This window comes from Stenella coeruleoalba (assembly GCF_951394435.1).
Source record: "Stenella coeruleoalba genome assembly, chromosome: 2".
Classification (NCBI taxonomy): Eukaryota; Metazoa; Chordata; class Mammalia; order Artiodactyla; family Delphinidae; genus Stenella; species Stenella coeruleoalba.
In genome coordinates, this window is record NC_137147.1 from 162,652,652 (window position 1) to 163,779,217 (window position 1,126,566).

The window sequence follows — 1,126,566 nt, forward strand, 5'->3', positions numbered from 1 at the left end:
CAAAAAACTTAAATAGAATAAATGCTACAAAGGAAATAACAGGGAAAGGACTTCCCTGGTGGTCCAGTGGGTAAGACTCCGTGTTCCCAGTGCAGGGGGCCTCGGTTCAATCCCTGGTCAGGGAACTAGATCATGCATGCAGGCCGCAACTAAGAAGCCCATATGCCACAACTAAAAATCCCATGTGCTTCAACTAAGACCTGGCATGGCAAAAATAAATAAATAATAAATCAATAAATATTAAAAAAAATAATAGAAATATAATGGTGAGGAACTGGAGGGAGAGAATAAGGTGGCTTCTGTTACAGTGGTCAGGAAAGGCTTCTTTAATGATGCAAAGTTCAGGCTAAAACCTGAAGAATTAGATGATCTGAGTTATCCAAATACAGATATCAATGGGCAGTTGGAGCTCAGAGAAGTGTACTGGCACAGAGATGATAATTTGAGCACCATCAACATAGCTAATATTTAAAGTCATAAGAAAGGGGGAATCCCCTGGTGGTCCAGTGGTTAGGACTCCATGCCTCCACTGCAGGGGGCACAGGTTTCATCCTTGGTCAGGGAACTAAGATCCGGCATGCCATGTGGTGTGGCCAGTAAATAAATAAAGTCATAAGAAAGAACGAGATCAAAGAAAATGTAATAAGAGCAGAAGGTCCAGGACAAAGCCCTGAAAAACTTCCAAATATAGAGGTTAGGTCCCTAAAAAGGTGACTGGGTGAGGAGAGAGGAAAGCTGGAGGGTATAGTGTTGTAAAAGCCAAAAAAAGAGATGCTCCAGGAAAGGAAAAGTGGTTAACTGTCTCAAGTGTTACTGAGAGAACAGGTAACATCAAGACAGAAAAGAGCTCACTGGATTGACACCATGGGGCTCGATATTGACTTTGTCGGAGGCAGTTCAGTGAAGTAGGGGGGACGGATTGGAATAGTTCAAGACTAAGCTGGAGATGGAAAAAGTGAAGACAGGTATTTGAGACATTTTATTGTGAAGAGCGATAGAAAACTATAACTGGGAGAATGTGAAGTCAGGGAGGATTTTGTTTTTGTATCTTTTATATTGTTTTTGTATTTTTTAACGAAAGGTATAGGGAATGTATACTAATGGGAATGATCCAACAGGGAGGGAAATATTGGGGATGCAAGAGAGAGAAAAAAAAGATAACAAAGGAGCGAAATCTTTGTGATGGAAAGGAATGGTATCCAAAGTACAAGTGGAGGGACTTCCCTGGTGGTCCAGTGGTTAAGATTCCACACTTCCACTTCCAGGTTTGATCCCAGGTCGGGGAACTAAGGTGTCACGTGGTGAGGCCAGAAATTGTTTTAAAAATAAAGTACAAGTGGAAAGAGTGCCTTTGATAGAAGTAGGGGCATTTCTGCATGATACTAAGAGAAGACAAAGACGATGGATACATGTACAGATAGGCTTGTAGGTTTAGGGGGTGGTCCATGAAGGACTTCCTTGACCATCCCATTTTCTCAATGAAATTTGAGGCAGGCTCATCAGCTAAGAGTAGGTTGAGGGAGACATTGTGGGAGGTTTAAAAAGGGGAGAAAATAGTGTTTCAGACCCAAGTTCGTGTGCCTGACACACAGTGTGACCAAACAGAAACGTCAAGTTTGGAGCAGAGAAAGTTTTATCGCAAGGGCTGAGCAAGGAGAACAGGATGCTCCTGCTAAAAAAGTTCAAACTCCCCAATGGTGTTTGGCATAGAGTTTGTTTGTTTTCTTTTTTTGGCCGCACAGAGCAGCTTGCGAGATTTTAGTTCCCTGACCAGCAATGGAAGCCGGGCCCCCAGCAGTGGAAACACGGAGTCCTAACCACTGGACCACCAGGGAATTCCGTCAGGGAAGAGTTTTTATAGGCAAAATTTGGGGGGAGGGCTGCAGGGGGTGTGGCAATCCTCTGACTTGGTGGTGGTGAGGTAACAGGGTGGTGTTCCAGGAATCTGCCTTCTGGTTCCAACCAGCCGTGTTTACACTCAGCCTGAAGTTACCATCCTCCAGCTGGGTGGGGGCCTTAGTTCCTGTAGAAGAACTCAGGTATTTATATCAGGTTGTTGTGTATATCCCTTGAGAAGAAACCAGGCCCCTGCCCCTGTGGCTGCACTATCGTTTCTTTCCTGCCTTTCCTTTGTTTCTGCATTCCCTTACTCCCTGAATTAGTAACTGTTTAAATCTGCCCTTTGGGACTCGGGGGAAGGTCTAAAAGTCTTTTGTACCTGGGAGGGCCCTACAAAGTGTGAAAGCAATGGAGATTGCCTGCAGAGCCAGTTGAGGTTTGTGGTCGTGAATTTAAAGTAAAACCATCCAGCCTACGTATGCCAATTTCTCCAGAAGAGATGGACAATTAGATTTAATCAGGGTTGTGGCTTTTTTTTTTCCCCATGAGAGTAATGAAAGAGAAAGAGACAGCTACTGGAATTTGGGTGTTTGCAAAAGAATGATTATAAAGAGGGATCTTGGGATCTAAGCTGGGTGCAGAGGGAGGTTAAGGGAGAGGAGGTATGTGCGTCACTGTGGATGAGGTTAACGGATTGACAGGAGTACAGGTTGCAAAGAAAACAGTAACAAAAGAGCTTGGCTTCGGTGAATTAATGGGGACAGACAAGGACATAAGAAAGTGGTTCAGAAGAATTGCGGTAGCAGGAGGCGTAGACAGAAGAAGCAAGCCCAAAGGGGCCAAGGCTCTTGAAAGAACGGAAGAGAACTGGTTTGGAAGCCACAAAGGGAAGCAAGAAACGTGCATCTCTGAAGCCAGACGACATGAGTCCAAATTCTAGGCCCAACATTTACTAGCTATTTGAAATTCACAGCTTTTTATTCTTGAAAATTGTGATAGCGGTACTTTTTTCTAGGGTTTTGTGAACAGTTATTGAGGTGATTTAAATAAAAGCACTTAACACAGTGTTCATAGTTTATGCTCTATAAGTGTTAGCTATTACTAAATCATTTTGGAAACAATAAACACTATCATCTAAATGGCTTTGCAATTTGAGTAAATAGTGCTTCAGTGGCCCTTTCTTTGCCCTCCCACTGGTGTGAAACCAGTGCACCTGGGAGTTTTTACTCCAGCATTACTTATCCTGCTAAGACAGTGAACTCTAAAATGAAGATTTAAAAGAAAGGGGAAAAGTCAAATCACCACGCTGCACATTTTACTTTTCTTACAATTTTGTCAATTATACCTCAGTAAAACTGAGAAAAAACAAAAAAGAGAAAAAAGGAATTGTGTTCTCAGCTATCATAATGAATAATGACAGAGGTTTGTAAATATCACCTCTAATTCTGGTTTCACTTCTGTTTGTCCAGCAGAATAACCATTTTCAGTATTCTTTAGGAGAACTAATGGGTAAGTGGTGAGAAAGCTAACCCTTTGTCATCTACTTGATCTCAGTTCTTTAATTCCTTATATTTCTAAGTCTTTGCAGTGGGATAACTGTGATGAAATATACCACATATACTTCAAAACTAAAATGTCCAAAACTGAACTTAATATTGGCCTCCAATCCCATCTACTTCTTTTTCTATTTTTATTCTTTCAGCTAGTGGTGCTAAAGAGGATCAGACAGGCCACCCCCAAAATGTGTCTTCATCATAAGGATTATTTTGAGCGGAAGGCAATTGAGAATCAACAGATGCAGGAAGAGTTCTCTAGGACTCTCCTTATCTGCCTAAATGCAAGACATGGATTTCCCTTTGTGAAAGTGTCTACCCCCAACCTCAACCCCAGCATCAAGAAGAAAATGACTCTTATCACCGGAAATGTAGAGACAACATCCAGATGGGTTTGCATAAACAGATCTTACTGAAATAATCCTTATCTTCCATTAGTTCCCCCATATATTTCCTGGTGATGTCCCACAATTTGTCATCCCTTGAAACCCAAGTCCCCTTTCCTTTGTTAGGATGGTACCTAAGCCCCGAGTCTAACTGCTTCTTTGTGTTTCACTTCTTTTCTGCGAACTCTTATGCACATAAATATAAGTGAAAATTGTATGCCTTTTCTCCTGTTAATCAGTCTTTCCTTAGTTTAATCTGCACACTCCCAATTAAAGAACATAAGAGGATAGAGGAAAAGTTATTCCTCCCCAATCGTTTTTTTTTTTAATTTTTTTTGATGTGGATCATTTTTTTTGTCTTTATTGAATTTGTTACAATATTGCTTCTGTTTTATGTTTTGTTTTTTTGGCCGTGAGGCATGTGGAATCTTAGCTCCTCGACCAGGGATCAAACCTGCATCCCCTGCACTGGAAGGCAAAGTCTTAACAACTGGACCGCCAGGGAAGTCCCCGCAATAGTTTCTTAGTCCCAACTCACCGTCTCTTATCCAAATGCAATCAGTATGTCTTTAAAAGATCTTGCCTGGGTCCTCCTCTGTATCCCCACTGACATAGCCTTAGTTCAGGCCCACAGCAACTCAAACCCACACCATTGGCAACCATCTCTTCTTCTCCCTAATTGCTTCCAATCTTGCCCCCTCCTGACCTTAGAGAGCATTGTTTCAAACACAAATCTAATTGTTTAACTCCCGTGCAAAACACCTTTTAATGGCAATAATCTCCGAACTTCTTTGGTCATACAACCCTATGGGGAGGGGAGGAGGGCATATACTCCCAACCCATGTCTATTTACTTAGATATAAACTGTGTATATATGTAATACTACACAAATTTATACATTATACTACATACCCCAAAGTAGAAGAAATTTAAAAAAACAAGTTCTAATATTTTGGCCTCGATGGATCATCTTGCACAGCCCCTAGTGCCAAGCCACCTTAGAAGCCACTCGCTTACAAGGTGAAATTCAGTCTTAAGCATGAGCCTTTAACACAATGGCTCTTGCCTGTATATCTAGTCTCATTTCCTGCTGATCCCCCGCAGGTCTGAGTTCTAGCCATAGTTAATAACCTGCATGTACTGGACGCCCTCTTCCCTTGGTGCACATATTATGACTTTGCCTAGAATGCTTTTTCTCCCATGACTGTTTTCAGACTGGTCGCTCAAGCATTATTTCCTCAGGGAAGCCATTTCTTATCACCACCCCCCCCACATATATCAGATTACGTCTCTCTCCCTACCTGGGTTCCCATAGCAGCCTCTGAACAACTCAATTGCAACACTCACGATATTATATTGAAGTAATTTGTTTATATTTGTTTTCCTATTAAGACTGTGAGCTCCTTGAGGCTACGATTGGTAGCTTATTAGTCTTTGTGTCCTGGGACCACAACCACATTTTTTTTTTTCACAGTCACATTTTGATAGAAGAATTAAAAGTGATGAATATGAAAGGGATTAGAGTATACCACCTCAAAATATGCCACTTTGGCATGTGGATTATTTTGAGCTGAAGTCCATTGGGAATCAACAGATGCAGAAAGAAAACTTCTTGGAGCTCTTTATCCGACTAAAAGCAGAAACTTCTGAGGAATGAGGACTGCCATAAATACCCTCCCTGGGAGATTTATGGACCTGAAGAAGATGGAAAGCCAACACCAAGATGAGTCTGCATAAACAAACTTTATTCAAATAACCCTTATATAGGTTATTTATATAGGTAATATGTCTTAAAGGGGTTCCATTGGTTATCCCATATATTTGCCTTCCAACAATTTTCTGCCCCTAGAAGTCCACACACACACCCCTTTTTTTGTCTAGTCACCCTTTGTTAAAATGGTATATAAGCTTCTGAGTCTAACTGTTTCATTAGATTTTCACTTCTTTTCTGTGTAGCCCCATGCATGCAAAATTAAAAACATCAATTAAATGTATATACCTTTTCCCCCTGTTCATCTGTCTGTTGTCAGTTTAATTCACACACCCCAGGTATTAAATCTAAAAGGGTAGAGGGGAAAAATTTTCCTTTCTTACAAACACTTTCTTGGAAGAGAGTGAAAAACCTGTGTACTTATGCAGAAATGTGTAGGATTAAACTAAAGTGAAAGAACAGACTATTTTAAAGACTGGAATTTCATTTTTATTTACCAAGCAATATACCAACTCTTAACAGTCCAAATATAGGATTACATGTCCCTTTTTGTGATTTCCATTAAAGGTAATTCAAGTTTTTAACACTGGGTGATTGAATGGATGAATGGAGAGAAATAAACAGATAACTCTTTCTTAATGTGTATTAGGCATTAATCCATCCAATGATTCTTTTTGAGAGACACTGTTTTTCTTGTTTTTATAAATGGGGAAACTAGGGCTTAACATAGTTTAATAATGTGCCCAGGATGACAGAGCTACTAAATAGAACCTCAATTCTGGACTATCTGATCCCAAAGTTCACAGTCTTATGTAATATTTCCTCTTATTCTAGGGTGCTTTCTCCACCTTATACAACTGAATACCATACACATGTTCATACAAATGTCCCTTTTTACACAATCAGAATATAGAATAAGAAAATACATAATTTTATAATCTAGTCCTAACAAGACCGACCAATACATATAATGATATAAAAAAAAAATCTCTGCCTGTGTCAGACATACCAATGAAAGTGCAAAGGGAAGAGAACTGGGTCTGGTTTTACAGCCCCACTAATGTCCATGGAATGCAGTGAACTAGGGCAAGTGGTTTGTAACCTGTGACTCAGATGCTTCACTTAAAAAATGAGTACATTAGAACTTATGATCCCTAACTTCATTATTTTAATTTAATTTTGGCATCACACTTCGTCATGGCTTCCAAGTGTTTAAGTATTCAGAAGAAAAGTGGTTGCCTTCATAACCCAGGACAATATTGTCACATTGAGAAATATAGCTGGAGAGAATAAAGGTATTACTCAGAGAGTCCTCTGGCATCACCTCACTCCTTGTGTCAGTTGCTAAGGGAAAGTAAAGCAGTGAGCGTCATTTCTAGCTTATTTGTCTTCTGGAATGTTCTACACTGCAGACATGATACTATATACTTTATACTTCCCTACCTTTTCCCCATGGAAGCTGTAGAAACAGCCATTCCACTGTGTTTTACCCTTTTTCATCCAACTTAAGGAAAGACTCATTTAAACAGGGATGTCGGGGGTGGGGGGGGGGAAATATTGGGAGATTGGGATTGACATATCCACACTACTGTATATAAAAATAGATACCTAATAAGAACCTACTGTAGAGCACAGGGAACTCTACTCAATATTCTATAATGACCTATATGGGAATAGAATATAAAAAAGAGTGGATTTATGTGTATGTATAAACTGACTCACTTTGCTGTACAGCAGAAACTAACACATCATTATAAATCATCTATACTCCAATAAAAAATTAATTAAAAAAATAAAATAAACAGAGATGTCATGGGAATTCCCTGGCAGTCCAGTGGTTAGGACTCTGTGCTTCCACTGCAGAGGGCACAGGTTCGATCCCTGGTCAGAGAACTAAGATCCTGCAAGCCGTGCGTGGAACGGCCAAAAAAAAAAAAAAACTTAAAAAAAAATAAAATAAAATAAACAGGATGTCACTTTGTATTAATGGTCTCATACCCAACATTTAATATCAATTTAAGAAGAAGAATAAGCTAATAACCATAGTTGTAATCCTTTGGGCAGAGTGTCATAGCATCCCATGGAAGAGTTACATGAGAGTTCATGATTGATAGGCCAAGAGGATGAACACTGCATATACTTCAGTCAAACCTTTCTAGAAATGGTCATGTGGGTATGGTAGGTGACCTCTAAAATGGTCCTCAAGGGCTTCCCTGGTGGCTCAGTGGTTAAAAATCCGCCTGCTAATGCGGGGGACACAGGTTTGAGCCCTGGTCCGGGAAGATCGCACATACCGCAGAGCAACTAAGTCTGTGTGCCACAAGTACTGAGTCTGTGCTCTAGAGCCCGTGAGCCACAACTACTGAGCCTGCGTGCTGCAACTACTGAAGCCCACTTGCCTAGAGCCCATGCTCCACAAGAGAAGCCACTGCAATGAGAAGCCCGTACACTGCAACAAAGAGTAGGCCCCGCTCTCCACAACTAGAGAAAAGCCTGTGCACAGCAATGAAGACCCAATGCAGCCAAAAATAAAATAAATAAAAATTTGAAAAAAAAAGAATTTCCTTCCTTAAAAAAATTAAATAAGTAAATAAATAAATAAATAAAATGGTCCTCAGGGATCCCTTCCTCCTGGTATTTACGCCCTTGTGTAAAGCTCTCCTCTTGAGTGTAGGCTGGATTTAGTGACTAACTTCTAGTGAATATATTACAGCAGAGGTGATGGGGTGTTAATACCAATATTAGTTTACAGAAATGCTGTGGTTCATCTCCACATACCTCTCCCTGAGGACAATTGACTGCCATGTTGTAAGCTACGCTTCGAGAGGCCCACAGGGCAGAGAATTGAGGGAGGCTTCTGGCCAATGGCCAGTGAGGAACTCAGTCCTGCCAACAAACAAATGAATGGAATGAAAGTTGATTCTCCCCTGCTTGAGCTTTCACATGAGATCATAATCTCAGCCTGCAGCCTGACTGCAACCTTGTGAGATGCCTTGAGCCTGAGGCCCTGAGCTAAGCTGTGTCTGGATTACTGACCTACAAAAACTGTGAGGTAATATATGTTTGTCACTTCAAGCCATTAAGTTGTGAGGTAACGTGTTATACAACAATAGATAACTAGTAGATGATAATCATTATTATAACATTACGTGTTGTTTTTGGTTTTTTTTTGTGGCTGTACTGCATGTGGGATCTTAGTTCCCTGACCAGGGACCAAACCCATGCCCCCTGCAGTGGAAGCGCAGAGTCCTAACCACTGCACGGCCAGGGAATTCCCTACATTACATGTTTTATACATATAGTTAAACAAATATATTTTATAAGTATGACATATTTCAGACTTTAAATCTGGCCTATAGTCTTCTTCTTCATAAACACTTTTTTTTTAACCCCATTTGACTTCAACAGATTCCTGAATTAACCACACAGTTTGTTTTCATTCATTCATTCATCCATGCATACACCTATTTTTTAAAAAATATTTATTTATTTGGCTGCACCTGGTCTTAGTTGTGGCACGTGGGATCTTTAGCTGCGGCATGCAGGATCTAGTTCCCTGACCAAGGATCGAACCTGGGCCCCTTGCATTGGGAGTGCGGAGGCTTACCACTGGACCACTAAGGAAGTTCCACATCTAATTTTTTTGAGACTTTATTTTTTAGAGCAGTTTTAACTTCACAGCAAATTGAGACGATAAAAACTTTTCTCATATACTGCCTTCTTCCCACATATGCACAACCTCCCCCATTATCAACATCCCCACCAGGGTGGTGCATTTGTTATAGTTGATTAACCTATGTTGATATGCCATCATCACCCAAAGTCCATGGTTTACATTAGGGTTCACTCTGGGTTCTGTACTCTCACACGTAACCATCTTTGTAGTATATCATACAGAGTACTTTCCCTGCCTTAAAAATCCTCTGTGCTCTGCCTCTTCATCCCTCCCTCCCCTCAACCCCTGGCAACCACTGATCTTTTTATTGTCTCCAGTTTGCCTGTTCCAGAATGCCATATAGTTGGAATCATACATTATGTGACCCTTTCAGACTGGCTTCTTCCACTTCGCAATATGCATTTATGTTTCCTCCATGGCTTTTCATGGCTTGATAACTCACTCGTTTTAGTGCTGAATAATATTCCATTGTCTGGAGGTACCACAGTTTATTTATCCATTCATCTACTGAAGGACATCCGGATTGTGTACAAGTTTAGCAGTTATGAACAAAGCTGCTATAAACATCCACGTGCTGGTGTTTGAGTAGGCCTAAAGTTTCAACTCATTTGGGAAAATACCAAGGTGTATGATTTCTGGATCATATGTAAGAGTATCTTTAGTTTTGTAAGAAACTTCCAAACTGACTTTCAAAGTGGTTGTACCATCTTGCGTCCCCACCAACAATGTATGAGAGTTCCTGATGCTCCAAATCCTTGTCAGCATTTGGTATTGTCAGTATTTTACGTTTTGGCCATTCTTATAGGTGTGTAGTGGTGTCTCATTTTTTTTTCTTACTATATCACTGGTTTGTTATAAAAGGATATAACTCAGGAACAGCCAGATGGAAGAGATGCCTAGGGCAGGGTACCGTAAAGGACCAGGAGCTTCCGTGATCTCCATCTTCCCCCACATCTCCATGTGGTCACCAACCTCTCATTGTTGTTTTAATTTGTATTTCTCAAATGACATATGATATGGAGTATTTTTTCATGTGTTTATTTGCCATCTGTATATCTTCTTTGGTGAGGTAACTGTTAGGGTCTTTGGCCCATTTTACACATCAGGTTGTTTGTTTTCTTATTGTTAAGTTTAAGAGTTCTTTGTATATTTTGGATACCAATCCTTTATCAGATACGTCTCTTTTTTTGAAAGACAAATGCCATATGATATCACTTATATGTGGAATCTAAAATATGACACAAATGAATTTATTTACAAAACAGAAAAAGACTCACAGACAAAGAGAACAGACTTGTGGTTGCCAAGGGGGAGGGGTGGGGGAGGGATGGATTGGGAGTTTGAGATTAGCAGATGCAAACTATTATATACAGAATGGGTAAACAACAAGGTCTTACTGTCCAGCACAGGGAATTATATTCAATATCTTGTGATAAACTATAATGGAAAAGAATGTGAAAAAGAATATATATATATGTATAACTGAATCACTTTGCTGTATCGTAGAAATTAACACAACATTGTAAATCAACTATACTTCAATAAAATAAATTTAAAGAAAGGTATGTCTCTTTTTTAAGACTTTATATTTTTAGAGCAGTTTAAGGTTCACAGCAAAATTGAGGGGAAGGTACAGGATTTCCTAATGTACTCCATGGCCCTACACGTGCACATCAGCCTCCCCCATTATCAACATCCCCCACCTGAGTTAGACATTTGCTATGGCTGATGAGCCTACATTGACACATCATAATCACCCGAAGTCCATAGTTTACATTAAAGCTAACCTGTGGTGCTGTACATTCTGTGGGTTTGAACAGATGTATAATGACATTTATCCATCATTATGGTCAGATACATCTTTTGCAAATATTTCCTTCCATCTGTGTCTTGTCTTCTCATTCTCTGGACAGTGTCATGCATCCAATTTTGAAAGTGTTACTATGTATCAATCACTGTTTTGGAAATAAAGTAGAAAAATGAATAAAGCACTATTTCTGGCCTCAAGAAAGACAGGCAGAAACTGATAATGACAAAATTGCATGAAAGCCCCACTATTATTCTAGGCCATTTCATTGTCCATGTAGAAGACTCTATCCTGTATCCTAACCTCATTGGACCTTAACTTTAGCTCTGACAATTTTAACTTCCACCTCACTTCAGCATTATATATAACTCTATCTTCTCAATCACTTTCTTACTCTAATAATAATAATAATAATAATAGTGGTAGCTACCACTTATTGATCATCTACTATGTTCTAGTCATGGACTTTATGTGTTTTACACAAATACTTAAATATTTTACAGGTAAGTATATGGATTAAGAGTTAAAGGAATCTGCCTGAGGCTTATGTAGTAAAGGGGATCAGGGCATGCCACCCCAAATATGCCACTTTGGCATATTAATTATTTTAAGCTGAAGGGAATTGAGAAACAAATTTCCCTTTGTAAAGATGACATAGAGTTCCATTTGTAAAGATGACATAAACTTCCCGACTCCCATACCAGTAAGAGGAGAATGATTCTTACCACCAGAGAGGAATTGAATCTGCATAACAAACCGTACCAAATATCCCTTATCTACCACACTTTTCATAGTCACCCTTCACAACGTACCATTCCTAGGAGCACAAATCCCTTTTCCTTTGCCTAGTCACTTCTCCATAATATATCACTCTTTGTTAAAACGGTATATGAGGCCCCAAGTCTAGTCACTCCTCTGGGTTTTCATTCTTTTCTGTGAAGCCCCCGTGTACAAAAAGTATTAACACCAATAAGGAAATATATGCCTTTTCTCATGTTATTATATCTTTTCTCAGTTTAATTCACAGTCCCCCAGAAGCCGATCATGAGTAGATAGAGAATAAGTTTTCTCCTCTCCTACAGTAGTAAGTGGCAGGGCCTGGATTCAAATCCAGATCTCTCTGGCCCAGAGCTCGTATTTTTTTCTGCTGGGCCACACTGTTCTTTATCCTTTGACAACACATTCTGGCAGGAAAGCATTATACAATTTTATACTGGCACCCAAGCCTAAGGGTGAGTTATTGTCCGCAGTTTAAGAAACGATGAGTAGAAATTGAAGATTGTAATTTAAAATATGTTATTTTAGGGGCTTCCCTGGTGGAGCAGTGGTTAAGAATCTGCCTGCCAATGCAAGGGACATGGGTTCGAGCCCTGGTCCGGGAAGATCCCACATGCCGTGGAACAACTAAGCCAGTGTGCCACAACTACTGAGCCTGCGCTCTAGAGCCCACAAACCACAACTACTGAGCCTGCGTGCCACAACTACTGAGCCCGCGTGCCACAACTACTGAGCCCACGCTCCTAGAACCCATGCTCCGCAACAGAGAAGCCACCGCAATGAGAATCCCGCGCACCGCAACTAGAGAAAGCCCGTGAGCAGCAACGAAGACCCAACGCAGACAAAAATAAATAAATAAATATTTAAAAATAAATAAAATAAAATGTTATTTTATTATAAGCTCTGTTAAGAATGAATATTTTAGAAGGACAGGTCTCTAAAATGAATAGTGTTCTTTATAATACAACAAGTGTCATAGCAATAAGGAAGAGAATGGATAGTATTAAACCTTAGGCCTGAAAGATTGGTTAGTATTAATCTCAGGCCTAACAAACAGGATTTAGGTCCTATCTCTGCTGCTTATTAGTTGTGTGTGCCTGGGGTCTGTCTGACCTCAACTCTGCAAAATAAAGATACTATCCACTTTAAAGAGTTTTCTGAGTTCTAGACACATGTGTTTAATTATGTGCCAGATACCTGTACTCAGGAGTCTCATAAACATCCAATGTCCAAAACGGAATTAATCCTGCCTCACAGGCTTCTGCTTGTCCAGTGCACCTTTATCCGTTAATGGCACCACCAACCATACAGTGGCTCAACTCAGAAGCCAGGAGGTCTTCATCTCCCCACCTCCCCTTAGTTTTCATATCCAATCCCTTTATCCTATATTCTTCTTCTTTCATTAATTCATGTACTTAACATTTTTTACTCAGTACCTACTATTAAATTACTGGGTGTTCAACAGTAAATTAGGTGCTGGGGATAGAACAACGCTGTAGACAGACATAATCCCACACTCTAGTCATTTACAATTGAGTGGGAGGGCCACCCACAAAGGAGTCATATCATACGTTTAAGTTACACAAATTTAATCAATTATTTAATTATGTTTGAGAGGGTAGAGAAAGAGTCATTGAAATACGCTAAGTGGGCAAAAATTTAGATAACTATAATTATGACATATCTGGTACTCAGGAAACACTTAACAAAATTGTACTAATATAATAAGGAAATTTGTGGAGTACTATGAGGGCGTAGAGTAGAACTAAATAAGCCAAGGAGGCCAGGAACACTTTCTTTTTTTTTTCAGGAAGTAATTCCAAGCCCAGTGGAGAAGGAGGGTAGGAATCATCCAGGTATATGTGTTGTTGTGGGACGGGAGGAAGAAGAGCCTTCCTGGAAGAGAGCATAGCTTGTGTGAAAATCCTCAAGTAGGAAAAGTATGGATGTTTGAGGAACTGAAAATAGTATCGCTGGTGCACATCGAGAACCACAGGAAGTGTGGATCTAATTAAGGGTGGAAGAAGAGGCAGGCAGACACACCATAGCAGACTAGGGGTTGCAAACACAAGTGGCTATAGGTCCCAGCAAGCAGACCACATAAAGGTAAGAGTGATGGTGTCTGAAAACGGGCACCCATACGCCCCATCTAGAGAGGCCAGCCACCGCTCAGCTCATGCTGATCCCTATGGAGGACAGTGGGTGCAGCGTGGCCAAATCTTTCCGCTTTCTAAGAAAAACCACGAATCTGGACTTGAATATGCAATCTTCCACGTTTTTAATAAAAGCATCCAATTAAAAAAAATTAAGACACTCTGATGGCAAACAAAGCATATATCAGCCATTTATTTATTTTATTTTTGGCGGTGCCACACAGCTTGTGTGATCTTATTTCCCCAACCAGGGACTGAACCCTCTCCCTCAGCGGTGAAAGCACCGAGTCCTGACCACTGCACTGACAAGGAATTCCCCATATCATCAGTTTAGATGGGACTTGTGGGTCACCAGTTTGCAAAATGATCATATTTTAATATATCATGGAGTTTAGTATATCATGAGTTCATAATGACACAGAAGAGGGAAAATGTCGGGTAAGCAGTATTCCACATATGTGGATCCTGGGTCCAGAAGAGAGATTATGATGGTGATTTGTATTTGGTGTCATTTCTTTTTTATTGCTAATTAAAGTCCTGAGTGTGAATGAGATTACAAAGGAAAAAGGGTTTGTGTGTGAAAGTCTGGCACATTGAAGTTTCTGGCTGGAAAATGGGAAGACGAGAGTTTTAAAAAATGAGTCTAGGGATTTCTCTGGTGGTCCAGTGGGTAAGACTCCATGCTCCCAATGCAGGGGGCCCAGGTTCGATCCCTGGTCCGGGGAACTAGATACCACATGCCGTCATAACTAAAAGATCCTGCAGGCTGCAACTAAGACCCAGCGCAGCCAAAATATGTACATAAATATTTCTAAAATAAATAAATGAATAAAAAATGAGTCAAGGTTTGTGATCTATAAAGAACTCTTTAGTCGTAATAAGACATTCAGACTTTATCCAAAGAAGAACAGAGGACTTCTCTGGTGGCACAGTGGTTAAGAATCCACCTGCCAATGCAGGGAACAAGGGTTCAATCCCTGGTCTGGGAAGATCTCACATGCCGTGGAGCAACTAAGCTCCTGAGCCACAACTACTGAGCCTGTGCTCTAGAGCCCGTGAGCCACAATTACTGAGCCCATGCTCCACAACAAGAGAAGCCACCACAACGAGAAGCCCACACAACAACAACAAAGAGTAGCCCCTGCTCGCGGCAACTAGAGAAAGTCCACGCACAGCAACAAAGACCCAACACAGCCAAAAATAAATAAATAAATATATTAAAAAAAAAAAGAAACAAAGAAGAACAGAGAGTCATGAAAAGGTTTCAGGCAATAGTGATGTGAATCTGTTATTAATTTATAAAAATAACTCTGACTCAGTGTGAGAGGAGCACAGCAAAGCAAGGAAAGACCCAAGACAAGAAGACAATTTAGGAAGCTACTGTGGAACTCCTGGAGAGGGGTGCTGATGGCCCAGACAGGCAACAGGTGGAGAGTGAACATATTTGAGAACGATTTTGCATGTATTTAAGATCCAGAGCTGGGATCTGTATCATGTTTATTCCCAGTTGCTTCCAACTTTTGTGCAAATTTCCCTGCTGATTTGAATCCATGCATTAGGGATGTGCCACACCTTCTGCCCCTTCTCTGCATCATCTGTCAACTTCCTAGTCACTTCTCTTAATTCACTGAAAACTTTAACCTACGACTAGGAGTCTTCCTCTACTCCGAGTCCTGCCATTTCCAAGGAGATATTAATGTCTTTATGGCAACTCGTCTAAAAACCTGTTGTCCAAGTTCCTTGATCTTCTCACCTCTGATGACACTCTTCCCCACCTCCACTTTAGCCAACAAGCTGGTCATTATCAAAATTTACATCACTGCTACAATGATCACTTCAAACATTCTGTTTTCTGTCTACAACCTTCTGTTCCAGATGTGATTCTCAAGCACCCCCAGTTTACCTAGTCTTCAACCTCATTGGAACTGCCAACCCACTGGCACCTTTCTTTTGTCAACAGCCCATTCTTATACTTGATAGCATTTTAAAAATGGTAGCCTAGAGCCCATGTTTTATTATTTCAATTGTCCACTAACCAATATCTTAAATGTCTTTGCCTCTTGACCTTTCTATCACATCTGCCTGGAAAAACTTCAGCCCTGAATGAATCCAGTTATCATCCTTCTGAATTTCTCAGTACCAAGGCAGAAGAAAAATTACAAAACAGCAGAAATTGGTATCTCTGTATATTCATGGCCACCAACCTCAACCGGGTGAACTTCAAAACTTTAAAGATACGGGCTTCCCTCGTGGCGCAGTGGTTGAGAGTCTGCCGGTGCAGGGGACGTGGGTTCGTGTCCCGGTCCGGGAAGATCCCACGTGCCGGGGAGCAGGCTGGGCCCGTGAGCCATGGCCGCTGAGCCTGCGCGTCCAGAGCCTGTGCTCTGCAACGGGAGAGGCCACAACAGTGAGAGGCCCGTGTACCACAAAAAACAAACAAACAAACAAACAAAATATATATATCTTAGGAATTGTTCCAATTCAAGACATAATGAGCTGCTTCATTCTTTTTTATGACTCTATAGTAGTCTGTTGTAAGGAAGTAGTATAACTTATTTAATCTCTTATTTTTTGATATTTAGGATACTCACAATCTTTTAAAATTTAAGTTATAGACAATACAACAGTGAATATTCTTGTACACACATAATTGTGTTCGAGTGTGTGTATGAAAGTTTATCTTAGACTTTCAAATTCCTAGAAGCGGAATCACTGGGTTAAATGAAATGTGCATTTCTAATTTTGTAAGATATTGACAGTTTTCCCTCTATAGAGTTTGTACCATTTTACATTTCCACTAGCAATATATGAGTGCCTATTTCTCATATATTTACCAAAACAGAAAACTTTTGAAACATTATGAACTTTGCCAATCCACATCGAGAATTCTTATCCAAGGTCCACAGGCCCCAAGAAATTTATTCCAGAGACTTCCCTGGCAGTCCAGTGGTTAGGACTCTGTGCTTCCACTGCAGGGGGCACGGGTTGGATCCCTGGTAGGGGAACTAAGATCCTGCATGTCGCGCGGCCAAAAAAAAGAAAGAAAAGAAAAGAAACTGATTCCAATTTTTGCCTTCCACTCAAAGTCCCAACTGCAAATGTCAGTCAGTGAGACCACCATTTCACCTACATGAGAATCCCCACTCCAACTATGCACGCTTTTACCCCTGGTACATTCAGTCCCCTGATCCAATCAACTTTTCAACATAAGCCTCCCTTCAACTTCTCCAGCCTGGACTGCATGGCTCAGTGCTATGAATTCTCCCTTGCCCCATCTCTCCATCATACCTGCCTGGCAAAAATCCATCCTTAGTTAAATACAACTCCTGCCTACCCTGCACCTGCAAAAGGAGCTGAACATATCTGGAGAAAAACTCACAATCACTCTGTCTTGTCTGAGTCAAGTCCGTAACCACAAGCCTCAGTGGGCTCTTGGCAACCCCCAAATCATGACATTTCTGGGTCTGTTCACTTTCCCATCCCACTGCTTCATATCTTTTTATCCCTTTCAGTCCTCCCATGTCTTTTCACTCCCACTTTCTGCTGTTCATCTTGCTTAATATTTCACCAAAAAAAGTTGAAGCAGAAAAGAACTTCATCATCGTTCCATGATTAAATCTATCAGCCTACCGAAACAGATAACGCTTATGCTCTGCCTTTCCTCCCTTTTATATTCTATGAAGTGCCCTTGCTCCTGTCCAAGGCTAACCTTGTCACTGTGGGAGATTGGAGATTCCCTTCTCTGGGATATAAAGGGACACTGATCTCGTAATTACTTCCTTCTTTTTTATTGAAAGCTCTTTTAATCACGCAGTTATCCTGTATCTACCTTTCCACTCCCATCTCTCAATACACACCCAATTCGCCGGCCTCTTGGAATCACTTGCAACGCCTTGCAGCCTCTCCCAGGCTTCTGTGCTCATGCTTGCCCCTCTCCTTGGTGTGCCCCTCACCTTGCACATTTACCTTACTCCACATGAAATCTTCCACGTCCACTTTCTCTTCACTCCTATTCTATCGCTTTCGTACAGGCTCCTTCTCCCCTATTTTATTCTTTCTCCCTCAGTGTTTCTTACAAAAATGCAAATGGAGGGGGGATGTTGATTTTCTGGTTACTTCCTATGACCTTTCCTTCAAACCAAGTCCCTTGGTTTGAGTCCCAGCCACTTTTCATGCACCCTGTCGCTAATTTTTCCTTTCTGTAGGAGACTGCATCGTGTGTGTGAGGATGTGCTCTGGGGCTTCCAGGAGAGTGGTGGTGGGTGATCACTCCTGGTGGGAGACCGCAGCATATATAGGTATATCAAGGTTTATACCAGAAAGCCGGTAACGCTCTACTCAACACTCCCCATTTTCCCAAATCCAGGGCTACCCTCAGCCTCTAGGACCGCGCGAGTCCCAGCGGATCCCGGGGCGCGGCTTCGCTTTGAAGGCCGCTGATCTAGATTGGCTCCGAGGGCCGGTCCTGGCCAATCAGGACTGGGGGCGTTGTCTCGAAGGCGGGGCTTCCCCTCGCCTACCCCCCCCCCCCTCGCCTCCCACGCGGTGGGTTCCAGGAGCTACCTCCCTGTGAACGCGATCCCTAGATCTCCCGCAGAAGTCTCTGGGCCCGGGGGGGGCCTGGCGGGACATGGCCTTGGCCACTGTGGCAGCAACAAGACTGGGCCTCGGCCGGGCCCCTCCGCTCCTCCTCCGGCGCGGCTACCAGACAGAGAGGGGTGTCTACGGCTACCCGCCGAGGAAGCCCGAGAGCCGGGAGCCCCAGGGCGGCCTGGCGCGCCCCCCAGGTCAGGGGTTGGGCCCGGGCGGTGGGCGTGGGGCCTGGGGAGGCAGGGGGCCTTCCTGCCTGGCCTGGGGTGGGGTGCTTTTGATAGTTGGGGCTTCTAGGGGCCTCAGTGTGCGAGTAGGAGGGTGGGGAGGAACGTGAGGCGAGGGAGCAGAGGCGGACAGGCGTGCCTACAGTCAGGGTCGGGGGTCACAGAATGGTTTTGTGAGCTCTTGTCTTTTCCATTCCTTGGTCGTAAAACGTATAAGAACTTAGCTCTTTGCGGAGTCGGGGCTGCAGGAAAAGAAAAGTTCTAAGATATCCCAGCTCCTGGAGATCACCCAAGGATACATTTCCAGGTCCGTCTCCAAAGCTGGTGTGAGCCGGGATGTGTGGGGATCGCGACTGTGGCAGGGTGAAGAGGGCAGTTAGTAGATGGTCTTGGACCACAGCATGGTATTTATTGTCCATTTGTCTCCTCTGTGTAGCCTCTTTAATTTCAGAGTTTAGAACTCTTTGCTGAATTTAGAAACGTGTTACTCAGGTTTTAATGTATTACGAGACATGAATATCAGTTTTTGGAAGCTCTGTTGCATCCTCATATGCTAGAAACTAATTTTGAGCATTTGGTTTATGCTCCAAAGTTATTGTATCTTTATTCATCTTCACAGAATAGAAGATGAACACAGATCGATTATTAGAGGAAGGTCATTTGGCATCTTTGATCCAGTTATTGGATAAACAATTAGGAGCCCCTTCATCGTCTAAACACCTGACCTTTGAGCAGTACATCACACACTGGAACCTCAATATTTTGCTTTTGATCCCAGGGGACATTTAGAATAAAACTGATTCTCCTTCTTGAGTCTAGCGGGTTTCTTTAGGGACAGGATTTTGGCCAGCTAGATTGCTAATCCCTTGAGAGTAAGACTATAGGTATCTTATTTCACTTGGCAAATTGAATGCCCAGAATTTTACACGCCAACTGTCCTCAAACTGAAGCGCGCATTCAGATCACTCTGCATGATGTTAAAATGCTAGCTTCCAGGCCAGCCTCCCTCTCCCCTCCCCCAAACCCCACCCTAGTTCTCATTCAGTGGCCTGAGATGAGGTTCAGGAATTTGTATTTTTATGTCACTCTAGGTGACTCTCTAGCAGGACGTCCGTGGCCACCATGGCCAAACACTGTTATAGTCATAAGGGATGTATGTGTAAGATGTATTTGACAATCTCTTCTTCAATTAAGAACTTACTAGTGTGTGCTCAGTGTGCAATTATTGTGATCTTATTTGAGGTTTTCCCTCACTGCTGGGTCTCTGTTTGATTCCTATTACCAGCCTGGCAGTCGAGAATTAATCTTTGCTGGGAAAAGTCTGGGCTGGTGGTTCTCAATGGCAAGACTGTATCCAAATCATCCAGGGAGCTTTGGGCTGGTGTGGTTTGAAAAAATATCTCTGGAGTTGATTTTATCTGTATATAATCTTCTCTCTTCCCTCATCACCAACTTGTGCCTCCCCACCCCTCCTAGCAATGAACTTGCTGTATTGTGGGATCCTTGGTGAACTTTGAAAGTTCAGTATTGAGTTAGAACTGCAGGCTAAGGGTACGATATTGTGTTGTACTGAGAGGATAGAGTAAAATCAATACTGAGAAATAGTTGTTTGTTGCAGTTATGGGATCTGACTTAAGGAATTTTTTTCCTTATATCTTTTTTTAATACTCTGAATAAAACTTAAAGGCAAGTGGGCCGTTTTGTAACTTTCTCCAAAATTATCATTCCATGTAGATCTGTGACAGTTCTTTCTGTTTAAGAACTTATCACATCATTTTGTAAAAACTCTTTTTATAGATACTACTCCTACTAGGCTGTGTGGGAGAATGGGGAAGGAGATTACATATAGCTCACGTCCAAAGAGCTTGGTCACACTTCTATACATACCTGCAAGGGAGACTGGAAACCATAGTCTTTACTCAGGGTGGCTACCTTCCAATTAAAAATTATTTTGAGAGAGAAGAGGAAAATAGATGTTGGAAAATAATTAGTAATCACGCTCGGCCCCTTTGGCCATTCAAATATCCTAAGCTTTTCTTCCCACACATAGAATGTACTCACTTCCTCCCTCCTCCATTAAATTCCTTAATCCAGCTCAAAGTCCATTTTCTCTGGAGAATGTGCAGTCCTCTCCAGCAGGTGTGGCTGTGGCTCCTTGGAGTCTGGAATTTTATGAACTGCCATCCATCCTGAATATATACACATTCGATGTACAAAGGAAACTCCCATCCACAAAAGGAAAGAATGAGGAATTTATAGCAGCCACTGGTTCAGACCAGTTATCAAGTCCTGTTGGGTAGGAATGGTAAAGCCCCTTTATGTGGCTTAGTGGTAAATTCACTAGATTGTCTGGCCCCTCAACTCTGCCCCTGTCCCTTCCCCTGGTCTTGCCTTATGGGTTCTTCTTCTTCTTTTTTTTTTTTTTAAATTTGCCCATTTTAAGGATGTAGTTTTTTTGTGTTTTTTTTTTTAGATGTTGGGGGTAGGAGTTTATTTATTTACTTTTTGGCTGTGTTGGGTCTTCGTTTCTGTGTAAGGGCTTTCTCTAGTTGCGGCAAGCGGGGGCCACTCCTCATCGCGGTGCGCGGGCCTCCCACCATCACGGCCCCTCCTGTCGCGGAGCACAGGCTCCAGACCCGCAGGCTCAGCAGTTGTGGCTCACGGGCCCAGCCACTCCACGGCACGTGGGATCCTCCCAGACCAGGGCCCGAACCCGTTTCCCCTGCATTAGCAGGCAGACTCTCAACCACTGCGCCACCAGGGAAGCCCACGGGTTCTTCTTTAACCTGTATCTTCTGAGGGCATTGGGGAGTGTGCCCTCCTTGGGGGCTGCACACCTTTCATGGTCCACTTTATTTTGATAAAGTTAGGAGCCTGAGAGTTACTTTAGGTAGTCATCAATTACAGATTTTTTTTTTCTGGCCAGAGTTGGGATTTCTTTGGCAGTTCAGTTTTTAATTTTATTTATTTTTATTTCTTATTTTTTAAATTAGTTTTTATTGGAGTGTAGTTGATTTACAATGTTGTGTTACTTTCTGCTGTACAGCAAAGTGAATCAGTTATACATATACATATATCCACTCTTTTTTAGATTCTTTTCCCATATAGGTCACTACAGAGTATTGAGTAGAGTTCCCTGTGCTGTACAGCAGGTTCTTATTAGTTATCTATTTTATATATAGTAGTGTATATATGTCAATCCCAATCTCCCAATTTATCCTCCCCTGCCCCATTTCCCCCTTGGTAACCCTAGGTTTGTTTTCTACATCTGTGACTCTATTTCTGTTTTGTAAGTAACCTCATTTGTACCATTTTTTGAGATTTGGAGTTGGGATTTCTTTGGCAGTTCAGGTTTTTAAAAAATTTATTTATTTATTTTTGGTTGCATTGGGTCTTCATTGCTGCGCGCGGACTTTCTCTAGTTGCGGTGAGCGGGGGCTACCCTTTGTTGTGGTACGTGGTCTTCTCATTGCGGTGGCTTCTCTTGTTGTGGAGCACGGGCTCTAGGTGCACGGGCTTCAGTAGTTGTGGCTCACGGGCTCTAGAGCGCAGGCTCAGTAGTTGTGGCGCACGGGCTTAGTTGCTCCACGGCATGTGGGATCTTCCTGGACCAGGGCTCGAACCAGTGTCCCCTGCATTGGCAGGCGGATTCTTAACCACTGCGCCACCAGGGAAACCCGGCAGTTCAGTTTCTTAAATAAAATTCCTAGGACTGCAGTCTTTTTGCTTTTTGGCTTTTTGCTTCTAGTCATTCCATGAGCAATTTGCCCACAGTCAAAGAGCTCATCTGGGCCTAGTTTTTAAGCCTGCAAACCCTGGTCTTTTATTTACTGCTTCTACCCACTCGACTCCCTAAATTTAATGGTGTTTATTTTGAGACCATCTCAACTAATATGCTGTAGTGGGAAGGCAAAACCCTTTGTGTGATATTGAAGGCTCAGCTGGCTTTCATCATCTAACAGATAATGCTTACTAGAAGGTACTTAAAAAGGGGTTTCATCTTTTCTCCTATATCCGGCCAAGTCAGCCTCTTCAGAACTACCTTAACTAATTGCTTCTACTCTTCCAACCTTGGCTGGGTCTGCCCTCTAGGTACTGAGGCCACAGATGGAGAAAACCTCCCAGTAGTGGAGTGAATTTCCCTCCATCTTTTCTTAATGATGAACTATCTCCTCCTTGACCTCACCTTTCTTCTGGGGCTTTCCTGAAGATGACAAGAAACGATGAACACAGACTACTGAGCCACAGGCTCCATGGGCATGCAGCCTGCCTTTCAAGATATCGCAAGTGACAGTTTTACCGAATGTCAGATAACATAACACTGCTTCAGCTTTCTAGTCTGAAATACCTGGGTCCTCGGTACCCACCACCTGACTGCGAAGCCAGTGTCATATACATTTTAGGTTCTGTTATGGCAGCAACCCACCTCCAGTAGCAAATTCAATATTGGATAGGATGTGTTCAGGGGCTGTGCCAGAGACCTGGAATAACAGTGGGTTGAATAAAGTAAGTAGAAGTCTGAGCTGGTATGACAGCTCTGCTCTGCAAAGCTGTAGGGGTTCAAGTTTCTTCTATGTTGTTCCTTTGCCACTCTGTGGGTGTTGCTTTCAACTCTGGTCGAGGATAGTTCACCACTATAGCCACAAACTGGCCAGCAAGAGGGAGGAAAAGGGGGAGGGGAAGAGAACACCATCTCTTTAAGGGTAAGACCCAGAAGTTGAAACATCACTTCTACTACCCTCTCATTGGCCAGAACATAGTCATATGGCCACCCTGGCTGCAGGGAAGGCTGGAAAGGGTATCCTTATTCTGGGTGGTCATATACTCAACTATCTGTTACCATAAAAGAGAAGGGAAATGGATGTTGGGAGTTATAATAGTCTCTGCTACAGATGTACTTTAAAAATCTGGGGCAAGCAACTTTTCACCTTGTACTTCCTGTCCCATTTTGAGCACTCTATTTCTCAAAGCCTTGCTTTCTTCATATTTTCACTAACTAGGATCCTAGTCTAGGTGTTTAATTCTGGCCTGCTACCAAAAAAAAAAAAGTTGAATTCAAGGGTTCTTAACCTGGGCCCATGGACCCCTATGAGAAGGTTTCAGGGGGTCTGTGTACTTTGCACAACTCTGTGTGTGTGTCTGTTTGTAGGCCGAGGGCCCGTAGCTTTCATCACATTCTCAAAGAGATCCATGACTTCAAAGAGGTAAAACTGCTAGCCTAGCTGGTATTATAATTTATAGCCTAGTTCCCTTCCAGCTTAGTCCAGTCTTTCTAAAACGTTGGTTTAATTGACTTTCTTACTCAGGTCTCCAAAGGCTCCACTTTGCCTCTCAAAATAAAATGCAGGTTCTTTAGGTTGCTACTCAATGCCCTTCATGTTTCTTGACATGTTCTAATTCTTTCTTACCTCTTTCCATATAAATTCCCCCACTTTCCAAATCTCTTCTTCACTTTGTGCCTTTCCACTTCTTACTCTCCACAGTCCAGCTCCATCCCCAAGTTCTCTGTGACATCTTTCCAGACAACTCCAGGCTATCCTAATCTGAATTCCCTTAACTCTCAGTATGGGGCCCAACCCCTTGGACTGTATTAAACTTTTTCTAATTGTGTGCAGTTTTGTGCGGGGATCATCTTCTCATTTACATTGTAAGATCCTGCCTAGTAAAGACCTTGTCTTATATTCCTTTCAGCTCTACACTTAACTAAATACTTATTAAATGATTGATTCCTACTAAGAAGTGGAAATAGGGTTCTGTATATGCAATTTCTTTGTGACATTTGATACATTTGAATTTTGCACGTACAACCGTAACACCAAGAACTAAGAAACACTTTATATATAGGGTAATATACTGTATTACCATGTTCTAGAAGAAGGAATAACTTTTTTTTTTGCTGATGAAGACAATTAAGATTCATTGGGTTTTTCCTTAAATTCTGTTTAACTGTGTGCTTATGGTCTGTTCTAGTAATTATAGGAGGCTGATGAGGCCAAGGACACAGTTTAATTGGCTTTAGTCTTTCTTTTTTTCGGCCTTGCTGTGCAGCATGCAGGATTTTAGTTCCCCGACCAAGGATCAAACCCATGCCCCCTGCATTGGGAGGTGCCCCCTGCATTGGGAGCCCGGAGTCTGAAGCACTGGACTGCCAGCTAAGTCCCAGCTTTAGAGTTTTTCATAATGCCTACCAGTTGTCCTAAAAGGTACCATCTTTGTTGAGAGGAATGACTGAGTTAGTGGGATGGATCATGTACATTAACTTTTGGTACTGGCAAAATGAATCCAAGGACAAACCCTACTGAAAATGGACACAAGGCATCCTCCCACATCCAAGGTGACACAGAGAAACGGGAGGAGGTATGGTCAAAGTTATGGTGCCTCCCTCCTCCTCTTTGACCTTCATCAGCCTTCTTTCTTAATATGTTTATCTTGGCCAAATATCAATGCCTGCATAGGATGACTACTTCATTTACTAAGATTTTCACTGTAGTAAGGCTTTGGAGAGATATTGGATTTGCTTGTAGTAACCTTTTTGGGTGGCAGCGGTTTCACTAGTTAAAATTTGACCTGTGATGAGTGTCCTTTGTAGCTGGCTATTAGTAAAACAGCTTGTACTTTAACCTCTGTATACCTCAACTTCCAAGTAAACTTGAATTTATTTATCAACAATCCTAATTTAAAATGGAGGTGGGTTTCCATATACATTTTAGAAGTATTTGTTCTAGTTCTGTGAAAAAAGCCATTGGTATTTTGATAGGAATTGCACTGAATCTGTAGATTGTCTTGGGAAGTATGGTCATTTTAACAATATTAATTCTTCCAGTCCAAGGCCATGGTATATCTTTCCATCTGTTTGTGTCATCTTCCATTTCTTTCATCAGTGTCTTATACTTTTCCGAGTATATGTCTTTTACCTCCTTAGGTAGATTTATTTCTAGGTATTTTATTCTTTTTGGTATGACACTAAATGGGGTTGTTTCCTTAATTGCTCTTTCTGATAGTTCGTTGTTAGTATATAGAAGGGCAACAGCTTAGGACCAGTGATTCATAGGCATAAATTTCATTATGAAGGATTTGGGTTATTAAAAAATGGCAGAATTTAGAGACCATTAGGAGATGGGAGCTGTAAGATTCCAAACAGCGTTTAGTGGTTACTGATCTTGGAGATCAGCTTTAGTAGTTGAAGTGAGGTTGCAGGTATGTTGCATATTAGAAATAATAGGAGCCTTGGGAATTCCCTGGCAGTCCAGTTGTTAGGACTCGGCACTTTCACTGCTGGGGCCTGGGTTTTGTCCCGGGTCGGGGAACTAAGATCTCACAAGCAGCGTGACGCGGACCAAAAAAAAAAAAAAAGAAGAGAAAGGAAATAATAGGAGCCTTTACTGGAGGTATAGGAAAAACAGTTGGGGAAAATCTTATTGCATTAGAGATTTTCAAAAATATTTAGATGATTTTTTAAATGTTTCAATGACTTCTAGTTATCTCATCCTGTTTGCTGTAGGCCCTGGACTTTCCTTTTCACTTTTTGTTATGGTATAGTAGGTAAAACACTGGATTAAAATCAAGCACACCTGAGTACAAATAGTTCAAATTCCAGCTTCTTCATTACCAGTGTCACCTTCTGCAAGTCACTTAACGTGTTTGGGCCTCAGTTAACTCTTCTGCAGATAAGGGTGCCTATTTCAGGGCTGTTACAGGATTAGATAAAATGACGTATCTGAAAAATGTAACACAATGTGTAGCACAAGTTAGTACTCAATAAATGGTCACTATCATTTATTATCAATCTGTGACTGTTGCTCACCTATTTCGGCAATGATTTAAGAAAGGAATCTCAAAAAAAAAAGGAAAGGACCAGAACAAGGTTTCTATTTAAAGTTTGGTTTTTTGCAAGAAAGAACTATCTGGCAAAATAAATTTAGCTTATAAAGATATCATGTTTGAGATGGGAAGAGAAGATGATTGGATGTAAAATGAACTCAGCTGCGCAGCCTAGGTATGAGTTTGTTGTACAGAATTCATAATAATAGTATTCTGGTACCAAGTCTTGCCTTTTGATATGGTTATCTATGAAGTTCCTAAGTTGAAGCTGGTGGCAGCTGTCTCATTTCTTTTTTTCTATAAATTTCTGTTGTTTATTTATTTATTTATGTATTTGGCTGCATTGGGTCTTCGTTGCTGTGCGCGGGCTTTCTCTAGTTGCGGTGTGTGGGCTTCTCATTGCAGTGGTTTCTCTTGTTGCGGAGCACGGGCTCTAGGGCGTGCGGGCTTCAGTAGCTGTGGTGTGCAGGCTCAGTAGTTGTGGCTCGTGGGCTCTAGAGCGCAGGCGCAGTAATTGGGGAGCACAGGCTTAGTTGTTTCTCGGCACGTGGGATCTTCCAGGACCAGGGATCGAACCCGTGTCCCCTGCATTGGCAGGCGGATTCTTAACCACTGTGCCACCAGGGAAGTCCCCGTCTCATTTTAACAGGGCCTAAGAGGGGACTTCCCTGGCGGTCCCGTAGTTAAGACTCCACGCTTCCATTGAAAGGGACCTGGTTTCGATCCCTGGTCAGGGAACTAAGATCCCACATGCCGCAAGGTGTGGCCAAAAAAAAAAAAAAAAATAGGGCCTATGGGACTCCAATTATGGAGTTCTCTTTCTTGGAGTCTTTAGTATTTTAATAGATAGCCAATGTTCCCGCTTGCTCTAAGCATATGCTGACTTGAATGCAAAGAGACTGTGGATTGGATCTAGATATTTTGGGGGGAGGCTGTTTATGACCAGATGATGAAAGAGAACTGTATTGACTTCCAGTTGAAGTACTAAGTTTAGTTTAGGTTATCTGTCAGTGTACTTTATGTTGGTTAATATGAACACATTTCTTTCTGAAAATAAAATGCTATTCAACACTATCCAGTGCCCCCACTGTGTTTGCTTACAGCAGAGAATAAAGTGAAGTAGATATCCCTATCATAATGTTTTTTATTTGTTTGTTTGTTTTGGGTGCACGGCACGTGGGATCTTAGTTCCCTGACCAGGGATTGAACCCGCACCCCCTGCATTGTAAGCACAGAGTCTTAACCACTGGACCGCCAGGGAAGTCCCTCATAATGTTTTTTTACTCTTGTTTTAGCTAAGGTTCTTTTGGTCACAAGCAGCAGAAACCAACTCTGGCTATCTTAAGCAAAGAGGGGACTTTATTTGAAGGGTACAAGGGTATCTTCTAGAGCTGAAAAACGTTTCAAGTAATCAAGAAGGGAGTGAACCAAAGCTAACTCTGGGAATATTGGCAGAGGCTGTGTGTGGCCCGATAAGGCACAGCTGTTAAGGTACTTAGCTCCTGTGTCACCCATAATGTGTGTTGGGGGGTTCACAAGACCACCCCACATTTAGAGATTCTCCAGAAGGGACTCATGGCACTCAGTCTATAGTTGTACTCATGGCTAAGGTTTATGGCAGTGATGTGATAAGGACACACAGCTGGACCATAATGGAAAAGGCACAGGAAGAGTCTGGAGTACCTTTGTGCAGGCTTCCTTCTGCGTTCTCCCATGAGGCATCACACGGAATGCACTCCTCTTCAAGAAACACAGCAACATGTGTGCAATGTTCCTGCGCAGGGAATCCTATTAGAGTCTCAGCACCCAGGGTTTTGTTTTCTTTTTTTTTTTAACATCTTTATTGGGGTATAATTGCTTTTCAATGGTGTGTTAGTTTCTGCTTTATAACAAAGTGAATCAGTTATACACATACATATGTTCCCATATCTCCTCCCTCTTGCGTCTCCCTCCCTCCCACCCTCCCTATCCCACCCGTCCAGGTGGTCACAAAGCACCGAGCCGATATCCCTGCAGGGTTTTTATTGGGAGAGGTTCGTATAAGCACCCTCTGCATGTGCCAAAATCCCAGACTCCCAGAAGGAAAGCAGGTGTTCAGCCTAAACTACCTTGTTCTCCCAAACAGTCGAGGCACAGTGGATCACCCTTACCAATTAGGGACAGGTGAGGCCATTCCTGAAATTCAAATTCCCAGGCAGCAACCAAGAGCATAAACCTTGCAAGCAGGCTTTTCTAAGGATAGCAGTCTCACGCTCACTCTTCTCGTATCTCTTAATTCCAAGTCTCAAATTCTGGGAAGATTGAATCTGACCCACCTTGACTCAGGTGTCTTTGGAATCCATTGACTCTTTGGGAGGCAAAGTGGAGCAATAGAGACATGGCCCTGGAACCCACCCTCTGGGATGGGAAGGTACAGTTCTCAGAAGAGAAGGACCCAAAGTGATCAGGAGGGATCCACTGCAGCCCTCATACGGCATGTTTGAGGGCTCTGGAAACCTTTGATCGGGAGGGTTCTGTGATGCCATTACAATACAGTGAATTTCAGGACTTCATTCATTCAAGTAATAACAAATATCTCTTGAGCATCTACTATGTGCCATTCTCCTGAGCCAGAAGCACGCCTCCAGTATTTTCCATTTTATTTGGAAGAAGAGCGTATATATCTGCTACTGTGGTTTGCCCTATTCTCTCTGGCTTCTTAGGAATTTAAACATCCAATTAAATTCCTCTGAACTTTCACAGATATCGTGAGCACTGAGTCATTTGGTCAGTATTATGCCTCAGGTGAAGGGATTCATTTTTCTCTTACAGTAATCCTTTGATTTATACAGTAACAGGGAGTTTTTTTGTGAAGAAGATATGTATTCTATTGCTGTGATCCAATCCATTTAAATCTTTTAATTTCATTATTTGCTACCAAAGTAATCCAGCTGAAGCAATTTTATCCAATGCATTTGACACTGAAACTTGGTCAGTTAATTTAACAAAAAATCATTAAATCAAGGATTATCATAATGAAATGAGAGACACTTTACGTATTTTAACTCAAGTATGTTTATTTTTGGTTTTGTATATGCAAATCTTTAAAGTGAAGAGCACTTATGAAAGCAATCTGAGTGTGGAATCTCCTAGATTTTTATAATGTCTCCCCTAATGTTTACTTTTCCCCATAGCAACAGCCTTAGGAACAAATATAATTTATTCTTACAAGCATATAGTCAACTGGTGAGGGCAGTGGAGAGAATCTGATCATCAGAAGCTTTCAGGGTATATTTAAGTCAGTTAAATGGATACAATTTAAAGAGCTCTGGGAATTTCCTGGAGGTCCAGAGATTAGGACTCAAGTGCTTTCACTGCCTTGGGCCTGGGTTTGATTCCTGGTCGGGGAACCAAGATCCCATAAGCCTCATTGTGTGGCCAAAATAAATAAAGAGCTCTACTGGACATGTTCATTACAGAAAACTTAGAAACTATGGTAAGCAAGAAAATTTTTTTTTTTTTTGGCTGCGTTGGGTCTGCATTGCTGTGCGTGGACTTTCTCTCTAGCTGCGGCGAGCTGGGGCTACTCTTTGTTGTGGTGCACGGGCTTCTCCTTGTGGTGGCTTCTCTTGCTGCGGAGTATGGGCTCTAGGCTCAAGGGCTTCAGTAGTTGTGGCTTGAAGGCTCTAGAGCACAGGCTCAGTAGTTGTGGCGCACGGGCTTAGTTGCTCCACGGCATGTGGGATCTTCCCGGACCAGGGCTCGAACCCATGTCCCCTGCATTGGCAGGCGGATTCTTAACCACTGCGCCACCAGGGAAGTCCCAAAATTAAGAATTTTGTTTGTTTGTTTGTTTGTTGTTGTTTTTTTTGCGGTATGCGGGCCTCTCACTGCTGTGGGATCCTCCTGGACCGGGGCACGAACCCGTGTCCCCTGTATTGGCAGGCAGACTCTCAACCACTGCGCCACCAGGGAAGCCCCAAAATTAGGAATTTTGACATAGGATCATCACTAAGTTTTTGGTCTATTTCCTTTATATATGTGGAATATATACATGCAAGTGGAGAGACATATATGAAGTATATAGATACTAATATGCTAGATATACTATATAATGAAATATATATTATACACCAATTTTAACAAAAATCAGGCTTATGCTATATATATAGTGTCTTTTAGTCTTTTTCCATCTAAACAAACTGATGCTTTTCCAGTAAGCATTCTCCTACAGCATTATCTTGTGATGACTTTTGGCCAGTGGGGATTAGTTATCAACACTGTGGCATGTCCCTAAGAGGACTGGGGGTTTGTAGGGAGTTAGAGGACTAACTACAGGGGAATGTCAGTGAGGAATGAGGAGGCATTGACTCCACCTTCAGTACCGGAGGGACGTGTGTGTGGGTGATGAGTAACTTCACCTTCCACTGGTGTCCTCAGGGGAAAGCAGATTCCCGTGACGACAGGAGTATAAGCAATTGTTTAGGGAAGAGGTGAAGAGGGTAGGGAGACCTGTTAAGCATGGAACAGAATTCCAGAGGTCATAATGGAAGGATCTGGGAGACAGAGAGGGAAGAGATATGGGACTGGGTCTGGTGGAAGATACCAGAGCAGTGAAATGAGGGTCTGAGAGAAAACAGATGGTCAGGATGGATGGAGGATGTGCCCCAAGGTGGGAGGGGAATAGTCCTCTCTCTCTGGCTCTTTCAGAATAGTAGGTGCCACATGTTTTTCGGGGTGAGCAGCATCCTTTTGTGCCAACTCCCCCGTCAGTGTTCTAGAGTATCATTAAAAACTGGCTTTTCAGTTAGCAATTTCAGTTAGAAATTGAAGCAGTGATCCCTGAGCTGATGTGGTTCACTAAAGAGAATGTTTTCAAAAGAGGGCTAGTAGAAGACTTCCCTGGTGGTCCAGCGGTTAAGACTCCGTGCTTCCAATGCAGGGTGTGTAGGTTCAATCCCTGGTCAGGGAACTAAGATCCCATGTGCTGCGTGGCATGGCCAAAAGTTTAAAAAAAATAAAAATAAAGCATTAAAAAAAAGAGGGCTAGTAGATTGTGGTGAGAATGGTGATGATAAGCCTATATATTTACCACTGGACTTACCCCACTAAGGATGTAGTTTTGCAGATGATATTGGAAGTCGTGGATGAGATCACCTAGAGAGAAAGTAGATTGAGAAGAAGACCCTGGGCAGACCTGGGGAGAACCAATATTTTAGAGGTGGACAAAGAGGAGGATCCCCTAACCCACTTCTCGCCCAGCAAAAGTGATTGAGGTTGAGTAGCCAGCGAGTTAGGAGGAAACCCAGGATCTTGCAATGCCAGAGAGCCCAGGGAAGCAACTGTTTTTAAGGAGGAGTGGCCAACAGGGACAATGCTTTAGACAGATATATCTGTCTGTATTTTAGCCAGAAATATGAAGGTGTCCTACTTCATAACCAGAATAGAGACTATAGCAAAATTATATATGACTCCTCCAGCTTGAAATCTGTTCATTTACTGGGATTGTTTGATGAGTTTATTAGACATAGTGTGGATCCTCTTAACTGCCGGATTTGTGCCAACAGATCCTACATATTCGTATGAATATTGAATGCATGTTCAACACACCTCAGTTCTTTCCTCTAAGCCTGTGACAAGAGATACACTGCAGTACCCTGAATACAAACCCCAGCACATAAACATGTAGCTCTGAAATCATTGTATGGCAACACATGTTCATAAAATGGTCAGTAAGCATTTCAAAATATGCTAACAATTTTCTTTGGGTTCTGAAAATAAAAATGCAAATTTTTGTAATGTTCAGAAAATGTGTGCCCTTCATGGTGGACTTGCTCATCTTCAGAGATTTGTGCTTGATTTGTATAAGACCACCTTGATGAACTGAAGGTTAATCGATTGTGGGCTTGAAGGATTTTCTTCCAAATTTTAGAAGGGCTTTCCTGTGGGAAAGGGAAGAAAAGCAGCTTCTGGCTCAATATAAAATCATCTAAGATAGAATTGGATTCATTGAAAGATAATGATTCCCCCTTGAGTAGAGACTGGGGAATTACTCATTTAAGGCTGTACAAACGGGATTTAAAATTTTTTTTCATTATGTGAGTAACAAGATAATTTCTAAGGTCTTTTCCTACTGTACGATTTCATGAGTGTATGTACCTGGGGTCTTTAAGAAATAAGGAAGGCTGGGACTTCCCTGGTAGTGCAGTGGTTAAGAATCCACCTGCCAATATAGGGGACACGGGTTCTAGCCCTGGTCTGGGAAGTTCCCGCATGCCGCAGAGCAACTAAGCCCGTGCGCCACAACTACTGAGCCTGCGCCTTAGAACATGTGAGCCACAACTACTGAGCCCACCTGCCACAACTACTGAAGCCTGCGCACCTAGAGCCCATGCTCTGCAACAAGAGAAGCCACTGCAATGAGAAGCCCACGCAGCGCAACGAAGAGTAGCCCCCACTCCCCGCAACTAGAGAAAACCCGCGCACAGCAACGCAGACCCAACACAGCCAAAAGTAAAATAAATAAATTTATAAAAAAAGAAATAAAATAAGGAAGGAAATGTAACATTGATTTTGTAGTTCAAATTGTCTGTATTTCTAATGTACGATATAAAAAATCTCAAATAATAATTAAGAGGACTATAATTATCCATAATCTCAGCATTTTAACAGTTATTTTCAGTTTGGGGTGTTTCCTTTTAATATCTATCCTCGTGCATAATTAGTTTCACAAATGTGCACTTATAGTTCTGTTTCCTTTCTGTATTTTTCAGTGACTTTCGCTCTCAGGAGATAAATTTAAGGAAATAAGTGTGTTTTCCTGGAGTCTGTTAGTCTTTAATCCTGAAAACCACTGGCAGCTGTGGTGGGTAGGAGCCGTGTGTTTAAAACTGTCCAAGGCCACAGAGGCTTCTTTGAAAAACTGATTTTGCAGCTTGTGGGCATTTCCTAAACTATATTGTTCTGTTGTTTTTTCCCCCTGAATTAGTGGATCATGGCCTTGCCAGGTTGGTGACGGTGTATTGTGAGCATGGCCATAAAGCTGCCAAAATCAACCCCCTCTTCACTGGCCAAGCCCTGCAGGAGAACGTGCCTGAAATCCAAGCCCTCGTGCAGACGCTGCAGGGACCCTTTAATACCGCAGGTAAAGCCCATCAACAATGGACTATCCACGTGACAGTTAACTGCCAGTGAGGTGGGGCTCCTTTCTCTGTTCTTGAAGGACCCACATGCCCGCTGGAGCTGAGGCTTCCACGGGTGTGAGGAGACAGTGAGGGGCACATTCGAACACTGTCTGGGAGGAGCAGTGTTGGGGTTCTAGAAGGGTCTTCTGATAGGACCCGTTTCTTCTCTATTCAAATCATATGTACAATGGCCAGAGGGTACATGAAAAGGTGCTCAGCATCACTAAGCATCAGGGAAATGCAAATCAAAACCACAATGAGGGGCTTCCCTGGTGGCGCAGTGGTTGAGAGTCTGCCTGCCGATGCAGGGGACACGGGTTCGTGCCCCGGTCCGGGAAGATCCCACGTGCCGTGGAGCAGCTGGGCCCGTGAGCCATGGCCGCTGAGCTTGCGCTTCCGGAGCCTGTGCTCCGTAACTGGAGAAGCCACAACAGTGAGAGGCCCACGTACCGCAAAAAAAAAAAAAAAAAACCACCATGAGCTATCACCTCACACCTGTTACAATGGCTATTGTCAAAAAAAACCCCAAAGATGGATAAACAACACAGTCCTACTGTCAAGCACAGGGAACTATATTTAATATCCTGTGATAAACCATAATGGAAAAGAAAATGAAAAAAGATGTATATATATGTATAACTGAATCACTTTGCTGTACAGCAGAAATGAACACAACATTGTAAATCAACTATACCTCAATTAAAAAAAAAAAAAACCCAAAGATACAAGTGTCGGCGAGGATGTAGAGAAAAGGGAACTCTTGTGCACTGTTGGTAGGAATGCAAGTTGTTGCAACCACTATGGAAAACAGTATGGAGGATACTCAAAAAATTAAAAATAGAACTACCATATGATCCAGCAATTCCATGTCTGGGTATAAATCTAAAGGAATCGAAATCACTATCTTAAAGAGATATCTGCACTCCCATGATCATCACAGCTGTGCTCAATCAGTATCAAAGATCTAACGTTTATTGTAAGAAACTATACACGATATAAAGAAAATGTTGGTTTGTTAAATTCATATTGTAGGCTTAGGCAAATGACTGATAATTGATTTGGTGCTGGGCCAATCACATACTACAAACCTTTCTTTTCTCTGGCTGAGATTCAGGGAGATTTCCTTTTACCTTAGAATATTGCATTGCTATCAATATTAATTCACATTAAGACCAACTGTGCAATAATAGGCATTGCTTTATAGATATTAATAAGACTTGAACGTTTTGGTAGATAGATGTTTCAGATAAAGGTATACATATGATTTGTAGCTATAAAGCAGATGAAAGGTAGGTTCACAATTTAGTTCGAAATGACTATAGAATCAAAATTTGGCATAATGCATCATGGCTCTGTTCGAGAGATGGAAGCTTTTTATTCCCTCTCCTTTTAGTACCTGTATGGCCTTTGATCATATTTTTAGTTTTGCCTTTAGAAAAATCTAGATAACCCAAGTTACTTGGAATGAAATGCTCTGAATTCAAATAAGGATCTTGGTATGTTCTATAATTAGTTACATGGTTGATTATTCTTTAAAACGATCCCTTTGATTCCATTTCGTAGGATTACTGAACATGGGGAAGGAGGAGGCCTCTCTTGAGGAAGTGGTAGCCTATCTCAGCCAGATCTACTGTGGGCAGATTTCTATTGAAACCTCCCAACTTCAGAGCCAGGAGGAGAAAGAATGGTTTGCCAAGCGGTTTGAGGAACTGAAAAAGGAGACATTTACCACAGAAGAGCGAAAACATCTGTCAAAACTAATGCTAGAATCTCAGGTATAAAAGTAGCAGCTAATATCAAAGAAACAGGTCGATTCATTTTCTACAAAGACATATAAATATTGAAGAGAGGGAGTTAAGACATGAACTCTCTGAATGTAGCCCCATTTACCCCATGGCCTCAACACAAGGGGCAGGGTAACACATACCACTTTATTCTAAGTAGAAGAAAGTAGATCACCAAACAACAGAACTATTGGTGCTTCTCAGAGTCAATATGTTTTATGTATTTTTCTATTCCCTCTATAGAAGCCTGCAAAATCCTTAAGATCTTATTTCTCTTTTTCTTACCTGAAGTGATAGAAAAAAAGGAACTGTATGTGGAAGAGGCTCTCAATACAGATTAATGGGATTGAATGTCTGTCAGGGCTGTGATCAGGACTCGGGCATATCAAGATGACAAGAAACCTGTTCCCAGTAATGTGGGTGGTTGGCTAATTTGCAGCCCAGATGAAATGCTATTGTAGAGCCCTGTACTGAAACTCAAGGCATGGGAAGGGCCCGGCATTCTGAGGGGATTCCTGCTGGGGTGAGTTCTTCTACCACTCAGGTTGTTTTCTCTGCATCCCTGCTGCTGTCTGGTGTCCTCGGCAGGGCTTTCCTGCCTGGCTCTGGGTGACTTCTGTGCATCTCTGCGGTCGGTAGTGAAGGAACCCTGTTGCAGCTGCTTGACGTAGTGTGGGGTCTTCTTAAACGTGTTTGACTTTGACCCAAGTAGTTAGCTGTCCTGTAACTGATGCGTCTGACGTGGTGTTCCATAGGAGCTTGACCACTTTTTGGCCACCAAGTTTGCCACGGTGAAGCGATACGGAGGCGAAGGAGCTGAAAGCATGATGGGCTTTTTCTATGAGCTGCTGAAAAGGGCGGCCTACAGCGGGGTAACCGATGTCATTATTGGGATGCCACATAGAGGGAGGCTGAACTTATTGACAGGCCTTCTGCAGTTCCCTCCAGAGGTAAAAGACATTCTATGTTTTCCGCTATTCATGTACAATTGACTGTAAAAGAATAAAACCAATGGTAATAACTGCTTTTAGAAAACCAGCCAAGCATATGAGCCATTTGTCCAGGAGACAGCTTAGTTAATTTGTTTTTTGATCTGAATTTTATTTTATTTGTTTATTTTTATACAGCAGGTTCTTATCAGTTATCTATTTTATACATATTAGTGTATATATGTCAATCCCAGTATTTCAATTCATTCCCCCACGCCCGATGCCACTTTCCCCCCTTGGTGTCCATACGTTTGTTCTCTACATCTGTGTCTCTATTTCTGCCTTGCAAACTGGTTCATCTGTACTGTTTTTCTAGATTCCACATATATGTGTTAATATATAATATTTGTTTTTCTCTTTCTGACTTACTTTAGCTTAGTTAATTGATGAAACCTGTTGCTGTTGGATGGCCCTCTTCTTTTTCCTTTTGTTTGTTTATTCTTTTGGCCGTGCCACGTGGAATGTGGGATCTTAGGTCCCCAACCAGGGATCGAACCCGCGTCCCCTGCTGTGGAAGCACGGAGTCTCAACCACTGGACCACCAGTGAAGTCCCTGGACCTGGCATTCAGGTTGATTTTCTGTATCAACTTACAGAGGTTCTTCACTCAGGGAAGTTAAAAGTTAGTTTGGGGCTTCCCTGGTGGCACAGTGGTTGAGAGTCCGCCTGCCAATGCAGGGGACACGGGTTCGTGCCCTGGTCCGGGAAGATCCCACATGCCGCGGAGCGGCTGGGCCCGTGAGCCATGGCCGCTGGGCCTGTGCGTCCGGAGCCTGTGCTCCGCAACGGGAGAGGCCACAGCAGTAAGAGGCCCATGTACCAAAAAAGAAAAAAAAGTTAGTTTGTTTCCTACGGATGATGCAAACAGATAAATTCTGTTTTTCGAAGCATGCTTTCCCTATTTCATAAAAATCATTCAAACAAACACAAAGATCTGTACAATTTGATACAATTTTACCTTACAAAAAAGTCATTTTTACCTTCCACTTATTTGCAGTTTCTAATTAATAGATTGTATGAAACTAGTAACACATTGTTATCTCAAGAGACCCCTCTAAGTGAGTGGTTTTATGGGTTATTGGATCTTGGTGTTCCTGTTCTGTCCAACTCAGCTGCTCTGTAAGTCTCGAAAGACTTGAGGGTCAGGATGGAAGATTCGATGTCAGGGAGCATCAGAGGGACTCAATGTCTGATAAGGTTGTAGCCATTACGCGTGGATAAACCTCATTACTGTTCTTGGCCCGGAGATTAAAAATAATTATAAATGTTAAAGGACCTTTCAAAGTTAGATGGAGTTAATGGAGCCTATGGAAGGATGTGTTATCCTTGAGAATATTAGAAGAAACACATGGGAACCCTAGTACGCTGTTGGTGGGAATGTAAATTGGTGCAGCCACTGTGGAAAACAGTATGGAGGATCCTCAAAAAACTAGAAATAGAACCACCATATGACCCAGAAATTCCATTCTTGGGTATATATCTGAAGAACATGAAAACACTAATTTGAAAAGATATATGCACCTCAATGTTCATAGCAGTATTATTTACAATAGCCAAGATACAGAAGCAGCCTAAGTGTCCATCAACAGATGAATGGATAAAGAAAATGTGATACACACACACACACACACACACACACACACACACACACACACACAGGAATACTACTCAGCCATAAAAAAGAATGAAAATTTGCCATTTGAAACAACATGGATGGACTTGCAGGGTATTGTGCTTAGTGAAATAAGCCACACAAAGATAAATACTGTATGTTGTCACTTATATGTGGAATCTCAAAAATAAAACAAACTAATGACTATAACAAAAAAGAAACAGACTCACTAAGACAACAAACTAGTGGTTACCAGTGGGGAGAGGGAAGGGCAGTATAGCAGTAGGGGATGGAGAGATACAAACTACTTTGTAAAAAATAAATAAGCTACAAGGATATATTGTACAACACAGAGAATATAGCCAATATTTTATAATAACTATAAACAGTATAATCTCTAAAAATTTTGAATCACTACGTTGTACACCTGAAATTTATATAATATTGTAAATCAACTATACCTCAATTCTAAAAAAATTTTTTTAATGAAAAAAATATATGTGATGTTATGTCTAGGGGCCAAGCTTTACCTTTAATATTCATACCTCAGTGTTTCTGATGCTAAGAGACTGGTAACCAGCTTTGAAAAGACACCTTAGTAAAGGTAGAATATGACAGAATAAAGTAATGGACAGATGGAGACATGTGCTTAGATACCTGCAGAAATTTTCTCTCTCTTTCTTTTTTTTTTGGCCTGCTCCATGCGGCTTGCGGCTTGTGGGATCTTAGTTCCCTGGCCAGGGATGGAATCTGCGCCCTCGGCAGTGAAAGCGCAGAGTCCTAACCACTGGACGGCCAGGGAATTCCCCTGCAGAAGTTCTTAAACCAAAAACTGCATTCCTAAAATATCCCAGACAAGACAGTTACTGAAAGACACAGAAGTGATTATCAATAATCATATTTGCCAGAAACACACCCATCCCTATACTGTGTGAGTTTGTATGCTCCTATTTGCAGATAGGGAAATAAGAAGCTTTTGTGAACTGGAGAAGCTTTTGGGTCATTCAAACCATTTGGCCAGTAGAGAATAGCATGCTGTTTTTGGTAAATACCTTGGTTTGAGACCCAGATTTTTAGCCGAGGACCTTTAAACCATCTAGTTAATTTCTCTTGCTCATTCATTTTTTTTTTTTTTTAAATCTCAAACTCCTAATTTATCCCTCCCCTTCCCCTTCGGTAACCATAAGATTGTTTTCTATGTCTGTGAGTCTGTTTCTGTTTTGTAAATAAGTTCATTTGTATCATTTCTTTTTCCTATTCTTTTTTTATTTTTGGCCGTGCCGCGTGGCTTGCAGGATCTTAGTTCACAGGGACTGAACCTGGGCCCTTGGCAGTGAAAGAGCAGAGTCCTAATGACTGGACTGCCAGGGAATTCCTGTATCATTTTTTTAGATTCCACACATAAGTGATATCGTATGATATTTGTCTTTTTCTGTCTGACTTATTTCACTTAGTATGATAATCTCTAGGTCCATCCATGTTGCTGCAAATGGCATTATTTTGTTCTTTTTTATGACTGAGTAATATTCCAGTGTGTGTGTGTGCACACACACCATATGTTCTTTATCCATTCATCTGTCAATGGACGCTTAGGTTGCTTCTGTATATTGGCTATTGTAAATAGGGCTGCGATGAACGTTGGGGTGCATGTACCTTTTCGAATTAGAGTTTTCTCTGGATATATGGCAACTCTAGCAACTCTGTTTTTAGTTTTTTAGCTTGTTCATTTTTAAAATGGGTAGTAACATCTATGTCATAGAAGACTGTGAAGATGAGGTGACAGAATGTATGCAGAGAAGTCCTTTGAGAATTGGACAATATAGTTTTTAAGATGCCACTTGCACTAAGCAGTGTATGTTATCCCCTGACTAAATGGGATTAACTTCTTATTTGCCTCTCTACCTTTAACAAGAATAATACAGATTCTTTTGGAAAATACATAATAACAGGTGCATTTAAGAAAAAATATTTTGCTTATTGCAAGGCAGAAGTATCTTACCATCTGCATCAGGCTAGACTCTTCTGAAAGTGTTGGAACTTCATATGACTGAACATCTCCAAATAGTTCTGTGCATTCGAGCAGTTACAAGTGTGTGCTTATCTTTATTTATTTAATTTTTGGCTGTGTTGGGTCTTCATTGCTGCCTATGGGCTTTCTCTAGCTGCGGCGAGTGGGGGTTATTCTTCATTGTGGTGTGTGGGCTTCTCATTGCAGTGGCTTCTCTTGTTGCAGAGCACGGGCTCTAGGTGCATGGGCTTCAGTAGTTGTGGCACACAGGCTCAGTAATTGTGGCTTACGGGCTCTAGAGTGCAGGCTCAGTAGTTGTGACACACAGGCTTAGTTGCTCTGTGGCATGTGGGATCTTCCCGGACCAGGGCTCGAACCCGTGTGCCCTGCATTGGCAGGAGGATTCTTAACCACTGTGCCACCAGGGAAGTCCCTATTGTGTGATTTAAATGAACCACCTCTTACCATTTTTTCTTGTACGTTTATTCGGCATAGCTGATGTTCCGTAAAATGCGAGGCTTAAGTGAATTTCCGGAAAATGTCTCAGCCGCTGGCGATGTCCTGTCTCACCTGACGTCCTCGGTTGACCTGGACTTTGGCGCGCACCATCCCCTCCACGTGACAATGCTGCCCAACCCCTCACACCTGGAAGCCGTTAACCCCGTGGCTGTTGGGAAGACTCGCGGGAGACAGCAGTCCAGGCGGGATGGGGACTACTCTCCAGACGGTTCGGCTCAGCCTGGGGACAAGGTCATTTGCTTACAGGTACTAGTAGCTTCAGGAAGTGAGGCCTGAGGTTGGAAAGACCAGGAAGTAAGAATGTCCAGGATGGTAGTTACGACAGGAGATGGCAGATGTTCCAGATGAAATTGAGATGAACTTTTGGGAAAAGAAGATTTTTGGGGTTCTTTAAAAAATTAATAGCAGATGTGAGGTGGTGTAGTCTCAAGGCAACTGACTTTTATTTTTGACTGATGTTTTAAAAAATTCTTCAATTAATTTTTTTATTGGAGTATAGTTGATTTACAGTGTTGTGTTAGTTTCAGGTGTACAGCAAAGTGAGTCAGTTATACATATACATATATCCACTCTTTTTAGATTCTATTCCCATATAGGTCATTACAATATAGTAGGCTCTTATTAGTTAACTATTTTATGTATAGTAGTGTGTATATGTCAATCCCAATCTCCCAATTTATCCCTCCCCGCTCAAGGCAACTGATGGAGGTCTTCACTGTGTTTTTCCTTTCTTGAGTTATGAATTAATTAAGGGGATATAGACCGGCATACCTGCTACTGTTAAGAGGACAGATGTCATTACTTCTCTGAAATTATAACTCTCTTGGAAACGACGTGGTATCCGTCTGTCTAACAAGACTGCAAGAGTCTGGATTTACTTTATTTGCTTGTTTGTTTGTTTTCCAATGAAGGTCTTTGGCATTAAGGCAAACAATACAAATTATATAATGTATTGCTTCCTCTGCCCCCCACTTTTTGGTAGTCCAACAGGTATACTTTAGAGGTTTAGATTGTGGGTCACATTTTTCTTCTGCAAGTATTCATTTAAATATGAACGTTTAGGGACTTCCTTGGTGGTCCAGTGGTTAAGACTCTGCACTTCCACTGCAGGCCGCGAGGGTTTGGTCCCTGGTCGGGGAACTAAGATCCCACATACCACGCCACAAAAGTAAAAACATAAATATGAACCTTTAACTACTGGATAACTACTAATTAATCCTGGATATCAGTAACTGAGTCTTCAAACCCAAAGGAAATTAAGTAAATCTACAAGGCAGTAGAATATTTGGCTACATATACAAATAACCACATTATCTTACTGTTAATTTTCCATGGGCCAGAAACTTGTAGTAAATAAATCGGGGGTAAGCAGGATTGGATTTGATTATGTTATAGTATTTCTAAATAGAAATCTTCAAATCATTAGCCAGACATTCTCTTCACCTTTCACTTGAATTCATGAGACTAAAATATTTCAGTCACTCACATTTCCCCAGTACATTGAGCTGATCTTAAGGCTGATTCCTGAAGGAAGAGGTGAAAGTGCCATGTTCTTTGAAGTGAAAAGAAACCGCCCTCTTCTCTCTACTTTGTGTTCCCAAGACATTTTGCCCTGCTGTGTCTGCCTGGGTCTTGCCTCACTCAAGTTCAAAATTCTAATTTATTGTGGGAACTTGAAATTCGGAGTCTATAAAATCATGGTGGGTGAGACTCCGGATACTACTTTTGCCGTCTGTCTTCTGTTCATCTTGGTCCTGAATGTGGTGGAAGTGGATCGTCACATGTGATCCTCTGTGTGTGTCCAAGCCCCCTGCTGTGTTTGGCTGAGCAGTTTCCACCGCCCACAGCATTCCTTGGGGCTTACGGACCCGACTCCTGCAAAGCTTTATGGGCATCATGGAGTGTTTTCTCTTCTAAGACAGGAAATAAAATTAGCAGATGACACATGGCTTTAGTGCCAAGAACCCTAAGACTATGATAAAATGACGCCAGTTATGAACAGATGTTATGTTCTCAGCAATGCCTCTCCTGTAAACGCTTTTGTAAAGGAGTGGAAGAGACACCCAGCTCTCTTCCTTGCTTTACTGGTCTCCTTTTACATCATTACTCCACAGGAAGTCCCATCAGCAAGGAGGCCAAAGGGTGTGGAGTGTTCAGATGCTAGGAACCCCTTGACCCTGTGTGGACCGCCGTGCAGCTGAGGGTTGGACTTGACAGTGTAGCCCGGTGTAGAAAAGACAAGGATTCTGGAACCAAGAAGCACTGAGTTCAGATCCTGGCTTTGCTGCCTTCTAGCTTGGCGTGCTTGGTTCTGTTCCTCAGGTTCTCTGAATCTCAGAGGTCAATGGGAGTAGGTTACATTCCTTATAGTGTTCTGAGGATTAAATGAGAACATAGTAAGTTCGTTAACCCAGGCGAAAGGCTTGGAGGGGTGGGGAAATAAGTCCAAAAAATGGAGGCATCAGGACTTTCCTGGCAGTCCAGTGGTTAAGACTCCACGCTTCCAATGCAGGGGGCACAGGTTCCATCCCTGGTTTGGGAAATAAGATCCCGTGTGCCATGCAGCGTGGCCAAAAAAAAATGGAGGCATCACAGAAGGTCTAGTCCTTGGCACGTGAAATACGTACTCTTTCTGAACCTTGGTTTTCTCATCTGTGAAAAGAACAGTGGCGATTCCCTTACCTGGCCCCTACACCTGATTGTTGAATGGATCAATGGAGATAATGTACATAGCGTTGTGGAGGTGACGTAAGAGTATGTTATCACTACGTCTGGATATTCCAAAACGTCAGTCATCCCTGTAGGCCCTAGCAATGGGAAGGTGTGGGCTGGAGATTTCGCTAAGCAAAACAGTGCTTCCTTTCTTAGCCAAAATGTTTTACCTATATACAAATTACTCTTTTAGGACGTCTTCACTGTCATTAAAAAAATCTGCTTCCAAGGATTCCTTCTTTTTATTTATTTATTTATTTATTTTTGGCTGTGTTGCGTCTTTGTTGCCGCACGCGGACTTTCTCTAGTTGTGGTGAGAGGGGGCTACTCTTCGTTGCGGTGCGCAGGCTTCTCATTGTGGTGGCTTCTCTTGCTGCGGAGCAGGGGCTCTAGGCACTCAGGCTTCAGTAGTTGTGGCTCGAGGGCTCTAGAGCTCAAGCTCAGTAGCTGTGGTGCACAGGCTTAGTTGCTCCGCGGCATGTGGGATCTTCCCGGACCAGGGCTCGAACCCGTGTCCCCCCCTGCATTGGCAGGTGGATTCTTAACCACTGCGCCACCAGGGAAGCCCAAGGATTCTTTCTTCATTCATATTTAGGTCTTTTATTTCTGCTATTATTAGAGCCACAATGGTTACCATATCAGGTCATTTTATTTAATTAATTAATTAATTAATTAATTTGGCCGCGCTGTGCAGCCTTCAGGATCTTAGTTCCCCGGTCAGGGATTGAACCCGGGCCATAGCAGTGAAAGCGCCGAGTCCTAACCACTGGACCACCAGGGAATTCCCCATATCAGATCATTCTATTCTCTAGCTGAGCATTTTGGCTGTTTATGATAGTAGCCTTTTATTTAATAGCTTTTTAATTAAAATGCATTTGTCATATAACATCATGTAAATTTAAGGTGTACAACATATACCTTATTGATATAACAGCCTTTTATACAGCATGAAGTCAGTGGAGCTCATACTTTCTCCTAAGGTCTGCAATTCCCTCATTATTTACTTTCAAGTTTTCTAAAAAAAATTTACCCCCTTTTCTACCACTTTCCGTTTACCAGTTTTTTTGTTTCTTTGTTTTTTGCGGTATGCGGGCTTCTCACTGTTGTGGCACGTGGGCCTTTCACTGTTGTGGCCTCTCCCGTTGCGGAGCACAGGCTCCGGATGCGCAGGCTCAGCGGCCATGGCTCACGGGCCCAGCCACTCTGTGGCGTGTGGGATCTTCCCAGACTGGGGCACAGACCCGTGTCCCCTGCATCGGCAGGCGGACTCTCAACCACTGTGCCGCCAGGGAAGCCCATACCAGTTGTTTTTCTTAATTAATTTTTTATTGAAGTATAGTTGATTTACAATGTTGTGTTAATTTCTGCTGTAAGCAAAGTGATTCACTTATACACATATGTATACATTCTTTTAAAAATGCTTTTCCATTATGGTTTATTACAGGATATTGAATATAGTTCCCTGTGCTATACAGTAGGACCTTGTTGTCAGGTTTTGTGCTATTATGATGTAGCAGACTTCACAAGTTCTGGAAGAATAGCACATTTCAGAGATTCTCTTACAATAGTATTTTGCTCTTTCCCCAAAGCCTCCTTTCACTTGTGTATGATATACTTACACCCCCATGCTCCTGTCTTTGCTGTCACATCATTCTCATTTATGTTCACAGTGGTGGCTAATGCACCCAGTGGGAATGAGGTGATGTGAGCTACACGCAGTCTCGTTTTGGGGGGGAAATGATTGGGGAAGAGTGAGAGTTCGAAGCTGTGCATTGGTCTTAGTGTCTTGCAGGCTGTTTTCATGATTGCTTTACTAGAGTTGATTTTCCTTCTACACCTCCAATCACCCTTCTGTAGTGCTGCTGTGAACACTAGCGTGTTGATGGGGATGTGAGAAGTGATGGGTGTAGGTGATGATGTGGGGCGGAAGGAATAGGTCAACTGGTGGTGGCTGCAGGAGGAAAAGGGCTGATTTAGCATCTTTGAAAGCTGCTTGAGATCAGCCTAACCATTCTAGGAAATCCTATAACTGGCAGATTTTTAGGAGGGCAGGGGAGCAGTGAGAGCATGGTTGTTTTTATTCCTGTTACTATTGAAAACCTAAATTTCTCCATCCCTTACGTTCATTTTCTTTTTTTCTCCCCCATGATCTAGGTTCACGGTGATGCTTCTTTCTGTGGTCAAGGGATTGTTCCTGAAACATTTACACTCTCTAATATCCCGCATTTCAGAATTGGTGGGAGTGTCCATTTGATTGTCAATAACCAGCTGGGTTACACCACTCCTGCAGAAAGAGGAAGGTCTTCCTTATACTGTAGTGACATCGGTATGTAACACAGGGAAGAGTTGATGCTGTGGAGTCAGACAAGGAATTCCTGGAGAAACTTCTAGTTCACTCAGAACAGTGAGCCTCACTGCTGGTCCCATTTTAAATTTTGGATCAGATATGGCCAGTGGTCACCACCAGTGTTGTTGATATTCCTTTTAAAGTCTGAGTGTGATCTTAAAATCCAAGGAAATAAAACAAGAGTAGAATTTAGAGGGTGCAATCTCAAAGTGCTTAAGTATCGAGTTGAATGATCTGCTGGAATCCAGAGATAACACAATTAGCACAGCTAGAGCAATTGTCTTTAGGATAATCAGATTTGGAGTACCCAAGATCACAGTCAAAGAGGATATGTTCAACCGGTAAACTTGGCCAAGTGGTCTGGTTGGAAATCAGATGTGAAGAAGCAAAGTCAGCTTGTTTTAACCTGTGGAAACTAGTAGTATTCAAAGAAACACAGGGCTTTTTATTATTCATTCCCTATTTCACAGAATTTCCAGAACTGTTAGATGGTAAGAACTGCTCTGTTTTTATATCCAGAGCCTGGCCTGGATGCCTTTTGGGGCTACCTATATGAATTTTTTGTAATTAGTTAGGTAGAGATTTGAAAATTCATTCTCAATCTTCTCTTTGGAGAAAATCAATTTTTTTCTTGGATACATCCTTTAATGACCCTTTTATCTCAGGAAGAAAGATAATAGTCATGATGATAATAACAAATAAGTATCAGTTATGATGTACCAGGCTCTGTTAAGCACTTTATATGCATTAACTCATTGCCTCTTTAGGACATCACTAAGAGGTAAGAGCTATTATCCCAGTGTTACAGACAAGGAGACTGAGATTCATAACTTTACCAGGATCACACAGAGCTGGGACTTGAACTCATGCTTGTCACCTGGCCTCTAAAGTGCAGGTTCTTTTTTTTTTTTTCATAAAGTGCGGGTTCTTTTTGTTTTTTTGGCCTCACCGTGTGGCTTACAGGATCTCAGTTCCCCGGCCTGGGATTGAACCCAGGCCACGGAAGTGAAAGCCCAGAATCCTAACCATTAGGCCACCAGGGAACTCCCAAAGTGCAGGTTCTTAACACCCAAGCCAAACTACCCCTAAGGACAAGCGCTGTCTCCCCATGCGGGCAACAGGACTTGGGGGTAGGTTCATGGGTTGACTAGCCGGTCTCATCTCCAGCTCCTCTGCCTCAGGGAAGCTTGTGGGCTGCGCCATCATCCACGTCAATGGAGACAGCCCAGAGGAAGTGGTCCGGGCCACGCGACTGGCATTTGAATACCAGCGCCAATTCCGGAAGGATGTGATTGTTGACTTGTTGTGCTACAGGCAGTGGGGCCACAACGAACTGGACGAGCCCTTCTTCACCAACCCGGTCATGTACCAGATCATCAGGTACAAGGATGAACCGTCATGCGATGTGCCCTTTCCCCCACAGTGCTCACATTATTATTTGTGTTAGACACTCTCCGGTAGGGTGACCAGCTTTCCCAGTGTGTCTGGGACATGAAACTTTCAATGCTCAAACTGGGACAGACCTGGGCACACTGGGATGGTCATCCTATGGGTCGCAGGAAAGCGCCCCATGTTCTTCCAACTCTACATATTTCCTCAATGAATAGACAAAGGGCAACTTCACCCCCTCACTTAGCAGAGGGAGGACTGAACAGAAGACGTAGGCAGAACCTTGCCCGAAGCTGCTCGGTGCGACATTGACAGGAGCAGAAACAGAACCTCCGCGATTCACTTCTGCGAACTATAGACGTGGACCTGCTTTGTGCCTTGGCAAGAGGTTACGTGATGGATTTTAACGAAGTTCTGAACTACACTGTCCAAAGTGGAAGCCTCGAGCCATAAATGGCTGTTGGACACTTGAAATGTGCCAACTCCTGAAGGAGATGTGCTGGGAGTGTAAGATATACACCAGATTTCAAAGACTTAGTGTGAAAAAAAGAGTGTAAATAATCTTGATAATAATTTTTATATTGATTAGGTATTGAAGGGACAATATTTTGGGTATATTGAGTTAAATCAATATATGATTAAAATTAATTCCACCTCTTGCACCTTTTCTAATGTGACCACAGGGAAATTTTAAATTACACATTGTTTGCGTTACATTTCTGTGGGACAGTGCCGAGTCAGAAGGTTCACGTGATGGGGAGGAGTGTGTTCCTTCGGAATTTCCTATTTATGTATTTATTTATTTGGCTGCACCGGGTCTTGATTGTGGCACGCAGGATCTAGTTCCTGGACCAGGGATCGAACCTGGGCCCCCTGCATTGGGAACACGGAGTCTTAGCCACTGGACCACCAGGGAAGTACCAGGATTTCCTTTTCAGATGCTAGGAAGTAAAGTAGATCCCTCTTTCCTGCTTTATTTCCTCATAAACATAAATTAAAGCAGAGGAATAAACTTGGTGATATTTTATGGGCCTTTCTGGTCGTGGGTAGCAGACTGCCCTTGGAAGAACAAATCTGGTTTCTCCATTTAGCTTTGAACTTAGCACCTGAATGACTTGATGTGACTCAGGACCCTGCTTTTAAAAATATATCCTGTCTACCTCTCACTTTTTTCAGGATTAAATATAATGATCAATGTGACCAGACTTGCAAGTTTAACGTATTAAGCGAATGCAGAGTAGCATCATCGTTATTTCTATTGTTGTAAAACCCGGATGCTGAATAGTTACAGGCTTCTTCAAGCAACCTGAAACAGATGTCGGCAACTTATAGGTTCAATCCTTTTTGAAATAAAGGGATGCAGAATAGGTAGACAATATAAGTCAGCCTTGTAAATAACTGTCCAGAATTAACAGTTTGTAAGAAAACTCTACTACTCATTACTTCTGCCTGACTGTAGACAAAAGCTTATAAAGGTAAATTTGTGGGCTTCCCTGGTGGCGCAGTGGTTAAGAATCCACGTGCCAGTGCAGGAGACACGGGTTCGAGCCCTGGTCCAGGAAGATCACACATGCAGTGGAGCAACTAAGTCCGTGTGCCACAACTACTGAGCCTGCGCTCTAGAGCCACAACTACTGAAGCCCGTGTGCCACAACTACTCAAGCCCATGCTCCTAGAGCCCGTGCTCCGCAACAAGAGAAGCCACCAGGATGAGAAGCCCACGCTCCGCAACGAAGAGTAGCCCCTGCTCACTGCAACTAGAGAAAGCCCACAGGCAGCAATGAAGACCCAACACAGCCAAAAACAAATAAATAAATAAATTTAAAAAAAGAAAAAAGATAAATTTGTTTTCACTTGCTTGCCTGAAAGAGGTGGATACTCACCACTGCCTTTAAAAAACAAATTTATTGGAGTAAAAGTCACATGACATAAAATGGACCTTTTATTTTTTGGCTACACCACAGGGTGCGTGAGATCTTAGCTCCCCGACCAGGGATTGAACCCGTGCCCCCTGCAGTGGAAGTGTGGAGTCTTAACCACTGGACCGCCAGGGAATTCCTGTATCTGTCTCTTTGATTTTTACAAATCATATTGATTCTTGTTTCCCTTTTCCTTGGACAGAGCCCGGAAGAGCATCCCCGACACGTATGCAGAGTACCTTGTGGCCAATGGACTCATGACCCAGGAGGAGGTGTCGGAAATCAAAACCTCCTACTACGCGAAGTTAAATGGCCATTTAACTAACATGGCGCACTACAGCCCCCCTGCCACGAACCTGCAGGCCCACTGGCAGGGCCTGGTTCAGCCAGAAGCTTGCATCACCACCTGGAACACAGGTGTGCCCCTTGACCTCCTGCGGTTTATTGGCAGGAAGTCTGTGGAGGTGCCGGAGGAGCTCCAAATGCACAGTCACCTTCTGAAGATGCACGTGCAGGTAGGGGGCCCGGGAATCTCTGGGTATTGTTTGTCCATCTCTCACAGCAAGGAATTGCTGTTGGTCTGGTCTTGTTGCTTGGCTAATGCACTTGGCAAGTACTTATTGTGAACCACTCCTAGCGGTGTTTTGGTACTGCTCGTCAATTAACTCAAATTTTGTCTACTTTTTTTTTTCTTTCTTTTTTTTTTAACCTACTTCTATTTTTCCTCCACTTATTCTTTCAGTCATTCATTAATACATTATATGTACAGGTACTGCATGCATATTATTAGAAACACAGCTGTACAGGAATGCCCTTTGTGGTTTTTCTGAGCAGTGAGCAGAAGACACTTCCATTTTGAGGAAGGTGGTCGGGGTTTGGCTTAAATAAAATAAATAAAAATCAGCACACATACTCCCGAAAGGCAACCATTTACACCCTTAAGCATGTCGAGGTTTTACATGTTGTCTCATGTTAAGGATGGATTGACAAACTGTCATGGTTTGCCTGTGGTTTCCTAGAACGTGGGACTTTCAGCACTAAAAGCAGGAGGAGAGCAAGGAGATATAGGTCTTCATCATTCTTGAACTTGGATGAAGACACGATGAACTCTGGATTATTTTTAAAACACTAACTTCGTTTATAAGTTTCTATTATAGGTATAGAGACTATTAAAACAATCTGTGTACTCACCATCAGGCTGAAGACATAGAATATTACCAATACCGTTCCTCTCTCCCCTCCCTGATAGAATATTACCAATACCGTTCCTCTCTCCCCTCCCTGACGTCTCCTCCTCCCACCCATCTGCCCGGTTAACCGCTCACCAGAGTGCCGGTTTGTTTTGCCTGCTTTCATGTCATGTACTTGCTGTCATACTCCGATGTTTCCTTCTGCACTATCTGTCGTATTTAATGTTATGTTTTTGATTCTTAACCATTGTTGCCTTACATTTTTTGAACTCAATGTGAAAAAGGATGGGAACTCTTAAAATTTTCTTTTCCCCTCCCATTCAATTTTACAGTCCAGAGTGGAGAAAGTGATGGATGGAACAAAGTTAGACTGGGCCACAGCAGAAGCTCTTGCCCTAGGCTCATTACTTGCTGAAGGTAAGACATTTCTGTGTAGCTGCACAGCGGGTACGGGGTGCTTTATATAACATTTCTTATATGTGATGCCTGCAGTTTTGAGTTACAACTACCTTGTATTGTTTTTATTGACTAGAGAGGTTCTCAAACGTGTTAACGTTTCTTACCTGAAAACATTATTTAATCTTGGTATGTCATGTTGACAATCTTCATCAGCGAACAGACTATGGAAACAAAGGACTCAGTGCTGGATGTATTGGAAAGACATTTTCTTTTAAAAATTGTAGGACGAATGATGACTCTTCATTCTTAATTAGACTACGGAGTGTTGAATATAGGACAGGTTTTTGTTTTGTTTTGTTTTGTTTCTGCGGTACACGGGCCTCTCACTGTTGCGGCCTCTCCCATTGTGGAGCACAGGCTCCGGACGCGCAGGCTCAGCGGCCATGGCTCACAGGCCCAGCTGCTCCACGGCATGTGGGATCTTCCCGGACCGGGGCACGAACCCGCGTCCCCTGCACCGGCAGGCGGACTCTCAGCCACTGTGCCACCAGGGAAGCCCAGGACAGGTGTATTTTAAGAAGGATAATCTATTGTCCTAAGGACAGTTCTCAGGATGAGCCGATATATAAGAATTCAGGGTCACCAGGCCTTATTATTACTTAGGTTATTCATGGAATCTGGATTTTTTTCTTTTCCTTCTTGCTTGCTTTAAGGTTTTAACGTCCGTCTGAGTGGCCAAGATGTTGGCCGTGGAACTTTTAGCCAGAGGCACGCAATGGTTGTTTGCCAGAAGACCGATGACACCTATATCCCCCTGAACCATATGGACCCTAATCAAAAGGGCTTTCTAGAGGTAGGCTGTTTTATTATCTAGTATAAACCTCAGGTGCTGGTGATTATAGCTACAGCCTTCTTAGACCAACTAGAAACAGATGTCGGAAACTTTGGGTTCAGTCCTTTTTGAGATAAAGGGATGCCGACTGGGTAGACAATGCCGTCTATGTACTTGGAGTGGAAGTAACAGACTAGCGAGTAGACTAGAGCTGTTTTACTGTGGCTACTTATCTGTAATCATGTAAATGTCAAATGGGTGTTCATTTTGTGAATCCAAAATTGATTATATAACCTGCTCGTTGCTGAATTCATCAAAGCGAGTCGAAGATGTGGATAATAAGCCAACATTTCTTGCCAACTTAAAAAAAAAAACCCACTGACTTAAGGTTACTTTATTCCCTAGGGTTTAGCGGGCTTGATGAATGTATCCATTGCCATGTATTTCTCTGTGCCAATTGCTGAGTTTGATTCATTAGAGTCAAGAGCAGGGCCTGGGTCTTTTCATTTTTGTTTCTCCAACAACTAGCATAGTGCCTGGCACATGGAGTTTATGAAATTATCCTTTAAGGTACAATTAGTGGTGTGTCATCTTTTTTCCTACTCTAGCCATTTGAGAGTATTGGGTTCACTGATACTCGATTTGTTTTTTCAATAAATTATTTTATTTATTTATTTTTGGCTGTGTTGGGTCTTTGTTGCTGCGTGCAGGCTTTCTCTAGTTGTGGTGAGTGGGGGCTACTCTTCGTTGTGGTACGCGGGCTTCTCTTTGCGGTGGCTTCTCTTGTTGCGGAGCACGGGCTCTAGGCGCGCAGGCTTCAGTAGTTGTGGCACATGGGCTCAGTAGTTGTGGCTCACAGGCTCTAGAGCGCAGGCTCAGTAGTTGTGGCCCACAGGCTTTGTTGCTCCGCTGCATGTGGGATCTTCCCGGACCAGGGCTCGAATCCGTGTCCCCTGCATTGGCAGGCGGATTCTTAACTGCTGTGCCACCAGGGAAGCCAAATACTCAATATTTTTTTTAAAAATTCACTTTGTGAAAAGCAAGCTTCCAGGACAATTACTTAAAGGACATGCAACTCATCTTTTCTTTAAGTTAGTCTAAAATCCCCTCCTTGATCAGTATCAGATTGGTGACCTAGATACTGAAACATTTCATATTTTCTCCACCCAGTGTCTTTTATTGATTTGTGATTTGATATATAGTATCAGTTAATTTTGAATATTGCTATTTAGAAAGCCCCAAGTAAACGTCTCACATCTGTTATGGGGATACTGTCAAAGATTTCATTTATTACCTAACACTTTGTCCTTTATATGAAGACCCTAGGGGGGACTCCTGCTTGATCTTGGTATTGAGAGTAGTTGTAGTTCCCTGAGCAGTGGCTCGTCTTTATTGTGTGTACATCGAAAATTCTGCAACCGATCAACCTCCCCTTATCAATAATGGCTTCTGGGAAGGGGTAGAGGCCATGGCAGCCTCAAGAAAGTAGGTTACCAGGTTGTATGTTTTCCCCAACGCTGTTGGGTGTGTCAATCTATTTATTTTCTTTCTGCCCACCTACTTTTTTTTTTGGCTGCACAGCGCAGCATGTGGGATCTTAGTTCCCTGACCAGGGATTGAACCCATGCCCCCTGCAAAAGAAGCATGGTGTCCTAACCACGGAACCACCAGGGACATTCCTGTCCACTTACATTTAAACTATCATTTTGTGTATTATCTATATTTACAGGCCATCTTAAATAATTTTTGGAATAAATGAAAGCATTAATAGATTCAACAAATTAATGTAGATAAGGGTATACAAGTATATGAAGTACAATAGATGCATAGGAGAAGGGGCAGCTAGGTTACTTGGGAATTAAAAGGAAGAGCTTTAGCGAGGAGGCCAGATTTGCGCTGGGACTTGAGGGACATTTGGAACTGCCTGGTCTAGTAAATGTAGGGAGAACATTCTAGGTGGACACAGTAGTGCATACATAAGCTGTGAAGTAAGAGGCCCTGACCTCATGCTCAGGGAACTACCTATAGCTTCATATGACTGGAGTTTAAGCTGCAAAGTGGATACAGAAGTAAAGGAAGAGACGGGCCAGTCAGGACTACCCACGTTGTGAGACTTTGAGTGTTACGTAGAAGAGAAACCATGGAGGAATTTTGAACAGGCGATCAGATTTCCATGTTAGAAACAGCACTCCTGATGATACTTTGGAAGCCTGAGCTGAAGAAGGGTGAGACTTAGGACAATTTCTAAGGAGCCTTCTTAGTCATCTAGGCAGGAAATCCTGGAGCTGTGAATTAGGGCAATAGCAGTGCAGAGGGGAGATGGGGCCAAGATTTGAGAACTAGTCAGAAAACAACAGCTATCAGACTCAGTGGTAGGTGTAGGGAGTGAAGAAGACCAGTACTGGTTACCTCCTAGCTGCCTGACTAGGACAGCTTGCATAAGATGATGGCATTTACCCAAATAAAGAGTAAGGGAGAGGAACAGGTGTGTTAAGGAAAGATGATGGACTAACTTTTGGGCGTTAAACTTTGACATAGATATTTCAGGTAATTAGATATGTATGTCTGGAGTTAATGAAGGAATCTGGTCTTGGATGTCTATTTGGAAGTCATCAGGGTGCAGGAGTGTTTGAAACCACAGGGGTGGGAGAATCTCTCTGAGAGAGCAGAATGAGAACAGATAGGGTCCTGGGAAAAACAACTTTTAAAGGGCTGGCAGAGGAAGCATTTTCCCAAAAGAACATCCAGAAAGGCAGGAGGAGAGCTTAGAGTCCCCGTGTCATTGAACTTAAGGAGGGAGGAATCTGAAAAGAGGAAGAATAACATGGCCATTCAATTTAGCAACTGGAAGGTCAAGGTTGACCTCCTCTAGAGCTATTTCTGTGGAGTGGGGAGAGCAGAAGCTAGATTTTACTAGTTGAAGGGTAGACAGGGGTTCAGGAGGTAGAGACAACTAGATTAGATAATTCTTTCTAGAAGCCTGACTGTTACAGGAAGCAGGAGCTAGAGAGCACTGGCCAGGGGAATATTCTTTGTTTTTTGTTTTTATTTTTTTGGCCGCACTGCGTGGCATGCGGTATCTTAGTTCCCAGACTAGGGATCGAACCCGTGCCCCCTGCATTGGGAGCACAGAGTCTTAACCACTGGACCCCCAGGGAAGTCCTTTCTTGTTTTATTTTTAAGCTTTTGATTGTTCATTTGCCAAGGGGAGAAAGCCAGTGAGGAGAGGTTCAGAAAAAAGGAGTTTGGTGATGAGCCGAGTGAAGAAGCAGAAAAAAGGTATGGATTAGAATACGAGTGGGTGCGTCAGCCTTGGGTAGGAAGGGAGATGGGGAATGAGGTGAAGACGCAGAGGTGCAAGTAAAGCACTCAGTTCAAATCCCGTTGACCACAGACTCATGGATCTGAGAAATACAGTGGCTCTTTTCAAGTTAATGTCTTATAAAGATCATAATTGAAATCAAATAGATATCAGGAAAGATAACATGCATAATCCCTCCATACTAATACATTATCTGTTTTCATTTTTTGTTGTTGTCATTGAGTGCTTATCCATATAAATCATGCATTTTTATGGTTGTAATCATAGTAGAGATGAAATTTTTTTCCAGACTTTTTTTTATTAAAAGCTTTATTGAGATAAAACTCATAGAATTCAATGTTTCAATGTGTACAGTTAAGTGGTTTTCAGTGTATGCAGTGGTGCAGCCATCACCACTATCTAATTTTAGAACATTTTCATCACCCCTAAAAGAAACCCATACTTATTAGCAGTCACACCCCATTGCTTCCTTCCCTCAGCCCCTGAAAACCACGAATCTACTTTCTGTTTACATTGATTGATCTATTTTGGCCTTTTTATATAAACAGACTCATAAATATGTGGCTTCTTATGGCTGGCTTCTTTCACTTAGCATTGTGTTTTCAAGGTCCATCGTTGTTGTAGCGTGTGTCAGTATTTTATCCCTTTTTGCTGCCAAGTACTATTCTATAAATATGTAACTTAAGGACTTCCCTGGTGGTCCAGTGGTTAGGACTCCACGCTGCCACTGCAGGGAACGTGGGTTTGATCCCTGGTTGGGGAAGATCCCATATGCCTCGCAGCATGGCCAAAAAAAAGTAACTTAAAAAAATTTTTTTAGAAAAATGTTGAAACAAACACAAAAAAAGTTGGATGTATAATGCAAAAGGAACTTTTTCTCATTCTGAGACATTTGAGCCATCCAGATGGAAACATCACGTTGCCAGCCTGATGCCCTACATGTGTATTTCCTACAAACTAGGTCATTCTCCTACATTACCCCAATGCAACCATCCAAGTCAGGAAGTTAACACTGAGACATGAAGACATCTGGTCCACAAACCCAGTTCAGAGTTGTGCTGCCTTGAACTGTCACATCTCTTTAGCCTCTTCAGAGATGTAATTTTATGTTCTGCTTTTTAAATCTTAACATGTGGTGATGATTCTTTTGCTTTATCATGCAAACAGGATATTAGAATAATGGATTCCGAAAGGTAGGCCTTTTTCAAGTAACTTTCCCCCCCTTTGTTTGTTTGTTTGTTTGTTTGTTTTCAATTAATTTTTATCGGAGTATGGTTGCTTTACAATGTTGTGTTAGCCTCCACTGCACAAGAAATGAATCAGCCATACACATACAGATATCTCCCCCCTTTGGGACTTCCTTCCCATTTAGGTCACCACAGTGCATTAGGTAGAGTTCCCTGTGCTATGCAGTATGTTCTCATTAGTTGTCTATTTTATACCTAGTATCAATAATGTATATGTGTCAATCCCAGTCTCCCAATTCCTCCCTCTCCACCTCTTTCCCCCTTGGTATCCGTACATTTGTTCTCTCTGTCTATGTCTCTATTTCTACTTTGCAAATAAGATCATCCATACCATTTTTCTAGATTTTTAAAAATTTATTTATTTATTTTTGACTGCGTCAGGTCTTAGTTGCAGCACATGGGCTCTTCGTTACAGCGCGTGGACTTCTCTCTAGTTGTGGAGCGTGGGCCCTGGAGCGCAGGCTCAGTAGTTGCGGCACGAGGGCTTAGTTGCCCCATGGCATGTGGAATCTTAGTTCTCCGACTAGGGATCGAACCCACGTCCCCTGCATTGGAAGGCAGATTTTTAACCACTGGACCACCAGGGAAGTCCCTCCCCCCACTTTGTTTTGTGACATTTTTTAAAAAGCTCTTACGACACCATTTTACTCTCAGCTTCAAAGGTGGGGCATCTGAGAAGTTAATTTTGCTTCTCCTTCAAGAATATCTTTAATGTCCATATTCCAACCTTTTGTATGTCTTCCTCTGTTTGCCCCAACTTTTCCCATACACATCATTCATGGAGAGCAGGAGATGTCCTCTCTCAAAGGGATGTGGGGATGAATGAAAGCACAGCTGCCCTCACGGCCCTCCTCCCTTTTGAGCAGTTGGTACCAATATGATGCTTTACTTTAACTGATTCACATCCCATCTTCCCTGCACGACGGTTCTGTTCTCCTCCTTTGCCCTAGGTCAGCAACAGCCCACTGTCGGAAGAGGCCGTCTTGGGATTTGAGTATGGGATGAGCATCGAAAGCCCTAACCTACTGCCCATCTGGGAGGCTCAGTTTGGCGATTTCTTCAACGGTGCCCAGATCATCTTTGACACGTTCATCTCTGGAGGTTGGTGTTGGCCTATGGGTGTGTAGTGGACGTGTGGCACCAGCCTCACGGGGACAAATGACAGAAAAGGGGCCATAACTGCTTATGAGACTCCTGTGTACCACGGCATCCCCCCACTCCGAGAGTTGGGAGCCTGTTCTGTCATCCACTGGGGCATGGCAGCTATCAGGCAGTTAAGTAAGCTGCTAGGAAGAGCACGTAAGTCCTCTGTCAGCAGGAGGGCTGTGTCTCCCGGGGAATGTGCTTGGCTGTAGTGATGAATGGTGCAATGAAAATGGTTTTGGGGGTCCAGCAACAAACTAACATGTGTCTCACCGCCCAGTCGCCCCGGGCTGTCCTGCACCTGCGTCGTAGTGTTCTTACTCCCGCTGCTGCTTTGCAGGTGAGGCCAAGTGGCTCCTCCAGAGCGGCATCGTGGTCCTCCTTCCTCACGGGTATGACGGGGCTGGACCAGAGCACTCATCTTGTCGAATAGAGCGTTTCTTGCAGGTATGTCCACTGCCTTCTGGATTCCACGAAATGTTTCCCTGCTTTCTAGGTGCTTTGAAATAGAACTGCCTCCTGCAAATACCTAATGTGAACCTTGGACTATAAGACCTTGTAGTATTTGAATGAAACAGATTTAATGCAATGTCAATCAATATTCCTTGGAAACGTGATGCCTCAAGCATGTTAGTATCACGGTTTTACGGCAATGAAAGTGCTTCTTCTTTTTTTTTTTAGTATTTATTTATTTAGGCTGTGCCGGGAGTTAGTTGCAGCATGCGGGATCTTTAGTTGCGGCACGTGGGCTCGGTTGCGGCATGCGTGCGGGATCTAGTTCCCTGACGAGGGATGGAACCTGGGCCCCCTGAATTGGAAGTGTGGAGTCTTACCCACTGGGCCACTCAGGGAAGTCCCTGAAAGTGCTTCTTATGCGGCAAATATCAGTAGTTTCTGAGTCAAGCTGATCATCGGAGTCATCTAGGGGCTTTTTATAAACAGAGATACAGTGACCAACCCCAGGTCTAAGTAGTGATAGTATTTTTATAAAATGATTCGTGACCATTAAAAAATGTTAAACAACAACCGAGAAATTACCATTGTTATCTTTTGGTAAGAATCATTACCAATGCCTCTTTATGCATATTTCTAATATTTTATTATGAAAAATTTCGAACATACAGAAAAGTTGAAAAAACTTTACAGAGAGTATTCATATGCCCACTTGCTACATTCTACCGTTAATATTTTATTATATTTGTTTTATCATGTATCTATTCATCTGCCATCCCTCTATCCATAAATCCATATAATTTTTGGATGCATTTAAAAGTAAATGGAGACATCAGTACACATCACCCTAAGTACATGAATATCATTAATTATCTTAGCATACAGGCAGATAAAATATATAGAAAGGTGATAGATTAGTAGATAGGCAGATAGAACAGTAGCTAGATAAATGGATATAACTGGTTGGTTGGTAGATAATGACAGAGAAATCATTTCATAAAAATTAGATTACAGAAATAAATTGGAGGTAAATTAAAGAACTAGCTGTGAAATACAAAACTACAGTTTTTCAAAGAAATATATGAATGAGCATGCAAGAGATACAGTTTGGGAGTCATCAGTTTCTAGATGATATTTAAAGTCATGAGACTGGAAGAAATTATCAAAAGAATGAGTACAGTTAGAGAAGAGCAGTTGCCCCCAAACTGAGCCCTGGGATAGACCAGCGGTTAGAGGCTGCAGGGAAGGAGAACACAGGAGGCTGAGAAGGAGCAACCAGTGAGGCTGGAGGAAGGTCCTAGAAAGCAAGTGAAGGATACGTGTTAAGAAGGAGGACGTATCAAGGCCAGTCAGGATAGGACTGAGAATTAGCCGTTGGATTTAGCAATAAAGGGTTCATTTGGTGGTTGGTAACTGCAGTTTGTTTAGGTGGAGTGGTATTAGGAGTATATGGAAGGAGGAAAGTTTAACTCTTTTGAAAAGTTTTGCTGCAAATAGAACAAGGAAGGGGGAAATTTGCACCAAGAGAGGTTTTTTTGCTTTTTTTTTTTGTGGTATGCGGGCCTCTCACTGTTGTGGCCTCTCCCGTTGTGGAGCACAGGCTCTGGATGCGCAGGCTCAGCGGCCATGGCTCACGAGCCCAGCCGCTCCGCGGCATGTGGGATCCTCCCAGACCGGGGCACGAACCCGTGTCCCCTGCATCGGCAGGCGGACTCTCAACCACTGCGCCACCAGGGAAGCCCTTGCTTTTGTTTTAAAGATAGGAGAAATAACAGCATGTTTGTATGCTGATAGGAATGATCCAGTAGAGAAGAAAATATTGATGTAGGAGAGAGAGTAGAATGACTGGAGTGATGGCCTTGAGAAAGCAGGATGGGCTGGTGTCCACTGCACAAGGGATTGGATCAGCTCTAGACAGCAGCATGGCAGGTTCCTCTATGGTGATAACCAGAAGGCAGAGAATACGATGCCAGATGATAGAACATGGGAGATGTTGTGGTGAAGGTCTGAGGAGATACTCTTGGGTCATTACCCGAGAGTGATGATGCAGGAGGAGATCCTGGGTTAAAGCTGTGAAATAGTCATCTGGAAGAGGAGGAGAATGAGTGAATTAGGGAAATAGAAGATAATAGTCTAAGAGCACTGAGGGCCCACTTAAGATTCTTGGTCAAGATTTTAAAGTGAGATCCATCAGTGTGATTGTGTGTTTTCTCCAGCTTCATTCCCTGCATAGGTGCAGAAATGGGACAGATGGAAAGTTGAGATTAACTCGGCTTGTGGTTTGGAGTGAAAAAATGTCAAGGGAGTCAAGGGTGTATGCAAAAGAATGATTATAATGATTGACTATGGAATTTAGCTTAAGTAAGGAGGAGGGAGGAGATGTGAAGGGTGAAGGCCCGTGAAAAGGTGATAGGATCAATATGTTGGTGGTATTGATGAGGCTGAAGGATTGATGGAGTCAGAGTGTTAAAGGGAATTGAGCTAGAAAGGTAGGAAGTGGTGGTCAGAGTGGAATGGATAAAGGAGAGCTTATGGAGAGATCCCTGTCATTGAAACCAGGATGTAGCCATGGAAATGGGTTGTTGAGGTAGGATGGAGGACAGAGTGATTGGAGGACAGGAGTTCAAGGAACCAAGTTGCCAGGGTTTTGAAAGGACCATCTACATATGCATTAAAATTACCAAGTCCGTGTTAATAATTTTCTCAAACCTACTTCATAGGATTACTGTGAGGCATAAAGGGTCAATATATGTAAATGCTTAGAACAGTAATCGACATTTATATGTTTGCTGTTTATTATTTTTATTATTATCGTTTCCTGTGCTTGCACTGGGATTACCTCAAGCTCTTTGTTTACACTACTAATTTTATTTTTAGCCCTGCAAAAGAATTAATATATCGATATGTAAAGTGAAGAGTGTTTGCTGTGTATATAAGCACTTGCTTACTTCATCTTCTTTCACTGTGATTATCTCAAGCTCTTTGTTCATGCCATTTCTCTCTTTTTTTTTTTTTTCTGGTACGCGGGCCTCTCACTGCTGTGGCCTCCCCCGCCGTGGAGCACAGGCTCCTGACGCGCAGGCCCAGCGGCCACGGCCCACGGGCCCAGCCACTCCGCGGCACGCGGGATCCCCCCAGACTGGGGCACGAACCCGCGTCCCCTGCATCGGCAGGCGGACTCTCAACCACTGCGCCACCAGGGAAGCCCCATGCCATTTCTTTTTCGTCCTGTCTGTTCTGCTTCTTGATGTTTCTTATTTATTTATTAGGTTTGTAATGGTTGAGTTTGGTTCTCACTTGGTTTTCTTGGCATTGCACTCACCTTTCTTATCTAATTCTACTGTGTTATCTTTAAGACTATCTGCCCTTTAAAACACTGTTGTTTTTTAAAATTGTGGTAAGAACACTTAACATGAGACCTACCCTCTTAACAGATTGTTAAGTGTGCATTGCAATACTGTTGACTGTAGCTACTATGTTGTACAGCAGATCTCTAGAACTTATTCATCTTACATAACTGAAACCTTATACCCCTTGACTAGCAACTCTCCATTTCCCCTTCCCCGCCCCTGGCAACCACTGCTCTGCTTTCTGCTTCTCTGAGTTTGACTATTTTAGATTGCTCATATAACTGGAATTGTGCAGTATCTGTATGTCACTTAGCGTAATGTCCTCAGAGCTCATCTGTGTTACTGCAAAGTGCAGGATTTCCTTCCTTGAATAGGCCGAGTAATATTACATATATAGATAAAAATACCTGTATACCACATAGCACATTTCCTTTATCCATTCATCCATAGATGACCATTTAGGTTGTTTGCACATCTTGGCTATCATGAGTAGTGTTGCAATGAACATGGGAGTGCTAATACCTCTTTGAGATCCTGATTTCAGTTCTTTTGGTTAAATACTCAGAAGTGGGATTTCTGGATCATGCAGTAATTCCGTTATTAGTTTTTTGAGGAGCCTCCAAGCTGTTTTCCGTAGTGACTATACCAATTGACTTTCCTACCAACAGGGTACAAGGGCTCCCTTTTCTCCACATCCTTGCCAATACTTATGTCTTTTGTTAAAATTGGCTGCCTTTTGCCTGTTATGTTCCTTTCTTTTTGTCCCCCCCCTTATAAAAAGTTATAAGGGGCTGTATAATATTTACATTGTTGCTATATCATTTTATTTCATCTTGTCTTTGATTATTTAGGGCAATTCTTCAAAACCATATAGTTTCCCTGAGAGGGTGTGGGTGAATTCCCCTTAATTTTCCTTCCCATTTGGTACCAATTTACCTTCTTAGAACAGCAGTTGAGAATAGTCTCCAGTACATGAAGCCTGAGGACATGGCGTGGGAGGACATAGCTCTGCTGGACAGAGGGTTTTTCTTGCTAAATTCCGGTGTCCCTTCTGAGATTCAATAGCTAAGCCCATACAAGGGTCCACTCCCTGGTCAGGGCTGTGTATCACTTCCGTGGGCCTCTCTTTCCTTGGCATGTCCTGGCCCTGGAAGCGGCAAGCCTGGCAGCCCCATCTGCCTCCACTGAATTCTGCAGGGGCTTCAGCCCTAGATTTTGCCTTTTTTTACCCAGGGTGCCACTCACACCCTGTCACCAAATTGGAGGAGCCCAGTAAAAATCTCAGGATTTTGTCAACTCACTTACTTTCCTCTGTACTGCTTCTTGATCAGGGTTAGGAGACATGCCTCAAGTTTCTGTCCCAGCAGGATCTTCTGAGATTTCATTCCTTGCCCTCAATTTTTCAACCTCATTAGCTGCTCTCGTTCTTGTCTCTAAGACAAACTACACTTACATTTACTCCATCAGGAGAGTGAGATTCAGATAGTGCATCCTTCCAACATCTTCACTCCACAGTCATCAGCATCTGTACTTTTCAAAAAGTCTCCTCCAGATGCTTCTTTTTTTTAATTTTTAATTTTAGCTTTTTTTGGTCATGCCACATGGCTTGTGGGATCTTAGTTCCCTGACCAGGGATAGAACTCGGGCCCTTGGCAGTGAAAGCTCCAAGTCCCCAACCACTGGACCACCAGGGAAGTCCCCACCTCCACATGCTTCCTGCAGTCAGCTGTGTTTGGAAAGAACCACGTTAAAACACACAGACTCGGCCAATGGGGAGCCATCAGGCTTCTCCTCTGGTGAATTCTTCACAGGTCATAAATTTACCTTCTGGTCTTTTTCTATAATGAAGAGACACATCTCTTCTCCTGCTCATTGAGAGCCCCGTGTCCCCCTTAGGATAGCCTGTGCCCTTAGGATGGAGTGAGATGACCCGACTGTCTGCCCTGCCTCTCACTTCTCTCCCAGATGTGTGACAGCGTGGAGGAGGGCGTGGACGGGGATACCGTGAACATGTGCATGGCTCACCCCTCCACACCCGCCCAGTACTTTCACCTGCTACGGAGACAGATGGTCCGGAACTTCAGGAAGCCCCTCATCCTTGCTTCTCCGAAGATGTTGCTCAGACTCCCTGTAAGTAGAAAAAGCTGGTTATTAGTCTTTTTTCTCCTGTCATTTTTTTTCCCCTGCATTTTCGTCTCTTGTCTGTATCTGATTGTAGATGCAAATGACAGAAGCATCTCTTTGGTTTTAGTTGGCCATGCTGCTTTGTCTCTCCCTTTTTCTCTTTTTTTAACCTTTCAAGAATAACTAGAAATCTAAGTTGCTCTCAGTTTCATTGTCATGAAGGACAGACATAGCAATTATTATAACCCTGGCATCCCAGTCTGAGCAGAAATAATCTTTCAGGAAAAGTTTCAAAGTCCAAATGGTCTCAGCACTGCTATGTTGATAGTTGCAAGTTGGGAATTGAAAGTACTTCGATGAAAATGAGTGGTTTTAGTCATTGACTTTTATTTAGACTTTTTCTGTTAAATGATTTATCACCAGTAGCCTCCATTTCAAACATTGTAACAATATAGCTTATCACTACCTGGCTTTACAAGAGTATATTTTCTCTTGGTTTACCAGAACTAAGTGTTAAGCGCACATGTTTTTTTAAATCACACAAATATGCTAGTTTTCAAGTGGCAGAGTTCAAGATAAGAAACACTGCTAAGCATATATTTATCCCACCTGCTATAATTTTTGTCAGTTTTGTATGAGAGTCTGAATTAGGATTAACATTCAGAAAAACCTCTGCATTTATTTGGTTGCCACTGCTGAGGTGAGCTAAGTCGTTTAGGACTTGGCTGTTTGAGATGATCTTGTGCTTCTCACAAAGCTTATAGAATGTGTATTTGGAAGTGAGGGGTGTTGAGGGAAGCTGCCAGTGATTTGCCTTCACCGGTTGCCTTTTTTGGCGCTTCTAGCATTTGGAGGGGAGTAAGGTGACCCTTGTTCTCACAGTCGGTCAAGGGTACTTGAGTGATCCCAGAGTGAGTGCCCCCTTAAATTTTGCTCTCCAGGCCCCTCACCTGTCTCACCCCAGCCTCAGGGGTCAATAATGAGGAAATGCACTTCAAGTTCTTTCACCAATGGCTGAAAGTTCATTTGTTTGGTCTGCTTATTCTCTCTGTGAACAACCTTATGAATTTTGAGATGGTTTCATGAGCATCATGGGACATTCAAGACAAACAAATTCATTCCCTTTACACCATCTTTCTGATGGGGCTGCCTTGACACCGATATTTTGAAACAGCAATGTGAAAGGAGCCAAGTCAAAATGTAAAGTTACTATAATTTTGCTCTGGGTCTTAGTAGCGGCATGTGGGATCTAGTTCCCTGACCAGGGATCGAGCCTACACCCCCGGCATTGGAAGGCAGAGTCTTAACCACTGGAACACCAGGGAAGTCCTGATCTGGGATTCTTGAACCCAACTTTCATTGTATCCCTAACATTGTCACCTGCTCTCTCAATCATAACTAAAAGGAGTGTAATGATATTAAATATAATGCATGTATATTATTAGGTATTGAGTGAACTATTAGAAGTTTTGTTGAGAATTTCTTTTGCTGTTTGAAACTGAAAATGAGTTCATTTTCTGGCCCTAATGCTCCACCCCTCTCCCCAAGTCTAATATACAACTTATTAAATAAGTGAAGCCTTCCTTGGGGAGCTTAAAAAATATCAACAGCTATCTTATAGACTTTCAAGTGAAGAACTACTCTTATTAAGTAGTCAAATATTTTCATTAAACATGTACGTCCTTTTGTTAATGGAAAGTCAGTACAACCAGTATTGAATTCTGATTTCTTCCTGAAAATTGGATTATTGGTACAAGTGATCTAGCAGAATATAATAGCCAGCCTTCTCTATCCATGGCCCACTCAGAGATGACTTGCCATGTAGCAAACATGACTCAGGGGTACAGGGAGTTTGTCTGTCAAGTGGTACCAAAATCCCACCCCAGTTTCCCACCTAACTCTGAACTCTGAACTCTGAACCTTTTGATTCCTGCTGTAGGAAGTGGGGACTGACAAAAGGCTCTGTTCAGAAGGGAGAAAGATTGCCTCTATCACACATTATTTACTAATATGCATAGCTGAATAGCTAATATTAATTTTTTAGGTTATATACAATATCCCAGCATCAGTATGGCTGCCCTCAATGGCCTAGTCTAAATGTCATATACCCATTTGAGACTAGACTATAGGGAAACTAACTAGATGATAGCAAAAGGGATCAAATCCCTCACCTTGGCTTCATCAGTTTTCTACTTTAAGTTCTTTGCAACAAGTGTTTTTTTGCCGCACCACGCAGCTTGTAGGATCTTTGTTCCCTGACCGGGGATTGAACCTGGGCCCTTGGCAGTGAAAGCACTGAGTCCTCACCACTGGACTGCCAGGGAATTCCCAAGTATTTCTTTAAATTGGGCTCAGTAATAACATTTCTTTTCATCGTGGAAATAGTCATATGTTGTTCCTACTTGTTCTGTTTCGTTTATAAATTATAGTCAAAATCCTAAAGACAGAAATAATTGCCCAACTCAGCTATTCCGGTTCACAATATAAATTCTATAAAAGGTTGTTTCTGATTCCAATTCCAAAAAGTTAAGGTGTAGTTTTTATTGATAATAAAGTTGAGTCATCACACTGCAATTTTTTTTTTTTGGCTGCGTTGGGTCTTCGTTGTGGTGCACAGGCTTCTCATTGCGGTGGCTTCTCTTGTTGCGGAGCACAGGCTCTAGGCGCGTGGGCTCAGTAGTTGTGGCTCTTGGGCTCTAGAGCTCAGGCTCAGTAGTTGTGGTGCACGGGCTTAGTTGCTCCGCAGCATGTGGGATCTTCACGGACTAGGGCTTGAACCCGTGTCCCTTGCACTGGCAGGCAGATTCTCAACCACTGTGCCACCAGGGAAGTCCTCCACACTGAAATTTTGACTGTTAAAATTTATTGTGGCACCAAACAAAAGGCGATCTTATTTAACCTCAGAAAAATATTTTATTCTGAAGTAACAGAACAGATACTTTTGGGAAAGATATTTTGTTTAATAGTACATATGTTTACTTATAGCCCCAGGAGAGAATTTTGATACTAGATTTTGGGAAAGATCCCTGATAAATAAAAGCATCTTCAGGTCCTTGCCCTTGGTTGATAGATTTGTGGCTTTTTTCTCCCCCTCCCCCTCCTTAGGCAGCTGTGTCAACTCTTCAAGAAATGGCACCAGGAACAGCATTCAAACCAGTCATTGGTGATTCATCTGTGGATCCGAAAAAGTAATCTGACGTGGAGCTCTGTTTTCATACTCTGCAGTAGATTTGTAGTGAGTGGGAAAACTAGTTCATGTTAAGTGAACCAAGCGACCCAAATCTTCTCTATCCTTATATAAGTCCTTTAAGTTCATGGGGTAGGAGTTAGAATATGCACAAAAGAGTGAATTTTGGAGGCATATGTTGCTCAAGAAGGTTGGCCAGGGCACAGCATGAGTGAACCCCACTACAACGCCCCTGCTGCTTCAGTGGTGAAGCATTGAAATCTCTGTGGTCTCCCCCTTTCTTCTGCTACAGTTCTTACTTTAAGATATTTCTCCCCCGCCTCGCTGTCCCTTTTCTACCCAACAGGGTTAAGAGTTTAGTGTTCTGCTGCGGCAAACATTTCTATGCCCTGCTGAAGCAAAGAGAATCTTTGGAGGCCAGGAAGCATGACTTTGCTATCATCCGAATGGAAGAACTCTGCCCTTTCCCACTGGATTCGCTGCAGGAAGAGATGAGCAAATACAAACATGTTAGAGGTAAAGGGTCCTTCTTATTAGACTTTTTTGGTTTTAAGTTACCTGAAACCGATTTGAACTATCTCAAATAAAAAGATGGTACGGGAGCAGTGAGAGTTATTAGAAAGTTGAATCTCATGGAATCTGGAAATATGAAAGTAATACAACTGAAGACAATGTCTCTATGTCTTTTTTGGTGTCCCTTTGGGTGTCCCTTTCGTTCTCCCCCGCTTTCATATAAGACATCGAATTTCTTGAGTTTGGAGGGAATCAGTGCTATACAATCGTTTATGATACATCCGGTATAATTGTAAAAGATAAGCCTTTTCAACAGATGGGGCTGGAATGATTAGATATCTATGTGCACCTTATATAGAAATTAACTCAAAGTTGATCATAGACCTCAATGTAAAACTATAAAACTTCTAGAAGGAAGTGGATGAAAATCTTCCTGACCTTGGGTTAGGCAAGAAGTTCTTAGACATAACACCAAAAGCACGTTCCAGAAAAGAAAAAGTAGATTTTACCAAAATGAAAAACTTTTGCACTGCAAAGAATATAAAAAAGACAAGCCACAAACTGGGAGAAAATATTTGTAAAAACATATCTGACAAAGGACTCTCCAGAATGTTGAAAGAGCTCTGAAAACTCAACAGTGAGAAAACGTATAATCCAGTTTTTCAAAAGGTGCAAAAGAATTGAACAGTCATTTTACCAAAGAACCAGATGGCAAATACCCATATGAGAAGATCATCAACATGATTAGTGATAGGGAAATGCAAATTAAGCCAAAATGAGATATGGCTACATACCTATTAGAATGGCTAAAATGAAAACAAAACAAAGTCAAGGACTGATCAGGATGCAGAGCAACTGGGACCTTCATTCACTGCTGGTGGGAATGCAAACTCGTACAGCCACTCTGGAAAACAGTTTTGTCAGTTTCTCATGCAGTTACACACAGAGTTTCCTTACCACGCAGCAGTCCCACTCCTAGGTATTTACTCAAGAGAAAGGAAAAATCCATATGTGATTATTTATAGTGGCTGTATTCATAATTGCCCCAAGCTGGAAGCAACCAAAACATCCTTCAACTGGTAAATGAAGAAACAATCTCATTGTGCATCCCTACAGTATCATGCTCCTTAAGAGTAAAAGAGAGTGAACTATTGCTAGCGGCAAAATGACCAACGGATTTTGCTAATTCACAGAAGCCCAAACCAAAAGGCTGTATACTGTGTGATTCCACTTACCTGATGCTCTGGAAAAGGCAAAACTTCGGGGATAGAGGAAAGATCGGTGGTTGCCAGAGGTTGGGGGTGGGAGGAAGAGCTGAGCACAAAGGGTCAGGATGAGGGAATATTTGGGGTTTAGAGAATTGTTCTGTATCATGATTGTGGTGATGGATACATGACTATGCATTTCTCAAAAAAAAAAAAGACAACACTGTGCCATATTGGAAAGGTAATAATATATTTACTTGAGGATATATGTGTATGTGTGTGTGTGTGTATATATATGTAACTATGTGTGTATATGTGTCTATATACATATATAACATGTATAGTGTGCGTATGTGTATGTGTGTGCACACACATGCACATATAGTGTGTCTGTGTGTGTAGTATGTTGTATATATTTACTTGAGGTACTGAGATGAACTTTCTTCTTTCATAGATTTTATTTGGAGTCAGGAGGAGCCTCAGAACATGGGTCCTTGGTTTTTTGTTTCTCCAAGGTTTGAAAAGCAACTGGCCTGCAAGGTGATAGCTCTTTCTCCTTTGCAGTGTTTTGTGTGTGTCCCTTTTCTCCTGTTGGAGTGCCACCAAATAGGTTTATCCCCTATTATCAGTCCAAAGCTTCTAAAGATAAACTAAAATATAAAACCTAGTTTTAGGCTCCTTTTTCAGACTAAACTTCTGAGTGTTTAGCAAGATGTATATGTGTAGCTACTAGTATCATGTTAAAAAACAAAACAAAAACAATGATTATACTCGAAAAGGTAGAACACCTACCTGTCGTCTACCGTTCCCATTAGCCTACTCAGCATTCTTGTCCCAAAGGTCAGTATCCAAGCCCCGGGAGAGGAGAGCGATGAGCTCGCTTGTTTTACAGTAACACTTATTCCAGGCCCACCTGCAAAGCTGGTAGACATCGGAGGCCAAATTCTTTGTTATGTTTTAGGAAGAGGAAAACAAGGAGAAGAACAGTTGTGCTTCTGTTTATCTTTCTATTCTGCTTTGATTAAAACTCAGGTCACTTGATACCAGTTTAAGGCACTCAAATCATTTTCACCTGTAAATAGTTCTAATTTAGGAAACTCTACAGCTAAAACCAACTAACAGTTACCTAAGAATAGGACAGATTCCAGAATATGTCTCACCTTATCACGCCTGGAATTTAGTTTTCAGTTGTGACATAGATCTCCCTGCAATCTATTTTATGTAACACATTATTTTTCAAAAAGGTGATTTATAGTTAAACAACTTCAGAGAAATACATGCACATCCCTGGACGAGCTAAGCAGAGCTCTGGTCTAGTCCAAATGTCATTGTATTTCTTTTCTGCTCCAACGCTAGCTCCGTCTGGTGAGCCGACCCGCGTTGCCGGTACCTGCTGTAGGAATCGGCAGCGTTCATCTAGAGCAGCACGAAGAAGTCCTCGCCAAGACCTTCACCCAATGATGTCCTAAAAAGAAACACTACTTACTTGTAAGAAAACTGCCATAAAAAGAAAGGCTCGCCTCCTCCACTCTCTCCTCCTTCCATTAGGTGCCACAAAAAGAATGTATTCCTCGAAGATGTTGGGATTGATGAGGACAGAGGAGAGGTTAATCTGGAAGAACACATGGAACAGCCAAAGGAATTGTTCATCAAGACGTGAATCCTACAAGTCACTTTCGTCCTTAAAAGTACCATAGTGTTATATTCTGTTAGACCTGCGTGGGTTGTAGAGCTAGGTCCTTATCTGGATGTTTCCAGACTTGACTCTTTCTAATTAACTGGCTGTACCCAGGAAAAGTTCTTGAGTCTGAATTTATAGTTGCATAGGGATTACCTCAACATTACCTCCCTATTTTCTTGACGCATGTGACTTTCATGAATTTTCCCTTTTTTATTCAAAGTCCCTGACTACCTGTATTTTCAATTTATGTCATCTCTGGTACTGCTTTCCAGCCACTGTGAAAAATGTTTCACCAAATCATTTTCACCTGTAAATAGTTCTAATTTAGGAAACTCTACAGCTAAAACCAACTAACAGTTACCTAAGAATAGGGCAGATTCCAGAATATGTCTCACCTTATCGTGCCTGGAATTTAGTTTTCAGTTGTGGCATAGATCTCCCTGCAATCTATTTTATGTAACACATTATGTAACACTATAGCAAAACTGTATTATTCCTGATTTGTGTTCTTCAAGATCACTATTTTACCCATTATCCTTAAATATAGGTCTTATTAAATATAAACCTCCGGGTGTATGATCCTTTAGCACAGTATTATCAAGCTGAGTTATAGTTACGATGAAATTGATTAGTGGTCTACTTTGCCGTAGTATCTTTTTTCTTTTTCCTTAAATTGTTCTTGCCGCAATACCTTAATATTTTTAATTACCTCTGGGTGTCTGATATGGGGATTTCAGCCCCTGGTTGATCATCAGCCTTGCCTCTAAAAGTCCCTGCTGTCATATGATGTTAATTTGTGATACTTAAGGGTCACTTTAACTTTGATAGCAGGAACTTCCCAACATCAGGCACTTTCTGGATTTCTAGAGGTCACCAACCCACTCCCTTATTCTGAAATTACGCTTATAACTGGAAGTATAACTAAATATCAGCAAACTGTGTACACTTACCTGGCTTGGTGCTGCAGAGCACTGCCATGTACCATGCTTGTGCTGGGACACTGTTTTTCTCAGAAATGGGGGAAGTACTGGGGCCCTGTAACACCCTCTCCACTTTTACTGGCAACTTTTAATGTCTTTCAGAATCAATGTATAGGTTGTTCTGGCCACAGCAGTAGATTCGTGATTCATATCTTAAACGTGTACATTAGTGTACTGATTTACCGTTTCTGTAATATTCACATCCCTTTTATTCCTATACACGTGAATGCTTTCTTCCTTCGCCAAGCCTTATAAATCATGTAACTTAGTGCAAGCCTTATAAATCATGTAACTTAGTGTCACACATGTCAACCAGTAAAATTACAAAGGTCTGCTTAATGAGAATGGTTATCAATGTTGTATATTGAACTAGAAAAAAAATAAAAGCACAGTGCCTTTTTTTTTCAGATCTCTCGGTTTCTTGAGTTAAAACATTTCAAAAGTCTGAGCACAAAATGAGATGGAAAACCAGATTTTTTTTTTTAGTTGAGATCTCTCCAGATTTCTAACTTTACACCTCACGAGTCTGTTTCCTGTTACATCTCCAACCTGAGCCGTGAAATGTCTTCTGTATCTTAACCTTACTCTCAATCACCAGTGCAACGTGGATCAGCATTTTGAATTACCTTGCAGGAAGAGGCCATTTGAGGAATTCCAGATCAAATACTCACATAATAAAGAATGGGATAAATATATCAATAATAAAGTAAAATATTTTAAAAATTGATAATGTGGTATTAATATCCCATTAATGTAAATCTATGCTAGAAGCACAGAGTCTGAACCACTGGACCACCAGGGAAGTCCCCCAAATTTTCTTTTTTATAAGAACAATTTTGCTCAGTTTTCCTATATTTTCCATACACATACTATAAGCAAAAATATTCTAAAGCATAGCCGTTTTGGGGCTGACTGTATTACCTTTGAAGTTTTATTATTTTAAAAAATTCCTCGGCTGGCAATAGAAACAGTATCACTTTTGCAAAATTGAAGAAATATGGTTTTACCAATTAAGGGTTACACAGGAAGGAAGTCACAGATTAAGAATCAAGACTTTTGGTCAAAGAAAGACAAATACCATATGATATCACTCATATGTGGAATTAAAATATGATACAAATGAACTTATTTACAAAACAGAGACAGACTCACACACCTGGAAAACAAATTTATGGTTACCAAAGGGGAAAGGGGGTGGGGGAGAGATAAATTAGGAGCTTGGGATTAATGGATATCACTACTATATATAAAATAAATAAACAACAAGGTCCTGCTCTATAGCACAGGGAACTGTATTCAATATCCTATAATAAACCATAATGGAAACAAATCTGAAAAAGAATATATATATGTATGTATATATGATATTGAATCACTTTGCTGTACACCTGAAACACTGTAAATCAACTATACTTAGATTTAAAGAAAGAAGGAAAGAAAGAAAGAATCAAGACTTGGGTCTTGAGGTTCCTCAAGCCTTACCTAATTTCTCTTAGATGTACTTGGATATTTGGTTTACATTTTTAAGCTTCTCAGAGGATTCAGGCTAAAACTATTAAATTTTGGAGAAATTTGGACAAAATGTTTAAATCCTCAATATTTGTAACACTATTACACAAGTAGACAATTCCTAAATTATTCTATGGAAGTAGTAATTCACTGTCATGTTTGTATTTAAATCTGATAACGCACAATCTAAAGCAGACTGTTAGTTCCCCATGGCTAGCTGCAAAATCAGTTAATTTTAGCAAACTTTTAATAAAAGTACACTACTTTAGTGTTGTTTCCCTGTGTCTTCTCTGACTCACGTGAAGAACCAGCTATAATGGAACAAAGATATGATCCTGTAAGAGTAGAATGGTATTTCCTCAATAGTTTATTGAACATGTGTTGCATATATGGCATTGTTCTGGACATTAGAAACACATGAAATTTAGAGATAAAATGGGTTGCCCACTGCCCCAATGGACTAATAATCTGAGAAGACAAAATACTTTACATGCAGAGAGAGGTTCTTGCTGAATGTGCTTAAAACAAGGGGGAAGGTCATGATAGAGTGATATTCCTGATAGATGTAGATTAGGTGGTGTCTTGACGTTATGCAAGGAAAAGTCCTGAGTGGCAAGTAGTAGCAGAAAGACTGAAGAATCTTGGAAAGGGAATTCACAAAAGTTATCTAGGGTATATTCCCAGCTTGTTCCCAGGCTTTTCCTTGAACCAGCGAGCTGTCCCAGAAACAGGTAGTAAAGAGAGAACTTTTCGGGTAAGGGGCCTGAGGTGACCTCTAAAAATGGTTTGCTATTCACTTAACCCAGAAAACCCCACAAAATCATGCAAGTCAAGAGGTTCAAATCTTCATGTTCACTTTAAGAACACTCATGAAACCGCCCAGGCCATTAAGGTATGCATATCCGAAAAGCCACCAAGTATCTGAAGGATGTCACTTTAACGAAGCAATGTGTGCCATTCCGTTGTTACAGTGGCGGAGTTGGTAGGTGTGCCCAGGCCAAAGAGCAGGGCTGGACCCAGGGTCGGTGGCCCAAAAAGAGTGCTGAATTTTTACTGCACATGCTCAAAAATGCAGAGAGTAATGCTGAACTTAAGGGCTTAGATGTAGAGTCTCTGGTCATTGAGCAAATCCAGGCGAACAAAGCCCCAACAATGTGGTGCAGGACTTACAGAGCTCATGGCTGGATCAACCATACATGAGCTCTCCCTGCCACATTGAGATGATCCTTACTGAAAAAGAACAGATTGTTCCTAAACCAGAAGAGGAGGTTGCCCAGAAGAAAAATATCCCAGAAGAAACTGAAGAAACAAAAACTTATGGCCCGGGAATAAATGCCGCAAAAAATAAATGCAAGTAAATGTTAAAAAAAAAAAAAGAGAGAGAGAGGTACAGGCCACTCTTCTCCTTCTGTCAATTAGATTTTCAATTTAGCTCATCTTTATTGAAAGGATTCACGAAATTAGTTCACAATCTAGTGTCAAAACTGTATTTAAGTCAAACACTTGCAGGTAACTGAAAATGATACAAAAATTAAATAAGACCCTCCCTGCTATCCAGAAGTTTATGGTGTACTAGGGGAGATTAGGCAAGTATGAAAATGACTAAACAAAGTAGAATGAGAGAAGAATGAAGTCACAGGATGTGCAGTGATGATTATGGCAGATTGCATTTTCCAAAAGGCCAGAGTCGTATTTTGTGTCCCACAAGCTCTTCCAGAATCTTACCACATCCTCACCTGGAGGCGGAGTCTATTTCCCTTCCCTCTTGAAGTTGAGCAAGACTTTGTGGCTGCCTCTATAAATGCAATGCACTGAAAGTGATGCTGGGTCATTTCCAAGGACATGCCTTGGTACCCAGCTGCCATGCTGTGGGGAAGCCTAGGCCACATGGAGAAGCCACGTGGAGATGTTGGAGCTGACAGCTTCTGCTGAGGTCTTCGCTGACAGCCAGCATCAAATGCCAGACTTGTGAGAGCGCCTTCTGATAATTCAAGTCCCCAGCCTTGGACCTGTTGCAGATGACCCCAAGTGGAGCAGAGACTCATGCAAGCCCAGCCTAAATTGCCATATATATATGCCATATATATATATGTACGTGCATGTATGTATATGTACATAACTTTGTTTAAAGACAAACACAGCTGGACACTAAAGTGCTAAGGACAGATTTTATTCAGTAATATACTATGTGTTGCATTAGGGAAAAGAATCCAGTGTGAATTAAACCCAACTTTGATTTGGACAAAAGTGACTGGCCTTTTAAGAGGAGAGTGAGAGAATAGGAAGAGGGCAGTGAGTGGAGGCTCAGTAGAGTCAGGAAAGTGAAAAATTAAGTGAAAAAAGCTGGAAGGTTTGGTCCATGTGAAACCCATCCAGGTTTGTTAACTGGTGCTAATGGAAGTTAAGCTCCTATCCTTCCACAGAGGTTGGGAGCCAGAGATCCTGCCTTCAAGTGTTGGCTGGAAGAAACGGTAAATTCTTTTGGCAGCCTTGAGCTTTCCCAGGCAGATATTTTAAGGGGGCTACGGACAGCCTAGGGTGGAATTGTGTGGTGCTTGTTCCACCTCTTTATAGGTCAAGGTAAGGCCTAGTGGAGAAAGGGCTCAGAGGAGCCTGGCTAGAGTGTGGTCAAGGGGAGGCTGTGTGTGTGTGTGTACTTTGCTTCTTTTTTAGACATACATCTAAGCATTAGAACAGATCATTGGATTTGGTGATTATAAGTCATTAAGTGTCCTTTGAAATAGCTTGTTTCAGCAGTTGTTAGAGCAGAAGTTACATTGCAGGGGTTTAAAATTTGAGTAAAGAAAATAAATCTGAGGGCCTTCCATGTGTCAATCTCTTCGTTCCTTTAGTTTTCACACCTGTAGGCTGTGGCTATCACTATCCTTATTTTACTGATGTAGCTCAGAAAAAATTAATTGCCCAAAGCCATTAAGAAGTAGGAGGGACTAAAATGTACGGCCTAATACATTAGGAATTAGGAATCTAATGTACGGCCATTAGATTCCTAACACTGCATGCGTTCCCTTACACTACGCCGTCCAAGAGGAGACAAAAGAGATTAGTCCAGAAGGACAAAATCCTGATGTATTTCGGAGAAGCTAAAGGAGCGTGAGTGGTAGACAGTGGAGGGAATTCTCCGGCGGTCCAGTGGTTAGAACTCCTCGCTTTCACTGTGGGTTCAATCCCTGGTGGGGGAACTAAGATGCTGCAAGCTGCTCCGCGAAGACAAAAAAAAAAAAGTACTAGATAGCGGGGAGTTCAGAAGCTATTAACTATAGACAAAGAGTCACAAATTTCTGAAAACTTCCTAGTGGTTCCAATAACATGGAAGCAAAATAAAAAGGTTTGGGTCACGCCGGCTCTGGAGGCGTCTCAGCCCCAGTCCTGGGTATCGAACCCCGGCCCGCGCTCCTGGGGCGGCCGCTCTGGCTGGGTGCTGACCTGCCCCGCGGGGCGCTCGGGAGCCGCGGTCGAGGAGACGGCCCTTGCTGGACACTGAGCTCGGAGAGGGCGGCCCTGGCCTCACAGAGGCTCCCAGCTCCCAGAACCCACTGGAGGACGCCCACGGGAGAGCCGGCGGTGGCCATGGCAACGCGGCGGACGTCAGCTGCGCCGGCGGCCAACGGCCAGGCTGTTGTCGGGGGGCGGGGCCTGCCAGGGCCTGGCTGGGTGGGCGCGCGGGTCACGTGGACTGGGGCGGAGCCTGCGCGGGGCGGGCCGGAGCGTGTCGGGAGCGGGTGCCGAGGCCCGAGCCGCGGGACCCGAGCGAAGGCCGCGCTGAGGTCGCAGGGCCCCGCCGGGCCGCTCTAGCCGCCGCCATGGGCAGTGAGTAGCGGCGGCGAGGCCTTCGCCGGGGGCGCGGGCGCCGACGGGCCGCGGGCGGTGGGGCAGGCGACCGCCCGGGAGCGCTTAGCCCGCGGGCCGGGGAGACGCGGGCCGCGCCGGGCCGCTGAGGAGGGCGCGAGCCGGGGGCCTCCGCGGAGGCTCCTCCAGCCGTGCGAGGCCTCGCCCGGGCCGGCTGCGGGGTCGGGACCCGGAGGTCCGGGGTCTGCGCATCTTGGTGGGTGGCGAGGAGCGGCACACGGCGCGGAGAGGCCATTGGTTTTGGGGGCGGGGAGTTAGGGAACCAGGGGAAACCTGGACCACTTCTAATTTTTCAGGCAGGAGCTTAGGAAACTCATATTTTTAGTCCCAAATCACCGTTCTTTGGCATGTTAGTTGTGATGAATGAGGGTCCCTGACTTGTTTCATTTTTTAAAAAGTGATGCATGGCGTGTAGTTTCGGGGAGGAAAGGAGGCGATTGGTGGCATAAAGTTTTCTTTAAAATTTTCATTTCAGTCATTCTGTAGTGTGTACTGAAAACTAAACGTGTCTCAGGTTGTGTAAGCCTTAGGGACAAGGCCTTGCATAATGGGGATCTTTTGAGGGCCCTCTCCCAAACCCTCAACACCAGGAACCTTCACATCGCTGTTGGGGTGACTGTTGTATTAGTGGATTCCCGCAAACCCAAGCTGTGCACCCACTGGCCAGCTAGCTAACTAGTGGACATTTGGGGGAAGCTGGAAAGGAAGTAGAGGAGACCCTTGGTCTTGAATTAGCGGTATAATGGGTTAAATTCTGCAGCACAAGAATAGACAAGTGGCAGACAAAAAAGCATTGCTTTTTACATAAATACTCCAACACGGATGATCTTAAGCCAAGAGATCAGGGAGGGGAGCTTGGGTGGAAGTGGGAAGGAAAAGGGGTAAAGGGGTTCTAGGAAGTTTCCCGATGTGATTGACATTGGTTTTACATTAGAGATGAACACTTTCATAATTCAGATTTGCTTTCCAGATCGTCTGAAATGGTACTTGGGTAACAAAACATCTGCCCATGAGAATTTCTGAATTCTGTCAAACATCAGTGGCTGCCATCATTTTGAGAGGTTTTATAAAAAGACAATATAGTCAGATCAACTATACTTCAATAAAATAAATTTAAAAAATATATAGTGTGGTCAACTTTTGGCTAACTGCTGAAGTGTAATTACCCATGTCAGTTTAAAAATGATATCCTGATGTTCATATATACAGAATCCAGTGTTTGTAAGGGAAGATGATCATGACTAATACCTAGTTGTGGCTTTTTGTGTTTCTGTACGTTATAGACGCTGGCAAAGACTGAGAGATTATCATCTTCATCCTTCAGTTCTTTGGCAGGACTTTGACTTAAGCCGTGCCAGAAGAGAGTGCCTATCCTTAAAGAACCTTGGTTTATCTTTTCAATATTATGAGTTGTCTGGGAAAACAGTACTTTCTAATGAAATGTAGTTGTCATTCTCTGGGCTGATGATTGTACATACACAAGTACTTTGAGATCCTTTTGTGGGAGAGTGACCAAGCAATGAATAGCGACTTAGTGAAATGAGGTAGAGATTGTATACAGTACTTTGAAAACCTACCTATAGAAGGTTGTTCCGTGATCTTTCTCATTTATGCATTTCAGCATTTTTCAGTCCCCAATTAAGTCAGTCCTGCAGTTACAGCCCATTTCCTGTTGTACTTTACTTCTCTGATATGTCCTATTTCCTTCTGTAATGCATGGTCTTGTGAGTACACTGCATTTACTCCTTTTGATGTAGTGGTGCTCACTGAATTATTCCTTTTCTGTATATATAAAAGGGGTGAGATTCAAGCATGAGGAAGCAAAATTGTGGTACAAGGATACTTGTATTACTTTGCTTCTGCTGACCAGCCCTTAAACCCTTTGGGCTCCTTTGTCCCGTGAATTATTTCTCTTCCCTTATGTATTTGAAATGGCGAGCATTATGGTTAATTCATTTTGGGGGGTGTGGATGGGATGGATTGCCATTAAAAGAAAACATTTGTATTTGACTCTGAAAAGATACATCTCTTTTTAAAAACTTTGTAATAGGGACATTTATTCTTTTTTTATTTTTTAACAGTCAAATTTTTAGAAGTTATCAAACCTTTCTGTGCAGTTCTACCAGAAATTCAGAAACCTGAAAGGAAAGTAAGTATAATATTTTAGTAATATAGAGGGTAGCTAAATGACTTATTCTGTTAAACTATCTAGATTGATTTATTTTCCCCAATGTTTTTCTGGTTGTAATTGGAAAAATATTACCTGTTCCTTCTCCTTGCAAGAGGCACAAAGTGAATAAAACTAGTGTAGACCTTTTAAATCTAGTTTATCTCATGGTTTCAAAACTGACTGTTCTTTAAGTTGTAACGTTTCCAAACCAAGTGTTTCTTTGGTCTGTGTGTTATAAGATATAGTATTCTCCTGTCCATTGTGGTCTACCGCACTAGGAATGACCCAGTCTGTTGGGTCAGTTTTGATGAGTACACTGTTGCACATAAATGGATTGCAACTGTGCAGTTAATATACCTCCCATTTCTTGATTCGTTCAGTACAAAGAAAAAAATCACAGAAATGCATTCGGAAGATATTGACCACATCTAATTGTTCTTCCATCATTGTACGCCTTTGGAACTGAGGCATTTCTATTCCAGAAATATTGTTAATCCCAAACTGGTCAGTTCCCAGACATTGCTCTTTTACTGTATGCTCAATTTCGCATGGAACTAACCAGAATAGGGACTAAAAAGAGTAAAGTAAGACTTCTGTTAAACTTACTGTTTATTTAGAAGTATATTTCTTTTTTTATTGCTTTGAGGTTATAAAAATAGTTGTTCCAGTTACATGTAAGGCATCCCAAGAAACTTTAGCTTTTCATATTCTATGAAACATTCACAGAATAATATTACAGGCAGTCCTAGCTTTCCACAATACAGTGTTAACTGAAATGTGTGCGTATTAGATCTGTGTCTTTTCATCCTTTTCAGTCTCAGTTAATGTGGTACAATGCCTTGAGGCCAGCCTGTATTTAAGTTGTACTTAATTCTGGAAAAAGTAAAGGAAGATGTTTGAGAAGTTTAGCTGTTTGCTTTAGCTGCTACTAACTAGGGCGAGAGTATTTTAAGAGTAAATAATAGGAGCATGTCATGATGGGGAATGCTGGTTAAGGTTTAATATGGATTTTTCTTTATATTTGCTATTTCTTGGTTTTGATTGATCATTCTTTGTTTTCTTGCACAGATCCAGTTTAGAGAGAAGGTACTATGGACTGCTATAACTCTCTTCATCTTCTTAGTATGTTGTCAGGTATGTAACCAAACATTAAACAAATGTCTGTACTGTTATTCTAAGGTCTTGGTTGGTTAGAATTTGAGAAACTTATTTTAGTTCAAATAGTAAATATACTGAATTATTTTGAGCAACATCATTTTTTAAAAATTATTTTTAATTGAACTGTAGTTGATTTACAATGTTATCTTAGTTCTAGTGTACGACAAAGTGATTCATTATACATTTTTTTTTTTCATATTCTTTTCCATTATGGTTTATTACAGGATACTGAATATAGTTCCCTGTGCTATACAGTAGGACCTTGTTGTTTATCCATTATGTATATAATAGTTTGTATCTGCTAACCCCAACCTCCCAATCCATCCTCTCCCCCCACCCTTGGCAACCACAGGTCTGTTCTCTATATCTGTGAGTCTGTTTCTGTTTCATAAATAAGTTCATTTGTGTTATATTTTAGATTCCACATATAAGTGATATCATATGGTATTTGTCTTTCTCTTTCTGACTTACTTCACTTAGTATGATAATCTCTGTGTCCATCCATGTTGCTGCAGATGGCATCATTTCATTCTTTTTTATGGCTAGGTAATGTTCCATAGTATATATGTCTGTGTATATGTTCCTATATGTGTGTGTGTATATAATACACACACACACACACACACACACACACACACACCCCCCACATCTTCTTTATCCATTCATCTGTCAATGGACCTTTAGATTGCTTTTGTAAATAGGAGCATCATCATTTTAATCTGAGTTGATAGTGAAAATGGTTATCTTCTACTGTGTATTTCTTTTGGTTTACTAGTGGGTTTGAACATATTTTCTTTTTTCCCCTTACTTTTCAGTTAATGATCTTTACCTGTTTTTTCCTTGAGATTTTTAAAATTGATTTATGACAGGTTTTTTATTTTTATTTATTTATTTATTTATTTTGCGGTACATGGGCCTCTCACTGTTGTGGCCTCTCCTGTTGCGGAGCACAGGCTCCGGACGCGCAGGCTCAGCGGCCATGGCTCACGAGCCCAGCCGCTCTGCAGCATGTGGGATCTTCCTGGACCGGGGCACGAACCTGTGTCCCCTGCATCGGCAGGCGGACTCTCAACCACTGCGCCACCAGGGAAGCCCCTATGACAGGTTTTTATATATAAAAGTGTTAAATCTTTGACATGTATAGGGCAAATATTTTTCCACTTTGTTTGCTTTTAATCATGTTGTAAATTTATGTATTAATTAAAAAATCTCCAATAGCCAAATTCTAGAATCCTAGGGATATTCTGTGTTTATAAATTAATAAAGTTCAATGATGCTTTTTAGTAAAATTTCACAGAGATTAAGTTCATAAAATGAGGATAAAATGTGACCTGCCCATGTCACAGGGTTATTGTATTGTGAGGATTAAATTAGATAATTTAAGTAAAGTTCTTTGAGGGTTTGAAAAGTACCAATATACATATAAGAAAGTTTAAAAAAATTACATGAGGAAGGAGTAGAACAAATAAAGTCCATAATCTGGGGAAAAGCCAAATTTATTTTTTTGAAAAGTGAAACTATTTGATCATTAAAATATTTTACTATTATACTTTGTTGGAAATTCTTTTGCATGGTCAGGGAGAGTGAACTTTTGAAAAACACAGACAAGTAGAAAAAAAGAAGAATCATCCATATTCCTACCATCTTGTTTTAACATCTTGGAAATTCCCCTCCCCTCCATTAAAAAAAAAAAAATCAACTTTTTAAGGGTACAATTTATGTACAGCAAAATATACTCATTTCTAAGTGTACATTTTAAAGAGTTTTGACAAATGTATGCATCTACATACCTACTATCTCAGTGGGTATAGAACATTTCTGTTACTCCAGAATGTTTCTTGTACTCTTAGTCAGTTCCCACCTCACCCCATTCTCAGGCAACCACTGATCTGCTATTTCTATAATTTGCTTTGTCTTTTCTAGAATTTCATGTACATGGAGTGATACAGTGTCTAACTTCTTCATCAGCTTTTTGAGATTCATCCATGGTGTTGATTGTATCCATGTTGATTGTATCACAGTTTGTTCATCTTGTCACCTGTTATTGGACATTCGGGTTGTTTCCACATGTTGGCTATAACAAATAAAGTTGCTATGAACGTTCCCGTACAAGGCTTTCTGTGGATATTTGTTTTCATTTCTCTTAGGTGAATACCTATGAGTAGAATTGCTAAGGTTTATGGTAAATGTATGTTCAACTTTGTGAGAAACTAACTCTTTTCCAAGTGGTCCCATCAGCCGTATAGGAGTTCTGGTTGCTCTGCATCGTTGTTTATTCTTAGTATTGTTCAGCATTCTAATATTAGCCATTCTAATGGATGAGGTTTTTTTTCATTTTTATTGTAATTGAAGTATAGTTGATTTATAATATTGTGTTAGTTTCAGGTGTACAGCAAAGTGATTCAGTTATATATATATATATTTTTTTCAGATTATTTTCCATTATAGGTTATTATAAGATATTGAATATACCTTCCTGTGCTAAACAGTAAATCCTTGTTGCTTATCTATTTTATGTATAGCAGTTTGTATCTGTTAATCCTGTACTTCTAATTTATCCCTCCCCCATCTTTCTTTCCCCTTTGGTAACCATAAAGTTTATTTTCTATGTCAGTCTGTTTCTGTTTTGTTTATAGATTCATTTATGTTATTTTTTAGATTCCACATGTAAATGATATTTGTCTTTCCCTGACTTAATTCACTAAGTATAATATTGTCTAGGTCCATTCATGTTGCTGCAAATGGCAATATTCCATTCTTTTTTATGGCTGAATAATATTCCATTGTACACACACACACACACACACACACACACACACATCTTAAACCAGTTGCCTGCTGATGGACACTTAGGTTGCTTCCGTGTTTTGGCTGTTGTAAATCATGCTGCTGTCAACATTGGGGTGCATGTATATTTTTTTTTTTTTTTTTTTTTTTTTTTTTTTTGCGGTACGCAGGCCTCTCACTGCTGTGGCCTCTCCTGTTGCGGAGCACAGGCTCTGGACACGCAGGCCCAGCGGCCATGGCTCACGGGCCCAGCTGCTCCGCGGCATGTGGGATCCTCCCAGACCGGAGCACGAACCCGTGTCCCCTGCATCGGCAGGCGGACCCCCAGCCACTGTGCCACCAGGGAAGCCCACATGTATCTTTTTGAATTAGAGTTTTCTCTGGTCATATACCTAGGAGTGAGATTGCTGGATTTTATGGTAGCTCTATTTTTAATTTTTTAAGGACCCTCCTGTTTTCCATTTCCATCAAAGTATAGGAAGGTTCTCTTTTCTCCATGGTGAGGTTTTAACTTGTATTTCCCTGGTCAATGATACTGAGCAGCTTTCTCATATGCTTATTGGGTATTTATCTTTTGTAAAGTGTTCTTTCCCCAGATATTTTGCCCATTAAAAAAAATTGCATTTTTGTCTGTTAGTGAATTATATGCATTTTAAAATATTTTCTGGATACAAGTCCTTCATCAGATATATGTATTGTGAATATTTTCTCGTAGTCTATGGCTTGCCTTTTCATTTTCTTAACAAAACTTTTTGAGCAGAAGTTTTTAATTTCGATGAAGTTCATTTTATCTTTCTCTTTGATTGCTCATGGTTTTTGTTTCCTATCTAAGAAATGTTTGCCTATTTTAAGGTTGTGAAGATTTTCTCCTGTATTCTTCTAAATATTTTACAGTTTTAGCTTGTATGTTTTGGTCTATGATCTATTCCAAGTTAATTTTTGTGTATGGCGTGAGGTAAGGTTAGGGTTCATTTTTTTCTATATGCATAACCAGTTGTTGAAAAGGCTCTCCTTTCTCCATTGAATTACTTCGGCATCTTTGTTGAAAATCAGTTAGCCATATAAGCATGGATCTATTTTTGTACTCTCAGTTCTGTTCCATTGATCATATTCCATCGTTATGGTAAACCATAACTCTTTTGATTAATGTAGCTTTAAACTGAGTCCTGTAATTAGGTTGTAAAAGTCATCCAACTTTGTTCTTTCTTTTCAAAATGATTTTGTCTATTCTAGGTCACTCATATTTCCATCTGAATTTTAGAATCAGCTTGTCATTTTCTTTAAGAAAGTCTCCTGGCATTACGATTTTTATTGCTTTGAATATATAGGTCAATTTAGAGAGCATTACCATCTTAATATTGAATCTTCTAATCCAAGGGTCTGCAAACATTTTTTTTGTAAAGGGCCAGATAGTAAATATTTGCAGCTTTGCAGCTGGAGCCCAAGAAAACCCAAGAAGAAGAAAACATAACTTGAGTTACATTTCTTAAAGTGTGACATTTCTCATGACTGTTTCATGCCATAAATTAATTTATGCATTTTATGTTACCTCATTATTTTTTTTCTGTAATGTGTTTACATGGTTGTCAAGCTGTACCTTTTTTTGTGTGTGTGTGGTACGCGGGCCTCTCACTGCTGTGGCCTCTCCCGTTGTGGAGCACAGCCTCCGGACGCGCAGGCCCAGCGGCCATGGCTCACAGGCCCAGCCGCTCCGCGGCCTGTGGGATCTTCCCAGACCAGGGCACGAACCCGTGTCCCCTGCAGCGGCAGGTGGACTCTCAACCACTGCGCCACCAGAGAAGCCCAAGCTGTACCTTTTTGTCTTTTTCACGCTTAGGCAGTTTGGCCCAGGGCTGGTGATTTCTTGATTCTCTTTCCACTGAATCTCAAACAGAGAGAGCCACAGTTTTCCCCTCCCAGCCACAGTTGAAGGGTTTGGGGTCTCGTGTTCTCCATAGTGTTTTTTTAGCTTGAGGGACTGGTGGGAGGTGAGATCAACTGAGAGAAGTGCCATAAATGCCACCTGGGCTCTGCTCTCTTGCTAGACTTTTGTTACGTGTCTTGTGAGGGTCCTCACCACCTGACTGAGGAGGGCTTTATTCCATTACTGACCTCAGATCGCTCCCCAGTTCCTGACTCAGTGTAGCCCTGTAATTGTCAGTTGCACCAGAGAGAGCCCCGTTCCTGGCTTCTCTCATCCATTTCCTCTCAGCTGCCAAAGGAGGCAGGAGAGATGAGGATATCTGTGCAGCCCGCTCTTCTCCAGGTTTGGAGTGTTGTGGGGATTCTGTGCCCTTCTCTTTGTGATGGTTGGAGCAGTTTCATGCTGAGTCCCTATTCCTCGATTGTTGTTTTCTCCCCGCCTATGACCATCAAGTTTATGATTCTTTTTCTTGTTTGGCTGCTTTATAGATATTTTTCCTTTAGATTTTTAAATTCTTTTACTATTTTACATGTTTTGAAAAATGTGTTTTCTTATGTATTGGGGAGGGAAATTCTGTAACCTGATCACTCACGGCTTGCCATTTTAGCCCAGAAATATCTTGCTTGGTTTCAGTGCTCACTGCGTTTGGAGATCCCTACTACTAATTTTCTATTTGTCCATCTGATTGGTTCAGGGTTTCCATTCAAGCATGAAATGCTTGTTTCTCTGAAGTGTATACTGTATTTTGTGAAGTTGAAACTGATTATTTTATGTAATATAGGGCAAAGCCTGAAAGTCTGCAACTTTGAGAGTCATAGAAAATAGCTCCTGTTGCTGCCCTTGTTGGACGTGGTCCTGTAACTATGGAATTTACTAAGAGGAGTAAAGTTAGACACTGAGTTTAATCCTGTTGACTACGGGAACGGAGGGAATACCATTACTTAGGGATGGTTGGCTGACTCTTGTTTGTTATCCCGCAAAGCATCTAATCATGGAGGTAATGGCTATCTCTACGAGACTCAATTAAGGAAGGTAATTTGATTGATTGGTCTCTCCCCCACTTAGGGAATATTGTGATATGGACTATCCTGTAGTGTTAATTGGTTTTTATTCAATAACTTCCTTTCTCCCCATCTCTCACATTAGCTGAAGAGTGTTTGCATCTATAGGGTGCACACAAAATATTGTGCTTCTTGCTTCTGCTAACCCAGCTAATATATTCAGATGTCCAAAGAGGTTTAGGTTGACCAGATGACCTGTTTAAAATTGCTGGCAGCATCTTTTGGAACTTTTTTTTTTTTAAATCAACTTCATATAGGGAAGGTTTATGAAATTGGAAGTGTATTTTTCTCCTACATGGTGAGGGAGGGGGTATGGTCAAGTGCTGTGTTCTGAACATGGGTCGTATAGTAGGAAGCATTCTGAAGTTAAGGTTTGTTTTTTTTTTTCTGATTAAAAGGTAATATGTGTTCATTATAGAAAATATGATAAATGCTGAAAAGAATATAGAAGAAAAAAACAACAGTAATCCCACCGCCTGTGAATAATCACTGTTCAAGATTAAAAAAAAATTTACACCTAGTTTTTTCTTCTATGCATATTTTTACAGTGTTGATCTTTTACTTTATTTATACAGTTTCATACCATTCTTTTTATACTAGGTTTCCTCAACAATGGCACTGAAGTTTAGGCTGGATAATTCTTTGCGGTGGGGGACTGTCCCATAAATTGTAGGATGTTCAGCGTCTCTGACCTCTACCCACTAATGCCAGTAGCACCCCCCTCAAGTTGGGACAACCAAAAGTGTCTTCCTATATTGCCAGATGTCCCCTGGGGGGGCAAAGTTGCCCCAGCTTGAGAACCATTGTTTTATACTTAATATTACAACATAAGCACATCCTCATACTGTTAGAAGCTTCATAGTATAATTTTTAATGGCTGCATAGTATTCTACTGTATATCTCGTCTTCAGTCTTACATTTGGAGTATGGCCGTGGCTGTCACTAGTACCCATAGCTTTCCAAGATTATTCTGTGATGTGGTAGATATATCCTGTACTGATAGGAGCATTTTCTTTAATTGCAAAAACATAAAATTTACCAACTTAACCATTTTTAAGTGTGCAGTTCAGTAGTGTTACATATATTCACATTGTTGTGTAACATATCTCCATACTGATAGGAATATTTACTAGTGAAATGTTGTAAGTAATGATTCCCATTGTTTTTATTTTCATTAAAGAACTTGACTTTTAAAGTATGCTTGTTTTGTTATTGAACATGAGAAGTAGTGGGTTTTTTTTAAGTATTGCAGATATTAAGTGAATGCATTATAAATTAAGTTCAAACTTAATTTATATAATACATTTTTATAAAATATTTTATGTAATCTTATAGATACCACTATTTGGAATCATGTCATCAGATTCTGCAGATCCTTTCTACTGGATGAGAGTTATTCTTGCATCCAACAGAGGTATATGCTGCTTTTCTTTTGCCTCCATGCTAGTACTGACATCAAATAGATGTGAAAATGTGGAAACAACTATTTTTTGATGTCTATGGGGAGGGGCAGTATATGGTAAAAGAAACTCATTGCCTAGGAGAAGAGACAAACATAAAGATAATTACAAACCTGTGTATTTATTGTAATAATAGAAGTATGTACAGAGTATAGAGTTACGACAGAATGGAGTGATTAGCATTGTCTAGAGCTTTGGTTCTCCATCTTTTTGTGAGTCATGTTTCCTTTGAGAATCTAATTAAATTTATCTGTACTCTCCCTAGAAAAATGCATGTACATTCACACGTGCAGATTTTTCATAAAATCTCAGGAGATTTCCTGGACTCTCTGAAGTGTATTCTTGAGTTTCTCATGGGACTGAAAGCCTGATCTGTGGTGCCAGGGAGGAGATGATGCTGGGAGAGCATTTGGGTTAGAATTCAGCCTGTGGACCGTCGGGAGAGGGAAGCCTGAGTCACAGCACACATGCATGAGGACACGGGGTGCAGGCTGGGGATTCGGGTGGGGGATGCTGATCAGTGAGGCTGAGAGATAGGGAGGGCTTTTGGGGTGGGTTTTTTCCTACATCAAAAAAGTAACATTTGTTTGTTATAAAAAAAAATGCACCAACATTTCAGATTTGTATAAAGCTGAAAATGAAGGTCTCGCTTCTCAGGGGTAACTCCTGGGAAGACAACAGATTGGTGAATAACCGTCTAGACCTTTTATCTGAATATATATTCATATATATGAATTTATATACTTTTTTTAAAAACTGAAAAGTAAGATCTACTATATAACTATTCTGCTACTTGGTGTGTTTACTTAATATCTTGGATGACCTATTTTACTGAATGGCCATATACTATTCCATTATATGGATGTGCCACGATTTCTTTAATCATTCATTCAGGTATTTATTGAGTTCTTCCTATGAGTGGAGCTTTGTGCTAGGTGCTGAGATTAGAGCAGTGATCAAGACAGTGATGCTGTTGTCGTGGAGTTTATGTTACTCTATTTGGGGAGGTAGACTCTACATGAACTGTATCTTGGGAGGGGGAAGGGACATTTGAGCATAGACCTGCAGGACGTGAGAGAAGGCCGTGTGAAGATCTGGGGGACGAACCTTCCCCCAGGGAATAGCAAGTGCAAAGGCCCTGAGGTGCGAGTATGCTTAATGTGTTCCAAGAACAATGAGGAGGATGGTGTGATTGGAAGAAAAAAGGAAAGGGGAAACGTGGTAGGACATGATGCTGCAGATGAATCCAAGAGCCAGATTATGAGGCTTGTAGACAGTAAGGAGTGTGTTTTAGGTATGACCCCAAGGCCTGTAGGATCTGTCATGCATGTAGTTTTTTTCCCAATTTTATATCATTATAATCAATGCTACCATGACTACTATCATACTCTTCTGTAAGTTTTTAATAGAATGAATTTCTAGAAGTTTAACTGCTTGTTTACAAGGAATGTACACTTAAATTTTTGATAGATATTGTTAAATTGTCTTTCAAAAGCTTTGAATTATTTTATACACTCTGCTATGGTGTATGAGAATGACCATTTCGCTTCCAATAGGGGATAATATTTGTCCTTTAGTATTTGTGTTAGACAAGTAAAAATTGGTATCTGGTATTTAATTTGTATTTCTTTATGTGTTGGTGAGCTTGAACATCATCTTATATTTTTATTGAATATTTCTATTTCTTCTATGAGTGGACTTGTTATAAGTCATAGGAAATTACTGACTGGTTTAAACACAAAAATGGAATTTACTGGAAGGATACTAGTCATTTTTTGGAACCCAAAGAGGAGGTAGAACAACTAAGCCTTGTGGAGAGAGAACCAGCTTTCAGACCTCAGCAGCAGGGGCAGGGAACCTTGTCTTTGTGATCTAGCTTCAACAACTCCTGGGTTCTTCAGTTCTCAGTTCAGAATTAGAAATTACCAGGATTTCCACCAGACCCAGCCAGCTTTGGTTACAGTTTCAGGGTTACATAGTACAGATTTGGGTGCTGGGGTTTCCTCTTATGTTGTTGGTATTTTCCTGAGAAAAGAGCATTATTGGGAGTGGCCATGCCATTTATCTTTTTTATTTTTCTATTTTTTTTGCGGGGGGGGGCCTATATTCCCTGTGTTGTACAACACACCCTTGAGGCCGTCTTATACCCAGTAGTTTTAACCTCCCACTCCCCACCCTATATTGCCCCCGCCCACCGCCACTGGTAACCTCTAGTTTGTTCTCTGTATCCGTGAGCCCGCTTCTTTTCTCGTTATATTCACTAGTTTGTTGTATTTTTTAGATTGCACTTATAAGTGATATCATATAGTATTTGTCTTTCTCTGACTTATTCACTGCTGTTTGTTCATTTTAAAATTCATTTGTAAGAATTCTTTGCCCTTTAGACATACGAGCTCTTTGTTACTTGTGTTCATTTTTCTTTTAACTATTACCCTGTCTTTTGCCACATGGAGGTTTCACAGTTGTATCTAATCATATCGTCCATTTTTTGCTTGTGGCCTTTATGTATTTTGTTATAGAAAGGCTTAGAGAGGCTTTTTCTTTTGCAAGATTATAAGCATACTCACTTCTGGTACTTTTGTATTTTGTCTTTTATGGTTATATTTTCTAAATCTGTGGCCTTTATTTTAATGTAAGTCATGAGATAAGGAATCTAGGCTTAATTTTCTATATTGGCCAGTTATTTGCCAAGGTCCATTTATCCTTCTTTTCCCTATTGAGTGGAAGTGCCATATTTCCTAAATGAAATGTTCATTAAAGCTTGACTGGATTAATTTTTGGACTAGATCCATTTGACAGTTTTAAATTTTGGTGATTTAATATAAAAAGAAATCTCCCTACCTGCCTACTAGCTTTAATGATAAAACATATTTTTATCTTTTCCCATTGAGGAAGTATCTGAGAAAACATGAAGAATCCATTTAAGATGCCATATTTTTTAAAAATTTATTTTATTCAAGTATAGTTGATTTACAGTGTTGTGATAATTTCCGCTGTACAGCAAAGTGATTCAGTTATACATATATACATTCTTTTTCATATTCGTTTACATTATGGTTTATCACAGGATACTGAATATAGTTCCCTGTGCTATACAGTAGGACCTTGTTGTTTATCCATTCTCTATATAATAGTATGCATCTGCTAATCCCAAACTCCCAAACCGTCCCTCTCCCAACCCCCTCCCCCTTGGCAACCACAAGTCTGTTCTCTATGTCTGTGAGTCCGCTTCGTAGATAAGTTCATTAACAATAGAAACATGTTGATAACCAGACTAAAATAACAGGAAATGATTTTCCATTTAAATATTTAAATGAAATCAAACTGTACATGCTATTTTTGAATATTTTTCCTATCCACTATGTCATTAACATTTTTCATGCCACTCAACATTCTACAACATTGATTTTGATGACTTTCTATATAATTTTATATTTTGAATTAGAAGAGTCACAGCTATTCATTTTTGTGTGTGTGTGTGTATGGTACGCGGGCCTCTCACTGCTGTGGCCTCTCCCATTGCGGAGCACAGGCTCCGGACGCGCAGGCTCAGCGGCCATGGCTCACGGGCCCAGCCGCTCCGCAGCATGTGGGATCTTCCCGGACCGGGGCACAAACCCGTGTCCCCTGCATCGGCAGGCAGACTCTCAACCACTGCGCCACCAGGGAAGCCCCACAGATATTCTTAAATATCATCTTTTTATTAACTTGTTATTTAATTTTTGGGCTTTTAAAATCCTGCGTTAAAATGTTTAGTGTACATTTTAAAAATAGTGATTTGGACAGAAATCTTGGACAATTTCTTTCAAAGGATTTCTTTAACAATTTAAGTTTAGAATTCACAGAAATTTACATTTTTGTAGTATTTATAGTAATTTTGATTAATGCATTGTTGTGAGGTTGTGTTAATAAATGAGAGGGTTTTTTTTAGCAGTTAATGTTTAGAAAATGAAAATTTGCTTGTTAACATTTAACATGTATTTCATAGACATAATTAAGGACTGGGACTCTTCTAAATTAATCTGCATTGGATATCGTAAAGATTATTTACTTTTTTCCCCTTCCTTTACAGGAACGTTAATGGAATTGGGTATCTCCCCAATTGTAACATCTGGTTTGATTATGCAGTTGTTAGCTGGAGCCAAAATCATTGAAGTTGGAGATACACCCAAAGATAGAGCCCTATTCAATGGAGCCCAGAAACGTGAGCATCAGTACAATTAATAAAGAGCCTTTTCCAAATTTGAGAATTTTGTGGCAAAGATGTTTTTCTAGTCTTTTTTGTCTTTGGTTATAAGCATGTACTCCTTTTCCCCCAATTTTTGTCAGTATTTGGTATGATCATTACCATTGGGCAAGCCATTGTGTATGTCATGACGGGCATGTATGGGGATCCCGCTGAAATGGGTGCTGGAATCTGTCTCCTTATCATCATTCAGGTAAGAAATACAATTTTTCATATGGATAACAAAAAAGTTTGTTCCTTCTTTTCTTTTGAAACAATTCTTTAGGTGATTGATATACTCATTTTCTTACTTTATTGAAGTGACATGTATAAGTTGTTTTGATGTTAAAAATTAAAATAGCCCCGTAGATGTCTAATAATTATGGATCAATCAACTGTATTTCACTGATTCTAAGATGCACATTTTTCACATTTTGATGTCTCTGAAATCAGGATGTTTTCTTAGAGTTGATGCAGTCACACGTGCGGTCAGCCAGGTGGCGGTCGTGATGGTAGGCATTGCCTGCATGTGTACGTCAACTTGGTCAAAGCTGTTTATATCGTCCCTATATCACTTGGTTATATGCATTGTTGATAAAACATGTCGTTGAGTTTAACTGCTGTTTAAAATGTCTTCCAACAGTCTGCTGTGATTTGTTATTGAAATGAAGAGTTATTGTGTATAAACAGAGGCACAGAAAGAGCAAGTTAGATGATAAACATCTATGTCTAAGTCTAAACTTTTTTTTAAGTAGAAAATAAAAAATTCTTTGTAATAGGTTATTGTGTCATAGTTTAATTGAAGTATTTTTTTCTTTCTTAATGACACACATAATAGTGTTACAAATAATAGTATCTTACAGTAAGTGAAATACCATATAAACACACATGTATATCCTATGGATTTTTTAAATGGATATTTTGGAATGGAATTTTTGAAGGCCAACGTGATTTTCCCTCTACTAAGTATCTTAAAATGTGTAAAGTTTGGAAGATATTTCTCTAATGTAGTCATTAAAAATCCTTTAGAGAAGTTACCCAGGAATGGACTGTACTTAAGTTATATAATAGTTATTTACTGGATTTTGAAAAGAAGCTTGCTTAAGTTAAACACTAAACGTCTAGAGTCCTGGTTATCTTGGAGATGCCTCTTGTTCACTCTACGAAATTAGGATTAATTTAGGAAAAAAATTTTTTAATGGTCAAAAGGATCAAAGTCAGAAAAATAGTTTAAAATAAAACTAAAACACCAGTTTATTAGTATATATATACATTGAGAAATACAACCATTTCGGATTGGCATGCTTGACCATCTTTTTTTTTTATAGGAAATCTTATATAGGAAACAAATCATAGTAAGAAGATTGTTTAGTGAGTATGATTCAGAACAAGGAGAATGGGATTGTTGAGGTGTTTATTGGGCATCATTAACACATATCACATATCACAGGGCTTTTCTAATGAAATGGAAATATTTCATCTTTTAACCAGGGGAGGAATCTTTAATGGACTATTAAGTAGTTTTCTGAGCCCCAATGAGTTCCCATTTGGTATAAGGTACACTTCTTTAAAGGATAACTTTGTCATTATTTCTCCATTTAAAAAACACCTTGGGGGCTTCCCTGGTGGCGCAGTGATTGAGAGTCCGCCTCCCGATGCTGGGGACACGAGTTCGTGCCCCCGTCCGGAAAGATCCCACGTGCCGCGGGGTGGCTGGGCCCGTGAGCCCTGGCCGCTGAGCCTGTGTGTCCGGAGCCTGTGCTCTGCAGCGGGAGAGGCTGCAACAGTGAGAAGCCCGCGTACCACCAAAAAAAAAAAAAAAAATAAAAAAAAAATAAAAAAAAAAAAAAAATAAATAAAAAACACCTTGGGACTTCCCTGGTGGTCCAGTGGTTAAGACTCCGTGCTTCCACTGCAGGGGACACGGGTTCGATCCCTGGTCAGGGAAGTTTCACAGGCCGCATAGTGTGGCCAAAAAGAAAAAGTAAGAAAATTTAAAAAAAAATAAAAAACACCTTGACTGGCAAATTTACAACCCCGGGGAATTAGAGGAAGAAGAGTTGCAATGGATGGGAAAGAAGATCCTCTGAAAACTGGTTTTAGTATCTTTCAGTTCTTTGACATGAGGATACTGATACACCAATTTTTGCCTTATTTTGTTTCTTTACAGCATTTGCTTTGTGACCCATAGTTAGAATAACCCTGTTTTCTAAAAGACACTCAAAATTGGCATCTTGCTCTAAGAACATTATGCATCAGTAAAATTTTTCTAGTATTTTAGTAAGGGTGTATTTATATTCTTAAGGAACCTCAGCTGACCAGTTCTGGGTTAGTTAGTGAAAGTATTGACTTCTTATGAAGTCAGTTATGAATTTGAATTGATAAAAAATGGAGTTAAGCTATTGTAATTTTTTTTCCATACCAGAAATCAAGGAATAGTTAAATTCCTGGAACGGAACAAGTGAAGTGGGTATATACTAAGTTGTTTACATAAATTCTGGTGCACAAATATTTGTCTTGTGGTTAATCCTTCTAGTGTTAATGTATAGAGAAATTTTTCACATTTGATCATAGGTGGGTAGTGACCCATTGCATCTTTTTAAGGCTTTGCTAACATTGAAAATGTGTAGATTTGCTAAAGAGATGTGATTAGGTCAGTGTGTTTCCACCTAGAGATTTTGAAAACTGTGTGCATGCTGTTATGTAAGGTATTTCTCACCTTAATTATTCTTGTTTCATTCACATGGTCAGTGTTTTTCCACTAGTGAGTTTTGGAATCTAAATAGTGGGTCTTGATTAAAATTTTAAAAAAGAGTAGAGAGAGTATCAGTGTGCATGGCACATAGTAGAGGTAAGTATTATTTTGTCAAACTGAGTTGTGTGTGTGTGCGTGCACGCATGAGCAAGGTTGAAATGTTTAAGTGTTATTTTTATACATACTTTAGAGATTCATATGTATTGAACATTCTAGAAGGCATGCAATTAATATTCAGTTTTTTTATCAACTGTTCTAGTCAATGAGATGCTGTCAGTTTCTGATTTCTCATTCCCTGCGTAGGCATGCATGCTTTTTACCATCTCTTATTCCTTTAGTTATAGAAACCATTTCTCATTTAGGTTTCTCTGTAATTCCTTTGTCCAGTTAGAGAAGCATGAGTTTGATTTTCACCAGATATAAATGAATCACCCTCTAGTCTGATGGACATTGGTGTGAACAGGGGTTTGGAGAATTATCGTTGTTTCAGAGCTGCCTGTGTGACCTTGGACAGGTCATTTAATTAGAAGTCCATGAAAACACTGGTTGGCTGATGGTTTGTGGACAGCTATCATGCCCTGTAGAGGGTGGGCTTCTGTATTTCTGATGGGGAGTATGTACTTGTTACATAACTGTGGTCAAAATAAAATCTCAGTAGTTAAGTCCTAACTTGTCTTTTATCTTGTCAAATTGGTAAAGTTGGTTTTCAAACAGTAAAGAATTTGTGAGCTCTCTTAGGAGTTTTGAGAATTTTACCTTTTTTACAGTCCATTGAAATTCAAATTTAAAGATTGTAAACAGACAAGTTAGGCTCTGTACAGCCATTGAAATGACAGTTAAGGAAAAGAAAAAACACGGTAAGGTAAGCATGCTTCAAATAGTGTACTGTAGTTTTCTCTTCTTAACAGGGATATTGGGTGAACTGAGTAAGGAACGAGGGTGGGAGGCTTCAGAGCTGGGAGGAATGGAAGGAGCATCTCCTCATGTCTGTAGGAGGGTGTCTTTGAAGTGGGGACAGGTGTGAGATTGGGGGCCTAGAAGCACATTTTCTTCCCCCCTTGATTAGGTTACTGAAGTGTGGGGAAGGAGTCACATGACCAAAGAGGTCACTTGTAAAGCTATGGATTATTTCTAATTGATACATACTTTTATTGATGTTTTCTCCAAGAGGAAAATTAAGAATTTTCAATTTCACATAAAGTTAGTATGCTTTCTTTTTTAAAAAAAAAAATCATGAACTTAAGAACCTGGTGAACCCTTAATTGTTTTCAGATTTATATTCAGTTTTTGTCACTGTATGTATTGAATGCATTTTTACATTGTTAAAATCTGTGTACATATTTGTGCTCTACTTTTTGACTTATTCTATTGTATATTTTATATATAATACACATATATAAAATCTATAATACTTAAAAATGTATCTGCATAGTTCACATGCTTTTCCTTTAATGGCCTATAAAATTGCATCTTGTTACTGTGTCATAATTCATTTGGTCTTTTACTTACTTGAAGCTATTTGGAATGCTTTTCAGTTTCTTGCTGTCATAAATGCTACAACTTTGTGAACATTTTTGTTTTAGGGTGCTTTTCAATAGGTCTTATTTAAACATTATAAGAGAAATATAAATATACTTTAAAAGTCAAAGTGTCTGCTTTATAATGTAACAACATTTCCAGTCCTCATTTTCAGAATTGGCTTCTGATGAAACTAAATCAGGTTAGATGCAGGGTGTCATAATAGTGATACTGCATCGACTATGTTTTAGTGTTGAAAATGCCTGTACTTTGAAAGTAGTCAGTGGTGTTCACTGCCCCTTTCTGAGTTTATTCTTGCTTCAGCTTACTTGCATTTCTTTCCCCACAGTTGTTTGTTGCTGGTTTGATTGTGCTGCTGTTAGATGAGCTGCTACAGAAGGGTTACGGCTTGGGGTCTGGGATTTCCCTCTTTATTGCCACCAACATCTGTGAAACCATTGTCTGGAAGGCCTTTAGTCCCACTACCATTAACACTGGCAGAGGTACAACGCACAGGGACGCAACTGCATGGGTTTGGCCGGGTGTGTGCTGAGAGGAGCACGAGGTGGTGGAGCGGGACTGCCGACAGACGCCCTGGTTTGCTGTCCCAGGCGACGGCGGATGTCAGGTGTTCCAAAGCTGATAAGCAGAGATTGGTGGAGTATGAACTGTTGCTTCAGAAAGAATAGTATCTAAAATTTAGCCTCTGCTCATTTAAAATTTCAGTGGTTGCAAACATTTAAAAAATTTTATTTGCCTAAGCCATTGTTGCAGAAGTCATTGATTTTGACTGATTTCAGCATTCCTCGAGGGATAAAAAGGTAGTGGATTTCAGATTAAAAAAACATCATTTATTGCATCATCAGGGAGTACTAGTACTTTTGCTGCTGTTCTCCTTGGCTTTGTAATAGCACCTAAATTATGAAATATTTCATTGTGTTTCCCCTTACCCATCTCCACTTCTCTCAAATGCCATCCAAGATTTGTAATGGTTAACATCTAACCTGGTCCCAGCCTTAAGAAAAAAGCGGTGATGGTTTATTAATATACTTAGTAAAATGAATTAAAGGCAAGCTTGGTAGAGTAATGTCTGTCTTTCAACTCTGACATCTTTATTCTGCTTTGCTGCTTCTTTTCCCCATCTCCCCCCACCCCACCTCTGAATGTTCTTTTCCCTTCCCTAAAGTAAAGGTGAGGCAAATCATTATGAACTAAATATTTGCTTTGGTTTATTCTACTTTGTTTTCATCAAGAATAGTCTCTTGAGAAAACTTAAGATTTATGAAAAAAAAGACATATTTGCCTCAATGATGTAAATATTTTTTAGAAGCTCCACACATGGCTGTATCATAAACATAGATGAATTATCTGGACTCATATTTTCTGCCTTGTACTGGAGCTTCAAGGTTATTTGTTTTTGACTTTTGGGACAACTTTGGGTAATGAAGCTACAGCCGATTTCTATCTTGATTTATCAGGTACCGAGTTTGAGGGTGCAGTCATAGCTCTCTTTCATTTACTGGCCACCAGGACAGACAAAGTTCGAGCTCTAAGGGAGGCTTTCTATCGTCAGAATTTACCCAATCTCATGAACCTCATTGCTACAGTTTTCGTGTTTGCTGTTGTTATATATTTTCAGGTAAGTATACTTTCTTCGCTGAAGTTAAGTGGAGTGTGGATTTTTATTTTGCTCTTAAAGAGGAGAATACCATTTGAAATGTTAGCAGCTAAGTCAGTGTTTCAAAATCTAGTTAGGCAAATAATTCCATCGTTTAGACTCTGAGGTGCAAAATATTAGCAATTATGAAGTAGAAAAGGATTTCTATTTCTGTGTGTCTCTGTGGAAGGGAAAGTTTGTTAGCATTGTCTTTGCAAAGTCCCTCCTGTGACTGTTTGCCTCGTCTGGAGTCGTGGTACGTGCAGCCTCTCCGCCTCACTCCTAAGCTTCCTTTTTCAGGGATTTCGTGTGGACCTGCCCATTAAGTCGGCCCGGTACCGAGGGCAGTACAGCAGCTACCCCATCAAGCTCTTCTACACCTCCAACATCCCCATCATCCTGCAGTCGGCCCTGGTGTCCAACCTGTATGTTATTTCCCAGATGCTGTCAGTTCGATTTAGTGGCAACTTTTTAGTAAATTTACTAGGACAGTGGGCTGTGAGTATTTCATTATTTATTCTAAGTATTCAAATTTATTGTAATTTGCATTTCATGCTTTTAACTGAAAGAGATGAGCCATAATTGAAGCAGTTGCTATATATAACACTTCCAGATTCATTTACCTGTAGCCCAGTTTATCATTTATTTGGAAGAGTTATAAAACTGTAAGCATTGTAAAACTAAGATTGGCCGAGTACTGTACTATTTTACGTCTAGGAAGCATTTTCACATCTCGTTTGAGTGACCTTTTAGGTTAAAATCACAGTTGCTCTTATGAAAGTGATTCCCTGTTTTGTAATCTTATTCCTCTATTGTCTAGAATAATGGTTTTTTCCAAGAAGCTATCTGCTGATTATATAGGATACCGAAATCATCCTCTCCTGCCTCCCCCGCCATTTTTCACGGCCCAAATGGCAGTAAATAAGAAAGGCACATAATAACTATATTGAAGAGAGAACAGTTGCTAGAAATGGAATCCAGTAAATTCTGCCTTCCTCTTTTAGATTTTCATCATAGCTCCTAAAGCAATCCAGCCACATTGTGATTGAGGTGTGAGTTATTGTAGGATTGAATTTTTTTTTTTTGGCTGCGTTGGGTCTTCGTTGCTGCGCACGGGATGGGCTTTCTCTAGTTGCGGCGCGCAGACTTCTCATTTTGGTGGCTTCTCTTGTTGCGGAGCCCGGGCTCTAGGCACACCGGCTTCAGTAGTTGCAGCATGTGGCTCAGTAGTTGCGGCACGTGGGCCCTAGAGCGTGCGGGCTTCAGTAGTTGCGGCGCGTGAGCTCTAGAGTGCAGGCTTAGTAGTTGTGGCACACGGGCTTAGTTGCTCCGCAGCATGTGGGATCTTCCCGGACCAGGGATCAAACTCATGTCCCATGCACTGGCAGGCAGATTCTTAACCATTGGGCCACAAGGGAAGTCCAGGATTGAATTTTGACTGGTTTAAATTTTCACCTGACCAAGGAGTGTTTTTTCCCCCTTAAAACTACAGAATTAGAGAAGAGTAAGAGCCTTTATTGTTTTCAGAATATGTAATTCTAGAATTTGTATTCCCCCAAAGAACTATTTTTTTAGTCATTCCTGAAATACGGTGCTTATTCTATGCATTTGTCTTAACGTGCTACCTTTTGTATTGTAAGTTGTAGCGACGTATCTTTCTGCATTTACTGAAGGCCATTTTTAAAATGTAAAGTTTAATAGGATGAAACAGTAATTCTTGAAAGGCAGTTGAAGGAAGTATGATTCCCTTTATCCAGAATAGTTGACCCTTGAACATGGGTTTGAGCTGTACGGGTTCATTTAGACGCAGGTTGTTTTCAGTAGTAAACACTTCAGTACTGCATGGTCTGCAGCAGGTTGAATCCTGCAATGCAGAACTGCGGATACGGAGGAGCCGTGTACACGGAGGAGTAACAATAACTTATATGTGGATTTCGACTTCATGGAGGGTTGGTGCCCTAACCCCCTCGTTCAAGGGTCAGCTGGACTCCTTTTCCATTCATTTAACAGAAATTGGATTGCCTGTGGTGAGGGGAGGGACTGTCCCTCCCCTCATGAGCTAATAATCTGGCAGTCATTATTACTATGATAATTTCACAGTAATAAATGCACTGAGTGGTTGTATAGATTGTGTTGTGATCTTAATGAGATTTTTTTTTAAAGTGAGAGAGCTATTGGGAAGTTTAATTTGTCAGGGCTTTTGATTTAGAATCAGTGATTCTAGGGGCACAGTAAATGAATCATTTGGAAATTGTAAATTCAGGAACCAGACATTTTAATCATTGCATCCAAAAATTGCTTTCCCACCATCTATGCCCAGAACTTCTATTTAATATGAGCAAATACATGTTATTCCCATTTCTTTTACTATAAAAATTCTTAAATGTTTGTGTGGATTAAAAAATCCCTTTATACTTATTAAAAGACTACTCTTTACAATATACAAATCATATAAAGTTTAGGTAGTGAGTCGTTAGTCTTCTGTTAATATTTCAGTTGATTGCATTCTTAATAGCATACCTTGAAGTGAAAGAATATGTATGTACTCTTACATAGTTCAGAAAATTTCTGACTCTAAATGTTATCAGAGATCGACGTGATCTATTCCTGTCTTCAGGAAGAGAAGATTCTTCTTGTGGAAGTATTATAATTTTTTTTAAAAATTGCTCTTCTGTTAATATATTCACAATGTCTTATGTAATAGACACTCACTATATAATTTTTTTTTTACTCACTATATAATTTTGTAAGGGTGAAGATATCAGACACAAAAGTAAATCCTTTAAGTTACATAGAATCATTAGCTGTAGGTGCTTTGAGCTTAAAACATCATCATAATTTTTGAGGAGTTTGAAGTCACAGAAATGTGACCATTTGTGCTTTTTATTCTTGTTCTATAGGACGTCAGTGGGGGAGGACCTGCTCGTTCTTACCCAGTGGGGGGCCTTTGTTACTACCTTTCTCCTCCTGAGTCCATGGGCGCCATATTTGAGGATCCTGTCCATGTGGTTGTTTATATCATCTTCATGTTGGGATCATGTGCATTCTTTTCTAAGACATGGATAGAGGTGTCTGGTTCCTCAGCCAAAGATGTAAGTATTTGGTTTGTTTGAAAATGAAAAAAAAAATTCATAATTTTTAGGTGTCAAATGGTAATTGATACACTTAATTACTTTTGTAATTTTAAACTCAAATTCATACATTCTTAATGAGGTAATGTCATCCCCAGGGAGTTAAAAACTACAGGTAGTTCCTGGAAAGTGAAAAATTCTTAGATTTTACAATGGTTTGTGACCATCCAAAGCTCAACTCTACCCGACAAAGTCTTATTCCTTAGTATTTAATTTCTCTTTAGGGAGGTGATAATTAAGGAAAGATTGAGAAACCCTGGCTTAAGGTATGGATAATGTGGTTGTGCAGCATTGTAGCCTCAGGGAATATTATGATATGACAGTGTCTACTTCAGTCTTCCTGTATTTTCTGTGGAGAGCACTTCACACAGAACCTAGTAGTAAACAGTGAAATAGAGTTTGATTTTAAAAGTTGTTTTTCTCTTTGCAGGTAGCTAAACAGCTTAAAGAACAGCAAATGGTAATGAGAGGCCACAGGGATACCTCTATGGTTCATGAGCTTAATAGGTAAGGAAGGCCATTAGACTCAGTCTTGGATAGGAGAGAGAGAGAATGTGTTACACACACACACGTGTTCTTGGTTTTTCAATCTATCATTTGTTCTCAGATGTTATTTAAATTCATATTTGAAGCACTTTTCTTCTACTTAACACAAAAGAACCAAAATTTAACACAAAAGTGAATTGTTCTCCACATCAGAATTGACACCTAAATTATTATTTTAATTGAAATTATGTTCCCTTCACTGCTCAGCCCAGTGTTAAAATGCTGTAGGTCAGAGGTCCTCGTCTGGCTGCACTTAAAACCACCTGGGAGCTTTTAAAAAATACTGATATCCCGCCTCTAGGAATTGTGATTTATCTGGTCTGAGGTGGGTCCCAGGCATCAGTTTTTTGTTTTTGTTTTTGTTTTGTACGCAGGCCTCTCACTGTTGTGGCCTCTCCCATTGCGGAGCACAGGCTCCGGACGCGCAGGCTCAACGGCCATGGCTCACGGGCCTAGCTGCTCCGCGGCATGTGGGATCTTCCCAGACCGGGGCACGAACCCATGTCCCCTGCATCGGCAGGCGGACTCTCAACCACTGCGCCACCAGGGAAACCCCCGTTTTTTGTTTTTTGATAACAGTTTATTGAGATATAATTCACATATCATGTAATTTACTCATTTGAAATATACAGTTTAGTGGGGTTTTGTTTTTAGTATATTCTGAGTGTGTAATCATTACAATATAATTTTTAAAACATTTTCATCACCTGGAAAGAAACCTTGTACCTATTAGTTATTCTCCATTCCTACCCACCCTCCCACCTCCCAGCCCCAGGCTTTTTATCTAGTGTCTGTAGATTTGCCTGTTCTGGACATTTCATATAAATGGAGTTATATGTGATCCTTTGTGACTGTCTTTTTCACGTAGCATAATGTTTTTGGGGTTCATTCATTATTCGTGAATAATATTCCCTTGTATGGATGTACCATGTTTTGTCTATCCATTCATCAGTTGATGGAAATTTTGGTTGTTTCCACTTTTTGGCTGTCGTGAATAATGCTGTTGTGAACGTACTTGTTCAGCTTTTGTGTGGACATATGTTTTCATTTCTCTCAGAGTGGAACTATTGGGTTGGGTAGTAACTGTGTTGAACGTGTTGAGGAACTGCCAGACCCTTCTCCAGAGCAGCTGCCCCATTCTGCATCCAGCTGCAGTGTCTGGAGCTGCTGCACGTCCTCACCAGCACTAATTCTTGTTTTGATTTTAGCCACCTAGTAGGTATGAAGTGGTGTCTCATTGTGGTTTTGATTTGCGTCTCCCTGATGAGTAATGATGTTAAGCATCTTCTCATGTGTTAATTAGCCGTTCAAATATGTTCTTTGGAGAAATGTCTCTTCTTTTGCTCATTTAAAATTTCTAATTGGGTTGTCTTTTTATTACTGTTTATAAGGGTAAAAAAAATATTTTGGATGTATCTCATCAGGTAAATGATTTGCAAATATTTTGTCCCATTCTGTGGGTTGTCTTTTCACTTTCTTGATGGTGTCCTTTGATGCACAAATTTTTAATTTTGATATTCAGTTTTTCTATTTCTTCTTTGGTTTCTTTGTGCTGTTTTTGGTATTGTATCTAAGAAGCCAGGGTCACAAAGATTAATCCTCTTATGTTTAGGTCTGTGACAACTCTGAGCTCATTTTTGTTTCATGTGAGATAGGGGTCCAGATTCCTTCTTTTCCATGTGGATAGCCAAGTGTTCCAGAACCATTTGTTGAAAAGGCATTGGTATTTTAAACTTTTTATTTACAACATGGAATAGATTGCAGAGTGGTATAATGAACCCCTGCGTTCAACTGTATCCAGCTTTAGTCGTTATCCTTCTCCCATTCTTGTTTCATCTACTGTCTTCCCCATCCATGGTCCCTCGCCCCCATCTTTTTTCCCCCTCTGGAGTATTTTAAATACAATCCCATTATTTTTAACAGTTCTCCAGGTGATATTAACATGTGGCCAAGGTTGAATTACTATTGAATAGGGTCATCCAAATCTTGTCACATAAATTTGATACTTAGAAAGCATTTTGATATTTACTCTTCATCTACGAGAGGGAGCTAAAGGTTACCCACTTACAAACAATATTAAACATTCCAATACTTAAATCACAGTTGAGGATTCTCCTCTTCTGCTGTAAAAATCATGTATTGCCTTTCTTGGCTATTAACTGGTTTCTTGAAATCAGATCATTTCTTGAGTCAGATCATTCCTTTCATCATTTTCATCAACACATAACTGTGCACAGCCCTGGACGAATCGTCAGTACTGCGGACAGTTCCCTGGCGCGTTAGTTCAATTTTCTTCTGCCTGTTACTGCTGCTTCCTGCTGCCCCTTCCTGTGGGCCTCCCCTGCCTGACTCGGGGTTTTGTCTTCCAGGTACATCCCCACGGCGGCTGCGTTTGGGGGCTTGTGCATCGGCGCCCTGTCGGTGTTGGCCGACTTCCTCGGGGCCATTGGCTCGGGCACTGGAATTCTGCTTGCAGTCACCATTATTTATCAGTATTTTGAAATATTTGTTAAGGAACAGGCTGAAGTTGGCGGGATGGGTGCTTTGTTTTTCTAAATGTTCCAGTATTTTTGTGTGTGTGAAAGGGAAAATATTTTGACTCATTGTTTTTGTCAGATAATGCTGGCTCCCCTTTTCTTCTCTCACAGTTTGTTTTCAAGTGTTGACCGTCTCATTCCTGAAATGGGCACGGAGCTAAGCCTGTGTGCAGCATTAGTACCAGCTGCCTTAACATTAAAGTTTACATTATTCATTAAAAAACCTACATGCAGTGTTGCCTGTGATGCTGGAAACCAATGTACCTGCCTTGCCATGTTCGGTTGTGACGGTGAGATGGTGACGTGGATCAGTTTTGCACACAACATTCAGGACACTCAGTATTCCCCCCACTTGTTTAAAAATAAATGCAGTTCAGATTGCCACTTTCCAGTATTTTTGAGCTTATTTAATGAGTTCTGGATCATTTATATCTAATCTATATTTTAGATATAATTACTTTTTATACTTTTTTAACTCATAGTATCCACATTCCCACCCTCCCCCATTTTATTTGTTCCTCCTCAAAGCAGCCACTTAGCCCAGATGAGCAGAATCAAGCTTTCAGAGTCAAATCTGTCACCAGAAACAACTGCTTATAATTACTCTGCCTGTTTTCCATTCCCCTTTCCTCCCAGGGACAGCACAGTCGGTGCTGTTTTACTGTATCGGCTATGCCTTGGAATTCCAACACGTCACTTGAGAATACTCTTCAAGATACTATACCCCAGTTTTTTTTTTTTTTTAATCCCTAAAGCAAAGATCTAATTCTCAAGCAATGTCTGTAGTTCAGTGGGGGTGAACAATGAGTAATTCATGCTAGGAATCTGTATATGTTGTTGTACTTTATAGCAGCAACATGAGTGTAAACAGTAGACAATAAAATTTTATTTAATAAAACTTTTGGTTGTGTTGGAAAAATAAAATCTGGTATTAAATGATTTCTAAGATTATATAGGTTCATTATATTCATACAGAATTCATCCTGAGATATCTATTGCAAATGTATTAGTTTAATCCTAAAAATATTGAGGGACAGTGAGTGGCCAACAAAAGGGCGCTCAGTTTTGTGACTAACATTTGGAAAGACCAGAAAAAAAAATGGTCACAATATCCCAGCCTCCATTTGCTATAGCACAGTTCTTTATAAATGACTCTTTTTTTGGGGGGGGGGGGGGGGCGCTGTGCTGCATGGCTTATGGGATCTTAGCTCCCCGACCAGGAATCCTTCGTAGTGAAAGCAGAGTCCTAACCACTAAACCGCCAGGGAATTCCCTAATTCATTTTTCAAAGTATGAGCTTTATTGCCCAAAAAGATCAAACTTAATTTTTCAAAGAAGTCCTTCTCATTCATATGGTTTTCTATCGTTGTTTACTTTCTTAGTGCAGGACGTGTGTCTTATTTAGCTTAGGATCACAAAGCCAACTAACTTCAGGAGGAAGGCAGAGGAAATACAGGCAGGCAGGAGAGTCGCCATGTCCACTGGAGAGCATCTCCTGAGGGCCTCAGACCACTGTTACCATGGAAATACAACCCAGTGTTACAGCTCTTTTTCCCCAAAGAAGGTGGACATACAGCTTTTAATAATAAACCTTCAAAAAAGCACTAATAAATCTTCAACGTTTAAATACTGATACACTAATAGGGCCAGCCAGTGAAAGCATCCAGACTGCCAGTTCTCAAACTGACCGAATTTCCAAAGCATAACCTTTGATATTTGCAGAGAACATAAACTGCATTAGGCGATGTTCTAGGATTTAGGTGTCATTTCTGAACTGCACTCAGGAAAAGAAGAAGGCAGAAAGGACAGGCAGGGGTTACAAATCTCTGTCCTCCATCAGCATTTGTGTAGCTTTATCAGTTGGCATGGGGAGTGGTTTTGCAAGAGTTGGAGGCTGTTTGGAGACTAGTTCTGTGTGCTTGAGCCTGTGCATTCTCTGTATGCTTTGGCGTCTCTTGATTTTGATGAAGAGCAGTAACGAGGGCCTTGGGTGCTCAGGGAAGAGGATTACAGTCCCTGGAGAATCATGATGCCCATGATTAAAAATAAGGATTTAAGAGGCACAGGGGAAGGCTACTATTAGAGCAACTAGTTGGGGCTAAATTTTCATAGTATTCACAGGGAGAGTAGACTTCATCTATACAGTTCTCTAGTTGCATGATTCTTTCCATTCTTTTTAGGAAGTACAATATAAAGATCTATTTTTGCTCATAAAAATATCTCTAGGGAAGTCAGTGAACCTGCAGACAAGCAGACTGTACTGCAGCCTTTTTGGCATTAGTCCCCTGATCTTATCTGGCTCTGAGGGGCCTGGCTAACCCCTGGTCCAGGGCTGGAAACATGACTTAGGGGTAGCCAATGAGAACCATCCAGAGACCTCTACACCAAAGAGGCAGTAATCCTGGAGCCCCTGAGGCTACAGAAGTCCACACAACAGCCAAGCTCAAGAGGTAAGAAAATGGCTGGTGACATCGGTGGACCTTGAGGATTGGGGGCAGGGGAAGTTTGGGCACGGCATGAGCTGGAAACAATCCATATTTTCCTTTAAAGAAGCTTGTATTGGGTTTCTGGTCCTTGCTAACTGTGCTGGCTATACTCACGGTTTAACACGAAGACAGTGCCCCAAACCATATAAATCTTATTACTATGGGCTTGGTTTTTAGAAACTTCAAGTACTTTTTGAGGTAAGGATAGGAAAAGAGATTCTGAAGTATATACACGTGCTTGAGGGAAGGGCCCTGTATTTTCATTAGCCTCTGAACCTTGGTACGTGAATGAATCGACCGTTTTTCATTACATAAGAGCTGGTCACCCTCCAGTAGTTAGATGGCTATAAGGACACTAGCTAACTGGAAACATTTGCTTATTACGAATGTTATTCTCTTTTATATCCTGTGCTATGCAGATTAATTCCATATAGCAGATAATTAGGAGAGGCCAAGAAAGTCCCTATATAGGTCTGTCTGTTAAAAAAACTCTAATGCCGTAAACGGTTGTTTGCATACCTCACTACATATTTTTCAGTGGGGTTTGGAAGCGTTGACCTAATTGGAATTCAGGGCTATTTTCCTATGAAAATACCGTATCTCCTGGATTAGAGTAGAAAAGTTAACAGCTGAGCTTTCTTTTTTAAAAGCTGGATTAAACATTACCTGCATTTATGTTGTTGTTCTTTAATATTAGCTGTGGAGTCTAGCATTTAAATGAAGTCTATAATCTACCTGTAATTACAATTCCATACCACCACATGCATTCTGTGCTTTTATTTTATGAAAAAACTAATTTCAAATCTCCATTGAAACTAAGCTGAATACAAAGTCTTAATGAAGGAGGCCTGTGTCCTGGTTACAGAAACAAGGCGACTGTCCTTTGGCCTTAAAACTTCAGGAAGGGCTCTTCAAGCGGCTTCGTGTTTGCATGTTTCAGCGCCAGAGCGTAGGAATAGACTCTGGCGTCCACTGTCAGATGTTCATTAGCTACGAGATCTAGAGGAGGTGAAGAATACAAGTCAGATAATGAAGTTGATAACGGATAATACCCCTTATGAGCCAATCAGTGTTTACTGAGCGGCTACTATGTGCCAGTTCCTGTGCTAGATGCTGGTGGTATAGTGATGAACAAGACGTTTCCTGCCTTCAAGGATCTTACTCTAGCAGAAGAATAAAGGATGTAAAAGCAGGACTACGTTTCCAGCATGAGATTAAGAACAAGAAAAAGTTAAAGACAGAAGAGCACATATACCAGGTGATGATTCTGTGTTTTAAACAGCAAAGCTTTAAGTTTATAGATCCAACTGTTACTTCATAGATTGCTCACTACAGGGCTTTGTTGCGCTGAACTACACAGTGATGATTCATCCATCCTCTCCACTGTCAGGGACACACAGGTTCCATGTGCAAGTTCAGCTGTGTGCTCGGATGGACTGGATGAGGTCTCTGAATCTGACCACAAGGGCCTTTCGTGAGAACTTCTGTTTTACTCAGGTGGAGGCCCCCAGATTTCCAATCTGCCCCTTGTTTCCCAGCCACCTGTTTAGGAACAAGCTCAGAGTCGGTTTGACCCTCAAAGACAGGGTTCTGTCCTGCTCATCTGTGCCAGCAGGTGCTGGGCGAGTGCTAAAAGCTATTCTTCATAGAAAACTGAACTCCACGTGCCTTCCTACTCCTCAAATGGTACGTGTGGAATAAATAATTTGATTACTATATTGTGATGCTAGTAAAGCCAGGAACACTTGTTTCTTTGCCCCTCCCTCTTCCTATATATATAGATCCCTCTACCTCCCTATTTTCGCCCCTCTTTTAAGGCTGGAAGGGAAGTTACTGGAAAGGAGAAGGAAGGAATTTTTTTAAAAAGGACATTTTTCTAATACAAAAAATAAAAACAATAGCACATAACCTTCAAGCATTTGTGTGTCACCGTTATCCCATTTAATTTTACTCCTGCCTCCTCCGAGGTAGGGGCTGTCCTACTGTTCCCGTTTAATGAGAAGAGCTAGGAGCCTGTTCTGAGCTGTAACTAACACACGGTTGCCTGAGCCTCAATCCAGCCAGGCCTGTTGGCCTCAGAGTTGTGCTGTGACGGGTGGCCGTGGCTCTCCCCGAGTAAACACCTCAAATCACTGCATCTCCTCATGACGAGCACTTCTAACTCTGACCCTGGGATCCTAAGGTGGTTTCTACCTTAGGTCTGGTCTATAAAAAGGTAACGTAGGGATGGAGGCTGTCTGTCTGGGAACCTGAAATCCCAGCAGTTTTTGAAAGATCCCCTTGACTTTTCAAACACAGACGTCAGAAATAAAACTGTACGCCACTGGTACTCACGGGAGGAAGGAAGAGACTGCTCCCAAAGCTTCAGGTCAAACAATGCTTCAAGTTAATTTTTGAAATAAAAACTTAAGAGTATTCAAATTAGGAGATCACCCACTTCTTTGTCATGAGTGACTGGAGACGAACCCAGCTGGCAGAGGAGCCCCTGAAGGCCCTGCCACGTCTTTTGCAGTATCTCCTTGTGTAGGGTTACTGGAGGACATCGGTCCATGGAACCTGACTAATTTTTACAAAGTCCTATGAGACGGGCTGACTGGGAACCACATGTAGCTACATGACAAGTAGTTTACTAAGGGGCACGCTGCTAGTTAGTTCATTATATCAGCTTATCACACTGCGTATATATTAGGTGCCTAAACATTTGTTAAAATCTTTAACTTAGACCCCACACAAAGAACCGTCCAACATACTGGCATATTTGAGGATCAGTTAAGAGATTATTTACTATACCTTTGCATGGCACGGGTTAAAGATTGAAGGTATAGAATAGTTTTGGCTAATCAGCAGGCCTATATCTTGACTGTTCTGTAGAATTAAAAAAGCCCCTAATGAAAGCTTTCACTTGACATGGAATGTTTTGCTCTTATTTTCAAACTCTGTGCCACCTGGAAAGGAAACTTATTATGTAGGTCAACTTCAGTCTTATAACAGTTTCTAGGTATTTGAGTTTAATGAGGAAGAAATAGAATTATATTCAGTACCCCGTTGGTGGGGATGGGGAAAACAGAGAAAGTGGGGTGATCAAGAATGCTTACCATCAATTCTCTTCAGCAGGTCATTCTTTGGTAAGGAAATCACTTCCACAAATTCTAAACAAACAAAGTGCAAGTGAAAATAAAGCCGGACACCAGGCGAGCCCAACTGAGCAACTCACAATGCCATGGCCGCTCCCGCTGCACCACACGGCACTCAAGGCCAGCCCCCGAGCGGGACACGTACCTCCATCTCCTGAAAACAAACAGAAGGGGGACATCTCAGCAAGGCCCGGAATGGTCAAACGCTGCAAGGCTTTTGTGCAAGACGTTATCAAAAAGGCTATAAGAATTTAACAGAAACCTGGGTCTCTACTAATTTAGTTTATACACGTGGTAAAACAATTCCAACAGTACAAAGTTATTGTTCTCCAAATCAAATGTTTTAATGGCCAAGTTTAAAGCATATTCTGTGATATGCATATATGTATTTTTAAACTTTGTTAAAATATACATAACATAAAATTTACCAATTCAACCATTTTTGAAGGTACAAATTCAGTGGCATTAAATACAGTCACATTGTTGTGCAATCATCAGCACTACGCATCTCCAGAACTTTTTCATCATCCAAAACAGAAAGGTGGTACCCGCTGAACAAGAATTCCCTATCCTCGGTGACCTCTATTCTACCTTCTGTCTCTATGAATGTAGCGATTTTAGGTATCTCACATTTGTGGAATCACACAACATCTGCCCTCCTGTGTCTGGCTTAATTTCACTGAGCAAGATGTTTTCAAGCTTCATGTATCAGCATGCCTCGTTGCTTTACGGCTGAATCATATTCCATTGTAAGAATAGGCCACATTTTGTTTATCCATCTGTTAATGGACACTTGGGTTGTTGCACCTTTTGGGTATTGTGAATGATGCTGAATGAACATTGGTGTCCAATTATCTGTTTGAGGCCCTGCTTTCAGTTCTTCTGGGTATTTACCTAGGAGTGGAATTGCTGGGTCACCTGCTAATTCCATGTTTAACTCTCTGAGGAACTGCCAAACTCTTCATCAGCATGTTATATTCGCTAGTTTGAAAACTGAGCATTTAAAATTAGCTGCAGTGGGAAACTGAACACTGGGAACAACTAAAAGGGACGGGAAATGGAAGACCTCCACTCCAACACATGATTTACGGTGGTGTCTGTGTCACCACCACCTTTTAGTGGGGCTGCGAGAGCACATGGAACCGACAGAGGCATTAAAGCCTCTGAATCCAAACTTGCTAAGAAACGTGGAGCAAAGAATTTCCCCAAAGCTTCACGAAATATGGAACTCAACAAAAACAGTTAACATGGTGCTGTGCTGTAGCACTTCTGCCATTCTTACAATATTGATGGAGACAGAAATCAGAGTGATTTCGAAGATTTTCACTGTTTATGATTTAAGGCCTGTAGTCCTTATTACTAAGCGGGAATAAACTCCATATAGAAGGTATGGAAATGTGTAATTGCACATTTTATATAAAGAAAGCACCAACATCAATGAAGTGCTAAGAGAAAAATGCTGAAATACATAAGATTAGGAAAATAGCCAAGAGTACCAATGAAGCATCTCTGAAAGACCATTATTCTATTAACAAAAATCAAACTAGCAGCAAGTTAAAAGAAATTTAATACAACGCAACCACTGTAAACGCAGCCAACACGTGCTTACCTGGCTTTGGCTTAGGCCTTACGTTTTCAGCATCGTCTCCATTGATAGTTACGGTTACCATATGTGTGGTACAGTTTGACAAACCTGGATCCATACAGACAGCTGGGGAGAGAAGCAGCAGATCACCTTTCCAGACACTAGTCAGGTGTCATTCGTTTCATCACTTAAATGTCTTTGGAGGAAGAGTGGGCTTGTAACCCATAGTTTATGTAGAAGTTACGCAGGGGAACTGGTTTCTCCTATTCCCTTAGTATACACGCTGTAGGTCTGCAGAACACATGTGTAGTTAGTACTCATATTTTCCCCAGAGTTCCTGAGGAAATTTTGGTAAATCTGAGGGGTTAGATGCGGTAATATCCTTTCACCACATCAAGAAAGTCTTCTAGTGAGGAGTGCGGCATACGGACGAGATGAGTACGAAATAAAGCTTAGAATGTGGGAACCCCGAAAGGCACCCTAATCTCATAATTCTTCTCCAACTTCAGCCCTTTTTGCTCAGCCGTGCTCTCATGGGGCAGGGAGGTTCACTCTCAGGTGACCAGCCCTCATCAAGGATTTCTCTTCAGTGAATTAGCTAATAAATCAATCCCTGACCATAAAGAACACCCAAAGAATCGTCCCTTTCACATCCAGAACAATCAACTGCTTGGCTAATTTTCAAGAGTTTGTCCCCAAGCACACGCATGGGAAGCAGCACGAACCTGGGGAACATTCAGCAACGTCGCCCTTGTAGCCAGTTTCTTCCTCGAGCTCCCGAAGAGCAGCTGCTTCTGGGCTTTCGTTGTCATCGATGAGACCTGCAAGTCCCAGTCATGTGAGAGGTGGGACAGGGAGCCCCCTTCTTCTAACACACAAGTTGCCGAGCTACGTGTGAACAATCAAGCAAGAGGTTTGGGAGAAGTGGGCGTGCAGATAAAACTGATTCCGGTTTTGATCTTTTATAGAAAAATTAAAGACAAAAGAACACCCCTGGGCAGATTTAGTAGGTTCTGTTCCTCGTGTTTAGACCTAGATGTTTTTGTGAGCATCTCAGCATCAAGCTTGTTGTACAGCACGGATCTCCTGGGCGGGTAAGTGGCTTGGTGGTGGCCAACTGGCCCCGGTTTTAGACTAGTCATGTGACTACAGCACAGGAAGCCTGTGCTTTTTTTTGTTTCCTCACATGCGAGTTGGGGACAGTGTTTCCCATCTTGCCTTCCTCCCTCAGGGCCATATGGAGGGCTCTGGAATGCAATGCTAGGATAAACGTCACCTGGGAGGGAGAAGATCGGAAAGGAGGGAAGCAGGGGGGAGGGGACTGTGGGTAACACTAGTTCATTGTGAGGAGGGAGTAAACGGGCCGAGTGGGAGGAGGCCAGCAGCATCGCAGATCCTTTCTCCTGGAAGGAATTTACAGGATGCAAAGAAAAAGTGAAACATGGGCTATTCAATTACTTTTCTGTTGTTTTTTTGGGCCACATCAAGCGGCATGTGGGATCTTAGTTTCCCGACCAGGGATTGAACCTGTGCCCCCTGCAGTGGAAGCTCAGAGTCTTAACCACTGGACCACCAGGGAAGCCCTCAATTACTTTTAAAGTCATTAATTTCTTCAGTGAAATGGCAAGGAAGTGAGAAAGAAAATAAAGCTGTTACTTATGTGTTACTATGGGATGGACTTTGAAAATACAGAACTTAAACCACTAATGATAACTGAGATCTAACCTCTTCAGATGGGAACAAGCCAATTAAGTGCTATAAGGATGCACTGCATTCTAGATACTTCCTGTACAACTGAAAAAATACTCTAGTTGAAATTAAGATGATTTCCTTGGCCTGTATACATACAGGAGGATCATGGTTCTTCCCCATTCACAGTTTCTGGAGTTAAGAGCCAGGCCTAGTTATTACTGTAAATTTGCCAGAGGCAGATCATTAGTGATAGAAAACGAAATACCTTGACAAATTAGGAAAAGCCAATGACTCAAAAGAGGCTAGAAAGAACGCTGCAAAGAGGAGGGCAGGTGGCCTGGAAAGGTGAGCTGTGATACCGCTACGGATTACAGGATCACTGGAGTGTGGCCTGGAGGTGCCTCACTGCAGAAGTGGTTTTGTTTTACTTAAAACCGCATGGACAGATGAAAAGGTGTTCAATGTCTAAGCTCTGCCGTTCTCAGGCTCTGCCCTGGCCCAGTCCAACAGTCCCTGAGGGGCCATTCTATTCCCCAGTGTTCAGTTACTCACCGGCAGGGAATTCTAGGCAGTAGCCCCCCATTGGGGGTCGGAACTGCTTCACCAGAATGATGCATTCATAGTGAAGGGTTCTTTGCAGCACGGGGATGACCGCCACACCTGCCAGCAGGAAATAAAACCAGGAAACCCCAATGAAAGGTCAGGAACGCCAGGAATTTGTTTACAGCAATCTAACTATTGATAAAAGCCCACATTGTAAGAAATGCTGCAGCTGAAATCTGTCTTGTATCTGCCATTAGCAATAGGAAGTTAATTTAAGCTACAATACTGGCAGTTAACTTTGGAAGTTATTCTCATTAAAAAAAAGCAAGGAAAAAATAATCACACTTCCGTATTAATTTTTCTTTTTATAAAAAGCTTGTTTTTATTGCCACAATTTCTTTAAAATAAAATTGAAACTAGAAGTAAACATTTAGCCCAGGGTCCAGGACAAATTTTGGTCTACACGAACCGCTACAGACATCATTTCTCGCCCTGCTGCAGCCAGGCCGCTGCCGAAGTTACATTGATTTCTGTGCTCTTCGATTTCCTTTAAGCAATAAATCAAATAAGTTCCAACGTTTGTCGTATATGCTAACTAGACTGAACTTCATTGTTTTAGGATAAAAGACCCTTTCTCCCAAGTTTACTTGGGCTTCAAACCAAACCAAAACCAAAAACCACTGGATTCTGGAAAACACAACTGCCCAGGGGGACCATCGGCTCCTCTCGCTTTCCCAGTAGGAAAACACAGCAGCTGCGGCAGCTGCTCCACTTCCAGGAAAAACAGAACACAGAACAAAATGGAAAAAAGGGAAAAACAAGGAAGACTTATTGCCCAACTTCCCCTAGACCAGAGGTGGTTTTCAGGACTTTTTCTGGGATCTTTGCAGGCAAAGCATCCAGGCTGGAAGGGAAAGTGAACTGAATGAACAGTCTTTTCCTAAGTCGTTTCCTCATCAACTTATAAAAGCAAGCAGTCAGAAAGCGCCAAGTCATGCCAAATAAGTTTTCCAAACGAAAGGCTCTCACCCAGATCCTCTGACCAGAACGCAAAAGATTTCTAGAAGTCATAACACATCTAGATACAGTATGTGGCTTCAAATTACACTGACTTAAGTTTGGCCTTAAGTATGATGACATCTTCCCCTCAAAAACACTGTTCTGAGCTTAGGTAACAGGAACCGGAAGTTATTGATAAAGAAAGCTTGATTTAGTTACAGTGTTGCAAAATAGAACACCAGAGTTAAAGATAAAAGATCATACTTGAAGATAACCCTGCTCTGAGGTCTTGGTTACAGTAAAAAACCCTCCTACCCCCAGTCTCCTAGTCCTGTGTGGGACTTCCTTTCGGGAGAGTTCTAACAGGTTTGCACTCATACCATCAGCCGACTGGCCTTTCCTCGTTGTCCGTTTCACAGTTTCCCAAGTTCTGTTCAGGCAGACAAGAAAAAACAAAAGCATTAGCGCTCAAGAGGAGACTTCTTAGGTTTTGGGTGTATAACCAGCACCTTACAGATGCAAAGCATGCAAATGTGCTAAAGATAGCAGCCAGGAACACCACGCAGTAAAGATCTGTATCAAAAAAAGAGCCAACTGTGCTTTCCCACAGCCTCTAAAGATTATCAGAGAAAACCACTGCCTCCCACATCTAACTCTCTACATCTAAACAGAGGGCCGGCCTGCTCATCACTTGAGCTGCCTTTCAAATCAGCTTTCAAATCATTTACTCAAAACACTTCTGTTTGGATCATAAATTTGCGTGAGCAGCACAGCGGGCGATCACAGCTTTAAAGGCGATTAAGCAGTCAGTGCAAATCCAGCCCCTGTGCAAATTCCAAATGATATCCTGCATAATGTAAACCATTGAGACGTTTATTTATAGTTTCGATTTTAAAAGCTGTCACCTCAGCTACACAATGTAAGAAAGTAGGACCTTCCTGTTTATTAATTGAGGAATTAATAAATTTAGGTAAGTACTCTGCTTTGCATGCGTGAGATCCTGTCTAAAGGGAAAATGGTCCCTAAAAGAACAAGTGGGGTGAGCGGCTCCTGGTCCCCCCTCACAGCTTTATTCCTGACTAGCTATTTGTTTCAGGGAACCCGGTACTGACAATCCAGTTACTGGAACAACCGTGTTGTTTAAAGGGGGAAGGGCGCATGAGGGAATTTCCTCCTCACTCTTAGCCTTTCAACAGAAAAAAAGCAGCGGTTAGAGATGGGAGTAAAGAAGCAAACAATTTTGGTTTAAAAGAAGGAAGACAGGGCTTTCCTGGTGGCGCAGTGGTTGAGAGTCCGCCTGCTGATGCAGGGCACACGGGTTCGTGCCCCGGTCCGGGAGGATCCCACATGCCGCGGAGCGGCTGCGCCCGTGAGCCATGGCTGCTGAGCCTGCGCTCCGCAACGGGAGAGGCCACAACAGTGAGAGGCCCGCGTACCGCAAAAAAAAAAAAAAAGGAAGACATCTGGATGGCTCCGGAGAAAGAAAGCAAAGCACCCATATCTGACATCTGTCTCCCTACAGTAAGACTGAGGGTAAGAGGTGCTCCTCGGAGGAAACCTCGTACTTTTTATCTGGTTGTCCTGGAGGCTTAGACCTTGCCACATTTCTATTAAAAAGTGTCAGAATTTAATCTGGTTAAAAAAAAAAAAAACCTTTCGGTAAACTGTAGATCTTTTAGTATTGCACCCAAATTCTGAAGTGCAAATATGTCAAAAATGAACCTGTGAAAATCAACCAGACTACCAGGACGACTCACAGCTGCCCACATTCCTGTTAGTAGCAAGAAGCCAACCAACAAGCCATTCTGATCAGTCAGTAACTCGCAAGTGACGAAACACCTTCTGGCCCAGTTCTCTCTGCTGCCTCCTAGGGTTAGAGTCCTAAAGACTGAAGAAGACAGTGCTGGGAAAAGCACTGAAGGTCCCATCCCCAACACACTAGGAATAAAGGAAGCAAAAAGAGGAGCATCATTATAGTGGTTACGCTGAATTAAATAAGCAGTATGGAGCCATAAAATAGGTACGTATTTATAAGAAACAGTAGAACGAGAGCGCCCCCCGAGAGCTCCAGTCATCTCAGAGGGACTCAGAGAGGAGAGACGTCCATCTGATTGTTGTCTTAAAAGCCTCTTGTAGCTTTAGAATTCTGATTCTCGTTGAGTTACTCCGTTTTTAGTCTTTGTTATAAGGAAAGCCTGTTTTACTTTCTTCCCTCTAGTCAACCAACTCCAAGAGGTAGGCAGGGTGACAGAGGGGGAGCTCAGTTCTCTCCTGAATGTCAATACAGGGGCACACAGCCGGCACATCTTTACTCTCCCCAAATCAATTCCATACCCTCTTCCATGAACGAGACAATGGAACAAAGGATTTTCTAGCTGCAACTTAACTGTTCTGTACATGCAATAGTACTGTAAAGTACTGAGATTCATTCTTCAAAGCTTGACATTCGGGTATGCAATGTTAATGTTTCACACAGGCGCTCTCCGGAGGCTGCAGGGCAGCCCTACGTATGGACGGATGCGGAAGACCGTGCTGTAAACAGGCCACACAGTGTGGAGTCTGGGAGACCTGAGGCCACTCCCGACTACTGAAGCAGACTCTCCGGAGGTGAGACCGAATCCTGAGTATTTGGAAACAAATCCCCAAGTGATTCCGAGGCACATCCCTGATGAAGAAGTGCTGGAAGGAAGAGAGGACAGGGGCAGGTGCACAGCCACATGGGCCCCAACCAACACGTACTCTTCACACTAACTAGTGTTAAGGGCTCTATTTTGTGTTATAAACTTAACTCTACAGGAAGGAGAACGAAGCTGTGTCATGGTAGGTTAGGCTCTAAGCTCTGGCTTCGTTTTCACAAGTGTAAGTATGTGTGCACCTGTCGTGTTCCCCAAGTCTCGGGCCTCACCACACCCAGCTCACTGCACGTAACAGGTACCCCCTCCCACTCTGTGGACGGGGCGTAGTGTGTGTTAAACCAGTTAGCTTTCTTACTTTGGGTTTACCCAAAGTAAGCTTTCTTAGATTTTAAAAGCTGTTACTTCAGCTACATAATGTAAGAAAGTAGGACCTTCCTGTTTATTAATTGAGGAATTAATAAATTTAGCTTTCTTACTTTGGGTTTACCAGTGCTATGAATATCTTAATGTTCCCCATGGCTCTCCAACATTGAACCTTATTACTGTTTTTTGCTACTTTAGTAGGTATAGTCAAAAGTTGTTTAAATCACTGGCAAGTCCATGTACTTTCACACTGACGATAGATGTATTTATTTCCTTACGAAGAAACTTTATTCTCATTTGATCACTTAGCAAATAGAGTTTTTATGTTAATGAATTTATATCATATAACCTGGATACTAAATTTAGTTACATTTTCCTATCTTCTCATTCTGTTTTACTCCTTTTTTGTATTTCATATGTAAACGTTTAGCACATTTTTTTCTTTTATAATGTACAGAATTACTAAACAGAAAAGTTGGAAAATAGAAGAAAAAGGCTAGTCACATAGCTGCCATTAATATTTTGCTACAGTTTTCCTTCTAGCCTTTTCTTACACATTATTTGGCAGGGTTTAAAAACCATATATCCAATATCCTATTTTGTTACCAGCTTACTAGCTTTTCTGATACTGCTGGGTTGTCTTCATGATCTGCTGTGGAGACGGCTGCTTAGATTTTGACAAATGAATACACTGTAACAATTATTTCTCTATTTTTAAGATGTTGAGGTGAATTTCAATTTATTTGTCTTTTAAATTTATGATGAACATTTTTCATGCATAAATCTGATCCCAAATAGTTTTCTCAGCATAGTCTCAGACACCGCGGGCGCCAGGCCCCAGGAACTCCCTCCCGGCCCTCACCCACATACGTCTTTATGGCGACTGGTACACAGTGTGAAATGCTTTACAAAACTTTTTCCCCCCCAATTTTCATTTCCGTGAGCAAGGTGTAAGCCTGTAAGTTTTACCTCAAACCCAGTAGCAATTTCTCCTAAATTCTAATTCAGAGACAAAAACTGGTTTAATAGAAGGAAGTCACCTGTACTGTTAATTATTCTGCTGCTTTATTAGCCTAAATTAGGCTTGGCCCAAAAGGTTTAGGTTCACCCTAATCTACTTGGGAGAATGGTGTTAAAACAGCTTAACTAGATACTTAAGACAGAGTTTACAGTGAGGAAAATATCAAAGTTTATGCTAAACACTAAATAGAGACCCTGAGAACCCAAATCCTCAGCATTTTACAAAAAGAAGAAAAAAATACTTTACCTTGTTTTACCAGTAGGATCTCTGTAAGTTGTTCTTTCAAGCTTGACCCATTTTCCTTCTGAAATTAACTAAAAGATCAGATAGTAAGTTGGGAAACTTTCAAGCTGAGCTGTTTTTTATTTAGTTATTTTTCCTTTCAAACTTTTTGTGGCTCTCAATGATCACGCTTCCCTCCCCAAAATTTGTGTCCAAGTTTTCTTTGTGTCTAAAGAATTGAAAGTTGTTTTTCTGATGGTGGGCCTGCTGTCCTGTGGAGTTTTGGAGGTAGGACTGAAGAGGTGAAAAGAAATGAGAGTTGACAAATTCTTGGGAGAGGGGAGGACGGGGGTACCTAGAAGGGAGCATGAGGGAGGGAGGGAGGGGTTTCTTGGGATGCTCCTAACCGTCTCTCCTCTGATCTGGGTGCCAGTCACGTGTGTGTGTTTAGGATGTGAAAACTCAGTGGCATCTGACTGTCAATGACTACACAGCAAAGCTGAATACAGGGATACCACGGCCAATGACTACATTTCCCATGACACATGGGTTTACCACCCAGTCTGAGGGGCACCCAGCATCGTTTTGCCTGGATGCCAAGGTTAGGTTACCAGGACTAACTTACCTACAGACTATACTGACTGAGCACAAAGGTGCACTGTGTACATAAAGCAGTAAGTAGCTTTTTTCTTACTATTCTATCTGTCACTTGTCGCCAGCAGCAACCTAATAATTATCAGCAGATCTGTTCACAGATAACACAGAAAGATTTTTAAATCAAAAAGAATTCCAGGGCTTCCCTGGTGGCGCAGTGGTTGAGAATCTGCCTGACAATGCAGGGGACACGGGTTCGAGCCCTGGTCTGGGAAGATCCCACATGCCGCGGAGCAACTAGGCCGTGAGCCACAATTACTGAGCCTGTGCGTCTGGAGCCTGTGCTCCGCAACAAGAGAGGCCGCGATAGTGAGAGGCCCGCGCACCACGATGAAGAGTGGCCCCCGCTTGCCGCAACTAGAGAAAGCCCTCACACAGAAACGAAGACCCAACACAGCCATAAATAAATAAATAAAATTAAAAAAAAAAAAAAAAAAAGAATTCCAGAAAGGTGTCAAGCTCAGAGTTCCAAAGATGAAGGATTTAAAGTTTATCCACTACAATGGTTCCTGTAGGAAGAGACTTTTTAAAAGGTAAACTGGATAACACACAAGACATACATTAGTTCTGGAATTTAGACCACAACTAACAACTTAGGTTTTTATTCTTCTTAAACACACATATTGAGACCACAAATATCTAACCAAGATGTGATACCTAGGGATGAAATGTCTAAGCCCTAAAACTCACATGATTTATTCTTCTACCCAGAGAAACTTTTAATAAAAATTGAAACAATAAGGTCCTACTGTATAGCACAGGTAACTATATTCAATGTCCTGGGATAAACCATACTGGAAGAGAACATAAAAGAGAATGTATATATGTGTATTACTGAGTCGCTTTGCTGTAAGCAGAAATTAACACAACACTGTAAATCAACTCTACTCCAATAAAAAATAAATGAAAAAAATAAAAATTGAGAATTTTAAAAATCAACAGTCAAAACTCACTTTAAAAACAGCCTCAATTTCGCTAATACATATAATTAAGAATGATACACCACTGCTCCCACACAAGAGCAAAATGCCCGAGTCCTAAAAAGGGAGCGGGAACAGTGTTTAAAACCTGTCTTAAAGAATGAAAAACAGGGGCTTCCCTGGAGGCGCAGTGGTTGAGAGTCCGCCTGCTGATGCAGGGGACACGGGTTCGTGACCCGGTCCGGGAGGATCCCACATGCCGCAGAGCGGCTGGGCCCGTGAGCCATGGCCGCTGAGCCTGCGCGTCCGGAGCCTGTGCTCCACAACGGGAGAGGCCACAACAGTGAGAGGCCCACGTACCGCAAAAAAAAAAAAAAAAAAAAAGAATGAAAAGCAATCATTTGAAACAGCAAATAGTCTATACATTTCTTTTAAACTCAGCTTAATATGGCGAAGGAGAAGGGAAGTAAAAATCAATGTATACCTCCTCTGAAATAATAGACTGCTTGGTATTTTGAGAATCTGCTGGTTCTTGTTGCTCCATTTTCACTTTATAGTCCCCAGGCTGTAAGAGAATGAGATGTGTTTAGGCTACATTAATTTTTCTGAATTACACATTTGTCCATAGGTCACTGGTCAAAGTACTTAAATGGCGGAAAAACTTGTGTCATCAAAGCTTGAGTTTCTCACGTGAAGACTGGGGAGAGCTGCCCCAGGTGGAACAGGAAACGCAAGGCCTCGGAAACGCCAGGAAAGAACAGAAAGCGTCCTGGTGAGACCGACCCACACCCTGCTATGCATAGACCTGGCCCTTAGACACAGCCTGAGATCTCCTGACTCCACCTTTAAAATGCTTTCCACGGGGAAACAGTACAAAGATTGTACACCATTCCCAACGCCCGCCCCTCAACTGCTGTCCCTTATCAATGCTTATCAGCGAAACTTTGAGTTGTTGGCTGGCTGCTTCTCCCTCCCGTGTGTGTGTGTGTGTGTGTGTGTGTGTGTGTGTGTGTGTGTGTGTGTGTGTGTGTGTGTGTGTGTGTGTGTGTGTGTGTGAAATGGATATACTATTCTAATAATTTAAAACTGAACAGTTCAGTGGCCCATTCAAAGTTTTAACGTGTCAACGTAACAACTGCACATAATGAGTTAACTAGAAGCAAGATTTGTTAGGAAAGGGCAGGCCCCATCCCGGGTGCCATGGGCTACTACTTTCTCCTGGCATATTCCCTCAATTCTGTACCCTGAATGTCTGAACATCTTTTTTCTACCCTCAAAGTTGATTGATAATCTGGCTGCATATACAATTATGAGCTGAAAATCATTTTCTGTCAGCAGTTTGGAGACACTGTTCAGGGTCTTGCTTCTAAGAAGCAAACTGGGGCTTCCCTGGTGGTGCTACAGTGGTTAAGAATCCGCCTGCCAGTGCATGGGACACGGGTTTGAGCCCTGGTCCAGGAGGATCCCACATGCCGTGGAGCAACTAAGCCCGTGCGCCACAACAACTGAGCCTGCGCTCTAGAGCCCGTGAGCCACAACTGCTGAAGCCCGCGTGCCTGGAGCCCGTGCTCCGCAACATGGGAAGCCACCGCAATGAGAGGCCTGCGCACGATAGCAAAGAGTAGCCCCTGCTCACCGCAAGTAGAGAAAGCCCACGCGCAGCAACGAAGACCCAATGCAGCCAAAAATAAATAAAATAAATAAATTTATACACATATATATATAAAAAGCAAACTGGCTACTGCTAAGAAATTTGGAGTCACTCTGATTCTAGATCCTTTCCAAGTGACCGGTGTTCTTTCTCTGGAAACCTGCAGTTACTTACATCTTCACGGTGATGTTGGTGTTATTTTAGGGGATTCAAGTGGGTCCTTTCAATCTGGAAACTTCATTCTGTGCTTCCTCAACTATTTCACTGATAATTTCCTCCCCTCTGTTTTCTCTCTTCTCTCTTTCAGGAAATAATACTTAGCTGTTGGACTTCCTGAATCGGTCCTCTGTCTTGTCTTTTTCATTCCTATTTTGTTTCCTTGCTATTTTATCTACATTTCTCAGTGTCTATTCCAACCCTTCACTACCCTGAAGTTCCACAGTTCCTAACCTACCCCAGCTCCAAACTTTAGCTCTAGGGAAAATAGGAACCATCAAACAACAACTCTCTTACCAACCATCTTAGAAGGAAAAGTGTCTGCTCTGTTTCTTCTGGGACCTAAAGTGATAATTAAACAGCAAGTTTCCCTAAAACACAACCAACAAAACTTAAATAAACCTTCTCATAATCCTGTTCTCTGCTCCAACCTTACAGGACTTCTTGAAAGACCAGATGACACTACTGTGTATCTTTACTCAGGCCATCAATATCTAGTCCCACACGTCATCCGCAAGCTGGAAATACAAGTACCTCCGATCCCTAAACTCCTTTACCAACCATAACTCATCCATCGCAAGTCCTCGAAATTCTACCTCTAACACTTTCTGAAAGTGTCCTACCCCTACTATCCCTGCTCTGGTTAAAAACCTTAATGTCTCCCACTTGGGATGAAATGATTTCCAAAACTATCTCCTAGACACTAGATTTTTGTTTACATTATCCAACTTTCAACATTGCTCACAGTTATGTTACTATAAAAACTCCCTAAAATCACTGACACATAAATGAATGAAGGAAAAGAGTGCAACTGGCTGGCTAAGTCTAGAGAGCCAACCTGTTTCTAAGAATCAGGTTGGTGTGGGGCCTGCTTAGGCTTGTTTTGAAGAAGAGTTCCTCGTCTACTGGTCTTTATCTAATTAAGTTAAACTCAATTTCAAAATTACCTTGGCACAAAGTTAAAAAATTCACACTTTCTGATTTCAAAACTTACTGTAGGGCTTCCCTGGTGGCGCAGTGGTTGAGAATCTGCCTGCCGATGCAGGGGACGCGGGTTCGTGCCCTGGTCCGGGAAGATCCCACAGCCGCAGAGTGGCTGGGCCCGTGAGCCATGGCTGCTGGGCCTGCGCGTCCGGAGCCTGTGCTCCGCAACGGGAGAGGCCACAACAGTGAGAGGCCCACGTACCGCAAAAAAAAAAAAAAAAAGCCACAGTAATCAAGATGGTGTGGGTACTGGCACAAGCATAGGCTACATATAGATGGACAGAATTGAGAGTCCAGAATTAAACCCATAGATGTACAGTGAACTGATTTTCAACAAGAGGGCCAAGAGAATTTTGGAGGAAAAGAACAGTCTTTTTAACAAATTGTTCTGGGACTAGATATACACATAGATAAGAATAAAAATGAACCTTTACCTAATACCATCTATAAAAATTAACTCAAAATGGATCAAAGCCCTCATTGTAAGAGCGAAAATTATAAAACTCTGTGAAGAAAACATAACTTTAAGTCTTCATGATCTTGGGTTAGTCAGTTGTCTCTTAGATACGACACCTAAAGCTCAAGTGACCAAAGAAAAAACAGATAAACTGCATTTCATCAGAGTGTAAAACTTTTGTGCTTCAAAGGATACCATCAAAGGATACCATCAAAGGATAACCCACAGAATGAGAAAAAAGTTTGCAAATCTGATAGAAGACTTGTATGTGAAATATGTAAAAAACTCTTACAACACAATAATTAAAAGACAAATAGCCTAATTTAAAATAGGCAAAGGATCTGAACAGACATTTCTCCAAAGAAGTGTATACAAATGGCCAATAAGCACATGAAAATATGCTCAACGTCATTAGCCATCAGGGAAATGTAAACCAGCACCACAATGAGATACCCCTTCACTCCCGCTATGATGATTATAATAAAAGAGATAATAACAAGTGTTGGTGAGGATGTGAAGAAACTAGGACCCTAATATATTGCTGGTAGGAATGTAAAACAGTGTAGCTGCTTTGGAAAACAGTTCCTTAGAAGGTTAACCACAGAGTTCCCATATGACCCAATAATTTCACTCATAGGTATATAACCAAGAGAAATGACACACAGGCTCACACAAAAACTTGTACACAAATGTTCACAGCAGTATTATTCATAATAGCTCGAGTGGAAACAACCTAAATATCTATCAATTGATGAATAAATAAAATGTAGTGATTCCATACAACAGACAATTATTCAGCCATAAAAAGGAATGACGTACTGATACATGCTACAACATGGATGAACCTTGGAAACACGCTAAATGAAAGAAGCCAGCCACAGAAGGCCAAATATTGTATGATTCCATTTATATGAAATACCCAGAAGAGACACATCCATAACACAGCAAGCAGGTTTGTGGTTCCCAGGTGACTAGGGGAGGGAGGGACTAGGGTATGGCATTCCTTTGGATGAAAATGTTCTGGAACTAAATAGTGATGATGGTGGCACATCTTGTGAATACACAAAACCTTCTGAATTTTATAATCACGAAGGTGAACTTTATGGTCTGTGAATTACATCTCAATTAACAACCACCACCATTGCAGTCTTAAAATTCCCAACAGCTAAGTGTGTAGGATAGTTGGGTTATTGACTGTCACCCTGGGTCTAAAGGCTGACAAAGCCCGGAAGACCAGTTTGCAGAGTTCTGCTCTGGACTCCACAACACTGCGTTGCTAAACCACGCAACCATTTTACTGTCCGCTCGGTGCGCATTTTGTCCGATGCTCAGTACGTATTTATGCTGTATTATTAAAACATTATGAACACTGTTGCTTGCACATTATTTTGTGGGCCAACTCAGGAATTACTCTGGCAAAGAAGCGAAATTTGAGGCCTGAGGTGAGGAAAGATGACTATATGCTAAAGAAATAAAAATACCCACTAAATGAGGATGAGAGAAAGAAATGCCTGTACATCTTCACACTCACTGAAGCAGAGTGAAGGGGGGAGAAGGGTGCTAATCTATACAGAGTGATCAGGAAAGGCCTCTTTAATTCGGTGACAGTTGAACAGAGGCATGAAAGTAATGAAGTAGTAAGCTACACGTACGTTTACATACTTAGAGACAGCATATGAATTATACGCATACAGCATAAGAAAACAGGCAGCTATTCCTTTGAAAGTACCCCAGACGGTAATTTATTAGGTAAACTTTTAACTGGCATTGGTTTACATCAGACAAACAGTTGACATTATTACAGGCAATCACAGTAGAGTGCTGCCCCAGATGAAACGAACCATAGGTTAGTTACATAAACGGCTGGCTACCCGTCTCCACCTGAGTGTTCTACATCCAGAGGAAAGAACTTTATCCACCTAGATTTTTATCTTCTAGATTTCCATTCCCTTCTATTAACAACATATACATCAGAGAAGGAAAGTTTCCTCCACTTCTAGTTCTGACATTTAAGAGAAAGTAACTCTCAGGCAACCAAGCAACCCCATTTAGTGCACGATATAGAATCTGTCCAGAACGGTACAAAACACTCGGATTAAGTCAAAATTTCTACCTCCTTTAAAATGACGTTCCGACTCAAACTTCTTTTTTTTTTTTAACATCTTTATTGGAGTATAATTGCTCTACAATGGTGTGTTAGCCTCTGCTCTACAACGAAGTGAATCAGCCATACACATACATATATCCCCATATCTCCTCCCTCTTGCGTCTCCCTCCCATTCTCCCTATCCCACCCCTCTAGGTAGACACAAAGCACCGAGCTCATCTCCCTGTCTGACACAAACTTCTTAAAAGCAGAGAACTGCAGTCCTTAAAGGTACACGTGCCACCAGAAGAGCAGATAGGCAGAGCAAGATAACCTCTACTTTCCTCTATGAAAAGATTCATAATCTGGATTCCCAGGAGACAAAATGTCAGTAACACCTAATTTCGAACAAGAGGTCCTCCTACGACCCCCATGTGAGTATCTTTAGGGGCAAAGGGGCATCTAGTTCCTTCAGATTTACACGACACTTTAAGGCATTTATGTTATCTGCTGGGTCCCCTAATGTTTCTCTTTACAGCTGCCCTCAGATTTTCAAAGGGATTGTTAGTGGGCTAAAAAGGTGAAAAAGCCCTATTCTGAAGGATGGTTCCCCATCCACCCCTCTTCATCTAAATTAGCTAAACTCAAGTACAAAACAGTCCCAGTAATCAAAAATCGACCCTCAGTTGGCAAATGCTAAACTATTTATAAGCAGTTGTTTCAAACAGACTGTATTTTAAAATGTTTAAGCTAAACTGTTAGAGGTCTAGAAAAACAAAAAACAAACTCCAGACATAAATTACAAAAAAAGAAAGAAAAGAGTGGCTAACAGGGCTGGGCCTCTCGAGGGTAATTACTTGGAATGCAATCAGCCCCAAGGGTGAACAGTATTCTCTGGCAATCTATGAACTGTGTTAAAAACAAAAATGGGATTAAAGAGTGATTTCAGAAGTCTATTCTTTACCACGCGATTCCCAAAATGTTCAGGATTGTGCAAGCACGTCAAAAGTATTACTGAAACAGAAAAAGAACATTATTCTTAGCACCATTTCAGAAACAGAAGCTAAATAGTGCGGTGTGGGGCTGGTCACCAGCGCCAGCTCTTCAGAGACCACACAGCTCTCCACGCCCGACTGCATGCTTGTGTCCAACACCACTGTGACACAGCTTTCCTAAGCCAACCCCATGCTATTTCGAGATTTAAAAGTAAAATTTAATTTGGGCTTCCCTGGTGGCGCAGTGGTTGAGAGTCCGCCTGCCAATAAAGGGGACACGGGTTCGTGCCCTGGTCTGGGAAGATCCCACATGCCGCGGAGCGGCTGGGCTCGTGAGCCATGGCCGCTGAGCCTGCGCGTCCGGAGCCTGTGCTCTGCAACGGGAGAGGCCACAACAGTGAGAGGCCCGCGTACAGCAAAAGAAAAAAAAAAAATGTTATCCACTTCGTTAGCTAGAACTTAAGGTCATCTACATTTTGCTAATAGGTGTATGTTATACGTAAAAACCCCACAAAAACCCCCATGTACATAACGCTGAGTGTTCTAATTCACATAATCTGTTTTAACCTACTTTGGTTTGAGCAGAGAAGGTCTATGATGTGTCAGATGTGTGATTTTTCCAGGGCACAAAAAACTCCAGTGAAGGAAAATGTCACAGGATTCTTTGAATTCCTGTACAGTGTCGGGCAGCAGCGTCTAACTAGCTTTGTGAGCGTGGGCAGTTCAAAAGTTCAAGTATACAGCAAGTGCAAAGTGACCACTATTCCTGCCCTGGGGACCTTATATGTAAATAACCAGAAGGGCAAATGCCTGCTAGAAAGATAATGCAATACCAGGGTTTTTTAAATGAGGCACAAATCACATCCACTTGGGAGGCAGGGAAAATAGAAAAGACTTTTAAAAAGCTACTATTAAAAGGTAGTTTGATACTAAGATATGATTTAGAGACCAAAAAGGCAGGGCAAGCATTCTGAGTAGAAGGAACCACATGAACAAAAGCAGAGATACTAACTGGGGGAAGGGTTGAGAAATCACAGGAGAGTTTGGCAAGCCCTGAGGCTCTCAACTTTTCCCTCCCTACGCCCTCCAAAACAAACAAACAAAACCAAACAAACCCCACATATAATGGATGATATTAACAAACACATTTCCAAAGGCTTACACAGATTCGGCTGGATGCCCGCCCCTTTCCCCCAAATTTGCTGGCAAACAAAGCACTCAACAACCTTAACCAGCAGGCCACAAACTCCTGCTGCTAGGCACGTTCCTCTTGGGTTTAGCACTTACAATTCTCCACTGAAGGGAGGAAGATAAAAGATCACATTTTCACAAACTTGTGTATTTGAGTATTAGGAACAACAGCTGGATTAAAGTTAAGTGGGAGTAAGATTCAAGAAGTTAAACTGAGAACCGCAAAAGTCAGGCTGTAGGGTTTGCGCCCAGGCTCTCATCATTCACGTATTGCGATACCCGAGTCCCTGCAGCTTGCTGAGCTTGCAAAGTGAAGCAAAAATCAGAGCGAGAAATCACACATTGGTTAATCTCTCCCAGCTAGCTAACAGCTGAGTATTGTAAACACCATCTATACTCAACCAAAGATGTAGCTCAAATCGTAGGCCAAAACTTCTGATTGACAAATGAAGGTCAGGCAGTTGGAACAGTTTAATAATTGAATAGAGAAATCAACAAGGCAACTTGAAAGAAATTAAGTGGGAGATCAATTTTTGCAAAAAATAACGATTGTGTTGTTAACAGGCATGTCTAAAATGCTATTCTACATTCTTTCAGAAAAATTACACAGAAAAGCCACTTGATTTATAATGAACCAAGTACCATTAGTTTTGTTATATTTCATAATCTTGGTTAAAATCATAAAGCTTCAAAAATTTTAGTTTTTTTAAAGATAATATTTTCATCAGTCTTCTTTTGTACCATCTATGGTACATCAAATGGATTAACTTTAAGTGAGCTTTTCTTTGTTGACAATTAACCTCACATAACTTCTTGCAGTTACTTTGTCAATGATGCAAAGCCACTGAAAGCTTTCTTCTTTCTTTTCTTTTCTTGTAGGTGTAGGGGTTGGATGGGCAGGGAGGGACTGACATTTTACTGAAATTATACTTGGTGATTTATGATCATTAACCAAGTGATTTACAATCATTACCTTTAGTTCTGGTTGAGCAAGAGTGAACTGATTGTAATTACCCCTTGGAAAAGTTAACTGGTTACAGCTACAGAGTAACAAGACCAGTAAAGAACCTCTTCATAATTGCCCAGGAAAGAGATAACATAGGTTTGGACGAGGGTGGACCAGGAGCAAGCAGATTTAATTCCCTGCAGATGAGACTTTTTTACTTTTCCTAAAACAGTTTCTGGGGAAGGGGTTTCCAAAGCTAATTCCAAGAAGGAGATGATCTTAAAGAAAACTGGGAGAAAGGGGTGGTGCAGTGTTCAAACTTGGAAACACTGAGTTTGAGATGTCGGTAAGATATCCCAAGGGGAGAAAACCAACAGGCAGTTGGAAACACTAATCTACAATATTAATTATATTATGGATTCAGAGAAGGAAATGTTTCTTCATTATTTAATTTGGAATTGCTCAATTACCCCCTATCACTTTGGTTACAGATATTTTTCGGCCCTCACGAGAAAAAGCAACTATTTCCACTGTTGTAAAGGTTTCATTGAAGAAACTTGATTAATATAAACAGTTGATGGCTAAATGAAGAAAAGGTAAACATGGTGGCTAATAAATAATGAAAGCGGGGCTTCCATGGTGGCGCAGTGGTTGACAGTCCACCTGCCGATGCAGGGGACACGGGTTCATACCCTGGTCTGGGAAGATCCCGCATGCCGCGGAGCGGCTGGGCCCGTGAGCCATGGCCGCTGAGCCTGTGTGTCCGGAGCCTGTGCTCCGCAGCAGGAGAGGCCACAGCAGTGAGAGGCCCGCGTACCGCAAAAAAAAAAAAAAAAAAAAAAAAAGAAAGCGAATTTAGCTGTACCCATTCAAAATACTGGAGTGTCTGTTTGTAATATCAATTTATTCGATGCTGGTTAAATGTGTAACAAGTTACTTAAAATCAGCTGTGAGTAATACTAAAATGTCAGCACTTCTAAAGTATATAGCCTGAATAAAAGACATCTGCATCAAATCCCTTCCCTGTAGTGTCTATATTTAAGTTTACAGACTTAGCTGCTTCTTTACAAATAACTGCAATTCTCACCTCAACCTCTACACGCAAGTTTCCTGGGCTTCCTCCCAGACTGACTACGTTCCCAGTTTCTACTTTCTCCTATACATCTATTAATTCCTATCTACAACAGAAAATACCTTACCCAAATTAACCCCATCAGTGCTAACATTGCCTTCAGCTGCAACTTGTTTATTTCTAGGTCACATCAAAAACAAATATTTGAGTGACCACTCCATCCGGTATCAAGTCTCTCTTAGATCTGGCAGCCTGGCACCATTCTCCCAGCATCTATGGAATATTGCTTCTTTCCCCCATCAAAACAGAAAGGATTGCGTAATCGTGGATCTCAGAAGTGCTACCGACCCACTACCGCCGCCCCTGCCCCAACATACTCTGCAACGGCAAACTTCATTTACCTCCGCTTTGAAAATGTATGTTTAAAAGCTCTGCTCCCAATTAAATCACTTAGGAACACTTTTTGAGCAAAACAAAACAGGAAACGCATATTCCCGGTGTGTGGGGGGGCGGGGTTCTAACGCCTAATGGGCAGAGAATCCTGTAATTATACGAATGAATACCTTTCTAAAGAGGCTTGTAATCGGTGGGGTTCTCACCTCTTTCTAATTTAAAACGACTTAAGATGAGCCAGTAAGAATGTGCAATTTTAAGGAGCTATCCGAAATGTGCGCCCTTAGGCAAAGGTGCCTGGGACAAGCCCAAGGCACGTAACTGTATGAAGCAAGGCTAGGTTTAAAAGGCGTTTCTCAGCACCTAATCATTTCTCTTTTCATTCATTTAAAGAAATAAATAAAAGCGAACTTTTTCGTTACTCTACTTTCTGACCGCCATCTGATACGCCCTTACGAAAGGAATAGGGAAAACAGACGATAGGGTGATAGGGGACGGACGAAGAAGAGGGAAAAAGAATGGTATAACAAATTCGACTAGCATTCCTTACAGTCTTGTGAATCCAGCATGGCATGGGTACGGACACGATCTGGCTGTGTTTTTGCAAGCTGCTACTTTTGAGAGACTAGAATAAATGAACTTGACGCTCAAAGGCGACACCTCTCCTTTCCTCTGTTCTCTCAAATCTACCTCCTCTATTCACCTCCAAAGTCCAACTCCCCAGGACCGTACAGACGGGCTCGTTCCCTCTCTCTCACAACCCTCCCCCACCAGAGAAGCGGGGCCATGCCTCCCTTTGCAGATGCCTCCACCACTGCACTCACGCTAACATTTCACTGATGTTTCCTACTTTCTGTACCCCGAGTAGCCCAGCTCTTCCACCCCGTTTCCTGGTTTGCCTCTGAACCTGCCCTCCTTTCCGCGCCTCGCGGGACGCGAGCTGGGTTCACAGCCGTGGAGACGCGCTCCGCTGCCGGCATGCTCCAGGTGTGCTCCCTCCCTCCCCCGCCAAAGAGACCCTGCACTTGATTGGCCCGCGCCGAGTTACCTACTCCCAGGCGTGGGGCGAAGGGATGGGTACTCCTTTAGGAAGGGGGAGGAAAGGAGAAAGCACGGGTCCAAGGCAGCAGTCTCAGGAGATGCTGGGCTACTGCGGGAGCCGCAGGCGCGCCTCGCGTTGATGAGAGAGGGTGCGCGCTCGCCCCCTCGCGGCACCCGTAGCACCCCCGCTGGTGACCTAGCCGCAGAGGATTACCTTCCGGGGCAGTGCGCGGCTAGACGAGAAGAGGAGCCCTGCATTTACAATCCTCGTCTCAACAGTTTCGGAATTCCTCTCCCGTGGACAGAACTGTGTGTGTGTGCGTCTGCGTGTGCGTGTGAGTGTACCCTAAAAAAGCACGCCCCAAGATTCTTTCTCTCCGCTCCTTCTTCACTCCTTCCTCCTTGCTTAATAGACCGGAAGTGTCCTCTCACCAAACCAGCTCGGCGGGCACTTCCGGGACGGGAGACCAGGGTTCCGGGAGGGTGCTGGGAGCAGAGGGAGAGGCGGCGGCGACGGCGGCGGCGGGGGCGGCTGGAGGATGAAGAAGGAGCATGTGCTGCACTGTCAGTTTTCCGCGTGGTATCCACTGTTCAGAAGCCTCACCATCAAGAGGTGAGACGAGAGGGGTTACGCCGAGGCAATGGGCAAAAGGGGATTGCGACATTTGGGGCGACTCCCAGCTCCATAAAAAAACTGCAGGCCTGGATGGGAGCGCCAGGGCCGAGATTTCGACTTCCTGGTGGTATTTCGGGTGGGGAGATGAATGAAGTCGATCCATGTTTGCTGTGCCCCCTGTTGTGCATCAGGGAGGGTGCTGGGGAGGTAGAAGGGCAGTGTCGTGGCTCAGTGAAGGTCAGAGGCGGTCTGAGGAGCAGATGAAGCTAGTTTAGGCTTGGGAGTTCACCTTAACTGCCTTTAGAATTGCCAGCGGGGGGAGGTGATCAGCAGAACTGGGTAGTCTGGGCTTTGCCACTGACTAACCCGCTGGGGGACTTGATAGTTTTTGGTCACTATCAAATGAGAACAATGATACAGACCCAACCTCAAATTCCATTGTGAAGCTCCAACATGATAGTGTAGATGGAAAGCATTAGTAAAGTATACTTATGTGTTGTTAGGGATGGAAGCCGTCTGAAAGAGAAGTGGAACAGGATTTGTTTTCTAGTTCTCTGGCCCACAACAAGGAATCTATGACCAGTTTGCAGGGCAAGCAGAGGATTAACTGTTTTCATCCTTCACCCGGTCATTTGAGGTAATGTAGGCAAGGCAGCTCGGAGAATATCCTCAAATGTTCAAAAGCAGTCGTGACATCTGGAGCGTGATGCAAGGGTAGGCTTTCCCACACTAAGGCGGATAGATCAAAGAGCTGCGTATCCACGGGTAGGATTTTCTGTCTTTTGGCACTCCCCCTTTAGGCCTAGATTGCCACTTTTTTAGATATGCATCTTCCCTTTTCATTCTCGGTGCAGAGAGTGTGAATACAGAGAGGGAAACTTTTGAGATCCTGAGTGTTTGGACAAGCCCAAGGAGATTACTCAAAAGACAGTTCTTTTCTATCCTGTTATTCATACATAGAATCAGCTCCCAGTTATCCAGGGTGTAATGGAGGTTAGAGCATCTCGCAGGAGCTTTGCATTTGAAGATGGTTGAAGGAACACCAAAACGGAAGGAAGAGCTTCAACAGCAGCAGTGGACTTTATCTTCTTATATGATGTGCCAGTCCTTCATTCTCTTGCATAATCGAAAGAGGCTCAGGGTCTGAGATGATGCTAGAATTATTTATTTTGTATTGGTGTGATAGAAGGTGTAATTGTGAGCCTGTCAGACATTTTCACACGGAGTTCACTCGAAACTGCCTTGTGCTTTGTGTGCAGGCACCTTTGTCACCTCTGGCGGAGTTTTTCTTTGCCTTCAGCAGTAAAGTATAATGGTTAAGAATTGGACTCCAGAGTCAGGGCCATCTGTCTGGCGTGGAATTTTGGTTCCACCAGCATCTTGTGCAAATCGCTTAATCTCTCTAAGCCCCATCTGGAAAATTGAGAAAATAGTAGGATTGTCATGAGAATTAAATGAGATAAAGCATTAAAGATGCTTGCCACTGTTTCTGGCATATAGTACAAAAAGCTGCTCATTGTTAATGTTTTTGATTTAATCAAAGCTCCATTGAAGCAAAATAATTTTAGTTCACTTAAAATGTGTACCATTCATGTGAAGCTGGGAGTGAAAAATAAACCAAGGCGTGGGATTTTTTTAAATTTTTTTAACCAGTCCACAACTAAGCTGTGTTGCCTGAAAGTATTCTTTCCTCTGTCTTTGAACTGTAACTCTAGTTAGTTCTGTGGTGTCATCACTGGAACCCAACATATGGCAGGATGTCCCTCCACAACCCAGGTCATTCTGGTGGAGTTGTGTTAGGTTTGTCATTGTCAACTTTAATGCCGAGAAACCATATTCTGGTTATTGACTCAGCCTTATTATTTGGTGTTTATTAATCAAGGTTCAGAGATGATTATGGAGGAAAGAATATAGAATCATTTTTTGACATGTTCTAGAACTTTGACTCAGGCTTAAGAATAAGTAGCTAGATGACTTTGGGCCATCCACTCTCCTTTCTAAATGTTTCTTTCTTCAAATATGAAAGTTATAAATAATCTTTTAAAGGCCCCTTCAACCTCCATTCCATTAGATTAGCTTGTCTTTGTGTATAGAATTATATCGACTTGATGGGATAGGTACTTTGTCATTAAATCTTTTACATCTTTCGTTTGGGCCTCATGGAGTCTTGCCTGCATCGTGGATTTCAGTGACTGATTTAAGCTCTTTTTCGACAGCCTCAGTAGCTTTGGGTCAAGTACGCCTGGCCATGACTTATTTATGGCCTCAGTCTCTCAGGCATGGTTCCCTTTTCTTCAGAATTTTGGTGGCCTTTGGTACATCTGCACTTGGTACAGCACTTACCATATTGTACTGTGATTTTTATTTTTCTTTTGTGTCTTTTCCCACTCCTAGGCGTTCAGTTCTTAATGGAGTCATCTAGGACTCCTCCATGACTTAGGTAACATAATGCAAGGTCACGTCATTAGGGCGACTTTAGAACTGTGACAGCAGGACTCAGGGACTCATGAGAACGATGCAGAATCTAACTCGGTGAGGCTCATACATGTAAGAGTTGTAGACCCTCCAAATAGGAAAAATATGCAGAGAATTCACAATGGAATCAAACAGTAAATAGATGTTTCAAATCCAGTCAAGGGATGATGCAACCTGGAGGGAAAGTCAGGATTCACATCAGACTTGAGAATTAGTATAACTCAGAAACAAGGGACGTGGACTCGGAAATCATCGATTTGGGGACTCAGAGATGTTACTGGCATAGAAGAGGGCTCTCTCTGCTCTTATTGTGGTCAGGAAAATCACCCTGATGTCTAGGAACCAGCATCCCTGCCGATATTTCTCAGTCTCAGGCCCATGAGAAGGTAAACTTCAAATTCTCTTAGGAAGGTCGTGTATAATTCTCTTGGGCTGACATTGTTGGGTAAGTATCTTTAACCCCAGGAAGAGCTAGAATTATATATAGAGGTGATGAAATAATTCAAACTTGAGGGTTTTTTCTCCTGTTAAGTTTATTTAATATCCTTGAATTTGCCTTTTTGAGAACATTTGGCATATGTATAACAGGTTAGCCTTGTGTTTCCAATTTAAATTGTGTAATTGGTTTAGAATTGTGATACGTTAAAAGATATAAGAAAATTTTTTAAGTTTTTCAGTTTCAATTGGAATGTTTGCAAGAACCTTGGATTCACTGTACTTACAATTTAATTCACTGGTTTTGTAAGAGTTAAATACTTGGAAAGGCTTACCTGTAATTAGACAATTGACATATTTAAAAAGAAAGGTGACTAGATTATTTTTACAAGAGTTAAAAAATTTAAAGCAACTTTTAAGTTTCAAAGACTCACTTGAAATTTCATTAAAATTTAGCAGATTTACAAATAGAAGAATAAGATTTGGTAGTTGAACTTAAAAGCCTGAAGAAGAAGTAAGCTTTTGAATGTGAAATTGTAATTTTGATAAATCAGATATTAATTTCTAAAACTGAAGTAGCTCATGAATAATCTTTCCTGTGCACAAAATCCATCTGTAATGTGCCAAAAAACTTATTCAATAAATAAATGAAGCATACTGTTATAAGTCAATTATGGTCTCTCTGAAAGCAGGCCATAATCGTTTTCAGTTTTTAAAAAATACATGCCTCAAGATCAAAGTAATAGCATTTTAGGTATCTGTGGCAGGATTTTTGATGATTATTACAGAATAAAAAACCAAATTATGCCATACGTTTTTTCAAGTGATATCAAGTATGGCTTTGTCATCCCTTTTTTTTTTCCCAAAAGAAAAAAACGTATTTAATAAACAGTAACACAAGTGAATGTTTATAACATGATCAGTGATTATTAAATAAACAACAAGATGATGGTAAATGAGGCTTGTATATCAAATATAAAGAGTAAAGTTTATTCATTTATTTATTTAGGCATTTGATGCCTTCCCATGCAACTTTCTAGTTTTCTCACATAGGCTTTGCCATTCCTTAATTATGATTGTCTGAAACCAATTCAACTGAAGCATGCCCAGGTAGGCAGCTGTGTACTCTGGTGATCAGGTGAATAGAATGCACATCCAAACATAGCGTGAATTCTTAGCCTTACACACTCATTGCCAACCAAAGAATGGTTTCCACATCTTAAGCCTGCTTCCTCCCCATCTCTTAGAAGGTGGTCAGATGCTGTTCATCTTCTGATTTGTTTGCTCATTTCCTGTGTTGCTGCAAATACCTGCAGGGCTCTAATTTCTTAAAGGCACATAACCCTTGTACTCAGAATTCTTCTGAGCTTGTTGCTTTCATACTGTGATTTCAGTCCAGTTCTTTGGATTTGGCTGGTTTTTGTCTCTTTATCACCGAGACAATGGGGGTAATTATATGCACCTAATTTAGTTTACCACAGTATTTATTCATATTATCCTAATTTCCAGTCTGCTGCTGCCAAGTGTCCATCATTAACATTTCCCACTTCATATTAAAATAAAGGGAACAAGTAAATCAGAAATTGAGTTTTGAACTTTTTTTCTCTGCTTATGGTTGGTCTTTTAAATTGATGCCCTTTTTTTTGGTATGTGCATTTTGTTTTTGTTTTTTAGTGTCATTCTTCCACTTCCTCAGAATGTGAAGGATTATTTACTTGATGATGGAACTCTGGTGGTGTCAGGAAGGTAAGGCATATCAGAAAAAAGTTCTTTAAATTTTAGCATAAAGAAATTTGTAATGATTAAATCTCAGCGATTACCATGTAAAATAAGTACATTAGCTTTGGCTCCATTCTCTCCCTTTTTTCCCTAGTTAAAATTATTTGCTGATCTTTGTTCTGTATTCCTTGTCAATGCTCAGTTGATAAGATTTTCAAAATTGAGTACTTCCTCTACTAATAATTACAAGTTGTGAAATTGAGTAATTCCTTTCATCTCTACTTTTAGAAAATGTGTATGATAACTATTCCTTTTGTTCAAGTCGTTCCTCTGTTTATAAAGGAAAGTACCATGCTTCAGTGTTTTTAGTGCAAACTGGAAAAAGTTTAAGAATCATACTTTAATGTCATTCCTATTTTTTCATTCAGGTCTCTGCTCAGAAGTCATGTTATCTAAGTGTTCATCCTTCTCTCTCCTTTCTGAAGTAGCTTAATGGTAACCCTTACTGATAACATCACTCGTTTTTTTAATAGAATTCTAGGTTGGAAATAATTTTCCCTTAGAATTATTAAAAAATATATTTTTTATTGAGATAAAATATACATAACATAAAATTTACTATATTAACTATTTTTAAGTGTACAGTTTAGTGGTATTAAGTACAGTTACAATGTTGTGCAACCATCACCACCATTCATCTGCAGAACTCTTGCCATCTTGAAAAACTGAAACTCTGTACCAGTTACACACTGAGTCCCCATCGCTCCCGTCCACCAGCCCCTGGCAACCACCATTCTATTTCCTGTGCCTGTGAATTTGACTTCTCTAGATACCTCATACAAGAGGAATCACACAGTACCTGTCCTCCTGCGGCTGGCTTATTTCACTCAGCATAATGTCCTGAGATTCATCCATGTTACAGTATGCGTGAGAATTGCCTTCCTTTTCAAGGCTAAGTACTGCTCCATTGTATGGATTACCACATTTTGGTGCATCACTTTTTATCTCCTAACCTCACTTTATTTTTCAGTGTAATACTTACTTCCATCTGACATCATTCCCTTAGTGGTTCTATTAGAATACAGTCTTCATGAGAACAGGGACTTGGACAGTTGTGTTCCCAGCTCTTGGAACAGTGCCTGATACACAAGAGGTGCTTGATGAACGTTTCTTCAGTAAATGAACTCAGAAATGTAATTAGAATTGTGTATGTTTTCAGTACACTAATTTTACCATAAATATGTATGTGTGTGTATGTATATATGTGTATGTGTATATGTGTGTGTGTGTATATATATATATACACACACACACACATATATACATATATATATATTTTTTGGTCTGATGGATCTTCTGTGTAGCTTTCTAGATTATAGTTCTGTTTTTGGTATTCTCAACCACTTAATAACCTGAAAATTATTAATTTAGAGCCTCATTGACTTGGAATAATTGCAGGATAAGGAAACAGAATAGGTAGGTGAGTCTCAACCTTGGGATATTTACACACGTAACTTTATTATTTTTAAATATAGAACACTTAATAAGCTTACATAAATGGGAGTGTAAAGCAAATGCCTCCCGCTGTTAGAAAGGCCTGGGTAGATTTCAGTGCTCTGAGCTTGTGGAAGAGCTCCTGTGTTGTTTTTCGTTGGCCAGATGTGTGCATGAACTTCTGGCAGAGGCAGGCCTGTTAAACACTGTTAAGCAGTGTGATACAGCACACTGCACTTCACTCTGCTCTCCAGTAACGCACAAATCAGGTAGGGACCCTGCCTTTTTGGAGTTGACAGTTCAGCTTTGTATTTTATGGGAGTCAAATAGCACAGTGCTGGTCTGTCAGTCGCATTGCCTAGGGCTAAATCCTATCTTTGCTCATTTCTAGCTCTCTGTGCCTCAGTTTCCTCTTCTGTAAATAGGGTTGTTGCAGGGATAAAAGGAGATAATGCATAAAATGTTTAGCCATAAATATTTAATGTTTATAAATATAATAATGCCTAGTACATTGTATGCTCTTAAGAAATACTAACTGTTCTCACCATTATCATTAATCTCAGTCCGCACATTAAACAAACACACCAGTAAATATATAAGTGAAAATTGTGGTAAAGGCTGTGAAGGAAATGGGGTGATCACTGCCGTATTAAATTACTGGGAGTGGGCTGGGGCTGAGGATTTCAGGGAGGGTCAGGGAATACCCCAAAGAGCTAACTTACGAGCCTCTCAGTTAGGAAGTTTGGGTGGAAAGCAGTCAGTTGAAGGGCAAAGGGAAGAATCTTCAAGGCTGAGGGAGCAGCATTAAGGAGGGGTCTGAGGCAGGGAAGATCTTGACGTGCTTGGTTTGGTTATCATTGCCTGCAGTTGGTGTAGGAAAGGAGGCTGGTAGCACGCATTTCTGGTGTAGACAGTGATTCATTTTCATTGCACGTTATTGGGTGCCTACCATGAGTTGGGTGCTGAGCATGCTACTGGGATAACAAGATGGGTGTCTGGTGTACTGAGCAAATAAACTTTCCATTTAAAACAAACAAACAAGAAAAGATGGGTGGGACATCCTGCCTTGGGAGTCCAGGCTTAGTTAGTCGCCAAGTCAAAGATGTAAATAAATAGGTGCCCGTGTTTGGAACAAAAGCACCCAGTGTTCTGTTAAGCCATGTTTTTGGAGTTGAAATAATCACTGTAAGCTGGGGTGATGCAGGGAGTTTGTACAGAAGAGGTGGTGCCTGACCTGGGCTGACAAGTTGGGTCGGATTCAGGTGGTTTGACTCAGCGCTCCCGAGTAGGTGTCAATCCTCACTGTCTCCTTTTGGCCCCGGGAGTTCTTTCTTTCCTGATCGTCTCCCTTAAGGAGAATGACAATAGATGCCAATTATAAAACACATGTTCGATTCGTTCATGTTTTGAATCTTCACAACTCTGCAGAGTAGCTACTGTCATCCTGGTTTTATAGATGGGATTCTGGTGCCACGCTCGCGACTAACAGAGGCAGAACTGACATATTCTGACAATGTCTGTCTGCCTCCAAAGCCAGTGCTCTCACATTTCCCGCGGCTTTTAGGTACCAGCTCAGTGCTAGCTGTGATATAGAAAACAGAGAATACTTCTAAATATTAACATCAACTCAGTCCTCAGTATTTAGAGGTTTACCTTGGAAAGCAAGTCTGGTGAACTTGCCAGTATATACACTCCATCATCTTTTCCATTTCAGTGACACATCCCATGGTAGGAATTGCAATAAGTTTTTCTGAAGAACTGTATGAATACACCGATTACAAATATGTTTTTTAAAAATGTATTTTGTTATACTAACAAAAACCAAAAGTGGTGTTTTAGAGTGATAAATGCATTTTCAAGTTCATTGAGTACCTTTTGTGTTGTTATTTCATGATAGTCATCTGTATTGCCTAAAGTTAGTGACTTAAAACGTGACCATTTTATGTGTCAATGTTTGCTCAGCTGGGTGTTGAGAGACACTTCTCCTTGGGTCTCTGCATGTCTTTTGAGCAGAGGCACTGACAGCTTTTGTTCCTGATTGTCTTTTCAAAGACGTTTATGCAGCAGATGGCCTTGGAAGATAGAGATAGTGTCTCTCCCTAGCAGAGAGCAGGCTTGTTACTGTCTAGTACAGATAAAGACAGTGTCACCTCTTGGGTCAAAGACCAGCCAGGTTTACCTGCAGCTCATTATAAAAGATGAGATTCTCTAAGTTCAGGGTTCCTCAGTTGTAACACAAACCTGGGTCACTCCTTGACCTTCCACGGGGCGTGAGGGGCCAGAGGGAACTGATTCGAAGATGGAGCTCATGCTTTGTACTGTGAGTGAGAGTCCTTTGTTTCTGACCCAGGAGTCCCCTGTCTTCCGCCAGAGTCCATGAACTCTGGCAGGCTAACTTGTTAGCTTGCAAGTGGGGTAAAATCTCAGAGCCTCTGTAATGCTCGACACTGGGCAAGTCTTCTGTCGGTCTTGCTGAGGTCGCTCTTGCGGCTGTAGTTTTCTGGTGGCTCGACCATAAAACTGGATGGTTTTAAGATACCTCACTCATGTCTGGCAGCGGACGCTGACTGTCACCTGGGCTTCTCTTTCCTTGTGATTTCTCAGCCTCAGACTCAGCTCCTTTACGTGGTGGTGGCAACATTCCAAAAACGGGGGCACGGAAGCTGTAAAGACTTGACACCTAGGTTCAGCATCACATGGTGTCGCTTGTGCTACATTTTGTTGGTCACAATGAGTCTTGAAGCCAGTTTGAATTAAAGGGGCGGGAAAACAGATGCCATTTCTTGATGGGAAGAGTGGCAAAGTCACCCTGCAAAGGGGCATGTCAAGATGGGAAGAATTGCTGTGGCCATCTTTGTAAATACATCATCAGAGTTTCTTGTTTTTGTTTTTCCCATTCATTGTGATGTGTACTTGGTGGGCTCTTTCGTTCTAGAACAGTTAAAAATATTATGTCTTTGATCATTTCCTCTTATTTTCTTGCTTCTCTTTCTGGAACTCCTATTATTTAGAGGCTGGGTCTACTGGATTAATTCTCTGAATTTTATCATTTCTTCCCTATTGTCTGTCTTCTTAGTTTTACTTTCTGGAAAATTTCCTTGATTTTGCCATTCATTCTGTTGAATTTTTAGATTTCGGCTACCACGTTTTCAGTTTCTACAAGTCCAACCTTGTCCTCTGGCCTCCTCTCATGAATGCAGTATCTTTTATCTTTGAGGATATTTATGATTTAAAAAATTATTTTTCATCTGGTTCCTGTATTGTCTTTATTTCATCCATGTACCTTTTCTCTCTCTTTTTAAAAACTCTTTTCTCATCTTGGAGCCTTTCTTTAGTTTTCTCATGATTCTAGGCCTTTATTCATATTTAAGAGTGAGGGATGGACACACACACACACACACACACACACACACACACACACACGCAGAAACTTTATGTGCCCGGGTGGGGCTTGTTGACTAAGAGTGCCAGCAGTCAGCAGGTATTGATGGAAGATTCCCAGATGACAGTTATTTGTGAGTCTTTCCCCGGGGGTTTTCCAGTGTCTACAGAGATGAGTCCTCTAATCTGTCTGTATTGGGGGAGCAGGGAGGGAGGAAGGGGACTAGAGGTCTCACTGTTAACACGACTTCCACTTATGACTTCGTCGTATTCTAGCATTTCACCCCGATTTTCCTCTAGGGCATTAAGGACCGGAGCCCTTACCCGGTTTGGTCCACGGAGGAGGTTGAGTTGCTGGGGTGTGCCAGCTGAGGACAGCTCGGCGTGCCTCCCTGCCCCCTTCACGGACTTCACTCAGGTCACCCCTTTTGAAGCCGGAGCTGTGGTCCCATCGTGTGTGATGGCTCCAGGGTCTGCCTGTTGCCAAGTGGGTCCCCCCGCCACTGGCTTTCTGTTTTCCAGACTTCTGTTGTCTCTTCTCTGCAGTTGTCTCCTCTCTGGTGCTTTTTCCCTTGGGATCTTTTAAATCATTTTAGTAGCATTTCAAGAGGGAGTTCTTCATAGGCCTGGGCAGTGTCGCTCCCTCTGCGGTCTTTCAGCCCTTGCTTCGCCCCAGGCGGTAAGGATTGGCTGTTAATGGCCCTTTTCAACACCCGCTCTGCACACTGGCTCCTTCTAAGACAGCATGTCTGAATATGTCTTTCTCTTCCTCCCCCATGCCCTCCAGTGGTGCCAGTCCAGATCCAGGGTAACTCCTGCCACCAGCCCACACGCCCTGTTTTCACTATGTAAACAAAAGATTTTTGGCTGCGCCCGCAGGGTGTCCAGCGGTTGCCCGGAACAGCTCCTCCGGCAGTTCCTTCTGTGGCTTCCTTCATCCCGTCTGGTCTTCCTTGTCTTGGGCAGCACTTTCTCTTATATCGAGATTGAGACTGGATTCTTAGTGTCCTCACAGGTGGAGTTTGAGTTTTTCTTTTCCTTGTTTCTAGTGATTTCTGAGAAGAGGGCAGGAAGTTTTTATTCCGCCATCTCTTATTGGACTTGTACTCTCGTTAATTTCATGTTGGTTTTTATTAGTTTCTGTCTCAAAAAGTGAAGTTTTCCTAACATTATCCTCCAATTCTAAGGCTTTTTAAAATATATATATACTCAGCACACCTGCAATTATGACTGCACAGCACCAAAGCTTTCTCTTGCTCAATTTAAATTTTATGTTCTTCCAGGGAAGATCCGCCAACATGTTCTCAGCCAGACAGTGATAATGAAGCAGAAGAAATACAGGTTGGTTCAAAATAATATAAACTGTTCCGTAACGTGTTCTAATCAAAATGTTCTCTGAAATGGTTCTGGCTTTGAGATCTTAGCATAGATTCAATCAAGTGAGAAATTACATGAAAATTTCCCTTGGACACATACTTTGTGTTCAGGAAGAGCTGTCTCCTGTGTATGGGTGATTTTTAGATGGGGCACTGCTTTTTGGAAGCCCAGTACACTGTCCACATTTAACGTTCTGTTTCTGTCCTCCTCTCCATGCAGTGGTCGGACGACGAGAACACAGCCACGCTTACGGTAAGAGCCTTGAGGTGTGGGGACCACCTCGTGCTGTCCCCCTGGGGTGCTTCCAGGTTTCAACACAGATCACTCTAAATCCCCATTTACTCACCTTTTCAAGCTTTTATTTATTATTTTGAAAAATAACTTAAATCATTGTTTACAGGCAAACATGGTACGCCCTTTTTTCCCTTTTATTTTTATTTTCATTTTTTAAAAAAATACACCTTTAAAAATAATAAATAAATAAAAATAAAAAGCACACCTTTATTTTATTTTTTGGCCATGCCATATGGCATGTGGGATCTTGGTTCCCCGACCAGGGATCGAACCCGTGCCCCCTGCATTGGAAGGACGGAGTCTGAACCACCAGATGGCGAGGGAAGCCCCTCCCTTTGATTTTTTTATTTTTAATTTATTTAATTTATTTAATTTACTTATATTACTTATATTTGGCTGCGTTGGGTCTTCGTTGCTGCACGCGGGCTTTCTCTAGTTGTGGCGAGCGGGGGCTACTCTTTGTTGCGGTGCACAGGCTTCTCATTGCAGTGGCTTCTCTTGTTGTGGAGCACGGGCTCTAGGCACCGGGCTTCAGTAGTTGTGGCACGTGGGCTCTAGAGAGCAGGCTCAGTAGCTGTGGCGCACGGGCTTAGTTGCTCCACGGCATGTGGGATCTTCCCGGACCAGGGCTCTAACCCTTGTCCCCTGCATTGGCAGGCGGATTCTTAACCACTGTGCCACCAGGGAAGTCCCTGTAGAAATTGATTGAGCATGTTTTAGTCTTTCAGGCTAAGAGTGTTGTCAAATTCAACTTAAAATATGTTTTAACAAAAATCTTTTTAAAGGAATGAGAGTATTTCTAAAAATATGGGAGGCAAATGAAGCTTCTCATACTTTGAGATAAAAGCGAAAGATTTATGTAAAATTGCTTACAAATAAATGTAAAGGCACAATAAAGGAAACTAGTTTTAGAGGAGGGTATATTCTAATGCAATTCTAAATAGGAGATATTTCTGTTTATTTTGATGGAAGAGATATGATGTCCAGGGTACAAGGGAAAAAAAGTGCAGGTGCCTAAACATTTCCTTAGGTATAAAAAGTGTGCCCACACATGCAGAAAAGGCAAGTTTACATGTTTTATTTTACTCTGGATATCACTCAGGTCAGTTCCTCTCCTTTTATGAAAATTCTGTTCAGTTCAGCATACATCTTAGCTTTTGCCCATATTCAGTGCCCTGTAGTAGGTTCTATGAAGTAAATAAAGATGACTATGATTTGATTCCTGACGTTAGGGAGTATATAAACCAGTGAGGAAAGACGCTCCAATTTGGGGGTGATGACAAAGTGCTGTCAAACAGAGAGGACAGGGCTTCCCTGGTGGCGCAATGGTTGAGAGTCTGCCTGCCGATGCAGGGGACGTGGGTTTGTGCCCCGGTCTGGGAAGATCCCACGTGCCGCGGAGCGGCTGGGCCTGTGAGCCATGGCCTCTGAGCCTGTGCATCCGGAGCCTTTGCTCTGCAGCAGGAGAGGCCACAGCAGTGAGAGGCCCGCATACCGCAAAAAAAAAAAAACAACAGAGAGGACGGTTACCACCAAGGGCATCTAGAAATAACTCAAGGGAGAAGTGATATTTGGCCTGGATGCTAAGTGTAAGGATGATCAGTATCAACTCATGTTTTTTTAATATAGATAGATAGATACAGAAATTAATAATGTGTGTGTGTGTATTTACCAAACTCTGCTTAGCTCTAAAAGTGACATAATGACATCGTGGTGGCAGTGAGCACACCTAGTGCCCTGATCTTGGTGTCTAAATAGCATTCTCCACTAAAAGGAGTTGAAGCTCCTTGAGAAATTAAAGAATGGGGGTGGCATGGTAAAGATGAGCCTGCAACAACTTGTGTCAGAAAGTAAGAATGATGGGTCATGACACAGAGGACCCAGAAGTTAGCCTGAATGGGCTCCCACTGGCCCCAAATGTGAACATCATAACAAAACAATAATAGTAATGGAGTATAACCATTGACTAAAATTGGAATCCATGGTCCCATATTGACATAAACAAATGATTAAATTAAATAAATGGAGCAGAAGAGAAAGCCCTTCTTTATAGTAGAAAAGACACCAACTGATAATTGTAGAAGGAATGATAGAATTGGAAATCACCATTAGCAACCATTATAGTAATAATCGATGGAATAGATATTAAAACTCATGGGTGAATATTTGATGAGGATACTTGAGTATTCTCAAAGTTATGTCCACCAAAATTACTTACTAGTTGTAAAGAGAAAAACAGTACCTTCACAGTGGAAAGAGCTGGCACCAGTGTGACCAAAGTTAACCTTCTCAGTGATGGGACAGACCTACATTGCCTGTCTCCTCGTACAAGGCACAGAAGGACACATCACCTGCCAACAATGCACAACCTGAATCCAGTCATGAGGAAACAACCAGCAAACTGAACGTTTTAGAAATTTCATAGAGTCGCTGCCCTGTACTCACCAAAACGTCAGGGTCATGAAAGATAAAGAGCAACAGAGAGAGGAAATGTTACAGCTGAAAGGAGATTAAGGAGACATGACAAGGAAATGCAGTGCTCGATTCTAGACTGGGTCCTGAGCCAGAGGAGAATGTTCCGTTTTTCTTTTGCTATAAAAGACGTTATCAGGACAATGGGCACATTTTGAATAAGATCCATAGATGAGATAATGGTATTGTATCCACGTTACCGCCCTGATTTTGATAATTTGGGTTATGTAAAAAAAAGTTACTGCTTTACACACACACACACACACCACACACACACATCCCCCCCACACACACACCACACATCCCCCCACCCCCACACACCCACCCCTACCCCTGCCTACTTATATGTAGAAAGGGAGTTGAGGGGGAGAATGATAAAGCAATGTGGTAAAGTGCCTGAGTGAAGAGTGTGTCGAAATTCTTGTTACTCTTCTTTTAATGCTTCTGAAAGTCTCAAATTATTTCAAAATAAAAAATTAAAAAGTGATTGGGTTTCACTGGGGAGTGCTAGATGTTGGGCAGGGGAGCTTTCAGGGCAGAAGAGCACTCTCAGAAGAGGAATGTGAGCCAGGACCCAAGGAGGGAAAATTACCACTGCAAGTAATTAGTAATTAGTGTAGTGACAGAAATGCCAAATTAAAAATGGAACCAAGTAGTCGAGATGGGTAAATTCCAAAGGCACAATGGTGAATTTCAAAGAGCAAGTTGCCAAAAGTATAGATATCAAGTGACAACAGTTACTTTAAATTTTTTAAATGTTATGTTTTATGGACAGGCACACGTAGTATAACATCAGGACTGTAGAAGAATATGCCCACTCCTGTAATGATGCCTGTGGGGAGAGGGAAGCATTAGGGAGGAGAGCAAGGAGATTAGGAACTTCATTAGTATCTGTGATGTTTTTTCCTTAAGAAACTTAAAGGTCTGGATCAGACATGTCAAACTGTTGAATGTATGGATCCAGGTATATATTTTTTGTATATTTAAAACATTTATTTCATGATTAAAACATTTTTTTAAAGAAATGACCTTTCTGATGGGTGTGATAGAGGGGGGCTGTGGTGGGTAAAGTTGGAAAGATAGGTGAGTTTGGATCATAGAAAGTCCATGGATATGATTTAAAATGTGGATTTTATCTGACTTAAAACAGGAACCTTTTCTCAGACAACTGAGGCGTTCCGTGAATTTAAAATCGACTTGAACTGTGAGCTTAAAAGAACCCTATTACTAGTTAAATCTGTTAAAAGATAATTTTCAGGAAAAGGTAGAATAATGACAACACGTTGAAGGCTGTATTTAACTCAAGAGGGAACCAGGCAGATGTTATAACTGTCTCAAAAGAGAACCCAAAGGACAGACACATTTATAGATTAGTATTGAGATGAATACGTGGGAAGGAAGATAGCTGATTTCCACCAGACAGGATAGAATTTTCACGTCTGTAAGAAATACTTATCATTGTTTTCACTTACCTATAATTCACCAAGTTGTAAACTAGGTCGCAGACCCAGATAGAATCAGGTAACCCGGAAAGTGCTGTATGTATAGAATGCATAGTCTTTCACTGAAAGCACAGATTTTTCTGTACAATACATAAACTTTTCGTCATTTAAATTTGTTTTAGTATCCTTATGGCAGTATTTCTTAAAGTTGAATAATTGGAGGATTTGAGGGAATCTATTGCCTCTTTTAAAATGTATCAATGATACAGAATAGCTAATACTTTACAATAACTATAAATGAAGTATAACCTTTAAAAATTGTTAATCACTATATTGTATACCCATAACTTATATGGTAAAGAAAAAATGTAATACAGAAATATAAAGCAGTCCTTATATGTGAAGTTTTATGGGATAGGAAAATTAAATTGTTTTGTCTTTGAAGATCGAACCCTTCATATTGTACAATTTGTGTAACTGTGCCATTTATCAAAAATATTGCTAATGCAGATCTTAGATGACTTTTTATGGATAGAGCTCTAGGGTAGCCAAACCAGCAACTTCAGGGGATTCTAAGGAAATTACTGCCTTAACAGAAATGAGGGAGAGATGAATGGAAGATAAAGGACTCAAGGCTGTTATTCGTTTTGTAAACCTCTCTAAATGGCTGCAGCTTAGTTTCACGTATCTAAGCAGAAGAAGAATAACAGAGGATGGAGACGGAGGCAGGCTGTCAGATAACTAACTGAAAGATGCTGCTGACTAGTCCAGAGGTCACGTACACCTGCAGCAGAAAGAAAGGAAGTCCAACCTGCCCTTGATCTCTGCCTGCACTCACTAGCCTGTTGCTTAAAGCTGGTATCTTGTCTGGGGAATATGTTACCTTTTTTTTTTTTTAACTTTCCTTTTTTGGTCTGCGTCTCTGTGACTTGAGTCATAGTCTTTTCTCGGTCATAACTGGATTAGATCTTGGGGATCAGCATAAACCATTTTTCTTTTTGGTATTTGATTATTTATTGCTGAATAACAAGTCATCCTAAAACTTTGTGACTTGAAACAATAATAATCATTTCCTTTTTTAATTTTAAAAAATTTTATACAATTTTTAAAGGTTATACTCCATTTACAGTTTTACAAAATAATGCATCATTCCTTGTGTCGTACAATAATATATCCTTGTAGCCTCTCTTACACCCAGTAGTTTGTACCTCCCACTCCCTTAGCTTATTCTAGACCTATTGTAACTTTTTTTCCCCTTGTGGAAGAACTTGTCATGACTGGACTTTTTCAGTATTTGCAGTTGCCAGTAGGGGGCAGCAAATATAAAGGAAAAAAGTGACTGCAGAGCATCAGTGTTACTGTTTTTGTATTCTTGTCTCTCCTGCAGGCCCCACTTCCATCTCTCTTACTCTCCTTTTCTCTACTTTATGTCCATGTGCTCCTGATGGTGACAGAAGGCTCGAGGGAGAGCATAATTGTAATTACGTTTACGTTCTGTCACCACTGTATTTCTACTTACTTCCTGGTTGAAACAACACTTAGAATGTTTTGATTACTCACCAATATAAAATACACATTTTAGGGACTTCCCTGGTGGCACAGTGGTTAAGAATCCGCCTGCCAATGCAGGGGACACGGGTTCGAGCCCTCGTCCGGGAAGATACCACATGCCATGGAACAACTAAGCCCGTGCACCACAACTACTGAGCCTGCGCTCTAGAGCCCATGAGCCACAACTGCTGAGCCCATGTGCCACAACTACTGAAGCCCGCGCGCCTAGAGCCTGTGCTCTGCAACAAGAGAAGCCACTGCAACGAGAAGCCCGCGCACCACAACGAAGAGTAGCCCCCGCTCGCCACAACTGGAGAAAGCCCGCGCGCAGTAACGAAGACCCAATGCAGCCAAAAATAAATAAATAAATTTGTAAAAAATAAAAATAGGGCTTCCCTGGTGGTGCAGTGCTTGAGAGTCTGCCTGCCGATGCAGGGGACACGGGTTCGTGCCCCAGTCCGGGAAGATCCCACATGCCGCAGAGCGGCTAGGCCCCGTGAGCCATGGCCGCTGGCGTCCGGAGCCTGTGCTCCACAACGGGAGGGGCCACAGCAGTGAGAGGCCCGCGTACCACAAAAAAAAAATAAAATAAAAATTTAAAAAATACACATTTTAAAATCAACCAGAAAGGAAAGAACATTTTAACTTTACCAAGGTCCTATTTTTAAATTTTGTTTATATTAAAACTTATCCGGAAATAGCAGCGTTTAAATACAGTTAACCACATAATTTATTTCTTATTCTCATGAAGCCTTTTGGGGAAACGTCCAAGAATCTTTTCCTGCAAATGGAAAGGCTTCTGGCCCTTAAGTGCGAGGTATTATTTCTGAGAATTGGAGTATATGCACAGGTGATATTCTATCTGTCTCTTTTCATTTAATAGATACTGGTTTTATAGGTGCTAAGAGAACCATTCATTCCTTCCTCACATCCCCAGGTGCCTTGTAACATCTGTCTCTTCAGCTTTGTGGTCTTGATTGTTTTGGAAAGTGCCATTGGCACTTGTTATTTTTTTTTCCTTTTCAGATAAATGCTATTTGATCATTGATTTTATTTAGCTGAGTTCAGAAATTCTGATAGTAATTTGTATTCTAAGTTATTTTTTACGCCCTGAAGTGTTGAACTTTGAGATTTTGATCTTGTTTTCTGTATTTGTTGTGATGATACTGACTTGCCCAAATATTTCTTCTTTCTCTCTGTAGGCACCAGAATTTCCTGAGTTCACCACTAAAGTCCAAGAAGCTATCAATTCCCTGGGGGGCAGTGTATTTCCAAAGCTTAACTGGAGTGCCCCAAGGGTAGGAACACATCAGTAAATCTCTCACTGTGTGAATATTATTTGTTTTGCTATTCCATTTCGCTTTATATCCTCACAGAGGGTCTGATTATATTCCTAATTCTAGGGAATTCTGTGGAATTTATTTTTATTTTCCCCCTGTTATTTTATTTTCCTGATTTTGCAGTGCACTTCCCTGGGTCTGTGAAATGCTGTATATTTTGCCAATTGACAGTTTCAACCTCTTGTGTTGCTGATTGCGCTAGAAATCTGAGAAAAGCCTTTCTCTACCCTTTTCAAAACTTCACCTGTTCAGTTTGACAGAGAGATTTTTCTCTATTGAAAGGTAATAAAAATTAAAATGTTGTAGGATCTAGAAACAACGGTTTGACAGATCACCTGACGTTTTCTTAAATTGTGTTTTATCATTTCATCATTTCATTGACAAGATTTTTTTTTAAGTTAAGGTCTGAAGGAAAATTCGTTATTTTTTCTACTACAGTAGAAAACAGTTTTATGTCAGCAAGGCTCATTTAAGGCATCAAGACTTATCTGCATTTTCAAAAAATCATCTCATGTGCTTATCTTTTCTTATTCTAACATGAATGATAAATTGTACTTATCTAATTTTTGTTTTTACTTATTAAAATTAGTGACACATATACATAGTTTTTTAAATTAATTTTTATTGGAGTAGAGTTGCTTTACAATGTTGTGTTAGCTTCTGCTGCACAGCAAAATGAATCAGCTATGCAAATACACATATCCCCTCCCTTTTGGATTCCCCTCCCATTCAGATCACCACAGTGCATTAGGCAGAGTTCCCTGTGCTATACAGTATGTTCCCATCAGTTGTCTATTTTATACATAGTATCAATAGTGTATATGTGTCAATCCCAATCTCCCAGTTCATCCCACCCCACCTGTTTCCCCCTTTCTCTACATCTGTGTCTCTATTTCTGCTTTGCAAATAAGGTCACCTATACCATTTTTCTAAATTCTGCATATATGCATTAATATATGATATTTGTTTTTCTCTTTCTGACTGACTTCACTCTGTATGACACACTCTAGGTCCATCCACGTCTCTACAAATGACCCTATTTCATTCCTTTTTATGGCTGAGTAATATTCCATTGTATTACATATACAAAATAGTTTAAATTTTCAGAAGATCTGGAAGCTTCCTACAGAAATCAGCCAGTTCTGACACCCGTTTTGCTTCACTATTTCCCACTGCTCAGAGACAGCTGTTTTCAAATATTTTAGTACCTTCTTCTGTTATTTTCCTCTACTTCTCTGTTCTTCTGTCTTAGATGTTTATTACTGACTTCCTGCTTTAGAACAGAAAGGTTCAGCTCTGTTTCATCTCCTGTCCCCACTACTTTATTTATTTATTTATTTATTTATCTATCTATCTACCTTATCTATTTATTTATTTATTTTTGGTTGCATTGGGTCTTTGTTGCTGCTCGGGCTTTCTCTAGTTGCATTGAGCGGGGGCTACTCTGCATCGTGGTGCATGGGCTTCTTATTTCAGTGGCTTCTCGTTGTGGAGCATGGGCTCTAGGTGCACAGGCTCAGTAGTTGTGGCTCGCGGGCTCTAGAGCACAGGCTCAATAGTTGTGGCGCATGAGCTTAGTTGCTCCATGGCATGTGGGATCTTCCTGGACCAGGGCTTGAGCCTGTGTCCCCTGCATTGGCAGGCGGGTTCTTAACCACTGAGCCACCAGGGAAGGCCTGTCCCCACTGCTTTCTGTTCCACTGTCCTCATCATCAGAATGGCATACTTTGATTAGACAAGTATTCACTGTTTCTCATACTATGTTTATGCAAACACTACGTCCGTATCTGATATATACCGTACATTGCTTGTGTTTTCTTATTCAACATTTTGTTTTCCCTGGAGTTAATAACTGTCTTGTTTATTCAGTTGCATGGTTTTCTATGTATATACTGTTGTTTTAGTGGAGTTAAATTTGTGTGTTCAGTATACCGTCTTTAACCAGAAGTTCATCATCCTTTTTCATTTGGAGAAATTTTAAAGAAGTTATTATAAAGAAGTTATTGAAACTCATTTTTAGTTTATCTATGAGCAGTAATTTGAGTTGTGCTTGACTACTGATCTGGCTTGAGGCTTTCTAGTTAAAATGCATAGATTATTTGTGATTTTAAGTTATTCCTTCATTTATTTTTTATTTATTGAGTGCCGACTGTGTTCCAGTGCTTTCTTTCATACAGTGTGGATAACTGGACTTTTTTTTTGCAGTCATTAGTTTTCCTAATTACTGTCCTGTGTCTGATCTGTCTATGGGAGAAGTACGTTTTTTAAACTACTTAATTATTCTGTCATTTTTAGGCATATTTCGCTGAGGTTTGTGCCTCCTGTGTCTGCTCTTCTTACTTTTTTTTGGTGCATATATTTGAGGCTTTCACCATTTAAAATTGTGATGGTTCAGAATATGTCACCTCCTCCCTCCCAGATTTGATAGACATGGGTCTTAACTGTTGCAGTCATCCAACTTCAGGGTTCCAGCCGTCTCTCCCCAGAAACAGGAAGAAAGGAAGTTTCTCTATTTTCTTAGTCGCTGGTCAGGCTGTTTTTTTATTCCTGAATCTTCTAGCTGAAGTGTCAGCATTTCTGATATCTCTTTATTCCCCTTCTTTCATCATCAGTGAGGAAGACATAGGGCAGTGCTTAGGCCTGAGCTGAAAGGTGAGAACCTGAACATCTTGGTTCAAAACTGAGTACCCGACATGCAGTGGTGATGCTGTTACTTGTTTAGAACTGTAACTTGACATTTGACAGTATAGCTAAAATTTCTTACCTGACTTTTTTCTTCAACCTCTTCAGGTTATATGCATTGTTGATTTTGGCTATAGGCTTGAACTTCATTTATAGCAACTAACTTGGAATATATACTAAGTAACATGTGCTCTGTTATTTAGGACGCATACTGGATAGCAATGAATAGTTCTCTGAAATGTAAAACTCTCAGCGACATCTTCCTACTGTTCAAGAGTTCTGATTTCATCACTCGTGACTTCACCCAACCGTAAGTATGTCTCTTGTTCTCTTATGTCAGTAGTTTCAGTACTTGTGAGTTTTTCTACAGATGAAATTCCATTAGTTCTAGTACTATTGTAAACAACAGATCCACATACCAAGGCTGTTTCATTTTCTCAAATGACCTATTAAAGCAAACCTTTCTTTTCCATTGACAGCTAATGCTGTACAATGAATATCCCTAAATATCAAGGGCTTTCTGTGTATCTGCCCAGTAAATATAGTGGTAATTTTTTTCTTATTATAAAGCTAATATATGCTTATCATAGAAAAATAAAAGTGGGGACTATAGCTAAACAAAAACAGGAAATGTAAAAGCATTCATGATCTCGCCACAGTTGGTTTTATATACTTCCAGGATTCTGTCTGTGCATAGGTATAATATAGATACACCTGTCTCTAACTGTATTCCAGTTTTTTAAAACAAAAATGGGATCATATAGTTCATATTGCTTATGAGGCTGCTTTTGTACTTAATCAGTATATATTAAACATCTTTATGTGTCATTAAATATTAAACACATCATTGTTTTAAACTTGCTTCAGAGTATTCCACTGGACAGCTATAGCATCATTTATTTCATTAGTTCTCTCTTATTTGTCTCTTTTCTCTTCTTCTTAGTCCTGCAGTGAATATCCTTGAGCTAAATCTTTGCGTGCTTTCCTGATTTTTTTTCCTTAGGATAAATTCCTAGACATGGACTTGCTGTTTTCTTCCCTCTGCTAGTTACTCTGTAACTAATCCTTCATCATAGGCAGACAGCCCACCTGCACTGCTGCACTGTAGGTGATCTCTTTATGCTTCTTTTGTTCTGTCATCAAACAGCAGTTATTCTTCTAGATTTCTTATCCTACCCCATTTTTAGATCTGAAATATCAACTAAACTAACCTTTTATCTGATCTCTAAAGCATATCAAAAAATCTAGAAACTAAGCAGGTACACAGGTGAATACATACATACCTCATGTATGCATGCCACTTCCTCCCCATCCATCCAGTTCAGTTTGCCCTGCTCATTCATCCCCTTTCAGCCTCAAATCCTTTTTTGAAGAGGAGCCTGGCATAAAGAAAATACATTCCCTACAAGTCAGTTGTGCATCATCGCTTTTGCATCTGGTTCTGCAGCTTGGGCATATGGTTTTAGTATTAAATTAAGAAAACGAAGTTAAGTAATAATAAATGAGTGTGATTGTATCGCTAGTTTATTATAAAAGGACTTTACCTGTATTGGTTTTTCTGGTTCACTTACAGAAAAAGCCTTATGTTGTTCTGACATTTAGGTGTCAGCCTTTTATGGTTGTGTTGGCGCAGGTGTTATGAGGTGTTTGCTTTAGTAATAATGCAGCAGCATTTTCGTTCTGGGAGACACCCTCTGATTAGAGGAAGTCGTGGCCCTCTCTTTTTTTTGCCATTGTAGAGCTTTTTGATATTGAATGCTTTTGTAAAGAGGCCTTGGAATATATTGCATTAAAATACTCTGTACCTGTTAATTTTTGATATGGATTTTTATGCACCTTTGATATTAGTTGCAGTGAGTATATGAGGACATTTCCTCTCCAAAAATTATAAATCACTTCTAACTCTCTGTGGTTGATGGCTTTTAAATCATCTTTGCACCCTAGCAACCTGCTGGCTCCTCTTAGCCCACCTCTCCTTTTTTGTCTTACATGAATTTAGCCCCGATTCCAGTGAAGGGTAGAAATACCAGTCAGTCTTTTTGCGTTTTGTACTTTTTGACTTTTGCATGGGGAAGAAGTTAAATCAGCAAGTACATTTGAGGCCTTGGATTAGGAGTGTTTATCCACAGAATACCATCTTTCTCCTCATGTAAATAATTGGGAATTGGCAGGATAAACACCAAGCCCTGGGCTTGCAGCCTTTCAGACCGGTGGTACTCACAGTCACCTTTTCTGGAAATCTTTGTCGGTAGTCAGTTGCGTAACAATGAGTCTTGTTACTCCAGAAAAATCCCTATTGATTGGGTCTTTAATGAAAGATGAACTTTTGTCACAGAGGCCTTTCTGGACCCCTTAAAGATTAAGAATACAATACTTTAAATTGGACAGGATCTTATCAGTGATTTAATTTGACTCTTCAGTCAGTTAGAAAATTGAGGCCTGAATCTGCTCAGTAATTTGTTTCCATCCACTAGTTAATAGAACCAAAACCAGAATATAATTTCAGTAACGTCATTCTAAATGTTCTCTGTATTTTCACTTAATAAAGTTATAAATTCCTTCTTTTCTAAATGCTTCAAAGTAAAATATTATAGAATGTGATAAAAGATAAAATATTATAGTATATAATTATGTACATAAAATTATGTAATGTTATGAAAATTATGTTATACTCTTTGGGAGCTTGCTTCAACAAGAGAAACAAAGATGTTATAGTTAGGATTACAGGTTAACAGAGGGCCAACCAAAAAGAGTTCACACACAGTGTTTTTAAAAATACATTATTTAGCAAGGAGTCTGGAGATGGGCTATTTCCATCTATAATGGTTAAGTCACAGCTCATCAGGGTCACCAGGGACCAGGTTCTTTCAGTCTTTCTCTCTGTCATCCTTGGCTTACTGGCTTGGTATTTGGGTTTATCACCTAATGGTTACAAGGTGGCTGGTATTTTGCAGGTATGGCATGAAGATGACTATATCTTGGTCAAAAATATGAGGGGGTGCATCTAATTCCTCTCATTCTTCTCTGTCTGTGAGCAGGTAAAGCATTCTGGAAGCTTCCCAGGAGACTTCCTGATAGGCTCACGGTCACACAGTTACTCAGCCTCATCCAGTAGTTGGCAGAGGGAACAGAGACGCCATGATTGGTTTAGAGCAGAGGCTCTCCAACTTTAGCTCGGATTAGAGTCACCTGGAGAATTTGGTAAAACACGGCTTGCTGGTCCCCACCCCCAGAGTTTCTGATTCACTAGGCTGGGAGTGGGGCCCAAGAATATAATTTCTAACCTGTGCCCAGGTGACCCTGATGCTGCGGGTGCAGGCCCGCGCCTTGAGGGCTGTGCCCTTAGATGTACACGTGCATCCCTGGGATTCCACAGGTCCACCTGTCCTCCTCTGAACAGCCACAGAATTTTGTTGGCAACGGGAGAGGCCACAGCAGTGAGAGGCCCGCGTACCGCAAAAAAAAAAAAAAAAAGAAAAGAAAAAGAAATGTACTGGCATAATTTCATAGTAGCTTTCAACAGAGTAGACCTTTGGTTATTTGTTTTTTTGCTTTTTTCGGTCTTTACCGTGATTGTACCCGAGAATACTTTTATTTTATAATTCACATTGTAGATTATATGACATTAATTATTTAATAACACCTGTGGGTTTTGTCTTTTTTGTTTTTGCTTTTTTCCGTACCACTTGGCATGTGGGATCTTAGTTCCCCAAGTGCAGAGTCTTACCCAGTGGACCACCAACGAAGTCCCAATAATACCTGTGTTTATTTTGAAGTTTTTTTTGTTTTTTTTTTTCTTATTTTTGGCTGCATTGAGTCTTTGCTGTACGTGGGCTTTCTCGGTGCTTTGTGACCACCTGAATGGGTGGGATAGGGAGGGTGGGAGGGAGGGAGACACAAGAGGGAGGAGATATGGGAACATATGTATATGTATAACTGATTCACTTTGTTATAAAACAGAAACTAACACACTATTTTAAAACAGTTACACTCCAATAAAGATGTAAAAAAAAACAACAACAACAACCAGAGAGCAAAGGCAAATTTTGTGGAAAGAAACAGCAGTAAAACTGTCAGCAGGTTTCTCAACAGGAATATTGTTTCATCTAGTCCTACCTCTGCTGGGAAGGGCCTGGGTCCTGGAGGGTGGAGATGGATATAGAACAATGCAGCTGCCTATATTGTTTCTCATCTGTATGGGACACTTATCAATCTGGACCTAGACTAATTTCGGGTTATAACTTGAGGAATTCTCTAACAGTTGCCCAAATTTCAAGGTGATCACGAATGATTCCATATTATTTCATAATTCAGGCAAATTTTTCAAGTGTTATTTAAATGTGTTCGTTAACACAGGGGAAGTGTTAGGTATTATGACATATTTCTTGCTTTTGCTCATACATTATAACGTATTATAATTTTATATTATATGCTGAGTTGGGACTTGAGAATTTATACTAGTCCTTACCATGACTTTTAAATTACGTGTTCATAGAAACAAAAGCTAAAGTAGACTTAGCAGTTCAGTATTCTTTCTCTGTAAATTGCTTTCCTTGATCTTAACTTGCTGTTACCTCTCTGAGGTCCTGCTTTCTTTTAGCAATTAAGAAACTGTTATTTTTGGAAATGAGAGAATCAGCTTTTTTTTCTCCATTGCAGATGCAAGTGTTTGGATCATCTGTGTTCTTGGTTCAGTCAGTTAAGGGAATAATACAAACATTTTTATATTTGATATGAATGAAGATATTTTATCATTTCTGTTAGGATACTCATATTTTCTGCTAGTATTTTTTCTACTAGTATTTTCAATGTAGTAAGAAGCCTTGATTTAAGGATTTCTTTCTTTTTCCTTTCTTGATGTAACCTGGAATTTTTGAACCGTAATTTATATAAGGATTTGTAAGCATTCAAGTGTTGTTAATACTCTAAATATCTTAACACATTTTTGCTTTTTAAATCTACTTCCTCCAGAATATAAATGGAATTTAAATATTCATACACAGTGTTTTTTGCGGTATTTCAGCTGAGCTCCTAAAAATGTTGTTGACCTTCACATTCAGTCTTAATTAGGTGGCTCTGCACTTTCCTCTCCTTTCAGAGACTGTACTTGACCATCTGATTAATCATCTTAATAAGAAAAAGCCTTGTACAGTAATCTCATGTAGCACATATGTTCTCACATCTACCTTCTGAAACTAGTCAAGGTTTTTAACTAACATTAAATGTTAAACCTATCACCACTTAAAAAATAATGTTATGGGATGGTAGAATGCAAATGTGTATTAAAATGTATACCTATTTTAAAGTAGCAAATGAGGATTAACCAAGGGTTGAAATCAATATTTGTAAGAATATAGAAGCATTAAAAAATTTAGATAATGAAGACCTGTGTTTTGGAAGTGTTTATTCGAATTCCTTTGTCATTTCTCTCCTCCCATCTCCCTTGTATATATATATATATTTTTTTTAATTTAATTTATTTTATTTTATTTTTCGCTGCGTTGGGTCTTCGTTGCTGGGCGCGGGCTTTTCTCTGGTTGTGGTGAGCTGAGGCTACTCTTTGTTACAGTGTTCAGGCTTCTCATTGCGGTAGCTTCTCTTCTTGCAGAGCATGCAGAGCTTGCTCAGCGTGCAGGCTGTAGAGCACAGGCTCAGTAGCTCAGTAGTTGTGGCACATGGACTTAGTTGCTCCGCGGCATGTGGGATCTTCCCGGACCAGAGCTCGAACCCGAGTCCCCTGCATTGGCAGGCAGATTCTTAACCACTGGACCACCAGGGAAGCCCTCCCTTGTATATTTTAGATGCATTTAAATTTTTAAAAAACGATAGGCAGTTCAGTTTTATCATGATAAGAATTACTGGTTAATTGAAAGCTAAAATATTAACTTTTTTTTAAATTTATTTTTGGCTGCGTTGGGTCTTCGTTGCGGGCTTTCTCTCATTGTGGCGAGCGGGGGCTACTCTTCGTTGCAGTGCGCGGGCTTCTCATTGGGGTGGCTTCTCTTGTTGCGGAGCACGGGCTCTAGGCGTGTGGGCTTCAGGAGTTGTGGCTCGCGGGCTCTAGAGCGCAGGCTGAGTAGTTGTGGTGCACGGGCTTAGTTGCTCCACGGCATGTAGGATCTTCCCGGACCAGGGCTCAAACCTGTGTCCCCTGCCTTGACAGGTGGATTCTTAATCACTCCGCCACCAGGGAAGTCCTAACTTTTTAAAAAATTGTATAATTGGCCTAACAGTATATATTAGTTTCAGGTATACAACATAATTTGATATTTTGTATACACTGCAAAATGTAAAATATTAACTTTTAAAGTAAACTTGGTTTCTTATTATAAAAGTGCTATATGTACACTTTGTCCTTTTTTTGGCTGCGTTGAATCTTTGTTGCTGCGTGTGGGCGAGTTGCGGCGAGCGGGGGCTACTCTTTGTTGCGATGCGTGGGCTTCTCATTGGGGTGGCTTCTCTTGTTGTAGAGCACGGGCTCTAGGCGTGCGGGCTTCAGTAGTTGTGGCTCGCGGGCTCTAGAGCGCAGGCTCAGTAGTTGTGGCGCATGGGCTTAGTTGCTCCACGGCATGTGGGATCTTCCTGGACCAGGGCTCAAACCCATGTCCCCTGCATTGGCAGGTGGATTCTTAACCACTGCGCCACCAGGGAAGTCCCCACTTTGTACTTTTATGTGTTTTTTAATTCCTCAAAATTAAAAGTTAAAGTAATATATATTTAATGTGATAAACATAATGTTAGAAATACTACAGAAAAGCAGCAGAAGAAATGAACAATCACTGCTGGGAAAGAATCATTGTGAACATTCCAATAGTTAACATTGTATTATGTTTTCTCATGTATGTTTTAAAATATGAGCTTGTACTGTGTAGTTTTGTGACCTTTTTTATTATTTAAAAGTATACTGTATTGTGAACGCTTTTCTCGCTTGTGAAAAATTCTTTTACCACACAATTTTTTATTCCTCACTGTCTGGATTTTTGACACACTTTTCATCTTTTCATTTAGAATTTAGAAAGGAGTTGAGGGAAAATGTTTTAAGGATAAAATGAATTTTTATAATAGAATTCATAAATGAATTAGTGTTTTTTGCTAATTAAAATATTTAGGCTGTTAAACCAGAAAAAAAAAGGTGAGGGACTCTTTTACAATAAAGAAGAATAGGACTTCCCTGGTGGCGCAGTGGTTAAGAATCCGCCTGCCAATGCAGGGGACATGGGTTTGAGCCCTGGTCCAGGAAGATCCCACATGCCATGGAGCAACTAAGCCCACGCGCTACAAGTACTGAGCCTGCGCTCTAGAGCTCGCGAGCCACAACTACTGAGCTCACATGCCACAACAACTGAAGCCTGCACACGTAGAGTCCATGCTCCGCAACAAGAGAAGCCACCGCAATGAGAAGCCCGTGCAATGCAACAAAGAGTAGCCCCCTCTTGCCGCAACTAGAGAGAAGCCCGTGTGCATCAACGAAGACCCAACGCAGTCAAAAATTAATTAATTTTTTAAAAATTGAAAAAAAATAGAATAATGAAGAATATATTATGTAGAGCTATTAAAGGAGATGATCCAGGACTTACGTTATTTCTCTGGATCCATTTGGTATTTGTGGTTTCTCTGAAATCTGAGAGCAGTAACAAACAGCTCTAGAACCTCCACCTCTGAGAGGAGCAGTTCCACACGTGGTTTAGTTCCCTCCCACCACTGACTTCATTTCTCACCTTTCGGAGCCTTGGTTTCCTTGTGCGATGAATGTGGATAATAATAATAGCACTTTCTCAGGGATTATTGCAAGGATGGAATGAGATGGCAGATGTACATGCTTCACCTGGTGCCTGTTCACTAATACGGAGAAAGCCCATTGCCTTTTAACAAAGCTCCCCGTGTGTATCTTTCTTTGTCATTCAGATTATATCCATTAGTGCCCAACTGTTAGTGGCAATAAAAGTTCTTATTTTCTGAGGATTTTAGCCAACCACCTTATTTGTGTTGTTATTGTTTGTAGTATAAGTCATAAATGATTGCAGAGAATTCCAACCTAATCAAACATTCAGGGAAATTTAAAAGCTTTTCAAATTTAATTCTACTTGTAAATTGCTTAAGATGTCTTTAAAACTATTTTTTGTTTTGCTTGTGTATTTTTTTATGAAAATGTCTCTTGACCACCTGTTTTGCTTCTTGAATTGTTGGTATTCCCTAGGTTTCTATCTGAATGAGCTGACTGATCACTTCTGTCTCCATCCTTGACCTTAGCTCTTATACCAGTAGGACGATTACTTCCAGATAATTATTTTCACCTCCACCCACTCTTGAGTTTCCTTGTTCCAGTTGCTTACTAGACATTCTCTGTGGTTCTCCCAGGACTTCTCCAACACTACCCACCCAAACGTAGTTAGCTCCCATGTTTTCCTCATCCACATCACATGCTCTTCCTTCTTAGTGAATGGTATTTGCCTCATTATCCAGCGAGTCATCAAGCAGCCACCCCAGTCATCTGGCCTCTTTCTCCCTCATCCTGCGCTTTCAATCAGGCACCAAGTAGCCCTGACTTTGTCTCCTAAATATCTTTGTATAGAGCTTCTCCTCTGCCTCTCCTCTGCCTTCGCATTAGTTGGCCCCTCATCTCTCGCTGGGGCTGTTGCAATGAGCCTTCTAACTGGGCTCTCAGCCTCCCAACCTGCCGCCCATTCCCCCAGGCTCTCCAGCACCGTTGCCACCTGTGATATTTCTAAAGCCTAAGTGCAATGATCTCCCTCACATGTTTAGAAACGTTTTTAGCCCCCCATTGTCTGTATAATAAATCACAACCTCTCTGCGTAGGCAAACAAGACCCTTCATGATCTGGATAGTCCTTCTTGTCCAGAATTTCTCTCCAGCCACATCTTTTGGCAGTTCTTCCCTCCACACCCATCAGTACTGACCTCCAGTAGTCTTGTGCGTAGTTCTCACTTCTCTCCCTTTGCCTCAAACACAGACCCTTCTCTTCATGTCAAATGAAGCCCCTCCCCCCAAACATGAAGAGCTAATCAGTGTTTCCTTTGTGCCATCACAGTATTTTTATTTTCAGTGTTTTGAAATTCTTTGGGTACTTGTTAGGCTTTCCTCACCAGACTAAAGGGCAAGGGACTCTTAGTCATTTTGGTGTTCCAGTGCCTCGCCAGCCCTTGGTATATAGGTGGGTGTTTAATAAAGGATGTGAAAAATTGTCCATGAAACTGAGGATTTTTAGAGGAGGAAGCAATATATTTAATGGAGGAATGAATAATTCTTCTGTCAGCTATTTTTAAATGGGATGTGGGAGAAGGATTAGATGAACTTTTTGTGGCTTTAGGTGGCAGAGTTAATGTCAGCAGAGAACTAGACTTCTGGTTCAGCCATGAAGAGCACAGTGAGAATTATAAAACAACAGTGCCATCTCACCCTCATTTGGAATCTAGAATGGGTTTGCGTTATACTCCTGGCTTGGTCACTAAATGTGCTCTTTCCTTAGTTTTAGCCCTTTTTTTTTTTAACAGAAAGATGGAGATTATAGTAGCTCATATGGTTGTTTTGAGGACAAATGAAATAACAAATAACATTTCAGGGTGCCTAGGCTAACGCCTGACACTGAACGGTGCTTAATAAATGTTCATTGAATTTGAATTAGTCTCCTGTTTCTGGAAGCTTTTAGTAAAACCTTACTCCCACTTTAAATATAAGTAAATATAAGTAATGTGTATGCATAAACTGACAACCATAAAATAAAGATTCAATTGCCTTTCTTTCCCTCAAAGATTTATTCATTGTACTGATGATTCCCCAGATCCGTGTATGGAATATGAGGTAAGAATCTTTTTTTTTTTTGATCTTGAATAAAATTGATAATTCTAGATGAAGACGTATTGAGAATTTCTGTTCTTAAGTGAAATGAATCAAATTTTTGGACTAATTTCTCTGGGAACCTAGAGCCATGGAATTTTTAAATTTATGAAATGTACACATAAAATGCATGTATTATGTACATACACATACAGTATATACACAGTATGTACATACTATGGAATATTATACATATTTTGAAATGAAGCAAACACCTTCATACCATCCAGCTTAACCTGTTTAAGCTTTTTAACCTGATTTACAAGGAAAAGTAGTCACCACCATTTTACCGTTTTTGTTTATTTTTTCTATGGTTCTCTCATTTTACAGATTACATATAGAAGTAAGAACAAAAGGACAGTGGAAAACTTTATTAGAGATAGTAATAAGAGTTGAAACACAGCAACTCCCTTCCCCATCCCCCAATAGCAAACCCATGTTTTCCTGGTTTGAAGGTATACACAGCGCGCGCGCGCACACACACACACACGCACACACACACACACACACACACACACACACACCCCTGAAGTGGGCAGTGTCCTTGGATGTTGTTGTTAGTTTAATTTCTTCGTCATCTATTTGCTTCCAGTCACTTGTATATACACATGCTTTCAAAAGTTGTCCACTGACTTACTGTACTAAGTAATTCTGAGTGTGTTGAGTGTATATAGTGGCATATCTTCTGTGAACAGGTAATTGACTCTTCACCAAGCCACCAAACAATTCCTACATCTTTTAGCACTTGTAATTGAGATCTTTACGTACCGTTTGTGAGGGGTATGTAATATATTGGCATTTTCCCAGGTCTTTAAACATTTTTTATAACATTAATCGTGTGTATGTAATACATTCATATCTATTGTTTCACTGAACAAACATCTATCAAGCACCTGCTATATCTTATTACTTTGTGCTAGAAACACAAAAATGAAAAAGATTGTTTTCCTAGTCTTGCCCTGCGACGTAATCTTTGTTGTAATGTCATCATCTGTCCCCGGGATTGATTTCACCGGCAGTTTGCTCTTTTATTGCTTTTTGGGAAATGTGCCATCATCATGTTAGTGCATAGGGTTTAAAACCCAGTTTTAAAAGCCCAGGAAACTGAAAGTAATTAAAATGAAAAAAGTGGCAAGCAAAATCCTAGGTATCATGTGCTTGCGTCTGTGTGTATTTAAAAAGATACCTACTATATGCTCATGTATTCATAGAATACTTCTGGAAAGAGGTATGAGAAATTGTCAGCACTGGTTACCTGTGCGGAGGAGGACAGAGACACTGTTTGGGGGGAAGACTCACCTTTTACCTTTTTTAAAAAATCAAGTACAGTGTTTGTATTACCTGTCCAAAACGTTATTTCAATAGATAATGCAAATTTTCCAAAAACTTAATGTCAGTTTGCAATAATTGCATATTTATTTGTTGCTTACATAAAAATTACTGTAGCTGTCAGAAAATATATTTGCCAGTATCAACTTTTAATAGGTAACAACAGAGTAATTTTTTAGTATTGGATTCTTCATTTAATAGTTAGGTTCTTTTTCAAAAGGTGGCACATACAGAGCTTGACCAAGAGCTCACAATAATGAAAATTGGAATCAGCGCACTTCAAATTTCTAAGACATATTTTAACACTACAGTTTTTTTTTTTAAGGAAAGCAACCTACTATCAAAAATTTAAAAATACAAGAAAATATGAGGAGCCTACCACCCAGATATCCTCAGTATTATTAGCATTTTGACCTTTAACTTCCCTTTCTTGAGATATTTGTGTGTGTGTGTGGGTGTGTGTGTGTGTGGGTGTGGGTGTGCACACCTGTGAGCATATACACACTCCATAAGATGCTTTATGTGCCACTTTTTTTTTTCACTTATGACATAGTATGAGCATTTTCACAGTTCATTAAATTTTTTTTATATCATGTTTTTAGTGGCTACTTATCTTAAATATTTACCATTCCATGTTTCACTCGACAAACATTTCCTAGGCACCTGCTAGGCATTACATACCTGTGCTGGGAACGCAAAGGTGAATAAGACCCAGCTGCTCACCCTTAGAAGAGAGAGACTTGTGTCAGATTATCCTAGTACAACATGGGGTATGGGCTTACTCTCGAATGTTATGTACAAGAAACTGGGTGGCATGGGAAGGTACAGAGCCTACTGGGGGGATTCCTGGAATGGGGCCTAGAGTAATTCAAGTCCTATCTCCTAGGTCTTGAGGGGCAAAGAGGTGCATGCCAGGATTCGGGAGGCTGGGGCTCTTGTCATTGATTACAGTTAATACTTCAAAAGGACAGGACTAGTTTTTTCCAAAGAACATTTTAAAACCAGACTCAGAAGCGTACATTTGTCAACTGTACTATTTATAAATTACAACAATATGAGAATTTACACATATTAAATAATGTTATAGTAATAAACCCATTTATGAATTGGGCCATTGGTAGAATTGTATTACTTTAAAATAATGGGAAAATCATGAAAGGATTTTAGTGAGTCTTTGTGATAAGCCGTAATAATTTTATCAGAGTATTACAGAATGATGCTTAAGGTAGATAACTTGGAAATTATTTTACTTTTTGATGTTCTTAAAGGAGTGAGGAACATGAATTATAGGGAAACTTATGGCCCAACGATGATAAGATGTGACTATATCATCCTTTGAGTTGTATGTTATGTCAGAACTCCCAAAATGGTAAATAAATGACAAAGGCACATTTTGTCATAAAGAGTTTTAATACAATTTCCCCTGTTCTGTTAGACTAATAGATCATAGCTCTGTTCCCTACATATCATGTCAGGAATGTTTTATGATGCCTTTTTTTTAAAAAAAACCAAAACACTTGATAATGGCAATTGTTAAGATATAGTCTCAACATAAAATTGTTTATTAGACTAGTAAATATTCTCTTGTTACATAGTTGTGTCCCTTTTTTCCTTTGTCTACAGCTTGTTCTTCGAAAATGGTGTGAATTAATTCCTGGTGCTGAGTTCCGATGTTTTGTCAAGGAGAATAAGCTTATTGGTGAGGTTTTTGCGTTTTTTTGTTTTTTTAAACCTTTGAAAGTAATTGTTAAAAGAAGACAAGCTTTTGATGGAAATAAATTACTTAGTAATTAAGACAAGGGTAACAATCAGTTTTTATCTCAGATGCTACCTCTACCCAATTGGCACTGACTCTCTGGAATGCTGTATCAACAAGGGTCCTGAGGCCAGATTCTGTTTCCACAGAAAATAGTCTTGTTGATGAATCACGTCAATCTGGATTCCAGAGATGAAAGTGGTGGCCTTTACTGTTCTCAGGATGTGTGTAATACTACCTGCTTTCTCTCTGGGGCTTTCCTAGGTATTACTGGCAATACACTGCTTATTTTAAGCAGCGTAAAAAGCCCAGTTTTTGAACATTTATTTCTATTATTGAAGCACTGTTTATTATTCTAGCAAGAGAAAATATGCAAAGAAGTACATTGCTTTAAAAGGCACCCATTTTCTTTCCTCTGAGGTTATTATTTTGTCTGCTATGATTTATTCAAGCTAAATATTGTAGATAATTTGCTCTTATTTTGTCTAAGCACATTTTCCATGAGGTAGAATTGATTTTCAACCAAGAAAAGTGTGATTTGAACAGAATCAGATCAACACTATTTATTTATTGAATGTGATGTTGACATTTAACTTACCTGAAATACACTGGGGTCGTTTGAATTTATTGTGTAATATTGTTATATATCTCTGAAAGAAACACTGCAGTATTAAGTACAGTTAAAGAAGGGAGTCATATTGGCATGTGATTAAGAAATTGGTTGGAAGCCCTTCTTTCAGAGCAGAGAACTTTTTCTTAGGTCTAGAGCAGATTAAAGGAGTTCTTACAATACTCCCTTTAGTCTTTTTGGAATAATGTCAGCAAGTCACTCTGAAGAAAGGAATGTTTACTTTTCCATGGCTTGAAACATCAAGCTTGTGAAGGCAGGATAGCACGTATGAACAAGGAAAATAGACCGTGAAGTGCAGTATGATTATGGAAGACGTATGGTGAGGGGTATTTTACATTTTCCCAAAGAAAGTGGAAAAGAATGCCAATTTTTAGACAGTTCATTGGAAAAATCAAAGAAGCAGCAGTTGACTATGTGGGTAGGTTTAAAATTGCTTCTTTCATTTTTTACGTAAGAAACATTTTTATGACTTTGAATTCTTCCCATTGTACTCAATAAAAATAACTCCTGTTTCTAAAGTAAGAATGCATGGCAATATGGAATTGTAGGGTTCACCTAGCCATTTGAACCTTTACAACTGATAAGCTTTATATCTATATAAAATGCTGACTAATGTATGATGCCATATTCATTCGATCTACTTTAATGGTTTCCTCAAAAAGAGGTTTAAATCACATATTGGTGTTTTTGAAAAGAATATTGTGTAATAATGAAATATAAAATATTTTCTTGTCAGGTATTTCTCAAAGGGACTACACACAATATTATGATCATATTTCTAAACAAAAGGAAGAGATTTGCAGATGCATACAAGACTTTTTCAAGAAACACATACAGTATAAATTCTTAGATGAAGACTGTGAGTATTTTTTATTGGCCCAGTGAAATGACATGCATAATGTTACCGAACCTTATTTCACGGTGGTACATATTTTAAAACTGGATTCAAAATACTGTATTTTAAACATTTTATTATATGATAGTATGGCTGATGGGTTTGCATGTTAATTTTACGTTATTTAACCAGAGTCCCTTTTTAATACTGAGATGGTCTCTCTCCTGTCATTTGAGGTATTTTATTGTACATTTCAAAGGGTCTGTCTACAGAGAACCACATGCTTCTGTTATTAGGACTAAATTAGCTAGTTGACTGATCTGCCTTTCTAGATTTTTATTTGAATGATCAGATAGCACCAGTTACAAAGTAAATATTTGTGAGTTGTTTTTAAGAGTTGAAAGTAAGTATTGAAAGTATTGTGTATGAGACAATTTTCATGCATTGTCAAATTATATCTGCTATGGTTTCTGTTTTTCTACTTGCCAAGCCTGGGGTCTGTGGCAGGTTTGACTTTTAAAAAAGATGAATCATGCCCTAAGCATGGCTAGATAGTGTGCTTTTCTATTGCAGATTTTACCCATTTTATTCCCCATCAAGCAGTCAGTGATTGATGCTCCTTTCTCTGATATAGATAACCTGTCTCTAATTGTGAACTGGTTGAGACGATGTTGGTGTTTGGTTTGAATTTTTAAACGTAAGGGATTACGGCTGAGGATCGCGAAAAGGAAAACAAAATTATATAAGTAAAACATTGCAGGATGCCTTTTTATGTTTGAAGTTTTGAGATGTAGAAGCAGGAAGTCCTTTGAGTAATAATAAAACGCATTTTAATTTTCAAAAGGAGGTGTAGATCATGAAAATAGAAGTTCATTACTAACTTCAGGTTTTTTCTCCTTTGCAGTTGTATTCGATATATATAGAGACAGTAGGGTAAGTAAAAATGACATTCCATATGCTTTAAATACATAGGCGTTCTCTATGGAAGGGCTCACCGCTCAACAAATATTTTCTCAAATCAACTAAGGTGCTTGAAATTCACCATGGCCAAGAATATCCCCTTAAGATATCCTTAACACTAGAACACATGATATCTTCCATTGTTATGTGTCACAAATTCAAGGATTATTAATTTAACAGACTGCTAAGGCCACCCTGTGTCCTCCTTTCCCCTTTTGTCGGGGGCCTGGGCCTACTTAAAATAGTTGAGTTTGTACTCTTCGGTGTGGCCAGGAATTTGTCACTGGATATTTAGAAGTTATTATTTTCAGTTACCTGAAAGGCCCTTAGCGTGATTCGAGTCACTTGCATCTTTAGACTGAAGACGAGGATTCGAGTAGTTTGTATTTATTCTGTAATCTTGAAGTGATGGAAACTTCTGTAATGAAAAAGAAAACAAAAACCTGACCTAGTACATCCTGCAGCAGAGATTTCACTATCAAGACATGCAATCTTTTCAAAGAAATTTGGGTCACTAGGTGTCCTGTGACAGTGCTCACTGACTTAGCTGTTCAGAGGACAGCAGGTGTGTTTTCTAAACATTAGACCCCTATGTTTCTTAAATGTCTCTCACATTTTTCTTCTTCCCTCTCCACGCTCCTATCGCCTCATTGTAGTGATGATTGTGATACCTTTGAATCATTTTTTGGACAAAAGGAGGGGCCCATATGGTCATATCCCAAAATAACTGTTAACTGTTTACTCATCTCTATCAAGCCAAAGCATCACTTACTCTGTTTTCATGTCTGTCTTTTTTTTTTTTCACATCTTTATTGGAATATAATTGCTTTACAATGATGTGTTAGTTTCTGCTTTATAAGAAAGTGAATCAGTTATATATATACATATGTCCACATATCTCTTCCCTCTTGCATCTCCCTCCCTCCCACCCTCCCTATCCCACCTCTCTAGGTGGTCACAAAGCACCGAGCTGATCTCCCTGTGCTATGAGGCTGCTTCCTACTAGCTATCTATTTTACGTTTGGCAGTGTATATATGTCCATGCCACTCTCTCACTTTGTCCCAGCTTACCCTTCCCACTCCCCGTATCCTCAAGTCCATTCTCTAGTAGGTCTGCATCTTTATTCCCATCTTATGCCTAGGTTCTTCATGACATTTTTTTTTTTAAGATTCCATATATATATGTTTTAGCATACGGTATTTGTTTTTCTCTTTCTGACTTACTTCACTCTGTATGACAGACTCTAGGTCCATCCACCTCACTACAAATAACTCAATTTCATTTCTTTTTTATGGCTGAGTAACATTCCTTTGTATATATGTGCCACATCTTCTTTATCCATTCATCTGTTGATGGATACTTCGGTTGCTTCCATGTCCTGGCTATTGTAAATGGAGCTGCAATGAACATTTTGGTACATGACTCTTTTTTTTTTTCTATAAAATATGTATTATATATTTATATCATACTTGTACTTATATTAAATATATTTTATATTTAATATATAAAACATGTATTTATATAGTATATAGTATAGTAGTAGTACTATTAGGTTTTGGGGTTTTTTTCTTTTTTTAATTTGACACAAATAATACACACAAAGAGTAACAAAATAATGCACAATTGGCCAATACCTTAAACAAACCATTTGCTCATCATTTAAACTTCATTTTCATGTGGATATGCTTTCTTTTTTTTTTGCTCACAACTCACACACACACACTGTATTTTATTTTTACAAGAGATAAATAAACTGGCACCAAGCATTGTAAATGGATGACTACAACAAAAGCAACAATGATTGCAATTACCAAATACGAAACACACTCATACTGTGTCATAATATTGACGTTCAGTCCAGTAATCCTCCACTGTAACAGCTCCTTTACTTTGCAGTGAAAATTGATTTGTATATTTTTTGCCTCTGAGTCCTTGTGGGATTTTTATTTTTTTTATTCAAACAGAAAGTCACAAAAATTATAATCAACCTCATCTACATGACTCTTTTTGAATTATGGTTTTCTCAGCATATATGCCCAGTAGTGGGATTGCTGGGTCATATGGTAGTTCTATTTTTAGTTTTTTAAGGAACGTCCATACTGTTCTCCATAGTGGCTGGATCAATTTACATTCCCACCAGCAGTTCAAGAGGGTTCCCTTTCCTCCACACCCTCTCCAGCATTTATTGTTTCTAGATTTTTTGATGATGGGCATTCTGACCGGTGTGAGATGATACTTCATTGTAGTTTTGATTTGCATTTCTCTAATGATTAATGATGTTGAGCATTCTTTCATGTACCTGTTGGCAATCTGTATATCTACTTTGGAGAAATGTCTGTTTAGGTCTTCTGCCCATTTTTGGATTGGGTTGTTTGTTTTTTTAATGTTAAGCTGCATGAGCTGCTTGTAAATTTTGGAGATTAATCCTTTGTCAGTTGCTTCATTTGCAAATATTTTCCCCCATTCTGAGGGTTGTCTTATGGTCTTGTTTATGGTTTCCTTTGCTGTGCAAAAGCTTTGAAATTTCATAAGGCCCCATTTGTTTATTTTTGTTTTTAATTTCCATTTCTCTAGGAGGTGGGTCAAAAAGGATCTTGCTGAGATTTATGTCATAGAGTGTTCTGCCTATGTTTTCCTCTAAGAGTTTGATGGTATCCGGCCTTACATTTAGGTCTTTAATCCATTTTGAGTTTATTTTTGTGTATGGTGTTAGGGAGTGTTCTAATTTCATTCTTTTACATGTAGCTGTCCAGTTTTCCCAGCACCACTTATTGAAGAGGCTGTCTTTTCTCCACTGTATATTCTTGCCTCCTTTATCAAAGATAAGGTGACCATATGTGCATGGGTTTATCTCTGGGCTTTCTATCCTGTTCCATTGATCTATATTTCTGTTTTTGTGCCAGTACCATACTGTCTTGATTACTGTAGCTTTGTAGTATAGTCTGAAGTCAGGAAGCCTGATTCCTCTAGCTCCCTTTTTCATTCTCAAGATTGCTTTGGCTCTTCGGGGTCTTTTGTGTTTCCATACAAATTGTGAAATTTTTGTTCTAGTTCAGTGAAAAATGCGAGTGGTAGTTTGATAGGGATTGCATTGAATCTGTAGATTGCTTTGGGTAGTAGAGTCATTTTCACAATGTTGATTCTTCCAATCCAAGGACATGGTATATCTCTCCATCTCTTTGTATCGTCTTTAATTTCTTTCATCAGTGTCTTATAATTTTTTGCATACAGGTCTTGTCCCCTTAGGTAGGTTTATTCCTAGATATTTTATTCTTTTTGTTGCAGTGGTAAATGGGAGAGTTTTCTTAATTTCACTTTCAGATTTTTTCACTATTAGTGTATAGGAATGCAAGAGATTTCTGTGCATTAATTTTGTATCCTGCTACTTTACCAAATTCATTGAGTAGCTCTAGTAGTTTTCTGGTAGCATCTTTAGTATTCTCTATGTATACTATCATGTCATCTGCAAACAGTGACAGCTTTACTTCTTCTTTTCTGATTTGAATTCCATTTATTTCTTTTTCTTCTCTCATTGCTGTGGCTGAAACTTCCAAAACTATGCTGAATAATAGTGGTGAGAGCACTATTGGGCAGCGTTATCTTGTTCCTGATCTTAGTGGAAATGGTTTCAGTTTTTCACCACTGAGGACGATGTTGGCTGTGGATTTGTCATATATGGCCTTTATTATGTTGAGGAAAGTTCTCTCTATGCCTACTTTCTGCAGGGTTTTTATCATAAATGGGTGTTGAATGTTGTCAAAAGCTTTCTCTGCATCTATTGAGATGATCATATGGTTTTTCTCCTTCAGTTTGTTAATATGGTGTATCACGTTGATTGATTTGCGTATATTGAAGAATCCTTGCATTCCTGGAATAAACCCCACTTGATCCTGGTGTATGATCCTTTTCATGTGCTGTTGGATTCTGTTTGCTAGTATTTTGTTGAGCATTTTTGCATCTATGTTCATCAGTGGTATTGGCCTATAGTTTTCTTTCTTTGTGACATCCTTGTCTGGTTTTGGTATCAGAGTGATGGTGGCCTCGTAGAATGAGTTGGGGAGTGTTCCTCCCTCTGCTATATTTTGGAAGAGTTTGAGAAGGATAGGTGTTAGCTCTTCACTAAATATTTGATAGAATTTACCTGTGAAGTCATCTGGTCGTCCTGGGCTTTAGTTTGTTGGAAGATTTTTAATCACAGTTTCAACTTCAGTGCTTGTGATTGGTCTGTTCATATTTTTTATTTCTTCCTGGTTCAGTCTCGGAAGGTTGTGCTTTTCTAAGAATTTGACAACATTTCTTCCAGGTTGTCCATTTTATTGGCATACAGTTGCTTGTAGTAATCTTTCATGATCCTTTGTATTTCTTCAGTGCCAGTTGTTACTTCTCCTTTTTCATTTCTAATTGTATTGATTTGAGTCTTCTCCCTTTTTTTCTTGATGAGTCTGGCTAATGGTTTATCAATTTTGTTTATCTTCTCAAGAACCAGCTTTTAGTTTTGTTGATCTTTGCTGTTGTTTCCTTTATTTTCTTTTTCATTTATTTCTGATTTCATCTTTATGATTTCTTTCCTTCTGCTAACTTTGGGGGTTTTTTTGTTCTTCTTTCTCTAATTGCTTTAGGTGTAAGGTTAGGTTGTTTATTTGAGATGTTTCTTGTTTCTTAAGGTAGGATTGTATTGCTATAAACTTCCCTCTTAGAACTGCTTTTGCTGCATCCCATAGGTTTTGGGTTGTCGTGTTTTCATTGTCATTTGTTTCTAGGTATTTTTTTATTTCCTCTTTGATTTCTTCAGTGATCTCTTGGTTATTAAGTAGTGTGTTGTTTAGCCTCCATGTGTTTGTATTTCTTACAGATTTTTTCCTGTAATTGGTATCTAGTCTCATAGTGTTGTGGTCGGAAAAGATACTTGATACAATTTCAATTTTCTTAAATTTACCAAGGCTTGATTTGTGACCCAAGATATGATCTATCCTGGAGAATGTTCCATGAGCACTTGAGAAGAATGTGTATTCTGTTGTTTTTGGATGGAATGTCCTATAAATATCAATTAAGTGCATCTTGTTTAATGTATCATTTAAAGCTTGTGTTTCCTTATTTATTTTCATTTTGTATGATCTGTCCATTGGTGAAAGTGGGGTGTTAAAGTCCCCTACTATGATTGTGTTACTGTCGATTTCCTCTTTTATGGCTCTTAGTATTTGCCTTATGTATTGAGGTGCTCCTATGTTGGGTGCATAAATATTTACAATTGTTATATCTTCTTGGATTGATCCCTTGATCAATGTGTCTTTCTTTGTCTCTTGTAATAGTCTTTGTTATAAAGTCTATTTTGTCTGATATGAGAATTGTTACTCCAGCTTTCTTTTGATTGCCATTTGCATGGAATATCTTTTTCCATCCTCTCACTTTTAGTCTGTATGTGTCCCTAGGTCTAAAATGGGTCTCTTGTAGACAGCATATATACGGGTCTTGTTTTTTTTTTCTTTTTTTTTTTTTTTAAGAAGATGTTGGGGGTAGGAGTTTATTAATTTATTAATTTATTTTTGCTGTGTTGGGTCTTCGTTTCTGTGCAAGGGCTTTCTCTAGTTGTGGCAAGTGGGGGCCACTCTTCATCGCGGTGCGCGGGCCTCTCACTGTTGTGGCCTCTCTCGTTGCGGAGCACAGACTCCAGATGCGCAGGCTCAGTAGTTGTGGCTCACAGGCCTAGTTGCTCCACGGCATGTGGGATCCTCCCAGACCAGGGCTCGAACCCGTGTCCCCTGCATTGGCAGGCAGATTCTCAACCGCTGCGCCACCAGGGAAGCCCCAGGTCTTGTTTTTATATCCATTCAACCGGTCTGTATCTTTTGGTTGGAGTATTTAAGCCATTTAAATTTAAGGTAATTACCGATATGTGTGTTCCTATTCCCATTTTCTTAATTGTTTTGGGTTTGTTATTGTAGGTCTTTTCCTTCTCTTGTGTTTCCTGCCTAGAGAAGTTCCTTTAGCATTTGTTGTAAAGCTGGTTTGGTGGTGCTGAATTCTCTTAGCTTTTGCTTCTCTGTAAAGATTTTAATTTCTCTGTCAAATCTGAATGAGATCCTTGCTGGGTAGAGTAATCTTGGTTGTAGGTTTTTCTCCTTCATCACTTTAAGTATGTCCTGCCTCTCCCTTCTGGCTTGCAGAGTTTCTGCTGAAAGATCAGCTATTAACCTTATGGGGATTCCTTTATGTGTTATTTATTGTTTTTCCCTTGCTGCTTTTAATATCTGTTCTTTGTATTTAATTTTTGATAGTTTGATTTTATTTATTTATATATTTTTTGCGGTACACGGGCCTCTCACTGTTGTGGCCTCTCCTGTTGTGGAGCACAGGCTCTGGACACGCAGGCTCAGCAGCCATGGCTCACGGGCCCAGCCACTCCGCGGCATGTGGGATCTTCCTGGACCAGGACACGAACCTGTGTCCCCTGCATCGGCAGGTGGACTCTCAACCACTGCGCCACCAGGGAAGCCCTGATAGTTTGATTAGTAAGTGTCTTGGCGTGTTTCTCCTTGGATTTATCCTGTATCGGACCCTCTGTGCTTCCTGGACTTGATTAACTATTTCCTTTCCGATATTAGGGAAGTTTTCAAGTATAATCTCTTCAAATATTTTCTCAGTCCCTTTCTTTTTCTCTTCTTCTTCTGAGACCCCTATAATTCAAATGTTAGTGCATTTAATGTTGTCCCAGAGGTCTCTGAGACTGTCCTCAATTCTTTTCCTTCTTTTTTCTTTATTCTGCTCTGCAGTAGTTATTTCCACTATTTTATCTTCCAGGTCCCTTATCTGTTCTTCTGCCTCAGTTATCCTGCTATTGATCCCTTCTAGAGAATTTTTAATTTCATTTATTGTGTTGTTCATCACTGTTTGTTTGCTCTTTAGTTCTTCTAGGTCCTTGTTAAACATTTCTTGTATTTTCTCCATTCTATTTCCAGGATTTTGGATCGTCTTTACTACCATTATTCTGAATTCTTTTTCAGAAAGACTGCCTATTTCCTCTTCATTTGTTAGGTCTGGTGGGTTTTTATCTTGCTCTTTCATCTGTGGTGTGTTTCTCTGTGTTCTCATTTTGCTTAACCTACTGTGTTTGGGGTCTCCTTTTCACAGGCTGCAGGTTCATAGTTCCCGTTGTTTTGGTGTCTGTCCCCAGTGGCTAAGGTTGGTTCAGTGGGTTGTGTAAGCTTCCTGGTGGAGGGGACTAGTGCCTGTGTTCTCGTGGGTGAGGCTGGATCTTGTCTTTCTGTTGGGCAGGTCCACGTCTGGTGGTGTTTTTTGGGATGTCTGTGGCCTTACTATGATTTTAGGCAGCCTCTGTGCTAATGGATGGGGTTGTGTTCCTGTCTTGCTAGTTGTTTGGCATAGGATGTCCAGCACTGTAGCTTCCTGGTCGTTGAGTGGAGCTGGGTCTTGGCGTTCATATGGAGATCTCTGGGAGATTTTTGCTGTTTAATATTATGTGGAGCTGGGAGGTCTCTTGTGGACCTGTGTCCTGAACTTGACTCTCCCACCTCAGTGGCACAGCCCTGATGCCTGGCTGGAGCACCAAGAGCCTGTCCTCCACACAGGTCAGAATAAAAGGGAGCAAAAACAGAAAAAAAGAAAGAAGAAGATAAAAGAAAAGTTAATAAAATAAAAAATAATTATTAAGAGAAAAATTTTAAAAAGTAAAAAAAAAAAAAAGGACAGGCAAAACCCTAGGACAAATGGTAAAAGCAAAGCTATACAGACAAAATCACACCCAGAAGCATACACATACACACTCACAAAAAGAGAAAAGGGGAAAAAAATATATATTTATTGTTGCTCCGAAAGTCCACCTCCTTAATTTGGGATGATTCGTTGTTTATTCAGGTATTCCACAGATGCAGGTACATCAAGTTGACTGTGGAGATGTAATCCGCTGCTCCTGAGGCTGCTGGGAGAGACTTCCCTTTCTCTTTGTTCTCACAGCTCCCGGGGCTCAGCTTTGGATTTGGACCCGCCTCTCCGTGTATGTCGCCTGAGGGCATCTGTTCTTCGCTCAGACAGGACGGGGTTAAAGGAGCAGCTGATTCGGGGGCTCTGGCTCACTCAGGACGGGGCGAGGGAGGGGTGCGGATGTGGGGCAAGCCTGCGGCGGCAGAGGCCAGCGGGACGTTGCACCAGCCTGAGGCGCACCGTGCGTTCTCCCGGGGAAGTTGTTCCTGGATCCCGGGACCCTGGCAGTGGCAGGCTGCACAGGCTCCCGGGAGGGGAGGTGTGGATAGTGACCTGTGCTTGCGCACAGGCTTCTTGGTGGCGGCAGCAGCAGCCTTAGCGTCTCATGCCCGTCTCTGAGGTCCGCGCTGTTAGCCGCGGCTCGCGCGCATCTCTGGAGCTCCTTTAAGCGGTGCTCTTAATCCCCTCTCCTCGAGCTCCCCGAAACGGTGGTCTCTTGCCTCTTCGGCAGCTCCAGACTTTTTCCCGGACTTCCTCCCGGCTAGACGTGGTGCACTCAGCCCCTGCAGGCTGTGTTCACGCCGCCAACCCCAGTCCTCTCCCTGCCATCCGACCTAAGCCCGAGCCTCAGCTCCCAGCCCCCGCCCGGCCCAGCGGGGGAGCAGACAAGCCTCTCGGGCTGGTGAGTGCTGGTCGGCCCTGACCCTCTGTGCGGAATCTCCCCGCTTTGCCCTCCGCACCCCTGTTGCTGTGCTCTCCTCTGCGGCTCCGAAGCTTTCCCCCTCCGCCACCCGCAGTCTCCACCCGCGAAGGGGCTTCCTAGTGTGTGGAAAACTTTCCTCCTTCACGGCTCCCTCCCACTGGTGCAGGTCACGTCCCTATTCTTTTGTCTCTGTTTTTTTTTTCCTTTTGCCCTACCCAGGTACGTGGGGAGTTTCTTGCCCTTTGGGAGGTCTGAGGTCTGCTGCCAGCATTCATTACGTGTTCTGTAGGAGCTGTTCCACGTGTAGATGTATTTCTGATGTATTTGTGGGGAGGAAGATGATCTCCGCGTCTTACCCTTCCGCCATCTTGAAGCTCCTCCCACGTGTGTGTCTTCACGGGTGATGACATTTGTTAAGAGTTAGAAAGAGGAGGCGTGAACTGAGATGTGGTACTAGAGATGTCACCTGGCAGAGTTTCAGCTTAGTGGAAACAAATCTCAGAGAAAGAACGGGGAGCTGGCACAGTAGAATGGGTAGGAACCTGAGCTGGTGTGCGCCCATGGCTCTGTTCTAAAGCCGGACCCCGGCCACATCCAGTCAGTCACGCACCATTGTTTATCGAGAGCCTGTCCTGTGTTAGATGCTGGGCTTCTAACAAGCAGCTTCCAACCAGATGATCTCTCGACTGTCAAGGAGCTTATCTTCGAGACTTAAGCGTTCCAGGATTGGCCTGGTAGCGAGCAGGATGGAATCAGTGAGGGAGGGAGGGAACCTAGCCCATTGCCCTGAATGTGCGGCTCAGAAGAGCTTTATTCTCATTTAATTCAGCATCTCCCTTAGTCCATACCACCCTGTGAGTTGTGTTATTTGTTCCCATTGTTCAGATATTCAGTCTGAAGCATTTCTGTTCTAATGCACTTATATTTAATGGCATTTGAAAATTTGGGGTTTGCTGGGGTGTCTCAGTATTTCCCTGGCACATGTCCAGGTCTGCTGTGGTTCAGTAGGGCTGGCATGTCTGTGCACATGTGTGAGTTGGTGAAACAGTTATATAAATGTCTTAAGTGAAGTTGGACATGGACGTCAGTAATTATGACTGTGATCTGACAGAACTGAAAGCAGTTTGCGTGCTTTTAAATTGGGAAACACGCCAGTGTAAACATCCTGACGGTTTCTGAGAAGAGATGTCAGCCATGATGTAAAACTCATTTGCCTTCATTCAGTGGTACTTGTATCACTGTTTCTTAGACATTGTCTTGAATATATAATTTTATGGCTACTGTTGTGAGAAAGCTAACTCTTCTTTTATGTTGTCTCTGATCTGAAGTATAACCAAAGTGTATCTAGGCTTGGTGACACTCTGATGTGTCCACGTTCTGACAGCAACTGGGCAGGTGGACTCAGTGTTGAGAGCTTCTACCTGCCCGGTATGTCAGAGCTACAGCGCCCCATCCAGTAGGTCTGGGACGAGGCCTTGGAATATGTATTTTAAGAAGCTTCTTGGAAGCAACCTAAGGGTCCATCATTGGATGAATGGATAAAGAAGATGTGGCACATATATACAATGGAATATTACTCAGCCATAAAAAGAAACGAAATTGAGTTATTTGTAGTGAGGTGGATGGACCTAGAGTCTGTCATACAGAGTGAAGTAAGTCAGAAAGAGAAAAACAAATGCCATATGCTAACACATACATATGGAATCTAAGAAAAAAAAAAACGGTCATGAAGAACCTAGGGGTAAGATGGGAATAAAGATACAGACCTACTAGAGAATGGACTTGAGGATATGGGGAGGGGGAATGGTAAGCTGTGACAAAGCAAGAGAGTGGCATGGACATATATACACTACCAAACGTAAAATAGATAGCTAGTGGGAAGCAGTCACATAGCACAGGGAGATCAGCTCAGCTCAGTGCTTTGTGACTACCTAGAGTGGTGGGATAGGGAGGGTGGGAGGGAGGGAGACGCAAGAGGGAAGAGATATGGGAACATACATATACGTATAACTGATTCACTTTGTTATAAAGCAGAAACTAACACACCATTGTAAAGCAATTATACTCCAATAAAGATGTTTAAAAAAAAGAATAAATCTTAATGTATACCAATTTAAAAAAATCATTTAGGAGTTTGGGGGAATCCCAGAATGGAATGCAGAAACTGAGAAAAGAATTTAAATGTATTACAAATCCCAGTTGTGGGACATTCTGCAGAATGTCTGACCAGTAATCTGCAAAACTGTCAAGGTCATTGAAAACAAGAGTCTGAGAGACTGTGAAAACCAAGAGAAGCCTAAGGAGACATGACCATTAAATGTGATGTGGTATCGCTGATGAGATCCTAGAACAGGAAAAGGAAATTAGAATACAGTTAAGAAAAATAAAAGACAAACCAAGAGCTGGGAGAAAATATGTGCAATACACATTTCTGATAAAGAACTTCTATCTAAAATTACACAAATAACTCTTAAAACTCAACAACAACAAACAAGAACTAAATTTAAAAACTGGGCGGAGTACATTAAAACTCTCTGTACTATATTTGCAGTAGTAACTCTATAAATCTAAAACTGTTCTAAAATAAAAGTTTATTTTTAAAGAAAAAAAAGCTTCTTAAGTGATGATAATGCACAACTAGAATTTAGAATAACTACTTTAGGTACTTGAAAAATGATTCGGGTCCCCCTATGTATTTTTTTTTGGTATGGTTATTGTCTTGTTATTAATTTCATTGCTTTTGGGGATGAATATCATCTTGTATCTTTGATATTGTTGAGAATGGATCTGCAGCCTCATCATTTTTTATTTTTTATTTCTGTCTTACGAGTGATTGAGAAAGAAAGTACAATTTCTAATGTGCTAAGTATTCTTTAGATATTTGTTAGATTAAGCTTGTCAATGTCATTAGTGTGAAAATATACATAGAAGGTCTGATTCTTAACCTTGCTCCTCTGCACTCCTATGGTATTAGTTTCTTATGTATCCTTCCAGTATTTCTTGATGCAAAAACAAGCAGGATACTTATTTTTTTCCATCTTTCTTACACAAGAGTTAGCATATGATATACGCTTGCACCTTGCTTTTTATACTTTTTAAAAACAGTGTATCTTGCAGAGCTTTCCATTTTCTTACAAGGCATAGTATTTCATTATGTGGATGTACTGTCTAGTTTGATGAGTCACTTCCCTATGGATGAATGCTTAGCTTGTTTCTAGTCTTTTACACACTGTGCTGTGGTGAACAGTCCATATACTGGTGTGTGCACATGTGTGCATGTCCTGGTCTGAACTGAACTCTTTCAAGGAGTAGACTCTTTATGCCCTTTATGCCCATATGATCTTTATGCCCTCATGCCTGGCACGGTGTTTGGTGCATAGAGATTTAATTGGGTGGATGGAGGGGTGGTCCGTTGGTTGATATTAGGAAGGTCGGTGTGACCACTCTTGTCTGATGGGTTGCCTAAAAGCAGAATTTCTCAGGATGTTTTGTTCCTGAGGTGTGACATGAAAAACATATTACAGGTTTGAAATCCTTATCTTGATAGTTTTATGCCTGATTACAGCTGGCTTATTTTTCTTTAAACTAGAGGATGGCTTCTGAACTACAGAACAAATTCTGCCAGCTATCAGTCCTAACAGTGGTGATTTTATTTGTTTTTTACAATGTGGCATATTTTTAGTTTATACAGCTAAATATTCTGATGCTAACAGGTGCAAAAGTTTTTTTTTCTTTCTTTTTAATAAGGAGATAGTTTTACTGGTTATAAAATCTCAAGTCGAAATGGTTTGAATTTTAGAAAGTACTCATTTTGTTGAAATGACATACAGTATATCAGAGACATCTGAGTAATCGCTGAAAAAGCAAAGCTGAAATCATACCAAGGAGTTGATTGATGGCTGACATTATTTCACGTAGTCAGAGAAGGTACGAGTGGGCACCAAACTGAAGTGAGGATACAAGTCAAGTGGCAAGAAGGAATTGCAGGGTTTCTCCCGGGGATTGTAGAAACCAGGAAACTTAGCCAATGGTATATGGTAGAAACTTCCTGCAGTAGTTCTTTGCCTCTTATTAGAGGTTTCTAGTTTGCAGCCAATCCTAGGAAGATGTTTCATCTTTCTTAAACTTTTCCTTTAACACAGATGAGAAACAGTGCTAGATATTAGGAATGCTGGCTTAGCAGTCCAGTTCCTTTTCAATTTTACACATGCACGGCTGATCAAGACACGACTGCTACATATTTACAGAAAAAACTACCAACAACAAAACGGTACGATTAAATAAATGTCTCAGTGAGAAAAATCAAAAGGAGCAAAGATAAAAGTTTCAACGAAACATTTATCTAGTAAAATGTCACATAACGTCTCCGTGATCAAATGTGTTGACTTTAATCTCCTGGCAGGATTTCACAGATTCTCCAGCTCCTTTACGTCGGTGCTCTGCCACTTTATACCAAGGTGCAAAGGTGCAGACTGTCTGACTTGGGTCAGAGGTGTCCTTTCCCTGAGGCTGGACCCTATCACTTTGGCCATTGCTACTCTCAGAGTAGGAGAAGATGGCTTTTCCTTTAAAGGTTGATTTCTTTTCTTCATCTCCCTTTCATGTACCATCAAGTTCTGTCATGCAGAGAAAACAGTTATTACATTGAAATGAAAGACAGCTGAGCATTTTCTTATGTCTTTCGTGTGTTTAAAAAAAACAAGCCTCGGGCTTCCCTGGTGGCGCAGTGGTTGAGAGTCCGCCTGCCGATGCAGGGGACACGGGTTCGTGCCCCGGTCCAGGAAGATCCCACATGCCGCAGAGCGGCTGGGCCCGTGAGCCATGGCCGCTGAGGCTGCGCGTCCGGAGCCTGTGCTCTGTGATGGGAGAGGCCACAACAGTGAGAGGCCCCGGTACCACAAAAAAAAAAACAAACAAAAAAAAACAAGCCTTTGCAGAAACCTCTCAGGGCTCAGGGATGGTGCTGAGAACTGCTGGCCTCTTCATGAACGATCATTGAAGTCACCCTTGAGAGCATTGCAGTCATGCTACTTCGGTGGAACCATTTTGTGAGATTTTCCTTTCCCTGCTTGGGTTTTTGACATAAAATTCTCGTGTGATTGGAGGCGGAAGTCTACGTATATGTCTTCATCGGGCTTTCTTTTCAGGGTCTCTCCTCCGCCTTTATGGGCGGCCTCCCCTTTGGCTCTGTGCCTGCACCACTTAGACAGGCGGCCCCTTCTCAGATGGGGCCTGGAGGAAGCTGTCTTTTGAAAGAAGTGATATGATTTTTAAGATGACCTTTTGGGTAGAATAAGATGATCTTTCTGATAAGCCAGATTACAGACTTTATTTTATACTTATTGATCTTTCTTTCTGTACTGCAGGGGAAGGTGTGGCTGATTGATTTTAATCCATTTGGTGAAGTCACAGATGCGCTGCTGTTTACTTGGGACGAACTGTTATCTGGAAGAAACTTAAAGGGTGATTTTAGTGAAGAAGCCCTGGAGCAGGTAAGATGATCGGAAAGATCCCCAGGAAGCCTGTCAGTCCACTGAGGAATTGCTTGCTGGTTCTCCAGGCGCTGACACAGATTTACTCATAGATGCTTTGCTGAGTTCTTCGTTTCATACTCTCTCGTGAATGTTTTCTGGCTTTCACAAAATAGTTGTATTAGAGAAAGGGTGTGCGCTTTGATTTCTTCACTTCACTTTGTCTAAAGTGAAGATGATCATCTGATAGTTTCTTTTCTGGTTATTTTTCTTTCTCTTGGCTCTTCTGTCCTGCCCACCTGAGAATCCGGACCGTGGGTCAGGTCACGCATCTGTTTATTCTGGTCCCAGCCCCGGGCTGCCACGCACGGTTAGAGGGATGTCGCCCAGATGCGCAGACGGGGCGGGGAGGGGGCTTGTCCCAGTCACCACCCCCAGCTTCCTGTGGGCTCTGACCGCAGGTTCTGTCGCCCTCACCAACGTCCCCTCCTGCTGTCCACGGTGGCCGTTCCACGCACTCCACGCTCCTCTGAGCTTCCGTCCGTCACTCCTGTCCTCCTCAGCAGCTGCTTTCATGTCTTCCCTCTTAGGAAAAGAGAATCCATCGGTGAGAACTCACTCCGTTAAACTGTCGTCAAACCTACAGACTTACCTGCATCCTTCCTTCCGAGTCTCGTCTCTGCCCCTGCGTCTCTCCAGGTTCCTGGGGCTACCATCTGTCTTCTTTCCTTTTTCCAGTCTCTTCCTTTCTCTGTAAGCAAGTAACCGTGTTCTGACGCCTCCTGTCATAGAAAGCAAGACTTCCCTCAGCCCCGTAATGCCTGCTCATTTTTAAAGGAAATTCTAAAGTCACCCATAATCCCACCTCCTCGAGAACCACTGTTAATATTCTGGTGTGTAACCTGCCTGCACATACACACGAGGCTTTCTAAAGTAAATGAGAGTGCTCTGCGTCTACAGTTCTGTCCACGGAGCTCTTCATTTCGTACTCTCTCGTGAGTGTTTTCTGTCTTTTACAAAATATTTTTATTTTCACACGGTTGTTTAAAAACACACAGAGAGAATTAGAAAGAGGCGAGACTTGAAATCCTACTACCTAGAAATTGCCATTCTTACCACCTCTGTTAAGGTTTTCTGGGCATTTTTTGTGTATATACACATGCGTGTGCACACATTACTTTGGCAGTGGGCTCCTGCGAGTTCCTCTCCTGCTGTCGGGCCACTTGCTAGTCCTGTGGCCACCGCTCCCCAGCCCCCTTGCCGCCGGGCCTCCCCTGGCTCCCCCCGCTTCGCCACCCCCCCCCCGCCCCGCCCCCGGTTCCGAAGAAACTGCTTGTGGTGAGGGCTCCACCAACGTGTCAGGAATTCCAGCGAGCAGTGCACGGCCCTGCTCTTCCTTAACGCTGGGCCGCATCTGAGCTGTTACCTCTTGTTCCTATCACACCCTTTCCCCTGGTTTCCGTGATGCCTGCTCGCCTCCCGGCTTTCTTCCTGCTTCTCCGGCTGCTGCCTTGCCCTCTGGGAACATCTTTCCTTCTGTCTGTCTCTGATATAGTCCTTTTCATCCTTACTCTGTCCCGGGCCGTCCTGGGCCTTGTTTTTCTAGATCTGACCGTGGTCCCTCTTTTCCACATCAAGGCGCTTGCCCTGCTATGTGGGCCTCGCCTGCGGACTTGCCTGCCTCCTGCCTCGGGCTGTAGGTTTCCGAGCCCATTGATGGGGTCTCTGTTCTCCATGTGTCTTTGGGGCTGCACACAGTGCCAGGCACAGCTAAGGTTGATCAAATTAGTGAATGAAGGGATCTTATTCCTGCTGGCATCTTAAGAGTTGTGGGCCATTAAATCTGAGCGTCAAGGAAGAAGATTTGGCACAAGGTTATTTTTTTTTCGGTACGCGAGCCTCTCACTGTTGTGGCCTCTCCTGTTGCGGAGCACAGGCTCCGGACGCGCAGGTTCAGTGGCCATGGCTCACGGGCCCAGGCGCTCCGCGGCATGTGGGATCCTCCCGGACCGGGGCACGAACCCATGTCCCCTGCATCGGGAGGTGGACTCTCAACCACTGCGCCACCAGGGAAGCCCACACAAGGTTATTTTTAAATATGAGGGACAGAGTTATTGGATAGAAACAGTTTGCACAAGATTCACTGTATGATCCAAATTCATTCATTCTTCCTTCCCTCCCTCCCTCCCTTTCTTTCTTCTTAATGTAAACAACCTCATATTGGAGGTTGGGGATGACAGAAGGGCAACAGGAACTGGCCCCTGCCTTTCCCCAGCATCACCTCCCGTCTGTCCTCCACCGCAAAGAGATCTGCCTTCCTTTTGTTCCTCGAAGCCACAAAGCCCTGCCTGGCCTTCAGGTCTTTGCACTGGTCGTTTCCACTGCCTCCAAAGCCGTGTTCACTCCCAGACCTCACGAGGCTGCTTTCCTCCTACTTCTCAGTTCTCAGTCCAGACGTCGCCTCCTGAGCAAGGTCCCACCTGGCCCCCCTCAAGAGGAGTTTACATGGTTCTCCTCTTACCATAGTGCCCTGCTCTTTTGTTTTTATAACACTTTTTACTCTCTGGAACAAGCTTGTTAATTTATTATTTGCTTGCTTGGTGGCTGTCTACCATCTTGTTTTCCAGTTTTTCTCCCACCCCTAGAACAAGGTCCAGCAGACGGGTTTCATGAGTACTTGTCAGATGGCTGGTCTGTCTGTCATAAGGTGTGGCCTGCTTTCTAGGGCTCCATGGTCCTGTTCCACCCAAGTTCCCGGCCTGTCTCCACATGCTAGACACGATCCATCCCTCACCTAGGTCTCTGCCACCCATGAAGCCCAAACACAAGGCCTCTGACTCTGAAATCCTTTTCAGCACCAGGCAACATGTGAATATCCTATGCAAGACTCAGAGCATGTACAGTAAAGAATGTGAAGACTTGTTAAATATGATCCTTGAATTTGCAGTTTTACATAGGTGCTGAGAGGAATCTACAAATAAGTCTGTAAAATGCCGTGAGAAAAGCACAGCAGCGTTAGGGGTTCGGAGCACTCGTTCGCCCTTACTGTTGACTCTGTTCTCTAAGGCGTATTTCCAGCAGTGCACCTGTGGAAAGCGACAATGTTTATAAAGCATGCTGGCCTGTGTGGGACCACTCGAGGCAGCCTCAGGCCTGGAGAGACCCACAGCCCTTCATGGCCATGGTGGCTGCACACCCAGCACTCAGGGACCACCTAGCCCCCCGCAGGGACTCTGGCTTCAGATACCTTAGATGTGTATTTTCTTGTGAACATGTGGAAGTATTTTTAAAACCTTGGTGCTTGCTTTTACTTCAGTATCTGATTTTCTTCCCTACGTAGTACAGAAGAGGACATGGAGTGGGAATTGCTACACCAGTATCTTTTTCAGTTTGAAGAGTAGACTTAAAAAAGGACTTTCTCAGCGACTTTCCTTTTTCTTTTCCTTTGTAAAGGATGCTCCGGCCTTCCGTTGCACCAACAGCGAGGTCACAGTTCAGCCGAGTCCCTACCTGAGCTGCCGGCTGCCCAAGGACTTTGTGGACCTCTCCACCGGGGAGGACGCTCACAAACTCATCGATTTTCTTAAACTGGTAAGGTTTATGTGTACTTAGTAGGCCGGCCAGCTCTGCTTTCAAGTTGACTCTTTAATATTTCATTTTAGTTATATACCACGTAGACTTTTATTTGATGATTGGGAATTAATGGGCAGGAATTACTAATTGAGGTCATTTTATAATGACATATGTCAAGTAAGCTGAAAGATTAATTTATTGATTAAAATGACAGAAAATGTTTTTTATGTGTATGGTTTGAGTAATTTTCATAATACTTGTAATCTTGAAGAAAGTATGTATAGTTGACCCTTAAACAACCAGGGGAAAATACACATATGATTTATAATGAACGCTTCGTATGCACGGTTCTGCATCCATGGATTCAGCCGGCGGTGGGTCCTCGGTACCGTAGTATTCGCTACTGAAGCAAATCCACATGTAAGTGGCCTGTGAAGTTCAAACCCATGTTGTTCAAGGGTGAACTGTATACTGTTATAGGGCTGAGAGCAGATCAGATCTCTCCTATGGGTACTCCAGGGGGAAGGTGAGTATTTGTATTTGTGTGTGTTTCTGGGTGGGAATATTTGTACATAAAGAAGAAAGAGAAGAAAATGTTCAAATATCTTGAGGATAATGTGCCCAGGAGCCAAAGTGATAAACTACTTTAATGAACTACATAAGGCGTGGGTTTTTTTTTCCATGATAATTTTCAACCACATCTAGAAAATTATACTTGCTGACAGAAAAAGCGATCTTGGCTGAACAAATATCCCAATTAGAATGTGCTGTTTTAATGCATCTTGGTTTCCTTTGACAGAAAAGGAATCAGCAAGAGGATGACTGATTAGCATGCTAGAGTTCAAGGCCAAGTCACACAGGAAACCACTGCTGCTTCTGGAGGCCGTACATAGTCCACAACCTCCTATTAACCCAGTCAGCGGGGGAGGGGGAGGGGGCAGCGTGGAAGTCAGTGGCTTTTTATATTCATGTATAAAACGGGGGAAATGGAGGGCCTTTGCTACTTGTAAAAATAACACAATAAATAGATCTTAAACATAGGAAACCATCCTGTTCTGATGATAAAATACTTTCTATGAAATACCTTGTTCTTTAGGTTCAGTCTATTTATTTTATCTCTGTTCCTTGTGCTATTTTTTTTATACCTGGCAGGTAGCTGGGCAAGTTTATATTTGTTATACAGAAATGGGTTCTTTCTTTATCATTACTTTTCCCATTGAAAAAATAGAACCTTATATTACTATAGAAAATATTTTTCCTACTTTGAGGATTTTCATGTAATTTTTCTATCAGTTGAGCTTCAGTTTGGGTATAGTTAAAATAATACAGACTTCTCAAACTGTCAACCATGAATTTCAGTATAGTACCTTAATGTGTATCCCTAAAACTATCACAGGCATAATTCAGCCTTTCAAACAATTATTGGAATTTGGGGGGCGGTAGATTCACTTTTTGAGGCCACCGTTTTAGTAATTGTTCAGTGTCGTGACTGATGATGATATGTCAGCGATACCTGATTTACTCAGCACTCACTAAATGCTAAGACGCTCTGCTAAGTGCTCTTTATGTGGTATTTTACATCACGGAGCAATTTAAGAAAACAGACGTTACAGTTTCCTAGGGTATCTATCTAATGTGGTATCAAAGAATATTTTACTAGTTGGAGGTATGTTTCTCAACATCAGAGAGCATGTGCTCCCATAGAAAGATAACAGAGAGAAGTGGGGCGAAATCTCCCCTTTCTGTGTAGTTACGGCAGATTACGTGTAGTGATGAAAGATATCATTTCTCATTAGGTTATTTCGAATTCTAGCTTGCTGTGTGGTTTCTCCGTTACAGTCACTTGATATTGGTGTTTAAAATGCAAAGATCAAGTGTATCAAATGCCATTTCTGAGGCCAACTGTTTGAGGTATAAGTGCTTCAAAAATATTTTTGTTTTTTAAACTGCTCATGGCCTTCTGTTAACTCATAATGGAGGGATCTATTGTGAGTTGATTTCGTCTTAGCTCCGAAGCTGGCTTCGCCAAGATGACACTTGACCAGTCAAAAAAAGGAAATGTATTTGATACCAATTGAAAAAGTTCAGACTATGTATAATAAAAAGACTCAAGCAAAATTTAGCAAACAGTTTATAGAAAGGACAATTCTTGGTGTAAAACTCATTAACTTTTTACTTTAATTTTCCTGACGGTATGATTGAGTTGAACTCGCACCTCCCTTTTAAAAATGTGATTTGGTACATTGTTTCTGTAGTATATTTAATTCTAGTTGATTATCCTGGTGTTAATATTAAATATAGGATAACATGCAGGAAATATTCTCCTAATTCAGATGTCATTTATGCCTGCCTAAAGATTAGTTTTCGAATCATCCTTTTATTATGTTGGCTTTATCTATTCTTTCTTTGAGGTACCTCAGGTTTGCGCTTGAATTTAGAGAGTGGATACACGTGTGATTCCTTAGTCTGGTTCTGAAATCCTGCCTTCGGAAGAGAAGACATTACAGATCTTGATTCTGACAGGTTGGGATAAACACGTTTACTTTGTCCTGCAGGCAGTGGCATGTAGCACAGGCCTCGCCAACAGCAGACTTTGCCAAAAGTTCTGTTTAAAGAAGTGTCATTTGGATTTGCATTTTCTGAGTTCATAGATCTTTCCCATCTACTCAGCTTTTTTTTTTTTTTTTTTTTTTTTGGAAATTGAGGATCATGTCTGTTAAAAACCAAACAAAGCTTGTGTGACTGAGTTCTTCAGCTTAAATTTGTTTTCTTACCTATAAATTGGGAGAATAATAAACTCATGCCTCCGTTAAATGAGACGTAAAGCTTTTCATGTAGTGCATCGTACGCAAGCCCCTAAGAAATGTCAGCTATTATTACCATTCTGCTTTGCAGACTTCTGTAGTTTAAAGGCAAATTCTTTCTTAACAGAACCAAAAAAATTTTGAGTGGAAAGGGACTTCAGAGATCATTCAGCCCACTTTCTTTTCCTTTTTCCCTCCTTCCCTTTCCTCTTTTTCCCTTCCTTTTTTTTTACAGAAAACTGCTCACAGAAGTTAAGACTTGTCCAAAATTGTAGCAGAATCAGAACCACAAAAGAACCTCTAGTCTAATGCTGCTCTCTAAGGATTTGTAGCCTAATATTTTTTGTAGATAAGTTTCAACCAGAACAAATTATTATTTTAATAATAAAATTTTCAAAAAGAATTGTTTTTTAAATAAAAGTAAGTACAGATTCGTTTCACACATCTCTGTGCAGAGGAATTAAATAAAAAGATGCTAAATATAGAGAAATTAAATGAAGAAATAACTGAAAGATTTAATTCAATTTCATGTTTGTATTAACTAGGCTGATCTTGAGAGGAGACTTAGCCATCTTTAAACATTTTAAAGACAGAATTCCTATTTAACTAAACGTTTTATTCATGTGTTGTCTTGGCTCATAGAAAACAGTTTCAGTAAGTGTTCTAAGAAAAGAAATAGTGATAAACGCACCCTCCATACGCACTGCAGCTCTATTATGTATACACATTAAGAAGAGGCTTGAGGAATGGCAATATAAGACCTAGTAACAAAAAAGTGGTTGAAGCAGCAGCTAAATGCCCCATGTCATGAACTTAGGCAGTGAGTCTGGCATTAATTACCTGAAGAGAGAATGCATTCAAATGTGTCTTTTTTTTTTTTTAACCAGGGAAACCAAATAAAATGACGCTTCTAAATACATATAGACAGAAAAATTAACAGAGGTGGAACATTAAGGTAAAGATGCTGAGGCAGCGACTTGTTCATCCAGCAGACATTTTTCGGGTCCAGGACAGTGTTAGATGCTGTGTGTACATCTTAAGCGTCCTGCCTTCAGAGACCTAACAGGATACAGGACACCGTGATAGACTCGTACGTAAAGAAGGAGGGTTTGATGAGTTGCAGCAACTTGAAGACCTCTGTGGGTGCAGAAAGAGCGGTCAGGGACTCGTCCAGGTGAGATGTTGGGATTTCATTCTCAGGTGAGGCGGGAGGCCATTGGGAGGTTTATGCAAAGGAGAGACATAATCTCATTTAGGGCTTTGAGGTGTTACTCTGGTTTCTGGGTGGGAAGCGGAGCGATCAGTTAGGAGACAGTGACTCGTGATGGTCAGGGTGGCCCCTGCTGCGGGGGAAGGCGGTGTGAAGACATGAAGTGCAAAGATTGGGAATACAGCCAAGGGGAAGCCCTGATGGGATGTAGGGCGTGAAGGAGAAGGAGGGTGTGAGCTGCCGGGTGGAGGGGAGGCAGTTTTCTAAGCATGAGAAGGAATAAAAGGGAACCAGGTTAGGGAGGGAAATCAAGACCTCCGTCTTGGACATGAAGAATTTGAGATTGCAGTGACTTACCAAGTAAACATGTCGAGAGACAGTTGGATTTAACAATTAGAACTTGGGGAATTCCCTGGTGGTCCAGTGGTTAGGACCCGGCACTTCCACTGCTGTGGGCCCAGGTTCAATCCCTGGTCGGGGAACTAAGGTCCCATGAGCCACACAGTGTGGCTAAAACAACCCCCAAAAAACAATTGGAACTTCTGTGGAACAGTGGGAGCAGATCAAAAGCCTGGTAAATTGGGAAAGAAAGCCAGGGGGTGGCATTATGTCCAGCTATGTGGGACACTGCTAAGAAGTTAGATAAGGCGGGCTTCCCTCATGGCGCAGTGGTTAAGAACCTGCCTGCCAGTGCAACAGACACGGGTTCGAGCCCTGATCCTGGAAGATCCCACATGCCGCAGAGCAACTAAGGCTGTGCGCCACAACTACTGAGCCCACACTCTAGAGCCCACAAGCCACAACTACTGAAGCCAGTGCACCTAGAGCCCGTGCTCTGCAGCAAGAGAAGCCACTGCAATGAAAAGCCTGTGCACCGCAACAAAGAGTAGACCCTGCCTGCTGCAACTAGAGAAAGCCCGCGTGCAGCAATGAAGACCCAGCAGAGCCAAAAAAAAAAAAAAAATTAGATAAGGCAACAAAAAAAGTTCTTACAGGTTGAAATCTTTTAATTTGTTGGAAGACTTAATGTGGGTGTTTAATGTGAATTTAGACCGGTGATTCTTACTGATATTTATGTATAAAGTACAAATCTCTCTTCGCACCACAGAAGTTAATATTTAGCAATATAATTATTTTGAGATTCTTTAATTGATCATTTAATTTTGTTAAAGTCTCAGTATGAACTAAGATGACTTAAATTGGGTTTTCTGCATCACTGATTTTTTTGACTGTTGGACACTCACATTTAATGGGTAGAGTTCTTAGGTGGATTATCTCACCATGTACTTACAGACTTTTAATCAAGGAAAGACTTAAACTGAATTTCCCCTACTAGTTGCAAGTGCTTCTCCCCACCTTGAAAAATGTCTGTCAAATGTCAGCACTAATTTCGGAACAAGGCAAGCAGCTGGGGCGTCAACTACCCATTCATAGCGTGTGAACAAGCAGTCATTGGGGAACTGAGTGTAAATAACATAATAATCTTCCAAATAAGCGTGAGGAGAAATGGATTTCTTTGAGAATCTGGTGAAAGATATAGGCTCACCTGAGGAAAATCTTTACACACAGTTTCAGGGGGTCTTAGACCTCAGATTAAGACCCCCGCACTAAAGCTGTGTGGGATCAGATTAGAAGCCAAAGCTTCTGCACTTGCAAGAATGGAGCCATTGCATAGCGTGTAGTGTGCCTCAGAGAAGTAACGCGCACGGCTTCTCTTTTAACTCAAGTAGTTTCCAACAGTGTTGTTTCTGTAGTTAGTTAATGTATAGTACATTCCCCTCAGATTGTCAGCTCTCATGAACAAAGTAAACTGAGTGTTAGAATTCCACCAGAAAAGCAGAAGTAGTATGAGTCATACATATACATATATGTGTATATATAAAATCGCCCTATGACATATATATGTATATATGTACACTTGTTATACACACCTGTGTGTGTGTATAATAAGGGATTTATTACATGGGACTGACTTATTCAGTTGAGGTGAGCTGGCTACACAAGTCTGAAGCCTTCGGGCAGGCTGGGACTCCAGGCACGGGACGGGACGAAGCTGTTTGTCCACAGGTGGAATTCAGTGTGTTTCTCTCTGGAAAGGCTCAGCCCTGCTTTCAAAGCCCTCCAACTGATGAGCCCACCAGGATACTCTCCCTTAGATTTAACAGGTGGGGGCTTTCATTGCATCTACACAATTCCCTTCACAGCAGGACCTAGGTTAGCATTTGAATAACTGGGGATGGACCCTTGCTTGCCATGTTGACACACATACTAGAGAAGACACCACATACTAGAGAAGAAGGTCTCCTTGTACTTACAGAAGCTATAGTTCTGGTGATGGATTATTTCAGGAGTAACTGTGACTAATTCCGATTGTTTTAAAAGGAGCAAACTGATTATGCACTGGAATGGGTGTTTTCCTTGAAAGCAGGTGCTTTAGGGATGACCATACACTTATTTTTGTGCTGTTGCCACCACTCCAAAATCTTCTCTTGAATCTTCTTGGAAGTGCCTTCAGATCCATTTATAAGCCACAGAAGAAAATCTATCTTACAGTCTATCTATAGATTCTTTTCTAATCTATCTATCCTATTTTATTTAGTACCTTGTGTTTTGATTGAAACTGATACACACTTCCATATCATTTTTCTTTCTTATTCATCAGACTTGGTTCAGAATTCTTCCAAAATTCAGATGTCAGCTTCAAGAGGTCTTAATGCATTTTATGTGCCACTAGGACTTTAATCTTCCTGAAGCACATTTCCGGTCATTCTAACGCTTAAAGCCTCTCAGAGGTTTCCCATTTCTTAGAAGTTGATGTGCCGACTTCTCAGATAGGCGTTCAAAGCCCAGAGCAGCGTAGCCCCAAGTCTGTCTCTACGGCCCAGTTCCGTGCCCGCCAGCACATACTGTTCTCCAGCCAACCTCGGTTACTTGTGGGAGCCGAGGATATCTTTATCTTTCTTACCTGTTCCTCTGACTGTGCTTTGCCCCCTCACCCCCGCTCCCCCCACCCCATCTTCTGCTTGTTCAAAGCCAGCCTTCAAGGCCCGGCTCCAGTGGCACAGAGTCCTTTCTGTGCTGGGCTGTTCACAGCACTTTTGTGTTATTGTCGCTTTCACACTTAGAACTTAGTGGTATAGGATGTTGGTGCCGTGATCGGACTGCTAATAGTGAACTTAGGGCGAGACTGGTGTCCTAGCTTTGCTCTCACAGCAGTTGGTGTGGTGCCCTCTCGGGGCCGAATGAATGTGATTTCACATCAGGGACGGGTTGTGACGTAGAAGCAATTCAAAAGGAGTCCCCCAAATGCTTTCCAGCACATTAGCATCACCAAAACTAATGCATCACTCTCAAAATCCACAACTCGACTAACGCAACACTCAGTTACATACGTTAATCTGCCCTTTCTATTCACAATATGGAATCACTACTCGAAAAGGTTATTAAAGAGCTCTTGTCGAGAATTCCCTGGCAGTCCAGTGGTTAGGACTCTGCGCTCTCACTGCCGAGGGCGAGGGTTCGATCCCTGGTCAGGGAACTAGGGTCCCACAAGCCGCGAGGCGCCAAAAAAGAAAAAGAAAAAAAAGAGCTCTTGTCTTTCTTTAACTGAACCAAACCATCCAAAGCCTGTTGCTAATATCTTATCCCAGAGCCTTCAAGATGCAACATGTACTCCCCTTTCAACTGGGAATAAACCCCAACTAATTACTTCTGCCTGGTTGTTCTAAAACAATTCTATGGAACCTCAGTCTGTTCTGCCTGTCTGCCTTTCATCTTTTCAGACACACCTCCCTCCCCCTCCCCTTCCCAGCGCAGCAAGCAGGGTCTCCGTCCCAGGCAGGCACAGACAGGACCACTGCCTGGGATTCACTGCCTTACTTATGTGTCCAAACACTCCGAATGATAATCTCTTTGGAGGTAGTTCTGGTTTGGTTTGGTTTTGCTTTTAAGTGGAAAATGTGGCTCTTCTGTTGCTGTTGCATCTCAGCATAGCCTTCTCACATGGACCCCAGAGCCAGGCAGCCTGCATTAGGACTGGTTTTGTCCTGGGTAAGGTATTGCATCCCTCTGTCCCTGTGTTTCCTCATCTGTAAAGCAGAGATGGCAATAGTCCCTATGTCACAGGGCTGCCGCCAAAAGTCAGTGTAGGACAGTTCCTGGCATCATAGTGAATGCTTGGTAAATATAAACTCTTACCTGCTACACTATATCATTACCGTGGTGTGATTTCAGTGAGCTGTCTACATCTATGATAGAACAGTGTTTTCTGCCTTCTGCTTTTCCTCTGTGTTACTGGGGAGGGTTTTCATAGGAGATCCCTCTGTGTTTATTTTCCCCAGTCCTACCCGCATAACCGGCCTTTGCCCTGCCACAGCATTGCCTGTAGTGGAACCAACATTCCCCGCAAGGCTCACTCTTCCTGCCCGAGATACAATGTGTGCCTTTCCAGAGCCACCTCACTTGACCTGGGCCCAGGAGGGAGCAGCCTGCAGGTAAATGCTTAGTTGAAAATAAATCCAGTATATCAGGAATTAGATTGGGGACTGAAAAAAATTCATCCTTTCAGGAGACACAAGAAATGACCAGCCTGGTAATACAAAAATTGTAGGATAGAGAATGCCAACTGCTTGATGTAAGTTACCTGAGTCTTAATTCTATAGCTATATGAGTTAAGCAATAATTTCCCCCATTTTATAGAAGATGAATTTGCAGCTCAGTTAATTTGCTCTAGATAACAAACAGTAAATTACGGAGGTGGGGTTCAAACCCAGATACGTCCAAGCTCAAAGCTTATGCTTTTCACCCTATGTGTCAAAAACCTCAGAAGACTTCAAAAACCACAGAAGAATAACCTGAAATCTATGAGGGTTTATGTGGACTGTATTCAATTAATCTGTGGCCCTTTCAGTTTCCCTTACAAGTAAAATATATATAGCCTTCTCGAATAATTCCGGTGGAGGCCACGAATCCAAGTGGTTTCTATTTTTGTGAACTGGAGACCAAGTACAGGAGCAAACTTGGAAGCATAGAAAATAAGACTTGGAACCTCCTTCCTACTTCAAGAACAGATTCCTTTCATTGTCCCATTTCAAGAGTTAATGATTCTCTCACCATTCTAGTCACCACCCGCTTAAGCCGGTCACGTTGGCTCGCTTTAGTTCCGCAGTGGAATTCTGAGAGGCCGACCATTCTTCCCTGTGGCCCGGGAGAGCCTGCCAGAGAGCATGTGCGCCTGCTCCGGGCTCCCCCGCACGCCCTCTGCTTCGTGCTGCAGGCCCTGCAGTTTCGTGATGACGCTCCCGGTTTCGTGTGTGCGTTTTTATCCTGTGCCCTCATTAAGCTTTTGGTTAATGGGGTCTCTTCTACCAAAGCAAGAGCGGAGCCGCGTGGCTGGGCGTTGTGCCCTGGTGTTCTTGCTTGAAAAGGACTCTGAACAGGTCACTCAGCTTTCATTACATTTTGAGGAAGATAACTACAAATCTGAAAAAAAAAAAAAAATCCCTGAAAGCTTATGTGTTGATGGGAGGGTACTCTTTTCTTGTCCTTCTCCACCCTGGAATATAATAACCACAGTGCAGCTCTGAGGCTGCTGGGAAGGAGCCCCAGGCGCAGCACAATATTTTAGAAATTTCACCTGTTTGGGGGTCTCAGGTTGCTCTATTTTTTTCCTTGTCTCCTGATTCTTTGATTCCTTTAGTTTAGGTTTCTGAAAGCCCTGGATGGGTAGGAGGCAATAGTCCCTGACCTTGAGATTTACAATCCAGTGGTGAAATAGACACACACACGCACACACAAGTAGAATGTCTAAGATAGGTGGATACACACATGTGTTGACAGATGACAATAAATAAAGATATGCCTTGATTTATAGTTGGTTTTATAACATGTAAAACGTTTTTAAATTTTATAGAAATTTTATAAATTAAAAGTTGTTTTAATATAATTTATTGAGTTTATGAGAACAAGACTCTACAGTAAAAAGAAAAAGCCTCCCATTTTGTCCCATTATGCAAATACCTACCCACCAGATGACCAGTCCTAAACATGGTTTGTTGCATATCTGTTTTCTTTAATGCCACACAGCTCCATCTATTCCAGGTTGACATTTGAGAGGTGAGAGAAGGGGGCTTGTTGAAGGGACTGTACTTACTGTGTCAGATTTCCCTGACTCAGACCTGAGTGATTATTGGTTGAGACGGGAGAATCAGGGCGCAAGAGGATCCTTTGTGCATGACAGAACTCTGAGATAGAGTGATCTTTAAGGAAGACCTGTGTGCAACGCCGTGGAAAGGCTTTGGCTTCTGCCCTCACGCCCTGCATTTATTTGCGGTTCACAGGGTGCCTCACTGTGAAGAAGTTCAGCCAGCCAGTTCTCTGAGCAGGTGAAGGCTCGCCTTCCTTTTGACGGCAGGGTTCCTTGAAAAGGAGTAAGCTGGTCCCTAATCTCATTGAATTCTTTCCAGTCGCATCATTGCAAAACATCGGGCTAATAGGCAAGGTTCATTCTTTACCTCCCTCCCCAATCCTTGGCCTCGAATAAGAATGGGCAGTAGGGGTGGGGAGAACAGAGGAAAAAGAGTACAGATGTTATGTGTGTGTGTGTATGTACGCCCACACAAACACACGTTACATGTGTTAGTTTAAAATTGATTTGCTTTGATAAGTGAGGCAACACTTGAATTTGGTATCAGGAAGTGGGCCAGTAACACAAAGGAAGAATCATCAAACATGTAAGACCACAGCTTGAGGGATGGCTGGGGATGACCTAGCCTCTGTGGAAACTCCTCTGTGGAGTCATAAAGTGTGATAAATGGAAATGGAGCCCAGCCAGAACCCTGGAGTGTTTTTCTTCAAACTGTCATCCCAGACTCAAAATATTCATTAGATGAATGGTAGGTCTTGTCTTTTTTTCTTTCTTACTCTTTTCATTCCCCACATTTCCCCTCTTTTCCTCGTGAGAAGGCGTCTCGCTCAGCCACAGTTTATACGCAGGGCCCTTTGTCTAGGTCTGAGGAACAGGACAGACCGGGTCCAGCATCACACACTTATTCTTGTGGGAAGAATTGACAGCTAATTCATGTCTATGAATTGCTTGGAGATGAAAAGCGTTGCATAAATACCAAGTAACATTATCGCTGTGAGGGCTGTTCGTTTTGAGTGTAGTAAAACGCGTTGATCTCTGGGTCCAATGGAAGCCCAAACTTCCACAGCCAGAATCTGTGTCTGTTTCTCTCACATATGAAAGAAGCGGAGCCTCCTGTATGCATATCGGTTATACTGAGAGCACTGCAGTTTTTAGTTATTTTTAAAAAAGTGGTCACTCAAAGAAAGAGGACATTGGGTAGAGACACAGGAAAGAAGGGGTGGAGAAGCATATTCTCAAATACTCTTGAAGGGCATCTGACATGGATTGGGAGGGGATTTAGAGTTGGAGAAATAAATGGAGTCGGAAGAGAGACAGAATTTTAAACAGACACCTTAAGATCCAGTCCAGGGCAGAAGGATCACAGGCACCTCTCTCAATGAGTTAGTAGGTATGAAAATTAGAAGGTGCAAAGCTGGCTGTTTCCCATCAGCATTTGTTGTCACGAAGTTGTCTTCTTTGAAATGAAAATGAGAATCCCTGGGATAAGCCTTAGAAAAGGAGGGAGAAAGTCCACAGGAGAGGATATGCTCACCTCTGGATTTTGAACCCAAAGCAAAGCTGTGCAAAATTTGAATAATGGGAAGGAAAGTGGTCAATCAGTTAAGAAGGTTTAGTAGCAAACAACAGAAACTAACTCCGGTTAACTACAGGAAAGGGGTTGTAATGGAAGGGTAATTCACAGCAAAGCTGAGTAGACAGGCCACAGAGATGACAGAGACCCCAGCAATTTCAGAGACCCAATGGATAGTGTCACCAGGACTCAGTCACTAAGGAGGTTCTGGCTCCTGAGCTGTTTACTCCGCTGGAGACTCAGAATCCCAGAATAGAGTCTGATTGGCCTAGCTTAGGTCAAAGGGCAATTGCTGCTAGTTTGAACAATGTGAACTATAGCTCTGTAGACATTCAAAGGAGGAGGGGGACGGACTGTGCAGTGGTCCAGGAAGGCCTCCAGGAAGAGGAGGTTGAATATAATGCACTGGCCCAATATTTATGTAGTGAGTGGTTTGACACCCTAGCTGGAGTGGGCAGGGCACCGAGATTGACAGTCCCAACCAGACTGCGTACCCTGGGAGCGGGAAGTTCTCCAAAGGGAAATTGAGGAACCAGCAAAGGGAGTGAATGCTGGATGATGAAATCAGCAGGTGTCTCTTACAGTGGGTGAGCCGCGGGGAAGAGAAAGAGGATGCAGGATGGGGTTGTTCTGCAGAGATGCTTAAAATCCTTATTAGAGGGCTTCCCTGGTGGCGCAGTGATTGAGAGTCCGCCTGCCGATGCAGGGGACATGGGTTCGTGCCCCGGTCCGGGAAGATCCCACATGCCGCAGAGCGGCTGGGCCCGTGAGCCATGGCCGCTGAGCCTGCGCGTCCGGAGCCTGTGCTCCGCAGCGGGAGAGGCCACGGTAGTGAGAGGCCCGCGTTCCGCAAAAAAAAAAAAAATCCTTATTAGATATCCAGGATGTCTCCCAGAGGGCTCTGCTATGCGCAAAGCCTCAATTCCTACTCATCTCTTCCTTGTTAATTTCTCTTCTCTGTCACATGCAGTTTCATACCTGGATGTCTACTTAGGTGTTCCAATTCCACCTCATTTAACTCTAGCCAACCAAAGTGTATGTTACACACAAGACATCATGCTAAGTGTGAATAAATGAGATGCTATCCCTGACTTTAGAAGATTAAAATTTCATAGAGAAGCCCATGATCTAGACAAATTCATGCTCTCTACTCCTCGCCAACAATTTCTTGTATTCACTTATTTTTTGTTAACAGTGTATTCCTAGACCATCAGCTTTGAAACCTTGCGATCATTTATAGCTCAACCTTTTCCTTAGTCTCCCTTACGTATATCTCTTTTCAACTTGTCCATTTAGCAAGTCCTCTGAATCCTTTCGCCCATTTCTGCATTTCTGTTTCAGTGCCACCACTTAGCAAAGTCCTCATTATCTTACACCTATTTTTCTGTAATAACCAGCTAGCTGAGCTTGCGGACTTGGTTTCTACATCCCTCCTGTCTTTCCTGTCTGTATACAGGTTCCAGAAGCCTTACAGTAATTTCACTCTGACCTCTGTGACCTTATTTTCCTTTACTTCTAAAGCATATCCACAGCTCCAGGCTGGTCAGCCTTCTCACAGCCCTTCAAATATACCAGGTTATTCTTACCTTCATGCCCCTCGCCTCTCTTCCTCCTCCTCACCTGGAAAGCCCTCCTTTCTCTCATTCATCCATTGAAACCAGCCGTTCTCAGCCCCAGTTACACATTCTCATCACCTGGAGAGGGTTGTGAAGTAAAGGTGTGGGCAAATTAAAATCCCAAGCTTAGATAATATAACCTAAACTATATACGTAACAAGCTCTGAGCTGTCAGATAACACTTTTTTTGGTTAAAGGAATGTAGCACAATCTATATTTATTTATTTTTAATAAATTTATTTATTCATTCATTTATGCCGCGTTGGGTCTTTGTTGCTACACGCGGGCTTTTCTCTAGTTGCGGCGAGCGGGGGCTACTCTTCGTTGCGGTGCTCGGTTTCTCATTGCGGTGGCTTCTTTTGTTGCGGAGCACGAGTTCTAGGCGCGCGGGCTTCAGTAGTTGTGGCTTGCGGGCTCTAGAGCACAGGCTCAGTAGTTGTGGTGCACGGGCTTAGTTGCTCTGCGGCATCTTCCCCGACCAGGGCTCAAACCCCCGTCCTCTGCATTGGCAGGCGGATTCTTAACCACTGTGCCACCAGGGAAATCCCACCACTTGTTAACAGAGTCAGAGACCACTGTAGCTGACATCATGATGCACTCACTAATAAATGCTGGGACGTCGTCCCAAAGGGTATTAGAAACACACAAATGCACACCCACACAAGTACACTCGGTGGGGGGGGGGGTGCGGTATGCACAGTTCAGGGGAGCCCTTCACAAGAAGGTGTGGGCCTTTCCTGAAGGGAGAGACTCGAAGCAGCAGCATCTCTGTCTCTGTTGCTGGCCTTGAAGTTGGAGCCGCCATGAACTCTGGAGACGCGGCACCACTCGGAAGCTGAGCCTTCTCCAGCCCAAGCCTCCAGGTGAGAAGCAGCGCAGCCAACACCTGAATCTCAGCCTCCCGGGGCCCCACACAGAGAAGCCAGACGGTACCTGTGACCTTCAGAAACAGACAAAACAACTGTGTGTTGGTTTGAGCCATAAATTTGTTGGCAATGTTTTACATAGCAATAGAAAGCGAATACAGCAGTTATTTTCTAAAGCCGGGAACATTAGAACTAGGGCCCATCATTTCAAGCCCAAAGGAAATTTGTTTTTGAACTTAAAAGTGAGCACAACTTCACACACCCAAGAATAAATTTATGGAAACTGTTGCCCAAAGAATTGACAGTTAAAAAATAAGCAAGTTTTAGAAGGATGTCCGTGAAATCATGGACAACCTTTTTTAAAAATTAGAGCTTATTCTCTACCTGTTTCCAAACATGATTTGAGGTGACTTATAAGGCACTTTTTTTTTCCCATAAGGCATGTTTGATGACAATTAAAAAGTCACGTGGAAAATAATAAACCACGGAGGATGAGGAATAATCAATATAAAAAATCTTGGCTAAGTATCATAAGGAATTTAGCTTTGAATTTCTCAGAAGTCAAGATATTTTTAAAAGGGTAAAATGATAAACTATAGCAGGGATTCTCAGGCCTAGGTATATATTAAAATCTCCTGGAGAACTTTTAAAACACCGTCAAGCCTGAGTCCCATTCCCTAGGATTCTGGCTTCATTGGTACAGAGTAAGGCCCTAGGACAAAGAGGGGTTAAAACCTGCCTCAGGTGATTCTGGTGTGCGGCCTGGGTGGCAAACCGCTGAACACAATTTTTATTATCAAACGAAAGCGCTCATACTAATTTATCAGGAGAGAACGTTATCTTTTGGGATTTATATTATGAAATTTGTATAATAGAGAATGTCTGGACAGACATTTAATGACTGTTTGCATTAACTAATTTAATCTTCATGATAACATGTAAGGGAAATACATGATCCTCCCATTTTAAAGATAAGAGCACTGAGGCACAAAGAGGTTAAGTGACTGGCTGAAGGACACCCTCTTAGGAAGTCGAAGTTGTAGGCTTTGAATCCAGATATTATGGTTCCTGAGCCTTTGAACCAATTTCCTACATCCCACACACAGAACGATGGGAGCCACTGTAGGTGAATACGAGAATAATCAAAAAGCATTTGCAGACCTTGGAGAAATACATCCCGATGAAGAGTTAGATGTGCACATACAACTATACCTGGGAGAAAGGGGAAGGCTTCTGTGGATCGCATATGGAAGTAGCCAACCTGAATCATGTTGACCCAGGTACCAGCCATATCTGTAGCTCTTCCTTTGTGCTTGAAGGTTCAAGTTTCCCTCTGGTATAATTTCCCTTCAGTCTGAAGAACTTCCTTTAGCAGTTCTTTTAGTTTTTCTTCATCTGAGAATGTCTTTATTTTGCCTTCACTCCTGAGGAATATTTTTATGGGATAAGAAATTTTGGATTGAGAGTTCTCTCCTTGGAGAAGTTTTAGGATGCCCTTCCACTGTCTTCTGGGTCTGTATAGTCCCTGAGGTGAACTCTGCAGTAATTCCATTCATTGTTCTCTGATAGGTAAGGTGATTTTCACTAGCTGCCTTTTTTTTTCCGCACCGCATGACATATAGGATCTTAGTTTCCCAACTAGGGATTGAACCCGGGCCCCCTGCAGTGCAAGTGCAGAGTCTTAACCACTGGACCACCAGAGAAGTCCCTCACTAGCTGCTTTTGAAATTGTTTTTGTTTTCCTTTTTTGGCTTTCAGCAGTTTGAGTTTCAGTGTCTGCGTGTGCTTTTCTTTGAACTTATTGTTGGGGGTTCACTGAGCTTCTTGAATCTGCCAGTTTATATCTTCCACCAAATTTGGGGGATTCGGGGTCATTTTTTTCAATATTTCCCATACAAATCTCTTCTCTTCCTCTGGACTCCAATGACACAGATTTAAAACCTTCTGTTATTATTCTATGGCTTGTGTGGTCTTGTTCATTTTTAAGAAAACACATTTTCTCTCTATTCTTCGGATTGGATATATTTATACTGAAGTTCATTGACTCCTTACTTTGTCATCCTCTCCATAATTTGTCCTGAATATTATTCGTTCATATCTGTGGACATTTGCACGAGAAGCAGCTATAGACAGACCACTTCTATTACTTCTGCTCTCTCTTTGTATACCTTGGTGTGTGTTTCCATCAGAGTGGAATTAGAGGGTTGGGTGGAGGAAGTGGGGAGGCCACAGAGAAGGAACTTCCCAAAGGATGCTCAGACCCAGTGGCCTTGACCTCAACAGACCAGGGAGAGCCAGCCCTCCATCTCAAGAGGCTTCCCTGCCACCACACCGGCAGGAAATATGTTATACGTGGTGGGTTGTGGGCAGCAGAGAAAGGAGTAACTGTCACCTCATGGGAAATTCACCTCTTAGAAAAACATGTGCATTGCTTCTGTTTTCCCTTTTGTCTTTCCTCCAAGTTTGTTATTCGAGATGCCCCCGGGATAGTGGATGTTCTCCCTGGGGGGAATGAAGGTGGGAGAGTAAGGAGCAGAGTCCTTATATTTTTCCTCTTACGGGGTGTCATCTGTTTTAGCTGCAGCTACTCCATCTGAAGCTGAGTTTTTGACTTAATCCTTGACCTGATGAAGAGGGTGGCAGCAAGGACCCTGCCTGCAGTTAAAGGAGGGGCATTTGGAGGTGGGCAGCTGGAACGGGTCTCCTGGGAGGGTCAGGATTCCCTCGGGGGTGCGCTGGTGCCCTCCCCACCGTAATTTCCCTGCCTGCCCATCCTCGCCCCACACCTCCTGCCTTCCCCCCTGTCCTCCCGCATGGCTGTCTCACTCCTCCCCCAAAATGACTTCATAAGTGCTGCTTTCAGCTCCTCTCTAGGGCCTTGCAACTATTTCTACGACTTCTCCCAAATCTGTTTTCCCTTCCCCAGGTTGCCTCTCACCGCCTAATTATGCCCTAGGCATCTCTCCTTTCATCTATATCTGTATCTTCTCGGATCTCTTCCCTTCCTTCCAGGTTAGTGCATCACAGACATGTCCCCGGAGTATTTTGGTAACAGAAAAGAAGGAGATGGATCACTGACATCCATACTTGGTCACCATCGCACCCCTATTCTCCTTAGTCACGGGTGTTCATTTTATTTTCCTTTTAACATTTTATGTTGGCTGTTAAGACCAATAAAGATGAACGTTTCTCATTTTAGACCCTTAATCTGTCCCCTCCGTGAGTGAGCAGTGAAGCTGGGGAGGGAGGACAGGAATGGGAGCTACACAGTCCTCAAACTCATCGATCTAGTCGATCTCCCATCTCCTGTTTTCTCCTTTATTCCACTTTAAGACTCTCACCAAAATGTCTTCTGCTCCTGGGCTCCCTGCAGCTTCCTTTGATGGTCCTCCCTTCCTGGAATCTGATGGCCAACTTCCAACCACATTACTTTTGATCTCAGTTTCCTCCAGCCACATCCTCCTTCCAAATCTCACCTGGCCGATGGCGTTGTCTGTGGCTTACTCTGTCCTGCCTTTCAAGCCGCGCCTAACACCTGGCTTCCAGAAAGCTGAGTTAGATGACCTCCTGACCCCCAACATCATTTTCAGGCACCCTCACCCCCCAGTTCCTTGGAAGCTAATTGGGATAATTCGCAGCCATCACTGCTTATTTCTTCCAGTAGAGGGACTTCCCACCACAACGATCCATGTTTACCAAAGTGTGGCCTCAGTCAGCCAGGCTGGCTGTACAAATTTAGCCACAATGAGCATATATATCACCATGCCTGGACCATAGCAATGGGCAGTCAATAAATGTGTGTTTAAGCTTAATCTGAACAAAAGAACTCATAGTTTGGGCAAGTGAGAATTCTCTTTTTTTTGTAAATTGAAGTATGGTTGATTTACAATGTTGTGTTAGGTTCAGGTGTACAGCAAAGTGATTCAGTTATACACACACACACACACACACACACACACACACACACACACACATATAGACACATATATATTCTTTTTCAGATGCTTTTCCATTATAGATTATTATAAGATATTGAGTATAGTTGTTTCCGCTGCTATACGGTAGTTCCTTGTTGTTTATTTTATATATAGTAGTGTGTATCTGTTAATCCCCTATTCCTAATTTATCCCTCCCCCCCTTTCCCCTTTGGTAACCACAAGTTTGCTTTCTATGTCTGTGAGTCTATTTCTGCTCGAGATAAAGTTTATTTATCACTTTTTTAGACTACACATATAAGTGATATTATATGTCTGTCTGACTTACTTCACTTAGTACGATAATCTCTAGGTCCATCCATGTTGCTGCAAATGGCATTATTTCATTATTTTTTTTATGACTGACTAATATTCCGTTGTATATATACACCACATCTTCTTTATCCATTCATCTGTCAATGGACATTTAGGTTGCTTCCATGTCTTGGCTATTGTAAATAGTGCTGCTATAAACATTGGGGTGCATGTATCTTTTCGAATTATGGTCTTCTCCCGCTATATGGCCAGGAGTGGAATTGCTGGATCATATGGTAACTCTATTTTTAGTTTTTTAAGGAACCTGTATACTGTTCTCCATAGTGGCTTCAGAAAGAATTCTGATTTAATTTTTTTTTAAAAATTCAGTCAACCAAGTATTTATTTCATGGCCAATATGTTTCAGGCATTGGGGGTCTTCTGATATTCATCATGATGAGATATGTCATGAGTAATCCGTCAAGAGCATTCACTGAGTGCCTTCTGTGAACTTGGCACTGTGGTATCACCATGAAGTAAGTGCAGGACTGAAGAAGATGTTGGTGGCGGGGAGAGTCTTACAGGCTGGTGGGTTTGGGGGGGCGGTGTTTGCTGTAAGGCTGGGCTGGCAACATAAAGAATCCTGAATGTGGCCTGGAGCTTTTCCAGTCCCCAGCTTGACCTGTCTGGCCATCTCGCTTAGGTGTCTCCCCACAACCACCTGGCCACAGATCCGCAACTCTGATTTCATCACCACACAAAATGCAGAACTTCACACCACTCCTAACCAGTGTGGGTTCACTGTCTAAGCAGAGCCCTGAGAGCTACAGTGAAGACCGTGAGCCTAGAAATTAGGGAACCTTGGTTTCAGTTCTGGTTCTTCAGGTGCATATTCAATTGTGTGAAGTTTTCATAAGTGAACAGGAGGCCCTGCATCATTTACGTGTAAATTTTAGGGAGACACCACTGGTTAACCCTTTCTCGAGTTGAAAAAGGAAAAGAGAAAAATACAGAGTCCATGTGCTCAGGCCATTAATTTCCTTTCAGGTTGTTTAAAACCAATCCATCAATGACCATATCTAGAAAAATTACCTTATCTTTGAAATTATTTGGAAATGAGATAGTACAACTTAATCTAGAGCCTGAACCTCGGGATTTGAGAAGTTCTTTTCTCAAATAAAACAGTAACTGTCAGGCTTTCCTGGTGGCACCGTGGTTAAGAATCCACCTGCCAATGCAGGGGGCACGGGTTTGAGCCCTGGGCTGGGAAGATTCCACATGCCGCAGAGCATCTAAGCCCATGCGCTACAACTACTGAAGCCCACGTGCCTAGAACCCATGCTCTGCAACAAGAGAAGCCACTGCAATGAGAAGCCCGTGCACTGCAACAAAGAATAGCCCCCGCTCGCTGCAACTAGGGGAAGACTGTGTGCAGCAATGAAGACCTAATGCAGCCAAAAATAAATAAATTAATTAAAAAGTAACTTGTTAAAAAATAATTTTCTGTGAAACAGTCAAATTTCTTCCTCAAAAATTTTCTTGGATTTTATTTTTTACTTTTTATATATTTATTTTTTATTGGAGTATAGTTGATTTACAATGTTATGTTAGTTTCAAGTGTACAGCAAAGTGATTCAGTTCTTTGTATATATGTATGTATATATATTCTTTTTCAGATTCTTTTCCATTATAGGTTATTACAAGATATTGAATCTAGTTCCCTGCGCTATACAGTAGGTCCTTGTTGTTTATCTATTTTATATATAGTAGTGTGTATCTGTTTCCTGGATTTTGTAATCGCTGACTTTGGGATGGGGAAATCTCAATCAATATTTATTCACTCTTAGATCCAATGGAAAATGTATCCTGAGCCCTTTTTTATTATTAGCAAGTAGAAGCTCAAGGTATTCTTAAACTTGTCAAAAATAGTCTAAATACTGCACTTCACAAAATTAATAAAGTGAGAAAAATGGGCTTCCTGTTTCTTTCAAGTTGCTGAAGGGATTCACCACAAGATGGCGCCATGCAAGTGCTACTTAATAAAATGTTTTCCCCTGTGGGTACCGTTCATCTTACACGAGGCCCTTATATTATCCTTAAGCGCTGTGGCATATGGCACATCTGAGAATGCGGTTTACACAGAGGCAAATGCTTGTCTTGCTATGTGAGTTTTTAGTGACTAAGGTCTTCCTCTTGTTCTTCGTATGAGCTCTACCTTTCAGCAAGCTTTTCTGCTAACATGCTATTGCCACGACACCAAGCCCACAGTTACATATTTTGAGGGGAAGGTGACTTAGTTAGGTGGGTCTCTGAAGGCATTTAAGTTTTCCCCTCAGCTCCTGATGGAAAATGCAGGAAGGTTATGTTCTGGTTCCTTTCTCTATCATGTTTTGTTGTCGTGGATTTCCGTAAGCACCAAACTCTTGGTGTCCTTAATTTATCTGTAGAAGATCAGCAGCAGATCTAGAAAAGTCTGCAGAGCTTGTGATTCTCATTTCCAATAATGCAAGGATGAGTCTGAACTCCAAGGCCGAGTGACAGCCATTCCCTTCACATGTGAAAGCAAACGTCTCCATCGGATGTTCAAATCCTGGATAACTGGATGATTTGGAAATTAAAGGGGTCCAACCTTCACATGGTTTTTAACACTTGGAAAGATAGTCACAGGAAAGGATGTAGCCTTTTTTTTAAATCGGAGGAGAGAATGAAGTGCAGGGCGTGTGTCCTTGAAGTTAAATAGAACTTTAACTACTACTCCCTTGTTGCCATGTTGCTAGGTAAATATTTGCAAAGTGCCTACCGCCTCTCTGGATTTGGGGCATGTGTCTACCGGGTATGAAACAATCTCTGTGGGGAAGCGAGCCTTCCCAGCCTTTATCCCTCTCTTGCAGCAGAGTTCATCGAATATGACACGACCTCCAGAGGAAAGGGAGAACTCCTAGTTCTTCTGTCTCAGCTGGCACTGGAGCATTCTGGTGGCCAAGACCTGTGGGTCCTTTGCAGGAGCCCTGGAGACGGCAGGTAGGCCCAGAGGTTCCTTCCTAGAGTTGTAGTATTTCCTCAGGGCTTGTGTCCGGAGGGCGTTGACAGGTAGACCACTGAGCTCATGTGGTTCTTAGGGGCAGCCATCACTAAGAAACACTGACATGTGGAAAAGTAATGAGATGGAAAGTCATATTTTTCAGAACTGTTCTGAGGTAGGATATTCTAAGGGGTAGGAAGAAACACCTCGATAAGTGGTTTAAGGCGAAGTTATGATCGCCAGCCCCGACCCAGCCACTCCAGAGGTCATGCTAGGGTAACAGCGGCAATCTGCCTAACTGCCTTCCAAGGGAAAAACTTGTTTGCTAAGTGGGATGCACAGCATGGGGCCTGTTTTTAGGGACAAAAGAGAAGAGACTGAGTTATCAGATACTTTCTCCTTCTATCTCTCCCCTATCCCCCAACCAACAGGCTCTCATAATCATCAAACAAATCCCTAAAGACTGTGGATTTAAAGGCGTGCCCAGGTATAAGCCTGTTAAAGCACCAAATGTCTTCCCCGAGGCAGGGGACGCGGGTTCGTGCCCTGGTCCGGGAAGATCCCACATGCCGCGGAGCGGCTGGGCCCGTGAGCCATGGCCACTGAGCCTGTGCGTCCGGAGCCTGTGCTCCGCAACGGGAGAGGCCACAACAGCGAGAGGCCCGCGTACAGCAAAAAAAAAAAGAGAAACATAAGAAGAGGTTCAGGTTACAGGATTATTATCCAAGTGCCCGCTGGGTCAGGACCTTACCTTTTCACACCTGCCTTGTCTCTCAGACAAGCATCTTGGGACAATATGAGAGCTGTATATCCCAAATTTTCTGGTTTTAAATATTCTGTCCATTCTGTTCAGGTAAGTATATTTTAACTTGACCCTCAAGTCTCATGTCCTGATTTTGGCCTCAGAAATTTAGCCACCACAGACAGACTCAAGACTCAGACTTCGAGCTCAGCCATCCTTCCTTTCTTGCAGTAGGAAATCCCCTACGAGATGATCAGAGGTGGATCACTTGGAAAACTGCCAGGCCCGGGGTGGGCGGGGGGGTGGGCGGGGGGATGGGGGGAACATTGCTTGTGTCGACTCCAGTGGAACACCATTGTGGATGCTTAAGTGAGTTAGTCACTGAGGGGGAAGATGAGACGGATCAAAGGCCAGGCTCAATGGAGGTACCTATTTTTAGAGAGCTTTGAGTTATTCAGGAAGGGTCCTCTCAAAGTGTGAATGGACCTATGGAAACAGAAATTCAGTCTTTTGTCTCTAGAATTTAGCTGCTTGAGAGAAGGCTCTCTGAATTGTCCAGCCTAAGGGCACATACTCTTGGCCAAATTTAGCAGCCCCTGTTTCTTCTATCCCATTTTTTTCCCTTTCTTAAATTCCTCTTTTCTTTTGCCAGAGTCGTTTCTGAGTGATCGCGTCATGGTGAAGACATGCGTCGTAAGCCTTCTGAGCTCCCGCATGCATGCCCAAGAGTGTCTTTTTGTTCCTCACGTCTGATTGATAATTTCAGCGAGCTGAGAACTCTAAATTCAGAGCCATTTCCCGTACGTGTTTTGAACACATTGCTTTATCATCTTCTAGCATAATTATTTTAAGTTTTAAAAATTTAAATAAGATTTTTCTCTCAGGCCATTTCCGTCAGCCATCAAGGCTCTCCACCCCTATTAACTTCTGCTTCTTAGGCCAAGCCTTTCCTCATAGCCAGGGTGGGGTCAGAACTCCTGGTCAGAACTCCCTCTGAGAGTGCGTCTGTCTCAAGGGGATCAAATGCTTATAGTCAGGGTGAAAAGCTATTAATCTTTAGTGCCAGGGGCTGGAAGCAGGCCTCTTATGGAATTTGTGACTCATGCGAGAGCCTGAAAGATTCATTTGTTCCTGTTGGGCCCTAACTGCATGGGCTGAACATCACCGAGATGTCTAAAATCTAGCGCCAAGACACCATGTTAACTCACCTGGAAACTACCTGTTTCTGATTGGTGTCAGGATACAGAACACCTGTTGGGTGAATTGTCAACTTCCAGGTCTAACAAGCCATCTGCTATTTTGCTGAGTCACAGGGTAAGAGATGGCTGGGACAGTTAGATGCCCGTACAAGGGACAGGAGTAATTCATGTTCTTAGCAAGAGGTGATAGCTGGTGATAGTTCCCTCTGCATAATGGATGAATTATGAAATAACCCCAGGGAGAACCTGCCAAAAAGTGAGCTCCCCAAAAGTGGGATGGGCAGCCTTGCCAACCCCTGAGCTCTTCCTAAGGGTTATTCTGAGTGGAGATAATGTAAATCAGATCCAAGAACCTACCGGACAGTTGGAATTCATGACCTTTAAGTTCTTTTCAACCACGAAAATTTGTCTGCAGTGCTTAGCGCAATGCCTGGCACACAGTAGATGCTCAACAAATGCTAAATAAAATGTTTGTGGACTGCATTATGCCTCAGCTGCCGAGGCGAATAGCACCCCTGTTTTCATTTGCTATAATTCGAGTTCACACTAAACAGGATGTAGTTCACAGCTACCATGAGCTACCTACATTGAAACATTAATAGAAGAGCCTCTTCCACAAACAGTGGCCGAGTTGGAACTGGGGACTCAGTTTTGGCCCCAAGCACTCTTCTGCTTGAAGTATTTATGGCCCTACCACAAACTTGGTATCGTGTAGACAGAAGCAATGCACAGGGCACCAAAACAGTTAAACAGCAAAGCCCTACTTAATTGTTTGGATTAAGGCTTTTGAATAGTAGTGAAGAGGCTTCCAGGCAGCACTTGGCCTGGAAAATATAGCTTTTCTTGTCCATGAGGGTTGAAGAAGATCTGCCACTTTTTTTGTGTACCAGCTTGTGCGGTGCAGCGAGGAAAGTAATCTGTAAGAGTGGGGACGGTAGAGACACAGGTGTTCGTGCCCATCTATTCAGTGAGAAAGCTAGAAAGGATGGAGCCTTTCAGATAGGATTCAGAGAGGCTGCCCATATGAGCATCACAAAGTCAACACCAAGAGGAGACTGGCCCGCGTGACCAGATGACAGTCAAGGGCAACAGGCAAGGAAGGGACCTGGCCGCCCAGGCAGACTGCCTTCGCCTGTGCTGGTTTCCAATTCAAAAATGAGTCTGATAGAGGATATTTCCTCCTTTGTGAGTTTATTTTTATGTACGAAAATAGTATTACAGGTTTATAGGAAGATGCAAAAGAAAATAATGTATCCATAGTCTTATCAGTGACTTTTTCAAGCCTGTTTAATACCTTCTAGGCTCCCTGCAGGCACATATAGTTTATTAGAGATGGATGGTTTATGACAGTCGCAGTGCCAATGTAATGTGTGCAGTTGGATTATCCTTCCAGCTGAGTATATCATATGTATTTTGCTAAATATTTTCTCCCAACTTTTATTTCACACTTTTGGCTTCTTGCAGCTAAATGGTATTTTGTCACGTGGAAGGAACAATAGTATCTAACATGTGTTATGTTTATTATATGCTAAGGTGAATGCCCTGAGCTTTTAATGTTTATCTCATTTATTCCCCACAGCTGTAGGATGATGGGTGATATTATTTACCTCTTTTTTTTTCAGATGAGGAGTTTTAGAGAGAGTTTGGTAGCACAGCCTGTGAGTGGCAGAGCTGGGGTTTGGTCCTGATCTGATTCCAGGGCACGCCTCTTGCTAGTTGGACATTTAAATTGCTTCCTTTTATTTTCTTTTGTTATTATAACTCACCCTACAACCGAACAGCTTTATCCCCAGACCATCTGCAGTGTAATGTTGTTGACACTGAACAACAGAGTCAAAGAGTGTGGACATTTTGATAACATTTGATGCCTTGTGCCAAAATGACTGAAAAAATTATGCCACTTTATAATACATAAATTATAGATATATTTTTTATCCATCTATCTATAAACGTATATCATTGCCAGCATTAGTTATGTTAATTAAAAATTTTGTTTCACTAATTTAGTAGCAAAATGATAATTTAGTTTAGTTTTTTTCTTTTCCAATATGGTTTATTACAGGATATTGAATATAGTTCCCTCTGCTATACAGTAGGACCTTGTTGTTTATCCATTCTATATGTAATAGTTTGCCCCTGCTAATCCCAAACTCCCAATCCTTTCCTCCCCATCTCCCCCTCCCCAAAATTTAGTATTCTAACTTGTTTTATTATTTGAACAATTAAACATTACTTCATGTATTTGTCCAGCTGCTATAGTTCTTTGAGTCATAGGTTTATATACTTTTTCAATTTATTCATTGGAGACATTTTTTAAAAAATCAATTAATAAGGACTTTTCTCGTACTAGTAAGAAAGATATTAACCGTTTGTCAGATTTGGTGCAAATATTTTTCCTGGTCTGTTTGCACTTTGTTTTATTCATTTTGACATATTTTCAAAAGTTTATCTAGTCAGATATAGCCATTTCTAACTTTTTAATGTAATATACTGCTTCTAGACAAAGTTCTCTCTTCTAAACTCTTCTCCAGATATTTCAGAAATATTTTAATTTATTTTTCTGTAATCTTTTTGTGCGGTTAAACAGCACTATTTGGAATTTATATTGATTTTTGGTGTGATTAGATGCCTAACATGCTCCAGGCTGTTTCATAACAAACAAACAAACAAACAAAAATCCTTATCCCATCTCTCTCTCTCTCTCTCTCTCTCTCTCTCTCTCTCTCTCTCTCTCTCTCTCTCTCTCTCTCTCTCTCTCTCTCTCTGTCTCTCTCTGTCTCTCTCTCTCATCTTGCCAATGACCTACACTTTCATTTCTGTTCGGTAAATTCCTAGGAGTAGAATTGGTGGATTATATGGTAGGTGTATGTTTTTTGTTTGTTTTTTTGCGGTACGCGGGACTCCCACCGCCGCGGCTCCTCCCGCCGCGGAGCAACAGGCTCCGGACGCCCAGGCCCAGCGGCCATGGCCAACGGGCGCAGCCGCTCCGCGGCACGTGGGATCCTCCCGGACCGGGGCACATACCCGCATACCCTGCATCGGCAGGCGGACTCTCAACCACTGCGCCACCAGGGAAGCCCAGTAGGTGTGTGTTTAACCTTATTAAAAACTGGATTTGGATAACTGCTAAGCTGTTATTCAAAGTGGTTGTACCATTTTAAACTCTCTCACTAACACTGCAAGAAAATTCCAGTTGCCTCACCTTCTTGCTAACATTTAATATGGTCAGTCTTTTTCTTTTTCTTTTTTTTTTTTGGGGGGCGATACGCAGGCCTCTCACTGTTGTGGCCCCTCCCGTTGCGGAGCACAGGCTCCGGACGCGCAGGCTCAGCGGCCATGGCTCACGGGCCCAGCCGCTCCGCGGCATGTGGGATCTTCCCGGACCGGGGCACGAACCTGTATCCCCTGCATCGGCAGGCGGACTCTCAACCACTGCGCCACCAGGGAAGCCCCAGTCTTTTTCATTTTAATTGTTAATGGATATAAAGTAACATGTATGCTGGTTTTAATTTGCATTTTCCTACTGACTAATGATTTTGAGCACTTTTCTATGTGCTTAGTGGTAATTTGTAGAGCGTATTTTGTGACACGTCTGTTAAAATCTTTTATCCATTTAAAAACTGGGTTGAGCTTCCCTGGTGGCGCAGTGGTTGAGAATCTACCTGCCAATGCAGGGGACACAGGTTCGAGCCCTGGTCCGGGAAGATCCCACATACCGCGGAGCAACTAAGCCCGTGCACAACAACTACTGAGCCTGCGCTCTAGAGCCCGCAAGCTACAGCTACTGAGCCCAAGGGCCACAACTACTGAAGCCTGCGTGCCTAGAGCCCATGCTCTGCAACAAGAGAAGCCACCGCAATGAGAAGCCCATGCATTGCAACAAAGAGTAGCCCCCGCTCGCTACAACTAGAGGAAGCCCACGCGCAGCAACGGAGACCCAACGCAGCCAAAAAATAAGTAAAATAAAATAAATTAAAAAAATTAAAAATAAAAAAATAAAAACTGGGTTATTGGGAATTCCTTGGCTGTCGAGTGGTTAGGGCTCTGTGCTTCCACTGCAGGGGGCACAGGTTCGATCCCTGGTTGGGGAACTAAGATCCCACATGCCACGTGGTGTGGCCAAAATAATAATAATAATAATAAATAAAAATTGGGTTGTTTTTCTTTTTGGTTTATAGAAGCACATTATATATTCTGGACATAAGACCCCTGTCAGATGTGTATATTGTGTATTTCTCCCAGCCTATGGCTTGCCTTTTCAATATTTCCAGTTTATCAATCTTTTCTTTCATGGTTAATACTTTTTGTGTCCTAAGAAAATTGTTGCCTACTTCCAAGGTCATGAACATATATATTCCCCTATGTTTTCTTCTAGGAGCCTTATAGTTTTAGCTTTTACCTTTAGTTCTAAGATCCAGCTCAAATAAAATTTTTGCATGTGGTATGAGCAGGGTCAAGGTATATTCTTTTCCATATGGATATTCAGTAGTTCCAGCAAGATGTGTTGAAATGAATTCCCCCACTGAATTATTTGGGCACGTTTGTCGAAAATCAATTGATCGCATTTTACACACACACACACACACACACACACACACACACACACACACACAATTTCTGGACTCCCTATTCTGCTCCACTGATGTATTTGTCTATCTTTGCCCCAATACCACACTGTCTTGTAGCTTTATAGTAGTACGTCCTGATGTCAGGTAGTGTAACCCTTCTAAACCAGCACTTCTTTTTTTCAAGATCATTTTGGCTGTTCTATGTCTTCATATTTTAGAATCAGCTTGCTAATTTCTACCAGAAAAGCCTGGAGGGATTTGGATCGGGATCATGTTGAATCTCTGGATCATTTTGGGAAGGATTAACATCTAAATAAACTGAGTCTTCTGAACATGCATATGACATATCTCTCCATTTAATTGGCTAATTAATAAGGCATTAAGTAATGCCTTATTGCATAGGCTAGAACTCAAGTACAATGTTGAAGTAGTGAAATCAGACATTCTTGCCTTGTTCCCAATCTTAGAGAGAAGACAGACAATATTTCGACCTTAAGTATGATGTTTTTGTCATGAATGGATGTTGAAATTTGTCAAATGCTTCTGCATCCACAAAGGCAGTATGAGTTTTCATATTTTATTCTGTTAATGTGGTGAAATACTTTAATTGATTTTCAAATATTAAATCAACTTTGCCTTCTTGGAATAAACCCCATTATGTTATGATATATTATCGTATATATATCTGCTCTAAGCAAATATATATATATATATGTATATATATTGACTTTGCTAGTATCTTGTCAATATTTGCATCTTTGTTCTTGAAGGATATTGGTCGGTACTTTTAATTTGCAATGCCATAGGCTAGTTAACAGGGTTTATGTCAGACTATTTGTTGCAGCCCCACAGGCCATCTTTCTCCCCCAATCTTTTTTCTTTGCTGTTTAGTTTAGAATATTTCTGCTTATCTGTCTAGGTTCACTGATTCTTCCACAGTGAACACTCTCCTATTAATCCCATGTGATAAAATTTTATTTCAGATATATTTTTCTGTTCTGGGGTTTCCATTTGGTTCTGTTTTTAGAGCGTCTATATTGCTTTTTAAAAATTAATTAATTTTATTATTTTTGGCTGCATTGGGTCTTCGTTGCTGTGCACGGGCTTTCTCTAGTTGTGGCGAGCAGGGGCTACTCTTTGTTGCAGTGCGCAGGCTTCTCATTGCAGTGGCTTCTCTTGTTGTGGAGCAGGGCTCTAGGTGTATGAGCTTCAGTAGTTGTGGCATGTGGGCTCAGTAGTTGTGGCACGTGGGCTCAGTAGTTGTGGTGCACAAGCTTAGTTGCTCCACGGCACGTGGGATCTTCCTGGACCAGGGCTCGAACCCGTGTCGCCTGCATCGGCAGTTGGATTCTTAACCACTGCGCCACCAGGGAGGCCCCTATATTGCTCTTAAAATTCACCATTTCTGGGCTTCCCTGGTGGCGCAGTGGTTGAGAGTCCGCCTGCCGATGCAGGGGACACGGGTTCGTGCCCCGATCCAGGAAGATCCCACATGCCGCGGAGCAGATGGGCCCATGAGCCATGGCCACTGAGCCTGCACGTCCAGAGCCTGTGCTCTGCAACAAGAGAGGCCACAACAGTGAGAGGCCCGCGTACTGCAAAAAAAAAAAAAAAAAAAAATCACCATTTCTTTCCTCTTTGTAACTACCTTTTCCTTCACAACATTTACCATATTTGTTTGCAAATTCCAATAAATAGGTCATCTGCAGGTCTACTTTTATTAGCTGTCTTTCTTCCTGTGCCAATGGGTACACTTTTTCCTATACATGTTCCTGTCTGGTAACTTTTCTTTTCTCTGAGTTTATTGGCAGAAAGCTGAGTTCCATGCAAGTTACTGGTAGCAGAACTTCTTTCCACTCATTTTTTTAACATTAAACAAGTTGAAGTGATTTTCAAAAGTCATAAATTCTGGGGAATTCCTTGGGGGTCCAGTGGTTAGGACTCCACACTTCCACTGCCTAACTAAGAACCCGTGTGGTGCAGCCAAAAAATAAGCCCCAAAAAAACAAAGACAAAAGCCATAAAATCTGGGTTTTAATCCCATTCCTGCTACTCATTAGCTCCAGGGTCTTGGACAAGTTACTTAACTTTTCTGAACCTCAAAATTTTCCCCATATTTAACATGAGGGATTAGAATAGGTGTCTTCCAACTCTACGATTTGGAGATTTTATGATTATAATGTGTTGGTCCTCAGACTCAAGCACTGGTGCTGGGGACCAAATTTTAACTCTTTCACCTCAAAGTTCTGCTGACTGAGTACCCCCTTTACCTCTGAGCAGTTTTGCCTGGGTGATTTCCCTTGCTACTGCAAGCAGCCAACTCCCACTTACACACCCAAAAAGGACTTCATCTTTGCAGTCCTTTTTGTTCCCCTATCTCAGGAGGAAGGTACCTTTGACCTGGAAAGAGCGTCTGTGTGTAGAAGCATGGATGGAGAATGTCAAACAGCAGAGAAAGTTGGTAGCACTGGAAATACATCACCAATGCAAAGTTTTGACTCCACCTGAGACCTGCTGAAGCAGAAAGGCGGGGCTGGGGCCTAGGACTGTAGGTTTAACAAGCTCGGCAGGTCCAGGTGATTACAATGCACACTCAAGACTGAGAACTGGTGTGGAGGAGTGTGATACAACAGAGCAGGAACACGGAACGGGGCCTGGGGCGGGGGATGGGAGACAACAGTAAAAGCCATACAGAGGAATGTTTCGCTTTTACTCTTAGAAACAGAAACTAGAGTCTATTTTGGTCTTCGGAAAGTGGTCGCTCAGAAGAGTGGGTGGTGGGCTTCCCTGGTGGCGCAGTGGTTGAGAGTCCGCCTGCCGATGCAGGGGACACGGGTTCGTGCCCCGGTCCGGGAGGATCCCACATGCCGCGGAGCGGCTGGGCCCGTGACCCATGGCCGCTGAGCCTGCGCGTCCAGAGCCTGTGCTCCGCAACGGGAGAGGCCACAACGGTGAGAGGCCCGCGTACCGCAAAAAAAAAAAAAAAAAAAGAGTGGGTGGCATTTCTTTGGATGATATTTGAGCTGTTTTGAGAAGTAGAGGATTGAGGCAAGAACCATATGGCCTAGGAGTCAGACTAGGATTTTCTCCAGGTCATTTCTCTCCAAACCAACCAGCTTCTTTGGTTCTCTGAAGGCCAAAGTGCGTCAAGACGGCTGCCCTGCAGTCACACTGGCTTCGGTATGGATAGAGGTTTGGTGCTGGTTGGTCCCATTAGGAGTTCGGGTTTATCCCATTAGCACCTCGTGGAGCCCACTGCCTCAGTGGTGCCCTGAGTGTGGTCACCCGGCCTCTAGGAGGGGCTGGGTGAGTAGTTCTAGGAGAAATCAGGAAGGTTAGGCTGACCTGGCTTGGAGCACACAGCATGTGTAAGCTTGGGAGTTCATGAAGCCCAACCGTTCCGTTTCCTAACAGGAGACAACAATGGAGGTATTTCTCTGGCCAGAGGGAAATGGAGCCAACTTCTGTCAAGCAATTGCAAACACATGTGGATTGAAAAAAAGGGAACGCTGGTGAATGGTTAAGGTAAAAAGAGTCTTTGTTTTAGATGGTTTGAAACCACAGTAGGTTTGGTAAAACAAGGTACTTGGGCTTGTGCGGGAGAGGGAGAGAACATGCTCTCATATGTTTACTGGTTTCCTAGGGATTCCTGTGCTTGCCCCTTGTGGAGACATTCTTGCTACGTGGTGGAGCAGTGCTTTCATTGCATTACTCTCTTGCCCAAGACCTCACTCCTGCCTGCCCTGTGAAGTCTGCCTTTGGCCACACCCTCAGGCCTAGGCTTTTTCCCAGACTTTTAACCTCCTTCTTTAATTTGATCCAATCCCACCTTTGCAGCCTCATCTCTGAATTCCTACCAACACCAGCGCTGCCTCTACCAGGCAGTCTCCCAGCTCACACCACCCTCTTGCTCACCGCCGTGCCCCACTCAGCCTGTTTGCCTCCCTACAGTGCTTCTCTCTTCCCCAAGTCAAACCATCCATCTTTCCTGATCTGGACCCCCCTCCCTGATTATACCATGTCACACTAGGCTCTGTTTCCCCAGCTCCAATATTTGTAGGCCCTGCTGCTAATTTAGTGGCTAAGTATACACTGTCTTGCGGTTTTTACTGATGGGCTCTCTAGCTGGCTCGTTCCATGGAAGAAAGAAGCTTGAGGTCAACCTCCTTTGGATTCTCCATGAGAGCCGCCAGCTTGGGGTTGGTCGCAGGGAAAATGAACACACTGCATCGTTGTTTGCTTGAGTAGAGATCTGGTACGTTAGGTATTGATGAACTGAATCGTGTTCCAGGGAACACCAGCTGGGTATGGTGCTCATCGTTCTGACCACCATATATATGCCTCTTACCATCTTAGATGGCGCACTCACCCCAGGGGCAGCAGCTCCATCCTGCTACCAGTGCTGTTCTAAGTTAAAGACAACTGTTCAAATAGGGAAAGAGGGGATTTCCCTGGTGGTCCAGTGGTTAAGACTTTGCCTACCATTGCAGGGGGTGCGGGTTCGATTCCTGGTTGGGGAGCTGGGATCCCACATGCCTCGAGGCCAAAGAACGAAAACATAGAACACAGGCAATGTTGTAGCAAATTCAATAGAGACCTTTTTAAAAAACAGGGCAGGAGAATGAAAGCGGAGTGTGGGGAGGGGGCGTTTTTATTATTCTTGCTCCTTAAATTTCAGTGCTTTGTCCTTTGAGGAGAGTATGTAAAGAAACATGAGGAATAAGTTAATTAAAACACGCTGAAAGGGGAGGAAAGAAGATGCACAAAGAGAGGGGCGTTAAAGAGAGTTTGACTTTCTTAGGGGGCCGGCCTTTTTTTCACTTGGCCATTTCCAGTCCATTCGTTGGGACCACACATGTGGTCCATTATCGTCTTATGTATTTAGCTGACCCTTCAGATAACATTGCCTCTCTTACCCATGAATAAAGTCGGAATGCTCTTGTCAGTACAGAAGGTGGCGTGGGCTAATGGATGAGGACACAAACAGAAAGTTAAAAATCTGGGCACCCCAGAAACTGGTACTCTTTCTCGACCAACTTTGGTGTGTGTACATCTGCACACACCTCTGTTTGACAAGGACAAAATTGAAAACACAATCAGTCATAAACAAAGATTGCTCTTGCCCCGCATTTTCTTTTGCATTGGTGAAGGTGTATTAAAAACTATATGACTTTTGTTATGCAGATAACATGATAAATTCACAAATATTCAACATGTAGATAACAAAAAGAAAGCATTCACTTGGAATCACATTATCCAGACATAACCACGCTTGCTCTTTTGCCAGATGCATTCTAGTTTTTTTGTTCCATGAATGTATATACACAGACATGTAAACTTATGAGTGGTATCACAATAAATATGTTATAAAGTTTTTCACTCTTCAATATATTTTAATCCTATTTTCACATAATCATCTATATCTTCATTTTAAAAAATTAATTTATTATTTATTTATTTATTTTTCGCTGCATTGGGTCTTCGTTGCTGCGCGCGGGCTTTCTCCAGTTGTGGTGAGCGGGGGCTACTCTTCGTTGCAGTGCACAAGCTTCTCATTGCCGTGGCTTCTCTTGTTGCAGAGCACGGGCTCTAGGCGCGCAGGCTTCAGTAGTTGTGGCACACGGGCTCAGTAGTTGTCGCTCGTGGGTTCTAGGGCACAGGCTCAGTATTTGCGGCACATGGGCTTTGTTGCTCCATGGCATGTGGGATCTTTCCGGACCAGGGATCGAACCCGTGTCCCCTGCATTGACAGGTGGATTCTTAACCACTGCACCACCAGGGAAGTCCCTATATCTTCATTTTTTTTTTTAATGTTTTGCTGTTTTTTTTAATTAATTTTTTGTTTTATTTTATTTTTGGCTGTGTTGGGTCTTCATTGCTGCACGTGGGCTTTCTCTAGTTGCAGTGAGCGGGGGCTACTCCTCGTTGCAGTGTGCGGGCTTCTCATGGCTGTGGCTTCTCCTGTTGCAGAGCACGGGCTCCAGGCACGCAGGCTCAGTAGTTGTGACTCTTGGGCTCTAGAGCGCAGGCTCAGTAGCTGTGGTGCATGGGCTCAGTTGCTCCGCGGCATGTGGGATCTTCCTGGACCGGGGCACGAACCTGTGTCCCCTGCATTGGCAGGCAGATTCTCAACCACTGCACCACCAGGGAAGCCCTATATCTTCATTTTTAATGGCTAATAATAATTCCTTTGGAGGTACCATAATGTTTTAACCATTTTTGTCAATTGATAGTTTTTAGGATCATACATTTTTTCTATAAATAAAGCTTCAGTGAACATGCTTTACATACAGACATCTTTGGATACTTTGAAGGATTAAATCCTTCGAAGCGGACTTACTAGGTCAGAGTATGCATTCTATTAAGAGTGAAGTAAGTCAGAAAGAGAAAAACAAATATAGTTTGTTATGCATACACGTGGAAGCTAGAAAAATGGTACAGATGAACCTGTTTGCAAGGCAGAAATAGAGACACAGACGTAGAGAGCAAACATATGGACACCAAGGGGGGAAAGGAGGGGTGGGATGAATTGGGAGATTGGGATTGACATATATACACTAATATGTATCCAACAGATAGCTAATGAGAACCTGCTGTACAGCACAGGGAACTCTACTTAATGCTCTGTGGTGACCTAAATGGGAAGGAAATCCGAAAAAGAGGAGATATATGTATACATATAGCTGATTCACTTTGCTATACAGCAGAAACTTACACAACACTGTAAAGCAACTATACCCCAATAAAAAAATAATAAACTAATAAATAAATGTAAAAAAAGAGTTGTCCTACAGATTGCCAAAATGCTCTCTGTAAGTGTCCATTCCTAAGGTTCTTGCCAACAATAAACTATTCCTCTTTAATCTGATACATTCTTACTGTATCTGACACATTCTTACTTTGATACAAACTAATGTTTTTATAGCAGTAACAACTAGATCCAGGTTCACAGGATAGCCCAGTACTGGTTGGCAGTCCCAAGAGAGAAAACTGTGACAGGCATCACCCTCTTGAGACAGTGTAGAAGGGTGCAGAGCTGTGGGAATCAGTGTCTGATTTGTGCTTCTGTGCCCTGAAGAAAAGCTTCTCCACAGGACATGCTCTGGACCTAAGGAAGCAGCCAGCCGCATTTAACCCACGTCCCAGCCTACCTGCTCTGCAGTGTTTTGCTTCCAACTGTCCATTCTGCTCCTCACTTTCTTCACACCCCAAACTCGACTGCATTTCACATCCTTTTCCTCCACAAACCTGCACTGAGGAAAAGATGTGGTATCAGTGAGTCCCACCTTGGTATAAATTGGAATCAACAAGCTCATTTTTCTAGTTGTTTGCTTTTAAAATTTATCCCTAATGGTGCAAAAAGAGCACTGTTCTTAATGAAAGAAATTTATAACAGAAGGGATGCTTTTTTCTTTCTTTGTTTTTAGCAACTCTTAAAAAGCAACTCCATCGGGCTTCCCTGGTGGCGCAGTGGTTGAGAGTCCGCCTGCCGATGCAGGGGACACGGGTTCATGTCCCAGTCCGGGAAGATCCCACATGCTGCGGAGCGGCTGGGCCCGTGAGCCATGGCGCTGAGCCTGCGCGTCCGGAGCCTGTGCTCCACAACGGGAGAGGCCACAGCAGTGAGAGGTCTGCGTACAGCAAAAAAAAAAAAGAAAAAAAAGCAACTCCATCGAGCCTATCTAAGTAGAATTAAGTTGCCCCTGACTGCCTGGGGAATTGCCACCTCCAACACAGATGGTTGCCCGAGTTAATGCTGGGCAAGGGACAACAGAGAGAGTGACCTTGTGGGAAGGACAAGTGAGTCACCTTGTCACGGGTTTCAGGAAAGTGACATGACTGCTCTGCGTGTTTCAGATCCATTCCTCAGTCCACACTTGTGGTCTACTGGTAAACCAGCTCTCCAAAGGGCAAAATGAGCCTGATTTGTAGCATTTGCTGCTTTCCATGGCAGATTTCAAGTTACTAACAGTTTAATGACTGGCTCACCACGCTCCTGACTGTTTAGCCATCAGCTCTTTCATCACGAAAGTCTCAGTGGTTGCTTTTACAATCAAATTTTCTTTTCTTTTCTTTTTATTTTTTTCTTTGTGGTACGCGGGCCTCTCACTGCTGTGGCCTCTCCCGTTGCGGAGCACAGGCTCCAGACGCACAGGCTCAGCGGCCATGGCTCACGGGCCCAGCCAGTCCACAGCATGTGGGATCTTCCCGGACCAGGGCACGAACCCGTGTGCCCTGCATCGGCAGGTGGACTCTCAACCACTGCGCCACCAGGGAAGCCCTCAACTTTTCTTTTAAAGCTGCTATGCCTCACCCCATCTCACCTGTTTATTATGATGGGCACACTGGAGGAATTGCCTCTCAATATTAGGTATACGTTGGACACCTCATGAAATCATTTTGTGATCATGGCAGTGGACCACTAACACCTGTCTGAGATGTAAGGCTACATCATCTCTTCTGTATTTGATGGTGAATGACACTGGGCTGTAACTAGATGCTCATGAGAGCTTTTAGGCAAGCTCACCGTTCTTTGTTAAGAAAAATGGGTGTCCTGCTGCTTTGGGAGCAGTGGCTTTTCTTTGAGAAAGAGAATGTATGTCAGACCCCTTAATTTTCACACGGGTGTGTCAATTCTGGCATCAGGTAGCTCAAGAATAGGGAAGTCTTTCTATCTAGCAATGCAGACAATATGAAAGAAAATGCTTGTGACGTCACACACACACATCCTTTTCCAGGTCACGGTGTCTTAAAGTTTAGTGGCATGAGAACCACCGAGGGAGTTTCAACAATGTTGATTTCTACCCTCTCCTCTCAATAGTCTGATTCAGTAGGTCTGCGTCCATCCCAGAATCTACATTTTATCAGCACTTCAGCTGAATGTGAAGCAGGTTCTGGCGGGGGTGGGGTGGGGGTGAGGGGGACATACTTGGAGGCCCTGGTCTCCCCTCCTTTAACTCTCACCCTTGTGCTAATGTTGGTCGTCAGACACAAGTATGTTCAGACCTGTAGACTCCTCCTCACTCAGCTGCAAATCAGTATCCCATGCCCTTGCCTTTTATCAAAGACCAATTACAAGAACCAGTCACATGAAGTAAATGTAGGTTTCTGCTCATACTTAGATTTAATAATAAATTCCTTTTAGAGTTTAATTTTAGTGGGGGAAAATGTCTTCTTTCTTCAATGTCTGAAGAGGGAGCCATCACATTTTTTTAGCCCCTAAGATGTCAGAATGGACTGAATTTAGTGTTTAATAACAATACTTGCCCACCCTGGGCTCCTGGTATAACTACGACTGCCTTTTTCTCCATAGTTTCTGGTGTCTCAGCTTTTATTGTAAGGTGCCTTAAGTCCTTTTTGGAAGTACACAATGTGTAACAAAGCAAAAAATAGATGAAACAGAGAGAGATCTGTTAGTTACAAGATCTGTTAGTAACAAGGGACATAATTTATCTCTTGGTATATCCAAAGCTGTAGCCTAGTAAAGGACTTCATCACACAGTTTTCCCACCATTTCTTTTGTCTTTTAACTTCAAGTTCCCTTCCATCCTACCTTCATCAGCACAGGGCTGACCATACCACCAATAGAGCCATCAACACTGTCATGGACTGAATGCTCATGCCCCCTACATTCACAGGTGGAAGCCCTGACTCCCAATAGGATGGCAGTTGGAGGTGGAACCTGTGGGAGGTAATGAGGTGAGGTCATGAAGGTGGGTTAGACTGAGTTAGAAGGAGGGTTAGGTGAGGTCATGAGGGTGGGGCCCTCATGATGCAGTTAGTGGCCTTACAAGAAGAGGAAGGACTAGGGGCTGGATGGGGTGGTGGGAGAAAGAGAGAGAGAGAGAGATCTCTATCTGCATACACCCAGGAAAAGTCATGTGAGGACAGAGTGAGAAGGTGGTCATCTGCAAGCCAGGAGGAGAGCTCTCGTACAGAACCTAAGTGGCCCCCACCTTGGTCTTGGACTTCCCAGCTTCTAGAACTGTGGGAAGTGCATGTCTGTTGTTTAAGCCACCCAGTCAATGATGTTTTGTGATGGCAGCCTGAGCTAAAACAAACAGCATCTATGGGCACCTACTGTAGACCCAGTGCTCTGTTTTTGCTGTCTGACAAGGGGAAAGATAGGGTAGATTTCTAAAACTGGGCAAGTCTAACTTTTACACTCCCTACTCACAATGTGACTGGTCTCTGTGGCTTTTTCTGACAAATGCAGTTTCCTAGGTGTGCAAATGTCCCAGGAGAAAGTGCGATCCTTCCTCACACAAAGAAGAGCCACAAAATTCCGCCCAGCTCATGAGCTCTGTGCCTATCACCTCCCTCTCATGGGGGTGGGCAAACTCCTCTGTAGACCCCTAGAAAAATGCCATGAGTCTGAAGTGCCCTGTGAAATGCTGCCCACCTCACTGGCATGGCCAAGGCTCTGAGCTATTTCCCATTAAAGAGTCCCTTTCAACTTTGAGTCATCCAAGTTTTCTCAGTCAATCTGACCAGAGGGCCCCTCCCTTTTAATTTTTTCATTTTGAATAATGTCTGTTAGAAATCGGCAAAGGGCTGTGCTCAAGACCTACCTCCCCTGAGTGCCGGTAATGGCCCTCTCGTCTTAGAGGGGCTCAGTTTTACCTGCCGACACCGACACTGACCCTCTGTCTTCCCTGAAAGAGAAAGCTTCACCACTGAAAGAAATGCTTGTTTTGTTTTTGAGTCAAACAGAGATGATTCTAGAACTATAAGGCAATTATCACGAGGCCAGCTGTGGTTTCTTAAAAAAGGCCAGAGTGGTCTACTGGTGGAAGATACCTTAAAAAACAAAATGGGGGCTTCCCTGGTGGCGCAGTGGCTGAAAGTCTGCCTGGCAATGCAGGGGACACGGGTTCGAGCCCTGGTCTGGGAGGATCCCACATGCCGCGGAGCAACTGGGCCCATGAGCCACAACTACTGAGCCTGCGCGTCTGGAACCTGTGCTCCGCAACGAGAGGCCGCGATAGTGAGAGGCCCACTCACCGCGATGAAGAGTGGCCCCTGCTCGCCGCAACTGGAGAAAGCCCTCGCACAGAAACGAAGACCCAACACAGCCAAAAATAAATACATACATACATTAAAAAATAAATTTATATATATATATTTTTAAATGGTTGGAAGGAAGCGTTAGAGATTTAAAAGTCTGTGAAGGGGGGATGGGAAATGGGGAGTTGTTTCATGGGGATAGAGTGTCAGTCTTGCAAGATGAAAACCTTCTGGAGATTTGTTGCACTACAATGTGAATTTATCTCACGCTACTGAACTGTGCACTTAAAAATGGTTAAGGTGGTCAATTTAATGTTATGTGTTTTTCTAGTTTTTTTTTTTTTTTTTTTAACCACATGACAAAAGAAAAAAGAGTCTGAGAAAGGTAAGGGAGGAAGGATGGGAGAGGGGAACACGTATCTGGAAAGTGAATGCTTAAAATGAAGTATTATAATAGAGTTACCTGTATCCAGAATATAATGATACCAATAGCATCTCTCTCTCTCTCATTTGTGTTTTTTGCTCTGTGTCCTTTTTTCTCTCATCATTTTGATCTGTAGAACCTGCTGGAAGACTAGACAAAGTAAGGTGGCCAGATAGCAGTGCGGTCATTGTCATTTTGGCCACTACATTTTCAGGAGACCAAGGGCTACCTGCTTTTTTTCTGCTGGTCCTCAAAGCATCTCAAGTAGCTTGAGAATTCTTGATTCCTCCAACACTAAGTCACTGCTTCAGGCCCCAAGTTAATGGATGGGGGGAAAAATTAAGTCATTAATTTGCACGCTTGGTCAGAGCCAGGTCTTTGTTTATGCTGAATTGCACTTTGGATTCAGAAGTTCTGCCAAAAAAACCTGTGACAGTGCCATCCGATGTGAGATTGGGACAATTAATCAGAAACAAGCTTTTCTGTACTGTTTCTAGACTCCACCAGTGAGCATGAGAATGGGTCCTTTCCTTCACACAAAACTGAAAACACTAGGTGTCTGATGAGATTTGAACCAAAGGCAATAATAATTAATTATTATAATAAGTAACACTTTACAGCATGTTTAACATTTTACAAGTTATTCTGTCTAAATCATTTCATGTGGTCCTGACAAAACCACTGAAGGTGAGTCCTAGCATCCTCCTGTTGGGTTCAGAAAGGGTATGTGCTTGCCCAGGAACACATAGTTAGTCATCTGTCTAAAGTTACAGGAGCAGAGAAGGAGTTAAGATTTGAGCACTGTTTTCAACAGTCCAGGGCAGGTGGTGGCTTGGTGGTCACAGATACTGTAGAGCTGTATTGGTGAAACCAAGGAGAATTTTGCTTATGGAAGGGACCCACATATAAACCCTACTTGAGTTCCGTCTTCTTGTTTGACCTCACTAATCCATCATGCTCGACTGTTCTCGAGGGTCTCACCAGGGCACGTGGGCTACTGACTACAACTCAATTGTAAATGTGGTTGAGACCCTAAGGACTGGAGAGCAAGTTCTGTCATTCTCATAAGAGTTCATTTTCCCAGAATGAGGGCTAGCACAGAGGGAGTACTTCTCTTTGGTCCCAGCCTGCAAAGGCACACAGCGCATGCTGCCACCTCCTTACTGAGAGGGCCTCCCAGATCCCAAGGTGGAAGTTCAGTGATGTAGGTGATACAGATGGGCTTTAACCTGTGAACCAGCTTAGCTACATGGGGTCCATGGTGAGAAGCAGCTGGATTTCCAGCCATTCTGGTGATGGAGGTGGGCTGTGTGTGAACAAGAGCCTCCCAAAGGCAGTTCTGCTCTCAGTCTAGTGGGGCAAGGAGCAGGCTGCAGGGGCAAGGGGTGACCACATAGCTTATGACCGAAGACTTCAATCTCTTCTGCCTCTGGGTATTTCCTCTTTTCTCTTTCCTGCTCTAGTAGGAAAGAGAAAGGTAGATTTCCTCCCCAAACCCTGTTCTTGTGAGAGTGACCTTAGGTGATAAATGTAATGACTACAAACCTCAGTCTCCCCATTTGTAATCCTTCCTTAGCATGACATACACAGAGCCTTGTAATCTGTCATCATCTTCTTTTTTACTCTCATCCTTTACAATGTCCCCCCGACACATTATACATGGTCACAGTAAGCTACAGATGGAATGTCTGTGTCCCCCCCAAATTCATATGTTGAAACCTAACCCCCAATGAGATGGTGTTAGAAGATTGGGTCCTTGTGAGGTGATTAGGTCATGAGGGTAGAGCCCTCATGATGGTATTAGTGCCCTTATAAGAGACCCCAGAGAGCTCCCTTGCCCCTCTACCACGTGGGGACAGAGTGAGAAGATGACCATCTATGAACAAGGAAGGGGGTCCTCAGCAGACACAGAATCTGCTGGATCCCTGGTCTGGAACTTCTAGCCTCCAGAGCTGTGAGAAGTAAATATCTGTTGTTAAGCTGCCCAGTCCATGTTATTCTGTTGTGACAGCCTGAATGGACTAAGGCAGTAGACCTTTGAGGTTCCCCCCAGTGTCATGCTCATTCTCATCTTTGTTCTTTGCTCCTGATGTTCCCACTGCCTGGAATGTTGCCACTCTAACCGCCTATGGGATTCTCACTTACCTCTTATTTATTCTTTTTTTTTTTTTTTTTTGGCTGCATTGGGTCTTCGTTGCTGCACACGGGCTTTCTCTAGTTGAGGCGAGCAGGGGCTACTCTTCATTGCGATGCGCAGGCTTCTCACTGCAGTGGCTTCTCTTGTTGTGGTGCACAGCCTCTAGGTGCACAGGCTTCAGTAGTTGTGGCAGACGGGCTCAGTAGCTGTGGCTCATGGGCTCTAGAGCGCAGGCTCAGTAGTTGTGGCTCACGGGCTTAGTTGCTCTGTGGCATGTGGGATCTTCCTGAACCAGGGCTAGAACCCGTGTCCCCTGCATTGGCAGGCAGATTCTTAACCACTGTGCTACTAGGGAAGCCCCTCACTTACTTTTTAAGACCTGTTTGAAAGGTCTCACTCCTCTGTGCTCCCACAGAACTTGGCATATACTCATATTACAGAACCCATACAAATTTCCCCTGATTATGTTCCTCAGCCCTAATCGGGGGCTCTGTATTTGTCAGCCCCCTAGTACACTTCCTGCACACAGTAGGTACTCAGTACCATCAGCTGCATGGAGTTGATAATATGCAGCTTAGGGCTTCTGCTGAAAGCTCCAGTGGGAGAGTAATAACAGACACGCGTCCTAAGAGAGGCAGTCATTTACGTCCGCAGCCTCCCTTCAGGAGCGCTCTTTCACTGCCGTTGAAGGAGAGTAAGTAGCCAACTTACTTTTAGAGGAGGGTCCTTGTAAGTACAACGTGCTCTAGAATGTTCCAGTGCTATCAGGCTTGGTGGTGAAGAGGACGGGCACCCGGCAGCACAAAGCACTGGGCTGAATCAGGGCAGCCTGCCATCTCCAGGGGCAGCCTCTTCAGGATATTTCTGCCCCTCCCAAAGGGACACTACTCTCTTCGGAAGGCTCCAAACCTTAAACTTGGTCTGCATCAGGCTTCATCAAGGGGCGTTTGGTCTTTAGAGAGGGATTGCACTGCGTGGAGGCACCAGGAGGACACGTGGAGCTTTTAAAGGCAGTGGCAGGACCAACTCCTTTCAGCGTTCAGAGGTTCTGTCAAAGAAGGCTGGGGAAGCTGACATGAAAGGAAATGGTCTCATTTCTGTCCCATCTCAGGCACCTGAGCATCTTTCATACCCATGGTTGACTCTAAGGTGAAGAGAAGAGAAATTCTCCTAACGTTCTATTTTTAGCTCTCATGTTATTACCCCCACCCTCATTACCAAGGAGGCTGGCACAACCCCTCATCAGAACAAGCCATAGGATGACTCGTTTGCTGTGAAATCTTCAGCATTCAGTGTGGTTCCTCGTCCATAATAAAGACTCAATAAATGTTGAGTAGATAAATGGATGAATTATCTACTCAAAAGTCCAACCAAACAGCATGCCCAGTGGATCCATTTGGACAACTTCTTGAAGGATCAAAACAAATACAATTTTAAGCAAGTAAGCCTCCTGTTCGTTTTATTAATAAGACTAATCCTAGGAAGTTTTTAAAATTAAGGTGTGTATTATTTTACCATATTCATTAGAATAGCTTGGGTTCCAAGTACAGAATTTAGATCCTTGAGGGCAAGGATTACACCTTATTATTGCCCCTTCCTCACCCAAATGCTAGCTGATGATGCTATGAAGTGCTTTGATACAGTAGTCTTGAGATGTTGAATGTTCAAATACAAATTTTCTTTGACAACTATTTTTATTTATTAATTATATTATATTTAATATAGAGTATTTTGCCAATAGAAATGATCCTAAATGAACTTGGTGCATATTTGATATGCTCTTTCTACTGGGAAAAAAAACCCTTTTGTTAGTATTATACATAGGAATTTTGGTGCACTTATGCCTGCAAAATCAGTCGTAGATTTTGTAAAGTGCATCTAAGAACGGAGAATTCTTCTTAAGAAAAAGAAACAGCCTGCAAAAGGTAGAGATTTTATTGTCCAACATACAGTAATGGGCCTCGAGAAAATTCTCCGGTTTATGACGGGTGTTCTGACTGAGTGCCAGGGCGCTTCCCTGACAAATGTTCTCATGGTGTTAAGTAGGAAAAAGTTTCCTGACTTGAGTTTAATTTGATTCTCAAGGATTTAAAGGTGTTTTCTTTGCAACCATGGCAATGGACAAAACTGGAAACTATTAAGAGGCAAATTAAACCTCAAAAAGAGTAATGATATGTTCATTAGGAGCAAAATATATCCATTTGTCAACATTTGAATCCCCTCAGAATCTGTAGTTGTGAGACTGCAATCCCCACAGCAAAGTCTTTGACTTTGGAGAAACTTTGACTGGAAAGGGCACCTCTCTGTTTCTAAGCAGAACTTGACTTTGAAATAAGTTGTTCTAGCCATTGAAGAAGATTCTGTCTCTGTTCCAGGGTGATGATGTTTCAATGAATCACAGTGTTTACAGCCAATAAACTCTTCCTAACACTCTAAGTGCTCGGCACTTGGTTGGTGTTCAATAAATAATTGCTAACTTGGGTAAACCAGATGTCCTGTGTGACACCAAAAAAAGCTAGGATTTTTACTTTCTTAACGTTTTGGATTTCACCCTCTTCAGTCTCAATGTATCTGATGCTTCTTTGTCATTACCCTCTCTCTCTTCTTTGATCAGTGAGATTCTTGCTGACACTAAACCCCAAGGGGTCGGCCGAGCCTGGCTCTGCGGCTTCCCCTGCAGTTGATGAGACTTTTCCTCCACGCTCAGATGCTCTTGCCCATCTCTCCACCCCAACTCCATTCAACTTTTCTCGGCTAAACTTCCCAGCCCTGATTGCTAAAAAAAATCGTGGTGAACACCCATAGGTGTTCCTTTCTACCTCTATCCCAGCAGTGGTTCAGCACTGACCAGCTTTATATCTTGTCTGTTAATAGAGCAATAATTGATGATTATTCCCTTGAAAAGCCTGTGATATGAAAGCTTCTTCCTTCCTGAATTGTCTTCGTAAGTAGAAGTAGATCCAGTTTTCACAAGCACAAGAGATTTCAGTGTCCCCTTCCCACTTCACAGTTTACCCCGCCTGTGGCCTCGGCATACTTCCCACTGCTTTTGATACTGCAAACGGACCTAGGAACTAATGAGACAGAGTGGCACTGTGCAGAGAATGTTCTAGTAAAGAAGAGGGCAAAATAGACCCCTTCCCAAGAGACGCTGCATATATGCTCTAGGGAATGAACATTTCTCGGAGAGTGAGACGAGGATGATCGTTGAGGCTCGCCTTTTCCTCTTAAGGTGCGTGAAGGTTGTTGGCCTTTCTCTTAACGTGAAAATTACTGAGAAACATTCTTCTTACAAAGGCTACTCACATGTTCTGGGCAGGGCACTGGAAGGGAGGCAATGGAAGAGATGTGATGGTAGGAAAATGGAATGAGCCCAGTGGTGTTCAATGAGTTCCTTTGTCCCAGTTTCCTCATGAACAGACTAGAGGTGATAGTGATCACATTAATAATTTGCTTAAAGCCGTGTTAGGGGGAGTAAGAGATGGTGCGTGTAAATCTTGTCACACCCTGCCTGGAACATACTAGGTGCTCAGTGAACAGCTGCCTTCGGAGCTGGTTCCCCCAAGTCCTTTCTCTTTGTCACAGGGCTCTTGTGCAACTCCTCCCTCTTTTTGGAGGCTGAAATTCCCCACTGTGCCTGGGTATCCTACTTTGAGACCTCATAGCCTTCATGGTAAAACTAATGAGAGCTGATGTTAATTGAACACCTGTTATGTACCAGGTATGATCTAAATGCTTTATAAGCATTCACTTACTTCATCCTTGCAACTATGCAACAAGACAGAAGTATTATTATTTCTAATTTACATATGAGAAACTGAGGCAGGGGATGCTTTATTTGGCTGTTTAGCTGTCACAGCTAAGAAAGTAAGCCATTGGTCTCGGGGGTCAGGCTTTGGGGTACCGCTCCAGTGCCACCTTTAACTGTGGAGTCTTTCATGGAGCTGATCAGAAAAAAAAACCTAACAACTATTCGTACCACCTTTTTTTGAGTAATGTGTGTTTTGGGTTCCAAAAGCCAACTTATCCATGAACTTTTGGAGTGACATTCCTTTGTCAAGTCCAGGCTGCTGGTAATGGGGTGGGGAGTGGGGCCCCTGGCTGTCTGTTTGGGGTGAGCTGTGTTGAAAGGTAGTCATCCTGCCCTCACCCAGAGCTTTAACTCAGATGCTCATTTTCCACACATCCGGGGTGTCATTCTTCTAAGTCAGTGGGTCTGGCAGGCTTCCAGCAATGACTTTATGCTTTTGGACAATCCACATGGACTGGCCTAGTTTCCAGTAGCTTCCTACACATAACTCTCCAGAGACAGCCATGGTGTTTCACGTGCTGGCTCCCTTGGGGGAGGTCTTATTTACAAAATGGATCGTTGGGTTATCAACTATTTTAACTATTACTTGTCACATGCAGGAATACATTTTCTAGGGTCGTTTCACACCTTAGCAGCAGGAAGATGGACTAGCGGTCTCCTCTTTTCTGTCTCTTGTCTGTTTAGTTCCTGATTTTTTTACTTTTTATTGGAGTCTAGTTGTTTACCATGTTGTGTTAGTTTCAGGTGTACAGCAAAGGGAATCAGTTATACATATACGTATATCCACTCTTTTTTAGATTCTGTTCCCATGTAGGTCATTACAGAGTATTGAGGAGAGTTCGCTGTGCTCTACAGTAGGTCCTTATTAGTTACCTATTTTTGTTTAGTGCCTGTTTAGAAGGAATTCTTTATTGTTGATGATTAATAATAGCTCTTATTTCATGAGTCTCTTCTGTGTCCTGGGAAGTGGGCCCAGCTCTTTATATATATTTTCCCCAGTTTCACAGATGCGATAACTAAGGCTCAGAGAAGTTCAGCCACAGGCAGAGCTGAGGCTGAAACCCAGTTCTATCTAGCACCAAAGCCTATTGTCCTAACCACTAGGCTCTCTTGCCTATAGCTGCCTTGCAGTCCTTTATAGGGATAAACGGGTGCCTGTAGGGCTCATCCAAACAACAAGCAACTTAAAAAAATTCCTGTTTGCTATGGAATCCATTGTTCATGGGATTTCCTTGTCTTCTTCAGGCTAATATGGAAAATTAATTTGCATTTTGCGAGGGTATAGCAGTTCAACGTGTGGAGGGGTGAGACTGCACTTGGGAGCCTGAGAATCAAGGGGAAATAAAAACAGATTGAGGTTAAAAATGAGCGTCCTGGTACCAACAAACAGTGGCTGTAGAAGTAGGTAACCAAGGTTGGTGGGCCCTTTGCCTGAGTTTTATGGTACATTATAAAATGATGAATTTCAATCTGTCACGCATTTTCATTAAGTTTAGACACTTCTAATTTGGAATTCACAACAACTGGGCTGCAGCTGAGTTGAAGCTTTCCTGTGTTTACTTAGCCAAACAATTTCTTTAAAGATCATACACATGACTAAGAGAAACAACGACCTGGGCTGTTCAAGGTAAATTGCTTTTGGTGAGTTTTCAGTGCCTTAGATGCATTTTTTTCTAGATGACAATAAAGATCAAGTACATGTCTTATTCCCAGTTTATTAAAGTGACCCCCATAGAGACCTCTATTAGGGAATATTATTCCCTCTATTAGGCAACCTTTTTTAGATGGGGTTGTCATTCTTTTCTAGAAAATTCTGAGCTCAGATTGTGAATAGTCTTCCTTTGGATTTAATGAAGCTTGACTTGTCTCTGAAAATGTCCATTTCTGCACCCACAATACTTTAGTTACAGTCAGTATCTGGTGTGTAGTGCTGCCTAGTGCATACTTATTCTGTGTACAGAGCAGTAAGTAAACCGCTGTGCATGAAGGAAAACCAATTAATTATAATAGAAAGGGGTTGGTTTCCCCACTCAGGACTCTCTTCTTTCTTATGGCCATTTCTGGAAAAGATGACCTGTCCTAGATTCATATAATTTTAGGGCAAGAATGGAGCTTAGGTGTGGCCAGTTCGCTCATTTTCAGACATTCCTTAGGAACATCCATTTTCTTGAAAACACAGCCCAGAAAAACGTGAATAAAATCACATGCGGCATGGGTCTGTCTTCCTGGACCTGTGAGGTGTTTGTTTTTAATGCTGCATCTGCGTAGCTGCCTCCATGCTCAGGCCTCTCCTCGTCATCCCATTCTTATTTACCCACCTACAGAAAAAAAAAAAAAAAAAGCAAGGCTCCCTCTCTAGCTCTAAGAAGACAAGGACATGATGCTGCTCATCACATATACCTTTTTTTTGACGTTCTTTTTTAGCTAGCTGGATAGATAGAGGAGTCACATAGATATTCAGGCATGTAAAAATTTCCAAATTGCTAAGATCGTGAGTTTAACCGTATTGACTACTACTGAGCCCAAGTCAGTGGTAACAGACCGTGTTTTGAATGTCGCAATTCACTCATTCATTCCTTCATTGAAGAAGCATGCACTGATTGACTGTCAGATGCCATCCATTGACAGTAGAGCAATAAGTAAATCACAGACCTTGTCCTGCAGGAGCTCACAGCCCAGAAGGTGAGGTAGATTGACTTACCTGTGTCTAAGAGGGTGAGCACCTTGACTGCTTTCTAGTGATGGCAATGGATCGTACTGATCACAGCTCACCCAGAGTTTGCTTGTGAACCAGGGCACTCATTTCCCAGGCTAGCTGAGTTGGGCGGGGGTGGTTCAAGGAAGGCTCGGAGGGTGCTGGTAGGTGGTAGGTGCCTATTATTATAGACCTGCTTTAGAGAAGCATTTGAGCCCCAGTAGACCAAGTTCAGTATAAAGCCAACGATTCATGAGTCACTTCTAAAGAGTAGAGTAAGTGAATTCAATTCCATCTCTAAGGATTCTCATCCCCAAAGGTTTCTGTTTAGGAAAGCAAAGCTCAGGGCATCATAACTGTCCACCTCCGAGGCTTGGCTTGCTTTACGGATCCAGGTTTCCTTGAGGTGAACAGACCCGTTCTCAATTTAGAAAAATAAATCAAAACCTTAAGTTCAGATTCCGCTACAGTTTTGTTTTGATTTTTCCAATTTAGTAAGTGTTCCATTTTAATAACCAGACTGTGCTTTTTGTTCTATTTTATTTTTCCTCAAAGAAAAGGCACAGAATTCCAAAATCCTTTTTTAGGTTTAGTCCAGATACCCGTTTCTCACAACATTTGTCTTTTATGTAGCTATTTGTCTTTTTTTTTTTTTGTGGTTTGCAGGCCTGTCACTGCCGTGGCCTCTCCCGTTGCGGAGCACAGGCTCCAGACGCGCAGGCCCAGCGGCCATGGCTCACGGGCCCAGCCGCTCCACGGCATGTGGGATCCTCCCAGACTGGGGCACGAACCCGTGTCCCCTGCATCGGCAGGTGGACTCTCAACCACTGCGCCACCAGGGAAGCCCGACTATTTGTCTTTTAAATGAGTAATAACTAGCAGAAAAGAAGTGAGAGAAATGGGTTATCTTTGTTTCCATGTAGAATTATTATTTATAAAAGTACACACATGAAAGATCTCTGAAACAGCAAAATGTTCTATATGTGTATCATAAGATTACAGTAATTAAAGTAGTGTGTTATTGGCATAGATAGTAAAACACAGATGAATAGAATATGGTCCCAGGACACATAAGAGTATATGACAAAGGAGCTTTACAAATCATTGCTAAAGGGATTTATTTATTGAACTTATTTAATGAATTATTTAATGAATGATGGTAGAAAAACAGACTATCTGGGGGAAGTCTCAACTTACATACTTTGCACCATTGGAGGTGAAGGCACGTCACAGTGAATTTCAGATGGATTAAGAGTGAAATGTAAAAATCAAACCATAAAAAATCCAAAAGATAAATGAACACAATACAGGTTTATTAGAAAATAGAGGTACACATTAATGAAAAACGCATTAAAAATTCAAATTCATGATTAACAAAAAAAATTATTTAGATGCGATTCGGAAAAAATTCCATTTTCCATTTATCAAATTAAAAAACAGTACTTAACTATAGGGTGTTTCTGTAGGAAAACAAGCCCTTTCACGTACTCCTGATGAATGTGTAAATTGGTAAAATCTTTTTTTAAAACAATTTGTCAGTATATATTCAGAGTTCTCAAAATACTTATACCTTTTGCTCTAGTAATTTCATATCATGAAGTAATCAGAGAAGTGCAGACGGATATTTATATACTGGAATGCTCACTGAGGCATTATTTATACTAATGAAAATAGGAGACAACTTAAAAGTTTAACAGAAAACAATCATTAATCACATTTGGTACACCAAAAAAAGGAATAGCATGCAGCTGGTAAACATCTGGTCCTCAAAGAATATTCAGTGACATGGGGAAATTCTCATAAAATGGTGTTTAGTGAAAAATATTCATCCCATTTCTGAAGAAAAATTATGTTTAGAAATAAAACAGGAAGCAAACATGCCAAAATCTTAGCAGCGCTTATTGATGGTTGAGTTTTTTTGGTTTGGCGCTCGCCTGGATTTTCTAATAAACCTTTGTTGTGTAACGCAGAGTATACCTAAGAGTCAAGTGGGATAAAGTGCAGTTTATTTTCAGTAAACTGAAAAGCACTGCCCACAGGCATTTTTATTTATGGTACTCTATCAATGAGTCACACGATCCAGAGACCTTTATCTAGAATTCAATCCCTTCCTGATAGGTTCCCTGCCTTCTTTCCTTTCCTTTTTAAAATTAATTAATTAATTTATTTATTTTTGGCTGCATTGGGTCTTCGTTGCTGCGCGTGGGCTTTCTCTAGTTCCGGTGAGCGGGGGCTACTCTTCATTGTGGTGCCTGCGGGCTTCTCATCGCGGTAGCTTCTCTTGTTGAGGAGCACGGGCTCTAGGCACGTGGGCTCAGTAGCTGTGGCTGGCGGGCTCTAGAGCACAGGCTCAGCAGTTGTGGTGCACGGGCTTAGTTGCTCTGCGGCATGTGGGATCTTCCCGGACCAGGGATCGAACCCGTGTCCCCTGCAATGGCAGGTGGATTCTTAATTACTGTGCCACCAGGGAAGCCCCCCTTCTTTCCTTTTTATTTCTCTTTGCTCCCAGCCCACCCTCTAGCCCTCCAGAGTCCAGACCTCCTGGTCTCCCAAGCCCTTCTCACCACCTGGAATTTCCTCATTGCTGATCCTTGCACATTCGGGGCCCCTGGGGTTCACCTCTATTCCAGGAACATCTTCCCAGGCCAGCCTCTGAATTCCTACAAGCCTTTATTGTATTTCCCTGTGACCTAACTGTTCTCTGTGGGTCTTTCTGAAACTAGGTTACAAATACCCACAGGGCAGCCCAGCATGTGTCTAGTACAAAACTTGTTACGCAAGAGGTAGGGTTAGTGCACAGTAGATGCTCAGTCAGTATTGCAGGTTGTCTCCTTGCTAATCTAATTGTGGTAATACAGCCCACCACCCATTTGGAAAACATTTATGGGGGGACATGTCTCCCCCTCACCCGGCCCCCCAAAACAAGGTCATTTAGAGACCATGGACCATCTGTGAGCCAAATGAGCATCCCAGACGTAAGGGAAACGAGTTTGCAGACCGAACAGGCATTTATTCTGCACCCGCTCCCACTGCCCCCCAACTTTGTGTGGCTCTGCACAGACCTCCTTGCTGCTAAGGAGTCACTTTCTATGTGACGTCTAGGGGAACGCTTGGGCTCTCCTCTCCTTTTAACCTCACAAAGCAGAGAACTTCTTTTTATGACCTGAAATGTAGTTATCCTTTCTTTTAGTGGCTGGAGTTTTAGGGAAGGCGGGGCCAGCCGCTCAGGGCCAGGGCCCAGCTGTGCTTATACTGGAAATCAGGCCTGGAAAGAAACATGGTGGCAGGAGCGGATGGCAACAACGCACAAGCAAGAGGTCACGGGCTCAGAGGCCTAAACGACTGGACGGGCAGCTCTCGCAGGCCTTAGGCTGGGGAGGAGAGGCCGGGATTGGAGACCTGAGCTGGCTTTACTGTGGAGGCTCAAGACCTTCGAGCTTCCTGACCATTCACTTGCTCAAGCCCTTGGAGAGGCCCTAACAATTTTCTAGTTAATTTTTGTTTTTTAATTAAAATAATTTTTAATTTTATTTAAAATTTTTTTAAAATTAATTTCTCTTGGAGTATAGTTGCTTTATAATGTTGTGTTAGTTTCTGCTGTACAGCAAAGTGAATCAGTTATACATATACACACATCCACTCTTTTTTATTTTATTTTATTTTTTTTTAAGGTTTTTTAAAAAATTTATTTTATTTATTTATTTTTGGCTGTGTTGGGTCTTTGTTGCTATGCACGGGCTTTCTCTAGTTGCAGTGAGTGGGGGCTACTCTTCGTTGCGGTGCGCGGGCTTCTCATTGCGGTGGCTTCTCTTGCTGCAGAGCACGGGCTCTAGGTGCCCAGGCTTCAGGAGTTGTGGCTCGCGGGCTCTGGAGTGCAGGCTCAGTAGTTGTGGTGCACGGGCTTAGTTGCTCCGTGGCATGTGGGATCTTCCCGGACCAGGCCTCGAACCCGTGTCCCCTGCATTGGCAGGCAGATTCTTAACCACTGCACCACGAGGGAAGTCCCCACTCTTTTTTTTAGGTTCTATTCCAATATATGTCATTACAGAGTACTGAGTAGAGTTCCCTGTGCTATACAGTAAGTTCTTAGTTATCTCTTTTATATATTGTAGTGTATATATGTCAATCCCAATCTCCCAATTTATCCCTCCCCCTAGTTAAAATTTTGATTTATTTTTTTAGAGACGTCACCCCAAATTACACAAGCTTCAGGCCCCACAATACCTGGTTCCATGTGTAGTAGAACTCCGGTGGCTGGAGGGCTCTATCTAAACAAGCAGGACTATTCAGCTCCAAGTGATGACAGCTAATCAAAAGTGTTGCTAAATGGGGATGCATGTGTATGTATAGCTGATTCACTTTGTTATACAGCAGAAACTAACACACCATTGTAAAGCAATTATACTCCAAGAAAGATGTTAAAAAAAAGAAAAAAAAGGACAGCTGCAAAAAAAAAAAGTGTTGCTAAAGCTTCTGATTTTTCAAGGGCAGCAAGGAATCCAGATTTTTGTATGAAATCTCTTACATTTTAGATGTTGGCAACTTAAAAAACAAAAATCAAACTTTCTCTGGCCAAAACAAATCATATATAGAGGCTTGATTGAGCCCATGGGCTGCCAGACTATGATTTCTGGTTATTGGAGTCGGTAGGAATTACAGAATTGCCAGATGCCGGGAATGGCTCCACGGCAGGTACACCTGCCCTCCTGGTCCCCTGACCATTAAGAACAGGTCAGACCAGGTCTAAACCAGCGAGCTTTGCTCTTTTCCATGGCTGCAGCCCACAGCCAGACATTCCCTAAGTGTCTGCCACTGGTCACAGGGCAGGGAGATGGCCAAGAGTGTAAATGGATGAATGGGTATAAATTCATCCTTACAACCAGCAAAGCGAACTGAAGCACGTGGTCCACAGACAGTGATGTGGCAGCAAAGTCACCCTGTGAACATCCAAAGATAATGAGGGGTGGCTATAATTCTTCCCCGGGCACTAATGTGTCTCATAGGCGGGTAAGGAATTGTTCTGTGCTCCTCTGCAGGGTGGCAGCCAATGATTTCAGGAAAGATTTATGTAATTTCTTAAATGGGAAGCAAGTCACTTCTTTGTATCCCCTAATCCTCCTGAGACTAGGCAGCCCAGCATTCCAGAACTGCAGACTTTCTTCAGTGTGAACACTCTTTAGAATCTATAGAGCCTCCCCCGAACCCGACCCCAGTGAAAGGAATTACTTCTGGGGACCATTTCCTGTGCAGTGCATGGGCGCTCTTACAACCTCCCAGTGTGATGAGGACATCACATCATCAGATGGGGCTGTGGGCTGGAACTAGAGGCAGAACATGGCAGTCACGGCTTTAGGACAAGGACCAGGCTGATGGGAACAAGGAGAGCCATTGACAGTCCTGTGGGCATCTCTCTGCTGTCAGCTCCGATGGGTGATAAAGCTGCTTCCAGTGGTTGCATGTTTTTTTTTTATTTATTTATTTATTTATGGCTGCACTGGGTCTTTGTTGCTGCACGCAGGCTTCCTCTAGTTGTGGCGAGCAGGGGCCACTCTCTGTTGCAGTGTGTGGGCTTCTCATTGCGGTGGCTTCTGTTGTTGCGGAACACAGGCTCTAGGCACGTGGGCTTCAGTTGTTGTGGCACGCGGGCTCTAGAGCGCAGGCTCAGTAGTTGTGGCGCGTGGGCTTAGTTGCTCTGTGGCATGTGGGACCTTCCCGGACCAAGGCTTGAACCCGTGTCTCTTGCACTGGTAGGGGGATTCTTAACCACTGTGCCACCAGGGAAGTCCCCCCAGTGGTTGCATCTTGATTTCTAATTAGCTTGTTGTGGGATCTGCTTCGCTACAGAATGGCTTTGGGGGCCAGCTCGGTGTTCAATTAATCTATTGTGGTGACTAAGCTTGAGAAACATGGGGCCAGAGCCAGAGGGATCTGTTGTATAAATGGAGCTTCTCCTGATTCTAAGAAACAGAAGTTGGGGGAGAGGCAGGATATGGAGGGGATGGGGGAAATCATAGGACATTTAATTCTACCGGGGACATTAGGGAACCATCAAGACCCGTATATATGCTGTCTACAAGGACATGGGTTCAAGCCCTGGTCCAGGAAGATCCCACATGCTGCAAAGCAGCTAACCCTGTGTGCCGCAACTACGGAGCCTGCACTCTAGAGCCCGCGAGCCACAACTACTGAAGCCCATGTGCATAAAGCCCGTGCTCCACAACAACAGAAACCAGCGCAATGAGGAGCCTGTGCACAGCAACGAAGAGTGGCCCCCACTTGCTGCCACTAGAGAAAGCCCGCATGCAGCAACAAAGAGCCAATGCAGCCAAAAGTAAACAAGCAAACAAATAAACAAATAAATAACTAAATAGAGGGACTTTCAAGATGGCGGCAGAGTAAGACATGGAGATCACCTTCCTCCCCACAAATACATCAAAAATACATCGACATGTGGAACAACTACAGAACACCTGAACCCTGGCAGAAGACCTCAGACTTCCCAAAAGGGTCTTGGTTCTCCAGCTGGGTGTCAGTCCTGAGCCCCTGAGGTGGGAGAGCCAAGTTCATGACATTGGTCCACCAGAGACCTCCCGGCTCCATGTAATATCAAATGGCAACAGCTCTCCCAGAGATCTCCATCTCAATGCTAAGATCCAGCTCCACTCAATGACCGGCAAGCTACAGTGCTGGACACCTTATGCCAAACAACTAGCAAGACAGAAACACAACCCCACCCATTAGCAGAGAGGCTGCCTAAAATCGTGATAAGTTCACAGACACCCCAAAACACACCACGGGACATGGTCCTGTCCACCACAAAGACAAGATCCAGCCGCATCCACCAGAACACAGGCACCAGTCCCCTCTACCAGAAAACCTACACAACCCACTGAACCAAACTTACCCACTTGGGGCAGACACCAAAAACAATGGGAACTACAAACCTGCAGCCTGAGAAAAGGAGACCCCAAACACAGTAAGTTAAGCAAAATGAGAACACAGAGAAACACACAGCAGATGAAGGAGCAAGGTAAAAACCCACCAGATCAAACAAATGAAGAGGAAATAGGTAGTCAGCTTGGAGAAGAATTCAGACTAATGATAGTAAATATGATCCAAAATCATGGAAATAGAATGGAGAATATACAAGAAATGTTTAACAAGGACCTAGAAGAACTAAAGAGCAAACAAACAGTGATGAACAACACAATAAATGAAATTAAAAATTCTCTAGAAGGAATTAACAGCAGAATAACTGAGGCAGAAAAACGGATAAGTGACCTGGAAGATAAAATAGTGGAAATAACTACCACAGAGCAGAATAAAGAAAAAAGAATGAAGCTAATTGAGGACGGTCTCCGAGACCTCTGGGACAACATTAAACACAACAACATTCGAATTATAGGGATCCCAGAAGAAGAAGAGAAAAAGAAAGGAACTGAGAAAATATTTGAAGAGATTATAGTTGAAAACGTCCCTAATATGGGAAAGGAAATAGTCAATCAAGTCCAGGAAGCACAGAGAGTCCCATACAGGATAAATCCAAGGAGAAACACACCAAAACACATATTAATCAAACTATCAAAAATTAAATACAAAGAACAGATATTAAAAGCAGCAAGGGAAAAACAATAAATAACACATAAGGGAATCCCCATAAGGTTAACAGCTGATCTTTCAGCAGAAACTCTGCAAGCCAGAAGGGAGTGGCAGGACATATTTAAAGGGATGAAAGGGAAGAACCTACAACCAAGATTACTCTACCCAGCAAGGATCTCACTCAGATTCGATGGAGAAATTAAAACCTTTACAGACAAGCAAAAGCTAAGAGAATTCAGCACCACCAAACCAGCTTTACAACAAATGCTAAAGGAACTTCTCTAGGCAGGAAACACAAGAGAAGGAAAAGACCTACAATAACAAACCCAAAACAATTAAGAAAATGGTAATAGAACTTACATATCGATAATTACCTTAAATGTAAATGGCTTAAATACTCCAACCAAAAGATATAGACCGGCTGAATGGATACAAAAACAAGACCCATATATATGCTGTCTACAAGAGACCCACTTCAGACCTAGGGACACATACAGACTGAAAGTGAGGGGATGGAAAAAGATATTCCATGCAAATGGAAATCAAAAGAAAGCTGGAGTAGCAATTCTCATATCAGACAAAATAGACTTTATAACAAAGACTACTATAAGAGACAAAGAAGGACACTACATAATGATCAAGGGATCGATCCAAGAAGAAGATATAACAATTGTAAATATTTATGCAACCAACATAGGAGCACCCCAATACATAAGGCAAATACTAACAGCCATAAAAGGGGAAATCGACAGTAACACATTCATAGTAGGGGACTTTAACACCCACTTTCACCAATGGACAGATATCCAAAATGAAAATAAATAAGGAAATGCAAGCTTTAAATGACACATTAAACAAGATGGACTTAATTGATATTTATAGGATGTTCCACCCAAAAACAACAGAATACCCTTTCTTCTCAAGTGCTCATGGAACATTCTCCAGGATAGATCATATCTTGGGTCACAAATCAAGCCCTGGTAAATTTAAGAAAATTGAAATTGTATCAAGTATCTTTTCTGACCACAGTGCTATAAGACTAGATATCAATTTCAGGGAAAATTCTGTAAAAAACACAAATACAGGGAGGCTAAACTACTAAATAACTGAGGGATCACTGAAGACATCAAAGAGGAAATTTAAAAATACCTAGAAACAAATGACAATGAAAACACGACAACCCAAAACCTATGGGATGCAGCAAAAGCAGTTCTAAGAGGGAAGTTTATAGCAATACAATCCTACCTTAAGAAACAAGGAACATCTTAAATAAACTTAACGTTACACCTAAAGCAATTAGAGAAAGAAGCACAGAAAACCCCCAAAGTTAGCAGAAGAAAAGAAATTATAAATATCAGATCAGAAATAAATGAAAAAGAAATGAAGGAAATGATAGCAAAGATCAATAAAACTAAAAGCTGGTTCTTTGAGAAGATAAACAAAATTGATAAACCATTAGCTAGACTCATCAAGAAAAAAAGGGAGAAGGCTCAAATCAATAGAATTAAAAATGAAAAAGGAGAAGTAACAACTGACACTGCAGAAATACAAAAGATCATGAGAGATTACTACAAGCAATTATATGCCAACAAAATGGACAATCCGGAAGAAATGGACAAATTCTTAGAAAAGCATAACCTGCCAAGACTGAATCAAGAAGAAATAGAAAGTATGAACAGACCAATCACAAGCACTGAAATTGAAACTGTGATTAAAAACCTTCCAACAAACTAAAGCCCAGGACCAGATGGCTTCACAGGTGAATTCTATCAAACATTTAGAGAAGGGCTAACACCTATCCTTCTCAAACTCTTCCAAAATATAGCAGAGGGAAGGACACTCCCAAACTCATTCTACGAGGCCACCATCATCCTGATACCAAAATCAGACAAAGATGTCACAAAAAAATAAAGCTACAGGCCAATATCACTGATGAACATAGATGCAAAAATCCTCAACAAAGTACTAGCAAACAGAATCCAACAGCACATTAAAAGGATCATACACCATGATCCAGTGGCGTTCATCCCAGGAATGCAAGGATTCTTCAATATATGCAAATCAATCAACGTGATAAACCATATTAACAACTTGAAGGAGAAAAACCACATGATCATCTCAATAGATGGAGAAAATCATTCGACAAAATTGAACACCATTTATGATAAAAACCCTCCAGAAAGTAGGCATAGAGTGAACTTACCTCAACATAATAAAGGCCATATATGATAAGCCCACAGCCAACGTTGTTCTCAATGGTGAAAAACTGAAACCATTTCCACTAAGATCAGGAAAAAGACAAGGTTGCCCACTTTCACCACTGTTATTCAACACAGTCTTGGGAGTTTTAGCCACAGTGATCAGAGAAGAAAAAGCAATAAAAGGAATCCAAATGGGAAAAGAAGAAGTAAAACTGTCACTGTTTGTAGATGACACTATACATAGAGATTCCTAAAGGTGCTACCAGAAAACTACTAGCTAATCAGTGAATTTGGTAAAGTAGCAGGGTACAAAATTAATGCACAGAAACCTCTGGCATTCCTGTACACTAATGATGAAAAAATCTGAAAGAGAAATTACAGAAATACTCCCATTTACTACTGCAACAAAAAGAATAAAATACCTAGAAATAAACCTACGTAAGGAGACAAAATACCTGTATGCAGAAAATTATAAGACACTGATGAAAGAAATTAAAGATGATACAAACAGATAGAGAGCTATACCATGTCTTGGATTGGAAGAATCAACATTGTGAAAGTGAGTATACTACCCAAAGCAATCTACAGATTCAATGCAATCCCTGTCAAACTACCAATGGCATTTTTCACAGAACTAAACAGAAATTTTCACAATTTGTATGGAAACACAAAAGACCCCGAATAGCCAAAGCAATCTTGGGGAAGAAAACCGGACCTAGAGGAATCAGGCTCCTTGACTTCAGACTATACTACAAAGCTACAGTAATCAAGACAGTATGGTACTGGCACAGAAACAGAAAGATAGATCAATGGAATAGGATAGAAAGCCCAGAGACAAACCCACGCACATATGGTCACCTTATCTTTGATAAAGGAGGCAGGAATGTACAGTGGAGAAAGGACAGCCTCTTCAATAAGTGGTGCTGGGAAAACTGGACAGCTACATGTAAAAGTATGAGATTAGGGCTTCCCTGGTGGCGTAGTGGTTGAGAGTCCACCTGCCAATGCAGGGGAAACGGGTTTGTGCCCCGGTCCGGGAAGATCCACATGCCGCGGAGTGTCTGGGCCCGTGAGCTATGGCTGCTGAGCCTGCACGTCCGGAGCCTGTGCTCTGCAACGGGAGAGGCCACAACAGTGAAAGGCCCGCATACTGCAAAAAAAAAAAAAAAAAAGTATGGGATTAGAACACTCCCTAACACCATACACAAAAATAAGCTCAAAATGGATTAAAGACCTAAATGTAAGGCCAGAAACTATCAAACTCTTAGAGGAAAACATAGGCAGAACACTCTATGACATAAATCAGAGCAAGATCCTTTTTGACCCTCCTCCTAGAGAAATGGAAATAAAAACAAAAATAAACAAATGGGACCTAATGAAACTTCAAAGATTTTGCTCGCAAAGGAAACCATAAAGAAGACCAATAGACAACCCTCAGAATGGGAGAAAATATTTGCAAATGAAGCAACTGACAAAGGATTAATCTCCCAAATATACAAACAGCTCATGCAGCTCAATATCAAGAAAACAGACAACCCAATCCAAAAATGGGCAGAAGACTTAAATAGACATTTCTCCAAAGAATAATATACAGATTGCCAACAAACACATGAAAGGATGCTCAACATCATTAATCATTAGAGAAATGCAAATCAAAACTACAATGAGGTGTCGTCTCACACCGGTCAGAATGGCCATCATCAAAAAATCTACAACAGTAAATGCTGGAGAGGGTGTGGAGAACAGGGAACCCTCTTGCACTGTTGGTGGGAATGTAAGTTGATACAGCCACTATGGAGAACAGTATGGAGGTTCCTTAAAAATCTAAAAATAGAACTACCATATGACCCAGCAATCCCACTACTGGGCATATACCCTGAGAAAACCATAATTCAAAAAGAGTCATGTACCACAGTGTTCATTGCAGCTCTATTTACAATAGCCAGGACATGGAAGCAACCTAAGTGTCCACTGACAGACGAATGGATAAAGAAGTTGTGGCACATATATACAATGGAATATTACTCAGCCATAAAAGGAAATGAAATTGAGTTATTTGTAGTGATGTGGATGGACATAGAGTCTGTCATACAGAGTGAAATAAGTCAGAAAGAGAAAAATAAATACTGTATGCTAACACATATATATGGAATCTAAAAAAAATAATTGGTTATGAAGAACCTAGGGGCAAGATAGGAATAAAGATGCAGACGTAGAGAATGGACTTGAGGACACAGGGTGGGGGATGGGTAAGCCTGGACGAAGTGAGAGAGTGGCATGGTCATATATACACTACCAAAAAATAGATAGCTAGTGGGAAGCAGCCATATAGCACAGGGAGATTAGCTTGGTGCTTTGTGACCGCCTAGAGGGGTGGGATAGGGAGGGTGCGAGGGAGACGCAAGAGGGAGGAGATATGGGGATATATGTATATATAGAGCTGATTCACTTTGTTATACAGCAGAACTAACACACCATTGTAAAGCAATTATACCCCAATAAAGATGTTAAAAAAAAAAAGATGACAAGGGAATATGAGACACAGCATCTGTCTTTTGGGACTCAATGAAGAGGTTAGACATCTGTGCACACGGAAATAAGCAACTTAAATGTCCCATGGCGTGGCACGATGGATAATTATGACGGGCACATGCTGGCTGAGGAAGGGGAGCCCTGACCAGCCCATTTCTCAAAAGATCAGGAGACTAGGATTTAAAAGTTCCATGTTTTTTTCTTCCTTCCTTCCTTCCTTCCTTCCTTCCTTTCTTCTTTTCTTTCTTCTTTCTTTCTTTCTTTCCTTCTTTCTTTCTTTTCTTTCTTTCTTTCGTCTGCATTGCATGGCTTGCAGGATATTAGTTCCCAAGCAGGGATTGAACCGCCTGCAGTGGAAGCATGGAGTTCTAACCCCCGGACCACCACGGAAGTCCCAAGCTCTGTTTTATAGATGTAAAAAGTTGAGATACAGCCTTCCCTGTGCATGAGGATATCAATTCAAATTAGCATCCGAAGCCAAATTTGATGTGTACACAAGAGTAGCATAAAGCTGGGGTTTGGGGCTGGAAAGTAAAAGATGTGAAACTCTCTTGTCTAGCACCCATATGCCCCCTTCTCCCGCCCATTCACCATTTGTCACTGGCGGGGAAGGTTGTGGGGAGGATGCAGGTGAGGGGAAGAGGGCTCTGAAAGCCTCTTTCCTCCTGGTTTACTTCTGAGTTGAATTGGAGGGCTCATGCCCTCCGTGAGTCTGAATATTCTGATTTCTGGCTCAAAGACTGCATGCAGCGGGTCACATGAAAACTCTGGGCTTTATGTAGGCACAGCAGCAAAAAAGTTCAAGTGTCTTTTCCAAGGATACAAATCAAGCCAGAAATAGAAGTCGGACGCCTGGCCTGCCAGCTTGGGGCTGCCTCTAATTGAAGGGTCCTCGTGAGTCACAGCTTCACCCAGTGCAGGGAGGTGACCGAGGGGCTCGGCATCCTTTCCTAACCCTCGGTAGCTGGGTTGAGAGTTTTTGTTCATGAGCTCATCCCGATCCATGTGTCCAGACGCCCAAATATTTGACTTGAGCCTGGTTGCTAAGAGACCTCCCACTGGGACCCAGCTGCCTGAGGGCAGGAGGGCGGGATTGGCATCGCTTCAGATTTCTGCCAATTTATTTTGAAACCAGAAAACCTGGAACCTTGGTCTCCTCAAGGCAGCCACAGGGAGAGGAGAGATCTGAGTTAGCCAGGCAACAGAGGAAAAACCCCCACTGACCTTCTGCCAGGGATCCGTAGGAGGGTTTAGGATAGAATTCTTACATGGCATTTGTTGACTTGGGGTGAAATTTGCTGGTACGGTGATGGGGAAGGAATTGGAGCTTTGTGCCTGGTCATGCCGGAGACATCTCGAAGCAACCCCAGGGATTCCAGAGCGAGGCTGGACTTCTGAGTTCTAACTGGGCGTGGTGAAAGCTGCCTTGCTTCAAACCCAGCACCTTGGGTTTTAATTGCCTGGTGACTTAAACCTCCTCCAGGAATGCCATGGGCAAAAGTCAGACCTATACAGGTGTGTTAGGGGTCAGTGCACGTCGGGGAGCTGGGGAAACCCCACTTTCCCAACAGAAGGCGGACAGCTGAGCATAAACATCTGTATGGTTATCAGTAAATAACTATCACCGCTTCCCCACCCTGTGCAACTGAATAGAACCCCCTGGGCAGGACCCCTGGTCGCAGCACCATTCATTCTCAGGACCAGATAGTGATCACTACAGGCTTAAAAGCTTCTCCCGGGTAGTTCGTTTCTGAATGTGGCTTTAGTGTTTATTTATAAATAAGTGTATGGATGTGAGAAACAGATTTTGTTGCCAGGATTTTTGCATGAGAGTTGTCGTGTGATGAGAAACATAAAGGTCATGGATGTTGACCCTTGACAATCACCCAAATCCCTCCTTTCAATTATTTGCTCAGAGGAAGTACAACCTACTGGGTTTTGCTTTCAGATAGAACTGAACGGTGGGCTCCATTCTTTTCCACATAGATGTGTGCCTTTGGGCAAGATCTGATGCCTTGGTTTCCTTATCTGTCAAAAAACACGGAAAGGAGCATTTGTCGGGTTTGAGAAGAGGAGGTAGGAAGTAGTCCTACCTTGGGAAAAATCCACTGGAAATAGGAAAGAACTGGAAATTAAATGGAAATAAGAGAGCAAAGGGAGTGGGACTGGGGTCATCACAGTGCCATCCTGGAGACCAAGGAAAAGATACTCTCCAGCCATGAAGTATTCCTGAATCCAGAGAGAAGGCCCTTCAATAAAGTGAGTTTTTGCTGTATGTGTGCTGAAGAAATCTTCAAGAGATCTCTACATTTATTACCCCCAAACTTCTGGTTAAATATACCATGTCATCCAGGGTACCAAGGATTTCTTTCCGTGAAAGAAGCTATGATATCACAAGGGCTGTATTGTGACATCATCACAGAATCTCTTGGGCGTCAGACCAAGAGAGACGGCCTCTTGTTTGGAATACAGATATCCTTGCTAATGAGGAGACTTGGCAGGGAGAAGAAGGAGGACACTCCAAATAAGATAAACGCGGCAGATGGAGGGCCAGATTCTGCACAGAGATCTTGAATATTCTACAGGATGCTCGGCCCAAACCGACTTTTCTCTCTTAGTTTTTCAGTAATGATAGATGACAAAGCCTGGGGTAAAAATAAACCCACTTCCAGTGTTGTTTCTGGGTGGTTCAACAGGAAACAGCATTGTTAATCTTGAGGGGACCGCTGAGCTGTCTGAGATTTGGAAGCCTGGGCGTCTCCTGGGAGGAGAGTGATGGGGAAGGAGGGGCGCTCCAGGGCTATTCAGGCCCGAGTTCCTTACTTGGCCCCCTTCTTAGTTCCTGTCTAAATTCAATTAGAAGAAAGGCTCTTCTTCTGGGTGGTAATTTAGATATCTTTCCTCAACATGTCAGTTTTAGACATTTTGTCACGGGTGTAGTTAATGCCCCAATAATCCCACAGTCTGGTTTATGTGCATCTGGGTATAAATGCCACGCCTGCCTCTGTCTGTGAACTCTGGAAAAGCCGTTGGACCAGGAATGCTGAGAAGCACTTAAATGATTTTTTTCCCCATAACTTTCGGGTGAATATTTCCCCCTCACGTTTCCTCTGTTTTTAGAAACACTTTGGAGAAATAGAACGATGAAGACCTCCAGGGGCACTCTGTCACCTCGAAGGAGCATATCCTTTTAAAAAAATTAAGTGACAAGTCATTTGCTTTTGTAAAAACTATTGGTCTCCACTTGTAGGTCTATGGTTTATACAAAAATACTCATATGTTGCTGTTTACAGATTTTTTAAAGTTTTGATTTCGAAGAGTTAATGCCCACAATGCCGAGATGCTCTTAGGGCATAAGGTATTGGCAGGGTCAGGCTAATGAGGTTTCCTGCAGCTAGGAAACCCCTGCTGGAGACAAGAATCCAAGACATTCCAAGACTACTGACATCGAATCTAAAATGCAACCATCTAGTGGAAGTCTTGTGGGTGGATGTGTTTTTGGTAGGATTTTTTAAAAATTCTTAAACCATTCATTTTATAATCTGGGCAGAAAACAAAGAGCCAGATGTGACAGCTATTAAAAAGTAAAAGTGCATACTGTTAATACCTTATGTTTACCTACTGGCTTTCTTCTGAGAAGTCCAGAGTGCTTTGCTGGTGTTTTCTTCTCCATACCCGTATGGTACCCTCATTTGGAGAAGGGACTGGAAAATGCCTGAAGTCAGGGAGTGGGTTAGACATCAGAGGAGACCTGGGTTCTTTCTTTTCACACAAACACCTTGCTCTGGTTTGTTCTCTGAATTCAGTGGACCAGTATCAGAACACAAGCTAGATGCCTCTCACACCAGTTGTGTTTTAAAAAGAAAACCCCACTCTTGCACCTACTCCGTTGTTTCTCTGTAGCCCTAAGGGAAAAACCTGAACTTGCAAACAGCTCTCACCAGACCGACTGACAAACCTGATTACTTGTTGGCTTGGTTCCTGCGTCAGGCTGTTTGCAAAGTCATTTTTGCATGGAGTACCCACTCACTCACCAATAACAGCACTCTAGGGCTCTGTTGGACTGGAGTTAAGATTGTATTGGACTAGAGCTAATAGTCTATTGGACTGGAATTAAGATTCAGTGATGCTCCTGACTGTTTCTGGGACTCAGGACTGCAGAGATGCCCCAAAAGGAGATTGCATTTTAGAGTCCGAGCTAATCAGTCCATCCTTGACACATACGTAGGACCTCACCCCAGACCTCAAGATGCCTTAAAGACTAGAAATTGAAATACATTACTAACATCAAAAGTAGGAATGTAGGAAGCAATACTGCAACCTCTGGAGTTGTTGGTTCGAATTCCTTCAAAGGTGTCCAGGGTTCCGTTGTGCTTAAGGCTGTGTTCCACCAGGATCAGAAAAGCAGCCACAAGCCCATATACTATCTGTGGGTGACACAGCCGTTCCTGAACTGCAAGGTGGGGTGTGGCTGTTTTCAACCCTGATTGTCACACTTGTTGAAGCACTTAAAATTTTTATTTTGGGGCCCAAAAGAAGGACAGTGAAGGCCTTTCACAAACAGATCCTTCAATTTCTTCCAGCCTATTCTGTGTTCCCGTCTCTGCTCCCTGCATTCTAACCACCAGCACCTCCAGCGCCATTTCCTGAACACACAGCCTTCTGCAGTGCCTTTGGTGTGGTTATTAGCGCTGTTTGCCAAATCACTGCAGGTCTCCACCTTCTGGGTGCATGATAAGATTGCATTTCCAGGCCCCCTTGTGGGGTGAGGCTGTGTCATCAGTTCCGGCCAGAGTGGAAGTGATGTGTGTCACTTCCGGGACAGAGCAATCCACCAACTGCTGTGCAAACCTGGCTTGATTCCCCTCCGCCACAGGGACCAGCAGAGTTCAAGATGGCGGCTACTCTGCCAGCAGGTCCCGACCAATGGATGAATGTGAGAAACAAATCTTTGTGCCTATGCTGCTAAGATTTGGGGGTTGTCACCAGGCTATTCTGATGGATATACCTTTCTTTGGTTTTTGTTCCTTTACACATGCTTTTCCTTCTGCTTGAAATCTGCATGCACCCTCCCTTCCCTCCTTGGCAAATTCTTACTGATCGCCCAGACCCAGGTCGAAAGTTTTCCTTTCTGCGAAGTCTCTTCTGACCCCTCCAGGAACTTTGGCCCTTTCTGTTCTGTGCTTCCCCACCCCTCTCTGTGCAAACCTCCGTTATAGCCTCAATCACATTTCATTTTTACTACCTGCTTGCATGTCTGCCTTTGTCTCTTAGACTTGGAACGTCTTGAGGGCAGGAACTGTGCTTCATTTGTTTTTCAATCCAAAGTGTCTATTTCTTTTTTTTTTTCAAAGTGTCTATTTCAAAGTACAAGCTCAACAAATATCTCACAGAGAAATTAAGCTGCTCAGAATGGTTGATGGACAGAGTTCAGGTTAGTTCACTGGTGTTACGATTCATCTTCCCAGTGCCCCCAGATGCACCAGAACTGGTAATTTACCAAACACTGGAAGACATTTCTTTTTAAAAAAATTTTTATTGACGTATAGTTGATTTACTGTATTGTGTTAATTGCTGCTGTGCAGCAAAGTGATTCAGTTATACATGCATATATATTGTTTTCCATATTATTTTTCATTGTGGTTTATCACAGGATATTGCATATTGTTCCCTGTGCCATACAGTAGGACCTTGTTTATCCATCCTGTATATAATAGTTTGCATCTGCTAATCCCAAACTCCCAATCCTTCCCTCCCCCATCCCCTCCCCCTTGGCAACCACAAGTCTGTTATCTGTATGTGTGTCTGTTCCTGTTTCATAGATATGTTCATTTGTGTCGTATTTTAGATTCCACATATAAGCGATATCATATGGTATTTGTCTTTATCTTTCTGACTTCCTTCACTTAGTATGATAATCTCGAGTCCATCCATGTTGCTACAAATGACATTATTTCATTCTTTGTTATGGCTGAGCAGTATTCCATTGTGTGTGTGTGTGTGTGTGTGTGTGTGTGTATACACATACGCCACGTCTTCTTTTAAAATAAATTTATTTATTTATTTTTGGTTGCGTTGGGTCTTCGTTGCTGCTTGTGGGCTTTCTCTAGTTGCGGTGAGTGGGGGTTAATCTTTGTTGTGGTGTGCGGGCTTCTCATTGTGGTGGCTTCTCTTGCTGCAGATCACGGGCTCTAGGCGCACAAGCTTCAGTAGTTGTGGCACGCAGGCTCAGAGTTGTGGTGCACGGGCTTAGTTGCTCTGCAGCATGTGGGATCTTTCCAGACCATGGCTTGAACCCGTGTCCCCTGCGTTGGCAGGCGGATTCTTTTTTTTTGTTTTCTGAGAAACACGTACATTTACTGAATGGAAAACAAGCCTCTTCGTAGAGCCCAAAAGCCTTGGCAGGCGAATTCTTAACCACTGCGCCACCAGGGAAGTCCTAGAAAATGTCTTCTTTATCTATTCATCTGTCGATGGACATTTAGGTTTTTTCCCTATCTTGGCTATTGTAAATAGTGCTGCAGTGAACACTGGGGTGCATGTATCTTTTCGAATTACAGTTTGTCTGGATATATGCCCAGGAGTGGGACTGCTGGATCATATGGCAACTCTATTTTTAGTTTTTTGAAGAACCTCCATACTGTTTTTATAGTGGCTGCACAAATTTACATTCCCACCAACAGTGTAGGAGGGTTTTTTTCTCCACACCCTCTCCAGCATTTGTTATTTGTAGACTTTTTAATGATGACCATTCTGACCTGTGTGAGGTGGTACCTCACTGTATTGATAGTCTTGATTTGCATTTCTCTAACAATTAGCGATGATGAGCATATTTTCCTGGGCCTATTTGGAAGACATTTCTTAAGATTGATCCCTCTCCTTCTTCAACATTATTTGACTGTTACATCTTAAAAATGTTTGTGGTTCAAATTACTGAAAAGGAAAAAAGATCATCTTATAATTAGGCTCCCATCTTTTGATAATTACTCATCTTTACAGGAAAAGATTTTTAAAAAGATTTGGGGTTTTGGAGAAAATCAACTTTATGGGCAGTTTTTGGAGGCCATTGTGGTTGGTTGTGTAGGCCTGGCTTTGTTAATATGAAACAGCATATTTATTGACTAAATGCCCTCAAATTTTATAAATGCATTTATGTGTATCATCCAATATACCTCCTTCAGTTGTTTGGAATATAGCATTAAGTTTAAATATAAATTGATGAGATTCTACTTCAGTGTCTGTTGTAGATCCTGTTCTGGGTAGAAAATCAGGGGAGGTACCATTTTTGTTTAGGCCTGGTTCCCCATAGAAGAGGAAACATATTTACTACTTTCAGTGTCCTCAATTTTATTAATTTTTTTGGCTGTGCCACATGGCTTATGGGATCTTATTTCCCCGACCAGGGAATGAACCCGGGACCCTGCAGTGAAAGTGCTGAGTCCTGACCACTGGACCACCAGGGAATCCCCTTTTTTTTTTTTCTTGTTCTCAGTGTCCTCAATTTTATAAATGCACCTGTGCATATTGCCAAATGCACTTCGCTAAGTTAGGAATAGACTCTTTTTTTTTTTTTTTTCGGTACACGGGCCTCTCACTGTTGCGGCCTCTCCCATTGCCGGAGCACAGGCTCCGGACGCGCAGGCTCAGCGGCCATGTCTCACGGGCCCAGCCGCTCCGCGGCATGTGGGATCCTCCCGGACCAGGGCACGAACCCGCGTCCCCTGCATCGGCAGGCAGACTCGCAACCACTGCGCCACCAGGGAAGCCCAGGAATACTCTTAATTCTAACATGAACTGACAAGATTGTGTTGCAATGTCAGTTGTAGCAGAAGCAAGATCCAGGTCTGGGAGAATGTTGGGAAAGTTCCCGCCCTTGTTTCAGGTCTAAGGTAGGAAGATAAAGGTTATGTCCACCAGGTAAAGATCCAGGAGGGTGTGTTCATTTAAAAGTTCCTTGAGGTTTGAAAAAAAAAGAAACTTAAAAAACAAAAGATACATTTCTGGATTTAGCAGTCATTTGATTATCCTATTTTGTTTTTGAACAACTATCATTCTCCTCTCTTTATGGAAAAGATGTTTACATGGTGGGGGAAATCTCTCACTTTTGCCTGCTCAACATCCATCCCTCCCCCTTCAGTAACAGCTTCTCAGTGTTTGTCTGATGCCTTTTATTTGAGTAACACTTTGACGGAGGGACTACAGTACCACAGTTAAGGGCAGGGCTCTGGAGCCAGGCTGCTTGGGTTTTATTCATTCATGCTGTGTGCCCTGGGGTGTGTTTCTTAACCTTTCCAAATCTTGGTCTCCTCCACTACAAAATAGGAGTAGTGATATTACCTACTTCATAGAATTGATGTGAGGATTAATGAATAAATATGGTAAAGCACCTGGAACAGGGTCTAATGCATTATATGAACTCAATAAGTATTATCTATTATTATGAAATTCTTACATAACAATTAATTTCTTCAGGGACTTTATAAACATATCCTCTATCATTGGATGTGGCTATGGAAGTCTATGAAAGGCTGATATTTATTTTTCCCATTACATGTAACTTGATTTTTTTTTTTTTTTTTGAGAAAACCAAAGGACTATTTCTTTGGAGTTAAGTAGTTTTACTAGGAAATGTCTTGATATTGATCATCCATATGTTTTCTGATACCTGATGTGCCCCTTCAATCTGTAGATTAAGTTCTTCATTTCTGGAAAGTTTTCTTCTTCTTCTTGTTTTTTTTTTTTTTTGCCACACTGCGTGACTTGTGGGATCTTAGTTCCCCAACCAGGGATTGAACCTGGGCCCCTGGCAGTGAAAGCTCTGAGTCCTAACCACTGGACCACCAGGGAATTCCCTGGAAAGTTTTCTTGAATAACATCTTTAAATATTTTTTGTTCCATTATTTCAGTCTCTTCAGAAGGGATACCATTTATGAATATATTGAACTTTATGTTTCATATAATTTTCTAGGTAACCTTTACTCATTTCCATTTTCTTTTCCCACTATTCTTGATTTGTTTTCTATATCCCTTAAAAAGTTTTATACCTATGGTGATTTCATTTTGTTTCCTGATTCTTTCCTGAGCTCTCCAGCTCATGTTTTAAGTCCTGTTGTTGTCTTGCCCTATCTTCCCTGAGCAAGTTCTTGTCTTATACAATTATTCAAAATAAATTTTGATACTTTGAACACAAATTTTATCTATTCTATAGCAGATTTTTTTTTTTTTTTTTTTTTTTTTTTTTGCGGTATGCGGGCCTCTCACTGTTGTGGCCTCTCCTGTTGCGGAGCACAGGCTCCAGACACGCAGGCTCAGTGGCCATGGCTCACAGGCCCAGCCGCTCCGCGGCATGTGGGATCTTCCCGGACTGGGGCACAAACCCGTGTCCCCTGCATCAGCAGGCGGACTCTCAACCACTGCGCCACCAGGGAAGCCCCAGATTTTTTTTCTTGTGTTGAATCTTCACTTCTATTGTTCTTCCTACTTCTTCACTCTCTCTTTTTAAATTGGAGAAATTTTGTAAAGATTTTGTGCTTGTTCTTGTGCTTGATTTTTCATGTAAACTAGATGAGTTCCTCTACGAAGAGCTATTTGTAAGAGGTTCATGGTAAGGAGTGAGACTTAGACATCTTCCAGGCTAGCTGGAATTATCTTTGAATCATGCTCAGGTTCTTTATAACCCAGGTTTTGGACTAAAGGCTCTTTTGTCTTTACGTCTTTGGATAGAGATCTGAAACAAAAACACTGAGTCCCTCTTCTCAACCCTGCCTCCCTGCCAGGCTGCTTTTTTTTGCAACGGTGGCAATTATGTGTGATTCCTCATTCAGCTTTGATTTTTCTAGGTGTCATTGTTGTGTACACAGTCAACAACTTACGCTGATCATCAGCACATGGGCAGACCTCATTTTATTGTACTTCGCAGATATTGAGCTTTTCACAAATTGAAGATTTGTGGCAACCCTGTGTCGAGCAAGTCTATTGGCATCTTTTTTTTAATGAAGGTCCATACATTTTTTTTAGACATACGCTATTGCACACTTAATAGGCTACAGGACAGTGCAAACATAACTTTTACATGCAATGCGAAACCAAAAAACTTGTGAGACTCACTTTATTGCGATGGTCTGGAACCAAACCTGCAGTATCTCTGAGGTGTGCCTTGCTAGGAAATATGGCCTAGTAACTCTCTTTAACTATTTCTAGGAACTACATACACAATTTAAGATAACCAAACTTTCACAGGGTTTGTGAGAAGAGGCCTCTAGCATCAGAGTGTTGTCACACAATCCATTTGATGGAAAGGATGATGCCCAACTTTTTATTTTTTGGCTGTGCAGTGCGGCATTCAGGATCTTAGTTCCCCAACTAGGGATCCAACCCACACCCCCCGCAGTGGAAGTGCAGAGTCTTAACCACTGGACCGCCAGGGAAGTCCCGATGCTCATCTTCTAATAATGAAACATTTTTCCCTGCAATATTTCTGGCTGAGATTTAAATAAGTTTTTCGTGTAGAGTGTATCTACATGAAGTCACCTAATAAAACATTTTTGATTAATACATTTTTAGACCAAAGAGTTCTTAAGTTTTCAAAGAGTAATGATATTCTGGATAAGCTTTTCATCATATGAAAAAAACACACTGATTTACAAATCCTAAAATCATTGAGTTTACTTACCACTCTCCCTCCTACAACCTGGGTTTTATAGGCTCAGGGAGGTAAAGTGTCTTTAACACAAACTTAGCAACAGACTTGGGACTTGAGCCTAGTTTCCTGGATTTCTAGTTCTGTCTACCACCCCAGCTTGCCTTCCTGGTTTATCACTTTAGGTACTAAAGGCTGAATAGAGGTAATTTAGAAATTTTCTATAATCTATTATAGATTATAGATAATCTATAATCTATTCTATCTATAATCTATTCTATCTATATAATCTATATAGATCTATAATCTATATATCTATATAATCTATATAGATCTATAATCTATATATCTATATAATCTATATAGATCTATAATCTATAGATCTATAATAGATTATAGATAATCTATAATCTATTCTATTCTATAATCTATTATAGATTATAATAGAATATATTAATCTATATTCTATTATAATCTATGCATTTGCTTTAGATAGTATATATTTCCCCCACACCACCTGCCCAGCTCTGAACCTGGGCCACACAAACCTGACCTACTGGCAGGACTGTTGGCTGGAAAAGAGTTTGATGGGCATAAAGTTAGTAAGTCTTTAATGATGGGTTATTAAACAACGTGTTCTTTGGGTCCTTTAATTAAAAAAATTAAAGGCTTTAAAGGAAATATAAAGACTTGGGACCTAAACTTTAGTAATCTGGAATATCTGCAGAGCTCTCTGGAGTGGAACTGTTAGGGAACAGACAGCTTTTGACCGATAGGTAACAACTGATTGACAACGGAGTTGGGGTGGGAAGAAGAGTGTGGCAGCCACCACCGCTAGAAAAACACGGCAGCTGGAAGAAATGGTCTGTTACTGGAGAACAGTCCAAGCAAGAGTCCTCAAGCAAACAGGATTAAGCCCTTAACAGGCTACGGTTTAACCATTCTTTGGGAATGATGGCTTTGTTCTCTATCGCAGTTTCCAAGGTCAAGATCTCTTACTTTACATGGTGTCCAGTAAGGGAGGAATGACCGTGCTAAAGCCAGACTGAATTGTCTTTGACATTTCCACCTCCTTCTTTGGGTCATGGGATCCATGCTTTTGGGCTTGGCCTCTTCAACTCCCCATTAGTTTGAGTCTTTTCTCTAGGACCTAGTCCAGCTGAGGATAACTTGATAATGCTCTGAATGAACATCATTATGGAAAATTTGGAATAGAAAGAAAACTCCCCATTACAGTTCCAACCGTAGGAAACTTCTTTAGCATCACCACTTCTTTATTTCCGGGGACAATAGCTGAGACTGAGAATTGTTATCATGAGCTCCGGTGTTTGATCCATAGGCTAGAAGCAAGGGTGAAATAGAGAGGAAAGAACGGGATAAGGAGGAGTGGAAGGAAGGGGAAGGGGAAAAAAGATGAGCAGATGCATATGGCGGGCATGGGAGTGTCCGCTGGGATCTTAGTCACACCTGGTTCCTACTCTTCATATTGCCTAACCTTTGACCCCAATAAACAATAGTACAGTTCTTCAAAAAAACTTTTTTTTATTGAAGTATAGTTGATTTACAATGCTGTGCAAATGTATTCCTTCTTGAAGTGGTGCTGTTTGCTTTTGGTGACGTGCCCCAACTTTGAGAGAGGTTCCCTAGTCATCCATCTTGGAAGTTGGGTTTGTCAATTTAGTCAGTTTCTAACAGCCAAATCCCCCGTTTGCTCTCCTCAGCCTGGAGAGCCTTAAGCTAACAGCCCCTGAAAGGCGGAATCCAGCACGCAGATGTGGAGGAATGGGCAGGCCAGATTATCTTTCCACCTCCTTGGGGTCAGGGAAAAAAGGTGGAGGGCGGCAGGGTGCAGTGTGGGGTGGGTACAGACGGCTTCTGGGAGAGCAGTCGGCCTGCGTCCAGCCTGTCAGAACGAGGAAGAAGGTGCTGGGTAAGTTTCCTCTTCAGGGAGTAGAATATTTTTTTCCCCCTTTTACAGTGAAATTGGAACAGTCCTGGGAAAATGGGACAGGTGTCACCAATCAAGACACAGGGCTGTTTACCCAACTCAGCCGAGGGGCCCTCAGGAAGAGAGAGTCTTGATACGAAGAAAACTACAATTTTTCGAAACACGAGGTAGTCCCTGCAGGTTGGGAATGGGCGTCTGTACGTGGATCGCCCTCTGACAGGTGGACACGGGAGAGGGATGGGCAGTCAGAATGCGCCTCCGAAATGGGAGGCCAGAGGGAACTCTGGGTGCGTTTCTCCAATCTGTTAGAAAGGCTATTTCCAGGTACCTTCCCTGGCACAGCGTGCCCTACTAAACCCACTGCGGCTGGGCTGAGGAGGGGCGGCCCCCCTGGCGAAGAGAGCGTGGGGCAGAGGTTCACTTTGCTCGAAGTCTCCGGGTTTCGGCCGGCGAAGAGAGGGAGAAACCAGGAGGGGCCGAGCTGGAGCGAAGGCCGCTCCAGCCCTGGGGCCGAAGCAGCCTGGGAGGCGCACAGAGCCCGGCCCTGAATCCACCCGCCGCTCGGCCGCCAGATAACCCTGAGAGTTAAGCTCCCAAAGAGAAAACGAGGCAGCGCCTGGCACGTCTTGCGCGTCCCCGGCCGCGAGGCTCCCGGCTCCCTCCTCGCCGCGAGGCCCCCTCCCCCAGCCATAATTGGACACGGGCGCCGATTTTGGTGCAATGCGAATTAGCTCCAGTCGCCCAGTCGGGAGGGCCAGGCAGGCTCGGGGAACGCCAGCCGCTGGCGGGCGCCGCGCCGCCCGAGTCAACGCCCACCTCCGCCAGCATCCCCGCGGCCGCCGCCTCCCGTCGCCATAACAACCAGCCCCCGCGTTCGACCCCGCGCAGCGCCCGGACGCCCGGGGAGGACGCCCCCGCCCTCGGCGCCCGGCATCCGGGTGGCCTCGCGCCCCCGCCCTCGCCCTCGCCCCCGCCCTGCAGCGTCCTAGCGCAGCGCAGAGGCGCCCTCTCCCGCAGCCGGAGAGGAAAGCCCTCGCGCCCCCGAGACTTGACTTTGCGGAATTAATAAAGCAGCCCCGGGGGGCCGGGGTCCTCCAGCACGCGCCTGGGCGCCCGCACCTGCCTGGGTCCCCCGCACCTGCCCTCTCCTGGGCTCCAGGGCGCGCGCGGCGGCGGGGAGCGTAGCCGGGCGGCGACGGCGGTGCCCCGGCGTCCGGGGCACGGCGTTCCCGGGGAGCAGGACATCCCCGAAGGCGGCAGCACGCGGGAGGCGGGGAGGCGGGAGGCGGCCGGGGCGCGCGGGGAGGGCGGGGAGCCCGCGGGAGGAGGAGGAGGGAGGGAGCAGGGCGGGCGGCTGGGAGGGAGGAGAAGGGAGGCAAGAAAGTAGCAGAAAGTGAGGCTGGCAGCCGGCTGCAAAGGAGCCGGGCGAGTGGCGGCGGCGGCAGGAAGTCTGTGCCCGAGACGCGCAGAAATAAGAGCCAGGGAGGGACCGCGGCGGCGGCGAGAGTGAAAGAGGAAACTGCAGAAGAGGAAGCTCTGCCGCAGCACAAAGTCTCCTCCGGCTCCCGCGCCGAGCATCCCCGCGCCGCCAGCCCAGCCCTCCCGGACCGGCTCGCCGCCGCCGCCGCCGCCGCCGCCCCCGCTGCGCCCGCGCCGCCGCCCCCCCCGCGCCCCCGCGCTCGGGCGTCCCCTCCTCGCGCGCCCACCCCGGCCCCCCGCGTCCCCGGCCGCTCCGCCTCGCCGCCCTCTGCGCACGCCGGCCTCGTCTGCCATGGCCCGGGAGAACGGCGAGAGCAGCTCCTCCTGGAAAAAGCAAGCTGAAGACATCAAGAAAATTTTCGAGTTTAAGGAGACCCTCGGAACGTAAGTGGGGACCGGGGAGTAGAGGGTGGAGATGGCAGCGGCCGCGGGTGCAGAGGTGGCTCCCGCTGCCACCGCCGCCGCCACCGCGGTAGGAACCGGCGGGTCGCCGCGTCCTCATTGTCCAGTTCTCGGCTCTGCGTGCCCCACTGCGTGCCGGCCGCGTGGGTCGCCCCGCGGGCCCGGGTGGGAGCCGCTCCTGGGCGGGGGAGGCTCTGGGCTTTAGGGGTCAGTCGCAGGCGGGCGACTTTTCACTTCCCTGACACCGCCGCCCTCTCGACTTCTCCCCATGCGTGACTGTGGGCTGAGCATGGTGGATATTCCTGTTTACTGGCTGCGTGCGTCTACTCACCGTGTGCATGGGTGCACCGTGTCCGCGAGAGACGTGGTCACGAGAAAATCGGGCTCCAGGCATTCCCATTTCTGTCCTTCCGTTATGTATCCTTATAGAATTGACATCTTCACGTACTAGGTGTAGGCAAGACTTCGGATGACCGCGCAGTTAAGGAAGGGAGGAATTTCGCAGTGTTCAGGGTCACGTGTGGGCAGAGCCTTACCTGAGCGTCTGTCCATTTCACCAGGCTCGGCAGCACACGCTGGGGTGCGGGTCGCCAAGGGAGGGTCTGCGAGGGTCGCTGTACCGGTGGTTTCTCTCTAGGGCTGCGTGTAGTCCGAGGCTGGTGGAGGAGTAACCAGAAGTCCATGGCAGGAAGGCTCCGAGCATGTGCTGCTCCATTCAGCTGCTGTTCCCTTTCTGCCCAGGAGTTGGTTTTTGTTTGTTTTGTTGTGGAGTGCCTCAGAATAGGTAGGGAGGCTGATAGTGAAAGAGAATCGGGCACTGCTGGAAGAGTCTGAAATTGGAGTTATTTTCTCCCCTCATGTGATCGGTATCTGTCAGCATATACATTCATACATACACATATGTGCTGTATGAACCGAACGTTTGGCAGGGGTTCATGGAGGTGTTAATTAGGCTGGGAAGAGATAGACGAGGTGTTTCATAAGAGAAATCAGTGTGCTCTTCTCTCCTGTCTTCCTTAACCCCCCTTTACTTGCTATTGTGGTTGGTTTGCTTTTCCAGGACCACATTTTCAAACCCAGATTGTTTTCTGTCCCATACTCAGGGTCCACTGAGTTGTTTGGTCATTTTCCCTCCCCGAGCCGCGCATCTGCAGTGGTCCCCCAGAGCCCAAGTTGTGAATGAAGGTAGCATCCCTGCCATGCTTCTGATCCTGGGGACGCACACTTGCCGAGGATGAGAACAGGGTCTCCCAGCCGTTGTGCTCGCTTCAGGAACACAGTCTACCTGTGGGTGTAGACTTTCTGTCTGTTGGAAAAAAACAGAAAGGACTTAGCCTTTTCATAGAGAGGGGCTTGGGGCTGCCTCTTAGCATGGCCTGTTAAGGGGTGAGGTTTTGTCCATAACTTTAGAAAATTATCATTGAGGTTTATTTGGGTTTGGGGTAGTGACTCTGAGGTGCTTAAGTTGCCGAGAAAGAAGCAGCGTGTGCTTGCTGGTCATCCTGAGACCAATCGCCTCAGATGAGGGGATGGGAGAGAGTGGAGTCCCATCATGAGAGAATGCGTTCCTTTGCCAGGCGCATCTCCACCCGAGCCCCTCGAGCTGGTCCCTCTGCCTGCAGCCTCCAAGCAGACGGATGCAGCTCCCCTGACTGCCTCCTGCTCCCTGGAGAGCCGGGTAGCTGCCCCTCTGCCGTGGCTGGGCTGCTCAGTCCCATGAGCTGTGACTTCACTGAGTGGCTCCTGCTGTGGCAGGTGCTGTTTGGGTATGACTGCTGGTGGTTCCACCTCTGGGCAGGATGGGGACTTGACTCATGGTGACAGAGAGACTGTACAGCTCTTGCAGAACAACCTCTTGGACTCTGGCCACATTCCCCGTGAACCTGGGGATGGGTCTCTGTTAGGGTTCCAAAGCTTTGCCTTCTGTCTTGGAAAGAATTCTTTGAAAAGAAGCTTCCCACTGTGGTCCTAGAACTGGGGTTCTAGAAGAGTGAAACACAAACAATAAAATGATCAAAATGTTTTCACTCTGACCTAGCAATCCCACTACTGGGCATATACCCTGAGAAAACCATAATTCAAAAAGAGTCATGTACCAAAACGTTCATTGCAGCTCTATTTACAATAGCCAGGACATGGAAGCAACCTAAGTGTCCATCAACAGATGAATGGATAAAGAAGATGTAGTACATATATACAATGGAATATTACTCAGCCGTAAAAAGGAATGAAATTGAGCTACTTGTAATGAGGTGGATAGACCTGGAGTCTGTCATACAGAGTGAAGTAAGTCAGAAAAAGAAAGACAAATACCGTATGCTAACACATATATATGGAATTTAAGAAAAAAAAATGTCATGAAGAACCTTGGGGTAAGACAGGAATAAAGACACAGACCTACTAGAGAACAGACTTGAGGATATGGGGAGGGGGAAGGGTGAGCTGTGACAAAGTGAGAGAGAGGCATGGACATATATACACTACCCAACGTAAGGTAGATAGCTAGTGGGAAGCAGCCACATAGCACAGGGAGATCAGCTCGGTGCTTCGTGACCGCCTGGAGGGGTGGGATAGGGAGGGTGGGAGGGAGGGAGATGCAAGAGGGAAGAGATATGGGAACATATGTATGTATAACTGATTCACTTTGTTATAAAGCAGAAACCAACACACCATTGTAAAGCAATTATACTCCAATAAAGATGTAAAAAAAGATGTTTTCACTCAATTGCATGATAATAATAATAGTAGTAGTAGTAAAGGTAGGTGACTTTATTAAATGAATACCAAGAACCAGTTGTTATTCTAAGTGCCTTAGGTATAGTAACTCATTTTACTCTCACGTTAACCTGATAAAGTGGGTATTTACTTTTATCCCCACTTGGCAGATGGAAAAACTGAGGCAGCAGAGAAATTATGTGACCTGCCAAACCGGAGCTACTTATTAAGTGGAGCTGATATTCGAATCTAGGCAGAACAACTTGTGATTATGCATGTGGGGTTGAGCCCCTCTGTGGATTATGTAACAGCAAATGTTAATAATAATTTGACTAACTTTAGTATTTGGAAAGCTAATTTTCATATTAAGGTAAAGAAAACCTAATTATCCAAACATGTAACATGTGAAAGCTTTTGGGTTATCAACACCTTTTTGTCTCTTGGACTTTCTAGAAGTGGTCCAAAGTTCAGGATGCCTGTTTCGCCCTGGGCCAAGTCCAGTGATCCTGACCTGGGTCTAAATAGAGGTCACTTCTGGTTCTGTTAGTGTGGATTTTGGCTTTGGGCTCTACACTTGTTTGCAGTGGAACCTAGCATCCGTCAAGGGTGTCAACAGTTACAATTGGGATTCATTTCCAAGGTACTCTGCAGGCCCAATCATTTTGTTTGTCACACTTTTACCATATGCCTTTAGGATCCTAAGGCAGGAAAGCCCTGCCAGGAGCCAGATTGTCAGCCCACAGTGTTAAAATGCTTTTAAAATAAAGCACTGTGAAGGCTCAAGGAGCACTCACTTGGCAAAACCTTGTAATCTGATATCTGGCTGCCTGATCCCGGTACCTTTCCATGCAGAGCACAGCCTCTACTGTTGAAGGCCAGAGGGTCAAGCCATTTAGACCATGTGGTCAGCGGGACCTTGCTGGAGGGTGGGAGCCAAATGGGAGTGAAGGGTGGCCCAGAAGGGTGGGAAGAGAGCTGGAGGAAGCAAAGGACAGCATAGGGGAAGGAACCCACTGGGTGGTTTGGACCTGGGTTTTCTGATGCACCCCTGAGTCAGGCCTCAGGAGAAACCTCTCAACTTATGACCTTCAGTGTGGCTCTCTTTGAAGGGGAATCCCAGGCCCTAACCCTGGCTCTGAACAGGGTGGGAAGGCTTAATTACTGTTTATTAATCAACGCCGTGTTTTCAGATCCCTGCCTGGCACGCCAGATTAATGTGGGATCAAATAAATGTTGTGTAACAGCAATTAGGAGTCGTAAACATTTCTGTGGAGTGTTTGCCGAGGCCATGCAGGCCATCTCTACCGTAGGTGTCTTTCCACGTCTTCTGAACCAAGACAATGAAAATAGGCCATTTGGAGAAAGATACAGATGGGAAGAAAGGTTTGACCGTGGTGTCCAGGAAGTACCCCAGACTCATGGAAGTGGCTTCTGTAATTGCCACGCCATGAAAGGCATCTGAACAGAGGAGGCCCTGAGAGTTGACACAGAATGATTCTCCCAATATACCTCATTTCTTCCCCCAGAGTATGGAAATGGCACGTCCTGGAAAATAGATCTTCATCTCTGCAGGGTATGAATACACGCTTTTCTTACAGACCGAATGTTTTGTGTTGAAGTAATTGCTGTTTGTGGGGGGCTGGAGCGGGCACCATGGAGGTGTTGGGCCTGGGCTCAAGGTCTGAGTCAGCCGCTGCTGGGGTGTGTGGCCTGTGGGCTGCTTGGTCATTTTTCCACATGACCTGGTCTTAGCTTCCTCACCTGTAAAATCAGGGGGAGGGCAAGGAAGATGGGATGATTTTCAAGTGCCCTTACAACCCTAAGATTTTTTTGGCTTGTCTAGGTAACGAAGGCACTCACTACAGTTTTTCGGGAGCTTTCGTGTGTAGCTAGAGCAGCTTAGCCCTATTTGGAGGGACATTTTTATGGCCAGGCTAGTAGCAAAGTGATACAGCTCAGGACAGGAAGTGTTATCCCACTTGATGTCAGTAGCACAATGCCTTTGCTTTTTCATGAAATGAGTGCCTGCTGGGTGCTGCTTTAGGAGGGGTATAAATAGAAATTTCTGTGGAGCCAGCGCTGTCTTTTCCCACTAGTATCTTCCTTACATGCCTTGTTCTGAAATTGCTCAATCAGTACACCTGTTGAGGACACAGATTATTGATTTATCTGAAAGCCCGGGTAGAACACAGACTCACCTGTTCTTTTGTGGGAGGCAGGTGTGTGTGTGGGTGTAGGGGGAGAGGGAGATTGCAGAGCTACCCGAGGTGATTTGTGTGTTTGACCGACTGATTTAAGAGTAATTTTTCTGAGACTACTCAAAATTTTAGTCTGTGAAAAGCATTTAAAAGAATATTACCCAGAGGAGCAGAGAGGTGGGCAGCCCCCAGAGTGCCCCCCGAGGGTATCCCAGCTGCGGCATTGGTTAGAAGTTTGCATTTTTCAGCCCTTTGTTTGAGGCGTGATATAAATTCAGCCTCTTGTACATTTAAAAATATCTATTGAACACCTGCTATATTCTAGGCACCGGTGCACGGTAGCGGGGAGTACAGCAGCGAACAAGCAGACACAAATGCCTGCTTTCCTGGAGCTCACATTCTGGTGAGGAAGCCAGAAAATAAAAAAAAAAACACATGAATCAGGAAGATGTAGAGTATGTTATCTAGTATACACGTTAGGGGAGAAATGAAGCAGGGAACGGGGATTTTTGGGAGGGGGAGGTGATGGTGGCTTGAAGCAGGGTAGCCAGGGAGGGCCTGGCTGAAGAGCTGCTATTTGAATAAAGATCTGGAGGCTGCATTGGGGTAGCTGAAGGTAAAATGTTCCGGTCGGAGGGAACAGCAAGGGCTGTTTTGAGCAGAGGTGTACCTTGACCTGACTCAGGTCAAGGTCATGGCTGTGGTTGCTGTGTTGAGAATGAATGGACGGGTTCAAGGGCAGAAGCGGGGAGACCAGCTCGGAGGCTATGTACCATCTAGGGGAGAGAGAATGGTGGTGGAGGACTGGGGTGCTGCTCTGGGGGTGATGAGAAGTGGTTGGATTATGGAAACATGTGGAAGGGAGAGCCGATAGGAATTGCTGGTAGATTGGGTGTGGGATGTGAGATTCGCCAGGGATTTGGGGTTGGAAGAAAGATGCTGTTTGTTGCTTTTGGTCAGTTTTGTTCCAAGGATTTTCTGAGCACCTGCTCTGTGGGCACAGCAGGGCTGTCCATGTTCTGGGAAGCTCTTGGAAAGAGTTTGGAGGGAAAACTCAACATTCTTTGGGCTCCTGGGTTCTCCTTGTGAGGGACTCTTGGATTTATTTATTTGTTTATTTTAAAAAAATTAAAAAAAATCTTTGGCCACACCACGTGACATGTGGGATCTTAGTTCCCCCACCAGGGATTGAACCTGCGCCCCTTGCATTGGTAGCATGGAGTCTTTTTTTTTTTTTTTTAACATCTTTATTGGAGTGTAATTGCTTTACAATGTTGTGTTAGTTTCTGCTGTATAACAAAGTGAATCAGCTGTATGTATACATATACCTCATATCCCCTCCCTCTTGCATCTCCCTCCCACCCTCCCTATCCCATTGGTCTAGGTGGTTATAGGGCACCGAGCTGATCTCCCTGTGCTATGCGGCTGCTTCCCACTAGCTAGCTGTTTTACATTTGGCAGTGTGTATATGTCCATGCCACTCTCTCACTTTGTCCCAGCTTACCCTTTCCCCTCCCCATATCCTCAGGTCCATTCTCTAGTAGGTCTGTGTCTTTATTCCCGTCCTGCCCCTAGGTTCTTCATGACCATTTTTTTTTTAAAATTCCATATATATGTGTTAGCATATGATATTTGTTTTTCTCTTTCTGACTTACTTCACTCTGTATGACAGACTCTAGGTCCATCCACCTCACTACAGATGACTCAATTTCGTTCCTTTTTATGGCTAATATTCCATTATATATATATATATGTGCCACATCTTCTTTATCCGTTCATCCGATGATGGACACTTAGGTTGCTTCCATGTCCTGGCTATTGTAAATAGAGTTGCAGTGAACATTGTGGTACATGACTCTTTTTGAATTATGGTTTTCTCAGGGTATATGCCCATTAGTGGGATTGCTGGGTCATATGGTAGTTCTATTTTTAGTTTTTTAAGGAACCTCCATACTGTTCTCCATAGTGGCTGTATCAATTTACATTCCCACCAACAGTGCAAGAGGGGTCCCTATTCTCCACACCCTCTGGAAGCGTGGAGTCTCGACCACTGGACTGCCAGGGAAGTCCCAAGGGACCATTGGATTGTAAGGCTAATCTCTTTCTTTCCGAGAGCTTGTGTCTGGGATGGGCTTTTGAAATATCTCCTGTTCTGTCACAGGGGGAAGTCATGATAGGCTGGACATTTGAGCAGCTGGACAAACTGCTTAACTTCCTGTGAAAATGCTGGGTTTTGCCTCCAGAATTATCACCAGGAAGATCACTCTGACAGGTTTGTAGGTTACCTACAACTCTCCCACTTGATTTGGGAATTAAAGCGCAGACGTTCTGTGAAAAATAATAAACATGCAAACTCCTGCTAGGTCTTTCTTTGATAGGATGTTTTATGTTTGGAGAGAAAAAGCCAGAAGTTTTTCTTGGTTGCAAAAAAGATAAACCGTCGTGGCCTTACTGATTAGTACGGTGGGATCTGGGAAATTGCACTTTTTAGAGCTTGGTCCCAGAGGGGCTAATGAAGACTAGGTCTCAAGTAGAAATTTCTGGATCAAACTTGGCAACCGAGTGGACAATAATTAAACTTGGCAGGTGGACTTCCTTGTCCTCTCAGAGGAGGATTTTAGGGGTTAACTTGTTGAGCTTTTTTTTGGCTGGGTCTCCATAAATCCCTTTAATCTTTCCTTTCCCCAAATAAATCTCCGTAAATCCCCTTCAATCTCTCTCCTTCTCTGCCTCTCCCCTCTGGGAGGGCTTAGCATTGGTCCAGCAGGGCACTGTCACATTATTGGACAGCTTGCATCCACAGGGTGGACCCCAGGACCTCACATTGCCTCCAGTCCTCATGAGATTTTTCAGGAATCGCCGGGGAGCCCACAGCCCCTGGGGACACATTTCTTTAATTGAAGAATGAACCACTTATGGGTGGCCAGCACGAAGCCTGGAGCCTGACTCAAGATCCAATGCACAGGGACACATGGACCCTGGGAGACATGCCAACATTACCTTCTTTTGCAGTTCACGTTGGGTGCCTCCCTTTGACTCCCTGTGGTGCAGGAGATCACCTTTTCCTTGGGCTAGTTTTCTGTTAGACCCTTCTTGATTTTTTCAAAATGTTTATGATGCAGTATGTGGATTCTTCAGGTTCGAATCAGACCAGATGGATGCCACAGGCCAAGTTCATTCCATGGCAGACCAAGTTCATTCCCTGTCTCCAGTGGTCAGCTGTGGGTCTCTTGCTGTTTTTCCTAGTATTTCAGCAGGATTCAGAGATGGAGGAATGCGTTTCTTGGTTAACACCAGATCTTGAGGATAAGCCTAAAGACAGCAGATTGGCTGAGGCCAGGCAGGCGAGGCATCAGGAGGCAATGAACCGTACTAGAAAGGCAGCTCCAGCACCACCCTTCATAGCTGCATCCCTCTTGATGTCCATCCTTCATCTTTCTGAGTTAAGATGCAGATGGAAGTTGCCACTTGTGGGATTCCTGTAAGGATTCAGTGCCATCTCTGAGGTGCCTGGCACATAACTGGGATTGAGTAAACAGCAGCTGCTGTCAGGTTTTACTTGCCTTCAGCAGCTGTGGTGGAGGATAGCTACCCTCAGATACTCAGGGCCAGCGCTGTGAGGAGGAACATGTCAGTGTCTGTTGGAAATTGATTTTTGGAGGCTCCTGGGGCAGAGATGCAGAACAGTGCATACTTAACCTCCCCCCGCAAAGTTGATTTAAGAGACCGTCAACAAGTCCTCTGTCAACCAGGGAAGAACATTCGCTGGATATTCCGCGGGGCGCAGTCCTGAGCTGCTAAGAACGGAGGATCTGAGGTCACCAGGCCATGGGTGCACATCCTGGGTCCACTGATTCCTAGCTATTAGGTTTTGGGCAAATGATGTCACCGTTCTCGGCCTCGTGCCCTCATCTGCACAACAGGCTAACACTAGCACCCGATCTAAGGGTTGCAATGAAGGTTAGATGAGGGCGCGTGGAAACCCCTTAGTGCATGGACATGGCTGTGAATCTGTGTGCAGGAAATGCTCCTTCTCTCTCCTTAGCCCCTGCGGGGCTGACACCCTGCTCCTCAGAGGCCACGTGCCCAGATTTGGAGGGTCCATTGCACCATCCAACACATGCTTCCCACAGGAGGCTGGTTGGTTCCCCTGGCGCTGGTGTTCACCAAGAGCCTCAGTCCCAAACGTCCTCCAGGCCAGCTCGCGTGTTGAGTGACCTAGTTTGCTGCATACGTAGACTCATCCCCTCCCTGGGTTATCTCATCAGCTTTGTCTCTCTGCACCTCTCCCTGCACCCTGAGCTGCTTTTTTTTTTTTTCTTCAGTCTATCTCTACATCAGCTTGTGCAAGACGCTCTTCTAACTGCAGTTTCTGTTGTCGCCAACAGCACTTAGATCTTGGTGCAGCTGTGGCCCTTCTTGAAGCTGAAACGTGCTTCTTTCTGGGAATGGCTTCAGTCTTACCTGCGTTGGTTTCTGATTGAAAATAACGTTTGGCTTGGAGGACTGAAGTAACTTGTTGATTACAGTATTCCAAAACGTCACTGACTTTTGTGAGTTTAAATTCTCTAGGTAGTGAGTTTATTTTAATGCTAGAGTTTTCAAAAATGGCAACGTGTCTAGGTATAGACCGCATGAACGTGCATTAACAGTTTACTCAAAAATAACCTCATCAGGGATTGTGTGATGGAGGGTGGGAGATCTCAGAAGTTTAATTTCCCAGGTTGCAGCATGTAGATAAAACAGTCGGAGGGCTCATGTCTGAATCGGGTGAAATCCCTCATCTTGGCTTCTCCATGTTAGACCTTTCCATGGCCTGACCAGGTCTGGGGTCACAGATTATTGGTACCTCTGCAGTGTAGTGAGCATGGGAAGAAGAGGCTTCCCAACTGGACAGAGTCAATGTTTTTACTGGTTGAGAGGCCCCCTCTCTGACATTTAGAACCACGGCTTACATCACTGAAATTGCTTTTACTCCAAACTGGATTAGGGGCTGTAAGTGGAATCCTAAAGGTATCATATTCAACAAATACGATACCTGCACACAATGCCGTCCCCTCCCACCAAGGCCCACAGTGTTGTGGGAAAAAAACCAAGAAGGAAATGAAGCTGTGCTAAGTGGAGAGGTCTGGTGGGATGATGGGGGGGGCAGACACCCCAGGGCCCCTGCCTCCTGCCCCCCTGGGCTCTTCCCATTTCTTTAACCTTCATAAAAATGGCTGCTCGAAATTTGCCTTAAAACATTAGAAGATACGAATGCCTTGAAATAGGTTGAGAGACCAGCCATCTGTGATGTAAGTGATTTTAAAGAAAGTGCTTTTTCCTCCCACGTGAAACTGACAAGAACTAGCAGTTTGGCTGGAAGACGGGAGGAAAGTAGGTAATTGTGGTTTTGGAGCTTTGGGGGGGGAAGTGGGGAGGTGCAAATGAGTTCCAAACTGGGAAGTTGAAGACCAAGTGCGGCAACTGGGAGAAGGATCCCAGGCCGACCGACTGATTAAATAAACTGGGTTCTGACGCCTCCCTGGTGGTCCAGTGGTTAGGACTGTGCTTCCACTGCAGGGGGTGCGGGTTCGATCCCTGGTCGTGGAACTAAGATCCCATGTGCTACGTGGCCAAAAACAAACAAACAAAACTGGGTCCTAGACTGGCCCGGGCTCCGAAAGGGAGGCTGCTGTGGTACTGCCTCTGTGACCTCCCCCCTCCCCTCCTCCCCCAGCACAGCCCCGGCTCCCAGGACCCGGCTGGGACATTCACACTGTAATTCAGCCTCACTGGGCATTGGTACTCAAGGCTTCTCTAGGTGTGAGCGGGCTCCTTACCCCCATGAGACATTTCACTTCCCTTAAAAAATATGCCTTGAACAACCACCACACCCAAAAGGTGAAAATGAACTTCGGGGGCAGACCTTGTATAAAAGTTGGGGACAGCCTGTATCTGGCCGTCGTGTACAGGAACGATGCTGCTGGGATTCACTCTGCCTGCGTTAGCATGGCCAGTGTCAATGGAATTTGTGGTCCTAGTCATGATAAAAAAACTCTGATGTTGACTTTTTAGGGCCCTCTTGGCTCCTTTGACAGCTGGGAAATAGAAGACATAATATTTGGGTGTGTGTGTTTCTTAATTGTGGTTAAAAAAATGCATAACTTAAAATTTACCATCTTGACAATTCTTAAGTCTTTAGGGCCCTTTTGGCTCCTTTGACAGTTGGGAGTTAGAAGACCTCGTATTTGAGTGTGTGTGTTTTTAAGTTGGGGTTAAAAAATATGCATAACCTAAAATTTACCATCTTAACCATTTTTTTTTTTAAAATAAAATAATTTATTTATTTATTTTTGGCTGCGTTGGGTCTTCGTTGCTGCACATGGGCTTTCTCTAGTTGCGGCGAGCGGGGGCTACTCTTTGTTGTGGTGCGCGGGCTTCTCATTGCAGTGGCTTCTCTTGTTGCCGAGCACGGGCTCTAGGTGCGTGGGCTTCAGTAGTTGTGGCTCGCGGGTTCTAGAGCGCAGGCTCAGTAGATGTGGTGCATGGGCTCAGTAGTTGTGGCGCGCAGGCTCAGTAGTTGTGGTGCACGGGCTTAGTTGCTCTACGGCATGTGGGATCTTCCCGGACCAGGGCTCAAGCCCATGTCTCCTGCATTGGAAGGCGGATTCTTAAATCACTGTGCCACCAAGGAAGCCCCATCTTAATCGTTTTTAAGCCTGTAGTTCAGTGGCACTAAGGACATTCACGTTGTTGCGCAACCATCACCACCATCCACCTCCAGAACCTTTTCATCTTCCCAAAGTGAAGCTTTATCTCCATTACACGCTCACTCTCCATTTCCCCTCCCTCCGGCCCCTGGCAACCCCCATTCTGCCTTCTGTCTCTGTGAATTCAGCTACTCTAGGTATCTCCTATAGGTGGAATCAGACAATTTTGTCATTTTGTGTCTAGTGTATTTTATTTAGCGTAATGTCCTCAGGGTTTTTGCCTGCCCTTTTAAGGCTGAATAATATTCTATTGTATGGCTAGACCACATTTTGTTTATTCATTCCTTTTTTTTTTTTTTGCGGTACGCGGGCCTCTCACTCTTGTGGCCTCTCCTGTTGCGGAGCACAGGCTCCGGACGCGCAGGCCCAGCAGCCATGGCCCATAGGCCCAGCCGCTCCGCGGCATGTGGGATCTTCCCAGACCGGGGCATGAACCCGCGTCCCCTGCACCGGCAGGGGGACTCCCAGCCACTGTGCCACCAGGGAAGCCCTATCCATTCTTGATGAACACTTGGGGCTGCTTCTGCCTTTTGGGTTTTGTGAATAATGCTTTATGAGCATGGCTGTCCCTCTTCAAGTCCCTGCTTTCAATTCTTTTGGTTCTTTCATTTCATACCCAGAAGTGGAGTTGCTGGGTCATGTGGTAATTCTGTGCCTTATTTTTTGAAGTACTCGCAGACAGTTTTGTGCAGCTCTGTGGTGTTTTGCAGTTTGCCAAATACTTTTACATCCACGATTCCTGCTGCGCCTTAGGACAGCCCTGCGAGTGGAGAGCAATCATTGCCCTCATTTTACAGAGAAGAACATGGAGGTTCTGAGAGGAGATGAGTCAGGAGAAAAGGTTGCTCAGTGGCGCTTGGAGGTTGGAGCGTCTTCCGACTCTGAACTCAGTGCTCTTTCTCCCCCATCGTGCTGCTTACAAGCTGGTTAGTGGGGACAGTGGGAACAGAGAACACTGATGGATGAAAAAGGTACGTCCTCATTCTGTGGATGTGGTGTGGTTAGGAGACCATCGGAGCCCGTTGTGTGCTGTCAACCAGCTCTGGTTTGTAACCTTGCTGATTCCATGGTGTAACTACTCCCACTGGAACCACTTAAAGCTACCCCTGGTTTAACAACCGATTGCAGAATTCTTTTTTTTTAAATTAATTAATTTATTTTTGGCTGTGTTGGGTCTTTATTGCTGCGTGCAGGCTTTTCTCTAGTTGCGGCGAGCGGGGGCTACTCTTAATGGTGGTGCGTGGGCTTCTCATTGCGGTGGCCTCTCTTGTTGTGGAGCACGGGCTCTAGGCTTCAGTAGTTGTGGCTTGCAGGCTCAGTAGTTGTGGCTCGTGGGCTCTAGAGCACAGGCTCGGTAGTTGTGGCACACGGGCTTAGTTGCTCCGCGGCATTTGGGATCTTCCCTGACCAGGGCTGGAACCCGTCTCCCCTGCATTGATAGGCGGTTTCTTAACCACTCTGCCACCAGGGGGAAGCCTCCAGAATTCTTGAATGAGGCTCTTGTGAGCACATGTGAGTTGACTCAGCACACCTTTGGAGGAAGTTGACGTCAGGAGATCTGAGTTCAGTTCTGGCTCTGTAGCTTCAGAAGTGTGGAATCTTGGTCATATCCTCTCTATGTCTGGATTACCTTGTTTGTTAAGTGGGGATAATGACACCTGCTTCCATTACAGACCTGTTGTAAGGCCTGAATGAGATAAGGTATGTGCAGTAAGGCTTTATACAAATAGAAGATATTATTATGTTGCAAAGATTATAGCTTTAAAATAGTTCTTTCTCATAAATGTTGGTGTCATGCATACTCTTTGGAACCTAGCTATCATCTTTTGGGCACGGTTCCCGAGAAGTTGGGCCATGGTCAGCCTTGACGCTGAAAGCATCAATGCAAAACCCAAAGTTTCATAGTATATTTTATCTAGACCTGTTCAAGTGTATGTTGTTTTTGTTCTCAGTGTTTAAGCAATTGGTACGTTCAGAAAAATTCTTTAAAAATTATAAAAAGGACATGTCATCCTGGTAGAGAATTTAAAAAATATGGAAGAGTTTAAGGAAGATGATGAGAACTAGGTGGCTGGATGGGTCTTGGGTCATCAGTCCCTCTAGGGGGCGGGGAGATCTCAGGAGAGACCCCAGCGGTCAGCGTTTGGGGGTGGGTCTCTGGGGGGGTGGGGTGGGGCTGTGGTTATTCACTCACTGCTGTGGAGATATTCCAGTATTTTACCAACTGGTCTGATTGGACCACTGCACACCGGTTGAGTATCGGCTCTGGAAATAGGAGTGGTGGTCTTTGTTGAATGCGGTGGGTGTCCGATGTTTTTCAGGGTGCCGGTAGTTTGTGTTAGTTTGGTGCTGGTGGTGATGCCATCATTGGGATTATTGCCATGATTACCCTCTCTACTCTCATCACCGCCTCTAAACACCTACAGAGTCAGCAGTGGGACAGAACCAGGTGCCAACAGGAGACCCTGCTCAACAGGCTTCCAATGGGCTAATCACCTATGTGAGAAGAAGGAGGTAAAAAAAATATTCACATCCAAGTGTGCCTGACTCCCCTCGGTTGGCGTAGGACACAGGAACCTAGATTCTCAGTCACTTCATGGCATGAAATAATTACTGTTCACTCTGGACTGAATATTTGTGTCACCCCAAATTCATGTGTTGAAATCTAACACCCAATGTGATGGTATTAGGAGGTGGATATTAGCATAATATCCTCAAGGTTTATCCACATGGTAGCATGTGTTAAAATTGCCTCCCTTGGGCTTTGGGAGGTGATTAAGTCATTGAAGGTGGAGCCCTCTTAAATGGAATTAGTGCCCTTATAAATGAGACCCCAGAGAACTCCTTTGCCCCCTCCACCATATGAGGACACAGCGAGAAGGCAGTTGCCTTCTCGAACTAGGAAGTGGGCTCTTACCACACCCCAGCTCTGCCCATGTCTTCATCTTGGACTTCTGGGGGCCCTGCTTGGCTGGTGAGGCTCCCAGGCAGGGTTCCAATGGGGCATGGACGTGGCAGCCTCTGAGTCTTCAGGATCAGTGTGGCCGCTCTCCCCACCCCTCAAGGCTGTTCCTGGTGGCCTTCCTTTCCTGTAGGAATTCTTGAGTGTATAATATATTCCCTAAGTGTGATCTCATCCTAGGATCGCAGGAATGGTCCAGGTAGATGCAGGGGCCTCCAAAAAGCTTGGTTAATCGTGAAGGTACTAAGAGCTGGGTGTCCTTCCAAAGCTTTCCAGGAATTGGGAGTTTGAGGTCTCTTCTAGCATGGCCAGGGGGTCAGGCCCTAACCCTGCAGAAAACTTCTGGGTTCATTGAACCCTGAGTAAACTGGGCCCCTCTCTACAAGCCAGGTCTGCCCCATAGGAATGAGGGAAACTTGAACTAGTCCTGGTGCTAGAAATTCCAATGGGTTTGTCTGGCCAAAGCCATCTGGAAATGTGCCTTCATTTAGTTGCCTCGGTCAGGCTTCAGATAAGACTTTGGAGAATTGTGAGACTGATTCCACAGTTTTTTCTTTTAAAAAAAAAAATCATCAGATATTATAGACCGAGATTCTGCTCTGTGCCAGGCACTACGGAAGTGCTGATAAGACAAAATGTGGTTCTTGTCCCTGGGGAACTTTTGGGGGGGACAAACATGTAATTACACTTCAGTGTGATAGTGCTGCATGGTGGGGACACAAGATGGAAGCTGCAAAGAGGGGCGCCTTGCCAGAATTGGGGCTCAGGGACGGTGAGCTGGGCTGTTGCCTAAAAAGTCAGGAGTGGAAAAGATCTAGCATTCTTCATTACTTAAAGAGCTCCTGCTTTATGCCAAAGAGAAAGCTGGCTTCTGTAAGACAAAGGAAACATACCGTTTTAATAATAATAATAGCAACCATTTATTGAGCACTTACTAGGTGCTAGGCACTATGCCAACTACAGTATTTTACATGAATTTTCACAGTAAATCCTCATAGCAGCCCAATATAATAGGTTCCACTGTCATCACCATTTTAGAGATGAGGACACTGAGCCCCAGAGAGGTTAAGTAACTTGGCCAAGGTCACACAGAGCTATGTGAAAGAATTGGGATTTGAGCTTAGGTTAGGTTATCTGTCTGGGGCCAAAGCCAGTGCCCTTAACTATTAGATCATTGTACTAACATTCTACTGACTTCATAAGTTGGCAAATTTTGTCCCCTGAACTCTTAACACAGCACATGGTGACATAAGCATGGGGCAAAGTGTTTTGGGGTTTCCAAGGGAAGGGAAGTAATTTTTATCAGAAATAATAGATGGAGACGAATCATAAGAGCAGGTAACTGAATTGTTTTCCTAGTAGAGCTTCTCCAGTGGCCCATTTCCCAGATGGCAGCCGTGTATTCATTTAACCAGTGGTGGTTAAGCTCTCACTTATGGCTGGTGCTGTACCAACTAGCGATTCAGTGGCAAATGAGAGGAGTGGTCCCTGCTGTGTCCTCCAGACATGCTAGACCTGTTCTGACCTCTGTGTCCTGCTCTTGTAGGTCTTCCTGTTGCCATCGCTCCCCATTGATTTTCCAGGGTCTTAAGATCACTTAAGTCTGCTCTCTTCCATCAAGTTTCCCCAGACATAAGCAACCCACTTTGGACTTCTCTGCTTCTGTTCTTTCCAGTCTTAGAATCATTCTGTTGAGGGTCAGCCATTGCAGGTTTTTTCCTTTGTGAGAATTTTCTCCAGCTGGTGCAGCTCAGAGCTGCTCACTGGGGACATTCTCACACACGTGGTTTCCCTCCCGGGTGTTTCCCACAATGCCTTGCACCCTGAGTAATAGGTGGAGAGTGTGTTTGGTTCAGTGTTAAAAATCCCAAGTAATAAAATTGTCTCCATGGTCTGTTAGGAAGCTTGCTTTCACTAAATGTTTTCATTACTGATAAGCTCTTCCGAACATTCTGCCCGTATTTTCTCCCCCTGGATTTCATCTTCAGATCGTCACCACTTTTCCACGTGTGGCTTACTCAGCCGGTGGATTAGCTGCGGTGAATTTTTAATCTGTGGGGCTTTGCTTGCTTCCTCCCTTTGGCAGCCTCTTTCTCTTGGCCGCCGTGGGGCTGCGCTCGGAGAAAGAAAACTGGTCGTCAGGCTCCAAAAAAGAGTCCTCCTCAATAGGAAGGCCCAACGCTAAATAGAAGTGATATTTGGATCATCACACCCTTCTATTCATTTTGCGGCCACGGTTGGTTGTGTCCTGTGGTATCCTGTTAAATACCTCTACTTTCTATTATTTTCCATCTTGGAATTTCCCCCCAAACGTGGCTTGTTGCAGTCTTGAGGTACTCATGGAAGCAATATGTAGTTGGCTTTTTTCATCTTTTCCTTTGCAATCAGGCCTTTCTTAGTTTTATGACTTTTTCTGCATGCTAGTGTGTCCAAACCCAGGGGCGATCCAAGGGGTAGTTGGCAACTGTGCTGTTTTTCTTCTGAAGGTGTGATGTCTGTGGAACTGATGATGGGATGCGAAATTTCTGGGCACTTACAGTAGTCTTTCCTGATGTTCTTTCCTTGAAAATTCAACAAACTCTTTGTCTCGAAGTCCCAGATTCATTGACTTGGAGGTAAAAGTTTTCCTTGCTCTCAGTACCTGGGCCAAACCTCCTGAGTGCAAACATGTGCAGCTTTTCTTTTGCCAACCTGTTTTCTGAGGAGGTCGCTGGTGTCCCTGGGAAGGTGTGGAGGCGGCTTGAAAAAACCTAATAATGGCCACCAGTATTTGAATATCTTCCAGGTCTGAGGTCTTTCACTGGCCACTTGGCCACTTGAAGGGTCATTTAATCCGTCAGTAACCCTGTCAATTAAGTACTGTTTGATAGTTGAGGAGAGCTTACTGGTCCCAGGGCACGTGATTCGTAAGTCACAGGACAGCGATTTGGACCTAGATCTGTCTGAAGAAGCTTCTGGAAGGCTGTGCCCAGCTCACAGCTGTGTTGACTGGGGTGAAGCAGGCTTCTCCAGGGTGTGTCCTGGCGTGGTCCTGGGGGCTCTGACAGGGAGACTTGTGTCCTTGTGTGTTATGACCATTGTCACTGAGTCTCCAGAATGTCGCCGCGGCCACCCTTCTCCTCGGGCCCATCAGAGACTTGCTCTGGAGCTTGGAGCCTGGAAGTGGTATGATGTTCAGTGTGCGGGTGAGGACACTGCCCCTTGGAATTCGTGCCCTGGCTCAGGCTCGTCAGAAACCTCTGTGCTGGAGTCCTCCCTGGAGGTCCGGTGGTGAAGACTTTGCCTTCCAATGCAGGGCTGTGCAGGTTTGACCCCTGGTCAGGGAGCTAAGATCCCACGTGCCTCTGGGCCAAAAAACCAAACATAAAACAGAAGCAATATTGTAACAAATTCAGTAAAGACTTTAAAAATGGTCCACATCAAAAAAAAAAAAAACCCTTAAAAAAAAAAAAGAAACCTCTCTGCTGAGAGAGAAGTGGGCCTCCTCACAATGTTACAGGCTGAGGTTAGATTTCGTTATCACGTGGCAATTTCCGTACTGGCAAAATGAAGAAAATCATATTGAAAACATCGAGAGAACCCTGAGATTTTAAATCAGACTATTTGCCAAAAAGAACAAAACCAAGCCAAGACAGAGCACTCACCTCAGGGTTCTGGCAAACAAAATGCTTTGGAACTTAAAAAATACACATCATTTATAGCATAGATATCCATTAGCAAAAGGTCGTGGAAAACACAGGCAGATAGCCAGAAATTCAGACCAAGTCTGGTTGATTTTCTCAAATGGCTAAAATATGTACAGGAGTATGATTCTAGCCCCGGCTCTCCTGTATGACCTGGCGTTGAGCTCGTTCTTAGTGGCAGTTGAGTGACAAGGGGACAGATATTCTTGACTCCCAGTTCAGTGCTGTTTTCCTCACTGAAGGGTTTTTTCTTTTTTTTTTATTGTTGATGTTCTGCTCCCACTAAATAATTAGCTTTGTTTTCTCATTGCAATGTATTGTAAGTGCTTTTCAAAAATGTGTTAGAGCAGATTTACTTTTTCTCAGGGCTTGTTAATTAAAAAAAATGACTATTAGTTGTGCAATAAAGACCTCATCATATATGATGGACCTCACATGGTTTCTTTATATTTTCATTACTTGGAAAACACCAGGAGAGAGCCAATAGGAATATTAAACGTGTTGAACATCTGCTCTGTTAAGAAAGACGTACCAGCACAGTATGCCACGTTACTCATTGTTTCTTTTCAGGTTATGTTTTTTTTTTTTTTGTGGTACGCGGGCCTCTCCCGTTGCGGAGCACAGGCTCCGGACGCTCAGGCTCAGCGGCCATGGCTCACGGGCCCAGCCGCTCCGCGGCATGTGGGATCCTTCCGGACCGGGGCACGAACCCGTGTCCCCTGCATCGGCAGGCGGACTCCCAACCACTGCGCCACCAGGGAAGCCCGGGGTTCTGTTTTAAAATCTGTTTCTCTAATGATTTTTATGCAAGATGACCTTTTCCTGTTGTCACAGGCAACTTCTTAGCATAAGAAGCAGTTAACACAGGATCTTGTATTGAGTTCACATCCAGAGGTATTAGGAGCCAAACTGTTTAACGTTCCAGTTTGAGATTCTGATTTTGCATGTGGTTAATTTTGGAGAAAGCGTCTGACACATGTAGCTGAGCTCACAGACCAGTTCATAGTCCTTTTGGCCTCATTGCTCTGGAGTCCAGAGTGACCTCTGGGGCCCTGGACGCCCACCCCTCCTGGGGCCAGCATCCTGGGTGTGCAAGCTTCATAGTCACACGGGGCCCTGCGCTCAGAGGGCCCCAGGCTTCGTTTAATGAGCTTTGCCCGCTGTCTTGAAATTCTTAACATTTTTTGAACAAGGATCCCCCCCCCCCCACCATTTTCATTTTGTGCTGGGTTCTGCAAATTACATAACAGGTCTGATCCCTTTTAATAATAAAACGTTCCTCTCCACTCCTTTCAGCCTAATATCAAAGGTCTTTTACTGATTGATTAAAATTTTCTTAGGGCTAGTTGTTAAGGTTTATCAAATACTGAAGTTCATTGGATTCTTGGGAAACCCTTGTGATATTGTGATATCTTGGGTAATGAACACTACCCGGGTATGGGCATACAACTTTTAGTATTAAAAAAAATCTCTGAGGCACTACTTCGCAAAGATCTGAGGTGCTCCTAGAATGTTGTGGCCTGCTGGCTTTCTTGGTATTATTAGGGATCTTGTGAGTAGGTCGTGGTCTGTGGACGGGGAGACAGCATTCTCTGCCCAGCTTACCTCCTCACCAGCTGTGTGTGTATACTGCTGAGCCTGTATTTGTAATTCATAAAATGGGGATAATAATGGCCCACACTGTATAGGATTGCTTGGAGGTTTTGGTGAGATGACTCATGTACATTTTTTTTTATTTGCATAGTGTCTGGTATATACCAAATGCTTAGTAAATGGTAGCCGACATCGCTTCATTTGGGGCCTGTTTTTGCCACTCTGATTCATGGCCAAATATGATACCTCTGACTCCCAGTGAGAGATTGTTAAAAAAAATGGGTCGTCAAGTAGATGGATCGGCGTGACTCCTTTAGGAGACCCTGAAAAAAGGGGGTGTCATTTTGAGATGTCGTTCCCTGCATATGAAAGGCAGGGATTGATAAGTTTCCTGGCAGTTGCTAAGTCAGAGAGTAGCCAGAAATACTATTCGGGGTATCAAATTGAAAAGAGGTAAGACTGCAGCTCCTTGTGTGTGTGTGTGTGTGTGTGTGTGTGTGTGTGTATATATATATATGTGTGTGTGTGTGTGTGTGTACACACACACACACACACACCACCCTACTATATTACAGGCCCTATGGATACAAAATGAAAAAGTCACACATACACACTATGATCTATAAAATACGTAATCAACAGGGACCTTCTGTACAGCACAGGGTACTCTGCTCAATATTATGTAATAACTTACATGGGAAAAAAATCTGAAAAAGAATGGATATATCTATATGTGTAACTGAATCACTTCACTGTACACCTGAAACTAACAACATTGTAAATCAACTCTACTCCAATATAAAATAAAAAACTAAAAAACAAAAGCAAAAATCCGAAATGAAAAAGTCCCTATTACTTCTCTCCTCAAGGAGCAATTAGAAGGGACTCTTTCATGATATTTGCTACATGATTCCTCAGAACTGGAAAAAGGGAGGCATTTGCTCCTGTGGGTTTTCTCTGATGTAAGACCTGCAGGGTCTCAGGGCTTTGGTTGCAAGGCATGATGGGAGAAGGTGGATGTGTTAATAAGTGTGTTTGGCCTGCATAACTGTAACAGGGAGTGGGACGGGAATGGGGTCAAGAGGAAGGGGAAAGCTCTGATTTCAGGGTTTCAGATGAACCTCTTCTTCCTCGGGTTTGAATCCTGCAGAGCACGGACCATGATACTGCTTCAGCTTCTGATTAAGTGGATACACGATTTCAAATACGAGCTAACGGTTCATGGTGCTTCAGGGTTTCAGTCACACTTGTCGCCTCTTTTATGTAATAATGATTCAGTTTGACAACAGAAAGGAGGCCAAAAAATCCTTCCTTTCAGAAGCAGGTGAGATAATGGCACGTCTGCTGTCGTGTGATTGCTGCCCTTATAACGTGGATTGATTTTTGCATCCGGATCAACATACTTTAAAAGAGCATTTCTCAACTCATTGAAGGCTCACATAGTCAGTAGTGATATAATTGGCTAGTTGGGCATTTATCCATCTCTTTGGGGTTAAAATGAATGGTAAGAGGTTCCGGTGGAAACAATACTAGGTACTACCTGTGTGAAGTCGCTGGTGCATCTTATGAATTTCATCCATTTAGATTTTGTTGAAAGCCTTCCTCTTCCCATTAGACTTAAAGAAATAAAAAGGAGGTGGAAGTGAAAAGAACCCGCTGTGCCTTTAAAGTCATTGTAAAAGGAGGTCAGGTTTGTACATACATGGAGCACTAACAATGGGATCGGCGACTTACGGAGTCACAGAGTTAATGCCACCCCCTTCCTGGTGTGCGCACAGCTGGACTTGGCCAAATGTGATGAAAATGTGAACACTTCAAGGAGAGGTCTGGGGTAGCATTTCTTCAATGGCGGATCAGAAGAAGTAGAACAACATCAGGTTTTATGGTGGATCACGTCACCCCATCCCTCTGGCAACCAGGCCCAGCCCAGGGCTGTGTCCTGCAGTCCTCACTCGTGTGGCCGTGAGCACATTCGAGGACGTCTTAGATTTTCAAGCTTCAGCACGTTGCCTCTGGAGAGGGCCTGGCGAACATCTGGTTCTTTGATCAGGCTGAGAAAGCAGAAGGCCCCCAAAGGGTCAGCTGGGGGCCTTCTCCAGGGCCACACCGCGCAAGGTGGCGGGGTCAGTGCCCCCTCCCGGAGCTTCTGTGCGTTGCACCTTGGGGCTCTTTGCAAGGTTGCGTTGGGATTCCAGATGCTAAACTAACTTAGGGGACAGAAATACATGTATGTTCTCCTGTGAAATGAATAAAAATGACCTCAGTGTTCCTTCTTCTTGTCCTACTTCTGATTCGTTATCCAGATCTCAGGGAGGCCGGGGAGTGTAGTAGTTGGGGACCCTGTCTCTGGCTGTGGTGAGAATTAAGTGCACTGACACATCAAGTCTTTAGCCAGCACCTGCTATAGCGTAAGTGCTCATTCAACACCAATTCTCCCTGTCAAGAGCTGCGGGAGACAGGTGAGGAAGGAGTGCACTGGGGACTGGGTGTAGTTTTCTGTGCTTTATGACCACGTGGCCTTCAGCCTGGCTGTGTGCTTTGACGGGACAACTTTTATTTCAGGAGACCATGTGGAGGAGGAGCCCCTGTCTGCCAGATTATTGTTGGATTTATTTCTCTTGTTGCCTGATGATTTTTAGTTGTTGATGAATGGTTTTCTCTGGCTGACTTTGCTCATTACCAGACGGCCCTGCGTCCGGGCATGCACACGTGTGTGTGTGTGTGTGTGTGTGTGTGTGTGTGTGTGTGTGTGCATGCCTGCGTGCTGTTTGCATATAGTAGGCATTTTATGCTGGCTTAATTGTTTTGTGTTGTCTTCGTGGCTCAGCTAAGCCCAGCACCTGGACCAGGGGAGGTGTCCTGGCTCTGATTGTGGAATGAGTACAAACTGGGTACTGGGTTTAGTTCTTCTCTTAATAACTGCTGCCCGGTAGACAGAGCCCCTCCCCCTTGTTTTTTACCCCTGCGTGCCAACATGCTAAGCTTTTTGAGACAGGAACTGTTGTCAGGTGCCTACAATTTTCTTTTTTTAAAAAAATGTTTATTTATTTATTTATGTATTTATTGGCTGCATTGGGTCTTCGTTGCTGCGCACAGGCTTTCTCTAGTTGCAGCGAGCGGGGGCTACTCTTCGTTGTGGTGCACGGGCTTCTCACTGCAGTGGCTTCTCTTGTTGCGGAGCACGGGCTCTAGGTGCGTGAGCTTCAGTAGTTGTGGGTTGCGGGCTCCATAGCTGTGGCTCGTGGGCTCTAGAGTGCAGGCTCAGTAGTTGGTGGCTCACGGGCTTAGTTGCTCCGCGGCATGTGGGATCTTCCCGGACCAGGGCTCGAACCCGTGTCCCCTGCATTGGCAGGCGGATTCTTAACCACTGTGCCACCAGGGAAGCCCGGTGCGTACAATTTTCACAGCTAGAAAAATACACTGTCTAGAAGAAGGCTTCAAAGAAGACAGAGCAAACCTCTCCAAATTGCTTAGAATCTCAGCCTGAGTTTTCTGAAACTCATGGTGTGGTGTCCAGGAGCAGCCTGGCTTCCCCTTCTCGGTGCTGGTACGTCCTCATTAGCTCATTGATTGGACAGTTTCAGATGTGCCAATTAGCCGGGGTTGGGAGGATGCTAATGTGGGAGAAGGGAGGGGTTTGGCAGTGCCATTGCTGATTAGTTTCCAGAGTGTAGACGTGGCCTTTTGGGGGATACAAGGTAAGAGTAAAGCTTTCAGTTCATTGCCTCTTTTCCTCTGCTCCCCTTTTAAGGAAAACAGGCAAACAACAGTTGCCTAAGCTCATATTTGGAATGTATTAATGAAAACCACGTTTTAGGATGTGTGCCAGGTCACTCACTGTATAGCCAGCCCAGTATCCTGCACCTTTATCTCTATAAGACTGTGTAATGGTCACGCACATCACAGCCTTATGGTGTGTATCTCGTTCATTTATTCCAGTTTCTGAACTACTTGTGAATGAGCCTGACACACTTTTTGGTCACTGACATAGTATCAGAAATGAAATGGAAGATGTACCTGTCTGTCTACCGTAATACAGAGAGATGAACAATCCTAATATTGTTGAGAAGGGTTTTCAGCCACACAAGTTTGAAAACCAGAAATTAGAGTGGACCAGACTACTCCATTTCCTGAACAGTTTAGTTAAGAAATACTTCTACTACTACTAGAAATAATAGCACCTACTGTGTTCCAGGCACTTTATGAGTAATACGTAATCTTCACAGCCTCCCTGCAAGGAAGGAGTTTTTTTTTTTTTTTTTTTTTTTGCGGTAGGCGGGCCTCTCACTGCTGTGGCCTCTCCCGTTGCGGAGCACAGGCTCCAGATGCGCGGGCTCAGCGGCCATGGCTCACGGGCCCAGCCGCTCCGCAGCATGTGGGATCCTACCGGACTGGGGCACGAACCCGTGTCCCCTGCATCGGCAGGCGGACTCTCAACCACTGCACCACCAGGGAAGCCCCAAGGAAGGAGTTTTATCCTTAAATTTTTTTTAACAGTTGGCACAGAGAGGATAAGTATCTTGCCCAAGGATGCACAGGTAAGAATGGAAAGATCTGGGATTTGAGGCCAGGTCTTTTGAAGTCCAGCTGTTTCCCCCTGTACCTCTGTGTATGTGTCCTGGCTAACGAAGATGTTGCTCTCATACAATTTGTTTAGGGGTCAAACTGGATAATCCAGGTTTCAGGGTGTAGTTTTTAATCTGAAGTATTTGGTATGACTAAATAATCAAGTTAAGTAACTGTCAAATCCCTCTTTGTTCTAGGATTTACAGATTTAAATACAATTAGACTAGATCTTGCCAAATGTTTTTTTTTAGCCTTTTGTGGTAGAACTAATTTTGGAGAGCAGCAGAATGAGAACTCAGGGAACATTCAAGCAGGGAAATTGACACAGAATTTCAGAACATGCTCAGAATAAAGTGGAAATTGACACAGAATTTCAGAACATGCTCAGAATAAAGTCTTCCTTTCTGCAGGGAATTGAGTAGCTGACAACTCAGGGAAACGTCAAATTGACTTTAACTTCATGCCGGCTGCTTGGGCTTTGTATTAGCAGTTGTTTATTTCACCAGACACAGGCATTGAATTTCATTAAATCTGTCCATTTCAAGTCTTCTTGAACTTGAGAATTACTTGAGATTTTCTTTAACACGTCACTGTGCTTTTCCTACCTAGTACAAGTACAAAGACTGTTGAAATTGGTTTAGGGAAAAAATTTGAAGATATTGCATATTAGGAAATGGTTGTATTTAGGATCTCTTATGAATCGGTGTTACCCTTTTATCTTTGCGTGACAAGTACAGTTAGGAATTATACTCTCAGGGCTAACATCATACTTAATGGTGAGAGAATGAAAGCTTTCCCCTCAGATCAGGAACAAGGCAAGGATGTTTGTTCTTGCCACTTGCATTTAACGTTGTACTGGAGGTTCTAGACAGGACAGTTAGGCAAGAAAAAGAAATAAAAAGCATCCAGATTGTAAAGGAAGAGTAAAACTGTCTTTATTTGCAGATGACATGATCTTGTAGAGGGCAAATCCTAAGGAATCCACTAAAAATCAATTAGAACCAATGTATGAGTTCACCACGGTTGTAGGATACAAGATCAGTATACAAAAATCAGTTGTATATCCACAATCTGGCAATGAACCATCTGAAAATGAAATTAAGAAACCAATTCCATTTAGCATCAAAAAGAATAAAATAGGAATAATTTTACCAAAGAAGTGGAAGACTCATATGCTGCAAATTACAAACTACTGAAAGAAATTAACGAAGAAGACATAAATAAATGGAAAGACATTCTGTATTAATGGCTGGAAGACTTAATAGTGTTAATGTAGCAAAAGTCCCCCAATTTTTTAAAAAAAAATATTTATTTATTTGGCTGCGTTGGGTCTTGGTTGTGGCATGTGGGATCTTTCGTTGCGGTGCGCAGGCTTCTCTCTAGTTGTGGCGCACAGGCTCTAGAGCACTCGGGCTCAGTAGTTGTGGCGCTCGGGCTTAGTTGCCCTGCAGCATGTGGGATCTTAGTTCCTCAACCAGGGATCGAACCTGCGTCCCCTGCATTGGAAGTCAGATTCTTTACCACTGCACCACCAGGGAAGTCCCCAAAGTCCCCAAATTTGCCTACAGATTCAATACAATACCTATCAAAATCCCAGCTGCCCCCTGTGTAGAAATTCACAAGTTGATCCTAAAATTCATATGGAAATGCAAAGGACCTAAAATAGCCAAAACAGTCTTGAAAAAGAATGAAGTCGGAGCATGCACATTTCTTGCTTTCAGAATTTACGACAAAACTACAATAATCAAGACAGTGTGGTACTGGCGTAAAAACAGACATATTTAGATCAATGAACTAGAATTAAGAGTCCAGGAGTAAACCCTCACGTTTACAGTCTATTAACTTTTGACAAGGGTGCTAAGACAATTTAATGGGGGGGAAAGAATAGTCTTTTCAACAAATAGTGTTGGGACAACTGGATATCTACATGCAAAAGAATGAATTTGGATCGTTACCTCATACTGTATACAAAATTAGCTTAAAATGGATCCATGACCTAAATATCAGAGCTAAAACTATGTAAAACACTTAGAAAGAAACGTAGGCATATATCTTCATGATTTGGAGTAGGCAGTGTTTTCTTAGGACCCCCAAAGCACAGGCAACAATAACAAAATAGATAAATTGCATTTCATCAAAACTAAAAGCTTTCATGCTTCAAAGGACACCATCAAGACAGTGAAAAGACAACCCAAAGCATGGGAAATTTTTTTTTGCAAATCTGGTAAGGAACTTCTGTCTAAAATATAACTCAATAATTAAGACAACTCAGTTAAAAATGGGCAAGGGATCTGAATAAACACCTCTCCAGAGAAGATATACATATGGCCAATAAGCACATGAAAAGATGCTCAACATCATTAGCTATCAGGGAGATGCAAACCAAACTCACAGTGAGATACCGCTTCATGCCCACTAGTATGACTATAATGAAAAGACAAATGACAACAGTGTTGGTGAAGTTGTGGAGAAATTGGGACCCTCTCACGCTGCTGTTGGGAATGCAGAGTGGTGCAGCTTCTTTGGAAAACAGGATAGCACTTCCTTAAAAGGTTAAGATAGAGCTGCCATATGAGCCAACAATTCCACTCCTAGATGTATATCCAAGAGAAGTGAAAATATGTGTCCACAGAAAGACTTGTACATGAATGTTCATAGCAGCATTATTCATAGTAGCCAAAAAGAGAAAATAACCTAAATGTTCATCAACTGACGAATGGGTAAACAAAACGTCGTATATCCATACTATGATATAATATTTGGCCATTTAAAAGGAATGAAGTATTTATATATGCTACAATAAGGTTGAACCTTGAAAACGTTAGGCTAGGTGAAAGAAGCCAGTCACAAAAAAACTGCATGTTGTATGATTCCATTTATGTGAAACGTCCAGAATAGCCACATCTGTAGAGACAGAACGCAAATTAGTGGTTGCCTAGGACTGTGGGTGGGAGGGCTCGAGGGGATATGGAGAACGACTGCTATAGGGCATGGGATTTTTTGGGGGGATGAGGAAAAGGTTCTCAAATTGATTGTGGTGATCATTGTGCAATTCTATAAGTATTCTAAAACCATTGGATTGTACACTTTAAGTTGGTGAATTGTGAATTATAGTTCAATAAAGATTTTACAAAAAAGAAAGCTGTTTATCTGTCTATCGATCGATCTGTCATCTATCCATCTATGCACTAGTATTTCCTGTAGTAATTGATTTCCTATAGTAAATGAGTTGGAAACAACTCATTTAATAATACAAAATTTACAAAATAAAACTGTGGCACGTCGATAGAATGCAACACACTGCAGACTTAACTCATGATGCAGAATATCATTTAAGGGTGTGGGTAGAAGATATCCTGTTTAATGTGAAAAAGAAGCTATCAAGTAACACCCCAATTTTGTGGAAGAGCATTTGTGATTATATGCAGAGGGAGAGAGCTGGAAGTAGCTACGTCAGTTATAATGAGAGTGCTCATCTTTGGGTGTGGAAATGACAAATAACTTTAATTTTCTTCTCCTTGCCTTGCTGTATTTCCTAGATTTTCTTTTTTTTTCTTTTTCTTTTTTTGCCGTGCTGCATGGCATGTGGGATCTTAGTTCCCCGATCAGGGATTGAACCCGTACCGCTTGCATTGGAAGAGCGGAGTCTTAACCACTGGACCTCTAGGGAAGTCCTTCCTAGATTTTCTATGCTAATCAGATATTAGTAATCAGAAAAAGGAATTTTATGTACAACTTACATATAATAGACTGGTTTAATACTTTAATGAAATAAGAAGGAACTAAGAAGATAACCTTACCCTCACATGTTTCATTTTACAATTATTACCATTCTCAGGATCATAATGTTCTTCCATGTTTTGACATATATACACATTATAGACATAGTATATAATAGCTACCTTATTGAGAGCTTAGAAAATATATGTATAGATTGTAAGCTCTTTCTAAAAGTTACATGCGTTTATCTTACAATGTCATAATAATTGCTTAGTAAATTCCAGCTATATCTGTTGGAGGGTAAGTTCTAAAATATTTTATTCGTTTAAAAAAAATTGGGCCATAAAACCATCTCTCTTTTGGGACTTCCCTGGCGGTTCTGTATTTAAGACTCCGCGCTTCCACTGAAGGGGACGCAGGTTTGATACCTGGTCGGGAAGTAAGATCCTGCTTGCTGTGCCACAGGTCCAAAAAAAAAAATCTCTCCTCTTTCACACCTGCTTCCCCTCACCCCGCCTCCGTTCCCATAACGAGTTGCTTTCATTGAGTGAGTGAGGCAATGGAGCCTCTCGTGGGAGAGAAGAAACCTCAGATATTTACTTTTCTGTTTCTCCCTAGAGCGTCCCTCCTTTCTGGCACCCGCCACTTAGCATCTCACCTGGGGCCAGTGCTCTGTGTGGTCGGAGCAGTGATTCTCAGGAGATGTTCACTCTCCAGTGATGTCTGTAGACAGTGGCTCCTTCACTGATATTTTGGGGCACTGGGTTGTTTTCCCCTCCGCATTGGCAGGAGACTTCTCAGCCCTCCTGGTGACAGTAGAATCTTACATGTGTCAACCTTGAAACTTACAAGCTTTCTCACTTTCCGCTTTTTCCCCAGACTCCAGCTTCTAGGTCCTTTGTCTGCAAATAAATGGTGTCAGTAAAACTGGGTAAAAGCAGAGGGGAAGAAAGCCCTGGGACGTTCTGGGGTGCCTTCTTTCCCTCTGTGCTTGTGCTCTGCTCTGTGCTCTTCAGAGGCCAAAGGAAAGGGGCCAATCCACTAACTGCAGGGGTTAAAAGCAAAAATTAGAACACATCTCATCTAACGTGCCGCTTGAATTAATACACCGTGAAAAACACACACTTGCAAGGCTTCCGGGGGCACGTCAGCGGCTCTGGGATCGCCTAGGGCCAGAGGTTCCAACCATTTTTCAGATAAGCCGTGCCAACGCAGAGGTTTGTCTGCTGTGAAAAGAGAAACCTCACGCCTGAGGAAGCCCCAGGCTCTGGCATGAATGGAGTGTGTTTCCATGCTCCCCGGCTTCTCCCGAAAACTCTGTTGTTGGACGAAAATGCATGATGAGCCCCGAGAAAGGTGAAGCTTGTGATGCAATTGCCAAGATTTCCATTAAGTCTGCATGACTTTCGTGCCAGGGAGACGTGGCTGCGTTTCACCGAAGGGGCTTCTCGTCCGTGTGGTTTCCTTCTGCAGGATCTGGCTGAGGAGGCAACATCCTCCGGCTAGAGAAGGGGCTCTTTATTTGTTGAATCAGCTCCAGTGTGTGGTTCCGAAGCGAGCTGAGGCTTTGGGTGGAAGGGGTGCTGCCACGTGCATGTTTCATGTGTGTTTCATGCCGTGTCAGCCGTGGCTTAGACCTCTAGCTACATTCTGGCGCTGCTCTGGGGACAGGCTCTTCAGGATACGGAGAAATGTCCCGATACTGCTCCCCTGGGGAGGGTGTGGCCAGAAGTGCCTTCCTCAGGCTTCCCCGAGAGATGCTGAGCACGACGGCACGACCCGGCTTTGCCCGGTGCACCAAGCAGCCGAGTGGCTTCGTCCACGCCCGAGTGGGAACGTGACCTAGTTACTGTGCCTCCCGGTGCGTTGGCACAATAACCAGACCTGCCTTCCTCCTCTCCCCACATCAGCAGTCATTCTGCTGAGCCTCTTGGAGGCTGAAGGGCCGGTTTTAGTAACATGCCCTTTCCTGGTCGGCTTCCGTCCAGTTATTTCGGGTGAGTGTTAATGGCCGTGAGTTTGAAAGTTTTATTTATAAGGAGACTGTCCTTCTTGACCCTGGTGTCCTTGTCAACTGTTATTCTGTCTCAAGCCCTTTCCTTCTTGGGGAAGAGGCTGAGAGCAAAGTGGTCACGCAATCCGTGGCTTTGAATCGTTACCTGTGGTCTTCTGCTTTTTTGGGGGATGTGGAGTTGGGCCAAGGGAGGGGGGTGAATTCAGCATCCGTACTGGTAGTAGATCTCCCAGAGCCCCAGCGAGTAGGCCACTTTTCTTGCAGGTGATTTTAACGCTGGTCGTGGGATGCACCCTGCTGCCGTCCACAGTGACTTGAACTTTGGGAGGTGCCGGTGGTCCTGGATGAGATATCATTTTGAGTCACAGGTGTAACCAATAGATTGTTCCGGCTTTGCTGGAGGAGACATAATGTTTATACTGTATATGACATTTTATAAAGCACTTGTCCCCTGTGGCCTGTCCGTTTTCAAAGCCGATGCAGAATTTTTATAGTCCTCCTTCTGGTGATTTGCACCAAGGGGCTGAAAAACGATAAAGTGGTTCAGAGCCTCTGTTTTACTCCCCAGTGGAAGGGATTTCTCCAATAAGTAGAATTCTAGAGCTAGAAGGGACCTAGATACAGCTTAATCCCATGTTTTGTAGAGGAAAATAAAAACCCGGCGCAGAAAAGCGAAGCCTGTTGCCCAGGATCACACAACTAGTCAGGGATAGAACAGGGCCCAATATGCTAGAGTGAAATGGGTTAAGAGGGCAAGGCCAGGGCAAGCACAGCCTCCGGAAGTGCTTCTGAAGACTCATGTATTTCCAGTCTCTTGGTCCCCTGACACTCAGGTTACGTGAGAGCAAGAGCATCTGGTCCAATGTGTAAGTGACACATGAGGAAACGGACGCCCAGAGAGGTTGAGTGACCTGCCCAGGGTCACACAGCTAGTGTGATCCTGGTCTGAAATGTGGGTCCAGCTTTGCCCACCGGGTGTCCTTCCAGCCCATAGATTCAGCATGTACTCTGTACATGACTATGGAATGCTGTCTTACGTAGTCTTAACTGTATGAATTAAATTGGTGGGGTTCAGTTGGGGGTCACTAATGGGCTCAAAATCTGGCACCGAGTTGCAGGGGTTGGTTCACGATCAGTTTTGGCTGCCTCCAGAGTGGGTGTGTTGGGCCATCATTCATTCTCTTCTGCTAAGAGTGCGAAGCCCTGTTCTCAGGTGTGGTGTGTTGGAATCTCAGTCTTTTTGATCATAGTGGGTATAGGGGGAAGATTTAACTTCTGTTCTAAGTCACATTTCTGCTGAGATTCTTGTTATTCTCAATACAAAATCCAATACATGAACTTAAAGCCTTTGGGGCCCTGGGGACAAGTTGTAGGTTTGCTTTGCCCTGAATCAATTGGAATCACTATGTAAATGAACTTTCCAGAGGATTGTCTTTGGGAATTCCTAAAGCAGTCTTAGGATTGGTAACACATATAAAGAAAATGCATTAAGCAATTCATCTTAGAATCTTATTTTCTATTCAGGGTTTCCACAGGAAGGCAGTTTCACCCCAGCTGGGATCACCGGTTGCTTTCATATTTTTAATTCTTTTGCCAGTTTTCCAGATGCCTTTGGAAATTCATGCTGACAGTTTTTTTCTTTTTTTTCATTCCATTCTGAGTACTGAATATTTTCCCGTCACTACTTAAACCGGCATGAATAAAATATTCCTTTTCAGGATGATGATTTTCAAATTTTTTTTTAAAGACAAACAAAACACCCCAGTTGGTTACATTGGTGAGGTCTGTTAAAATGGCCTCACATTGCCAGTGGGTATATTTGGGAGCAGGAATTCTGTCCTTCTGTAGGCCACAGAGTGTCAGGCACAGTGCTTTCTGGTAGTAGGGTCCGTGAAGGAACCAGTAAAAAATAAGCAAATGTGAATGAATGGAATTGAGTCATTCAAGACTCAGAATTGAGTGTCTCCCTCAGAACCATCTGGTTGTCTATACTAAATTCATGGGATGGTTGCTGTCATTGACAACGATATAGATAAAAATGGGGGAATGATTAAAAATAATAGAAAGATCTTAAGTTTTGTATACGTTGCTAGGGAGTGTTCTAATTTCATTCTTTTACATGTAGCTGTCCAGTTTTCCCGACACCATTTATTGAAGAGGCTGTCTTTTCTCCATTGTATATTCTTACCTCCTTTATCAAAGATAAGGTGACCATATGTGCATGGGTTTATCTCTGGGCTGTCTATCCTGTTCCGCGTTGGGTCTTCATTGCTACGTGTGGGCTTTCTCTAGATGCGGCGAGCGGGGGCTGCTCTTCATTGCGGTGCATGGGCTTCTCATTGCTGTGGCTTCTCTTGTTGCAGAGCACCGGCTCTAGGCACACAGGCTTCAGTAGTTGGGCTCGCAGGCTCTAGAGTGCAGGGTCAGTAGTTGTGGCGCACGGGCTTTGTTGCTCCGTGGCATGTGGGATCTTCCCGGACCAGAGCTCGAACCCATGTCCCCTGCATTGGCAGGCGGATTCCTAACCACTGCGCCACCAGGGAAGCCCTATGTTTCTGTTTTTGTGCCAGTACCATACTGTCTTGATTACTGTAGCTTTGTAGTATAGTCTGAAGTCACGGAGCCTGATTCCTCCAGCTCTGTTTTTCTTTCTCAAGATTGCTTTGGCTATTCAGGGTCTTTTGTGTTTCCATACAAATTGTGAAATTTTTTGTTCTAGTTCTGGGAAAAATGCCATTAGTAGTTTGATAGGGATTGCATTGAATCTGTAGATTGCTTTGGGTAGTAGAGTCCTTTTCACAATGTTGATTCTTCCAGTCCAAGAACATGGCATATCTCTCCATCTGTTTGTATTGTCTTTAATTTCTTTCATCAGTGTTTTATAGTTTTCTGCATACAGGTCTTTTGTCTCCTTAGGTAGGTTTATTCCTAGGTATTTTATTCTTTTTGTTGCAATGGTAAATGGGAGTGTTTCCTTAATTTCTCTTAAGCAGAAACTCTGTGACATAAATCACAGCAAGATCCTTTTTGACCCACCTCCTAGAGAAGTGGAAATAAAAACAAAAATAAACAGATAGGACCTAATCAAACTTAAAAGGTTTTGCACAGCAAAGGAAACCATAACCAAGACGAAAAGACAACCCTCAGAATGGGAGAAAATATTTGTAAATGAAGCAACTGACAAAGGATTAATCTCCAAAATAAACAAGCGGCTCATGCAGCTCAGTATCAAAAAAACAAACAACCCAATCCAAAAATGGGCAGAAGACCTAAATAGACATTTCTCCAAAGAAGATATACAGATGGCCAACAAACACATGAAAGGATGTTCAGCATCACTAATCATTAGAGAAATGCAAATCAAAACTACAATGAGGTATCACCTCACACCAGTCAGAATGGCCATCATCAAAAAAATCTACAGACAGTAAATGCTGGAGAGGGTGTGGAGAAAAGGGAACCCTCTTGCACTGTTGGTGGGAATGTAAATTGATACAGCCACTATGGAGAACAGTATGGACGTTCCTCAGAAAACTAAAAATAGAACTACCATACGACCCAGCTATCCCACTACTGGGCATATACCACGAGAAAACCATAATTCCAAAAGAGTCATGTACCAGAATGTTCATTGCAACTCTATTTACAATAGCCAGGACATGGAAGCCACCTAAGTGTCCATCAACAGATGAATGGATAAAGAAGATGTGATACATATATACAATGGAATATTACTCAGCCATAAAAGGGAACAAAATTGAGTCATTTGTAGTGAGGTGGATGGACCTAGAGTCTTTCATACAGAGTGAAGTCAGAAAGAGAAAAACAAATACCATATGTTAACACATATATATGGAATCTAAAAAAAAAACGGTTCTGATGAACCTAGGGGCAGGACAGAAATAAAGACGCAGTAGAGAATGGACTTGAGGACGTGGGTGGGTTAAGGGTTAAGCTGGGATGAAGTGAGAGAGTGGCATGGACATATATACACTACCAAATGTAAAATAGATAGCTATTGGGAAGCAGCTGCATCGCACAGGGAGTTCAGCTTCGTGCTTTGTGACCACCTAGAGGGGTGGGATAGGGAGGGTGGGAGGGAGATGCAAGAGGAAGGAGATATGGGGTTATATGTATATGTATAGTTGATTCACTTTGTTATACAGCAGAAACTGACACAACATTGTAAAGCAATTACATTCCAATAAAGATGTTAAAAAAAAAGCCATAAAAAATAATAGAAAGAGCAAGTATAAAATGGTCCACCTTTGCATCCACTCAGGACATTTTCGTTTAGCTGTCACTACGCGTCAGGCCTTGTGCTTGTTCCTTGGAGAAAGACAAAAATACTGCACTCAGGGAACTTACATCGTTAGTAGGAAGAGAACTTACAAGCCTAAATTACTGCAATAAAATTTAGAGAAGTAATAAATTTCACGAGAGAGGGAAGGCGAGGAGAATTTAAACCAAGAATTTTTCCATATATCATGCCCACTTCTCCTGCTCACCATGGTGAGATTGGTTCAGGGATTTTAGTTTTCTGACCCAGCGGTGTTCAGCTAGTAAGTGGCAGAGCTGGGATTCAAACTCCTGACAGGACACTCCTCTGCCTTCCCTGTAGAGACCTGAAAGCTGTGTCACTTCAGAAATGGAGACATTAATTCCATCTGGGGGAGAAGAGGGAGGTTGTGTTAAAGCATGAGCCAGTCCTTGAAGACTGGGGGGATGTCCAGCTTTGGAGGCGGGTACCACAGGCAGGTCGAACACGCCAGGCCAGAAGCACCACTGTGGGAGATGGTAGGGTTGGCATAGAGGGTGGGGCTCAGGTGGGCATGAAGGAGGCATGAAGGAACCAGTAGGAAGTAAGATTAGGAAGGTAGGTAAGGGTACCTTTCATCACTTTAAATATATCATGCCACTCCCTTCTGGCCTGCAGAGTTTCTGCTGAGAAATCAGATGATAGTCTTATGGAGATTCCCTTGTATGTTATTTGTTGCTTTTCCCTTGTTGCTTTTAATATTTTCTTTTTGTCTTTAATTTTTGTCAATTCCATTACTATGTGTCTTGGCATGTTCCTCCTTGGGTTCATCTTGTGTGGGACTGTCTGCACTTCCTGGACTTGGGTGACTGTTTTCTTTCCCATGTTAGGGAAGTTTTCAGCTGTTATCTCTTCAAATATTTTCTCAGGCTCCTTCCCTCCCTCTTCTGCTTGGACCCCTGTAATGCGAATGTTGGTGCATTTGACGTTGTCCCAAAAGTCTCTTAAACTGTCCTCATTTCTTTTCATTCTTTGGTGGGGGGAGGGATCAATTAGGAGGTTGGAATTAACATATATACACTACTATATATAAAATAGATAAACAGTAAGGACCTACGGTTTAGCACAAGGCACTAATACTCAATATTTTGTAATAACCTATAAGGGAAAAGAATCTGAAGAATATATATGTATATATGTATAACTGAATCACTGTGCTGTACACTTGAAACTAACACGGCAGTATAAATCAACCATAGGGGTAGGTAAGGGATCAGATCATGATGTGTCTTGAGTTCTAGGCTAAAATGTTTATAATTTTAGCTGGTGATACCAGCCATTAGAGTATCTAGGATGTGGTGATAGAAGCTACTGGAATACAACATTCTAATATTAGAATAGGAGGAACCGACCTCAGTGCCTGGGGCATAGGGGGCTGGGAGGCAGGCATAGGGGTCCCAAGGAGGCGGGCCTGAGTTAGTGATGAGGTGTGCAGCGGGGGACACAGGTGAGAGAGCTGTTTCACCTGGGAGCTCGGAGAACGGGGCTGGGTTTTGGCGCTGCCTCGGGAGCTCCCCATCCTAGCACAGCGCCCCTCCGATTCGACTCGGGTGTAGTTTGTAGCTGCTTCCTGATGGTGGCTAGAACAGTTCTGTATTTTCATTTGAACGCCTAGGGCTTGGTGCCACATTTCGTTCTAAGTGCTTTACAGAAACCCGTTTATTCTTCATGACTACCCTGTAAAGTAGACTTTTATTATTCTTCCCATTTTACAGATGAGAGAATGAAGGCGGCTCTGGGGTCTGTATTCTTAACCGTTCCGCGAAGCCTGACCCTCACTTTGGTGTTCATAGTACCACGGGGATTCAAATTTTAGTGTATTTCCCTGCATTGCGACTCTTTTCTCATCCTAAAAGAAAACGATGGTAGTGTCCACAGTTACATAATCTGCACGGTGGAAGCACCTAGAATGAGAGGATATTGGAGTGAGAAAGACGAGATAGGTTATGTGCTCACTGAATTTGGGTCCAGCCTTTTCAATGTGTGGGTGGCAGAGGAGGTGGGGGGCGGGCAGCCATCGGGGCAGGGCTGGGATTCAGGGCTCTGACATCTAGTGCACCGAGAAATGCTCTATTATGTTTGGGGGAACTTCTTGAACAATAACTCTTCGTAGCCTGCAGACCAGGGCTGCTTAAACAGGCGTCCAGAGTGGGCTTTCCGGGTGGGGAATGCTGGCGGTGACACCGGAGCCCCGGGGGGCTGTGCGGCCCGGTGAGGGCCCCTCTCCTCCTTGCTGCCGTCCTCCGTACTTTACTCTGTGTCCTCCTTGTCTTCCTCCATTCCTCTTGGAATGAAAACTTCGGGAACTGTTGCCCAAATTGTTCTTTTTGTGATGAGCGCGGTTGAGGTTTTGTCAATTCTGGTTCCTCTAGGGTTTCCAGAAGGGTCTCCCACTTAATCTCCTCTTTACTATCTGTGAAAAAAGCATCCTTCTATCAGAGAACATTCCTTTCCTTACAGGCTCCACGCCCCCATGGAGCAGGGGCTGTGCGGACAGAGTTTTCTCTTGCGTTGGTCTCTTATTATCTCTCCTGAGCTAGGCCTCAGCTGAGCAGATCCTTGAAATGGGCTTAAACAAGCACTAAAAATCTTGCTTGAGTTCAGAGCTGGAGTTGTGTTCCTTGCTACGTTGCTGGCTCCTGTGGGCAGTGCCCAGCCTTCTCCGTCCACAGCTGTTGCTGGCTTGGTTCCGTAGTTCAAGGCCACAGAGGTGGCCCGCCGGCCCTGTCCACGGCGTGGGCTGTGTGCCTGCCTCGCGCCGTCCCTGAGGTTTGCATTTTTAACTCGTGTCACCCCCAGGAATTGAATTATGGGCCCAGCAAGAAGCAGGTTTTGTGCAGCATCTCTGCGTTTGGCCCTCAGCTGTGTTTGTATGATGGTGAACGAGTTTCTCTCTCATCTCAGATGTGCCCCGTCGGCTGACCGGGCTCATCTGCCTGCCGTCGGTAATCTCAGTTTTAATTAATCTTTCAAAGAAACAGATTAAGCTGATTGCTTCACAAGCTGAGTTTTGGTGTACGTACCTTTCAGCTGCCTTCCAGAAGTGATTAAAAGAAGAATTTTTTAGGAGCTTGGACGCCCAGTTAAGATTATTTTTGGATCTTGTCTCAATGGTTTATTTCCATCTTGTGCCTGTTTTTAACTGAAGAACTGGAAATGAGGAGAGGGGCTGGTTTTCGTCTCCTCTGGATGTTCATAGCTTTCGGACGTCCTGTCATGATCTTAGTTCCTGTCTGCCTGATTGGCCATCTCCCAGGGAGCCTTTCCAAGGTAGCCAGTCCGATCCCCAGCACTGAAGTCAAACCTGTGTCGGTTTCTTGGGATGCTTCTAGTCCTGCCTCTCTTTAGTCTCAAGCTTCTGCAAATAAAACCATCTACTCCTGACCCACCCAAGACAAGGTGCTTGACCATTGCACCCAGGGTCTAATGGTAGCACTGGATTTTTTTTTTTTTAGGATGAAATAGTCTGCTCTCTCTCTCTCTCTGTCTCTCTCTCTGTCTGTCTGTCTGTCTCTCTCTCCCTACCTACCTACCTATCTATTTTGGCCGCCCCTCGCGACTTGCAGGATCTTAGTTCCCTGACCAGAGATCGAACCCATGCCCCCTGCAGTGGAAGCGTGGAGTCCTAACCACTGGACCGCCAGGGAATTCCCCTAGCACTAGGTTTAATAGACGGTATTGCAAAAGGTTGTCTCCCGGTCGATGGCCCCCCTAGGGTGTCTTCCTTGAGGGCAGGTGTTGTTTCTGCCATCGCTGGGTCCCCAGGGCCCGGGATGGCACCTGCCAGCCCGAGATGTTCAGTGAGGGTTGTTTGAATGAGTGGATCTCGTTTAAGTATGTGGAAACGTTGACAGAGGATGCTAACTATTGCTCAGAGTCAAGGTAGAAAAAATGTTGGCCTGCAGATATGTTTTGTTTGGCCTGCACACTGTTTATAAAATTTCTAAACCAGTATTTTAAAAAAAGATCAATTGTACATAGAAGATCCAGATCTCCAGCTTCTCTTGCAAAATGTTAAGACTCAGACTACGCTGGAACTGAGGGGCGAGCTTCCTTTGGAGGGGCCCGTACTCTGCCTTTTGCTCCCCTAATCCCTAAAATAATTTGGTAAAGCCATCTACCCCCTCACACACTTTGAGCTGATAGCGAAGATTTTTCATCATAATTTAAGAGTTTCATTAGTTTAAATTAGGCGTTTGGGATTAACAGATATACACTACTATATATAAAATAGATAAACAGCAAGGACCTACTGTATAGCACAGGGAACTCTACTCAGTATCTTGTAATAACCTCTAATGGAGAGGAATCTGAAAAAGAATATATATATGTATAAGTGAATCACTTTGCTGTATACCTGAGACTAACACATTGTAAATTAACTATACTTTAATAAAAAAAATGGTTAAAAAAAGAGTTTCAAAGGATGTTATATCCAGCTTATTGTAAATATTGACATCTTGAAATAAAACGGTTACATCATTCTTTTAAATAGAACCAGTGGGATCTAAATAGAGACGATACCTATTGTCATCCACGTAAAAAATGCTTAAACAGACTCCTCTGTAACCATTGGAATTTCTACCTTATTCTCTTTTTATTTTTGAATTCATATCCTATTCCCACAGAATGATACCTTTGGGTATAATATTTGTTCTTGCAAAAAAATATGTCTATATATGTCAATTAAATTTCCCGTGGCTATAAGGGCCTATAAAGTTTCTGTGTTTAGTTACTATGATTGATTACTATTATACATTTGAATGAAATATTAATATATTACAGATTTTGATAAATCTATTAAAAGGAAAAGGTAAAGTTTACTTGGAAGTATATCTCCTAATGAAATGCTTGGAGGTCTTTGTTTTCTGTCTTTTTTGCAGTTGTTTTCTGTATCCAGGGATGCATGTTGCTTATTGCTGGAATAAGAAGGCTCAATATTGGCTCATTCCTGTTTTTGTGTGTTTTAACAGGTGTCAGCACAGAGAAGTCATATATAACTGAATAGGTAGATGGGATCAGGGGTTATGTTATATATTATAGCAGCCCTGTATTTTGGGGGGGAACTCTTTCTGAGTTACACGTCAGGTTATTACTCTTGCTGCATTCATAGTTGGTTGTTGTCATTAGCGTCTTCATTTTCAGCAGGTAGAGGATTGGAATTGGCTGGGGGTGGGGAGGGTGCTGTCCGACTGTCCACGTGTGTCTCTTTGAGGCTCTGGTGTGAGGCAGTGGGAGGTACCCCCAAGTACACTCAGGAGGGTGCAAGCTGAGGGTTGGTGCTGTAGCTCCCCAAGGTCAGGAACCACAACGGCAGGGAGGGGATCAGTTCTGTCGGGCCCTCCCCCAACATCCAACCTAGTCTCAGTAACGTTTGAAGTGTAATGCAGACGACAGCCAGTCCTTGTCATACCCAGATTCTGTGTCTGCGAATTCATTGACTCACTCAAATGTATTTGAATCGCCAGGCAACACCTGAGACGCTTGTGTGACTGTTCAAGGCCATGAGCAGAGCAGTGAGAAATTTGCGTCGCCTGCTGTACGTGTTCCCGGGGCAGGTGGGACAAGGCGAGGCTCTGCCGTGGGTCTGGTTCTCAGTGTAACATGGGTCCCTTTCGTGGTCCTTCTAGGGCTGTGTTTTTCACATTCTTGTGCCTTTTGTCGGTGACTTCGCTGTTCAAAATGGTGCCCAGAGGACTTCCCTGGTGGTCCAGCGGTTAAGACTCTGTGCTCCCAATGCAGGGGACCTGGGTTCGAGCCCTGGTCAGGGAGCCATAAGTTTGTTTTCTACATCTGTAACTCTGTTTCTGTTTTGTAAGTAAGTTCATTTGTACCCTTTTTTTAGATCCCACATATACGTGATATCATATGATGTTTATCTTTCTCTGTCTGACCTACTTCATACAAGACAGTCTTTTTTTTTTTTTTGCAGTACGCGGGCCTCTCACTGTTGTAGCCTCTCCCGTTGCGGAGCACAGGCTCCGGACGTGCAGGCTCAGCGGCCATGGCTCACGGGCCTAGCTGCTCCGTGGCACGTGGGATCCTCCCGGACCGGGGCACGAACCCGTGTCCCTTGCATCGGCAGGCAGACTCTCAACCACTGCGCCATCAGGGAAGCCCCAAGATAGTCTTTTAAAGCGGTTCCCTGACATGTGTGGCATCTGCTAGCCGGTCTTTAGAGTTCACCCAAAGGAGAAGTGTTCTAATGATGGGAAATGGCTTTGCTGTTTAAACTTAACTCTGAACCTACTTCTCGCTTCGAACTTAAAGTCTGAGAGTCAGACAGAGGCTGAGTGAGGGGAACAGCATCTGAGTTACTCTTCTATTATTTGACTAAAGCTTCTGTCACTGGAGGAATAAAAGACTTGAGAAAAGAAGCCTAGAGTTTGGAAGCTGCACCGACCTCCTGATTTACACTCAGAACCATCATTTAGCCTCTTATGTTACATGCCTTCCACTATTTTTTTTTTTTAATACCTGTGAGTCCCACAACCACTAATCCCTACTAACTAGTACATAAAAAGTAATTGTCCTGGTTTTGAGACACTTATATTCTGAGGAGCTGAGTGTGTTTTAAGATGCGACTTGAGCCTGCTGGAATCCCCATTTGAGAGCTTGGCGTTTGAGTGGAGGGAGACTCACAGCCTTTACCCAGACTGTGACGTGGGCATTCAGGAGTCCTTATCTAATTCTCTCCTCTTTCTGGGACAGATCTCTGGTCCAAGGGATCCTTTCTGCGCCCCACCGACTCCTCTTTATAGAATGTTTTATTTTACTTTGTTTATTTTTTCTTTTCTTTTTTTTTTTTTGGCAGTACGCGGGCCTCTCACTGTTGTGGCCTCTCCCATTGCGGAGCACAGGCTCCAGACACGCAGGCTCAGTGGCCATGGCTCACGGGCCCAGCTGCTCCGCAGCATGTGGGATCTTCCCGGACCGGGGCACGAACCCACATGCCCTGCATTGGCAGGCGGACTCTCAACTACTGCACCACCAGGGAAGCCCTATTTATTTTTTAAATAAAATTTATTTGCTTATTTATTTATTTCCGGCTGCACTGGGTCTTTGTTGCTGTGCGTGGGCTTTCTCTAGTTGTGGTGAGCGGGGTCTACTCTTCGTTGCAGTACGTGGGCTTCTCACTGTGGTGGCTTCTCTTGTTGCGGACCTCGGGCTCTAGGTGCGCGGGCTTCAGTAGTTGTGGCATGTGGGCTCAATAGTTGTGGCACACGGGCTTAGTTGCTCCGCAGCATGTGGCATCTTCTTGGACCAGGGTTCGAACCTGTGTCCTCTGCATTGGCAGGTGGATTCCTAACCACTGCACCACCAGGGAAACCCTATAGAATGTTTTATAAGCTGAAATCAGATTCCAAGTCTGATCCCCCCAAATATATTATAAAGCCATGCATGCTGTTTTTATTCATATTTATGGAATCAGCAGATATGGCTGAGCTCCTGCTTTGTGCCCGGGCCTATGCTGGGTGCTGGGGGTACAAAGACAGCTAGCGCTCAGCCCTGGGGTCTAGGAGCCCACTCTCTGCTGGGGAGAAGCATCCGTATCATAGCCTGGAGAGGCTGGTAGGGGAGGTTCCTGAGCTGCGCTCGGGGGAACCTCAGAGTTTGCCTGGGAGCATCAGGGAAGGCTTCACAGAGGAGTTGGGGCTAGGTTTGAGGCTTGAAGGACAGGTAGGAGTTTACCAGCTCAGCAAGGGAGAGAGGGCTTCCAGGCAGATAGCCCCTCTGTGGTCCTAAGACCCAGAGGATGAAAGGGCATGGGATCTATTTTGGGGGTGCAGGCAAGAATAAGAGGAGTGATGAGAGAGGAGGCTGGAACGGGACTTAGGGCTTTGGTTTCAAGGACTTCTGGTGCCACACTCAGTAGTTTGGACTTTACTCTGAGGGTGGGGGAATTGAAGGGAAAACGTGATCAGCCTTTGTGTGTGTTTGAAAGACCACTTTGGAGAGAAAGTTGGGAAATTGAGGACGGGCATCAGGGAGACCAGTTAAATTGCCCTTGGACTCATGGGGGGGGGAACTAGGGGAGAGGTAAGTGCCCTAACTGGCAGGGGGCGTGGAGAGATGGGAACGGACAGAAGATGTGCTGAGGTAGTGAAGTCTAATTCTTTGGGTTTCGGAACCTCAGTCAAGGAGAGAAGGGCTAAGAGGTTTCATGCTTGGGCAATTGGGTAAAAGATGGTGCCCTCTACTGAGGACCCACAGGAGAGGGCTGTGGGGGAAGGTAGTGAGTAGAATTGCATGGACCATGAGACCCCAGGTTGGAGTGATCCATTACACAGGTGAATAGATTCATCATTATGGCATCAGTTCAGCTCCAGGATTATAGCCCGGCAGCCAGGTTTTGTGTTTTCTTTTTGTGGTGTTAGCATGGTTTTGCCTGCATTATGTACGTAAGGAATTTATGTTGATCTGTTTGTTAGCAGAAAAAGAGCACGGAGCAAAATGTGTGAAGTTACCTGGGAGGAAGGAAAAATCTCTACTGGTGTGGTCTGAACACCAACGTGGGCACATGAAACCAGATGCAAGGGAGGCTGTGGGCTGGTTTTGGAAAGTGACTTAGGACAAGCTGTCCCCTCCCGGCCATTCTGTGTTCACCTCTGCCCTGTGGAATTGCACAGTGGCTCAGAACACTGGTTCTGGTTTCAGGTGGACCTAGTTCATCCCTCCCTTGGGCAAGTCCCTGCTCTGTGCCTAAACATCTTTCCTGCCTAATGATGATAATAGAAGCTGCTTTATTTGTGCAGATTAAACGAGCTAATTGATGACGTTTCTAAGCCCATTTCTTGGCACAGTGAGTCCTGAAAAAACTCATATCTTGAAATAATTACCAGAACAGATTTTATGGAGTGACTGTAAATTCACAAACATAAACCTGGGGATCAGGATTGATTTTCTAAAAGATTTAATCTCCATTTATGCAAGGATGCACCATAGAATCCCTATAGAAAACCTTCTTACTAGTGCATTTAAGAATACCTGATTCGCAAAAATTCCATGTGCTTTAAAATCATAGTCTGTTGTTAATCATGCTTAAATTATGATAAACTGTGTTACATAATGCACTGAACTTTTACTTTCTTCCCCCCAACATTGTCTCAACCGCTGCTCCGTCACAGGACTCCCTCACAGCGGGGCAACACTGTGGTCCCGACTCTACTGTGACAGTGTGGAGGCCAGGGAGCTCCAAGGACATCACTCAGGTGACAGCAGTGGGGCCTTTTCTTTTGAAAAAAAAAGGATCAAAGAGAAAAAAGTGAGCATCTAGTTTCTTGAGCTTTTTGAAGAGGAAGCAATTGGGGAAGAAACCGCTAATCGAGCAAATCCAGATGGTTCCTTAACATTTCAGAGAATATACAGTTGCATCTAATTCAGTTTGGAAATATCACACCCCTTATAAATAAATGTGCCCTTAATTAGTTGAAAAGATATAGACGAGTGTAGGGAAGCTAAGAGAGAGAGCTGTTATTGTTAATTATGTAGTGGATGGGACTGCCCTGAGAATGGATTACTCTTGGTATGAAGAACTTCCTGTGAAAATTAGAACCGTAGGATCGTGGAGCAGAAGGAATCTTAAAGATCAAGTTTTTCATCACAAGGACGAAGGATACTGTATTTTTTTTTTTTTTTTTCTTTTTTGTGGTATGCGGTCCTCTCACTGTTGTGGCCTCTCCCGTTGTGGAGCACAGGCTCCGGACACGCAGGCTCAGCGGCCATGGCTCACGGGCCCAGCCGCTCCGCGGCATGTGGGATCCTCCCGGACCAGGGCACGAACCCGCATCCCCTGCATCGGCAGGCGGACTCTCAACCACTGCACCACCAGGGAAGCCCATGGATACTGTATTTTTGAGGCACTCATTCATTGTCTGTGTGTTTTTGTTAATATAGGACAGGCCTAGGTGCCAGCACTTCCCTGTGCTGTCCCCATGGCCACTGCACGCTGAGTTGACATAATCCTAGGCCAAAGCAAATATGTTTTAGCCTGTGCCATTATAGTGTGGGTAATATGTGGTCTCTGCTGGGACTTTTGAAATACTGAATATTAACCCAGGTGTCCCCATAACTCCCTTTGGGGACATCCACAGCCATCTCCCGTCCAGCCAGCTCATTTCACAGACTTCATTAGTGTAAGTCACGTGCCTAGGGTCAGAAGCATAGGGACTTTGGAAGGTAATACATTGTATCCAGTGCAGATAGAGTGCTGAGAAAACGGGGATGAATCGCTGATGTTCTTTGTAGAAAACGCAATGACAAGGGTTGTAGTACACACCAGTTTTTTAAATTGTAATATACACCATCTTTATGTTCCCTTGGAAGGCAGGCAAATAAACCAGCGACACAGCTCAACTGTTTGCTTAGTGTCTTGCATCTTGACTCACATGCCCACCGTCCTAAGCAGCTATCTTAAAAAAGTAGTCAGTTTGTCAGATCGTACACAGAATAATTAACACCTGTAATGGTCTTGCTCTGTAAGTATGTACTGTGCGCCCTAACCCCCAGTAAGACCTCATTCACGGAGACCCCCATACGTTTGGAATGCCCAGTGGTAGCCAGCAGGGGCAGGCTGGTATCTACGAAAGAGGAATTTGCTGAGCACACAGACAGCATCAACACAAGTGTGGTCACGGTGTTTAACCACTTAGCTTTAGCATTTACACATGTAATTAAATGTTTATGACAAGTAATTCTTACCAGGACCGACAGGACTCCTGCCTAGCAGTACTTTGCCAGCCCTTTGAAGTCGTTTATGAATTTCAAAGCATTTGAAGTGCATTTCTCTACGGATGTCTTAAGATCAGCGGGGAAAGTGCAGGTGAAAGTCTATGACTTGTGTGCCCCAGTGGTGATGCTTTGCCTGTGGTTCACACAGTGCTGGCACACAGGAGCTGCTCAGCGCTCATTTGTCAAATGGATAATTGTATGCAAATACATCGATGACACTGGGATTGTTGGGAAAAATAACACATAGTGTTTTTCAATGGGGCTCTGTTGGTTCTGTGGCCAAGATGCCTCTTCCTAGCTGAGCCCTGTCCAGGGCATCCCTGGTTAGGGACCACCACTTCTCCCCAAACACCAAAATCAATTCCAGATACTAGAAAGTTAAATATAAATAAGAACATAAGAAATAATAAGAAAATGTGAATTAATATCTGACAGGATTTTTAAAAATTGAGTTCTCTGCAGAATCATGCTTTCTGACTCTACCTGGGCCTCCTCTGTTGCCTAGCAGGTCCTTCTCTCCAATTGTCTATTTGATTTTCTCATGCGCTCTCCCACCCCTTTCTCATGCTGTTCTTGATTTTCTCCGTCTCTTTACAGAGGAGATTGACACCAGCCAAAGTGACTTGTGGAAACTGCACTTCTCCAAAGCCCAGAATCCCTCCTTTCTTTGTAAGGAAGACTCCTGAGGGGGCCTCACTGCCCTAGCTTGCTGCTTCTTCAGCCCTCCCCCTACCTCTAGCATTTTCCATTTTATTTTCTCCTCTGTCTCTTTCCACTTTGCCTCTAAACCTTCTCAGGTGTACCGAAATTCTAAAATAAATCTTTAACATCCATCTTCCTGTACCACCATCTAGTAGCCTACCTTGGTCCTTATGTTCATGGCTAAACCGCTCAATAAATTCTCCTTAGCCTGCTGGAAAGAGCATGGGTCCTGCGTTCAGCAGCCCAGAGCACAGTCCAGCCTCTGACCACGCTGAGCCTGATGAGTAAAATGGGGATGAAGATGCCTTCCCCATAAGGAAAGATCCCCACGAGAGATGGACCTAAAATGCAGACAGGATCCTATTGTGGCCCAGCTTGGCATCCCTCAGAAGCTTGCCATTGCCAGTGGGAGAGAACCTCCCTTGCTCTCCCTCCAACTTCAGATTTTAGTCCCACTGGGCTGTTTATGGAAACCATCCCCATCCCCGCCTCCTCCCCCAACCCTTTCTGCTTTGCTGTTTCCCACATGGGTCTTTTCTGTCTGGCTGTCTGCTTTCCAGATCCCTCCTTCCACCCCATGGGTGACTCCAGCTCATGATTTCACAGTAGCCCCTTCTTCGGGAAGGTTCCCAGAGACCCCTCCCCCACTCCATCTCTGCACCTGCACATTGTCCTACAGGCTTCCCCACTAGACGGTGAACCTCCTGAAGGCAGGGAGGAGGCTGCTTCGGGACCTGTGGACAGGTTGGCCAAGGGATGGCCGGTTGAATGAATATCCATTCAGGGAGATGGTGGATCCAGTCCCACCAGTTCTAGCTGTGCTAGAAGTTGACAGACATCATCCAGTTAGGTGATGTTCTTGAATGTTTTACAGTGGTTCATGGTCTAAGTGCCAAGCGTATCTTCTGGGGGAAATAAAAACAGATTCTTTCCCCAGGGACATAGTTTGCTTACTCTCATTTTCTCATTCCCCATTTCAAACTCCACAACCCCCGATCCAGGTATGCACATGGCGCAGTCAACTTCCTTTGCTTGAGAAAATGTTTGAACCAAGGAGAGGTGCCTTCTCAGATCTTTCTTTTGAGAATTGTTTCTATCCAGTGCAGGCTGGGCACTCAGGTTCAGGTGGGTGGGGCAGGTGGTGATGTGGCAAAAGCGTTGGTGACTCAGGAGCTCAGAAATGTAAGCAGTTGCCCTTTCTCAAGTTGGACGTCACATAGTGCATGGTCCAGTGGTGTTCTCCGTCATTGGTACTTTCCTGTGCTCGTCCTTTTAAAGTAAAACAGGTATTTTTTCTCTTTTATGATTTTTGTCTCATTCCATTACTTACTTACTTACTTTGTTTACTTATTCTGTAAATGTGAGGCATCAAGCTAGGTGCTGGGGAGTCAAATGCTTGGTCCCTGTCTCCGTGTATTTGGTCCCTACACTCATGGGTAGGAGGGGAAATGGGATGTAGGCTATGAATGTGTACAAAGAAATAAAACAGCTACACCTTGTGATGAATGCTGTGATAGAAAATAAGGGGATAGAAGAGGGAATACTTTTTCAGATAGGGTGGTCAGGAAGCTCTCTTGTGTTACTTGAAATCTTTAAAAAAAAAACAGCTTCCTTGAGACCATACAAATTGATACAGATTCAGAGACCATACAACTCACCCATGTAAACTATACCATTCAATGGTTTTTGGTAAATTATATCAATAATCCTCTTTATTTTATTTATCTTATCTTTTTAAGATTTATTATTTATTTATTTATTTTATTTTTGGCTGCATCGGGTCTTAGTTGTGGCATGTGAGATCTTTGTTGAGGCATGCCAGATCTTTTGTTGCGGTGCATGGGCTCTTCATTGCGGGGGCTTCTCTCTAGTTGTGCCATGCGGGTTTTCTCTTCTCTAGTTGTGGTGTGAGGGCTCCAGGGCACGTGGGCTCTGTAGTTTGCAGCATTCAGGCTCTCTAGTTGAGGCGCACGGGCTCAGTAGTTGTGGCACGTGGGTTTAGTTTCCCTGCGGCATGTGGGATCTTAGTTCCCCGACCAGGGATCGAACCTGTGTACCCTGCATTGGAAGGCGGATTCTTTACCACTGGACCACGAGGGAAGTCCCTCAATAATCCTTTTTAAATTGTGGATAATATATGAGTATATGTATGGTTAATATACATCACAAAGTTTGCCATTTTTAACCATTTCTTTTTTCATTTAAACCAATTTTAATTGTACATCAGTGACATTAATTGCATCCACAATGTCAAGCAACCATCACTACTACCTGTTTCGAAAACTCTTTCATTATCCCAAATGGAAACTCTGTAACCATTAAGCAGTAAGAGCATTGCTGCACCCTGCAGCCCTTGGAAGCTCTAATCTATTTTCTGTCTCTACAAATTTGCCTCTTCTAGGTTCCTCATATAAGTGGGATCATACAATATTTGTCCTTTTGTGACTGGCTTCTTTCATTTAGGTTAAGGTTCTCACATTTCATCCGTATGGTAGCATGTGTCAGAGCTTCTCCTTTTTTATGGCTGAATATTGTTGCATTGTGTGGATATACCACATTTCATTTATCCAGGTCACTTGAAATCTTGGTATATGTTGTTTCTTTTCTTTTTTAATAAATTTATTTATTTTTGGCTGTGTTGGGTCTTTGCTGCTGTGCGCGGGCTTTCTCTAGTTGAAGTGTGAGTGGGGGCTACTCTTTGTTGCGGTGCTCAGGGTTCTCATGGCGGTGGCTTCTCTTGTTGTGGAGCTCGGGCTCTAGGTGCACGGGCTTCAGTAGTTGTGGCACACGGGCTCAGTAGTTATGGCTCATGGGCTCTAGAGCGCAGGCTCAGTCGTTGTAGCGCGTGGGCTCTAGAGCGCAGGCTCAGTAGTTGTGGCGCACGGGCTTAGTTGCTCCGCGGCACGTGGGATCTTCCTGGACCAGGGCTCGAACCTGTGTCCCCTGCATTGGCAGGCAGATTCTTAAGCACTGCGCCCCCAGGGTAGTCCCAATGCTGTTTATTTTCTTAGGGCTTCCCCATAATTCTTGTCAGATTAATTTGCCATATTATTAGTAAATATTTCTTTTTTTTTTATTTTGCGGTACGCGGGTCTCTCCCTGTTGTGGCCTCTCCCGTTGCGGAGCACAGGCTCCAGACGCGCAGGCCCAGTGGTCATGGCTCACGGGCCCAGCTGCTCCGCGGCATGTGGGATCTTCCCGGACCGGGGCACGAACCCGTGTCCCCTGCATCGGCAGGTGGACTCCCAACCACTGCACCACCAGGGAAGCCCTAGTAAATATTTCTTGATTGACTTTACTAACAATTTCCAACCAGATGATGGTGGTGACAAGTCAGCAATGCCATTTCCTGGTATGTGTGCAACTGCGTGCATTTTCTTGATACGTGTATATTTTTCTGTCTCTCATAAGTGAGGTCATCCAGTTGGTAAACGTGTCTGAGGAAGATATTGGGGGGCAGGGGTGGAATCACAAGAACTTGGAGCAGTTTTGCCCTGCCCCCTGCCCCAAAAGTGTTTAAAGGAAAAGCCGGTTTCTTTGAAGCTTAATATTGTCCTGATTTACAATCTGCTCAAAATAGACTTATATCTGTCTCCTTGTAATAAATGTGTCTCGAAAGGCTGAAGAAACACATAGGAAAAAAAAAAGTACTTCTCTGGAAGGCTGCTCCCCGGAGAAAGTGAACTGATAAATCTTTTTGTTGCCGGTTTCACACATCAAAGGAGGACACGTGGAGTGTGATAAGGCAGTGGGGCAAATATATAAGACGTTTGATAACAGATGTTAGTTCTCTCTGAGCTGGAATGACACGCATTTTAATAGGTGACCAGAAGCAAGGCAATTCTAGATCTTAGGGACAGCCTGGGGCCTCGCCATTGTTGAGCTTCGGTTTCATCTTGAAGGATATTCTCTCCCCTGCCCTCTCTTATTGATTATTTTTAACCCATCTCCGCAGATATACTTAGTGCTTCTGCTCGTCTTGGGTTTGTACCAATTGCCAAAGGTGCCTGAGCATCGTGCTTTGTTGTAGTGGCCGCTGTGTGTCTGTGACCTTTCTAGAATGCTTGTAGATCCCATCTCACATTGCAAGACGTGCTCGAAAATCCAGTGCGTTCATGCCTCTACCGTCCTCTGACACCACCTCACTAAACGTTGACTCATGGAGTATTTATTTGGGCCGGTCTGGGTGCTGAGTAACCATCTCCGGACGAGATGACCTCGGCCAGGCCTCTGCGTCTTATTTTCTTATCCCGTGGCACAGCTGAGCCTTGGCCGGGTTTTATTTTTGGGGCGGGTGCGTGTGACGAGGATGCCAAGAACCTGAGCTCATAAGTTTCTGGCTTTAGTTTAAAAAGAATTTCAACTTGACCTCAGCGCCTTGGGCTGTGCTCACGGGTATGAGCTCATGTTGGGTTGCTCGTTTTGTGGCGTCTTGCAGAAGTAGAGCTTGTGGCCTTGGTGGCTCTGGATGGGATGACCGGAGGGAAGCTGGCGACTGTCTGCTTTTTCCCCCAGCCAACTCCAGCATGCTCGCCCCGCCTCTCGATAGCCATTCAAGAAAGAAAAGTGCAATGGCGTCTGTTAAAAATGAAACCAAGTGTAAGGGGTAGCAGGTACCGGGGTTGAATGTAGCAGAAATGGGTCGGGGTGAAGTGCGGGTGTTTGGCACTGAATTTTCTAGCCTCTTTTCCCCCTTTCTTTCCTTTAGGTGAATCAAATCACATGCTCATCTGTGTTGGGTCCTCCTGGGCCCTTTCTGTCCCTGGCAAGAGGTCATGAACATCCCTGCTGTCCTTTTCTGCGTGACTCACACCGGCCCTCGCCCACGCTGCCTTGTGTCACAGGGTTGGTTCTGGGACTTTCGAAGGAGGTGCTCAGCCATCGCTCTGAGAGTAGCTCCTTAGATAGAAGACAGGCCCCTTCCCTTCTCCCAGGGGCCTTGCTGTCTTCAGGTTCTAGCAGTGATGGCCGCATCTCCTGGCAGGTGGGAAGGCTCATTCAAGGGTTGGGGAGAAAGGTCCATCCGTGCCTTTGTCTGAGGTGAAGGCCAGCCTAGCTGAGGTGCAGGGGAACCCAGGGAAATCCCAGGTAGCACACAGTGGTCCCCAGGGACCCTAGATGCAGGTCACCAGGTCTGAGATTCTGAGTGGAATGTCTGTCCCACCTGTGTGGGGAGGGGCTGAAGCTGCCTGGGGAAGCCTTCTAGGGAAGCCTCCAGAACCTCTGCAGCATCCTCTGTGTGCCACATATCACCACAGCAGATTGGCAACCCGCTTAGGCAGTTCTGAATTGGGGAATTGTACCACGGGAAGGACTCTCGTTGTGCTGAATTGCAAGGGACAGAATGGAGGATCTCTACTGTAAAAACAGAAAATGTAAGACCCCTGTTAAGAACAAATAGCGAACGCTCGAGGTAGCTGACGTGCCCTCACCCAGCCAAATGGGTGATCGTATCTATTACTACACCTACTCCACAGGGTTGCTGGGTTGATCAAAATAAAAATGGAATCGTGAATTTGAAACTTGCCTTCACATCTTACGCGGTGTGAGCGTTGTACGGTGATGGTGAGGAAGGTGGTGACGATGCAGGGTCCCAGAACAGAAGGACATGGAACTGTGGTTTGAAGGAGAAGTTTCTGGTTTGCTGGTGTTTATGGATCTCGAATCCCTAGATGTGGGATTGTTCTGATTTCAGATGCCCTGTTCCATGGTCATACTGTATATTTCAGACTAAAATCATGCCCTTGTTTATTTGGAAAAAATGGGCTGTTTTCACTGAGGTTGATGATGGGAAACCTGGCTGGCCAGCCTTGAATTGGGGTCCTTGCGCTCCCTTCCCGGTTCTGAAGTCCACATGCTTTTTGCCAGTGGTCTTCAAACTGTAGCCAGCGTCAGAATCACCTGGACGGCTTGTTAAAACACCCATTCTAGGCTTTAGCCCCTGAGTTGCTTGGGGTTTGAAAATTTGCCTTTCCGACAAGGTCCCAGGTGATGCTAGTGCTGGTGGTGGGTGGTCCATGCTTTGAGAAGCATTACTCTGTACCATCTGGACTGCTTTTTCTGGGCACTGGTTCAAGACAAAGTTTTCTCGGGTTCATAATAATGTACTGGGGTTTCCAGAAATCCAGATATGTTAAGTGGACAGGATTATCCTTTTTTTTCCTTGAAATTTTGTCTTTCCTATTTTCTCATGGTCAATATCCTTTCTGTCATGAAATGATGGTAACCGTGTTGGTAGTTTGGAGGTACTGACCTTACTGGAAAAATTAAGAGTTGGCAACTCTCCTCAAGTTCCTTGATTGGGGGGAAAATTCTGCAGCTTTCTGAACCTCAAAATTCCGCCAACAATAATCTAATACGTGTATGTGTAGTTTAGTTCCTTTATTTAAAAATTTTCTCCTTTTGAACAGGAGGTGGGGAGAATGGAGGTGGTGAAATAAGAAATTTGTGTTTGTTACTTTGGCAAAGTCCTTGCTGTTTTATTTTCTGGTGATAATTACACTAAACTTCCTCTTTTGTTCGTTTGTTTTACAAAACCCCTGTCTCTTGCAGCAAGCTCACTGTACAAAGAAGACAGTGGCCCGGGTACAGTGATATACAGTGATGTGTGTTATCTTGGAAATCATCTTTTTCCTCTGTGGTTTCAGAAGTAGCTGGGAGAGGGGTCAGCCACGGTGAGGATCCGGCGAGGGTTTTTGAGCTGATGTTTTATCTGTTGTGCCTCGTTATCTTCCTGTTCAGCGGGAGATGTTACGGTTTGTACAAACATCTTGTGTTTTGGGAACTTTTTACAGCTTTCTCAAGCCTCGCTTTTGAAGAAATCTAACACTAATAAAGCCCGTTTGCAGGCTGCTTTCTGGAAGTGTTCTGATAAGCTTTCCCTATGGTTTTGGAATATTTTAGGCCAAGTGTAGAAGAAACTTGAGCAGCTATTCCCTGTGAATTTGAATTTGGATAGTTTCCTTGAAAAACCCTCTTTCTTTATTTTTTTAAATGCATTACTTTAAAAAAATATATTTATTTAGTTATTCATTTATTTGGTTGCACCAGGTCTTAGCCTCGGCAGGCAGGCTCCCCAGTGCAAGCGTGCATGTGGGATCTAGTCCCCCGACCAGGGATCGAGCCCAGGCCCCCTGCGTTGGGAGCACGGAGTCCCATCCACTGCGCCACCAGGGAAGTCTCAACAAACCCTCTTTCTAGCTCACAGTGTCCGGCTTTTTGCCTTGAGTTTTCAGGTGGTTAATTAGCTTATTTCCCCATTTGGCTTTCCTGTGTAGACGTCATCATAGTTGAAGCCTTTCTGATCTAGCTGTACGGCCACATTCAGTTCAGATTTAGGAAGTAGGTGATGGAGGGTCAGTTTCTCTTTTGTGCTCAAAAGTTTCCATTAATGTTCATTTTGAATTTCTACTGAAAAAAGGCGTCGAGTTAACCCTCTTTGATTTTCCCTTGTAAGTCTGTCTTGTTTCCCTGTTTGATTGTGTTACCTTCCCACGTGTATAACTTCCGCCCCAGCTCTTGCCATTTTCAGTCCCATTATTATAGTTAGGACACCGTTTCTTAGCTTACTAACTTTTCTTTTCTTGAAAAATGGTGTTGCAAGCTTCCCAAGATTTTCTAGTCCATTAAACTTGAAACGTATGTGATTTTCCCTTTCAAAAATAAAGTTACTTCCTTCCCTAGACATTTCTTTTAGTATCTTGGAGTACCTATTGGTGAGATACATTTATTCTATAAGTATTTATACTTTCTAAAAATTATTTCTTGCGAGCATTCTATGTCCATGGCTCTTTTTCAGGGTCTTCCTTACTTCTTACCTTTACTTCTTTATTCTTAGCTCAGCGCTAAGAAATCAGTCCCCCGTTCAAAGCAGATTGAAATCACGGACAGTTATTTCGTCTTCTTTAAAATAGGCGGTTGACTGTGGGAGCCAAAGTATTTATTAATGTGTGATTGTGGCTGTTCTTACTCCAAGACTTGTGTCGTGTAGCAGAATAAAGGACAGTATTTCAATTCATTTAAAAAATCTTATCTCTGGGTTTCTTAGGGTCCACATAGTTTTTTCCTTAGGTAATAGGACAGTCCCTTTAAAAAAATCAGTGTTAAGTATATGAATGGAGAGGTCTCTGCAAATGTCATTTCAAAAGAAAACGTTTAGTTTGGATTGAACTTTTTATGGAATGGGGCATGTAATGCCGTTTGATTTGCTGAGATTTGGTGTTATTCATAGAACAGACGGATCAGCGTTTTCTCGGGTGTGTGTGTAAGACTTGCTTGTTTTTCCTGTCTTGATTGCTGGTTGCACATGAAATTCAGAAAAGGAAAACTTGTGTAGTGCACAGGGGAAGGGTGGAGGAGGGGTGACTCCAGACCCCCAGGGTCCTATGTCTGCTTCTCTTACAGCCCCTTTGGCTAGAGGCCTTCATTTCCAAACTGCCCGCATGGGGTCTTGTAAAGCTAATCCAGGACCCTGTGAGTCTGGGGGTCGGGCGGCAACCCCACGGATTGTGTGTTGGCGGTACTGAAGGTGAGAAGGCTCTGGCTGCAGGGCGGGGTGGCCGTGAGGCCAGGATGTCACTGGGCACCAGAGGGGAGGTTCTGACTAGTATTCAGTACTTGGCAATGGAGAGACCTAGAAGCCCCTTGCCTTACTCCGTGTCACAGTTTTTCCAGGGCGAGTGAAACTCTCTTTGCCTGTGGCTTCTGCTGCCCTCAAAGTCCTATTCCTTCCCATCTCTTCTTTCCTTACTGGTCCAGCCCCCCCTGCTCCAGCACTCCCAGCATCCCCAGCTGTTCTGCCAGAAGTGAGCCTCATCGCGAGTGTGTCCGGGTCTGTTGGCGGACTCCCTAAACATCTTCCGGGGTCTGAGATGCCGGAGATGCCGTAGGCTGCTGAGGCCTGTGGACTGGTTTGTTAATATAACATTGTCGGGGCTCCTGAGTCAGACTGCTTGGGGCTGAGTCCCAGTTTGGCTGTGTGACTTTGGATGAGTCATTTAAACTCCTGAAGCCTCTGTTTCCTCATCTGTGAAATGGGCACAGTAACAGTCCTTGGCTCATAGGGCAGTCCATGGAAAGAACATAGCATCGTGCCGAAATATAATCAGTTTTCAAAAAATAGTGTCTATTAGTACTGCCTGAACACAGGGTGATGGATGTGACTTTCTGATTTTTCTTTGTGTGTGTGTGTGTGTGTGTGTGAGAGAGAGAGAGAGAGAGACGGGGGTGGAGGGTGGTATTGCAAATAGCACAACTACTTCATGGACTGTGGGAGATATTTGAACAGAGTTTCAATGTTGTGTCTTTGAAGAGAGAGAGCCAGGAATGTCGGTTTGGGGGCGGAGGTGTGCCACCGTGCCAGAGAAAACAGGCTCCTGAGAAAGAAAACAGAGGAGAGATCCCTTGCAGACCAGGAGGTGGGAAAACGTTGCGGCGTTCAGCCAGGGGGATTGCTCAGAAGGTGGTCCTGGGGCCCAGGGGAGGAAGGCTCTGTGGGGCTGTGGGCTGGGAACCAGGGCTTCAGCCTCAGTGACTTGCAGGCCTCCTGGCTTTTGCTCTGGCTCCCGCGAGGGGCGAGCTCGGACTCTCTGGTGTGGTGGTCCCGCTCTAATGTTGACATCCAATAGACACTGGGCGTATTTTCTTTCAAAGACAGTTTCTTCCTGCCGTCTGGGCATTCCATGCTAACTGACCTAGCAAGTGAAGCAGGAATGAATAAGCGTCTCCAGGGTGTCAGAGCAGTGTAAATTGCTTGGTATCCAAAGAAATGTTTGGACCACTCCTTGCCTGCAGGGAGCTGTCATTCATAGGTCAGCTGTGGCAGATGACATGTCATCCAAGGAGGCATATGATTATCATATTGTGATGCCGTATGGAGGATAAAAGCTTGGCCAGCTCTTGACAGATTCGAGATGCGGATGGACCTACCTGATCGTTAGAGAAGGACTTGCTTCCTCACTGACTCACCATAATTATTGTCCTCATGGGCAAAAGTACGTGTATCTAAGTTGGCGGCATCCTTACTGTATAGCTTCACACCTGACTTTTTCTTCCCAACACACACATGATCCCTAGAGTAATTTACCATGAATTATATAGCTGTTTGCAAATATGCCTTTTAGTGGCATTTTAATATCTCATTGTAGTCTCCTCTCCTGTTGTTCGACATTTGGCCTATTTCCGTTTTTTTTTTTTTTTTTCTTTACTGTTAGAAAGACGTATGTGGAGAATATCCTGGTGCATAAATCTCTTTCACAATCCTGCTTATTTTCTTTCTTCCCCTCCTGGTTTTGATCTTTGTCAGCTTTCTCGAGGTATAATTGACAGAGTCATGAGATATTTAAAGTATACACGTGTACGTTGTGGTGATTTAATATACGTATCCCATCTAGTTAATTAATACACCCGTCACTTCACAAATTTACCTGTGTGTGCGTGTGTGAGAACGTTTATGTTTTACTCTCTCAGCACATTTCAGTTATATAATACGGTGTTGTCAGCTGTAGTCACCATGTTTTACGTTAGAGCCTCAGAACTTACTCATTTTATAGCTGAAAGTTTGTACCCTTTTACCAGCCTCTCCCTATTCTCCCCAACGCCCAACCCCTGGCAACCACTTTTCTACCCTCTGTTTGTTTCTATGAGTCTGACTTTTCTTTAGATTCTACTTGTAAGTGATACCACACAGCATCTATCTGACTTCTCTCAGCTAGGATAATGCCCTCAGGGTCTATCCATGTCGTCACAGATGGCAGGATTTCCTTCTTTCTCATGGCTGAGTAATAGTCCATCGTGTATATGAACCACATCTTTATCCATCCATCTGTTGACTGACACAGGTTGTGTCCATATCTTGGGAACTGTGAATCATGCTTCAGTAAACATGGGTCTCGTGATAGATTCTGAGATGGGGAATTAAGTTAAAAGATAGATATTTGTTGTAAGGGCTTACATGATGCCGTAATGGCTCTCAGAAAGATTTTTTACTAATTTACATTCCTATTAGTATTGTTTGAGCATATCCATCTTATCACATTCTTGCCAGTGATCATAAAACAAAAAATTTTTTTGGCCATTTTGAAAGTTCAAAATGAAACTTTTATTTAAAAGATAATCAAGGTATTACAAGAAAACCCTCGATGTTCATTTGGGCGAAGGTCCCAAGTACTGTGTTTGTCCAGGAGTTTCCAACCCTGACCTGGGTGGAAGGTGGAGAAGGATGGTCTCCCCATGCTGGGAGATGTCCACAGATTTCCTGTAGAAGAAGGACCTCAGCTGAGGCTGTGCTGTGGTTAGGGCATTGGGCAGAGGAAACTTTAGAACAGCTGCCTGCTTCTTTTCTGCTTGCCTTTCCTCAGTGAATGGACTTCTCTATTTTTGACTGAAAATTTATAAAGGTCCCTGGGAGGTCATCCATTCCAAACCTCATCTCAAATAAATGGAAATCCATCCTGCTTTTTAAAACCCCAGGGACAGGAGATTTCATAAGCGTTAATGATTTTCCTCAAAACTTGGCACATATAATCTCATCAATATTTACCCCTACCTCCCATATTTAAAATTTTTTTTTTTAAATGAGGCAAATTTGAGAGAACTAATCCCAAGGAGGTAGGTTTGCTACCCTGCAGCACTCACTAGAGATTCCAAGAATGGAAGGGGGTTTCCCTGATACCCACTGATTTTGGGTGGTGACATTTTCTAAGTTACTGTGACAAAAACCCAGGAAAATCCATGCGAGAGCCAAGTTCTGTTTCCTGACTTTTCCACAGCCTTTATTAACGAAACACAGGGCACACATTAGAAATGAGTCAGACCCATGGCTTTCCTGGGGCATAAAGCACTGGGAACAAGTAACCAGTCCTCACTGGGCCTCAGTTATTCTAAATGAAGCCAGAGAGTGAGTCAGCCTGAGATCCAAAGAGAAAACACAGGCACACTCGTGACACCCAAAAGCAAAAAGAGTTCCTGTTACTTCTAGGTTGTAGAAAGTATTAGCATTGGAAAAGCCATTTTCAGCTTCCTAGGGTTTTATTTTATATATTGGGTTTTATATATTGGGTTTTCGTACTTAAGTCATGACCACCACGACTGCTTCACCTGGAGCCTGACCCTTGCTGGATCCTACTTTCTTACTGACTTTAGGAAACTAACTAAATTAATTGAGTTTAAAAATTTCTTTAGTAAGCAATGAAAAATTGGACACAATACTTTAAAAAAAAACACTTAGAAAATAAATTTTTTTATTTTATTTTTTTTTGGCTGTGTTGGGTCTTCGTTGATGCGCACGGGCTTTCTCTGGTTGCAGTGAGCGGGGTTACTCTTTGTTGCGGGCTTCTCACTGTGGTGGCTTCTCTTGTTACGGAGCTCAGGCTCTAGGCGTTCGGGCTTCAGTAGTTGTGGCATGTGGGCTCAGTAGTTGTGGCTCGAGGGCTCTAGAGCGCAGGCTTAGTAGTTGTGGCTCATGGGCTTAGTTGCTCCATGGCACATGGGATCTTCCCGGACCAGGGCTTGAACCCGTGTCCCCTGCATTGGCAGGCGGATTCTTAACCATTGCGCCACCAGGGAAGTCCTCCAAATAACACTTTTGATAGAGGTAACAGAGGGATGATATAATAGCCCTTTTAATATTTTACACTGATGGGCCACTCCGGGCAAATGAACATTATATAATTCGTTTTATTGTTCGACAAATTATAGTATTTGTTTTTAGAACTCCAACAAGACCTTACTGGCAATGTATTTTCTGGATTAGTAAGATTTTGAGGTAATTGAGGCTTCCTCATTTAATTCACCCTTTGGGAATTCTGGGTGGAAATCTTAGTCCAATATATTCTTTTTTGGGGAGTTATCCAGAAAAATGCAGTATCCAGATGGCCTGAAGTTTCTGGGTGTTTCTAAGAGTCTCTCTCTTGCAAAGGGTTGTCATGGAATCTAGGAAGACTGAATATTTCAGGAGAAAACCAATTGGATTCTATCAGGGCTGTTATAGACGATGTCAAGTGTCTAAGCTGCCACCTATAAAATAAAGTATCAGATGTATTTTCTTGCATTTCCAGGGGGCTGCCATCTTTTCTGTGGGCTCACTTTGGTATCTGGGCCAACAGAGGAGTTCGGTGCTCTGGCCATCAGATGAGGAGGGGGCTTGCAGGGTGCAGACAGGCCCCTTATACATCACTGTAGCGTCTTGCTGCAGGGGCTTGCGGCCCCTCCATGTAAAAAGATGAACACACTGCTTTCCCCCAGGCCTGGAGAAGTCCCTCTTTCTGGTTGGAGCTGCCTGCTCAGGGCCCTGCAGGTTTTCTGCGTCATCTCCAACCTTGGACCTCTGGGGGAGGCAGGAGGCCCTGACCAGCATCATGGCCCTGAGCCCCAGCCTGTGCCTCTGGGTGAGGAATTCCAAGACCAGGCAGGTGTGGGCTCCAGGTGGTTGAGCCTCGTCTGCTTCCCACTTTCACATCCAAGCGTAGGAAGAACTTTCTGTCCAGCTTGCATCAGCCTGGGCTTTGCTCTGTGAGCCTAATGAGAGGAGTGAAATCCTATTGATAAAGCATCTCGCTTATACTACTGATTCTAAGGGCCAGAGGCTTTGTGGGCAGAGCTGTGCCCTCTGTGCTTGCCATCAGAATCCCAGGGAGCTTAAGACCCGGTGTTCCTAGCCCACATTATAACCACGTACAGCCAGTTCCCACGTCCCAGCCATCGCCTTCAGTCTGTTTGATTTGTGCCTTAGTTCACTGTTTACGTCAGGCCATTTTGCCTGGGCACTTTAAAAAAAAAAAAAATTTATTTATTTTAGGCTGCGTTGGGTCTTCGTTGCTGTGCACGGGCTTTCTCTAGTTGTGGTGAACAGGGGCTACTCTTCATCGTGGTGCGCGGGCTTCTCGTTGCGGTGTCTTCTCTTGTTGTGGAGCACGGGCTCTAGGCGTGCAGGCTTCAGTAGTTGTGGCGTGTGGGCCCAGTAGTTGTGTCTCGCAGGCTCAGTAGTTGTGGCACACGGGCTTAGTTGCTCCGTGGCACGTGGGACCTTCCCGGACCAGGGCTCGAACCCATGTCCCCTGCATTGGCAGGTGGATTCTTAACCACTGCTCCACCAGCGAAGTTGCTGCCTGGGTAGTTTTTGATAGTTCGCAGTCATGCCCCAGCAGCTTAATTTTATTCTATTGAAGCCAGGCATTCAGAACGATTTCTCACTGATATTTGGTAGTTAAACCATATGAAAATTCCTCCTTGGTTTCAAGCCCTAACAGATACTGAGGAGGAGATAAATCTGTTGAGGATGAACCTTTAGTAAGGATATTTTAGTTGTGTAACAGGAGGGTTAAAGAAGGCGATCTTATCTTTCTCTGGTTATTCTTGGTTTTCAGCCCATGTTGGTAATGAGATAATTACACAATGATCAAAAGATCACTCACTAGGTCTGACTGAAGGTGCCTCAAATCCACAGGCATGACCACATAATAACAGGTATTAAAGGGGACGCGATTCCTTGGATGTGAATAACTGCTGTGTTTCAGGTGCCAGCATGCCATGGGAACACCCAGCCAAAATGGAAGAGAGAATCTTGGAGTTTCCAAAGAAGAAAAGACCTTACAGATAAACGGAAAATAATGATCTGGCTTATGGAACTGTTTCACCACTCTGAGCTCTCTTTAGGAAATATGGGGGTAATATATAGTGGTTATAATTTATTACTTTTGAGGGGATTGCTTATGTCCATGGAGTATGTGTTGAGATCTAGAAAGCAAGGATGTTGTTATGGTCCAGAAAAACAGAGGAAGGAGGGGGATTTTTATGCCCCTTCCGTTTACTTCTAGGCACGTGAGAGAGATTTCATCTTCCACTCTCCATGGACCTCATCTAATATTATAAGAGTGACTAGTTAACTGTATCAAAAAGAGAGGCCCCTTAAATCCTACCCCGTGACAAGTAAATTGTTACCTCTGGCTGCTGAGTGAGGTACTGAGGAATACCAGGTACCCAGCACCTCTGTTTGTCTGGAAGCATCAGTGACAGAAATTTCATCTTCTTCTCTCCCATCAGATTGCCAGCTTGAAATGATAACTTGAGTGTCTCAGACTTAAGCATAAGAAACATTTCCCTCAAGGTTCGTTCAGACAGACGTAGATGTGGTATCCTGACTAATTTGGTTATTTTAGGGTTCATTTTTTGTGGAACAAAATAAAAAAGATCCTGAATGGTGTGTATTTGGACTTAAGGAGGCCTTTTGCCAACACCCAGGTGATGACATTTGCTCTATTCAAGTACGCCTGGTAGCTTCCTGCTTCAAGTCTCGATCCCTCTTATTTGATGTCCCCCAGCCCGCGACGCAGTACACTCTCCAGGACCAAATATCTCGCCCAGTTTGCTTCTTGGTCCCCTCACTTCTCTAGCTCACTGCAGCCTGTACACCCCAAGCCTCCATGGAGACTTTCTCCCGAAGGTCACGGCTGCCTATTCCAGGGGCACTTGGATCATCACATGTGTGCTGACAAGTCCCAAGTCCCCATTTCCAGCCCGGGTCTCCTTCCGGAGCCCTTCCGGAGTCCAGCGGCTCCCTGAATAATCAAGCCCAGCACGTCTCGAGTGAACCTGCCCTCGCTCCCCACCTGAGTCCCCTGGTTTCCAGTGGCCCCAGTATCCTCCTCTCTTTGCCCCAGCCAGACATCCAGTGATCAGTTGGGCTCCTTCCTCTACCTTGCATCTCTCCTGCCAACGCCCACTTCTGATCCCTCTCCCACATCATAAATTTCAGTGTAAATGTCTTGCATTCCTCTGTGAACAGTGACCATCCCGCCCCCACCCCCATGCAGTAGCCCTCGCCATCTCCTTCCTGAAATTCTCCAGCAGCACCTTCACCGCTTTCACCGTCTTCACTGTCAGCTTTTCTCGAGCTTGTGGTCCACGAGGGGCCCACAGTGATCTTCCGAAAGCACAGATCTGCTCGTGTTACTTCTCTGCTCAGACCCCATCAGGCACTTGTCCGTGTGAAGTGTGAACTGCCTCACGTGTCATTGTAAGTGGAGTGACCCCGTGTCTGGGACAGTCCCAGCTCAGGTGGGCCTTCCCAGCGCACATGTGTCCCGGTTTGGATGATAAACTGTATGGTTTCCCTCCGGATGAGGCCGTTCACAGGGTGTCACCCACACCCCCAGCCTGCTCGCCTCTGTCCTGCTCACACTTTGCTTCAGCCGCTCTGAACGCCTAGAGCCGTGTCATGTTTCCTCTTCCGCTTCAGACATGTGGGTCCAACCTGACCCCCGCCCCCGCATCCTCTCTCTCGGGCTGGCTACTGCCCATCTCTTGGCCTCTGCTTAGATTTCATTTCATCCGGAAACCTTCCCTGTTCTCTCCCCACGCTAGATAAGACACGCCCCTCCTAAAGTTTCCCCCAGCTGCCTACTGAGCTCTCAGCTCCTCTTATTGCCTTGCATTTAATTGTGTGTTTCGTTGTTTTTTTTTTGTGGTACGCGGGCCTCTCACTGTTGTGGCCCCTCCCGTTGCGGAGCACAGGCTCCGGACGCGCAGGCTCAGCGGCCATGGCTCACGGGCCCAGCCGCTCCGCGCCATGTGGGATCTTCCCGGACCGGGGCACGAACCCGTGTCCCCTGCATCGGCAGGCGGACTCTCAACCACTGCGCCACCAGGGAAGCCCTAATTGTGTGTTTCTTTATCTCATTCCTCAAAACTAGATTCTCATCTCCTTGAGGGCGACGGACTGTACCTTGCATTCTCTCTGAGGTTGGCCTAGTGCCTGCCAGTATCAACAAATATTGATAAGGATTTGTTAAACAAGTGAATATGTGGCAAGATTAAGGTAGGATTCCTCCCAAATAAGCAAATGTCATGTATCAGTTGTCCCGAATTGTGTAGGACGACAAGAAGACTATAAAATCTGGCATTAAGAATTATATTCTTGAATGTGTTGATGGAAGAATTGGAAATAATAACTAGAAAATTCTCCTCCTGCTATTAAAGAATCCAGGCTCGCTGTGATTGTACTGGGGCCCAGGCCATGCCAGGGATGTGTCAGCCCTTTAACTTTAGCTAACTTTAGCCGACCCTGCTATTCCTTTACAATTTCCTCTTCAGCACACTAGGCGTGAGAAGCTGTTAGTTTGAGCACTGCAGCAACTCCTCTTTAATGAGACATCTTTGCGCTTTGGAATAGTTGGACTGGATGGGGAGTCAACCCCTGATACCGGGAAGGCACGTCCCTGTGCTGGATGGGCTGCTGTGTTTCTGGTTTAAAGGGTTTTCCAGGCACCTGGGCATCCCTCATGTTTCAGATGGAATCCCAGCAGGAAGGGGACCCACTCTAGATGCTTCCAGTGAGGAGACTTTAATGGAAGGGCTCGTGACCGAAGTGGGCGGGGGAGGGAATCAGCAACAGATTTGGGCGCCCAAGGTCTAGTGCCCTTCCCCCCTCCCCTGGCAAAAGGGCAAAGAGAGGAGGCCACGAGCCCTGGAGGATGGATGCCAGAGGGAACCATGGTTGTGGGGAGAAGGCCATTGCTGGAACCCCAGACCGAAGCATGGAGGGGGCAGGTAAGTGATACCCTGACCTCTCTCTTTTGCTCTCTGCTCTTCTGTCACCCACGGAAGCCGGGGTGATGCTGTTACCGAATGCAAGTTCATGCGCCCGACACACAGTGAGGCCAAACAATGCTGAAACGTCACAGTTTGGAGTGGAGAAAGGTTTACTGCAGGTCCACACAAGGAGACAGGTGGCTCGTGCCCCCCAAAAACCCTGAACTCCCCGAAGGCTTTCAACAAAGCATTTTTAAAGGCAAGGTGAGGGAGGGGCAAGATGAGGGAGGGGCATGGTTCGTTGTTGCAGACTTCTTGATCCAGGAGTCTTCGGTCCAGGTAGGTCAGGTCACGATGTTCCTGTAAACGTCCAACAAAACAAATGTTATTCTCTGTGCTGCAATTTTTTAATTCTATAGGAACGGAAAAGTGTTACACTCTTAAAGGTCAAAGCCTTGAGAATAGGCTACAGACAGCATTCTTAACTCTAAGCAAAAGCAATAGAATACAAAGGTTAAAGTGAAAGAAACAGATCTAATATGGAGTCAGATTTGTTCTTCCCTATTACAGTGCCACTTGCTGAGTTGTCCTATGGGGCAGAGGGCAGGACACTGCGGGGTGGAAGGCGGAGCTGGGAGGTGAGGGAGAGCCAGCCTGGGCTGTCCTTGTCCGGCAGCCTTGGAGGCTCTTCCCCTTCCTTCATTCGGTTTCACTTATTTTCCTCTCTGGGAGCTGTCACAGGGCTAGCAGGACGCTCCTAGCTTTACAGAGCTCACGCTTTCTCGGCAGGAAGGTGCTGGGCTCTGTCCAACCTGTTGAGCACCCTTGCTGGCTCCTGGGAGCCGTCTCACCTGGGCTCCTGATTTGGGAATTGGACTGAGGGATTTTAGGTCGTTGCAAGTAAACACTCGCTAAAGACCCGGACCTCACCATTCTTTCTCACTGAAGCTTCTTATTCCACTTTCAGAATTCTGCCCTGTGTCATCCCTCAGAGCTGTCTGTTCCTCCCCATCTCTGTTTCTGCGGCCTGAATCCCAGGCACTGTCCTCTCTCTCCTGGGCAGAGGCAGTAACTTCCCAATGCTTCCCCCACTTTTGTCTTGTCCTTCTTCTTCCTTTAATTATTCCATTTAAAAATTATTTATTTATTTATATCTTACTTGGCTGCATTGGGTCTTAGTTGCAGCATGCAGAATCTTCAGTTGTGGCAAGCAGGCTCTTAGTTGCGGCATCTGGGATCTAGTTCCCTGACCAGGGATTGAACCCGGGCCCCCTGCATTGGGAGCACGGAGTCTTAGCCACTGGACCGCCAGGGAAGTCCCTTGTTTTGTCCTTCTTCGATGTCACCTCCTCCACGGGAGCATCATCACCGTCCTGGAAGACGGCAGTTGATCAAGGCACGTCCTGTTCCAAAGCTTCCATCTGCTTCCCACCGCGTGTAGAACACAACCCAACCTCCTTACCTTGGCCCGGGGTTCTGATGTGGGACCTCTGCCCCCTTCCCCAGCCCCCCTCTCATTCTTGCAGTTATGCGTCCCTCACCAGCCCCTGCAGCCCCGGACTTCCGGCACCCGGGCGCTTCCCCAGCTCTGGGCCTTGGACTCACTCTTCCCTCTTTTCTGTCTCCTCCTCCCCCCACCCCTCTCTTGGCCTTGCTGGCTGCCCTCACGCAGTTGCAATGTCACCTCCTCGGAGCACTCTTTCCTGGCCACCCAGTGTCACAGTGGCTGTTCCCAGCCCTGCTGTCTCTCTCCTGACACCTGTAACTCGACACATCCATCCCGGTGTGCCAGGCACTTAGCGCAGGGGCTGGCAGACTGTCGGCACCAAGTTCAGGTCTGAGGAAGGTGACCACGCAGGTGCACCTGGAACACAAGGGCAGAGGAAGTTGTGTCTGCAGCTGCAAGTCTCCTGAGCTTTCCCTTCTGGCAAGTTCCTGGGCTGTGTGTGCACGACTGTTTGCATTCACTGGATTTAATTTACTGGTTTGGTGGCCCGTGGGCCACCTGGACCAAGGGCAGGCAGCTCCCAGAGCAACAGCTCACCGCCCCCAGTGCGGGGGTCCCTTAAGTGGCCGTGGGTCACCTACTTTCGTTTTGTCTCCCGCCTTCTGTCTTGCTTGCTTGCTTTCTCCTCTGACTCTTAGCAGCCTCTGACTTCTTGCCTCATTTTAACCGCCAGCCACAGTGATGAAGACACACACACGTCCCTTCTCTCTCTTGCCCTTTTCTCTCGGACACAAGTCAGCAGCCAGGATAATCGTCAAAACCCCTTAACCCCGTCGAACCCCTAGGTACTTCATGACCTTTTTTTTTTTTTTGGAGCATGGACTTGATATGGGGAGGGGAAGGGTAAGCTGTGACAAAGCGAGAGAGTGGCATGGACATATATACACTGCCAAACGTAAGGTAGATAGCTAGTGGGAAGCAGCCGCATAGCACAGGGAGATCAGCTCGGTGCTTTGTGACCACCTGGAGGGGTGGGATGTGGAGGGTGGGAGGGAGGGAGACGCAAGAGGGAGGGGATATGGGAACATATGTAAATGTATAACTGATTCACTTTGTTATAAAGCAGAAACTAACACACCATTGTAAAGCAATTATACTCCAATAAAGATGTTAAAAAAATTTTAAATATACAATTACCATATGAAAAAAACCCCAACTCTTATCACTTCAGATCAGCCTCTTTTCGAATTTGTGAGCATTTGGAGAGGATTAACCTCATGTTGACCTTGGTACTCCCCACAGAGAGAGGGATTGCTTGGCAAAGCAAAGTGATAAATGTGGCCCCCAGGGCAGCTATCGGCTCTGTAAGAGAACCAGGCATTGTGGGGCAGTTAGCCCTGCTGGCAGGAGGGTTGATGTCCGTGTGATGGGGGTGGGGTGGGGGTGTGGGGGTGTGGGGCAGCGCCCCTCAACCCAGAGGTTTTGCTTCTGATGAACATGAAAGGGATCAGCTTGCTTTAGAATATCGAGAGCTTCACTAAATCAAATTAGCCTTCCCCCCAAGTCATTTGAATTAATTACACGACTTTCCCCTGGTCCTACTTGCCGGCCAAGTGCAGTAGTCTGGGAACGAGGCAAGATGTGGCCGGCTTTGCAGATGAAGAAACGGTGGTGGAAGAGCTGCTCAGGCTGTAACTACCACAGGCCTCCCCAGGGGCAGAGCTGGAGCCAGAGCCCACGTGTCTTGAGTGTCGGATTTCTCTCTTGCTTCCCTCTGGAGCTTTGCAGTCTTGCAGCTTTTGTGTCCGTGTGATTCATATTTTTAAATGCTTTTAGGGGCTTTTGCATAACAAATCAGGAGCTTGGTCTCATTTTCTTATTTGCTGAAACGGATCTTCCCTCCACCTTGGTCTCGGTGTCTTATTACTGTAGTAGAGAAAGGAAGAACCAATGAAAACAATAAACCAAAATGGTGAAGGGAGTTTTGTGGGAAAGTTAATCAAACACGCATCACCTCAATATGCCGCTTAGAGCCCCCGAGCTGTTTTTCACAACTGTGCTGTCATCCCTGGGTTTTGTTTTTTTTTTTTAACATCTTTATTGGAGTATAATTGCTTTACAGTGGTGTCTTAGTTTCTGCTTTATAACAAAGTGAATCAGTTATACATATACATATGTTCCCATATCTCTTCCCTCTTGCATCTCCCTCCCTCCCACCCTCCCTATCCTACCCCTCTAGGTGGTCACAAAGCACCGAGCTGATCTCCCTGTGCTATGCGGCTGCTTCCCACTAGCTATCTGTTTTACGTTTGGTAGTGTATATAGGTCCATGCCACTCTCTCACTTTGTCACAGCTTACCCTTCCCCCTCCCCATATCCTCAGGTCCATTCTCTAGTAGGTCTGTGTCTTTATTCCCGTCTTACCCCTAGGTTCTTCATGACATTTTTTTTTCTTAGATTCCGTATATATATGTTAGCATACGGTATGGACACCGGGATCAGCTCTTAGCTGGTTGCTTACCGAATGGGAGGGAGCTGGGCTTGCAGTCGGGTCCGAGTGAATCCGAGGCTGGGATCCTTCAGTCACTGGGATGAAAGGAGATAATGTAGAGACCTGGGACCCAGGTACTGAGTGGGGTGCAGGACCAATCCTCAGACACCCCCAAGGGAACCGGTTAATCACACAGCACCAAGAGGTGATAAATGGTCCCCATCTCCACAAGGGATAATTTGCTTAAAAGATTCACCAATACTCAAGAAAAGCCGGTGTAACTCTTCAGAGAGCCAGCCTGGCTGGTGGGGAGTAGCCAGGGGGCCAGTGGGTGGAATGTGTTTCTCTCTCCCCCTAGGGCAGGGACGTGGGGAAATGTCCCTGCTTCGCAGGCCTCTCGTCTTGCCTGCATGACCACACCTAACTTTTCGCCTAATTTTCTGCTTCCCCGAAGGGATTGCTTAGGAAAGCTAGGACTGATGGCTATTATCCATCTTTTCTATATTACATTTTAAGATTTAGTACAGCAGAGACTGGCATAACATTGTAAATCAACTATACTTCAATTAAAAAAAAAAAAAGGGGGCTTCCCTGGTGGCGCAGTGGTTGAGAGTCCGCCTGCCGATGCAGGGGACACGGGTTCGTGCCCCGGTCCGGGAAGATCCCACATGCCGCGGAGGGGCTGGGCCCGTGAGCCGTGGCCGCTGAGCCTGCGCGTCGGGAGCCTGTGCTCCGCAACGGGAGAGGCCACAACAGTGAGAGGCTCGCGTACCACACACACACACAAAAAGAAGATTTACGACTCCCTCGCCTTCAGTGAGGATTTGGAGATGTTCTCTGCAGCCTCTTGCAGCTCTCCACTGTTTTTTCCTGACACTGTATGACCCCCAACTGTGACTTTCTTTTCAGCCACGAGTTGGGGTCTGGAGAGTCAGGTCACACCTGGGAAAAGATGACCGAGAAGGCTCAGCACATCTCCTTGAGCACAGCTGGCTGTGGGAACCCTTTGGGCCTGGCATTCTGCGTTAGGAAGAAGGATTTGGGGTGAATCTGAAGGAAGAAGGATTTGGGGTGAATCTGAGGAAGGCTGGTTTCCAGATTCTGCAGGCTCTTTGAGGACAGGGGGTAATGCTGCTCCCAGCAACGGGGGCACTTCTTCCCCTTTGGTGACAGGGGGCTGTGGGGAGCTGTTGGGCCCACAGAGACCGACTGGAACTTGCCCCTGTTGGTGGGGGGAGACAGCTCTAGAGCTTTCCCAGCCGTGTGAGGCTGTGACTCTGAAGCCTTTTCCATCAGCCCACGGTCGTTTGCAGACAGTGCTGTGAGTGATTCCGGGGGTTCATTCGTCTGCTGTCTCAGTGTTCTTGGGTCTGTGGCAGGTCCGACTCGGGGGCTGGGGCCAGGTTTGAAGTCTTCTACTTTCCTTCCAAAGTGGGAATGAATGAATGAATGAACGGATGGATGGATGGATGGATGGTGTCAGGTGCCAGCACTTACCTGTGCTGCTGGAGGTGTTGGGATGGCTCGCTCCCTGAAGACTCCCTGTCGTCCAGCCCCGTGGCTTCCTTGTCACCTGTGCTCTGCTGTCAGTGGGGGAGAGGTCACGCTGGCAGCCATTGAAGCCCGGATTCCAGCCATCTTCTCCCGGGATGGAGACACATTAGTAAGTGGGAGAGCCTGCACAGCAAGGGGAGACCCTTGGAGAGAGTCTTGTGTGAAGCCCACTCAATTAAAGTAAATGCAGATGCTATGTAGCCACTGAACAATCCCTGAGCTCTCACTGGATAACTGAAAAGAACCGCTGACTGTGCCCAGATGCATTCTGGGCATTGGGGAGGGGGCGGGGAATGGGTGGGGCACGGACGACATCATATCACCAGGGAGAAACCCACAGACCACACACCAGGTGCTCGGTCAGGTTTCATCTCAGCCAGCCTCAGAATTACCCTCTTTGTGCTGTTCTCCTCTTAGAGATGAGAGGGGCATGGAGATCCCCTGGTCTCCCAGCTGAATACCTTTCCTAGCCTCAGCTACTTTGATGCCTCACACTTTCCTGGAGATTTGCTGCTTATTCTCATCACTACAGAGTGCCCTTCTGCAGACCACAGGATTTGATTACCAACGATTGGTAGTCTTCTTTCTGCCCTCATTTCCTGTTCCAGGTTGCATGGTATTCTTTTTTTTTTTTTTTTTGCCCCTTTCTCAGATTGAAGGGTTTGATATTTTTTATATTTGCTTTTTCAAACAAAATAGTCTAGGTTTTCTTAAGGTTCTCTTCCTCAATTTTCCTTGATGATTCAGTCAACAAAAGAAGGATGAAATTGGGCCAAGGGAAGCAGAATCTGGTAGTTCCAACTCATGGAATTTTGGAACACTTATTCAAGGTTCACGTGCTTTGAAGGGGAACAGGACCTTATTGGTAGTGTCTCCCCAAAATGCCTTACATGTGGTTCTCCAAGAAGTGGGCACTTGTTGTATATTCACGGAATAAAGCCCACAAAAACGAAGGAAAAACAAAGCCATGGGTTCAGAGCGTTTTTTGCAGTCATATGTTTTGGCTGGGCTAAGGGGTGCCCAGATAACTGGTGAAACATTATTTCTGGGTGAGTTTGTGAGGGTGTTTCCGGAGGAGATTAACATTTGAATCAGTGCACTGCGTAACGGAGAGCCTTCCCTAACGTGCAGAAGCCTCATCCAATCCCGAGGGCCTGCGTAGAACAAAAAGGCGGAGGAAGGGCAGGTTCACTCTCTTCTTGAGCTGGACGTCCATCTCCTCCTGCCCTGGGACATTGGGGCTCCTGGTTCTTGGGCCTTCAGGCTCTGGGACTTCACCCATTGGCTTCCCCGGTTCTCGGGCCTTTGAACTCAGACTGAATCGCACCTCTGTCTTTCCTGGTTCTTCAGCTGGCAGACAGCCGACTGTGGGGCTTCTCAGCTTCCATAACTGCGTGACAGTTCCTATAATAAATCTCCTCCTGTATCTCTATCTCCTACTGGTTCTGTTTCTCTGCAGAACCCTGACTAACACGCAGAGTGATGAACCTGCAGAACAGATAACACGTTTGCGGCCCTGCTCCTGGCCGACTCTTAGCTCCGTTTCATCCGGGTACTACGAGCGGTCAGGCCTCACCTGGTGAATGGTTGTGTTTAGAGTCCCAGTGTCTGTGGGAGGACTACCTGTCTGTTAGGCCAGCATTTCAGGATGCCACACTTCCTGCGGTCCAAGTTTGGGCGGGTCTGTGAGTGCCTCTGAGTTTGAAGTATCATCCCTCCTTGGTGCAGTGGGACAGGAGACGTGCGTTCCTGGTCCACACGGCAAAGGGTTGGATCTTGAGTATCTGTGGTACCACGGCTGAGTGGGTCACTCACAAGGTAGGTATGAAGCCCCCTGGGTTAGGGTCCCCAAGACCACTACGATTTGATGATTTGCCAGGAGAACTCACAGGCCTCAGCGGATCGTCTCACTCATGCCTGTGATTTATTACAGTGAGAGGATACAGAGCAAAATCAGTGAAAGGAAAAGGCACGTGGGGCGAAGTCCAGAGAGACCAGGCGCGAGCTTCCCAGGGTCCTTCCCCTGTGGAGCCACACAGGATGAGCTTAATTCCCCAGCAGTAAGTTGTGACCCTGTGTGTGAGATGGTGTCTCCTGGAGAAGCTAGGCTAAACCCCAGCAGCCCGGGTTTTTACTGGGGCTGACCACGTAGGCACCTCTGCCTGGCTGTGCCCCAATTCCAGACTCCCAGAAGGAAAGCAGATGTTCAACGTAAACCTTTCACCTGTCGTGGAAACGTTCATAGGCGTAGTACAGTTTTATCCTCAGCTCGAGTGGAATGAGACACTTATGCGGTCACCCACCGTAGGGGCAGCTGGTGTCCTGAATTTCAGCGACTTTTCCTTAAGTCTTTGGCGTCTCACCTGGGTTGGGTATGTTCTTCTCAGGGTGCTCTCAGTACTTCCAAAGGCCTAGGGTGATACTGAGTGTTTTTGTATATGCCAACAGGGAAAAGCTCTCTTGCTTTTCTGTAGTTGTCTTACCTTGAATAATCAGCCCTAAAATTTTTTTTCTTCTGAACGAAACCCAGTCCGTTGGAGTGTTTCTCAGATTGTAGTTGGCCACAGAGCGATGATATAGAGTGCGTGGGGTTTGGAACCAGACACACCTTGACTTGTGACTTCTGACACATTGCTCTGCCTTTCCGAATCCCATCTGTAAAATGGGAGAGTCCTTCAGCGTTTGCGGTTTTGTGATCATGTGTGTGAAAGGCCTGGCACTGAGGCCAGATGATGGGTGCCCCGGAGCTATCCACTGCTGTAGTTATCAGGGGCTGGAGCAGGGCTGGGTCCAGTCAAAGCTGTGAAGTAGGCTGGGGTCCTGGCTTTTATATTCCAGGCTGTTCTTCCACTACTTGTGAGCCTTCATTACTAGCCCTGAATTAACCGGTGGCTTTAGGGATAATAGCACCTAACAGGTTATTGCTTAATGATTCCAAAAATTTAAGGACGTAAATTAGCAAGTCTCTATCCATAACTGAAAAGTCAAAAAATTCCTTGCAATAGCCTCAAACCTATTAAATAATATTCCTGTATTATTCAGGGTTCAGCAGAGAAACAGAACCGAAAGGAGATAGATAGATAGATAGATAGGTGGATAGACAGTTAGATAGATAGGTAATGTATCATAAGGAATTGGCTCATGTCATTATGCAGGCTGAGAAGTCCCATGATTTGCAGTCAGCAGCTGGAGGCCCGGGAGAGGTGGTGGTATGATTCCAGTCCGAGTCTGAAGGCCTGAGAAGCAGGAGAGCCAGTGGTGTCCGTCCCAGTCTGAGGGCAGGGACATCCAGCACCAGTGTCCCAGCTTAGTAATGAGGTGGAGAGCAAATTCTCCCTTACCTCACCTTTTTGTCTTACTCAGGCCTGAACCACACTGATACATGAACAGGGTCGGACAGGGAGCCAGTCTCTGCAGTTTGCATGGTGGGAACCCTTTGCACATCCAAGTTCTCAGGTGCCCGTCAAGGGCCAGCCTTGGAAGCAGCCCCTTCCAAGGACAGAAATCAGGCCTGCTGTGATCACTTCCTGCATACCCCGCTAGGCTTATAGAGTGATTCCGGCAGCGGAAGTCATTGCCCTGCACCTTGCGCATTGGTCCTCATCCTCTTCACCTTGGACCCCTGATCTCAGATCTGCCTTGGAGAAGAATCCTCATTCAGAGCAGTTCTTGGCCTCTTTTCTCCAACCCTGGTCCTTTGCTTCACATCAGGTAACGGCCTTGTTTGTCCTCTGCCCTGATGGAATTATATATTTGGCTTCTGTCCTCTCTGAATTGGAAGGATGAAAAGGCTTAACTCCCCAGGACATTAATTCCGTTCCTTTCTTAAATGACATGTTCAGCTTCTAAGAAAACCCTATTTCTAAGCCCAGGCTATTCTATCAGTAGGGCTTCCTGGGCACATCTTTGCCTTGTCACCTTCCTGTTTGCTGGAACCTCCTTTCTATTCATTTCACTGGTCTGGGACTTCAATATTGTAAGGAAATTTGTCCACTGCTGCTGATCTCTTACCAGGGGTAGTGGGTCTGCATTTTTGGAGTCGTGCTAGGGATTACTAACCTTGAGGTTTAAAATTCTCGCCATAACTTCTGAAGTTTGAGGTATCGTGGTAGAGATGTGATGGGTTTGTTCTCCGTAGCGTAGAGGAAGCCTGCCTCTTTCCTTCCTGCCTTGCCCCATTCTACCATACAGTTAATAGTTTTGACTTCAGGTAGACAACCAAAAATAAAGAGACTTGCCTTTGGACACCGAGTATAAACCGTATCCTCAAACAGCACTATGTTACTTTCATTTTTTTTTTAGAAAGACATAATACTTGCATCGGATTTTGGCTTTCCCTGGAATTTTCCCCAGACCTCAGACTTCTGGTGCAGGAATCTTTCCCATCTTCCCCTCCCAGCTGTTAAAAACGGAGTCATGCAGCCCTCGTGGGTGGGAGACTGTTGTCTGGGTAGAACAGATGTCAGGCACCCTTGTCTACATCTCCCAGGAGCTGTTATCCCAAGCCCGGTGCCTGACTGTCAGAGGACTATTTACTGTTCTGTATCACACAGGCTAAAATGGTTTTTCTTTTCTGCAACTCATTTTTGAAGCTTTCTGTGGGTAAAAAGACTGCATGTGTCTCAGAGACCAGAACGGTTGTTTGCTGTGGTTTCACGTGGATTGAAAGTGCTCGTATGTGGGTGCATTTATTCACTGAAGGCCAGACAGCAAGAGCCACATGTTTTTACAATTATTTTGTGAATGCACATCCCTTTATATCTGCTGGAAGCTTTATCACCATTCAGTGCGCTGTGGAGATGAAATTGATACACCTGAAATGTGCATCGTATTGTTTGCCTGCATGTGAGGGTTCGGCTGTGATGACAGCTGTGGAGTTTTCCTCTTACTGTTCATCCTCCCTTCTTCTGTTAGCATCGTCGGTGTCAACATCTGTTGCATGAACAAGCTGCAGAGCTGTGTTCTGAGTGGTTTGCACTTGAACCTGACGGTCCCCGAGTCCTGAGAGGGGCCTGCAATTCCTTCTTTTCTCCTGCTGTATCTTTGGTACCAGGCAGGCTGAGGAGATTTTGTTTGTCTAAACAAAATGGAGAAGAATTTAGTGGCCTGACGTGTCTTACTTTATAGCAGGAACTTCTCTTTAAATCTGATGAAAGGCAGAGATGGGGCTTCCCTGGCCTGGGGTTTGTTTATTCCTTGTAACTCCTCATAAAAGTCTCTTTTAAAATATGTAGTAATTATGAAAGAGTAGAGCTGTTCCCCCTTTTTCCCTGCTAATACTCTTGTTGTATTTTAGTCCTTTTGGATATATAGATATACATCGGTTTGTTTGTTTTGGTTTGTTTAATTTGATGTGACAAATGGCAAACTCTATTTTTCCCCTCTCTCATCTAAGCTTACTTTTCTTTATTCTACGCTGTACTCAAAGATGGAAACTAAAACCCTCAAATAACCCGAGAAGCACTTGCTAATAGTCAGATTCAGTAAAATCTCTAGAACGTAGAATAGATTGGAAATTGTATAAATTGAATTTTCTTGCACAGAAAGGTGAAAAAAATGTAAATTTGCAATTTGCATTTAAAGTTATAAAAGGCAGTCTCTTTGACGGCATAAAAACGCAGCAGAAATAATTCTCCAGGTGTTATTAATGAATTAGAATGGACCAAAAACTCCATAAAATTTAAACCATATGCTCAAGGAGTTATTAAAGTAGTCTTTCCTAGTAATTTGCTTTTCTTAAAACTTTGATTTCTTGTAAACGTTATACAGAAGCGGAACTTCAGTCTCCTAATGTTTTATTTCAGTTGGATCTGCAAAGCCCTTCCTTTCCTGGTCACTGTTTTTAGTTGTCACCCCAAACCTTGAACATTGACCTGCAGGCAGAGTTTTCACGTCCAGAGTCTAATGATGTTGCTCTTTGAGGTCGTGAAAGGTGGTGTGTGGAGTGTTCTTCTCTCCTTTTGTTTTGCTTTCTTTTCTAAAAAGGAGAAAAAAATCAAAAAGAAACTTGCAACCACTGATGAGCATTTTGGGGACCGTGAAAACCTGTTTCCTCCATTTCGTTTGTAAGAAGAGGCACAATAGGAGTGAGTACACCCAGGAACGTCCACAGTTCTTCCAGGAAAGGAGGCTGTGATGATGGATTCCAGGCAGAACTGAAGAAGGCGGCTGTGTCTTTGCCTCCTTCCCACCTTATCTTTTCTTCTCATTTCCTTCATTCCTTCCACCACCCCTTCCTCACTGTTTCTCTCCTCTTTAATCTTTCCCTTTGAGCCATTTTCTTTTATTCCCTTTATATATCAGCTCACAGCAGATGAGAAGACAGTGACACCCTTCACAGAGATCTACTTTAAAAACTCTGGAAGACAGAGCCAAAGAAATTAACCTTTAATAGTGAAATTCTGGCTTGAGTTGGAAGGATATTTTTGAGCAGAAAGTCTTCTCAGAGATTCTGTGTTTATAAAGATTTATTCAGTATTTATGGAACAGAGATGACAGATGTCCAGTCAGAGCCAGGCGCTGCTGTCAAACAGATGAATACATGGTGTGCTGGCGTTTTGAGGGCCCTGTCATGGAGGGGAAGGGACAGACAAGCAGAGAAATTAGTGGTTACAGTATAATATTGTAATTGCCTTCCTGGAGGCATGAACCATGGGTTGTGCTTACATAGTCAGGCATGAGAAGGACCGTGGAAATCTCCGTTTCCCTGGTCTCTTCGACTTTGAGGAAGAGAATATGCTCGTTGAGTTAATGTGAGAGTTCTGAAATGAAACCACCTTGGAACTGGTTTAAATACTGCACGGCTAGAGTTTAGTTAGAATTAGCTTTGGTTCTGCCTTTTTTTTTTTTTTTTTTGCGGTACGCGGGCCTCTCACTGTTGTGGACTCTCCCGCTGTGGAGCACAGGCTCCGGACGCGCAGGCTCAGCGGCCATGGCTCACGGGCCCAGCCGCTCTGCGGCATGTGGGATCCTCCCGGACCGGGGCACGAACCTGTGTCCCCTGCATCGGCAGGCGGACTCTCAACCACTGCGCCACCAGGGAAGCCCCTGGTTCTGTCATTTTTGTCGTAGCTTCTTTGGGGTGAAAGACAGGCCTAGGCCTTCTGTCTCTTGTTATTTGGCTGGCTTCCATGTTGGCCTTGCCATTCCCAACTGTGAGATACTTAGCACCAAAATATGGGTGAGAAAAGGGAAGACACACGACTGGGCTGCAGAATAGACAGACTTGCCTTTGGGTTTTCAAAGTTTCGTTGCTTAGTCATGTCAACACACATTTTTAGACAGAAGACTATCCCAAGGTCTTTTCCTGACTAGCCTTTAGCCATTATAACCGTCACATCTGCACTGTCTGAAGTCATAAAAAGAAAAAAGCAAAAGAAAAAGAGTCCCCAGTCTTTTTAATGTAAAAACCATAAAGCATGCCCTTGACAACGCCTGAAAATTATATCACTAATTTATTTTTATTGTTAGTATAACTTCAAATTGCCTTCCTTATCTTCTTGCCTGACGGTTGTTTTCTGGGCCGAAGTTAACCATGTTTTGGAAGTCAGCTCAGAGGTGAACAAATGATGTAGTCATAATAGCAGATAGAGGCCTGCTGTTGGCATTTGGTGAATGTCAGATACTAATTTTCACAATGATGAATTTGGGGAAGGAACGAGAAGTTCCCAGCTAGTGAAAGGAAGCTGTTTCGTGTGAGAGGCTCTTGTTATTTGTAGATACCGCTGTTCATTTCCATGGCAGATAGGAAATATGGCCTCTGTGCCTTAATTATTACCTTCCTCATTCAGCCTACTAATTTTTGAGGAAACTCAGTTTTTCAAATAGGGAAAGTAGCCAAGATAAAAATCCTTTTTCTTTTTGTGATCAAGGCCTGTTGCAGAAACGTTCATGCCAATAATTACTGAACCCTTTGGAGTTAGAACTCTTGGTTCTTGTTGATCTGGTTTTTAGTCTACCCTCCCCTCCGTGCTTTCAGATGCTACATGTGCTGTATTTTGAGAATTCTTTGAGAATCCTCAAAGAATTGAAGACATCCTTTGAGAATTCTGTGACGACTTCTAAGATTACACCAGACACCCTTAACTTATTCCTGTTGGATTAATGGAGAGAAAGGGCTCTGGAATGGGACCATTCCAACAGGCAGTATCCCCATTTCATCCTAAGACACCTCACTTTTTCTAGGATCAGTTGTTTCAAATTGATTTTTTTAGTCTTGTATCTCATTTTAGCTTTGAAGACACAACATTAATGATGTAATTTAACTGTAAAGGTTCATTCAAAGTCATTGTCAGTACTGGAAGCATTAGAGAAGGTATTGGAAGGTTGACTGCATCCTCCTTTCTTTGCTGTGCGTGTGTGTGAAGACTTTTCTGCAGAAACTGACTCAGAGCCCTTGAAGGGAATGACTGGCAGCTGCCCATCACATCGGGATGAGAGGCTCAGTGGGCAGCCTGGGTCTCTGCTGTCCAGTGGGGAGCCTTCAGATAGTTCTCTAGAGGGGAAACCACAGAGCTGCCTGCCTTTCTAGTCCAGATTTGTTTGGAGAAGAGAGTTAGGCGGGCACTTGAAGGTTTGAATTTTTCATGAGAAAAACAAAGTGAAAGATTTTTCTGACATCGGACATTTTGTTTGGGCCTGTGGGGCGGATTCTGTTTTTTCTCTTTTACCTTTTGTTTTCATTCTTTTGTACTGTTTTTAAGGACAGAAATGAGAAGTATCCCTGGACCATTTCTCCCAGAGAAAAACATCGGCTGTGACTATGTGGAAATGGAGTGTGGCACAAGGAGAGCGTACGGCAGAGTCATCCTAAAGGGTGATGCTGACCCTTAGGGCTCTGTGGTCGTGGTAACTTTCTCAAACTCTCTGTGCTCTGGTTCCTTCCTCTGTATGATGGAGACAACAGCCTCTTTGGGTATTGCAGTGATTAACTGAGATCGTTCTTGTCAAACCCTTAGAATAGTCCCTGGTACATAGTAAGCAGTTCCTGGTTATTACTGTATGAATATACCCTAATGCTGTTAGGTCATGTTATTACATGATGAGAGATTCTAGTTTCTTGGTACACGGATATGGTTGTAGAAACTTGGAACAGATGTCTCCTCAGGCCAGTGTTCAATGACTCTTTGGCCATGCCTTGGTCATTTGGATCTGAGAAGAAGCCCAATCTAGCAGCTTACTCTTTTCATCCAAGCCCAGTTTGCCACACTAATTTGGACGGTGCAGGGCCCTTCCAAAGCTGAGTGGGCAGAGCCCAAATGGGCCTCCGAAAGGCTGCGGTCACCTTGAGTAGCTGCTCTGGTGTTGAGAGTGTAAAACACTGTAAAGGGTCCCTTGTAAACCAACAGAGGAAGGATGCTTGGCTATTACCCAGCTCCTCCACTAACCAGGTGTGTGTCCCTTGGGTCAGACAGCTATTCATTCATTCGCTTATTTAACTCGCTGCATTTGTAAAAAATGCTAACATATTTTAAAGTAAATTGAAGATATCTTATTGCAGCATTAATCACAATAACCAAGACATGGAGACAAGCTAAGTGTCCATTACCGTATGAATGGATAAAGAAGATACGGTATTGATAAAATGGAGTATTATTCAGCCATGAGAAAAAAGGAAATCCTACCATTTGCAAAAACATGGATGGACCTAGAGATAAGTCAGATAGACAGAGACAGATACTGTATGATATCACTTATATGTGAAATGTAAAAGAGCTGAACTTGTAGAAGCAGAGAGTAGAAAGGTGGTTACCAGGGGCTGGGGGGTGGGGAAGTTGGGGAGATGTTGATCAAAGGGTACAGACTTGCAGTTAGAAGATGAATAAGTTCTGGGGATCTAATGCACAGCATGGTGACTCTAGCTAACATACTCTACTATGTACTTGAAAGTTGCTAAGAGACTAGATGGTAAATGTTCTCGCCACAAGAAAGAAATGGTAATTACGTGAGGCAGTGGAGGTGTTAGCTAACACTGCAGTGTAATCGTACTGCAGTATGTAAGTGTATCAAAGCAACATAAAGCAACATGTTGTACACCGTAAATTTACACAATGTTATATGTCAGTTACCTCTCAACTTCAAAAATAAGTATCTTGACATTCCACCCCTAATAATACTTAGTGTGGATTAAGTATTAATCCCATCCTGCGAAGAAAGGAAAGAAGGAAGGGAGGGAGGGAGGAAAGAAGGAAGGAAGGAAGGCAGGAAAGGAGGGAGGGAAGAAGGAAGGAAGGAAGTTTCCCCATAAAACTAAAATAACATGATCACAACTAACACAATAATTTTTTAATATCCTCTAATACCAGTTCCTGTTTGGTTTCCCCGTGTGTGGTCAGGTCATATACTGAATTTACTTTATGTCACTACAGTTGCTTCATACAAGGAACGAGGGAGAAGGACTAACTGAATGATCTCTAAGGCGCATTGCTTTATGTTTAATACCTTTAGGGAGCTGCTCTGATTTTGTTCATTTCTCTCTCCTTGGAGGAGGAGGATTCAAAGTTTATAGACATAAACTGTGGCTCTACAGCAGGATGAGATGGAAATTTGGAAATGATTTGGTTTACGGGATCAGTTGAGGCAGTTTGGGGTCGCCTCACACTGGCCTTGACCTGTAGGTCAACCTGTAGGTTGGGCAGACTGAGCGTTGACACTGGTTAGAAAAATTGTACACTTGCCAGAGAGAAAGAGGCAGTCAATTCATTTTAAACCCAGCAGGTTTGGGTTTAAGCTTGCATTTTGTGTGTTCCGTAAATGTTCATAATGCCATTTAGAGCTAGCTGAGGACTTTGAGAGTCTTTTTGATTTCGTGTTTTTTTTTTTTTTTTAAATTGAAGTATAGTTGATTTACAGTGTTGTGTTAGTTTCAGGTGTACAGCAAAGCGATATATTACACACACACACACACACACACACACACACGTACTTTTTCAGATTCTTTTCCATTATAGGTTATCACAAGGTATTGAATATAATTTCTTGTGCTATACAGTGGGTCCTTGTTGTTTATGTATTTTATATATAGTAGTGTGTATCTCTTAATCCCAAACTCCTAATTTATCCCTCTCCCCTGATTTCATTTTATTTATTTATTTATTTTTGCGGTACACTCTTTTGCGGGCCTCTCACTGTCGTGGCCTCTCCCGTTGTGGAGCACAGGCTCCGGACACGCAGGCTCAGCGGCCATGGCTCACGGGCCCAGCCGCTCCGCGGCATGTGGGATCTTCCCGGACCGGGGCACGAACCCATGTCCCCTGCATTGGCAGGCGGACTCTCAACCACTGCGCCACCAGGGAAGCCCTTCCCTGATTTCATTTTGTTACTTGAGACTCTAGTGTTTTATTCAAGGAGACTAAATACTGGGTCTCTCAGGTTACCTATCTAGGAAATTCCTATTGTTCCAGAACAAAAGAATGAAAAGGTCATGCAGGGACCGCCTATGGGTGGATATCAGGTGCTCCATCCCCAGAGGCCCCTGTGATGGGCGAGTTCTCTGCGTCATGCAGGGGCCCTGGTAAAGCCTCTTCCCAGCTTCTTTGCCTTCTCACCACTCCTGCCTCAGGCCCCTGGGGGCCGTGTGTGAAGCGTGGGGGCCCATTAACAACACAGCCTTTCCCACCTGAGCTCTGAACCAGTTGAGAAGTTGGGCTGAGGGTTCAGATAGACGGAGACCAAGATATTAACTTTATTCCTGAGAAAAGCTAATTGAGGGCTGTAGTATGTGGTAATAAAGGGCTTCCTCATTCTGAACCTCTGACTCAGGCCACGCTGGTTTAGGGGAGAGAAGCAGTAGGTGGGCTTCCAGCAGGTTCCCAGGAGTCGGGAGGGAGAGGGGGCTTCACCCCTTCTGCTCCTCTGGGCCAGCCTGGCACGGGGGGAGGAGGAGGGAAGGGACGCAGTGGGGGGCACTGCTGGGAAAGGGCCATCAGGGCTGTGGGATGACTCCTCCCCCTTTACCCTGACCTTCCCCTTGCGGGGCTGGGTGTTCCCCAGCATCATGGGTGCCTCCTGGGTTCTTCCCTCTGTCTTAGCCTCAGCGACTAATTGATTTAGAGGGGGTGAGAGAGGTAAGTTCTGATAAGAGTATCCTTCAGTAAATATTGTCATTCCTATGACAGGCACTCCTAGAATAGATAAACCTTTTTTTTTTTTTTTTTTAAAAAGAGCATTTATTTATTTATTTTGGCCGCATAGCTCACGGGCCTCCGCAGCATGTGGGATCTTCCCAGACCGGGGCACGAACCCGTGTCCCCTGCATCAGCAGGCGGACTCTCAACCACTGCACCACCAGGGAAGCCCGAGTAAGGACTTCTTGGGTGGATGCTAGCTGACCAGCTCAGGTATAATTTACATAGAGTAAAGTTCACAAACCTCAAAAATTTTAACCCGTGTAATGACCACGTAGATCAAGATGTAGAACATTTGCATCACCCTAGAAGGTCCCCGGTCCCCTTTTCCTAGTTGGAACAACGTCCCCCTCCCCAAGGACAATCATTCTGACCTCTGTCATCATAAAGCAGTTTTGCCTGATTTAAATTCCACGTGAAGGGAATCATACTTACATTTTGTGGATTCATTCATGTTGTTATGTATATAAATTGTTCATTTTCCCCCGTCGCTGTGTAGTGTTCGGTTGTATGAAATCTAGATACACATTCTACACCTGATGGACATTTGTTTGTTTCCAGTTTGGGGCTAGTATGAATACAGCAGCTAAAAATACTCTTGTGCATGTCTTTGGTGGATGGAGTATGAGTTACTGATTAAGGTTAACAAACTGTCCCCGGAATTGAAGTTCACAGTCACTAGCACAGGAAAGGATATCGTACTGTCCGCGCCAAATGGTTTTAAAGTGTGTTGACGGCATGGTGCAAAAGTACAGTTGACCCTTGAACAACATGGGTTTGTGCCACGCGGGTCCACTCCTACGCAGATTTTTTTTCAATAGTAAATACTATAGTACTACGTCATCTGCAGTTGTTTGATCTGTGGATGGTTGATCCCTGGGATGCAGAACTCTGGATATGGAAGAGCCACTCTAAATTATACTTGGATTTTCAACTTCCGGGAGGCCTGGTACCCCAGCTGCCACGTTGTTCAAGGGTCAACCGTATATCAAACAAAGGAACGAATTTAGTCTAGTATACTTGTATTTAGCAAACCGTGCTGGTACGAAAGCAGATTATTGCTGTTGTGCTCCTTGACTATGATGAATATCCTAAGCTAGAGGATCAGTTTCCTGAAAGCCGAGATTCTCATGTAAAAGTATGTTGTTTCCTCATGCTGTCTCTAAAAGGAGTGGGAGGGCTTCTGTGGTGGCACAGTGGTTGAGAGTCCGCCTGCCGATGCAGGGGACGCGGGTTCGTGCCCTGGTCCGGGAAGATCCCACATGCCGCGGAGCGGCTGGGCCCGTGAGCCATGGCCGCTGAGCCTGCGCGTCCGGAGCCTGTGCTCCGCAACGGGAGAGGCCGTAACAGTGAGAGTGAGAGGCCACAACAGCGTACTGCAAAAAAAAAAAAACAAAAAAAAACAAAAAGGAGTGGGAAAAGGACCTTTTCATTAATTCTGCAAATAGCCATCATTTTCTAATTTTAGGTTCTCACTGTGAAAAAGAGTCATGAATTACTAAAAACTCTGAGAATATAAACTAGTTTTGAGGGGAGTCCCCTGAATTGGAATGAATAAAGATTTTAAATATTCATTTATGTTTTTCTTTCCATGTCATTTTGGATATTGTGATGAAGAAAAAAATTTGCTGCTGATTGAGAACCCCTGAATACGCTTATAAAAATTGAATTCCCCCCCATATTAACTAGGCTTTTTTAGAAAGCCTGTTTTCCTCTAATAAGTTGCTAGAGGGAAAATCTGTTAGCCTAGAGAATTGATGGGTAGAAGTAGAATAGGAGAACTGAACCGACCACCATCAGGGGATGCTGCATTGATTTAAATTTTAAAAGAGCCTGGGTTTAATGAAAGTGAAGAATTAGGTTAGCATTCCGCTTGACAAGAACGGGAAAAATTCTAGTGACCGACGCTGCACACATACTTTTAAGGCATCACCACCTCTTTATAGCCACCTAACAATATCTTTTAACAACGTACAGGAGGGGAATCTGGCAGTGTGAATCAGTATTAAAGATATGCAGTCCTGGCCTGGGAATCTTCCCCTGTACATACACCTGCTCATGTAATGAAATGACATGTGTACACGGTTATCACTGAAACTTTGCGTGTAACACCAAAACATCAGAAGCCACCCAGTGTCCATCAGTCATCAGGGAGCAGTTGAGGGATGGTGTATGTGTACAGTAGAATGCTGTGCAGCTGTTGAAAGGGAGCGAGGAAGATCTACATTCTGATGTAGGATGATGTCCGGGTACATTGCCAAGTACAAGAAGCAGGTGGAAAGTAGTGTAGACAGTGTGGTAACTTTATGTAAGAAAGATTGGGTTGTGAACATACAGAGGTGAATTTGCTAATATTTGCATAAAGAAATGCTGGGTGGATAAACAGGAAACTAATACAAATGTGTATCTGGAGCAGGCAGAGGGGAACGGAGCGATCGGGAATAGATACAGGAACAGCTCCTGCGCGTATCTTTTTATATCGTGTTGACTTTTTGAATGATGTAGAAAACAACCAACCAGCGGAAGTGAATCTGCCTGGGCATTGCCCTTTGACACTGAACCAGACCAAGAGTAGGTGGCGTGAAGCTGGTTGAATGCATCATGAAAAGATGAGGCCATGGGCTCCGTTTCATTTCTCAGAAGCTAAGGCAGTGCATTCAGTGCTTGTTGAGCCAATCTGCCAATCCGACGTGCCAGGCGCTATTTTAGGCGCTGTCAGCAGGCGCCTTACGGTCCAGGCTTTCATAAGGCTGGCGTTGTTGAAGGAGCAGGCAGACAACAAGCAGGTGATGAGCGAGGGAGAGAAGCCTGCTACTGCTGGGGTCCAGGGAAGGAGGTAAAAGGGGTCCGTGCGGAGGTCAGAAGGGAGGGTCATTGCTGATCTACATCCCTACGTCTTTGTGGTGCCTTTGTGAACAATATTCTTACAGATGGGGTAATACAGTGGGGTCAATTCTCACTTTTAGTCTTTTGCTATAGCAGTCAGGATTTCATTTTACCGTAAGGTCAGTATCACTTAAGTTTCAAACATAAACACGTTAGAGCAGTCACTGTACCCCAGTCTGCTGCTGTGTTGGCAGGAGACTCGAAGTTAGTGGAATAAATAAAAAGTTGATTTGACCGTTCTGGTTTGTTTTCACAGCAGTGGGGCTGTAGTGGGGATAATGTTATCTATATGATTTGGCTTCTCCTCTGGTTTTCAATCCCTTGGCCTGGAGAAGAGGTTTCACCCATTTAACAAGGTTTTGTTTGTTTGTTTGTTTAAATTTTTATTGGAGTATAGTTGATTTACAATGCTGTGTTAGTTTCAGGTGTACAGCAAAGTGAATCAGTTACACGTATAATACATACATCCACTCTTTTTTAGATCTTTTCCCATATAGGTCATTACAGAGTATTGAGTAGAGTCCCCTGTACTATACAGTAGGTTCTTATTAGGTATCTATTCTATATATAGTAGTGTGGATATGTCAATCGCCATCTCCCAATTTATCCCTCCTCCTCCCTCTCCCCCTTGGTTAACCATAGGTTTGTTTTCTACATCTGTGACTACTGAATTCAGCTTCCAAAGAGGAAATAAGAAAGACAAGGATGCAAAGGTGAGATAGGGCAATGGGGAAATTCAGCAAAGGTGGGCTGATTCTCTAATGCCTTTTGCTCTTTGGGGCAGCAGTTCAGCGAGAGACGTCTTTAAAGTAAACGTAACCCGAAGCAGTGGAAATCTTTCACAATTAGCTTTAGGCATTCTTCCCCTATGATGGTAGTCGATACATGGTCCTAATAGCAGATGAGCAGCCCCGGGTGGAGACGGTGTTGTTTTGCCAAAACATCTTTGGAGCCAGAAGTTTGTTGCTTGTCACAGAACCTGAAGACTGTTCTCCTGGGAGCATCTCTGTCTCCTAAGTACACAGGAGACGCTATGCTCTGCTATCCACTTACCCTGAATGTTCCCATCCAACACCTCTTGCATCTTCTGCACACAGCAAGGGCCTTAGCTCCTGTGTGAGTCAACGAAAGAAGACGTGTGTGTGTTCACAGTGGTTTTAGGGGTTTGCCAAAACCCCAGTTCTGTTAATTTCATGAAAAATAAATGATTCTTTTATGGGCATGTTTTCCTGAATGTTCACTTTGTATTTCTGGCCTGTTAAGAGTTTTTTTTTTAACTGCTGATAAGCATTTGACCATATTTGTGAGCGTCTCAGGGCAGCCCGGCACGATGGGTGTAAAATGACAGTAGGAACAAGGACAACAAAAATAGAGTTGACGTTTGTATATTTCATTGGCGCTCACTCACTGAGATTTCTTTGTCCTGTGTGTTATTAGAAAGGAGAGGGATCCAAGGACAGACGAAACAGGCTCAGTGGACTGATTTGATTCAGGAAGCTTTTATTTTTAACCAGTTAAGGTAAGAGGGTCTTATCGTGTTGATGAGAATAATTCAGAGGACAGCACTTAACAGTAGCATGGACAGGACCATTCTGAGTGGACTGGGAAGAAGAAAGGAGCATTATGCTAGAGAAGGTGCATCTCTGGCAACATTCCGTCGAGCAGACAGTGGCTGGAATTCGTGTTGGGAGCAAACTTATTTCCTGACTAGCTGGGTTAGGGAATGAAATTAAACTCTAAGAGTTAAAAAAGTATGTATATATATTTATAAATGTATCATGTATTGGTGTTTATGAGTGTTTGTTAGTAAATTTGATCATTTGTTTATATTCAAAAGTTGACCTTTTTAAGTAAACCACGAGAATTCATACCCCTCCAGCACATCTGTATCTGTGTCAACCAATTTTCTCATGTCTGCGGTTGCCGCTGGTGTGTTTTCACTACCAAGTTCCTGGTGCTTTTTTCTCACCTAGGGCCTGAGACTCAAAGATGTGATATAAATGCTGAGCTGGGTTCTGAAAACCCAGTTAAAATGTATCTCAAAACAGTAATAAGTCTGTGACTGTTCTTCCCTCTTCTTCCCATGATTGTTGAATGACTAAGTAAGAAATTAACCAAAGTGATGGTGTGCAGACACCTGGCACAGGCCTTAGCAGATGGGTGTTCCATAAATTGGCATTTTCCTTCACCCTCAGAAGTGCTCTTCAACCTTTCCCCCGAGGACTCTCCAGTGTAGAGAGTAGTAAACACAAGAACTCAGGCATCTCTGGATGGTTCACGGACTCTCCGTGAGGACACTGGTGCATCAGGAAGATGTGTCATTGTAATCTTGCGGCTCACCCACCCCCCTGGCACCCATACTCTAATTTGAGAAGTTTAGTGTTAATGGCTAATGTCAGACAAGGCAGAAAGGAGTGGTCAGTATATTCACTCCAAGTGCGTTTTGTCATATGTCTTTTTTTCTTTTTAATTTTATTTATTTTTGGCTGCATTGGGTCTTCGTTGCTACGGAGGGGTTTTCTCTAGTTGGGTGCGCGGGTTTCTCATTGTGGTGGCTTCTTTTGTTGCAGAGCACAGGCTCTAGGCGTGCGGGCTGCAGTAGTTGCAGAACGTGGGCTCGGTAGTTGTGGCTCGCGGGCTCTAGAGCGCAGGCTTAGCAGTTGTGGCGCATGGGCTTAGTTGCTCCGTGGCATGTGGGATCTTCCCAGACCAGGGATCGAACCCGTGTCCCCTGCATTGGCAGGCGGATTCTTAACCACTGCGCCACCAGGGAAGTCCATCATATTTCATATTCTTTGAAATTTGGCCACTTAGAGATAGTTCATAATGCAATTCTCTTCAGCCAGAGGCTAAGCACACACTTGTTTCCCAGTCATTCTGGGCATCGGCAGGGAATAATAATCATTCCTACACCCTGCATTTGTGTACACAGCCATAATGTGGAAATCCGACGAGGACACACCTGTAAAGTACTTAGAATTCTGTGGATTTTCGTTATATGCAGAACTTTAATGGGGCATCTCGGATTGAAGGATAAGATAACAGGGCGGCATTTCTTTACCAGCTCAGATAAACGAAAGGAAAAAAGAAATCCTCTTGCTCATCTGGGCATTTCTGAGGCAGCCACTTATTATGGCCGATTCTCAATTACCCAGCAATTTATGCAGATAATTAAAATTCTCTGATAACCCTAAAATTTCACATTGGTTGTTAGTTTCTTATTTCTGTTGAATGAATCTTACTTCAAAAAACAACTTTTGACACAAGGGGTAACATTTTGAGCAACCACTATCTAGACTATTCACGTTGTCACATTGAATCTCCCTTCAGCCCTGCAGTGTGGATGTTAACCCCCATGTTACAGATGAAGAGACTGAGGTTCAGGGAAGCTAAACGCAAGGTCACCGGTGAATTATGGAGCTGAACTGTAACTTCACCTCCCAGACTGAAGACCCATTCTCTCTCTCCTAAACTATTGCCTGCTCCCTGGTAGAAATGGGGTAAAATGTCCCAAAAGCTAGGAGAAGGCCAGAAAAAGGCTAAAATTACGTTGAATCGTCAATTCCTGAGTAAGCAAGAATTGATAAATATTTGAGAGAGTTAGTTTCAGTTTCATCAAGTAAAAGTATTGATACGTATCATAAGAAGCAAATGAGATCATGGATTAAAAATACTTTGATATGTTACAAGCAGCAATAAATATGCCAAGGAAGATTGTCGGTCCTTGAAACCTCCATCCCTTGGGAAGAGTCTGTTCCCTGGGACTGTGCCTTTGGTCCTTGTGAGTTATGGGAAGGTCACCATGGTAGCTGTTTAAACTAGTTGAGAGCTACATGTAGTCTGGATAAATAAGAGTTACCAAACAAAGCAGCATGTTAAACGAGGGTTGTCATGGCCTGTCATGCATGGCCTGTTTGTTGAAGATCTGCAGAACTTTCTGGTTAAAAGGTACACAGGGTTTTTTTTTTAAAGGTGAAATTATTTTTATTTTTAAATTGAAGTATAGTTGATGTATAATATTATATGAATTACAGTGTACAGTATAGTGATTCACAATTTTAAAAGGTTATACTCCATTTACAGTTATTATAAAATACTGGCTATATTCTCCATGTTGTACAGTATATCCTTGTAGCATATTTTATACCTAATAGTTGTTGTTTGGTTTTTTTTTTACATGTTTATTGGAGTATAATTGCTTCACAATGTTGTGTTAGTTTCTGCTGTATAACAAAATGAATCAGCTATATATAAGCATATATCCCCATATCCCCTCCCTCTTGCACCTCCCTCCCATCCTCCCTATCCCACTCCTCTAGGTGGTCACAAAGCACCGAGCTGATCTCCCTGTGCTATGCAGCTGCTTCCCACTAGCTATCTGTTTTATATTTGGTAGTGTATATATGTCGATGCTACTCTCTTGCTTCGTCCCAGCTTACCTTCCCCCTCCTGCCGTGTCCTCAAGTCCGTTCTCTACATCTTCGTCTTTATTCCTGTCCTGCCACTAGGTTCATCAGAACCATTTTTTTTTTTTAGATTCTATATATATGCATTAGCATACAGTATTTGTTTTTCTCTTTCTGACTTACTTCACTCTGTATGACAGACTCTAGGTCCATCCACCTCACTACAAATAACTCATTTTGTTTCTTTTTATGGCTGAGTAATATTCCATTGTATATATGTGCCACAGCTTCTTTATCCATTCATTGGTCGATGGACACTTAGGTTGCTTCCATGTCCTGGCGATCGTAAATAGAGCTGCAGTGAACATTGTGGTACATGACTCTTTTTGAATTATGGTTTTCTCTGGGTGTATGCCCAGTAGTGGGATTGCTGGGTCATATGGTAGTTCTATTTTTAGTTTTTTAAGGAACCTCCATACTGTTCTCCATAGTGGCTGTATCAATTTATATTCCCGCGAACAGTGCAAGAGGGTTCCCTTTTCTCCACACCCTCTCTAGCATTTATTGTCTGTAGATTATTTGATGATGGCCATTCTGACTGGTGTGAGATGATATCTCATTGTGGTTTTGATTTGCATTTCTCTAATGATTAGTGATGTTGAGCATCCTTTCATGTGTTTGTTGGCAATCTGTATATCTTCTTTGGAGAAATGTCTATTTAGGTCTTCTGCCCATTTTTGGATTGGGTTGTTTGTTTTTTTGATATTGAGCTGCATGAGCTGCTTGTAAATTGTGGAGATTAATCCTTTGTCAGTTGCTTCATTTGCAAATAATTTCTGCCATTCTGAGGGTTGTCTTTTCGTCTTGTTTATGGTTTCCTTTGCTGTGCAAAAGCTTTGAAGTTTCATTAGGTCCCATTTGTTTATTTTTGTTTTTATTTCCATTTCTCTAGGAGGTGGGTCAGAAAGGATCTTGCTGTGATTTATGTCATAGAGTGTTCTGCCTCCGTTTTCCTCTAAGAGTTTTATAGTGTCTGGCCTTACATTTAGGTCTTTAATCCATTTTGAATTTATTTTTGGTTAGGACTTTGAGAACTCATTTTGAAGCAAACCAAGTACCAGGTTCTCTCTCGCAGTCCCTTGAGAAACTTGCTTCTAAATAGGTGAAGAGCAGAAGGATGAAGAATGCTGCCATGGTTAAGCGTGTAGTCAGTAGTCAGAGCTGGTGGTGGGGAATCCACCCTCATGTTTTCTGGACAGCTGGAACTGTGGGAGATGATGAATTGTTACTGGAGCAATGTCCGGTCGTAAATAGGGTGGTTATTTCATGGGTGTCTAAATATTTTCGCCCCCGTTAAAAAATTGAAATTGTCAGGCACACAAGGCCTTCCTCAGTGATTTTTCTCTCATCGCTATTCATTTTCTGAGAACATCAGGTGAGGCAGCTGTCATAGCACCTGGCATAGTAACCGGCACACTGAGGGCTGACATATGTATTTGCTGAATGACAGAAGTCTGGACAGCAGCCAGGCTCAGTTTGTATGACCATCTTGATCCTCATGTAGGATGACCTCTTGGTTGGTCTCTATTCACATGAAGCTTATAAAATACGTTCTTTGGGTTTACTTTAATGGACGTTTTAATTGAGGTAATTGTCGATTTACATGAATACAGGAATAATACATATGTAATATATTATAGGAATAATATGTAGAAAGCTCGTGTATCCTTTGTCCAGTTTCCCCAATGGCAACATCGTACAACACTGTAGCCCAATATCACAACCAGGATGCTGACACGCTGACAGTACATCCGTGTCATTCGGATGGTCTGCTGATTTTATTCAAATGTGTTTTTTTCAAGTGATTTTAAAGTGGCGACGTATGATTGGGGAGAATAAAAGCCAGGCTGTGGGCTACCGTGGCAAAGATGGAACCAGACTTTGTAGACAGCTGTTGGGATGAGGCTGGTTCCCAGATGTGGAGGACAGCTGAGGGTAGGATGACTGGGCTGGGGGAGTCCCCAGTCGATGAGGAGAGGTTTTCCCAGGGCGTGTGTAGGACTTGAGAACAGAAAAAGTCTGTCTGGCAGCCCAAAGGCAAGGAGGGAGCATTGTCCAGGGATGAGCTGTCCCCCTGGTGGGCACCCCTGCCACCCGGACCCCCTTTCCATCCAGCCTCCAGTCCACGTGGCAGGATCATGTGTGATGGTACGGGAGCTCCAAGTCTGGTCTGCACCCAAATCCCAGACCACACCCTCCCCCTTTGGAACCAGAGTTTCCTGAAGGTTTGAGAAGAGTGAGCCTCTGTCTTTGTCATCCTTTCCTTTCATGGGGTTGTTTTTCTTATTGAATTCAGGCAAGCAAATAATTAGGTATTGGAGGGCTGGTAGCGCCTCTTTTTAGGCATTACTTAGCAGTCTCTTCCCAAGTCTCATCTGCCCTCAGCAGCCCACACAACATCCTGCCCCCGAAAGGTGGATCATTAAGGCTAATGGAAATGAAGTCAGCATCTCCACAGAGGGAGACCTGTAGCTCCCCTGACACAGAGGAAACGGGAAGAGAAGAGGAGGGTAGTGGTGTAGTGTAGGGCAAAGAGCTGGCTCTGTTCCTGGGACCCTGGATGTCATGGCCCCCCTGAGCTTAAGGGGGCTTCTCTGAAGTGGGAAGGTGGTCTTGTTTCTATTTAGGGAGAGAAAAAAACTCTCAGCATTTTTATACTCCAGAATTAAATTCAGTGTTCTAGGTTAGAAGATCGAGGTTCCACCCTCCCCCATCCTTTGCATATGTAGACCTGTAAATGTCTGCATTTCGGACTGTCCAAGTAACTAACTCATGGAATTAACTCTTGCCTCTAAGGCAGGCTTTCCCTCTGGGGTGTGTGGACAGCCTGCAGTAATTAAGGGAGGCGACATTTGTATAATATTCCCTTATTTGATTTGCCATCCTCTGCTATAGATTTGGAAAATAAAAGACACGCCTTTCACAGGAATTACTACTTCTTAAATAACTGCGTAAACAACAGCTTACTATGTGGGGACGCTGAGAACTTTTTTTCCCAGGAAAAGCTAATATAATAATATGCTTTTGAAAATATAGTATAATATCATTTAGTACGTTTTTAAGAATCTGGTTTCCAAATTTGCAGCTTCTGGAGAAACTAATGTTGTATTTTACTTGGGGAACAATTTCATTGAAGTGACCCTTTCAAGGGATTTGGAAAGTACGCGTGTTAAATTATTCTTTGAAGCCTTGACATAATCAGTTCTCGCTGAACTTTGTTATTCCTGGCAGATTTTTTTCTCTGTCCTCACTTTTTTTGGTTTATTAGGTTCTTCTTAAGTATTGAACATTTTCTTACGGGCATATTCTGATATTTAAGTAAATGGATGAAAATCAGAAAAAGGATGGTGAATTCCTGCTTGATTGCTTTAGATTTTCCTTTGTATTCAAAGATATGTCTCAGTGGTTCCAAATGTTCACATATTAGTAAGCAACCAGATCGTTAGGTTTTTCAGATTGTGTCAAAATGCCCATTATTCCAGAAACACAACTAGCCTCGATGGCAGTGTTTGCCTCCCAGATTTCATAATGGTTTTCTCTGATGCTTTGAAAACCTTGGCTTTCTGTATAGTATGTCTAAGCTTGGTTTTGTCAATTAAGGAAAGTGCTCCCCATATTTTGTATAATATATAAAGACATGAAGAAGAATGTAAAAATCAGCTCTAATCCTGCCACTCAAAAATAACCACTGTTAAATTTTTAAGGTATTTTCCAGGCTTTTTCTATGCATAAATAGTTAACACAATTACTTTCATATTGTATGTTGTTTCTTCCCTTTCTCATTAAATGAAATATCTGGGCGTCCTCATATAAATCTCCCCTAAAATACTATATATGCCTTTTGAATCCCAAGAAACCCAGTCTTGGTTTGAAGTGAGCGTCATGGCCCAGTGCACTGCCGCCTCTGTACTAAACAGGGCCCCCATATGTGTATATGTATATGTATGTGGGGTGGGTGTATGTATGAGTATGTGTGTGGTGTGTGTTTATGCATGTGTGTATATGTGGTGTGTGTGGTGTGTATGCACGTGTGTATGTGTGTGTATGTATGTGGTGTGATGTGTGTACGAGTGTGTGGTGTATGTGTATGCACGTGTGTATGTATGTGCATGCATGTGGTGTGATGTATGTACGAGTATGTGTGTAGTGTATGTGTGTGCACGTATGTGTGTATGTATGTACGAGTGTGTGGTGTGTATGCACGTGTGTGTATGTGTGTGTATGTATATGTGTGTGGTGTGTGTGATGTATGTGCGAGTGTGTGTGTGTGTGTGTGTGTGTGTGTGTGTGGAGGGGCTGGGGTTGACCCTCCCTCTTGCAGTCAGAGTACCATTAGTGCCCTCTCATTTTCTTCTCTTGCTCCCTTTCTTCTTTCACCCTGTGTCTGTTTCCTGCACGTTTATTTTTAGTTCTCCTTCCCCGTTGGCCCGTGTAGATCAGAAGCCGGAGGTAGAGCGGCTGCGTATTGATTCTGCTTCCCTGCCTGTGCGCGTGCTCCCTGACGGCGGTGGGAGCAGGCTTGCTCCTCTTGGAGAGTGGGCACCAGCCCTGGTCTGCCTCCCTGCGCCTGGGTACAAATGGGGCAACTTTCTTTTGATTCTCTTTCATGTTGACTTTGGGGCCTGAGCTCACTCGTCCCGATGTTGACTTCTAGCTGGAAAAGCATCTCATTCAAGATGGTGAACCCAGTTTTCAGTGCGGGGCTGGCTTTGCCTATCAGGTGACCACGTGAAATGTGTCCTGGGTCCAGCCTGTCTCATTCTTTCCTCTTCTTTCATTCCCAGTATTAGTCTCGTTCTTTCTTTGCTCAGCATTCATTCATTCATATTTGATTGGATGTCTTCTATGTGCCAGGCCCTCTGCTTGAGGCCGCGTGTGTAGGGATCAGTAGCACAGCCTCTCCCTCTGCCCCTCACCTAGGGAGCCAGGTGAGCAGACACGTGTCCAAGGTGGGGATTGCTTTGATGGTGGGCAAGGGCCATCAGAAACCCAAAGGAAAGTGGGCATAAGTCTGTCCAGGAGCCAGGAAAGCCACCCATGGTGAACTGACACCCCTTCAGGAGTTTGCCAGGTCAACGAGGGGCAGAGGGAGAAGGGCGTGCGGGCAGAAGGAACAGCACATGTGAAGCTGGAGGCGTAAACGGTGTGATGTGTTGGTGAAGATCAGGTAGCAGGGTGATCCGTGCAGGAATCAAGGGCAGAAATTGCACTTGGAAAAAGAGGCTGTGGCCACATCATGGAGATTCTTGTATGTCAAAATGATAACAATAGCTAACACTTACATGATCCTTATTATGTGTACAACACTGAGCATTTTATAGCTATTAATTCATTTAATCCTCATGGCAACTCTAAGAGGAAGGAACTATTATCGTCTCCAGTTTACAGATAAATAAAGTGAGGCTGGAGAGCCTGAGATTTACAGGAAGTCTTTCAGACAGCAGAGGGTAGAACTGGGATTCAAGTCAGGAGTCAACTCTGGGTGACCAGATAGCCCAGAAGTCATTCTCTAACAGCTCAGCTTGCTGCCTCTCATACTCCAGAGCTGGACGTTACCGTGCTGGCCCCGAGGGGCCGTGGAAAGGTGTCAAGTCATGGGGGAAAGGACCTGAGGTTTGTGTAGATAATTCTTTCTCTTTGGAGACAGATGGAGACTTGATTCTGGAAGGCTGCTTAGAAGTCCCTGCAATTTTTGTGGGGGAATCTGGTGGAACAACCTTTTTAGAATCACTTTCTCAGAATTATATATACTGAAAAGGCAATTCTGGAACCTATGTTTTAAACCAACATTCGTTTATAACAAAACTTACCCTATATGCTAATGGAACTTAATGTTTGACCTAAATGAGAAAGATGCTGATAGGATTTAAAGTATTCTGCTATATAATAAAAGAAATTTTGCTTTTATTAGATGCTTTTCTTAAGTCTCTTTGGACCTTCCTTCCATCTCTGGGTTGGATGGGAGGCTGGCAGTTTTGCTGACAGTACCTTTGGGTACAGCGATTTCTTTAGGGAATTGCTGGAAGACAGGGGAAGCAGCTGCTCTTTGACAGTGACCCTAACTGGTACCTCGTCCGTGATGGTTGTTTTTTTATTAAATCATTTTTTCGTAGTTATATATATTTATAAAATAAACTTTACATATGTATAAAGTTTTATATATATATACATTTTTAATATATATATAACATAAACTTTACCGTTTTAGCAACTTTTAAGTATACAGTTCATTGGCGTTAAGTACATTCACATTGTTGTACCACCATCACCACCATCCATCTCCAGAATTCTTTTTATCTTCTGAAACAAACTGTACACCCCGTTCAACAACTTCCCATTTCCCCCCAACCCTCCAGCCCCTGGCAACCACTGTTCTGCTTTCTGTCTCTGTGAATTTGACTACTGTAGGTATCTCACACAGGTGGAATCATATATTTGTCTCGTTGTGTCTAGTTTATTTCACTTATAATGTCCTCAGGGTTCACCCATGTTGTAGCATGTGACAGAATTTCGTTCCTTTTCAAGGCTGAATAATATTTCACCATATGGATAGACCACATTTTAAAAATTATTTTATTGAAGTGTATTTGACTTACAATATTGTGTTAATTTCTGCTGTACAGCAAAGTGATTCAGTTATACATATATATACATTTTTTTCATATTCTTTTCCATAATGGTTTATCACAGGATATTGAATATAGTTCCCTGTGCTATACATCAGGACCTTGTTGTTTATCCATTCTATATATAATAGTTTACATCTGCTAACCTCAAACTCCCAGTACATCCCTTCCCCCACACCCGTCCCCTTTGGCAACCACAAGTCTGTTTTCTATGTCTGTGAGTCTGTTTCTGTTTCATAGATAAGTTCATTTGTGTCATATTTTAGATTCTACACATACGTGATATCATATGGTATTTGTCTTTCTGTCTGACTTACTTCACTCAATATGATAATCTCTAGGTGGACAGACCACATTTTGTTTATCCGTTCATCCATCCATGGGTACGGTTGCTTGCATCTTTTGGCTGATGTGAATCATGTTGCTATGAATATAGATCAAATATCTGTTCAGTTCTCTGCTTTGAGTTCTTTTGGGTCTTCCATAAAGTTTTAACCCCTCCTAGCTCTGGGTTTGGGAACTATGGTATAGTTGTGTTTATGGGCATGAAAACTGTCTCCTTCTTTTCCTTCCTTTCCTACCATGTTGAATCATACTTAACGTTAGCTGCAGATTTCAGGAGGAGCATGTTTTAGAATGGATTCTCCTCCTCACTTTTATGAAATAGGAAGCATAGTGGACATGCGACAGGAAGCACTTACTGACAAGTTCCAAGCAGGAGATGACTGCTCCCTGAGCTGTGGAAGTGCTGGCAGAGATGGGGGGTGGGAGGAGGAGCAAGGAGAGCAGTGCTTATTTGAGCACAGTCTAGGAAGTAGAAATAGGGGCATTCACGAGTCTGCACTTCATGGTGGGGCATGAGGAAGAGAGGAGAGTCTAGAGGGAGTCCTATATTTCTAGCTTGGGTGACCGCATGGCCCTCCTACCTAGAAGGACTGGCAAATGGGGAGGGTATTGAGAGATGACAGATAGTACATCTACTTCGGGCTTCTCCAAACTAGGAGAAGAAACTCCATGGATCTGTGAATGCTCTGCAAGGTGGGGATAATTACTTCACAACTGTCTAATGGAACTAGAAAATGAAATAAAGATACAGTATAATTAATGTGAATTTAGAGTCCTATTCAAAGAGGATGGTTATATTTCTTTATAGATGTTTCTCTTATCGTGTCAGGATTTTTTATTTTGGTCACATCTGTTGTGAAGGTTAATATCGTCTCGGTTTGTTTCAAAGGTGACAGATGAAACTAGGAGAGTAAATTGATATTCAGTGTCATAAGTTTTCCCACCTGAATTTGTGTACCCAACTCTGAACTTGAACTTGGGGTGAGTCATAATGGATGTTATGAGAAGGGTAATGGGTTCACTTACAGATATCCTGATCTCAAGATGCTGGTGGAACATCCAGGTGGAGGGAAGTAGTGGTGGGGTGTGAAGTTCCAGGGCTCAGGATTAATCTGAGGCTGGAGGTAGCTGTGAGGTAGGTCATCCAAATGCCCAGGGGGATGAGATCACCAGAAAGAAAAAAAAGGCACAAGAAGAGGAGACCAAAGACAGACCAGCCTCTTCTTTGTTCACCTCTGTATCCATATTAGGGGACAGAGTAGATGATAGACCAAGATGAAGAGATGGTGCCTGACCTAGGGATTTTTCATTCCATTATTTTCATGTGCACAACACAAACTCCAGAGCAGGAAGAATGGGATTTCAGTGGGTTGGCTGGAAGAGAAGTGGGAGGTATGGCAGCTGTGTGGATGGGGGGAGGAGCCCCAGAGGAGGAGGAAGAGGGAGGTAAGGGTGAGGATAGGAGAACTAGGACAGGTGGTGTGTTGGAGGTCAAAGGGAGGAGATTGAGGGGGATGGAAGCCATCAACTGTTAGATTCCAGAGGGGACAGTGGCTGACCAGTGTCCACTGCATGTGGCTGTTAGGAGGCCCTTGTGACCTCTGCCAGAGTTGTTTCAGGTAATGGTGGTGTTTAATCCAAGATGAAATTCTTCCAGCTTGTTCTCTCCTTAGCTCTTGGATTCCAGACACTGTCAGTTTGGACATGATTCTTCTTCTCACCGTTCCTTACTGAAAATACCCTTCAGCAATTCAGAACATGTTCTAAGGACTTCCATTATACATTTTATTTTATTATTATTATTATTTTTGGTGTAGGTAAATCTATTTTAATTCAAATGTATAAGTTAAAAGAGGAAATTATTTAAAATAGCTATGACTAAAATATGTTTAAAGACAAATATTAGGAACGAATGTAAGTTGTGACAACAGTAACTTAAAGTGGGAGAGAAGTTAAAATGTAGACTTTTTGTATGTGATTGAACTTAAGTTAACAACTTAAGTTAGACTGTTATAAGATATGTAAGTCCCAAGGTAACCACAAAACAAAAATACCTCTAGAATTTACACAAAAATAAATAGAAAGGAATCAAAGCATGTCAATACAAAAAATCAACAAAACACAAAGGGAGACACCTCAGTTCTTAATATATCATTTTTACAGGTTCTCTTTTATACTTTTTATACAAGGTATACTCTTTTATAGAAGATGGTATATATAATCTTTTATACAAAATCTGCCTGTGCTGCCCCACACATCTACCAGGAATTGTTTAAGATCTACAGGGGAGGTTGTTGGTTTTTTTTGAAACCATCTTTATTTTATTTTATTTTTTTAACATCTTTATTGGAGTATAATCACTCCACAATGGTGTGCTAGCTTCTGCCCTACAACAAAGCTAATCAGCTATACATATACATGTGTCCCCATATCTCTTCCCGCTTGCATCTCCCTCCCTCCCATCCTCCCTATCCCACCCCTCCAGGTGGTCACAAAGCACGGAGCTGATCTCCCTGTGCTATGCGACTGTTTCCCATTAGCTATCTGTTTTACGTTTGGTAGTGTATATATGTCCATGCCACTCTCTCACTTTGTCCCAGCTTACCCTTCCCCCTCCCCGTATCCTCAAGTCCATCCTTTGTCAGTTGCTTCATTTGCAAATAATTTCTGCCATTCTGAGGGTTGTCTTTTCGTCTTGTTTATGGTTTCCTTTGCTGTGCAAAAGCTTTGAAGTTTCATTAGGTCCCATTTGTTTATTTTTGTTTTTATTTCCATTACTCTAGGAGGTGGGTCAAAAAGGATCTTGCTGTGTCAAACAGTGTTCTGCCTATGTTTTCTTCTAATAGTTTTATAGTGTCTGGCCTTACATTTAAGTCTTTAATTCATTATGAGTTTATTTTTGTGTATGGTGTTAGGGAGTGTTCTAATTTCATTCTTTTACATGTAGCTGTCCAGTTTTCCCAGCACCACTTATTGAAGACGCTGTCTTTTTTCCACTGTATATTCTTGCCTCCTTTATCAAAGATAAGGTGACCATATGTGCGTGGGTTTATCTCTGAGTTTTCTATCCTGTTCCATTGATCTATATTTCTGTTTTTGTGCCAGTACCGTACTGTTTTGGTTCCTGTAGCTTTGTAGTATAGTCTGAAGTCAGGGAGCCTGATTCCTCCAGCTCCATTTTTCGTTCTCAAGATTGCTTTGGCTATTCGGGGTCTTTTGTGTTTCCATACACATTGTTATTTTTTTTGTTCTAGTTCTGTGAAGAATGCCAGTGGTAGTTTGATAGAGATTGCATTGAATCTGTAGATTGCTTTGGGTGGTAGAGTCATTTTCACAATGTTGATTCTTCCAATCCAAGAACATGGTATATCTCTCCATCTATTTGTATCATCTTTAATTTCTTTCATCAGTGTCTTATAATTTTCTGCATACAGGTCTTTTGTCTCCTTAGGTAGGTTTATTCCTAGATATTTTATTCTTTTTGTTGCAATGGTAAATGGGAGAGTTTTCTTAATTTCACTTTCAGATTTTTCACTATTAGTGTATAGGAATGCAAGAGATTTCTGTGGATTAATTTTGTATCCTGCTACTTTACCAAATTCATTGATTAGCTCTAGTAGTTTTCTGGTAGCAACTTTAGGATTCTGTATGTATAGTATCATGTCATATGCAAACAATGACAGCTTTACTTCCTCTTTTCTGATTTGGATTCCATTTATTTCTTCTTCTTCTCTGATTGCTGTGGCTAAAACTTCCAAAACTATGTTGAATAATAGTGGTGAGAGCACTATTGGGCAACGTTGTTTTGTTCTTGATCTTAGTGGAAATGGTTTCAGTTTTTCACCATTGAGGATGATGTTGGCTGTGGATTTGTCATATATGGCCTTTATTATGTTGAGGAAAGTTCTCTCTATGCCTACTTTCTGCAGGGTTTTTATCATAAATGGGTGTTGAATTTTGTCGAAAGCTTTCTCTGCATCTAATGAGATGATCATATGGTTTTTCTCCTTCAGTTTGTTAATATGGTGTATCCCATTGATTGATTTGCATATATTGAAGGATCCTTGCATGTCTGGGATAAACCTCACTTGATCATAGTGTATGATACTTTTAATGTGCTGTTGGATTCTGTTTGCTAGTATTCCATTATACATTTTAAATACCAGTATTTGAACTCAGATACCTCTAGTTTTCTCTCCAGTGGCATTGCCTCAAAACTCGTATTATCCTTATTTTAACAATAAAATGGGGAATGCTTTTGGTTTCTGAGGTTCCCAGCCCTCAAGATGCTTGAGGAGTCAGTTAGTGGGAATCTCCATGGTTCACAGGTAGTGTGTATGAGTGACCCCGGGATCCTAGGGGCCCTCGGACGACCTTGGGCAAGGTAGGATGTATCTGGCAACTCCCCTTAGCTTCTGTCCTTGGACTGTCCTTTAAACGACTTCCCTGAAGAGCAGGGCTGTCATGGATTCCAATCTTATTTACTCTAGGTGTTTCTGAGCTACTGCTGTTTTGTGAATCTGTTCCACTGACTTTGATAGTAATAATAATAAAATAATGATAAAGATAAGTAGAGTGTATTGAGTGTCTACCGTGTTTGGGGCACCATAGCCAGTGCTTGACATCTATCATTTATCTCATTTAATTCTTACATTGTGGTCTCTCATCTATCTCTTTTAATTCTTACATGGTAGCCTCATGAGGTGAGTGCTATTAACCCCCTTTCTTGAGTGAGGAAACTGTGACCCAGAAAAAATTGTCACTTTCTCGAAGCCAGGCGTTCTCAAACTTGGGCGGGCATTAGAATCCCCGGATGGTTTGTTAAAACCCAGGCTGCTGGGCCCCATGCCCAGAGCTTCTGATGCAGCAGGTCTGTGATGGAGCATTAGGAGTTGCATATCTAACGGGTTCCTGGGAGCTGCTGCTGCTACTGCCGCTGCAGGGACTGCACTTTGGGAACCACTGCTCAGAGCCATTCAGCTAAGCGGCAGGACAGGGATTCACACCCGGGCCTGTCCGACTGCAGGTGTGCCCTCTGCTTGATGGTAAGGGCACCTCGGGTCCCCTGCAGTGGAGGGACAGTGCTCACTGCCCAGGGTGGATGGACTAAGGGCTTCCTGGCGGGAGATTCAGGTGGGCGGCTCTTTCTCTTTTAGGTGAGATTTTGGCATGCACGGGGGTAACGAGGCAAAGGGAAGGGATGGTCACAGGAGCTGAGAGAGGGCTTTGCCAATGCAGAACTTCAGACGATAATAACATGGACCAAAAGCCTGTCTGCTTTATGATGGCTGTGAGCTGGCAGTTCTAAACAATGTCTGGGTGATGCTCCTTTCCCCACGCCCTATATATGCTGCCACCTGGCAGCTAAAACACCTGAATACCCTTCATTGTTGGGGCTCTGGAGGCTCCCAGTCAGGGACCTCATCTTCTACTTCTGTGTTTTCCACACATGGCTAAGTGCTGGGTTCACTTCTAGTTGCTAACTCCTTCCTTTTTCATCTTGATTTTGATGCTAAAATAATCGAATTTAAAATAGTCAAGGAAGAAATGAAATACTACAGACCCTTACATTTGGCAGGTAAGTTCCGTAGCGGTCCCTTCTCTCGCCCTCCCTGTGTATCAGACAGAGGTCTGACCCCTGGATACGGGTGAACCGGATGAATCCTCACCATGACCTTGTGAAGTGGCTTCTGTTATCATCCCCGTGTGATGAGTGAGGACCCCCATGTCCTCACTGCACAGAGATTCAGTGACTTGCCTGAGGTCAGACGACTGGTGTGTGAGCAGAGCCGGGCTTCCTGCCTGGCAGCCCAGCTCCAGAGCCCAGGCACTTAACCACAATGCCATAGTGCCCCTCAGGCAGATAGCGGGGGCCTAACGAGTGTGCATCGGATGGACAAGTCAAAATGGATAGACATATGAGATGCCAGCAATCTGGGGTGCACCATTCTCCGGTCAAAGCAGGATGCTGTGTGGGTCACCCACTCTACTTGGTGATTGCTCTGAGTGCACTCAGGGTGCCAGAAGGTCCCTCCGAGATGCAGCCCATCTTTTCTGCAGGCTGCTGCAGCATTTACCTCCGCTGTAACGAAACGTGTTTTCCCTCGAGGGGGTGGTTATTGGTATTTATAGAGCATCTTCTAGCTGAAGAGCTCCAGAAGCAGTCATTACCTCTTTCACGCTTTTAGCATCCCTCTCTAGAGCGGGAAGCGAACTGGGGCTGCCTGCTTCTGTTCCCTCTCCCCTCTCGTCTCCACCCCTGCCCCCGTGGTCCACAGAACGCACTGAGCAGTGATGGGGCATTTGGAGGGGGAAAGGCATTTCTTGCAGTTCACGTTCAGAGCTGGGTGGATGTGTGGGGACCACTTGTGAGGGCCTTGAGGTCATCTCACCTGCCATTCCCACTTCCTTTGTACCACGTGGTAACTAAACTGGAGAAATAAACTTCTCGCTGAAGAAATCTTACCAGTCATGATCACTGTTCTCCTCAGGCTCAAGGAAAGAAAGTTGGAATAATGGAATTGTTTTTCCTTCTCAAGCAGTGAATTCTTCTGTCTTGGCAGCTACGGTTTTCAAGATGAGCTATTCAGAGGACTAGCAGAGAAAATAAAAAGGGATGAGGTCTGGGAAACTTCAGTGTTAGTGGCTTTTTTCCATGTTCGTGTGTATATCACACACACATTGGCATCTGTGCTGGCTTCCAAGACAAGCCCACGGGGCATGCATGATAAACAGCGTGTGATTGTGACTGTCTTTTGTTACACGGATGTAATTGGGTTCAGCGGCAGCACCTGAAGATAGACTCTAAGGCGATAAGACTAATTTTGGTCATCTGAACTCACCGATGGGGTGCCGTATTGGTGCTGGAGGGTTCTTTGTTTATCCCAATGTTTTCCATGACTGAGGGTGGAATCAAGCCTAGATAAATAAGATTCTGCCGTTGCTGGAGTGCATGAAGTTTTCAGACATTAGAATCTCCTATGTCAGGGTTGTTAATAATCATTTTCCTGGCCAGATCACAGTGCTAGCTAAGTGTTCAAGAGCTAATACAGTCCGAGAAGTACCTTCAGCTTTTTCTGTAATCCTTCATTCTGATAATTTCTGGCCGGATTAGCTTCCTCCTTCCTACCATTAAGCATCTCCGTCTGGCCATTTCCTGTGTGTGTGGGGCTGGCAAAGCCCCGAATTCCACTTTGGGAGACTCCGGTCTATGTTGGTTGAGAGGCCATCATTCGGTCTCACGCTTTTGTTTTGAAATGTTTTAATTTTTTTTAAGGATCTGATTTCTTAACTGGGGAACAGCGGTTCCAAGTTCAGGTCGGTGCACCCAGCCAAGGTCCCGGGAGCTGAAAAGGGCAGGGTGGAGTTGGCATTCTAAATGCTTCACTCTGTGCTTATCTTGGCACCAGCTGGGTTCTGAGCTCCGGCTCCCCCCAGGCATCCTCCTCCCTCTTCTGGCCCCAGCCCTGGGGTCCTTCTTCTCTCCCTTCCTCGAGTACCTTCTCTGTAGCCAGTGACACCCAGTCACTGTTTGCCTTGGTGTTTCATCTCCGAATAAAGGCAGATGAATTAAATATGTCAGATCTGGGACAAAACAAGAAAAAGGAAGCACGCAGGAAGACCTTTGAAAAATGGTCATACAAGACTTCTCTCTCCTGTTCTCCGGGAAGGCAAAATCAGAGACGGAGAGCTGTCATTATCTCCCGTGTATGAGAGGAGAGAGCCAAAGTTCTAGGAGACGCCAGGAAAGTCAGGGAGCCTTCCAAGACGGCCGAGGGAAGCCAGCAGGGTCGTCGCTCAGGGGAGGTTGAGCTCATACAAGGGGACCACTGTGCAGTGGAAGTGCTAACTTGCCCGGGCCTCAGCCATGGCAGACAGCTTCCTGGGGATGGCTTGCGGAGTTCAGCCTGGTCTGTGCCTTTTTTTTAGATGTTCCCCCGGTTTCTAGCACGTGTCCTGTGGCTTCAATGGAGAGGCCATTCTGCAGCTGCTTTTGGGGTGACCGTGACTCTGGGGGCCGGGCGTGTGCCCATGAGGGAGGAGCAGGTGTGGGCAGAAGGAATTGTGGACTTCACGGCGTGCACAGCTGTCTCCTTCTTGGCCTCTTCCTTTCTCCTCTGACCCCAGCCTTTTTTCTTTTATATCCCCAATGCCCATCCAGCGTGGGAAGGTTTTATGTCCAATTGCCATCCAGTGCAGAAAGCTTTGCTTTTCAGATGTATGTGCTGAGCAGAGCCGAGAGGAGCTTTCCTGTAGGAAATGCTCTGACGTTCTGAACATACTCACTGCTACCCATACGGGCATTTGTACGTGAGAATGCGAGCAGGCCTGAAATAGACTGTATTAGTAAGTGTCACAGAGAAGCGAGATGTATTTTTAGCAGATATGGCTAAAGCAGATTATTGCAGTGAGTGAGGGAGACGGAGGCGAGGGGAGGTCTGGGCGCTGAGGCTGAGGGTCATGGCCGCCTCACCTGTTCCCCTGGAGCTGAAACACTGATGGGGCCTGAGTCTGCCTGGACTACTGGTGGCGGCTCCTGGAGGATGGAGGGCCTCTCGAGGGCCCTGTGCTGGTTCTGGAGCCCCTGCGCTCCTGTTCTGCCTAGAGACGGGCAGCGTGACTGTGGTGAAGCCAGTGGATCACGTCCAGAAAGGCCAGTGGCAGTGAACCCCCCAGGTTCGGCGGAGGGGCTCAACCACCCACATGCGGTGGCCACCATCCGCCTCTGACTCGGTGGAGGACGGAGAGGCCCGGTCACACGGAGCCGTGTAAGCCGGGGGAGGTCAGGGCAGTGGTTGGCGGGGCTGGGAGCGCCGCAGGGTCCTGGGAGGGAAGGCAGGGGCTCAGGTTGTGATGGCCAATTGTGCAGCTTCGGCCGCAGCACCCCAGACTCTCTCTAGTTCAGTTTCTTTATCTGCGAACAGAGGGTGTTAACATTGTCTCAGAGACTCATGAGTCCCAACAGGGTCACAGACCAGGGAAGCTTGGATCTTTGACAAGAACATTGTTCAACATTCCAAGATGTCATTTTTTCCCCTGCAGATTAGCTGTGTTTAACACCTGACAGCAATATGGGTATGTCACTGTCTCTTGTAATGGCACGATTCACGATAGAACAAAGTTCAACCCCAGGTGGGTCCTCCTGGTGTCCTTGTGGGCCTCTGGACAGAGGGCCTGAGGCTAAGACACTTTCCACACCCTGGAGTCCCATGGCTGTGTTCCAACCCGGAAGTCTGGTTTCTTTATGTTGGCCAAGTTCACTCTGGGATCCTCAGCTTTGCATGGACCCCTGACATCTGCCCCTGGATTCCCCTTGTAGAAAACAGCCATTCCTATTGTGATGGTTAATTTTATGTGTCAACTTGACTGGGATCTGGGGTGCCCAGACATTTGGTCAAATGTTACCCTTGAGTGTGTCTGTGAGAGTGTTTTCGGATGAGATTAATATTTAAATCAGTAGACTGAATAAAGCAGATTGCCCTCCCTAGTGTGGGTGGGCCTCATCCAATCAGCTGAAGGCCTGAATAGAACAAAAAGGCTGACCCTCCTCTAAATCAGAGGGAATTCCTTTTTTTAAAAAAAAATAGAAAAGTACCCTTTTATTGAGAGGTAAGACAAGTGTATTTACAATATTCAGTTGTTAGATCATATAATCTGAGATATATAAATCTGATGGCCTTTGAACTAGGACATTGGCTTTTTCGTGCCTTTGAATTTGAATTGAAATAGCAGCTCTTCCTGGGTCTTGAGTCTGCTGGCGTTCAGACTGGAACTACACCATCGGCTCTTCTGGCTCTCCACTTGCCTACTCACACTGCAGATCTTGCAACTTCTCTGCCTCTGTAATTGTGTGTGCCAGTTCCTTATATTAAGTCTATTTATTGAGTCTGTTTCTCTGGTTCTGTTGCTTCTGTTTCTCTGTAGAATGCTGACTAATACAGCCATCTGCCAAGTACAGTCATACTTTGTGGCCCACCCCAGATGCCCCCAGCTCTGTTTCAGGATTTCCTAGGAAGGCAGTGAGTGAGCAGAGCAGTAGAGGTTGGGGTCTCATGGTCTAGTCTTCATGTAACAGCTAGTGGGTCAGAGACTTACAGTCACAGGGGCTTTACTTTTAGAAAGTACAGTGCGTAAAAATTTAAACCGGTGCAAAAGGAGAAGTTAGGAGCTAATTTTTCACTTGAAAAATAGGTTTCTCCACTAGGTCCCTTTAATGAACAGCTCCCTCTTTTCTATTGAAGATTTTGATTTGCACATGGATTACCTCCAGTGAGCTCCCCGCCCCTCCGCTCCCAGCCTCTCCTGCTGAACCTTGAGTGACCTTACTGATCAATTCACAAGGTTAATAATATGATGGCTTATTTCACAGCCTGTTCTCGAACAACTGGCATGGACCTGGGAGTTGCCCTGTGGCAGAGAGCTTTGGTTGATTTGTACCCTTTTTGTTTGTTTGGGTTTGATTTTATTGGATGGACCCCGAATCAATATTTGAGTCCTTTTCTCATCATTCAAGGGCTTGCAGCAAGCCTCGGCTCACCACTGCAATGACACGTATCCCAGAGGGAAGGCGCCAGGGAACTGGAATCATTTCTAATGGGTCCTACCAGGGATTCCTGTCGTCAGAAAGTGGCGTCAGGCTCAAAAGAGCTCTCAAGAGTCAATGGGATGGAGATTTTTCTGTTTGTCTTGACAACACAGACCCTTGGCAGGAGTCAGCAAATGTCAGTATTATCTGAAATAGAAGTGTCAAAATATCTATTCATAAATGCTTATTCAGTAATAAGCAAAGCTTATGGGCCCCTGGCCCCTCCATTCTTGTGTTAATAACCTGGGCATTTCAGGGTCTCTGTTGATCAGCACAAGCCTGGGAAACACCCCTCCTAGGCTCTCAGGAAACGTTTCCCAAGCTCCCCTCCCTTCCCAGATGTCACCCACACTCATTCCCACCACATCATTCACCCTAAGATGAAAGTGACGGATAACAACTTAGTAGGATGCTTCAGAGACTTGCAAGTGCGACGTCAAGTCAATGATGTTAATAACTCTTTAAAGGGCGCAGATTTTTTTTCTGAGGATAGAGGCCTCCCAAACTCCCCCAAATCACAGAGTGGGTACCCCAGTCCTTCATGTGATGGTGATTCTTCCATAGGCCCTGGATGAGTGTTCTATGAGAAAATGACTTTATCTTTAGAGTCTCCTATGAAGTCCCCAAATGAAGTGTGGACTCGACTTATCAGACCACAGCAGTCGGCAGGGACTCTGTACGGTGCAGGTGTCAGAGGAGATTTTTTTAAAAATACACTTATGTATTTATTTATTTATTTTTGGCTGCGTTGGGTCTTCATTGCTGCGCGCCGGCTTTCTCCAGTTGTGGTGAGTGGGGGCTACTCTTCGTCGTGGTGTGCGGGCTTCTCATTGCAGTGGCTTCTCTTGTTGCGGACCATGGGCTCCAGGCACGTGGGCTCAGTAGTTGTGGCTCGCAGGCTCTAGAGCGCAGGCTCAGTAGTTGTGGCACATGGACTTAGTTGCTCTGCGGCATGTGGGATCTTCCCGGACCAGAGCTTGAACCCCTGTCCCTGCATGGGCAGGCGGACTCTCAACCACTGCGCCACCAGGGAAGTCCCCCGAGTAGATTTTTTAATAGAGGTCGTCCACATGATGTGAATTAATGGAGGGATTTCCCACACTTCCCTTTTGTGGTAGTTCCTGCAGTGTGTACCTGCCCATGCTATTTATCCCTTCCCTTTCATCTCCACCACCTCTTGCCCGAGCTTTTATCTCGAGCCCTCACATTCACTGGCCTCAGGTTGACCATCTACGTCGCAGGTAGCTCTTTGCAGGCAGAGGCCAGCTCTGCAGAGAGCCATGTGCTGCCAGGCGACACCTCAGGGGTGCATTCCTACCTTCAGTACAAGCGGAGTGCGCTGGTAAACACTGTGTCCCCTGCGCTAGATAGCGTGGTACAGCTGTGAATGGGGCAGACCCACGCATGAAAGGTGTGGGTGACACCCAGCCAGGGCATAGGAGGGAGCTGGCCGGCGCCTCCCTAGGGGGTCTCCAAGGTTTTCTGGGTGCGATCTCCAGGGCCCCCTGCCTGGGAGCAGGCTCTCCTGTGCTGCAGCCCTCGCCTCTGCTGTGAAGCCTTAACTGGGCCTAGGAAACCACTCAAGGGTTGTCCCCTCTCTGCCTAGTAGGTGGAGGCAGAGGACGACGTCGAGACGTTGTTCTGAAATCAATTAGAGTGCGATATGTGTTATGAAACAGCAATACAGCCCGTGGAGCTGCCATCAGAGCCAGCTGCTGGCAGGGCGCTCTGACACCCTGACTTGCTGGATGCTTTTGCCACCCGTGGCTGTTAGGTTCCTGTGGTGTGGAACGGGCATTTGGGGGCCCACCCCAGCTTAATCGGAAGTCAGGGAAGTGATGGAGAGGGAGAGGCATTAAGACAGAAGGAGGAAATGGGATGGGTGTTGAAGAAAAATATCAGGGTGCCATTCCCACTGCCCCTTAGTTGTTACTTTCTTTGTGTAAGGGAGTAAGGCCAGGTTCTCCTGCTTCATTCATTTTGTAATGAAAAGGAAATAATGCTGTGCAGACCCTGGGGATCTGATAATGCTTATTGAGTTGGACACAGTCAGATTTCCATGGCCCATTTCCATGCCTTTTGCAGAATCATCCTGCCCCACGCACATTCGATTGTAACTATGGGTCACTGGAGGCTGTGCATGTGTGTGTGTTATGGACTGAATGTTTGTGTCCCCCCAAAATTCATATGTTGAAACCTAACCCCCAATGTGATGGTGTCAGGAGTTGGGGCCTTTGGGAGGGGATTAGGTCATGAGGGTGGAGCCCCCTTGATGGGATTAGTGCCCTTATAAAGAGATCCCAGAGAGCTCCTTGTGCCTTCCACCATGTGAGGACACAGCAATAAGATGGGAAGTGGGCTCTCACCAGACACTGAATCTGCCAGCGCCTTGGACTTCCAGCCTCAAGAACTTGGAGAAATAAATGTCTGTTGTTTAGAAGCCCCCCAGTCTATAGTGTCCTGTTGTAACAGCCTGAAAGAACTAAGTGTCAGGTGTCTAAAGACAGACTCTCAAGCTCTGATAGAAAATATCTGGGCATGTCTGGGCCATGATGTTCTGCTTTGTAACTGATGGCAGGTAATTGAGCTCATCAGGCGGGACAAAGTAGTCACCAAACTAAGGGCAGAGGTTAAATCGGGTGATGTTGCTTTTTTCGGGAACACATTGATTTATTTTATTAACTTGTGTTTTTGTTTTAAAGTCATACAGCCTCATGGGATAAGTTCACTTTAAATTTACTTTCAGAGGTGATGCAAAGTTAAGGAGATGTATATATATATGTTTTTTTTTCTGCATCTGGAAGGGCAATTCCTTTTTCTAAAAGAAAATCTTACTGGAATGAAAGATCCCCAGACTCCACCATCAGAGGCTGAGTAGTGGAAGAATTCTGACTTCAGAATGAGTGCTGGTTCTATATCCCCTCTCTGCCGCCTACCAGCCATGAGAACCTGGCGAGTTGGCTCCTTTCCTCACCTGTAACACACTGTGAGCAGATTCGCTGAGATGATGGCACAGAGAGACACCCACTCATTAAAAAATCATTCAAAGCCCTGTAGCAGTGATTTGCCACCATCCTCTGTTTAATACATTTCTAGCTGGAGGCTTCATTTTTAAAAAAAATATGTGACCTCTTTGAGAAGGATCATTCTGGACAGCAACGACTGTGGATATCATGTCTGCAGGCCCCGGGCTTGTGTCCTCCTGCTCTGGGGCTGTTTTCCAAGGTGGAAGGTTGGAAACAGAGAGCCTAGAACACCATCATGATGGCTTCCCTTCACTAGGAAACTGGAGGAACAAAAATGCACATCTAGCAGCTGTCATTTGCAATCATATCCATTTGTGCAAGGGCCCTGTGGCCAGTAGGAAGACCTTTCCCATAAGGGGAGCTGGCTGCCTCTCCCCCACAGTCGTGTGGTCTCCCAGCCTGCCCGCTGGCACATAGGAGTGGCCTGGTAGAGACAGGGCTTGGAGCCCTCTGAGCTGGACACCAGGACCTGGCTACTCTTGTCCCTGCAGTTGACCCCAAACTGTTCCTCTTCTGGGGCGGATTTTATGGCCCCACTCCTGCCTGTTTTTGGCTGAGTGCGTACTGCCATCCATAGTGCTGCCCGTGTGGTTCCCTGGTGGCCAGTCTGACAGGCGCACGGTGGTTTATCAATGGATGAAACCCTTGAACACTTGCTTATATATTCTTGTCAGTAACTTAACACGGCCTTGTGACATGTTCACTGACCCACACGTAGACAGAATCTCTATAAACAGCCGTTTTGCCATCTCCAGTCTGCCACGTGGGCTGGCTTGAAAACAGGTCTTTCTGGTGTCTCCTAGAAGCAAGTGGCAGCGGGGCCAGCGGCAGTGATTTCTGTGAAGGTTGAGGAGCCCAGGCTGACATCTGGAGGTGGGCAGGTGCCTTTGGGGTACAGAGTGGCCCTGCCGGAGATGTGGCCAGCACACACAGCCTAACCCGCCTTACGAAGTCTTAGGGCCAGAAGGAACCTTTCAAGATCCTCCCGTGCAAGTTCTTCACCTTTTCACATTGCCTGAAATATCTGATGCCAGCTGTGCATGTTCTCACAAGGAAAAGGCACATATGCACACACACCCCTGCAATTTTGCAGACCATTTCAGGAGTTCACCGACTGTCTGAAATTTATATATGGACCACAGATAAGAGACAACTGAGCCAGGGTACTCTGGGTCGCCCTATTCCCTTATTCACTGGTGAAAAGACTCTGGTGCCCTCATTTCTGTCTACCTAGCTAGTTTGTGGCGGTTTATATATATATATTGGATATTAACCCCTTATTGGTCACATCATTTGCAAATATCTTTTCCCATTCAGTAGGTTGTATTTTTGTTTTGTCGATGGTTTCCTTTGCTGTGCAAAAGTGTTTAAGTTTAATTAGGACCCGTTTGTTTACTTCTGCTTTTGTTTCCTTTGCTTTAGGAGACGGATCCAAAAATATATATATATATTGCTGTGATTTATGTCAAAGAGTGTTCTGCCTATGTTTTCCTCTAGAAGTTTTATAGTATCTGGTCTTAAATTTAGGTCTTTAATCCATTTTGAGTTTATTTCTGTGTATGGTGTTAGAGAGTGTTTGAATTTCATTCTTTTAAATGTAGCTGTCCACTTTTCCCAGGACCATTTATTGAAGAGATTGTCTTTTCTCCATTGTATATTCTTGCCTCCTTTGTCGTAGATTAATTGACCATAAGTGCCTGCTCTCTCTTCTGGCGCATTGACCTATGTGTCTGTTTTTATGCCAGTACCATATTATTTTGATTACTCTAGTTTTGTAGTATAGTCTGAAGTCAGGGAGCATCCCATCTTTGTTTTTAAGCATCTGTCTGCTCAGACCCAATCCCAGTTGTCCTATGGGCAGTGAGAATGAGCCTGCCATTGGAAATTCATTTTTATAAATGGTGTCAATTACGTTTCTTTGGCAGTGGAGAAATCACGCTCTTAGAGAATGAATGCAAAAGGAAATTAAAGACACCACCACCAGCATAAATAGATGAGGAATTCATAAATATTATAATATCTCATGGAGAAAAGATGATGTCTTTTAGCCTAGAATAGTGCCTGTGACATCAGCCTGTTTGTGTATCTGTTTTAAGGTATTCATTTTATGTGGGGCGGGATCAAGTGGATTGAAGATTAGGTGCCAGTGAGGATACACTCGTTTTCTGGTGGAAGCCCCACCCCTCACCTGAGCTTTAGAAGGACAAATGGGAAATGTTTTAAAATGCAGGAATTGCAATTTGAGGACGGGGAGGGAAAATACTGTGTGAGAGTCATTGAAGGACTATTACAGGAGGCTTATCTTTGGACTTGAGACATGGCTTAACATAATGAAGATCTTTTCAGCACAGTGCTTGTGGAAGGGGAAGTATTGCTCCTGCCGGGGGTCTTCAAGGGGAGCTATGAATTTCTCAGCAAAGTGGGGTGTTCCAGGACTGACAGGTGTCGTGTCAGTACTGACCAAAAAACCTCAGCCATGAATAGTACATCTGTCGAAGGCAAGTACTAGAAGAAGCTTAAATTCAGTTATAGAACCAGATTATCAAGGGTGGATTATCTCTGGGAAAGGTTCAATCCCAGGCTAGCTTCACTCTGAGTATTTTTGGCATGCAGCTTATTTTTGAGCCGTTTTTCCTTCTCAGTTGGTGTGTGCTTGGGAAATACATGCTGATTTTTAACGTTAGTTTTATACACACACACATATTATACGAGAAAGTTATACAGAGGAAGGCAGACCTGCTTCCTTGTCTCCCCTCCCCCACCCTTATCATGCCAGCCAGGTGTGTCACCAAGCCTGATAGTTTTGCCTTTGCTTTTGTATTCTCCGTGGCCTCGAATTTTCTTGTCACTTTTCACCTTTATTGTTTTGGTTGATTAAGAGCTAACTATCTCATTGTTTCGCGTTTGAGAGCTAGTAAAAAAAGCTGATTCTAAACAGACACTAGAAGTCAGTGGGATAAGGGTGTCTTGGAGATGGAATTTGTTTCAGGAGAAAATCTCATTTAGGATTAAAGACACCACCGTCAAAATCCTGCAATTTAAAAAAACGTTGGGAATTCCCTGGGAGCCCAGTGGTTAGGACTTGGTGCTCCCACTGCCGGGGAAGGGGCCCCGGGTTCAATCCCTGGTCGGGGAACTAAGATCCTGCAAGCCACACATCAGGGCCAAAAAATAAATAAATAAACTGTGAACTAATGGGCTGAGAACTTCGATTCTGGTTCCTTTCAAAGGAAGCACATTTTTTTTTCACTCTTGTGTCTTTCTCACAACAAAATTTGCTGCGGCAGTGAAAGCCCATGCTGTTTTTGAGAAAGGAAAATGCCTTCAACTTTTTTACAGCCTAAAACATTCCCAGAAGCAAATAGTTTTTTCTTCTAACTGTCATGTGTACACATGACTTTACGATAATGCAGGATACAATGATGACGTCAATTTTGTGACTGTTTAGAACGAACTGAATGTTATCAAGAATATTTACAGTTAGTTCAAACAATGATATGCCTTTCCCATGTATCCAAGGCTTTAACGGGTCAGTTCTTTCCAGTTTTTAAAAAAAAAGTCTTAATTTTTAAAATCAAAGATTTTTTTTTCCAGTTAAGGGAGCAAAATATTTAGCTCTCCAAGAAATGCAGGAAGCCAGAATGGTTCATTTGGGTGTATTACTCACTTAAGGTTTTATGTCCTTTGGAAAGTTAAGGAATAAATATTTAGGCAATTTTGAAAGGATGGCAAGATGCCAATATGTTACACTAGCAGAACACAGAAAGAATGTATGTGTTCTGAATGTAAAGGACAACTTATTGTTGTCTGTCAAGGATTTAATGATGTGAAAGATTTGAAAAATTGGAGATTGGATATATTCACTTACTGTAGAAAAAAGCTGCTTTCTCCTGTTCTTTTAAACGTCTGTGTTTGCTTAAATGTTCCTTTGTTCACTAAAGGATGTAGACAAGTGTCTTAGTAAATTAACTTGGTTGTTAATGTCTTTTTGAAGTTCATATTCAGGTTTAAAATTTCAGACTGTTGAACTTTAATATATCAGTTAAGATTAAGGTTGGCTGCAAGTCATAGAAAACTACAGATAATCATGAGTGAAACAGGATAGAGGCTGTTTCTCTCTTGTACAAATTCTGGTGGGTAGTCTGGGGCTGGCGTGGGTTCATGGTGTCAGGGATCCAGGCTCCTTGTAGCTTGTTGCTCTGCCTTCTGTGGCCTTGAGCTCATGCTCCAAAATGGGGCGTGCATATCCCAGGCAGCAAAATGGATGAAGAGACAGAGAAAAAGGGGCCAAGGTGCATGTGAACTGGCCAGAGCTTAGGCGGTTAGCGACGCCTTAATGCAAAGGGGGATGGGAAATGGAGTCTTCATTCTGAGACATAGGGGCTTGAAATCAGGGGCTTCCTCCCCATAAGAGAAAGAGAGGGACTTCCCTCATGTTGCAGTGGTTGGGAATCTGCCTGCCACTGCAGGGGACACGGGTTCAATCCCTGGTTTGGGCAGCTTCCACATGCTGTGGAGCAACTAAGCCCATGCACCACAACTACTGAGCCTGCGCTCTAGAGCCCGCGAGCCACAACTCCTGAGCCCGCGTGCCACAACTACTGAAGCCCGTGTGCCTAGAGCCCATGCTCTGCACCAAGAGAAGCCACCACAATGAGAAGCCCACGCACTACAACGAAGAGTAGCCCCCGAGTGCCGCAACTAGAGAAAGCCCGCGCACAGCAACGAAGACCCAACACAGCCAAAAATAAATAAATTTTTAAAAATGCTTAAAAAAAAAGAAGTAGCAAAGAGAAGCAGTAACGATACTGCCCTGCTTTGGATGTAGAACCTTTTCCTTCCATGAAATGGCATCCAAGTTAAGGATTCCTCTCCATTTTCACGATAGCATTTAGGTAGCAGATATTCACGCCCAATTTTAGCAGTGGATAAATTAAGACATTGATTGCAGAAAAACTTGCCTTGGGCCATACTTGAAATCTATGTTCTCGGTTCTACTAATTCCTTTTTTTTTTGCATCCGTACCAAACTTGGTGCTTTATTATCATGTATATTATTGGTTGATTAATGGGCTAGATGCACCTGGGATGGAAAGGGGATCAAGTAAATAAAAATTTCCCCAGCAGTTCTTTCATAGATTGTCTTTTTAAAATCAAGCTCAGTACTTAGAGCTGAACGGACAGGGTCATTTGGAGCGACTGACAACCTTGGCTAAGATGCGGGTGGATGATTCTGGGTCTTGGTTCACGGCCAGGAACCTACACCTCTTCGCATTCTGGTGAGAACCGGACTGCTTTATCTCTGCTGCCCACAATCCGTATCCACATGCATATTTCATGATTTTCTTACCTTCCAGTGGCTTCTGGAAAAAAAAAGAAAAAAGAGAGAAAGACACATCAGAGGCGAGAGCAGAAGTAAACACTTTGCTGTCACTGGCCCTGAGGCATCAGGATGGATCTTCCCCCACAAATCTGAGTCCCTCCCCAGGAGACTCCGTCTAGGGAGCGGCACACATGGGGTTTTATGCTAGGATTTGGCTGGAACAACACAAAGAAGGGCTATTTTTCTACTCTTTTCAATAGATGGGCTTGAAAGAGGTGGGGCTTTCCCCTTAGAGCAGACCGTGGAGAGCAGAACATAGAATTACAGGCAAGTTCTCTGCCCTTTAGGGGTTAGGCTTTGAGGAAGCTCTTCCACGGGGCACTGACGGGTGTTGGCAGCACCGTTACAGTTCCAGAACCCTTCCCAGGGCGCCGGGACAGACCGACACTGCCCACGGTCTGTTTGAGGAAAAGGAATTACAGGGAAAAGCACCCTGCATGGGTCACTTAGTAAGACCACGCAAAGCCGGGATGCTCAGAGAGGAGGTGGTTTTGACTACGTGGAGGATGGAGGATGGGGTGGGGGGAAGGGGGAAGAAAGCTATGTAACTTTTTCCTTTCTCTCCCAGAGCGGAGTCATTCGCTGTGTGCACCTGTCCAGGTGTGCTCGCCTGCTTTTAGACCTCACTGAGGAAGGAGGCAGATGAGGCCCAGCATCACCTATCAGTGTGCATCTGCTCTGGTGGGGCTGGGCAGTCAGCCTGGGAGCCTTTCTCATCTGGGACTGGAGGAGCCCCTGCTGTCACTGCCGTTGCTGTGACCTGACTTCCTAGTGACTGAGAATATATTTGATGTACAGGCAGACCTGGTTTTATCGCACTTTGCTTTATTGCACTTCATTGTGTTTTTTATAAGCTGAAGGATTGTGGCAACCCTGCACAGAGCAGGTCTGTCAGAGCCATCTTTCCACTTCATGGCTGTGTGTCACGTTTTGGAAATTCTTGCAGTATTTCACACTTTTTCATAATTAGTGTATTTGTGATGCTGATCTGTGATCAGTGAGTGATTTTTTTTTTTTTTTGCGGTATGCGGGCCTCTCACTGTTGTGGCCTCTCCCATTGCGGAGCACAGGCACTGGACGCACAGGCTCAGGGGCCATGGCTCACGGGCCCAGCCGCTCCGCGGCATGTGGGATCTTCCCGGACCGGGGCACGAACCCGTGTCCCCAGCATCAGCAGGCAGACTCTCAACCACTGCGCCACCAGGGAAGCCCAGTGAGTGATCTTTGATATCACTATTGCAAAAAGATTATGACTCCTTGAAGGCTCCGCTGATGGTTAACATTTTTTAGCAAGGAAGTATTTTAAAATTAAGGTATATGTACATTGTTTTTTTATACATAATGCTCTTGCACACTTAATAGACGGCAGTATAGGGTAAACATAACTTTTATATGCACTGGGAAACCAAATATTTTAGTGACTTGCTTTATTGCAGTATTCGCTTTATTTCGGGGTCTGGAGCTGAACCCTAAATATCTCTGAGGTGAGCCTGTATAGCAGAAAAGACCAGGCTTTGAGGCCTGGTACCACCCTTCACCTTGTGACTTTCGACACGTTAAAGGATTGTCTGTCCTCTAATGGCTTGGGACATTCTACCATTTTGTCATGGAGTCAGTCTCTCTTTCAGAAGACACCATGGTGTGGATTCTTGATGAGGGCTTCTCAGTGAAGTTCCATGCTATGCTCTGTACCTCATGTTTTGCTGATGAAAAATATCATTGAATTCTTTGGCTAGTACAAAGAGGAGGAAACTGTACTGTTATTAAATACCTGCTATGTAAACACTTTTACATAGATTCCCTCCATGAAGCTTCCCAGTAACCTTCTGTGGTTGGCATTCTATTTCTCCCTTTACAGACGACGAAACTGAGGGTCCTAGAGGCCCCTCGCCAAAGACGTCTGAGCTAATAGTTGACGTATCCAGCATTCACATCTATGCCCACCTGACACCCCCAGCTCATACCCTGCTCTCTACCCTACACAGTTTCCCAGCTCAAAGCCATTCTGCTTACTCAGCAATGAAGGGAAAATGGAAACCTGGTAGCCCCAGCCCAGTGGGTAGTAGCAGTGCCCTTTTTGTTTTAGTTCATAGTTTTTTTTCTATGAACAGTGGCCTGGGTCTGCCCTTATCATTCTTCAGTTTTTTATTGTGCCCTAGTATATTCAAAACACTATCTCCTGGCTAAAATTCGCTAAGGGGTAGAGCGATTCAGAAAATCTGATTCTTGTTTAGAACATAGTAAGGAACAGGGGGGATTTTATGTATGCTCAAGCCTAGGTTTACCTGGGGACGTGGGTTGCCCTGTGCAAAATGCTATTCTGTGCCGTTATCCTGCTGTGTGCCTAGTCTTGTGTTCATTCCAGCAAGTACTTCATGGTATTGTTGTGTGCACAGCCTTGTGCTAGGTGCTGGGGAGGAAATACAAAGAAATAATATGGACCCTGTTCTCTAGGAGCTAATGGTTTAATTAAAGAGACAGTATGTAGCAGAGATTCTCACCTGGGGGTGATTTTGCCCCCAGGGGACATTCGGGGGTTGTGTGTGCTGCTGTTGGCATCCAGTGGGAGAGAACAGGGATGCTGCTAAGCAACAGGACGGCCCCCAGGACAAAGACTGCTCCAACCCAATGTCAGTCCTGCCCACACTGAGGAACCCTGGTGTGTCCCAAGGGGCAGCATGTGATAATGCTGAGGACCAGCGTGGGGGGTTGGGGGGTGGGAGCCCCCTGAGCGGAAGTCACAGGGGAGAGATCAGGGCACACTGGACCGGCTGTGAACGTGAACCGTAGTAGAATTTCGGCCCCTGGAGGGGGGAGGGGAAGGGAAGTGTATTGGTGTGTGTATGTGTATATCTGTATATGTGTGTATGTGCAGGTGTGCCTTGTGTATGTGTGCACGCCATGTGTGTTTGTGTGTATGTGTGAATTGCATGTGTATATGTGTGCACGTGTGGGTATGTTTGTGTGCATGTATGCACACGTGTGTGCATGTGTATATGCGTGCACGTACATATGTGCATGTGTGTACATGTGTTAATGTTTGCAAATGTGTGTATATGTTTGCATGTGTGTACATGTGTATATGTGTGTGTGTGTGTTTGCAACTGTGTGTGCGTGTGTATATGTTTCCGTGTGTGTGCGTTGCTGGGCTTGTGGGAGGAGCCCTTCTCCCCCTGCTTGTGCCGCCAGGTGCCCGCACATAATGTATTTAAATACGTTCAATGAGATGCGCGAACCAAAAACTCCTGGGAGCCAGGTTGCAGCCCGGTGGCAGGTCCCTTGGGGTGGCGTGTGTCACAGCCATCTGGCAGCCTGGGCTACTTTTAACAAGTGAGGAGAGAGCGGCTGGGCAGAGGGGAGAGAAGGAGAGAAGGGACGTTGGCAGAAGCAGGCTGTTGGGGAGCGGGGCGGGGGCACTTGGAAACAGAGATCTTATCACGGGACAGAACTTTCACGTCAGGCCCCTCTGAGCTGGGCTGGCTCCACCCTTAGGAATGAATGCATTCGATGGAGGATTAACTGACAGTGATGACTTAGCCTGATATTTTTGTTTTGTGCTTCCTAACACAGCAGTCTTCTTTCCTCTGTTTTTGGGCCAGTCCTTCCGAGCTAGGTCTGCAGCTCCTGCAGTGTGGTCTGGAGGATGGAAGATCATATTAGAACGTTTCTCTGGGCATCCTGCTTTGTGGTGGTATTAAAGGTGCCAGGTTTAAAAGTCCAAGCTCCTAAGCAGGCAAAACACTGGCCTTAGGACAGTTAGCATTTCTCAGGAGACTTGAACCTCCTTCTGAGGGCACCTGGCCGGCTTTGTTATGGACAGAGGACCCCATAGGTGTCCTGCTTTCCCGCCTTCACTGGAGCATGGTAATCAGATCGGGAGCCTATTGACCAGACCTGGCAAGGCTGGGTTTGCGAGCCGCTGGGTACGTGTCCTACTGGAGACCCCGATGGGCGCTTTGTCCCCTTCTCTCCCCTCCCAGGAGGTGGCTGCTCTCCCAGGTTGTCCCTGCTCTGCATCCATGTCCCCTCTGACTGTCTCCTGAGATGTGACCCACATCTCTCGGGGGCAGGGCTGAAGCCTCACTGGTTGGGGAATTTCAGTGGCTGATGGCAACAGAGCAGTGGCGTCTCACCTCTTCCTGCTTCCAACAGAGAGAACAGTCATGGACCAACATCACCTTGTTCCTTAGGTGTTTTTCGTTTTTGTTTTTTTCTGGCTTGCTGTTTATTTTTGAGGTGTTTTATGATCATTATTACCCCCATCACCCTGATTGGTGCAAAGGCAGTGAGAGTGTGAGAAGTGTTAGTGGAGCGGGTGCAGGATTGCAGGGTGCTAAGGTGAACCTTGATGGTGGGACTTGTGTGGCCGCCCTCTGGACATGAGGATGGAGGACTCCCAAGAGTCTTCAAGAACTGAAGTTGTTTTTAAGAGCTTCTGGACTTCTTTTCTCTCAAGGCCCCAGAGAAATGAACATTCTTCTGCAAACACCCAGCGTGGAATAGGAAGGCACAGATCGTCTAAGACCTGCTGTATAATTTTTTTTTTTTTTTTTTTTTTTGCGGTACGCGGGCCTCTCACTGTTGTGGCCTCTCCCGTTGCGGAGCACAGGCTCCGGATGCGCAGGCTCAGCGGCCACGGCTCACGGGCCCAGCCGCTCCGCGGCATGTGGGATCTTCCCGGACTGGGGCACGAACCCGTGTCCCCTGCATCGGCAGGCGGACTCCCAACCACTGCGCGACCAGGGAAGCCCTGCTGTATAATTTTAAAGGCAATAAAACTGTGATGTAGAAGCTTCTCGAAGGTGGATCCAAAGCTTCCACATGTTATAATATCAGGAAGATTGGTCTTTACTTTCTGGAGGGGACTTTCCATGGCCTGAGTGGTCCATCTGACGACTTCCTTGGCCTGAAGTTGTGCCCTTTACAAACGGGGTCTGTCCTTTATTTGTTTATTCAGCTCAGTTGCGCAACCAAAAATAAATAATAGTGGAAGCAAATGGGGCCGCATCAGAGTCTGTTTCACAAGAATTTAGTTATGCTTCTCACGGCAAGATTGGGGGTTTTCTGTGCTTTGAGGCTTTATTGCTGTTTGTTCTTTATCCAGGCCGGCCCTGCGATCTCAGGCATATACCACGTACTAACAAGATAGAATGAGGAGGGCTGCTCTGATGGAACAGGTGATTTCAGACAGCTGCCTTCTTCCTCGTCCTCCCCCCAACCTTTCCTGCCCCCATCACATCACATCACATGTATACGAGAATTTACCATTTTCCCCAAAAGAAGGGACACCCCAGAATTCATCCTTTTGTATAAGAGGCATAGACTAGAAGCAGGGGGATCTAGGTGGATTCCAGTCTCTGCTACATGCTAAATGTGTGAGAGCTGGCAAGTCACTTAACTTCCTAAGCCTTTATTTTCTCATCTGTGCAATGGGTATATTATGCCTGTCTAGCCAGCTTCCTGGGGTTGCTGTGAGGATCAGAGGAAACAGTGTATGAGCCAGTGCTTGGGACATTTAAGATTCTCTACACGCTGTAAAGGAGTAAATGGAAGGACCCAGGCCATCTCTCTTCTGTTCATCCAGCGCTGGGTACCACCAGGCATAGGCAGGAGGGTGGGACCCTGCTACTTCCGGTCACATTGTATCCTTAGCTCCTAGCACAGCTCAATAAATGTTTGTGGAATTAATGAAAGGAAGCAAGAAAACAGTCTTTTAATATTCCCCATAGAAAGGCAGAGCTGGGAACGTTTTCCAAAGGAACTGCACTAATTAGAGGAAACGATATTGGGTTGTTTGTTACAGTGCTGAGCACCTCATTAAAATTTTTGAGGATAGCAAAAGAATTGAAATCAGGGTCTCCCAGATCTATCTGCACCCCCAGGTTCATTGTAGTGTTATTCACGGCAGCCACAATATGGACTAAAAAATCCTAACGTCCATTGATAGAAGAATGGATAAAGAAAATGTGGTATACACCTACAATGGAATATTATTCAGCCTTAAAAAGGAAAGAGATTCTGCCATTTGTGACAACATGGATGAACCCAGAGGACATCATGTGAAGTGAAATAAGCCAGTCACAGAAGGACAAATACCGTGTGATTCTGCTTATGTATAGAGGTGTCGAAAATAGTCAGACTCATGGAAGGAGAGAGAAGAATGGTGGTTGCCAGGGGCTGGAGGGACGGAGAGATGGGGAGTTGCTTGTCAGTGGTTATAAAGTTTCAGTTATCATGATGAATAAGTTCTAGAGCACTGCATCTGTAGTTAACAACACCGTATGGTGCCCTTTAAAATATAAGAGGCTAGATCTCATGTTGGTTGTGGTAAGTGTTCTTGAAAATTTCTTTGAAAATTGTTTCAAAAGAAACACAGTTTTTTAAACTTATTTACTCATTTATTTATTTTTGGCTGTACTGGGTCTTCGTTGCTGCACGTGGGCTTTCTCTAGTTGCGGCCAGCGGGGGCTATTCTTCATTGCAGTGAGAGGGCTTCTCGTTGCGGTGGCTTCTCTTGTTGCGGAGCACGGGCTCTAGGTGTGTGGGCTTCAGTAGTTGTGGCACGCGGGCTCAGGAGTTGTGGCTCACGGGCTCTAGAGTGCAGGCTCAGTAGTTGTGGTGCACGGGCTTAGCTGCTCCGCGACATGTGGGATCTTCCCGGACCAGGGCTCGAAACCATGTCCCCTGCGCTGGCAGGCGGACTCTTAACCACTGCGCACCAGGGAAGTACCAGAAACACAGTTTTTAAGGGTAGGCGAGGATGAATTTTTGAACGTGTTGAAAGACTTACAGCTACTGTTTGAATATGCTTTACTGTTTGGAGTAAGGCTACAGCCTGGATTTTTCTCGCAGCCCTGTTTCCTCACGATTCTTTGTTCCAGTGGGTCGTGTGCACAGTCTCCCTCAAGCTGATCGACACCATGGAGGAAACCAAGAGGCTAAGAAAACCCTGGTCCAGTGGAAATAAGGTTTCCTTCGGCAGCTCAGCTGGTATCTGCCTCCTGCAGGTGATGGCTCTGAGGATTCCATCCTGAGAAATGAGGGATGCCCAGCCACGGCGAGGCATCCCTTCTCTTTTTAATTTCTGTTCATCAGGTTGGAGAGGCTTAAGCCTACCGAGATGAATCATATTGTGTTGAAGAGGGAGTCTCACCTCCTGGTTTCCACTGAGACAGTGATTTGCCACTGACACCAGGAAATCCTATTGTTGCTTTTCCAGGAATGACAAGGGGAGTCATTGATTTAAGCCCCGCAGCTGCTCCCATTTCTGTAGGTTGCTGGCCAAGGGGACACCCAGAGGAAAGGCAGCTTTTGCAAATTGGCACCGTGTATGGGCTAGTGGCACCCTGAAATTTCAGTTTCTAGAAATCCACCAGTCAGGTCCCCCTTGACTCAGGCTCTTTCCCCCTCAGCTGGGCCCTTATTGCTGTTTCAGATTCTTTTATTTACTGATTCCCTTGCTGCCTCTCCACATCACGAATTTATCTTTCCCGTTTCCAGTTGGGATTATTTTGGTCCTTCCTTCATGTGAACGTAGATGCTTCTCAAGACTGTTTTCTAGAATGAGCTGCTCCTCTTTTCTCTTTATGCATCTCCCGTGTTCACCTTATCTGTCTGATCTCCTGGGGAGCTTGCAAAATGCAGAGGCCTGGGTCCTGTTCCAGCTTGTCTGATTCCCTGGGCCTTGGTGGGGTTGAGACCTTTTAACAGGCATCCCAAGACACCCTGCGAAACAGCTCTGGGATGACGATTCTCAAATCCCGATCTCCGGTTGGCTGCCTGCCCTCAGCGAGAAATCCTCACTTTCAACTCTGTGCCCTTTCCCTCTGTTTATCTCTTTGGTACCTCAGACGAATCCTTCCAGAACTAAAGATGTCATTATTTGCAACAACCGAAAGGTGGAAACAACCCAAAAGTCTGTAGACAGATGATTGGATAGACAAGATGTATACAATGGAATATTATTCAGCCTTAAAAAGGAAGGGAATCCTGACACAGGCTACAACATGGATGAACCTAGGGACATTATGCTCCATGAAAGAAGCTAGTCACAAAAGGAAAAACACTGCTTGATTCCACTTACATGAAGTCCCTATAGAGTCATCAAATTTGTAGAGACATAAGTACGATGGTGTCTGCCAGGGCCTGGGGGGTGGGGAATGGACTCTTACTGCTTACTGGGGTCAGAGTTTCAGTTTGGGAAGATGAAACAAGTTCTGGAGATGGATGATGGTGATAGCTTCACAACGAGGTGAATGTACTTAATACCTCTGAACTGTACGCTTAAAAACGGTTGAGATGGTAAATTTTATGTTACATGTATTTTCCTGCAATTAAAAAAAACCAAACACATCTATCTCCCCTCTCACTCCCCACCAACTGAACTCCTTATATCAATGCCTATTTAGTTGATATAACCTGGAGAAAGCTGGGAGGAACCCACTTCACTTAGTTTGTGCATTTAAACCAAAGTAATAAAATCAGAACTATACTTGGCCCTTAGACTCTGTAAGTTTATTAAAGGAAAACGAATTCATAAGCAACATTAACACTTCTGGAAAAGAGTCTCCCCACCCAAGACTGGGTTGGCAATTCTGGCGGAGTACGAGGTCACCTTTGAGAGGGGGTGTGGGCACAGAGGCTGTGACCATTCACATCTTATTACATTTTCTGAGATGCAGGAAGGTATCTCAGAAGAGGAAGCGGCCTGCGCCAAAATGCAGGGGTTGGCGAGAGCCTTCACTGGGTTCATTGCAAGTCTTTCCGTTCAGCAGCTGCTAACGGGAAGGGCCGCGGGCCAAAGGCACCACCTACCTTTGGTGAGCACGCTGATAGCTACCCTGAGCCCAGCACACACACAGCTATTTCCTGACCTGGAATCCCGCTCTTGGAGGAAAAGTGATTAGAGACAAGTGTTGGGCTGGACCAGTGTGGTTTGATCACGACACGAGTGAACGTGGATTGTCACCTTCCTCTCAGATGTGAATTTGCGTGTCTTGACATGGGTGGGGTGATGGCATTCTTTTCGTCCAGAACTTTGAGAATGTGACTTCTAAGTGAACCTTGTCCCCAGACAGGTGCTGGCAGATCCCTGCCGCTGCACTTAATACGCTGGGGTTTGTCCTCCGTTCACCAGGGACTTTGTCAGTGACCGTGATTCAGAAGTAGCCACAGGGCACAAGGTGAATTACACAAAGGCCTGGGTTACACTGCTTGTTCCCTCCAGGCCCCCTGGCTGGATGCATGTTTCCATTTGGGGACCGGGAATCACTGAAAAGAACATTCTCCGTTGTTGTCTGCTTTCATTCTTATGGGGAGGAAATGCCCTTAGACTTTCAAACAAAAATCGTGGTGTGGGTCTAGAAAAACCTGAGTATGAACCCCAGCCCTCGCCTTCAGCATCTGTGTGTCCTGCTGGCCTAAATGCAGAGCCATACTGTTCATTTTAGGATGGTTTGGGAAGCTTTTTGAAACCTTCTCCAAAGCTGTCTTAAGATCTCCTTAAATCATGTCCTGTTATCCACCACAAAAGCGTTCTTTCCCTCAAGACGCACAGCTGAGAATTGACTGTATTTTCGCTAAGGTGGCTGCATACGGGTGAAGCAGAATTGGATCGTTTGCTGAGAGCAGTGTGGTCCTAGTTTCTAGGCCAGCTGCCAGGGCAGCCTCGGGACCACCCGGTAACTCAGCCCTTCTGCAGAGTCACCGACACATGTGATTTCATTCTGGTCATCGCTGAGTGAATCAGAGGGCCCTCCTGCAGGATGCAGAGGGGACGTGGATGTACAAGCTTGGCATTTTCTGAATTCCTGTGCATTCATTCTGCAGGAAGACAGTAGAAATGAATGCAGATGAGTGCAGAAAGGTGGTGCCCACAAGCTTTGAGAAGCCTTATTAATTCAGCAGCGGTGTGTACACACTGGATTTCTCATTGCTTAAAGGCGGTCCCTGCTCTCTGATAAGAAGCAGAGACCGAGGGAGGGAGAGGATTAGGCTGTTAGGTCTTTGCAGAAGACCTGGATTCTGAAGCAGGATGGTTTGACCTTCACTTTTCATTCCCTCAGCAGTTATACTGTGTGCATGGCTTAAATGTGCAGTTGATGTCCCACTTTGTTGCAAAGAGGCTCGACTTATTCATCATCGGGGCCTGCCCTGTCTCCCCATTTCAGTGCACTTCAGGTGGCAGGGAGTCTAGGTTTTGGAATTGAACATCTCCCTTCCTTGGCCTTCATGGATCGGCGCTTCAATTCTCTAGTCAACTCAGATATTTATGACCTGGTAGGGCCTACCAGCTAGAGGTTTTCATCTGTGGCTGCAAATGAGAATCTCCTGGGGGAACTTTAAAAAAAAGGCACATACCCAGGCCCTGTTCCAATCCAGTTGGATTAGAATTTCTGGGTGGTGCCCAGACACTGGTATTTACAAAAATCAACTTTTTGGGCGATTCCACTGGGCAACAGTACAGAGAACCCTGGGGCCACACAGAAGGAGCCTCCTTCCAGGATGGGCATGGGGATTTGTTTCCACTACATAGAACCTAGGAATGGACCGTCTCTAACTTCTCACCAAGCCAGCAGCATCTCCAAGCAGGAAGAGCAAGTATGCAGGTGGAGAGCCTCATCTATTAGCAGGCTGCATGAATTCACTCAAAAGTGTGGGTTTTCTTTTTCTGTGTCTTCATCTGTGAAATCGAGATGATCCCTGCCCCGTGTTCCTAGCTGGGCTGTTGGAAAGGATGTAATCAAATCATACATGTCCGGGAAAGCACAGTGGTAAAGAGAATGAAACACATGCTAGAGGAAGCTGTCATTATCCCCTGGCATATTTTGGTGTAATGAGATACCCAATGGATTATAACTCTGTCTAAACCCTTAGCATGTGGCTGGAGGGTACAAAGAAGGATCAAAATGTGTCAAGTCACCCAGATATTTATAAAACCCTTTCCAACAGAGGGACTCAGGTGGGCTCCACCAAGGCCCCAGAAGACACTGCCTTATGCTCCCCTGGTTTCAGATCACCTTGAAGTTTCTACCACCGGCTTCACGAAAAGCCCCCCCGTTTTTTTTTTTTTGCACCTGCCCATCGAGAGATTCAAGGCTCATTCCTGGGGCTGTAATTAAATATAGTACGCCTCATTTTAATAGATAAGGCTTCCTTTTGGCCTTCAGGATTTAGACTGCCTGGCTGCCACCCTTGTGTTTTATTCCTTGTTTCCAGTTAGTTGCTGCTTTCTCCGTGTCTTTGAGCCTGAAAGTGGACTTGGCAGTATCTGTGCGTTTTCTTAAACCCAGGAGAAAGGTTGTGCTCATAAAAGCTCACTAAAGCTCATAGGGGCGTTTGCTTATGTCCGAGGGAAAAATGTTTCCTGGTCCAGGTGATTTCAGTCTGTTCAAAGAGAGCAGGGGAAAAACAAGCAAACCGCCATGGGGCTGATGTTGACAGTTCCCGTAATAGAAGGACCAACGTGATCAGGCTTTGTTTAACTTCGCTTCAGTTACCGTGGTCCCTGGGTATCCACTGGGAATTGGTTCCAGGACCCCACGGCCAGCAAATTCACAGATGCTCAAGTCCTTTATGTAAAACAGTGTAGTATTTGCGTATAACCTACGCAATCCTCCTGTACACTTTAAATCACCTCTAGGGTACTCATAAAAAACATTGTCAATGCTGTGTAAACAGTTGTCAGTGTGTGGCAAATGGGAGTTTTGCTTGTTGGAACTTTCTGGAATTCTTTTCCCCAATACTTTCCATGCATGGTTGTTTGAACCTGAGGATGCAGAGCCCTCCCATACGGACTGTATTTTCTTTTCCTGAACAGAATCAAGAGCACAGACCCTAGAGAATACAGCTGGGGTTGTGTTTTCACCCCATGATGAGTGGCAAAGGTTTGGCTTTCCTGCCCAGTCCCGCTCCAGAAGAGGAAGTTCTGATGGCGGCTCATGTGGGCAGTGTTCCCAATCACGTGTTTCTGGCTGCAGCTGCTTGGATGGGTGTTTTGCTGGCTTTATTGACGGGCATCTCATTTTTCTGCCTGTCCAAGGTCTTTTTCCTGGCCTTCCTTCCTAAATGCTGTCTGCAGGAGAGTTGTTATGTGAAGCTTTTGAGTTCTTGGAATTGGATGTAAATAAATCCTATGAGCCTCTTGCAGGAGGGTGCTGCGTTACCGTAAGTGCTGGGAATTCTGAGCCTGAACCGCTGGTTGGTTCATCAAGTCACAGAAGGAGCCACAGCCCCACAGAGGAAGGCCTGTTAGGAGGATGTGAGCCTCTTGAGGTCAGGCTCCTTGACTTCTTCCTAAACAGTGCTTAATGAATGTTTGTTGAACCAATGACGCTTTATCCTCTATTTCAAGTGAAAAAGTAGTGAAAGCCCAAGTGATGGATGTGTTGTGTGTCCACATTGGTCTCCTGTGCTCAGATCAAACATTTGTTCATCTCGCGGTCTACTCCGTGGCAGTGGTGGGCCGTGCTTGATCCCGAGAGCATCATGAATGACGCTTTCTGCACCCAGGCCCTTGTTGCTGTGCTGTCTTGGAGAGATCAGACTTTCCCTGGGTTGTTGTGATGGGGTAATGACATAAGAGGCTCCGAAAGTGCTTTGCAGCTGGAGAAACATTAAAGTGTGCAGTGTGGAAACATTAAAGTTTCATGAATGCTAATACTCATAACAGTTATCTCATCAGCCTGCTCTCGTGAGGCAAGAAGGAGATGTGGCGCAGGCTGGCTGATTAGCAGAAGGGTCACCCAGCACCCACATCTCTTGCTTGTATTTAGCGCTCTATCCATCATTATGCAGATTTCATAGGAATTTAGGTCTGTCTTGGATCACACCTGGAGTGTTTGCATCAATAAATAAAAATTTATTATGATAAAAGTAATAACGTCCGTTCAGTCCTGGTCTGCCATATGCTAGACACTGCCCTGCGGGATCATGCTGATTTAATCGACACAGTGACACAGTGAGGTAGGACTTTTATATCCCTTGTACAGATAAGAAAACTGAAGTTATTTGTCTCAAGTCACATAGGAAGCAGGTGGGGCAAGATTTCAACTCATAGGACTGCCTTGCTTCAAAGTCTATATTATTAATACAGTTGTCCCCCTTTATATCATGGGGAATTCGTTCCAAGACCCCCCCTTTGATGCCTGAAACCTGGGATAGTAATGAAACCTATTTATACTTTGTTTTTTCCTATATATACATACCTATGATGAAGTTTAATTTATAAATTAGGTACAGTGAGAGATGAACAATAATTAATAATAAAACAGAACAATTATAACTCTACTGGCTCTCTCTCAAAATATCTTATTGTACAAATGCAATGCCTTTGCCATCATAACGAAGCAGTCACCACACACTGGCCATAACTTTGGCAGTTTGAGGTGCGACAGCAAAACCAGCGTGTATTTCTTTTTTCTTCACAATTTCACGGATGGAAGAGTCTCTTTTTTTCTTAATTAATTTATTTTTGGCTGTGTTGGGTCTTTGTTGCTGCGTGCGGGCTTTCTTTAGTTGTGGTGGACGAGGGCTACTCTTTGTTGTGGTGCGCGGGCTTCTCGTTGCGGTGGCTTCTCTTGTTGCTGAGCACGGGCTCTAGGCACGTGGGCTTCAGTAGTTGTGGCGCACGGGCTTAGTTGCTCCGCGGCATGTGGGATCTTCCTAGACGAGAGCTCGAACCCGTGTCCCTTGCATTGGCAGGTGGATTCTTAACCACTGTGCCACCAGGGAAGTCCCGGAAAAGTCTTCCTTATCATAGACCGAAGCAACCTCAGCATACAATTTTTTTTTCCTTTCCTTATTAAGTCGAGAACTTTCACCTTTTAACTTAAAGGAAACACTTTATGGCCTTCTCTTCAGCATATCTTAATTGCCAGCATCACTACTCTAGCGCTTTTGGAGCCATTGTTAAGTAAAATAAGGATGACTTGAATACAAGCACGGTGATACCAAGACAGTTGACCTGATAACCAAGGTGGCTGTTAAGTGATTAATGGATGGGATAAGCTGGACCATGGGATAATTCACGTCCCGGGCAGGACAGAGTGGGAAGGCGTTATTTCATCATGCTACTCAGAATGGCTTGCAATTTAAAACTTAGGAATTGTTTATTTCTGGAATTTTCCATTTAATACTTTTGGACCGTGGTTGACCATGGGTTACTGAAACCATGGAGAGCAAAACCTTGGATGAGGGGGGACGGCTGTAAATATGTTTTTTTGTTTTGTTTTGTTTTTTCTGCTGTGCCACTCGGCTTGTGGGATCTTAGGGCATGGATTCAACAGAGAATGCTAGACTACCATAGGCTTTTGTCAAAGCTGGTTTGCAACTTGAGAGAAGAAACTGTATATTTCACTTTTCCCACTCAATAAGAAGCGCCTGGTTCATAGCTAGTGCTGTGCGTTTATTGGTGTATGTTTATAACCCTTTTTTTTAAAAAAATGCTTTTTAATTTATGGACAGTAAAAATCACTCTTGCAGTGGATAGTTCTATAAGTTTTGACATGTACCTGAAATCATGTAACCAGCATCACCATCAAGATACAGAACATTTCCATGCCCACCAAATTCCCTTGTGCTACCTCTCTGTCATCAGAAACTTCCCCCAGCCCTGATCCATGGCAACCTTTTCCTATAGTTCTCTTTCTCTATAGTTTTTCTTTGCTGGAATGTAATATAAATGGAATTACACAGTATATAGGTTTTTGAGTCTGGTTTCTTTCTCTTAGCCTCATACATTTGAGTTTCATCCATGTCGTTGCATGTATCAATCGTTTGCTCCATATTTCTAAGTATTATTTTATTGCATGATGTCCAGTAGTTTGTTTGAATCACTCACTAGTTGAAGGGCTTTGGGGTTGTTTCCAGTTTGGATGATTATGAATATAGCTGTTATAAGCATTTGCATATAGGTTTCTGTGTAAACACGTTTTCTTATTATTTTTTTTTTCTGGTATGCGGGCCTCTCACTGTTGTGGCCTCTCCTGTTGCGGAGCACAGGCTCTGGACGCGCAGGCTCAGTGGCCATGGTTTACGGGCCTAGCCACTCCGCGGCATATGGGATCTTCCTGGACCGGGGCACGAACCTGTGTCCCCTGCATCGGCAGGCGGACTCTCAACCACTGTGCCACCAGGGAAGCCCCTAAATGGTATTTTATTGTATACAGATTTGCACTGGATGTAGAATTTAAAAATCTTTGAAGATTTCTTCCACTGTCTTCCAGTTTCCATCATTTCTGATGAGAAATTTGTATTCATTTTAATCACTGTTTCCTTTATGGTGTGTTGATTTTCTGTGGCTGTTTTCAAGATTCTTTTTTATCTTTGGTTTTTTAGCAATTTGAATATCGTCTCTGTGTTCTTCTCTTTGAATTTATTTTGTTTGGGGTTTGATGAGCTTCTTGAATCTGTAAATTTATGTCTTTTACCGTATTCGGTAAGCTTTCAGCATTCTTTCTTCAAACATTTTTCCTGCGCCAATCTCTTTCTTCTCTCATTTTTGGAGTGTAGTGACATGAATATTAGATCTTTTTTTTTTTTTTTGCGGGCCTCTCACTGTTGTGGCCTCTCCCGATGTGGAGCACAGGCTCTAGACACGCAGGCTCAGCGGCCATGGCTCACGGGCCTAGCTGCTCCGCGGCATGCGGGATCCTCCTGGACCGGGGCACGAGCCTGTGTCTCCTGCATCGGCAGGCGGACTCTCAACCACTGCGCCACCAGGGAAGCCCCAATATTAGATCTTTTGGTATTGTTCCATAAGTCCTTAAGGCTCTGTTAATTTTTTTCAACCTGTTTTTCTCTACCCTTAATATTCAGTATTTTGGTTGCTCTGTCTTCCAGTTTATTGACACTTTCGTCTGTCGTCTACATTCTGTTATTTCGTGCATCTAGTGGATTTTTTAAAAAAATATAATTTATTATATTTTTCAAGTCTAAAATTTCCATAATTTTTATTTTGCTCTGAGAACTTCTGTCTTTCCATTAATTTCAACAGTATTCAAGCTTACTTATGGAATATAGTTAAAATAACTGCTTTAACTTTTTTGTCTATAATTCCAACATCTGAATCATCTTGGGGTTAGTATCTATTGATCTATTGATTGTGTTTCCCTCCCTCCCTCCTTCCTTCTTTCCTTCCTTCCTTCCTTCCTTCCTTAACAATTTTAGGTTGTATCCTGGATATTTTGAACATTATGTTGTGAGACACTGGGTCCTAATCAAAGATGCTGGAGAATGATTTTTTTGTTTTTAAAGAAGGAAGTCAACCAGGTAGGGCTCAGATGACAAGTCTGTCTCACCTTTTGGGGGTGGTAGCAACCATGCCAGTTCAGTTTTCAAAGCCTTTGCTATGTTGTTTGGCCCTGCCCCACATTTGTGCTATTTGTGAGTTAATTTTGGATTAATGTGGTTCTTTATATCAAAATTTACTTCTCAGAGCCATTGCTTCTTTGGGTGTGTTTCACAGTTGTGCGTCTCATGGGTAGCCTGGAACTTGGGTTGATTCATATATAGATTTACAAGATCTCCTTCCCCAGCCCTCCCCTCTCTGGGATTTTCCTCACACTCTCAGTCTCAGCAGTCCTTCTTCCCAGTTCTCTGGTCAGAAAGGTGGATGTGTCTTAGAGTTTTCCCCTAAGCTATTGTGCACCCCACATAAGCTATTGTGCAGCTCTGTGTAACTGGGGCTGCCCTCAGGGCAAAGCAGTGAGAGAAAAGAGAGAGTACAAAAGTAACCAGCATCCCCTGCACTCTCCAGACCACAGGGACCCCCTTTTTCATTTCCTTTGGTCAAAGAAATGGGTTATTTCTTTGGCTCGTAGGGTCTCATGATGTGCAGCAGCAGTGCAGTGCCGTGACAAGGTCCAGCCTTAGATCAGGGCAGGGAGGAGAAAAAAGAGGAAATACCTGGGATATCCCATCACACTCTTCGGTTTTTAGAGGCTCCTTTTCCTAGTCATCTGGCCAGAAAGAGGAGATTTTTCTTGAAGTTTTTGTTTTCTTCTCCCACTGTGTATTTCTTTGATTGGGCCCACTTTTGAATCGAAGCCAAGAGATAATGGAGGAAAATTTAATCCAGGAAACCTGCCAATGTGTGTTTCTTCAGTTTTTAACTTCCTTCTGTATCTGATATTGTTTGCTCTTCAGAGGCCTCAAGAAGTTGGTTTTTATGTTCCGTGCAGAGATTTTACTTGTCATCAGGGGGAGAGAGAGGCTTTTGTGAGGCTTTTCTTCATCCTGGCCAGTCCCACGAGTCTTACATCCCCTTTCCAAAAAACAAACGGTAGCATACTATTTGCTTGGCACTTGTTTTTACTTGTTAGTATACATTGGAGATAACAATGATGCTATTAACAGTGACAGTAAAACAACCATTATTGAATACTTTTAAGTGCCAGGCTTTGTTCTAATTATCATACATATATTAACCTATTTAATCCTCGCAGTGACCCTATTAGGTAGGTAGTATTACTAAGTAGGGGGTATTATTTCCATTTTACAATGGAACGATACCTCTTTGTGGATATTAAGTAACTTGTTCAAGGTGACATAGCAGTCAGTGGAGGAGCTACCTGGTCTGTTTGGTTCAAAATTCCTTACACATAACTCCAGTTATATAATAATAATGACAATGATGATAAAATCCAACACTTACCTATCACATGCTAGCTAGAACATTGCTATAGTGACATATGTACAGATCACCTTCAGAATGAAATGCCTTTGTGAACACATTTCTCATTCTAAGGTAACAAGTACATTCATTCTGCACGTAGGAAATCTGAGAAAAGTCAGGTGACTTGCCAGAGGGGTGGCAATAGAATTCTCTAGAATAGAGAAGTGGTATTTTCAATGATTGTTGCTGTCCTCTCTGGAAGGTACCGTATATTCCTAGCCAGTAAATCTTGGAGAAATAGAATCATAGGAGGTTAAAGTTGGAAGAGACTCACATGGTCTAAATTTACGTCCTGATTTTATTAATCACACATCATGATGTAGGAGAAAGCATCTTGTCAAAGGTAAAATGATATATGATGTTAGTTGTTTGCATAAGGAATCAGTTCTAGAGAGCTAAACTGATTAAATCCTTAACTTCATTATCGTCATCATAACTGCATTTATAGGACACAAATGTCCCAGGAACTCTGCAGAACACATCTCTGATGTTTAAAATAACCTTGCAGAATAGGTATTATAGTCCCTATTTTTTTAAAAATGGAAAAAATGAATGCTCAGAGATGATAGGAAACTTGCCCAACAAAGGTGCCCCACAGTATTCCTCCACGTGTCTTTACTGAGTACTTCCTACCTGTAAGTATTTGACACGTACTAATCGTATGTGTAATTATCATGTAATACGTCGTCCTGATTGGGATACTTCTCTGAGTGAAAGGGAGACCGAGTAGTCATTATACTGGGACTGTCCTGGGCAGATACAAAATGCTGTAGATGGCCAGTGTTCGTGAGTGTGTATTAATAGGTCTGTGGGTCTGTTTCCTAAGGCCATTAGAGGTGAGCCACATGGAGCTGGGTATTCCTTTATGCAGTGGACAGAGGCCACTTACAAATTTGCTCATCCTTGGGGATTAAGAGAGGCCATTCTTTAAGCCAATATAGTTTTAAAATGCAAGGGCTGTGAAAAGTCATGAAGAAAGCCCTTAAGCTAATATATATTTAAAATTTTTTTCTCTAGGGCTAGGTACTCATGAGCCTTTCAAGATGAATATTATTAAGTATGGATGGGAGTAGATAAGATTCCTTCCCCCTGTATTACACTGAGATGAGGGTAGATCCTTCCTGGAGGTAAGGCTTTAGAAATGGAAATGACTTAAATGTGATTTTTTTTCTCTTCTATTCTCATGAAAAAGATATTTATCCAACTGGTCGTGATGTATCGAGCTGGGTAATGTGCCTGTAATACACATAAGCATATAATGCTTATTGCCATTCTAAGGAAGGGACTCATATCCCTGTTCTATGTATGGGGAAACTGAGGCTCCGAGCGGTTAAGTTACTGCCCCAAACTTGCAGAGCTGATTGGTGCTGGTGTAGGGATTCGGGTCAAGGTCTGGCTGACTCCGGAGGCCGTGTGCTCCTCAGCACTTCTCTGTGATGAACTGGGAGGCTCTTGTCATCAGAACGAGGAACAGGGTGAAGCTGCTCGCTCCCTTCAAGCTGTTAATGGGGAGTATTGGGCAGTCTGACCTCCTGGGTGAATATGAATATCGTGCTTGAGGAAAGCACTAGACTGAATTATCACCCCAGTGTCGTAAGTGCCTGGGCCTTGGGCCAGTTGCTCAACCTTTCCTGAGCTCAGTTTCATTTTCTAGGAGGTGAGGGGATTGAACTTAATGATTTGTGTGGCTCGTCTGACAGTCTGCGGTCTGAAATTGACTGGGGTCCCCATTCATCATGGTGGACATTCTGGTGGGAGAATGCAGCTTGCTAATTTGCATGCTAAGAGTTTGACAGATGGAAAGGCATGCAAGTCCTGTTGCGATTTATACAGGACTTAGAAGAGTTTACAGGAGGGGTGTCCTCGTGGCTTTGGGGGTCTAGGGGTGGCAGTGGTTCTCATGTGTTTTCTGCCAGGGGCCGTTTTTGTACATTACTTTCGTGGACCCCATCCATCTTTCTGCATTGTAATTCCAAGCTTCCTCCCTTCACTTCCATTGTTAGTCTGGAGGCTGAGATGATTAGAAGTCTGAGATTATCCAGGATCAAATAATTAGAGCACAGGCTTAAAGGACCCTGAATGTCAGGCTTCCCCTTGGCAAATAGAACAGAAAGTGGAAGTTGCATGAGGTTTACATTCATGTCAGTAGTCTTGCTTTGGACATTAGTGGCGAGACCATCACAATTTGATGATGAGTCTCTGATACTTGTTTTTCTTCAGGAGGAGGTAGTGTATCTTAGGGACCCAGTCAGGCAAAAAAAGCAAGGCTCCCTCCAGCAACCCACCCCCAAGTGCGTTCATCCTCCTGTGCCTTGTGCTGAAATAGGTTAATGGTTGCTGGGGATGCGTGGACATTACCAACCTCAGAAGTTTCCTTGTGCCCTGCCCCTTTCTCATCTGTATGCATCACATTTGCTTAAACGGATTGTCTGCAGGCAAAGTCCAATTATTTGGAACCAAGTTCCTAATGATAAACACAATGGCTCCAGTGTCTGTCATTGTGAACTTCCACAGAGCAGGAGAGATGGCGGGGAGTCATCAGAACTGAACCAAACCCAACCCATTTTGCACAAAACAGCATGGTAGGGCACTACTAGTTCAAGATGCGTCTTCCATGTTGAAATGATAAACTGTCAAATGCAGAGTGATTATAACTGAAGCAAGACTTACACGTTGCTTTTCCTTTCTTTGTTTCCTCGCGATAGTGTTCTCATAATGTACTGTCTGGGTCGGTCACAAACCGAAAAATAACTTTTGCTGGCTTTCCTCACAGGGTGGTTAATGTCGTAAATAACTGCTAAATGATGAGTTTGGGTCTAGTAGCTGAGGCCAGGGAATTGATAAAAAAGGCAAAGGAGATTTTCTGTCTCTAATTACAATGATTTATAATCTAGGAATCAGGGAACTCTTTCATAGGTCATCTTTAACAGGTCCCTAATCCAGCTCTTCCCAATAGAGCATGTTCCAAATGCTACCCAGTGGAGAGCTTTGGCCAGATCTGCTGATCATTTCCACTCGACAGTGCTCTCCCTGGGTACACTATTGAGCAATTGAACCATTCCTAGAAGAGAAAAAAAAAATCTTAATTTTCTCCACTCATAATTGGGCTTCTTTTTCTTAATTTAATCCTTAACCTTGTGCTTTTTCTTTTTAAAAAATTAATTAAATTTTAAATTTTTGGCTGCATCGGGTCTTCGTTGCTATGCGCGGGCTTTTTCTAGTTGCGGCGAGTGGGAGCTACTCTTCATTGCGGTGTGCGGGCTTCACATTGCAGTGGCTTCTCTTGTTGCGGAGCACGGGCTCTAGGCACACGGGCTTCGGTAGTTGTGGCACACGGGCTCAGTAGTTGTGGCTCGCGGGCTCTAGAGCGCAGGCTCAGTAGTTGTGGCGTACGGGCTTAGTTGCTCCGCGACATGTGGGATCTTCCTGGATCAGGGCTTGAACCTGTGTCCTCTGCATTGGCAAGCGGATTCTTAACCACTGCACTACCAGGGAAGTCCACATTGTGCTTTTTCTTCTTTGTTGTGTAGGCTTTTAAAAAGTTTATGTTGTCTCCATTCATTCATTCAATAGGTATTTATTGATCACCAAAAGAGTCACGTTTAATTCTCTTCGTTTTATTTTCAAGCCTGACCTTGCTGCATACATCACTGTTTATGGGCAGTGGTTGGCGTTCCTCTGCCCTGAGCCATCTCCTCCTTGCATTGTTTGTCTGGCTATGAGATTATTTGTCTAGAAGGCTGTGCCCCAGGCATCACCCCATGTCCCATCTCCTGGTCCATATCCTGTAATGGGATACAGTACTCCTTCTTAGACTGACCAGCTGTGAGTTTATCCTTTTAAAGCCCGATTTTTCAGGCCGTAACCTTCCAGTTGTGTTTACTGTAAAGTCACAGTGTCCTCCATGCTCTGCTTTTTAAAGTTTTCCTTGCTTCTTCTATCTTTTTTTTTTGCGGTACGCGGGCCTCTCACTGTTGTGGCCTCTCCCGTTGCGGAGCACAGGCTCCGGACGCGCAGGCTCAGCGGCCGTGGCTCACGGGCCCAGCCGCTCCACAGCATGTGGGATCTTCCCGGACTGGGGCACGAACCCGTGTCCCCTGCATCGGCAGGCGGACTCTCAACTACTGCGCCACCAGGGAAGCCCCGCTTTTTCTATCTTCAATGCCTTTATTTTAACGGCTCTGTATTATCGCCGTCATCCTCCTTTATGCTCACTACTCTGCATTGGGACGTAGACCTCCACTCTAATTGGGTAGTTCTTGTGGCCATTTTATTAGTAAAGAAGTAGACTTGACAGATAGTGAGAGTTCCTGTGAACATGGTATGAACAGGTTGTGGGTTTATTATTTCACGTAAAAGAATTTAAAAAAATAGGGAAACCAAGACTAGCGTGCTGGCCCTATGAAGGCGCAGAAACCTGGGTTCTTTCTGTCTCTCTATTCTGTCACCACTAGGAAGAACTCAAGTTCACAAGCTGACTGCTGGAGAACCAGCTGTCACGTCCTTATTCTAGAAGCAAAGGAGGGGCAAGAGACAAAAATATATGCATCACAGCAGGTCAGCCCCCTTTAAAGAGTCTTCTGTAAGCCTCACATGATCACTTTGGTTTAAATCTCGTTGACCACCTCTAGCTGAAAGGGAGGTTGGGGATTGTAACTTTGCAGCCTGGTGTATTAGAGTTATGTTAGCTGTTGGAACAAACCAGCCTCCAAATTTTAGACCCGGGCTCCTTGCCTCTGTGGCACTACCCTCCTCTAGGACCTGCTGTCCTTAGCATTGAGTGGGCAGGTGGCAAACACGGATGGACAGTCCCGTGTGGGATGTTTCTGGGTCAGCCTGGAAGGGGCCCAAGGCATCTACTTATGCTCCATTGGCCAGAGCTCTGTCACTTGGTCATGTGTCCCTGTAAGGCTGGGAACTAGAGTCCAGCTGTGTGTCTGGGACGGAAGGGAAACAGGCTTGGTGAACAGTTAGCCACTGGGCATGTTCCTGCCCCCGCGATGTCAGGACATTAAGACACACAGAGATTCATGAAACGATAACAGTCTCAGCCCAACACAAACTCCTGTTCCTCTTTCCCATGGGGACTCTTCTCACGGGGTCACCAGGGTCAGGCCTTGTCCCTTCCGGGTCTGTCTGATGACACCAGCACTTGATATTTTCTCCATTCTCCAACTTCTTGTCCATCCCACCAAATTTAGCTCTAAATTCCACAGTGACTTGTTTTTATTTGCTCAGTGCTTCCTGGATCTTGATTTTTGTTCCTTAAACCTGTGAAAGCAGGGACTTTAACCTCTTCTTCCACTGTCATTAGTGGGTAGCGATGCCCTGGTAAGTGATGTGTCCCCCTCATGAAAATGAACAAGAAGTCCTCTGTGGAATCCAAGATCACGAGGCCAGGAGTTAAAGTTAAAACTTTCTGGCCAGCATCCAGAGGCCATTCCGAGGGCCTCCAGGCCTCTTTAGTCATGTTCTACCGCTGTCAGTTTCATCCTCTGAACCTGGAGAAGGCCCTCCCTTCTCTAGGTCCGGGTTTATTGTAGAAAACTCCCGCTCCTAAAAGGTTACTCACATGCCCCTGCTTTGTAAAAGTATGACGCTTCATTCTGGCCAGACCACGTTTGTTCTCTTCTTCCTCTGAGTTCTGGTAACGTTTTTTGTGCGTGTTTTTGTTTTAGGGCCTATCACCTCATCAGAACAATTAATATGTATGGATCACACCAGGGAGTGAGGGTATAATTCCCATCTTTTCATTTAATCCTCCCAACAGCCCTGTGAGGTATGGGGTGTCACCATCTCTATTGTACTGAGGGAGAAATGAGAGGTTATTTACATCATGGGGTCCAGTGCTACTGCGAGTGGAAGCCTGTCACTGCTATGCTAGGATGGTAGGTGCATCGGGGTCTGTCCTAAGAAACCAGGGCCCAGGGCTTCCTTCCTTATCTGTCCCCAACTCTGCAGTTCCTTAAGGCACCATTGTCTACTCCGCCTTTGGTTAAATGTTTAAAATATCATGAAATATTTCAAATTTACCAAAAAGCACAGAAAAATAAATGAACAGATTACTACGTACCCACCACCCAGCTTGAGCAAATGTTAATTATCACTTTGCCATGTTTACTTTAGACGTCTAAAAAGTTACGGATGCAGGGCACAGTTATGGACATGTGTCTCATTCTTTTGCCCACCCTACAAACAACTTGTACTGGAAGCTGATGTGTGCGTTCTTATTGTGTGTCTTTATACTTTTACTCCATGTGTATATACTGGACGTCCTACAGCCTAGGACTTCGTATTGTTGGTGTGTACGTGTGTGTGTTTTATGGAGTGACATAAATGGCCTCAATACTGTATCTTTTAGTAACCTGCTTTTTCTCACCCATTGTTATGTTTTTGAGATTTATCCGTATTAATTCAAGTAGATCTCATCATTTAATTTAATTGCTAGAATATTCACTGAACATCTCTATTTCTTATTTGAGGCATCTGTATCTCTATAGATAAATTTAATATTATAACACTCTAGATAAATACCTATAACTCTAACTCATTCTTTTTCATGCCTGTGTTACATTCCATGGTGTGGATGTACCATTCCAGCATTACTGGAAATTCATGTTGTTTTCATTATTTTCCATTTCTTATAGTGCTACAATCGGCACCTTTATACCTGTATCCTTATAGAATGCTTTTATTTCTATAGGATAGATTTCCTAAAATGCAATTGAACAGGGATAGCTAGTTCGTTTCCAAAAATGTTGTAGCAGTTTACAGACAGCTGCTTTCCCACATATACTGACCTTTTTTCAACCTGATAAGAACTAAGCTGTTCTGTTGAGGTTTTATTTAGCCTTTTCTGGACCACTAGGAAAATTGAGCATCAGTTAATATGTTCATCGGCCATTCTGTGAACTTCATATTTGTATCCTGGTTCACATCAATTTGCAGGACTAGAGCATCTCCGCTGGGCATGGTTTCTGTGAGCAGCGCCCCCTGGAGTTGTCTTAGTAGGAAGCCCTTGCTATCAGAGGGATATTAACTCTGTCTTATGGGTTGCAATGATATCCCTTTAGATAAATTGGGGTATTATATCCCTCTAGATAAATACATATAACTTTCATTCTTTTCAGTAGCCGTATAGAATTCCATGGTATGGATACACCATTCCAGCTTTCCTGAAAATTTGTGTTTCCACCCCACCGTGTCATTTTTTTTTTTACTTTGCTTACAGTATCTTCTACTTTTCCCCCCTTTTTTAAAAAAAAATTTATTATTTATTTATTTTTTTGGCTGCGTTGGGTCTTCATTGTTGCGCACAGGCTTTCTCTAGTTGTGGTGAGCGGGGGCTACTCTTCGTTGCGGTGCTCAGGTTTCTCATCGCAGTGGCTTCTCTTGTTGCAGAGCACGGGCTCTAGGCTCGCGGGCTCAGTAGTTGTGACTTGCAGGCTCTAGAGCACAGGCTCAGTAGTTGTGGCGCACAGGCTCAGTTGCTCCGCAGCATGTGGGATCTTCCCGGACCGGGGCTCAAACCCATGTCCCCTGCATTGGCAGGCGGATTCTTAACCACTGCGCCACCAGGGAAGCCCTATTCCCCCATTTTTAATTCATAAGACTTGAATATTTTCTCTTCTCCAGTATTGCTTTTTGGGGTTTTGTGCCCTGCTGTAAAAATGTTAACTTATGCATACCTTCCAATTCTTTTGTCCTAGAACATATCCAACATTGTTCTTATATTTTTTAACTGGGAAATTTAAGCAACGTCTTTAAAGAACTCAGATTTTCTTGATATGTCAGCACAGCCCGGCTAAGGCCTGGGAACTCATTTACTAAACAGCATTTGCTTGGATGCTGTATCAGATGCTCTTTTGAAGAACAGTGCCATGACATGTGCTTTCATCTTTTCCTTTTTCAAGTTGACACTTTGATCTTTCCTGTTCAAATGCGGTGAAGCTCAGGGAGAAGGAGAAAGGCACAGCCAGCCAGCCGATAGCTGTGCACACTTAGGAGGAAGGTCTGGATGGGTATTTGTGTTTAAAAAATCAAGTAAAGAAAACAAGACCATCAGGGGACTTCCCTGGTGGCACAGTGGTTAAGAATCTGCCTGCCAACGCAGGGGACAAGGGTTCGAGCCCTGGTCTGGGAAGATCCCATGTGTCACGGAGCAGCTAAGCCCATGCGCCACAACTACTGAAGCCCGTGTGCCTAGAGCCCGTGCTCCGCAACAAGAGAAGCCACTGCAGTGAGAAGCCCGCGCACCGCAGCGTAGTCCCCGCTTGCCGCAACTAGAGAAAGCCCACGTGCAGTAACGCAGACCCAACGCAGCCAAAACAAAAAAATTAATAATAATAAAATTTAGAGGAAAAAACAAGGCCAAATCGTCCCTGATGTTTACCCTTGGGAAAACGCTGGCCCTCAAGCCTCCTGGAGACTGACAGGCGATCTCTTTCGTTCTGCCATCCTGTCATTTTTGAAGGTTGAGACATAGTGATTTGTTCCTGGAGAAGAAAGGAAGGCAGCCGGGAGAGAGGAAAGGAATTCATTTTGCTGCTGCTCGCGAGATGGATCTGATTTAATGGTGAAAACAATTTGTGGATCCAGTTTCTATTTTTAAGCCGACTTTTCAGAAGCATTCAGGTCTGTGGCAAATGAAAAAAGAAAGTTAAATCATTTTAGCGTTACGTTGTGTTTGTGTGTGTGTGTGTGTGTGTGTGTGTGTGTGTGTGTGTGGTTTCCACACATTTCCATAACCTTCTTCTGTTGATCTGTGACGTGACTCGAGCCATTATGAGGATGAAATGCCAGTTCCAGGAAGGGCCTGGGGGGGTGCAGACCAGTTGCTAGGTGTCTGGCAGATTAGCCATGCGATGCAGAGTGGCACATTTATTCTCTGTGCAGCCAGCGTTGGGCAGGAGACGGGCATGCAGACAGCGTGTGGGACGTGGAGCTGTGAGTGCTGGGGTTTGCGCCTCTGCTCACAGTGGGGTCTGAGGGCAGGCCTGGTGTGCATTGCCTTTACGACTCTTATTTGGTGCACAAGGTAGAGTGTCATCCCCATTGTGTGGATGGCGAAACTGAGGCCCAAAGAGGGCACATCTAAGCAGCTTCCTGAAATAACTCAGGCAAGTACAAAGGGCCTGCTCACAGTTTCATGAGGAACTTGGACTAAATGGGTATGAATTCTGCTTTTTAGGGAGCATGAGAATGCCTAGTTAATGTAGCTCAAAGAATGGCATTTTTGAAGCTAGTACTGGGCTTGGCACAGTTCTTTGTGCTTTTTTTTTTTTTTCTTTTAAGTTCTCACTCAGAAGAAAAATGTGTCTTCTAACTGGTGGGTTTGCATATCTCTCAGAGAAAAACCCTCAACCTGCCAAACCCTGGCCATGACCCATGGACCCTAATGCTCTGTCTGGATTTCCCGGCCCTCCCCACTGTTTCCTCCTTCCCACACAGCTCCGGGCACCCTGGCCACCTGCTCTTTACCACACCAGGGCCCTCGCCAGCCCAAGGCCTTCATTAATGGTTTCCTCCTTCTGGAAGAGTCTTCTAGATATGCTTAGGGCCCGCTTCCTCGTTCCATTCAGTTCTCAGCAAAGAGGCCTGCCCTGGCCACCCCATCTAGAAATGTCCATGCGATTCTTTTTGACCCACACTTTATCTTTGTCTCCAGCGCTCACCGACACATGACATATATATTTGTTTATGGTCTGCCTCTCTTCTCACTGGCCTGGGAGCTTCCTGGGGCAGAAAGCTGGCTCCATCCGCCTCCCTTGGCGGGAGGCAGATGTTCACTGCATGCCTGCCGACCAGTCAGCCTGGGCTCTGTCCCCTCTGGGGGCTCACAGATGTAGGGCCTGCTCCCCAGGCAGCAGCAGGGCCTGGGGACACTTGCCCCTGTCCCTCACCACCTCTAGGAAGCAGTGCTGCGTACAGTGGTCAGTGACAGCTTGTAGCTCCGGTTTCTCTTGAGAGTGAAGTTCATTGTCACAGGCCAGAGCTGACTAATGTTTAAACTGAAGATTGTCCCCAGTGTCGTTAAGGACTTCCTGCTGAGCAGGTGCGAACATGGCACGCGCCCAGGCCATGTACCTCTGCTTCAGAGGGGATGGCAGGAGGTACGTCCCTTTACCCAAGAAGTGGTCAGGCTCCTTAATGGGCAAATGTGGGGAGATATTTTGGGGCAGACAAGCCTTTTGGAACCCCTCCCCAGCTCTGGGGAGTCTCACTGTTGGAGGGGTTGAACCTGTTTTACCTTTCATAAATCTCAGAGGAGCCCGACCAGAACATTGCAGTGTCAGGGGAAGGGGGTTGTAGAGTTTCTAAAGGATGCATCCACCTTGCGTCGCGAGAGACACATGTGCTGCTTGGCCCTATTGGGAGAAGCCAAGCAGAAAGGACCAGTGGCCTCTCTGGGCATCAGAGCGTCCAGGTCACCGTTCCTATCATTGAGACTTGGGGAGGGCTGGCAGGGGCACAGTAGACCCTACATTCCTTTCCATGGTCTCTGTGATGGGTCATAACCTCCACGGCCAAGTAGCTGAGAAAAGCCCAATGAACCATATCCCCATGCTTCCAGCCTTCGTTTTCCACGCAGAGGCATCTCGCAGGATGCTCTTTGGTTTTGTGCGTAGCCACCAGGCAGGTGTACTCATTTTTGGCCAGAGAGAATGTCGTCATCAGAGCCTCACAACAAATCGGTTAGTAGTTCGTGTGTGTATGGTTGAACAGCAAGTGTTCCAGCAAGTGACACTAGTGCCTGCAGATGGACATGTGAACTTTTCTTTGACATGGGACAATGTTAATGTGATTATGCTTCAGGAAATGGAGAACCGTCCGTTGCGTTTGAAGATGAAGTCGGTTCCATTCATCGGGAGATGAAGAACGGGTGTGTGGGAAGTTTAGAAAAAGAAGGATCAGTAGGTGGGACCATGCAAAGGTCAATCTTGAGTCTACCGAGTTTTTATACGTTTGAAAGGAATGAAAATTAGTACGTAGAATTTTAAGATATAAAGGCAGTAAGGAGGGGACCTAATTTGAAAACACGAAGGAGTAGCTTAGGAGCACGAACAGAAAATCCAAGTTAAAAATTCACCCACCCTCCTTTCATGGGGAGTGTGGGTTCCTGGAAGTGGGAAGGAAGAGAACACAGTTCTGCCTCAGCCCTTGGGATTGAAATGGACAAACATTGTCAGAAACTTACATGGATACCAAAGTTCCTGGGGGGTTCTATTAGCAGGTTTGCAGGTTAAGCAAGTTTCAGTGAATTTACCCATCAGAACCCAGATGGTCATCGACACAGTATGGGTGAGAATTTGGACAATTTCGTGGGGGGAAATACAATAAGAAGGACCTCTGCAACCCACCCACTCTTCTTACTCTTTCTGAACTATGAAATTAACTCCGCCCAAGGAGGTGGCATAGTTTTGAAAATGAAAAAGCATGACAGTGGCATCAAACCAGAGTTCTCGCATGTCTGTTGATTAACTGATGGGCAAAATTTGAACCTCTTGGAACTTCCATTTTGCCAGTTGTCAGGTGGGCATGATGTTGTCATGCAGGGTTATTGGTAGGATTAGAAAACTGTTGTCAGATAGTTTTTAAAGTAAGCTTTTAATAAGGCTTTCCTAAGCAATGTAGATGATGATGGTGGCGGTGATTATCTAGGTTAGGGAAGCTTCATTCTTTTCACAATAACCCATCTTTCCGGGGAAGGGAATTGTTCTCTAGGCTGAAACCTTGCACCTACAGTGAAGCACAGAATAACTTACATCTTGGCCAGGTTCTGTCTCCAGCCTTGAGTATTTATCTGTCCAACGTGTGCAGCTCAATGATGGGAAGATGTGTAGACCATTTCATCTGCTTGAGGTAGGGAGATGCAGCCAGTTAGGAACAATCACTAAAGCTAAAAGAAAGAGAAGGGAATTTTCTTGGTGAAAATGTAGAAATTGTTTTTATATCATTCACAGCTATAAATAGAGAAATGTTTGCCGTAAATGGATTTCCTGCAGGGCAAAGTTCTATCATATCACTGTGACCGGGAGGACACGTATCTGTTTCTGTTCAAAATGATGTAAAAAGACACAAAGAATTCCCTGTGACACATTGGATTGGATTGAGAATATTAATCAGCTATGTTCATTTCCCCTGTTTGTTCATGCCTTCTGACTGCCCACTGCATGAAGTGACAGTCTTCCATCGCCTTTTATGATGTCCACGGTGTGATTTTAAGTTACCTGTCCAGTGGCAGCATTCCATTCACCCCTCACATCTGGGTTTGAATCCTGGCTCCTTCAGTCCCTGGCTTTGAGAGTTGGGCAAGTTGTTGAACCTTGTTGAGTTCAGTTTCCTCATCTGTAAACTGGGGATAAATACTAATAACGTAGATTTGTATTAGTTTCCCATTGCTGCTGTAACAGAGTACCAGAAACTTAGTGGCGTAAAGCAAAACAAATTTATTATCTTATAGTTCTGGTGAAAAGCTCTGAAGTGGGTCTTACAGGGCTAAAATCAAGACGTTGCACGGCTGTGTTCCTTCTGGAGCGTCTCAGGGAAAACCTGTTCTTTCCCTTGCAAGCTTCTAGACGCTGCCTCATGACCCTTTTTGCATCACTGACCGCTGCTTCTGGAGTCCCATGTCCTTCTCTGATTCTGACCCTCCTGCCTCCCTCTTATAAAGACCCTTGTGATTACACTGGGTCACCCGGGTAATCCACGGTACTCTCCCTGTTTTAAGTCCCTTCACCTCATCACAGATGCAAAGTCCCTTTTGCTATGAAGCTAATATTCACAGGTTCCAGGGGTTAGGACGTGGACATCTTTGGGGGACACTATTCTGTCCATCGAAGGATGCTGCAGTGTTATGAATAGAAATGATGTGTTTTGTAGCTTTATACACGCCCTCACACACATATGTTCTTCCCATTGCACTGTGCCCCATAAATTACCCTCTTCCCGCACTCCCCTCGTGTATCAGCTGCCGCGTTGTTCTGCTTTTGTCTGCTTGCCTTTCTTGACCTCCCTCCATTTCCCTGACGTTTGTGTCTGTTGAAACACTCATACTTCAATTCCCCCTTCCCCCAGAATGAGTTCCCTAGTGTTATGTATGAATGATCTCTATGAAGAAGAGGTTTTCTTCCAAAAGCCATTGAATTTCTGCATTGGTGAAGGTGTCCAGGCTAATGGTGAGCCAGGTAGAGAGGCTGAGTCACCAGTTCACACCAGCCCTATTTGGACGGACGGTTATCCATCCAGCACAGGCGTGAACTTGGCTCTGTAATGGGATTGTAGCTGACGTTTTGTCAATAGGGTATATAGCTAGGACAAGCCTTCAATTAGCTGGATAGTCATTTTGCATAGATGATTATTGGTTATTCTCTGTCCTTTTCCAAACATGTCTCTGCTTCATTAAATAACTTTTAATGGAAAAACAGTGCATGTACATGCACTGGGTATGTAGTAAAATGGGTAAAAAGGAAGAAGACTCCCAACCAGCCTCATTCTTGGGCCTCTCCCTGGAGGCAATAATTTTACTTGCTTCTTGTCTGTCTTCTCAGAGATTGCGTATGCGTGCACGTGCGCCTACGTGTTATGCAAACAGGAACACAGTAGACAATTTGCACCTTTATTTTTTCACTTAACAACGTATTTTGGGGATACTTCCATATTAGCACACATAAGTCTACTTAATTATTTTAAATGACTGCATAGTACTCCATTCTATTTTTAGGTTGCAGTTTACTTCATCAGTTCCCGGTTGGTGGACACAAGCAGAATTCATTCTTTTTCCCTTCACTTTATTGTGCTTCACTGCATTTTCTACTAAGTGGAAGGTTTGTTGCAACGCTGGGTTGAGCAAGTCTGTTGGCGCCATTTTTCTAACAGCATTTTCTTACTTTGTGTCTCTGTGTCACATTTTGGCAATGCTCACGATATTTCAAACGTTTTTCACTATTAATGTGTTTGCGATGGTGATCAGTGATCTTTGATGTCACTGTTGCCAAAAGATGACAGCTCACTGAAGGCTCAGATGATCGTTAGCATTTTTTAGCAATGAATATTTTACAATTAAGGTATGTGCATTGTTTTTTTAGACATAATGCTATTGCACACTTAATAGACTACAGTACCGAGTAAACATAACTTTTACGTGCGCTGGGAAACCAAAGAATTCGTATGACTTGCTTTATTGCTATTTTCGCTTCAGTTTGGTGGTCTCAAACCAAACCCGCAACATCTCTGAGGTGTGAGGATATTTAGGATATTTCCAGTGTTTCGCTACTTCAAACTTTTATTGATTTTTTTTAAACCAGATTATAATAAGCCTCCTATTTTCTTTCTGTAGATACAGCCAAATATCCCTTTCACATAGTAATTATTATTCCAATAAGGACTCTATTATTTGATGGGGGAGCTTGAAAGAATGAGTACCTTGATGTGTGAGTTTGGTTGGCATGGAGCTCAAAGGCATTTCCCTTCAAGTGCTACGTCTGCCCTGAACAAGAATTAAAAGAAGTTTAAAAGAGGGTTTAAAACTATGAGCCCACCAGGGGGTCCCAGTGAGTAGAAATGGCCATGTGAGGGATGGCCAGCTGGGATTAACCATAAATGTCCATCCCGGCTTTGGGATTACGGTTTTGCCCACCACTTGATGATGATGTCCCCCAGCCTCTCCAAAGCCTGTGTATTTGGCGTCAGGAGGATGCTGGATCTTCGTAGCAGTCACAGGATCAGGGGACACAAGTCCGCTAGTTCCGGTTTCCCTGCCATGATGGGTGGGAGTGAGAAAGGGCAGGGTCATTCTGAAGAGCCACCCCTGTAGGGAGAATCTTGGTCAAACAGGAGATCTGTGAAGGCTGCAGGTCTAGGAGGTCTGCATGGTTGACAAAGGAATCTGGAAAATATACTGGGAGTTCCAGTTTCATCCAAGTCATCACGCCTATCATCCAAGTAAAGTGGATTCTTGCAACAGATGCATACATGCCCCACAAAGACACCTTATGTGCCTTTTAGTGTTGCTAGCCTTTTAGCTGAGACTACAAGGACACTCTATAATTCCAGAAGTAATGCCACCACCTTCAAAAACCAGGCTTCCATGAATACTCCCTGTGGATGATGTGCTGAGAAAAAGTGCCCGACTCACTAGGGTTCCAGATCGACCTTTCCCTAGTGACTGGAGAAGAGCAGAGAGAAAATATGGGACCGCAGCAAAGAAGTGAAGGGGAAAAGTTGTGTTATTAAATGAAGCGTGTTCTTTAAAATATGACAGGAGGCATTCATTTGGAATTTATTTCTCTTCCTCATTTGGATCAGTGACGCAATTAGCGGGAAAGATTTACCGCCACAAAAAAACCGTAAGAAACCCAACATGTCACCCGTGAGACAGTGCTGGTGTTTTGCAGCTTCCCCTGGGACAAGCATTGTCATCACTTGCTCCAGTGGTTTTAGAGGCAGGGATGTAATACTTGGAGTGAGAATTGATCCGGGCAATAATCAGGCTAATCGGATGAATGCTAAAGAACATTTCAGCATGGTTCTTGAAGCTGTTATAGAATCTGGTGGCTAATCATTGCGGAATTTGCCAGTTGAAGAGGGGATTTCTGGGTGAAAAAGAATAGCTGCTTTTAGTAGGAATCCCCCTATTCCTATGCATGATTTACTAAAGTTAAGAAGATGTCTCTGATTTGAACTGGTTGGTGAGACACGGGTTGCAATTAATAAGGGCTTGGGGGGCTTCCCTGGTGGCTCAGTGGTTGAGAGTCCGCCTGCCGATGCAGGGGACACGGCTTCGTGCCCTGGTCCGGGAAGATCCCACCTGCCGCGGAGCGGCTGGGCCTGTGAGCCATGGCCGCTGAGCCTGCGCGTCCAGAGCCTGTGCTCCGCAACGGGAGAGGCCACAGCAGTGAGAGACCCGTGTACTGGAAAAGAAAAAAAAAAAAAAAGAAAAGAAAATGTAATAAGGGCTTGGGGTTATACATCATTTTTTAAAAGAAAGTTTGCATTATTTCTAGCTCAAGCATCTACATGAACTAACATGACTTACTATGTAATTGTCAAGTGGAGGGTTTGAGAAGACACACTTGACGTAATAGACGTTGTATCTAAGTGGGATGCCAATTTTCATGCAAACATATTTGTTCTTGAAGTGAGACTTTTTTGGGCTTCTCTGGTGGCACAGTGGTTGAGAGTCCGCCTGCCGATTCAGGGGACACGGGTTCGTGCCCCAGTCCGGGAAGGTCCCACATGCCGCCGAGCGGCTGGGCCCGTGAGCCATGGCCGCTGAGCCTGCGCGTCCGGAGCCTGTGCTCCACAACGGGAGAGGCCACGACAGTGAGAGGCCTGCGTACCGCAAAAAAAAAAAAAAAAAAAAAAAGGAGGAAGTGAGACTTTTTGCTTTGCTTGCTAGTCAGAGCTTTATTCACATGGGGCATGGCTTTCTTCAGGCCAGTGGGCTGAATTAGTACAAAATGTCTTGAGTGGTATATGAATTAATGAAGATATTTAAGTGAGGATTCTACCAGAAAGAGTTAATGCCACTTCTAAAATTGCTGAATTTCTGGCTGGAGAGTTTAGACATTGAGACCATCTGACTCCACTACTGTTTTTATCTATTTGGATTCTCTGGGGTCAGTACGACTCCTCTTGGGGTGAGCAGACAGGTTTTCCTATTTTAAGAATTGATTCTGCTCTGGAACAATAGGTCTCAAAGGCACCTGTCAGTTTCTTTATTGTTTGAAGCCAAATATTACCAACTTCATTTTCTGCTGTTTAGGTTTTTTTCATTTTTTTTCCCCATCAGCCCTTAATATTGTCCTGGCCTGACACTGGGGAAAATAGTAGGCTTAGTGGAAAAGAACATTTTAATTTTTGGTCCAAAGCCTGGCATAACGTCTGTCTGTCCAGTTGCACGTCGCAGTAGTGGCAGTGGGTTAGAGGCGATGCTATTAACAAAGATAATAACACAGCCAATCTGATTTGTATGTAGAATGATTCAAAAGCATGGAAAGGCAGTGAAACAATAATAGCTGACTCTAAGGTAATAGGGCAGATCATTTCAGCACCATCTGATTACGTCTTGGTCTAATTTGGGATGGATATAATTTTATCAAGCGACCGCTTTAGTGTACTGTCGTGAGTCAGAAAGACAGCTCTGGAATTCCTGATTCTGCCTGAAAATGAGAGTCGTCTTTTGGAGGTTTTGCCAGTTCAATTGGACGGACATTTGGGGAGCACCAAAAATGTGCAAGTCACAGCAGGTGGTCAGAGACTCAGTGTTTGTAGATTTTGTGATTAAATTGCTCTCGTTTGACAGAAGAGTTTATTTTAAAATTATGTGCACTTAGGGGAGCCGGCACATCAGCTACTCTTCTTCGATACTAACTGATGTTTGTTCTTAGCAACTTTGGTTTGTAGATCATAGAAATAGGGAAAGCAGAATCCAGAGATCCTTTCTTTAAAAAAAAAAAAATTGAAGTATAGTTGATTTACAATATTGTGTTAGTTTCAGGTGTACAGCAAAGTGATTTAGTTGTACATATGTACGTATTACTTCATTAGAGGTTTTCCATTATAGATTATTACAAGGTATTGACTACAGTTCCCTGTGCTCTACAGTAAATCCTTGTTTATCTACTTCATATATAGTGGTGTATATCTGTTATCCTTTACTCCTAATTTATCCCTCCTCCCTGTAGACTCTTGTTTTTACTTTTTATGATCATAAGTGGTAGTGAGTAGTTGTGTTATCTAGCGTTATCTGTGGGAGTGGCTTAGCTCTGAGTTCTGCCCACAGTATATAGCAGCGGATCTGGAGGTAAAGTGCTCTAGGAATTTTCTTTAACAACTGGAAGGTAAATTTCTAGTTGTGGTTCACAAAACCCTTAAATGTCTGTTTTAAGCCAAGGCATCCTCAGCACACATGGATTTTGTGCTGCTTTTCCAGGGAGCTCAGAAATATAAGGAATTTCCAGAGCCCTGCCCACTTCTTTGCTTGCCCTTCCGCTGGTAAGTTGAGGGTGAGGATCATTTCACTCATGGAGGGTTGGGTGCCGGTCCTCAGCTGGGCTTCATAGCACGGATCGTCTACAGCGTGGATAGTTCATTACTACGCCAGGGTTCCATTCTTACAACTGACTAGATAAAGCAAAAAACGAGGCAGCCTTTTTTCAGAGCCATCATTGATGAAGTGAGAAGCAAAAGTAGTTGCTTAGAATCCTTTAGTGAATATAGAAAATGTGACATTTTCCTCGAGTCTTGGAAATTCTGCTCTCAAAGGATTGTTTCTTTTCTCCTGGGTTCCTGGCTTACAGTCAAAGCAAGGTGCCTCCAGATGATGATGTGATTTGCTCTGAAATGTGGACGAAAAGGGGGAAGGATTCAGCTTTTGTAATTTGTACAGCTTATCTTCAGGCGATGAAAATATTTAGCATTTCAAGAATTTTTTCTTTGACCTTTTTAGGAATTCATCCGAGGTTTAATTTAGATGGAAACTTGGTGTTTTTTTAAAAATAGGATAGTTTTCTTTAAATAGCAAAGAAATATCTTGTCACAACGTGAAACAATACAATTTTCGAGTCACTGGAATTTTTACTTCTCCCACGATTATGCATTTCCTAGAGTCCTTTATCTAAAAATCTGCTTATTGTTCCTACCAAATTTTACTTCTATAACCAGGATAAGGGGGAGAAGTATCATACCATAAATTCACAAATAGTGACGTCAGGATTATCGAACTGTAAAATATGACTTAAGCATTAAGGTACATAGTGTACAGTTTAAAATATATCTGGAGAGACTCTAAGAATTTTTACGCTTCAGGAGAAACCTTTGAGGATCTTTCTGCATAGGCTTGCATAGAAGTTTAGAGGAATGCATTGTGAAGGAGGAAAGGGACAGTAGTTTTTCCTCTACACTGAGTGCAAGGTCATTGGCGCACGTCATTTACTTTGTGGATCTATAGCACAGGGAGGAATCCAAGGAGAGCCCCAGATAATGGTGATCAAACTGCCCTGGACGTCAGTTGGTGCCAATATTGTTAGGAATAGAGACACAGAAGAGAATGACTTAGGACTTCTGCTCGCATCAGGCAAGCACACGAAAGACCACCCCGGCATGTGTAAGTAGGGCAATGACGGTATAAGCCAAGTGTGTGACCCTCATTCTGTCTGGTGGAAGACAATTGAGAAAGCCTTCAAAGGTTAGGATATATAATATATCAGCTAGGCCCTTCAACATTTATAATGGAATATACTTCTATTTATAATGGAATTGTGCCAAGCAGAAAGAAAAAGGAACGGCATTCAAGGAAAGGGGGAGGTGGGGGAGGAATCGAACCCAGGCCAGTGGTGTGAAAGGGCATGGGTGTATTTGGGAAATGCCAGCTGACCTTTGCCGTTGGGTGGAGGTGATGTGTGTGTGCATGGTGGGGCGAGTTTGTGTTGGGGAGGATAGCTTGGTGGTAGATGAGCCTTCAGGTTGGGGTCAGCTTGGGGAGAGCTTTGAATGCCGTGGAAACTTGCAAAGGAGTTTAAACTTTATCCTGTGTAGACATAAAACCTCAGTGTTTTAAGTAGGGTAGCCACATAGTCAGGTCTTTGCTTTGGAAAAGTAATTCCAGGAGCAGGTAGGAGATAACGGTGGAAGGTAGGCTTGCTGAGGGCAGAGGGGTCAGGAGAGAGTGCTGGGAGCAGTCCTGAGTGAATAAAGGAATGCGAACCAGAGCAGTGGTGTAGGGATGGACCAACAGACAGGCATCTGAGAATCATTTTAGCGGAAAGCTGGATATACTTGGTGATGGAAATGAGAGAGGGATGACATAGAGTTCTAGGCTGGGTTCCTGAATCTATAGAGAAGAGACTATGTAGGAGAGAGAAGTTTGGGGATGAAGATACTGTGTTTTGCTTTGGTTATGGTGCTCTCGAGAGGCTGCTCGGGGGTTTCAGCTGGAGAACCCAAGTAGGCAGCTGGAAAGATGAGATTTGCACAGGAGATGAGATGAGAGATGTTCAAATTTAGACCAAGGTTAGGGGGCCATGAGGAGATAGGTGGTGTGGAAACAGCAAACACCAGATTTCCCGGGGGTGGGTGTAGAATAGGATGAATGCAGGGCTGAGGATGCAGCCTCGGAGCTCACTGATGTTTGATTGGAAGAAGAGGAAGAGGCGGCGATGGAGGGAAGCTGGATGTAAAGGTGGAAGGAGAGAGCTGCCGTAGAACCAAGAAGAAGGGAGTTTTAGGAAGGAGGCCGAGGCCATCAGAGGTCATACAAGAGACCAACAGGATGAGCAGCAAGAAGAAGGCACTGCATTTAGCATTTGGGAGAACCCCCTCCCCTTCCCAGGGTCCCAGGGGCCCAGCCCTCCTGGTTCCAGTCAAGGGATGACACGGGGAGAAGTCAGATTGTGGAGGGGGGATGTGGGGGATGCCAGGCAGGAGCGGCCACTGCACAGACTGCGTTTCAAGATGCAAGTGTGGGGCTTCCCTGGTGGCGCAGTGGTTGAGAGTCCGCCTGCCGATGCAGGGGACACGGGTTCGTGCCCCGGTCTGGGAAGATCCTACATGCGCGGAGCGGCTGGGCCCGTGAGCCATGGCCGCTGAGCCTGCGCATCTGGAGCCTGTGCTCCTCAACAGGAGAGGCCACAACAGTGAGAGGCCCGCGTACCGCAAAAAAAAAAGATGCAAGTGTGGCTCAGTCTGGCTGGAAGGCTCTACCACTCAGGTTTAAATGCCCAAAGCTTGTATTTTTCAGCTCAGGGAGTGCAACGTGCTTTGACCTCCTTGTATTTTTATAACGTGGTAACTCTCTGTCCTTGCTTGTGTTCTTAGGGGTTTATTTCCTTGGATTGTCTGGAGGCTTTCTGGCTCCCAGATAATTTTTCTTGCTGTCTTCCCTCCTACGACCAGCCCCCCCTCTCTCCCTCCCCGCTACCCCATTCCCACCTCACACAGGCAGACACACACATCACTTTGTTAATTACATTGAAAGTGCCCTAGCTCTCCATTCTTGAGTTTCTGCTTCTGATGTTTATTTAGCTTTCTTAGAACAGGGAAAGTATCTTCCAGTGATTTCTGTTTATTGCGGGAACAATAACAATTTATGCTAATCTTAAATGCCCCTAAGAAGACTAGAGACCTCTGTCTTTGGAAAGCTTAAAGCCGGAGTAAATGCACACATTGGCTCAAAGAGGAAGCGAGGTGGATTTGCACTCTCGGGGCAGAGCGGGAGGACAGCTCACCCAAAGGCAGCGTCTGACCCTCCCTTGCTGTCACGTGCCACGCTTGTGGGGAAGACCGCCTGCTAGCAGCCCAGCAGAGTGTCTTGAAAAGGACCTGGGAAGGGTTAGGAAGCATACGTTTTCCTTTCTGACCCTTACTACCTGAGCCTCAGTATCTTCATCTGTAAAACAGAGGGGACAGTAACTTCTTGGGCTGCTGTACGAATTGGATTTGTTGATAGGGGCCAAGGCACTTTGTAAAGGTCAAGTAGTACACAGCATCCGGCACCTCCAGTTACTCATATAACTTCTTTCTCCTTTAGGGAGGTAATGAGTGAAAAAGCTTATCGTATGTTTCCAACGTAACCATTTTTAAGCATGCAATTCAGGGGCATTAAGGACATTCACACTGTTGTGTAACCATGGCCATTATTCATCTTCTGAAGAACTTTTTCGTCTTCCCAAATGGAAACTCTGTCCCCATAACTCCCCATTCCCTCCTCTCCCATCCCCTGACACCCACCATACTACTCTCTGTCTCAATGAATTTGACGATTTTAGGTACTTTGTATAAGTGGAATCGTACAGGATTTGTCCTCTTGATTCTGGCCTGTTTCCCCGAGCATAATGTCTTCAGGGTTCATCCATGTCGTAGCCTGTGTCAGAATTCCATTCCTTTTTATGGCTGAATAATATTTCATTGTATGTTTATACCACAATTTGTTTATCCTTTTATCCATCAATGGATAATTGGGCTGTTTCTACCTTTTGGCTATTGTGAATAATGCTGCTATGAACATGGGTGTCCAAATACTGTTTGAGTCCCAGCTTTTGATTCTTTGGGGTGTATACACAAAAGCGGAACTGTAGGCTGAGTTTCATTCTGGTAGGACGGGAATATATCCTTGGCTTTGTGACTCTGCTTAGTAACCGTGGAGTCACAAGGGGCCTTGTTCGTTGTCAGGTCCCAGCTGCTTAGCTCACGAGGCCCTTTGCGTGTCTATGTCCCCTTGTCCTGCCCTCGCTGTGGGGTCACAGACAGTTCATCCCTCCCTCTCAACATCAGGGACAAAGACAGAGAAGCCTTCGATCCAAGAACACCATGTGTCACCTTGGCCTCAGCTGCCCGCAGCCGCCCACCAGCACTGGCTCTGATGGAGACCTCCAGCCCCCTCCCCATTGTCATGGGCCAAGGGGTTGATTCAGGAGAAACCGCACTTCTCACTCTGTCTCTGGGAGGGTTTGATCTGCAGAGCAAGGAAGCACTTCTCTCATGTGTGCCCGACAGCTCAGCAGAATACCTCCTTTGCATTGGCCAAAGTCTGTTACTATTTTTACAGACTCTGAAGAGAAAGGAGCTCAGGGGGACACAGAGAGGGCAAGGGGACAGCCAAGGGGGAGAGGTCTGCCTGCAGTTCTTAGCTCAACTTCTGGCTGCTAAGGGGTTTTTCCACCTTTTGGAAAATGGGCACAGTAAATCTGACAGACTCAGGAGAGAAACCGCTGGAGTGTCATCAGCATCAGGGACCCAAGAGACAAATGGGGCAACTGGAAATGAATGCATGGAATCCATGGCATAAAATCACCTTTGGTGCTACCCTAATGTTCGTAGGAGCACTATTTACAATAGCCAAGACATGGAAGCAACCTAAAGGTCCATGGACAGATGAATGGATAAAGAAGATATGGTACATATATACAATGGAATATTACTCAGCCATAAAAAAGAATGAAACACTGCCATTTGCAGCAACACAGATGGACCTAGAGATTATCATACTAAGTGAAGTAAGCCAGCCAGAGAAAAACAAATACCATATGATATCACTTATATGTGGAATCTAAAATATGATACAAATGAACTTATCTATGAAACAGAAACAGACTCATAGACATAGAGAACAGACTTGTGGTTGCCAAGGGGGAGGAGGGAAGAGGGATAAATTAGGAGTTTGGGATTAACAGATCTACACTACTATGTATAAAATAGATAAACAATGAGGACCTACTGTATATATAGCGCAGGGAACTATACTCAGTACCTTGTAATAACCTATAATGGAAAAGAATTTGAAGAAGAATATATATACGTATAATTGAATCCCTTTGCTGTACACCTGAAACTAACACAACCTTGTAAATTAACTATACTTCAGTAAAAAAAAAAAAAAAAAAAATCACCCGTGGTGCTAGAATCCTGGTCTTTCCTCACTGATTTTTTCTTGTCTCTAACGTGGATCTTGTTCCACTTCCTGGAGGACAGCGAAAGGGAGCAGGTCCATAGCCGTCCATGTTTCTTCCATCTAAGAACCCTCACTGGGAGAAGAATCCGCCTCAGTCCATCCCCGAGACAGACGTGAGGGAGAGGGGAAGCTCCTGGCTGGGGATTCCCTCAAGTTGTTATGAATTGGCTTTTTTGGGCGAAAGCCATTGGCAGTGACCAAATGCCACTGGGAATGTCTGATGCCGTATATCACTCTGTGATAAATCTGTCCTGGGTTTTATGTATTTCTAGTTCATAATTGCTGTTCTGGCTGAGTCAAATATGAGGCATGTGGTGGGAGACTCCAACTTGGCCAATGCTTGTGAGCAGAGGATCTTTGTTCTGACATGTTCCACTTGGTTCTTTCGTTGAATGCCTACCTTCTGCCCCTCCAGTATCTATAATTAGATACAGACCTTGAAGATAGACAGACTCATCTCTCCAGAGTTAGGGTTCAGGAGGAACACTTGCCCCGAAGACTCACAGTTAATTGCACTAAGTGGAGTGAATTCCTTTCACTGGAAAGGATTTAAAATATATATATTCGTCTTCCTTTGGTCCAGGACAGATGCCTGTCCCTGTCAGATGGCACAAGAGGGGGAGAGAAAAGTCCGTTCTTGCATAGGCATCTCTCTTTTTTTTAAAATTAATTTTTATTGGAGTCTAGTTGATTTACAATGTTGTGTTTCTGCTGTACAGCAAAGTGAATCAGTTATACATATATCCACTCTTTTTTATTTTATTTATTTGTTTGAATTTTATTTAATTTATTTTTTTATACAGCAGGTTCTTATTAGTCATCCATTTTATACCCATCGCTGTATACATGTCAATCCCAATCTCCCAATTCATCACACCACCACCACCACCACCCCGCCGCTTTCCCCCACTTGGTGTCCATACATTTGTTCTCTACATCTGGGTCTCAATTTCTGTCCTGCAAACTGGTTCACCTGTACCATTTTTCTAGGTTCCACATATGTGCATTAATATTCGATATTTGTTTTTCTCTTTCTGACTAACTTCACTCTGTATGACAGTCTCTAGATCCATCTACATCTCTACAAATGACCCAATTTCGTTCCTTTTTATGGCTGAGTAATATTCCATTGTATATATGTACCACATCTTCTTTATCCATGCATCTGTCAAGGGGCATTTAGGTTGCTTCCATGACCTGGCTATTGTAAATAGTGCTGCAGTGAACATTGGGGTACATGTGTCTTTTTGAATTATGGTTTTCTCAGGGTATATGCCCAGTAGTGGGATTGCTGGGTCATATGGTAATTCTATTTTTGGTTTTTTAAGGAACCTCCATACTGTTCACCATAGTGGCTGTATCAATTTACATTCCCACCAACAATGCAAGAGGGTTCCCTTTTCGCCACACCCTGTCCAGCATTTGTTGTTTGTAGATTTTCTGATGGTGCCCATTCTAACTGGTGTGAGGTGATACCACGCTGTAGTTTTGATTTGCATTTCTCTAATAACTAGTGATCTTGAGCAGCCTTTCATGTGCTTCTTGGCCATCTGTATGTCTTCTTTGGACAAATGTCTATTTAGGTCTTCTGCCCATTTTTGCATTGGGTTGTTTGTTTTTCTAATGTTGAGTTGCATGGGCTGTTTATATATTTTGTAGATTAATCCTTGGTCTGTTGATTGGTTTGAAAATATTATCTCCCATTCTGAGGGTGGTCTTTTCATCTTGTTTGTAGCTTCCTTTGCTGTGCAAAAGCTTTTCAGTTTCATTAGGTCCCATTTGTTTCGTTTGTTTTTATTTCCATTACTCTAGGAGGTGGATCAAAAAAGATCTTGCTGTGATTTATGTCAAAGAGTGTTCTTCCTGTGTTTTCCTCTGAGAGTTTTATAGTGTCAGGTCTTACATTTAGGTCTCGAATCCATTTTGAGTATATTTTTGTGTATGGTGCTATGGAGTGTTCTAATTTAATTCTTTTACATGTAGCTGTCCAGTTTTCCCAGTACCGCTTATTGAAGAGACTGTCTTTTCTCCATCGTATATCCTTGCCTCCTCTGTCATAGATTTATTGACCATAGGTGCGTAGGTTTATCTCTGGGCTTCTATCCTGTTCCATTGATCTATATTTCTGGTTTTGTGCCAGTACCATATTGTCTTGATTACTGTAGCTTTGTAGTATAGTCTGAAGTCAGGGAGTCTGCTTCCTCCAGCTCTGTTTTTTTCCCTAAAGACTGCTTTGGCTATTCGGGGTCTTTTGTGTCTCCGTACAAATTTTAAGATTTTTTGTTCTAGTTCTGTAAAAAATGCCATTGGTAATTTGATAGGGATTGCATTGAATCTGTAGATTGCTTTAGGTAGTATAGTCACTTTCACAATATTGATTCTTCCAATCTAAGAACATGGTATATCTTTCCATCTCTTGGTATCATCTTTAATTTCTTTCATCAGTGTCTTAGAGTTTTCTGCATACAGGTCTTTTGTCTCCTTAGGTAGGTTTATTCCTAGGTATTTTATTCTTTTTGTTGCAGTGGTAAATGGGAGGGCTTCCTTAATTTCTCTTTCAGATTTTTCATCATTAGTGTATAGGAATGAGAGATTTCTGTGCATTAATTTTGTATCCTGCAACTTTACCAGATTCATTGATTAGCTCTAGTAGTTTTCTGGTGGCATCTTTAGGATTCTCTATGTATAGTATCATGTCATCTGCAAACAGTGACAGTTTTACTTCTTCTTTTCCAATTTGTATTCCTTTTATTTCTTTTTCTTCTCTGATTGCCATGGCTAGGACTTCCAAAACTATGTTGAATAATATTGGTGAGAGTGGACATCCTTGTCTTGTTCCTGATCTTAAAGGAAATACTTTCAGTTTTTCACCATTGAGAATGATGTTTGCTGTGGGTTTATCGTATACGGCCTTTATTATGTTGAGGTAGGTTCCCTCTATGCCCACTTTCTGTAGAGTTTTTATCATAAATGGGTGTTGAATTTTGTCATAATCTTTTTCTGCATCTGTTGAGATGATCATATGGTTTTTATTCTTCAACTTGTTAATATGGTGTATCACATTGATTGATTTGCATATATTAGAATCCTTGCGTCCCTGGGATAAATCCCACTTGATCATGGTATATGATCCCTTTAATGTGCTGTTGGATTTGGTTTGCTAGTATTTTGTTGAGGATTTTTGCATCTATATTCATCAGTGATGTTGGTCTGTAATTTTCTTTTTTTGTAGTATCTTTGTCTGGTTTTGGTATTAGGGTGATGGTGGCCTCATAGAATGAGTTTGGGAGTGATCCTTGCTCTGCAATTTTTTGGAAGAGTTTGAGAAGGATGGGTGTTAGCTCTTCTCTAAATGTCTGATAGAATTCACCTGTGAAGCCATCTGGTCCTGGACTTTTGTTTGTTGGAAGATTTTTAATCACAGTTTCAATTTCATTACTTGTGATTGTTCTGTTCATATTTTCTGTTTCTTCCTGGTTCAGTCTTGGCAGGTTATACCTTTCTAAGAACTTTTCCATTTCTTCCAGGTTGTCCATTTTATTGGCATAGAGTTGCTTGTAGTAGTCTCTTAGGATGCTTTGTATTTCTGCAGTGTCTGTTGTAACTTCTCCTTTTTCATTTCTAATTTTATTGATTTGAGTCCTCTCCCTCTTTTTCTTGATGAGTCTGGCTAATGGTTTATCAATTTTGTTTATCTTCTCGAAGAACCAGCTTTTAGTTTTATTGATCTTTGCTATTGTTTTATTTGTTTCTATTTCGTTTATTTCTGCTCTGATCTTTATGATTTCTTTCCTTCTGCTAATTTTGGGTTTTGTTTCTTCTTCTTTCTCTAGTTGCTTTAGGTATAAGGTTAGATTGTTTATTTGAGATGTTTCTTGTTTTTTGAGGTAGGCTTGTATTGCTATAAACTTCCCTCTTAGAACTGCTTTTGCTGCATCCCATAGGTTTTGGATCATTGTGTTTTCATTATCATTTGTCTCTAGGTATTTTTTGATTTCTTCACTGATCGCTTGGTCATTTAGTAATGTATTGTTTAGCCTCCATGTGTTTGTGTTTTTTTCATTTTTTTTTCACTGTAATTCATTTCTAATCTCATAGCATTGTGGTCAGAAAAGATGCGTGATATGATTTCAATTTTCTTAAATTTACTGAGGCTTGAATTGTGACCCAAGATGTGATCTATCCTGCAGAATGTTCCATGTGCACTTGAGAAGAAACTGTAATCTGCTGTTTTTGGATGGAATGTCCTATAAATATCAATTAAATCTATCTGGTCTACTGTGTTATTTAAAGCTTGTGTTTCCTTATTACTTTTCTGTTTGGATGATCTGTCCATTGGTGTAAGTGAGATGTTGAAGTCCCCCACTATTAGTGTGTTACTGTTGATTTCCTCTTTTATAGCTGATAGCAGTTGCCTTATGTATTGAGGTGCTCCTATATTGGGTGCATATATATATATAATTGGTTTATCTTCTTCTTGGATTGATCCCTTGATCATTATATAGTGTCCTTCTTTGTCTCTTGTAACGTTCTTTATTTTAAAGTCTATTTTATCTGATATGAGTATTGCTACTCCAGCTTTCTTTAGATTTCCATTTGCATGGACTGTCTTTTTCCATCCCCTCATTTTCAGCCTGAATGTGTCCCTCGGTCTGAAGTGGGTCTCTTGTAGACAGCATATATATGGGTCTTGTTTTTGTATCCATTCAGCAAGCCTGTGTCTTTTAGTTGGAGCATTTAATCCATTCACGTTTAAGGTAATTCTAGATATGTATGTTCCTATGACCATTTTCCTAATAGTTTTGGGTTTGTTTTTGTAGGTCCTTTTCTTCTCTTGTGTTTCCCACTTAGAGAAGTTCCTTTAGCATTTGTTGTAGAGCTGGTTTGGTGGTGCTGAATTCTCTTAGCTTTTGCTTGTCTGTAAAGGTTTTAATTTCTCCATCAAATCTGAATGAGATCCTTGCTGAGTAGAGTAATCTTGGTTGTAGGTTCTTCCCTTTCATCACTTTAAGTATATCATGCCACTCCCTTCTGGCTTGTAGAGTTTCTGCTGAGAAATCAGCTGTTAACCTTATGGGAGTTCCCTTGTATGTCATTTGTCATTTTTCCCTTGCTGCTTTCAATAATTTTTCTCTGTCTTTAATTTTTGCCAATTTGATTACTATGTGTCTCAGTGTGTTTCTCCTTGGGTTTATCCTGTATGGGACTCTCTGCACTTCCTGGACTTGGGTGGCTATTTCCTTTCCCATGTTAGGGAAGTTTTCGACTATAATCTCTTCAGATATTTTCTCTGGTCCTTTCTCTCTTCTCCTTCTGGAACCCCTATAATGCAGATGTTGTTGCATTTAATGTTGTCCCAGAGGTCTCTCAGGCTGTCTTCATTTCTTTTCATTCTTTATTCTGTTCCGTGGCAGTGAATTCCACCATTCTGTCTTCCAGGTCACTTATCCGTTCTTCTGCCTCAGTTATTCTACTATTGATTCCTTCTGGTATATTTTTCATTTCAGTTATTGTGTTGTTCATCTCTGTTTGTTTGTTCTTTAATTCTTCTAGGTCTGTGTTAAACATTTCTTGCATCTTCTCGATCTTTGCCTCCATTGTTTTTCTGAGGTCCTGGATCATCTTCACTATCATTATTCTGAATTCTTTTTCTGGAAGGTTCCCTATCTCTACTTCATTTAGTTGTTTTTCTGGGGTTTTATCTTGTTACTTCATCTGGTACATAGCCCTCTGCATTTTCATCTTGTCTGTCTCAGTGAATGTGGTTTTTGTTCCACAGGCTGCAGGATTGTATTTCTTGCTTCTGCTGTCTGCCCTCTGGTGGATGAGGCTATCTTAGAGGCTTGTGCAAGTTTCCTGATGGGAGGGGCTGGTGGTGGGTAGAGCTGACTGTTGCTCTGGTGGGCAGAGCTCAGTAAAACTTTAATCCGCTTGACTGCTGTTGGGTGGGTCTGGGTTCCCTCCTTGTTGGTTGTTTGGCCTGAGGCAACGCAACCCTGGAGCCTACCTGGGCTCTTTGGTGGGGCTAATGGCAGACTCTGGGAGGGCTCATGCCAAGGAGTACTTCCCAGAACTTCTGCTGCCAGTGTTCTTGTCTTCATGGTGAGCCACAGCCACCCCCCCACCTCTTCAGGAGACCCTCTAACACTAGCAGGTAGGTCTGGTTCAGTCTCCTATGCCGTCACTGCTCCTTCCCCTGGGTCCTGATGCGCACACAGTACTTTGTGTGTGCCCTCCAAGAGTGGAGTCTCTGTTTCCCTCAGTCCTGTCGAAGTCCTGCAATCAAATCCTGCTAACTTTCAAAGTCTGATTCTCTGGGAATTCTTCCTCCTGTTGCCGGACCCCCAAATTGGGAAGCCTGACATGGGGCTCAGAACCTTTACTCCAGTGGGTGGACTTCTGTGGTACAAGTGTTCTCCAGTTTGTGAGTCACCCACCCAGCAGTTATAGGATTTGATTTTATTGTGATTGCGCCCCTCCTACCATCTCATAGTGGCTTCTCCTTTGTCTTTGGATGTGGGGTATCTTTTTTTGGTGAGTTCCAGTGTCTTCCTGTTGATGATTGTTCACCAGTTAGTTCGGGTGTTCTTGTAAGAGGGAGTGAGAGCACATCCTTCTACGCTGCCATCTTGAACCAATCTCCCCACTCTTTTTTAGATTCTGTTCTCATATAGGTCATTACGGAGTATTGAGTAGAGTTCCCTGTGCCAACCGTAGTTCTTTTTTTTTTTTTAATTTATTTACTTATTTTTGGCTGTGTTGGGTCTTCATGTCTGTGTGAGGGCTTTCTCTAGTTGTGGCAAGGGTGGGCCGCTCTTCATCACGGTGTATGGGCCTCTCACTATCGCGGCCTCTCTTGTTGCGGAGTACAGGGTCCAGATGCGCAGGCTCAGTAGTTGTGGCTCACGGGCCCAGCCGCTCCGCGGCATGTGGGATCTTCCCAGACCAGGGCTCGAACCTGTGTCCCCTGCATTAGCAGGCCGACTCTTAACCACTGCGCCACCAGGGAAGCCTCCAACCATAGTTCTTATTATCTGTTTTATATAGAGTACTGTGTGTATGTCAATCCCAAGCTCCCAATTTATCCCACCCCCACTTTTCCCCCTTGGTAACCATAAGTTTGTTTTCTACATCTGTGACTCTCTGTTTTGTAAATACGTTCATTTGTACCATTTTTTTAAGATGCCACATGCAAGCGATATCATATGATATTTGTCTTTCTCTGTCTGACTTCCTTCACTCAGTATGGTAGTCTCTAGGTCTACCCATGTTTCTGCAATTGACAATATTTTGTTCTTTTTTATGGCTGAGTAATATTCCATTGTATATATGTACCACATCTTCTTTATCCCTTCCTCCATTGCTTAGGCATCACTTTGATGTTGGCTGAAGAACAAAGGCCCTGAGGGACCAATATTGGGATGACATTGGTCCTTCTAGTGGTTTCTTTTGATGTAGGAGAGTTTGTCTCTAGTCATAACTGTTTAGAAGCCATGTTTGGTGTGTCTCAGAGGAAATGAGTCACTCCTGAAAATGTAGGGATAGAGAATGACTCGGTGGTTTTCCGTGGCCTGCGTGCACGAAGCCCAGGTTACAGAGGTCTGCAGCGGGCAGTGGAGGTGTCTGTTTTTGTTTGAGTTGTTAGGGAAGTTGTGCCCCAGTACAGGAGCAGCATCCAGGCATTGTCTGCTGGAAATAGACAAGGTGTCAGGTGGGGGGACAATGCAGCGTCTGGGGCTTGCAGACCACCTCTCTGAAGAAATGTAATCTCTGGCCCCGAATGTTCTGGTTACATTTTCAGTTTGGTGATGTGGCCTCACAGAGTTAGATTTCTGTTTTCCGGCAGGAAGTTCTCCCCACTCAGGGCATCATGTTTCTTTTCATTTGTTTGGTTGAAAAAAGAAACAAGCTGCCCACTGCAGCCCTGCGTGGCCTTCAAATTTAATTAACCTGTGTGGGTACCATGCGTCACACACGTTAATTACACCCGTACCTATCTTTGAGAATTAATTACGGCTTTGCCAAGTGCTCTGAAATTTTCTTGGGAATGAAAGGGCCTGGGAGGAATCTAGACATTTCGGTGTTATCCTCTCATCTCCTTGGGGGTGTGGGTGCTGACAGCTTCAGACGGACCTGATCTTTCCTGCAGGAACCTTTCTGGAGCTTTTCTGTTGCTCCCAAGTGACTGCTGCTTGGTTGTTGTGCAGGATGGCAGGTGCCCACACCCACGTGGGCATTCCTGTGTCCCTTTGCAAGAGGTCACACTTGCCTTTGTCTACCCTCTGCACAAAGAAGTTTGGTTGGGAGTGTGGCTGGTTAAAAAGTCACAGTGATGCCGGGAATTGTTCTTGTAGTGGGATCAGAGGAGCTGTCGGGAATGCCCAGATCTCCTGAATCTAAGCCGCTTCTTTTTCTCCCTCTTTGTTCACAGCGGGGCATTTTCCGAAGTGGTCTTAGCTGAAGAGAAGGCAACTGGAAAACTCTTTGCGGTGAAATGTATCCCCAAGAAGGCACTGAAGGGCAAAGAAAGCAGCATAGAGAATGAGATTGCGGTCCTGAGAAAGTAAGTACCAGGAGGGACGGCCTCCTTCCCCCACCGCCCGGTGGATGATGCTCCGGGGTGATCGGGCCTCTGGCCCACAGGAGGGAGGAGGCTGCCGGGAGCTGGCTGCCCAGTGGTCGGAGAGGGTGACCAGGATGCTGGCCCGCAGTGAGGGATGGGCTTGTGAACCCTGACTGCCTTTCGTGCAGGGCGTCCAGAGCACTTTCCACATTATAGAGCATTTCCTAATGTCTGTGCCAGTCATTTAGGTTGTTATTCTTTCCAAAGAACATGGCAGTCAGATGGACTCGGTTTTGAACCGAGACCCCGCCACTCCCTGCAGCTGGGTGACCTTGGGCTGGTTCCTGAGCTCTGAGCCTCCTCCATAAACTGGAGTTAACAGTATCCTCCCAGGTGTCCTCAGGATTAAGTGAGATGGCGCTTAGCAAGTGTTTGTTCAGCACCTGCTGCATAGTAAGTGCTCAATGAAAGGGTAGCTGCCACTGCCACTGCCCCCAGTTACTATTATTGTTTTCTTGTTGTTGTTGCTTTATTTTATAAGAAGGAGGTGAAGCTCAGAAATGGAAGTCACTTGTCCATCGCCTTGCAGCTCAGATGTGGCACAGCCAGGGAGGTAACCCCCCTCCCCCGCCCCACCAGTGTGATTTCCAGTCTTTGGTGGGTCTCCTGCTCTCTGCCACACACCTGGCACCTGGCACCCAGAGAGTGCCAGAGCTCACTGGTTACCTGCTTCACCTCTTCACTGAGTCTGATTTTGCTCCCCGTGTAATAGAACCTGGATGGGGTTCCTGGACCCAATTCCAAGGTGTGTGGCTCAGGGTTTTCCCACACCAACAAACAATTCTTTGTTGCCAGCAGGGTGTCCGAGAGTTCACCTCAGTCCTGACACTGTCTACCCGGAGACAGAATCAGATCGCACAGGTGAAGGGCTCAGTCCCATGAGACCGCTCCCCACTTCAGGCTCCAGTCTCAAGCTTGGATTGTTACCTGTACTTCTGACCAACTGGTTATAAGTCAGAGGTTCCCAGGGCCCTCTCCTGGGGTTCGATCAATTTGCTAGAATGGCTCACAGAACTCAGGAAAACCCGTTTACTCACTAGATTACCGAATTATTCTGAAAGGATATTAAAGGATGCGAACCAACAGCTAGATGGAAGAGATACACAGGGCAGGGTCCCGAACAAGGGAGCTTCTGTCCTCTTGGACCGTGGGGCAGCGCGGTGGCATGCAGAAGCGTTCTGGTTCTCCAATGTGGAAGCTCTGCAAAAAGGGACAAAAACTTGTCCTTTGGGCTTTTTATGGAGGCTTCGTTATATAGTCGTGATTGATAAAGATCATTGGTCATTGGTGATTGGTTCAACCTCCAGCCCCTCTCCCCTCCCCAGAAATCAGGGGGATGGAACTGAAAGTCCCAACCCTCTAGTCACGTGGTTGGTTCTCCCGGCAACCAGCCCCCATCCTTAGGTGCTTCTAAAAGTCACCTCATTCACATAACAAAGAAACTTCTGGCTCTCTCAACACTTAGGAAACTCCAAAGGTTTTTGGGAGCCGTGAGTCAGGAACTGTGGACAAGACCAAATATATATATGAGAAATATTTTTTGGTCATCTCAGTGACCAAATATATATCTCTCATAAATCACAGTTTCGCAGAATCAAATCAAAATCATGCCTCCAGCCCACTGGTGCCACAGAGAACCATTCTGATGTGGCTGGATCCACCCAAAAGATGGCCTCCTGTTAGCGTGGTGTCCAGGCTGCTTCCCATGTCCTCACGATCGAGCCATTCCCCCGTGTCTCACAAGGTTTGGGGGAACAAACCTTTATATGGGACCTGCTTTTGCGTGATTGGGGTGTATCTGAGCATTGTGCTGTGAAGATTTTAAGCTCTCCTATTAGTGAAAGATGTTAGAAGTATCCTTGAGATTTGGGGGGTTTGGAATCAGCACAAAGTAAGAATCAGATAAGCAAAGAAAAATGGGAACAAGCCTTACAGGGCCTCAGAACAAGATGTCACACTCTCTACATTCTTCCTGAGTAAGCCACGTCTCCCACTTCTGTGTCTTGGGGACCAACAGTGCCCTCGGAACAGTGCTTTGTTGCCGTCAATACAAACCCAGCGCCACTGAGGTGGTCCGGATCTTCCTGTTCTGCAGCGTGTGTGATGTGTGTTCTAGAACAAGTGGGTCTCGATGGCTTTTAAGTCCAAGGGTTTTCTGTTATTTGTTTGGTTGGTTTCTAGGTTGTCTCTTAGGGACCTGAAGAGTTTCAGGTTGTCCTGTGAGGACTGCATGAAATGATTCTGTGGCGGAGAATTTGGGAAAACAAATTACTCTAAGTACATTAGCATCCGGCCGGAAAACAGTATGTTAATGAAACATTTATTTAAATTGTTCATTTTCCAATATGAAATCGGCACTCAGAGAAGAGGATATTGGCTGTGTATGAAGTTGTAGCCACATTGCAGATATTTGGCATTTGAGATGGGATTCTGGGTGAGCTCAGAGCTTCCCCAGAGGGCCTACCTTGGGGCACAGGGGCTGCTGGATGCTGAGTCAAGGATGGTGCCTTTATTTTCATGTGTCTCCCTTATGGGCTTAGAAGCCACAAAGCCGGGGAAGTCAGTTTTATTCTCAGTGTTATCTTGCATCTACATGGGCAAGGGCAGCAGTGTAGACTTCATAAGCCAGTCTTCGTTCATGCCTTGTTCCCTCTGCTTTAAGTAGTGTCTCCACCCTGTGCCTCATTCAAATAATACACACTTCCAGCAAGAGGGCATTTAAAAGCAAGAGAGGGGACTTCCCTGGCAGTCCAGTGGTTAAGACTCCACGCTCCCGATGCGTGAGACGTGGGTTCAGTCCCTGGTGGGGGAACTAAGATCTCGCATGCTGTGCGGTGTGGCCAATTAAAAACAATTAAAAAATAAATATATCAACTATACTTCAATAAAAAATAAAAATTAAGAAAAAATAAAAGCAAGGGAGGACCAGGGATTGGGAATCACTTATTTTGATAGTTCTCACTCTCTGCTGTTGGCGTGCCTTGAAGTGTGACCCTTTTTTCAGGAATGGAAGACAAAGAAATGATTTTTCAGGGGATAAAAGGTGCTGTATCCCCTGTACTGATTTCTTGTTTCGGTCCCCTGCGAAGGATTTATAAGCGGAGTAAGAAGCCGTTCCAGGTTATAAGCAGCCGGAAGCAAAGTATGTGAGTTGTAAGGAAGATAGTTTTGAAACTGCTGTCAGAAGCCGCCATTGAAGCATTCATTCATTTCACTGATGTTTAGTAAATTCCTACACATCAGTTGGAACCGAGGTTGAAAAGACAAGATACAATCCTTGCCCTCCAGGAGCTAAATAAGTGCAGTAACGTCGCAGATACTGTGTGAGAGGTCTGACCAGGGGCTCAAGAGTAGGGCTGCCCAGTTTTCCCTTTGGGGTGGGGTGTGAGGGTAGGCTTCTTGGAGGAGGTGGGTCCGGACAATGAATATATTTCGCTGAGGGCAGAAAGGCAGAGGGATATTCCAACCAGGAAGGAGCAGTGCAAACAGAGGAAAGGAGATGGGGAGGCAGGCTGGTGTGCTGGGAACTCCACATAGCTCACTGGACCAGGTGGAGGGTTCAAGGCGAGGTGTGGGAGACCTGAGGTTGGGGAGGCTGGATCGGGGGGGCTGTATACCGCAGTTTATCCGCTAGACAGAGGGGAGCCTTGAAGGATTGTTTCATAGAGATTATTGTTGCTGAACTTGGAAGGATAGCTTGGGGGGCGGGCAAGACTCACTCTAGGGGGAGCAGTTAGGCAGCCGTTGGAGGCGTCGGGGAAGCAATGCATTGAAACAGGAGGTGTGTGTTGGGATGCAAGGGGCAAAATGGAATCTCCAGGACTTAGGGATTCAGGAAGAGTGAGGGGAGGATTGAGGGGAGAGTGGATTCTAGGATAACTATCAGGTTTCTGATTGGATACCTGGGTGGGTAACGACCCCATTAGCTGAGATCAGAAATCCAGGAGCCGGAGGGCAGGTGATGAGTTCTGATTCAGACATGCTGGTCTTGGGAATGGCTGGGTGGAGTTGACCAGTTGACCATGGAGGTCTGGAGCTCAGCAGCTCAGCTGTGATCTGGGCTTGCTGGATGTTAAAATTTTCTGAAAACACATATTAAAAAATCCTTTGGTACTTTCCACAGCTAAATCATTGTAGATAGGGTCCCAGACAGGCCTGCATTATTCCAAATTCTGTCATATACCCTGGTCGTTTGTATATTTCCAGGCTATTTTTCATCCAGGGAGGCCCATCTGGGAGACTGCTTGCCCTCCTACGTGTTGCGTTTATTGCAGGGTGAGAGATTTACGTATTTCATTGGATTTAAGTAATGTAGCTAATATATCCTTAAGGATGTCTTTTTTCTTGCTCTGAAAATAGTTCCAAAATGAATCTCCTCCTTGAAAGTGGATATTAAACCAAGCTCAGAGGGAATAAAAAGAGGCTGGCTTCATGGTAGACAGTTACTATGTAGCAGAGAGAGACGCTGTCTGACTGGCCAGGGGCAGGGTCTGTGTGTGCACCAGCTTTCCCTGGTGGAATGGTTAGCTCAGGTCCCACGCAGGGAGTGTTCTCTGCATTATAGAATATCACGTCATCAGGGTTACATACCCTGCAATGGATGATAGAGTTTATCGTTTCTGTAGTATTGTTTACTTCGAGGGCAGGCACTACCCAAATCCAATCTCAAGGCAACACATAAAGTATTTTTGGAGAAGTAGAAAGGCAAATATACAGACAGTCTGTATTGAAATGGGGGGATGAAGGGGATGCATAAAGCTGGAATATGGGAGATGGAAGAAACAGGACAGATGTATTGAGAGTAGCCCTTTTCCTAACAGTTGGGGTAACCGAGGCTCAGACTGGTTAAAGAGTTACTGTGCTTATGAAACATGGCACCAGGATTCCACACGCTGTTGTAATGGTTACTTTGTCGGCTACAGAGATGATCTTCCCTGGGGGAGGAGCCTGGGTAGCGATTGCTTTTAAATCGCATGTTCTCCATCTTGAATACACTGAGGAGTCTCAGCTGACGGTCTCTGCCTTCTTCTCTCTAAAGCAGTGGTTTTCAACCCTGGTGGCACATTGAAATCACCTGGGAAGCTTTTCCGACCATCCTGACACCCAGGCTCCATCCTAGACCAGTTGAGTTAGAATTGGAGGTTATGGTGGCCGTTGGGAAATTTTGAAAAGCAGCCCCTCTCCATCCCGGGATTCTTACCTGCATTCAAGTTAGTGTTGAGAACAGCTGCTCTAGGGCCTCAAGGTCTCACCTCCCAGCGGGGTAGAGATGCTCTTCACGTGTCCGGGAGTAGGGAAAGATGTGTACACACATGTGTGCATACGCACGCACACTCACACACTTACATACACACACGCACACACACGTGCGCACACACACCAGATGACGTTTCCTTTAGGTGAGAGGCTTCATTTAGAGAAGCAAACTCAAATGTGGTCCCTTTTGAAGAGTTGGGTTTTATACTAAGAGAGGGGAATTGACCTGACCCCATCCTCCGATCAGTGGGGAGTGGGCACCAGCCACTGGCTGGGTTCAAGAGCGAGAACCTGGCTTTTTGAGGGTGGCAGGGGAAGTAGGGGCAGTGATGGCCATTCCTGGCCTGGAGAGGCTGGCGTAGGGGTTGGTCAAGTCAGCAGGACTCAGTGACAAGGCCACTATCTGAAGGGGGTCAGGGCTGCTGAAGGCAGCAGACGCCAAAGCCCAGGATCCGCTAAGGCCAAGGTCAGGGTGGATCTCCGGCAGGGTGGTGGGGCTGGGTCTTCTGGGGGGAGCGTGAGTCAGCACCTCAACCAGGGGAGAGCCGGGCTCCAGAGGCCTGGGCACTTCTTACAGTAGTTTGATTTCCTGGTTATCTTGGACAGACATGTTTCTCTCGTACAGATTAACTAGAGGGAAGGCAGGCAGCTTGAGCCCCCAAAGGAGAGGACAGCTGGTTTTGAATTAAGTATTAGCCTTCAGAGAAAGGCTTTTCTGTAAATGAACGCATTTAAATCTGGCTTGCTTCTGCTCCTGCAGCTTTGTTCTGATGGCAGCCTGGCCCGTTTGCTTCTTTAAATCACTGCCAAGTGACAGTTTATTGTGTGTGTTAGAGGAACAGACGCATCAATAGAAATTCATCGATTCAGGGCGAACAAAACCACTTTTCCAATGACTGAAAATGGCTGAGCTGGTAAAGCTGATACTTGAGTTTCTCAGGCACCAATTCAGCTTTTGAAGGATCTGATCTGCCTGGAAGATGATGTTCCAACATGGAGAGACTCTCCTCTGGAAAGGTAGTGTCGGGATTAAGGACACAGGCAGGAAGTAAGAAGAGGAATGGCTGGAGGCCCTGTGATAACAACCAGGGAGGCAGGTCTATCTGTTAGGATCCTAGAACCCTTCGCTCCCCTGGAAAAGCCTTGCTGAAAGTTCCCTTAATTCTGGGAAAAATGTGCAGTTCGAGCAAAACAGGTTGAGGGATGCGGTTAAGTTATTTGGTGGTGGTTATTGTGCTGTGTGTGTGATTAAAGTCACAGTCTTGTCAGGCTTGGAGCATGCACGGGTGGGTGTATCTGCCCAAGGCCCCTAGTCCTGTTGGAAAATTGACAACAGCCCATCCTGGACCTGTTCACACCAGGCTCAGTGAAAGCATCAGACACACGCATGAGCTGACGCTCGTCCCTCTGGCCCTACCAGAGATCTGACCTTGGAATCTTGCTGAATTTGGTGGACTTTCTCCTCTTTCGCTCTATACCTCGGCCTCTCCATTTCTTTGAGCCCCGTGGATCTGACTGTAAACTCCGCTTTGTTCAGACCACTATTTGCTGGTCGTTGTTTACTTCATCCTAACAGTGGGCATGTGTATAAGAAATAAAACTGGTCTCATGCCAGCGTGACTTTACAGCCAAAACGGGATACATTTGATGCTTCCAAGTGGCTTTCCCATGGTGCTTTGTCCATAGCTGATAATCCAGCCACATTTTTAAAATTTGATTTGAGATCCAGAATCAATGCATTTTTATGAGTTTTTATCAATTTCTTGGGCATTGCTTACGGAATGCCATGAATGGGAGGAAAAGGGAATTGGTGGTATCCCTTAGTACAAAACAGGGATATTCAAACTAGTTTGACCAGGCATGTTGGCTTATCTTTCCAGTGACCGTGAACCTCTGGGGCCACTCCCTGCCTGCGGTTTCTGCTTCCCAAGTATCATGTGAAGTGTGGCTCTTATGATCAGACTGACTCCCTTTCTTCATGCCTTGTTCCAGTAACACTGTGCAAATGAGATTTTAAATGCATGTCTGATTTGACCCTCCCCACCTTAATTCTTGGAAGTCACCTGCTTGATGGAATCCAAGCTCCGTTGTAAACAGCCCCTCCCCTCCACTTTGCCATCTTGCTGTGTAGCGTTCACCTCCTCACCCCCCAAGTTCAGTTTCATTCTTCCAGAACGAACAGATGATTGCTGCACAGATGATTCAGGCCTCTGCCTCACCTTCCCTCTCCTTCCTGCTACAGTAGGCTAAGCCTCAGTTTGAGATGCCCCCTCCTTCAGGATTCCCCCCCTCCATTGTCCCTGCTGGGGGTGGGGGCCCTTCCCTCTGAGACCCCACGGCACCAAGCTTACCTCTGTCGCTCCTGACTCTGACTGTGAGGTCCGCTTCCTGTGGATTTCCTGAGTCCAGCCCTGAGCTAAAGGCATGGTGGGGAGCATGGAGGGGAGGAGTGGGTGGAGGAGATTCAGGTGATAATACGGAGTTAGAAACACTGGGCTCAGGAGCTGACTCAATAGAGATTAGGGCGAGGAAGAAATCTCTGCTGACTTCTAGTGGGCTTTCATGACCCAGCGCACACAGGTCCATCAGCCAATGGGGGCAGGGAGCATCCTGGAAAACGAGGCAGAGGCGAAGATGATTCTCCTATAACAACAAGGCTGACTTCATCCAGTCTGGCTGTTCCTACCACCTTTTATACTGTATGTATTACTCTGTAGATATTTAGAGTAGTTGAAGAAACATTGTGTTAGTGTTAGTTATTTACATGCTTATTTCCGTTTGCTAGCTCTCTGTCAGCTAATCTGGTTCTGTGTTTGGGCAGTTCAGCCCTTGTGTGGATGGTTGGTGGTTTAATTTCCTCTAATAATATATCTTGGCAAATGTTTTCTCCCTTCTTCAGTAAACTTACTTAGCTAATGATTTATATAAATTTTATTTAAATGATTCCAACAGATGTGTGTGAGTTGATATCTGTATCTGTATATATCTCTTTATGTGTATGTGAATATATATGTATATATATGTGTGTGTGTATATGTATATATATTTCTTGTCTGATATTTCAAAAAAATCAGAATAGCCTTATATTGGAGGGTATTTCACAGCATGAAAGATTAAGTACAAGGAGTCCTAGGATAGACCAGGATGGCAAATACAGAAAAAGAAATAAATATACCCCAAAGGTTCACTGTTTCTTTTCTGTTAAACTTTAGGTTGTGTCAGTTCTATTTTCGACATGGTTTTGGCATTGTTTATATGGGTAGATAAGTGATTTCAGTGAAGTTTTATTTATGACTCATTATCTAGTTTAAACTCTATAAAATTTGGTGAATAGATTTTATTTTACATATTTGAAGTCCAGGGTTATCCTTGGGTGGTTTAAAAACTTACCATTTTAAAGCCACATCACTGACTTTTGTCCTGAAAGTCAGCTTAAAAATTGAGGTCAGGGCTTCCCTGGTGGAGCAGTGGTTGAGAGTCCGCCTGCCGATGCAGGGGACACGGGTTCGTGCCCTGGTCCGGTAGGATCCCACATGCCGCGGAGCGGCTGGGCCCGTGAGCCATGGCCACTGAGCCTGCGCATCCGGAGCCTGTGCTCCGCAACGGGAGAGGCCACAACAGTGAGAGGCCCGTGTACCGCAAAAACAAAAAAAGAAGAAAAAAAAAATTGAGGTCAGAGTCTTAGGTGATTGGTCTGAAGTTTTTAGGAAATATACAGTGAAAGAAATCTTTTCTAAAATAGTGATATATATGGAATTTGGTAAATGGGATTTAATATTCATTTTTTTAGCCATTTACATTTTTCTTTTATAAATATTTTAAAAATAGGGTTGACTATAGGATTCAGATATGAGGTAGGTATCATTGGGGAATCCAAACACAGGCAAGGATATTTGTAAACAAATACAGTGGTGTGATGGCTGCGGTGTTTTCGTCCTTGTTGAAGGCTACAGAACTGATGCGCTAAATGCATCCATTTATATGTGTGTATATGTGCATAAATGGGAACAGATGCACATATATGTAGACACATATGTACATACACGTATGTATATACACATTTTAAAATACATTTCAGTTTTTTTATATCTTTCCACTGAAGAGCAAAAAATTCTTTTTGCTTAATTTAATCAATATACCCTCAAGGCTGTCAAAAATCTGCTGTCTGGGTGCCTAAATAAGATCATAAGGCATATGAAAAGCCTTTTTAAATTACATTGAAATGCTCCAGTGTTAGGGATTATGTAAATGTTAGGCATTACCACTCTCATCATGCTATTGTAAGAGCTCAGAATATGTTGGCGGAAGAGGTAAGAGCAGAAATTGTATCCATTTTGTGGAAGGAGAAACTGAGGTGCAGAGGGTATAATTTTGAGTGAGTGATGGAGCTAGGGAGACAGCAGAGTCTCACTTATGGAGCTGTTCCCCATCTTTTAGGGTCCACAGCCTGCCCTTCTGTTAGGAGACTGTTATGGGAACTTCGTTCAATCTAGAAACAGCCTGTAGGAATCAGACGTCTTATGACTCCCGGAAATTCCCTGGCGGTCCAGTGGTTAGGACTCTACGCTTTCAGTGCCGAGGGCCTGGGTTCGGTCCCTGGTCGGAGAGCTAAGAGCCAACAAGCCACGTGGCCAAAAAAAAAAAAAAAAATGTCTCACGACTCCCAACAAATAGTAAGAAATAGATGGCAATAGATTTCAATAGATAATAGGTGTCAGTAGATGCTAAATAGTTTAATTGAAATAGATGTCAATTAATTAAATTAATAGACTGATAACGCTAAAACCAGAACCTGAAAATTAGAGCCATTTGTAGCTACCCTTTGAGACTTTAAATATACTTATTCTCACTTTGTCATAATTTAGAAACTAGCTGGGACTTCTAGGAGCCTTGTTTTCTGTAATCCTCACAGTCAACCTCTGAAGTGTCTATTATTATTCACGTTTTACAGTTGAGCTGGGACTTAAATAAGAAATTTCTGGAGACCACGTAAGTAGATAGAGCAGGAAGTCAGACCCGGGTCTGTCTGTCTTTTCCATCATGATTTGATCCGTCTGGTGTTTCCACGTTGTTTAAGGCAGGGCCACATACTCTTGATGTAGACAACAGCCCACTGCATGGGGGTGCTCATTAATAGTGAAGGAAAATAATCTCTGTCTATCTTATCCTGCCATCAGAGGGGCAGTGTAAAATATGGGTGAAGACCTGAGAACCTGCCTGCCTGAGATTTCATCTGACTATACCACTTAGAAGCTGTGTGACCTTGGGCAAATGACTTCAACTCTTTGCCTCCATCATCAGGAAAATGGGGGGAACTTCCTGGCCGCTCATTGGTTAGTACTCGGCGCTTTCACTGCTGGGGAGGGGCGGGGGGACCCGGGTTCGATCCCTGGTTGGAGAACTAAGATCCCACAAGCCGCGCCGTGTGGCCGGAAGAAAAATCAGGAAAATGGGGATATTGTTGGTACTTACCTCACATATTTCTCGTAGGGATTAAAGAGCCGATGCACGCAAAGCACTTAGAACAGTGCCTGGCATGTTATGTGAGCTCTCCAAATGTTTGCTGTTTAGTTATTACTATGTGTACGGGGGACATCTTGCTAGACAGCGGGAATGGGGAGGAGGTGCCTTCCTGGAAATCACATCACACAAGTATGGCCTCCCCGTGGGAGCAGCCGCAGGGAGGTGGCTGCCCTCATCCAGCGGAGAAGGTGCCACGGTGCTCATGCCCGGCGTGGTTGCAGAGTTGTTAGGAATGCATTAGCTTGACTGTTTCTCTGGCTGAAAAAAAACTCTGAAAGCTGCTGCTCTCTTTGTCTTACTGTCTGCTTCCCTAACATGAGAGTCACCGGGCATTAGAACTGGAAGATCTTAGAGAACTTAGAGATCTTGGTCCAGTTCTCTTGACCTCCAGATGGAGAAACAGGTCCAGAGAAGTTAAGTGAGTGGCCCAAGGTCACAGAGCTGACTTACGCGGATGTGCTGCCAGAGCGATGGTTTCTGGCCTCCTCGTTCAGAGCTCTTTCCACATAACCACGCTGGCCCTCTTGTAGAGCATCCTTTGGTAGAGTGCAAGCAAGTGACTCTTCCTCATCTTTAAGAGCCCCGTGGTGGGCTTCCTTGGTGGCGCAGTGGTTAAGAATCCACCTGCCAATGCCGGGGACACGGGTTCGAGCCCTGGTCTGGGAGGATCCCACATGCCGCGGAGCAGCTAAGCCCATGCGCCACAACTACTGAGCCTGCGCTCTAGAGCCCCCGAGCCACAACTGCTGAGCCTGTGTGCCACGACTGCTGAAGCCCGCGTGCCTAGAGCCTGTGCTCCACAATAAGAGAAGCCACTGCAATGAGAAGCCTGCGCACCGCAACCAAGAGTAGCCCCCGCTTGCCGCAACTAGAGGAAGCCTGTGCGCAGCAACGAAGACACAATGCAGCCAAGAATAAAATAAATAAAATAAATAAATTTATTTAAAAAAAAAGAGCCCCGTGGTATGTCTGGCAAGGACTAAAGACCCTGCCCCGGTAGCGTGGCCAGATTCCAGTGTGGGACATTGGATCTGGTTCCAGAACCGCCTGCTGATTTCAGTTAGATGTGCTGTTCTTTCTGCCTCCCCTCCTTGGTGGTGATGCACTGATGCCGCAGGCTGCCGTGATTGCTCTTGTGTTCTGCCTCCAGCTGTCTCTGGTTCTCTGGAATTTGCTAGAAAGGAGCTCAGAGCCTGTGTTAAAGATGAACCACTAGGAATACTTCCTTCCCATTTCAGGTGTGTTTGAGGACCTTGGTCCTTTGTGCCAGCTTCTTGGCCATAGAATGACGATACCACTACTCAGAAGTGCAGTAGGAAGAAGCCAGCTGCAGACGGTGGAATAATTTGGGAACTGTGCAGAGTGCTGCTGGGGCAGGGGGCACGTAATCTGGGAAGCCTTTTTCACCCTGTCTGGCCACAGGCCAGGGAGGCGTGCTGAACACCCAGGACCCGCTCCTGTTCCCGCTTTGCTCTGTTGGACCTTTTGCCCTCGCTGTACCTTTCTGGAATGTTCTAGAAACAAAGGGAGGGGTGGCTTCTTGCATACCGTGACTGGACATCAGAGTGGGTTTGAGGGACATGGGTCATCCTGCGGGTGGCCCAGGGTAAGTGCCACAGGGAAGGGGAGGCCGCTGAAGAGCTGACCACAGAGGAAAGGTACCGTTGGCGGGATAAGCCCACCAGTTCAGAAAGCCACAGAATTTTCCTCAATGGCAAGTTTTTATACATCAGTAGGTAACTTTTTCTAGGTATAAAAAGTAAACTTACAGAAAGAAGTATTTACTCAGCATTAGATATCCTTTCTGGTGAGTCTCCTTGCTGGAGAGTAAGGGATAATGTCGCTACTTCTTTAAAACCACTGCTTCCCTGGGTCGAGTTGAGGTGGTTGGTGTGAATTGTATTTCCACACATCCAACCTTGATTCTAGAGCTGCTTGATACAGCCCCTGGGAGGTGACCCAAAGGGATGGCAGAGTAAAAATTCAGGTAGTGCCCAGTCTTGGGTTGAATGTTAGCAATATCTTGTAGAACGTTAAAACTTGGGAGGCAAATCCGTTTGTGAGCGCATCTTTCTGTTTAACTCAGTAAAGGTCCCCTTTTCTCTTGGATTCAGAACACAGCACATTGTCAGTGAGCCCTAGAAACTCCCACACCTGCTTTTACTCAGGTATTCTTTAAAGATGTAAGTAGAATGGTTGAAACTTGGATTAACTTGTTCTTCTACCCAGAGCGAGTCCCTCCCTCCCTCCCTCCTGCCATCTCCCTTCCTCCCTTCCTTCCTTCCCTTTGTGTTTCCCTTTTTTTTTTTTTTGGTTTGGAGTGCCTTTTTTTTTTTTCTTAAAACCTTATGAAGCTTGTAGGAGTAGGTCAGTAAGCTAAATTTAACTCATGAACACTATCCATGCAGAAGTTGCTTCTGGTCACTTACATCTCAATAAAGCTGAAATAAAAAGTTGTTTATTGGTATAATTACCTGGAGGAATATGGCAAGTGGTTTCACTTTCCAAAACATCATCATTTAATTAAGTGACACAGAATTTCACTACACAGACTTGGATGCTTTAGCTCATATAGGTGGTGAGGGGACAGTCATTAAGTTATTATTATTATTCAGTCTGGTATTATTCTTCAGTCAATGTAATTTTTCCAAAAAGATATTCCTCTTTAAAAAAATAATTTAGAATGAGAGGTTTTGTTTCTTTATAAAGACCACAGTGTCAAGCAGTATAGTACAAACTTCTGAGTGGTAATTTTGTTCTGCAAAAACTACTTACACAAGAAATATGCCTGAATATTTTCACAATATTGGTGCTGAGTTGGATGAACAGATGGCAGTGACACTTTTCAGAGTAGAGATTTCAGACTTCTGTATTCTCTGTTCTCAAGGGTTCAATTAGTGTGTACATTTAATCTTTTGTTTTGCAGTAACAAGCTGCATTCACTTACTAGCAGAAACCATAATTTTTAACAAAATAACCCATAATATCAATATTTCATTCAGCATTTTTTCATTGTATCTTTTTGTAAAATGACAATCATCTATTACATTTATTATATAAAATCTTGCTATTCTGAACTTGACTTACTCAGGATACAGATCCATTTGAAATGCATCCTTTCTACGACTCTCAAAAATTGTGTGGTGAGCATATGACAATAAAAAACTCTTAGGAAGGTATTATAAAAGCTTCCTAGGAAAATGAATATTTTTAAGTTGTTGACCCCAGTGTGCTAAATGTTGGTAATTACCTTTTCACCTAAGTAGATGGGGCAGTGATCCTGTGTAGCTGTGAGTTCAAGATTCTACAGGAATTTGAAATACCTCAAGTCCATTTCAAAATATTTTACAGCTCAGGCTTTTAAATAATTTAGATTTGTCCTCTTACAATTACTCTGAGTTGGAGAGTTCTTAAATCTATTCAAGAAGGCCATATCACACTTCCAAGATGGTTGGTATTTTCCTAGTCTTAAATTTGCTTTTTCCCCATTCAGTTACCTCTTTGAGATTGTGTCGTGGTCTCCCCTCTGGCTGTGTTCGCATCATTTCCTCTGCCTGGTCTCGCCTCCGCTGGGGTCTGGTCTGCACCCTTGCTACTCCGAGTGTGGTCCACAGACCGGCAGCATCTCCAGGGAGCTTGTTGGAAGTGCAGACTCTCAGGGCCCTGCCCTGGACCCACTGTATCAGAGTGTGCAGTGTAACGGAACCCTCAGGTGGTTCATTTGCACATTTACCTTTGAGAAACACTGATCTAGGAGACTTTCCTTTGGAAAAGAAGATGATATAGCTGCCCCTTCTGTGTGCTCCAGTAACATGGAGTATTTTCCTCCATTGTACCACTTATCACAATATGGAGTAATTGCCCATTTCCTGGTCTTTCTTTCCCGTTACATCCCCCCCCCACATCCCCCCCTACATCCCCCCCCTACATCCCCCCCCACATCCCCCCCCACTCCCCCCCCACATTCCCCCCCCCCCCCCCCCGGTACGCGGGCCTCTCACTGTTGTGGCCTCTCCCGTTGCGGAGCACAGGCTCCGGATGCGCAGGCTCAGTGGCCACGGCTCACGGGCTAGCCGCTCCACGGCACGTGGGATCTTCCCGGACCGGGGCACGAACCCGTGTCCCCCGCATCGGCAGGCAGACTCTCAACCACTGCGCCACCAGGGAAGCCCTTTCCCGCTACATTTAAAGCACCTTGAGGATAGGGATGAGAGCTGAGACCCTCATGTATTTCTAGTGCCTGGCAAAGTCCCTGCTTCTGTACTCCTCTGTTTTATTATTGAATTGAATTATACCAATGTCACAGGAGGGAAGATTGAAGAAGACAATGCGTATTCCCTTCCCTCTTAAAAAGAAATCAAAATGCTTTATTTCCTTCAGTGAAGAGAATCTTCAAATATTTTGAAAACATAAGCACGTGTATCCTAACCAAAATGTTTTGAGAGTGGCAAATTTGCATTCATTTCAAAGATGGAAATCACTAAAAAACTAAGAACTTAAAAAAAAAAGGCTTGATAGAGTACGTTAAATCCCTAGAAGAATTGGCACAGAATTTCCAGTTTTGCGGTCAGTTCTTTTCAGATGGAACACACGATCCTCTCTTTTAAAATGGAGACTGCAGAGGGAAACGTTTGAATGGCATACCAAAGACATACCCCTATTGTTTTAAATAATTCTGGTTGAGATTTTCCTTTCCTGTTTATAGCTTTTCCAAAATTTAAAATATGGAAAGATACTATCAACGGCTCTAACGTTTCAATGACTAAACTACCTTCCGTAAAGAAACTAGCACAGTTTTGCACTGAATTAATAGATTTCATTTCTTGAACCTTGTTGATCGCTATATACACACTTTCAAAACTGAACAAAATCCAGTCCACGCCTCCAGGAACTGAGAGTTGAGACAAGGAGGTTTCCCAGAGCACCCAACAAGTGTGCGTAAGAGTGGCCTGAGCATACTGTAGGAGAGGCACAGATGCTTGGCAGACGGGTTTGGAAGGGGGACCAATTATAGCCATTGGGCGAGTCAGAAGCAGGTGGTGTTGGAGTGACCTTGAAGGATGGGGAGGCTTTTCGTGGGTGGGGAAGCAGGGGGGAGGGAAAACATCTCCGTGGATGGTACAACTGGAACAGGTGTGGACAGAAAGAGATGATGTTGGGGCTGAGTTTGGAAGTGTGGCTGGGAGCATTTGAGAAGATGCAGGTGAGAAAGTAGGGGCATGGCTCAGAGCACAGAGGTGATTACCTAGGAGGATAAAGGGTTTGTACTTCATCTGCTGGGCGGCAGAGTAACTGCTGAAGACTTCTGCATAGAGGAGGATAGGGAGGGAATGTTGGGAAGATGAAGGATGATTCCTGTGATGCTGCAGGGGATGAAGGTGGATTAGAGCAATGTCAGAAGAGAGACCGAGGACCATCTGGGGTATGGTTGTGAAAGTCCCCGCCAGAGGGGAGGAGCCCTAAACAAAAAGAAAATGGTGCTTGTTTCAGTGAGCGATGGCCTACGGCTAAGGCAGGGTTGGAGAGAGAGAGGACGTCCTTGGACCGTTTTTTTACCCTGATGAGGGGCTGATTTACATAGATGAAGAGACTGGATATATGATGGTGTATGATGGTTAGTACTGTCGAGATGCATAAACCCATTAGGACAAAAATTCTGGCCCCTGAGGTAGGTCATAATCATAGTCTGGGTTTTTAAGATGGACCAAAGGAAGCCAACACTTGATATTATTGACAGCATATAGTGGGATCATTTCTCCTCTGAAGTTCTGACTTTTAGAACAGTGGGTTCACCCTGTAGCTTCTGATGGTTTCAGAATGCCCCACGTTTTCTCCTTCCTTCTTCTGTTTTCTTTTCTTTCCTTCCTCTTGTCTTCTTCCCCTACTAGACTTCTTTAAATTGTGTTTCTACATCAACTGCTGTACTTCCTCCCTCATCAACTCACTTACTAGCTCTTTACAACACGTCTTCCGCCCATCCCTGATATTGACGCTGTTTCCTCAAAGAGCCCCAATTAATGTTGAGTTGACAAACACCATAGCCTTTTCAAAGTATAGATTCCCTTTAATTTTTCTGAAACACTAGGCCCTGTTGACCAATGCTGTCTTCTTAAAACTCTCAGAGAGCTTAATTATGACATGACAGTTGCCTTCTGTCTTGGTCTGTTCAGCTGCTGTAACAAAAATAATACAGGTGGGTGGCTAATCAATGACAGAAAATTTATTTCTCGCAGTTCGGGACGCTGGGAAGTCCAAGATCAAGGCACTGCTTCCTGGTTCACAGCAGCGTCTTTTCGCTGTGTCTTCACATGGTAGAGTCATTTAAAAAGGTGTCCGCTCTAAACTTTTTATCCTGTGTTTCCCTTGGGCATTTTTTCCATAAGCAGAGCAGCCAACGATCCCGTCTTTTCTGTGGAGGCTGAGATCGCCCTGTGAAACCACAGAGGGTCTTCGGGCAGAGGCAGAATTCCCCAGTAAGGGGATCCTGCAGGTTTAGTCCTCCAAACCTGGCTGCATGAGCCAGACCTCTCCTGTCTCTAGATATTTCTTAAGGCTGCAGTTTGTTCTTCAATGTGATCTGTAAGTAATTTAATTAACAGGTGTTTCTGAGTTGGAAATCTAGGATGTATCAATGTAGTCAGACTAAAATATATATTTTATATATGTATGTATGTATATATATATGTGTATGTATGTATATATATATATATATATATATATATATATAGCGTCAATGAAAGACTGGAGCCTGGTGAGCCAGCCGCTTGCCTCCCAGGTCACAGTATTTGGGGTGCAAAGCTAGTGACTCTGCAAGTGTTGAATTAGTTGCATATTAAGCCCTCTGAGAACTCTGATTCAGATGACGGTGGGAAATGCACTTTGTATGCAGAAGCGTTACTGTTCAAACAGGGCTTGTTAGCCAGCTGAGATTTCACTTTGTACTTGAAAAGTAGAATGTAAATCATAACAAAATGACTGTATCATTTAAGCCCCACTGGAGAGGAAAACAAGAGTCATGGGATACTGTGTCTCCTTATCTGGGTACCAGCCTAAGGAAGGATATGAGAGTGCTTGGGAAGGTTCCACCAGGAGCCACTGGATTGGTCAGAGGTTGGAAATTAGGTTCTGGGAGGAGAGCCAGGAGCGACTGGTATTATTTTACCGGGACAAATTTGACAACTGGCATCCGTTCACATATATTTATTATTGTATGAGAGTGGCTAGCATTCTGTGAGGGCACTGTGCTTTTTTTTTAAGTTCGTGAAGATTTAGAATCATAACACGTAGCCCTAATATTCCATATCATTTATTTTACAGTGAAGATAATGAGTCCCAGAGAAATTAAAGTACCGCAGTTCTCCACTTGCCGTTGGCTGGGCACAGATCAGGACATGGGACTTGAGGACACAGGGGTGTACCGGAGGCAGACTTTTACTTTACTCTCTTAGGGTTCTTTGGGGCTGGACCTGAGAATTAAACTGACCTTAGACAGATCAGTAGGAGGAAAGCATACAGATGGATTTAATGCAAGTTTTACATGACACGGGAACCTTCCTAAGGAATGAAGCCCCAAAGCAATGGTGAAAACGATTGATTTGCTTTTATATGAGGTTGAACAAAAAAAGACAGTTGTTGAAAAGTGATCGGACTATGTGGGGAAACGAAAGGAAGGTAATAATTATTTCAACAAGGTCTGTTTGTTTAGAATGCTCTCAGTTTCAACTTCTAGTCCTTAATGATAAGAATGTTACTTTCCTTCTGCTACAGGGAGGAGATGTCTTTCAAATGGGAATTTCATCTCCTGTTCTAAAAGAAGGAGGGTCAGAGTGTTTTTCTTGTATTTGTTGTTTTTAACTCAAAATATTCAATATGCCCACATGACACATTTTGGGGTAGCATGTTCTGAACTCCTTCAGAAGTCATAGATGAAATTTTTTTTCATAGATGAAATTTAAATTTTTTCATAGATGAAATAAAAACAATTTTTTGCTAGGGGAAGATTATCTAATATGGGAATGTGGGACTACAGTATCTTATCTGGAGACCTTAGAAAATACTGTTTACACTGGGGCAGTTATAGCTCTGCGTAGAGGGGGAATAGATGAGCTGATGTCTCAATGTCTTTAATTTGATGGCTCTAATTATATGAGTTGGTTTTTCTTTAGCATCTAATATAAGAGAAATTGTTCTGGCAAACATACAGTTTGATATTTGCCATTGTGAAAATGGCTTATCCCATTGCCAGGCATGTTTTAAGATAAACAGCAAAGATGATGCTGTTTCCCAATAAGACACTTAGATTTTTATCTGACATTGTCAATGGTTGTGAATCATTTTGAGTATCTCCATATTTCTAATATACTCCATGCTTTGCTCTTTCTTTCAGGTAGCATTTCCACTTTGAGTTTTATTTTTTTTAATTAATTAATTTATTAATTTATATTTGGCTGTGTTGAGTCTTCGTTTCTGTGCGAGGGCTTTCTCTAGTTGCGGTGAGCGGGGGCCACTCTTCATCGCGGTGCGCGGGCCTCTCACTGTCGCGGCCTCTCTTGTTGCGGAGCACAAGCTCCAGATGCGCAGGCTCAGTAGTTGTGGCTCACGGGCCTAGTTGCTCCGCGGCATGTGGGATCTTCCCAGACCAGGGCTTGAACCCGTGTCCCCTGCATTGGCAGGCAGATTCTCAACCACTGCGCCACCAGGGAAGCCCGAGTTTTTATTTTTTCAACGACTGCATGAGTGTGATTGTACTAACTAGATTTAGAGTAATCAGAACATTATGATGGCAAAGTAGCTGTCAGCACTCAGGCACAGTGACCACGTGATTTCAGTGGAAACAATGTCTGCACTCCCGGGAGTACCTATTTTCCTTTTTGTCTTTGTGTGTGTGGAGAGTGGAAAGCTGGGCTCAGATAGCTCAGGTTCTGGTTAATACCTTGTGAGTGTAGATTCTTAAAATGATGCTGAACCCTAAGATTTATGTAAGTAAATAAAAAGCTAATGGGGGAAGAAGCTTCTACTAGGTATATTGCTCTTATTTGGAAAAGTGGCAATAAATTTTAAGGGAGTATTAAGGAAGAGTAACATGTCAATTCTACCGGAAGAAAAAAATTGAACTTTCTTCACCAAGCCATAAAGGCTGTTGTTCAAGAAGTAAGCCATATCTGCGAAAGGACTTGGAGATGATAATGATGGTAGTGGTGGTGATGAGGAAGAGGAGGAGGAGGATGGTGAGGATGAGGATGATGGCTATGATGAGGAGGATGGTGATGATGATGATGGTGGTAGTGATGGTGGTGGTGATAATGAGGAGGAAGATGGTGATGATGGTGATGATGAGGAGGATGGTGATGATGGTGGTGGTGATAATGAGGAGGAAGGTGGTGATGGTGGTGGTGGTGATGATGAGGATGATGATGGTGAGGAGGAGGAGGAGGAGGATGGTGATGGTGGTGATGATGGTGATGATGGTGGTGATGATGATGATGATGGTGATGAGGAGGATGATGATGGTGATGATGAGGAGGATGGTGATGGTGGTGGTGGTGGTGGTGGTGGTGGTGAGCATGTCCACTGTTGAGCACACATATTCCCGCTGCTGTGCATATTTATCTCCAGACTTTATAACAACACCGTAATGCAGGTATTGAATCTCCATTTGATGAGGAAACTGAGACTCAGATTCTGTTTCAGTAGCGGCCAAAGCTGAGATTAAAATGTAGGTTTCTCTAGAATCTAAGCCTTTTTTGTGTGTGTATCACATGGCCTCCTAATACAAACATGTAGTACAGTTCCTGGATTAAAAAAGACTAACCAACAAGGAAAACCACAGATAACCTGAAAATACTACTAGTAGATTTTGGGGCCTCTTGGGTAGCTGGATTTGGTCATTAGGCTGGGAGCTGATATTCAGACCAGATATGCCGCTTTCCCTACGTAGATGTAAAGTGAGGATAAATCCTTGCTGAGAAATTCTTCACAACTCGGCCAGTCTTTCTGGAAACTCATTGGAGATTTTAGCTGGTGGTTCCCCAAATTTGAGAGGCATCAGAATCACCTGGGGCAGGGGGCTTGGGAAAACACAGACTGCGGGGGCCAGCCCCGATCCTGGGCCCCAGATTTATGTTTCTGTTATCCCATGATGCTGGTCCTGCTGGTCCAGAGACCACACTTGGAAAAGCACTGACTCAGCTGGCTCAGTCCAGGGGCTCCATTCTGACCCTGCCGTTGCTTCTCAAACATGGTGACCAAGTGCAGAGCCTTTGGGGGCTCTGACGTCAGCCTGGGCTGCTAAGGCTGGTCTCCGGTGACTTGCCATCTGGGCCTGCGGGAGGCTTTGGGACAGCATGCATCATCTATCCTGCCCAAGAGGGCGTTTCTCCCTCACTGAGTGGGATGCTCTGAAGCATGACTGTGCAAGTTTTCGCTGAGGACCAGCTGTGGTGGGGAAACCACCATCAGCTTCTTTTAGCTTTTTGAAACCAGAGGGGTTTTGCCAGGGGCCCTGCTCTGACGAGTGGTCTCATGGATCTGACATTTCAGAACAGTCTTCATAGCCTCCAGTGCTCATGGATGGCCCACAGGGATGAAGAACTCAGTGGGTTTCTCCCACCAAACCTATATGAAGTCTCGCACAACATTTTGAGAAATATTCAAATATCTTTGAATTGTTTCTCCTCTGTTTTTCAGTAATAGCAGCCTAGCATATCCCTATAAAGTCCTGCATGAGCTAAAGAAAACCAACTCCAGTTGGCTCAAGCAGATGATGTTTATCATGAGAATACTGGTTTATCTGAGCTAATCCAAGGGAAAAATGAATAACCGAGATTCTCCTGCAGAGGCAATCAGGTCTGTTCCTGAAACGTCATCTTAAGAATTCATGATCTTTTTTCTAGGGTGTAACCATTGGTATAATTCAACCTCAAGTCTCATCCCTTGTCTGTTGGACAAGTCTCATCCATGTCTGTTTGTCTGTGTCTTTCTGTCTGTCTCCCTCCCTCTCCCCCTCTCTTCCTCTCTCTCTCCCTTCTCTTTTCCAACTGTCCGATTCCAGGGATAGCATAGACCTATCTTGGGTCAAGAGTTATCTTTGGATCAAACAGATATGGTCAGGCTCACACGGCATGAACGTGACCCTTGGGGGGCCCCATGTTGGTGCTTTCATAGCTGTGCCCAGAAGAGGGGGCATCCTTGTGAACCCAACACCCCACCTTAACTTGTTTGTCATATGGGTTTCTCAAAGGTGTGTTCACACTGAAATGGAAGTCAGGGGATTAAAAATGCATGGTTTTGTATGCTAACACATATATATGGAATCTAAAAAAAAAGTGGTTCTCAAGAACCTAGGGGCAGGACAGAAATAAAGATGCACACGTAGAGAATAGACTTGAGGACACGGGGTGGGGGGAGGGTAAGCTCCCAATGTGAGAGAGTGGCATGGACATATATACACTACCAAACGTAAAATAGATAGCTAGTGGGAAGCAGCCACATAGCACAGGGAGATCAGCTCAGTGCTTTGTGACCACCTAGAGGGGTGGGATAGGGAGAGTGGGAGGGAGACGCAAGAGGGAGGGGATATGGGGATATATGTATATGTATAGCTGATTCACTTCGTTATACAGCAGAAACTAACACACCATTGTAAAGCAATTACACTCCAATAAAGAATAAATAAATAAATAAAAAATCAAGTTACCAAACAGAAAAAGAAAAAATAAAAATGCATGGTTTTAGCCCTCAGAAGAGGAGTGTTTCTCTTACCACTGAAGTGGCGTCCAGAACTTGTCCTGTTTGTACTTTAAATCCTCAACTGACTGTTAGCTTACAGGGTGCCTTGTAAGGAGGGACTGAGCCCCCAGAGAGATGCAGGGCATCCTGGTGGCTGACTTTTAGCAAGGAAGATTTGCTTTCGTTTGTAACTGTTTTTCATCCTTTGTGAAATGCCTGGATAGTTTTGCATCCAACAGAGTTAAATACACACATAAACAGCTGACACTCACGTGGCCTGAATATACTGGCCTTGACGCGTCTTTCTGAAGTGTGGTTCTCCCAGAGTTGTCCAGGGCTCTGCTTTGCAGGAGCTGCAGCAAGGCCCCAGGCTCCAGATGGCCCCCTTTCTGCCCTCTTTTCATAGAGTGCTTACCCTCCCCTGGCTTCTAACTCCCTTAGAGCTCTTCTGAGAGCCACAGGCCTCCTCAAGGCTAGAGACTGGTCTCCATTTGAGAAAGCCATCGTCCAGGTCCTAGGAACCAGGGGAAGGAAATGGGAGGACGGGGCAAGGGGAAGCTGGGAAAGCCCCTGATGGGCGCCATCTTCTGAGACTCCAAGTGGAGAAGGAAAGAGCCCAAGAGAATTCAAGTAAGACGAAGTATATATTTGAAAAGTCAGGATGTTTATGTAAGATAGCAAATGAAATCTCCTAATGAAAGAATTCAGTAAAGATACATTTCACGTGGTTAGGAAATCTGACTTCCTTGCTTAAAGACAACACCTGTTCTCCAAAGTTAGTTCCAAGGGAAGACCCCGTAAAGAGAGGGAGCCTGACCCCCCAGCCTCCCCTCAGCCCCAAGAGTCACCTTCTCTGAGTTTCATTCTGAGGAATGTGACCACCTGTTTCTGTCCCTTTACACCCAGGCTCAGACATAGGCAAACAAGCTTTCTTTGGTGTCTCTTCCTTTGCTTACCTCTGGCACTCCTGAGACTCCCAATGCTAGGGCATTACAAAGGAAAAATCAAACATGGAGACTTCCATGAATCAAGACGCTTCTGTCCTTCAAGGGACACACAGTATTTTGCTCTCCAGAGCCCAGGGGGTTCTGTCCAGTCCGTGTGGGTCCGTTTGGGGATCTGCCTTCCTAGTTCTCAGGTTGCTTCCACCATCTCTCACTCGCCAGGTAGAAGGAAAATGCTGGGTGTTGGCATCTAGGCCAAAAGAGAAAGATCCAGATTTCCCTTCTGCCTTCCCTGATCACTCCCACCATCCCGCTCCCTGTCTCTGGAGGATGCCATCCCATGCCCCAGGGGATGGGCACCAAAACCCAGCCACACTTTTCAGGCAGGATTTGGCTTTTACCTCTGCCCATTTTCTCACGGTCTTCGATAGTTGTGTCTGTACCGGAACATAAAAGGGGAGCAACAACGTTGATACAACAGAGATTTGCATGTCTGGTGGGAAAAGTGTTTTTTCCCCTCCCTCACCTTCACGACTGCCTAAGGTTGAATCATTGATCCGATATAACCATTGAAATCTATTGTGGATCAGACAAAGATACCGCTCTTCTTTGAAGTACTGATCTAACGCTGATTGCCAAAGGGCATTATCTGCCCTTTTGCTGCTTAAAAAAAATGTACTCAGGGCCTCACACAGTAGGGAGTTACTTGTGTGTACACGAGCTTTCAATTCAGTTGTTCCTGAAACGTTAATTGAGCAGCTACTCTGTATACACACATCCGAACCAACTAAATCCTTTGTAAAAATCATTTTGCAAAAGAAATAAAGTTAATAGCCTAAATGCACAGGAAAGGTACCATCTCAGAAGAAAGAATAGCCTTTTAAATAAAAAAACCCAAAACTCGGGCTTCTCTGGTGGCGCAGTGGTTGAGAATCCACCTGCCAATGCAGGGGACATGGGTTCGAGCCCTGGTCCGGGAAGATCCCACATGCCACGGAGCAGCTAAGCCCGTGCACCACAACTGCCGAGCCTGCACTCTAGAACCCGCGAGCCACAACTACTGAAGCCCACGTGCCACAACTACTGAAGCCCGTGTGCCACAACTACTGAGCCTGCACCCTAGAACCCATGAGCTGCAACTGCTGAAGCCCTCACGCCTAGAGCCCGTGCTCTGCAACAAGAGAAGCCACTGCAATGAGAAGCCCGGGCACCACAACGAAGAGTAGCCCCCTCTCACTGCAACTAGAGAGAAAGCCTGCGCTCAGCAACGAAGACCCAATGCAGCCAAAAATAAAATAAATAAGATAAATGAATAACAAACAAAACAAAACTCTCCAAACACTCCCTTTCCTATACCTATTTTTCTGATTCCATCACTGACAGCTGAGAATGTGCCTGACTCTGGTACTGAGAGTAGCTTTTGAGAATAGCTGTTCTCAGGGCCTTCTCTTACTGGTAAGGAGCAGGAGTCCTTAGCACAGGGGCACAGGAGTCCCCAGCAGCAGAGACTGGTCTTCACCCCGTCTCCTACCAGAAAATTGGACTGTGGTCTTGTTTTCTTGGTTCCCTCTGACTTGGGCATCTTTCTGTTAGTGGTTTTCATTTTATTCGCTCTTGATTTCACTTTCCTCCTCTGTTAATTGTCTAGTTGGAAATGATCTCTGAGTACCATGCTCTGATATTATGGTTTCCTTTTCTTTTAAAGGGAAACAGAGTTCGCTGCAATGTTGGGAGAGGTTTGACGGTACATAACCTAAAACTAATAAGCAACAACTGGGGAGTAGCTAGCCCACAACCGCTTTCCTAAAATATGCTCTGATTTCCAAAATAGGCTGACAAACAACAGTTTGGAAGTCCCTCTAATAATATCCTGTATACAGAATTCCGGGAGATTTGGAACTAGCAGCATACTGACTGTCTCATCTACATCTATTCAGGCTTAGGTGATGGATTGCAGTGACTTACCGCCTTTGATTCTAGCCTGTGGTCCTGGACTCTGGCTGTGTATTAAAACCACTGGACCCTATTCCACATCAGTTAAATCAGAATCTTTGGGGTCCATACTGGGGTCTGGACATGAGTATTTAAAAGCAAACCTCCCATCTGAAAGAGAATAGATTGTATATATATGTCTAACCGAATCACTTTGCTGTACACCTGAAACTAACACAACCTTGTAAATTAACTATACTTCAATTTTTAAAAATGGTAAAAACAAAACAAAACAGCCAAATCTCCCTTAAGGTGGAGCCAGGGTTGAGAATCCTTAGACCAGAATAACACATACAGCAGGAAGGACAGAGCAGCGAGGACTCCATAGGAAAGTGCAGGTGACGTGGCTTCTATAATAAGACGATTCACCTTTACATATCATTTTAGAGAAGTATGCTCACCCTCCTTTTCTTATTCGATGCTCAAGAATGAATATTTGGGGGCTTCCCTGGTGGCGCAGTGGTTGAGAGTCCGCCTGCCGATCCAGGGGACACGGGTTCGTTTCCCGGTCCGGGAAGATCCCACATGCCGCAGAGCGGCTGGGCCCGTGAGCCATGGCCGCTAAGCCTGCGCGTCCGGGGCCTGTGCTCCGCAGCGGGAGAGGCCACAGCAGTGAGAGGCCCGCGTACCGCAAAAAAAAAAAAAAAAAAAAAGAATGACTATTTGGGTTTGCCTTAGCATCTCCGTAGATTTTTTCCTAGATGTGTGGCTCTGTCACCAGTAAACCCGAGATAAATGAAGGAATGTCTGTACTGTAGAAAGGATGAGTCATTGAAAATTTTGCCTTCAAGCTCTTTTAAATAGTGACTTTGTTGTTGTTTTTAAAGGGTGTATTTACATGCAGCTTTGCAGGAGAACGTGAATATTAAGGGAGTTCACATTTATGTCGTGTTGAAATGACTCAGTTTATAGCAAATCTGAAGTGACTATTCCCAAGGGGGTGGGAAAAAGCTTGGGTGGTTCAGTGTACTTATTGCAGTTGGCAGGGCACCTGGGGACCGCAGCTGCTCTGTGTCCCTTTGTATCTCGTATGTGGGTGACAGCTTGCAAACAGGGCTCTGCCAGATGCGTGCCGTAGTGACTGGGTGGGGAGCATCCCATCCCCCACCTGAAGAGGGGGAACTTGTTAAGAATAACGATTAGACACGCTGACTACACACTTAGCAGCATCCTCGGGGGCTTTTCGTCCGGCAATTTAAATAGGAGGCACACCCAGGAGAATTTGCAGGAAAACAAAGAGAAACCCTGCTTTCAGAAAGTGCCTGCTGATTGTTTGGGGATGTGCAGTAAATACAGTCAGCATCAGATGGGACCTCCAGATCCCTCATCAGATCTAGTAAATATTGAGTCAGTATTTGGGTGCTTGCTTTTGGTAATTGACAAACCAGGAGCCACTGGTCTCCAAGAACTTCCTGTGTCCTGCCCTCAGATCTCTCTCCACGCTGCAGTGCACCTGCTCAGGGCTGTCTCTCACCCTGGAGAGGAAGTTATAGAACAAGAAAGCCTTTCCATTGCACTGGACATCCAAAAAAACAAAACAAAACAGATAACCAATTTGCAATTCTCAACTGCTATTCAAGAAAGTAATGGATGCTCTGCACTGAACTTGAGAGAGTTGTGTCCATCTGAAGTGCCTCTTTTTGTATCAGCGTTTTTTTTTCATTTGTTTGTCTGTTTTTTCCATAGGGAACAGACTGTAAAATGTAACCAAGAATTGTTCGGTGTGTCAGAGAGGCTGACTTGTTTACTGTGGCAGACTACAGAGGCAGTTTGAAAAGCGTGCCTGCAGGCAGTGGCTGTACTTCCTGGGCAGAGAGCACTTTTTATTTTGTGATTTGCATGTTTCTCTTAATTTGGAGAAAATTGAAGTGTCTTTGGATGGCAGCAACAGAGCTGCAAACATTAAAGATCAGGCTTCCCAGCCAGAAAGGGCAAGTGAAGAATCTTCCTTAGCCCCTCTCTTGCCAGTGAAAATGTAAGGCATTCTAATGTTATGAAACTGCATCTTTAAAAAACCTGTCCCCCCTCCCCCCACAACTTCGAGTACTTTCAGGCAGGGGTGGAGGGGAACAGGAAATGGTAATTTTCAATATTTACCACTTCCTAGGAACGGGACTTTGAAGAAAACCGGCCTCATGGGAACATTTCATTGCCCCTTCATTGCAGTTATTTAGTAATTTCTGAGACTGGGTTTTCTCAGGCCAGAACATCTTGTCACATGTAGAGTTGCCATTATTCTGCCATAAACCCTCCTTTTAAATGCCCTTTGCAGTAGAGACCAGCTAGTGTAACTCTGATGTGCCAAACCCCAAAGTCGAGGGGAAAAGGAATGAGAGCAAATGAAACTTAAAGCAAACACAAATTATTTGCACGTTACAATATGCAAATTACAGTGTGCATGAAAAGATAACAACCACGAGCTAATCATTCTTTTTGCAACCTTTAGGGAAGCCATTCAGAGTGTACAGAGTATTTGTCATTTTCTAGAGCACTTTTGGTATCATTTTAGGGCACTGAGTACTTTGTTTATTTAGTTAATTCTGTGCATGTTTTCACTTCTCAACTAGAGTCCCTTAGTGCTGGGTCTCTGTTTCTACTCTGCTTCCCCCATGGCTCCTAGGAGAGTGCTTCGTTCACAGTTGCTGTTCAGTAATTATTGCTGAATGTGTCTGCACTTTTACAAAACATGGATGTGATTTGTTTTGTTTTTCCAACTCAGCTCCTGATGAATTAATATATCTAGCTGGGCAGACATAACGCTGCCGAATGTAGAATAAAAGAACTCTCCAAGTGACCGGAATCATAGAACCATAACATTTTACAGCCATAAAGGACCTGAGTGATTTTATTTCAATCTATTTGTTTTACAGATGATGAACAATTACGGCTGATAGAGATCAAGTGACTTTCTTGCTCAGAGTTGCAGAGCTGTGGCTGAATCAGCCATTCATCTTACTCAGGCATTGATGAGCCACATATAAACTGACATTGCTGACAATTATTTTAGCCACCTATTATAGTACACTTAAGCTTCATCATTCTGTGTGCCCCTGAGTTTCCTTGGGGTAGATATTTAATTGATTTTTAATTTGATCTCCTCTGAATTTGGGGCTAATCAATTGCTTTGTTTTCCCTGTCTACTTTCTAAAATTTCTTCATGCCACTTTCAAGGAAACTGACTTGAATGGTTTGCCTGTTCTCCTCATGTTGGACGCAGAGCAGAGGTGGGTGGAAGACATGATGTAAACAGAAAGTGGCCAGACCACATAGAATATGAAAACTTTGCCTTCTGATCTGAAACACCCAGCCCGGGGAGCCGAACGGTAACCCCTGGGGCAGTTGGCCCTAAATGACCAGGACTTAACTAGTCACTGACACTCCCCTAATTTTTGTCTTAGGACCAGCCTGAGAAAGCCCCATATGTTCTCCAAACCAGCCACAGAGGATGCCCCGCTTCTAGTTTGCCTATAGCTTCTCCATGCCGACAGCCCCCAATCAGGGCATCCCTGAAACCTTCCCTTTTTTCACTACAGACTTTCCCACTCTGCCTGCTTTGAGTCTCTACCCAATGCCAGTGATGGTGGGTGACTCCCTTGCTCTAGCTGGCTCTGATTAAATAATGTTTACCTGTTGTCATTTGCGTGGGCTTTACCCTCATGGAGGCAGACCCACAAAGAAGACCAGTCCTGCCTACTTCAGTGTTCTCTCTGGTTCTCATTGCGCAGCCAGCCATACATCTGCATCGTGGGGTTTTTAAAAGCCTATTTGTCTCTCCTTTATCAAAAGAATATATGGAAAAGGCTTGGTCATTTGCTTGGCTGAAATCAACGTACACTCTGTGGCGTTTTTCTGACCTGTCAGACCCGTAAACCTACCCAGACAGGGCGGGAGTTTAGCGTGGCGCTGCGTCCTCACCTCAGTGTTTTCTGAATGTTTATAAAATTTCCATTTCATAATCTCTCTAGAATTTCACTAGGAGGAGGATGTCAGGCATCATCTCTCCTTTTTCTGGAATCCATCCTTTTCTCTCATTTTGAAGCTCAGTGTTTTTCTTATTCTCCAGGATTTCTCAGTAAAGATTTAAAGGTCTGAAACCACCAATAAGGTTGGTAATTTACCAGCCAGGGATATCCTTCTTTAGAATGTTAATAATTCACTTTAATTCAAAGGATGAAATTATCGTGTATGTCACTTCCCTCTGCACAGTGACGCTGCCACGGCGGCGCTTGGAGTGTCTGTCAGCCCACACCTACCTCCCGATTCTCTGATGTGAGCAATTGGCATTTTCCCAACATGAAGGGAAGTGTTATGCAAATACAGTTGCAAGCCCCTCATTTCTAATTATATTGGCTCCATAAGCTCCTTAAGGGAGTAAAAAGTTAATGTGTGTAAAGTGCTTAAAATACAGCCTGGCCCATAATACTCTGTGTCTGCTGCTGTTACTCCTGCTTCGATCAGATAGAATCTGTGGAGCTGCTACTATCTCTCTGTCCTGCTTGCGTCACCCCTTATAGTCCTTGAACCTGCCAAGCTCTCTTCCACCTCTGCCTTCACCCACACAGCCCCCTCTGCTTAAGACCCCTTTCTCTTCCTTCTGCCTGCCTCTTTCGTCCTCATCTTTCAGGTGCCTCTTAGATGTCACTTCCTCCAGGAAGCCTTCCTAAACTTCAGTCTAAATGAAGGTTTGCATTTTATTCTCTTAGGCCAGGGCTCAGTAAATATTTTCTTAAAGGATACAGTAGTAAATATTTTACACTTTGCATCCATGCAGGTGACTACTCAAGTCTGCTGTGGTCATGCCAAGGCAGCCAAATGCAGTATGTAAATGAGTGGGTGGGCCATGTTTCAGTAAAACTTTATTTACAAAAACAAGTGGTGGGCCTGTGGCTGTAATTTACCAACCTCTGTTTTAGATTACTCCGTAGTTTTTCCCCACAGTGTGATCTTGTGATTGTCTCTTACCTCTCTTCCTCTGAACTGAAGCTTGTTAAATACAGGGATTAATTGGTGTCTTTCTGTATCTATCGGACAAGCCTAGGGCCGGCATATAGCAGGCACTTAAGTAAATGTTTACTGAATGAATGAATGAATGAATGAGGTGGAAATGCAATAGGCATTGAGGTCTGCCTTCTGCCTTCTCCCACTGTCCTCAGTTCGTTTGCCAACATTTTTATCTTCCAGCTCTGAATATTTCTTTAAAATAAAATCCTCAGTGGTCTTTGGCCTTTATCCCCTCCTCCTCTCCCCAATCTAGATCCTTCTGGACTTACTGTCTTCCCAAGCTTGGGCCACTCAGTTGGTAACTATCTTTGGCCGGGCAGTTGTTGTCAGATGGGAATTTGCGATCCCTTCTTTTCTCATTAAAACATGGGAGTGAAGTTATGTGTGTGTCATTAGGAGTGGTGAGCTCATTTTAGAGCCTGATGACATTCGTATTACAGGGAGGAATGCTTGGCCATGTCAAATTGTCATTAACGTGATTTGGGGCAAGGAAAAAAAAACCCAGCCACCACCTAGCAACCCTTCCCCAAGCATTTCAAGATGTAGTCATTTCTTTTATACCAAATGAGTTTGTTTTGCTTAACTACAGTTAAGTCTATAGGTGTGAGCCTTGTTTTTATAGGCGTCTCCTTTCAAAGTGATGGTTTGGGACGTGCTGATCCTGGTTGTATTTTTCTTGCCTCTTAAATGGCTTGTAGTCGGGGCTGTCAACACTTCTCAGAGTCCACAGAGCCATAAGTCAGGAGGAATGTGGAATCACCCACCAGCGGAGCCAATGCTGGTAGACTGCATTTTCTGCCTTTCTTATTTCCTGCAGTGGATTTTCAGGGAGTCAGTGAACTCAGGCATTTCTCAGTGTCTCAAATGTAGAAACGTTTCTCATGATTGGGAAGTTCAAGGCTAGTTTACGTTACTAGCAGTGTTTCTATGGGGAAATGCATAATATATGTATATTTTTTAGACACATGTTTTCCTGGTAAAAATCTATTTCCAGAAGGTTGAACCTGTGGTTCTCGGCTGCTCCATCCTGCTGGTGTTGAAGAGGTCCCAGGACGTGGTTCACTGAGGCACAGAAGCCACGGTGTAGGCTTGCCTAGGGGCCCAGGACCAGGACTGGGTAGGAGAACAGAGTTTACTGTCAGGGTTCAGTTGCAGAAACTCCTGTTTTAAGCACAAAGTCAGTAGTCCAGGGCATCTTTGTCAGCAGGGGCTGCCCTAACAAAATACTATAGACTTTGTGGCTTGAACAACAGATATTTATTTCTCATGGTTCTGGAGGCTGAAACTCCAAGGTCAAGGTGCCAGCAGATTCCGAGGCTGGTGAGGGCTCTTCTTCCTGTCTTGCAGATGGCTGTCTTCTCATTGTGTCCTCACATGGTGGAGAGCTCTTGTCTCTCTTCCTCTTCTTGCAGGGGTACTAATCCCATCATAAGGGCCCCAATCTCATGTCCTCATCCAAACTTAATCACCCCCAAAGGCTCCACGTCTAAACACCATCATTGGGAGTTAAGGCTTCAACAGATGAATTTGCAGGGAGACAAACAGCCCGTAACAGAGGGATTTGGGTGCTGCCACAGTTACTGGAAGGGCTGCCAGGAATGATTCTCAAAATGATTCCAAGAAGATTCCCCTTTCGCCACGGTCAGGAGGTAGAGGAGGATCAGAACTTGGAGAATGATCACAACCTGAGGGATCACTGAGATGCTGCTGGCAGTGCAATCAAGCCCTTCCTCCTGACGCTAAACACATGAGCCAGGGTCTGCTCCCTGGGACCTCTGCCATCTTGGTGGGTGATAAATCCAGGCCATCTTAAAATTCTTAATCATTTTATTTTTGCATTTGTGTTTTGCAGGTTCAGTACAATGAACATGTTCTAGGAACTTGGTACCTTGGCTCATAGGAGTTTTTGTTTTTTTTTTTTCTTTGTTTTTTTATACTGCAGGTTCTTATTAGTCATCAATTTTATACACATCAGTGTATACATGTCAATCCCAATCGCCCAATTCATCACACCACCATCCCCACCCCCCGCAGCTTTCTCCCCTTGGGGTCCGTACGTTTGTTCTCTACATCTGTGTCTCAACTTCTGCCCTGAAAACCAGTTCATCTGTACCATTTTTCTAGGTTCCACATACATGCGTTAGTATATGATATTTGTTTTTCTCTTTCTGACTTACTTCAGTCTGTATGACAGTCTCTAGATCCAACCACGTCTCTACAAATGACCCAATTTCGTTCCTTTTTATGGCTGAGTAGTACTCCATTGTATATAGGTACCACAGCTTCTTTATCCATTCGTCTGTCGATGGACACTTAGGTTGCTTCTGTGACCTGGCTATTGTAAATAGTGCTGCAGTGAACATTGGGGTGCATGTGTCTTTTTGAATTATGGTTTTCTCTGGGTATATGCCCAGTAGTGGGATTGCTGGATCATATGGTAATTCTATTGTTAGTTTTTTAAGGAACCTCCATATTGTTCTCCATAGTAGCTGTATCAATTTACATTCCCACCAGCAGTGCAAGAGGGTTCCCTTTTCTCCACACCCTCTCCAGCATTTGTTGTTTGTAGATTTTCTGATGATGCCCATTCATTTTCTGATGATGCCCAATGAGGTATCATTGTAGTTTTGATCCCTCATTGTAGTTTTGATTTGCATTTCTCTAATAATTAGTGATGTTGAGCAGCTTTTCATGTGCTTCTTGGCCATCTGTATGTCTTCTTTGGAGAAATGTCTATTTAGGTCTTCTGCCCATTTTTGGATTGGGCTGTTTGTTTCTTTAATATTGAGCTGCACGAGCTGTTTATATATTTTGGAGATTAATCCTTTGTCCATTGATTCATTTGCGAATATTTTCTCCCATCCTGAGGGTTGTCTTTTCATCTTGTTTATGGTTTCCTTTGCTGTGCAAAAGCTTTGAAGTTTCATTAGGTCCCATTTGTTTATTTTTGCTTTTATTTCCATTACTCTAGGAGGTGGGTCAAAAAGGATCTTGCTGTGATTTATGTCAAAGAGTGTTCTTCCTGTGTTTTCCTCTAAGAGTTCTATAGAGTCCAGTCTTACAGTTAGGTCTCGAATCCATTTTGAGTTTACTTTTGTGTATGGTGTTAGGGAGTGTTCTAATTTCATTCTTTTACATGTAGCTGTCCAGTTTTCCCAGCACCACTTATTGAAGAGACTGTCTTTTCTCCATTGTATATCTTTGCCACCTTTGTCATTGATTAGTTGACCATAGGTGCATGCGTTTACCTCTGGGCTTTCTATCTTGTTCCATTGATCTATGTTTCTGTTTTTGTGCCAGTACCATATTGTCTTGATTACTGTAGCTTTGTAGTATAGTCTGAAGTCAAGGAGTCTGATTCCTCCAGCTCCGTTTTTTTCCCTCAAGACTGCTTTGGCTCTTCGGGGTCTTTTGTGTCTCCATACAATTTTAAGATGATTTGTTCTAGTTCTGTAAAAAATGCTATTGGTAATTTGATAGGGATTGCATTGAATTTCTAGATTGCTTTGGGTAGTATAGTCACTTTCACAATATTGATTCTTCCAATCCAAGAACATGGTATATCTCTCCATCTCTTGGTATCATCTTTAATTTCTTTCATCAGTGTCTTATGTGTCTGCATACAGGTCTTTTGTTTCCCTAGGTGGGTTTATTCCTAGGTATTTTATTCTTTTTGTTGCAGTGGTAAATGGGAGTGTTTTCTTGATTTCTCTTTCAGATTTTTCATCATTAGTGTATAGGAATGCAAGAGAATTCTGTGCATTAATTTTGTGTCCTGCAACTTTACCAAATTCATTGATTAGCTCTAGTAGTTTTCTGGTGGCATCTTTAGGATTCTCTATGTATAGTATCATGTCATGTGCAAACAGTGACAGTTTTGCTGCTTCTTTTCCAATTTATATTCCTTTTATTTCTTTTTCTTCTCTGATTGCCATGGCTAGGACTTCCAAAACTACGTTGAATAATAGTGGTGAGAGTGGATAACCTTGTCTTGTTCCTGATCTTAGATGAAATGCTTTCAGTTTTTCACCATTGAGAATGATGTTTACTGTGGGTTTGTCGTATATTGCCTTTATTATGTTGAGGTAGGTTCCCTGTATGCCCACCTTCTGGAGAGTTTTTATCATAAATTGGTGTTGAATTTTGTCAAAAGCTTTTTCTGCATCTACTGAGATGATCATATGGTTTTTCTTCTTCAGTTTGTTAATATGGGGTATCACATTGACTGATCTGCATATACTGAAGAATCCTTGCATCCCTGGGATAAATCCCACTTGATCATGGTATATGATCCTTCTAATGCGTTGTTGGATTCTGTTTCCTAGTATTTTGTTGAGGATTTTTGCATCTATATTCATCAGTGATATTGGTCTATAATTTTCTTTTTTTGTAGTATCTTTGTCTGGTTTTGGTATCAGGCTGATGGTGGCCTCGTAGAATGAGTTTGGGAGTGTTCCTTCCTCTGAAATTTTTTGGAAGAGTTTGAGAAGGATGGGTGTTAGTTCTTCTCTAAATGTTTGATAGAATTCACCTGTGAAGCCATCTGGTCCTGGACTTTTTATTCTGTTCATTTCTGTTTTATTTTTATTCTGTTCGTTTCTTTTTATTCTTTTTTTCTTTATTCTGTTCCACAGCAGTGAATATCACCATTCTGTCTTCCAGGTCACTTATCTGTTCTTCTGCCTCAGTTATTCTGCTATTGATTCCTTCTAGTGTAGTTTTCATTTCAGTTATTGTGTTGTTCATCTCTGTTTGTTTGTTCTTTAATTCTTCTAGGTCTTTGTTAAACATTTCTTGCGTCTTCTCAATCTTTGCCTCCATTGTTTCTCCAAGGTCCTGGATCATCTTCACTGTCATTATTTTGAATTCTTTTTCTGGAAGGTTGCCTGTCTCCTCTTCATTTAGTTGTTTTTCTGGGGTTTATCTTGTTCTTTCATCTGGTATATAGCCCTCTGCCTTTTCATCTTGTCTATCTTTCTGTGAATGTGGTTTTTGTTCCACAGGCTGCAGGATTGTAGTTCTTCTTGCTTCTGCTGTCTGCCCTCTGGTGGATGAGGCTATCTAAGAGATTTGATGGGAGGGACTGGTCATATGAGTTTCTGTCCCCACTGCCTGACCACCTCTCCAGGGTGGGTTCTTAGCCACATGCCCCTCCCCGCTTCCAGCAACCAGTGCCACCCTCAGCCTGGTGCTGGCCGGGGCATGGATACTCGGAGGGTCGCGACTGCTGCCGAGGGGGTAGAACGGTGTGCTGACCTTGCATCTTTGTGCCCAAACAAAGCGTGACATTAAATAGCAAATAAAAAATGCTGTGTCCGATTGAGAAAGAGACTGTGGAAGCAAGGGGAAAACCTCCCCCCCTGCTTTTCTGAGCAAGGAGCCCTGCATTTTTATTTTTTTATGTTAAAAATTCTAAAAAATTTTTTATTTTATATTGAGGTATAGTTGATTAACAATGTTGTGTTAGTTTCAGGTGTACAGCAAACTGATTCAGTTATACGTATACATGTATCTATTCTTTTTCAAATTCTTTTCCCATTTAGGTTATTACAGAATATTGAGCGGAGTTCCCTGTGCTGTACGGTAGGTCCTTGTTGGTTCTCTATTTTATTTTAAAAATACGTATTTATTTATTTCGCCACGCCAGGTCTTAGTTGCGACATGTGGGATCTAGTTCCCTGATCAGGATCAAACCCGGGCCCCCTGCATTGAGAGTGCGGAGTCTTCACCACTGGAACACCAGGGAAGTCCCTTTATTTTAAATATAGCAGTGTGTACACTGCAGTTTTATTTTGCAGTGGACTCTGCAGATTGTGTAGCCGGCCGTGGCTAAATCTGATACCTTCAGTGTGTAGCAGCCTCTGTCTCACTTCTGTCACCCCTGCAGCTGCTGGAGGAGAGCCAGCCGTGGGGGAGTCTGGGAAACATAGTCTGGAGGGCTCCGCCCTTGGGTGGGCATAAGACACCCTGTGAAGGGGTGGAGATGAGGGATCCAGCTGTCCTAAAAAGGGAGATGACCCAGTAAGACCCAGGGATAGGGGAACAGGGGGTGAGATGAGTGTAGGGAGATTTGGGGGAGGGGTTGAATTCATCCCCAAAGCTCCTGCCTTGAGCTACTCCTAGGTACCTACCTGTTCCTTGGTGTAGCCTCCCGCTGTAACGTGTAGATCAGTGTTGTTCAAACTTAGGAAGCAGTAGGTGAGCATGTTTAAAAATCAGGATTTACGGACCCTTATCCTCAAAGATGGTGGTGCTGAAGTCCTGTGAGATCCAGCATTGAAAGGCGGGGGGTGGTTCTCTGGAGCCCTTATTTAAGATGTGTTTCAGATCCACTGCTGGTATCCCATCCTCTGCTTTCGAGGCCGCCTGTCCCACCCACATTTTTTTCACATCTGGCATTTTCGTTTTCGTTTTCTGCATTTTTTGGGGGGCGCTGTTTTATCTGTCTTTATTAACTCTCTCATTGGTAAAGGGACTGAAAACAGAGTTATTTCTTTCCTATGAGTACTCTAGTGAACCTAGGATGTTGAAGATAAATGCTTAAAAAAAAGAAGATAAATGCTAAGTTAAGATGAGGCTATTGAGTTATCTGTGGGGTTTGGGGTCGACTTCATTCAACATGTATTGAGCCCCTGCCATGCGCCCATCTGCGGGGATACTGTATTATAAATACACAGCCCCTGCCCCATAGGAGTTCACAGCTTTGCGGGGAAGCTTAGCACTTCTCCTCCCTAGGGTTCAAGCAGTCAGGGGAACAGGGTCTCTTTGGAAGAAAACAACAAAACAACCGTTTTGCAGATCACACTTGGGTTCTGTGGTGACTGCTGTTTGATTTCTTGAACACAAGGCGCTGAGCTGACTCTGTAATGCCCTGATGGTCGGTGGGACATCTGCGGCTCCCCCTTGAGAACTGAATCCAGCAGTGATGTTCCAGCTATGGAAACTTCAAGTTGAACTTTCAGGGATGGAGGCCAGGGCATTTTTGAGGGGGTGTCCTGGAGTTCACAGCTCTTCTAACTCAAGGTCGTTGGCCTTCCGGGGTTAAAATCTCCTCCCACAGATGCATTTACCATCTGGAGGGAGCAGCATTTCCCTTTCCGGGAGGCACGTCAGTAAGTGATGGGGAGGCTGTGAAGTTATTGCCCTGGAAGGAGGTGGTCATGAGCTAAACCATAAGCAGAGACGGGAACCTTTCTTCTGACAGGGAGGCACATCTATGGCCCAGGTGTTTCCTAATTGGTGGTATGTGGAGAGAGCCACATTCTTCCTGGAAATTGTAGCCATTCTGGCTTTAGATGATTGCTTCATTCATATCCTTGTCCAGTTCTCTGGCACCCATTTGCCTGTTCTCCTGGGCTGCCCAGAGGAGTGTCTGTGTTCACCATCTACCTTCAGCTGTTCTTCTCTCTCCAAAGACAAAGAAAGCTTGATGTTTGTGGTTGTGAGCCGGGTAGCCTTATCTGTACTCCAACCAGATCTCTGGGAGGTGTGTTCTGTGATCAGAACACCTGGGACGGTTACTTGGATGTAATGCCGGTGTTGGCATCATTATCAAACAACAGCAACAAGTACTTGCCAGCACTACCTGCGGATGTCACTGTACTAGATGCTGCAGAAGAGAAACACCGCGCAGTCCAGGAGCCGAAGAAGAGCTCCCGTTAAGAGAGACGATGCTGTGAAACACATGCATTTGTAAGTTACAGAACGTCTTCCTATGCAGACAGTCTAATCACATTTCTTTGGTGAAAGATAATTGCTTGTTAGCTTCAGAAAGACCTCATTCATGCTTTGATTCTCAGTATTGCCACATGAAAGCAATAGCTGAACCTGGGTCCCTGCTGTGAAAATGAAAATACTGCAGGATATTTGATTGCTTTTCCATTATTCATGTGCACCCGTGGTCTACCATCATGGCAGCTCATCTGCTCGGACCGTGTGATTCCATGTGGCTCCCACTTCAGCCTGTTTGTTTCATTTCCTACAGCTGCTCTCCAGCAGGATCACATTTGAATGATGCAGATATTTTGCCCATAAAGACCTCCCAAGATGCATCAATGTGTGCTTTATCCAAAGAGGGGACCAAAGGAAACAGAAGCGTCCTGAGATCCAAAGTAGTTTGAACTAAGGTTTACTGAGTACCGACTCTGTGCCCGGCACCCTCTTCATATCTCAGGAAGCAAACTCGTTTTCAGAAGAAAATGGAATGTGTTTGGGGATAGTCTAGTTCCTGCAGATTTTAGAACAACCCACTGAGAAGTTAAATCCCTGGGTGCTCTTCTGCCATAGTCTACGAAATGCTTGTTGTCATAGAGCAATGCTGAATGCAAACGATCTTTGTAATATGGTCTGGGCTATAGGGCCGAAGACAAGACGGAAGGATTCGTTACCTATGGGTTCCTGAAACTCTCTTTGCGTGTAGGTTGTCGATTGATTGGACCTCTGTAGACCTCTGGGTGGGAGCAAGGTAAACCGAGGCTGGTTAATCTTTTACTGAGTGTCTTGTGAATGACATGCTGTCTGCTCTATGAGCGATGCCTGGATTTATCAAATCTATTTTCATTAGGTCTACACAGTCCAAAATATTTCAATACGTGTGATGTGTTGTAATCTCTGCATTTGAGGGGGGGCAGTTGCAAAGGGAGAGGATTGAGAAAACAATTACTTTGGAATTAGCAAAAATGTGTACACTGTTTAGTAATTCAAAAGAATGCGTGGATAGGGCTTCCCTGATGGCACAGTGGTTAAGAATCTGCCTGCCAATGCAGGGGACACGGGTTCGAGCCCTGGTCCGGGAAGATCCCACATGCTGCAGAGCAACTAAGCCCGTGCACCACAACTACTGAGCCTGTGTGTCACAACTACTGAAGCCCGCGCACCTAGAGCCCGTGCTCCGCAGCAAGAGAAGGTACTGCAATGAGAAGCCCGCGCACTGCAACGAAGAGTAGTCCCTGCTCACCGCAACTAGAGAAAGCCTGCGCGCAGCAGCAGCAACGAAGACCCAACGCAGCCAAAAATAAATAAATAAAATACATTGAAAAAAAAATGCGTGGATAGTCATAGAATTGAGAAAGGGGAGACAATTTCCCCATAAATTAGGGAAGGCCAGAGATGTGTCTGGGGGTTGTCTGGGTTCACGTGGTAATAAGTGTTTATCATCATTATTAATTGAGCAGTGATAGTGATTTAGTATCTTTTTGGCATTACTTGGACCAGTCGTTCTGTTTTCTTGCGTTGTAAAATTATGGGTCAAGTTTTGGGTTAGAGTGTTGGACATAGGAGGGTCTCCCTGTCCCTGCCACATTTTGAGAGTTGATGGGGGGAGATTCAGTCAGTTCAGGGAGGCAAGGTGCTGAGGCCTCTAGGTCCTTATTTAACCACTGTGGACTCCTGGAGCCTGGAGGGGGTGGGGTGGAGTGTAGAGAAGAGAGAACGTCTGGCTTCCTGGATCCTGGGTGATTCCATGACTTCATCGTTCGCAGCTGGCATCACGGGAGTAGGTGGTGCAGTGCCTCAAAGGAGCGGTCATCCTGACCGAGCATGAGAAGAAAAGACGGAACCTTTTTGCTTTGCAAGCTTCTCTGTTCCCTCCCACTGAGTCCCTTTCATGACAAGCCTATTACTTGGTAGAGACAGGAACATGATCAGATTTGGGAGAATCCTGACACTTTGGCCTCATCTCTCCAGCCGAGAGATGCTGGTGTTTTATGAGCACTTGTGAGCTCTTGGCACTGACATATGATGCCCCCACCCATAGGTATTAACACAGTTTCCCGACGGGCTCTAGTGGGAGGGCTTGGGGCTTCCCCAGTGTTAGCCTCTGGAGATGAGACGAATTCCAGGATTGTATAAATCTCTTACTACCAACGAAGGGACGCTTGGATGTGCATACATTAGGCAAAAAGCCTGTTCTGAACAAGTGACCTTATTTTGCAAACAAACAGAATAATAGAAATTTGTAAACATACCCAACTGGAAAAAAAAAAAGAGGAGGACTATTCACTGAAGTCGATTTGACTCCAGTTCCTGCTGCTTAAGTGGGAGGCTGGGTGGGTGTCCCCAGTTCTGATTAAATACTCTCTTTGAGACTTCCTCCACTCGAGGGCAACTTCAGAAACAAACAACCAAAAGAGTGGCCCCTGCGTTTTAACTCAAATGCTTTGTTTAACTCCAGGCAAAACCTCAAGAGTCTATACTCTGCAATCCACTCCCATTTTTATTTTTTGTTTTCTAAACAAAATATGGAGTGGTCAGTGAGCATGTGTTTTGTTTCCTAGGAAATTCCAGGCTCCTTTGTTTAGCAAATGTTGATCTGGTGAAGTGTGGTCATGTCTCTCTTTCAGCAACTGAAATGTCCGATAATGAAAGAATTTTCCCTCTCATTTACTTGACCAGACGGGCTGTTTGCTCAGAGATCTCTAAGTCCTTTATCAGTCTTTTGTGGCCTGAACTTCTGCCCACAAGCATTCTGTGTCCTGTAAACAGTGGGAGCAAGTTTTTCTTTTATGACAAGTTTTGTCCCATTCTGTTCTGGTTTGTCCTTATCTTAAAACACATGGCAATGACACGTGACACTCTAAATCTCATGGTGTCCCTGACCTGGCAGGTGTGTGGAGTGAGGTAACTTATTTTTTAAAAAAAAAAATTTATTGATGTATAGTTGATTTACATTGTTGTTGTTGTGTTCATTTCAGGGGTACAGCAAAGTGATTTAATTATACGTATATATATTCTTTTTTAGATTCTTTTACATTATACGTTATTACAAGATACTGAATCTAGTTCCCTGTGCTGTATACAGTAGGTCCTTGTTGATTATCTATTTTATATATAATAGTATGTATCTGTTAATGCCAAACTCATAATTTATCCCTCCCCCTGCTTTCCCCTTTGGTAACCATAATACTGTTTTCTATGTTTGTGAGTCTGTTTCTGTTTTGGAAATAAGTTCAATTATATCATTTTTTTAGATTCCACATATAAATGATATAGTATGGTATTTGTCTTTCTCTGTCTGACTTCACTTAGTATGATAATCTCTAGGTCCATCCATGTTGCTGCAAATGGCATTATTTCATTCTATTTTGTGGCTGAGTAATATTCCATTGTGTATATATACCACATCCACTTTATCCATTCATCTGTCGATCGACATTTAGGTTGCTTCCATGTCTTGGCAATTGTAAGTAATGCTGCTGTGAACATTGGGGTGCATGTATCTTTTCAAATTAGAGTTTTCGTCTTTTCCGGTTATATGCCCAGGAGTGGGATTGCTGGGTCATTTGGTAACTCTTATTTTTAGTTCTTTAAGGAACCTCTACACTATTCTCCATAGTGGTTGCATCAATGTACATTCCCAGTGACGTGACTTCTTACTTGGGAGTCTGAATTCAGTCCTCAAAGATACAGGGTATAAACACTACTTTCAAGCATTAGAAGGGCTTTCTTCTCACCCTCAGCATCACTGACCTCGTTAAGTCACGTCAGTTCACCTTGCGTGCCTCAGGTGCCTGCCAGCCGTCACGTTCCATCATGAGTACTAGTTACCTACCTGTCTCCTCAGGTGGGAGGTGCACCTTCTGAGTCCCGGATCCTTTTTCACATATCTTTGAAGTCTTCGTACCCGGTCAAGCCAGTGTCCGGTACTGAATTGTTTCTCAGGGTGAACGAATGTAGCAACACAGATGCTATGAGATGGGTGTTGTGCAGATAACTTGGATAAAAACCCGGAGGCTGGTGGAAATTGGGTGCAGGGAATAGTACAAGTGCCAGTATCTTTGAGGACGGTGGACAGTAATCAGTAATCAGCTAAAATATGTACCATACAGTGACTATTTGACTAGTGAGCCGAGTGCTTGACACACGGGAAACTGAATTTCTGCCTCACCTGTGACATCATCTGTGTGGTTAGCTTCTCGGGAGAACTTTCTAGAAGCTCTTGTTTGATGCTGTTCAGGGGGTATCAGGAATTTGAGCGTCAGTCTTAATTATCTCCAGGTGACTCATTCCTGAGAATAGTAATAATTTGCCACCTATAACTGGTGAGCCTTTCTAGGGATTCAGATTCTAAATAACTGTCCAAATGTATATTCATGTATCATGTGTCAGGGGTACAGGGAAGTGAAGGGCATGACTCTCCAGGACCAGGAGGGGGTGCGCCGGTACTGGAGTGCGAGGGGCTTGCAAACGTCGTCAATCTCAGAATCCTTTTTCCTGGACACTGGTGTACATGGAGCTCCACTCTGGAGAATACTGATCTGATCCGGTACAATGTTTTTATTTTACAGAGAAAAAAAGCCCTGAGCTCTGGACAGATGAAGGCCATGGGACCAGGACGTGGTAGACCTGGGGCCAGAACCCAGGTGTCTGGGTTCCTAGGTCAGGGCCCCTCCCTGTGAACCACGTGGCTTCTAATGCAGGGTGAGAGAGTGGGAAGAAGCTGTGTGTGAGTGTGCGTGTGTGCGTGTCTCTGTGTGTCTGTGTATAAGAGAGAGGCGGACAGACACACGTGCCTTGGTCAGAACTGGCCCCGGGCAAAAGGTAGTGTTTGCCTTGGTGTCTGCTCACCCTGCCCACCTGTCAACATCCTTTTGCTCCCGGCCACCCTTCCTTTTCCAGCACCTGGTGATTCTAGGCCACTCACGGGCCCCCCCTCTGACGCCCAGCAGCTCTCCTCCATCCCCGATGCTGTGTCCCAAGCAGAACTTCTCAAATGTGATTCCCGTCCACTGCCTTCAGAGGAGCGATTCAGACGAGGGAGTTCTCAGGAGGGAGCTGATGAAGGGCGGCGGTGAAGGTGGGGAGGCCCTCCGGCAGAGGTGCAGAGCACGTGGCCTGTGGCCCGCAGTTCTGCCTCCACCCTGGGCTGCCCTTGGCCATGGCTCTCTGTGGCCGCCTCCCTCCCTCTCCCTTTGGCAGGGAAGCCTTGGAAACAGCAGTTATTGGGAAACCAAAAGAAAACAGCCTGGCCTCTCCCTGGGGCCCAGGACTGGAGGGGCTGATTCCAGCAGCTGTGCTCGGCCAGCCTGCAGGGATCTGAGCAGAGGCAGGGGGCTGGGAGCCACAGGGCAGACGTGGGCATCGCAGGGGTAGCCGGAGTCCTGACTGCTAGGGGCAGATGGAAGTGTGGAGAAAAGGGCAAACGGAAACGCTTTCTCTGTTTCTCAGCCGTGCAACTTGGAGTGGAAAGTAACCAGAATAGCTCTTTACTCCGAGTGAAAGCAGGTGCTTTATCCTCATTTCACAGCTGAGCAGAGGGGTTGTGACTAAACCAGGGTCATGCAGGGAAGGGACCACTGGACCTCGGATCCCGGGTCCTCTGACCCACGCATTGCTTTCTCTCTACCCCGGGGACGCCTCACGAATAGAACAGCATCCAGAGGCAGATCTGGGTCTCAGAGAGACTAGGATGTGGGATAATTCATAAATAAACCAGCTCTTCTCGACACTGCCCTGCTCTGCCCGTTTCCCTTAACGTGCTTGGCTGAGCTCGCCCTGAGGTTCTTAAGACAGCACAGCAGTCGCTGAGGGCTTTGGCTCCAATTCCAGATACTTGTGAAAACCGTGGTCGGTCCTCCCAGGGCGAGGCTTCTGCTGGAAGGCAGGGGTTTTAACTCGATGTTTGAGTGTGGGAAACGTCCTGCCCATCCAGCCCCTGATCTACTCCTAGACCCGAGCCAGCCCGGAGGATACACACATTCTGTGTCACCCCTGCGGTTTGTATGATAACGGCTCCCATTCACCGATTCCCTGCAGCATGTCAAGTACTGAGCACTAAGCGCGTTGTGTAAATGAGCTCTTTTCATCCCCGGAAGGATGCTGGGAGTTAGATAATATCTCACTCATTTTGAAGATGAGGAACTTGAGGCTCCTTTTGCAAACATTCAAGCCCAGTGCTGTCCCCGTAAGTCAGACTCCTGCCTGCCACCCCAGAGACCGAATGCCCGTTTACTCTTGGGATGGGCCGGTTCTTTGTTTTTTCAGCTTTATTGAGATATAATTGTCATATAGCATTGTGTAAGTTGATGGTGTACAGAGTGGTGATTCGATACACGTATATATCGTGCAGTGATTACCACGATAAGGTTAGTTAACACCTCCATCACCTCATGTAGTTACCAGGTTTTATGCTGTTGTAGTGGGGACATTTAAGATCTATTCCCTTAGCAACTTTCAAGTATATAATAGAGTATTATTAAATAGAGCCTTTTACTTACACTCCAGTGCCGTGCATTGGGTCCCCAAATGTATTCGTCTTATAACTGAGAGTTTTTACCCTTTGACCAACATCTCCCCATGTCCCCCACCTGCCCCCAGCCCCTGGCAACCACCATTGTAGTCTCTGCTTCTCCGAGTTCAGCTTTTCTTAGATTCCACAGATAAGTGAGATCATATAGCATTTGTCTTTCTCTGTCTGACTTATTTCACTTAGCATAGTGGCCTCAAGTTTCATCCATCTTGTTGCAAATGGCAGAATTTCCTTAATTTTTTAGTGGCGGAATGATATTCCATTGTACACATCTACCACATTTTCTTTATCTATTCTTCCGTTGATGGACATTAGATTGTTTCCATGTCTTGGATGTTGTGAATAATGCTGCAGTTGACAGGGGGGTGCAGATAGCTCTTTGAGATCCTGATTTCACTTCTTTTGGGTACGTGCCCAGGAGTGGGGTTGTTGGATCATATGATGGTTCTAGTTTCAGTTTTTTAAGAAAACTTCACACTGATTTTCACAGCGGCTGTCCAATTTACATTCCTACTGACAGTGTATGAGGGTTCCCTTTTCTTCACATCCTCTCCAGAACTTGTCATCTCTTGTCTTTTTGATAATAGCCATCCTAACAGGTGTGAGATGGTATCTCATTGTGATTTTGATTTGCATTTCCCTGGTGATTAGTGATGTTGGGCACCTTTTCATGTATCTGATGGCCAGGCCAGGGCTCGGTAACCCAGCTGACCACTGACAAAGGGGAGAAGAAATCTCTGAAACTTAGCAGTAATGTAGAGCCTTGCTCTTCACTCCTCAACTAAGGGCAGTGAATTTCCATCTCACTTGCCCTCCTTTCCTTGAAGACGAGTGGGAAGAAGGGTTAAGGGAAGAGGCTGTCTTCCCCTCTGAAGGCCGGTGGGTGTCCGTGCTTGGTGGTCGGATGGTGTGACCTGGTGGTCGAGGGGAGGCCCTGAGGCCTGCCTGGTGCACATTCAGGTTCACCTACTCACAGACCGAGCGATCAGATTACTTCACGTCTCTGTGCCTCAGTTTCTCCATCTGTACAAATGGGCTAATAGTAGCACTTATCCTGAAGGTTAGCGTGAGATTAGCTGAATTAATATCCATAAAACAGCAGCAACAGTACTTGACCTGTGGTATATGCTCAGCAAATAATTACCTTTTTGTATTAGTTCCATTTTCTGTGTACTCTTTTTTATAAAATTAATTTTCATTGGAGTATAGTTGATTTACAGTGTTGTGTTAGTTTCAGATGTACAGCAAAGTGACTCAGTTATACATATATCCACTATTTTTTAGATTCTGTTCCCATATAGGTCATTACAGAGTACTGAGTAGAGTTCCCTGTGCTATACAGTAGCTTACGAGTTATCTATTTTATATATAGTAGTGTGTATGTGTCAATCCCAATCTCCCAATTTATCCAATTTATTGTTTTCTACACCTGTGACTCTATTTCTGTTTTGTAAATAGGTTCATTTCTACCATTTTTTTAGATTCCACGTGTAAGTGATATCGTATGGTATTTGTCTTTCTCTGTCTGACTTCACTCAGTATGACAATCTCTAGGTCCATCTTCTGTGTATTCTTCATCTTTCTTCCCCCTCCTTCCACGTTTCTACCTTCAAAACCTTCTCCAATAGTCCTAGAAAGTCACTAGCTCTTCTGCTGACATCCTGTGCCAACGGGGAGAGTAGTGTGAAATCTCGTGAACTGATCATTTTTAGGGAGGTCTGGGGGAGTTTAAAATGAGGAATCCGAAAACTCTGAGGTGTGCTTAGATGTGTGGGAGCCCTTTCACAGTTTTGTGGCCCAGACAAGTCTCTAACTCCTGACCTCCGAGGGAGAGAAAATACATAGAGGTCATACACAGCTATGTGGAATGGTTTCTAATGACGGCAGAATCACTTTGCAAATGAAATCTTTAATGATGAGTCAAGGCTCATTTTTCTCCTTGGATGATAGAAGGTTAGAGAAACGAAACTATTAAATGAAAAGATCTACATGATTGATCAGAAAATAGCATTGCATTTAGTCTTTGCTCTTCCTTCTTCTACGGATATGCGGTGTTTGGCCAAACTATCTGATCACTGGAGCCTCAGTTTCACTGCTGGGGTAGGGCTGGCAGCACAGGCGCTGACGTCGGGCAGGGTTGGTGCAGATCCTGCTTCCCTTCTTGCCTGGGTGACCTTGGACCCTTGTCCACACCTTTGTAAGCCTTGCCGTCAGTGGTAAAGGGAGATCTGGAAGTCCTACCTGGTAGAGCGTTTCTGAGGTTGACATGGGAAAACGCCTCCCCGGGGCTTGCTCACCTGAGGCTCTGCCCTGCCTCTCTCCACGCCCTTCCCCTGGGAGGAGAAGCCGAGGGGGTGACGGAGAGCCCGGAGGGAGGGGGGGCCTGAGCGCTGGCCTGGCCCCATCTGGGCCTCATGCATCCTCAGGGGACGTGCATTCTGATCCTGCCTCAGCAGAGCCTGCCGCTGGGCTTCGGGGCCAGTGCTCGGAGGGCTGGGCTGCAGAAATAAGGGGCCAGTATTAGCCACCTTCAAGGTCCAATTCGCTTCTCAGGAACAGAGCTCACGTTTTCATCTCCATCCTCGGTGTGTGTCTCCTCTGACTCATTTTCTCTTGTTTCTAAACTTAGCAGGAGAAGGAAGAGATGTTATGTATTGGTTCCCTAAAACCCGGGAGTGCTTAGAGAGCACTTGACACCTACTAACTCTCGTTCGGGTGGTGATGGTGCCAGAGGAGTGAACTTCTTAGAGTTGCTGTCCATACGAGAGCACATCCTCGGTCGCGTCGCACGCATGACGTGTGACTCAATACGCTTCACCTGTATGACACAGGGAGTCGAGCAACCCTGTGAGCTCGGTCTTCCCAGTTAGACGGAAAAACAGACAAACCCCGGCTCTCAGTGAGCGTGCAGTGGTGCTCAGTGAGAAGAGATGCGTGTAGTCGTTCTCTTCTTAAAGGAAGGGATTGAAGTCAAGGCCTTGGTGAATTACACTTTAGGGATCATCTCAGGGACCCCATTCCTGGGACCCAACACAAGGCTGGTGTGGGAAGGTCTTCAGCCTGGACAGAGTAGACGTTCCCAGTGATTTGACTTTTATTTTCTCTCCATTCCCTTTTTCTTTTTTCCTCCTTTTTCTTCCTTCCTTTTTCTCTCTCTCTCTTTCCTTCTTTCTTCCTTCCTCCTTTTCCACTTCCCTCCCTCCCCTCCCTTCCTTCCTTCCTTCTCTGTCTCTCTTCCCTCTTTCCCTTCCCCCCATTTCCTCTTGGGCTTTAAAGCCAAGTAAAAACCCATCACCCACATGTCCCGTTCCCCCCATTGGTGAGGAGACTCCAGGGCTGATGGCACACATTCTAGTAAACTATCCCACAGCATCACCTTAGAGGGAAGATTGCTCTTGAGAGACATTGTGGGCTTTGTAATGAGAGGAGTTCGGAAAACCTCCTGGGCCATTTAGCATTGTGTTAATTTCCCAGGCACATCTCTCTGCGCTGTGTGTGCTCTCTTAGCATCCCGGAGCACGTGCTGCCTCCGCCGCAGACACACAGCACAAACCTTCTGGCAGGTGCCTGGCAGCCTGTAGTCACCCCCAGGATCCGAAGCAAGGTCCAGTTTTGCAGATTGCTCTGGTGTATCATGGCTCTTTCCTACCCAAACACAAAGATGCTTTTGCTTTTAAAACTAACAGGAGTTCAGACCCACAGGGCACTATTTATTTTATTTTGGGGGGAGTAACCTGAGATTCAATAACAGAACAAAACAGACTCACTAGAGAAAATACCTGGAGACAATGGACCAATGGAATTCGTAGCCCATTTTCGTAGTGTACAGTGTTTTGCTGTTTGTGTCGAAAGATTTAAGATCATGTTGTCAGTAACATTTTTCCTTCTTCCATGCTGCACTAATACTTTCACTAAGCCGGTGATAAGAAGGAACCATCGGTTGTGTTTTACTGTATAAAAATCCAGCCCCATTGGCCTGAAAAGTGGCAGTTGTAAAGAACCAAGTAAATTGGAGTTAGGGGCCATTTCATTTATTCAACAATGTTATAAACATAAACTTGTATTGAAATAACAGGACATTTACTTTTACCAGATCCCCTGCCTCTCCGTTCCTCTCTTTGTTCCTCATACATACGTTGAATCAAATTCTTGGGCTGCACCAACTGGAAGAGCCACCGTGGGGCAATGGTTGAGGACATCGGCTTCCATGCCTGCCCGTCAAGATTCTCATTGGTCTGTGTAATCTTCGGCAATTTATTCCAACTCTGCGCGTGTCAGGTGTCTCCTGGGAGAACTCATAGGGTTGGCATAAAGAGTCAATGGAATAATCTATGCAAAGCCCTTGGGCTGGTGCCAGGTAGAGCATGAGCGCCAGGAACAGCCGTTTGTCATTATTGGTTTTATTGTTCTTGCTGTGGTTCCAAGTTCTTGTCCTCCAGGTTCTTACCCTCCAGCAGGAGGGATTACACAAGTAGACGGACATTCACCTGTGATGGCGGAAAGGACAGGAATGTTCTAGAAATGGGCATCACCCAGACCAGACCGCTCAGGGAGGTCTTCCTGGAGGAAGCAATGGCCCAGCTGTGTCTTAAAGGACACAGTGCAATGACCAGGGAGAGAACTGTGGGAACGCCAACATGACAGGGCCTGGTGGGGGAAGGGAATCTTGTAGAGCCTGAGAAAATGTGCTTAGAAACAAAAGAAAAGTCAGCAGAGAGTCTCAGAATCTAGGAGGAGAAGAGGTTTGGGAGGGAGGAAGTGATTGATTGACTGTCAACATGCTGGAGAGTTCAAGAAAAATAAAGGTTAGATGGTATCCTTTGGATCTAGTGACAGTGAAGTCGTTTGGCTTCCATAAGGGCTATTTCAGCAAGTGGTGGTGAAGCAGACCAGTGGTGTGCTGGCCAGTGTTTAACAACCGGCTCTCTTGTAGCCTTTACCCACTTCTGTGGGGTAGATACTCCCAACACGGCTGATGTAAAGCCACCAACTTGAGGTCCCTGAATTCCGATTGGGGAGAGAAGCTCACCAGCCTGACCTCGGGGGTCATGGCAGGGTGGCCAACTGACAAAGCGGAGATGGGCAGATGGCTTCCGGTTTCAAGGTCACAAACTTTCTGTAGCGTTGCTGTAAGCAGTGTGGCACTATGTCTGCTGTCCTCAGTGCAGCTGCTCTTGGAGAATCTTGGTGTTCTCCCCTTCTCCGTGGGCACCCCCCTGGTTCTTGGGTGCTTTCTCTTCCCCGTGCTGAGGAGTCCCCTTTTCTGTCATCTGCCTCCCAGAAAGACCCGCTATCTTACTGTGAATAAGCTGAACCCCCAACTTTCCCAATCCTTAACATGTAATGGAATATCAAAAAGGAGGAGTTTGAGCGTAAAGAGTCAGTCCTCTTGGCAAGGACATCTCAGGTCTGGAAAGATGACTCAGTCTTTCTTTTTTCCTTGACCACTCAGTTGGATGATTTGACTTTGGGCTCAGAAAGCAACCTTTTAATCTTCATCTGGTTTCTTAAGTAGACTTTTCTTACTTGAATGAAAATATACTATCCAATTGATCTGACTTTTCCCATCTCCTTGGTTATAAGTCTCAGTTCAAAATTATGTGTTGACTTTCTGGCTTATACATCAGTTTCCTGTGAGTTTGGTTAATAGGAGTCAAGACCTGAGAACCCCTGAGGGAAATGATAATAAGAGCAAACATTTACGTGGCACTTAATATATACAGGACACTCTCACAAGTACTTTGTATATAAATCCAAACAACAAACCTACGAGATCTCCATTTTACTGATGAGGAAACTGAGGCACAGAGAGATTTAGTAATTTGTCCAGGGTCACTCAAAAAGTATCAGGACCAGAAGTTGAATGTAGGCATTGGTTCCCAGTGTCCTGATCACTACCATTTGCTGGCTGCTCAGCGGTGCATTCCAGAGCTGAGAATGAGGCCCTGGACCCTTGGACCCCATCCAAGTGCAGAGAACCTGGGAGATACCATCTAAACTACTAGCCACAGGCTTCTGCCCATCCCTGGAAGGAATGCAACAGAGGCTTCCTGGGGCCTTGAAGAGCTTCCTTCCCACTTTGAAGCTCTACCATTCCCCCTCCTGCAGCTGCCCTGCCCTCACCTGTTTCTTTGGTTTCTGGAAACTAATCATTGATTACTCTGGCCACACATGTCTGCTTCCTGGTGAGGAGGCTCAGCCCCGCCCCTGAGAACACATCTCTGCTACCTGCCCAACGAATGAACCCCATCCTGCCTGCACCCCCAATTCCCTGGACGCTTCAAGAGAATGTCATTTGAGTTTCTTTTTGCCCCAGGTTATCCTGATAATGCCTTGTTTCCCCACTTTACTGGGCACTTCGTGTCTGAGGCTGGACCATTAAGAGGCTGATAAAAAGGGAACTCGGATACAGTGGTGAAAATGATGTTATTCATCTTAAGACTCTCCTTAGCTCTTCGATGCTTTGTGACAAGATGGTGGCCTTTTGCCTTCCATGTTCCCTCCTCCTTGGACCTCACAGGGATGCCCCTGTGAGCTCTTTTCAGTGAGCTTCCACTTCAAAACTCTGAGCCGGAAAAGAGATGACAAAACACCTTCAAGGGTTATGGAGAAGCCTCATTGAGGAACAGAAGTAACTTCTGGGCAGAGGGAAGGATTGGCCTCCCCTGGTGTGTTCATACGTCTGCTGTTTGAAGTTGAGTTTTTTTGGGTTTTGTTTTGTTTTGTTTTGTTTTGTGGTACACAGGCCTCTCACTGTTGTGGCCTCTCCCGTTGCGGAGCACAGGCTCCGGACGCGCAGGCTCAGCAGCCATGGCTCACGGCCCCAGCCGCTCCGCGGCATGTGGGATCTTCCCAGACCAGGGCACGAACCCGTGTCCCCTGCATCGGCAGGCGGACTCGCACCCACTGCGCCACCAGGGAAGCCCTGAAGTTGAGTTTTAACCTGTGAGTTTAATCGTGCCCTGGCTGTATCAGGAAGTTCACTGGATCAGGGGCAAGAGACAGCTGGCTTTCCTCCCATCGTCCTAGTAGAAGAAGACAACGACCTTGGTGGAGAGAGGAAGGTGGTTCTTCTGTTCAGGACATGGTGGGAGCACCTTGGGCAGCTCCATTTACTTTGAACGCTAGTTCATCCCCTGTGCAGTGGAAGGCTGGAGCTGTTTGATTTCCAAAACACCTATAGACCTAAAATTTCCGTGATTCTGTTGACAGAAGAAGACTTTTATAGAGCTTCTTTGTGGTTGGTGTCATTGCATAAAAAAAAATTATAATTAGTCTAGTCTTGGCCACGTGAGTCCTGTAAGGCAAATCTATGACAATAGTTCATCTTTGGAGATGGTGTCTCCAGGGGATGTGGTTACTATATAGAATGAGTGTCCCTCTATCTGTCTCGAGGCCTGACTAGGATGGTGTGTGGCATTGGTGCCTCCGTCCTTGATGGCTGGCAGGAATAAAGGTAGCTGGGCACCCGCTTTTCCCTACAGGTTAGATCCTAGTCTCTTTGTAAGCTTTAACCTAGCCTACATAGAGACCGTGATAAAGCAGTGGTACCTTGCATCCCACCCCCCCCTTAGGTGGTCCTCACACCCTCATGGCCCGTTCCCCATGCAGAAACCAACATGGACGTGCTCTGGGGCTACTTCTCTGATAATATAGGAAGACACATGTGACTCATGACTTCGAGTGCCAGCCATAGCATTATTGTGTTGGAAACTACTGACCAGGGAGAATCAGCCATAAGAAAGGCATGTGCCCAAATCATTAAAACACAGCGCAATGCGGTCAACGCCTTCCCGACGAATCATCAGTGCAGCAGGGCCCAGACCCGGGGGTTCTCAGGCAAGAGGTCGGGGGAGACAGCGGTTGAGGTGGGTTTTAAGTGTTCGTAGAAGCAGCTGAGAGGGGACTGAGAGGGTGTTCTGAGCAGGACTGGCTTGTAGGACGCCTGAGAGCGAAGAGAGAGTGTCCCTGGAGGGTGGGAGGGCAGAGGCAGGAGAGGATGGGGCAGGATGCCCTCAGGTGACCAGAGCCATCATGGGTTTTTTTGTTTGTTTTTTTTTTGCTTTTTGCGGTACTCGGGCCTCTCACTGTTGTGGCCTCTCCCATTGCGGAGCACAGGCTCCGGACGCACAGGCTCAGCGGCCATGGCTCACGGGCCCAGCCGCTCCGCGGCATGTGGGATCTTCCCGGACCGGGGCACGAACCCGTGTCCCCTGCATCGGCAGGCAGACTCTCAACCACTGCGCCACCAGGGAAGCCCCATTGATGGTTTTAAGCAGAAGGAACTCAACTCACTGTTTTTGACACTTGATTGAGGTTCTTCACTTTTTGTATTCCATCTCAATCTAAGTACGAAAATATATTTGAGTAATTGATTCTGTCAGGTATGGTTTCCAGAAGGAAATGGTTCAAGTTCTTTGCCCCTCTTTGAAAGGGGATTCTCTGAGGAAAAGTGTGTGTGTGTGTGTGTGTGTGTGTGTGTTCACGATATAGTTAAAAGTTGGTAAGGAGATACGAAGAAGTGAAATTAGTTTTCATATTAGGAAAGTAGGGATTATGAGCAAACTGAATGATTGTATTTCTTACATAATGTTTCAAAATTGAGTGAATAACAACACTTCAATTATCCTGTACAGTAATGACGGTAATCGTTTAATGATGCTTCCAGTTCTGCAGACACTGGAAATGTCTAAACTCTTTACACATATGAGCTCATTTAATCCTCTAACTAAGTAATACATAGAATGGGTGTTTGGGGGGTGGGGCAGGGGAGGTAGGAGCAGGACATTTAGTTTGGGGATTGCTTTCTCAAAATTGTCTCTGTTTGGTCATAGGAGTTCAAGGTGTGTCATAGGCACCTAAGCATTTCACCAGGAGCCTCTCATTAGCATGGTGACTGGAAGATATTTTCCCTCAATGGCAACATGGAGCCAGTAGGATTTGGAATAAAGTTATTAGTTGAAAATACATTTGTATTTTGCAGTAAAGTTACTTTTGCACCAAAGGAAACATAATTTTTAAGTCCTTGGACTAACTGGTGCTATTGTTTTGTTTTGAAATGTTTTATTTCTTTTTGTAATGACCAAAGCAATCTGTGCTCACAGAAAGCAAATTAGGAAAAGTATATAAGCAAAAGGAGGAAAAACACTCACCATCCCGCCTGTCTAGAAATCCCCACTGTTGACGTTGGCATCATTTATGTTAAATATTACCATTCATCTTTTTTTTTTTCCCCAGAATATATTAATTAGCAACAGCCTTTCAGTGGAGTAGGGGATTGAGCGGCTAGCGTGATAGGCAGATTTGGGGCTGTGATGGCCAGAAGATGAGGAACCCCACAGCATGGCAATTTGCTTTCCTGGTTCTGGGAGATCTGTTCATTAACTTTGAGGAAAGAAGTAATTTTTGAAATCTTATTAAATATTTTATCGAAGTACAGTTGATTTACAATGCTGTGTTAATTTCTGCTACACAGCAAAGTGATTCAGTTATATATATATTCTTTTCATATATTCATGTCATATTCTTTTCCATAATGGTTTATCACAGGATATTGAATATAGTTCCCTGTGCTATACAATAGGACCTTGTTGCTTATCCATTCTATATATACTGGTTTGCATCTGCTAATCCCAAACCCCCATGGATTGGTTGAGTTTTGAAAGTTCTTTATATAGTCCCAATAGTAGTCCTTTGTTGGATATGTGGTTTGCAGGTGTTTTTTTCCGACTCCGTAGCTTGTCTTTTCATTATCTTAACAGGGTCTTTCACAGAGCAAAACCTTTTAATTTTGTTGAAGTCTAAATTTTATATATATATATATATATATCTTATGGATTATGCTCTTGCTGTAACGTCTAAGAACTCTTTCCCTAGCTTTAGGTCCTGAAGTTTTTTCTCCTGTTGTTGTTGTTGGGTTTTTTTCCCTAAAAGTTTTCTATTTTAACTTTCACATTTAACTCCATGATCCATTTTGAGTTAATTTTTGTAGAAGGTTGAGACTCAGCTCAAGGTTCACCTTGTTGTTGTTGCCTTTTGCTTCGATTTCTTTTTTGCTTTTCGCTTCCGTTGCACCAGTACCATGTGTTTAGATGACTGTCTTTCTCCACTGAATTGCTTCTGGACCTTTGTTTAAAGCAATCAGTTGTGAGGGTTTATCCCTGCATTCTCTGTCCTCCGTGGATCTGCGTGCCCACAGCACCGCCTGTATCACACCGTTCTGATTCTGCAGCTAGACAGTAAGCCTTCAAATCAAGTGTTATTCCTCCCACTTTCTTCTTTTTCAAAATTGTTTTTAGCTGTATCCTAGTCCCTTTGCTCCCTTTCATATACATTTTAGAATAATCTTGTTTCCATCTACAAAAAATCTTGCTGGGATTTTGGCACGGTGTTAACCAGCGTATCAATTTGGGGAGAATTGACATCTTTACCATGTGGACTTTTCAACCCATGAACATGGTATGTCTCTCCATGTATTGAGATCTTTTTTGAGTTTTTTAATCAGCATTGTGTAGTTTTCATGATACAAGCCCTGCGCATGTCTTGTTAGATTTATACTTAAGTATTTCATTTTGTGTGTGACTGTGAATGGTACTGTAGTTTAATTATCGGTGCCCGTGGATTCACTGGTAGTATATAGGACTATGTACAATTGATTTTTGCAAGTATTTCTTTTATCCTGCGACCTGGCTGAACTTCCTTTGAGTTCTAGAAGTTTGTTTTGTTGTGGTTGTTGTTTAGATTACTGGACATTTTCATATTATGAGACTTTGAATCTTATTTAAACCTTCTGTTTTAGATGGCTTTGCTGACACTGCCCTGGCAGGAGAAGGGGAGGGGTGCTGCCTGACTATTGGCAGTTGTAGGGAGAAGTCCAGGTTGGACTGGGCCTCCATTGACACCTGGAAGGCAGCTGCCCTTACTGTCAGGTGGGGGGGAAAAGTGTAGCCTCCTGCGTGGTCTCCACTGAGCTGCCCGAGGTGGAGGCTGGCGGGGACAAGCCTTGTTATTGGCCGGCAGGGACAAAAGTTTCAACTCCCCACCTGGCCTTTTGTGACGCCACCTGGTGCAGGTATTGGGGCATCTTGGGACAGTCTTGCAAGGATGGACGTTCAGGCTCCTCACTCGGTTTTTGCTGGGGTGGCCGATGGTAGGCCACCATTTTTCCTGTGCTTTTTTGCTGGAGTTGTGTGGCTGTTGTCTGCATGCCTTGTCTTGCCAAGGACCCTTTCCTGGTCCTTTGGCAAGAGAGAAAGCAGGCTTTCCTCGGGCCTTTTTAGTTTGCACCTGTTGGCGTTTCCAGTTGCCACCTTTTCCAGCTCTATATCTGGGATAGATGAGGCATAAAGAAAACTCAGGGAATGCATCACCATCATGTTCCTTGGATCCCAAGGTCCCTCTCCAGCCTGCATCCCCCCTCCGCTGCAGCATCTTCTGGTGTTCGTTTTCTATCAGATGTCCAGGGGTATTGGTTATACTCAGCAGGAGGGGTAGGGAAAAGTATGTCTGCTCCATCTTCCTGCACGTGGACGTGGCGAGCTGGATTTCGTTCCTGGGCCCTTGTACTTAACCCCCAAAAGGAGAGAGGAAGGGAGAGCCGTGTGGCCAGAGTGGTCAGGGAGGCATTTGTAAAGTCAGTTAAACCTGAGTTGGCCAGAAAACTTAGGTTTTGGAAAGCTAAGGAGGAAGGAACTTTCTCTTCCTGCATTAGCCTGACGAGAGGTGAGGACACAGGAGTGGGATGTGTTGGAAAGATCAGGAAAGAGCCTGGCCCACAGCAGTGAGGGCTGTGGCAGGGGACAGGTACCATCAGGGCGCCCGTCAGGCTGGCATGTTCCTTGCTTCAGAGATGATGAGCCCAAGATGGGAGTAGCCAAAATGTGCCTGCCTTCTTCCCTTCCTTTTGTGCAGGGGAGTTTATCTCGCTTAGAAAACCAACTCTCTTGATCCAGGGGAGGCCAATGCTGCTGGCAGTGAATTTTCTTGGAGGAGAGAGTGCCAGAGATGGGGGCTTCCTGCTTATCTCGAACTCCTTTGAGCCTTCATCACACTCTTTATGGTTGTGAAAATTAACTAGCATAGCAGGTAGGGTATCCAGGGCCATGCCTACATGGGCACATGACCTGTGCCTAGTTTTCCTGGCTTCCAGAACCTTCCTTCCCTTCATTCACGGCTCACTGTGTGCTGGTGTCTGCTCTGTAGCAGCCCTCTGTTTCTCAGCTCATGGAAATCTGGGAGGCGGTTGCTTTTTTTATTTATTTATTTTTTTTGCGGTACGCGGGCCTCTCACTGCCGTGGCCTCTCCCGCCGCGGAGCACAGGCTCCGGACGCGCAGGCCCAGCGGCCATGGCCCACGGGCCCAGCCGCTCCGCGGCATGTGGGACCCTCCCAGACCGGGGCACGAACCCGCGTCCCCTGCATCGGCAGGCGGACTCTCAACCACTGCGCCACCAGGGAAGCCAAGGCGGTTGCTTTTTACATGCTTGTATATGGTCAGTCAAATTGGGTTAGAATCCATAGATGTCTTCACTTGAGGTTTTAAAAGATTTGCCAAGAGTGCATGTGGCCGCATCTGGGATACATGTCACATTACAGTAATCAGGGACGTCTGGACTTCTAGTAGAAGTTGGGCAGGAGTCATGCACTCTTACAATATTAGACCTGTAGGATCCGTAGATGTTACCCTGTTTAATCCCTTGTATTCAGTGTTTGCTGTTTTTGTTAATTTTTTTAATAGAAAAATTAATATACATTCATTATTACACATCAAGTGACATAGAAATGTACAATATGGAAAAAGTTAATATCTATGGCATCACCTTGATAATCTTTCATTTCTCCCTCTGGTGTAGCTAATGTTAAAATTTTGTCGTTTCCCAGTCTTCACTTTTCTTTCCACTCATAAATTCATATACGTATATGCTTAGTTTTTGTTTTTATGTTGTTTTAAATGAAAGCTACAACATATTCACATTACACTGAAACTAGCTTCCTGTACTTAGTAGTACATCATGAACATTTTTATGGGTCTTTATTTTTTTTTAAATAAATTTATTTATTTATTTATTTATTTTTGTCTGCATTGGGTCTTCGTTGCTGTGTGCGGGCTTTCTCTAGTTGCGGCGAGCAGGGGCTACTCTTCGGTGCAGTGCGCAAGTTTCTTATTGCGGTGGCTTCTCTTGTTGCGGAGCACAGGCTCTAGGCGTGCAGGCTTCCGTAGATGTGGCACATGGGCTCAGTAGTTGTGGCTCGCGGGCTCCAGAGCGCAGACCCAGTAGTTGTGGTGCACGGGCTTAGTTGCTCCGCGGCATGTGGGATCTTACTGGGCAAGGGCTCGAACCCATGTCCCCTGCGTTGGCAGGCAGATTCTTAACCACTGCACCACCAGGGAAGCCCTTTATTTTTAAATTTAACTTTACTTTTATCAAAGCAGGATACTTCTATGTCGTTTCAAAGATCAAATAGTAAGACTAGGTTTAAAATGAATAATAGTTTTCATTTGTCCCTTTCCCCCAGTACTCTGATTTTCTCTTCCGAAGAGGATACATTTTAAACTCCTTGAACTGTTTCTTCTGGTATTTACTTCCAAGTTTCTAAACAAAATATCTCTATTGCTATATCTTGATTCATTTGTTTTAGAACATCATTTATTGACATTGTACTAACTAGAGGATTCAGCTGTTTCATCTAATCCCACAAACATACATATGCTCTCTCTCTCGCACTCTCTCTCTCTCTCTCTCTCTCTCACACACACACACACACACACACACACACATCTTAAATGATTAAATCAGAGATCAGTGCTTACATTATTGCTTATTGCTACTCTGTGAATAACATTCATAGCACAATCATAAAGTATATTAGGATTACATTTTCTGTCTTGTACCTTTTTGGTTTTCCCTAGATTTAATAAGTACCTTGTTTCTCTTTTAAATTTTAATGTCCTTTATCGGAGTTCAAGTTGTAGACAGTAAATGCATCCATTTAAAATGTATGGTTCTATGAGTTTTTGAGTAGTGTACACATCCAGATAATCACCAGCCCAATAAAGGTACAGAACGTTTCCATAGCTCAGAAAACCTCCAATGTCCTTTCCCAGTTAATCCCTTCCACTCTGTCCCAGGCAATCACTGATCTGATTTTTTTTCACTATAATTATTTCTGCCTGTACTAGAACTTCACATAATGAAATCATCCAATATGTCTGGTATCTTTGTTTGCTATCTTTCACTCAGCACCATGTTACTGAGCTCCATTTATGCTGCTATGTTAGTCCTTCTTCACGCCTGCAAAGTATTGCATTGTATAAACATATACAAAGTGTTTATCCATTCACCTATTGATGAACAATTGAGTTCTTTCCAGTTTGCAGCTGTTATGTTAAAGCTGTTATAAACATTTGTATTCAGGTCTTTGTGTAGATGTGTGTTTTCATTTCTCTTGTGTAAATACTGAGGGGGGACATTGCTGGGTAATTTCATAGGTAGTGTGTTTAACTGTTTCCCAAAGTGATTGTACCATTTTTACTACCTCCAGTAATGTAAGAGAATTCTAGCTGCTTGTCAATGTTTGGTGCTGTCAGTATTTTTACAATTTTAGCCATTTTAGTGCTTGTGTAGGCATGATTCATTGCAGGTTTTTAAAAAATTAACCGACTTTATTCATTTAGTTATTTAGCTATTTATTTATTTAAGCAGTTTTAGGTTTTCAGAAAAATTGAGTGCAGGGTACAGAGAATTCCTATATACCCTCACCCTCGGTTTCCCCTATTATTAACATCTTGCCTCAGTGTGATACATTTGTTACAGTTGATAAACCAATGGTGACACATTATTATTAGCTAAAGTCTATAGTTTATATTGGGTTTACTCTGTGTGTTGTACATTCTATGGATTTTATCGATAACAAATGTGTAATGACATGTATCCAACGTTACAGTATCATATACAGTAGTTTCACCGCCTTAAAAATGCCCTGATCTCCACCTGTTCAGCTCTCCCTCCCCCCTTCCTCCCTCCACCCGCACCCCAGCAACCACTGATCTTTTCACTGTCTCCCTAGTTTTGCCTTTCCCAGGATGTCATAGAGTTGGAATCACGCAGTCCATGATTGGAAGGCTTGGAAATCAGGCCTTTCCAGGTTGGCTTCTTCACTTAGCAATATGCCGTTAGAGTTCCCCCATGACTTTTTGTGACTCGATAGCTCATTTCTTGTTCACGCTGAAAAACATTACATTGCCTGGATGTCCCGCAGTTTGCTTGTCCATTTATCTGTTGAGGGACATCTTAGTTGCCTCCTGGTTGCGGTAATTATGAATAAAGCTGCTGTAAACCTCTGTGTGTCTTTTGCTGGGTGGGGATAGAGCTTGGCTGTCAGTGTTCTGGAGCTGAGCTAGGCAGGGCCTTTGTTCAGTCACCTGTCTTCTCTGAAGTGCTTCTTTGACCCCTCAGCCACGTCTGAGGCTGCCTGATTCAATCTGTCTGCAGAGTGAATCTCAGGCTTTCCCCCTGGGTTTGCTCTAAGGGCAGGAGAGAGAATCGCGGGTCTGATCCGTCCAACCTGAGATATCCGGCATCCTGAATTCCTGAGCCTTCTGGGGCTCAGATGCAAAGCAGCCCTGGTTTTGTTTGCTTTTTACTCACCCCCCGCTCCATCCCACCCTCAGGCTTCCATTTTGGGTCTTCTGATCTGTCAGGCCAGTTACAGGTTGACCTGTCCTAAGTCATTTTTCCTCCTAATCTCTTTTTCTTTCTGCTGTGCCTAATGAAACTCATTCTTTTTTTATAATATCTGCATCGTATACTATAATATGAATATATCATGACTTTTCCCCCATTCATTCATTTATTTACTCATATATTAATTCAGTAAATACTTACAATATATGATGGTGGTATATTAAACTTTGAGACAGTCCTTTTTTTTGGACCACACCCTCTCAGATGCCCTCTTTATCATGACTTGCTGAACCATTTCCCTGTTGATGGACTTTTGGGTTGTTTCTGTGTCTTTATTTTGCTTTTGCCTCCATCTCCTAAACATCCTCCTCTATGTAGCCTGTCATACTGGGTTCTTTTATTTTGATAGAAAGATTCCGCCAAGTGGGATTGCAGGATCAAGTTGCGTATGTTTTCCATTTTAATAGACGTTGTCAGATTAATTTTCCAAAACTTGGTTGCAGTTTACACTCCCACAAGCTCTGGAGTCCCTTTCACTTTCCAAGTGAGGAAATTAGGATCCCAGGAGGGCTGAGCATTATTTTAAGCAGAGTATTTGCAATTAGATGATTATTCTTTACTTTTTCAGTAGTAAGTTTTGATAATAATGCTGGACTTTGGGAGTTCCCTGGTGGCCTAATCGTTAGGATTCTGGGGTTTCACTGCCATGGCCTGGGTTCAGTCCACGGTCGGGGAACTGAGATCCCACAAGCCACGTGCCACGGCCAAAAATAAATAAATAAAATAAAATGGTTAATGGTTAATTAAAAACAAATGCTGGATTTTTTTTTTAAGTAAGGGGGAGAATAGGACTGTGACCAAAGGTCCTCAGGTCGGCATAGGAACATTTCCTAATTTTCCATGCGGCACCAACAGCTTTGACTGGACCTTGTGTGCGCTATCCCCGAACTCCTCATGAAGCAGAGGTCATCCTGTCCTCAGTGAAGGGCTGTGAACACCTCTGGTGCCCCATGGGAGCTCCGGCAGGGACACTGCTCGTTCCCCCTGGAGAGGAGGACTTAAGGTGTTGTTTACCTGACTGATCTGAGGTGTGTTTTTCTTTGAGGAGCAAAGTGTTCTGTTTCTGAGGCCGTTAGAGGCTCAGTGCATTTCTTCTCTGGACCATAGTGAACAGGACCCAAACTGGTCTTATTAAGCATTGTGACCCCTCTGATTGCTGATTTTGACTGTTCTTATTTTAACTTAGCTACTTCTAACACGTTCACATCTCTGGATGGTGGAAGGCCTGTCTCTGTGAGCAGCGGTTACCACCTGGTTCCAGGCCTCCAGCACGGAGGGCTCATGGGGACTGATCCTGGGGAGAATATGGTGCCCCAGAGCTGGAGGCATGAGGAGATAGTTGGAGTGGGGCAGGTGGTCTCAGCCTGCCAGGGCGGAGGGACTGGGATTGTTAGCAAACCAAACTTGGATCCACTGGCCCAATGGGAAGCAAAGCCAGTCTACTGTGTTGTGGTGAAGGAGAGTACAGCGTTTATTGCAAGGCACCCAACATGGGGCCAAGCAAGGAGAAAGGGCAGCTCAGGCTCAAAAGACCTGAACTGTCTGATTGCTTTCAGGGAAGGGGTTTTAAAGGGAAGGTTAAGGGTTCCTTAACCCTGTGGGTTGCAGGGTGACTGATCAGCTCATGCACAGGTCTCTGATTGGTCAATGGTGAGGTAACAGGGTGATGTTTCTGGAATCTCAGTTATCAAGTTTCTGGCTCCAACCAGTCTGGGGTCTGTGTGTTGGTGGTCAACACACAGTTAACTTCTTCCACCTGGTGAGGGTTTCAGTGTCTGCAAAACAAGTCAAGGATATGGCTCAGGATATTATCTGTAGCCCTTGAGGAGGAGCTAAAGGTCCTGGACTTTGTTTTATGGCTAAACTAATATTATTTTGTCTTGCGTGACTATTTTCCTTTGTTTCTGTATTTTCTCACTTCTCTGGTTAAATTTGCTCTTTGGAACACTGGGAAGGCCTAGGAGGCTAAAGCTTTTCTACAAGCAAGAGGCAGGGCACATGGCACGGTGAGGGCGGGGGAGGGGGGTGGGGGAGGAACGTCGGTCCCTGGGAAAACCCTGCAGGGTTCTGCTTGGTTTCAGGTTCTGAGTCCAGCATGGAGCTTTCCAGCATTGTGGCCAAGGGCAGCCCAGCTTCTCAAGCATCAGATGGGCCATGTGTAGAGCAGTGATAATGACATCTTGTCTGTGTCTGTAATGTCTGTAAGACTAAACCCATGTGCTAGCTCAGAGCCCGGTCACACATTCTCCCTGCAACTTTCCTTCCAGGACCTTCCAGGTTCAATCCTACCTTTCCTGGAGCATCACTTGTTTCTTGTGAAGGCAAAGTTCGGCTCTCCTTTGCTTACTTACCACTGGCTCGCCAGCACCTGCCACAGTACTTAGTGGGAGAGCAAAAGATAAATTAAAAAAAACCACGTTGCTGGCTTCCTCTCACCCTTTGTGACTTTTTTAAAACCCTGGGAGACATTTAACTTTCTTCATCATCATAGCAATGACCTCAGTGTTCCTGACTTTTCACTCTGTGCCAGAATCCCTGCTAAGCGCTTGACATGATTATTATATGGACAATATCTATTATATTATTATTATACAATTGTTATTATAGCACATAACTTTGTATTTGCTCATTTAATCCTCACAGCAGCTCCATGAGGCATCCTGAAAGTGCTCCCATGTTTACGGTTGAGAAAAGTAAGACCCAGAGAGGTTAAGTCATTTGCCCGACAACACTCAGCTGGGATCCAAACCCAGCCTCTGGATCCACAGCCCAAGCTCTTCTCCTTCACCCCCAATTCCCTCCTTCGTTCCCTTGTCCATTGGTGTCATCACAGCCTTTCCCTCCGTGTCACATCACAGGAGATCATCATGGTCCCTTGAAGCTCCTCCTTAATATAGTTTATTAGGGTGATGCCCGCTGATGCTTCAAGCCATTTAAAAAACCAAATACAGTTCAATAGACTCAGATTCTGCTGTATCCTCCCCAGTGTTTTTCTCTCCATCCAGTTTTTCTCCCTTAAATGCATCTTCCAGAACTACTTAATTTAACAAACACATACTGTTTCCTATACACAAAGTCATTTGGTCCTCAGAACAACCCAGTGGAAGAGGTACTATTTTTATCCCCATTTTATAGGTGAGAAAGCTCAGGCCCAGAGAGGGTGAGCCACTTGCTCGAGGTCCCACAGCTGGAATCGGTAGAGCTGGGATTCAAATCTTGGAAATCTGGCTCCGAAATTCCGAATCCAAGCTCTGTACGATCAAAAGTCTTTGGCAGCTACGTGCTTGTTAATTAAGAGATGTTCAGGTCCTTTTCCCTGACCTTCAGAGCCCTTCAGAATCACTCCCCAATTTACTTTATTCTGACTCATATCCAGGAAGTCAGCCTTAATCGCTGCTCTTTTAGCCCTTACATCCCTTTAACACCAAATCAGAGTATGGGGTCCGGCAGCTCAGTGTTTGTTCCTCTTGTGTTTGATTCAGGACATGTTGTTTGATTTAGGGCATGTGCTATGGATTATTTGGGATATACTGAGGAATGTTCTCACGACTCGTTGTTAGAGAACCAGACTGAGGCACAAGTCCTGAGCAGCTTTTGTTGGAAGAAATGAAATGAACCCAGTTTAGCTAATGTGGACTCACCTAGATGCTTGTGGAAAGGTAACAGTCTCCCACCTTCTTTCTGAGAGTCTGGGCCCTTTCTTCCCCTTTGGAGTGCATTGACGGAGCTTTTCTGTTCTGAAAAGAGAGCTTCATATATAAAACCTATGCTAGGAATACTAGAATGTTTTCATACTTTGCATTTTTCTTTACAGAGCTTATTAAAGGAGAAAATTCACAGTTAGAAAGTAATTTCATTGTCTTAACTGTGGGTGTAACTGAGGAAAACCTGTGATTCCCTTGCAGAGATTCTGACTCATTAAGCCTGGGGCAGGGTCCTGGGATTTGTGTTTGTAGAAGCTCTCTCCTTGATTCTGATGCATTCCTTCATTTGAGCACCACTGGCGTTGGGACGTTGCTCTGAAATGTGGTTAACCTTGGAAAAAGTAAAAGGCTTTGCATCGTACTCAGGGGTGCAGCAAACCTTAATATTTAGTCTGTTCTAAAAACTGTTATGAAGCTACAGAGCAAAGATAAAACAACAGAGCGTTAATGGTCTGCACTTAAAGGGGATGTTTTTATTAGATGCTCAATTCTTGCTTGTTAGTTTTTAAAAAGCATATGACAAATATTACCATTTTGTTTAATTTACCAGGGGATTTATTTTATCATGATCTTGAAAATTATAACTTTATGCAATCAACTTTGCCCTCCACCTGCTGCCGTGGAAACATCTTGTTCCAAGGTGTTGAAAGCCCAAGATGACAATAAATAAATAGAAATTAAAAGCAGTACAGAAACAGAGCTAAAGACTTGTCCTTCCTGCCAGAACTCTTGCGTGCATCCCATGTCGGGATTGTCAGCACGTCACTTGGAGCAAAGTTAGAGGCCTTTGTGGCTGGGAAGGGAGGAGCTCCTTGTGTGGGAAGATCTGATTATAGGCATTAGAGAGGGGACACATTCTCTACCTCTGGTTTTGTTTCAACCTCCACAGTATCTTGCAGAAAAGTGCCACATGGTAACTCTTAGAAGAGCCGAATGGCATTTTTTGTTTGTTTGTTTAATTTTAGAGTTCTCGATTTTGTTAGGATGATCCATTTCTCTGGGCTTGAACCAGTGTTTGCTGGTAGCATCCTCTCAAGTGAGAGGCTCCAGGTACAGAAGGAAGGGGACCGTCTATTGAGAAGGTTATGAGTTCAGGGTTATTATGGTCATAGAATGAGGGTGGATAGAAGTGGGGCTGTGTCCCTCTGTACTGATCACCTGATCTTTAGTGAGTTCGGAGGGACCTCAGGCCAGAAGGGCCTTAATGCTTCCAACATGGGCTTTTCATCTTGCTTTTGGGTATAGTTTGGACTAATGACCCCTTTCTAACCCTAAGGGTATAGGATTCTAACAGTTAAGCCCAAATTCCTCACCCTGATCTTTGACGCTGTTTATCACCTGGTCATCTCTTACATAACTGTAATACCGCCTCTTCTCCCCAGTATCCTCTTCTCACTGGCAAGCTCATTTCTGCCTCTGGACCTTCTGTCTTTTCTTTTTTATTAATTTATTTATTTTTGGCTGCATTGGGTCTTCGTTGCTGCGCACGGGCTTTCTCTAGTTGCGGCCAGCGGGGGCTACTCTTGGTTGTGGTATGCGGACTTCTCACTGCGGTGGCTTCTCTTGTTGCGGAACATGGGCTCTAGGCGTACGGGCTTCAGTAGTTGTGGCACACAGGCTCAGTAGTTGTGGCTCGCGGGCTCCAGAGTGCAGGCTCAGTAGTTGTGGTACACGGGCTTAGTTGCTCCGCAGCATGTGGGATCTTCACAGACCAGGGCTTGATCCCGTGTCCCCTGCATTGGCAAGCAGATTCTTAACCACTGCACCACCAGGGAAGCCCAACCCAGCCCTTCTGATGGCCCGTTGGGAGTTCTTTCTGTCTGTGGTCTCGTGCTTGGCCTAAAAGGTGGGGTGTCTCCCAGTTGGTGGGTCTCCTCTAGCCAGGCCCCAAGGGGCTGACCCACAGCGAGTGAGTCGGGCCTCCTCTGGTAGATAAAAAAGTAGTAACATGCGTGTTGGGAGCTGAGTGTGAGCTAAGAAGTCACTCCTTTCCTACAACGGGTCCCATCCCTGCAGGGGTGTGTTCTGTCTTGGCGGCCACACTTCGGGAGAATGAGGGGAGAGTGGAGCCGTGCCTGAGAGGAACAAGCAAATAGATCAAAGCCTGCCTTAGTCATCTTACGGGAGAAGGTTAATGCAGTTGAGAGGCAACAGTAATGCTCAAATAACTGAGGTTTCTGGCAAGTTCCTTCCATCTCGGCAGAAGGTTAAACTGGAGAAGGTCAACTTCAAGTGTAGTGACAGAGAGTGTTGTGGCCTCACGAGCTTGCTAACAGTAAGCATTGTCAGATACCTACACAGGCCGCTCAGGGTGATTGTAGAAACTTGGTCCCTAAGACTGTGTGAAAAATCAAAGCTATGCTTCCGAAAAGGCTGGGCACAGGCTTTTGTCCTGGACACCCTGACCTTTTACATTCACTTGACTCTCGAGGCCCTGATCTGGGTAGTTTGAAGTCTGCACAGAAAGAATATTTCTCAGGCTTGGCTCAACTGGACCTTGGATGGAGGATTCCTTCTGGGCCACTCAGTGGCACTGTGGGAACTGGGAGAGCCTGAGGCCAGCTGCTGACGGGCTTGGGTTGTCCTGGGGTCCGAGTAGGAGCTTTTTGTTTCTTGAAGGATGATTTTCAACCCCATCGTGGTTGGAAACAGTTGTTTGCCCTGTTGCTGAAGTAATTCCTTGATGGGTCCTTGTGCGTTAGCATCCCCCTTCTCGACTGTACCGTCATCTCCTCTGGCCACACAGCGTCGAATGTGCGCTGCTTGGCTGGGGAGAGAAAAAATAAAACGTAACCTAAAAACCCATCTGCTTTTCCAGGAGACGCCTCCAAACAGACAGATGCCCCAGGTTCCCCTCCGGCAGCTGTTTTCAGCTGTAAGACAGCCCCCAGTGACCGTCTTCTTGTCCTGTCAGTTGTCCTTCTACAGGGGCAGAGCTCTGGGTGGGAGATTTCTCACCTCCTCCTCTAGCTCAGTGGCATGGGGACCAGGAACTCGTGTCCCCTGTCCTACTGGCCCTGCACCTCCCTTTTCTTCTGTGGATTCCATTCAGGGACACTCTGGCCAGCCCTGCAGAGCCACCTGCAACTTCCCCACTGAGCATCACTATGATTCTTGACTCTTTGCCGCTGTTTCCTGTCCTTGCAGCTAGAGTCTAGTTTGGTGGTCCTTCCTACCAGCTCATTCCCTGTCACCTTCCCTGCCACCAAGAGGCAACATCTCAAGGTTCCCTCGTTGGGGACCTCATGATGACATGAGCCAGGGGTCATGATGGTGGCCAGGGTTCTGGCCATGTTCAGCAGGGCTTGGGTGACAGCACAAGCAGGAGATTAGGATTTGTTTTGTGCAGCTGTTCATTCATTCATTCTTTCATTCATTCATTCATTTGGCATGTGTCACATGCTGTTCTAGGAGATACGATACAATAGTAACCAAGACAGATGCAGTCTCCATTTTGATGGAGTTTACACTGGAGGGGAAAGGGTACGGGACATAGACAGTGAACCTCATAATTTCAGAAGTGGATACACACCGTGAAGGATATGGGAGAGGACGATGAGAGGGTGAGGGTTTGGGCGCTGCAGACCGAGCGCCAGGCTGTCCCAGCTCCGTGACCGTCCAGGCCTGGTCCATCTGGTTGTGCTGGACAGAAGACCAAGAACCACCACCTCCTGCGACTTTCAGCCCAGGTCAAGTGGGTGCTTTTCACTTCTCTCCGGAAACCCAACAGCCTCTCTCAGTTGTTTGTTTGCTTTAAGACCTGTAATGAGTGAAACACCTGATTTAGTGTAAAACTATTCAGACTTCACCATCTGGAGTAGATGAAGTATAAAGTTGTGTTCACTCACAAGTTTACTGAGTGCCCTCTGAGCCCATGGCATCGACCAGGAGCACAGGACAAGGTCCTGCCCTCAAGGAACTCCAGTCTGGGGGTGGGTGAAGGGATAAATGCACCCTTGATAGAGAGGAGGAACCCAGGGGACCTTCCCAGGGATGCAGGAAGCCCCTCTGCATTTCAGATCTATTGGTTCATGGTCCTTCAAATGTCCATAGTTACTGGAAATGAGGCCTCCATATTTTAATGCAGCAAAACTGATTTTATTTATAAATGTTAAACCTAAGTTAAAATTGGGAGCAGTGATCTGCAGAACTAAGGCTTTTATCTTATAAGGGTTAATTCTTTCTCTTTCTTCTTTTCTAAAATATGTGACTCCTGATAAAACCCAGTGTTTCATTTTATATTTAAATGATGCCCCATTGAACATTTTTACTACTAACAATTCGCTACTTAACAATCCCCTGGGCTGGAAAGAAAAGCAACCAATTTAAAGTGGAAGAAATCTCCCTCTTGATCACTGTGAGTTTCTCCATCTGGACATTCAAACACTTTCCAAATTGTCCTTGGAGGTTTTTTAAGTTGTGGTAAAATGCACAGGAAATTTACCATCTTCGCCATTTTACGTGTATAATTCAGTGGCAGTAAGTACATCACATTTCTGTGCAGCCAGCACCACCGTCCATCTTACAGACCTCTTTTCATTTTGAGGAAAGACTGGAGTTTTTACAGCTTCCCTTGCTGATAGGTGTATTTTTGTGTGTGTGTGTGGTACGCGGGCCTCTCACTGCTGTGGCCTCTCCCGCTGTAGAGCACAGCCTCCGGACGCGCAGGCTCAGCGGCCATGGCTCACGGGCCCAGCCGCTCCGTGGCATGTGGGATCTTCCCGGCCCGGGGCACAAACCTGTGTCTCCTGCATCGGCAGGTGGACTCCCAACCACTGCGCCACCAGGGAAGCCCTGATAGGTGTATTTTATTTAGCCAAGGCACTATTACTAGGTATTTTATATATGTAAAATGTATAACGTATACTTGATATGTAATCACATTTGTATTTGATTTAATTCTCACCATAATCCTATAAGGGGCATATTATTTACAGACATACCTTGGAGATGTGGCAGGTTTGGTTCTAGACCCCTGCAATAAAGCGAATATCATAATAAAGTGAGTCACATGAATTTTTTGGTTTCCCAGTGCACATAAAAGTTATGTCCACATTATACTGTAGACTATTAAATGGGCAGTAGCATTAAGTATAAAAGAAGTGTATACACCTTAATTTTAAAATACTTCATTGCTAAGAAATGCTAACCATCATCTTAGCCTTCAGCGAGTCATAATCTTCTGGCAGTAGTGACATCAAAGATCACTGATCACAGACCACCATCACAAATATACTAATAATGAAAAAGCTTGAAATATTGTGAGAATTACCAAAATGTGACACAGAGACGTGAAGAGAGCAAATGCCGTTGGAAAAACAGCACTGATAGATTTGCTTGACAGAGTTACCAGAAACCTTCAATTTGTAAAAAACAAAAAAAACCCCAAAATAACCCCCGCAGTACCTGTGAAGCGCAGCAAAGGAGAGCTCAATAAAGTGAAGTGCAGTTAAACTAGGTGTGCCTGTACTCTGTTTTTACTGATAAGAAAACAGGTCAAGTACCTTGTTTAACATTATACAGTCAGTAGATGTTGGAATGGGAATTTGAACCCAAGTTTCTCCAAAGCCAAGTTTTTTCCTACTATTTCACAGTGATTTTCAGTATGAAATTTTGGTTCTGGCATCTTGCCCCTCCATCAGTCACTGTTGCAGCACAGGTCAGAGCGCTGGTCACATTTTCCCAGAATACTGGGCCTGTTTCCTTTGTTCTCTAATCTTCCTGATCAGCACACGTGAGCGCCAACACAACAGGCGTGTGCAAAAGCAGCTAGAAATCAACACCATTCTCTCTTTGAAGAGGATTTGGAAACTTGGATCCCTAAAACGTGATGACTGCATATACCTCTGTTTAGAGTATTCTCCCCTCTAAAAAGTTAAGCGTTGTTCTTTTAACTCTAATAGGAGGAAGTGAATCTCATTGTTACATTACCTTCCTGCCCATTGATGATGGCATTTGTGTCTTTCTTTTATGAAAACACATGGACATATGACTTAAGTTTCCTTCTTCATCTCATCACTGGCTGGCCCGGGTGTAGAGGGAGGTAGAGGCAACATTAATACTGTAGAAGGTCCAGGAAGAGTCCCGATGTTGGTGCTACTGGACCTGCTGATATACAGGTGCCCTCGTTGTTGGGAAGCCATGTCAGCTGCAAAAATCGTGCAAGTGTTGGCAATCTTTTTTATCCTTGGAAGAAGCAGTCTGTTGGAGAACACGGTTAGGAGCTAGCGGTGAAGCATCCTTGGTAGTGGTAAAGTGTCCTCGGTTCCTTTCCCCTTTGTGAGGCTGTGGTGCTATATATTCAGGCGTATCACTCAGATGGGAACATGAACCATATGGCACAAGACGGAAAGAAACGCGCTCCTTCTCTGGTTTGACATGCAAACAAGAGGGAAGACATCACAGATGCACAGGCTGGCTTCTAATCTTAGAGAGGAGGGGAAGGCCACCCAGCATCCCAGCCCATAGCCTCATAATATCTCCTCTCCACCTCCCCGCTCCCACGGCTCCTCCCAGCCTGTGCCTCCAGGGACCAGAGGCAGCAGAATGGTGGGGTGGGGTTCCAGACATACTCGTGGTGAGAAGGACCTCACGGCAGGGAAAGAGGGTGCTGCTGTGTTTGCAGGAACCGTCTCTCTTCCTCCTCTCTCTCTCTCTCTATCTCTCCATCCCCCCCGCCCCCCTCTACATCTCATCTTTTCCCTCTCCTTCCCCTCCCCCTCTACACAAACACACTCACGTACCTCCATCATTGATTGACTGAAAGTTCATTGCAAAGTTGGGGTGGGGATTGATGAAGTCTAGGCTCCTAGCTAATGTTTCACTTTTTCTCATTCTCAGATCCAAAACTCTCATCCGTGACCTTCCTCAGATCTGCTTTGAATGGCTTTGCATTGCCATCTGGATAAAGTTCCAACTCCTAGCCTGGTTGCTCTCCAAGATCCAACCTTTGTTCTTGGCTTTATCCCACTGCGTCCACCAAGCCTTCCCCATCCTCACCCCCAGCCCTTTATAATCTGACCATTGCAAACCCTTGCTGCTCGCCACGCACGGTGATCTCGGGCACCTCGGGCCTTTTGCAAAGGCCCTTCTCTCTACCTGGAAGACTCTGTCCCCTTTATCCCCCACCCACACACCACTTTTCCTGGATGAATTCTCCTCATCCTTCATCTGCCACATGCATTTCCGTCAGGAAGTCTTCTCTGAGCCCCTGCAGCTGGCCAGGCTCCCCTCCTGCGTGATCCCATAACCCCTATGTTAACATAACATGCGGCATCAGAACAGCCTGCTCGCTGGAGTCTCCTTGGAAAACCCGAGGAGCTCACACGTAGTAATATCCTCAGAGCTCAGTAAACGTCTGATGAAGGAACGGGTGAACTCTGTCCCACACTGGCTGTGCAGCCATCCCTGCCCATCCCTCTTTTTGTACCATCAAGTCTGTAAATGTGGAAGAAGAGTGGGATGGAGGAAGGTGAGCTGTCTACCTTCCCTCTGCTGTGGTAGAAAACACATCCTCAGGGACACGTTCTCTGGCCACTGTCATCTCCATCACTGTTCCTCTTGTCCCACCACCTCCCTTCCAGTGTTCGTTACAGTCATAAATGATCTTACTTGTCTGCTGTCCTTCTTCACCCTCTCTGGACCGTTTTCTTCACAAGCACTGGGACCTCATCCCTCTGGCTCCCTCTTTAGCTCTACCACGTAGCTCCTTCCTGGGACATACAGAATATTCAGTACCTATCTGCTGAATTGTAGGAATTACTTAATTCAGTTGACAGCCATATACGGGACTTTCAGCAGCAGAAAATCCTCTCTCCCTTTTTTTGCCTTACAAATACGGAAAAAATGCTTTTCAGAACCAGAAAGCACTCTAAGGGTTAACTATTTTGTTCATCTGCCCTTCATCTGAAGGGAAACCTCAGGAGAATTTTCATCTCCATTTCCTCTAGGACACATTCATGTGAAAACTTGCTCTAAAGGAGATCTAATGTTTATTTACTTTGTAATTAACATTTTGTTTTCCACTGTCCATCTGTTTATTATTTGTTCAGTTTCATTGATTTGCATGCTCATGCATTCATTACCAGATCATCTAAGCCCCTAGGCATTTTTCATTGCAGTGCTCTCTGGAAAAGGATTACTATTTAACGATCCACTGATTGTTAAATTGTTAAAGATATATATTCCTTATTTTAGAGAGTCTATCCATGTTCCCACTGTTCAGTTGGAGACTTCTATGCAACTGAAATTTTACAGGAAAACTCTCTTGGTAGATCTACTAGAATAATCGATAATTTTTTTTACAGTGCCAGTTCCTCAAACTCTGAGACTTTAACAAGAGGAAAGAAACCCTATAATATAACATTTTGTGAAACTCCCCTTTTGGATGATAGAAACCGACAGATGTCCTTATTATTATTCTGCAGAACGGTTCCTTCCTCTCACTGGGAGGAATCTGTGTTCCTAGACCCAGCAATTTCTACTCCTAGAAAACTCTTTTCATTTATTCTGCACATGAGACTATTTCTCCCAGTTGGGGGTTTTGTTTGCTGTCAGCTTGCCTTCACCCCATGCAATTAAGCAAGGCTTTGCCAAAGTTACGTGTTTTGCCAGTAGGGATGGTGGAAAGGAAAAGGATTTTAGAATCAGGAAAACCGAGCTCCAGGGTATTTGGCAGGTTAGGGCGTCTCTCCATTCCCAGGTTCCTTCACTGTAGAAATAGGGCTTCTTCTGTCTGTCTCACAGGTGGGGCCTCAAGAAGCTAGTACGGAGCTTTCCACGTATTGGATTCAAGTGTAGGTTGTATGAGTGGCACTGAGCCACATTGGGGGATCTTATTTGTAAGCCTGTGGACAGATCAGCTAGTAAATTTCACAAAGCAAGTAGTAGTTTGTTTTCTCTGTGGAAACCATGAGGATGTGAGAAATAGATATAAACAGATACAAATTTTTTCTTTCATGAGATGGAATCAGGCTACTTGTGTCTCTCTGTAATTGGTAAAAAGTACATTCGTGACCTACATCTGTCTTTACTTCAGGGCTCTACAAATATGATCTTTTTTTCACCCTGTGGTGACATGAAAAAGATCAGGAATCTCTAACCTGCATATTCTAACTAAATTCTTTCAAACTGATTTTAAAGAATAATTTATCCATCATCATGGATATTCGTTGGCTTAAAATACAATTTTTTTTTTTGCGGTACGCGGGCCTCTCGCTGTCGTGGCCTCTCCCGCTGCGGAGCACAGGCTCCGGACGCGCAGGCTCAGCGGCCACGGCTCGCTGGCTCAGCCACTCCGCGGCATGTGGGATCCTCCCAGACCGGGGCACGAACCCGCGTCCCCTGCATTGGCAGGTGGACTCTCAACCACTGTGCCACCAGGGAAGCCCAAAGTACAATTTTGATAAACTATTTTGACTTAAAAAAAAAGTCAATATTTAAATCATCAAAACATGTAAATCTAGGACTATGAGGAATAAGTTGATCCTGGACAGACTCGAAAACATACCATGGAAGAGATGGGCTTTGAACACCGTAAGAAAAGGAAGCAGGAATCACTTTGAGTCAGCATAGGATTTTCAGCAAAATTTTGACACAGACAAACTCTCCTGTGCTTGGAGATGCTGTACCTGTTATCCAGAGTGTGTTGTAAATATTCACTGGCCCATCGATGGACTAGACTGTGATTTCCTTGAAGCCAAGAGTCATTTGGTCCAGCGCGTGTAGGGACCGGCACATAATAAGGCTTCAATAAACGTTTGTTGAATAAACTAATGAATATCCTTGTAGGTGAGATGGGAAAGTGTGAACTAAATCATACCACAGTTAAATGGACAGATGATTGGTCGAGGAGGCACACCCAAAGGCAATTGAAAATATAGACCTGAAAGGAAATTGCTGGAGATCTTCCCCAGGGCTGGCTCAGAACATATTCTTTCCAATACTGGAAAAATAAATAGCTTGAAAGAGGACATGGAAGGCATACTAATTAAATTTACACATGGCCAGAAGCTAGATTCAAAAATAATTCTGCCAATAATAAATGACACAATAAATTAAATTTACCCTAACGCTGGTTTCTTTTTGTTTTTTTTTTCCCATGTTTTTTATGCTTTTCATTTACTTTTACCACCCACTCTCTTTAGTTTATTTTAGGGTTTCGAGTTATGATTGGCTCTTGACAATGTAGAAGAAGACTGTGTAGTCATTTCCAGTGAGTGTAGGGGAATATTCTGTGAAGAAAACTTAACAGTGTTTCCTAGTATATTTGAGGTAAAATATAAAAATAAAGAGTCAAAAGTAGTCTTGGAAGAGACTGAGTTACATAACTTCTTTTTCTTTTCTTTTCCCCAAAATGACTATAAAGACTAGACATAACATATTTATTCTCCTCACCAAACTATATACAGATATATATTTATATTTAATGCGGTCTGTGTGACCTAGCCTTCTTTGGGGTGTTAAAGTCCCCCCCGCCAAGAGGCTCTCACCCTGTTACTTCTTCCACTAGGGCTGCCTGAGTAAAACAGGACAGAGTTACTTCTCTGAATGTCCCAATAACAATAAATGTCTCTTTTCTCCATTCGTGTGAGTCAAAAAATAAACACAGCTCAAAACAGAGGACTGTGCCAAATGACCAAACCTTTGACACCCAAACTCAACTCCTTCCATGTTTGTGACAAATCAGATAACACCATCTCAGTAGGCCACCAGATTGAATATTTCCTTACCCACAGCATTGGCCGCATCCCTGGAAACCTCCATGACCTTCTTAGGTGTTGCCTTCGTTTCCTCTCTCGGTTGTTGCTTTCTCAGTGCACGGCTCCCCTCGCCTTTTCCTCGGGGTTCCTGGCTGCTCTCAGCCATCTGAGCTTTGGAGCTTCCCCTGGAATTTTAGTGACCCCCTCATTGTGCAGTCTTCCCTCTGATTCCGAAGGGGCTCCAGGCCTTTTGTGCTAAATTACACATTTTTCCTTACAGGCGCTGAAAGCTCTGATTCATATCTTGTGTAACTCCACAGAGAAATGACTTTCCTCATTATTTTTTCATAAGCCATTACAAGTTAATACCAATTTCATGTTAATATTCCTCTAAGGCTGCATTCAGGGGACCTCTTCCTTATCTCTGAAGAAAGTGGAGATGGGTGTCAAATGGCTCCTGTAGAAATTTCCTATGTTAGGATTGGATTTCAAATACGCAGAAATCCAAGTGGGATTGTGTGAAGGTTAGAAAATCTTCACAAATGGCTTAAATCCATTCCTTTTCTTTTGTGAAACTCTCGTTTTCTTAACCTCTGACCTTTACCATGTGTCTCACATCTCTGAGAATCATTCCAAAGTTTGTATCCTTCTCTGTCTTCCTTATTCTTTTCACATTTTTAAGTGGATGCACATTTTTGTGAAGTACATGAAGAGCAGTGAACGTTTTCCCACACTCTGACAGGAGCAACCATTTATCCCCTGCTATTTTTAGTCAGGACTAATAATAATGTTATATTCGTTATTAAGGCGATGCTATCATTTTCAAATTTATTACTAAACCTAGATATGAAACAGACTTCTATTTTTGTTCACACTTATGGCATAAGTTAGAAATATATGAACTTCACTTTTTGGACCCTCTCTATCCATTAGGATGCATTTGATCGCAAGCAACAGAAAACAAAGCTTGTATTAGAAATTAGCTTAAACAGTCAAGGGGGGAAATTGGTTGATGTGTCTGATTCTCCAAAGATAGGGCTGGCTTTCATTTGGTTTTATTCAGTGAAACGATACTGAGATCAAGACCTTGGTTTCTATCAGTTTCTTTGCTCTGTTCTCCACAATGTCATCCTATTGTTAGTTCCTTCTTGTCGTCCCATGATGGCTGCCAGCAACTTCGAGATCAGTTGCTTCCTTGTTCAAGGTCTGAGCCAAATGCCCCAATCTTACTGCCAGTTAACTTTCCCCAAAGCACAAGCTGTGTGGGAATGATGTAGATCGAGTGAAAACTCAAGAACTTCACGAAGGAAGAGGGTTACATGGACATCATCGGAGTTTCCAAAAAATAACGTCTGAGCAGTTTATCTAAAAATGCTGCCTATGTTGTAAACGTTCCTAAGGAAATGTTTATTTGTCCATCTGCATCATGAGGCTTTCTGACTTTATTTAAATCATTTTCATACTTTTTGGAGAATTTCTGTAATTTTTTTATACATGTCTAGCTTTTTAGTAAGTGATTGAAACATTGTAAATAGTTTCTGTTTAGTGTCTTCCACGAAACAGAAAATAAATTTCTGTGTGAAGAATTACTTGCTCTCTGGTTTATTCTGTTAATTATTTTTATCCAGAAGCTGGGCAAAAACTCAAGTCTCAGTATGGGAGATGATCTCTGAAGTGTAAAGCATTCTTGTAATTGATTTTCAAAGATTTTTTTCAAGGATATTAGGAGAGTAATTTCCTGCAATATCAGTGAGAATTTTTTAATATTGTTTCATTTGAATGTTCAGAGTTTCTCCCTGTCTGACCTGTGGATCTCTAAAGAACCCTCTCTGACCACCATTACAGGTAATAGAAATTTGAAAAAAAAAAATCTTGTTATGTAACTAATATTGTTATAATGTTACAGAAATAGTAAGACTTCTCTTTCTCTGGAAAAATTTACTTATCTTAAAGAAATGTAGGGGACTACACCCAGACTTTCCTTCCCAATAAGACAGTCATGGGTTTGAATTCAGGACATTCCAGTGAACTAATTTTGGGCCAATTGCCCAATCCCCTTAAATCTCAGTTTCCTTTCTTATAAAATAAGGATAATAGGTCCATCCCCTAGCATTTTCAGTTATTGAAATGAAATGTGATCAGCCCAGGGTCCTGCACATAGAAAGCTCTAAGTAAATGATAGTTATTACAAAAAAATATGGAAGTGAACAAGGAAAAAAAAATCAAAGTCCAACTGAATTGTAGGAAATTATTACTTTAAAACTTTAGCAATTCTTTATCCTTTGTCATGCTGATTTCTTTTACTTTAGAAACATATAGCAGTTTCCTTAAAAATGTTGTTTGGCGATGCTTAGTAGAAAATCCCTCTCTGTGAAAATGTATGGACATATTTATGTATATGAATATATACATATATGGAGAGGGAGGGAGACTGCAGGGTCAAGGACACGTGACCTAGGAGATGTCCTGCCCAGGGTGTGTGCCCTAGACTTTGACCCCAGGAATCCTCCCCACGCCACCACCATGAAAGGAGCCCCAGAACGCAAAAGTCAAATCTGGAAGGAGGTAGAACAAGTGTTATTTCAGAGTGTGTTGTTTTGATTTATAACTTCATTTATACAAAAGTCGTTTCTCCATAGAATATAAAGGAGTTATACCCTGGGACATACTGTCATCATAACCGGCTGACCATTTGTGAAGTAGTCATTTAATTTCCCCATCTGTAAATGGAGGGCTGGCTGAGACATTGGCTCCCAAATTTGGCTAATCATCAGAGTTGCCAGAAACTTTCAAATATATACATCATTCCCAGGTTCCGCGAGCCTAGTAATGGTGTTTTCGGGGAGTTGGGTAGGAGCTGCAAATGTGCCTTCTTATATTACACGGGAGTCTTGGTGATCATACCACCCCCAGAGACAGATTTCAGTGTTGGTCTGTTTATTTGATCTAATCTCACAGCAGAGTCTTGTCCTATATATCTGGAGTTGAGGGGCTAGTGCTCACTTTGAAACCCTATGTCTATTCAGTATCTCTTAAGATCTGTGCTTTGCCAAGTTTGAGTTCACACTAATCCAGAGAGGCAGCTGTGAGGTCTGCTGCTTTGACTTTCATTCTGTGTTATTATTAGGTACTAAGTCTGAACAACAGTTAAGAAGAAAAATAGAGCAGATAGATATGTCTCTAAAAGGAGAGAGAGGCTGGCCTAACATATGACCAGAGGCTGTGTGTTGGAGCCCATAGAAACTGTGTTCTGGGCTCGTGGAGCCCAGAAATCCCATCACGTAGCTGGCAAGTGTTGGTGGCTGATGAAGAGGAAAAGGTCTTTCCAACATCTACAGTGTGGTTTTGAAAATAATAAGAAATATTCCATCAGTGGGATCCCGATTCTAGAGATGTAGGAAGACTCTGAAGAACAAAACCCCAGATCATGACAGATATTGTTTTCTTTCTCACAATTCTCTTCTCTTTCAGAGGAAGAAAAAAAAAAAAACTATTGGTAAAAAGAGTCATGAACTTGACATTTTGCAGGATTCCAACCTTTCCATCACTACTTACTAAGAGCTCTTGCATTGACCTCGGTCCCCAAGGACATCTAGACATTTACACTGTGGTCAAGTTGACTTTTCTACTTGTTTATGACGAAAGAGAAAAGTGCGTATGAACTTCCCACCTGGGAGGTTAAAAGTGGAAGAAAGTGAAATTTCATGTTTAAAGTGACAACATCAGGAGGAGAGAGAGAGGGTTAGGATTTCAGGCATGGTTTGTAAGGAACTACGTCACATGGCTTAGTTAAGCAATTAATGTATTTCTTTTTGGTATTGCTCTTTTTAAAAAATGAGGTATTTACAATATTATAAGTTTCAGGTGTACAACATAGTGATTCATAATTTTTAGGGGGTAATATACTCCATTTATAGTTATTATGAAATATTGGCTATATTTAAATATCCCTGCCAAACAAAACACTACATGTACTTTTTTCAGAGCTGGAGTTTGACACGTGTATCCCGCTTCCTAGTGCCTTTGGCATAAAACCCACTCTGTTGAACCTGGCAAGCAAGCTTCTCATAATTTTCCCCAATCTACTCTCATCGATTTCTTCCCCATCCATCTGAGTATCCTTATGTCCACATCACTCTTCTGTGTCTTTGCAAATGCTGTTCCCTCTCTCTGGAGTGCCCTTTTCCTTGTTTTTCTATGCCTGGCAAACGTGCCAAAACCCAGAGCGCGTGTCAGCTCCCCGCGTGCAGCCCTGCTGAGTGCCCGGGCAGAATAAGACATGGGAGCAGGCTGTGCTTCCATGATCTGCGTCCGGCTCCCTGGCAGGAGGTTGGCTGTGCTGTATCCTGATGTTTACATACACACCTGTCTTCCTGAGCTGGCGAGGGAGCCACTGGGTTTCAGGGACTCTCTTTTATTTATCTTTCTAACCCCACTGCTTGGCCTCAGGTCTGGCACCCATAGGTACTCTCTGGATGTTTGATGGAGTCTAGGTCTGTGAGTTTTATGCAAGCTTTCTGGAAATAATGTGCCCTGATGCTCTTCCAAGGGCTCTTGTATGCAGTGAACTTTGAGGAAGAGTGGCGGTGACAGTAAGAGGTCGTGCTTTTCCCTTCCCTTCCCCTGCTGCCCCACCTGCAGTGCAGTGGGTGGCATTCTTGTGCAGGGTTCATCGTGACAGCTGATGGACTGTCTTGTTAAGCTGGGCCTCTGGGTGTTTCTTTGTCATCAGGTCGCATTAGAGCTTCAGATGCTTCGTTTACCACCAGCCCCGTCCCTCACCCCCCTGCAGAGAAAAGAGGGAAGAAAAAAAAAAACCATGAAAGAGGGAGCACTACCAGATGGTTCATCTGACTCCACACCCTTATTGCAAGATCCTAGAACTGACAGTCCGCATTCCCACGTTGGAGTTTGCTTCCCCCTAAGGCTCCTGAATTAACCAGCTCACGTCCACACCGGGGCTTCCTCTGCCTTCTGATTCGGCATCACTGGGTGGGAAATCATCCTGACTCAGTTTTGTGCATGTTTTTCAAGAGGCGCCACACTTTGCACCTTCCTCCACCCAGGCCCTTATTTTTTCTGTTCCTTTACCCTTCAAATGTTCTTGGCATCCTTTCCCTGAGATAAATCATTCTGCCAGGCTCTGTGCCTGCAAGAGTGTCTTCCACAGTGCTGACTGCCCCCCAGCCTCTGGTGGAATAGCAACTGCAATGCTGTTAGATCCAGCACTGTGTGACTTGAGACTGGGCTTAAGGAGAGTGGCCCCACAATGTATGTATGTGTGTGTATATGCATGTGTGTGTGCGTGGATGCCTGTGTGCACGTGTACACGTACGTGTGTACGTAGCGCCTCACCCCCTTCCTGTCTCTGTTGTTGCATGGTTGGCTTCTTCCTGATTTTAACGTAAGTTAAAAGAAATAACTCTAAAGAGGCCAATGATTCAGGAAGAACATTAGCATCTTGCGGAATGACTTTCTGAGGACAGGTCTTCCCTTTGTATCTGAAAATATATTCATAATACTCGTCTTCTCTAGGTAGAGTAGGGAAGAAACTTTTTTATTCACTTTTGTATTATTTAGTGCACTGGTTTCCTTCTTCCCTATCTTTTTCGTTTTCTTTTCTTCTTTTTTAAAAAAATAAGTTCTTTTAAAAAGTGAAAAAGCATAAATTCTTATACATATAGAAAAAAATAAATTCTTATACATATAGAGCCCCAGTACACAGGTAAGAAATAATAGTATTTCACCAGCGTGACATAAGTCCAATTTTATAACTTTTATTTATTACAGAGGCTTTCAAGGAGAACACGAAGGAACGTGCTGGTAGTTTCCACTGTGTTCACATTTGGTATCTATTAGAGTTGGATCTGTGAAAGTTGTATTTCATGATGGTTTCTAAGATATTTATTGAGAATCTGGAGGATTTGGGAGAAACCAGATCGGAAAGCATGGGTCCAAAGTGACCTCAAGGAAGTCTGGCCGTTGGACTAAGATGCTTGGATGTTTGGAGGAAAAAAGTCTCCATGGCTTTGCTCTGAAAAAGGCAGTCACCTAAAATGCACCCGGCGGGCTGCGTATGACCTCAGCCTGGCCCACCCTCTCCACTCTTTGGCTCGCAGACCGTGGCCATCGCCTGAGCACTTCAGCTGCTCTGCTTGAGCCGAGGAGTCCAGGGACGGCCCCCCTCCCCTCCCCAGCTACCCTTGTGTAGCTGTCAGGGACAATCTGTGTGGCTGGACTTCTCCCATCCCCTTCTCCCTCACAGCACAATTGCTTTCCTAATTCTCCTTTAAACTCTGAATAGAAAACTGGGTGAATAGAGATTAGTTTATGAGCCACCATCTGTGAACAGTATCATTCCTGAGAATCTGCTCACAGCCCTGGTGCTCATCCCCTGGGTCATCATCATCTTTTATTAGCAGGACATCATATAACTATAAACTCCGAACTGTCTCGGCATTTCACACCCATCTACCATAAAACTGCGATCTGGAGAGGCGATGCATATATCAGACACATCCTCTTAACAAATCATCGACAAAGCAAAACATGCTGTTCTTTCTTTTTTCTTTTTTGTTGTTTTTGGCTGCACTGCACGGCATGCGGAACTTCCCTGGCTAGGGATGGAACCCGCACCCCCTGCAGTGGAAACGCAGAATCTTAACCACTGGACCACTAGAGAAGTCCAACATGCTGTTCTTTCTAATCGTGCCTCTAATCTCTTGCTCTTGCTTTCTCAAGAAAGAACACAGATTTGCCGTTATTAGACACTCATAGCGATTATCTCTGTGTTTTTAAAAATTATATATATATATATATACATATATATAGAGCACACAACCAGCCACAAACACCCTCATGAGTTCCCACCATGTAAGTGCCTGAACACTGTTTTTCTTCCATTGAATGCACTTGATTTTCTGAAGCCTGGGGCTGACCTAAGCAAGCTGTGTGACGGCTTTAATTACTGATGTGCAAAAGCTAAAGAACGCTTAGTTTGGTGTTTGTTGTCTCTGAACGTGGGCACTTTCCTGGAACGGTGAGGAGCGTTTTACAGCCTAAGTTCCATCCTCCTAAGTCTGAAATGGAGCTGACGGGAGACAGTTGTTCAGAGCAGACTTCTCTCCATCGCTCTTTTTCCTTCTTACCCTTTTTCATCCCAACTTTTTCTTTTATAATTTGCTTCTCGCTTTATCAATAAACAGCACAGTATTCCAGCAGATTTAGGGAGCTGCCCAGGATCGTGCTCGCGTGGGTGGCCCTGATGCTTCATTATCTGCAAGGAGAACAGGCAGCAGACTTGTGCCTCTTCGTTTCTTACCCGTGCTCCCGGGGCTCTGTGTCCACGTGCAGGCTGTGCTGTGCCAGGGCCATGCCCCTGTGCCATTCTGGGCACCTACGGACTTCGCAGAGTCCTGGATTCAAGTTGTGAAATACGGGACCTCGCTGTGGGTATCAGCACAGAGAAAACACAGGGCTCTCACGATAGGAAAGAAAAAGGATATGATGCCTTTTCCCAAGATTCCAGTGCATTGTCTTGGTCCCCTTTCCTTTATACTCACGTGAATGGAAGTGTTCAGAGCTAGAAGCCTCTAAGATGCTTCTTGAATGCAAGCCCAGTGTCTTCAGTCTGGGGCACAGGGTGTTTGTGATGAAGCTGCAGGATGCAGCCCAGGCCATTGGCACCCGGTTATAGGTCATCACAGGAACTCACATGGGCGTGGCTTCTGAATTCGCCTTGGAATTACCTGCAGTGAACCTGGAACGAGCTTTCTGAGATTCTCCTTCTAAGGTGCCTCTGGAGACTGTGTTTTCATATCAGTGGAGCTAGTAAATGAAAGTTACAAGACTTTATCTCTGTTTTCAGGCAGGTGTGTGCCTTATGTTCTCCAGGAGTGCAAGGCATCTATTCTCATGTTAAAACATCCCGAGAAATGTATATTACCCTTTGACGGAAAGTTACCCAAAAATCCAGAGAAGGAAACCACAACATTCCCTTAAATGTGTTAGTGTTTCAAAGCCTTACTAAGAAATACTAGAAATGTTATGGTTAACTGGTTGAAAATTGTTAATTTTTCATATTCTTTTTCCCAGAGGACTAATATGTTGGGCAAGTTGCCTTGAACTTTTAGCCTCAGGACACCCTGAATCTTACCTTTAAATCAGATCAATTATGAAATAAACGTATTCGGCCAAGTATTTAAAGGTAAATCCTTCCTCACCATCTAAGGTTTTCATTAACTCAGTGACTTACCAGTGGTTCTCAAACTTTACATTTGAATCACTTCGGTTTTTTTTTTTTTTTTCCCCCAAAATATCCAGAAGCCTAGGCTACTTCCCAAGCCAATTTAATCATAATGTCCAGGGACTAGATCCAGGTGTCATATATTTTAAAACTCCTCTGGTAATTCTAACATACAGCCGATTTTGAGACCCACCTGCAATTTATCATGGGTGGTAATAGGAGTAGGAAAGAATTACAGAGAGTCAAATCTTCTAACCTTTTTTGATTCCGGGGCCCAGCTTTTGAGTGCCTTTGGTCTGTAAGACTTGAGGAAGGCTGGAGTTCATTGTTCATTCATTTTATCCGTTCTTCTACAATACTCGCAGAGTGTTGGTATGTGCCAGGCACTGGGTTTTTCCCACTGATTTGGACCTAACATTTCTCCTTTGGACTAAAGCTAACCAGGCCTTGGTTGGAACTTCTGGAGTTATTCCAGATATGAACGAATCACTTGGTCCTTTCTCTGTTGGTTCAGGGCCTTGTAGAAGCTGACTTTGGGAGAGGGAAAAGAAGGTCTTTTCCATGTGACTGGATTCTTATCTCAATAAATTCTATTCCACGTCTAACTGACAAACTTACCCACGCAAAAGAGCCTGTTGAAGCATGACTCGTTATCCAGGTTTCTGTGTAGCAAGCAGTATTCTGGTACACTGAATATTGGCTTAGAATCGAGCATTGTGGGATCCTTTATACCTCAATATGCTTTGCCTCCTTAATTTTGAATTCATTGATTGTGAGAGTTGGAAAGGCCCTGAGGGAGCATCCTGTTTGCCTAGTTAATTTCTAGATGAGGAAACTAAGACTCTGGAAAATGATGTGACTGACATACACCATTTTCTGTCCTAGAGAGAATGTCCATCATTTTCCCCTAGAGACAGAGCCAGCCTAGTTAGCACCCCTCCCGTGGTGCCATTACAGGCTCCAGCCCTGCCTCCTTCTGTACAAATGCTGGCCAGGCCTCCACCCTGTGTAGCCTGCATTGTACTAAGGATGCCTGAGATGCTTTTTTGAACATGTGGTCAGCAGTGCACAAGGTTTTAATTGTTGTTTGTTTGTTTTGAAGGATTCAAAGCAAAACTCATTTCAAAATGAGGAGATATCACATGTGGTACTTAATCCTTAAACAAACAAATTGGCTTGCGTTCTTAAGATGTAGCTAATTTAGATACCAGTCTTCTGCCTCTTGGTGTCCTGTTGATTACAGCGTCACCTGCTGGCATCAAAAAAAGATGACTCGAAGCTTTGGATTTTGAATCCTCGCCTTTCCTGGAGTGGTCTATATTCTTTTTTAAAAAATTGATTAATTAATTAATTTATTGGCTGCATTGGGTCTTTGTTGCTGCGTGCGGGCTTTCTTCAGTTGCGGTGCGCGGGGGCTACTCTTCGTTGTGGTGCGTGGGCTTCTCATTGCAGTGGCTTCTCTTGTTGCGGAGCACAGGCTCTAGGTGCTTGGGCTTCAATAGTTGTGGCACGTGGGCTCTAGAGCGCAGGCTCAGTAGTTGTGGTGCACGGGCTTAGTTGCTCTGCGGCTTGTGGGATCTTCCCGGACCAGGGCTCGAACCTGTGTCCCCTGCATTGGCAGGCGGATTCTTAACCACTGCGCCACCAGGGAAGCCCCCTATATTTTTAATAGGATCTCTCTATATATGTAACATGATACATGTATGTGTATATATATTTTTTTCTTCTATACATGTATATATATGTGTGTGTATACATAGATAATGAAACCACATAATTTAATGTTCAGTTAACAAATGAGGAAATCAAGTCAGAAAGTATTTAAAGGCTTGTCCAGAATCTTGCAGTTAGATGTGTCAGAGCTGAGACCCAACCTATCGCTTGATTGCTTGAGCGCTTGAACTAATCAATATGTGTTTCTTTGGGTCCAGCATTATGGATACATTTTGGTGAATCAGGTGTTGATGATTTTGATCAAGATCCTTTTAAAAATTACCTCTTTGTAAAAGTCTGGCAGTACAACAGTCCATCAGCCTTTCTCTACTTGGGTTCAGTGAGAGAGTCAGGCCCTAATTCCCTAAAGCATTTATTGTATATAGTGAATTCACTTTCTCCCCTGTGCCATCCTTGGGAGAATTGAGAAAATAGTCACTCAAATCAGTTTTCTCTGTTCTGTTCAGATGAAGAACCTCAGTTAAGAAAAACTGGAAGGTGAAAATTTCCTCCCATCCTATAGCACACTTTTTGAGGTACTCATTTACTGGTTTAACATGTATCCTGCTAGACTTTTATTCTCTGCAAATAAAACCATTTAACTAGGTACACACATACGCATACAAACAGATGGATACAATGCAGTATGTACAAAGACAAGGGATGAAAGAACTGGGGTGGCCCAGAGGAGAGGGAATCAGTCCTGCAAGAGGTAGGGGATAGCAAGGGATTCACAGTGGAAGTGATGGGTCTCGGAGGATGAATAGTTTAATAAGAAGATAAGAGAGGAATGAGCACACCTATGTGGCCAGAGAGGAAGGTGTGCACTAGTGTTTGAGAACTGCCTGGGTCCAGTAAAGTTCTGGTATGGGGCAGCGGTGGAGGATGAGATGGAATGGACGGGTGAGGACCAAGCAATATGGGACCTTGTAGGTCATGTCAAGTCGTTTGGACTTTATTCTGGACTGTGGAGAGCCATTGATGAATTTCATTCTAAGACATTTGATCAACTCTATATTGTGGAATGATGGCTCAGGAAACAGCATGGAGAATGGTTAGAAAGAGAGCCAGACCGGAGGGAAGACAGGAGAATGATTAAGTGGTTATAAAGTAGGAGTGATCATCAATAGAATAGGAATAATAATGCCTGCTTTATAGCGTTGTTGGGAGAATGAAATGCGATAACATCTGTGAATGCGCCTGTTAAGTTATAAAAAGGAAAGGTATTATTTTCTTAATACCACCTGGCAAATATTTCAACTTTATCACTTTCCCTTGTGACTGACAATATCCTGATTTTCTCAGCATTGTTTCCTGTACTGCTTGTAACAAGAGGGAGAGAAAAATCTGACCCAAGAAAGGATTTTGAGTGATTTTTTAAATGATTTTGTTTATTAAAAAAAAAAAAGGAAATCATAGTTACTTAGAAAAATCAAGACTGTTTGCCAAGACGTCAGAATATTCTTCAAATATTTTTGAGGCCATTTGCCATGCCAGAGAACCATAGCGTCTTTTCTGTGAATGAAATTTAAACTTTCTGGGCTGTTTAGAAAAAGATAAAGAGTGGTGGGTGGTGAAAGACCTGGTCCTTTAGGTCTTTGCCTGAGAGGGACCTGCTTTTCCCCTGAGGGAGAACTTCCCTGGACTGGACTGTTAACCCGGAAGTGCTTGTGGGAGGAGGACAGGAAGCTGGTCGCGGCTCATGGACGTAACTCCTGCCTTGTGCACCTGCGCCGAGATTGGTTCCTCCACCATATTTGTTCTGCTTTCACTAGTAATCACCGTGTCTCCTGTCTGCCCCTTCTGATTATATTTCCTTCCATCTCTTACCTTCTTGTGGCCTCTTTAAGTTGAGCAGATAAGTGACCTTTTCCAAGGACCACCCAAAGGAAAGGTGTTTTGTTGCCTTTCCTTCTGATAATTCTCTTAGTGCTCATAATTACTGCCATGGTCTTCCCACCCCACGCCCCCCCTCCCCACTCCAGATCAGTGAACCACGATAGGATGAAAACAAGCAAAAAATGTTGGATTTTCCTTTCTCTTCTCTTCTCTTTTGTGTTTTTCTAACTTTCCTCAGTTCATATGGAGTTCAAAATGTGTGGCTCCTGGGACCATGGAGAATTAGACCAGAGGGAGAAATGATGTCACTATCATTTTCATAGGAGCACGTGTAGTCAATAGGATGCCCGTCCTTTGGGTCCTGATGTTCTCTCCAGCCTGGGGGTTTGGAATGGGGCCTACTTGTGCAGTTGGCACGATTTTTTGCATGAATTAACTTTAAAATGTTTTCCTGGCTCTTTCTAGGGTTTTCTTGCTTGGCTGTCAGTTACCATGCAGGCAGAAGTCTGCCTCAGTGCCCATATGCTGTTTTCCCATTCAACTTTTCTCTCCCTCTCTCTGCCTGGGCCCACTTCCCTCTATCCACCTCTTCTGTCCATTATTGTAGATTAGGGAGACTTTAGAGAAGATTACCACCTAAACCATTTACCCTCTGTACATAGATATACCAGACAGTGCTTACTTTGGGCCTGGTAGATAAGTGATTAAAATTAAGAGAGGGGCTTCCCCGGTGGCGCAGTTGTTGGGAGTCTGCCTGCTGATGCAGGGGACGCGGGTTCGTGCCCCGGTCTGGGAGGATCCCATGTGCTGCGGGGCGGCTGGGCCCGTGAGCCATGGCCGCTGAGCCTGCGAGTCCGGAGCCTGTGCTCTGCAACGAGAGAGGCCAAAACAGTGAGAGGCCCGTGTACCACAAAAAAAAAAAAATTAAGAGGTTCTTTTCATCACAGAGTTGCTTTCAGTGACATTATTCTTTTGAATTATGCATATTTTAGAAAGGATTGCTGTTTGGGGGTGGACATTCCTCATGTTTGGAGGTCCTCTTGGCCGTGTTTTGGAGAGACCGAGTACTGACCTACAGGTATTTAGCTATGCAAGGTTAACAGAACCTTGGTTTTCATTGCTTGTAGCTGAGATGCCCCACCTCTTTTCTCTGTCCATTTTCTTCCCCCTTCTGATGATACCAGCAGATGTAGGCTGATGCAAGGCTCTTCTTAATTGTAATTTCTGGACTCCTAACTGTTCCTTCTGCTTCTGAATATCTCTGCCTCTGGTTCCCTTTGACCCGCTGGGATTTCATCTGTCAGGATGTGTATAACCAAGTATCTTGAGAGCTTCCAGTAGATTTCAGGATAGTAGAACAGATCTCTGCCCCACTCCCCTCAGAAGTGGATATCATATTGTTAGTTATGAAATTTAATGCTTTAGGTGTGGTAATTCTATGCAAATAACTGAATTTATGTGAACTGTTAGGTATTCTCATAGTTACTAGTTAATATGAAGTTACAACATAAGTGCTTGAACAGGGTCTTGGGAGTTAGAATCTTGGCAATTCCAGTTACTAGTAGTATGACCTTGGAACACTTTCTTAGCCTCCTGGGGGTCTTAGTTTTCCTCTTTTAAAAATAGGGAGAATGATAGCTACTTTGTAGGATTGCTGTATTAAATGAAATCCTTAAAAATACTTAGTATAGTTTTGACACAGACTTAACACTCAGTAAATGGTATGTAGAAAACAGCTATGTAAGTGGGGCCTAAAGAAAGTTATAAACTTAGTTCACTAGGTTTAGATTTGTTACATCCCAGGGGACTAAGGAAATCACACTTATCGCAAAAAAGTCACAGTTGAAGTATTTGAGAAAACAATATAAGAGATGTCGGCAAATTTTCCACATATGAAAAAGGTAGACTGTGAGATGTATAGACGGGGAAATTTGGCTCCAATGCACAGCAAAGTTCTGGAACAGTAAATTAAGCATATGGTTTATAATCATTTAGTAGACTGTAGTAGTTGCTAGAAGTCACCATGGGTTTACTAAGAACAAAACTTCCCAAACATTCCATTTCCCTTTCAAATAGTATTATGTGCTGTGTAAAAGTGAGGAATGCCACTTCAGCCGAGAATCTAATTGTCTACTTATGGTTAGTACAGTAAACTATGGGCTAAGACTGCTGCGTTTGTAACTCAGTAGCCATCGAAGCCAGCGGATTAATGTCTTGGTTTTCTTGATGGGGTCTCTGGTGGAATACCATGGAGTTCTGGCATGTAACTCTCTCACTAAAGACTCTAACTAGGAATGTAGATGAAGACATACGGTATGAATGTGTACCAACAAAATATGCAGATGGCCCAAAGTGGAGAGGGGTAGTAACTATAATAGAGGAGAGAATCAAAATTCAGAATATTTCTGATCATTTGAAGCATTGCACGGAACCCAAAAGATTGAGTCGAATGAAGCTAAAGTGAAGACGTTAAGCTCAAAAGGTCAAGCCTGAGCAAGAAAGGAGATCTTGTTTGGCAGAAGTTCAGGTAAAAATGATCTGGTCATTTAATTGACCCTAAACTTTATATTCTTCCATTCATCCATCCAGTCATTCATTAATTCACTCTAACATGTATTGAAAGTACTACCTGCCATGCCCTTTTCTTACCATTGGGGAGACGGTAGTGAACAAAATAGTCAAAAATCCCTACCCCCATGGAGCTTATCTTCTTCATATGCCAACAGTTGTGCAGCTGCCTAAAAAAAGTGAACCTAATGTTAGACTTTATTCGCAAAAAGTATAATATCCAGCTCATGATGGTTAATAGTTCTACGCTGTTATTTAATATGTTGTTCTTGGTGCTGTATCTTACACTGGGATCATTACTTTCAGTTCTGAATGCTCTAGTCTGGACAAACAAGAGTGACAATAACATGATGGTAGGAATATAAACCATGTTGAAGGGAAATTGGTCGATGATAGGAAGAGTAAACTAAGTAGGGAAATTATATCCCTCAAATATTTGCAAGATACATGAGACGAGTTTATATGATATGTAAGCTTGTTCTGTGTGGCTCCCAGGAGTCAATACTAATTATGACGAGGATGATTTCTGGTAAACAGAAGAAAGATTGAGCTCCGTGAGGGCTGAGATGTCGCTGCTGTGATTCCTAGTCATGTGCCTGGTACATGGTAGGCGCCCAGAGATGTGTGGATGGATATTCACATGGCATTTTGTGAAGATAACCTAGGTACTAAAATAACGTAAAAAATTTAAGTTCAGTTTTTGTGTATCTTTTTGCGTACGCGGGCCTCTCACTGTTGTGGCCTCTCCCGTCGTGGAGCACAGGCTCCAGACGCGCAGGCTCAGTGGCCATGGCTCACGGGGCCCAGCCGCTCCGCAGCATGTGGGATCTTCCCGGACTGGGGCACGAACCCGTGTCTCCTGCATCGGCAGGCGGACTCTCAACCACTGCGCCACCAGGGAAGCCCTAAGTTCGGTTTTTGTATATCTTAAGGAATCTGAGGGTGGAATAAAGTACCTGAGAACAGCTCTGAGGGATCAGGATGTTTTCTTCGATCACGTTCTAACATTTACAAGTGAATTAAACCACTTTTCTTAAGAGACATTTAAGAGGCCATTTTAAGATTTCTTTGAAATTTCTAATATGCTTATTCACACATTACCCAACCCAGCTCAACCTCCATCATTTTTTGAGGGCTTCCCCATAATTCTGACCCAGGGCCTTGCTTTCTCTGAATTTAACAATTCTGCAGAGCGTAACGTTTAATTCTTCCCTAATTGCTTCATGGGTCTCCCCATCAAGGTGATAAGATTTTGGAGGGAAAAACCTTATTTTATAGTTTTCTCGTATCAGACACAGAGCAGGAAGTCAGGAAATGACTCGCTTGCTTGATTCATCCGCTAAGAAGGAGAGTCAGTAGCAATAGCATTTCAGCCACTGTAAGAACTCATGTAAGACATAACGGTTAAATAGCCTTTAATTTCTCTAGCCCCTGCGTACAAAGAAGGGATTTATGTTCTTAATTTATTAGAGCCTCCTGCGTTGGCCGGGCATGTGCTTTGTACGTAGTTGATTCTTTGTATATAGTTGAATATTAATGGCTGTGGTCCAGGGCTCAAGTTGTCTTCTTGGTTGAACCTCCGAGGGGAGCTGGGACTCCAGGTACAAACCCCTAAGGCCCGCTTGGAGGCTCATTGACTGGGATTCATGTACTTGGGTGGCCGGATCTAGCACCCAGTTACATTTGAACTTCAGATAAACAACAGTGCAATGTTTGGGACACACTTATATTTAAAAAGTGTTCATTGTTTATCTAGAATCACACGTTAACTGGGTGCCCTGTATTTTACCTGGCAACTCTCCAATAAACCCCATTCTTTTCGTGTTCCCGTGAATCTAAGCTGCTAATTAACCCCTAACTTAACTTCACTGAAAGAAAATATTCGTGCCCATGTGATTGATTCCAATGGCAACTTTTTTTAATTGAAAAGAGGGAAAATCCATGCGCTGTATACTGTTTTTGTCATATTCTTTCAGGTGTGTCCAATAATGATACTTCCACAGACACCTAGGGTCTCAGCAGTTCCAGATTAATCTCTCATGGTTTCCTTGGTGGCATAGTTTAGCTGGTTCACATGACATGTTCCTGATGTTATTTTGCTCAGACAGCACAGAAACCATTGCTAACAAATAATCAGGTTCTGCACGTTAGAAGCGGGTGAAATGTGAATTTGGGATACTCTGTCTTCTCACTTCCTACACATCAACTGCATTGGCTAATAAGAGCCGCAGCAATCAAAGCAAAACATTACCTCTCCTGGTTAATTCTTTTGTTCTCTTCTTTCATCTGCTCAAAGGGAAGATAATATTCCTTATAAACTTCTTTTGAGGGGAAGACAGCTCACACTTAGGAAAGTTGCGTCCATTTTCCCTAAATAAATAATGACTTGCCGTTCAGGAGCAAAAGCCTTAAATATCATTTATTCATTCAGCAAACATTTATCAAGCAGCTCTATGCTAGGTACTAAGTGGAAACAGAATGAGTAAGATGTAGTCCCTGCTTTCAAGGGTTCACAGGAATCTGCCCGTTCAGTGCTTGCTTTTAAATGGCTCAGCAGTCATTTCAGAGAAAAAGTGTGTAATAAGAGCTAACTAGCTCATAATGAAATGATTCTTCTCTCAAATGCTTTCAACAAATACCAAACCTTACATTCCGAGCAGAGGCTGTTCCTAATCGGTATTTCGAGGGGCTAGACTTGGACTGGTTCCTTCTCCCTTTGTTCAGTCGTTAGGACTTTGCTGCTCCCAGTGTAGCCCGCAGACCAGCAGCATCAGCATCTCCTGGGAGCTTGTTAGCAATGCAGACTCTCGGGCCCTGTCCTGGACCCACTGAATCAGCGTGTGCAGTGGAACCAGGACCCCAGGTGATTCATGTGCACATGGCCCTGAGGTTTGAGAAGCCCTGGTTTGATACAGAATTTCTCCAGCTCCACGTTGTGCGGGATGATCATCTGAGGATCTTGTTGAGGCAGATTCCTGGGCCCCAGCCTCAGGGATTCTGATTCTGTATGACGGGGCCCAGCCTGAGAATTTGCATTTCTCACAATCTCCCAGGAGATGCTGGTGCCGCCTGTTTGGGAAGCACTCTTGGGGTAGCACCAGTCTAGCTCGCTTGGGGTATTGAACTGACCTTTGCTGGCGATGGTGACTAGAGCCCCAGTGAGGAGCTCAGTCTGGTTTTCCATTGCTTACACTGGAGTCAGGAACATGAGGACGAAACTGTTCCCTGAAAGAAAATATTCGTGCCCATGTGATTGATTCCAATCTGTTGTGGGGATGGATTTGCATACAGTGGACTATTCAGGCCAGTCTGTTCTGGCTGTTGTGAGACTACAGAAGAGGGAGCAATTAAATTCTCCTTGGGGGCTGAGCCATTTGAGTTGGGCCCTGCAAGATAATAGGATTTTGGCCCATTCCTGGGATTCATATGAATAAATGCCAGGAGAGTGGGATATACATGAAGCAGTGATAGTTAATCCAGTATTGCTACATTGTAAGATATAGAGCCTCCAGAAAGAAGAAGAGCAGAGAGCATGGGAGATGGGTCTGGGAAAAAGTTTGGGGACAAGATGGAGAGGTGTCTTAAAAATGTCACCTTAAGGAGTTTCGATTCTGTCTTAGAATTTTTTGCTATAATGACATCTGTTTTTTTTTGTTTTTTTTTAAAAAGTTTGCATGTCTCGTACTTACTATTCTGTGTGTGTGCTTTTTTTTTTTTTTCTTTCAGGATTAAGCATGAAAACATTGTGGCCCTGGAAGACATCTATGAAAGCCCAAATCACTTGTACTTGGTCATGCAGCTGTAAGTACCTGATTTATTTGATGAGTGCAGACCAGGGGTTGCAAACTCAAATGCCTAAAGGGCCAGGTGGTAAAATAAATTAATGGAGTGGGCAGGGCAAGACAGCAGGGAGTGGTGAGAACTGTAGGGCGGTGGGCAAGAATGTGTCTGTCTAAGAACAGTGGTCTTTAGACCTCACTTGGTCTCATCTGCAGCTGCTGGACCAGACCGCAAATCTGGAGTCCTCACAATGGAATCCAATGCTACTGTTGCAGGGTCGCTCTATCTAGGATGATGTCTCTTTTGCTTTTTTAATGTGCAAGGTCCACATGTTGCTTCCTGAAAGCACTTCAGTGGGCCCACTGTGAATACACTCTGCTCCTGTCTCCAGGAGAAACTCCCACCCTTGTCTTCATTTCTAGGGAGGCTGGGGGATGGCAGCAGATGGTAGCTGTGTGTTCTGTCCCTTCCCTTCTCCTCTTCTGCTGGCAGATAAATGCACATGTGATTCGTGCCAAACATACGAGACGTATAATTGGAGTTGGACTATGCCATTAGCATAGTCCCCCTTTAGAATATTTCTGCATTCCAGTAACTCTGGAGCTTACCAGAAGGTGGAAGAAATAAGAAAGCCGAATATCTAGGTAGAGGCTATACTTGAACAGGTGTTTTTTTGTTTTTGGTTTTTTTTATGTGAGGTGAAATTAGCCTGCCCACATACACAAATGCTTTATTCTAAGTGATGTAATTCGTAGGAGTATTCCAGGACTAAACTTGTTATAATTAAGTGACGGAAGCTGTATCAGAATGCTACATGTTCACCGCGACTTGAGTAAATTCTGGAACACTTTGTTATTGAGCTTAATGACCAAAGAGGATTTTTGCTGAAGGTCAGAATATATACTTAAATTTCATTATTTATTAATGATTTTCAGACTTTGAATTTCCAAAGGTATTTAGAAGATTTGAGGGTCAGGCTAACAATTTCTTTTTCATCGATTTTCCTTTTTCTTATGAATGTTTAAACAACACATTAACTTGGAATCATGTTAGGATGCAAATAAGTTTTCATCAATGCACTTATTTAATCTTTCATTATTTTTAAAGTATTTTTAGTAGGTTATGACACTTTAAACACTTATAAAAGTGTCCAAGTTGGAAGCATGTGGGCAGTTTTTCTCTGACAAATGACAGTCCTAGGTGATGACCAGCAGTTTTACAGGTTTGTGTGTCGTTGTCGGCTGTTAGGCAGTGACTGGTGACTCCATGTTAATTTTCAGTATCCTAAGTGCGATCTTTCCTAGTTCCTTGCTATTCTGTTTGTTTTATGATTCACCACATTTCTAGTTCCCCCCAGATCTGATATCCTTCCTAGAAATTCATGTGACTTTCTTTTATGCAGAATCAACTCTTAAAGAAGCAGGTGAATCACTTTCCCATCAAATATTGACTGCCCAATAGGAAAAACAACATTTTGGGGACAAGAAAAAGCCCCACAAAATGTCTGTAGTACATTTAAATGTGTGCTTTTTTATTGGCAATGCAAAAAGCAAAATATTAATACTTGAATCCAAAGCTATATGCATTCACTTGCTTTAAGTTCTCTGTTTATGAAACCGTCACGAAATAAGAGGAAACACCCCAAATATGTACGTCTCAGCTCTGCCTCTTACTGGCTGGGTGAACTTTAGCAAATAACTGGGCCTTTCTACTTTCTCTATGGAATTATTTTATCAGTTTGTCTCTGCAGATGGTCTTTAATTTTATGAGATAAAGTTCAAGTACATTTGAATTCTACCTTTCTAAGCAACTTGATTGTATACTTATGAGCAGTAGTGTATATAAAGATAGGTTGGCAGGAGAGCATGAAAGTGTCCAGAATGGGATGAACTTTAGAACATTTCTCTTACTATTTTATTGTTTTCAGTGTGTAAGTCTTCCATATCGTTGTTGAATTTATTCTGAAATATTTTTTTGATCTTGTTGTAAATGGGTTTTTACTTCATTTTTCCAGTGACTTGCTTCTGTTATAAAAATACAGTTGATTTTTGTACATTCACTTACAATCTTGCTAAATTCACTTATTGTTTGTAGTAGTTGTTTTGTGGATTTCTTAGCATTTTCTATCTAAACAATCATGTCATCTGCAATTTACGTTGATTCTGGTTGGTCCCCAAAGGAATTCTATTTGGTAAAACACTGATAGTTTAGTCCTAAATATTAAGTGTATTTGAATGTCGTAATTATACTCCTTTAAAATGTTTTATGTCAGATGTTTTGAAAATTCAAATTGACCTCCCTCTTATGCCTTCCTCTCCTCCATTCGTTATCTTAATCAGTGAGATTTTTTAAAAAGCAATGGCAAAAAAGAAAGAAAGGGAGGGAGGGAGGGAGGAAGGAAGGAAGGAAGGAAGGAAGGAAGGAAGGAGACCCTTAATGGATCAGAATATAATCCTGAGAAAATCTTTGGTCTGGTTTGAGAATTTTGTGGGCTTTATTGTTATTTTTGTTGCTGTGTTTTAGTTTTTGTCAGTAAGACTCAATAGTTTTCGCTTGTGAGACCCCTGTATTTTTTCTGCCTGGGTCAGCAGAACATGGGTTGGTTTGTTTTTTTTAAGAGTTTAGAAAGTCCTTGATTTCTAAATACTTGGGGATGGTCTAGAACACAGCATATGAGAGGGACTTTAGTTCACAGTATTTGTGCCTGGGAGGTTTCTGGTTTCCTAGGAAACATCATCTTGGGCACTGACACTCAGATATAATAGGGGATGCGCAGTAGTAATTTTATTACTTAGCTAATTGCTATTTCGACTCTGAGTACTGTAGCATGTTTGTTCCTTCGCTACTGCAGCAAAGGAAATTTGATTGTTTATAGAGTTCTATATTTAAATTTGATTCGGGGTTTGGGACAAATATCTTTTTTTCCCCAGAGTGCTATTTTTTCGAGCATTCTTCTCTTTTTTCAGTTCTTTTTTATTATTATTATTGAGAGATAATTGACTTATAACATTTTATTCATTTTAGGTGTACAACATAATGAATAGTTCTTTTTTGGAACATTCTTCCTTAGATAGTGTGAGATCAAAATGACATTGAAGTAAATTACAGAAGAAAGGTCAGTTTGTTTAAAGTTTATTTCTGGTCTGACTTTGCTTGTGGGGTGTTAGCCCACAAGCTGGGCTTGAGGTTATCATATTCACCAGATCCGAAGTAAACTCCTGAACGTTTCACAAAATCTGCTTTCTCCTGCTGTCTGTCTCATCCCAGCAAATGGTAAACTTCTTTCTTCCAGTTGCTCAGGCCAAAACCCAAAGTCTTCCTTGACTCACCTTTTTTCTCTTAGGCCCTACAGTCCCATCCATTGGCAAACCCCGTGGTCACCAACTCGAGACTATCTCGAGAATCCAGCCACTTTCTCTTCATCTCCACCATCATGGATAAAACTTATCTTTCTTCCCCCATCCTTTCCCCACTGCACTGGTCTTTCTCAGCATGTTAGCCAGACCTTGTCATGCCTCTTGAAAACTCCTACTGGCTTCCCATCTCAGAGTACAAGACCAAGTCCCTTTTTTTTGGCCGCACCGTGTAGCCTGCAGGATCTTAGTTCCCCAACCAGGGATTGGACCCAAGCCACAAGCAGTGGAAGCGGGGAGTCTTAACCACTGGACCACCAGGGAAGTGCAAAGACCAAGTCCTTGTAGCAGTCTCCAGGGTCTTCCGTGTCCAGACCCCCTGGTCACCTCTCTGACCTCGCCCCCCCACTCCTCTCTCATTATTTCATTCACCTTGCTGTTCCTCAGACACACCACGCCTGTGCCACCACGAACCTTTGTTCTGCTTGGAACACCGTCTCTTTGATATCGTCATGCCATCATGGAAATATTAGAAATATTAGAATTTCTACCAAATGTCACCATTTCAATGAGATATTATTCCCCAGCGCCCCTGTGAAATAGCACCTCTCCCTACCGTCTCTTGCCACACACACATTCATTCCTGGCCCCCTGCCCAGCTTGATTTTTCTCTGTAGCACTTGTCACCGTCAGAAAACGTATCTCTGCTTTGTTCTCTGCTAGAAGCATGCTGGTACATTACGGTAGGCACTTACGAAATATTTGTTCCATTAATGATTACATATAATAGGAATAGTGGTTGACACTTATTTATTCACTCATTTAATCCTATCACAAACTCAGGAGCAACTCTCTCGTTTTTTTTTTTTAACTTAAACTGCATACAGCATATATATTTTTTAATTTAAAAAAAATTTTTGGCCGTGCTGTGTGGCATATGGGATCTTAGTTCCCTGACCAGGGATCAAACTCATGCTCCCTGCACTGGAAGTGCAGAGTCTTAACCACTGGACCGCCATGGAAATCCTCAGGAGCAACTCTTATCCCAATTTTACATGAAGAACCTGAGCAGAAAACTTGGATCATTTATCCAAGCCAGCAAGTGACCCAGTGAATACACTTAATGAAAGGAATACAATACACTGATGACATTTTCTAGGAAAAAATCTTGTAGGTAATATTAATGTGAATAGTTCAGTTTACCTTGAAAAATGTATTACTTATGATTCCGTAAATGCTTAGCTAACTATAAAATGCCCTGTATATTGTAGTGGTTTGTGAGGGGAATAAAATTTACTGCATAATATCACAGAAAGTCACTAAACCAACCTCAGTTCATTCACAGCAGTGATTGTGTTTCTTTCTTAATTTTTTCAACTAATGAAGGGATGGATGAACGTGTTTTACCAGTATTGTGATTTGCTGCCTCGTGCATATTCCATGCGAGACAGAGAGATTTCTAATATTCTGATAGTCCTTTTATTCCAGGACAGCATTAAGATATGTACAACTAGTTGCCCGCTGAGCCTGAAAACTAATGATTAAACACACGTTCTTTCAAGAATGTTAATTGGATTCCTGAGCAGTCCAAGACACAAAAATATATGCAGCTTCCAAGAGAAAATCTGATTTCTCTACTCCACTAGCTGGTGCATGAATCTGTTTGAACAGTTCCCTATTTGTGGGTTGCCAGTGTTATTTCATGTGGATATTGTATTCATAATTCATACTGTGTGTTCCCAGAAACAGTTTTAATTAGAACACAAATTATGACTCCCAACAGAAAGTCTTTTGTAAGTAGCCAAGCATAATAATGAAGACAGAAGTGTTTCTGACTATGACACCTTCATATATTTACATATAATTTACCAAAATCTTCTCTCTGTTCACAATAGGCACTAATTGAGAGCCCAGAGGGCCTGTGGCCTCTGTTCATTATTGGGTGGGTGGGCAGGGGCTTGGGGGACACACATGAGGTGCAGTCGGGGGATTCCATGGCTCTCTTTTTGGATGAGCAATCATAACCCACCAGCACTGCACCCCTCAAGGTTTGCGCAGGGAGCTCTGGATCACCAGGAAGTCCTCAGTGGAGGAAACGGCCTCAGGTGGAGGGTGATTAGGACGTAGCCAGATGGATGTGCTGGGCATGGTGTAGGTGGGGGGAGCCATGCTCCAGGCTGAAGGGCTGTCACGCAGAGAGGCTTTAAGGAGCCTGGGTGGGATGTGTGGGGCTTAGTCTGTGGGGACTTCAGTTTGTGAGAGGTTTAGTCTGTGAGGGGTTCAGACTACGAGGGGTCCAATCTGTGAGGGGTTTAGAATGTAGGGGGGGTCCAGTCTGTGGGGATCTGTTCTTTGCGGGTTTCAGTTTATGGGGGATCCAGTCTGTTGTGAGCGGTCCAGTCTGGGAGGAGTTTAATCCGTGGAAGGTCCAGTCCGTGGAGTGTTCGGTCTATGAGGGGCACCATCCGTAAAGTGCTATCTGTCGGGGTCTGCCTTTGGGGGTTCAGCCTGTATGCGGTTTTGTCCTGGGGGGTTTCAGTCTGGCTAGGATGGGGGACTGTGTGACGTCTTGGTGGGAGATATGGCTGGAGACCTGGGCAGAGGCAAAGCCAATACTGCAGCTGCTGCTTCTTTGTCATCCTCCAGGCTAATTACTTAATATGCTTTTATTGTTTTTCCTGCCACTGGAAAACCTACTGAGAGTTAAAGAGTTTAGAGAGTTAAGGAGGAAAAGAAAAGAGAAAAGCCAAGGTCCAAGATAATCATGAACCAATTTTACCAGGTTCAGCTGTTTGAAATTGCCAACATACAATCACATTTTTTTAGATCTTCCTTTTTTAATGTAAGCACTTAAAACTGTACATTTTCCTCTTAGCACTGCTTTTCCTGAATCCCATAAGTTTTAGTATGTTGTGTTTTTAGTTTCATTTGTCACAAGATATTTTCTCCTTTCCCTTGTGATTTCTTCTTTGACCCATTGGCTGCTTGAGTGTGTTGTTGAATTTCTACATATTTGTGAATTTTCCAGTTTTTCTCCCACTGTTGATTTCTACTTTCCTTCCATTGTGATAGGAAAAGATACTTTGTATGATTTCAATCTTTTAAAATCTATTCAATTTTTTTGTGTTTTGTGGCCTAACATCCTGGAGAATGTTCCATATGAACTTGACAAAAATGTGCATTCTGCTGTTGTTGGATGCTCTGTTCTGTGTATGTCTATTGATCCGATGGGCTTGTAGTTCAAGGCCTCTGTTTCCTTATTGATGTTCTGTTTGGCTGTTCCGTCTATAATGGAGAGTAGCATATTGAAGTCTCCTCCTATTTTTACAGAGCTGTTTCTTCCTTCAATCCTTTCAATGTTTGCTTCATACATTTTGGAGCTCTGATGTGTAATACATGTTTGATGTGTGTATCTTCTTGGTGAATGGATCCTTTTATCAATGTATAATGTCCTTCTTTGCTTCTTACAACAGTTTTGACTTTGTTTTTTAACATCTTTTTTGGAGTATAATTGCTTTACAATGTTGTGTTAGTTTCTGCTGTGTAACAAAGTGAATCAGCTAAAAGTATACATATACCCCATGTCCCCTCCCTCTTGCGTCTCCTTCCCACCTTCCCTATCCCACTCCTCTAGGTGGTCACAAAGCACGGAGCTAATCTCCCTTTGCTATGCGGCTGCTTCCCACTAGCTATCTGTTTTACATTTGGTAGTGTATATATGTCCATGCCACTCTCTCACTTGGTCCCAGCTTACCCTTCTCCCATCCATGTCCTCAAGTCCATTCTCTATGTCTGTGTCTTTATTCCTGTCCTGCCCCTAGGTTCATGAGAAGCATTTTTTTTTTTTGATTCCATAGTTAGCATATGGTATCTGTTTTTCTCTTTCTGACTTCACTCTGTATGACAGACTCTAGGTCCATCCACCTCACTACAAATACCTCAGTTTCATTTCTTTATATGTCTGAGTAATATTCCATTGTATATATGTGCCACATCTTCTTTATCCATTCATCTGTCAGTGGACACTTAGGTTGCTTCCATGTCCTGGCTATTGTAAACAGAGCTGCAATGAACATTGTGGTACATGACTCTTTTTGAATTACGGTTTTCTGAGGTTTATACCCAATAGTGGGATTGCTGGGTCGTATGGTATTTCTGTTTTTAGTTTTTAAGGAACCTCCATACTGTTCTCCATAGTGGCTGTATCTATTTACACTCCCACCAACAGTGTAAGAGGGTTCCCTTTTCTCCACACCCTCTCCAGCATTTATTGTTTGTTGATTTTTTGATGATGGCCATTCTGACCAGTGTGAGATGATATCTCATAGTTTTGATTTGCATTTCTCTAATGATTAGTGATGTTGAGCATCCTTTCATGTGTTTGTTGGCAATCTGTATATCTTCTTTGGAGAAATGTCTATTTAGGTCTTCTGCCCGTTTTTGGATTGGGTTGTTTGTTTTTTTGATATTGAGCTGCATGAGCTGCTTGTATATTTTGGAGATTAATCATTTGTCCATTGATTTGTTTGTAAAGTATTTTCTCCCATTCTGACGGTTATCTTTTCGTCTTGTTTATGGTTTCCTTTGCTGTGCAAAAGCTTTTAAGTTTCATTAGGTCCCATTTGTTTATTTTTGTTTTTATTTCCATTTCTCTAGGAGGTGGGACAAAAAGGATCTTGCTGTGATTTAAGTCATAGAGTGTTCTGCCTATGTTTTCCTCTAAGAGTTTTCTAGTGTCTGGCCTTACATTTAGGTCTTTAATCCATTTGGAGTTTATTTTTGTGTATGGTGTTAGGGAGTGTTCTAATTTCATTCTTTTACATATAGCTGTCCAGTTTTCCTAGCACCACTTATTGAAGAGGCTGTCTTTTCTCCATTGTATATTCTTGCCTCCTTTATCAAAGATAAGGTGACCATAAGGTGACCATATGTGTGTGGGTTTACCTCTGGGCTTTCTATCCTGTTCCATTGAGCTATGTTTCTGTTTTTGTGCCAGTATCATACTGTCTTGATTACTGTAGCTTTGTAGTATAGTCTGAAGTCTGGGAGCCTGATTTCTCCAGCTCCATGTTTTTTTGTTTTTTTGTTTTTGCGGTATGTGGGCCTCTCACTGCTGTGGCCTATCCCGCCACGGAGCACAGGCTCCGGACACGCAGGCCCAGCGGCCATGGCTCACGGGCCCAGCCGCTCCGTGGCACTTGGGATCCTCCCAAACCGGGGCACGAAGCCATGTCCCCTGCATCGGCAGGCGGACCCCCAACCGCTGCGCCACCAGGGAAGCCCCTCCATTTTTCTTTCTAAAGATTGCTTTGGCTATTCTGTGTTTCCATACAAATTGTGAAATTTTTTGTTCAAATTCTGTGAAAAATGCAATTGGGAGTTTGATAGGGTTTGCATTGAATCTGTAGATTGCTTTGGGTAGTATAGTCATCTTCACAATGTTGATTCTTCCAATCAAAGAGTATGGTATATCTCTCCATCTGTTGGTGTTTCTTTCATCAGTGTCTTAGAGTTTTCTGCATACAGGTCTTTTGTCTCCTTAGGTAAGTTTATTCCTAGGTATTTTATTCTCTTTGTTGCAGTGGTAAATGGGAGTGTTTCCTTCATTTCTCTTTCAGATTTTTCATCATTAGTGTATAGGAATGCAAGAGATTTATGTGCATTAATTTTGTATCCTGCTACTTTACCAGATTCATTGATTAGCTCTAGTAGTTTTCTGGTAGCATCTTTAGGATTCTCTATGTATAGCATCATGTCATCTGCAAACAGTGACAGTTTTACTTCTTCTTTTCCGATTTGGATTCCTTTTATTTCTTTTTCTTCTCTGATTTCTGTGGCCAGAACTCCCAAAACTATGTAGAATAATACTGGTGAGAGTGGGCAACCTTGTCTTGTTCCTGATCTTAGTGTAAATGCTTTCAGTTTTTCAACATGGAGAATGATGTTGGCTGTGGTTTTGTCATATACGGCCCTTATTAGGTTGAGGTAAGTTCCCTCTGTGCCTACTTTCTGGAGGGTTTTTATCATAAATGGGTGCTGAATTTTGTTGAAAGCTTTTTCTTTCATCTGTTGAGATTATCATATAGTTTTTATCCTTCAATTTGTTAATATGGTGTATCACATTGATTGATATGCATTTATGGAAGAATCTTTTCATTCCTGGGTTAAACCCCACTTAATCATGGCGTATGATCCTTTTAATGTGCTGTTGGATTCTGTTTGCTAATACGTTGTTGAGGATATTTGCATCTATGTTCATCAGTGATATTGGCCTGTAGTTTTCCTTTTCTTTTTTTTTTTTTTGCAGTACGCGGGCCTCTCACTGTTGTGGCCTCTCCCGTTGCGGAGCACAGGCTCCGGACGCGCAGGCTTAGCGGCCATGGCTCACGGGCCCAGCTGCTCTGCGGCATGTGGGATCTTCCCGGAACGGGGCACAAACCCGTGTCCCCAGCATCGGCAGGTGAACTCTCAACCGCTGCGCCACCAGGGAAGCCCTGTAGTTTTCTTTTTTAGTGACATCTTTGTCTGATTTTGGTATCAGAGTGATGGTGGCCTTGTAGAATGAGTTTGGGAGTGTTCCTCCCTCTGCTATGTTTTGGATTAGTTTGAGAAGGATAGGGGTTAGGTCTTCTCTAAATGTTTGATAGAATTCGCCTGTGAATCCATCTGGTCCTGGGCCTTTGTTTGTTGGAAGATTTTTTTTTTTTTGCAGTATGCGGGCCTCTCACTGCTGTGGCCTTTCACGTTGCGGAGCACAGGCTCCAGACGTACAGGCTCTGCAGCCATGGCTCACAGGCCCAGCCGCTCCGCGGCATGTGGGATCTTCCCGGACCAGGGCACGAACCCGCGTCCCCTGCGTCGGCAGGCAGACTCTCAACCACTGCGCCACCAGGGAAGCCCCTGTTGGAAGATTTTTAATTACAGTTTCAATTTTAGTGCTGTGATTAGTCTGTTTATATTTTCTGTTTCTTCCTGGTTCAGTCTTGGAAGGTTGTGCTTTTCTAAGAATTTGTCCATTTCTTCCAGGTTGTCCATTTTATTGGCATATAGTTGCTTGTAGTAATCTCTCATGATCCTTTGTATTTCTGCAGTGTCAGTTGTTACTTCTTTTTCTTTCTAATTCTGTTGATTTGAGTCTTCTCCCTTTTTTTCTTGATGAGTCTGGCTAGTGGTTTATCAATTTTGTTTATCTTCTCAAAGAACCAGCTTTTAGTTTTACTGATCTTTGCTATTGTTTCCTTCATTTCTTTTTCATTTATTTCTGATCTGCTCTTTATGATTTCTTTCCTTTTGATAACTTTGGGTTTTTTTTTTTCTTGTTGTTGTTCTTCTTTCTCTAATTGCTTTAGGTGTAAGGTTAGGTTGTTTATTTGAGATTTCTCTTGTTTCTTGAGGTAGGATTGTATTGCTATAAAGTTCCCTCTTAGAACTGCTTTTGTTGCATCCCATAGGTTTTGGGTCGTCATGTTTTCATTCTCATTTGTTTCTGGGTATTTTTTGATTTCCTCTTTGATTTCGTCAGTGGTCTCTTGGTTATTTAGTAGTGTGTTGTTTAGCCTCCATGTGTTTGTATTTTTTACATATTTTTTCCTATAATTGATATCTAGACTCATAGTGTTGTGGTCGGAAAAGATACTTGATACAATTTCAATTTTCTTAAATTTACCAGGGTTTGATTTGTGACCCAAGATATGATCTATCCTGGATAATATTCCATGAGCACTTGAGAAGAAAGTATATTCTGTTGTTTTTGGATGGAATGTCCTATAAATATCAGTTAAGTCAGTCTCGTTTAATGTGTCATTTAAAGCTTGTGTTTCCTTATTTATTTTCCTTTCAGAGATCTTTCCATTGGCGAAAGTGGGTGTTAAAGTCCCCTACTATTATTGTGTTACTGTCGATTTCCCCTTTTATGGCTGTTAGCATTTGCCTTAGGTACTGAGGTGCTCCTATGTTGGGTGCATAAATATTTACAATTGTTATATCTTCTTCTTGGATTGATCCCTTGATCATTATATAGTGTCCTTCTTTGTCTCTTGTAATAATCTTTATTTTAAAGTCTATTTTGTTGGATATGAGAATTGCTACTCCAGCTTTCTTTTGATTTCCATTTTCATGGAATATCTTTTTCCATCCCCTCACTTTCAGTCTGTATGTGTCCCTAGGTCTGAAGTGGGTCTCTTGTAGATAGCATATATATGGGTCTTGTTTTTGTATCCATTCAGCTAGTCTGTGTCTTTTGGTTGGAGTATTTAATCCATTTACATTTAAGGCAATTATCGATATGTATGTTCCTATGACCATTTTCTTAATTGTTTTGGGTTTGTTATTGTAGGTCTTTTCCTTCTCTTGTGCTTCCCGCCTAGAGAAGTTTCTTTAGTATTTTTTGTAAAGCTAGTTTGGTGATGCTGAATTCTGTTAACTTTTGCTTGTTTGTAAAGGTTTTAATTTCTCCATCGAATCTGAATGAGATCCTTGCTGGGTAGAGTAATCTTGGTTGTAGGTTTTTCCCTTTCATCACTTTAAATATGTCCTGCCACTCCCTTCTGGCTTGCAGAGTTTCTGCTGAAAGATCAGCTGTTAACCTTATGGGGATTCCCTTGTATGTTATTTGTTGCTTTTCCCTTGCTGCTTTTAATATTTTTTCTTTGTATTTAAGTTTTGATATTTTCATTAATATGTGTCTTGGCATGTTTCTCCTTGGATTTATCCTGTATGGGACTCTGCGCTTCCTGGACTTGATTGACTATTTCCTTTCCCATATTAGGGAAGTTTTCAACTATAATCTCTTCAAATATTTTCTCATGCCCTTTCTTTGGGACCCCTCTAATTCGAATGTTGGCGCATTTAATGTCCCAGAGGTGTCTGAGACTGTGTTCAGTTCTTTTCATTCTGTTTTCTTTATTCTGCTCTGTGGTAGTTATTTCCACTATTTTACCTTCCAGGTCACTTATCCATTCTTCTGCCTCAGTTATTCTGCTGTTGATTCCTTCTAGAGAATTTTTAATTTCATTTATTGTGTTGTTCAGCATTGTTTGTTTGCTCTTTAGTTCTTCTAGGTCCTTGTCGAACATTTCTGGTATTTTCTCCATTCTATTTCCAAGATATTGGATCATCTTTACTATCATTACTCTGAATTCTTTTTCAGGTAGACTGCCTGTTTCCTCTTCATTTGTTTGGTCTGGTGGATTTTTACTTTGCTCCTTTATCTGCTGTGTATTTCTCTGTCTTCTCATTTTGCTTAACTTACTGTGTTTGAGGGCTCCCTTTCACAGGCTGCAGTTTCATAGTTCCCGTTGTTTTTGGTGTCTGACCCCAGTCGCTAAGGTTGGTTCAGTGGGCTGTGTAGGCTTCCTGCTGGAGGGGACTTGTGCCTGTGTTCTGGTGGATGAGGCTGGATCTTGTCTTTCTGGTGGGCAGGACCACGTCTGGCAGTGTTTTTTGGGGTGTCTGTATTATGATTTTAGGCAGCCTCTCTGCTAATGGGTGCGGTTGTATTCCTGTCTTGCTAGTTGTGTGGCATAGGGTGTCCAGCACTTTAGCTTGCTGGTCGTTGAGTGGAGCTGAGTCTTGGCATTGAGATGGAGACCTCTGGGAGATCTCTCACCGACTGATATTATGTGGGGCCAGGAGGTCTCTGGTGGCCCAGTGTCCTGAGCTTGGCTCTCCCACCTCAGAGGCTCAGGCCTGACACCCGACCAGAGCACCAAGACTCTGTAAGCCACATGGCTCAGAATAAGAGGGAGAAAAAAAAGAGAGAAAATAATAATAATTAAAAAATAAATTTTTTTAAATTATTGAAATAAAAATATTTTTAAGTAATAAAAAAAATAAAAGAATAGAGCAACCAAACCAATAAACAGGTCCACCAATGATAGCAAGTGCTTAAAAACTCTACTAAGGTAAGCATAAAAATCAGAAGCTAGTCAGTCGCATACAGCAAACCCCAAGTGTACAGTTGCTCCCCACGTCCACCATCTCAATTTGGGATGATTCGTTGTCTCTTCAGGTGTTCCACAGATGCAGGTACATCAAGTTGATCGTGGAGATTTAATCCACTGCTCCTGAGGCCGCTGGGAGAGATTTCCCTTTATCTTCTTTGTTCGCACAGCTCCTGGGGTTCAGGTTTGGATTTGGACCCGTCTCTGCGTGTAGGTCGCCGAAGGGCGTCTGTTCTTCGCTCAGGCAGGACGGGGTTAAAGGAGCAGCTGATTCGGGGGCTCTGGCTCACTCAGGCCGGGGGCAGGGAGGGGCACGGAGCGCGGGGCGGGCCTGCGGCGGCAGAGGCCAGCATGACACTGTAGCAGCCTGAGGCACGCTCTGCGTTCTCCTGGGGAAGTTGTCCCTGGATCACGGGACCCTGGCAGTGGCGGGCTGCACAGACTCCCCGGAAGGGATGTGTGGACAGTGACCTGTGCTCGCACACAGGCTTCTTGGTGGCGGCAGCAGCAGCCTTAGCGTCTCATGCCCGTCTCTGGGGTCCGCGCTTTTAGCCGCGGCTCGCGCCCGTCTCTGCAGCTCACTTAGGCGGTGCTCTTAATTCTCTCTCCTCGAACACCCCGAAACAATGGTCTCTTTCCTCTTCGGCAGCTCCAGACTTTTTCCTGGACTCCCTCCCGGCTAGCAGTGGCTCACTAGCCCCCTTCAGGCTGTGTTCACACAGCCAACACCAGTCCTCTCCCTGGGATCCGACCTCCGAAGCCAAAGCCCGAGCCTCAGCTCCCAGCCCCCGTCCGCCCCGGCAGGTGGGCAGACAAGCCTCTCGGGCTGGTGAGTGCTGGTCGCAGTGATCCTCTGTACGGGAATCTGTCTGCTTTGCCCTCTGCACCCCTGTTGTTGTGCTCTCCTCCATGGCTCTGAAGCTTCCCGCCCCAGCCCAACCCCTGTCTCCACCAGCGAAGGGGCTTCCTAGTGTGTGGAAACTTTTCCTCCTTCACAGCTCTCTCCCAGAGGTGCAGGTCCCATCCCTATTCTTTTGTCTCTGTTTTTTCTTTTTTCTTTTGCCCTACCCAAGTACGTGGGAGTTTCTTGCCTTTTGGGAAGTCTGAGGTCTTCTGCCAGCATTCAGTAGGTGTTCTGTAGGAGTTGTTCCACATGTAGATGTATTTCTGATGTATTTGTGGGGAGGAAGGTGATCACGTCTTAACTGCTCTGCCATCTTGAAGGTCCTCTCACAGTTTTGACTTTTTATAACCATGTTTTTAATGCAATCACATTTGTTGTAAAGATTTTTATAATGCTTTTCTAAACAACACCTTACCCATTTTATCCAATTTGAATGAAATTGAACATCTTTCATGAAATCTAATGAGTTCTTTAAAGTATGCACAATTTAAAAATCCCATACATTATAGAACAATTGTAAAATAATTGGTAGGTAACATCTGGTCACTAATACTCAAATTTGAGAATCCATAAAAGTACATAAAGAGTAGAGCATGTGTAGAATATAAAACATCAATTTCAGAAATTATCCACTGATTAACTTACATGTTGTACACATATTTATTTGATTTAAGGATACATGTAATGCTGTAGAGTCAGCAATTGGAGCTTATAAAATAAAAAATAGAGATAGCACTGCGGACTTCATTGCTTCTAATTCCCTAGTATATAAACATTTGGAGCTTGTAAAAAGTGTGCATATGCAGTAATAAATTTCTGAATACATCAGATTAGACATTCTGGGTTAAAATGCCCCTGAATTACAATTCTATCTGATGACTTATTAAAAGAAATAGGCTCTCTACTCCAGGCAAACCAATTTCCTAGGATTTCTCTCATGTCTTCCCAGTTTCTAAAATGCTCTTTCTCTTCTTCTCAGGCATCTAGACCCTCTCTTTTCTTTTAGACCATCAGACTAAACCCCTCATTATCCTGCCCAGGCTCCTTAATGCCTCTTTTTGTACCAGCCCTTCAGCTTGGAGTACAGCCTCCCAGCCCACCCCATGCCCAGCACATCCATCTGGCTAAGTCCTAATCACCCTCCACCCAAGGGTGTCACCTCCACTAGAAGTGACCTGTGACCCCAGAGCATTCTGCACAAACCTTGCAGAAAGAAATCATTGTATAAAATTGCTCCTCTTTAAAATGTAAGATGTGCACCCCCTGTGGTCCCAGGGGACCAGCCCCCAGAGATTCGCTCTTTCCTGAAATTCTGTAACATTTTAAATGTGTACCGGTCATTATGCATTATGATAACCATTCATTCATTTACTCAACGAGTACTTCTGGAGCCTCTGACTTGTGTCTGGCTTTATTAACCCATGGGGATACAGCAATGAATACAACGAATTCCCTTCCCCTATAGAGCTTACATTACAGCAGAAGAGAGGGACAACAGATAAACAGTTCACTTTATAAACAAGTTAGTATATACCGGACAGTGGTAAAGTTTATCGAGAAAAGTAAAGTCAGGGGGATGTGGAATGCTGGAAGGTGGGTGAGTGGTTTGCTATTTTATATACAGTCAGGGGAGACCTTTCTGAGAAGATGACATTTGAGCAAAGACCCGAAGAAAATGATGTAATGAGCCACGTGGCTAGGCCTGACTTCATGGGTGTGTGCCCAGTGTGGGCACACAGAGCCCCATGCCCAGGAGGGTCCCGTTCTTGGGGTTCAGTGCTTTGCACTTGCCATCTTAAAATTCTTAATAATTGACTCTGAATTTGTGTTTTGTAAGCGAAGTCCCTTGGAGGGACTTGGAGCATTGGCTCATATCAATTTCCAAGTCCTGTCACCTTCCCACCGGACACCTTCTCCCTTGTTCCCACCCAGTGGGGGTCTGGGCATAAGCGGGGGGGTCTGCTCAGATGTTTGCACCCCACACGCCGGTGTAGGCGGAACCGCAGGTGCTACAGGGTCTGCACTCACCCCGCAGGTGAGTATCCCTGTGACCGAAGGAGTGTGACATTAAATAACAGATTAAAAAAACCCACCATGACAGGTTGAGTGCGAGACAGTAGAAGAAAGGAAAAAAAAGGTTTTCCTGTTTTTTGAACACGGGATGTACAGTTCTATTTTGCACCGGGCCCAGCAAATGCTGTGGCCAGCCCTGTGTGTGGCTGTCAGAAAAAGCATCCTGGCAGCACAACCGCAGGCACAGGATGGGGGTGAGCAGCTGCGCCCTGTGGTAGAGGAAGATCAGGGGGCCTGAGAGGCCGGAGGAGAGCCAGTGGGCAGGTGAGCACTCAACAGAAGGGCCCTGAGAGGAGTGGGAGGCCACGCTGAGTGCGGCCTGGGTTCAGGAGGAGGAAGGGGGAAGCAGGGAAGAGTCTAAGGGGGGAGTTCTAGAACACTCCACAGTTTACTGACGTTGTGGTGCATTTACTATTCAGTGATCATATCCTGACTTGCCAATTTAAATCTGAGCCCCTGCAGGGCAGAGACTATTGAGTCATGGGATGTAGCCTAAGCTAACCTTGGAAATAATCTTATCCAACCCCAACTTCTGTCCTTTTGAGGGAATCACTGCCCCTTCCTTGGAATTGTGGAAATTCAAACGATTTTCAGATTACTTCATGGTGAAAGGTGAGGCTCTTCGGTGTAAACTCCCTCACGGTCCCATTGGGAGATTTTGTCAGGCATCTGGTAGGAGATTTGGGGGCGATCTCACAGGGCTTATTTAAGGACTTCATTTAGGGATGCTGCGAATGGAAAGAGCACGGGGCCGGAGCTGGCAGGCACGGGTGCCAGGCTCCCTCCTGCCCCTGACGAGTCCTGTGACACCCCAGCGCCTGCCCTCCCTGGTCTGTCTATAAAGTGGAGGGTTCTTATTGTTGTTGTTTGTTTACTTGTTTTAGACAAGCCTAAGGTCTCAGGTCTAAAGTTCTGTAGTCTGTTTCATTGGCTGTTTCCATTTTCTCGGTGTAAAACTCCATGAAACAAGTGCAGACGTTAGAAATCCAGTACTGTAGTTGGGTTTTCTGCGTTTGCTAGCCCAGCCACTCCATTTCCCAGATATTTTTAAAACCGTGTCTTATCTCTTTGAATCCATGGGGCTTTATAAATAAGGCATGTTGGTGATGAAGCTGGTTCGGCAGCCCTGATGAATGTAGGAAATTTGATGTTTTACAGGGCAGGGCGAATGGGAGTGGCTGGGATTATGGAGATGTTCTCAGGTTGCTCTTTGGAAGCAGGCGTTTACAATTCTGCTGGATCTGGATGATTAACTTTACATTTTTTTAAATTAATTTTTATTGGAGTATAGTTGCTTTACAATGTTGTGTTAGTTTCTACTGTACAGCAAAATGAATCAGCTATACATGTACATATATCCCCTCTGTTTTGGATTTCCTTCCCATTTGGGTAACCACAGAGCATTGAGTAGAGTTCCCTGTGCTATGCAGTATGTTCTCATTAGTTGTCTATTTTATACATAGTATCAATAATGTATATGTGTCAATCCCAGTCTCCCAATTCCTCCCACCACCCTCTTTCCCCCTTGGTATCCATACATTTGTTCTCTAATCTGTGTCTCTATTTCTGCTTTGCAAATAAGATCATCTGCACCATTTTTCTAGATTCCACATATATGAGTTAATATGTGATATTTGTTTTTCTCTTTCTGACTTACTTCAAAAAGATACATGCACCCCAGTGTTCATTGCAGCACTACTTCCAATAGCCAGGACATGGAAGCAACCTAAATGTCCATCAACAAAGGAATGGGTAAAGAAGATGTGGTACATATATACAGTGGAACATTACTCAGCCATAAAAAGGAATGAAATTGGGTCGTTTGTAGAGATGTGGATGACGTAGAGACTGTCATACAGAGTGAAGTAAGTCAGAAAGAGAAAACTGTACATCTAGAAATAAAAATCCTTGCTCCTTTTTGGCTCAGACTCTGAAGCTCTGTTCTCCTCCACCCATCCTTGTTTCTCCAGCTGCCCATCATCTTTTTTTTTCTTCCAGTTTTATTGAGGTAGAATTGCCATGCAGCGCTGTGGAAGTTGAAGGTGTGCAGCGCAATGACTTGATTCATGTACATCATGAAGTGATATCGCAATACGTTTAGTAAACATCCATCATTTACACAATTTAAAAAATAGAAATTTTTTAAATTTAAAAAATAGAAATTTTTTTCTTGTGATGAGAACTCTTAGGATTTACTCTAACAGCTTTCATACATAACACACAGCAGCATTAATTGTATTTACCGTGTTGTACATTACATCCCGGTACTTATTTATCTTATAACTGGAATTCTGTACTGTTTGACCCAACCTTCTTTTATACATTGAAGACTTTGGTGTCTGATGCATCGATTTCTACCCCCTCCCCCAATGTCTGCGCTCAGGATGATCAGTGGGGTACCTTCAGTGTCCCTGTGGACAACCCACATGATAAACCTTTAGTGTTTTTCAGCCAGCTCCTCTCCTGTCACACACACCCCTGGGCACTTTCCAGAATGGTGTTCCCCGAAGTTGCTTCCGCTCTTAATCTTAATCGTAATCTTAATCTTCACCACTCTATGTCTGTTTTCAGCCTTGCTGACAATAATCCCTCAATTTTTTTTATTTCTTGTCTCTTCCTTGGCATTATGGAGAGCCCCCCAGCGCCTCCCTCCTTGGGCTTCCTTACCCAGTCTAAACCCTTTCAGTATCCCCGCGGTCAACATCCTTCCTTCTTTGCCTGCTGTATCCATCTTGCAGATGCAAAACTCGACATCACTGTAACTGCCTGCATCCTCTGTTCTTACATCAGGGCTGCTGGGTACTGCTGGGGGATAGGACACATGTGAGTGGCTTGGAGCTGCTGAAAATTAAATGGTCTCCAATCCCAGCCCAGTCCCAGCACTGCTCAGCTCTCCTTTCATGTGATTCTGGCAAGATTCTTCTTCCATTCTCTTGTTTTCCACTTAACTCTATACGTTTATCACTCTTCTAAGCTACCTGCTCCAACGATTGGATGTTAGAACTGTATGAGCCTTTAAGGATGGTACTTTGTAAATCAACATAAGGCTACTAAAATGGTATCGAACTTCTCTGTAAACAAATCCCCCAGAGTTCGGCTGCATTGGTTGAAAAGCAGTTGGAAATCTTTCATCAAAATGTTCAACAGTTTAAGTGCAAAACAACAGCAGCTTTTGACGTTTTTAGCAAATTGCAGTTATTGAAAACAAAACTTGAAACACATCCCTGTGAAAGAAAGAAACAGAACAAATTCATGATGAGAGCTCAAATAATGTATAAGAGTTTTGAAATTCTGTGATTGTTCTTTGGAATAACTCAATCTGTGGGCAGTGTCTTGGTGGAGCTCCTATTTTCAATTGGATAATTTTCTGTCTGTTCTGCAGTGGATTGAGACTGGGAAGGCTGACCATTCTGCAGCATTCACACGCAGAAAAACATTGTAAAAATCATCAATAGAGACAGTTTACTTGACAGGGTTTGTCTGTTCAAAGAAAGGTAGTATTTATCAAAGAAAGGTAGTATTTGTCCAAGAAAGGTAGCAAAATGACAGTAACTATAAAAAAATACTTGGGCTGGAGTATTTATATGTTCGATTTAAAATTTACAGTTTAGAATGTTTTTGTTTAGCAGGATTTGCTCTGAATGTACTAGGTATTAAAGCAACTTACAGAGTGGTTTCCAAGTTAAAAATATTATGGTTGATAGAGAAGATCCACTTGGAGGTGTTTGCAGTTTCAAACTTAGTGATTGTAAATTGCAACTTTGAAGACTGTAAGCGATTTTTTTTTTTTTTTGGAGTATAATTGCTTTACAACGGTGTGTTAGTTTCTGCTGTATAACAAAGTGAATCAGCTATATATGTACATATATCCCCATATCTCCTCGCATTTGCGTCTCCCTCCCACCCTCCCTATCCCATGCCTCTAGGTGGTCACAAAGCACCAAGCTGATCTCCCTGTGCTATGCAGCTGCTTCCCACTAGCTATCTGTTTTACATTTGGTAGTGTATATATGTGAATGCCACTCTCTCACTTTGTCCCAGCTTACCCTTACCCCACCCATGTCCTCAAGTCTATTCTCTATGTCTGTGTCTTTATTCCTGTCCTGCCCCTAGGTTCTTCATGACCATTTTTTTTTTTTAGATTCCGTGTATATGTGTTAGCATACGGTATTTGTTTTTCTCTTTCTGACTTACTTCACTCTGTATGACAGACTCTAAGTCCATCCACCTCACTACAAATAACTCAATTTCATTTCTTTTTATGGCTGAGTAATATTCCATTGTATATATGTGCCACATCTTCTTTATCCATTCATCTGTAGATGGACACTTAGGTTGCTTCCGTGTCCTGGCGATTGTAAATAGAGCTACAGTGAACATTGTGGTACATGACTCTTTCTGAATTATGGTTTTCTCGCGGTATATGCCCAGTAGTGGGATTTCTGGGTCATATGGCAGTTCTATTTGTAGTTTTTTAAGGAACCTCCATCCTGTTCTCCATAGTGGCTGTATCAATTTACATCCCCACCAACAGTGCAAGAGGGTTCCCTTTTCTCCACACCCTCTCTGGCATTTATTGTCTGTAGATTTTTTGATGATGGCCATTCTGACTGGTGTGAGGTGATACCTCATTGTAGTTTTGATTTGCTTTTCTCTAATGATTAGTGATGTTGAGCATCCTTTCATGTGTTTGTTGGCAACCTGTATAGAAGATTGTGAGCGATTTTATGAAAAAATTAAAAATAACAAATCCACATTGGAGAAAATGAATTCTTCAGATATAGATTTGGAGAGAGATATGAATTAACAATTGATTAAAATATGTAACTATGTTCCAGGAGTAATTATTCTACTTACAGTATTTTCTGATATTCAGACAAGCAACAAAAAAGTTTTTAAAAGTATTTCCATACATGGATGTAGGTTATTCTAATTTTTTGGAAATAAGTTTATTTTTGAAAATAGTTATTAAACAAAATTATTTTCATAGGCCTACCAGTGTGATAAACCAATTGTCAGTCCATAAATAAAAATTTCAGACATTGTATGGTTTTATTAACTTCGGTAGCTTCTTTCATTCTCTAAATAGGCTAGTTAGATACTAAATTATACAGTAGTTCTAGCTGTGATACTCTTTCTAGCCTGCTTCTCTCCAGGAATTAAACCAATCCTCCCTGTCTTTTTCCACTTCTTGTAAATGATTTCATTGTGCCCTTTCTGCTCTTACTTGCCCACACATCTGTCTCTTCTAACTGGAAGTGCCTTGAAAACACTGTCTTATTATTTGTGCATCCTCAAGATTTATCCCAATGCCTGGAACCTAATAGGTCTGTAATAATGATTATTAAGCAAATGAATTTAGGAATCTAGGATTTTTTTTTTTTGTAGAACATTCTAATAAGGTAACCTGTCCGTAAGCATTTTCATTCAACATCATACCTTTCTTTTCATCTCCCCTCCAATAACCATTTATTCAGACCCCTAGTGACAAGCACATGAGACTGAAAACATTTCAGGGCAGCTACACATGGTGTTTTCACTCATAATGGATGCAGGAGTGCCCTCTAAGAGGGATGAGGTTGCATTGCATACAGATTTGACATCTGGTGCCTTTAAAACAAACCAATGAAGCATCAGGAAGATGCATCATTAAAGAAGGGGAATTTCTTGTCTGCGAGAGGGTGGTGTACACAGATGTCACTGGGGCACAAACCACAGAGCCCGTAGGCCGATTTGTAAGGCTTATGGGAAGTCAGAGAGGCTCCCGTGCAGGGACCGGGCTGCAGCAGGAAGTGTTTTCTAACATCTTGATGGTTTAAGAAACCATCATTCTCCCTGGAAGAGTGGAGTTCCTTGAGTCGCCAGGGGCTTTCAACAGATCAGTGACATCTGTCCGAACTGCATCTTCGTAGGCTCAGATGGGATGGGGGCGGGGCCGGGGGATAAACTGTGTTGGGTCAGACATGGGGTCAGTGCAGAGGAAGTCCCAACCAGAACATTTCCTGCCAGTGGATGCCAAGTTATTTGAAAGAAAGGACTCCAGCTATTTTAGGTTATAAACCCTTGGTAAAGGTCCTTGAAGGAGGTAGCTAAATCTTTTAGCCATTCCTGAGTATAGTAGGAGATTATTAATTCATGTATCTAAATACTAAAAAGCATGCAGATAATTGGATTGTTCTAAAATAATGTTTAAATGACTGCTTATTTTAAAAATCATTCTCACTTATAATACTTACAATGAAAAGAAAAAACTAAGAGAGAATATATTCAGAAGATATTGGGAATTGGGCAAAAAGTTTTTCAGTCATGATCCTTTTTATTTATGTGGGTTTTTTGGTTCTGGCGTTAAGAGCTCTGAACCCTGGAAATAGGGATTGTTTGTTTTCGCATGTAATACCACAAATTTATTATCATACAGACACCAGAAACCAAACCCAAATTTTGACAATATCCACGGAGTTTTCCACAGTCTTTAAAATAGTTAACAAGAAATAAGGGATAATTGAAGAAATGTAACCTCCTAATCTTATAATTTCTATAACAGTGTAATCTATTCAGTTAAGAATTCTACTCAATTAAGACTGTAAAATGGCAAACTTTATATGAGTATTTATTTATAATATAGATAGAGGTCCTAAAGGATTTGTAGAGATTGTTGTCATAAACCATATTTTGTGGCTGGGCTACAAATAGACAACCTGAAATAGGTTACCTTTTACTTTGTAAAATAAACATTCATCTAGGGTGGTTAATATTTAATATCCCAGATAGAAGTGGGGATGGAGCTGCCTCCTGAGATTCCAGCAAGGACTGCAAGTGAATCATGTTTTTCAGAGGCTCCTAAAGTTTAGCCTTGTCTTCCAAACGTTATCTAACAATATCGAACGATAGTCATTGCTAACTGCACTGCACCGGAGCTGTGACCTTTAGTGTAGATATGTATTAGAACTATTTAGAAACACCAGACAAGCCTGAGTTTTAGCATCTTTTACAAGGACTCAGTGCTAAGGGACTGTCCCCTTATAGTAGGAAGAGCCACCATAAATCAATAATAACTACACTATTAACTTTGCTCAAATATCTACCTTCCCGAGAAGCGCAGTTTGCTTAACTGAGTAAATCGACCTGGACCCCTTATGAAGAGCCTGAGTGGCTCATCATCCGTTTCCAGGAATAGTTCTCCAGCCACAGAATTATGCATATTTATATTCAGAAAAGTCATCCCCAGCCCCTGTCGGTGGTGACTCACTGTCTCCTGTTCTCAGTCATCCCAGGTTTGATAGAGAGAGAGAGGAGATGGCGTTTCTGGGTTGTGCAAACGAAGTCATGGAAGATTAAGGACTGGCGAGTACCCGGAGGTGGATGGACTTGCATCTTGAGAACAACTGAGTGGACAGTAATGGGAATTTTGGACTCTAGGGAAGTTTTGCAGGAGATTTTGAAGGCTAGCCTGCTTCTGCCCTTCAAATGTATCTTGTTTTGTTCCATCATCTCCCAGCTACAGCTACCCACCCACTCTGCATATGACCCAGAGAGCTGATGCATCTACTGTGCAGAGAAGGAAACAGTTTTCTGGATTACAGTAACAATGAGTAACAGTGAGTAACAGCCAGACCCCTGCAGTGGCATCTGCAAGTAAAACAACATAGTTGCACAGGAGTATCTTGTTTCTAAAGTTCTAGATGCTCAGGTCAGCATCTAGAAATCAACATTGTTCACACTTTGAAAGTTCCATCATGTATGCCATATATATATGGAAATATTATGCCCCGGATGCGGTTACTTCTATGTGCTGATATGGGGTGCTTTTGAAGATATGATTTTTTTCATTTATTTTATTTATTTACCTTTATTTTTTTATTGGAGTATAATTGCTTTACAATGTTGTGTTAGTTTCTGCTGTACAATGAAGTGAATCAGCTATATGTACACATATATCCCCTCCCTCTTGGACCTCCCTCCCACCTTCTCCCATCCCACACATCTAGGTCATCACAGAGCACTGAGCTGAGTTTCCTGTGCTTTATAGCATGTTCCCAAGCTATCTGTTTTACACATGGTAGTGTATATATGTCAATCCTAATCTCCTTATTCGTTCCTCCCCTTCCCCCCACTCCAGCCGTGTCTACATGTCCATTCTCTACGTCTGCATCTCTATTCCTACCCTGGAAATAAGTTCATCTGCACCCTTTTTCTAGATTCCACATATATGTATTAATATACGATATTTGTTTTTTTCTTTCTGACTTACTTCACTCTGTATGACAGACTCTAGGTCCATCCATATCTCTACAAATGATCCAGTTTTGTTGCTTTTTATGGCTCAGTAATATTCCATTGTGTATATGTACCACATCTTCTTTATCCATTCATCTGTCGTTGGACATTTAGGTTGTTTCCATGTCCTGGCTATTATAAATAGTGCTGCAGTGAACATTGGGGTACATGTGTCATTTTGAATTATGGTTTTCTCAGGGTATATGCCCAGGATTGGGATTGTTGGGTCATATAGTAGTTCTATTTTAAGTTGGTTTTTTTTTTAACATCTTTATTGGAGTATGATTGCTTTACAATGGTGTGTTACTTTCTGCTTTATAACTAAGTGAATCAATTATACATATACATATATCCCCATATCTCTTCCCTCTTGCGTCTCCCTCCTACCCTCCCTCCCTATCCCACCCTCCCTCCCTATCCCACCCCTCTAGGTGGTCACAAAGCACTGAGCTGATCTCCCTGTGCTATGTGGCTGCTTCCCACTAGCTATCTATTTTACATTTGGTAGTGTATATATGTCCATGCCACTCTCTCACTTTGTCCCAACTTACCCTTCCCATTCCCCGTACCCTGAAGTCCATTCTCTAGTAGGTCTGTGTCTTTATTCGCCTCTTGCCCCTAGGTTCTTCATGACCGTTTTTTTTTTTTTAGATTCCATATATATGTGTTAGCATACGGTATTTGTTTTTCTCTTTCTGACTTACTTCACTCTGTATGACAGACTCTAGGTCCATCCACCTCACTACAAATGACTCAATTTCGATTCTTTTTATGGCTGAGTAATATTCCGTTGTATATATGTGCCACATCTTCTTTATCCATTCATCTGTTGATGGACACTTAGGTTGCTTCATGTCCTGGCTATTGTAAATAGAGCTGCAATGAACATTGTGGTACATGACTCTTTCTGAATTATGGTTTTCTCAGGGTATATGCCCAGTAGTGGGATTGCTGGGTCATATGGTAGCTCTATTTTTAGTTTTTTAAGGAACCTCCGTACTGTTCTCCATAGTGGCTGTATCAATTTACATTCCCACCAACAGTGCAAGAGGGTTCCCTTTTCTCCACACCCTCTCCAGCATTTATTGTTTGTAGATTTTTTGATGATGGCCATTCTGACTGGTGTGAGGTGATACCTCATTGTAGTTTTGATTTGCATTTCTCTAATAATTACAGATGTTGAGCAACTTTTTATGTTCCTCTTCGCCATCTGTATGTCTTCTTTGGAGAAATGTCTGTTTAGGTCTTCTGCCCATTTTTTGATTGGGTTGTTTGTTTTTTTGATACTGAGCTCCATGAGCTGTTTATATATTTCGGAGATTAATCCTTTGTCCGTTGCTTCATTTGCAAATATTTTCTCCCATTCTAAGGGTTTTTTCTTCTTGTTTATGGTTTTCTTTGCTGTGCAAAAGCTTTTAAGTTTAACTAGGTCCCATTTGTTTATTTTTGTTTTTATTTTCATTACTCTAGGAGGTGGGTCAGAAAAGATCTTGCTGTGGTTTATGTCAGAGTGTTTTTCCTGTTTTTCTTTAAGAGTTTTGAAGATATGATGTTAATGAATAAGCATCATGTATAACATTATGTAGCATGTAGTCTTATTTATGTTTTTAAACAAAGTTATATAGGTTATACAGACACATATATGCTTATATGTACAGGAACTGTCTGGAGGAATATTCTGAAAACTGCTAGGAGTTGACTCTTGGAGGAAAGCATGAGTATTTAGAATAGGAAGAAAGCAGTTTTAACATATACCCTTTTATACTATTTGACTTTCTTTTTTTAAACCATATTTTTAAAAAAGTTAAGGGGCCCCATTTGTAGTTATACCCAGGGTTTTAAACCTTCATTGTAAATCACTTACCAGATTTTTTTTTTTTTTGGCTGCGTTGGGTCTTTGTTGCTGCATGTGGGCTTTCTCTAGTTGCGGCGAGCGGGGGCTACTCTTCATTGCATTACACGGGCCTCTCACTTTGGTGGCTTCTCTTGTTGTGGAGCACGGGCTCTAGGCGTGGGCTTCAGTAGTTGTGGCTCGCGGGCTCTAGAGTGCAGGCTCAGTAGTTGTGGTGCACAGGATTAGTTGCCCCGTGGAACGTGGGATCCTCCCAGACCAGGGATAGAACCCATGTCTCCTGCATTGGCCAGCAGATTCTTAACCACTGCGCCACCAGGGAAGTCCTCCGTTTACCAGATCTTTAAGAGCCTTTGGGTCCTTCAGCAGACTGGATCTTTCACTGCCAACCTTGAATAGTAATTATTTTGCTTCCATCAATAATTTTCAAAGCATTGAGAGTCAATTGTCAATATGACACAGAATTCCACTTTGCTGGCATAATCAGAGATGAAATGTTCCTCAATGAAGATGTGATAGAGAGAGGTGGTTCCACTGATGTGTAATATCAGACTCTAAATGAGAAAAGGTCTGATGTGGTGCATTTTCAGAACAGATTCATTTTTATTGTCGTCCTTCCTACCGAGTCCTTAATGATTTGGGCCTTTAATTATCTCACTGAACAATTCATGTTGATTCAGGATCACCCGTAACCTTTGATTTTTTTGAGTCGACGCTCAGGAAAAAAATATTGCCCAGTCTGTTTTGACAAAGAGCCTTTCAACCCAATGCTGCCTGTCTTGTGCCCCCAGAATTGTATGCCAGAAATGTTTACATCTGTTCTCTCCCTACTGGGTTGTACATTTGCAGTAAAGGTGCTGTTTAATTACGAGTTTAATATATGATTATGGAACCTCTGTGAATTTTTGAGCTTCTCGTGTTGCTGTGGGGTGAAATGGTTGATGGGTGATCAGGACTGGTACCTCAATCCCAGCAGAATTACATCTTCTCATGATCACATCACTAAACTAAACTGAAGGCCTCTGTGTGTGTACAGCATAGGAGTGTCCAAACCAAAGGGCTTGGGCATCAGGCTAGAACAGGAGGCAACGTTCGCCATAGTGCAAGCAAGAGAGCAAGCAGTTGACTGAAATAAAGACCACTTCTCTCAATTCTGGAGATAAATAAAAAAGAGGGGAACACTGAAGTTCACAGCAGCTGAGGGCTGCAGTAGCTGGGAAGCGTGGCTTTCCCCCTGAAGAACTGTGTGGCTGTAACAGGCTGTGCTTCTCTGCCTGTTACCCTCACGTTCTTCCCTGACAGCATCTCAGGGACATCTCAGCTTGTAAGCCCAAGAATGGTGTGTTGCACTTCTTGTGATTTTGAGACTTTTGTGACTTTGAGCATGGCTGTAAATACATTTGATTAATGACCTATATCTATGCAGGTCTCTGGTCTGTTCAAATTGGTTGAAAACAAATCATCCCTGCTCCCCAGAAGTGGACATGATGAAAACCAGCCGGGGATTAAGATGAATGAAATACTATTTCGATCCAAGCTCTGCTCAGAAAGTATTTCCATGTTCTAATTTTGTTTTGTAAGTTTAGATGATACCATTGTGACATGTGTCCTCTTGTTTTCCAGAGTAGCCTTTCGGGGGCTGTTTAGCTCTTTCCAGGCCTGACATCCCTCCTGGCCACCAGGTGGTTGAGTGGCCTGTGGCTCAGTTGGCAAAGCTTCATTTGGTATGAATGACTCAATCATAGTGTAAGGGCATCTGGCCACACAGGTCTGCTTTCATCCTTAAAGAAGCAGTAATTGATTGAAACAAGAAAAAATGCAAACCAGTTGCTAATTACTAACCTCTGTTTAGCTTCTCAAAGATGAATCATGGAGAGAAAGATTTAAAGACTTACAAACAACTCAATAGGATTCCATGCCCTAATATTACCGTTACAACATTGGCAGTTTTTCCCTGCCATGTTTGGGTAGAAAACTCATCCGGAATCCCTGGGATCTGCAAGTCAGTGAGGTGGTGTAGATCCTTCAAGGGCCTAGAATTCCTTTAATTTCCAAACCGCTTACAGCTTTAACTTATCCTCAGACGTCTGTGCAATGAGTTATATTCTTTCAGACTTTTTAGAAGGCTGTTTATGCTCCTGAGAAAGGAAGTACTGAGTTCCCTTCTCAGCCGTCTTATATAAGCCTCTAGAAGAGGGAGATTAATGTCCCACCATTGCCTTCCTGCTTCCTACAACTTGGATTAAACTGAAAAGAAGAGAGATTATGACCACCCTATGGGGTGACTGTATTTTTTCACGGCGGCGGTTTCCATAGCAACCAGCTTTCATAACTCACTAAATTTTCTTCCCCTCCCCGCTCCCTTCCCTTTCAAACGGAGCTTAATCTCTATTAGTTGGTTAAATAGACTCATTAACTAAACAAAGTATACTGTTTAATAACAACCTATTTCTCCTCATGGCAGTTGGACAGCCTGCTTCATGAAGAGGTTTCATTTCTTTCTCACCCCTCATCTAAAATTTAAAGTACTGTTGAACAGGAAACTCAGTTAAAAGCATAGATAAACTGGTTTTCTCACAAAAGTGTAGATATTAGAAATTGGTTTGAGCTGAGCCTACTATTTATAAAAGTCTTTGTATTCAGTTTCTCATTAAATGGAAAACAAAATAAGGTTTAGATTGTCTTTTTTTTTTTTTACAATAAATATGTAGTTTGATCCTGTCTTTATTTTTTTTAATTTTTAAAATATTTATTTGGCTGCACTGGGTCTTAGTTGCAGCACGCAGGATCTTTTAGTTGTGGCATGTGTGCTCTCAGTTGCAGCATCTGGGATCTAGTTCCCTGTCCAGGGATCGAACCCAGGCCCCCTGCATTGGGAGCATGGAGTCTTAACCACTGGACCACTAGGGAAGTCCCTAGATTTTGTCATTTTTATGGTTCATTCTGATTCCGGGGTTCACAATTTCATCAAAAGATTAAAAGTAAACAAGACTTTAACACACAGAGAGCTCTCCAAAGTTCAGGGATCATGGATGCTGAGAGATATTTATATTGGTTTATGATTTGGTCTTGACAGTAGCACTGACCCATAATCTATGCAGTGAGGACTGGTCGGTTCTCTCTGATGTCCATTTGGACCTGTCAGCTTCACTCAAACATTGCCATGACCATATGTCACATGACCACAGACTTGACGAGAGTCACGGAGAACTGGCAGAAATATTGATGAGCTCCCATGTGTTGAGCCCTTACCGTGCCAGCCACTGTTCCACGCACTGTTTGTGCCCTGACTCCTTTAATATTTCAGTGCTGATTGCTGAAGGCAACTCAAGTCGCAGCTCCCACCGATAAGAGGTCCCCACACACATGTATGGCTGAAGACCTCATTCCTGAAACAACACAGAGGGTGTCAGCATACTTCCTTTTCCTTGCCCCCAGATTCTTGAAACCCATCTTCAGAGTGATGCTTAAAACTGACAAAGGGCCAGGGTGGGTAAGGGCCTTCCAGAAATTGGGCTGATGCATGAACTAGGTGTTAGAAGCAGAGAAGTTGAACAGATGGGAAGGTGATAAGCAACAGTGTGAATGGGCATTTGTGGATGGGGATGGAAAGACTCTGGACAGAGAGGTTAAATATTTGGCATGGGGCTCAGTTGCTTTATATTTTAATCTACAATATTAAGTTCTGTGAATAAACTGAAGAGGAGGAGAGGGAAGCCTTCCACAACCAAACCAACATTTACATCCTGTAAGTGTCAATTTTTAGATTGTCAGAAACATTGAAGGCAAGTGACGCCCACTCCCCCGTAGCTGTGGGGCCCTCCCACCCCTGGCTTTCCTGTCTAGCTCACTTTGGCCCCTGGACTGACACAGTTTGGTAGCGTCACCTTTGACTCCAGAGGGAGATGAGACAGGCCTGGCAGCTCCTAGTTTGCTTGTTGTTTTTCTTTTTAAAGGTGAAGTGATTTAAACCAAATGGTTGAACTCTTTTCCTCCGTCATAGGGGCCGTATTAACAAAGCACCTGTTTGATTTTACGTGTTGGTAATTTTATTTCCCCTTCACAGCTTTTTCTGTATTTTGATACAGCTGTTCATTTCAGCTGCAAAACCAGCCCCTTCAGTGATCTGGTGGTAAAGTGTGGCCTGTTTCTTGCTGGTTAGAATAGAGGCTATTAGCACATAGTGTTTTATGTAATATGTGATACTGATGCAAGACTAGTAAGGCTCAGAGGAGAGAGTTCAGAAAATAGACATTCCCCCCACCCAGTTACAAACATATTTGTGTATAAGCATACGCACACAGACACACACACACGCGCACACACATGTGCACACACACACACACACAGAGTTTGGTATATGTTAAAGAAAATATTTCAGACCAGTGGGGAAGGTAGATTATTTAATAAATAGTGCTAGTAATTTAGGAAAAAAATAGATCTCTGCCTTATTTCTTTATATAAATATAAAATCAATTCTAGGGGTCCCAAAGATATAATTATAAATAATGAAATAATAAAATACTAATATCATACTACTTTTTCAATCTTTCTACACTTGACCTAAAACTCAGAAGCCATAAAGAATAATATTAATAACTTTGAGACTACATGAAAATAAAAATAAAACTTCTTTATGGCTAAAAACAGTTTTTTAAAAAAGGGAAACAGGAAAAAATATTTGCAAAACACATAACTGACCAAGCTTTAATTTTTGTATTCATTAGAGTGCAAAGCAACAGGAGAAGTACAAGCCATTTAAATAGGAAAATGGGCAAGGGACAGAAATAGCAATTCCAGGAAGAGAAATTCATTAGTTCTCTCGATACATACGGACTGAACATCGTCTGCTGGTGTAGGTGCTGGGAATTAGCAGTGCTCGTGGCAGATAATAATCCTGCCCTAAGGAGCTTACATTCTAGTGGGGCTAACAGAAGATGAACAGAACATAAATACACGAACAAGAAAATAGCTCACTGGTAAAGTATTATAGGGTAATATGACAGTGTATTAACCATGTGTTTCTGAAGTTTTGATATCTTGGGGCCTTGCTAACCCTGGAGGGACTGCCCTTCTCAGCGTTAGCCGGTTCCTAGAGATAGTACACAGCTTACCTGTGATGACACCTTCTGTATGTAGACCGGCCAACCCAGAGCCCACACCCTAACTACCTCCTCTGTGGGGCTCTTACTCTCAGGAACAATACTCCTCTCACCCCTCATCCCCCAGGGCTAGACAATTGAAGACAGCCCCTACACCCTAGAAGTTGTTCAAACTAAAATTATCACTGAAATTATTCAAACTAGCCAATGCTAAACCTGCTTGCCCTACCTTGCCCATTCCCTTCTGAAACTCCTATAATAATAGGAGATGTGTTTTCTTCTTTATATATTTGTCTATAGTTATACAATTCCCATGTGTTATTTAATTTTTAAAAATATTTCAGAGAGTTTTTTTAAGTATTGGGATGGCTGAACTAAAGACGTGGCTCATATATTCCAGACTTTATTCTCCTCTCCATCCCTGCTTCCCCCCGAATTTATTTGCCCTCATTAAAATGCCAGAGAGCTAATGTCTTCTATTTGAAAAAGAGAGAAGTTTTGTAATGATTGTGTGTTATTCAGGACTCATTCAGCTAACAACCCAATTCTAATTGGGTTGTTATTCAGGACTCATTCAGTTAACAACCCAATCCAATTCACAGCGGATTAAGCACAAAGTATTGCTTCAACACTAAAAGTCAATGGGGGTAAAACTTGCTTCTTGACACAGCTGGATCTCAGTCCAAATCTGTGTCCATCATTTAGTTCTGTGTCCTCTTGAGTTCTTTATTTTTTAGGCAGTTTTTCCAGCTGACAGCCCTAGACTCACCTCTTCACCCTGTGGAAGCAACTCTCCTTTTTTCTCGAAAGTTCCAGCAGAAGGCAGGGCGGGAACTCACTTCAGTCACCCTCTTGAATGCCCAGGCACTGGGGCAGAGCAACCGCTGTGGTTTCCACCAGTGTGGTGGCATCCCTGTTGGGACGAGGGTCCTGGCCTGAACTTGCCTAGCCTTTGCCAAACCTCTGTTCCCAGAGACTCAGACAAAACCCTTCCCCAGTCACTAAGATTCTACTTCCAACTGGGTGGGGTCCCTGACTTACCCAGCCTGGACCCCTTGAGTACTGACAACAGCCTGCATCCTGACCCACCTCACTATCTCAGTCCCTTAGACACTGACATTTAGGTGTTGGCTTCTGTATTAGTTTCTTGTTGCTGCTGTAACAAATTACCGTAAGTAGCTTAAAACAACACAGATGTATTATCTTACAGTTCTGGAGGTGAGAAGTCCAAAATGGGGGGTCACCGGGCTAAAATCAAGGCATCAGCTGGGCTGCATTCCTCCTGGAGGCTCTAGGGGAGAATCTGTTTCCCTGCCTTTTCCAGCTCCTAGGGGCCACCTGCCCTCCTTGGTTCCCAGCCTCTTCCTCCACTTTCAAAGCCATCAGTATAACATCTTCCTCTCTCTACCATTTATAGCTCCTTCCCTGGCTCTTTTTTTTTTAAAGAGAAATTTTATTATTATTATTTTTAATAAGTGTTCTTTTTTTACTGTGCCATGTAGCTTGTAGGATCTTAGTTCCCTGATGAGGGATTGAACCCAGACGCTCAGCAGTGAACGCGTGGAGTCCTAAGCACTGGGCCACCAGGGAATCCCCTCTGGCTCTTTTAAGGATCCTCGTGATTACACTGGGCCCACCTGCATATTCCAGGCTCATCTTCCCATCTCCAGATCCTTCGTTTAACCACATCTGCAAAGTCCCTTTTGCCATGTAACCGGTCAGACCCATGGGCTGCGGGGATGAGGATGTGGACAGCTTTGGAGAGCCACTGTTCTGACTACCTCCACCTCCGTCCATCCTCAGGGCCTTCCTCCCTTTAGCTTCATCTCTGCCCATTCCCAGCTCCCTCCCCTCTCCTCCACGGTCCTGTGGCCAAGGCATTATGACAATGACAATGGCATTCTTAATTATTGTAAGTAAAAGGGGATGTTTCACATCAGATAGTAGGGTCCATGCTTTAGTTACCATGGAATGCCTTGTCGTTCACACAGAAGGGCTTACAGACCACTCGATGGACGCCCTTCTTGTTAGTTATGGCCATGTTTTGATTACCCCCGAATGAGGTACTGTGGTCCTGCCTGGCTCTAAAATTTAACAGTGTGCAATATAATCTGTGTAACAATGTAGTCAATTAAAAACAATAAAGGAATATTTCATCTCTTTGGAAATCCTGCCATACTGTTGACTTATAAAAGAGACATGGAGCTTGAATATTTCCCAGATATTTTTCAGTCATTGTCCTGGGGGTGGAAGAGCTTGATAATCACTGCTTTAAAATTATCTCAGGAGTCTGAACGCCTGAAGAAATATCCATCTACTTAAGTTATATATTCATGTTCATGTTCAGCAGTAATTGTCTTAATAGATGAAAATGTCATTCTCTACAAGCTGTCATTTACTGAGTCAATACTACTTGTAATTCTTGATGTTCTTCATGATATTTGGAAACATAAGAATCTTCTACTCAGTAGAACAAGTAGATCTAGTAATAAATTTCGAATTCTTGCTTTCATGGGAAAATGGGGCTTTCCAAGAAAGCAGCTCTTGAAGCTCTGTCAATTTTATATAAATGCACACAGCTCGGGGTTAGAAATGGTTCCATCTTGGCGGTGTTAGTTAATATTCTAGGATATTTATCTGCCTGGAGTTTTTCAGAATGGATCAGAGTTCCCAGCTAAGCAGTTTGTTTGTGGTCACACTAATATTACTTTTCACTGAACTTAGAAAGGAAAAACAATGATGCTGAACTCAACATAATTGGCAGTAAAAACAGGCTACCCTAGGGTAAATGTACAACCCAAAGTAAGGGGTAAGGATAATACACCTATTCACACAGAATTTAGAGGAAATTATGGAATCAGATTTGGGTTAAATAATCCTAAAACCTCTCGAAATGTTTTTACCTTTCATATGTCCTAGAACTGGAACTAGAATTTGGGATTCTCTAGGGACCAGGAAACGATTCTCTACTTTTTAACCTCCTGCTTGCTAATCTCTTGCTACAGGAAAGGCAGCAAAGATTAAGAATAGGAATCTGGGCTCAACTTCAGCAGTGTTGCTAAATTTTTTGAGAATGCAATGATACTTTGAAAAATCAAGGACAAGGGAAAGACCAGACCCTCCACACAGGCACACTTTCTGCATTTCCACTGATGTTACTGAGCCTCCGGCTCTGGCCTGGGTTTTGGTCAGTCATCGTTTTGGCCAGGGTTTGGGGCAGAGGCAGCCATGTGGTGTGAAAGGTGGGTAGCTTTGCAGACAATCTGCAGGAAGTGGCTCTAGTCGTTTCCAAACCCGCTAAATCTCACAAAACCCATTTGGATTATTTGGCAAGAGTTGCTGGTTTGATAGGAAAGTTTGGATGGCCTTGGAATGGCTGCTCTTCTCTCATGGTAGTAACTTTGTAAATAGTACCCTATTGATACAGTTTTCAAGTGTGCCTCAATTGCAGAAACAGTAGATACTCCTGAAATTTATCCACTGGGATGTATGAAGTCACTGTGAACACTGATTTAGTCATTCCTGAGCTCTTGCTCCTGGGGGAAAAGAGGCTTAGGTGCCTGTGAGCCTCTGGTCACATTTCCATGAACCCATCAATACGTAACCTTGGTTTCTGTGCGCTTCTGTTTAAAGAGACCTCATTTCATATGTAGTGTTGGTTCATTAGCATTGAGTTCACAGCCAACAGCCCTACAGCTCATGCTTGGACAAGCTTATCTAACACGTGTCTTTCCTTCATAAGGCACATCCCAGCCTTCTTGAGCTCAGAAACACTAGACAGCATTTCAGCACTATGCTTGGGGGCCTTTTTCAACAGCAAAATCAGCAACAAAGATGTGAAAACCGTGGCAGTAAAGCGACTGCAACAAAAGGATACTGGTTTACAGTCAGAGCTGAAACAAGAAGGCAGAGCTTTTCTCTGTTCAACCTTAGCTGGGAACGTGCAAGTTGGGACTTAAATTTTCTCCCTTCTGTTCATCTCCCCAGATGGCCACAGAAGTGCCGCAAGTATTTTTTTTTTTTTACATCTTTATTGGTGTATAATTGCTTTACAATGGTGTGTTAGTTTCTGCTTTATAACAAAGGGAATCAATTATACATATACATATGTTCCCATAGGGTTGGAGGGAGGGAGACACAAGAGTGCCGCAAATGATGAGGACTGACCGTACTTGTATTTTAATTTTCTTTACTAAATATGTAAAGCACAAAAATGAGGTATTTTTCCCCAGATAGTGGCCAAAATCCAGACCAAAGCCAGAGGCTAACTCAGTGGAGATGCAGGACGTGCTCCTGTGTCAAGGGTCTTTCATTTGTCCTTGATCTTAAGCAACATCGTTGCACTCTCAAAGTATTTAGAACACTGCTGAGCTTGAACCCAAATTCCTTTTCTTAATCTCTGTTGATGTACATTTAGCAACAAAGGAGTGAGCCAGGAGGTTAAAAGAGAATCATTTTCTGATTCTTGGACATATAAAAGGTAGAATCTTTTTGAGAGATTTTAGGACTATTTAACCCAAATCGGATTCCATCATTTCCTCTAAATTCTGGGCAGATCCTCGTATTTTTCCAACAGCTGCTTTGGGCTGTATTTTACATTGCCCCTGAGGTAGCTGTTTTTTGTTTTTTACTGTAAATTATATTGAATTCAGTATCATTCCTTCCGCCCCCCCGCCTTGGGTATGATTGAAATATACTGCTGTTTAAAAGGTGACATTTTGGGCTTCCCTGGTGGCGCAGTGGTTGAGAGTCCGCCTGCCGATGCAGGGGACGCGGGTTCGTGCCCCGGTCCGGGAAGATCCCACATGCCGCGGAGCGGCTGGGCCCGTGAGCCATGGCCGCTGAGGCTGCGTGTCCGGAGCCTGTGCTCTGCGACGGGAGAGGCCACAACAGTGAGAGGCCCGCGTACCGCCAAAAAAAAAAAAAAAATAAGGTGACATTTTCATTTTTTTAAATTGCCTATAGCTTATTCTTTAGTTTCCAATGAACCTTCACTTCCAGTGGTTTATTCCCTGGAATTATAATCGAAAGCAATCTGCAAAAAACGAAACACCTGCAAAGATTACAAAGATTTTAATTGGTTAATTAATTGCAATTAATTGTCATCATTTCCGTGGTTTTAAGTACACCCCTAAACAGACTTCAGAATTCTTCCAATCAGCTGGGCCGGGGCTGAGGAGGAGAACAGAGGGCTAGATTGCCTCCTCTGTGCCAGGTCAATTTGTTCAAGGTAATGTGGTTTCTTAAAGTGACATCTCTGTGATAAACATCTGGAAATGTTTCTTAAATATCCACCTTCCCACGAACTCCAGGTCATTTGCTGGTATTCACTGGAGGAGCCTGGTATAAATTTAGGCTGTTTTATTTTTCTCCAAACACATGGTGTAATACTCACCTGCTCCTAGAAAGGAAATCTAGAGTTCTTTCCTGCTAGAGCAGATACATCCCAGGACTTAAGGGCTTATGACAGAAACTTCTCTCTCATTCTGGTGATATCCAGTTGGGAGCCTGGCTGGGGCCCAGGGTTTCTCGTAGGCAAAGATTGTGCCGTTGCTGGAGTTGCTGTTTTATATGCAGAAGTGGCAGAAGGCTCCAGGGGTCCCACCGGCAGGGCTCAGGACAGCCTGTGTGGAAGCCACCAGGCCCACGGGCTGTGGGAGTCAAGTCCTGCAGTGCTCTTGTGTCCTGGTGACTCAAGTCCCTGTGAGGAAAGGCGCCTGCATAGCAGCCACCTGGAAATGGCAAACAGCTGTCTTCCCTCCATTGCCCAGATACCTCGTGAGACAACTGAGTTCAATAGTATATGTAGAGCTGATTCACTTCGTTATACAGCAGAAACTAACACACCATTGTAAAGCAATTATACCCCAATCAAGATGTTAAAAAAAAAGTGAAATGCTGTCAAAAAGTAAACTCTCATATTTATTCAAAGGTATAAATTCCATAGATGAATCTTCCAAGGTTTGATACTTGATTCATTCTTATTGGTGAGCCAAAAATAGACCAGTGTTGTTCTCTGACTTATTTCCTGGCTATTTTGAAGAGAGTGTGTGTGTGTGAGTGTAACCTTGTGTGTGTGTGTGTGTGTGTGAGTGTGTGTGTGTGTAGATGTGTGTGGGATGATAAGGGATACAGCTGCCCCTCCCATTAGTGATATTAATGAACTCTTATTGCCCAGGTATGCCCAGAGCTGTGCTATATTCATCCTCCTTTTTAACCTTTTAAATATAATTTTAAGAAGCAGCTGCATTAGGGCAAGGTTTAAAAATAGAACATTATTTATATAAAGCCCCTTGCTGTTATCAGTAAATGCTATCAATGTAGCTGATTACAGTTAGCAGTCACCCACCGCTGCTGGAATAGAAACATGAGTTAATTATACCAATTATAGCATTATCTTCGTTTTGTATGAAACACTGAGTGAAAATGGCTAGGGGCAAATGAAAAATGTGGGTCCTCAGACCCTGTAACCTGCCCTTGGAGTTTTGAGTTGAGACCTTTGTCCACATAGCCAGACTTCCCAAAAGATGTCACATTTTCGAGAGTCTCTTATTTTCTTTACCTCAGGTGATAACTCAAAAAGAAGAGATATTTCCCCAGAAATGAGTCATCAAGAGTGGAAATTCAAGTGAAGTACATGTTCTGGGTGATTGACAATTGACAAAATGGCAGCTGGGAATACAATGGATTCTGTTAAAACTTTGTGGGTAGGAGGCGGGGTAGGATGTGAAGTTTGTCAGGTGACAAGCATTGTTTGTATAATTCCTTTAAATATTTGATGGTATTCATTTTAATACATCTCCCGTGGAAAGTCTACTTTTAGTGTATATTTATAACATGAGTTAAATATCACTTATTTTTCTTCTAGTTCTAGTAAATTATCCCCTTGCAGTGGTGGTGTTGGTAGTAATATTGGTTCTAGAAGTGTGAAATAAGACTTGGTGAAAACCGTTAGACGTAATCAGAATTTAGAGGCACTGAGTATGCTGTCTCCTCTATACCATCCTTTGTGATCAGTAGGGATCAGGGATAAACTAGGGCTGCTGACTTGTGCGCTGCTTAACTGGTGGGTTTTGACTATAGATTAGATTTCTTCATACTCGGGTCTTGACCCACCATCTGATCTTGAATTCAGTTTGGTGGATTGTAACTGGCTTTACAAAAAGAAAACGACAGAATAGAAAATGATAGTTACCATATGTAGGTAAGAATAAGAAACTATTGTTTTATGCAACTTTTGTTTTATTTACATGAACGTGTGTGTGTTATAACATAGGCTGGTTTAGGAAGACCGTCTGGTCTTTGACTGTGACTGTGGCTGGCCATTTCCATTTGACAGCTGCCTCTGTTCAAGGTAAATGAAACCAGGAATGAAGGTCTTCGTTGTAACAAGGACCTAGGCCAGAATTCAGTTGTTCATTTCTCTTGCCAAGGGTTGAGACATACTTTCTTTTAGTCTCATCCAAACATGGTGTAGGGTCTGTGCTGCTCTAAGAATAGCAGTTTTTTAGCTGGAGTGCCTCCAGGATGAGAATGCTTTTATTAATTGGTCAGATTAACCAAAAGTAGTGTTAACGAGAAACTCCTGATTTCATCAGTAGTCGAACATCTTTATGAGATGCATTGTAATACTTAAGCATCCTTATTTAGCAGTAAGTTATACGAAAATCATTTCATCTTTATCGATTTAGGAAATTACAGCATCGTCATTCTGACATAAAGAACCACAGTGCAGCAATGTAGATATGGATAGAGAAGATGGGAAGCAGCTATTTTTCGTGCATTTTCTTATTTATTTTTGAATGCAAGCAATTTTTGAGCACCTGCTGTGCACAGTGTTTGGGAACCCGAAGAGGATGGCCTTGCCCCTTGGTCCAGAGGCAGAAACAGATGTGTAGACACACAACAGCCATTCAGGATGGTAAGTGCTAGAATAGAGAGAGGTGTGTATAAAATCTGGGATGTTAACAGAGGAAGGACTGACCATGTAGTTCGGGAAGACATTACCCATCACAAAATCTTGGAATTAAAATTTGACAGGCAAATAAGACTTCTCCAGCTGCAGAAAGATAGAAGTTTTAGAGGGGTGGGTCGGGGACAGCCAGACTCCAGAACATAGCCTGGTATTTGTTTTCTTTAGTCAGCACTTGATGTGTTTTGAGTATCAATTGCTTCATTCTCTTAAAAATTGAATTTAGAAAAAAAAATTGTAGTTATTCAGAGTACCAGTTAGGGGAGATCTGGTTAAATAAGGTTTCACTGTAGCTTTCGTGTATAAGAAAGCAGGATTATAATAACGTGTTTTGTTTTAATTCTATTAACAGAGGTTTTTGGGTGGTTTTTGTTAGTTTGGTTATTTTGGTTAGGGTAGAATTGGATCTGTATAATTCTGATTATGAGTTCTCCCTTACAAATCCAATTTGGCATCTCTTTTTAAGAATTGAAATATAGTTGATTTACAATATTGTGTCAGTTTCAGGTGAGATTCAGTTTTTTATATATATATTTTTCACATTACTTTACATTATAGGTTATTACAAGATATTGAACATAGTTCCCTGTGCTATACAGTAGGTCCTTGTTGCATATCTATTTTACGTATAGTAGTTTGTATCTGTTCATTCCATACTCCTAATTTATCCTTCCCCTTCCCTCTTTGGTAACCATAACTTTGTTTACTATGTCTGTAAGTCTATTTCTGTTTTGTATATAGATTCATTCATATCATTTTTTAGATTCCACAAGTAAGTGATATCACGTAATATTTGTCTTTCTCTGCCTGACTTACTTTACTTAGTATGTTATTCTCTAGGCCCATCCATGTTGCTGCAAATGGCACTATTTTATTCTTTTTTATGGCTGAGTAATATTCTGTTGTGTGTGTGTGTGTATACATATATATGATTGATTTTAAAAGATATATATATCACATCTTCTTAAACCAATCATATGTTGATGAGCACTTGGGTTGTTTCCATGTCTTGGCTATTCTAAATAATGCTGCTATGAACATTGAAGTGCATGTATGTTTTCAAATTGGGGTTTTCATCTTTTTGGAATATATGCTCAGGAGTGGGATTGCAGAATCATATAGTAACTCTACTTTTAGTTTTTTAAGGAACCTTCATACTGTTTTCCATAGTGGCTGTACCAATTTACATTCCTACGAACAGTGTAGGAGGGTTCCCTTTTACTCACACCCTCTCCAGCATTTATTATGTGTAGACTTTTTGATGGTGGCCATTCTGACTGGTGTGAGGTGATACGTCATTGTGGTTTTGATTTGCATTTCTCTAAAAATTAGTGATGTTGAGTGTCTTTTCATGTGCCTGTTGGCCATCTGTATGTCTTCTTTGGAGAAATGGCTATTTAGGTCTTCTGCCCATTTTTTTGATTGGGTTGTTTGGTTTTTTGGTGTTGAGTTATATGAACTGTTTGTATATTTTGGAAATTAAGCCCTTGTCGGTTGCATAATTTGCAAATATTTTCTCCCATTCCGTAGGTTGTCATTTTATTTTGTGGATGTTTCCCTTTGCTCTGCAGGATTAGACATCTTGTATCCTCTGCCCAACAAGAATTTAAGGTGTTTATTGGGACTTTCCTGGTGGTCCAGCGGTTAAGATTCTGCACTCCCAGTGCAGGCGGCCCGGGTTCGATCCCTTGTCAGGTAACTAGATCCCGCATGCCGCAACAAAGATCCCACGTGTCGCAACTAAGACCCGGCACAGCCAAATAAATAAATAAAATAGTTTCTAAAAAATAAATAAAGTGTTTATTAAAAAGGGGACGAGAGATGGGTCATGGGTAGCAGAGAAAATGGCAAAGCCTTCAGAGGAAGACAGGAAGTGTTTGCTGGCATCTTACACAGCAGACGCGAGATGGGGAAGAGATGGCCAGATGCGGGAATTCCAGAACACAGAGGACAAAGGTCAATACCGTTTATTCAAAATCATGGTTTCCTGCGTCTAACCTCTCGTGGATTCCCTGTTCTTCGAGTCTGATGGGCACAGGTAAGTGCTCTAAGGAAGCAAGGCATTTCAGAAAGCACAGGGGTTCTTGCAGACCTGCCTTCCAAGTCCAGATCTGGAGCCCCTTTGGGCCTGCTTCCTTAGCTGTATAATCAGCCACGAAAAGACTCTCTTCATGCCATTTCTTATGAGGACTCCTAAGGATTTATGTCTGCTTAGCAGGTAGTCTGAGGTATAGGAGATGCTCTGTAAACCGTTTTCCTCTTCCCGCATCTCTCACCCCATATATGATCCTATGTTAGTCTTTGACTAGGAATTACAAGGTGACATGGTCACTGCGATGGTTAGGCACACATTGTAGTTAGTTTAGCCTGTTCTCTGTAAAATTCAGATTAGGTCTGTACAAGAGAGGCAATTTCCGTGTAGCACAAATAGTTAAGTCCCTTTAACTGTGGTTTCAATAACCCACCCAAAGTTCCACATCTGTGCAGTCTGCATGCTGCCACCTGTGATGCAAGCTGGCATTGCTCCCCCAGTGTGAGCCTGGAGGTCCTTCAAGTCCCAGGGCTGTATGGATGCATTTACACGCTCTGCTGCTGTTGTTGATACTGACTTTGGGAGGTGCTGGTGGTAGGGAAGTGAGGCGTAGGACGAAGCAACTCAATCTGGCCGTCAGAAAAGCATAAGAAGGATGAGAGATACTCTGTATGTTTACTTCCCTCTCTTCTGCCTGATTCCTGATCCCAGTTGGATGTCAACTTAGAATAATAAAACTCTGATCAAGGTAGCATAAATGCAGTCAGTTTTGTGTTAAACTCTGTCATACACTTTTGTTCCGTGTTTCTCTGAAGTCTTTAGATCACTTCAGCAAAAGAGTTGGTGATCGTTTCCTTTGCCTCTCGTTTAAACAATTTGCGTGTCTCTATTTTCTTCAGTGACACCGATTTCCTCCATCATTTTACAGCTATTAACTCCCAAGACAGTATAATCAAAACAGCCTTGCAGGCAGATGGGCTGTTCATTCCTTCTTATTTTTGTAATATTGTGAGTCTGCATCTGATTTGACTAATCTGGGATATTATTGGGGATTGAATATGGACATCTTGTATGATGTATGATGAGCTTACTTTAAATGATCCCGATTATATGTTAGGGTCCGGAGGTCCTCGGGTCACCCAATAAGAAGCTGAGCTGGAATCCACACTCCATACTCCAGAGTTAACTTCCCCCCATCCCTCTCCATTCCTGTGGGAGTTTCTCATGCAGTGTTAAATCCCCACACACAAGTATTTGATTTTTGGGACATATGTGAGACAAGTACATTCTCTATACAACTACACACAGATGCACATTCCTTCAAAAAACCCTGTGTTGTAAAACTGAAGTGAGTTGGGTCTTGATGTCCAGTTGAGATGCTGATTGTGGGGTAGGCTGGTGAACTCCCTGGGGAGAAGTCCTTGGCTCATGGCCCGCGGATTCTGTGAAATTCTTAGATGGAATTCCTCACCGCAGCAGCCCCCCCTTAAGTCGTGAAGCAAATTGAACACCCACAGGCAGACGGTGAGTGACAGCTTGTGTCCTGAAATTAGTTCAAAATATTACAGTCCAAAAAATCTACTTTTTACTAGCTGAGGCCCTTTGAGCAAATTACAGGGCTTCTGGGCAGAGGTTGCGACTCTGTAAAATTGGCGAGCGCCTGCCCGGCCTCGCTCAACTGTTGTGAGAATGAAAAGATGGAACAGAAGCACAAGTGCCTCGCAGTGTAGAATCGAACATCTGGGCCCTCAAGCGAGCAAATACTGATGGTCTCCTGTGTACGAGGCAGAATAAAACGACAGGTGAGGTCAGGTAGGAGTGGAAGCGGCAGAGACAGGTGCTTTGGGGCCTGAGATGTAATTCACTGACACAGGTGTCTAACTCGAGGGTTCTGCGGGGTGATGCTTAACTCACGGGTACCCCGCAGGTTTGAACTGAACGGCGATCCAAATCCAGGTCTGCATGTCCTTAAAAGAGATTTGAAAACCAGAAGGAAGGAGCCTGAGAGGCCTGAAGCCCAAAGGGTTCACGAGACACTGCTAAGGTGGCTTCTGGAAACGTGCCTGACCTTAGATGTGAACCTGTGGGCGAGGAGGTAAGGAGGAGGTACCACCTCTTAGCAGTGTCCCAGTTGGCGGCAAGGCCAAGAGAGGGACCCTGACTCTCTGGGGCTTGAGTTGTAGTGTGGGGAGGGCTCTTTGGGGCGGGTAGCCACCCAGCCCCGCCTCCCACCCCAGACCTTTCTCCCGGGTGAGTCACCCTGTCTGGGGGCGGGTGAGAACCTGATGGTGAGGCCCAGGGAAGGCCTCCACAGTGATATAAATGGAAAGTTTTTTAAAAAAAAAAAAAAGACATGGAGAGTTTGTAAAGATGGACTACATTGTGGCTGAGAAAGTGTGGGGAGAGTGCTAAGGCCATTGCCGGAGGGTTTTTTCTGGTTTGTTTTTTCTTGGTAAAGGGAGATGTGGGCTCGGAAGGGACCAGCTCTTGCCACCCCTGGGCCATTGTGGAAACGACCAAACTAAAAAGAAGACTTTGCAGTGCAATTAAGAGTCAGTGGAGGGAAAGTGAAAATATGAGGCATAGAAAGAACTGACTGCATTCTTAAATCTTACGGGGATAAAAATATCTAGCACGGAGGCTTGGAGCCCAAAGCTCAGAGTCTGCTAACTCAGAAACAGCAAGCGTCTTCTTCAGTGGCTGTAGAAAGGAGTGATCCCGTTTCCTCCCTGTAGCAGCGTCCATGAAAATATCTATTTACCCAATACCTTGGGGGAGGGGATTAGACGAATTTGTGATTCAATCAGCTTGAAAATATTTCTGTTGAGTTTTGCCACTTTGTTTAGTTGAATTTAATTTTTAATTTTTTAGTAGCTTGTAGGCTTTAGGCATAGCCAGCAGTTGGGACATTTTGAAGGAAACGTTACTTTTGATAGGAAGCCAGTAGAAAAGGAATATAAGAAAGTGGACTAGATGCCCAGAATTTCTTGTTATGAGAACAGTTGACCATATTTACATTTAAAAAAATTTTTTTAATTGAAATTTAGTTGATTTACAATGTTGTGTCATATTTACATTTTTTTGGAATTTGTTTTTGTTTTTAAACCTGTCATACTTACACAGAGACCACTCAGGGCACCTCCAAAAAATAAAACAAAAGCACTGAGAGTCTGTCGAGAAGAATTAAGGGAAGCTCCTCTGACTGACTCAGGCATAAGATAAGAGCTGGCTGACACACTGTGGTCTTTTCTGAGTCTGCTCATTAATTAATCATTTTGGGTACACAGATGATTTCTCCTCATTACCCAGTGGGAAAAAGAATGCTGTCTGATGGGTACTGCTCCCACAGTGGCTGGGATTGTCATTATTTTCTGGCTCTGTTCACTTGATCATTTGTGAGGCTAGCCAGACGGTCTTAGTAACTTGTTGCCTTTGTTTCCCCATCCGTGAAACTGTCAGCCCCTATTTCAGGGACATCAGTGGTTTTGGTTGTCTTTTTGAGGTGTCATTCCAAATGCAAACTCAGACACCTATATTATTTGGTTTAGTAAAACTTGGAACACCCAAAGTAATGCATTTGGCAAATTGCAAATGAAAATGTCATAGGCGATGTCTGTTAAATTTTGAATTTGCATCAGCAGTACTTTGCATTTGTAGAGTCCTTTCATTTTCCCAATTAGTTTACCCTTTTTTTATCCTGTAGCCTGTTGACAGCCTGCCCCTGCCCTGACTTTCCACCTCCTCTCTGGGAGAAAGACCAGGAAGTCCCATTCTCATTTTAAAATGTTGAAAATGAGGCCCAGAAGAGATGTACACTATTCAGAGCCTAGAACTTTTGAGCTATTTAGCAAAGAAGACAAATTCCAATCCCCATCTCTTGGTTCTTAATCAAGGACTTAAGCCATTAAACCAGGCCTGGGGAAGCTACTGTCTGTAGGGCTTGGGTTCACTTTCATTTTATCCATGGGTCAAGGGCAAAGGGGTATCTGCTCATCTGATTTTGTATCTTCTTGCGAAAATCCAACAAGGCTTTAAAGAGTATTTCAGATTGTATTACGAAACAGCCTCCTCTCTCCCCCTCCCCCCTCTTCCTACTTTGGTTCATTCATTCCTTATTTTCATCTTGCTTCCCCAACTCTTTGTTAAATACCTCTGCCAACCACCAGGAGAGGTGCTGAAGATTAAAAAAAGAGAGCATGATTGCATCATTATCCTTATAACCTGAAAGGGGGGGAAATAGAAACAGATTAGTGCAATGACATTCTGTCTTCTGGAATCAGAATATGGACATCCTCTAAAAGATAAATCCTTTAAGGTGCTAACTCATCACAGAGGCTTACAAATAATTGAAATGCCTTAGTCCAGTTTCTTTGCTGCCTTACGTTACCAGTCACTGTATATCCAATTTTAGACATGGGCTCAATTGGGATCCTACGTAATTAATTAGTTTATTTGGTCAGTTAGAAAGGGATGGGGGCAGGAGCAAAGGTATAATCGTAATCTCAGGGTTTCTGGCAGAGGCAGCAAAACACCCATTTTTTGCAGTGGAAAGTGACATAGGAGTTGGTGTCTGGTGGTTGGTCCAAAGGCTTGTGAGCTTCTCTGAGCCTAAGCCCTGAGAAGACTCCAGTGTTGCATAGAAAGGTGATCTGCTTACAGGACCAGACAGAGCCATCAATCATTTTTTATTCAGCTAGTGTTTATCTTTAAAAAAGGGGGCTCCTTGGACTTCCCTGGAGACGCAGTGGTTAAGAATCCTCCTGCCAATGCAGGGGACACGGGTTCGAGCCCTGGTCCGGGAAGATCCCACATTGCCATGGAGCAACTAAGCCTGTGCGCCACAACTACTGAGCCTGCGCTCCAGAGCCTGCGAGCCACAACTACTGAGCCTGTGAGCCACAACTACTGAGCCTGCGAGCCACAACTACTGAAGCCCGCACACCTAGAGCCCATGCTCCACAACAAGAGAAGCCACCGCAATGAGAAGCCCGCACACCACAATGAAGAGTAACCCCCGCTCGCCGCAACTAGAGAAAGCCCGCACACAGCAACAAAGGCCCAATGCAGCCAAAAATAAATAAACAAAATAAATAAATTTATAAAGAAAAAAGGGGGCTCCTCAATGTCACATAGTTGCTATTAACTAGGAAAACACAGCTGTAGAGGTAGATGTGGGAATACTGACTCCTGGGTTACTAGCATAGATTTTTTTTATCGGTCCCTCCATAGCTCTGTACAGCAGGTGACGTGGCTTTCTAAACAGTAGTTTTCAGATTTGCCCCCCAGAGTCCTAAGATATGCCAGGAGCCTGGGGTCGAGAGAGGGCCTAGCAAGGAGCCCAGTGGGTGGGCGCCAGTCCTGCTTCCCTGCTTCCGCAGAATACGTTCATCTTTTTGTGATTTCTGCCACCACCGGCACTTTGCCTCTGTGCCATCTGTCACTTGTGGTTACGTTCTCATCAGAGGACGGTATGAACTACTGGTTCTGTCCCTTATAATGGTAATGCAGAAGCAGAAGTCAGTAATTGCTGGTGCAGCATCCTCCTGCCCACATGCCATAACCTATAAGCAGTGGAAGGACATGAGCAGTGATCTCCTTGTGGGGATGAAAACACCTTAGAAATTGAGAAGGTCCAAGTTCTTGCTTTGTTTTATTTTGTATAAGCCCCTCATGGATTGCGTGTATCCCGTTTGGAGAGGGATGGTGATCTATTTACACAAAATGAAGAGCCTGAAAGTTCCAACGTCATGGTTCTCTCTTTTAAAAGAAAGAAAGAAGAAAAGTATACACGATATACTGAAATAATGAAGGGGTTTGAAATTCTTTTATTGTTTTCATCCTTTCTAAGATTAGCCTGTGTGGCAGAAGCTGCCTAGCTGTAGATCAAACCCATTTCCTTTCCCTCCTGGGCGCAGGGCTCGATTGAGTTCCTAGTTCATCCTGCAGTTGGATTCAGCCCCATGACTACGTTCTGCCCCGTGGAACGTGAGCAGAAGTGATATGTGCTCTTCCAGGCCTGGCCCATCAGAACCTCCATGCAAAACTCTTTGTGCTGTTTCTCCTGTCGCTAGATGGAAGGAGATGCACACCCTTCCTCTTGGAGAAGGTGGAATGACCAGAAGGAAGGATCTGGGGTCCAGGAGTCACTCCTAGGAGGACAGCAGTGATCGTGAACTTGTGTGCACGAGAAATGAATGTCTACTGCCTTGGAGCCATTGTACAATTTAGGGCTTTGTTTGTCCCAGTAGAGCTAGACATCATAATTTCATTAGGTAATTTCATTCCTCCGAATTAGAGAATGGGATCTGCAAGAAGCACTTGAAAATTCCAAGAACGACAGAAATTCTGAGCTAAGGGGCTAGAAACTCCCCTTAGTGGATGATGATGTATGTGTAGGAACTGCACGATGATCAGCTACTGAGAAGGTTGAATAAGGCCTACCTCCCCCCATCACCCACCTTCAAGCAAGAAGTCACTGATGTTAGTGTGGTGGCTGCTTTAGGCTTTCCATTAAGAGAATCGGAGACACAACACAGCAAAGGGAGGCGGGACAGTGTGATGATTCAGAGAACCAGCTCTCGAGTCAGACTGCATGTGTTTGTACCCTGACTCTGCAGCTTACTGTGTGACCTTGAGCAAATCACCTACCTTCTCTGTGCCTCAGTTTCTTCTCTTTAATATGTAATAACAATATTTATCTCACAGATTGTTGTGAGCATTAAATGAGATACTATATAAGTGCTTAACACAGTATCTGTCACATAATTTTTCAAAGATATATTATCTATTGTCATGTTTCCCCACTTAGAACCCAAGTTACATCTCTGTAAACAGGTACAGTAGGTGGGTGCAGATGAGATGACATTGGTTTATAAATAACAGTGTTATGCCTCCTCCACCAGAATACTTTGGACAATCTATTGACAATTTTCTGTAGTTGGGCTGTACCCTGCCATTCATTTCATTCATGTTTTTTTTTTAAGACTGTACTTTATTTTATTTTATTTATTTATTTTTTAACATCTTTATTGGAGTATAATTGCTTTACAATGGTGTGTTAGTTTTTACTTTATAAAAAAGTGAATCAGTTATACATATACATATGTTCCCATGTCTCTTCCCTCTTGCGTCTCCCTCCCTCCCACCCTCCCTATCCCACCCCTCTAGGTGGTCACAAAGCACCGAGCTGATCTCCCTGTGCTATGCGGCTGCTTCCCACCAGCTATCTATCTTACGTTTGGTAGTGTATATATGTCCATGCCACTCTCTCACTTTGTCCCAGCTTACCCTTCCCCCTCCCCATATCCTCAAGTCCATTCTCTAGTAGGTCTGTGTCTTTATTCCCATCTTGCCCCTAGGTTCTTCATGACCTTTTTTTTTTTTTTTTAGATTCCATATATATGTGTTAGCATACAGTATTTCTTTTTCTCTTTCTGACTTACTTCACTCTGTGTGACAGACTCTAGGTCCATCCACCTCACTACAAATAACTCAATTTCGTTTCTTTTTATGACTGAGTAATATTCTATTGTATATATGTGCCACATCTTCTTTATCCATTCATCCGATGATGGACACTTAGGTTGCTTCCATGTCCTGGCTATTGTAAATAGAGCTGCAGTGAACATTGTGGTACATGACTCCTTTTGAATTATGGTTTTCTCAGGGTATATGCCCAGTAGTGGGATTGCTGGGTCATATGGCAGTTCTATTTGTAGTTTTTTAAGGAACCTCCATCCTGTTCTCCATAGTGGCTGTATCAATTTACAGTCCCACCAGCAGTGCAAGAGGGTTCCCTTTTCTCCACACCCTCTCCAGCATTTGTTGTTTGTAGATTTTTTGGTGATGGCCATTCTGACCGGTGTGAGATGATATCTCATTGTAGTTTTGATTTGCATTTCTCTAATGATTAATGATGTTGAGCATTCTTTCATGTGTTTGTTGGCAATCTGTATATCTTCTTTGGAGAAATGTCTATTTAGGTCTTCTGCCCATTTTTGGATTGGGTTGTTTGTTTTTTTGATTTTGAGCTACATGAGCTGCTTGTAAATTTTGGAGATTAATCCTTTGTCAGTTGCTTCATTTGCAAATATTTTCTGCCATTCTGAGGGTTGTCTTTTGGTCTTGCTTATGGTTTCCTTTGCTGTGCAAAAGGTTTTAAGTTTCATTAGGTCCCACTTGTTTATTTTTGTTTTTATTTCCATTTCTCTAGGAGGTGGGTCATAAAGGATCTTGCTGTGATTTACATCATAGAGTGTTCTCCCTATGTTTTCCTCTAAGAGTTTTCTAGTGTCTGGCCTTACATTTAGGTCTTTAATCCATTTTGAGTTTATTTTTGTGTATGGTGTTAGGGAGTGTTCTAATTTCATTCTTTTACATGGAGCTGTCCAGTTTCCCCAGCACCACTTATTGAAGAGGCTGTCTTTTCTCCACTGTATATCATTCATGTTTATTGAGCACCTGTTATGGACTAGGACCTATACTCGCTGTGGATGAAAAATAAAGAGCCCGCAGTTTAGTGGAGACAGACAACAAAGCAATACTTCTGATGCAGTGTGACAGCTTTTGGTTTTTACATGCAAGTTGTTAGCATTCTGGATGATGACTGGAAAGACCAGGGACACAGGCTTTTTTTAGGACTCAGGTCCTGCAAGTTGTGGACTGGAGGCTGGACTCGTGTGTGGCCACCATGCTTGGACGAACCCACCTACAGCTGCCTGGAACACTGTCCAACCTCAGCCAGTGAAAACACAATACTTTGGGAGTCGGGACCCAGGCAGAGGGAGATTTTGTGAAGAATGATGCCAAATTCCACTAAAGCAAATACTGACAGTCACACAACACACCACTAGTACAACAGAGAAACGCGGGAAGAACAGAGCCCTCTCAGGGATGTGTCCCCCGCAAGGGTACACCAAGGCAGCCGTCAGCACACCCGGCACACAAAAAGTTACACAAATCCGTGTTGTGTTTGATGGACGTTTGATCCATCATAGTTGGAATTTCCATCAATTTGTTGAGACCAGAAGATGGATTTGTGTTTGGTAGACCATGCTTTTGTATGTATTGCTTGTCTGATTCATCCTGAAATCAAAATCCGTCTCCCACATAAACTGTTGGCTAGAACTCCCGATCATGAAAGCCTGTTCTCTTTTTTATTCTCTGCCTCTTTGTATTCATTTCAGTTTTATAAAATCTAATGGCCCTGTGATTCCAGGAACAGTTGGTTTCTGGCTAAAAGCAAAATAGAAAACTACCCGTTTTAGTTACATAAGGTGACGTGGAGAGTACTTGCTTCTGAAGAAACTGGATCTATTTCTAGCAGGGCAGCCGGAGCGCCCTGGAGCAGAGGCACCACCTGCAGGGCTGAGGGAGAAACACACAGAGCGAGAAGCATCCAAACCTTGCTTGGCAGGAAAGACAGGAAAGGTAAAAGGGAGGTCGTCCCACAGGATAAATAGCAAAGAACTCATCAGGATCGCTTGTGAATATGCATGAGAATGCATCCTTGCAAGAGTTCTGACAAATTCCCTTCATTCCTACCTTTTGGAGTTCTCAGAACTCCAAAAGTTTATATTTTTATTTACTTTATTTTTTTCATTTTTAGAGTGTGGAGACCCTAAAATTGTCCCCCAGAGCACTTCCTGCTGAATGCTGCTGCTGACTGATTTTCAAATAAAAAGCAATGCAGCACAAATATTGTTTGTCTTGATAAGACAAAGTGAATGCCCCTGCAAACTCTGTCCGTAGGAGGCAGGGAAAGACATCCTGGCCTTGACCCACAGTTGTCACACCATTTGATGTCTGTCCTCTCCAGCAGATCTAAATATGTGGCCCACCTGCACCCACCCATCTGTTCCTGCAGAAACAGCACTGCTAGTCTAGAATTAAGAGAACTTCGACAATGAAGATTAGCAAACATTAGTTTTTCCAGATGCCATGAAAAGCGAGTTGGTCCAGAATAAAGTTCTGCCAGAATTCTTCTGTTTATACTTCGCAAGAGTATCTCGGGAAGTATAAATAAGATGTCGCCAAGATGGCGACATAGGTCATTTCACTCCCTTCACAAGAACAGCTAACATCTATTCAAGAACAGGACACTACTGGGAGAATCGTAGAACACAGGGGTGAGGCTGAAACACCCCCTGCATCACAGAGACCAAGACAGATTGCACTGGAAGGGTAAGAGGAGAAGCTACACGCTGACCACACTGCCCCTCCCCATGCCAGAGAGGTCTGACCTGAGCCTCTGGTTCCTCCAGTAGGAAAAGAGAACCCGGGGAGACATCTAGTCTCCCCCAGCATGGTGGGTCGCTTTGTGGGAGCCCCTATTCTGATCTCACACAATGGGGATCACAGGGGAATCTGTGGGGCTCAACTCCTGGGAATGTGACCGTGACAGAGAAGCGGGGAGGGGTTTGCAACACCAGGCACTTGAATCTTGGAAACGGAGTTCCTACCTGCAGAGCCCAAGTAGTAGTCCTAACCAGCAGAACCAAGTCAGGGCACACTCAGACCAGGAAAACTGGATGGTAAAGATCTGCCTGATCGGGGTCCTCATATGAGGAGTTCTGCTGGCCCCGGAGCCCGGTTTGCCCATGTCCAGCCACAGCCCCACTGCTGTGGAGGGTGCCTTCCAGCCCCATCTGATAAAAAAAACATGCTGGTGACAACTTCCGGAAGCTGTGTGCCTCAGCGACATTCAAGCTAAGAAGTAGGCAGGCAGACTGATGGCTCCCAGAGCAAAGCCACTACCAGGCCTCAGTCCACTTCAAGTTAATTTTTGTGAGTGGCATAAGATCTGGATCCAGTTTCTTTCTTTTACATATGGGTATCCAATAATCCCAGCACCATTTATTGAAGAGACTGCCTTTTCTCCATTGACTATTCTTGGCGTCCTTGTAAAATATTAGTTTTCCTAATTCGATTGCTTTGCAGATATTGAACCATCCTTTCATCCCAGAGATAAATCCCTCTTGATCATGGTGAATGATCCTTTTATTTTTTTTTTTTTTTGCGGTACGCGGGCCTCTCACTGTTGTGGCCTCTCCCGTTGCGGAGCACAGGCTCCGGACGCGCAGGCTCAGTGGCCATGGCTCACGGGCCCAGCCGCTCCGCGGCATGTGGGATCTTCCCGGACCGGGGCACGAACCCGTGTCCCCTGCATCGGCAGGCGGACTCTCAACCGCTGCGCCACCAGGGAAGCCCGAATGATCCTTTTAATGTGCTGTTGAATTTGGTTTGCTAGTGTTTTATTGAGAATTTTTGCATCTATATTTATCAGGGATATTGGCCTGTAGTTTTCTTTCCTAGTATCTGGTTTTGGTATCAGGATAACGCTGGCCATGTAAAAAGAGCTTGGGAGTATTCCCTCCTCTTTCATTTTTGGGAATAATTTGAGAAGAATTGGTGTTACTTCTTCTTCAAATGTTAGGTAAAATTCACCAGAGAAGCCATCTGGTCCTGGGTTTTTCTTCATTGGGAGGTTTTTGATTACCGATGCCATCTCCTCACTAGTAATTGGTCTTTTCAGATTCAGATTTCTATCTTCTTCCTGATTCAGTCTTGATAAGCTGTATGTTTCCAAGCATTTTTCCATTTCCTCTTTATTTTCTATTTTTTTATATATCTATGAGAAAATGATGTTAGCTTAACCTTTTGTGGTAATCATTTCACAGTATCTGTAAGTCAGACCATCATGCTGTACACCTTAAACTTACACAGTGATGTATGCCAGTTATTTCTCAATTAAACTGGGAGGAAATGTATACTTCCCTTAAAGGTGACCCATCTTTCTTGGACAGACCTGATTTGAAATATTCTGTGCACCATGCTATCTGATCACGTTTCTCATACACTCGGCCACACATCAGCTGCTGTTCCTTTAGCTTCATTTACATTTACTCTCTAGGGGCAAAGTAGGGTTTATTCGCTGATTTATGCATCTTGTCAGTACCTATCTTTTGGGCATCTGCTATCGTGCCACGAACAGGAGACACGGCAGATGTAAGAAGATACTTTTAAGAATGTCACCGGGAAGTTCAACAGCCAGCGTTTAGTCGCACCTTGAGGAACATCCCTCTCTTCTTCACCTGAGGATCCTCAGAGCCAATAGGAACGGACGTTTGTTGAAGCATCACAGTGTAGCAGTAACTGTGACAGATTCAGGGACGTTAAGGTGCAGCCCTTGTTTCTAGAGTATTTAGAGTTAAGTGGAAGACAGGGCACAGGGGACAGGGTAGACATGCACGTAAATATCATTCATAGCCAGCCTCAGGAAGTGCCACGGAGAGAGATCCAATGCACGTGCATGTGAGCACACACCACACACACACACACACACACACACACACCCTTTACTGATGAGAAAACCAAAGCAGAGAGAGGAAGGGCACGGAGCTTAGCAGCAGCAGGCTACATTGTCAAGCTGACATTTTGAAGAGCTTCAGAGATCACTCTCTGTGGAAAGAGCAAAGCGTAATCACATGACAAAATACATTTCTGTACGGAAAAGATCCTTTTGAAACTCCTGGAGGCACTGAACCTATCTCAGCTCTCCTTAGGGCTTCCGTTAAGTGGGTGCCTCCTTTAGGAAATCAAATGGTAGGAGACTTGTGGAATACACCTTAGGTTTATTGTGGGTCTTGTTTTGGCTTTGGGGTTTCCATGAATTAATTGTCTTTTACCCAGAGGTTGGTTGAAGTGTAGCATTAGGTTAACTTTGTGCTCAAGAATTCCAGGGGTGCTCATTGCTAACTGGCTTTTCACAGCAATGACATTTAAGGCCTGGATGTTCTGTGTTGGTACAGCGGATACACACGCATCTTGTTGGTTTAAAAAAAAAAAAAAAACCAGGGAAGGAATGTAGACTTTGATCAATGTTTGTAGGAATCAGAGTAGAGAGAATGGAAGAGAGGATGGTTGGACCACCCCCGTGCTTGACCTTCATGCCGGTGCAGATGCTCATTAGGCTTGAGGAAGATCCGGGGAAGGTCAGCCGCACACATAGGTGACCCTCAAGGAGTGGCATTTACCTGGATGAATCAGTGCCTTGCAATCCAACATCTAGACCTCCCCTGATTTCTCAGCACAGTGAGAGTAGGTCTTTTGGTCAGAACATAATCCCATTAATCAACAGGGAGAAAGCCAATTTTATTAATTTATAAAGAAATGTGTAATTATCCAGTGAGCTTATGTTTGCTAAGCTTCCTAGTCTTTCCCTTTAGTCAAAAATACCTGAAAAGGCAGACTCTAATCAGGAGATTGCTTGGAATCAGAGCAAGAGGCGGGAATGGGCTTATTTTAATGGTTGCTACCATCAAGCTGTGATGGGTAGTCTGAACTCTTCACCTCCATTGCAGGTACATACCTGCCTCAGTCCATGGTCATGGTCAGTGGGCCAAGACTCTGTGCCCCCCTGACAGTGCTGGGAGGCACTGCGTGCTCTTCTTTACACGTCCCGTGCTGATTGACTCCACACTCACCCTCACAGGTGTGTTTCTTCTTTAGAGTATTAATACAAACAAACCTCTATCTTCTTACATACTGGATTCCCCAAAACATGGTACTTATTTGCAAAACTTGATCCATACACGCACATATTTCTATTCCAGGGAGATTTAAAAATACATTAATATTTATATAAACAGGTATATAAAAATATACAAAATCCCTCATTACACCTAATCTTTTAGTCACAGTTTCTGATGCTATATTACTAGCGTTCCATATAGTTCTTTGACTTTTGTTGTTTCCTTTCATAACTAAACCCAAACAGTGGACAAGCTAGAGTTCAATAAGCAGCCGGTTGGCCACTTTGGCTCCATTTAACGGGTACCATCTTCGTCTCATCTCACCTGTGTTACTGTTGTGAGATCTTCATTTTTATCACTAGTTGCTTCAGGTGCATTTTATCATTTAACATCTATTTTTGTGAATAATAATAGGAAAGTGCCAAAGCTACTCCAACAACGAAACACCGTTCTATAGTAGACAAACATAGTGATTCAACTCAAACTTGACTTTGGCTAGAAGTCATGGCCGCAATGCAAAGCTGAAATTAATTGTGTGAGCATCTATCTTTCGCATGCAAAAGGCCATGTCACCGTATGTTATATTGAGAGTATAATGTATTTTTAAAAGTTAAATGTAGGAATGTTAGGGTTGTTTATACCCTCTGTCAGATTATAGTTAGATCTTGTGGGGGAGGGAGAGCGGAAGGCATTTTGCTTATTTTAGTAAATTCAATAAATAGTGAATGCCTGCTAGGTATCAGGCAACGTGCTAGGCATCTATTTTCAAGTTCTAAGTAGTGGTAGAACGAGGGGAACACCCCCTCTCTCGCGCCCTTACATATGCTTACAAATCATCGTTTTGAAGTCATTTTAAAATCTCTTTAGACCAGGGGAGCATGTTTTGAAAACATTTTACAATTAAGGTATTTAATCAGAGTGGAGAGGAGAATAACTGTATTTAACACAGAAATAAAAACATGCATTCCATTCTGCTATAATACTATCATATGTATTTCTAAGACTCCCCATGCGAGGCAAAAATCACACAATAAAAACCACAGAGCTTATGGGAGAAGTGGCGTGATGCATGCGGCACTCCAGAAGTTCATCAGTGATATGTCATACAGAAAAGGTGGGAACCTGCTAGAGACAGCACAGTTAAATGGTGAAGAATAGTTACCCTAAAAGCGACCTGAAATGTGCTTGTGGAAGTGGGTGTAAGAAGGGTTGGAGCTTGTGAGTTACTGAGAGGTGGTAGAAGGATGATCTGTAATCAGATGGAAAGCTGTAACCGTGACATGGATGACAAGGACTCATCACACAGGGAAATCCAGGGTAGCTGGTAGATGCTTGAAGGGTGTGCCTGTGTGCATTTTGCATATCCCTACCCGGCTCAGTTCTTCGTTCACTGAGCGCAGTGTTCCTCACGCTTTTCACTACTGACATTTGGTACTGGATAATTCTGTGTTGTGGTGGGAGAGCTGTCTTGCTCATTGTAGGATAATCATCAGTATCCTTAACCTCTACGCGCTAGATGCCGGTAGCAACCCCCGCCCAAGTCATGGCAGAAGCGTCTTTGGACATTGCCATATGGCCTCTGGGGGGCAAAATTGCCCTGATTTAGAACTGAGTGTTTCTCACAGGCAAAATTGCGTATATGCAAATGGGAAATTTTGTGATATATCAGTCATGTTGGAACAAGTTCATATTTTCAAAGCAAGTGTGATAGCAAAAATGGCTGTGTTTCATTACATTTAAAATAATGAATTTCTGATTTAAATGTGAAGGAATCATTTGGGTTTTAAAAACTGAACTGTTTCATGTTGAATACAACACAAAGGTGAAGATGAATTAAAAATAAAAACAGGATACAATTTAATATCCATAGAAAATAAAGACATATGGCAATAACAATTGGAGTTAAAACTGATTTAACGAAAACAGTTCAATAAAATGTGGAACGTACATTTAATGTAATTAAAGTATTTTAAATTAGCAAGCATATAATTTACATATCTAGTTATGAACCTCAGAAAGTGTTCAATTTATCCAAGACAACCACAATAATAAACAAAGATGTTAAGCAAGGGAAAAAAAGAGTGCTATTAATTTAGAAACAGTCCAGTGACAATGTATATTTCATAGTCTTTTAATATATTTGGTTTAAATTATAGGTTAGGAGATATCTTTTTTAAATAGCCTTTGTATTGGTTTTATAAGTAATTTGAAAAATTACATTTTGATTTTCAACATTTATGCCAACTTTCTGGTATATTTCTACAGCCAGTTTATACTTTAACAATGAACAATAATGAGAAACTCTTAACTGCTTCTTCTTCACAGTTGCCAGTGAAATCACTGTAATTTGTCTTTTGTGTAAGGAACTGGGTTTTCCTCATGCAAAAAAAAAAAAAAAATCATTTCCAGTAACTTATTTGGTGCTGGGCAAGTTGAAGTAACGGAAGGTTTAGAAGAAAAGTTTATAAAGTATATTGTTATGGAAGAACCACCTCTTAGTCAAGGCAATTATCTGAAATTTGGAAGTCATGTGTTCTCCTTCCTAATGAGCATAATATGTACGCTTTTTTCAACATGAAAGAAAATGTATTGCAGAGAAAGAATTTTCCAGTATTTGAAGAGGTAGACACTGCACTGAAACCATAACATTCTAGATGTGAAAGAAAGGGTGTATTAAATACTAAATTATTTTTATTAACGATGCTCAGGGCTTGAATTTTTAATTTTTCTGAGCAGGACCTGTGTCTTCCCATCTTATACTACTGCTTCTCTTACAAAGTCAGAACAAGCTGTAAAGCTAATTAAACCTGTGCATCATGTCAGCAAGCCATTGATTTGTTTTTTGGTTTGATTTCTAGTTTTTTAATTATTGAATTAATTGTCTCCTTACTCTGTGTGAAAATACAATCTTGAGATAAAGTTCAAAACACAGCTTTTTATTTTTCATAGCCATTATTTGGTTTCTTTTTCAGAGCAGGTAGAGAAAATAATATAAGAATTACTCTTAAGCATACCCACCCTTAATTTAGTTCGTTTGTGTCTAAATTACACTATTTGGCTTTTATACAGCATAAGAATGCTTTTTGTCAGCTCTTGTTTGTCTTGTGCCATTTGCTCCAATGACAATACCCACAGGGCAGCAATCTTGTGCCCAGGAGATGGATTTTAATGAGTCGGCACACAAGCCACCAGATGGCTCCCTCCGGTTTTTAAATCTCCACTTGGGTAAATAAATTGACTTGCCCTGAAAAAACGACTTACGTAAATTTTGAATAATGCCCCAAAGTCACAATATGAGCAGGTGTTCATAGTTTCAAGCTGAAATGCTGTGTGTAGAGCTGTCAGGGGATGATTATACAAGATCCTCAAGATGGTTTTACCACATGCATCGTGACTTATCTTCTTCATTGACTTTTCTTTTTGATTTTTTTTTTCATTCAAAGTTGAAATGCCTCATAGCTTGTTTCTCTTTCTCCCTTTTCCCTTCTGAATGTATGGTGCCTTAAGGCTCTCATAACTGGCCCTAAGCCTTCCGAAGATGTTGGAGTTCACACGCAAAGTGGAATGCGGAAGTTGTGTTGCTCATCTGACATCAGTATTCTCTGCTGACCTTGCCTACTTGCTTCCCAGAATCCTCACAATTGGGCAGTTTCACATCTGCCAAGAACTCCAAAACCCGATGGGATAGATTCTTTAATCAAAACGAGGCAAGGGAAAGGGATAATGGGATTGTTTTTTTTCATTGTGGTAACAACACTTAACATGTGATTTACTCTCTTAAATTTTTAAGTGCACGGTAGAGTATCATTAACTATAGGCACAACGTTGTACAGCAGATCTTCAGCTGAGTAAGTTCTAGCTTTTTGATAACAGCCATTCTAACAGGTATGAGGTGATATCTTATTGTGATTTTGATTTGCATTTCCCTGAGGATTAGTGATGTTGAGCACCTTTTCATATACCTGTTGGCCATTTGTATGTCCTCTTTGAAGAAATGTCTGTTCCAGTCATTGGCCCATTTTAAAAATCTGGTTATTTGGTGTTTTTCCTATTGAGTTGTAGGGATTCCTTATATATTTTGGATATTAACCCCTTATCCAGTAAATGGTTTGCAAATATTTTCTCCCATTCCGTATGTTGCCTTTTCATTCTGTTGCTTGTTTCCTTTGCTGTGCAGAAACTTTTGAGTTTGATGTAGTCCCACTTACCTATTTTTGCTTTTGTTGCCTGTGCTTTTGGTGTTATATCCAGGAAATCATAGCCAAGACCATTGTCAAGGAGTTTCCTCCTATGTTTTCTTCTAGGAGTTTTAAGTTTCAAGTCTTAAGTGTAAGTCTTTAATTCATTTTCAGTTGATTTTTGTGTAAGATGTAAAATAAGTTGTCTAATTTCATTCTTTTGCATGTGGATATCTAGTTTTCCAATCCATTTGTTAAAGAAACTATCCTTTCCCCATTGTGTATTCTTGGTACCCTTGTGGAAGATCACTTGCCATATATATGTGGGTTTATTTTTGAGTTCTTGATTCTTTCCACTGATCTACATGTCTAGCTTTATGCCAGTACCATGCTGTTTTAATTACTGTAGCTTTGTAATATATTTTGAAATCAGGAAATGTGACGCCTCTAGCTATGTTCTTCTTTCTCACGATTGCTTTTGCTATTTAGGGTCTGTTGTGGGTGTATGAATTTTAGGCTTGCTTTCTCTCTTCCTATAAAAAAGTGCCATTGAGATTTTGATGGCAGTTGCATTGAATCTGTAGATGACATTGGGAAGTATGGACATTTTAACAATATTAAGTCTTCCAATCTATGAAGATTGGAAGGATGTATTTCTATTGTGTTTTCTTTAACTTCTTTCATCACTAGTTTGTAGTTTTTAGCATACAAGTCTTTCACCTTCTTAGTTAAGTTTATTCCTAAGTATTTTATTCTTTTTGATGCAATTGTAAATGGGATTGTTTTCTTAACTTCCTTTTTGGATGGTTCATTATTAGTGTATAGAAACACAACGGGTTTTCTTTTTTGTCATGGTGTTGTGTTTTTTAACTTTTTTTTAATTGAATGAAAGATTTTTTTTAATTCTATAGTGCTTTACAATTTTCAAAAGTTTTAGACACATGGTTTCATATAATCCCATAATAACCCTTTTTTTGGTCCCCTACTCCTGCATTGCCCCTGCCCCCTTCCCTCTCCCCACTGGTAACCACTAGTTTGTTCTCTGTATCTGTGAGTCTGCTTTTTTCTGTTTTATTCACTAGTTTGTTGTAATTTGTTGGTGTATAATTGTTCATAGTGGTCTCTTAGGGTCCTTTTTACTTCTGTGGCATCAGTTCCATCAGTTGTAATATCTCCTCCAGAGTTTCTCGTTGAAGATTCACCCTGAGAACTGTTGAGAGTTTCACTCTTTTCATAGACGCACCACGCAAGGTCTCACAGTGCGGATCGTAGTAATGAAGAAATCCGTGAGGAGAAGTTCACCTAATGTTTCTGTGATCACCTGATGTGAGGCAGGGAGGAGTAAGCAGGCTGAATTGAGCAAGAGGACTCATCCATAATCCTCTTTCCTTTTTAGGTTTAGAACTACTTTGTATTGACATTACCCAAAACCACTCGCCAGAAAACACTAGGAACATAAAAAGAACTAACCACTAGCACTGACCCTCTGCCTCCTCTGTCAATCTTACTCCTCCTTCTTCAGTGAACGGGTTTTATTTAGCAAGTCTCTCTTGCAGTTATCCTAGGGCAAAACCTGTGTATAACACTCTGTTAGCGCTTACAGGAACCTGAAAATAATTACCCGTTCCAGTCTTTTGATTCCAGTCTTCTGGGAAGTATGGCTGAGAAATCTACATGGGAGTGCTTTAAAGCACATCTCAAATTTTAGTGCACATCGGAAGCACCTGGAGATTTTGTTAAAACAAAGATTTCTCGGCCCCACCTTCATTCTGATTCTGATTCAGTAAACCTGGGTGGGAAAAGGGGGCATGAACTTGCATTTCATTGAACTCCCGGGTGATACTGATGCTGCTCTTCCAACGGTTCCTCTTTGAGTAGCAAGACCTTCCAGAACACGCTTCTAATATCAGTTGTTGTCACCTCTAAGGAGAAATGCTTTTGAAGATGAACAACAGAGCGATGCTACAGCAAACCATTTGCAATCTGAACCGTGCGTGATTGTATGTGACTTGAGACTTATGACTTCAATTAGGGTGTAAGAAACCCAACTTGGTCCATCTCCAGAATTCCTAGCAAAAAATAACTCTTGGGGTTTCAATGAGAGAAGAGGAAGGGCACTGGACCATCACCTAGAGAATGCCCCTACTGGTTTTGTCTTCACTTATACCTAGAAGAAGATGATTGAGACAAATCTCAAGACATGGTCCCATTAATAACACAGAAGAATGGATGCCTGTTGTTGAACATGGAGAGACGGGATGAGTGATGAGAAACATGGCAAGTCTGTGACCTGCTGCCTCTAACCAGTCATTTCAAGGCATTCTTACTAATCTTTCGATGCAGCCATTACTTAATGGCAATGAGACCCAAAGGTGATGCCTTAGATAAGGTGACTGCTGACAAATTCTCTAATCTCCACTAAACACAGATCCATTGTCCCAAACCACTGGCTGGCACAAAGCCCTGATTGTCTTAACAGGGATTTGACATGGAAATGGGAGACTTTCAAGCCTTTTTTTTTTGAGAAGCCTTCATTTCTGAGAATGAAATGCTGCAATGGAGAAAAATGTTTTTTCTCTTGAATGGCCCTGAAGAATCAGTAAGGATTTCTATCTAAGACTTTTCAAGTCTGTGGAAAGGTGGTGGTTCTTGACAGGTTACGCTGAGGAGTCTATTGTGTGTGCAATCATCCTTCAGTATTTTCAGCCTTAGAATCAATTGCAGCCCAAAGATGTACTCCGAACCATGCTTGTGAGTAGTTCTCTGAAGCCAACAGCAGCACACCTATCTTCTGGAATTTATTAATTCATTCAACAGAGATCTTTGGTGAGACTCTGTGAGATCATATAACATAGGCCTTGACTCATGGGGCTCGCTATGTTTGGCTGAGGTATAGATATATGTACACAAATAATTACAGGTTGGTTAAATGACATCACGTGAGTAACAGACATTGGGCCATCCCCAGTACGCTTGGGAAGTGTCCATGATGGAGGAGCTGGTGTCGCCAGGGGAGGTGCAGGTGAGCAGAGCCTGGGAGGAGGGTGAATTTGCCTGGCACACCGGGATCTTCAGAGTCAAGGGAAAAGTCTGGAGAAGTATGCACATATGCACAGGGGACAGAGACCACGTTGCAACGCATGTAGCCTCACTGCCTACCCCGGCTTCTGGCACATTTCAGTCGCTCAATAAGTAATTTGAGACCAATCACAATACATTTTCAGACAGTACCTTTTCTCATCCTCACTGCGAGTGAGAAGTCTCTCTGCTTCTGTCTCCCTCCACATCCAGGTTATGAAAATACCTTCTAGAACTCCATACGGGGAAGAATGCAATTCATCAGAAGAGGAGTGTTAGGGAAGATCATTTATCACTCAATATTGCACTGTTGGTCGCAGGTCAAAATCTGGGATCCATGGTGTTGACGGCTCAGAGCTCAGAATTGAATGTTGCCTTCTCTAGCCACTAATCATTCATATATTTGTTCATTCATTCATCGAAAAATATCTCCTGAGCATCCACTAGGTGACAGTCCCTTTCTAGGCATCAGGAATACAGCAGTGAACAAAGTAGACAGGACCCTGCACTCACAGAGCTTCTTCTCTAGTAGAGGGAAACCCAGAAATCAAGTCAACACATAAATGTTCAAGGTCCATGTAGATAGTGATGAGTGTTATGAAGATCTGATCGGAAATGATGGTGGGAGATGGTAGGTGTGGGTGAACCCAAGACTTCCTTCCTGCAGACAAACACTTGTATTGTTATAGATACAGTACTCAACTCTGCACGTCAGAAGTACCAGTGTAGACTTAACATTCTGTAACAGAAGTTTTTTTTTTTGTTATTTTTGTTTGTTTGTTTGTTTGTTTTGCTGTATGTGGGCCTCTCACTGTTGTGGCCTCTCCCGTTGCGGAGCACAGGCTCCGGACGCGCAGTCTCAGCGGCCATGGCTCACGGGCCCAGCCGCTCCGCGGCGTGTGGGACCTTCCCGGACTGGGGCACGAACCCGCGTCCCCTGCGTCGGCAGGCGGACTCCCAACCACTGCACCACCAGGGAAGCCCCAGAAGTTTTTATAGGAGTTAATTAAACCTGTTGCTGGTCTTGAAGTGCAACGGGTTGTGTACCTGGAGAGACCCCGGGTTTACTGATCTCAGAGGCGCATTAAGAAGTTGTTGGAGAAGCAGTTGCAGAGCAGAGTGAATTGCTCTGTACAGCAGAGGGAGTGAGAAATGGGAGAAATGCAGGAGAGAGGAGCCTGGAGGCCAGAAGCCTGTGAGTAGGAGGAACTGGTGAAAGACTAGGACCTCTGCTGACGGGTGGGATGGGGGAGAACTTCAGCGTGGCAACATAGCTGTTTTGTGAGGAGTTACTTCTTTATTGTTGTCTGAGCAGATCGAGAGGTGAACTCGCTCCTCTGTGGGTCCTTCAAAACCTCAGGTGATTCTCATTGCTCACTGATGCTTTTCTGTGGCTGGACTCTTGGGTAAATTCAAAGATGGGCTGAGTTCCATGTCCAGGCTGGCAATGGGCTATGACAAAGCCTGATCAGGGGACACAGGAAATGGAAGGTAGCAGGAGCCGCTGACATCTGGGTTGCATTTTAATGTAATCCCAAAGAGGTTTGAAATTAGCACAGATTGTAAAGTCATCTCCTGGAAGTAACAGAAATGTGTTCTTCGTTACCCTCATCTGGAGGTGGAGAAAATGGCCCTTCCTAGAAGCGTTGTGAGGAATAGCCAAGGGCCTGGCACGTTTTAGTAGTTACGGGCCGAACGTTTGTGTCCCCCCAGACTCACGTTGGAATCCTGACTCCTAATGTGATGGCATTAGGTCGTAGGATCTTTGGGGAGGTAATTAGGTCATGAGGGTGGAGCTCCACGGGCGAACTGGTGCTTCTTAATCTATAAGAAGAGACAGGTGAGAGCTCGCTTCCTTTCTCTCTGTTCTCCACCTTATGCGGACACGGTGAGAAGACTGCTTCCTGAAAACCAAGAAACAGCCTCACCAGGCATCAGATCTGGCAACACCACGATCTTGGACGTCCAAAACTGTGATCAATGTTTGTTGTTTAAGGCACCCGGGCTACAGTGTCTTGTTGCAGTGCTAGCGAACTAAGACAGTAACCATTCTATTTGACAGATGGTGGTTTCCTCCCCCGCTGCCTGCCAAGGGATTTGGACCAGGTGCACGCTAAGGGTTTTATTTAAAATTGACAAAGCTGTAAGTTAAAAATACTTGTCCTTACTGAGTTTCCAATATTATGGCAGAAACAAGAAATGTAATCATGGGAATGAATGCAGTCTGTCAGGGACCACTTGAAACAAGAGTGAAAAATTAGAAAACAGAGTAAACAGTCAATAAATATTATTTAAGAGTAACAGAATATTGGAAGTTTAATAGCATTTCTCTAATGGCCATATAATAGGGGCTCTTGAGACAGGTGAAAAACTGGGTGGGCTGGAACTTGAGTAGACTGTGGATGGGGAAAAGGTAGAAAGGAGAGTGTTGTAGAGTCTGTGGTGGGAGAAAAAGCTTAAGTACAGGCATGTACTTAAGCTGAAGCTTCCAGGGCATCATCTTGTGGGTTTACACGTGTGTGTGCCCTCACATCTTCTTAATTAAGCCATCTCACTGAGTCACACTTAACTCATTTAGAGTTTATGATTATTTGGAAAGAGATGGCCTACAGTTCGGAAGAAAAGAGAATTATTAGGTGTTAGAACAGCCTAAGCAGGACAATTGTAGAATTTTAGCTCTAAAAAGGAAAGGGTGGGGCACCTATAGCTCAGAGAGGTTAAGTAGCTTCCCTAACCTCACACAGCTGGTCAATGACAGACCCAGAACTAATTAAAGGCATCAGTTTCGGGGTATCTCAGAAAGAAGGGGAAGGTTATCTACATAAGGAAACAAATGATTAAAAATACCAACAGGGGTATCAGTTACATAAGAGCATGCTGTGACTGCAGTACAGTAAGTCCCCTACATACAAACAAGTTCCCAGAGCACTTTGTAAGTCCAGTTTGTTCGTAAGTCCAACAAAGTTAGCCTAGGTACCCAACTAACACAACTGGCTATATGGTACTGTACTGTAATAGGTTTATAATACTTTTCACACAAATAATACATAAAGAATAAACACAAAAAATAAAACATTTTTGATCTTACCCGACAGTACCTTGAAAAGTACAGTAGTACCAGCTACATCACTGTTGCTTTTATGCTTGCTCCCAGATGTCCTGGGCTTGAACTAAAGGTATTGTACTGCTGTACTCCATACAGCACTATACAGTAAAGTACACAGAAGCGCAAGCACTTGTACAGGATGCACGCACATGACAGCGTATGCCAGACACGTGAACCAACTTACACGATTGGACATACGAAAACGTTCGCATCTTTGAAAGTTTGCAACTCGAAGGTTCGAGCGTAGGGAACTTACTGTATAGCACAGGGGGACCTGTGTCTTTTGGTACAGTTTAAGCTCATCCTTTATCAGCCTGTATATTTAAGAAGCAAGAGCTCTGTGGGCAGCACAACTGCTCCGTAAACTGAAAGTAATTTTTTCTACTAAAATACACCATATATTACCATGTTTGTGTCCCTGAGGTAGTCTTAATGCACACAAGCAAGGTTTTAAAATGGATTTCTGGGTTTGTACCTTTTTATCCTCGGTCATCTTTTACTTTAAAAGTATAAGGAAAATGGCATCCATGTATACAGAGAAGCGACCCTATGGTTTGGTGTTTGTGTTCTGGGGTTTTTCGAGTCTCTGAGAGGGTTCTGTAGTAGTCACATCGCTTCCTCAGGGTTTTCCTCTGCTTGAGCTGTATTACAGCTATACCTCCGCATCTTTGGGTATAAGAATGGAGTGTGGTTGCTGGACAAAAACAGAACTTTGTCAGTCCGCTTTAAAGAAGGCAGCTGAGTACACGGTCACAGACGCTGAGAAGTTCTTGCATATTTAAAGGCTGTTTGGGGAACTGTTAGTACTTTGAAGAGCTCGGTACCTGGGATTTTAGGAGATGTTCCTTCTGCCTTAAAAGGAACAAAGCCCTGCCCAGTCTTACTCCTCAGGACCTTCCCTCGGGTCTAAGAGGTGACTAATATGCTCCATCTGTGTCCCAGCTTCTGCCACCCGAGTTGCTTGATGTAATTGTGGAAGTATTAAAGGCATGTTTCCCTCTATCACAACTTTCTTAAAGATTTAAATTTGTTGAATAATAAGTAAGCACATTTGTCCAGCAGTTTGCAGTAGAAAAGTGTCCCTGCCGTGTTTCTTTTGAGCCACGTGGTTGGGGGGCGGCCCCTCGGACCCACAGTCCTCTGTCCGTGAGATCAGCTTGCAGATGCCTGTCCTGGCTCCCCACCAGGTTGCCGCGGGCTGAGTGAGAAATGCATGTGAGAGCACTTTGCGGTCAGGACTGTGGAAATCCTCACCAATGGAAGGCATTAGTATGTTCCTGTGTGATGGGATCTCAAAGCTCCTGTACATCTCAGCTCAAAACTAGGGTGTTTTCACAACAAGGTCCTACTGTATAGCACAGGGAGCTATAGTCAATATCCTGTGCTAAGCCATAATAGAAAAGAATATGAAAAAGAATGTATATATATGTATAACTGAACTACTTAGCTGTACAGCAGAAATTAACACATTGTAAATCAACTATACTTAAAGTGAATTTTTAAAAAGTAGGGTGTTTTCTTCCTAAACAAAAGGACATGAAGTAGTCATTTTAAAGAGAGAATAAATGTAACCTCAACCCAGGTATATGTGGATCTAGCTCATAGGCTGGTGGTTGCCAGGGGTGGGGGCATGAGGGGTGGGAGAAATGGGTGAAGGGATTCAAAAGGTAAAGAGAAGAAAAATAATGGTGCATTACTGAGCAACGAAAAACAAAAAGAAATTGTTTGGTTAAAAAAAAAAAAGGTACTTAAAATGCCTGAGCCCAGAGGGTCTTGTTCACAGTAGCTAAATTTCATGATTTGATTATTACCTCCTAAATTATAGTGCTACACCAACATTGAGTATTGCAGTGTATCCTAGCTTTGGCTATGTCTTTTTGTTCAAAAAAGTCTATCAAAAATATATGAACGTATAAATGCTTTGAGCAGTTGTGTAAAGACTTAACAATGCTGCAGAAACGAAAATATACTGACCCTTGAATACAAGGCATTTTCTTTTTTTTTAAAGGCATTTTCTTAAATAACACACAGCTTTAAAGAGTACTTACTTGGAACTTCATCTCACCATCTTTGAAACTAGAGAGGGTTTAAAATTGTAAAATATGCTATCAGTTGTAGAGAGGAAATTAATTTTAAATAGAATGTATAATTCGGATAGGTTCATCTTTAAAAAATAGAATATGACATTAAATAACTTTGTCAAAGTCAACTGATAGTGACTCAGTGTTGACATTCAAATGCTAATTTTGACCTCTGTCAACTTTGCTTCCTTTTAAGAAATTAGAAGCTACACTGTGAAATTTATGTTCAATTTTCCTTGTTTAAAAAATTTCTTAAGTATGAAAAAGTGGAATATATAGTGAGCAAATCATGCTTCCTGTGTTCTGATGTCTTTCCAGATTGCTTATCAAGAGGTAAACAAATGATTTCACAATTACCTCATACTTAAGTGTAAAATTTGTAAATATACGTACGAGGCAATAATAAATTAATATACTGAAGTGTCAGATAAATTGCCAACTGTTGTGGAGGTATCTTGGTTGATGGAGTAAACTACCTTAAAAACGGGATATTTCTTGTTATTCTCAGTAAAAAGGGATAATATAACTCATACTGTAATTTTTTTACTCCAATGGAAGTATCTTTTGAATTTAGAAAAATTTTCCATTTATAAAATACAATAACAAAAAGGCACAACTGCAAAAAAGAGTAAAAATGTAACCTCAACTCAGGTATATTAACCCAAACATAATTAAAACTTTTTTTCAAAGGATATTCATCCAGAGTAGTTTGTAATCAGACAACTTTTAACTATTCCCTTAAAAAGTCATAAGTGCCCGCTGGCAATGTCAGTTAATACTTTTGTCTTCTCAGTATTCGTCTTCTCTCGTCTTGGAGTCTAGCAGGTAAAATTAATATCATAAGACATGTCTACAGCTGTTCTGAGAGGGAAGGAATAGAAAGGATTTCAAAACGGGTCATGCTTTCCTAGCAGATTAGGCGCTGACGAATAGTATGGTGTTTGTATAGACCATTTCTCTTTTTAGGGAATATTCCTGATTCACCCATGTTCAAGGTCAAAACCATTTTAATGTACTTCTGAGTACTTTTAGTATCAGAGACACGTGCTCAAAATAACATTTGCTATGGAGGATTTCCAATTTTGTTCCGCAGTCGTTGACCATAGCAGGATGAAATTTTGAAATTGGATGTTGTGTATATTTAAAGTGATTTTCCCCCCACAAAAATCTTAACATTTGTTTTTCTTTAAATCCCATTGTTTACATAACATATTTACAGGCAATGCTTAAAATCTTCAAGAAAAAATAAATAGTAATTTTTCTACTCTGCCCACAGATGTATTGCAGATACATTGGAAAGGAATTCTCGGGGTGGAAGTCTTCAGTATTTCATCCCTATGCACATGCTATATGCTTTTCCTAGCTAATAAATAGTTCGTCAGGATTTTTACTTAGTTTATAAAATGGAACTGATGACATTTAATGTCATAAAGGGAATACTGAAGGCTAATAGAAAATAGACTTACATACAGTCAACATTAATTAGATCCAGTTCAGCAGAATTCAGAGAGACGTGTCCTGAAAAACAATTCTACAGAAGCCACAATCAGAGCATGTTATTAGAGTACTAATTATTTATAGACCTCCTGTTACAGAGCAAAGCTGTGCTAAGCACTTTATATTATTCACTAAATCCTCACACCCATTCTGCGATGGCTGGGGAAGCTGAGACTTGGAGAGAAACGTGACTTGCCTGAGTGATACAGCTTGGATTTGTTCTCAGTCTCCCAGGTCCCAAGCTTTACCTACGATGACTGGTTTTCCACAAAGGGGAAGGTTTTGAGTTCCCAGTTCCCACTTTTGTTTCCACCAGAATAGCTGAAAAAAAAAACCTTTTTGCGCTTGTTTTTGCATCCAGGTGAAAGGCCACTGGAACCAAGTTTCCTCTGGGCTGTACTCCTGACCACCTAAGGCCAAGGTGAAGGGCAGTTGTGTTAAATTCAAGCCCCTGACAGCCCTGCCTATGATCACATCCATACCCTCCTTCTCTGCAGTCCTCTGGCCGTTCTACCCAGGGCCTCTGTAGCGTGCGAAAGGCTGTGGGTCATGGGGCCCAAAATACCAGCATCTGGGGCTTTGCTGTTTTGTAAAAACTTATTACCCAAGGAAGGGAAGCAAAAATCAGGCTCGTTCTGATTACCGTAGGCTACAACTTAAAGCCTTCTGCAGACTTTTCAAAATAATCCCCTTCAAGCCCAGAAATGTTAGGAAGATAAAGACTGGAAAACATCCAGCCAGGATCTGTGTGTCATCTGAGGTTAAGTAATCATTGAGGACAAAGAAGCTGTCACAAGTCTGTTCTGATATTCGAGATTTCTTAAAATCTTGCTTCAAGTAGCTTTTTTACTGACAGCATGTGAATGTCTAAGCAATCTGTATGTGGAGATTGGTACTGAGGTTGTGTACGAGGTGTATGGCCCATTGTATTTTATAGAACAAGCATAATCACTGGGTTGATAAAACGTTCAGAGGCAGAAGTTACACACACTGGGATGAGGGTGTTTTGAGGTCACACTCTTCCGTACCATGTGGGGGCCCCCGAAATACATCCCAGCCTTAAACACAACTCTCAACATCACGGCAATGAGACCTATTTTTTTGTTTGATTATGTGCAAGGTCAGATTCTGGTGTATCACTGTATATCATACGATGTATCTAAGGTCCACAGAATTTTTTAAATGTGGCATGTTTCTAAGTAAATCAGAGCCCTTTACACTGGAAGATGTGCTTAAATGCCTCCCTGGGAGCAAAGCAGAGAGCTGCCTTCATAGCGCTGACTTGCGATTCCAGACTTGTATCGCCTGTTAGTGGGCTTATACAGTCATGATATTGCCTGTCTTACTAAATACGGTAGATTTGCAGTTTCTAAAATTCAAGATCTAAGGAAATGCTGCATGTTTTTCTAGCAATCCATCTTGTGCTGACATCTTGCAGGGACAGCCCTATCTGCTTTGTCATCCCACTTGGCCGCTTGTATAGATCCTTGGGCAGGACTGGTTGTACCTGTACAAACATTGGGATTGTGTTATAATTTTAGTCCGTTAGGAGAGCCCTTGTCCAAGGGTAATAGCCACTGCAGGGTGGAGACAGCCTGTGATGGGAATTGGCATCAGAGCAGGGTTAAGTGGCCTGACGTGGTCTGCATGTAGCAACCGGAGGCTGAGTTAGTCTTTGGGAAGAAGCGTTCCAGTATTGCATTATCGGTGTGGTAATAGGACTGAGCCAGAGACTTGGCTTCTAAAATCATTATAAAGAAATGTGATCTCTGTGCCGTTGATGGCTGCGTGAGATGAAGCAGGCTGGTTTCTCTATCTGCCCTTAAAACTCCACTCGCTCACCCTCCCCGTGGACCCCCTGGCCTTTTCATGCTGCAGAGCTGTGTGCTTTGGCTGCCAAAGTCAGTGACTCTATAGAAGTTGCCACTGTGGTTCGGCTTTTCATGTGCACGTGCATGGATGTGTGTGCGTGTGTGTGTACACGCGTGTTTCTGACCTCACTTGCTCTTTGGTCAGTTGTTTACCTACAGAAAAAGCCTAGAAGATATGACAGTACTGGAGATGATGATTTGCAGTATCTGTCTCTGCTGATGATGAGCAATTACAACAACTACAGATTCTATACACAAAGAGAAGAAGATTTTAAAGGTAATCCAACACATGGAAAACCTTAAAAGTAATTAAAATCGGCCTTCCTTCCTCACTCAGGTTATCAGTATCCTGACGGATGCCATCCTTTGTGCCTGCGTGTCGTTGCAGTTGGGTATAATAGAATTCCCAGAATAATGGAGCTTTGGAACAAGGGACAGAGCTGTTCTTCCGTGTGTGTGTTTTTCATTCAACAAATCTTGTATGTTAAATAGGTGCTGAGTGCCAAGGATGGTTATAGGTTACAACAGACAATACAGTCTGTCTCTATAGAGCAGAGGACACAGAGAGTACCAAAAAACATAATAAGTATATTCTTTAGTAAGTTAGAAGGTGGTGAATTCTCAAGAAAAATGAAGTGGTATAGGGTGCTTAGGGGCCCAGGAGGAGAAGCGTGGTCAGGTATACACCTCATTGAGCAGGTGGCATCTGAGCAGAGACTTAAAAGAGTTAAGGGAGTAAACATAGTGGATATTTAGGGGCAGAGGGAAAGGTTAGTGGAAAGATCTGAGGCTGGCGTGTGCCTGGTGTGGCCGCGGAAGATCGCAGAAGCCAGTGTGGCTGGTGTGCGTGAGGCAGGAGAGCAGAGATGGAGATGGGGTCTAGGTGCACTAGGGGCCGGGTCCTGTAGGGCTCTGTAACTATATGTGGACGACTAGACTTTGGGTTGACTCCGAGGAGAATGTGGAACCTTTGGGAGATTTTTAGCAGAGGTGAATTGTGATCATTAAGAGGCTACCACAGTGACCCAGTTAGGATGGGCTTCAGGCCAGGATGGTCTGCAAGGGAGACAGGGAGATGTGGTCGGATTCTGGAAATATTTGGAGGGTCAATGATACTCCCTGGTTGGATGTATACCAGGAAGAGAAAAACAGGTGTCAGGAATGGTGCCAGGATCTTTGCCCTGAGTAGCTGGAAGGATGGAGTTGCCACCAGCCGAGAAGGGGAAGGCTGGGGTTAGAGCCGATTGGGAGGGAAAGTCAGTTCACTCCTGGATGTACCGAGTCTGAAATGTCTGAGATGTACCCAACTGGAGAGTTGGAATAGGCAGGTCAGTACGTTTAAGCTAGAGGTCTGGGCTGTAGACAGACATTGGGGAGTCACTGGCATTTTGATTTGAATTTGTCCATGACCCAGGGTGAGATCACCAAGGTAGTGAGGGTGGACAGAAAGGAGACGGAAGACCAAGGCCTGGGGCTCCCCAACATTTAGGGGCTGCAAGAAGAAGAGTCAGAGAAGGAGACTGGGAAGAAGTGACTGAGTTGGGCAGAGCAGTACCTTGGAAGGTGAGTCCAGAAAGTGTTTCAGGAAGAAAGCGATGGCCATTGGTGTCCAATGCTGCTGGCGGGTCCAGTAGGTTGAGGACTGAGACTTCCTGGCTACGTTGAGCAGTGGAGAATCACTACCTTGGTGATCTTGATGAAAGCATTCTTAGTGAAGTGCTAGGGCGAAAGCCCGATGGGAGGTAAAGGGTTCAGAGAGAACTGTGGGGAGAGGATTTAAATTTAAGTGCAGAGAGTGTATTTTGCTTTGCTACCAAGGAGACGAGAGAAATGGGACAGTAGCTGGCAGGGGAAGCAACATCAAGATGAGAGCTTTGTTTGTTTTAATGAGAATCCTTGTGTTCCGGTGAGGATGATCCAGCAGAGAGAGGACAAGTTTATCCTATGGAGGGAACTAGGGAAAATTGTTCAGATGTGGTCCTTGGACCAGGGCATGAGATCTGGTGAACAGGAAGGAGGATTGGCTTTAGAAGGATGAGACATAGTTGACTAGGAAAGGGCAGAATAACTTGGTACAGAGGCTTTAGGTGGTGAAAGTCCCCGGAAATTCTCTTCTGATTGTTTCGGTTTTGTCAGGGAAGGAAGAAACCACCCGGATCCTACCTACTAAAAGTCTTGTAAAACAGAGAATGGAGGAAAGAAGTCGTGAAATGATTGTCTGTTGGAATGGAATGTAGGGAAATAGAACACAGTTGCCAGGCAGTGTCGTGGGTCAGCATGGTCAGGAATTGAAAGTGGGACCAGTTATCACGTGTGTCTTCCACCACCATGTGCAGCCGCACAGGTACAGGCACAGAGTAGGTAGAGTTGGATCAACCAGGGTCATGGCTTTGCCAAGTAACTGAGACAGGAGAGGAGCAAGGGAGTGTGGAAGGGGGTGATTACAATGATTGGCTATGGAATTGAGGCTGGTTAAAGGAGAAAGGGAGAGTGTGGAGGTGACTGGGGACAGTGAAAAGATGACAGATAGAAAAGGTGGATTGGAGGTTCAGTGAGGTTGAAGGATTGCTGGGTCCCGGCTACTAGAAGGAGTAGGTTGGGAAGATTGAGGGTGGAGATCAGAGAGGAGGATGCCTGATGTTAAGATTATGGAGGGGTTGCAGTTATTAGTAATGACAAGGTCCAGGGTATGACCAGGAGCATGAATGCATGTGAGGTAGGATGCAGGACTAAATCATTGAAGGATCCGAGAGGCCCTCCATTCAAGAACCCAAGAGACTCAGGCACGGGCAGGGCAATCTGTGCATAGAGAAATGACCAATCATTCGTGGTGTTGGAGAAGAAGACAGTGAACAAAGAGCTAATAAAATCATTGAAAAGTAAGGGGGAAGTGATCTGGAGCCGATAGTTGACAGCAACAATGAGGGACCATGGTGCTAGCATCTGGCGAGATCATCTGTGTCTTAGGATGGACGTAAGACGTTGGCATTGGAGCCGAAATGCACCTCATTTCAGATCTCATCTCTGCCCCTTACTATCTGGCAAGTACTAAGTCCTCTCATTCTCAGTTTCGTCACCTGTTGCATGGAGACAATGATAGCACATACCCCAAAAACTGGGAAGTCATGAAGGTCAAATAAGATAATGTATACGTGATAAAATGTTAAGCACAGTGCCTGGCACGTAGTAATTACTTAAAATATCATTACAGCGTCACTCCCTTGCCCCGAATCTTCACGTAAGACCCTGTGCCTCCATTTGAGAGCATCGTGGCTGTTGGTCTTTCTCTTCTTAGGTAGCAGCAGCCGTTTGCTACATTAAGGTTCAGTCGCCTTTGTTTCTTGGAATCATTTGGCTCAAATGCTCTTGGTTCCTGAATTGAACTTGCTTTTAGCCAACTCATTGAAAACTTCATTTTACGGTGACTTTCAAAACCATAAATAGCCATATATACGTTTGTTGTATGTATGATCCGTTTCTAAATTAAAATTTTTGAAAGGCCAGAGGTTCAAAGGTGAGCAGATCCGATCTGAAGCCTCTTTAAGATTCTCTGCGATGACGCCCCCAGCAGTGGCCTCCATTCGGGTCCAACGTGTCTCGTGCTTTCCTTGAGCAATTGGTTCATGTTATTCTAGACACAAACCTCTTGGACTTGGTTGCCGAAAAATCTTAGAGCCACATCTGTGACCGCTTTCGCCGGGGGCAGAGAACTTCGTGGCTTTCCCGTGCTTGCCTCTCCCCTCCCCTCATCTTTGTTTTGTTTTCTTCTTCGGCTTTGTTTTTCTTATATTAAATATTCTTTCTCTTTCTGTATTGCCTGCATCCTTTCTAAGGACTTTGAAGCCTGCTGTCTGGAATGGGTTGTGCGTAAGCAGTAGTTCCATAGGAGGATGGATTTGGGGCTTTGGATCTCTCCTTCCCCACACCTCACAGAGCACCTATTACAAAATAGGCATTCAGTAAACATTTGTGACAGCAGTTAAATTTTACTCAGTCCTATTTGTGACACGAAGATATGATCCCAAGCATTTGCTTAGAAGTGCTTTCTAATAATGATAAAATGATGATAATAATAGTAACAACAACAATAATAATAATGGCTAGTAGTTCTAGAGTGCTTGCTCTGTGTCTGTCTTTCATACATTATCTTATTTAATCCCCCTAATGATCTTGTACAATAACACAGTTATCACGCCCATTTTACAGATATGAGATCTAGAGGGTAAAGTATGATACCTAAATTCAAGGAGCTGGAAGTTGAGGAATAAGGCTTCAACCTCCAGCGCCTGGAACCTTCACCACTGTCCTGCAGTGTACCATCCACACGATAACACTGGCAGAAGTGTGTCTGCGTAGAAGGAGCTGGACACTCTCATCCATCTGTGGCCCTCTCTCTGCACCGTTTGGTCCAGGTCACCAAACCCCATGTAGAATACTCTGCTCTGACCTTGGAGCAAGGAGCAGCTGGCAGCCTGGCCGGTTCTAATACCAACAGGTTGTGGGGCGGCATAGTCGGTCAGTGTCTTTCTTTAGAAAAAGAAATGAAATGGGGCTTCCCTGGTGGCGCAGTGGTTGAGAATCTGCCTGCCAATGCAGGGGACACGGGTTCGAGCCCCGGACTGGGAAGATCCCACATGCCGCGGAGCAACTGGGCCCGTGAGCCACAATTACTGAGCCTGCGCGTCTGGAGCCTGTGCTCCGTGACAACAGAGGCCGCGATAGTGAGAGGCCCAGCGCACCGTGATGAAGAGTGGCGCCCGCTTGCCACAACTAGAGAAAGCCCTCGCACAGAAATGAAGACCAAACACAGCCATAAATAAATAAATTAATTAATAAAAAAAAAAAAAAAGAAAGAAATGAAATGAAAGACTATACTTGCCCTGAAAAAACATGGAGGAAACTTAAATACATATTAAGAAAGTAAAGAAATCAGCCTGAAAAGGCTACACACCATATGATTACACTAACATTCTGGAAAAGGTGAAAATATGGAGATGGTGAAAGTATCAGTGTTTGCCTGGGGTTAAGGAGGAGGGAGGGATGAATAAGCAAAGCACAGATAATTTTTTGGGGGCAGTGAAAATACTCTGTATCTATAATGGTAGATACATGTCATTATACGTTTGTCCAAACACGTAGAACGTGCAACACCACGAGTCAGCCCTAACGTAAACTGTGGATTTCGGGTGATGATGACATGTCATTGTAGGTTCATCAGTTGTAACAAATGGTGGCATGTGTTGATAATGAGGGAGGCTATGCGTGTGTGAGGGTGGGGATAAATGGGAAATCTCTGTCCCTTCCCCTCAGTTTTGCTGTGAACCTAAAACTAAAAGAAAGTCTGTTTTTTAAAAACCCTGCATTTCTCATACCCTCCCCACCCAATATTTCTTGCTATAGGGTTGAGGGATGGCTGGCCGCATGTGCAGGTTGCAGGGGAAAGAAGGATGAGCTGACTCTGATTGAAATTCCACTGTCTGCACGCTGAGGAATTTTAAAGACGTGCTGAGCCAGTGAGCGCTGTGGGTCCCTTTGTGTAGATTTGGCAGCGGCTGGAAGGCTGTGCTGCTGGGGGAGCTGTTATGGAGGACAACCAGGTCTGCAGCAAGTCCTGAAACGTGCCCTCTTTTCATCCCGAGAGTCTGATCATGGTGCCAAATGCCAGGGCTTCTGTGGAGCCTCTAGCGCTCCAAGTAACCCATGAGTTTCTTCCCCATGAGGAGGACCATGCTCTCCCTTTTCTCCTCTCCTCCCCCCTCCCCTTTTCTTATCCTCTGTTACAGGCCATATTACTGTGGTAGACGGCTCAGAATTTAATGCTATACTGGTCTTTGTAGTGTTGTGGGCCAAAATAGTCCTTTGGTTTTTAAGTAAAAATAAAAGACAAATTTTTCATTTTCACCAAGAACTTTATTGAACAATACATTCACCCTTTTTTTTTTGCCTTCTTAAGGTGTCCTTTATTTTTTATTTATTTATTTTTAACATCTTTATTGGGGTATAATTGCTTTACAATGGTGTGTTAGTTTCTGCTTTATAACAAAGTGAATCAGTTATACATATACATATGTTCCCATATCTCTTCCCTCTTGCGTCTCCCTCCCTCCCACCCTCCCTATCCCACCCCCATTCACCCTTTTGTTCCACTACCTTCTGCCATTTTTTTTTCAGGCAACTTCATAATTCCATCTTCCCAAAACTTTTTATCTTTTTGAGTGAAGCACTGGTCCAGGTGCCTTTTACAATCTTCTAGGGAATTGAAATTTTTTCCATTAAGAGAATTTTGTAAAGACCTAAATAAATGGAAATCCAAAGGTGCAATGTCTGGTGAATACAGTGGATGAATCAGAACTTCCCAGCCAAGCTCTAACAGTTTTTGCCTGGTCATCAGAGAAACATGCGGTCTTGTGTTATCCTGATGGAAGATTATGTGTTTTCTCTTGACTCATTCTGTACAGTTTTTGTCGAGTGCTGTTTTCATTTGGTCTAATTGGGAGCAGTACTTGTTGGAATGAATCATTTGGTTCTCCGGAAGGAGCTCATAATAGAGGACTGCCTTCCAAACCCACCATATACACAACATCACCTTCTTTGGATGAAGACGGGCCTTTGGTATGGTTGGTGGCCGTTCATTTTTGCTTGCCCCGTGATCTCTTCCATTCCCTCTTCTTGCGTTTAAAACTCTCTCTTTGTCTATGATTTTAGACAGTTTTATTATAAGGTGTCTTCAAAAGTATCATTTTGGGTTGAAATTTTGGGAGAACTTACGAGTTTAATGAATTTGGATATTCAGATTTCTCCCCAGGTTTGGGAAGTTCTTCACTATTATTTCTTTAAATAAGCTTTCTGCCCCTTTCTCCCTTTCTTCTCCTTGTGGATTCCAATACTGTGAAAATTATTTCTCTTAAAGGTATTCCATAGTTCATGTAGGCTTTATTCACTCTTTTTCATTCTTTTTTTCCTTTGTTCTCCTCTGACTGGGTCATTTCAAGGGACCTGTGATCTAGTTCACAGATTCTTTCTTCTGCTTGATCCAGTCTATTGTTGATGTTCTCTGTGACATTTAAAAAATTTCATTCAGGGTTTCCCTGGTGGCGCGGTGGTTGAGAGTCTGCCTGCCGATGCAGGGGACATGGGTTCGTGCCTCGGTCCGGGAAGATCCCACCTGCTGCGGAGTGGCTGGACCCATGAGCCATGGCTGCTGAGCCTGTGCGTCTGGAGCCTGTGCTCCACAACGGGAGAGGCCACAACAGTGAGAGGCCCACGTACCGCAAAAAAAAAAAAAAAAAAAAAAATTTCATTCATTCAAATTCAGCTCCAGAATTTGATTCTTTCAATTTCCATTTCTCTGTTAAACTTCTCACTTTGCTCATATATGGTTTTCCTGATTTTGTTGAACTGTCTGTTTTCTTATAGCTCACTGAGCTCCCTTAAAACAACAATTTTGAATTCTTTACCAGAGAAATTGCAGCTCTCCATTTCTTTGGGGTCAGTTATTGAAAAATTATCGTATGTTTTTGGTGGTGTCATGTTTCCTTTATTTTTAAATATTCCTTGAAGTCTCGCACTGCTGTGTTCACGTTTGAAGAATTGGTCATCGTTTCCAGCCTTTACTGACTGGCCTCAGGAGAGAAATACCTCCCATCAGCCCTGATAGGGATTCTGAGGCTTTCTCACACCTTTTCTGTGGACACTCCCACCTCACACCTCTTGTTTCCCCTTGCGGGAGAACTCTCAACTTTGCACGCCTTCTCTTGATCCTGCAAAGTCCTGCTGGGTGCTGACGGCCTCCCATGAGCTTGCTTCCCCTAGGGTGGTGCTGCACTCAAGCTTGTATGCTCTCTCCCAATCTCACAGCGTTGGGCCAGCTTCCCATGCAGGCTCACAGCCATCTGCGAAGTCTTGCTGTCTCCACCATTGGGGATGTGCACCCATGGGAGCCAGCCACAGGGTAAGGCGGTGTGTGGGTGAGGTACATGGAGCACTGGTAGTACTCGTGGTTGAACTGATGGATCTGCAGGCATCGTATCCCCAGTGGCTTATAGGTGGGTTTCCTGATAGAGTCAGCAAAGCAATTGGTAGAATCCATGTCCTTTTGCCCTCCAAGAGCCCTGCAGCCTCTCCTTGTCCTACAGTCATACAGCACACCACAGTTTTCTGGATAGGGTGAGAAAGAAGTGGGTCTCTCTGACAGTGTCCTGCACAGCTGGGGAAGCCAGGGGCTCTCTCACATGGTCTCACTTTACCACCTGGGAGAAATCACAGGCTGAGACGTTCTCTTAGTCCTAAGCTGTGCTGACCTGGGGAGATTTACATGGGTAAATTGAAACTATTCCTCTCGCCTTTTCACTGGGTACAATCTCAGATCTTATTTTGCTCCAGTGATGTGCTGGAACATCTCCTCTGGACCCCTGGACTTCCACAAAGGCACTCTCAGTATGGGGGATTGGGGGTTCTTTGGGGGTAAGACAGTAGAAAACACATGTTGCCATTTTGATTACACAAATATTTTTTAAAAATAAAGATTGACAGTGGTTAAGAGTTGAAAAGTGATATTATTTATGCCAAATATTTTTCCTAACTTGTAAAAATATTTTATAATAGCATGGTAGCAGAGTAGCGCGGTTTGCTATTTCATCACATAATTTGGGGTTTAATTTTCCTGATTTTTCCCTATGCATTTCTGTGCCGGTGCCCCAAAACTCTTTCCACTTGGGCAGCACTTCCTGCCACTCCTGGTTTGGGGTTGTGGGACAGCTTGCACAAGGGCCAGCCTGTGGGGGGAATTCACATGTAGGAGAGGACTGTGTTGTAAGTGAATGATCCCTTGATGTCGGTACCATGATGTAGGTACCATGTCAAGATCAGAAGCAGAAGCTGGAACCAGAGGTAGGCAGGATGGGCTGATGAAGATAGGTGAGGTTACAACTGGAGAAGATGAGACACTGGACAAGGCACGAATAGGTAAACTGAGGCAGTTCTGGAGCAAATTGCAAGAATTTGGAAGGCATTGCCTTCTTAGGAAAGATCTGTTTTTGCATCAGACAGCACACTCCATGGTGCTAGGTTGCTAGATATTATTTGGACCTCCTGCACATAACAAAATCAGTAATTTACATCTCTTTGTTTGAGAACGTTTAGTATAGTGCTGGCATTCATGTAATGGGCCAATGGGATTTAATAATGGTAAGACAACAAACACTTTCTAATACTTGGGATTTCTTTTAAGCAAAGCAATGTCAGATAATTGGTGGCTCCTGGATTCCCTAAGGAAAGGGGATTTTCCAGATCATCCTTTTGATATAACAGACAAAATATGTGGAGTGCTGTCCAAAATGCTACAATATCAGAGACTTTAAATAATTTAATCACCGAAATCTTATTATCCCCTTGCCTGCAGGCTTTCTAGCAGAGTGCAATTATATTAAACGTAGGGGAAAATTGGACTCTGAAATCAAGACCTTCCTGTATCTCTTTGCCTTTCTGAGGGTCTCAGACGCTCAGATTTCCTTGTTTTCCCTTCTTCATGTTTGACGAGGACAGACACTCTTGGAACTAGTGCAGACAGGGTAAGAAGAGCCCTTCCGAGTTCAACACGTCCTTCTGGACAGATGGGTGAACGCATTGCACGGTCCTTTATGAAAGAGCAGGGAAGACACTGATATGGGGCCGCAGGTTTCTGACTCAGAGTTCATCGAACGACAGATTTCGTATTGGCTACAGCATCTGTGAAACATCAGGTGTAATTTTCCTGGAGTTTGTAGTACTTCACTTTGGGGAACTTCTAGGTGTATGTTTTTTGTTTTGTTCTTTACTGCTTGTTTTGAAAATTTTTAAACACTTAAAACTGTAGAGAGAATGTATAATAAGCCTCTGTCTTAGGTCTGGTCCCCTGGAAACAGGTTCTGAAGCAGAGCTCTGGGGGTAGGTGATTTTCTGGCAAGAGCTGTTGGGATCAGCATCTGCCAGGAGTGAAGGAAGCAGGACAGGGCAGAGGGAAGAGGGGAGTTAGTTGCAAGGCAGTTTCAACAGCCAGTTCTGAGAACTGTGGACTAGGGTGGCCTGAAGGGGGCGCACGAGGCAACACCAGCAGTATCCGCTGCATTTACCCATCACCCAGCCTCCTCTAATTGTCAGCCTAAGGGCCACCTTGCTTTCCCTCTACCTCTACCCACTTCCCCCCGCTCTACCCCCCTGCCTTCTACCACCCTGCCTTCTTTATTTTTTTGTTTCTTGACGACTTTAGTGAAGTATAATTATATACCAGAAAATTCATTGACTTTAAGTGTACAAATCAGTGATTTTTAATAAATTTACCCAAGTTACACAACCATCACTCTAATCCACTTTTAGAACATTTTATTACCCTAATTAGCATATTCCCTTTTAAAAATGACTTCTGGTATATTTTGAAGCAAATCACTTTAGTGAGGTTTTAATGCAATTAAGTTTTTAGCTGAAGGGATCTATTGATAGGAATGAAAAAGAAATTCATATTCCTTTGAGTGAGTGAGGTACCATTAAAGTTATTTGAGGTCACGTGATAGGAGACCTTGGGAGATGTAATTAACTAAAGGCTGTTTCCAGAGAATGTGGTTTATTCCCAAAGGTTGTCTAAGAATAACACATCTGACAAAGGTGTGTGCTTTATAGTTCTTCTGCTTTATTCCTCAAGAGAAGAATCTGTATTCGAGGCAGAGGGTTGGTTTAAGTGGGTATAGGTGTGTGTAGGCAGCAGGCAGTCGACGAGGAGGGCTGTCCTAAAAGAGGTAGGCAGCTCCAGTGAGAGACCACCTTTGTATGTCATCAGAAAGGAGAGAAAGACCACATGTGGAGAAGATACAACCAAAAAACGAAGACAGAGTGGAAAATTCTGTCTGTTAAATGGCCAAGGCAAAAAAACTAAGCTATTTCTAGGGTTGGTATAAATGTCTTGTGCACATGTGTCATCCTTTTGATACAATAATGAGCCTAGAAAAAGAAAAGAAGGCATTTTTTTAATGAGATATAATTCACATACCATAAATTCACCCTTTTAAGGAATACAATTCAGTGGGTTTTAGTATACTCACAAGATTGTGCAACTGTCACCACTGTGTAATTCCAGAACATTTTCATCACATAATAAACTCTGTACCCATTAGTGGTCACTTCCCATTTCATCTTCCCCTCAGCCTTTGCAACCACTCACCTACTTTCCATCTCTGTAGAACGGCCTATCCCGGACAATTTGTATAAGTGAGATCATACAATATGTGGCCTTTGGTGTCCAGTTTCTTTCCCTTAGTGTAATGTCTTCACTGTGTTTGCAGTGCCGTACTGTGTATCAGTACTGCATTCCTTTTAATGGCTGAATAATATTTCCTTGTATGACTTACGTGGATACACCACTGTTGTTCATCTAATCATCAGTTGATGGAAATTTGGCTGTCATGAATAATTTTGCTCTGAACATTTATGTGCAAGTTATTATGTGAACATAAATGAATATGAAAAATGTTTGCCATTCACCTAGGAATGAAATTGCTGGGTCATAGTGTAACTCTATGTTTAATTTTTGAGGAGTCACCAAACTGTTTTCCCCAGAGCAGCTGCCCCACTTTATATCCCCACCAGCAATGTCTGAGGATGCCAGTTTCTTCACATTCTCACCAACACTTGTTGTTTTCCATCTTTTTGTTTTGTTTGTTTTTAAAATGGTAGCCATCTTAGCATGTATGAAACAGAAGGTCACATTTTAAAAGATGCTGGCGGCAAAGAAATGTGAGCATTAAAAACAAAAGCTGAGTTCCATGCTTGAGACTCTCAGTTCTGTGCCTGCCAAGCCGCATTGTATATGTTCCGTGAGTAGGTTTGGGGGCCGCCGCTGCGGAGGGGCTGGACCCTTGAGGGACCAAGAGGGCGCCCATCCCGGTCTCGCTCATTGACGAGGACCTGCTGATTTGTAAGACCCGGATTGACCAGAGCTCATAGTCATTTCTGAATACACGGGCATGCACATGCATACACGCACACCAGGTGAAAACACTAGAAACAGAATGTACTGAAGACAATAAGAAAGTGAGTCTCTACCTAAGGCAGTTGTGGGGTTTTAGTGTTGCTGTATGTGGATTTTCGTTGGTGTTTTTGTTTTGCCAAATTTAGGCTGAGAAGGAACTTTGTTCAAGAAAACCACGAATCAAAACCAGCAGCTTTGTTGAAGGTGTGTCCTAGGGCCCATTTGGCACTTGGACAGCGTTTTAGACTTCTAATTGGCTTTGCAGCATTTTTGTCATCAAAGATACACTTGGAATTTGGCTCGATGCCTGTGTTACCTGTAAAAGTAAAAACATAAGGTACTGTATCTCAGATCCGCCCACTTGGGGCTCATATATCTTAGAAAAGCTTGCTGGAAATGGAGGGGGAAGTTGGAACAGTGGTAAATCACTTAGAAATGTGAGTTTTCCACACTGTCCATTCCCACTCAGGAGAATGTTTGAGTGGGGATCTCTTAATAGATGGACAACTCCTGAAACCACTTTCTCTTTCTTGTTTTCCTATCCGGGCCACCTCTGTGATTCTAATCTTCATTTCCCAGTCTTTCCCACACTGTCTTTTCTGCTCTCCAGTTTCTCTTAGAGGTTAGTGACTAGACTGGCTGAGAAAGGGGTCTTTTCACAGGAGGCACCATGAGGCAGTGCCGAGGGGCCGTGCCGTCTGTGAACCGTGTGACCACAGGTGAGTCACGCCATAGCTCAGAGCATCACTTCCCTCACTGGTAAAAGGAGAGGGTTGACCTGTTGGCTTCCAAGGTCCCTACATATGGAGACCAGGAATGTATCTTCCTGAATACAGACAGCAGGTGATGCCATGCATTGGGGTTAAGCCAAGGAGTCCTGTAAACTCCCAGAAGCTTCCGAGACCCGGAAGCTGAAAGTCCCTGTATTAGTTAATATATTCATGAGGGTTCTGCAGAGAAACAGAGCCAACAGGATGTGCACACACATGAGATTTATTGTAAGGAACTGGCTCACACTTTGTTAGAGGCTGACAAGTCCCAAGATCTGCAGGGGAGGGTCAGCAGGCTGGAGGTCCAGGAGGGCCAGTGGTGTAGTTGTAGTTCAAAACCTCAACACCTGGGTAGAGCCGACATTTTGGTTCAAGTCCAAAGGCAGGAAAGATACCAATGCTCAACTAGAAGGAATTCAGGCAGGAGGAGTTTCCTCTTTCTCAACCTTTTTGTTCTATGTAGGACTTCAACCGATGGGTTGAGGCCCATCCGCATTGCGGAGGGCAATGTCCTTTCCTCAGTTCATCAACTCAAATGTTAATCGCATCCCCAAACACCCTCACAGACACACCCAGCATAACATTTGACCACATACCTGGATACCCTGTGTTCCAGTCAAACTGACAAATAAAATCAGCCATCAAAACCTCGGTCAGAGATGCAGCAAAGGGAAGCTAAGACGTTATCCTGGCTTCTGGTCTGGCCCAGGACAACGCAATTTAATTCCTCTCTTCACTCCTCACAGCTCATGATATTTGAACTTCTCTTATTTGTTAAATGTATTTTTTGAACAGTTCAAAAGCAAGCATGCTGGGTGTGTCTTTCAGAATAATCTTGAGAAAGGAATAATTCTGTCAGAGGTCCGCTGTGGAGCTGCAGCAGTGAAGAGTCATCCACGCCCAGACATTGAGAGAGCGGAGCGGGGAAGACGTAGGAGGCTCATGGGAACCCAGGGACTCAGGTTCAGGGTCAGGAAAGGGACGGGCAGGCAGGGTGTGCGGCTCAGAGTCCCCCCTGAGGACGTGAAGAGGGAAGGAAGAGAGTTCCTGGAAGGAGTTTTCGCTTTGGAACCTGAAACACCACTGGTAGTTGCTACAAGCTTCTGATCTGGGGTCATTGGCTGACCAGAGTGATTTTTCTGGTGACAAGGACAGCGGCTATATATACACAGACCACCAGAAAGGGCTCTTTACTGCGCCCACGTCTCAGAGCTCCTGCTGGCAGCAGACGGAGTAGGGAGAGGCCCCAAACGTTCATTAGCGGTGGTGGATGATGAGCGAGGCGTGGCCTGAAGAGGCCCGAATCCTTTCCATGACTTCTGTTTCCTCTGTTAAATTTGATTGTAACTCAAGTTTCAAACTCTTATTTTCACAAACAATTTGTTTTTATAAGGAGATACTTTCAGGTGTGAAAGCAGGAACTTTAGGTCTTACCAGTTACCCACACTTTGACTGTCAATCTTTGTTTAATGGCAGCTCCTACGTTTCGGGCATGGTGCCTCGGAGGTAGTAAATTACCACCCAGATTCAGGATGGTTTTCACAAGGCTGCTCTTCATTCCTTGGGGTCAGTGGTATCCATCTTTAGAAGCCCTATTCACTTTGGAGAAAACCTTGCTTTGTTTTAATGTTAAGGCTCATACTGAATACAACCATAATGAGGTTTTGTAGGTTGTCATATGTTATCTTCAGATATGTTGCAGTGATCACATTCAATGCCATGATACATCTTATTTCACTCTGCTACATGTGGAGGGTAAATGTATGGGTGCTAGAAAAAAATGGAAGTCCATCAGCAAGAATTCTTTTTGCCCAATAAGGGACTAGAACACATGGGAAATATGTGAGTCTGTGAGTGGAGGTTTTGTTATATATTCTCAGACTTGGAGGAATTTGGCCTGAGTGAGAGAGAGCGATAGTGGATACTTAAGTGAAATGTCTGGAACCTGGTCTGTTTCATTATCTTCATTCTAAAAGAGCAAATTAACTGAAGAAGCCATTTCAGTGTATAATGTGTATTTGTGCAATTACAAGGGAATGTTTAAAACAGTTATCAATCAAAATTTGCAAATGACAGCAAACTTTGATGGCTTCACTGCTTTCATTCTGCAAACGGCTTTGGTCTGTTTTGATCTGCCCCATCCAGTCCTTGGGGCACGGATTAGGTCATGACAGTACCAGACAGGCACTTACACCCTGGGGGTCACTGTGTCCCCACACCCTGCTCTATATCACTCATAACTCACCCTTCAGCAAATCATTCTAAATGGATTTTTGACATGATTTTTAAACGGATGGTTATAAAAATATGCTGAAGGGTTCTCTTATTTAGTTGCTTTTAGGTAATCTTCTCTTGAGGGGAATTTACGAAGTCTCATCTGCTCAGGGTACCTGGGCAAAGCCAGGACCAGCCAGGTGGGAGAACCATTCACTGGGTGCGTCGGGGGCCCTAGAACATCCTTCAGTGAGGGTGCCTCTTCCAGGCAAAAAAAGCAAAACGCAAAGCAGAAGAGGTCAAGGGGAGATATGATTGGAGAGACGTAGGTAGAGCATGCAAACCAGTAGCAAGTTTAGGTGCCTGGGAGAATTGTGGATGGATGGCTGGGTGGGTTGATGGATAAATTTGATGATTTAATTCCTCTCTTCCCTCCTCACAGCTCATGATATTTAAACTTCTCTTAGTTGTTAAATGTGTTTTTTAAACAGTTCTAAAGCAAGCATGCTGGGTGTGGGGGCCTCAGAACACTTCTGTTGTGCCCTCCGTGGCATGAGCTTTGAGGATTTGCACAACTGCTTGTGTATGCCGTGCCCAGCTACATCCAGATCCCACTCACTGTTTTGTTTTTTGTGTATGTGTGTGCAAAATCTTTCTCTATTCAACATCTGTTTGGTTAGCTTTTTGTCTGTGCCAGGTACCTGGCCAGGTCCTGGCTAAAACAGTGTCAGTGAAGAGGTTGACATTGCCTCTGCCTTCGTGGACGTCACAGTCTGGAATAGGCAGGGGCAGAGTAGGAAGACAAGCATTACACAGACAAATATGCCTACAGTCGATTCTACCTGATGAGTGCTGGGCAGAAATACAGATGCTGAGAGAGAATGTAATGGGGCAGGGGGAAGGGAGGACCTAATCTGGTCTGGGGATCAGGAAAGGCTTTTCTGAAGTAGTGATATTCAAGCTAGGATCTAAATGATGAGTGGGAATTAGAAAGACAAAAATATGTGAGGATTCAACAGGTACAAAGGTGGCCCAGAGCCAGGGAACCCTACAGTGGGCAGCTGTGATCTTTTTTTTTTTTTTTTGCGGTACGCGGGTCTCTCACCGCTGTGGCCTCTCCCGTCGCGGAGCACAGGCTCCGGACGCGCAGGCTCAGCGGCCATGGCTCACAGGCGCAGCCGCTCCGCGGCATGTGGGATCTTCCCGGACCGGGGCATGAACCCGCGTCCCCTGCATTGGCAGGCGGACTCTCAACCACTGCGCCACCAGGGAAGCCCGGCAGCTGTGATCTTGTACATTTGTCAATGCTATTGATAGAAAGTGAACTTGAACTCCGCAGACTTAATGAAGTCTGAACGACAGGTAGACCATTTTTATTTTGGTTGTGTTTTTTTGAAGGCACTGTTAGACCTTTCTCATATTACCTGAAAGCATGGGCTGTCCCATGCATCTGCTGTAAGATTTTCAGTACAGATTGGCTGAGAAACACTAGAATGAATATAAATACATATAATAAATTAAAGCTGGACAAAGGAATTAACTGCATTTTTTTAGGCTTGTCATAAAATTGGAACCCCATTAAGTTGTCTTCAGATTCTGAATCTCTGAGCATATGTAAAATTGCATAGTTGTTCTCCGTTAGTTTTGAGCAAACTCACCCAAGATAGGCAAAGCTGTGCTTAACAGCCAACTGTCAATTCCCTACATGGGAGTTAGCAATTTTACGGACTACCTGTAACCACGCCATCCTCCAGACCTATTCCAGAGCCGTCTCCAATCTCTTCCAGTTGTTATCTACTCAAGAAATGCAAAATTATTTTAATACTAGAAAATTGCAAAAGAAAAAAAAATTGTTGCCAAGTGAAATTTTCCTCATTAGAACTAATGGTGGGAAGGCCAGTATGTAACAAACATTTCATTACAGAATTTTTCCAAAACTTATATTTGATATATTCAAGAACATCTGTTAATATAAAGCCCATACTGTGTACATTCTACCACAAGGTCACTGCCTGGGGCTGTGGCACATCTATCAGTATTTCATTAACCTAGAACATCTCAGGAAATGTGCCATCGGAGGTCACATTGCGACCCTCACATTGCGAGTCCTCATTATAGAAGATTATAGAAATGCATCTAATTAATACAGACAGAAGTCACAATACAACGTTGTAAGATTACGTAAGAAGGCTGACATTGTCACAGATTTCCATCCTAATCAAGTGCGTGGATATCTTCAAAAAGTCCAGCCTGTCTGCACGGAGCAGAGAAGAGAGCAGGGGACTCTCCTGCCTGTTCAGCCTGAAGCCCTATGTCACCCTCCTCACACTGCAACTCCCTGTTTCTAGCAGCTCCCTTCACACCGATCCCTTGTCAGTCAGTGGTTGGCTCCTGCCCCCGATCCCCTGCAGAAAAGGGAGAAGGGCACCGATATTTACAAAACACTGCAGCACACCAGGAGTCCGCCTAGGGATTTTCCCTTCATTGTCTCACTTAATTCTTTTTCTTTTTTTAAATTAATTAATTTTATTTATTTTGCCTGCGCCGGCATGCAGGATCTTTGCTGCGGCATGTTTAGTTGCGGCATGTGGACTTCTTAGTTGCGGCATGCATGTGGGATCTAGTTCCCGGACCAGGGATTGAAACTGGGGTCCCTGCATTGGGAGCGTAGAGTCTTACCCACTGGACCACCAGGGAAGTCCCCTCACTTAATTCTTAGGCATAATTCCCCCTTGTGTAGTTGAGAAAATGAGGCTCAGGTAGGCCAATCCTGTACTCAGACATCTCCAGTCCCAAGGTCTAGAAGCATCCCATATGCCAATGACTCCCAGCTCTTCGCCTCCAGCCCTGATCTTCATCTTCGTAAATACAGTGGACATTTCTCTGCCCTCATCTCTCAGCAGCATCTGTCAGGGTTGACTAGACCCTTCTCCTTGATTTCCATGGCCCCACACGCCTCCTTTGCTTCCTCCTGCTGTCTGGTCCTTTGCTGGCTCATCCTTATCTGAGTGTTGGATCCCCAGCACTCAAACGCCTTTCCCTTATCCAGCTGCACTCTCCCAGGGGATCAGCTCTACCCTCTTGGCTTTGAAGACCATCTGCGTGCTGATGACTTGCTAGTTTTGAACTCTAGCCCTCCTCCCCAGGACCTTCAGGCTCATATCTGTGGCTACCTGCTTGACATCTCCATCCCACAGGCATCTCAGACTTCCATATCCTACCCAAGGCTCAAGATCTATGCAATCCAATATGGTAGTGCCATGGAGCTATTTACATTAGTTAATACATTAATTAAAATTAAATAAGATTTAAAAGTCAGTTTTCCAGTTGCACTAGCCACATTTCAGATGCACCGTAGCTCTCTGTGAGTGGGGGTCACCACATCAGATTGCAGATAAAAAGCATTTCCACCATCACAGGAAGTTCTGGTGGTCAGTACTGCCCTAGTTGTTTTTAACCCCTCCAAATTTGCTCTTTCACCCGGGACCCCCTTTTCAAATAACCTACCTGTTCCTCAAGTCAAAAATCTAGGAGACGTTCTTGATTCCTCTCCTTCCAGCATGCCTTATATCATCTTCATCAGTTAGTCTTGTCTACTGTGTCTCGAAAACATACCTCATGTCTGTATACTTTTCTTAGACTCCAGTGTTCCCCAAGCTGAGCCACCAGCCTCTGTCATGTGGATCACTACAGTGGCTCTGCAATGATCTGCCTTCTTCCACTCTTGCTCTATAACCTATTGTCCACACTGCAGGCAGCCAGAGTGATTTTTGAAAACTGTAAACCAGTTCCCCTGTCTCCTCGCTGAAAACCCTCCAATGATACCTCATCTGATGTAGAATAAACCCCCTGTTGAAATCTTAGTTTACATGGCCTCTTTTTCCATTTGGGCTGCCATAACAAAGTACTGTAGATCAGGCGGCTTATAGACAACAGAAATTTGTTTCTCACAGTTCTGGAGCCTGGAAGTCCAAGATCAGAGTGCCAGTGTGGTTGCATTCTGGTAAGAGCCCTCTTCCAGGTTCTGCCAACTTCTTGTGTCCTCACGTGGAAGTAGGGCCAACTAGTTCTCTGGGGTCTCTGATGAGGGCACTAATCCCATTCATGAGGGCTCCACCCTCATGGCCTGATTACCTCCCAAAAGCTCCACCTCCTAATACCATCACTTTGTGGGTTAGGTCAACGTATGAATTTGGTGGGGGTGGGTGGGGAACATAAACATTCAACCCATAACACATGGCCCTGCATGACCTGAGCCTTCGTCTCTCTCAACCACTCTACTCTGCCCACCAGATTCCAGTCACCATGACTTTGCTTTTGGTCCCCAAATACCTTAAGAAAGACCTGTGCTGTCCTAAGGGTCTTAGGACAAGCTCACCCCTTTGCCCAGAAGCTCTCCCGGATCATCACTGGGCTGGCTCTTCCCTGTCATCCAGTGGGGCCATCTTGGAGCCCACATAAAAGTGACTCCACCACATACTCATCTCAGGCTTGTTTCTATCTCCCCACAGCGTTTTGAACTCTCTGAATGTTTCACATTTACCTATTTGCTCATTTATTTCCTTCCTCTTCCTCCTTCACTAGAATATAAGTCATAAATCCTGGGGATTCAATATGGATAAGACACGCTTTGCCCTCTTAGAATACAAAAATCTAAAAATGATTTGTAGCAGGGCAGCGCAGTGGAAGCGTGCTGGGCCCATAAAAATGATTTTGTAATTAACTTATCTTTTTTTGGAATGTGGACAGGTGATGGAAGAGATTAACTGTTTTAATCTTGAGCATGCTAATAATTTTTTTCAACAAATCTTTTCATCCTTTTCTTGAGTAATGCAAAAGTAGAATTTCTCTATCAGAGTCTCAGCAAGCACGTTTCATATACAAAATTAAAACACCTTCGCTTCTTTCTTACCCATTGTTTTGGCTGTGACCACATTTTTCCTGGCCAGCCTTGAGGGGCAGCTGGATGGGAGCTGGAGGGGCATAGCTGGAAAACAGGGAGAGGTGATTGTTAGAAATCACTGAGGCCCCACCAAAGGCAGTGAAAGTTGTTGCCTGGATGGATGGAAGATCAGTGCACACTACAGAGCTGGTTGACATGGAGTCGGAGGAATGGATTTTAGATGCGCTGTTGTGAGCACATCTAAAGGTGGTAGGAAGCCTGCAGGACCGAGACTGTAAAAGCAGTAGGCCTCCAGGATGGCAGGGACAGACCTGCTTTGGAGGACAGGGTACACACCCTGCAAAAGGACTTTGGTTCCAAGATGTCCCTCCCCTCCATGCCCACATGCACAGATGGTCACACTCTCAGTAGCATCTCTCTCAGAAGTGGGTTGCCTTGGATCACAAGCAGCTTAGAATTAAGTGCGGTCCAATGCAGCCCATCCAGTCTCTGCTGCGTGGTTTCCAGAATCCTTCGTGATTTGACTCATCCTCACCGGTCACATCTTCCAGATAAGTCCGGCTTCTTTGCATATCTTGTCCGTTCCTGCGTCTCCCTCTTCTCCCTGCCTGTCATGATCTTCCTCCTAATGCCTTCCTTCAGGAATCAGCCAGCACTTTTCTGCCATTCAGTGAGTGCTATGCTAGACTGAGGACACAAAGGAAGTTCAGATACCTCCTTCAGGAACCTTCTCTAACCACGGATTTCTCCCGTCTACGACGTCCTGTGGTCAACCAGCCTGGATCACAGCCTGGCAAGTCATTAGTTGCTAGTGGTCTTGATAGTCAACTTGAACTTAGTTTGTAGCTCCCCAAATAGAGACTAACTGCATGCCACATGGTGGGCTTATAGAAGGTGCTCACTTAATGCTTCTTTCATTGATTCTATTTCCCTGAAAATTAATTCAGCAAAAACTCCTTTCATGATCGTTCAAATGACTGGACTCTGCCTGCCCACTGGACTTTTCTCCACTTGACTAAATACTGCTCCTCCTTTAAGACAGCTCCGATTCACTTTTTCCTGCCCTGTCCCCTGGCCTTCTGTGGTCTTCCAAAACACCTTCACCCCCTCTCCCTCCACCATCAGAACATCCGTACTGTGTTTTTCTTGTCTGTGTATCTTGGTCACCTGCCCCCCATACACACTGGCCTGTGTACCCCTTGGAAACAGGGACAGCGTATTTTATCACTTGATGCAAGACTATTTGATTAGGTGAATAAAAAGGCATACAATGCAAGTAAAGTAGCAAAAATGTTTTCCCCCAATAAAGCTTGAAAAAAATATAAAGAGAGTATGCATTCAAAGACACAGTACACAAATACGGACAGTCTGCTTGGGCTGCCATCACAAAATACCACGCACTGGGTGACTCGAAACAACAGAAGTTATTTCCTCAGCATTCTAGAGACTGGAAGTCCAAGATCAGAGTGTGGGCATGTTTGGCTTCTCCTGGAGCCTCTCTCTGTGGCGTGCAGACAGCTGCCTTCTCACTGTGTCCTCACGGGGTCCAGCCTCTGTGTTCATCCCTGGTGTCTTCTCTCACTAGACCTGTATGACCTCATTTAACTTTAATTACCTCTTTAAAGGGCCCATCTCCAAGTACAGTCACATTCTGAGTTGTACTTTGGCTGGGGCGGGTGGGGGTGGGGGGCGGCGGTGGGCGGCTGTTAGGATTTCAACATAAAAAAAATGGGGGCTGGGGGGACACAATTCAATCCATAACACCCAGACACCGAGAAGGGAAAAGAGCCAGAATCGAAATGCAGTGGCACACAAGGGGTTACATTTCTGTGCCCCATTCCACGGAGAGGCGTGTGTTTGTGTTTTGGAAACTTCTGAACAGATCGAGGCTGGGAAGACGTTGCGAAACTGAATTCTGAGAATAAAGGTATTTTGATTATTAAAGTGGGATTTGTTGAAGGAGGGAAATGTTGAGGACAGAGTTTTCATGAAACAAACCCTTAATCGTCCCAGAGTGGGTGAGAGAGTCCCCCCAGGAGCAGAGAGTGAGGGCACCAAAGACACATGAAGTCCTGAGGATCAGGGCACAGAGAGACAGCGGGTGCCCTGCATGGGAGGAAGGAAGTTCCAGGGGCTGCCAAGTCGGGACTCGATTGAGGCAAAGACTGATGGTCTTTATCTTTCTCCAGGCTGCGTGAAAAAAAAATTTCTGTCATCTGGGCCTTGGGCTTTCACAGTTGAAAACTGCTTTGTCTGCAGCCTCTCAATCACAACCTGTATGTTTCAGGACTGCCTTCCCCTTAGGATCAAATAGGGGAAATGTTCTTAGAAAACACGCATTCTTAACCAGCCTTGCTCTGGGGCACATTAAGCCATGTGGCTCCTGTAGCCACGCCTCCCGGGTCTTGAACACTGGCGCTGCCTAGTTATCTGACATTCTTGTGAATTTCGGGCCATATCTGCTGTAACACTGCTTTTCATCATCCCCAGTATCAGCACTAATACTTCTCAGACTCCTGTCTCTCATATTAATAGCACAGCACTATACTATTTGGCCTTTTTGGGAAGGAAGAAGTTTTTTTCTTTAACCCTCAGATGGTCCCTGGCTGGATCTGAAGATGAAACTCACAAAGACAGATGAATAGGAAAAAAAGCAAACAAATTTTATTGAATTTTTACATATCCACAGGAGGCTTCACAAGGGAATGAAGACCTCAAGAAGTGACCAGGGCAGGAAGCTTTTATACCTTTTAGGCAAACAATAAATTTGTGAAGAATGGACAAGACAAAGTAGTTTGTCATAAGGGTAGTAAACGGTGAAGACGTGTAACGAAGATGATAAGGGTTAGTTGAACATGGTTTACTTGCCAGTTTCACTCTGGGCTGATAAGAGTCTGTCTCCAGTGAAAGGAGAATTTATTTCCTGCCTTCAGACAGAAAAGTGGGAACTTCTTTTACATTTACTTGCTTCTTAACTGCCTTCAGTTCAAAATAATTTTATGTCGAAGAGGCATATTTGAGGGTGACATATTCTGGTTTCCACTGGCCTTCTTCGTATTTTATTAAATCTAACTCCTAGAGGAATAGATTTTTGGAGCCCATTTTTCAGCATTAGCACAAGTACCATTTTTGAATGAACATGTGGGTGATGTAAGATATGAAACATTTTAGACTATAATTAGCAGTAAATCTTAAAATAAGAGGAAAATATCTACCAAAATCAGATGAAGTTCAAGTGCATGTAAAAAATAACATGGTTTGCCCAGTATTAACAGTGGATGCATGGTACACTGACAAAGTTGTATATAATAGTACATTACAGAATATATTACAGTATAGAATCAAAGCTTAGTTTACTTGATCCAGCGACTCTGAAATTCTGTTTCTTGACTATTTTTTAATTTGAAGAGATTTGCATTACTTAAAATTTTGCAAGTAAACAAATTTTATTGAGATCATTACGTCCAGCTATTTGGTTTTTGCATAGTTAAGATTCACATACAGTGATAGCAGTGCAGTGTAATAGGCAAGGAAGATCAGAGACTGAGCAAACCCAAGTTCACTGCAAAGGCAGGTTATTCTAAATAAATGTCCAAGTTCAAATTGAGAGGAGTAGAGAATTTTTCAAACCATATTCCTGTCTTCTGCTCCCTTAGTCTTTGGTAGCCAGTTTCCTTCTATATAGCTACATCCCCCTAAAGCTGAACCTCTCTCCCCTAGCTGCCATTAAGTAATTTTATTTATTGACCTGTTATTATGGTCCTATTCCTTTTCTCCAATCACCTGACCCCTGATCCTTCCAACTACATTCTGATGCTTTGCGTGTTTTCATTGGGGAACTCCATTTCTAAAGAGGACCTTTAAACCGCACACGTTGGAAGCTTGCCGTAGGAGGATATTGACTCAAGCAAACAACCTGTCAGCTCAGCAGCCCATCACCCCAACCTTCACGTGTCCTGCCAGCCTGAAAATGAGACAGGCCCCTTGCCACAATTCTAAATGTATTTCCTTGTCAGTGATTCTGGGATTCTGGTTGTTCACAAGTGATTTTGAAAATGATTGGGTGTCTTAGCTCAGGCTGTCATAACAAAATACCAGCGACTGGGCAGCTTAAAGGACAGAGATGTATTTCTCACAGTTCTGGAGTCTGAGATGTCTAAGATCAAGGTGCTGGCACATTTGGTTCCTGTTAGGCCTCTGTTCCTGGCTTACAGATGGCCACCTTCTCACTAGGTCCTCACATGGCTTAGAGAAAGAAAACTCTCTGGTGTCCCTTATTCTTCTCATGGAGACACTAATTCCATCATCAGGGCCCCACCCTCATGACCTCAACTAAACCTAATTACCTCCGTAAATTCCCACCTCCAAATACCATCACACAGTTTGGGGGAGGGGGACAGTTAGAGCTTCAACATATGAACTGGGGGACGGGGGCGCACAAACATTCAGTCTGTAAGAATGGCCTTTTGAAATGTGTGCTTAAGGAGATTTCTGGAAAGTATAAAGTGATTTACAAACTTGAAGGTATTTTTATCAGTATTGTTACATTTTTTGTTGGCAAGTTTTTTAAACTTTCACCCTGTTCCTTGGTTTCTAAGGAAATGACATTCTTTCTGAGCAATGTTCAGAAAGATAAATCCCTGGTGCAGTTTGGAATTTAAGAAGTGAAATACTAAATGTGCAGAAAATGGAGACCCTGACACTACATGTGACAGGAGTATCTTAAACTTCAACTCTGATGCTTCAGTTCTTATTGCATTGCTGACCTATCACAGTGAAAATATTGTTCAATGGCTATTAATACCTTATATCACATTGCGGAGAGGTGGACTTTGAGAGAATGGGAAGCAGGAAAGATCAGTTTTGAGGGAGGGAAGGGACCTGGCAAAGTGCAGGTCACAGAGTGCTAAGGGTGGGAGGTGGAGGAAGGGATGAGCTTTATTTATTTATTTATTTGTTTATTTATTTGGCTGTGCTGGGTCTTAGTTGTGGTATGCAGGATCTAGTTCCCTGACCAGGGATCGTACCAGGGATTGCTCCTGCATTGGGAATGCGGAGTCGTAACTGCTAGACCACCAGGGAAGTCCCAGGGGTGAGCCTTGTGGCTCGAGGGCTTCCAGCACCTTGCAGAGGATGTGAGTAGCAGGCAGCCCAGCGGTAAGAAAGCACTGGAACACTAGTAAGTGGTACCATTATTGAAGGTGGGCTGATGTAGGGAATGAGGAGGGGCACAATCAAGACAGGGTATTCCTCCGGCGCAGCTAATGCCACCTTGATTGGCACCAGCTGCACAGGGTGGCTGGCACCTAATGGGCGCCCAGTACACGTGGAATGAATGATTGAATAAATGATTCAGTGAAGTGAATGCACGCAGGTTCTCCCTACCCCTGGCAACTGTGCATCTCCTGTAATACATCCTCAAGCTCTGCAAAGGTCTTCCATTGAAATCATTGGAAGAAGGTTCCAGAAAAATGAAGAGTGGCGAGAACTTGATGTGAGTTGCTGAGAGGGAATGTCTTGGGATCTGGGCTTACCTAAGGATGGTTAATGTAGACAACATGGTCATCAGGATGTAGTTGCTCCCCTGTTTGTACTTCTTTTCACTCTTTGAATTGCTTTTTATTTCTCCTGAGCGTCCTTCTTCTTTTATCTAGATTGCTCAGTTTGCTTTGGAAATGAGACACTATGCAAGCGCAGTATGGCTTGGAATGATTATATGTAATGGGAAAGACTCTAATACATAGGCCTTTTATAGCTGCAATTGTGTTTTATTAGTTTTTTTGAAAAGAACATTTCAGTGGCTCAGTTACTGAACATTAATTGCGTTGACTTGAAGAAAATGAATCATAGCTTTGTGTGTTAGTGTATGTGTGTGTGTCACTCCTGGGGCCTGTCTTTTAAAGATGTAAAAGTTGTTTGTGAAACTTTCATGATCTTAATATTTCACATACACCTTTTTCATTTTGTTTTTGGAAAATTTTTTTCTCTTTTATTGAAATAGTGCTGATACGTCCCTTGAAGCTAATTTCAAGGGATGACTCAATTATTTGCACAAAGCATTGTGTTTCTTGGAGAAGTCTGTACTCCAAGAATTTGAAGGCAAAGGTATCAGTTGAATTGTTTCTATTCAGGATTTAACAGTTCTGTTACTTTGTTCAACTCAGAGCAACATCAAATCTCAGAGCTGAAAGGGTCTCTGTCCACCCAGGCTTTTTAACCTTTAGCGACCTAGGTCCCCTTTTGATAAATACAAAAAAAAAATGGTAATGCAATCTGAAATTCAAAGAAATTGAAATGAAATATTCTCAACAAAAACCGAAGTAAAACAATGTAATGGAGTGTCGTTCTTCTATCTCTTTTTGTAAATCACAAGTGGCTTTAAGGCTCTGATGCCTCTCAGGGTAGTTGACTAGATTAACTACCTCATTTTACAGATAAAAAGACTGAGGTGCAAAGATTCCAGGAGTGCCCATCCTCTCAGCGTCTTAGGAGCAGAACTGGGTCAAGAACCCGGACGTCCTGTTGGCTGCTTCCTGCTTTGCCCACAGCACCCCTCCCACCGCCCAAACCTTTAAGGCTATACTCGCATGCAAAGGAGGCATCTTATCCAGTGTCATCGCCCTATAACTGATGATGCTGATATTCTGGAAGGTTATCCTGAGTTAATGCTGTCCCAGCAGGATGGAGGCAAAGGCCGAGAGAAATTTCTCAGGCCTGGCCAGTCCATGGATCCTGGTTGATTTTTATTTACTTTATTTCGTCCTGGACCGTCTGTACCATCATGACATAGAAACACTGCCCTGATATAGCTTCTGGGGAATAAGGGGGCAACATTTAAATCTGAAAATTGATTTTTTTTTTTTTGGCGGTACGCGGGCCTCTCACTGTTGTGGCCTCTCCCGTTGCGGAGCACAGGCTCCGGACGCTCAGGCTCAGCGGCCATGGCTCACAGGCCCAGCCGCTCCGCGGCATGTGGGATCTTCCCGGACCGGGGCACGAACCCGTGTCCCCTGCATCGTCAGGCGGACTCTCAACCACTGCGCCACCAGGGAAGCCCTGGATTAATTTTTGAAATAAAGTCTGGGTCTTTCACCATATTGAAAGGTCTTATTGGTAGTTTTCACTGAAAAATTTAACACGTCTTTTTTAACTTATACTGATTGATTCTCTCTCTTTTTTTTTTTTAACAGTGTATCTGGTGGAGAGCTGTTTGACCGGATAGTGGAGAAGGGATTTTACACAGAGAAAGATGCCAGCACTCTGATCCGCCAGGTCTTGGATGCTGTCTACTATCTCCATAGAATGGGCATTGTCCACAGGGACCTCAAGGTGAGGCTGTCGCTTAGCAACACCCTCCAGTTGCTTTCCAACCCACAATGCACCTGTCGGAGCAGATTGGCTCCAGAGGAGGGATGAGGTTGCCTTGATGTAGATACGGTGGGCTTTGTGTACTGTTAGTCATCAGGGTCTTTGGGACCCAGAGGTAGCTTGAAAGATGATGAAGATCAACGGGGCTGGCCATTGTTTGGGACATTGAATAACCACTGTACAGCGAAAGGGCCATGGGGAGGTAGGTTGTGTATTGCTTCAAACTTATCTAAAGGGTAATTTTGTTCAAGACCTGGATGCCATGAAGATTGCCCAGTGCAGTTCTCCAGCCTTTTCCCAATTCCAGCCCTGTTTCAGTGCAACCCACCATATGAAAGAAAGGGAGCAGTAGATAGAGGGTGTGAGGTGAGGGAGAAAGGAAATAAAAGGTTATCCAGAAAGATGGGTTAAATGACATACAGTTACAGCCTTCTCCCAATGTCCTGTCGGTTCCATTCTTATCTTTTCCCTGTGAGGTTTTGAAATACTCACCCTTCACCAGTAGCATTGAAGGATCTGGGCCTTGGTCACCTTGGCCCAAGGGTCTCTGTGGATGCCGAAGGGTAGGTATCATAGTACCAAGGGTAGGTATCGAACATATCAATTTGAGGAACGGAAAAAATCTGCGCTGTTGACCCGAGGCTATAAAGTGGCTTCATTCTACAGCAGTTATAGGTCCAGCCCCCAGAACTCACGGCACCAGTCAAGATAGACCTCTCACCCCAGCACACATACTCACCACTCCTATCAGAAACACAGGGATTATATTGTGCTGAAGCCATGCTCTACACAACTACGGGCAATCTAAATCAATTTAGGGAATAAATGGTAAACGTGTGTTAAAACAGAATGTTAACATCCGGCCGTCATCTGGTGCTGGCTGTCAAGGTGTAAAATGGTGTGGCTTTTTCCTTTCATAGGAATTCACTGTGAAGTTTTTGCTTTTCTCCATGTTAATCACTTTCCATTGACTAGGGTAGTGGCTCCCAAATGTTAGCCTACATCAGAACTGTCTGGATGGCTTGTAAAAACAGATTGCTGGCTCTACCCCAGAGGTTCTGATCCTGCAGGTCTGCATCAGGGCCCGGGAACTTGCATTTCTAAGGGGTTTACAGATGATGTTGATGTTGGCCTGGGAACCACACTTGGAGAACTGCTGGACGAGGGTATTTGAGGACGTTGATGGACTTCTTACAGCCTTTGCTAGCCTCCTGATGGGTGAAATGGGCTGTGAGCACAAGTAGTTCATCTTCAGGACTTGCAGGGCCTTCAGAGGGCCAGGTAAGGGCTAGGTAAGGTGACCTGGCGCCTCTGTACCAGGCAGCCGTGCCTTCTCTGCTCTCTTGTGCCCTCACGAAATGCTGGTTCTGTGCTTCCAGGCCACAGCAGGCAGCTAGCTCTTCCTGAACAAGTTAGTTTAGTGACCGTAGAGATGTGATGTGGTGTACTTACTAGAAATCATTTCTAAGCAGGTAAGCCACTTCCTAGATGGGCAATGTTTATTTCCCCCTTAGAAAATGGTAAGGAAGGCTTTATTCAAGACTCCTGCACGAGGGACATTGCATTAGGGGAGAGAATTGGGCTCCACTGCACATGTGGCAAGGACACATGGGGAGGTATAGCCGTTGAGCAGAGTGAGGGGTCATGGATGGACTGGCTTTATGGGAGATCATGTTTTTTACACGTAGGTAACGCTTTTGGAGAAGTACATGCAGCTCCCAGCCTGTAGAACTTTAAGATCACCAGGCTTGTAATTGTGGATAGAATGTTACCATTTTAGGACCTTTCTGTGGTCTCTTTTCAGAGGCACAAAGAAGTTTGATCTATGTGGAGGAAGTTGGGGTTCAGGAATTAAATTTTCGTAAACCTCTAAGAAAATTAAACTCTGTGATAGAGGCCAGAGCAATAGAGAACATGATTGGGTTCATGTAAGATTAGAGCACAATTTGAGATGCTGCCCTACCCCCACAGGTGGCTATACCTCTTTCTCCCTTCAGAAAGGTATTCTTGTGTCTTCTTGCCCCAGAAGCTGCTAACGATGATCAGTTGTCTTTTTTCAAAACAAGCGAAACGTCCCCTGTTGCCTCCTCCCGTTAGGCACTGTTGCCCTTTGGAGCTGGGTCATGCTTTGCTGTGCGAGGCTGCCCTGTGCATGTTCAGTAGCGACCCTGGTCTCTACCCACTAGGTACCTGTACCAGTCCTGAAGTTTTGACCACCAAAAAGTGTCTCTAGGCATTGCCGAATGTCTCCTGGGGGGCGAAATTGTCCCCAGTTGAGAATACTGGATCAGGAGTATGACTATAGGTAACATGAACTTTACAGGAAGTGTTGATTCAGATCTTTTAGAAGATTGTTATGTGAACAAGCGTTGGAATTGACATCCCAAGTCAAGTATTGGCCACAAATTGTCTTGCAAAGATGCCGTAAAATACAGAAAAATCATTTTTCGGTGAGTCCTGGGCCTCATAGGATCCCAGGAAGCATCGTAAGACCGCCTCCCTCCTCCTGCCCCTCCACCCCTCACAGCCCTCCTACTGCCTAGTGGGGGCCTCCACCCACATCATCCCTGAGCCCATCTTCCCTCCCACTTTTTCCCTGTGCACCCCTCCCCGCAAGTAAAGCCCTGCTGTGCTTACTAAGTCTTGAGGTAAGTAAAAGTATTGACCTAAGCTGAGAATGGCCAGTCCACTGAACCCTCCTTGACGATTGCCCTTCAGAAGAGCAGCTCATTGATCCAAATGCGTCTCCTGTAGGAGGAAGGTATCAGGAGAGATTCGGGGCTCTTAGGCCGTCTCCTGCCTGGATGCAGCCTTGTCTAGGAGCATGAGATCCTTGACTTTACAGCTGTAGAAGTACTGGGACAGGAAGTTATAAAATCAGACACTTTAAAAAAAAAATTCTCTTTGCACCCATGATTGGATTCTTACTGTTCATCAAAGGTGAATCCCTAAACATTCAGAGAAGCCAAGAGCCACGTGCACTGTTTGGTTAGATTATTTCCCTCTGCTTTCTAAGTGTTGTTGTTTCTACTATTGATTGGCTCATTTTATTCTAGTTTAAAAGGAATTGAAAGCATCCTCAAGCATACATTGGACTTTCTTCTAATTTTATGCTTCATCCACAGGGTTAAAGTCACTGTGAATGATGTATCATGTTATTTTGAGTGAGGGGTAGTATTTTTTTCCTTGGGGTTCAGTTAAAGAAAAAAATGGTTCTGACACATGTTAAAATGGTAAGGAAGGCTTTATTCAAGACTCCTGCAAGAGGGGCATTGCATTAGGGGAGAGAATTGGGCTGCACATGTGGCAAGGACACATGGGGATGTATAGCCGTTGAGCAGAGTGAGGGGTCATGGATGGAAAATTACTGTGAGAGACAGCAAGGGTGGGGGGATGCTTGCTCAACATCTCCCTCCGTCTCCATAAGCCCCGCCCCCATTTTTTGCCAGAAACAACCAGATTCCCCAATTTTCCACAAGATGTCATACAAACGAAACTTTGCTGTCTCCTGGTTTACCCCAGGATTGCCATCCGTAAGCCCCTCCCATGTAGACACCACGGGGGTGCCACTGATGTACAGACTTAGAGTGGAAACGGGAGCTGTAATCGGACCTTTGCTGCATGTAGTGCATTACTGCTGCCTGAGCTCTGACATTTCATTTTACAGTCAGGGAAGCAAACGAGGAACCATCTTGACCCGTCTTCTACAGAAACAGAGCTTTTAAGGACACATGGCTAGAAAGCTCTAGATCTTCTGCCTCCGATTCATTCGGTGATGACCTCCCCCTGTTTCCCAGGGAGCGGAGCGCTCGGATATCAGCTGGCCCAGGAAAGGGGGAAGTGCAGTGCATGTGCCCGAGCTATGGACACAGGACGTCCCTTAGGGCGGGGAGAGAGACCCTTAGGTTGGAGACAGGTTGCTGACAAGGGTCAGAAAAAAGAAACCGAATAGCACCTGCAAAGACAATTTTCTTTCTGGGAATCTCTGTGCCCCGAACCCAAGAAATGAATTGACAAGTCTGAGAGACATCTGCTTTCTAGTTGCCTCAATATATGGTTCATGGTTCTTAAGTAGAGAAAATACTAATAAGGGAAAGGGGCTCACATTTATTGAAAATCCGTAAATGCCCAATACTATATAAGGCACCCTGCATTGTTTTCACTAAACACTGCTTTTCTTAAGGCGTTTACTGTGTCTAAAGGTCAAGTCTGTTCTTCCATTGTCATTAAGTTTTGGTGGTTTGGTGAGGCTCCCACAAGTAACCCAGCTTTTAAAACAGATTTCTTTTTTACATTTCTTTTTAGCCTGAGAACCTATTGTACTACAGCCAGGATGAAGAGTCCAAAATCATGATCAGTGACTTTGGATTGTCCAAAATGGAGGGCAAAGGAGACGTGATGTCCACAGCCTGTGGGACCCCAGGCTATGTCGGTAAGGACTGCGCGTGTGTGTTTTCCCACTTGTCAACCTGATCGCTTGTCTTAAGCATTTGAGCCTGGCACGTGATCACAGCTGCCTTCGTTTCCCTTGAGGGAGGAATAAAAAGACTGAGAGACACTGGAATGAGTTTGAAGGGAAGTGACTTCCCCTGAAACCTTTTAATAGTTGGGTGGAAATCCCGTTTGATTTGGGCGTGGGCCTGTGTGGAGGCCAGGAATCGATTTGGGTGAATTCCCAGGTTCTAAGACCAGAAATATGTCATGTATATCTATGTTTTTAAATGATTTACAGTGACATGTGGGATGACAATAAGGTGCAAACACACATAAAACAAAATGTTGAGATAGAAACACGTAGAAAGAAAATATTGATAGGAGGAATCTGGCTCAGACCTTGACCAAGTCACTCTCTTTAATTAGCCAATCCTGATCTGTCCTGGAGAAGCCAAGAATTAAAGTTTTTTCTAAAATCAGAACCCCAGAGATCCTTTGTCCCTGACACTCAGAATGCAGAAAATGCTGTGGCAGACCTGAGCACATACTGAGACTCAACTTCCATCTTCTGGGGGCCCAGAGAAAGGCCATCGGAACTGTGTACGAAGTTATCGAGGCTTCCATTTGCATGACTGTATAAGTGCCTGCTACGTACCAGATGCTGTTCTAGGCACTGGGGTGAAGACAGTGAATGAGACGGAACACCTGCCCTTGTGGAGCTGACCTTTCAGTTGGGAGAGACAGGCAGAAAAGAAACAGAGGAACAGGGGCATTTCAGATCTTACATGCTATGAAGAAGACAAAACGGGAGTGTATGATAGAATGGCAGGTGTGAACAGGGGTTGGGACAGTTAAGGGGACAGGAGGAGACTCAGGCATTAGCCTTCATGACGAGAAGCAGCCCCAACCATGGGAAAGTCAGGGGACAGAGTTCCAGGTGGAGGCATCAGCTTGTGCTGGGGAGAGAGTGAGTACAAGCTAGGAAGGTCTAAGAGCAGGAAGAACTGAGACTGGAAGAGACTTTGAGAAAATGGAGACCAAGGCTGAATTCTCATCATACAGCCCATGATGGCTTTTCTTAATGAGAACAGTAAGCCTGCCCTGAAGGAGAGGAGGTGATGTTAGATGACCAATGTTATTCCTGTTTGTTTGGGGATACAACCACGTGACCTTCCCAGGCAGGCTGAGGGAAGCAGGCCTCAGCTAAACGTGTCTGGGGCCCAGAGCATGGTCAGAAACTTCGAAAGACCTCGGAGGCAATTCAGGGCCCTCCAAGTGCTTGCATGATAATGGGCGTTAAGTCATCACTGTTAATGTCACAGCTGTTGCACTTTTAAAGGAACTCAGGAGAAAAGAACAGACTTGAAGAGAATAGAGACTAAAATGAGGGGAAGGGAAGGAAGCCACAGATTTAGGAGGAGATCAAGATGGTATAAATGCGGGAGGGGAGGAGAAGATGTGGTCAGTACCTGTTAGCTCTCGACTGTCACAGTACCCAGGAATTCTGTCCCTGGGTTGTGTGTATGCACTAGATACAGAAGGGGAGGTGGTTCTGATCGCGTCTGCGAAGCCAGCACATCTGATGGAGATGCATGGCAGGGTGCGCAGTCCCCGTTCTAGGAGGGAAAAGTCATGGTTTCAGGAAGAGCTTGGACTCCATCAGGAGGACTTGGATCAGCAGCTGTGGTGTGAGATGCACGTGTAGACACGTGTGTGCCCTGAGGGGGGGCCGTGGGTGGAAATGTGAGCGTGTGCGGTGCGTGTGTGATGTGTGTGTGTGTGGAATTTCTCCGGTTCAGTCCAAGCCACCAGACAAGCAGCAAATAAAAATGAATGAGACAAGCTTATTCTCATTTCTCTTAAAAGACAGGGGGGAAAAAAGCCGGTTCCAACCGTGGTGAGTCATAGGCATCAGAAAATGGACAGGCCTATGAGGTCATGGGGTCCCGTCTCCCGGCTGGAATGGCTTTGCTCTGCTCCGCAGGGGCTGCTGCCCAGGCCACGCCGGGCGAGGAAGCTGCGGATGCTGTAGCCGCCCAGCTCCTGCTTCAGCACGTGGGCTCTGACAGAGAATGTGCATATTTACATAGACATCGTACTGTTCTCGTATTTGGCTCTGATGTTGGAAAGCTCCAGCACTTTCTAAATGGATTTTCGCTTTTTTCCATTTTGACAGAGCTTGTGGAATGGCAGTTTCTCTGGGTTTCTAAGTGGCTCCATCCTAGTGGTCTGGTTGCGTTTAGATGTCAGTCGCTGATGAGTCTGGGAACCGGGACTGGGGTTTGGATGTGGCCTTTGCTCTTTTACCCTAAATGGTGGCAAGTGGAGCCGTCGGGTAATTCTGTTGTCAGATACAGAGTTTTCCTGGAGTGAAGAGGAGAAAGGAGGACTATGGGAATATAGCAATTCTGTTTGTTCACATTTATTGAGCACCAAGATTCTTGGGGGACCTTTCAGAGTAAGAAAGGGGCAACACTGGAGAGCTTGTGTCTACGTAGACATGCCCTGGGCAGTGAGCAGCTGAGCTTAGGCTGTTTCTCCCCAACAGTCTGCATGGCAAGCTCCTATTCGGCCATTAAAGCCCAGCTTACGTGACCCTTTTTTTGTTTTTATTTTAAATTTATTTATTTGTTTTTATTTTTGGCTGTGTTTGGTCTTCGTTGCTGTGCACAGTCTTTCTCTAGTTATGGCGAGCGGGGACTACTCTTCATTGTGGGGCGCGGGCTTCTCATTGTTGTGGCTTCTCTTGTCGCAGAGCATGGGCTCTAGGCACGTGGGCTTCCGTAGTTGTGGCACAAGGGCTCAGTAGTTGTGGCTTGTGGGCTCTAGAGCGCAGGCTCAGTAGTTGTGGCGCACGGGCTTAGTTGCTCCACGGCATGTGGGATCCTCTCGGACCAGGGCTCGAACCCATGTCCCCTGCATTGGCAGGCAGATTCTTAACCACTGCACCACCAGGGAAGCCCTACAGGACCCGCTTTTGACTGCTTTCCCAACATCCATCCTCTCCTTTGTCATCCTGGTTATTTTCCTTTTCTTACCACATTGCATCAGCTTCCATATTTATCCGTGTCTCTCCCCCTCTCCACTAGAGCAGGGGCTCTGGCTTACTCATCTTTGCACAGATGCTTGTTGAATTCAATAAAAACCTAAGCTTCGTAAACATGAGCGATTTTTTATTTCTCTGCTCCCCTTCTCTTCATTCAGCATGTGTTTATTGAATTCCTGTTATGTGTCATGCACAGGAGTTTGGTGTTAGGAATACAAATACAAATTAGATAGAGTCTCTGACCTCAAAATTTTCACAGTATTGTGAGAGAGAGGGCTAACAGGTAAATTGAATAATGTATGGTAAGTGCTACATTATGCCTCATTCAAGAATTATTTATTTAGTGCCTACCTTCTGTGCTAGGCACTGGGGATGCATCAGTAGAAAGAAAAAACAACAGATAAAAATCCTCAACCTCGTGGTACTTACATCTGAGTGAGAGGGAAACGGGCTATAAGCAAACAGCTAAATATATTAATTAGCATCTTAGATGGACATGAGTGCTATGCAGAAAAATAAGACAGGAAAGACAATAGGAAGTGTGTGTGTGTCTGTGTGTGTGTGTGTGTCTCTGTGTGTGTCTGTGTCTGTGTGTGTAGGGGGTTGTCATTTTAACTACACTGATCAAAGCAGCCCTCAGTAAGAAGGTGACAGTGGGGTAAAGATATGATTGCAGTGAAGGAGCCAGCCATGCCGTTATTGGGAGGAAGAGCATTCCAAGGATGGTTCAAAGGCCCTGGGGCAGGAGTGTGGGAGGAGCAACAGGAGCAGGGTGAGAAAGGAGGAAGTCAGAGAAGCAGAGGGTAGGGCATGTGCAGACCAGGACTTAGAAGTCGCTGTCACGACCACGGGTGGCTGGAAGCCGCTGGAGAGATCTGAGGTAACGGGTGACATGATCCAACTTTCACCAAGATCCCTGTGGGGGACAGGCTGGGATAAGGAGAGGTGGCAGGAGGGACAGGGCCAGGGTGGAAGGAAGGAGACCAGCTAGAAGGCTCTGGAGTCGTCCAGGCGAGAAATGGTCGGGGCTGGGTCAGGTTGGCAGAGTGGAAGTGATGAGACGCTGTGGGATTCCGAATGTGATGTGCAGGTGACGTCATCAAGATTTTCTGAAAACCCAGAAGTAGGGTTTGAAAGAGAGAGACATCAAGGGTAATTCCAAGGGTTTTGGCCTGAGTCCTTGGAAGGGTGCAGTTGCCTTTAATTAAGATGTGGGGAGAGAACGTTGCAGAAGTATCACCAGGGGTTCAGGTTTGGATTTGATAACATCTGTGAGGTCCGGAAGGCAGCTGGAATAGGAGTCAGGTCTTGAGGGGAGACTCTTGTTTTGCACAGCAGTTCTGTCCTATAAAGTCACTGTGAGCACTGAACGGGCAGACCCTGAGCCCCACTCCCAGGGGAAATACAGGGCTGGGTTCCTGCGGGTCTCTAGTCCCAGCACTGTCATCAGCTGGTCAATACTTGACCTTGTTATGTGTGTATCTCTGTCCAGTGTCACTTTATTTAATATTGTTGCTGATTCATTACCATTGAGCTTAGGCTGACAACGCTGTAACTCACGCCTAAGTGAAGCTTATCGGACTTGCGTTTTCTCTGTAAGGCGCAGCCTTCTTGTGCTTGGGAGCACTGGACAGCCCCTCAGCACTGACACCTGGGGGCCGTTTTTTTTTTTTTTTTGCGGTACGCGGGCCTCTCACTGTTGTGGCCTCTCCCGCGGCGGAGCACAGGCTCAGCGGCCATGGCTCACGGGCCCAGCCGCTCCGCGGCATGTGGGATCCTCCCGGACCGGGCCACAAACCCGTGTCCCCTGCATCGGCAGGCGGACTCTCCACCACTACACCACCAGGGAAGCCCTGGGGGCCGTTTTTAATAGTGAAATCAACAGAATGCACAAAAGTGTGGGAAAATGTGGCACTAACTGGACCATAAAAACTATAGTTCTTATCACTGTGAGAGACAAAACAAGAGGGCAAAGCATTGCGGTGTTCGCCCTCAGCTGGGAGCGAGCACTCGGGTGACTCCCTGCCCACTCTGGGCAGGTCTACAAACGACCGCAAAAGCATCCCAAGTATTGATTTGGGGGGCTGCAGATGAATTTTAGCGAGTAGGCAGATCTCAAATATGGATCCATGAGCTGTGGGGATGGACGGTATTTGGGAACTGATAGCCTCTGGTGCATTTTATTTGGTTTTTTTGTTGTTTGGGGTTTTTTGTTTTTGTTTTGTTTGGCCTCACCACGCGGCATGTGGGATCTTAGTTCCCCGACCAGGGATATCGAACCTGTGCCCCCTGCAGTGGAAGCGCAGAGTCCTAATCACTGGACCTCCAGGGAAGTCCCCTCTGATGCATTGTAAAGCCATGAACCTGGATGGAATCATCAAGTGGGGGGCGGGTGTAGATGGAGGAGAGGAAAGGTCCCAGGGCTGAGTCCCGGGGACTCAGAGGGACAGAGAAGGGACAGTGAATGGCATAGGAAGAGAACCAGGGGGGTGTGTGGCATCTGGACAGTACTTCAAGGAGGATGAAAGGAAGAGAACCAGGGGTGTGTGTGGCATCTGGACAGCACTTCAAGGAGGATGAAGTGCCTTGTGTCAGCTGTGGCTACGAAGTCAGGTAAGATAAAGACTGAGTGGGGACCACTGGCTTGGGGAACCTTAAATTATAGATTAATCGAACAACTAATTATTTCTGTGGGAGCCTGGTAGTCAGAGTAATGCTGCAGAGAAGATGAAACAGGTCTTCATCAGAGGACCCCAGTGTGCTCTCAACCTGGGGCTGGACACAGCCCCATCCACCTGCCCACTCCCCCCCACAAGCAGTCTGATGGGGACACTATTTGGGACCTTGGACACAGAAGCCACGGCCTCCTTTTTGCTGGGCAGTTTTTCATTTGAACAGGGCAGAGCCATTAGGCATCTACGGGAGAGAAGGGAGGGAGTACTGTTCCCCTGCTGCTCATCCTGGGGGCCACACGTCCCAAGAGCCCAAGCTGGGAGCAGAGGACGGCTGTCGGCTTTAGTTCAGATTCCTTCGAGGCAGTGTTGGTGTCCATTGGTGAGAGCAGTTGTTTTGTTGTTGTGTCAGTTATGACCTAAATGACTCTTCAGCTGAATAGTTAGTTTCACCAACCTCAAGTTACTACTTCAATTTAAATGAGTTCTCTAATAATGAAGAAATAATGGGAAAAGGGCTGTTTATCCTAAGTGTCCCAAGGCACAAGGTACCCTGGGAGAAAGCAAAGAAATCTGAGCCTTTTGAACTTCACCCTTGACCCTTAGCAGCTGCCTGGTCCTTACACACCCCGTATAAGGAACCAGGGCCCATGCTGAGTGTCAGGTCACTGATGACAGGAGATGGCGGGCATCTCTCCATCCAGGTGTATTGCGTTCCTGCTGCAGGCGGCGCCTGGGGCTCTGTCAACACCTGGGGCTCCTCCAATGCAGTATGGCCAGTGGGTGATACGGATCCACGTAAGGTATCGTGTTTGCAGTGTGAAGTAACTGACATAGTTCAGAAGCAGCCTCACAGATACAGGCGAGAGACGGATCAGTAAGGGCTAGAACCAGCAGGGGAAAACTCACAGAGGAGGCAAGATTTGAAGGAAGGGCGGGACTCGGGCCAAGACGAAGGGTTTACGGATGCAGGCAAGCAGGACAACGACGGTCCAAGGTCATGAATGGCTTCTGGTATGGAGGGCCTGGGGGAAATGAGCAGACTCACTTGGGGAGGGAGGGCATGCATAAATAAGTTCTTGGAGAGAATTGAGGAGAAATGATAAGGCCGTCTGGTGGCAGTCAGCTCCTCAGGGTAACATGGTGACCGTTAATGTGGTATTGACCTGGATTTAGAATCCATTGAATTGAGTCAGATATAACATTCCCCTTGGCATTGCCAATAAGAGATGGAAGTCAGAGCTGAGAAAGTTTGTAAAATGATTTATGCAACTTGCTCCACTGCGTTAATTAAAATATCCAAACGGGCTCTCTTGAATCACTAAATAGGAACCGAAAGTCACAGAAAGCACCCATGTCAGTCGTGTAATTGACAAGACACTACAAGATGACAAATGTACTTCTGTTCTGTAGAAGGAAGCCTGTCGTTTTATTTCTCGATGTTGCTATTTGCACACCGATGTGATTTCTCAGATTCTATGGGAAAATTAAACTCTTCTAAAAGAACTTGGAACCTTTGTCTCTAGACGAAGTGACAGAGTGCCTCAGCAGAGGAAGGCAAGCCTGTGCTCTTACTTATTCTTCCAAAGACTAGTCTTTCTTATTCAGGGATTGCAAACTGCCCTTTTAAAAAGGGCAAGAAGGCAGGGGTGGTGCTGGGTGGCAGGACTCCTAACTGCTTTGTGATGTTTGCCTTTGAGCAACATGAGACTTGCTTTTTTCATCGAGCCTTTTTGAGTGATGATACATCCCTTTGCAGTATTCCATTTGGAGTGCATACTGGAAACCACTCTTTCATTATTTAATGTGCCTCAAAGATAGGAAGGTGCGTTTCTGTCCGATCCATCATTGTGTCTATAAGCAGAGCCACATCTTGGTTCTCTGCAAGGTGGCTCATTGTTATATTACTTAAACTGTGAAGAAGGAGGCATTCCAGTTTCTTCTCGCAGCTTAGTCACCTGCATAGACATTGCCAAAGTCTTTGGTCTAGCCCTGGCTTAACTTGTCTAAAATAGTTTAAACAAGTTTCGTTGTGTTCTCTTCTAAGTGGAAATGGAGAACAGTTGGTTCAACGTTCTCAGCATATTTTTTCACCATTAAAGGAATACTTTTAATTCATGGGATCATCGCATTTTTAAAGCTTGATAATGGGCTTGAGGTTAGGATGAGACCTTGGAAACCAGGGGTTCCAGGAACCAGGGTTCCGTTTGGGGATGAGGGACTATTCTCAGAGCCACCCAGCCTGTAGCTGGTGGCAGTCACAACAGTGGGTCTTGACTGTGAGATTCTGTCTCTGCCATTGCTTACGTGTAAGGAAGACCTGAGCCCTTCCCTTAAAATCTTGGGTTCTCAGTTTCTCGTACGTAAAATAAGCGTGCTGAACTGATCGGTCATCAGATCGGGCCCTGCCGCTTACCCCTTACAAAATCAATACTCACAAATGTTGACAGAAAGGAAGGTTGCCTTTAATCTGAATGCCGGCAATCTGGGGAGATGGTAGACTCAGCGTCCCCCCAAAACTACCTCCCAAGATTCTGCTCCACCATGAAAGCTTTTAAAGGGAAACAGGGAAGTAATCTCGGTGAATCTTTGAGGTAGGGGGTCAGAGTTGTCGCCATCCCCACTGTGTGCAGGCTGGGTGCAGGCTGGTCGAGTCCTCGTGATCTTTCTTTAGACCCCACCTTGTTCACACAGTTTGCAAGATTACTGAAGGGAAGCTAAGGAAGAGATCTGGTCATCTGTCAGTTACTTACTTTTCATTCCTACTTCTCTGGTCTATGAAAGAACCAAGAAATTAGGCAAAGTATTGTGTGATCAAAAGATATGAAAGGTGTGCTCGGGCTGGAGATGAGTAGAGCATGGGGCGCCTGGTTTAAGGTTAGTGACAAGGCAAAGGGGCGCCTTCTGCAAAGAGCTCTTTCCCGCAGAGGTTTTTCCTGCCGAGAGCTGCTTACGCATTGACCTCCATGATTTTTTTTCTGGTTCTGCTGTTCTGTATTTCTACAGATGTGTGACTTAGTAGCCTTTAAGTGTATAAATATTCGTGTGTCAAGGATATTGACTGTCGTTTTTTCCCATCTTCACTCAGAACAGACAAGAAAAAATTCAGTTAAATTGACATCATCCGTCTCTGTCCTCCTGAGCGGGCTACGTCACGCGGTTCCTTTTATCTTTCCTCGTAGATCCTCTGTTCCTGCTGCTTTAATCTTCACTCTTCTGTGTGGTCATTTTCTCCCAAAGAGCTCGGTTTTTATTTGTTGTTCACTTAAATACCGTATTTTAGTACACGGCTCTGAGCATTACATCATTGTTCTCACCCTCTCAGACTGTTAGCGTTGAAACAGGATTTTTTTTTTTTTTTTTTTTTTTTTTTTGCGGTACGCGGGCCTCTCACTGTTGTGGCCTCTCCCGTTGCGGAGCACAGGCTCCGGACGCGCAGGCTCAGCGGCCATGGCTCACGGGCCCAGCCGCTCCGCGGCATGTGGGATCTTCCCGGACCGGGGCACGAACTCGCGTCCCCTGCATCGGCAGGCGGACTCTCAACCACTGCGCCACCAGGGAAGCCCGAAACAGGATTTTATGTAACTGATAAATTGTCACACAGGGCACAGATGAGTAGGCGGGGGACCCACATCAGAACTTTCTCGTTCCTTCTCTCTCAGCAGCGACTCAGTGACAACCGGCAGCGACCGTTTCATCACACTGGGCGCTTGCAGCCAGACCCCATGTGTCAGAGAGAACAGCGCCTCCCCACGTGGGGAGACCTGTAGGGCCTGGTATTAGCCTTGACATAGTGAATATGGACGAGGGCAGAAGCTCATGATCAGAACGTGTGCCAAGTAGACCCAGCCCTGCCCTGGAAAAGCCCCCACCCCACTAAATCCCTCTTAAAACTATTTGTAGAGCACTCTCCACCTTCTGGAACTCCTGACGGCTCCTCTCTCAGTACCTGAATCCTGGGGTGGAGTTTCATGGTTTCTAAACTGGTACCATTTTGCGGTGGTGGAAAGGAAAGAAGCACTGCAGCATTTTGTAACTTACTCTTTTTTTTTTTCTTTTAATGTTTATAAACCAAAACACTGGAATGACCGTAACAGTATTCTTCACGTTGAAGTGTAGCTCATCAGATTTCAGAAGTGAGGAGGGCTTCAGTGCAAAGTAACCGTCCGGTTGCGGTTCACAAACCCGTTAGGGCGGAGGTGGAATCCTGGGACAACCGGCAAGGAACACATTACGGGGTTATCCGTTGCCACATTGCTCTAAAACGCCTTACTCAGAACATTTTTCTTCCTCTGTAGCACTGAGTTCCAGGTCTCTCCCACATTTGAAAACACCAGATACCAGCTGCCCTCCCGTTTTCCACTCCCTTCCCGTTCCGTAGTCTCTCCCCACCACCCATCAGCCACATTTTGGCTTCGGCGGCATTTGAATAGTAACCCAGCTCCGATCAGACTGGTAATGAGAAACCAAGATGGTGCTTTAATGGGGACTCTTCATGCCTGTGGTAAAATTCAAGAAGCTACTAGGAAAATCCAAGTGAGCTGCTCATCTGCGATGCATTCTTAGTAAATTACGGCTCTAGGGGAGGGTGAGAAAGAGCTAAGGAACCTATAACCCCCAGAAAGAGAACAGAGCTGTCCCAAGAAGCTTCTGCTCCTCTCGTGCAGCTCCGGGCTGAGGACAGACCACCGGCGAGGAATGATTCTGTATCTGAGCTGTGTTTTTATTTGCCAGCAATCCAGACTGCAATCCTCTAAACCTAGGTGAAGCAACACCTGTGTATTAAGATGCTCACGGTAAAGCCCCTCGGCGCATTTTTTTTTTCTTTTTCAATACCTCTCCTGCTGAAAGTTCTACTGGCGGGAAGCAGACCTGAGTTAACCCGTTCAGTACCACCTCCTCGTTGTAATGCAGCTCTTACTGAGACTGGATGCTCCTCTGAGCTGTATGCCTGAATCTTACTTTCCTTGATCTTAGAATTTTATTTACCGTCTCTGAACAGTCCACTGCTGGGTAGAAAGGTCCTCTTTCTCTCCCACTGTTTTTTTTTTTTTTTTACAATGTTGTGTTACTTTCAGGCGTACAGCAAAGTGATTCCGTTATACATATCTATATCTATATAGACATATATGTATATATCTATTCTTTTTCAGACTCTGTTCCCTTATAGATTATTACAAGATATTGAGTAGAGTTCCCTGTGCTATACAGTAGGTCCTGGTTGGTTATCTATTATACACAGTAGTGTGCATCTCCCACTGTTTCAGTGACATCCTTTTCACCACAATGATGACACGCAGTGTCACTAACTCTTTGGAACTATATTACAGTTTGATTTAAGACTATCCACTCATCCTCCTGCAGAGGAGCTCTGTCCCTTCTCACTACCTTTGGAAATCCCTTAGGGACAGGAAAACTTGGATCAAGTGTCCTTGGACACAAATCCCTGAAGGTACAGTTGGCCGTCTGGATCCACGGGTTCCACATCCTCGGATTCAACCAACTGCAGATCAAAAATATTTTTCAAAAATCGCCAGAAAGCTCCAAGAAACAAAACTTGAACTTGCTGCTTACCGGCAACGACTTACCCAGCGTTACCATTGTGTTAAGTGTTACGGGTCATCTAGAGGTAAAGTGTGCAGGAGGATGTTGTAGGTAATATGCAAATACTGTGCCATTTTTTTATGTATGGGACTCCAGCATCCACCGATCTTGGTGTCCACAGAGGGTCCTGGACCCCCATCCCCACAGATGCTGAGGGACAACTGTATGCCTTAGAATGAGGGGACACCTGCAGCTCTACGGGTGAGCACAGATTCTTTTCCATGAAGGCCTAACACTGGGACAGACTGGCAGGTGCCCTTCAAGACAGGAAACTGAGGCACAGAAAGATGATGAATTCGAGGTACACTGGTGCAGAGCCCAGCCTCTAATTCTGTCCTCTGAGTCAGTGCTGGGTCAGAGGTGACAGATGCTAGCACCAGCCTACAGGTGCACAATCTGATTTTAAAACCCGCATGGAAGTTCGGTGCTCTCCCATGAGACCACCTACTCCTCTCTTAGGCTCCTTCCTGTAAAGATGCTATCACGTTGCCAGCCTGCCCAGCAGAATGGAACTTGAATCCAGGCCCCCTGACCCCTAGGCCTCCTGACCTCCTTTCATGAGCGACTTGGGAAAAGCCATGATATTAAAAGAAGACTCCACTCCCTCTGACCATGACTGGCGTTTGTGTCTCAGAGCCTTTTCCTCCCCACATGGCATGCATTAAGTTCAAGTCAAATGCCTTTCTCCGTGGCCTCCTCAGGGAGACGAGGCCAGCCAGCAGGGTCAACAGATGAACCTGAGACAAGCTGTAGGCTGGCAGGTTGCCCATCTGCCTGCGTGTCTGTCTGCTGACATCATAGGCTATATAGTAGGTTAGAAGTTTCAGGTTCATTTTCAAAGACAGAAGCTTGTTCAAAGACAGGTAGAGGTGCTGATCTGAGTGTCTTGTCAGCTCTGTTTCAGCAGGTGGCACAGATGGCAGCAGTTGTACACACTCCAGAGAATTAGGGAATGCACCCCAGTGTTCATAGCAGCACTGTTTACAGCAGCCAAGACATGGAAGCACCCCTAAATGTCCATCGACATTGGATAAAGATGAATGGATAAAGAAGATGTGGCATACACACACACACACGCACACACACACACACACACGCACAATGGAATATTCCTCAACCATGAAAAAGAATGAAATAATGCCATTTGCAGCAACATGGATGAACCTAGAGATGATCATACTAAGCGAAATAAGCCAGACAAAGATAAATACCATATTATGTCACTTATATGTGGAATCTAAAATACGACGCAAATGAACTTATTTGTAAAACAGAAACAGACTCAGACATAGAAAACAAACTTATGGTTACCAAAGGGGAAAGGGGGTGGGGAGGGATAAATTAGGAGTTTGGGATTAGCAGATACACACTATTATATATAAAATAGATATACAACAGGGTCCTACTGTATAGCCCAGGAAACTATACTCAGTATCCTATAATAAACCATAATGGAGAAGAATATGAAAAAGAATATATATATGTATATTCTTTTTCATATTACTGAATCATTTTGTTGTACACCAGAAACTAACACAACACTGTAAATCAAGTATACTTAATTTAAAAAGAAAAAGAATTAGGGAGAAAATTAGGATATGCCCATTTTTATAACCAGTCTTGCAGAATAATCTTTAAACATCCCTTTAAAAAAGAATTATAATTGGGACCAATGAAAACAAGAACTGGTTAGAACTGAGCATTGCACCCTTGTAGCTACTTAAAGGATGGGGAGAGCTCAGGACAATGGGGATGGGAATCTTGATAACACCTGGCCTGGAGGTAGGAGAGGGTGGGGCTGGGGGAAGGAGGGGGGCAGGGCAGGGAGAGGAAATGTGGAAGGAGCACAGCCTCTCCCCTCAATAAATGCAGAGCCACGAAGGGGCCACGCACAGCCAGAGGTCCTCGGCCATCACATGGATCTCTAATATCGGGACAAATGGTCCTGATGCCCACAGCGCTGTCTGTCAACCATGACGAACAACCTGCTCCTGCTGCCGTGCCTAGGCTGGTGCCTGGACCAAGGGGGGATGATGATGTAAACGTGTTGGTGATGAAGTGACCACAAGGATCAAGAACTAGATGAACAAAGGGACCAACTGGCTCCTTCCAGCTCTAAGATTCAAGTTCTCCTGACCTGCCCTTCCATCGCGTGTGGGCCCAGCTCTGTCCTGACTTCTGAGGGTTTTCATCAAAAGGGTGGAAATCTTCATTTATGAATCATTTTATGTTACGCTAGAACCGAAGGAAAGTACCAAATGATATCAAGAATCCGTTCAGCCTTAATTCTAGAGAGTAATAAAACCTACATTCCTTTTGCTCCTATGATCTTTCCAACTTTTCCTCCTTACATAACAACTACTAATTATACCCGTACATAAGTGCTGCATATTTCCTTTAAGCCTCATAACAATCCTAAGAGTTGGGCTCTCTTAATGTTCCCATCTAACAAAATGGAGGCTGAGAAGGATTAAGGGACTTACCCAAGTCCACACATGTCGTAAGTGGTGGAGCCTAGGTTTCTTTCACTGAAAAGCCAATGTGCCCGACTATTTAAAACTTCTTAAATCCAGACAACTAAAGTCATTTTAAGTAACAAGAACCTAAATCCCGGCAACCATTTCACATGCTTCAGACCCCTCCTACTCTTTCATCTTTACGCCTATTACTTTATTCTTGGAAAACAACATGAACGACGTGCATATATATACGTTTATTAACAGCACCACTAGCCACAGCAATTTCTTTCCCCGGCTGTATCTTTCTCATTCTGTTTGCACCTTGCCCATCATTTGACTATTGGAGGTAATATTTTCTTTCCTTGGATATTTTTGAGTTTTATTTAGAGTAAGTTCAGTATTTTCAGGGTTGGATTTTGACTGAGTTCAACTTAAAAATCAACACCACCTCTCCCATCTTGCCATGATCTTGTCTGACTCTGATCATCGTCCTTAGGAGGGCGGCCGAGGCTGGCACTACATCTGTGGCTTGTGTCTACCCTCAGTGCCCTGGAGAACAGGTGTGCCGTGAGGGCAGGGGCCAGGTGTGCTTTCGTCACCCATAAAGCCAGTGCCTGAAGTGGGATGCAGCCCATTAAATGATTGAATAAGGAGAAACACCACCACCATGGTTCTGGACCACAAGCTCTCCTTTTCCAGCATCAAGGGCTGCTCCTGCCACCCAGGGCTGCCCCTCCTGCTTGTGTCCCCACCCTTATCCCAGTAGAAGGGGTCATATTTGAAGTACGAAGAAGAGTGGTCCTCAAACGTCCGTGGAGGGGAACAGATCACCTTGAACATGAATGTGGTAACACGATGAGATCACATTCTCCCCGCTCTCTGCAGAGACGGTTCTTAGCACATCCTTGGACACAGGAAATGGGAAAATTCCTTTTCTGTTTTATGAGAGCCTGAGGACTGGTGACTGTGGCCCCCACCTTCACAAGCCACTGTCCTCGTTTCCAATTCCACTTGGTTAAGCCTTTTTTTCCTCTCTCTCTTTCAGTAAGGAAAATGGGCAACTTAGTTGTTTTAAAAACAACATGAAAAGTTTCTGAAATTCTGTTTTTTTTCTTTCTGAAATCTCTGGAGTCCTTCCCTTTACCAGGAAACCTTGCTCTGAATCAATATAAAACAGCTCGGTTTATAGAAGACGTTTCCCACCAAGTGGAATTTTCCACAGTGCGTTGGTAGTGAGTCTCACAGCAGTAAATTCAATTATTTTAAATTTTGAACGTACTGTTTCACTAAAGAGCGTGGGTTAAGCCTGGGGCTCAGAGGAGGGAACATCTGTCCACAGATCTCTCCAGTAGCTCGTGGGATGCTCTGCTGAGGCTGTGTGGTTTATATGGAACTCACTTCTATTGACTGGTGTAAATTAAGCTGATGGGATACTGTTTCTATCGGCAGTAGCCTCAAAAAACCTGAATTGATAGTCCCCAAGATCTGACCAGGAAGGAGGTTCTGAGAGATCATTTAACAGACTATCTTTTCTGCCATTTAGCCCTAGAACTAATAATTCTGAAATCCCTTTGAGAAAAGCTTTTAAAAGGAGAGCAACGTGAATGACAGACACCCACAGAGAATTAGGGCTAATTCTGGTTCTTTTATCTCCCAGATTCATGTCAGAAACAGGGCATGTATTCAGCAGTTTATCTTACTTGTACCTAATACAGGGACTTCCCAAACGACAGTTGCTTGCAATCCAAAATTTATTTGTGACCCTCTCATTTTTTTGTTCCTGTAGGTACTCACCAAAAATATTTGAGGCAGCTAAGTTTATTTGTAAATCAGTTGTCTGGCGTTTGGAAAACATTTTCTTATAGAAATAATGGCGTGTGTGTTGAGTAGGTTGGGTTCAGTTGCGTCACCATTTGGTGAACTACCAGAATGTACTAAGCCCTGAAAATACAGTCTAGAGATGTTCTCCAGCAGCATGAAGTCTGGACCTTGACAGTGTGATTCACACAGCAGTAAAGGGATGGATAAGGTATAGTAGGAGCCTACTAGAGGCTAGTGTGTTACAGCGTTTTGATGAATAGACCTGGGAACCCAACTGTCATGGCCCAACGCATGTCACCCAGGTGGAGCTGCGTCCACCCCACCCCTGTTCTCTCCACCTCTATTGTGGCTCTTAGCATTTGCCTTGAGGCGCTCCTATGTTGAATGCACGCATATTTACAATTGTTATGTCTTCTTGGATTGATCCCTTGATCATTATATAGTGTCCTTCCTTGTCTCTTGTAACAGTGTTTATTTTAAAGTCTATTTTGTCTGATATGAGTATTGCTACCCCAGCTTTCTTTTGATTTCCATTTGCATGGAGTATCTTTTTCCATCCCTCACTTTCAATCTGTATGTGTCCCTAGGTTTGAAGTGGGGCTCTTGTAGACAGCATATATATGGGTGTTGTTTTTGTGTCCATTCAGCCAATCTGTGTCTTTTAGTTGGAGCATTTAATCCATTTATATTTAAGGTAATTGTCGATATGTATGTCTCTACTGCCATTTTCTTAATTGTTTCTGGTTTGTTTTTGTAGGTCTTTTTCTTCTCTTGTGTTTCACACCTAGAGAAATTCCTTTAGCATTTGTTGTAAAGCTGGTTTGGTGGTGCCGAATTCTCTTAGCCTTTGCTTGTCTGAAAAGCTTTTGATTTCTCTGTCGAAACTGAATGAGAGCCTTGCTGGGGAGAGTATTCTTGTTGTAGGTTTTTCCCTTTCATCACTTTAAATATATCATGCCACTCCCTTCTGGCCTAAAAGGCTGACTTCAGCCAAGCCTAAGAGGCAGTCGGGAGGTTGGACCAGCCACCTATCTTGGATCTGTCCCTTCAGCACTTCCGGGTGGGTGGGCCTCTCTACTGCCACTGATAGCCACTGACAGTCCCCAGGGCCCAGGCCTTGAAATGCACTGGAGGAACGTGTATGCCCACCCCACTGGAGTCTTTCCCTTCTGCTATGGCTGTGCCAGGAAACTGAGCCCTTTCCTGCTCTGCCTGGGGTTGATGGCATCACCGACAAGCCACGGTGCCTCTTAATGACTGCTTTCTCTGTCAATAGCTCCAATTAAGTGATTTCGATTCAAAGCCTCCCTCTGTTAGAAGGTGTGGGGTTGGCCAGAGTCACTGCCAACCTCCCACGACACATGAATTATGCTGGGTACAATTAGGGAGAAAATCTGGGCTTCCTCAGCCTGGGAGCTCATTTGTCGTCCCAAAGTTTGTAAGTTGGATGCTGTGACTTTTTAGAATTACAGCTGAATTCTTGCCAGTGGTATAAGATTGATAACACAAGGGAGTTTGGCTGGTTCTCAAAGTGAAAACGGGTCTATGAAAAGATCAGAAAGAAGGGGATTCTCCCAGCACTCCAGCTGAAAGGGATCAAGGGAATGGAAGGAGGACCAAAAACCAGATAAGTACAACAGGTTGGCAAAACGATAGCGCCAACTGCAGGACGCAGACGGACAGTGGGAGAGAAAATATCCCACCTGACCTCAGGGGTTCATGATTTGTTCACCATATCAAATTGTCAGGAGGGTTTTGAATATTGTCTGAGAATTTATTTTTTTCAAGAATTACTATGAGATGACAAGTTAGCTATTTAAAGCTAGGTGGGCTTGTTCAAACAGTGTCCCAAAGAACATTTGTTTCCAGGAATCATATCACAAAGGAAAATAGAATTGAAGCCATTCACGTGTGTGCCATCGTACAAGTTTAAAATATTTTAAGTTGGTGAGAATTTTATTTCCAAATCAGTTTGCTTTGTCTTTTTTATCATGACGTTACACTTCTGGCTTCACTCTCTGGATTGGGTTCAAGTGCAATTAAGGACCTCACCAGAGGGCAAATGGTTCACCTGCCACCAATTGGTTAAAAATGTGTATATTTCGGGGCTTCCCTGGTGGCGCAGTAGTTGAGAGTCCGCCTGCCGATGCAGGGGACACGGGTTCGTGCCCCGGTCCGGGAAGATCCCACATGCCGCGGAGCGACTGGGCCCGTGAGCCATGGCCGCTGAGCCTGCGGGTCCGGAGCCTGTGCTCCGCAACGGGAGAGGCCACGGCAGTGAGAGGCCCGTGTACTGCAAAAAAAAAAAAAATGTGTATATTTCATTGCAGTTGCTGTGACCCAGATAAGACACAACACCAAAGAGGACAAGACATGTTTGGCACAAGCACATAGAGTTCCACCACCAATGTAGATACCCTGGTATTTGTTAATCATTTAGAACTTTTCCCTAACATCCATACTGTTGATCTAAATCAGAAGTCTTTTTATACAAAAGCATATACTTGATGTTATAAAGTTTACTAGTTAAACAAAAATCTCATATTTTAAGAAATTTGTGTCATCTGTGGTTTCAAGAATCTAAACGTCCCAAGTAACATCCAAGCTCCGACTTGCATAAAAATCAGCCGCTTGCTTTTCAAGTCTCTGCAGTGCACTGCCCGATTCTCCAGAGCCCTGGAGCATTTGCCAGACTGCAGGCAAAGGGCCTGATGTGCACGTGCCGCCAGGTGTGTGGATTTCAGGAGGGGAACCGTGTTCTTTATTCCTTTGTTTGCTGAACAGTGGATGGTGGCCAGTACTTGCTGTTTTCTTTTCTTTCTTTTTTTTTTTTTTGCGGTACGTGGGCCTCTCACTGCTGTGGCCTCTCCCATTGCGGAGCGCAGGCTCAGCGGCCATGGCTCACGGGCCCAGCCGCTCCGCGGCATGTGGGATCCTCCCGGACCGGGGCACGAACCCGTGTCCCCTGCACCGGCAGGCGGACTCCCAACCACTGTGCCACCAGGGAAGCCCGCTTGCTGTTTTCTAACAGATGATGACGAGGAGGAGGATTTGTTCTTTTAAGAATCCTTCCTGCCCCATCCACAGAGGTGGTCAGGAGAACACAGAGGGCTAGCTCTTCCTAGGAGTCAACCCTGCTTTCTAGGGGCCGGGTCTTATCCCCTCGTCAGTTGACATCTGGTTTCGTGGAGCGTTTGGGCCAGGCTGTCTCGCCAGCTCTCTGAAGAGCCCTGCAGACCCTGTGACATGGAAGCCAGGGCCTCTGCCCACCTGCTTGATGCGGCGCTCCTGATGCCTGCTGTCAGCTGTGCCGGGAGGAGGGGCCGGGTCCGATGTAGCTCTGCGAGCCTTTTCTGCCTCTCTTGAACTTTCCATCAGGCTACGAGGATGGCCCTGGAGGCTCAGAAACATGCTCCTTGCAGAACCAGTCCCCTCCCGCCACCTGTGCTCGTGTGGCTGTCAGCCCAAAGCATCAGCTCTGAGAGCACCGTCCTCCTAGATCAGCAGGACGTTGGCTGTGGGCAATGGCTCCCTTTTGTCAGTTGCCATAATAGAAGCATCTGAGAAACAGGCTCTTAGCAGTTCTGGGGAAGAGGGAGGATGGATTCGGTCACTCCCCATTAGCTAAGGGCCGCTTCTCCAGTCTGTGAGTTCCCCAACTTTGTAGCGCTCTCTGCTTCTGCTACTGCATTGAGGGTAAACACAGCAAAGCCGTACAAACGTATTTATTTAGCTCTTATTAAATTTAAAAAAAAGTCTGATCAGAAGTTTGGAGGAATTGAGGCTGAAACCTAATTAGATTTGAGGATTCTCTGTGGGTTGTATTTCTTACCATCATAACCAGAAACATCCAGCAAGTTTGTGTCCTTCCCTCTTCTTGCTCAGGAAGGTGCTTATCTGCAACAGGATGAGAGGGTTTCCCTGTTCATTTTTCTACAAAAGGACTTTGCTTAGAGGCGGAAGAAAGACTCACCTTGACAGTCAGTAGATTCCAGTGGAAAGAGCTGGGACAAGGGTGAGATTGAATTGTGTTCAGATCCCAACTGGTCTATATCTTCTATGTGGCGTCAGAAAAGGAACATCTCTGAGGCTCATTTTCTTTATGGATCAGGGGCAGATAATGGCTAATTGGCAGAGTTGTTGAAGGGATTACAGTAGAGAATGTCTATGAATGACGAGGACGAGACCCGGATCACACAGGCACTTAATTCGGGTTAGACTACGTTGGTGTAGAGGCCTCTTGGCAGCTGGATCCTGGGGATAAGTGGCTTGATCTCTGAGTCCCCGTGCACCCTCACCTGTAGCTTGGGAAGAAGGATAATAATAACTAAGCTCTTCCCCACCAAGAAAGGTTGTGGTGAGTTAATGCATCCCCAACGCACAGAACACACAGCTTAGCCTGACAAGTGCCTTGTAAGCTAGAGCTCTTTTTACTTTCTCTACCTTCTTAAACTTTCTGCAAAGTTTATCCTAGACACTTCAATCAGATGTATTTGCATAAAAAGGAGGTTTTCCTTGTGAAGAAGGTTTACTTCCTTTCCTGTGTTTATTTACTCTTTGCACAAATATGTATGGCAGACCCTGCTGAGTGCCAGACACTGGGTGGGTATCCAACACTGGGCAGTAGCCACGGCCCGGAACAGGAAGTATGGGAATAGTACAAAATAAGCCAAGGCCCTGGACTGGTGATGCTCGATGAAGAGTGGGTTAGAACCAAGGAAGTGAGATTCAATAGCATTTTTCCTGTTTCACAGATGAGAAACAGAATGACAGTATAGTGACAGATGACCCGCCCAAAACCTTAGAGAAGGAATCAGGAGCAGGCCTGAGGCAGGACATGGAGAGAAGGTTTTAGGTCTGAACTTGACTTAAGCCCCATGAAGGCAGGGGGAAGGGGCTTCACCTGCCTGTCCCCACAGCACCTAGAAAGGCCCTACACAGGGGCCAGAAATGCTTCCTTGAGCTGATTTGAGGTGAATCACACCCCAGGCCCCAGACTGAGTATTCTCTCCTCTCTGTCAGTCTGGTCTGAGCTATAGAGCTTAGCCCAGCACCGACATAAAATACCTCCTATCAAGTACGTATTGATTGATTGATAACCTCCAGTTGTACACACACACAAATGCTCCCCTTTTGTCTAGTTACAAAAGCCAACAAATATATCAGATTGTGTCTGCCTACTCAGTTTCTAGAATCACAGAAAGTTCAGCCCAAGTAGCAGACAAAAAGAGCAAAAAGCAAAAAACACCTAAAACCCGCCTTATGTCTTAATCATTTAAATTGTCAGGCTTGTGTCTCTGCTTTGTTGTTTCACAGCTCCCGAGGTCCTCGCACAGAAACCCTACAGCAAAGCTGTCGACTGCTGGTCTATTGGGGTGATTGCCTATATCTTGTAAGTATGGCTTGCCACCTCGGCTTCTTTTTTCTAAAAAAAATTGTGACAAAATATACATTTAATTTTGTACACCATTTTAACCTTCTTTTTTTTTTTTTTTTTTGGCCGCGTTGGGTCTTCATTGCTGCGTGCAGGCTTTCTCTAGTTGCAGCGAGCAGGGGCTACTCTTCGTTGCAATGCGCGGGCTTCTCGTTGTGGTGGCTTCTCTTGTTGCAGAGCACAGGCTCTAGAGCACAGGCCCGGTAGTTGTGGTGCACGAGCTTAGTTGCTCCGTGGCATGTGGGATCTTCCTGGACCAGGGATCGAACCCGAGTCCCCTGCATTGGCAGGCAGATTCTTAACCACTGCACCACCAGGGAAGTTCCTTAACCATTTTTAAGAGTACAATTCAGTGGCATCAAGCACATTCATAGTGTGGCACAACCATCACCACCACCATCTCCAGAACTTTTTCATCTTCCCAAACTGAAACCCACTAAATACTAACTCCCATTCGTTTCCCCCGAGCCCCTGGCAACCACCATTCTGCTTTCTGTCTCTATGAATTTGCCTTCTCTAGGTATCTCATGGAAGTGGAATCATAAGCTATTTGTTCTTTTTTGTCTGTTTTCTTTTTCCGCTTAGCATAGTGTCCTCAGGGTTCATCTATGCTGTAGTTAGTATGTGTCAGAATTTCATTCTTTCTTGAGGCTGAATTATTCCCTTGTGTGTATATACTACATTTTGTTTATCCATTCATCCATCAATGGACACTTGGGTTGTTTCCACCTTTTGGCTGTTGTGAATAAGGCTGTTACGAACACAGGTGTGCAAATATCTGTTCGAGTCCTGCTTTCAATGCTTTGGGGTGTATACTCAGAAGTGGAATTGCTGGATCATATGGTCATTCTATGTTTAACTACTTGAGGAGCTGCCATCATGTTTTCCAAAGCAACACCACCATTTTACATTCCCAACAGTGATGCACAAGGGTCTAGTTTCTCTACATCTTTGCGAACACTTATTTTCCATTTTTTCATAATGGCCGTCCTAAGAGGTGTGAAGTGGTAACTTGTTGTGGGTTCGATTTGCATGTCTCTTACGGCTGGTAATGTATTGAGCATCTTTTCGTGCACCACCTTGGCTTTGTTGGGGATACAAACCACTATGAAAATATTAGGGCATGTCCAACAGAAGTCACAATAAGAAAAATGTGATAAAAACCCAAAATTTAGCCTTTGAATTCCTCATTTCTTCTCAGGTGCCTTATCTCCATGACCCAGGAAATGCCATGGTCATAGGCTTGTTGCAGTTATTTTAAGATGATCAATTTTGGTTTTTATGTTTTGATTTGCTTAAGTCCCCTGTAAAGTTACTGTTTAAGCTACAATTTCTTTTTGTAGTCATATTTTCAAACACTTACTATGGAGCATACTTTCAGGATAGGTTTAAGGCCAATGCGTTTCTGAAATTGATCGGAAATGAATTTCTCCTCGTTAGCATCCCCAAGGAGGGGAATGTTTTCTTGCCGACAGAGCCCACTGCACAGAACAAAAGGCTATGAGGGAACTTTCCTCAACATAATAAAGGCCATATATGACTAACCCACTGCCAACATCATCCTCAATGGTGAAAAACTGAAAGCATTTCCACTAAGATCAGGAAAAAGACAAGGTTGCCCACTCTCACCTCTCTTATTCAACATAGTTTTGGAAGTTTTAGCCACAGCAATCAGAGAAGAAAAGGAAATAAAAGGAATCCAAATCGGAAAAGAAGAAGTAAAGCTGTCACTGTTTGCAGATGACATGATACTATACATAGAGAATCCTAAAGATGCTACCAGAAAACTACTAGAGCTGATCAATGAATTTGGTAAAGTAGCAGGATACAAAATTAATGCACAGAAATCTCTGGCATTCCTATACACTAATGATGAAAAATCTGAAATCAAGAAAACACTCCCATTTACCATTGCAACAAAAAGAATAAAATATCTAGGAATAAACCTACCTAAGGAGACAAAAGATCTGTATGCAGAAAATTATAAGACACTGATGAAAGAAATTAAAGATAATACAAATAGATGGAGAGATATACCATGTTCTTGGATTGGAAGAATCAACATTGTGAAAATGACTCTACTACCCAAAGCAATCTACAGATTCAATGCAATCCCTATCAAACTACCACTGGCATTTTTCACAGAACTAGAACAAAAAATTTCACAATGTGTATGGAAACACAAAAGACCCCGAATAGCCAAAGCAATCTTGAGAACGAAAACCGGACCTGGAGGAATCAGGCTCCCTGACTTCAGACTATACTACAAAGCTACAGTAATCAAGACAATATGGTACTGGCACAGAAACAGAAAGATAGATCAATGGAACAGGATAGAAAGCCCAGAGATAAACCCACGCACATATGGTCACCTTATCTTTGATAAAGGAGGCAGGAATGTACAGTGGAGAAAGGACAGCCTCTTCAATAAGTGGTGCTGGGAAAACTGGACAGGTACATGTAAAAGTATGAGATTAGATCACTCCCTAACACCATACACAAAAATAAGCTCAAAATGGATTAAAGACCTAAATGTAAGGCCAGAAACTATCAAACTTTTAGAGGAAAACATAGGCAGAACACTCTATGGCATAAATCACAGCAATATCCTTTTTGACCCACCTCCTAGAGAAATGGAAATAAAAACAAAAATAAACAAATGGGACCTAATGAAACTTAAAAGCTTTTGCACAGCAAAGGAAACCATAAATAAGACCAAAAGACAACCCTCAGAATGGGAGAAGATATTTGCAAATGAAGCAACTGACAAAGGATTAATCTCCACAATTTATAAGCAGCTCATGCAGCTCAATAACAAAAAAAACAAACAACCCAATCCAAAAATGGGCAGAAGACCTAAATAGACATTTCTCCAAAGAAGATGTACAGACTGCCAACAAACACATGAAAGAATGCTCAACATCATTAATCATTAGAGAAATGCAAATCAAAACTACAATGAGATACCATTTCACACCAGTCAGAATGGCCATCATCAAAAAATCTAGAAACAATAAATGCTGGAGAGGGTGTGGAGAAAAGGGAACACTCTTGCACTGCTGGGGGAATGTGAATTGGTACAGCCACTATGGAGAACAGTATGGAGGTTCCTTAAGAAACTACAAATAGAACTACCATATGACCCAGCAATCCCGCTATTGGGCATATACCCTGAGAAAACCATAATTCAAAAAGAATCATGTACCAAAATGTTCATTGCAGCTCTATTTACAATAGCCCGGAGATGGAAACAACCTAAGTGTCCATCATCGGATGAATGGATAAAGAAGATGTGGCACATATATACAATGGAATATTTCTCAGCCATAAAAAGAAACGAAATTGAGCTGTTTGTAATGAGGTGGATAGACCTAGAGTCTGTCATACAGAGTGAAGTAAGTCAGAAAGAGAAAGACAAATACCGTATGCTAACACATACATATGGAATTTAAGAAAAAAAAATGTCATGAAGAACCTAGGGGTAAGACAGGAATAAAGACACAGACCTACTAGAGAATGGACTTGAAGATATGGGGAGGGGGAAGGGTAAGCTGTGACAAAGCGAGAGAGAGGCATGGACATATGTACACTACCAAGCGTAAGGTAGATAGCTAGTGGGAAGCAGCCGCATAGCACAGGGAGATCAGCTCGGTGCTTTGTGACCACCTGGAGGGGTGGGATAGGGAGGGTGGGAGGGAGGGAGACGCAAGAGGGAAGAGATATGGGAACATATGTATATGTATAACTGATTCACTTTGTTATAAAGCAGAAACTAACACACCATTGTAAAGCAATTATACTCCAATAAAGATGTTAAAAAAAAAAAAAGGCTATGAGGGATTGTGATGGGAGAAAGGTCTGACAGTGGCATCCTCAGGGAATGCTGGAAATGTCCCCCCTGTATTGGCTTTGTCTCATTATTTGAGAGGCAAATGGTCTTTCTACAGCATACATTCAACTGGGCAGCATTTACAGTTGAGTGAGGATTTTGCTGACAGCTCCTGTAGATTCTTGTCATTATCACAGGAGAATTTATCCATTATAATATATTTGGCCTGTAGGGCCCCCACTTATGGAATTAGGTAAAAACCAGGTTCATCTGAGCTGCAAAAGTAACACACTGCACCTAGAGAATGCTTTCAGTTCCAAGTCACGTTGACCATCTTCTGCAGTGGTTTCATCCTTTTTTGTGGGGGGAGGTGGGTTACAGACCCTTTTGAGAATCTAATGAAAGCTGTGGACCCTCTTCCCTAATAAATTCACACTCACACAATTTTGCATACCATATTGGAGGGTCCTGGGTGAGCAGATACTGGCCATGGGCCCTGTGTTATTTACCTGGCTCCCTAAACCCTCGACTAAAATTCTTATCCTCACCCAACTTGACTGTGAAAGACTTAGAGAAATGAATGATAAGCCAGTCCCCTTCTAGCAAAGCACCAAAGCGGGTGTTATCTACAGAAATCTTCCATGGGGCTAAGCAAAACAAAATAGCCTTTATCTGGCCTTCTGCTTATTTGTTCCATTACGTCTGTCCTGAATCTTGAACCACTGCTCTGATCTGCACTAATGTCTATAGATTCCCTTTGTATTCTATAATTGTGTATATAATTATCTCCCTGAAGTCTTGGCATCGGGGTATGATATATCAGTACACCTATGAGGAGGTGTGTACTGCATTATTGGGATAAGCAGTTTAAAACCAAGCAGTGGTGCCTTAGTCAGCTCCTGCTGCTCTAACAAAATACCACAGACTGGGTGGCTTAACTAACTGACATTTATTTCTCACAGTTCTGGAGGCTGGAAGTCCAAGGTCAGGGTGCCAGCTGGTTTGGTTCTTGGTGAGAACCCTCTTTCTGGCTTGCAGATGGCCACCTTCTTGCTGTGTCCTCACATGGTAGAGAGAGAGACAGAGAGAGAAAGCTCTCTGGTATCTCTTCTTATAAGGGCACTAATTCCATCATGAGGGCCCCAGCCCCATGACCTCATCTAAACCTAATTACCTCTCAAAGGAGCATCTCCAAACACCATCATGTTGGGGGGGTAGGGTTTCAGCATATGAATTTGGATTACAGAAGTCAGTCCATAGTAAATGGTTTGGTTGACCGAAGCTTAGTGAAAGTATTACAGCAAATTCCCCTTAAAACATGGATGCTTCAGGTTGGGCATGGCACCCACTTTATAATAACAATGATATCAAACGTTCGTATGACAGTGCAGTGCACCCTTGAATGAAATCACAGTGCTGCTAGTGAGGAAGAAGGCAGGAATTGGATTTGCAGTAGGTAACGAACCATGTCCGCCATGGCCCATAGGTAGGAAAATGTCAGAAGGCCAACATGGTTAGAGTATCAAGACAGGAGGATATCAGCAAGAGCCAGAGGAAGGAGAGACCTGGAAGAAAGCTTAGGTTTTAACCCAAGTGTAGTGGGAAGCCAAAGAAGGGTTGACCAGAGGTGTGACGTAATCTCATTTTCACTCGAGTGTTATACTGGCTACTCTGTGAACAAGGGATTGGACAGGGCAGAAGTGGAGTGTGGAGACTGGTTCAGAGGCTTAGGTCAGATGAGTGGTAATGGTTGCTTCTACCAGTGGGGCAGGGATGGAGGAGGAGTGGTAGATATACTTCGGATGTGAAGAATGAAGGAGAGGGATGTTTCAAGGATAAACCCAAGTTTGGGGCAGATGGCTAGGAGAGTGGTGTAGGAACAAATTTAGGGGGTAGGTGAGATCAAGAATTTCGTTTTGGGCATGTTGAACTTGAGACGCCTTTGGGATACCCACTGACTAGTGTAAATAAGCATGTGTGGAGATATAAATCTGGGTATGATCTGAGCAGTAGGACATCCAAATCCTTATCATTGCAGTGTACAATACAATATTTGGTTGGGGTCAGGTAGAGCATCAAGCAAAGAAATACTGTATTTCTTTGTTTCTATTTTAAGTACAAACTTGATAAGCATAAACTTGACGGTTACCTGGTCACCAGTAGCTTTACCCCAGGGATGAGTCTCAGGTTGATTTCATGATTGTGTCAGATTTCAAAATGGCAGCCTGGGTTTTTGTCTTCCTTGGTGCCTTCCAGAGCTCCGAGAGTCTCAAGCAGAGAATGAATGGACTTTGGACGTCTCATTTGTACCTTCCAAGATGTTCAGATCCTTATGAGTGAAAGGCCAAATCCTAGATATAAATTGCTACATAATAGGTCTATGCCTGGAGAACCACTGGTCTCAAATTCATCATTATCATTGGACTTCCCTGGCGGTCCAGTGGTTAAGACCCCACGCTTCCACTGCAGGGGGCACAGGTTCGATCCCTGGTTGGGGAAGTTCCACATGCTGCACGGTGCAACCAAAGAGAAAAAAGAAAAATCATCCATTATCAGTGTCAACAGCTGGCATTTCTTGAGTACATTCTCTATTCCAGGTACTGCAGTAGGTGCTAAAGATAATCAAGATGACAAAGACATGATGCCTCTCATCAGAGTACTAACGATGTATACGGCGGGACAAGTAGTTTCCGAAGTAGACTGAGTGACAACAAGGCTTGTGTACAGCTCTAGGAGCTTCTAGGATGAAGCCACCATTGAGGAGGATGGGAGTATTCAGGAAGGGGGCACCACTATTCCAGTGATGTCTAGAAGGTTGGAAAAGTCTAACATAAGCAGAGAAGCACAAGGCTGGCTCCAGGTTGAACTAGTGTCAGAAGCTAGAACTCGTGGACCTCAGCCTCAGACTCTGGCTACTTCCCACAGATTCTCTGTGCCCGGTCTTCCCATCCCATCCTGGATCTGAAGACTGGTGAGGAAGGCTGCTGAGTGGGTCGTGACCAATAGGAAGCACACAGGGGAAGCCGGCTATCCCCTGGGGATCCGTGCAGAGCCCCTCATTCTTCACATCACCTGTAATGGGAAAGAGATTAGTCTCTGCCACCTGGGGGGTGCAGCGGTATTATTTTCCTTTGGTAAGCCTGTCACACTGAGATATCAGGTTGCAGCAACAGTGGCTGTGACAGACACCGCATTTCTCCTCTCCGTGCGCTATGCAAACATTCTTCATTTTGTCAGTGCAGGTCCTTGATGAAATGGTTCTCTTTGGATCTCCACACTCATTTCTGTCATTCATCATTTGGCAGGAGAGAGATCTTTTCCTAACAAGGAGACTCATGTTTTTAAAACCCTTTTGATAGGTCCTTACCCTGCCCAGGAATCTTCCTTTGGGGATCAGGGCATGCAGAACACATCTTTGCCTGAGTAGCCGAAGCTGCTGGGAAGGATTGAGGATGGAGTGGGCTGGACACCGTGATGAATGTGCTGGTGTCCAGGCTGATGAGGTTGGCTCAGCCAAGGTAGCCCAAGTTCCAAGGCAATGAAGTTCCCCACTCAAGATGAGAATCAGCATCTCGTTGTCCAAACTCGATCTTGTGATTCCGTGTAGGCTGCCTTTCTACTGACAAATTCAAGGAGATTGTTGAATGATCACTTGCCTACATTCTGCCCAGGGATACAGCATGTTGTGGAGAAACATGGTGAGTGTTTGCTGGTATAAACACTGAGCTCTTAAGGAGATTAGGGCGTTAGGGCAGCCTGGACGGTTAGGGTGGACTTCCCGTGGGTGGTGAGGGTACTTACCCGTGCTGTGACCTGTGACCTCTCTGCCTAGAGGAAATCCCAGGCAAATACTTTTGGTCACAGCCTTACTTTCTGACTGGCCTCCTACATGGTTCAGTTTTCTAAACTAGGTCACAGAACTAAATTGGCCAAGGTCCAGAGCATAATTCGCTTTGTAAGAATGGAACTAAGAATGCTTAACCCACATGCTACATCCATTTTCTGAGACAATAGATGCTCGTCACCAAAGTAGTCACCATTCTTTGAACCACTGACAGCTGCCTCTTTATGGATACATATGTCCCAGGGAGGCGGCATGAACCCAAGCTTCAGCAGGAGAGAATGCATCATAATTACTGAACCCCAGTGAACATCCAAGCCCGGGGTATTGTGATGGTTGTTACTAGTACTCTCAGTATGAGGGTGGTTAACACTAACAGGAATAATGAACTGGCGTTGTCAGCAGGCAGCAGTCATCTGATATTCATATGCTACAGCAACGTGGGACACGTAGCCGCATTCCGGCCACCATGCGTTCATGGTCTGAACTTTGGCTTTAGACGTTTAGAAACGAAATCAGATCTGTGGCTTCATCTTGCTCAGGTGATCCCCGTGAACTGATTCACACTAGCCAGACTCCAAAGAGATTTAAAAAAACACACACACAATTAGAGTGTCCATTTATTAAGTCATAATGAGAGGCATGCCCTGTGAGTTCATAGGATATGCACGTCATCAAACTAGCAAGTTCCGGGAGAAAAGCTCAGGAGAAAGCAAATGGGGAATTTCTGTAGTGAATGAGGGATCAGAGCAGTGGAGTTGGGTGGAGTTGGATGGAGTTGGATGGCCTTGGGTGTTTTCATAAAGGCTGTCATGGGCTCCGGGTCACCTTTCTCTCCCGAAGGTGATGTCTGACAAGGCGCACGGGTGTGCGCATCGGCCGGTCAGAGTGGTGCACGCAGACAGTTCGTACACCGGCTGCTCCTTCCTCCTGCCTTGAAGACCAGCCACTACCCTGCGCCCTTCCTTTGTCATTCCAGCCTCACCGTTTTTGTTTTAGCAGGCGTTGATGGTTGGTTATAATTCACGGGTTCACGGATTTTACTTCGCCAACTGCACTTCAGTGTGGCTGCTTTCTGAGGGTTTTCAGAAAGATACCCGGTTCTCGCCCCGTCCCCCACCATAGTCTGTACTGAGTGGACCCTGTGGCTGCCTAAACGCCTTTTGTTCACAAGTCCTGCTTGACCATATTTCAGCTTTGCTGATGGGCCTGTGACCCTCTCTTCGCTGCTTTGGAAGAAAGACGGTTGGTTGTCTGTTGACAGTTGGTTCACCTCTAACCCTTAGGAAAGAGCCCAACATAAGATACTCCCTGGTTTCAAAAAGCGAGTGCGGGGACAGGCACAGGGTGATGGAGGAAACGTTACAAGCCGTGTCACTGAGGTGAAGAAGTTCTGCGTCTTCCGTGGTGGTGGGAGCAGCTTCCCATGACCTCGCGGAGGGTGGAATCCACCCGTATCTGTGCCTTTGTCTTTGCAAAGCCCCAGGTAGAGAGGGCACCCAGTGGGAGAAGCAGGAAGGGAATGGCTCCTTTTACACACTGAATGGTGCCGCCTCGGGCCAAATGGAAAAACATTTCACGTAAAGCATCATCTCCTGGAAACTGTCGTTTAAGTATCTAAATGCATCGGGATATTTACTTAACTAACATTTATTGATCCTAATATGTGCCCGGCAATCTCATGGGGCTGCTGAGCTGGATTCATCGCTGCCTGGCCACAGAGTCGCTACTGTGGCGACAGACAGTAAACAGATAACTTACAATCCAGTCTTGCTGGCTGTCACGGAGATGGGAGGCAAGAGCAGGGTGAGCTCCCAGGGGAGAGATGGGAACCCTGCCCGGGACTTGAGGAAGGCTCCGTAAGAGCAGTGTACGGTGATCTGGGCTTGGAAGTACTGTCTTCAAATATCGGCAAGGCTGTCAGGCAGGGGAGGTCGATGGTTTATCCTCCAAGACCCAATTAGCTAAGGAGATGATGTGCTTACTGTGTTTGATAAAAGATGTCCCATTCAATTTGAGATATAATTTTTAAAATAGAACTTGGAAGGTTTGATCCGGCGTTGAACTTATATATTACCAACACTTGGGACTTCCCTGGTGGCGCAGTGGTTAGGAATCCGCCTGCCAGTGCAGGGGACGTGGGTTCAAGCCCTTGTCCGGCAAGATCCCACATGCCGCGGAGCAACTAAGCCCGTGCGCCTAGACCCCGTGCTCCGCAACAAGAGAAGCCACCACAGTGAGAAGCCCGCGCACCACAACGAAGAGTAGCCCCCGCTCACTGCAACTAGAGAAAGCCCGCACGCAGCAAGGAAGACCCAATGCAGCCAAAAATAAATAAATAAATATATATCACCAACACTTAATAATGGGAAAAATATAATCTCTGAATATCAGGATGTTGAATTCATCTAGCACCACACCGAGCAAATGAAAGAATCAAAAGAGGCTTTTATTATGTTTTAAAAGATTTACCGTCTGGAATATAGCACCGCAGCACAGAAAACAGAAGGGAGGCAGTACAGAGATAGTTAAAAAACCAAAAGGGGCACAGAGAGAGAAATGGCCAGCTTGCCAGGAGCTGTAGTAACAAGAGTCATGAATTCAGACCACTTAGTCTGAGCAGGGTTTGTGCCCAGGAGGGGAAGAGATGGAGGTGGGAAGGGGAGAGGTACCAGTTCACACCAGCAAGTCTGGAAACACTCGTGGAGGTGGTTCAGATGGAGGGACCAGGAACCCATGATTCAGTGCCAAGTACAGGTGCACCGGAGTCGGGCAACACACAAGCCCGCTTTCCGGCTTCCGATCACCTTGCTGTGCTCTCACAATGCACTTCCAGGGATGCCCCTCTGAGAATGAAAACAGTTTCTAATCATCCTCAGAAGTGCCTTGGGAGAGAGCCATCGGAGGCCAGGGGACAAGTGAAAAGTTCAGTCAAAAGCCAAGACCAGCTTCTCCCCAGCCGGCCACGCGGGAGGGAGGCTGAGATGGCAGATGAGATCACTAAGGCTCAGGCCGCCCGGCCTGGTGGCAACACGATCTTCGGGAAGATCATTCGTAAGGAAATCCCAGCCAAAATCATTTATGAGGATGACCAGTGTCTTGCTTTCCATGACATTTCCCCTCAAGCACCAACACATTTTCTGGTGATACCCAAGAGACACATATCCCAGATTTCTTCGGCAGAAGATGACGATGAAAGTCTTCTTGGACATTTAATGATTTTTGGCAAGAAATGTGCTGCTGATCTGGGCCTGAAGAAGCGTTATCGAGTGGTGGTGAATGAAGGTTCAGATGGGGGACGGTCTGTCTGTCATGTTCGTCTCCATGTTCTTGGAGGTTGGCAGATGAATTGGCCTCCTGGGTAAGCGTGTTGTAGGGATAATTTTCCCTTCTCTATGCAGTGATCAGGTCTGCAAGTTCCAATACGCAAAATAATACTTTTTTTGCCTGTGTATGGAGAGATTGCAGAAATAATTTTAAAAACCCATACATAATAAAAGACATTGTTGCATGGTCTGAATTCTGTATTTGACTTTTTTTTTAATTAATTAATTTATTTATTTATGGCTGTGTTGGGTCTTCGCTTCTGTGTGAGGGCTTTCTCCAGCTGTGGCAAGCGGGGGCCACTCTTCATCGCGGTGCGCGGGCCTCTCACTATTGCAGCCTCTCTTGTTGCGGAGCACAGGCTCCAGACGCGCAGGCTCAGCAGTTGTGGCTCACGGGCCTAGTTGCTCCGTGGCATGTGGGATCTTCCCAGAGCAGGGCTCGAACCCTTGTCCCCTGCATCGGCAGGCGGACTCTCAACCACTGCACCACCAGGGAAGCCCTGACTTCTTTGTTTAAAATATTTGTTGGAATGTTTGAAGGTGGAGTTCATAATTTGGGAGGTTTTTGTTTTTTCTCCCCGAGGAGGACTCAGCATGTGTACATGGCAGTAATGCCGTGACTGATCTTTGAAGACAAATTTAAAATTTTCATAAATTTAGCTTTCGCTTTGAAGTATCCTTTTAAGGTAAAATATTAGTCCAGGAGAAGATTTTCTAGTCCAGTTCTCTTATTTTCTAAGAACAAAGGAGCATGTGATGTGATTGATCCAGAAAGTGACAGTTGTAGGTGTAACAAAAATGCTTTTTGTCCAGCTCACATGTTTCCCCTGGACTACTGGGTAGCGTGGAAGGGATGAAGGTAGATTTGTCACAGAGCCTTTGATGACCATGTGAAGCCATCCAATGGTGTTTCCTTGTTACCTAAAGCTATTGATTATAAAGACTTGAAAATATATTATTTAGAATTAACTCTCCAAATTGAAAACGCATTGTTGTGAATGTGTATGTGCACACTAGCAGAAGTTTTTAAGTTATGCATGACTCTGGCTGTGTGGAGTTGGGGGGAGATCTCAGGGTTTGAGTTCTTATGTAGGCTGACAGCAAACCTTTTTGTTTTTCGGTCTTGCCATGCACCCTAGCCTCTTTAAGGTTGCACAGGGCAAATAGTTTTGCTTCTTTCCTTTCCTTCACGTAGGCACTTTCCAGCTTCTAAAATTTATTTAATACTTCTTGCCTGCTTTGTCTCTTCTCTCGTTCTCTTTATGTTCATGGGTTCCTTTCGTTTTTAATCCCTAAGACCATTTTAGTAGATTTTGACACATTTTATTGTAAATTGTTTTTCTTCTAAATGTTTAATTTTATTAGTGATTTTAAAAATTCAGGGGGAGTGGATCAGGGAAATTGGCTGTATATGTCTTACAAGTGAGTTTTTTCCAACTGTCATTTTTTTACATTGTTTATGGTGTTTAAAATATTTATATAGTTAATGTATCAATTTTTAATTTAGTTCATATTTTTAAGAGCCTTTCCCACCCTAGGAGGATTTATAAAAAAAAATTTTCCCCTAATACTTTATGGCTTTACGTATTTTTATGACTTTTTTATGAGGGAAGGTCTGGGGCGGGGGAAGAGTTTTGGAGGAATTATATATTATATATAAGAAGGTTGAGTCTACTTTCCTTAGGCTTATTGACTTTCCCATTGATTTCGTCAAACTATTGCTAATAAATCAGGTAGATAACCAAAAAAAATAAAATAAAATAAAGCCAAGGCCAACAGGATGGAGGTACCAAGGCATCTCCCAAGCACGGCTGTTAGTCTGCACAGATTCATAACTGCTTCCCAAGCAGAACGTGAGAGAGAAGGACACTGGGGGGATGGAGGAGGGAGGGAGGGAGCAAGAGCCCCACAACAAAAAAAGCAAAGTCTAGATGCAAAAGTCGAGCTGGGAATCCGCCGGGGTTCAGAACCATCAGTTAGTGCGCATGTTAACCGCCTCCAGACTGGACGTCTGCACCCCTTGGTGCAGGTCCGTCACTCTGCTGAAAGTCTCGCTGTGTTTCTCCTAACACAACATCCCAGCTGTTGGATGCTCCCCTCACTCACCCTCTCCTCCCCACCAAGCCCTCCGATCCACTGTCAGCAGGAGCTGAGTCGGGAGTGGGTTTGTCCGAACCTCCTTCAGTTGTACCTCACCTGCAGGAGGAGGCTTGGGGCCTCTGTGCTCATCCCCCAGACTTCCTGGAGGTGCTGTCCGTTTGGCTGATGCAAGAATCAAAAAGTTATACACTTGGAAGTAGAATCCTGGATCACAACACAGCAGCTTTGCATGATGTCTTGTCCAGCCTAACCCTTTACTGTGTACGGAATTTTTTTAAACTATTTTACTCCAAGTGGAGTATGCTGCTAACTTCTCACGCTTGGGGAAGTGTTTGTTCTTCTTCCCCTCCTGCCTGGCTCCCAATCTTCAGCTCTGGTGTGTATAAACTTTCTAAGGGATGTGTTTCCCATCTACCTTCCAGTGTCCCTTTCCTTCCTCCTCTAGGTCTTTGCCTGATCTGCTTCCTCCTTCTCAGCGTTCAACGTATGAACCAAATCTCAGGGGTGACGTGGGACATTTATCCATTGCATTTCACCAGCGATGCCTTGCTGAAGTCAGCCTGCATGTGGTTCTAATACGTGAACCTTCCCTTGTCTCTTCCAAGTTTGTAAGGAGAAAGCTCTGGCATGCACATAATCCAATCTCTAGTTGCTGAAGTAATTGCATTACATTTTTGTAAACATTCGGGTCTCATTGGTCATTCTGGTCTATAAATCCAAATAATACGCTGAAATCTATTTTGCTGGGCTTTGCAGCTAATTGCCAGAGATTTGTCAGCTTAAAATGCTTTTTGCTTTATTTTATTATTTTTAAAAGTCTGTCCTATTAACCAGAGTAAGACAAATACAACCCAGATTCCTTAGTATGGAGTCCCAGACATTCATCCAATACACACTTGTTGAATAACTACTGACAGCCAAGACAAAGGGTGAACTGGTGGCTGTCCAGTGGTTGTTACATATCCAACAGACTAGCATCCAGAGGAGGGACGCCCAGATTTGATTGACTTTGTCTTTTTCAGAGACCCATGGGGCCTGGGTGGGCCCTATGTGGCTCCTCTGGTTTGCAGTATACGTGCAGGTCTGTTGTTTTGCTCAATTGCATAAAAATATTCTTTCTTCATAAATATACCTTTGAGTAAGTGTTCTCAGGGAGGCTTGAGCTATTCCTAGAATTGAGGGCTCCTTGGCAAAATGCTTGGAAATACCGGCCCACAAAGATTAAGGTTGAAAAGCAGGTCTCCAGGACATCCTGTCCTCATATCCATCACGCAGGGCACAGAATCATGACCAGAGGGAACACCTCTCTCCTTCCCTTCTAGAGCAGTTTAGAAGTTTAGGTCGGGATGTGTGGTCATTCGTGGGTGATTCTGAGACTAGTTACAAAATTTTAAAATATGTTGCTTTGTTTTCACATTTAGAATGTAAACTGAGTCCCTCAGGACTCGTCTGTTCTCTCCCCCTCCCATTGGCCTTCCTGATGCTGAGCGGGGTCCCAGTGCACAGTATTTCAGCTGAAGGAGCCTGAAAAGTGAGATGGAGTTGGTGGGATGGAAAAGAGAAGAAGTGGTGATAAGGGTGGACAGCTGGGATATAGTGATTGTTGTGTGACAGGCGCTTTCAAATGGTATATCTTTTATCTGTATCCACCCATCAATCCATGTGTGTGTGTTATATGTAGTATAGATTAGTATATAGTGTATGTTATATATGTTACAATATCTCTGTATAAGGTGGGCCTTGTTATCCTCCTTTCACAAAGGAACCTGCGACCGGGAGACACTATATAATTTCCCCTAAGTCACTCCACCAGGACTTGCTGGAGCCAGGATTTGAATCTGTGTCTTTATTTCTCTAAATCCCAGGCTGAGGAAACCACATCACGAAACTCGTCCGAAAGCAAAGTCAGTCCTCAGAGAACAGCAACACACCTTCCCTTGAAAAATCACTTCTCTCTTCACCTTCAGAGCCCTTCTTCCCATTAGACTAAAGGGCAAGGTCTGGGCTGCTGTTTCCTAACGACGATTCAGTCATCAGCGTGGACTGTTGCGCTCAGATGCTTTTTATGTATAATACTTGCATATGTTTGGGCACTTCAGATGTATATTTCAGGTGGTCAGAAAACTTGCTTACACGTGTCACTTGATTTTGCAGTTACTCTGGGTCAGTGAGGCAGGCCTGGACTTCTGCCCAGCCCTACCGAGTTCCACAGGGTCTGGACAGCAGATTTTCTATCCTCTGCATCCCCTTGCAGCTCTGTGGTGGAGCAAAGGGCTGAACAAAGGCTACTGGATGTGACCATAGTCGGACGTGGTTGAGTAGAGACCCAGGTTCACTCTTCTCCATCCTTCTCTCCCACCAACAGGCCACAGTGGTCCCAAGCATGGTCCTGCCATCTGTCTTTCCAGAAGCCAGGCTGGGGTGGAACATTAGGTGTTGATTTTCTAACTGTAAGGACACGACCTCCCAGAGCTGCTTCCCCAAGGGGGGGACCATGTCCACCGAAAAGAGAAGTTTTAATTGCCAGGTGCCACAGTGACGTGTCGGGGCCACCCTCAGACCCACCCTTACCCCTGTGTTCTCCACCACGGTTGACGGCAGCCCCCGTGTCCATGCTGGGGACCTGGGAGGCATCCTGGCCTTCCCTCTCCACGCCGCTGATCACCTAATCTTCCCGGCTTTCCCTCTAAACTCTTTTAGAATCTGTTCCCCCGATCCAACTACCACCACCTGCGCCGTCCTGTCCTTCCTTTGCCGGAGCACAGCTGCTAACTTGTCTTCTGCCTCAGAGCCACCTTTCTCACAGCTGCAAAGCCAGCCGCCTGCCTGTATGGCTTCCCTGTCTACACCTTTATCCATTTATCCATCAGTGGACACACAGATTGTTTTCATGTCTTGGCTATAGTGAATAATGCTGCAGTGAACATGGGAGCATGCATATCTCTTCAAGGCACTGATTTCATTTCCTTTGGGAATATATCCAGAAGAGGGATTCCTGGATCACATGGTAGTTCCATTTTTAATTTTTTGAGAAACCTCTGTAACATTTTCCATACTGGCTGCACCATTTTGCATTCCCACCAACGGTGCACAGGAGTTCCATTTTCTCCACATCCCCACACTTGTTAACTTCTATTTTTCTGATAATAGCCGTCCTAACAGGTGACATCTCATCGCCTACCAGCACTTCTGATACCAGCTCCTTCCCGTCTTCTCTGTGTCTGTCTCTGGTACCAAAAGCCGTAAGGAAAGGCAGAACCTTAAATCTGTAATTCAAAGGTCCAAGAAATATGCAAGAACATAGAAGGTTGAGGTGAATTATAATAAAGTTACATAAAAGGGGAAAAGAGGTAACAACTGATCATTATTTGCAAATCTTTTCAGCAGGCGTCCATTTTTATAGGGACGCATATACATGGCCGAGGGCAAGCAAGGAGGAAGAAGGTCTCTTAATGTAGCATAATTCCCACAGTCAAGTCTCAGGACCTCTCAGCAGGAGCTCTTATGCTATCACAGCATTTCATTTTCCAAGAATAACTGTGCCCTGGTGAATCAGCCATGGTTGGCCATGGCCAATTTTCGCATTCATTTATGTTCAAAGTGCTCTTCATGGAAAACCTTCTCCTTTATGAACCTTGTCCACAAGACCAAAGTGGCATTTTAGATAACCCATTGCATTCTCTCTACAAACACAGGCCAGGTTGCCCCCAGCACCTGGCCCTGCACACTGGGTTCTTCTGGAACATCTGTCAATGACACAGAGCATTGCTTTTTTGCCACCTCCTGAGAGGGGTGAGGTACAGGAGGGAGGAGTCGGGGTAGGTGGGAACTTTGACAGCTACCTGGGCTGGGCAGTGGTGGGCTATCCTTCATCCGTCATCCATGTCTCTGTTCCAGAGCCCATCCGGGGGCTCAGCAGCCAACGATGAAGCCTCTTTTTCAAGAGCATCTTTGTTCATCCAAACATTTACCCAGGATCTGCCATGGGTAGACCCTGGGCTGGACACTGAAAATCCAAAGACAAAAGTAAGACATAAGACACGGTCCTGCCTTAAGGAGCTTGTGGACAGGTCAGGGCAGTGTGCAGTGTAGGAAGTGTCACCACGGAGCTCTGTCCGCTGCCGTGGGGACACAGAGCAGGGCACCGACCCCACCTGGCAGCAGGGCACTGGGTCTTACTAGTAACACGGCAGCCGGTCTCCAGGGGTGTGCCAGAGTCGATGGAAGGGGCCAGGGGAGGGCAGCCCAGGTAGAGTGCATACCTTTACCTTGGTCCAGAAACAAAAAGTGCCCAGTGGGCAGCGAACCAGCCCCAAGCATCTTAGCTACTAGACCCAGAGTGTGGGAAATGAGGTTGGGGAAGTAGCGTTCAGTCGCCAGGTTCTGTTTGCAGATGAAGGGACCGGTGGGCAAATGAAATGGCCTGCAGAGAGAATGCAAAGTCAAGACTGAGACATAAGGTTCAGTTCTCAAGCCTCCTTCCCTTTAGTGAACAGGCAAAACAGTTAAGAACACAGACCCGGAATCAGACAGGTAGGGCTGACGTCCTGACTTTGCTGCAAGTTAGTTTCTCTGCCTTTATTTTTTTAATATAAATTTATTTATTTAATTTTGGCTGTGTTGGGTCTTCGTTGCTGCATGAGGGTTTCTCTAGTTGTGACGAGCATGGACTGCTCTTAGTTGCGGTGTGTGGGCTTCTCATTGCGGTGGCTTCTCTTGTTGTGGAGCATGGGCTTCAGTAGTTGTAGCACTCAGGCTCAGTAGTTGTGGCTTGCGGGCTCTAGAGTACAGGCTCAGTAGTTGTGGTGCATGGGCTTAGATGCTCCGCAGCATGTGGGATCTTCCCGGACCAGGGCTCGAACCATGTCCCCTGCCTTGGCAGGCGGATTCTTAACCACTGCGCCACCAGGGAAGCCCCGTTTCTCTACCTTTAAAATGAGGATTGTATGAGGGACTGTATACACGGATCTGGTGTGAGGGGACCACAAGGAATAGCACTGGGACCTTGAGATTTATAGCAGCTGAGCCGTAAGCACCCTTAGACCCTCGGTGATTGGGGGAGGGAGAAAGCAGTTACCACACCCAAGGGAGTCTGGTAGAGTCCCCTCCCTTGAGAGCAGCCTGGCCCTCAGCCCAGGGCTGTAACCAGCCTGAGCGCTGGATGGGAAGGCTCAGGGCAACACTCACCCTGCCCTGACTTCCTCCTTCCTCCCTCATCTCCCCTGGGGACCCCACTGGCCAACCCCCTACCAGACGCCAGAGAGTTCAACCCTCAGTCAACCCTCCGTACAGGTCAGCCTCCCGGGGACAGAGCAGAGCGGAGGGTGGCTCTGAAGGACACAGGGAAGGTGTTGGGGAAGCACACCTCCGGGGGGAGTGAGGGGTTTTTTGTTTTCATTTTTTTTATATTTTTTTAATTTTATTTTTTTTAATCCTTTTTTTTGGCCGCACCACGCACCACGCGGCATGCGGGATCTAGTTCCCCGACCAGGGATTGAACCCGTGCCCCCTGCAATGGAAATGCAGAGTCCCAACCACTGGACCGCCAGGGAAGTGCCTGGGAGAGTGAGGTTTAAGTGAGATAATACAACAAAGCGCCTTGGTGGAGTTTTTGACCCCAAATAAGTGCTCAGTCGAAGCTACACTAGAATCTAGTAGGATGTTTGTGTACGTGTGCCAAGGTAGATGAGATGGCAGACTGAGTAGCAAAGGGAAGACGGGAGGTGGGAGCATTCTCCCCAGATGGCCATCCTGAGGCTGGGATGGACGTGATGGAGGAGCCCAGGAAGGCGAGTTGCCCGTATTGGGCGTGACCATCTGTTGTTGGGTTGTCAAGTTTAGATGTTATTCTGAACCATGAGCTTTTAGGCCTAGAACAATTGGGAGTGGCTTTGAGAACCCACAGTGAGATCATCTGTAGATTATTTAAATGGTTTGGTAACGTGAAATATGAACACAGAGATGAAAGCTGCAAATGGGTGATCCAGGACCACGGAAGTCAGCATTCTGTATGTGGAGATAGAAACAACTCAAAGTCATTTCTCCTAATCGAACCCACCACGCAAACCTGCTCGCGAAATAGCCTGACCAGGGAACTCTGCGAATCTTCTAGATCTGAGGAAGGTTTTACAACTTCTCCTTGCCCTTCTGTTCTGTTTCAGCCCTTATTTAAAAATGTTCTTCCTTCATTTTAACTCAGTCCCCAAACTCCATCCATTTCCTTTCCTTCCATCCTCAGTACAGACACATAAACACAGTGTTCTTTACTCCCCCTCCCCCACCAAAAGAGGAGCTAAAACCAGAAGAAATCAGGATTACTTTAAGAAAATTGGCGCAAGAAGATTAAATCTTTCTTGGAATTTTCTTGAAGATTTTTTTTCCTTGAAAAGAAAGCCAAACTGTAAAGTAAAACACAGTTAATAAATAAAAACCTCACACATCTAAAATTTCGTTATTTTCCGAGATGAACTAACATTTTGCCCTGTCTGCTTTTCCTAATATGCACATTTCATGTAGCCCAAATCCTCATTATGGGAAACATTTCCATATCCATCTCTCAGCTGCAGGCTTTCCTGGGTAGTGAAATATGTGCTTCGTGGTTTCAGAAGCACTGGCTCTTACTTCGCCAAAAGGAGCAAATCTTTAAAAATGAAATTTTCCAGGCACTTAGCCCCTAAATCCACCTTGTAGAGATAGATGATTCTGAATCTTATCAGCCCACAGAATGTCTCACAGCCTTTAAAAGTGTCATCGGCCGTTCCCCTGTGCAGCACGACCAGTGATGCTGTGTAGGGCGGCAGGAGCGGCTGCAAATTTGTACTAAAAGCTGTGTTTTGAACCTTCATTAAATTTCTTACTTGCTGGCAGCCTAAATCCCTCGAAGGCCTGGAGTCTGTTGATTCCCGTTCACTTGTTCTCATTAAACTGGTCTCTAGGCTGTAGCTGTGCTTTGAACAAAGTTGGGCTGCGTGGGAAGATTCAGGGCTCGTCTGGGGGCGGGACTCTCTCACTGTGGCTGCTGCCGCCCTGTGGGTTGTCTCGGGCCCAGAACCAAGTTCTGCGCCGTCCAGCTTTGTGCTTGGCCTTCCCGAATCCAGCCTTGCCTTCTACTCTGTCCGTCACTTATGGCCGCAGCCTCAATCTCACCCCTCCCTGATGTCCAGTCCCAACCAGAGGCTGCCCTTGCCTGCCCGCCATGGGCCTCAGGCGTGGACCGGCCAAACAGATTGGGGGAGGAAACATAGACCCACAGCATCTTAAAGCCAGAAAGAATATTAAGAATTTTCTAGTCTGGCCTCTTCGTGTTTAGATGAGGACATTTTTGTCCAGAAAATGCATCATTGGCCTTTAATGGTAAAGATCACCTCAGAGCCCGTAGCAGACCTGGGAGTGAGAACCCACAATGTCGTGGCACGAATTGTATTTGGGGTATTTAACAAAAATTCCTACTTCTATTATGACCGTCAGTACCTCTAGAACTAGAAGTTTCTTGCACCAACATCCTAGTATCCTCTTTTTTTCTTTCTTTCTTAAATGTTTTTTGGCTGCGCCATGCGTCTTGCAGGATCTTAGCTCCCCAACCGGGGATCAAACCCAGGCCCTCGGTAATGAACGCGCCGAATCCTAACCACTGGACCACCAGGGAATTCCCATGTGATCTTTTAAAAATAAACTTTGAGGGCTTCCCTGGTGGCACAGTGGTTGGGAGTCCGCCTGCCGATGCAGGGGGCGCGGGTTCGTGACCCGGTCCGAGAGGATCCCACGTGCCGCGGAGCGGCTGGGCCCGTGGGCCATGGCCGCTGGGCCTGCGCGTCCGGAGGCTGTGCTCCACAGCGGGAGAGGCCACGGCGGAGAGAGGCCCGCATATCGGAAAAAAAAAAAAAAAAAAAACAACTTTGAAACAGTTCAGTGGAAAAAGGGTCATGGTATTAAGATTTATGTCAACTTCTGCTTACTGCATATTAATGGGCAGAGCTGTAACCCTCCAGATACCTGAACCGGGCCCGGGAGGTGATACTCTGCAGTCTGGGGCCACTTGCGGCAATTTGGTGACTCAAGTGTATAAAATTTCCCTTTCTTCCTCTGATGATTTATTAAATAAAATGAACCTGGAAAGGTCTTGAAATGTATACCAAACGTATATTTTGTTTGTTTCACTAACCCATCATCTGTTAGGGACCATATCCCAGGCAGTAAGATCAATAACATTTATACACAGAGGGCGGCCTGGTAGGTGTTCAGGGCGTGCAGGACTCTGGTGAATACCGTGCAAAGCGTTAAGATGTGTTGCCCCTCAGTCGCCACCAGGGTTAACTCTTTTAGCTACCTGTGAAGTCACGATTTTACTTCTGTGCCCCGTGTGCCCAGAGAACGTGTGGGTCCTTTGCTGAGATTGTGTCTGTAGCGCACACGGTGCAGGCTTCCTCCACTCCAGGGAAGACAGCTTCCTCCCAGGCAGGATGTGAAGCCACCACGTGGTGTTGGGTCCTCAGCCAGTTCAGATCCTCACGAGAGACCCTCTTGTCTCCCAGGCTCTGTGGCTACCCTCCTTTCTATGACGAAAATGACTCCAAGCTCTTCGAGCAGATTCTCAAGGCAGAATATGAGTTCGACTCCCCCTACTGGGACGACATCTCCGACTCCGGTAGGTCTCTCGGCTCCTTGTGGGCGGCTCCTGGGACCCCGACACCCAGCCCACCCGAGTCTCCAGCGGTCCCCGGGGGCTCAGAACGGTCCTGAGGCTCCTGAGGATGCTACGCACTTAGACTTGACTTGAGAAGCGAGGAGAGGCTTGGGACACGTGTGGGACACGTGCCCCGAGCCAGGCTGAGGGGTGGGGACTCACTTCTCCACCACTCCTGGCCGTACCCTGAGCTGGGTGCTCTGGAGTGAGACCGTATTAGCTCGAGTTTATTGGGCTTCCTTACTGTGTGCTGTGCACTCTAAACTCCGCGCGTGTGCCTAGTCCACCCAGTCCTCAGGACAGCCTATCAGGTGGGGATTACTATTAGCCCCATTTGACAGATGAGGAAACTGAGGCCCCAGAAGGTGAAATAACGGCTGGTTAGTGGCAGAGCTGGGGTTTGAACCCACGCCCTCACTCCAGAGCCCGAGTCTCAGCTACTGTGCCACACAGAACATTCCCAGGGAAGTTCACCATTTCCTCCTCAGGGATGAAAATCAAACCCCAGGCCCACGTAAGCAGATGGAATGTCTCCAGCCTCAGTTTCCTCCCTGACAAGATGAAGATGGTAATAATACCACTCCCACCCTTGTAGGTGGTGTCAGGATCACATGAAATAATGAATGAGCTATTCAAATATCCCATTTTATTATTTGTGTTATTTCCTCCTAACTGGAAATGCCCTGCTTTCTTCCTCAATCTTCCAACACCTAGGACCGGGCTATAGTTCTCCAAGGCTTGCAGGAAAGAGCCACACGGGGAGTAGTTTATCCTGAGTCAGGAAGGGCCCCAGCTGTCCCCCGAAAGTCCAGCCCTGTGGGCAGGGAGCTGCCAGACGCCACAAGGCGACAGATTTCCCGCCTGGCATGTGTCATCTTCTGGTTCTGGGTCCCAACCTCTCACGTTCTCAGTGTCCTGCTCTGGGTCATACCTGGTCCTGGGCCTCCAAGCAGTTTTGCTTCCCCACCAGGGCGCATCTCCTGCACCGTCATTTCCTGCTTGCTGGTTGTAATCATCTGCGGGGGTTGCAGAGGGGGCTTCTGGGGGGCTGTGCATCCACGTACTCGGGCGACTTTGTTGAATCGGTGAGCTCCTAACGTGAGGACGTCAGCAAAACAGCTCCCTAAGGCAGCAGTGAGCTGAGCGACAGGCACCTGGCGACAAAGATATTTCACCTTTTCCCCGAAACAAAGGCACCACTAGCTGCCCGCGGGAAGGGACTTCGAGCTGGGAAGGCAGGGTCACCACTCAGAAACCCAAACCTTGTCTTCCCTTTTCCCCAGATGCTGGTACCACCTGCCTTTTTGTCCCAGGTCCCGAGTGTCCATGGAAGGCTGGTCTCGTGTTTCCATGGTAACCTTGATACCCACAGAGGCACCCTGGTATCATATTGTCATATCTCAAGCCACATACTGACTCCCCCTCTTGTGCCTTCCTTTTGAACAGCAAAAGACTTCATTCGGAACCTGATGGAGAAAGATCCAAATAAAAGATACACATGCGAGCAGGCAGCTCGGCACCCGTGGTAAGAAGAATCACCCACTAGAGATGCCGGTCAGCTGGGGCTTCGTTGTGAAAGCCACGGGTGAAGCTTGCATCCCATCTGGCCCGTGGGTTTCATCCTTTGCCCAAACCAACACTCGAGGACACAGTCTTCTGAAGGCATTAATTGCAGATGCACAAAAGATAGCTGTAGCTTTTTCGCTTCATGTGAAGTATTTTAGGATCATTTTTAGTGAGGGTGATTCCCAAAGGAGGCATTAAGAGGGGAGTTTTATTCCTTGAACTTATTACTCAGTCCGTAAATGAATTGAGGTCACATGTTCTTTTCCTTTTAAGATGCTTTTCAAGTTAGTGTTTCTTCACCTCCAGAGGGATGAGTTGATAGTTTACGACATCCTGGACTACATTTCCTGCGGTGCCCCGAGGCCACCTTGTTTTTGTGCCACTTACTAGGGTTGAACCCAGTGACTTTGGGTTTATACTTCTCTGAGCCTGAATTTTCTCATCTTTAAAGTGAGCATAACAATGCCTAGTTTACAGGATTGAAGTAAGCAGTGACTGAGATCGTGCACACACAGAAAGGGTTTAGTGCATCTGGCACGTAGCAATTGCATCATTAAGCTCTTATTAAAGCACCGTGAGCCTCCTTTTTGAAACAAAGGCCAGGAGTAGTCAAATAGCCGCTACAACGCGCAGACCCTTGACTTCAGGAGACATCCGCCCCGACCAGTCCTCTAGAACACTGTTCCCTGTTGATTCCACCGTCTCCTGCAGCATTTTCTCCGGATGCTCATATGCTGATTAACCTTCCAAAGGGGACCTGCCCAAGGTCCTTTCCTGACCAGCTTCACAGTATTGTAATGTATAATGACAGCCCTCATTTATCATCTATGATGTCCCAGGCCCTGTGCTAATCATATTAAAATATCACCGCATTTTTTCTTTTATGATAATCCTGTAAGGTAGATTTTTGTCTCCATTTCTGAGATAAGGAAATATATGTAGAAAGATAAAGAAACTTAGCCAACAGGACACAACTAGCTAACAGCAAAGCCAGAAATGTTTCCAGGAAGAACTGTCAGATTCCAAAATGATGCTCTTCACCCCAAACTGACAGGAGGAGGAAAGGGGAAGGAAGGAATTTTCTGAAAAGGAGGCAGTTTTGATTGTGTGTCAGCCTGATATTTTTTTAATAAGTCACTTTGGATGATAGGTCAAAGTATGTGACAGTGAAGATATGAAAGTTTTTCTTATTTTATAAGCAGTTGGCTTTCACAGCTGTATGAGACTTTTTCCCCAGTTTTACAGAGAGAGGGTTGGCATGCAGTACTGTATAAGTTTAAGGTGTTAGAGCATAATAACTTGGCATCCATATATGTTGCAAAATGACTACCACAATAAGTTTACTTAATATCCATTGCCTAATATGTTAATTACAAAAAACTATTTTCCTTGTGGGGAGAACTTTCAGGATTTACTCTTAACAACTTTCAAGTATGCCATAAAGCAGTGTTAACCATTGTCACCCGGTTGTACATTACAACCCCAGTACTTATTTATCTTTCATGTAGGAGGCTTTTGAGGTTATCTTAGAGAGGAGGAAAATGACCTCAAAAGAAGGGAAGTGATTTGCTTCCTAGAACTTGTTCACTGATCCAGCCTCACTCTGTGGAAGGCAGGAAGGCCAGTTAAAACCTCATCTCTCCTTCACCAGACATTTTTGAAAAAAAGCAAAGAAGAGAAAGGTCAGTTTCACTGTCAGGGGCCTGGCAGAGGGGCAAGGTGGGTTCAGAATCAAGCAGAACTTCACGGAGATGCCAGCCTCACCCGGGCCGTCCAGGGTAGGGCGGGGATTCCAGGCTGGGCTAGCCAGGGGGGCTTCAACTCTGCACCCTCCTCAGCGTTCATGGAGACCCCTCCCCTCCCCGGATTCCAGCCAGCCAAGCTGCGGTGACCACAGGAACTGGGATGGATCCCAGGAGTTTGGGATACACACCAGGCATCACCAAGCCTGTTTTGAGCAAGTGACTAGAAAAGTGTACAATCAGAGCCGTGCAGGTAGAACAGACCGTGTACAAAACACAAAAACACCCAAAGGCGAGGAGAAGAGTTTAATGATCTGTGTGTGGAGAAGAAGAGCCAGACAGGCCTGATGGAGCGGAATTGATACAAACGCCATGTCCTTCGTTAGTGTAGAGGCAGCAACAGGGAAGCGAGAGAGCGTCGGGAGACCCAGATGAAACGGGGGTGTGTGTGTGTGCGGATTCATAAGGGAAGTCTCCTGTCTCGGGGCGTTGTGCAGTTCCTAGGACAGTCAGGGTGACCTCCAGGGTCCCTTCCAGTGCTGAGCCTCCACGCCTCCGGTCTCGTGGGTGAATGATGCTGAATCGGGGAGCGCTGGGCGTCCCCCGTGATCCCTGGCCGACGCGAGCAGCAGCGTGGTTGCGGTGCCTATTTTTGTTTAAGTTTTTTTCTCTCTTTTCTTTCTTTTTTTTTCACACCTTTATTGGAGCATAATTTACATGGTTGCGTTAGCTGCTGCTGTAGAACGAAGCGAATCAGCTCTGCATACACGTGTATCCCCGCGCAGTTGCCTGTGTGAGGAAGGTCGTGAGCTGTCGTGAGCCGAGGTGGCGTTACCTCCAAGAAGAGTGTTTAACAGCGGCCTCCGGGCCACCGTGTGCCCCGCTTGGTCCTTACCCAGCGGCAGCGCGCCCTGGCACTGTGGGAAGTGAGCACGGAACATTCCTAGAATAACTGAAAATTTGCATTTTCCTCCCCTCTCAGCCTTTTGCTCACCCACAGGGAAGGGGGTCTCCCTGACACCCCGCCACCCGGCCTGTTTGGTTTGGAGCGGGCTCTGCCCCCTCATCAGGGCTCAGCCCGAGAATTCCTTCCTTCCCACCACTTCTGCCCCCTGGTTTCCAAGAAAGAGCTGACCACCCCGAGGTGGAGCTGGCGTCCTTTTCTGAGGATGCAGCTGTTACAAACAGGAGGAAACACTCATGTGAGGCCTCCAGGAGGAGAGGCTGAATAACGACAGCTGCTCCCCAGCTTCCTCGTGCCTGGGCTTTCGGGTGGATTTGCTCATTCACGTATTTCTCTTCACTGATGTGCATCTGGGGAAAGCAGGCAATTGACAGTTGTTGGAGACGGAAACCTGCCTGGCCTTGGTTCGTTTCTGAGTATCCTCTGAGCTGTGTATTTTCAGCCCTGCTGGGAAAACTAGAGGAGTCTATTTAGGGGGGGTCTTGCTCTGAGCTGGGAATAGCAGTCTGTACGGTATTCTAAACTTAGGCCCAGGCTGGCACAGACTTACCTTCCAGAGTCCACCAGCCATGTTTTCGGTTCCTAAAAGGAAAGGCTGGTGGTGGGAACATATTTTTTATCCAGGGCTGGTTTCCTATCTGAATAAGCCCCAAGCTTGTTCCTCTCACGTCCTAAATCGGTTGAACACGGCAGTCTGTGCCCAGTCTGGTCTGTGTCCAGGGCCCTCGGAGTCTGGGACCTGACGGGCTCTGCCAGCCAGAAAGTATGGTCAGTGTCCCCGGCATCTGTCTGCCCCTTAACAGTTCCGAGATCCAAGAAATTACTTCTGAGGCATCAGGCATCAGCTCAGAATTGAATAGTTTGGTGCTAAAGGAAAGGGAAGATGGATGGCTTCAAGCCCAGAAGAGACTGAGCAAAATGCAACTTCCTGTGAGATTGGGGGAGGCCAAGCGGTCAAATGTAGAGCGAGGGTGGCATTGAGGTTGAGAAGGGATGTGAGGGAGAAGAACGGGCTGGAGGAAAAAAAAAAAAAAAAAAAGGGCCGGAGGGACCCCCAGCTCATCAACGAGACTGGCGACTGTAAGCCCAGAGAGAAGAGGGAGGTGTAAGAACGAATGGGGGGCGGGGCGGGGTGGGGGAGAGAAGAGGTGTGATAAAGCAGAGGGAGGAAGTGATAGGATGAGGGGGGGACTCTGAGGACAGGAGGTCGAAGCTAAACCTCCCTTCCTCCCTGCTAATAGAAGGCTAAGGTCAAGCAAGAACTAGAGAAAAGATTACCCAGTGGAAGGCAGCGGCAACATGGTTCTTGCGGTTCTGAGAACTTTTCTAGGAAATGCAGGAGTAGGTGTGCCAAGCAGGGCCGAGCTGAGGCTGGGAACCCTGTCACTGAGCACAGAGAAGGTGAGGGGCCCCGAGGGGAGGGAGGGGAGTAGAACGTGGCAGAGCTCAGGTCAGCCGGGATGGAGCCAGAAGGGAGCAGTGGGCCCCGGGTGTGAGCAGGTCCATGGACCAGAGATCCTGGGGATGCCAGAGAGGGGCTGGGGGGGAGACCCTGGGTAGGGGTCTGGTGCTCAGACCAGGTTGGGGGACACGCTTGAGACCTCAGAGGTGAGACACGGCGGGTAGGAAGCTGGGGGAGGGGGAGAAAGAGGAGAGCTGAATTCAGGTTGTGTTGTCCTTGTGGACTCTGATGTTGCAGGAATGGGGGTGAAAAGGGGAAGAAGGGGGAGCCGGGCAGAGTGGCCCACCATGAAGGTGCTGACCCATCCTGGAGGGGGTGCAGGGTACGGAGGTGGGACCGGGCTTGGAGTGCAGTGGTGGTGGGTCATGGACGTTCAGACAAGAGCTGTGCGTTGAAAGAAGCAGCCTGGAGGGGCAGTGACACGCCATCCTCTCAGCAGACCTGTGGGAGGGGACAGGACATGGCTTCCCCAGGAAAGCAGCTTGGGACCCAGTGTCAGACACCCCCCTCCCCCGAAGAAACCCTCTTGAGAAGCATCTTTGCCTCCATTTCAGGATCGCTGGTGACACAGCCCTCAGCAAAAACATCCACGAGTCGGTCAGCGCCCAGATCCGGAAGAACTTCGCCAAGAGCAAGTGGAGAGTAAGTCCTGTGTTTCCTACATTCTCAGTGAACTTAACCTCTCAAACGAAACTGGCCCTGCAGTTCAAGCATTTTTTATTTCTAAGTGTTACTATCCCCCAAGTTTGATGGGAATCCCCATAGCCTCACCCAAATGTGTGCTAATTTTAACCAACAAGGATTAAGACTTGACGAGAGCATCGTGGTGTGAGAGGGATAAAGTGTATGATTTAATAATATCTCCCCCCTGTGATCCAAAAATATAGCAATATTGCCAGCTTTTCCTCATTGGCTGTTTCTTAAGAACATAATCCCTGTTGTCTTCCTTCACTTTGCTGGAACCTTGAAGCGTTGACTATTATTAAAGTGACATAAAAAGGGGGAAAAAAACCCAGGAAATCTCAGTTGAACTCATCAATACATTCTGGTAAAAATGTGATGGATTTAATCCATTACCCTGTGTTCTCACAGCATGGGTAATTGAGAGCTGGCTGTTCTTGCATGAGAACCAACAACTAGAGACTACACAGACAGTAATTCCACTGACCTACTTTATTTAGGACAAAACACCAATAATCAGAAAATGAAAACGCTTAAAATATATTTTAAGGTACTCTATTATTATAATACACCTTTTGTTCTAGAAGTCATTCTCTTAAATTATGGAGGGAATTGGCTTACGTTTACTCTATATTCCACGGTATTATGTCAGAAGAAAAATACTCTTTTCATCTCCAAAATATATTTTCTTGGGGGGGAGAGGGTCAAAGGATGAATGTACTTTTGGAAGAAGAGGCAACATCCGTTTCCTTTCTAGTGGATCATGAGACCGTTGTCAGAAGTTTGACCTGCTTAGGGTAACAGGATAAATGATAGGAGACAGTCTCGGCCTTTTCTAATTAGCTGGAATATTTTGTCTGCCTTTCCCCTTTCTTAAATTTCAGCAAGCGTTTAATGCCACGGCCGTCGTGAGACATATGAGAAAACTACATCTTGGCAGCAGCCTGGACAGTTCAAATACAAGTGTTTCGAGCAGCCTCAGTCTGGCCAGCCAAAAAGATTGTGCGTATGTAGCAAAAACAGAACTTTCCAACTGGCGTTGGAGACAAATCTAGTAGGGAGAGAGGGGGACTCTCGTTTGCTGAGTAGCTACTGTTTGTCCGGGTCTGTGAATACTTGATCTTATTTAATACTCCCAACAATCCTATTCACTATTTTTTAAATATTTTTTTAAATTTAGTTATTTCATATTTCTACAACCGTAGCTACTGTTGTTTCCATTTATAAGACATCTGAGGCTCGTCCCACACGGCCACGTGTGTGTGGACAAAAGCCCGACACTTCCTCATCCATCTCCTTATGTTCTGATTTGCTTCTCATTGGGCATCACCCTTAGGGACTGAGGAAGGGATGGCAGAGACTCATATGACAGTCTGATCTCATTGACTTTTAAAATATATTTTCTTTTTTTTTTTTCTGATAATCATTTGGGCTAATTTATACGAAGTGTGTTGGCTTTGGGATCAAAGTAATAGTACTAATGTTTTGTTGTCCTTCATCTGTGCGTGGGATAGTTCATCACGAGGGACACACTCACACCCTCCTTATTTTTCTCTCCCACTCTCCACTCTATATTTCTCTTAATCTCATACTAGGCCTTTCCATGGGCTCCTCTGCACTGCAGAGAAGTTGCCTTGATCGTCCCGGTAGGCCTTCATTTCCATAATCATTGAGACCCTTCAGTTTGGTCTCACTCTGAGCATCACACTCCTTCCTGTTTGCCTCAAAAAAGTTTCCCCTCCTCTTTAAATAGCCCTCCCACCTCATTCCGGAATGTCCAGCCCTAAAGTTTTCCCGGGAAATCTCCATGAGCATCCCCTGACACAACTGCACGCTGCTTTAGGCCCACATTTACATCTCAGGGCAAATCATTTCCACCCTCTGGTCAAAGGAAACCCCACAATCTATCGTTTACTTGAAGATTCAGACAGTGGCTCTGACAGCAAAGCCATCTTAGTGATTTACTTTATGGCTATCCCGATGTTCGAGCCCACGGAGTTCACAGTGACGGGGGTGAGGGGTACACTGCTGCAGCTAGGAAGATAAGCCCACGTGAGAATGTTCTGATGCCAACACATTTGCTTGGGGAACATTGGAGGTGCAGCCCGTGAAGAATTTTTCTAGGCCAGGGGGCTGCCGAGTTCACAGAGGACTCAATCAGCAGCCCCGTTTCAATGTGCCCTATGTCACAAACGCTTCTTAGCCAAGGGTCCAGACCACACACCAAGCTGGGGTCAGAAGGGGTATCACACCCTTTATTCGCTCTTAAAATCCCTGCTTCTCACTGCCATTGTAAGAAATAAACAGTTCTTGTGAGGACGCTATATATTCAATACCTAGCCCAATGCCTAGTATGTAGTAAGTGCTCAGTAAATGGAACCCATCATACTATGGTGGCTAAACCACGTTGTATCCAAATACAAAGCAGTTATCATTATTATAATGAAACAAGGAGGGAAGACCTGGGTCTAAGAAGAATTTGAATACATTGCAAATGTTTTCCCGTGGATAGGGAAAAATTTGGAGTCAAGTGCATCAAAGTTTGTCCCCCGCGACAAACCCTTGCAGCGGGAAGAGGGAGTGAGTAGATCCTTCTGAAGCTTTGAACTTCTCGTGTCTGCTATCCCCCTGCAGGTCTGGCACCCTCCACGCTCTGTAGTTTCATGTCCTCTTCATCAGGGGTCTCAGGAATGGGAGCGGATCGGAGACCGAGGCCCACCACTGTGACGACAGTGCACTCTGGAAGCAAGTGACCGGCCCTACAGGTGGGGCCCAGGGGGTGAGGCCAGGGAAGGGGGGCCCCCAGGGGCCACCAGCGCCACCAGCCACTCCAGAGCCATCCCACCTTGCACGGTGCACCTCCCTGCACAGGACTGGAAGACAGAAGTTTTTTACGGCCATATTTTATACTGCAATTCTGAAGTGTTCATTTCTCACAAAGTGTACTGGCTCAAGGGAGCGGATTTGATAGGATCTGGTGCTGTACATACGAGTCTGCAAAGCCCTAACAGAATGGACTTTCTCAGTTCCTCTCCCTCAGCCCTGTCGTTTCCGATCTTCTCAGTAGAGGTAACCGTCTATGTTGTATTTTTTCATTCATAACAAAAAAAGGTTTCAACTGGATTATTTAAGTATCGGTAAATATTGTGCATTAGGGGTTTTTTTTTTCCTTTTAAGAAATATGTCCTTTTGAGCTATACTTCTTACTTCTGTGCCCTGTACCTTTTGCTTGTCAGTAGTAGACTTTTATGTTAACCTTTAAGAGATTTTTTTTTTTTTCCGAAGGGGATTTAAAAGTACTTTTTAAAATTCTAATAAGAGGATCGATCAAGAATCTGTTTCCGCGGTGAAGAGTGCACTTTACTTCAGTTCCTTCTCCTTCTCTCCCCTTCTTCCTCGGAGGGGCAGTTTTCTGAGAAGACAACTCAGCCCTTCTGCAGCCTGTCTTCTCCCCGGGGGTGCGGGCACCGTGGGAGGGAACCTGCAGAAAACCTTGCCCGGCAGCTCTTGCAGCAAAGCCCTCTCCAGCTGGAGACCCTGGGGCCTCTTGCCATCAGTGGTCAGAAATGAAGAAGACTGCTCTCCCAAGACGAAAGGATAGACTTGCTGTGAAGGAGAGGGCCCCCGCTCCCCCAGCAAAGATCTAAGAGCCTCCCTGGCCGAAGGAGCACAATGCCATTTTGTTTGGAGTGAATTTCCCACACAGCTCTCGTTTCTCACAAGGGGAGTGACAGCGTGGAAGCCCTGCTCTCAGCTATGCAGTTTTAAAATTAATCTCTCTGTTTTTTAAAAATGCATTTCTAATCTTACAACTGAAAATGGCCTCCAGCTTACACCAGTTGTTTCTGCAAATGTTTACGCTGTTCTTAGAGGCTGATCCAGAAGGGAGGAGAGGGAAATGGCCTTGGAAAAGACTCCATTTATCTGGGTTGGTTAAGGAGAGCAGGACAGTGGCCACTGCAGTGATGGCCAGAGACCCAGCAAGCAGGACAGTGGCCACTGCAGTGACGGCCAGAGACCACCCCAGCCAGGCCCAGCCAGCGCTGAACGCCATCCTTCTGACCAAGGGAATCCCCAAACCAAAGACCTGTGATGGTGGGGTCACCAAAGGTCCCAGTTTGCCCAGGACTGAAGGATTTCCTGGGATGTAGGACTTTCAAACCAGCAACGTCCGGGGACCACTGGGCCACATTGTCCACCCACGTGGTGGATTGGTGTGCAGGATAGAGTGAGCACAGCATGAAACCCAGGGAAAAGCGCTTCTCCAGGAGGCTTCGAGGATGCTGTCTTGAAGAGGAGAGCAGGTGGCTCCAAATGCCCACTTTGCAGAAGACCCCCCCCTCGGCCCTTGTGCCCATGTGATACCTTGAGTCTGCTTCGCACAGTCAGCCTCGAGCCCGCGGTGGGTCCCTGTTCATCTGCCTGATGGTCCAGTGACTTTCCTGGTTGTTGTCCTCACGCCCTTCTCCCACAGTTGACCAGACACAGTGGATCCTGTAGGCCATGCCATCTTCGTCACTTCTGCACCTTGGCCTAGGTCCAGGCCGAATGTTCAGTAATGCCCCCCATCACACACACAGTGTTATGAGGCTCAGCACTCCATTCTGCCTCCTTTAGGAGGGCAGTGCAGGTGTGCAGGAGAGCAGCCGGAAAGACAGGCATCTGGTCTACCCCATGTCCACCGTGTCCTAGGCACTCAGCCCCTTGACAGGATTCCCGCTTGGTGTCTGCCACACCAGCGTCCAGAGTGAAAATCAAGCTATTACTCTTCAAAATTTGTAAAAAGCCTGGAAATGTCTATAAAACGACAGTAGACCCGGTTAAGAAGGAAGTGGTACCTGAGTTGGAGGACAGTAGCAAGAATATTATAAACAATAACAGAAAACTGAGGCATCTCTCCCAGGGGTTTATTAGAATGTTGCTTACCAACAAGTGTAATGGAAGATTCAAGTTTAGACAGTATAAGAAAACAAGGAACTAGGGACTTCCCTGGCTGTCCAGTGGTAAAGACTCTGTGCTTCCAATGCAGGGGGCATGGGTTCGATCCCTGGTCGGGGAACTAAGATCCCACGTGCCTCATGGCGTGGCCAAAAAAAACAAAAACAAAAAAAAAGAAAACAAGGAACTAGATGTTTTGGAGGAGGGGTGATAATTTGCCTGACTTTGATACTTCGAACGTGTGCCTGAATAGTTATCAGCTCCTCGTACTGTGTGCTATGTGCGGTCATTTGCACTTGCAAAGCAACATCTGAAGCCAAATTTATTGATGATAAATTATTTTCTGGAGCTGATGTGTGGGGTGCATGTTCTATGCAATTAGTTTGAAAGTATGTCTTACCTGGAAAGTGCAGAAGAGCTGAGAGATGGGCCGGACCCCCTTTTTGCAGTTGGGGGTCTGCTCTTGGCCATGGTTGGCCTGTAACACGTCAGGAGATGGTGACTGTTTCAGCCCAGAAGTAGACCCTGTTGAACTTGACATCAAGTGAGTCTCTACTGTCTGGATGCGTGTATTCCCATTGTTTTAGGAGGAGGAGAAAATACTGATAACTCCCGTGTAGAACTTACGCTCTGTTGAGAGAACCTTCGTGGTAAAAGAATGGAGGTTCTCTTTCAACCGTATTTAGTATTATTTACACTTTATGACAACATGGGAAGAGAGCTCAGAATGTGCCTTTTGGTAACGCCTGCCAAGTGGAGTGGCAAAGTCCTAGGACCCTCACTGATGTCAAATTCCACCGAGGAAGCTGAGCATTTCATATGGGCCCCCAGCTTACACACCCCCTGGAGGCCACTGTGTGCAGCTGAGGCTAATGGTGGACCATGGACTTCAGCACAGTCTGCCTTCCAACCTCCCCGCCCCCCAGCTCGGTCTCTTCACCTCCTCACAGCAAGTGGATTGTTTCTGTCATTTGAAAGAGTGTCCTCAAATGGTCTTGCACTCAGCTGCCTGTCTATCCCCGTTCACTTCCCTGGTCTTCATCTCATCCGTGAGGCCATCAGGGAGGCTAGCATTTGTCTGAAACAGAGAGCGTGCACCCGCATGTGGCCCCAACAGACCTTTGAGAAGGTCCCAGCTCTCCAGCCAGCTCTTAGCATAGCGTCCAGGGAACTGGGCAGTCAGGCTTGGGGTTAACCAGGCAAGGCTCTGGCACTTAGGGAGCATGAGCCGGTGAAGAAAGGCATTTGGCATTTGGCGCCCCAGACTCAGTTTACCTGCCCGTCACTAACCTCATCCTGTTCATTTGTCTCCCTTGGCGTCCAGCAGATCCTGGGTGAATTGTGATCGGGAGAGGAGGACCTCCCCCCTTTAGAACGAAGGCCAAAAACACCAGGGACAAAGGGAGGGAACCCAAGTGACCCCTCCTGAAAAGGGGGATTGACCCTCTCTCTGGAGGAATGACAGCTTAATCTGATGAACGCCCCGGGGGTTTGACATTTTGTGAGCAATTTTAAACAGAAAGAAAAGACCGTATCCCAGGGGAGATAACTCTGTATTTTAAGGCTTTGGCCACCGTGGCCCCCTGGCCCACCCAGAGCCTGGGCTTGTGTTGATTCTTCACCCTGGAGAAGCCACCCTGGAACCATCACTCCAGGGCTGAGGGCAGGAGAAGGCGGGTATGGCCTCTGTGCTTTGCCTGCAACACTCATGACTTCTCGACTTCATATGATTTCCACAAGCTCACTGCTGGGTTTCCTCTGGATGTGAGAAGGAACAGCAGAGTGCAGCAAAGGGCAGCTCCTCCCATTTCCATAAACAGAAATAAGATGTACTCTTTCCCAGGGTTGCACAGTCACTTCTGGCAAAAGGAATGAAAGTCCTCCGATTCAACCGATGCACGAAACCTTTGCATGTTCTTCTGAAATAATACTGCTTCCCGTTCTGTCCACTCACACTCTGCAGAGTCGGCCTTTTCCTTAAACACATTCCAGACCAAACACTGTTCAGTTTGTTTAAAGAAAAATGTATATACCTGTATGTAACCCACAACTCTTTGCTGGGGGCAGGGGGCTGGCCGTAGGTTGGGGCTTCGGGTGTACCTGACATTGGCCAAAGAGTGTTCCAGTCCTTTGGTTTTCAGAATTGAAAATGTTGTGATAGGAAAGGTAAATTGGGCAGATTTCTAAAAGGGGGACTTAATTCACAGAGATGCCAAGAAAACTAGTCTGCAGATGAGATAGCTTGGAAACCTCTACACTGGACAGCAGGCAGGGAGGAGAAAGAGGAAGATAGAGGCCCAAGCCCCCTTCAGCCCCACCCTTCGTCATGGTCCCAGTGCATCGTGATCTGCAGCCTGAGCATGGGCACAGGAGCCCAGCCCCACTGTGAAGTGGGCCCTGCGTGCTGGCCACGGCCTGGCCCGCCTCCTGCTCTGCGCCGAATCAGACAGCAAGGAACATCAGCCCTTCCCGCCTTCCCTGCCACCTGCAGCAGGAGCAGCTGGGCTTGTGACTCCGGGGGTCTCTGCTTCTGGAAATCCAAAGGCTGTGCATTTGGCGGCCAGCCCCACAGCATGCGGCTGCCAGGTCTGGTTTCGTGGACAAAGTGTGGAATGGCTTCTCGGTGTCTGAATCTCTCTACACCAAAGGGACTAACTATTGCATTTCCCCCTTTGTACCAATGCCGCTTCTGCATTCGCCACATCCATTTTGAATCTTTTGGTCTCCAGAAAACTTCTCATACGATGATTATGTCTTCTGATGATTTACCAACTTAGTTTACTTCAAGGTGATTTTATTTTCTTATGGACAGGAAAAAAGAAACTGAAAGGAGTGTTTGAGGCTTTAGGCATAGGGATAAGGTATGACCAGGGACTCAAAAGCCCCAAACACTAGATAAATTACTTCTCAAAGGAAAACCTTCATCTGGACAGACTGAGGTTCCTGGGCCCTCACGGTAGCCTTGCACTTGAGGGAAGAGGAGCGCTGGGGCAGGACTGGCAGCGGTTTGGACATTTTACAAAAACAAAAACATTTTGACAGCGACAAAAATACTGCAACCTCGCAGCATCTTTGTTTTGCAAGACAGGCGGCATGTTTCAGAGGACATTTCTCTTAGCCCCACGATCAGGTTGGAAGACATGAAAGGTACATTCTGTCCAGCATAGAATTTGGAACAATTTCTAAATTGGCTCTGGTCACCACACATAATGTCATAGTCCTTCTTGCGGCTCTCCCAACAGTGAGCACGTTTTCCAAAAGCTTATGACGTCGAACCCAGGAATGTCCCTGTGTCTAGTATCACCAGGCTTGCAATTGGTTTGATTTTTCCATAAAACCATGCTTGTCCAAAAGAAGGGAAACTGTGCATTTATTCCATGCATGTAATAAACTCTGCAAGAAATTTACCCCACGTAGGTTTGCGGCACTGCAAAATTGTTAACGGGCCTGTGTAGCAAATGATTCTCTGCCTTGACAATCATGTACACATATCAAGATTTCTATCATAATGACAATGAGATTGATGACTTCTTGTTTTCCTCCAATAAAGACAATTAATCATCTTCAGATGTATGTGGTTTGTTTCCTCCATGAGAAGCAAGACTGGGGTGTTTCAACAGCTCGCTCTTTCCTCCTCTCTCTGAAGTTTGGGTTTGAAGGAAGGAGTTTGAATTGAGCCCCTGGAAACTCATAAAGTCCCCTAAATACTTTATCACCAGCCCGATGGGCAGGGATGCCAGGGATGGGGGCAGGGCGTGCACATTGTGGCATTGAGGTTTGTGGTGGGCTCCCCGCCCTTTTCCTTGCCACTGCAGAAGGTGGCTAGAGGCAGACCCAGAAACCCAGATCACGTTAACTAGATATTCTTGAGTTGTTTGGAGGAAAAGCCGACACTGATTTCCAGGAAAACGTCTCTGAGTAGCACTTGGAATTCTCGATGCCCAAAGGAAGATTCCTCGCTGATCACGTTACCAAAAGTGGGGTCCAGCTGCTCATCGCTCAAAAGCCAATAAAGAGGCAAGGTTGGTGGCAAGGACAGTTTGCTTCATTTTGGGTGCTGGCACCCGGGTTGCGGGGGGAGGGGACGCCTGTCCAAAGCCCGACTCCCACACCTCCCCGCCCCAGACAGTCGGGGGGCAAGAGCTTTTACAGGCAGAGGGAGGGGGCTACGTGTAGAAACAGCACAGTCAGCTCTGACCGTCATCTTGACATTGGTCATCAGTGGTCTGACCAGCATCATCTTGATTGTTTTAGGTACAGTTAGTCTTCAGTTCCAAGGTCAGTTTGTTCCCATTTCTTGAGGCCATTTCTCAGAATTGTGGCAGCTTACGTCATGGCTACAGCCTGGTCATCGTGTAGTTAACTTCTTCCACCTGGTGGGGTTTTCAGTATCTACAAGACAGCTCACAGGATATGGCTCAGAATATAGCCCTTGAGGAGGAACCAAAGGTCCTTGACTTTGCTTAATGATTAAACTATTATTATTTGGTCTCCTTTGATTGTTTTCCTTTGTTTCTGCATTTTCTCACTTCTCTGATTAAACTTATTTTTTGGCTAAAGTTTTTCTACAAACAAAATGCAGGCAGAGGACGTGGGGGACAAGGACCATAGGGTCCTGTCTGTTTCAATCAGAAGAGTGAATAGTGTCTTTTTTTTTTTTGGTTGGGGGTGCTTACAGCTCATAGCTCATCAAATATATTGTGGGGATTGGATCTGATCACCAGACAATTCCTCCAATCCAAATAGTAAGTTGTTGTGTAGAGGGGAAAAAACGAATTGGACGTGGGTTGTAGAAATGTAGAATTAATGCTATCCCACACAGCCAATATCAAGTGAAAACAGCATGGGCCTTAGTGGAAATAAGTGAGCCCCAAAGAAACACCTGATACCTGATGACTAGTCCTTTCTTAGCTGACAAGGCTTCTCTCAACCCAGACCCTAGTTAGGAAGTATATCATGACAAAGGGATCATTCAGTGGGTGCATAGGTGACACTTAATGCAGACTTGACGGAACAAAAGAACTTTAGTAAGCTAACCACTTCTGAAAACTATTTGTGGAGTCATTAAAGAGAGGTCTCCCCCACTGTGGCCGAAAATGTAGCCAAAGCAGATGCACAGAAGTGTAAAACTGCTCCTAATAGAAAGCTGGGGTTTATCAGGGGCTTAGAGTTGAAATGTTAAGGTCAAACCTGAACTTTTGACTGAGCTCCAGTCACAGTGACCAGGCCAGCACCTCTATCCTTCAGACATTCACCGAACCTCCCTGGGGCTCAAACAAAGTTCAACAGGCATTGAAATTCACCCCACATTTCTTATATTTTTCAGATAAATTTTGGTCTGGCCCGTTCTCTTGGGATTATCTATCATTGGCCGTAACACATTCAGGGAGCCAAGAATTAAACAGAAGCCTTCCTGCATAGATAACTGTCCACCCAGAAAAGAACCATAGCCTTATTATTGTCAGCAACGACAACTACTGCTACTAATCATGTCATGGATTAGCCGTTTGCTGTGTCCTAGGTACTGTGCTAAGTGAATTCCATTCAATGTTTCATTTAACCATTAGCTCAACAAGGAAGGTGCCCTTATTGCCTAAATGGGTTCAGGAAGATTCAATGATTTACCCACTGGCAGCAGAGTTTCAGACTCAGCTGGACCAACACCAAAGGTCATCCCGCTGCATTACCTCTCGTAATTTTATGTAGTTTTGAATTTTATGAATTCCAAACTACATCATCTGGATTTCATTTACTTAGTAAGTAACTAGGGGCCCCTGATCATTACTGAGTTGAATGACACAATCAAATCAGTTAACATTTTGGGACATCACTATTCCTAAGCTCCATTCTTCATCTCCAAGAGAAATTTCTCTTAGCAGCTCGGCCTAGCCTTACACATAGTTCAATAAATGAAGAATGGCAGAGAGAACCCAGACATTACTGTGTTATCAGCCCATGTGTTTTCTGCTGTTCTGTTATTCCATGTCTCAGGAGGAATGGCACAGAAGCTGGATTTGATCTGGAATCAGAGATGCAGACAGTAGTCCTAACACTGCCAGGTTTTTGTTTTGTGTTTCGTTTTAGATTAGTCTCTTCTCTTTCTCTGATTAATATCTCTGGAAAGTTCTGTTCATACACACGGAGTTTCATCCCTGACACGCAGGCTTCCTTGTCATCTACTCTTCTCCAGATCGCCTTCAAAACCTCTGATTTATTTTCAAGACAGTGTCTCAGATCTCTGGTTCTCTTCCAGCCTCTCCCGGGAGGAACTGTGTTTATCATGAGCTCATCTTCCTAATATGTTTCCACCAGCAAGCACAGACTCTGTCCAGAAAGACTTAGTGGGCCAGAAAAACGCAGTTCTTGGTCAACTTATGAACCCTTTTTCTCTTCCCTACATCTCAGGCCACTTCTTCCCCCTCCCTATAACATTGTTTTAGCTTTGCATGATATTTGTCTTGAGGGCATCAGGATTCATTTCTGTGGGCCTTGCTGAGTCAGGCTGTTTTACATCAGCTCGTGGAGAAAAACACACGGGTTGCTGCACCACCAGCCAACCTGGCTGTAATCATGCAGAAGGGCGTCGTGACCGACCCCTCTAACGAGGGCCAGCGGTTCCCCAGCAAGAACATGGAAAGCAGCTGGCTTTTGTACCCACCTAGCACAAGGTGCTTGTCACAGGGCACCCCTGGGGGAGGAGAGAAAGCTTACTCCGGGGTGAGTCTTTTAAACAAATTGTCTCGTATCTGGATGGTAATCCCTACAGAGAAGGAATGTCTCAAGGGCACCGTGACTGGGGAGAACTTCGCATCACTTCTGGCTCAGGTAAGTCAGACTGCCCTAAAGGGGAGCCCTGCTCCCTCAGCTGTGCTCCCGGCAAACAGTCCCCAGGCTGCCACTGCTCCAATAGCTGCATCCCAGGGCTTCTCACTCCTTCTCCCGGGGATCTTGCTAAAATGCAGATTCTGAGTCAGCAGGTCCGTGGTGAGGCCAGAGCTGCTGTGTTTCTAACAAGCTCCCAGGCGGTGCCACTGCCGCGGATCCCTGGGACCCTAAGCAGGGACCCTAAGCAGGGACCCTTAGGGATCCCAGGGACCCTAAGCAGCTTGTGCCACGCCTGCCTGCACATTCGAATCACCTGGGGAACATTTCAGAAATGCTGATGTCCAGGCCAACTGCACCAGGATCGCTGGGGAAAAGGTGCGCTCATGGACTGAAGGCTTTATTCCTGGCCATACAGGTGGGCCTCTTCTAGGACTGCTGACAATGTGAGTGGTGCTAGAGGGAGAGACAGGCAGAGAGACAACACGAAAGTACCCAGCATGGAAACCACAATCTGTTTGTAACCTAATCTTGGAAATGGTGCCCCACTGCTCCTGCCGTATTCTATTCATTAGAAGTGAGGACTACCCGTGGCCGTGACTACCGGGACGTGGGGACCGCAGGGGGCACCCCACAGCATTGTCCCTCTGTCAGCACACTCGGGACCACTCAGCCACCCTTGCTGACCGGAGAGAGAGGGTGAGGCTAGACTGTGATTCATGACCCAAGTCCACATGCTGAGGGAGAGGCAGTGTGGGGAGAGAGCCCCTGGATGCTGGAAAGAACCAAGATGTTCTCAAAATGACATGCGTCCAAGTAATGTCTTTAAAATCTTCTATTTGCTGTAAGAATGTAGCACAAAATACCAAAGCATTAGCGAACTGCCCTGGGAAAGCTGCAAGCCTCAAGACACAGCATTTCCTGTGTCCTGAGGAGACGTTTTTAACTCTTCAGAGAAATAAAGTAAGCTTTGGCCAAATGTCTCAAATCCACAGGTGCACCCCATCTACCAGTCGGTGTCAACGTGGTCCTTCTTAAAGAGCTCAGGAGTTCTGATGCTTCCTGTGGAGGTGGGAAATGAAGCTATGCCCACAGCGGCTGGTCCTCATGACTGAGGTTAAACCTGGGCACAGAGACTGGCTGGAAAGGGCTCTTCCTCTGGACCAGTTCAAGTGTCTCCGCTTCACCTGAAGATAAGCAGGAACGTGCTCTGGGGCAAAATCCACCAGCGGTCCCTTCTCTCTGACGCCAACGCGCATGTGCAGAGGGGTTCACGGTGACTGAAGCACTTGACGGTGAATTACCATTCAGTCCTCACAATAGCCTGTGAGGGGAGTGGGAATGGTCCTGATCTCTGCCTCGTACACGAGAGAACTGAGACTTAGAGGGAGGACGTGAGTTGTGTAAGGGGCACAGTTGGGCCTGAGGGGTCTCCTGGGCTGGCAGGCGGTATAACACGACCAGGTCAAAGTGTAAGAGAGGGAGGCTGACTGGGATGTCTCTTGGGTCCTTCCTGACCTAGTCTCCAGGCTGGACTCCCAGCTCTCACCTCTGTGGCCACCCACAAGCCCAGCATGGTCAGGGCTGAAAACTCAGTCCTCTCACTTGTCCTGTCCCACCCTCTCGGGTGAGGCCTTTTTCACTCAACAAAAATTTCCCGAGTGCCTCCTGTGTGCCAGGCACGTCCTAGCACTGAGGATACAGCCATGAGTGACACACCGCAGACCTCTGCCCTCCTCAAGGTTCCACCCCCCCCCCATTTCTCCTCCGCCGCTCCGTGTGTGTTGGAGGTGGAGGCATGGTCAGAAGAGCTGGAGCTGTGAGTCCATCATCCAGTGTTGAAGAAGCAGCAGGTAAGCTTTCTCCTCTCCAGGGGCAGGGCTGTGCAGAGGGACCTTTCCCAGTGGGAGCCCCCCACGGTCCTCTCACGATGGACCCCACACAGGTGTGCTGAGCCACATGCCTGGGAGATGGCTGTTAAAACACTGACTGAGATCGCCGAACGCCAGACATTATCTGGCCGTGTCTCATCAGAGGGCAACAATTCTCCATGTTCCTCCTGGCATCCCCCCATCCCACATCAACCCTGAGGGGATATTATAGAGTCCGAGAGCCCAGATGGAATCCAAAGACTTGGTCATGGTCCTGGATGTGCCTCTTAACGACCTGTGTAATCTTGGGTGAATCATTCTGACCTTTGCCTTCTGTCTTCACTTACACCATGATGGGTACCCAAGGTAGCTTCCAGCTCTAGAACCCTCTGACACCCATACATCACTGAATCCCCGTGTTATAATTGTGCTGGGGGCCAACGCCTCTCTTTGGGTTTTGCTCTTTGCCTAGAAAAGGGTGTTGCCATGTCCAGCTTACCCTTTTTGCTTCCTGAGAAACATGGGAAAGAGTCTCAGTTGAATCTGTGAATTTCGGGCTCTTCTAGCTTTGGAGCCCAGCCCAGAGGCAAGAAAGAGCGTGAGTTAGAATTGTTATAATGGTTTTGAAACCCACACTTCCTGTCAGTTCTTTCCAAGTCTGGTGTTAAATGAACAAGCTCAAATATGAATGTTAACAAGGATGACTCAGGCCTAGAGAATGTGGTAGCATGATTCTGGCTTTAAAGAATGGCAATAAAAGGACTTTTCTGACCCATCTGTTGACAAAAGACAGCAAGAGATCATTAATCTAGTTCACTGATCTCCAAACAGTTTTGATTCTGTACCCTTTTGATAAATGTTTTTGAGCATGCAAGCATTCCTAATATATGAATATATATTTGGAAATTATAGGCATGTAATATTATACCTACAGATGAACATATAAAATATACACAGGGGAAGAAAATTAAAAGAACAAGATCAAGACGAACTCTTGTCAGCCGAACACATTATCTTTGTCACATTAATGTAATTTAGTAGGTTTTTTGTTTTTGTAATACAGCAATTTGAAAGTCCAATTCCAAGTCTAGTTTGTCTAAATTCTTGGTCTCTAAGATCTGTTGTAACTGAAAAAGTTGCAAGGCAAAAATATGTAGATCTAAATGGAAGACATCTATTGTTGGAGGGCTTGTAATTGAGGACTTGACCAAATCTAAATTGGAAACTTACAAGACTGAAGGTGGTGTTACCATGTTACTGAGCCCAAGCTTGTGCTGCTCGCCACATGACAGGCCAATAAACTGAGAGACAAGTTGTGGGGGCAAGGAACAGCGACTTTATTTCAAAAGCCAGCAGACCAAGATGGTGGACTAGTGTCCCAAAGAACGTTCTCGCCTGGGTTTGGATGCTAGTTTCTTTTATAGAGCAAAGTGGGGAGGTGGGGAGGTAAAGTTAAAAAGGCCTTAAGTTGTTGCAGATATTTCCTGGTTTCGGCCATGCACTGGAGGGGAAGTGTTAATTTCTTCTTTCCTTCAGCCACCGGCAGGTGGGCCAGGTCAGTATGTTTCCTGGAAGCTAAACAAAGGTATTTTAGTTAAGCTCAGGCATGGGAGGCGGGGTTCCTGGAGATGGGCCATTGTGTATACTTTAAGCTAAAGGCAACATCCCTTTAGTGATGACCTTGTAGCAAAAGCAACAGAATACAGAGATTAAAGTGAAAGAAACAGATCCAACATGGCGTCAGATTTGTTACCCTTCCTGCCAAAGACCCTGTACCCCACTAAATCATGTTACACAAATATATAACCATAATCCAGGTACGAACAGTTCCCCCAAAGACCCTATTTTTTGGTAGAACAATAGGTCAATGTTTATATTTAACTCTTTAAAAAAAACTTAAATTTTTTGAAAACTCACAGCTGAAAGGAAATAGGTACTAATGTCTTTCTTTTGATTAAGACACTCCAGGGAGCTTGGGGCTTCAGACCACTAGAGCAATGGTCCCCAAACAATGTGGCCCAGTTTCTTGAACCTCAGCACACTAGCAAGTAGAATTGACTAAGAAAAGATAGTGCAAATAGGTTTTAAAAATGAATTTGCAAAAAAAAAAAAGTGGTATTACATTCAATGGAATATCATTCAGCCTTAGAAAAGAAGGAAGTCATGCCATTGTGACAACATGGATGAACCAGAAGGACATTATGTTAAGTGAAATAAGCCCGTCTCAGAAGGAAAAACACTGTTTGATTCTACTTGTATAGAGTATCTAAAATAGTCAAAATCATAGAAGAGACTACAGCAGTGGTTTCCAGGGGCTTGGGAGCCTGGGAAATGGAGAGTTGTTATTCAGTATGTATAAAGTTTCAGTTATGCTGGATGAATATATTCTATCTAGAGATCTGCCATGCACATCATGCCTATGGTTTACAATACAATCTTGTGCATGTCACAATTTGGTAAGAGAGTAGATCTCATAGTAAGTGTTCTTACCAAACCAAAACTAAAACGAACAAAACCAAAAGGTCATAAGGAAACCCTGGGAGGTACTGGGTCTCTCTATTGCCTTGATTGTAGTGATGGCATCACGGTTGTTTTGCATATGTCCAAACTCATCAAATTGTACACACTAAATATGTGCGGTTCTTTGTAAACCAATTATACCTCAACAAAGCTGTAAAAACTGGATTTGTATTTTATTATTTCAAGTGGCATCTATGTCTGTTGAGCAATAGTAAATACATGTAGGAGACATATCTCATCAGTCGACAGGCAAGGAATTAGGCAACCTTGCAACTGCAGTCCTCGACCACAGCCAAGCCCCCATGAAAACACTCCCCTAGAGGGAGGAAAAGCACTTGGGAATAAACATCCAGACCTCTTAGTGATAGTCTTAAAAATCCAAGCCTATTACATGTGACAAACCTTACACTAACCAAAGGGCCTTGTGGTAAAGCAGGCATTGTGAAATTATAAGTCCTATCCTAGTTCCAATCAGTGTGCTGAGTGGCACTTGTGACCTTGTGGAGCAAAAAACAAGGTACAGTAGAGAGGGATACAGCTAAAATGCTTGCACTGAAAGAGAACCATCCGTGGTCTGAGATGCTAGGGCGTCCCCTCCTGCAGGGGTTCTTTAAGTTAACTGGTCATATGAAACACCTGGGCATACCCTTAAAGTGCAGATTACAATTCAATAGGCCTGGGATGGGCCCTGAGATTCTAAATTGCTAACAAGTTCCCAAGAGGCACAGGTGCTGCTGGTCCAAGACCACACCCTTAGTAATGAGACCCTACCATCTCTGGGTCTTCAACAGGGGAGTCCAGTCTTTCCTGAGCCTTTCTCAGTTAGCTGGCAGCAGCCAACAGTCGTGGAATCCAACAGAGGCCGGCATTGTTGAGCTATATGTAAAGCTCAGAAGCTACAGGTAGTAACTAACTAAGGTAGTAACTAATTATCAGGAGGTTGACTGCCCAACCAACTAACCACACCTCAGTATTACTTCCAGCCCAATCAGGCGGCACCTTTGGGTCAAACTTCTTTAAATCCAATTCTCATCCCCCTCCAAGGAGCGGATGCAGCAGTCAAGCAAGGAAGAGCCCTGCAGGTGGGCACCGCAGCGTCCCCTGCTGGCGGGAGGGATCCCCAGCAGGAGACAGGATGCTCTTTAGGGGAAGAGGCAGCAGCTGAGCAGCCAAAGATGGCGCTAAAGACAGAGGAAGTGGGGCTGCATCTCTGCTCCAGCTGTCTGCACAAAACCCTTCCAGGGTAGCTCTTCGTAGAAAGTCCCCCTGTGACCTGAGGCACCAGGGATGCAGCTCCAGTGGGAATAAGCCAGCTCTCACGTGCTGGGCAGGACTGGTTCCATCACCCACACCTCGAAGGTAAGACCAGGAGCCCCAGGGGCAGCCATTTCTTCCTGTCGGGACCACTGTGGCTCTTCCCCGGCCTCTCCTTTTCTGAAGGAAGCTACCCTCTGTGATTTTAAGGCAATACCCTGGCCCGCACACTACTGTGAAGTGGCAAGAAACTGCTGTAGTCTTTCAAAGAGAGGAGATAAAAGATTCATCCGCTTTCTGGCTGGGTCTCCCCTCCTCAGCAGCAAGAGAAGCTGTTAGACTTTGCTGAAGCAAAAGCAAGTACCCCAACCCCCCAGGTAAATGTGTGCAACCCTGTTTTTCCAAGAGGAAATGAGACGGGTTTTCTTCAAAAGTTTCCTAAAGTAACTGTGAATTAGCTTGTGATGCTCTTAAAGGCATCTGCTCAGAGATTCACACTTGGAGCTGACTTTCCAGTGAATCGTCTTAGGAGGCTACAAGGCTGATTTCCCCATTTAGGATGAGCTGCCGGAGCCTCCTGCTTCCCCTTACCGACCCCTGGCTATTGTGTTACAAATGGCGATAGTGGAGGGTAGATCTGAATGATTGAGAGCAAAGGTCAGGACTAGTTTGCTCACCTTCTCATCCCCAGGACACCGGTCAGCACTAAATAAATATTGGACGAGTTCATGAATCGCCAAATTTCTGCTTTAGTAAATGGAACTAGCAGGTCAGCCTCTCTGCCAGTTACACGTCTGGGTGAATACACGTGGTCCCGCCACGCCGCTCACCTTGGGTCCTTCCACCTGGAGCCCGCGTATTTGGGCGCTGGCTGTCTCAGCTGTGCCGGTTCATTTTCCCTTTGGCCGCGCTGCTCTGCCTCTGGTCGTTTATTAGCCTGGTAGGCTCAGACTCCTCTTAGAAACTGCCCGGACGCTAGCTCTGCTTCCCTGCTTGCAGAGGACAGGCAGGAGGAGCCTCGTCTTAGGGCTCTCTCATCAGGCACCACTGTCACACTGGCTCGTGGGAGCCATCAGAAGGTAGAGCTTTGCCATATTTACCTTGAAGCCCAACTGGAATAGAGTTCAAAACCTTCCTCTACTGCCTTATCCCCTTTGTTTCTCTTCCCTCTGCGCCCAGGCTGAGGGATTTTTAAACTTGAAAAGGTGTTGGTTCAGAACTGAGCATCCCAGCCTAGCATGTCAGTGCAGCAATGGCTTCTGGGAAGTGGCCAGAACACACCTGCAGCCACTGGGGACACAAGTCACTAGCCTGCCCTAGACCTCGTCTGGTGTCACCTCCGTGTCGTCTTAGGGTCATCCCACCACTAGGATGGATGTTTACCCAGGATTCAATTTTCACGGAGCCTGGCCCTCTAGCGGTATTCATAACAGCTGGAAGGCGCAATGTTCCGAGTCAATTTAATCAGACAGTTCCAGATGTTTCCTTTCAGTTGGCCAATTGTGTGTCTCTGATGCATTCAGGATGCCTAGGAGAACGCCAGGAGCTCTGAGGACCTAATCAACAGTAGACATGCTTAGGCTGTGTTTGCCAGGGGTTAGCCTGGAGGGAAGGATGAAAGGGTGGAGCACAGAGGATTTTTAGGGCAGTGAAACTACTCTGTATGATACTATCAGGATGGATACATGTCATTATATATTGTCCAAACCCATAGAACGTACAACACCAAGAGTGAACCCCAATGTAGACTGTGGGCTTCGGGTCCAGAAGTTGTAACAGTTGTTCCACTCTGGCGGGGGATGTCGATATTGCGGGAGGCGAGGCATGTCTGGGGGCAGGGAGCATATAGGAAATCTCTGTACGTTCCCCTCATTTTTGCTGTAAACCTAAAACCACCCTACCAAACTCTTAATAGACAGGGTTCCCTCAAAGGTGGAGGGGTATGATGGGCAGAGACTGGGTTGGCAGCTGAAGAATGGCTGCGCAGATTCGGAGGTGAGCGAGGAGCCCCCTCCCCGGGTGCCTTGTTGATGACTTTGAGGCTCTGAGGTAGGTCTGCTCCTCTGAGAATGAGGTACAGGAATAGAAAGTCATGGCTTAGGACCTGGAGCCCAGGGGACGCCCTCTGGCGGATCTCTGCACACGGGGAGGGCAGGAAAGGGAGGCTGTTGTCGGTTTATCACGGATACTTATCTAGGGCACCTCCACCCGCCACCCTGCCTGCCCCTCCGCTCCCTCCCCCTCGGGGAACAGGCACTGAGTGAGCGAGGCATGAAACTCTATGTCAGGCGCTTTGTTTATTCTGGAGCTGATTGCGAGCAAGGCTGGGCCGCCCTATCTGCTTTCCTGTGGCCCAAACACCTGCTGGCACATGGCCCGGCGTGGGCAAGCCTGGAATGAAGGCTCCACGGTGTCCGAGCCTTCAGGCTACCACGTTGGCTGATTCCCACCTGCGGTGATTTGTTCATTCCTGGGGGTCGCTGGGGGCTGGAAGGGTGGGGACATTTCAGGATGAACTTCCTCATTTCTTGTTTGAACTCTTACAGTTTGGTTGAATTTCTTAAGGACCTGGCTCAGTGGTTCTCGGACATGGCGGTACATTGAAATCGCCTGTGCGAGTCTTGCTGATTCTGATGTAATTGGTCTGGGGTATGACCTCTGCAGTGGAAATGTTTAAAGCTCCCTCAGATGATTCAAGTATTGGGGAAAGGGGACTTTACTGGCCCAGCTGAAGCATTTCTGGATCTGATGAGGATTAAATAGTCTGACGCTGGAACTGCCCTCATCTGCTTAGTACAAAGCAGGGGTGACTTGGAGAAGAAAGATTAAATCTGGATGCTTCTGTGGAAACCTTCCTTATTTTCTCTCCATGTTCTTTAAGGGTAAATCCACCAGGTGACCAGTCTCCTCCCTTTTGAGTAAAGGATTTAAAAACCCTTTTGACACACGTTATATATCAGATAAGATACAGTACGCCCAGTGAAATCTGAATTTCAGAAAACACTGAATTTTCTTAGTGTAAGTATACCCTATGCAATATCTGGGATATACTTATACTAAGAAATTATTCAAATTCAAGTGGGCATCCTGTATCTTTATTTTATAAATTGGAAGAATATAATAGATAAATGGAATTCTTTTTATTACAGATGACAAAAACCCAGCTCAAACTAATTCCAGCAAAAAACTAAATTAATGGGTTAGGTAACTGAAGAGTGCATGTGTTGGGGCTGTACTTAGATGTGTCCAGGGAGCTCTCTTTGTACTTCTTAGCTCTTCTTTTCTCCATCCAGGTCTTCCTAAATAGAGGGAAATAAGGCCCTTGGGGGCTCTGGCCTCGCATAGTCCTAACAGCTTGTGATCCCAGTGCAAGAGAAGGTCTCTCCTGAGCGCTGTAGAAACAGGCAAGGCTGATGTTTGTGGCTTGAGCCACACATCTACCCTGGAACCACTGTGGCCAAGAAAGTTGAGTAGTGGGTTTGCTGTTGTGTTTATCCATGGCCACCCCGGGGGCTAGAGGGGTGGTCATTCCCACTCCAAATCACAGGGACTGATCAGCATTACGATAGACTGGGGTATGAGTGGTTTTCCAAGGGAAAGTATTTTGAGCAAGCATACATCTACTCCATGCAAAGAGGAAATGCTCTTCTTTTTTTTTTATTAATTTTTATTGGAGTATAGTTGCTTTACAGTGTTGTATTAGTTTCTGCTGTACAGTAAAGTGAATCAGTTATAGCCACTCTTTTTTAGGTTCCCTTCCCATTTAGATCATCACAGAGCATTGAGTAGAGTTCCCTGTGCTATACAGTAGGTTTTCATTAGTTATCTATTTTATATATAGTAGTGTATATATGTCAATCCCAATCTCCCAATTCGTCCCATCCCGCCTTCCCCCCTTGGTAACCATAAGTTTGTTTTCTAGAGTCTGTGATTCTGTTTCTGCTTTGCAAATAAGTTTATCTGTACCATTTTTCTAGATTCCACATAGAAGCAATATTATACGATATTTGTCTCTCTCTTTCTGACTTACTTCACTCTGTATGACAATCTCTAGGTCCATCCATGTCGCTGCAAATGGCATTATTTCATTCCTTTCTATGGCTGAGTAATATTCCATTGTATATATGTACCTCATCTTCACTTCTTGCTCGTCCCAAATGTGAGCATCCGCTGCCTAAGGAAAAGAGGGTCTGAATTAGTTGGGATGGCTGTGAGGTCAGAAAGAGTGGACGACTCTCTGAGGGTCTCTAAATGAACTTCACAGTTGCTCAGTTGTTCTAGCAGGAGAGCATGCATACCTTGCTAGCTCTCTGCCATCCAGAAGGTCTCCTGCATCAAGAAGAGACCAAGGTCTTTTTTTTTTAATTTTTATTTTATATTGGAGTATAGTTGATTTACAATGTTGTGTTAGTTTCAGGTGTACAGCAAAATGATTCAGTTATACATATACATGTATCTATTCTTTTTCAGATTCTTTTCCCATATAGGTTATTACAGAGTACTGAATAGAATTCCCTGTGCTATACAGTAAGTCCTTGTTGATTACCTGTTTTATATATAGTAGTGTGTATATGTTAATCCCAACTCCTAACTTATCCCTTCTGCCCACTCTTCCCCTTTGGTAACCATAAGTTTGTTTTCTAAGTCTGTGAGCGTTTCCGCTTTGTAAACAAGTTCATTTGTATCATTTGTTAGATTCCACAAATAAGTCATATTATATGATATTTGCCTTTCTCTGTCTAACTTACTTCACTTAGTATGATAATCTCTAGGTCCATCCATGTTGCTGCAAATGTCATTATTTCATTCTTTTTTTATGGCTGAGTAATATTCCATTGTGTGTGTGTGTGTGTGTGTGTGTATATATATACATATATATATGTATATATCTCACATATTCTTTATCCATTTATCTGTCAGTGAACATTTACGCTGCTTCCATGTCTTGGCTATTGTAAATAGTGCTGCAATGAACAGTGGGGTGCATATATATTTTCAAAGTATGGTTTTCTCTGGATACCTGCTCAGGAGTGGGATTGCTGGATCACATGGTAGCAAGGTCTTTAGTGTGTCACTTAGGGCGGGGGCCAGAGGGCCAGTGCTGCCTTTGCTGGGCGCATCCTTCCTCCAGCTTTGTGCACCCTTGTGGCCGTGAAAGTGGGAAACCTTTCAATCTGCTATGGTTGAAGACGCCCACTTCTGAAGTCTGAATGGCTCATCCACAACATTCTGACTGCACTATGCCTTAGGAACCTTACCAAGCTGACACCTGAAAATTCTCTGGCCCTTTGGGTGCTGGTTAATTATGCTCCAGAGGAAACAGGAGAGCTTTAGGAGTTGCCCACTTCTGTTTTGTGTTGTGACCTTTTTGTTCATGGAACTCGCGTTTGAGTTCTCGGCTGTCCTGCTAGAGCATAAGCTTCTCGAAGGCAGAGATTCTTTCTTCTCTTCTTTCATTGGGTCCAGTGTGGCGCTTTGTTGGATGTATTAAGTTACTAGAAAGATGGGGAAGAAGGCTCCATTATCCTCGTCCCCAGTTCTCATAAACCAGCATTCCCATTAAACACACCTCTCCATCAGGGAGTGCATATCAGAATCAACATTTTCAAACAAAATTGCCTATCTCATGCTTTAAGAAATTCTGATTGAGAAGGTGGGGATATTGGGTTGAATTGGAATGTACATTTTGGTTTTGGAAGAGTCTACCAATAATTCTGATAAACTGCTCTCTTCTTCCCACAAGCCGCCTTCAACTGAAAATAGTTCTGAAAGAATTCTCTTCTGTGGCTTAGAATATCACAACTAAGTCTGGGGCTTCCCCGGTGGTACAGTGATTAAGAATCCACCTGCTGATGCAGGGAACACGGATTCGAGCCCCGGTCAGGGAAGATCCCACACGCCACAGAGCAACTAAGCCCGTGCGTCACAACTACTGAGCCTGCGCTCTAGAGCCTGCGAGCCACAACTACTGAGCTCGTGTGCCACAACTACTAAAGCCCATACACCTAGAGCCCATGCTCCGCAACAGGAGAATCCACCGCAATGAGAAGCCCACACACCGCAACGAAGAGTAGCCCCCACTCACCACAACTAGAAAAAGCCCGCCCACAGCAACAAAGACCCAACGTAGCCCAAAATAAATAAATAAAATACACACACACACAAAGTCTGGAGCAATAATGCCTCTGGTTCGATTTCAACACATCTTCACACTATGGTATACCACCATTGTGTTGGAAATAATTTAGTAGAAATGTCAGCCAAGTGGAATTGCATGTCACTAACCAATTCTAGTCTTATATTTAGAAGTACTTTCTTGTAAGCACAAAAAGGAGATTTCTAGAAAAAGTGGTTCCTTAATTGAAGGAGGTTCCCCTTCTTACGATGATTTAGATTTAGTTCCGACAGAGCTTGAGGGCGGAACTCAAAGTTCTTTTTCCTCTGGCTCCTGAAAAACAGGTTGTGACATGTTTCCCCATGAAGTCTGGGGATAGAACTACCATTGGCAACATGGATATTAAATTTGGGGATGAATGAATGCTCTGTTTGTTTTACTTCATGTTACAATGAATAAGAATCAAATCCTGCCCAATAATGTCAAAGAGAAGTGGGGCCTGGGAAGCATAAAATCGAACAATCTCCATGAGCTGGGCTCAGTGTGGGATTGCCAGGCTGGCAGAATAGGAAAGGAAAGTGTTGAGGAAGAGCTCGTGGATGAGAGACCTAAAACCCAGGACTCTGACTCACCTGTGTAGTAGATTCCACCTGTCGACTCCAAACTTATTCCGGTGTCGCAGCTACAGCAACCACAGAAGAGCTTCCCACACCCAAGTCTCCTCCATCCCCGTCCCACTCAGCTCAAGTTAAACCACTCCTCTCCAGAATCAGTGGGAACATAACTACATTCAGTGGTTATCTGGTCCCAATGCTTAGGTCTTAAATGATAACAAATGAATCAGAATCATTCAAGAAGTCAGGGGCTTCTCCCACCCCTGCTCCTGACACCCTCCCCCATCAAATAAAAACCGTATTTTCCAGTCGCTAAGTTTCCACATTGCAGGTTTATACATGAGGACATTAATGTCTAACCAAATCCGTTATTTTCAGATTCATACTTGAACTGAAATGATGATAATACTTTAAAAAATTTTTTCCCATTGGATTCCTTCTCTAACAGTGGAAACCTTTCCACTGAAATACAATTATAGGGTTTCCGTGTCCTACCCTCCCGAGGGATTTGAAGTCATTGTCCAAAGAAGCCATTCACAAGCCCCAAATTTCTCTGAAGACCTATGACTTAACCTTGAAAACCACTGAAATTTTTCTTATTCTACGTCGTAATAGATCTGGGCTTATTTTACTATAAAATAAGATTTTAACTCATTAACTGTCAGGAAAGCTGAAATAAACAATAAATGATATCATATAACCCTATATTAGGCTTATAAAAATTTTAAGAACATAGACTCACATAAATATATAGAAAATAACAGTGTTTTCTCACTGCTATACAAGTTATGACTGGTAATTACTAAGGAGAGCTGCCCAGAATAGTGTCAAAGAACTGGTATAGTATAACATTTGGGGCCACTTTTAGTATATATTTACTCAGACAGTGAAGTTGAATGGTAGACTGAAAAAGTTCCTGATCCACTGTATCTTTCACCATATTGCAGAGTATTCATCAAGAACGTTTTCTTTAAGGAAAAATGGCGGGTCCTTAGATAGCATCCTTAATTTTACTACCAGTGTGATGTTACACATCAAGTAATTAACAGTCCCAAACACTTTATAATTCTCTTAGTTCATTCTCTTTAACTCTGAAGCCTTTTTTCATTGCAGAGATCTTGTCATGTTTAGTTTTTATTTTTATTTATTTATTTATTTTTGCGGTACGCGGGCCTCTCACTGCTGTGGCCTCTCCCGTTGCGGAGCACAGGCTCCGGACGCGCAGGCTCAGTGGCCATGGCTCACGGGCCCAGCCGCTCCGCGGCATGTGGGATCTTCCCGGACCAGGCCACGAGCCCGTGTCCCCTGCATTGGCAGGTGGACTCTCAACCACTGCGCCACCAGGGAAGCCCTAGTTTTTATTTTTTAATGCAGTTTTGCCTTGAGATTGTTGAGGGTAGTCAGACTTGGAAAAATAAATATCTGCCTAAATAAACCAATCTTGAGATACTTTTTAAAATATATTATTATATTTAACCAGTAGTGAACTGTTAAATCAGTTCTTAAAAAAAAAAAAAAAAAACCAACCCTGACTTGTTTGCCAGTTACAGTGGTGTAAATAGTCCCAGAAATCAGAAATGGCTGATTTCTAGCTACCAACACGCATCACTGAATGCGAAGTTGGGAAGAAATAGCACAAGTTGGTATGAGGAGGCAGGACCAGCAGACTCTAGCACAGCAGTGATGTTAACCTGTACACATAAAGATGCATACAACCTATACGTATAATTTAACAAATTCTTTTAGAGAATAGCCATGTAACTCCAGCAAGGTCAGGAAATAAAACATTGCCAGCACCCCCGAAGTCCACCATGTGTCCTTTCCCATTTTTAATCTCTTCTTCCCCATGAGAGTTAACCTTATCCTCCCTTTTATGGTGATCTCTCCCATGCTATTCTTTATACTTTTACCACCTAAGCATACATCCCTAAACATTCTGATTTAATTTGTCCTGTTTTGAACTTTATATAAATGGAATCATACTCTATGCATTCTTTTGAGATTTGTTTATTTTGCTCGATGTTATATTTGTGAGATTTATCCATGCTGGTGCATGGAGCTAGAGTTCATTCCTTTTTACTGCTGTCTCGTATTCCAAAGTATGAATCTACTCAATAATGTGCTGGAACCAACTTGTACAGGCTCCCAAGAGCTCACTGTTGAATGTTCAGGAATTTTGCGAGTTGGTTGATAACCATGCTGGGAGCCTGAAATTGGCCACAATGGGAGTATTTACGTCACAGACATTGGCAAATGCTGCAAACCAGGGCTTTCCCCCACTGTTGTAAACATCTTCCAGGATGCCACTGAATATACTGTAATGCATTTATCCATTCTAGAGTAAATGGGCCTTTGGTTGGTTTCCAGTTTTTGTTGATGAGTATTCTCTTACGTGTGTACTGGTACGTATGCACTCACATTTCTGAAGGATAAACTATCCATCCCTCAGGAGGCAAATTGTTAGGTCATAGTATATGCAGATGTTCAATTATAGTTACTAATGTCAAATAATTTCCTGAAATGTTTGTATCAATTTACATAGAACCCTAGCAGCTTTGTTTGAGAATTGCTATTACTCAATATCATTGCCATCCCTTGGAATTGCCAGACTTTAAAATTTTTGCCAAAAGAGTGATTGTACACTTACATATCATTATGGTTTTAAGTTGCATTTTCCTAATTACTAGTGAGCTTGAGCACCTCTCCTTATGTTATTTGGCCCATTTGAATTTTTTATCTCTTCCTTGAAGTTTATTAGGATAGTTGCTATGCCATTAACAAAATATTGTTTATGGTTAATATGGGCACCTTAGTACAGGCTTTCTGTTTACTGTGATCTGCTCGTGAATTTTGGTTAACAGCCTTTAACCCTCTCTGGAATCACTTTTCTTCTCTTCATCCTGAGCTCTAATTTAAAGATGGAGTGTCGAGATTCTTTCCATTTCTCTGAGGCTTAAAGAGGCAGGAAGAAGAGGGGAAATTCTGCATGGGTTGTGTATGGGGTCCTGTACTCTCGTCTCCAGCCTCCAATACTTGTGAATGTCCTGGGCCCACTCTTTCTAGCCAGTGTCTTCCCTTCTCTTGGATGCTGGAAACTTCCTGTAACCCAATACAGTACACTGGAAGATAGCAAGTCTTGAATACCCTTCTACATCTGCTGGGTTCCCATTAAAGGCTAATGGTACAGAGAGAGAAGGAAGCAAAATATTATCATATTATAGAAAGACATATGTCCTAGCCCACTTGAACTGCCATAATAAACTGTTACAGACCGGGTGGCTTAAACAACAGACATTTATTTCTCACAGTTCTGGCGGCTGGCAAGTCCAAGATCAAGGCACTGGCAGATTCAGTGTCTGGTGAGGGCCCACTTCATAGACAGCTATCTTCTCACTGTGTGTTCACATGGCAGAAGGGGCGAGAGAGCTCTCTGGGGTCTCTTGTCAGAGCACTAAGCTGACTCTGTTACTTCACCATCCCACTAATGCTCTGAATACCTGCATGGCCAGGAAGAGCTCAACACCACCACCCTCAGCCAATAAGAGGTGGGGAAAAGGAGTGATGGGCATACAGGTCCCATGTAAGTGCCCAACCAGAATTGCATACATCACTTGCACTCATCCCATCGGACAGAACTTAGACATATGGTCACACCTTCTTGCAAGGGACGCTGGGAATTGTAGTCTTTAGTTGGGGAGCTAAAACTTGAGGGGTTCTAGTAATGAAACGAAGAAGGGGGGAAGGTCTGTCAAGTAACAGTCTTTCCACAGGTCCTCAGCCAGGCTGCCTGCTGGCAGCATTCAGAGATCACCAGGAAGGTGCCTTCATCCTGCCTCTACCCCTGGTCTCACTTTCCCCTTGTGAGTTTTCTTCTTCCTTTCCTGTACCTGCTCTTACTTCCTTCTCAGATTCTGCTAGCCCTTTGGGGATATCAGGCCCTCAGAAGTAGCTCAGGTGAGTTCTATCAGAGCCCCGAAGGCTCCATAAAGCAGGAACCATGAAAAACCTAAGGACCTCTTGAGGCAGGTTATACCCATCATGTTCTGTGAACGTCATCCTTTGGTTGCATGGCGAGCCATCAGAACTCTTGTTTTAATTTTTCTGATATTTGAGTTTGGGCCTAGGGAAATGAAGCTGCTTGGGCGAAGGGAAGAGAGACTAGAGAATGGGGCCGGCCCACCTACAAGAGAAGGTATAGAACATGGATTCTCAACGTTACGGTCATCCAGGGAGCTTCAAGGTGCTGCCAAGGCTGAGAACACTGGTGTAGATTGTGGAGAGCACGCACCCCGTGTTTTGCAAACCCAACTTCACAGGCTCATAGATGGGGTGACAGGGGTCACGGTGGCCCATCAGTGACTATGTCTCAACTCTGACTGCTTAGAACTATGTCACCCCACCCTAGGAGCCTTCTAGAAGTGTTTGTACATCCTAAAAGACCATTTAGGGTGTGAGCTAGAAGCCAGAATCCTCTGAAACAATCCAGCCACCCAGGAATAAGAAGCACACCAGTGAATCTGATTCCTGTTTCCGGTGTCACATCTGTCACAGCTTCCCCTCTGCTCCCTCTTCTGAGCAGACTCTCTTGTCCCTGGGGCCAGATCTAATGCCCCAATACTGCTGACAACAGGAAGGGATGAGAGGACAGGTGGAGAATTGGGGGGCTGGTTTACCGAGGGGCGTGGGAACACCCTGGAGTGGGTCCCTTTGTGTGCTTTGTTGCCTCAGGAGTCCCTCTCCTTGTGGAATAAACAGGTAGAAGGGCAGAAAGTTGCTATATTAAAGTCCACTAGAATCGGAGCTAGTTGCTATAATCTGGCAGCTGAAACCCCACCAGAAAGAGGACGGGCTGATGCTAGGCGCACAGGGGGTTCAGAGAACAGTGCAAGGCTCCCCATCACTGCTCCCTTTAGGTGACCTTCTATATGCACAATGCCCTCTTAGATGGGCTCCTGGAAACCATTTCTTCCTGGTCTCTTGCTCATTCTCCTTCCCTTAGTCCCTTCTGTGCACCTGACCTGATCTCAGACTCCATCTGCCTCTGTTGCTGTGTCCAAGTCTAGGCCACCCATGGCTAGTTCCATCTAAGAAGGACCATGACTGTCCCTCCATCATGAGCCCCCTCAGTCACGAGCACCCTCAAGACCCAGACCTCTCACCTACCAAGGAGAATTCCTTCTCGTAGCACCATGCTGGGCGCTATTGTGCTGAAAGACCCCAACAGAGAGGGTGAGATTTGGGGGAGAGACACAGGAGAGAGTAGGAAAAAGAGGCAGGGAACCCAATCCTGCCCCACACCCCCCCCCCTTGTGTGACAGAGGAGCGGCTCTGGGTTGACAGTGAGTGGTGATGTGAACCTCAGGGAGCTGGACCCATCTGCAGGAACGTGGCTGAGCTGCCCTGGGCACCCAGAGTGAAGCAGAAGATGAGTGACTCAAGGATCTTCCTCTGGGAATTCTTAGAAAACTGGGTGTCGATTCACCCATTTTTCACAGAATTTTCCAGTTCTGGGAATTTCACAAGAGGGAATTTCACAAGAGACATGAAAAATGTCTCTAGATGACTTAGAGCTATTCAAATTACAGATCTGCTCCTAAATAGAATAAAACCATATTGTAAAAAAATTGTAGAGGGGGAGGCACAAATCTTGAAGGGAATCATTTGCTGAAGTGAACAGTCGTGTGTGAGGAGAGTGATCATGTTAGGGGAGTGATGGGCATGTCAAGAAGAGGGGAACGTCCACAGACCCTGCCTCCCCTGGACACCTGTGTTCCCAATCCATAGCTTTTCTCTCCTTTTACATTTTGGATATTTCCATTTGTTCCTTCCATGCCAACTCCATGTCCCATTGGACTGGTGTGACCACTAAAACTTGTCTCAATTTTTGGCTTCTGTATCTTTGTTCTTATTCATCCTTCTGTCGTTCTGAAAGCAACGTATCTGTCCCATTTCAGTCGCTTCACTCCCAAGAGCCCCAGGCTCAGCTCACCTCTCGTGCCTCTTCTCCCAGTTACAATCCCTACTAAAAAGGGCTTTGGGCTCTCCTTTGCATAATAAGGACCCTCAAATCTATGACATGAGTAGCCTTCAGTGCTACTCAAAGTGTGGTCTGTGATGAGAGAAAAATACAGAAAGTGAGTATAAGCATCTAGAAAGTTTTCAGCAAGTTGACATGGCCACAACATCCTAGTGGGTGATTTTGAACTTTACATGCTAGTACCAGATGCCAGCCCGCTTCCGGTGGCTAAAATGGGCCCTGGACTTGCTAAAGTGGTGTGGTGAGGATTATGACTCCTGTGCCATGCAGGTTCTTACTGCATTATGGTTGCAACATGTAGGAAGCAGGATGACCTGTGTCTTGGTTCACCTGGGACAGTCCCAGCCGATAACTGTTGTCCCAGCATAATTATGTCAGAATGTCCCTTTTCACTCAGAAGTGTCCCAGTTTGGACGATAAATAAATGGTCACTCTACTTGATCTCCATCCTCATTGCACGGCTTCTGTGTTCATCCTCAGCTCATCACCCCAAATCCCATAATAAGCAGCTACAGTGATTTCACAGAAGGCCAGAGAAACTTCCCATCCAATTCAAATATGTTTCTACTTCAGGGATCTAATCCTAGTACTTACTTACTTTATATGTTCCTGGTGCCTTGTGAGTTATACACCAGTCAACACTGAGAAAGCCCTCCAGTGGGAGGGGAGAGCCTTGCCCAATAAGCAACTTTCTGCGATGAGATATCACAGGAGTCAGGAGCCACAGGGTACAAGGAGAGGGACAAGGGGGATGCTTTCTTCTCACTCTTAGTTGACTGATGGTCTCTGTAAATGACAAATGGGTTTGTCCCAACCTGTAGTTACTGCCTACGTGGTTCCCCATTGGGAAGACACTGAAAGTCCAACTTGTCTACAAATGCATGCCCTTAACTGTTACTACATCTAAAATTCTTATCTTCGGAGCTACTCTTTCTGTTAAACTTAGGAGCAGATCTTTGTTAAAATGCAAACACCAGGGACACAGGACATTTAAAGAGGGATGTGAGTCAAAAAACAGGGCACTAGTCCACGCATGGAAGCAGGCAGGACCTGGGCGTCCAGACACGGGTGATGGTATAGTGGGAGACTGTTAGGTAGCAGAGATGCGGGTGATGGTATAGTGGGAGACTGTTAGGTAGCAGAGACACGGGTGATGGTATAGTGGGAGACTGTTAGGTAGCAGAGACGCGGGTGATGGTATAGTGGGAGACTGTTAGGTAGCAGAGACGCGGGTGATGGTATAGTGGGAGACTGTTAGGTAGCAGAGACGCGGGTGATGGTATAGTGGGAGACTGTCAGGTAGCAGAGACGCGGGTGATGGTATAGTGGGAGAATGTCAGGTAGCAGAGACGCGGGTGATGGTATAGTGGGAGAATGTCAGGTAGCAGAGACGCGGGTGATGGTATAGTGGGAGACTGTTAGGTAGCAGAGACGCGGGTGATGGTATAGTGGGAGACTGTTAGGTAGCAGAGACGCGGGTGATGGTGTAGTGGGAGACTGTTAGGTAGCAGAGACGCGGGTGATGGTATAGTGGGAGACTGTTAGGTAGCAGAGACGCGGGTGATGGTATAGTGGGAGACTGTTAGGTAGCAGAGACGCGGGTGATGGTATAGTGGGAGACTGTTAGGTAGCAGAGACACGGGTGATGGTATATTGGGAGACTGTTAGGTAGCAGAGAGAGGGGGCGAGGAGGCATCTTCTCTACTCCATAATTGAGCACATCACTGGTCTGAGGTCCCCGTGTGTAACAGGATGCGGAGTGAGGCTTTCCTCATCTCTCAGAAGTTTAGCTGAGGTCCAGAGTTGAAACAAAGAAAACCTCCAGTGCTTGAAGCTTTGATTCAAAATACCCTTCCACCCCCTTCACCTATATCTTATCACCATGGAAAGAGAAATGAAGAGGAAGAAATGGAAGTTGTGGTTAACTTGGTGGGAAAAGGCATGCTTACGGGGGAGGACTATCTATAGGGGTGAAGAGGGGTGCCCTCCCTTCACAGAGGCCAAGTAGCAAAGAATGGAGTGCCAGCCAGAAAGGAAGACCAAAAGTTCTGCTTTCCATTGGGCTCATCTTCCAGGGAAGGACGTGTCCTAGTTAACTGAACTGAAGAGTGACTGGTCCCAATTTGTGGTACCTAACTATGGATGGCTGTATTCAGTATAAAGGGTACATAGCACAGCGTTTTGTTTTTTCTCCCATATTTAGCCTTTAACTGAAATTCTGGGGCAGAGGAGATCTCCATCAACATTTCTTGACCCTGATCCTTTCCCCCAAAATTGCCCTAGTTCCAGTAACTGAACTGGGGAATCAAGTCCTTTTCCACTTGAGCAAAATGAGGGAAGCAGAGCTGAAATGAGCTGTTAGGCCATCCAGAGGGCTGGTGCAAGCAATGCCCTGGTCCCAAACAGGGCAGCCAGGGTCAAGGTGGATGCAGGGCTTATCAGCAAGCCAGACACATGGCAGGAATGGCTGAGTGCCTGGTGGGCTTTGGGGACTAGAGATTTCACGGCCATGTTGGAGCTGAGAACATGGAAAAGAACCTGAAGCCCTTAACGTTTGCTGAACTTGGCCGGCGCTCTGTGCTGCTGGCAGGCCCAGCTCGAAATCTTTACGCAGCGGAACAAAGCATCAGATAAACTGGTGGCGGAAGAGCGCCATGATTCTCAGTCTAAATCTTGCAATTAGAGGGACACACAGAGATGATCCAATGGAACTTGAGGCTAGTGAAGCTCTGGTGAACCTGATGCAGAAATTTGCATCTGGGGTGAAACCTTGTTTCATTTCTAGAGAAGTGATTCCAAGAGAGCAATTTGTGGCCAGAGTTTTAGAGAAATCAGGGTTGACTCAGAATTAAGCCACAGACTTAGGACTTCAGGATTCTCTGCATTTTTTTCCCTGATTTTTTTTTCTTTTGGATTTTATTTAAACTGTATTTGGTAGAAGGAGACTTACAAATATGCGAATTCCTCTTTTTCTTAACTTAGCGGTACAGGTTCTACTAGGAGATGAGAATGACTAAGAAGTGGGCCTGTGGGCTTTGTGAATGTATTACTCAGGGTCCCCCAGAGAAACGAACCAATAGGATGGACGGATGGATGGATGGATAGATGGATGGGGGGGGGAGAGAGAGAGAGAGAGAGGGAGGGAGGGAGGGAGAGAGAGAGAGAGAGAAAGAGAGAGAGCACAGTATATAGATATATAGTTTTTCTAAAGCATTTAAAATTTTTTTTAATTTTTTAAAATTTTATTGGAGTGTAGTTGATTTACAATGTTGTGTTAGTTTCAGGTGTACAGCAAAGTGATTCAGTTATACATATATACATATATTCATTCTTTTTCAAATTCTTTTCTCATATAGGTTATCACAGAATATTGAGTAGAGTTGCCTGTGCTATACAATAGGTCCTTGTTGGTTCTCTATCTTATATATAGTAGCGTGTGTATGTTAATCCCAAGCTCCTGATTTATCCCCCTCCCCATGTTTCCCCTTTGGTAACCATTAGTTTGTTTTTGATATCTGTAAGTCTGTTTCTGTTTTGTAAATAAGTTCATTTGTATCGTTTTTTAAATTAGATTCTACATATGAGTGATATCACATGATATTTGTCTTTCTGTTTCTGACTTACTTCACTTGGTATGATAATCTCTAGGTCCATCCATGTTGCTGCAAATGGCATTATTTGATTCTTTTTATGGCTGAGTAATATTCCATTGTATGTATGCATCACATCTTCTTTATCCATTCCTCCATTGATGGACGTTTAGGTTGCTTCCATGTCTTGGCTATTGTATATAGTTTTCTATATAGCTCTAGATAGATCTATTTAAAAAGGAATTTATTATAAGGTATTGGCTCAAGTGATTACAGAGGCAGAAAAGTCCCATGATCTGCCATCTGGAAGCTGAAGGCCCAGAAAAGCCAGTGGTGTAGTTCAATGGCAAGAGAGTAATAGTGAAGATTCCAGTCCAGGTCTGCAGCCCTGAAAACCAGGAATGCTGAGGGCAGGAGAACATCAATGTCCCAGATCATTCAGTCAGGCAGAGAGGGAATGCAACCTTCCTCTGCCTTTTGTTCTATTAGATAAGGCCTGCCCACATTGGGAAAGGCCATTTGCTTTACTTAGTCCACTGACTCAAATGCCCATCTCTTCCAGAAACACTTTTACAGACACACCCTGATGTAATGTTTAACCAGCTATCTGGTCACCAGATATCTGGTCAGCTATCTTTACTGCTATATATATTTAATTTGTTTCTACCCACAAGGCAAGTATCTGTTTCTCACATATGAAATACTCAATGTTATTTATTTCTTTTCAGTTCCTTTGTGAATTCTGTATGAATTTCTCTATGTTTCTACCTGCTCCCTGATACCTTTTACTAGAGGGTTTGGATAATTAAATGGAATTTCATCCTGGGGGTTGGTGGAGGGAAACTTATAATTATGTGCTAAATATGACTTTCTTCAGAGTCCAAGAGGAAAGTAGTTAAGAAGTGAAGCCTTCCCAGGGGATCCCCTCAATGGTATATTCCTGTTCCTGCCCATTTCCCAAAGGGAAATGTTTCATCTCTGCAGTCTTCCAACATGTGGGAATCTCCGCTTGCCTAGAGTGTGTGTTGCAATGCCTTAGCACGTGTGAGGGCTCCTGAAATAGGAGCTCTTATTAGTATTCCTACTCTGCAATTCACTTGATGGCTAAGACGATCGCTGGAAATCAGATATCTCAAAGTTCACAAGCCTAACTTCATTTGCTAGCTTTGTGAGTGGAAGGAAGTTAGCCTTTCTGACCTTTATTTTTCTCATCCGTAAAATAAGGTTCCATTTTATGTTTGTAAAATACTTGCTCCAGGATGGTTGTGTGGATTCAATGAGACTAGAAAAGCACTTAACGCAGAGTCTGGTACAGATTAAATAACAGCCCAAGTCCTCACATGGGCAAGACCTCTCCATGTGGGTCACAAACCATTAGGCATACTTCTGTATTCATAGGACCGTTGTCTGACACTCAGAGAGCAACTCTTCAATGGTGCTGAACATCTTCTTTGTAATAACATGGGATTTATAACCATGCTCCCCATAGCCTAGCCTTCATTTTCTCCATCTCACAATAACCGTTTAAGGGAAGAACTACTTGGCAGTATCAAACGAGGCTAGCTGTCCTAAATTGAAATTTTATTTTATTTTTTAAACATGTTTTGAATAATTGTAAGAATGGAAATCAATTTAGAAAAATGTTCACAATGGTTATCTCAGGGTTGTTAGGTTAAATAAGTGGTTTTATATTTTAACACTTTGGAAATTTTTATAGGTCCTATAAATGATCACTTTTTTTTATGATGACATTTCTTTTTTTTTAACATCTTTATTGATGATCACTTATTATAGTTTTTTTTAAATGATGACTACCTTGCTTTCCAGTAATAAAAATCTAGTTAATATTAGAAGCCAACAGGACTAGGGCCCATATTTTCTTTTCTTTTTTTTTTTAATTAATTTTTATTGGAGTATAGTTGCTTTACAATGGTGTGTTAGTTTCTCCTGTACAGCAAAGTGAATCAGTTGTACATATACATATATCCCTCTTTTTTAGATATCTTTCCCACTGAGGTCACCACAGAGCACTGAGTAGAATTCCCTGTGCTGTACAGTAGGTTCTCATTAGTTATCTATTTTATATATAGTAGTGTATAGATGTCAGTCCCAATCTCCCAATTCATCCCATCCCCCTTTCCCAACCTAAATTGAAAATTTAAACGTTTAATTTGGTTCTATACTGAAAAGGACAAAATGTCTCCAAAGAGCTCTCTGATACCTGGAGAAATTTTTGTTTTGTGTTTTGAAAGTGCACCATTTGGTCCTCTGCATGCCCTGAGGTTGGCTACTCATGAGACCTTGCATTTTTTCATTCAACAATCGAAACCTAGGCTCTATTTCAATGGTACAAAAGAACCTCTACACCTTTTCTCTTTTACTGAGTGATAATTGACGTAAACATTGTACAGCTGACCTTGAACAACATGGAGATTAGGCACCACATGCCTGATGGAGGGCACCAACCTCCCCTCAGTTGAAAATCTGCATGAAACTTCACAGTCGGCGCTTCTCATTTGTGGGTTCGTTCTGCACTCATGTGTTCATGTGTTTTGCATCCGCAGATCTTGCAGTATATATTTAATGGAAAAAATCTGCTTAAAATTAGACCTGCACTGTTCAAATCTGTGCTGTTCAAGGGTCAACTGTATTAATTTTAGGTGTAGGCATAATGATTTGATATAGGTATAGATTGTGCAGTGATTACCACAGTAAGTTTCGTTAACATTCATTACCACACATGGTTACAATTATTTTCTTGTGATAAGAACTTTTAAGATTTACTCTCAACAATTTTCAAATGTACAATACTGCATTGTTAACTATTTCTCCATGCTGTACATTACATCCCCAGGACTTATTTAGCTCATGACTAGAATTTTGTACTTTTTAACCATCTTTACCCATTTTGCCTACCTCCCACCCCCTGCCTCTGGCAATTACCAATCTGTTCTCTATCTCTAAGTTCAGTTTCTTTTTAGATTCTACCTATAAGTGAGATGATACAGTATTTGTCTTTCTCTGTCCGACTTCTTTCACTTAGCATAAATTCTTCAAGGTCCATCCATGTTGTCCCAAATGGCAGGATTTCCTTCTTTTTTATGGCTGAATTTTATATAATAAACATACACACATATACATACATCACATCTACTTTAACCATTCATCTGTTGATAGTTTGTTTGTTTCCATACTTTGATACTTTGATTGTCTTGGCTATTGTTAATAATGCTGCAATGAACATGGGGGTGCAGAGAGGTTTTTTGTTTCCTTTGGATAAATACCCATATGTGGAACTGCTGGATCATATGGTAGTTCTATTTTTAATTTTTGGAAGAACTTCTATAGTGGCTACACCAGTTTACATTCCCACTAGCAGTGTACAGGGGTTCCGTTTTCTCCACAACCTCTCCAATACTTGTTATTTCTTGTCTTTTTGATAACAGCCATTCTAACAGGTATGATGTAATATCTTCTTGTGGTTTTGATTTGCATTTCCCTGATGATTAGTAATGTTGATCACTTTTTCATGTACCTATTGGCCATTTGTATGTCTTCTTTGAAAAAATGTCTATTCAGTTCCTCTGCCCATTTTGAACTGGATATTTTTGAGTTTTTTTTTTCCTATTGAGTTGTGTGCATTCTTTGTATCTTGGGGGTATTAGCCCCTTATCAGATATATCATTTGTAAATATTTTCTCCCATTCAATAGGTTGCCTTTCATTTTGTTGATGGTTTTCTTTGCTATGAAGAAGCTTTTTAGTTTGATGTAGTCCCACATTTTTATTTTTGTTCTTCTTGCCTTTGCTTTTGGTGCCAAATCCAGAAAATTATTGCCAAGATCAATGTCAAGGAGCTTACCCCATTATTTCTTCTAGGAGTTTTATGGTTTCAGGTCTTACATTCAAATCTTTAATCCATTTTGAATTGATTTTTGTGTATGGTATAAGATAGTGATCTAGTTTCATTCTTTTAACATGTTGACTGTCCAGTTTTCCCAACACCATATTTTGAAGAGACCATCCTTTCCTTGCTGTATATACTCGGCTCCTTTGGCATAAATTAACTGACCAAATATGCACATGTTTATTTCTGGATTCTCTATTCTGGTCCATCGATCTATGTGTCTGTTCTTTTGTTTTTTTTTTTTTTGCGGTACGCGGGCCTCTCACTGTTGTGGTGGCCTCTCCCGTTGCGGAGAACAGGCTCCGGACGTGCAGGCTCAGCGGCCATGGCTCACGGGCCCAGCCGCTCCGCGGCATGTGGGATCCTCCCAGACCGGGGCACGAACCCATGTCTCCCGCATCGGCAGGCGGACTCTCAACCACTGCGCCACCAGGGAAGCCCTATGTATCTGTTTTTATGCCAGTACCATCCTGTTTTGATTATTAGAGCTTTGTAATATAGTTTGAAATCAGGAAGCATGATGCCTCCAGCTTTGTTCCTTCTCAAGATTGCTTTGGCTGTTCGTGGTCTTTATGGTTCCATACAAATGTTAGAATTGTTTGTTCTATTTCTATGAAAAATGCCATTGTAGGGATTGCATTGAATCTGTAGATTGCTTTGGATAGTTGGACATTTTAACAATATTCTTCCAATCCAGGAGCACAGAATATCTTTCCACTTATTTGTGTCTTTATTTTCTATTATCAGTGTCTTTCATATTTCAGTGTACAGGTCTTTTGCTTCCTTGGTTAAATTTATTCCTAGGTATTTTATTCTTCTTGATGTAATTGTAATTGGGATTGTTTTCTTAATTTCTCTTTCTGATAGTTCATTGTTGGTATAAAGAAACACAACAGATTTCTGTATATTAATTTTGTATTCTGCAACTTTACTGAATTCATTTAGTAGTTCTAATAGTTTTTTAGGGGCATCTTTAGAATTTTCTATATCTGGTATCATGTTATCTGCAAACTGTAACAATTTTACTTCTTTCTTTCCAATTCGGATTCCTTTTATTTCTTGTCTGATTGCTGTAGTAAGCACTTCCACTACTATGTTGAATAAAAGGTGCAAGAGTGGGCATCCTTGTTCCTGATCTCAGAGGAAATGCTTTCAGCTTTTCACCATTGAGAATGTTGTTGGTTGTAGGTTTGTCATATATAGCTTTTATTATGTTGAGGTGTATTCCCTCTGCACTCACATTGTTAAGAGTTTTTAACATAAATGGATGTTGAATTTTGTCAAAACTGCATCTATTGAGATGATCATATGATTTTTATTTTTCAGTTTGTTAATGTTGTGTATCACATGGACTGATTTGTGGATATTGAACCATCCTTGCATCCCTGGAATAAATCCCACCTGATCATGGTGTAGGATCATTTTAATGTATTGTTGAAAAGGTTAAAATCATTGGCTGAGTACCTACTAAAAGTCAGGCGTGTGGGAGGTTCTTTACACACATGAACTCATGGACTCTTGAGGCAATGCTATGGGCAGCTATTATTATTCCCATCTCATAAATTCTATTCCAGGACTCTCTGTCCCCAAAGCCTTGCCCTTTCTGTTACTCTAGTCTGCCTTCTTCTAGAATTAAGGTGAGACTACAACCATGCAGGGCTACTAGGAAAGTCACCACTTCTGCAAGTTAAGATCACACATCTCCCATTGTCACTATTAATATCATTCTGATAGTTTTGGTTAAAAGGTAGAAAGACTACAGTAATGGAATAAGCAAGCCCCCAGGGCCCTGGGCAGAAGTCTCAGCTCTGAAATTTACTAGTTGTATGACTCTGATAATAATAGCTTACATGGACCGAATTATGTCCCCCCACCCTCATTTCGCAAATTCGTATGTTGAAGCTCTGATGGTATTTGAAGATGGGGCCTTTGGGAGGTAATTAGGGCCAAATGAGGTCAAGGATGGGTGCCTTAATCTGATGGGATTGATGTCCTTTTTAGAGGAGGAGGAGACACCAGAGAGCTCTCTCTCACCTCAAGCATGCACAGAGGTAAGGCCATGTGAGGACACAGTGAGGAGGCAGCCTTCTACAAGTCAACAAGAGAGCCCTCACCAGAAAATAAATCTTTTAGCACCTTCTAGTGTCCATAACTGTGAGAAAATAAGTTTCAGTTGTTTAAGCCGCCCAGTCTCTGTGGTATTTTGCCGTGTCATCCTAAGCAGACTAATACAATAGCTAACACCATTATAAGCACTTTATATACATCAACTATTCTGACGTATACCTCTGAGGAAGATACTGCATTATCATCATCTACATAATACAAACGAGAAGCCTAAAGCTTAGAGAGGCCATATACCTTAGTGGTGAAAAGTACTTCAGGCACCAGGAAAAAAAAACAAAAGCACACATACCGATGGAAAGAAGATCAGTGGGTTCCTGATGCCAGGACAGTGGAGACTGACTGCAAAGGGCCACAGGGGAAACTTTTGGGGGTGATAGAAATATTCTATATCTTGTTTTATATGGTAGTGGTGGTTCCAAGATTGTTTATATTTGTCAAAACTTACTGGACTGGGCTTCCCTGGTGGTGCAGTGGTTGAGAGTCCGCCTGCCGATGCAGGGGACACGGGTTTGTGCCCCGGTTTGGGAAAATCCCACATGCCGCAGAGTGGCTAGGCCCGTGAGCCATGGCCACTGAGCCTGCACATCTGGAGCCTGTACTCTGCAACGGGAGAGGCCACAACAGTGAGAGGCCCACGTACCGCAAAAAAAAAAAAAAAAAACCTTACTGGACTATATACTTAAAATGGGTACATTTTATTATATGTAATTTATAACTTGATAAAAATGATTGAGAAATTTTTAAGAAAAATAAAATGTACTTGCTATTAAAGAGAAAAAAAGATTACTAGAGTCAGACCACTTGGGTCTGAATCCCAGCCTCATTACAGATTCACTGTGTGATTTTAATCAAATTACTTAATCTCTCTGGGTCTCTCAGCCTCATCTGTAAAATGGGGATAAGAATGTCTTCTTAATATATATTTTAAGACTGTCATAAAAATATTTTACAGTATATTTTATTCATTTGTGCATTCATCCAACAAATGTATAATGAACCCCTACTATGTGTCAGGCACTGTTCTAAGCAGGAAGGATGGACCCAGCCTTCTGGGTGGTATAGCAGTATACAAAAGAGGGTTCCTGTACTCTTGGAGCTAATATTCTAATGGGGGTCGGGGGAGACCATTGACAAGTAAAAAAAAAAGTAAGATAACTGCAGGTGGAAATATATTGTATGAATTAGATTAAACAAGGTAATGCAATCAGCTGGGGACTATATTAGAGAGTGTACCCAAGGAAGAGCCTCCTGAGGGGGTGATTTAACCAAGTTTTAAAGGAGAAGTGGGAAAAGCAGGAGGAGAAAGACCATGCCAAGTTCTGAAGGACGAGGGCTCCAGGCAGAAGGAATAATATGTGCAAAGGCCCTGAAGCTGGAATGAGCTTGAGTAATAAGGAATAAAAAGCTCAGTATGACTGGAGAGGACTGAGAAAAGCTGAGTGTCAGGAACAAGGAGAATGGTCTAAGGTAGGTCTGAGAAGGGCATGGATCAGTGGCTTTTCAGGGATTATGAAGGCCATGAGAAGCCCTTGGAAGGTTTACTAAGGGGATTAAGAAGACCTGGTTTAATGTTACAACAATCACTCTATGCTGTGGAAAAGTAGTTGTAGAGGAAACAATGATAGAAGCAAGGAAGCTTGTAGGAGGCTGTTACAGCAGTACAGGCACTGAGGACTTGGACCATGGCGTTGGCCTTGTACCATGATGGAGGCCTTGGAGAAGGAGAGAAGTGAGTGGTTCTGGATATATACTGGTGATAGGGTCTTGCTAATGTATTGCATGAAGGGGGTGAGAAAAAGAAAAGAATAAAGAATAACTCTGTGTTTTTGGCTTGTGCTGCTAAGTTGGTGTCATTTACAAGGTAAGAGAATCTCAGACAGAAAATTAAGAGTTCTGTTTTAGACCTGATAGATTGGAGGTGTACCTTGGACAGCCATATGGAAATAGTATGTATGCGGCTGGATCTGAGAGTCTGGAGCTCAGGGGCAAGTTGAGGCTAAAGATAGAAGGAACTGTCCATAGCAACGTAAAGTGTGTTGTTATTGTGTCTCCTTGAAATTGCAGTGGTTCCCATCTCTCCTGCCTCCCTCTAAGTCTAGTTCAGTGTCTCTAGATTTTTTTTTCAGTTATATAATAACTTTTATTGTATATTCTAAAGAAATAGTAAGGCACAATGTTCACTTACACAATTAACATGCAGTCAGCACTGGGTAACTCAGAGACACAAATGTCAACAATTTTTGTTCAGGACTCATCTGCATGATACATAAAGTTTTCATTGCTGCTGTGACTCTGCAGACAAGCTTTCAAAGCTGGCCTCCCCAACAGTGGCATCAGAACCCTAAGAGAAGCTTAAATAAAACAACAGATTTCTGTCCCCATACCCCCAAAATTCTGATTGAGAAAGTTTGAGGTAGGGCCTATGAACCTCTCATTTCTGTGCCGAATACGAGACACTAGACTCACAGGGAGCAAAGTATAGGGGCCAGGAAGAGGAGGCAGGCATAGAGATGGTTCTCAGTAGACACTGATAGCCAATCACCACATTCCAATGAATAATTCCCTTTCCTGAGGGATCATATACATTTTCAGACTCCTTCTAACTCCTTGTTTTCCAGGTCTCGTGATAAAGGCACCTTCTCAGAAAGACCTTCTTTAGCCTCCCTATCTAAAATAGGTCTCCTCACTTGGTTTCCACCCCTACTGCAGTATTTTCTCATCCTCCACACTGTTAATTTTATTCATATCATTCGTTTATAATTATTAGTTTATGTTTAGTTTATTATTAACTAAAATAAATTATTTATTTCTCCCTTCCATTGGAGAGAGAATTAGACTCTGTTATGGAAGGGAACCTTCCTGCATGGTCATCATTTTCAGCCAGAACTAGCACTGTGCCTGGCACATAATAGGTGCTCAATAAATACTTGAAGAAGTGAACAAGCTGCCCTTGCCTGAGATACCATGAGTGGATTAATTGATGCTCTAAGCATGGGCTGGTGTAGCTTTACTCCAGATCACCAAGCCCTCTGCCCAAGACAAGGAATGGGTTTTATTTTGTTTATTATGATAGAAACATTTAACATGAGATTTACCCTCTTAACAAAATAGTCAAACTCATAGAAGGAGAGAGTAGAATGGTATTTGCCAGGGGCAGGGTGAAAGGGATCTGGGGAATTGCTATTTGGTGGATATAAACTTTCGGTTATGCAAGATGAATCAGGTCTAAGGAAAACTATGTGGCGGAATTCCAACACCTTTAGGTGCTGGATTCCATTTGCATCAATCACTGAACACGATGACATGTGCACTCTTATTAGCAGGATCATGGCCCAGGAATGGATGGATCCGCTCCAACTCCCTAAACTAAGCTCCTGAAACGAAAGATTTTTGTGAGCATTTTGAATTGTTCTCATGAGATGTCAGGGCCTACACACTGAAAACCCATTTGGCTATTTGCCAGCTGCAGAGTTTAAGATCTAGCCCCTTTCATGGAAAACGAAATTGAGAAAATATTTCAAGATTTCTAATCAAGATCTGTCCCCTGCAGGGGAAAACGTTATTTTTATGTTCCATCCCAACACACTGGAGAGTTCTGGGAATGCAGCATGTATCCAGCTTCTATGAGAGGGACTGGAATGAGAAGCTAAGTGCTAGCTCTCCTCCTAAGGAGGAGGCTGAAAATATCACAGAGCTCTGTGTTTCCCAGCAACGTCTGTCCTCCAAATCTATTGAGAGATGGCAAGAAGGGACAGTGGGTCCAATAAGGAAAATACACAGTGAAGAGAAGTGGCAGAAAAATTATAAAGGGAACCTGAAATGGTATAGACTTCTGTTAATCTAAACTAAAGGGTATTCTTTTTCTTTTTAATTAAAGTATAGTTGATTTACAATGTTGTGTTAGTTTCTGGTGTATGGCAAACCGATTCAGTTACATATGTATAGATTCTTTTTCATATTCTTTTCCATTATGATTTATTATAAGATCGGATATATTTCCTGTGCTCTACAGTAGGACCTTATTGTTTATCTGTTTTATATATAGGAGTTTGTATCTGCTAATCCCAAAGTCTGAATTTATCCCTCCCCCACCCCCTTTCCCCCCGGTAACCATAAGTTTGTTTTCTATGTCTGTGAGTCTGTTTGTTTTGTAAATAAGTTCATTTGTATCATACTTCAGATTCCACATATAATCAAGGTCATATGATAGTTGTATTTCTCTGATTTACTTCCCTTAGTATGATAATCTCTAGGTCCATTCATGTTGCTTCAATTGGCATTATTTCATTCTTTTTTATGGATAAGGAATATTCCATTGTATATACATACCACATCTTTATCCATTCGTCTGTTAATGAACATTTAGGTTGCTTCCATGTCTTGGCTATTGTAAATAGTACTGCTATGAACATTGGGGTGCATGTATATTTTCAAATTAGAGTTTTCTCCAGATACATGCCCAAGAATGGGATTGCTGGATCATATGGCCACTCTATTTTTAGCTTTTTAAGGAACCTCCATACTGTTTTCCATGTGACCCACCAACAGTGTAGGAGGGTTCCTAAAGGGTATTCTTAAGAGTATAAACTTATGCATGTGAATTAGCCAATAGGGAGGCATGGAGGCAAAGGGAAAACTGTCAAATTTTCCATTATTCTAGAGGAGGTCAGAGTTCATAGGGTGAGAGAAATCATGATCTATTCAGGGAGATGTTAGAATTTGTTCTCCTTTTGAGATATTGTTTATGTCTCTTTTTAGTCTGATGAAAAACTATCTCTTTCTCACTAAACAGTTAGTGAGAAAGAGCTGGAAACACCTGCATATATCAATCGCGGTATTTTGGAAGGGAAAATAAGGAAAGGGAGGGCTTAAATCTTCACAGGCTGAGTTTCCAGGAAAGAGGAGCTGGTGACCTTCCCAGCCAAAACCTTGCTGATACTTGATTATTTGACAGCCAGAAAATGGGAAGCACTTGAAGTGTACAACCTGTTGGCTTGTTGGCACTTGGTGTCTGACACCAAAATGGTAAAAATGAGTTGAGAACAGCGCCTTTTCTTCAGAGATGTAAGAATAGTTGTTTGTGAAATGCCCTGTGGTTAATTTTTGTTTGTCGTACTTTGTGGGTTATAATTTTCCCTCTTTTTCCCACCACCACCTTCCAAAGAAAGGAACAATAATCCAATCCTTGAAGGTCGCAGTGAAAAAGTAAAATTAAGAAGTGACGAACAGCATGAGTTGAAAACATGTACAAGCATAACTAACAATTTTAAAAGTAGGTGATGCGAGTTAGACTGTGGGAGAATCCTCCCATTCTTTCTTAGCTGAAAGCCAGTTGTGGCTCCCCCCACCCCTGAGGCCTCCTATCCCCCATCAGTGACCCCACTCCGTGCCACTGGTGGGCCATCCGTCATGGTGTGCAGATAGGGTAGGGCTGCTGAAGGTCCAGCCTCAAACTGCTTGCTGGGGTGGATGATGGATGGATGAACATTCTGTCGTGGTGGCAGGACAAATATTCTACTCATCATCACTGATGCTCATGACCAAAACAAGAAAAAATTTATGGAGATTTAAAAAAGATCATGTCTCTCAAACTGATGTGTCGTTTTCTTCTCTAAAGTCCCCGTGATGTACGCTTCTTGGCAAGCAGGCAGACTGGGTGGGTGTAAAGGCTTATGCCTCTGGGACATTGACAGGGGTTACCTGTCAATGGAAGGGCTGTCAATGGAAGGGCTAGGGTCCCCTCCCTCCATCTGATGCTTAGAAAAACTTTGCGCTTGGCCTTGGATTCGGTAACCCAGAGATTTACAATAACCTCCATCTTCCAAACTGAACACTTGGGTCTGAGTTATTGACATAAACTCTAAGTAAAAAACTGCCTTGGGGGATCCAAAGGAAAGTCACACTTAATGAAGAAAGCCTGTTTTAAGTGCTGCCTGCAAACGGCAAGGTGGGGTGTAGGTAGAACTGCTCTTTGGAAGAGATCCATGTACTTGAGCAAGTGTAAAAAAAAAACAGTCGTCTTGATGTATTTTCCAGTGGCTATGCTGGAGAGCAAATAACAGATATAAGGATAATAGATAGATTGATTGATTTTTAAATTTACTGATGGGGACACTAGTACAGAGAAGCTGAATCATCTCCACAACATCGTAGAGAAAGCATTTATGAGGAACAAGAATTAACCTCAGCATTGTGGTTTGCCTCTCACAACGATGGCCTTCTGCTTGGGAAGCATTCTCTCCATCATTGGAAGTTTGCCCGTGGATCCTGGACAGCAGTGGAGAATGCTATAGACTGAATGTTTGTGTCCCCGCCAAATTCATATGTTGAAACTCTGATCCCCACTGTGATGGTATTTGCAGATGGGGTCTTGGGGAGGTTATTAGTTCATGAGGGTGGAGCCCTCATGAGGGAACTAGTACCCTTGTAATAAGTTACACAGAGAGCTTGCTTCCTCTCTCTTTGCTCTCTGTCACTTGAGGATATGAGAAGACAGCCATCTGCAATCCAGCAAAAGGGTCCTCATCAGACACAAGATCTGCCAGGGCCTCAAACTTGGACTTCTGAGCTTCTTAGAACTGTGAAAAGAAAAAGGTTGTTGTTTAAGCCCCGTAGTCTGTAGTATTCTGCTATTATAGCCCCAAGTAAGAGAGAGCTAAAGAAGGGTTCTGGATATGGAGTTGACCTCCAGAATCTTAAGTTCCCTTTTACCCTGGATTTCTATATGCTTTTAATGGAATCTTACAGATTCTTTGTTGGATGTTGGATAACATCAAGGGACAATAAATGTGTTTTCAGTGCTTCTGTGACTTTCAGCTACTTCCAAGGTTACCAGTTGTCCTTCATAAAAATACCCAGCCATGGAAATGGTGGAAACAGTGATAAAAATGTGTCAGTAAGACATAATAAAGGCCACATATGACCAGCCCACAGCTAACATTATACTCAACACTAAGAACTGAAAGCTTTTCTTCTAAGATCAGAAAAAAGAGGAGTATGCCCACTCTCACACCTTCTAACATTGTATTGGAAGTCATAGCCATAGGAAAAAAAAGACATAAAAGATATCCAAATAGGAAAAGATAAAATTGTCTCTGTTTCCAGATGACATGATCTTAAATATAGTAAACACAAAGACTACACTAAAAAACAGTTGGAACTAATAAATGAATTCAGTAAAGTTGCAGGATACAAAATCAGTATACAAAAACCAATTGTGTTTCTATATAATAACAACAAACTATCCAAAAAAGAAATTAAAAAAAAAACCTTTACAATAGTATCACATATAACAAACTTTTTTTGCAATTGACAAGGAAATTTAGTTATTTCTGAGATATACATTTTAAAGTAATAACTAGAATTATGACATAATGTTATACCAGAACATATAAGATTTTTAGAAATTTCATGTAATGTCTGACACATTTATGTTAACATATTTCCATACAAATAACCCAAAGAAAGTTTACTACTAGTTGTTTTTTTTTTTATACTGTAGGTTCTTACTAGTCATCAGTTTTATACACATCAGTGTATACATGTCAATCCCAATCGCCCAATTCAGCACACCACCATCCCAACCCCACCGCGGTTTTTCCCCCTTGGTATCCATACGTTTGTTCTCTACATCTCTGTCTCAACTTCTGCCCTGCAAACTGGTTCATCTGTACCATTTTTCTAGGTTCCACATACATGCGTTAATACACGATATTTGTTTTTCTCTTTCTGACTTACTTCACTCTGTATGACAGACTCTAGGTCCATCCACGTCTCAACAAATGACTCAATTTCGTTCCTTTTTATGGCTGAGTATTATTCCATTGTGTATATGTACCACATCTTCTTTATCCATTCATCTGTCGATGGATATTTAGGTTGTTTCTATGTCCTGGCTATTGTAAATAGTGCTGCAATGAACATTGGGGTGCATGTGTCTTTTTGAATTATGGTTTTCTCTGGGTATATGCCCAGTAGTGGAATTGCTGGATCATATGGAATACTATTTTTAGTTTTTTAAGGAACCTCCATACTGTTCTCCATAGTGACTGTATCAATTTATATTCCCACCAACAGTGCAAGAGGGTTCCCTTTTCTCCACACCCTCTCCAGTATTTGTTGTTTGTAGATTTTCTGATGATGCCCATTCTAACTGGTATGAGGTGATACCTCATTGTAGTTTTGATTTGCATTTCTCTAATAATTAGTGATGTTGAGCAGCTTTTCATGTGCTTCTTGGCCATCTGTATGTCTTTGGAGAAATGTCTATTTAGGTCTTCTGCCCATTTTTGGATTGGGTTGTTTGTTTCTTTAATATTGAGCTGCATGAGCTGTTTATATATTTTGGAGATTAATCCTATGTCCGTTGATTCATTTGCAAATATTTTCTCCCATTCTGAGGGTTGTCTTTTCGTCTTGTTTATGGTTTCCTTTGCTGTGCAATAGCTTTTAAGTTTCATTAGGTCCCATTTGCTTATTTTGTTTTTATTTCCATTACTCCAGGAGGTGGATCAAAACGATCTTGCTGTGATTTATGTCAAAGAGTGTTCTTCCTATGTTTTCCTCTAAGAGTTTTATAGTGTCCGGTCTTACATTTACGTCTCTAATCCATTTTGAGTTTATTTTTGTGTATGGTGTTAGGGAGTGTTCTAATTTCATTCTTTTACATGTAGCTGTCTAGTTTTCCCAGCATCACTTATTGAAGAGACTGTCTTTTCTCCATTGTATATCTTTGCCTCCTTTGTCATAGATTAGTTGGCCATAGGTATGTGGGTTTATCTCTGGGCTTTCTATCTTGTTCCATTGATCTGTGTTTCTGTTTTTGGTGCCAGTACCATATTGTTTTGATTACTGTAGCTTTGTAGTATACTCTGAAGTCAGGGAGTCTGATTCCTCCAGCTCCGTTTTTTTCCCTCAAGACAGCTTTGGCTATTTAGGGTCCTTTGTGTCTCCATACAAATTTTAAGATGATTTGTTCTAGTTCTGTAAAAAATGCCATTGGTAATTTGATAGGGATTGCATTGAATCTGTAGATTGCTTTGGGTAGTATAGTCATTTTCACAATATTGATTCTTCCAATCCAAAAACATGGTATATCTCTCCATCTGTTTGTATCATCTTTAATTTCTTTCATCAGTGTCTTACAGTTTTCTGCATACAGATCTTTTGTCTCCCTAGGTGGGTTTATTCCTAGGTATTTTATTCTTTTTGTTACAGTGGTAAATGGGAGTGTTTCCATAATTTCTCTTTCAGATTTTTCATCATTAGTGTGTAGGAATGCAAGAGATTTCTGTGCATTAATTTTGTATCTTGCAACTTTACCAAATTCATTGTTGATTAGCTCTAGTAGTTGTCTGGTGGCATTTTTAGGATTCTCTGTGTATAGTGTCATGTCATCTGCAAACAGTGACAGTTTTACTTCTTCTTTTCCAATTTGTATTTCTTTTATTTCCTTTTCTTCTCTGATGCCATGGCTAGGACTTCCAAAACTATGTTGAATAATAGTGGTGAGAGTGGACATCCTTGTCTCGTTCCTGATCTTAGAGGAAATGCTTTCAGTTTTTCACCATTGAGGATGATGTTTGCTGTGGGTTTGTCATATATGGCCTTTATTATGTTGAGGTAGGTTCCCTCTATGCCTGTTTTCTGTAGCGTTTTTATCGTAAATTGGTGTTGAATTTTGTCAAAAGCTTTTTCTGCATCTATTCAGATGATCATATGGTTTTCATTCTTTAATTTATTAGTATGGTTTATCACATTGACTAATTAGCCTATATTGAAGAATCCTTGCATCCCTGGGATAAATCCCACTTAGTATTGGTGTATGATCCTTTTAATGTGTTGTTGGATTCTGTTTGCTAATATTTTGTTGAGGATTTTTGCATCTATATTCATCAGTGATATTGGTCTGTAATTTTCTTTTTTTGTAGTATCTTTGTCTGGTTTTCGTATCAGGGTGATGGTGGCCTCATAGAATGAGTTTGGGAGTGTTCCTTCCTCCACAATATTTTAGAACAGTTTGAGAAGGATGGGTGTTAGCTCTTCTCTAAATGTTTGACAGAATTCACCTGTGAAGTCATCTGGTCCTGGACTTTTGTTTGTTGGAAGATTTTTAATCACAGTTTCAATTTCATTACTTGTGATTGTTCTGTTCATATTTTCTATTTCTTTCTGGTTCTTGGAAGGTTATACCTTTCTAAGAATTTGTCCATTTCTTCCAGTTTGCCCATTTTATTGGCATAGAGTTGCTGGTAGTAGTCTCTTAGGATGCTTTGTATTTCTGCAGTGTCTGTTGTAACTTCTCCTTTTTCCTTTCTAATTTTATTGATTTGAGTCCTCTCCCTCTTTTTCTTGATGAGTCTGGCTAATGGTTTATCAATTTTGTTTATCTTCTCAAAGAACCAGCTTTTAGTTTTATTGATCTTTGCTATTGTTTTCTTTGTTTCTATTTCATTTATTTCTGCTCTGATCTTTATGATTTCTTTCCTTCTGCTAATTTTGGGTTTTGTTTGTTCTTCTTTCTCTAGTTCCTTTAGGTATAAGGTTAGATTATTTATTTGAGATTTTTCTTGTTTCTTGAGGTAGGCTTGTATAGCTATATACTTCCCTCTTAGAACTGCTTTTGCTGCATCCCATAGGTTTTGAATTGTCATGTTTTCATTGTCATTTGTTTCTAGGTATTTTTAAATTTCCTCTTTGATTTCTTCAGTGATCTCCTGGTTATTTAGTAATGTAGTGTTTAGCCTCCATGTGTTTGTGTTTTTTATGTTTTTTCCCCTGTAATTCATTTCTAATCTCATAGCGTTGTGGTCAGAAGAGATGCTTGATATGATTTCAATTTTCTTAAATTTACTGAGGCTTGATTTGTGATCCAAGATGTGACCTATCCTGGAGAATGTTCCATGCACACCTGAGAAGAAAGTGTAATCTGCTGTTTTTGGATGGAGTGCCCTATAAATATCAATTAAATCTATCTGGTCTATTGTGTCATTTAAAGTTTCTGTTCCGTTAATTATTTTCATTTTGGATGATCTGTCCATTGGTGTAAGTGAGGTGTTAAAGTCCCCCACTATTATTGTGTTACGATCGATTTCCTCTTTTACAGCTGTCAGCAGTTGCCGTATGTATTGAGGTGCTCCTATGTTGGGCGCATATATATTTATAATTGTTATATCTTGTTCTTGGATTGATCCCTTGATCATTATGTAGTATCCTTCCTTGTCTCTTGTAACATTATTTTAAAGTCTATTTTATCTGAGTGTTGCTACTACAGCTTTCTTTTGATTTCCATTTTCATGGAATATCTTTTTCCATCCCCTCACTTTCAGTCTCTATGTGTCCCTAGTTCTGAAGTGAGTCTCTTGTAGACAGCATCTATTTGGTCTTGTTTTTGTATCCATTCAGCAAGCCTGTGTCTTTTGGTTGGATGACTTAATCCATTCACGTTTAAGGTAATTATCAATATGTATGTTCCTATGACCATTTTCTTAATTGCTTTGCTTTTGTAGGTGCTTTTCTTCTCTTGTGTTTCCCACTTAGAGAAGTTTCTTTAGCATTGTTGTAGAGCTGCTTTGGTGGTGCTGAATTCTCTTAGCTTTTACTTGTCTGTAAAGCTTTTGATTTCTCTGTCGAATCTGAATGAGATCCTTGCTGGGTAGAGTAATCTTGGTTGTAGGTTCTTCCCTTTCATTACTTTAAGTATATCATGCTACTCCCTTCTGGCTTGTAGAGTTTCTGCTGAGAAATCAGCTGTTAACCTTATGGGAGTTCCCTTACATGTTATTTGTCGTTTTTCCCTTCCTGCTTTCAATAATTTTTCTTTGTACTTAATTTTTGCCAATTTAATTACTGTTTGTCTTGGCGTGTTTCTCCTTGGGTGTATCCTTTATGGGACTCACTGCGCTTCCTGGACTTGGGTGGCTATTTCCTTTCCCATGTTGGGGAAGTTTTCTATAATCTCTGAAAATATTTTCTCTGGTCCTTTCTGTCTCTCTTCTCCTTCTGGGACCCCTATAATGCGAATGTTATTGCATTTAATGTTGTCCCAGAGGTCTCTTAGGCCGTCTTCATTTCTTTTCATTCTTTTTTCTTTATTCTGTTCCGCAGCAGTGAATTCCACTATTCTGTCTTCCAGGTCACTTATCCGTTCTTCTGCCTCAGTTATTCTGCTATTGATTCCTTAGTGTAGTTTTCATTTCAGGTATTGTACTGTTCATCTTCATTTGTTTGTCCTTTAATTCTTCTAGCTCTTTGTTAAACATTTCTTGCATCTTCTCGATCTTTGTCTCCATTGTTTTTCCGAGGTCCTGGATCATCTTCACTATCATTATTCTGAATTCTTTTTCTGGATGGCTGCCTATCTCCACTTCCTTTAGTTGTTTTTCTGTGGTTTTCCTTGTTCCTTCATCTGGTACATAGCCCTCTGCATTTTCATCTTGTCTGTCTTTCTGTGAATGTGGTTTTTGTTCCACAGGCTGCAGGATTGTAGTTCTTCTTGTTTCTGCTGTCTGCCCTCTTGTGGATGAGGCTATCTGAGAGGCTTGTGCATGTTCCCTGATGGGAGGGACTGGTGGTGGGTAGAGCTGACTGTTGCTCTGGTGGGCAGAGCTCAGTAAAACTTTAATCTGCTTGACTGCTGATGGGTGGGGCTGGGTTCCCTCCCTGTTGCTTGTTTGGCCTGAGGCAGGCCAACACTGGAGCCTACCTGGGCTGTTTGGTGGGGCTAATGGCAGACTCTGGGAGGGCTCACACCAAGGAGTACTTCCCAGAACTAATGCTGCCAGTGTCCTTGTCCCCATGGTGAGCCACAGCCACCCCCCACCTCTGCAGGAGACCCTCCAACACTAGCAGGTAGGTCTGGTTCATTCTCCCCTGGGGTCACTCCTCCTTCCCCTGGGTCCCACTGTGCACACTGCTTTGTGTGTGCCCTCCAAGAGTGCAGTCTCTGTTTCCCCCAGTCCTGTCGAAGTCCTGCAATCAGATCCCACTAGGCTTCAAAGTCTGATTCTCTAGGAATTCCTCCTCCAGTTGCCAGACCCCCAGCTTGGGAAGCCTGACCTGGGGCTCCGAACCTTCACTCCTGTCAGTGGACTTCTGTGGTATAAGTGTTCTCCAGTCTGTGAGTCACCCAGCAAGCAGTTATGGGATTAGATTTTGCTGTGAATGTGCCCCTCCTACCATCTCATTGTTGCTTCTCCTTTGTCTTTGGATGTGGGGTATCTTTTTTGGTGAGTTCCAGTGTCTTCCTGTCGATGACTGTCCAGCAGCTACTTTTGATTCTGGTGTTCTCACAAGAGGGAGTGAGAGCATGTCTTTCTACTCTGCCATCTTGGTTTAGGCCCTTTCATTTCATTTATTATTTAATTGAGTTTTTTTGAATTGGAGTATAGTTGCAGATAGCACTTTCTTGATTAGGTTATGCAAGACTGTAACTTACATCTTACTTGGGGACTTTCCCTATTGCCCTCTTGGCCTGTATGCTTTGATGAAGTAAACAGTCATTCTGGAGCAGCCCATGTGGCAAGGAATTGAGGGCAGCCAACAGTCAACTGCCAGCTAGGAACTAAGGACCTCAGGTCAACAGCCTGCAAGGAACCAATCTTACCAGTAACCCATGTGAGCTTGGAAATAAGGTTGAGCCTTCAGATAAGACCCCAGCCCTGGCCAGCTGCTCACTTGCATCCTCGTGACAGTCCCTGAAGCAGAGAATCCAGCTAAGCCATGCCCAGACACACCTGACCCATGGAAACTGCGAGATAATAAACATGTCTTGCTTTGAGGCAATGAAACGTGTATTATCTCACAGTTATTACTAAGTATGTGGTACTTTGTTACACAGCAATAGATAGCTAACATAGTCTAAGCTATTTGTATTTGGATCAGTTTACCAATATTCAGAGGTGCTCCAAGTACCTCAGTGTATATCTTCTTACCCAGGGGGCTCCCCAAGATAAAGTGTTTATTCTGAAGGTAAACAGCCTATGTTACCCTCAGAGCAGTGACTTCTCAATTCTTCCTGCATATTCTCATCATAGGGCAGGTGTTTTGTTTTGCTTTGGCTTGATTTGATGTTTTGCTTTGTTTTTAATGCCTTTGTTGCTGCCCCATTCAGGTAAGAAGGGGGCAGACTGGCAGGCATCCTTTTATTTATAGCTCCCCAGTTGTTCCTAATGGGCTGCCAGGGTTGAGAATCACTAGTTCAGACTCAGATTATATAACTGTCTGGCACTTCTAGAATGGTAGTTCTATCACTGTTTCCAGCACTCAAAGGTTCAGAAATATTGACGTTCACTCTCAGAGTGCCCAGCTACACACTTAAGCAATGTTTTTAATAAAAGAAAAAGGGCATTTCAGTGTCTGGTTTGAATTTTCTCATGTTACTGGACAGGAAGAAATGAAATGCCAGGCCATCCGGTTCATGCCCGGCCATCTGGCAAATGGATATTCATCACTTAGGGACAGAGTGATGCAGCCAACTCATGATCCCTTAGTGGGGAGCAAGATTAACTGGAAAAACACAGATGATCAAAAAGTTTCATTTTGGTTCCTTTGTTCAGCCTCCTCTCTTAGCCTTTAGCAAAAGCTGAAGAAAGCAGTAGAAAAACTCACAGGACTTTACTCCTATGTTAAACCTCTGCTTCCAAAGACAACAAGTTCTGTAGACATCAAGGCGGGGGCAGCAGGATTGAAGGGGCAGGAGAGAAGCAAGGGGCTTTTTAATCCCTTTTCTGGAGAAATAGTGTCTGGATAACCCCAAAATGATTTTGCCACATGGTTATTTTCTTGTGTGTTAGTTGTATGAGGTGGCGAGCAGGTGAAGATGGTGAGAAACATACTCAAGGATGTTTCCTATGGTCCTAGAGTCCAGGATAGCTGGATGCTAGAAAGAGACTGAATCTTCATGCACAAAACAGTTAGCTTTGGATAATGGCAGTTCAGCTGCTGTGGGACATTAACATGGAAGAAACTGTTCTGGAAGTAAAAAGTTTCCTTGAGGCCAGCAGCTGACAGGACCCTGGAACACATGGAGTGATTCCCGTGGTCCCTGTTGTTGGCCAAGGCTGAGCAAGATGTTAGGCCCGGATGTACAGGAAGAGGAGGAAGCCTGGGTGATGAACACAGTCATCCTTTGCTTCTCTTCCTTCATGTCTCCAGTCCTTACCATTCTGGGTACAGGATTCTGTCTTCTTCAACTCTTCATTTTTCCCTCGACAAGTATTCAATTAGTGTCACTCAGAGATGAAGTTGCCATAAGCCCTGCCCTCAGGGAGCTCACAAATTAGTGAGGGGGACAGAAACAAGAACTAACCAGAAAGAAATGTGGTCAAACCCTAGAATGGGAGTATGCCCCAAATGCTATAGGATCACAGAGGGAGGAGTGATTGATTCCAGATAGGGGGTTGGGGAAGACTTCACAAATCAGGGTTTAGTGCTGCTTAGCTATTATGCAGTGTGCATATAACGAACACTACTGAAATGTACACTTAAAAATGGCTGAGATGGTAAATGTTACATGTGTTTTTTACCAACCTTTTAAAAATGATCCTTCCCAAAACTTTCCAGTTGAGATCAGACTGCTTTACCCAAGGTTTCTCAATAGCTACCCACTTCCACACTATAAAATTTTGAAGAATTGCAATAGTTGCTATGGGAATGAGAATCATGACAGGCTTTGAGCAGATTTTGAAACTTGAATAAGATTTTTTGAGATAGAGGGGACAAAGAGAGACCAAGACAGAAGGCATGGGAATAGTATAAGCAAAGAGATTGGGCGCTGAGTGAATTGGATCCAGTGTGGCTTAGCATGAGGGCATATAATGAGTGTGGGCAGACAGGAGGAACTGAGATGATGATTTCTTTTTATTGAAGTAAAGTTTATATAATGAAAAGTTCACTATTTTAACCATTGTAAGGTGTATAATTAAATGTTTCTTTAGTATATTCATAATGTGCCAACAACACCACGATCTAATTCCGGAACATTTTTACAACCCCAAAAGAAACTCATTGCCCATTCACCCCAGCCCCTGGCAACCACTGATTTAAGTTCTGCCCTTTTAATCCTCTCCTTCTGGAATTCTCATTATGTGTAAGCTTCATGGTGCCTTGCAGGCCTCTTAGACTCTGTTCATTTTTCTTCGTTCCTTTTTATTTCTGTTTCTCAGACTGGATAATCTCAATTGAACCATTTTAAGTTCACTTATTATTTATTCCGTCTGTTCAAATCTGCTGTTGAGCCCCTCTAGTGAATTTTTTATTTCAGTTATTGTGCTTTTCAATTCCAGCATTTCCCTTTGGTTCCTTTTTATAATTTATTTATAATTTATTTTTTTGATATTCCCTATTTGGTAAGATATTGTTCTCATGGATTCTATTTTGTTTACTATTTATATCCTTTTGCATTACTTAAGAGGAGAAACTTCAAGGTTTCCTCTTGACCTTCCTTGCCATACTAGCCTTAACTGCATGGTTCAGGGATCCAGTGTGGGCATCTGTCAGACACCAAGAATATCTATTCCAACTACATACTCGGGAGCTGGGGAGAATAATTGCAGAATGGGTTCGCAGATCCATGAGACTTACTGTGACATGGATTTGGGCCAGAACACCATTTTCTATGGGACCTCCCCCCACCATAAGCATCCCCTTTGACTGTTAGCTCAGGGATAGTTCAGTGCCACTATCCAGTCCTATAAAGGTTTCAGGATTTTCCTTTCTCTGGTGCACATTTGCACTAGTGAGCACCTGTAGACAACTAGGAAGATATATAGCATCCTGTAATGTTACCACAGAGTTTTCTTCAGGGTTTCTGACCACCCTCCCTCCCCTTTAATCAAGGGGTCCTGTGAACTGTCTCAGGTCTTAGAATCAGTTGAAGGACCATTACTAACCCATAAGTAGAGACTCGAGGCAGACCTCTGTTTGATATATATATATGTATATGTACACACACACACACATACACAGCAGCGTGATGAGAATAAAGGTCGTAATAATGGGTATTTTATTTCATGTATGTGATAGTGATAGTGTGGTGGTGGCTGAGCTATAAATGAATAATATAAATATGGTAAGTGTTATTATGATATAAATTAGGTTTGGGATAGTTATACTTGGATTATACCATATAATGACTGTTTTTCATCCTATATGGGCAATTGATGTGTAAGCTATGATTTTCCGTAATTGGGTTTTGTTTAGGCTGCCGTATCCCCCAATTATAAATGATAGTATGGATGTAGATAGTATTAAATTTAGGTTAATATTATAGTACAGATGTAGATAGTATTAAATTTAGGTGAAATTTGATATAATACTGATGGGGTGTAAGTTTTTGTCAAGTTAATAAAATTAAGCCTGCTATTAATGAGATGCCTTGTGTGACTTCAGGTACTCAGAAGTGGAATGGAGAGAGTCCTAGTTTTATGATTAGGGCTACTGTTATGATTATTGATGCCATTGGGCTAAAGATTTCTGTAACAGTTCATTGGTTGGAATATAATAGATTAATGATAATAGCTATTATAAGTAATATTGATGTAGTGACTTGTGTCAGAAAGTATTTAGTGGATGCTTCTGTGGCTTGTGGATTAAACTTTTTTATTATGATGGAATAATGGTAGGTATATTTCAAATCTGATTCAGATAAGCAATCAGTGGGAGCTGGTTATTACAATTATGGTTCCTGAGATGATGGTTGTTAAGATAATGATAAAGGTGATAGGATTTATTAGTATGGGAAGGATCCAAACCAACATTTTCGGGGGATGGGCCAGGTAGCTTATTTAGCTGACCTTCCTATAGAATGTAGTGTAATGCGGTAGCATGAACAATTTTGAATTCTTAAGGGTAGGTTCAATTCCCATGATTCTAGAAATAGGAGGGTTGAAACCTCTATTATTTATTCTATCAAAGTAACTGTTTTATCAGACCTATTTCTTATGTTGTGGGGTTATGCTTGATGTTATGATATGTGGTGAGACGTGTCGTATGCATAGGGATAGTGTTAGCCGTAGGAAATTTCTTCAAAGCAGATGTACAGTATAAGTTGATTGTATTCGAATCAAGGCTAGGACGTTCGGATTCATAGGAAAGAAATTGTTAATAATAGTGTTTTGATAATAAAGTTGGTTGTATATCCTTCTGGTGTGGAGGGGTTGTGGAATGCTCCTAGAAAAAGGATTGTTTTGAAAATATTATGATGATGTTGGCATATTCTCCTAAGAAAAATATAGCGAATGGGCCTGCATATTCTACTTTGAAGCCCAAGTTCAGATTCTCCTTCTGTTAGGTCGAAGGGGGCTCGATTAGTTTCTGCTAGAGTAGAGATAAATCATATTATGGCTAGGGGTCCTGATGGGAAGATTCTTCATAAATGAGGGTTGAGAGAGTAAAGGATCCATTTATTATCAATAAAAGGACTGATAGAAGAGTAATCGCTAGTGTTAGTTCATCTGAGATTGTGCTACCGCTCATAGAGCTCTGATTAGTGCATATTTTGAATTGGAAGCTCATCTGGATCAGAGGATAGTATAGACAGCTAGGCTTGACGCAGCTAGTATAAATAATACTCTTTAAGTTGATATTAATGAGGGGGTAAGGTAGAGGGATTCGTATGGTTAGGTCTAAAGTTAGGACTAGAATGGGTGCTATGATAAATACGGAAATGGAAGATGTAGCTCGTTGTAATGGTTCTTTAATGAATAATTTGACTGCATGGCAATAGGTTGTAATAGGTCATATGGTCCAGTGATATTTGGTCCTTTTCAAAGTTGCATGTAGCCTAGAACTTTTCATTCAATTAATGTGAGGAATGCCACAGCTAGAAGAATAGGGATAATGAATATTAAGGTGTTAATTATAAACATTTTGTTAGGGAGAGGATTTGAAACTCTGGTTATAAAGGTTTAAGTTTTATGCAATTATCGGGCTCTGCCACTCTAACAAACCCTGTTCTCGTGTAAGATTTGTATATATTAATTAACTTAAGATTATATCATTAATTGGTTTTAAGATGATCTTATAAAGTGAGCCTCATTTATCTTTTCATCCTGGGAGAAATATATAATAGAAACCAACCTGTATTACTCGAGTCCGAGATCAGATCACGTAGGACTTTAATCATTGAACAAATGAACCTTTAATAGTGGTTACACCATTGGGGTGTCTTCATCCAACATCGAGATGGTAAACCTTTTACAACACATACATCATCGATATGAACTCTAGAATAGGTTTGCACTGTTATACCTAGGGTGACTTGGTCTGTTGGTCAATTTTTGGAACAATAAGTGATCATATATTTTGACTAGTATGTCTAGACTTTAATCACTCAGAGACTTTTTTGTTCTCCAAGGTCACCCCAACCAAAATTGTCAACCCAGTTAGATAGCCTCATCCACCAGAGGGAAGACAAGAGAAACAAGAAGAACCATGATCCTGCAGCCTGTGGAACAAAAACCACATTCACAGAAAGACAAGATGAAAATGCAGAGGGCTATGTACCAGATGAAGGAACAAGATAAAACCCCAGAAAAACAACTAAATGAAGTGGAGATAGGCAGCCATCCAGAAAAAGAATTCAGAATAATGATAGTGAAGATGATCCAGGACCTCGGAAAAACAATGGAGACAAAGATCGAGAAGATGCAAGAAATGTTTAACAAAGAGCTAGAAGAATTAAGGAACAAACAAATGGAGATGAACAATACAATACCTGAAATGAAAACTACGAGAAGGAATCAATAGCAGAATAACTGAGGCAGAAGAATGGATAAGTGACCTGGAAGACAGAATGGTGTAGTTCACTGCTGCAGAACAGAATAAAGAAAAAAGGATGAAAAGAAATGAAGACAGCCTAAGAGACCTCTGGGACAACATTAAACGCAATAACATTCGCATTATAGGGGTTCCAGAAGGAGAAGAGAGACAGAAAGGACCAGAGAAAATATTTTCAGAGATTATAGTAGAAAACTTCCCCAACATGGGAAAGGAAATAGCCACCCAAGTCCAGGACGCGCAGTGAGTCCCATACAGGATAAACCCAAGGAGAAACACACTGAGACACATAGTAATCAAATTGGCAAAAATTAAAGATAAAGAAAAATTATTGAAAGCAGCAAGGGAAAAATGACAAATAACATACAACGGAACTCCCATAAGGTTAACACTGATTTCTCAGCAGAAACTCTACATGCCAGAAGGGAGTGGCATGATATACTTAAAGTGATGAAAGGGAAGAACCTACAACCAAGATTACTCCACCCGGCAAGGATCTCATTCAGATTCGATGGAGAAGTCAAAAGCTTTACAGACAAGCAAAAGCTAAGAGAATTCAGCACCACCAAACCAGCTCTACAACAAATGCTAAAGGAACTTCTCTAAGTGGGAAACACAAGAGAAGAAAAGCACCTACAAAAACAAACGCAAAATAATTAAGAAAATGGTCATAGGAACATACATATCGATAATTACCTTAAACGTGAATGGGTTAAATGCTCCAACCAAAAGACACAAACTTGCTGAATGGATACAAAAAGCAAGACCCATATATATGCTGTCTACAAGAGACCCACTTCAGACCTAGGGACACATACAGACTGAAAGTGAGGGAATGGAAAAAGATATTCCATGCAAATGGAAGTCAAAAGAAAGCTGTAGTAGCAATACTCAGATAAAATAGACTTTAAAATAAAGAATGTTACAAGAGACAAGGAAGGATACTATATAATGATCAAGGGATCAATCCAAGAAGAAGATATAACAATTACAAATATATATGCACCCAACATAGGAGCACCTCAATACATAAGGCAACTGCTGACATCTATTAAAGAGGAAATCGACCATAACACAGTAATAGTGGGGGACTTTAACACCTCACTTACACCAATGGACAGATCATCCAAAATGAAAATAATTAACGAAACAGAAACTTTAAATGACACAATAGACCAGATAGATTTAATTGATATTTATAGGACATTACATCCAGAAACAGCAGATTACACTTTCTTCTCAGGTGCGCATGGAACATTCTCCAGGATAGATCACATCTTGGATCACAAATCAAGCCTCAGTAAATTTAAGAAAATTGAAATCATACCAAGTGTCTTTTCTGACCACAATGCTATGAGATTAGAAATGAATTACAGGGGAAAAAACATAAAAAACGCAAACACATGTAGGCTTAATACTACGTTACTAAATAACCAAGAGATCACTGAAGAAATCAAGGAGGAAATTAAAAAATACCTAGAGACAAATGACAATGAAAACACAACAATGCAAAACCTATGGGATGCAGCAAAAGCAGTTCTAAGAGGGAAGTTTATAACTATACAACCCTACCTCAAGAAACAAGAAAAATCTCCAATAAATAATCTAACCTTACACCTAAAGAAACTAGAGAAAGAAGAACAAACAAAACCCAAAGTTAGCAGAAGGAAAGAAGTCATAAAGATCAGAGCAGAAATAAATGAAATAGAAACAAAGAAAACAATAGCAAAGATCAGTAAAACTAAAAGCTGGTTCTTTGAGAAGATAAAACTGATAAACTATTAGCCAGAATCATCAGGAAAAAGAGGGAGAGGACTCAAGTCAATAAAATTAGAAATGAAAAAGGAGAAGTTACAACAGACACTGCAGAAATACAAAGCATCCTAAGAGACTACTACCAGCAACTCTATGCCAATAAAATGGACAACCTGGAAGAAATGGACAAGTTCTTAGAAAGGTATAACCTTCCAAGACTGAACCAGGAAGAAATAGAAAATATGAACAGACCAGTCACAAGTAATGAAATTAAAACTCTGATTAAAATTCTTCCAGCAAACAAAAGTCCAGGACCAGATGGCTTCACAGGTTAATTCTATCAAACATTTAGAGAAGAGCTAACACCCATGCTTCTCAAACTCTTCTAAAATATTGTGGAGGAAGGAACACTCCCAAACTCATTCTATGAGGCCACCATCACCCTGATACGAAAACCAGACAAAGATACTACAAAAAGAGAAAATTACAGACCAACATCACTGATGAATATAGATGCAAAAATCCTCAACAAAATACTAGCAAACAGAATCCAACAACACATTAAAAGGGTCATACACCATGGTCAAGTGGAATTTATCCCAGGGATGCAAGGATTCTTCAATATACACAAATCAATCAGTGTGATACACCATATTAACAAATTGAAGAATAAAAAGCATATGATCATCTCAATAGATGCAGAAAAAGCTTTTGACAAAATTCAACACCGATTTATGATAAAAACTCTACAGAAAGTGGGCATAGAGGGAACCCACCTCAACATAATAAAGGCCATATATGACAAACCCACAGCAAACATCATTCTCAATGGTGAAAAAAATGAAAGCATTTCCTCTAAGATCAGGAACGAGACAAGGATGTCCACTCTCACCGCTATTATTCAACATAGTTTTGGAAGTCCTAGCCTCAGCATTCAGAGAAGAAAAAGAAAGAAAAGGAATACAAATTGAAAAAGAAGTAGTAAAACTGTCACTGTTTGCAGATGACATGATACTGTACATAGAGAATCCTAAAAATGCCACCAGAAAACTACTAGAGCTAATCAACAATGAATTTGGTAAAGTTGCAGGATACAAAATTAATGCACATAAATCTCTTGCATTCCTATACACTAATGATGAAAAATCTGAAAGGGATATTAAGGAAACACTCCCATTTACCACTGCAACAAAAAGAATAAAATACCTAGGAATAAACCTACCTAGGGAGACAAAAGACCTGTATACAGAAAACTATAAGTCACTGATGAAAGAAATTAAACATGATACCAACAGATGGAGAGATATACCATGTTCTTGAATTTGAGGAATCAATATTGTGAAAATGAGTGTACTACCGAAAGCAATCAACAGATTCAATGCAATCCCTATCAAATTACCAATTGCAATTTTTACGGAACTAGAACAAAAAATCTTAAAATTTGTATGGAGACACAAAAGACCCCGAATAGCCAAAGCAGTCTTGAGGGGAAAAAATGGAGCTGGAGGAAATCAGACTCCCTGACTTCAGACTATACTACAAAGCTACAGTAATCAAGACAATATGGTACTGGCACAAAAACAGAAACTTAGGGCTTCCCTGGTGGCGCAGTGGTTGAGAGTCCGCTTGCCGATGCAGGGGACACAGGGTCATGCCCCGGTTCGCGAAGATTCCACATGCCGCGGAGCAGCTGGGCCTGTGAGCCATGGCTGCTGAGCCTGCGCGTCCGGAGCCTGTGCTCCACAATGGGAGAGGCCACAGCAGTGAGAGGCCCGCGTACCGCAAAAAAAACAGAAACATAGATCAGTGGAACAAGATAGAAAGCCCAGAGGTAAACCCCCGCACCTATGGTCAACTAATCTATGGTAAAGGAGGCAAGGATATACAATGGAGAAAAGACAGTCCCTTCAATAAGTGGTGCTGGGGAAACTGGACAGTTACATGTAAAAGAATGAAATTAGAACACTCCCTAACACCATACAAAAAAATAAACTCAAACTGGATTAGAGATCTAAATGTAAGACTGGACACTATAAAACTCTTAGAGGAACACAAAGGAAGAACACTCTTTGACATAAATCACAGCATGATCTTTTTTGATCCACCTCCTAGAGTCATGGAAATAAAAACAAAAATAAACAAATGGGACCTAATGAAACTTAAAAGCTTTTGCATAGCAAAGGAAACTACAAACAAGACGAAAAGACAACCCTCAGAATGGGAGAAAATATTTGCAAACAAATCAATGGACAAAGGATTAATCTCCAAAATATATAAACAGCTCATGCAGCTCAATATTAAAAAAACAAACAACCCAATCCAAAGATGGGCAGAAGACCTAAATTGACATTTCTCCAAAGAAGACATACAGATGGCCAAGAAGCACATGAAAAGCTGCTCAACATCACTAATTATTAGAGAAATGCAAGTCAAAACTACAATGAGGTATCACCTCACACCAGTTAGAATGGGCATCATCAGAAAATCTACAAACAACAAATGCTGGAGTGGGTGAGGAGAAAAGGGAGAAAAGTGCAACTCACTTGCACTGTTGGTGGGAATGTAAACTGATACAGCCACTATGGTGAACAGTATGGAGGTTCCTTAAAAAACTAAAAATAGAATTACCATATGATCCAGCAATCCCACTACTGGGCATATACCCAGAGAAAACAACAATTCAAAAAGACACATGCACCCCAATGTTCATTGCAGCACTATTTACAATAGCCAGATCATGGAAGCAATGTAAATGCCCATCGACAGACAAATGGATAAGGAAGATGTGGTACATATATACAATGGAATATTACTCAGCCATAAAAAGGAACGAAATTGGGTCATTTGTTGAGACATGGATGGATCTAGAGACTGTCATACAGAGTTAAGTAAGTTAGAAAGAGAAAAAAATATCAGATATTATCGCATATATGTGGAACCTAGAAAAATGGTACAGATGAACCGGTTTGCAGGGCAGAAATTGAGACACATGTAGAGAACAAACATATGGATACCAAGAGGGGAAAGCGGCGGGGGATGGTGTGTGTGTGATGAATTGGACAATTGAGATCGATATGTATACACTGATGTGTATAAAATTGATGACTAATAACTTGCTGTATAAAAAAAATAGAAAAAAACTGTTTATTAAAAAAAAATTGTCAACCCATGTGAAAATTTTGTTATCTGTTGGGGGTTTGTTAGTTTTTGGGGGTTAATAAAGCTCCAGAAGGCTTTCCTATCGTATTTTGTTATTCCTGCCTCTTCGTGGGAAGGTCAGTTTCACTGATTGAAAGTAAGAGATAGTGAAACCCTTGTGTGGCCATTCATACAAGTCCTTATTTAGAGAACAGATGGTTATGCTACCCTTGCATGGTCAGGATACTGCGGTAGTTTAACAGTTGTCACTGAGCAGGCAGTGTGCCTCTAATACTAGTTATGCTAGAGGTGATGTTTTTGGTAAACAGGCAAGGTTTGTGTTTGCTGAGTTCCTTTTACTTTTTAAAATCTTTCCTTGAGTGCATGCCTGTGTTAGGTTAACAGTGTACTTAATAAATTATTCAATGTTGAATTGTGTTTATTTGCTGTTAGCGATCAGTAACTGATGTAACCTTATGCGAGGAGAAATGGTTCTTGTTATTCATGTTAACATTATTGCTTCTATTGGTTAATAGATTATTTCAGTGTAAAACTAGGGGTTGATTTGTTTATTGTTGATATTAAGATAAAGTTGTTGAGTTTGAACACTTTTTAATTGGTGGATGATTTTAAGCCAACTATTGTATTGTTTATTTTTACTCTCTAGATAAGGTTGTGCCCATTTCTATAAACCTGTACCTCTGTAAAAATACCGTAAAATTTATAATTTGGGGTAATTTTTTAAAGTTGAACTAAGATTCTTTTCTTGGACAACCAGCTCTCACCAGGCTCATTAGGCTTGTCATCTCTACTTATAAATCTTCTCACCATTTTGCTACATTGATGAGCTTGTTCTAATAAATTGTTCATAAGTAGCTCGTTGGTTTCTGGGTATTTAACTTAATTTCTCTTTGTTAAATGTTTACTAGTTAAATCCTTGTGCAACAGGTAAAAGGGTAAACTTTGCTTTTCATTCCCTTATTGTACTTTCTCTGTAGCACCAAAGGTTGTTTTAAATTTCTGTCTTCTATACTTTGAATGTTGAGTGAATGATTTATTTAATTTGCTTGTGGTAGTGTGTGTGTGTGTGTGTGTGTGTGCAACTGATTTTTGTATATTGATTTTTGTATCCTACAACTCTACTGTCTATTCTAACATTTTTGGTGTGGTCTTTAGGGTTTTCTATATATAATAGCATGGCATCTGCAAATAGAGACAGTTTTACTTCTTCATTGCTGATTTGGATGCCTTTTATTTCTTGCGTAATTGCCAGGTTAGTATTTCCAGTACTCAGTTGAATAAAAGTGATCAGAGTGGGTGTCCTCGTCTTGTTCTTGATCTTGGAAGATAAGCTTTCAGCTTTTTACCAGTGAGTGTGATCTTGGCTGTGGACTTGTCACACAAGGCTTTTATTATGTTGAGTTTCAGTCACTCTGTATCCACTTCATTGAGAGTTTCTATCATGAATGGATGTTCAATTTTGTCTAGTACTCTTTTTTTTTATTTTTTTTGCCGTACGCGGGCCTCTCACTGTTGTTGCCTCTCCCGTTGCGGAGCATAGGCTCCGGATGCGCAGGCTCAGCGGCCATAGCTCATGGGCCTAGCCATTCCACGGCATGTGGGATCTTCCCAGACTGGGGCACGAACCCATGTCTCCTGCATCGGCAGGCGGACTCTCAACCACTGCGCCACCAGAGAAGCCCAGTCCAGTACTCTTTTACGCATTATTGCGATGGTCATATTTATCTTTGATTTTGTTAATGTGGTGTATTACATTGATTTGTGGGTGTTGAACCATGCTTGTATCCCTGAAATAAATCCCATGTGATCATGCTATATGATCCCATTAATGTATTGTTGTATTTGGTTGAATATTGAATATTGTTGATTTTTGAGGATTGTTGCATGTATTTTCATCTGGGATATTGGCCTGTAATTTTCTTTTCTTGTAGTGTCCTTGTCTGGTTTTGGTTATCAGGGTAATTCTGGCCTAGTAAAATGTGTTTACAAGTATTCTCTGCTTTTCTCTTTTTTTTTTTTTTTTTTTTGGAAGAGTTTGAGAAGAATTTGTATTAGTTCTTCTTAAATGTTTGGAAGAATACACAAGCAAAGCCATCTGGTACTGGACTTTCACTTGTTGGGAGCTTTTTGATTACTTATACAATCTCCTTGCTAGTAATTGCTTTGTCACATTTTCTATTTCTTCATGATTCAGTCTTGGTAGGTTTCATGTTTGTAAGAATATATGCATTTATTAAAAATTGTCCAATTTGTTGGCATATAATTGTACATAATAATCTCTTATGATCCTTTGTATTTCTGTGATATCTGTTGTAAACTTCTGTTGTAAAATTTCATCTTTTATTTCTGATTTTATTTATTTGAGTCCTGTATCTTTTTCTCTTGGTGGGTATAGTTAAAGATATGTTTAATTTTTTTTACCTCTTGAAAGATCACCTCTTAGTTTCATTGATCTTTTGTCATTTTAGCCTCTGTTTCATTTATTTCTGCTCTGATATTTGTTATTTCCTTCCTTCTACTAACTTTGGGCTTACTTTGTTCTTTTTCTAATTCCTTGCAGTAGAGAGTTGTTTATTTGAGATATTTCTTGTTTCTTAATGTAAGCATTTATCACTTGAACATCTCTCCCATAACTGCTTTTGCTGCACCCCTTAAGTTTTAGTATGTTGTGTTTCCATTTTCATTTGTCTTGTGTTATTTTTTTATTTCTCTTAAAATTTCTTCTTCGACCCATTGATTGTTCACTAGTGTATTTTTAACCTCCACATATCTGTGACTTTTCCAGTTTTTTTCTTGTAATTGATTTCTAGTTTCATACCATTATGGTTGGAAAAGATGCCTGATATAATTTCAGTCCTCTTAAATTTATTGACTTGTTTTGTGACCTAATGTATGGTCTATCCTGAATAATGTTCCGTGTGCACTTGACAAGAATGTGTAGTCTGCTGCTATTGGATGGGATGTTCTTAAATGTCTGCCAAGTTTATCTGGTCTAACATGTCAGTTAAGTCCAGTGTTTTCTTTTCTTTTTCAAAGATTTTTTTCCTTTTCTTTGGATATGGACCATTCCCCAAAGTCTTTATTGAATTTGTGATGACACCACTTCTGTCCCATGCTTTGGCTCTTTGGCTGTGAGTCATGTGGGATCCCAGCTCCCAAACCAGGGATCGAACCCGCACCCCCTACATTGGAAGGCGAAGTCCCAACCACTGGACCACGAGGGAAGTCCCAAGTCCAGTGTTTTCTTATTGATTTTCTCTCTAGATGATCAACCCATTGATGAGAGTAGAGTCAGTAGAAAAATAGTCCCTACTATTATTGTATAGCAGTCTGTTTCTTCCTCTAGGGCTGTAAATATTTGTTTTATATATTTAGGTTCTTCTATGCTGGGTGCATAAATATTTACAAATGTTGTATCTTATTGTTGGATTGGCCCCTTCATTGTTACATAATTACCATCTTTGTCTCTTATTGCAACCTTTGTCTTAAGGTCTATTTTATCTAATATAAATAGAGCTACCCAAGCCTTTTTTGGGTTTCTATTAATATGAAAGATCTTTTTTCCATTCCTTCACTTTTACTTTGTGTGTGTTCTTAAAGACAAAGTGAATCTCTTATAAGCAGCATACGGATGGGTCTTGTTTTTTAACATCTTTATTGGAGTATAATTGCTTTACAATGGTGCGTTACTTTCTGCTGTAGAACAAGTGAATCAGCTATATGTATACATATATCCCATATCCCCTCCCTCTTGCATCTCCCTCCCACTCTCCCTATCCCACCCCTCTAGGGGGTTACACCACATGGAGCGGATCTCCCTGTGCGATGCAGCTGCTTCCCACTAGCTATCTATTTTACATTTGGTAGAGTATATATCTCAATGATACTCTCTCACTTCGTCCCAGCTTACCCTTCCCCCTCCCCATGTCCTCAAGTCCATTCTCTACGTCTGCATCTTTATTCCTGTCCTGCCCCTAGGTTCTTCAGAACCATTTTTTTTTTAAGATTCCATATATATATATGTTAGCATACGGTATTTGTTTTTCTCTTTCTGACTTACTTCACTCTGTATGACAGTCTCTAGGTCCATCCACCTCACTACAAATAACTCAATTTCATTTCTTTTTATGGCTGAGTAATATTCCATTCTATATATGTGCCACATCTTCTTTATCCATTCATCTGTCGATGGACACTTAGGTTGCTTCCCTGTCCTGGCTATTGTAAATAGTGCTGCAATGAATATTGTGGTACATGACTCTCTTTGAATTATGGTTATCTCAGGGTATGCCCAGTGGTGGGATTGCTGGGTCATAAGGTAGTTCTATTTTTAGTTTTTTAAGGACCCTCCATACTGTTCTCCATAGTGGCTGTATCAACTTACATCCCAACCAACAGAGCAAGAGTGTTCCCTTTTCTCCACACCCTCTCCAGCATTTATTGTTTGTAGGTTTTTTGATGATGGCCATTCTGACCAGTGTGAGATGATACCTCATTGTAGTTTTTGATTTGCATCTCTCTAATGATTAGCAATGTTGAGCATCCTTTCATGTGTTTGTTTGCAAGCTGTATATATTCTTTGGAGAAATGTCTATTTAGGTCTTCTGCCCAATTTTGGATTGGGTTGTTTGCTTTTTTGATATTGAGGTGCATGAGCTACTTGTATATTTTGGAGATTAATCCTTTGTCAGTTGCTTCATTTGCAAATATTTTCTGCCGTTCTAAGGGTTGTCTTTTTGTCTTGTTTTTGGTTTCCTTTGCTGTGCAAAAGCTTTTAAGTTTCATTAAGTCCCGTTTCTCTAAGAGATGGGTCAAAAAGGATCTTGCTGTGATTTATGTCATAGAGTGTTCTGCCTATGTTTTCCTCTAAGAATTTTATAGTATCTGGCCTTACATTTAGGTCTTTAATCCATTTACAGTTTATTTTTCTGTATAGTGTTAGGGAGTGTTCTAATTTCATTCGTTCACATGTAGCTGTCCAGTTTTCCCAGTACCACTTATTGAAGAGGCTGTCTTTTTTCCATTGTATGTTCTTGCCTCCTTTATCAAAGATACGGTGACCATATGTGCATGGGTTTATCTCTGGGCTTTCTATCCTGTTCCATTGATCTATATTTGTTTTTGTGCCAGTACCATATTGTCTTGATTACTGTAGCTTTGTAGTATAGCCTGAAGTCAGGGAGCCTGATTACTCCAGCTCTGTTTTTCTTTCTCAAGATTGCTTCCGTTATTCAGGGTCTTTTGTGTTTCCATACAAATTGTGAAATTTTTTGTTCTAGTCCTGTGAAAAATGCCACTAGCAGTTTGATAGGGACTGCATGGAATCTGTAGATTGCTTTGGGTGGTGTAGTCATTTTCACAATGTTGATTCTTACAATCCAAGACAATGGTATATCTCTCCATCTGTTTATATTGTCTTTAATTTCTTTCATCAGTGTCTTATAGTTTTCTGTATACAGGTCTTTTGTCTCCTTAGGTCGGTTTATCCCTAGGTATTTTATCTTTCTCTTGTAATGGTAAATGGAAGTGTTTCCTTAATTTCTCTTTCAGATTTTTCATCATTAGTGTATAGGAATGCAAGAGATTGCTGTGCGTTAATTTTGTATTCTGCTACTTTACCAGATTCATTGATTAGCTCTCGTAGTTTTGTGGTAGCGTCTTTAGGATTCTCTATGTATAGTATCATGTCATCTGCAAACAGTGACAGTTTTACTTCTTCCTTTCCGATTTGGATTCCTTTTATTTCTTTTTCTTCTCCAATTGCTGTGGCTAAAACTTCCAAAACTATGTTGAATAAGAGTGGTGAGAGTGGGCAACCTTGTCTTGTTCCTGATCTTAGAGGAAGTGGTTTCCATTTTTCACCATTGAGAACGATGTTGGCTGTGGGTTTGTCATATATGGCCTTTATTATGTTGAGGTAGGTTCCCTCTATGCCTGTTTTCTGTAGAGTTTTTAATCATAAATGGGTGTTGAATTTTGTCGAAAGCGTTTTCTGCATCTATTGAGATTATCATATGGTTTCTATCCTTCAATTTGTTAATGGTGTATCACATTGATTGATTTGTGTATATTGAAGAATCCTTGTATTACTGGGGTAAATCCCACTTGATCATGGTGTATGATCCTTTTAATGTGCTGTTGGATTCTGTTTGCTAGTATTTTGTCGAGGATTTTTGCATCTATGTTCATCAGTGATATTGGCCTGTAGTTTTCTTTTTTTGTGACATCTTCATCAGGTTTTGGTATTAGGGTGATGGTGGCCTCATAGAATGAGTTTGAGAGTGTTCCTCCCTCTGCTATATTTAGGAAGATTTTAAGAAGGATAGGTGTTAGCTCTTCTCTAAATGTTTGATAGAATTGGCCTGTGAAGCCATCTGGTTCCAGGCTTTTGTTTGTTGGAAGACTTTTAATCACAGTTTCAATTTCAGTGCTTGTGATTGGTCTGTTCATATATTCTGTTTCTTCATGGTTCAGTCTTGGCAGGTTGTACTTTTCTAAGAATTTGTCCATTTCTTCCAGGTTTTCCATTTTATTGGCATATAGTTGCTTGTAGTAGTCTCTCATGGTCGTTTGTATTTCTGCAGTGTCAGTTGTTACTTCTCCTTTTTTGTTTCTAATTCTGTTGATTTGAGTCTTCTCCCCTTTTTTCTTTATGTGTCTGACTAATGGTTTATCACTTTTGTTTATCGTCTCAAAGAACCAGCTTCTAGTTTTATTGATCTTTGCAGTTGTTTCCTTCATTTCTTTTTCATTTATTTCTGATCTGATCTTTATGATTTCATTCCTTCTGCTAACTTTGGGGGATTTTTGTTCTTCTTTCTCTAATTGCTTTAGGTGTAAGGTTAGGTTGTTTAATTGAGATATTTCTTGTTTCTTGAGATGGGATTGTATTGCTATAACTTCCCTCTTAGAACTGCTTTTGCTGTATCCCATAGGTTTTGGGTCATCATGTTTTCATTGTCATTTGTTTCTAGGTATTTTTTGATTTCCTCTTTGATTTTTTCAGTGATCTCTTGGTTATTTAGTGGCATATTGTTTAGCCTCCATGTGTTTGTATTTTTTACAGTTTTTTCCTGTAATTGATATCTAGTTGTATAGCGTTGTTGTTGGAAATGATACTTGATACGATTTCAGTTTTCTTAAATTTACCAAGGCTTGATATGTGACCCAAGATATGATCTATCCTGGGTAATGTTCCATGAGCACTTGAGAAGAAAGTGTATTCTGTTGTTTTGGATGGAATGTCCTATAAATATCAATTAAGTCCATCTGGTCTAATGTGTCATTTAAAGCTTGTGTTTCCTTATTTATTTTCTGTTTGGATAATCTGTCCATTGGTGAAAGTGGGGTGTTAAAGTCCCCTACTATTATTGTGTTACTGTCGATTTCCCCTTTTATGGCTGTTAGCACTTGCCTTATGTATTGAGGTGCCCCTATGTTGGGTGCATAAATATTTACAAGTGTTATATCTTCTTGGATTGCTCCCTTGATCATTATGTAGTCTCCTTCTTTGTCTCTTGTAGTAGTCTTTATTTTAAAGTCTATTTTGTCTGACATGAGAATTGCTACTCCAACTTTTGATTTCCATTTTCATGGAATATCTTTTTCCATCCCCTCACTTTCAGTCTGTATGTGTCCCTAGATCTGAACTGGGTCTCTTGTAGACAGCATATATACAGGTCTTGTTTTTGTATCTATTCAGCCAATCTGTGTCTTTGGTTGGATCATTTATTCCATTTACATTTAAGGTAATTATCGATATGTAAGTTCCTATTACCATTTTCTTAATAGTTTTGGGTTTGTTTTTGTAGGTCTTTTCCTTCTCTTGTGTTTCCTGCCTAGAGAAGTTTCTTTAGCATTTGTTGTAAAGCTAGTTTATGGTTGCTGAATTCTCTTAACTTTTGCTTGTCTGTAAACATTTTAATTTCTCTGTCAAATCTGAATGAGATCCTTGCTGGGTAGAGTAATCTTGGTTGTAGGTTTTTCCCTTTCATCACTTTAAATATATTGTGCCACTCGCTTCTGGCTTGCAGAGTTTCTGCTGAAAGATCAGCTGTTAATGTTATGGGGGTTCCCTTGTATGTTATTTGTTGCTTTTCCCTTGCTGCTTTTAATATTTTTTCTTTGTATTTAATATTTGATAGTTTGAATAATATGTCTTGGCGTGTTTCTCCTTAGATTTATCCTGTATGGGACTCTCTGCTTCCTGGACTTGACTATTTCCTTGCCCATGTTAGGGAAGTTTTTGACTGTAATTTCCTAATATTTTCTCAGACGCTTTCTTTTTCTCTTCTTCTGAGACCCCTAAAATTCGAATGTTGGTGTGTTTAATGTTGTTCCAGAAGTCTCTGAGACTGTCCTCAATTCTTTTCATTCTTTTTTTCTTTATTCTGCTCCGTGGTATTTATTCCCACTATTTTATCTTCCAGGTCACTTCTCCGTTCTTCTGCCTCAGTTATTCTGCTGTTGATTCCTTCTAGAGAATTTTTCATTTCATTTATTGTGTTGTTCATCATTGTTTGTTTGCTCTTTAGTTCTTCTAGGCCCTTGTTAAATGTTTCTTGTATTTTCTCCATTCTGTTTCCAAAATTTTGGATCATCTTTACTATCATTACTCTGAATTCTTTTTCAGGTCGACTGCCTATTTCATCTTCATTTGTTTGGTCTGGTGGGTTTTTACCTTGCTCCTTCATCTGCTGCATATTTCTCTGTCTTCTCATTTTGTTTAACTTACTGTGTTTGGGGTCTCCTTTTTACAGGCTGCAGGTTCATAGTTCCTTTTGTTTTAGGTATCTGTCCCCAGTGGATGAGGTTGGTTCAGTGGCTTGTGTAGGCTTAGTGGTTGAGGGGACTGGTGCCCATGTTCTGGTTGGTGGGGCTGAATCTTGTCTCTCTGGTGGGCAGGGCCACGTCCGATGGTGTGTTTTGAGGTGTTTGTGAACTTAATATGATTTTGGGCAGTCTCTTTGCTAATGGGTGGGGTTGTGTTTCTTACTAGTTGTTTGGCCTGCGATGTCCAGCACTGGAGCTTGCTGGCTGTTGGGTGGAGCTGGGTGTTAGCATTGAGATGGAGATCTCTGGGGGAGCTCTCGCTGATTTATATTATATGGGGCCGGGAGGTTTCTGGTGGTCCAGTGTCCTAACCTTGCCTCTCCCACCTCAGTGGCTCAGGCCTGACACCAGGCCAGAGCATCAAGACCCTGTCAGCCACACAGGTGGAAATACATTTGCTCTTGATTCTTGCATGTTCCTGGCCTGTGAACATAAGAGACTTGTCTCCTGCAGCTGTTAAGATGAGTAGTTCTCTGCACCTGCCCACCAGAATCTTAAAAGTTTATATAGAGGCCGGTTTCAGTCGCATATTCAGTGCCGATGGTCTCAACCCTGCCTTACTCTCTCAAAAGTTGCATCCTTGGAAAAGCTATGTTTGTTTGTTTTTTGTTTTTTAATCCATCCAGCCACTGTATATCTTTTTGTTGGAGAACGTAGTTCACTTACATTTAATGTAGTTATTAATAGATATGGACTTATTGTAATTTTGTTAATTGTTTTCTGGATGTTTTGTAATTCCTCTGTTCCTTTCTTTTCTTGTTCTTTTCCCTTGTGATTTGATGGTTTTTCTGAGTGGTATGCTTAGATTTCTTTATCTTTTGTGTGTTTTCTGTAGGGTTTTGCTTTGTGATTACCATGAGGCTTACATAAAACATCTAAGAGTTATAACAGTTTATTTTAAGCTGATGACAACTTAAGTTTGAATGATTCTAAAACTCTACATTTTTACTCTCCGCTCCCAGCACATTTTATGATTTTGATGTCACATTTGCATCTTTTTATCTTTAGTATCCATTAACAAATTATTGTAGTTATAGCTATTTTTACTATTTTGCCTTTTAACCTTTATATTAGTTATATAAGTGATTAACCCACCACCATTGCATTAGATTCTTCTGAATTTGACTACATGTTTACCTTTATCAGCAAGATTTATACTTTTACATATGTTTCCTGTTACTAATTAGTGCCCTTTTATTCCAGCTTAAAGAAGTCTTTTTAACAGTTCTTGTAGGGTTAGTCTACTGGTGCTGAACTCCTTCAGTTTTTGCCTGTCTGGAAAACTCTCTCTCCTTCAATTCTGATGTTGTGTATATAGATTTTGCATTCTGCAACTTTACTAAATGTGTTTATTAGTTCTAAGAGCTTTTTCTGGTGGAGTCTTTAGGGTTTTGTATATATAATATGTTCTCCTTCAAATCTGAAGGACAACTTTGCTGGGTAGGTTATTCTTGGTTGGTAGATTTTTTTCTTTCAGGAGTTTGAATACATATCCCAGTCCCTTCTGGCCTGCAAAGTTTCTGCTAAAATAATCTGATAATTTTGTGTGTGTTCTCTTGTATATAACAAGTTGTTTTTCTCTTGCTGCTTTTAAGATTCTCCTTGTCTTTATCTTTTGATAGTTTAATTATAATGTGTCTCAGCGTGAGTCTCTTTGTATTCATCCTTTTTGAAAATCTGGGCTTCCTGGATCTCGATGCCTGTTTCTTCCTCCAGGTTAGGGAAGTTTCAGCCATTATTTCTTTGAATTAGCTTTCTGCCCTTTCTCCTTCTCTTCTTCTGGCACCCCTATAAATGTGTATATTGGTCTGTTTGATAGTGTCCCATAAATCCCTTAAGTTCTCTTCAATCTTTTGTCTTTTGCTCCTGTGATTAGATGAATTCTACTGCCTTATCTCAAGTTTATGGATCTTTATGATTGATCTAGTCTGCTGTTGAAACCCTCTATTGAATTTTTCAGTTCACTTATACTCTTCAGCCTTGTGATCTGATGGGTACTCTTTAATATTTTCTATCTCTTTGTTGAAATTCTCACTTTGTTCATGCAAATGATGATGGAGCAAAGATGCTTCTGACCACACTGAGCATCTTTATGTCTGTTAGTTGAAGTCTGTTAGATAACTTACTAACCTCTGTTTTATTAAGATCTGTGTCTGGAGTTTTGTCTTGGTCTCTAGTTTGGAATATATTCTTCTGTTTCTTCATTTTCCATGACTCTGTGTTTGTTTTTGCACATTAGATAAAGCAGTCTCCTCTCCCAGTCTTGCTAGAGTGGTCTTGTGTAGGAGATGAACCTTATCTATCGGGCTGGCTCATGCTCCTGTAACCTTTGTGATTGTCCAAGCCACGTTTTTTGTTCCTAGTACCTCCCAGTAGTTGAAGGTGTGCCAACTTGACAGGGTTCCAAAGGAAATGATCACAGCACCTACGTGAAGGCTGGTTGGTAGCTGGGCCCTCAGGCAGCAGCTGGGAAAGTATGTAGATAGGCATCTTCCAGAAAGAAATGGGAGCTGGGTGTTTTTGCCTACTCCCTCTGCACTGGGCCCAGGTATATAGCTTTGTGGCCAGGGTGTGCTCTTGAGCCTTTTAAGAACTTCTTTGTTTGCTACATGAATGTAAGTCCTGTTTGCTATCAGAACCAAGCAATTTGGGTGCCTGCCCCTGAGGTGGCAGCCACAAAAGCTGGGGCACAGATATGTATACAAGTTCCTTCCAGGGAGATAACTAGCAGCCTGGAGCAGGCTAGAAAAAGAGGGAGGAAGAGGTGTCTTCGGGCTTCCCTGGTCTTCGGAGAGGATCAGGGAATCAGGCCCTAGGTGCATAGTACATTAGAAGGCTGACCCTCAGGCGGAAGCTTTTGAAGTATGCAAAGAGACCCCTTTCAGGGAAAGACTGGGAGACTGGGCATTTCTGTTTGCTCCTTCTATGCTGATCCCTGGGGCGATGGCCAGTTTAAAACTGCCTCTGTTTTCTGTAGTCCTGTGGGACTTGTAAATGGAAGCACTGGTGACTGTCAGAGCCAGGTGATCTGGGGACCCATCAGCTACCAGCAGCCACAAAGGCTGGGGTGCAGACTTGTGTACAAGTTTCTTTCAGGGACATTCTGGCAACTTGGAGCAGGTCAGAGAGAGAGGACAGGGGTGGTGTCCACTGGCTTCCCTGGTCTTTGGGGAGGATGGCAGTCAGCCCCTAGATATGGGCTCAATTAGAAGCCTGACCCCCAGGCAGCAGCTTTTAAAGTATCCAAGTAGACCCCATTCAGGGAAAGACTGGGAGGTGAGCGTTTTTTCCCTGCTCCCTCTGCACTGACCCCGAGGTGATGGCTGAAGTGAGTGCTTGTGCCCTTTAACAACTGCTGCTTCTTTTGCTATAGTCTGTGGATCTCATGGACGCAAACCCCATTGGCTTTCAGAGCTAGGTGTTTGGAGGCCCACCCCTCGGGTAGGAGTCTTAAAACCTGGGGGATGTAGATGTGGGGTCCAAACCCTTCACCCCTCAAGGAGAAGCTAGCATTCGGGGATTTCCTTCCACAAACTGTACAGTCTGTGCCAGGGCTGGGGTTTATGGCAACAGCATGTCTCAGCCTTTCCTACTCATACATAGGAAAGACGTAGGTGTTTTCTTGGTCCCTCATTGTATAAGAGGTCCTTAGCCAGTTTGAGTTTCTTTCAGAGGGAGTTGCTCTGTGTGTAGCTGTTCACTAGGTGTGTCCGTTGGAGGAGGGGGCGTCCAGGAGCCTTCTGTGTCACCATCTTTAAACACAGCTTCAATACTTTCTAAACTGTTTTGTTTTTTCCTGGGATGGATAAATCTGAGCATGGCTGGAGGATAAGGGCAGGATTCCCCAACGAAGAAAAGATTTATGATAAAAGAGGGAGCATTGGTGGAGCCAGGTTTTGAGAGGAGCGATATGAACTCAGGATAACAGGGCAGGGGTTTGACCCTGGATGTGGCCCAGAGAGATGAGCCTTCCTTTGAGTTGGAAGGGAGGAGAGAAGGGGGGCAAACTAGACAGTGTGAGTGACAAGCTAGTATGGATGAAGAATGTCCTCTGCCATATCAGTAAACAAAGGATGTTGCGGCCATCAAGCTAGCAGCCACTGCAGCGGCGCTGACTGTGCACCCTGAGGGGATTCAGGATGGAGAAAAACAGGACACTGGCCCTAGCTAGTTAAGGTGCATATCAAAGGAATGACTTCAAGAAGCCCAGACTCTCGCATCTTCCCATATGTAGAAAATTCGTTAACTTGCAATGTCTTTTTTTTTTCTTTAATTGACCGCCATCTTTCAGTGTTTTATCTGGTTGTGTTTTGCTTTGTTTCTGCAAAAGCTCCCGCGTACCCTGTCTCCTCGCTCACCTCTTCAGAGCGACCTGAGAGGCACCTCCCGGGCTGAAGTCCTCAGTATGTCCACCGAGTAAAACGCAATGCTCAACCTTTAGCTTTTTTTTTTTTGCAGTACGCGGGCCTCTCACTGTTGTGGCCTCTCTCGTTGCAGAGCACAGGCTCCAGACGCGCAGGCTCAGCGGCCATGGCTCATGGGCCCAGCCGCTCCGCGGCATGTGGGATCTTCCCGGACCGGGGCACGAACCCGTGTCCCGTGAATCGGCAGGCAGACTCTCAACCACTGCGCCACCTGGGAAGCCCTAGGCTGTGCATTTTTTAATTCGACCCTGAGAAGGTGAGCAAACACACTTCTGATGGACTATATTTTCTTGGTAAATTTGCAGGAACAACCTACTACTGAATGTGAAAGAAAAGGAGGTAGTTCAGAACTAAGGAAAATGGAAGGAGCTGGAGTATTGGATGGCAATTGGACGGGAAAATGACATGGAATCCCACCAGACACTCTTATTTCTGACATGCATTGGGCCTTTCTGGTGAGTATTTATCACTATAATGTAGATGATTATTGTGAGTAATATTATTGAGTACGTGTGGGGTGTCAGGTATCATGCTAAGCATCTCCTCACAGCCTTTACAGTAGGAGTGATTGTCCCCATTCTACAGGTGAGCTCGTGCTAAGAGAAAAGAAGATAGGGTTGGAGGTCTGACTGGCCACCTGTCCTAGTTGTGTACACGGGGCAGGTTAATCTCTTGAAGCCCCAGATTCCTCTTGGAAAATGGCGATCAGAATCACTATTATGAAATTGTTAGGACTATTAAGTGGGATGTGTGTGCGAGAGCCTAAAGCATTCTGTGTACTTAGTTTTGTTCTTTTTTTAACGATCATAGAATGTGGACGTTGCTGAGCCAACAGCTGATCCATAGTCGTTGTGATTGGATTTTGCGTTCTCTCTCCCCAAAGGAAGGTGAGGATTTGCACCACAGAAGCGGGAATCCCTGTTAACTTCTGCTGCCAGGCAGGTACCGCAAATGCGTGATGTGTGTTAAAAAAGAAACAAAAAAAAACAAAAAAACCCAAACGGGGGTGGGTGCGATAGTAGCAGAGACAGCGGCCTGAACCGTAGTCCAGTGAAGGTTGACATTCAAACACAGAAACCTCATCCCCACGTGAGGTGTGGCCCACATGCCACCAGTTTGTAACTCCTGGGAACCTGGTTTAACGATGCTAGATTCTGTCAGCCTCTTGCTTATTATGTGACTTTGGCAAAGTCACTTAGCCTCCTTGAACCGCTGAGTGGAACTCAACCATGGCCCACAGCTCAGAGAGAGTGCTACGACAGGTCGGCCAATGTGTGTCAAGTTCTGAGCAATTCTTGGGTTTTTCTTGCATGAACAACTCCTACTAGTACAACGAGCGGGTGGCGAGGCCTGCCGCAAGATGACGACGTAGCAGATAATGGGGACCTGGGAGTTCCTGTTGGCACAGATCCTAATGTACCTTTGAAGACACTGATTAATGAAGCTGCGTGTCCCTCGTGAGGTGAGGTCAGGATAACACTGCTTGTCTGCAGGTGTGTTGAGAGATGGGAACCCGGGGAGAGACAGGGTTAGCCTCATCCCAGCGGGGAAAGCAGAGGCGGCTTCAGCTCAATCTCCTAAATGCCTCAGGTGTGACCCACAGATGCTTCCCCCGGAGGATCTAAATGGCCTTTTCAGGCCAAAGCTGGAAATCCTGCAGGCCCCCTGCTCCCAAAGATACACGCATTGCTTTGCTGCTGTGGCTGAACTATTGGCTCACGTTTATTGAAAAGGCAGAACATAATGCATCCGAAGAGATCCAGCTTCCACAGTTCCCCAAACGCTGGCTGTAAATCACCGTTAGGCTTGTCATTCCCTTGGGTGGCAGCAAAACTGCTGCAATGAAACGTCCCTGGGAAGAATAAACCACAAGACGTGCCTTCTATTGTACCAGACCATGAAGATTACAGCTGATACAGTGCTGGCAGAAGCTTAGCGGTAAAGAGCCCTTGAGCAAAAGTCCCCATGCTGTGCAGTCCAGGGCGTTGGCTTCTCCTCTGAGGCCATCGCCTACCATCAAGACCCAAGTGTCACAAGGCTCATGCCCCAGGCACGCTGCCAGAGCAAGAAGGACATAGTTTTTCTAAAGGCAGGGGATGGAAATCTGACCCTAACTGCCATTTTCAATGGAGAGGACGGCATTGTCGGGCCCTCCTGTATCTGGGGTGGTAAAGGGGCAGCTTCTACCTAAAACAGCGGGGAAGGGACACTGGTTGGTTTGGAGAACCATCATCAGAAGCTAACCAAGGGATGGGCGCTTCTTAGTCACACAGCTGGGACGCGATCACATGTGGCTAAGTGAAGGGCTCAGGTGTTAGGTATTGTGAATATCTTTTACTTGCAATACTCTCTCTAGAGGTTTCTTCCCAAAGAAGGTGAAGCGATCGTACAGAGGATCTAATGCAGTGAGAAGCGGGCTGATGTGCAAACACTACTCCCAGGGTCTGTCTGGACAGTCCAGGTGGGTGCAAAGCATTTGCATAAAGAAGCCAAGATCGGAACGCCCTCAACAAGCCCTTTTGGGAGCAGAGCAACGAGGCAAGGTCCCCAGACCCCAGTAGGTAAGGAGGTGTCTTTGCACAACAGAAATTCACAACATACTGGGTCAGCTCACCTTGAATTCAGAGAAGTTGGAAGTAATCACTGAGCAAACAGTAAGTCAGAATTTAGTAGGGGCTGAGATACTGTTCGAGCTCCTCCAACTTAGAAATGTGCTTTCATGAAACAGGACAGGACCATAAAGGCAATTCCCCTTTAAAGTGGCCCATGGGAAACCTCTGTAACTCTGGATAGCTGAGGTTGGAAATCAGGTATAATTCTTCTTAATTACCTGCCACCTCTAGCTCCACTCCCTGACTTGTGATGAGCTCTGTAAGTCTTAATGACACCAGAAGATTCCACGACCTATCATTCCTTCAAACCAACGGTTGTCCTGCTGCTGAGAGCTGGGACCACACTCCCTTTCTTCGGAAATGGAGGCTGAACCCCTTGAGTTCTGTACCTCTAGAGATTCTAAAATGTTCTTTCCCTAATAAGTGCACTTTTTCCAAGCTGCTCCTGGAAGCCAGGGACAGGCCCCAGGCAAGCATAGGGCACTGCTGGCATCAGAGCACTGGGTCTGGGACAAGGGAAGGGCAGGAGGCCGGCAGCCAAGGAGATAGGAGACTTGCCCTGTAAACCAACTAGACGCTACCCAATGCACAGTAAAAATATCATCATCTACAAGAGTTCTTGAGCTATGTGCATGTCTAAACCCAGTGTCCTTTTCCACTCCCCGTGAGAGGCCTCAGCGGGTACCAGGTGAGGCCAAGGCTCCATCCCTGCTACCCCTGCAGGTAGGCGGCGCCCGCGGGCTCGCGGCCCAGCGCGTTGATGTGCGGGAGCGCGCCTGCCGCGGCCGCCAGCTTCTCGCTCAGCTTCTGGTTCAGCAGCTCCAGGTGGCGGCCATTCTTCCGCGCCTGCCGCAGGGACCGCTTGACCTTCTTCACCCGGTCCCGCAGCTGCTTGTTCCGCTTCTCTAGGGTGGCCACCTTCTGCTGCAGCTTCTTGACGTGGTCCTCCTCCTCAAACAGGGCCTTCTGCACCGAGGAACACATAAGCTGGGGAGGAAACACCAGGAGACGCAGGTGAGTTTCAGAAAACCTCCCCAGGTAAGCTTCCTGGTGCTGCCAGCCCGGCAACACAGACCCCGATGTCACCAATGGCCCCAACCCGGGATAAGGACAGTCCTCATGCCCCTTCTTGTTTTCACCCTGTGGACCCCAAATGCAGAGCCCCCCTCTTTTGCTTTCTGTGTTTGGGTACCCTAGATAATTTTGTTTTCAAAAGATACTCCATGGTTTTGTCTTCTTACGTGCCTACTGATTTGCATCCTATTGAGTCCCTGTTGGAGCAGGTCACTCTTCACTTTTTGCTCTCATTCAGCAGTTTCGCCTGTTCAATTCTAATCTGACTCTAGAACATTTTACAGTAAAGCCCAAGTTTGAGGATCACCCACTTGGAAGCGAAACTGGATCCACAGAGGGCCTTCAGCGTATTTCCACAAAAGGGCTTTGCCTGTGCTGAGGTGCAAATACCCTCATTCTAGAAACATTTCTAGTCATCGTGGGATGGGCTGGAAGTGAGTGTCTCTTTTGAAAAACTGAGTTTTTGTTTCTTACCTAAGCCCCCTTGGTTTCTTACAGAAAAAAAAGATATTCTAAATATGTCACTCTAGCAAGAAGGACAGAGCTCTGGTGACCCAAGAAGTAAGAGAACAAAACCCAAAACAGAAAGATGCACAAAGAATATGAATAGTCTACAGGAAGGTAACATACAAGTATCTCTTAATCTCTTATATGAAAAACTTAATAAGAGAAATGCAAACTAGATCCACAATGGATGGTTTTTCTTTTAACAAAATGAAATTTTGATTTTACCCTTTGGTAAAATCAGAATCAGCATTTGGGGAAATAGGCATTCTCTTGTAGGCATTCTCATATGCTGGGGGTAGAGTGTAAACTTCTATAAAGAACAATCTGTGTCAAAATGAAAACTGCTTATACCCTTTGATCTAGTCATTCTGATAGAAACACTCCCATATGTGCAAATGTATATTTATATATTATATATAATAATATATTATAATTGTATTTTATTTATACACACACACACATAAAACAACTATAAGAAGGTTGAGGAATGACATTAGCATCATGGCCGTATGAGACATCCCTCTTCCCACCCCCAACAAAAATGGCATCATGAACAAAAGTGACTTTAAGAGAACTGTGGGATCCACCAAGGGACCCAGGAGGAGTCTTGCCCACACATGGCATCTGTGCATGCCTGTCTTTCTGATTGCTTGCCTGTCTCTAGTATTCTATTGTGTCCACAGAACCTATTTTTCCCTGTATATGCAAATTGTATGTTTATAAGTGAAAATGTTAATACATTAAATGATTGTTCATTTTAAAGCATAAGAAAAAAAGACGCACATCAGTCCTGGCTGTGGACCCTTCAGTGGTCCGCGAGCTTCCTCCAGCCCCTCTCAGGCAAAGAACCTCAACAGATATTCCTCAAAGGAGATATACAAATGGCCAACGAGTATATGAGAAGGTGCTAGACCTCACCAGTCATCAGGAAAATACAAATCAAAACCACAGTGAGGAGCAGGCAAGCAAAGGAACCTGTTGTTTGTTCTCCCTGCCCCCCACCCCTGCTCTGCTGCAGCAGGGGTCCCAATAAAGCCCTGACTGAACTTGGCCTCTGATCAATTTCTATTGATTAAGGAGGCCAAGAACCCTAGTTGGTAACAGATTTTGTGGTGCCCAACGTGGGGCTTGTCCCTTCTGCAGGAGAGGATCTGGGCACCTCCGGGACCACCTAACGCAGCTTCCCCGCGGGTGACAAGTGGCCACCTGAACCTCTTGTTTCAGCATCGCCTCGTCTGGTAAGTCTGCCTTTCTGGCCCCCGAGGGGCCTCAGTACCCTCATTCAGGCAATGCTTCTCCCCTCCCCTTTGTCCCTCCCCATTTTCCCTCTCCTGAAATCTCTCTACTTCTCTCTCTGTCCTCTCCTCCTTCTGTCCTTCCAAGAGAGTGGATGTCGGGCAAGCTACAGCTCCCTCTGGCCGGCAATGGCTCACCGTGACGGGCGACAAGCAGAGGAGGGAGAGGCTCCCTTCACACCTTGCAGACCTTGGTCCAGCGGGCTCTCCCTGACTGGAGATTTATGAGTGATAGAGGTTCAAACCTCATATCGTGTAGTGGGCTGTAAGTCCGATCATCCCCATATTCTCACCTTTATTTTCCTGCCGCCAAGAGAAGTCCCGTTGGGAACGAGCTGAAGCGGCAGATTTCTATATACTGGTGCATGCGTGGGTGAGAGTCCCACCTGTGGGTCGGGGACCCACAGATGACATGCAACTGGCTGGTTTCCGGGCTTGATCACCCCGATGGGCAGTGGACAGGGTGCTCCCTCCTTCACTGGCCCTTTCTGGAAGCATGCAGATTGGTACCTGAATAGACAGCCGCAGGGGGCGGGCTGAAAAGGCAATCTCTCTGTCTCTTTCTCATTTTCAGTCTTTTCTGTCCCTCCTCCCTTTACTTCTCCCTTGGTCCTTACCCCTACCCTCCCATCCCCTTAATCCTGAAAACTTCTTGTTTGTGTCTTTAAGTTTTGCGATTGCTTTCTTTGTGATGTAGTTGTTGTCTGTCCAGCTGTCCCTGGAAGTCACTGCCGACATTGTGAGCACACACAAACACAGCCCGCATTGCCTGAGACTCCAGCCTTGGGTTACTTAGTGGGATTTCAAAGAACAAAAAGAAAAGACGGGGGCTTGCATCTCTCTCCTCTGCCTTTGCAATGTAACTCTTCTGCCTGGGCTCTCAGGAACTACCTGATTCATCTGTAGTCCCCCAGACTGAGGGGGGAAAAAAAAGGCCATTTTAAATTCAAGCAGGAAAACTATGAGATCTCTGCTTCTACAGAAATTAACTTGTCTAGCTTAAGCTATGGGTTTAATTAATACAGACCCATCTTTGGAGCCATCAACATAAAGTACAATGCTTTCATTGTATCTAGGGTTACTGGAAGTCAATAAGTGCATATTGTTCCTGTTGTAAAAATCTGTCAACAGGGACAATAACCTGATATGATTAAATTTTTAAGTAAATGTAACTGGGATAAGAACTTTTTGCTAAGCTACATAGGAATAATTATGTTTTGGAAACGTCCATCTAAGAAGCTAAAGTAATTAAGATAGGGATTAATTGTATCTGCAGGCCATTTCAAATAAGATAAACTATTGGAACATTAATTGCTAAACAGGTCTAAATTTACCTACTTTTGTCTTCTTGTGAGAGAGAAATTAAGCTGTTTGGTGCCACCTTGAGATGTTCGCTACCAATTTATGGAATGCTAACGTGAAAGACAGTTCATGGTGGCTTAAGGAAAGTAGGATGCGTTAAGAAAAGAAGGTAAAAGGAACGGGAATATATTTTGTTGAAAGGAAAAAGGATGACTTTGTCCTAGAGCTGGCTGTTTCTGAATGGGGAAAGAATAAGGGACAAGTATGGCTACAGAAAGTTGCAGGTTTGCGGAAGAGGAACATTAGGAACTTTGGTCAGGATTTTCTAAGGTTGGATTAAATTTAATTAGGTAAATGGATTTTATTAAGAGTAGGTTGATGCAAGACTGGGCTTGGTTTCTCTCTCTCGTAAAAAAACAAAGTTTTCCCGGGATCAGGTTCAAAGTCAGCCCCCACCTTTCCCCCCTTCGGGAAGTAGCGATGGCAACAGAGGGGTCATTAGAGTGCACAGCCCCTTCTCAATGGGAGACTTAGGAAACCCATAAGGCAGGTTCTCAGAGAACCCTGACAAGTTTAGGGATGAATTTATCAGGCTGGGATTGACATTCTCTCTCACCTGGCAGGACATCATGGATTATTCTGGCCCACTGTTGTACCCCAGATGAAAAGGAGCGCATACTGAGAAAGCCCAGGGAACACGCAGATGGCCTACTGGCCACCAGTCCACATGGCCAAGTTTATCAGGTAGGTGGGACGCAATCCCAGAACATGACCCATGCTGGACTGTGAAGATTGTGTAGGCCAAGCTAGGATGAGACATTAGCTTACTTGTCTGTCAGAAAGAATGAAAAGGTGTATGGTCTGAGAGGTTACACAGGAAAAAGATGAAAGCCCAGCAGGCTTCCTGAGCCGGGTAACACAGGCATTCAGGAAGGACACCAATACAGACCCTGAGTCCGCAGAAGGGAGGACACTCTGGGCCATGCATTTTATCACCAAGGCTACTCCTGATATCTGGAGACAGTTCCAGAAGCTTGCGGCTGGGCCCCAAGCCCTGCTGTCAACCCTGAGGAGGCCTTCAAGGTCTGTAACAACCGAGACTTAACAGAGGAGGCCAATGAGGATAAGAGGCTAATAAAGAAAACACAGCCTCTGGCCGCTCTGATCCACCCACCACCTCGAGGGGACCCTGGAGGGCCGAGAAGGCTGGACAGACCACCAAGAAGCCCCTTGGACCCAAACCAGTGTGCCTTTTGTTGGAAAGGGGGCACTGGGAGGCGGAATGTCCTGGGCGCCCTCCTGTGGGACGCTCGAGCGCCTCCCCGGCTCCAGATCCATCCTCGTGACTGCAGCGGAGCCTCAGGTCACCCTCGATGTGGCAGGTAGGAGAACTCTTGTAGACGCTGGAGCTGCCTGCTCTGCTCTGACTTGGCCAGCTGGCCCCCTCTCCAGCCATGACTGTGCTGTGATGCGAGTCGATGGACAGCCAAAGGAAAGGCGATTTACCATCCACTCTTGCCTGTGGAATCGGGTCCATTATTATTATTCACTCCTTTCTGTACATGACAGAATGCCCTGTCCCTTTCCTCGGGAGAGATTGGCTAAATAAGTTAGGAGCTAGTATATTCTTAGGTCAGGGTGAATCCAAGAAGGTAATCCGAACGGAGAATGCATCCATTAGTCCCAGATGACCCACCTGTTGGGCATCAAAATATGCCCCAAGACATCCCCCAAGAAATTACAGAACAGGTAGATCCTGCAGTTTGGGATACCTCGGTGCCAGGAAGGGCAAAACGTGTTCCCCCAATAAAAATAAGGTTAAGGCCTGGGGAAAAATACCCCTGGAAGACACAATATCCTTTAAAGCCTGAGGCCCTGAGGGGAATCCAACCGCTGCTCAGCAGATTCCTGAGACACGGACTCATTAGGCCCTGCCAATCCCCTTGCAGCGCCCCGAACCTCCCCGTACAGAAGCCTAACGGGGAGTGTCGGTTTGTGCAAGACTCACTAGCATTAATGAGAGCTTTGCAATTAGGGAAGGATAAGAAATTAACTATTTTCACTGACTCTAAATATGGGTTCCACGTGCTACATGCTCATGTTGCCAGATGGAAAGAAAGAGGAATGTTAACCACTAGAAGTTCCCCATAAAACATAAAGATCTGATTCTGGTCTGTTAGAAGCAGTGTAGCTTCCTACCCGGGTAGCAGTAATGCACTGCAGGGGCCATCAGAGGGATGGATCTTTTGTGATCTTTTGCGAGCCAAGGGAACAGCAAAGCTGATCAAATTGCAAAACAGGGAGCTCAACTGCAGGAACCTGAACAAGGTAAGGCTCTAGTGATTGGCCCCCCCTGAACTCCTAGCCTTCCCCAGTTCTCCCCCCAGGAATAAGAAAATGCTGAGAAATGGAGCTCTGAGAAGGGAAGCACAGGCTGGCATCAAAAGGAGGATGTTTCTAATCCCTGAAGCCCAACAATGGGGACTCACCAAGAGCTTACATGACGCCACCCACTACGGGAGGGATGCACTATGGGACTTGAGGCAAAAGGCTTTTTCAGGAAAGGGGCTTGAAAGAACAATAAAACAAGGAACGCTTGCCTCGCCTGTAATAACCCGCAGGCCCATCCAATCCCCCCTTCGTTACTCAGGCCAATTCAACGCCGAGGGACATACCCGGGGGACGCCTGGCAGTTAGATTTCACCCAAATGCCCCCATGATCAGGATATAAATATCTTATGGTGTTTGTTGATACTTTCACAGGGTGGGTTAAAGTCTTCCCCACCCGATCTGAGAACGCCCTGCAAGTCTGTAAGTCCCTTTTAAAAGAAATAATTCCTCGGTTTGGACTTCCAAAGTCCCTGCAGAGCAATAACGGGCCCTCTTTTTATAGCCAAAATCACAGAGGGGCTCACAACAGCCCTAGGGCTAGACTACAAGCCACACACCTCTTGGCACCCCCAGTCTTCAGGGAAGGTAGAGAAAATGAACCATCCGTTAAAGAAAACCTTAGCAAAGCTCTGCCCAGAGACTCATGCACCCTGGACCAACCTGCCTCTTATTGCTCTCCTCAGGGTCCGTGTAGCCCCCAGGAGTGGTCTGAAACTTTGTCCCCTTGAAATGACCTACGGGAGGCATTTTCTTACTACTGACATTCTACTGGATGAGGAAGTGAACCAGACCCTGAGATATATTATTCTAGGACAAGTTCAGAAAGCAATCCAGGACTATGCCTACAAGGCACTGCCAGCTCCCACTAAAAATACAGAGGAAGGAGCAGCTCCTTCACAAATAAACCCCGGGGACCCAAGTTCTTCTCAACATCTGGAAAGAGAGCTCCCCCAAAGATCAACTATTGCCAACTATTACTGTAAAGTAATTTTAACCACCCCCACTGCTGTCAAACTGCAAGGGGTATCTGTTGGGTTCATCTGTCCAGACTAAAGCTTTTACTTCCAGAAACCCCACGGGTCACGACAGAAGAACAGTGCACCTGTGAGCTAGCGGAAGATCTGAGATGCCTATTCCAAAGACAGGTCCCATCAGCAGGTAAGTACAATGATGTAGTGGGTTGGCTCCTATCTCAAGCCTTAACGGGACTTGGGACCTCTCGTTTCCTTGGCTCATGTGGTCTTGACAATCGTCTGGCCCTTGAGTACCTTCTGGCAGAGCAAGGCAGAGTTTGTGCAGTAACTAATACTTCCCGCTGCGCTTGGATCCGTGCAACAGGACAGGTAAAAGTTGATGTTAAGGAAATATAAGCTCAGGCAGAGTGGCTTCATAATTGTGGCGGGGTGATATCGCCTTCCTTGTCTGGTGGTCAACAGTCAAGGAAGCCCAAAGTTAACCTGGTTCCTTCCCTTTCTAGGCGCTTTAATAGCAATGGTTGTTCTTCTCCTTTTTAGCCTTTGTTTTGTTTAACCTTTTGGTTAAGTTTGTGTCTTTTAGGCTCCAACAGTTTGAAGTAAGGCTCATGATGGCTCAAGAAATTCAGCCCATTCCAGCGGAAAGTGGCCCAGGTCCCTACAGGTCCTTGGAACAGTCAGGTCCTTCTCCTCTAGGGGAGGCTGGGGTCTTTCAGAAGAAGAGACCTTCAGCCTCTTACCCCTTAATAAATGTGTCGAGTCTCTCGGGGGAAGGAGACAGGCTGGGACCTGGGAGCCTGTGCTGCAGGGCTGCAATGCTTGCACCTGGACACACCTCTCCTCAAGCAACAAATCTTCCCCTGAAAGAAACCCCAAAACTACGAGTGGCCCCTACCTACCAGGCAACCGAGAAAAAAACGCACATTGAAGCAGGTAGGAGAGGCTGAGACAATCTCATCTAAACCCGGTGCAGCAGCCTGCAGTCAACAGGGAACTGACAACTGAGCTTATCCCCGAGGAGCAAAGGGGTTGAACCCCACATCTGGCACCCCAACTTTTAAGACCTGCACCTGAGAGACGAGCCCCCGAAACTTCCGGGTTTCAAAGCCACCAGGGCTTGCCTCCCTGAGACCCACAGGCTATGAGTGAACTGAGAACAGTTTTTAAAGGGCTCACACAGACTCACCTGGCTACCCAGCACCAAGGCCCAGTGCAGAGGCAGCGACTGAAAAGCACCCGATTCGCTTATCTGAAAGCTTTGGCCTGAGGGGCAGGCTTCTCATTGAACACACAACTAAAGGCCAACTGAAATACTCGACGAAGACTATGGCCTCTTTTTGAAGTACGGTTTTCTCAGGGTATATGCCCAGTAGTGGAATTGCTGGAAGTCATGTACCAAAATGTTCATTGCAGCTCTATTTACAATAGCCCAGAGATGGAAACAACCTAAGTGCCCATCATTGGATGAATGGATAAAGATGATGTGGCACATATATACAATGGAATATTACTCAGCCATAAAAAGAAACGAAACTGAGCTATTTGTAATGAGGTGGATGGACCTAGAGTCTGTCATACAGAGTGAAGTAAGTCAGAAAGAGAAAGACAAATACCCTATGCTAACACATATATATGGAATTTAAGAAAAAAAATCATGAAGAACCTAGGGGTAAGACAGGAATAAAGACACAGACCTACTAGAGAACGGACTTGAGGATATGGGGAGGGGAAAGGGTGAGCTGTGACAGGGCGAGAGAGAGGCACGGACATATACACACTACCAAACATAAGGTAGATAGCTAGTGGGAAGCAGCCGCATAGCACAGGGATATCGGCTCGGTGCTCTGTGACCGCCTGGAGGGGTGGGATAGGGAGGGTGGGAGGGAGGGAGACGCAAGAGGGAGGAGATATGGGAACATATGTATATGTATAACTGATTCACTTTGTTATAAAGCAGAAACTAACACACCATTGTAAAGCAATTATACCCCAATAAAGATGTTATAAAAAAGACTCTGGCCTTCGGGAGCCACTGTCATGCTTTCCCTCTGCTCCACCCTAGGCTGTGGCGCCTCCAAGAAAGGGGCTTGTGTACACGTCTGACGCCTTAGCTTTTGTGTCTGTCACCCAGAGAACACATCCCTTGATACCGTGGCTCTGGTGGCCAGCGGGGCTTGTGTTCATGGGTTCATCAGCATGGCAGCAAACAAAGAAATAGTTCTTAACTGGCTGTTACCACAGGGTTCAAGGCAGAGGGAGCAGACAGAAATGCCCATCTCCCCGTCTTCTCCTAAAAGAGATATTTGCAACCTGTAAAAGCTTCTACATGAGGGCTTGGCTTCCAATCAGCCTGAATCTAGGTGCTGACTGAAATCCTCCCCTGACAGGTCTTGGCACACCCTCCACTACTGCAAGCCACTAAGAATAAAGGAGGCTTCTTGGACAATCAATCACAAAGGTTTGAGAGATATCCAAGAGCTAGGGCAGAGTTGAACGATAAGGTTCATCTCCTACACAAAGCCACTCCTTCAAGACTGGGAGAGGTAGTTGTTTCATCTCACGCATATAAGCCATAGACTGTCAAGGAAAAATGAAGAAACAGAGGAATATTTCCAAAGGAAAGAATAAGATCAAACCTCAGAAAAAGACCTTAATGAAATGGAGATGAGTAATTTACCTGATAAAGCGCTCAAAAGAATGGTGATAAAGATGCTCACAGAGCTCAGGAGGAAAATGCATGCATAAAATGAGAATTTCAACAGAGATCAAAAATATAAGAAAGTACCAAATAGAAGTGACAGAGCTGAAGAATAACTGAACTGGAAAATACAGTAGAGGTGTTCAACAGCAGACCGGATGAAACAGAAAAAAAGGATCACTGAACTCAAAGACAGGGCAGTGGAACTCATCCAATCAGAACAGCAAAAAGAAAAGAGAATGAAGAAGGGTGAAGACAGCCTAACGAGACAACATCAAGCAAAAGGGGTCCCTAAAGAGGACGAGAGAAAGGGGCAGAAAACTTAATTGAAGAAATAATGGCTGAAAACTTCTCTAACCTAGATCCAGATCCAGGAAACCCAGAGAGCATTAAATAAGATGAACCCAAAGAGACCCACACCAAGATACATTGTAATTCAAGTATCAACAGTTAAAGACAAGGAGAGAATCTTAAAAGCAACAAGTGAAAAATAACTTATGTACAAGGGGAACCTACGAGACTATCAGCAGGTTTTTCAGCAGAAACTTTGCAGGTCAGAGGGAGTGGCGTGATATACAGATATAAAGAGCTGAAAGAAAAAAAAAACTGCCAACTGAGAATACTCTACCCTGGAAAACTGTCCTTCAGAACTGAAGGCGAGAGAAAGAATTTTCTAGACAAGCAAAAGCAAAAGAATTTCATCACCACTAGACCAGCCTTACAAGAAATGTTAAAGGGAGTTATTCAAGCTGAATAGAGAAGGTGCTAATTCGTAACAAGAAAACATTACAAAGTAGGCATCTCACTGGTAAAGGTAAATATACAGTAAAATTCAGAATAATCTAATGTCATAAAGGCAGTGGGTTAATCACTTGTAAAGCCAGTATGAAGGTTAAAAGATAAAAGTAGAAAAATAACTATATAATTTGTTAGTGGATACACAAGATAAAAAGATGTATTTGTGACATCAAAAGCATTGGAAAATAAGTTATTAACTTAAAATGGACTGTTGCAAGTTGTTTTACATAAACCTCATGGTAACTACAAAGCAAAAACCTATAGTAGATAAACAAAATATAAAGATAAAGGACTCTACCACTACAGAAAATCATCAAACAACAAAGAGCAAGAGAAGAGAAAGGAACAGAGGAACTACATAACAACCAGAAAGAAATTAACAAAATGGTAATAAGTACATACCTATAAATAATTACATTAAATGTAAATGGACTATCTCCAATCAAAAGACAGAGTGGCAGGACTTCTCTGGTGGCACAGTGATTAAGAATCTGCCTGCCAATGCAGGGGACATGGGTTCGAGCCCTGGTCCAGGAAGATCCCACACGCCGCGGAGCCACTAAGACCATGTGCCGCAACTACTGAAGCTTGCGTGCCACAACTAGTGAAGCCCGCACGCCTAGAGCCCGTGCTCCACAACAAGAGAAGCCACCGCAATGAGAAGCCCATGCACCACAACGAAGAGTAGCCCCCGCTCGCTGCAGCTAGAAAAAGCCCGCGTGCAACAACGAAAACCCAACGCAGCCAAAAATAAATAAATAAGTAAATAAATAAAGACAGAGTGGCTGAATGGATATAAAATATGACCCATCTATATGCTGCCTAAAAGAGACTCACTTCAGCTCTAAGGACACACAGAGACTGAAAGTAAAGGAATGGAAAACGATATTCCATGCAGGTGGAAACCAAAAGCAAGCTGGGGTAGCTGTACTTATACTATAAGACAAACTATAATAAGAAACAAAGGTCATTAATATAATGATAAAGGGATCAATTCATCAAGAGGATATAACATTTGTAAATACTTATGCACTCAACATAGGAGCATCTAGATATATAAAGCAAATATTAACAGACCTAAAGGGAGAAATAGACAGCAATACAATAATAGTAGGGGACTTCAGTATCCCCCATCAATAATAAATAGATCATACAGACAGAAAAATAAGGAAACACTGGACTTCAACTACATGTTAGACCAGATAGACTTAACATTTACAGAACATTCAATCTAAAAGCAACAGAACACAGATTCTTCTCATACGTACAGGAAACATTCTCCAGGATAGATCATATGTTCGGTTCCAAAACAAGTCTTAATAAATTAGAACACTGAGATCTTATCAAGCAGCTTTTCTGACCACAATGGTATAAAAGTAGAAATCAATTATAGAATAAAACTGGAAGATTCAAAAATATGTGGAGATTAAACATGCTCCTGAACAACAAATGGTCAAAAGAGAAAATCAAGAAATAAAACATACCATAACTTGCGGGATGCAATAACATCAGTTGTAAGAGGGAAGTTCATAGTGATAAATGCCTACATGATAAAACAACAAAGATCTCAGATAAACAACCTAACTTTACACCTCAAGGACCTAGAAAAAGAAAAAATAAAGCCCAAATTTAGTAGAAGGACTAAAAGCTGGTTTTCTGAAAAAATAGTAATCTTCAGCTAGATTCAGTGAAGAAAAGAGCCGTAAATAAAATCAGAAATGAAAGGAGGTATTACACCTATTACAGCAGATCATAAGAGACTATGAACAATTATACACCACCAAACTGGACAATTTGAAGAAATGGATAAATTCCTAGAAACATACAACCTACCCACACTAAATCATAAAATAAATAGGAAATCTGAACAGACCAAGTACTAGTAAAGAGATTGAATCAGTAATCAAAAACTTCCCAAGAAACAGAAGTCCAGGACCATATGGCTTCAGTGGTCTTTCTTTCTTCATTTAAAGAAAAATTAATAGCAATCCTTCTCAAACTCTTCCAAAAAATAGAAGAGAGAACACTTCCAATCTCATTTTACAAGGCCAGTATTACCTTTAATACCAAAACCAGACAAGGACACCACAGAAATCAGAAGCCAGTATCCCTGATGAATACAGATGCAAAGATCCTCAACAAAACATTAACCAGCTCTTTTCAACAATATATTAATAGAACCATATACCATAATCAAGTCGCATTTATTCCAGGGGTGCAAAGATGGTTCAACATCTGCAAATCTGTTAATGTGCTACACCACATTAATAAAATGAAGGATAAAAATACTATCGATAAATGCAGAAAAAGCATTTGACAAAATTCAACATCCATTTATGATAGAAACTTTGGTGGGGGATTAGGCCTCGAGGGCAGAGCTCTCATGAATGGGATTAACGTCCTTATAAAGGAGGCCTGAGAGCTCCCTTGCCCCCTCTGCCACGTGAAGATACAAGAAGTCTGTGACCTGCAAGAGGGCCCTCACCTGTCCATGCCGGCTCCCTGACCTTGGACTTCCAGCCTCTAGAACCTTGAGAAAAAAATTTCTGTTGTTTATAAGTCCCCCAGTAGGTGGAATTCTGTTATGGCAGCCCAAACAGACTAAGACCCCCTGGTACATAGTAAATGTCCACTAAATGTTGGTCATTATTATGGTATAGAGTTCAATCTCTTAAAACCCTTAAGACCTTTGTGACTGGACCCAGCCTGCATCTCCGGTCTTACTTATCATCCTTCTGTTCACACACTTTATGCCCAAAGCAGCCTGGCTCTAGTTGTTCCCCAGTATGTCTGTTCTTTCCCATCTCGGCCTCTGCGTGCTCTTCCTTCCTCCGGGAGGGCTGGTCGACCCCAGCTCTGTCTCGCAGTCCTAGAACCATTCTGCAGGTCCACCCCCACGACACTTTCCATAGGTGTCTCTCCAATTACACACAACGTTTCCTACTCCCCCATCTCCACAGCACGCAGAGCTATTCATACAGCACACACCAAGCACCACACAGCCCCGGGGGTACGTGCACTACCCTCGTCACATCGCGAACTGCCGAAGGCCTATTTCACCATGGTCTTTGTAGCCTTGTTGCCCTGGCCATTTTAGGCATACACTGAAACATCTGAATCAAGTTATGTGTTCCAAAAATATCTGTCATTTAACAAAGAGCTTTTGCCACTGTTAAGGGGGTTGGGGGGAGGGAACATGTGCCACACCGCACTCTTCTGGCCAAAATGAGCCCCTCGAAGAGAAGGTGCTACAGGAGACTCTAGAGAACTCATTATTTATATAGTATATGACCAGATATCATCTATATAACTTTCTGACAGTTTAATATGGCCACGTACTAGGCTCAGCACTTTATATCCACTCTAAGTCACGATCATTCTCTAAGTTATGACAGATCCTTGAACCAAGAGCAAGATAAAAGAATCCAAGCAAAGTCTATTAAAAGAAGAGGACTGGGTTTTGCGGGGGGACTGACATGTACACACTGCTGTATTTCAAATAGATAACTGGGGCTTCCCTGGTGGCGCAGTGGTTGAGAGTCCGCCTGCCGATGCAGGGGACATGGGTTCGTGCCCTGGTCCGGGAAGATCCCACATGCCGCAGAGCAGCTGGGCCCGTGAACCATGGCCGCTGAGCCTGCGCATCCTGAGCCTGTGCTCCGCAACGGGAGAGGCCACAACAGTGAGAGGCCCGCGTACCGCAAAAAAAAAAAAAAAAAAAATAACCAACAAGGTATTGCACAGGGAGCTCTGTTTGATATTATGTGACAACCTAAATGGGAAAAGAATTTGAAAAAGAATAGATACATGTATATGTATAACTGAATCACTTTGCTGTACACCTGAAACTAACCCAACATTGTTAATCAACTATACTCCAATATAAAATGGAAAGTTAAAAAAGAGGACTGGGTTTTAATATGGCTGGCTGTTCATTTTGAAAGGACAGAATCCAATAGTGGGTTGGAACATAACATCAAAGAGAAGGCTGAGTTACATTTTATGACGTTCTTCACACGCTGCATTTTAAAATAATAAATGAGAGCAAACATGGTGGGATGCGACAAGCTCTGTGCTCTTGGTGGAACGTTAGTGCACATCTAAGACATCAACACTCTTCATAGGCATCCCTCAGACCCAGGGCCCAGCTGTTCCCTACTCTAGGGAGCTAGAGCAAGAGGAAGACCACCTTGACAATGGCCTGAAGAAACCAAGATGAAGCAAAGGGACAGCCGGAAAGTGTGTCTGTGGGGGTTGGGGTGGGGGGGGTAGTTATTAAAATGGGATGAATGGGATGACTGGAGTTCCTTGGTGAATATGTCACTCTCAATCCCTTAGCGTCTCTTTGACATGGGTAGGGTTTGAGCTGGAGCAGAAAGACATAGAAGGACTCTTGTCCAATGTCACCAATAGCAAAGCTGTGACCCAGGACCCCTTACCAAGTAGAAGGTCTTTATCTTTGTGGAAAGTGGGCTCTGCCTGCAAATAGGAAGGGCTTCGGCCCTAGGAATAAGAGGCTAACCCCATAAAATGATGAAGCCATTGTCACGAGTGTCTCAAGCAGGCCTCCTGAATCCTGGCCTTCCTCTTGAGAAAGCATGAATTTCTACACAAGAGCTGTGCTTTCAAATATATGTTTCTTTAAGAAACTACCCTTTCTCTGAAATGCTTTCCAAATGAAATCAATCTCTTTAGAAACTTTTAAAATATACATATAAAAGGTCAACACACTTGCTCATTTAATTTTGTGTGCTTTATAAGAGGCTGAGAAGAGGAGGGGGAAAGGCCAGACCAAGAGGAAACACGTATTGCCACGTGCTCTTTGAAGAAGAACCAAAGAAAAGCAAATGATCATTTGGGGCAACCGCCAAGCAACTGATTGCTAATGGGCAGCCCCATCCTCAGGACCACATCACACCAGCCCTGACTGGCTACAGAGGAGAAAGCCCTTGCCTGTCAGATGTCTAAGCCCCCAGCATCCACCTGTGGCTGAGTCGCTTTTCTCTAGAAAGCTCCAGTGCTTCAGGGTGGATGGGAAGGCTGTCATAGGGGAGCCTGCCCTTTTATTCTCAGACAAAAGGTAGGCTGGGATACCCATTCTTTACCGTCTTTTTAAACTATAAAAAGCAACATGTTTTATTGTACAAAAACTTTTTCAAATTGAGACCAAAAAAAGATCATCTGTAATTCTGTTGCACTGAGATAGCCACTGCTGACATTTTAATACATCTCTTCCTAGGACTGTTTCTGTTGGTATACATAAATATTTAAACGAAGTTGGACTCATGCCATTATTAGACTTTCTGATGTGATTTTTTCCCTTTGCTATTTTATCATGATTATTTTCTGGACACTTGTACACTTCCATGGAGCATTTCAATGGAAGCTGGGGGAGGGGGAGTCAGGTGGTTCTGCCCAGCTGCCGTTGAACTGAAAAACTCATCCCTAGTTGTTAATCTTCCTCCATCCTTATAACCACACGCCAACAGGGAAGGATGCCAAGATGGGCGTTTTTGCATCTGTGGGGCTGACTGATCTTAGGGTGGCCTTTGGGGTGGTCACCAGCCTCCAATGACAGGACAAACCCATGAGAGTTTCTCACCTGTGCTCTACCTAAAACCTTCCCATGTGTTCTCTGCTGTCCCCAGGACTCTCAGGTGCTGTGGGAAAGTTTCGCAATCAAGATCTTGAAGGGTTAAGGAAATGAAGCCATGTTACCATATAGAATCCATATACAATACAGAATCACCTCTAAATGATTAGAGAAATCATTTCTAAATGGTTTCCACCTCCATATGTTCGTTCATTCCAGCAAGAAGCATTTATTATACCATGCCTGGCACTGTACGGTGTAGAAAGTTCTCCCTGAGTTATTCCTCAATATACCACTAAGCTCTGTATCTACTTAACAAAAAGTGCATTAAAAATTACTATTTCATGGCAGCAGACATACCAAAGGCTCCCTGAGAGGATTCTTGCCTTCACAGCTGCTTTCAATTTAAATAACCCTATACAGACAAAACAAAATGTACTTTCTGAAATGTTAAAAATGAGACAAGTCCCAAAGTGGTAACACTGACCAACAGCTTGCCTTTTTAACACTTTGCTCCTGTTCTTGAGATTCAAAACAGAGAAAGGAAAAAAAAGGAGAGAATTAAAATCTAGCACAGAGGCCAGCACAAACTGTGGCTTGTGGACCCGATCTGGCCCACCACCTGTTTTTGCTAATAAAGTTTTATTGGAACACTGACACGTTCCTTTGTTTACATATGGTCTGTGGCTCCTTTCCCACTACAATGGCAGAGTAGTTGCAACATAGACTGTGTGGTCCAAAAAGTCTAAAATGTTTAGTACCTGGCCCCTTGTAGGAGAAAATTCTGGAACCCTCATCTTGAGAGAAGCTCAAGGCAAATGGAGATGCAAAGGCCACAGCTGACAACTGGATGAGTTTGGAGGGAAAACAGCCAATAAAGCATGGAAGAGGGCAAAGGATGAAAAAAGCATCGGGTCCCAGAGTTTGCCAAGACCCTCACTGCCCACCCTTCACCCTTTTCACACCACTTTCGAACACTGATGTGCAATCACTGCTTCGGGCTGCCAGGTCGCAGCTCAAGTTCTCAGTGATTCTTGTCAAGGAGCCTTTGACTCTCAACAGACTGCTGCCAATTTCAAACCTCCAGATGGAAGTTCACAAAAGAGCTCTTTCCAAAATGGTTATCCCACTGTTTCTGAAGTGCTTCCCCAGCGACACTGGAAATATACGCTTTCTGGAACCTACCCATGTGCACTGCCCAGGGGCAGCCAATCTCAGAGTGAGAGGCACTCTAAAGTGGGTCGCTGGTCACAAAATTTGTCAGTTCTGAAAAGCTTACACTGCATGGTGCCTTCTGACCCAGTCAAGGCCAGAGGCTAAGACTCCTTCATTCTCCGTGTGATGCAGGAACTCCTGGAGGGTTGATGGTGAGCCCCGAGGCCTCAACCCAAGTTCTTGCCAGTTCTCTCTCACCCTGTCTCTTCGTTCCACCATTGTTTTAAACCTCTTAGAGACAGAGGAATGAGGAGGCGAGCAGCAGAGTCAAGTCAAAGCAGAATGGTTTCCTAAATGATTCGACAGCAACAGTTTGGATGACACTCAGCACTACCGAGAAAACTCCCAAGCCACAGAAGTGACAACAGCGTGCTGCTTCTGCGGACTCTCTGGAGAAACAACCTGAGGTTCCTATGACTGTATTTGACTTGGCATCTGGTCCTTCCTGTGCTCCACCCAAAGTCAAAAGAGTTGTCTCCCTGTGCCAGGAACCCAGAAGAAGCGAGAGCAGATGCCCCAGACAGGCTGTGGCTGAAGGCGAGGGGTGTGGAGGATGGGCAAGTGGAGGTGGGAGCAGGCAGGCAGGGGGTCAGGGGACAGAGCTGGGGCAGCAGCACCCTTCCCACTGGGCAGTAATGGCTCAAGGGCTCCCCCAACCCTCCCTTTCTGCTCCCTTCCCCCCACTCTCCCCAGACAAGCCAAGGCTGTCTGGCCTCCTGGGTAGGAGCCTGGGCTTCAGAACCAGGCAAAACTGGGATTGCCTCCTGGCTGCTCCTTCACGTATGGCAGGACCTCCTCACCTGCATCAATGAAGCTGCCTTAGTTCACTCTCCCTTTTTTTTTTTTTTTTTTTTTTTTTTTTGCGGTACGCGGGCCTCTCACTGCTGTGGCCTCTCCCGTTGCGGAGCACAGGCTCCAGACGCGCAGTCTCAGCGGCCATAGCTCACAGGCCCAGCTGCTCCGCGGCATTTGGGATCTTCCCGGCCTGGGGCACGAACCCGCGTCCCCTGCATTGGCCGGTGGACTCTCAACCACTGCGCCACCAGGGAAGCCCTCACTCTCCTCATTTACACAACGGGGGTAATAATGCCTCCACCATCCACTTGCTTTGAAGATTAAAATCAGATAACAGATGTAAAAGCATCTGACATAGCGCCTGACATACAGTAAACATACAGTAAATGAATCCTTATGACTGTTCCTCACCTGAACTTGAGCTTTCCTGATTGAACTACTCCTTCATAACCACACTGGGCTCCCTCAAATATCTATGCCTTTGCATGTGTAGTTCCTTCTGCTTAGAAAGTCTCCACCAACTACCCCCCACATCCTTATCCAACTGACAAAATTCTACTTATTCTCCAAGCCTGGGTTCAAGGGTCACCTCCCCTGTGAAGCCTTCCCTGATTCCTCCAGAAAGAGCCATGTAATCTTTCCCCAATTCTAGTGTCAAGTTTATCACACTGTGAGTCTGACTCTCTCCTGGACAGTCAAAGCCCCTCAAATGCAAGGGTTCCATCTTTTCATCTTTGTATCCAGTACCTGGCATGGAATAAAGCACTTAATGAAGGGAGGGATGCAGGTTGAGATAAAAACAAGTTCAGTGACTTAAAAATGAGCAACAGGGCTTCCCTGGTGGTGCAGCGGTTGAGAGTCCGCCTGCCAATGCAGGGGACACGGGTTCGTGCCCCGGTCCGGGAGGATCCCACATGCCGCGGAGCGGCTGGGCCTGTGAGCCATGGCCGCTGAGCCTGCGCGTCCGGAGCCTGTGCTCCGCAACGGGAGAGGCCACAGCAGTGAGAGGCCCGCGTACCGCAAAAAAAAAAAAAAAAAAAAAAGCAACAAACGGAGAAGCAGGAGCCACCTTTGGAAAGTAGGTGCAGGGTTCATTGTGATCCTTGTGAAGTCCTATCCCAAGTCTGTGCTGACTCCCTGTTCTGGTAAGATCAGGAACTGGCTTTAATGATCCCTGAAGTTAATGCATTTTCTTTCCTGATTCTCTCCCAGGTCCCGGTGACTAGGTTATTTTGTGTATCCTACACCAAATCCGTAAGAGCTGCAGGACATAATGGAGGTGAAAAAAGACTGAATTTTCCCGGGGAGATGCTGGGTTACAGGAAGCCCAGGTAAACTCAGGACACAGATCACGTTTCAGAAAGACTCCAGAGATGGCAGCAGAAGAGGACAGGGTCTTCAAAGGCCAGGGCTTAACTCTTGAATCGACCATGATTAAAATCAGGAGAGACTGCGCCGCCTTGGGTCCATTCTGCGCCATCACAGAAAGGGAAGTTTACCGATCACGTTCGGTTACAGAGAGAGAAAGGTAAATCTTCAGATCAATGCACCGGAAAGCACTGCCAAGGTGAGGTCTACATAATGCTCATCTCACGATGCTCGCACGGGGACAAAAGGGGGTTTTTTGGTCAAAGAAAGTTCAAAAATCCTGCATATTATGTCTCCCTCTTTGATACGATACACATTAACCTATCACCCATACACGTTGGTCCTGCATTAAACCAACCTCCGTAAATGTTTTACACCCATTCTCATGTGACTGTGGCAGATCCCCCCAACAGGCAACAAGAACGGATTTCACGTGTTGGGGGGATGTCCATCTTCTTAGGCCTGGAGGCAGCCAGTCCACTCAGCTACGAGCAGCCTGCTACACGGTCCTCAGGGCTTTTTTTAATCAATGTCCATTACAAAAATCCTTTCCTGTTATGGTTGGAAAAGGCATCATTGGGTCTAGGAGTTCAGTAACTTTTAAAATAAATTTTGAAGATAATTAATGATATTTTAATTACCACTCATACATAAATGAATAAATGTCCTCATTGCATCCCACTACACACACTCTCTCTCTATATATATATCTATATAGAGATATAGACATATATCTCTATAAAGAAAGAATATTAATCACTCAATTGTATGCACGTGGACCTTGCTGATGGGAACTGAACTTGTTCCATTCTGTGACACTTGGATCTAGGTTCTAAGCGTCTCGCGGGGGAAATCTGTATCTCCCCAGGGAGTTTTGCAAACATCATTTTCCACTGTCCATGATGGGAGGATGACTGGGAAGCACTAGGTCATGGAAGACTGATTCCAACCCCCAAGGCTTTTCTAGACCTACCAAAGGAGGTAAAACTGAAACCACAGATCCTTGCGTGAGAAGGCTGCTAGCGGCTCTTATTCAGTTCCGAGCACTTTCCACGGTGCAAGGGAGAAAAGACTCCCCGGTAAGGTCGAAAGGAGGGTGTGATTTTTTTAGGTTCCCAGAAATTCATTCCACACAGTGGGCATCACAGTAGAAGGATGGGCACCTCCATCTAGTCCCAGTCCTGCCACTGATGAGTTGGTGACTTTGGCAAGTCATGGTCCTCCCTGAACCTCAGTTATAGCCTCAAAGACATCTTCCGATGCCTCTGAATGTTTGGTCCAAGCCTCCTTGGGCATTTTAGTCCCTAGTTGTCCAGTTCTGGCCAGGGCTGGGATTCTCCCCCATGAAAACAGTGGGAGGAAAACAGACCCACAGTAGACTTGCCAGTGCAGGAGTTCCCTTGGGAGGCATGGGTGCTATTCATGGTCACTGGGATCTCAGGATTTTATTTAAAGAACTGACCACCGGCCTTCTGACGTGCGTGCTCAGCCTTCATGGCATCTCGGGCTATGCGAGAGGAAGAATGAAAGGGCCTGATGGTGTGGGCACCTCCAAACCCAGCAGTCGACAGATGTGCGACTACTGGCGATGGGGGCCAAGTTCATTCCTGCCCCAGCCATGGGTGTGCAGACCACTGCTCAGTGGTCTGCACAGAGCCACCGACTGGCTCCTTAAGCTCCAGGCCTCGGGTCACTGCTGCTGCCCAAGGGAAGAGCAGGCTAAGGTGAAGCTTCTCCCTTGCCCTGTGGACCTCTGAACTCAGTCCAAGGTGACCTAAAGGCAGCTCCTCTGATCTCAAGGCATCCGGGTAAGGCTGCTGAGAGTAGGAAGGCTGAACCACGGATCACGGGGGTCCCACCAGGGAGGGGAAGCCTAGAGCAGAAACTGGCCCAGAGGCAAGCCAGCCTGCTCTGCCCCTGCTCTCTCTCCAAAGGCATCACTGGCCTGACCCATCTGGGTCCGAGGCTCATTTCCCTGGGGCCTTTCACACTCACAGGTTTCAAACATTCAGTATTGTCTCCAGCCCTTCTGAAAAGGGCAGCTAAGGACCAGGCTCTACTTTTCCTCCTGATGTGTGGTGTATTTTCCTGGCATCATCCATACTGGCTGAAAAACCCAAAGGGTTCCTGCCACCAGCCCAGCCCAACTGGGAAATGCGACAAAGATTTATAAGCTGTGAGCATGCTCCTATTTACTTCCCAGAGACTGATGACTGGTCCACGGCCACATCCAGGCTCTGACTCAGTCCAAAGTCTGTTTGCTCGGGAGAGTTCTTCAAACCCAGATACAGGATTTTCTGCTACTGAATCAAGACAGATAGCCCCGGAGCCACCTCTCCTTAGAGGAGAAAGAGCTGGGGGTGGGATTCAGTGAGAGCAACTTCAAACTTAGCTCAGGCTACGCAGCTATTTTTTCTTCTTTCAGAAAGTGGAGATACAGATAATGGTGAGACTGTGCACGGCGGTATTTGGGAAGCTGTCCATCCACTAAATGTTGACCATTATAATCACATACAGCCTCGGTCCATAACCTCATGTCCCAGAATCAGTTCTCAGCTAATATTTTAATAGGTAAAAATATTATTGGAAAATCCTTAAACCACAGATGACAAACAGATACTCAAGCACAGTGATGTGTTTCTGCCAACTTTCAAGGGCGTCCTTCCTGCCTTGGTATCTGGCACAAGTCCCTGCAAACTTGAAAGCTTCAATAACATGGTCAGGGCAAATTTTACATGTGAAAGGCATTAGGTTACAGAATCCTACCCACTGCATGGTTATGGCCAGATTCTATGACAAATGAAAGAGGAATATTAGCTCTGAGAAGAAAATTTAAATATGCCTTAATTACTGTCCCATTATACAAACAACCAGTTATTCCTAGCCACCTCTTTAACAATTTGCTGTTCCACCTTCCTGAAATGCTGTTCCATGACTCTGCACATCAGGCTCATTGTCGTCCTTCTGGTTCCTGTGTCACCACCTCAGATGTCTTTCCTTACCACCTTGTAAGTAGCCTCCCCTAATGACTACCTCAGCAACCTGCTCATGCCCCTAATAGCATGATCAGTTGACTAAATAATGATTAATTATCTCTTTCTTCCATTACACTATAAAACAGGGACTCTGTCTCTCTTTTTTACTGCTATTACCCTAGTGCAGTTATTACCCTAATACAGTGCCCGGCATACAGTAAGTGCTCAGAAGAGTTTTGACTGAAATAACGAATTATAAAGCTATTACACGCTAATTATTTTAAAAATTGGAAACTACTTCAAAACAGAAAAAACAAAGTCACCACTCAAAAATGACTTCTTTTACTGGCATCATTTTTTTTTTTAACCTAGTTATAAACTACACTGTATTTTCAATTTTGAATTTGGCTTTCTCAAGCTTTCATTTCATAAAAACCTTACAATCTGAGAGTTTCACTATTCTGATGGCTGAATCTATTTCATTATAAGATTACTCTTTAATTTATTTAGATATATTCCTTTGGTTGGGCACACAGGCTGTTTCTAAACATTGTACTATTTTAAATATTATTCAAGACAATAACACGCCACATTTTTCTTTATCAGGATTATTTCTTTAGGCCTGACACTTGAACGTGAAATTCTTAGGTTATTAGACTGGAAGTAATGAACATTTCTAAGAATTTTGCTCTGTGTTGCCAAATTGTTTTCTAAGAGTATTACACTGATTTAAGGTTTAATTTTTCGTATTTCTTTCTTTGATTTACCTAGAATCTATTTGGGTATATGGTATGATGTGAGTACATAAATACATTTTTTTCCAAAAAGCAAATCAATTATTCTCCCACATTTTATTAAATACTCCTCCCTTAAGCTGGGGGTGTGGGGGGTGTGTGATGAACTGGGAGACTGGGATTGACATATATACACTAATATGTATAAAATAGATACCTAATAAGAACCTGCTGTATAAAAAATAAAATAAAATCCAAAATAAATAAATAAATACTCCTCCCTTTCCACAGATTATATTACCTCCTTCCGCAGGATTCTAACTTATACTAAGGTCTGATTGGACCTACTTCAACCTGTTTAGCTGTGGGTTAGTACACCAGTGTCATGGGGCTTTTATGGTCTATCATGTGATAGGATATTCCTCTTCTTTTTCAAAAAGTCCTTGGCCAAACTTTTAAAATCCAGATGGATTCTATAAGGATCTTAAAACACGGTATGAACCCACAGAGCTCTATACATAGTTTGAGTGTGTCAAAAACTATAGACTAATATTTATTACCTAACTTTAAAAACTGCTTCAAAGTGTATGCTTTTCTGATCTGTCTCCCTGCCCATTATTTTTTCTTAAATACACCCTTGATTCATCTGTCTTATTCCTACTCAGGGAATAAAGCCATGAAAGTTTTATGTTTTGTTCTGGATTTAACCTATAAAAGTTATATGTTCCCCTCTTCTCATTACCCATCTAGAAAAATACGCACAGATGTTCCTAATGGGAATAAAGAAGGACGGTCACAGCAGAATTATTAATAAGACTGAAAAAGTAGCAACAACTTTCATGCCCGTCAGTAAGGGAAGGGCTAAATAAACTACAGCCTGTCCACCCAATGAAATACTATGCGAAATTAAAGGGATGAAAACGGAAAAAATCTCCGACATGTATTATCAAGCGGTAACCTTCCCCCAGTTGTAGACCCATTCATATAGTATTATACCACTTATGAAAAAAAAAAAGCCCACCAAACTATATTTTAGGGTCCACATGTATGCATGTAAAACCCTGGTCTGAGGTCTGGAAGGATCTTGACTGTTAACAAGGTTGCCTCCGGGGAGGGGCCTGGGACTCAGAGTTGTAAAGGAAGCTGTGCTTTTATCTGTAGCGCATACATTTTTATACAAATACATTTTTATACAAATACCATATGCATGCGTGTTTCACTTGCGCAATTGGAAATGAGTACGTGTTTTTCAAGTCATACTCTTGGAAGGGATGATCAGCTCTTAGGTGCATTTCTCTTGCACATGCCTTGGTGCCATGAGGTTCCTTCCGTAGGTGCTCAGCACGACTTAGCCCCAGGGAGCACCCAGGACCTCAGCCCCCAGGGATCCTCACCCAGCAGGAATCACAAAAGACTCTGCAGTTGCCATTTTAGGTAAAAAAAAAAGCCACTCTCGGGCAAGGGTGGGGGGAGCTTGATGAGGATTAGCCTAGCAGCCGAGTCACGGGTGACACTCCCCAACCACAGTCATAAAGGAGCAGGTGCTAAGCATGGAACTGGCTGGGGACATCACACACGACCCATCGGATCCAGTTCCTGGCTGTGGAAGGGGGCTGTTATTTCCTTGATGCACCAAGATCCCCACACTTGGGACTTTATCACCCCTAGATTCTGGCGTTGGAGAAAGAATAATAACTACCATTTATCAAGGCATCCATGTGCCAGGCACCGTACTACCCGTTTTGGACACATTCTCGTATTAAATTCTGACATTTGACCCACAAGGTAGGTTGAACTATTTGTCCCATTTTAGAGATTAGAAACACGAAGCTCAGACAGCGGAAGCAAGTTGCCTAAAGCCCCATGGTACGTGATGGAACTTGAACTTGGAATCAGACCATCTCTCTTCAAAGGCTGTGTGCCCTTTGCTCTTAAGCTCTGTGACAGAGGTCTTCAAATAAGGAGATTTCATCTGCAAACCAACAGCTCAAGTGGAGGTTTCTAGGGGCCTGGCTCTCCTCCCTGGCCGTTGGCAGTGCACACAAGGCCATTCCCCTCCCACCACCTTCCACCTACTCCCCACTCCTCCGCCCGCGCCCCCCCCGCCCCCCAAAAAACCAGGCGCAAACTAAACATGACAATATTTGCCTGTGACACAGTGGTTTCAGTTACCAAAAGAGAAAACTGGGAACAAGCGTTCCAGCCGCCCGCCTCCTCACCTGCGTCCGTAACCCCACTTGCGAGCAGTCTGGATACTCAATCTAAAATGAATTAAGGAGGCAACTTTAGTGAAGAAGGACATGAGCTCAGCTTTTATTTATTTATTTATTTATTTGGCTGGGTTGGGTCTTCATTTCTGCGCGACAGCTTTCTCTAGTTGCAGCGAGCGGGGGCCATTCTTCATCGCGGTGCACGGGCCTCTCACTGTCGCGGCCTCTCCTGTTGCGGAGCACAGGCTCCAGACGCGCAGGCTCAGTAGTTGTGGCTCACAGGCCTAGTTGCTCCGCGGCATGGGGGATCCTCCCAGACCAGGGCTCGAACCCGTGTCCCCTGCATTGGCAGGTGGATTCTCAACCACTGTCCACCAGGGAAGACCCAAGCTCAGCTTTTAAAAACTCAGTTAATGAACATCAAATTCCACTCTAGTCCCTGAGAAGGTGACCTTTTGACTCATAAACTTTGTACATCCTGTGGCCAGAGCTGGAATCCTGTCCCAAAGGCTGGGCGTGTGCATCTGCTGTGAGGTCTGCCCAGAGGCCCAGGGTGGGCGGCCAGCTCCCCACTCACCCCCTCCCTGAGCTGGAAGCCAGGAAGCCCCACCCACTGATAGACTTGACTGACCGGGGAAAAGCCAGGCCTTATGCTTTTTTTTCTTTTTATTTATCTATCTATCTATCTATTTTATTTTTGGCTGCGTTGGGTCTTTGTTGCTGCGCGCGGGCTTTCCCTAGTTGCGGCGAGCTGGGGCTACTCTTCGTTGCGGTGCGCGGGCTTCTCACTGCGGTGGCTTCTCTTGTTGCAGAGCATGGGCTCCAGGCACGCGGGCTTCAACAGTTGTGGCACGCGGGCTCAGTAGTTGTGGTGTGCTGGCTTAGTTGCTCCGTGGCATGTGGGATCTTCCCGAACCAGGGCTCGACCCCGTGTCTTCTGCATTGGCAGGTGAATTCTTAACCACTGCGCCACCAGGGAAGTCCCTCTTTTCTTCAAATCATTTTTTTTTATTGTGGTAACATACACAGAACACCATTAATGCACCATTAATGCATCCATGTTTACATGCACGGTTCCGTGGCATCACGTGCATTCCCACGGCTGTGCAGTCCCCCCTGCCATCCGTCTCCAGGCCTCACCTCTGGGCTCCCTAAGCGTTTCCACCCCACCCTACCTTCCCCTGTCATCGGCTCCGCTTCGGCCCTTACACCCTGTCCTCCACTTCTCCAGATGGTCCTTTGCTTTCTGCAGCAGGGCCATTCTGGGGAATGAAGCCCGCACCGCAAGCAGCCCACACGGCACAGGCTCCCGAGCGGCCCCGCTCTGATGGCCTCCGGGGCCTCCTTCCAGACCCGGGCTGGACCTCACTGCCCAGACGGCTCAGGACCTGCCCCCTGAGCGGACCCCCGAGCCTCCCCCTTGGACAGCCCTGCATCCACCCGCTCCTCCCTCCAGGCTTCTCCGTGTCAGGAGATGCTTTGGAACCCTGGCACCTCCTTGGGCAGCTAGGTGACCCTGGGCAGGTGGCCGAACCTCAAGGAGACAAAACACCCCTCTACAAAATGGAGCCCCTGTATCTAACTGCTACAATGGATGTGAAGACTAAAAAAGAGTCTTGTCAAGGGCCCAGGATGTGGAAAGCTCTGTTAGATGCTGACAGGCTCCTTCTATAAGATGATACTGACTCCTACTGATTCCTACTTCAGCTCCCTCTGTCTCTCCATCACCCTCCTCCTCAGTTCTCACTTCCCTCTTCCCACAACACCCCTGTCCGCCCACTCCTCACTCTCTGCCTTTGGTGGGAACCCAGAAGGTTGCTGTTATCCCAGCATGTGGTAGGCTCCCTGCTGTCTGAATCCCAAGGAGCTTCTGTTTCTAACCTCTTCCCTCGGCTGAGTCTGGCAGAAAGCATGCCCACTTAGATGTCACATCTCATAGGAGGGAATGTACAGAAAGAGACAATTCCCCAAATGCCAATTTACAGCCTGGAAAGGGAGCCCAGAGCCTTCTGGGCTCGGAAAACATACCCTTGCTCTGATGCTTGCCAAATGTTCGATATACAAACATAGGACATCCTTTCCTTCCCTTCTACTCTGTGAGCGAGATAAAGACAATCCCTTGATAGATTTGAAGAATAAATTACTTATTTCTAAAAGTCACTGGGGGGAAGGAGACCATCTGGATGCTCTGAGAGCCTTAAACACGGGAAAGAAACCAAGTAGACAAAACCAGATTGGAATGGGCTTCTACAGACATCCCCTGGGCCTGTCTGTAACTTTAATCTCCTAGAAGAGAAAGTAATATGATTGTTCCCCTGCAACCCCCTGCTTGGGAAATACATGCCAGGGCACTTGTATTACATCACTTCTCTGCTCAGAAACCTTCAAAGGCAACCAGAGCCCATCAGGAGGTGGTTCTCACTTGGCTTCCCTATTTGACATCATAACTCTTTTCACAAGCACTAAATTACAAGCACCCTTTACTAGTCTTGCTGTTTCCCAAACATACCCCAACCGTCACTTGTAGAGTCTTTATTACCGATGCGTTCTCCACCTGGCATGTCTCCCCACCCCCACCCACTTAAAAGGCACCCTCTCCAAGGCCAGCCTCTGATGCCACCTTCACAAAGCCTTTCCTGGGTCCCTCGGCTGCATGTAATCCACCCCCTTTGGCCTCCCATGGTGCCTGGAACCTCCCTTTTTGCATTTATCTTGCGGAGGCAAGAATTAAAACCCATTATGTGACATCTTATCATAAGGTACATAGATAGGTTCACCCCAGGGATACATCACGGTCATGTACACACTTGTCTTTACCTCTGTGCTTGATGAATCTTGGGAGGCAACACCTGTGTCTGCCTCCTGGTCTCCATCACTCAGCACCCCTGCTCCATGCCTGGAACTTTCCGGGTACTCAGTAAACATTAGTCTATTAAGCTTTACAAGTTGATAACACTTCTCTAAGCATACAGCCTGTGGACACAACCTCCACTGCCATGTGGATCTTGGAACTGTTTATAAGGAGCCTGAACTCAGCAGTGCACATATCCCCATGGAACAGCTGTACTTTGCAGCGAAACCAAGGGAAAGTGGAATTCCCTCCCTTTGATAGGTTGATGACACACTAGGTCTGGTCTGAGATTCATCTATGAGCTCAGTTCTGCACCTTGAAGGAGACTGGTTTCAGATGCGACAGAATTATCATCCCCTCAATTTCCATACCAGCATCTGGTATGATGAGCCTAGGCTATGCAAATTTCCAGGTGAAGCTCTGAGTTTTTAGAGCCCTTCCCAATCTCCCGGAAAGCTGTGAAGCAAAGAGCTTAACATTCCCTATTTCCCTATTCTTGAAACCACCTTCCCACACAGTGTGGCTTAAGACACAAAAATCATTGCATTAGGCTGCAGACTTGCGAGCACAAACGAGCTCGTTAGGTTCTCCTGACCTGTTTCAGGAAATCCTACACTTGCGGGTTGAAGTAGAAATCCTAGAATGCCTTCTGAACTGAAAATTCATTGCCGAAAGGGAACTTATAACTGTGTTGCCATGGCAGCCAACCTGTCACATTTCACTCAGCCTAAGAATATCTAAACCCGGATGGTTCTGAGAACAGGCTAAGTGGAACGGCCAGAGGCGATCTCCACAGGGACCTGGGGTAAGAGCCATTTTCCTGGTCTTAACCCACTGTGCCTCTCTGTGGATCTCTAAATGCCCCGACTTCCTCTGAGTGTCACTGTGGGGATCCAGGCTATAGCTCCTGCTTCTCCATCACGTTCTGTATGTACACATGTGTGAATGTGAGACTCCCCAGAAAACACGGTCAATGTGGGTCTCCGGAGTGTGAGGCACCATGGAGAACAGTGCGAGAGAACAGACAAAGAGAAGCTAGAGATTTTCAAGGGAGACTGGCAGTTCCCCAAGGTGGAAACCGGATGTGACGTGGCGAGCAGCCCCCGGGGATCACTGAGCCCAGGTGGAGGGGATGCAGTAAGCCTGAAGTTCTAGAAGCTTCTGTGTGCTGTTCGGGGAAGGCAGATTTGGGAGGCAGAGATGGTCCGAATGAAACACAGGGTCCCAGGAGAGCCCAACTGGGGAGCAACAGACCTCGGTCAGACCAGTGGGTCTCCATCAGGAAGCAGGTAGGTGGGAAGGGGATTCCAGAGAGGAGGATAGGCAGCAAGGCCTGAAGGGATGCCTCGAGGTGCTGAGAAATCCCGCCAGTGGGAGTGCTGTTGAGGTCACCAAACTAGGGTGTCCTCTTTGCCTCACTGGCTCACATTCAATAGGTTACTACTGATCCTAGTCAAAACGTCATCCAGTCACCTTTCCCCTCCTTAAAATCCCTGGTGGCCCACTATTAATCAAGAATAATTTCAAAGTTCAGAGCCGCTGAATCACGTTTCGAGGTCCTGCAGGCAACCTCTCACCCAGTGAAGGCAAACACTTCTGACAAGTGGCCACTGGGGAAAGGCACTCTGACCACACCTGGCATCCAGCTCACTTTTTTTTTTCTAGCACAACTACCTATCCCAAAGGGAAACATGCTTACATACCTTATAGCAAAATATAACATAAATGGTTTCAATCCTTGCTCTGGAGTCACGCAGAATAAAACCATTTCCTCTTCTCCAAGGTAGCATGCCAAAGGTTTGTACTATACAGAATCATGCCTTCTTTAAGTCCTCTCCATCCCAGGGTAAATATCGCCAGCTCCCTGGACCATTTCTCACGTTACATTTTTCAAGACTCCCTCATGGTCTAAACTCTACATCTCAAGAAACCCTCCAATCGATCCATCCATCCACCCATCCATCCATTCTACCTAATGTGGTGTCCAGAGCTGAGCACTGTGCTTAAGGGATGGTCTGATCAGGGCTGTTAAAGCCCAAACCTTATGTATGAGGCAAGAAGGAGCAGGGAGGGGTAGAGTTGGAACTCCCATACAGCCAGCTCACTAAGGTGGGATAGGCCTGCGGAGGCCTTACCGGGCTGTAGAGGGAGACTCTGCAGATGCAGTGGGGTATCTGAGGTGCTGTGCCCAAGAGAGAGGTTGGGCAGGAGTAGAGAAGGACAGCTGGGCACCCAGTGATACATCTGGAGTGCTGGACAGTGTTCCAGTCCTGGGTGGGGTCTATGACACTGGGTAGGGTGGAAACGGGTGGACAGTCAGGAGTAGAAGCCAAAACAACAATCAATACCAATCCTTGCTATGGACTGGGGAACACAGGTGGAGTGTGAAGACAGCTGTAAATTAGTGATAATAGGCTGGTCTCTGCTCCATACACCGGGCTGTGTGCAACAGGTAGTGATCATCAAATTCTGAGCCTAAGAAACGGACATAACCCTAAGATCCACTGGATGGGGTACCAAAGCCATGTACTGAAAGCCATTAAGGTATTTCTCATACATGCCAAGAACTGTGGCTAAATGGAAAAGGATGGCAGGCAACAGTAGCCTTAGCTATGAGGCCCAATGAAAGGACGGCAGGACAGACATGCTGCCCTGGCTCCAGGATGCCTCATTCGTGATGTATTGGAACTGTGATCCAGCAGCACTCTTTTCAAGATTGTGATGTGAATGATCACACAGAGAGGGCCTACCTTCTTTGCTCTGCATTCTGTTTTTCTATTAAGGTGGAAACAAAGATCGAATAACAGGTAAGACACAGAAAATGATAAAGAGCAAGATGGTACACTTAAACTCAACCATTAAATATGGTTGGACTAAACACTAATTAAAAGGACAGAGATGATCTAACTGGATAGAAAAGCAAGACCCACTACATGCTATTCATAAGAAATGGACTTTAAATACACAGACACAGATATATCATGGAAACATGCAGCACAAGAAAGCTGGTGTGGCTACACTGATATCAGGCGAAGGAGACTTCAGCACATGGAGTCTATTACTCGAGATAACAGAGGACACTTCATCAAGGGTCAACTCATCATGAAAACATTATGATTATATATATATTTACCCCTAAGAACAAAAAATGTAGGAAGTAAACTCAGGGAATATTTCTTTAATGCTGTGAGCATTAAAAAGATAAATAAGATATAGCCACTGCCCCCAAATAACTTCCATCTTGTAAATAAACAAGTATTTAAAGATTTTCAGAGTACAGCAGGAATTCTGTCCTCTGACCACCATTCCATCCCTGGAGCAGCAACTGGGAAGTCAATCCCTTTTGTGTAGCAAGTTCTGATGTGGCAAAAGGCTCTTGTTCCACTGAAGACATGTCTAGTCCCCCAACATCCAAAGTGAGGGGACAGAAAGGTCTCTATCACAGGACTGTTGGCAAGACCAGCTTTGCAGACACCTGGTTGACCTCAAGTGGAGATGAATGTGATGATTAATTTTATGTGTCAACTTGACCAGGCTAAGGGATGCCCAGACAGCTGGTAAAACATTTCTGGGTGTGACTTTGCGGGTGTTTCTGGAAGAGATTAGCATTTAGTTCGTAGACTGAGTAAAGACGATCCCCTCCCCAATGTGGGTGGGCATCATCCAATCCCTTGAGGGATAGAACAGTAAGGTGGAGGAAGGGTGAATTCTCACTCTGCTTGAGCTGGAATATCTGTCTTCTCCTGCCCCCAGATATCAGCACTCCTGGTTCTTAGGCCTTCAGACTCAGGGCAAGACTTACACCATTGGACCCCTGGTTCTCTGGCCTTTGGGTTGGGACTGGAACCATACCACTGTCTTTCCTGGACCTCCAGCTTGCAGATGGCAGATGGTATGAGCCAATCCCTCATAAGAAGTCTTTCTGTTTTCCTACATTTATCCTCTTGGTTCTGTTTCTCTGACTGATACAGTGAAGATCCAGGTCATCTGGGGCCATCAGACTAAAAGATGACATCTATTGGAGTGTAATTGGTTTACAATTGGTGTGTTAGTTTCTGCTTTATAACAAAGTGAATCAGCTCTACGTATACATATATCCCCATATCTTCTCCCTCTTGTGTCTCCCTCCCACCCTCCCTGTCTCACCCCTGTAGGTGATCACAAAGCACTGAGCTGATCTCCCTGTGCTATGTTTCATTATGTTTAAAATGAAAGTCCTGATGCCAGTCTGATAGAATTGGGGATTACATCATGCATGAAGACGTATACGGAAGGTCTTTGTAAACTATAAAATGCTATACAAAAGCAAGCTAAGAAGTCAAAGTGGGAGGGGGTACAGTCCTATCCTGCAGGGCACAATAACAGAAATCCTAGAATGAGAAAGAATTTTCTGGGCTTGCTTTAGCCACTGAAATTTCTTTTTGTAGTAAGTAGATGAAAGGTGAAGGGTATTATAAGGTAGTCCGCAAACATAAAATGGGAAAGACGTGACAATTAACAGCTGTGTACTGTTTTAAAGTAAAAGTACTGTTTACGCATCTATATGTTATAATGGGAGATGCTAACTTGGGAGCAAGTTATGATGATGATTTTTAAAAAATTAATGTATTTATTTTTGGCTGCGTTGGGTCTTCGTTGCTGCCCACGGGCTTGCTCTAGCTGCGGTGAGCGGGGGCTACTCCTCGTTGCAGTGCACAGGCTTCTCATTGAGGTGGCTTCTCTTGTTGCGGAGCATGGGCTCTAGGCGTGCAGGCTTCAGTAGTTGCAGCACGCGGGCTCAGTAGTTGTGGCATGTGGGCCCTAGAGCACATGGGCTTCAGTAGTTGCGTCACGCGGGCGGGCCCTAGGGCGCAGGCTCAGGAGTTGTGGCGCACGGGCTTATTTGCTCCACGGGATATGGGATCTTCCCAGACCAGGGCTCAAACCCGTGTCCCCTGCATTGGCAGGCGGATTCTTAACCACTGCGCCCCCAGGGAAGCTCCAGTGATGATTTTTTTCGTTCATTTTTTTCCTTTCATAATTGCACAGTTGGAACAGAATTCCACATGTCATCAAGCTCATGCCCCGGGCAGAACCTCAGCCAAATCACTTTCATCAAATAGGTCTCTAATCCTTTTGAACAAGCTTCCCAGGAGAAGAGACTGTGAAGTTTCTCTGTGAATGGCTTAACGTTTTTCACTTTCTCTTCTAATCAGTGATAATGGGTCACCGATTTGCAATGTGCCCTCAGAAAGCATATGTGTCACAAAAGCAATCTGTAGACATTTAGCAGAGCGGTGAGTATACTTAGATATTATTTTGAGGGAAAGTATTACCCAGTTTCTAGTGGCAAATATTGTGAGCAATGGAAAATGTTCTCTTCCCATGACTGGGATGAGAGTTCCCTGCAGTGTGTGAATGTTTCTCTGTATTATTGGTAAGAGGTCAATCTGACACTGAGGGGACGGGATGCCGTTTTGATATGTGAGGTAGGGTTGCCCTCCTGTGCAATGGACAACGGCCGCAGCAGACAGTGGCTGCTACTGTTGGGTTAACAGCTGAGACCACATTCTAGAGCAACTGTTCTCAAATGGGGTTGGGGGCATTTTACCTCCCAGGGGACATTTGACAGTGTTTGTAGACATTTTGCTTGTCGTGACTTAGGAGATAATACTACCGCCATCAGTGGACAGAGGGGGCGGGGATGCTGCCAAACATCTCACAACGCCCAGGACAGGCCCCCTCAACAGAGAAGTATCCATCCCGCAATGTCAACAGTGCTATGGTCGAGAAAGCCCGTTCTAGAAGGAGACCTGGAGCACAGAGCAAAGGAGGGGCTTGTAAGGATGGGGCTTCAGTGGGAACTCCAATGACATGTGTCTGTCCCAGGCTCTGGTCCACACCTGACTCTACACAGTGAGGGGCACAAATCCATTTAAAGCTCTGACAAGTGTACTGTGTTCACAAACCTTTATGAGTGAGGTCCACGCATGAGTACAACAAGTATCAACTTTTTTAGGCAGACATGGTGGAATGGGAAAAGCCAGAAGTCCTAAACTGTCTGCATTTTAAGAATTGGGTCCTATGTGTACGTTTCTTCTATGGGGGTTCTTACTCAGGGGTTCCCACCCGCCAAAGGTCTGTGAGTAGAATTCAGAGGCTCTGTGGATTTGGGTGGGAAAATATTACATGTTTATTTTCACTAATTTCTAACGGAAACATAGCATTTTGCTCTATTCTGAATTCAGTCAACAAGCCACAGCAGTATTAAGCAACACCTGACGTTCTGTCACTGGTGGAAATCAGACACCTTCATCTCACCTTATATCTCAATAAATTACTGATGCTCATCATTACTTTGAAATTATAAATGTTATGAGACTTGCAGCTAGTTCTTATTCTATAATGTGTCAACAATAGAGCATGTGTATTTCGATATCACAATTTTTTTTTATATTCTGATAACTTACGTACATAAAACTGGCTGCCTTTGTAACTCTGGGCATCTTATTTTCTGCCTTTAAAAATATTACTCTGAAAAGGGGTCCATAAGCTTCACCAGACTGTCATAGAGCTCTACGGCACAGAAGAAGTTTAAGAATCCCTCTTGGTGATATAGTGAACAGACTTGTGGTTGCCAAGTGAGAGGAGGGGTAGGGAGGAAAGGAATGGGAGTTTGGGATTAGCAGAGGCAAACTACTACATATAGGATGGATAAACAATAAGGTCCTACTGTATAGCAGAGGGAACTATATTCAATATCCTGTGACAAACCATAATGGAAAAGAATATGAAAAAGAATATCTATCTATATAACTGAGTCACTTTGCTGTATGGAAGAAATTAATACAACATTGTAAATCAACTATACTTCAATGAATTTAAAAAATAGAAGACTCCCCCTTGGATAGGGACAGACTATGATTCAGAATAAGCCCATTCACAAATTGTTGCCATGGCTAAAGGAAAGCTGATGGTCTGTAGAAAGCATGTTCATTGGCCTGGCTCTGATGGAAGGCCAACCTGGGCCCTTTGGACAGTGGTCACACCCTGGGGCCTTGGCCGGCTGGAGGTCCATGCAACTCCACACCAGGGCTCCACTTGGACCCCTGAAGGCAAACAGTCCGCCCCGGTCTGTCATCACCCAAAATGTTGGCCCCTTCCATCTCCCATCGGCCCTGCTCTCACTCCAACTTTCTCTGTGTTGTTATGCTTTGATCCAGGCTGCCCACACCCTCCTCCCTCCCAAGTCGCTGGAACTCTGCAGTATAGAAAATAAATCCTCAAACATCTTCATCTCACGGGGAGAATCCTCCTTCCATCTGCCTGCCTGGTTGAAGCCTCGCTCTTCCCCAAGAACACAGCTTCCCAGTCCCTCAGGCTGCAAGGGTGGGAGGAGGGATTCGCTTTTTCCTCCAACAATGGCATTTCCAAGCTATTCCTCCTCCACTCACATATAATAACCCTGGAGCTTTCGGACTCAGGCCATCCGATTGCATCACAATCTCCACCTCTTCATTTGTCATCCACTGGTCTTCTAATCACCTGCCTACACTCATCAATGCTTTTAGCCCAGACTTCTCTCCCACCAGGAATCACATGGATAATGTACCCTTGAGCTTGCCTCCAGTGACCTTCACCCACACCAGGCTTTAGCCACTTTCTCCTACGGATGTCTCCAGTAGTGAGTCATCACCTGGAACCACCCCACCCTTAACATTCTGCACCCATTATGCACCACAACTTCCTAGAGGCAGTGTAAGTACAATGTGGAAAGCTTAGGCTTTGATGCTAGACTATCTGGGTTCAAATTCCAGTTCTGTACTAGTGGGGAGACTTTGGACAAGTTACTTAATCTCTCCATGCTTGTAAAATGTGAAAAATAATAGTCCTTTCTCATACGGTTGCTGTGAGAGTTAAATGAGTTAATTTGCACCAAGAATCTAGAATGATGCCTGGACACACAGAGAGCTATTTATACACCGGCTTCCACTCTCATCCTTCCAGATTGCTCATGCCATCACTTCCTTTGTTGGTCCTTGACTTCCTGAGGTTTCTCATCTCCTGACCTCTCCATTTTCTCCAAAAGTATCCATTTACTCTTGTCTTCACCTCCTTCCTTATCCAGCCACCCTCTCTCCCATGGTTGCTTCATAAATATTTGCTTAATGGAAGCATTAATCAATGATCCATAACTTCAACTATGTTCTCGTCCATACCCTCAGCCCCGCTGCCTTCTTGTCCTTTTAATAAACACCCCAACAATACACCAGCCCCAGATCTAACCAAAGATCTAACTTCTCCCCTCCTACCCCCCGGATGTTGACTGCTTCCACTACAAATTTAGCATCTCCAGCTTCAACTCTGCCCAGTTCTTCCTTTATGTGTCTCAAGTCAACTCTCTTTGCTATCGCTCACAACAGTGATGCCAGCCTTCAGTGCTCCCTCAAAGCCCTCTTCTCCTACCACCTCCTTCTTCACTCCTGGCAGATGACTGCTTCCTGCTTTATAGAGAAATAAAGACTTCCGTGCGTGCGTGTGTGTGTGCGCACACGCTCACGTGTGTATGAGAGAGAAAGAAAGAAATGAAGTGGGGCAGAAGAAAGGTTCCTCAACTTTCTTCCCCATTCCTTAAACATATCTGCATCTTCTAATCTGCCGTTCCAGGAGAAAAGCTGCCCTTCTTTGGAGTCAAAGCTAAATTCCTACTCCAGTGCTCAACTTCCATCCAACCCATCCAACTGTAGCTTTTAAGCTGCCTGAGAAGGAAGCTTTGTATTTTATAATGAAGATCACTACTAGGTAGTAAATGGTAGAAATGGATCAATCCTGTCCAGATATCAGCTGGCCTCTAAGAATAAATTAGACACTCTGGGAAGGTCAGCTTTCTCACACGGGGCCATACAGAAGCATACTGGAGATACCAACCAAATCATGAGAATTACCTAAAAGAACTATGAAATCAAAGCCTGAGCAATCCCATTAAGAGTGACCCAAATCAGTAACTTTTTACAGCCAATGACTTAATACAGATCTTAACTAATTGGTAAACCCAAAGAACTTCCTGAAAACAGACTTAGGTAGCAGCAGAGTTCGGCAAAGTGAGATTGCAGGCCTTTAAAGATGGGATACACCTGGCTCAGATGGATCAAATGCCCATTCAGGGCCTTCCCCGTCTCCAAGTTTACTTCTGTGTTAACATTATCAGACCTAAATATCTGAAAACAGGCTGTTTTTTTCCGACAAAGCAGAGAACCCTGCTGGCAGCTGTTTCACAGAGAAAAGAAAATAGCTTAAAATACATCAGACTATTTCAGTTAAAGAAGCAATGACACAAAAAGAAAAAATAAGGCATCTGGAAAAAGAGTAATTGAAAGAATTTTTTCCCCTTAAGCCAAACCCCAGTACACTGTTTCTCCTGGGAATGAAATTTTACAGTTGGGAAACATGATGTACGGATAACTGCTACATTTCAAATATATTACTGGTGCACAGAAGGCTGCAATGAAATGGTCAGCAAGGATTTCAAAATTGTATAACCCTTTGAGAGTTACGCTAATAAGATCCATGTTATGAACGAGCTAGATGTCTGCAGAAGTCACCTTTGGGTCTCATCCCTATTCAAAGGGATGAGAATCAGATGTGGCTTAAGGAAGGAAGGTAATATACATACATGATGGAGGAAAGGGCCACCTTCAGCCCACATCCCTTCTTTCTCTCTCTCTCTACTTGCAGGACTTTTCCTAGAATAGCAGGTCTCTCTCTTCAACCCTAATTTGAAGGTCATTGTTGGACAGGATTTGCCCTTCTTAGATCCTAGGTCCAATGCCTTAAATCACTGGGAGCACTAACTAAATATCTGGTGACCAACTGAAGACCAACAGGTCTGGTCAGAACTCAAGTCCTTGTCCTTAGGCCCGTTCACATATACCTTGTGACATTATGAGAATACCTGGGAAGCTGTGGGGCTGTGAGCAGACTGCGACATCACATTTGATTTTTAGGGCCCCTGGAAGACTCTTTTGGTTATTTAAATAGCAGAAGAGCCAAACACCACTGCCAACGGTCCCTCGATATGGGTTCTCTCTTTTCCTCAGTAACAGAATCCTACGAGAACTGTGTAACCGGGCACTGGGTTGCCCAGGTGAGAACCCAAGTTTCTCAGCCTGCCTTGAGCCAACTGCAGCCATGTGAACAAGTTCTGACCACGGAATATGAGTAGAAGTGGTAGGTAGAGTAGTATAATGTACAACTTCTAGGAAGTGCTTCATAAAGGTAAAAGCATGTCCTTCTCTTACCCTTTTTTCCTTCCTGCTGGCTGGACTGCAGATGTGATGGCTGGAGCTGGAATGGACATTTTGGGCCATGAGTTGAAGTTAGTCACAGAGGCCATGCACAGGGGAGTAACCAGATGGAAGAACCAGACCCCAGGGCCTGGTCCATTCCAGTCTGGCCTGCCTACGTGACTTTCACATGAGTGAGAAACAAACCTCTACCTAAGCCTCTTGGGTTTTCTGATCCTTGACCTGAAACTAACCCTAGGAATACATACTGATTTATATAACACGGCAGGACTGGGCTAGTTGCCATGCTCACTGGGAAAGAAGGTATAAAACAGACTCGTGCTTCTAACTCCATGGAAGTAATAACCGGGCAGGACTCTGAGGAGGTCACTCAGATTCTTGGACAAAGACTCTACCTTTAATACCAATATATCTGGGTTTTCTGACCAGGGGAACCATGGACTTCCCTGGCTGTATATCACTATGAGTGCAGCCTGTCAAGCAGTCAGCTGCTGACGTTAGGCTGAGGTTGTATACACGTGGTGACTGTGCAGGCCCATCGGAACGGCGGGACATCCGATGGAACGGACATCCATTGGAATGGCTGGGCATCACACCGTACCTTTTTCTGAGCACGCTTTAGGGGCACACACCTGTGCTCTCTCCTGGCTACTGCTACCCCTCACGCACCATCACGTCCTGTGCTCCCCTGGCTGTCTCCTCTCCAGGGCAGCCCCCTTCCCACATCCACCATTCTCCTTACGACACAGATCCAGCCCCACCCCCTCCTGGAAGCTGGTCCTTTCTTCCTCCAGCTCTTACCTGCACACTGACTAACCCAAGGGCTCCCCCTGACAGGTCAGGGCTCAAAACATACGTATTGAATGAATAAATAAACTAAATATGTTCAATAAGGCTCAGGCCTGAGAGTTCAAGCTAACAGGAAACTCTCCAAAGCACTCCCCAGAAGCCAGAAAGCATATTGGGGTGCACATTTAAAAGAAAGAGAATCAGCCTGAGTCACCACTAGGCTGCTCTGTCCACAGGATTGTTTCACTTGAAAAAAAGAGGGGACACTGCCTGCTGGAATGCTAAGCAAGACTCTATGGCGCCCGAGATCAGCTTCAGAGCAAACAGAATGAGGTAAATTGTTCTCTATTAAAATAAACAACATGGGGGGCTGCCCTGGTGGCACAGTGGATAAGAATCTGCCTGCCAATGCAGGAGACACAGGTTCGAGCCCTGGTCCAGGAAGATCCCACATGCCGCGGAGCAACTAAGCCCATGCGCCACAACTACTGAGCCTGTGCTCTAGAGCCGGCGAGCCACAACTACTGAATCCCACGCACCTAGAGCCCGTGCTCTGCAACAAGAGAAGCCACCGCAATGAGAAGCCCGCATGCCGCAACGAAGAGTAGCCCCCGCTCGCTGCAACTAGAGAAAGCCCGAGCGCAGCAATGAAGACCCAACGCAGCCAAAAATAAATAAATAATTTAAAAATAATAGTAAAATAAAATAAACAACATGAAATGCTTTAACACGCTGGGGTTGGTGAACCTCAGAGAAACATGCATTTGATTGTCATTTTTTCCCCTTATCCTGGATTTTCTGGCTAAATCTCCTGTACGCCATTAGAAAAGAGAAGATAAACATTTCTCAACTTCCCACCTCATCACCCACATCTGAAACCCTTAGAAGAAACCACACACCCCAAGCAGAGCCAACTGCACAAGTTCAGACCCGCAGTGCTGCCCAGGGAAGATGTCGGCCATGATCGTTTTTTCACAGCTGACAGCGAGATCCTCTATAAGGAAGGGTCTGACTCCATTTAATGCCCAACTGGAGTAATTAGGACCAGGCAGCCTGGGTCACCTCAGGAGGGGCAAGACGTGCAGGGGGCATGTATGGCGGGGCTGCCTCGGTAACACAAAGACTGAGTGATCTACGGCTCAGTTTGTGCACAGGTGCTTGGATATCAAAGGCCAAGGAGGAGCTGAAACAATCCATCAACAAGTACTTAGTGAGAATTGGGAGAAATAAAGACAGTTGAAAACCCTGCATCAGCCAGCAAGGAATGTTCACCTTGACACACTGATTCTTAGCCTGGAGGCCATGACCCAGTCACGGTGGGTTGTGAAATCAGTTTAGCGGGTCTCTACCTACATTTGTAAATAAATCAGGACAGAATAGAAAGTATCAGGGCAACACTTTCATAACTTTGTGAAACTTCTGTTTTGGTTCTAAAATGTTCTTCTTTGTGGGAGCTCCAGCCAAAAATGTGTGGGAGCCACTGCCTGAATAAACAATGAATAGTTCACGTTCTTGTGGGAACTCCTCTTTTATGTCTCGTGCACTCGCCTTCCGTGGAATTCGACCCCATCTGCACAACCCCCAATATCGTTCTTCCAGTGTGTTCAAAGATGGCCACAATTATACCCTTTAATCCGATAATGGATGCAGGTGCAAAATAGAAAATGACTTCCAGTGGCCACTCAGAGGACACGGCCACAATGGCTGCGGCCAAATCACGTAAGACCCAAAGGCAGGCTTGTGTGGTCCTCCCCAAACCTCCTAAGTAGCCAGCCAAACAACGAACGGCTGCAAGTAGCTAGTGGGCGCCAGCTAGAGCAATTCGCTGCTCCGTCCTCAGTCCCGGAAACAGTCCCTGGCACAAAGCTGGCCCTCAATAAATATTAGCTGAATGAATAACTCAATGAAGGAATGAATTAGGACAATCCCCAAAGTTCAAAAATCATGATGTAGTGACCTGGACATTTACCTAACCCTGCAAAGAAATCCTGTTTCACTGAGGTGCAATAAAGATACTCAGCTAGACTTAGAGAACTGAGTTAGAACCAAGATTATTTAACTCCAGCTTGAAGTGCTCTGATGGCATCATTTGGACTGAACACCAACCTGGCCTGGGGCATCACTTCATACCCGAGCTCCCTCCTAGCTTTCTAGCTACAGATTCTTCTTCGCTCTCAGCCCATCTTGAAACTTCTTCTTTAGCAATAATGAACTAATTGAAATTCTCCGTCTCATGGGACTGTTTTATGATTTGGTGACATTGCATGTTCAGTGTCCTTTGCCTGAAATGCTAGTCGTCTTTGAGACCCAGCCAAATCGTCCCATCCTCCTTTAAGTCCCAGGTCAGGTATGATCTCCTCAAAGCCTGCCCTGATCACGTGCCCTTAACCCCAGCCTCTGCAGAGTAAACCAAGCTCTCATCCACGCTACCTCTGTACTGCAGACAAATCCCGTACAATCGTTGTTTGGCTAATATCCTGTTGCAATTTACCTGGTTAGGTGTTTTACTCCCAGACTGGATTTTGAGCTCCCTGAGGTCTGCAGCGGCTCTTATTCAGTAAGTGTTTAATGGAGGTATAAATGAATACGTGAATGAATGAGTAAACCAGTCAGTCCTCCTGGACCCCTCTTGCCCACCTTCAGCCCATCTCATCCTATCCTCATAAATTACGAGAAAATTAAAAAGATGAAAATATGTATATGCAAATAAAATACTGATATGGCCTGAAGCAAAAGAAAAATAGGAAGTCAACGGCTAATGGTGTTTTCACAGGTAGACCACGGAGAAGTCACTGGTCTGTGACTCTCGCACCACCTGCTTGAACGTGGGCAGGGAACATTCTCTCCCGAGCCCCGCTGCTCACTCGCTGAGGGACAAGCTGAGACGGTGGCTCGCTCAGGTTTAACCCTGTGGAATTGCGACTTAGGAAGAGCCTGGGGGGCTCGTGGGCACTCAGCCCAGGGAACGCGGACCCCGAGAGGAAGGACCTCTCACGTGGGAAGAAGAAAACAAGGGAAGTCATGAAAGGGTCCAGGGCAGGGGACGACAATCATTTTTGATAAAAGGCCAGTGAATAGGTATTTGGGGCTTTGTGAGTCACACGGCCCGGGACAACACTCATCCAGGCCATTGTAGCCCAGAAGCAACCACACACAATCCCTCACACCGACCGAGGCTGCGAGCCACTGAAACTTTATTTATACACGCTGAAATGAGAGTTTCGTGCAATTCTCATGTCGCAAAATATATATATATATATATATATATATATTTTTTTTTTTTACATTTAAGAATGTGAAAACCATACTTAGCTCAGGAGCCATACAAAAACAGGCAGTGGGCCGGAGGTGACCGGCTAACCAGATGTGGCCTGAGGGCCGAAGTTTGCCAAGCTCTGGCCTAGTGTGGAAAAATCATGCTAGGTAATAACGTCTGCAAATCTTCACTCAGAAAACAAACACTGCTATGTATATGCATAACTGAATCACTTTGCTGTACACCTGAAGCTAACACAATATTGTAAATCAACTACATTCTAATATAAAATAAAAATTAAATTAAAAAAAGAAAAAGAAAACAAATACTGTTGTAGTTTAACCCAGAATGCCCATGATCTGACCTAGGCCAAATTATCAGTATTTCCAGAATTTCTATATTTTAAGTCCAAACAAACATGATGCTCATAAGAGACGTCATCCAACTCAGATGTTTTTGATTTTGAATGAGCTTATGCTTCATGACACAGATTATTGAATGGGGTACTTAATATATATTTGCCCTATTAGAATCCAACACTCCAAAAAAATGAATATAATCCATGAAAGCAAATAAGGGACCCAGACAATCACAACGCATGTGTCACCTGGGAGACTCCCAGGAGAGCCCTGCAGACGTCCATCGCCTTCTGCCTTCCCGTCTTTAGCGCGTGGACCAGCCCACCTAGACATCACCAGCTGCCACTCACAGCCCAGCACTTCACGCAGTCACCACACACTGCCCACAGCAGCAACCTGTGCTTCAATTGTTTTCGATGACTCATCATCTATTTTTTAAACGTTTAGAATAAGTGTATTTTTGTTCAGACACATCTGATATTTAGACTCCTCGGTTGGTATACCAAATGGAGTTACATGTTCCCAAAATTGTGTACTTTCACTTCCCTAAAGAGTCACTGTAAGATTTCGTTAAATACTAAGCTCTCCTAATTCAAATAAAATATAACTTTTCAAGGACACCTCTGTTAGGCAACCTGTAGAATTTCACTTCAGAAAATCTTACTACCCGCCCTCTGATTGGGATTCCACACCCCCCGCCCCCAATCCTACTCCATCCATCACTTCATTCCTGTCTGAAAACACCGCGTTTCTGAGGCAAAGCCCAGTTATTTCTAAGCCTGTCCACGGTTGTTACAGGGCAGGACGTTGGGAGTGAAGAGGGAGAAAAGTTTCAAGGGAGACCCTGTGGATCATCTGGTTTGTAACCAAGATGCAGATTCAGTAACTTCATCCTTGTTTCTGTGACTTGTGACCACTACATGTTGCTATTCTGCCAGGCCACCACAATCAGAGAGAAAACGTCCTCATCCATCATTCTGTGCCTCTCAAGATATCCTGAGCTATTCGTAAAACTCAGTATTATACTCTTCAGGCCAAGCTTCCTCCATCAAGCCTGTCTATGGAGCAGGAATATGGTTAAGATGGACATTAACGGGCCCTCCACCCAGCACAGCTGGGGAGTCAGCACCCAGACCCAGCGGCAGACCCGAAAGCCGTTCCTCACCCCCTTTTTCCTGCCCATGGAACCCTGATTTTATTCACCTTCCTCCTGGCTCCAGGCTCAGAGAAAAGGGCTTTCCCGCCTCCAGGAGATGTATCTTGATGAGTCTAAGGTTAGACTCTACACTAACAGGGGAAATTACACTTCTTTTCCCACAGTAGAAGCCTGGAGCTTCCGGTGGATTGATTATCACGGGCCAAGAACACAATTCTGGCCAAGGAAATGACAAAGACCTCTTCTTTTTTTTTTTTTTTTTTTTTTTTTGCGGTACGCGGGCCTCTCACTGTTGTGGCCTCTCCCACTGCGGAGCACAGGCTCCAGATGCACAGGCTCAGCGGCCGTGGCTCACGGGCCCAGCCACTCCGCGGCATGTGGGATCTTCCCGGACAGGGGCACGAACCCGTGTCCCCTGCATCGGCAGGCGGACTCTCAACCACTGCGCCACCAGGGAAGCCCCAAAGACCTCTTCTTGACGAAGCTTTAGTCAAGTTCCTCGGAGTCTTCTTCTCCACCAGGCCTCAACCTTGTGCTGAAAGGACTATGACCCTCGGCACAAACGACCTTACCCACTGCACCCCACTAAGGGGCTCAAACAAACTCACACGGCTTCGAGCAGCCTGTGGTCATGTCCCTGGGTTGAACCAGTGCCCTGTGAGTTCCCACCAGAAAAAACCTCAAAGCTGCCAAATCAATTTACCATTTGTTCCAGCCAACAGCCTGATGGGCCCCTGACTCCCTTTTCTTAAAGCATTTATTTAAAAGACAAAAAACAAAAAACCTTACAATTGTAAATCCTTCTCTGTCCCTTTGAGATGTATATGTGTCTTTCTTAAGGACCTGAGAGCCATTCCTTTCAAATGTAATCATCAGGAAAGATAGCACCACCACCCCCCAACACACACACACCTTCCCAGGTCTTCCGGGCTCTATGGGAGGCAGGAGCCTAACTTCTAGTAGCACCAGTCGGTAAACCCACATGGCCTCATCACACTGACTAACCAGCGTGCTTTTTGTGATTTTTCTGCCTCTCTGTCTGTGCTTGAGCCTCTGCTCATTCTCCTCTTAAAACTCACAGTCACCTCTACCCGGATCAGAGTTCAGCCCAGCTCTCCACGTCCTCAAGTCTCTTTCTCCTACTGCCACAGTACTGCGTGAAATCTGTCTTTATCTCCTTTACCTAGTGTCAGGCTCTGTCTTCCTTTACCAGAAGCATAAGGAAAGCCTGCTCAAGGGCTGCTACAACTCCTTCTTTCTGATCAAAAACAAAATGAAACCAAACCAAATGAAACAAAAACAAACAAACAAAAAACCCCCAACCATCCGAGACTCTGAAGGAATCTGGAGAAAAATTTCCATTTGGGATAAAGCAGCTGTGTGAGGAGGTGATTCCTAAGGCGACAACCTTGCACCACAAGGGGACAAATTCAAAGGCCAGGCTGAGAGCCACAGGTGCCAAGACCCTGACAGCCTGAGCCTCCCATGACACTAGATACCAACCCTGGACCTGCACGGCCCTGGGCTTCTCGTTATAGGAGACTGATAAACACCCTAGCATTTAGACTGCTTTGGGGACAACCCTGAAGTCAAACACATCCTAACTGATTCAATCCACAGGGTCTGCTGCCCAGAGGGTGCGGCAGAAACACAGCAGTGCCCAAAGAGCAATGGTGATCATGACAATTGCAGGTAACACAGATGCAACCCAAAACTCCACTAGGGAAAAAGGAGTCTTCGGTCTATGAAACCGACAAGTCCAAGACTCACTCTAGGTCCTGGCAGAGCTGGGCTCAGGTATGCTGACGATGCCATCGGGAGGCTTTCCTGTCTCCTCTGCTCTGCTCTCCCCGGCATCAACCTCATCCTCGGGAGCTTCACCCCATGTCGTGGGGAAGATGCCAACAGCATCAGGTGTACATTCTTCCTATCGGTAACCCCAAAGGGAACGGGGAGCCTTTGTCCTTACAGTTCCCGCAAACGTCTCATTAGCCTGGCTTAGGTGTCTGCCCATTTCTTAAACACGGACCATGGCCAGGGGAGATGAAATCTACTGGACCAGGCCTAGATCACAGGGATGCAATCAGTTCAATGAGAAAGGGTGGCCACGGGAAAGTCAGGATGCCACTGCCCAAAGTGAGAGTCAGGCCGAAGCAGCAGGTAGCCAAAGATGACAGGATTGAAAGTTAAACCTTAGGCTCTGACCTGCCCGGCTAGCTTAGTCTCTTAAATCTTAGACTCTGATAACTACCCTACAACTGCCCTGATTCACTGTAACCTGGGAAGGGCTACCACGGGCATCTCACCCACAGTAGTAGTAGAAGTATACAAGCTACAAAGAGTAGGACCACGCCTTATTATTCCTTAGCACAGTGCCTGGCTTGTAACAGACACTCAGATACTAGTTACCCAAGTGTTCTATCATTTGCATATACAGGGGTCAGGGTGAGCCCAGGACCAGCCCATAGGAAACCATCTTTATGGACTTAGCATCTCCTCCACTCAAAAAATAGGATGTCAGGGCTTCCCTGGTGGCGCAGTGGTTGAGAGTCCGCCTGCCGATGCAGGGGCCGTGGAGCGGCTGGGCCCGTGAGCCATGGCCGCTAAGCCTGTGCGTCCAGAGCCTGTGCTCCGCAACGGGAGAGGCCACAACAGTGAGAGGCCCGCGTACCGCAAAAAACAAAAAAACAAAAAAAAGCCCCACAAAAAAATAGGATGTCAGAGCTGAAAGACACCTTCTAAATCATCTAGTCCAAACCCCTAGGATTACAGTCAAAACACCTGAGCCTCAGACAGGGTTAGTGGTGTGGCCTAGATCTCAAGGCTGGTCAGGGTCAAGGTCAGGGCTAGGGCCTCTTGCCAGCCTGGTGTTTACCACTGCACCACAGAGTACCCAAAACACTTACAGGTGAGTCTTCAGGAAAATTAAAATGTTCCCTCCTTTCTTAAGGGTTTTCTCAGCATAACGGTACTGTCCTTGAGAGGGCAAAGCAATGAAAATAACAGACATAAGATTTTTGAATATCTGTTGTGTTTTTATCCTCCAGTTCCACAGACCTTTGGGATTACTGTATTGTTTTTTAGTGTTTCATTTGCGTGTGTGTGGAAAGAGCGGGGTGGGGGTGGGGGGAAGAGCCAGGATAAAGAAAGATCACTGGGAGCGAGAAAGATGTGTCTGGGTCCTGGTGCAGCAGAGGATGGAAATTCCCTAACCTCAGGTTCAAGATTTGTCTGCTTACTGGCCCGGAGAAGGCAGCTGCCAGGCGCGGGAGATTTATGTGACATTCCAGCCCTGATCTCTGTGGAAGAAACAGGCCAAAGCCCACAATACTCAGTGTACGTCTGGTGCTTTTGTACTGAGCTCAACGTCTTTTCCCCCACAATGGCAAACTATGCGGAGTGGAAACACAGGGTGGGCGGAGGGAGCTGCGCAGCGGGGAGAGGCGAGAATTGTGGGAGATGACGCCCAGGCCCCTGAAGGGGGCAAAGGCTGCACAACCCTCCCTACACCCAAGGGCGTGGAGAAGACCACACCTTTCCAGAGTAACTGTGCTGCCCGAACTCCGCCCGCCACATCCCAAGCTTGGGATTTCTGCCCTGACACCCAGAAGCAGCCCTGCTGACCAAACCAATCAGGATGGAAAATGGAAAGTTTTCTATGGGGTATAAAGCTCTGTGCAGAAAGGCAGGAGAGATCTTAGTGGTCTTCAGGCTTGGTCTGCTTAGAATGTGACATCTCAGTGGAAGAAAAGTAGGCAGGAGGGGGAACAGAAGTGCCTAACAGCAGGGAGGAGCCCACAAATACCACCACCACACCCTCGGCAATACGGATGCCCCCTAAGGTGCTGGCAGAGAGCACCACCATCCTGAAACAGCTCTGCGGTGGGAACGGGCTTGGGATCCCCTACACCCAGGCCCTGGCCCAGACTCTGCCCTCACCAGCTCGCTGGTTTCAACAAGTGGCTTCAGCCCACCCTGTCTCAGTGTCCACGTCTATGACAGGAGAGTCCTAAGAGTACACACGTCGCAGGGCTGTTGTGAACACCTAGTGTCGCCAGAGCCTGCCGAGTGACTGTCACCCACTTTATCTACTGTTCCCAAAAATGAGTTAGGAAAGGAAACGGCAGGTGGATCGACTCCTTGCTGAAGACCAGTATTTCCTTCAAAGCAAAGAAGAACCATAAGGCCAAAGAGCATGAAACGTGCAGAGAGGGAAGACGCTTCCATCAGTCTTAAATTATCCGAGCTACAGTCTATGTAGCAAATCTATTCATAGAAATGGTCCTTGTGAATGTCGGGAAAGGCGTTGGCATACATAATTGGGGTGTTTTTTCTGTTGCTTCTTCCTCAAGGCTCTGGGACTACCGTACACCTGTAGCCTAGCTCCCCGCTCCGTGTTTGCTCTAAAGCCTGGAGCAACTCAGGACAAAGGAGGGCTTTGCATTAGGAAGTTAATGGAAGCACCTAGGCTCAGAGTGCTGGGGACGCACAAAGGATCTGCCACTCCCAAGAAATCAGCTGAAATCAGTACAGTTTCCATCTCAACGTTGGTGATCCAGGTTTGCTCTAAAGACCTCCTTAGGAGGCTTCCAAATAGTTACTCGCGGTCTCAACTTCAAAGAAAATACTCCCGCCACGTAGAGGAAGACCCTCTGACCCCTCTTTGAGGGCATGAGCGTAAGGAAACAGCTTCTGAGAAAGAAATGACTATTTGGATTTGTGGATGCTAAGTGTCAGACCAGATAGATTGACAAACATCAGACTTCAGGAGGTTGATGATAAATAATGGAACGTAGCTTTCTGAGACTCAAAGTCAAATTTGATAAAAGCCCAAGAAGAAAGAAAACAGAAACTGCTGTTTTCACACCAGAGTAAGAGCTCCAAAATTTCTCCCTGCCTTCTTTGGCTTCCCTGAAGTGGAAGGATTTGATATGACAGGTTCTACTGTCAGATGGACACCTACCCTTTAAAGAGATTTGCTTTGGATCTAACAAAAATACCGAACCATCAGCAAACCCCCCAAATCTCTTCCAGCTGTAAGAATGAAATGATGCATTAACGTGAGTGAGCTTTCCCATTTAGAACTGGTTCTTCCTTTCTTCTTCTAAAGACCTGTAGCTTTGCAGTTGTCACCTGTTACATCTAAAATGCCATATCAAGTGGCCAGCACAAAAGCCTCAGTCCCAAATGACATAAAACATCATCAGATACAACAGGGAGTTTAAGTCACATAGTGTGAAAATGAACTCCAGAATCGTTTGGGATACACAGAATAAATTTTTTCTTGAGTAATGTATCAAACATGGACTAGGAAGCATATTTTTAGTTCTAGTTAAAAGCTTCAAGAAGCCAAGATTTTTCTTTTCCTTTTTCTTGGCTAGAATTGCCATAGCTTTTATATGTTTCTTACAAGTGTATGTGTATGCTTTTCATAAATTTACACACAGATACACAACACACTATTTTCCAACTCCATTCTCCCATCAAGAGTAATGGAATCTAAGCTTTTTATTTGGTTAAGAGACCTCCAGCTATGTTAAGAATACTTCTGCAGTTAAATACCACTTTCAACTAGTGAAAGAAAATAGCTGTGGGAAAGAGGAGGCTTCTGAGACTGGAATTCATTAACACATTGGACAATAGTATTTTTCCTTTATTTAGAAAGCTGCTCTAACTCCTCCCACGATAAAGACGATGACCAAATATAGGCCAAGGGCTCACTCTGGCTCCTCTTTGGCTCTGAGCACCAACTAGATTTCCTTTCTTGTTTACCTTCGGCTCTCTCTCTTCGTTTACCTCTAACAAAACAATACCATTCATAATGCTACTTTTTACTGGTATGGCACTCAGACTCATCAAATTCATACATTCAGCACAATAAGCAAACACACACAGAGTGGTGCCCACGTCCTAAGCACTGTTCGAAGAGTTTTGTATGTGCTTCACTCATCAAACCACGTTACGTCGACATCCCTCACGATAATCTCACAGGCTTCATGGTGATGGCTACCCAAATCCTTCCTCCCTTCCCGTTAAATCCCAACTTTGTTAAAGTTCCACCCTTTTTCACATGGCCATTACTTCAGGAGGGTGTCCTAGGGGGTGGGTCCTTACTGGTCTAAGTTAAGTGGCCCACTGGGTACAGGTCTGTGACACACTTCTGGCCAAAGACACACGAGAGGAAGTCTGCCGGGTTGTGGGGAGGGGAAGTTCATGAGGATAATTTTTTTGTTCTTAATAAAAGCGACACAGGAAGAGAGAATGCCTCCCTCTTTTGGATCTTGCTGGGCCTGGAGTTGATGCCTTGAACTGCTGCAGCCTTCTTGCAACCATGAGGAAAGCTAGCCTGAGGACAGAGGCACCACAGAGAGAATGCCAAGTCAGGAGAGTCACCCAGAGGGGTCCGAGAGCCCCGACTGTACTGTTTCTGCAGCTGTCATAGCTTTTGATTTCTTGCCTCATGTGATGAGACATTTCCTCATTGTTTTATTCTTCTATAAAGTATTTAATCTAGTATTAATTTTTTATTATTATTTTAAAATTTATTTATTTTTGGCTGCGTTGGGTCTCCATTGCTGCATGCAGGCTTTCTCTAGGGCTACTCTTCGTCACGGTATGTGGGCTTCTCTTGTCGTAGAGCACAGGCTCTAGGCACGTGGGCTTCAGTAGTTGTGGCACGCGGGCTCAGTAGTTGTGGCTCGTGGGCTCTAGAGCACAGGCTCAGTAGTTGTGGCACACGGGCTTAGTTGTTCTGCGGCATGTGGGATCTTCCCGGACCAGGGATTGAACCCATGTCCCCTGCACTGGCAGGCGGATTCTTAAGCACTGTGCCACCAGGGAAGTCCCTGGTGGGACTGAGTCCAGAGTTCTCTCTTACTTGTAGCCAAAGGCATCCTTAATTGTAAATTAAGAGATGAAGAAAGAAATAGAGTAAGAGGGCAAGTGACTTACCTAAAATCACACTGCTAGTAAATGTCCTGAGAACATGCAGGCACTAAGGGACTACGGTTTATACACAAAACCTAAGAAAAAGGGCTAAGAGAAAGACTTCCAAATACCAATGTTTTATAAATTATATGTACATATACTTTCATAATCACACACACACACACACACACACACACAGTCTCTCTCTCTCCCACACACAAGCACATCACAACTAATCTTGAAATTATGGTTAGCAAGTTCATTAACTAGAGCTCAATATATATCTCTGACTCCTATCCCCAAAGATTATTAGATTTTGATGTTGTGTGAGAAAGAGATTATAGGTGTAAGTCACTGAAAGTGTCACAGGCACACAAGAAGGCAAATATATTCTCTTTTTATTAAACTCCAATGGTTTTGACTCTTAACAGTTTATCTTAGTAAAATCAAGGGATCAGCCACCATAGTCTAAGAACATAAACCAGGCAGTGATCTGTTGCTCACTGTTAATGCTTCTTTTCTCCCGTGATCCTGAGTCACTGACTCCTGGATGCTAGCTGTGTGGGGATTTCGGCTAGAAGGAGGCATCATGCAAAAGAGAGCCCAACGCTGGCTCTCCCCAGGGAGAAAGCTTCATTACTACAGATGCCATAGAATGACACATGGAAAAGGCAGACTCCACACAAGCGGGACTCGGCATAGAATTCACTCTGGATGATAAACCACTGAATTCTATGAAGCAAATTAAGAGTTCATTCTTGGGCTTCCCTGGTGGCGCAGTGGTTGAGAGTCCGCCTGCTGATGCAGGGGACGTGGGTTCGTGCCCCGGTCCGGGAAGATCCCGCATGCCGCGGAGTGGCTGGGCCCGTGAGCCATGGCCACTGAGCCTGCACGTCCAGAGCCTGTGCTCCGCAGCGGGAGAGGCCACGACAGTGAGAGGCCCGCGTAACACACACACAAAAAAAGCCACTCCACAAACTAATAAACTAAGCAAATAGAAAGCACTTTGCAAAGGCAGGCGTGTCATCAAACTGTCTACTTCTCAGGGTCTACACCCTAAAGTGGGAGCCTGTCTACTTACAGGTGCAGTGTCAAGGCAGGTAATCACTCTAACACATACATCTGCAAAGTTGTAGTGTTCTGAAGGGAAGAAAAGTCCTTGACTGTCATGATGTGGCATCAGATCCCGAGCCCGTCAACTGCCCTCGGAAGCCTCCCTCCCTCCCTCTCTGTCCCGGGGGACTCACAGGCTACACTTACACGGTGCAGCAAAACTCTGCCTCACGGAAGCTGGCAGGAGAGGAGCCTTGGTGGTCAGCCGAACCAAGGCCTGAGCGGAAAACACCGTGGCTGTTACCCTTCCTCCCATGACCAAGGACGTTTTCTTGCCTTAACTGGTCCTGCACAGTGAACACAAGTGACTCTGAGGACCTCAGGTCTCCCACTCAGAGCACAACTTCCCAACGTCGACCATGGTAGGCGGCAACGTGGATGAGCAGGAATGGACACGCTGCAGTCCTACAGGAACCTCTTTCTTGCCAAATCCAGCATCTTTCCGCCCCTTGAACTTCAGCCCTTGGCACCGCTGCCCTCCTGGTTGTCTCCGCGAGAGGGTCCCGCCACACTGCAGTCTCCTGCTCTCCCACCCACATTCCTCATGGCTGGTGGTCTGTCCGCCGGGCTGAGTCTTGTCCCTCTGTCCTCCCTCAACTGCAGCCAAGCCCCAAGGCGTGGTTCTCAACCTCAGTTCTCTCCTGTCTCATCTGAGGTGGCCTCATTCTGCCTTGTGGCTGCGACCATCACCTCCCAGGCCAGGCACATCAACTTCTCTCTGCCTCTCATCCCACTGCCTACAGGATAATAACCCTCACTGTCAAACCATGACCTCGCGCCATCCACAACCCAGACCACCCCCTACCCAAGCAAGGCCTCCAGTGCAACCTCTCTTCCCAACTTTGCTTGTGGTTTTGCTTTTGTTGTTCTATTTTTGTCATGATACTCGCAGTCAAGCAGGCTTCCCCTCCAAGAACGCACAGCATCCTTGGACCTCACTGGCACCTCACCCCCAATTTCTAAAGCTGGCCAGAGGCAAGCATCCCCTTATCTCAGCCACAGGTCCAGGCCATACAGTTAGTTGGTTTCTGCCATGTTTCCAGTCTGGCATCCTGGGTTTCCTGCTGGACGAGACCTCCTACCCTAAGCCACATCCCATTCTAAGCTGGAGTCCTGATACGTTCCTAGTTCCTGCCAAGTCGCCATCCACCAGGGCTGGGGGACGAGCATGCTCCACAGCCACCTGGAGACTCTAGATCACATTCCAGATGCCTCTAAACCTCCAGTATGGAGGTTCCTTAAAAAACTAAAAATAGAACTACCATCTGATCCAGCAATTCCACTCCCGGGCATATATCTGGAGAAAACCATAATCTGAAAGTATACATGGACCCCAAAGTTCACTGCAGCACTATTCACAATACCCAAGACACGGAAGCAACCTAAGGGTCCATTGACGGAGGAATGGATAAAGAAGATGTGGTACATATATACAATGGAATATTACTCAGTCATTAAAAAGAACGAAATAATGCCACTTGCAGCAACATGGATGGACCTAGAGATTATCATACTAAGTGAAGTAAGGTCAGACAGAGAAAGACAAATATCATATGATATCACTCTTATGTGGAATCTAATTTTTTTAAAAATTACACAAATGAACTTATTTACAAAAGAGAAACAGATTTACAGATATCGAAAACAAACTTATGGTTACCAAAGGGGAAACGTGGAAGGGAGAGTTAAATCAGGAGCTTGGGATGAACAAACACACACTACTATAATATAAGACAGGTAACCAACAAGGACCTACTATACAGCACAGGCAACTCTACTCAATATTCTGTAATAACCTATATGGGAAAAGAATCTAAAAATGAATGAATATATGTATGACTGAATCACTTTGCTCTACACCTGAAACTAACACAACATCATAAATTAACTATACTGCAATAAAATTAAAATTTTTTACAAAATAAAAATGAGGAATTCCAGAAGACAGCTTGGTTTGGGGTAAACAGCACTGCAGAGGGAAGTAGGGTGGTATAGTAGAAAGAATCCCAACTTTGGGTGCGGACAGGCCTGGATTTGAATCCCACCAACTCACCAACTGTGACTAGGCAGCCTTCCCCTCTAAGCCTGGTCCCTTCACTGTGAGGTGGGGACACCACCACCTGGTTTTTGGAATTGTCATGAGGAATAAAGAAGTTCAGAAGAACAATGACAGGAGCTACCATTTATGGAGTCTTCAGGGGAAGGAGACCAGATGAGACCAGCCCTTAGGGCTGCAAGAAACAGAACATTCACACTCCATCTTGCGAGAGCACCAGAATCACAACTAACTGCTAAACAGTCATGACAGGAAGACACTGGATCTCACCAAAAAAGATACCCCACGTCCAAAGACAAAGGAGAAGCCACAATGAGACAGCAGGAGGGGCACAATCACAATAAAATCAAACCCCATAACTGCTGGGTGGGTGACTCACAAACTGGAGAACACTTATACCACAGAAGTCCACCCACTGGAGTGAAGGTTCTGAGCCCCACGTCAGGCTTCCCAACCTGGGGGTCCAGCAACTGGAAGAGGAATTCCTAGAGAATCAGACTTTGAAGGCTAGCGGGATTTGATTGCAGGACTTCAACAGGACTGGGGGAAACAGACTCCACTCTTGGCGGGCACACACAAGGTAGTGTGCACATCAGGACCCAGGGGAAGGAGCAGTGACCCCATAGGAGACTGAACCAGACCTACCTGCTAGTGTTAGAGGGTCTCCTGCAGAGGTAGGGGGTGGCTGTGGCTCACCATAGGGACAAGGACACTGGCAGCAGAAGTTTGGGAAGTACTCCTTGGCGTGAGCCCTCCCAGAATCCGCTATTAGCCCCACCAAAGAGTCCAGGTAGGCTCCAGTGTTGGGTCGCCTCAGGCCAAACAAGCAACAGGGAGGGAACCCAGCCCCACCCATCAACAGTCAAGCGGATTAAAGTTTTACTGAGCTCTGCCCACCAGAGCAACAGCCAGCTCTACCCATCACCAGTCCCTCCCATGAGGAAACCTGCACAAGCCTCTCAGATAGCCTCATCCACCAGAGGGCAGACACAGAAGCAAGAAGAACTACAATCCTGCAGCCTGTGGAACAAAAAAGACACAGGCTCACTGAATGGATACGAAAACAAGACCCATATATATGCTGTCTACAAGAGACCCACTTCAGACCTAGGGACACATACAGACTGAAAGTGAGGGGATGGAAAAAGAGACTCCATGCAAATGGAAATCAAAAGAAAGCTGGAGTAGCAATACTCATATCAGATAAAATAGACTTTAAAATAAAGAATGTTACAAGAGACAAGGAAGGACACTACATAATGATCAAGGGATCAATCCAAGAAGAAGATATAACAATTATAAATATATATGTACCCAACATAGGAACACCTCAATACATAAGGCAACTGCTAACAGCTATAAAAGAGGAAATCAACAGTAACACAATAAGAGTAGGGGACTTTAACACCTCACTTACACCAATGAACAGATCATCCAGGCAGAAAATTAATGAGGAAATACAAGCTTTAAATGACACAAGAGACCAGATAGATTTAATTGATATTTATAGGACATTACATCCAAAACCAGCAGATTACACTTTCTTCTCAAGTGCACATGGAACATTCTCCAGGATAGATCACATCTTGGATCACAAATCAAGCCTCAGTAAATTTAAGAAAATTGAAATCATATCAAGCATCTTTTCTGACCACAATGCTGAGATTAGAAATCAATTACAGGGAAAAAAAAACATTAAAAAACACACACATGGAGGCTAAACAATACATTACTAAGTAACCAAGAGATCACTGAAGAAATCAAAGAGAAAAACAAAAAATACCTAGACACAGATTACAATGAAAACACAACGATCCAAAACCTATGGGATGCAGCAAAAGCAGTTCTAAGAGAGAAGTTTATAGCAATACAACCCTACCTCAAGAAACAAGAAAAATCTCAAACAATCTAACCTTACACCTAAAGAAACTAGACAAAGAAGAACAAACAAAACCCAAAGTTAGCAGAAGGAAAGAAATCATAAAGATCAGAGCAGAAATAAATGAAATAGAAACAAAGAAAACAGTAGCAAAGATCAATAAAACTAAAAGCTGGTTCTTTGAGAAGATAAACAAAATTGACAAACCATTAGCCAGACTCATCAAAAAAAAGGAGAGGACTCAAGTCAATAAAATTAGAAATGAAAAAGAAGTTACAACAGACACCACAGAAATACAAACCATCCTAAGAGACTACTACCTGCAACTCTATGCCAATAAAATGGACAACCTGGAAGAAATGGACAAATTCTTAGAAAGGTATAACCTTCCAAAACTGAACCAGGAAGAAATAGAAAATATCAACAGACCAATCACAAGTAATTAAATTGAAACTGTGATTAAAAATCTTCCAACAAACAAAAGTCCAGGACCAGATGGCTTCAAAGGTGAATTCTAACAAACATTTAGAGAAGAGCTAACACCCATCCTTCTCAAACTCTTCCAAAAAATTGCAGAGGAAGGAACACTCCCAAACTCATTCTATGAAGCCACCATCACCCTGATACCAAAACCAGACAAAGATACTACAAAAAAAGAAAGTTACAGACCAATATCACTGATGAATATAGATGCAAGAATCGTCAACAAAATACTAGCAAACAGAATCCAACAACACATTAAAAGGATCATACACCGCAATCAAGTGGGATTTATCCCAGGGATGCAAGGATTCTTCAATATACACAAGTCAATGTGCTATACTATATTAACAAATTGAAGAATAAAAACCATATGATAATCTCAATAGATGCAGAAAAAGCTTTTGACAAAATTCAACACCCATTTATGATAAAAACTCTCCAGAAAGTGGGCACAGAGGGAACCTACCTCAACATAATAAAGGCCATATATGACAAACCCACAGCAAACATCATTCTCAATGGTGAAAAACTGAAAGCATTTCCTCTAAGATCAGGAACAAGACAAGAATGTCCACTCTCACCATTATTCAACATAGTTTTGGAAGTCCTAGCTACGGCAATCAGAGAAGAAAAAGAAATAAAAGGAATACAAAATGGAAAAGAAGAAGTAAAACTGTCACTGTTTGCAGATGACATGATACTGTACATAGAGAATCCTCAAGATGCCACCAGAAAACTACTAGAGCTAATCAATGAATTTGGTAAAGTTGCAGGGTACAAAACTAATGCACAGAAATCTCTTGCATTCCTATACACTAATGATGAAAAATCTGAAAGAGAAATTAAGGAAACACTTCCATTTACCACTGCAACAAAAAGAATAAAATACCTAGGAATAAACCTACCTAGGGAGACAAAAGATCTGTATGCAGAAAACTATAAGACACTGATGAAAGAAATTAAGGATGATAGAAACAGATGGAGAGATATACCATGTACTTGTACTGGAAGAATCAATATTGTGAAAATGACTATACTACCCAAAGCAATCTACAGATTCAATGCAATCCCTATCAAATTCCCAATGGCATTTTTTACAGAACTAGAACAAAAAATCTTAAAATTTGTATGGAGACACAAAAACCCCATATAGTCAAAGCAGTCTTGAGGGAAAAAAACGGAGCTGGAGGAATCAGACTCCCTGACTTCAGGCTATACTACAAAGCTACAGTAATCAAGAGAATATGGTACTGGCCCAAAAACAGAAATATAGATCAATGGAACAGGATAGAAAGCCCAGAGATAAACCCACGCACCTATGGTCAACTAATCTATGACAAAGGAGGCAAGGATATACAATGGAGAAAAGACAGTCTCTTCAATAAGTGGTGCTGGGAAAACTGGACAGCTACATGTAAAAGAATAAATTAGAACACTCCCTAACACCATACACAAAAATAAACTCAAAATGGATTAGAGACCTAAATGTAAGACCGGACACTATAAATCTCTCAGAGGAAAACGTAGGAAGAACACTCTTCGACATAAATCACAGAAAGATCTTTTTTGATCCACCTCCTAGAGTAATGGAAATAAAAACAAAAATAAGCAAATGGGACCTAATGAAACTTAAAAGCTTTTGCAAAGCAAAGGAAACTACAAACAAAATGAAAAGACAACCCTCAGAATGGGAGAAAATATTTGCGAACAAATCAGTGGACAAAGGATTAATCTCCAGAATCTGTAAACAGCTCATGCAGCTCAATATTAAAAAAACAAACAACCCAATCCAAAAATGGGCAGAAGACCTAAACAGACATTTCTCCAAAGAAGACATACAGATGGGCAAGAAGCACATGAAAAGCTGCTCAACATCACTAATTATTAGAGGAATGCAAATCAAAACTACAATGAGTTTTCACCTCACACCAGTTAAAATGGGCATCATCAGAAAATCTACGAACAACAAATGCTGGAGAGGGTATGGAGAAAAGGGAACCCTCTTGCACTGTTGGTGGGAATGTAAACTGATACGGCCACTATGTGGAACAGTATGGAGGTTCCTTTGAAAACTAAAAGTAGAATTACCATATGACCCAGCAATCCCACTACTGGGCATATACCCAGAGAAAACCACAATTCAAAAAGACACATGCACCCCAATATTCTTGCAGCACTATTTACAATAGCCAGGTCATGGAAGCAACCTAAATGCCCACAAACAGATGAATGGATAAAGAAGAATGGACAATGGAATATTACTCAGCCATATTAAGGAATGAAATTTGGTCATTTATAGAGACATGGATGCATCTAGCGACTGTATACAGAGTGAAGGAAGTCAGAAAGCGAAAGACAAATATCTCATATTAATGCATATATGTGGAACCTAGAAAAATGGTACAGATTAACCGGTTTGCAGGGCAGAAATTGAGACACAGATGTAGAGAACAAACGTATGGACACCAAGGGGGATAGCGGCGGGGGAGGGGGAGTGGTGGTGGTGTGATGAATTGGGAGATTGGGATTGACATATATATACTAATATTTATAAAATGGATAACTAATAAGAACCTGCTGTATAAAAAATAAAATAAAATAAAAAAGAAAGAAACAGAACATCCTAGCACAGTGCAAGTCCCTCTGCCAATTATGAGTCCTGATACAGGGCCACTACAGCTGCCCACCCTACGGGGTAAGTCTCCAGGATAAAGGGAAGAAGAAGGAGGCCCTGGAGAGAGTCCAACCAAGGCGGGAGGCCTGAGCCATGGAAGAAGGCAGGGAAGCAACCTGGCCTCACGCCTGAGTCTTGGGGGATGCCGCCGGCTCTCACCTGTGTAGACCAGCACTGTCCACCTCTGGGAAGGGCTGGGGGAGCCAACCATGCTCTTCCAATGTGACCTCCAAGAGGTCAGAGGCCGAGATTATTTGCTGGGTTCCCAGCGTCACCAGAAGGCCATTGCTGCCTCCGAGTCAGTGAGAAGAGGTAAGTTTCCCTCTCGCTCATGCACGTTACCCAATTTCCACTGCACTTAGGGCTTCCAGGTAAACCCAACCCCAGTCCCACACCCCCAAGGCCTCTTGCATATAACCCCAGCTTTTCTCCCGGGAGCACGATGTAGTTTTAAACAAAAGTCACTACACCAGACATTTGGGGACCTGAATTATTTTCCTACCTGCTAACAACCTCTATGACTTTGCGTTGGTCACTCACCCACCCCCCGCCACGTTCTCATCTGTAATGACATCTGTGGTTGTGAAAATGACATGAGAAATAAAAGCATCCTCAAACCAGGCAGCACTAGAGAAAGGTCCAAGATGATCTTTGGAAAGGTCAAAGACATAGACAGCAGCCCCTTTAATGGTAGGAGATTTAAGGGGCGATGGACAGCGTCCCAAATCTGAGATACCTAGGCCTCCATAATGAAACACATTGGATAGGAAATACCTGCTGGGTACAGTGAGAAAAGCCTCATCCCATGCAGAAACCATGGCCAGGTTTTCAAACTTCCTGTCTGGACTTTCCATTTATGAGACAGGCTGCTTTCAGAACCTGGCCAAGCCAGCGTGTTCCATACGTCATCAACAGAGCACAGGAACAGGGCAGTTCGGTGCAGGCCAGAGGTCTCCACTGCCACCAAAATGATGATCCTGCTGGCAGGGACTGGCCACATGCCTCTCCTCCTGTTTTCCTCTCAAAGTGTGTTTTTATAGCTGTTATCTTTATCAGCAGAGGGGACGGAACTGCCTGATGGTAGATTGATATACTGAAGTGATAGCAATTATATAGAATTTGGAAATCATGCATGTGGCTCTTTTATCCACCTCAACTCGGCCTCAGAATACCCTACAGAAGGGGAGGGAGGGGTGGGATGGAAAGGGAATTACGGCCCAGACAGAACACGAGGTACTGGGAAGCAGAGGGCATGGGGCTGAAGGCTGAGTGAGCTCTGACTATGAGTCACAGTGGAGCTGGGAGCCGAGCTCAGTCAGGAGACCCAAGGTGCGCTGGACCCCCAGGCCAACAGGACACCCCCGTCTTTCTAGGAGAAAGGAGAGGTGGGTGAGTGGATCAAGAAGAGACCTCGTGTTTCCCAGTGACGTCATCTGCATCCTTAATCCCAGAAAAGGGATCAGGAGGGCGTTTTATGAGAGTCCTCTGTGCAGCCCAGAGAAGCCCCACGGTCTGCTCACTTCCTCTCTGTCCGGAGGCCCATCCTTCAAGGTCGGATGAGGACACTCTCTCGCCAGCTCCTGCAATGGTAGGAACCAACCTTACTCAGAGAAAGACCCGATTTCTGCCAGGCGCAAGGGAAGAAAACAGGGCTGACTCAACCCATCCGAATGGAAGTGGGTGGGAGGAGGCGGGTAGGATGAACCCAGCTTCTCAAGACAGTTCCGACAATCCCCTGCCCTTCCTGGAAACTTCTTGGAACCCAAATCAAAGGCAGGAGACGGAAAGAGAGGCTGGAGGTGTAGGAGGAGAAGATGGAATACAGAATAATCACAGTAAGAACGACAGAACCAATATTTATCGGGGCTTTACTCTAAGCGTATGAAGTATATTAACATGAGTTAATACATTTAACTCCTAACAACCCTCTGAAGTCAAGTCTATTATTGTCCTATTTTTTTTCATGAGGAAACTGATCCCACAGCTGTTACTGTTCACTTTCATGCCAGGTGTTTGAAAAATGTCCCGAAGGCCTTTAAGACACGAGTTAACCATCACTCCGAGTAGCCAAGCAGCAAAGGGCAGCATGGCTGGGAAACGCCGTTCCACGTGGCGAAACAGGAGTGTGGCGTCCTGTTGTCGAGAGCTTTTGTGAGAGTGTAGGGAAGAGAAACAGACGCAGCTCTCGGAGCCCTGGACGCTGACCCACCGGCAGAGGCACCCGCCTTTCTGAGCAGCTGGGTCCTTGCTGCCGGCTCCACGGGGGGCTTCCACCCCCCTCCCAGGTCACTGCCTAACTGTGGGGTGGGGGGGCAGGGCTCTGTGAAGCTTCGTCCTTTCAACATCTCGAATTCTTCAATGGGTCTTATTTGAATCGCATCCAGGGATGAAGGTGGATGGCCAGATCTGGATCTCCTCAGGAGAGCTCTAATAATGTGTTCTCCCAGTTTAACAGTTACCATTTTTTGAACACCTACTGTGTCAGAGACGTGTAGTAGCTAGGGTTTTATATACATTATCTCCTGAAATCTTAACCTCTTCAAGGTAAGTAATGCCTACCCTGTACATTGTGCCATGACAAATGAAGAATCCGAGACCACCCTCCTGCCACCACCTCCACGATACAGGGATTCCCAAAGGTCAAATGTCCGGTGAGGCCAGGAGTCAAATCCATGCCTGACTGACTGAGCTCATGTCATCATGTGGGCTTCTCTGGCCTTCATTATTAGGTCTAAATTGTTTTAACACCATGGACTTCGACCCTGCCATCTACACCCTCTTCCCAAGCCCCTGACCCAAGCAGGGAGCAGAGGCATCTCTCCCTCGTAAATGTCCTCCACCACACACACACACACACACACACACACACACACACACACACACACACACGCATGCACGCACGCACACACACACACACACACACACACACACTCACTCTCTCTCTCCCTCTCTCTGTCTCTCTCTCTGTGTCTCTCTCTCTCTCTCTTTCTGTCTCTCCCTCACCCTCTCTCTCTCTCTCCTGGCCTCCCACACCTTCCTTTTGGGCCTAGCCCCCAGCCCAAGTTCTCAACAGACAGGAACCTTCCCATGTTGTACTCAATTCCAACCCCACCTACTGCACACAGGTCAGCCTTGTAAGAGAAGAACTTGAGTTTCAGCAGCCTTTCACAAGAAAGGCTGCAAGTAAAAACTCCACCAAGCCAATTCACCCCTAGTTGTTTTTCCAACTAGAAGAGAGATGGGCAAATCAATACTCAACAACCCCTCCCACGGCCTACAGCACTCAAGTCTCTCTTTGTGCACAAGGCCAGGCCTGCAGCCAAGGGCTCTCAACAAGCAGCTGCCCACCTGCTGAGCATTGGGGGACAAGTCCTGCTAACAGTCCTTCTGTTGCCAGCGCCCTCAGTCACACAAGGGATGCCCCTGGCAAGTGACAAGAAATGGACACACTGTGCACGTAACCAGCAACTCTTACAGACAGCCTCGAAGCATTTCACTCTTATCAACCTTTAACCTTGTTGCCAAGGGTGGTAGAGTTATCCCAACCCCAGTTTGCAGGTGCTAACCTTCATTTCCCCAGGTTTCAATGAATTGAGTCAGGCTAGAAATTCAGGACACAGCACAGTCATGGGACCCTGCGCCCCAAGATGCACCCTTCCACATTGCATCCTACTGACTTAAAGACAGGAGGTGAGAATCCCTGCAGGGGTAAGATGGCTGTTATTCGCATCTCAGCCTCCAGGTCTCCCCAGATGGGGTCCAGACAGTGGAGCAAGGCCACCTCAACCAGCCACAAGCCCGGGCTTGGTGAGAAGCATGTCTCTGGAGACCAAGGTCTCTGCCCCATTTCCCTCAGATGGATGAGTAGAAAGATGAGCAGTAGCAGCAGTGTAAGTGAGGGACAGGTGGTCAGCAGAAGCTCCTGGACCAGCATAAATGAAAGGAAGTGGTGTTTCTGGAGCTGGTACTTGAGCATTCATTCTCCCATTCGCTGAGCAATTTCTGTGTGTTAAGCTACAAGGATGATGAAGACATGGTCCCTACCCTCAGAGTAGCGGGTACAATGGAGAAGCATAGGGATGGGGAACAGGGGTAGCCAAGAATTCTAAGTGAATTCCACCACATAAGATTGAATTGTCAGGACATGAATCCACAACCACAAAGAAATGTATGTTATAGAATTTATTTTTCTACATCTGATCCTAACCTGCTTCTAACTTACGATCTTATGATATAAGTAGATAAAAACAGACGCGTGCACCTCTACACATGCCCTGTCCCATATGCAAAATAATGTAATTCTCACTGAAAATCCAGTAAGACTAGCGGGGAGGGAGGTATGAATTGGCAGAGCACGAGGGAATCTCAGGGCGGCGAGACTACCCTATATGACACTCTAATGGTGCACACATGTCATTATGCATCTGTACAAACACATAGTACGTACAACACCAAGAGTGAACCCGAAAGTAAACCGTGGACTGGGCGATTATGATGTATCAACGTAGGTTCATCAACTGCAAGAAATGTACCATCCGGAGAAGGATGTTGATAGTGGGGAAGGCCATGCATGTGTTGAGGCAGCGAGTGTATGGGAAATCTTTCTGTCTTCCCCTCAATTTTGCTGTGAACCTGAGACTACTCTAAAAAATAAAGTATTTAAAAAATAGTTCGATAAGACCACCACCAGATCATAATATAGACGGGTATTTAGTGCAGTCGGGCTGCTGAAACAAAGTACTATAGACTGGGTGACTTGCACATAACAGAAATTTACTTCTCACAGTTCTAGAGGCTAAGAAGTCCATCAAGACACTGGCAGATTCGGTGTCAGGTGAGGGCAGCTTCCTGGTCCACAAGCAGCCATCTTCTTCGCTATGCCCTCACATGGAGGGACAGGGAGCTCACTGAGGTCTCTTCTATAAGGGCACTAATCCCATCCATAAGGCTCCACCCTCATGACCTAATCACCTCCCAATCCCATCGCACTGGGGGTTAAGGTTTCAAGATATGAATGGGGGGAAGGGCACATAAACATTCAGTCTGCGGCAACAAGAGCCCTGGGCAGCCAGCCAGCCTACCCACCCTGAGCCCTCTCTCTGCTCACAGCCTTCTCCATGGCAGCAACCAAAATGAGACATTATGCAGTATGCCAGGCATTTTGAGCCTCTACGGCCACCCTTTAGGGTCCAAGATTTAAAGAGACGTCCATTTGGAAGCCCAGATTTCTCAGTCTGCAAGCTCTGCCTTCACACACCATCCTGAGATAGAAGTTCAGTGGGCCAAAATGCAAACCATTGGGGGATTTGCCAAATTACAGAGCTCCATTCCGCAGCTAGCCACTTCTTAATCTGTGCCAGAGTCTCTGCATACATAGCTCATTTAAATCTTAAAATAGCCCTGTGCAAAGAGATCATTATCCCAGTCTTACAGATAAGGCAGCAGAGACTCAGAGAGGTTGAACGTCTTACCCACAGTCACAGAATGAGTTTGGAGCAGTCCCAGGATTCAGCCCCCAGGTCTCCCCAGGCCAACACTCAAAATGGTATCCACCACTTTTTAGTGTCCAGAGGAGAGTAAGCAGTGCCTTTGGCATATTTCCTTGGTGTCCCTAAATGCCTGTAGTTACCAGCGTTGATGAAGCCTTTCAAGGGAAAAGAGCAAACCTGCCACCCCTGCAGAGTTAGTAAGCTGATTGCAATGCTGACAATGACAGCATCTCAAGCTAATTTCCTTGGATAGGTCTCTCCAGAAAGCATTCAATTCCAGCCATGAGAGCAACATGTTTGCAACATGAATTGACTAAAGAGAGAAGAAATGCCCTTCACTTAAGGGTTTCAGTTAATTAGTGTTTCTCATAACAAAATCCAAGTCCTCAAAGGGCCTTTCCAATAAGGCCTTGTAAATGGTTTTCTAACCCTAGGAAAGACTGCTGACTCCTTCAGGCTTATTAATATTTCATCATTAACAGATACATATTAAGTTCCTATTGTTCATGAAAAGAATTGGATTTAAACGAGAGGATTCCTTCTCATTAGTAGCTTATGATCTTATTACAGACAGATAAAAACTTACAAAAGACACGTCAGGGGACTTCCCTGGTGGCGCAGTGGTTAAGAATCTGCCTGCCAATGCAGGGCACACGGGTTTGAACCCTGGTCTGGGAATATCCCACATGCCGCTGAGCAACTAAGCCCGTGCGCCACAACTACTGAGCTTGCGCTCTAGAGCCCACGAGCCACAAATACTGGGCCCTCGTGCCACAACAACTTAAGCCCGCATGCCTAGAGCCCGTGCTCCGCAACAAGAGAAGCCACCGCAATGAGAAGCCTGCACACCGCAACGAAGAGTAGCCCCTGCTCGCCGCAATTAGAGAAAGCTTGTGAGCAGCAACGAAGACCCAATGCAGCCAAAAAATAAATTAAATTAATAAATTAATAATAATAATAAAAAAGACACGTCTGGAATAAAGCAGGTTTAATCTTCCTTAGGAACAACTGGACAGAAGAACGAACTCAGGCCCGGGCTTGTTCATGGTTGGTGTCTGGATGGTATCAACTGTGTGGTTTGAGTGACCCAATGTATCGTCTAGAAAAGAAAAGCTATTTTCCCACTCTTGCTTGAGTACCCTGTTCCACTCATTTTTTTTTCAACTGAAGTATAGTTGATTTATAACATTATATTAGTTGCAGGTTTACAACACAGTGATTTAATATTTTTATACAGTATACTCCATTTAAAGTTATTATAAAATATTGGCTATATTCCTGTGAACATTACATCCTTGTATCTTTTTATTTTATACATCTCTATTGGAGTATAATTGCTTCACAATACTCTGTTAGTTTCTGTTGTCCAACAAAGTGAATCAGCCGTATGCACACATATATCCCCATATCTCCTCCTTCTTGGGTCTCCCTTCTACCCTCTCTATCCCACCCCTCTAGGTCTCCACAAAGCACCGATCTGATCTCCCTGTGCTGTGCGGCTGCTTCCCACTAGCTATGTATTTTACATTTGGTAGTGTATATATGTCAATGCTACTCTCACTTTGTCCCAGCTTCCCCTTTCCCCCCACCCCATGTCCTCAGTTTCATTCTCTATATCTGTGTCCTTATTCTGTCCTGCCACTAGGTTCATCAGTACCATTTTTTTTAGATTCCATATATATGCATTAGCCTACAGTATTTGTTTTTCCCTTTCTGACTTACTTCACTCTGTATGACAGACTCTAGGTCCATCCACCTCACCACAAATAACTCAATTTCATTTCTTTTTATGGCTGAGTAATATTCCATTGTATATATGTGCCACATCTTCTTTATCCATTCATCTGTCGATGGACATTTAGGTTGCTTCCATGTCCTAGCTATTGTAAATAGAGCTGCAGTGAACATTGTGGTACATGTCTCTTTTTGAATTATGGTTTTCTCAGGGTATATGCCCAGTAGTGGGATTGCTGGGTCGTATGGTAGTTCTGTTTTTAGTTTTTTAAATATCCTTGTATCTTATTTTATACCTAGTAGTTAATACCTCTTAATCCCCTTCCACTATCATGTCCCTCCCCACTCCCCTTGACTCATTTTTGTTTTTAAGAATTAAAGGATCTAAAGCTTTAAAATGTCAATGTTTACGGAAGGCAATAAATAATGCCACTCATCTCTCTTACCACTTTACCCTGAATTAGTCTACGAGATCAGCTTCAACTGTCTAGCAGAGCCTTGGGGTTACACAACACAGGCAGGCAAAGGACAGGTTGGGCAGAAGAAATCTCTGGGGTCTGGAGAATGGGACTCTAAGAAAGAGACAAGGTGGGAGCCATGGGCACCAGGCAGGTGGCCAACAGGGGTCTGCGGGGAGAGCCCAGAGATGAAAACAAAAAGACAAACAGCACATAGAGACTAACCCTGGTCTCCAGACGCAACTACGACCATTTCCCAGAAAACTGAGAAACCAACCCTTCTCTCTGGCCACAGAATAAGGAAATGAAAAAAAGGGCCCTTTTCTCAAAGCAAACAAATAGAAATGATTTAGAAAGCACCTGACACTGTGCAGAAATGTCCTTCCCTTACTTTTTATGTATGTATGTATGTACTTATGCACACAGGCACTGGTTTATTATATTCCTTTGACCTGTACTTATGACCATTTTGCTTTACTACAAAGCTACGACAGAGACTACACACTTTTGGAACCCTACGCTAGCTTCTACTAATATTTTAATAGTTTTAGGGTTGAAATTACAGTTACCGTATTTAAAATCAAAACAGCATCACTCGGCCACATGGTAAGAGCTGTAGCTGTGGGGTGGGTCTTTGTTTTCCTATAAAATTCTTCCGCGATGTTGCATTAAGGGGTTGACTAGATGACTCTTCAGCTCCCTTCTAGCACCGACATCCTTCTCCTTGTGTCTGTGCAGAGTAAATGGACTGGCCTTGAGTGCACCCCGGGGACAGAACAGGCTGGCAGCATCTGGGTTTGCCTAGGCCCCCAGGGGAAGCATGGCTCTGCCAGGTGTCACAGCTGATTTAACTAAAAGAAAGATAAAAACCAGCCATGGGAACTGAAGCTTGACAGCATTCCCTGAGGGTCTGGTGAGTGAGAACCAGAGAAGTATGGAAGAGACTAGAGGAATCTCCTCTGGCCCAAGACTCCCAGGCAATGTTTGCTCTAACCACTGAGATCCATCCCCAGAAATGTCCCCAGCTGTGTGCAAAACCACAGCGCCTGCTGAGGAAGGTGAGAGCTGAAGCTGCTAGTCAGCTCCTGGGATAGGACGATGCAGAAGCAAAGGGCCAACTGGGAGAAGGGGGTGTGGGGAAGAAAAAAGAATAAAGGCAAAGATACGTTTTCCGGTCTGCATGAGTTAATATCTCCACAGGGAGAGCTCAGATGGTGGCAGATTTTTTGTTTCCAAGACAAGAAGGGGATAAATGATCATCCTGTCTTATTTAAGACCACAGCTTGATGGCCAGAGATCTCTCTTCCAAATTTCTCATGCTGCTTTGTAAAGGACAAGGACAGTCAACACATTCAGCCTCCGTGTCCACATGGGAACAATGAAACACCGAGAAAGAATGTAATGAAGAAAGCAACTGCAGTAGACTTTGGGAATAGACGTCAGAACGTCCACTTCCTAGCCTGCAAGACTCTCAGAATGCTTTATTTCCTTTCCTCCTAGTACCAGAGCACATTTCTATAGCAACTCCCAGAGAACTGGGTGCCTCATGGGGCCAGGTGGAGGTTGGCTTAAAGATCCTCTTCTTTGGGGGCACAGAAGACCCTTAACGAGAACTAGATCCCTTGTTGGATCCTCCCCTTTCAATTTCAGGATATATGTGCTGAGGTACTCTGGAATGATTTGGGGATTAAAGGGTGAACATTAGGCAAGAAAAGAAATTAAAAATTAATGAAGAAATGAGGTCACTCAGTGAAGCCTCTTCAACAAACCAGGATGAGAACCTCCTGCTCACTTCTGACTTTTTGGCGAAGACGCATAACTGCCACCTGTGAGGCGGTCCACAGGATGAGAGTATGGATTACTCACAAAGCTCTGAGTTTAGTTACCAAGTTCTATGCCACTATGACCTACTGTTATCCCTTTTGCAGATGGAGAAACTGAGTCATGGTGAGATCACATGGTTATTAATGAGATAAAAATGAGCACTGGCCTCGCATGGATCCTAATCTACAGCTTGGCAGCTCTATTCACAACAGTCAAGACGTGGAAACAACCTAAATGTCCATCAACAGATGAATGGATGAAGAAGATGTGGTGTATATATACAACGGAATATTACTCAGCCATAAAAAAAGAATGAAGTAATGCCATTTACCACAACACGGATGGACCAAGAGATTATCATACTAAGTGAAGTAAGTCAGAAAGAGAAAGACAAATACCATATGATATCACTTATATGTGGAATCTAAAACAGACACAAATGGGGGATTCTCTGGCAATCCAGTGGTTAGGACTCTGCACGCTCACTGCCGAGGGCCCAGGTTCAAACCCTGGCCGGGGAACTAAGGTCCCACAGGCCACGCAGCATGGCCAAAAAATAATAATAAAAAAATGACACAAATGAACTTATCTATGAAACAGAAACAGACTCACAGACATAGAGAACAGACTTGTGGTTGCCAAGGGGTGGGGTGGAGAGATGGATTGGGAGTTTGGGGTTAGCACATGCCAACTATTATGCATAGAATGGATAAACAACAAGGTCCTACTGTACAGCACAGGGAACTATATTCAATATCCTGGGATCAACCATAATAGAAAAGAAAAAGAATGTATATATATGCATAACTGAATCATTTTACTGTACAGGAGAAATTAACACAACACTGTAAATCAGCTATATTTCAATAAATTTTTTAAAAAATCTACAGCTATGGTCACATACTACAACATGGATGAACCTTGAGGACACTACGCTAAGTGAAACAAGGCAGTCACAGAATGACAAATAATGCATGATTCCACTCATTTAACGTATCTAAAGCAGTCAATCTCACAGAAGCAAAAAGCATAATGGTAGTTGCCAGTGGCAGGGATATGTGGGGAATGGGGAGTTACTATTCAATGGGTCTAGAGTTTCAGTTTGTGCAAAATGACAAAGTCTTAGAAATCTGCTTACAACATGTGTATAGTTAATATTTGCACTATACACCTAATGGTTGAGGGTAAATTCCATGTTGTGTTTTTTAATCACAATTTAAAAGATCTATAGCTATGAGCAGCTTAACAGCTGCGTCTCATGCATCTTAGTGCTGCTGCAAAGAAGAGTTTGAAGACATATATACTATAAAGGAAAATGTCTACAGCCATAGCTCTAGTAAGAGGAATGACAAACATGGGCAAAAGATATGAATAGACATTTCACCAAAGAGGCCATACAGATGGTAAACCTGCAGATGAAAAGATGACCAACACTGGCAGTCATTAGGGAAATAGAAATTTAAACCACAGTGACAAGACAGACCACAGAATGGGAGAAAATATTTGCAAATCATATACCTAATAAGGGCCTAGTATCTAAAATATGTAAGGAACTGTTACAACTCAACAATAAAAAGACAACCCAATTGAAAACTGGGCAAAAGCTTGAATAGACATTTCTCCAAAGAAGCTACGCAAATGGCCAATAAACACATGAGAAGATGCTCAAATCATAACTCGTCAGGGAAATGAAAAATCAAAACCACAATGAAAGACCACTTCACTTCCAGCAGGTTGGCTAGAATCAACAAGACAGATAATAACAAGTGTTGACAAAGATGTAGGGAAACTGGAACCCTCATACACTGCTGGTGAGAAGGTAAAATGGCGCAGCTGCTTTGGAAATCAGTTTGGCAGTTCCTCAAAAGGCTAAACATAGAATTACCATATGACCCAGCAATTCAACTCTCAGGAAAATACCCAAAAGAAAACACACATACATACATACAAAAACTTGTACAAAAACGTTGTTAGAAATATTATTCATAACAGGCAAAAGTGGAAACAACCCAAATGTCCATCAACTGATGGATAAACAAAATGTGGTAATCATACGATAGAATATTATTCAGCCATACAAAGGAATGAAGTGCTGACTCATATTACAACATGGATGAACCTGCGAAACATTATGCTTAGTGAAAGAAGCCAGTCACAAAGGGCCATATATTATAAGATTTCATTTCTATGGGCAAATCCATAGAGACAGAGGATAGTAGTTGCCAGGGGCTGGGAAGAAGGCTGAATTGGGAGTGACTGGTAATGGGTACCTGTCACTCTTTTTGGAGGGATGAAAATGCTTTGGAAATACAGATAATGATGATAGCTGCACCTACATAAGAATATACTAAAAACCATTGAATTATATACTTTAAAAGGGTGAGTTTTATGGTGTGTGAATTACATCTAAAAAAAATTTGAACACAATGAGAACACACCTATCAGAATGGATAAAATTAAAAATAGTGATAATAGCAAACAGTAATGATGCAAAAAACTGGATCACTCATACATTGTTGGTGGGAATGTAAATGATTCAGTCACTTCGGAAAACAGTTTGCAAGTTTCCTTTAAAATGACAAATGAACTCATCAGATGACCCGGCATATGACACTCTTGGCCATTTACTGTAGAGAAATGAAAACTTTTTTTTTTTTTAAGTGGCATACCCTTTTTTTAAAAATTTATTTTTTATTTTTGGCTGCACTGGGTCTTCATTGCTGCACACGGGCTTTCTCTAGTTGAGGCAAGCAGGGGTTACTCTTCCTTGCGGTGCTCGGGCTTCTCATTGCGGTGGCTTCCTTTGTTGCGGAGCACGGGCTCTAGGCGCACGGGCTTCAGTAGTTGTGGCATGCGGGCTCAGTAGTTGTAGCTCGCGGGCTCTAGAGCACAAGCTCAGTAGCTGTGGGGCATGGGCCTAGTGGCTCCGTGGCATGTGGGATCTTCCCGGACCAGGGCTCAAACCCGTGTCCCCTGAATTGGCAGGCGGATTCTTAACCACTGTGTCATCAGGGAAGTCACCTTTTTTTTTTAATTTATTTTTGGCTGCACTGAGTCTTCGTTGCTGCGCGCGGGCTTTTCACTGCGGTGGCTTCTCTTGTTGTGGAGCACGGGCTCTAGGCGTGCAGGCTTCAGTAGTTGTGGCGCACGGGCTTAGTTGCTCTGTGGCATGTGGGATCTGCCCGGACCGGGGCTCGAACACGTGCCCCCTGCACTGGCAGGCAGATTCTTAACTACTGCGCCACCAGGGAAGTCCAAGAAATGACAACTTCTGTCCACTCAAAAACCTATGCATGAATGTTCAGAGCAGTTTTCATTATAGCTGATAACTCAAAACCAACCAATGTCTTTCAGTGAGTGAATAGTTAACCAAATGATGGTCCACCATACCATGGAGTATTACTCAGCAATAAAAAGAAAAACAACTTTGGATGAACCTCAGGGAAGTTATGCTGAGAGAAAGAAAATAATCTCAGCAAGTTCCTTAAACTGTATGGTTCTACTGATATAACACTTGAAATAACAAAATTCTGGAGACAGAGAACAGATGAGTGGCCACCAGGGTTTGGGAATGGACAATGGAGAAGTTGTAGCTATAAGGAGTACCACGAGGGAGCCCGAGGTGATGGGACGGTTCTGTATCTTGACTGTGCTGATAGCAACAGGAAGCTACACACACACAAACAAGTGCATTATGTGTAAGTGGTGACTCAGCTCTGGGCATTTCACCAGTGTCATTACCCGGTTTTGCTATTGCACTAGTTATACAACATGTTCAACTGGGAAGAATGGGTGAGGGGTACCAAAGACTTCTCTCCATTTCTTTGCAACAGCCAGTGAATCTATATTTATTCCAAAATAAGAAGCGTGTGGGGTTTTTAAAGTAACTACATGGGGTATTAGTCAATGCTTAAAAGTAATGACTGTGTTTCAATAAAGGTCAGAATTGAAGGCAGGAGTCAAGAAGAAATGACAGCCTGCACAGTACAGCCACAAACCATCACCTCTACAACATGTCAGAGGAATCCTCCTTTTAGTGTGAACTGCATACACCTGAGAACAAGTCAGGAACTTCCGGTGCAGACCCACTAACTTGTGTGTCCTCACTTGTCCTCTAATCCCCCGCGTGCAGCTCTACTATCCTAACCTACCCTCATCCTCATCTCCGGGCTTCCATTCATGCTCTTTCCTGTCTGAATTCATCTTCTCTCCACTTATCCAAATCCTTCCCACTGGGTCATAAGGCCCTGCAGCAGTATCCATCTTTCCACATGGGTTAATTGTATCTCTCTAACTAGATGCTTGAGTTCAGACACCAGGTCATCTTCCTCTACCATATCCTCCATAATACACCATACAATGCTGAGAACGTAAGGAGTATCAAAGATCTCTGTTGATGGAATAAAGGCCTGCCTGCCTCAAGATCTTTTATTATCACTCTTGCAAGCTAGGTGATGGAGAACGGGTACACACAGGGGCATGAAAGCCAAGACAACGTTTCACACGTAATTGCAACTGTGTACTTTTAAAATCATCATCTCAGTTGCTTTTTTTTTTTTTTGCGGTACGCGGGCCTCTCACTGTTGTGGCCTCTCCTGTTGCAGAGCACAGGCTCCGGGACGCACGGGCTCAGCGGCCATGGCTCACGGACCCAGCCGGTCTGCGGCATGTGGGATCTTCCCAGACCGGGGCACGAACCTGCATCCCCTGCATCGGCAGGCAGACTCTCAACCACTGCGCCACCGGGGAAGCCCCTCAGTTGCTTTTTATTACAGGGCTATGAATGATGCATAGGAGGCATAATCTGATCCATTTTACGGATGAGGAAACTTAGTTCAGAGTGGCTAAGTGATATACAAAATCACAATTCGTACTGAGTCAGAGTTAGAAACCAAGACTCATCCTAAAACCTTAACGAGACGCAAATTGCCACTTTAAACTTTTTTTTTAAAAATTACTGCTCTCTTCCCTTTTGCGGCCACTGCTGAAGCACCAGCGGTCAAAATGAAGTGCAATCCCTTTGTGACTCTGACCCAAGCGAGAACAGGAAAAGGCATTTCAATGCGCCTTCCCACATTCGCAGGAAGATTATGTCTTCCCGTTTCTAAAGAGCTGAGACAGAGGTACAATGTCCGATCCATGCCCATCCGAAAGGACGATGAAGTTCACGTTGTACAAGGGTACTACAGAGGGCAGCAAATTGGCAAAGTAGTCCAGCTTTACAGGAAGAAATATGTCATCTACGTGGAACGAGTGCAGTGGGAGAACGCTAACAGCACGACTGCGCATGTGGGCATTCACCCCAGCCAGGTGGTTATCACCAGACTAAAACTGGAGGAAGACCGCAAAAAGATCCTCGAACGTAAAGCCAAATCTCACCAAGTAGGAAAGGAAAAGGGCAAATATCAGGAAGAAACAATTGAGAAGATGCAGGAATAAAGTAATCTTGAATACAACTTTCATTAAAAACTGTTAAAAATGAAAAAAAGGGCAAATTATTAGTAAATTAAGATGCAAATATTCCCAAAATGAAGTGTAACTTTTGCAACCCAAAATATGGTACTTAGCCAACACCTTGGGGTGGCTGAGGCCCTATATGAAGAGGAAAAAGGAAAAGCCTTAAAAAGTGGGGATAGAAGAGCAGACTGTGATCAGGGAACAATTGGAGGAACACAGGAAAAGCCCCACTTCCAAACATATCCTGAATCCAGCCATACCTCTCCAGCACCACCGCTGTCCCCTAGACCCTGCCTCCATCACTCAGAGCACATCACTCCACTCAACAGCTCCCCGAAGCACAAAGATCTAAACTTGACCTTGCTTAGAAAGCTCTAAATGGTCCGGGTCCTGCTCACCTCTCTAGACTCATCTCATTCCATTCGTCCCCACCAACAATGCTCCCTTCACACCTTTCCATCCCTCAAGCATGCCTAGCGGGGTCTTGCACAGCGGCACTGGCTGCTTCTCCTGTCTGGAATGCTTTGCCACCTGACCTTTGTACAGCTTGCCCTGTCATTCAGACTTCAGTGTAGGTGTCACCCCCTCAGCCTAAAGTAGTTGCTAATTCCTCTTTGTCACTTACCACCCTCTTAATTCTTTGCCAAACATCATTAACTGACATGTTTCTTATTGACTGATGTATTGATCGATGTATTGATTGTCTCTCCCTCATCCCACTACAGTGTAAGCTCTAGGAGGGCAGGGGACTCTTTTTTTTTTCTTTTGTATTCCCAGTGCCTGACATATAGCAGGTATTCAATAAATATGTGTACAGTGAAGGTCTGAAGGAATGAATGAATGAAAAAGACCACCACCCTACCTCCTTCACAGTTCTGGTTCTACCTGGCCAATGAATGACCTATTAATGGCAATCTAAAAGTTACTAACATTCAACTAGAGGATAGGTAAATAGCATGATCCTTGATATCACAAAAGGTACTTTGAAAACAGTAAACCGCTGACCCTTGAACAACACGGGGGTTAATCCACGTATAACATAGTTGGCCCTGTGCATCCTCAGACTCAACTAACCATGGACCGTGTAGTACTGTATTTACTACTGAAGAATATCTGCATATAAATGGACCCGTGCAGTTCAAACCTGTGTCATTCAAGGGTCAACTGTATTACAGATCATCTTACAAGGTCCAGATCAAGCCCCCTCTCTTCTCTGAAATCTTCCTGGGATACTCAAGCCCCATTGATCTCCCCTTTCTCTGACTTCCTAAAGCTTTTACTGCCTACACCACTCATGTGATACTTTACAACCGTCTTCTTCTTTTTTTTTTTTTTTTTGCGGTACGCGGGCCTCTCACTGCTGTGGCCTCACCCATTGCGGAGCACAGGCTCCGGACGCGCAGGCTCAGCGGCCATGGCTCACGGGCCCAGCCGCTCCGCGGCATGTGGGATCTTCCCGGACCGGGGCACAAACCCGTGTCCCCTGCATCGTCAGGCGGACTCTCAACCACTGCGCCACCAGGGAAGCCCTACAACCCTCTTCTGTATTTTGGTACCCATGCCTACCATGTGACAGAACCATGCTAGGTCCTGGGAATACAACAACCAGTAAAAAGGAGTTTAAATCCCGGTTGGGGGTCATGAATAGTGAACCACTATTTTCATAAACCATTGTATTTGTGATAAGTGTCACACACACACACACAAAAAAGTGTGCACTAACGGCATAATCAAAGGACAAAACCAGACCAGCTGCATAAAGGAAGGATAGCAAGTAGGAAGTGCGTCAGGGAAGTAACAGTCTATGAGAAGAAAATCTCTCAGCTTTGGGAGGCAGGAGACCAGGGAGCAGGCAGGATGGAGAACATAAATAGCGTGAACTTGAAGCCCGGAGACCCTGATCCCACTTCCGGCTCCATCACTGTCCACCCACATTCCTCAGTTTGTCTGAGTTTCAACTGACTCCACTGTGATAAGAACAGAATCACGTTCAGTGTTTACAGAACCCTCAGAGAAATAAAATATAACCCCTTCGTTTTCCAGAGATGAAATTATTTAATTTCAATGAACAAGATACCTATTGAGCATATATTAATTACGTGTTAAGCATAAACATCCATCAAAGTGAATGGATTTGCCCAAGATTAACATTAGTCAGTGGGCACAGACCATATTAGAATCCACATCTGCTGAATCCCAGGCCCTGAATTCTTCTCATAGGTATCCATCACCCTCCACAATTTGGTCTATGCAACTCCCACTACTCTCACTGCCAGAAGCCCATTCCAAGCTGAAATGCTGAAACCATTCCAAGCTCCATGTTGACTCCAGGCCTTCTGAAATTCTGGGCCCCTTTGCGAGGTCACACATCCCCCCTTCCCAGCTCAGAATGTGAAGTGTCCCCCATCCACACTCAGTTCAGGTAACACCTCCTAGTTTGCCATTCACCTAGCTGGTCTAGAGCAGTGGTTCTCCAAGTCTGCAGATTCCTGGGGGATCCAGAGATCCTTCAGGGGAGCCCATGAAATCAAAACTATTTTCAGAACAATACTAAGATGTCTTGTTCACTGTGCTGACATTTGCACTGTTGGTGCAAAAGCAAAGGTGAGTAAAACTGCTGGCACCTAGTGCAAATCAAGGCAGCAGACCAAATGACACGAAGAGGCATTATATTTTTCAGTGCCTTGTGTGGGCAGAAAAGAAAAAGGCAGTTTAAGAATGTCCTTGATGATGGGACTTCCCTGGCGGTCCAGTGGTTAAGACTTCACCTTTCAATGCAGGGGAAGATTTGATCCCTGGTCGCAGAGCCAAGATCCCACATGCCTCAGGGCCAAAAAACCAAAACATAAAACAGGGCTTCCCTTGTGGCGCGGTGGTTGAGAGTCCGCCTGCCGATGCAGGGGACGTGGGTTCATGCCCCGGTCTGGGAGGATCCCACATGCCGCGGAGCGGCTGGGCCTTTGAGCCGTGGCTGCTGGGCCTGTGTGTCCGGAGCCTGTGCTCCGCAGTGGGAGAGGCCACGGCAGTGAGAAGCCCGCATACCACAAAAAAAAAAAAAACCCATAAAACAGAAGCAATATTGTAACAAATTCAATAAAGACTTTAAAAATGGTCCAAATCAGAAAGTCTTAAAAAAAAAAAAAAAAAAGAACGTCCTTGATGAAGCAGTAAAAACCATTAATTAAATCCTGGCCCTTGAGTACACACGTTTTTAATATTCTGAAGAAATTCAGAAGCACAGAAAGCACTTCTGCTGCTTATCAAAGTACAGTGGTTGTCTCAAGGAAGAGTACTTAGGTGACTGAGTTCTGAGTTGAACTAGTGGCTTTCTTTGTGAAAGACTATTTTTACTTGAAAGGATGAATGACAGAAAAACTATGGATTTGAGTATTTGATAGACATTTTCTTGAAAATGAATAAATAAGCCTCTCACTTCAAGGAAAACTAGCAGTATTTGCTGCCACTGATAAAATTTGAGCTTTCACGCAAAAATTAGAATTTCAGAAAACTTGCTACTGCATGCTTGACATTTTTCCATTGCTTCAAGACTTTCCTGATGAGATCAATGGTGATAATGATGAAAAGGGGTTTTTAATATTGTATAATTAAAAGTCTCAATGTTTTCAACATCTGTATAACTCCGAACGAGTATTTTTCACATGGTCAATTCATCATGTTACAAAAATCATGCATGGATTAAAAAAATCCATTCAAAGCACAAGAAAGACTATTGGATTTTCATGTAGGAATACAAAAAGTTCATTGATAAGGTTTCTGATTCTGCACTGTAACTAACTTTTAAGAAACTATCACTTTTTGAGTTTTGATGAGGTATCAAAGAAGACTAAATACAGAAAAAGTACTTAACTTACACTTAACAAGTCACAAATACTTGTTAAACTGACGTTATACTCCTCCATCCCTAAGGGATATCTTTGTTCTTGAACAAATAGTGTGGTAACCTAGACTGCCTAAGCAAAGTTCCAGGGACGTTTTAAATCAAATACTTCTAGGGCTTTATGAAAGATTTGGATGAACTGAATTATGATTTTCTTGACCCATTTGGGCTCGAATTTCACTTTAAAAACTACAGATCCAGAGAGTGGCATGGACATATATACACTACCAAACGTAAAATAGATAGCTAGTGGGAAGCAGCCGCATAGCACAGGGAGTTCAGCTCGGTGCTTTGTGACCACCTAGAGGGGTGGGATAGGGAGGGTGGGAGGGAGGGAGATGCAAGAGGGAAGAGATATGGGAACATATGTATATGTATAACTGATTCACTTTGTTATAGAGCAGAAACTAATACACCATTGTAAAGCAATTATACTCCAATAAAGATGTTTAAAAAAAAAAAAGGACAATCCTCTTTCCCATTCCTATTTGCTTTTGATCATCAAGAAATAAATACTGTTCTTTCCCCCCCTGCAGTATGTCCTATGCAAGATTGACCAGATGTTCTTGATGGGCCCAGTCAAACAGGAACATCAGCTTCCAGTAGCAGTCAAGATGAAGGAAACTGCATGTAGCCTATGAGTCCTACTGATGTCAAAATCTCTGCACATAATACACAAAGCAACTACCTGAAGACTCTGAAAACTAAACAACTAGAGGCTATGGGACCTGAATCAAAGGGGGCAGAATCATTGAACTATGCAGCAAAAACTCTAGGAGAAATCTCCTATTTCTATCTAGAACATCAAGTAAAGGAGCCCCATTGTACTACACAGTAAGGGGGAAGTCCCTGGTTTTCTTCTCTTTTTCTTGTCTTTCCTCACCCAGCCTCGCACTACACCAACCCCAGTCTCAGATCTGCATTGCCGCGGTGGCACAAGAAAAACAGACACCCTAAACAGTCCTATCTATTAAAGAAATTGAATGAGTAGTTTAAAACCCTCCAACAAAAGAAGACTCCAGGCACAGATTATTTACTGATAAACTTTACGTAACTGTTACGGACTGAATTGTGTCCCTCCAAAATTCATATATTGAAGCCCTAACCCCAGTACCTCAGAATGTGACTGTATTTGGAGACAGGGCCTTTAAAGCAGTCATTAAGTTAAAATGAGCCTGTTAGGGTGGGCCCTAATCCAACCTGACTGGTGTCCTTATAAGAAGGGGAGATTAGGACAAATGGAGAGCCACTAAGGATGCTGACACACAGAGCGGGGACCCTGTGAATAGGCAGCAAGAGGGAGGCCATGTGCAAGCCACAGACACCTCAGAGGAACCCAACCCTGCCAGCACACGGATCTTGGAATGCTGGCCTCCAGAACAGAGAGAGAATAAATTTCCGTTGTTTAAGCTACCCATTATGTGGTATATTGTTTTCCATAGAAAGCTAATATACAAACATTTAATGGAAAAAAATACCAATTCTACACAATCTCATCCAAAAACAGAAGAGGAAAGAATACTTTCCAACTTATTTTGTGAGGCCAATATTATCCTGATGCCCCCTTTTTTATTATAAGAAAACTACAGGCCAATATTCCTCATGAACATACATGTATAAAATCCTCAACAAAATATTAGCAGATTAAATCCATCAATATATAAAAAATGGGATTTATCATGAGAATATAAGGGTGGCTCAAAAGTTAAAGACAAAGAGAGTTTTGAAAGCAGCAAGAGAAAAGCAACTAGTTACATAGAAGGGAACCCCATACCCACTCCAATGAGACTATCAGAGGATTTTTCATCATAAATCTTGCCAGGCAAAAGGAGTAGAATGATATATATATTTAAAATATTGAAAGAAAAAGAATTGCCAACCAAGAACACTATTCTGTCAAAATTGTCCTTCAAAAACAAAGGGGAAAAAAAGGGGCGGGGGGGGGAAACAAAGGGAATGTAATTGATATAGCCACTGTGGAGAACAGTATGGAGGTTCCCTAAAAAAAGAACTACCATACGACCCAGCAATCCCACTATTGGGCATATACCCTGAGAAAACCATAATTCAAAAGGTCACATGTACCCCAATGTTCATTGCAGCACTATTTACAATAGCCAGGACATAGAAACAACCTAAATGTCCATCGACAGATGAATGGATAAAGAAGATGTGGTCCATATACACAATGGAATATTACTCAGCCATAAAAAGGAATGAAATTGGGTCATTTGTAGAGATGTGGATGGACTTAGAGACTGTCATACAGAGTGAAGTAAGCCAGAAAGAGAAAAACAAATATTGTACATTAACACATATATGTGGAATCTAGAAAAGTGGTAGAGATGAACCTATTTGCAGGGCAAGAACAGAGACACAGACGTACAGAACGGACATGTGGAGACAGTGGGAGAAGGGGAGGGTGAGACGAACTGAAAGATTAGGATTGACATATATACACTATCATGCATAAAACAGATAGCTAGTGGGAACAAGCTATAAAGCACAGGAAGCTCAGCTCGGCACTCTATGACAAGCTAACTGGGTGGGATGGGGGGAGTGGGAGGGAGGTCCGAGAGGGAGGGGATATAGGTATACTTATAGCTGATTCACTTCCTTGTACAGCAGAAAATAACACAACATTGTAAAGCAATTATACTCCAATAAAAAAACAAAGGAGAGATAAAGACTTCCTCAGACAAAGGCTAAGAAACTTTACCACCTGCTTTATAAGACATGCTAAAGGTAGTTCAAGTTGAAATGAAAGACACTAATTAGAAATATGAGAGCATAAGAAAGTGTGAAACTAGTTGATAAAGGTAAATATAGAGACAAAAACAATATTTTATTACTATATACTATAAAAGACAAAAGTATTAGAAACAACTAAAACTGAATGTTAACAAATATACAAAGGTCAAAGTAAACTGTGACATCAAGAATATATAATGTGGTGGGGAGGAGAGGGAAAAGACAAGATTTCTTGTATGCAAGTGAAGTAAAGTAGTTGTCAGCTTAAAACAGAATGTCATAACTATTCGATACACGATATATTACTTAAGCCCTTAGTAACCACAAAGAAAATATGTATAGAAGTTATACAAAAGAAAAAAGAAAGACATTTCCACTAAGATCAGGAAAAAGACAAGGTTGCCCACTCTCACTACTATTATTCAACATAGTTTTGGAAGTTTTAGCCACAGCAATCGGAGAAGAAAAAGAAATAAAAGGAATCCAAATCAGAAAAGAAGAAGTAAAACTGTCACTGTTTGCAGATGACATGATACTATACATAGAGAATCCTAAAGATGCTACCAGAAAACTACTGAAGCTAATCAATGAATCTCGTAAAGTAGCAGGATACAAAATTAATGCACAGAAATCCTTTGCATTCCTATACACTAATGATGAAAGATCTGAAAGAAAAATTAAGGAAAGACTCCCATTTATCACTGCAACAAAAGGAATAAAATACCCAGGAATAAACCTACCTAAGGAGACAAAAGACCTGTATGCAGAAAACTATAAGACACTGAGGAAAGAAATTAAAGATGATACAAACAGATGGAGAGATATACCATGTTCTTGAACTGGAAGAATCAACAGTGTGAAAATGACTATACTACCAAAAGCAATCTACAGATTCAATGCAATCTCTATCAAACTACCAATGGCATTTTTTACAGAACTAGAACAAAGAGACTGCACAATGTGTATGGAAACACAAAAGACCCCGAATAGCCAAAGCAATCTTCAGAAAGAAAAACAGAGCTGGAGGAATCAGGCTCCCTGACTTCAGACTAGACTACAAAGCTACAGTAATCAAGACAGTATGGTACTGGCACAAAAACAGAAATATAGATCAATGGAACAGGATAGAAAGCTCAGAGATAAACCCACACACATATGGTCACCTTATCTTTGATAAAAGAGTCAAGAATATAATGGAGAAAAGACAGCCTCTTCAATAAGTGGTGCTGGGAAAACTGGACAGCTACATGTAAAAGAATGAAATTAGAACACTCCCTAACACCATACACAAAAGTAAACTCAAAATGGATTAAAGACCTAAATGTAAGGCCAGACACTCTAAAACTCTTAGAGGAAAACATAGGCAGAACACTCTATGACATAAATCACAGGAAGACCCTTTTTTTTTTTTTTTGCATTACACGGGCCTCTCACTATTGTGGCCTCTCCCGTTGCAGAGCACAGGCTCCAGACGCGCAGGCTCAGCGGCCATGGCCCATGGGCCCAGCCGCTCTGCAGCATGTGGGATCTTCCTGGACTGGGGCACGAACCCGTGTCCCCTGCAACGGCAGGCGGACTCTCAACCACTGCGCCACCAGGGAAGCCCGCAAGACCCTTTTTGACTCACCTCTTAGAGAAATGGAAATAAAAAGAAAAATAAACAAATGGGACCTAATGAAACTTAAAAGCTTTCGCACAGCAAAGTAAACCATAAGTAAGACAAAAAGACAACCCTCAGAATGGGAGAAAATATTTGGAAATGAAGCAACTGACAAAGGATTAATCTCCAAAATTTACAAGCAGCTCATGCAGCTCAATATCAAAAAAACAAACAAACAATCCAAAAATGGGCAGAAGGCCTAAACAGACATTTCTCCAAAGAAGATATACAGATTGCCAACAAACACATGAAAGGATGCTCAACATCACTAATCATTAGAGAAATGCAAACCAAAACTACAATGAGGTATCACCTCACACGGGTCAGAATGGCCATCATCAAAAAATCTACAAACAGTAAATGCTGGAGAGAGTGTGGAGAAAAGGGAACCTTCTTGCACTGTTGGTGGGAATGTAGACTGATACAGCCACTATGGAGAACAGTATGGAGGTTCCTCAAAAAACTAAAAATGGAACTACCATACAACCCAGCAATCCCACTACTGGGCATATACCCTGAGAAAACTGTAATTCAAAAAGAGTCATGTACTACAATGTTCACTGCAGCTCTATTTACAGTAGCCAAGACATGGAAGCAACCTAAGTGTCCATCAACAGATGAATGGATAAAGAAAATGTGGCACATATATACAATGGAGTATTACTCAGCCATGAAAGGAAATGAAATTGAGTTATTTGTAGTGAGGTGGATGGACCTAGAGACTGTCATACAGAGTGAAGCAAGTCAGAAAGAGAAAAACAAATAACCTATGCTAACACATATATATGGAATCTAAAAAAAAAAAAAGGGTTCTGAAGAACCTAGGGGCAGGACAGGAATAAAGACGCAGACATAGAGAATGGACCTGAGGATACAGGGCAAGGAAGGGTAAACTGGGATGCAGTGAGAGAGTGGCATTCACATATATACACTACCAAATGTAAAACAGATAGCTAGTGGGAAGCAGCCGCATAGCACCAGGAGATCAGCTCGGTGCTTTGTGTCCACCTAGAGGGGTGGGATAGGGAGGGTAGGAGGGAGACGCAAGAGGGAGGAGATATGGGAATGTATGTATATGTGTAGCTGATTCACTTTGTTATACAGCAGAAACTAACACACCATTGTAAAGCAATTATACTCCAATAAAGATGTTAAAAAAAAGACAAAGGAATCAAAACCTATCCATACAAAATAAAACACAGCACAAAACACTGAAGACAGCAAGAGAGAAAAACATGGGAAAAGGAACTATAAGACAAACAAAAAACAGTGAACAAAATGCCAATAGTAAATCCTTATCAATAATCACTTTAAATGTAAATGGACTAAACTCCCCAATAAGAAGACATGGGATAGCCAAATACATACAAAAGTTAAGATATAATTGTATTGGGACTTCCTTGGTGGCGCAGTGGTTGAGAATCCGCCTGCCAATGCAGGGGATACGGGTTCAAGCCCTGTTCCAGGAAGATCCCAATGCTGCAGACAACTAAGCCCGTGTGCCACAACTACTGAGCCTGTGCTCTAGCTCTCGCAAGCCACAACTACAGAGCCCTCACACCACAACTACTGAAGCCCGTGCACCTAAATCCCATGCTCCGCAACAAGAGAAGCCATCGCAATGAGAAGCCCACGCACCTCAACGAAGAGTAACCCCCGCTCGCCGCAACGAGAGAAAGCCTGCATGCAGCAATGAAGACCCAACACAGCCAAAAATAAAAAAATAAATTTATTTTTAAGAAAAGAAACAATTGTATTGTATCTAGAAGAAACTCACTTTAGATTCAAAGGCACATTGACTGAAGGTGAAGGAATGGAAAAGGATATTCCATGTGAAAGATAACCAAAAGAAAGTAGGAGTGACTATCCTAATATCAGACAAAGTAGGTTTTAAAAACTGTCTCTAGAGATAAAGGTCAGTACATAATCATGAAGTGGTCAGTTCAATAGGAAGATATAATAATTGTAAATATATATGCACTCAATGTGAGAACACCTAAGTATATAAAATATTGACAAATCCAAAGGAGAAAGTGATAGAATACAATAATAGTAGAAGACTTCAGTATCCCACTTTGATAATGGAGGTAACATTTAGATGCAGAATCAATTAAGAGTGGACTTGAACAACAGTATAGACCAAAAGGACCTAACAGACATATAGAAAACTTTTCACCCAACAGCAGGAGAGTACACATTCTTTTCAAGCGCACACAGATATGCTCCAGGATATATCACATGTTACACCACATGTTAAGTAACAAACAGGTGTTAACAAATTTAAAAAGATTAAAAGTATACCAAGAGTCTTTTCTGAACACAATGGAATAATCAATAATAGAAGGAAAAGAGGGAAATTCACAAATACACCGAAATTAAACAACACACACTTGAATAACCAATGGATCAAAAGGGAATTTTTTTAAATCTTGAAACAAATGAAAATGAAAACACAACATACCAAAACTTATGGGATGCAGTAAAAGCAGTACTAAGAGAAAAGTTTATAGTGATAAATGCCTATATTATAAAAGAAGATCTCTAATAAAGAACCTAAATTTACACCTCAAGGAACTACAGAAGAACTAAACCCAAAGTTATCAGAGGAAGAAAATAATAAAGAACAAAGAAGAAATAAATCAAATAGAGACTAGAAAATAACAGAAAAGAACTAAAAGTTGATTTTTTGAAAGAAATAAATAAAATCAATAAACCCTTACCTAAACTAAGAAGGAAAGAGAGGAGACTGAAATAAATACAGAAATGAAAGCAACATTACAGTAGATACCTCAGAAGTAAGAATGATCATTAGGGACTATTTATGAACCATTATGTGAACAAATTGGAAAACCTAAAAGAAATAGATAAATTCTGAGAAACATACAACCTGTCAATACTGAAACAAGAAGAAACAGAAAAATTGAACACACCAGTAACAAATAAGGAGATTCAAACAGTAATAAAAAGACTCCCAAAAGCAAAGAGCCTAGGACCAAATGGATTCAAAGCTGAATTCTACCAACATTCAAAGAAGAATTAACACCAATCCTTCTTAAACTCATCCAAAAAATAGGAGAGGGAATACTTCCAAACTCATTTTATGACAGCAGCCTCACCTTATATCATAGCTAGACAAAGACACTGCAAGAATAGAAAACTACTGACCAATATCTCTGATGCACATAGATGCAAAAATCTTCAATAAAATACTAGCACACTGAAATCAACAATGTATCAAAAAGTTTATACACCACAACCAAATGATATTTATCCCTGGGATGGAAGGTTGGTTTAACATATGCAAATCAAGGTAATACAGCACATTAACAAAATGAACAATTTGAAACACATGATCATCTCAGTAAGCAGAAAAAGCACTTGACAAAGTTCAACACCCATTCATGACAAAAACTCTCAATAAAATAAGTATAAAAGAAATTTATACAACGCAATACAGGCCATTTATGAAAAGCCCATGGCTAACATCATAATCAATGGGGAAAATGTAAAGCTTTTCCTACTCTTGCCAATTCTATTAAACATAATGCTGGAAGTACTAGCAAGAAAAGACATAAAAGGCATCTAAATTGAAACAAAGGAAGTAAAATTATCTCCGTTTGCAGATGTCATGATTCTATATGTAGAAAACCCTGAAGACTCCACACACACAAGAATTAGAATATATGAATCCAGTAAAGTTGCAGGATACAAAATCAACATATGCCAAAAAAAGCGGTTGTATTTCTTTACACCAACAACAATCTGAAAAGGAAATGAGGAAAACAATCCTATATATGATAGCACCAAAAAGAACAAAATACCTAGGAATAAATTTAACCAAGGAAGTGAAAGATCTATGCACTGAAAACTTTGTAAGATTGATGACAGAAAGACAAAAAAAATCAATAGAGAGGTATCCCATATTCATGGATTGGAAGAATTAATATTGCTAAAATGCCCATATTACCCAAAGTGATGTAGAGATTCAAAGCCATCATTATCAAAATTTCAATGGCATTTTTCACAGAAATGGAAAAAACAATTCTAAAATTTGTGTAGAACTACAAAAGATCTTGAATAGTCAAAGCCATCTTGAAAAAAGAACAAGCTGGAGGCATCATGGTTGCTGATTTCAGATCATATTACAAAGCTACAGTAATTAAAACAGTATGATACAGTCATAAAAACAGACCAGTGGAATAGAATTGAGAGCCCAGAAAGAAATCCACACATGTACAGTCAACTAGTCTTCAGGAAAGATGCCAAGGACACACAAGGGGGAAGAATAGTTTCTTTAATACATTGTGGGGCTTCCCTGGTGGCGCAGTGGTTAAGAATCTGCCTGCCAATGCAGGAGACATGGGTTCAAGCCCTGGTTCAGGAAGACTGCATGTGCTGCGGAGCAACTAAGCCCGTGCACCATAACTACTGAGCCTGCGCTCTAGAGCCTGCGAACCACAACTACTGAGCCCATGCACCACAACTACTAAAGCCCACGTGCCTAGAGCCTGTGCTCCGCAACAAGAGAAGCCACCATAATGAAAAGCCCGCGCACCACAACAAAGAGTAGTCCCCGCTCGCCTCAACTAGAGAGGGCTCGCGTGCCACAACGAAGACCCAGTGTAGCCAAAAATAAACAAATAAGTTTATTTTAAAAAGATACAGTGTGTTGGGAAAACTGGATTCACATGCAGATGAATGAAATTGGACCCTTATCTCACACCATATACAAAAATTAACTCAACATAAAGACTTAAAGGTAAGACCTGAAACTAGAAAAAAAATCTTGACATTGGTGTGGGCCATAATTTTCTAGATAGGACCCCAAAAGCACAGGCAACAAAAGCAAAAATTGATAAATTGGATTGTATCAAAATAAAAAGCTTCTGTACAACAAAGGAATCAATAAAATGAAAGGGCAACCTATGGATTGGGAGAAAATAATTTGCAAACCATCTATCTGGTGCAAAATATACAAGGAACTCATACAAGTAAATAGCAAACAACCTGATTTAAAAATGGATGAAGGAATTGAACAGACATACAAATGGCCAACTAATCATCAGGGAAATGCAAACCAAAGGCATAACGGGATATCACCTCATGCCTGTCACAATGGCTTGTGTCCAAAAAATGAAAGATAACATGTGTGAGCAAGGATATAGAGAAAAGGGAACACTTGTACACTGTTGGTGGGAAGGTAAATTGATGCAGTCATTATGGGCAACAGTCCAAATGGAGGGTCCTCAAAAAATGAAAAATAGAACTACCATCCAACAAACTCTCTTCTGAGTATATACACAAAGAAAATGAAATCAGTACCTTTAAGAAATCAGTACCATGTTCATTGAATCATTAATCACAATAGCCAAGACATGGAAACAACCTGTGTCCATCAGCAAGTGCATGAAGATACATGTGGTATATACACATAAAATGGAATATTATTCAGCCATGAAAAAGAAGGAAATCCTGCCACTTGTGACAATACAGATGGACCTTGAGAGCATCATGTTTAGTGAGATAAGTCAGAAAAAGACAAATACTGTTTGGTCTCACTTATATGTAGAATTTTTTTTAAACTCACAATGAGATAGCACCACACACCTATTAGAATATCCTTTTTTTTTTTTTTTAACTGACAATACCTAGTACTGATGAGAATGCAGAACAACTGGAAATCTCATACAGGGCTAATGCAAATGCAAAATGGTACACTCACCCCGGAAAACAGTTTCACATTTTCTGATAAATTTAAACATACACTTACCTTATGGTCCAGCAAACCCATCCAAGGTATTTATCCAAGAGAAACAAAAATTTATTTTCACACAGAAACCATACATCTCTATTTAGAACAGCTCCAGTAGCCTAAAACTGGAAACAACCTAAGTATCTCTAACTGCTGAATGGATAAATAAAACTGTGGTACAGCCCTATAGCAGAATATTCCTAAGCAATAAAAAAGGAGTGAACTACAGATACATAAAACATAGACAAATCTCAAGTGCTAAATAAAAGAAGCCAGGCTAAAAAAATTTAAAAAAAAAGCAACATACATGATTCTATTCACATGACTTTCTGGAAAATGCAAAACTAGTTGGAGAAGCAACCAGAGGTTCCCAGGAGTTGAGGTTGGGGAAGGGTCTGACTATATGGCAGCAGCTCAGGGGAGGGTTTTGGCAATGATGGAACTTTTCTATATTGTGGTTGTAGTTGTGATTATACAACCATGTGTATCTGTCAAAACATAACGGTACCTGAAAAAGAGTAACTTCTGCTACATGTGGATTTTAAATATTAATTTAGAAAGTAGAAATAGAGAGGGAGAAAGAGGAGGCCTCTGCTTACTAAGGCCTCAGAGCTCCCTGAATGAGACATAATACATTCAACGAATGTGTAAGACACCATAAAAATATACCAAATATACAATAGTGAATAAAACAGATATCCCTGCCCTCGAGTAGTTTAGTCTACTTGGGAAGACAGCATCTGATGACTAGGCAAACAGGGACCAAGAGGCTTTGAACAGGATGGCTGCCATCTTTATTTATTTATTTTGGATGGCCGCCATCCTTAAATACAACAGCCGCTCCCCACCCCCACCCAGCTGTTCTCCCGCCTTCGCCGGCAGCCTCATCTGTATTCAACCCTCCACAGCCAAACGTCCTGAAGGCGTTGCCCACTCCCACTATCTCCATATCCTCTTGTCCCACTCTCTCCTCACACCCCACAACCTAGATTCTCCTCCCTCACTCTATGGAACTGTCCTCATCTCTGCCACCAAAGTCGAGTGGTTATTTGACTTCATCTTACTTGACTTCTCAACAGCTTTTGGTTCTGTCGATCACTTACCCTTCCGGAGATATTCTGTGCCGTTGACTCTCCTAGTTTTCCTCGTACCGGTCTGACCGCTCCTTCTCCACCAGTGTTAGCATTCTACACCACTCAGTCCTGCCCTAGGGCTTCTGCTCTTACTCTAAGCCCTCTCCCATGGAAGTCTCATCCGTGTCCAGTTTCAGCTGATACCTAGTTATCGATCAGACACAAAGGTATATCTTCTACTCAGAGCTCTTCTCAAAGCTCCAAAGTTACAGACACAACCACCCATTCAAGATCTCACATGGATGGCTCAAGGGCACCTCAACTCAACATGTCCAACCCTAGACTCATGAATTCCCTACCACCTGTCCTATCCCCATTTATCAGTGTTAGTCCTGGCATGCAGGCAGCCAGGAACACAGGAGTTATCTTTGACCCTCCCACCTCTTGTACCACCCAAATCCAAACCGTCATGAACATCTACTGATTTTATTTCCTAAATCTCTCTCAAGTTTGCCTACATCGCTCCACCCCCATTGCCTCCACCCTGGTCCAACACCTATCTGGTAGCTTTCTAACAACCACTACCTGTTCTTACTATATCACCTGGATCCCCTCCTATCCAGTTCCCTACTCCTGCCACTTTGGGTGGGTTTTTTTTGGTGTGTGTGTGTGTGTGTGTGTGTGTGTGTGTGTGTGTGTGAATTTGTTCCTATCACCCCTTGCTTTCAAAACATCAAGGGTTTCCCATTACTGTAGAACAAAGCCCAGTCCTCACCAGGATCTATCAATCCCTGCATGGTCTGACGCCACCTACTGCTCTGGCCTCATTCTTCTCACTCACTCCCTTTCCTCCAGCCACAGGAGCTTTCTTTGGTTTCCTCAAAGGCACCATGGACCCTGCTACCACAGAGCCTTTGCACAGATTCTTCTCCCTCTCTGGATTGCTCTCATTTCCCAGTTACCCCAACATTAACTAAGATACCTCCTCATCCATCAGATTTTAGTCTCATTATCAATTCAGCGGAAAAGGCTTTCTTTACCCCTAAGTCTAGATCAGACACCCTGATAATTTCCTTTCTTTTCCTTGGAGCATTGATTTCCATTTTAAATTATAAAGTCATTAACGTGGTCTTTTGATTGTGTCCACCATCAACACTAAGACTATAAACTTCATGAGATCAGGAACTCTCTATTTTGCTCAACACTGAAACTCTCGTATCTAACACAGCAGCTGCCTCACGGTAGGCACTCAATAAATATTTGCTAAAGTTTGGACTTGGGACTTCCCTGGTCGTCCAATGGTAAAGAATCTGCCTTACAATGGAGGGGATGCAGGTTCATTTCCTGGTCAGGGAACTAAGATCCCACATGCCACGGAGCAACTAAGCCCGAATGCCATAACTACTGAGCTCGTGCGCCTCATCTAGAGCCCACGTGCTGCAAACTAGAGAGCCCACGCACTCTGGAACCTTTGTGCCACAACTACAGAGCCCACACGCCCTGGAGCCTGCACACCACAATGAAGAGCCCGCGCGCCACAACAAAAGATCCCGCATGCCTCAACGAAGATCCCACATGCCGCAACTAAGACCTGATGCAGCCAAAAATATATAAAATAAAATAAAAAAGTAAATAATAGATCTTAAAAAAAAGATTGGACTCAACAGTCCCACAAAATGAGGTATGTATAATGTTACACATGTCCGCGCTCTATGTAACATCAATGAATTGGAAACAGCGTAACTACCTATCGACAGGGGACTTGATTAAATATATACAGTGAGGCGTTCATACAATGGAATACTATGCCGCAATTTAAAGCAACTTACCTGCATTGATATGGAAAGATTTTAAAGATCTACTTATGAATAAAGCAGGGCACAGCAAAGTGTGCACAGTGCAGTGCCACTGGTGTCAAAGACAACAATGAATCATGTTTGAATTGTTTGTTGGATGAGAATACTCATCGAACGTTCACAAGAAACTGTTAACAGTGGTTACTTGTTTGGAGGGTAGGGGGGAACTGGGTGGATGGGTGTCCGAGGTGGGAGAAAAAAACTCTACTGACTACCATTTTGTACTTTTAGATTTGGGAATCCACGTGAACATGGATTATAATTCAGTAAACGACTTTTTTTAAGTGCTCCCTGGCTGGAACCCAATAAGTTCTATTGAATGAATTACAGCACACATGACAGCTTCCCCATCACTGTTCCCATCTCCAACACATATCCCTGTCACCACTGCTGCCACCACTCTGCCACTGCCCTGGGAAGAAGCAGGAAGCTTTTTTAAAGCTACATATCCTTTCAATTTTAAAGCCCTACTTTCGAATTACCAATTTACAGTCATCACTCTTTATACTTGACAAAGTGCTTTCAAACATGTGCTCTAATTAGGTCCTTATAACAACCTGAGACAGTGTATATGTTTTTCGCCCCATTTTATAGATGAGAAAACTGAGGTTGTGAGACATTAAGGGTCCTGCCTAAGTCACGCCTCTGGAAATGGCTGAGCCAATCTCAATCTCCTGATGAAAAGTCGACGTTCCTTCTGATGCAGCTTGGAGGATGACAACTCCCCCACCATCCTTCCTGACTCCAAAATGGGAAAAAAGAAAGATGGCAGCAGGTCTTTCACAGATTTTACTTCATTCCCATGACATTCTAGAACAGTGTGGAGCCGTCTGGGTGTTGGTCCTAGGGGACAGGACTTGCTGAGAGGGGAAAACAGACAACTTCTGTTTTGATTGTTACACTCCCCCAGCAGGGAAGAAAAGAAGGAAAATCTTCTTGGCTGGTGTGGAGAGAACCCTGCCAGAAAATGGGATGGATGCTCTCACTTGCCAAAGACATCCCCCGCGGTCCCATTAACACCATGATACTGCACCAGAGAGACGCTAAACAGGAGCAAGATTGTGTTTCTACCGTCTGAGGCATGGGTGGAACGTTTGAGGACGGAACTAGAGAATGGGAGGATCTGGCTGCTGAGGATGAGTTGCGGGTCACCCTGGGTGCGCATCACAAAAAGTTTCCCTACATAAGATTTTCCTCTGGTTCCATTTCTTAACCTCCAGATGGACCCTAGAGTCCCACATTCACGTGATGCTCCGAGTGAGTGAGAACTAGGAGAGAAAAGAAGGAGATGTGCCCTTCACAACCAGAGCCTAGATCCACCGTTCAAGCTGACTGGGGGCGTAGAGAAGAGCAGCAGCAACAGTGGAAAGGACAAGAACTCCGTGTTCCTCCGGGATTTATCATCGTCTAAGATACGGCACGTAATTCAAGAAAGCCACGTTAACGTGTGACATCCAAGGCCGTTCATAAAGGTCTCAGAACAAAGGAAGGATTCATGTGTTCCGATTAGCAAGAGTCTAACTGGAGTAAAAAGGTGACCTGCACAGCTCCTCTGATCCCTCCTAAGACCGAGAACCCACCACCTTAGGAAAAACATAGCTTCTAATGTAATAGGCTGTGTTTATCCTGCATAGGAGAGAAAATAGCATGCTCACCTTCAGACAGAAAAGGCAGAGAATTGTTAGCCTTTTTTGGAAGAAAGGAGCAAGTAATTGTCAATACCTCTTCATCTAACTCTCAGATCTTCAATTCACAGCTACTTTAGTCACTCCAGAGGCCATAAAAATTTCTCAAGGAGCGTCGTAAAATGTAAATGCTAACAACATTTACCAGAAAGCCAACTTAGTTTTAGTTTAAACCTAAATTCTCAAATGAACTAGCTAGTTTAATTTAGCTCTAATGTGGTACATTTCAAAATGGACCAGGGATAAAAATGGAGAGAGCCAAGGTGTTGAAAAGTACAAGGTCCATAAACGCCTTCAGCTACACAGCAGCTCAGCAATCTGGAACAATTAATTTTCCTCCCCAGAAGCTTCTGACTCTTAGAGCAAATGCACACGCCCACCCTTTGTTGTCTAAGAGACCAGGGTGATGAAAGGGAAAAGGAATTCTCCCCAAGATCAACATCTGACCACCAGAAATAGGACTGCCTTCACACTGAAACAATTCTCCCTGGTCCTATTGTTCTACTTTTTTCTAATGATGGAAAAATCTAATTCCAGGGAAATGCTAATAGCTTCATTATGTGACCACAGAGCTAATCAGTTATATAGCTAAAGAGTTTGGGGGCTAAGCTATAAGGTATTTTTGGAACAACATCTGATCTCGTGAAATAAATCTATTGTTACCAAGGATTTAGTAGTTTAAGCAAAACTCTCACAGGATGGAGACCCAAAGGACCAAGACTAAAAGGATTTCATTCGGAACATGCTAAGGACTGACCCAGGCTGGGGATTCTCAGGCTGATACGTGGTAGGTCCAGTTCAATGCAGGGTGGGTGCCGGCACGGATGAAGAGCAGAAAAACAAACTAACAAACAGGTGCTTGGAACCATGCTGGGAGCAAAATATAAGACAAGCACTCAGAAAATTCTGGCAAACCATGGAGGAAGGGTCAGAGGAGTCTAGATCTCTGTCAGTAGAGTAGGCCTAAGGAAGGAACCCTTGGTCATGTTAAGGAAGTAAGAATCAACATTTTTCCTTAGTTGGATGCACCTGCCCTTCATGAGAACAGTTTCTGGGCAAAGAACATGAAGAAAGCCTCCAGGTGCCAGGGAGCGCTGGGCAGAAGGTAAGGAGGTTTGGGCAAACAAGGCCGCTCCCCTGGCCAATTCACCAGATAAGAGAAAGTCACATCCCCCAAGGCCACCCCAGATAGGACAAAAGAAGGAAGCCACCTAACATGTGCAAATTTACCCATGAAAAAAGTCCTTGTTTCAGGGGACACCCACATCCCCACATCAGAACTCTCTCCAGTGGTCTGTCACACGGTCCTAAAAACATCTCAGATGGCAGACTGGGAGCCATGGGCCACCACCTCCCCTGACCTGGTCCCACAATCACCACAGGTCTATTGTGGCAATGCCACTGCTCTGGGAATGTGACAATCCTTAAAATGTCCCCACAACTCTGGCAACTGCCTCAGATTGAAAGATCCCTTTTATACTTTCATGCCCAAAACTACCCGACCCTTACATTCCACAATTACCTTGGTCACACTGTACCTCTACGTCTTAGCAACTATAGATAAGAATCATAGAAGTGTTAGCTATGATAATTATTTAATTCCATTTCCTTAAGGGCTTTTTCTTTCCTCTTAGAAAATTCCTTAGAGCCCTATGCTATCAATAATAATGATAATAATAGTGGTAGTAGTCATAATAGCTCGCGTGTATTGAGCACTTACCGTGCTAAGTACCGTGCTAAGGGCTTTACACATTTCCATTTCCTGCCTAGTTAAATCATGTCCCATCAGCCCTCCGGGGTAGCTGCTACTATTGTTTCCATTTTACAGAAGCGGAAACTGAGGCACAGTGTGCCAACCTTCATCCCACCTTGTTCCCTCACTTTGTGAGGAACCCCACGCCAAACAGTAAAGCCTCAGAAATCCGAAGTTTATAAGCAGTGTTTGTTAACTGCTGGCAGGGAAGGGAGGAAAATACTCTTTGGTTTGGGTTTTTGGAAGAGGACTCTTGACTCCCTTGGTCACAAAATGCACACAAGATGTAACTCTTCTATTATTTTGCTGTAGCTCAGGGTACAGCCAATTCTTACCCTAGTGTCTTCTTGGACCTCCCAGTCACTGGAGAAAGTTGCCAGTTGCTGCCCTTGGGAACAGTTTGAAAACTGGAAAAGGCTGGAAAACATCCTTCTGTTCTCTTGAGTGTCTGGAAAGATGGCATCTTGGAAATTGACTCCATGAGGCAAGAGGTTATAATTTTCATCCATCCTAATGGAAAAAAGGAAAAAAGCAGAGCTGTACACTGGGTCCATATGGGGTGTACCATCCTGAATCAAGAGTCAACAGAAGACTGTGACAGGCAATTTTATGACTATGTCTTTTTTTTAATTAAAGTATTGTTGATTTACACTGTTGTGCTAATTTCTGCTGTATAGCAAAGTGACTCAGTTATACACGTATATGTACTTTTAAAAATATTCTTTTCCATTATGGTTTATCCCAGGAGACTGGATATAGTTCCCTGTGCTATACAGTAGGGCCATGTTGTTTATCCGTTCTAAGTGTAATAGTTTGCATCTACTAACCCCAAACACTCAGTCCATCCCTCTCCCTTCCCCCCGTCCTCCTGGGCAACAAGAAGTCTATTCTCTTTATCTGTGACTCTGTTTCTGGTTTGTGGACAGATTCACTTGTCCCATATTTTAGATTCCACATGTAAGTGATATCATATGGTATTTGTCTTTCTCTTTCTGACTTACTTCAATTAGTATGATAATCTCTAGTTACACTCATGTTGCTGCAAATAGCATTATTTCGTTCTTTTTTATGGCTGAGTAGTATTCCATTGTATATACACCACATCTTCTTTACCCATTCATCTGTCAATGGACATTTAGGTTGTTTCTACATCTTGGCTATTGTGAATAGCGCTGCTATGAACATAGGGGTGCATGTATCTTTTTGAATTATAGTCTTGTCCATGTATATGCCCAGGAGTGGGATTGCTGGATCATACAGTAGTTCTCATTTTAGTTTTCTGAGGAACCTTCATACTGTTTTTCATAGTGGCTGTACCAACTTACATTCCCACCAACAGTGTAGGAGGGTTCCCTTCTCTCCACACATTCTCCAGCATGTTATTTGTAGACATTTTAATGATGGCCATTCTGACTGGCATGAGGTGGTACCTCGTTGTAGTTTTGATTTGCTTTTCTCTAATAATTAGTGACGCTCAGCATCTTTACATGTGCCTACTGGCCATCTGCATGTCTTCTTTGGAGAAATGTCTGTTAAGGTCTTCTGCCCATTTTTTTGATTGGGTTGGTTTTTGTTGAGTTGTATGAGCCGTTTTTAGATTTTAGAGATTAAGCCCTTGTCTGTCACATCATTTACAAATATTTTTTCCCATTCCATAGGTTGTCTTTTCTTTTTTTTTTTTAATGGTTTCTTTTGCTGTGCAAAAGCTTGATTTTGATTAGGTCCCGTTTGTTTATATTTGTTTTTATTTCTATTGCCTTGGGAAACTGACCTAAGAAAACATTGGCACGGTTTATGTCAGAGAATGTTTTGCCTATGCTCTCTTCTAATATTATGGTGTCATGTCTTATGTTTATGAGAGAAAGTCTCATAAAGGCACAAAGTCTCTAAGCCATTTTGAGTTTATTTTTGTGCATGGTGTGAGTGTGCGTTCTAACTTCACTGATTTACATACAGCTGCCAATTATACGACAATGTCTTCCATGGCTCTCATTAGAGAAGTGACTTTGTTTCTCTGCCTCACATCACATGAGTCTATTCTTAAGGTTTTCAAAAAACGTAAGTTGGGGAGTGGGGGAGTGTGTGCGTGTGTCTGTTTGTCTATTTGTGTCTCCCCAGTGGCCTTCCTTCTCAGAGTGTTTCTCGGCGAAAGGAAAGCCAGTTGTAATGAGCCGGGATTCAAGTCCTACCATTGCTACTTATCTCCTGTCTGACACAAAGTGAATTTCTTAAATTCTCTAAGCTTCAATTTACAATCTATAAAAAGAGGGTGACAACAGCGCCTTATTATTTAATGGTGGTGTGAGGATTGCATTTTAAACAGTAAGTAAAGCATCTGGCACAGAGTGAGAACAGTATGAAAGTTAGTTAACATTTTTACAGAGCCTCACGTAAAGTACCTGTTGGCAAGATAAAGTCAAGAAAAGGAAAAGGAGAGATGGGAGTTACCCTCCAGCCCAAAGGGGGCATTTAGAGGTCACCAGGGAGTCTCCACTGCCACTTTCTCCTGTGACACTGACCAGAATCTGTTCTCTTCTCAGTGGGTCCCAGAATAACAGAAGAGGAATGATTTGTATGCGGTTGTTAACACACATCAGGGCAACACAGCCCTGAGAAATAGAAATCTGTCAGACTACCATTTGACTCTATTTCTACCCTAACGTTTTATAAACATGTCAGAGCAAAAGATGAAAGAGTTGGCTGACCACCGCAGAGCCAGCAGACAAAACCGTATTTCATTATAAAATAGGAAAAGAAAATAATGTCTTCTCAAGTACTCCAGCTCTTTTTTTTTTCTTTTTTTTTTTTTTTTGCGGTACGCGGGCCTCTCACTGTTGTGGCCTCTCCCGTTGCGGAGCACAGGCTCCGGACGCGCAGGCTCAGCGGCCATGGCTCACGGGCCCAGCCGCTCTGCGGCATGTGGGATCTTCCCGGACGGGGGCACGAACCCGTGTCCCCTGCATCGGCAGGCGGACTCTCAACCACTGTGCCACCAGGGAAGCCCCAGCTCTTTTTTCTTGGGAAAATAAAGTTTTATTGTTGAATAGTTTTATAGCTGGGTTCCCAGTGTTTTCCCTAAATAAAGACATGAAAAAATCTATGTGAAGTTTCTCTGTATCAAGAAGATACTGTCTCACTCCTTGCTGACTTCATTTAGAAACTGTACTTCTCAAGCAATTAAAAAAAAACTCAGCTTAATCTAGCTAAACCACTCAAGCCAACACAAAGCACGCCATGTATTCTAAACTTAGCTATTCTGGCTTCAATATGGAAAACATGTGTTGACATGAGCTTACTGACGGCCCTCTGTGGAACTTACTGTTTTCTTTCTCAGTGACATGAAATCTCGAGAGCTAAAAGTGAGTCTGCAGGCCAAGGTCATGGTCATTCCATATACCCTTACTGCTACTCCAGGGGCTGGGAAGACTGGATCTCCTGGATCCCCTGAAGATCAAGATAGCGAGTGAATCCACGGCCCATCACAGCTGTGGATTCACTCGCCATCTTGATAGATACAGAACCTCAAAATGGAATCTAACTTATCAGTCTTCTCCTTCAACTGGAGACAACCAATGCATTTAGGGTTCCACCTGCTGCTTTTTATTTCAAACTTCAGTTGAACCCATCGTCTGAATTCTTATCCACACGCATTTCATCGTGACCACAAGACCAACTTTCATGGAACTGCACGAGGTTCCAGGAATCTCCTATCAGACAGGGCGTCCTACCTAATTCACCTCTGTAACTTCAAAGCCCTGTGACACCCCGCCCCGAGCCCTTACCGCCCCCCAAGTCCCTCCTCCATAAACCTTTGCTATTTCGAAGAGCCTGGCATTGAGGTCTGCTGGCAGCTGATACGAGCTAACACAAGTGAAACAAGAGGACAACAGCTGGGTTGCATTCCACACCATTCCCATCTTGGCATTTAAGCAGGTGCGCAGAATAACTATTCGTTCCCCATCTAACCTGAACCAGGTGTTTTGCATGAGTTACTGTGTTTTAGTCTCAACCAGCCTTGTTTCTCACATTATGAAGGTGAGGCTATTGAGGTTCTGGACAAGGTCAGTAACTTGCTCAAAATCATAGGGAGAGCAGAGCCAGAATTCCAGCAACAGTCTGATTTCAAAGGGGGTTTGTTTTGACCACCGCCCAGCCCAAACTACTCCCACCGAATCCAGTTTAAAATATAGGGTCTCACCTATATTAGAGTTCCACCTAAATTAGGGTTCCACCTGTTCTTTATTTCAAACTTGAGTCGAAGCCATCACCTGAATTCTTACCCACAAGCATTTCATCTGGACCACAAGCCAACTTTCATGGAACTCAATCAGAGAGGGCTCCTGCCTGATTTACCTTTATATCCTCAAAGCACTGTGACCAGGGTCTCCCCACCCACACCCCGGAGCCCCCCCGCCGCATAAACCTTTGCTCCTGGAATAGGCTGACTACTTGTTGCTGGAAACCACTTAGAGCTTTTGCCTGAAACACTCTTCTGTCCTTTAAGCGGAGGAATCATCCCTCTTTTGCCAAGTCTTAGCCAGAGGTACCCAGGATGTTGTAGACACGGCGGGAGGAGCAGGAAAGAGTCGAGTACGGGAAGGAGCCCAAGGCATCATCTAACATCGCACGCACGGCCAGGATCCCGTGGGAGGTACTGATCCGGCTCCGAATAAAGGTGACCTCGGTTGGTCACACGCAAATGGCCGAGGGGGTGGTGTGGGCGGGAGGTGGCGGGCTCACCTGAGGAAGAAGAAATAGGAGTAATCCTGGACCACGGTGTGGGAGTGACAGGAGAAGTAGCCCAGGCCGGTGAGGTTGAGCCTGGAGCCCGCGGGCACCTCGAGCATGCTGCCCCACGCCTGGTCGCACAGCATCTCGATCTCGGCCGAGTAGAAGAGCCCCGCCTCGCCGGCCTCGTACTGCCAGGGCAGGTAGTTGTACAGGCCGTGCACCTCTTGGTGCAGCGCCAGCACCTTGGCATACACGATGATCTCGGCCAGCTCGGCGCGGCAGCCCTCACTCAGGGGTCTCCACTCCGAGGGCAGCTGGCAGCTGCGGGAGGTCCCCAGCCGGCCGGCCAGGCAGAGCGCGGCGAGCAGCAGCGGGCGCAGCATGCCGGCAGCGGGGCGAGCGGCGGGACCGGCCTGGTGGGCGCTGCGCCCGAGGCGCACTAGCCGGTGCGCATGGCGGGGAGGCCCGGGGCGGAGCTGGGGCGCCGGTGGCGTCGGGGAGCCCGGAGCGGCCGGCCCACGGTGCCGCCCCGCCGGCCGGGAAGCGCAGCCCTGGGCGCTCGGCGCGCCGCTCCCTCCGCCGCCAGAATCAGCCGGCTGGCCCTAGCCCGTGACGCTTTAAAAAGGGCGCGGGGAGGGCCGACCTCCGCCTCCTCCTGCCCCCAGCGGCTGGGGCGTGGACGGCAGCGGGAGGGGCGGAGGCGGGACGCGAGCCAAGGGCGCGCGAAGCTCGGGAGACGCGGGGCGCTGGACCCGTAGCCCCGGGCCAGACGCGGTGTTTGGGGAGCGCCGGGCTCCGCGGAAAAGCCAGTGCTGGGAGGGGCGGCCCAGCCCTGTTGCAGCGCCCCGCGGACCGACTGGTCGAAGCTTTCCAGGCGCAAAGCCTGTACCAGACGTGGCGTCCGTAGAATGATCGCTGTCAATTGCCATGATTAGGCTGTATACGTTTTTGCACTTTCTGTAGTCCATTTAGAGTCAAATACACAGGAATCTAACTTTACCATCGCAGAGGTCAACTAGGAAATTCAATGTGATATAACAAACTTTTCTGGATTCATTCGTTCTCTCTCTCCCCACCCCCCTTATTATTTTATTATTTTTTTTTTTTTTTTTTTGCGGTACGCGGGCCTCTCACTGTTGTGGCCTCTCCCGTTGCGGAGCACAGGCTCCGGACGCGCAGGCTCAGCGGCCATGGCTCACAGGCCCAGCCGCTCCGCGGCATGTGGGATCTTCCCGGACGGGGGCACGAACCCACGTCCCCTGCATCGGCAGGCGGACTCTCAACCACTGCGCCACCAGGGAAGCCCCCCCCTTATTTTTTAATAATGCTGTTAGGAAAGCCTTAAAGATTTGAAAAGCCAAAGCCAGACTGCTCTGATTTTCCTACAGTTACATGATTTCATGTTTTACATAATTCCTACATTCAGATTCTGAATACCCTTCACCTGAGAAATAAATTCAGCAGTAAACTGCAAACAGCTTTTCACAAGTCAATGAGTGGCTGTGAGGAGACCCAAACTCCACAGTTAAATCTTTATTCCTAAACTCAGCAGTTCCTTTTATCTCCAAATTGCCTTAATTGTTCCTAATGTAGTAAGAAAAAAGAGGATATTATTTATAAATATGTATTATTTTATATAGGCAATACAAAATATCATGCATATAATTTACATATATGCATATGTCATATATATTATATAATATATATTTATAATAAATTTATAAGCAAAACTGCCTTAAAATGGAAGGCTCTTTGTTCTGCGAGCATATTAACCAGGGTATCTGCACATGTAAATCTTAGAATCCAGCTGAATTCTTCTCTGTACTGAAGGGAAGAGTTCTTAGGGAATTCTGGAAGGAAAGGTAAAGAGAAAAGAGTGTAGAGAAGCAGGAGAGAAAATTCCAAGGCTGGGCCTCACCTCCCATGATCCCCAAATCTTCTTACTGTGATCCCTGAATCTTCGGTTAAGACAACTAAATTCGTCAGTGCTTCTTGTGACGGAAGTTTTTGAATGGCAACTCTGGGGCACAGATCCAGCCAGCGTGGGACAAGGAAAGGGGAGGAAGAGTGTGTGAAAAGGGCAGCCTCAGGGAACCAGAAGACATCTTCGGGAGGGCTTTGGCATCCCAAGAAGTGGAATGACCAGGACTCCAGCCAGCGCTGCCCAGCTTCTGAGAGAATGGAAGGCTCCAGCCAACACTGGGTCACACTAATCCAGAATCTGATCAGTGACTCAATGGACCAAATTCTTATTCCTACAAAATCATCTGTGATGGGCCTAAAAGAAGAAAGAAATCAGAGTAAGAGCTCCTCACAAATAACTAACCCCTGCATAGCTAGTAGTCAGCCTGAGGCCTCAATTAATTTTGTAGAAAAAGTAGTTATATTGAGGGAAGCAAGTGGACAGTAGTCCCGATGGTATATGACTCCTCACTGCGACCCCCCCCCCCCATGGTAGGTACCAGACTTTCCCAATGGTATGGAGGACAGCATCACATGCTGTACTTCAGGACTGCTCATTTGTCTCTCACTGAAATTGTGAGTTAAAACATTTCATAGTCACTGTCTTAGTCTGATCAGGCTGCCATAGCAAAATACCATAGCCTGAGAGGCTTAAACGACAGACATTTATTTCTCACAGTTCTGGAGGCTGGAAGTCCAAGATCAAGGTGTCAGCAGGATTGGTTTCTGGTGTGGTTGCTCTTCCAGGCTAGTATACGGCCGCCTCCCCTCTGCGTCCTCACACGGCCTTCCTTCTGTGTACCTGCAGAGGGAGAGAGATCTCTGGTGCCTAGTCCGTCCTCCTCTTGTAAGGACACCAGTCCTATCAGATTAGATCACCACCCTTGTGAACTCATTTAACCTTAATTACTTCCCTAAAGGTCCTATCTCCAAATACAGTCTCATTGGTGGTTAAGGCTTTAAGCTATGAATATAGGGCAGGGAGGAGGGGGCAGGAACAGGGGACACAATTCAATCCATAAGTTATTTAGCAGGTGTTCTGCAGGTTTGCTAGAGAAAAAGAGAGAGAGGATATAAAAGGGTTTATATTCCTGGCAAGCCGACCTAGAGCAAGCATTGCCAAATCATAATATGAACAACTGCTAACATTTACTCATCGCTTACTATGGGCCAAGCACCATTGTAAGGACTTTGCATATTGTAATGCTCCAAACAACACTTTGAAGTAGGTACTGCTTATATAGAATAGATGACTAATAAGAACCTACTGAATAGCACAGGGAACTCTATTCACTACTCTGTAATGACCTATATGGGAACAGAATCTAAAAAAGAGTGGATATATGTGTACGTAAAACTGACTCATTTTGCTGTACAGCAGAAACAAACACAACATTGTAAGTCAACTATAGTCCAATTTAAAAAAATTTATTTAAGAAAAAGCAGGTACTGCTATCATCCTCATTTTAGAGATAAGGGACTTAAGAACAGAGAGGTTAATTGACTCACTAAGATCACAGAGCTAGAAAGTGACTGAGCCAGATTTCAAACTCCAGCATCAAATTCCAGAGTCCATGCACTTAACTACAGCATTAAAATATGGACAAAACAAGCAATGTTTTAAAGGCATGAGTGGGCCCTTTATCAAGAAGTAAGTAGAGTATATGAACAATAATAACCTTCGCAGAATCACCAGTGATGGTTAGATGAGGGTGTAATTGGACTAACGTTAATTTTGTTTTAACCAGCAGCCCTGCTCTATAAGTTATTAAGTTTATTTTAAGTTAGTGCTATAACTTATGCAGACAAGACAATAAGGAAGTTTTTCTTTTTAATTGTATCTTCAAGTGCTTCAGAGGCCTGGAAAACATTTGTCCATTTCTACAGACCTTAAAACCCTGACTTTTCTTTCCATTCAGATGAACAAATAAATAAAAATCAGTATGCATGGCTGATGTCTCTCTTGTTGTATAAACTTGACAGAATCAAAACTCTTCCAATGCTGCCCAGAATGTATTTTCCAGACACGAGGGCCTTTGAGAGGTTGTCCTTCTCCTGGATTCTTCACAGACACATCAGTCACGCTTTTCTTCTCTGCAAAGTCTGGCAGAGGGCCTCGCTGATTGGGGTTCTTCACCTGGAGCCCTGGGTGTGAGCGTCCCCTGGTGAGCAGCTCCTCTTTGGGGACTAAGAACTCCAAACAAGCAGAGCTCAAGGTAGTTGGGATGGGAAGCAAAAACTCTATGACTGAATCCATGGGTTCAGTGGCAAACAAGCCACTTCCACCCCTGGATTCCAAGACCCGTATATTCTGGCTATGGGGGAGATAGCACCATATATGTTTGTTTCAAACGTGTACAATATCCTTCACAGCATTTACAATATCCTTTAAGATAGCATCCCATCCTTTCAGGATGTTGACTCCCATCTGACACAGGAACTGAGTCTTCATAAGCCATTACATTGTACCAGTAAGCTTTCAAAATTTGCCCAGTTGCTTCTAGGTGATGTAGTACATGGTTAGACCAGTTAATTCCATGGCCAAGAGCCCATTGCTGCATTCGCTTTGCTGTGAGAGAAGAGATGCTATGGAAGTCACTGATCAGAAGCAATGCTACGGAAAGTACCATGACGGTGAATAAGGTGTTTTTTGCTCCATAGATAGTGCTCCTGGCAGAAGCATCGTGGGGCAGGGAAGGCGCATCCACACCTAGAATGTATCTACTCCAGTGAGGACAAGTCTCTGCTCCCTCCAAGATGGAAGAGGTCCAGTGTAGTCAACCTGCCACCAGGGCATCAGTATTGATCTCTGGTGCTGACATAGTAAGCCCTCAGCATTGGTGTTAGCAGGGTCAGCCTTAGTAAGGTAAGTTCAGAAACACGAAGTGAGCAAATACTGTTGGAAAAATCACACAGATAGACTTGCTCAACACAGGGTTGCCACAAACCTTCAATTTGCAAAAAGACATAATATCTGTAAAGCACAGTAAAGTGAAGCATAATGAAACGATATATGCCTGTATCCTAAATATATATAAATGTAGATATATCCTAACATATATATTATATATTCTAATATATATATACATATATCTCGTATTGGTGATACATATAATATATATATTCATCTGTTTTTCTGGTGATGCCTAACATGTATCCAATCAAACCACTATCAACTGCCCAAGAGTTGGTATCCATCTGTACTGCTGGCCATCTCTCAGTCTGGACATTGTGTACAACTAAGTATGTTGCTCAGAGCTCTACCCATGGGAATGTTTTCCCTCACCCACGTCCTTCAACATCAACCCTGAGTGGCAGGCACTGAGTGATACCAGCATACAAGACAGAACAATCTGTAAACCAGGCTTATAGTTGATTCCATAGGTGGGTCCAAGTAGCCCATTCAAATGTGATATATACAGTTGACTCCTGAACAACAGGGGTTTGAACTACATTGAGCTTGAGTTTGAGTCCTCTTATAAGGGGATTTTTTTCAATGAATATGTGTTATGTTTTGTGGGACCTATCTCCCACCTTCTGATTTACAGACACATTACTAAGGCCTCTGAAGTATCTGCTACTTTATGAACATCAAATCTAATCATCAAGATGTCATCAGTGAGCTTGGAGTATGATGTTTTGTGGAATGTCAAGATAATCAAGATCTGTCCAGAATAATATGACAGAAAGTAGAATTGGTATAGCCCGGAGGCAAGACTGTGAAAGTGCACTGTTAGCCCTGACGAGTAAAAGCAAACTGTTTCTGGTGGCCTTTACAACTTGGTATAGAGAAAAGGGCATACACCAGGTCAGTAGCTGCAAAGCAAGTGCTCAAGAACATGTCAATTTGCTCCCGGAAAGACACTACATCTGGGGCAGCAGGTGGAGTTTTAGTCACCACTTCATTAAGTTTATAGTAGGCATCACTCGTTCTTCAAGATCAGTGTGACTTTTGCACAGGTCAAACTGGTGAGTTCAATGGAGATGTGATAAGTGTCATGTGTTGTGCAGCTTTCAGCCTATAGATAACTAATATTGTGGCTGGACCGGCCCTTGTGGTTCTTATTATAATTGTAAGATACCCTCAGCAATAACTAATAGGAAACTGAAAAAAAAAAAGAAAATTTTATTACTTTCAAGTCCTAGCAATTACATGGTACACATAGGGTCATACAGCAAAGTCACAGGTAGAGAGAGAGAGCACAGGCCTGATGTTCTGTTATCTAACTATCTATCTATTTATATTTATCTATTTATTTAGCTAGCCGTGCCAGGTCTTGGTTGTGGCACATGGGGTCTTCGCTGCGGCATGCGGGATTTTTTGTTTTTTTTAGTTTTGGCATGTGAATCTTTAGTTGCAGCATGTACGATCTAGTTCCCTGACCAGGGATGGAACCTGGGCCCCCTGCACTGGGAGTGTGGAGTCTTACCCACTGGACCACCAGGAAGTCCCTGGAGTTCTGCTTTTATTGGGGTTGAGGGTGGGCTGCCTAGGATTTCGCAGGATCACTATTTATTGGTGAGTTTAAAATGTAAGAGCAGGACTAGTAAGAACCTGCTGTATAAAAAAATAAGTACAATAAAATTCAAAAATTCAAAATAAATAAATAAAATGTAAGAGCAGGAACCTAAAGCACAAGAAGAGGAAAACCAGGAGCCTAGATGGTCCGTTATCGAAAACAACCAAGATCTCTAACAAAGGAGCTGCTGGGTTGGAGTTGGGACAGCCTGGCTTTTTATCTAGGCTTGCGGCTGGCACTGTGTTTATTCAAGATAGCTGACTTTGAAGAGGATGCCTTGGCAATCAAAGCTTAAATCAGGCACTTGCACTACGAAAACTAAACAAACAAACAAACAAAAAACTGTCAGGGCCTACACTACATATCATCACCCAGATTTCTTTCAAGTCTTTGATGGCAACATTAATTTTTGCACTCCTCCCAGGGATGCAGTACTGTTTCTGATTTACTCTCTTGATGTGAATGGAAACCCTAGGGCCATCTACTTAGCCCTTCCTACCATAGTTGCCATCACCATGGGTCAGAGACCAAATGTGGGGATTCTGCCCCTTGACAACTATGTCCATTCCAATGACACCTTCAGCAACTGGGGAAATAACCACTAGCTGAGTCCCTGGACTCCCTAAAGTTAACAAATGAACAAAGACTCCAGCAGCTACAATTCAGAGCCATCCTACCTGAATTAGGTTCAGAACGTTCTTTCACTTTTGCCTGTTATTTTAATATTGTACATATGGAATAGGCCCAGAAAGGCTGACCAGAGACCAACAAGTTAAAAATAAAGGACGTTCTTCCCATTATATCATCTTTCCCAGTTGTACGGTGTCTTTCTTGGAGGCTGTCAATGTGCTATGTAAATATTAACTCATTCTTCCTTCTGGTTCCCTTGGAAGGCAGGAAGCCAATGTTATTTCATAGATAAAGAAGCTGGGGTCCCAAGGGGTTAAAAGCCTTGCCTGGGATCACATAACTACAGGAGCTGGGGGTGCTGGGAATGGGGCTTGGGGTCAGGAATCCCTGCCGGGTGTCCCCTGACTCCCAAATAGGGCCTTCTTCTTAAGAGACAACTTTGTGTGTTAAAACTCTGTGGGAATCTTGTTCTATAAAAGGAATGTTATGGGATGCTGAGATGCGACATACATTATTCTTCCCCACGTTCATGCAGAGTACATTTTCAGGAGGCAGGTTTAGGACATGTAAGTATTGTCTATAATATTGATAGTTCCAATTCATCCAATTTGAGGACTAATATTTAGCCTAAAAGACCCTTTCAGTGCTGAATCCATGACAATTCTATTAAGAGAAGATAAAAATAAGGAGGCTTAACTCTTGACAGACATCTTAATCTATGCCATTTTATGCATCTGCATTCAGAAAAAGAATGAGCTAAGTTTGGGGTTGACAAGCACCCCGTAGGAATGCATGGCTCTCTGTTAGGTTTTAAGAACCATGCTTACTTCCTCACTCCACTGTCACAATGAAGACTTGGCCAGACCCCTTTTCACAGTTGGCAAAACAGAAACAGAGAGAGAAGTTGATTTTTCAAGTAATTGAGCTGAGGCTGTAAGGATTCCTGTTGTAATTTTAAGTACATCAAACCAAATTCCCAACATCCTTTTGTGTAAGTTTTTAGATGCTAAACGGAAATACGAGGCATGGATTGAGCATCTTGACACTCTAATATCATCAGTCGACACGTGCGTTTCAACAGATAACTTTCAACATTTACGTTTCAACTACCATGTGTCAGGCACTACTCTAGGCCCTGGGGATACAGCAGTGAATAAAACAGAGACCCCGTCCCTCTTGGGGGGTACATCCACCAAAAGTCAAGTTGGTGCCATTGATAAGCTGGGGAGAGAAAGGCTTGCCTTTGAAGACATAGCCTTTACCTGGGAAAGAATGGCTTGAAAACCTCGTTCAACATCCTCTGAAACAACTTCATTTAAATGTCCAAGTAACTGACCAGGTTAAAATTCAGCACTCTGGGTCTCAGATAAGCCTCTGAGAAGCCAAGTTCCCCTTTCTATTTCAGAGTGTAACCAACCCTCAGACTGAGAGCAAGGTGGGTTTCATTGACATTAGTGTCACATCATTTCCTTCACATCATTTCCTTTCACATCAGTGTCCTTGGAAGGAAATGAAACCAATAAGCCACAGTTGAGGAAGAGGAGTGGAGAGAGGGTATCTGTGTGATTATCCTAAAGCCGCTCTGACTTTCCCTGAGATGTGGTTCTTTCCCATAGGAAGTGAAGTCTCGTGGGGAGGTGGTAGAAACCATGGTGGGTGGAGTGGAACAAATTTCTTAAAAGGGAAGAGCCCTCCTGCTGAAGAGAAGACACACAGCTGGGCCCACTCAACAGACTGTAAATTCACAAACTATGCGTCCTGGACCAATTTTCACCTCTCGGCACTTGCCTGTTAGCTCAGCTTATCAGTTCCTGCTCCAGGAATGTATAAAACTGATAGAATAGCATGCATGGGAAATTTTATTTAGACCCAAACATATAAACCACTGGGTGTTTTCAATTTGCTGGTTCTATGTTTTTGCCAGCTGCATAGAAGAGTTCAAATCCTGTTGAAAAGTTTGCTGGAGAAACAGGCTTTTATTCCAGAGGAAGGATCTCATAGGATTTTGGCTTGGTGGGACATTGTGATGACCACTGAGAAATGCATAGAAAGTTTGGATTTCAGGTATTCTTATGTTTACTGTGAAAGCACTGCATTAAAAGGGTGAATACATATGGCTCTGAAACATACATAAAACTAGATTGCAGCCCTTTTTTGGCATCAGGAAGAGGTCCAACGGATTCATTTATAGCAAAACCCCAAAGGCATCACAATTAGAGTCTTTTTTTCCCCTAAGTGATTTTTTTCACTTGCATTCTGCATTTATTAACCTTTCTATCTGTGCTCTCATTGCAAAGGCATAATGTGATCAGTATTTCAGCAACTTCTACCCCTAAGGTAAAGTACTTTGCAGAAGAATATCTGCTTTTTCCAAATTTTCCATTACTGATTTTGTTCCATTTAAAAATATTAGGACTTACTGCCAGTAACCCCACTTTATACGTTATAGCCTTTAAAAATAAGTTTTCCGAACCTGTGTTAATAATGTGAGCACTACGTGTAGTGACTAGCAGTGAGCCGGCACTACTGAGTTACATGAATGAATGAGTATATATGTTCTGTGTCTATAAATGTACAACTTCAGCTGAAAGATAATCCAACACTAAAACTATTTATTCGATTTAAATGTTCCCTTATCATGTATTTAATTTTTGTGTTCGAACTAAAAACTGTGGGCTTTGGGGGTGGATTATAGCTATAATATAATATGGCTCTAAATGTTCTACTCATTATTTACAAAAATGAGTTCTTTGTGGGAATAGCTAAGCTTAACACTTAGCAACAGAAGCAGATAACTCTTCTGAAATAGTTTTTTTAAAGAAACCAATTCCAAGTACAATAGGTTCCCTTCTATCTTTCTCTTCTTCTCAATCTCAGCTTAATCTTGCACGAATCTCCAGATCTTCGCTCAAGAGCTTCTCCCTCCACTTCAATCCTGCCTTGGAGTCAACTCCCTTCTATTTCTAGTAACACACTTTGGGGGAAATTGGCTTTAAAAAAAATCTTACAGCTTTTTTCAGCAATAGGTTCTGAACTTCAACTTGCATGAGAGCTCATTCCTGTGACCAGCTTCTATCAGTCTGTGGCTAAAGCAATTCTGCCCAGAAGTGTGGCTTCCTTTACTCAGCTCTCTTATCTCCTTTCCACGGGGGAAAATTAAGAGAGTGATCTGCTCTCAGAGTATAACACCTACCTCCCTTCTCTGCTTTGCGACTTTCCAACCTCCCATCACCTAATGGGTAGATTCTCTCCAGTAAGATGGACACTGTAGAGGGATGGGAATCTCCAGGCCTCTCTTCCTGCTTTTCTATTTCCCTACCCCCTCCTTCCTCCAACCTCTCACAAGAGATGAGGATTTCCTAACTTTATTGGTGAGAGCCCAGGACATTCATCAGGTCACATCTGCCAGTGAGCAGGTTCATGGTGCCTTTAAGGACAACACAGGTGGGCAGATCTCGCTCATCAGCCTCCTCCTGTAGACTATGCAGAAGCTGTCTTCTCAGAGCATTCATTTCTTTTCTCCACCTCTTCCACCTCTAATGGCATGCTAAAATGGGCCAGGGGATCCAGACTTCTTTCTAGTTTTCTCCCTCCCCGAAGTTATATCTGAGTGGCTTGTGCCAAGATTTAGATTCAGGATAAAACGCAGACGATCCTCTTAGACTGTGAGCCGAAATCACATGCTTCAACTCAGTTTCACCACAGAGTCAAGCACTGTCTGGTACTAGGGCCTGTTCAGCTATAAATAGAGTGGTACAGGGGGCCTCTCATTATATGAGAATCCATTGTCTGGGTTATTTAAGAGAAGCAAAGTCTTCTTAAAGCAAACCTATTCATTAATAAACTGACAACTTATAAAATTAATGTCCAACCAAAGACCCTTTCTTTCAAGACATTAGTATCCATCCTACCAGCATTATAGCAGATAATAAATTCAAATATAGAAGAAGTGAAAAGCACTTGTAAATATTACAAAAGATGCAGGATTTCATGAAGTTGATGAAAGCAATACTGCAAAACTGCTTGAAATATATGTCAAGCCAATAATAAACGGGGAGGCTTCCCTGGTGGCAGAGTGGTTGAGAATCCGCCTGCCAATGCAGGGGACACGGGTTCAATCTCTGGTCCGGGAAGGTCCCACATGCTGCAGAGCAACTAAGCCTGTGCGCCACAACTACTGAGCCTGCGCTCTAGAGCCCGTGAGCCACAACTACTGAAGCCTGCACGCCTAGAGCCCGTGCTCCGCAACAAGAGAACCCCCACAATGAGAAGCCCGTGCACCACAACGAAGAGTAGCCCCCGCTCACCACAACCAGAGAAAGCCAGCGCTCAGCAATGAAGACCCACCTCAGCCAAAAACAAAAATAAATTAAATAAATAAATTTATTTTTAAAAATAATAATAATAAATGGGGATAATTTGACCAGTTAACAATTGAAGAAGAGAAAATAGACAAAGATGATGACATAAAAGATACAAAGCACGTGGAAAAATTAAATAAAATTTTTGAATATTTTTGCAAAAATAGCCCTTTTTCTGATTACATCAAAAGTCAAATGTGAAGTCAAAGATATTTTATCCTACCATTATACAAGTGCCTCTAAAAATCATTAGCTCCCTGTTTGGCTTATCTATTGTTGCCTAACAAACCACCCATACATTTAAAGATTTAAAACAATAACAATGTAACATTTCTCACAGTGCTATTGGATGATCTGGTAGCTCTTCTGCTTCACATGGTCCTTTTAAGATTCTTAGAAGTCTTCTTGTCTAGCTGAGAGGATCATTGAGGTAGTCCTTAAATCTTTCTGACGCCTTAACAGAGACATTGACCCGGAGGTCATATTTTACTAATAGTACCCTGTATTTCATCCTCAAACCAAGGCCATTTTTTACTTGGAGAGACTAAGGATGGAAGCAATTTTATTATCAAACCCACAAGTTCTAGTGCCTTTTTAGTTCTTCTAAATTCTGCTTGAAATCTAAACAGTTCCTTCTTTGCTTCAACTGGCTCTTCCTGGACTTTACCATAGGCATCTAAAAAGAGCCAGATTTCACTTTCAACACACTGTCCAGAACTCCCCTCAGCCAGATCCCAAGTTCATAAGCTACCCTTTCTATTTATTTCACATATTTCCACAGGCAAATAGTTTTGCTAATTGTTCTACCAATACATAACTCGGGTTCTCTTTCCTTCAGCTTCTAGTAGGGTGCTCCTCACTTCCCTTCAGTCTCCACTAACAGTCTCTTCGTCATTTCTGCAAATTTCTCCATTCTTCCACCAGACTCAAAATCAATGCCACATGTGGTGGCAGGACCCCACTTTGAGGTAATAGTTTCTGTTTTAGCTATCTATTGCTACATAACACACCACCCCAAATTTAATGGCTTCTCACAATTTATTATGACTTCTTACAACTCTGTGGGTTGACCAGGAGGTTATTAGGCTTCACATGTTGTAGGCTTGGAGTTAGATGCCTATAAGATCTAAAATGGACTCACACACATGGCTGGAAATTGGTACTTGCTACAGGCTGGGAGCCCAGTTGGACTTGGCTAGAGGCCTTGATTCTCCTCCAGGGAGGCTTCTCTACATGGTTGCTTATGCTTTCTCACAGCACGGTGGAAGGTTTACAAAATGAAGCATTCTAAGAAGACAAGGTCCACTGTGCAAGGACTAACCAGTCTTTCACTTGCATCACTTTTGCTAATGTTCTATTGGTCAAAGTTAGTCACACGGCCAAGCCCAGAATCAATGTGTGAGGGGACTCACAGGGATACAAATAAAAAGAAGCTTGTTTCATTGAGGGCCACTAAAGTAACAGTCTATCACATCCTTCAAATCAACACTCCATTTATTTTTGGTTGAGCAAATGATTTAGTGCACAATTGTCATTATAAGATCATTTTGTTGACCATGAAACAAAATAAACTAATTTTTCTAAATCTGCCTTTTATTTATCAAAAATCATACCTGTCAAACCTGTTTTACATTGTCTACTATGAAATTTTGTCCTCACTTTAAGTGAATTCCGTTTGAGTGGCCTTTTCCTAGTATTAGTTATCTTCGGATATAAAGAGTCCTGTATTTTGTTTCGCATTTAGTTTTTGTGCCTTGAATCTCACTCTCAGGTCAAGAACCCTTTGCAGAAAAGGAGTGAGTCACAAAACAGAATTTGGGCCATCACTAGTCCCTGGAAATATCTTAACAGCACCAAAACATCACCCCTCATCCTGACATATCTTTTTTTCCTTTACTCATAAAGAAGAAATAAATGGTCACTTTCCCACCAGTTTTCTAACTAGGCACTGATAACTAGGTGTGGCTTGAAATTATTTACAATGGTACTTTCCTTGTCAAGCCTTAAAAACCTACAGCTCTTACAAACTGATTCAGTAGGAGAATTCTACAGATATTAGTGCTAAAAGGCCGAGAATCTTTATAAGGAACATTTTGAACCAAGGTATACTTTTTAAACAGAGGTTTAATTTTGTTCTCTGATACATGTTTAAGCTTTGAAGGAGACTTTAACGAATAAGAGTACTTTATGTTTCATAATGCTACGAGTCTACACTTAGCATTGAATACCTGGGATATGTCTTCTTTATACAGAGACAGAAAAAAATCTAAAATGTTTGAATTCACTGAAACTTAGGAAACACTCTACCTTCTTATTTAATCCTTGAGGAAACGACAGGTAATTTTTTTTAAGGGATTTAAAATCTAGCCAGGAAGCATGTATGCTGACCATTTTGATTTCCTCCCCAGAGATTCTCAGTTTAATCATATAGTAGTCAATGTAACACAAGATTTTTTTTTACCCCAGCATGAATCTGAGAGGTAATGTAACTGAAACTCTCTAATCAAATGCTTCCACAGAGCCAACGATTTCAACAGTGCTGTGTGGGGCCTCCCCAAGAGTGTTGTTCCCTATTCTTTCATCTCCTCCTCTTAGATAGATCCGTCATTTTTCCAGGCCTGAACTTTCTGTTCCTTTCACATACCTTCATAAGCACTTAACAAAGGATACCCCCCAACCTTGGAGTTTTGTCATTTTGCCTTCAGTTTCCATGACAATCTGGGTTGTTTTTAAAGGAAATATAATTGCTGCTTCAGTACTAGCTCTGTTTCCATCAAACTTGAAAACAAAACTGCCAAAGGCCAGTGAGCTGGTCTATCACCAACCTGGAAGGTAGGGCCATTATTAGGGATGAGCTTATGAGAAAGGGTCAGGGTCTGGGTCCATGGGTGAATTTCAATAGCAATTCCTCTGCTAACAGACATTTCCCAGAACCCAAAGTGCACCTCAGGAAGTAATCCACCCTATAGTGAACTCTTTCAAGAGATGGATAGTGTCCTATTTTAAAGAGTCTAGTGAGAAAGAGATTCAATGGCTTCCTTCAGAAATGTGTCCCATTCATCATGCCTTATCAGGAATTCCTTCACATCCCATAATAATATGAAGTCTCCCCTTTGTCCCCTTTCTCTCTGACTCCTCACTGCGCTAAAACACTAACCGTTAAGTCATTCACAGCTACCATTCGTGGGGCAGCCACCACCTGCCCACAGTACATGTCGACACTCTACCAGGGACTTTATCATTTAACCACTACAACACTACAAGGTAAATATTATTAGCCCCATTTTACTGATAATGAACTAAAGCAATAGTTCAGAGAGGTTATATTAACTTGCCCAAGTTCTCATGGTCATACAGCTAGTAAATGCTAGAGCCAGCATTTAAACCTCATATTCTTTTTTCTCAGTTAGTGATAGAAACTAAGGAGATGTCATGATTCCTCTTAGGGAGTTAACACGATTCTGCCGTAGAATGTTTACCGCATGTTTGACAAGGACCCTTGGTTTACAATGGCCAGGTTGACATAAGACACAGTGTCTCAATGTCGGTAAGTCAGTGAAATAGCTCAGAACAGAATTTGGAACACATGTAACCCAGACCACCCAGACACTTGAACAACCTCATTGGGATTTTAATTTTTTTTTCTACTTCTTTCTAATTTGCGGTTCACAGAGCACTCACAGATGGCAGAGCAGAATCAAAACTCTAGGGATTCAGTGGATTATACTACTTCACCCACCAAAAGAATGGGTATTGGAGTCAATTTGTAGACTACTGCTGGATTCTTGGCCCCATGCACTAAATAACTGGTCTAAGTTGGAGTCCTAGGAGGACAAATTGATGCAAAACCACAGATACAGAAAATAGAAGGGCAGTAAAATCCAAAGGGCACTGTCTCCCTTTCTGATAGTCAAATTCACCAAAACCAAGTTTCTGCCTCTTTACAAATGAGGTATTTCTCCAGACACTGCTGGACCATAAATGACATGAGGATAGGAAACCTGGTGTCTTAGTCCCTACCATATCACTGCACTCTGCAAAGTGGTGGCCATATTGTCAGCTCTCAACAGATACTGAATGAATCACTGCATAATCTAATAGTGTGTGGAATTTCCCTCCAATTTAGAGTCACTTGTTCTACAACTAAACAAGGTGTGTGGTATGTGATCAAGGATGAAAGTGGAGGCTGATGGGATGCCAGCCTCTCCCCTGTACTCCTGCGGTGGGCTGTGATACCACTGCCCCCACTGTGGATTCCGATTCTAAGTCTCAGATTTCTGGAAATTTCTGTGACATGAGGAAAGCTGTTTTGATACTGCCTCAGGAAACAGTTTCATCTTTCCATTTGAGTTAAAAACAGAAGAGACGGAAGGAAATCACTATAACACCCAGTTCTGGGATTATTTCAGGATGCCCAAGTAGAGAACACCACTGCTCTATCTCTGGGTTGCAGTCTTACATATGGGGCCTTTACTAAGTGGAAGCGGCCTCTGCAAGCATCAGTGCTTTTTGCTCCTGTTTTCCTCTAGCGTGTCTTACCTTACTTTTCTGCTAACTTCCTGAAAGCCAGGCAAAAGAAACTCACCTTTTGGCATGACTGCTATGATGGGTTTTGTAGCTCAGCAGCTAAACAATAGGTATTAGCAACCAAAAACAAAAGGAATGAACACCACCTAGTAAAGAAGGCCAGAGAAGTCTCAACTTGGTTCTGGAATGAACGGCAATATCCTTCAAAAACACTTTGCCAAAACAGATATCCTACCCTACGTGAACCTTTCAAAAATTTCAATTTTCCTGTGGTTCCACATTGTCTTTTTGGTTAGACCTGTGATATTGTTAAGGGCAGGAAACATATCATGTTTATATACATTCCAGTGAACCAAGTATATTCTGATTGTTTGACTCATGTTAAGGAATCCAAAGGCATTTTTAAAAAATATCAAGGAGCTCTTAAGTTTATAAAACAAATATTAACAGACCTAAAGGGAGAAATAGACAGCAATACAATAATAGTAGAGGACTTCAATACCCCATTCTCATCAATGGATACATCACCCAGACAGAAAATCTATAAGGAAACATTGGACTTAAATGACACCCTAGACCAGATAGACTTAAGAGACATTTACAGAACATTCCATCAAACAGCATCAGAATACACATTCTTCTCAACTGCTCATAGAACATTCTCCAGGATAGAGCACATGTCAAGCCATGAGAAAGTCTTAATAAACTTTGAAATCATATCAAGCATCTTTTCTTACCACTGTGGTGTGAAACTACAAGTCAATTACAAGAAGAAAACTGGAAAACTCACAAATATGTGGAGATTAAACAACATGCAAATGAACAACCAATGGGTCAAATAAGAAATCCAAAGAGAAACCAGAAACATCTTGAGACAAATAAAAATGGAAACACAACATACCAAAACTTATGGGATGCAGCAAAAGAAGTTCTCAGAGGGAAGTTTATAACTATAAATGCATCAAGAAAAAAGAATGATATCAAATAAACAACCTAATAAGGAACTAGAAAAATAAGAACATACCAAGCCCAAAGTTATTATAAGGTAGGCAATAAAGATCAGAATGGAAACAAATGAAATAGAAACTAAAAATAAGTAAATAAAGTAAAAAGCTGTTTTTTGAAAATGTAAGCAAAATAAACAAATCTTTAGCTAGACTAATCAAGAAAAAGAGAGGAGTGAAACAAAATTATAAAGGAAGGAGGGACGTTACAAGGATGAGATACAAAAACAAAGGAGCATGAGAGACTACTATGAACAATGACATGCCAAAAAATCTGATAACCTAGCAGATATGGACAAATTCATATAAACATACAACCTATCAAGAATGAATCTTAAAGAAATAGAAAATCTGAACAGATCAGTTCCTAGTTAAGAGATTGATTGGTCATGAAAAATCTCCAACAAGGAAAAGTCCAGGACCACTTGGCTTCATGAGTGAATTCTACCAAATATTTAAAGAAGAATTAATACCAGCCCTTCTCAAACTCTTCCGAAAAACAGAAGATAAGGGAATTTTCCAAACTCATTTCATGAGACCATAATTACGTTGATACCAGAACCAGACAAGAACACTACAAGAAAAGAAAATTATAAGCCAATATTCCTGATAAACGTAGATGCAAAATTCTTCAACAAAACATTAGCAAACTGAATTCAACAATACATTAAGAGGATCATATGCCATGATAAAGTGGCATTTATTCCAGGAATGCAAGGATGGTTCAACTTCTGAAAATCAATAAATATAATAAACCACATTAACAAAATGAAGGATAAAAATCATATGAACATCTCAATAGATGCAGAAAATGCATTTGACAAAATTTAAGGTTCATTCATGATTAAAAACTCTCAACTAAGTGAGTATAGAGGGAATGTACCTCAACATAATAAAGGCCATATATGACAAGCCCACAACTAACATCATACTCAATGGTGAAAAACAGAAAGCTCTTCCTATAGGATCAGGAACAAGACAAGGATGCCCATTATCACCATTTTTATTCAACATAGTATTGGAATTCCTAGCCAGATATATTAGGCAAGAAAAAATAAATAAAACTTATCCAGATTAGAAAGGAAGAAGTAGAACTGTCTTTATTTGCAGATGACATGATATTGTATATAGGAAACACTAAAAATCCCTCAAAAAAACTGTTAGAACTAATTAAAAAATCAGTACAGTTGCAGGATACAAAATCAATATACAACAATCCCTTGAATTACTTGAACAAAAATCAGAAAGAGAAATTAAGAAAATAATCCCATTTATAATTGCATCAAAAAGAATTAAATACCTAGGAATAAATTTAGCCAAGGAGGTGAAAGACCTGTATGCTGAAAACTATAAAACATTGATGAAAGACACTAAAGGAGACACAAACAAATAGCTATTCTGTGCTCTTGGATTAGAAGAATTAATATTACTGCAATGTCCCACTACCCAAAGCAATCTATAGACTCAAAGTGATTCCTACAACATATAAATAATTCATAAAACTCAATAGAAAGAAAAACAATCCTATTAAAAATAGGCAGAGGATCAGAATAGACATTTTTCAAAAAAAGACATACAAATGGCCAAAAGGTACATGGAAAGGTGCTCAACATCACTAATTATCAGGGAAATGCAAATCAAAAGCACAAAGAAGTATCACCTCATAACTGTTAAAATGGCTATTAACAAAAAGACAAGATATAACAAGTGTCCATGAGGATGCAGAGAAAAGTGAACACTTGTACATTGTTGGCAGGAATATAAATTGGTGCAGCCACTATGGAATACAGCATGAAGGGTCCTTAAGAAATTAAAAATAGAACTACCATATGATCCAGCAATCCCTTTCTGGGTATTTATTCAAAAGAAACAAAATCACTATCTGTAAAACACATCTTCACCCTCACGTTCATTGTAGCATTATTGACAATAGCAAAAACATAAAAACAACCTGAGGGTCCACTGATGGATGAATGGACAAAGAAAAATATGATAAATATAAAATAGAATATTATACGGCCATAAAAAAGGCCTGCCATTGGGACAACACGGATGGACCTTGAGGGCATTATGCTAAGTGAAATAAGTCCATTGGGACAACACGGATGGACCTTGAGGGCATTATGCTAAGTGAAATAAGTCTGTGAAAACTGATAAACAGAAACCTCATTTAAAATGGGGTTTCTGTGAAAACTGATAAACAGAAACCTCATTTAAAATGGGGTCAGGGGGGCTTCCCTGGTGGCGCAGTGGTTGAGAGTCCATCTGCTGATGCAGGGGACGCGGGTTCATGCCCTGGTCTGGGAAGATCCCACATGCCGCGGAGCGGCTGGGCCCGTGAGCCATGGCCGCTGAGCCTGCGCGTCCGGAGCCTGTGCTCCGCAACGGGAGAGGCCACAACAGTGAGAGGCCCAGGTACCGCAAAAAAAAAAAAAAAATGGAGTCAGGGGCAGGGGTACTTCCCTGGTGGTGCAGTGGTTAAAAATCCGCCTGCCAACGCAGGGGATACGGGTTTGATCCCTGGTCCAGGAGGATCCCATATGCCGCGGAGGAACTGAGTCGTGCGCCACAACTACTGAGCCAGCGCTCTAGGGCCCACAGGCCGCAACTACTGAGCTTGCGCACCAGAGCTACTGAAGCCCACTCGCCTAGGGCCCGTGCTCCGCAACAAGAAAAGCCACTGCAATGAGAAGCCCACACCGCAATGAAGAGTAACCCCCCCGCTCACTGCAACTAGAGAAAGCCGGCATGCAGCAACGAAGACCCAAGGCAGCCGAAAAAATAAAAAGTAAAATAAAATAAAATAGAGCTGGGGGCCAGAAGGGGGAGCTCTCACACTCTACCACTCAATGTCAATTGCAGATCCAACAGGAAGAGAGGTACATTTTCATCTCCCACAGGAGGAAGGTTACTACTTTACTACACAGCAGAAGGGAGGAAGAATTTCTCCTTGCCTGATAGCAGGCCAGCCAATAATAGACTGTCACAATTCAGCCAGTAAAAAGCCACTACACTTAAAACTTTCAGTTTCCGCCAATGGACTCCTTGTTTATAACAGCCCGTTCCAACTCCCCCTTCTCCTCTATAAAAGAAGGTTCCTCTCCTTTGTTCTCTGAACTTGCCTGTGGTTCACTATAGATTGCATGTCCCAAATTGCAATTCTTTGCTCTTCCTGAGTAAACCATTTTGCTAGTAAAATAACTGGCTGTTTTACTGTTTTATTGTTTCTCAACAAGTAACAGAAAGACAAATGCTGTATGATCTCACTTGTATCTGGAATCTAAAAATCAAAAACTGAACTCACAGATACAGAAATAGTTTGGTGGTTGGTTGCCAATGGCCATAGGTAGAGGAGTGGGCAAAACGGGTGAAGGTGGTCAAAAGGTATAATCTTCAGTTATAAATAAATAAGTCCTGGAGATGTAATGTACTGCATGGTGACTGTAGTTAACAATACTGTATTGTATATTTGACAGTTATTGAGAGAGTAAATCTTAAAAGTTTTCATCCCAAGAAAAAACTATTTGTAACTATGTGTAGTGTTAGGGGTTAACTAAACTTATTGTGGTGATCATTTTGCAATTAATACATGTATCAAAGAATTATGCTGTATACCTAAAACTAACACAATGTTATATGTCGATTATATCAATAAAATGTACATTATTTAAAAAAGAAAAAATATCAAAGTCTTGTGGTAACCATTCACACATAATTTACGGTTCTATGACTTAAGGAGCCCTGGAATTGGAACCACTTGGGAAGACCCTTCAGAAAATGAACTTGAATAGAAACACACCACCAAACAAAATTTTCCCCTAGGAAGGAAAGCAAAAGGGGGCTTAAGTGTCTAATACCACTAGGAAGTAGCCGTCCACCAGTATGTAGTGATAAAAAAAAGTACTACCATATGACCCAGCAATTCCTACTCCTGGGTATAGATCCAAAAACACAAAACTACTAATTTGAAAAGATACGGGCACCCCAACGTACACAGCAGCATTATTTACAACTGCCAAGATACGGAAGCAACCTAAGTGTCCATAAACAGATGAATGGATAAACAAGATGTGGTATACATACACACACACACACACACACACACACACACACACACACACACAATGGAATACTACTCAGCCATTAAAAAGAATGAAATTTTGCCATTTGCAACAACATGGATGGCCTTGAAGGGAATTTTGCTAAGTGAAATAAGTCAGACAGAGAAAGACAAATAGTGTATGATATCACTTATATATGGAATCTAAAAAATGAAAGAAACTAGTAAATACAACAAAAAAGAAACAGACTCACAAATATAGAGAACTAGTGGTTACCAGTGGGGAGAGGGCAGGAGGGAGGGGCAAGATGAGGGTAAGGGATTAAGAGGTACAAACTACTATATATAGAATAAATAAGCTACAAGGATATATTGTACAACACAGGGACTACAGCCAATATTTTAAAATGGAGTATAACCTTTAAAGGTTGTGAATCACTATGTTGTAGACTTGAAACTTATATAATGTTGTATATCAACTATATCAATTTAAAATTAATTTAAAAATAAAATAATTATTTTAGAAACTGAAAAAAAAGAGGTGGAAAATATTGAATCCTGTTTGATCTCTTTTAAATTCAGTTGACATCACTGAATTTAGCAGTATTTCCAAAATGTAAAACAATCTGTAAAATTTAGCAGTATTTCCAAAATGTAGAACAATCCATAAACTCCAGGTAAACCATATGCAACTTGCAAATAGAAACGTCTTCTTCAAAGAGCTTAAGTCAGAGAAGTTCTAGAAAACCAGGCTCTCTCTAAACTAGACAAAAAGTAAAAGCAGCCTTAAATATGTTAAGTAACTTTATCCCATAACTAATTCTCATATTTTTATATAAACCATTTAATTTTTCCCTGTTAAATTGTTTTGATAAAAAATTCCAAATATACCCCAAAATAGAGTATAACAAATACCCAGGTACCGGTTATCCAGCTTCGATACCCATCAACATTTTGTCATGCTTGTTTCATGAATAGTCGTTTTTCCTTAAGCTAGGGTTTATTAAAGCAAATCCAAGTTTTCGAGTCATTTTGCCACTGAATACTTCGTTAGGCATCTAAAAAGAAGAAAATATTCTATCACATAACCATAATGCCATTAACACACCCAACAAAATTATGATACCCAACTTCGTAAAAGTTCCTCAAATACCTAGAACAATCTTTCTTACCATAGGTTTATTTGAAACACTGTATAAGGTTATTATGTGACTTAGGTCTCTTTTAAGTTTCTTTCACACTAGAGCATTCCTCTCTCTCTTCCCTTTTTTCTTCCCATGCTATTGGGTAGTTGAAAAAAACTGGGTCCAGAGTCCTGAAGAACTTGCCACACCCTGAATTTGGTTGCAAAGCCATTTCTTAAGCTGTAAACCCCCTGGCTAGCTATGATTTCCAGAGGAGCATCCTTTGATATTGTGGACACTCTGTATTGCCTCATTTGGTGAAACTGGTGGGCGTATAACCTGTGTCCACGCTACCCTACTCTTCCCCTGGATCCACGTGGAGGAATGTAACTAACCACTTGGAACCCCAAGAAACAGCTTTTCTCCAGTGGAGATCCCTAATGGGTTTCCTAGGAGAGCTGGAAAGGAGAGAGGTGTTCCCACAATCCAGTTAAAGAAAGAGTAGCCCAGGGCTGTGTAGGCGCTCTGCCAGGAAAGAACAAAAGTTGATTGTTAAGCAAAAAAAAAACAACCAAGAGTGTTTGTGTTCCAGAAGAGGAAGCTCCTATCACAGACAAAGCTGTAGGACTTGCAGAGGCTCAGCAGTAGGGGCTCCACGTCTCTTGTTGGAAGGCAAGTAGCAAGAAGTAGCCGGCGGTGCTCGCATGTATTTGCTTGTCTACCCAGCCCTGCTCCTTTCTTTGTATTTACAGACACGGAGCCTGGATCTGCAGATTAGAAACAAGAATACAGATGAAGTTCCCGGCAGCTCAGAGCAAGCCAGCACCTTGCTCAGGATGCTGGAGCTCCTGGGAGCGAGGGATTTATGGGCTGGCCAGGGGGCCTCTTCTATACACCTGCCCAGCAGCACTGGTGGCTCATTTTGACCACATCTTGCATACCTGCTTCAAGGTGATTTCTTCTGAGTTCCCGCTCAATCTGGGTTGCTTTGAGGGTCCGGTTTCGTCACCATAATCCAGAGGAGCCTGGTCAGGAAGCCCTGGAGTAATTAGAAATGAAACTCCAAGGTACACCTTTTGACTAACTATCTAAGAGAGCAGCTCAAATGCAAACATGCATGTGCTTTAGTTTGAATGAACACATGATGGCTGACTGTCAGCTCAGTGCCAGGCTTGGTGCTCAGGACTGGGACATATAGAGAATATTCCAGACTATTCCAGACCTGCCCTCCCAGAGCTGTCACTCTGGACACAGCTGTGCTCTATCCATCCCTGATCTGTCTCTCTTTTTTAAGTACTTCCAGAATGGAGTCCAATATAAATTTTTATTCTGTAATTTATACTCCTGTTGCTACTGCCCTATACTATAAATAGATAATAAATCATCTGGGGCAGTTATGTAGTGTCTTTTGCACAGGACTTTAAAGCACTTCACAAACACTGACCATGAAGAGTAAATTAATCTGTAAATGAATTCCTACTTTACAGATGGATAGTAGCACGAGGACGTTTAAAGTCAAGAGGTATCAGAGGAAACTTCTGACTTCACTGTAATTTGCATTATGGTCCTCCTCCCTGGAGCCCTGTGTCCTCCCTGTACGCAGCATTGGCAGCTGAAAATAATATGACCCTCTCCTCCTCTCCCCACCTCCCCCGTATTTGAAAATCTGGGAGAGGTGATTTTTAGTTGTCATAATAATGGTGGCAGATGCATTAGTGATACGTAAATGCCAGAAGCCTGGATGTTGTTTCTCCTGCACAGCAAAGTTTTCACAGAGATTTTCCTGCCCCAAATGCCAGTAGCCCTCTGGGTGGTCATTCACCCTGGTAAAGTGATCTCTTACACCCTTCCCAGTTGACAGTCTATGCATATTGGTCACTGACAGTCCAGTCACAGACAGATGAAGTTCTACACTCAGCTGGTCCAGCCCAGGCTTGATGAGAGGAACCGGAAGGGAGCAGACAACTGGCGTCAGGGGCTCTCATTTGCAAGTTTTTCAGGTTACTCAGCTTCCGTTTGGGAAGGGCCCCAATGTTTCACCCAAATTTGCTCCTAAATTCCACACAAGAATCTAATGTTGGCAACCCTGTCAACTTGTGTTAAGAGTATCATCAGCCCAAGGTCAACTCTTTTAGAAGCCAGTGGGTCCCAGCTGCGAGTGGAGCCTGACTAACCAGCAAGTTGCGCTGTCCTCAGAAGTAAACAGCTGGAGCCAAGCAACAAGGACAAGCAGAATAAGTTTCAGGTTTCTAAACTCCTGGCCATCTGTACACCTGAACTTCCAGGTGGTCTTGGAGGGTGACCTTGTGCTGTTTATGATGCTGCAGTCCTTTAGTAAATTATGTCCTGCATGCGCTAAGTGGACTAAAATGATTTACTGTGTATCTTACCTACAGACTGGCTCCTTTAAGTCCTAGGGAATCAATCACTCTTAGAGATCCCAGTTAACTTTACCATGTTCTCAAGAGCTCAGCCTCAAATGAAATACCTCACACTGAAGGATAAAAAAATCAAGCTCCAAAGACGGAGTAATTATTTTTCCAAACTGTATGTCTGAATGCACACACACAAAAAAGATATCCTCAAAAGTTTTCCAAAAAATAACACAAAAGTATAGGTAGAGTCAACTTAACCAGAAATAACTATTAATTTGGGTGCTTTGAGGTAAGTTGAAACAGATTTAGTATTTCTTTTGGTTTCTAAAAGTTGGTGTCTTTAATTAAAAATAAAAACTAGGGACTTCCCTGGTGGCACAGTGGTTAAGAATCCTTCTGCCAATGCAGGGGACACAGGTTTGATCCCTGGTCCAGGAAGATCCCACATGCCGCGGAGCCACTAAACCAGTGCACCACAACTACTGAGCCTGCGCTCTAGAGCCCACGAGCCACAACTACTGAGCCCACATGCTGCAACCACTGAAGCCTGCGTGCGCCTAGAGCCCATGCCCCGCAACAAGAGAAGCTACTACAATGAGAAGCCCACACACCGCAACAAAGAGTAGCCCCTGCTTGCCGCAACTAGAGAAAGCCCATGCCCGGCAGCAAAGACCCAATGCAGCCAAAAATAAATAAATAAATATAAATTTAAAAAACAAAACTAAACTAAAGCTAGATAACTGGTATTTTACTAATCAAGTCTTATTTCTGGTACAGCTATACAAACTAAAACACCACTCACGGCAAATCTTGCACATTTTTATGTGAATGTTTGTTTATACTCAGCTCATCTGGGCTCCACACCATAATATCCTGTTCCGAGTTAAGTAATCTTGTTCCGCAGTAAGTACGCATATGTGTTGATTTCTCCTCGCAGTAAGTCCTTTCCAAATGTCTGGCAGAGAATCTTGATGAAGTGGGATGGCCCCAGACAGTGGCCATCAGACCAGGACCACATGCTAACACCTACCACCATCTCTGGAGGTGTGATCATTAAGGGTGCTAAGTGGGCCACCCCAGACTCAAAAGATTCCAATTGGTTTTCTTTGACCTTGGACTTGGAGCAGTGAGATGTTGTGCATAAGGCAAAGAATCTGAAGACAGGTGACCTGGATCCAAATATCAACTCCACCATTTCTTGCTGTGTCATCACAGGAGAATCACTTAAATCCTCTGAGCCCCAGTTTCTCCTATCTATCTATCTATCTATCTATCTATCTATACATCCATCTTCTTTCTATCTTCATCTGTCACAGCAGGTTGTGGTAAAGGGTAAAAGAAGATAAAGAGGGAGGCACTTTGAAAACTGCAAACCTACAAATTAATGCTAGTTGTTGAGATGGTGATGCATGGACTAGGGCTTGGGGACCAGGACCAACCCTGGGCTTTCTACCTTCGGAAGGTTTCTCGGATTTGGAGTAAGAACGAGGCAAGGAGCGTGGGGCAGGGGACCATGAATCCCAGGATGGTTCCATGAGGTGGTCCCAGGGCCAGGTCAACGTGGTTGGTTATTTAGTATGAAACAAATGAGTGCAACCTCTGGGAGGAGGAGATTAGTGGTAACGTGGGACATTAAGTTGGGACTTGAGGGCACCAAGAGCTGGATAGACCTGGACGCTACACTAGAGGGACGGCAGAGGGAGGGAGTGTGAAGTGAGCCTGATTCAGACCTAATGTGGCCATTTCTGGACCCCTATTTTTTCATTCTCCTTATGTGCTGTTGGATGCAGAGACCTTCAACTTCCTGCTTGTTTACCCCTTAAAATAATTTTTTTAACTATACGTCTTTTCAAATTATTCACTTGTGCGTATTTCAAAATGCATACTAATACTGTCATTTTACTAAAAAAAAACTATGTCTTTTCACACCTATTTAAGTTAACGTCTAAAACATTTCTTCATCAGTTTAAAGAGCTACAAAGGATATAATTTCTGGTGAAGTGGAAATACTAAACATTTAAAAATAAAATCCTAATATGACTTTTTTCAATGTTTCCAGTACAATCTAATATCACAGCCATGTGATATCCACCATAATTCATTTTAATATACACCAACAAGCTCGTCTTTTATAGGCAAACATTATTTCATTTACTCCTTAAAGTTGTATTTCCACTCCACTTTCTTCACATAATTTTATGTTAATGTGATCTATTTTATGCCTAAAATTCTTTTATTGATCACCCATAATAATTATCTGCAGCAAAAATATGTATATAACTTGAAATTGATCTTGCACATTTTAATTAATTTGAAATTAATTTTTAAACCCTGTAGCCAAATAGCTCTAGGTATCAAAGAAATAATTCTGGACTGAATTAATAGTAATTCAGTCCAGAATTATTTATATGTGATTTATCAAATTAATGTGATTTATAGATCCTATTAATATGTGATTTATCAAAATAGAATTCTTATAAATAATTATTAAACATAAAAAGTACAATTTTATTGGAAAAACTACTTTTCATCAGACTTCTTACTAAATTAGAAGGGGTTCCTCATCAACATTATTCCCATTTTACAATTATTGTTGTTACAGTTATTGTAAGCACTGTGAAAACTTTTTCATGAAAATAAATATATGAGAATGAAAGGAATTTTATCATAGAAATGTCAATTACTGAGCTCCTTCTGATAGGGTAATCTATCATCAAAATTATTTTTAATCTAATCTCTGACAGCTCAATTAGGTCTTCCCTCAATTTTCATGAAAGCAAAGAATTAAAAATCATCTGAGTTGCAAAAAAGTCAATAGACTCATTCGCTTTCTCAAAAAGCAGCATTTTGTCTGGCACCCCAGAGATTTGTGGGCCCTGGGGCATGCATGATAGTAAGAAGAGGAGGAGAGAGAAGCATGTCTCACCTTTATGAAGTGGCCTTTGTAGGAGGGGAGACCCTCCACCCCACTGGAATGGCTTACTGCCATTCAGCTCTCGGCAGAGTGATTTTAGGAAAGCGTGCACATGCAGGTTGTGGATCTAGAAAATTTTTTTTAATCCATGTACCCTTAGCAAGCCTTCACACACCCCTATGGATGTGGGTGCCCAAATGTGAAGGCCACCCCCCTTGGAATGACCCCACTGACCTGGGAGCTGAGTCTCAGTGGAGCTGGCGACCCTGGACAGCTGGAGCTTCCCTGACTTCTCCAAATAGCCTTCTCCAAACTGGGTTTGGTGGGACATTAGTGGCCTTTGAAATGTTAGGGATTCCTAGTGAAGAGAGACCTGTTTTTGACCTGTTTTTCCCAGGTCAAAAGCATTTGGGAAAAGCTCCCTGTCATTTCCCCCTCTTAGAGATTTGACATAAAACCTGAATATTAAAGGCCAAAGAAGGCTGTTTAACTTTGTTTAGTGCAGAATTTCCCAAACCAACTTGATCCCCCGCCCCAATCTTTTCCCCCAAAGAACACATAGTTACATAGAGAGAGACTTGAAGTCATCTGCTCTGGTCCACAGAGCTCCAAGCTGAGTCTCCTGTGTGTTGCCTATGTGGCCTGACCTGTTCAGGACAAATACTCTTTAAACTCTCCAGGGGGACCTGAGATCAGTTTGTTTTCATGGACTGTTACCTGCTACCTGCTACGGAAATGTTACCTTCTGCCCCAGCTTTCCTACTGATGTTATCCATTTTTAGATGGAGGTTCTGGTACAAACAGGAAGCCTTCTGTGCTACTGATGCTGGGCCGCCCCCACTGCAGCCATGAACTTGAAGTATTATGAGCAACTCTCAAATAACCACCAGTGGACGGTCAGCTTCGTGCTTCCTCAGCTGTCTTTCTGGGCTCCACAGTCATTGACAGCGTGGGCCAAGCCAAGAGAGGGTTATAATTAGATGTAGAGTAAAATTAAAATCCAAACATATATGAGTGGTGAGTATGTATGAGACAGAGAGATTGTGCCCCATTATATGACTGTTTTTCATTACTTCCAGAGCCACGTGGATTTTAATCAACTGGTTTGAATTGTCCATCTTCTCACTGCAAAACACAAAGTGTAGGCTATACTATCATGATGATGTTGAGAATACACAGTTCAAGTATCACCGTTGGGGAGAGAAGCCCCTGAAGTTGTTTACTGCGTGGGAAAGAGGGTTGGGTTACCTGACTTGGGTCACATTCTGGGACATCTTAGGCATTTGATCTAAGACACCACCACTGAAGATACACAAGAACAAGCCCCCGCTACCCTTTCCCTTTATTCAGCAGGAAGACTACAGGACTTCAAGTTAGAAATGAGTCAATATTCTATGCACAAGTCCTGAACATTTTGGTTAGCACTGAGATCCTAATTAGACTCTCCACTCTTGACTGCAGCTCAAAATTCAAACAAATCAGTCATACCTGCTGGAAAAGAAGGTTGGAGAGCGAGCCTGTGCAGTACCTCTGTTCTTGGAACACAGGAACCATAAAGCCCGTCTGCCTGTACCTTCACTCTGCGCACCTGATCAGAACGAGAGAACTGGTTAGAACCAAAGACCAACTATATGGATTACTGGTTCAGCCTCAGCGCAGATTGGCTTTGCTCTTTGGAAACCTCTGCTCTCACCTGTGAATCTGTAAAACAACGAATGCAGTTTTATAAGCCTCTGCAAATCAAGGAGAACAGAACTCAGAATAGCTGGAAGAAACGAGATAAGGAATCAAAACTAACTTTTAATCTTAAAACCACTTGAGATTTCTTGGAAAATTATCCCCCCAAAACTCCCTTTTACAAGAAGACAAAGGGAGCAGAAATTAAATGGTTTGCCTACAGTCGAAGGGAGAGGGCACAGCTGAAACATGATGGAAATAAGAGCTCTCAGCCCGTCAGGTCACAGGTTCTAGGGGTTAAAGTTCAGAGAAAACTGCCCATGAAGTACCGGGGAATAAACAACACGCAGCGAGGCCATCAGCTGGATGCTCATTGGCGGGAAAACAAAGAGTTCGAAACCCTCAATCACCAACCCGTCCCCACAGACTGGGGTGGGACAGTGGGGGGGAGTTAATGTGCATGCAGTCGGGGGCTGTTGTCACTGCCTCGGCACAGAAGGGACTCTCACCCTGTTTTTGAGGGGCTAACGCATTGTCTTCTGATTCAATGTCTCCCTGGTGTGGAGAACAGCTGTAGCGGATGTCCAACATCCCTCTGCCTGGCTCCCAAGAACAAGAAACGAGCTTTTGTTTTGTTTTCTCTCTCCATTGGCTCTTCCAGGTAGTAGTTAAGGCTGGGAAGAAGCAGAGAATAAACGTCTGCTCAAGGGCACTTTCTGATCCAAACCCACAGCGTGGCGTAAATCTGTCATTTTGGGTTCCGCAGGACAGGCAATGGCTAACCCGAAAGGCGGTGAAATTGGCCAGGTGTTAACCTGGGAGCGCGCGGGGTGAAGAGAGACGTTTCTTTATCACGGCCACGGATGCACCTGTGGTGGGGGTGAGGGTCTGTTTTCAGCCTGTGAAGGAGGCTGAGCGACAGGATAATTATTTCTCCACGACAAAGGGAAGTGCAGCCTGCAGGTCTGTGCAGCCCCTGGGCTGCTGCATCCACGTCATCTCCCTGGTTAGTTTCTGAAGCTGTCAGAGTGTGAGAAATCTGACTGCCAGGAGGTGGGATGTTGGCGTTTAAATGCTTAAATAAACCACATCTGTAGGAGGGCAGAACCCATAGGTCGTTTCTGGGCCCTGGGCTTTGAGAAAAGTGGTAACAGTGATATGTGAATAAGACAAAGCTCTAGACACTGGAATTCCTTTGAATTATTATTCTAACTCTGTCCCCAAATGAATCTCAAGTATTTCCAATGAATTTATTTTCTCTATCTTTCTATCCATTCATTTATCTATCTGTCTACTCTGATCACAGCCTGCAAATTAGATTGTTTGCTTGGGGATGAAGAGGGATACTTCTCACCCGGCAAGGCCATGCCAGCACTGATTCGGCATTAATTTAAACTAATCCCCACAGTGATAAAGAAAAACCATGGGGTGCGACAGAAAGATGCAGGCTTTGGTGACAGGCGGGCCATTTGTGTGCAAATTCCAGCTCAAATATTTAAGTTTAAACCCTCAGCCTCAACTGTCTCATCCCTAAGTGGGAATGATAGCATCACCTCGGGCACTGTAGGTTATCCTGTGAAGTATAAAGCTGAGGGCACCTCGTAAGCATACACATGGCTGTTGTCACTACTGTCATTATTGTATTGATATTATTACTGTTTCTGCAAAATCAGGGAAGTGCTGTCACTAGGTAGAACACTAGTCTACTAAGGACGGACTTCAGATATTATCAAGACAAGGCTGGGGAGAAAGGAGGAGTCCAGCTGCTTTGGAGAGCGGGCAGGAGGGTAGGAGGTAGCGGGCCTGGGACAGGTGGGTATCAGGCCCCAGACCCAAGGGGTGGTGAGGAGAGAGGAAGGGTAATGAGGAAAGTTCTCGACTGGGGAGCAGCAGACTTCAGGCCTAAACAGTTCTGCCTGGACAAGACAAAGTAGAAATGGACCAGAGCCAAGGAATGTGCTGCCGGGGAGGGGACAGGAGGGAGCCCATTGGTTCCTCTTGCAGAAGGTGTGCAGCTGTTCCCCTCAGGGGATGGATGGGAGGGTCCCTCTTAGGGGCTTCAGGAGGAGGCTGGAAGGCACAGACGACAAGGGAAGTATAGTCTCCAAACCTTGTTGACTGCTTACCTGACTTGTTCTGGTAACTTCCATATACATATTTGTATGGATACGTTATTCATCTGTATTGATGATGTATTTGTATGGCTTAGGTTAAATTTCTTAAAAACACAAAGATCCGTAAAACATTGTGCCTGTAGTTAACACTACTGTGTTACGCACTTAAAAAATTTGTCAAGGGCTTCCCTGGTGGCGCAGTGGTTGAGAGTCCGCCTGCCGATGCAGGGGACACGGGTTCGTGCCCCGGTCCGGGAAGATCCCACATGCCGCGGAGCGGCTGGGCCCGTGAGCCATGGCCGCTGAGCCTGCGTGTCCGGAGCCTGTGCTCCACAACGGGAGAGGCCACAACAGTGAGAGGCCTGCGTACCGGAAAAAAAAAAAAAAAAAATTTGTCAAGAGGGTAGATCTCATGTTAAGTATTCTTACCTTAATTTTTTGTTTAAATTCAATGTTTTTTTAAATAAGAAGATCCAGTGGATCTTCTTTCACATCTAATTTCAGATACTCCTGCCCCCCAAAACAGGTGGTAGGGCCAGGGGTAAAGCCTTTCCCCTCCACCCTTAGAAAGAGAACTCATTTCTCATTTCTAATACCACAGGTCTGAAAGTAGTGTTACGTACTTATTTTTGTAGGTAGGAGGGTTAAAATTAGTGAGATAAAAACATTTGGCGACTACTGGTTTATGTAATAAAAGCAGAGAGAGGCCAAACTGATGCTCTTTGTGAAAAACCATAGGTGAACAGAAGGGTTACCACTCGCACAAGTGAGGGATGTTGAGTTTTTATTCTCTTGTCACTTACAAACCTGAACCTGATACTTCATTCGGACACTGCTCAGACCAAAATAAGAGCTCCTCTTTCGGCCCCGGTGAGCTGCGTGGGCAGGCACGGCGGTGACACAACTCCCGGTGTCTCCCGGCAGAGGGCAGCACCGAGCCCAGCCAGGCAGCTGTGCTAAGAACAAGGGCCCTCTGCAAGGGTGGGCCTCACCTGGCTTGCCTGCTCTCAGCCCGGCTTCTGCAGGCTGCCTGTGCTCCCTCTTTTTACCATCACGATCCACCCCTTCCTGACTCTGTGTGTGATCTCCCCATGCCTGGAATGCTTCTTCTCCTCCACTGCAATCCCTTTCAGCTACTCATCAAGCCCTATTCATCTTATAAACTCAACTTAAGCTCTTAAAAATGGACTGCTCCCATTTTTTTGTCCCCCACTCAAAAGCTATTCCAGTAACTAGCTGTTTGTTTGCATTTCTGTCATTTTGCTTTGCCATGAGCTCCATGAGGGCAAGGATTGCATCTCAATAGTCTTTGGATCCTCCTGGCCCAGCAGACTCAATCATAGGGGATTTAGTAATTTATCACTGAAGGACTTTCTTCTCTGCCTCAGCGTGTCTTGTCCTCTGCCGTGTCCTGAAGCATCTTCTCAGGAGCTTTTATGACTTTTCCTGCACTTCGGTTATCTATTGCCACAGGACAAACCACCCCAAAATGTAATGACTAAGAGCGCGATGTATTAATTCTTACGATTCTGTGGGTCGCTTGACCTTACATCAACAATTCTTCTGCCCCATGTGGTGTAGATTGTGGTCACTTATGCGGCTGCTTTCAGCTGGGAGCTCAGTTGGGCCAGGACAGCCAAGAAGACTTCACTCAGATGGCAGGTGGTTGGTCCTGGCCATTGGCTGGAGCCTCTGAGTTCTCCCCACCTGGGCTTCTCTTCATCTCACAGTCTAGTTGGGCTTCCTCACACTGGCAGCTGGGTTCCAAGAGAGTGGAAGCTGCCTGTGCCCAGAACTTTCACTGCATTTGGTTGGCCAAAGCAAGTCACAAGGCCAGCCCAGATTCAAGGGAGAAGAGAGAGAACACCGCTCTTGATGTAAGAGAAACTTATGTATATAGGGAGGGGAGAAATTGTTTGTGGCCAGCTTTAAGGACAATCTCCCCACCATGGACAGTCCTTATTACAGTACCTTTATTCCTACTGAGGGATTTACTTCACTCCAATATGCTCGGCAACTTGCTGGCTATCTGCTTTGCTCATAAATAAACTTGACCACGTGCCATCTTCTCTGTCTTTATCCTGAGTTCGTTTGCGTTCTCCCTGCTATCTGCCTGCCTTCCAGGCTGCAGATGAAGTCCATTGTTTGCTGAAACAATTGGGGTGAGGAAGCCTTTGAAACTTCCTTTGACAGGGAACAGTCACTTCCTGTTTGGTGTCTGATGTGGGAAAATGATATGCAATTGTGCAGAAATTTGGATACTTCTTTAAACATCTTCCCCAGGAACATCACATGGAACAGTAGGTTTCACCAACTAATTTTGTTCAGTGAGGGTAGACTAACCACTGCAGCAATAAACTCCACAATCTCAGAGGCTTAACACGTGAGACTTTAATTCTTACTCGTGTAACAGCCCAATGTGGGCCCAAGTCAGTGGGGTACCTCGCTCCATGCAGTCATTCAGGGACCCGGGATGGAGGCAACTCTGCCACCTTCAACCCATGATTTCCAAGGTCATCCTGGGCATACATCCAGCAAGTGGAGGGGAAAAAGCACAGGAGATTTTTATAGGCGAGCCCTAGAAATGGCACAGATCACGTCCTCTCTCTTTCCGTTGGCTACATTTCTGTCACATGGCCAAAGTGAACTATGATGGAAACCAGGACATGTGGTCCTGCTGAGTAACCAGGAAGAATAGGAAGCCAGTTCAATGATGAACCAGCAGTCCCTGCCACAATGTCCTGGACCATACAAATTACACACAGAGTATCACTCGTGCCTATTAGTTCACAGCTCACACTCATTGTGAGCACGCAAACCTGGGAAGAGGAGGGTAAGCATGCCTACAAAATTAAGGAGTGTTTAGCAAGAAACTTGAGCACATCTTCCCTCAACTTTCCCTGTGTATGGAAAAAAACGTTTCCAGGCTTGTGCACAGCGCCACCTGCTGCTCAGAAGAAAAAGCAGGAAGGGATCCCAGTAACCAGGCAGAAGCTTCAGAAATTAGTACACACTCTGGATTCGTAATTGGTTTGGTAACATAGGAGATTAGAGAAAATTCGTGCAGCAGTCATTTTCGTTTAATAGGCACCAACTAAAAATTGTGAGGACGAATGTTTGGTTTTTCGGCTTAGTTTATTTTTCTGTGAAATTAAACTAGGAGGTCAACACAGGAATGAGAATCAAGAGGAGTATGTGAACGTGCTCGTGTAGGAAGGGAGCTGAGTCCAGTGAAGTGCCTGATGGGAGTTCAGAGACCTAGCTTTGAGTGCCAGCTTTGCCATTACCCAGGCTGTAGTTTCCTCAGTTTTAAAATGAGGAAATAAGAAGATTTTTGTAGATCTCTTCCAGCGGGGAGTTCTAATCCAGTCATAGAGGTCGTATATATTAAAGATGGCGGTTGAAGCCATATGAATACATTGGATCCCCCAAGGAGAGTGGCTTTGCTTTTTAATCCAAATCCATACGTTTGTTTTCTGTTTTTGTTTTTTTTCTTGGCCACGTCTCATGGCTTGTGGGATCTTAGTTCCCCGACCAGGGATTGAACCCACACCCTCAGCAGTGAAAGCACCGAATCTTAACCACTGGACTGCCAGGGAAGTCCCCAAATCCATGTTTTAATTTCCATGTAAGAAGCATTATTCCTTGCATTTAAGGAAACATAAATATGCATGTATTTCTTAAGTAACTAAGTAGGACTCGCTGACTTGGAGAAGTTGGTTATGGGGAAGAGAGTTTGTAGCCTGGTGCAACCGGGTGGCTGATGAATTCCTGCAACTGACTAATAACAATAGTAGTTAACCGACTTTGGAGCATCAACTATGAGTCAGGCACATTCTAATTGTCTTACATAGATTATCTCACTTATTACAACAACCCCTGTGAGGAGTACAACTGTTTGCCCATTTTACAGAAGAGGAAACTGAGACACAGCACATACTGGTGGAAGAAAAAATTAGAAATGGAGAGGAAGGGAGAGTGTGACAGACTTTCCATCAGAGTTGGGTGCTATGCTCCCCTCCCACGCATGCAGGTGGCCCAATGGAGTGGGACAGCAGTAATGTGACACTAAGACTCAGCTGGGCCTTTGCCATCCTCTTTTCTGCTCCCTCCTTCTCACACCAAGGCAACCTTGGAAGCCACATATTGAAGGTGGCTGCAACTCCTTGAGTCTGGATCCCTGAATGACCTTGTGGAGTGGATCTCCTGTGCCCCATTTCACCCTCCGTCTCCTGACCTGGAACTTTTGCCTTGGACTGTTACCCAGATGAGAAATGCATTTTTACTGGTTAAGCTACTAAGAATTGGGAGTATCTTTGTCACAGCAATAATATAGAGTGCACATCTTGTTATAACTAATTAAAACTGAGTGGGAAGTGAAGACAATAGATTAAATATTGGGCAAGTTGAGATTGAATTCTTGTGGGACAACCGAATGAAAATGTCTAATAGGCAAGCAGTGCGAGTTTGTAGAGACACAAGGAGTCATTTTTACATATGCAAATTCACCTGTGTGGGAGAGTGGGGAAGAATTATTTAAATTGTTTTCTTTATGCAATTTTACCCTATGGCTCCAGGCTCTGAATTGATGGAGAAATGGGAGGTGTGAATCTGCTCTTCCTCCAAATGGGTTCATTTCGCTTGTAGGTCTTCACAATATGAAAATCTCACCATTTTGAGTATAATTCCAGTCTTTAAAGAAACATTTTCCTGCATAATAGCTCCAAATTTGAGCCAACTGTTTCATCTCTAATTCAACTGAGGAAACAATGAACAAGTCTCATGTTGACAAATGCTATTCTCACCTCTGACCCTGATCTTAGAACTCAACCCCCTACAAGACGCAACTACCGTGTAAGTCTGGGAATTAGTGTTTTCAAGACGGCAGCTGAATTCATGGGAGAGGATTGGCTTTCTTGGGGGAAATGCATAGAGTAAAATGAGGAGAGGACAAAAGATGGAACCGTGGGGAACTCCAACCTATAGGAGGTGGGTGGAGAGGAGCAAGTCCTAAAGGCTAATGACAGAAGGAACAGGGGAGGGGGGAGGGGGACCAGGAGTATTTAGTGCCCCCAAAGCCAAAGGAGAACAGAATGCCAAAGAGTGAATAATCGATTATTTCAAAACTAAAAAAAAAAAAAAAAAAGCTGAGAAAAGGGTAAATGGATTTGACAATGAAAATATCATTCGCAACTTTTGCCAGAGCAATTTAAATGGAGTTGCAGACATAAAAATCAGATGTTAATGGATTAAAAAAATAAATGAGAGGTGAGGAAGAGGGAGCAGGGTGCTGAGAAGTCTGGTGATGATTGAAGGCACAGCCAGAGACTGGGGAGGGCTTGGGAGTCAGCAGGTCAAATCCTCCCCCACAGTTTTCTAGCTGTCCAACTACCCTCAGATTCAGTCTCTTATCTGTGAAATGGGCTTAACAATGCCTGTCTCAGAGAGGTTTCTGAGGATGAAATGAGAGGACAGGTACAACTGTGCTTTAAGAAGCCAAACAACTCGGAATGGGTGTAAGTCATGGGTGTTCCAGACGTTCTAAAATCTTCCGCTCCATAGAGCAGAATCAACACAGAGCTGAGCACTGCGCACAAATGTCATCTCCTCATAGAACTTCTACTGACATGTGCTTGGAGGGGGTGGTGATTTGAGGAATGTCATGGGAGTACCCTGTGAAACTCTGGTTCATTTGATGAAAAGACATTAAAGATTTTTTTTATTATATTACACAGCTTCATCCTAAAGACGACTTCTGGGAGTATCCTCTCTGGTCTTAATTGCATAATTAATTTTGTAAGTAAATGTGTTTCTCCTGAACAACTGGCCTGTTTTTATCTTGTGAGTAACCGATTAGGTTTCCCTTTTTGCAATGGTTACTAGAAAGCTCAGAGACAAAGGCCATGAATGCATTTTGTACTAGTTCTTCTCCAGTTCTCTTTTATGTCCCTACCCTTGTTCTTCTCATATTTAAGACCTGTGTCATATGACTTTTTATTGTGCATTCTTATAAATAGTCTTAAACGTTTCCTCTTACAACGAAGAATATAAATAATATTTCAGGGCGGATAAAAAGAAACAAAATTGAGTTATTTGTAGTGAGGTGGATGGACCTAGAGACTGTCATAGAGTGAAGTAAGTCAGAAAGAGAAAAACAAATACCGTATGCTAACACATATATATGGAATCTAAAAAAAAAAAATGGTTCTGAAGAACCTAGGGGCAGGACAGGAATAAAGACACAGACGTAGAGAATGGACTTGAGGACACGGGGAAGGGGAAGGGTAAGCTGGGACAAAGTGAGAGAGTGGCATGGACATATATACACTACCAAACGTAAGGTAGATAGCTAGTGGGAAGCAGCCGCATAGCACAGGGAGATCAGCTCGGTGCTGTGTGACCACCTAGAGGGGTGGGATAGGGAGGGTGGGAGGGAGACGCAAGAGGGAAGAGAAATGGGGATATATGTATATGTATAGCTGATTCACTTTGTTATAGAGCAGAAACTAACACAACATTGTAAAGCAATTATACGCCAATAAAATGTTTAAAAAAAAGTTTCAGGGCGGTGTTGAATAATTTTTAGCCCCATAGTAGAGTTGATTTTCAAGTACATATTAGCATCTCTCCAATCTATCTACATATCCCAAGAAACTTTCTCCTGTGTACCTTCCTCAACACCAGAGCTCATGACAATAGCTAACACTGACTGAGCTTCTACTATGTGGGCTGTTCTAAGCGCTGTGTATGTATGGATTCATTTAACCATCACAAGACCCTATTCGTGTCTACTTTACAGATTAGGAAACTGAGTCACAGCAAAGCCACACAGATAGTAGTAAGTGACGGATCTAAGATTAAAAACCCAACTGTCTGGCTCCAGAGTCCGTCCCCTTTCCCACCAAGTGTGGTGGTGGTGGTAATATAGTAATACCCCTTCTCTACATGGTCAGTGAAAACTCCTGGACAAAATTGGCTTAAATATTTTGTTTTTGATGCTTTGTGGTTGTTGGGAAGAAGAGCTGGAGAAGAAAAGCAAAGTAGCTAGATTAAAATGTCTTTCACATAATGAGATAGGCAAAATATAGCTAAATATAATCATATGTCTAAGCATAAATCTTCAGGAATACAGCTCTCCTTATTACATAAGTAATTTTTAATTAAACTCATCTTCCTCCCTTGGTTTCTAACAGTTCTGATCCTCTTCTGATGATGCTAATTGTCTATGCCCTTCTTATGTCTTATGACCATAATTTTAACTTTTTTAAAGCAGCTGGATGAAATAGATATGGACCTAAGAGAAACACAGGATATATACAGTAAACATGTCATGTCAAGCGTTCCTACTATTTATCAACTTATTAAAGTGAAAAAAATGGTCCAATTGGCACCAGAATACTGAAAAGAAACGAGGAGATGATGTTGCTGAGTCAGGAACTTTCGGCTTCTCATCCTTTATGGCTCCTCTGAAGGCAGGTAATAAGATTATCCTTTTAATCCCTGGCCATGCCTTGCCACTCTGCTATCTTTAGTGCAGGCTTATGGGTATTAATAACGACCTTGCTTAACAAGCATGATAGGAAGCTAATACTGTTCCTTCCTCTCAAATATCCTGCCTCCTTCTCATCATTCAGGGCCCAGGCCACATCCCATGCCCTCCGTGGAGCTGTCTTCCTTTCGCAGGCACACTAGCTCATGTCCACGCAACTTTCTTCTAAATTCCTGCAACACTCTTTGGTATCACAGCTGTAAATTCAACACTTACCACTTGACATTGTCATTCATATATATATTATATATAATACAAATAGATTATATATTTAACATAATATAATATATATATGTATAATATATGTGTGTGTGTATATATATATATATATCAGCCTATCAGTCATTAGGTATAAAATACCTTCCAGGCAGGAACTGAGTCTCTTTGTATTTACTACGTCCAACATCTCCTAGTACAATGCAAGGGCACCAGAAATGTTTCTTGAATTAATGAGTTCAGGAGAAAGGGAGGGAATGACTGAAAGGATGGATGGATGGATAGATGGGAAGGGAGTTTGAAGGCCTCCCTGAATGACCAATCCTGCCTTTGCTTAGGGCAATATTTGTCTAAGAGAGGTCTTTGGATCTTCTGCATCTGAATCACTTGAAATGATTGTTTAAAATGCAAATTGCTAGGCTCCAAACCCAACCTCTTTGATTAGAGTCTGGAGCTAGGCCTGAATTTGCATCTTAACAAGCACCCCAGGTGGTTCATTAACACACAAGTTTGAGAGCCACTGGCTAATCAGAGCTTGTTTAGAAAGCATTTTTGGGGAATTCCCTGGCGGTCCAGTGGTTAGGACTCTGCCCTTCCACTGCAGGGGGCACGGGCTGGATCCCTAGTCAGGGAACTAAGATCCTGCATAGATGTGGCATGGCCAACAGAAAAAAAGGAAGGTATCTTTTGAAGAATTGGAATAATCTGGGTTAAACACCTCTCCCCCTCCATAGATTTTATAATTAAACTCAAACCTGTAAGAACCTGGGTGTCATACTCTTTTTGCAACAAATTAACTCTCCTGGAAGAAAGGGACTTCTAGTTTTTAGGCAAGTTTAGTTTTTGGTAAGGTCATTGGAATTGAGGTAAATTGCAAAGCCCATAATATTTTATACTACGATGCTTTAAAGACACTTCTGCCGGTAGCATCATTTCATTCCTAAGATTCCTAAGAGGAGCCACAGTCTCCTGGGCAAACCATGGTAGTAGAGTCTTGGTCCTGCCTTCAGTGGTCGTTTGTGGTTGCTCACTGGAATATCTCATGACTGCTTTTCTTTTTCTTCCTTTTTGAAATGTCTCCCAACAGGTGACGCAGGACACAGGGAACTGTTTTCCGAATTAGGATGTGGGTGGCCCTGTTCTGGAAGCAGCTTCTGAACTGATAGATCCCTCGATGCAGCAGGAACAACCTCCCTCTTCACAGCCCCTTGTCTGAGGCAGACTTTCTCTTTTAATGGGGGAGATCTTAAAAGCTTAACAAAGAAGTGAACTCAGTAGGTCTACTATTCGAACTCAACGCTGCGTTTTTCTTTTCTCCTTTTCCACAGTAGGGAGTTTCCTCTTTCAGTACCTGCAGCTTCGACTTCACCTTCTATAACAGGTGCTGTGAGGGGTATGGAACATTCCCAGTCTTTGTAAGATGAAGTTAGAGTCCCTTGAAATGAAGAATTCCATTGAATTGGTTCCAGATGACTTACTGTATTTTTTTCTTGTCCTCTACTTTTATGATATTCATTAGAAATTCAATTATTATTAGAACTGCAAGAAATAGAGGAATAGGATGCTGTCTCCTGGAGTTCCCATGTCAATACTTTTATCCATGTAGCCTAGTTTCATGCTCCCTTGAGCTCTCCCTTCTCTTTCTCTCTCTTTCATCTCCAACTTTTTTACTCTCTTTATCGGTTTTTCTACAATATTTTCTCTTTACCTTTTATTGAAGTATGTTTCATCACTTCCACTCTTTATTGTTTATCTTTCTCAGAAGCACAAGTACACACACATACACGTACGCGCGCGCACACACACACACACACACGAGTTCCCCACACCAGCTCCATGTTTATGTGCTGTTTTACTGGGCTCTCTCTGTGCCGGACTTACATTTTCAATATTCCACAATATTACCACATGCCAGGAGAGGCAACCATTTTACTGTCTGCTTCTCATTTTGATTCACATCACGCTAAAATAGAGCAAAAGAAAGCGTCGCAGACAGGCAATATGAATGCTCTGTTTAAGGTGCTGGGCTTTTATAATTACATTTCATATTTTCCAAAGAAGAGCCCGTGTATCGGAATCATGGCCAGTCATTTGGCGCCATCTGCTGGGCGCAAAGAGTCACAGGCTGGGAAAATCAGATCTGATTTAATGAATATCAGGTGCCTACCTAGGCATACCTAGAACCATCCTGAGCAAATTGCTTCCCGCTGTCAAAATGACTATACTACTCAAAGCAATCTACAGATTCAATGCAATACCTATCAATCAAATTACCAATGGCATTTTTTTACAGAACTAGAACAAAAACCTTTACAATTTATATGGAAACACAAAAGACCCTAAATAGCCAAAGCTATCCTCCTGGGCATCGGGGTCCCTGACATCAGACTAGGATGGAGGAATTGGGGTCCCTGACATCAGACTAGGATACGAAGCTACAGTAATCAAAACACTGGTTCTGACACCAAAACAGAGATAGAGATCAATGGAACAGTTTAGAAAGTCCAGGCATAAACCCACGCACCTATGGTCAATTAATCTACAACAAAGGAGGCAAGAATATACAATGGAGAAAGGACAGTCTCTTCAGTAAGTGGTGCTGGGAAAACTGGACAGCTACATGTAAAAGAATGAAATTAGAACATTCCCTAACACCATACACAAAAATACACTCAAAATCCAAGACCTAAATGTAAGGATGACTACTATAAACTCTTAAAGGAAAACACAGGCAGAACACTCTCTGACATAAATCACAGCAAATCTTTTTTGATCCACCTCCTAGAGCAATGAAAATAAAAATAAACAAATGGGACCTAATCAAACGTACAAGCTTTTGCACAGCAAAGGAAACTATAAACAAAACGAAAAGACAACCCACAGAATGGGAGAAAATATTTGCAAATGATGCGACCAACAAGGGATTAATCTCCAAAATATACAAAAAGTTCATGCAGCTCAATATCAAAAAACAAACAATGCCATCAAAAAATGGGCAGAAGACCTAAATAGACATTTCTCCAAAGAAGACATGCAGATGGCCAGTAGGCACATGAAAAGCTGCTCAACATCACTAATCATTAGAGTAATGCAAATCAAAACTACAATGAGGTATCACCTCACACCCGTCAGAATGGCCATCACCAAAAAATCTAGAAACAATAAATGCTGGAGAGGGTGTGGAGAAAACGGAACCTCCTACACTGTTGGTGGGAATGTAAATTGGTACAACCATTATGGAGAACAGTATAGAGGTTCCTTAAATAACTGAATATAGAACTACCATATGATCCAGCAATCCCACTCCTGGGCATATACCCTGAGAAAACCATAATTCAAAAAGATACAAGCACCCCAACATTCACTGCAGCACTATTTACAATAGCCAAGACACGGAAACAAGCTAAATGCCCATCGACAGAGAAATGAATAAAGAAGATGTGGTACATATACACAGTGGAATTTTACTCAGCCATAAAAAAAGAATGAAATAATGCCATTTGCAGCAACATGGATGGACCTAGAGATTATTATACTAAGTGAAGTAAGTCAGACAGAGAAAACCAAGTATCATATGATATCACTCATATGTGGAGTCTAATTTAAAAATGATACAAATGAGCTTATTTACAAAACAGAAACCAACTCACAGATCTTGAAATCAAACTTATGGTTACCAAAGGGGAAGCATGGCGGGGTGGGATAAATTAGGAGACTGGGATTAACATATACACAATACTACATATAAAATTGATAACTAATAAGGACCTACTGTATAGCACAGGGAACTCTACTCAATATTCTGTAATCACCTATATGGGAAAAGAATCTGACAAATAATGGATCTATATAGGTATGATATATATATATATAACTGATTCACTTTGCTATATACATCTGAAACTAACACAACATTGTTAGTCAACTAGACTCCAATAAAAAAAAATTTTTAATTGTTTCCTGCTGGAACAAGGCTTTAGAACAAATCTCTCCAACTCCTAATAAGTATCTCAGAAGCTAAGTGGTCTTTCCTACGACTTCCTTCCCATTTTCTTTGCAGTTTCATAAAGTGATTTTATTTACTCCAGTGAGTCATTAGCATAAGGATCAACATGACAACCGGTAACAAACAATTAGAGAGAAGAAGCCACATTTTGTTTGTTGTTGCATCTCTAGCATCCAGCACATAGACTAGAGCTCTGGAATTGGCCGGTTTTGGTTTTGTGGCTTTTCGAATGGTATAACACGCATTTACTATCTGAGGTGAGGGAATATGACACACAGATTATTTTATTTTAAGGAGAGAGATTTTTCTAGACCTTCCAGTTTAGGTGGGTTATGATTGAAAAACTAACTAGGAACCCTCTCCCCTCCTCTTGAATCCATTAAAAATAAGGGGGGAAACACTGTTTAAAAGAAAAACTAATTGCAATGGAGCAGGACCCAGTGGGGACCTCCCCATGGCCCCTACCTCTTGTTTGTAGAAAACCTTTAGCCTCCTAGGCTTTCCCCTGGTTCCAAAGAGCAAATGTAATCAGGGAAGTGAGAAAAAAGGAAAATAGTGAAGCAAGACAAAATAATAATAGTTTAGCCATAAAACAAAGTCAAGGACCTTTAGTTCCTCCTCAAGGGCTATAGATAATATTCTAAGCCATATATATCCTTGAGCTGTTTTGCAGATACTGAAAACCCCACCAGGTGGAAGAAGTTCACTGCATGCTGACCACAAGCCCATAGACCTCAGACCGGTTGGAACCTGATGGTTGATGATGTTGCTTCCCAAAACACCACCTTGTTACCTCACCGCCAACCAATCCAGAAGGACGTACACAAGCTCATCTGGCACATTACATCCTCACCCCTAATGTTGCCTTTAAAAACCCTTCCCTGAAAGCCATCGGAGAGTTTGGGTCTACGGAGCCTGAGCCGTCTGTTCTCCTTGCTTGGCGCCACGTTGGGCACCTTGGAATAAACGCCACACTTTCCTTCATCACAACCTGGTGTCAGTAGATTATCTTTGCTGTGCATCGGGCAAGTGGACCCAAGTTTGGTTTGGTAACAAAATCAATAACAAACTTCTATGCTCAACATCACTCATTATTAGAGAAATACAAATCAAAACTACAATGAGGTATCACCTCACGCCGGTCAGAATGGCCATCAACAAAAAATCTACAAACAATAAACGCTGGAGAGGGTGTGGAGAAAAGGGAACCCTCTTGCACTGTTGGTGGGAATGTAAATTGATACAGCCACTGTGGAGAACAGTATGGAGGTTCCTTAAAAAACTACAAATAGAACTACCATATGACCCAGCAATCCCACTACTGGGCATATAACCTGAGAAAACCATAATCCAAAAGGACACAGGTACCCCAGTGTTCATTGCAGCACTCTTTACAATAGCCAGGACATGGAAACAACCTAAATGTCCAATGACAGAAGAATGGATAAAGAAGATATGGTACGTATAAACAATGGACTATTACTTAGCCATGAAAAGGAATGAAATTGGGTCATTTGTAGAGATGTGGATGGACCTAGAGTCTGTTACACAGAGTAAAGTAAGCCAGAAAGAGACAAGCAAATATCATATATTAATGCATATATGTGGAATCTAGAAAAATGATACAGATGAACCTATTTGCAGGGTAGGAATAGAGACACAGATGTAGAGAATGGACATGTGGACACAGGAAGGAAGGGGAGGGTGGGATGAACTGGGAGATCAGGATTGACATATATACACTACCATGTGTAAAATAGCTAGCTTGTGGGAACCTGCTATAAAGCACAGGAAGCTCAGCTCAGTGCTCTGTGATGACCTAGGTGGGTGGGATGGGGGTCAGGGCGAGGGAGGGAGGTCCAAGAGGGAGAGGATATAGGTATACATATAGCTGATTCACTTCATGGTACAGCAGAAACTAACACAACATTGTAAAGCAATTATACTCTAATAAAAAATTTTAAAAATTAAAACAAAAAACTCTTGCAAGGGGGCAGGAAGGAATATACAGGTTGTATTATAGGTTCTCCATAAAACCTAGCCTAGAACTGGAAAAATATTAGAATATTTCAATATTCTTCTTAAAGTTGATAGTTAAAATATCTGCCCGGTGTGATAGTTAATTTATGTGCCAACTTGGCTAGATTATGATCCCAGCTGTTTGGTCAAACACAAGTTAGATGTTTCCATGAAGGTATTTAAATAGATATATATATTTAAATACAGTTTTGTATCCTACTTTTATAAACATCACATTTGGAGCACTTTACCATACCATTAAGTATTCTTTGAGGAAATGATTTTATTTATTTATTTGGTTGGTTGCACCAGGTCTTAGTTGCAGCAGGTGGGCTCCTTAGTTGAGGGACACAGGGTCCTTAGTTGTGGCATGCAAACTCTTAGTTATGGTGTGCATGTGGGATCTAGTTCCCTGACCAGGGATCGAACCCGGGCCCCCTGCATTGGGAGCACAGAGTCTTAACCACTGCGCCACCAGGGAAGTCCCCACTGTGAAGGTGTATTTAAATGTGATTAGTATTTAAATCAGTAACTTTGAATAAAGCTGATTACCCTCCATAATGTCCATGAGCCTCATCCAATCAGTAGGTCTTAAGAGCAAAGACTGAGGTTCCCCAAAGTGGAATGAACTCTTTACAAGACTGAAGCATAGAAACCCTGCCTGAGTTTCCAGATTATTGTCCTGGGGATTCAGATTCAAGACTGCAACATCAACTCTTCCCTGAATTTACAGCCTGCAGGCCCACCCTGCAGATTTCAGACCTGTTGACAGAGATAGATAGATATTGATAGATAGATAGATGATAGATGATAGATGGATAGATAGATAGGTAATCCCATACTGTTTTTATTTCTCCTCTGGAGAACACTGACTAATAATTTTACTATATCCCAGCAGCAGGGCTATAGTTATGTTTCACTATATCCTAGCAACAGGGATATAGTTTTGTTTATAATTATAGTAAAATATATTGTGGTAATCATCTCATAAGTCAAATCATTATGCTGTACACCTTAAAATTATACAGTGCTTCATGTCAATTATATCTCAATAAAACTGGAAGGAACAAAAAAGAATTTCAATTCGGGAGACACAGATTCACGTAAAACTGAGTGTTCCGAGAGAGAGTCAGGGGCTTACAAAGAGAAAAAGCCACACGTTGACAAAAATGGCCTGATGAGAATTATGACTGACTCTGATATGAGTCAGGAAATACTTGTCCTTAAGGGATCACAAGTTATTTTAGGGTAGGGTCCAAGAAGTATCTTGAGTTTCTGGCAGATGTTCTGGATGACTTCATTAGGACAATAAATGGTCAAAAGGTCAGATTCCATCCAGGCTGAGACTTGCATATGTCACACCCCTTAATGGCCTCCCAGCTCCACTTTAGAGAGCCCTCTTTAAGGAGCATTACCGACTCCGTTTTTATTTTTCTTTCACAAAAGGCAGTATGAAATTTGTCCCTGATTTCTGCTGAAGTGAACAGTTGTACAATACCATACAAAGTGAAGAACCTTCGTATTCTATTACAAGTTAATCACGGAGGGGATGTTGCCTATAAGCTTAAGTTATACACAATGGCCCATCTCTGGGAACCCTGCCTCCCAGGTAATGAGCATTAAGCTAAAGTACCTTTGTTTAGCTCCCAGGAAGCATGCTGACCAGGCCCACCTGTGAATGACCGCAGGGAGGAAGAAATTAACACATCCCCCCAGGAGGCTGATGGGAACCAGGAAGTATTTGACTTTACTCCCTCCCCTTTCAGTATAAAAGAAGCCTGAATTCTAACTCAGGCTAGACAGTTCTTTGCGACATGAGTCTGCCATCTTCTCAGCCTGCCAGCTTTCCAAACAAGGTCGCTATTCCTTGCTCCAACAACTCGCCTCTCAATTTATTGGCCGGTCCTGCAGCAAGCAGTATGACTAACACAATGACCCCACCTCAGCTTGAAGGCATTCAGGTGAGCTTCAGCTCACTGGCTAGTATTGTATGGATAACAGAGTTCGCCACAGATTCCTTCCTTGCAGGCGAGGCAAAGTCTGTGCCACTTGTAAATTAGCATCGCTACCTGTACTAAGGTACCTGCTGTCAGGGAGAAAAGAAACCTTCCTCTATCCTTCTAGGTTCGTCTGGCTGGTCTCAGGATAAAATTGATGTGAGACAGATTAACAGGAGAAAAACAAAAAAAAGCTTACTAACATGTATACTTCCTGTACACACGGGAGAGACCCAGGAAAACTGAGTAACTCACCAGAATGACTAAAACCCTCCCCTTAAATACCATCTTCATCTAAAGACAAAAGAGGATGTTATGGGTAGTGGTTTGGGACTACAAAGTGGAGGAAGGCAATTCACATGGAGATGGAAAAGCAAATGTTTGGAACTCCCTGTAAATAACTGTAGTGCTCTTAACCGCACCTCGCCCATATTCCCTCTAGGTGTCTCTAGTGATGGCGGTCTTCTCGGACCAGGCCCTTTATCTAAACTCTTCAACAGTTAAGGGGGTGGTAAAAAGAAAGACCTTCTTGAGTCTTCCCACTTCTTAAAATTATTCAGCCTAAAATAATTCTCGTGCCAAAGAGACACGTTTGGGGGTGACAAATTTTGCTTCCCTACAGTGCCTTGGGCCAGGTAGCAAGAGTTAATATGGAAACACAAGGAGGAGCCACCTGCCTTCCCAAGGTAGTCCCTAATGGTTTGGGGGACTGGGCTAGATGCCTGAATCTGAGATTTAGGGGAGTTCAGCTGAGACCAACTTCTTTTGCTAAGTCAGGGTCCTGCTGATCGTAGCTCTGATTAAGTGTTGCCTAAGACAAACCCAAAGGATTTGGTGCCCACCAATTTCAAGTTTGGTTGGACTGGTTACAGTGGCCGATGTTGGGGCTAAAACTCCTTCCGGAATGAGCGGTGGAATTGTGGGGAAGCAAAATTTCCTGGGATTTCTCAGCGATCTTGTGAAAAGCCCTGGCCCTCTGAGACACTTTGTGCAGCGTGAGATTCACATCTATAGCCATTTGTCTAGTTAATTGCTCTGATCTGAAAGGATTCATAAAGTCTCATCCCCCCCAGGAGGACCAAATAGTTACAGCTCTGAGTAGGTCCCCGAAGGTGCACCATCTCCCTAGGAATTCACATTTCAAGGAGGAATGAGGCCCAGAAACTTGGAGACTCCGGGTCTGGCTCCTGGAGAGATTTCATCAGCGGCAAAGCCCATTAGCTGTTCCCAGGAAATAAAAATAGAATCTCGGTAGTAAAATAAAGTCTAACCTTCTTTGCCTTTGTTCTTAGTCTGCTTTCGCTGGCTCACAGGGTGCTTCGCGCAGAGGCCTCGCACCCCGCACTTCAGACCCGAGTTCCGGGTGTGAAATCGCTGTGCCAATGTTCCAGCTGGGGGTGGGAGGACCGACCGTATGCAGGAACGCTGCACACGACTCCCCCATTCAAGATGGCAGTGGCGGGCCACGTGGGCCCTGCGATGGGAAGCAGCTGCGCCTGCGCCTGCCCCGCGAGAACTCCACCCCCTCCCCTGCTGATGGGATCCCTGTGAAGCAGCCCCGCCCACGGCCTCTTGAGGAGGAGCTTGTGCCTCTCCAGTCTTTGATCAAAGAGTAAAGCTTTCCTTTGCTTCCGAACCCAACTCATTCTACTGGTGGCAGCGACACTGGGCAGAAGGACCCTTGTTGGGGTGGGTAGCAGTTTTACTTACATACCAAAGGCCAGAGTGAGGAGGAGATGCTTCCCAGGAGAGGAGGACGGCTAACTCCCGCCCCTTCACAAGCAGCAGGGAAAACCAGTTTCCTCCCGCCCTTCACCTGCTGGCTTAGAACAACTGACCTGTTCTCGCCACGTTGCCCCAGGTGCAGGCCTGGGCGAGGGAGGAAGGCCTGTGTATTTACTGTGAGATACTAATAAGAATTCTGTCTCCGATCACAATACGCTGTGCGTGCATTCAGGATAAAAGTAAAGAGTATTAAAAGCCCAGCCAAAAGGAGAGTGTCTCAAAGAGGTCAGTTATGCTGAATGCCAAGAGGAATGAGAAATTCAGTTAGACAAGGACTGGAAAGGTGACACTTCGATTCAGCGATGTGGAAGTCATCGGTGACTTCGGAGTAGTTTTGAGAGAATGGGGGAAGGAGAAGACAGCCTAGAGTGGGTGGGGATACAGGCAAATCTTTCAAGAAGTTTGTCGTGGGAAATGAGATTGCCTGGTACACATGAGAGGGAAAAAACAGGGTGAAAAGTTTACAGAGAGAGGAGATGTGAAATCGACATTGTGAAGAAAGAAGATGCAAATTAAATAAAAGTAGAATAATTTTCTTCAGCAGCACGTAGATGCCTGGGTGAAGGTAAGTGGGGAGAATGATAAGCAATCTCTTACAGAGTTCTGCCAACTAAGTACACTGAAAGGACAGAAGAAAACGGAATAAAGGATGTAAGTAAGAGTTACTAACATTTTAGCTCTTGGAATTGTTGGGAAGGAAAACACTTCCTCTACCCTCTTAGGTTCATTAATTGGGAATCTGCAAATTAAATTGACAAAAGCAGATTACCATGAGAAAAAAACATTTAACTGTGTATGACTACATGCAGGGGTTCACAAAGAAACGTGATTTGAGGGGCTGCCTACAACTGGGGGCTTATATACTACTTAAGTGACAGGGAGTAGGAGAAAGGCATCTTCTGAAAAACATGACTTCTTGGTGGGGGGAGGGAAGGGCACTTATGGGAGAACAAATGACGTTTAGGAAAGATAAATGTTACATTAGGAGAATATATGGGAGATATGGTAGTTTTATGAAAATGTCTGTTTGAGTCTGGTGCTTGGAACTTTTCTCTAATTTTAAGACTGTTTCCAAAAAGTAAGTAAATAAATAGAAAAGGTGAAAGGTCATAGGCAAATTTTATTTCTCCATGAGGAAAGATCTATGAATGAGTGTTTCAAGTTACATATACTAAGTTTTATGGCACTATAACAATTGTAATACATCAAACATTGACAATAAGGACTTCCCTGGTGGCGCAATGGTTAAGAATCCTCCTGCCAATGCAGGGAACACGGGCTCGCCCTGGTCCGGGAAGATCCCACATGCCATGGAGCAACTAAGCCTGTGCGCCACGACTACTGAGCCTGTGCTCTAGAGCCCGCATGCCACAGCTCCTGAAGCCTGCGCGCCTAGAGCCCAGGCTCCGCAACAAGAGGAGCCACAACGATGAGAAGCCCGTAGCCCCCGCTCGCCGCAACTAGAGAAAGTCCGTATGCGGCAACGAAGACCCAACAGTCAAAAATAAATAAATAGGGCTTCCCTGGTGGTGCAGTGGTTGAGAGTCCGCCTGCCGATGCAGGGGACACGGGTTTGTGCCCTGGTCTGGGAGGATCCCACATGCTGCGGAGCGGCTAGGCCTGTGAGCCATGGCCGCTGAGCCTGCGCGTCCGGAGCCTGTGCTCCGCAGCGGGAGAGGCCACAGCGGTGAGAGGCCCGCGTACCGCAAGAAACAAAAACAAAAACAAAAATAAATAAATAATATTTAAAAAAAACCCAAACATTGACAATAGCCGTAGCAGCAGTGTATCCAAATGATGTCTGTCTAAATCTTTAGGTCTATATATAGTGATAAAATTGGAAATACAAAAAAGCTATCAATCAACACCACTATATATTAATGACAAGTTTGGTTGTCTGGGTGCTGGTATCAGGGCTCAGTTTGAGTATGTAAAACTCAACAGTGTTTTGATTCACAAAATCTGCTTAAAAGTAAGTTAGATGCAGAGAAACATGGTTTAAAATACTATATAAATTTTCATCATACACATCTAATACAAAAATATTTTCCTTTAATAAAGATTTTCACATCATGTTTAATGGGAAACAACTAAAATGTTACGCAAACAACCCAGTAGGGAAATTTTTACTATTTATCTTTTAGATCATATAATTTTTCTTCAAAATCTGTACATATTCTTGTGATGTTTTCAAAACTAGATCCTGATTTAGATTTGACTCATCAGTAGCTCCTAGAGGAGAAGCTCTATAGGATCCAGATTCACATTCAGCAGCAGCTGAAAAGAAAAAGAAAGGATTATATTCTTTACCTAAAATACTTGAGTTAACTAAATATAAGTTAGTAAAAAAAAAAGCTGAGACCTTTCTAAGCGTTCAGAAGAATGAAAAATATCTATACACGACATAACACAAAATACAAGATTACTATTATATAATTTGCCCGTGGTTGCACGATGAATTCATTGCTCTTGTGGCTGAGTATCAGAGCTTCTGATTTTCTCATTCTTCATTCATTTACTCAACAACCATCTGCTAAGGTGCTGTGACAAGCACTGAAATTACAAGATGAAGGTAACACAGTCCACCCTGAAAAATCATATACTATAAACTGGAAAAAAACCAGGCCATTTCCATACAGAGTCATAAATACTATGACAGGTATAAAAGAGGGTACAAGGAACACTCAGAAGTGACACCCAGCTTTGTGTCAATACTGTCAGCTTTTTGGTGGAGGTGGTATGTAAGTGGATACCTGAAGGACAAGGAAAAAGTACGGGAGATGGAGGGAAGAAGCACATACAAAGACTATAGGTGAGGAAGAGCACCTGTGGGATTGTAAGCGGTCTATTTGACTAGATGCAGAGCAAAGGGGCAGAGGAAGGTAGTAAAGAGATAAGGCTGAATACTATCGCAGGACCCAAACTGATTTGGGTGTTTTTACTCCATGATATAAGGAATTTGGAATTTTTCCTGAGAGCAAAAGATAAACCAATGACAAAGTCAATGACAGAAAATTTTAATGCCAGCCACTAAGCGACAGCTACACGAGCGTGGCTGCTTGAGTCTGGTTTTTTTGGCCTTAATCACTGCCAGAAACTTGAGAAGTTGATGAACCCCATGTTTCCTAATAGTGTCAGTGTGCAGGTTGACAGTTCCACAGGGATGGCAGAAGTAGAGGAAGGATACAGCCAGAAATAAAAAGAAATACATAGGCTTTTTGAGACTTTTTTTTAAAGCTATGGAACATGATGAATAAATGAGGAATCAGGATATCTTTCATTATGAATGTTCACGCTTTCACAGTTTTCATTAGATATGTATAAGAAAAGATATTTAGCCTATCAATAGTATCTGTCATCCAAACAATGGAAAGAGATGCCATTTACTACTGAATATTTACAGTTTATTTACAAAATCAATGTCTAAATTTAATTCATAAATTTCGGCAACATACCTTTTTCTAGTTCTCTAGTTATATTTTTTTCCATCTCCTGCTGCATCTGAAATAAGTCAAATATTATTTATGTTTAAGTTAGACAAGAGACATTTTTGTAGGAATGATGTATAGCTTACGAAATGTGGCCTTTAAATAATACTTCTAGAGACTAGACCTAATTTGAGGATTGCTTAAATAGAAAAATAATCACATAAATAAAATAAAATAAATTCCTACTTATTTTGATTTTAGATAATAGAGAACATATATATGTAATGTTATTTAGATTAATCTGATAAAAAGTACAATAAATATCAGTCTATTGAATATACATAATTTCAGAGGGTGATATTTGATCTTATTGGTACAAACAAGTTTAAACGATTCAAGTCATATATTACAATGAATGCATTACTTTGCAATTCTTAGAAAAATTGCTCTTTATAAAAGTTTAATCAGTTTTTTTTACTCTAATGGATTTTTCCTTAAAATGAGTTTTCCATTCTTACACTTCTATAAAACTAAAATTTTAAGGTATGTTCTATGGTAATAATTTTTCAACATAGAATCTTAAATACATAAAATGAAGAAAATGGTTCTGTTGTAATGTCATGTCAAAATTCTACTGGCAAAAAATTAAGTAAAGGTATTTTGCTGTCTATATTAGGACTAAAACATTTATTTCAGAAAATCTGCTTGAAGAAAGGAAAAGTAGAGGCTAGAGCCAGTTTTCAAACTCAGTTTCTGATTCATGACTTTCTAGAATTAGAAACAAGGAAAACAATACATAATTCTTTAACTGTAACTTTGTTTCCATTCTAGAAATTAGGGCCAACTTTTTGAAACATTTGACTAATTATAGTTATCTACTTAATTATGAAATGTGTGGGAACATTTCAAACTGTATTACAAGTGTCTCCACCTAGAGTGTTCTTTTAAAAATCTTTCTTATAAAAGGCACCCTCTCACTAAACAGGGTCTAAAATAGTATACTGAACATAATAAACACTGTGATGATAATGATAGCCAACGCCTTTGTAAATTTTAGGTGCGAAGACAAATTTTTTGGCTAGCAGGTTTCCCAATATTTTCAGAGACTGTTTTCCATAACACTTTTCTGACAACAGCACTATAGAGAGGCCCTATAAAATGAATAATGTGACAACATTACTAGACAGGTTTTGTGAAATTAATAATTCATAACAGATGAAGGAAGAAGCCTTTACTGAAATGATTTTTTATTACCATTAATAAACACTGCAAAATGTAGGTCACGTTTTTACACGCGTTGAATTAGGGAATGACCCGTGTAAGATTACTCTTTTCCCCCAAAAGCTCTTTTCCTCAGTATGTACTTCCGAGACCCTCATGTTGATTTCTAGGTGAGGATCATGTTCAGCTGGAGGAAGTAGTTGGAAGTCGAACATGAATAAGGAGAACACACCTGCATTTTTCTTTAAACTTTTCCATTTAACAAAACCACAGAAAGGTGCGAAAATTATACACGGGAAAACAATATATCAGCAAGTTTTAATTCTAAAGATTTTTAGTTAGAAGGATTCTCTCACAACTGGTAGTTTCCAAACTATGTCCCATAGAAATGGAAAGTCCCACTGAGGACACTGCAGGATTGAAGGACAAAGAAGTCACAGCTTCAGGGTCTCCAGCCATTCCTTTAGCTAAAAAGCTCTATATTTGTCTCTGTTTTATATAATACAGTTTCATGCAAAAAAAATTGTTTTTTGAAAAAGAAAGGGGTCTTCCCTGGTGGCGCAGTGGTTGAGAGTCCGCCTGTCGTTGCAGGGGACGTGGGTTTGTGCCCCGGTCCGGGAAGATCCCATGTGCCGTGGAGCGGCTGGGCCTGTGAGCCATGGCCGCTGAGCCTGCGCGTCCGGAGCCTGTGCTCCGCAACGGGAGAGAGGCCACAACAGTGAGAGGCCCGCATACCGCAAAAAAAAAAAAAAAAAAAAAAAAAAGAAAGGTTCTTTTCCATGAAAAAAATTTTTTTAAGGTATGAGAGTCATTGATTTAGTCAAAGTCCCTAACTTTACAAAAGAGGTAACAAAGGCTCAGAGAGACTTTGTCACAAAGCCAACGGCCTTCTCACTGAGTCTAGAGAGTTCTACGCCAGCTACTTCCTCAGATTAAGGGAAAAAAACACATAGATTTTTAACTATAACGCAGAGAAAATGAATATGTAAAAGTTTGTCATGTAGCTCAATAACATTTGATGCATGAGACATGAAATAGTAGCTTTCTAACTAAATTATGTTTTAAAGGCATGAACAAGAATAAATTGTCATAACTCCTATTAGTAGCAGTCAATATATTTAATTTATAAAGCACAGATTTTTTTTTTTAACCACAGGACAGGGAACTTGAAGGAGAAAATCTTTAGTTGAATCACACAGGCCAAAATTGAGGAGATTCTTCTTTAAAAGGATATTCGTTTCCTCCAAATAAAACTTGGTTTACCGAAAGGAGTCAACAAATGAACCACGCTGCGGGTTATTTATGGCAAAATTTAAAACACAAAACAGATTTCTCTTTACCATCTAGCATACTTCAATCTCTCATCATTAGTTTGTATGTACAAAAACCATGAGTGTAATCTCAATTAGAATTTAAATCCAGTCAGAAATTACAGGCTAATTCCTTGGCCTAAAGTTTCAACGTGAGGACTTACACTCCTACCCTCCTCACGAGAGGAGGGGAGATTTACCCAATGGGTGAATTTGGGAGAAGGAACTGAGAAGTGCTTGCTTGCTTCCGAATCTCGTCTCTGAGAAGGTGTGTGTGCCCTCAGCACCGGGCACTGGGGTCTGCTCTCACGCCCGCAGTAAGCAGCCTGCCCTGGGGCGGGGGTCAAGCATTTGCTTCCTCCCCTCAGGCCTAATTTGGGATGAAGTATCCCGAGGCCCACTGTGACTGCACACCTAAAGCACGTCCTCCAATTCGTTAGTTGTGTGTCAGTAACAAAGCTCCTTAGTTGATCTCCAGCTGCTGACTCCCGGGTGCTGAACTCAGAAGGGGAAGAGAAGTATCATCTGCCACCTACCCACCACAGCTCCAACAAGGCAGAGGACCAGACGACACCGAGGGAACGTTTTCTTCTTCTTCCCTGACTCTATAATTAACGTACATTGTTCAGAACAACCCCCACTATAAAGTAGGGGAGAGGTGAAAGGAAGATTTTAGAAAGAAACGTCGTGAAGCCAGTAACAATATGAAGCACAACAAGTATGTGTTCGTTCACCCAACCATAATGTATTACTGTTAACTTATATCTGAGACTGCAGGCTGGAAAATCATGCTGCACTCTCTTTTTAAGACCAATTTGATAAATATATACACACCACACACATACACACGCACACTCATTTCCAAAGTTAATTTATTTTCAGTAATTATTGATACTTTAAAAATTTGATATCACTCATTTTAAATGTCATGAAAATGTAATAAAATCAAGTCATTTAAACCACTTCCATTCATTATCCAATTGTAAACAGGCTAATGTATGAAGGAAATTACACTTGGCAGTCTGTAGATATTAAGTACATGTATTTTGCTGCAGAGAGAAGAACTGAGGAAGAATTTGTAGATCAAGGAGCTGAAAAACTAAGTACAGAAAAAAAAAATGAATGAAAGAAAAAGAACTGTTAAGAAGTTGAACTATTACCTCTATCTTTCAAAAGATAAAATGCCTACTCATTTGTCCATGTGGACAAAATGAAGTGGGAACAAGAAGGATTATACTGATATAATAAACTGAGACAATAAACAAGTTTATTGCACTCTGCCTGTGCCTTATGAGAAACTAGCTTAACTACTGTGGTAATTTGATTAGAGTTAAAACTCAGAGTGGACAGGCACTGCCTTGGTGATGTAAACAGGAGGCCTATTTTTTTTAAAAGAAATGTGACTCAATATTCTGGTGAGACACAAAATGTTGTGTCATATAAAAAGTCAAAGTCTTAGGAATATTAATTGTTTTAGCTTCAGTGCATTTGTATGACCACATTTAGAAAGACAGTTGCTAAACTGAATGGACATTTGAGCAATTTTTTAAATTACTTAAATAAATCATTAGAAAAATCTTGAAAGTGTCAGTAATGCACCAAAAGTCCAAAATCAGTCAATGTAAAATGCAGTCCTCCTACTTAAGACAGATTTAAAGGGCATTTATTAACTACTGTGGCCATGCATTGTGTTTGGCACACAAATACCTAAAAACTCTTGAACATAAAAAAATCTTTAAACCAGTGAAATTGTGTCTGTCGTAAAATTGTCTGGAATAGATTTTTAAGTTTTCAGTTCTTGAAAAAATTCTATGTGCAAGAAAATCTAACAGTGACATAGCTGTTTTGGTTAATGTTAACTTTTTGTATTTTATAATAATATAATTAAATAACACAATTAAAAAAACTGTAAAATTACTTCTGATATATAGGACAAAACATCCCAGAATTAACTAGAATGTGAAAACTGAGGGTAAAATTAGCAAGACAGATACGTAGTAATCTCCTACCCCCACAATGGTATCAACTGATAAGACTGAACTTCATATACTGGTGAGGGAGGTAATAAATCTAAGCGTTAGGTACATGGAGAAAGCTTGCTGCTACAACCAGCGCAACTGAAACCACAGACCTAGAGTAGTACTTTGCTATAATTATTTTCCTTAAAGTTAGGGAAAAATGCTGAGTAAGATAAAACTTCACAGTAGGAATAGTCCAAAATGTTAAAACCTTGCAAATAAAGGAGACTGATAAACAAATGCAATCCTAATGCCATTTTTAACATTTTACTTTGTAGAATCATAGCTAAAACCTTTAGAAGGCTATTGTTTTGTAATGTCCCATCCAAAAACCCACCCCTTTCTATCATTTTAGACAGTACGTTAACACCTCTCATAGTATTATTTTATGTTTTCCTAGTAGAAATAATTATATTCCTAGCAATTCCAGAAGGCACCTTCTTTCTGTAAGTCTTACTAAGAATTATGTGAACAACAACTGTATAATAACTCTTCCGCGGCATTCTGTAGTGATTATGGAGACGTGTCTTTGCATCTTGATAGAGTAAGTAGTGCTCTTCAATCTCTCTTATTAAAACCAGCACGATTTGGCAAAGATCCCACAAGGGAACTATGTATACCTAGTAACTACAACATTGAGTTTAAAATAAACTATTTTTCGATTGATCTAGAACTACTAAAAAAATAAACACCTCTTTCCTCCAAAAAAATTAAAGGAAAAATTGCCTGCAGGAATTTTTCTCTCACATTGTTTCTGCATTCACACACTCTTTCATCTTCATCTTGTAAAATGATACATTGTCTGATTTTTTGGGTGACAACTCATGAGAACATTCTAAGTTTACATCACGCTTGGCAAGTGACAGAGGGCTTGACATGCATTTTCTTTTTGACCCTGGAGTCCAGTTTCACGGCTCTGAAGCACTTAGACCCAATTTAGCCACAGCACTGTCTAAGAAAACTTAGCTTTGCTCTTCTATGATTTGTTACGACGTGAAGCCAAATGAGAAAACAGGTTGAGACTTCATTTAACAAGGGCTACTTTTCTCTGCATCAAGAACATCATGAAAACACCATCAAAACCATAAACCCCTGTGCACTGAGTGAGATGGGTTATTTTAATAACAATGATACACAATGAAAACTAGTTGCAATTTAAAGACTCCCCATCATAGCCATCATTCATCCAGGTGATGGCAAGATAGAGAGATAAGTGGACTTCGTTTAAAAAATTTAAATATTTGCTTTATTTACGTATTTAGAAATGTTCTACAACTGCTCAGCAAGACATTTTATAAAAATTCAATAAAAATGCTCTAAGTAAAACAGCAATTAAGGATGCACTCTCATGTATGAAAATGACAAAAAATTTTAACTTAAAAACAAAAATTAACCTATTTAGTGCTACAAGTCTATTTAATTCACAAAAAGGATTTATCTAGGATTCCTTTAAATAAAAAAAAAATCCATATATGGTTAAGTGTTTGGATGCCAATCATTCACTTATGCTTAGGGGTAGAAAAACTAGGGTGCAGCAAAACTTGAAAATGATTATGAACCACTGTCAAACTGAAATCAATTAGAAAGTATATCTTTGGTTATTAGGCAATAATATTTAATTTCTAAAATAGAATTTAACTGCAGTTTTTCAAGAAATTTAAAATTTGTCAGTTTAATTACATTTACTGAATAAAGTTAATGATAAATCTCTCTTGAAAATGAGAAATCCAGGGACTTTAAAAAAATCATAAAATTTCTGTCTCTTTATTAGCACAATTAATTATGGCTTTTACTTCGTGTGTGTAAGTCAAATAAACAATTCAGAATTTCACCAAATTAAAAACAAGAATTATTATCAGAAATCTGAAACCCAAGGAAAAAAGGATAATATCACTAACCTTGGTCAAGTAAATCTCCATGCTCTTATTTGAAGGGCGTGAACTTGAGGTAGAAATCTCTAAGTTTTCTCCTGGAGTAAGATTTCTATTGAGCACTAAACTATTATTAAGACTTCCTACACAAGGTGGCTCCAGGACTGGCCTCGTAGTAAGAGTGCTGAGTAAAGATCTGTTCTGCTGTTTCTCCACCAGTAGTTTGGTACTGATCTCTGCCAGCCTCTCATTAGTCCTGGGAAGATGGCAAAACACCAATTTCATTCATTTCATTTTTCCTAAATGATTTGCATTTTTTAAATTGCCATAATAGTAAATGGAATGTCCCATTAAACCACGTTTTAACACTGAAAATGGCTCAGAGCAGACCTACTATAAACAACTGTAGGTGTAAAATTGTTCTAAAGAAGTATATATGTGTCTGGGGGATCCTGAACTAACAAGTCAGTCAAAGTCGGGAGAGGAGAGAAATGGTGTCAGTGACGGAGACGGCTTAACAGGTGACGCTCGCTGCCTTCCGCGATGGCTGCACTTAGACACCCACCTTTAGTTCAGGGACGAAAAACCAAACCATCCCTTAAAGACAATTTCAAGCATTTGCTTTCACCACCCCTGTATACACATTTCACTCATTACCTCAGAGAAATTAAGCGTTCGGCACTGAGGAATGATCTAGTGCAGCCGTCCCCAACCTTTTTGGCACCAGGGACCAGTTTCGTGGAAGACAACTTTTCCATGGATGGGGGTGTATGGGGGCTGTCAGGATGGTTCAGGCGGTAATGCGAGCGATGGGGGGCGATGGGGGGCGGCAGGTGAAGCTTTGCTGGCTCGCCCACTGCTCACCTCCTGCTGTGCGGCCCGGTTCCTAACAGGCTGCGGACAGGTACCGGTAACACTGTTACTGAGGCACTGGGGGTGGGATCTGCCCTTGCGGTCTTCCACGCACCCCCTCACGCAGGCCACCGTGTTATTTTTAGACACTTTGTGAATTATACGGCCCTTCGCCCCTGTTACCTTCCCCTTATTTCACAAGCATGACTTTATGTAGAGTAGAAAAACTTCAAATACAGTAGTTTGTCTCAGGGCGCCCTCTAGCGGTGACCAAAGATCATAATCAAGAAAGTAAATTTACCAAATGCTAAAATGTGACGCTTTGCGTTTAAGCTGTAATCTTCCAAAAAATAATTAAACTCGTTAATATTTCTATTTACGGGAATTCCAACAAGAAATTTTATTTAAACTACAAAGTTTCAAAAATACTTAGCTTAAAGACTAAATCAAGTTAACTATTGGGTTGGCCAAAAAGTTCGTTTGGGTTTTTCCAGTAACATCTTACGGGAAAACACAAACGAACTTTTTGGCCAACCCAACATATGAAAATATAAAAAATAAAGTTATGTAAAACCAACAAAAAGGTGGGGAGATGCAAACTGGACTAACATTTTAAAGGTGACTTCACTTACTAACATCATTTTCCAAAGTTATACTATCTAGTTAGCTTTCACTTCCTACTAATCTCATGAACCTGGCTCAATAAAAATTATGCTTTAGAGGCAAATTAATGAGCTAAATTTAAATTTATTTTCTATGATTCTATGTTTTGACTTACTTGTTTAGTTTATTTGCCAATGACTTTCTAACTTTTAGTTCTTCGAGGTAGAGTTGCTTATATTTTTCCAATTCTGATTTATTAGAATCTTCTTGAAAAGCTTTCATTTTGGAGAGTTCAGATTCCAGATCTTTAATTCTGAGTTCCATCTGACTTCTTACTGAAGCATTATTATTCTCTCTTAACTGCTCTAAGTTTTCTTGAGATGCTGCTTGTGTCTAAAGTAAAATAAAAAGATACATGTTTAAAATAATTATAACCTGAATAATTATAGTATATTTGTGCCCTTTAGTTTTGCGTCAATGATTCAGAGAGCAATTTTAAATGTGAAAAAAAAGCTGAACTTTACAAATATTTATCATCAATGTAAACTGACTTAAATCCTAATTATAAAATTAAAGTTGGATCATTCTTATATTTGTACTCATGTAATCTGATAATTCAAAGAATAATAGGATCAATTTAAAAATTTTTAAATTGAACAATACAACTAAGAATAATCCAAGAGTATAGTACAATTTCTAAATCACAATATTTTCTTTTCATCCTAATAGTTTTGTTTTATACCAGTTGGTCTTAAAAATAAAATGATTCTCTAGTGAGAATCGTTCTGAAAGATCAAGTTAGTGAGAATAATGGTGGAAACCGAAATATTTAAAGGGAGAAACAAATGCCACCTTCCTTCCAGGAATTTACAAAACAAACTGCTATAAGGGAAGTAGAAGAAACACATAAAATGTATACATCCGAAATGTAATTTATAGTGAAGTGAATTAAAGCACATTACAGATCAAAAAATTAACCTGTAAAAATAGGTTGACTTCTTTTAATTTTTCTATTATATCCTGTCTTGCTCTTTCTTCAATCTCCCGTTTATACTGCTCTACTTGACTGTGTTCTATCATATTCATTTCTATATGACTTCTGAGGTTCACTACTTCTTGTTCCAACTTCTTTTTATTCTTCTCTAGTTTTTCACATTTCTTTTGCATTACTTTCATAGATAATAACTCCTGTTGAAGAACTTGATTTTTTGCACCCAGATGTAGACATTTTGAAGATGCAGTTTCCAGTTCTGCTGTAAGGTCATCAATCTGCATGAATAAAATAAAATCGTTTGGTAATTAGGGACGTAGACTGAGAATAGCCTAACTCAAAACCAGTATCAACTTTTAAAATAAATTCAGTTACAATAAAATGGTGTCTATATTGTAGCATGTAGAACCTTCAGTTACTAAGAAAATGAAGAAAAACGTTCAAACCACCAAGAGCCACAAATATATATCCTTTACTGTCATCATTGTTACACAACATTTGCATTTGATTTTATACTTTTATTCTTCTATTGTTTCACGTCTTTCCTCCATAAAATGACTATAAGTCACCTCTTAGTAGAAAGTCTCTTACTCCTTCCCCACCCTCAACTTAACCCTCCATGATTTTTAAAGTTTTAGGGATATCATATTGAGTTATTTAGGGCTGAATTAATAAATGCCTCCCAAAATAAGACTCTGAAAATCAGACTCTAATGAGTCTTGTAAATATGGCTTCTAATACCATAAGCCTTTTTTCTGAACTACAAATATTTTATGCTAATTTGAATTGCATTCCAAGGAGAAATGCTTCACAGGGTTAAGGAGAAATCACATCTCCCAGTGTAATAGTTTAGCGAGATGATCCATACATTTTTCTGAACGAAAAAGTGCCGTTAATTCTTGTAATGCTTTGTTACTTTCTACAGAATAAGAGAACATACTAAACAAAACAAACAAAAAAACTTGCTGGAATTTCAATGACACTGAGTTGGGAAGAACTTCCCTTTAGACAGAATGATTATTTGGTAAGACAAGGTCAAGTGGATGTGGTAGTTTTAAAACACGTCTACAAATTCTTTGACACTTATCTCACGAAATTCCCAGGGCTTCGTAAGACTGTTAATGGAAGCCTGACGGCCCTTGAAGAGGCTGAAGGTGACAGCTTCTAGGCAAGGGAAGAAAATGACACTGCAACCTGGAGGAAGGGGGACTCTAGCTACAAAGCAGCTGAAAGTAAAATTGATGAGAGGGATAAGCTAAAAAAAAAAAAAGACTATTAAAATAAAGGATCCAGGACTCATTGGGTTCAAATATCTGTATCCCATTTACAGCATCTCCACATGCCCAAATAATGCTAAAACAGAGAAATAGGTTCTGGGCTAAGATCAGATTTAGGGTGCTGCCAGGAAAACATGGTCTAAAGATAAAGCCAAGACTGTAGAACCCTTTATTAACACCCTGTAAAGACTTAAGTTGGTGCCTCAAATTCCTTTAAGGATCTTAAAAAAAGCATAAGAATTTTAAAGGCATCATACTACAAAGTTTCCCGTCCTACAACAGCTTCACAAGAAGCCCAAGGGGAAGAGCTTATCTCAAAAAGATTTGGGAGGGTAGCTTTTCCAATGGCATGAACCCCAATAAAATTCACAGGACACTCAAAGCTTTAAAGAGAACTGTGGTAGCAAAAACACTGCTTGCTAGCTTGGATTAACAGAGACCAAGACAGTACAAAATGAGAAGAGGCCTTTGGGATTTTCTTAGAAGTTCTATAAGTCCCCCTTCCTCCAGGTTTCAGTGCAATTTTCTTCCCTTGCTGGCTTGAGAAACACTACTCAGCTGCAAACACAGGTCATTTCTTACGAAAAGGACAGAACAAAGAGCTCAGAGGGTACAGCAAAGGAGAATCACTTCCATGGTCGGGACTAAGTCCTAACCAAAGAGCTGGCAGCAGGTATCAGGCTGTATTTCAGAACTGCTATGGACCAGCATGTCTTCCATTTTCCATTTCTGAATGGGAGAGTCTTTAGCAGTTTAACAGAATGTTGGGTATGTGGGTGGCAGAAAACTTGTCCCTTTAGCTCTCAAGTCTTAGTACTGAGAGGACTGGTACTCAAGGGGCTATACTCTAGAAACCACACCCAGGAGCCTCATCCCCATCCGTACCTGGTGAAAGATGGTAAGATCCTGGACTCAAGCCTGAGCCTGACACCATAACAATTGAGATTTGTGGGGGAACTGAGTAGGGTGTATTCTTCATGTGGAAGGAATATAAAAAATTGTGGCCAGTGGGTAGATTATGCTGGTTTTTAAATGTATCCATGAGTTTTTTAAAAAATTTATTCCATAAAAAAAGGTAGACTATGGGCCAAGCATAAGCAACTTATTCCTAATGAACAGAATATGGTGAAAGAGATGCTGTGTGAATTGCAAGGCGAGGTTAGACAAGGCAACACAGCTTCTGCCTGGCTCTTAACCTTGGAACCCAGCCCCATGTTGTGAGAAGCTCAGGCCACAAAGAGAGCCTCGGTGTTCAGGGTAGGTGTTCCAACTGAGGGGAAGAGAGGCCAGCTCTCCTGGCTACGCTTTTCCTAAGTATAGATTGTGAACAAAATAAACGTTGCTTATTTAAGCTACTAAACTTTGAGGAGATTTTTAGGAAAAAAACAGATAGAAAAGTGGATTAAAAAAAGAGATAATAAGAAACATAACTTTGACACAGTAGAAATTGGTTTCCTATAAACTGGAATCTAATAAATGTCGAGATTAATTTAAAATGACAAACAGTGCTGATGAGAAGAAGCAGATAACTAGAAGAAAGACCTAAGAACTATTCAGGAGGAAGTTTTTGGCAGGTTCCCTTCACTTACAATTTCTTACAGATAGGCAGGTATGCCTCTTCAGAATTTCCCCTCAAGTTTGAAGATAAGGAAGGTTGGTAAGCAAGGAGACATATGAAGTATCATAGTTGAAAAACAACTAGAAATCGTCAGTTTAATTACCAAAATCAGACTCTTTTACCTCATCTCAATGAACTGAAATTCTAAGGGATAGGCAGCTTTGAATATTTATTAATCTAGGACTCAATCTTCATTGTCCTTTCCTCAGAGAAGAAATAAAACATCATGGAAGCATTTTTAATCTTCTCAGTAGTAAAACAAATGCAGTGTCCTTTGGCAGTATATAATTAAATACAATTTTTCCTTTACCTTACTTAAAGCTTGTTTGTCAGGGAAGGTAGGACTATCTCATTTTTACACTGTACCACAGTGCTTCTCTATATCACACAAACTGGCTTTGAAATTCAAATTACTAATCTATTATTTGTCCCAGATAAATTGATTATTACCTTTTTAAAAAAAATTGATTTTATTTATTTTTGGCTGTGTTGGGTCTTCGTTGCTGCGCACAGGCTTTCTCTAGTTAACAGCGAGCAGGGGCTACTCTTCGTTGAGGTGCACAGGCTTCTCATTACAGTGGCTTCTCTTGTTGTGGAACATGGGCTCTAGGCGCATGCTTCAATAGTTGTGGCATACAGGTTCCATAGTTGTGGCTTGAGGGCTCTAGAGTGCAGGCTCAGTAGTTGTGGCGCATGGGCTTAGTTGCTCCATGGCATGTGGGATCTTCCCGGACCAGGGCTTGAACCATTGTCCCCTGCATTGGCAGGCAGATTCTTAACCACTGCACCACCAGGGAAGCCCTACCTGGTTTTTAACAGCTATACTCTTAAAATTTTTTCTTTGGATGGGATGAAATAGTTATTCTATTCATTATGTGTAAAGCTATAAAGTACAGCTATGCATCTCTTTCTTTTTAAATAAAAGAAGGTAGATACAGGGAACTGTGGTTTCTGAGAATTCAGAATCTATGTCAAGAACAAGATCAGCACGAGTGTTATACACAAGAAACACGTCAAAAGATGATTTAATTGTGAATTGCAACATGATGGCTTAGAGAGACTTCCAATGAGGAAAGCTGACAGCCCAGACTTAATCTCCTCCTAGATGGTGAAACGTATGGATGAGTCTATGAATTATAATGAGCTAAACATAATGAAGCAGATAGCAGACTAAGTCAGCAGATCTCGTGACCAAGATTTGATGGAAACTGGAGTGAAGTGGGAGGCATTGGGTGAGAGACTAAAGGTCTGAATGGAGGGAGAAAAAAAGGAATGGACTTTACCTTTGTAAACCTACTTCCCATCATGTCATGGGGTCAGTGAGGCATAAGCTGGCCACAGGCTCCTTCAAAAGGCAAAAAACCTCCACGGAAGTAGAGTTAAAGACACTCCACTACACTGACTTTTTATTATTACATAAAACAACTGGTAATATGCAAGATGACTAAGAAAGAATTCTCATAAAATCTGACTTGGTACTGGCATAAGACAGACATATAGATCAATGCATTACCATTGAGGATCTAAAAGGAAAGCCCCACATTTATGGCCAACTGATTTTAAGAGTGCCAAATAATTGAATGAGACAAGAAGAGTCTTTTTAACAAATGGTACTGGGACAACAGAATGTCCACATACAAAAGAATAAAATTAGACCTCTACCTCATACCATATGTAGAAATTAACTCAATATGCAAGAGCTAAAACTACAGAATTCTTAGAAGAAAACACAGGTGTTTATCTTCATGACTGGATTTGGCAATTCTTAGATATGACACCAAAAGACAAAAATCGACCAACTGAACTTCATCAGTATTAAAGACTTCCGTGGTTTGAAGGACACCATCAAGAAGGGGAAAGGGCAAGCTCCTGAATGAGAGAAAATACTTGAAAATCCTATATCCGATCGAAGATTTGTATCTAGGATACAAAAAGAACTCTTACAATTCAATAATAAAAAGACAATCCAACTTAAAAATGGGCAAAAAGTTGAATAGACAGTTCTTCAAAGAAGATACACAAATAGACAATAAGCACATGAAAAGTGCCTCAACATTATTAGTCATCAGCAAAACGCAAATCAAAACCACAATGAGATGCCACTTCACACCTACTAGGATGGCTATAATCAGAAAGACGGTAATGACAAGTGTTGACGGGCATGTAGAGAAATTGGAATGCTTACACACTTTGGATAAAAATGTAAAATGGGGCAGCCACTCTGGAAAACAGTACAGCAGTTCCTCAAAAGGTTAAACAGAGTTACCATACGATACAGCAATTCCATTCATAAGTATATTCCAAAAAGAAATGAAAAAAATATGTTCACACCGAACCTTGGACATGAATGTTCACAGCAGCATTATTAACAATAGCCAAAAAGGTGGAAACAACCCAAAGGTCCATCAACTGATGAATGGATAAATAAAACGTGGTACGTCCATACAAATGAATATTATTCAGCAATAAAAAGAAATGAAGTATTGATCCACGCTACAAAACAGATGTACCTTAAAAACATTATGCTGAATGAAAGAAGGCAGTCACAAAGGACCCCATATTCTGTGATTCCACTGACATGAAATATCCAAAATAGGCAAATCTATAGAAACAGGGAGTACAGTCGTGGTACTAGGGCTGGGAATATGAGGAAGGGAAAACTGGCACAGAGTGATGGCTAAAACGTATAGGGTTTCTTTATAGGGTGATGAAAATGGTCTAAAATTGATTGTGGTGGTAACTGTATAACTTTTTGAATATACTAAAAGTCACTGAATTGTACAGTTTAAATGAGTGAACTACATGGTATGTTCATTATATTTCAATAAAGCTGTCACCAAAAAATAACGGATGCTTTGGGGTAATGGTGTGCTGCTCAGCTTCAGATCACTAGCCATGGTTCAAGACACAGACAGTCAACAGTGTGCCCTTTTTATGGAAAAATGATATCGGAAAAAGCTGTCTTTTTTACTGGTATCAAATCTAAAACATTAAGAGACAAATCTGCGTTTCACTGCTCAAAGCATGGAGTGATTTCTATTTCCCCAAATTAAGTGACTTTTGGGTCCCAAAACTGATTAAAAATTACCTTATGTTTTAGCATATTAATCTGAATATCCATTTCAATTTGATTGATTTTTAAATCTCCATGGAAACTAAGCTCTCCATTTTCATATTCATTTAACTTCCTTCTTGGCATTTTTAAGAGTTTCTTAAGTCTGTAGAAATGCATAGAATGAATAAGTCAAGTTCTTAAGAGTAGATAATTAATAATTATTTAAACAGATATATGTTCTATCATATAAAATAAATGCTATAAATTATAATTCTTTCTCATATGTTCTAATCCAATATTGTTTGAAAGCATAATGACTAAATTATAATCTTAGGTAAATAATATGAAGAAAAATTTTATGACACACGCTAAGTAAAGAGTTAATATAGTGTGTGTATACATATATTATACAGTTCTTATAAGTAAGCTGTTATTAGTATCCATTTTTAGTATGTTAATATGAAATATTAACTTATTATTAAATACTAGTTATAAACCAGAGATCAGTGTCCAAGTTGAAGAAGAAAAGCATATCATATATGAATGTTTTGAAAAGACACAAAAAGACATTTTGGTACTTACTGACCACAGCCTCTGCAAGAAGGAAAGAAAGAACACACAAAAAACATCGACACTCACTCAAAATAGAAAAGGAAACAAGAAAGAAAAATCTTTGGAGTCTGAGTTGACAGGGAAGAAAACCAGGCTGAGCTGCATAAAAAAGGAAATCAGCAGAGAGAGAATGTGTACCAGTCTCTTCAAGCTGTTTTAAGAGATCTAGAAATCTTGCCCAGCACAATGCTAACAAAATGCCAAGCAATGTAGAGAAAATTAAATGAGAGAAAAATACTAATGAGAATCAGGGAAGAACCATAAGTATAATACCAAAATCCACAGATGCTCAAGTCCTCCTAAGCACATACTCCTGTATACTTTAAATCATCTCTAGATCACTTATAATACCTAATACAAGGTAAATGCTATGTAAATAGTTATAAATACAATGTAAATAAATGCTATGGAAATAGTTGCCACCTGAGGCCAATCCAAGTTTTGCTTTTTGGAACATTCTGGAATTTTTTTCCCCCTGAATACTTTCAATCTGAGGTTGGTTTAATCTGTGGATGCTGAGGGCTAACTATGCTCAGCAAATAACCAGAAAGGAAGCCATGTGGAGGCATCACAGACATTGGGAAACACTCTATTTTTTTTTTTTTTTTAATCTGAGTGGTCAAAACATGATCACTAATGTTATTATTCTTTAAGTCATACATATGTTTTTTTTTTTGTTTTTTTTTTTTGTTTGTTTTTTTTTTTTGCGGTACGCGGGCCTCTCACTGCTGTGGCCTCTCCCGTTGTGGAGCACAGGCTCCGGACATGCAGGCTCAGCAGCCATGGCTCACGGGCCCAGCCGCTCCGCGGCATGTGGGATCTTCCCAGACCGGGGCACGAACGCGCGTCCCCTGCATCGGCAGGCGGACTCTCAACCACTGCACCACCAGGGAAGCCCCATACATATGTTTTTGTATGTATATTCTAGAACTAAACTTTTAGAGCAGAAAGAAAATATAAGCAAAATCAAGGTAGTTTTTGATGTTGTTAAACAGTGACACAAATAGGTTTTTAGATATTAAAATACTTGAACTCTGAAGGGGAAGGACACAACTGAAAGAAGGCAGGATTACCAAAAAACAGCAAAGATATCTTGCAGACATAAAAATTCAAGGTAGATGATAAAGAGCAGAGTGACATTACTATACACAAGGCACACTATTGTTATTGTTTCAGAAATCATTGAAGAGGAACTGTAATACTGGGGCACTCAAAACAGTTTCAGATTGTGCTGTGAGTTTCTAAAGTAAACTTTTAAATAGGATGGATGATTTAAGTATGAATATACACATACAAAATGAATTTGTATCTAAGGTTTTAATAAAACAAAATTATAGTTAAATCAATTAGTTAATAGTTGAAATTATCAGAAATATTAAAATCTTACCCAATAATCTCTTTTTCTAATTCACTATTTTTCTTCATTTCTTGATCCAAATTATATTCCAGAGACTGTTTTAACTCAATACATTTCTTTAATTGCTCCTTTTCATCCTCAGACTTTGAAAAAAAAATTTTAATTATTTTTTAAAACCTAGAGACTTACTCTTCTTTCTTAAAAATATTACTTCTCATGAGTTCATGAGTAATATACATTTATAGTGAAACACAGTTTATAAACCTGATGCCAATAAGGACAGACTTCAAAAATAATGACTTTTCTTGAAACAGCTTATATTGATTTTTCATTTTCATCATTTCATCATTTTCCTAGAATTTAAATTGCCAAAATTTATTTGTTAAAAACAGACATTTTGGGACTTCCCTGGTGGCATGGTGGATAAGACTCCGTGCTCCCAATGCAGGGGGCCTGGGTTCAATCCTTGGTCAGAGAACTAGATCCCACATGCAGGCCGCAACTAAGAGGTTGCATGCCACAACTAAGGGGCACACCTGCTGCAACTGGGGAGCCTGTCTGCTGCAACCAATTATTATTTTGGAGCAACCAAAATAATAATAATAATAAATAAATAAATAAATAAATAACCCAGAGGTTTTTACACGTTAATGAAATTTTTTTAAAGAGTGGCTATATTTACGTTTTAGTTTCTAAAGATGCCCTAGAAACATTTTCATCAATGGTTTAAGATACTCCAGGTTTTGTTAAATCACATCCTACTAATATAATCTTTGAAAAATTCCCACACAACATGAGATAAAGCCTTTTATTCTCTGTAAGCATTCTTCCACAGGTTTTAATTTCTCCATTTCTATTAACCATTCTTCTCTTTAAATAAAGTTTAAGTCTTCTATACACTAAATAAAAATGTAATTTCTTCTTGATTCTTGTAGCTTTTTCTCTCATCCTTTTTCTCCCCCACCCCTGCCACTGGACTCTTACATTCTTTTTTTAATTAATTAATTAATTTTATTTATTTATTTTTGGCTGCGTTGGGTCTTTGTTGCTGCGTGCGGGCTTTCTCTAGTTGTGGTGAGTGGGGGCAACTCTTCGTTGTGGTGCGCAGGCTTCTCATTGTGGTGACTTCTCTTGTTGCGGAGCATGAGCTCTAGGCACATGGGCTCAGTAGTTGTGGCTCCCGGGCTCTAGAGCGCAGGCTCAGTAGTTGTGGCGCACAGGCTTAGTTGCTCTGCGGCATGTGGGATCTTCCCGGACCAGGGCTCGAACCCGTGTCCCCTGCATTGGGAGGCAGATTCTTTTTTTTTTTTTTTTTTTTTTTGTGGTACACAGGCCTCTCACTGTTGTGACCTCTCCCGTTGCGGAGCACAGGATCCGGACGTGCAGGCTCAGCGGGCATGGTTCACGGGCCCAGCCGCTCTGCGGCATGCGGGATCCTCCCAGACCGGGGCACAAACCCGTGTCCCCTGCATCGGACTCTCAACCACTGCACCACCAGGGAAGCCCGGCAGGCGGATTCTTAACCACTGCACTACCAGGAGAGCCCTGGACTCTTACATTCTTTAACGCACGGTCTCATCCACAATTCATCTTTCATCACTTATTCTCTTCTTTTACACTAAATTGACTTTCAATCTTGTAACTCCACTAAAAGTTTTGAGGGTCATCAAGAACCGTTTCTTCAGTCCTTACCCTGCTTTACTTCTCAGCAGCAACTGCTAACATGACCACACTCTGCCTCTGCTCCTCTGAGCCCACCTCAGTCTGAATGACAGTAACCCTTGATGTTCAGTCCTTGACCCTTTCTAATCCTCTTTCTAAATTCTCTCAGGGCTCCCTACATCTCAAGGCTTCGTACTGGATTCCCTAACCTACCTTTCCAGCCTTGACCCCTTTGCTGAGATCACCTGTACTTTTCATTCCCGCTCCTCGCTCCTCATAGACAACATCCTCAGGCACACTCATGAGCCATTACTTGGTGTGGATTATCCTTGTACAGAGCTACTCTTGGACACTTTATGTTTATTCTTATTGGTGTTACTTTGAGTGTAGTGTTATTTTCTAATCTTGGGGGGCACCCTCACCCTTAGGATGTTGACCAGCATACTTTGTCTTTATTTCCTTTTATAATGAGAAAGTTTTTCACAAGGATCAGATTATCAATTATTTGACCTTGTTTTCTTTTTCTTTTTGGCTGCATTGGATCTATGTTGCTGGGTGCGGGCTTTTTCCAGTTGCGGTGAGTGGGGGCTTCTCTTCACTGTGGTGCGCAGGCTTCTCACTGTAGTGGCTTCTCTTGTTGCAGAGCACAGGCTCTAGGCACGTGGGCTGCAGTAGTTGCAGCACATGGGCTCAGTAGTTGTGGCTCACAGGCTGTAGTGTGCAGGCTCAGTAGTTGTGGTGCACGGGCTTAGTGGCTCCCCGGCTTGTGGGATCTTCCCAGACCAGGGATCGAACCCATGTCCAATGCATTGGCAGGCGGATTCCTAACCACTGCACCAGGGAAGTCCCTGCCCTTGTTTTCTTTTGAATAATTTCCTATTCCACAGAAACCTGACCTTATGGAAGTCTTCTGACACTCCTTTCAGGTGAATACTCAACTATACTGTTTGGAGTCTTGAGTCAGATAGAGCTCTCTCTTCTTCCCAGCCCAGATTCTTCATCTCAACACTGTGCTGACCATATATCTTAACTCAGGTTGGCTCTGGCCTGGGGATTCCTGAGATGAGAACTTTCTAGAGAAGCCAGGGCTACTGACTGAATTGGTGAAAAGCTGTCTCATTAAATTTTTGATTTGTGTAGACCTTAAAGTGGCCAATAATTCTATGTCATAATCCTAACTCATCTCTATAGGAATCTACAGAAAATCCCTAATTATATTTTTAATATGCTTAATCAGTGTGGGGTATTCTTACAAAATTTTCAATTTCTGATACCCGAATAGATTTCTGTTTGACAATGTAAGGGGACATCCGGCACTCTCATTCACATAAGACTCCTTTTGTCAACATATTGTATTGTCACTTGTATGAAAAGTATGCTAATACAATGTGACTAATTTATATCAAGTCTAGAAAAAATAATTTTCAATGTTTCTTTAACACAAGAAGGGCCAGTCAATAGAATGTTCTAGTTCCCCTGACAGGTATATCTGTATAATGACACTGCAAGAATCTAACTATTGTGATGGAAAGAGACGAGTTGGTAGGTGCTACCTCATCCCTCCAACTTAGGGTTCACAATAGAATCTTCTGATTTTTAAATCATAGGTAGCTTCCCCTACAAAGGAGAGTATAAATGGCAGGAGAGTCCCTTTCTGCTTGGTAAATAGTTACATAGCTTTCACTATACATTGATAAATTGGAATCCTGGATTACACATCAGTCTTTTCTGAGACTGGCCGTTACACCTTTGAAAGGCTGATTAACTCAAGTGTCTGGGAAAAAAATTGTTCCTGAACTTGCTATGCTAGGAGCACCTGTTACTATGTAAGGCCCTGACTGAGCAGCCATTTCTACTTTTTCACTGGCATCTCTTTTCTTTTTTTAAAGAAAAAAGGGGGACTTCCCTGGAGGTCCAGTGGTTAAGACTTTGCCTTCCAATGCAGGGAGTTCGATCCCTGGTCAGGGAGCTAAGATCCCACATGCCTCCTGGCCAAAAAACCAAAACATAAAAGAGAAGCAGTATTGTATCAAATTCAATAAAGACTTTAAGAATGGTCCACATCAAAAAAAATCTTTAAAAAATAAAGTAAAATAAAATCCAAGAAAGGAAAAAATACATTCCTTTCAGAAAAATGCTTTCATAGTGACCTAGTTAGTATTCCTTCTTGATAAATAAAACGAACTACAACATTAAAAGTAATTCATTCTCAGGCTTCCCTGGTGGCGCAGTGGTTGAGAGTCCGCCTGCCGATGCAGGGGACACGGGTTCGTGCCCCGGTCCGGAAAGATCCCACATGCCGCGGAGCGGCTGGGCCCGTGAGCCATGGCCGCTGAGCCTGTGCATCCAGAGCCTGTGCTCCGCGACAGGAGAGGCCACAACAGTAAGAGGCCCGCGTACCGCAAAAAAAAAAAAAAAAAAAGTAATTCATTCTCAAAATAGCACTGGAGGGTTTAGATTACAAGGGAAATTCAGAATTCTAGATCAAATCATTACTCAAATTTCTGGACTCAAACACATATTTGTGTACCACTGTTCATAACAGCATTATTAACAATAGCCAGAAGGTGGAAAAATCCCAGTGTTCATTGACAGATGAATGAATTAACAAAATGTGGTATACATAAAATATTGCTTTTGCACTGTCACAATCTTTTTAATTAAAATCTTACTAGAAAAATCAATTTTATTATTTCAGTCAACTTCCTCTATAAAGAGGAATTATGCTACTAGTAGCAAGTAGTATCAATATAAAAATAAACTCTTTTATCAATGAGACTTTTCATATTGTCCAAAATATTCTTATATATTACTAGTATAAAAATTAAAATTCCTTTTCAGCATGACAGAAATTAAGAGATTGACTTACTGAACTTGTACTTAACAGGTTTTTCTGAAGCTGTTCAATTTTGCCGGCTTGCTTTTTGACTGTAGCTTTTAACTTGGCATTTTCAATTTCAAGCCTAAAATGCATATTTTAAAATAATTATTCTCACACATAGATTTTTAAAATACCGCACACATTTTCTGAACAAACAGCTGCAGGTTCAATTACATACGTTCTTAGAATTTTGAAAAGTAGACGATTTGGCAATTGTGCCGTTTTCTAGTTGTGTTCTGTGGATAATGTGAAAAATTTAGAAATAATGGAGAAAAATTATGCATTTCAAAATAGCTCAAAGCTGAAGTGTTTACCCAGCCTCACAATGATGTATTTATTGTCATTACTGATATAATTCTCATACTATACTGCTTATCTGCTCTATACTTAAGTTATTTTCTGTGCTGCTTTAAATTGTACTTTTGGATGTGATCCTGCGTCTTCTCAGCACATCTCATGGCCTCTGTACGTCGATCCTGTGCTTCTTGCAGCTAAAAGGAGAAAAAATTTTTTAAAATTACTGATAATCTAGCAAATCCGCCATCATCTGTTTTTATGTCTTTCATCTGCATATTGTTTATGACTACTTTCCTGCTGCAACAGCAGAGTTGAGTTGCTACAACAGACACCTTGTGACCCACAAAGCCTAAAATATTTACTGTCTGGCCCTTTACAAGTTACTGACCTCTAGTACTAAACCACAACATCATTCATGCTTTAAATTATACTTTATCAAATAAATACACAAACTTATAAATTGGCCAAATGGGGAAAGATATTTATATTTTTTATTCCATGCTCTATACCAATTATAATTTTAAAGATCCACATATGTGAATGACCACAGCTCTTCCAGTGATTATGAACGTTCACACTACACACTACTGTTGGTGACAACCAGATGCTTCAGTGACTAGTGTGAGAGGCAGTATCTACACAGGAGCCAGAATGCGTGGGTCTGAGTCCCAATTCCACCAGTTATTTGCTGGATGTCCTTGAGCAAATTACTTAAATTTTCTGTGTCTCAGTTTCTCCAGCCGTAAAATGAAGATAATAATAGCACTGACCTCACTGGGATGTCAGGAAGATTAAATTGGGGGAGGGGGGTATACATAACGTATTTAGAAAAGTACGTGGAGCATAGTAAATGCTAAGTGTTTACAATTAGAATTATTCCTATTGCTGTATTTTATGTTCTAAACAATTTGATATTTTAGGCAGATGGCATGCCAACAGAAGTGGTCTCCTGTACAAGTCCCACTGAAAGCATTCTCCATACCATTGAAATTGGCAGTAAACGGGGAGTGTGAGGACCAGAATGTATGTGCCCAGTACTTCAAAAACTTTCACTGATTCCACTAATCAACCTGTACTTTTTTCCACTTATAATAATTTATAACTTACTTCCTCTCTGTACTACTCAGTGGGCAGTGATCATGGATTTAATATGCAAATAGCACCTCCTGGATTGAGTGGTACATAACTTACGTGACCATCAGAGGAAGGGTTAAGTCACTGGCAAGGAAATATCACCCTATTGCTAAATCAAAGTTCTGAATCAGTTCACTCCCAGCGACTGTTTATGTCTAGAAAGTACTCGGATGAGAAAATTAAGGTTATGTGGTATGGATATCGGAGAAGCTATCCACAGAGCTTTACAGTTGGTGAAATGCTATAAATGTCAAAATCCCCAGTTCTGGCTGCATAATGAAGGAAGGTAAATTTAGATTTTTTTTCCAGAGTGAGGGAAAAAAAAAGAGCATTTAATTGAACAATTCTCCTCTATTAGATTAAGAGCTTTTAATTTTATATTTAATTGCTTAAAATACATTTTAATACAAGATTTATTATATCAATAGCTCTAAGAAAAAATTATTGGTATGGTATAAAGTACTTAATTGTATCCTAGCAACTGTTAAGCTAAAATATTTTCAATTTATGCAAGACAGGTGCCGTGCATATCAATAAGTATTCCCTGTTAGACAAATTTATACTTAGACAAGATTCTCCCTCATGAAAAAAATTAAAACAGTGTAAAACTAAGGGCTAAACTGTTCTTCACAGACTAGATGACAGGGTCAATGAGAGCTAGGACAGTCAGAGAGAGCTTCATGGAGAAGACTGGGGGCCAGGTCTGAATAAATGGAGGATTAGGCAGGAGGAAAAGAAACTGTAAAGACAGAAAGGACAGCATGAGTAAAGGCCAAGAAAAGGTGAAATCAGCCAATTAACTAAGAGGATAAAATCCAACAGCAGGGAGATAAAAATTATGTCTACACAGTAACTTGTAAATGAATGTTCACAGCAGCATTATTAACAGCCCAAAGGTGGAAATAACCCAAAGGCCCATCAACTGATGAATGGATGAATGGCTTAGCTACATAACGTGCTGTTCGACAATAATCAGAAATGGAAGTACTGATATGCGCTATAACATGGATGAACCTCGAAAATGTTAACGTCAAATGAGAAAAGCTAATCACAAAGGACCACATACTGTGTGATTCCATTTATATGAAATACCCAGAATAGGCACATCTACAGAGACAGAGATTAGACTGGTGGTTGCTGGGGCTGAGGGAGATGGGGGCCATGGGTGATGGCTAAGGGATGCAGGGTTTTCCTTTGTGGGTGATGGAGATGCTCTATAATTGACTGTGGTGCCAAGTGCACGACTCTCTGAATATACAAGGAGAGATTCGACTACACATTTTAAATGGGTGAATTATACGATATGTGAATTATCTCAATAGTTTTCTTAAAAATACAACGGCAGGCTCTATATAATTTTCTTAATTTTCTATTTTGGGTGTACATACTATACACGATCTGAGTATCTCTATGCTTTTACAATATATCTAAAATGAAAAGAAAATGAAGGCAATGCCTAACTTCAACTGGTTTGTATAATGACCTTTCTGCACAAGTTATTCTGAAATCCATGAAATAAATATCCACAGATACTATATCCATTCACGAAAGTGAAGATGAAAAATGACAATTTTATGGAACATTCCATTAAACATTATCCTCTGATTTTATCTGGCTTGCTTCATCATGGTAGTAGAGATATCACTAAAAAATACTGTTTAATAGAAAAAAAAGTCTCTCAACTTCTGTGAGGAATCATGCACAATTCTCAACTTTCCTGAGGGTAAACATTGTAAGAAAAAATATATAATGCAAACGGCAGAATGAAAGTCAGAGTTTAAGAAACAAGTGCATCATAAAGATAACAAAATTGTAATAAATTTACTTGTAACGAAAAGACAAAAGAAAGCCATCCAAGAAAATTAGTGTCCTAAAACACTTTATCCTATACATTAAGTATTGACACGTTAAATTTCATACATACCTGACTGGTGACTTGACGTAATTTTTTCTTTAAATCCTGTGCCTCATCTTCTAAATTAGTACGATAACGTGATGTGACCTCCAGTGAAGCCTCTGACATAGATTGCTTTTTTAGGGTATCAGCCAGTTCTTGTTGAAGTTGTCTCACAAGTGCCTAATAAGATACTCTGTCACTGATTTTATAAATTACCTTATTATTAAGTTATGTTAATAATAGATAACTCCAACATACGTACTTTGAAAACTATCACCAGAGACATCAATTCGTCTCCTTCTTCTCGTATGTGCACCTTCCTGCTCACTGAATTTGGTTTAAGACACAGAAGGTGTTACCCTCCGGCCTTATCGCTATTAAGTTACTTAGACAATGGATTCAGTCCCGCTATCCACTCCCTGCCCTTCCCGATCAATTTGCAGAGCTTGAGGACCTCCTCAAGTCTCAGAAAGAAATGGGTGTGTAGGTGGGACGAGTGGTGGGAACATCTTCCCTCTTCTCTACTGGAGGCTTCGATTAACTTCAGAGATCCTCACATATTCAATCCAGTGCTCAATAGATTCCTATCTCAGAATTAAAATGAGGTCATTCCATTTTAATTCCTAGAATTAAAATGAGACCTTCAGGGCCTCCCTCTGCCTCCCGATGGCAGCCCCTATGACCTTGTCCCCCACTCTATTCCTGCTACTCATGAATCTGTCACCCCTCACTAGTCTGAAAATGGGAGTCCAATGTCAAATTAATAAGTCACAGAGAGCTACAATTCTCTTTGTATTGGACAAATTTATATCCAAATGATAGTAACTGAGCCTTGAAATGAGAATTATGAGCAAATTATTTGTAAAAATGTTCCAAGTAAATTATAAATAGAAGTGGGAAGATTAAATCAAGTATAGTTTTGCTAAAGCTCACTACTTTAATCCCAAATTATGATTTAATGAAAAGTAGATGCCTTTAAAGAGTTGAGAGGTCATAAGAATACATGGTTTGAGGCTGAACTATTTCCCAAATTAATTCTAATTGACATGAATAAAAATAAAATTATATCAACTAAAAAGTTATGACAAGCTACTGAAGGAAAAGTACTATGAGATACGGCATCGACACATCAGTTCATCTGGGAAATCTGGAATTGACTGTCAAGGTAATACACGCAACTGAATCTTAATTTCAAAATAATTCATTTTAGATCTGAGCGTTTCATTTATCTGCTTCATCATGATACTAAAATGTGACATAAAGATTAAAATTATTATCTTAGCAGTAGAAGAGTAAGTTACTAATACCTGTCTATACCCATTAACAATTTATAACTTAATCTCTTAAAATTTCATAGGTGACACAATGTCTCTACTCAAAGTAAAGCACCTCTCAGGTCTAATTCTTTATTTGCTGGATACAAGGTATGCTTTTAGGCTGATTTACAGTCTATAGATTTATAGTCTATATATTTTTATATTCAACTAGATTCAACATTTAGCCATAATCAAAATCACTTTGCATTTTCTTTCAGGAAGTCTGAGAATTATTTCTCTTCTTGGATACTTACTTCTCTTTCTGTTTTCTCATTTTCATACTGATACATTCTCTCTTTTAAATGATTACATTCATTGATTAACTCCTTGTTTCTTTCCTCCAGCATCAGACCTTGTTTTTCACTTTCAGCTTGAAGTTTTTTCACAATATCCTGAAACTGGTCTTGGATGTTAATTACTGTCTTCTCTTTACTGTCGGCTTTGTTTTGCGCATCATCCAGTTGCTGTCTGAGCAACATGTTTTCACTCTGGAGTTGAGATAATCTCTCTTCTAAGGATTCCTGCTTTCCAATGTATTTATTCACTTTGCCTTGTTCGCTTTGATACATGTGTTCAATTTCCTTCTTTTGACACTGTGCTTGGCTTAGGTCTCTCTGTACACGTTCTAACATCAAAGTCTTTTCTCTGAGAGCATCCCTCGTGTGATGGAGCTGGGTTTCTAGGCTATTGAATTTACTTTCAGCTTTAGAAAGTTGCTGGGAAAGCATCTCATTGTTATCGTTCAGGTTAGACACATCAAAATTCATTTTGTCCTGCAAGCGTAACCACTCATCTCTTGCTCTCTGGAAGGCAAGTTCCAGGTCTCTTTTTGATATCTGACTTTGCTGGTGATCATGTATGGCGGTAGCCAGTCTAGAACGGTAGGATTCCACTTCTGTTTCCAGTCTTTCTTTGCTTTGTTTTTCATTCTCCAGCTTAGAGTTTAGCATTGTATTCTCAGCTGTCAGAACATTAAGCTGTCCAGTATATTGGAATGTTGTCTTTGTTAATGTTTCCTCATTCAGTTTTATTGTCTTTTGAAGATCATCATTCTTTTCTTTTACAATTTCAATGTCCTCAAAATATTTCTTTTCCTTTTCCTGGTTCTGACATTTTATTGTGTCTATTTCCAGTCTTAGCATGGCAACTTCATCCTGCAAGATGTGGTTTTTATGTAACAGATCTTTTTCTTTTTCAGGACTATTGGACACCTAAGTGAAACAGAGGAGATTTTTAGCTAGTACTCAATAAATTGACATTTCATGATTTCCTCTGAAAGACTAACCTATATGTTTATACAATGAAAAGGCTGCAATAAGTGGATATCCAACTGGAAAAAATAAGGTTGGATACAAACCTCAGACTTCTTACAAGCAGAAATCTTCAAAAGTTCAAAAATTTAATTAAAGACAATGAATCCACGAAAGCAAAAAAGAAACCACAAGAGAATTCTTAAGAAGCTCAGAATTGGAAAGGCCTTTCTCTAAATTATAACAAACCCAGAAGGCTTAAAATAAATGACTAATAAATCTGACTACACTTAAAAATTGCATCTGATGTGATATATTTATACAATGGAATACTACTCAGCCATAAAAAAGAATGAAATAATGCCATTTGCAGCAACATGGATGGACCTAGAGACTATCATACTAAGTGAAGTAAGCCAGACAGAAAGACAAATATCATATGATATCGCTTATACATGGAATCTAAAAAAATGATACAAATAAACTTATTTAAAAAACAGAGAGACTCACAGACATAGAAAACAAACTTATGGTTACTAAAGGGGAAAGAGGGGGAGGGATTCATTAGGAGGTTGGGATTAATATATACACACTACTATATAAAAAACAGATAACCAACAATGACCTACTGTGTAGCACAGGGAACTACACTCAATATTTGGAAAAAGAATCTATAAAGGTATATATATATATATATATATATATATATATATATATATATATATATATATATATAAAAAACTGAATCACTGTGCTGTATACCTGAAACTAACACAATATTGTAAATCAACTATACTTCAATAAAAAATAAAATAAAATACCACCCGCTAGCTTAAAAAAAAATTTGCTCATCTGCTATCTAACCTATACAGCTACCCTATAGTAAAAGCCTTAGCTCTGTATATATTTCGACAGATTAAATTTCCTAAAAAATTTTTTTCCTGGGCTTCCCTGGTGGCGCAGTGGTTGAGAGTCCGCCTGCCGATGCAGGGGACACGGGTTCGTGCCCCGGTCCGGGAAGATCCCACATGCCGCGGAGCGGCTGGGCCCGTGAGCCATGGCCGCTGAGCCTGCGCGTCCGGAGCCTGTGCTCCGCAACAGGAGAGGCCACAACAGTGAGAGGCCCGCGTACCGCGCAAAAAAAAAAAAAAAGTTTTTACAACTAATGTTGCAGCTTTTACGATACTGAAAAATTGTAAATGATGTAAAAATGTCATTGATGGGGTACTGGTTAAAGAAATGACAGTGAAACCAAGAACAGACTCTGATTTAGACACTGAAAATGATGAGGTGCATAGTGATTGACACGTTCACTCCAAAGCAGAGGGCAAGATCGTATTCAGTGCTGGGATTTGGTTGGGTAGTGTGGTCGATGGTGGAGCACACATGGTCTTCCCTGCCTAAACCACCATCAGGGTGCAGACTTTTCTAGATGGTAGCAATAGTTTTGAGATTATGAAAAGTTCATCAGTTCCTATGGAAAATATTAAAAGCCTCTCCTTGGATGAGGCTATCGTATGTCACTGCTTGACTGTTGCAGACAAATGGATTTGAATTAAAAATACTACTTGAATTAAATTTAATTAAAGATAATTCAATTATGTTTGGATTAAAAATATTAAATATTCAATGGACGAGAAACGTCACCTCCCCCAAAATATACTTAAATAGGTTTTAAATATCCTCTATACTGTCTGTGATGTATAGTATTGGTTTTTAAAATATATACATATACAGATACATACACACAAATATTTGAAAATGATTAAAGAAAATACCTCAGAATTCATTTCCTTATTAGTCATTTCTATCTCCTTTTGTTTGGCAAGGTGATTGGTCAGGATTCCATCTTGTAAAATTCTGGCATTCCGCTCTCGAGAAAGCTGCCTCTGAGTGTCATTTCGCTCTTCTACAACCTGGAGACACATTTCATGAGGTTTTTGGTCTCATACCATTAAAAAAAAAAAGTCAAAAGCTTAAGAGCAGAATTAAAAAAAAACTGTTAAAAGGAAGTAGCCTTTTAAAATAAACACAAGGATCTTTATCCCACATGAATAACTTAAGATTTTAATTTAAATGACTGCTAAACTTATCACAGAGCAAAAATACAGGGAGATATAGTATTGTGAAAGAAAATCTTTTTACAAAGCGTTTAACTAGTTCCATCACAGTCTCAAAGCAATTTAGCCTGTATTTTAACATAAAAAAGCCAAAATTAACACATAGATTGGAATTAAGAATATTACTTTCGAATGGACCAAAAATGCCAATCATTATGTTAATCATTAAGCTCAATTTACCTTCCATTCCTCCATTCAGAAAACATACACAGAGCATGTATTAGAAGCTAAGAATGGCAAGAAATTAATAATTTAAGCTATAAACGTCATAGTTCATATTTAGGATGAGATAACACTTTTTATTTGTTTTAAACCTAAATAATATATATTAAATCAAAGAGATATTACAAATAATACTGATGAAATACTGTTGGAAATTTGAAATTTTCACCAAAGATTAATTTACCTGATTCAGATTATTTCTCACAGTCCTCAGTTCCGTGTCTAGTGCTCTGAGATTGAGTTCAAGTTGTTGTTTCATTTCAACTTCTTTACTGTATTGCTCTTCTTTTCTTCTTAACTGCTCCCTAATTTTTTCATATAACATGTCAGCATTTCTTCTCTTCTCTTCTTCTTGTTTTAGGGTGAATCTGCAGTTAAATATGTTTACCTTAAAATGTGTTTTGTTAGAAAATAAAAAGTTCATTTTATGATCTGGCTCTTCACCCGCTGATTTACTATCCTAATGAAATTTCTGTTCTCCAGTTTTTTTTTTCCTTTCTAGGTCTCATATTTTTAATTTCTCACTTCAATCTCTTCATAAAGATATATATACTTGAAAGGTAGCAATGAAAAAACATTCTGCCACTTAAGTAAGATTTAGTCCACAGTATCTCTGGTGAATAGTGTAGGAAAGAAATTTTGAAATTATTCAGTGAAGTTAGGTCGAAAATTACCCTGTTTTCCACACTGTCATAATTACTCCTCCTTTAGGACACACAATTTAGTTACTAATTAAAAAGAGAAGCTGTTGTTTAGAAACAAGTTCATAAGTTCACTAGAAATAAAATTTCAACTTCATAAAATACTACAGGTACCCCTAAATGACTTACAGTGTCAGATAAAAATCTGCAGATGTCTTTTACAGAACACATATCTTCAGACACTAATCCAAGACTAGGCTAGGGAATCTAATATCTGTTGCCCCACACTTTTTATGTTTCTTCTTTTGCAACATTTTCAACTTGTTATTTTTATCTATTTAATAAATAATTTTAAATCCCGTAAGGCAGGATCCATATTAATTAATTAAACAATAGAGAGTATTTTGTGCTTTCAGTACAAACCTTTGAACTAATTTTTTCTCTGTATGAAAGAGATATTGAATAAACTAATCAGTAATCACCTTCCATTTTTATCTTTTATTTCATCCATGCATATGTTAAGAATAAAACTGCAAAATTTTTTTAAAAAATTTTGTCTTGAGAAAAATGGCCATTTCATACTTCTGTGGGTGGGAGTGTAAAGTAATATAAACTTTCTGGAGAACAATTTAGAAACATGGATCAAAGACCTTTTTTAAAAGTTCTCATACTTTAACCAAATAACACAATATTAAAGAATTTATTCAAAATAAATAATCAGAAATGTAGAAATGAATTTATAGAAGAGACTTTCCTTGTAGCATTAAATATAATACAGAAAAATGAAAAACAACTGAAATTCAATTTGTTAATAATGACTATAATTCAAAAAGACACAAGCACCTCAATGTTCACTGCAGCACTATTTACAATAGCCAGGTCATGGAAGCAACGTAAATGCCCATCGACAGACGAATGGATAAAGAAGATGTGGCACATACATACAATGGAATATTACTGAGCCATAAAAAGGGACGAAATTGGGTCATTTGTTGAGACATGGATGGATCTAGAGACTGTCATACAGAGTGAAGTAAGTCAGAAAGAGAAAAACAAATATCGTATATTAACACATATATGTGGAATCTAGAAAAATGGTACAGGTGAACTGGTTTGCAAGACAGAAATAGAGACACAGATGTAGAGAACAAACGTATGGACACCAAGAGGGGAAAGCAGGGGGGTGGGATGAACTGGGAGCTTGGGATTGACATGTATACACTAATATGTATAAAATGGATAACTAATAAGAACCTGCTGTATAAAAAAATAAATAAAATTTAAAAAAAGAGAGAGATTACAAAAAAAATGAGGCTTCATATGGAGGACTTCTGTATGGCCATGAAAATGATGATTTGGAAATATATACATTAAATTATTAGTAGAAGTATCCACTGTTAAGAACTTGCTGTATTATTTCCAAGAATTTCACACTCCACAATACTAATGAAGTTTTCTCCCCTGTAAAATACCAGCAGGTAACTTAGCAATTATAAAACTTCCCGTAGTATTAAAGTAAATACACATCTGTAGTATTACAGTAAATAAAAACAGTTCAAATATTTCTTTAAAACCAAGATGTTCAATACCTCAAGCTGCAGAGCTCTTGTTCCCACTGCACTTTTTGATGCTCTAACTGTGATTTCATTTCTTTTGTTTCTGATAGCTCCTTTTGTAGCCCACTAACCTTACTTTCCATTTTTTTATTTTTTCCTGTAAGTAGTTCACATTGATTTTTTTTAAGTTCTATTAATCTTTCATATGAAAGAACTGCATCCTGAATTTTCAATAAGCTAACAGAATCTGCATTAGGAAGAAAACAAAGAGAAATAAAATATATGAGTAATTTTTGTGTATAAAGTACTGTGCATTTTCACCTTCACTCATCCATACATTGAACAAATACATTTTTTTTTTTTTTGGCTATGCTGCACAGCATGCGGGATCTTAATTCCCTGACCAGGAATTCAAGTGGCTAAATATACAATGCCCCAAAGAGGTGGAGGAAAGAGACAGAAAAAAAATATTTGAAGAAAAGAATGGCCAACAACTTTCTAAACTTAATGAAAACTACACTCCCACAGATCCAGGAGGATCTGGCAAGGAGAGAAGAAGTGGAAGTAAACTGTTTTGTAATATTCTTATCCTATATATGATGTGGTACAATATTACTTGAAGGTGGACTGTGATAACCCTAAGTAAAATACTGTAAACCCTAAAGCAATCACTAAAATAGTGAAACAAAAGAGTTACAGTTAATAAACCAAAAAAACAAAAAAGAAATAAAACTACATCATAAAAATTACTCGATTAATCTAAAAGACGGCAGAAAAAGAAAATGGGAACAAAGAACAGATGGGATAAACAGAAATCAAACAGCATAATGACAGATTCAAACCTACTGTATCAATAATCACATTAAGTGAAAATGGTCTGAAAACCTCAATTAAAAAGCAGATTGTCAGGGACTTCACTGGTGGCGCAGTGGTCAAGAATCCACCTGCCAATGCAGGGGACACAAGTTCGAGCCCTGGTCCTCCCACATGTCATGGAGTAACTAAACCCATGCTCCACAACTACTGAGCCCACATGCCACAATTACTGAAGCCCATGGGCCTACAGCCTGTGCTCCACAGCAAGAGAAGCCACCGCAATGAGAAGCCTGCGCACCACAACGAAGAGTAGCCCCCACTCGCCGTAACTAGAGAAAGCCCGTGTGCAGCAATGAAGACCCAACGCAGCCAAAAATAAATTAATTAATTAAATTTTAAGAAAAAGCAGATTGTCAGACTGTATACCCAACTGTATGCCACCTACAAGAAATGCACTTTAACACACAGACATAAATTTGTAATAAGGTTAGAAATAAGATATACCACACAACAAACAAACAAACAAAAAAAGATATACCACACTAACATGTGACAAAACAAAGCTAAGCTAAGACTGGCTATATTAATACCAAACAAAGTAGACTTCAGAGCAAAAAACATTATCAGCAATAAACAAGGTCATTCATAATGATAAGAGTGTCAATTAATAAGAAGCATAACAACCCTAAACGTTTATGTGCCTAATAACTTCAAAATATATGAAGCAAAACTTGAGAGAACTGCAAAGAAAAATAGACAAATCCACAATGACAGTCTGAGATTTCAATACCCCTCAATGAATAAGTGATAGAAAGAGCAGGCAGAAAATCAGCAAGGATACTGTAGACTTGAACACCACCATTCTTTTCAAGTAGCCATGGAACACGTACCAAAAAAGGACTATATTCTGGGTTATAAAATAAAGGAGTAAGTCAAAAGGATTTAAGTCATACAAAGTATGTTCTCTGACCACAAAGCAATCAAATTGGAAATCAAGAACAAAAATACTTCTGGAAAATACTCCAATATTTGAAAACTAAATAACACACATCTAAATAACCCTTGGATTAAAGAGGTAATGAAAAGAGGAATTACAAAGTATTTTGAACTGAATAAAAATGAAAACATAATATATTACAATTTGTGGAATGTTGCTTACTTGCATGAAAATTTATAGCACTGAATGTCTATATTAGAAAGGAAGGTCTCAAATCAGTAACCTTGGCTTCCAACATAAAAATCCAGAAAAAGAGCAAATTAGGGGACTTCCCTGATGGTTCAGTGGTTAAGGATCTGCCTTCCAATCCAGGGGACGTGGGTTCGATTCTTGGTCAGGGAACTAAAACCCCACATGCCATGGGGCAACTAAGCCCGCTCGCTGCAACTACTGAATACGCAAGCCACAACTAGAGAGTCAGCATGCCGCAACTACAGAGCCCACACACGCTGGAGCCCACACCCCATTTGGAGTGTCACAAATACTGAGCCCACACGCCACAACTAGAGAGAGAAGCCCACACGCTGCAACGAAAGATCCCACGTGCCGCAACTAAGACCCAACGCAGCCAAAAATAAAATAAAATAAATAAATATTTTTTTAAAAAGAGCAAAGTAAACCCAAAGCAAGCAGAAGAAAGGAAATAAAAAACACCAAAGAAAAAATCAATGAGAAAAAACAAAACAAACAAAACAAAAAAGACATGGAAAAATCAATGAGGGACTCCCCTGGTAGCACAATGGTTAAGAATCCACCTGCCAATGCAAGAGACACGGATTTGATCCCTGGTCCAGGAAGATCCCACATGCCTCAGAGCAACTAAGCCTGTGTGCCAAAACTACTGAGCCTGCATTCTAGCACCCGCAAGCCACAACTACTGAGCCCGCGTGCCACAACTACTGAAGCCCATGCACCTAGAACCCATGCTCCACAACAAGAGAAGCCACAGCAATGAGAAGCCTGCACACTGAACGAAGAGTAGCCCCCGCTCACCACAACTAGAGAAAGCCTGCACACAGCAATGAAGACCCACCAGAGCCAAAAATAAATAAATAAATATTTAAAAAATCAGTGAAACCAAATATATTCAGAAGATGAATAAAAGTGATAAACCTCTAGCCAGGCTGATAATGAAAAAAAAGAGAGAAGGCACAAATTACCAATTTCACAGAAATGAGTAATGAGAAATTACTACAGATTCTATAGATATTAAAAGACTGACAGTAATATTATGAACATTATGTAAATAAATTTGGCAACTCAGATGAAGTGGGTAAATTCCTTGAGAGAGGGAAATTACCAAAGCTCAATCAAGAAAGAACAAATAAACTAAATAGCCCTATATCTAAAAAAGAAACTAAAGTCCTAGTTAAAGACCTTCCCACAAAGAAAATTCCAGGCCCAAGTGGCTACACTGGTGAATTCTACCAAATATTACAACAGTATACACAAAAAGGCTTTATATTTATACCATGGTCCTACCTTTACACTCCATGCCAAGTTGTTCAATTAGCAACATGGAATTCTTATAATTAGAGTAAAGCATCTGGCAATCCTCAAAAGCTGTTTCAGATGACTGAGTTAAGTCATCAAGGTCATCCATAGAATCAATTTGCTCTTTGACCTACAAATAAAAAATACTATTTCACAATGTCCCCAAAATATTTATAAAATATACTAAGTGTACAGAGATGATAAATATCTCTTTATTAAAGCAAAAACACAGGTACTTTTTAAAAGAACAGATTTTTATCAAAGGGATAATTTTATCAACAGTGTTTCTAAATTATTTTTTCAAAGTAAATGTCTCTACAACAAAGGAAGATTTTTTATTTTTCCACTCTACCTTTTACAAAGTAATTTTTTACTACAGGATAATATTTTTTATAATTAATTGTTTACTCTACCTTGTTCTTTTCGTTAGATGTTTCCTTTGCAGCCCTAAAAAAACAAACGATTCTTTTCAGGCAAACATTAAATACTTAAAATACAAAGAATACCTAAACCTATTGTTTTTTACATAAAATCTTTGCATCGGTAATTAATTTTCTATAAAAGAGATTAAACAATAAATAGAAAGAGTAACATTAAAGGACAAAGAAAATATACCATAATAATATTAACAAAGCATTAAATTAGATCAAGCTGACAATCAAAGGAAACGGAAAAGCATAATGTTACTTGCATTATTTGACAGGAAGAAATATACCAGGGTTTTTTGTTATTGTCATTTGCAATAAAAACTAACTTTATGGCACTAAAACCTATTTGGAAAGTATTAAGTCCTTATATGAAAGAAACTCTTTTTTAATAATCATGATATTAGCTTTTTGAGGACTTACTATGTAACTGCTACGCATTATTATAAGCACCTTACATGTCTTAAAGGCATTTTAATCCTCACAACAATTCTGGGAGAGAGGTAATACATTAGGTCCTTTACACAGGAAGAAATGGAGCACAGAAAGGCTAAGTAACTTGCCCAAGCCCCTACAGCAGATCAGCAGCAGACCCAGAATTCAAATCCAGGAAATCTGGCTTCAACACTTGTGTTTCACAATATGATGAGAAGGTAATATTTATTTTTAAGTGTTTTTAAGTAATATGATAGAAAATGAATCTGTATTATTATTCCATGTCTAGTTATAACTATAAATAATAATTTCTGAATCTTACACATATTTTTTAAAAATAAAAAGGCTTTAGACCTAGGCAATATTGGAATTCTATTTTCAATAAAGATTTGCTTTTGTAAAGAAATTCATCAACAGGCATTCATTCACCCATTCAGCTGTTTATTCATGCATTCAACATATACTTAGCGCACAATACATGTTAATGACACTTTTAGTATAGGAAGCGTGACTTTTGTAATTTAGAACTTTATAATCCAAAAGTAATAATCTGTGATAGATTGTTAATAGTTTTTTTTTCTATCGAATATAAACAAAATCTTACCCTTTTCCCTGGAATCTAAACCACTATGAAGTTAACATAATCTGTTTTAGAGTACCTTACAAAACCATAGCCACTCATGATGATACTGTCATCTAGAATTATCAAGGAATGATTAAATCTTATTCAGTATGGCCTAAATGTTTGTAAATTTATGATTATATAATTTTTAAAAATCTATGTATGATAGAATAATTTTTAAGTACTCATCTGTATATTCAATTATATAAGAATATTACACTTCAAAATCAGTGAACAAGCCCTTACCATAAAACTATATGTGAATAGAAGTATTATGTACAATTAGTTTACTATAATATTTTAAAGATAATGTAATACAATCAATAAGCTTTCTAATATTGGACATGCAAACAAGATTAAACTGAATAAATGCATCCTCTACTGGTTCATTTCCAGCAGCATACAAACATACTTTAAAAACTCCCATCTTAACATAAAAAGAGAAAGGAAACTCCCTTGAACTCCACGTTCCTCTTCAGTTACCATCCAGTTCTCTATTGCCTTTCCCAGTAAATATTCCCTAAGGAGCCGTTTATACTTATTCACTACAGTCCAGCTTCCATGGGGAATATTTATTGAAACTACTTCTGGTCAAAGCCACTCATCCTCATCTTAACCTTTCAGCAGCGTTCATCTGGTATAGTTGAAAATTCTCTTGTCGTGCCCTGTACACTATATTATGCTGTTCTATTTCCAGAAAAAGTATTCAGTGCTAATATTTCTTGACCTAAAAATAAAGAATTTGTGGATTTTACCTGCCATCATCCTGATCTACTCCACTTAAACTGCTGTCATCATTCATGTGTAGCAGACCACCGATCAGTGAATCGTCCTTCTCAAACATTGGTGTAATCACACATTCTTTTGATGTCCATTTTTCATTTTCATTTTTCTTTACTTCCTTCATATGCACACCAGGACCGCTACTTAAAAAAAATCCATAAAAAAGCCAATGTTTTCTAATAATTCTACTGATAAAGAATAAAAAACCAATTTTTTAAAAATTCCAACTCTTACCCATCATAAGTCATTTATTAGTTCACAAAACAGTTATGAAGTACCAACCATATGCAAGCAAATACAAATTCTTGCTTCAAAGACAGATACACAATTATGATACAATGTGATATGTAAGAGTTGACATATGAAAGTTATAAGTGAACATAGGAAAGCTTTACAGAAGAGGTTAAATAAACAGAGGAGGTCATGAGGAAAAGAAAATGGAGAAAATCATTCTACTTGGTGATTAGAATGTGAGCACAAAGATCAGGCACATGGCGTCTAGGTGTTTCCTAGGAACTTGGAAGGAAAAGTACAAAATACATGGAAGGAAGCAGAGAGGTGAGTCTGGAAAGACATTCTGAAGAACCTCAAGTGCTACACTGAAAAGCTGAAGTTCACTGCCTAAAAGCAATGATTCTTAGACATGGGAGTAATAATTAGATTTCTACTATATTGTTTTGTTTTGATCTATAATGTTTAATTTACATGATTTTTTAAAATAACATGAGGTACATATAACATGAAAGAAGAACTCAAGGAAATATCTTGGGGGGAAAATTTACTTTTAAACACCCCCATGTTGGGGTCACGTCAGCATCAGGGCTGAAAAATAGGTACCTCATGGTATCCCTCCACCACCAGCAACAATTTGGCATCTATCCACGGACAAAAGTGGCTTTGTGGGAGTTGCAGGATCCAGCACCATAAACCAAGGGACCTGGGAAGAGTCCTGCCCACCCAAGTGGTAACAGACATACAGACCACATCCCTGCTGTGGACCCTGCATGGCCCATGAACTGGCTCCAGCCACTCTTAGCAACGTCCAGGGAACCCCTGGAAAACACTGTCTTAGACAAGAGAGCCTTTGTGGAAATCCAGGTTTCCAGCAGAGAAGTTCCAGCATACCACCGGAACAAAAATATGCAAGTTGGGGTACACTGGAGTGGGCAGTTATTAAAGACTGGAAGAGGTGACTGCTACTTCAAATGCAAAGGCAGCAATGCAAAACTTCAAGTAACATAAAAAAAAAATCAAGAAAACATGACACTACCAAAAGATCACAATAATTTTTCAGTAACAAATCCCAAAGACATGGAGATCTGCAATCTACCTGATAGAGAATTCAAAATAGTAGTTTTAAGGAAACTCAGTGAGCTACAAGAAAACACAGAAAGACAACCCAACAAAATCAGGAAAGTAATACACAAACAAGATGAGGAGTTTAACAAAGAGACAGAAATAATAAAAAAGAACCAAATGGAAATTCTGGAGCTGAAGAATACAATGAATGAAAGGAAAAATGCAATAAAGAGCACTGACAGCAGAATGGATCAAACAGAAGAAAGAATCTGTGAGTTAAGAGATAGGAGCTTTGAAATTATCCAATCAGAGAAGAATAAAGAAAAAAAGAATGAAAAAATGGGAAGAAATTACCAGATACCATCAATGAATTACCAGATACCATCAAAAGAAATAATTCATAAATCACTGCACTTCCAGAAAGAGAAGATAGGGAGAAGGTGGCAGAAAGCTTATTTAAAGAAAAAATGGTTGGGAACTTCCTAAACCTGGGGAGAGATTTGGATATCCAAGTTCCTAAAGCTCATAGGTCACCAAACAAACTCAACTTAAAGAAATCCTCGCCAGGAGACATTATAACAAAATTGTCAAAAATCAAAGACAAAGAGAGAGTCTTAAAAGCAGCAAAAGTAAAGAGGCTTGTAAATTATAAGGGAATCCCCAGAAGTCTATCAATGGATTTCAAAAGAGTAGGACGACATATTCAAAGTGCTAAAAGAAAAAAACTGCCAACCAAGAATACTCTATCCAGAAAAGTTGTCTTTCAGAAATGAAGGAGAGATAAAGACTTTCCCAAACAAAGCAAAGCTGAGGAAAGTCATCACCACTAGACCTGCCTCACAAGAAATGCTGAAAGGAGTCTTCAAGCTGAAATCAAAGGACGCTAATTAGTTAACATAAAATATATTCAAATATACAACACACTGGTAAAGGTAAGTATACAGTCAAATCCAGAATACTCTAATACTGTAATACGGTGGTGTGTTAACCAATTAACTCTAGTATTAAGGCTAAAGGACAAGAGTATTAGCAATAACTATAACCCTAGTAAAATATAAAATTTGTTAATCATGAACATTAGCTCAAATGAGAACTTGTTTTATAGGAAAATAACAACTATCTATTGTTAAATACTGACATAGGCTTACCTATCAGAATCTTCATTCTCCATGGTAGGAAACTGTTGGTTATTAGTTTTTCTGCTCTTTCTCTGTTGAATTAATCCACTATCATCAGCATCATATATGTTTTCTGATACTTCCATTTCACTACTTTTGTGCTTATTCTTTTCTTCTTCAACCTTTAATGAAAGTTTGACACTACATATAATTATTATTACCTTATTCATTATAAAGACCTTTTCATTTTCATTAATTATTTGACTCAGAGTTTGCCCCGGTTTTAAGCAATAAAAATAGTTTTGTGCTTAATTTTTTTTAATTACAAGTCATTGAAATTTTTGTAAATTCTGCTTCTTTCTGTTTGAGGAAAAGAAATAAAGTTTTAAAAATTTCAAAAAGGGCTTTTTAATGTTGTGCAGCTATTCACATCCACTCTTCCCCGTCTGATGGCAGAGATAGAGAAATAAAGAGACAAAGACACAAAATCTGTCCTCTTCGGTCTTTACCACCTGGATTTTGCATTAAACAGCCAAATTTAGAGGATGTGACACCTTGGTGCTTCAGTAACAAAAAGGAAACATTCTTCTTTCTGCACTGAAGCTATTCTTCCCCCACTGCCTTTTACAATTCTTTTTCCATTTGGATCCTGGGAATATCAAAAAAGTGACGGTGTTCACTAAAATATATGAACCAAAGTTTACCAAAAAACAGGAGTAGAGTGAAATTAATGAATTGTTAGTTAGTGTGGAATTCTGGAAAATGAGTAACGCCTCCCAATTTCACATTCAATAACCAAGAAATTTTATAGCTTAAGGGTATAGAAGTAATTATCTACTTTAGCCCCACTATTTACCAATAATGGGAATAAAACCAAGAAAGGTTCAATGATTTGTCCAAAGTCCCTAAAGTGGCATTTCCTAGCATTTCATGGCACCAAAATAGATGATACAATTCTGTAACCCTGAATCTGATAAATTACCAAATGAATTCATCAAATTAATCAGATAAGTTAAAAGTGTGACTTTGGCAAAGTAATTTAATGCCTCAGTTGGGGGTAGGGCTCATCTCTTTTTCTTTTAAAGGAGAATATCTACAGATTTTTGTCTATCTTTAAAACTCAGTCAATGCACCTCTTACACAAAAGAGCAAACAAACAAATTAAAAAATCTATTACTGGAAGGAAAAAAAAACTCACCGCACGTCAAAACTCAGTTTTCTCCTTTGGAGATAAATACTGAATTTTTTTTTGCTGAGGGTTTATACTACCTATATGATAAAATCATACATGTCAAAACTTACCACATTTTATTAAACAACATAATGTAAAGGTCTGACTCAACAGAAACATCTGAGAGTGGTGATTAAAGAATATGTGGGAGTACATGTATTTGTTATTAAAAATATCTTGAAGTGGCCATGTTGGAATTCTAAGTGCCAAGGGACTGAGTAAAGCAGAGAAGATCGCACACACTAAAGCACAATAAAGAGATTAGTTTAGCAGGAATACGTGTTTATGTCCCTTCTTTCAGTCACTGCTTCCTTCCCATACTATAGAAGTGTAATTTATATTTAAAACCCAATAGATTTTTAAAAACCCCCAAACCCTAGCTTATTATATTTCTTAAGCAATTCCCTTTGTGTTTATTCTGGCTCAGAAGGTCACACGGTATGTAGCTAAATTAGCTTCCCCTGACAGAGAGAGACTTAGGTTGATTAAGGAACAAAAGCCATGAAAATAGTTTCCTATTATTTAAATGGCAGAAGTAATCTACTTCTACACAATTACCTATTTAGCTGACCCCATCTTATTAATAAGTGGAAAATCAGAATGGATCAGATCATTGATAAAGAGAAAGAACAAAGTAGCAGCAAATGAACCTCTACCTCTTTTTGAAGTTGAATTTTCTCTTTTTCCAAAGCCAGGAACTGTACTTGTAACATGCCTATCTCATTCTCAAACCTTTGCATATCTTGCTGTAATTCTTCATTTAGATACACTTTGGATGTTCTGTTACTATTCGGTGGAGAAGAACTCCCATTTTCTAATTCAGGTTCCATGCTTTTATAGTTATTAGCACTGCAATTATCTGCAAGCAATGGCTTCTGGAACCAGTCTTGTATTGGTTTGGTTTTCTTATAAGTATTTGTAACAGCAGAAATATCACGACTTTTTATTTGAATCATGTGTCTCATTTCATTGGAGCGGGCAAGCCATAAATCAAAAAGTCTTTTGGGATCACTAGACTGAGGTATACATCCGATGTCTAATTTCCAATTAGTGTTATTTTGGTTCATATTTTGTACCATTTGCATATCAAACTCTTGGTCTTCTTGCACTTCAAATGTAACTACTGGGTCCCTTACTTTTTTATTTTTTGTATCATTATAAAAGCTCTCCTCATTTTTGTTAAAAACATGTTCAGTGTCTGGTTTATCACTTTCATAGTCTAATTTATTTTCATTTAAATAAAGCTGTGAAGATGATGGGCAAGCATGTCCCCAGTACCCAGAGGTTAAATAAGATGCAAAAACATTTTCAAGACTGGGTTCTTTTTGTTCAGGAAATGCTTGAAATGCTAGAGAGACAGATACTCCAAATGCATCTTTTGCCTCACAGTCAGGTATATTATTTGTCAAATTAGAAGGTATTTCCTTTATGTTTGCTCCTTCTTTAGGGGTATCATGTAGTGGCTCTTCCTCAGGACAAACAGTAATTTTGTATTTTTCAAAAATTTCACCAAACTTCTGCTTTAACTCATTCGTGATGAGTTTTAAGTTATTTTTCCACTCTAATTTGCCTTGTTTGGTCCACATTTCCTCATACTTTTGTACACAAGGAAGTTCTGAACATACAGATATGTCCTCTCTATCACATTCATTATTCATTTCTGGTTCTTGAGGCATTTTTTGCAGATGCAAAAGCGGAAGATTAATTGGCTTGATTTGATTTTCAGATGTCTTTTCTGTCAGGGTACATGTTTGTAAAATAACTTTATCCTTAAGTAATCAAGTACGGACAAAGAAAAATTAGAGAATAATTAAAATACAACCGTTAAACTTCTTAATCTATGTTTAGCTACTCACAAATCACTGGATTACAACTAAGAGTTGAAAAATAACTTGCCTTAGCCTAAAACAGGAGAAAAACATGAACTCACAAACTCAATTTTGTCACTGTTTGTTTGAACTAAATAATTCATATATGTTAAATCTACCAAAAATGAATTAGGAGATGATTTTTAATGTTACAAAGGCTTCCTTACTTAAAAATATTTAACCTCACCGTACCTTAAAGAGTCCCTATGTGCACATAAGGATTTTTTTTTTAAGGACTGGTAACTGGAGAATAGACAAACCTTAAATTACTAGGAGCCAAAATCAATTAACACCAATCAGAAAGAGGAACAAATTCCTAAATTTTAATGTAAATCATATACTATGATAGTATTGTACATTGATATAATACCTGCTTTCATTCAGTTATATTTTATTCTAGTATCTACTAATGAAAGTGGATAAAACATTGTTTAATAATATTTACTGGTTTCCTACCCTGAAATGAAATAAATTAGAAAGTTATTGTTTGTACCCTAACTACAAAGGTCCAATTCTGGAAGGTTTGATTCCTTAATAAGCAATTGGGTTGATTGTATGACCCCTTCTCTCCCTGAATGTAGATCCTTAGGTCGATTACATAGAGGTCACAAGACAGAATAAATCTTTAATCTTGGCATTAGTGACTGGCAATTTGAAACTGCAAATTTTGAACAGGTGGGAATGATTTCTCCTTCCATGAATCTAACTCACGGACCATCATTGATATATTGTTCATAATTTCAACTGCTTAATCATATGATTCAGTATTTGATTATCACCTTCTTTATCATGTAAGGAAGAAGCAAACAATATTCAGGAAATTTTTTTGCCTCAATTGCAAGGACAAAGTTTAACTATAAATTATAATAGATTCTAACAATATTTTAAGCTTTGTAATTAAAGCACTATAAAAACTAAATATTAAATTATTATCTATTGATTCTAAGAGGTTAATTTTGAAAGGTAATTTCATTTGAACTCTGTTATGTCGTTAAAGCATAGAAAACAATATTGAGCCAGAAATTTACATTTACATTTTTACATACCTGTGAGTGGTTATTTTCACTTCCATCAAGCCTTTCTTGTGCTTCCTCCGATGTTATTTCTAAGTCTAGTTCTGCTGACAAATCTATGTTTAGTTAAAATTAACTATTTAGAACAGTTAGATAAAAGACATAATCTTTATAAAAATAGATTTAAAAAATTTTATCAAATGACAATTTAAATTAAGCTTAATCTTTAGCTGAATATTTACTTCTTTAAGAAATACTTCTAATTACCTAAAACTTCAACAAACCATCTGGGAAATACCAGATGTCACCATGTTACAGGCACACAAACATCTCAAAGATTCATTTACAAATTCATCCACCAAACATCAATGAACAGAACAATCAAAAACCAAACAAAATTTAAAAATACAGGACAAACATATAAAGTCACAATATACTCTGTTCTCTACTTCATAATAGTACCGATTTAACAACACACCAAGCTTCAACTGCAACGTTATTCATGGTTTCCAAAATTACTGTTACTTTTCATGCTTTTATCAGTTCCTTAATCTGAAATGTTTTCCTCTACTCTTCTGACAAATTTCTTTTCATCTTTTAAGACCCAGCCTGCTTTATGAAGTCCTCCTTGATTACAGCTCTCTTTCCCCAAACAGGTATCTCTTTCCTAGTAGCTACTTTAGTACTTTATAGATTTTTCTAGTGTATCTTCATCACCTGAACTGTAAATTATTTCTTCACGACTATCCTCTTTGCTCCTAGACTGTAGAGGACAATCTCTTGAAATCATCTTTGTATACACAGTCTTTATTTATTTTACTCAATAATTATTTACTGAGTTCCTGCTCAGTACTAAACATTGCAGTTTAAAGAAGAATGTAGATAAAAGGTGTCAGCGATGGCTTTTCTAGAGATAATGCCTGAGCTGAGACTTACACAGTGAGGTCAGTCAGATTCAAGGGAATAGAGGACAGGAAAGGGAGAGAGCATGGAAAGCTGTAGCAAGACAGGGAGAGAAGCATACATAAAACAGGGTGAGTATTTGTCTAAAATACAGGGATAGATGAGAGAGCATCACCAGCAGTTCAGAATTCCAGAGCAAAGGACAGACAGAAAGGGCTAGAGAGGGAGAGTCAGGTAGAAGTTAGATTATGAAAGCCTCGTGTCATTCTAAGATGGCTGGACATTAGTATGCTTTAAAGAGTGGTTCACGATCACTGGTGCATTTGAGATAGATCACTCTAAATGCTGCAGGAGGGATGAATTTGAAGGCCATACAAATAAATAGAGGGAGACGAATTTAATGGCATTATAATGCAAAAAAAAGATGATGCAGGCCTACACTGAGGGACTGTTTCCAGAAATATTTAAGATATAAAATTACCAGGACCCAGCATAGAATAAATCTTTATTAAATAAATAAATGCATGAATCCTGGGTCCCTCAAGAACTAGACTCTGCTTATTACTTTATAAAAGGTATCAACTGAGAAGAGAAATGTTCTGCATGAACTGTTTTAAGTTGCTTGTATTTAGTTTCCAGTTTTCCTGTTTCACATCTTCCTGTGTTGAGGGGGCTCGTGTAGCTGTTTCGTTTGAATTCGTGCTTCTTGGACCTACCAAGCTCATGGAGAAATGAGAGCAAACCAGTCACTTGTATAGATAAAAAAAACTTTGAGTTTATAGCTTGTAGTCACTACTCTAGGAGAAAACTGAGAATCTTTTGTAAATGTAACATTAATTCTACAGTAAGGAAGGACAAGAAGATAAAACTATAGGACTGGAAAAAAAAAACAGTGTATGATTGATTACTATAGCCCTGATCATATGACTGATCAAGGGCACTAAATTAATTGGTATTTATGTAGAACATATATTAGGTGTGGTTAATCAATAGACTGGGCATCCTAGTAGAATTAGAATTGATTTTCCATATACTATTTTTAAATGATCAGCACTCCTTAAAACCAATATCCCTTGTGAACTATTAATTCATTAAAAATAATAAGTTGATATACTATGTGGACACAGCTAAGAAGGAGGGACTATGTAGCAATCCCCAATGACTCCCATTACTGCTGGGAAAGCCAATTCTAAAATATATAAACTCATAGAAAATACAAGAAATAGTTTAGTGTTTGGTTTTGGAGGTGCTCTTTTAGTTACATTGAATATAGTTATAACTAATACTAATGAATTCAGAGCTAAACAAAAGTAAAGCTAAAAAAACTACATTTTGAGAAAGGAATCTTGAGATGTCTACCTAGGTTTCCCAGCTAGTCCCAAAATTCTAAATATAATCCTGCTACCCACTCTCAGGTGTATGCTAAATACTAGCCTAACAAACTTATTCTCTCTCCTAATTCTCTTTGTTATTTATCATGTAGCTTTGGTCAGAGGAAGAATGCAAACTCTTGCTAAAAGATGTCTGGCTGCGGGTTGAATAAAAGGAGTAAACACAAAGCAGATTTTGCCACAAAATGATTCTGGAAACATGAGGATTATGGTGAAGCCATGCTAAGGTGGCCTACGGTTGAGTGCTCTGTGCTTATTTATTACCTTGTTTGCTTTCTCTGTTTTCTGGCAGCTGTGACTCACACAGGTCATGGAGCGTGTAATTCCCTAACAGAAACACCGCTCCGATATTAATCTTTTCTTTATCTATTAGGGTCATCTGTCCAAATTCTGTGGCTGCTGACTGATTTTTGGTCACTGATTGTGACACAAATGGATATTTATCATCAACTTTCAAATGCCCGGCTCTCTGACAAGTCTCATTATTGAGCGTCAAACTAGCAGAATCCCAATCTGAAAAATCTGAAAACAAAGTTTCCATTTATTAGAATGTGAATACTAATGCAAATTTGACTAACTTGAACAAATTCTTTCTTCAGAGAAGCAGTCCCATGTCCTCCTCTCCCGCCAGACACACTACTCCTTCATGGCTTATTGTATCTTACACGTCATTGCCATTCATATAGATACATTAACTATTGCCTCTCATTTTTTCTACGTTTTTTTTTTTTTTTTTTTTGCAGTATGCGGCCTCTCACTGTTGTGGCCTCTCCCGTTGCGGACCACACGCTCCGGACGCACAGGCTCAGCGGCCATGGCTCACGGGCCCAGCCGCTCCGCGGCATGTGGGATCCTCCCGGACAAGGGCACGAACCCGTGTCCCCTGCATCGGCAGGCGGACTCTCAACCACTGCACCACCAGGGAAGCCCTGTTCTACTTTTTAATTTTCTAGTATTACTTACTTTGATTCACTCATCAATCTCTATTACATATTCTGTATACCATAAGAGTTTTATTAATAATTATGTTTCTTCAACATATGAATTTTTTCATTAACAAAATATGTCTAACCACTTATTTTATGTTTAAATATGCATGACAGTATTGTGTGTTCCAGAGACATGGGTTTTAAAAAATCTTTTAATGAATGGTACTACTTTAATTACAATGAGATGGACTTTCCTCAATGTTACCAATGTATCTTCAGAAATCATTTTTTAAGCCTTGGATAAATATCATAAATTTACAAAAGAAATGATAGCCTTGAGTGACTAATTGTTTCCAGGTAAAAATAGGATAAGTCTAGGTCCACACTAGATCAAAAGAGCATACAGTGCCATGAGACAGGAAATGAATACATAACAAAAATATTTTTCTTTTTTTTAAAGAAAGTAAAATTGTCAGATTTAAATTTCTTAAGACAAATCAGAGCTGAACCAAGATGGTAGAGTAGAAGGATGTGCTCTCACTCCCTCTTGTGAGAACACAAGAATCACAACTAGGTGCTGGACAATCATCGACAGGAAGACACTGGAACTCACCAAAAAAGATACCCCACATCCAAAGACAAAGGAGAAGCCACAATGCGATGGTAGGAGGGGCGCAATCACAATAAAATCAAATCCCATAATTGGTGGGTGGGTGACTCATAGACTGGAGAACACTTATACCACAGAAGTCCACCCACTAGAGTGAAGGTTCTGAGCCCCATGTCAGGCTTCCCAACCTGGGGGTCCAGCAATGGGAGGAGGAATTCCTAGAGAATCAGACTTTGAAGACTAGTGGAATTTGATTGCAGGACTTTGACAGGACTCGGGGAAACAGAGACTCCACTCTTGGTGGGCACACACAAAGTAGTGTGCGCATCGGGACGCAGAGGAAGGAGCAGTGACCCCAGGAGAGACTGAACCAGACCTACCTGCTAGTTTTGGAGGGTCTCCTGCAGAGGCGGGGGTGGCTGTGGCTCATCATGGGGACAAGAACATGGGCAGCAGAAGTTCTGGGAAGTACTCCTTGGCCTGAGCCCTCCCAGAGTCTGCCATTAGCCCTACCAAAGAGCCCAGGTAGGCTCCACTGTTGGGTTGCCTCAGGCTAAACAACCAACAGGGAGGGAACCCAGCCCCACCCATCAGCAGTCAAGCAGATTAAAGTTTTACTGAGCTCTGCCCACCAGAGCAAAAGTCAGCTCTACCCACCACCAGTCCCTCCCATCAGGAAACCTGCACAAGCCTCTTAGATAGCCTCATCCACCAGAGGGCAGACAGGAGAAACAAGAAGAACTACAATCCTGCAGCCTGTGGAACAAAAACCACACTCACAGAAAGACAGACAAGATGAAAAGGCAGAGGGCTATGTACCAGATGAAGGAACAAGATAAAACCCCAGAAAAACAACTAAATGAAGTGGAGATAGGCAACCTTCCAGAAAAAGAATTCAGAATAATGATAGTGAAGATGACCCAGGACCTCGGAAAAACAATGGAGGCAAAGATTGAAAAGATGCAAGAAATGTTTAACAAAGACCTAGGAGAGTTAAAGAACAAACAAACAGAGATGAACAATACAATAACTGAAATGAAAACTACACTAGAAGGAATCAATAGTAGAATAACTGAGGCAGAAGAACAGATAAGTGACCTAGAAGACAGAATGGTGGAATTCACTGAGCAGAAGAGAATAAAGAAAAAAGAATGAAAAGAAATGAAGACAGCCTAAGAGACCTCTGGGACAACATTAAATGCAACAACATTCGCATTATAGGGATCCCAAAAGGAGAAGAGAGAGTGAAAGGACCCGAGAAAATATTGAAAAGATTATAGTCGAAAACTTCCCTAACATGGGAAAGGAAATAGCCACTCAAGTCCAGGAAGTGCAGCGAGTCCCATACAGGATAAACCCAAAGAGAAACACGCCAAGACATACAGTAATCAAATTTGCAAAAATTAAAGACAAAGAAAAATTTCTGAAAGCAGCAAAGGAAAAATGACAAATTAGATACAAGGGAACTCCCATAAGGTTAACAACTGATTTCTCAGCAGAAACTCTACAAGCCAGAAGGAAGTGGCATGATACACTTAAAGTGATGAAAGGGAAGAACCTACAAACAGGATTACTCTACCCCGAAAGGATCTCATTCAGATTCGATGGAGAAATCAAAAGCTTTACAGACAAGCAAAAGCTAAAAGAATTCAGCACCACCAAACAGGCTCTACAACAAATGCTAAAGGAACTTCTCTAAGTGGGAAACACAAGAGAAGAAAAGGACCTACAGAAACAAACCCAAAAGAATTAAGAAAATGGTCATAGGAACATACATATTGATAATTACCTTAAACATGAATGGATTAAATGCTCCAACCAAAAGACACAGACTTGCTGAATGGATACAAACACAAGACCCATATATATGCTGTCTACAAGAGACCCACTTCAGACCTAGGGACACATGCAGACTGAAAGTGAGGGGATGGAAAAGATATTCCATGCAAATGGAAAGCAAAAGAAAGCTGGAGTAGCAATACTCATATCAGATAAAATAGACTTTAAAATAAAGAATGTTAAGAGACAAGGAAAAACACTATATAATGATCAGGGGATCAATCCAAGAAGAAAATATAACAATTATAAATATATATGCACCTAACATAGGACCACCTCAATATATAAGGTAACTGCTAACAGCTGTAAAAGAGGAAATCAACAATAACATAATAAGAGTGGGGGACTTTAACACCTCACTTACACCAATGGACGGATCATCCAAAATGAAAATAAGTAAGGAAAGAGAAGCTTTAAATGACACAATAGACCAGACAGATTTAATTGATATTTATAGGGCATTCCATCCAAAAACAGCAGATTACACTTTCTTCTCAAGTGCACATGGAACATTCTCCAGGATAGATCACATCTTGGGTCACAAATCAAGCCTCAGTAAATTTAAGAAAATTGAAATCATATCAAGCATCTTTTCTGACCACAATGCTATGAGATTAGAAATGAATTACAGGGGGAAAACGTAAAAAACACAAACACATGGAGGCTAAACACTACGTTACTAAATAACCAAGAGATCACTGAAGAAATCAAAGAGGAAATCAAAAAATACCTAGAGACAAATGACAATGGAAACACAGCAATCCAAAACCTATGGGATGCAGCAAAAGCAGTCTTAAGAGGCAAGTTTATAGCTATAGAAGCCTACCTCAAGAAACAAGAAAAATCTCAAATAAATAATCTAACCTTACACCTAAAGGAATTAGAGAAAGAAGAACAAACAAAACCCAAAGTTAGCAGAAGGAAAGAAAACATAAAGATCAGAGCAGAAATAAATGAAATAGAAACAAAGAAAACAATAGCAAAGATCAATAAAACTAAAAGCTGGTTCTTTGAGAAGATAAACAAAATTGATAAACCATTAGCCAGACTCATCAAGAAAAAGAGGAAGAGGACTCAAATCAATAAAATTAGAAATGAAAAAGGAGAAGTTACAACAGACACCGCAGAAATACAAAGCATCCTAAGAGACTACTACAAGCAACTCTATGCCAATAAAATGGACAACCTGGAAGAAATGGACAAATTCTTAGAAAGGTATAACCTTCCAAGACTGAACCAGGAAGAAATAGAAAATATGAACAGACAAATCACAAGTAATTAAATTGAAACTGTGATTAAAAATCTTCCAGCAAACAAAAGTCAAGGACCAGATGCCTTCACTGGTGAATTCTATCAAACATTTAGAGAAGAGCTAACACCCATTCTTCTCAAACTCTTCCAGAAAATTGTGGAGGAAGGAACACTCCCAAACTCATTCTATGAGGCCACCATCACCCTGATACCAAAACCAGACAAGATACTACAAAGAAAGAAAATTACAGACCAATATCACTGACGAATATAGATGCAAAAATCCTCAAAAAAATACTAGCAAACAGAATCCAACAACGCATTAAAAGGATCATACACCATGATCAAGTGAGATTTATCCCAGGGATGCAAGGATTCTTCAATATACACAAATCAAACAATGTGATACACCATATTAACAAACTGAAGAATAAAAACCATATGATCATCTCAGTAGATGCAGAAAAAGCTTTTGACAAAATTCAACACCCATTTATGATAAAACCTCTCCAGAAAGTGGGCACAGAGGGAACCTACCTCAAAATAATAAAGGCCATATATGACAAACCCACAACAAACATCATTCTCAATGGTGAAAAACTGAAAGCATTTCCTCTAATATCAGGAAACAAGACAAGGATGTCCACTCTCACCGCTATTATTCAACATAGTTTTGGAAGTCCTAGCCTCGGCAATCAGAAATAAAAGGAATAAAAGGAATAAAAGAAATAAAAAGAATATAAATTGGAAAAGAAGAAGTAAGACTGTCACTGTTTGCAGATGACATGATACTATACATAGAGAATCTTAAAGATGCCACCAGAAAACTACTAGAGCTAATGAAAGAATCTGGTAAAGTTGCAGGATACAAAATTAATGCACAGAAATCTCTTGCATTCCTATACACTAATGATGAAAAATCTGAAAGAGAAAGTAAGGAAACAGTCCCATTTACCACTGCAACAAAAAGAATAAAATATCTAGGAATAAACCTACCTAGGGAGACAAAAGACCTGTATGCAGAAAACTATAAGACACTGATGAAAGAAATTAAAGATGATACAAACAGATGGAGAGGTATAGCATGTTCTTGGATTGGAAGAATCAATATTGTGAAAATGACTATACTACCCAAAGCAATCTACAGATTCAATGCAATCCCTATCAAATTACCAATGGCATTTTTTACAGAACTACAACAAAAACTCTTAAAATTGGTATGGAGACACAAAAGACCCCGAATAGCCAAACAGTTTTGAGGGAAAAAAACGGAGCTGGAGGAATCAGACTCTCTGACTTCAGGGTATACTACAAAGCTACAGTAATCAAGACAATATGGTACTAGCACAAAAACAGAAACACAGATCAATGGAACAAGATAGGAAGCCCAGAGGTAAACCCACGCACCTATGGTCAACTAATCTATGACAAAAGAGGCAAGGATATATAATGGAGAAAAGACAATCTCTTCAATAAGTGGTGCTGGGAAAACTGGACAGCTACATGTGAAAGAATGATATTAGAACACTCCCTAACACCATAAACAAAAATAAACTCAAAATGGATTAGAGACCTAAATGTAAGACCGGACACTATAAAACTCTTAGAGGAAAACATAGGAAGAACACTCTTTGACATTAATCACAGCAAGATCTACTTGATCCATCTCCTAGAGTAATGGAAACAAAAATAAACAAATGGGACCTAATGAAACTTAAAAGCTTTTGCACAGCAAAGGAAACCATAAACAAGAGGAAAAGACAACCCTCAGAATGGGAGAAAATATTTGCAAACAAATCCACGGAGAAAGGATTAATCTCCAAAATATATAAACAGCTCATACAGCTCAATATTAAAAAAAACAAACAACCCAATCCAAAAATGGGCAGAAGACCTAAATTGACATTTCTCCAAATAAGACATACAGATGGCCAAGAAGCACATGAAAAGCTGCTCAACATCACTAATTATTAGAGAAATGCAAATCAAAACTACAATGAGGTATCACCTCACTCACACCAGTTAGAATGGGCTTTATCCGAAAATCTACAAACAACAAATGCTGGAGAGGGTGTGGAGAAAAGAGAACCCTCTTGCACTGTTGGTGGGGATGTAAACTGATACAGCCACTATGGAGAACAGTATGGAGGTTCCTTAAAAAACTAAAAATAGAATTACCATATGATCCAGCAATCCCACTACTGGGCATATACCCAGAGAAAACAACAATTCAAAAAGACACATGCACCCCAATGTTCACTGCAGCCCTATTTACAATAGCCAGGTCATGGAAGCAACCTAAATGCCCATCGACAGACGAATGGATAAAGAAGATGTGGTACATGTATACAATGGAATATTACTCAGCCATAAAAAGGAACAAAATTGGATCATTTTTTGAGACGTGGATGGATCCAGAGACTGTCATACAGAGTGAAGTAAGTCAGAAAGAGAAAAACAAATATCATATATTAACGCATATATGTGGAACCTAGAAAAATGGTACAGATGAACCAGTTTGCAGGGCAGAAATTGAGACACAGATGTAGAGAACAAACGTATGGATACCAAGGGGGGAGAACCACGGGGGGTTGGCGATGGTGGTGGGATGAATTGGGTGATTGGGATTGACATGTATACACTGATGTGTATAAAATTGATGACTAATAAGAACCTGCTGCATAAAAAAAAAAAGAAAGGAAAAAAACCTAAAAAAAAAAAGACAAATCAAAGAAAAAAGCAAGAAATGTAAAAGTGAAAGTTTAAATCCTGTTTCATCACAAGGGTCCCTTTATCATTTCACATCCATAAGCTCTGTGAATGGTTTAAAACAGTGGTTCTCAAGTGTCACCTGAGCATCCCTGGAGTCCCAAGACCTAACCATTCAAGCGGTCCAAGAGGTCAAAACTATTTTCACAATAACAGTAAACGTTATTTCCATTCTCATTCTGTTTTAGGTGTACAGTGGAGTTTTCCAGAGTCAAGATATGTGATAACATCATAGTTCTAATGGCTAATAGAATGTATGATTGTGTGTGCTTGTATTTTTAATTTTTCAGTTTTATTTTCCAATACAGTAAACATCAGTAGATACAACCTACTTAAACAAAAGTTCATTGGAATTCTCAATAATTTTTAAAAGTATAAAAGGATCCTATATCTGCCTCATAAAAAAATAACAAATAAATAAATAAAAGGATCTTAAAGCCAAAAACTTTCAGAATTACTGTTTTAAAAGATTGTGTCTAGCAAATCGTCATTAAGGTATGATTACTTTCCCCCACTTTTAATAATCAAAGACCAACACACACACACACACACACACACACACAGAGACAGACACACAGAGTCTGCTAATCAAAACGTCTGGTTGGCTTAAGTTCATCCGTGTAACACCACTAAAATGAAATAATTAAAGTTGAAATACAATTGACATGTTAGCAAGTGAAGCTTTACTCTAGGTAAAGGTCAGAATTCAAATAAGCATTTGATAAAACTGGAAAAATCTTAGAATCTAATAATTTACCTCTGAGAATCCCTAAGAAGTACAGAGATTCCAAACTGAGAACTTTAGGGTATTGAAACATACATAGGAACATGTGAGTTAAAGTTTACATTTTAAAAATATCTTTTTCTTATGCTTGTAAATATCCGTTTTTCAAAACATGGATACCAACAATAACATGTGCCTTATTTACGTCAAATCCTTCAATTAAATTTGCAAAAACAAAAGAAAAAAGAATTAGGAATATGAAGGCTGTGAGCATTTCAAATATTTTAGCGTACCTCCCTCCAGAGGGAAATTTGCACTGCAGAATTTACCTGATCTGGATGTTTGCAAATCCTTCATTCCTACTGTTTCATTAGGAACAGAATCTTTCACTCCAACTGCAGGCTGAATGGGTTTTGAAACAAGTTGATTAATAAATAATGTACATTTGATACAATCTGTAGTTAATAATTCAAGATAAAAATATAAGTTTTTACCTTCAAGTGAGGATATCCTTCAGGAGAATCTAAAAGGCAAAAGGGACATAGAATCAAGTACACGTCACTATGAAAGCCACCTATATATTCATGCAGTTAGTACCGAGCAGAATCCTCATGCTTGGCCTTGGCAGTGAATACTTTAGGTTTTGGTGTTTTGTTTCTTGGGGGAGGTTAGGACGGCAACAAGACAGACATATGAATTCACTATAGATACTGAAGAAAAAATAAGAGTACAGGTTTAATAAAACATGCAGTTAAGATTTCAAAAGTAAGATTATGTTCCAAAAGCCTTTATAAAATAGAAAAATGCACATGTACCAATGTGAACATGCTGATGGATGAGGAGAAAAGTGATCTTTAATCAGAGGAACAAATCATGACCCCGAGAAGGTAAATGTGAAAGCTGATGGTAAAACGCAACAGCATATCTTGAATGCAATACGGCAGCATCATTTACACCATTATACTACAAGTGTTTATCATGTTCTTCAATTTGTCCTGTAATTTAGGAAGTGCACAGTTGGGATGACAGTTCAGTTGAATGTATAATACATTTCTCATCAGAGAACGTGTTATGAACTGATCAGCTTGGATATACACTTGTAGAATAATAGTTCATAAAAATATTCATTTTTTTTCCATACCCATGTGGGCTACTGGTATGCCTACATTTCTTGGATCCTCTAGTTTAGTCATCTTAAAGTTTCTCGATCCACTCATGCAAGAAGGTATATAAGGCACATCTAAGAAATAATGTATTATAAGTTTTCAATATCGAAGTACGATTATCAAAAAGGAAAAAGTAAATTTTACTGCCACAGAATTATTAGATAATAAAAATCTTTAATATTTCAAAATCAGTGTAGTATTTACTAAAAATAACAATTTTAGCATTTAGGGAATGAACCCTATTAATTTCTTTTGTTTCCAAAATTAGTTTGGTTCAGTATATCATGCTACTGTTTAAAAGAATTTTTGTGAAACAATTATCATCAAAAAATTAGCTATCTTACGGACTCCCCTGGTGGTCCAGTGGTTAAGACCCCATGCTTCTACTGCAGGGGACATGGGTTCAATCCCTGGTCGGGGAAATTAGGATCCCACATGCCAGCCGAGCAGCCAAAAAAACAAACAAAAAAAACCTATCTTGAAAAAATAAAAAAACAGCCAATGCTTCCATATTCAAATTAATCTCATTTGAATAACACATACCAACACAACATATATCTTTGATGCCTGATAGTTACAAGGAGGAGCTGGGGTTTACCTCAATTCTAGCACCCACTCCTGCTTCCAGTATTCTCTGGGGCAGCAATGACGTAACCTTGTTTCAGGGTAAATACACTGAAGTCATCTAACAAGAGTTCTCTCAAGTTTCCTCATCACCTCCACAATCACCTCCCTAACATCCTTCTTTCCTCCCTCTTTCCTTTCACTATATTCTTTCCTCTTCAAAGGTAGTCTCTGGATCTGTGGTCTTAATTCTTCCCCTTTTACATTCTTTTTATGGATCATCCCCACCACTTCTTTTTTCCTCTTTGCTTAGCAGTGGTACCTTACATCCATAAGTTCTACTTCAATGCTTTGCTACCCTCTGGCTATAAACACGCTCAGAAAGAAAAAGAAAATAATGCTTTTCCTTGATCCTGTTCTGTCTTGAACTATCCAGTGGCTCCTCTTCCAGATTTCTCTAAATGCAAGCCTACACCCTTGCTACTCTGAGAGCTTGTCAGAAATGCACAACCCCAGACCTGCTGCTCAGCATGTGCACTTTTCACAAGGTCCCCAGGGGACTAATTAAAATTTGAGAAACTCTGATCTGTGAGTCTGCTTCTACATTCCCACAGTAAGAGTGGGAAAGCTTTACTGTTCCTCTCTGACAAGTTTTGGTGCTGGAAGCTCACTTCAAATTTGTCTCACGTTTCAAATACTCTTCTCTTCCTTTTTCTAAAGACCTATTTTACTTTGCCACCGTCCTCCACAGACCCCTGCTTCCTTTTCCTTCATTTACTCTCTGTAACCTCTGCCTCTCTCATTCTTTACTCCTTCTTTCCTCTTCCTCATTTCCCAACTTTCCTTAGGTTGTAGAGTACCTTGAAACGGAATTAATAATTTAGCTCCTTAAAGGGGACTCTCAATTTAATCTGTGGCTGACATCAGATAAGATACACAGCTTCCCTCCTTTTCTCATCTTTTTCCTCACTATGCATTTGACAGGTGATTTTCTTTCTTTTTTTTTTTACATCAACAGTGTTATATTTTGTAATAGTTTTCAGAATATAAGCTGCATAGCTTTTTAGAATAAAAAATGATATAACTTCAGGTACATGCTTTAGGACACTTGGTTAAACAAAAAGCAAACTGTGTCTTTGAGGACCACCTCAAAAGGGTGGCACACTTCACAGTGTAACTTGATAACAGACATGGAGATAGATGATTATATCATGGCATGTTGTCTACAAAAGGACATCTGGACAGTCAGAACTTAAATAGAACACAGCACACAGTTAAGTATTCAAGCACTGCTTTTTGGCCAAATAAAAACTGCCTAAAAACTGTTGATGGATTTTTGACTGGAAAAAAAGATGTAGCTGCTTAGTTCTTCTGATACAGCACTTCTTGTCCAGAATGAGACAGGCTCAGTTCAACTTGAAATCAGTGTGAGGAATGATTCTTCCTCTTAACCGACAGGTGATTTTCCTTGGCTATTAGAATATATCAGAATTCCCATTTTAAATCAACATTGCTGTCAAATGACTTTTTCATAAAAATACAGTTCTTACCTTCTACTTGTCCATTTAATATACTTTTTCCTCTTTGACCTGCAGCTCCAGATAAATGATCAACATACTTCTGTGGAAGACTCTCAGAGATACTCTGTTAAAATTGATATTACTAATGAGTTGCATAAAGATTTCCTAATCCCCTTCTAATACCTGAAAATACCCTACTTTTTAAAAATTTCCTACTTTACAAGCAATTATATTTAAAAATAAGAGAAGCATGGATTGAAAACCCAAACATTTAAATAGAAAACTTCACATACACTCTCTAGATCAAGTATATCTTTTATCCTCATTTGGCTACTGACTCTGTAAACTGAGCATGGAAAGCCAGAGGAATTATTTTCACAGACAGAATACTGACTTACAGGTACATTTCAGCAAGGAGTTAACTTCAAAATACCTAACTCTACTTTGCATTCCCTGTCAAAAGAAGAGAGTATTTTTAAAAAATATGTATTTAAATAAATTCTTTAATAAGTACACTTGCTATAAATTTAAAGTATTTCTAAAGACAGAAATTTTTTAGTATTAAAATAATATACTTGGCATGAAAAGAAACCACGAAGTATGTCACGTTGAGCATAAACAGAACACTATAGAAGCTGCTTCATTTAGGTAAACAAGGGCTTACAAGAATCTGTTATTTGATAAAATTTTTATTGATAGGAAAACTAGTTGAATAAAATAGCGAAGTAGTAAGAAAAACTTTTATGTTTAAATAATAGCAAAAAATTTAAATATAGTTATGCAACTCTTCAAAAAAGTACAGCAAGCTTTAATAAGGGAATAAGAACATTTATTTATTAATCATCTAAATGTGTCAAGCTTTTACTATGCACATTTTACTTTCTACATACAACAACAATGATAAAAATGATTGTAAGGACAGTTACCCCACTTCCTGTTTCCTGGTCATTCCAAGATGCGAGAGTGTAATGACGAACAGATGGGATCTGCTGTTCTCTCTGTTCAGAATGTCCCTCCCCTGGACCCTCACATAACAGGCTCCTTCCCATCCTCCCCTTGGTAGCTTTTCTCACATGCAGATCTTTTCTGACTACCTAAATTCCACTCCCACTCCCATCCCCATCCTAACGACAAACTCTCTCAATGTTGTCTAACTTAACATTCTCCATTTTCTTTTTTTTTTTTTTTTTTGCGGTACGCGGGCCTCTCACTGTTGTGGCCTCTCCGGTTGTGGAGCACAGGTTCCGGACGCGCAGGCTCAGCGGCCATGGCTCACGGGCCCAGCCGCTCCGCGGCATGATGGGATCTTCCCAGACCGAGGCGCGAACCCGTGTCCCCTGCATAAGCAGGCGGACTCTCAACCACTGCGCCACCAGGGAAGCCCTCTCCATTTTCTTTACATGAAGGACTTTACAGTGACTTATAAAGGATTCCTGTTTGGTTTTATGTTCCCACCACTACAGCCTAACCCCTCAATTGGTACAGTCAGTGTCTAACTGCCCAGCACATAGTTGGTATTCAATGACAGGAATTTATTTAAGATCAAAACATTTAAAATGTCGAGAGCACCTCAAGTACCAAAGCACTTGATACCTATAGGAGATCTCCGATAACAGTCTATAGAAACTTAACATACCCCAAACTAGAAATCCACATGCCCGTTCTAATTTTCCTATTCTTAACACTACTGTCATTTTATTGTCCTTCGGGTTTTAAAAAAGTATCCCAGCATTTAGTGAGTCACTAATTGCGACTGTGATCATTTTTGTCTTACATTTCTATAGCACCCTTTACAGTTTACAGTGTGTGTTCACAGCTGTTACCACATCTGTTCCCTACACATACCTGAGAAGTGGGTACCAGTACCATTTTTACAAAGGAGGTCACTGACGCTCAACCAGGGTAGACAAGTTTTTCCGAGATCCCACAGCTAGTGACAGAACCAGGATGCTACCATGTCTTTTGACTTTAAACAGTGCTGTATCACTGCAGCAGCTGCCTATATCTAACGGATCAGGCCCTTCTTATTTCTTTCCATAGCTGTCACTTTACAACAGGTCATCATTACTTTATATTTATGTTACTTCAAGTACGGCTGCCATAAAGGTACTCAACGCACACTAGTTTAACTATCCAAAATGGTGTGTACTTATTAAAACATTGCTAAACCAAACTGTTGTTATTATAACGCCACATACTTATTATTCCCCACTCTTTTGCTTCTCTTGAAATGTTCCTTGGAGATCTATTTGACAATCCAAATGTAATAATACTTTTAATTCTCAGGCACTATCTTTTTCAGGTCTAAGTGGTAAAAAACTACATTTCAACCTGTTTCTCTCTGAACCTCACTAGGAGTTTTACACATCCATATGTACCAAAGAAACATACATTTGCTTGGGAGACTGGGACTGACCTACACCCTACTATATATAAAATAGATCAATAATAAAGACCTACTATATAGCACAGGGAACTCTACTGAATACTCTGTAATGGCCTATATGGGGAAGGAATCGAAAAAGAGTGGATATATGTGTATGTATAACTGATTCACTTTGCTCTATAACTGAAACTAACACAACATTGTAAATCAACTATACTCCAACAAAAATTTAAAAAAAAAAGAAAAGAAAAAAGAAACATACATTTGGCCATAGGCTGACCTGAAATAATGCTTCAGTTTTTAGATAAATTTAACTTCAGAACCCAAACTGATTCCTTATGACTTCTAAGCCTTGGTTTTTGCTCTATACTACACTGGTTTCATTAGGTGAATCCTGCAAATTAACAAAAGTGCACTATGTGGTAGTTATTATATTTAGCACACAATTATTTAATTAATTACAGGTTAAAAATATAAGGAAAAAATTTTGATGGGCAAATGCAAAGGTGAGAAAGTAAAGTCAAAGCATCCTCCCTTTTATGTTTTAACATCACTCAGTGCTTATATTTTAAAATAAAAAAAAAAATAATAATAGAAGACAGTACCTCAGAATCCCAAGGTGATTCTATACCTTCCTCTTCTCCTAATCCTAATGCTGACATCATATCTGTAAAATGCAGCCACAGATCCATTAATGAGAACATTTACTACTATGAATTTTAAATACCTGTATAAGTCTATCTCCATCCACAAATATTTAAATCAAATAAAGTAGCAGAAAAGAATTTCAGAGGGTTGAGGCATTTTCAGGAAGAAAAAGTTGGTAGTAGTTGGGATACTTCTGAAGAAATAGAGCAAAAGAAACATACTTAAAAAGAAATGGATAGTATATTTCGATCTACAGACTTTAGATGTTTTTATACTAGCCTTTAAGCATAGAAAAAAATTCATAAAAATTCACTAACTTACCACTCCTATTATTTTTGTGTGCTCCATCAAAAGAAGTCAAATTGTTATGATCTATTTGCTCTTGTGGAGCACTTTCAACATCAGTATCATTTTCTTTTTCTCCAATTTCTGGATTTGTTGCTCCTTCCTATAAAAACAAAACAAAATAAAACAAACACCTAATTCCAGAAAACATCATATTCATTCATTTGGTCATTCAATCAATCAGTAAGACAACAAACATTTACTGGATCTATCAAATCATAGGCACTATCCTGGGAGAAAAGCTGGAAATATAAATAGAAGACTGATTCTGCTTTGTATTCTAGGAGAAGTAGAGCTACATGAAAACAAATAAGAAGAGAAAAGTATCATTCAAAAGCTCTACAATTGATGTGAACAGAGTACAGGAAGGGCACAAAGGAAAGAGGAGTCAGCTGTATCTGGGTAGCTCAGGAAATGCTGCAAAGACAGGTCTGTGTCTTAAAAGACAGACACAGTGTAGAGCGGGGATGTGAAGGGGATTCTAGAAAGGGCAGCCTGAGCAAAAGGACGAGGCGTGAAACAACATAACAAGTCACGTGGAAAACTAGAACACAGTTACCGGGAATGGTAATGAGAGACAAAACTGGAGGATCAGAGCCAAACCAAAAAAAGCAAGTGTCCTCCTAGAACATGAACTTTCTCCTTCACGTGATGGGGATCCACTACATAAGTAGAGGCGTTACATCTTCACAAATATATTTTAGAAAGGTCACCCTGGCAGCAACATAAAGATGAACATCAGGGGAGCAAAACTAGAAAAGAGCATTTCAAAATTATAAGTGAGAAAGTAATAGGAAATGAAAAATGGTAAGCAGGTAGAAAATACTGAACTTGATGAGCAACAGGATGTGGTGATTTCAGGGAGGGATGGAGTCCAGGATTTTTCCTGCTTCGGTATTTCAGTGATGTTATCTACTAGGATGGGGAAGACAGATGACAGAGTAGCTTACAAAGAGTCAGGAAAGAGGAAAGCATCAGGGACAATGTCTTCAGCTTGGGGCATAAGAAATTTGAGGCACCCAGGGGACTTAGAAGAAAGATTTGGATAAATGCATTTGGATTAGTAATAGATAAACTTGTTCAGGAAAAGCATATGATGTTAAGATAAATATCTGTAAAATATACTAACCTGGTATAATTAAATGATGCAAACCTATGCAGAGTTCTGAACTTTTGAAAATATAAACAGGACTGGGGAAGAAAACTATGAGCTTCAATTTTTCGATTATATATTGCAACATTTGTTTAAGGATATAAAATATACTCTTTCATGAATATGTGCAAATATTCATTTCTGGGATATAATAGCAATAAGCATTTTTAAGTTTAATGAAAAGATTTAATTGTAAAACACCAACTCAAGAGACTACAAGAAGATTCCTTTTCAAAAATTAATCTTAAAAGACAAGTTTTAAATTGTAGAAGAGGGCTTCCCTGGTGGCACAGTGGTTGAGAGTCTGCCTGCCGATGCAGGGGACGCGGGTTCGTGCCCCGGTCCGGGAAGATCCCACATGCCGCGGAGCGGCTGGGCCCGTGAGCCCTGGCCGCTGAGCCTGCGCGTCCGGAGCCTGTGCTCCGCAACGGGAGAGGCCACAACAGTGAGAGGCCCGGGTACCGCAAAAAAAAAAAAAAAAAAAAAAAATTGTAGAAGAGAATGTTTATGTGATTATGGAATTATAAGGCATTTTTAAGTACTACTATGATGTACAGAAGAAACATAAAACCCTATTTTAAAATTCACATGATTTTCTTATTCACCTGTGAACAGCACGCTAATAACTCTTCCTATCTACGCCTTATAGAATGGCAGTTAAAGATTGGGGAAATGATTTAGTACTAAAAAAAATTAGTAAAACTATGATTATCCAAGTTGGAGATTTAAAAGTTCTCAGATACATCTATGATTAACAAACAGGACCCAATATTCACACGAGGGAAGAACAAAGGGACTAAAAAATCAAGTAACCAGGATTCCTGAGTTTTAGATATGAAAGAATTTACATGTTAGTTTAACTTGTATAACAAAATATTTACATGCTAGTTTAACTATAAATACTGAAGTTAATAAAGTTTCTCAAGAATAACATGAAATGTACCTATTGCTGGAGATATTTTAAAAAGTAAAAAATTGTCTTCCAGAGATAATTTTGTACACTCTGCTGGTAATTTTTCCTTCCTTATTATTTTATAATAATATGTAGTTTATATTAGAAAAAAATCATAAATTGTGATTTCATTCATTTGATGCGTGTATATGTGCCCATTATGTACAGATATTACTAGGAAAAGATAAATCAGAATCTCTCCAGAAAAAATGATTTCTATATTTTTTTCTTTAAGACTGTGGCAGTTTAAAATTTTCTCATTTAATGACTTGAAATTAAGAACCTCATTTACATAATTAGAAATTATAATCTTAGTGAAAAACTAGATAAAATACTTATTTATTTCCTCTCTGTCTATTCTCAAAAAGATCTAAAATGCCTACCAAGATGATACCAAACAGTAAGATAAATTAGTTAAGTAAGTTAAGTATATACCAAATAGTAAGTAAGAAACCACAAGAAGGAGAAGGGCCAAAAATTCTTAATTCAAAATAAATCTGATAAGGTCTAAAACAGAGCTCATCTTGCATTATCTATGAACAAGGGTTTTGCTAGATTAAATATAAGACATAACCTTATTAATTTAAAAGTGAGAATTTTTTAAAAAGGAAAAAACTTCAGATTAAAACTAACTTCCACATGGAACTATATTCAATACCTTGTAATAAACTATAATGGAAAAGAATTGAAAAAAAAATAATACAGATACATACATATGTATAACCAAGTCATTTTGCTGTACATCTGAAACTAACACAATATTGTAAATCAATTATACTTCAATTAAAAAAGAACAATCAAAAAAGGTTAGGATCAAATTCTCTTTCAGTTCTTCACAAAAATCAACTATATGTCATTCAAAAGAGTACGAGCATTTTTTCCCATGACCTGACTTTCTCTTGTTAATGTGAATTTGAAATAATTTCTATCATATTTTATAGAGTTCCTGCTCTCACTTAACCCCACTATTTCTGTTGTGTTTGTATAATAATCTCTCTCATCTTGACCCTCATTCAATCTTTAAATTCATCTTGTCCTTCTTAAATGAATTCTTCCCCTTCATCCCCCTCCCCACCTGCATATTCATCTAGCTGTTCTTTCTAGTTGCTTTCTAATTCTTTCCTTTCATAATGGCGTACTTCAGAATGGTTTACTGCCACCAACGTTCATAAATCTCAATCCTGCACATGTGTTGCTCTTGTTGTTACACTGTTTTCTATCGTGATCTTGAGGAATTCCATTTCTGTAAGGGATTCTTTTCATCACTGTAAGAATCAGGGGTCTGGTATGTGAAAAAGCACAGAAAAAAAAAAGTTAAAAACAAAACAGAACAACTTACCTTTGTAAGACCAAGGCCTGCTAAAGACTTGAGAGGTTTTGGGAGAGGTTCAGGTGATGGGAAAGCAGGATGAGAGACACCCTGGAGTCTGATTGATGGTTTGGGAAAGGTTTCGACCACATCTTCATTTTCACTATCAGAACTATTGTCCTCAAAGAAGGTTCTCTTCTCTGGCCTCACGATGCCACATTTTGCTTCTACTATAGTGAAAATAAAGTGGAGTACATGAGAACATCTGTAATTTCAAATCAGTGAATAACACAAGAAGGACAGTCTTCAAATAACTTACTGTTTTTCTTGGATTGCCAAGAAGCACTCATTAGCTTTGTTAAGCTTGGTTTCAGGACATTCTAGAGAAGAAAACAAGAGCTTTAAGAATAAGAAGTATTGGGAATTCCCTGGCGATCAAGTGGTTAAAACTCCATGCTTCCACTGCAGTGGGCACAGGTTCAACCCCTGGTCGGGGAACTAAGATCCTGCTCCACTTGCGGGATCTTAATTCCCCAACCAGGGATTGAACCTGGGTCCTTGGCAGTGAGAGCGTGGAGTCCTAACCACTGGACAACCAGGGAATTCCCTGAATATACGCTAATGGAATGCTTGAGAAAACACAGCAAAATCCCCTCATAATATGGATTTTGAGAAACAGAATTTTAATTTCTAAATTTCCATAATTTCAACTGTTATTTTAGGCTTAATGCAGAACCAAAGACAGAAACAGAGAAAAACAAAGCTCTCTCCTAACAACTCTATGATACCAAAATAAAAATTGTCCAAGAAAAAAGAACTAGATGATATATGCTAAATAGTTTTGGAACTGAAAGGCCCCAGGAAAATTCTATGATTATTTCAGTAAGTAACTGTATCCACTAAAGATTTCATTTAAGCATGAGTATTATATAAATCACGTCAGCATGGCTGAAAAGTCACAGTAAGAATCCTTATGCTTGACCAAATTTCGTATTTCCTCCCTTGTGGGAAAGCGCTTCCCAATACACTTTTCCTGTCACTATCTACTTCCCAGCCCATTTTCTCTTCAGCCCCGACCTTCAGTATTTAGCAAAGTAAAAAAAAAATTCAACTAGTCATATTTTTATAAAATGGTTTGCTCTGACCAACTTTCTATTACAAACATAAAACAATGAGAGGTAGACCACTGCTAAACTTTAGAAGTTAATACTACACAAAACTAAATTCAAAGCAGGAAAACTAATTTCACAGGAGAGAACTTTACCTTGGTATCAAAATCTAAGTCTTCATCGTCTGATGTAGGCCATGAATCATCAACACCAGGTTTGTTGGAAAGCCTTCAGAGCAAAAATATATAACAAAAATGAGTGACTTTATTTCTTTAACCAAAAACAAACAAACAAAAATCAAGTGAAAGGTTGGTTGCCTATATATTAAATGATGTTTCTTGACATCATTAAAATGTGGCCTCTGTTTTAGAAAAGCTTTTAGTTACCTATTTCTGCTTCCATCTCTCCCAACCTATGAAATATCTAGCTAAGACCCATTCTTAGTTCCCATAACAAAGAGTGACAGCCAATATACTGGCAGAGCCTGAGAATAATTTGTTTCCACCAAAAGTCCTAAAACCTGAACTGAAAACCCAATTAATGGGTAACATAACTTTTGTTTACCCGAACTGGAACAAACCTGATGACCTAAAATAAAGTAGAAGGATATGCTGTTCCTTCTCCATTGTCCGTGCCTGGTTCAAAGACTAATCTGTGTCCGTCAAAAATGGCAGTCTTGGTTCTCCAGCAGGGAAACCACTTATTAAAGAAGGCTGCCCGGGCTATCCCGATGGCACAGTTGTTAAGAATCCACCTGCCAATGCAGGGGACACGGGTTCGAGCCCCGGCCCAGGAAGATCCCACATGCTGCGGAGCGGCTAAGCCCGTGCACCACAACTGAGCCTTCACTCTAGCGCCCACGAGCCACAACTACTGAGCCCACACGCCACCACTACTGAAGCCCGCACGCCTAGAGCCCATGCTCTGCAACAAGAGAAGCCACCACAATGACAAGCCCGCGCACCACAACGAAGAGTAGCCCCCACTCGCCGCAACTAGAGAAAGCCCGCGCGCAGCAATGAAGACCCCGATACAGCCAAAAATTAAATAAATAAATTTATTAAAAAAAAAAAAGAAGGCCCCATTCCTCCCCTTTACTCTAAAACAGTACAGGGAGTCCCCTGAAATGTTTGCAAGTTAAATGTACAAAAGTCAAAGAACAAATTTATATGTTTAATTTATATGTTAAACTATTCCCAGAGAGATTAAAACATTAAAAATTATAAAGTCTACTTAGTTTTCCTATAGAGGTCCTGCCTTACTCAGGTCCACATAAATAGCTAGCTCTTAAAAACCCTCATAGGCACTCAGATCCCCAAGCAGAGACAGTGCTGTAGAAACAGGGTCCTGGCAGCTGTGCCTCTCTTTCCCTATGTACTGCCTAAATATCTTCCTTCCTATAGGCTCCCCTCCCAAATCACCCCTGTGCCTCACCCCTGAGGCCTGCTCAATAGCAGCCTCCAACCTTTAAGATTTCAGCCTGTGAAGGCAATGGTTCCTGAATCAAGGATGGGCTCGGGACTTCGCTGGTGGCACAGTAGTTAAGAATCCACCTGCCAATGCAGGGGACACGGGTTCGAGCCCTGGTCTGGGAAGATCCCACATGCCCTGGAGCAACTAAGCCCATGCCCCACACTATTGAGCCTGCACTCTAGAGTCCATGAGCCACAGCTACTGAGCCCACGTGCCACAACTACTGAAGCCCGAGCACTCCGCAACAAGAGAAGCCACTGCAATGAGAAGCCCGTGAACCACAACGAAGAGTAGCCCCTGCTCGCCGCAACTAGAGAAAGCCTGCACGCAGCAACGAAGACCCAATGCAGCCAAAAATAAACAAATTTATTTATTTAAGAAAAGAAAAGAAAAAAGACTCTAAGAAAAAACTTCAGAAAACCAGGCAAGGGTACTACCCTGAAGGGAAAACCAAAACCAGACTGGGAAGGCAGTAAGTAGAGAAATCAACTAGACAGATGCTCTATGTAGATGTTGAATTTAATTAACATAACATGGTCTATAGGCAGATACTCTTCTCTTATAGAAAACTAATTCACCTTAAGGAGAGTAGACATCGTTATATCTAAGAAGACCTGCCTAATGAGGTCTTGCTTGTATAAAACCCTATGGTTCTGAGGCCTCAGCTACCTGAGATCTGCCATAACTCCTTAATGGTAAATACAAGGTACTAGTTACCACTGCAATTGTCAAATATATCAGGACAAAGGCTTGGACTAACCAGGTTTCTTAGGAAAACTCTAAATCAGAGTTAATACATAACTAAATCTGACTTTCTGAGTTGATCTGATTTGGGTCTGTATCTTGACCCCAGTGCTACATGGGTACTTATCAATCTCTGCTGAGGGACATGAGAGTGGATCTGGGGCTGACCGTCACATCACAGGTCAGCAACTTGTTGACTATGGAATCATGGGTCAATTAACCAAGCCTTCCAAACCACAGCTGCCTAATTAATAAAGTAAGCTATATAGCACAGCTACTTTGCAAAGCGGTTGTGATGACTTTATGATGTAACAAATTTAAGCACATAATACAGTGTTTAACCCAGAGTAGAACACTCAACAAACATTAGTTTCTTTTCTCCATGTTCCCTTAGTTAAACACACAAGTTTTAAAAATCCATAAAATCCTACCTGCTTAAAGACTCTTCTTCAGAACTCTCATCCACTATTAAAGGAAAAAGTAAAACACATTTTAAATCAACAATAGAAAAATACAGAATATTAAAAGTGTAAGACTGATGCTTTGTTAAAAAGTATTCCTCTGCGGGCTTCCCTGGTGGCGCAGTGGTTGAGAATCCGCCTGCCAATGCAGGGGACACGGGTTCGAGCCCAGGTCCGGGAAGATCCCACATGCTGTGGAGCAACTAAGCGCATGCGCCACACTACTGAGCCTGTGCTCTAGAGCCCGCGAGCCACAACTACTGAGCCCGCGTGCTGCAACTACTGAAGCCTGCATGCCTAGAGCCTGTGCTCTGCAACAGAAGCCACCACAACGAGAAGCCCGCGTGATGCAACAAAGGTTAGCTCCCACTCCCGCAACTAGAGAAAGCCTGCGTGCAGCAACGAAGACTCAACGCAGCCAAAAATAAAAATAATTAATTAATTAATTTAAAAAAAAAAAGTATTCCTTTGGAACCACACCTGGAGAGTATACTAGAGTGAATGCTGATTATACCACTGCTAGGCAATTATGCATGAGAGCCATTTCCCCACCTTTACATTTATCAAATGCAAAAAAAAAAAAAAAAAGGAACAGTACTTATCAAAATTTGATACCTAAAAGTGAAATGCTGTTTACAATGACCATAATCCTAACCAAACTGTGAGACTGACAGAAAATGATATCATTAGTAGGATCAATACCATAAACTGACAATAGCAAACTTAAATAGCATGATATTTCTGGACTTCCATCACTCAGAGCAGTGCATAGAGAATATATGTATTTTGCCATCACGTAACACAACTTCTCCGGCTCTTCAGTTCAGGGTAAAAACACCCTGTCACAAGGAAGCCTGGTCTACAGGCACTGTACTTTAGAGCACGGCAAAACACAGGAAACAAACTCTTTCTGGCCCTATTTCCAATTGCAAGATAAGCATGAAAGACTTTGTAATTCCAGTTTTATAAAGGATAATCTCCTGAAAGGGAGGCAGGGAAGGGCAAATGGGGTCAACTGGATGGTAAGGATGGAGAAGTTGAATTTTTTTTAAGTGTTAAATATATATACATTTTAAAAGTATAATCTCTTGAGACTGTGTCCTTCCATTGCTCAAGAGTCTATCTGGACCCACCACATAGAGCAGCACGGTCCAAACAGTTAGTGCTGTGTAGTCGTGAGGGATGTCATTTTTCTCAACCCTTCCCATTATGTGGCAAATGATTATAGAAATCATGCTTCTTCAGCTTGTAAGGCATATGTCATCATATCTTAAGCTGATGAACAAAAAAAGGGAGGGAGGGAAGGAGGGAGGGAGAGACTCTGGTACTGCTGGACAACATTTCACATGTGTTGTCATAATCTGATGCTGGTGGAATGAAGTACATGCAGTAACTCCACGGGGAGAGAACACCTGCAAGCTTGCGCCTGGTGTCCTGCAGACTTTGCACCGTGCGCCTTTTCCCTTTGCTAATTTTGCTTGGTATTCTTTCACTGTAATAAATCACAAGCATGAGTACAACCACATGCTGAGTCCTGGGAGTTCTATGGAAGAGCCAAACCTGGTGTGGTTTGGGGAACCTCTCAAACAGTTGCACTGTTTACATGAAGTCTGTATTATTTGGGTTGATGTGTTATATGTGATTACAGTCAGGTTATTTCACAGAATAACCTTCCTCAAATTTGTTTTTCTTGATATTTGCCTTGGAGATTCCTGTATTTCTATATCCATTTGAATAAAGGCATAAAAGGGATAGATGAAACAGTGACGTCAGAAACTAATTGAAACAAGCAACAATCCTATTTCAACCAGAAAAAAACCAAAGAATTCTGATGATTGATAATATGTTCTAAAGTATGCAAGTTCCTATAAAGAAAATGAAAAGATCAGTTAATTTTCTCCAACTAAGCAGCGTTTAATTCCTCACAGTTGACTCTCAGGTTTTTTGTTTTGTTTTTGTTTTTGTGGCCACACCGAGTGGCATGCAGGATCTTAGTTCCCCAGGGATCAAACCCATGCCCTCTGCAGTGGAAGCAAGGAGTCTTAACCACTAGACCACCAGGGAAGTCCCACTAACAGGTTTTGACAACTCTGGGAAGACGCGGGCAAGCGTACTCACCAGGCCAGACTGTTTTCGCTGACCCTGGGTGGGCAGCTGCGGCTGTTATGAAAAACTTAGGTAGGACCTTGGTAGATGTGATAATTTTTCCATATTTGGACATCAGAAGTACCACTCATGTAAAAAGTAGATGTTATGACTCTTAAATTGTCCTTATGAAAAGGTTACCACCAAAGAACTTTTAAGAGTTAAATCCAACTTTCTTTTCAGTAATTTTACTTGATATAATTGATACTCCCTCCTTGAATTTTTCATTTAAAAAAATTTTTGCAACATCACCACCATTCTCTCCTACTTTTCTTTTTTTTGTTTTTCCTTTTTAGTTTTTATTCTGAATGAGAGTTTTATTTAGCACACTCAGATGAACAAATATAGGAACTGATCTACCACGCGCCACAACTAGAGAAAAGGCCACACGCTGCAACAAGGGGCCTGCACACCACAACTAAGACCTGACGCAGCCAAAAAAAATAAATATTAAAAAAAAAAAAAAGAAACTGATCTATGTGGAATAATGCTACTTCCCTCCATCTCAAGACCCTCAGTCCTCAGTTAAGGGCTTTATAATTCCACTGACATCTTTTCGTTATTGGCTGGTACTCAAATTCCTAGAGGAGGATCCCTGCAGTATGTGACTCAGATTGTCCCCAGGAGACCTTCCCTTTGTCCCGCTATGGAGCTCAGTGCCTGCCCTACTTTTCTCCAGCCCCTCCTCAAGTGTTCTTTACCAACCATCCCCACAGCACCCTTTCTGCACCAGCAAAACTGAACTGCTCATAAATCCTGCCAAGTCCACTCGTACATCTTAGCCTGTGCACTGCTGTTCTTTCTGCAAAACATGTGATCTTGATAGCTGTTCCTCCAGCCAAACGCTGTCCTTCTGCCTCTTTACCTGGCAAACTTCTCATTCTGCACGCTTACCTTAAGGTCCATGCACTTTTGAAAACTCGAATCCCTCACCATGGACTTAAAATATCTGGCACATATGAAACACCAATTTAAAAAAATACATAAAGACAATTTATAAACTCCTAGTGGGCTCTGGGACATAGTAAGCACAGAATAAAGTATACTAAATAATGAAAATGATCATTATAATAACAAGCTCCTGGAGGGCAAGGGCTGTGTTTTTGTTGTTGTTGTTTTGTTTCGTTTTATTTTTTTTTGTGGTACGTGGGCCTCTCACTGTTGTGGCCTCTCCCGTTGTGGAGCACAGGCTCCGGACGCGCAGCCTCAGAGGTCATGGCTCACGGGCCCAGCCGCTCCGCAGCATGTGAGATCCTCCCGGACCGGGTCACGAACCCGTGTCCCCTGCATCGGCAGGTGGACTCTCAACCACTGCGCCACCAGGGAAGCCCAAGGACTGTGTTTTTTACATGTTTGCATCCTGTGACATCAGAATAGTGCCTAGTACCTAAAAGATACTTGATAGTTAATTTGTGGACAAATAAATAAATGTGTTCTTTGAAAATTCCATTTAAAAAAATACAGAAATTAACCAGGGACAACTCTATTATGAGCACCTTGAAGACCAAAGCTCTATTTCATCTCTGTATCTCCTCTAACGTGTAAAACCAACCTACAGAAGTTCTTTGATGGACAGAGGTCTACTATGTTAGAGGTGTCCTCATACAGATTGTACAACGCGCTAGGTGCCACATCTAGGGAACACAATAGTGTTTTTCTTAATGTGAAGTATTTTTGTGCTTTTATTAGAATTTGCTGAGTCTCCAGTTGGGCTATTTGAATATTATGATAATCCTTTAACTAATGGCAACAGAGCATCTCGTTCTAACAAAATTATAGTGTCATGACAATTATCCAACACACAGAAGAAACATCTGGTTCTGATGAAGTCAGCCTATCTCACTCTGTTTGGACTTGTGAGGAATGAAGTTGGTAATAGTGAGACCTCGCTGATACAATAATATGGAAAATAACCAGTGCTTCTCTACCAGGCATTGCTTTTCTGACTTCTGTACTATCAGTAGGTATCTTTCAAAAATAATCTCTTCTTGGTACGCTGCACACTGGCTCAGCTTTGCAGTTCTTCTTGTTTGCCATCTGTTTAAAGTACCAGGAAGGTACTGTTGAGTTCCCAGGCTTAAAGTTGGTAACTTTTTTAGTGATGCTAATCACTATACAATAACTAATATTCACGTGATCATAGAGGAAACATACAACATACTAACCGAAAAATCTTTTTTCTTATTTACACAAAGATATAATATGGGATTATTGGTGCCATGATTAAATATGTGGATTTCTTTTCAGACAATACTGTCTCTGATTTTAAATTACCTACAATTAACTTCTTAAACAATTCTGAATACTAGACTATTAAGAAATTAATTAAAAAAATAAAAATATACATGCAGTTTACACACTGGTTTTTTTCATTGCTTTTTCATTATTAAAACTTCCTCACTCTTACTTTATCTATGGTAGGGTCACCAAGAGTGATTCACTATCAGACGTCTTACCTGGGTTGCTATTTTGAGAAGGAGTTTTAGGTCTCTTTTCTTCTTTATATTCAGAAATCAGTTGGCGATTGCTATGTATTAAAAATGTGATAAATAATATTACTATTTTAATACTAATATGAAAAACAATTACCAAATATATTAAATTCTTAGATCACTTCAGACAATGTCAGAGCTATTATCAAAACTTCAATTGTGGGACCTTCCTGGTGGTGCAGTGGTTAAGAATCCGCCTGCCATTGCAGGGGACACGGGTTCGAGCCCTGGTCCGGGAAGATCCCACATGCCACGGAGCAACTAAGCCCGTGCGCCACAACTACTGACCCAGAGCTCTAGAGCCCACGAGCCACTACTGGGCCCATGCGCCGCAACTACTGAAGCCCACACGCCTAGAGCCCGAACTCCACAACAAGAGAAGCCACCGCAATGAGAAGTCCGCACACTGCAACAAAGAGTAGCCCTCGCTCACCACAACCAGAGGAAGCCCGTGCACAGCAACAAAGACCCAATGCAACCAAAAATAAATAATATATAAATTAACTTTAAAAAATCATATTAAAAACCCAATGTGTGTGTCTTTTCATAGGTTTAACATTCTAATGTTGCAGTTTTCAGGAAAAATGTCAGTAATCAGGGTGATTAGCTGTCCTTTCTTTGTGGTTTGTAATTCAAGGACTCTCAGCTATTCTATAATTTGTAACTGAATGTATTTATAAATATATGACCTCATTAAATTAGATAACATAACTGTCCCCCATTATCGCAGCTAATCGCACCAAGAGTAGAAAACTAATCAAAGGTCAGACCTGGCTTGGACCACTACTACTCCTTCTCTACCTACTCAAACTCTGAACCAACAGATCTTTCTTAGAATGATGCTTAAGCTCCATGTTCATCTCCAATTCACTTGGAAGACATAACCCTACTTTTACAATGGATGCTGACAAGTCCTGGACAGGGCTTACCTCTCCTAATGCCAACTAACCTACTTGAGATTCAGGGATTTCTGGTGAATGGGTTCCTTATGAGGCAGAATCTGAAAATACTTTGAAGGTTGAGGCAGATGTAAATCATTTAGAAGATCTTCATTATCATGGAAAACAGATCACTTGAGGGGCCAACCTCAGTTACGGAGTCTCAGGCAAGCTGGCACCCACTACTCTGAGGAGGAGGATATGGGACCTTCCACAACCTAAGAAAAAGTGCCCCACAGGATAGAAAGCAGCCTTGAGGTCCAGGTCTGGTAACAAAGGAAAAAGGAAAGTCAGCTCTCTCCCGGCAGGAGCATTTGAACCTCTCAGAAAGCCTAAAACAGTTCCCATTGACATCTGCTAGCAGAAAAGACAAGAGCCTCAAAGGGTAACTCATCGTGAAGATCTGGGCTAAGACGTGGGCTCTACATAAGGTTTTTGAGTGTGTCGGGGAGGGTGTGTGTGGCTAAAGCTAGAAGGCCCAGGTGCCAGAACTGGGTGCTGGTGTTTTGGAACAGTGGCTGAGCTACAGGCATATGTATGAGAACTAAAAAAGTTGTCACTTTGAAGTCTAAGTGTGCATCGCCATGAAGACTGAGGAATCTGGATCAGCGAGGGCATCCTGGGAGCAAAGGTCAATCGTGACCCGACTGCAGGACCAGTTTCTTTTTTCTTTTAAAGTTATTAAAGGTCTTTATAGAGCAACATCCAGACTCCAGATCCAGCTGCCAAGGAGACCCTGCTAAGACCAGTTTTAGTAGCAACACTGCAGCAATAGAATCAATGCAATCAACAGAATGATGAGAATGCCCTTTTTTCCCCCTCCAAATGACTTGTGGAAGAAGACTGTCTCTTTGATCTTAGGGAATCCCTTAGGTTCTTGCAAAATTTAAGAGGGAGAGTATAGAAGTAAGTCCCCAAGAGAAAATATAGGATAGTCTGCTGAACTAAACACTTCAAGACCCAAATAACAAGTTAGAAAAATCAGAGCTGTGACACTACTTGTACCCCATGCATAGGGGTTACACTTGGAATGAAATGGATAATGTTAGGATCTTTAAGGATATAAAGTCTTAAAGTCCTGAGATAAAGAACCCTGTGCCCACTGCTACATCTAACTAGTCTGGCCTTTCCGCTGGTTTCCAGCTGATGATGGGGAACATCTCACCACCATTCCCAAGCTGCCTGCACCAAACGAGAACTCTCACCTGTCACATAACAAGTAACAGTTAAATTATTTTTAACCACAGTTTAGTGATAACTGGCATTTTAATGTAAACACTTACATATTAAAACCACTAATAAGAGCATATTCTTCTGCGGTCCATCCATAGATATCTTGAGAAAAGACATCAATACCTTGCTGAAGAAGAAGCCTGACTATATTTGTTGATTCATAGTTTACAGCAAGTATGAGAGCTGTTCTAAAATAACAGAGAGATAACTTCACCCTTAGGAACTTTAGCTAACTTACTTTAACAGCTAATTTGATATACTTTACCAAGTTAATATCTTGCCCATCCATGTAGAACTGACCATTTACATATTCAAGGGTTCATCTTTGTAAATTGCCTCCAAGGCTAAAATGAAGGGACAAAAAAGAAGCCTCCTGTCCCACTCGGATGGCATGTAGAAGAAATTGCTAATTTAAAGTCCTTGATGGACAAGAAACTATGCTGAGGTCACTTATCTGAAGCAGGTGAGTATATAAAGGAAGAATTCCCCATTTCTTCCTTAGTCTGTTGTATTATACTTCAAAATCAGCTAGAGGTCAGGTTAAGGAAAAGCTATGTGCGGGCTTAAAACAATAATATTAATAATAATGAAATAAAAATAGTCATGGTTGCAGTTAATGTTGCTGATAAGCATGTGCTAGGCACTAAATGAAATACTATATATGTAATCTTTCTTCCACACAACCACCCTTGAAGGATATACTACTATCCTCCTTTTCATATCAGGAAACATATTTGCTGATAATAAGTAACGTTCCCAGGGTCATACACCTAGTAAATAGGAAAACCAGGAATTAAACCCAGTCTGAATCTAAAGCCCATCACTTTCCTCCTTATCACCCATCTATGACTTGTCTTCATTGAAGGAAATGTTTATCCAATTAAAGCTATCTTTCTTCCTTCCACCTTCACCAATTAAAAATAAGAACATCAAAATGTACTAGAAATGGGGCTTCCCTGGTGGCGCAGTGGTTGAGAGTCCGCCTGCCGATGCAGGGGACACGGGTTCATGCCCCGGTCTGGGAAGATCCCACATGCCGCGGAGCGGCTGGGCCCATGAGCCGTGGCCGCTGGGCCTGCGCGTCTGGAGCCTGTGCCCCGCAGCGGGAGAGGCCACAACAGTGAGAGGCCCGCGTACCCCCCCCCCAAAAAAAAACAAAGTACTACAAATGAGAAAGGATAAAAACTGATGAGCCCAAAGTATCTGGTAATAGTGATTAACAATCACTTAGTGATAACCTAATAATATCAGTACTCTTCAAAGAAAGTAATTTAAAGCAAAGAGTCATCCCAAAGACATGCATCTTTTAAGGAAAAATATATACAAAGTAGAGGTTAAAAAATTATTCTAAAAGAATTAAGAAATTCAATACTGTGTCATAAGGTAAATTAAAAAGTAGAATCCATATTTTATAAACCTAATAAAACTAATACGAAATCCCTTAGCTACTATAAGATCGTGTGACCAAAAAAAGAAAAAAATCAGGTTGCAAATGACATCAGTCAATATTATAAAGGAATATGAATCCTGCTATATATTATTTTTCATGATACACAGTCAGAGTAATTGCTTTTCGACCTGATGATGTGTTGATTATACATTAATCCTCTTCTTACTAATTTAATCTGTCACCACTCTAGAACAGCACTAAGGTTTTTAAAAAGAAAAAGAACTACTGTACCTTTTCATCTTATCAACTACATGTATATTTGCTTCTTTCTTTACTAAAAATTCCACCATGTGCTGATTGTTTTCACTTACAGCAAGTAAAAGTGGTGTGAGGTCCTCCTGTAAGACAGCAGAAACACTTTATACAGAAGGTACAAAGTTACATATTTCTAAACTGAATTTTAAAACTTATAATAGATTCTCTGAACTTAAACATCTAATATAGAAAGTAAATAAAAAGGAGCCCCTTCCTTCTCACCCACGCTGTGCTTTTCTTCCTTCTCTTTAAAATGCTCCTCACTTCTTTACATGATTAACTGCAAAGTCATTCTCTAAAACTCACTTCCAACATTTACCGGTTCCAAGGATCTTTGCTTCTATCACAGTATTTATCAGGTATACTGGAGTTATTTTATTGCTCTATACTAGTCTATACACTCTAAACACTCCTCCAGAGATAATCATTTAACTATTAAATCAACTGCATATTTTAGGAACAATGCTGAGGAGAAAGATATAATATTGTCTGCAACATGCATAACCTATCCAACGATAACCAATTAACCTCATAAGGTTTACAGACATTCCAATGGGAATATGATTCTTCACATGAACATGTAAAGAAAAAGAGTTTTTTTAAAAAAAACTTATAAATTCTAACTTGAAAATTTCAATCCCATTCTTAAGAGATTCTTTTAAAATATGAAATAGATTATAAATTAATGACTGTTTTAAAATCTAGAAATATTTATCAAAATAAACTGTAATACAGGAACTGGAAACACAGATGCTTATGGAGGCAACGTAGGTGACCCAAGTAAGTGAAGAACCCAGGTGAGGCCAGCAAACCGGAGAACGCGCACCATACAGAAGGGGCACATTTTGCACAGCAGACCAAACAGTAGTGTGGGCTCAAGGGGGACCAGATTGGATTCCTTAAGAGAAGCCTGAAATGCAGATTTCTGCATGAGTCTCCTAAATTTTAAATGCTGACTCAATTTGTGGAGAAAAGCTAAACACATCCAGGGGCCACGTTTAGTCTATAGCCCACTTGAGTTTTTATGTTTGCTGTGAGTGTTTCCAAACGGGTGGATATAAAGCAAATATTTGCATGTAAAACCTTTCCTTTCTTTAGTATCATGTGTTTTACAAAACAAAAGTGGGTCCCAACATGTAATAAAAATTGCTATTAAGATTCATAATACCCACTTCAAGAATGTTTCCAATGCCTGTTAAAACTACAATCTATGGGCTTCCCTGGTGGCGCAGTGGTTGAGAGTTCACCTGCCGATGCAGGGGACACGGGTTCGTGCCCCGGTCCGGGAAGATCCCACATGCTGTGGAGCGGCTGGGCCCGTGAGCCATGGCCACTGAGCCTGCGCGTCCGGAGCTTGTGCTCCGCAACAGGAGAGGCCACAACAGTGAGAGGCCCGCGTACCGCAAAAAAAAAAAAAAAAAAAAAAAAACCTACAATCTATTTCTATAATTCTCCCTGATGTTAACCAAATGGATAATTAGTTCATAAGACTGCTGAAACTAAATTATTAAAACAATTCCTATCTGTACTGTTACTAACTTCATGGGTTTTGTTGTTTAAAACTATCATCTTGCTTATGCCAGGGCCCAGTGAACCTAACAGACACACTGCAAGAGTCTGTCATGCAGCTTTCACCAAAAGAAGGCTCATGCTTTACTGTTACTGCAGTCAGGAAAACCCTGTTTGTGATAAACATCTGCTGACCTAACGACCTGGATGATAACAAAAGGTGCAAAAATCGCAAAGGCTCATACTCTACTTATTAAATGACTCACCATAAGCAAATTTCTAAAGACTCTCTGAGTGCCAGTGAATGACTAGTGGTTGGAAGGAAAAAGGAGTTATTCTTCAAGCCAATAGATATTGCCAATAATATCCTTTTACCTTCTCAATCACAGAGGCAGAGAAAGATAAAAGTCAGGCTAATATTGTTGGAAAGGAGGGAGTTGATGGAAGTAGCATCTATCAAACTCCAACTCTTCTAGAGATTTCTTATTTTTGAGATCTGTGAATTTATAAATCACACTCATCCATTCCATTGTTCTTAACCAAGGGCTGTATCAGAATCTCGAGGAAATATTTCCAAACACACATGTCTGGGCCTTCCTAGATTTATTCAGTCTAAATCTTCAGGGGAGAGCCTAGGCTTGTAAATTTTTTATAAGTTCTCCCAGGCGACCGTGGTTCACGAGAAGAATTCTAGCTGAGAATTAGTGTAGCAACCATGTCAGTCTCATCTCCTACCCACATGGCCAATTCCTTTTCTCAATTGAGGATTTGAAAAAAAAAAAAAGAAAAGTGTAAGAGATAAGAGTCACCAAAACTATATTTAATTTTTCTGGGTAAATAGGTAGAACAGGGACGAGTAAACTCAAAATGCAACTTGATCTCATTACTTATAAACACTTTACTTCCCATCAAGACATTCTAGATTTGAGAGCAGAGTCTAGACTCTTATCTAAGTGGCTGTTTCTGCCAAAACAGGATAATATGTCAGTTAATTATTTGTTCTTCTCCCTTATTTCCCATTTAATCGCCACACGTTCACTGCCAATCTGATTTCCTCTGAGTCCTCCTAAAATTGATCTCTAGGCAAGGTTACAATTCACTTAGGCTCTTTCCCAAAATAAAAATTATTATCCCCAAAACCTGAAAAGAACTTTGCCTAAATACATAAACTGAAGGGAAAAAAAACCCCAAAAAACCTCTTCTTGGCACTTCCTAACTGCCAAATTTCCAAATTGGCCTGCATATTTCTTTTTTTTTAATTAATTAATTTATTTATTTATTTATTTTTGACTGCGTTGGGTCTTCGTTGCTGTGCGTGGGCTTTCTCTAGTCGTGGTGAGCGGGGGCTACTCTTCCTTGCGGTGTGCAGACTTTTCATTGCAGTGGCTTCTCTTGTTGGGGAGCACAGGCTCTAGGGGCGCGGGCTCAGTAGTTGTGGCTCGTGGGCTCTAGAGCACAGGCTCAGTAGTTGTGGCTCACGGGCTTAGTTGCTCCACGGCATGTGGGATCTTCCTGGACCAGGGCTCGAACCCATGTCTCCTGCATTGGCAGGCAGATTCTTAACCACTGCACCACCAGGGAAGCCCGGCCTGCATATTTCAACTGCTCTCTCCTTTTCCTTTTTCCCTCTGAAGGCTTAGGTAATGAGAGAGAAATCATTTTTACATAAATCATTTTTTAATAACATAGGAACTTGTCAACAGCAGCAAGATTGTTATTATTGTAAAATGCTTTTGTTTTGTTTGAGTTTTAGGACAAAGTCTATCTCCAAGGCAAGTTTTGCATTTCTGTGTTGTTTTACACTAATCAGGAAAAAAATTTGAGCGGGGGAAAAAAAAAAGTCTTACCTTTAACAAATGCAATGTTTTCACAAATATCTGCTATAGACACATAAAAGAAAGCTATACCCTCTAATGCTTCTTTAGAAATATAATGATTTAAAGTGAAATCTTAGATAATTAAGTTATTTCAAAATATTTTCACTCAGGGAATGCTTGAGCTTCCAAATATGTAAAACTGACCCCATTTATGTCAGCAGAGGGAGTTCCTGGCGGGGCTGCAGCAGGAGGAGGTAATGTGTATCCCAAAGAAAAAGCAGGAACAGCAGCTCCGCCATCACCTGCTCCCCATGCACAGCTACAACCCTGCAGAGGAGCCACCCGAGGCTGAGCGTGGAAGACCCCAAGGTGTACATGGTGGACCAAACGGCCACCAGCATAAGTGAACACCCTTGCTGGGTGTCAAACACGACCTGCCCCACTTTCCCCAATCTTAGAACCTGGGGTCCTGGAGGGCTCAGGGCCTGCTGCCTGCCCTGGCCACCTGCACTCACCCAGCTCTCCCTGCTGGGTACTGGGTCTCCTTCCTCCTCCCATCCATCCCCAACAGCACCCATTCCCTGAGCCCCTGCAAGCAGCCAGCCCCCACCTCATCTCACTCCCCCCAGGTCTTTGTCTTGTGTGGGCTCTGAGCCCACCACCCACTCCCAGGCATATCCTAATGGGAAGATTTCCCTTCTGGGGTAGAAGGGTGGCTGGGAGACAGAATTGTGCTCTTTCTGTGAGCACCACCTTTCTCCAGCCCGTGACTTGGCTTTGGAGTTGTTTCCATGGTAACAGGGCCTGATGGGTGGTATTCAGTATACATATTATTATAGATAAAACATCTGCAGCTAAAACAAAAAAAAACAACCATGTATTGCAAATATTTTGTAAATATAGTTGAGCTATACCTTGTTCCTTGCTTCAATGTTGGCGTCATGTGAAAGCAGCTTTGCTGCGAGTGATATATTCTGATAAAGGGCAGCATAGTGGAGAGCAGTGTTGCCACTGATATCCGTGACATTTGGGTCGGCACCATGTTCCAGCAGAATAGTTGCACACTCCTCTTCCTGGCACTGTATGGCCTATAAGTGTTATGCCAAGACACAGACTGTAAATTCTAGAAATTCAGAGTAAACATTCCAGAAGTTTCACCAATTCGTTATATTTAAATGAGATAAATCCATTTTTATTCTAAGCAGTTAAATCAAATCCATCTCACGTTGACATGGTTGGCTAATATGTACCTTCATCAGCGCTGTCCTGTTTTCGTTGTCACAGAGGTTAAGCTGGCATTTTCTCTCCACTAGGAGAGTTACCACTGCTGGATGGCCACTGGCACAGGCCAAATGGAGAGCAGTCCTACGAAACCGAGAGGAGTTTTTAGGAAATTGTAGTGCACTATTTCAAAACATATAATTGTTCATGTAATTGAAAACATTTAATAGCATGCTATTCCTATCCCTTTAAAACAAATATTTAGTTTTCTTCTGGAGAAAGAACAATATATATTAGCTCTTCTTACTCTCCACATTAATGAAAGAACAACCTGCTTGAATAGAAAGAGCATGACCTTGAGATTCAGCTCAACTTGGGTTTGAATTTGACTTTAACTGTGTCACTTATTAGCTGTCACTTAGCCTTTCTGTGCCTCAATTTCCTCATCAACAAAATGGGGATCAAGCAGTAGTTATCTCACAGGACACCACTGTGATGCTTAAATGAGAACCCATGCAAAGGGTTTAGAACAGTTCCTCGCACAGATAACAGCTCAATAATTATTAGGTAATATTATCATAATTATTACTATTATTTTACAAGGGCAACATTTCAATTAAATAAAAGGATATTATACCTCTTGAAGATATGTCTTGAGGACTAGAGAAAACACTGTACTTCAGTGATTCTAATATGCTCATTTTCTCACATTTTAACATCTCTGACATTGGAATGAAATTTATAATTCATGATGTCTTACAACTATAATTGATAGCATTTTTTGTCTGTTCCTTTCTCATTTTTCCTGTTGGTCTAATTATCTCTGTCTCTGTGCCTAAAGTTGCCATTTTTTTAAAATTTAAGTATAGGTGATGTATAATATTATATATTACGGAATTTCCCTGGTGGCGCAGTGGTGAAGAATCCATTTGCCAATGCAGGGGACACAGGTTCGAGCCCCGGTCCCAGAAGATCCCATGTGCCACAAAGCAACTAAGCCCATGCACCACAACTACTGAGCCTGCGCTCTAGAACCCGCGAGCCACAACTACTGAGCCCACGCGCCTAGAGCCCGTGCTCCACAACAAGAGAAGCCACCACAATGAGAAGCCCGCGCACCGCAAGGAAGAGTAACCCCCGCTCGCCACAACTAGAGAAAGCCTGCGCGCAGCATCGAAGAACCAACGCAGCCAAAAATAAAAAAATAATAATAAAATAAAAATTATATATCATAGGGGTACAACATAGTGATTCACAATTTTTAAAGGTTATATACTCCATTTATAGTTATTATAAAATATTGGCTATATTCCCCATGTTGTACAATATATCCTTGTAGCTTATTTTATACCTAATAGTTTGTACCTCTTAATCCCCTACCCCTATCTTGCCCCTCCTCCCTTTCCTCTTCCCACTGGTAACCACTAGTTTGTTCTCTATATCTGTGAGTTGGTAACATTTAAAAAAATTTCTATATTAATATATAAAATAGTGGGGCATCATACAGTCCATGGTGCCTTTCATCAAATGAAATAATGGCCTGTATAACGGGTCTACTGCAGTTCTAGTCACACGGTTGGCACTTAAATAACTTTTAGTTCTTAAAGGCATGATGAGCAATACTGTAAATCACCTATACTTCAATTTTTAAAAAATAATAAAATAAAAGCAGCATGGGGAAAGAGAACTAAAATAACAAGCAAAACAAGAATTTTTTTAAAAGTAATTCTAACTCTGATTTTCAGGAAACTTTAAGCCAAAGGAAATTCAGGATTCAAATGAATAGGAATGGCTCATTTTATTCAATATTTACATTTATAGATTGTGTGAAATCAGGCATTTCCAATGATCAATAGTAGTATTTAATACCATTATAAATGTTCAAAAAGGACAAGTAAAGGTTATCTTTTACAATTTCCTACCTTCAGAAATGCTTCTGTTTGAAAGAAGGGAGAAAAGCTTCAATTGAGACTAAGCCTTAATACTTCAAATTTTAAATTTCTCATCGTGCTCACGGAGGCAACATGAAGTTTTTAAGGATGAAAGAGTTCTGAGAGATAGATGCAGGGTCCTGAGTAGAAAGCATCTGCTACATAATAGGTATTCAAGTTATATTTGATGAACAAATGGATTAAACAATGGATAAACATAACTGGAGAGTTCAATAATTTTTTTAACATATTTATTGGAGTATAATTGCTTTACAATGATTTATTAGTTTCTGCTGTATAACAAAGTGAATCAGCTATATGTATACATATATCCCCATATCCCCTCCCTCTTGCATCTCCCTCCCACCCTCCCTATCCCACCCCTCCAGGTGGTCACAAAGCACCGAGCTGATCTCCCAAGTGATGCAGCTGCTTCCCACTAGCTAGCTATTCTACATTTAGTAGTGTATATATGTCACTGCTACTCTCTCGCTTCATCCCAGCCTAACCTTCCCCCTTCCTTGTGTCCTCAAGTTCATTCTCTACGTCTGTGTCTTTACTCCTGTCCTGCTCCTAGGTTCATCAGAACCTTTTTTTTTTTTAGATTCCATATCTATGTGTTAGAACATGGTATTTGTTTTTCTCTTTCTGACTTACTTCACTCTGTATGACAGACTCTAGGTCCATTCACCTCACTACAAATAACTCAATTTCATTTCTTTTTATGGCTGAGTAATATTCTATTGTATATGTGTGCCACATCTTCTTTATCCATTCATCTGTCAATGGACACTTAGATTGCTTCCATGTCCTAGCTATTGTAAATAGTGCTGCAATGAACATTGTGGTGCATGACTCTTTTTGAATTATGGTTTTCTCCGGGTATATGTCCAGAAGTGGGTTTGCTGGGTTGTATGGTAGCTCTACTTTTCGTTTTTTAAGGACCCTCCATATTGTTCTCCATAGTGGCTGTATCAATTACATTCCCACCAACAGTGCAGGAGGGTTCCCTTTTCCCCACACCCTCTCCAGCATTTACTGTTTGTAGATTTTTGATGATGGCCATTCTGACCAGTATGAGGTGATACCTCATTGCAGTTTTGATTTGCATTTCTCTAATGATTAGTGATGTTGAGCATCTTTTCAAGTGTTTGTTGGCAATCTGTATATCTTCTTTGGAGAAATGTGTATTTAGGTCTTCTGCCCATTTTTGGATTGAGTTATTTGTTTTTTTGATATTGAGCTGCATGAGCTGCTTGTATATTTTGGAGACTAATCCTTTGTCAGTTGCTTCATTTGCAAATATTTTCTCCCATTCTGAGGGTTGTCTTTTCATCTATTTTATGGTTTTCTTTGCTGTGCAAAAGCTTTTAAGTTTCATCGGGTCCCATTTGTTTATTTTTGTTTTTATTTGCATTTCTGTAGGAGGTGGGTCAAAAAAGATCTTGCTGTGATTTATGTCATAGAGTGTTCTGCCTAAGTTTTCCTCTAAGAGTTTTAGAGGAATTTCATTCCTCTAATTTCATTCTTTTACATGTAGCTGTCCAGTTTCCCCAGCACCACTTATTGAAGAGGCTGTCTTTTCTCCATTGTATATTCTTGCCTCTTTTATCAAAGATAAGGTGACCATATGTGCATGGGTTTATCTCTGGGCCTTCTATTCTGTTCCAGAGGTCTATATTTCTGTTTTTGTACCAGTACCATACTGTCTTGATTACTGTAGCTTTGTAGTACAGTCTGAAGTCAGGGAGCCTGATTCCTCCAGTTCCATTTTTCTTCCTCAAGATTGTTTTGGCTATTCAGGGTCTATTGTGTTTCCATACAACTGGTGAAATTCTTTGCTCTAGTTCTGTGAAAAATGCCATTGGTAGTTTGATAGGGATTGCATTGAATCTGTAGTTTGCTTTGGGTAGTATAGTCATTTTCACAATGTTGATTATTCCAATCCAAGAACATGGTATCTCTCTCCATCTGTTTGTATCATCTTTAATTTCTTTCATCAGTGTCTTATAGTTTTCTGCATACAGGTCTTTTGTCTCCTTAGGTAGGTTTATTCCTAGGTGTTTTATTCTTTTTGTTGTAAGGGTAAATGGGAGTGTTTTCTTAATTTCTCTTTCAGATTTTTCATCATTAGTGTTTAGGAATGTAAGAGATTTGTGTACATTAATTTTGTATCCTGCTACTTTACCAAATTCATTGATTAGCTCTAGTAGTTTTCTGGTAGCATCTTCAGGATTCTCTATGTATAGTATCATGTCATCTGCAAACAGTGACAGCTTTAATTCTTCTTTTCCGATTTGGATTCCTTTTCTTTCTTTTTCTTCTCTGATTGCTGTGGCTAAAAATTCCAAAACTATGTTGAATAACAGTGGTAAGAGCGGGCATCCTTGTCTTTTTCCTGATTTTAGATGAAATGGTTTAAGTTTTTCACCATTGAGAACAATGTTGGCTGTGGGTTTGTCATATATGCCCTTTATTATGTTGAGGTAAGTTCCCTCTATGCCTACTTTCTGGAGAGTTTTTATCATAAACAGGTGTTGAATTTTGTCAAAAGCTTTTTCTGCATCTACTGAGATTATCATACGGTTTTTATTCTTCAGTTTGTTAATATGGTGTATCACATTGATTGGTGTATATTGAAGAATCCTTGCATTCCTGTGATAAACCCCACTTGATCATGGTGTATGATCCTTTTAATGTGCTGTTGGATTCTGTTTGCTAGTATTTTTTTGAGAATTTTTGCATCTACGTTCATCAGTGATATTGGTCTGTAGTTTTCTTTTTTTGTTATATCTTTGTCTAGTTTTGGTATCACAGTGATGGTGGCCTTGTAGAACGAGTTTGGGAGTGTTCCTCCCTCTGCTATATTTTGGAAGAGTTTGAGAAGGACAGGTGTTAGCTCTTCTGTAAATGTTTGATGGAATTCTCCTGTGAAGCCATCTGGTCCTGGTCTTTTGTTTGTTGGAAGATTTTTAAAATTTTTTTTTTAGCAGTACACGGGCCTCTCACTGCTGTGGCCTCTCCCGTTGTGGAGCACCCTCCGGACACGCAGGCTTAGTGGCCATGGCTCACAGGCCTAGCTGCTCTGAGGCACGTGGGATCTTCCCGTGTCCCCTGCATCGGCAGGTGGACTCTCAACCACTGCGCCAGCAGGGAAGCCCTGTTGGAAAATTTTTAATCACAGTTTCAATTTCAGTGCTTGTGATTGGTCTGCTTATATTTTCTATTTCTTCTTGGTTCAGTCTTGGAAGGTGTGCTTTTCTAAGAATTTGTCCATTTCTTCCAGGTTGTCCATTTTATTGGCATATAGTTGCTTGTAGTAATCTCTCATGAATCTTTGTATTTCTGATGTCAGTTGTTACTTTGGAGAGTTCGATATTTTTAAAGAAAACTTTTGGGAAGTAAAGCAATACTTATGCAATAGTAATAATCATTTACATTTGTATTTTTGATTTTTTATTTTCATAAGAACACAACTAAAACTCTATAAACTTTTGCAATAGTAATAATCACCACTTAGATTTACTATTTTTTATTTTCATAAGACTGCAATAAAGTAAAATGATTAATCTATAATCATTTACATATTATAGGTAATAAAGTTACACAAAATCAAAAACGTGTATATAGCGAAATATATACCTAGTAAAATCTACAGGCATGGATAAAAAGATTCCCTTTACTTCTGAAGAGGTTAAAAGTTGTCAGAAGATATCAATCCTTGAAAAACTTCCAAAAAAAATAGAAAGTGAGGAATTATTTTTATCTGTACAAGATTCATATTCCTGCTCTCTCCCAGAATTATTTCACTAATACTAAACATTTACTAGAATTTTTGTACATGTTCACTTTAGAAATCACAGATTTTTTTTTTTTTTTTTTTTTTTGGCAGTACGCGGGCCTCTCACTGCTGTGGCCTCTCCCGTTGCGGAGCACAGGCGCCGGACGCGCAGGCCCAGCGGCCACGGCTCACGGGCCCAGCTGTTCCGTGGCATGTGTGATCCTCCCGGGCCGGGGCACAAACCCGCATCCTGTGCATAGGCAGGTGGACTCTCAACCACTGCGCCACCAGGGAAGCCCCACAGATTTTTTTAAAAGGAAAAGAAAGCTTCACTTATAAGTGTGCAGAAATAACAAATTTTATCATATTTTTGTACATATTTTTGCCTAAGATAAGACCATAGTCTTCTTGTGTTTATATATAAGGAAACTGATTTTTTTTTCTCAATGTTCTACCAAAGTACATCTCTGCAGGTCAACACACATCTGTTATCTATGCCACCTTCAATGGTCACATATTACTCCATACCAGATACACTGTAATTTATTTTTAAAATCTTTGAGTTTGTCTTAATACATTGCTATTTTAAGCAGTGTTAAGAACAACAAATTGTATGTTACCTATCTCTAATTTATCTCTAATTATTTACCTCTTATTTGTGTAAAGCGAATTGATGTGTAAAGGGAATATACATTTTTTAAATGTGGTACTTATCACCAAATTGCCTATTTGAAAAGTCAAAAGCAACTTAGACTTTAAACAGCAGTATAAGCACCACTGTTCTTCATCTTCACAAACTTTGTGAAGGGAAAATGTTTTTCATTCCTCTTTAACTTAAATTCCTTTTATTACCAGAAATGCTAAATTTTTTTTCCTATATCCATTGGTCACTTATGGATATGCAAAAAAGTACTTTGCTCAATTTCAAATTAGAGGTTTTTTCCCCTTACTGATTTCAAAGAATTCTCTGTAAAATGAAGATATGTTTTCTTGCCTGATACAAATATGTTGATATATTTTAAAAGCTCTTTGTCTTTTATTTTGTTAATCTTCTTTTCTGATCTACAGAGGGTTTTAATTTTTTTATGTTGTTAAATCAACCTCCAGAATTCTTGCTTTTGAAGTCATTCTTAAGAAGGTCTTTGTCAGCACAAAAAATGTATAAATAGGAATTTTGTTTTCTTCTAGTCGTTTTCTCACTTTGAATATTTAAAATTTTTGATCTGTACTCCATCTGAAACTTATTTTTGTGAGATAAAAATCTAGTTACTTTTCTCTAAATAGTTAGCAGTTTACTTCTCCACCATTTACAAACAATTTATTTTTTCCTTCTAATATGAAATGTCATCAGTTCAAGTTCTAAAGTCTTACATATATTTGGGTGTTTGGGCATTTTCTATTCTGTTCCATTCACTTATCTGTCTTTTCAGTTGTTAGTAAACGAATAATTTGTGGGAACTTACAGCACATTTTGATATCTAGAAGGGCAAATCTTTGTCTACTACATAAAACTTTTAATTTCATCACAACAAATAAAGAAAGCATGTGAAACTCAAAAAATTTTAAACCACCATATGCTTATTTGGTTTAAATATGGGAAGACCATATTTTAAGAAAATGAGTCTTCCTATTCAAGGACACAGCCATCTTCCCACTTCAAAGCTGTCTTCTAAGGTCCTTCAGTAGAGAACATATATACATAGGTGTACACTGATATAAAACGGATACTGCAGGCTTCCCTGGTGGCACAGAGGTTAAGAATCCGCCTGCCAATGCAGGGGACACAGGTTTGGGCCCTGGTCGGGGAAGATCCCACATACTGTGGAGCAACTAAGCCCGTGTGCCACAACTACTGAGGCTGCGTTCTAGAGCCCGCAAACCACAACTACTGAGCCCACATGCCACAACTACTGAAGCCCGTGCACCTAGAGCCCGTGCTCCACAACAACAGAAGCCACCCCAATGAGAAGCCCACGCACTGCAACGAAGAGTAGCCCCCCACTCGCTGCAACTAGAGAAAGCCCACGTGCAGCAGTGAAGACACAACACAGCCAAAAATAAATAAATTAAAATAAATAAATTTTTAAAAAAAGAATCCGCCTTCTAATGCAGGGGACACGGGTTCGAGCCCTGGTCCAGGAAGATCCCACATGCTGCAGAGCAACTAAGCCCATGGGCCACAACTACTGAGCCTGCGCTCTAGAGCCGGCAAGCCACAACTACCTAGCCCATGTTCCACATCTACCTAGCCCACCTTCCACAACTAACTGAGCTCGCGCGCCTAGAGCCCGTGCTCCACAATAAGAGAAGCCATCACAATGAGAAGCCCGCGCACGGCAATGAAGACCCAACACAGCAATAAATAAATAAATTTTTTTTAAAAAAGATACTGGATTGTATCTGAAGAATTTTTAGTCCAGAAGTTTATCTGTCATGAGACAGATCATTTTCCTCATTATGCACTTCTCTGTAACATATAACATTACGGTATAAAAATGTGTACATTAAAAATAAGATACTGTTCATGTTTAATTTCGTTTCTGTGGTTACTGACATTCAGTCAAATGACTTTAAAACTGTCAGTAAAGTGCTCTATAAGGGGAATCATGAGCGGGTTCGAAACCAGCTAAGGCTTTTGCTGCCTATAAAGTCTGCGGGGCGCGGGATCCCACGTGGGTGTCCACGAGCCTCGGAGGGGAAACTGACAGCAGGGACCCCACCCAGGCCCGCCCCGCCTCCTCCCGCCCGCCCCAGTTACCTGTTCATCTTGTCCCTGTCGTTCAAGCCATTCTTCCCAAGCAACAGAATCTGCTGCACTTTGGCTACGTTGCCCACGCTGGCAGCTTTGTGGATCTTCCCGAGATCCTTGTCTCGGATGTGGTACTCGGGCCGGGAGTTGATTCGATTACCGCTCTCTCTCCGCGAGCTGGTGAAGGAGCCGAAGGGCGACTCGCCCTTCTTACTTCCGAAGCCAAAAATCTTCTTCATTGCAGAGCCTACAGGCTTCAGACACACCTCACCTCCCCCTCGGCTTCTCACAGTCTCCCGAGCCTAACACTAGCGGTACAGATAAGCCAACGCGGTCTGGCCACAACATCCCAGCTGGGAAACTCCGCGGTTTCTCATGTTTCAGCCCAGACTAACCCTAGCCAAGCGATACAGCTAAACGCAGTGCGCGTGCGCGCCTTGTAAGAAGGCGTCACTGCGCTTGCGCACAGAGGCCCGGAGACCAGGAGTACCCAGTGCGCATGTGCGAGACCCAAGCGTCTGAAATCTCTGCGATTCTTTGTGGGCCGCGCTGGGTTCTTTTCCAACGTTGGTGCGAGCTGGCTGAGCGTTTCCGGACATTTGCAAATGTTAGAATCTCCCGTGAGAAAGTCGTCTTCGCATGCGACTGGGGCTAGAGTGGCGGGGAGCTCCAGGATGCTGAAGGCCACGTCCCCAGAGAGCTCCCCTAAAAATACTCTCTAAATCTCCTTATCCCTCAGTTTATTCCTTTCCACATCCCTCTGGGCCCCAGGCTTTCTCCATGGAATTTAACAGATGTAACTACAGAAAGCTGTTTTCATGGTTCCAGAGACCGTGGCAACAGGTGTCATCAAGTGCAAACTTAAGGAGAAACCAACGCAGGTTGTCCAGATGAAATGAAGACGCGTTTCCGCATGCCTCCTGACGCTCCCCTGTGGCCCAGCGTTCCGTCTGCACATTTTCTTCACTTATATTTTAGTTTTTGCTTTTATTTTCCCCTAATTAAATCTTTAATCAATTCAAGATTTATTTTGGAGCATGGTGTAACATTTGAGAACTTTTAAAAAAATGATTATCCACTTGTCCCAAACAATCCATCTTTCCTCACCTAGTTTACCCCTTAATCTTACATTTAATTCTCGGATGTTTTTTCTGTTTCTGGGTTTTCCATTCTGGTCTGCTTCTTCTAGCGTCAGTAGTGTATAAAATATAAATATCTATTACAGGTCCAAGGTTCCCCTCCTTATTCTTCCTTTTCAGTATTCTCTTGGAAATGTTTACCTCTACATTATTTGAGATGAACTTTTAATCACTATGCCAAGCTAAAGAGAGTTCTTTGTGAGATTTTGATTGTAATTAGGTTAAGAGAATTTTAACTGAGAATCAGTCTCTCGTATCAGTGTATCCAGGTACATGTTATGTCTCAATTTGTCTTATTTTATGTCCTTCATTAGCCTTTGGTAGCTTTTTTCATTATGTAAATCCTGTACACTTCTTGATATATCTGTACCTGGGCTTTTTTTGGTAATGGTATATTATTCTTTCATTATAATTTGTAAATGATTGTTGTTTGATATCTGTGTATTCTTTTGACAACCAGAGTGAAGAACTTTTTTAAGCTATAATTTTGTAACAGGAGAGAGTTGATAGTTTCTGGCAGTACTTAAGGAAGGCACAAACTGGTTGGTATAGATTGAAGAGTATTGAAGAATAGTATGCAGGTGAAAAAAAATCAAGTAGAATGCAAACAAGATACTGTTTTTATTGAAGTATAAGATCGTTGCTACAAATTTAAAAAATCAATATAGCTAAATTTCCCTAAAATTCTACTAGCCAAATTTTTCAGCAATTAGCTAACTAATAGGGACATCTAACTTTTGTTTACTCTTAATAGTCTCTTTGCTCCTTTGCTTTATCCACCCAAATCTGTTTCCCACTCCTAAATCTAATCATCATAGTGACCTTGTGGAATCTTATCATCTCCATTTTTATGAATCCTCTTATGCTTTATACTTGTCCCATATTCTCTAAAATTTCCCAAACTTTAAATAATCTTTTCCCTTGCTTCCATCTTTCTCTATCTGTAATTTGTGTTTCCATCTTTATTCCATTTCTTAGGAATAAAGCAAAATAGGTTGACTCCATACTCCATACTGGTAGAAACAGGCGACTGTATACAGAAACTCCTTTTAATGTAGTACTTGATCCAGTAATTATACAATTACTGTAATTATACAGTTACAATACAATTAAACCAAACCTGGTATTGTGGGTGAAACAGACAGAAGCAGAAGCAGGCTCACAACAACAGTTAATACAAAACCAGCTATCCCCAAACTCAGCAGGTTTCTATTACATTTGTTAATGATTTGAAGATCAAAATCATGTTAATGATTTTAAGAATTTTTATTAACCAAATTAAAAAGTAACAGATACCACCATTGCACAAGATGCACCAGCAAAATTTGAAAGTTTGGCAGCCATATTTTACAGCAAGACAAATGCACAGGTATTAATTTAGGTACTTATTCTTCAGAGGCAATTTAATGCCATTTTGTGCTTTGTAGGTTGAATGATTTGACAACAAATTGTTTGGAATTAGTGACTCAGAAGTCAGGTGTCCAGACCTTCAGCAGAAATTGCTGCTGGGGGAACTCCCTGGAGGTCCAGAGGTTAGGACTCCTTGCTTCCACTGCAGCAAGCACGAGTTCCATCCCTGGTTGGGGAATGCAGCACAGCCAAAAAAAAAAAGAAAGAAAGAAAGCAATTGCACCGAAAAACTCTGGAAGGAGGCAGGGTCCCTGTTGAAGTGATAGCTGGTTCCAGACAGTGTCTTCACCGGTGAAAGAGCAATGAACAAAAACAAAAAACATTTCTTAGGTCTATCCAGCTTAGCTGGACCAAATGGTTTTGGTGTGTGTGACTGGTTTCAACTCTGACCACCCACAATTTTCTTCCTATAATAGCCCAACCAGAAAATTATCTTTTGTCCTCTATTTGTCTCTGCAGTACTCCCCAGGGTGACCTATGAGACCAGTAAAGGCTCCCTATGGTGACATCTGAGGAAGACTCTGACACTTGCTGATGCAGCCTGGAATGAGGGTCAAAGACATTACCAGGCTGTAGGGAGATGAGAACCACACACCAGGACTCCAGGTAGGTTGTCAAGATTTGGTTGATTCTAGTGTTTCTGTATAGACCAGAGATACTCAAGGAGTATATGCTAGGCCAACTCTGAACTTCTGTATGTCCTTTGTCAAATGCTACCTGGATCCCCAAGCACTTGAAAACTAAGATTCCCAGATTTCTTTGCAAACAGATGCCCTCTAGAAAGTTGTTGCTTAGGGACTTCCCTGGTGGTCCAGGGGTTAAGATTTCACACTCCCAGTGCCAGGGGCCCAGGTTCGATCCCTGGTCAGGGAACTAGATGCCACATGCTGCAACTAAAAGAGCCCAAGTGCTGCCAGCTAAGACCTGGCACAGCCAAATAAATAAATAAATTTTTTTTTTTTTAAAGTAAAGTTGTTGCTTAGAGCTCCCATGCTTATCTAAGACTCAAATAATGCCCTGGTGGTTTCCTGCATATTTATTTAATAGATATGCTAATGGAATTAATAATGTCAGAGTAATACCTGTTTTATGATGAAAAAATCCATGATCCATGTTATGGATGCCTGAACAAATTCAGGTGGGTCCAGTGAAATTACAAGGGTCCTTCATACGTGGAAGGAGGAGTCAGAAGTGTCAGAATGATGTGAGAAAGACTCGACAGGTCATTGCTGGCTTTGAAGATGGAAGGGGCCACAAGCCAAGGAATACAGGTGGCCTCTACAAGTCAGAAAAGACAAGAAAACTAATTGTCCTCCAGACCCTCCAGAAAGGAATGCAGCCTTGATTTTAGCTCAGTGAGAATCATTTCAGACCTCTGACCTCCAGAACTATACTATAAATATGTGTGGTTTTAAGCCACAAAATTTGTGGTAATATGTTAAGTGGCCATAGAAAATTATGGAGAGAGGGAGCTAGGAAGAATGGAAGAAGTGGAGGTAGAGGGAAACAAAGAGGATTGGGTAGAGAGAGTCTAAAACTGCAGCACAGTTATAACAACATTTCTGGCCAGGCCAAAGGGGAATCCTGGAGCCAAAGTCATATGAAAAATAAATCCCGCATCTTCCAGGAATGGGCCTGTATTTTACCCCTATTGTGGGTATAATGGCTGGGAGCAGTCGTGGGAAGCATGGGCATAGGACAGACACAGACGTGGATCCAGAAGGACAGCTGCTGGGGCTGTCAGTCTACTATGTGTCCCAAGTAGGTTCCCCACTTTGCCCAGGACTGGGGCATTCTTGGGACACAGGACTATCAGTGATAAAACCAAGACAGTCCTGGGAAAACTGGCATGGTTGGTTACCCTGTCCCTAGCACTGGAGACCTGATCTGAGCATTTTCATACCCAACATACCCCTCATCTCTGTGGCCCCCTTAGGATAATTTCTGCTTATCATGGCAGTTTATAGCTGGAAAAGATTTTCACCCTCTTCCTACCTTCGCTACCTAGCCAGAGTAGACACCATCTGTGACTCCTGAGATTCCGTAGTCAGACTGGGGTGTTTGTAACTTTTCTTTGTAACTCTCAAACATTGAAACTCATTAGGAATGCAAGTTAAAATTTCAGCTGTTTTACTTCCATACTTCTCCCCCATAGAATCCAGACTATCCCCTGTGTCCCTGACCCCCCAGCATTGTGAGGATATAGAGCATCAGTTGGCAACGTGCCTACTTTAGCCCTTCCGAGGGTCTTTGCTTCCTATGAGAAGGCACTGAGCTTATTTTCTCTTATTCTTATTATCATTCTCTTATTGGTACTGAGCTTATTTTCTCATGACTATAGTCAGCCAGCAATGCACTTCCATCTACAAGAAAAACTGGTCGGCATCCTCTACTTCATAAAGTCTTAAGCCGTTTTTCGCTTGAGTCTGTGGCAAACATAGGACCTCTTAGTTTTATAAGGAGTTGGTACCAAGAAAGGTGTTATGGCCATCCCCTTTGTGGCCAAACTTTTTTCACTGGAAACAAATTAGGTGCCTCAGTCACCAACCTGGGACCCAAGTGGGTTCTAAGAGGGGAAGGAGGTAGGGCATAAAGCTTAACATCACCCCTCAGAACCCTGCACGTGGGGGACCCAGTGTTAGGAGAATGAGGCATAGCTACATCCACTCTCACTACTAAGGTCTTCCTTCTTTCATATTTATTTTCTTATTTATATTTTCTAACTTTTCAGCAATAAACATATGTTGCTTTTGCACAGACATATAGTGATTTGTTTCTAGTTAAAATAAAATAGCTTTAAATATGTTTAAAGAAAGATAAATTTTTTCTGTTAGATTATAAAATATATAATTAGTAAATATAAAAATATAATTATTAAATACTAGCCTACAGAAGAGTAAGCATATTACTGGAAAACAGTAGGAGGTGAGAACTTATTAACATAAGAGAAACTATACAAATCAATGAGAATGATATAGATTATTAATAAATGGTTTGGGAAAAATCAATTAGTGATAAGCAGTTAACTACATATCTCAACATATACACCAAAAGAAACTCCAGGTTAGTAAAAATGTTTAGTCTTTTTAATGAAACCATTAAATATTTTAGAAGAAAATATGGATGAGTGGTATTATTTATAAGTTTTTGAAGATTTTCCAAACAAAAACAATGGAAGTGTCAAAAGAAAATATCAGTACATTTGGCCACATAAAATTTGTGACCAAAAAATTTAGTTTAGGGCATTCCCTGGCGGTCCAGTGGTTAGGACTTGGCGCTTTTGCTGCCAGGGCCGGTGCAGCCACACACACACACACACACACACACACACACACACACACACACACACACACTCAGTATAAATGCAAATACAGATAAGGCATTAACATGCATAATTAATAAAACATTCTTTCTTTGTTTACAATCAAGGAACTAAATTTTTTAAAAAGCTTTTTTGATGTGGACCATTTTTAAAGTCTTCACTGAATTTGTTACAATACTGCTTGTTTTATGTTTTGGTTATTTTGGCTGTGAGGCATGAAGGATCTTAGCTCCCCAACCAGGGATCAAACCCACACCCGCTGCATTGGAAGGCGAAGTCTTAACCATTGCACTGCACGGGAAGTCCCCTAAATTTTTTTTTTTTAATGATCAAAGGATACAATCAGTTCACAAATTAACTAAGGGTACCAGAAGCTTTCTACTCTTACTTGATATGGATAGGGGTTCAACCTTCATCATCTTGCCTCAAGACAACATTTGTTCATCAAATGCTGATAATTCTGTGGTAATTTAATCCACCGAGATCTTGATATTCTCACTACCTTACAGGACATCAAATTTACCCATTATGTGGATGACTTCATGCTGATGGTATTAGGTGCATAGGAAATAGGAGATAGTTTAAAAGTTCTGGTAAAAATTTATTTTCCCACTGTTATGATTTATGTTAACTCTCTTAAAAAAAATCAGCATTATCCATTTAAAGAAATATTTCCCCCAGAGTTAAGCACAAATCCTAAACATCACCTTGGCATCACAAGTAATTTACAAAATATAATGCTAACCATATAATCAGTTCTAACAGTGACCAACAGCAGCTTTGGTGGATAAATGAAATTTGTGATTCGGGGTACCGAGAAGCATAGTAACAGTTCACTTTTAGAAAAGGTGTATTTAAAAAAAAAAAGAAAAGGTGTATTTTTTATAAAACCCAACCAAGAGAGACATTCTTTTTACCATATATGTACTCCTTTAACAACTCTTTCTTCAAATTTTATATGAGAGGATTTGAGGAGATCTTATGACACTAAGAAGAAGCATGAACTTAAGAATCTTAAAATCTAACAAGGATGAAGCAGCATACAGAAAGCGGAACCAGGGTACAAGTATGCACTTGCCCTCCTATCAACTTCCCAAACAGGAAGAAAAAAAATCACATTAAGTTTTGATAAATTTTGAAGTCAGTTTTCTTTGTGCTGTAACAGTATAAAACATTATCTTTCAGCAAAATTAAAAATAAAAAATTATGAACCTTTTGGCCTAGCAGAGTTAATGCTGACAAGATGCTTCTACTTGGTGGGAGCTATGCTCCCTCCACCAGGAAACATTGTGCATCAGGCTTTGCATAGTTTTTTTAAATTAATTAATTAATTTAGGCTGCGTTGGGTCTTCATTGCTGCATGTGGGATTTCTCTAGTTGTGGCGAGCAGGGGCTACTCTTCGTTGCGGTGCATGGGCTTCTCACTGCGGTGGCTTCTCTTGTTGCAGAGCACGGGCTCTAGGAGTGTGGGCGTCAGTACTTGTGGCACACGGGCTCAGCAGTTGTGGCTCACAGGCTTTAGAGTGCAGGCTCAGCAGTTGTGGCACACGGGCTTAGTTGCTCCGAGGCATTTGGGATCTTCCAGGACCAGGGATCGAACCCGTGTCCCCTGCACTGGCAGCAGATTCTCAACCACTGCGCTATCAGGGAAGCCCCAGGCTTTGCACAGTTTGATTCACAAATTTCTTATAATCATTCAGTCATTTGATATTTTGGTTATAGTTGATTTGGGTTTCTTTTTAGATAACGATGCTTATTTCCGAATAATATAAACACAGTCTCTCTTTTGTTCTTCCTGGAAATCCTTTAGCAACCATCTTCTCCAATCCTCCATATTTTGTCTCTTCTTTCTCCGTCTTCTTGCACCTCTGTCTCTTTCATCACCTAGTTCAGAACTTCCAGGAGAGTTATACAGACATTCCTAACATCTCAAGTTTACCAACAACTGGTCGTTAACATGCCTCAGGACTGTGAATGGAGGCAACTGGTTGATCAAAGATAAAACACATCTTGTATGAAATCAATCCAGAATACTTAAGGAATTTCACATGCTGCAGAACTTAAAGTTCTTTTTATCCAGTTGACAGATCCTCTGTGTAAAAGATACTGTTAGCCTGGCATTCAGTCCTACCTTGCACATTTTATCTTCCAAAAAAGAAGGCAGATTTTCCTCAGGAAGACATTCCATCTTCTTTATTGTTATATTCACTGCGATATTTTCAAAGACGAAAAAACCACTTACTACTCACATCCTCTATGGCATTATTTAACGTCTATGGAGAATCTGACCCATCTGTTCCAGTGCTCTGCCTGATGGGGGAATTAGGATCAATCTACTGAATGCCTATTATTCTTTCACTCACTGAAAATTTATTAGCTGTCTACCTATAAAGCACTCCATTTAGTCTTAGAGATACAAGTGTTCAAGATTTCTTCCTAGAACTCAACACCAGGTGGGAAAAGGCAGACACAGAAACAATAAATTAGAGAACAGCTTTTTCTTTCTTCTTCTTCTTTTTCTTTTGGCCGCGCCATGTGGCATGCAGGATCTTAATTCCCAGACCAGGGTTTGAACCTGTGCCCCGTGCATTGGGAGTGCAGAGTCCTAACCACTGGACCACCAGGGAAGTCCCCAAGAACAGCTTCTTATGAACATACAAATCAAATGCTATGGAGAAAAACAGTTGGACATGTAGCCTAAATGGAAAAGGGCTGTAGAGAAAGACTAAGAAGTCATCAGCATACAGATGATACAAAAATATAGAGAGAAGCTAAAAGGACCAAGGATATATATATAACCTTAGAGTTTACCAACATAAAATGGAGAGCAAACAATAAGATCCCACAAAATAATTCCTGAATTTTAACATAAGCATAAAAATGTTATCAATAGAATAAAGGGGGAAATAAGAGCTGTAATCAACTAAAAGCAGTTTCTCTTGTCCCCATTTAAACAATAAATAGATCATTCTACTAAATCCCTAGATTAGCTATTTCAATATTAAAAATATTAAACTGATAATGATTATGGAAATATAACATGACTAAATTGCATAGGAATTTTAAGGGGAAAGAATACTGAACCATAATATAGTACAATAAAATATCATATAAGGGGGAGGAAAAAATAAAATGACATAAAAAATACCAAGACATTTATGTTGCTTCCATGATGTTTCGGATATTGCAAATAGTGCTGCTATGAACACCGGGATGCATGTGTCTTTTCGATAAATGTCCACTGACAGGTGAATGGATAAAGAAGATGTAGTATACATATACAATGGAATATTACTCAGCCATAAAAAAGAATGAAATAATGCCATTTGCAGCAACATGGATGGACCTAGAGATTATTAAGTGAAGTCAAGTCAGAGAAAGACATCATGATATCACTTATATGTGGAATCTAAAAAAAAAATGATACAAATAAACTTATTTTATTTACGAAGGAGAAATAGACTCACAAACATAGAAAACAAATTTATGGTTACCAAAGGGGATAGCAGGGGGATGGTGGTGGGAGATAAATTAGGAGTTTGGGATTAACATATACATACTACTATATATAAAACAGATAAACAAGGACCTACTGTATAGCACAGGGAACTATACTCAATATCTTGTAATAACCTATAATGGAAAGGGATCTGGAAAAGAATATATATAGATATATATATGTATAACTGAATCACTTTGCTGTACACTTGAAATACAACACTGTAAATTAACTATACGTCAATAAAAATTTTAAAAAATACTAAGACATTAGAAGCTTTGTTAAAATAGTTACTCACACACATACCCCATACATGATTATGATGGAAATTACACAAATATTTCAATTTTGAAAAATCTTATGAATAGAATTATATCACCCAGAAAAATGTTCAAACAAAAATCTGTTAATATATGTAACCACTATTTTTGACTCATGGGATATAATTAGAAGGCAACTTCATCTCCCACTACCCTTTTAAATATTCAGAGGTTCTTCTCCCAACCCAGGTTGAAAACCCTTACTCTCAAGTAATAAGTCCAGAGTTGCTTTAACTCACAAAGCACTGAAAAACAATGTCCAGCCCCGCATAACTATACGGAACTATAAAAATGCCAAGTCAGAGTTAATCAGCTAGGCCATGCTACAGGCAGACCACCTGCAGTAGGGGTGGAAAGTAGGCATGGTCCCCTTCCTTCAGCTGGCTAATTAGGGTTTCCCATGCTGCCAGGTTCAAAACTGCAGGAGGCGGTAGAGTTCTTATGTGAGATGGTTTTGAGCAGTCTGGATCTGGCAATTGTTTTAGAGCTGACTCTTTCTCTCAGGGGCATTTCTGTGCCCACAGCTGTTCTCACCTGTAACTCCATTGACCTAAGTGAATGTAATTTATTCTTTCTTCTTAGTTCTTAAGGAATCCAGAGCCCCACTTTGGACTGTCCTGTTCTGAGGCCTGTTCACACCTCTAAGTGGCCCTTTTGTGTGGTATCCAACGTGGATCCACCACCATGGCTCACTTTCTCTCCTTCACGCTTGACTAACATCTGGTCCTCGATAAGCACTCAAACAGTCTTTGTCAAAGCAAATGCTAAGAGTGCAGAACAGTCTCAACACATAGCAGTTCTTCTCCTGTCCTGAGCCAAAGTAACCTACCAGTTCCTTCAGATTCCAGGTTCCCTGGGTATGAGTTACATACCTGCTCCCAGAACTGCAGATTAGATTCATATCAAGTTCCCCAAACTAGGTTTTACAACCTCTCTCCCTCTCACCCTCTCTCTTTGGCAGCTCTGTAATTTCTTTTTTCATGAAATACATTCTCAAATTCATAACAGATTAGCTATCCATTATATTCCCATATGAAGCATTGATACATAACTAAATTAAGTTTCTGTTTTAAAGGTGGGGAGGGGTGTGTGTCGGGGAATCACATTCTTGCCCAAAAGGATAGGGATTCATGTGACAGAATGGGGGCAGGGGAGAATCTGCATAGAAATAAAATCCTCAGTTCAAATGTATCAACTCTCCAAATTTTATGTCCACGACTAGGTGTTATTTTTTCAATTCAAAGATCAAGTCTACATTCCAACATATTTTATTAAAATATTACATACTTACATTAAGAAAAATGCTTATAACTAGCCAGATTGTAGTAACTCAGTATTTACTTTAAAATGAATATGAACGAAGAATATCTAAAAATAAAACATTTATCAATTTCCACAAGTAATCTATTTAATAGGTATAGGTTACTTGTAAAACTCTGGCATTGTGGTAGCTTTCAATGGACAGCTTTAAAAAGTTTACAAGCCCTCTCAAAGTCCATTCTTATTAAACTGATTTGGTTGAAATGTGACTCAGAATAAGCTGGGGAAATATACTTTTGGCATGATGAGGGGAGGAGGTTGACAAATCATCTCCATTTTCTTTTTTTAACATCTTTATTGGGGTATAATTGCTTTACAATGGTGTGTTTCTGCTTTATAACAAAGTGAATCAGTTATACATATACATATGTTCCCATATCTCTTCCCTCTCCATTTTTTAAAAAGCAGCTATAAATTTGGATAAACTGTTTAATAAAACAGCCATTTCAGCACTCTGGAAATTAACTGAAGATCTGCAACACACTAAGAAGTGCTTATTCATGAAACCCAGTTAGGGAAATAACCTGTGAGCCTGTGGGATTACCGTGCTGCCACATCCTGGGCCAGGTCTACGGGTGCAGTAGTTCAACCAGGGCAACAGCAGACCCAGGGAACAAGGCTTGTTGTCACTGCCAGAGGGGGACTCATTTGATATGATGCATTGTAAGTTAACCTGGGAGCTCAGTGGTAAGCAAACAAGGCTCAGTGAGGTTGTAGTCCTGTTTGGGGCAAACAACAGAGTAGCTAGGGATTTCACCGGAAGTTCTAGGAGGTAAGACAGCCATCTGGGTTTGATAAGCACTCTATATACTCCAGATGTACAGGCATGCAAAGCGGAAACTGAAGCTGGTTCAGGCCACCCACATACCCATGGTTGCCAAAGCCTGCACATATGCACAAGGGAGAAGCAAAAAAGCCCAACAGAAAGCACAGACCAGAACAGACTTGAAAATGACCTGAACACTGAATGTACTTGCCAGCCCACACAGATCCACTGGCAGAGTGGAGGCCTGACTGATGGGGTTTGAACACAACCTCTGTCCAATCTTTGGCTATAACCTAAGCTATGCAATCCAGCAGCAATGCTTAGGAAGCAAGATTTATTATTTTAAAAAATGAGTAGAGACATTGGTGACTGCACACTGCTGTGGAGACAGATTTCACAAATTTACTGGTGGCAAGTTACTAAATAAAACAAGAACAACCCTCTGGGGAAAAATTCAGAATTAGTAATTGCTACATTATCTGAAATTCAACAAGATTACAAAGCAAAGAAAGAAGAAAGTGTACCCTTACTGAGGAAGAAAAGCATTCAATAGGAACTGAGTATCTCCAGATGTTAGAATGAGCAAAGACTTAAAAGCAGCTATTATGAACATGTTCAAAGAACTAATGGAATTCATGTTTAAAAAATTAATGAGAGCTATGATGAAAATGATGCAATGTATGAAGAATCTCAGTAAAGAGATACAGGTATATGAAAGAACCAGATAGAAACTTGGAGCTGAAGAATATAATATATGAAATGAAAAATTCAGTTGAAAGAAGAAGAAAGAATCAGTGAACTTGAAGCTGAATCAACAGAAAGTATTCAATCTGAAGAGGAGAGGGAGAAAAGCAATGAAAAAAATGAACAAAGCCTCAGAAACCAGATCAACATATGTGAAAGGAGAATCCCAGAAGAAGAGAGAAAGGGCAAATAAATATATTTGAAGAAATAATTGCCAAAAACGTCTCAAATCTGATGAAAAACATTAATCTACAGATCCAAGAAGTTCAACGAATCCCAAGTAGGAAAAACTCAAGGATGTCCACATTTATAAACATCATAGTCAAACTGTTAAAAGACAAGGCTAAGAAAAAATTCTTGAAAGCAGCAAGTGAAAAACAACCTATCGGAAAAGGAGACCAAAATTACCATTAACAGCTGTCTTTTCACCAAAAATAATGGAAGTCAGAGGCTGTGGGACGACACATTCAAAGTGATTAAAGAATAAACTGTTGGACTTCCCTGGTGGTGCAGTGGTTGAGAGTCTGCCTGCCGATGCAGGGGACACAGGTTCGTGTCCCGGTCCGGGAAGATCCCACATGCTGCGGAGTGGCTAGGCCTGTGAGCCATGGCTACTGAGCCTGCGCGTCCGGAGCCTGTGCTCCGCAACAGGAGAGGCCACAACAGTGAGAGGCCCATGTACCGCGAAAAAAAAAGAAAAGAATAAACTGTTAATCATGTATTCTAAATCCAGCAAAAATATTCTTAAAAAACAAAGGCAAAATAAAGACATCCCCAGATAAAGACAGAGGATTTAAGATTATATAAACCAGTAGTTAATCATTGTATTAAGTTGTTGTAACACGTACAGATGTAACATGACAACAATAGCACAAAGGAAAGAAAAGGAGATATACTGGAACAAATTTACTACATTTTGACAGAATTAAACTTGTATTATTTTGAAGGAGCCTGTGATTAAGAGTGATAAATGCATACTGTCATCCCTAGAGCAACTGCTAAGACATAACTCACAATAGGAGGAACAGGGAATTTCCTGTTAGTCCAGTGGTTAGGACTCCGTTCTCTCACTGCCAAGGGCCCGGGTTCAATTCCTGTTGGGGAACTAAGATCCCACAAGCCATGCTGTGCAGCCAAAAAAAAAGAAGAGGAACACAGGGATCTCTTTAGATATGAGAAAAACAGAAAACAAATGCAAATGGCAGATGTAAAAGCAACTACATAAATACATAAACTACATAAATATTAAATATGAATGAACTAAACATCCTACTCAAACAACAGAGAGTTTCAGACTGGATTAAAAAAAAAAACAAGATCCATATGATCAAGGACTTGTCTTTAGAATATATGATCTCTTACAACACAGAAGACAACAACCCAAAGAGGGAAGGGAGGATTTCAACAGACATTTCTCCAAAGACGATATACAAATGACCAAAAGCCTAGCAGAGGATGTTCAAAATCACTAGTCCTAGGGAAATGTAAAATTAAATCCACAATGAGATTCTACTTCATACCCACTAGATTGGCTCTGTCAAAAAGACAAGACTATAAGAAACACTGTACAACATATGGAGAAACAGGAACCTTCATACACTGGTAGTTGGAACATAAAATTATATAGTTACTTTCAAAACAGTTCATCAGGTTCTTAAAAAGTTAAACAGAAACTCGCCACATCACACAGCAATTTCTAGAAGTCTACCAAGACAAATGAAAACGTGTGTCCACGCAAAGACATGTATACTCATATATATATAAACACAGAGAGAAGCGGAGGGAAGGAGGGAGGGAGGGAAGAGAGGAGAAAGGGAGAAAGGAAGCAGGGGCAATAAAGAATGGGCAAATGAAAATAACTGGTATATCTGAATCAAGGGTATATGGGAATTCCTTGTACTATTCTGGTAATGTTTCTCTAAGTTTGAAAGTACATCAAAATTTTAAATTACCCAAATAAAAGGGCAAGAATATCATGTAGCAAGCTCCCTCTACCAACCTCAACGAAGACCATATACAGCTTAAAAGTTACTAGAAAACTGTAGGTAATTTTAATAAAATCACTTCAAGAACATAATATGGTTGTAAAACCAATACAATGTGCTCTAAAATAATTTTTCTACTGAGTTAAATAAAGTCATCTGTAAATTCTGTAACACATTCATATTCACAAAATCTGACTGAAAAATAAACACAACTTTCCATTTCTAACACAGCATAATTCAAAAGTTCACTCTGAACGGGACTGGGTTTTTGGTTTTATTTTGGTTTTAATGCAAAGCATAATTACATAGTTATTCATAATTTGAGGTGTGTTACTTGTTTATTTAACAAAATACTGCTGCTCTGAAATAAACTTCATTTTCAGAGTGAGAGTAATGTTAAAAAAAAAAAGACCATGAAAATGCAAGCTGCATTTTAAAAAGCTTATAATAATCATTTAAATTCCAATTGTATCTGTAGGTTCACATTTCTCTACTCTTAGATTTTTAAAAAAACACTTTATATATGGTCAATCTAGATCATAATTAAGTGCATCTTAATGAAGTTTCCACTGATGTATGTAGAAATATGATTTACCAATAGCCAAATAGCATCATTTCTTTATCAAAGATAAGTGGTACTATCTAGAAATAAAGACAATCCTTCAAGAATTTTATTTTCCTAAGTAAAAATACTTCCCAAGAGCTAAAGGCACAATTTCTATTCACATCTAGCACTGTAACCAACCATAAAATCATTACTTATTTTCAACTTAATAACTGATTGACATTTCTCAAACAAGCTGTTTTCAATCCTGATAGTTCTTTATTTTCTTTAATAAATTGCTATTTGCAGTAGGTGTCCATCATGAGAATAATCAAAATTAGATAAATGTGACAAAAGACTGACAAAGTGTTTCACACCCTTGAGTGATACCAAGAATGGGAGAAAAGTGTTGCAAAATACGACTACTGCAGTGCTACTTATGGTCTTGCAATAAAACCAACAATGCATCAAGAGCTATCATCTCACATCCAATTTCTTCCCCTCAAGAACAATCTGAATCTCTTTGGCATCCAAAGTCTCATAGGTCAATAAAGCTTCTGCTAGATTCTTGTGCTCTTTTGCATGAGTCTTCAAGATATGTTTTGCTCGCTCATACGAATCCTGAAATACAAAGCAGATATGTAAGAGGCAGAAACCTTAGGAGAAGCAAAAACCCTAAATGAGATAAAAAGCCTTTATGTACCCTAAAAAACTATAAAATCTATTGACTTCTATTTATGAAAGATAAAAGCATTTAAAAGCTTGGTTCCCTAAAGATAACTCTTTCATACTTTCAAATGTTATATTTTTAACCTCAAAATCTATCATAGAGATAACTGAGGACTACTTAAACAAAAAGCTACTTAAGAAATAAAAGTATACATTGTACTCATCTGCTTTCTAAATAAGGTCTGTGAACACAGATATCTATTTCTCTTTTCAAAATACGTGCTAAAAGGAAAGGGAGTTTGCTCCTTTTGCCTCTTGAGATTTCACCAATTTACTCAATCTAGAATGGCCAGAAAAGATATAATTTCCATTCTTTTACTTGGTAAAACACTTACCTCTCAATATTGTAATACAGTATCATTAAAGGTGATCCCTGACTTCCATACATTTTTTTTTTTTTTTGCAACCCACCTTGACTTAAATCCTTCAACTCTCTTTCCAAAGGTGAGTCTGAATTAAGTTTATCAGCTTATGAATAACGGCAGTAATAACAGTTCATTTTTGGCAGTGTCATATTTGCCTGTACAATGTTTATGCCAATATTTTACTAGTGAATTATATTTTTGTCCTTATAAAATTGGGTGGAAAATGTAAAAATGAATTTACCAACACCAAGAAACACAGGTCATATAAGCACAATACAATTACTAGACATTTTGAACATAACCATGTCCAAGTAAAATAATCAAATTAAAGAAAATACATAAAATATTAGAAATATATCAGCTAAAGTAGAACTGAATATTTAAATCACAATGTAAATTGTTCTGGGCTTCCCTAGTGGCACAGTGGTTAAGAATCCGCCAGCCAATGCAGGGGACGTGGGTTCAATCCCTGGTCCAGGAAGGTCCCACATGCCACGGAGCAACTAAGCCCACGCGCCACAACCATTGAAGTCCCGCACCACAGCCACTGAAGCCCGCGCCCTAGAGCCTGTGCTCAGCAACAAGAGAAGCCACCGCAATGAAGAGCAGCCCCTGCTCGCTGCAACTAGAGAAAGCCCAAGTGCAGCAACAAAGACCCAATGCAGCCAAAAATAAAATAAATAAATTTATTTAAAAAAATACATACATATATACATATACATATATATATGTATATATATATATATGTATATGTATATATATAGTTCTTAACCTATGGCCAGAATAAAATAAAGATCCAGTCTATGATCAGGGGTTCCAGTCTATGACATATTTAATCACGGCAGCAACGGTGCACCTATTAACTTTATAAAACAGAGGAACTTTAGGTTTTTTGCAAGCACCCAAATATTTAGGCACATTTTGACTAAATAGATAAATAAACATTAAAAAAAAAAAGATCATTACCCTCAGAAGGATTCTGATTTCCTGTTCAATAGCAGATTGAGTTTCTGGACTCAGTTTCCCTGTATCACTGTAGGTCATAACTCCAAGCTAAAATCAATGAAAAGAAAGAAATCCAACAGAAAAACCTCCAACACTAATGTATGTAACAGAGGAAGTACTATCCTATACATAAGAAAATAAATATCATGGGGGCAAGGAAAAAATACAATATAAAAATGCCCTTGAGGGCAAAAAAACTTCATTATTCTTCTGCAAGTATAATACTAAAAAGTGTGAGCAAGAGAGAAAATGTTAAATCCTAAGTATTGTTCTGAGTACCATCTTAGAAAACCTTAGCAGCTATTCTGTCCAGAAATCCACACTTCACAGAGTACTGGAAATGCTTTATGGAGCCACAGTGATAATGTAGGAACGTGAAGTATGTGGAAAGGGCAAAGTAAGCAAGCTCAACAAGTAGGTCTTCGATGTCATATGAATAAAAAAAGCTAAAGAATTTATATTATCATTTGGTTAATTCATGAAGTAATAACTCTTACTGTTTGAGCAGCTAGAATGGAAAGAGTATGTTACATTTCTCAGAAAATGACATTTAGTTTAGAGTAAGCTTTGTTAAATCCATCTGGAATGAGATAGGGGAAAATCTATCAACTTATAATGAGAGCCCTATCTCACAAAGAGACACTTGGCACATCAACATTTGATACATGAGGAAGGATTAAAATTAGCCATTACCTTTTCACTCATTCCAAATTTGGTGACCATCTGCTTTGCTATTTTGGTTGCATTATCAAAATCACTGGAAGCACCTAAAATTTTAAAATATACATAATACTCAAGTTAAAAAAAATCTTTAAACCAACAAACACAATTTGAACCAAAGCTATTCTTTACAGCCAACCTGTTGTAATATGATCAGCTCCAAATATAAGTTCCTCTGCCACTCTTCCTCCCATACTGACATCCATCTGAGCAAGAAGCTGAGCTCTAGTTTCGTTCCATCGATCATTCTCAGGCAACAGGGACACCTAGACAATTGAAAAACAAAGAAAAAATTCAGACACAGTTTTGAAACACTTACATTAATTAACCTGAATTATCATTTGTCTCCCATGACCTTACTTAATACCATGATGCTGAAAGCTCAGCAGCATTTAATAGAGATGGTCATGGTGATTGATGACCAAACCAGCTATGTACAAAATGAGGAAAGCAAAAGTGCAGTTTATAAATAATAAGTAGTTGATGATGCAATACAACTGTTTGTCCCTCGTTGCACAAAAATGTTTAAAACGTCTATAGGGACGTCCCTGGTGGTGCAGTGGTTAAGAATTTGCCTGCCAATGCAGGGGACATGGTTCGAGCCCGGGTCTGGGAAGATCCCACATGCCGCAGAGCAACTCAGCCTGTGCGCCACAACTACTGGGCCCGCGCTCTAGAGCCTGCAAGCCACAATCACTGAGCCCATGTACCACAACTACTGAAGCCCGCGCGCCTAGAGCCTGTGCTCTGCAACAAGAGAAGCCACTGCAATGAGAAGCCCACGCACTGCAATGAAGAGCAGCCCCCTCTCACTTCAACGAGAGAAAGCCTGCATGCAGCAAAGAAGACCCATCGCAGCCAAAAATAAAATTAAATAAATAAATAAAAAGTCTATAATTAGATATGAAAATGAAACTTCTACTCAATGAGAAAAAACTTAGAAAAACTATTGAACCAGTCACTATGATACATAATTTCTTTTGAGGGGAAAAGAACAACTATATATTTAAGAATTATATTTTGCTGTCATTCCTGAATTACATTTCATAATGTAAATATATTATCTGAAATATTAAGGATATCCTTTATTAGCAGATAAATTTCACAAGTATGTCTGATTTCAAGACAGTTGAAGAAGTTAAAGAAGAAAGTATCAACACACCTAGGAAGTAGCTGAATTTTCTTTTGAAATGTTTTCATCAGCAATTTCCTATATAAGCTCCTGGGGAGCACTATCTGAAAAGAAAAACTAAAGATACTCACATGTCCAAGTGTTGGCCCTCGTGGCATGATTGTAGCTTTGTTGATAGGCATAGCATCTTTAGTGTAGTATGCAATAATAGCATGACCAGATTCATGATACGCTGTGATCGTTTTGTTTTTGTTATCAATTTCCACACTTCTACGCTCAGGCCCTAAGAATAAAAATTTACTTAAGTAAAATACTCCATTAGGAAGGTATATTTAAATGAATGAAGCTCCTTTGCCTCAAAGTCATTCTTAGAGTAATATGATTTAATGTCATTAATAAATATTTTAAAAGTGTGAAAGTTTAAAAAATGAGTTGACTCCACTCTACAACACATGTAAACCATAATTTGTCAACTGAAAACCAAACTGTAAAAACTATCATCTTAATCCTTATATCAAAAGGAAAAGCTTAATTCTATTTCTAGAAAATAAACTTCTAATTTAACAGGAATATCATAACTAACCTGTTTTGAAGGCAATTCAAGATTTAAAATAAAAATTAAATACTGAAAAACAGTAAAATTAACTATTCTTTTATCAGCAATATCGGACAAGAGGAAAGACATGGGCACTCATGCCCCGCAAAGAGTGTAATATAAGTTATAATATATTTGTTCTGTAAGAGGCCAAACTGTGTTGCTCTGTTAGAGTATGTATTTGCATGTTTCTATACCTTTATTTTTTATAAACTTTCTCTCAAAATTAAGAGTTTTTTTCTCGGACTTCCCTGGTGGCACAGTGGTTACGAATCCACCTGCCAATGCAGGGGACATGGGTTCGTGCTCTGGTCCAGCAAGACTCCACATGCCGCGGAGCAACTAAGCCCGTGTGCCACAGCTACTGAGCCTGAGTTCTAGAGCCCGTGAGCCACAACTACTGAAGCCCACACTCCTAGAGCCCATGTTCCACAAGAAGAGAAGCCACCGCAATGAGAAGCCTGTGCACCGCAATGAAGAGTAGCCCCCGCTCGCCGCAACTAGAGAAAGCCCGCGCGCAGCAACAAAGACCCAATGCAGCCAATAAATAAATAAATAAATAAATAAAGAGTGAAGTACCACCAAACCAAAAATTACCAAGTGGCAATTTAAAAAAAAAGAATTTTTCCTCTAACATAATGAACAGTATAAGATAGGGAAAAAAAAAGAAGAAAAAAAGAAAACCTACCCATTAGGATTTTATCTTTGGAAAACTCTAGTTCCTTCATCGTAACCATTTCTTTTCCATCAACAGCTGCCTTTAAAGCAGCTTGGTTCACAAGATTCTCCAACTCTGCTCCAGAAAAGCCAACAGTACCTCGAGCTATGATTTCTGGATCAACAGCTATATGCAGACAGGACACAATATTAAAATTTCAGAAGAGCTAATAAAAAGCTCTTCATAAAGAACTCACATTGCAAAAGAAAGAAGATAGCCATCATGAACTGTAATTTTACAAAAGCTTACTTCACTAAATTCTAAGGGGAAAAAGCCAAAACTGCTATTAAACACACCATTAAAATTGTCATTGGGACAAATGACAAAAGTTCTTACATTTAAATAACTTTGTGATAAACAAAGAAAGGTACAGTTGCCAGATAACGACTTACAAACCTTTAATTATGGCCTAACCAAACTGAAAAAGCACATTCATAGACAACGTTTTGTTTTCAGAATTTCATCTTGGAATAACTTTGGACATAATAGCCCCCCTTATTATCGGAAACATATTTGCTTTTATGAATTGATTCAGATATCTTTGAAAATACTGCAGCTTTAATAGCTGCTTTTATTACTCAGGTGGTTCTATAATATTTCCATGTGTTTTGTTTTATAGTTTGCTTCCCCTCTTTTGGCCCCGAAGTGACTATATCATAAGGTACTATGCTCATAATATACAGGTGCTTTTTATATTATTTTATATTTTACATTCATCTAAAGAAACATTTATACAAAGATTCATCAAGTATTATCTAAGTACTCAAAGAAAACTTTGTTTAGAATCGGGATTCAAAATGACAGAATCTCTGGATACACATTAATTGAGAAATGGACTTTATGGACAAACAAGAGGAGAGAAAAATAGACATTTAAAGGGATTTGTCTTTTAAGACATCCTGAGTAAGGACCACAAACAGGGTGGATTGATATATTACCATTTTATGGAGATAATGTCTGTATCATCGAATTAAGACTTACACTGATCAAACTTTATTTTATTGAGATACCACTTCAAGATTTCTGTTCGACCTTTTACATCTGGCCTGGGAACTGTAACCTGCATGTCAAAACGACCAGGACGTATTAAGGCGCTAAAGGGAGAATACAAAAAGAAAATATAAATTAATAAGCTGACTGTGCTGAAGGTCAAGTTAAACAGGACTGACATCCTAAAGAGAAGATGGAAAGACAATGGCAACGAATATTTATTTTGAACATAAATATTCAGATTAGTTCCTTATAAAACGTGGCTCAAATAACAGTTTCAATAACCGGAAGGCAGAACAAAGGTTCATATAGATAAATGTGTGCATCTAGATAGCATACAACCCGTCAGAGACAAAGACATGCAAGTCAGCCAGTCAAGGAACAAATAATTCTACAGCAATCTATTATGAGCGCTACACATCCAACTTACTGCTATTAAGTACAAAATGTTAAACTAGAGTCTTAGGCAAGAACTAACTATTAGATCAAATGAAAGTATGAATAACTTCTATATAATAAAACCAATAAAAATTTTAAACTATAGTAAATTTTATTCTAAAAATCCTCTCCACCCCCCACCCAAAAGCTTTGTGATGTTTAAGTTGTGAGAAGACTCTTTTAGCAGCTTTACTGAGATACAATTTTCATATCATAGAATTTGAAGTCGAAAACCCAGTGTAGTTTTCTTTCTAACATCATTATTGGAGTATAAATTTGCTTTACAATGGTGTGTTAGTTTCTGCTGTGTAACAAATTGAATCAGCTATACATATATCCCCATATCCCTCCCTCTTGTGCCTCCCTCCCACCCTCCCTATCCCACCCCTCTAGGTGGTCACAAAGCACCAAGCTGATCTCCCTGTGCTGTGCCGCTGCTGACCACTAGCTATCTATTTTACGTTTGGTAGTGTAACCCAGTGGTTTTTAATATATTCAGAGTTGCCCAACCATCACCACAATCTAATTTTAGAGAATTTTTACGCCCTCCCCCTCTCCTCCAGCTGAAAGAAACCCCAAATCTACTGGCAGTTATTCCCCATTTTCCCTAACCTCTGGCAACCACTAAATTACTTTCTGTTGCTATGGATCTGCTTATTCTAGACATTTCATATAAAAGCAATCATATAATATGTGATGTTTTGTGATGGGTTTCCTTCACTTAGCACAATGTTTTTAAAGTTCATCACTATTCTAGAATATATCACAAAAATTTTAATACTTACTTATCTAATGCCTCTGGGAAGTTTGTGGCTCCTATGATGATAACTCCTTCGTTGGGTTTAAAACTATTAAAAAAAAAAGGACCTTTTCATTGAAAATTAAAACAGCACACATGTAGAAATGTTCTATGCAAAACTGTTTATCATTAATCTTACTGACAGCAAAGAAAAGGGATTGATCTTTTTAAAGCCCAAAATGATAAGGCATCTCTAATTGTTTTTTAAAATGCCAGTGCACTTCAATAAAAGTGTTAATAATAAATCACCAAATCATCTGTGGTTACATACCTTCATAATAATTTTTCTAGTTAGGAAGAGATGACCTCACACAAAAAGCTTGAGTCCCTGACTAATTTTTGAAAAATTATTTTCAACTTTACCAATTCAAATTATTTGCTCCTAGACTTCCAGAATGTCTTATATGACTTTAAGAAACATTTTTTTGATCTACAGCAACACTCAAAGCTAGTCACAAACAGTGCAGGGATAAGGGTATTCTCTCTTTACATCTCCAAAGAGACTACTACTTTCAGCTGGAATCACTGCTTTCCTGTCGTGCTACAGTAAATGAAAAATCTATTTCTTAATTTAAGAAAAGTTGATATAACAATTATCAATGATCCCATTAGTAAAAACAATACAATAGTCAAAATAGCTTGTCTTTACTTCTTGCACAAGGGACTACTCTGTTGCCTATAAACAAAATTGTTCCTATCTCTGGTATGCTACCAAATATATCACCAAATTCTAAAGACAGGAAGATTCAATTACCCATCCATTTCAGCAAGAAGTTGATTTATGGTCTGCCGTGAATATGGATGCATTGGAGATTCAATTCGCTTCCCACCAACAGAATCTAATTCATCAATAAATATAACACACGGGGCATTTGCTTTTGCTTCCCCTAAGAAGACAGAAAAGATTCAAATAAGTTTAATAAAATCAACACTTATAAAATAAAATTGCATAAATATTTAACAACTTGTAAGACAGTTAAAAAGCCAAAAAAAGACATTCAGTAGGGAGAAAATACATAAAAGGAGGTCCTTCTTAAACTGATTTAAGAACAGTAGCCTCAGAAGAAAAAAAAAATTATACCATTGAGTATTCATTCTTCCTAGTTGTACAAACCATATACAATCAGATTTGAGGCAAATACTTTTTAAATACATACTAAAGAATTGATAGGCCCGCCCCGCTTGCCCTTTCTCACGGCCGGGCAGCTCTGTCTCTTCGGTCCCCCTCCTCCTCCGCCCCACCGTCCTGACTCTCTTTCCCTCCTTCCCTCAGAGGATGTCCTCCTTCCAGCTCAACCTCAACCCGCTCAAGAAGCTGCTCGGCTTCATCAAGGTCCTCGAGTGGATTGCTTCTATCTTTGCTTTTGCCACCTGTGGAGGTTTTAAGGGCAAAACAGAAATTCAAGTGGCTTGTCATCCTAAAGTTTCTGACAATAAAACGATCACAGCTACTTTGGGTTATCAATTCAGGTTGAATGAAGCATCATTTCAGGCACATCAAGGTGTAAATATGTGTGATGTAGATTGGAAAAATCATGTCCTTATTGGAGATTACTCTTCTTCTGCACAATTCTATGTTACTTTTGCAGTCTTTGTCTTCCTGTACTGCATCGCTGCTCTATGTTGGTTACACGAACGTGTATCGTGATAGTCGAAAACTTCCCATGGTTGACTTTGTTGTTACTCTTGTTGCCACTTTTTTGTGGTTGGTGAGCACTTCAGCCTGGGCTAAAGCTCTTACAGATATTAAAACAGTTACTGGTCACAATATTGTCCAGGAACTTCTGCCTTGTAATCAACAAGAAGTGATATGTCATTTTGGCTCTGTGACTACTCTGGGATGCCTAAATGTATCTGTGATCTTTGGTTTCTGAATATGATACTTTGGGGAGGAAATGCATGGTTTGTGTACAAGGAGACCAGCTTACACAGTCCCTCAAATACTTCTACTTCCCATAGCTAAGGAGGTATTCCTCCTCCAACTGGAATATAATTTATAATTGAAGGGAGAAGTACACTGTTTGAAACAGATGTCTATACTATGACTTGTTGCCAACATCTTGAGAAGCATTTTTTGTTTCTAATAAAAGTAACAGCTTTTTCAATAAATTGGTGAGGCCCCCAGCCTCACCCAGCAATCGAGCACTTCCACTAGCTCTTCCGACTAATTGGGGGAAAAAAGTACAGTTCTATTTTAGCTCACACACTAAGTTATCCGAAACCGGAACCCTACAATTTCAGCCAACTATATCAATCAGAAACAGGTAGCAAAGAAAGGGTAAGAAATCCTCTTCCTCTAAAGTTAAGAGAAATTAGTACTGTATGAAAGATACGTTAAAACCTACTAAAAAGATTTCTTATACGGCTGGCTCCCACACCCACAAACATCTCATCAAATTCTGATCCAGAAGCATAATAAAAAGGAACATCAGCTTCTCCAGCCACAGCTCGGGCAAGAAGTGTCTTTCCTGTCCCTGGCGGTCCAACTAAAAGAATTCCTAAAAGAAAAAATAAACAAGAATGGTTCAAATTAAAAATCAGAAACAAAGCCTGGCATGAACTTATAACAAATAATTATTAATTTATACAGCTTTGCAGTTGAAGGCACATCAATGACCAATATTTTGAAACATAGCCAAAACGTATTTGTCTCTACTAATGATTCACTTCAGGATCTGCTCCTTAACTAATTCTCCTGTATCATTTAAATACTGTTTACATATTGGGACAAATGCTGAAATTTGAATATGACTTTGAATTAGATTAATAGTTTTGGATCTATGTTAAATTTCCTGATTTTAATAACTGTACTGAAATGGTGTAAAGAGAATATCCGTAATTCTTAGGAAATACACAATGAGGTATTTAGGGGCAAAGGAGCATGACATCTATAATTCACTTGCAAATGGTTTAAAAATTACACGTTATGTAAAGAAAGGAATGAGCAAATGGAACAAAATGTTAAAAAAATTTTGAGTCTCATGAGTTAAAAGTTTTTTTTGTTTGTTTTTTTTTTTTTGCGGTATGCGGGCCTCTCATTGCCGTGGCCTCTCCTGCCGCGGCCTCTCCTGCCATGGAGCACAGGCTCCAGACACGCAGGCTCAGCAGCCATGGCTCACGGGCCCAGCCGGAGCGGCATGTGGGATCCTCCCGGACCGGGGCATGAACCCATGTCCCCTGCATCGGCAGGCGGACACTCAACCACTGCGCCACCAGGGAAGCCCTGGAGGGAGTTCTTTGTACTATTTATTGTTGCAATTTACTTAAAGTTTGAAATTATAACAAAATTTTAAATTACCAAAAAAAAAAGATTACAGAACAGTATGTTCAGAATGAGCACTTATTTGTAAAATAGCAATTAAGAATTAAACTTTGATCAACTTTGATAAAAGTTAAATTAGTGACATATTACAGTATTTTGTCAAGTTATGTGAAAGGGAAGATATCTTACCTTTTGGAAGTTTACCTCCAAGAACAGTAAATTTTTGTGGATTTTTCAAGAATTCAACAACTTCTTGTAATTCTTGTTTAGCTTCCTCCACCTAAAGTGATACAATTTACCAAGTAATTATTATATTACCAAGATACCCTCTTTGAATATCATAAATTTAACTGCAGATTAAATTAACTTGGCTTTTTGTTTCAGTGAAAGTATACAAAAAGGCCCCTTTAGAAATACTCAGAGTTTTCTCCCGACCCTCAATGCCAGTTATATGAAGTCTCCTTATATATCCCAACAAAAACCCTTTTTAACTGCTTCCTTTGGTTAAAAAGAACTGTTATATTCAAAATTCTCGTTAAATGTGTCAGTGGCATTTAATATAAAGAGTCACCTAGTAAGTTTCAAATCCAAAACTGTTTTGGACCTGGTTATAAGCTTCAATGGCAAATTATGTGGACTTACTATATATTAATGATAAGGGAGTCTGTGTTTAAGTTATAACATTAATTTGTGATTAGTTATGAGATCATTTTCATTACAAGGAACTACTACTAGATTATAAACGATTTAGTTCCTGACAAATGCCAAAGGACAGTGACAAAAATTAAGCTATAGTGTACTAATATTGTTTTATAAATGGCTGTGGTAAAAAAAATTTAAGAGATTTAATCTCCAAAATATAAAATATTGCAGAATTGAGATCCCTAGCAAAAATAAAGCCCAATCTGGCCAACAAAAATGGCAATCAGAAAACGAGTTCAACTTTAAAACTCTGATGTAAGATTAAGATGCCTATCAGAAATGGTGAGCCATTTTCCTAGTCAGCATATAACCAGAAGTCACAAATGCAAATTCCTAGTGGCAAAACAGTATCAATCAATGAGTGCAGAAGGCCAGATGTAAAACAATAGTGGTGGCAATGTGCTGAACTGGAAAGCAACAGTCCCTTTAAAGACAACCACAACATGGCTCTGCCAGAGAATACAGGCCTAGCACTCCAGGCTTCAGTGTTCAAAAAACAAATGAACAAACAATACAGAACTCTTTTTGTGGGTGAAACTTCAATTTAAAAATGTTGGCTACCAATGTAAATTTAAAATGCCTCTGCATGTGTACTTTCACATATTTATTTATTTTAAATTACACTGCCGTAATAACATATTTGCAGCCAACCTGCAACCTCACATTACACAACTTTAAATAACTCTCAGTGAGAAAGCTCAAGTACATTGGGCAGTGTTAAAAAGAAAGTACCTGGGAAGGGGTGAATGTAAAACACATCTTTGGGCCAAAGTCCCACAACACTTAGCACCACACACACCCCCCTCAGATGCCAATCCCAAATCTAGGTTGTCTCTGTGCTTCTACCAATTGGCTATAAATTGGAGGTTCCCACAACCCCTCCTTGTGTTTGATTAATTTGCTAGAGCAGCTCAGAGAACTCAGGAAACCAGTTTAGGTGCTAGACTACTGGTTTATTATGAAAGGATATAACTCAGAACAGCCAGAAGGAAGAGACAGGTAGGGCAAGGGACATAGGAAGAGGCACAGGCCCCTCCACGTCCTCTCTGAAAACGCTACTGTCCTCACACCTCCATGTGTTCACCAACTGAAAGCTCCCTGAACCCAGATCTGTTGGGATTTTTATGGGAGTTTCCTCACATAGACATGATCAATTATTAACTCCCTTTCCAGGCCCTCTCCCCTCTCTGGAGAACAGAGTGGAGGTGAAAGTTCTAAGACCCTAATCATGGCTGGGTCCTTCTGGTGACTGGCCCCCATCCAGGCACCCACCCAGAGCCACCTCATTTGAACAAAAGACACTGCAGGAATTCCCTGGTGGTCCAGTGGTTAGGACTCCAAGTTTTCACTGCCGTGGGCCCGGGTTCAATCCCTGGTTGGGAAAATAAGATCCGGCAAGCTGCGTGCAGTGTGGCCAAGGCGGAAAAAAAAAAAGAACAAAGGACACTGCTATCACCCAGGAAATTCTAAGGGACTCAGAAGCCCTGTGTCAGGAACCGGGGTCAAAGACCAAACAGTAAAACAAAAGATGCTCCTGGTGCTCTTAGCACTTTGGAAATGACAAGGGTTTTAGGACGTCTGTGCCAGGAACATGGGGCAGAGACCAATAATATATATTTTCTATTATTTCAACCTTTAGAATAATAAAATACAATTAAGATAATGTTTGAGGAGATCAAGGTAAACTTTTTAACTTACTCCTTTAACATGTTCAAAGGTAACATTTTTCATCTGCACAGGATCTACGGCAGAATCAAGCCCTGTTGTTGTCCGGAAGCGGACTAAAGGGACATAAACAAATGTTTACATATTTGATAGATTCATAAAATTCTAACTACCTTATTTTTCAGATGCAAGAAAGCCCAGAAAAATTAAATATCTAAGTTCACATATATTTAATCAGTGTGAGGCGTAGATATTAGGTCTTCTGGATTTTGAGATGGTATTCAAGGAATAAATGATTCATAATAAAATGACACCTTTGCCTTTCCAATTAAAACTAAGAATTTTCCTCTTCTTATATCGAATAATAAAAATTTAAACCAATGGTTCTCAAACTCCATTGTACATAATTAAGAAACACAAAGGAATAATCATCAGAGCTCATCCCACCCCTCCACCACCCTGCTGATATCACCTATCATCCCTGTATTGGTTTTTTTTTTTGAAAAAAAGGAGACAAGAGAAGGCAGATCTAGATATAAAAAGGCTATTCCTAGATGTTAAAACCTCATTTCAGGTTTGATGTCACTAACAAATTTTAAAATAACTGGGGCTACATGCAAGTTCTGGGAATGATTCCTTATACAGGTCAATCAATGTTCTTAATTGTAAATCAGTTTTTTTCTCTCAAGGTAATCCATCATAAAGAAAGGAGAAAACACTGGGTAAAAACTGAATGATAGTTGAAAAAGCAATTGGAACCGCTTAAACCTGACATTATTACTTCATTTTAGACTTGCAAACTGAGAAAATCTGGGACTCTATTTAAAGTAATTTTCCATATAAGTTAATTTTTACAAAATTCAATTTATTACTGTCTTTGAAACAGATGACTATTACACTTTGTATTGCTATTATAAAATTCTACATGTTTTTAAAATTTTATTATTGGATAGGTATCATTTTCTAAAAATCTGGGGAACTAACCACTACCAGAAGTAGATCTAACATTTCCACTCTAACATAATCCTTGGAACTTTAATTTCAATGCAAAAAACAATCTTAAAGTGACCCAATCTGAGAAGTCTTGACTTAGGAATGAAAGACCTAGACCCTGGAACTATAATCATTAATGTTTTCTTATCTCTAAGCCTTAGCTAGACCAACTATGAAAAAGAAATGAGTATATAAAAGACAAAAAAAAAAGTCAGATAAATATAAAGAGCCTCTACCAGATAAAAATGGGTTTTTTAAGAGTCCATAAATGCCAACTACCAGCAGAATAAAGACAATCAGGCGAGTTCTTCTTAGAGAATCTGGAGAAAAAAGAAAAAGCCTTAAATCAAATTATATCAATGAGAAATGACATATCAATGAAATGCAAATATTAGGTTACTGACGGTAATCACATTTCACCACATGCAATATTGGAGCCTGGCATGTTTTGCATAATCTCCATGATTGCCTTTCAGCACCTGTTACCAAAAACTTCATGAAGCCACTCATGCTTCTATCGCTGACTTTGGCTTCTCACTTCAGAAAGTGAAAAGTGCCAGCAGATATTCCCACTTCTACACCACAGCTTAAGATACAAATATAACGAAATATAACCAATAAAATGTTGGGAAATTGTTAGAAAAGTTATTATAATCACTTAAAGGCAGGACTATAACTTCCTTTCAGATATTCTTCCCTAAATATGGATGCTGTCAAATCAACTCACCATTGGTTTTTTGTGTCAGTGCTTGAGCTTTCAGAAAACCCTCTGCAAAACCAGTTTTAAATGCATCTTGGTGAGCTTCAGGTATGTTTTTGGTTTTCATGAGTTTGTCCAAACTCTCAATGTCTGATCCTCTGTCCCGCAAAAGAAACCCCTAAATACGCAAACAATACATCAGTATCAGCTGATTATACGGATAATACTCCCCCAAAATATAACAACCACTCACAAAAAAATTCATTAAAATTCTAGAATTAAAAATTTTTATTGTCAATGTGAAGAATTAAGACTCAACAATAAATAATCAATGGCTAGGAAACTAACACTGGACCCTATACTTGCATCAATTAATATAGAGAAACTCTCTACATAAGACCACTAACTACACTGAAAACATTTAACAGGTCACATGTTGACTTAGGGTTCTAATGGCTTAGAATAGGTCACATTCCTTTATTTCTGCTGGAGGAAAAACCTCATTCATTTATTAAATGTTTACTGAGCACCTTGCATATACTTGGTCCTGTATAAGTTCTGAAGATGTAAAGATAAAAAACCGATCATCTGAACGTTTTCAGTCTATTGGGCAGAGATACACAAACAACTAAGTTTTTGAAGTCATTTTGATACTATGTTAGAGGTACTAGGTATGGTGGTAAAACAACTGCTACCTAAGAAGTCAGTAAAGGCCTTACAGAGAATGGCACAGCTGAACCACAGCAGCACAGAGCATGAATAATTTGACAGAGCCATGAAACAGCAGCCTTTAGTGCTCAAGAGCTATAAACAATCTTGTTTGACAGGACTTTAAAAAACCAGGAGAGGAGGAGGGTAGGAGGAGAGGAGGGGGCACACTGAAAGATAAGAACACAAAAATGGTAGGCAGAATGCCAAATGATGAAATGCCGTATGTATACACGGCAGAAGTCTGACAATAAAGCAGAGGAATACAACCATTACACTGATACATTTCAGACAGTCTGGTGGATGGCAGTCTGGAGGCTGGGCTAAAGGTAGCAAAACTAAAGGCAAGGAGACAAAATGAGTGTTTATGAGAGGAATCTAGGCAAGAAATAACTATGGTCTATCTATGCAGTGGAACTGGGGATGAAGACAGATTTAAGAAATAAATACTTAAGAGGCTGAATCAACAGGATTTTAGTGATTAATGGATGTGGGAGGTGAGAGAAGATGGACAGATCATAGCTGTCCAGCAGGTTTCTAGCTTGGGTGGATGCTACTTATCCAAGAATACATAAGCAGGTGTAGATTGACAGGGAAAAAAAAAAAACAGAGGAAGATGTCTAACAGGCTAATGGAAAGATAAGCTTGGCACCCAGGAGAGTTCTAGCTATATTGATTACACAGGATATTAATCCTTTATTCTAAGTGGAAAGATGGAAGAAAATCTATTAGTCAGCAATAGAAATCAGATATTGAACGTTCTTTTAACTTGAAAATTACTGCTTTTTCAAACAACAGCATAAAAGGTCTAATTACCTTCACAAATGATGGTGCTGTATGTTGTGTTTCTGCTAATCTTTCAGAAGTGGACTGTAGACGTCGTGTCCTTGATTTTAAAGTTTTAAAACCCCGAGACTGTATGAAAACTGAATCAAACAGTATCATATTTACTTCTCATTTTAAATTTTTATAAGGAAAATGCGTAAGAATCAAAACTCTGACACTATTCCCGTACATCCTAGTTATTATCTCATTTTTTTAACACAGTTCTTTGTTTATGTTTTTACATTTTAAAATTACCAAGAAAAAGTAAAGTTGATTTATAGATTCAATCCGTTTTAATTACTTTAATTACAAGTGTGCTGAAGTGTTCCAGAAGTAACCAATTGAACAATTCCATGACTATACTTCTATGTATTAAAACATGCTCTTTCTGTAAAAATAGTACATAACTTTTGCAATTGTCTTCTTTCCCTTAACAATTTATCATGGACATTTTCCAGAACAGATGAGGCAGTGCATTCAGTTTAATGGCTGTTTACAGTTTTCCCATGTATCAGGGTATGGCAATTTACTCATCTTCTTCCCTACTATGGGCATTAGCTGTTTCCTAGTTTTTATTGCTAAAAATAATGCTGCAGTTAAAAATCTTGTACCTGTTATCTTTCATCACACACAGACTACATTCCTAAAAGTGACACTGTGAGACTTGAACTATTTAACACTAAGAAACTGTCCTCCAAAAGGATGTTGTCAAGAATTTATACACCCACGAATGAATATGAGTGTCCTTTCCTCCATATCCTTTGCAGCACTGAATATAAATAAAAATCTTTTTAATTTGTATAAAATCTGATGGGCAGAAAGTAACATTTTGTTTCAATTTGCATTTCAGAAAAGAAGTGAGGAAAATTTTTGAAAACATTTTTAATTTTTTTTTTTTTTTTGCGGTACGCGGGCCTCTCACTGTTGTGGCCTCTCCCATTGCGGAACACAGGCTCCAGACGCGCAGGCTCAGTGGCCATGGCTCACGGGCCCAGCCGCTTCGCGGCATGTGGGCTCTTCCCGGACCGGGGCACGAACCCGTGTCCCCTGCATCGGCAGGCGGACTCTCAACCACTGCGCCACCAGGGAAGCCCACATTTTTTATTTTTATTGATTATTTTTATTTCTTTAGTGAACTGAGCACTCATGACCTTTCATATTTTTCCATTTTCATTTGCAGAATATGGATATACTTTAAGATATACTTTTAGTCATGTATATTTCAAACATTTATTTTAATGTCTTTGTCTTTTAATTAAGTGATACAGTAATCTGTAAGGTTAATGAAGCCATGTCTTTTAATCTTTAGTGGTTTGTTCACTGTGCTTTGATTAAAGAGTCTCATCCTCACACTAAGATTTTAAAGGCAGTTTACTGACTTCATCTAATACTTCTACTTGTTTTCAGTTCTTTGGAACTTTTTAAGGTGTAAGAAAATAATCTGATTCCCTTTTAATGCCCAAATTTAAAATCAACTCTTTATTTTCCTAACCAATGTTTCGAGTTTTGATTGGAGTTGCATTGAAAATCTGGGTGCAAATTGATAATGTTAGAACACTAAGTTCTTCTGAAGAGGACTACAGTACTCTCTCACTTTATTTTACTCAGCTCTTCTTTTATTTCTTTCAGTCAGGTTTCACATGCATACATATATACATCTGTGTGTGTATATATGTATCATGTTGCATATTTCTTGTCAGGATACAAGATTTCATGGATTTTGAACGAACTGTAAATAAAACCTATTGCTAGGATAAAAAAAAAAAAAAGCGATTGATTTTTATGCATTTATCTTCTATGGCACCAGGGCAGCCTTTCAGTTGATTTTATTGAATTTTCTGGTAAACAATTGTATCACCTAATTATAATTTTGCCCCTTTTAACTTATATAAAACTTCCTTTTTCTTTTTAATCAGATATTTCAGGATCTCCAAATTACTGAACAAAAACAGGATACCAGACATCCTGTTTCTCATATTAATGAGAACCTAACAGATACACTTCAGAAATTTTAAAAGTATCTATTCTACAAGTTTTTAGGAAGCATAATAGTTAGCATATATATCACATGCCTTTTTATCATACACAAATAATAATCCTTTTCTTGTCTAATCAATTAACATGATAAATTAACATACTTCCTAATGTTAAATCATTCTTGTATTCCTTAATCATAATTTTTAGGATATTTCTATATGTGCTTTTTTAGACTTTACTTAGGATTTCTATATCTAGATTAAGTGAAATTAATCTATTGTATTCTTTTTGTACTAATATTTTAGTATCAGTCATCTCATGGAATAAACAGGGAAGCCTAGTCTATCTTTTTCTTTATTAAAAAAGTTTTAAATAACAGGAAGACTCCTGACCTTGGAAAACAGAATACAGCCATAAAACCATCTGAGCCTAGTGCCTCTGGGGCAAAGAGATTATATTTGAAAGATATTATCTTTCAAATTCTATAGTTATTGTCTTATCTCTTCCTGGGTCAATTCTGCTAGTAATTTATAACTCAAATAATTATGTTTCAACATATTTTTATTTACAATATAAAATTATATACATTACAATTTAAAAATCTTCATTATCTGTGACAGTTCCCACTTTTCACTTCTAACACTGTATTTTCTCATCATTTCTTAATCAGACTGTTTGTTCTATTTTCTTTTCAAATTAAATTGATTCTTGATTAAATTAAGTAAAACCATTTCTTGCCATTATATTCATTTAATTTAATGTGTCTTATCCATATTAATTTCTCATGTTCTTTTAAAGAAATTCTAAAAATAAATATTTAATCAATTTATTTCCCATCTTCCTTATTTCCTAAAATTCATACAATGCTTTCAGCTTCAGTTTGTCCTCAAACCAAAGATTTAGATATGCAGATTTTCATTGTGGTTCAGGAATAATTGTCTGTAATTTGTTTTCAATTCCCTTCAGCCACAAGACACTTAGAAAAGTATCTTTAAACATTTCCACATATTTAGGAATTTTTTTTAGGTATCTTTTCTATTATTTGACTTCAGTTTTATCATATGATCAGAGAATCTGACCTTTGAGTTTTAACTTTTTAAAAAGTTATTAAGATATATTTTATACCCTAATACATGCTCAGTTTTTTTCTTCCTTGAATATTTAAAACTGAGTGTATCATCCCTTCTTAAGTATTCTTCTGTCTTCTACATTAACCATTTCTTCAAAGAACTACAAAAGAGATTTCTTTGCCCAACCTGGTGCCTCTCCTTCATGCTATAAATTTTCCTCAAACATGGAGATTCTTGCAAACCATTTGTATTTGTAAAGAAGAACACAATGATCAGTACTGACTGCAGACAGGAGTCCTCAAAACTATCAAAGTGGTAAATATATTTAGACTACAAAACATGGACTTATGGTAAATGAGCAGGTACCTTTAGTGTATGATTCAAGTCCAAAGTAACCTGGGTTACTCTCTTGTTTCTCTCTTTGGCATCAACCCTCAAACCAGGAGTCCCCTTTCAACATACACACACGGATACCTTATTAGAGATGTGTTCTTTTGTCTAAAAGTTGCAAGCCAAATCTGTTCTGTGACTGGCCCACTTTTCGCAATCTTTCAACTGTTTCACTAAATCAGCTACCCCAGAGCTCACTATTATTGACTTAGAACTTGGGGATTTTTCCTAAGTTCTACTGGAATTAGCATTACACACCTCTTTCATGTCACTCTACTATAAGCTTCATGAGGGTTGATAACATATGTCTTTTTCAGTTACATAATTTTCACTCTCGCCTAACACCTATCAGTAGTGCCTGATATTAAATAAATATGAATGAATACATATTGGATTTTGATATCAATGGGGTTTCGTCTACTTTACAAGTTCCAGAAAGTCATCAAATTTCTGGTCCATTTACAAAACCCCTCTGCTGCTGCCCTGACTTTTTTCTTATTTTTATCTTTCTTTGTCATTGCAATGGGATTTTGAAAATGAGAGAAGTAAACAAATGTGCTTAATTGTTTTGGAGCAGGTATACGTGAGCTCCCTAGAGTTTCCTTTACTGTGGCACTTGTCACTCACATTCAAAATTTAGTTATATTTCCCAGGTTAAAAATTACACAGATATACCCAAACTAGTTGATTCCAAATATTCTCCAAGTTCTACTGTGAGCTACAAATGAATGTTTCTAATCATTAATATCATTAAAAAAGACAAATCTGAATAGATTAAATAAATCTATTATTTTTTTCAAAATAAGTACAACTGTTGCTTCATACCTGGCCAGTACTGAAGATCTGAACAAATTCTTTTAAGAGTTCTTGAATGTTGTCTGTACAAGCAAGAGGAACGTAAAGTACTAAATATATCTAAGCAACCTGGAGGGAAATTGTAAAAAGTAAATTTTCTAACGGTCAAACAAAAAAGTCATGAAATACAACAAATAATTTTACCGAATATTAGAAAAACCAAAATGAGTTTTGCCTTTCATTTGCCCATGTATGACTCTGCTTTTTGCATTTTTATCTAAAAGCATTGCAAATTTAATCACATTTCTTCATCATATTAGTGTCTATCACTTGTCCTTTGCATTATCTTTTTTTATATGATATACAAATATAGCTGCCAATGAAATTAAATTCAAACCAAAAGGTAAAAATATATATGTCTAGCTTAAGTTACTTTTAGCTAAGAGCACGGAGAAACAAAAAATTGCTATTTCCTAGAGACAATTTCAAAACTCTAATCAAAAAAAAAGAAAAAAAAAACCCTCTAATCAACAATGTAATGAAGCACTGGAAACCAGAGGTGTATTAATAAGTGGTATCAAAAAAAAATAAGTGGTATCAATTAAATTATCAATAGTACTGTAATGGCTTACGTTCATTGGGACACAAAATATATTAACTTACCATATTTATTTTCAAAGAAGGACTGTGCAGATACATGAGATGTATGCCAATGGGAAGAAACGTTATTGTCCTTACAAATTCCAGGAAGTAGACTGTCTACCAGTTGATCAATTTGTCCAATTTTTAATTCAGATAATCCAAGGTCCCTTAAGTTAAGTATAGGCTGTAAAAGATTAATTCAACCAAGTAAGCATTATTATTTTTTAATTTTTATTTTTTTACTGACATATAGTTGATTTACAACGTTTCAGGTATACAGCAGTGATTCAGTTATATATACATATACTTATATACGTATAAATATATGTATTCTTTTTCAGATTATTTTCCATTACAAGTTATTACAAGATATTGAATACAGGTCCCTGTGCTATACAGTAGGTCCTTGTTGTTTATATCAAGTAAGCATTATTAGCAAGCTATTTAACTTGAAGAGTACTTATCAATTGAAACAATGTGAATTTTTTTTTTTTTTTTTTTTTTTTTTTTTTTTTGCGGTACGCGGGCCTCTCACTGTTGTGGCCTCCCCCGTTGCGGAGCACAGCCTCTGGACGCGCAGGCTCAGAGGCCATGGCTCACGGGCCCAGCCGCTCTGCGGCACGTGGGATCTTCCTGGACCGGGGCACGAACCCGTGTCCCCTGCATCAGCAGGCGGACTCTCAACCACTGCGCCACCAGGGAAGCCATTAAAAGGTGCTTTTTAAGGTAATAAAAACTGTAGAATATAAACCACATTATCATAATGGAATCAGAAGGACTACAATATTCAAGAGCTACAAAGATATTTTATCTTTTAAAATGGGGAAACCAAAAAGTCTATTTATAATACAAAGGGAAATGCAGATTTTTAACTAAGACAGAAATTTATGCCCCTTACATAATGAGTATCAAGTCCTAGGAACATAAAGAGAAATAAGGTACATATGAATATGATAATTACCATACAATAAGGTAACTGCTATTACAGAGATATTTTTTTAAAAAGTCATAAGAGAACACACAACTAATTTCCTAAGTGATAAGGCTTCACTGAAATAACACTTAATTCACAAATGATGGGGGCAGAAACCTTGGGGAAGAGGGCAAACAAAAAGTCATCAAAGGGCTTGGAATGTTTGAGATGCAGTAAAAAGTTTAGTGACCAAAGAAAGCACTAGAAAGATGGGCTATGGCCATATTGTGAAGAGCCTTGTTTGAATTTAATTCTATAGCTAATATCATTAGTTTTGTTTTATAGGAAGAAAATAGAAGACAAAGATGATAAGCTGGAGAACAGAAGGCTGATGTAACAAGAGAAAAATGGTATGAACCTGAACTGAGCCCTGACTAAGAAGGATGCAAATACCAAGTCACAGACAACAGACATTTGAAGAAACCAGTAAAGTATAGGGATTGTGAGGGAGAAGGATGGATGTGCTGGTTATTGATTTGTTGTCTCTTAGCTCCTCTTCATCCTTTTTTTGGCTCCATGTTCATGGATCTGGGCCCTTTAAATATTTTTCCTTTGTTGGCTAGAACATTAAGCTGTCAGTAGAGGGCACTGGAGAGACATTGTAGGAGGAGTTTCTGCTCCTGGTTCAGGCTATTGTGTTCACTCAGCAGGCTCCTGTGTGCAACATAACACCCATGGGTTTCTCCAGGAGTGGTTCTTGCCACTGGTGCAGCTTCTCCAAAGCCTGGCTCCTACAGTGCACAGTTGCCAGCAGTACCCAGCAGCTTTTCCAGTAACACACATCCCCATGAACAGCTTCTCCTGGTACCCAAGGGGGCAGATTTCCATCAGGTTCAGCTGGCACGGCACCAGTGACTCCTGCGCCATTCAGTGAGCCAAGGCCATTCCCTCTCCAACAACCTCAGAACCTCAGCCCAGGGGTGGAGAACTCTTCCTGGGAAGCTCTCAGTCCTGGGAGGATTAGCTGCTTCTTGAATCCGCAAGTCCTATATATTTGAATTTTCTTTACTTATTACTAGCCAATCCCTAGTTATTCTAATCCCGTTAGACCAGGGTTTTTAAAATATTAAACTAAAAAATTATATATTTTTTATATTAAACATTCACTGTTCAAATGACTATGTGGTCTCTCTCTCTTGGTTGGACCCAGACTGATGAAGAGGGGCTAAAACCACTCTAAGATCAAATACACTGGAATCAGGCTTCCCTGGTGGCGCAGTGGTTGAGAGTCCGCCTGCCGATGCAGGGGACACGGGTTCATGTCCCGGGCCAGGAAGATCTCACATGCCGCGGAGCGGCTGGGCCCGTGAGCCATGGCCGCTGAGCATGCGCATCCGGAGCCTGTGCGCCGCAACAGGAGAGGCCACAACAGTGAGAGGCCTGTGTACCGCAAAAAACAAAAACAAAAACAAAAAAAACACTGGAATCTGGGGAAGCAGCTCAGTTTTAGACATCTTAATTTCGAGGTCCTTGGAGCCTATCCAGAGGGGTATTTTAATAAGCCACCAGATAATTACTTTAAAACTTTAGAGATACTTTAGAGTTGGAGATAGATTTGGGAGTTATCAGCATATAAATATATATAGACATTAAGATATATAATCTGGGAGACTATGCAAAATGAAAATTAGATTACAGATAAATGTACACACACTGTGTAAAAGGCTGGCAATAAAAACGCCCAGCAAAACAGAAAGAGAAAAAAAAAAAAACCATCAATGTAGTATCACTCAATTTATGAAAGTATTTTGAAAGCAGTGGATGTTCAGCAAGGTCAAATGCTAAGGAAAAGATGAAAAAGATGTGGATTTTTAAAAAGGCCTGTACTTACTGCTAAGGAAGTCAACAAAATATACCAAAACAAGTCTATAAAATGGTAAAAGTAGTAGCCAAACTACAATGGGATGTAGTATGAATAAAAGTTTAGCAAGAACAAATGTTAAGTTCAGAGTACTACTTTTTCAAGAAGTCCGAAAGCAACAGGAAAAGAAGTCAGTAGCTTGAAGGAAGTTGAAAGTTTTTTGCTTGCACTGTGAAGTGGGTGTTTGGATGAGCAAGACTTGATGAAAGCAATGTAACCTCAGAGCAAAGGAAGTGCGAGTAGAGATGAGGGAGGATGCTTAAGAAGAATGAAAATGTTTGTGAAGCAATAACAAACAGTCATCAATGATAAACCATAGGAATAATGAAGGTAAATCGAGGATAAGACACCAATTCTGTATCTGAGACCATTAGTTTTAAGCTCAACATTGGCTTCTAGAGTTTAGCTACTTTTCAAGCCCCCAAAATGTACTTCACTACTGACCTAGCCATTTCACTTGATGAAATAGTCAAACATTTAGCACCACGGAGAGTACAAATGGTGTTGTTCAGAGCAGCAAAAAATTGGAAACAATATCCAAAAAGAGAACATCATAAAATGAACACTCTGAAAGTCATTAAAAATACAGAAAATGTATGGAATAAAAAGTTCCTAAGACTATTAAATGATCAAGCAAAATCTAAATCAGCATATACAGTATGATCCAACTATTATAAAATATAAAAGTACAAGTGAGAAAAAGAGAAGCAGGATCATAGGTTAATTTAATTTCTTCTACCTACATAATATTTTCCAAAATTTCTAAAATGAACATAATATTGCTGCATGTAGCAATTTTGATACATGCAGTCTTATCATTAGGAAAGCTCTCGGGCTGTAAATTGGAAGAAGGGTGTCACAACAGAAGACAAGAATGGATTGCCCATAGACAGAGGCAATAGGAATTTGGCAGATAACATAAAAGGAAAACATAGGGGCTTCCCTGGTGGCACAGAGGTTAACAATCCGCCTGCCAGTGCAGGGGACACGGGTTCATACCCTGGTTCGGGAAGATCCCACATGCTGCGGAGCAGCTAAGCCCGTGCGCCACAACTACTGAGCCTGTGCTCCAGAGCCCGCAAGCCACAACTACTGAGCCCACGAGCCACAACTACTGAAGACTGCACGCCTAGAGCCCGTGCTCCATAACAAGAGAAGCCACCTCAATGAGAAGCCTGCGCACCGCAAAGAAGAGTAGTCCCCGCTCGCCACAACTAGAGAAAGCCCACGCACAACAATGAAGATCCAACACAGCCAAAAATAAATAATCAATTAAAAAAGAAAAAAAAAGGAAAGCATAAAGACAAACTTTTCATCTAAGTAAAATTGTATCCCAAGACTCACCTCACAACCACCCCCCATCCCACCCCCACCAAAAGCAGACTTTTTTTTTTTGGCTGTGCCACGTGGCATGTGGGATTGTAGTTCCCCGAACGGGGATCAAACCCGGGCCCCCTGCATTGGAAGCGTGGAGTCTTAACCACTGGGCCACCAGGGAAGTCCTGCAAACTTTTTTTTCAACTCCTCCTCTACTGTCCTTTGCCATAGCCCCTGATATCAGGACTAAGAACATAAACTATTTATGGTTAAAGAGGCTTCTGAGAAACTTAACTATAGATTATAATGTTTACTATGAAAAATGTATTCTGAGCTACAAGAAACTATCTTATTAATGAATCTTGTAAACACAAGGTTCCTACGTTGGGAATTCGCTATATCCTAGGCCACAATGATTTTATAATTCTCTGAATACTCAAAGTACGGTTTCATAGCTTATACATTTCACTTTCAGGTATCTATATTCTAATTGTTCAATTACACTGAAAGCTCCTATAAGGTGGTAGATGATAACTTCTTGCTATTCTATCTTTCCTGAAAATTATGGGAATTATGGAGTTAACTGTAGGTTCCCTGCTACCACTGAAGCAACACAAAAGAATATCTAAATGATATTACACAAGCAGTAACGTAGGAAGTGAATACCAATACACTGCCACATGAAATTTTTTATAAATTAAATGTTAAAAATAAAACAAAGTAGTATTTCTATATGTACAACAAAGCCAGAGTTAGACATCTTTAATCGTAAAAGGGAGATGAAGCTGAAGACAGAAATCACCCTGTTACAAATGCCTAAACATAGAAAGTTATTTCAGGCATGTTTACAATGTACTAAACCAAAAAAACTTTCTCACACACCCAGGGTAAAAACTATTACCTCACTGCTGGGAGTCTCATGCTCAGACACTACATCCCGATGCTGGTTTTGAGAAACTGATGCACTGACAGAAACAGATGTGTTTTTCGGTGAATGGAAGGCATTGATGAGATGACTCAGAGGAACTGTAACCTATAAAAAGATAGAAGCTGAAAATAAGTAGTGCTTTTTAAAATAAAAACAGAAGAAAAAACCTTTTATTGTCAGGATTGGGTATTGTAAAAAGTTAAATATACACCGTATATCAAAACTATACATTAAAAATTATAAATACTCAGATTATTGCTGGTAGGAAGAAAACTGACCTTCAGGATAGTATAGGGGTTATATACAGCAAAAGTATTAAAAATACATACATTTCACCATTCGAGCAATCTAACTTCTAGGGATTTATTCCAAGGAAATAATCTAGTAAGTAATGATCTATGCTTGCATATGCACAGAAGACAGTTTTCATCAAAATATTTAAAAATTTGTGGAAAGCTAGAAATGTCCAATAGGGGAGTGGCTACACAAATGATACCACCACAAAAATGAAATATTTCGCAGACATGAAACAAGTAAGCATATACCCAGAATTTTATACTTTTCAACTTCCCCACTGCACCACCCTATTCTAAGTCACCATCATCCATATGTGGATTTTTACAACTGCATCCTAACTTCTCTCCCTGAATCTGCTCTATTAAAGCCAGTCAGATCTCATCACTCCTCTGCTCAAAACCCTCCAATGGCTATTCTCACAATAAAAGTCAACGTCCTAACAATGATGACACAGAAAGCCCTCCCTGGCTCTTCATCACCTCTCCAAATTGATCCACCACTAAGTTCCCCTTCCTTATCTCCGCTCCCACCACCGCATCCCCCTTTCTGTTCCTGGAAAACACCTGGCAGGCCCTCACCTCAAGGACTTTGCACTGTTGTTTATTCCCCTGTCCAGTTAGTCACATAGTTTGCTCTCCCTTCAGTTCCTAACTCACAAGTCATCTTTTCATTCATCTCCCTGGACAACCTATGTAAGATTTCAGCAACCCTCCCCTAAAAAATATTCCTTATTGCCTTCCTCTGCTCTATTTTTCCTTCTTGACATTTTCATTATCTAACACACTTCATATACTTACTTATTTACCTATATATTGTTTACTAGAAACCCCAGTTTAAGTCACCTCATTAGCGTAAATCCAGGTGTGATCCAAAGAGGGGCTTTAAGAGTAAAGACACGCCCATCACAGGAAATTTCAAGGGTTTTAGGAGCTCTGTGCCAAGAATTGGGAACAAAGACCAAATAGTTTTTATTTATTATACCACATTCTCCCACTGGAGCATAAGTTTCATGTGGCAAGGGTTTTTTTCCTCTATTTTATTATTTTTCTCTGTTTTATTTATAAATTATTTAATATAAACTGTTTTTACGTTATACTTAATATAACTTAACACTTTATATTTTATTTTGCTCTACCTTACTTCCTCTATTTCATTCAATACTGTATCCCAGTGCAATAATGCACACAGTAGATGCTAAATAAATACCTGTTGAGTAAATGATTAAATTAAATGGGCTCTTATTATATGCCACATTTTGAACTATGTACTTTACTTATATTATCTCATTTAATCCTCCTAACAACTATAAACATTAGTTACTATTACATTTCTATCACACTTTCTCAGCAAGAAAGTACTATAGGAAGAAGGATTCTAACACAGATAATCTGACTCCAGATTTCACTTAAAGACTTTTCATCCCATGGTTACTGATACAGAAATAAATTCATAACATTGTTTTTTAAATGAAAAAAAGGAGCCATAAACCTTTATGTAACATTTTTTTAAAAAGTATGCATACACATATTTGTGCAGAGTTGAAAGGATGAAAGAACTTATTCTAAAATGTGATCTATTGGGGTGATGAAATTATAGGTGATCTTCCTTATTTATATTTTTCTTTTCAGGATTTTTGGCAATTAGCGTGTATTATTTTTAGAGTCAGAAAGAAACGATAAGCTCTTTTAAAACTATTACAAGAATCAGGGAATTCCCTGGCGGTACAGCAGTTAGGACTCCACGCTTTCACTGCCGAGGGCCTGGGTTCAATGTCACAAGCTGCACAGCGTGACCAAAAAACAAGAACAAACAAACAAAAAACTGTAGGAATCAAATTATTTTAAGATACATATTTTCTGTCTATACATTTTTTGTTTTTGTTTTTTTGGCCTCCCCGTGCGGCTTCTGGGAATTTAGTTCCCCAAGCAGAGATTGAACCTGAGCCCTCAGCGAGTGTGTGAAGTCCTAACCACTGGACCGCCAGGGAATTCCCTGTCTATAACCTTGAAAAGTTTTATTTTAATTAGTTGTACCTCTTCTCATTCAATAAAGAATTTAAACTGCTAAAAGATGGTTTGATCTCTCCTCAATGAAAAGGTTGAACTTCTGTGTCATATTAATGGTCGTACGTGAGTCCAGTTAGGACTGCCTATAGTACGGAAAATTCCTTCACTACCTCTACCGACATTGCATACCACTAACTCCATTCAGCTAATGACAAATTTTCCTAAAATCGGGTCTTCTTGACATCAATTTCTTGCAGTTCAGTTTCAAAAGGTTTAATGTTGTATTCAGCAAGCCAAGTCAAATTCTTTTTCAAACGATTGGTAGGACTCCTCCAGACACCGGTCATCTTGGTAAATAACACCTACTTGCATCCAGCTGATCAAACCCAGAAACACCTCTTTCCATCATCCCTCATGAAATTCTATTCTTTTTTTCTTTCTTTCTTTTTTGGCCGCACCGCGCGGCTTCTGGGATCTTAGTTTCCCGACCAGGGAGTCCTAACCACTGGACCACCAGGGAATTCCCTCTGTTCTTTTTTCAAAATAAATCTCATCCCCTTCTTTCCATAACCACTGTCACCACTTAGCGGTGCATTATCCCTCTCTGGATTAGTGCAATAACATCCTAAACTGAAAACATTTCCACTCTGTCCTTCAACATTCTCCACACAGCAAGAAGCCAGAGTAATCTATTACTCTGTAATAGATTGTAATGTAAATCTGATCATTTTACTCCTTAACATGCTTAAAAGCATTCAATGGTTTCCAACAAACTTAAAATGAAGCCCAAAGTCCCTTCTTGTAACACCCTGTATGATCTGCATCATGTCTTCTCCCCAACCTCCTTTCCGTCACTGGCCCTTTAATCACCACGCTCTAGCCACACTGGCCTTATTCCTGTTCCTCCAATCAACTAGGCTTGTCACTATCTCAGAACCTCCAGATGTTCTGTCTACCTGTTCATATCTATTCACTCTTCACCTGGCTAACTCCTACTCATTTTTTACTTCATATCATCAAGATTCCACATTTGCTTTGTTCACCTAGCACATCACTGATGCCCAATAAATAACTAACCACTTTATTTTTTATTACCCCACCAGTATTAGCAAAATTCAAAACAAAACAAAAGGGAGTGGAGGTTACACAGAGGAACATAATTATATGCTTTAACCAAGAAACTAAAGAACGTCAAAAATTATTTTTAAAACGGAATGTTTTCAAAAACTGTTTATTTGCAAAACTGTGAAGAACTCTCAAAAAAAAATCTAAATGTCACAATCAAAAAAGATTTTTAAATGAACTAAGAACAAAACATTATCACCGGTGATTACTCCTGAAAGAAGAATTAAAAATAAAAACGCTTGGAATCTTTTTTCTCTGCCCTTTTGCTTCAAAAATGAAAAGATGGGGAGGAGGCTGAATCAAAATTTTAAGTGCAAGCAGTCAATAACTTAAATATATCAATATATATTTATTACTTACTTTTGGTCAAAAAAAGAGGGAAAGCATTCATAGAAGATTATTCAAATTTTTATAGCATGTTGGGTTAAATTCCATTTAAAAGAAAGAGTAGAGAATCGGGGCTGTGAAGACGAAAGTCTTTGAAGAGGCGGAAGGATGGAAAAGAAACATCACTTGCTCCCTTTACATCTACGGCAGACGTTTCCCCTGCCCCCTCCCCACCCCCACCCCAGAAGGTCTAACACTGAACAATGCCTGATGGATTCTGTAGCAAAAATTCCACGCAATCAAATCAATAAGGCATGGTCTCCATCACGCTCCTATTTTGCTTCTGCTTCATCGTCAGCCCTTTACTCTCAGCGTCGCCACGATCCCTTCTCAACCCCAGGACTCCAACTGGATTAAACGCTTCCCTCCGACGATCCCGTAAGAGAAACCACTTCCAAGAAACGCAAACGGCAAACGCGGGCAGGGCGGGGGGAGAAAAATGGACTGGATGCCGTACCCACCTGGGGCTGAACGGTGTTCGACAGGGAAAACATCTTCTCCAGGCCGTCAGCGACCTCACCCGCCTGCCGAAACTGTCCCTCTTGTCCACGGCCCGGCGGGGAGGCGCTGAGCCCTTTTTTTCCCCTTCTTTTCTCTCTCCTCTCGCCCTCACTCTTCCTAGAAACGGAAAATGGCCTCCCCTCCCTACAGCTGCTGCAAAGACAGACAATCTGCCCCGGAAGGCAAGGCGCTAACGCAACAGTACTTCCGGGGCAGGTGAGGCCACCACTCAGGGGCGTGCGTCAACGCTCCGCCTTTTCGGGGACAGCTGACGCCCCCCAAGGTAGTTCACGTTCACGTTGAGTAATGCAGGCGCCGGAACCCCAAAGCTCATTGGCTGTAGTTTTCTTTTTAAAGGGGAAAGACACGGACCCTGTTAAAATCTTTCTCCAGCTTTGTTATCAATACTTACAATATATTCTCCAGTTCTGACTGGGCCTTGAGCTATGATAACCTCTTTTGCTACAATTAAGTGCTCTTTATCTTCCCCACAATAAAAAGCTCTTCCTATTTCAGATAGGCAAATTACATCCTGTTAAAATGTCAAATTACAGGACCAGTCACGCGCATCCTGCTCATCCAGTTTCTCCACATTCTGTGATTTCACTGGCCATTGTTTCACGGACCAGACCGAACTGGTTTACGTTTCTCCCGCGGGTGGGAGGCCGTAAAGGAGTTTAAAAAACAAAACAAAAAAAAGTGGGATGAGGTCCGGGTCCCACCAGCCTCGTTTGGAGGTCGGGAGAAAACTCTTCAAATCCCTCGATTCAGAGTCAAGACCCCGTAATCCCTTTCCCCGTCTGCCAAGAACTATTTGTGCCACTCCCTGTCACTACAAACGAGGTTCGTGAGCCGCGGTCACCCTGGAAGAGTCTGTGGTTGGTTCAAGAATTTCCCAGCTGCCCCGCCTTCACGTTCATTGCCTTCTGCATCGACACAGAGCAGGTGACAGGGGCGGGGCCGCACTGGATTGGGCGTGGCGTGCGCAGCGACGGGGTGACATCACGGCCGAAGAGCGGCGTGGGCGGAGCCTCGCTTTGAAACCAGTTGGCGGGAGTTGCGACTCCGGAAGGGCTCTTGGTCGCTGACAGAGACTTGCATCCGGGCTGGCCTGCTATGGAGACCACCGTCGGCGGCGAGATGGAGGGTGGAGGAGGCACGCCGACAGGGGAGTTCGTGAATAGGATCCCGGTGCCACGACCTCCCTCCATTGAAGAGTTCACCATAGTGAAGCCCATTAGCCGCGGCGCCTTCGGGAAGGTGTATCTGGGGCAGAAAGGCAACAGGTTGTACGCGGTGAAGGTAAGAGTCAAGGAATAAAGAAAGCGAAAGAGGCCGGCCCTTGCGTCCTCCTTCCCGCCCCCTGAACTGGGCAGGCCCCAGGGCCGCTGGAACGACTAGACGGGTGCCTGGCTCGCTGAAACCTCCGGAGCCCTGTGGGATAACTTCTCACTTGGGGTGACAGCGCGGGCAAGTCGGTGCCGCCTCTGCCCCACCCTTCTCTTCGCACCGCGAACGCTTAGGAGACGCCAGAACTTCTGAATCATTTTTACTAATTTGGGCTTTACCAGGATTAGGGTTGAAACTTTAAATTTGAAACAGTTATTTCCATATTATATTTTAGTTCTATCAGTTTGACAGATTCATTTTTTTATTGAGATGTAATTGACATTTACTAGTTTCAGGTGTACAACATAATGATTCAGTATTTGTCTATGGCGAAGTGATCTCCACAATGTCTAGTTAACAACCATCATGACACAGCTACAAATTTTTTTTCTCGTGATGAGAACTTTTAAGATCTCTCCCAGCAGCTTTCAAATATACAATGTAGGATTAACTGTAGTCAGCATGCTGTGATGTAGATTAACTTCTGACCTATATGACAAAAAGATCTCATTAAACCCCACTTTCCTCTTCATTGTATAAATCTAGAATGTGCTTATATTTAAAGACGGAGCTGAAATATGTCCCAAATCACTCCTTTATCCTTGCAGTAGTATATATCATTCCAAAGCATTCAAGAGCTTTCAGTATATTTGAAGCTGTTCTGGCCACTCTTGATTCTTATCCACTCCCATAGTTTCAGATTACTCACATCTCAGCACTGAGTGATGGTGATAAAGGAAAGAATCCAGCAGTCTGGTGCAGTTTCAACTTCCTGTCGGACATTGCTGTGTGACTATCTAGCAGGCACCTCGGAATTGTGCTTGCCTAACTTCGAACAATCCTCTCCACCTAACTGCCTCCTGTGTTCCTTCTCTCCATGTAATAATACCACCATCTCTGTCATTTCAAGCTAGAAACTTCAGGCATTTTAACTTTTCTCTACTTCATCTGTATATTCTCTCTCTCAACTAGGCCTGTCAATTCTGTCTCATATTCATTCGTATTACCCCTTCCATTCCATTCCCAAGTCTGCCCAAGTACAGGACTTCATTTTTTCCATTTCTTTTTTCTTTCTTTCCCTTTCTTTCTTTCTTTCTCTTTCTAAAAGTACAATTCAGTTTTTAGTAAATTAAATATAGAATAACCATGACCACATTCCAATTTTAGAACATTCCCATCACCCTGAAAAGACCTCTCTTGCTCATCTGCAATGTCTCTCTCACTTAACACCCCTAGCCCTAGGTAATCATCAGTCTACTTTCTATCACTATAGGTTTGCCTTTTCTGGACATTGCCTATAAATGGAATCATGAAATATATGGTCTTTTGCATCTGGCTTTTTTCACTTGACATGATGTTTTTAAGGTTCATCAGGCCTTCATTACTATACCTAGTCTATTGGAACAGGCCCCTAACTGGAATCACTATTTTATTCCTTTGGCTGTGCCATGCAAGCTAAAGTCCAAACTCCTTAGAAAAGCAGTCATGCTCCAAGTTCTGGCTCTAAGTGTCCACTGTATCTTCTACATATTCTATGTTCTAGCCACTCCAGACAATTGGCTAGTCCTTGAATGCTGTGTATTGTCTTGCTTCCAAATTTATGTTTATTCTGTTTCCTCCTTAAGTGCCTTCCTTCCACCCTTCTCTGCTCTTCTCCACCTATGTTATTTATGTATTAAGGTTCATCTTAGCCCCCCTTCAAACCTCTCCTGACCTTTCAGACCCACCCTATTGAAATTAATTCTCTCTCGCTTCATATGTTCCCAAGATTTTTTGCGTTTCCTTCTATTATACTAACCAGTCACTATTAGCTGTTGAAATGAAAACACCAATACACTTTTTGATAAGTATTTGTGAATATCCGCTTTCTGTGTAGAGTCTGTGTACAGTGGTAACAAAACGAACATGCCCTCATAGAGCTTGTAATCTAGTGGAATGATAGGTGAGATCATGTTTCAGACTGGCTTTGTCAGTTTCCCTTGTTTTGTTAGGGAAAGGCTCTAAGGCTGGAATTTACAGCGTATTAATGATTTTATTACATGTTCTATTGAATCTTTGGAAGAAATACGCCTTTTTTTGACTTGTGATCTTCCTGAGAATTGATCTCAATGTTACTAACTATTCAGTTTAGTGCTCCAGTTTTTTTTTTTTAATTTATTTATTTTTGGCTGCGTTGGGTCTTCGTTGCTGTGCGCGGGCTTTTCTCTAGTTGCGGCGAGCGGGGGCTACTCTGTTGCGGTGCGCGGGCTTCTCACTGCGGTGGCTTCTCTTTGTTGCGGAGCACGGGCTCTGCATGCATGGGCTTCTGTAGTTGTGGCTCACGGGCTCAGTAGTTGAGGCTTGCAGGCTCTGGCGCACAGGCTCAGTAGTTGTGGTGCACGGGCTTAGTTGCTCCGCGGCGTGTGGGATCTTTCCGGACTGGGAATCGAACCTGTGTCCCCTGCATTGGCAGGCAGATTCTTATCCACTGTGCCACCAGGGAAGCCCTAGTGCTCCAATTTTAATGTAGATTATAGTTTTGCTTCCTTACCAGTTACCTTGAGATTTAAAAAGAGTAGTTAGTTATTTTCTATAACACAGCATCTGAGACTATTAAGTTTCAGTAAACTCTAACCGTTTTTAAGAAATTTTTTTCCCAGGCAAACAAACATACATTCTTTCTCTTTCTGTTTCTATTTCCATCCATCAAAGAACCAGAAACTTAAAAAGTGAATTAGCTACTATTTCTCTATGCCTACATTCCTGATTATCTGGGGACGTATTAGGAACATTACTATATTTTGGCTTAGTTGTAAGAAGAACAGAACAGAATTTTTTTTCTACCAATAGGTAGGGTAGTCAGGGAGCATTTGCTTACATCTTTTTCCTTATCAAAAGGGATGTGATACTTTTGCCACTTGATACCAAGATAAGCAGTTCTTTGTTAAAGAAAGTTTTGTTTTGTTTTCACCATATTAGCTGTTTTTCTAGCAGAGTTTCCCACTGGCAATGTGAGGTCCAAACAACATCTGTGTTTTCTCTCTCTGATTGTTTTCATGATGGCAACTAGGAAACCTGAGAATACTTTGTCATAAAAAATAAAATGGATGTGTCTATTGTCATGTTACGTACTACAGGTTGTCAAAAAAGCAGATATGATCAACAAAAATATGACTCATCAAGTACAAGCTGAGAGGGATGCCCTGGCCCTAAGCAAAAGTCCTTTCATTGTGCATTTGTACTATTCACTGCAGTCAGCAAACAATGTCTACTTGGTGAGTAAATAACTTGACATTTTCTCTTCATTCAGGAATCACTGAACCCAGTGACTTAAGAATTACAGTCTCTGGGTTCAGAGTACCTGGGTTTGAATTCCAGATCTTGCACTTACAAGCTTTATGACCTTGGCCAAGTTACCTTACCTGTTCTGTTAGTTAGGGTTCTCAGGGAAAAAGAACAATAGAGTGTGTGTGTGTGTGTGTTTGTCTGTCTGCCTGTGTCTGTGTGTGTGCGTGTGTGTGTGTGTGTGTGTGTGTGTGTGTGTGTAGGGAGAGAGGGGGATTTATTTTAGGGAATTGCCCTACATGGTTATGGTGCAAGCAAGTCCAAAATCTGCAGGGTAGGCCAGCAAGCTGTAGACTCCAGGAAGAGTTGATGTTGCAGCTCAAGCTCAAAGGCAATGAAGAGGTAGAGTTCCTTCCTCTTTGGAGGAGAAAGAGATGACACCTCAATTTTTTTTCTCTTCAACTGATTGGATAAGGCCCTCCCACATGATGGAGGGTAATCAGCTTTTACTCAAAGTCTAATGGTTTAGATGTTAATCTTATCTAAAAAATACCTTCACAGCAACATTTAGATCAGTGTTTGACCAAATATCTGGGTACCATGGCTTAGCCAAGTTGACACATAAAATGAACTATCACACCTCAGTTTCCCATTTGCAAAATGGACATAATAATAGTACCTACCTCAGAGGTTGTTATGAAATTTCAATAGGTTGATATAAACTATGTAGAACAGTGTGTGGCACAGAGTGCTACAAATATTTGCTAAGTAAAGGATGCATAATAGAAATACTACATAAAGCTTGGGGTATGATAAGGAAAGATTTAGGGAAGTGGTGGATTTGGGGTGTATGGACTTAGAGAGTTGCTTGCTTTTCATTTAACATGGCAGCTTACACTCTGTTAATTCTAATGAGGAATTTGGGTGGGGGTAGGAAGAGGTGAGGATGGTAGGTGTTTTGACTTCAAGTTCTAGAGGTTCTTCTGACTTCAGAGACAGTGTGTGGATTAAATGTTTGGTAACTCCAATAGCTTCTGTTTAGTGTAAACAAACAGAATAATTGACTTTACATCTTTTAAGCCAATAGTTGGCAAACTGGCCCATGGACCAAAGAGCACGGGCTCTAGGCACGCGGGCTCAGTAGTTGTGGCGCACTGGGTTAGTTGCTCTGCGGCATGTGGGATCTTCCTGGACTAGGGATCGAACCCATCTCCCCTGCAATGGCAGGCGGATTCTTAACCACTGTGCCACCAGGGAAGTCCCTACTATAATATTTTTGAATTATTATTCCTGAAATCAGATAGATGGCCATATCTTGTCTACTAACTTCATCACTGGTTTAGATCCTTGATACTCAAAGTGTGTCCACAGACAAGCAGTATCAGCATTGTCTGAGAGCTTATTACAAATGCAGAATCTCAAGCTGCACTCCAAATCTGCTGAATCAGAATGAGATTTCGTTTGTTTGTTTGTTTTTTATTTTTTGGCCGTGCTGTGTGGCATGTGGGATCTTAGTTCCCCGACCAGGGATCGAACCCGCACCCCCTGCAATGGAAGTGTGAGTCTTAACCACTGGACTGCCAGGGAATTCCCCAGACTGTGCATTTTAACAAGATCCCCAGGCATGTTAAAGTTTGAGAAGCACTGGCTTAGACAAAAGATTTCCTAGAAATCAAAGCTACCTTTGAGACAAAAAAGATAAAGTATGACTAAACTTAGCCACAATAACGACAAATAATTGATTACTACTTTCCAGGTACTATGCTAGTACAAGGAACATAAAGATGGAAATGTTTATTACAGAAATGTTCAAACATATACAAAAATTGAAAGATTACTATAATGAACTCCCATATATCATCATCCAAGTCCACCAGTTGGCAACACTTCACCAAATTTGTTTAATCCATTCCAACTCCTCCACCAACCTTTCATGTAATGGTCTTGGCATCCTGTGATTCAATGCCTCGATTCTTTTTTTTTTTAAACATCTTTATTGGAGTATAATTGCTTTACAATGGTGTGTTAGTTTCTGCTTTATAACAAAGTGAATCAGCTATACATATACATATATGTATATATATATATATATATATATATATATATATGCGTCTCCCTCCCACCCTCCCTATCCCACCCCTCTAGGTGGTCACAAAGCACTGAGCTGATCTCCCTGTGCTATGTGGCTGCTTCTCATTAGCTATCTATTTTACATTTGGTAGTATATATGAGTCCATGCCACTCTCTCACTTCGTCCCAGCTTACCTTAATGCCTGGATTCTTTATTAAGGTTTTCAAAATGATAATTTTAAAAAATTCTATTATTCCTTCAGCTTTTATTAGCTGGAATTCATCTATAAAGAACTTTCCCTTATTATCTATTTCATTGCTCTGAAATACAGCTTGTCTAAGGAAGGCAGAATAAATGCTTGATTCTTTCCCTTTCATCACCAGTTTTCAGACGTGCAACCTCTAAATAAGTGTGTTTTTTAAAGTATCTTTATGAATTCATGGAATGTTGTAGTTTTGATGTGTTTTAATCCATTGCAGTCATTTTTTTCTGTGTTTAAATTGTCCCATCTTTAGTGAGTGGGAGTCCCTTCAGTTCATCTCTTTGTCTTTTTATACTATCCTAGTATTCTGATAGCTTTCTTGCTTTCTGGCATGACAAGATAGTTAAGGCTCATTTTGCAAATGTCCTGAACTAGCTCTAGGCAAGGAGGTCTAGCTCCTTTTTGGGAAATAGTGTCTAGAGGCTGTGATCTAGGAGGTAGTGATTAGAAAAGTTCATTGCCACTAGGTTGTCATTCCTTTTAGGCATTCTCAGTGGACAGACTAGGAAACACACATTTTTATAGAAAAATATATCATGAGTTCATGCTGATATTTCCAGGTCAAAGGAAAATTACAGAATTTTTACTTAACATTTTTGAAAAATATATAAAATAGAAAAATATTTTGAAAAATATTTGTATTCTTTCACCCTGAAAATCTGGGTTCCTAACTTTATCTACATATCTATATCTATATATATACACATATAGTATTTTCAACATAGCGGTACCAGTATTGTTTTCCTAACACTAAAACAACTGGATTCAATTTAGGATTTCTCTGCAATTCTTTTTGCCCTTATGATGTATGTACTATCAAGATTCTGTTCTCTGAAGTCACTTGAAATAATTCTGTGTGGTTATGAAACTTGAGACAGTGCAAAGTTCATTTATTCCCCTTTTGTATCAGAGATTTCTACTCGAGAAGGGAATCCATAAAAGTACTAGAAGAAAACTGATGTGATTATTTTAATAGAATGGTGCACATCTTACTAAGTGAAAAATAAAGCCTACTTTGACACAAAATACCATATACATGGTCAGGAAGAAAGGGTAAATACCCCAGTAGAAAAATAGGCAAAGAATACAAGTGATTCAGAGAAGAAATATGAAAGACTAAAAGCAGTGTAAAGATGCTAAATCTCCCTAAAAGTAAATAAACATTTAAACAAGTTCATTTTTTCTTCCTTAGATTGACAAAAAGTATTGATAATCATTGTTGATGAGGGTGTGAGAAAACAAGCATTCTCATGAGCTCAAATACAGTTATCTGTTTGCTTATTTCCCTGCTACTAAATTATAATCATTAAGTGCATCAGTTACATTTTATTCATGCTATATTCCCCATGCTAGCACAGTTTTTGTGCTTAGTAATGTTTTAATGATTCATACTATCAACAAATATTAACTAACCTCTGTGTACCAGGGAAGTGATTGCCTTAAGAGGAAAGAAATGACTTATATTATCAAGTCCTTAGTAGGCAATATTTTATAGCTTGAAACTATAGAAAATTTTGAGAATAATGACTAGTACATGTAGAAGGATTAATAGAGCTTTGCAGCCTCATAGCAGTAATGAATTCAGGCAAGAATCATGTATAGTCATATGATGCTAAAATCATTGCTTGAAAGTTTGTTGGGGAAAGAGGGTATTTACATAATTTCAAAGTATCTTTCCCAGATTGCCTATTAATTACAAAGAGGGAGAAAATACTTCTTCAGTGAAGAAACCTGGAAGCCACCACCTTAACTAAGTCATCAGAGTTAACATTACCAGGAATGGAACACACTAATATTTAGCAGTCTCATCTGGTGGAAGTCACTAAGAAGTACTCAACATCGATTTTGTAGTATTCCTGCCCAAAATTCATAACCTGAATTGAATCATAAGGAAATAATCAGATGTCATGAAAGACCGTCCCATGCCCCATCCAGCACCCTGCCAAAAAAAGGCAAAAAGTTATTCCAGATTAAAGGAGATGAAAGAGATATGACAACTAAATCTCATGCATGGTCCTGGCCTGGGCATGAGAGACGAGGAGAGAGGCCATCAGGAACAATATTGAGGTAATCAGAGAAATTTGAATACAGACTATACAACAGGTAATAGCATTATTTTAGAATTAAATTCCGTGCATTTTATTATGCTGTAGTTACATAAGAATGACCTTGTTGGGAGATACATGATGACCTCTTCAATTTTATTCTTGAGTTAGCCAAAATTTTAAAGTTATAGATTAATACCAGTTACTAATGTCGCCATATTTTTTTAAATTAAACTGCTTAATCTGAACAAAAATACATGCCTGTAAGGTATTTATGTTAATGATGTTAATAATTGTGTTATGTTTATTATGTAACATAATCATGTTAATGATTAGCATAAATATTCATTTTTATATTCATATATGTGGAGAGGAAGAAAGCAAATGTGGCAAAGTGCTAACGATGGGCGAATGTAGATGGAGAGAATATGAGAAGTCATCCTGCTCTTCTCAAACCTTTTCTATATGTCTGATTTTTTGTTCAGACTGAACAGTTTAATTTAAATTTTAAAAAGTATATGGCAGTATGAGTAAACCTGGTATTGATGTGTACTGAGTGACACCAAGAAAATGTGTCTTATAGGACCATGCTAAAAATGCATAACCGTAATGCTCAAGTAAGATATTTTTAAAGTAGTCATATTGGTTTTATTTTGCAATATTTATATTCCTTTTGACAGGTAATGGAGTATCTCATAGGTGGAGATGTCAAGTCTCTCCTACACATATATGGTTATTTTGATGAAGAGATGGCTGTGAAATATATTTCTGAAGTGGCATTGGCTCTAGACTATCTTCATAGACATGGAATCATCCACAGGTAAAGACTGACTTTTCTCCAAACTATTACTTAAAGCACAAGTAATCAAATTATGTATTAAATATTTTAGTCTTAAATATTTGCGTAACCCCACATATCTGGGTTATCTAAAGTTTAGTAGTAACTTGTGTGGATTTAGGAATTATATCAACTCTTCTTTCATCTCCCTGTGTGTTTTGAATATGTTGCTTTGTCTTCGGGTATCCCATTTTGTGGAGAATATTGAATCTTTTTTCCACTCCTTTGGCTGTACGTCATATAAAAGTGCTATATGTTATAATGCCAGCTGATTTACAGTCTTTTGCTCTTTGCAAAGAAAGGTTAAGTGGCTCTTTTCGATTAAGGCTTAATCTCACCCTCCTTGAAAGAGGTAAATACGATTTTGACCTGGCTTGAGGTTTATTTTACCTAATGAAGTTTATTTATTTTAATAGAATATGTAATGAATAATGCCAAAGATAATCTAGCATTAAATAGTTAACTTTCTTGTAGATTCAGATATACAAAATATAGTTTGCTTTTGAGAGTTGTTTTCTGCACTTTCAAAGCCACCAATGAGAGAAAATAAGTCGGGTTTGATTGTTCTGTAACTTTCTGTTTTTTTTCGCCGGTAATTCTAAAATCAACACTAGCTCTTTTTTAGTTATCTGCTATTTGTTTTTTATATGTGCAGGGATTTGAAACCAGACAATATGCTTATTTCTAATGAAGGTCACATTAAACTAACAGATTTTGGCCTTTCCAGAGTTACTTTGAATAGAGGTAAGAAACACAGCAAGTAAGTACCTTTTAAAAAATCCAACACATTTTAGACACTACATTTCATTAACTTATACTGTTTTCTTTGTTAGTTTATAATGAATAAAATTTGATGATTATTTTTTTCTGCAATAGGCTAAAAACGTATACTGGTATTTTCATTCAATTAAAAATGAAAACGGATTAACTAATCTTATATCCTCAAAGGTCCTTGAAGATCTTTGGATCTTCAAAGAGGAACTGACAGTTTCTGTTCTTCCAAATTTTTATCCCTACTGAAACTGGCGCTGACCAATTAGACATCAGTAAAATGACTAAAATAACTACAACATGATAGACAACTAATACCTAAAGAAATTATTCAAATATACATGACCACCACCTTGATAAACAAGGGGCAGAGAAAATAAACACAGAATTCACAAATACATATATATGGGAGTATGTTAATTTCACTACTCATAGCACTAGAAATGCTAATTTAAAAAAGTAATAAATGAATCATTTTACACTATTAAGATAGCCAAAAGCAAAAACGGAGAGCTGAAGATCCAGTGTTAATGAGACTGCAGAAAGCACAGGAAGTTTTCCTAGGGACATTGCAAATAAGCATAGTTCTTTCCAAAGGAAATGGAGCAGTATGATTTAAGAAACAAAGGTTTAATTCTTTTCGACCTAGTGACTTGTGTCTTAGAATTTATTCTAAGGAAATGGTTCAAAAGAATAATATATATGAGGCTTCCCTGGTGGCGCAGTGGTTGAGAGTCCGCCTGCCGATGCAGGGGACACGGGTTGGTGCCCCGGTCCGGGAGGATCCCACGTGCTGCGGAGCGGCTGGGCCCGTGAGCCATGGCCGCTGAGCCTGCGCGTCCGGAGCCTGTGCTCCACAACGGGAGAGGCCACAACGGTGAGAGGCCCGCGTACCGCAAAAAAAAATAATAATAATAAAATAAAATAAAAATTAAAAAAACAAAAGAATAATATATATGAATAAAGTTGTTTGTAGCCGCATTGTTTCTAACAGGGAGAAACTAGAAACTACTTAAGTTTATTACAGAAACATGGAGAACTTCCTGACTTGGTAGCTTGTTGTATTATCTACTAAAATGGCAGAGGATGAAAATAGATGAGCAGTAGAACCAAATATTGGGTTATAAATTATTAACCGTGGGATTATAAATATTTGAAAGTAAATAGAGAACTACAATTCTTTATTTGCAAGTACAAATTTTGAAGCATTTTGAAGACCTAAAGATTTTTCATATGTTTGGTAAAATGTGACCTGAGTTGATGTGGACCATTTATAGTTTTTATTAATCCTATCTCACGTGACTACCCATACTTTTCATAGCAGTAATAATAAGTACAGATTGTAGACGAAGTGCACTAGGGATGTTCCATACTATACAGTATATTAATCACTTATTTTTCTCAAATCTAAACATTTACTGTTGTGGCCTCTCCCGTTGCGGAGCACAGGCTCCGGATGCGCAGGCTCAGCGGCCATGGCTCACGGGCCTAGCCGCTCCATGGCATGTGGGATCTTCCCGGACCGGGGCACGAACTCGTGTCCCCTGCATCAGCAGGCGGACTCTCAACCACTGCACCACCAGGGAAGCCCTAAACATTTTTTAATAAGGCAAATCTAACTCCTCAGTTTCAGAAAAGATATTGGGAAAAATTACAAATGAGAAAAATTTTGTATTTTTTTTTCCTTTTTTCTTTTTCTTTTTTTTTTTTTTTTTGTTTGCGCTGTGCGCCATGAAGGATTGTAGCTCCCCTACCAGGGATCAAACCCGTGCCCCCTGCATTGGGAGCTCAGAGTCTTAACCACTGGATCGCCAGGGAAGTCCCAGAAAAATTTTGTATTAGGGTGATATTGCTGATGAATTTAAATTATTTTTATATTATAATATTAATACTTTTTATTTTTATTTTTTCATATCTCATGGTTTAGCTTAAAGATGGCTCCCAAACATTGTGAATTTAGGTTAATATAAATAATTCTATGAAAAACATCTTGGAGCATACAGGTTTTTCTGATTTGGTTTCTTTCTTTTCCGTTTTTTTTTTTGGATTGTGATTAAAAAAAACTCATAAGGTAAAATTTACCATCTTAACCATTTTTAAGTGTGTACTTTAGTAATATTGACTCTAGTCACATTGTTGTGCAACAGATCTCTACAACTTTTTCATCTTGTAAAACTGAAACTCAATACTCCATTTTCCCCTCCCTGCAGCCCTGGCAGCCACAGTTCTACTTTCTGTATGAGTTTGATTACTTTAGATACCTCATATAAGTTGAATCATACAGTATTTGTCTTTTTGTGACTGACGTATTTCACTTAGCATAGAGTCCTCAAGTTCATCCATATTGTAGCATGTGACAGGATTTCTTTCTTTCTTAAGGCCAAATTTTATATACACACACACACACACACACACACACACACACACACACAGATATACATATGCGTGCCGTGTTTTCTTTATCCGTTCACCTGTTGATAGGTATTTGGGTTGCTTCTACCTCTTCGCTATTGAGAATGATGCTGCAGTGAACATGAGTATGTAAATAAGTCTTGAACACCCTGCTTTCAATTCTTTTGGGTGTATACCCAGCAGTGGAATTGCTGGGTCATATAGATCAAATTCTATTTTTAATTTTTTTTTTTTTTGCCATATGCAGGCCTCTCACTGTTGTGGCCTCTCCTGTTGTGGAGCGCAGGCTCCGGACACGCAGGCTCAGCGGCCATGGCTCACAGGCCCAGCCACTCCGTGGCATGTGGGATCTTCCCGGACCGGGTCACGAACCCATGTCCCCTGTATCGGCAGGCGGCCTCTCAACCACTGCGCCACCAGGGAAGCCCTATTTTTAATTTTTTGAGGAACCTCCACTGTGTTTTTCATAGTGGCTGCACAGTTTTACATTTTACAATTTACCAGCAATGCACAAGCGTTCCAATTTCTCCACATTCTTTCCAACACTTCTTATTTTCTGATTTTTGATAGTGGTCATCCTAATGCATGTAAGGTAATATTTCATTGTAGTTTTGATTTGCATTTTTCTATTGATTACTAATGTTGAGCATCTTTTCATAAGCATGTTGGCCATTTGTATATCTTCTTTAGAGAAGTGTCTATCCAAGACTTTTGTTCACAATTTAATTAGATTACTTGGGGTTTTTTGTTATTGAGTTGCAGTTGTTTCTATATTCTGTATATGAACCCATTATCAGATAAATAATTTACAGATATTTTCTCCCAATCTGTAGGTGGTCTTTTCAGTCTGTTGATTGTTTCCTTTGATGTGCAGAAGTTTTGAAGTTTGATATAGTCCCATTTGTTATTTTTGCCTTTTTCCTGTGCTTTTAAAGTCATAACCAAGAAATCATTGCCATAATATTTTTTAACTTGTTTAATTCGTAAAATATTTTTAAAGACGTTTATTTTCATTTTTATTGTTTCATCAAAATGAGGTATAAATGAAATTCATTAAGTTCAAACTTTCAGCCTACCTTTTAAAGTCTTACACCACATACAAAGCATTACACTTCTCTTACTACTTTGGATAGCTAAAGAAAATAGTACAATATTACGTGTGAGTGCTGAATGTTCTATTTTACAGTGTTACACATTGAAACCTGATAGAAATCTGCATCATTTTCTATCTTGCCCTATACTTACATAGTTAGCTCACATGAGGGGCCCACAATTTATATTAATTACTTAAATAGATTCTGTTTTTGAAATTTATTTTATATTCTTAATATTTTGATTCCTTTCTTAGCGTTTTTTACAACCTCCTTTTCTTTCTTTTTTTTAATAATAAATTTATTTATTTATTTATTTATTTATTTTTGGCTGCGTTGGATCTTCATTGCTCCGTGCAGGCTTTCTCTAGTTGCAGGGAGCAAGGGATACTCTTTGTTGCAATGCGCAGGCTTCTCATGTGGTGGCTTCTCGTTGCAGAACACGGGCTCTAGGTGCTCAGACTTCAGTAGTTGTGGCACACGAGCTCAGTAGTTGTGGTTCGCAGGCTCTAGAGCACAGGCTCAGTAGTTGTGGTGCACGGGCTTAATTGCTCTGTGGCATATGGGATCTTCCCAGACCAGGGCTCGAGCCCATGTCCCCTGCATTGGCAAGTGGATTCTTTTTTTTTTTTTTTTAACATCTTTATTGGAGTATAATTGTTTTACAATGTTGTGTTAGTTTCTGCTGTATAACAAAGTGAATCAGCTATATGTATACATATATCCCCATATCCCCTCCCTCTTGAGTCTCCCTTCCACCCTCCCTATCCAACCCCTCTAGGTGGTCACAAAGCACTGAGCTGCTCTCCCTGTGCTATGCAGCTGCTTCCCACTAGCTATCTATTTTACATTTGGTAGTGTATATATACCTATGCTACTCTCTCACTTTGTCCCAGCTTACCCCTCCCCCTCTGCATGTCCTCAAGCCCATTCTCTATGTCTGCATCTTTATTCCTGTCCTGCCCCTAGGTTCATCAGAACCATTTTTTTCTTTTTTTTTTTAGATTCCATATATATGTGTTAGCATATGGTATTTGTTTTTCTCTTTCTGACCTACTGCACTCTGTATGACAGACTCTAGACCCATCTACCTCACTACAAATAACTCAATTTCCTTTCTTTTTATGGCTGAGTAATATTCCATTGTATATATGTGCCACATCTTCTTTATCCATTCATCCGATGGTGGACACTTAGGTTGCTTCCATGTCCTGGCTATTGTAAATAGTGCTGCAGTGAACATTGTGGTACATGACTCTTTTTGAATTATGGTTTTCTCAGGGTATATGCCCAGTAGTGGGATTGCTGGGTCATATGGTAGTTCTATTTTTAGTTTTTTAAGGAACCTCCATACTGTTCTCCATAGTGGCTGTATCAATTCACATTCCCACCAACAGTGCAAGAGGGTTCCCTTTTCTCCACACCCTCTCCAGCATTTATTGTTTGTAGATATTTTGATGATGGCCATTCTGACCAGTGTGAGGTGATCCCTCATTGTAGTTTTGATTTGCATTTCTCTAATGATTAGTGATGTTGAGCATCTTTTCATGTGTTTGTAGGCAATCTGTCTCTCTTCTTTGGAGAAATGTCTATTTAGGTCCTCTGCCCATTTTTGGATTGAGTTGTTTGTTTTTTTGATATTGAGCTGCATGAGCTGCTTGTATATTTTGGAGAGTAATCCTTTGTCAGTTGCTTCGTTTACAAATATTTTCTCTCATTCTGAGGGTTGTCTTTTCGTCTTTTTTATGGTTTCCTTTGCTGTGCAAAAGCTTTTAAGTTTTATTAGGTCCCATTTGTTTATTTTTGTCTTTATTTGCATTTCTGTAGGAGGTGGGTCAAAAAGGATCTTGCTGTGATTTATGTCATAGAGTGTTCTGCCTATGTTTTCCTCTAAGAGTTTTAGAGTGTCTGGCCTTACATTTAGTTCTTTAGTCCATTTTGAGTTTATTTTTGTGTATGGTGTTAGGGAGTGTTCTAATTTCATTCTTTTACATGTAGCTGTCCAGTTTTCCCAGTACCACTTATTGAAGAGGCTGTCTTTTCTCCATTGTTTGGTCTTGCCTCCTTTATCAAAGATAAGGCGACCATATGTGTGTGGGTTTATCTCTGAGCTTTCTATCCTGTACCATTGATCTATATTTCTGTTTTTGTGCCAGTACCATACTGTCTTGATTGCTGTAGCTTTGTAGTATAGTCAGAATTCAGGGAGCCTGATTCCTCTAGTTCCATTTTTCTTTCTCAAGATTGCTTTGGCTATTCAGGGTCTTTTGTTTTTCCATACAAATTGTGAAATTTTTTGTTCCAGTTCTGTGAAAAATGGGTGGGCAGATTCTTAACCACTGTGCCACAAGGAAAGTCCCTTCAACCTCCTTTCTAATACTTTATTACCAAGAATTATTTTTTTGCCAGTTAGATATCACTCTTTTGTTAATTGATTAATTTATTTTTACCTTTTGACCCCCTTCATCCATTTCTCCCACCCCCTACCCCCACTTATGGCAACCACCAATCAGTTCTCTGTATCCCTGAGCTTGGTTTTTTGTTTTGTTTTGTTTTTTATATTCTGTATATAGAGGGAACGTATGGTGTTTGTATTTCTCTGTCTGCTTAGTCATACATATTTACTGTATGGCGTGATGGCTTTCCTAGCTCTATTTGTCTTGCACAAGCCAACTTTACAGATAATGTTAATAATGTGGAAAGTGAGGCAAAGTTCAGAGCAAATAAGTATTGACTTAGTCAATGACAGTTGAAGTTTTTGAAGAATATCATATACTTTTCTTTCCATACATAGATATCAATATGATGGATATTCTTACAACACCATCTATGGCCAAACCTAGGCAAGATTATTATTCAAGAACCCCCGGACAAGTATTATCTCTCATCAGCTCTTTGGGATTTGTAAGTACTTGATAAGAAAAAACTCATATAATATGCACTTTCATGATTGCCATTTAAATGAATTAAAATATCAAGCATGTTGAATTACTTCAACATTTTATCTACTTAGGTGTATAACAGTCAGTGCATTTAGGTGGTGTTTTTGTGAAGGTAAATCATAGCATTTGTTTTTCTCTTTCTCTTTTTAATAGCACACACCAGTTGCAGAAAAAAGTCAAGACTCTGCAAATATTCTTTCAACCCATGTATCTGAAACATCACAGCTTTCTCAAGGACTAACTTGTCCTATGTCTATAGATCAAAAGGACATTACTCCTTATTCTAGCAAACTACTAAAATCATGTGAGTATAAAAGAAAAGGTAGTTTATTCTATTAAATGTGTCTTTTGAGGAACAAAGTATTTTGGAATATTCAAATATTCAGACGCTCTGTGGCATTTCTCTATTTTATCATGTAAATGCCATTTCTGACAGGGGTTGTTGCAGATCTTTAAATCAACAGAATAAAATGTCAAGTTAATTCTTCAATTAGCTATAACATTGTAATGATCATTGGGTGAATATTACTATACTGAGTCTATGGAAGTCTTATATGGAGAAGATGTAGTACTTGTACTATTCTGTTCCTTTATAAAATTATTTCCAAAAGATTCTGAAATAAAATAGTTGAAGTAAAGGTATGGTTTTTAATTATTACACAATAAAAGACAAAAGTCAAGTAGTAAAGGAGGCAAGTGGGACATTGGTATAGCACTTAACCTTACCCTCTATAACTTATCAACAGTGGACAGTTTAGTTGTCTGCATGCATGTTCATCATCTTGGGAATGTGAATAATGATGCTTTGAAGGGTAATTAGTGTTGTTTTTTCCATAGATTTTACCTTGTTTATAATTTGGTCCTCAAATCTGTACATATCTTGGATGAATGGGTAGATAGATAGAAAGAATTGCCTCCTATTTACAAATGAGAATATTAAAAACTTTCAGTTACATACTAGTAAGTGGGTCAATTAATTCCTGACTGCAAATATAGTTTTCTGTCCACTGACCCTTTCCTCTTGTTTCTTCAAACACTTCTGTGAACATCAAAATAGCTGAAATATATATATATAACTTTGATAAACAGAAAACTGTTAGGGAGTTCCCTGGTGGTCCTGGTTAGGACTTGGCACTTTCACTGCTGTGGCCCGGGCTCAATCCCTGGTCAGGGAATTAAGATCCTGCAAGCCGTGTGGTGTGGCTGGGAAAAAACAAACAAACAGAAAACTGTTAAAATATAGGATATGCAGATGTGATTTATAGCCTTGTTCTTAAGGGAAATGATTGCATCTCCCTCAGCCATTTTTTAATCTGATCAGAATGTGGTAGGCACTGTGCTGGCCACATGAGTGAATATGAAGATGAATACGAGAGGTCCTTGCCTCCGGAGAACCTGTAATTTTGTGGTGATTGTAGGTATAAAGGGATAATAATAACAGTCCTATAAAATAAATGCCATAGGAAGAATACTGTGATCCAACACAAAAAGTGATCATTGCTAACTGGAAAAACCAAGAATGGTTCTAAATAAAGATATAGGAACAACCAAGCAGGACCTAAAAATAGAAATAGGATCTTAATAGCTCCAAGTATATTGGAAAAGGGCATTTCAGATAGAGGCATGAGCAAAGGCATGGACACATGGAAGTATCTTCTATCTTTAGACAACAGGACAACATGTGAGAATGGGAAGCACATGCAAAGAAAAAGGAAGTTTAGCAGGTAGATGGGGAAGGTACATGGGGAAGGATCAGTGTTGTTACAGAGAGCCTGGAATGTAAGCTGTAGAAAAAGGGAAGCCACCAAAAGTTTCAAAGCAGGGAATGGTCTGATCGTATCGGTGATCCAGAAGGAGCTCAGTAGCAAATATACAGTGTGCAGACGCATTAGATCAGATACAAGTTCCCATGTTGCTGGGGAAAAGCAGCTGAGCAGTTTACTCAGCTGTCAAGGTCAGTGTCCAGTGAGTCTCAGGAATCCCATTGAGAGGATTTATGTGCCAAAGAGAAAGTTGTTTTAGACGGACTTTCAAATCTCCTTCCAGTTTCAAAATTCTAAGGTTTATTAGATCAAAAAAACTATAGTAAACTAAGAATTTACTTGGGATTAAAGTCATGTTCACCCTTTTCAGGAAAGAGAAAACAAGATATACATATCAAATCTTTATATGCATGTATTGTGATCTTTAGTAAAAGCATGATTATCTATTGTGTCTCATTTTAAGTTCAGGAGCAACAATTTTTATTTTTTTATTTTTTTAAATTTATTATTTGTTTTGGCTGCATCAGGTCTTCATTGCTGCGCGCGGTCTTTCTCTAGTTGCGGCGAGTGGGGGCTACTCTTCGTTGTGGTGCGCGGGCTTCTCATTGCGGTGGCTTCTCTTGCTGCAGAGCACAGGCTCTAGGCGTGTGGGCTTCAGTAGTTGCGGCACGTGGGCTCAGTAGTTGTGGTGCACAGGCTTAGTTGCTCTGCGGCATGTGGGATCTTCCCAGACCAGGGCTCGAACCCGTGTCCCCTGCGTTGGCAGGCAGATTCTTAACCACTGTGCCACCAGGGAAGTCCCAGAGCAACAATTTTTAGCATCATTATTTGTATATAAGATACAGGAACTTGTATCATTTAGATGGTGCTGCTTTCTTGCACTGGCTCACTCCTAGACAAATCACTATTATTTGTTTTACCCAGTAGTGTAAAAAAGTCTCTATGGATGTATATAATTCCACACTTGTAAGCATGTAAACCTCAACATTAAAATAAAGCCACAGTTTTAATTAAATACAAATTGAATCGAGTAAACGTAGTCCCATTCCAGCCTCCTAGCACACCTGGATATAGCACATCAATAATGGTCCTTCTGGGCTTCCCTGGTGGCGCAGTGGTTGAGAGTCTGCCTGCTGATGCAGGAGACATGGGTTCGTGCCCCGGTCCGGGAAGATCCCACATGCCGCGGAGCGGCTGGGCCCGTGAGCCATGGCCGCTGAGCCTGAGCGTCCAGAGCCTGTGCTCTACAACGGGAGAGGCCACAGCAGGGAGAGGCCTGCGTACTGCAAAAAAAAAAAAAAAAAAATGGTCCTTCATCAAGAAAAGTTTCAAGTTGGATAATGGTTATTCAAAATGGATTTCCTCCTAATTATGTTCGCTCCCTTGTCCTGATTTCTACTTTATGAATATTGAGAGTTTTGCTTTGTTTTTTAACTTTCAGAACAGTACTTGTATGCCAAAACCACCCAAAGCCATCATTATGGATGAAATAATGTTTACATGGAAATAGTTCTGATATGAAATACTTAATACTTTTTCTAATTATCTGTAAAGATTCGGGATCAGCGGGAAAGTAGGAAAGATGTGACATAAACTTCAATGTTTTCTCTTCCCCACAGGTCTTGAAACCGTTGCCTCCCACCCTGGGATGCCTGTGAAGTGTCTAACTTCCCATCTCCTCCAGTCTAGGAAAAGGCTGGCGACATCCAGCACCAGCAGTCAATCCCACACCTTCATGTCCAGTGTGGAATCCGAGTGCCACAGCAGTCCCAGATGGGAAAAGGATTGCCAGGTCAGAGTGACATTCACCTTACCCAAAACCAACTATGTGTGTCAAATTAATGATAGAAACGCTATGTACCATTTCATACAAATTCTGTAAGGAAATGAAATGGTTACATGAATGGCAATCAAGGTATTCTTCATTTTTCCTATATATTCTGTCAAATTCTCTTGAAATATTTCTCATTCAAATGTGAAATTAGTTTTGCTCAGTATATGAGATTCCAATTTTTTTTATTTTTGCAGTATATTAATAGTAAATGTTTGGCTTCTAGGCATCTGGATGGACTTCTTTTTTTTAATTCCCTACCCTGACACAGACCTTAGATTGTTGAGTTTTTTTAACCTGTCTTATTTTAAACTTATACTACCTCCTTCTTTACTGTTTTCTGCCAGTTTCTCATTTAATGGAATGGTAACTCTTTTGGATCAGAAATAACTTTTAGACCACAAAGGTAATGTAGGTGTGTCTTTGAAAGTATCTATTCTAAGGAGATTGCTTACCAAATGAATAAATTTGCTGCAAGTTATCTTACTTAATTTATATATTCTGTTTTGGGCTTTTTTAAGCTATTAAAGCTGAGGGGAACTAAAATACAATAAAGTTTCCTTTATAGAATGCTGACAAAATAATGTTAGCTTAGAATAATGTTAATACACAAAGAGTAAACCTTCCATTTGATAAAATAAATTGGACTGTATTTGCTCCTTATTCTCAGTAGCATGATTTTCTTCATTATTGTTGGATATGTGTATTTTAGGAGTAAGGTCACATTATTTTTTAGTTAAGGCAGGGTTTCTCAATCTTTTTTCCTTCTCTCATTGATTGCCCTCTAGGTAATAAATGCTTCAGGAAAAGCCAGATTTCCATTCTATTATTTTACCTCTTTTCTCTTCAAGAAAGCATGTTATATAATATTTCAAACTATACATAGCTTAACCTTCTTCCTCCCTCGGCTGCATCCCTAAGGAATGCAATGATTGGGTTACAGTAGAGCCTCTCAAGTTAGGTCAGAGGAGTGACAATGGACCACAGGGGACCGCTGATAAACTTGCTGATCCCCAAATGCATCATTTTCTGTGCTTCCAGAGCAGTGAGTTGTACTTTAGGAATTGTCTTTTTGTTCATGACTAATTGCTCCTTACTATTACTAAGTAAGTTAATAAAGTTCGATTTTTCACATATCAAAAATATGCACTATTAGGGTTTATTGAAGATTCACTCTAACTGAGTAATCTTATAAAAATCCTGATTACCATATGCCAGTTTGCAAGATTATGTCCAAAATTCTGATCACACAAGGGCACCTGCAGAATTGGAACTCAAACAGTCTTCAGGAAAAGCACTTTGTTATCAACGCATCATCAGTTTATATTGTTGACAATGGATATTAACTCCTGTTATTTTGGGTTTTTAATTACAAATTGCCGTTAGTTTAGCTTCATCTTGTCAGCTTGGTTTTATTACACTTGTATGAAGTGATACGTGTTTACATTAACTATATTTTTAGACTGTAATTTTCCATTAACTGTATTTCATGCCCTGTGATTGAAGTACAAAACAGTCATCCCTTTTGCACAGCAGATATATACATAATGTAGCCTTACCCTCAGTTTTGCTTGAATATATTCCTATTAATTTGTCCTATTTAAATAACATGTAATACACCATCAAATACATATTATAGAATAGTTGGTTTAAATTTTATACCAGTGTTTCACTCAAAATAATGTATACAAATGTATACTATAATTGTTTACATTGCTTTCTAATTCTCCATTATCATTGTTCTGTTTTTCCACAGGAATGTGGAAAGAGCTACCCATCGTAGCTTATGGGGTCAGTTATCCCACTTAAGTGGGCAGAGGTTTAAAAGGTTAAAGATTCTCAGCTTTACATAATTTTTTTAACCGTTTTTTCCTCCCTCTTAGGAAAGTGACAACACAGTGGGCTCTACAATGATGAGTTGGAATACAGTCGAAAAGCCTTTAGGTACAAAATCTACAAATGCCATGGAGACCAAAAGTTTCAATAAAAGGGATCGTGAGTTAGCCGTTTCTCCCATTCATAACAGCAGTGCCGATCCTGCCACTGGAAACTCGTGTGGAAACCTTGCTGAAAAATGTTCTTCTGGGGAAGTTTCTTGGGAAGCAAGAGAACTGGATGTAAATAATATTCATCTGGCTGCTGACACAAGCCAGTCTGGTTACCATCAGTCACATCAATGTGCTGTGGATTCCAGTGGGGTGACTGAAGAACACCTTGGGAAAAGAAGTTGTAAAAGAAGTTTTGAGTTAGTTGACTCCAGTCCTTGTCAGGAAATTATACAGAATAAAAAAAATTGTATCGAGTATAAGAGTAGTAATGAAATGAGAGATGGTTATGTCAATCAAAGGACAGGCTTAACAGCTGAAGTCCAGGACCTTAAGCTGTCGGTATACAGAGATCAGCAAAATGACGGTGCTAATAAGGAGAACATGGGCAATTCTTTCATTGATAAGCAACAAACCCCAGAAAAATCACCTGTCCCAATGATAGCAAAAAACCTTATGTGTGAACTGGATGACGACTGTGACAAGAATAGTAAGAAAGACTACTTAAGTTCTAGTTTCCTGTGTTCCGATGATGATAGAACTCCTAAAAGTATTTGCATGGACTCTGATTCATCTTTTCCTGGAATTTCCATCATGGAAAGTCCATTAGGAAGGCAGTCCTTAGATCCAGATAAAAGCATCAAAGAATCCTCTTTGGAGGAATCAAATATTGAAGACCTACTTTCTGCATCCCCCAGCTGCCAAGAAAGCACCTTGCCGAGAGGTGATGAGAGTCCTGCCGTCCAGGACAGCAACCGAAAAATGTTAGCTCCTTCTTTGGAGGCGTTGAAAACATTAACCTCTAAAAGAAATGCTGTGGCTTTTCGGAGTTTTAACAGTCATATTAATGCATCCAATAGCTCAGAACCATCCAAAATGAGCATTACTTCTTTAGATATGATGGATATTTCATGTGCCTGTAGTGGTTCATATCCCATGGCTATAACCCCTACTCAAAAAGAAAGATCCTACATGCCATATCAGGTATGTGATCACTTGCTAATGTTCTGTCCTTTAGATTTTAGAAAAATAAACTATTAAGGCCAGACACTTGCCTGTCAGCTAGACTATATAATATTAATCATATAGTTTTGTTTTGCTTGTTGGGAATCTATGGCTCCTTGGAGGTTTTAGTACAGAAAGGTAAAGCAGGTAGCAGTGTTTATCATTCTTAACTGCAATGCCTCCTTCATTTGTACTGTTCTGTATACTTTCACATATTTACATATCACGTTTACATATTTACAATCACATATTTTCACTTGATCACGGCAACTCTGAGATGCAAAATTAAAGTCCATCTACCTTACTGCCTTTTAAGGACATATTTAGATGATCTCTTTCCTTTACAGAAGAAAGTTGAAAAATAGATATTTCAAATCTTTTTTTTTTCCTAAACCTTTATCTTTTTAAACCCAAAGTTTCATTTTTTCCTTCCTTCAGAGAGACATCATAATACAGAAAATGTAAACCTCGACTGTAGGGTTACAAGACTTGAGTTTTCTATTTAGAACTTACTGAGTGACTTAGAAGTCCTTATCTTCAGAGCCTCTGTCTGCCGTTTGTCTGTAAAATATAATGACACCTGTCCTGCTGGTCCCACAGAGTCCTTGTGAGACAACAAAATACCTTAAAACCATAAATGTCAGTTAGCGCGAGAGGTTATTTATGTGTAGTTCTGTTGTATGCATTGTCCTAGTAATTCACTCATTTGTCAGCCACAGCCTCCCTCTGTGACTGCTCTCAAGCTTGTATTGATCCATCCTATCAAGAATTTTTTCCTGTGGATTTTTTTCATTGTTTCTTGCATTTCCAGCTCTTACTGAAATAATTGGTGTTATCTAAGCTATTGAATTTCATTATTATAATTGGGGCTTTTTACAATAGGACTTTTCATAATTATAATTAGTTACAAGGCCATTTTCAAAACTGATCAAGTATTTGAGTGTATCTTTTATGTCCAGCAGCCTAGCTTTTCTTTTGTTCTAGCATTTCTGTTCACTGTAAAAGGAATTAAGATATTTATTGTGTCTTAAACTCTTTTGAAATTAGCAGACCCCAGATCAGGTCAAGTCAGGAACTCCATACCGAACTCCAAAGAGTGTGAGAAGAGGGGCGGCCCCCGTGGATGGTGGGCGAATTCTGGGAACTCCAGACTACCTCGCACCAGAGCTGCTGTTAGGCAGGGCCCACGGTAAGGCATGCACATCTTGCGTTTTTGAAGTATCACTATGTTTTCTTCTGAGATAAATTGTTTTAAATTTCTTTAGTACTTAGATTGCATAAGGTAAAAGAAAATGAACTCGTGCAATGCTCTTTTCTCACATATATGGCCCTTTATTATAGGAAAGAAGACATGCAGCCATTTGTTCTTGGCCTGCTGGTTTAGTCTCAATGATCCAGAGAAGTCCCGCCTTCCACCCCCTCTACTGTCTTTGTTCTAAATGTCTCCCCAGGTCTATTTTAGTTTGGGTTCAGGAATAGACAGTTGGGCCTACACTAAGATCCCGCATGCCACGAGGCCAAAAAAAAATCTGTCTCTAATCCTGACTTTCTCTAGGCAGCAGACACGTGGCCAAAGTGCCTATTCTGTATTCTACTGTCATTCAGTTGCTATGTATCAGAGCTCGACTTGTCCTCTAGCTTGCTCTTCCTCTGTTCCATCTCTCTGTTCACCATCTTCATGGTGACACAAACATTGTCCCTACCTTCAGGCATTTAAATCCGATGAATTACATCTCTGCAGTGTGTCTCCTCACTTTTTCATCTCTGCCACTATTCCATGTAAGAACCTCATCTTTCCCTTTCCTTCATTTAATAACTTTCTCTTTGATCTCCTCAACTTCATTCTCTTTTTTGCTATCACTGCCACCAGACTTTCCCTTTTAAAGCATAATAGAGTTCATGCTACTCTTCTCCTTGAAACAGAGGAGGTGTTTGGCTTGGTGGCTCCTTCCTACCTGCAAAAAGAAAGCCAGATCACTGATTCGAGGCTCTGAGCTCTCATGCTAGACTCGTCTCTCAGTTAGTCTCTTTATAGGCCTTATCCTCCCATTTTACTTAGACACATTTATTTTCACATTTTCCTTATTTTGCACAACTGTTTTGCCTTAGTAGGGTTTTTTCTTTTTTTGGCCGCGCCGTGTGACATGTGGGGTCTTGGTTCCCCGACCAGGGATTGAACCCATGCCCTCTGCAGTCGAAGCGCAGGGTCCTAACCACTGGACAGCCAAGGAAGTCCTGTTTTGTTTTGTTTTGCCTTAGTTTAGAAAAGCCAGTCCCCAGTCACCTCCCTGTCAAATTTCTTCTCATCTGCTCATCAGTTCAAATGTCACCTCTTCCATAAAGCATCCCTTGATCAGTTATGGAGAACTAATTATTCACTGCTGTATCTAGAGTCTGAGTTCTCCTTGTGCATAGCCCTCCAGGAGAGCTCCTTGGCAGCCCTCACTCACCCTTGTCAATAATCTCTACAATGTTGAAAGCAGACACGTTTAATATTCCCCTTTCTTTATCCGCCAAAGCATCTAAGTTCCTCTGGGCACTTAACTAGTTTTGGTACTTTGTCCTTTTTGCTAAGTCACAGATTTGCCAGCTCATTTCCTATATTATAATTTTACATTTTCTCCAACTTAGGATACAATATGAAAGTAAACCTCAAATGTAAAGATTTACTTGATAAGATCTTGCCACTCTTTTAGTGGGACATGTAGTTAGTTATCTTAGCTAGCTAGTGAAATATTCTAAAATTTTTATTTTCTATAAAAGTAATTTGATACATAGAGTTTAAAATAAATAATAGACAGCAATTTATAATTTTAAAAAACAATTCCCTGCTCTCTAACCTCTTCCCTGGAATCCCAGGCCCCAGAAACACTCACTTGGGCTCTTTAGTTTTCTAATTCCAAACATCCTACTGAGACCTCTGATGCCCTCCATGTCTTCGCCTCAGCCAAGGGGACTTAGGGACCCTGGCCTGAGTTTCCACAGCTTCTTGTGCATATGTTTGTTTCAGCTCTCTTAAAATTGTGTTAAAATTACCTGTATTGTCTCTCCCAGAGTAGGGTGTTTTCTCCTTGGGGAAAGCTGTCTTCCTCATCTTTGTATCTCTTATATCTGGCACAATACCTGGCTTCTAATTCAATGAATGATGTGAGAATGAACTCATAACTTTAAGACAATGTACCTAACTCCTGTTTTCTTACATGCAGGATCTCTGACTTTGGGTGAGTAAATTTCTCCATACAGGAACATGGCAAAGCACATTTAACTGAACAAAGTCTAACTAGATCACATTGCATATAAAATTTTTTTTCATTTCAGCTCATTTATGAACTGTCTTCTGTCTTCTGAGCAGGAAGACATCCAGAGAAATTGCTCTTCTCTGTGAAAACAAATGTAGGCATGTGGCATTTTTTTATAACTTTTAAAGGTAGCAGAGAGTGTGGATATAGCTTTTTCTATTGCAACTGAAGAAATAGGCTTGATAAAAATATTAATATTAGTGGCTACAAAAGGGCTTGAATTTTCTAAATCATTCAATTCTATTATTATTAGAAAATAGAAAGGAATTAACAGTATCAATTTACAAATTAAAGAAGCGGGTTTTAAATTAGAAAGCCAGTAGTATAAAACAACTTTATTCTATATCTCTGGCTAATGATATATATTATAATTGATTTATTTTATAATTGATAATATGATTTATCACAATACATGATCTTATTAGACTTTGACTCAATTATATGGGTATGTATGACATATCCATGGAGAAATCATGTATGTTTTGACATGACATAAGTACATTTTTGGCTGAGCTGGGAAAAGGGTCCTAATTTCTAACCTAAGTAAAATAAATTAAAATGCACGTTTTTTCCTGATTTCCCCCTACTTTTCTATTATTTGGTTATATTATCTGAGCTGTTGGAATAATTCTTTCTCAGTGCTGCTTAAAAGCCTACTAACCGAGGTGTTTTGTATGTCTTTATAGTGATTACTATAGAAATAGAAGCCTAGAGACTGTTTGTACCTTGTGTTCCTTAGGGAAGATGGGATTACGTGGCTTGCAGATGAAAAGGCACTCTAAATGCATGTGATTATTTTTTCTAATGGCATATTCCATGATGCTTTCCTACTTGTTTTTTTTTTTTCTACTTGTTTTAAAATGAAATGGTGGTAGTTGCTTAACCACAGTAATGAATTTTGTGAAATTGATTTTTTTAACATCTTTATTGGAGTATAATTGCTTTACAATGGTGTGTTAGTTTCTGCTTTATAACAAAGTGAACAGCTATACATATACATATATCCCCATATCTCTTCCCTCTTGCATCTCCCTCCCTCCCACCCTCCCTATCCCACCCCTCCAGGTGGTCACAAAGCACCGAGCTGATCTCCCTGTGCTATGGGGCTGCTTCCCACTAGCTATCTATTTTACATTTGGTAGTGTATATATGTCCATGCCACTCTCTCATTTTGTCCCAGCTTACCCTTCCCCCTCCCCGTGTCCTCAAGTCCATTCCCTAGTAGGTCTGCGTCTTTATTCCCGTCCTGCCCCTACCCTAGGTTCTTCATAACCATTTTCTTTCTTTTTAGATTCCATATATATGTGTTAGCATACGGTATTTGTTTTTCTCTTGACTTACTTCTCTCTGTATGATAGACTCTAGGTCCATCCACCTCACTACAAATAACTCAATTTCATTTCTTTTTATAGCTGAGTAATATTCCATTGTATATATGTGCCTCATCTTCTTTATCCATTCATCCGTCGATGGACACTTAGGTTGCTTCCATTTCCTGGCTATTGTAATGTTGTGGCCTCTCCTGTTGCGGAGCACAGGCTCAGCGGCCATGGCTCACGGGCCCAGCCTCTCCGAGGCTTGTGGGGTCTTCCCGGACCGGGGCACAAACCCGCATCCCCTGCATCGGCAGGCGGACTCTCAACCACTGCGCCACCCGGGAAGCCCCCTGCATGACTCCTTTTGAATTATGGTTTTCTCAGGGTATATGCCCAGTAGTGGGATTGCTGGGTCATAAGGTAGTTCTATTTTTAGTTTTTTAAGGAACCTCCATACTGTTCTCTATAGTGGCTGTATCAATTTACATTCCCACCAACTGTGCAAGAGGGTTCCCTTTTCTTCACACCCTCTCCAGCATTTATTGTTTGTAGATTTTTTGATGATGGCCATTCTGACTGGTGTGAGGTGATACCTCATTGTAGTTTTGATTTGCATTTCTCTAATGATTAATGATGTTGAGCATTCTTTCATGTGTCTGTGGCAATCTGTATATCTTCTTTGGAGAAATGTCTGTTTAGGTCTTCTGCCCATTTTTGGATTGGGTTGTTTGTTTTTTTTGATATTGAGCTGCATGAGCTGCTTGTAAATTTTGGAGATTAATCCTTTGTCAGTTGCTTCATTTGCAAATATTTTCTCCCATTCTGAGGGTTGTCTTGTGAAATTGATTTTAAAGAGTAATTTTCAGGCAAATTTAGTTCTAGACTAGAGTCTCAATTCTAAAATTATATTGAAGTTAATCATTTTTGGACTGAAATTAACCTTTGCTTAGGAAATTTTGTTCATAGATGTATCTAAACAAGCGTATAAACCAGATTATAAGGTCATGTTTAAAATAATTGTCTAAAATGTCTTTGTATACAAATGATGCTTCCAATGAAGATTTTATTTAGAAATCAGTTTTACCTGGGCGTGGGATGAATTGGGAGATTAGGATTGACATATATACACTACTGATACTATGTATAAAGTAGATAATTAATGAGAACCTACTGTAAAGCACAGGGAACGCCTATGAGAAGGAAATCCAAAAAAGAGGAGATATATGTATATGTATAGCTGATTTACTTAGCTGTACAGTATAAACTAACACAATATTGTAAAGCAACTATACACCAATAAAAATTTTTAAAAAAAGAAATCAGTTTTACCCATTTATTAAGACTTATCTTCTAATTACCTCCTCAAGCAATAGTTTGAATGAGTATTTTTTGTTAAACTAATTTGTCCCTCTATGTTCTTAAAAGGAATAAAGCCACATTAAAACCTTCTGTAAGGGGACTTTCCTGACAGTCCAGTGGTTAAGACTCTGTGCTTCCACTGCAGGGGGCACGGGTTTGATCCCAGGTTGGGGTACTAAGATCCCACATGGTGTGTGTGGCAAAAACAAAACAAAACAAAAAAACCCTCTGTAGGTAAGGCTTTCCCTAGTTAGCAGGTTATCCTCCAGTTTGCATTAATATTACTACCTCATCTCATTCCTTTGTGAAACGAGTGGGCTATAGAATCATCTGAATGTTATTGTTTCCTGTTTTGAAATTAAGAAATACTCTTTTAGAGAATAATTTTTAGATTAAATGCATTCCTTGGTTGTGTTTTAGGATTTAGCACAAATAAGTATCCAGAATATCAGAGGTTATTAATAACTTTTTAAACTTTTTTTTAACTAGCCATGTTAATTGCTAATCTAAACGTCTGTTGGGCTGGCCAAAAAGTTCGTTTGGGTTTTTCCATATCATCTTATGGAGCCCAGTATTTTCCAAGAAAGTAATTACCACATTGCCTAAAGGAAGGTAATTTGGGTCTTTGCACGTTTGGAAGCCAGAAGAAAGCCTTAAGGAAACGAGCCTTTGGGTCTTCATTGTGCCCAAATATCCACAGTTAATGTTTTAGTTGATCAAACATTTATAGAAAATGCTTGCAAGTTCAGCTGCTTCCTCTTAAATTCCAGGTCCTGCAGTAGACTGGTGGGCACTTGGAGTTTGCTTGTTTGAGTTTCTAACAGGAATTCCCCCTTTCAACGATGAAACACCCCAGCAAGTATTCCAGAATATTCTGAAAAGAGGTGATTCTTTTTCTCCTATTAAGATAGATTGATTTATCTCATTTATCTCTGTGTATTATTGTCTTGAGCAATGATTAACAAGTTTATTTGTATTTATAGATATCCCTTGGCCTGAAGGTGAAGAAAAGTTATCTGATAATGCTCAAAGTGCTGTAGAAATACTCTTAACCATTGATGATACAAAGAGAGCTGGAATGAATGGTAAGGTTTTGTGTTAGTTAACTCTTTTACCCTTGATTTGTTGAGCCAGACTACTGATTTAGCTCAGTAGTTGTGGCTCGTGGGCTCTAGAGCACAGGCTCAGTAGTTGTGGTGCACGGAGTTAGTTGCACCGTGGCATGTGGGATCTTCCCGGACCAGGGATCGAACCCATGTCCCTTGCATTGGCAGGTGGATTCTTAATCACTGTGCCACCAGGGAAGTCCCTGGTATCATTATTGATTATCAAATATTTTTATGGACTTTGACTCCCTGTTGCATTCTTCATAGCCAGGTTGCCTCAAAGAAGACAAAATTGGTGCATTGTGGCCCATTCAAAGGTTCTTTCCAGTGCAGGAAACTCCAATTAATTTAAAAACCCAATTTTCAAAATCTCATTAGCAGCTGCCTTAAAATCCTTTTTGTCACAATGTATATATAGAGACAACTAAGCACTGTGTCTCAGAATGCATTTCCATGTGAAGTAGGGTATATTACTAAATGGACTTTAGTAATAATGTCATTCACATCAGCTTCTAGGTGTTCCCTCCAATGAGGTCAACAGTTTATTTATTTAACAAATCCTATAGAGTGACTTCTAGGTGCTAGGCAGTGTTTTCGTTTCAGGCAATGGAGGTATCCTAGGGATGAACCAGACACATCCCTGTGCTTAAGTTCTAGAACTTACATTCTAGTGGAAAGACAGGAAGTAAACAAACAGTCATAACATAACGCCATCTAGTGGTAAGTACATGAAGAGAGAAAGCAAAGTGAGAGGGTACAAAGTGAAGGCAAGAGATTTATATTTTAGATGGGGTGGTCAGGAAGACCTGAAGAGTAGAATCTGAGCAAAAACTTATGTAAAGTGAGAATGCAGACATTTGAAAACCAAGCTCTAAAAATTGCTTTAGGGGACTTGCCTGGTGGTCCAGTGGTTAAGACTCCAAGCTTCCACTGCAGGGGACACAGGCTCGATCCCTGGTCAGGGAACTAAGGAACTAATATGACAAAAACATCATACAGTTTTATTTTTTTTTATTTTTTTTTTCAGTTTTATTTTTATTTTTATTTTGGCTGCAAGGTACGGCCAAAAAAAAAATAATAATAAAATAAAAAATTAAAATAATAAAAATAAAGATTGCTTTAGAACAGCCTTCTCCACTGCTGATGATTTTGCTCCCCAAAGGACATTTGGCGTTGTCTGCAGACATTTTTTGGTTGTCACAACAGTTGGGGGCATCTAGTAGGTAGAGGCCAGGGATTCTGCTCAGCATCCTACAGTGCACAGGACAGTCCCTACTACAAAGAATTATCTGGTCCCAAAGGTCAACTGTAACAAAGTTGGGAAACCGTTGTTTAGAAAATGGCTATAATGCTCTGTAACTTGCTCAGTACATTCTTACCAGTGACCTCAAATTTTTGTTCATTAGTTAAATGAACAGTTTACCTAGTGAAGCAGATAGGGGTATTCTTCAGTTAAGAAACAGTTGTTTCAACAACTGTTTATTTAGTTAATCTTAACCTAGATTAGAATTCTTTTGCAGATTCAGTTTAAATAAATAGTTATGATGATCACGAAGCATCACATCACATCCAGATATCCCAGTTCGAGTTAATACTACAAATAACTCTAAAGTAACACATGCTTGAACCGTTGAGACAAATAAATTCTCTAAATGTGAATTATTTTTGCTCTTTTATCCCTTTTCCTACCAGTCTTTTAGTTTATGGAAAATCCATCATATATACATATTGATTTTCCAGCCCATTACCCCCAATACAGACAAACAATTCTTTCCTGTCTGTGTAGTCGTCTTCTGATATTTTCCTTAAATTTGATTGCTTTTTTGGTTTGTATACTGCCTTAATTGACACTTCATTTTTTTGCTGTCTTTATTGTTGCCTAATGAAGTGAATAGTTGAGGAGAGGGGTGGCTATGTCTCCCAGCTAAATACCTGTGTGATCAAAAGAGATTTCATTTTACTAGATAGAAGGAAAATGTAGTTAAAGAGGAAGGCAAACTTGAGATTTTGTAAGTGGAAGCAGTAGACTTGGATGCGGCCATACTGCTGGGCGGCTGGTGTGTTGTAGAGATGCAAGTCAGTGAAATGAAAGAAATCAAAGAACCAGGAAGAGAAAGCATGTGTCAGAAATATCACCAGTGTGTATGTTGAAATTACCAGGAAGGATAAGGATGAAGCACAGGGAAGAGAGTAAGGGACTGGAGGATGAGCTTCCTGCTGAAGTAATCTAGGGTGACGATGCTGAGGATTACAGAGATCAAAGCAGGCGGCAAGGAATTGGAATGCGAAGTGGGGCATTAATCATGGAAGATTAGGATTAGTGGTGTGGAAGCCGTGTCGGGGAACAGGAAGTAGGCCAGGCTGTCTTCTCTCATCGAGTCAGGGATTCTGAGAGAAGATGCAGGCAGTGAGAAAGATAAGCTTCTGTTAAGGCACCTGTCATATGCCAAGTGACATACAGAATGACACTGTGTGCTGTTGGGAAGTATGTGGTTGAAGAAAGAGACATGTTTTTAAAATGTCTGTGAAACGGACATAGTAAACCAGGGCAAGCTACATGTGAGACCGTCTCTCTTTAATTCCTGTAAAATAGGACTTTGGTAATGGTGTCATAATATTGCTTTGTTTGATATTTTTCCTAAGAGTTGAAACATCATCCTCTCTTCAGTGATGTGGACTGGGAAAATCTACAGCATCAAACGATGCCTTTCATACCCCAGCCAGACAATGAAACTGATACATCTTATTTTGAAGCCAGGAATAATGCCCAGCACCTGACAGTATCTGGATTTAGCCTATAGCACATAAATTTTCCCTTTAATCTAAACTTGCCTTATAGAATAAGCTAGCATAATTACATACGCCTTAATACTAGATTGATCTAAGGGGGGAAAAATCATTATTTTACCCGGATCAATGAGCTTTTCATGTATGTTACAGCTTCCACAGCATTAAAAGGCTATCAAGAACATAATCAGTAATTTATCTTAATCTCAGAGTTGTACATAGATCTTCAAAGCTTTTTTCAACTTATTTATTTTGTTAGTGCACTTTATGAAAATCAATGCTTTAGTAAAACTAGAAACATGACCACTTTAGAGAAAGAGTGAGCCTCGAGCTTGATTTTCTTTCTCATCTGTTCATTTCAGTCCACCATTCAGTTTGGTGTTAATATGACAAAAACATCATACAGTTTTATTTTAGTGTAATTTATCTGTACCTGATTGCCTGCAAAAGCCAATCATTTAAGGCTGTAACTGTGACCTCAAAAATGCAGTTGGAAAATTCCTTCATTCAGTAATATAACTCCTTTCGGGAATGAGGAATAAACAAAAGGACGAGGGTTTTGGCTTATTTTGCTATGAATACAGTTTTGCTGCCTTGACTGCTTCTGGTGCTTTTTCTACAATACATATGTATTTAAAATAGTACTGGAGAGCTCAGGTGAGATATATTGTAGCAATTTTAACAGCTTGTTCAATTTTAACAAAAAATGTAATGGTTTACATTTTTAAATAATTTGCTTAAAACATATGCAGCATTACCAGAATAGCCAGATTCTTTTAAAAAAATAACTAACTTACTTTCACTTAATAAATATAATTGTAACATACTTTGATATATTCTCTGTCAACATCATTCTTTTAAATATAGATACACTACGATTCAGCTTCACAGGTCATATCTTAAATTCATTCAGGTTTTTTGCAGACTTACCCCCCAAAAGAGAAAAGTTCAAATTTAAATGTACCATGTGTAAATTTTCTGTTAATCTATTAAATACTATTGTTCCTTTTGCAAAATGGCTTGAGTGTTTTTACTTTCCATCACCATCCCAGTACGAGCCGTGTTACTAATCTAGTTGACGAAGATAATATAAGTTTAAAACTCTTATACTGAAAGAGACACTGTAATAATCATTGCAGTGTAACTGAATCCATGATTTAATGGTTTTACTGAGCTTGTTTTAGTAATGACTACTCAGATTTAATCCACCTAATAGTTACCTCTTCTAACAATAATATGTTCAAAATACAGTTGTTAACAATTAAAACTTTGTTTAATGTAAATTACATCTTTCCCTTAAATTAGGTAAAAGCTAGGATTATTTGTCATCTTCTTATGGAATTTTCAAGTAGTAGAAAGAACACTGGCTTTGGAATCAAGCACAAATGATTTAAACCATTGCTCTGCCAGAGTAAAAAACCTTGGGTGGATTAAACTCTGATTGTTTACCTGTATTGTGAAGATTAATTATGAGGAACTTCCAGGACACTAGTCGTATCAGGGATTTGAAACATTACTGAATAATCAAGGGAGATGTACATTTAACCTATTCCCAATGCAGGAGACAGTGCCCTTAAGTGGAAAAGTTAAGAACAGTTTGCTATTGCAGCCCTAGCAAGCGCAGCGATGGCCACCTGGAATTCTGCATGCTGTAATGGTGTTTGCTGGGAACAAGTGATTTATTATCTAAACTTAAACCTTTTTGTGGGTTCAGATACTCATTAAGGAAAAACCTGAGACAGAACAAGAATGGAAAAATGGAAGTGTTTTGGCAGTTGTATGGATGTGTGTGCATACATGTCTTTGAAGAACACAGATTGCTCTGCCAGCAGAAATCTGCATTCATTACTATATATAATTTTTATTAATTGAAAATAATTTTCCCCCCACTTCCACTAACTGTTAAACAAATATAGAAAACGTATTTACTTTAGTGTACCTTTGTCAGAATTAAATTAATTAAATTAAATTAATTAATTAAATTAAATTAAATTATACAAAGTATGTAGCAAACATAAAAGGTGTTTAATAAATGATCATTATTTGAGCCCTAAGTACCCTACTACTTCTCAGAATATTTGTCTTAATTTGGGGTTTGGGAAATGGTTGCTGTATAAAACTCTGCTATTATTCTCCAAAACATCTTGAAGATCACTTTCAGGTCTGATGACTCTGTTTGCCAGGAAGAAACATCTTGTTTTTAGCCAGTGAAGAACATGCTCAGAGTCCAAAAGATTGTGCAAATATTTACCATTTCCACCAGGCCTCCTTTCAGTTAATATCAAGCTAGCTGTGGATGGGTCATTCTTATAACTATGGAAAGTGGACTGGTCATGGCAACCTTTGAAGGAGGGAGACTGAATAGAAGGCTACTGAACCAGCCCACCTGGATTCAAGACATTTTAAAGGTGCAATCAATACAACTTACTGATGGATGGGATGAGGAGGGTGAAAGAATGGGAGTTTTGAGCTGGTTTGTTACATAGCATCATTGCAGCAAATACCCTTCCTATACATCCCAACTTACAACAAAGTGACATTTCAGACACCAGAACAAAGAGAATATCCTATAAGAATCCAAAGAGAAAGAAAAGAGGATGGTAAGATAACAGAAAATATATATATTGGTCTCTGCCGCCTGTTCCCGCACAGAGCTCCTAAAATACTTCTATCAATAATTTCCGAAGGGATAAGAGCACCAGGAGCATTTTTTTTGTTCTCATATTTGGTCTTTGAGTCTGGTTCCTGACCCAGGGCTTCTGGCTCCCTTGGGATTTCCTGGGTGATAGCAATGTCCTTTGTTCTAATCAGGTGACTCTGGGTGGGCTCCTGTAGGGGGGCCTGTCAACAGAAAGACCCAGCCAGGATTAGAAGCTTGGAATTTTCTGGGACTTCCCTGGTGGTCCAGTGGTTAAGACTTCACGCTTCCACTGAAGGGGCACGGGTTCAATCCTTGGTCGAGGAACTAAGATCCTGAATGCCATAGGGCCAAAAAACAAACAAACAAGCTTGGAATTTTCAGCCCCACCCTCCATTCTCCAGAGAAGGGAGAGGGGCTGGAAAGGGAGTTAATATTTGATTGTGCCTATGTGACTAATCCTCCCTCAAAATCCCCAAAGTACAGGGTTTGGAGAGCTTCTAGTCGGTGAACACGTGAAGGTGCTGGGAGAATGGTGCCCCGCAGAGAGGGCACAGAAGCTCCACACTCCTTCCTGCATACCTTGCCCTATGCATCTCTTCCATCTACATGTCCACCTGTATCCTTTACCATATCCTTTAGTAACAAACTGATAAACAGTAAACTGTTTACACATGAGCTGTGACTGCAAAGGAAGGAAAAAGAATGAAATCTTCTATTTTCAGTAGCGGGGGGACTTCCCTGGTGGTGGTGGCACAGTGGTTAAGAATCCACATTCCCAGTGCAGGGGGCTCAGGTTCAATCCCTGGTCTGGGAACTGGATCCCACATGCAGGCTGCAACTAAGAGGTTGCATGCCAGAACTAAGGACCCAGCGAGCCACAACTAAGGAGCTTGCCTGCTGCAACTAAGGAGCCCACGTGCTGCAACTAAGAAGCTGGTGACCTGCAACTAAGGAGCCCACCCGCCTACTGCAACAAACACCCGACGTAACCAAATAAATAAATAAATGAATTAAAAAAATTGTTTTTCAGTAGACGGAAGTAAATAGATAATTCCCAAAACAGAAGTATCAAAAAGTAGCAGTTCAAAAAAGCAAACAAACAATGACGAACAACATAATTACTGAAATTAAAAACACTCTAGAAGGACTCAATAACAGAATAACTGAGACAGAAGAATGGATAAGTGAGCTGGAAGATAAAATGGTGGAAATAACTGCCAGGGAGCAGAATAAAGAAAAAAGAATGAAAAGAATTGAGGACAGTCTCAGAGACCTCTGGGACAACATTGAATGCACCAATATTCTAATTACTGGGGTCCCAGAAGAAGAAGAGAAAAAGAACGGGTCTGAGAAAATATTTGAAGAGATTATAGTTGAAAACTACCCTAACATGGGAAAGGAAATAGTCAATCAATCAAGTCCAAGAAGCACAGAGAGTACTATACAGGATAAACCCAAAGAGAAACATGCCGAGACACATATTAATCAAACTATCAAAAATTAAATACAAAGGAAAAATATTAAAACCAGCAAGGGAAAAGCAACAAATAACATACGAGGCAATCCCCATAAGGTTAATAGCTGATCTTTCAGCAGAAACTCTGCAAGCCAGAAGGGAGTGGCAGGACATATTTAAAGTGATGAAAGGGAAAAACCCACAACCAAGATTACTCGACCCAGCAAGGATCTCATACAGATTTGATGGAGAAATTTAAACCTTTACAGACAAGCAAAAGTTAGAATTCAGCACCACCAAACCAGCTTTACAACAAATGCTAAAGGAACTTCTCTAGGCAGGAAACATAAGAGAAGGAAAAGAGCTACAAAAACAAACGCAAAACAATTAAGGAAATGGTAATAGGAACATACATATCGATAATTACCTTAAATGTAAAGGGATTAAATGCTCCAACCAAAAGACACAGACTGGCTGAATGGATACAAAAACAAGACCCATACATATGCTGTCTATAAGAGACCCACTTCAGACATAGGGACGCATACACACTGAAAGTGAGGAGATGGAAAAAGATATTCCATGCTAATGGAAATCAAAAGAAAGCTGGAGTAGCAATTCTCATATCAGACAAAATAGACTTTAAAATAAAGACTATTACAAGAGACAAAGAAGGACACTACATAATGATCAAGGGATCAATCCAAGAAGAAGATAAAACAATTGTAAATATTTATGCACCCAACATAGGAACACCTCGATACATAAGGCAAATGCTAACAGCCATAAAAGGGGAAATCGACAGTAACACAATAGTAGTAGGGGACTTTAACACCCCATTTTCACCAATGGACACATCATCCAAAATGAAAATAACTGAGGAAACACAAGCTTTATATGACACATTAAACAAGATGGACTTAATTGATATTTATAGGACATTCCATCCCAAAACAACAGAATACGCTTTCTTCTCAAGTGCTCATGGAACATTCTACAGGATACACCATAGACCATATCGTTGGGTCACAAATCAAGCCTTGGTAAATTTAAGAAAATTAAAATCATATCAAGTATCTTTTCTGACCACAACACTATGAGACTAGATACCAATTATAGGAAAAAAGCTGAAAAATACAAACACATGGAGGCTAAACAATATGCTACTAAATAACCAAGACATCACTGAAGAAATCAAAGAGAAAATCAAAAAATACCTAGAAACAAATGACAATGAAAACACGATGACCCAAAACCTATGGGATGCAGCAAAAGCAGTTCTAAGAGGGAAGTTTATAGCAATACAATCCTACCTCAAGAAACAAGAAACATTTCAAATAAACAACCTAACCTTACACCTAAAGCAATTAGAGAAAGAACAAAAAAAAACCCCAAAGTTAGCAGAAGGAAAGAAATCATAAAGATCAGATCAGAAATAAATGAAAAAGAAATGAAGGAGACAGTAGCAAAGATCAATAAAACTAAAAGCTGGTTCCTTGAGAAGATAAACAAAATTGATAAACCATTAGCCAGACTCATCAAGAAAAAAAGGGAGAACACTCAAATCAATAGAATTAGAAATGAAAAAGGAGAAGTAACAACTGACACTGCAGAAGTACAAAGGATCATGAGAGATTACTACAAGCAACTCTATACCAATAAAATGGACAACCTGGAAAAAATGGACAAATTCTTAGAAAAGCACAACCTTCTGAGACTGAACCAGGAAGAAATAGAAAATATAAACAGACCAGTCACAAGCACTGAAATTGAGACTGTGATTAAAAATCTTCCAACCAGTCTTCCCTGGTGGCGCAGTGGTTGAGAGTCCGCCTGCCAATGCAGGGGACACGGGTTCGTGCCCCGGTCTGGGAAGATCCCACATGCCATGGAGCAGCTGGGCCCGTGAGCCATGGCCGCTGAGCCTGCGTGTCCGGAGCCTGTGCTCCGCAGCAGGAGAGGCCACAACAGTGAGAGGCCCGTGTACCGCAAAAAAAAAAAAAAAAATCTTCCAACAAACAAAAGCCCAGGACCATAGATGGCTTCACAGGCAAATTCTATCAAACAGTTAGAGAAGAGCTAACACCTATCCTTCTCAAACTCTTCCAAAATATAGCAGAGAGGAACACTCCCAAACTCATTCTATGAGGCCCCCATCACCCTGATACCAAAACCAGACAAAGATGTCACAAAGAAAGAAAACTACAGGCCAATATCACTGATAAATGTAGATGCAAAAATCCTAAACAGAATCCAACAGCACATTAAAAGGATCATACACCATGATTAAGTGGGGTTTATCCCAGGAATGCAAGATTTCTTCAATATATGCAAATCAATCAATGTGACACACTATATTAACAAAATGAAGGAAAAAAACCATATGATCATCTCAATAGATGCAGAAAAAGCTTTTGACAGAATTCAACACCCATTAATGATAAAAACTCTACAGAAAGTAGGCATAGAGCGAACCTACCTCAACATAATAAAGGGCATATATGACAAACCCACAGACAACATCGTTCTCAATGGTGAAAAAATGAAACCATTTCCTCTAAGATCAGGAAGAAGACAAGGTTGCCCACTGTCACCACTGTTATACAACATAGTTTTGGAAGTTTTAGCCACAGCAGTCAGAGAAGAAAAAGAAATAAAAGCAATCCAAATTGGAAAAGAAGAAGTAAAGCTGTCACTGTTTGCAGACAACATACTATACACAGAGAATCCTAAAGATGCTACCAGAAAACTAGAGCTAATGAATGAATTTGGTAGTAGCAGGATACAGAATGAATGCACAGAAATCTCTTGCATTCCTATACACTAATGATGAAAAATCTGAACGAGAAATGAAGGAAACACTCCCATTTACCATGGCAACAAAAAGAATAAAATACCTAGGAATAAACCTACCTAAGGAGACAAAAGACCTGTATGCAGAAAACTATAAGACACTGATGAAAGAAATTAAGGATGATACAAACAGATGGAGAGATATACTATGCTCTTGGATTGGAAGAATCAACATTGTGAAAATGACTATACTACCCAAAGCAATCTACAGATTCAATGCAATCCCTATCAAACTACCAATGACATTTTTCACAGAACTAGAACAAAAAGACTGCACAATTTGTATGGAAACACAAAAGACCCCGAATAGCCAAAGCAATCTTGAGAAAGAAAAACAGACCTGGAGGAATCAGGCTCCCTGACTTCAGAGTATACTACAAAGCTACAGTAATCAAGACAGTATGGTATTGGCACAAAAACAGAAATATAGATCAATGGTACAAGATAGAAAGCTCAGAGATAAATCCACACACATATGGTCACCTTATCTTTGATAAAGGAGGCAAGAACACACAATGGAGGAAAGACAGCCTCGTCAATAAGTGGTACTGGGAAAACTGGACAGCTACATGTGCAAATATGAAATTAGAACATTCCCTAACACCATACAGAAAAATAAACTCAAAATGGATTAAAGAATTAAATGTAAGGCCAGACACTCTAAAACTCTTAGAGGAAAACATAGGCAGAACACTCTATGACATAAATCACAGCAAGATCCTTTTTGACCCACCTCCTACAGAAATGGAAATAAAAACAAAAATATACAAATGGGACCTTATGAAACTTAAAAGCTTTTGCACAACAAAGGAAACCATAAAAAAGACGAAAAGACAACCCTCAGAATGGGAGAAAATACTTGCAAACAAAACAACTGACAAAGGATTACTCTCCAAAATATACAAGCAGCTCATGCAGCTCAATATCAAAAAAACATACAAACCAATCTAGAAATGGGCAGAAGACCTAAATAGACATTTCTCAAAAGAAGATATACAGATTGCCGACAAACACATGGAAGGATGCTCAACATCACTAATTAGAGAAATGCAAATCAAAACTACAATGAGGTATCACCTCACACCAGTCAGAATGGCCATTGTCAAGAAAATCTACAAACGATAAATGCTGGAGGGGGTGTGGAGAAAAGGGAACCCTCTTGCACTGTTGGTGGGAATGTGAATTGATACAGACACAATGGAGAACAGTATGGAGGTTCCTTAAAAAACTACAAATAGAACTACCATATGACCCAGCAATCCCACTACTGGGCATATACCCTGAGAAAACCATAATTCAAAAAGAGTCATGTACCGAAATGTTCATTGCAGCTCTATTTACAATAGCCAGCAGATGGAAACAACCTAAGTGTCCACCATCGGATGAATGGATAAAGAAGATGTGGCACATATATACAATGGAATATTACTCAGCCATAAAAAGAAACGAAATTGAGTTATTTGTAGTGAGGTGGATGAACCTAGAGTCTGTCATACAGAGTGAAGTAAGGCAGAAAGAGAAAAACAACTACCATATTGTAACACATATATATGGAATCTAAAAACAAAAAATGGTTCTGATGAACCTAGGGGCAGGACATGAATAAAGATGCAGATGTAGAGAATGGACTTGAGGACACAGGGAGGGGGAAGGGTAAGCTGGGACAACGTGAGAGAGTAGCACTGACATATATATACTACCAAATGTAAAATAGCTATTGGGAAGCAGCTGCATAGCACAGGCAGATCAGGTCGGTGCTCTGCAACCACCTAGAGGGTTGGGATAAGGAGGGTGGGAGGGAGATGCAAGAGGGAGGGGATATGGGGATATACGTATACATATAGCTGATTCACTTTGTTATACAGCAGAAAGTAACACAACACTGTAATTTATAATTGTAAAGCAATTATACTCCAATAAACATGTTTAAAAAAAAATAAAGGAGCAGTTCAAACATATCATTTAGAACCTTGGAGGTAAGTACAAAACAATCACCCAATGTGCTGAAAGTAGTTGCCTCTGGGGCAGAAAAAAATGGCAAAGTTTTTAAGGAAAGGAATAGTATCCAGAGCATAAATGGTAGAAACTAGCTGTTGTTAAAAAAGAAAAAAAAAATTTTTTGGTACATTTGCAACAACATTTCCAGTGTCTACCTCTGCAAAAGGGATTTGGATTCTTATGTACTGATAGTGAAATAATAACCCCAGTCATTATTATTACCATCACAGTAGCTATCAGTTACAAAGTACTTACTGTATCCTGAACATTGTTCTACGTATTTTATACATATATTAATTCTATGAGGTTTTTTGTTTTTTGTTTTTTGTTTTTTGCGGTACGCGGGCCTCTCACTGTTGTGACCTCCCCCAGGCTCCGGACGCGCAGGCTCAGCGGCCATGGCTCATGGGCCCAGCCGCTCTGCGGCACATGGGATCTTCCTGGACCGGGGCACGAACCTGTGTCCCCTGCATCGGCAGGCGGACTCTCAACCACTGCGCCACCAGGGAAGCTCTCTATGAGGTATTTTTATCCACATTGTATACATACGAAAACTGAAACATAAGGTAAGGGACTTCCCATGATTGCAGAGAATTTGAACCTACACAGTTTGGCTTCAGAGCCTACACTCAGTCCTGACAATCATGCATTTTCTATACTAGTCAGGACTCTGGGTCCAAGTGTCAGAAACCTACCTTAAACTGCCTTAAGTAAGAAGGCAAATTTATTAACCCATGTAAACAAACTGTATAAACATAGGGGTAGTGTTTTCAGAATTAACTGGATTAAAGGACTTGAATTCACTGTTTCTGACCCTTGTCTAAGTTCCTAGGTCTAGATGTTGGCCTTATTATCTAAGGTTCCTCCAAGTGGCAGGATATACAGCCCCAGGATCTCCCTGGTAATAACCTTACAGCCTGTAATTCAAGGAGAAAGAGAACACAACAACGAGATACCACTACACACCTATCAGAATGGCTAAAACCCAAAACACCGACAATACCAAATGCTGGCAAAGATGGGGAGCAACAGGAACTCTTATTCATTACTGGTGGGAATGCAAAACGGTACAGCCACTTTGGAAGACAGTTTGGTGGTTTATTACAAAACTAAACGTAACTTTACCATGCAATCCAGCAATCAGCTCTTTAGTATTTACCCAAATGAGTTGAAAACTTATGACCACACGAAAACCTATGCACAGATGTTGATAGCAGCTTTATTCATCATTACTAAAATTTGGAAGCAACCAAGATATCCTTCAATAGGTGAACGGATAAATAAACTCTAGTACATCCAGACAATGATATATTAATCAGTGCTAAAAAGAAATGAATTACCTAAATCAGAAGTCAGCAAACTACAGCCCATGGGACAAATACGGCCCCCTACTTGTTTTGTAAGTAAAACTTTATTGACACACAGCTATAAAAACATAAAAATAAATGAGCTATGAATACATGAAATTACATGGAGGAACCATAAATATATAAGTATATTGCAAAGTGAAAGAAGCCATTCTGAAAGGGCTACATACTGTATGATCCCAACTATGTAATATTCTGTGAAAAGGCAAAATGCTCTCTCTAGTTCCCTGAAATAAATCCAGAGAATAACTCTGACTGCTTCACTGATGGTCATACACCCCTTCCTAGGACTGTCACTGTGGTCAGGAGGAGAATGAGATAGACACTGGCCAGGTCTGAATCACATGCCCATTACTGTGGCTCGGGGGGTGGGGCAGGATTACAGTGGAGGAAGAGGAGCTCTGTGCTACAGGGAAGGGCAAGGAGAGTGATGCTGTTATCAGGAGGAGGAGGGACAGGTGCTGGGCAGAGAAAATAACAATGGCTACACCTCGCCTGTATTATGTACGTATTTAAAAGTTCTTTTAGTTGTTTCTTTTGAAAAAGGAAAAGAACACCGTTTTTCAGCTTGAAAAAGTGGTTCCATTGGGAAGGAGGATTAATGGAGAGAGAGAAGGTCAGTGGGAAAACAAGGGTTGAGAAGCAGAAAAGAAAAATAGATAAAGAAGAGAACTCAGTTAAGTGTATTAAAGGCCAAAAGACATGGCCTTTCCTGTGTATGGGCAAAATTAAATTTGTAAAATTATATCTATATAAACAATTTTATTCTTTAAATAATATTCTTTCTTATAGACAAAGATATAATTATGAGACCCAGTTCTAGCCAAGTAGATGGAGAAGGAGTATCCTGTGTGAGATTTCCAGGAAAGTTACTGTTTCCCGATCGGATAAGGATCTTTGCCTACCTGTAATGTAGACATTGGACCGAGATGTACAGCAGCCATTTAGTGAACAAGACAAGGCCCACACCCTAAAGATGATAGAACAGAAAGACAGAAGGAACCTGTGTCCCTAAGGACATTGTGGAAGCACCTTACCAGCCCTGGACTTCCTACCTCTGGACTCCTTGTATATGAGGAGAAAAAACTCAAGCCACTGCAGTTAGCTTCCTATTACAGGCCCCAGAACACTGGTATCTTAATGTTACAAATAGCTAACATCACTTTTATCACTATGTGGAGAAGTTACAAGTTATACATTTGTATTAAAAACATAAAGCCTTCTCACCATTTTCTACCTAAGACAAACTGTATGTATTTAACATGGCTGACTAAGGCCACACTGAGTGGCTATGGGAAGCTACCTATTTGGAGTAAGAATTGAAACTAAGATTTTGACACGATAAGTAACATTTTCAGCCAGATGACTAAATGAGTTCAACTTCAGCCTGTTTCTGATTTTTATAAAATTACATGTAATAGCATGGCTTTATTTTGAACGAGGCACAATTACTTCCTATGAACCCCTACTATTTATTCTCATTTAATCCTTATATAATCACTGCACTTCTAACAGTAACAAGGAATAAAAACCATAACATTTTTCATTAACCTTTTATTTTTAACTTAATTTTACAATAAAGAAACAGAAAAGAAGTAGATCATTAAAAAAATACCATAGCTGTCAATTTTAAATGAGGTTCTTGTTAAACAAAGCAGTAACACTACATCCTATAATTACGTCTTTACTTGTATATACAAGAACTGTGTGCAAAGTGCTTTTCAAACTATAAAATAAGACTTTGGAATAGGATACAAATGGTTATCCCTAGGAGTTAGTTACCTCCAACTGCTTGTAATGAATCACAACTGCTTACATTCTTACTTTGCATCTTATTTATTTATATACTAAGAGAAAAGCCACCATTTTCTGATACCAGATTGATAGCTAATTTTTAAAAATAACTCCAGACCCACAGGTCTAAATTTTATTTTTACATATAATTCAGTTACTGGCTTCATTTCTTTTCCCTAAATAAATAGAGGACAGCTTTTAAAAAGCAAATATTAGTATATCTCTTTAGACAGATACATTTTAATCAAGATGGGATTAAAAAATAAAATACATCAAGTTACATGTAAGAAAAAAAATAAGGAAAAAAAGAGTCTTCAGAAAAGCAAATTGTATTCTTATACTTTTTTCTTCAGGTAAACAAAGAACCACCCTCTAGACTAGGGATGGATTACTTTCTCTCTTATTGAGAACACCCTGAACACATGATGCTAAACCCAACATCACACATACCAAGAATTTAAAAAAATTATCTGATACTAAACCTTTGTATCAGAGAAATCTTTAAAGCATAAGGTACATCTACATGAGCAGGGAGTTTTAAAAGGCATGCAGGAAGGATAATTCCAAACAAAGCCTTCAAGGATCTAAATTACAGTCTTCTTCTTAATCTAAATGTGGGAGGTGGAGGAGAGACACAAATTTACATTAGTTGGGTATGTCTTATTCAAATGGAAGCATATGGCCTGCTAGCTTGCAGATCTCTCCAATACCCCTTGTGAAATAGGTGTATCTCCAATATTATACCCCGAAGGAAAAACTGAGGCACTAAGAGGTTAAGAGTCCGGTCTGTGTGGTTTACCAGTTGCAGAAAAGTGATTTTCATGTGTTTCCTCTTTGACCTTTGTAAAAACAGTATAAATAAGTTTTCATTTTATATTTCAAAGCACCCTATGAAGCAGAAACAAGATGTCCTCAGTTAAAGGAAAATTATTACAAAGGAATCCATGTATATGATTGAATACAAATCTTATTAATGATCTGCAGGTTCAGAACACGTTAAGCCCATTCTTCATCATTTCCATTAGCAGGTTATGTCTATTCTGTGAATCATTTGTAAAAACAAAGCCTAGTACATAGGGCTCTACTTTGTCATAATGATGCCTGAATACTAAAGTTAGAGATGTGCATGCCCAAGAAAGATTATGGGCAGCCCACAAAGTGGATGTGGAGAAGATTCTTCCAGTCGTTTTCTACTGAATCGCATGGTGGTTCAGTGACTAAGAAAGTCGATTTCATCTCATTTGAAATTCGCTCCTGGTTTGCATACTTTCTCATATTTAATTTAGAAAATTAAAAATACCCAGTTATTAATCTGTTCTTATTATCACAACTGTACCTTGGAAAAGCAGCTTATATTTCTCTATGGGAGATAATCAGGTAAACATGTTACCAAACAATAATTAATAATTTAATGTCCTTCAAGTTCAAGGGTAGGGTAAATCTAAGTCTATTACTTATAACCTAGTTGAGATTGATTATTCAAGTATCAGCAATATTAGTCCTTAAAATGTTATCATTTGTGTAGTGCAAAATATATATATGTATATATGTACACAAACCAAACTACTGGACAACAAAAAGAAATGTAATCATCACAAACTAGGAGTTTCGTGTGAGCTCCACAATCTATTTCATCCCGAGGTCATCCAGGCCCAGTAGTCTTCTTCAGGAAAATATTTTCTTCAGTTCAATTTTCTTTGAAAAGAAAGGAAAAAAACAATGTCCTATGAGTATAAATACAACCTGAATATGAAACATATCGATACCAAAGAATTCGCTGATGGTAACATAATAATAATATTCAAATTCAAAATAAGACCATAAAATTACAAATGATCCTTATGAAGTTACTTCATGTCACTTAGAGCTCGATAGGAAAGATCCAACTGCAAGTGATGACATTACCAAGTAGTTTCTAACAAACGATTTAAATGTACATTCCTCTCACAGCTTCTAGATTCTCATCTTTTTCTAGTTGGCTATTCCACAGTTCAGATTTTTTCATAATTTTATCAAAATGGAAAGTTTTGAAACAAAAACTTCATAAAACAACAGAAGGTTGACAGATACACAACCTGAACTGTTCATTTAATCAACACATATTATGTATCTGTTATTTTCCAGGCACTGTGCCAGGTACTGGAGATTCAGACATCTCTGAGGCAGACTTTTAGCCCTCAAAAAAGCTCTCAGTTTAGTTGATAGGATGGGGATGGGAGGGACATATAAACCAACAACTCAGATGTGTATAATCTGATGGTTTTACTGATAGCAGAGTGAGCTACCAGAGAAGAATGGGCTTGTGAGCACGACAATCACATCTGATCTGAGTTCTGGGAAAGGACCCACAGCTGTAAAATCTCTATATCCTCCTCAGCATTCCAGATGCCAAAATGCCTGAAACTCTCTCATTACAAGTTTATTCCTCTCCTCTAGAAACGCCCTTATGCAACCCCCTTGGCAGGAATGATCTTTTAAATAATCAGACCACTCCTTATCCTCTGCAGAAATCTTATGTACACCTTGGCAGGAGTGACATTTTAAATAATCAGTTGGATTTTCACATAATAGGAGGAGATTACTCTGGCATGAAGAAAAACGGCCCCTGGAGGAAGAGAATCGTGGGTGGTTGTAAAGACTGCCTGAGTGAGACTTCAGCAGAAATGCTAGTTGGGAGGTGCCTGAACAGTTAGCAACACTTACTAAGAACCCACGTGATGCAGATTGCTATACAGGATTTACCAAATCTGTAGATTTACCAAAAAGCACACAACTTGGTCTATGAACCCCCCAACCTTCAGCTGTAATAGTGAAATAGAAGAGACATAAGTCATTATCACTATCTTTGGAATTTTGGGATGTTTTCCAGGCACTTAGTGAGCTCTTTCTCTCCTTTTATAAAAAATTAACTTGTAAAATGTAGGGCATAGTGTGATAAGAGAAGAAAAGTTACAGAAAACAACAGGTAAGAAAACAGGAATAACCTTTTGCCTTTCCCCAGCCCACTGAACTCTCTGCTCTGCCTGGACTGCTGAGATTCTTTCCCTGCCTCAGAAGGCTGGGCCTGAATTTTTGGTCCAGTATCACCTTCCCCAGGCTCCATCTGAAGAATGTTTCTCCTGAGACCTGTCCCACCCTATCCAGTTTTTATTAAATAAAAACTGAAAGCTCATTGTCTCTAAGGAAACCACCTACCAGCACATTTATGAACCTGGACAGACTGATAAAGGAAAGTGGTTAGAAACATCCTTTCCTTCAAATTACAGGCAGACCTTGAAGATCATGCAGGTTCGGCTCCAGACCATCGCAATAAAGCTAATATCGCAATCAAGTGAGTCACACAACTTTTCTGGTTTGCCAGTGCATATAACAGTTTACACTCTACTGTGGTCTATGAAGTGGCAATAGCATTATGGCTTAAAAAACTGTACATACCTTAATTTAAAAATGCTTTATTGGGCTTCTCTGGTAGTGCAGTGGTTAAGAATCTGCCTGCCAATGCACGGGACATGGGTTCAAGCCCTGGTCCGGGAAGATCCCACACGCCTAGGAGCAACTAAGCCTGTGTGCCACAACTACTGAACCTGCGCTCTAGAGCCCACAAGCCACAACTACTGAGCCCACGTGCCACCACTACTAAAGCCCGCGCGCCTAGAGCCTGTGCTCTGCAACAAGAGAAGCCACTGCAGTGAGAAGCCCGCGCACCACAACAAAGAGTAGCCCCCCCACTTGCTGCAACTAAAGAAAGCCCACGTACAGCAACGAAGACCCAACGCAGCCAAAAAATAAAAATCCCTTAAAAAATCATTAAAAAAATGTTTTATTGCTAAAAAATGCTAACCATCATCTGAGCCTTTGGCAAGTCATAGTAGCAACATCAAAGATCACTAATCACAGATCACCATAACAGATATAATAATAATGAAAAAGTCTGAGATATTTCAAGAATTACCAAAATATGACACAGAGACATGAAGTGAGTGAATGCTGTTGGGAAAGCGGTACTGACAGCCTTGTGACAGGGTTGCCACAAACCTTCAGTTTGTAAAAAATGCAGTATCTGAGAAGTAAGGTCTTTGTGTAATAGATTAAGAATAGTCTTGTGGACTTAAAAGGTCTGCTTTCAGGGAATTCCCTGGAGGTCCAGTGGTTAGGACTCGGTGCTTTCACCACCGTAGGCCTGGGTCCGATCCCTGGTTGGGGAACTAAGATTCTGCGAGCTGCCGCTCTGCGGCCAAAAAAAAAAAAAAACTGGCCTGGTTTCAGTATTTAACTCATGGATAATTTTAATAGCAGAATGACCAGGTTAGGTAACTGAGGGGAGGTAGTACCATAGGAGGCTGTTCAGGGCCTAATTTTGAACAGGTCTGCAGATGATACTCTTCATAGCACATACAGAAAGAATGTTTTTCAGATCCCCTGCAGAGTGATATGAGATCTCTTTTACTTTTAAATTTATATTTTTCTGATGTAAGCTATTATATATAGAATGGATAAACAACAAGGTCCTACTGTATAGCACAGAGAACTATATTCAATATCCTATGATAAACCATAATGGAAAAGAATATGAAAAAAAAAGAATGTATATATATGTATAACTGAATCACTCTGCTGTATAGCAGAAATTAACATTGTAAATCAACTATAAAAAATTTATATTCTTCTATACTGGGGAAAAAAGAATCAAGCAGTGGACCTTAAGTATTACTTTTCATGTAAAAAAAAATTTTTTTTTAAAGCTTACCACAAATAGATAACCACTTATTTTACATGTGTATAGGATTATCTCAGTGTGTGTTTGCATCCAGATGTTAAACAACATCAAAGCTTCTCCATGTCACATGGTACTTCGGCTGCCATCCTGCCAAGAGTGGGCCTTCAGCCAGGTATTCAGCACATATTTATTGAAAGCCTAAAACATGCCAGACACTGTGCTAGAGGATGAGGTACAGGGTGGGCCCTGTTATAAGTAGGGCACACCCTCTCCTGGCCACACTTTTCCCATCCTAAGAGGATTTTTAAATCTTTCTCTTCATCTCTAACACAGACCTGTCTTCTCTAAACCATGCACAATGTTCTCTAGTCTTCTTTCCTATAACTGTCAGATTAAAACCTGTTAAACACTGCCAGATTAAAAGATGCCTAAATCCCCTCAAGCCAAAACTTGTTTCCATCGCCAACCCCAGTTGACTCCTTACATATATAAGTAAACAATACATAAAAACACTATGTCTCATCAAAATGCAGTTGCAGAGCACTAATAATTTACAACTTTGAAGGATTAAATACCTAACATACATTGGAAAACTGGATAAAGATTCAATAATAACAAAGTAGAAAATTAGGAACAGAGAAAAGTTTCTCCATTCAGAGACATCTGTCAAAAACTGAAAGGAATACTTAGGAGAAACGGCATATACTTTTACAAGTAAGGAACATTAAAAAAAAATAAATTTTAGAAAAACTGCCATTTTCCATGACTGCTGAAGCAAAGTACAGTTTGTTTTTTCAGTCTTTAATAAACTGACAAGCTGCTTCAACCTTAAGCATGAAATAAATTATTAATCAAAGTAAACTTTAGGGTTTTTGTTGTGTGTTGAACTTCTCTAGTCTCCAATCCCCAACTTTCTACAAAGTAAAACATGAAAAAGAACTTTGAAATGCATTGCAAAACATGTAAACACCTCCCGTTAGCACCACTGTTGCCAGCCGCTTAAATCCAGTATAACCACATATTGAAAAAAGTTTGGTTCTTTTTTCCTCCTATTATCAGGGATATTAGGATTTAAAACACTGTATAGCACCCAACCATCACAGGAGAAACAGAAAACGTGTGAAAAAAGAAAAGAAAGGATTTAAATTAAGGTCTATATCTTGTTTTCCCCTTTTTTGGCCATGTCATGCAGCATGCAGGATCTTAGTTCCCCAGCCAGGGATTGAACCCACACCCCCTACATTGGATGCGCGGATTCTTAACCACTGGACCACAGTCTACAGTCTATATCTATAGATATAGTCCCAAGGTCTGTATCTTAACAGCTGAAATGACACATACACAGATGGCTTAGAAAGGGGGTAAATGATACTGAGAAGGCAACTTAGGCTTCTGAAATCCCACAAAAGTTTTTTAAGTGAGCAAGAATATTCCAAGAACATTAATGTACCAGAAAACGTATTGAGTTCATTTATGAACATAAATCAAACAGTCTTAACATAAGCAGAGAACAAGGAAGACTAAACCAAGTCACCTAAGGCCACATGCATTTCCTTTTCTCTACTATAAAGCATTCTCACTGGAGCACTTAGACTAGTGTGCTGCTTAGCCCTTTGACGTAGGAGAAGGGTAAATGTTTGGTTTTTGCTTTTGTTATCATGTGCAGTAATTAGAAACGTGGGTTCTTTGGTAGAGGAACAACAGACCTATAATTATTTAAACTTGTAGATTTTTTAAAAATGTGTTTCTACTGCACATATGTAAGAGAGCACTTAAAATGTTACCACCTAATACCCTATCTCTTTTCCCCATCTCTTGTGACTTAATGGGAAATGGTGATGAAACACCAGAAACATAATCAGTGAGGCCACGAATGACAAATATTTGTTCATCTGCCCATCCAGGGAAAGTAATTCAGTTTACATAGTGTCCAAAAAAATGCTTTTAATGATTTTCTTGAACCCAAGAGTTTTGGCCTCAGGTTATTCCTCATCTAGACAATCTCAGAGCACTTGCAAGGATTCGAACCTGTTATTCTCAGACTTACCTGAGTTATTTCCTGGCATCCAAACTGGAATTCTGGCCCTCAAATTAGAACAAGCCCTATTTCTAGTCAACCACCAGGATGAACATTTCCTGAAATGCCAATGTCTATATTTCTAAGGTATAGAGAGCATGCAGGCATTATTAGTTTTCTTATCTGTTGTCCTTTAATATTAGCAAAGGGCCCCCCCAAAAAATCATACTTTGAGAACACTGTTTCTTCATAAGACATAAAACTTAAGCCTGTAATCATTTTCTTGCTGTTGCATAAATCAAAAGTGTACAAATACATCAGATGCTCTCAAGTGAAAAAATTTTAATCTAACAAGTATCTAAAAACCCACTAGATATCATTTCCAAGGTAGTTTCAGTTTCAGGATCAGTACAGAATGCTCAGTATGACTATCTATAAAATGGACCTATCTCCCTAACTGCCGCTGAAAGCTCTGTCTGCTATAGATTCTAAGAGTTTACATACCACTTTGAATTATAAAACTATCGTATTACCTTCTCCTTCTTTGGTAATATAAATGCACTAACCACTGGGCAATAAAAGGCCATATGATAGCAAAGATTAATGCACCAGGAGACATCTCGAAGGGCCACCAAGATGGTCTCTGAGAAAATAAAATAAGCTGGTCACCAATCTATTACATGTTGCACATATAAATTTAAAAAACACACCATAATTTTGAAACTACATAATTAATAATAGATCTCACTCCTGCTAAAGGGAGGGAGATAATTTTAGAGCATAATTCAGTTAAGTATACTTTCAGAAGTACTTCAGACTTAGTACAAAACAAATATATTTTAAACTTCAAAGTTCTAAAGGGTAGATTTCATTTGGAATACTTTAAGGATGTCATATAATCTAAATTTACTGTAACTTATTTGAAACCCTGGCACTTAGATTTAAGATAAGAATTTCTTACCAGCGAAGGGGGCTGATTACTGGTCTGTAATGCTGATGATTTTGCCTATCAACACAAATGAAACTGATTTAGCTTTGACAAAAAGAAAAAAAAAATACAGTAATTTTTTCTATTTCCTATCTTTTTTTTTTAAAAAAAGGGTGAAATATTGGATTACTCTCGGTTTTTCTGCTAACTATGCTTCGATTATCCTGAAACTCACGGTGACCAAATTAAAAGTCCCTAAAATTGCTAGCCAAATAATTATCTCTGACATTTTATAGTTCAAATAATATAAAGTTATCAAAATAAAACCTTAATCAGAACCATTAATTACTTCTTTTACATTCTTATTAAATTACTTACTCAACATTTATTAATTCCTTGATTTCCATATAAACTACCAACTTACAAACATATTTGAGAACTATAGCCTTGATTATTAAAACTGTAAAAGTGTAAAGATTATGTGAACAATATCCAAATATTTGTTTTGGAGATTCCTGATAAGCTATAGCAAACCATAGTGGAGGTCAAATCATAACTCTACATTTCTCTCTGGCTTGAAAGTTTTGAGCCTACAACTAATTTACAGTAAAGAATGGGTAAGTTAGTGTATTACCTCCACAGCATTTTAAAAAGAGGTCAAGATAGAAGACAATGCTTACTACAAAAGGATGGCCCTTCAATGGTGAACCCTAGGACATTAGCTGTGGTCTCTATTAGTGCCACAAACTGCACTGTTCAACACTTCTTATTCTTCTCGGGTTCTTCTTCCTGTCTCCAACATGGTACTGCTAATTTTATATGCTGAAAAATTCCAATTATTTTAAGTGGTATTTGGCTTTTGGGTCAGTCTTTTCTGAAATAATATTTTCAAAAGTAGATCCTTTTAAAACCATTAAACTCCATTGATGTGTGTAAATCAGATTTTTTTTAATCTAACAGCAGATATTTATTGTCCCGCCTCCTTGGAACAAGGCTCTGTCCTTTAGCAGTAAATAAAATAGTATATATATAGTCCCTACAATCACGGTGTTTATAGTCTAGCAAGAAAGACAGATATTAAATGCACATACCAAAAAATCACACGTTTAACAAGAAAAAGCATTTTGTAAACTGTTACTGTTTAGCATTTTGTGGATCCAGAATTTGTCTCTTTCTTAGCAAAACCACTCAAATCAGTGTATTTGAATATTCTTATCATTGGAACACACCATATACCTCTTGATAAAACATAATCTGAGCCTGGTTCCCTAAACATATAATCTTACTTAACTGCTAAAATAAGCTTTGGGTATCATTTGTATGGTTCATTTAAATCAGATTAACACAGATTCCAATTACAGACTGTTTGATGGGATCAACAGCAGATAAAGACAAGACAAACGAGGAAGGCTACCTGCGATGCCGTCAGCGTCTCCAGTTTGTGGAGTCTCTGAAGGACGTTCTGCATGTCTTCCTGCAGGCGCATGAGCACGAGAGCGATCTGCTCGTTGAGGCTGCCCCTCGACCCTCTGTCTGAACCCCAGCGTTCCCCATCACCTCCACTTCCCACTTGCCGACCTTTGCTTCCTTCACTCAAATGTTGCATCCTGTGCCCTATTTTAAGAGAGCAAAATAAGTTAGTTTTAATCACTCTTAGAAAAGTAGAAATGGTGGGGTGCCTTTTGTGTTTTTTTTTTCATTTTTCCTCTATTTCTTTGAGATCTAAATCTCCAAAGTAGAGTGGAAGCAACCAGGAAGTACACAAAATAAACTATTAAAATCAAAGAAGTTGACACAGGTATAAACTTCTATTTATAGTCTTAATTTTTTTTTTTTGCTAAGGTTTTATAATGTACCTAATATACTAGTACATGACTCAATGTATATAATACACAAATAATATGCATATCTGGGGTACATTCTTAAAAATTCTTCACTAATACAGTAACAAGATTGAAAAAATAGAAGGCTGTTTCTTTGGAGTATTAAAAGCTACACTAAATAGCCATGTTTTCCTATTTGATCACTGTAAGCCTCCCAAAAGGTTTTTAAATGGTTTTTCTTATAAATTCCATTATACTTATATTGAAATCTCACCACTATTAACATTTTGTTGTCTATCCATACGTCCTTTTCTCTACGCGTATATTTACAGAATTGGCATTACCCCTTATATGTGATTTTGTGTCCTACTTTTAAAAAATATTATGGGGCTTCCCTGGTGGCGCAGTGGTTGGGAGTCCGCCTGCCGATGCAGGGGACACGGGTTCGTGCCCCGGTCCGAGAAGATCCCACATGCCGCGGAGCGGCTGGGCCCGTGACCCATGGCCGCTGAGCCTGTGGCGCAACGGGAGAGGCCACAGCGGTGAGAGGCCCGCGTACCGCCAAAAGAAAAAAAACATATATATATATATATATATATATATATATATATATATATATATATATATATATATATATATATATATATAAAAATAATGAACATTTACGTGCATCATTAAATTTTACTCCAATTCCAAAAACACTGAAACAGCTATATGAATTCACTAGTAAGACCATGAAATAATTTACTCAGTCATTTTGCACTTTTAGATAGTTAGGGTAACTCCAAATTTTTGCGATTACAAATAACTTTGCAATGAATGTCTTTGTATATAAATTCTTGTCCAAATTTCTGTTGATTTCTTTAGGTCAGACAAATTCAAAGAATTCCTGGGAAAGGATAACAATTTTGTTGTGGTTCTTAATGAGTGTTGCCAAGTTATTTTTCACAAAGGCTGAAACAGTTTTTTGTTTGTTTGGCCTCGCTGTGTGGCATGCAGGATCCTAGTTCCCCAAACAGGGATCGACCCTGTGCTCCCTGTATTGGGAGCACAGAGTCCTAACCATTGGACCACCAGGGAAGTCCAAAACAGTTTTATATTGCAGTGTGTAAAAGGTATTACTATGTTACCTTACCCTTGCAGAAATGGAACATCACAAGTTTTACATGCTTGCTAATATAATACGTAAGTCTTATTTTAAATAATAAACAGAAAATTGTCTACCTCATTGCCCTTTGGCATCCTGGAACCCTACAGAAGCAGGATTCCCAAAACTGAACTTGCATCAAGCAGTGTTTGGGGCTGTAAGTGAAATGGAATTGGAGCCATCTGCCAAGTTAAACCCCAAAGAGTACACTGAAATGCTCGATGCCATTTTCAAGAAGACCTCTACTCTTGTATTGAAAGCAAGTAAAATTTGAAGTGGTCATTCCTGAACTCAGCTATTGGTCTGGAATTTACACAGAAAAAAAAAGTGGAAGTCGAATTTCAGGCTTAGTTTTTTCCTGCATCCTTAAGAGCTTGACATATTCTGTGATGGTCTGTCAGTGGGTTCTGATGGTGCCAGAGAACTACTGCTGTCTCTGCTCACTTTACTACGTCCTTTGTAATACTCAGTGTTCAAACCGCCTTCACAAAGACAGGAGTATCAGCCCATTCCCCTGTACGGGCCCCTGTGATTTCTGGGAGCCGTAGAGAGCTGTAGGTGGGTAAAGTCAGATTTTAAACAGGAAGCGTTTCATATAAACAATTTTGTTAAATTACCTAAAGAAAGAAACCTGAATCCAAGGTTCTAGTAATACGTTGTGACCTTTTTCTTAACTAAATATTCACAAATTTGTATTTTTTCTTGTAAAGAGGGGCCCTCTGCCCAAACTGTATAAGCTGCCTTTCTTGAATAAATGAATGACTTGCATTTCTGCCATGTCAATTCTCTTCTTCACTGTTTCTAATGTATTTATAACTTATATAACTATGACTTATGCCTCCAATTTTCCCCCTACCTATGCAATTTCCTTTTTTTAGGCCTTATCATCTCTGCTTCGATCTCCTATTTGTAAGTGTTTATATCTTTATTGAGTGAGGAATACTGGTTATCTAAAATGTTCTGTTTTCTGGCATATATATTCTTCCAAAACAGATCTTTTGTTTGCATCCTAAGTGCCTTTCCCCCTCTCCACTCTCCTTTTTATTTTTTCCTTGTCTGTAGGATTTCTACGTAGTTCCCAGGTCAGTTTTTATCAGCTTGTTTATCTATGACACAGGCACCTCTATCAATCTACCTAAATAGAGTGGGTTTCCTGCCACATTGACATTGCCCTACTGGTATGTAGCCCCAGACCTGACCTTGTAGGCTTGATATCATCAGTGTCTGCTGCTTCTATATTAGGCTCTTCTGAGTGGGACTAGAGGTAGGGGCTGAGGTAACGGGGGAATTGTTTTCTATTCTCTTTCTTTGTACATTGTGAAATGCCCTGTGTTGGGGACTTTTCCTGGATCAGCGATATATATATATATAAAATGACATATATATTCAAATGATAGATGGCCTTATATTTCAGATCCTTCCTCCATATAAGAGGCCAGATGGCCTTTGGCAGTGACAGAGAATTATCACTGAGCAATTATCTCCCCCTGCCTCCCTCAGTGTCCTCAAGGTCAGAACTAGAAGAGGGAGGTCATGTCTGAAAGCAAACCCCAGTTTCTTCTAGCTCTGGCTGTGGTTCTGCTTGTCCCCAGGGGAAGGGGAGACGGGAGGGTATGTGAAATTCGGTGACCTGGACACTAGGCTACCCAATCCTCCCTGTATCTTCTCTTTTTTTTTAAGCCTCTGTGACAAGAGGTGATTAGTTCCATCAGATTATGCCCCATTCTCCAGCCTCCTTCTCAACCAGAGGTGGAAGAGAAAAATAATAACAAGTCTTACACTCATTCTGGCTGTGTGTCCAAAAGATTCCAGAAGGACACTCCGAGTCTTCACCCTCGAGCCACTATGGCTTCCAGTCTGCTTCCCACTAAATTGAGAGGTTTGTTTCAAAATTTCACTGACTCACCTTCATTCTCACTGCTTCTATAGAGAACAGAACTTCCTATCTATTCTAGTTTCTTTCTAATTGTCCTGTCTCTCTGATACTTTGCAAAGTTTATGGTACGAGGATGAGTCCCTTATCTAGTTGCTGTTGCCATATTCCTTGATATTTTTTTCTTCTTTTTTCTTCATTTAATTAGGTTGGGGGGGGACATGTTATGACCATCATACACTTGACTATCTTACCCTAGGGGTCCCCAGAGCCTGCTTTTTCCCTACTGCTTTATAATATACTATCAAGATTTATTAACCTATCCTATATTCAGAGCACATAAAAGTCCTGGCAAAAGGAATGCGTGTAAAAGTGTAAGGATATTAAAATAATATAGTATTCCACTAATTAAAGTTAAATGTGAATTATTAGGAAAGACTCCCCAAAAGCACTATTTTTTTCCTTTAGGTTGAATTTTGAATGAAGGGATAGTCAAATATCAACAAAGAAGAGACAAAAGACTATGCCAAACGATAGGAAAGACATAGACATGGAAGGGGCAAGCCGGTGGTGGGAGTGGGAAGATTTTCTTTACTTATTTGAGGTAGATGCTAAAAAGGAGAGTGATGAAAACATGAGGATGATAACGTCAGGAAGAGCAAAGGACAGGTTGAATCAAGTTCCATGTGAAGGTGAGGAGTGTAGGCTTTATAGGCAGACCTATATATATATATAGGCATATATACAGACAAAAAATACTGTATATTCTTCAATAGGAAGAACGTGTCTTAGTAAAAAAAAAAACAAAAGAAAAACAGAGAGATTATCCTGATCACTTTGAGAATGTATTTAAATAGAAAATAAGAACAGTCATACAAGCTTAAGAGGTTTCTGAATCAGTGAAAAACGAAAAGCTTGGCCTGGCTATCAAATTGGAAAGGAAGACATTAGAGAGAATGAATTACAGTTTTATCTGATGGACCAAATGTAGAAAAGGGGAGACAATGGTGACAATAAATAAGAAATACAGTCCAGAGTTTCTTGCCTGGGTGTCATAAGGGTAACAAAGAAAAAATTAGCATCTAGAATTATGAGGTTCCATAGGTACCATGGTACACAGTTTGATAACTACCAATAAGATTTACCAAATTAATTATGTTAAGTAAGGTTCTCATTATTCTTAGTTATGTTTTTGTCCTTACACTCTCATATAGACCAAAAAAAGTATATTAAAGTCTCCTGAATATTAATATGATTTTCCCTATTTCTCCTTATATCATCTGCAGATTTTGCTTTTTGAAGTGTTGATGTTATATAAAATATTAACAATTTTAAGTCTCTACTGCACACCTTCACATTACAAGTGGCCCTCTTTATCTTAATGCTTTTTGTCCTGAAATTAATCTTCCCTGATATCAAGATTACTAACCTTGTCTTATTTTAATGTGCATTTGTGTGAGATACCTTTGCCTATATTTTTATTTTTTACTTTCTGTAGACTATAGCATGAAGTTATGCTTTGCTCTGTGAACCAATCCAAACACCTTCTTCTTCAAGTAGGTGAGTAGAGCCTCTTTACTTGTACTGCTTTCACAAATACATTTGATCTTAAGTCTTTTATATTATGCATTGTTTTACGGGTTTTAAAAAATGTTTTACTACATGGTTTGTTTTCACTGCTTTTTTAAAAATGTGTATTTTTTCTGATAAATTAGAAAGGTTTGTTTTTGTTCAAATGGCTGTTTTGACAGTACCTATTGATTCCTTACTATAAACAACTGTAAATTAATATTCCTACTTTTCTTCCCCACTCAACTCTTTATTACCTGATCACATTAATATTCTTAATGTTTCCCTCTGTACTGTTAAATGTTCTTTTATCTCTATTACTTGATTTATCAGCTTGAAATGATGTCTTTTGACCTAAGCGGGGAAATGGGAAACAATAAGGAATTCAGATTTTCACCTATAATAGGAAAAAAGCAGCAGCACAGCTGGAGCAATCAGTGAGCGTTCAAGGAGGTGATAAAACATAAATTTGGCTACCTTAAAACACTGCATAAAAGATGTGGAAGTAGACATATTTTCTCCCACACCTTCAAAGAATACACTGCTATGCCCTGTAGAGTCAAAGGAGAGAACCAGACATAAAGGAAAATGGTCAGATGTTCCGCGAGGATAACTTTCAACATTCCCTTTGCAGAGGGACAGTCCTGGTGCCTCTCCTATCTAGAACCTCCCCATTTCATTAATTCGTTTATAAAGACAGTGAGAACAAAAAACAAGTGCTACACACCTCTCCCTCTCCTGACGTTAGAGAATTCCTCACTTTCTCCAGCCCGTTTCTCACGGTGCGGCGCTCCACTGTTATTCCCGCCATCCTCTCCTCCGTGCTTTACTTCACCTTTGCCTTCCACTGCTGCCGCCTGTGTGTCTCCCCTGTTGCCATTCCCAGGAGATACTTGAACATCTTCAGGAAAACCAGAACTTTCCAAGGGCTGACTGGGATTACCACCCAAGTAATAGCGAAATGGTCCATTGTTTGACGTAAAGCTATCTGAAGACTACAAATGTAAAGCATGTAGTTATACACCACAAGGTTTCCATGACAATAGAAGAATGATTGGTTTTATAAAGCGGTATTTTTTTAAAGTTATTATAGAAAATATTATTTTTCTAAAAAATGTCTTCAATTCATATTCTGCCTCCCATCTGTAGGGGAGAAATGGGATAGAGATGATTTATACACATCTCAGCAAAGAACTGAGATGTTTGGCAGTGAACTGTGCTCATGACTCAGTTATTCATCCAAGAAACATTTTAAATATCCAGAGTTACTGTATTCAAAAAGCACTGTCATGAGGCTTCCCTGGTGGCGCAGTGGTTGAGAGTCCGCCTGCCAATGCAGGGGACGCAGGTTCGTGCCCTGGTCCAGGAAGATCCCACATGCCGCGGAGCGGATGGGCCTGTGGCCCATGGCCGCTAAGCCTGTGCGTTCGGAGCCTGTGCTCCGCAACGGGAGAGGCCATAACAGTGAGAGCCCCGCGTACAGCAAAAAAAAAAAAAGCACTGTCACAACACTGTAAATCAATTATAATTCAATAAAATAAAAAAATAATTTAATTTAATTTTAAAATAAAATAAATTTAAAAACCACTGTGTTAGAACAGGGGTGGGGAAAGACCAGGGGGAGGATGTAAAAACAACAAACATAAATATAGCCGTCAAAACCACCCTGGTCGTTATCAGAAAAAGTTGTCAAAGAGAAAAATACAAAATTCATGTACTTTTAATGGTTTTCCAAATGTTAGTTTTCAATACCAAATCTTAATTAACTGAAATTTGAAAAGTACTTCCACTTAAAATTTCAGTCCAGGGCTTCCCTGGTGGCACAGTGGTTGAGAGTCCGCCTGCCGATGCAGGGGACACGGGTTCGTGCCCCGGTCCGGGAAGATCCCACATGCCGCGGAACGGCTGGGCCCGTGAGCCATGGCCGTTGAGCCTGCGCGTCCGGAGCCTGTGCTCCGCAACGGGAGAGGCCACAACAGTGAGAGGCCCGCGTGCCGGCAAAAAAACAAAAAAAACTTCAGTCCAATGTATTTAGTCAATGTGAAGAACAGATTTATTTGTTTGAAATTATTCAGTCTTCTTGACTGTTATCAATGTCTCAAACATAAGGACTAGCATAAGGAGTTCACTTTCTGCCTCCCATCCCACCTCTCTCAGAATATTTATAACTGTAAATACATTATAAATTATAATATTTAAACAGTTTTGAATATTCAGGAATTTTATATATTTTTTAATTCACAAAAAAACAAAATACAAATGTTTAAACATGTTAGAGGTATGTTTTCAAAGTGGTGAACAGCATATACATCTGTTATTAACAGAAGTTATGCATGGAATTCTGATATCACTTTGAAAATTTACCAATTAAAAAATGTCATTTTTACCTCTTCTTGTCCAAATTGCTCCATGGAATCACAGTATACTTCACTGTCTGAATCACTCGTCAAATGCTGAATTGCTGAAACATCTTCAACATGATCATCATTTACATCTAAATATATACAAATGTCTGGGTAGAATAATTATTCTCTATTTGAAGACAAATGCATTTATTACATTTTCAAAATTTATCTGCTCTATATTATTTTCATATTGGGAGATAAATTTGATTTACCATTTCATATTGGGAGATAAATTTGATTTACTTTCTTTTAACTTACCAAAATTTTAAATTTAGTCAGTAATTTTTATGTAAAAAGATTACAAAGTATTTTATCATGGAATTATAAAAAGACACTGTCCAGATCAAACTTATAAAAACCTAATAACTTTATAAGAAAAAACTGACTACCGGCTAGGACCCTAAATTTGGGACGCAACTGTGCACATTTGGTTGTTATATTAAGAAATGGTATTTCTTGGTTTCTCTAGTGAATTACAGCAATGTCAATAATTCACTGTATACACACTATAGGCTCACTCCTAGAGCCGTAACTTTTGAAACGACTATACCTTATTTTGCTGACCTGAGAACAAAAGTATCATATAATTAGAGATGTGAGTTAAAAGAAACATCAGTAATAAAAGTAAAAATTTCAAAGACTTTATTTTAAAATTCCATATAAAAACACAATAAAAAAATATTTCAAGAAAAATATAAAAGCCTTGGCCCTATTTTGGTCTTTCAAAGCTATAAACCCTTATAATATTAATAAACCTTAACATGTTACTGAATAGAGGTTTTTAAAATTCTCAACAGCTCCTAAATATCCTAAAATTATTAAAAGAATATATTATTCATAAGAAAGAAGCCAGAGAAACAACTTTGATGTGACAGTACCTTGGTGAACGCAGACAGCAGTTTCTTCCGTTTGCTCCAAGTTTTGATCTGCAGATTTTACTGTCTCAGCACCTCTGCCATTCAGGGAAGGACTGGCATGAATGTCGTTCTGTACACCCTGAACAAAGCTGTCTTTTTCATAGCCATTAGTGACAACGATTTCCAAGTTCTTATGGTCTGCAGATTTCTTCATCATTTTCTTATCTTTTATGTGAAAATGGAAAGATTCATAAAAATTCACTGTAGGAAAACTTCTGTACACTATGTTCTAATATCAGGTAGTCATTTCCCCAGCCTATCATAATCCATTTGAAGGGCTTCCTACGTGGATCAGAGAGATGGGGTGCTCCTTGAAAAGGGGTTAATTATATGCTGAGAGCTCACCCAAACTGTTGGTTTCAAAACTGCTTCAGTTCCCTGTGAATCTTCTAGAACCCCTTTTAAGAGATAAATCTCTTGAGGTCTTTTCACTCTTTCGGGCATAGGCAAATTGCTCTATGAGACCCAGCCATATATAGGTCTACATAGCCAGTAAAAAGAGCCTTCAAAGAAGGTATTATTTGTCAGCCTTTACTGGAAAGTGAAGGCAAAACTAAGCTGTATGGCTTGTTTTAGTGTCTTTCTGCCTCCCCTTTCTAAACTAGTCTCCCCAAGAATCACTGGTACTCTTACTCACAAGGCCCCCCTAATGCAGAACCCCACGATTCCAATATTCTCTCTTCATCAGAATCTCTGCTTGCATTCTATTCTCTGGAATCCATGCCATTCTTGACAAGATATTGAGAATTTAACTTGTCTCCTTGGTAACATACGCATATTTATATTGGAAACAATACCTTAAATGAATACATTTCTAATGCAGCATTTCAGGCTTTACATCTAGAGGAGTGGCCTATCCTTGTTTGCCTTCAATTAACATCAACCCATCTATGCTTACGGTTGGCTGTCCCTGAACTCTGTAGTAGAGCCTCTTGGTCCACAACGAACCTGGTTATAGGGTCAATAGCCCACATCCCTCCACGTGCCCTAATTGCACGCAATGCCAAATAAGTCCAAACCTCTCCATAGCCTTTCGCCTTAGTTAATGTAGAGTGATTAGCTCATAACCCAAAGATTACCGCTATCACTTTGTTCTGCTCCTTTCACGCCTTCCTGGGCCTCTTCTTCCTCAGATTCAGCTCCACTATCGCTGCTTTCAGCTTTACCATTAAGAGTTTTGGCATTTGGTGTAGAAGTTAGAACATTACCAAGATCTAAAATATGAAATGACCATTTAATCTGTAATGCTATAACACACAATCATGTTGTAATTTTAAAATAATACTGTAATTCACAAATAACTAATAAAATAATCTTGAAGTAAAATGTTAGAATTTTAACATATAATGAACAGTATTATTTTCTTTGACAGTAAATATATGTACATTACATTAATTCCTCCAGTTATCAGTTCACAACAAAATGATAAAGCTATCTTAAATCCTTTCTGAACAAGACAGTGGATAAATTATTTTAAGGTAACATCGATCAAAATGTAAAGTTAAGAGATGATCTTTAATACACAGTAAATGAAGAGACAGTTGCTATAGGCTAGCATTTTGAAAACATACATAGCCTTGGCCCTAAAAGCAATCTTATCAATATTATAGTTGGACTACATTAAAAAGTTTTTTTTTTATAACTTTATTTATTTATTTATTTTTGGCTGTGTTGGGTCTTTGTTGCTGCGTGCAGGCTTTCTCTAGTTGTGGCGAGCGGGGGCCACTCTTCATTGCAGTGTGTGGGCTTCTCATTGCGGTGGCTTCTCTTTGTTGCGGAGCATGGGCTCTAGGCACACAGGCTTCAGTAGTTGTGGCACACAGGCTTCAGCAGTTGTGGCTTGCAGGCTCAGCAGTTGTGGCTCACAGGCTCTAGAGCGCTGGCTCAGTAGTTGCAGTGCACGGGCTTAGCTGCTCCGTGGCATGTGGGATCCTCCCGGACCAGGGCTTGAACCTGCATGCCCTGCATTGGCAGGTGGATTCTTAACCACTGAGCCACCAGGGAAGCCCCTAAAAAGTTTTTTATCCTTTTATTACCTTTAGGGCTTCAGGTGCACAACTTACATTATTATGTCTTTACAGTTAAGCTTTTTTTAAAAAAAGCATTAGTAAATGTGATTAATCACTTAAAAAGGCAAATTGTCCTATTACCCAAAGTCATACCTTGAGAGTAAATACATGGAAGCTTCTCAAACATTAACATGGAAAGGAATCACCTAAGATCTAGTTAAAAGGTTAGGATCTGAATCAGTAAGTCTGGGGTAATCTAAGATTCTGGATTGCCATAAAGCTCCAATGTGATGCCAGTGCTGACGGTTACTAGACCCCATTCTGTGATATTGGGAATTATAGTTCTGTAACTCTGAGATACTGAAGGCATCCTAAGTGGTTCTTGGCCAAAAACAGTGGTCTTCCTCCATAAACTGCTGGGCTTTATTTTCAATTATACAAGTCCATTTTGGATGCTCCCATGCATCCCAAATAACATATAAAATCTCCATTCATCTTAAACAGTCGGGCCTATATTCTTATTCTTATTATATTCCCTAATTAGTAGAACTAAGGAGTAAAAATTCAACTCTATCATAGGCATTATGGTCTATTCTCTCTTAGAGAATCATGATGGCAGCATAGCTTTTGGATCTCCCTTACTCTTTCCCTGACAACCAGAAAATAAAAAATAATAACAATTGACAAAAAAATAAATAAAAAACAGAAACACTCACCACCCACAGACACCTTCAACAAAACAAAGCATCAGGGAATCCCCAAAACCCCCATCAAATGGATGGTTGCAGCAAAACTACTTGACAGCATCACAGCAGCTCTGTGACGAGAGTTGCAGAAAGCACAGAGAATTACTAGTAAGCCCTACTCAACATCCAAAAATCAACGTAGTACACCATATTAATGGACTAAAGGATAAAAGCCACAAGATTATCACAACGGATGCAGAAAAAGCACTTGACAAAATCCAACACTCTTTCATGAATATAACGCTGAAGAAATTGAGAATACAAGAAAATTTCCTCAATCTGATAAAGGGCATCTAAGAAAACTCACTAGAATCATAATGTTAAAAGACTGAATGTTTTGTTGCTAAAATAAGGAACAAGACAAAGATGTCTGGGCTTCCCTGGTGGCGCAGTGGTTAAGAATCCGCCTGCCAATGCAGGGGACACGGGTTCGAGCCCTGGTCCAGGAAGCTCTCACATGCAGCAGAGTAACTAAGCCCATGTGCCACAACTACTGAAGCCCGTATGCCTAGAGCCCAAGCTCTGCAGCAAGAGAAGCCACCGCAATAAGAAGCCCGCGCACCTCAATGAAGAGCAGCCCCCGCTCGCCACAACTAGAGAAAGCCTGCACACAGCAACAAAGACCCAACGCAGCCAAAAATAAAATAAATTAATTTTTTAAAAAAAGGACAAAGATGTCTGCTTTTGTCATCTCTATTTAATACTGTACTGGAAGTTCTAGTTAGGGCAATCAGGCAAGAAAAATAAATAAAAGGCATCCAGACTGACAAGGAAGAAGTAAAATGATCTCTGCAGATGACATGCTCTTATACATAGAAAATCCTAAGTAATCTACAAAAAAACTATTAGAACTAATAAATGGTCAAGCAAGGTTGCAAGATACAAGATCAATATAGAAAAATTAATTGTATTTCTACAAGCTACCAACAAACGATTGAAAAATGAAATTAGAAAATTTAATTTACAATAGCAGCAAAAGAATAAAATAACTAGCAATTGAAAGAAATTAAAGAACATTTAAGTAAATGGATTAGAAGACGATATTGTTGAATGACAATACTTCCAAAAGTGATCTATGATTCATTGCAATCCCTAACAAAATTCCAGCTGGCCATTTTTGCAAACACTGACAAGCTGATTCTGAAGTTCATAGGGACATGCAAGGAATCAAGAATGGTCAAAAATGGGAATTCCCTGGTGGTCCAGTGGTTAGGGCTCTGCACTTCCACTGCAGGGGGCATGGGTTCGATTCCTGATCAGGGAATTAAGATCCCGCAAGCCGTGTGGCACGGCCAGAAAAAAGAAGTATAGTCAAAACAATGTTGAAAAAGAACAAAGTTGGAGAGCTTACACTTCCTGATTTCAAAACTTACTATGTATATATATTCTGAAAAAGCCCATGTGACATAGATAATCTGTTCTACTGGACCTAAACGGCTACTTTTAACAAGATTCTTTATTTAAGAAACAAACTCAAGATTGCAAACTGTCTTGCAAGTTGGCAATATCTTACAAAATTGGAAACACTTATCTAACGCCCACATCCTTTGATCCAACAATTATATTTCTAATATAATTTCTTACAGATATGCTTACACATATGTAAAGTGACATTTGTACATGGTTACTTTCAGCAGCATCTTTTGAAGATCAGAAGAGGAAACGATCTAAATTCCATTAGAGTGGTACAGGTTAAATAAATTATGGTATAGGTCCGCATCCCTTACAACTCTTGGATCTAGATACAATTTGAAATCCAGAGTTTTCTAATTTTGCAAAGGTCATATACTATACATAATGTATAGTATATGACACCTTCAACAGAGTCTAAGGTGGCTCTCACTAAAAAAAAAAAAAGTAAGATATTTGTAGCAAAATATAATAGCCGTACAAAATAGGATAAAAACTTAAAATAGCCTCATGTCATTTAAGGTCAAGGTTTGCTCCTCCTGGTAATGTTAGGACAGGTTTTGCTCTCAAACGGGTTATCAAAAAAGCTTTATCAAGCCTTTTGAACTCTTAAATTATAGCTAAGGGATTATGGATCTGAGGCTTTATTATCATTTTTCACTCTTCCTTGTTTTTATAGCTATAGTTGTTTCAACATTTGCCTCTGGCAGTCAGCTGGACACAACCAAAGCAGGTCCTGATTTATTCCCCTCTGCATCCTAATAACACACTTCACAAACAGAAAACATTTAATTTTTTTTCTGACTTGAAAAATTATGAATTATAAAGAAGATTATTTGTTAATATTTGACCCCTCTAGGTAGACAAATCAGAAACAGAGGGTGTGGTACAGAGTTATGCCCAGTAAAAGTCACCATCAGTTACTGTGGCGGACACAAACTGCAGACCTTATGACAGAACAGGAAGATGAATATTTTGATCAATTAGTAAAAGATGCCTTTTGAATGGAATGCCAGGAAAAAAAAAGGATGGGCAGGCTGATTTTTATTTAAAACATATATAATTGTCATTTAGAATGACTCTTAGGAGCTCATTTCACTCTATTTTCTAAAACAATTTAAAGAGCAACTGTTTACGGTTAATACCAGCAAATCTGCAGATTATTCAGCTCCTGCTAGTACGTAAAAAGATAAGACTTTCAATTTGTTACTGAGAACATGAAAACAGAACTCTAAAAAAAAAAGACCAAGTGAGGTGAATTCACTGACGTCTTGTTTTAGCTAGCTACACTAGAGTTAAACCATACTATAAACATATTCACTTAAAATTAGCTAGCAAGTCATTTCAGCCATAGCAATATAATAGCTAATATAATTAATAAATCAAAATAGAAAATATGAATCATAAAAATAAAACCACGAATTCTGTTATAATTTTGTATACAAATGAACCGTCTGTCATGTTTTAATAACCTAAGGGTAAAAATTACGGTTTATACCAACAAGCACCTACTGAATAGCACAGGGAACTCTGCTCAATATTCTGTAATAACCTAAATGGGAAAATAATTTGAAAAAGAATAGATACATGTATATGTATATAACTGAATCACTTCGCTGTACACTGAAACTAAACAACATTGTTAATCAACTATGCTCCAATATAAAATAAATTTTTTTTTAAAACTCTGAAAAAAAAAATTAAGGTTTATAATATTTTGGAAGTTTGTGCAATGTATTTGCTTGAAAGAAAACTCTTGAGTGAAAAGCCCATAAGTTATACAAATTTGTGCAGAGTTCTTTTGGCATATAAATTTTAAACCAAAGTTTCACATGGATTTCATTATTCCTACCTTCTAAGTATTTAGAGATTTTCTCCACTCGGACTGGCATGTGAAAGTAAAAAAAAAAAATTAGACATATAATATAAATATTAATGCATGCATAATGTATCAGCTGCTGAACGAAAAACTAGGTAAAAGAGTCCAACCTGAGGTTAAATCAGAACTTCTGCCACTCTTTTTGTCTTCTATAATTTCATAAAACGGACCAATGACATGTAGCAATTCTTCAACTTTTTCAGTCATTGGCATAGTTTCAAGAATCTGTAATCAAAAGAAACAAATCCTGTGAAAACCAACTATTAATGTGATCCACACTAGCACCAAATAATATATTTATAATTTACTTACTGATAACTTTGAGATTTGAAGTGCTTTTACAGACTCCTGAAAGTATCTATGTTAATTACATATTGATGCCTATACCACCCTAGGAAAATTTCAAGTAAAGATTTAAAAGCGTTCTCATTTTCAAAACTATTTTACATAAGCTTCGTGTAAAATTTTATACAATAAGCCATAGATTGTGCATTAAGCACTAAAGGCCCTAATGTAAAATAAAATAGAAAATTGTGGGGTTAGAGTAAAATTATTGTGTGTTCTTTAACACCAAGGTAGTGTTTTTAAAAGGGTGTCAAGTAAAGTAGGAAATGGCAACCACTTTCAGACACCTTCATAACTACGGGCCAATTTAGAATCATCAAGTTTAAAGAGCAAGGTAAATTAGGTGAAAAAGTATTCAAATAAAGAACCATCAACTGATGACTGACAAAATAAAGTATTTCTATATATGGAATATTTTGCAGATATTAAAAAGACTATGATTAGTTCTGTGTGTGCTGACTGGAAAAATATCTATAAATTTTTTTTTACAGGCAAAAAGCTAGCAGCTGCACAGTATGTTTAATATGATACCATTATTCGTTTTCTTTCTTTTTTTAAATAATAGGATATATATATACACACGTCTTTTCTGTATCAATCTACAACATACAATTAAAAGTAATTACCACTAAATAGTTAAAATGGAGGGAATGAGGAAAGATTATAACAATATTTAAAGAAAAAAGAATGTTATCAAACCAAAGCTGTACATTATCGTTCTCTCTCTGCTTTTGAAAGACTCCTTTGTTCTGCTACTGATACACTTAACAGCCAAAAGAACTACGCTCTGACCTCTTTTATAGAAAAACAAAGTCCACCAAATAAAAATTGTGAAAATGTAACGAAGTGCACAACTTTGAGCAATGTAGAAGACATTAAAACAAAACAAATTACTCTGAATCTACCAAATAAAAATTACTACAGAGATTAATACTATCAAAGCATCTGGCAAAAAAATATTCCTTTTTTACATATTTTCTCTATGTTCAAAGATTATTTAAGATTATTATACATATCTAGATTTCACAACTTCTGATCCATTACCAACATATCAATACAAATGTTCCTTTATAAAAAGGCAGTAAGATCATCTTTAAAAATCCATGATTTCTTCATTAATTTGCTCCTTGAAGAGCTAGTTAATAAAGAATGCCCTCTTAACTAGTTACCAGAGAAACTAAAAGCATCCTTGTCTTATTCTGCTTCTGAAGGATTTTTACATTCACAGAAAAATGCTTGTTACTGATAAATCCAGTGATAGAAACATCTCAACTTATGAGTCAACACTTGTATGAGAATACTGTTGGGCAGTCTTTTTACCTATTTCTCATAAAAAGTTTGAAAACAGAAATGTTTTCAAGACAGCCCAGTTAAGTCCCACACTCCTGAGTAAGGGAAATCAGTATTTGAAAAGATTCCTATCTATATACTTTCTGCAGAAGTCAACGATAGAGAAAGATAAGAAAGATGAAAAAATGAAAACACGGGACTTCTCTGGTGGCACAGTGGTTAAGAATCCGCCTTCCAATGCAGGGGACACAGGTTCGATCCCTGGTCCGGGAAGATTCCCACATGCCACGGAGCACCTAAGCCCATATGCCACAACTGCTGAGCCTGTGCAGCCCACAAGCCACAACTACTGAGCCCGTGTGCCACAACTACAGAAGCCCACGTGCCTAGAGCCCATGCTCCACAACAAGAAGCCATTGCAATGAGAAGCCCGCGCACCACAACGAAGAGTAGCCACTCGCCGCAACTCAAGAAGGCCCGCGTGCAGCAACAAAGACCCAATGCAGCCAAAAATAAATAAAATAAAATAAATAAATTTAGTTGAAAAAACAAAAGAAAAGAAAATAGCATGTCCCCACAATGTGACACATCTGAAGGAAAAAACATTTACCTTAAGATGAACTTTGATGAGACAGATAAAGCCCTGATAAGCTCAATAATCTAGATTCTATATTTTAACACATTACAATCTCTTTGTTCCTAAAAACAAAGCAGCTAATTTGCTTGATAACAAAACTAAATCAAAGCTGCTCTAAATAGGGACCTCCCTGGTGGTCCAATGGGTAGGACTCTGTGCTCCCAGTGCAGGGGGCCCAGGTACGATCCCTTGTCGGGGAACTAAATCCCACATTCATGCTGCACCTAAAGAGCCCACATGCCTCAACGAAGATCCCGTGGGCCACAGCTAAGACCTGGCACAGCCAAAATAAATAAATAAATAAATATTTTTTTTAAAAAACTGCTCTAAGTAGTTTTATTTTCTATTGTGAATTATTTTCCCTACCTTTTTCATTTCTTCAACGTATGCAATCATGGCTTCCTCTTTGGTCATATCACCCAATGAACTCCAAGCATCCCTAGAAATAAAAATATCCAATTAACTACAGAAAGACACCTGATTTCAATTGCTCAGAATACAATTTATAGTTATTGCTATAGGATCATTAATTTAAAACAGGCTTTACTTAAAGCTATATTAATGTTTCCAAAGGATCTCTTTAAATGCACCACCTTGAAGAAAAATATCACAGTGAATAAAATGGCAAACTAAATAGTAGCTAAAACTAATTAGTATAAAACCTATCTATAGATCATAGATTATAGGGACTACATTATATAGTCTCTATAATCTCTATATAGATTATACAGACCATAGACTTCATAATTATTTGCTAAGAACTCTTTAAAAGTCTTTATATCATTATAAATAACAGTGACAAAAATGAACATTTTAGAAACTACATGAACTGTCACAGTCATGTTTCAAATGAACAGAAGTTTTGGTTAATTTTTTTAAATAATTTATTTAATTTATTTATTTTTGGCTGCATTGGGTCTTCGTTGCTGCACGTGGGCTTTCTCTAGTTGTGGCGACCAGGGGCTACTCTTCGTTGCGGTGCGCGGGCTTCTCATTGTGGTGGCTTGTCTTGTTGTGGAGCACGGGCTCTAGGCGCCTGGGCTTCAGCAGTTGTGGCTCATGGGCTCAGTAGTTGTGGCTCACGGGCTCTAGAGTGCAGGCTCAGTAGTTGTGGCGCACAGAATTAGTTGCTCTGCAGCATGTGGGATCTTCCTGGACCAGGGCTGGAACCCGTGTCCCCTGTATGGGCAGGTGGATTCTTAACCACTGCGCCACCAGGGAAGCCCATGCCTGCATTCTAGAGCCCACGCGCCTAGAGCCCATGTTCCACAGCAAGAGAAGTGACTGCAATGAGAAGCCCGCGCACTGCAATGAGGAGCAGCCCCCGCTCGGCGCAACTAGAGAAAGCCCACGCGCAGCAACAAAGACCCAAGGCAGCCAAAAGTAATAAATAAATTAAAATAAATAAATTTATATTAAAAAATAAGAGTCTAACACTTGAAAAATGGAAAAGGTTTCTTACCTCTAAAAAAAAATGAAAATGTGAGGGGCAGGAAAATTTTAAAGTCTCAAATAATGAGAAGAGCCCTTTGAAATTTTTGCCTAAAAAGAAAACCTCTCAATTTAGAGACACTTTCCAGAAGCAGTTTAACTCCACCAAAGGTCAGTTCTGAGGAAAATCGTTAAGTAAATAAGTTTTCTTCAAACAGCTTAAATAACATATTGCTCTTACATTTAACCTAATATGACTAGTCATAAAGATCTTAGAGGAAAGTACAGGACTAAGAAATCCTCAAGGATGAGGTATCACCTCACACCAGTCAGAATGGCCATCATCAAAAAATCTATAGACAATAAATGCTGGAGAGGGTGTGGAGAAAAGGGAACCCTCTTGCTCTGTCGGTGGGAATGTAAATTGATACAGCCACTATGGAGAACAGTATGGAGGTTCCTTAAAAAACTAAAAATAGAACTACCATATTACCCAGCAATCCCACTACTGGGCATATACCCTGAGAAAACCATAATTCAAAAAGAGTCATGTACCACAATGTTCGTTGCAGTTCTATTTACAATAGCCAGGACACGGAAACAACCTAAGTGTCCATCGACAGATGAATGGATAAATATGTGACACATATATACAATGGAATATTACTCAGCCATAAAAAGAAATGAAATTGAGTTATTTGTAGTGAGGTGGATGGACCTAGAGACTGTCAAACAGAGTGAAGTAAGTCAGAAAGAGAAAAATAAATACCGAATGCTAACACATATATATATGGAATCTAAAAAAAAAAAAATGGTTCTAAAGAACCTAGGGGCAGGACAGGAATAAAGACGCAGACATAGAGAATGGACTTGAGGACACGGGGAGGGGGAAGGGTAAGCTGGGACAAAGTGAGAGAGTGGCATGGACTTACATATACTACCAAATGTAAAATAGCTAGTGGGAAGCAGCCACATAGCAAAGGGAGATCAGCTCGGTGCTTTGTGACCACGTAGAGGGGTGGGATAGGTAGGGTGGGAGGGAGACACAAGAGGGAGGCAATATGGGGATGTATGTGTATGTATAGCTGATTCACTTTGTTATACAGCAGAAACTAACATACCATTGTAAAGCAATTATACTCCAATAAAGATGTTAAAAAAAAAAAAAAAAGAAAGAAATACCCAAAGGAGTTTAAGGACTTCCAATGCAGGGTGAAGAAACTTAGCCATCAAAACATGTGGCTCTTAAAGACTTCCTCTGCCAATTAGCACACTCTGTTCCTGACATACATGACGTATGGTCATGTTAGACATCAGACATCCTGTTAGACATTTGTCACCTCTTCAATAGTGTTTAAGAACATCAAATGTTACTCAACTGGAAACATGGCAGAGGTATTCTGTGATTCTATTAAATATATTAAAAATGAAATTTCTATTCAAGTACAGTGGGACAAGAGTGACAGCTTAGAGAAAAAGTAAGGCAGAACCTGAGTCATGCTCCTAGTTATTTATTATCTCAATAGCTCAAAGCAAACAAGGTCACCTGACAAGCAAGAGGTCACTCTTCTTCTTGGCAGGTAAAAGAGGCAGGAGAGTCTGTTTAATATAGTTTGGGACTTTAATATAGTCCCTTTAATATAGTTTGGGACTTATTCTTGCCATAATAAAAAGAACAAACTCCATAAAAGGAAACACTAATTGAAAATGCTCTTATATCTTTGATAAATCTACCTCTTTTGGTTTTATTGTCTTCTTTTCTTCCCCAAGACCTTCCTATTTGTGTGAAATTGTGTTAAGAGCACACAGAGGGGGCTTCCCTGGTGGCACAGTGGTTAAGAATCCACCTGCCAATGCAAGGGACACAGGTTCAAGCCCTGGTCCAGGAAGATCCCACATGCCATAGAGCAACTAAGCCCGTGTGCCACAACTACTGAGCCTGCGCTCTAGAGCCCGCGAGCCACAACTACTGAGCCCGCGTGCCACAACTACTGAAGCCCACACACCTACAGCCCACGGTCCGCAACAAGAGAAGCCACCGCATTGAGAAGCCCGCACACCGCAACAAAGAGTAGACCCTGCTCGTTGCAACTAGCAAAAGCCCACATGTAGCAATGGAGACCCAACGCAGCCAAAAATAAATAAAGAAATTTATTTTTTAAAAAAACCCTTGTTTAAAAAAAAAAAAGAACACACAGAGGATAAAAATGTATCCAGTACCTAGAATACTTTGTGCACAGAATAATCCATAACCACATAAGTAACAGTCATATGATAATTATGTCATTAAACTCAAAATTCTTTCATAGCTCTCTACATAAAATTACCATTTATATCTTCCAATAGGATCCCAGAATCCAGGCCTTGATAGTTTACAGGGTCCTTCAGTTGCCTGCTTATAAAAGCTATAGAACTTGAGCATCATTTCATTTGTTGGCTGGAATGAACCTATTGGAAACATACATTAAGTAAGATCACTTGGAGAACACAATTGATGAGCTAATGCTTAGCTTACTAACAGTGATTTTTTAATATTTCATTAATAGTTCAGATAATTTATTCTTATTTTACAGAAATAAAAGTTATGGCTCAGTTTATTTCTTTGATTTGAAAAAACTCTGAAATTTTACACTTTAATAACAACGCCTAACATAGTTCAATAAATAAGAGAATAAAAGAATAAAAATGTTGTAGACGTAACCAAAATAACTGGCAAATGTCATTTAAAAAAAATAAATTAAAATATAGAATAACTATCATGCAACTGTAATAAGGTATTTCTATTAAAAAATTATGACAAACCACACTGACTATAGCACAAATGAAAGTTAAATGTATACTCTGCTTAATAAAACTGCAACAGTAAGAAATTCAACTTCTCTTGGCCAAATTTCCGATTTCTCAGGGGATTAGGAACTTTGGCTAAAGCCAACCAGTGTGTACTGTGATAGAAAAAGAATTAATCCAAGATAAAATAGATTTCTCACTTCCTACCTCCATAGTTTTGGACATGCCAATTTTTTGAGGATCAGTCTTCACATGTTTCTAGGTTATCAATAAACTTTTTTATGTTTAAAGTTTTCAAATTGTTTGAACAAATGCTATAAGTTGCAATACTCTTAATGAGAGAGAAAAATTGGAATATAAATGTTTTATAATAACTAACTGGCTAAATAATTATGATATACATAAATTATGGGATTCTTTATAACTACCGCCCTTAAAATTTTTACTGTAGAAAAATATTAAAAATAGCATGAGAAAAGTTTCAACATCTACCATAAAATGAGTTAAACAGCAGTTTAAAACAGCATATCCAGCACAATCCATTTTTACAAAATAAGTACTTATATACTTAAAAAGCAGAGTAGAAGGAAACATGTCAAAATGTTAAAAGAGGATAGATATCGCTGTCATAGGCATATAGATTACTTCTAGTTTCTTTTTTGCTTATTTGCATTTTTAAAAAATTTACATTTATTGTGCATTACTTTTGTTCCAAAATTTATTATAAAAACAAAAATTAAAACTGTAAAAAGATGTTTTTAAAACTTCACAGATTGCGTAATAATCTGATAACATGTAGTAATCAAAAGCTAGTAGTTTATAAACATCGTGAAAATTACAACACAGACAAGCTGAGAGCTGGTGTTTCAGTTTTGGCCAGGAGTGAATAATTAATTCCAAAATCACAATAATAAATTAGCTACACAATATATGCTCATTTAGGAATATCCATTAGATACAGTGTTTCAATGATATAGTCTTTATACAGCAGAGGGGAAAAAAATGGAGAAACTATAGTTAAAAATGGTTACCTATTTAAAAAAAAAATGGTTACCTACTTAAATGACACAAACCTAAATTTAAAACATCAAAAGCCTCATCTCATAATATCTTCAGTAAGTCAATCAACTGAGATTTAAAAGTTTATTGGTTAAGGTGAGTAACATATACATTAGGTTAAAGCAAAAACTAATAACATATATTGAATATATTCTGTGTATAAGACACTAGATAAAGTATAGTCTCTATCCTCAAGGTGCTCACACACAACATCTTACCGAAAAATCTGAACAAACTTTTTGGCCAACCCAATACATTTGATATGTATGTGTTTAAAACATAATATAGGAAAATAAATTTCTAAAGGTCAAGGGCATACCAAACATAGGTGCTATAGGATTCATTATAACTTTATGCCATAGATAAAGATTAAGCAACAAGCAACATAAAAACTATAAGAATATCTGCAAAATAATCCAGGACAGATGACAAAACTTAAAAGTTTTACTATAAAACTATTTAATGATTCATTATAACAATACTTCTGCTTCAATTATTATCAGTTTAGTTTCAGGAGATAATAGTACAGTACTGAACATTGCCCCACCCAGCTGCCCTTTGGCAGAGGTTGTTAACTTGGCAATACCTTCTTAAATGTTATATAAACACAAACTGTATTTACACTTATATGGGTTTCCTAATGAGTGATATATGGTGTCAGCAAAGATAGCAAACTATCATCAAGTCTAGCTCTATCAATTTTCAAAAAATATAAAAATGTGTGATTCAGAAGTAAGGATGAAGGTACCATTTAAACAAAACTCTTAGAATCATGCCTTCATGTAAACTCTCTTCATCAGACATTTAAAAAATCAATACCTAAATAAGTTCCTATGTTATTTCTCTACATTTTGTTCATTCATTCTTCTTTCAATCCCTCATATGTCCTCCTCCAATTTGGTGTTTGAGATTACAAAAGGAAAGCTATTTTGTGTATATTTGTTTTCAAAACCTTTTGTATCTGCACTTAATGAATGTTTGTTAATAGTATTGAACATTCATTACTTAGCCAAATGATAATTAATGAAAATAGGGAACATGACATTAAATACTATAGTAGTATATTAGTGTTATATTCAGTTAATTTTACACTCTGGCACAATGATAGTAGTTAAAAGTATCATTAAAAAAATACACGTTTATTGTGGAAAAATACACGTTTATTGCAGAAAAATATGAAGTGAAAAGTCAAATTCCCCCTTTCCAAGCCTCTCCACCGAAAAAATATTTGAATAACGGCCTTAAACTTCCCAACATTTGTCAAAGACATAAAATTACAAATTCAAAAAGCTCTGCAAAACCCCAAACAGCATTAATATGAAGGAAACCATACCAAGACAGATCATAATCAAACTGCTCAAAACCAACGATAAAGAGAAAAATCTTGACAGAAGCCAGAGAAACGACAGGCTAAATATGAAAGAACAGCTCCAAGGACTTTTCATCCAAGGTGCAAAGGTCCCATACGAGTATCAAAAAGAGAACACTAGGACCATAGAACAGGTTTTTTTTTTAAGTAGTAAATATATATGTACTTTTAAAATAAGAGAAATCGTTTTACAAATGAATATAGTTGTTCTTTCCTTTCTTTCCCTTCATATCAAAAGTTTTCAAAAAGTAGACTTTATGAGTATGCGGCCCTAGGCATCCCCATCCCAGATTTTTTAAAAACATACCCAAATCCGCAGTCATTAAGGGACTTTTCTTTTCGACAACAATATAAACTGCTTAAAATCTGGATAATATATTTGTCTCAGGCTTGAAAGATCAGCAGGCAATTAATTCCTATCCGACACCTCCCCTTCAATAACATGCCTTTTCAACGCAAAAGAAGTAGGTTAAATAAGCAAGACTAGAAGCAGAAAGAAGGCTAAAGGAGGTGAGATTCAGAAACTGGGGCCTCAAGCCTCTGCAGAAGGCTTGTCCAGCCGGGCATGCACGTACCATTTTTCGGCAAACTCTGGATCACCTTCACCGCCGCCTCAAACCGGGTTTCATGCACGGATCTCGTGTCCGCCATCTCCAGCCTCCAGCGCCGGCCCCGGTCCCAAGGTCTGTCGGCTGGAATCAGGCAGCAGCAGCAGCACCACCTTTCCCAGGAGCCTGCATGAAACTGGAACATGGAGCGCAGCCGCGGATCAACATGCCCAAAGGGAGGAGGACCCGGAGCGCAGCTGGTCAGTTCCCCGTGGCCCTGCCCTATCCAGGCCACACAGTCTGAGATGGCCCGGCTCCTTCCTCCTCCCCGGGGCGTGACCTAGGCTGGGGAGGCCGGGCCGCCCAGACAGAAAAACAACTCACCGAGAGGAAGAGCATCTCTAGCAGAAGGCGGAGGGGCCCCGGGCACTGGTGGTCGCTGTGCCGCTGACCCACCCGCAGGACCCTGGCGGAGCGGCCACACCCCCCATCCCGGCGAGGTCCGTCCGTCCGTCCGCGCCCTCCCCGCAGCCCCGCCCCAGAGTCTTGGGGGGACCCACTCTCTACCGCCACCGTCGCCGCGCAGCAAACTCCACCCACCCGCCCAGCAGCCTTGGCGATGACGCGCGCCGTCTGTCTGTCCCTGGAAAAGGGCCGGAGAAAGCGGAAAAGAAGAGCAGCGAGATGGATCGGCGGAGGGCCCCGGGCTCGTTGTTTGAACAGGCCCGACCGATGTGTCGGCGCCAGGGCAGCCGAGGCGGGGTTGCAGCGCGTGTAGGCACCGCTGGGCAAAAAAATGACTGTGGTCCCCAGCGCCTGTCCTCTCTTAGGTTAAGGTTTGAGAAAGGTGATGGGACTTAAGCAAAGAGCTTTAGATCCAGAGAGACCTGGTGCGAACCTTAAATTCTGCCATTTAAGTTCTGCGACCTAGGGCAAGTTACTTAGCCTCTCCAGCGGCAATCTTCCTAACACCCGAAAGGGTAGATGAAAGGATTAGGGATGGATGGAGGTACTTAGCAGTGCTTGGCTCGCAGGTCTTTGACAGCTTTAGCCGCCCCGAGACAAGGACGTCCGAGCAACAACCAAAGGAGAGGGGAGGTTGCCCGCTACTTAGACTGGGCGGGGGGAGGGAGAGCACCTTCCCTTGCACCAACACCGACTTCGATCCCCAGGGATCCGGGCTCCGTACAGCTCCAGCCCGAGCTAATGGGCGACAGGGCGTGGGGGAGGGGCGAACGAGGGACCAGTACGGATCATCAACCCTAGAAAGAGGTACCCTGGGCCTTCACCTTTCTAGCACATCGCCCCGCGTCCTCAGGCATCCAGGAAGCGCCCCCAGGCCCAAGGCGGGGGTACTGCTATAGGTTCTGGGGGTGGAGTCCTGCTGCCCGGAAATCCCAAAGTCGCCAGGTCCCTTTGTCAGTTCGGGAGGGGTTAGGAGGGTGACTAGTCTAAATCTAGGCGCAGACTCTAAGTTACTCTTCCCTTGGAGCCGCAGTGCCGGCATTTACCTTGGTATTGCCGGGCAAGGCCTGTCCGGTAAGGTCCCCGACGCCCGCCCCTCGCCCTGCCCCGCGGGCTTGTGGGAAATGTAGTCCCCGCTCCGGGCGCTTCCGGACACCTCCCTCTGGCGGCGGGCGTTCCTCCCACCTGTTCCGGTTCGTTTTCTCTGTCCCGCAGATGCTGGAGCCGTTGCGACGGAAGTCCCGCCTTCCTGCTGCGTCGCACTTTGTGCTGCTTCAAAACTCCACATCCGCTTCCAGCTAAAGGGATAGACACTCAGTGGTCCTTTCAGAGGTATCCAGGTGGGGCTGGACTGGAGTGGGAGAGCTGGGGTCTTGTTTCTTGCTTCTGATGCTTACTAACTTTGAGATCGTGTGCTGTTAGATTACCGTCAGGTAATAAAAACTACGGCTTACTGAGTGCCTGATACTTGCCAAGCACATAATATGTATTCCAAAAACGCTGTAGGGTGTTTGTCAATGAGGAAATTGAACCATATTAACTCATTTGCCCAGGGTCAAGTAGCAGTAAGTACAGGAGTAAGTAGAGAGAGCCAGGAGTCAGTCAATGCAAAAAACTCTTGCTTTATATCTTGGATTTTTTCCAGGACAGCAGAGTGTAAGAAACTAACAGTGTCCAACTAGGGAGATTTTATGTGTTTAATATCTACCGCTTCCTCTACTCTTTCCTTGCTCTTTTATTATGTATCTTTTCAGTTCCAGTCAGTCGTGCATACTTATAAGAGGGCTTGGGTATTCATTTCGTATCTAGGACTTCATTTTAGCAACTGTTCATTAAGCTTATGTAATAAGCGAATTTACAGTACATTGGTCTTTAAGTTATGATGAATAAGAATTTTTCTGCCAGTGACTTCTGTTGTATTTCCATTTGCTGGTACTATGAATTTCCAATCAAGGAGAATAGCATAAGAGAAAAGAAATTGAGGTTATTCAGGTAAAGGTATTTAAAAAGTAGCTCCTTCTTGCAGCTGTGCTGGTTTAGATGTGATACTTCCTACTGAAATGTAATGATGAATATGATGGATTGAATCAGTTCCTAAGGTGCCTTCCAATTATGTAATCCTGTAATTCTACCTAAAATATATCTCATGGAACACTAATGCCTTTTAGTACTTTCAGTACAGTGCCTAATATGAAGCATTTATTTTAAATTGAGATATATTGACATATAACAATATATTAGTTTCAGGTGTATAACATAATGATTTGATATTTGCATACATTATGAAATGATCACTGCAGTAAATAAAGCATTCTTGATCATGTATTTCTATAGATATTTTTTATATAAATTTATTTATTCATTAATTTAATTTTTGGCTGCATTGGGTTTTCGCTGGTGCACGCGGGCTTTCTCTAGTTGAAGTGAGCAGGGGCTACTCTTTGTTGCGGGGTGCAGGCTTCTCATTGTGGTGGCTTCTCTTGTTGCAGAGCACAGGCTCTAGGCACGCGGGCTTCAGTAGTTGTGGCACACGGGCTTCAGTAGTTGTGGCTCATGGGCTCTAGAGTACAGGCTGAGTAGTTGTGGTGCACGGGCTTAGTTGCTCCGCGGCATGTGGGATCTTCCCAGACCAGGGCTCGAACCCGTGTCCCCTGCATTGGCAGGGGGATTCTTAACCCTGCGCCACCAGGGAAGCCCTCTACAGATATTTTAATTAAGAATGGGTCTGCTTCTTACACATGGCCACAAGAAAGGTAAAATAGTACGTTTAAGGGTTTTAAGAAACATAAAGGAATAAATATTAAAATAAAAAGGATTCTTTTAGATGCTCCTTCCTTTACAAACATTTTAAAAGTCCTGCTATGTCTCATGTAATGTAATTGACACTGAAGTTACAAAGCCTTTCAGGGAACTCAGTCTAGTGTGGGAAACAGGTATGTAATGTAATAATTACACCGCAATGCAGAAGTGTTAAAACTGAAAGATATAAAAAACACTATATTATGTGTACCAAAAGTCAACTACAAAAGTGTTCATAATAGCACTGTTTGCTAACAGCCCAAACCTGGAAGCAACTCAGTGACCATCAACAGTGGAATAGGTAAATATGGACTACTGAAGAGCAATGAGAGCAAATGAACTACATCTGTTCAGCATCTTCCGTGAATCTCAGAGGCGCAAGGGAAAAGAATCTAGATTCAAAAGAGACCATATTGTATGATTCTGTCTACATAAGTTTCAAACAGGCAAAACCAATGTATGTTCAAATTCAGGCTGGAGGTAAAGTGTCTGGAAATGGGAAGAGGGAACTTTGAGGTTCTAGTATTGTTCTATTTCTTGAGTTAGGTGCTTTTCACAGGGGTACAGGGGTATGTTCACTTTGTGTAACTACTGAAATGAATAACTAAGATTTGTTTATTTTTCTTTGTATATGTTATCCTTCAATTAAAACTTTCATTAAAAAAATTTAAGTGCCATGGGAACAAGAGAAAGATTAAATCTATGTGACAGATGAGGGGGATGTCACAGAGGAAGCAACTTTTTAGCTGGTTCTTCTGGAATGGGGAGAGAGTCATTCTAGGTAGAGGTAGAAAAGCTAAAACAAGTGATCATCTTGTAATGTATAGAAATATCGTTATCACTATGTTGTGCACCAGGAACTAACATAGTGTTGTAGGTCAATTATACTTAAAAAGAAAAACAAACTCATAGAAAGAGACCAGATTTGCAGTTACCAGAGGTGGGAAGCGGAGGGAGGAGGAATTGAATGAAGGTGGTCAAAAGATACGAACTTCCAGTTATAAAATAAATACTAAGGATATAATATACAACATGATTAATATAATTAACACTGCTGTATGATATATATGAAAGTTGTTAGAGTAAATCCTAAGAGTTCTCATCACAGGTAAAAAAATACTTCTTTTTCTTTTTTGTTTATTAAACTTCCTGTGATAATCATTTCAAGATGTATGTTAAGTCAAATCATTATGCTGTACACCTTAAACTTATACAGTGCTGTATGTCAATTATATCTCAGTAAAACTGGAAGAAAAAAAAGCTAAAACAGTACACCATATGTGGTTAACACATGATGGCAACATAGTTATGAGGGAAGGTGGGTCAAAGCACTGGATGAAAGGTCAAAGCACTGATTGAGGCCGACTTGAAGGTCATATATGCCATGCAAAGGAGTTTGTACTTTGTTATGGATCCATGAAGACTATTTTTGTATCAGCTACAGTTTGGTTAGGAAAGCAGAACTACTATGATTGATACGGTATAAGAGGTTTTTGGGGGGGGGGATTTATTTTTGGCTGCGTTGGGTCTTCGTTGCTGCGCATGGGCTTTCTCTAGTTGTGGTGAGGGGGTCTACTTTTCGTTACAGTGCGCAGGCCTCTCATTGCAGTGGCCTCTCTTGTTGCAGAGCATGGGCTTCAGTAGTCATGGTACGCGGGCTCAGTAGTTGTGGCTCTCAGGCTCTAGAGCACAGGCTCAGTAGTTGTGGCTCATGGGCTTAGTTGCTCTGTGGCACGTGGGATTTTCCTGGACCAGGGCTCGAACACGTGTCCCCTGCATTGGCAGGCGGACTCTTAACCACTGCGCCACCAGGGAAGCCCAGTATAAGAGAGCAATTACAGGGATTAGAGTTTACATAACTGTGGGAGCTGATAAAGAGGCCTTTGGAACACTTTGCCTCTGTTTCTGGAGGTGAGGCTAAAATGGCTATAGGTCAGCATATCTTATAGTCAGGAACTGGTGTGAAGGACTGAAGAGCAAACTGAGACCCCTAAGCACAAACTGAAACCAATGAGGACAAATTGAATCCTATGTTATCTCTCACTGCTTCTAAATTCAGTGATGTGCATATAACCTTCAGAACAAAATGGTACCAGTCTCCATGGAGCTGAACTCATGCCTGACTTAAGACCCAGAGAAGCTGTGTGTCAAGCTGCTACTCCACGCCTGGTATCCTTCAGAGCTGCTTCACTTCTGCCTGCCAAACCTCACATAAATTCATCTGGGAGGGGACTTCCCTGGTGGTGCAGTGGATAAGAATCCACGTGCCAATGCAGGGGACATGGGTTCGATCCCTGGTCCGGGAAGATCCCACATGCCACAGAGCAACTAAGCCCATGTGCCACAACTACTGAGCCGGCACACCTAGAGCCCGTGCTCCACAACAAGAGAAGCCACCCTAACGAGAAGCCCATGCTCCACAACGAAGAGCAGCCCCCGTTCGCCGCAACTAGAGAAAGCCCGTGCACAGCAACAAAGACCCAACGCAGCCAAAAATAAATAAAAATTTTTTTTAAATTCATTTGTTAGATACAGTTCTAGCTTCTCTAAGAATGATGACCCAATACAAATTCACCACAGTTATTATAATTATTACTTGGTGTGGCCAAATTTTATTCCAGAAATATATAGAAAGGTAAACATTAAAAAATCTAACAGGGGGGCTTCCCTGGTGGCACAGTGGTTGAGAGTCTGCCTGCCAATGCAGGGGACATGGGTTCGTGCCCCGGTCCGGGAAGATCCCACATGCCACGGAACGGCTGGGCCTGTGAGCCATGGCCACTGAGCCTACGCGTCCAGAGCCTGTGCTCCACAACGGGAGAGGCCACAACAGTGAGAGGCCCGCGTACCGCAAAAAAAAACTAACAGGAACTTCAGTGGTAGTCCAGTGGGTAAGAATCCGTGCTCCCAATGTAGGGGGCTGGAGTTCAATCCCTGGCTGGGGAACTAGATCTCACATACATGCCACAACTAAGAGTCCACATGCTGCAACTAAGACCCGGTGCAGCCAAGATAAATATAAATAAATAAATATTTTTTAAAAAAGAGTTCTCATCACAAGGAAAAAAAATTTTTTTAAATCTAACCTAAATAAAAAGAGAAAATGAAAAGACAAAACAAAAACCCAACCTTAGCTGTTATTCAGAAATACCATCTGTTATGGACTGAATGTTTGTGTCTGCAAAATTCATGTGTTGAAGCCCTAACCCCCAATGTGATTGTATTTGGAGATAGGGCCTGTGATAAAGGCTAAATGAGGTCATAAGGGTGGGACCCAAATCCAATAGGGTGGTGCCCTTATACGAAAAGGAGGAGACACCAGAACTCTTTCTCTCCACTATGTGAGGACATAGAAAGAAAGTACCTATCTATAAGCCAGCATCTTGACCTTGGGCTTCTCAGCCTCCAGACTGTAAGAAATAAATTTCTATTGCTTAAGCCACACAGTCTATGGTATTTTATTATGGCAGACTGAATGGATAAAGACTCCAGCCATACTTCTGAAAGACAGCCAAAGAGGAAAAAGAAATGCATAAATATAAGAAAGGAAGAGACAAAATTTTTATTTTTGGATAATAGAATTGTCTAGAAAAATAATATTGAATAAGTTAAATGCTATTAAAATGAATTTGAGTTCAAGCAGATGAATAATTTGAGATAAATATACAAAATCTATAGTTTTCTAATATTGGAATGCAGAAGTCAAGGCCAGATAGATTAAAGACTTAAATATAAAAAGTAGAACTAGGGACTTCCCGGGTGGCGCAGTGGTTAATAATCCGCCTGCCAATGCAGGGAACATGGATTCGAGCCCGTGTGCTACAGCTACTGAGCTTGCAGTCTAGAGCCCACGAGCCACAACTGCTGAAGCCCGCACGCCTAGAGCCCGTGCTCCGCAACAAGAGAAGCCACTGCAATGAGCAGCCTACACACCACAATTAGTAGCCCCCGCTCACCGCAACTAGAGAAAGCCTGCGCGTGGCAACGAAGACCCAACACAGCCAAAAATCAGTAAATAAAATAAATTTTAAAAATTTTTAAATAAAAAAAAATAAAAAGGAAAACTACAAATTCTTAGACGATAAGGCATTCTTAGCTAATGCAACAAGACAAAAAAATATGAATGAGATATAAGAATCAGGAAAGAAAAAGTGAATCATTATTTGCAGATGATATGTTTGTCCACGTAGAAAATTTAGGGGAGGGAATGCCCTGGCAGTCTAGTGGTTAGGACTTGGCACTCTCAGTGCTGAGGCTCAGGTTCAGTCCCTGGTCAGGGAACTAAGATCCCACAAGCCGTGAGGCACAGCCAAAAAAAAAAAAAAAAAAATTAGGGGAAGCAACAGTTATGACAGTGAAGAAAGTGTTCAGCTGAACATAAGGTCAATCAATAATGATCCCTTAAACCAACACTAATCAATTAGAAAGTGTAATAGAAAAATATTGACAACAGCAATACATTCCAAAGTACCAGGAACAAATAAAAAAATGTGTAATACCTTTATGGAAAATAATGAAATTTATCAATGGGCAAAATTATCAAAATTTATCAACACAGCCAAAAATAAAATTAATTAAAAAAGAAAAAAGTTCTTAGGGCTTCCCTGGTGGCGCAGTGGTTGAGAGTCCACCTGCCGATGCAGGGGACACGGGTTTGTGCCCCGGTCCGGGAAGAACCCACATGCCGCGGAGCGGCTAGGCCCGTGAGCCATGGCCGCTGAGCCTGCGCGTCTCCGCAACGGGAGAGGCCACAACAGTGAGAGGCCCGCGTACCGCAAAAAAAAAAAAAAAAACAGTTCTTAGAAGAAAAATAAAACAGCTGCTGCATTGCACAACACCAGAGGGTACCATTCATGTTTTAATGGATTTTAGTCGATGCCCCCCGAAGTCATGCAGCACAGTGGTCTTGTTTATGATTAAGTATTAAGGAAAGGTTTACATAACAAGCCCCCCAAAATAGAATTGTGAAAAGAAAATATGGATACTTGTCTTAGCTTAGGCTTGCATTAACTAAATACCACAGACTGAGTGGCTTAAACATCAGACATTTATTTCTCACAATTCTGAAGGCTGAGAAATCCAAGATCAGGGTACTAGCTGCCTGGGGTTCTTGGTGAGAGCCCCTTCCCTGGCTTGCAGATGGCTGCCTTTTTGCTGTCCTTTCCTCAGTGTGATGAATGCTCATTGAGAGAGAGGTCTCTTTCTCTTTATCTTCTCATAAGGGCACTAATCCCATCATGAGAGTCCCCAAGTTCATGAACTAATCAAAACCTAATTACATCCTGAAGTCCCCACCTCCAAAAACCATCACACTGGGGATTAGAGTTTCAGAATATGAATTATTCGGGGCAGAATAAACATTCAGTCTACAATATGTTTTACTACATCCAAATTGAAAACTTTGGTGTGAAAGAAGATATATATATATATATATATATATATATATATATATATATATATATATATATAAAAAACTAAAAGCATGCTACCGATTTGGAAAAAAATCTTTCAACATACTTTTTTAATATAAGTTTATTTATTTATTTTAATTATTTATTTTTGGCGGCATTGGGTCTTTGTGCTGTGTGCAGGCTTCTCATTGCGGTGGCTTCTCTTTCTGCGGAGCTCAGGCTCTAGGCTCTCGGGCTTCAGTAGTTGTGGCACACAGGCTCAGTAGTTGTGGCTCGCAGGCTTAGTTGCTCTGCAGCATGTGGGATCTTCCCAGACCAGGGATCGAACCCATGTCCGCTGCATTGGCAGGTGGGTTCTTAACCACTGTGTCACCAAGGAAGTTCCTTAACACATATGTTGAGTGATAGTCTCTATATCCAACTCCCTTCTCCCTTGTCTCTATAGAGGTTATAAAAAGCTAAGAACTCAATTTCCTAGACTCTCCTACAGCTAAAGGTAGCCATGTGTCACAGTTCTGGTCCGTGAGTATAATGGCAGTTGCTGGATAGTGCTTCTGTGAAGGATTTTTTACAGGTAGAGATTTAGTTGGCTTGCCTCTTAGCCTTTTACCCTCATCCTTCTTCTTAATGAAAAGTTGTTGAAATAGATAGAGGTATAGCAGCTATCTTACCCCATATATAACAAGAGTCATGTATCAAGGAGAAGAGGAGCCCGAGTCCTTGATGACATCATGAATACCAGCACCAGCCTTGTTTGGTCTATTTGTCCTTCCAAATTTCCTGAATATAAAAATATAAACATCAGAAAGCTATTTGTAACAGTAAACAGCTTGAAACAACCAAAATACCTTCAAATGGAGAATGCATAATAAAGTGTGGAACATTTAAACAATGAGATACTATACAGTGATGAAAAAGGAACGGACCATTTGACTGTGAATCACAAGAATATAATGTTAAGTGGAAAAAAAATTTGTAGAATATATAAAACACAAAAAACAGAATTATAAATTTATACAAACGTAATGTGTAAAATATACAAACGTAATGTGTAAAATATCTTTCAATAGAAAGATAAACACTAAATTCATGCTAGTGATTGCCTTGGTGGGTGGAGGGACTGGTTATGGCACACAGAGGGTCTACATTTTTATCTGAATATTTTATTTCCCTGAAAAAAGCAAATATGAGAAGTGTAACAAATTTTATTTTGTAGAATTTTACCCAATTGCCCCACATTGCTTATTGAATAATTCACCTCCTCCCCCCGATTTGAAATGCCCCCTTTAAAAATTCTAGTTCCCACAACCCAGCAGCAACAACAAAAAAACAGATTTAAAAACGTACAAAGGACTTGAACAGACATTTCTCCAAAGAAGATATGCAGGTGGCCAATGAACAGATGAAATGATGCTCAGCACCACTAATCAATTGGGGAATGCAAATCAAAGCCACAGTGAGATACCACATCACATCACATTAGAATCGCTATTATCAAAAAATCAGAAGATAGCAGTATTGGTGAGGATGTGGAGAAATTGGAACCATTGTGTATTGCTGGTGGAAATGTAAGATAGTGCACCTGCTCTGGAAAACAGTATGGCAGTTCCTCACAAAATTAAATATAGAATTATCAGGGAATTCCCTGGCGGTCCAGTGGGTAGGATGCTGCACTTTCACTGCCAAGGGCCCGGGTTCAGTCCCTGGTCAGGGAACTAAGATCCTGCAAGCCCTGCAGCGTGGCCAAAAAAAAAAAAAAAGATTAGAATTATCACATGACCCAGCAATTTCCCTTCTGGACATGTATTTGAAAGCAGAAACTCAGACATATGTTTGTACAGTCATGTTGATAGCAGCACTAGTGACAATACCCAAACGGTGGACCCTATTGTCCATGAACAGATGAGTAGATAAACAAGATGTGGAACATACATATGATGGAATCTGATTCAGCCTTAAAAAAATGAAGGAAATTCTGACGCATGCTACATGGATAAACCTTGAAGACATTATGCTAAGCCAAATAAGCCAGTCGCAGAAGGACAACTATTGTACTTCCACGAGGTACCTAGAGTAGTCAAATTCATATAGACAGAAAGTAGACTGCTCGTTGCCAGGGGCTGGGTGGAGGGGTGAATGGACAGTTATTATTTAATGGGTATAAAATTTCACTTTGGGAAGATGAAAAAGTTCTGGAGATGGACAACGGTGATGGTTGTACAACATTGTGGCTATATTCAACATTACTGAACTGTACACTTAAAAATAAAGCAGTAAATTTTATGTTAAATATATTTTGTCACAATAAAAACTCAACTTTATAAATTATATGCCCTTGGAAAATGTGAAAACGGTGGGAAAATGGAGAAATCCTACTTCACAGAACTTAATTTGGCAATGCAAATCTTTTTTTTTTTTTTTTAATAATTCAGGGCTTTGTGTTTATTTCAGCAAAGCCAAATCCAGTAAACTGTTTTCATCCAGGATTAATCAGAACTACAAGGTTGGACTGTTCTCCTTCAGAATAGGCCAGTGTGTTTCAGATGGGTAAATGGATTTGCCTTAAACAAGCAAACGAATGAACAAACTAGTTCCTATTATATTTGGGGGCTTCTTTCTGGACTTTCTATTCTTTTTCTTTTGTCTCTTTATCTATTCATGTGCCATTACAAAACCATTTAAGTTATAGTAACATTTCAAGATGTTTTGATTTATTTTGTTTTTGGATGTGCTGAGCAGCTTGTGGGATCTTAGTTCCTCCGACCAGGGATTGAACCCAGGCCACAGAAGTGAAAGTGCCGAGTCCTAATGATTGGACTGCCAGGGAACTCCCTTAAATATGTTTTGATAACATATAGGGCTATATTTTCTTATGTAAAATAAAAACTCTTCACTGCAGTATTGTGGTGATAAAGTTTGAAAAAAATTTAAATGTCCTTCCACATGGAACTGAGTGAATAATTATGACCCATCCAATCGGTAAAATACCATAAAGAATAAAGGGGCAGTTTTAACATATGATATGGAATGATCTCCGAGATATGGTTAAATAAACAAAAAAGAAAGAAGGAAGAACACTATGTACGATTTAGGTAAAAATTTTGTTTTTATGGGCATAGAAGAGCTACAAGGCCTATAAGAAATTAATAACATTTGTTGCCTCTGGGGTTGGTTACTAGGAATCAGGTGTGATTCTCAATGCATACTTT

The 1,126,566-nt window shown here is 42.3% G+C and overlaps 11 protein-coding genes, 3 long non-coding RNA genes and 3 pseudogenes across 37 annotated transcripts; 11 read left to right on the top strand and 6 right to left on the bottom strand.

Moving 5' to 3' along the window:
- The first annotated feature begins 18,455 nt into the window (after positions 1-18,455).
- Positions 18,456-71,728, top strand: DHTKD1 (dehydrogenase E1 and transketolase domain containing 1). 2 transcript variants are annotated; one of them, XM_079915177.1, is made up of 17 exons: positions 18,456-18,689; positions 33,508-33,663; positions 35,267-35,478; positions 36,243-36,437; positions 40,591-40,860; positions 45,481-45,652; positions 46,855-47,053; positions 49,184-49,496; positions 50,504-50,588; positions 51,284-51,423; positions 56,922-57,072; positions 57,455-57,561; positions 62,883-63,047; positions 66,147-66,229; positions 66,575-66,744; positions 68,401-68,486; positions 69,303-71,728. In XM_079915177.1, exons 1-17 carry the CDS (start codon positions 18,533-18,535, stop codon positions 69,405-69,407), a joined length of 2,766 nt encoding a protein of 921 aa, XP_079771303.1. In that variant the 5' UTR covers positions 18,456-18,532; the 3' UTR covers positions 69,408-71,728. The 2 variants fall into 2 exon arrangements, with proteins under 2 accessions (XP_079771303.1, XP_079771304.1); XM_079915178.1 differs by lacking the exon at positions 40,591-40,860.
- A 1,159-nt stretch (positions 71,729-72,887) lies between these two features.
- Positions 72,888-73,448, top strand: LOC307181812 (large ribosomal subunit protein uL22-like; annotated as a pseudogene). Its single transcript has one exon. The product of its transcript is annotated as a large ribosomal subunit protein uL22-like (transcript).
- A 2,405-nt stretch (positions 73,449-75,853) lies between these two features.
- SEC61A2 (SEC61 translocon subunit alpha 2) lies at positions 75,854-103,800 on the top strand. Of its 3 annotated transcripts, none has more exons than XM_079912675.1 (12): positions 75,854-75,944; positions 78,065-78,132; positions 79,222-79,287; positions 86,419-86,497; positions 90,616-90,747; positions 90,873-90,982; positions 95,391-95,544; positions 96,520-96,680; positions 96,999-97,196; positions 99,599-99,790; positions 100,260-100,336; positions 102,745-103,800. In XM_079912675.1, exons 1-12 carry the CDS (start codon positions 75,938-75,940, stop codon positions 102,929-102,931), a joined length of 1,431 nt encoding a protein of 476 aa, XP_079768801.1. In that variant the 5' UTR covers positions 75,854-75,937; the 3' UTR covers positions 102,932-103,800. The 3 variants fall into 3 exon arrangements, with proteins under 3 accessions (XP_079768801.1, XP_079768800.1, XP_079768799.1); XM_079912674.1 differs by lacking the exon at positions 75,854-75,944 and adding an exon at positions 76,015-76,179; XM_079912673.1 differs by lacking the exon at positions 75,854-75,944 and adding an exon at positions 76,429-77,527.
- A 2,356-nt stretch (positions 103,801-106,156) lies between these two features.
- Positions 106,157-130,197, bottom strand: NUDT5 (nudix hydrolase 5). Its single transcript, XM_079912681.1, is given in 12 exon segments — positions 106,157-106,397; positions 108,494-108,547; positions 110,142-110,243; positions 110,843-110,938; positions 112,362-112,469; positions 113,732-113,781; positions 115,189-115,226; positions 115,229-115,289; positions 117,618-117,685; positions 119,652-119,732; positions 129,709-129,772; positions 130,018-130,197. Coding segments are annotated over 11 exon segments (792 nt in total). The 5' UTR covers positions 129,733-129,772; positions 130,018-130,197; the 3' UTR covers positions 106,157-106,287.
- A 503-nt stretch (positions 130,198-130,700) lies between these two features.
- On the top strand, positions 130,701-185,549 carry CDC123 (cell division cycle 123). Its single transcript, XM_079912679.1, has 13 exons — positions 130,701-130,812; positions 135,400-135,471; positions 141,603-141,660; positions 141,916-141,948; positions 148,658-148,753; positions 151,681-151,787; positions 161,248-161,296; positions 164,285-164,360; positions 165,785-165,907; positions 166,788-166,816; positions 180,852-180,977; positions 184,410-184,547; positions 185,329-185,549. The coding sequence occupies exons 1-13, from the start codon at positions 130,739-130,741 to the stop codon at positions 185,353-185,355; spliced, it is 1,008 nt and encodes a 335-aa protein (XP_079768805.1). The 5' UTR covers positions 130,701-130,738; the 3' UTR covers positions 185,356-185,549.
- A 73,689-nt stretch (positions 185,550-259,238) lies between these two features.
- On the top strand, positions 259,239-676,740 carry CAMK1D (calcium/calmodulin dependent protein kinase ID). Of its 3 annotated transcripts, none has more exons than XM_079912676.1 (11): positions 259,239-259,359; positions 423,345-423,476; positions 516,463-516,537; positions 614,441-614,579; positions 618,924-619,050; positions 639,971-640,046; positions 661,716-661,828; positions 663,314-663,392; positions 668,156-668,243; positions 669,167-669,284; positions 670,917-676,740. In XM_079912676.1, exons 1-11 carry the CDS (start codon positions 259,268-259,270, stop codon positions 671,033-671,035), a joined length of 1,158 nt encoding a protein of 385 aa, XP_079768802.1. In that variant the 5' UTR covers positions 259,239-259,267; the 3' UTR covers positions 671,036-676,740. The 3 variants fall into 3 exon arrangements, with proteins under 3 accessions (XP_079768802.1, XP_079768804.1, XP_079768803.1); XM_079912678.1 differs by having other exon boundaries at positions 669,167-669,241; XM_079912677.1 differs by lacking the exons at positions 259,239-259,359; positions 423,345-423,476 and adding an exon at positions 487,307-487,626.
- LOC307181563 (adenosine 5'-monophosphoramidase HINT1-like) lies at positions 650,586-651,162 on the top strand. The gene has a single exon (XM_079912090.1). The coding sequence runs from the start codon at positions 650,611-650,613 to the stop codon at positions 651,121-651,123; it is 513 nt and encodes a 170-aa protein (XP_079768216.1). The 5' UTR covers positions 650,586-650,610; the 3' UTR covers positions 651,124-651,162.
- An 8,773-nt stretch (positions 676,741-685,513) lies between the features above and the next one.
- Positions 685,514-747,533, top strand: LOC307182690. The gene is made up of 4 exons (XR_013827238.1): positions 685,514-685,792; positions 746,328-746,477; positions 746,833-746,909; positions 747,351-747,533. It is a non-coding gene; the product is annotated as an uncharacterized lncRNA (long non-coding RNA).
- A 168-nt stretch (positions 747,534-747,701) lies between these two features.
- LOC307182689 (coiled-coil domain-containing protein 3) lies at positions 747,702-849,349 on the bottom strand. The gene is made up of 3 exons (XM_079914143.1): positions 848,520-849,349; positions 844,115-844,289; positions 747,702-749,621 (listed from the first exon to the last, which is right to left on the bottom strand). The coding sequence occupies exons 1-3, from the start codon at positions 848,891-848,893 to the stop codon at positions 749,346-749,348; spliced, it is 825 nt and encodes a 274-aa protein (XP_079770269.1). The 5' UTR covers positions 848,894-849,349; the 3' UTR covers positions 747,702-749,345.
- LOC307182691 lies at positions 749,558-757,862 on the top strand. The gene is made up of 6 exons (XR_013827239.1): positions 749,558-749,648; positions 750,207-750,329; positions 750,979-751,176; positions 751,359-751,453; positions 753,436-753,556; positions 756,272-757,862. It is a non-coding gene; the product is annotated as an uncharacterized lncRNA (long non-coding RNA).
- Positions 822,674-823,764, top strand: LOC307182760 (large ribosomal subunit protein uL24-like; annotated as a pseudogene). The gene has a single exon. The product of its transcript is annotated as a large ribosomal subunit protein uL24-like (transcript).
- Positions 849,350-850,281: 932 nt separating the features above from the next.
- On the bottom strand, positions 850,282-877,707 carry LOC307182237. 2 transcript variants are annotated; one of them, XR_013827154.1, is made up of 5 exons: positions 871,640-871,715; positions 870,490-871,465; positions 851,150-851,274; positions 850,455-850,788; positions 850,282-850,360 (listed from the first exon to the last, which is right to left on the bottom strand). It is a non-coding gene; the product is annotated as an uncharacterized lncRNA (long non-coding RNA). The 2 variants fall into 2 exon arrangements; XR_013827153.1 differs by lacking the exons at positions 870,490-871,465; positions 871,640-871,715 and adding an exon at positions 877,476-877,707.
- A 20,775-nt stretch (positions 877,708-898,482) lies between these two features.
- On the bottom strand, positions 898,483-990,825 carry ANKRD26 (ankyrin repeat domain containing 26). Its single transcript, XM_079914893.1, has 35 exons — positions 990,417-990,825; positions 981,976-982,090; positions 981,640-981,813; positions 977,376-977,482; positions 973,488-973,558; positions 968,857-968,890; positions 966,364-966,436; positions 965,419-965,479; positions 965,130-965,329; positions 961,662-961,788; positions 961,298-961,359; positions 958,337-958,430; positions 956,198-956,296; positions 955,551-955,579; positions 955,386-955,458; positions 947,199-947,456; positions 944,674-944,756; positions 940,559-940,710; positions 938,084-938,254; positions 936,260-936,293; positions 935,835-935,976; positions 932,573-932,786; positions 930,527-930,710; positions 929,779-929,916; positions 927,005-927,961; positions 925,462-925,614; positions 922,527-922,597; positions 922,095-922,188; positions 917,594-917,706; positions 915,628-915,757; positions 909,632-909,922; positions 908,829-909,046; positions 907,226-907,454; positions 900,806-900,851; positions 898,483-899,627 (listed from the first exon to the last, which is right to left on the bottom strand). The coding sequence occupies exons 1-35, from the start codon at positions 990,644-990,646 to the stop codon at positions 899,491-899,493; spliced, it is 5,364 nt and encodes a 1,787-aa protein (XP_079771019.1). The 5' UTR covers positions 990,647-990,825; the 3' UTR covers positions 898,483-899,490.
- Positions 990,826-996,083: 5,258 nt separating this feature from the next.
- On the bottom strand, positions 996,084-1,036,883 carry YME1L1 (YME1 like 1 ATPase). The gene is made up of 19 exons (XM_079907654.1): positions 1,036,032-1,036,883; positions 1,031,729-1,031,860; positions 1,026,698-1,026,860; positions 1,026,065-1,026,163; positions 1,021,794-1,021,903; positions 1,020,297-1,020,447; positions 1,019,806-1,019,889; positions 1,018,610-1,018,692; positions 1,016,399-1,016,489; positions 1,015,293-1,015,445; positions 1,013,702-1,013,834; positions 1,012,934-1,012,996; positions 1,011,702-1,011,814; positions 1,010,691-1,010,846; positions 1,009,539-1,009,690; positions 1,008,415-1,008,541; positions 1,008,249-1,008,322; positions 1,007,517-1,007,603; positions 996,084-1,006,077 (listed from the first exon to the last, which is right to left on the bottom strand). Exons 1-19 carry the CDS (start codon positions 1,036,062-1,036,064, stop codon positions 1,005,934-1,005,936), a joined length of 2,148 nt encoding a protein of 715 aa, XP_079763780.1. The 5' UTR covers positions 1,036,065-1,036,883; the 3' UTR covers positions 996,084-1,005,933.
- On the top strand, positions 1,014,181-1,015,264 carry LOC307178973 (synaptophysin-like protein 1; annotated as a pseudogene). Its single transcript has one exon. The product of its transcript is annotated as a synaptophysin-like protein 1 (transcript).
- Positions 1,036,884-1,037,080: 197 nt separating the features above from the next.
- On the top strand, positions 1,037,081-1,096,539 carry MASTL (microtubule associated serine/threonine kinase like). 4 transcript variants are annotated; one of them, XM_079912685.1, is made up of 13 exons: positions 1,037,081-1,037,373; positions 1,040,577-1,040,714; positions 1,045,783-1,045,922; positions 1,046,596-1,046,684; positions 1,053,009-1,053,118; positions 1,053,310-1,053,460; positions 1,056,539-1,056,711; positions 1,058,634-1,059,779; positions 1,060,848-1,060,989; positions 1,066,545-1,066,658; positions 1,066,758-1,066,859; positions 1,078,988-1,079,137; positions 1,095,780-1,096,539. In XM_079912685.1, exons 1-12 carry the CDS (start codon positions 1,037,188-1,037,190, stop codon positions 1,079,134-1,079,136), a joined length of 2,640 nt encoding a protein of 879 aa, XP_079768811.1. In that variant the 5' UTR covers positions 1,037,081-1,037,187; the 3' UTR covers position 1,079,137; positions 1,095,780-1,096,539. The 4 variants fall into 4 exon arrangements, with proteins under 4 accessions (XP_079768811.1, XP_079768810.1, XP_079768808.1 ...); XM_079912684.1 differs by lacking the exon at positions 1,095,780-1,096,539 and having other exon boundaries at positions 1,078,988-1,079,332; XM_079912682.1 differs by lacking the exons at positions 1,078,988-1,079,137; positions 1,095,780-1,096,539 and adding an exon at positions 1,069,524-1,070,415.
- On the bottom strand, positions 1,080,442-1,116,359 carry ACBD5 (acyl-CoA binding domain containing 5; the record flags this gene model as incomplete). Of its 12 annotated transcripts, none has more annotated exons than XM_079912689.1 (14): positions 1,116,194-1,116,359; positions 1,114,710-1,114,868; positions 1,111,247-1,111,367; positions 1,107,855-1,107,927; positions 1,105,327-1,105,441; positions 1,105,190-1,105,222; positions 1,100,252-1,100,386; positions 1,099,134-1,099,337; positions 1,098,238-1,098,344; positions 1,096,578-1,096,845; positions 1,090,853-1,091,052; positions 1,089,472-1,089,516; positions 1,089,044-1,089,153; positions 1,080,443-1,083,471 (listed from the first exon to the last, which is right to left on the bottom strand). In XM_079912689.1, the coding sequence occupies exons 2-14, from the start codon at positions 1,114,783-1,114,785 to the stop codon at positions 1,083,459-1,083,461; spliced, it is 1,500 nt and encodes a 499-aa protein (XP_079768815.1). In that variant the 5' UTR covers positions 1,114,786-1,114,868; positions 1,116,194-1,116,359. The 12 variants fall into 12 exon arrangements, with proteins under 12 accessions (XP_079768822.1, XP_079768815.1, XP_079768814.1 ...); XM_079912688.1 differs by having other exon boundaries at positions 1,114,710-1,114,878; XM_079912686.1 differs by lacking the exon at positions 1,116,194-1,116,359 and adding an exon at positions 1,115,972-1,116,118 and having other exon boundaries at positions 1,114,710-1,114,878.
- Between the last annotated feature and the right edge of the window lie 10,207 nt (positions 1,116,360-1,126,566).

What these genes read in the sequence shown, in the direction of transcription:
- MASTL (XM_079912682.1), top strand. Translation starts at nt 1,037,188, where the DNA reads ATGGAGACCACCGTCGGCGGCGAGATGGAGGGTGGAGGAGGCACGCCG. An exon ending in GATGGGAAAAGGATTGCCAG is followed by an intron (nt 1,056,712 to 1,058,633) that starts GTCAGAGTGACA and finishes CCTCCCTCTTAG; the next exon opens with GAAAGTGACAACACAGTGGG. An exon ending in AAAGAGAGCTGGAATGAATG is followed by an intron (nt 1,066,860 to 1,069,523) that starts GTAAGGTTTTGT and finishes ATTTTTCCTAAG; the next exon opens with AGTTGAAACATCATCCTCTC.
- ANKRD26 (XM_079914893.1), bottom strand. Translation starts at nt 990,646, where the DNA reads ATGAAGAAGATTTTTGGCTTCGGAAGTAAGAAGGGCGAGTCGCCCTTC. An exon ending in TTGGCAATCCAAGAAAAACA is followed by an intron (nt 965,330 to 965,418) that starts GTAAGTTATTTG and finishes TTTTCACTATAG; the next exon opens with TAGAAGCAAAATGTGGCATC. An exon ending in AATCACCTTGGGATTCTGAG is followed by an intron (nt 958,431 to 961,297) that starts GTACTGTCTTCT and finishes CAATTTTAACAG; the next exon opens with AGTATCTCTGAGAGTCTTCC.
- LOC307182689 (XM_079914143.1), bottom strand. Translation starts at nt 848,893, where the DNA reads ATGCTGCGCCCGCTGCTGCTCGCCGCGCTCTGCCTGGCCGGCCGGCTG. An exon ending in TCCTATTTCTTCTTCCTCAG is followed by an intron (nt 844,290 to 848,519) that starts GTGAGCCCGCCA and finishes TTTTTCCATTAG; the next exon opens with GATGGATGAAAATTATAACC. An exon ending in AGGTCCAAGAAGACACTAGG is followed by an intron (nt 749,622 to 844,114) that starts GTAAGAATTGGC and finishes TTTCCTCCCCAG; the next exon opens with CTTATGTGTTCCTCGGTGCA.
- LOC307181563 (XM_079912090.1), top strand. Translation starts at nt 650,611, where the DNA reads ATGAAAACAGTTTCTAATCATCCTCAGAAGTGCCTTGGGAGAGAGCCA.
- CAMK1D (XM_079912676.1), top strand. Translation starts at nt 259,268, where the DNA reads ATGGCCCGGGAGAACGGCGAGAGCAGCTCCTCCTGGAAAAAGCAAGCT. An exon ending in TTGTCCACAGGGACCTCAAG is followed by an intron (nt 614,580 to 618,923) that starts GTGAGGCTGTCG and finishes ATTTCTTTTTAG; the next exon opens with CCTGAGAACCTATTGTACTA. An exon ending in GGACGACATCTCCGACTCCG is followed by an intron (nt 661,829 to 663,313) that starts GTAGGTCTCTCG and finishes CCTTTTGAACAG; the next exon opens with CAAAAGACTTCATTCGGAAC.
- SEC61A2 (XM_079912675.1), top strand. An exon ending in GTCTCCTTATCATCATTCAG is followed by an intron (nt 90,983 to 95,390) that starts GTAAGAAATACA and finishes CTTTCCCCACAG; the next exon opens with TTGTTTGTTGCTGGTTTGAT. An exon ending in CTGTTGTTATATATTTTCAG is followed by an intron (nt 96,681 to 96,998) that starts GTAAGTATACTT and finishes TTCCTTTTTCAG; the next exon opens with GGATTTCGTGTGGACCTGCC.
- CDC123 (XM_079912679.1), top strand. Translation starts at nt 130,739, where the DNA reads ATGAAGAAGGAGCATGTGCTGCACTGTCAGTTTTCCGCGTGGTATCCA. An exon ending in ATATATATAGAGACAGTAGG is followed by an intron (nt 166,817 to 180,851) that starts GTAAGTAAAAAT and finishes TCTGTACTGCAG; the next exon opens with GGGAAGGTGTGGCTGATTGA. An exon ending in GTGAAGAAGCCCTGGAGCAG is followed by an intron (nt 180,978 to 184,409) that starts GTAAGATGATCG and finishes TCCTTTGTAAAG; the next exon opens with GATGCTCCGGCCTTCCGTTG.
- YME1L1 (XM_079907654.1), bottom strand. Translation starts at nt 1,036,064, where the DNA reads ATGTTTTCCCTGTCGAACACCGTTCAGCCCCAG. An exon ending in AGCTGATCATATTACAACAG is followed by an intron (nt 1,008,323 to 1,008,414) that starts GTTGGCTGTAAA and finishes TTAAAATTTTAG; the next exon opens with GTGCTTCCAGTGATTTTGAT. An exon ending in AAATCAGAATCCTTCTGAGG is followed by an intron (nt 1,006,078 to 1,007,516) that starts GTAATGATCTTT and finishes TTTGTATTTCAG; the next exon opens with GATTCGTATGAGCGAGCAAA.
- DHTKD1 (XM_079915177.1), top strand. Translation starts at nt 18,533, where the DNA reads ATGGCCTTGGCCACTGTGGCAGCAACAAGACTGGGCCTCGGCCGGGCC. An exon ending in GGGACCCTTTAATACCGCAG is followed by an intron (nt 33,664 to 35,266) that starts GTAAAGCCCATC and finishes TCCATTTCGTAG; the next exon opens with GATTACTGAACATGGGGAAG. An exon ending in GTCATGTACCAGATCATCAG is followed by an intron (nt 47,054 to 49,183) that starts GTACAAGGATGA and finishes TTCCTTGGACAG; the next exon opens with AGCCCGGAAGAGCATCCCCG.